The 1,153,433-nt window shown below is 38.0% G+C and overlaps 3 protein-coding genes and 3 pseudogenes across 6 annotated transcripts; 3 read left to right on the top strand and 3 right to left on the bottom strand.

Moving 5' to 3' along the window:
* Positions 1-721: 721 nt before the first annotated feature.
* LOC118662372 lies at positions 722-872 on the bottom strand (annotated as a pseudogene).
* Positions 873-11,764: 10,892 nt separating this feature from the next.
* On the bottom strand, positions 11,765-152,410 carry KCNJ3 (potassium inwardly rectifying channel subfamily J member 3). Of its 3 annotated transcripts, none has more exons than XM_036320715.1 (4): positions 151,778-152,409; positions 150,329-151,086; positions 139,399-139,615; positions 11,765-13,540 (listed from the first exon to the last, which is right to left on the bottom strand). In XM_036320715.1, the coding sequence occupies exons 2-4, from the start codon at positions 151,028-151,030 to the stop codon at positions 12,954-12,956; spliced, it is 1,506 nt and encodes a 501-aa protein (XP_036176608.1). In that variant the 5' UTR covers positions 151,031-151,086; positions 151,778-152,409; the 3' UTR covers positions 11,765-12,953. The 3 variants fall into 3 exon arrangements, with proteins under 3 accessions (XP_036176608.1, XP_036176607.1, XP_036176609.1); XM_036320714.1 differs by having other exon boundaries at positions 151,647-152,409; XM_036320716.1 differs by lacking the exon at positions 139,399-139,615 and having other exon boundaries at positions 13,445-13,540; positions 151,647-152,410.
* Positions 83,955-84,309, top strand: LOC118662128 (annotated as a pseudogene).
* Positions 152,411-333,262: 180,852 nt separating the features above from the next.
* Positions 333,263-829,670, bottom strand: GALNT13 (polypeptide N-acetylgalactosaminyltransferase 13). 2 transcript variants are annotated; one of them, XM_036320816.1, is made up of 13 exons: positions 829,402-829,670; positions 794,000-794,070; positions 755,188-755,433; positions 615,396-615,564; positions 537,129-537,295; positions 536,280-536,487; positions 533,270-533,440; positions 518,018-518,135; positions 485,827-486,007; positions 380,980-381,119; positions 371,508-371,606; positions 346,323-346,457; positions 333,263-334,658 (listed from the first exon to the last, which is right to left on the bottom strand). In XM_036320816.1, the coding sequence occupies exons 3-13, from the start codon at positions 755,327-755,329 to the stop codon at positions 334,518-334,520; spliced, it is 1,671 nt and encodes a 556-aa protein (XP_036176709.1). In that variant the 5' UTR covers positions 755,330-755,433; positions 794,000-794,070; positions 829,402-829,670; the 3' UTR covers positions 333,263-334,517. The 2 variants fall into 2 exon arrangements, with proteins under 2 accessions (XP_036176709.1, XP_036176708.1); XM_036320815.1 differs by having other exon boundaries at positions 829,275-829,670.
* Positions 757,850-758,962, top strand: LOC118662053 (annotated as a pseudogene).
* Positions 829,671-1,075,643: 245,973 nt separating the features above from the next.
* Positions 1,075,644-1,077,137, top strand: RPRM (reprimo, TP53 dependent G2 arrest mediator homolog). The gene has a single exon (XM_036320365.1). It carries the CDS (start codon positions 1,075,918-1,075,920, stop codon positions 1,076,245-1,076,247), a length of 330 nt encoding a protein of 109 aa, XP_036176258.1. The 5' UTR covers positions 1,075,644-1,075,917; the 3' UTR covers positions 1,076,248-1,077,137.
* Positions 1,077,138-1,153,433: the final 76,296 nt, after the last annotated feature.

Here is a 1,153,433-nt window from a genome sequence, read left to right on the forward strand (position 1 = left end):
AAGAGGTCCAGCATCAATATTTTTAAACCTTTGCTTTTTCAGAGTTTACATTTTACCACCTTATAAAAAAAAACAATTTAATACTCTTGAATGTAACAAGAAAAGCAAAGAGAGGAAATAAACGTTTAAACAACGCTTTCCTTTGGGGATGGTTCAGGTAATTTGTAGTGCCTGACTGCAATAGTTGAGAAAAGAGAGACATTTTTGTGGAAGTCTAATGAGATATAAAAAGGTCTGAAATTATTGGCTGCTGCTGGTAAATTGTTGTCTTTGTTCTTTACAGGAAAGAAGAATGACACAAAATGATGTCCTTACCTGTCAGGAGTGAACTATTGCATTCAGTTACAGCATCTATATTAATCTATGCAGTTAGAATATATTCTTGTTTTTTGCTCCTTATCTTTCTTGTGTATTCAATTTTATTCATATTTTCCTATAATATTTTTAAGCCCCCAACATTCTTTTTCTGAGGGATGTGAGCTATAAATAAAGTTTAATAAAAATATACTGGTTCCAAAAAAATGAAAATGTGGAGTTCATTTATCTCTGGTGTATATTGGAAGAGTGAACTTTTTAATGTACATATCTGATCCCACCACCCTTTTATAATCTTTAAAAGTTGTCTTCATAGAAATCCAACTAGTTTCTAGGGGTTAACAAATGAATGGGCCCCTACTAACCTCTCTAATTATTTTCCAAATTAATCCACTTCTCACATCCCATGGTTTAGTCTTTCAGAATTACTTAAATTTGTAAAACATAATATTGTTTCCAAACTCCATGAATCTACACATGCTGCTTCCTTTAGGTCCCCTCTTTCTGATTAAGAACAGATACTACACTTGATCTTAGCCAAAAGGCCGAGAAGCAATAGGTCCCCTCTTTCTATTATCTATATAATTTCCTCAAATTTCTGAAAACATAATTCTAATATAGCCTTACTACAAAACAAGATCTTTCTTTAGCCCAACACCAATCCCACATTAGATTTGAACTGGATTACCTGTTTTCAGGGTACGCTCATAGTATCCTGTGCAGTTATGTTTCAAACATTTAGAATGCTGCAATTTCATTAGCATTAGTGGATCACATTGGTAATAAGTTTGGAGCTCCTTTCTTTTATATGGTATACTCCAAGGATACCATATAATCTATAACATAATAGGCCCACAAAATTACCTAAACAAATGATTATTCATGTGAAGTTGATAGGTTTCTGTAGATATTTCAATCCTGAAGTTAAATTCAAACTGGAAATGAATGCCCAGAAAGTTCATGTCAAAAGGAATGGCAGGATACAAATAAATATTCAGATTTCAGTTGCATTTCTATAAACAAATAATGAACTATCAAAAAGGGAGACTAATAAAACAATCTCATTTACAAATGCATCAAAAAATAAAATAAAATACCTGGGAATCAATTTCATCAAGGATATAAAATACCTGCACTAGAAAAAGTATAAAGATACTAGAAAAAAAGAAATTGAAAAGGTACAAATAAGTGGATGCATATGCCATATTCATGGATATGAATAATTAACATCATTAAAATATATATATACTACCCAAAGCAACCTATAGATTCAATGCAATTCCTAGCAAGATGCCAATTGCATATTTTACAGAAATAGAACAAATATTCCAAAAATTTATATGGAACCACAAAAGACCTGACATAGCTACAGCAGTTTTGAGAAAGAAAGCCAAAGTTGGAGGAATCAGATTACCTGATATTGAAATATATTACAAGGCTACAGTAATCAAAACAGCCTGGTACTAGTATAAAATAGACATATAGAACAATGGAACAGAATAGAAACCCCAGAAATAAATCTCCTTTAAGGTCAATTAATATTTGACAAAGGAAGCAAGAACATTCAATGGGGTAAAGGCAGTTTATTGAATAAATGGTGTCAAGAAAATTGGGCAGATAGGTGCAAAAAATGAAACTAAACCACTTTCTTACACTTTACACAAGAATAAAACCAAATGGGTTAAAGACTAAAATATTAGACTAGAAACGGTAAAAATCCTAGAAGAAAACACAGCCAGTAAAATCTCAGACGTTTCTGGTAGCAATGTTTTTTTCTGATGTATCTCCTAGGGCAAAGAAAACAAAATTAAAAATAAACAAATGGGACTACATCAAACTGAAAGGGTTTTGCACGGCGAAGAAAACCATGAACAAATGGAAAGATAACACACTGAATGGGATAATATATTCACTGAAAAGATAACACACTGAATGAGTTAATATATTCACTGATACATACGATAAGGGGTTAATATAAAAATTTATAAAGAACTTATAAAACTCAACTCCAAGCAAACAACACTCCAATTAAAAGATGGGGAAAAATTGAATAGACATACAGATAGCAAACTTTATGAAAAGATGCTCAATGTCACTAAGTCTCAGAGAAATGCAAATTAAAACCACAAGGCGATATCACCTCATACCTGTCAGAATGGCTATCATCAATAGATCCATAACAAGTGTTGGCAAGAATGTGGAGAAAAGGGAGCCCTTATGCACTATTGGTGGGAATGCAGATTGGTGCAGCCACTGTGGGTAGCAATATGGAGTTCTCAAAAATTAAAATGGGCCCAGCGGTATAGCTCAGTGGTTGAGCATCGAGGCAGCCAATCAATGATTCTCTCTGATCATTGATGATTTTATCTCTCCCTCTCCCTCTCTGAAAATCAGTAAAATTTAAAATAAATAAATAAATAAATAAAATGGAACTGCCTTATCATCCACCAACTCCACTTCTAGGAATATATCCCAAGAAATCAGAAACACTGATTTGAAAGACTATATGCACCCCTATGTTTACTGCAGCATTATTTACAATAATCAAGATTTGAAAGCAGCCCAAGTCCATTAGTAGATGAGTGGATAAGACAGCTGTGGTACATTTACACAATGGAATACTACTAGGCCATAAAAAAGGAAGTCATACCCTTTGTTACAGCATAAATAGACCTAGAGCAGCGGTTCTCAACCTGTGGGTCGCGACCCCTTTGGGGGTCGAATGACCCTTTCACAGGGGTCGCCTGAGACCATCAGAAAACACATATATAATTACATATTGTTTTTGTGATTTATCACTATGCTTTAATTATGTTCAATTTGTAACAATGAAATTGGACATCACCACAACAAGAGGAACTGTATTAAAGGGTTGTGGCATTAGGAAAGTTGAGAACCACTGACCTAGAGAGTACTATGCTAAGTGAAACAATCCAGTCAGAGAACGACAAATACCATATGATTTCATTTATATGTGGAACCTAATGAACAAAATAAGCTAACAAAATAGAAACAGACTCATAGACAAAGAACACAGACTGAGAGCTTCCAGAGGGAAGGGGAGTAGGGCTGGGTGATAAAGGTGAATGAATTAAGAAAAAAAAACAACAACTCATAAACACAGACAACAGTATGGTGATTGCCAGAGGGAAAGGGGGTTTGGGGAGGTAAGAGAGGGTAAAGGGAAGATAAATGATAATGGAAGGATACTTGACTTGGGATAGTGAAAACACAATACAATATACAGATGAGGTATTAAAAAACTGTACCCCTGAAATCTATATAATTTTATTAATCAATGTCACTCCAATAAATTTAATTAAAAGTTAAATAAATACATTTAAAAATACAACAAAGGACAATAGGTGGCACAGTGTCCACATGGCACAAAGTAAGAGGCCCAGCTATATACAGGGCATTCATGTTTGACAATTTGGAAAGTATTAGGAGGGTACTGGAGAAAGCAATCAATAAAATATATAACCAGTTACTTAAAACTACCTTACCTTACTGGTTCAGAATAGACTATTGGCATGAATACTGGTCATTCACAGTTTGTGTTCCATTTCAACTGTAAACAACATCTTGATTCTTCCCAAAGCAATTTTTTCCCTCCAACTTGATCATCAATAATTATGGATGGATTGAATAAAAAAGAAGAGAGAGAGAAAGAGAGAGAGAGAGAACACTCATGGACATGGACAATAGTGTGGTGATTGTGGTTGGGGGCAAGGGTAGAGGTGGAAGAGGGCATGGAGGGGATAAATAGTCATGGTAAAAAAAATAATGACTTTTACATTAATAAATCAAAAGATTATGGTTTATCCTTACTTCTACTTTCTGTAAGAAACTGTGTAATTCTATCATGGTATTGATCCAAATATATCAAATATCTTCCACTCAATCTCTTCTTTAAAGTTGAATATCAACTCTGTAAGGCTGCTAGAATGAAAAGGGACTGGCTTTAAATATAAATCTAATGTTAGTAAACTATGGTTGGATCAGAGAGTTCATTCAAATGTCCAAATCTACATATTTTAAGTAAAGTTGTAAATAATGTAAAATATGAATCTAAGAATGCAATATGATTTCATACTATTAATTTTGTATATAAGGAAAGTGAGAGCCAGTGAAGTAAAGCCTATAGATGGTTACAAAAATATGAGTCTCTATCATAATTATTATGTGCACAATTTTTCCTATAATGCATGCTTTATAAAACTGAAACGTCCCTCTACAGTAAAAAGGAAAGGGCGATAAAAGTTGATGATAAGAAATCATTTTAGAGCGTCGGCCTGTGGACTCAAGGGCCCCAGGTTCGATTCTGGTCAAGGGCATGTACCTTGGTTGCGGGCACATCCCCAGTAGGGAGTGTGCAGGAGGCAGCTGATCGATGTTTCTCTCTCATCGATGTTTCGAACTCTCTATCCCTCTCCCTTCCTCTCTGTAAAAAATCAATAAAGTATATTTTTTTTAAAAAGAAATCATTTATTTAGGAATCTATCATAATAAAAGCATAATATGCTAATTAGATTGGACATCCTTCCAGATGAAGCTGGGGCTGCCAGGGAAGCCCGGGTGCCAGGTGCCAGAGGGAAGCCGGCGCTGGCAGCTGGGGGAAGGAAGGCCTACTCTTGCATGAATTTCGTGCATTGGGCCTCTAGTCTTTAATAAAAAAGAAGCCATAAATCTCATTAGATATCACAAGTCATTTTCATAACAATGGGATACTAGGTAGAAGACAGGCTATCATCTTTCACTTACAAAAATAAACCTGCATCTAAGTGACATCTTCACATTTACCCTTCTCATTCAGTCAGCCACTGAAACAAATGTGATCAAAGTGCCAACTCCCAAAGGGCCCATCCAATGTGTCTGCATACAGTTCATTGATCATTTGGCTAAAATACAATGAAATTTATTGCTAAAAGTAACTTCAGGTCATAAACTTTCATATATTTTAAGTGTCTAAGTGGCACAGTAATGTTTTTATGCTAACAAATGATACCAGTTTAAGGCTGATTTACTGAAACCTAAACCCACCGTTGATATAGTTTTAAGACCCAAGGGCAGGGTGGCTAACCAAAAAAAAGTGGATTTTACATACAAAGTTAAGATATAACAATCTATTTCTTGAATCACTGTTTTTTGGATGTTATTATCAATCTATTTCTTGAAACACTGTTTTGTTTGTCTGTTTTCTCCATGAAGAATTGTAAAATGAAACCTGGTCAGACATTTGTTCACAATGACAAAAATAGATTCCTAAGAGAATAATTAATGTCTTACTAAATACTGAGGCCCGATGCATGAAATTAATAAAATAGTAGGCCTTTCTTCCCCTGGCTATGGCACCGGCTTCCCTCTGGCATCTGGGACCCAGGCTTGCCTCTGGCTGCCAGTAGGCACCTGGGACCTGGACAGCCCCGGCTTCATCTAGAAGGTCGTCCGGAAGGACATCTGGTCTAATTAGCATATTATGCTTTTATTATTATAAATGTTTCTTAACAAGCTAGGATGTAATTAATTTTTTAAAATGCCTGCTCTTATTTTTAAATCTACATAAAATTATACTTAGATTTGGGGAGGAAATGTTTTATTGAAATTAAACTCTCTTTATATAAAAGGGGATAAGTAAGAAATGTTGTGAGGTAGTCAGAATAATGACCCTCAAAGGAGTCCACGTGAATTTGTTTCTAGAACCAATGGATATGTTACCTTACTTGGCAAAAGGGACTGGCATATGTGACTAGATCAATAACCTTGAGATGAAGGTATTATTTAGATTATAGCACAGTGGGAGAGAGAAAGGTAGAAGAGTCACAAAGACACAGAGATTCAACTTTGCTGGCTTTGATGATGGAGGGAGGGGGCAATGAGCCAAAGAATGTGGATGGCCTCTGGAAAATGGAAAGATCAATGCAATCAATTCTCTTCTAAAGCCTCCAGAAAAAAAACAAACAAACTAAACAAAAAACACAAAAGAACCACAGTTGTGTTGACATTGATTTTAGCCAAGTGAGACCTATGTTGGGCTTCTATCTACAGATTGTAAGGTAATAAATTTGTATTATTTATGCTGCTAATTTGTGGTAATTTGTGATAACAGTGATAGAAAACTAATGCAGTTATGCTAACCTTTCTTCTCAAAGTAGCAGATTAAATACTATAAGTACTTATTCCTACTGCTTCCTAAAACACTGAAATTATAGAGAATTTTAAAAGCTTAGCAGAGCAAAGAGGTCAGGAAAGGAGACAGTAGCAAAATAAAACTTGAAAGTCTGTTTTAAAGGCATATTTAGAGAACAAAAAAGTTATTGAAAAATAAAAATGTTATAGAAGAAATGAAAATCTTGGAAGAGAAATGAAATCAAATAAATGGACATAAACTGAAAGTCATAAAACTTAAAATTAAGGACATCTTCAAGAATGTAGAGAAAAAGTACATAACAATAAGAAAAGAGAAAATGTAAGAACATTAGAAAATCATTCCAAGAGTTCCAACAGGCAAATAATGAAAATTCTAGGACGACAGAATAGAGAAAAATAGAGGGAAATAAAAAAAAATTAAGAAAACTGTCCAAACTGAAAAGGCAGAGCAAAATGGACTAAATTTGACTCACACTTAGGCAGAACATCTTGCAAATTAAGAACAGAGGGCAAGATTATAATGTTCTGAAAGCTTTAAATTAAAAAGGAATTAAAACTCAGAGGAGCATCAGACATCTCAGTAGCAACATTAGACGATAAAGAAAAAAAAAAAGAAAAAGAAAAGAAACAATGTCACTGAAATGTTGAAGGAAAGTGATTTCTACACCAGGCCAAATTATTAATATTAGTTAGGAAGTACAGATTGATTATTTTAAAAATCAAAGTCTCAAAAAGTTCACTATCATATTTTTTTATGAGAAGCTCCTGAAAAATGTGTGTAGTGAAAACAAAGAAGTAAACCAAGAAAAGATGAAAATACATGCCTCATAAAACAGGGTTTCTACATCAAGAATGCCATAAATGGAATTCCCCAGCATGATGATAAAGGGAGATCCCAACACAATGGGAAAATGATCAAAACATATGGGCTCAGTCAGAGAAAGATAAATAACACATGATCTCATTCATTTGTGGAATATAATGAACAACATAAACTGATGAACAAAAACAGATCCAGAGATAGAGAAGCATCGATCAGACCTCCAAACCTCAGAGGAAAGGCAGGGGAAGGTTGGGGTAAGGGGAAGAGATCAACCAAAGGACTTGTATGCATGCATATAAGCCTAACCAATGGACACAGACACGGAGGGGCAGGGGGATGGGAGAAGGGCATGAGTGGGGGGTGGGGGGCAATAGGGGGATAAGGATACATATGTAATACCTTAATCAATAAAGAAAAAAAAAAGACATGGGCTCAATTGTTATAGCACTTAAAGAAAACACTGATAGTTAATCTAATTAAAGCATGCTGTAACAACATTGGAAATTTAGGGTAGGGTGGATATGGTGGAGGTGTAGTGGGTAGCAAGAGTTAAACAAAACAAAACCAAATTGGATTTTCATCTACTTCAGTTAAAAGCAAATAGATAATGTTCCCAAATGGAAAATCAAGAAGCAATTTAAGAATGGTTAAGGGATTTGCATGTAAATAACAGTAGAACCACCCAAGAGGGCAGGGACTTCTCATGTTTGTAGATTTAATTTAATTAAAAACAGACTAAATGGACTGACTACCTGAGAATTAGTTTTTTTCACTGTAAAATCTCTACCACATAGTTGTTTCGAAGATTCAAATAATGTGGGCAGATCACCATGCAAATGATTGACATGCGGAGCTGGGAAAGGATAAGCAGGAGTTAGGGATGAGATTCTTAGTAAGCAGTGAGGAGGTAAGGGGCCCTACCTTATTTGCTGTCCACAGTACTCATTGATCACACAGAGCCCAAATATTCTGAGACAGCCAAGATTTCAAGACTTTTCAGGTAAGAAAATCAGAATTTGAAAAAAGAAAAAATATATTCTACTAAATGATGAGATCCATTTTCTTTGAACTCCTCTAGGCCAGAAGCTGTAAGAACTTGGCTTTTTGAATTAATTCTGAGAGGTACCAAGGAGTTGGCATATTACATATCACAGAACTGGCCTGATCCAAAGTTAGGAATACTATATGCTTTTTCTATGAAACTCTTTCAAAAAAGCAACAGAACACTTTTTAAAAAGGTGACCTCTTATTTAAAGAAAACAAGGATTTGTCTGTTGTACTTACTGTGGCTTTTGAAACACTCTGGCTCAGCAAAGGAGAAGATGTCCATGAAGACACCTCCAAGAAATGCAGATCTCAAATAATGTGCATGAAGTCCAGGTTCCATATTTCTGACATGTCTCACCAATAAGGAGCCAAAATAAAAATTAACCTCAAGGATGGTATTGTGACGGATTAAATTATTACCTTTTAGGAGTTAAGAGTCTTCTGATAATCACATTGAATCAAGAAATATGAGTAGTTAACTGTTGGGAGGTGGAAAAGTAATGCACACACTTTAATATTAAACCCAATCATGATTTGAAAGTTAAATATAGTTTTTATAATACTGAAGTTGCAGTATTGAATATATGATTTTATATTTTTATAACCTAAATGACCTTGTTCATTTAAATAATTATAAATTGCATGCCAGACAATGAAATTAGTTTGATGGTAATTAAGTATTTATGTAATTCAAGCACAACTACTGAAGTAGAGCTCACAGATGTGCTGTGCATCCAAGGTGAACTCTCTTCATGGTATGGAATGATAGAAAATTTCATAATACAGTGTGTAAGACACCTTCCCATAATCACACTCTTCCTCCCACAGAAATGATCCATTAAGGTTCCATCTTGTCTAGACAAAGTGGCTCTTGAATAATCAGACAGCTAAATGCTTTTGTATAGTATTTAAAGCCATATATGAATGTATTTAGAACAGCATAAGAATTTTTTCAGAAATAATTAATGATATATCCTTATTTTTCATTTGGTAAGTATTTATAAAAGCCTATTCACCTATTGCTGAAAGTGATGAATAATATTTAAAATGAAGATGAGCATTATCAAAATAATTGTATTTCTTTTATTTACATCATTTTGATAAATAGAATGAAATATTTTATCATGACAGGAGCTACATACACCATAAAAATCCCATAAAAAGGGATTAGTTTGCAGTTGTTAAATAATTATTCAGTTCAATGAACACATTATATTTTGGTGGGCTGAAAGCTTCATTGGCTTAAGTTGACTTTTACTCTCTTTGATTTGAGCTTATACAAGTTCCTGAAATGGAAACGCCACAGGTTTATTTTTTATTCAGTCAATAAAATGCATAACATTTCACTGCTGAGAAAACATGTCACGTGTAGAACGAACAAATGTTACACAAAATCACTTTGATAAGAAGTCACCTCTTCTAAAATAATTATTTCACCCAGTCACTTTTCCATATATGAAACTGCAATGATTTTGTGTGGAATGATCAGTGTCAAAAAAATCAACAAAGGGAGAATAAAAGCAATTCTTTATTTTTATCCAAATATATTAGACTTTATAATTTAGTTAGTTTCAACAAAAATGTAGAGTCACCATATAATATATCATTCAAACCAAGACACTCTAAGAGTGAAAGGGAGTGCTGTTAATAATTACACAGGTACAACAGGACAAGCTGGCACTCTTGAATGGAAACTGGGACTTATGAGCAACTTAGCAATAGGGGTTAAACTGCAATTACATGCAGAAATCATATCTTTCCCATACATATGTGGTAAAAATAAAGAAATAGCATTCACTAAGAAATATTAATTTTGGCAAGAGGGGTTGTTTTCTCATCATCCAAGTCTCTGTTTAAGTATCACCCCCTCCCTAAACCAGTAACCTACTCTAAAATGATTATTATTTCACCCAGTCATTTTTTCATTTTACCCTGTTTTCCTTTCCTTAAGTAATATGTTACTATCTGAAATCATCTCATTTGTTTTTTGTCTGTCTCACGGTGCCCCTCCCCATTCTCCTACTGATATGCATTGTTCAAATGGGCAGTGACCTCCTCTGACTTAGTCATACCCAAATCCCCCAGGAGCGAGAAATCCTGGGACATAAAAAAACAAAGCATGCAAAAAAAAAAAAAAAAAAAAGTTAAGTGAATTAATGAAAATATTTGGAGAGTTCATTTTGGGGCCCATATTCTACTTGGTATCAAAGACAAAATAGCTCTCCAAACTGAATTATGGCTCTATTTAGTTTTCAGTGTTTGGGCTAAATGATCTATGCAGTTTCTTCCACTGGTAATAAATATACTATCCCCTCCCACTCCGCCCTCCCCTCACCCCCCGAAACTCCTCTTTCTGCTACTATTTCACTTCTTATATCCAGCAAAAAGGAAAGTTCAGAGATTAAGGGGTAGGGCAACCAGCTTTATTCACAGTGGATGGATGCTCAAGGTTGATCATTTTGCCAGTAACAATTCCCTGGTATATGTTTGCACCTACAGAATTTGGTTGATACAGAGGTAGCCAGAAGGTATTCTTGTAATCAGTGATTGAATTGTTGATGTAATAATTTTCCAATAAGGGAATTATCACAAGATTGCTAAAAACAGGAAATGATGAGTGCCCAAACCAGCCATTAAGGATTTGCATGTTAATAAGGACAAATAGATTAATTATGGGCAGACTTGCACTGCAATGTTCAAAAAGTTTTATAGGAAAATCCATTATATTCTGATAAAGAGCACTTATAAATTTTCACTAAAATATCTGCATTCCAAATCTTTATTTTGTAGTTGTTCCGCCAAGCAATAGCTTTGATTCTGTAATGAATTATAAATATAAAACCTTAAGGTTAAAAAATAGTACTGCTAAAATTATTTTGGTAGGCCAGGGATCCAATATACCAATGAAATCAGTGTTTAACCAACCAAACAATAACATCAAAAAAGAAATGGATGGGTAAAATACTTGCAACTCATCAAATTTTAAATTCTCTCAAGTATATACAAAACATTCGTCACAAACTGAGTGACAGGTGTTGGATAGGATAGGTTCCCCAGGTGAGGAAACAAAGTCTGTCCTCTTACAACTAATGCCATCAACAAAAGAAAGGCATAAGGAGAGAGAATCGGAGGGAACTCTGTAAACTGTATCAATGTCTGTCTGCTGTGCTGTACACCTGAAACTAACACACACAAAAAAGTGTTGAATGGAAACTGTAATAAAAAAATAAAATTAGCCCAAATTGCGTGGCTCAGTGATTGAGCGTTGACTTAGAAACCAGGAGGTCATGGTTTTGATTCCCGGTGGGGGCATATACCCGGGTTGTGTGCTAGATCCCCAGTGTGGGGCATGCAGAAGGCAGCTGATCTATGATTCTCTCTCATCATTGATGTTTCTACTTCTCTTCCCCTTTTCCTTCCTCTCTGAAATCAATAAAAATGTCTTTAAAATTTTTAAAATAAAAGAAATCTCTGGAAAGAAAAGAAGACACTCAATAAGACATATATATTTAAAACATAAATATTTATCATCTCTTTCAGTGTATTGTTGTGTCTCCGCAAGAAAAAATTATTGGTTTTTGAAATGACAGAAGTTTCAGAAACAAAGTGGAAATTGACTCATTTTGAAACAGGGACCATTAATTATGTAATTTCACACATTCTCTGCATTCAGTATAACTTGGCTACTGACTATCACAATGACTCAACATTTGTTCAGAGCTCACAGTTGTGTTAAATCATATACAAAACAGGTGTCCAGATTTTAATTAGTCCAGGAGAGGACCAATTCTCAAATTTATTTATCTTTATTTCCCCCCAGTACTAGCAAGTTTTAAAAATTGTAAAAAATCTTCAACATATTGATATACTCTAAAATTTACAAGTTAAATATATAATGGTTATATTTTGGCAGGGCCGTAAATAGCACAGACTTGTGTGACTCCCTCATATAAAGTACAATTGAAACCCTTTCAGGACCTTAAACAGCAGAAAACATTAAATTAGATTTTAAAAATGACAAATAATTTAAGGCTAAAATATTTGGTATTAATAATTAATGCCAGTAGCCTTCCTAGCTTAATAAAGTAAACATGCACAAGAACTACAACTCTGAACAAAACATCACAATTTTATCAGATATATATGTATGTATGCATGTGTGTGTTCATATATATATGTATATATGTGTATATACATATACATACATATATGTAGTTTTATCGCCCTGAAAGATAGCTATTCATCTTCGGCTTAATTTACATATTAGAAATGTCATGGAGAATACCACCCCTTTAAATATATATATATATTTCCAGAATATACAATATAAATATACCATATATAAATCATGCCATAAAACTAAATGCAAAATTTGCACATTATTGCATGCATGATGTGATAATACATGCCCATTAGTAGGAATTTCCTTATGATGCCCTCCCTTCACAACGTTTGCTTTCTGCACAGTAGTAGTACTTGGGAAATAAGGCTTCTCAAATAAGCATATCTGACTGGGGAGGAAATGTACCTTTCAGATTCCTTAGAGAGGATTCCCTCATCAGCCAAATATTAGATTATTACTAAATCCCACAGTAAATAATGCCTAAGAGGGTGTTTGTTATGTGAATCGATCAGAGTTCATTTTCCTTAATTTGGCGGGGAGATTCCCCTCCATCCTGGCTCCTCCCCCAGCCATCCTTTGAAGCTTGGGTGGCAAGTCAGCCACTGACTGGCTCATGGGATCAGACAACATCTTGGTGGCTTTAGATACCAGTTTTTCTTCTGAGTTGCCAGGAACTGAGCTTATTCGTTGAAGTTTCATGGGCAAATCTCCCAAGCTGTAGGCTTTTTCTGAAGTTGTAGAACTCATCCTCAACAGTTTCCTGGGAAAGTCTTCTCTTCCCGTCATTTTCTGCAGCTTGGATGGAAGTTTTGTACTAATGTCATCTAGGCCATCTAAGCAATCCACAGAATTATGTCTTTCTTTGCTGTTAGTTATGGCTGGTGCTATTAAAGGGGATGACATAAGAAGCATTTCTTCCTGTTCTTTCACACTGTAAGGTGTGGTGGGGACTTCAAATGTTGCATGGAACTGGGAGTAATCAACTTTAAAGAACCCTTCTTCTAAGGAAATTACAGGGAAAAAACGATGACCCCAAAGAACTTCATCTTCAGTGTATGATGTTCGAGCTTGACAAGTCATCCCTGCAAGCAAAAAAAAAAAAAAAGTCCTTGATAAAACTTATGCATAGTGGAAGCACAAGTGAAGCTAGTTTGAACTAAGGAATTTATCTTGGTTTCTTATTTAAGCTTTGGAGTGTCCATCTGAGTAGAATAAGTAACAGAATATGTTAAAAGTTTTCATAAAGGTTGGTAGCTTAGAGGCATATACTTTCTTCCAATGAAAAACATGGGGCACTTCATGTTTAGAAGTTAATGCACCAATAGCATACTTAATTGTTTATCCATAAACCAAAATAAAAGGGCATTGAATAATAGCAACAATAGCAACATATTTATCTCTATAAGGAGATAAGTGTAGAAATTACATAATAATTTTCCATCATTCAAGAAACAGTGTGATTAATGAAACAAACTTGCCTTTGAATCCAAACATTACCATCGTGTAAACTTATGAAATATATTTAACTGAGCATCACTTCCCTATTCTGTTGAATAAAACATGGAAAATAACACCAGTGCCACAGGACAGCACTGAGATTGAAATATAATAAATAACATGTACAGAAATGTAAAATATGTTGTATAATGTCTACACACAGTTTGTTCTTATAAATGACAGCAAAAATAACTAACCCAAGTATTTCCTAAATAAATAAAAGTTGGAAATATGTCTTTGTTAGATAATGGGAAGTCATTGTGGTGGCTCCATTCTTTTGGACCTTTAAGACCAGGTAAAGTTTTGGTCAAGTTAGAAATCTACATGCTAAAATCAGTAATCTGGGCCACGTGATGTTTCAAGTTCTATTCCTGCTATAAGAATCTCTGAAACCGATGCTGGATATCAAATGCCAAATTTTACTATTTATTTATTATATCACTTGGACATTTACCTCATGCTAGTTTGTTTTACGCAAGTGTGTTCTCTTCATAAACAAATATTTAAGACTAGAGGCCTGGTGCATAAAGATTGATAGCTTAGAGGCATATCCTGGCCTGCGGGATCGAGCCTAAACTGGCTCTCCGACATCCCCCAAGGGGTCCCGGATTGCAAAAAGATGCAGGCAAGGCCGAGGGACCCCACCGATGCACCATCGGGGCTGAGGAGGGATGCGGGAGCTTGGCCTGCTGGGGAGGGAATGCAGGAGGGCTCCAGGACATGTCCAGCCTGCCTGGTTCAGTCCCGATTGGCCAGACCCAAGCAGCAAGCTAACCTACCAGTCAGAGTGTCTGCCCCCTGGTGGTCAGTGCACATCATAGCGAGCAGTTGAGCGGCCTTAGCATATCAGTAGCATATTACTCTTTGATTGGTTGAACGGATGACTAGACAACCGGGCACTTAACATATTAGGCTTTTATTATATAGGATGAGTTACTATTAAATCAGTCAACTTGTAAATATTCATTGTGTGAAGACTGGAAGTCTATGAATAAATTAATAACATATCAAATTTCAGTCTTATATTAGTCAAAAGACACAATTTCTCTAAGTTGCAAAATTTACTACTTCCCTCTACCTTTATTCTCAGACTTCTATTAGAAGCTATTACAATGTAAAATGATAGATGAATCTTTAAAAAAATGCATCTCTTCAATAATTAAGTGTAATTTAAACAATGACAGTCTTTTGTCTTTCATTTCTATTCTCCCTTTGTCACTTTATAAATAATTTCTATTGTGTTTAAGCCTAGAATAGTTTGCATAAAGGGACATTCTGTCCTTTCCCCCTGACTAATAATTATACATACAATACTTAGAATAAAGTGCATAATTGAAAAGCCATATTAAAGATAAATCCTTCATTGATTCTTTCCAAATATCTCACCTTATATTATTATCAGTTATATATCACCAAAGAATAAGTTGTTGCCACTTATAATACTGTCTTTTTCCAGAAAGTTTTAAAAGAAACTTATATCAAAAATAAATACTTATCATATCTCAGGCACTATTAGCTTCTCTCTCTACATTATTTCTAATCTTCAATATTATCCTGATATGAAAATATTCTTACATCCATTTTTAAAATAAAGAATATGTTATTCAAAGAGTTTAAATATCTTGACCTTTCTTGGGAGCAAATCTAGGAAGCTGTAGAAAAAAAAAAGGTGTCAGTATTATTCTAATTTCTGGGGTTGTTGTTGCTGTTTTTATTTTGCCATCTGTATATTTGTTAAGAAACCAATTTTAAGGAACCTATCAATTTAACTATGATGCTAAAAATCTGTTAGTGACCAAGTATCAGTCTTAATAATCAACATTATATCAGGAATAGCCCCCAGAAATCTATATATATAAAAGCCTAAGTGACTGCTTGACCGTCCGACCAGATAGTAGCTATGATGTGCAATGACCACCAGCGGGTAGACGATCAACACAGGAGCTGCTGTGCTGGGGTGACTTGGTAGCTGTGGTTCTTTGGTGACACTGGGAACCAGAGAGGAGGGAGCCCAATTCCAGGGTGCATCACCCAAGAACCACCCTCTCGTAATCTGGGACCCCTCGGGGGATGTCAGAGAGTCAGTTTCGGCCCAATCCCCACAGGCCAGGCCTGGGGACCCCACTGATGCACAAATCAGTGCACCGGGTCTCTAGTATTTATATATGAAGATAACAATATTAGTATTAAAAGTTTAGATCCTAGATTTGTTCAGTTATTTCTACCAATAGAGAAAACACTGGAACAAAATTTAAAATCAAAAGTGTATGAATTTGACTACCAATTCCACTACTAAATAACTTGTGAAAATTACCTAAAGCTCTCTGAACCTTGGTTTTCTCTTTTACAAAGTAGAGATAATGACACCTTCCTTTATAATGCTGTTGAGAATTTGAGATAAGTGAAGAGTACAGAACAAAGCCTAGTATTTAGGCAATGCTCAGAAAATTATGACTGCTGTGCTTATCCTTCTGTAGTGATCACTTGCAATTCCTGTTCTTCCTGTAAATTAGTTATATTGAATTAACATAAGGAAAAATTCTGACATATTAGTCATTTGTCCCATATGAGAAATAAAGAAAATTAAATTTAAAAATCACTAGATATCAGATAGCAAATCTCTTTTATAAATGGTCAATTAAATATCCAAAATTTTTTAAAATATAGAAAAAATGCATTACTTATGTTTGCAACATTTAGAGTTTCTTAATATTTTCCACCTGTTATCTCTGATAACATAATAGCAGGAGAGGCTGACTGTGGACTCGGTGTATTGCAAAGACCTGCAGCAAGCTGAGTGACTAAATCCATTATCATACTTCGGTAATGATCCCAAGAATATTTGCCAGCACTTTAACTTTTGTTTGTTCTTCTGCTGTTTCTTTTACACTTTTATTAGATATAGGTACACAAACATCAGACATTTCCATTTTAAAAATATCATAGTTTTTATACATGGTTTCACTTCAAAATACTCATATGCAATCAACCTCTGGATAACGATAGGAAAGCATTAAAAGTTGGATAACAGGAAATGTCTATGATGGTCACTCCGTAGTTTAAACAAGGTGCTAACATAACATGCAATTGAGAGACTACTTCGTTTTACAAGTTATTCCAAAAATGGTGCTAAAAAAATACAAATTCCAGTTGAAAAGATTTAATGTATAACTCTGTTTTCTAAGAACATGTATGTATCATAGTGTTCTTCCTTCTAGAATGTGTTATTTTCTATTTCTTACTCTAACCCAAATTATTTTAAAATAATTCATACTTGGATCCATAATTGAAAATGTCACTGGAATCAAAATTAATGCAGAAAAATAGCATTATTCAAAGGGTACGATATGATGCATCACTTAACTGGCAATGCAACTGTTTGCATGTTTTAACCAGATTCCAGATTTGAACAAATGTGATGAAAGTCAACACAAGCTCATCTCTGTGGAAACTGGCAAAGCAACAGATGTTGCTTCTGGAAATAGCTGGGACTTTTGAATCCTTAGATGAAAAACATTTTTTTGAGGGGTGGGGGTGGGGATTTATTCTGTGATTCATGGATAAAACCTCTATATATTATTGTTTCATCTAATTCATTCCAGTGTCAATATGTCAATCTAAAAGGACAGAAGCAATGTAGGCTAACGCCTTTATTTTTTACTTTTTCCTTTCCTGATTATGCCTTTCCACCATGCTATTATGACCATCTATTGAACCGAATCGAATGTTCATTCAAATAAGAAGCCTGAACGCTTTTTAAGTGAACATGGCAGTGAGTTGTTATTTGACAAGTCCTTTATTCACCTTTCAGAATTCTTCTAACTCAATATATCCTGGTCAGGGGTGGTACGTATGTCGCCGACATGAGGTGAGTAGGAGATTGTTAAATACAATATAACCAGGCCAAGGGGGCTGTCTGACTGCTGAGACACAGAAACTATCAAACAATCAATAGCTTCTGCACAGTGGAGGCTTTATCGTAACCTTACTATAGAAGGTGGGAAGTGGGAGAGATTAGGAGTGGGGAGAAGGGGGAACCTAGGGTGGAGGTGGGGGGAGAGAGAGGATTCTCCTGTAATGGTGGTTGTGTTTCATTATGTACGCTGTAAACCAAAAGAGAAAAAAAGCAAATCCTCAATTAAGTCATGTAATAATAATAATAGTTAATATCCCTTTAGGGCTTACTACGTGCAAGTGTCTTTCTAAGCACTTTTTGCATATTATCTTGAATCCTCAGAACAACTCTGAAAATTAAGGGCTGATTTCATTAGTTTCACATGGACGTTGTGATGATTAAATGAATATGTATAAATTGGATGCACAATAAGTATTGGCCATCTTTTCCCAGAAGATGTCCTTAAATACAGGCTATACTACTATTCTACAAATGTCATTAATAATGCACTCACATCCACACACACACACACACACACACACACACACAACTGCGAAATTCAGCCAAATCATATTTTGTTTTTATTCCTTAAATCTATCATTTTTGCCTATTTTTCTTCAACAGGGCAATTGATGAATAGCTTAGCATGCACAGTATGAGTTATATTTACAAAGTAATTTTCTAGACCGCTCTCTGGTTTGCTCTGAAGATTATTGAACAAGGTCTGTAGCTGTTTCTTCCCTAAAGTACTTCCAAAATTTCACCCATCCCCCAAGACGTAATAACTGTAATGTTTACTTGGCATTCTCGGCACGATCTCTACTATCTTGCACTGAACTGAACCCAAATTTAAAGAATAAACTTTTTGAGGAAGCAAATGATATCTAAAAGAAATTTTGTTAAATAAAACATAAAGACACTGTGTACACCACTGTTCAATAACACTACCATTGTGACATCAGGCTCCTCAGGGATATAGGCTGCAAAGCTGCTAAGAATATGTAATTGCTTCCAGAAACTTTACTTTTCAAACAGATGCAATCTCTTTAAAGCTCAATGTACTCTGTTCAGATAGACTTTTTAGAGAAGTTTCTGGCACGGAGTCAACCCAGTATTATCCTCTATTATTCACAAGCAGTTGTTCTTACCATGTGTTCTCGTGTATCAGTTTGCTGTTATTGCTCAAGCTAGGTCAAAGAATTCTAAAAATAAATAAAAAAATAAAAACAAGAAGGAAGCCCCGATTATATTTGTTAGAAAATAAAGTGTCAATAAGAAGTTTAGTAACAAATATTTCAAAAGGAATAGTTTCGGTTTCTAAGTTCTCAGAAGAAGAAAAGAAAGGAAAGCCGATTTTCAACCATGACCACTAGAACACGTTAGCTCCCAAAAAGAGATATAAGTGCAGGTGCTATAAAGGTCAAAGGCAGGTAGAAAATCCAACAAGGAATTCATGGTCATACTGCTAAAAATATATTTGAAAGACATGGACTTTGAATATAAACTTGAGATTGTTGCTGTTTTAACCACACACTTTTAGTAAGACCTTGGGCATATTATTTCAGTTATCTGAACCTTGACTGAGATAAATTATGGATAGTAATAAGGGATAATATGTAATTTATGGGTTTATTACAGTTATAAATGATATATTCTATTTAATGAGTCTACTATATTACCTGAAAATAGCTACCAATAATTGGTAGCTATTATCAATCATTATTATTATTGAGGTTCCAATTAACTAAAAGGTCGTCTTAGATATATGTCAATTCTCTAGTGATCACCTAATTTCTTAGGCTCCACTTAAACAGACGAAGTAATTTTCACCTTGTTAAGTTCTATTAATTTGATATAGACCATGTTGTCTATACTTATTTGGAGTATGAAAAAGGCCTATTATTACACACAATATGAACTGGATCAAGTCTAGCATTGTCGATCTGACCTGCCCTGCACTAATGTGACTAACTTTACAGTAGCAACTACATCTCACAAAATAGATAAACTTCTTGCTGCACTACCTCTGGCTCTCCACTCTGACTTCATATAGAAGTATGACAGAACTTTCCCAGTACACTTTCAACTGACTGCCTTCATTCCCCTCATCTAACAATGGAAATGTTCCATTCTTAGCACTTGGTTTTCTCTTTTCCTTCATAGTATCTACTATAACATGCTTCCTTGTATTGCCAATTATAGAAACACTAGAGGCCCAGTGCACAAAATTCATGCACTGGTAGGGTCCCTAGCAGCTGTCGGCTGCCAGCCAGGGCCTCCCTCTCTTCCCCCAACCGGCCCCACCCCCTGGTCGAACTCCTGGTTGAGGGGACAATTTGCATCCTATGCTTTTATTATATAAGATTAGCAACCTAAATTCATTCATGTTATTGTTTACTCCTGCAAAGTTATGACCTTTAGCTTCCAAAACATCTTAATGTCATAATGTCATAGACACAACGCAACCTAATCACTGTTGGGGAATAATCCATATTATAAGACTGACTTCAGAAAAAATACTTTTCTAAGAAAAAATGTAATAAATTTCTAGTGTGAAAGAAAACAGAGCATCTTTAAGATGACAGTGGAATTAATTTATTTTGGAGAAGATGATTCCTAGTCATAGAGAAGAAAACCGTTCGAAATAATGTTGGAAGCAATAACACATATGTAAACTTTTAAAAAATGTTACATGTAAGTTACAATAATTAAATGTTTAGATTAATCCCTGTTTTTAAAAGATACTCCTAAAACTTTGCTTTCAAATATAAATTCATAACTATTTTGAGTGGTATTATGGTGGAAATAGGTTGAAATCCTACCCTGCCCTACTGTGATGGTATAAGAAAGTAGGGATAAGTAACTTTTAAACTATGTAATATTAAAACAAAATAAATAAATAAATTTAAAAAAGAAACAAACAATAACCCCCCAAATTACTATCATGTCTTCCTAGTTCCTTCAAAATCTAGTTCTAAGTTACCATTACATTTTATCTCTTCTAAAAACCTTAGTAATAATAACCATAATACATGGTAAACAATACCAGCCAGGTCCTAAGTGTTTTGTACTATGTATGTTATTGTATCATTCTCTCCAACACTCTAAGAAGAACGAACTATTATTTTGCTCATATGACAGATAACAATACTGACATATCAGGAGGAGAAATATCTTATCCAATGATATATGCAAGAGATGGTTTTAGTCAAGAAATATACTCAAGCCCTCAAATTCCAGAGCCAGCTTTTTTGACCTCTATTCTATTCTGCTTCTATTTTCTTGGACAACTTTCCCATTAGTAACTATTGTTTTCCATGCACATTTCTTGGTCCATGCTGTTTCAATGGCTTGAAATGTCCTCTTCCATCTCTCCATCCATTGACATAATAATTCATATTCAAAGCTCAGATCACATGCTATTAATTCTATGATTTAATTTTAATTTATTGATATATATATATATATATATATAATTGATATATATATATATATCATTGTCATGCACACATGTGCACATGGACAGGCACAGGCACCCACATTCCTCACTATCTAGGTACTGTACATATTTCAATGACATACACAATTAAGTTCAATCATTAGTAGTGCTTAACATTTATTAATTTATGAAACATCTTTGTTCTGCCAGGCACTCTCTTAGGTCCTAAATTAAAAGGTGCCACGGCAACGCGGGGGAAAAAAAAGGATGAATCCTTTCAACCTCCATGGCTTTGAAACATATATTCTAAAAGTTCAGTTTGATCAGTAAGTAGGGGGGAAATTCTCAAAATAAATGATATATAATCACTCTATAAAATATGAATAACTCTTGCACAAAGAAGTAAGACACATTTGCTGGTAAGTTGCATTCAAAGATAACCAGTTAGTTTATAATTTCACTTTTGTAAAATTATATACCAATAAATGTATTGTCTACATACTATTACTGGAGAGGTTAAATTCATCTGCATTTTATTAAATCACAGGATAACTAAATTAATTGCATATTATGATACACTTGCATACTTCATCTCTAGTTAAACCTCGTTTTGGAGAAATTTCTATCCCTCATGAAGCTATAACAGATCACTTTATAAAATAGGCTTACTTAAAAACACACACATATTTTTATTGATTTCAGAGGGGAAGGGAGAGGGAGAGAGAGAGAGAAACATCAATGATGAGAGGGAATCATTGATCGGCTGCCTCCTGCATGCCCCACACTGGGGATGGAGCCCACAACCCAGGCATGTGCCCTTGACTGGAATCGAACTCGGGACCCTTTAGTCCACAGGTCAACACTCGCTCCACTGAGCCAAACCAGCTAGGGCAGGCTTACTTTTTATATAGCCTGCTACTTCTTTTTAAATCACTAACTAAAGCCCTTTTATTAACATCTTCTTTGGCAGAAATTCACATATATTTTGTTTGCTTTCAGGCTTAGAATGGAGCCTGAATAAATATTTGCAATTCAGCAGTTGTTCTGGTTCTATGCTTTTCAGGGAAAGGTCAGAGTATTTTGCTTCTAATTTTGCTGTTATGTTATTTTTGAGCCTAAATGAAAAATAAAGTCCATATAATTTTATGAGAACTATTACTGAGTGTTTGTTATTTTAGATGTGGAAATGCCACATCACAGCAATAATCACAAATACATGATATTTTAGTACATCTATTTTAAAAGAAAAATTAACGATTGGTTAGCACCGTGGTCGGCAAACCGTGGCTCGCGAGCCACATGTGGCTCTTTGGCCCCTTGAGTGTGGGTCTTCCACAAAACACCGACACACTCAAGGGGCCAAAGAGCCGCATGTGGCTCGTGAGCCGTGGTTTGCCGAGCCGCAGTTTGCTGACCACTGGGTTAGCACATGGAAGTCTTATGAAATAATTTTATTTTCTGCCCTCATAAACAAGTATTTAAAAGTCAAACTATTAAGTGTTTCCCAAATTACATAATTTCTTATCTCCTTTGATAAGAAATAACTATCTCATAAAAATGCTGAGGAAAATATCATATAAAATGCAAACTTCCTTAAATTTGACATTTGCAGAAAGCAAATAATCAAACTCCATAGGTTTATGTTAAAATACAGCTCAACTCCTAAGGCAGCCTAGATATTCTCCCAGGTTTTAAATAACAAATGATCTGTCAACATGCATTCTGTTAATGTAGAGAACCAAGGTCTAAGGGTAAAATTCTCAGCTGGCCTGGTGACTTTCTGGGGAAATTTTATCACATATATCTTGGCAGGATGTCATATAAGTTACGAGCAGAACTGTTTATATCATATAGATGATACTAAGATATACAACATATAAAACTGCTTAATATTCAAAGGCTTATTAATGTTGCAAAAATAATGTAGCCAAGTTCTAATCAAGGAAGTTAGTGGTGAAGAAAGAGGAAAGGCAGGTGAGTTAATCCACTTAGAATATTGTAAATCAAACTTCCAGGCCAGATGTCCACTTAGGAATTATAAGATAGAATTAAAAACTGGTAAAGAACAGACCTATTTGGTGGCCACAGGTATCAATTTTGTGTTATTCATAATCAGATACTACAATTTATATATTCTACCAATTTTAACAGACTTTTCAAAAAAACAAATGCAAATAAGTACTAGAAAATAGCTTAATATCATGAGTTATTTTATTTCAAGTAATATCTTACTCTGCCTGATAAACAATCCAGAAGTTAACAAATTAATATTTCATTTGATTGACCTAAAAATACAAATACAAAAATTGAATTGTATTTGTTTAATCCTCTTTTATATATATATATATATATATATATATATATATATATATATATATATATATATTAAACAGGGAGACAGGGAAGGAGAAGGAGAGAGAGATAGAAACATCAATAATGAGAGAGAATCATTTATTCGGCTGCCTCCTGCATGCCCCCTACTGGGGATCTAGTCCCCAACCCGGGCATGTGCCCTGACCTGAATCAAACCATAACGTCCTGGTTCCTGGGTTGATGCTCAATCACTGAGCCACTATGTCCGGGCATCTCTTTCATATATATTGACATAAAATTATCCAAAATTATTCTGAGACTGTTTCATTCACTAATTCATGTCTTTATTTAACCAAATTTCTACAGAAAGAAATGACAAAAATTTGCATTTGGGGGATGAGTCAAGAATAATAGAACTATTTTAAGTGAAATAAAAAGAAAAAATATTTGAGGTAATGATTTTCTTAAAAATGGGAATGAAAGCTAATTGGCAGGCTAGTTGAGGAGTAAGTTTTATTTCAGATATATAATTATAAAGTAATTTAGATAATCCATAACAGTACTATCATCTAATATCTACTGCACATATATTCTAGAATTTATGCTAAAATATTTAAATAAATTATTTTGTTTTCAAATTCCCTGTGGAATAGTTACTATCTTCTTTTTTACATGATAACCTTGCATCTAAAAAGTGGGTAAAAGATCTGAACAGACATTTTATCAAAGAAGATATACAAATTGCAATTGCTCATATAGAAAGATGCTTGACATCATATGTCATCAGGGAATTGAGAATGAAAACAACAAATGTTGGTGAGGTATTGGAACAACAGGAATTCTCATTCATTGTTGGTGGAAATACAAAATGGTACAGCCACTTTGGAAGACAGTTTGGTGGTTTCTTACAAAATTAAACATGCTATTACCAGCAGGTGGTCATCCCCCGAGGGGTCCCAGACTGTGAGAGGGCACAGGCCAGGCTGAGGGCCCCCCCCAAGTGCACAAATTTTTGTGCACCGGGCCTCTAGTTACCATATAATCCAGCAATTAGGCACTTTAGAATTTACCCAAATTTGTTGAAAATTTAATGTTCACACAAACATCTACACACTAATAGTTATAGCAACTTTCTGCATAATTTCCAAAACTGGAAGCAACCAAAATGTCCTTCAATGAGTCAATGGATAAACCTGGTATATATATCAATACAAAGGGATGTTATCTATACTAATAAAAGCCTAGGTGGTGTCTCACCCCCGCATCATCACAAGATAGCTGCCCCCACATCATCACAAGATGGCCACCCCCACATCGTCACAAGGTGGTCGCCACAAGATGGCCAGCAGGCAAGGGCAGTTGGAGGAGATCAGGCCTGCAGGGGAGGGCAATTGGGGGCGATCGCACGGGCAGGGGAGAGCAGTTGGAGGTGATCAGGACTGCAGGGAAAGGCAGTTGGGAGCAATTGGGCCGGCAGGGGAGGGCAGTTGGGGATGATGAGTCTGGTGGGGAAGGGAAGTAGAGGGTTTCAGGCTGGCAGAGGAGCAGTTAGGTGTCAATCAGGCCAGCAGGGGAGCCGTTAGGGGGCAATCAGACTGGCAGAGGCGTGGTTAGAGGGTGATCAGGCTGGCAGGCAGAAATGGTTAGGGGCAATCAGGCAGGCAGGCAGGTGAGAGGTTAGGAGCCAGCAGTCCCGGATTGTGAGGGATATCTGATATTGGAGAGGGTGCAAGCTGGGCTGAGGGACACCCTCCCACCGCCCCAGTGCATGAATTTTGTGCACAGGGCCTCTAGTTCAATGATAAAAAGAAATGAGCCATCAAGCCACAAAAAAGATATGAAGTAACCTTATCTGCTTCTTCCCTCAAGTAACACATCATTTTCTTAATTTTCCTTTAGACATCAGTTCTTTAAGTACATATAATATCTAATAAATGGTGGAAAAAGTAGTGCTTATGATAAATACTATTATATAAGACTAGGGCCCAGCATGTGAAATCGCGTGAGACCCAGACTCGGTGCACCATGGGACGCAGCATCAAGGCACCTCCTGGTGACTGGTCTTTGGTCGTTACAGCATTACAACCACTGGGTTTTTATTATTTAGATTTAAGCCTATGCTAGTTAAGAGCATATGCTAGGATCTTAATGAAGAAATGTTCCTATTATCATAAAAGAAAGGGGAAAGTACATTTACTATTTTTCAAAAGAAACAGAAGGTAAACATTCAAGACTTCAATCTGCCAGAGGCAGATTTAACATGATACTTAAAAGCTTAAGCTTCAAGGACTTTCACTAGCAGGCATCTTTTCCATTTTCATAAATTTGATTTCATAATGTTGTATTCGTTTTTTCCCCTTAAAGAGAATGTTCTAAATGATGGAAGCATTCATCCTTGCCTAGATTTGCTCCTGCAGAGTGCAATAACGTAATCAAAACCAGGTTCACAACTTAGACTGCAGGCACAGTTAAAAAGATTTGCCATGACCTTGAGAGATTATTTTGGAATTCATTGGTTCTTGATATTGATTAACTTTGGAAGGAGATTATATGTTCTGTCTACCTTTTATAGACATTTCCCATTTCGCCTCCAGTCCACATCTCATTCATAGAAATTGGCCACTGAACACTATTTCTTAACCTAATCTCATGTGACCCCTCCCCACACCCCAAAGCTAGTCCACAGCACCTGGCAATTACCTTGACCTTCCTCACATTTCCATTCTTCGCTTTCCTGGAGGACTAGATAAATGTTGTAGACAAGTCTTTGGTATTCTACATTGAGGGAAAATTGTACTTATCACCTGAAAAAAATGTGTTACTCCCCTCAGTGGGTGGTAAGTGATGTGTTTTATCATAGGCTTGACACTGTCTGATAGTGTTTTGCAGAAATCACCTTGACCTTTCAGGGCAAGACTGAAGCAGGTACAGCAGTTGGGAAGCTGTGGTAAAAGACAGCTACCAAGCAAGTGTCTGTGAAGATGCATCGAAAAGATATTTATTTAAGAGGCAAATTTAACAGGACTTGACAACTTATTGGATTTAGAAGGTGAGAAAGACTGGCAACCAATGATTTCTTATTGTTAGAATGATGAAAATGGCCATGCCTTGAAATTTTACTTGTACTTCTTGTAAGAAATGGGAGATTAAAATAGTAAATTAAATCATAACATTTTGTTTTCTTAACTTTAGAATTAAAATTGTCAGACAGTTTTGTACCCTGGAGCCTGCCAATTTATAGTCTTAGCAGCCAGTAGCATGAAAGAAATAACCATCTTCATCTAATCATTAAAGAAAGAACAGTACTTCATGCTAAACTGTCTCTTCATTCTGCTAAGCTCAAAGGAAATGTTATGACCGAAATGTCACCTCAAATTCCATTTCTATATCTGGCATTAATTATAGCTTCTTTGTTTTACTCCTGGTCAGACAGAGCACCGGCCAGGTCTCAGCCAACTAATCAGATTAAAAAAATGCTTGACGCGAATCTTAACACAATTGTTTCTCCAACACTCTTTTCTGAACACATAGGATCAATAATCTTCAAGTGATCTAGATGAGGTTAAAATATACTTTTAATGGAAGCCATTGACTTTCCTATAATTAATAGGAATCTGTTCGAATGCAGCCATAATTCACTATTCATTTCAAGGAATATCTGAGCAAAATAGGCAAAGAAAATGTACTTTATAGCCTGGCCAGTGTGGCTCAGTGATTTAGTGTTGACCCATGAACCAGAAGGTCACAGTCAGGGCACATGCCCATGTTACGGACTCGATCTCCAGTAGGGGCCATGCAGGAGGCATCAGATCATTGATTCTCTCTCATCATTGATTTTTCTATCTGTCTCTCTCTCCCTTCCTCTCTGAAGTCAATAAAAATGTTTCTGAAAATAGTAAGAAGAAGAAGATGTATGTTATTAAGGAATATGATGAAACAAAGAATTATGCTTATTGTAAGATGAATAACCGTATGGCCTGCACAGTGCAACTGAAGAAACTCAGAATAGTTTGAGTTAGAGAGGACTCAGGAAATACCATCTAAAACACCAACTGTATCCAAGAGGGAAACTGAGGTACAGAGGAGTAACCTCCTGTACATGTGCCAGCATTAACTATTTTTACCTATGACACAATTTTGTTTATAGATGATGTCAACACCAGAAAAGTGAAACGGGAACATGGGCTCACTGACCACATAATTTGAATACAATCTAAATCCCAGCTTTAAACTGAAGAGTTGTGATCTTGTCTAAATTATCTAGATTAATTTAACTCTCAGTATAACTTTTGTTACATTCTTAATTACCCTTTATTTTAATTAATAGCTCAGGCTGTTAGAAAATGTGAAGGGAATGGTCATCTGTCTCTTTCTCTACTGCCATTTAAAAACAGTATCTGTATGTCAGTCCTTCAGCTTATCCTGAGGTCCTATCAGCTACACTGACCTCTACTTAACTAGGTTAAGGAGACAAGTAACAGAACTAAGAGGGTGAACGAAAGCATACTATTACACAGTTATTTTTAAGTCTATTAATGTAGACCTAAATATTATATAAAATCTATTATATATGCCAGCATACCTAGCCTAGAAGCATCTTTTGCTGTAATGAAATGGTTAAGTAAATTCTACTTTCCCACTGACTTTTGTTTGAAGAACTTAAACAAAATATTTTACCCCTAAATCTATCTCATAATTTAGAGCAAAAGTTCTTGATTTTGAAAGGATATAAGGCTTCACATACCTGAAAGAATGAACAAGAAGAGAGAACAACAAGAGATTTTCCACTTCTGTCAGAGGGAGAACTTTCCAAGGGAACAGGCTGGGTGTCACGCCTCCGCCTAACCTTGTGCTTCACATTAGAACAGAATAGCCTCTCACCTGAGCTAAGATCCATATGAACTGCTGTTCTCGTTGCCATCTCCATGATGACATCTCTCAGCCCTGATGAAAATTCATGATGATAAACAGGTGGGCCAAACAGGTTTCATCTCTGTGCTAGTGGACTCATGAGTCTAGCAAAGAATATATTTTTAAATACAACATTTCATTGAAGTGTGATGAATTTTATTCCAGGCTCTTTTGGGACACAGAGCTGATGCATTCCCCATGGTCATTACAAGTCCAGGAAAGTGAAGCTTTCCAAGACAGGTAAGGAAAGAGTAAGCTGGGAGGAAGACTGTCCCAGGCCAAGAGCTCTGCATACCAGAGGGGAAGCCAGAAAGCACCTCACGTATATATTGAAGAAAACCAGTTGTGGATCAAGAAAGAACAGAAGGGATGAGACACCGAAAAAGAAGGAAGGGATGAGACACCAAAAACACAGACAGTGACCAGGTCATGGGAAACCATGAAACCATAGTAAGCAGATTAAACTTTAAGGGAAATACATACGCATTGAAGGATTTTAACTGTATCACATACCTAGCAAGTGATCACTTCCCTTTGGGATTTATTTCCTTTTAAACTTTTCGCTTTTATAGCCTCTGAACATGGTCATTTTCACATGTGCTTTACAAGATCCCTTTTCTGCAGACCTTATTGTTAAGCAGTTGCTTTGGCCTGCATGCCCTGGAAGGTTAACTAGAAATGTGTTTGTTATATAAGCTATCATCTAGTTACACAATCCTTCATATGGCTCTTGCAGCATCCTTTTCTTGTGGCTGCATTTGGCTTCTTGGTTTCCATACATGACAATTTATACTTATGGTCTATTTCATATGATTTAAAAATACGCACTGTTTTCCCATTTTGTAAATGCATTTACATTTTTCTCAGGAGAAAGAGTATCATTGCAAGAAAGAGCTATATCTTAAGCCTCTTTTTTTTTAGACCTCATTTTCATAATCATGAGCCATAACATGACCCAAGCCAAAAATTTACTCAGTGCCTTTGCTGCTATGATTATCCCATGTATTTCTCATGATATGACTTGACACAACTGCCCATTGCCTTGGTCACACCTGCACTAATACAGCTTTTGCAAGTTTGTGACTGTGGTCTGTAGGAATCTTCATCTGTTCTGCTTTATCTCATTGCCTTTGGGATTTCTAGATGGCTTTGCTTAAACTGACTTAAATTGGCCCAGTTTGTCCCACCTGAAATTTTTCTCTATTATTGGATATTAATAATAATGTTTCTACTTTATTTTTAAAATAATTTTTAATTTTTCAATTATAGTTGATGTACAATATCACATTAGTTTTAGTTGTACAACAGGGTGACTTGACATTTATATAACTTATAAAGTAATCACTCTTACATACCTAGTACCCACCTGATACCATACATAGTTATTACAATATTATTGATTATATTCCTTATGCTGTACTTTTTATCTCAATGGCTATTTTGTGACTACCAATTTGTACTCCTTAATCCCTTCACCTTTATCACACATCCCTACAAATCCCCTCCTATCTGGCAACCAATCAAAATATTCTCTGTGCCTATGTGTCTGTTTCTATTCTGCTTGTTAATTTATTTTGTATTTTAGAATCCATGTATACATAAAATAATATGGAATTTGTCTTTCTCTGTCCGACTTATTTCACTCAGTACAATACTCTTTTTAAGGTCCATTGTATTATTGCAGATGGCAAGATTTCATTCCATTTTTTAAAAAATTATCTATTGTTAAAAGTATTACAGATGTCATCTTTTTTTCCCCATTGACCATCTCCATCGTGTACCTGCCCCCTCCCCAGGCTTTCACTGCACTATTGTATGTGTCCTTGGGTTATGCATATACACATATAAGTCCTTTGGTTAATATTTTAAGCTTCTTATCGATTACTCACTGGTTTTTATTTCAGTAGTAGACCCTCAATGAACATTTGCCTTTTAAATTACTTTGAAGGACTAAAATTTGATGCAGTGTGACTTTGAAATTTTACGCACTCAAAATTTTGTTGGAATGAAGGGCTGATGGTTAATATTTAAGGAGACTTACATGAGTGTTTTTATAAATAAATATCAATAAAATAATATTACAGGAATGTAATATCAAGTGTAGAATAATTTAAAGCCAAATAGATTTCCCCCACATTTACATCCCTTTAAAAACCAAAGCAAATAATCCAAGTACTGCACACCAATATCTTTTACTTCAAGAAGGTGGTAGCTCTTTTAAAAATTCACTCATGCAATTCAACAGTTATATGATGAGTGCATCATTTATGCTAAACATTAAAAGGTAATGACAAGAAAAAAGTAAATGACATAAACCCTCTGATTCCACAGAATTCATAGCCTTATACAGAAGACAAAATTATAAATAAATACCTCACAAAAAGCAACATGAATAAAACAAAAATGTATGTATAAATACTGACAAAACAGAAAATCTAATCAATACTGGGCATTATGGATGAGAGGAGAAACACTATTCAACAGGAAGCAATAGATGAATTAGTCTTTTAATACACATGTAATTTATATGATTGAGAAGGGCAATATAAGACAATGAATGGATCTGTTGAAGGGCTAATGAAAGCAGTAAGATTATAGACAGGAGATTACAAGTAAGGGTGTTGGCATTAAGATCGATGAGGTTGCCACATTAGATGCTTAAAAAATATTTGTTGACTGAGGAAAAAAAGAATGAATAAATAAAACCATGTGTTATTGTTGGACTTTGGTCACTGACATGATATGGGAAGAGAGAATATGGGAAGTTTCTATGGCACCTCACTCCTCTTTAGTTTACCCTGACCTTTTTCCCACTTCTATGTTCTAATTCTGTATCAACATTAACTGTTCCTTATGGTGTCATTGTCTTTTTATTTTTCAATTATTCTTTATATTATTACATTAATGTATAGAAGTACATGGCTAAAAGTCAACTCTGTTGCATATGTATGATTTATACACCATACTTTTTGTTACTGCTTGACCAATATTATTTTTCAATATGAATTATTAGAAACATCTGTTAAAGTCCAAGATGTTAAAAATGAATATAATGGTATTATGTACTTCATTAAAATAACATCTTTCATATTAGAAAATAAATTCAATCTTTAATATTTTGACAAAATATCCATTCTAAAGCAACAGGAGTGCCATCTTTGGTGTGGTTCTGCTATCAGATGCAGGTTCTCTTTTTTTTTGGAAAGGTTTTTGGTGCTCGTTACTGTAAGCTTTATTATTTTTAAAAATTTATCTTATTTTATTTTCTTTATTTTTCCATCACCATTTATCCGCTCTATGCCCTGTTCTATCCCTACCCATCTCCTCCCAGCAATCACCACACTGTTGCCCATGTCCATGAGCTCTCTCTTGTTTTGCTTTCTTTAAGTGAGAAAGCCATTCCTAGGAAGATGAAAATATAATTAATAAAAATTGTTTATATTACTTTTCAGAAAATGATTTATAGATAAATAGATTTAGAAAAGGTACTGGTAAAATATTTTTTAATAAAATTTCGAACTTCTAAAGCTTTGTGGTAGATTATTTTTGAATAGTCAACTGCCTATTAATTTACCCACGAAAATAATGTATTTCAAGGAAATATACATTGTCAATGTTTTTGACTCCTGTGTTCAGGCTATGGCTTCTCAATACATTTTCACACACACACACACACACACACACACACACACACACATGATCTTAGACTTTTTGAAGAATTGGCTCATTCCAGATCTTAGATAATAAAGCACAAAATGAGACTCTTACATCTTGTGCTGAAAAACTGTCATAGTCTATTGGGTTTGTGTAAAAAGGACACAGGAACCAGGCTGATCTGGTTAGTACTGATGAAAGATGAAGAATTTCAGTATGAAAAAGTATAACAACGCTCTGACCTGTGTGGTTTAGTGGGTTGGGCATTGTCCCAGGCACCGAAATGTTGCCAGTTCAATTCCCAGTCAGGGTATATGCCCAGATTTTGGGCTGAATCCCCAGGACGGGGTATGCAAGAGGCAACTCATTCATGTTTCACTCTCACATCAATGTTTCTCTCCTTCTCCCTTAGTTCTCTAAAAAAAAAAAAAAAAATCAATAAAAAATCTTCAGCAAAAGAATAAGTACAATTAATAGAAACATTATGTATAAAAAATCATGAGCTCAAAATGACACTTAAAAACGTATTTCCTAAGAGAAATATAGATGTAGATATAGATATAGACATATATAGATAGATATATAGATAGAGATAGATATAAAGAGAGATAAAGTGTTCAAACAAAATAAAAGAGAAAAATAAAATCTCTGTGTATATTTTTAAATCCTGAGGATATGTTTTCATTGATTTTTAGAGAGAGAGGAAGGAATAGAGAGAGAGAAGAGAGAAACATTGATATAAGAGAGAAACATTGATGGTTGCCTCCCTTATGTGCCCTTCGCGGGGATCAAGTCAGCAATCTAGGTATGTGTCCTGACCAGGAATCAAACCCACAACTTTTTGGTGTACAGGCTGATGCTCCAAACAACTAAAATACCCGGTCAGAGCGAAATATGTGGTATTCACTGGAGGTAGCTAGAGTCCTAACCTTTTATTATAAAAAGTGGTAGTTAAAGGGAGAAAATTAAATTTCAGGGTGTTGCAGACTGAATTTTGTACTCTCAAAGTTTATATATCAAATATGTAAAATCCAGTAACTTAGAATGTGACTGTATTTGAAGACAGAGCTTTTAAAGGGAGGATCAACATAAAAGAAGTTCATCAGTATGGGACTCAAAGCCAATATGACTGCTATTCTTATAAGAGACAGAGAAACTAGGGATTCATGAGCACAGAGAAAAGGTGGTTTAAGGCCACACCGACAAGACCGCCATTTGCACACCAAGGAAAGAGACCTTAGGAGAAACCAAACCTGCTACATCTTGGTCTTGAACTTCCAGATTCCAGAACTTTTTAAGGGTGTTTTAAACCATCCAGTGGGTAGTAATTTATTGTAGGAGTCCTAGGTAACTAATACACAGGGTAACTAAATAACATTAAAGGTGTTTTGTTTTGTTTTTACATTGTGATTCCAGATAATAAATTGTGAAAGAAATAATAAAATTAGAAAATTACCACCATTTTGCAATTCCAAATGATTCAATGGATACTAAAATCATACAGAGAATTGTTTTTGGAAAAATGTACAATGTAAGAACCTGGCTGCGACTAGGAGGATATTTTTGTTATATTTATTGGGGTGACATTGGTTAATAAGACTATATAGGTTTTTTAGGGAAATGGAGGACATCTGTAATACTCTCAACAATAAAATGACTTTTAAAATATTTTTTAAAAGGTTATAAAAAAGGGTAATTTTTCGTCACCATATATTTGGCCTCATTTTCCTTTGATTACCCATCTTACTCCCCTTGGTTCTGGTAACCACCATACTATTATCTGTGTCTATGAGTTTAAGTTTTATATCCCACATATAAGTGAAATCATATAGTTCTTAGCTTTTTCTGACTGATTCATTTCACTTAGTGTAATATTCTCAAGGTCCATCAATGTTGTTGCAAATGACAGTATTTCATCTTTTCTTATGGCTGAATAGTATCCCACATTATGTATGTACCATATCTTCTTCTCCATCTATTGAAGGACACATTAGATGTCTCCACAGTCTTGGCCACTGTGAATAAGCTGCAATGAACACAGGGGTGCTTATATCTTTACCAATAAATGTTTTCAAAATTTTAAGGTAGATACTCAGCAGAGGAATTACTGGATCACATATAAACTATTCTTAATTTTTTGAGGAAGTGCCATACTTTTTTCCATAGAGACTGTAGCAGTTTACATTCCCATGAGGGATTTCTGAGATAGAGGAAGAATATGTTGTTCCCCCATAACATAGAGGAACTCCAAATTATACATCCTATCTAATAAAAGAGAAACATGGTAATTGGCGTACGACCGCTACCCTTCCCATTGGCTAATCAGGGCGATATGCAAATTAACTGCCAGCCAAGATGGCGGCCAGCAGCCAGGCAGCTTAAACTGAACATGAGGCTTGCTTGCTTCAGTGATGGAGGACTCCAACGTTCCCCGCCTGCCTTGCCGGCCTCTGAGCTTGCAGTTTAAAAAACATTGTAACAAATATAGAAGCTAAACAAAATCTCAGAAACCAGCTTTCAAAGAGCTGGGATCTCAGAGCCGGAGTTGATACAGAGTTTCAATTATAGAACTGAAACAAACCAGATACCTGTTTTCAGCAGCTGAGGCCTCAGAGCTGGAGCCAAGCCTCAGAGCTAAAGCTGGCCCAGAATAAAAAAAAAGAAAAGAAAAAAAGGAGCAGTTGGGAGCTTCAGTCCCAGCCTGAAAACAGCCCTCAGCCCCTCACCCAGACTGGCCAGACACCCCAGTGGGGACCCCCACCCTGATCCAGGACACCCTTCAGGGCAAACCAGCTGGCCCCCACCCATGCACCAGGACTCTATTCTATATAGTAAAAGGGTAATATGCCTCCCAGCACTGGGATCAACAGAGCTGAGAGGCTTCCCGGCACCGGGATCAGCGTGACAAAGGGCAGCACCCAAACTGCCTGATCGCCCTGCGGCTCTGTTCGTGACGGGGGAAGGCGCTCCAACCCCCTGATTGGCCCTGCTCTGTGCCTAATAGGGGGGAGCTCCCCAACCCCCTGATCACCCTGCGGCTCTGTGTGTGACAGGGTGCGGCACCCCAACCCCCTGATTGACCCTGCTCTGTGTGTGACAGGGTGCGGCGCCCCAACCCGCCCCGCCCCCCCAGGGGCCCTGCTCTGTGTGTGATGGGGTTGAGCCATAACCTCCCCATCGGCCCTGCCCTGAGTGTGAGAGTGGCGTTGCCCCAACCCCCTGATCGGCCCTGTTCTGTGGGTGACAGAGGGCACTGCCCGCCCCCCCCCCCCCACGGGCCCTGCTCTGTGTGTGACAGGGGGTGGTGCACCAACTCCCCTATCGGCCCTACTCTGTGAGTGACAGGGGGGAGCTCCCCAACCCCCGATTGACCCTGCTCTGTGCGTGACTGGGGGGAGCTCCCCAACCCCCTGATCACCCTGCGGCTCTGTGTGTGACAGGGTGCGGCACCCCAACCTCCTGATTGGCCCTGCTCTGTGTGTGACAGGGGGGAGCTCCCCAACCCCCAATCGGCCCTACCCTGAGCATGACTGAGGGTGGCATTGCAACCTCCCGATCTGCCCTGCTCTGTGCATGACTGGGGGCGGTGCCCCAACTCCCCAATCGGCCCTGCTCTGAGCCTGACCAGGGGCTGCACCTAGGGATTGGTCCTTCCCTCTGCCCCCCGGGAGCAGGCCTAAGCCAGCAGGGCGTTATCCCCCGAGGGGTCCCAGACTGCGAGAGGGCACAGGCCGGGCTGAGGGACCCCCCTCCCCCCGAGTGCACAAATTTTTGTGCACCGAGCCTCTAGTGATATTATAAAAACATATTCTATTTCTTGTCTTAGTCTGTTACAACTGCCACAGGAAAACCAGACTGAGGTGCTTAAACAACAGAAATTTATTTTCTCTCAATTCTGGAGGCTGGAAGTCCTAGGTTAGCCAATTCAGTTCCTGAAGAGCACTTTCTTTCTGGCTGGTGGACAGGCCTCTCTTGCCTTTCTTTTGAGAGCCAGCAATCCTACTAGTCTAGGGGCCCACCCTTATGACCTCATTTAACCTTAATTACCTCCTAAAGACCCTATCTACAAATAATCATATTATGCTTTTGGACTTCAACATATGAATTTAGGGGGAGGGGCATAATTCAGTCCATAGCATATGACAATGAAATATTTGTTCTAATCCTCTCCCTCACCAAGGGGGGTACAAACATCCCAAATGATAAAGTCTGGCTCAGTATTTTGATAGAAATTCTGCACAGGGATTTCCGTTAGAATATGAGAGGGGAACAATTTATACAAAAATGACTATCTCAGTTCCTGACATAAAATAAGGACATTTTTTAGTTGATTAATAAGTATGACTTGCTTGTCCAAGATTTTACCTTTCTAAATCATCTTGTTACCCACATTTTGAATGTCAATTGTATCAATGTAAAATTTATACGCAATATGGGCTGTATATAATGTATAGAAACAAGTGGACTATAAAACAAAGGTTAAAATAAGAGGAAAGCATACAATTAAAGGGGAAAAGGTCTAACAATTAAAAAGCACTTTCCAACAATGAAATCTATTAGAGCAGGGGTAAGTTCTCCCAGGGCAAGTAGAGAAGTCTTATGGACCCAGTCATTCCAAATAGACGTGATAAAAATAATAAAAAATGGCATTAAGAAAAGAGTCCCTCATGAGAAAGATAGGGTAGGAGGTTGATTAGATAATCTAATAGAGCGCTCCTTTAAATTCCATGATTCTAATGTTCTATGAGATTTTCAGACAGTTTGATCACCCAGTGGAGAGACGTTAATTTCATTTTTATGACGTATCTAATAGTTGAACAGCAGTCATCATGAAAGCTTGGCCTGGCTTGATCTCTAGGGCTCGTATTTCTGGCACAGCACTAACTGCAGCTCTCACAGAAGCCTCAATGAATCCGATAATTACTAAGTAATCCCTGTGCACCATTTCCCTCAGACATCGAAGGCTCACATCAGCACTGTTAATACAGAATTATTCAAATTTAAATCAGAAGTGTTTATCCAACACTGTGATGAGATAAAGTGATGTGAGACTGCTTATCATGATTACGGCTGCAGATTGCAGGTATTATTAGAATGAAAGAGGAGTATGAAATTCATGGGAAGAAAACCCAACATAGGCTCTTACGATCAAGGGGAAGAAAAGATTGCATCTTGAATGTAATGCGTGCACTAAATGCTTGTAATCCTTTCTTGTTTGCTCACATCAATCGCTTTTTCAACTGAGGACTGCTATGACGTCAGACAAATGCCTCCGGACTTGCCAGAGAACAAAAGCAAAGTCAAACCAAAAACAAACTATGATTTTTTTAAGTCACTGATAACCATACTGTAGTATGATAACTATTGTTAATGTAAGGATTTTTAAAAACTTTAAGTCCCAACAGTCAGCATTCCCTTTCACACAGTATTATGTATCACAATTTTTACTCGCTGTAGCTACTTTTCTAAGAAAATGTTTGGTCTATGTTAACTAATTCATTAAATTAAAAAGTATTCAGAATTTCTCATAAAGAATTTTTTCAATTATTTACAATTATTTCAATTATAAATAATACTGAGAATCTACCACATGCCAAGCAAAGGAACACCCTCATGAAATTTATATTTTATGGAAAGACAAAACAATAAACTAATTGAATAACATCATTTTGGGCAGTGATAAACTCTCTGAAGAACAATAAAGCAGTGTGATGGAGCATGTATTCACACAGTGGGTGTCAAGAAACACCTCCATGATGGGCAAATGTGTAAATAAAGAGAGCAAAGGTCACTGAAAATATCTGTCAGAATAGGGTTCCAGAAACAGGACAGTAAACGCAAAGGCCTGGAGGTGACTGCAAATGTGGCAAGTAGCAGCAACAACAGGGCATGAAGCATTGAACATTAAGAATTGAGTCGGGGAGTCTGCTCCCATGGGCCTTGTATCTGAAAGAAGGAGATACAGGGTATAAGGAAGACAAGAAGGGGATCTCTTCCTAGTCACAATGTGTGAGCTCTTCATGCATAAGCTGATGCATCAGTGCACATGAGGTCAATGCTGGGGTGACGCATACACTTTCCTCTACCAGCCTTTGATTCTCTCTGGTGAATGTGTGCCTGTGTAATAAGCCTACAAATAAATTACAAAGAAGGACACTGTTGAAAGCTGATTTTACAATCAATATGAATGTCTAATGCAGTGTTTTTGTTTTTTTAAAAAAGAGGTAAAATAAAGGACTGAATAAAATGTAGTAAACGTTGTTTGCTATTAGCAAGTATTAATATAGCTTTTGGGCCCTAGCCAGTTTGGTTCAGTGGATAGAGTATCAGCATGGGGACTGAAGGATCCTGGGTTCAATTCCGGTCAAGGTTACCATAGTTGCAGGCTCCCGGCCCGTGCCCTGGTCAGGGTGCGTGCAAGCGGCAACCAATCAATGTGTTTCTCTCACATTGATGTTTCTCTCCATCTTTCTTTCCCTTTCTCTTCCACTCTCTCTAAAAAAATCAATGGAAAAATAACTTCAGGTGAGGATTAAAAATATATGCATTTGGGGGGACAGAATTAACTGTCAAGAATTTTTAAACCCCTGTGTTTTCTCTACAGCAGAGTTAATAAGTATGTATGTTCACCTCTTCAGGACTGAGTTAAGTTCAAAACATATATTGAAGGAGCTGAGAAGCCAAAAAAAAAAAAAAAAAAACCACAAAACAAAACACAGAAAATATTTACATAGAAATATGGCTTAGAGGGAATATTTATATTGAATAGAAGTCAAACAAATTAGGCAATTCATACTTTCATATCTGCCTAACTCAGGGGCAGCAGTAACTATTCCTGCACATCTTACAAGCCATAAATAGACAAGCTTTGCTTCTGTGTAAGTCACGGTGCCTGCTTTAACTGTCTTACCTATTTATGGGTGTGATCTTTTCCAGGGCTGCTCTCTGGCTCTAAAAGTATTTTGTTAAGTTACCCATCTCACAATAAATCCTTTTGTTACCTTGTTCTTAGGATATAAGAAAGATCTTAAAATGTTCGTTAGTGGCCAACTTTCACAATAATGCACATAATATATCACTGATTATTAAATTTTTCCCCGAGGAGGAACATTTTAATAATTTTATCAACTTAATAATATATTGAAAGATTTCCTCCTTTAATATATTTTATTTTTAAATTGTACAACAACACTGTGACTTATGCTACTAATATGCCTATACCTTTCACAAGGCACTATGCATTTGAAAGCTTTGCTGACCATTTATAGCACTACCTCTGTCCCCTGGGAATGGAGCCGCGTCATCTGATGTTGAAAATCACACAAGTAAAGAACAGGAAAAATCTTTAGATATAGGTAAAAAAAGAAAAAGAAAGAAAGCTACATCTTTTAAAAACTGTGTGTTAAGCAATAATCTGGACAGAAGTTTTGAGGAAGTAATGATAGAGTAGGAAAGAGTATGATAAAAGTAGAAGTGATGACACTGTTTAGTTAAAGGGACATGTAGAAAATGCTCAATAAGTGGCAAATATGTAGATAGCATACCCAGTCGATTAATATACACATTTTATAAAGGTACAAGTTGCGCATATTTATCTGGGCATGTAAACCCTACTTTGGAACATAGTATTATAGGGACAATGCACTTATTTTATATCTTACTCAGTAGGAGTGGAATACATTGTTCTTATTTTTTTAAGTTATCTTTATCATTGAAAGTATTGCAGATGTCCCCTGCCCATTGACCCCTCCTCTCCATACCCACTCCTTCCCCAGACCTTCACCACACTATTATCTATGTTCATGGATTATGCATATCCTATATAATAAAACCCTAATATGCAAATTGAACGAACGGTGGAATGACCGGTCACTATGATGCACACTGACCACTAAGAGATAGACACTCAATGCAGGAGCTGCCCCCTGGTGGTCAGTGCACTCCCACAGGGGAAGCACTCTGGCATGCACAGCTGCATACCAGCAGTAAGGAGCAAGGGGTCCTGGGCTGTGAGATGGATGTCTGACTGCCAGCAGGGGGATCAGGCCTAAGCCAGCAGGCAGACATCCTCTGAGGGGCCCTAGACTGCTAGAGGGTGCAGGCCTGGCTGAGGAACTCCCCCAAGTGCACAAATTTTGTGCACTGGGCCTCTAATATAAATATAAGTTGTTTGGTTAATCTCTCCCTTCCCCCCATCCCCGGCCTAGAATCATTAGCCTGTTCCATGCTTCTGTGTCTCTGGATATATTTTGTCTGTCATCTGTCTATTCTTATGATAGTATTAATTTCATACATTGCTTTAATAATTGACCCTTATAGTATCTTATCCAGTAGAATATTTTTTAATGTGCCCCTATCTTGCTTGTTTTTTTATATCCTGACCTTAATGTAAAAAACAAGTCTTAATCATCTTTAAAAACCATATTTAGTGCCCTGAATATACATATGTGGTACTGAAGTAAACTTTTGGAAAATGTAAGTAAAATCAGTGTGCGTATGCATGTATGTGCATATATCCAGATATATACATATTTTTCAATTATGTAGAATTTCATATGCATTATGTGAAATAGGTAATATTATCCTAATATATAAAAACCCTGGGTCGTCACATCTGCAACAACCAGGATGTTCGACCAACCGGCGGAAGTCATTCCTGCAGTCAGTGCTGGGTTGCTGTGGTGACCCAGCGCTTACTGCTATGGCTGCAGGCACAGTGACCCAGCACTGGCTGCTGAAGGGGTTGTGAATCAGGCCAAGAGAGAGGGCTAGAGAGAGAAACAAGGTCTGATCCGTAGCCTCTGTGGCAGCTGTTGATCAGCACTTGCCTCTCTCTTTAGGTCTGGGCCTGGTCAGCAGCCACACCTCCATTTCTCTCCAGGCTTCCACTGGGGCTGTTGTTCAGCACTGCCTTTCTTATCAGGCCCTGTTGATAAGCCCAGAGATGCTGACTGGCATAGAAACTGACCAATCAGAAAAATATCTGGGTCAACTGTGAGGGGCCAATGGCTGCCTAGGAAGTGGAGCTTTTGACACTGACTGGCATAGAAATCGACCAATCAGAACCAAATTGGCTGGCAGAGGAGGGTAGTTGGAGGCAAATTCAGGCTGGCAGGGGAGGAACCAGGCCGGCAGGGGAGGGCAGTTGAAGGCCATCAGGCCAGCAGGAGAGGTCAGTTGTGGGAAAGATCAGGCCAACAGGGGAGCGGTTAGGGGGTGATCAGGATGGCAGGTAGGTGAGAAGTTAGGTGCCAGCAGTCCCGGATTGTGAGAGGGATGTCCAACTGCCGGTTTAGGCCCAATTCCACAGGGATCGGGCCTAAACCGGCAGTCGGACATCCCCTGAGGGGCCCCAGATTGGAGAGGGTGCAGGCTGGGCTGAGGGACACGCCCCCCCCCCCCGTGCACGAATTTCATGCACTGGGCCTCTAGTTTTTTTATAAAGATTCATACATCCCAGGGATGCAAGGATGGTACAATATCCACAAATCAATAAACGTGATACATCACATAAACAAATTGAAAGAAAAAAACCACATGGTCATATCAATTGATGCAGAAAAAGCATTTGACAAAATTCAACACCCATTTTTGATAAAAACTCTCAGTAAGGCGGGAGTAGAAGGATCATACCTCAACATAATAAAAACCATATATGACAGGCCCACAGCCAGCATCATACTCAATGGACAAAAACTAACAGCATTTCCCCTAAGAACAGGAACAAGACAGGGATGCCCCCTCTCACCACTCCTGTTCAACATAGTACTGGAAGTGTTAGCCATTGCAATTAGGCAAGAAGAAGAAATGAAAGGCATACAAATTGGAAAAGAGGAAGTAAAACTGTCCTTATTTGCAGATGACATGATATTATACATACAAAACCCTAGAGACTCCATCAAAAAGCTACTGGACTTAATACATGAATTTGGCAATGTAGCAGGATACAAAATTAACCCCAAGAAATCCGAGGCATTTCTATACACCAATAGTGAACTTTCAGAAAGAGAGATTATAAAAACAACCCCGTTTACCATCGCACCAAAAAAATTAAGCTACCTAGGAATAAACTTAACTAAAGAGGTAAAAGACCTCTACTCAGAAAACTACAGGACATTGAAAAAAGATATAGAGGAAGACATAAACAGATGGAAGAACATACCGTGTTCATGGATTGGTAGAATCAACATCATTAAAATGTCCATACTACCCAAAGCAATCTATAAGTTCAACGCACTTCCCATTAAAATACCAACGGCATACTTCATAAATCTAGAACGAACTCTCCAAAAATTCATCTGGAATAAAAAAAGACCCCGAATAGCTGCAGCAATCCTGAAAAAGAACAAAGTAGGTGGGATCTCAATACCAGATATCAAGATGTATTACAAAGCCACTGTTCTCAAAACTGCCTGGTACTGGCACAAGAATAGGCACATAGATCAATGAAATAGAAGAGAGAGCCCAGAAATTGGCCCGAACCAATATGCTCAATTAATATTTGACAAAGGAGGCAAGAACATACAATGGAGCCAAGATAGTCTCTTCAATAAATGGTGTTGGGAAAATTGGACGGATATATGCAAGAAAATGAAACTAGACCACCAACTTACACCATACACAAAAATAAACTCAAAATGGATAAAGGACTTAAATGTACGACGGGAAACCATAAAAATTCTAGAAGAATCCAAAAGCAACAAAATCTCAGACATATGCCGAAGCAATTTCTTCACTGATACAGCTCCTAGGGCACTTGAAACTAAAGAGAAAATGAACAAAGGGGACTACTTCAAAATAAAAAGCTTCTGCACAGCAAAAGAAACCATCAACAAAACAACAAGAAAGCCCACTGCGTGGGAAAACATATTTGCCAATGTCATATCTGATAAGGGCCTAATCTCCAAAATTTATAGGGAACTCATACGACTTAACAAAAGGAAGATAAACAATCCAATCAAAAAATGGGCAAAGGACCTAAATAGACACCTTTCAAAAGAGGACATTCAGAAAGCCAAGAGACATATGAAAACATGCTCAAAGTCACTAATCATCCGAGAGATGCAAATCAAAACAACGAGGTACCATCTCACACCTGTCAGACTGGCTACCATCAACAAATCAACAAACGACAAGTGCTGGAGAGGATGTGGAGAAAAAGGAACACTTGTGCACTGCTGGTGGGAATGCAGACTGGTGCAGCCACTATGGAAGACAGTATGGAGTTTCCTCAAAAAACTGAAAATGGAAATCCCATTTGACCCTGTGATCCCACTTCTAGGAATATATCCCAAGAAACCAGAAACACCAATCAGAAAGGTTATATGCATCCCTATGTTCATAGCAGCACAATTCACCATAGCTAAGATCTGGAAACAGCCTAAGTGCCCATCAGTAGATGAATGGATTAGAAAACTGTGGTACATCTACACGATGGAATACTATGCTGCTCTAAAAAGGAAGGAACTCTTACCATTTGCAACGGCATGGATGGAACTGGAGAGCATTATGCTAAGTGAAATAAGCCAGTCAATGAAGGAAAAATACCACATGATCTCACTCATTCATGGATAATAGAGACCATTATAAACTTTTGAACAATAATAGATACAGAGGCAGAGCTGCCTCAAACAGATTGTCAAACTGCAGCGGGAAGGCCGGGGAGGGTTGGGGGGCAGGAGGTAGGGGGGAAAGAGATCAACCAAAGGACTTGTATGCATGCATATAAGCATAACCAATGGACATAAGACACTGGGGGATAGGGGAGGCTAGGCGACTGTCTAGGGCGGGGGGGGGGGGGAATGGACACATATGTAATACCCTTTGTAATACTTTAAGCAATAAAATAAAAAAAAAGATTCATACAAAGATACAAAAACTTGTATAAACTAGGTATGCAATGTTGGCTCTTTGTGTATTAGACAGAAAATAAAATATTATGATAAGACACTACAAAATATGTTATTGCTACATATGAGTTCATAGTCAAAATGACTTTGGGTTGGCTCAGTGGATAGTGTTGGCCTGCAGACTGAAGGGTCCCAGGTTCGATTCTGGTCAAGGGCACATGACCAGGTTGTGGCCTCGATCCCCAGTGAGGGGCATGCAAGAGGCAGCCAATCAATTATTCTCTCTCATTATTGATGTTTCTCTCTCTCTCTCCCTCTTCCTTCCTGTCTGAAATCAATTAAAAAAAAGAAAAATAAATAAATAAACACATCCAAAAAAAAATGACTTTGGGTTTCAGTTGAAAGTTCATGAAGGAGCATACACAATTGACCCATCTGATTCTAACGGAAAACCAGTGAGTGAAAGAAAAATCTCAAGGCTTTCCAGGGTAAAAGTTGCTGATACAAAACTCTACTACTCTTTGTCAATCCAACATCACTTAGTCCCAGCCTTGTATAAGTGTTTCTGATAAACGCTTTTGTAGACAATTTATTTTGCCTCTCAATTCAGTAATTAACCTGATTATCTTATGTAATTAGCTAACTCTCTAGCCTAGTCATTTGCACAACACTGCTGCAGGTGAGATAATTCCCTCCTCTTCCTGGCATGCTGTCTATTGAAATGAAGTTTTCATCCCTCAGAGGTATTGGAGAAATCCCCCTCACTGGTCTCATTTATCTGGCTTGTGAAATCAGGAGAAAGTGATTTATCAGGAATTGCAGGTTTCCTTCTTGCTGATCTCCTCTGCTATGTGGTAAGGTGTCCACTGGACAGGGCTACCTGCAATGTCTAGCGCTGCTTCTATCTGGGGAAGTAAGCTGGCTGGGTAGCATGAGGCTATTGCTAGACCAATCTGATCAGCCAACCCCACTGGCTGACAATGTACTCATTTACCCTCTGGCAATAATACACTTTTTATAACAAAGGCCACCCAGACTTTGGCCAACAGTTAAGGTATTCAATGGACAGTTCATGCCTCTTTTCATCTGAAGTGTTGGTAGCCTGATCTTTAAAAGGTATTAAGTAGCCTGATCCTTAAAAAAAATATGTGAAAAAAGAATTTCTGATTCCACCTTTCTTACCTTGCCCTCATCTACACACCTTAGTAAAAGCAGTTTGGTCACTACTGATAGCTGTTTCCCAAAATAGTTGGTCTTGTTTTTGTCCATCTCCTATGGAATGACCAGGATCACAGAGCTGAAGAGTTATACAGACCTATTTTGAAACCTCAGGGTCCCACCATTCCATTCTGGCCATGAAAGCTTCTTGTCTTCCTCTAACATCAGCCTCTGGCCAGCTTGGCAGGTACTCTTTATGTGGCAACCTGGCCAAAAGTTAGCCATCTGAATCTCAACTTGGGTTGATATGGTCTGGATGTCATAAAGATAATAATAACTTGGTTTAGTGTACTGACTTCTGAGTCCATGACAGAGACCCAGTTGAGGCATGGTGATGGGTACAATGCATCTCAATAAATTTTACTAAATTGTTCTTATCCTTCTTGCATCTGACATTGTAGATGAAAAGTTCTGGGTGCATGGAGATGCTGATTGGAGAAAACATGAACTTATAGCTACTGGAATGGGATACACTGATTTTGTGGGAGTACAGGGAGAATAACAACAACAACATCTGGCAAGGGAACACCTTAAAACCAAGGAGGTACAGAACAGAAAGAAATCAATGATCCTTTGTCTTTCAGAGACACTATGGAGAAAAACACGCAGTACACATTACCAAAGAGTACGAAGCTACTTAAATTTAAATGACTCCTAAATCTGTCATTCCACACTAAATGGTAGAGACCATGACTTTATCACCAGTCTCAATAACTTTATCTAGAAGTCAATCAGAAAGTTTAGAGGGTGGCCTCAGCTCCTGCAGCTCCCAAGCAAAATGCCTGAGAACACTTCTTAATGTCTTCCTTATTTCCATTCCCATCTCTGTCATTGGGTCACTCTATAGGATGGATGAGTTCCACCTTGCAAGTGTGTAGACAAATAGCAGTAAGTCAGACTGACACCCTCAGGCAACCCCTCTGAATACACAGGCTAAACTAGAATTGGGGAACCTGAGATCTACCAGCTGGCCTGGAGGCCACATTGGAGGCACTGTTCACCTGTGTCCCCTGACTGATGTAGGTCATACTTGGAGTGAGCAACATTTTACAGAACTGTTATCGAACATAGTTTTGTACTACACATCCCTCTTTCAGACCAAGGTGGAACTTGTGTAATCACTCATTTCTGTACCTAAATTATTTCCTCTAAAAAAGTAGAAAGGTCAATGCAGAGGCCTAAAGAGAAAGACAGGTGTCTTAGTATACACACTGATGTTTATGGAGTTTGATCAGCTGAATCTAGGACCCTGGGGATCATGGTTGAAGCCAATTTTGCAGGTTGGCTCCATCTGCTGTGAAGTCCTGTTCATGGTAGCTTTAATTAAATGTTGTATGAGGCAAATGCTGAACTGATACAAGTCTAGTCTCTGTAGATAAGATTAATCATAGGGGCCCATTAAGAACTTGTAGAGAGCTAAGGGGTACTTTGTTTTTTTATAAACAGTCCGCCAGGGCTCTGAGCATCCCTGCATATTCTAGCTGAGTGTGCGAAACTACAAAGGTCATTCATCTCCTGATACTAAGCAGTATTTCTAGATAGTCACATAAGCAACTAAGCAGGCCAAGTCCACCAGAGTGAGACAACCATGTAACTGCTTCCACTCCAGTGAAAGAGGGATCTGCTTTTCCCCCTTTGCCATAATGTTTGCTGCTTGCTCAGAGAGTGCCTGGCCCTGGGTTCCTCAGCAGTGAACCAAACCCACTGCCTGTACAGCATTTATCTGGGCCCACTGCACGGCCCCAGCGGGACCTGGGAGGCAAGGAGGACAGAGAAATATGCTGATGCTCATGTTGCTTGCTGTGCCAGGAGTAATACAGTCCTTTGTCTCTGACCCAGGAGTCTTGTGTCTTCTGCCAGCATGCTAGCGATTTTGGCCAGCTGACTTCTTGGCTTGCAAATAGGGTAAAATCAAATCTCAGAACCTCCACAGTTCTTTAGAGAAACAACATCCATTTTGAAAGGGATGTACTTGTATTCTATTTAAGTATATCTTAACCACTATCCAAACTTTTTTTGAATGTATCTTTAAAATTAATAAAAGGCACACTAGCTAGAAAGTAGCTGGATTAGGGTTTGAACTAGGCAATATACATACAAAGAATGTTTTTAACAACTCTCCTATACTATATGTTGATATAGTTTAAAAGAATTGGAACATTTTGCATTCTATTTAGTATATTTCTAGTCTATTTTATGTGATTCTGTTTATAACTCATTAGACATCACATTTTCAAAGTCCTGTTTTCTAAATTGATAATTGCTTTATCTAAATTTGGCAAATCTGATCATCATTCTCTTTAATTTGCATATAAATTAAATGTTTTTTAAGGAAAACAATTGAATTGTAACATGTCCATGTTTCACATCACAATCTATCTTCTGAATATAACAGTTAAAAGTTTAGTTTAGTATTAAAAATAATTTCAAGCCAATTAGATCATAGCCCTTTTATCAAAAAGTTCCAGAAATCTAGAGGCAAGAGTTTACAAAGTAAAAATACAATCTTTATGTTACTTTGTTTCAAATTATAATTCATAGGATGTGCTGACTTGGAAATCATCCCTGTACTACCATTTATTAATTAAACTGAAAGAGAAAAAGACATATGTAAAAGTATTATTGAAATGTTTTCTAAAACATAAGAGGAAACCAATATGACTTACAGATCCTATGTATGAGTACAAAGTAAGTCAACTTCGCAAGGCTTTTATTTCACCTTAAGCCAAGATTGTTCTACTGCTTCTCAAGTTTTTGCTCCAACCCAGTGATTTTCACCATTTTAAAAGCAGAGCTTCACCAGACTGACTCCACCAGTTCAGGAGCAAAGGAAGGATATCAGCCCCTAATTCCCATCACTTCCTTTCAGCCTTCTCTTTAGTTGTTAGTTCAGAGTTTGTACAAAATACTACACATTTATCCCCATTTTTAAAATGTTTCACCAGTTATTAAATCCACCTCTTCTGTACACACATCTATAGATTGTGACTTTTCCATTACGCACATATTCCAATTACTGAAAGGACTTTTTAGGAAAAGTGTTTGTTCTTCTCAGGATTCCATTTGCTAGTCCTTCAAAATACTAAAAAGCCCCAATATAGAGTTGACTACATCTTGATCTGTCTCTTTATTTCCTGATAATTATACTTGCTTTTTGTCAACTTTCACGACAAATTTAAATTGTATATTTTATCCTCATGTTCTATATTAAAATATAGAAAAACACAAATGATGTAATAATGAAAATAGATAATGTGTAAATATTTCATAATACAGATTATTAAGTCTAGTATTCAAAATGATGAGGAACATGTCAAACATTGGCAAGCATTCTTCAAGTTGAGAATATGGCTTTGAGCCAAACTGACCCATCCTTCAACCTCCATATCATTAGTTTTTAGTATCTGAACTCATGAACTCCTTCACTCCCTCTGTCTTGGGTTATTAATCAATAAAATGTGGATAACACCTACTTCACAGGGTTGGATGCTATATCAGTGGCACCTGGCATGGTACCTGACATTTACTTGTCACAAGGGGTGGAGTAAATCTGAGCTATTATCATGATGAGAAATTTAGCAGAAAATTTATCATGTGAATAATATTATGCCTTCATCTCCACACTAGATGACCACGTCTCAGCATTAAAACAATGTGAAAAATCTTCCAGACAATTGAGAAATACAGAATTCTTACAGATATAGACAATGGAGAAAAAGTCTGTGTCACTGACAAGCAAAGCAAGTAATATAGTATCCAAAACAGCTCTACAATAAATTTACTCCATTAGATTTTTAGCAAAAGCTGGCACTTTTCAGTTTTGTTAAAACCCTGCTCAATATTTCCTTAGAGGTAGCCCACATGCCTTTCCCTTGGGTTAAATGTTTATAAACCTTCACTGGGGATCTTTTGTGCTCACACTGTGCTGTGCTATTTTTCATAGATTATCTTTCACTGTGTCTCAACAACTACCCCCTGAAGTAGGCACTATTTTTACTATTTTAAAAATAAAACCAATACTTAAAAAATAAAACATCTTGAGAAAAATCTTAGTTATATTTATTAGAAATATAAAAGGGTTTTTTTGAAAAATAAGTTTGAATACCTTAATATACAATGCATTTAAATAGCAAGATACTATCACAACGCTTAGATTTTATAACCTTTCTTATGCTCTTTTTTATTTTTCCATCAGCTAAAAAATAATATTTAAAACTGCATAATTTTCTGTAGCAAGGACACCATTATTATTCACCTACCACCTAATTAGCATTATTTATTCATTTTGCAATACATTTCAGATCAAATTCAGTTTAATCTAGACTACATTTCATTTTCATGCTACAAGATATCTTTATTTCTATATGCATCTTGTCAACAAGAAGTTCTAATTAACTTTTTTCATGTTATTTCAAATCCATGACGGAGGGAAAAAAGTTAGCATATTTCCATGTACAAGTATTTTGCTAGTAGCCAGAATTTAAGTCCTCGGTTTTGAAAGTTATGATTAGAGACTAACTTAATTCAGGGATGAAAGATAAATTCAAAATTCAGAACATGCAATTGAGATTTTCTTTTTGTGTTTGTTCATTTGTTGTTGTTGTTGTTGTTAATCCTCACCTGAGGACAGTTTTCCTTTTTTTTAGAAAGAGAGAGTGGAAGGGAAGCGGGAAACGGGAGAGACAGAGAGGAACATCGATGTGAGAGACACATTGATTGATTACCTCCTGCACACGCCCCACCAGGACTGGGGCTTGAGCCTGCAACTGAGGTTTGTGCCCTTTCCAGAATCAAACCCAGGACCTGTTAGTATGTGGGACGATGCTCTATCCACTGAGCAAAACTGGCTAGGGACAATTGAAATTTTCTTAGTCCTTTGGTGAAGCTCTTCATTGGCTTAAAAACACTATGAAGATACACAACTCCAAAAACTGGCAATAATAACCCAAACCATATGTGAGACAGCAGAATCAAGTTAAGGCATAGACCAGTATAAAATTAATAAGAACTATGGCATCTATAAATAATAGTAAATAAAATCAAGAGTAAATTTGCTAATACAGATTTCTTACTATTTGCCAACCATTCTTTAAGATATTTAAAATACATCCACTGATATTTATTTCCACTTTACAGATCAGAAAATTGAAGCCCAAGTAACTGGATTAAGGTAAATGACTTGCCCTGGGGCATGCAACTGACATGCGTGGGGTTATAGACAGAGGCTTAGCACCACATCCTATCTTCTATATCTGAGGCTTTAAAAAAAGTAAGAGTGTCTAAGATTCTACACCAGCTGTTGGGCACCTCCTCCAAGCCAGGTAGGGAGCCTGACAGGCAGGAGCGTTTGGGGACAGGAAGGTCACTGAGGGGGATAATACTACCAAGTTCCTGCTTTCCACATCCATCTTCCAATTAGGCTTTCATATCTTTTACTTAAAACATAATGTACATAACAAGGCAACGTTTCCTGTAAATGCACTACCAAAAGGCACAGCAGGATTCAAACTACTTTTTTTGAAAATAATTATTTGGTGACATCAAAGAATGACATGCTCTACAAAACAAGAAAATGAACTATAAGGAAAAGACAAGCTAGAATGAACAAGTTATTACAAAGAAGTTGGAAGAAATAAGTAAAAGTTGCAAAAATTTCTAAATGCTGAAGCTTAATTAAAGTCCATACCTGAAGGCAGTAAAAAGCAGAATTAACTGAACATTAGTAATGTAGAGGAAAAACATAAAAGGTGCTCTGAAAATTGAGAAGAATGTCACTAAGAGAAAAACTACAAAAAAAAATAAAATAACCACCACAATATATGTGGGGGAAAGAGAATGAAGGACAAATCTATACATCTATTTCCATTTCTTCATTCAACAAATACTTTCCCCCACTAGGACTGCTTAAACCCAAAACCTCTTGCCTCTAAACGCATGTCCATATTTGTATGGCATTCGTAAACTGAAAGAATCTGACCTCTGACCCTCATTTTGTTGAATTTCAGTGGAATTCCAATTATTCTTATAGAGGAAATTAGAACAAACTAAGCTGTATTCTAAGATATTAATGGGAAACTTTCCAGAACTGAGGGAAGGGAGAAGCTAACCTCTAGATCACAATAAATTACCGAAGACTGAACAAACATACACAAATGAATGAATAGGGACATAGTCCCTTGACTTTTTTTTTATTTCAAGGGTAATGCAAATAAACTTTTTACATAGGTCCAGATATATGCACTGCTAATCCAATCCTCCAACTTCTTTCAACACTTGCCACAAATGTCACTTTCTCATTTCTCTGTACTAACCACTTTATTTAAAATTATAATCCACTCCCAACTTGATCCCACTGTGCTCTACTTTTATAAATTCTTAGCACTTAACACCTGCATTCCATCCACATTTCTTATTCTCCAAGTGTAGGTTCTTGGGGCCTGATATTCTTCCTGTGTTTTCAACTTGTCCTCTCTTCCCTCCCTGGTCACTTCACTTTGTAATAAAACTAGCATTTCATTGATACCTGTTATGTGCCAGGCACTATCCTGTTCTTGGGATTTATCACTGAATAGCATGGACTAGTCCCATCTCTCATGGAGCTTACATTCTGGTCATAATATGCACTCATAACTGTTTTCAAACGTAAAAAATGCCTTTACATTTTGGAACTATATTGTTTTATTTTCTTTTTTTCTTTATTGATTAAGGTATTACATATGTATTCTTATTCCCTCTTTGCCCCCCTCCCACCCCCACTCATAACCTCACCCCCCTGGTGTCTGTGTCCATTGGTTAGGCTTATATGCATGCATTCCAGTCCTTTGGTTGATCTCTCCCCCTTACCCCCATCCTCCCTTGCCTTCCCTCTGAGTATCTTTTTAAATAAGTATCATCACAAAGGAAACTTTAAAACATAATTTGAATTCAGTGGCTCAAAAATTAATGAGCAACACAGACCACTGTGTTAGCTTTCCAAATGGTGAATGTTTTGCCTGCATTGATGGAAAAGCATACCCTAGAATCAACTCAGTCATTACTAAAAAGATACTAAAAAGTGTCAACCACATAGTTGAATAAGGTGGTTAGTGTTTAAAAGATACAAAACAAATAATTATGTCAACATATCAGAGAGGTCACTGAGAGAAATTGATAAAGAAGGTAATTGGGATACTTAAACATTGTCTAGATCACATAATTGGAAAAACTGCCTTTTCACTTTTGTATGAAGATACTCTGCAGGATTTTTTTTATACCTACAGAAATCTGTATATAAATATATAAATTCTGTATGGCTATTTCAATATTCTAATGTAGTAAGATTCTTTTAATACTTTTATAAACGTTTCAGAAACTTTAAATGTTAAAACTCATTTTTTACTATCTTCTTACTATCTTTTACTATCTTTTTTTTTTTTTTTTTTTTTTTTTTTTTTTTTACTGTCTTCATACCTGTTTCTAGTGTGTGTCTACCTGGCTTGGCTTTTTTTTTTTTTTTTTTGACTATCGGCTGAGTGCCACTTCTAGGATGAGTCCCTCTATTGTAGATCTGATCTTGTACTTTAAAGACAGACTTAAATTCCTTTAGATAACCTCAAATGATTATGTGATTTAGCACTGCATCAGAACCTTTGTTGATTTCTAACATAACTTGCTGTTTAATCCATCACCCATGTTATGCAAGTGCTAGAAGGAGAAAGGCCAATGGGAAAAAACTTGTGATTTAATAACAAAGAACAATGGTAAAAGGCAGCAATTTTCAAGACTTTAAAATATGCAGTACCTGACTATTTAGTCAGCAGCACAGACCTATTTCTCCTTAAATTGTCAAATTAAAAAATGTCAACAGTCAACACAACAATAACTGACCAGTGTGAGTGAATCGAAATTATACCTATTTTTTTGTCAGATTGGCAAAAAATATATTTTCTGGTGTGACACAGAATTTTAGTAATTAGTGTATGTGTGCCAGGAGATGGAAAGGTTGAAAATCGCTGGCCTAGTGTTTTGTGAATTTGTCTGCAAGGACATTTTAAAATGTGTCTTTCTCTTAGAGTTTGAGTTACTGTCATTCACACTCCAATGGGGAAATCAAATTCCTCAAAATCCAATTTCCCAGGTAGAAATCCAATTCTCTAAGTCTTTCCTTACTCTGTAATGATGCTTTGGGCTCCACACTGATTTAGCAAGGAGGATAAAAAGGAAAGCACTTCACAAAGAAATACAAAAATAAAACACGAGATCTTTTATGTCTCCAAAAGGCCTGCTTTTCAAATGTATAAAAGACAAAAATACCACATGTAAGTTATTTCCTCTAGACAGAAAACAAATCAATACGAAACATTAAAAATAAAGACATCTAGCCTATTAGAATGGCTCTGAAATTCTAAATAAAAATGTACTTAATTAGTTAAAATACTTAAAAATTTAAATATGAAAAAGTTATGCATGATGATAGTAAAAAATTAATTTTAGAATTTAAAGTTTCTGAAAAACTTATAAAAATTATAATAAAGAAATTAATATATTACAGTAGTGAAAGAGCCATCGGGAATTAAACTTTAAGTACTAATTGCCCATTAAATATGAAGCACAACATATATATATATATATATAATATATACACACATATATGGAAATATAGATGTACATGTCTATATATGAACACATACATACATATTTACTATAGGCAGTAAAATATAATTTCAGCCTCAAAGTGATAATGTTACTTGATTTCTGATTTTCTAGGTGAAAGGCTAAGAATTTATGATCTTTAATTTTATAAAACACTCTTTTTCCTGCTAAAACTTTACAAAATAGATCATATTTGTACACTAAATCCATTTAAAGGAGGGACAAGAAAGTCAACATAATAGGCATAGGACATAAGAAGAAAATTAACAAAATGGAAACAGGTGCTACATAGATGAAATCAACATTTTAAAAAATCTCTCTATATATAAAAATCTAATATGCTAAGTGTCCGACAGTCTGACCAATAGCTATGATGCACACTGATTACCAGGGGGCAGACTCTCAAAGCAGGGGCTGCCATGACGCGCACTGGCACCATGGTCCTGGTGCCCACAAAGCAACACTCGGCTTCCCCCATCTGAGACACAGACCCCACCACCCACCACCTGGGAGCGACAGCCCACCAAATCACAGCCAACGCTGCCAAGACCCCATGGCACAAAATGCGGCCCACAGCCCAGCCCAGCCTGGAAATGGTTGCTGTGGGCATCTGGTAATGACATCACGGAGCAACGCCCAGCTTCCTCTCCCTAGCAACAACTAGCCTCCTTGCAGTTTCTTCAGCCCAGGAACACAACTTGCTTTATAGCCAGGTGCAAACATTTCACACTGTAACCAAATGTCTGTGAAGCGTTTTCCCGTGCCTCATCTCATTTGATCCTCACAGAAGTCGTGGAGTAGGTAGATAGGAGACTCGGTGGAATCCTATTTTCTTTTCATTAGCAGGAAAACAGAGATTTAGAAAGCTTAGAAACTTGACCCAACTGCAAAGAAGTAAGAAATGGTGGACCGTGAAAATGACTTCAGGTTTTCTCACTGCACAGAATATAGTCAAACACTGCTGCAGTTAAATATTTTAGCCTTTGTTCTCCCTGCGTGATCTACAATAATAATCTGCTTTGTGTTTATATTTACTGCTGTGCTGCTGACAATTACCTGGAAGAGAAGTTGGGGTGCTTCACTGGGCTGAAAAAAGTTTAGCTACATCAGAAAGCAGCTCCAATTAAGCAAGTTTACTCTCTCTATATAAAAGGCTAAGTTGACTTGTGCATGTGAGATACATATAAAGCTCTCACTGGTGCCAATCACACGCACGTGTTTCAATCTATCATTGTCAATCATGAATTTGGCTAACACTTCTATTATAGAGAAAGGGCGAATAGAGATATTAAAATATTTCTTCTCATTAATTTCCTTTCAATGTGCATGAATCCATGCATGGGCCACTCATATATTATAAGTCTGAATTGAATCTTGTAAACATTCATGAAGTCAAAGCTATTTACTGAAGGGCATTGTTTTGTGACAAGGGACGTGCATGTTGCTGTTCAACAATGCATTCTCACTTGATAGACTTAAAATGCAGGCTCCCTGGAGAAGACAAAAAGAAATTATGGTTGTTCAAAAAGTGAATTCTTCAAAAGGATAGGTTCAATCAGATTGTCCCAAGATACTTGCAAACGTTCCTTCATGAAGCTTCTTTAGTGTCCTTAGTATTTCTTCCTTAGTGTTACAGACTGTGTCCTTCCATTTACTATGAATTTCCTAATGGCTGCAGCGTTGTTTATACTCTCTTTTTTTTTTTTAAGTTGATTTCAGAGAGAAGGGAGAGGGAGAGAGAGATGAAAACATCAATGATGGAAGAGAATCAGCTGCCTCCTGCACGTCCCCTACTGGGGATCGAGCCCGGAACCCAGGCACATGCCCTGACTGGGAATCCAACTGTGACCTCCTGGTTCATAGATCAATACTCAACCACTGAGCCATACTGGCTGGGTGTTTACACCCATTTTTATAACCCATTACACAGTGGTTGGTATACAGTTTGGGTATTAGGAAAGAAACAAAACATGGTAATCATCCTTTGTTAGGGAAAGCATCAGGAAACTTTTTATCAGTTACATTTACTGAATACCTACCATGTGCTAAGCATTGCGCACATACTTATATCGATAGAGTAAGACACTAAATTAAACTTCCATTGAAAAGATTGGGGCATTTGATTTATTTGTTATTCAATAATATTTAGTGCTTCACATAAATGGAAAAATTCAACAAAAGTAATGATCCCACTTGTTCATAAGTGAAATTCAGTATGACTTTCAGGGCAAGATGCCATTTGGTGGGTTAATCCCCTTTACTGGGGAAATGAAAAGAGAGAATTTAGCTGTGAGTTATCTTCTAGATCTATTTATTCCTGGATCTCTCTTTCTCTTCCACTCAGTCATAATGCAACATATTTCACACTGCTTCAACTTGGAACAAACACCATCTTCAAAATTCAATTTGCAGAACATTAAAAATAGACTGAACATATCATGACAAATCAAACGTTTTGAAATAACACTGTTTGTAAGGTGGCTTTTACTTAAAATTGAAAATCTTAACATTTTGCAAGGAGGTGAACTATTTTCTTGGCAGATATATTTTAAAGAGCATTGAAAGGAAATAGTGCACAAGAAAATTTCGAAAGTACACTCCGCTCTTAAAGGAAATAAAAACATGAAAGAGACATGACAACAAAATATATATGATTACCTCTCTGACAAAACAACCCTGAACAGCAGCTTCCTATCAATAAAGCAAAAGAAATTCTTACGCAATAGCCCAAGATATAGAATTACAGAACATATTAATCTCATTCTTCCAGTTACATTTCAAATGCCCACTACAAATTAAGCCAAACCAATCTTTCCTCACAGGCTGACTTTGAGTTTCCAAACACTTTACATTGCTGAAAGTGAACATATAACAGCCCCTGAAAATAGCAAGGGGTTTATTTCAGGAGAAAAAAAAAATTAAAAAAGAACTACCATAATGTTTGGGCTCAGAACTGGCCATATGAATGTCTAGAGATATTACATTCAATTATCTATGTTCAATCCATAGCCATTTTTCCACCAACCAATATTTATTAAGGGCCAGGTTTAAATGATGCATTCCTGGGATGCATTTCCTCACTTTTCTGAATCACCTGCTGCATAAACTATCCTGCGAAAGGGCATAGATAAAGGAGGGATTTGGCACCCTCTGCAAGACTTGTAGGATCACAAGTGAACCATGGTGGACTGTCTGGCAGCATATCTGAAAATTGCTTGGTATGGACCCAAAGTTGGGAAGCTCCTAATTAGAAACAAAAAAGCAGATAAAGAACAAACTATCCACTCTACTTCTTTGCCTTTGGAAGATGCTGAATGAGGATGGGCTTTTGTTTGTTTTTTGACCTAATATAATCTCAGGACCTAATACAGAGCCTGGACCATAATAAGGGTTACTATATTTTTCTAGAATGAATGAATTCTGTTTTCCTGTGCACTTGTCCCATTCTATTAGGCATCTTGCTGATTAACAGTTTGGATCTAGTGTATTTTGTGCTTGAATCGCCATTCTTGGTTGTAAAAAACACACAAACACTATTATATATATGTAATGTTCTTGTAAACTTAGTAAAGGTTTCTAGTCTCTGTTTGACAGCCTGGTTCCCAGGCCTTTGCTTTAACTGCCTGCCCTTTATCTACCTCAAAGCAATTATATCACGAGCCGAACTCTGCTCTCCACAGTCGCGCATCCTTATCGCCTTTCCTACTGGTTCTGACACTTGTCCATAATGGTTGAAAGGTCAGATTTCTTGGTCACAGTCTAGTTTCAAAATCTGGCTTAGCCATCTGCTGGCTGTGTGAGCGCAGATAGGTTTCATAATCTCTTTTGAACTCACATTCTTTAAAATGGTAATAACAATAGAACCCACCTCATAAGAATTAAATGAGATAATGCACGTGTAACCAGTTTGCAGAACCTGCTAGTCTCAGAAGAGTTTGACGAGGAATTAAAAACATTATTTTTCTTTTAACATTATAACCCTCCAAATCAACTATGAAGTACCCTTTCTCCCTTTCCCTGGAAAAAAATTGGGGCATATCCTTTAGATTTTTAACCACTTTTAGAAATTAACAAGTAGTTCTTATAGTCTGTATTTAAGCTACTAAAACTTTAATGTTAAGCAATTTAAATTTCAATACTTCTCTAGCTCAAGCACAACCAACAAATTCCAAAGGTGGACAATGGGAGCAGGATTTACCTTTTTATTCTGTTATTTTTCCCCTCCTCCTCTAAACTCTTCCTCCCCTAAGCAACGCCTTCTCCTTTTAACGTCTATCACTAATACATCTCCCACCTGCCCAGAAAGTAGAGGAGAAGATAAAAAATGTGGGGATAAGATAAAGTCTTATTTAACTAAGGCTGTTGAAATCCAAATGCTAGTCATCTCTACTGGGATAATTTCTTGAGTTAATCAAAGATCACTTTTTGTGCTCACTGAGGTCTCACATTACCCCGCTCCTCCACAGAAGGGTCAAAACCTCTCTGGCTGACCCCTCAGGACTCTCACCCAACCCCTGCTGTACATTCCATAAACTCCTTTCTGCTATGATCACCGCAACCATTGGAGGTACAGAGATTTGAAAACATATACCTTTTAATTGGAAACTCATCCAAAAAACTCCAAAATCTTAGTCATCAAAAATAAGGAAGCTCCCTTACATCCTATGATAAACTTTTAAAAATCTGTTTGATGTTATTAAGAACAAAGGAAACTCTCTTCAAAGCATTTAACCTCAAAACAAAGCTACAGTCAAAAATAACAGACAAGCAAAATAGTTAAAGATTAGTTTACTTTAATCATTACTAATCATTCATTCAGGAAACCTCTGAGTAATTTAGGAGTGTCAGATTTAGGACAAGTATGTAAAAGGAGTAATGAAAGCAAGCAGAGGAGATAATTGAAGTTCATGTAACAATATAATTAGGAAATCATCAAAAATTTCAAAAGAGGGTACATGTTCTGTTTGGCATCTGCTGTTCTATTTCCATAGTAATTTGACTGTCAAAGTAAGATTTACTCAAGTTAAAGTTTGTTGTACACATGGCTCTATTACCAGTGATAGCAACATAGATATCCAAGGATATTATTTTTAGTTCCCTGTATTACTGGTGAATAATTTGGTCAACTTGTGTTGAAAGTTGTGCTATTTTTTGGACTTCCGTTAAAATAATATTTGATACCTGCCTGTCATGAAGGTGGGAGCCAAGGACATGCCCTGCTCAATGAGACTGGTATTTATGAAATATATCAGATCAGTTGTCGATCCCTTTCCCTACATGTAATAAAACAGCAGCTTGTTACTGATTACACTTGATGGAACTTGATTGCTGTGAATTTTTCAAACATTATACAGTAGGGGTGGGGAACCTTTTTTTCTGCCGAGGGCCATTTGGATATTTATATCATGTCCTGGTCATACAAAATTATCCACTTAAAATTAGCCTGCTATATTTGATCAAACATTTAATTAACTCACCCCTAATACCTTGGCAGGACAAGATCAAAGGATTTTGTAAGCCTTATATGACCTGCAGGCCAGACGTTCCTCACCCCTGTTATAAAGTATTATTAGTAATATTCTTATTAGAGATCCAAAAATCACATTAGTGTCGATTTTGTATTTCTTTATTTTGTTCCAAATGCTCTCTGTTGCAAATCATATTCCTCCCATCACAGCTTCTTTAAACTTTCCTTTTCCAACTACCTACTTATATTTGAATATCCAAAGCCTGTCCTGTTTGGATACTTTAGTACCAAAAATACACAGTTCTCCACAGAATGTCAATAAAGATTAGACAATAAAAAATACCTGGGTGAAAATACATATCTCTAATGTTGAGGACAGAGGATAAAGGGAATTAATTTCTCTATATATCTTTTATAGCTACATTTTGTGTAGCCAAGAAGAGTTTATGTTTTAACAAATTAATTATATCTAACGTTTAAAACAGACAACCATATGCTTTATATATTTCAAGGCACTTTTGCATGCATTATTTCAGTAGTCAGATGGACTTCTACTTCTATTCTGTTAGGTATATTAAGAGCATAAAATGGAGAGTTAGTATTTTCCAAAAAAAGTAACTCATTGCCAAGCTTCCTTAGCTCCTCTAGCTAGCTCTTAATAAAGTCTTCCATAAACTTACACAACTCAGATTCCTAGATAAAATAAATATCCTTAGTGTTTTCCCCATGATATTTCAACAAACAAAGCAAATTCAAAGAGATAGTGAGTTTAATTTCCCCGGAGGCCACTGTCTTCTTCACTTTAAGTTTAGCCTGATTACTATTAGGCCCTGGGTACATGGTAACTTCCTGGGCTTGTTGGTGAGACAAAATAAAAAATCTAATTTGCAAAGATCTTTGTGCTTTTTTGGACAATATTATACAAATATTAAGAAAAATATCAGCTATCAAAGATCTGAGCCTTAAGCAAATTAAGGGCTATGAAATTTATGTAACACAGGGCAATCAATAACAGCAAAAGTTAACATAAATATCAACAAATTCTTGACCAACTGATAAAGGTTTCTCAAACCTTAAAACTGAAATTCAGAGTGAGACTCACAAGTAATTCTGAATCAATCCCAGATAACATAGTTTTCTTTAGAACTCTCATATCCACACCAAGGCAAATTTGGGGTAATGTGGTTTTTGATTTTCCATGGCCTCCTTATTTTGTACAGCATGCTACCTTACTTCTTAAATATTATCCTTTCAAATACATCTGATGAGTATGTCTCACACTTGAGCTAGAACACACCTCAAACTCACATAGTAATTTTTTTCAACCATTTAAAAATTATAGAAATATTAATAGCAGAAAACATAAATATATTTGAAGTCAATATTTAAAAAGTAGGAAGAATGTGTGCCCATGCAAAACATGTGTGTGATAACTGTTACTAGCCATTTCAAAATTTTCCATCAATGCTTATTTAAAAAACTAGTTTTGTAGCCGACAAGCAGTAGTATCAAAGGAATAAGGGCAAATGACAAAACATCCATTTAGACACAAGACTCTAACCAATAAATGGCTTCTCCTGCAAAATAAGAAAGACTGCCATTTTTCTCAACTGCAACAGTATAGAGCCACAATTCAAATTCTAGGACACCTGGAGTCTGTGCTATAAACCAGGACCACTTGTTCAGTACATGAGTTTATATTTAAGCAATCCCTATTTACCAAAAAGCAACTGGCTACAATAATCAGCAATGATTTTTGCTAGTTTCTTCATTATATATTCTCCATATTTCTATTTTCCATGTGCACATATTAGATGAGATTTGTGTAGATGACACTTACCTTATATATCAATAAAGATACGTGTGTGCTGCTTCTCTGACTCTCTCTAACTGGCCTCCATTTCTGTATCTCAAATATTGGTTATCTTCAAGGCTCTGTTCAAACACCTGTTCTCATCTCAGTTTTCATGAATTCTGTGGTAACATCAGCCACTCCGTTTCTTAAGTTTCCAAACTGATGACATTTATGTGGATGAATGCCTATTCTCTTCCTGAATACTCTTCTCTCTACTCAAGGAATTTCTGGCTAATTAGCACAAGTGAATGTTAGAGTATATTCCAAGAAAGGTTAAAATTATTGTCATAAAAAAAAAAAACACTGGATCTCATTTAGTTGGAAAGCACTAAGGAATAGTAGTTAGAATACTTGAGATGATATAAAACAATGCATTGCTTTTCCAAAGCCAGAGATGGAAGAAGTTGTGTTCCACCTAGAAGAAAAATCATGGAAAAAATGCATGAATGCAGAAGGGCACAGGGTAGGTTCCAGGAACCTGAATAGTACAGGTTGAATAGTGGGTGAGGTATGCTACACTTCTCTACATTTACATCCACCCTCCTATGGCTTTTCCATTTATTAACTGCTACTTGTTATGAGAATTGGACTTGAGGAAGTTTGAGAAAACAGAAAGAATAAGAAGAGGCAAATAAACACGTTTGTAATGCTAGCAGTAGTCACATTCATGTCTTGCTCTTGGTTCCCTAGGATTTCGAAGAGGCTCTCCATGGTTGCTGTGGAAGGGAGGAGGGATGAGAGGGAAGAACACACAGGGTGGACTCAATCACTGGTGCAGAGTAGCTCCATAACAATATGTTGAAATTCTACCAAAGTTTTTATTCCAAATAATAGGGTAAAAATAGCAAAAGAGAATACAGGAAATCAGTTTTTTAGAAACAGTGTTAGGAGAAAGAACCATTAATGAATGGAGAGGAAGACAATGTAATGTCAGAAATACCTAAGTTACAGAAAATAAAAAGGGGATGAAATGGGAAGCTTAATTCCAAAACCAAATATACAAAAAGTTCTCCTGCATTTCTCAATTATAAAAAATCCTTTTCATTTCAATATACTTTTAAACTGTTTTTAAATTGACATACATTCTTTCTAGTGGCAAAAGAAAAAGATTTATTGGCTGATTCCAACACAAATGTCAAACAGTATCATCCATTAATATTTTTTCTCTCTTAATATCTCAAAGATTTCCTTAAGTTGCATAGTAATCTAAATTTTAAAATAAATTTAATATTCTCTGGTTCATATTTATAAACATAACTGTTAAATCTTCCGAGTTCCCTGTAATGTGGACAATATCCTCTGGTATATCATGGCTAATTCATTATTGTTTAGCTCTTCAGCTAAAAACAATGTCATCATTTAGTTTTGGCAAATATTATCTTAAACCAAGGAATGAATATATATATATATATTCATGTTAAATAATATACATATATATATGTATACACACACACACACATACTTTCTTTTTTTCTCAGTTGATTAAAATGAAATTCTTTTTATATACCTTTCATTTATGATGCACAGCAATCCTGATGTCATCAGAAGACATTTTGATTTGTTTTATTTGGCTAGGGGTAATAAGTAACAGATAAGTATTGAAAAAGAAATATACATACATCTGCATCACAATGAGAAATACAACAGCATCTAGTACTAAGAAACAATTGAACTGACTGAAAGTAGCATGGGGCATGACATTTTATCCCTCACATAAAGGTGTCCAATAACCAAATGTTAGTTATAGAGCTTGGGTGGGTAACACTATTGATCCTAAAACATACTTCTCATGTCCACTGTTAATACCCCAGAAATGAGTGAAATATTTATACATTTGAGTATCTGTTTTTCAGGAAATTCCTAGCCTTCGATGTCTCCTATGTTCCCAGGGGTCTAGGAACATAGGAGACCTTTTATAAAAGTATAAAAGGTATAAAAGTCCAAGGAAACTTTTATAACCTTCTACCCTCAGTTCTCAAAGTGAGGGGATAAAAAGTTCATCAGGAATCAATTGAGGTAAAAATAGATAGAACACTGACACTGACTTTTCTAACTGGTGGTACTTTCAGAATAAATGGAGTAAAAACTCTATTTCAACAGTTTCCATCAGATTTGAAACCCTTTAAAATAGCTTCGGTCTGAGTGAGCACAGTGCTTTTTATAATTAATCCATTTCCTCAGGCAATGATATTCATACCACAACAGACAATCCTAAAAAGAGACCCATCAGTTTCAAAACTGAGACATCAGAAAGAGATAAAGATATTCCTTGGTTGGTTCAGACATTTAGTCACTGGTCTTAAATTCATTTGTCACAATTATGACTGTTATGGGCTGAACTGTGTTTTCCCATAATTCATATGTTGAAGCCCTGATCCCAGTACCTGAGAATAGACTATATATGAAAGTAAAGATGTTAAATAATAAGTTAAGGTGAGGTATTTAGTGTAGGCCCTAACCCAATCTGATTCATGTTCTTATATGGAAAGGAAATTTGGACAGAGAGAGATACCAGGATGAGAGCTGAGGAAACACTATGTGAGGACATTGTGAGAAAGCAGCCACCTGCAAGCTAAGGAGAAAGACCTCAGGGGAAACACAACCTGATCATACCTTGGTCTTAGACCTCTAGTCTCCAGAAGAAAATAAATCATTGTGGTTTACTCTACACAGACTTTGCCATTTTATGACAGCCCAGCAAACTAATGTAATGTTTTTGCCACACACATCTTACCATTTATATAAAATTACGTTCGGTGCATGAAAATTCATGCAATGGAGGGGGGCGTCCCTCAGCCCAGTCTGGGAGCCCTCAGGGGAGGGAGGTGACCTGGAGATCAGGGGAAGGCGATGCCCCATCACACCTCTGCTGCAGCCACTGCTGGCAGCACAAGCCTTGGTTGGCCCTGGTTACCTATGCCTCAGGCGGCCCTGGGTGGCTGGGCAGCTGCCATCTGAGGCTTGCCTGCACTCGGGCTGGCCCTGGGTGGCTGGGTAGCTGACATCTGAGGCTTGCCTGTGCCTTAAGCCAGCCCTGGGTGGCTAGAAAGCTGCCATCCGAAGCTTGCCTATGCCTCGGACTGGCCTTGGGCAGCTGGGGGGCTGAGGAAACTGGGGGTCTCCGGAGGCAGGCACACGGAGTGGCCAGGCCCACCTAGGGGTGGGCCCGACCTTGCCGTGTGCCTGCCACCCCAGCAGGGCTGAGAGGACTGGGCACTGCCATCTTGTGGCTGTAGGCACCGCCATCTTTGAGGGTGTGGCAGTCAATTAGCATATTCCCTCCTTATTGGCTGTGGGTGCCACCATCTTTGTAGTAGTGTGAGGGTCAATTAGCACATTCCCTCTTTATTAGATAGGACTAGAGGCCTGGTGCATGAGATTTGTGCACTGCGGGGGAAGGTCCCTCAGCCTAACCTGTGCCCTGTCACAGTCCAGGACCCTCGGGGGATGTCCGCCTGCCAGCTTAGGCCCGATCCCCCTGGGGATCGGGCCTAAGCCAGCATTCAGACATCCCTCTTGCAGTCCAGGGATCTCGCAGTCTGAGACCCCTCACTCTTTACCACCCGCCTGCATTGAGCATCTGCCCCCTGGTGGTCAGTGCGCTTCATAGCGACCAGTCGTTCTGCTGTTCAGTTGATTTGCATATTATGCTTTTATTATATAGGATATATATATATGTGTGTGTGTGTATATATGTATATATATATATATATATATATACACACATATACACATATATACACACACACACACACACACACACACACACATATAGCCATCCTATATTCTCTATGAGAGAACAGTTGATAACAGCAAATTTAGAGTAATATTTCATTTACATAACTGGTTTCCCTGTCTTAGCTGCTATTAGAACATTCAGATTACAAGTCAGTAAAATGCCACCACCTCCTCCTCCTCCTCCTCCTCTTTTTCCTCTCCACCACCATCACACCAACAACAGCAAAATCTAACTCTTATTGAATACATTGGATGTTGCAGGACCTATTATAAATGCTTTACATAGTAAATAATTTAATTCTCGTGATTCTACAAGGTAGCTACTATTACTGTGCTCATTTTATCAATTGGGAAAAAGACTCAAAAAGGTAGGTAAGTTGGCCAAAGACACAGAGTTAGGACACAAACCCCAGAAGCTTCAACCTAGAACTATTCTTTAACCATTATGTTATAGGGCAGTGATGGCAAACCTTTTGAGCTCAGCGTGTCAGCATTTTGAAAAACCCTAACTTAACTCTGGTGCCATGTCACATACAGAAATTTTTTGATATTTGCAACCATAGTAAAACAAATATTTATATTTTTGATATTTATTTTATATATTTAAATGCCATTTAACAAAGAAAAATCAACCAAAAAAATGAGTTCGTGTGTCACCTCTGACACGCGTGTCATAGGTTCGCCATCACTGTTACAGGGTTTAAAACACTACTCTGACTTTTACAAAGTGAAACTCTCTTCCATTTTGGTTCAGTTACTTTTGGTTAATCTGAATCTTTTTTTTTTTTTTTTTTTTTTTTTTTTTTTTTTTTTTTAGTTGATCTAGAAAAAAGAAGGGAGAAAGAGAGAGAAACATCAATGTGTGAGAGAAATATGATCAGTTGCCTCTCACACGCCCCAATCAAACCTGAAACCTGGGTATGTGCCCTAACTGGGATGCACAGGATGATGGTCCAACCAACTGAGCTACACCAGACCAGGGCAACCTGAATTTTTATTACAAAAATCATCTCCACTTTCTGCTGACAGGCTTTTCTCTTTTATATAATGCCAATAGTTTTTTGGTCAGACACATTAAATCTAAATTTTGTCCAGTTTTGAAACAGTCATAAATAATATTTCTGTGATAAATGAGAACTTTTAACAATTAAACAGTGTTTGAAAATCCTTGGTAATATTACCAATTGGAAAACCAAATTTATCCTTGCAACAATTATTGCTATATCATTAATGTAATACCTTCAAATTTAAATGAGGTATATTATAAACCTCAAATTTTATTTCCCAGCAAGAAAAAAGTAAAAATTTGATTTTTATTTAAAGTTTGTAAGTACCATAATCTTCCATAATTCTTTCGTGAATAAATGTTGAATTTTACTTTTATATGTGTTTTAGAAATTGTTTTCTGTATCTAATCCAATCAAAGAGCAGTAATCCGAATACATCTTAAGATCCAGCATGCATAGTAATTAAATGGTCCTCTTTGTTTGAGAAAATAGAATAATGGAAATAGTCACCATTTAGTTTCTTACATATAGAAGAAACACTGTCTCTTGCAGTTCAGAAAGGTAGAGTATAAGGTTAGCTGGGTTCAAATTTGACCCTACCACTTTGTAGCTGTGAGCTCTTGGGTAAATTATATAACCTCCGGGCGCCTTCATCGTCTCTTCTCTATGAGAATTATTCTAACACCTACCTCAGAGTTTTTATGAGGATTTAACATTTACAAGTTAATATTTACAAGTTACTTAAAACTGTGATTTGGTCATAGTATCTTCTATATATGTATTTTTAAAAGACATGAAAGGGCCCTGGCTGGTGTGTTCAGTGGTTAGAATGTTGGCCTGGGCACCAAAGGGTCTCAGGTTCGATTCCCGGTCAAGGGCACCTACCTAGGTTGCTGGTTCAATCCTGGGCCCCAGTGGAGGAGCGTGTGGGACGCAACCACTCAACAATGTGTCTCTCTTACCTCTCTCTCTCTCTCTCTCTCTCTCTCTCTCTCTCTCTCTCTCTCTCTCTCTCTCTCTCTCTTCTCTCCTTTCCATTCTCTCCAAAAAATAATAGAAAAAGATATTCTCAAGTGAGGATTAAAAAATAAATAAAAAACATGAAAGGATTACCATTTGGTTGTTAATCCAGGATGTTTGTTGTGGGAAACTGCCTATTGTCTTCACTAGCAGAGAGGTGTGGACAAGGAGCCCGGAATGCTGGTGACCCTTGAGCCCTGGCAAAGGTCAGAGCTATGCACCCACTGTTTAGTTGAGACAATGGTAGCTAAAGCAACTTCCCCACTAAATAGTCATGTAAATTCTTTCTGATAAGATTGTCTGTCTGTTTGTTACTGGGAATTGCCTGCCTAAGGGCTATAGGTGGATCCCAAATTGAATAAAAGTACGGCAAGGCCTGAGCCCAAGTGCAGTCCTTCCTCTTGGGATGGGCTCCCACCTGGACGGCCTGGCCTCCCAATTTCCAAATTATGATTTCTTGTCTCGTCTCTGTCATTTGCGTGCGGCCCCTCTTCCAGAGCCCGAACCCTGAACCACGTGGGACCTGGGTCATTCCCAGTTTGTGGTGGCAGAAACACATGTACTAAGGAGACTTCTCTTACTATGTCATTGGAACTCCATCACCATGTTTCCTCGTCTGTCTCATTCCAAGCAAAACAAAGAATTCAACAAGGAACAGCTCTGTGAACATTACTATAATGCTCATTAAAAAAAAGAAAAAAAAAGAAAAAAAAAAGCTGAATCATGCAAAATGCACTTGGGGATGCAGATAAAAATTTTTAACATCCTTGACTATTCCAACACTATTAAATTCTAAGCTACTTTTTGTTGTTCCAATATCTCCTCTGTGTGTTTCCTCACCAAAATATACTAAAAATGTTCTTTCATGAAATGTTCTCTTCATTCCAAGAAAATATTAAATTTTGTCTCAGTAATGTAATTTTAACCCTTAGTCTTCTTTTGTATCCATACAAACCCTGTTCTAATAAGAAAGTAAAGTAGGGATGGAATTCCCCGTGCTTTGATTTGGGTAGAACACTACCAAGAAACCCTATCTGTCTTCCAAATCTTTTCACGAAGGCAGATTGGAAGGGAATACTTTATCAGTTCTCATGCATGACACCAGACAAGCAGCTGATGACCTGTTTTAATTAATAGACATTTTATCATTATTTTCCTCCATTTTCTGATCTATAAAATGCATGTTGAAGGTGAAAGTGTGTATGAGTTTGTGTGCCTCTGTGCTTTGTATAAAAACAAATACCTATGCTATTATGTATGCCATGTATTATAACAGTTTAAAATGCATGTTTCACCCATTTTTAATTACATGTTAAGTAATTATAGCTAACATTTATTTAGCACCTACTGTGAACCTGTCACTATTCTAAGTAACTTAAATATATTAACTCATTTATAATTTCAGCATTCTTATGAGGTAGGCATTATTATTATCTCCGTTTTACACGTAGGGAAACTGAGGCATAGAAAGGCAAAGGAGCTTGCCCAGAATTACATGGTGAGCAGATAGCAGAACTACATTTAACCAGGTATCCTGGCTCCATAGTTCTTCTCAAGTACCAAGTGTGTCTTTAAACAACCTCATCAAAGAATGCTTCCCAATAATCATGATGCACATAAGCAAGATGGAGCTCTTAAAACAGCACCAATCCTATATAAGCACCAATCCAATAAAAGCCTAATATGCTAAGTGTCTGGTCGTCCAGTTGTCTGTTCAACCAATCAAAGTGTAATATGCTAATGATATGCTAAGGCTGCTCAACTGCTTGCTATGACATGCACTGACCACCAGGGGCAGACACTCCAACTGGTAGGTTAGCTTGCTGCTGGGGTCTGGCTGATTGGGACTGAGTGAGATGGGCCGGATATGCCCTGGAGCCCTCAAGCGGTCCCTCTCTTGCTAGCCAATATCCCACGTTTCTCCCTGGCCCCAATTGTGCACCGGTAGGATCCCTCAGCCTGGCCTGCACCCTCTCGCAATCCAGGACCCCTTGGGGCATGTCGGAGGGCCGGTTTCAGCCTGATCCCGCAGGCCAGGCCAAGGTACCCCACTGGTGCACAAATTCGTGCACTGGGTCTTTAGTAAAAAAATAATTTTACATACTTCAATGTCACTGACAGGCCAAATAATAACAAGAACAGCTTAAAGGGCACAAGGAATTATGCAGCCACTTCAGAATATTTGTCAGCACTCGAAGGCACTGAACATTCTCTCTAGCAGTATAGACCAGTTCATCATTTGTTAGCTGACCTAATTAAAACATTGAATGAAAGCAAGTGAATTCATTAAGTCTTCATTGAGCTCCTACTAAGTACAAGGTAGGCAAAGTTGGAGAAATGAAGTCACAGAAGTACTCTACATTTACATCATTAATCTCTATATGCATTAGATATAGCTATTGTTAATAAATTTAACAGTTCAAGCCAGTAAAATGCATCCAAATGTTGATTTATTTTCACCTATAAGATCTATTTTTATCTTACCACTAGAGGCCCGTTGCACGAAGAGTTTCATGCAATAGGCCTTCCCTTCCCCTGGCTGCCAGCACTGGTTTTCCTCTGGCACCCAGGACCCAGGCTTTCGCTCTGGACGGAGGCTTCAGTCTTCGCAGGTCCGGACGGAGCCTTCAGTCTTTGCAGTGCCTTCAGTCTTCGCTCCGCCGCATTGCCCTACATATGCAAATTAACCGCCATCTTTGTTGGGTTAATTTGCATACTCTCCTGATTGGCTGGTGAGCATAGCGGAGGGATGGTTAATTTACATGTTTGTCTATTATTAGGTAAGATGTCGTCAGTAGCCAAGAAGCAAGCCACTCAGAAGCCAAGATTTTGCATGCTATTGAATTCTATTATCATTTCAGTAATTAAAATGGACATTACTTAAGTACAAATTTCTACTCTTCATGGCTTATTCTTGCATTTGTACTTTTGTTTCATTGTGTGTTTCTCCTTTTTCTGCATTTTAGACTGGTTTCGTTTTCTAAAATTCAAAGCTCAGGCTTCTCTGGAAAGGTTGTGGATGGTAGGTTGATACTAATATATCACTCTTGCAGTCTTCATATAAATAAGTAAGTGGCTATTGAGTTAGTTTTTGGTTCTTTACCATTAGAACTTAATCATTTCCTACTGGCTACCATACAGCCAGTCTCACCCAGCCCGCGTGGCTCAGTGGTTGAGCATTGACCTATGAACTAGGAGGTCACAGTTTGATTCCCAGTCAGGGCACAATCCCCAGAATGGGGTGTGTAGGAGGTAGATGATCAATGATTCTCTCACCATTGATGTTTCTATATCTCACTCCCCCTCTCTCTTCCTCTCTGAAATCAATAAAAAAATGTATATATTTTTTTAAAGCCAGCCTCCTTTCTCTCTTCAGTTTCCTTTTTCAACTTGGTCTGAAAATTAAATTGGGTCAATTGACTCAGAGTAGCTAAAGTTGAAAAATTCACCAGGTTTATATTATATTAAAATAACTTTTAAGCCTTTGAAACCACATTACTAAAGAATGAACTTTAAAAGAAGTAAACATTTGAAAAGTTAAAACACTCCCCAAGCCCCATATATTTAAACAGACTGTATCAAACAGTGGGAATGGGGGTGGGTGATTACTGATTCAACTTTCCAGTATCCTACACCAGGCAAATCTATAAAAAGTAGCAGTTTACTGGCAGGGAATGGGAGGGGGGTGGGGATGTTAAATAAAAATGAAAAAAAAAATAGAATTTGACAAAGTGACAGAAAGCAGGAAGGTCAGTTACGATTTCACAGGATTGTTGCTGGTTACATATCTTGCACTGGGTCATAATTTTTGACAGCAGACAAAGTCAACCTGGCTAAACTGAGATATGTGCGTGATGCCCATTACAAAAGAAACATTTTAAAATATAATTTAAAAAAAATAATTTTCTTAAGTTTCACTCACACACACACACACACACACACACACACACTCAAAAACCAAGGAACATGATGCAATCACAGGAAATCAGCAAGGCTTATTGCAATTCAATCACACATTCTCAATGAAAACTGTTTGAAAAGACCCTACTTATACAAAATGTTTTTATTCATCTGTGGTATGTATAAAGAGGTGTTTCAGGCTGCATTTACTATTTTTATCCATCAGACAAATTTAGCTCATGCCCCAACTGCCTCTTCCCAATTCATGACTTTTTTTGAGTGTGTGTATGTGAAAATTAGTTGAAGACACTGCTGGAAAAATTCCTTTGGAACATTTAGAAACTGAGTGATGATATGTGTGATGCCATTTTAAAATAGAACACTAGAGCATAATTCCACTTTACAGAAATTCTTAGTTTCAAATATGTAGGTTTTTTTCCCCTACTTATTGGCGATACATTGCTAAGAAAATGAAAATGCAAGACAAAAGATAACACATTTTCAATAAACTTGAGGAACATTGCTAAATGTCTAATACTATCATCTTTTTCTTGGATTATCATAATTTAACTATAGTAATATTTTTTTACTGACTTTGTAGATATATACCTTGTCTTCAGTGAAACTAAGATATTAATTCAATGTAATCAAGGATAAGTTTTTTTAAGTACTTGACTATCCTTACTAAAACATACTGAACAGACATGATAATTCAATTAAGAGAATGCTTCCTATTTTATATATAAGACAATTTAAAGAATGGAATGGATGGACCTGTTACACTAAATATTGTGCTTTTAAACTTACCTTGAAATGGCTGAAGTCTTCAGCTTTAAATGCACTACATTTAATTAAATAGTTTAGCCCTAGCCAGTTTGGCTCAGTGGATAGAGCACAGGCCTGCAGACTGAAGGATCCCAGGTTTGATTCTGGTAAAGGGCACATGCCTGGGTTGCAGCCCGATCCCCAGTAGTGGGCATGCAGGAGGCAGCCAATCAATGATTCTCTCTCATCATTGATGTTTCTATATTTGTCTCCCTCTCCCTTCCTTCTTGAAATCAATAAAAATAAAGATATTTAATTAAATAGTTTATAAATTACTTCATTATATGTATATCAATATAGTATTGTGCTTATATGTCTTTATCATGACCAATACGAAACAACTACTTTTGATCAAGCTCCTTTGCCATCTATTCTTCAAACTTCCAGGCAGAAAGGGAGGATGAGAAAGAAAACCATGACAGGGGAAGAGCAGAAGCATTAAAAGTCCCTTCTCCTGAATTCCTTTTAAAAACGCTCATGGTCTGCCCTGTTGGCATGGCTCAGTGGTTGAGCATTGACCTAAGAACCAGGAGGTCACAATTCAATTCCCAGTCAATGTGCTCAGGTTGTGGGCTTGAGCCTCAGTGTGGGGTGTGCAAGAGGTAGCCGATCAATTATTTTCTTATATCATTGATGTTTCTATCTATATCCCCCTCACTTCCTCTCTGAAATCAATGCTCATAGCCTGAAAAATAAAGATGCTGCTACGAACCGCAAAATAAGAAAAAAAGCAAGCTCAGTATGTTGGAAGGAATTTTTGTCTGCCTCATAGATAAGTCAAGTTTATCTAAACTTTATCTCTCTCCCTCTTCGTATTTTTCCACCCCCCAAGGTTGCCCTGGTCTAAGTTCTTGTACTTTAAATTTCTATATAAATACATATTGTTTAAGGGAGAAGTTCTATAAAATTCCAAATGGAGATATGCTGCATTTCTTTGATTCTAAAATAAATGCTGTTACATAATGACATTTATAAAAATGTTTTCTAAATTTAATTAGCATATTTAATGAAACAGCATTATTTGATTGTTGTTGAAGTTAAAATAAGTCAAAGATGTAAGAAACTATAACTTTGGTTCTAAATATAAAATACTAAGCCAGTTAACTGTTTTTGTAAATTTGTATAATTGGGGTATAATAAAGATGTACTATATAAAAATATTTGATGCAAAATGTTAAATGATGCCTAAGACTATAGATTACTATATTAAAGCACTGAAGTACTGCAAGTGATCAAGAGGTATAAATAAGTGTAGCCTTCTTTATTCAAATGCTGTTAAACCAGTACTGGGAATGGCCCTAACTGGTTTGGCTCAGTGGATAGAGCATCAGCCTGCGGCCTGAAGGGTCTCAGGTTCGATTCCGGTCAAGGGCATGTACCTTGGTTGCAGGCACATCCCCAGCAGGGGGTGTGCAGGAGGCAGCTGATCGATGTTTCTCTCTCATCGATGTTTCTAACTCTCTATCCTTCTCCCTTCCTCTCTGTAAAAAATCAATAAAATATATTTTAAAAAAGACAGTACTGGGAATGAAATGAAGTTTATAGGCATAGAAATTAGTTTCTATTTAGGAAACTAGCTTTCCTCTGTAAAATCCTTTAAAATATTTGCCCTGGACTAGTTAGATATTTTGTTTCAGTTTTCATTTTGAGAATATGTGTCATTTCAAAAATTATGTGCTGGAAGCAAATTATGATTGGCAAATGATAGTTGGTCTACTTGGAAGTGACTAAAATATTAAAGTATCACGATTAATTTTTTTTAATTTAATAAAATAGGAGACCAATATCCATCCGTGGCCAACTTAACATGTCAAAGCTACATTTAATGATTTTTTTTCTTTGCAGCTAACTGGGATGCCATAAATGAAATGTGAACTCTTAAGAATGTAGACAATTAAAGAAAAACACTCTTGTGCATTGGTGGTATTAATAGTTGTATAGTAAGTCTATGAATAGCTGAAGATTAATAAATTTGTATCTAAGAAAATCATTCCCTGACAAAGTGTTAAAGAAATAACGTAACATCTCATAATGACTACACAAATATTTTTAGCAGGTATAATTTACATATTAAGACATGTTCTCAAGTATGAATATTAGACATTCAATCACTTTAATAACTCTTCAAAACTTCTAAAAGTGAAGGAAAAAATGTGCAACCAAAAATGGGATAGGCCTGACTTATTAATATAACATTGAAATACAGAATACTAGTGATATCCAAGTCAAAAAGAAAAGGCATTAATTGAAATATGACTCTAGCACGATAGTTCTTGACATGTGGAAAAAAAAGTGAACTCTACAGCACTGTCATTCTGCTCAAAACTGGAAAGTTTTCCAAAAGTGAAGTTCATCTCTGGGCCATAAAATTTCTTCCCAAACCCTCCAAATATCCTAACGCTCCCTTCAACTACCTCCAAATTCCTGTTTTCATAATTGCACTTAAGCCAACGAATTAGCAAAATGGCCCATGGCTCAAAGACATGTCAGAATCAACAACCACCCCTCAAGTACACACTCTTAAATTCATATGCTGGTGCTAATCTCAGCAGTTATCAAAAAAAGTAATCCCAACCCAGTCAGCGTGGCTCAGTGGTTGAGGATCAACCTATGAACCAGGTGGTCACAGTTGGATTCCCAGTCAGGGCACATGCCCAGATTGGGGGCTGGATCCCCAATGCGAGGCATGCAGGAAGCAGCCAATCAATTATTCTCTCTTATCATTAATGTTTCTATCTCTCTCTCCCTCTCCCTTCCTCTCTGAAATCAATAAAAAATATATATACATATACATATACGTATTTTTTTAAATAGCCAATTTTATGGTGTCATGATTAAGGGAAATACAGTAAACCCTTCAAGGAGATGTCTTTAGGATAAAAATAAAGACTAAATACAGAAGAGGGGCCAAGAGAGATGTAATGGAGGACATCTGTAATACTGTCAACAATAAAATAAATAAATAAATAATAAAAATTAAAGCAATTCATATACATTATAAATTAATTTCAATAATTAAAATATGTTGTTCTCTCCATATTAAATGTGATACCTTTTAATTGGGGGTCTCTTCTTAGGCCCCATGCTTAATTCAATTAACTATTTTGTCCCAATGTATTCACTGGAATTTACCTCCCTATTTCTTAAGGATTTTCACAGATTGACAATAAGAAAAATTTAAACTTGAAATTTAAATTAAAATATTATTATAATACTAGAAGCCCAGTGCACAAAATTTGTGCACATGGGGGAGGGGGTGTCCCTCAGCCCAGCCTGTGCCGTCAGTCGGACATCCTTAGTGCTGCCACAGAGGCGGGAGAGGCTCCCACCTCCACTGCTGCCCTCACCAGCCATGAGCCTGGCTTCTGGCTGAGTGACGCTCCCCCTGTGGGAGCGCACTGACCACCAGGGGCAGCTCCTGTATTGAGCGTCTTCTCCCTGGTGGTCAGTGCACGTCATAGCGATCAATCATTCCGCTGTTTGGTCAATTTGCATATTAGCCCTTTATTATATTGGATACTATTGAGTTAGTAGAACCTTTTTTAAGAGGAAAATCATTATATTTGGTTCAACTTGAGTGATTAAAAGTTTTCTCCACTTTTTTGACACTGAAAATGGTAAAGGCAAAAAGAACTTAAAAGACTGTCACTGGCATCAAAATCAGGCTTATAAAAAATAACCTCTGAAAACAGAAGTTTAAGGACAATAATTCAAAAATCTCAGCTTTCAGTATCTCTGATTGAGTTTTTAAAATCAAATTTTTATTAGACATGTTTTTACTTGCTGAAGTACATTTCTTTCCCACCAATCAGGGAAAGTACCAAGGAAAGTGAAACATTAAGATGACCATCATTCTGTCACAAATCATATTTCAAGAGCAAAACCATTAATGCAGATTTTATATTATTTGTGCTTCAACCTTTCCAATTTACATGATGCATTCTTAATACCTACCAATTGCATATTAGAATGTTTTTTATTCCAGCAGTATGGAACAAGTGAAAACAATGAACTCTGATAAAGAAATTATTAGCTGTAGTTATATCAGCTTTTAAGTCTTGTTCTCTCTCCTTTTTTTCAATGTACTCTATCTCAAGGAGAACTTAAATGTAAGGAGATGGTGATTATTCAGTACATAAAATAAAATTTAAGAATCCTGCATCTTTGCAAACAATTAGAAAAATATCTGTTTGGATGTCTCACTAAATTCAAATTTTTATTATAGATCGTTAGTTAATATCAATGTTGGCTTAGGGCAGTGATGGCGAACCTATGACACGCGTGTCAGAGGTGACACGTGAACTCATTTTTTTGGTTGATTTTTCTTTGTTAAATGGCATTTAAATATATAAAATAAATATCAAAAATATAAGTCTTTGTTTTACTATGGTTGCAAACATCAAACAATTTCTATATGTGACACAGCACCAGAGTTAAGTTAGGGTTTTTCAAAATGCTGACACACCGAGCTCAAAAGGTTCGCCATCACTGGCTTAGGGCCTCAGCAAAACCAGTCCTCTTTCTCACGTTGGGCCACACGTAGGGTGGCACATTTGGGCACCACATGTGCTGCGCCAGCATGGCCAAGGGTGAACCTGAGGAGGGCGGGTGAAGGATTGAAGAAAAGACAGACAAGAGAATACAGCTGGGGCTTGGTGGATCTCCTGTGCCTGGATGAGGACACAAAAGACTCAGCCTGTAAGCTGATGCTTTATTTCATAGTCTGATTAAAACAAGGGTAGATTAACATGTATACAAATGTTCTTGTTTTGGCAACACTTGCTGCACCTCACACAGCCCATTAGCTACTTAGGAAGGAATTAGGGAGGGCTCCAAGGTCAGGCTTAATTATGCTAGGAGAGCTCTGCCCTCCAGGCTGGGACTTGTTTGTGACCCTGCCACAGGTCAGCCCAAGGCTTGACCCTAGAGCCGCTCCCTACAGTATCAATTTATATATTTTCAGCTCTTGAAACACCCAATATTTCACTTCTGTCTCTGCATCTGTTTCCAGCACATGTGAGACTAAATGTCCACAACCTCATGTGATTTCTCTGATTAACCCCAAACCTAAGCCAGAATAATTCATATATTACTTCAATACTTAGTAACAAGTCACCCTTTATGTGAAGCTACCACTAATGTTGAACTTCAAGTTCCTTATCTAGTAAATAGCCCACTTTGCTAGTATAAATTCTCTCTAAGGATTAGAGGAGTCAAGCCCCTGATGTCATGTAAGGAGATGGTCCCCTCAGCTATCAACATAGAACCTAGAGTCAGTCTATCTGTTTTTTAAACAGTGTTTGCTCCTTTTCCAGAACATTCTAACCCTGCTGGAAATAGCTGATAGCGACTGCAATAAAGACCATCTGCTTGCTTACTGGCTCAAGGTATAATGAGTTCTACCTTTTGGAACACACTGCCTCCCCACTCCCATGGTTGGGTGTGTCCTATTCTGCCCCCTCACCTTTACCTTTTCAACTATCCCTCCCTAGTAGGTCCAAACTTTCCTATAGATTCCTTCTCACTGACATTAGTTTTTTATATTACCACTCCATATTTATAAAGTAATTCCCTAATATTTTTATCTAGTACTTTTATGCTTTCATTTTTAATATCTGAATACTTGATATGTTTGACATTCATCTCATGCATGTGAGCTAAAGATCCCAATTTATTTTACTTTTCAGATATAACTATTTACTTTGCCTAAAACCATTTATCGAAAAGTCCTGTATTTTGTGGGGAGTAAAATCACTAGTTTTTTTATTCTTTTTTTCATCTTATCAACAAATTGCTCTTAACAACAACCTTTAAAATTATCTTCTTGAGGCTTATTATTTGAAAGAATATTTAATATTTTAACTATCACAATTCTGTCACATAAATCAAATTCTACTGGCATCTTCAAAATGATGGGTTCAGTGTTTTGCCTAAGAGAGCTGCCATGCAGAAACTTGAGTAGGGGATAACAAAACCACTTCTCGTAAAGGAGTTAATAAAAATTACAGCATCTTTATGGATCCTTACGATTCCTAACCTCCCTCTATTTCACCCCCTTCCTAATAATCCATACTAACAACAAAAACAGTATTTTCAAAAATAATCAATAATAGCATATATAAAATAGATAAAAGTCAACTTCCTTGAATCAGAAAATCATCTAATTAGCATTGGCACAAAATAATCAAGATACTATATGATAACACAGAATGTTGGGATTGGTAGATAGAGGCCAATACAAATGTAAAGAATGCCTCAGCAGTTAAACAGGATTTGGATTGTCAGCTAAAATAAATTTGATTTAATTATAATGGTACTTATGCAATCTATGGCACAATTTAGCAAAAGTTATTGAAAAAGAAAATGCAAAGAGATTTGGAGTTTAACTAATGAAAATGATAATTATAACCAATTCCAAATAAATTCTTATAAAAGCCTTATTTAGTTCAGCCAAGATGTTAATAACTTACAAGTTTAGTAAACATCTGGTAGATACAATAATAAAGTCTAACATATACTGGAAAAAAAGCTTAGTTTCAGCTTTAACAGGCAGATAGCTCCTACAAAAACAAAAAATGCTGATGAAAATGGATAATTTTAAATAAATTTTCTTCTTTCTATTTAAGAAAACTATAAAGTGCTCTAAATCAGTCCCAAATTCTCTGAGAATTGAGCTTCAGCATAATGGCAGAATAAAACCGGCAACCTATATCAATCTTAAGTTTCTTATATATCCTTTTACAAATCATGATGTAATATGTCATAAATGCATGATATACCTCTTAAAATATGAGCATATAAGTAACTAGAAATTAGTGTCTAGTAAAAGAAAGTGTCTAGAGTGGACATAATTAAATTGGCTAAATGCAGAGATTTCCAAGCTCTCTCTCTTCATTGCTTCCTTACTGCCTCAGTAAAGTTTGTCATTAGTTTCTTAACCAAAAGAAATATCTACTGTTCTATTCATTAAGTAGTTAGGTTCAAACAACCTACCAATGTGTTTCTTTTTTTTTTTTAAATATATTTTATTGATTTTTTACAGAGAGGAAGGGAGAGGGATAGAGAGTTAGAAACATCGATGAGAGAGAAACATCGATCAGCTGCCTCCTGCACACCCCCTACTGGGGATGTGCCCACAACTAGGGTTACATGCCCTTGACCAGAATCGAACCTGGGACCCCTCAGTCCGCAGGCCAACACTCTATCCACTGAGCCAAACTGGTCAGGGCCCAATGTGTTTCTTAAACAATTTGGTAGTCATTTTAAAAACTAAACAAAACAGTATTTGATTTCATTCTTAAATAACCACAGTTACTTACTACTGGTATGTGTGCACCTGTTTAGTAATTCACCATTTCTCAGTTTGAACATCACCAGCCCCATTTTTGGTTCCACGTTAATTTTTCTTGTAGTAGTTACTTTTTGTGTCAAAGCAACTGTCAAAACCTAGCTACACAAAGATATGACATTGTCAAAAGTAACAGAATAGCCGAAACCGGTTTGGCTCAGTGGATAGAGCATCGGCCTGTGGACTGAGGGGTCCCAGGTTTGATTCCGGTCAAGGGCATGTACCTGGGTTGCGGGCACATCCCCAGTGGGAGATGTGCAGGAGGCGGCTGATCGATGTTTCTCTCCCATCGATGTTTCTGGCTCTCTATCTCTCTCTCTCTTCCTCTCTGTAAAAAATCAATAAAATATATTTAAAAAAAAAGTAACAGAATACAATTTAGTGTTGAAACTGAAACAACTAAATCTAGTAGTTTGAAGGGATGTTACTGTATTTTCCTTGAAAAGGTATTTAAAATATTCCACAACCTCAGTGAGTTTACTGGGCACCTTGGCTCATGGTTTGGGAATCACAGAGCTAAAGATTATTTCAATGACAATAACAAGACGTTCTGAGGACTCTAATGATTGCAAAGAATCACTAATTTAAGTGTATATTTAAAAAATAAAATGAATATATATTCATTTTATATAATATAAGATAAACAGACACAAATCACAGTTCATTAATTTTACAAATGCATATTGAGTGCCAGCTATATGCAAGGCAGTGTGCTAGGCACTAGGATTATAGTGCAAAACCAGGCAAGAAAAGTCATTTCCTTCATGGATTTACATTCTAGCAGAAATATATAATGCAAAGTATAAAAATAAATATTAATAGTTATTTTTGTGTTATAAGTGCTGTAAGGGAAACTAATAGACAAATATGATAGCCTGATGGAGAACAGATAAAGGGTGGAAGGTGCCAAGTCATTTTAGGGGATGAGAAGTCTTCCTGAGGAAGGATATAACATTTGCAGTAAGCTCTAAAGTAGTGATCCTTAACTGAGGGTGAGTTTGCCCCATGGGACATCTGGCTGACTTTGGAGACATTTGGGTTGTTATGACTGGGAGGGATTCCGCAAGTAAGCCCAGTGGGTAGAGGCCAGGAATGCTGCTAACATCCTACAATGCATAGGACAGCCTCAATGCACTCTCCCGCAACAAAGAATTATCTGACCCAAATGTTAATAGTGCTGAGACTGATTTAAATAGGTGTGTATGTGGGTGTGTGTTTGAAGGTGAGAGGGCATCAGTGTGCACTCCAGCTAAAGGGAACAGCATGTGCAAAGATCTTAAATAAGACTATGGTGTACCCACTGAACCAAGAGAGGGCCATTGTAGATGGAGGCCAGTGCAGACAATTGCAATAATCCTCAAAAATGAAGCGTAAATTAGAAGAAAGGAGATTCTGCGTAAATAATCATCAGGATAAAAGGAAGATGGTTGTTATTTTAATTATTCAAGTGAATGCCAGCCTATATGAAGTTTCAACTTTTGCTTCTGCTGTAAAATGTGACACAGCAGGCAAAGTTGGTGATGTACACGAAGGCCTATACAGTCATTAAATGACTGTATCGTGGCTTGTGTTGGCCACTGAGCAGCTGTGAGATTCTGCAGGTTGGACAAGCATAACTTGATCAAACCAAAAAACCAAAAGCAGAAAAGAGAGAAAGGTATTTTATCATCAGAGATGTTTTCATCCCTTGGTTTCCATTATAAATAATGACTTTTATTGCTCTTCACATTGACATTTCTTTCAGCCCTGAGATAACTGAGATAGTTAACTGAGATAGTTCCAGCATTTTTCATACTTAAGCAAGTCCAGTAAGCTGACAATAAACATTGATGTCACAACCAAGGGCAGAGAGAATAGCTCATTTCTTGAATAACTTTGGATAATTCAGCAGGGACACCTGCACACCAGTTATATCCTAATTTATAAATCTAGAGGCTATACATTCTTCTAAAAAAAATGTCTCCTCACAGTAGCAACTGCACAACAGAGGGGACAGAAAGGAGGAATGTGGATTTGTTAAACACCTAGTTTGTATACACCGGGTTTGAAGCTAAATATTTTCACTTGTTTCTATCCAGACTCAAATGTTCTCACTTTAAGGCAGAGAAAGTGAGGCCATCCAAGAAAAAGTCACTTGTCCAAATCCAGTACTTAAAAACTGAAAGCCACAGCCAGGGTTTGATTCTCACAGTTTCCCAATATACAGCGTGGAGCAAAAGTAGGCTTACAGTTGTTCATATGGAAAATAATAAAACAATTAATAAATAATTATACAATAATCAACTCTGTTTCATGTACTCACTACTGTAAATCTACTTTTGTTCCACCCCATGCAAACTCCTACCGTGCCACACTTGTTTGTAGAAACAAACAAACAAACAATACTAACTTCCCTCTTCTCCGTAACTGATTCTCCTTCTGTGTTTCATCCCCTTGGCCATTCTCCATAGCAGCTGGCAGGCCCTGAGGTTGGCTGAGCACCTACTTCCTAATCTTCAGCTCTTCCTCTTGTAAGGAAAGTCTATGCCACTCTGGGTCCCAAAACAGGCAACCCATGGCTACAGAAGGTCACGACTACCTCAGATCCTTCAGACTACCAACTGCAGAATACATAGCTGAAATGAACACCAATTTATGTTGGTCAGGAACCACTTGAAAAGGACAAAAGCACATGGACACATAGAGGAAATCTAATGGGAGCCAAAGATTCCACCTTCTTCTCCAAACAGCACTAGGTTCTAAGCCTTATTAGGTAGCCACAAGAAAGAGACTACATTCATTCTGGTAGCAAAATACGAAACAAATTATAAAGGTATACTCTAACACAGTTAAGTTTTTAATAACTAGGCAAAATTCTCACAAAATAGATAATCAGACATCCGAGTTCCAAAGTTACAAATATAAGTATACGGGACAGGAGACAGGACAGGTATTTCCATTATGTGACTTTATTTTATCATCACCACAGCTCTGCAAAGCCTTGGAATTGTGCTCATGTTACAGATGAAGAGACTAAAGCTTGGAGAAATTAAATAATTGGCCTGAGCCAATAATTCATAGCAAAATGGAGAATTATCTGAAATTTCCAACAGACCACCTGCAAGACACAGTCCCCCATTCCCTACGCACTCTACCCCATCCCATACTCACCCCATTCTTTCTCTAAGCCAAATAGCTTAAAGCTTCCAGCCCTCTGAATAAGGAGTGGAAGTTACTTACAGTATGTTCAAGTCAATATCCAAAGCCATGTAATGGCCAGATTTAGAAAGGATCTTATCCAATTTGATTACCAATTGATTTTCTCTTTCTGATATGATCTTCCCTCGTGTAAGCCTAGAGAGTGAAGTCATTCCTACTATTTTCCTCTGAATACTACTTGACAGTTTATATATAAGACCCTATTTGTCTTATATATACCAACAACTTCTGGATATAGGAGATACTGGATAGAGAGATGTCTTTTCTGATAAACAAAAAACAAACCAAAAAAAAAAAAGGAAACCAAGCACCGAAGAGGTGAACTGGCTTTTGCTGGAAGCACTTTTGTAAATGACTGTCTATCGGGTCTTCTAATGTGTAGCATAGAACTCCCTATTATAAATGACTGCCTCTCTTATCTTCAGCCAATCTTAATTTCTGGCCCACTCTATAGGGTCCGTTATTTATACACAATTGGTAAAACTGATCCTCTCCCAAATGCCCCTACTCCTAGATGTACCGTTACTAAATTAACAAACATTTTTAATAGATAAAACATTTGCTATTTGATACATAATATTAAAGACACTTTCTACCTCACACTGAAATAGAACAGAGCCTCACAAAGCAATTTCATCAGGGCACATATTCATTTCTGTAATAAAATACCACAAACTTAGTGGTTTAAATCAACACTGATTCATCTTACATGTCTGGAGGACAGAAGTATAAAACCAAGATATTGGGAGGACTGAGTTTCTTCTAAGGGCTTTTGGGGGAATACATTGCTTGACTTTTCAAGCCTCTAGAAATTACCTACATCCCTTGGCTTGTGGCCACATCAATCTAGCCTCCATTTCAATCAGTTACAACTCTTCCTTTGCCTCCCACTTTTATCTTTCACTTATACAACCTCATGATGACACTGGGTCCATTTGGATAATACAGGGTAATCTTTTCATCTCAAAATCTTTAATTTATACATCAGCAGATTTTTGTTAGGTAAGGTAACATAACATATTCACAGGTTCTGAGGATTATGACATGGGAAACTTTGAGAGGACATTTTTCTGCCTACCACAAAACTTATATTAAAAAAATGAAAGTATCATCAATAATCACATGTTACATAATTGTCACAGGCTTTGATAAAGTCATTTCAAGAAGTTAAAAGAAATAATCTGATTCACAATGAATGGTAAAAACTTAAAGTATTCCCAATGAAATCTACTACATAACAAAAACTCCTCCACAAACGTTTAAAGCTACAAACAAAATTGTTATAAAACACATTTCTCATAAAAGCTTATATCCAAAATAATCAAAGAATGCCTACAAATCAATAAATAATAGGTACTTGAATAGGAAATCAAGTAACTAATAATATTATGGTTACGTTTGACTAGAATCGGGAAAATATAAATTAAAATAATGACAGTGACAGTTCTAAGTCACTAGACTGGCCAAAAATTTAAGAGTCTAATTACACTGGGTATAATTTAGAATATGTTTTTTATAGAGTTCATGAATATGGTTGGTAAGAGTACAAACTGAAGTAGTGCTTCGGAGAGGAATTTGGCAATGTGTTACAGTACATAGAAAATCTGTCACTATGCATTCTCTACCATCCAGCATTTCTTCTAACAGTTCTTTAGTCTTGCAAAACCCTATCTTACCTAAAGAAATTTCTACCTTTTCCTCTTCTGGGGACGGTGACTTCAGGCATTCACCATGGTGCAGCATTTGACGTACTGTTAGAGACTCTCCTGCAACACAATCTCTAACAAAACTAGGCTGTCCTGACCCCCTGGTAATAGAATTGGTTATCTTTATACCAACAAGGTTGGGAAAGCACCAAAATCTGCATGTGGCATGTGCCCAGGCCGACTTCTTGGAGTTTGCGCTGTGAGACCTAAAGTTCTAATGAGGTTGTCTAAAACGAAAAAAACATGTCAGCAGGACCTATGGTAGACCCACATGTGCAAAATGTGTATATAACAGGATCAAGTGTGCTTTCTTTATTGGGGAACAGAAAATCATTGTGAAAATATTGAAGGCACAAGCACAGAGTCAGAAAGCTAAATAAAGTTTAAAAAGAAGCTTTTTTGAGTAACAAAAGCAATTAAAAAGCAAAAAAAAAAAATAATGAGAGAGAGAGAGAAGCTTCTAAAATGCTATTCAGTTCAGCAAGGGCTTATCGTACTTATAATTGGAAACAACCTACCAGTAAAATACTGATGAAAGAATTTTTTTTTCCATACTATGAAAGACTTTAGAGCTGTTAAATGCATGAGTAAAATCTCAGGTTTCAAAACATACAATAAAGTTAACAATAAAAACAAATTGAAAATTATATAATTTACCTACATTTTTAAGAGAGAAAAATCAACATTCATTTTTATGAATGCATACAAAATCCTACATAATAAAAGCTTAATATGCTAGGTGTCCAGTCATCCAGTTGGCCATTCAACCAATCAAAGCATAATATGCTAATGATATGCTAAGGCCACTCAACTGCTCGCTATGATGTGCACTGACCACCAGGGAGCAGACAGGCAACTGGTGGACCAGTCGTTATGACATGCACTGACCACAGGGGGCAGATGCTCCGACCAGTAGGTTAGCTTGCTGCTGGGGTCTGGCCGATCGGGACTGAGTGAGACAGGCCGGACAGGCCCTGGACTCCTGCCACAGTCCCTCCCTAGCTGGCCAACATCCCACATCCCTCCCCGGCCCTGATCTTGCACCAGTGGGGTCCCTCAGCCTGGCCTGCAACCTCTCGCAATCTGGGACCCCTCGGGGGATGTCAGAGAGCCTGTTTCAGCCTGACAGCAGACTGACCGGTCGCTATGATGCACACTAACCACCAGGGGGCAGACGCTCAACACAGAAACTGCTTCCTGGTGGTCAGCGCGCTCCCACAAGGGGAGCGCCACTCAGCCAGAAGCCAGGCTCATGGCTGGTGAGCGCAGCGGTGGTGGCAGGAACCTCTCTCTACGCCACAGCAGCCATGCCCGCCTCTGTGGTACCACTAAGGATGTGTGACTAACGGCTTAGGTCCGATCCCCCGGGGAGCAGGCCTAAACCAACAGGTGGACATCCCCCAAGGGCTCCTGTACTACAAGAGGGCACAGGCTGGGCTGAGGGACTCCCCCCACAAACACACCGAGTGCATGAATCTCATGCACCAGACCTCTAGTATGAAAATAAAAACTGCGCAAGGTATTAATACATGTCATTTCAGAATAAAAATGTCCTTGGGAGAGGGAAAAAGTGAAAAGAAAAACAGTTAGATCTTAGTGATTTGTGTTTTTAAAACACAAAATCTGTAATGAATATTCCCAAATATAAACAACTCTTACATTTTGAAAAATGGGTACACAAATGTTTCTGCTTACCCATATGTTTGAAATATTTTGTAAATAAAATTAAATTGAATTAAAATCCAAACAAAGAAGGCCTTTTGGCTATATTGCAAAAAGAACCAACTTAAAGGGCAAATAAGAAAGCTTCTAGAACTACACTGATATAAAAAGTGCAACATCCTTCTGGTGTGTCTGAGATAATCCTCAGTCCAAACACTAGACTGAGATGTCCATTCAACTGTACAAAGTACTAAGAATTGACATTACCCAGCATTGTGAGTTTATTCTGAGGTTCAGTTCAATTCCACATAAACCTGAACTTTACAGCTGTGAGATGCACTCTGGGTTGGCTACAGACATGAACAGTACAAAAGGGCATTTCATGGAAGGATTAGAAGCACCATCTGTTCATGAGTCAGCAAAACCAGAAAATTTCCATCATCCATTAGAATCTTTTGCTTATGAAACTTGTTTTACTGTTGTCAGAGGTTTCTAGGGCAAACCCAGAAGTCCAATCAACAGTGGAAGCTGCAAACTTGAAATCACTAAGCATAATGCCCTTAAAGGAAAAGCTAAAAAAAAAAAAAAAAAAAAAAAAAAAAAAGAGGTATTAAGACAAATACTTGAAAAGCACCCAATTTCTTTAAATTGGACTCCCATGTAATTAAACTGTCCTCATGTATATTAAGTTTTTTATTTAATCCAAAAAGAGGATCAGTATTTGTTTCAGGTTAAAAAATAAGCTTTCTCTCTTACCACATTCTATCTTTTGTTCAAGACTACAATTCACCCAGAGACATCCAACATTAGTATGCAAATGTACCTGGTTTAGGTACAGCTTTTACATTAAGACCTTGTGTGCTTTATGTTTTTACTTTGCATTGAATTGCATTTAATCTGCCACTTCTCTGGAAGTCCATCATTGGTATAAATTCTGAACAATATTGTTTATCAAGTATCATTTTTTATAACAATAATAGTACGCTTTAAAAGCAAAGCAATCTCAATTTGAGTACACCAAGATGTTTTTTCTGTATTCCAAAATATTTTTTATTCTGCACTCAAGATAGCATCAAGGCATTTCACTTGTATGGATCCTAATAAGAAGGAATTAATTGAAATACAAAACCTATCATTTCTTTAAATGAGTACAAAGTAATTTTAATAGATGTCATAGGTTGACACGCCCCTGCCTCCAAATTCATATGTTGAAGTCCCAATTAACCCACAACACCTCAGAACATGGCTGTCTTTAAAGGGGTAAGTTAAAAATTAGATCATGGATGGACCCTGCTGCTCCATGATTGATGTCATAAAAAGGAAATAGGTCAGGCAGACATAGGAGGGAGATCATGTGAGGCCAAAAAAAGAAAATGTACCAGTTATTTTCCTAAGAGAGAAATCTTATTTGTTTGGTATTGTTATTGACCTCAGATGATACCCTAAATGCTCTCTTACTGGACACAAATTTTGTCTAATGAATTATAATGTAATGACCATGTGTGTGTTTTTTGTGTGTATATTTTTAGCAAGCCCTTTTGAACTATTGAAATATTTATTTGTCATGGACTGCTAAAACTATAATTATGAGGTCAAAGGACAACAATATGACCATCTCCCTGTTGGTTTCAATGCAGGTTAAATCAGTTATCTCCTCCATAAATGAATTGCAGTAATGTTGATTAATAGCAGCATAAAGCCATTTGGAAACAACATGGCATGGTGCTGATAAAATTGGGCTGATATGACAAAGCAATCTGCAGGTGGCTGCTGCTTGTGCTGGGTTTGGAGATGCCCAGGAGAGGTCAAGCTGTAAACCAAGGCCGGCTACTGCTAGTGCTGAGCCTGGGGCCACTTAGTAACAGGTATAGGGCAGATGCCATTTGTCTGAGAGATTTTTGATAAAGTCTGAATCATAAGCCAAGACAGACCATTTGAATGGAAAGCCACTGGAAACAGCTGGGATAAGCTTGCAATTTGGTTGGTGCTGTGTCTCAGGGAATCATTTGGTTTTCTGCTTCGATTTTATCAGTAGTTACTGGCCTAGAAAAATACAACCTTCTAAAACTCAATCAAGAAGAATCAGAAAACCTGAATAGACTGAGCACTACTGATGAAGTTGAAGCAGTAACAACAACAACAAACAAAAGTCCTGGTCTGGCAGATTCACAGGGGAGTTATAACAAATATTCAAAGAAGAACTAACACCTCTACTCCTCAAACTATTCAAAAAAATTCAAGAGGAAGGAACACTTCCTATGAGGCCAGCATCACCCTAATTCTTCTGTGTTTTAAATATACTATTGTCCTTCGATACCATTTGCCCCAAAAGATGTCACTTTAAGGACATTTCTTTTCACTTTTATTCTGATGGTCTGCAGCATTTTTACATTATAGTTCCTAGATTTTATATTTTCATATTTTTTATTTTTTATATAGAATTTATATTTTTATATAGGCAGGTTTATATTTTTATATAGAATTCATGTTATACTATACCTTTTGTTCATTTTTCACTTTGTATACAAACAATAGGACTTAATACCAGTGCCAAAGAGAGTTAGCTATCACCTATGTATATAAATAATAATGATGATGATTGTAGCAATTGTCATATATATTAATAACTTCCTATATGCAAAGTTCTATCTTAACCACTATATGTGTTATTTTATTTTTTAAACATCACCATTTTATGTACTTAAGCATAATATCCTCTAGCCTGCTATCTTGAGTGCAGAATAAAAAATATTTTGGAATACAGAAAAAACATCTTGGTGTACTCAAATTGAGATTGCTTTGCTTTTAAAGCATACTATTATTGTTATAAAAATATTACAACAAAAATCAGCAATTTTTCCTTGCAATAACCAATTAGGAAATGTGATTGGAAAAAACAAATTTATTCATAATAACAACACAAACTACCACATAAACTACAAAATCCATATGAATAAATATAAGAAGGAATGTGGAAGATACAAAAAATGTATGAAGCTTTATAGAAGGATATAAAAAACATGAAGGAAAGTAGAGACATGTTTTCAGTTAAAGCAATCTCAATTTGAGTACACTAAAACGTTCTTTGCCTGAAAAACAATCAAGGAAAATATTAATAATAAAGCTTAAATTGAAATGCCACATATTTGGGAAAATTATAAAATAAAGTTTTAAATACCCTAACTTAAAAATGGTAATTAGGAAATATTTTTATATTTAATGAAAACTGTATTATCCAAACTTGTGAGATGGAGTTATACCTTTTCTTAGAAGTAAGTTTGTACCTTAGAGGGAAATTTATAGCATATATCTAAAAAGAAAAAAGGTTGAATGTCAACAGGCTAAACTTTTATCTTAAAAAATTAGAAAAATGAATATCCATCCAAATAATGAAGTTTTTAGCCATTATCTACATTAATAAAAGTATAATATGCTAATTAGACCAGATGACCTTCTAGAAGAAGCCAGGGCTGCGAGGGAAGCCCGGGCCCCGGGTGCCAGAGGGAAGCTGGTGCTGGCAGCCGGGGGAAGGAAGGCCTACTCTTGCACGAATTTCATGCATCAGGCCTCTAGTAATGATCATATATGCAAATTTCAATTTGCCAAGTCCCAAATACAGATTTTCAAAATTTTTTGATAAAAAATAATTCTTTATCACTGAAGTAAAAACTGAAAAACAGTTATTTCTGACTAGAAAATATATGCAATTATGATTCCAGTTATCACTCTTGATACACAACTTACACTCTTTTTCATTCTATCCATGATCTATAAATAAAAGAACTGTGATGAAGGGGAAGCTAGCAAAAGCCTCCTGTTAATAACAAATCCGCAAGGGTAAATCAAAGCCATGTCTTTAGTTCTATCTTATGATGAAGTTGTGTAAGAGGCACAAGCAGCTATGAGACTGAAGATAAATTGGTCAACTAGTGCTTTTGTTGTTATTATTTATGTGCTTGTCTATTTGTTTATCTCAGGCTGATATGAAATAAAGGGATTATATCACGATTCAGAACCTATTCCAATAATTGGTATAATTTCAAAATAAGAATGTATGGAAAGTCATATGTAAAGAATTCTAATCAGTTTAGAACAAGTTACCACTGCATTAAGTAGCAAAAAAACATTAAAATTGTAAAAATTCCATGTCTTACCCAGAAGTTTGTTCAGTATAGATATTTTAGTTATATTATCAATAATTATTACTAAAATACTATAATGCATTAGGAAAGCTTATGACCAAACCCTATAGATATTGAAGCTAACATGAAGACTTTGCTAATTAATTTCCTGATTAATTACTTAAACATAATTGTGCTTAAATAAAATATAAAGGATTTATTTACATGGAACTATCCAATTCACATGTTTCCCATAATATTTATATAGTTCTATTGTTTAATATTGTTCAAAGGGAAAATGTGAGTAAAAGACAACTTCTGAAAATGTCACATCTTAATTGAAGAGCATAATTTTCACAATTTTGTGTCTATACAAAGGTAAGTGAATGGATATTTATTTAGTATTAATATATACTCACCACCACTTTCTCAAAAATAACCTGTTCTCATTTTACAGAAGAGAAATAAATATCAGAGTAGTCATGTTACTTTTCCAAAACTATAAAACAAAGTGATAAAGCCAGTAATTCATGCATAGCTTAAAGTACAGAAGAGCAAAAGACAAAATATCTCGGATTACAACCCTCTAAGATGAGTTATATTCTTGTAGAGTTCAATGATCAGCAGTTCTGTCTGTGCAATATTATGACAATCAGATGCAACCACAAAGGTTTTGCTTATTTATTCATAACATGCCTATGGAATGTTGAGAATGACAGAGAAATGGGATACCATACTAGGGATTAGCAAGCTAACTACATTCATGACCACAATAAAGCAGATCTCCTGAGACTTTTGAGCAAATCCAGCCTTTTCATGGACATGTACATGAGCCTATTACAAAAAGATATCTGAGAAAACTAATTTTGGGGGGGTCACTTGGTATCAACTACATATATCTGAAAGGTCTCTTACTTGTCAGTGAATCTATTATTTAGTGTTCAGTGGCTAAATTTCCAAATGATGATTTGTACAAAATTAATATTCTCTATAATAACTGCTTGACCTCTGTGTTGACACAATTCACCCCACAATTCCCCATTCCAACCAATGCAGGAGCTGTCCCCTGGTGGTCAGTGCGCTCCCACAGTGGGAGCTCTGCTCAGCCACAAGCCAGGCTGATGGCTGCCAGCACAGCAGTGGTGGTGGGAGCCTCTCCTGCCTCCTCAGCAGTGCTAAGGATGTCCAACTGCAGTTTAGGTCTGCTCCCTGCTGGGAAGTGGACATCCCCTGAGGGCTGCCGGGCTGCCAGAGGGATGCCTGACTGCCAGCTTGGGTCGGATCCCCCAGGGAGCGGGCCTAAGCCAGCAGGTGGACATCCTCCGAGGGGTCCCAGACTACAAGAGGGCATAGGCCGGGCTGAGGAACGCCTCCTCCAAGTGCACAAATTTTTGTGCACCAGGCCTCTAGTCTATAATAATAAAAGAGTAATATGCTAATTAGACTGGACAGCAGAACAACCTTCTGGTCCAGACGACCTTCTGGAACAACCAGAGGGCAGGGGCAGGACCGGCCATGGCGGTCCCAGCATCCCCCCCCCACCTCCTTCCACAGAGGCAGTGGGAGAGGCCGCAGTACAAGCCTGGTCCTCGTCCGGGGTCGCCCCTTCCACAGAGGTGGCAGGAGAGGCCATGGTGTGGGCCTGGTCCTGGACCCAGCGCCGTCCCTTCTGCAGAGGCAGTTGCAGAGGCAGTGGTGTGGGCCTGGACCAGGTCCTGACACCACGCATTCCACAGAGGTGGGGGGGCAGGGGACGCCGTGATCCCGGAGCCTCCACAGAGGCTGGACAGGGTGCGACCGTGGTGCCTCAACCTCCCATAGCCCCTCCCCCATAGGCCTGGCCCCAGATCACACACCCACCAGTGGGCATGGGGCGGGGGCCAGGGCTAAGAAGCAGCAATCCCAGCTTCTGGTTGAGCCACACTCCCTCCCCACCTCCCGCTCAGCCAGAAGCCAGGTTCAGGGCTGGCAAGTGCAGCGGGGGTGGCGTGAGCCTCTCCTGCCTCCATGGCAGGCGGGCGGTAAGGAGCAAGGGGTCCTGGACTGCGAAATCCCCAGACTGTGAGATGGATATCTGAGTTTCAGCTTAGGCCAGATCCTCGGGGGTCCTGAACTGTGAGAGGGCACAAGCCAGGCTGAGGGCCACCCCACCCCGTGCATGAATTTCATGCACCAGGCCTCTAGTCCTATATAATAAAATTGTAATATGCTATTTGTTAACCACTTGACCAGTTGCTATGACATGCATTGACTACCAGGGGGCAGACACTCTAACCAACAGGTTAGCTTGCTGCTGGGGTCCGGCAGATTAGGACTGGGCTAGAGGGCCAAACATGCCCTGGAGCCCTCCCGTGGTCCCTCCCCAGCCGGCAGGCCCCCATCAGGACTGAGCAAGATGACCCTGATCAGCCCCGACCAGGCTGAGAGACCCCACACATGCACGAATTCATGCACCAAGCCTCTAGTATCAAATAATGAAAATATTAAAAGTTCTATATTGCAATGAGTCTAGTCAGCTGAATTTTGCAAAGTGCTTTGCAAGCCACTTCATTTATCACCATCATGCTAAGGAAAAGTCAAGTAGCTGACAGATAATTGTTACCATATCCATAACTGTAGTACATTTACCAAATGTCTAATCTCCTGAGATCACATGAAACAATTTATGTTTCCTAGTATGTCTATCAGTCTTCTCCCTGACAGTTTTAGCTAAAATAAAAGAAAAATCTGGATTTTATTACTGCTTCTTGAGCGTGTAAGCTATTACCTAGTCTAATTTCCTAATATATCTGAATGAAGAAACTACAGACTTCTAAACAACTTGTTGACCACTGTATGACTAATAATTTTCAGGTTACTCACATTTATTCTAAACTAGATCTTACCATTGGATGGGTTTGGTTTGAAGGCATGGGACAAAGGGCACAAGGCATCTTAGAAATATCACATAGAATTGCTCCCTCACTTGCTCTCTCTAGACAATAACATTCTCCACAACAATTTGAAAGAAAAAAATAGCCTGTAACAAAGAACCACATGTAACTTTCTTTTCGTTTTTAAAAAGGACAGTCAACTGCCCTGGCAAGTGTGGCTCACTTGGTAGAGCATCTTCCAGTGCACTGAATGTTTGCTGGATCAGTTCCTGGGCAGGGCACATGCCAGGTTGCAGGTTTGGCCCCCAGGTGGGGGTGCATACGGGAGGCAACAAATTGATATTTCTTTCTACATGTTTCTCTCTCTCTCCCTCTCTCCCTCCCTCCCTCCCTCCCTCCCTCCCTCCCTCCCTTCCTCCCTCCCTCCTCCCCTCCCTCCCTCCCTCTCTACAATCAATAAAAAAATAAATACAAAGCTCCCTATCTTATATAATAAAAGAGTAATATGCAAATTGACCCTAACAGCGGAACGACTGGGAATGACCAGTCGCTATGATGCACACTGACCACTAGGGGGCAGACGCTCAATGCAGGAGCTGCCTCCTGGTGGTCAGTGTGCTTCCAGACGACTCATGGCTGGCCAGCACAGCAGTGGTGGTGGGAACCTCTCCGCAGCAGCGCTAAGAATGTCCGACTAATGGCTTAGGTCCAATCCCCCGGGGAGTGGGCCTAAGCCAGCCGGTGGACATCCCCTGAGGGGTCCCAGACTATGAGAGGGCACAAGCCAGGCTGAGGGACCCCCCCCCAACCCGAGTGTATGAATTTTCATGCACCAGGCCTCTAGTTTAAAAATAATAGTAATAATAAAAATAAAAGGGACAGTCAAGGTGATATATCATACTCTAAAATGCCAACATATTTATGTTTTTTATATAAGTTTTATTTAAAAGATATATTTATATCTCTAACACATGAAAGGCATGAAAGGTTTATGAAATGAAAAAGTACTGTAAGTGCAGTATGCACCACCTATTGTACAAAAGTCATGACCTGGGCTTCCATATTCTTTCAATAGAAACAGCAGGAAGTAGTTTCCCTGTTAGAAGTCTATACTGTCATTTACATCAGGAAGACTAGATTTTCTTGCCCAGATCCAAGCAACATGGTGGTCTGCTTATTTAGATAAAAACATTGACCCTTTCATTGTGGTGTGATAACTTAGAGTATGCATTTCATAAATGATTTTGTAGGAAATTACAGCAAGAAAATATCAAGAAAAGATTTAAAGGCCTATTAATTTCCTATGTAGCTTTAGGAGCTTTTATGAACTTTCTTGTGCTCGCTGTGATTTTTTTCTCCAAACTAAATACTTTTCAAATATATATTACATCTATCTTATATGTGAGTAGGTATCTTTATTACAGTAATGATCATGGAATGATGTTATTACATGTCTTTATTATTTTAGCACACATACTGGTATGTCTAAAAATCAAAATGTCACAAATTTCTCTGGGAGATAACCTGTTAATATATTATATTTAATTTTTTATATAAAATAAAGTCCAAAGTGACTTCCTCTTCTGGGAAGAAAGAGTAGACATACTTACCCTTGTTCCTCCTGTTAAATGTAACTAAAAACTCTGAATGTTATATATAAAACAAACATAAGAAAATTGAAAGCAGAAAAAAAAAAAGGCCATATGACAGGGGATCTCAGTCACTGGGGAAAGATATGGCAATTAATTTACTGGGTTTCCTTTTGGCCTCTTATTTCCCAGGCTTGAAGCAAAAGAACTGGCAACCAAGAAATGCCAACAGACAAAGATCCAAAAACGTCCCATGAAAAGCCTGTTCTCCTTGCCAAAGAAAAAGACAGAGGGCAGAACAGAAGTATAGAAAACTTAAACAATGATCACTCTGCTCCAGTCAAACACAATAGAAAACATTTGGTTCTACCCCAGGCACATCGGCAAATGTCAAGTGGGCAATTCACCTTCACCTGGGGTACTCCAACTCTCCACCTGAGTGGTCTCAGAGAAGACTGAGTGGGAGCTACCCAGCGCCCCTACCCCTGTGTCAATGAAGACCATGTGAGAAGCCTGGATTTCCCTCCCAATGGGTAGTAACAGGGTGCCCTCCCCACTCTTGTGACAGTGTCAGAGGACAAAGAGATAGGACTTTCTCCAGTAACCATGCCACTCCCTTCCACCCATTGACTCAGTGGAGGCCACGTGGGGAGCAGTATCAGTGGTGTTCTACTAGGGGGACAGAATTCCCAGCCCTGCCTAGCAGTAAGGAGGAGACTCCAAAGTCAAGGAGGCTAAGTGGGAACCGGACTCCCACCTACTGCTCTTTCACTGCACCCAAGCAGTGTTAGAGGAAGCCAGCTAAATGAGAAGTTAGACAAAGTCCAGAGTCTCAAAATGTGCACTAGTCATTCCAAGATTCAAAAAAATATCAAACTAATCAAAGATAACCAATATATACCAAAACTGAGATGACAAAAAATATTAGACTAATCTGATAAAGAATTTAAAGCAGACACATTATCTTACAATTATAAGTATGCTTGAAACAAAAACTATGGTCTCAGCAAAGTAAAAGACATAAATCGAACAAAATGGAAATTTTAGAAGTAAAAACACTATAACTGAAATAAAATAACCAGGGACAAATAAGGACATTAAATAAGAAGTAATAACAATCCTAAATGTGTATATAACAAAATGCATAGATAAAAAGTAGGTGAATCAAAATCTTAGAGAAATGAAAGGAGAAATGCATAAATCAATAACTATAGTTGGAGACCAAAACCCCTCATTTGAAAATTGATAGACTAATTTCAGAAAACTAGAAAGGATATAGAACTAGAAATACTATCGACCAACAGGATCTAATCAACATTTGCAAAATATTCCACCAATCATCATCAGACCCTATCCTGGGCCATAAAACAAACCTCATCAAATTTAAGAGATTTGAAATCAAGCAATGTGTTTTCACTGAGCACAATAAAAGCAAAGCAGAAATCAGTATCAAAAAGATAATAGGAAACTCTCCAGACACTGGGAAATCAAACAGCACATTTCTAAATAATCCACAGGTCAAGGAGAACATCTAAAAGGAAATCAACCAGTACAATGAATTGCATGAAAATAAAATTTTAACATATTTAAGTTAGTACAGTACAGCTAAAGCAATGCTGAGAAGGAAATTTATTTCACTAAATGTATATATTAGAAAAAAAGGAAAGGTTTCAAATGAACAATCTAAAGCCCTATCTCAAGAATTTAGGGAGAGTGGGGAGAAAGCAAAATAACCCCCCACTAGTCAGAAAGAAGAGAATAAGAGCATAAGCCAATGAAATTGAAAGCAGAAAAACAACTTTAAAAAAATCAGTGTTACAAATAGTTGGTTGTGTGATATGATCAATAAAACTGACCAACCTTTAGCAAAAGTCTAACAAATATACATACAAATTATCAGTGTCATTACAGACTCTGTAGACATCAGAAGATTAATCAGGGAATACTATGAACAACTCTACAAAAGTTTGAATACATCAATAAAATGGACTAATTCCTTTAAAAAACACAAATGAAATAGAGCATAAAATATTTGAATAGCCTGATAGCATAAAGAAATTGAATTTCTCATTACAAACTTCTCAAATGGAAATCTTCTGGCTGGTTTCAATGGAAAATTCTACCAAACACTTAAAGAAGAATTAACACCAATTGTACATAATCCTTTTAAAAAATTAGAAATGAAGAAATGACTCCAAAATTCATTTTATAAAGCTAGAATGAATCCAATACCAAAACAAAAACAGTACAAAAAGGAAAATTACACATCAGTATCCCTCAGAAATACAGATATCAAAATCTCTAACAATGTAAGCAAATAGAATTCAGAAGCATATGAAAAGAATTCTAATCCATGACCAAGTGAGGTTTATTCTAAGTATGGAAGGCTGGTTCAATATTCAAAAATCAATCAATATAATCTACCATATTGAAGAGAAAAATCACTGTATCATATCAATTGATGCAGAAAAGGCATTTGATTAAATTCAACACCCATTCATATTAAAAACATTTGAAAAATAGGTAGAAATTTTCAAAAAAAATTGTTTTAAATAAAACCCCTCTATCACTAATAAGTAAGTTCAGCAAGGTTACAGGTATGTCTAAGTCCATTCAGGCTGCTAAACCAGAATTACCAGAGACCGGGTGGCTCATAAACAAACAGGAATGTATTTCTCATAACTCTGGAAGCTGGGAAGTCCAAGGCACCAGCAAGTTCATTGTATGGTGAGAACCTGCTTCCTGAATTCATTTATAAATATTTTTTGCTGTGTCTTCACATGGCAGAAAGCAAGGAAGCTCTTTGGGGTCTCTTTTATAAGGGCACTAATCCAATTCATGAGAACTCCACCTTCATTACCTCATCACCTTGCAAAGGCTCCAGCTCCAAATACCATCATACTGGGGATTAGGTTTCAACATATGAATTTGGGGGGCGGGGGGGGGGGGACACAATCTTTCAGTCTATAACAAGACAGAATATATATATTAAATACCAATTTTATTTCTATATACTAGCACCATTTGCAACTCCTAAAAAATAAATAGGAGTAAATCTCACAAAACATATATAAAATTTCTATGCTGGAAATGACAAAATGTTGGTGAAAGAAATCAAATCAAATAAAAAATATATAAAGACATACATTGTTCCTTGATTGGAAGACTTAAAATAGTAAAGATGCCAATTCCCCCCCATATTGATATATAGGTTTAAAGAAATCCATATAAAAATCCAAACAAGATTGTTTATAGATGTAGACAATATTATTGTATAATTCACACATAAGAAATAAGAATAACTAAATAAGGTGGAAGAATATGTCTACCTGATTTTAAGACTTATTATATAGATATATAACAAGAGTGGTATTGTCAAAGGAGTAGACACATAGATCAATGGAACAGAACAGAGAATGCAGAAATAGATCCACACAAGTATGCTTAACTTATTTTTGATGAAGGTACAAAAGCAATTCTATGGAGCAAGGATGGCCCTTTCAACAAATGGTGTTAGAGCAATTTGACATCTATTGGCACAGAGAAAAAAAATTAATCTTGACCTAAGTCTAACATCTTATAAAAAATAACTCAAAATTGTCCACAGACTTAAATGTAAAAGTAAAACTAAAAAGCTGTTAGAAAAGAGTAGAAATTCTTTGGGACCTAGGGTTAGGAGACTTCTTATCTTTTACACCAAGAGCACAAATTCAAAAAATTGATAAATTAAGCCTTATCAAAACTAAAAACTTTTGCTTTACAAAATACTCTGTAAAAAGGATAAAAAAAGATGAGCTACAGACTGAATGAGAATATCTGAAAACCACATATCTAATCTAACAAAAGACTGTCTAGAGCTAGAATATATAAAGAACTTTCAAAACTCAACAATTAAAAAAATACAATTAGATCATAGGTAGAAGAAATTAATATATATTTCACTGAAAATATACAAATGGCAAATAAGCTCAAGATAATAAGTTATCATTAGTTATTAGAGAAATGCACATTAAAACCACAATGAGACACCTATAGGGATGGTTGAAATAAAAATTGTGTACATCATTGATGTTTCTGTCTCTCCCTCTTCCTTACTCTCTGAAATCAATAAAAATATATTTAAAAAAAACACACATAAAAATAATAGTGTGCTTTAAAAATATTTTTATTGATTTCAGAAAGGAAGGGACAGGGAGAGAGATAGAAACATCAATGATGAGAAAGAATCACTGATGGGCCGCAATCTGGACATGTATCCTGGCTGGGAATCAAACCCTGACCTCCTGGTTCTTAGGTCAAGGCTCAACCACTGAGCCATACCTACAGACAAGAATGAGCTATTGATACATGCAACAATCTGAATAAATATCCAGAACTATGCTGAGTGAAAAAAAAAATTCCCAATGTTACATACTGTAGGATTCAATTTATGTGATATTCTTGAAATGACAGAATTAGAGAACAGATGAGTAGTTGCCAAGTGTTGAGAAAAGGCCGAGCAAGAAGGGGAAGTAGGTATACCTGTATAAGAGCAGCTTAAGCAATCCGTGTAGTGATGGAAATATTCTGTCTTGACTGTCAGGACCCTGGTTGTGATATTGTACTGTATGAAATTTTGCAAGAGGGTTACCATTAGGGGAAATGAGGTAAAGAGTACAGGGAATCTCTATTATCCCTCAAAAGTGGATGTGAATAAACAATTATCCCAAAATAAAAAGTTGAATTAATTATATTAAGGCCCAAAACTGTTAACACTGAAATTTGCAAGAACTACCCCTGAGCTTTCTTCTGAGTCACTTTGCCCGAGTTAGTCAGAATTATAATATAGTAGAGTGTCAAAACAAAAGCTTTAAATGACCGTACAGTAATCAGAAAGCAAGGGCTGATGGGTTCTAAAATAGGAAGATCAATCAGAAGAAAAATCCAAGATGGGAAGGAAGGTGAAGAATAGGAGATCTCAACTAAAGGTCGACCCCAAATTTTCAGTTTTCTGCCTGAAGAGAGTAAAGCTAGAAAACACAGGAAAATTTCACTGGCTCAAAGGTTACCTCCTATATTAAAAAAGCTCTCTCAGCATTCTCCCCCCACCTCACCCAAATCTGGATCAGAAATCAACTAATATTTATGGAAGGCCCAGCAGGTATACTTAATACTTTGGATATGCACTGCATAAAATCTGTCTTGTAGGGTTTTAAAGTGCATTAAGAATGCAATTACAAAAGAAAGTTTTATTATAAATAATGTGACCAATATGAGCATGAATTTTGAACTATTTTGGGATATTATCCATGGATAAAATGTATGTTTAACCATGTACATTTATGTATATTTAACACTTGCAAATATCGTATCTATAATAATAAAAGCATAATATGCTAATTAGACCAGAAGTCCTTCCAGACAAAGCCAGGGCTGCGAGGGAAGCCCGGGTCCCAGGTGCCAGAGGGAAGCCGGTGTCAGAAGCCAAGAGAAGGAAGGCCTACTCTTGCATGAATTCTGTTCATCGGGCCTCTAGTAAATCTATAAAAAGTTATTCTCAGTACAGCAGTCACATACAATATATCTAATAAAGCAAATTAACTAATCTTTGTGAAATACATCCCACTTCTATTTTGTTGTTGTTGATATATTACCTTTGACAGAAGTATGGAATCATTGCAGATTTGCTAAATTACCAGTGTATTTACATAACTTTTTAAAATTAATTTGTTTGCTTTTGAGTCTCTTCTAACTAATGACTAAAATATTTCAGCACAAGCTTCCAGCAGACTGCTCATTTTAAAAATTGTTTTTTATTTATTGCATTAGTCTCTAAATTACATATTACCTGATTTTTAAAAAATCATTTAGTTCCTGTAGTCTGGTATATCTCTGCCTGCCCTTTTCATCTCCCTAACTGACCTTTGTCATTTTAAGCGTCACGGAGCTGGGTTTTATAAAGCAACCTAAGGGCCCCTTTCAAGCAGAAAATGTGCCTCAGATTTAGGAATGTGAAGTCCTGAAGCCTTAGTGCCCTTTATTTTGCTCATCTCTCAGTCCACACTGACATCACCATTCCCCAGCCCCACACCAGCGAACTCTCGCCTCTGCTAAACTATTGTCCTCCCAGGTTCCGGGGGTTGCGAACATGGAAGCTGGCGGAGGGGCAGAGAAGTCCAAGTGGGCCACTCTATCAGGCTGTCTCCAAGTATCCCTGCATAGCGCCTTCTCTAAGGGGAAGAATTCTTTTGGTTCCTTCCATAAAGGGTGACATCAATTTGTTCTGAAGCAAATTTCAGGTTCAATTTTTGTGTTTCAAATTTCTCTGCTCTGATACCTCCCTCAGTGCATGTTAATGGTTTAGCACATTCTGAAAATTCAGCAAAATGTCTTATCTACTGATTGTACCCTTTCCTGCTTCCCAGGATTCTTATAAACTCATTTCTTTGCACATATATATTTTTTTTCTGTCATTTCGACGAAATTTGGGGATGGAGGGAAGCCAAACTCATATGTTTCACCTGTCATCTTAAACCTCAAGTCAATACTTTTAAGTTCTATTTTCAGCTAAAATTGTCCATAGCCATATTGGATTTTTTTTTTAACTCAAATTTTCATTCAAGTCTGGCTACAAGCAGAAGATTTGAAAGACATGACCATGTCCCAATATCTATAAAACAATTCAATTTTGATAATATTAATACAAATGTTTTTTGTCACCCATTTAAGGAAACATTTTATGCAAAACAAACAAATAAACAAAACTAAGGGCTAAAGAGGAGAAAAACTTTCATTAAAATATAGCTGGAAAATCATATAGCAAAACTAGACAAAATGTTTTTTTTTCTCTGTAAGGTAGTTTAAATTCAATATGTCAGGGAAATGTGGCACCAAATGGCTTTGTAAATATATCCCGGAGATAATCAAACAGTACATTATAATGGTCTGAAATCATACTGAAAGAGTTCATATCCCAGGTGCACCATTAGTTAGCTGTGTGGCTCTGCAGAGGTTGCTTAACCTCTCTGACAATCGGGTTCATCGTCTGTAAAATGCGATGAGAGTGCCTTCCTCATAAGGTAATGAGAGGTTTAAAAATATATGAAAACACTTAAAATAAGAACTAAGAAACAGTAATTACTCAAAAAAATTTACCTGAACTAAGACAGTAATTACTCAAAAAAGATTTACTAAGGTTATTAGAAGTGGAGTTTCTCAGAAAGTATGGATGTAGTACTGCCCAGAGATACAGCCCAAATATCATCTCAATATTAATATCAGTTCCCAGATTCCCTGGAAAGCAGCACTGTAGTGAGTAAAACAGGAAGCTATTTGGTACTTAGTACAAAAGCTCAGGAAAAAATGACAAACGCGCTTTGTCTTGGTCTTATTTGCAATTTGTATTGTTTTCTGTCTGGCAGAATGCAGAGCCAGAACTCATCGATTCTGCCAATACAAAACCTGTGGTCTGGATTTCATATCATGTGCCATGATAAAATGATTTTATATGGGCTTTATTTGAGAAACAGCATTTTTTTATTACAGAAAACCTTCACCAAAAAATGTATAGAAAAGAGATTTTTAAAAGTCAAGGCTAAAGCTGCCTGTTTAAAAGCAAAATCCTACCATCTGTAGCAGGAGGACTTTATAAAACCCAGGGGTGTCTTTTACCCAACTGTCAACACCAGGAAATGTGCCAAGGGGACAGATGCTAAAATTGGAAAGTCTCTTCTGGGGCGTGACATCAGAGTTTTATAATTTCTCTCTCAAAAAGCATCAGTCACCAGAATGGCAACAAAGTACTAAGGAGAAAACAAAAGCAACCCTCTTAATGAGGAATGGCTTCCATTAGATAGTTATACTACTAAAATTCTATTAACAAAAATGAACATATTGTAGGATGGGAAGCAAAATCTGTATTGAGCTAGTTTCCAAGTGACCAGGCAGCTTCTTCTTCTTCTTCTTCTTCTTCTTCTTCTTCTTCTTTTTTTTTTGGATTGTTGGCAACAACAGGGAACATATGAACAATCAAGAAAGTAATAAAAGCAGCCATTACTGAAAACAGTTTCCAATGACAGCGCAGAATTGAAGAAAAACAATAAGGAAAGCTCTCCCCTGTTTTAACAATACACTGACAAAGATCTGATTATGAAAACTAATAACTAAAAAATAACATTCAGCATTAAAAAATGAAAAGCAATCTATAATTAATGCCATTCCATGGGGGCTCCATTGTGCAGAAAGTAGAATGTACTTCACGCTCATTCAAGAATTTGTTGAATTTGGATTTTTACTCCCATTAGATTTTTCCCATGCATCAAAGAAGAGATATGACTTTTAAGATTTCAGAGTCTTCAGCTGTTTCACACCCAGGCTCAGTCTGAAAACATACTTGCTGAATGCAGCTTTAGTTCCTAAGGGAGAGGTTGCAAACTCAGAGTGTGCTAAGCGGGTAACATGAATGAGCGAAGGTGACCGTGAGCCTGTGGGAACCTGGGGAGAGAATGCCCCAGGTACAGAGCACAGGTGCTATTCAGCTACAAAGCGAGCCTGGTACTGTGAAATCTCATTTTTCAAGAGAAACCTTAAAAACCCACACTTCTATTTGAAATCCCCAAGTTATGTAAGTGTTGGTTTAAAAAAAAAAATCAAGCATCACTGTATTTATAAATATGGGTGCCACCAATGAGCTGAATCCAACACACAGGTTATCTCTGAAGGGTCTCCACTCCATAATAGTAAGAATGGCTGTTTTGACATTGCCCCAAAATCATATCACATTTTATTTGAAGATAAAGCCCATTATTTGCAAATTCTGTTCAGTTTTTATATGTAAGAGATCTAAGGTGGCTAAGAATAACTGAACTCGTGTTTATCCAGCCTCCCCACTATCAAAAGTAATACTCATTCTCTCACGAAATGAAAAGTAAAATGAGAAAAAAAAAATACTAGCAGTTATTTGTTTTATTTCAAAAAGATAAGAGAGCAATATAAATTTCCATTTGTGCTGTAGGTGAGAAGAAGCACTAATGTAACCCAACCTGCTTTGGGCTTATTCAATGTTTCAGAGGGAAATAAAATCAGTAATAAGAGCTGTGTTTTAATGAGATATGAGCCACTAAAGACAACAACTCTAATGGGAGAGACTCAGATAAATATATTGTTCTTTCCCTTACTCTATGAGTAAAAACTGACAATAAAAACTCAAAATATTAATAAAAGAGTACCATAGGTGAATATTTTATCACCTTCAACTTCTATACAACTCCAGGAAATCCTTATAATCCACTTTTACCTCACTTCATTCTAAGCCTTAGAATCTAAGGCAAATTAATAAGGAGATTTTCTTCCCATCAGCCAGTCTTCATTTCCACCCCTCACTGCTTCTCATTTCTATTTACTGAGAAGAAGAATCATACACATCCCTCTATAACACAACGCCATATCAGTCCATTGCAAAACAAAAATGAATATTAATTATTCTCCAAATTAGCAAAATAAAGGCAGAAAGCTCACTTTTGTCGGAACATATATGGCTATATATATATATATATATATATATATATATATCCATATATATATATATCCTATCTAATAAAAGGCAGGATATATATATAACATATATATATCCTATCTAATAAAAGAGAAACATGGTAATTGGCATACAACCGCTACCCTTCCCATTGGCTAATCAGCGAGATATGCAAATTAACTGCCAGCCAAGATGGCGGCGGCAGCCAGGCAGCTTGAAGCTAACATGAGGCTTGCTTGCTTCAGTGACAGAGGAAACCAACGTTCCCCGCCTGCCTTGCCGGCCTCTGAGCCTGCAGTTTAAGAAACATTGTAACAAATATAGAAGCTAAACAAAACCCGAGAAACCTGCTTTCAGCGAGCCAGGATCTCAGAGCAGGAGTTGATACAGAGTTTCGATTATAGAACCGAAACAAACCAGATACCTGCTTTCAGGAGCGGAGGCCTAAGAGCTGGAGCCTCAGAGCTAAAGCTGGCCCAGAAAAAAAAAAAAAAGAAAGAAAAAACGGAGCGGTTGGGAGCTTCCGTCACCTGCCAGCCTGAAAACAGCCCTCAGCCCCTCACCCAGACTGGCCAGGCATCCCAGTGGGGACCCCCACCCTGATCCAGGACACCCTTCAGGGCAAACCAGCCGGCCCCCACCCGTGCACCAGGCCTCTATCCTATATAGTAAAAGGGTAATATGCCTCCCAGCACCAGGATCAATGGAGCCGCAAGGCCTCCTGGCACCGGGATCAGCGTGACAGGGGGCAGCGCCCAAACCCCCTGATCGCCCTGCAGCTCTGTGTGTGACAGGGGGTGGGGCTACAACCTCCCTATTGGCCCTGCTCTATTCGTGACAGGGGAAGGTGCCCTAACCCCCGGATCAGCCCTGCTCTGTGCCTGATAGGGGGGAGCTCCCCAACCCTCTGATCGCCCTGCGGCTCTGTGTGTGACAGGGTGCAGCGCCCCAACCCCCTGATCGGCCCTGCTCTGTGGGTGATAGAGGGCAACGCCCCAACTGCCCCCCACGGGCCCTGCTCTGTGTGTGACGGGGTAGAGTCATAACCTCCCCATCAGCCCTGCACTGAGTGTGACAGGGTGCAGCACCCCAACCCCCTGATCCGCCCTGCTCTGTGTGTGACAGGGGGCGGTGCCCCAACTCCCCTATCAGACCTACTCTGTAAGTGACAGGGGGAGTTCCCCAACCCCCTGATGGGCCCTGCTCTGTGCGTGACAGGGGGCAGTGCCCCAACCCCCTGATCGGGCCTTCTCTGTGCGTGACAGGGGGTGGCGCCGCAACCTCCCCATCGACCCTGCCTTGAGTGTGACAGGGGGCGGTGCCCCAACCCCCCAATCAGCCCTACCCTGAGAGTGACTGAGGGTGGCATCGCAACTTCCTGATCCGCCCTGCTCTGTGCATGACAGGGACGGTGCCCCAACTCCCCAATCGGCCCTGCTCTGAGCCCGACCAGGAGCTGCACCTAGGGATTGGGCCTGCCCTCTGCCACCCAGGAGCAGGCCTAAGCCAGCAGGTCGTTATCTCCCGAGGGGTCCCAGACTGCGAGAGGGCACAGGCTGGGCTGAGGGACCCCCTCTTCCCCCCGAGTGCACAAATTTTTGTGCACCAGGCCTCTAGTGTGTGTGTGTGTGTGTGTATATATATATATATATATATATATATATATATATATATATATATATATCTTGAAGTATTAGCCTGAGTACTCTTCTGTATACTTTTTTGTATGTTTTTCCTAATACTGAATCATCTAACAATGACCCATGAATTACAAGGTTTTCTACTCTAGCAAGTGAGAACAAGAGCTCTTGTGATTTCCAGCTACTGTTCCTTCTGATCCTTTTGAATGGTTCTTTCTCCAGCTGAGGTACGTTTCCTCATGCACGTGAGCTGAAGACTGTAGACGTCGGCAGTCTTCAGCTCTCCAATGTTCTTTCTCTGTGCAGCTCTATCCTCTCATGCATTCTGCCCTGTTGAACTCCAGCCCCTTGGACCTCTCTGGGCTACTGGCTCTCCTTCTCAACTTAGGGAAAGCTCCAGACCCCACCAGGGGGTCTCCCATTAGGTACCCCAGTCTGGGAACTGTGCAGGCAGTAAACAGGGGCAGTCATAGGGCTCACCTCATTGGTTTCAAGTCTCCCAGTGATCACTGCCTTTCCTTGTCTGATACCCAATGTCCTGTTTCAGATAGGTCGTTGTCTTTGTGAAACTTTTATGTTTCAAGTGGGTTAATTTACCTAGTTCCCGTTGTAAAGACAGGAAAAAGAAGGCCTTTCTTTTTCTTTCCTGTGGCCTTCCACAATTTATGAGTAGCACCTGGTAATTAAACCCAATGATTGTTAGCTCCTCTGATTCAAACAGCCCCTCTGTTCAAACTGCAAGACAAGATAAATTACTCTCAAGGTTACATTTTTACATACATATCCCTCCTCTCTGCTGTTTTCACAACTCAGGGATTATTAGTAGAAATTTCCCTTCTGCCCTCCCCTTCAAAAAGGCCTCTTTCAATCTCTTCCTAATTTGTAATTTTCACTCCAAGGGTTTTATGGGCTTGGGATGATGCTGATAAAGACATCTCCCTAGGATAGTGGTCCTCAACCTTCCTAATGCCACGACCCTTTAATACAGTTCCTCATGTTGTGGTGACCCCCAACCATAAAATTATTTTCATTGCTACTTCATAACTATAATTTTGCTACTGTTATGAATCATAATGTAAATATCTGATATGCAGGATGTATTTTCATTGTTACAAATTGAACATAATTAAAGCATAGTGATTAATCACAAAAACAATATGAAATTATATGTTCAATATGTGTTTTCCGATGGTCTTAGGAGACCCCTGTGAAAGGGTCGTTCCACCCCCAAAGGGGTCGCGACCCACAGGTTGAGAACCGCTGCCCTAGGACATCTGCCCAGACTGTCTCCTAAAGAACAAACAAACTACTATCCCTCTGATGTCTGCTCAATTTCAGCTCAAAAGTGCCCCTCCCTGCCTTGTTGCTTAGCAACAGCCAAGGCTTAAAGGGGGAAGCCACTTTTGTTTCTTGCCCTTGTATTGATTAGCAATGCACTGGCCCTTTCCCTTTGGGAAAAGTAAAATAAACTTTCTTTCTGCATTTATCTCTTCTCTCAGTTGTGAATTCTTTCACAGCCCACATCACCAGCCAAAACCTTAACACCTGTTACTCCAACATTGCAGGCATGGTAGATTTTTTATTTTGTTTCTTCTTTCACATATATAGTTTGAAGTGTAAGAATATGTTCTTTTTCTTCCCACACTCATTACTCTTTACAATTTCTATTGCTTCATTATACACACACATTGTTAACGCTCAGGTTTGGTAAATGGTATTAGAATAAGTTAGCCCAGGCAACAAGCAGAATCCAATGTTAGATCTTTTGGTTTTGTTTGTTTTGTTGATTTTTACCTATGACTAGTGACTCCCTTTCACTTTCTCCCACTCTAAAAAAACAAGATAAGCCCAGCTGGTGTGGTTCAGTGGTTGAGCGTCAACATATGAACCAGCAGATCATGGTTCAATTCCAGTCAGGGCACATGCCAGGTTGCGGGCTTGATCCCCAGGGTGGGGCATGCAGGAGGCAGCTGATCAATGATCCTCACTATTGATGTTTCTATCTCTCGCTTCCTCTCCTTTCCTCTCTGAAAATCAATAAATATATATATATTTAAAAATAAAATAGATAAAATGGCAAGAATCTTTGAGTGTCTCTTAGTTTTGAAAAAGGCTCAGGCTGTGGCCATTAAAATGACCTGTATCAAAAGCTGTGGTAATTAAGTTTATGATTTATTATACTAACCAGTGTGTGATAAACTCAGGGACACTACCTAGTTTACAGCAACAGGAGAGAAAGAGGAAAGAGCATAGGAAACAGGGGCTCCAAGAATGATTCAAAAGACAATGCAAGTTTCCAAAAGGCAATGAATGCCACAACAAATCACATTTACTCTGTCCTAGGACATAAACAGAAACATGGTCACCTTTTCCTAAGAGTCAAAGATTATAACTTAAAATTCAAAGCTGAATTTACTACAGATTTTGTATCAAATTAGAGAAATGAAACTAAAATCATTTAAGCCAATCCATAACAGCGTTCTATGAAACAGCGCAAGGTCTGTCACTCAAAATAAAAATTTTCAGTTTTCTTCTGTTTCTCCTAAAAGATATTAGGGGTGTGGGGGATGAAAATACACAAACCATGACTTCCTTCAGACATTTTGACAGTTCTGAAGGAAATAAATATTAAGATGGTAATTTAAAAATGATAATATTAAGGAAAAATTAAATTTTCAGAATGACTGGTAATGTCTCTATATACCCTAGTTTCACTTTTAACTCGGACTTCTTAATATCTTAATATTCAAAAACACTTTGTATTAGCATCAATAATTTAAGCAAATTTAATTAACTACATCCCATATAGAAAGAAAATAAGATGGGATTTTACTAAGCACATATCCAGTGTTTTTCTTCATGTCTGGAGAAAAGCTGCCACATAATTACAGCTGTTCTTATCCTGGAAGGCCGACTGTCTTGCAATTTCAGGCGGTTTGTGTCAACCAGAACACAGATTAAGATATTCATTCCTGTGGCCCGGAGACAGGCCCACAATGGGGTGCAAAGTCCAGAAAGCTAAATCCCTCACTATTGTTTGACTGAACATAAATGGAACTTGTTTATTAAGCAACCTGAACATGATGTGGACAGAAAAATTGGCTTCATTCTTCTTCTTTTTTTTAATCATCACTCAAGGATGGAGAGAGAGATAGAAACATCAATGATGAGAGAAAATCATCGATCGGCTGCCTCCTGCACAGCCCCTACTGGGGATCGAGCCCACAGATCAAGCCCACAACCCGGGCATGTGCCCTTGACCGGAATTGAACCCAGGGCACATTGAGACCCTTCAGTCTGCAGACTAATGCTCTACCCACTGAGCCAAACCAGCTAAGGCAAGCATGATTTTTAATTGATTTTTCAGAGAGAGAAGTAAGGAGAGAGAGGTAGTGACAGAAAGAGGGAGAGAGGGAGAGAGGGAGAGATGAAACATCGATTGACTGCCCCCTGTAAGCGCCCCGAGCGGACCAAACTCTCAACCTAGGTATGTACCCTGATTGGAAATTGAACATGCAACCTTTTGCTGCACAGGCAATGCTCCAACCAAGTAACACTCCAGGGCCATTTTCCTTTGCTTTCTGCCTTTTAATTCACTTTGCTGGATCTTCATTCTTCAATGAAGGCAACATCCCAACATTCAGGCATAGAATAGCTCCTTAACTGATCGTTACAATTCACTTTTACAATTAGTGGTTCAAACCTCCATAAGATCAAACAGTCTCAGAGGTTTTCCCACTCCATCTCAGTGGTCTGCTCTTTCATTCTCCTCATCTGTTCCCTCACCCTTCTTCCCATCTCCTGTTCTGCAAAACTGGAGAGGGCAGCGGGAGTAGAAATTAGAGGTAGATGGGTAAAACACTAGTACCTCTCTTGCTTAACACAAACAGGTTGCCTTTTAATCCATTCTAGCAATCGTTAGTTGCTAGTTCTTTTATAGGTTGCGTGTGTGCATGTGTGCGTGCGTGCGTGCATGTTTGTGTGTGTTCGAGCAGCTCACAATTTCTTACCCTTAGTACTTCACTAATTCACTTTTTGGAGGTGAGATGCTATAACGACTGCTTTCTCAGATCCTGACCATAGAAAATCATCCTAGATTTTCTTAATTTAAGGTGCCCTCCCTCCCAGCAGGCAGGATTCCCCTTAGGACAGATGAAGCCAGTCTCTTGATCTGGCACGCAGTTAGCTTCTGGCAAGTAAGGCATCCTCGCCATGCCAAATGCTAGCTGCATTACCTCTCTCAGGCCTGTAAAATTCTGTTATCTCAAGCATCTCTAGTAAATGTCCATGAATTCAACAAGTAGGGAGCAAATATTAGTTGATATTAGAGATGGAGTAATCGTAAAGATAAGTTTAAGTTCAGGATGTGATGCCGTTATAATTAACCTGGTTATTAATAGTAAAAGGAAAGAAGCAAGGGGAAGATAAACATATGCCCAATAAAGTTGGGGTGACATCATGTAGGTACCTGTCTATCAGTCACACCCTGAAACAGGTCATTGGACAGAATGGGCATGGCCACTGCAAGGGCATGGAATTTGGGATGTTTAATCCCTTAACCCGTGGTCGGCAAACTGCGGCTCGCGAGCCACATGTGGCTCTTTGGCCACTTGAGTGTGGTTCTTCCTAAGCCTTAGGAGTACCCAATTAAGTTAATAACAATGTACCTATCTATATAGTTTAAGTTTAAAAAATTTGGCTCTCAAAAGAAATTTCAATCGTTGTACTGTTGATATTTGGGTCTGTTGACTAATGAGTTTGCCGACCACGGCACTAAACAAAGAGATTTATTCTCTTGGTTTCTCTTGGGACTCTTGCAGGTGGTGCACTCTCATGGCTCTCCTGCATTCACTCACATGGCCCACGGCCATTGGGATCCCCACTCACAATGGACTGAGGGACGATAACTCGCCTGATGCTGAACTGAACCCGGCTGCAACATGGAATGGAAACTCTGGACACTGGCTTTGCTTTTAGCCTTACTAAAACCCGGCTACACTTCTGTGATTGGACTGGGACTTAGGAAACCCAGGGATGTAATTCCACACAAATAAAAACCACTCATCCTCCCGTGTGAGTCTCAGAACATTATTTTTCTTGAGATATCATAAGGACCCCACCCCCAGCACTCAGTGGAGAAAGGGATACCCCAATTTCCCTGATAACAAGCCCTTTCCAACTCTCTGAAAAGGGCCTTAGCAATGTATTCATATCATCAGATAGTTTGTAAAATTTGAAAAAAATAATATAAAGCTTAATGTAGTCAAACCCCATATTATATAAGCTAAGCTTTAAGCCCCACAAAACTTGGAACTTCTCCAGCCATTCTCTATATGAAGTTATATTCACCAGACTTCAAGAGGAACAAACATACCAACTTCTCATAAAGACTCTCAATAGGATTTCTCCTCTTTAATCTTTTATGAGAGCGGATGGAGAAATGACGCAGGACAACAATCTCTCCAGTATGCAGACACACTCTACATTAATAAGTCTCAATAATACCCCTTCAAATGGAAGTTGGCAATGAGGTTGAGAGGTACCAAACCAGTTTTGCTTTTTTTTTTTTTTTGAAAGCCCTATATGAACATATCTAGGATTTCCTTATAATGTGAGGCCCTTATCACTTAGTAATTTCGGCTTTGGAGCCCCAGCCTCAAAATTCAAGATAACAAGGAATTGCATGTGACTTCCTCTGACAAAACAAAAGCATTCACCTAATACAACACAGGTGGATATCATTGACTCAAGCTTCTTCCTTCATCCAAAAGACAGACTCAAAACAAAAATGATTAAAATATTCAGGAAGATAAATTTATTTTATACTTTATTTTACTAGGAAAAAAACATTGTTTCCCTTCAAGGCAACATTGAAATAAAACTGACCATTCCCTAAAATGTTTATTATATCTCAATGAAAAGCAAAATTCTAGAGATTAAATTTGTAGAAGGTAAACATTTGTATGTTTAACCATAAATTTAATTTTGTAATTCATATAGAGTAAGAAAAAATATCTTGCAAATTAGGTTTAAGGATAGATAGCCAATCCAAGCATAGTAATTTAACAATTTAATTTTGCAATGTATAAAAATTGTGAGAAATCTGTGAGAGAAAAAAAATCTATTTCGATATTCAAAACTAGTTTTTGTCATCAATAAATTGGCTGGTTTAATCTCTAAGTCTATATAAAAGGAATGTAGATTTTGAAAACCAAAATGTATACATAACAACAGGTTAAATCAGAAATAAATACTAGAGTTTTTATTTGTTTGCATTTTCTTATGTTGTGCTGGGCACACTTGGCTTCTGTTTCCCAGAAGCCAATAAATATCTGATTTATTTTCTACTTTTAAAATAAATCACTGATAAAAGCTAACTGTGTTTTTATACTTTCCTACCTTGACTAATCCCTAGTACTTTCAAGTGATCTGTAAATACTGCATGCTTTTGAATGATATCTTGCCAGATTGTTTGTAGCAGGCCCAGAGCTACACATTTTATTTTGATGGGCAGTTAGTGAGACATGCAAAGAAGGCACAAATGAACAGCTAATGAGCCACTCAGGATGCCGGCCTGGAAAAACTTCAAACCAAGTGGTGATACAAAGGGGAAAAAAATGATTAAAGTCACAAATCTTTTCAATCCTATTCCAAAATATGATTCTGTAAGATATTTTTATGTTTCTAGAGTCCACTGAAGTCTGCAATTGTCTTTCATTTACCTGAAAACCAATAGGTAAGAAAAGTATGGACTGTCGTGAAGAAAAGGAAGTGAGGGTTATAAAATAGAAAACCCCCCATAAATGCTATGCTAGTTAGCAAACAATGACAACTTCCATAGCACCGAAACAGTCCTGGGATGTCTAGGACACTTAGAAATTTAAAGTACATAGACATGCAGAATCAGACAGGGCACAAAACTCACTTTTCACTAGGTTGTACCTCTACAGATAGTTTCATAATGGCAGAAAAAAATGAGTAAATTGTACAGCTAGCACTTTTTTACCTATTAGGTAGGTGTCTTAGCTTATCTTACAAGATTTAAATGGAGACTTTGACATGTAAAAGGCAAGTACTCTCAGATTGTTTCCTATTCTCTCTCTCTCTCTCTCTCTCTCTCTCTCTCTCTCTCTCTCTATATATATATATATATATATATATATATTTGAGTTGTTCTGATAAACCAGATAACTCCTTTGGGTATCTTTTAAATATAAGTAAGTATTTTATAAAATTAATTTATATATATATATATATATATATATATATATATATATATATACTGTCTTATATAGTTGTCATATGAAATTACCTTTTTAAAAAATAGACGGGTGAACAGATCTTGCTTTGGAAAAAAAGAGTTAATGTTTTATATATATATAAAACATTTGTATTTTAGAAAATGATTTCCCTTCAATTAACTAGGTAACTTCTCTTATTACAAAACAACTGGCCCAGCTGGCATGGCTCAGTGGTTGAGGGTCAACTTATGAACCAAGAGGTCACGGTTCCTGGTCAGGGCACATGCCCGGATTATGGGCTTAATCCCCAGTGTGGGGTATGCAGGAGGCAGCCGATCAATGATTCTATCTCATCATTGATATTTCTATCTCTCCCTCCCTCTCTCTTCCTCTCTGAAATCAATAAAAATATATTTTAAGCAACAGAAACAGTAAACAAGTATAGGTATTGTGGCAAAAATTACTAAAAAAAAAGGTAGGCAATGGAAACTAATAATTTTAACAGAAAAGTTTACCTTATAAATTTGAATTTTTAAAACTGTTGAGAATTCTGCTAATCCCAAACCAGCTATCTAAATATCTTCATGATCTGGCAACCCCATCTCTTACGTTGTGTCTCAGACAGAAGGGCACACACATAACTTTCCCTAAATCACACCACACTGCATCACTCCTTCAATCCCTTGCTCTCCGTGCTGGGTAAGTTCTATTCCTCTTTTAAAATTCCAGTACAGCAAACACTTCATCTGGATAGGCTGCCTTGACCTCAAACTCGAGGAAATTTAATTATACCATCCTCTAAAAAGAACATCTTTATTCCACATCCCTCTAACATTATATGAATCACAACAGAGAATTTAAATGAACTGCATACTTTTTCCTTTTTTAAAAAAATTGCTAAATTACTTTTGAAATGTGATTTCAATTTTCGGTAAGCTCATTGTACCATAGCTTAGGTAGGGAATAATTGTAACTTACTGAAGGGTGTGATTTACATTACATTGTAGATTTAAAAAAGTCTACTGGGAGAACATTTAAATCTGTGATGAGATTCAAACCAGAATATGTTTAGGAGAAAAAAGCCCCTTATATGAATGTATAATTAAGGATAAAATAAAATTGAGTATTTGTATAATATTTTACATGGGCTTTAGTATTTATAGGTGCGAAATTAATGAGGCAATGAAAAAAAGCTTGTGCTGTTTTTCTTTCTTTATACCTCAGCTTATCCTATATAATAAAAGCTAATATGCTAAGTGTCCAACCAATTGCTCGACCACTTGACCAGTAGCTATAACATGCCAGGGAACAGACACTCCAACTGGTAGGTGAAGTTGCTGCTGGGGTCCAGCTGTCGGGACTGGGCTGGAGGGCCGGACACGCCCTGGAGCCCTCCCACGGTCCCTCCCCCACCAGCCAGCCAGCCCCCAAAGGGCCCCATGGGCACTGGGCAAGATAGCCCCCATCAGCCCCGATAGCAGGCCAGGCCAAGGGACCCCACCCAGGCACAAATGTGTGCACCAGTCCTCTAGTTTAATATAAAAAAGCAATGTATGTTTGCTTATTTGGGTAAAACCAAATCACTAGGCTGAATAATTTTAATATTTCTCTGTCACTAATTTTTCTACCTTATATCAGCTTTTATGGGGAAAAAATATGAAACTCTTGCATTTGATTATTTGCCTTTTAAAATTAAGTAGAAAAAATTTCATTTAAAAACAAAACTTTTCATTATATTGCTTTATCAAAATGACTTTTAAAACTTGTCTAAGTTTCCTTCCCCCTCCCACCCCAACAATATTTATTCCCCCATTCTGTTATTCTTACAAAAAAAATCCTTATTTAATTCAAGAAATTATGCACAGCTAAAAATACTCAATTCCTAAAACTCTTCCAGTTGGGACAAGGGCATAGGAGGAGGTTCTGACCAATACAATAGAAAATATCCTAGGAAATGCCCTTTCCCGAATGCAACACCAAAGCCTCGCTAGTAGAAAGCCCCATTGGGCTTCTTCCCCTTCTCTCTGCTTGTAACTCTGAAACGATGCCTAAAGGTGCAGCAGCCACATGACAACCAGCAGGAAAGACAAATGTTAAAGACAGCAATGCAGGAAGGCAGGAGGAGTCTGGTCTTTGATTACATCCTTGAGCAGCTGGACCAGCCTGACGGCCTGTTTCTGAACATCTTGTTACAGATGAAAAATAAACCTCCAGCTCCTGAAGCCACTGGCTGGATTATCTGCTATTTACAACCACATGCATGCCTAATTCATACACTGTTTGGGAGAAAATATATTGCAAATTTAAATCAAGCTTTCTGAAAGTTAGTCTTATTTAACAATATTTTATTATAGCTTGTTTTATAATAAAATATTCATGATTCTTATTCATTCCACTTTTAAAAACGGATTTATAAGTGTGCTCTGCTCTAGATATGTAGCATATTAGTCGCCAGTCCTTGCTTCTCATTGATGATGAAAAGTCTCAATAATTAACTTTTTTTGGTAGTCATTGTACACCAATGTAATGCTTTACTGGTGATGGTTTAGAAAATGATTAAGCTATTGAAAAATGCTTTCAAAAATATAGCATAACAAAATGGAAAAAGAAAGGCCTAGCTCATTTAGGAGCTAAATATATAGATGATGATAAAATAAGATGTAAGACCATTATTCTGAACAGTCAATATTACATTTGGATCATGGACCAGTTCAAAAGGAACTTAATTAAATTACTGTGGCTTACTCAGTTACAGAAAAGCCCCTTACTCTTGTTATAATTTATGACATTTAATAACATTAAAAATTAAAAAATAGGTGAATTCTCCTGTCTGACTGGCAAAGCTAATTGTAAACATTATAAATTTTGAAGCTAATCCCTCCAAACTGACATAAATAAATATAATTTTCAATCCATTCTAATCATGTTAAACTTACACTTATCAATGAAAACCCTGCTGACACAGAGGAAGCCTTCATTTCTGGTACTCATTAATAAAATTTCATTATGCGTTCCCATCAGGTCCATCCTTCATCAGTAATTTTTTAAAAAACTAGTCTAAGGAAATTAGTGTATATTACATATGTTAATACATTATTAGTCTTCAAAAATGAGCTAAATTAAGAATTCTGGAACACTAATAATTTTTATTATAACAATAACAATCCTATATGATAAAACCCTAATATGCAAATTGACTGAACAGCAGAATGACTGGTCGATATGATGTGCACGGACTACCAGGGGGCAGATGCTCAATGCAGGAGCTGCCCCCTGGTGGTCAGTGCAGTCCCACAGGGAGAGTGCCACTCAGTCAGAAGCTGGGATCACGGGCTCTGCTGCAGGCAGGCGGTAAAGAGCGAAGGGTCCCAGACTACGAGAGGGATATCTGACTGTTGGCTCAGGCCCAATCCCTGGGGTATCGAGCCTAAGCCAGCAGGCGGACATCCCCCAACGAGTCCCGGACTGCAAGAGGGACCCCGCCCACCCCACCCCCACCCCCCCAGTGCACAAATCCATGCACCAAGCCTCTAGTTAGTAATATATATACTGGTTGGCACTTAAGTACTAGGTAATATGCTCACTCTACTATCTTATTTTGATATCATTAATTTAATTTCCCCTCCTCAAAAAAAGAGAGATAGGTAAAATTTCTACCTCCATTTTCCATATGAGGATACCAAGGCAGAGGAAAGTTAGTCAACTTTCCCAGAATCATGCAAATAATACATGGTCTATAGACTCTAAAACCAGGTTGTCTGACCCTAAAGTCTATAATCACCCTGTGTGCTAAATCTCTTAAATTCAACAGCCCACTTTTCTGTAGCACCAGACATGTTTTTAAATCGACAGGTTGAAATATCATGCAACACATTCTTCTACAGGCAAGTCAACTCTGCAAAAACTGACTCTTTTTACTAAGGCTAACAGATTTACTCCAGTGCTTTCAGGAACCAACCACAAAAATGTCCAGAAAGTGTGATAAATTAATAGGGAAGCGGTTTATTATACATCACAAAAGTTTTGAGAACATATGATCCTTCAGATATTCCCCTTCCAAACTGGCATCAATACAAAGTAGCCTAGACACTTATATGACTATCCCAGCATTAGAGGAGAGTATATAAATACATAAAGATTCTATATAATAAAAGGCTAAAATGCAAATAGACCAAACAGCGGGACAACCAAAGCAACCCAACAACTGAATAACCGGTCACTATGAGTGCACTGACCACTGGGGGGGAGGGGTGTGGGACATGGTGGGCATTGCCTGGGGTGGGATGGTGGAGCAGGTGAGTGGGGGTGCCAGACCGAGGCGGGGCACCAGTCACTGTCACTGGGGCTAACATCTGGTGGTTATTAAAAATTCTTTGCTCCCACGCACTGCAGTCCCACCCGGCGCTCACACCTGTTACCGGTGCTGGCCCCTCTCACATCCGCAGCCAGAGCCAGAGCCACCACTCGCACCCACTGCCAGTGCATGGCACCGGTCTCAATCACTCAGTGCCATCAGCGGTGTAAGCAGCGGCTGCTGGCCCTGATCGTCCCTGAGGGCTTCTCCACCTCCCCCTGCTCCTGAGGGGCAATTGGGGCAGCAGCCGCTGCTCACACCTGATGATGGCACCAGCCCCGCTCGCACCCACTGTTGGCGCTAGCCCCAATTGCTCCATGCCATCAGCAGATGCCAGCAGGGCTGATGCCACCAGCGCGTGGGAGCAGCAGCAGTGGGTGCAAGGTTGCCAGCAGACAGGAGACCAGGGCTGCAGTGGGAGGGGCTGGGCAGGGGCGCAGAGAATGGAATGAGACCTGCCCCTGTGACTACCACAGCCTCGTGGCCCACAGGTCCTTTCAAGGTGCACTAATTCATGCACTGGGCCCCTAGTAAGTACATAACGTAGTAGATATAAGGAAACCGCAAGGCTATTTCTATAAAAATAAAAATAAAATGTCAAGCAGTTTTACTGGTCATAAATATACTGTCATAAAAAATGAGGTCACAATAACCACAGATGTATCTGTCCTGAAAATATATGCAAAATGACATAAAATGCTATTAAACTTTTGATACAACCATAAGGGTTAAAGAAATATAATTGGGAGATAATGACACAAGTGAAATACTAACAAAATGAAAATGACATAAGAAAAAAATGTTTAAGTAATTGTCATTTATCAAAATCGTATTTTATATATTCTCACATTTAATAATTTCAAAAATATATACATTTTCTTTGCCTCAGAAGAAACAGGACAAGAAACATTACTCATATATTGTAAATGGGGAAATTTTACTCAAGAATACCATTTGACTTGGCAAAGATAATATGGCCAGATCTGGATTCTAACTCGGCATTCTTTCTACCACAGTAGCTAGCCATGCAGGTATAGATTATTCTAAATACCATATTAAAAACTCAATACTATGTATAACCTCTGCACTCTAGAAGTTTTCAATATAATCAGACTTTCAATGTGAGAAACCATATAAAAGGACTTACAGTATTCTGTAATGAAAGATACAGCTTTTAAATAAATTTAGTTTATACTCTTTCCATAACTTAATGTTCAGGTTACTGGTAGATCTCTGTAGATTACACCAAATAGTTAAATAAAATGTTAAGAATATTGTCAAGAACTAGTGAAATAAATTTTGACACAAAAAAATTAGTCAAGTATCTGTAAGAAAAAATGCTGGAAGTAGAACCTTGGAAGTTCATGTTTTTAAATATGTGGTGTGGGAATGGGGGTGAGAGGGGTAAAAATGAAAGACACGAGTTTGGAGACATTTTCCTATACAGGACTTCTATTCTGCAACACATGTTTTATACATTATTTGAATTCTTTGAGAGATAAGTGGAGGTGGTATATTACCATTTTCCAAAAAAGGAAACTTCCAAAGAAAAATATATTCCCAAAACACCCAAGCAGTTGGTAGAAGATGCAAGATATAAAAAGTAGAAAGTAACTGAAGACAAATCTCCAAAAGAGAATTTTGAAGAGAGGGAGGGGGAAAAACAGTTAATAAATACGTATTAGCTGACTAGTAAATGACAGTGGGAGAATGTGATCCAAACCAGTAACAATTTGAAGGCTTTGATTTTTTTAAAAAAAACAAATGGCTGAAGTTCAGATTATTGCCAATGAAGTTATATTTCTTTAAGGTTTTTGAATGTCTAAGGAAATTATTTTAAAACATGGACCATTAAGCAGCAGAATAATATCCCAAAGGAAACATCAAAAGCCCAGATGAGCCATTAAAAACTCTTCAGAGTCAAATAACACTTCAAGTCTCAGCTCTACATTAAAGGTGTATGTGTTAACAAAATTAAAATTAATTTTAAAAATTAAAATTTTACCTATATTTATAAACAAAACAAAACCTTACATGTATAATGTAATGGTAATACAGAATTTCCTGTATCCACTACCATCAGATTTTATTCTCCCAGTCATGTAAGATCCTCATTTTCCAAAGTGAAACCACATTATATTGGGGCATGGCAAAGTGAACGCAGGAAGGCAATACCCCCATGCCTATGGCACATAACTGCTGTCACAGTTCCAGAAAATGAAATGTGTCAGGGAAGGCATTTTTCAACAGATTATGCTCTATTCTCACTTTTGTGTGCAGAGTAAAAACCACTGCACAAGCAGGAAATGTATAACAACTTAGACAGATCTTGGAGACATATCAAAAGAAAATCTTTGAACCATAAAAATAATTGATTTAGCCAGGCTGGCATGGCTCAGTGGTTGGATTAAGAGGTCACAGTTCGATTCCCAGTCAGGGCACATGCCCGGGTTGCAGGCTCAATCCCCAGTGTGGGGAGTGCAGAAGGCAGTTGATCAATGATTCTGTCTCATCATTGATGTTTTTATCTTTCTCTCCCTCTCTCTTCCTCTCTGAAATCAATAAAAATATATTTAAAAATAAATAATTGATTTATCTATACCTTTTTTCCTAAATAAGTTTGAAATTTATTTTAACCAAAGTTGGGGCAGAATTTATCTATAGTTAGCATTTATTGAAGTAAGTTATTCTCATAACTGCACAAATCAAATAATAGCAGCTCTTTATTAACTTTCAGTATGCTCATGAGAAGGCACATACATATTGACATTTTGCAATTAAGATACTCATAGAATCTTATTAAATGGACAGTGTCATTAATAGCATAATCTCCATAACTATAAAATTTGTCATCTAATTTTAATATATTAAATGTCTAAGATTTTACTTTTTCTTCAATTATAATTTTATTTCTTAAAGAATTCTAAAAGACAAGTGGGGCATGATTCAAAAGTGCTCTCTAGAACTTAATTTTAAATTATAGAGTACACATGTATAATTGAATGATTTTAAATATCTTCACAGATATCTTCTAGAAAAGGTTTTAGATTCCCACTTTAATTGGACATTGTATTTTCATATCACTGTATCTTTAAAAGATTGTGTTTTGAAGACAAATATTCTAAATACTTAATAACTCTTTAAAATTAATTTTAGCAACAAATTTCAGATTAAAATAATAATTTCAGACTATTTATTTTTACCAAAGCACTGAGCATATAGCATCTGATTTATAAATGTACTCATCACATTGATATAAGGCATGTTTCAAAAGCTAAATGAATTTAAGTTATATCCATTTAACCTATGTTTCCTTTCCCAGGAAGGACAAAATGAACACAGAATACAACAAAATGATAAATACACACTATTAATACACACTATTGCTATTTTACACAGACTTAAGTACAAATCAGAACATAGCACTCTCCTCTTAACGACCTATGATCCTTTTTGCCTAATAATTGAAGTTCTAGCATCCTAGGCCAGGGGTCTTCAAACTACGGCCCGCGGACCACATGTAAATACAAATATTGTATTTGTTCCCGTTTTGTTTTTTTATTTCAAAATAAGATATGTGCAGGGTGCATAGGAATTTGTTCATAGTTTTTTTTTAAACTATAGTCCGGCCCTCCAACAGTCTGAGGGACAGTGAACTGGCCCCGTTTAAAAAGTTTGAGGACCCCTGCTAGGCTGTCCAATATCTTTCCAGCCTTCTCCACTTTATACCTCACACTCTTCGGTCCAAAACTGAATTTAGAAACTCCTCTATCTATTCCCTTCATTTTTGCACCCCTAACCCTATACTTTTACAATCTTAAATGTCTCTCCTTCATCTTCAGGCTTCAAACTTCATTAAGCGCAACATCAAATTTTATTTAATTCAATTTTTTGCCCTGGCCAGTGTGGTTCAGTTGGTTGAGCGTCACCCCAAGCACCAAAAGGTCACGTGTTGGATTCCTGGTCAGGGCACATACCTGGGTTGCCCGCCGATCCCCCTGGTAGGGGTGCAGGAAGCAGCCAACCCATCTCTCTCTCAAATCAATGAAAACATATTTTAATTCAAATTTTCAACAAGGTTTCTCCAACAGCCTAGCCAAAAGTGGTTGTTGATTCTTCAAATTTCCACTAGCAACTACCTCTCATCTAAATTCCTGCTATAGCACTTGAATTGATTGACCCACTTCCAGGTTTGCCCCATTTAACACTTCCCCAAGGTCAGCCAGAGTAACTTTTTATGCAGAAACGTAATTGTGATCATGTCATGTTCATGCTTAAAATCTGTTACCTTCCATTATCCAAAACAATTAAGTACAAACACATACATGACTAAAAACTGCTACGTTTTCCTGTCTTCTCCCACTACCATCTGCTGCAACTCCTTCTTTTCCCTGTGACCTCACACATACTCTACCTCTAACCCTATGAGTGCCATTCAGTACCTTAAAGATAGCAAGTGTTCTCTTTCTCCTGCACTTCCGGCCTTCTAACTTTGTACACTGTTTCAATAATGCTCTTTGCATTTCTCTTTGCCTGGCTAACTCCCACTTACCTTCCTGAGCCTAGATGATGGTCTTCACACTGCCCTCCATCTCCTGGTATACATCCCAATTTACTCCATTCACCACTGCTTGTGTAAGAGTTTTTCTCTCTCATTGGATTATGGGTTTTGCTGGCTGAGAACCACTGAGTTTCTCATTCACTATTGTGTACCCAGAGCTTGGTTGCTTAATTCATAGTTGTTGAAAATATGAATGTCTCAATAACCACCACTCTTACTGTATTTGCTCAGAAAAGAACTTTTAAAGTTGTTCAAGATACAGTCTATAAGGCATTAATCTCTTGACTGACCTTCCCCTCTGCTGAGCTAGGCAACTAGATGGTCTGACCTAAAACTTAGAGCCAAGTAACAGAGAAAAAAATAATATTATTGACATTTCTTAACAAAATACAGTCTCCGTGACCATAAATTGTGTTGTAGTAGGTAAGCAAGAAATGCAATTAAGTAAATGAAACATTGTTGGTAATAAGAATGCCAGAATAACACTCAAAGCACAAAAACATATTCCAGACTATTTTGTCAACTGGTTTTGAAAAAAATGGACAACTTATTTTATCTCACAGAATCATAGTTTCCATTTCCAGCAAATAGACATTTTGATTAGATTATCACTAAAGTGTATTTATAATTCTATCATTCAAATTCTATTATTGAATTAGGTGACAACTGAGCTTCAAAAATCATAAATGTGCCTTTTTTTATTCTATCAACTTTTTCTGGTTCTAATAATATTATGGCTTCTACTACAAAGAAAATAAAGGCTCCCTTAAAGGTGAAATTAGCATATTAGATTGTACCAAGCATATGCAAGCAAGGGAAGATATCATATAATAATTAAATGATAGCTTCAATAATATCGGATACTTTAACTGGTATCTGTACTGCTGGTCTAGTTGAACCTGAAACATAGGAAGACACTCCATAAAGGTCAGGTCCCTTCCTTTACTGACAATTCAGACACATTTTAGAGATAAGTTTACTTCAGCTTTTAGACAATATTCAATAACTGAATTAAAAATATCGGATAGACATAAAAAGTTCATGATCAAAAAGTGTCTTCAATCTTAGCCTCAAAAACTTAAGACACTTGAACTTCTTTATAAAGAATGATTGTGAGGCACAATCATTCTACAATTTACAGTTTATGAAATATTAAAATTGTAACTAAATGAAGAGAATAGCCATATAAGTTTAATAAACCTTCCCATTTTTTCCATTTACTGTATAAAAAATGGATGGTAACGAAGCACATTTGAGAAAAGGCCACTGGGAGAAACTGCAGAGCAAAGCATAACCAGAAAGAAACAGATAACACATGTTAAAACATTTTTGGAACTGATAATGCTAATCTGAATAAATACACACATATAAAGAGACTATCATTTTCTCTCCACATTCTCTAAGTAGTGCTGCCAAATACGGGAGGATTGGAGCCATTTCGGGGAAACTGCTGAATCAGGAGCATGAGTCAGAAAGTAAACCCTTCACACAGAAAAAGTACTTTAAAAAGTGCTGATACCTCATCCACAAACAGGCATGCATTCGGTTCAGCAGGTCCAAGCCTTCTCTAGTCACCAAGGCCCCAGGCACTCTTCCCTTCCCGAACTCATTCGCTCATATCATGTGCATTTGGAAGAAAGTGATTCCTCCAAAGGCCCAGAGTTTATCTGTGACTAAATACTGCCTGGGATGTCTGTAAAGAAGTCTCTAAAAACTAATGGCAGAACGTTTTCTAATTCAAATAACAAAAAAGTCTAAAATAAAAAATAAAATTAGGCAAACTAAAATAAAGGCTTAAATCATATTACAAATTAACTGAGAGACACAGGGGGAAATTGCTTGACAGTAATTTCAGGGAAACTAAGAAACCCTTTCTCCACAAGCCTTTAAGAACTAAGCATCCCTCCCACCTGGTCTAGACATTGCTCTTCTCTGAAGGTGGCAGCAGGGATAGATCCTAAGTAGAGTTACCCTCAGGCTGATGAGGATATTTTTGGCACAAGCGGTTCAGCAAGGGCACCCCGTGTATAATTACCACAGGGTGATGCTCCAAGGTCACGGCATCCTTGGACAACAAGGAATTGATTGTTCTCTCTCCTCCCAGGCCCCAAGACAAGACCTTCTCATGCTGAGAATCTCCATCAGTGTCATTAGTAAATATTAAAATGCCCCAGTTTATAAAATTATTTCCTATTGATCTCATTCGACATTTATTTTCTAACGCAACAATAACAACAGCAGCAGCAATGATTTCCCACTTGAATTTCAGCTCTAAGCACTCCTCTGTGAGCTGAATGGGTTAATGATCTTAGCTCTTCTTTAGACAGAGCCTAAGGCATAGAAGGGACAATGTAATAATTAGTCAAAGCAAGCACTGTTAAATTGGGCCTAGAATTTTTATTTGTCAAAATAAACTCACTCTATTTGGATCTCAAATCATCATTTCCTACTTTAAAAGCATATTTCTATTTCATTTCTGCAATCTCCACAAAATATAACATCAAAAAAGAAAAGGCCTCAAATAGTTTAGCTATATTGTGTAGTAGCCAGTGTCAGTCTTAGTATAAAATTATGGAAATTGTCCTTTGAAACTTTTCAGTAAGCATAATGACATCCCCTCCTATGAAACAGTAAATAACCACACAAAGTATTCTGTAATAATGCATGTGCAGCGATTTCAATGATCAGAATTCTCTCCATCAATGAATGGTACTAACATCCTTGTTTGGCATTTCTATTACATCTTCACGCAATGTTCCACAAGAGCTATAACATCTTGTTCTTAGTTATGATGATGAATAGCAATGCATTTTAATTCATACTCCTGATTTTCACCCTTTTCTACCCACCTTAATTTGCATTTGGCTACACAGTCTGAAGTGAAATAAAGCTTCATCTCTGAAGACTTGAGAAATTTAAAGAATTATGTTGTCCTTCATTTTTATCAAATGTCAGTGTGACAGACTAGGCCAAAATATTGCAGTTGAGTAGTTAATTCAATAAAGTTATCAAACTTTATTTTCTTAATAAGAATTAGCCCTAACCAGTTTGGCTCAGTGTATAGAGCATCGGCCTGCGGACTGAAGGGTCCCAGGTTTGATTCTGGTCAAGGGCATGTACCTTGGTTGAGGGCACATCCCCAGTAGGGGGTGTGCAGGAGGCAGCTGATCGATGTTTCTCTCTCATTGATGTTTCTAACTCTCTATCCCTCTCCCTTCATCTCTGTAAAAAATCAATAAAATATATGTTTTTTTAAAAAAGAATCACCTGGGTACTTTTTTAAAATGCAAATTTCCTGGGCCACAAGCACTAGATGTTTTGACAATGTAAGTCTAAGCAAGGACCCAGAAGTCAAATTTTTAATAAGTATCCTATAGGGTCTTAGTGTAGGTCATCCCAGGATGTCACCTTGAAAATCTCTGAAAATGAATTAGTTAATGTCTAAAATGTGAAGTTCCTTGTCATTGAACTATGCCACATCTTCACCAAAACTGTTTTCCCCAATTACAATTCCCCTATGCCTACATTAAAAATTAACTAGGTTATTCATAAGGTTTGCTAACATATTTTATTCATATCAGCCATAGGCAAGATTGTGACAAATACAGTGTCAGTACTGTCCAACACACCTCACTCACAGCAATTTACCCATCCAACCTCCTACTCAAAAAAAAGGAGAAACTTCCATCCTAAGAAGCTAAGGATGGTACCAATGATAAGGGTTAGCTAGCTAACTTAATTAGGTACACAGGAAGTGGGGGTCCAGGAGGCATTTCTGGCCTGAGCAAATAAAACAGCCATAAACAAAGGACAGAGGTATCTCTGGCCTGAGCAATTAAAGCAGCCCTGGCCTGAGCAGCTGGAAGAGCAGAGGGGTAATAAAACATCCTCAACCAGGACACCTGAGAGAGAGCCATAAGGAAGTTCAAAAGCAACTCCAACCAGCAAGATAAGTGGAGAGTGAGGGGCACCACGTGGGCTTTGAGCTTAGAAACTAATACTATGTAGCAGAGGAAAGCACCAGGGTCCCAAATTAAGGAAAGGGTCCAATTAGAAAAGGTCATGTTCAGACAAGGAGCTACAGCCTTTATAAACCCAGAGACAAAGAGACTCAGCAGATTACAGATTTTTTATTTTTTCCCATTAGAGAGAGAAAGAGCAGACTTTTTCCATTTGGGGGCCCACCCCGAGGAGTCCCCTTTGGGAACACCCTTGCCCAGATGGAGTTTGTATATGCTTTCAATAAACTTCTACATTTTTATGAAAGAAATATGTTAGTCCACGAATTTATTCTTCAACTTCGTCGGACAAGAACCCAGGAGAAGAAGTCTGAACCCTGAATCCCACGTTTCATTAATTAAATATTCTATAAAAGATAGCAATAAAATTATAGAGAAAATAGGTAAGTGAAAATATTCTTTTTATGTAGTTTTGAGACAATGTTGACAAAAACAGAGTAAGAGAATTAGTGGAGTAACACCCATCATGAGTTTGAAAAGATCTATTCCACTATTAATAATTCAAATTTCTCAATTAAACTGAAACCGGGATGTAGGAAGGTTTAACTGACCAACCATCCCAGCTTGATTTTAGCACTGAAAGCCCCCCTGGCCCAGAAAACCTTTTAGTCCCAGGGCAACCAAGACGGTTGGCCACCCTATTTCCTGCCTCAATATTTAGGCATTAATTTTCAAAATCCGTTGAAAATTTCTACAACGTCCTATTAAAAGAGAATGATGGGGTAGGATTTTATTTAGGAATTGGTCATAAAAAGTTGCCTTAAATTAAAAAATATCAATATACTCCCCCCAAAAAAAAAAAAATTTGGTTTTCTTTTGACTCAAAGACTTATTGAAAAGGATCTCTAAAAAAGTATCATAATTAGGAAGTAATAAATATTTAATCAATGTATAATAATAAAAATTACTGGGAGGAAGGTACTTTGAGATTTCTAATATATACATATCCATATGCCATGAACTTTTATCTGATGAGGTGGAATATCTTCTGAAATGGCAGCAATTACTTAAAAAAGTAACATCAATCTGGGCAAAAACAGGGCAACCAGAGAGACAACCCATCGATGCTCCTGATTTAGAGCCTGGCAACCCCAAATATAAAGAGCTCACAGTCTAATGACTCAGAACTGCAATGAGGAGGGGTGAATAACATTTTCAATGGTCAGGAGAGTGCTACCTCATTTACAATAACACTAGGGGGTTTGCTGATCACTACCTTCTGACAGATCACTAAGGAGTAATGATTCATTACAGTTAATAAAGCTAAATACTGTGGAATCATTCAGGAGGAAAATTATTAGCACATCTCAATTATTCACAAGTTGAGCTCTCCTCTGTGCTTTATTCATTAGAAAATTTGAAAAGTTTTTCACTAATAAGAAGAGTCAATAGCTTGTTTGCACTGTTTTATTCATTTTTTCTCAATTTATCTTTTGATTTTTTGGGTGCCTTGACTTCTTTTAAATAGCCTGTGGAACCTCAGTGGGAAGGATCCTGTGGCCCTTTTTCCTATTCCTGGTTAATCATAAGTAACAGCTTTAAACTAGAGGCTTTTCTCATTATTTTCAAAAATCACATAGTTGCCTGAGCCAGACAATTCCATGCAGGACCCAATTACCTCTGGTCTGGCCTATTGTAACAGCCTAATAACTGGTCTGTCTCCGGTCTCAGCCCCGCTCAATCCATCCTCCACCTGCAGCCAGAGGGATCTTTCTATCAAACAAATCTGATCATGGCATTCTCCTGCTTAAAATCATTCAAGGGTATTATTGCTTGAAGAATTAGGTATAATTATGACTCAGGGATAGGCTCATCTCCAGCCACTTCTGCTCCACCTCTTCTATGCTCTGACTGTACCAAATCATGTGATTCCTCTAACAAAATGAATTCTCACTGTTTCTCTGGCCAGAATGCCCGGCTCCCCTTTCCCTGCTGATGAGCTTCTGCTTTACCTTCCTGTCTCAGCTCCTGCTATGTCCTTTAGGGTGGCCTTCTCACTCTCCTTAGGAACAAATCCAGGGGGAAACCAAGATGGCAGTGTAGGTAACCGCTGGTACTCACCATCTCCCACAACCACATCAAAGTTAAAACTAAAATACAGAACAACCATCATTCAGAACCTCTTGAAATCTGGCTGAAATCTGGTTGTAGGAATGGAAGTCCTACAACTAGAGAAGTAAAGAAGAAAGCACATTGAGACTGGTAGGAGGGGCAGAATTGTGGAACAGGCTGATCCAACACCCACACGTGGCATTAATTTAATTGAGAGGGATATCTCTAAGGCCTCCTGTGAGAAGCAGGGGGCCCCAGCCCCACACCAGATCCCTAGGCAAGGCCAGGGGTCCAGAGCTTGGAAGAGAAGTCTCCATAACTTTGGGCTATAAAAACCAGTGGGGATTGTGACTGAGTGACATGGAAGCTGCTGGAGTCCCAGATATTCCTCTTAAAGGGCTCGACAAACTTACATGGTCCTGCTTCCTCTGAGCTCCAGCTTCGGGCATTGTTTTTGGGATCATCCAGGGACATACAGGGACGAACTGGACTGCTTGACATTGGGGCAGGAACATGGAGATCACTTCTTCCCAGACAAGGGCACTCCCAGGGGTCATTATTCCTGTGCTACAACCTCCTTGTCACAGAGCTGACTGGCAGCCAAATTTGAGTTTCCATCAACATGGCCCACACTGTTCACTCCACCCTGGTGATTCCCTGAGACCCCAGCCCATCCAATTTTCAGCCCCACCCAAGCTGTTTGCAGCAGCTTTTCGATATGAATGGCCTGTCCTGGCTCAGGCTTCAGACTTTGCTAAAATCTCTCAAATGAGCAGCAGCTGGCATCAGACCTATCAATAAAAGGCCCAAGACTCGTCATCAGCACCAGCCTGCCTTGCTTCACATATGGGCCTCACCTGGGCACTTCCTAGCCCAATACAAGTAGCAGCCATCTGCAAAGCTCTTTGTAGCTCCTGCTGGGTGGCCCCAGGCAGTGGCTGACTTTGCAACTCCCTAGAGGTCCCAGAGCCATGCATGAACCCAACAGACAGCTTCAGACCAAACCAGATTACAAATCTACACATCCACAAACAACACACTCAAGAGACAGACTCAGTGAGCACCAAAGCCCCACTGAAACAAGTCCTGCTCCATAGGGTTTTCTCCTGCACAGCAGCTCTCCCATTCTAGACTCAGCTGTTCCTCATAGCCAATTAGCCTGGACACCAACAGCAATCAAGGCTCAACTACAATAAGACTGTGCACACAGCCCACACAGAGGCACACCTAGAGTGCCCAGCTGAGGATAGTGGGGAAGCTGAACCACTGGGCCTTACAGGACACCTAATACACAAGGCCACTCTACCAATTCCAGGAGATATAACAGCTCTACCTAATACATAGAAACAAACACAGGGAAGCAGCCAAAATATGGAGACAAAGAAACATGTCACAAATGAAAGAAATGGAAGCAAGCAACCTACTGGATATAGAGTTCAAAACAATGGTTATAAGATTACTCAAGGATCTTAATGACAGCTTCAAGGGAATTAATGAGAGCTTCAAGAGACTTATTGAGACTTTCAAGAATCTTAGTAAGAATGTCAAAGACATGAAAAGGGACCAGAAATTAAGCATACACTAACTGAAATAAAGAATAATTTACAGGGATTCAACAGTAGAGTAGGGGATTCTGAGAATCAAATAAACAATTTGGAATATGAGGAAGCAGAAAACACCCAATCAAAAGAGCAAAAAGAAAAAAGAATCCAAAAATATGAAGATAGTGTAAGGAGCTTTTGGGACAACTTCAAGCATACCTACATTCCCATTTATGGGGGTTCCAGAAAGAGAAGAGAGAGAGCAAGATATTGAAAACCTATTTGAAGAAATAATGACAGGAAACTTCCCCTACCTAGTGAAAGAAATAGACTTAACAGTCCAGGAAGGCAGAGTCCCAAACAAGAAGAACCCAAAGAGGCCCACACCAAGACACATCATAATTAAAATTCCAAAGGTTAAAGAAAAAGAGAGAATCTTAAAAGCAGCAAGAGAAAAGCAGTTAGCGTTACCTACAGGGGAGCACCCTTACAACTGTCAGCTGATTTCCCAAAAGAAACTTTGCAGGCCAGAAGGGAGTAGCAGGAAATATTCAAAATGATAAATAGCAAGGACCTACAACCAAAATCACTTTATGCAGCAAAGCTATCATTTAGAATTGAAGGTCAGAAAAAGAGCTTCACAGACAAGAAAAAGCTAAAGGAGTTCATCACCACAAAACCAGTATTACATGAAATGTTGAAGGGTATTCTTTAAGAAGAAGAGCAAGAAGGATGATAAAAAATATGAAGGATAAAATGGCAATAAATACATACCTAGCAACAATTAATCTAAAAATCAAAATAAATGAACAAGAAATCTAATGAACAAAATAAACTGATGAACAAAATAGAATCAGAGGCATGGAAACATGAAACAGACTGATTAATCTCACAGGGAAGGGGTAAGAAGGTGCAGGAAGAGATTAACCAAAGATCTTATATGCATTTATGCATCACTATGGACACTGACAATAGGCTGGTAAAGGCCTAAGGCAGGGCAGGTGGAAGGGTGCAATGCAGGGAAAATGGGAGATATCTGTAAATATCAGTCAGGTACCACTATTTTAGACCCCGATGTAAGACTGGCATACGTCTTTTTGAGTACATATTGGTAATACTCATTTTAGTTCATCTTTTGTCTCCCTCTTGACTCTAGACTTTCTCTTTTATCATCTCTGTATTATCTTACACCTAATATAACAGATAATCAACAAGCATTTATTGATTTAATTCCTATAAGAAACAACTGATGACTCTGAAAGCAAGCATATGAAATAGAGAACAACTCTATTAAAATCAATAAAAAATAACAACAAACATCAGAAGCATTTACTGGGATTGATCACTTTCTGAATTCTATAACATATTAAAAAAAAGCCATGAAACAAAGTCTCCAATCAATCCTGGAAATTTCAAGTTTATCTGACGCTATTATAAAGCACATACAAAATAATGTGATAAAATTACACATGTATATCTTTGTAAAGAAAATAAGCAATATTAACTAATAATTTATTAAATAAAGCCCATAGATGATACAATAATTTCAATCTCACTAATAATTGAAAATCAAAAAAATAATGTCAAATTGGCCACAATAAAAATGATTATAAGGGTATGAGAAAATGGGCAATTTCATATACAATTGTAAATTGCTACAACTTTCTATTTAGTAACTCTGAAATATATATTTAAAAACAACAGCTTCACATGCCCTATACCCAGGAATTCCATCTTTAGACATTTATATAAAACTAGGGGCCCAGTGCATGAAGATTCGTGCACAGGGGTGGGGGATGTTGGGAGAGGGATCCCTCAGCCCAACCTGCACCCTCTCCAATCTGGGAGGCCTCATGGGAGCCCTCTCCAATCCAGGAGTTTCTGTCTGTCTTTGCAATCATATGAGTAAATTGTATGAGACCCCCAACCCAGTTTGATTTGTTGCTCACAGAATAATAGAGGCTTTTTTTTTTCTTTGCTTCATTGGTGGAGATTTCCTGGAAGCTTTAGGGTATCTTCCCTTTAATTTTTCCTAGACACTCTGGTTTTACTTATGTCTCTCACCTTTGCTTTCCCTCCATTCCCCACAGCAACAGTAACTTGCTCCAGGCTCACTTTGCTCTAGTGTCTAGGACAGGGGTGGGCAAACTTTTTGACTCGAGGGCCACAATGGGTTCTTAAACTGGACCGGAGGGCCGGAACAAAAGCATGGATGGAGTGTTTGTGTGAACTAATATAAATTTAAAGTAAACATCATTACATAAAAGGGTACGGTCTTTTTTTTTTTTTAGTTTTACTCATTTCAAACAGGCCGGATCTGGCCCGTGGGCCATAGTTTGCCCACGGGCGGTCTAGGAGATCCATCTAATACCAGAACTATGATTCCCAGCATTTCTGGTGCTCCCCGCACTCTGGGATTCCGCTCTGGTCCTGGGGCTGCCACCAGAACTACTATTCCCAGAATTCCTGGTGTTCCATGCACTGGGAGCGACCAAGGGAGCCACAAACCCCCAAGCCTCTGGCTCTCCTGCTCTGTTCTCTGCCCAACGACCAAGGGAGTCACATCCCCCCAAGGGAGCGACTGAGGAGCGACCGAGGGAGCCAAGTCCTCCCAAGCTGCAGGCTCTCCCACTTCTGCTCTCTGCCCGGCACCTGTGTATGCAAATTAACCCACCATCTTTGATGGGTTAATTTGCATATTCACTCCTGATTGGCTGGTGAGTGTAGCGAAGGGACAGTCAATTTACATGTTTCTCTTTTATTATATAGGATAGTAAATTTGTAAAGGAGGCACATATATCAAATCTATTATACTATTTACATTATTAAAAAAAGAAATGACTAAAAATCTCAGACTAGGAGATAGGTAATAAGAATTAAGATATATACCTATATTAACATACAATAAAGACCAAGATTAGCACACAATAAAGACATTAAAACTAATGGTATAGAATGATAATTTGACATGAAATGTGTTAACAATATATTATACAATAAAGCAAGTTATAAAACAGCACACGTGGCATAATAACAATATATCTGAGTGCAACTGTCAAAAGGTTAATGACCAAATACCTTAAAAGAATAGTAGTTTAAATTAACAGTAAAGTTTTTATTTTACATATTTCTATTTTTCCCATTATGGGAATGTATTTAATATCCCTTTCATTATAAAAATAGTTTTTTAAAGTGTGTTTTAAAGAAAAACACATGAACTAATATTCTCAGGGAAGAATGAACTAATATAGTAGCTATTATGCCATATGAGGGAAGACAGAGTGCTATCCAGGCAGTGAAAATAGTATTATTACAGACACGGAAACCAAGAATGAGCATCAGTGAGTGTATGGACAGACATTACATGAGGAAGAGCAGCCTAATTTTCTCAGGAAGAAATAAAAGCGTTCGGATTTGGCAGTCATTAGGGATTTTGGGACAAAGGTATATCATGAAAGGTGTGTTGTAAGGAAATTTACCGAGCAGTACTGCACAATCTGCATGCAAGCAGAGATCCTAGAGACAGGGACCTATTCCTGAGACAACTGCTGTGATTCAGAAGCACATGTTGCAGGCTTAAAGAGGAACAGCTGAATTGAGAGACTTTGGGAACAAAGAGAAAGGAACAGCCAGGTGCCTGGGTCCTTTGGAGCATTTACTGATATTTCCTCCTGGAATGCCCTTTTCCTAGGTATTTTTTCCACTGTGTTTGAGTTCAAATGTCTCCTTCTCCCTGCAGCCCACCCTGATCTCCCTACACTCCCAGTCTCTCTCTTAGCTTTATTTTTTCCCAGAGCACGCATCACTTTCTCACATTCTAGATGAAACACTACTTCATTCTGTGGTCTGCTTCCTCAATAAGGAATATATGTACCCAGAGAGGAAACAGGTAGAGGGAGGGTGAAGTGGGTAAAAGGTGGTCAAGTCTATGGGAACTGAAGGAAACTAGTCTTCAGATGGGTAGCATGAAAAAGATGTCGAACTATATAATCTTATGCATCTGAAAATAATATAATGTTATTCAATGTTACTACAATAAATTTAATTTTAAAAATGATAAAAAAGAATATATGTACCCACAAGGGCACAAATGTGTCCCCTATGGTCGAGAATAGGTGTATCCTGTAATAGGTGCTCCGTAGGTATTTGTGGAATGAACAAACTAATTGGAAATGGTGTGGGAAGAAGTCTGGGATAAAACTGCAATCTCCAATACAGACAAACTTTCCAAATGAGGATGTAATTTGAAGGTTAAATGATGACTTGGCACTTGGACAAACTGACTCTAAATTAAAATGCCCTGAAAATGAATAGCAACTATAAGATCATAGCTGGTAGGAGGCTCCACAGGAATGGTGAATTTGTACTTTAAGAATTCAATTAAAAAAGAAAAAGGCACCCAGCCAGTGTGGCTCATTGGTTGAGCACTGACTCATGAACCAGGAGGTCATGGTTTGAATCTGGGTCAAGGCACATGCCCAGGGTTGTGGGCTCAATCCCCACTTGGGGCTGGGGGAGAGGTGTGCAGGAAGCAGCCAATCTGTGATTCTCTCTCATCCTCTCCCTTCTCTCTGAAATCAATCAAAAATATTTTTAAAAATCAAAAGGCAAGTATCTAGATACTAAGGAAAAGAAGACAAAGAGAGATACAGGAAACATCAGAGAGGAGGATTAGGAAGGGGCAATGATACGGTATATAAGGAACAATTGGAAACTATAAAGGGGGAGGGATAATGCTGTGTCTCTGAATCCCAGGAACAACCTTGAGAATAAAGTGACAAATAATGAGATTTTTTCATTCAAAAAACAAAACACGGAAATGTCTGAAAGCAAATAGAGTGGATGGGATTTTAAGTATTTGGCATGTATTGGTAACTTTTGGAGCTTGAGTCACAACGTAACTAGTTATAAAGGAGATGGTTTTAGAGACTAAAGATGCTTTCCCCCACAAACACTAGGAAAGAAAAAAAACTACAAGAGAAGGATTAACGAGAGTAAGAAATATATAAAAGTTGAAGTGTTACATTTTTGATAGACTAGGTGGAGAGATGATATGCCAAGGAAGGGATAGGACAGCTGGGACTGGGGGCACGGAAAGAGAGACAAGGTCTAAAATAGCTCCCATGGGGAGAGAGCAGGGGAGTACAGAAAAGACAATTAAACAGACTGCCAAATAGCAGCAGAGAGCAGATTGAAGTTTGAAAGCATCCAGTTCTAATGAGCCAAATCTGCTACGCTGTTCGCCTCTAGCAGTGCTCTCTCTCCTGGGAGAAGAAGCAAAGGAAGCAGGAGTTAGAGGTAACCTGTTCTCAGGAATGTGTTGGGTGAGGTCAAGGTTATTAATGAAGAGGCCAATCTTGTGTTCCTTGTTGGGAGTGAAAATCCACCTCATCCGAAGCGAGGAGGGCAACAATGGGTGCATCCCATCCAAGGAGGGCGGGACAAGTAATGATTGTGAATCCCAAGCTGAAAGTTGAAACTTTCAAGGAAATTAGAAAGCTTCTAATTTTCTAATTTCTCATCTCCCATTCCTCCATTCCAACCACCCCTGCTGAGACCACAGGAGCTGGAAGAAGCAGAAACTAAATGAGATAAGCAGATTCTTGTCAGAGGACTGCTGTGAAGTGAGTGCATGCAGGTGTGTGTGTGTGTGTGTGTGTGTGTGTGTGTCTTGGGGGGAAGTGGGGATGAGGCGGGTGTTAGCATCAATACAATAAAAAGTGGAAATCTAAACTGCATTCAGTTCCAACACATTAGGGTCACTCACTGTTAAATATACTCCATGAAAAAAAAAAAAGTGTTTCTATTTTTTTTTGTTATATACAGTTTAGATTACTAAATTATTACTTTCATATAAATATAGGCTTTGCTTTTTAATCAAATCTTCCCACTTCCTGTCGGAGCAACGCAATCATCTAGTGAAGAGGCGGCCCCTCCGCCACTCTGCCTTCTCCTCACCCCACTCTTCACATTGCTCATCTGCTCCAACCACCTCCACCTTCTTTCAGTTCCTGGAATCAGTCAAGCTGATTCCCAGCTCCGAGCCCTTGTCAGCCTTCACCAGGCCTGCCAAGCTCTGCCTCCAGATCTTTCTGGACAATCAGGTCTCCTCTGAGGTGTCACCTCCTTGGAAAGGCTTTCCTTGTCAATCTGAAGTAGCCTGGGATGTACTCTTTACCCCATAACCTTGTTTTGTTTTGTCTTTTATTATTAAGACATTTTATCTATAATATCTTGCTTTTTTGTTGTTTTGTGGTCTGCCTCCTCCATTTAGAATAGAACTTCCATGAGGAAATGGATTCTGCCTGTCTCGGTCACCATTGTATCGCCAGCATTTCAAACACTTCTGAGCACACAGTATACACCCAAGTACTTGTCTAATAAATGAACGCATGATTTTTAAAAACCTTAGTATTTTCATGCTTAGTATGATGGGAAGTTACATTGAGTAAGTGTTTATTCAGAGGCTGTTGTTACAAAAAGGGTATTACTGCTGTCTCAGAATAACCTGAAAGATTTCATCTAATTCTAAGCAATAAATATTAGGAGAAAGTAAAATATTGAGAATGAAAGGATAGAGCAGGGGTGGGCAACCCCTGGCACACGTGCCAAACATGGCACACCAGCAACTTTTGCTGGCATGCGAAACCCTCTCTTATAATCTTCCATTTACAATTATTTTCTTAATATCAACATTTTTATTTTTCAGATAAATTCAATGTAGGTGCATCTTAGATAAATAAATAATTTTACATAACAAGTTATCTTAAAGACCATAGACATGGATTGATGAGAGAGGGGAAGAGCAATTTCTATGCCTCTGCCTTAACTCTCCCTGCCTTCCTAGATCCAACCATTGTTTTGGTTTCATCCACATACGCTTGTGAATCTTTGGTCTCAGTGATGGATTTTGTTAAGTCTCATAATAGGAGTAGCCTGACGGATGAAAGTAGTAGCTCGTGCATATCTCTGAAGGTCACGAAATATAAACCTGATGTAAAATCTCTGCCATCAGTCATGCAGCAGCAAAAGTCCCACTGATAATATCAAATGGAGTCATAAAGTTTTCTGTCGGACTATCAGTGTACATGTATACATTAAAAAATAAATGTATTTTTCATTATCATATAGTGTGTTTTTGTCGCTCAAATGAATTTTATTATTTCTTCAAGGTTCTTCACATACATACACTTTAAGAGATATCAAGTAGGCGTAACATGTTCTCAAAAAATTAGGGTTGGCACGCAGAAGAATTTTGAGTCAGAGATTTTGCTGATTTTGGCACGCACTCACAAAAAGGTTGCCCACCCCTGGGATAGAGGATGAAACATCCTTAAAAATGAATCTATGTAAATTTTAGTAAGATAATAAATAGATAATAAATAACATAAAAATGTTTATGCTATTTTTATAAGGCTCAGGGAAGTCTGAAAATATAGATATATTTGATAGAATCTGAAACAGTATGGGATTTAATTAGAGCAAATACACAAATAAAATGTCAGATAAATTTTCCATGATATAATTTCTATAAATTGTGAGTAATATTTATGCTGTTTGGCTTGCTATATTAGATCTAGAAAGCAGGCTTAATTAAGAGGTTAAGAGGAAGCAAATTTTAATCTCTTCTTCATAAAAGAAAATATCTAATTAAGAAACTCAGTCTCCATTAAGGTTTCATATTTTCTGTGAAAAGCATTCTCTGTCAGTTCATTGTTTTGTTATTGTTTTGATTTAAAAGGGAGGCGGGAGGGCCCGGCTGGTATGGCTCATTGGTTAAGCATCAACCTGTGAACCATGAGATCACAGTTAGATTCCGGTCAGGGCACATGCCCAGGTTGTGGCTCAATTCCTAGTAGGGGGCATGAAAGAAGCAACCAATCCATGATTCTTTCTCATCATTGATGTTTCTATCTCTCTCTCCCTCTCCCTTCCTCTCTGAAATCAATAAAAAAAAATATTTTTAAAAAATAAATAAATAAAGGGGAGGCGGGAGGAAATATTAAAATCTACAGTCCTAACAAATAATTAAATATTACAAAACTTCTAATGACCTTATGTAAGACATTATATACTAACCATGGCCTTTTGAAATATGAAGACATGTTAATTACATAAGGAATACATAAGTAAACTTAAAAAGCAATCTGCTTCAAAATTCCCTTAAGATGTCCATGTAGAAGTCAAAAATCAAAAGAATTAACAAGGGAACCTCAGACAAATTCCATTGGGGAGGCATGCTACAAAATACCTGGCCTGTACTTTTGAGTATGTCAAGGTCAAGAACACAAAGTAAGGTTGAAGAATGACTCCATCTTGGGAGTAAGAAGACAAGCGATCCTTAAATTGATGTTGAAACAGGGGGGGAATAGCTTGGATAGAAATTACTATGACAACTAATGATATTTGACCTTGCTCTAAGAACTAATGGTAGTAATGGTATCGTTAAATTTCCTGTTTTAAAATTTCACTGTGATTTTGTAGGGAAATGTCCTCATTCTTAAGAAAGAAACATAAACTAACAATAAACAGGAAAAAAGAATGGATAGATAGGTTGGTGGATGGAACTAACGAAAGGCTTCTAGGGCTGTCAAGTGAAACAGAAACTTCTCAAGTGTCAGTAACTAGAATAATAAGCAATTGGTAAGTTATAAGCAGGTGTGTCAGACAGAAGCATATACGAAATACACCAATAAAAACTGCAACATCTGCTGTTTAAGTTCTACCAATATATGACTACTTCAATAAATAAGATGACTAAAAATTGAAATTTAAATGTAAAGATTTTCTTAAATTAAAAGGCTTTGTAAATTGACTGTATTCTTTATCAACATATGGCATTTTAGAAATACACTATGGTATCATTTAAATATTAAGTTAAAATTAAGTTAAAATTAAGTTAAAATATTAAATTAAAAAACTAAATAGAGGACTTAAACCATAAAATATTCTACAGAAATCAAATTTCCGGTATAGATTGATGAGTTCAATGTTTACTCACTGTTCTTAAAAATCTTAATGTTTAAACTGAAGTCATTACTATAATAGAATGCTAGAAAATGACAAACAGCTTCAAGGTGGTTATTTTATGATTCATGCTTTAAAGAGAAAGAAACGCTTATAGAGATTATGTATATTGCCCAATTTTCAAAGAGGTGTTATTTGGCAGGTGTAGAAAGATTGCAATGCCTTCTTCACCTTGTTCCTTGGACAAAGCTTTCTACCAAGGTGAGAGATATTTGATTATGTAGTTTCCCACCTGGCTTTGAAGTTTGAATGTTTCCATGTTACTGCCTATGTTATTTTCTATAGTACTATAGTTTATACATAATAACTAGCATTTTAAGATTGTTAAAACAATATTGGTTAAAATATTGAGAGCTAAAATATGTCTTTCTTTCTCATTACTTGTAGTAAGGGTACAACACAACTGGAATACAATACATATACTAGTATATACATACATATATGTATACAATTACGTGGATAGTATATTATTCCTCTCAGACACCTTTCAGGTTCCAAACGCTCAGGCCCCGAACAAAGTACTCTAATTATTGTTTCATTCCTTTTGACAATTTTACTCTCCTTAGAGAATAGAAAATTGGGGTATACCAATGCTACATTGCGTCTTAACAAATAACACACAGCATGTAGCTTATCCCAAAGCAGAAAAAGAAGAAAAAATATGCTTCAATTTTTTTTTTTGGTCAAGGTTCATCTGGGGAAATCGACTGACCCATTTTGACATTAAAGTGCTGCTTTAGCACATGTGCCCGCGCACGCATGCACATACACACACACACACACACACACACACACACACACACACACACAGGAATTTCCCATTGAGGTTGCACATAGCAGCATATCAAAGCTCTGTCAGTGACACCCTGAATCACCATCCCCAAGGCAAGAATGTGCATGCTGAGTTCAGGCTGCTCACTAATTATGCAGAATTTACTTTAACCTTAAGTCTTTAAAGAAAAATTATGATTATAGAAAATCCAAGACTGTAATAAAAACAGAACATCATAATCATTTCTAAGGAGTCATCTCAGTTGCGGTTTTGGGGTTTTTTTGCAGTGAGTATTCCTGAGTTAATATTACATCTGCAATCATCACCACAGTAAATCTTCATATTAAAAGTATCAATTTAATATTACAAAGAAATTAAGAGGCAAGACATCATTTTCAACATTGTGAGCTGAGAAATTTAACCCAATTTGTGACAAGCATTGTGCATATAACATAGTGCCATTACGAAATAAAGAAACGTGATGGTATATCTCTGTTTTTACTCACCAGTTGTTTCCACAATGCCTTCTAGGATGACGACAATCTCGAACTGTTCAGTTTGCATGCTTCGCTGGGATAGGTCATAAAAGGGGCTTTTGGCATCGATCACGTGGCAAATCGTGAGGGGGGAAACAAGAAAAAGTTGATCTGCCCCTGTACTAAAACCTACATCCAGTTCAAGTTGATCAAGGGGAAGGAACTCACCCTCAGGTGTCTGCCGAGACTAGACAAGCACACAGAAAAAGAGAAGAAATCACCACTTGCACTGAAATTTTCAAGGCAGCTTAACAGTAATTTACATCATTGCCAACATTCTGCACTATCAATCATCAGCAACAAACTCCAAACAAATCTTTATGCAGCTATGTTCTGGCAAATGGGCCGAAATCCCACATAGCTCATGCGGGACATCCATGCATTATTTATAATATACGACTTACTATAATTACCATTCCCTAACTCGTGAGCTTTGGAGAAATGCCTGGTCCAACAATGGCTGTTAGGACAAACTGTGCAACTGAAAGTACATGTGCTACTTCTTGACATAAATTGCTGCATGGGAACCCATTGCAAGCCAGATATTTTCTCAGAAAGCAAATAAGCAGGCAATTCTTATGGAGTTTGTTAAAGCTGAAGAAGGTTGATCAAAATTTAAAGTGAGATTTATTTCATTATTACAAAGCAAAACTTAAGAATTTATTTTCCAGGACTTTTGAAAAGCAACAAATAGATATAAAATAGAAGAGTGAAGATGTTACCATATTAAATTATGTTATGTACACACACAACAGTTCACAGTAAAAATAAAAGGCAGATGCTATTATTTAATGGCTTTCAAACTCCTAATAATAAATTGCATTAAAGTTGTTCACTTCTCTATTTATTTTATGAATTTTAAAGTAGTGTACAAAATTGGGCTAAATTTTAAGACCAAAATGCCATTTAATAATCTATCTTGGATAAACTTATGGTTTATTAAAACTTTCATGAGGCAGCGGCATCCAATATCAATCAGCATAAATCACTGTAAACCTTATTGAAACTTAAATATGCAACTATTTAAAATCAGCAAACCACGAAAGCAAACCTATTTTTATTTTCTATTCATTTTTACTTTATTTTCCGTGTCTGTTACTTATAAGGATCATATATAAACAAATATTAAAGTTTAGTTTATATAATGATGCTTGCTGTTCGTGAAATGGGGCTTGGAAACATTTAACAGGTTCTTTGCAAAGCTAATTCAATGAACAAAATAGAATCACAGAATCTGTTAACAGGTCTGTCCAATGAAGTGGTAGTTGGAAGACAAAATCCTTACTTTCAAAATTCCAAGAAATACATTGGCTTTTTATGTAGAATAGATGAGTGTGAAAACACTGAGAAATGTGCTTTAGGAAGATGTACTCTATTGCAAAACAGAACCAAGAGTTTCAAATTGGTGGGCAATTGTACGGCAGCAAGTGCCACAAAGAGTTTCAAAAGCAGAATTTCAGAGGCTATTTTCTAACTAATGATACTCAGAACTTTTATTTGTGTAGAAAAAAAATCCAAAGAAAATATTGAGACTATTTATCTCCTCTACCTTGTGAGTGGTTCATTTATAAAAAAGACATGAAAGAGATTTCTGATAAGAAAAATCCATGAAAAAAACCTGATAGTGCAAAAATAAAAACAGCAGCTCTACCAACCAATATTAGAGAAAACTGGATATTTCTGGGCTAGAATTCACCTGTGTTTCTGAACCTGTCTTCAACCCAGTAAAATATGGATGAGACCAGCTTCTTTTCAACTACACCGTTGTATAAGTATTGATTAATATAACACAGTAAAAGCCAAAATCAAAACAAAAACCCTGTGTCACTGTTATCTCATCTACTAAGAAACAGGTGCTATATAAACACAAGGTGGTACTCTGATGTTTATAATTGATAAACAGATATTGGTAATTTTATTAACTATTCTAAGCTCTGAATTTTCAGTACTAAATGGAAGTGTTCACAAAGATAATTCTATAAAAACTCAATTTCCCATTTGTTTAAAAAATCATTTTCCCCAAAGAAGATACATTTTTCTAATGATTATATATGTACCTCAAAATTAAATTTCATCTTCCTTTTTTGTATATCTTTGCTATTAAGCCTTTGCCTCATTCTAAAAGCTTTTGAGTAAGTAATTAACTTTTAAATTCACTGATCATCCAACAACCCATGAAAAGAAGTAGCTTAGAAATACCAGGTAGGCAGTCTATCAGGAGAATGCCAACCTAGAGTAAGAAATATTTTGTTTTTAGCAAAGCAGTTTATTCACATATAGGTAATTTAGACTTACATATGCATGGAAATGCTCTATTCAAAGTCCATATACCTTCTTATTTAAAAGAAATCTGTCCTATATACTCAAAATTATACCTTCCCTCCCACCACCACCAATGCTTTATGTCCTATCCAAGTATTGGTAGGAAAAACTTGACACTGTACCTCTTACGTGGCACTGTGGATAAAGTAGTAACATTACATTGCTTTGAAAGATGTTTTCCATGTTTATATATTTTTCAAGTAAGTGAAATTCCCTACGTATTAATTGAAAAGTATTTGCCAGTGGATACTATCTAATTTACCCTTCCTTTAAATGACTCAGAGACTCTATATCCCCAATTTTATCTTCAGGTCTTTATGTTAGACAATCAAATATTTCAACTTTCTTACCTCCTTGATTTTTGTTTGCTTTCTTCACTTATTATAGACTGGGAAACCTATTAATCACTGTGGATTAAATAGAATGCTTTTTTATTTATAAGAGAGGAGGATGCTTGGAGTTGTGGACTTGTTTAAAATCTGAGCTCCTGGTTAGAGCAAGTTTATGTTCTATAAAGTTTATGTTCACTCAAACACCTATGGTGTTCTAGAAACCTACATATGCCTACAGAATACATTTTCATAAGCATAGACTTCTACTCAAGGCTCACAAAAAATTCTAATCTAGGTTTTTCTAATTCTGATGCAATTGCAGGCATTTTCTGGGGCCAAGGGGAAAATGCATAGTTTTAAGTCTCTGGACTTGTATAAGCAGAGTGAGAAATCTTTTGTTCAAGGAACTGTGATATACACATGTATATGAAGAGGAGAGGGAAGGGGAGGGAAGGGGAGGAGAGGGGAGGGGAGGGGAGGGGAGGGGAGGGAGGGGAGGGGAGGGGAGGGAGGGGAGGGAGGGAGAGAGAGGAGAAGGGAAAGGAAAGGGGGAAGAGGAAGAGGAAAGGAAAGGGGGAAGGGGAAGAGGAAGGGGAAAGGGAAGGGGAAGGGGAAGGAGAAGGGGAAGGGGAAGGGGAAGGGGTTATGCATGTCCTTTATAAAATTAAAGCATGATCTCTACCTGGACTATGTAATAAATCAGCAGCATTGATATTCCATTGATATTTCTAATTATCTTATGTAACTATCAATTGGCCCAGAAATTTTGACAATAGGTGTAAGAAATTTTAGATAAAAACCAATTTAATCTTTATTATGTTATCTCTTATGATATATAAGAAGAAATCTTTCTTTTATAGAGCAATTCGTTAATGGTTCAATTGTCTCCTTTAGTTCTTTAAACCTCCTAATTTCAAAGGGAACACAGAACCATGATCATTTTCTAGATAAAATTGTGTAAATAGATATGATGGAGATCAACAATAATTCAAAACAACTGCTAAAGATTAGGATTGATGTAGTAAAGAGTGGATAACTAATGTTGACGTCAATTGATGAAATAATCACTTAGAACTACAAAACTACTGAGTAAACAGGAAAGTGAGAAAAAAGTGAAAAGAAATTCATCGGAATTTGGAAATTCTTAAAAATTCAGAACATAATTTGAAAACAATAGGACCAGAGTTGGCTTTAATACAACTTCTATTTTCAATTATATAGAATTTTTGGAAGGAAATAAAAACTTTCCTCCATTTGAAAGGTTTTCTGGTTGACTGAACTATAACAAATGCTGGAAGTTAAAATAAAAATCAAAGAAATCTATAGCTTAAAGTTTGTTTAAATTTACTGCCCAAAAATTATAATTGGGAGACCATGGATTTTTTTAAATGATTGTTTTTACAATTTAGGTTGTGAAAATCATTTCTAAGTTATTTCTCACAAATAATAAGAAAAATATTATTATTTAAAAATAGCATTCCTATGATACAGATTTTAAATTATGTGCAAATGAATATATGTATAGAATTTAAGGCTTGTTGCTCATTTTATCGCCACATGTACTAATTTCAAAGAAGCAGGTAATGTCAAATGACTTTAAACTGAGAGTCCAAAAAGGCCCACACAATAATTAATTACAATTCTGACTATAGCTGGAAAAAGATTCAAGTCAGAGATGACTAGAAGGGACTATCATGATAGTCCCCAATCACATACTTTACTGATAAATGGCTTTTATATTACAAAAAAACCAAAAACAAACAAACAAAAACCTGTTGAGCACTTGTGCAAAGATACACACACAAACACACACACACACACACAACTGGAATACACATTTAGCACTGTCTTGGCATAGCAGATCCACATTTGGCCATCCTCCTTCTGGGAGATTTGTGACCAGTTGTCCACATTCATTCAGCAAGAACACACTTCACCAATACAATCAATCTCATTGCTGCCTTTCTCCCATTTCTCTAACCCATTACTCTGTTCTAATTATAACCACTGTGGTCTGTCCTGGCTCCAAGGGAGGCTTGGGAAATTTTGCATGAAACATTTAGTCACTATCATCTGACTCATGAAATTTACCTCTATCATGTTCTAACGGTTCTCAACCTGTGGGTCGCGACCCCTTTGGCGGTCGAACGACCCTTTCACAGGGGTCGCCAAAGACCATCCTGCATATCAGATATTTACATTACAATTCATAACAGTAGCAACATTACAGTTACGAAGTAGCAATGAAAACAATTTTATGGTCGGGTCACAACATGAGGAACTGTATTTAAAGGGCCAGAAGGTTGAGAACCACTTTGATCCACACCCCATCACCTCCCACAAGTCCCTACTGCAAAAGGGCACTGAAGGCCAGTTGTAGGGAAAGGGAAAGAAAGAAAAGGAAATCAGGCCCAGCTGGAGAGGGTAAACCTGTCTTGCTAATCACCTCCCCAGGATTTCATCAGTAATTTCACTTCTCCTTAAGCGTGTGTGTGTGTGTGTGTGTGTGTGTGTGTATGTGTGTGTGTATGTGTGTGTATGTGTGTATGTGTATGTGTGTATGTGTGTGTATGTGTGTGTATGTGTGTATGTGTGTGTGCATGTGTGTGTATGTGTGTGCATGTGTGTATGTGTGTATATGTGTGTATGTGTGTGTATGTGTGTGTATGTGTGTATGTGTGTGTATGTGTGTATGTGTGTGTGTGTGTGTATGTGTGTGTATGTGTGTGTGTGGGTGTGTATGGGTGTGTATGTGTGTGTGTTTGTGTGTGTGTATGTGTGTGTGTGTGTGTGTGTGTGTGTTGAATATATGCTGAAGTCAGGAAGAAAACACATGGAATGAGGTCAGAATACTTTCTGGAAGCTAAAATTAGGAAATGAGCCCAAATGCCAGCACCACGATAAGGAATAAAAAATGCCTTGTGACTGAAAGCAGTTTTGGCAATGGTTTTGGGACTCAGACCAAAATTAAGGTCAGGTAGAGAAGTGTGTGGATGTATCATTTTATTTAGACCATCTACAATTAAAGTGCACATTTCTTTTGACTATGTAAGCTTGACATTCCATCAATATCAAGTGGAAAACCCTATGGCCAACATCAATTCTAAAATAAAGATTTTTTAATACTAAGCTACTTATCCCATAAAAATATGTTCACTTTATAAAAAGAAAGTACCTCATGGAATGGAATGGAATTTGTGTTGTAATCAATCATGTGAGACTTTTATGCCATTCAAATGAAAGAACGGCTTTATAATTATTTAGGGGCCTTTTATGGAATTTATAATAACTGTGGACAGAATTTGTATCCTTCCATGCACAAGCGCCCTCCTACTTACAAGCAACCTCAAATGCATTAAATGCCTTTTCCTGCTTCCCTTTATCATTTCTCCTTACCTACTGCTGTTTATATTTGGATCTTTATTTCCCTTATTTATTCAGCCTGTATTCTCCTGAGTACAAGCCACCCTGTCCTTTTCAGTACTAAGTTAAAAATAAAGAACAAAAGCAAACAAAACAACATATTACTACTATTTTTTAAAATAATAACAATTATAGATTTTAAAATTATTGTACTTGTGTCAGAGAAAACAAAGCTAGACTAAATAGGAATTGTATTCTTTTTTCCCCCAAGTCATAATTAATCCATGTAAAAAAATCACCCAATTATAGGATCTAGCTCTAAGAATTCTGGAGTATTCAGCTCTAAACTCTTTCAATATTTTTATTAACAGCTTATATGATGTTCAGAAAAACTGTTTTTGTAAAATAATCATTTATAGGTTTAACTTTTTTAAAAAGAAGTTAAAAACTAAAGTGCAAACTGGCCTGGCTCAATCAGTGAAAGAGTCCAACAATTTTGTTTTTATTGCATTTTAACTTGTTCACACGTATATGAGTAAGCCAGATAACACCCAATTTTGAGTATCCATATAAATAAAGAATTTAAAAGTGATACAAAAATAATGTATGTGATACACTAGAAGAAGATTGTACACCATTACTTTTTCAACAAGTGAAAATTAAGGGTTGCACAGCTGACCTCCCAGGAAAGAAAGAAAACGACTACCTGCAACGAATAAAAATATAAAGAAATATACTTTCATAAGAAAATTTTTTCCTTATCTCTTTATTTCAAAATATGGATCCAATAATAGTTGATTTTAGGTTTACTTTATGTGAATAAGGATTAACTGAGTGCCTATATGTCATATATACATATGACAGCTTCTGAATAAGTTTGTAAATTCCTGAATAATATATCAAAAAAGACAATTAAAACCTTCCCCTAATAAGATGTAAATCTAGGGCAGTCAACCTCTAGTATTAAATTTGTAGAAAGAAGTATGTGAAATGTCCAAATCCTTTATACCCATCAGTAAATTACAGGGTCCAACATTCCAGCCATCAATCTCAACTCCCTAATCCAGACATTTTTATTAAAACTTTCAACTAGATGATGTATTAACATGACATTGCTATTCATTAGTCACTATATTTTAGGTCAAAAGAAAAAGAAAACTAGAATAAATATAAAAATCTAATAAAAATCAGCATGAAGACAAAAATAAGAGAATAGTCATCTTAAAAGAGTTGATAAACTTATAAATATTAATGTAAAAATAACTTCATAGTATATTAATGTTTTAAATTTAATCTGCTTCCTTTTTTGTTTTCTGAGTAGAAAAAGGACCAACTGCTCCAGGCATAAAATTGGAAAATCTATATTTAAATAAATAAATTTCAGTATTCACAAGCTTGGAAGACAGAAATAGTGTTGAAGTAAAATTTGCTTTCATATAAGTGAATAACAATTAAAAACAGGGCAGAGAAGTTATAAAAAAACTTCCATCAAAACGTAGAGAATTCAACAGAAATATGCATGAAAACTTTCATACTAGCAAGGATTAAAAAGTCATATCCTTATTCTTACAATCTTCCAACGAATAGAAAGTGCCTTATAGTTATTAAAAAGAAAGTTTTTATTAATACTAAAAAATCCGATTTTATTCAGCAAAAAAAGAAAAACTTCAATAGAAAAATACAGGATGGACAAAAGTAAGTTTACAGTGATTTCTATGGAAAATAATACAATAATTAATTAATAATGCAAGAATAAACTGGTTTGCATACTCACAATTGTAAACCTACATTTTTTTATTACAAAGAGGACGGGAGAGGGAGAGAGAGATAGAAACATCAATGATGAGAGAGAATCACTGATAGGCTGCCTACTGCATGCCCCGCATTGGGGACTGAGCCTGAAACCAGGGCAGATGCCCTGACCTGGAATCGAACCCTAACCCCCAGGTTCATAGGTTGAGGCTCAACCACTTAGCCATGCCAGCCAGGCTGTAAACCTATTTTTGCCCAACTCTGTACTAGTATAAGTGAAATTAAATTAGGTAATAGGAATAACATACATAGACTATAATTACTACCATTAAATATAATGGGTGTTGGTTCCTTAAAATTCTGTATATTTCTCTGTATTAAATATACATAAATCTTATATTTAAAATGTCAAACGGGGGTTAAAGGAGGAAACTGAATATGTGTAGTGATTTTTATAAGAAGCTGTATAAGACTAAGATCAAAATAGTATAGTATATGATTTGGTGTAGGTTCTCTTTTAAAATATAGTTGGCTGTTTTAGGTCAATTCATATCAGGCCCTTAAAAAAATAAGGGAAACATATTAAAAGCAAATCTCCCACCTAATTTTGCTGAATGTTATCAGTTCCCTAATAAAACATGACTCCTTTTAGTGAAGTCTAAGGAAATAATGTGAACTATGAGAATTCATTTTAATTACCATGGTTACAAGAAAAATCAACTTCAAACTACAACTGGCTGGATGATGAGCTGCCACCAATCAACTTTCTTGCTTCACAAAAAAGCAAGAGAAAATCTCCCCATATTTTGTTTAAATACAAATTTATGCCACATGCCAATCATTATAACTTCTAGCAATGATATCTTCCTAACAAATCAAGAGCAAAATATTTTATAGGAATATCATACATATTGTTTTAATTAGATGTTTTTATCACCTTGTGTTGATATAGCACCTTGGTTTAAATTTGCCAACACTATCAACCTTTCATTATTTTTTTTTTAATCAGGACATTCCTTAAGGTACATATGGCACATGGTCTTATGCACAGAAATCATTATTAATGTTCTGAACCACTGTAGCAACTGAATAATTCAGGTTCATTGTACCTTTGTAAAAAACAAACAAACAAACAAAAAAATGATATGTAAATTAATTCTAATTATTTCTGGCTTTTTAAAAATAAAACTTGATTAAGTCTAAAAGCACCTAAAAATATGTTGCCTTAAAAGGATATTTGCTTTAATAAATGGCTTTACATATTTGGAAAACTAGAGAACAGCACGTAAAATTACCTTTAAAGTCTAATTTTAAATTTCCAATAGAGCAATCAATATGGTAATCTACTCTTCAATAAGAATCTCAAAGCAACACATAACATGGGTTCCTTGAGAGACTGCACTGTATTAACAAAGTAGGTCTAACACAGAGAGATTATGCATCTTGTTCTATTAACAGAACAGGCACATATTACAAATATCAATGCAATAAACATATCTACAACACAACTGCTTAGCTTAACCCAAACTACTCACTTAGTTCAAACAGTGGTCAGTAACACAATATGCTAAGTTAAATAAAAAAGCTGTATGTAGCTCATTGAAGTTAATTATACAGCATATGATCTATTCAAATTATTTATTGCAGTTATCTTAATGAACATGTACATCAGAAACAGGTTGAAAATTTTCCACCGTGCCCTACAAACTTTAATTTCTACACTGTCTGTAAGCGTAGTAAATACGTGTCTGATGTGGAATGACAGAACAACTGAACTGCTTTAATCTAACAATTTGCTGAGCACAATGGTCAAGTCATAGGGTAAAATCTCATACGTGAATCATGAAAATGACATGAGGTCCAAACTTTTCAAAGCAGATTGGATCACCTTTAACTGCAACCTAAGTTGAGACTATGTAAAACAATATGTAATTGTAGAGTGCAAATTGAATTTTAAAGCCAAATCTCAACTTGTAAATGTAATCGATTTTCATTTTATCAATGCTAAATTTGGAAACTGGCTACGGTTCTGTATGCAAGCTCAGATAAATTTTCATGATTTCATTTAAGGGCACGCTTTTAAAGTTGTGAATACTTGGAAACTACCCAAATCCATCCAAAAGATGAATTGTAAATAACACTCAGAGAACTGGGCTTATATCCTGGTTCCCAGACTCTAACTGGCCGAGTGATGAGGGTGGGCCTCTCTTCTCGTTTGTAGTGGTGCCCTCTAACGACTAGATGAACTTTGCTTAGGCAACCACTCTTCGGTGCAATTTGTTTTAGCATTTACACTGCTGATGGTAGGAGGCAATCTTCTTTAATGGATGCTGAAAAGCTTTAAGTGAAATCGGTAATTGACAAAGGCTTCATAGAACTAGGCAATTGAGAACAAAATTAACAAGAGGCTCTACAGGAAAAGCACTCAAGCTTTCACAGAATACTTCTCTAGGAAAATATCTAGTAAAAGTAAAATGTTAAAGAACCAGGTGTTGTTTCTTCCACTTTATTAACTGGTTTTTTTTGTTTTGTTTTGTTTTTGTTGTGTGTTGTTTTTTTTTTTTTGGGGGGGGGGGGGGACTCTGTGTTCATTCAAAAGATGGCCCTAGACAGAGTTACTGTTACTGGCTCTAGAGGAATAATCCACCTGCTGATATTATTAGGGAGGGGGGAAAAAAGAAATAATGAAAGGAAGAAGAGCTCTAAGTAAAAGTTGGGGTAAGTTCAGCACCTATTTCTTCCAAATAAAAGCTGCCCAGTTCTAGTACCCGAAATTTAACGAAGCAAAGTATTGACAACAAATCAAAAGAGCTCTAAAGAGCAAAGCAGCAAGGGTAAGGCAGAAAACAGGGCACACTCATTCACCTCTGGGCTCCAGGAAACCAGCGCACTCCTTAAGTGTCACTAGTCCAGAAAGTGATACAAGCACAACCAAACGATGCATAGGAAGAGCAGGCGAGGGAGCGGAGCCAGGGCAGTACTGCCCACTGTGCTTTCTGGGCCCAAACCCCCACCCCTCCCTCCCCCACGGAAGTTTACCTGTGGCGGAAGGTGAGACTGAGGGGGTGGGGTGGGTCTCAGGCTGGAGGGGGCGCGGTGGCCGGGTGGGGAAGGGGGCGGGTCGCACTTACTTTGAGCAGCTTGCAGCGGATCTGCGCGGAGACCATGTGGCTGTTGCGCAGGTTGCCCACCCGGAACATGAGCGTGAGTTTGCCGTCCCGCATGGAAATCACCGCGTGCTCGCTGAACATCAGGGTCTCCGCGCGCTTCTTGGGCTGGGACATCTTGATGAACATGCAGCCGATGAGGAAAGCGTCCACGATGGAGCCGAGGATGGACTGGAAGAGGAAGAGGATGATGCCCTCGGGGCACTTGTCGGTGATGTAGCGGTAGCCATAGCCGATGGTGGCCTCGGTCTCGATGAAGAAGAGGAAGGCGGAGGGGAAGTTATAGACATTGGCCACGCAGGGCGTGTAGTTGCCGACGTGAGCTTTGTTGAGGTCGCCCCGAGTGTAGGCGATCACCCACCACATGGACGCCATGAAGAGCCAGGCCACGGTGTAGGTGAGGATGAAGATGAAGAGGTTCCAGCGCCACTTGAGGTCCACCAGGGTGGTGAAGAGGTCCGAGAGGTAGCGGCTCGTCTCGCTGCCCAGGTTGCCGTGCTGCACATTGCACCGGCCGTTCTTGTCCACGAACCGCTGCCGCTTCTTCTTGGGCACGAGCTGCTGCTGCGGGCCCTGGCCCGGCCCCTGGGGCTGCAAGCCCGAACCGCTGGACGAGGTGGTCACTACCTGGTAATCGTCCCCAAATTTCCTTCGGAGTGCAGACATAATACGGAGGGGCGAGCCAGATTCACACGCGAAAGTGAAGGCGCAGGAGCCGAGCGCTGCAAACCAGCACCAATAAGGAGGTGGGGGCGGGGGAGAGAGTGGGGAGCCGAGGGGGGTGGACAAAAGAGAGCGCACCTGGCTTGGGGGGCGCAGCGGCCGGGAGCGGCGGGCTCTGCAGCCGCCGCTCCTCCCCTGGGACGGAGGCTTGCCTCCCCAGCCGAGTCTCTAAAAAGTGTCCTCCCGCCCTCAAGGCAGGAGGGCGGCCAGGACCGCAAGCGCAATTTCGCCTCCAAGCTTCCCGGGGCGTCTCTTTTCTTCCCCCACCACCGGCATCCCGGCCACCCCTTCTCGCCTGGCCCAGCCCTCCTGACCGTCCTCCCCAGCTGACTCTTTAAATGAATAGTTGGCAAGCGAGTTCCACTCCACCTGCCAACTCGCCAGGCTGCCCAGGCTGCGTTACCTGCTGGGACCAGACCCTCCCCCTCCCCCGCCGCTCCCGGACCGCCCGCCCCTCCCCGGGACGGCTCCCGCCTGCCCCCGGCGCTCCCCCTCCTATCTTTTGGCCCAAATCCCGCCCCAAGGCATGTCTGCCAAGTAGTGTTGCAACACCCCTTACCCACGCCTCCAGGCTCAGAGTCCCCCGCTCCGCACTCCGGAGAGGTGTCTGCTGGCCGCCGAGTTTCCGTGGGCGCCCCCAGGCCCTCGGGCGGACCCCGAAGGTCCCCAGCCGCCCCCGCGCGCACTCACCCCGCGGAGACGGCGCCCCGGCCGCGGGAGCCCGGCCTCGCACTGCGCTCAGGGCTGCTTCCCTCGCCCCCACTTTTCCTGCTGTACCTCGATGGGCGCCGGCTCAGTCCCCCAGAGCCCCGGAACTTCCAGAGGGCAGCACGCTGCCCCCACCAGAAGGATCCTGGCTCCGCGGGCACAGACTGATGGGGGCGCGGGACTTAGGGGTTCCTGGACGCCGCGTTTTCCCAGCAGGCGGCGGCGGCACCGTGGTGAGGGTTCGAGCCTCGGGCTGCCGGTCACTTTGAGGTTAGAGGCGAGCGGCACTCCAGCTTTTCCTCCGCTGCACGGTGCTTTCCTTCACCCCTGTCTTCCTAGGACCCAGGTCTTCCTACTCCCGGCCCGCGCCTCGGGGGCCCGGGGAGAAGACGCCAGGCGCCTGCGGGAGCGGCGGGAGAGCGGGGCTGTGCGCTGCGTGTGATCAGCTGCAGAGCCGCGCTGGCCCCGCCTGTCCCCGCTTCCCCCGCGGCTCCACCAGCCCGAATTGCACCTCCGCGCCTCAGTTGAGCCTGCAGTGTCTGGCAGCTCAGGAAAATCGAGCCTCTCCAATGAGAAGCGATTCTCCATTGGCTCCCAACCGCCAGGCAACACTCCTTCGCCGCTCGGCATCAGGCAGCAAGCCCCCAGCAAGCAGCAGATGCTGGTCTCTGAAAGCAAAGGAGTACAATCTGTCTCTATAACTAGGGCTCTCATTGAAACGGATGCCTGGATCGGGACTACATCACAGAGATCCCAACTGGCTCCGAGATAAGCATGTCTAGAACTCAAAGTTGCAAGTAGCCAAGGGGGCCTTGGGATGGGAACAGAAAGGAGAAGAAACACTTATAGGAAAGCTCATAATCTCTCCTGAAAATGGCTCCATTAAAAAGGTTCAGGATGTCCAGAGTTAACGCGTGGCTGTAATTGAGGGAAGAAGGCTGGATTGTAATGGCCCAGGCTTGGTAGTTAACTTAATGGAGGGTCAAAGTGCAGAAATAGCTCATATAGTGCCCATGTGTAAATACCAGCTTATTTACCACCTTTCATGTTTGTTTTAAAAATGCCATGGTATCTTGTGGCACAGTCATTACATTCAGGCCTTTCAGTACAGATGTATAAAATTGATTTTGTTAGAAAAAATATCATCAAATCCTGAGATTAGTAAAGCAAAAGGCTGCTATAAGACTCTCAAGCAAAGGAAAATAGGTACATAATCACTCGACCAATTCTCTGCCTATAAGCACTCCTCCCTACATCTCCACCCTTAAACCTTAGTGCAGGCAAGCATGTGTGGCCTTCTCAGACACAAACCAAGGGCTTTTCACTGTCATTTAGTTAAAACAGCTACCCGGAGTTACAGGCGCTTCTCCTGCAGGCCCTCTGATAAGAAGCCAGTCATCCTCTTATTCTTTAGGATTACATAAGAAGGGAAAGTGACACTGCGGGAAGTGGGAACTGCTCTGGACCTGGAATCCTAAAACCTGATGCGGGTCCTGGCCCTGCCATTCACAAACTGTGTGACCTTGAACAAGTAGCTAAGTATATTTGGGCCCCAGTTTTCTTCTCTGAAAAATTGGGAGTTTCAACATATTTCCAAAATTTGCATGGAAAAAGAGAATGAATGTGGTTCTATTAACTACTTTTGCTGCCAGGGATGCTATCTCCTGGGCTATAAAAATGTAACAAGGCCAAGGGGAGATTAGAAATGAGTTTTTGGAGTTGATTCCATCCAGTGAACTAACATGTGCATTGTCTTCTTATTTCTGACTGCTCTCCCTCTAACTCAGCGGTTCTCATCCTGTGGGTCGCGACCCCTTTGGCGGTGGAACAACCCTTTCACTGGGATTGCCTAAGACCATCCTGCATATCAGATATTTACATTACGATTCATAACAGTAGCAACACTACAGTTATGAAGTAGCAACGAAAATAATTTTATGGTTGGGTCACAACATGAGGAACTGTATTTAAAGGGCCAGGAGGTTGAGAACCACTGCTAACTCATTATGCCCTTAACAGACTGGCTTCTTTCAATTCCTAAAACCCACCAAAGCATTATCCCCATCCTTGTACCTTTGTGCTACCTGTTCCCTCTTTCTGGAATGTTCTTGCCCTACTCTTCCATGTCAGTGGCTCCTTCTTTCATTCAGCCTGAATGCTTCTTCCTAGGGAGAACTTCACTAGCCCTGTACTCTCTATCACATCAGTTTGGCTCATGTTCTTCACAACACTTTTTTCTAAAGGGTATTATCTTCATTTGTTTGTTGTCTCTCTCTCATTACATCACAGTCTTGCAATGCAAGCTCTACAAGAACCAGAACTTTGCCTCTCTCATTTACTATGTCCCTAACACCTGTCATATACCAGGTCCACAATTAATATCTGTTGGATCAAAAATATGTACCAATCCATATCACTAGGAACTCCACATACTTTGAAACTCTCTCTGAGTAATACAAAATTAAAAGTCATCACTAAGTCAGGTCACTTATATGATTTAATATAAAAGAACATGAAATAAAAAAGGAATACTTCCTGTGCTTCTTAGGTATAGAATGGATACTCAATCAGATGCCAAATTCTTTTGATTGTGCCACTGCTGTATCTCTCATATGATTTCCCCTCTCCCTTTAAAAATGCTACTGTCTTTCTTTAAATCCCAATTTCAGTTTAGGCCCAATGTGAAATGATTTTCTTGCCTTCAGTCTTTTACGCCTTCAAACTGTCCTACATAGTATTACTAGATCTATTTTCTTAGAATCATAAAAAGTTTAGTAAGGAAATGAAAATGAAAGAATTCTCTGATTATTTCATTCGATTATTTTATCCCCAAGCTTTTAAACATTCTCACTTTTAAAAAAAACACTTTCTTATGGGAAACCTTTGCCATTTTTCAGCAACCAAATTTACAAACAAATAATTTGATACCTCAAGAGACATAATTTAATCTAATTCTCTCCTTTAACAAATAAGCACATTGAGGCTAGAAAGAGAAAATAATTTGTTCAGTATTAGAATTGACAAGTGAAAACGCTGAGATTTGAACCCAGAACATTGTACCTCCAGAACCAGAATGCTCTGCCATCCCTTACAAGGTGCCTGGAAGACAGACTAGGATTTCTGATTCATATCCAGGGCCACTCTCCACTACATCATGCTTCTCAGAAGCTTGAGATCTCAGGTCCTTACAATATGCCTAACCTCTAGTTCCAAAATTATCTCCTACCCTGCCTTTAATGGGGGCAATACTCCAACCAACTTTGACTGTTCTCAATTCCCCAAAAATGCCCTATATGAATTTCATTTGCTCAATTTCTTCCCTGTCACTTAAGTACCCTTTTTCTATCCCTGCAAAATGCAAATCACTGTCCCTAGAGAAGGAAATAATTTATTTGGCTTTTATTGCCACCTCCCCCATGAAGCTTTACATTATCTTTCCACTAACAAAAATCTCTCCCTTTTTGAATTCTTACTTCTCTAGGTTTGTAATGTGGCTTTTTTTTCTTTCTTTCTTTCAAGCCTATATTTGAGCTCAGCATTTACCAAGATTTCCCTCCAGAGCACCTCGAGCATCTACCTCTTAATATTTTTATACCATTCAGTACTCCAGTTATCTGACCTTGCCTTGCACGTGGTAAATATTTATAAATATTTAAACAGGACTAAAATTTATTGAGCTTACTTTAATGTGCCAGGCAATATTGTTGGTGCTTGGAACTTTACAATTCGTATTCCCATTGTATAGCTAGGAAGATGGTAGAGCATGTATTCCAAAACATATCTGCCCATTTTCAAGGTCTTCATTTTAAAGAAACAGTACTTCTTGAAACATTAAATATTTGTTCAGGATGCCATAATGTCACACGGTAAAGGTGGCTGAGCCTTGACCTCTCTGTGACATTAAGTCCAACTCCTTGAAAACATGTAAAGATGAACCAAACTCTTCTTCTGTCAGCACAGCTGCTTCCACGATGAGGTTCTGGAGGCCGGCCAGCCCCGTGGTGCCAAAGCCAGGCGGGATGTGTGGGGAATGGATGACAGAAGGCCGCCTAATCAGGTGCTGTCTGATGAACTGAAGTGAAATACTGCAAAGAGAACGGGTCAAAGGAAGGAGACGCACACGATTTCAGCCAAAGCCACAAAGCCAGAAAAACCTGGAAAATATCACCACAGAATGTACAAGCATTTGGAGTCTAACATATAAAGACAGGGTGGTTATAAACAAACTACCATACAGATCTTGAGAGTAAGGCGGGGAGGGGTTAAAGCTATATTTACCAACAAACTCAATTAAGAACAAGCTACATATTTATTCTGTGTTTACAATGACTAATATCATGAAAAAGTGTAACTTTGAAAACAAGGCATACGATTCTGTGTTTTAATACTGAAAAGGCATGACTTTGCACCTGCACTCACCCTATTATGTAACTGAACAGTGTGAGGAAAAGAGTACATTGACTGTAAAAGAAGAAAAACCTCTGCTCTTGAGAAGTCCAAATTCTAAAAATGACTTAATCGGCCAACTGCGGAAAAAGCCAGGCTTTGAACACCTCAGTACAGCTGGAGCGCGCCTTCTCGTCATTCACTTATTGTCACTGTGTCCTGCTATGTGATGGTCTGTGCGACCGGAAATATTAATTACTCTCAGGTGAAAATGGTATTATATTTAATACTCCTTTACTCTTAACCCTACCATCCTCTGAACTACAATGAAGAGATGGGCAGGCCTGGGGATCTGAAGCTGTGTGCTTCAAACAGTAACACATTCCCATTGTCACCATAAGTTCTGCTATATCTGGGAAGAGGTCACTCTTTGAAATTCTATATGCAATTTTAGGCAGTGGAATTGTGTTTCTTTTTTTTTTTAACCCTCCTAAAATAAGAATACTGAATTTATTTTCTCTCTTGCCAAAAAAAAAAAAAAAGAATAAGAAAAATGAAAAGGAGAAATCAGCTTGAGATTTCACTGCACAGATTTGAGAACAGAGCCATTGCCATCCCCTGGCGGTGACTCATCCAGCCCTTAATGTTGGCTCCAAATCCCGGCCTCTGCTTGAGGATTCAGAGAAAAGCTAAATGCCATCGTCACTTGGAGGCCATTTATCTAGCAACGTTTTCCTGACTTAAACCCTCGCTTTACTCCAGCACTGTGCCTGGGAGTACTCTGGTTTGTGAAAGAATAGAGTCTTTAAAAACTTTTCCAGAACTCGACATCTGTTAACAAAGAAATGATGGTTTTTAGCAGACCCAAGGGCTTATTGGCAAAGCATCGAGGAAAAACAACAATGTCCTATCATTTTCCATGTCAGTGGAAGTTATACTTCTCAGGATTTCTCCCCTGAGCACACCAATGAAATACTAGATGTCAAAATATGGACAAGAGTGTTGCTTAGTTCAATACAACAGACACCTAATGTGCACCAACCATGTGCCAAGCATTAGATCAGGTTTGTGCAGGTTGGAAATAATGACGACAAAATCTATTAACAACAACAACAACAACAATAATTAATACAATGTAATAAACACCTAAAGGAAACGATTGCTTTATTTACATTTAGAAGAACAAGTCTTGTTAGGAAATACTCCTCTAGCTAATGTAACCTATCAAACTGGAATCACATTTTGTTAAGCATGAAGTTACCTCTGTCCAAGCAACTTTATTTTGGAAATCTGAAGATAAATTTTTTAAAAATCTTTTTACTGATTTCAGAGAGGGAGAGAGAGAAACATCAATGATGAGAATCATTGAATAGCTGCCTCCTGCACACCCCACAGTGTGGGATGGAACCTGCAACCTGGGCATGTGCCCTGACCCAGAATCAAACCATGACCTTCTGGTTCATAGATTGATGCTCAACCACTGAGCCATGCCAGCTGCGTTAGATTTTTAATGACAAGCTTTCTAAGAGGTAAGATTTTTGCATAATTTAAAAAAGAGAAGATATAATTTGTACTCATCTTTTAGAACCTTACAAACATGTATTAAAATACTAGAAGAAAAAATGCAAATAGCCAGCATTTTTGGAGGTGGTAGAGTAAATTTGTCACTCTAGCCGAAGCCGGTTTGGCTCAGTGGATAGAGCGTTGGCCTGTGGACTGAGGGGTCCTGGGTTCGATTCCGGTCAAGGGCATGTGCCTGGGTTGCGGGCACATCCCCAGTGGGAGATGTGCAGGAGGCAGCTGATCGATGTTTCTCTCTCATCGATGTTTCTAACTCTCTATCTCTCTCCCTTCCTCTCTGTAAAAAATCAATAAAATATATTTAAAAAAAAAAAAATTGTCACTCTAATTTCCTGTGTTAGTGTATATAAAAAGATTGGAATCATTTTCCACTATTGAAATATAATAATGCGACGTTTGCAATTTAAAAAATGTTTTAGAAGATTGACAGGTCGTGTCAGTACAGTTTATCTGGGAAGAAGCAGATACTGAGACAAAGCTAGGGAGACAAAAGGTTTGTTAGGGGTAATGCACATTAAAGATAATAAGGGAAGGGACAGAATAAAGCAGAATTAACTGTAGTCTGTGATGCTGATCTGACATCAACTAAAGAAAAGGAAAGATAAGAGGAGGCAGAATTCAGTAACAGGACACTCAGACTGGTGCAAATTTTAAAATTGAATTTATTATGATGATAAACCATACGGGTTTCAAGTGTACAACTCTACAAAACATCATCTGCACACTGCATCTTGCACCTATCCTCCCAAGCACAGTCTCTTTTCATCCACATTCCCCCTGCCCCCTGCACCTTTGCCCACCTCCACCTAGCTCCCACCAACTTTCCCTCTGTCATTCACCACACTATTGTCTGTATCTATGTGTTATGTATATACTAGTAGCCCGGTGCACGAAATTTGTGCACATTAAAAGGGAATTAATTGCCCTAACCGGTTTGACTCAGTGGACAGAGCATCGGCCTGCAGACTCAAGGGTCCCAGGTTTGATTCCGGTCAAGGGCATGTACCTTGGTTGCGGGCACATCCCCAGTGGGGAGTGTGCAGGAGGCAGCTGATCAATGTTTCTCTCTCATCTATGTTTCTAACTCTCTATCCTTCTCCTTTCCTCTCTCTAAAAAATCAATAAAATATATTTTTTTTAAAAGGGAATTAATTTGCAGAGATATTTTAATATTGCTATTTGCCCTTTCTCTGTAATAGAAGTGTAAGAGATGAAAGGAAATTAGTAAAATGTATATGCAAATAATACATAAATTTATTAATAAACAGTAACAAAAGGATATAACAACAACAGAGGCATGATATAAAAACAACAAAAACATGATATGAAAACAACAAAAACATGATATGAAAACAACAGTGATGCAAATAATGGCTGATAAAGTGATTAAACTTATTCTCATATCTCCCTATACACCACATTAAGAGTGAAAACACTTTCAGAGTGCTTGACTAATTTCCCTTGTGATGAAGTACTTAGAACTTTAACTGTAACATCACATGCTCTTCAAACTCGAGAGAAAGCAACATATAACTGACCATGTGCAAAAATGGGTTCAGGTAGGGATATGCCTACTTTGTCTAGAGTTTGTCCTTGTGATTTATCAATAGTCATCACAAATTCTGGCACCACAGGAAACCATCGTTGAATCAATTTAAATGGGAGGCCAGTGTCAGATGTGGACAAATTAATTCTTAGAATCAGAACAGCCTCTCCCTCTGCAGATCCTGTTAATACTTCAGCTTCGATAATGTTAGGTCATAATCTTTTGATAATAAATCTGGTACCATTACAAAGACCCCATTTACTATTGAGATTTCTCAATAGCATGATGATTGCACCCACTTTCAACTTTAATTTATGACACAGCATTCCCGAAGGAGTAATACTATTAAGAAATTTGATGGGAAAATTTTCCTTTTCAGCATCATCTGTGGAATCAATGGAATCATCACTCAAATATGTGTGAAACTCTCCATCGAGTATATCCAAATTTTCTTCATTTAGTTTTTGAACATGCTGGTCTTTTGGACAAAGAATTGCACGTGTAGATATATTTTTAATATTATCTATAGCAATGGTGCTCAACCTTGGCTGCACATTAGAATCACCTGGGAATCTTTTTAAAATCCTGATTTCTGGGCCCCATCCTCTGGGAATTATTTCTTTGTTATGGAGTATAACATTTCTTTGTAATGTTACCACAACATTAGTAACAAAGAAAGAGAATTAACACTTTCTTGTGGGGAGCCGCTACAGTGTTTTGGACAGGTTCAAGCACAGTCCTCTCATTGCCATGTGCAAGTCCCAGCTTGGAGGGCAGGGCCCTCCCAGCACAAGTATAGCCAACAGCTGTAGTTGTAAGCTTGAACCTATGGTCCGAACACGTGGCCCCACGTGTCTGAGTGATGTGGGCTTGATAGAGTTCAGGTGCATGTAGTTGAGTAGGATTGAAACCCAGGAGAATGTTGTAAACATCTTGGTCACGCCCTTACTTTGCTCGTAGCATCTGCTATAAAATAAAGGCATGGCTGTGGGCATGGTTGCTGTCTCTCAGAGAAGCAGTGTCCCACCAAGACCTGGCTTTCATTCTCTTGTCTGTTCTAAGCCTTTCAGCCACCTCCACTCAGGTTCACCCTTGGCTGTGCTGGTGCAGCACACTTTATAAAGATATGCCTCCACACTCAAAGGGTGGGTTCCTGCCTCAAACCCCGCCCTTACAGGAAACAGCTTGGGGGAGGGCGCAGCCATTGCCAAGACAACCCCTGCAGGACTGACTTCCTTCCGCTTGGTCGCGGTTCTGGTTGTGATGAACACCACCCAGGGTTTTTATATAAGTAGATGTGTGTTTTTTGCTAATCTCTTCACCCTCTTTCATCTAGTCCTTCCTCTCCTTCCTTCTGACAGTTGTCAATCTTTCCATGTATCTATGCCAATATTTCTATTTTGTTCATCAGTTTATTTTGTTCATTAGATTCTACATATGAGTGAAATAATGTGGTATTTTTCTTTCTCTGAATGGCTTATTTCACTTAACATAATAATCTCCAGGTCCATCATTCTATGCTGTCGTAAAAGGTAATTCTTGGGCACCTCAATGGGAGGCTCTAGAGCAAAAAGCTGCCTGTTAGAATATTACTACATTGGGCTGAGATGGTTCTGTCTGAAGGTGCCTGCTGAGTTGTCATTGGTAGTTCTTGCAAGAAAATGACTTTAGTTAAATGTTGCATCTGTTTGGGCAAAATGCTGTTGATGAATGCCATCCACTCAATGCACTCTTTCCAAAGACATGTTTTTCTTGAAGGGAGATCAAGTGGCACACCTCCATGGCTGCCAGACAGAGCAGAATCTCAAGTGGAAGTGGAATTTATTAGTGTCTTCACAGAATTTTTGTTAGAAATATACAGAAACACTAGTATACTCTATAAAACTGATTACAAATGTGTGCTTAATAACTTCAGTTTTGTCTTGGTACCATCACATAAATCTTTTCTTTTTTGTTTGGAGAGGATGGATAACATGGCCATGTTGATCTTGCCTTTGATTATAGTCTGTTAGAAGGTAGAAATATATTTATATATATTTAATTTATTTTATCATCTTCCAATGCTGAGGCAACCTTAAAAGTGCAGGAAGGGGCAGAAGAGATGGGAGAAATGGAGCAGTTGGACCATAGAACTGGGGAGGGGAAGAAAGAAGAAGCCAGTAAAGCACAAATGACCCTGGATGACAAAGGGAGGGAGAATAGAACTCCAACAACATCTCATGGCACATGATCCAGATGAGAAAGGAAAAGGAGAACAATGAATAGAATTTTCTGAAATAAAATTGCCCTTTTTACAATTCCTAGCTGCGCATTGGAATCACCCCAGGAATCCACCCTGGATAAGTATTGATTCTGATAACAGAGCTAGGATTCAGAAACTTGGATCTGTGGGAACCTCATGCCTTTCAGTAAAGGAGCTCCCCAGAACTATCACAAGGAAGTACCATCCATCTTCCTTTCCCACTCCAGAGAGCCCTCATCCATTGGCATCAAAGAGAGACAGTTGGGATTAGTAAAACCTGTGTCCTGTGCTCTTACAAATCCCTAGTCCAACAGGTGCGTACACGAACTTAAGGTGACAGGAGCATCTTCCCCTCATTGGAAAAGCACCCGAGAAAAGCAGGACACATTGCGGGTTGACTGTAGTTTAATCCAGTTCTATCACCCACAGTCATAAATAATGAACATGAATGGAGGAATCTGGGACCACTGAACCGTAAAGCCCATAAGTGTCTTAACTTTTTTATTAACAATGTTTGTTTTTTTCTGTTGTCTGTGGAGATGAAAGTGAATGTGCCCGGCCTGCATGGCTCAGTGGTTGAGCATTGACCTATGGGCCAGGAGGTCACGGTTTGATTCCTGGTTAGGGCACATGCCCAGATTGTGGGCTCCATCCCCAATTGGTGGCTTGCTGGAGGCAGCCAATCAATTATTCTTTCTCATCATTGATGTTTCTATCTCTCTCCCTCTCCCTTCCTTTATGAAATCAATAATATATATAAGAAAGAAAAAGTCCCTAAATTAAGATTCTCACAAGGACTACTAATAAACCAGTGGAAGAGCATGTCACTGTTGAACTGTGTGGCCACACTGGCAAAGAGCCACGTTGGGGTTGACCATTTGTTTTATACTACATTCTCGTTGAGAGAGAGAGAGAGAGAGAGAGAGAGAGAGAGAGAGAAAGAAAGAGAGAGAGAGAATCACAGTAATAAAGACAATAACCATTAGAAAGTAAGATATCATTTCCATACACTTATTTTTTAGAATTCCTCCCAGTTTTTATACAAAGAACATTCTCAAAAATCTTCACTTAGATTTTCACTCCCAAGAAAGATAACTGCTTTGAGGTCGCCCACTTTACTGATTACCCAGTAGTCCACAGCTCATCTTCATAGTCCCAATGAGATAATGGAAGAGGCCCTGGAGGTTTATTTAGGGGTGGAGTGGTAATGCACTAAAACTCTCCAATTTCTTGTTGTGTGGTTCCAATTTACAAAGTGGGTGCTTAGGTGATTCAATGAGTCAGTAGCAATTACTGTTCAAAACTGATCTGAGAGTAAAAATTGTATTCAATTCATTCATGGAGAGCCTCTACCTATTTATTATGACCCCATAGATAATACTGTGGCTCTAGAAACATCTTGGTATTAACATAATAATTAAATGTAATGATTCTCTAAAGCACTAAAGCACTCTTTTCCCTCTCTCATCTCTATCTACTAATTGGAAAGTCTATTCTCCAAATAGAGCTTAGATGAGTGACAGGTTTTTAAAAAACAAGAGGGTTTTTCTATTAGAGAGAGTGGATGGATGTTAGCACTCTATTAGGCATATAATATAAAAAAGATGTCTGCTGTTTAATATTTACATGTATGTATTGTTTTGGTTTTGCATCAAGCTGAAAGATTTTTTAAAAAGAAATAAAAATGTGCTGTGATATGACCAAATAATGAAATACCTTCCTATATATGTAGAAGGTTCTTTCAGTGAGTTCTTTTTACAAAATCAAGAATAGGGGTGTAATCATTAGTGAAAGGGGGGGGGAGAAGAAAGACAGAAGAGGGAGGTCAAGGCCCAGTGTTAGCTATCTGTCCACTGCAAATTCTTTTTGCATTCTGTGGCTGGAGTTGCTGCTGATGAAATGTCCTCACATCATCTGTCAATGTCAGAATGCAAACATCACTAAATAAACCCTTGTGTCAAAATGTCACCTAGTGATTATTTATGCTTCTTAACAACACCAATGAATGACAAGGTTGCCTCTACGGCTGGAAAAGGTTGCATACCAATTGTTAGAGATAGCATAGATGAAGGACAATGTAGTCATCAGATGTATTGAAATGATGCTATTAAATTAGATATGTAACCAGTGGCCAACCCAACATAGTAAATAATTCTGTGATTCTCCTGAAAGAGGAAATATTGACTAAACAACTTAATGCAAAGCATTTAATAATTAACATGCATTTCTGAATTTCTGCTATCAAGTAAATAGACTGAAACATAAGTGTCACTTAATTTTCTTCTTTATTTGTCCATTTTTTTCACAATATCACTTCTTCTGGAACTGAATTTATAGCCTACATGTTTAGAGGAGGCTGCAATTGCTAGTGAAGGTCGGATAACACAAACCCCAATGGCACAGTGATCAAGTCTTTGCAATATGTATACAAAGTGACTAAGGGTTGTTCCTGAATTCCATACTGTCTCCGGTTCTAAATCTACTCTGTGAGGAATAAGAGGCATAGCATTGATTATAGGGCAAATATATATTGTGAAAATATTTATCAAATCAATCAGTAAAAATTGTAAGGTAATTATAAATCCATTATTATACATTTTAAGTATTTAAAAACAACTAAAATTATTGTTTTATTAGGGATTATTTCTAACCTGCAAGCTATCATGACCTGACTTTTTACAATAAAGACAGGCTCTCTCTCCCCTTGTCTAAGAGACCTTTGGGGAGATCTGACCTGATTGCTTCATTGCTGAAGCTGTAAGTTCCTGATTGGCAACTTTTTTTTTTTCTCATTTGAATAGTTTTAGATAGTTGATCAGCCAAAATTGCCTGTTCATTAGTACGCATGGTTGGACAGTTTAATTTATATTGCTTAACCAGAGTTATAAGCTCTCTATCTAGTCCTTCCAAAAATGCTGAATTTAGCAAGGGCTCATTTTGATGATGGTTAAAACTGACTGGAGATGGACCTGAATGTTGTTTGAAAGGTTTTATTTTTTGAAATGTTCAAAAAAATCAAGCAAATCAAAGCAATAAAGTTATCAACTCTCTTTTACATTGCTGGATTTTGGTCCAGTCCATTTTTTAGGGAAAAATCTCAGGTATTACTTGGTGACGCCTGAAAGGCTAATTTCCTGCATTTTTCTCAGTCGGTCTGTCTCTCTGTTTTTTTCTTTTTTAAAATGTTTTAAATTACAGCTAACTTTCGATATTATTTTGTATTAGTTTCTGGTGTATAACATAGTGGTTAGACAATTATAACCTTAACAAAGTGCTCCCCCTACCTTTCCAGTACCCACCTGGCAATATACATAGTTATCACAATATTGTTGATTATATTTCATATATTGACATCCCCATAATTATTTTGTAACTACAAATCTGTACTTCTCAATCCTTTCACACCTTTCACACCCTATGACAAACTCCCTCCCCTCTGCCAACCACCAGACCACTCTCTGTGTCTATGAGTCTGTTTCAATTTTATTTGTTTGCTTATTTTGTTCTTTAGAGTACACATATAAGTAAAATCATATAGAATTTGTCTTTCTTTGACTGATTTATTTCACTGAGCATAACACCCTCTAAGTCCATCCATGCAGTTCCAAATGGTAAGATGTCATTCTTTTTATGGCTGAGTAATAGTCCACTGCATATACGTACCACAACTTTTATAATGTCTCTCTCTGTGTGTTTTAAAACATCCTCTACAAGGGTTTCCCAGTGAACCTTATTTATTCTGTTGCTTTCCTCTCAGAAGTAGGTGTATTCATTGGAATAGGTCAGAATATCCAGGAGCATATCTTCTAACAGTTAAATCAAATTCCTTTGCAAACCCATCAGGGTCCTGGAGAGGGTCGGAGAAATCTTTAGGTAGATTCTGTTCCAGTCCAAGGAATACATTTTTTGGTTCCCCTCTGCCTAAGACTGGCTTTTCTCCAAAGAGAGCTGCCAACATTTCTGCTCCTTTTTTTTCTAGTCTATTCTGGTCTGGTTTTCTATTCTGAGTGTCCCCTAGGTCAGTAGAGAGCTGTGGTGGAGGAGGTGGAGAAGAGAGAGAAAAGAGGGGTGGGAGGAGGAAAGGAGAGTAAAGGCTACAAAGTAAAGGTTACAGCAGGGCAGTTGGAGAAGAGGGGAAACCAGGGTGTTGGTATTGAGCAGCTTTGGAAACCTTCTTTATTTCAGAGACAATCTCTACAATGTTCTTATTAACCTTCTGGAGAAAACAGTCTCTCTGTGCTTTGTTTCAGAGGCTTCTCTTTGCCAGTTGAGGTAAGCCTCTCATTCATTCAGTTTTATTTTAGATCTGGCTTTATTTTTTTTCTCAAATACATGCAAAAGAAGTTAATTTAGGTGTCAAAAGAACTCCATTTCAGCCATCTCAATTGATATCACTTCTAGTTAAATCTTCTCATTTCTGTAAGTATTTGCAAGTATTAGTAAAGGCTCCCAATGAATTGTCTATCTGCAGGAGCATTAATGGGGGCTGGGGACTGGGGGCCTGTTGGCTTTGGAGGTATGATTTCCCAGGGTAATTTTAGTTTTCTTTTGAGGTCTAAACAAATTTCTAGGGATGGTGTGTAGTGCTGGTTGAAGTGCACTCCTTATAGATTGAGCTCCACGGGGCGGTAATCTCCGGAGTCACTTCAACCTTCTCACAAGTCTCAGCTTCTCTCCCCAGCTGCCTAATATAACCATGAGGACTCAGTGCTAGGGAACTGAACTTGAGGTGCATGTCCACAGATGAGTCAGTTATTTAATTGCAGTTGTGTTGGAATTTTCTATGGGGCCCAAATCATTTTGAAGGGTGCCCTCAAACACCTCCACGTAGATTCTCAGTTACTTAAGAGCACCCTAAATTCAAGTTGGAGGGAGTAGATGTTTAACTGCAGGGACATCTACTGAACAAGTTCAGAACGTCATTTATGCAGCAAAAGGTTTTGCTCAGACTCACAATAACTAGTTCCAACTGAAAGGCTAAAATTAAAAAGCAGTCACCCATTATTTTTTTTTCTGTCCTACATTATCTCAACTCTTATCTTTAGCCTGGGTTATCTCACTCCTCAATTTTTTGTGCCACCTTGAGGATTTTATTTTATTTTTTAAGAACAGCTCAAATAAAGTCAGAGGCTTCTATCTTAAAACAGGAAGATCTAGAATTCAAAAAAAACCCAACAAACTCATTCAAGTTTATCCAAAGCAGGGTGCTGGTGGGCACAATGGGCTCCTGCTGGGGATACCTAGCCCGGGGTCTGGGTCTGCAGGGTGGTCCTGGGTGGGCTTCTTGGGAATCCCACTACACCACGTATGTCAACAAAAGAATGTCCAGACTAAGAAAAGGTCTTATAAGAATTTATTTGAGCCACAGTGATGACAACTGTCAGAAGCAAAATCTCAATGAATTGAGAAAATGCTCTGGAGAATGGCAATTTTACAGTTTATTTTATATATTAGAATCAAAGGTGGAGACGTAAGAAGGGTTACATGAAATCCATTGGTGGTAGATTAGGGAGGCAGCGGAAAGCAAAGTGCGGAAAACTCTGGGGTTAGATAAAAAGTAAAACTGAGAGACTCATTCTTTTTTACATTGGTGGGTACAAGATAGTTAGCAATGCACATTTACAGCACATAGAGATGGTACTCGAGGAACAAGATAGCAATGAGGGGCTCCGTGGTCTGCTCTGGTGTGGTGGGGGTGCCCTGGGGAGTCTGGTAAAGAAGATTAGTCTGGTAATTGAAAAGTATGTTATTTTAGATGCAAAGAGATATTAGACAGTCTAACTTAAGATAAAGAAAGAGAAGCTACATGCCTACTGTCCAAGACTCACTTTTAGTCAGGAATTTTTATGTTTAGACATCCTATGTGACTGCTTTTGGTCTCTGAGTCTGTAGGGCCCAACATGCAGGCCCACCTGAGCTTGTCATGTTTAGTATGTGGCCCCTTTGCATTCACATCACCAAGTCAAAGAACCCAGGGCTGCACCAAATCAGCGTTTTCACCATTAACCTTTCATTGTGCTCTGGGTGGGGTACAAAATGAGCAGTTTGAAGCTCAGAGGTAGAGGTAGACCTGGCTATTGAAATAACCGTGCAAATAACCCAGAAACACTAGCAGAGTATTTCAACTAATGACTTCAGAAGCTAATCCCATCTAACACAACGCACATTTAAACTGGTGCTATTTAAAGGCAAACAGCTATACTATAAAAAATGTCACTGATACTTCAATTCTACATTCCCTCCAAAGAGTATGAAAAGCGGTAACTTTGGGGTATGATTCAAATGTATATTTACAATCTCCTGAGAAAGATCTTTTATCCACATTCTAGAGCATGTGAATTTTATTTTTCAAAATTAAAGACACTTTTAAGTAATACATTAGTTTCATGCAAGTGTTTTGATGAGAATGTGGGGAGAAGGAAAAATTTGTATTCAAAGTATGTTTTCCAGAATTGCATATTATTCGCCATCTATTTGGGAGAAGTTAGGATTGCCTGCATCTATACCAGGTTACTAGTTATAGTTACCAATGCTAACACTCATGAAGATAAGCACCTTCTAGAACTGTGATTGAAGGTAGTGGAGAATAAAATTCTTGAAACTCATTCTTAAAAAGAAAGCTCCTGAGAGCAAAATAATAACAGATAAAAGCAGAGCTATCCCTGATGGAGCTGGGTTGGGGCACAGACGCCCACCCACTCAGACCTTCCCTCCTCTCTTATAGTGGCACCCAGGAAAGCTGGGGAAAGTAAAGGACTCTGAGGAGCATAGGTCATCCTTCATGACTTTCTGGAATGTAAAAGATAAAATGGAAGAGGCTTGGGTGAGGAAGAGATGCCAACTTTATCCCACACTGTGTACACTCCTGGGATTCTTTCACATTTGGATGAATGATGGGGCCAACCTGATGAAAACGAATTCCTTAAGAGACATGAAAGACAATTCATTCTTTACAAGGGAAGAGGGAATGGGGCCAAGATACTAGTAACAAAGACTTAGTCAAGAAAGATGAGCAATTCTGCAATTCTGTACCTGTCATACAAATGTCTCTCATTCAGGCACTAATCAGCTAATGTAATGCATGAATCTTACCAATGTGCAGGTGTGAAAAAGGGTTCATGGGATTCTAAATTTGAAAAAAGAATAGACTGCTTAATTTAAAAGTCTGTGGAGGAAAAGTTGGGTATGAGCAGCATGCTTTGGTAAACTAGTAGAAAAGTACTAACATTGCAGGAGAGAGTGTGTTTGAATAAGCTTAGTTTCTGGAACATGGGGACATGCAAAGAACACCTAGGCTAGTTGCAGTGATGTGAAGTGGACTCGATCTCAGAATAGAAAGGAGGAAAATATTGCTGGAGAGTGAAATGCCCAGAGTTGACAGCAAACAGAAGTTTCTTCTCTTTGTGGTTATTCCATTTCCTGAGAGGAGGAAGAGCAGGGAAAAGGAAAAACACAAGTCTATGTTACTTGACCAAGCCTCGATTTGTCCATCAACAATAATGAGCAACCACCAAAAAGTTCCCCCAAAATGAGTTGGATAGTAGAAGTTGCATTAATTAAAAGAGAAATGCTGGGAAAACGTGACAAGGAAAAAAGAAGTAAACCACATAGAACAAGATTGTATAATCTTTACTCTTTCAAGATTTAAGACAACAATTGATCACATTCTTTCTCTACTCATCTCCACACTCTGCCCTTGACCTTTCCTGAAATATTCAAATCATTCTGCTTTGTGCTAAGTAGGCATCCTTGGCCCTTTGGGGGCTCACATGTAGTAGGTAAATTCCAGCCTGGTTGTCTTACAAGAGACTGAATGTGTGGATTTCCCACTTTTCTTCTTTTTTTTAAAAAAGATGGTGCTACATTACAAGATAAATAAAGATGGGAAGATACAATGGAGTCACTGAGAATAGCATTGCTTAGCAGGGCAATTCATCTTGGCATCACCAGAAGTTATTTTCCTTAGGCACAGCAAAGGCCATAGCCTTAGTATGGAAAAGGATGTAGCTCTGTGTGGATGAGAAAAAAGGCAATGGAAGCCATGTGTTCTGGATTCATGAGGTGGCTTCTGCCCTGACCCAATGTTCATGGTATTAGACTTAGCTTCCTGGGGTGATAGCCAAGTGATAAGATGCTGGTCACCAGACCTGGAACTTTGGGTAGAGAAAACAGTCTCTCTCCCAGGTGTGTACCAGATGCAAACATCAGGGGCTGGTTCAGGTAATGCCTTGCTGTGAAGCACCTTGTTACCTCTGGGATTCCAATGTGCCCTGCTGCTGGCATTCACCATAACCTGAGTCTCACTGATCAGGAAGTGACAAATAAATGAAAGAACTTGAACCTCAAGGCATTAGCCTCTTGATTGAAGATTTCCCCTTTTAAAGATGTTTTGATTGTTCTTTCTGATAAACCTAAGAGTTCCCTTGCTAGTGCCCTCCAAATTCTCCATGCACCATGCTGGCTGCTTATAACTCCTTCCTCAGCCTCCTGAACTTGAGTGTGCAACCCTGGCCTTGTTTGCTTTCCTAGCAGGAGCACCCTGGGCTCTTTCCCAAAGTGGTTCACAGCCAGCTCCACTTCCCACAGATACTTTGCCCCACCAAGTGTAGCTTGTTCCCAATGAAAGCCATCTGACCTAGTTGCCTTGGCTGTTCTCTCCATGTATAGCTGTTCTTTACACTTTTCAGGTGTGACTCCGTTTTTGTTCCAGTGTCCCTCAAGTTCCAGGGAATCCATGTCAAAAAATTCCTTCTGCCCTGGCTAGTTTTGCTCAGTGGTTAGAATGCCGGTGCAGGGGCTCTTGATTCCCAGTCAAGAGCATGTACCTCAGTTACAGGTTCATTCACCAGTCCGGTTGGGGTGCTTACGGGAGGCAACCAATCAATATCTCTCTTACATCATTGTTTCTCTCTCTCTCTCTCTCTCTCTCTCTCTCTCTCTCTCTCTCTCTTTCTCTCTCTCTCTCTCTCTTTCTCCCTCCCCCTCCATCCCTCCCACTCTCTTTAAAAAGCAATGGAAAAATATCCTTGGGTGAGGATTAACAACAACAAAATAATAAAATAAAATAATAAAATAAAATAAAATAAAATAAAAAATATTCCTTCCATTTTGGCTTTCTCTTTCTCATCCCCTCATGGGCAGATATAAGAACACAGAAATCTATTAACTTTTTACAAAGCAATTCTGACTACAACCTCAAATAAGTCTTTGTTTTCTTACTTCTAGCTGAAAATGGCTAATGGAATAACGATGGTTGAGTCAATTTCATAATAACTGAGCATGTGTCAAAGAGGTCTGGCACTTCATTTTAGAAATTCAGGAACTTGGTAACTATTGCCATGTTCATGATTTTTAAGGTCTATGATGAATGAAACACAACTATAAGTTTGATAACATTAGACATGAATGCTGTCCCAGTGATCACATTATACATTAATAATGTTATGCATTAACAGAGAGAAGTAACATTTTGAAAATAAAGAATAATGTGAAAAGAACTCATATTAAAATGTATTATATAACTGAAATAAATAAAGAGAAATCAACAGAATAGATTATACACCCAAACCCACCGAATAACCTATTGTAAAAGAACTCCAAACCAGTGAGGAAAGAATGGGTTCTTAATGGATGTCATTGTTGTTGATATTGTTGAGTAATGTCTTAGCTTTGGATTCATGGAAAGCATGTCCTGAGGCAATGGCTTATGGGATACCCTTACTTAGTGAGTATAATTCCAGATAGCAAGAGTGAAGGAATGTAAGATGAGGAAAGCCAATGGAGGATGCAAGGATTAAGTGGGCTGCTCCACTTCAAAAGACAATCTCTAAGAGGCAGTTTTTGCTTCACATAGCCACCATCTGGAACCAAAAGGTAGAAAAATATATCTTTAGCTGCCCCCTCCCAAACATACCCATCTGTCATTGATTGGTCAAGGACATGCCCAAGCAGATTAATTACTCCAGTTTTTCCCAAACACACATAAACACACACACACACACACACACACACACACACACACACACCCTCTATTGAACCAAATTTGAAATGAGTAGTATCCCAGTGAAGTGATTTTGAAAATGCTTTTGTTTACAAATTCATTAATTCACTGTAATGAGATAATAAAGATACTTGCCTCTCATGTAAATCTTTATTCTTTGGAAGAATATATAATATGACCCAAAAATAAAGTTTTCTTATTGCATTTAGAATATTTTGTAAGGCAGGTAAAAGAAACTTAGAGCAAGGTTACTTTCTAAATGCTACTCCAAGCAAATACTTCGGAAGATATCTAATTCCACAGGGCAACAGCAGTAATAAATAAAATATTTTGAGATCTCAGGGCAATGCTGATAATGAAAAGCAGGCATGTTGATCATTACCATGTATTAGAAAAGCAAACAATCCAAGGAAATAATAATAACTACCACATTAGATTATTTCAGAAGAAATACAATTTAATTATTCTCAAATATTACTAGATAGAAAAATGATTTGCTGTATTTATTAAGAGGCAAGTTCTGATTTCTGTAATCTGTATTGGAACCCAAGAGGCTTTAAGAAGTTTTCCTTGTATTTGTTATGCAAATAATCCAGATATTAACAGATAACACTGTACATATCTGCCTTCAATTATAACAGTCTATTAAAAGGCTACATGAAGGAAAGTGAACAAACAGGGTGTGATGGCTATTTTTATATGTCAATTTGACTGGGCCATGGTGCCAAGACATTTGGTCCAACATTATTTTGGATGTTCCTATTTTTGGATGAGATTTGTATTTAATTGGTGGACTTTGAGTAAAGCAGATAGCCCACTATACTGTAGGTGGGCCTTTTAAAGTCCATTGAAGGCTCAACTACAACATAGGACTGAATTCTGCCCTCCTATTTGAGCAAGCAGAAATTCTCCAGCAGAAGGCTTTCAATATGCATATGCAAAAGTGGATCTTCACATTCATGGACTTGGACTACAGTGTGCTCATTGCAGGTGCGGGGGGGGGGGTGGTGCAGAAGGGGAGTGAGGAGGGCATAGGAGGGATAAATTATGATGGGAAAAAATAAAGAGAAAAAAAGTGATTCTTCATTTCTTGCCAGCAGACTGCCTTTGGACTCAAACTAAAACTCCCTTCAGTTTCTAAGCTGCCAGCCTCCTTCATCAGATTTTAGACTTGCCAAACCCCCATAAGAATGAGAGCTAAACCTTGTGGGTGTGGCTCAGAGGTTGAGCATCGACCCATGAACCAAGAGTTCAGGGCACATGCGCTGGTTGAGGCTTGATCTCCAATAGGAGGCGTGCAGGAGGTAGCCAACTGATGTTTTTCTCTCATCATTGTTTATATCTCTCTATCCTTCTCCCTTTCTCTCTCTCTAAAATCAATTAAAAAAAGTTTTGTTAAAGAATGAGAGCCAATTCCTTAAAATAAACTGAGTGGCTGAATGAATGAATGCATGCATATCCTATTGGTTCTCTTTCTTGGGAGAACCCTGATTAATGCATAGGAGGAAACAATGACAGTAACTATAGACTCATCTAGTCCAACCTCTCTTAAGTTGGGTTATAGAATTTCTATTCATGGATTCACCAGCACTGCATAATTTTCTGATCATCCCATTCCATTTTCTCCTCTACTTGGCCACTCCACCCCAGACTGCATTCCTGGCACATCAGAAATAAAATTGAGGAAGTACAATAAATTCACCTTAAGGTACCTGAATAAAAGAATCAGGGGCATTTATTATAATTTGAAGTCAAGGCTGAGAACCACCAACCCAGTACCTTATGTGCTATATCAAGACCAGTGGTTTGTTCATTTGTGTTCTTTTGTTTTTAATTCTAGGAATCATGGGAAGCTACTAAAGTGTTTCAATAAAATAGTGTCCTTATCACATTTGATTTTTTTTTTTAATATGCTCATTTCTGCAGCTCAGAGAGAATAATTGGGTGAAGAGGGATAAGTACAGACATATAAGATTAAATGACGGGTGAGGGAAGTAGCAGTGAAGATTCAAGATACATTAACAGATGAAACTGACAGAAAATTACCAATTAGTTGTCTGGATATGGGCATTAGAAAGAGTGAGGAGGTCAGAGGTGACGCCTACATTCTACAGGAAATAGATGGCAACAAGACACTTGCATGTACTAAATAGAAAACAATGCAGGGGGATCAGGTTTGGAATTCCCTCTTGGGCATTTGAGTTTGAAATGCAAGAAGTTGAGTATATATGTCTAAACTACAGACAGAAATTTGGGAGTGAGCATCACACTGACAACCTCTGGATGCTCTCTTCTCTGGTAACACACTGGTTGCAGGACTATGAATTATTACAGAAAAGAGAAAGGAGCTGAATTAGGAATAAACATGAAATACTGCAGGAGAAATATTTTCTAATTTTATGTCTGGTCAAAATGTGCTTCTTTGAACTATGATTAAGATACTGTAGTGCCAGTCTGAGAAGGAAAAAAAAAGATCAATAAAGTTTCTAAATGATCCTTCAAACCTTCTTATTTGATTTAATTTTCTATTTTGTTCAGAATTTAAGGTAGGACCCTAGTATCATAGAAAGTCAACACCAATCCAGTGTAGTCGCTTCAGTAAAAGTGTCTTTGATTTTCATTTAAGATATTAATAGATTTATACATACCAATATGATTGATTCTTGATGTTTGAAGAATAGGTCTACATGTCTGACATTTGAGGGGACTGTTTTTCTTGTCTCCAGGTTTTACTTCCATGGTAATTCTGGAGACTATGACATGAGAAAATAGTTGGTGCCTACGGCACAGTATTCACCAAAACTTTTCCAGAAGTTACCAGCAGTACCCCTCTGAGAAAAACTGAATTTCTCAGCAAAATACTCCTTGTCTCAGAGCTCCGCTATCTCAGGTGTGGGCCCTGCACTCCCTCATCTCTAAGGCCGAATGCAGATAAAGGATTGGTGAATGGCGGTCAAAGACATGTTGGCTTTCTTTCAGCAAATACATTCTCCCAAAAGATTAAATGAAAGATATTGACAGCTTAATGAAATACAAACAACAAATGAAAAACAAGGCAAAACAAAAAACTGATTATGCCTGTAAAAGAAATAATTTCTAGATAGAAGGTTTATTTATTTGTTCTTCCAGGTCAAAAAGCGTAAATATGTTCAATTAAAATCTATTTAAAAAGCATCAACTTACACTTTCTTTTTGTAACAGAAAAGTTCAGACCAATAGTGAAAGGTCAACAACAGTGAAAGAGGCCTCATAGTCACAAATATCAAGCCATTTGGCATGCAGTTTTACCTCTAGAATTGCATTTTTATTTTTATTTTCTTAATTTAAGTTAATGTAACTTTTCTCATCATCTTTTATTCCCTCTATGCCCTCTACAATCTCTACCCATCCTCCTCCACCCCCACAATCACCACACGGTTGTCTTTGCCCATGAGTTCTCTTTCTCTGTTTTTACATTTTTAAAATAATAAATCTTTCTTAGATCTTTAGAGCTCACTATAACACTCAAGGGTTCCCCATGGAAGGACCTAATTAGACTCATTTAACCAAGACTCATAGATTAGGAACACTAGCTGGCAAGCCATATCCTTAGCTAGGACATTGTGATTGGCAGAAGTCCATGACATAGCGTTTGTTAGATATTTTTATTCTCTCTCCTGGGCCTCCTTAAGCCATTATTGTCCCAAACCTGGAGGAATAGTTCCACCTTATCAAAGAGATGTAGTTAATCCAAAATGATACATGGTATGGAAAGCACATATATTTGGCTTTGAAATGTATTTTTGTACTTAACATTTGAATGTGTGTCTTGTGTTCTGAGAAATTGCTTCAAAGAGATTAATGAAGCCGTACTGTGAACACCTGACTCAGGAGAGCTGGGAAACTGTCCAGCTTTCTCTTCATTCTGCTCCCCTGCTGAACTCCTCTTTAACACCACTCTCTGTAGCTAAAATGTCTTTTAGAATAATGTCAGTCCTTATGGAATGAGAGATGAGAGCTTGAGTACCACAGAATGTTTTTTGCAACAGGCAAAGCATTCATTGATTGTATCTTCAATATGCATTTTCCTTTTAACCTATTCTTTTTCAAGTGTGTCTGGTTTTATTTAGAGATCCTGGTTCTTCCAGGAAACTTGGCTCCTCTCTCAGCTTCAGGTATGGGTAATGTGACTTGGGCATCCTCCAAGCTTCAGGTGTGGGAAGTGACCTTGACTCAGTATAATTCTATTCCCTTCTTCACAGTCATAGGGTTCAGACCTGAATATTCATTCTAGGTTTGTCTAATAATAGTCAGCCTCAGGATTTTTGAAGTCAGCCCAGGCTCCCTTTCCTTAGATCAGCAATTTTCAACAGATATGCCAAAAGAATTTATAAAACATGAAATACCTATTTAGTCAGGGACACTGACCTCTTTTCCCATAGATTGTCAAATTAAGAAAATGACAACAGCCAACATAACAATAGCCCTCAGGTGTAAATGTCGTCTTGAACTATAAATATATAGGTCATACAATAGAGTTGCATATTATTAGTCACGTCACATAATAAGGTTGTGTCTGATTGGCTCATTGTTTTTAATTACATTTATTTGGGTGATACTGGTTAACAAAATTACCCAGGTTTCAGGTGCACAATTCTGCATCATATCATCTGTATGTTGTATTGTGTGTTTACTACCCCAAGTCAAGTCTTTGACCATTTATCTCTCCTATACCCTTTCCACTTCCCCTACTGCCCTCTACTAAGCAATCATCACACTGTTGTCTGTGTCCATGAGTTTTTTCTCTTCCTTTTTTGCTCAATCTGATTGGTTATTTCTTGGTACCAGACATTCTTATATACAAGTGTATAATAGGCACCTGATTTTTTAAAAAGTCACTTTGGAACAAAAAGGGTAGGTAATTACTATTATTATTTTTTGTAAAGCAATCAAAATTATACCCATTTTTGGCAGATCAGCAAAAATATAATATACTAGAGGCCCGGTACACAAAATTCGTGCATGAAGGTGGGGGGTGTCCCTCAGCCCAGCCTACACCCTCTCCAATCTGAGACCCCTCAGATTGCAAGGCGGCCTGGGCAAAGGGCCTGTGGTGGTTTGCAGGCCGGCCATGCCCCCATTGGGGTGGGGGTCCCCACTGGGGATGGTGCCGGCCTGGGCAGGGGCTGGGGCAGTTTTCAGGCCAGCCACGCCCCTATGGGGTGAGGGTTCCTGCTAGGGGGTTTGGCCAGCTGGGGTGAGGGGCTGAGGGCTGTTTTCAGGCTGGCCAAACCCTCTGCAGGGTGGGGGTCCCTGCTGGGGTGCCTGGCCAGCCTGGGTGAGGGGCTGAGGGCCGTTTGCAGGCCCCTCCTTCAGCGGCTGGCCAGGGCAGGCAGTCAGGAAGCTTGTGCTGCCCCCGGCACTCCAACCTGTTCTGTGGCTGCTGCCTACAGGCTCTTCCTCTGGTGGCCGGCCCAGGCGGGAAGCTTGGCTTCCTCTGTTGCCAGGGGCAACCCAAGCCTGGTGCCCACTCCAGCTGGCTCTATGGCTGCCCCCATCTTTGTCCTGCTAATTTGCATACTCACTCCTGATTGGCTGGTGGGTGTTGCAAAGTGAAGGTTAATTTACATATTTCTCTTTTAATAGCGTAGATTTTTGGTGTGCCACATAATTTTAGTAATTAGTTTATGTGTGCCATGAGATGAGAAAGGTTGAAAATAGCTGCCATAGATGATTTCACACATAGTAATGTGAGCCTTACATGTGCTGCAATCACTTTAATAAAGTCATCATTAGGAAAAACCAATATGTGAAGATGAATAGATCCAAGAGACACAGAACTCAATTCCTCACAATATAATAAGCCCCTGATTTAAATCATGTCTGAGCGCTGAACCTCAGCTTCCACCAATACATAGACTCAACCAAAATTTTTCTTTATTTTTTAAGCTATTTAAATTGGAGCTTTCTGTTATTTGTGATTTAGGGCTTTCTAATTAAAACAATAAGTCAACAAACAGGTAATTAAGCTGATTAGGAAGTAGTAATTATGTTAAAATATAAATGCTGCCAATTCATAAAAAACAATTTCGTCCCAGATAATCACAAATTGATACACACATTCACTTCTCTCTCTCTACACACACACACACCATCAATCTATGTTGCCTGGTCTAATTTAGTTAAGCTGTATATTTTCAAAGAATGCATGACAACAAGATATAACGTAATCTCTGTGCTATATAAGTTAAGGTTCACTTGGTCATGGGAAAGCAGCCTGGGAGAAAGTCAATGTATATACAAATATTGGAATGTTCAGCCTCAAAAGTTATACTAGATTAAGCTTCAGTGCTTTAATCAGAAATAAATTTAATCACTTTGTACAAAGAAGTATATTCATTTGGATTAGAAGAAGAAACAGAAATGTTATTTGCAATAAATGAAAATAAATGCTGTGAATTAGACTTACCTTTAGTAATCATAATTTTCACATTGGCATGCCATCTATGTCAATATTTTGAAGTATTCAAGAGAAATCTTATGTCCCTTATAAGTACATATTTAGATGTTATATTGCACAAGTTATGCCAATTTTCTTATGTATATTAGTTAGAACTAAAGGCAAAAATAAAAGAAGTCAATATTCAGCAAGGTTACTGTAGTGAAAATAATGTTTTGTCATTTTTTGGAATATGATGGCAAGTATAAATACATAATGAGTTTTTTTTTTCTCCCGGATTTTACTACAACAGTTTCTTTGACCTATGATGCAGGGGTTACACCAAAGCAAATTCATCAGTTACAATTTTGTCAATATTACTTGGAATCTGCATAGAAGTGATCAAAAATTCCTAAGAGAGTTTCATGATCAGAAATCATGATGCTATTGTTCAGGCCCCATAAGCAGATAATTGCTTTCTCTAAGAAAAATTATTGGAGATGCTTCATTAGCCAGAGAAGCTGCAGTGAAGCTGTTTTTTCTAAGAGTGCTCCCTGACACATGCTACAGGGTAATGGCTTAGTTCATCTGTACTCTGCTTCCTGCTGCAGAGATGTGTGGGACCGACTGATGGGATCACAGCTGGGAAACAGGCATTATGACACAATGGAACAGTAAATCCATTGCAGCCACAGCAGCTATAGCAGCCAGCCAGAGAGAAAGTTCGGTGATGGAAGAGGCAGTTATGGTGGCTACAGCAGTAGACATTTAAGATTGAGTTAGCAACTAAATTCTGAAACTCAGTAGAATCTGAGAGATTTCAAGTGTAAGGGGTTCAAAAAGAGTCATCCAAATATATTTGTCTGTGGTGTGTGTATTGTTTTGAGATAAATGCAACCAAGACCCTGGGATATTAAGAAAAACTTCTCCCCCATTGCCTCTTAACTACCTAAAAGAATTTGAATTTGAAGCCTTGCCCATAAAAGGAGATTATCAGAGTTAATCTTTTTTGACCTGAATAGTGTTCTCCCTGCAATGATCTTCTGAAGCCCCAAGATGCCTTACCTCCTCCCTAGCTCAGAATGTCATATACACTAAATGTTCCCTTTATTTGAACCTCTCATGTATGCAAGGTTCTCATTCATATGAATGTAATTAAATTTGGTCATTTTCTCTTTCTAATCTTTCTGATGTCTATTTGATTGTTAGGCCAGCTGAAGGAACCTTGGGGGTAGAAGAAAGTTTCTTTCCTCCCCACACAAGGAAAGTCACTGACAAATCAGAAGTTGGTGTTTGTTTCACATGAAAGAGTTCTAAAGAGAGCAGCTAAGCAAAGGATTAAATGGTCACACCTGTAGAGTCTTGACTTCCTGTCATTCAAAAAAGGAATTTATTGTACCATATCATATCAATTTCTTAATAATCAAAGAGACTATATGATATTTATAAACTTTTTCTTCTTTTTTGAATTACATGAGAGCAGTGTGATGTGTTTCCCTACTCATCTTAGCCATGAACTTTGCACATAAAAAATAAGATTGTGATTATTGACTTAAACTATAAATACCATTTATAGAGAATTAAAGCAACACACACACACACTCACACACACGCACACACACACACACAAAGCAGTTTTACATCATCATCATTTTAACCTCAACATCATCATCATTATGATCATCAGCTTCATCATGAGACAAAATGACTGTCAGACAGCTGAACTGTACTCTATAATTTATAAATATTAACACACCTAATGTGATACTGGGTTATCGAGAGACGGATTTTTCTGCTGTGAACAGAGAAGAAAAATAAGCCCAAATGGGCAACTGTTGAAGTGCCCACAATGCTCCACAAATAGGACCACAGTTTCTATAAAACAGAGTAGGGAAGACTGCATTCTCTTCATGGCTCTACCTTGGCCGTAGAAATATTGCAACTAATTCTCCATTTACTACCTTCATGCTCACTAAGATTTTTTTTTTTTTATAATTTGGCTTCTTGTGCAACATTTCCTGTGGCAGAGGATATATTTTTTATTCACATTGATTATTAGCATTTGACATTCAGATTTTTGTGCATCAGCTCCTTGTTAACGTATTTAACAGGAGACTATTCCTGACAATCCTATGGTCTCTAAACTTAATTTAATTTCTAATCCTGATAAAAGGAGGGCTAGACCTTGAAATGAGGAACCCCATCTATACAGAAAGACATTTTTTCCAGGTAGCATCCCATTCTCTTGCCCTGTGCCTTTGGTTTTGTAAACTTTCTTTATTCTTCCTTCCCAGTTACCAAAAGAAATATGATTATTAATAGTAGTTCTAATTGTCCTTTTTGTAATAAACAATCACAATCCTAAAAAGGTTTGATATATATGAAAATTATTCTTTGCTAGAAAGATGAGAGTAAACAGCAAAGAAAACTAGGGAATGAAAGTGTAGATTCAAAGGAAAGTGTGTATTTGATAAGTAAAAATCTCCTTAGTTATAGTAGTAATTTGAAATACTCGAAAATCTACAAAACAATGAGATGGGCTAAAGTATGAAAAAAGTGAAATTAATGATGAGCTTTTCTCACATCTGTCAAATTTAAAGATTTAAATTAGCATATCCAGTTCTCAGAAGATATTTTTTGAAAGAGGACTTTCCTGGTACTTATCTATGAATATTTCATTAGAAAGAAACTTTTAAACCCACAGGATATATTAGGACTGCTCTTACATAAAGAAAAGGCCACAAACCAAAATAAGATTAATAAAAAAATAATAATTTTGCATTTGGAAATGACTTCCATATACCTATTTTCCAAAGCTCCAATAGTATGTCCTCCCCAATTTTTAGATTAAAAAAAGAAAATGTGAAAGGATAGAAGGAGCCAAAGGCCTTCCTTTTATTTACTTTAGGCATTTTGCTAAGCACATAATAGGCATTATCTTATTTAATCTTCATATAACTTCTTTAAGTTGTTAAAAATAAGTGCTTCTTTCATTCCAATTTAAGAGAAAGTTGGCCTGGACAATATGATATTTCAAATCCTGGAACCATTTTTGGTTCCAAAGACTTCTTTTTCTTTCCTTATCTCTGCAGGGAAATGATACTTTAAGAGAACTGAGGGTGTGGCATTATGTGAGAAAACTAGCCCTACTCTCTTCTGTTCATATATTTTGTGTGAATGTGAACAGCAGCAAAAATAACTGCTGTACATTTTAGTAAACTCAAAACTGAAATACCTGTTACTTTAGATCAGGAGTGTGGACCCATTTTTCTTCCAAGGGCCATTTGGATATTTATAACACCATTCTCTTAATATAAATTTATTTTTCTATGAAAAAAGTTCCTAGATTTATTGAATTCCTAGTCCCGTTTGCAATTGCCTTGGCAGGGCTAGACCAGATGATTTGCAGGCCTTATACAGGCTGTGGGCCTGATGCTACCCATCCCTGCTTTAGATATACAAATATGATTAATTTTTTTTTTCAGCTAACTTGGTGGTCAATGCTTACACTTTTTCCCCAAGTAGACAATGCAGTACATTTATTTTGGTATAATAGATGATGCCAAAGGTGTTTTCGAATCAGGGACCTCTTGATTCATGGGCAGATGCTCAACCACTGAGTCACACTGGCCAGGCACCAAGTCCATTTTAACTTCATTTTACAATAGCATCTATGATACAACTAGAAAAATCTAAAGAAGAATGAGGTTTTCATTTTAATTACATTCCCAGAACACATTGTTGCACTGGACATACAGTAAGTGCTCAATGAAAAGTGTTGGAAAAATGAATAAATTGTTAGAAGAGCAGTGCTTCATTCAAAGATTGAAAATGCTTGTATACAAGTCAATTTATCTAAGAGATGATTTTCATTTCTACTACCAACCAGTGTTTTCAAATACTGACTTGACTATGAAGGAACAGTTTTCTATATAAAACCAATATAAGTTTATGAATTAACAATTTGAAAATATATAAAAAGAAAAATAGGTGGTAAAATACCCATAATCATATAATCTAATGATAACTATTATTAGTATTTTAATATAATTATTTCATTTTTCTTAAATATGAATTTATGTGATATATAGCTCTTAAATTGCACCTATCCATTTTTTTCCTTTTACTCATTAAAAAAAATACTAATGTAAACATTTTCTGTTATTCCAATATCTTAGTAAATATTATTTTTATAGTCCAGCCAATAGATTACACTAAATATTTTCTTTTTGTAGGTCATTAATTTTAAGAATTTTTGTTAGTTTACACTACATCCAGTTCAGGTCTGTAGCATGATTTTCTTGAAATTTTACATTGAATGATTTATGTGCCAATGTCAAAGATCAATCTGGCTTCTTTACAATAGAAATGTCCTTAAATGAGTGGGTTTCGAACCTTTCTGTTTGCTAGCACAAACGCCTTATTAAAACAAGCACTAATGGCATTTGAAAAAACAAAAAAAGCAAAAATAGAGCAAATCTGGTTGATTCAGACTCAGAACACTAACCTAAAATAACAAATTTGAAATACCATTATTTTAAGAATGTCATGTTTCCCAGTGAATAAGTTTAGCAATTCATTTTCTGCAAATGCCACAAAAGTGGTGAGTGCAACTAAATTAGAAATCCAACAGAAAATGAGGTGTCTTTGGAATTGAAGTTCGTATTAATTGGCCCTTTCTGAATCATTTTTTTTCCCAGGGATGCTTTCTTTTTCCCCCTGTGTCTCATCTATAGCTATAAGAACTACGTGAACAGAACTTGCTGATTTTCCCAGTAGTCTGGTTTTCCTAGAATCATTCTATCAGTGTTCCCAATTGTTCACCAAAGCATGTGGCTGTCTATCTCCAAGAAGTACATGTTCATACAGAGACTTCCTTAGAACTATATAACGTTATAACCTGCACAAATAAACGTTTCAAATGGAGCTGCTTTTTAAATGCCTAGGTGGTACTAGGGTACTTACACTAAGAAATTAACAGCCAACACTTCACTGATTTGGAAATTATCTACTCAATTATAAGTCGTTTTGCCATTTCCAGATGTTCATTAGTTATTGCTTATTCAGAGGAGTGGCTATATTGGTTTTCATATATTTTTAGGTTTATTAGAGTGTGAAGATATACAGCAATTACGAGATGCAGATGAGCAACCATCTGCAGATATTTCTCCCCTTCTCAAGGACTTTCAGATCAAACTGAGTCATATTCCACTGATGAGTTTCCCCTGGATTAAAGCTTTGCAGCACTGTAAATGGCAATAATTATGGTGCTGAAAATATAAAGTTTCTCTGTACTAGAATCTTCCTTTTCTGTCTTTTCAGACTTTAAAGTAACTTCTAAAATAAATATCTTGTGTGATATGTTAATAGTGCTTTAGGTCAACTTTATTAGTTATGTTTTAAGTGGACTATTATTGATAACTAAGCAATTTATTTTTGTCACAACTTTGGAACCAAAAAAAGCAACTGAAGTGTTTGATGATAATTCTTAAATATATATGTTCATCCAATTAGTCACCTCAATGCATATCCCTTTTAGAGCAAAGATTCATCTTATCTCAGTATATCTCTATTTATCGGAAATGTCTACAGTGGAGTCCTTTGGAAGCACCCTAGGTATTCTTGCCATAGCCTAACGTCACAAATAGAATAGTCAAATTCTATTAGCAAATATTGCTTATGAAAATTTAATTCGAAGAGATTATTTGAAATGGGTGTGTTTTTATAAATTGTGTTTTCTTTTGTCTTGTGGATTACACACTCAAAAATATATTATTTCAATATTATGAAGCAAACGAGTATGACTTTGTATGGTCTCCTGAAGAACACTAGCTTTGTTTTTAATTACAACAAATTAATAAGCTTTAAGAAGTTAATTCAAAGACCTTTAATATTAGTATACCCAGTTGGAAATGTTTTATTCCAATCTCAATGTCACATTATTTCCTACATATTTATTACAATCCAAAATGGGCAGATATCTATTGTATAGTGGTGGTGGATCTGGGGAAAAATATACAGCATAGTTTTTAATGCCCTGCTTACTAACTAGTGGGAACAGATAGACAGACTTAAAACTGTCCAACTCTAGTGAGAAGAATTAAGTTGCTATCAGAGGAAGAAGAATATAAAGAATTAATTTGGGTTGGAATTTCTCAGCTTTTGTCTACCAACCATCCTCTTTTTTGTCTTCTAGGTGTGGGTAGTTGAAGACTACAGTTTAGACTCAGTATAGAAATCAGAAAGCCAACAACTAATGACAAACTACTCAGCTTGTCCAGAGAAATGTAAATTAAAACAATAATATACAATCAAACAAAAAAAAAAACAAGAAAAAAAAACTTTATCAGTTTGGTTGAAGGTGTAGAGAAACTGATACTTTCAAACACTGCTGATGTGAGTGTAAATTGGGGGTGATTAATTTGGCAATATCTAATTAAAAATAATAATATACTCTTATAGAGCAATTCAGTTTCTGTTTATCTTAGAAAAATATCCATACATGACCACAAAGAAGAATATGTGTGTTCAGTGTAGCCTTTTGAAAGGTGTAAATATTAGAATCAAATTCACTCACTAAATATCCATCAGGATATGAAAGACTAAATTATTGAATAATCAATTAGATCTCTATATTAAAAAAGATTTCTAAGATATAAAAATGGCTAAGTTTTATATCATTTATGCTGGTGGGGAAAACAGAAATATATACTTAGAAATAATATGTTTTCTAGGGGTACATACATGTATATGTAAATACAAAGAAGTTGATCCGCTAAAATAGTTTGTCCAGAGAAAGTAAGAGAAGATATTATTAGTAGAGATAGTGATAAAATGGGATTTTAGTTTTGTTTCTGATATCTACTATAGTAGTGAATTACAATACACACAGGTAAGAGGACACGCCATAAGTGCACAGCCTGATATATTTTCATAAAATCAGCACGCCTATGTAATTAAAACCACAGAAGTATAGCTCTGTCCCATTTCAGTCACAAAATGTCCCTCAACAGTAACTGTTACATCATTTTCTAAAAGCATAGATGCCATAAGCATTTAATTATAGGAGGAATAAAAAACACACAAAACAAATAAATAAGACAAAATGGAAACAGATAAATAGATAAAGAGAACAAGCTGATGGTTGGCAAAGGGGAGGAGGAGAATGGGAGTCAGGAGTGTCAAATAAAAAATTCATTAATTAATTAAAATAAAGTAAGTAAATCCTATATAATAAAAGGGTAATATGCAAATTGACCAAATGGGAGAACAACCAGTTGCTATGATGCATACTGACCACCAGGGGGAAGATGCTCAATGCAGGAGCTGCCCCCTGACCATCAGTGTGCTCCCACAGGGGGAGTGCTGTTCAGCCAGAAGCCAGGCTCATGGCTGGCTAGTGCAGCACAGTGGCAGGAGCCTCTCCCCCCTCCATAGCAGTGCTAAGGATGTCCAACTGACATCCCCCAGACTGTGAAAGGGCACAGGCAGGGCTGAGAGGCCCAACCTCCCGCCCCCCCCCCCACAGTGCACGAATGCCATGCACCAGGCATCTAGTAAAAAATAAAAGCCTTCTGAACTATGTGATTTTCAAAACCAATTTGTATGTATTTACCGTGGTAACAAAAATAAATAAATAAATATAAAAATTGTAAAGGTTAAATCCTGACTTCATGAAAAAGATAATAAGTACACGAATAAATATATAGTTTTAGGAAATGAGAAAAGCTATGTAAAATTTTAAATTAACATTATCGGGGTAAATTTAATAGTTAATAACATTATATAACATTATATAATCTTACATCATCTGTATATCACACTTTCCTCACCACCCAAAGTCTAGTTTACTTCTGTGACCATATATTTGGCTTTTTTTACCTTCTTTATCCTCCTCTAAACTTCCTTTCCTTCTGTTAAACACCATACTGTTTTCTGTGTCAATTAGTTTGTTTGTTTCATTTGTTTCATATCCAACATAAGAGTGAAATCATTGTTTTTGATCCTTTCCCATCTGACTTATTTCTCTTACCATGATACTTTCAAGATCCATCCATGTTGTTACAAATGGCACCATCTTACCTTATTTTTATAGCTAAGTAGTATACAAGAGGACAAGAAGGGTGGGAGAAATACTAGTATGAAGAGAGTAGATCAAAAATATGCTGACAGAGGAGACTAGACTTTGGGTGATGAGCACACAATACAATACACAGACGATGTACTATAAAATGTATACCTGGGACATAAAATAGTATTAACCAATGTTACTACAAAACTTTTAATTTTTAAAAAAGTATTCAAATATTCTTAGAAAAATACCTTAAGCAAACAAAAAAAATGTATTGTAGGTTCTGAAGACCCTAAAGTTCTTCTCATTCACCGACTGTTTGCTTCAATGTCCCTATAAGGAATTTTCTTTTTGCTCAAATGCCTCTAGTTACAGAGAAGTCACTGTCCACTGGGGCATTTCAAACATCTCACTTGGCAATTCCTTTAATGGCTAGAAATTCTTCCTGCTCTAAGAGCTTAAACTTGGAGCCATAGAACTCCCACCCATTAGTCCTAGTGTTGCCCTTTGAGATTACGTGCAACAACAACAACAGCAAAACAATCTTTTTCCCCAAGACAGCCCTCTCATAATGCTGACACGGCTTTAAGTGCCCTCGCCAGTCTGCCTACTGCTTTCTGGACAAACTCCAGTTAGTGAATAGCATCTTTAAAATGTGGTTCCCATTCTGAGAAACATAAAATCTCTGCTGAAGCTGCTACCAATGTGAACACACGCATACATGTGCATGCACATGTGCACAAGCACTTGCATGTAGAAATAAAGTTCCTCTAACTGTATTTTCACCCATTCCACATTTCACATCATACTGTCAAATGCCTCGCTGAAATTAAAGTGTACAATATCCAAAGCTTGTTTTGATCCATGACTATATTGTCTTGAAAAGAAAAAAAAAACTAAGAAAGAAGGATAGGTGCCCAGAAATGGACCAACAACACAGGGATGGACAGGACCCATCCTTGTTCTAGTCATGAATCCCCTATTTATTCCACCTCAGCTCACATTAGCCTTCATGGAAATCAGAGCTTATTATTGATTCAAACTGAGTTTCTAGCCATGTCACAAACTCAGATTGTCTGTTTGTTTTAATACAGGAATAACGGAAGAGTTAGCATAATAATGTATGATGTATTTTGCCACTACATGTTAGAGTAGGCCAGCATTGAGCTTCTAAAGGACCCCTGGGTGAAATTTTGTGCAAAGGCCCTAAAAGGAGTGGGGAAGGAGGGAAATGCTTTGGGTCGGGGGTGATGACAAGGTAGATCATGGAGAGAATGAGTGTTCCCTGACCACTGGGCAGAAATGTGCACCGGGTAGCAAGGACAAGTGTCCTGCAGGCCCATGGTAGCCATCAGCAAAAAGGATTGCTCTCAGGGCATTTTCAACCTCTCTAGAGCACAGTGTCCAGGAAAGAAGGGTAGACTCCAGGGCTGAACCCCAGCATGAAGCAGCAGAGAAATAACCTTGGAGGTAGTAGCAAATGCTTCTTCCCTGAGGAGGAGTTCTGGGAGATTCCAGAAGGGTGAGAATGACACTAAGAGGTGACTGAGGTTGATTTATTCTGACTCAGATAAATAAATGCATGTGATATAAAAATAAATTAATATAAAATAATATAATAGAAAATAAACTATAATCATAATTTAAAAATTCTTATGCATCAAATGTGAAATTAGGTTTTATATAAAAATCTGCTAAGTATGTACTTTGCAAAAGCAGTTGGGGATTATATATAAACTAGTGGCCTGGTGCATGAAATTTGTGCATGGGGGAGGGTATGTTCCTCAGCCTGGCCTGCATCCTTCCAATTTGGGACCCCTCGAAGGATGTCCTATTGCCAGTTACAGGGATCGAGCCTAAACTGGCAGTTGGACATCCCTCTCGCAATCCAGGACTGCTGGCTCCTAACCACACACTTGCCTGCCTACCTGCCTGGTTGCCTCTAACCACTCTGCCTGCCGGTCTGCTTGCTCCCAACTGCCCCCCCCCCCCCCGCTGCTGGCCTGCTTACCCCCAAATGCCCCCCCGCCAGCCTGATCACCCCAAACTGCCCCCCGGCTGGCCTGCTCGCACCTACCTTCCCTCTCCACTGGCCTGCTCATCCCCAACTGTCCCCCTGCTGGCCTGATCACTCCAAACTTCCCCCCCCCCCCGCTGTCCTGATCACCTCCAACTGACCCCCACTGATGGCCTGCTTGTCCCCAACTGGCCCCCCTGCTGGTCTGCTTACTCCCAATGGCCCTGCCCCCCACCAGTCTGATCACCCACAACTACCCTCCCCTCTTGGCCTCTAACCGCCTCTACCTCGGCCCTGCCACCATGGCTTTGTCCAGAAGAACATCTGGAAGGTCTCCCAGTCTAATTAACATATTACCCTTTTATTAGTATAGATGAATTAATTTGTGCACTGGTGGCGGGGGTGGGGGGGTGTCCCTCAGCCCCACTTGTGCCCTCTCACAGTCTGGGATCCCTCAGGAGATAACGACCTGCTGGCTTAGGCTCGCTCCCAGGTGGCAGAGGGCAGGCCCAATCCCTAGGTGCAGCCCCAGGTCAGGCTCAGAGCAGGGCCGATTGGGGAGTTGGGGCACCGCCCCCTGTCATGCACAGAGCAGGGCAGATCGGGAGGTTGTGATGCCACCCTCAGTCACACTCAGGGTAGGGCCGATTGGGGGGTTGGGGTGCCACCCCCTGTCACACTCAAGGCAGGGTCGATGGGGAGGTTGCGGCGCCACCCCCTGTCACGCACAGAGCAGGGCCCATCAGGGGGGTTGGGGCTCCATACCCTGTCACACACAGAGCAGGACCAATCAGGGGGTTGGGGCACTCCCCCTTGTCACACTCAGGGCAGGGCCGATGGGGAGGTTGCGGCTCCACCCGGTCACACACAGAGCAGGGCCCATGGGGGGGTTGGGGTGCCTTCCCCTGTCACACACAGAGCCGCAAGGCAATCAGGGGGTTTGGGTGCTGCCCCCTGTCACGCTGCTCCAGGGGCCAGGAGGCCTCGTGGCTCCGATAATCCCAGTCCTGGGAGGCCTCGCGGCTCTGCTTAACACAGGGGCAATGAGGCCGTGCTGCTCCGCCGATCCCGGTGCTGGGAGGCCTCGCAGCTCTGCTGATCCTGGTGCCAGGAGGCCTTGTGGCTCCACTGATCCTGGTGCTGGGAGGCCTCGCTGCTCTGCTGATCTCAGTGCTGGGATGCCTCGCTGCTCCACTGATCCCCGTGCCAGGAGGCCTCGCGGCTCCGCTGATCCCGGGTTCGGGAGGCCTCGTGGCTCCGCTGATCCCAGTGTTGGGAGGCATATTATCCCTTTTACTATATAGGATAGAGGCCTGGTGCATGGGTGGGGGCCGGCTGGTTTGCCCTAAAGGGTGTCCTGGATCAGGGTGCGGGTCCCGTTTGGGTGCCTGGCCAGCCTGGATGAGGGGATGATGGCTGTTTGCAGCTGGCCACACCCCCTTCAGGGTGGGGGTCCCCACTGGGGTGCCTGGCCAGTCTGGGTGAGGGGCTGAGGGCCGTTTTCAGGCTGGCGGGTGACTGAAGCTCCCAACCTCTCCTATTTTTCTTTTTTTTTATTATTCTGGAATTTATTTACCTTCTATGGCTGTCACTGGAACTGAGAGCCGGCTTTAGCTTTGAGGCTTGGTTCCAGCTCTGAGACCTCGGCTGCTGAAAGCAGGTATCTGGGTTTCTTTGGGTTCTATAATCGAAACTCTGTTGCAACTCCAGCTCGGTGGGCTGGCTGAAAGCTTGGGGATTGCTTAGCCTCTATAATTGCAACATAGTTGCTTAGAGTGCAAGCTCAGAGCCCAGCAGCTGCAGGTGGGGAACCTTGGCTTCCTTTTTCACTGGAGCAAGCAAGCCTCCTGTTGGCTTCAGCTTCCTGGTTGCTGGCTGCCATCTTGGTTGACAGTTAATTTGCATATGGCCCTGATTAGCCAATGGGAAGCATGTCGGAGGTACGGTTAATTACCATGTTTGTCTATTATTAGATAGGATTATTCTTTTCTATCAGAAAAGAAGGAACAAAATAGGTAGCTAGAATAAAATATAAAAACTGTTGCAGCCTGGCCGGTGTGCTCGGTGGTTGGAGTCATCCTATGAACCAGGAGTTCACACCTCTATTCAGGTCGGAACACATGCCCAGGTTGTGGGCTTGATCCCCAGTAGGGAGCATACAGGAGGCAGTTGATGGATGAGTCTCTCTCATTATTGATGTTTCTGTCTCTCTCTCCCTCTCCCTTCCTCTCTGACATCACTAAAAGTATGGTTTTTTAATAAAACTGTTTGCAGAGTTCAAGTTATTTAGATTAGTCTCTTAAATCCTTCAGTTTGCAGTATTTTATGTATCTGGTAAAATAAGAAAATGTCTCCCTTCCTATATGTATGCTTGTTCATTTTGATAGATAGAATTTCTCTATTGAAAAATTCATATTTTAATGTGGGATTTTTAAATCCACATTTAAAATGTGATCTTTTATTTTTACTCCAATAGACAAAAAGTACCAAGAAAATTTTAAGTGCATCATTGTGGTTTGAACACTGTCTTTGTCTAGTCTTTTTTTCAATCTTACCCTAGGGCATACTCATAGATTTTTTTTAGAGAGAGGAAGGGAGAGACATTGATGTGAAAAAGAAACATCGATTGGCTACCATATGTTTTAAAATATGTTTTTATTGATTTTTAGAGAGAGAGGGAGAGAGAGAAACATTGGTGAGATCCAGAGAGAAATATCCATCTGGCTGCAACCTGCATGTCCCCTGCTGGAGATGGAGCCCACATCCTGGCTATGTGCCCTGACCTGGAATGGATCCTTGGACCTCTTGGTGTATGGGTTGTCATTCAACCACTGAGCCACACTGGTTGGGCCAATAGCGAAATCTGAATCACTTTTACGTCTAAGTACATTCTGGGTTCCATGTATCAGAATATCTGTGTTCCATGCATTCCTGGATGAAAATCTGAGGTTCATCAGCCCAGAGGCAAGCCACATGGAAACTCACATTTGACATATAGAGGTATTTTAGAGAAATACTGAACAAGTAAAAGGCTGGATTTCTCACACATGCCTAAAAGAGCAGTATATTTGCTGAAAATGCATACTCAGAAAAATAGTTCTTAGAGGGAGAAAGATACATTTTAAAAAGCTTGGCTAAAGCACAATTGTCATTTGACTTTCACAGTTTTCTTGAGAAGGTGAAAGAAGGAAACCTTTTGATATGTTAACCAGTTTTATTTCAGACCTCTTAGATCTGCTGTCCTAAATGGCTTTCACTGTCAAACATTATGGCAGCACCACATTATATGTTGAAAAAGAGAATGAGCAAGTATTGTTATAACTACTAAAGCTACAATATCTCTCAGCACTTACATTTTTTAGTATTTTTCTATTAAAGTTAATCACTGGTGAATTACTTCCTTTTCAAATTTATACTCGGTATTACTTTAAGGAAATCATGATGAATTTTTCAAAGTGTAGTGTGATCACACAAATTGATTGTCAAAGTATCAACACAAAGCATACATTAAATTTGCTTATAATTGTTCTTAGTTTAAATAATTTCTGAGGAAGAAATTCTACAGATCCTCTGCAGATCTTTACCACAAAACTTACAGAGCCTGGCACCATGTCCAAATGCAAGGGTTGAAGTAAAAAAAAAAAAAAAAAAAAGTTGTGTGGTTGTGTGTGTGTGTGTGTAAAGAGAGAAAGGAGAGAGAGAGAGAGAAAGAGAGAGAGAGAGAGAGAGAGAGAGAGAGAGCTGGAGAGTGGAGTGTGTAAAAAGTTATGGTATTTATTTGTGAGGGTGAGGTGGTTATGCAAAATGGTCCAGAGTCTTTAAACAGTTTTAAACAGGAAAGAAGGATGGGGGAAGCTCTGAGAATTCTTTAAAACTTGTATACTTTCCTGTCTATAATCATATTAAGCCTTCTTTGTATCCATTTCCATCTCTATTAATTATGTGGTAATCAGTACATCTAATTCACAGAATTATTTCCATAATCAATTTTAAATAACTTCTGAGGAAGTTATTTAATGTAATATTCTATGTGCAAAGGTATTTTGTGTCAGTATAGCACATTAAATACCATGTCATATTGTTTAGATTACAGCAGTTCTCAACCTGTGGGTCGCGACCCCTTTGGGGGTTGAACAACCCTTTCACAGGGGTCGCCTAAGACCATCGGAAAACACATATATAATTACATATTGTTTTTGTGATTAATCACTATGCTTTAATTATGTTCAATTTGTAACAATGAAAATACATCCTGCATATCAGATATTTACATTATGACTCATAACAGCAGCAAAATTACAGTTATGAAGTAGCAACAAAAATAATTTTATAGATGGGGGTCACCACAACATGAGGAACTGTATTAAAGGGTCGCGGCATTAGGAAGGTTGAGAACCACTGGTTTAGAAGAATGTCAGACAGGCCCTATATGTGCAGTTTCCAAAGGTGTTACATCAGGAATGTCCCATATGAACTATGGTTTTGTATATAACTGATTTGATTGAGTACCTGGTATGTTTTTTAAAATCTATTTTTATTGATTTCAGAGAGTAAGGAAGAGGGAGAGATAAAAACATCAATGATGAGAGAGAATCACTGATTGGCTGCCTCCTGCACACCCACACCCCCTATTGAGAATTGAGCCTGCAACCCAGGCATGTGTCTTGCCTGAGAATTGAACCATGGCCTCCTGGTTTATATGTCGATACTCAACCACTGAACCACACGGGCCAAGCTGATTACTTGGTATCTTGCTATTGGAACAGCAGCACAGTAAAGTGGGAAATGCTGCAACTATATAGTTAGGACTTATTTGTGTTATCATTACAGCTCCCATGCATATTGACTTCAGGCAAATTATAGAATTCTTGATCTTTACTTTCTTTATTTGAATTATGGATATAATAACATGCTTAAAAAAGCATTAATTGCTTTGTGAAAACACATAGTCTCTTTCTTGGTTAATTTGATTGCCCTTCTTCCAACTTCTAAATAGGGAAACAAATTAGAAGAAGAAAAAAAAGTATGAGAAAAACAAACACTTCACACCTGATCACTTTCTAGCATGAGGTTGACAATAATGGCCTTTCCATCCTCATTGGTGAAATACAGCTCTTTCCTTTTAGAGATCTATCTTTTTTTTCCATTGTTTCATCTTTGTATGTTTGAGGAAGGAAAATATTCTTAAACCTCTAAATGTAGCATAAGGGTCATAGAATCTTGGGAAGAAGTGAAATTACCATGCTGGAGTACCATTTTAAATACACTCCACTTAATTAACTATAAATTTTAAAAACGATTAAAATGGGTATCAATAAAATGCCTTTGTTTTTAAAATGCTAAGTACACTAAACAATGTATTTATAGAATTAGCATTCTAAGCTAAAATAGTGTTATATAATTAGAATAGTCCAAAATAAAAAGCAGGTTAAAGATAAACTACAAAAATTGAGTGTAAATATTTTAGATCCACGTTTATCACTATGTTTTACAAGTTAGTAATCTTTGGAACTCTGCATAACAGTGTTTGCAAAAGAAAACCCTACCAGAAAGATAACTATGATTAGTAAGCTGTGTTTTCTATTATTCAGAGCGCTCTAAAAATTCTCCTGCTGGGATGACATTTGCAAGTTACTGTACCAAAAAGCATTTCTCCTTTCAAAAAAATTTAAATATATTTTTTACAAATCCAGAAATGAAGAAAATAAAAAACCTCATTTTTTTTTTTTTTTTTACAAATGGGAAGCTTTTAACACATACCACAATATGAAATCATACATAATAATAATAAATGCTTTTCAAATATTCTAACTTTATTATGGAAGTTTATTTTAAAATTTAATTTAAAAACAGAACAAGGGCCGTAGCTGATTTGGCTCAGTGGACAGAGCATCAGCCTGCAGACTGAAGGGTCTCAGGTTCGATTCTGGACAAAGGCACATACCTGGGTTGTTGGCTCAATCCCCGGTGGAGGGTGTGCAGGAGGCAGCTGGTCAATGATTCTGTCATCGTTGATGTTTCTATCTCCCTCTCCCTCTCCCTTCCTCTCTGAAATCAATAAAAAAAAATATTTTTTTTTTAAAAAAAACAGAACAAGGGATTTACCTACAGCATTCACTAAAATAATTTATTCATGCCGAAACCGGTTTTGCTCAGTGGATAGAGCGTTGGCCTGCGGACTGAAAGGTCCCAGGTTCGATTCCAGTCAAGGGCATGTACCTGGGTTGCGGGCACATCCCCAGTAGGAGATGCGCAGGAGGCAGCTGATCGATGTTTCTCTCTCATCGATGTTTCTAACTCTCTATCTCTCTCCCTTCCTCTCTGTAAAAAAATCAATAAAAAATATATTTAAAAAAATAATAATTTATTTATGTAATTAATATTATAAGATACATTAAAATTAGAATTCTAAGAAGAATAAAAAGTAGCCAAAGCTTTTTTTATTTACATAAAATTTAGTTCCGAATAAAACAGACCTGAAGCCCAGAAATCAGGATTCTGTGGGTCGCATTCATAGATTGATTAGACTTGTTTTAAATCCTCTATTACAAGAAGGGTGGTTTTCTGAAAACATGTTGAATTACTGGGACAGCTTCAGAAGGCAGAACTGGTTCCAATCAATGCCCATAACTGGGAGACAGATTTAAGCTCAAGATCAGTATAGAAACAGTTTCCAATAGTCAGAACACCCGGTCCTAGGACGCAGTGACTTGGGAACATTCACTGGGGGAATCAAACTATCTTTCAAGGATGATCAATGGAGTATCGGGGCAGTAACAGTGACCTAGAAATCCTCTAAGAGAAACGACACTGTACGTTTTCACTGACCAAACTGAACATGAAGTTGGCTCAGACTAATTTTCAGGAGAAAAAAGATTATTTTAAAAGCAAGGAGAGACTCTCTTTTTTTTTTTTTAAATTAAAACATAAATATATATCAGAAAAAAATCATGGTAACACAACTATTTTTAATATTGCTAATAACTATGTAATGCTTTCCAAACTGCTAACACATTTTATGCAGTTGCACTAAGTATGTACCATATTTTGACCCCCCCCCCATTAATATATTATGAACTTTTGGTTAAGATTTTTATCCATTCTTTACAAAAGCTGATGATAATGCAATGAAAATAAAAGATGATCATGAAGATGTGGGTGATGATTGATTATGTCAATTGAGTGCTTCTTATATGCCAGGCATTGTTAGAAGCATTTGGGGTAACTATCTTATTTAATCCTCACAAATCCTTTACAGATGGAGTTATTTATGCAAAGAGAGTTTAAATATTTGCTCAATCATAGAGCTATTATGTGGCATAACTGTATTTTTATACCAGGTAGATTCTCTAGGCTGCTATGTCATAATTTGCTAAATAATGGAAACTTACTATAGAGACCTAAGAGAGACAATTATTTATTTGAATCTGAAGGGAGGGGAATTTCTGATGTCAAATATGAATTAGTTTGTATTTTCTCCTATCTTCTTAGAGATAAGAATGAACACATTTTTGTATAGCCCTTCAGTCTATTAAATAAAATTAAAAGATCATAATCTGTGAGGGTTTTTGTTTTGTTTTGTTTTGTTGTTTTTTTTATTTTGTTTTGTTTTTGGATCAACTTGACACGTAGAAATTAGTACTTTGATACTCCTAGGAAAAACTCTAGGAATACCCCTGAAGCCAAGCTATTAGAGGGTTTACATGGACCTAGAACTTTTTCCAGGGTGGAAGAAGTGGTACCAGGTGTCACAGATTTCAAAATTTTATAATAATAAAGTAAGGTCCTTCTTTTAAAACTATCAACATCAATACCCATGCAGAGGCAATGTGAGTAACAATGGAGGGCTTAGTTCTTTATTTGTGTCCAGATGGCAGCAGTCTGTCATAGGTTGGTTTTGGTTTATTATAGTAGTGAAAAGAGATGAAACTAGGACAAAAGTTTCAACGTTGCAGTGGAATAATATGGTAGAACTTAAGACTCAGCAGCTGCCTCCATGTAGGTGGCAGGCTTCATGGAGGCAATACCTGCAATGTTTCTGTCAGCTTTAAGGAATCTTATTCCCTTATTTGATTAAGATGAGCTGGAATTGCAAGTTCCTGTAGGCCAAAGGTCAGGGAACTATATAGCCTCTGGGGACAGTCTGACCTGCCACCTGTTTTGTAAAATAACTTGCATTGGAAAACAGTCACATTCATTTGTCATTGTCTATGGCAGTGGTTCTCAACCATGGCTGCACATTAGAATCACCTGGGAATCTTTTTAAAATCCTGATTTCTGGGCCTCATCCTCCGGAAATTGTTTCTTTGTTTCCAATGATGAGGCCCAGAAATCAGAATTTAAAAAGATTCCCAGGTGAGTCTAATGTGCAGCCAAGGATGAGAACCACTGGTCTATGGCTTCTTTCTTGCTACAGTGGTACAGCTGAGGTGTCATGACAGAGGCAGTATAGCCCTAAAAGCCTGTAATATTTGCTATCTGGACCTGTACAGAAAAAAAAAAAATTGTCAACCCCTGCTTTAGACAGGGGTTTCTTGCTAAAAAAATAACTTAAATCACCTTTAAAAGATAGTATCACTCACACTTTCTTTTTTTCTATACTATTTTACATACCACTTCTAACTCGTAATCAAAATGAACAAAGCACACAAGTAGAAAGAAAGCTCTGTGACATGGGTTTCTCCTAGAAGTAGGCCCTAAAAGGGGTAGTCAAGTACAGATATATTTGAGAGGATATGACCTGAGAAAACATGTTTAGAGGAGTGGAGATGTAAGGCAGAGGAAAAGAAGAAAACTAATAAAGGATGCATTATTGAGCCAATTACCTGTGGGGATAACTGAAGTCTATCTCTTCAGGAACCTTAAGGAGATACTGTAAAACATGTCTCCTCACCCAAGAGGTGAGGAAGCCGGGGTTTTCATTCATCAACTTCCAATCTTTACATGAATGCTACTTCTGCAGGCATTATCTTATCAGCATTTCCAGCAGGCACTACGCCAAGGGCAGGCATGCTCCCAGGGGCAAAACAAAGCTGAACAGGCAGGAAGTGAGGCTGGCAGAAGACTGCTTTGACCTGTAGAGATAAAAGCCCAGGAGATGATGGCGAGGCACTACCAGCCTTTGTGACCCAGGATGCAGTTAACAGAAATGGGTTTAAATATAACTGTACTTAATATGCTTGAGGAAACAAAAGACAAGATTTAGAGTTCTGGTAGAAATTGGACTGTAAAACAACCAAATGCAAACTCCGTAACTACAAAAGACAGTTACTGAAGTTAAAAGAGCTCAAAGTATTGTTTTCACCGGGAATTAGGTAACAGCTGAAAAGAGACTTAGTGAACTAGAATATAGGTCAGAAAAAAACATTCGTGTTAATACTGAATGTGACTAAAAGATGAAGAATGCAGGAAAAATCTGTAAAACTGTCTGATATAAGTGTAACTAGAGTCCCAGGAAGAGAAGAGACATAGCACGAGACAGGAGAAATATAAAAATAACTAACTAGCATTAATTACGGGGATTTTCTGGAAACTGGTACTCAGCTTGAAGAGCACATTGTGGTGAGTGCCATTTTAGGATGGATAGAAACAAGGCTCAAGAAATCACTTAATAAATATAAATGATTCTGCCACGCACAAGGAAAATTAATTGTTTCTGAGCCCCAATCGAATAAAAGAAAGCAGTAATGTTACCATCAAATTATCTTCTCTGTATTACAACCTATTCATCATGTTCTTTTAACTTTATTTTTTATTCCTTGCTCCACATTGCAAACACAAAATTCTAAGATATATTGCTTTAAAATTAAAGCTTAAAACAACAGCTTAAGAAGTGACTAAAATTCGGGTCGGGGGGAGGAAGTTATGAGACATCATTTAGCAATGAGATATTAAAGTCATAGAGAGAATTTCCATGGCTTAAACTTTTTGAGAGTTCTGAAACACATTGAATGCATATATTTTTTGACAAGTGATACCATGTCTAGGATTTACAGAAATATATACATACGTACATGAAATGACAAAAGTGCAATGACATTTATAATGCTTATAAACAATTACTGTTCATAATAGTAAAATATAGTAAACTATCTAAATTGCTTAAATAAGTTATGTGGCGTTATTAATGTAATGTTGTATAATATTGTGCAGCAACAAAAAATGTAATATTAGGAAATTATATAGTAACTAGAGGCTGGGTGCACGAAATTCATGCGGGGGGGTGGGGGAGTCTCCGCAGCCCAGCCTGCACCCTCTCCAATCCGGGACCCCTTGGGGGATGTCCGACTGCCAGATATCCCTCTCACAATCCTGGACCACTGGCTCCTAATTGCTCACCTGCCTGCCTGCCTAGTTGCCCCTAACTGCCTCCCTGTGCTGTGCCAGCACAACCAAGAGTTCGGTGAGCCTGAGGGGGTCAGGGGCGGGGGGGGGGGGGGGAGCGCGGCGGCGAAGGATGTAGAAAAGACAGACAAAGAGAATAAGCTGGGTCTAGGTGGATCTTCCTATGCCTGGCTGAGGCCACAGAGAGACCCAGACAGCAAGCTGAGCCTTTATTTTATAGCCAGAGGTAAACAAGGTAGTGGGCACCATAGTTACAATGTTCTTGTGAATTTCACTTGTTTTGGCAGCACTTGTTGCACCTCCCACAGCCCATTAGCTACCCAGATAAGATCTAGAGAGTGCCATAAGGTCAAGCCTAATTATGCTAAGAGGGCTGTGCCCTCTAAGCTGGGACTTGTTTGTGGCTTTGCCAACAGGTCAGTCCGAGGCTTAACCCTATAGCTGCTCCCTACACTTCCCCTGCTGGCCTGGTCGCCCTAACTACCCCTGCTGCTGGCCAGGTTGACCCCAACTGACCCCTCCCTGCCGACCTGGTCACTCCTAACTGCCCCATGCTGACCGGGTCACCCCTTACTGCCTCCATGCCCACCTGGTTGCCCGCAACTGCCCCTCCTGCTGGCCTGGTCATCCCTCACTGCACCCGCGCTGGCCTGGTCACCCCACTCAGCCTGGTGCTCAGTCATTTGGTTGTCCCTCACTAAACTTCCTGCCGGCCTGGTTGCCCCATGCAGCCTGATTGTTCAGTCATTTGGTCATCCTTCACTCACTCCCCTGCTGGCCTGGTCGTAGGCAGCCATCTTGTGAGGGCGTGAGGGTTAATTTGCATATTACTTCTTTATTATATAGGATTTTAGAAGACTTCCACACAATAGCTTTGAAAATTATTATTATTCCTGCCGGCGTTGCTTAGTGGCTGAGTGTCAACCTATGAACCAGGATGTCATGGTTCAATTCCCAATCAGGACACACACCCAGGTTGCAGGCTTGATCCCCAGTGTGGGGCATGCAGGAGGCAGCTGATCTCATCATTGGTGTTTCTATCTCTCTCTCCCTCTCCTTTCCTCTCTGAAATCAATAAAAAATATATTTTTTAAAAAAGAAAATGATTATTATTCCTGTTACACTGGTGAGGAAACAGGCATATAGAGAATGTTACATGTTCAGAGAGGTTATAACTCTGTTGAGTCAGAGTGGAATGTTAACCCAGACATTCATTAAAAATATCTTTGCTGGTGAGGGTGTGGGGAAAAGGAAACCTCAGTGCATTGTTGGTGGGCATGCAGACTCGTGCAGCCACTGTGGAAAACAGTATTGAGTTTCCTCAAAAAAGTAAAAATGGAACTGCCTATTGACCCAGCAATCCCACTTCTGGGAATTTATCTTAAGAATTCTGAAACCCAATTTGAAAGAATATATGCACTCCTATGTTCATAGGAGCATTATTTACAACTAGAGGCCCAGTGCACGAAATTCGTGTGTGGGGGAGGGGGGTCCCTCAGCCCAGCCTGTGCCCTCAGGGGATGTCTGACTGCCAGTTTAGGCCCAATCCCTGCAGGCCTAAACCAGAAGTCAGACATCCCTCTCGCAATCCAGGTGCTTCATGTACCAGTGACCATACTTTTCATACAGGTGAAAAGCATCTTGCTGTTGTATGGGCTACACTTTTCTTTTTTTTGCCCTGATTATAAAAAGTAGTACATAACATGATCCTCTGAGGCAGTACTGCCATTTTCCCCATCTTATGGGTGGATAAACTGAAGCAGAGCGAAGTTAAGTAATTGGCTTTGTCACACAGTTATAAGTGCCAGAATCAGGGCTGACCACAAAATGTACAAGCCAGAGTCCATGCATGTCACTGCTGCATCATCTTGTTTTTTATTACAGTAGCCTTGCCATGTCTTAATTTTTAAATCTAAGAGACTGTTCCCAATATATAGGGTAGGGTCTCTAGGCCTGGCCTGTGATCAGGGCCATCTGTGGGGTGACCAGCAGACAGGGTGATTGGGGGGCCCCCACTGGCACCCACCTTGGCTGGCAGCCTTGCCCCCAGTTGCCGCCATGGTCGCCTCCCTCTTGGGGGGCAGACGCTTAATGCAAGAGCTGCCCCCAAACTGAAGGCAGCTCCTGCGTTGAACATCTGCTCCCTGGTGGTCAGTGTGCATCATAGCCACCTGTTGTTCTGCTGGTCTTTCCACTGTTGGGTTAATTTGCATAGTAGGGTTTTATTGTATAGGATAGCCATGACCTGGAAAGAGCCCAATAGATGAGTGGGTAAAAAAGCTGAGGTACATTTACACAGTGGAATACTATGTGGCCATAAAAAGAAGGAAATATTACCCTTTCCGACAGCATGGATGGACCTGGAGATTATTATGCTAAGTGAAATAAGCCAGTTAGAGAAAGACAAATACCATATGAGCTCCCATTCATGTTCAAATGTATCTTGGTTTGCATGATAATTTTATGGTAACCTTATATATGATACCAGAGCCCCAGTGCACAAATTCGTGCACCTTGAAAGGAACTGTGGGCCATGAGGCTGCTGTGGGCACAGAGGCAGGTCTCAGCCCAACCTCCGTGCCCCTGCAAAGCCCCTCCTGCTGTGGCCCCCAATCCCTTGTCTGCTGACAGCCCCACTCCTGCTGCCACTGCTTCCACCGCCACCGCTCCCACCGCCACCGCTCCCATGCACTGATGGCGCCGGCCTTGCTCGATTGAGGCCAGTGCCAGCAGCGGGTGCAAGCACCTGGCAGGACCGCAGCATGTGGGAGCAAAGAATTTTCAGTAACCACTAGAGGCTTGCCTCATTGACAGAAACAGCGCCCCATCTTATTCTGGCATCCCCGCTCACCTGCTCCACCATCCCGCTGCTGCCAATGCCTACCATGTTCCATGCTCTGCCTCCTGCTGCTGATGCCTGCCATGTTCTGTGCGTGACCCCTGGTGATCAGCGCTCATCATAGCGACCGTTTGTTTGGTTGTTCGGTTGTTCTACTGTTTGGTCTATTTGCTTATTAGGGTTTTATATATATATATATGTAGATAGATAGATAGATAGATAGATAGATAGATAGATAGATAGATAGATAAATAGATAGATATAGATAGATATAGATAGATATAGATATAGATATAGATATAGATATAGATATAGATATAGATATAGATATAGATATAGATATAGATATCCTTGGTTAGAATGTATCCCTAAGGAAGAAGAAATGACAATGTACATTCTACAAGCTTGTAATATTGGTTTTCATGTCAATAATTTTTTCACATTACTGTCTTTCCACCATATTGAAATTATATTTTCATTTTCCAACATTGCAATTCAATAATCATTTATTCTGATTGTCCAGAGAGCATTTTAGATTTCCCATGTTTTCCAAAGTTGATAGCTTTGGCTCATAATTCTTACCTCATGTGTGTTTAAAATACATTTCTAAATATTAATGTGCCCCTTCACTTCTGTTCTCTAACAGACACATTGAATTTCATATCTCAGGAAAGAATTTTAAGAAATGCACACCTTGCATGGAACATGATGAAAACCTAAGTTCAATCATTTTAGTTTTTAGAGATTATTCTGACATGTAGAGTTGGTCTTGTTAAATGTATATATTGTAATTTTCTAAAAAGTTATTAGATTTACTGCCTTGCCCTGGTTGGTGTGGCTCAATTGGTGGGCATCATTCCATACACCAGAAGGTCGCCAGTTTGATTCCCAGTCAGTGCTCATGCCTGGGTTGTGGTAGGGGCTGTGCAGGAGGCATCTGATTGCTATTCCCCTCTCACATTGATGTTTCTCTATCTCCCTTTCTCTTTAAAAAATCAATAGAAATATTTTTTAAAATGAAGAATACTGTAGTATGATATTAAAGAGAAATCAACCATAATTTATAACTAAATGCCTGTTACTACATGAATACAAACATTAAGTAAAATAATTGAAAGATATTCAATGGTGAGACATTGGGATCATTCAAAAACTAAATCTGGATATGAGATTTTTTAAAAAGAAAAACATTAAATAAAGAATAATGATAATTAGAGTTGTATTTTGAACTTGAAGTTGATTCAAGGACATCTTCTCTCTTGACTCTGATATAATAGTCCTTGTGTTTTATCCAATATAACTAAACACTAATTTTTAAATACCATGCATCACTTAGTTATATAAAATTAGTTATGTAAATACTGGTAGTTTCAAGGTGCCTCCATTAATCAAGCCTTCCTTATGAATCATTGTACCTTGGATACACTGCTGTTCTACATTTTAATAACAAATATAATTTTCTCCAAGTCATCTATGCATTGCTAACTTGCAAGTTTATATCTACATTGTCTGTGGGTGACAAATTAATGACCTATGTGATATAAAATATTGCAATCTCCCCACGTTCTATTATTTAAATTCATTTTTAAAATATACCTTTTGGCTCAGGACTTTTTAGTGAGAAAGGTCATATTTAAGACCTCTCATGTCCATCAACATTGAATAGAAAAGTGCTAATTTCTCAGAGCATCTCAAAATATTTATTACTTCTCATCCTTGTCTTATTGTCCTTATTCTTGCCATTTGTAACATATTTAAAATTAGAATAAAATAATACTGTAGTTATCTACTTTGCCTGATAAATCAGCAAGATAAAGATTTGTTCAGTACTTTCTAATAGTGTTCAAGAAATATAACTACTTTCACTTTTATTTTATTATTATATAATATCTCAAATTATCCTATATAATAATAGACAAACATGGTAATTCACCGTACCTCTGACACGCTTCCCATTGGCTAATCAGGGCGATATACAAATTAACTGTCAACCAAGATGGCGGCTGGCAGCCAGGCAGCTGAAGCCAACAGGAGGCTTGCTTGCTCTAGTGATGGAGGAAGCCAAGGTTCCCCGCCTGCCACTGCCGGCCTCTGAGCTTGCACTCTAAGAAACAATGTTGCAATTATAGAAGTTAAACAAAACCCAGAAACCTGTTTTCGGCCAGCCGGGCTTCAGCCAGCAGGATTGCAACAGTGTTTCAATTATAGAATCCAAACAAACCCAGATCCCTGCTTTCAGCAGCCGAGGTCTCAGAGCTGCACCCGGGCCTCAGAGCTAAAGCCGGCTCTCAGCTCCAGTGACAGCCATTGAAGGTAAATAAATACCAGAATTTTAAAAAAAAGGAATAAAGGAGAGGTTGGGAGCTTCAGTCACCCGCCAGCCTGAAAACGGCCCTTAGCCCCTCACCCAGACTGGCCAGGCACCCCAGTGGGGACCCCCACCCTGAAGGGGGTATGACCAGCTGCAAACAGCCATCATCCCCTCATCCAGGCTGGCCAGGCACCCCAGTGGGGACCCCCACCCTGAAGCAACAAGATGGCAGCTAATTTGCATACTGAAGGCGGGCGACAGCGGGCAAGGCTGTCGGTGGTCCGGGACCGAATCTGTGACCTGCCGGGCGGGGTGCAGTGCTTGAGGCTGTCTGCGGTCCCGGGACCTGGATCTGTGACCCTTCCCGGCAGGGCGGCAGCTCGCACAGGGGCGGATCTGCCAGGGTTGGGCAGGGCAGGAAGCCTGGCTTCCACCGAGCCCCAGTCACTCTGGGCAGGTGAGCAGCGCAGAGAGCCTCTGGAAAGGGGAGGCAGGCCGGTGGAGGGCGGCCTGTACTCCCCACATGGTGGTGGTGACAGCTGTGAGTGCGCCAAGCGGAGCCTGCAGGCTGAGCTGAAGTAACGCCTACAGGCCATAAGCACCTAGGAGTGGCTGCGCAAGATCCGCCTCCTGGCCCAGAAGGTGCAGGATCGCAGGGACAGCCACCGTGGTGGGCCAGACTGACGTCCTCCTGGCCGCACCATGGGGGTTTGCGGATCTGCAAAGCCAGAGGCCTCAGGTGTGCAATCCCCCCCCCCCCCCCCCGGCCTGCGAAAATCCCCCAGCACACTGTCATCCTCCCTCACCTGCAACAGTTGCAAACCAAGGCGTGCACAAGTTACCCCCGCCTCTCCACCGCACTTCCATCATCCCAGCATGCCTAACACCCCTATAGGATGTGCACACATCCCCTCTGATACACTCACATCCTTTAGAGAGTGTCTGGGTGTTCTGGGTGCTGAGGGTGGGCGCCTGTGAGATGACAGTGAGAGGGAGGAGTGGTGATGCCCTGTTCCTACAGAGGCCAGTGCAGCTACGAGATCACCTCTAGGGGGTTAATGCAGGTGCTGAGGCAGGAGCAGGTGCAGACAGACACACCTGGTGGGCGCGGGCGGCCCTCGCTGAGGTGCCTTCTATCAGCGTTCAAAATCAAGAACCCAGAGGTGGAGAGGAATTCCGTCATCTCAGTGAAACAGTGGGATAGTCGGGGCGACTGTAGATGAGGAATGTGCACTTTGGGTGCCAGCACCCATGAGTGAAGGCTGCCCTGACTGAGCCTCGCTTGCTTGGGGCCTAGCGCACTCCTGCTAGGCAGCAGGTGACAGGACGTGCTTTTCCAAATTAATGAGAGAAAACATTGATTCTCCTGCTGCCCACGAAGGTGGAAAGTGAAGTGGGGAGACATGTGGGGAGTGAGCGAGGTTCCCTGTCTGGGGGTTCCAAATCTGCTGTTGATTTCTTTCACCACTGACTAGAGATATACAGGGTGTCCCCCCAAAATGTATACACACTTTGAATACCTACTAATTCCAATGGTTTTAAGCATAAGAGAGAAACAACAATGGAGCTGTTATCTGTTAAAAGTGTAGGCGCAAACAGGTAGTTGGACATTCCCTGAGGGGTCTCAGATAGGAGAGGGTGAAGGTCAGACTGAGGGGCCCTTCCCCCGCCCCACCACCCCAGTGCACGAATTTCGTGCACCGGGCTACTAGTGATAAATAATATTTATGAAAAGTAAAAAATATATATATTCCATATATATAATAAATACTTGAAGAGCAGATGTCCAGATCCCTAGATAGAAAACCACAACTCTGAGAGCAATAAATTATTAAATGTTGTGACATTTATTTCTCATAACTTTCAGAAAAAGAACAAGTGGTGGAACCCATTTAAATCATGGAAAGCAATGTGCAAAAAAAGGAGATCGTACCCTTTGCGACAGCATGGTTAGAATTAGACTACAAAATTGAGATGTGCCCTGTGAAATGAAAGATACCTGTTGAACATGTGTAATGATATTCATGCTTGTTCTTTTCAACTTGGTTTTGACTATACGTATATTTATATACATATATATATATATATACATATATATATACATATATATATATACATATATATATGTGTATATATATATATATATACCCAACTTACTGAGTAAGTTGGATATGTATGTATGTATGTATGTATAGATATATGCATGTATGTATATCCAACTTACTGAGTAAGCAATATATTTATTAAAGTGTTTGATTAAAGTGTTTGATTCTTTTTGAACTGCCCTGTACGTAATAGGGAGCTGGGATAGGAAAATCATTAAAAGGATTCAGTTTCAGACACTTACCTGGCTTAAAAGACAGGAACATAAATCAAGTACAATGTTCCCATTTTATATAAGTACTCTTTCTTCAACATGTTTCACAAAAAATGGCCTCCTGACAGCATCAGAATCTCAGAAGAGCTGGCTATTGCAGCCTGAGCTCCTGTCAAGCCAGAAGCAACACAAATGAATCTTTATCCAAATTAGTGACATCTGCTCAGATAGAGAGATTGGAAGTATCAAAGGGGTTTGGAGAAATGTATCCTTTTCTTTATGTCTTATAGATGGGGTCTAGAGTGTGAACTCGCCTTGGTTTTAAGATTACATAATTGACAGTTATCAATAGCACAATTCTTTGGTAGCAGAAGTTAACTAGATTTATGTTGGCTCTGCAAATTGCTTAAGAATTCCAGTTATAGACTGAATGCAAGTAAGATCTTGAATTCCACCCCAACTTATCTATTTTCTGTCTTAAAAAGTTGATTTAAACTCTGGCCATGTAGCTCAGTTGGTTAGAGTGTCATCCTGATATCTCAATGTTTCAGGTCCGATCACTGGTCAAGGCACACACAAGTATCAATCAATGAATATGAATAAGTGGAACAAAAAATTGATGATCTCTCTCTCTCTCTCTCTCTCTCTCTCTCTCTCTCTCTCTCTCCCTCTCTCCTCCTCCCCTTCCTCTCTCTCAAATCAATTTTTAAAAAGTTAAAGTTATTTTAGTTCTCTCAAATTAATTTTTAAAAAGGTAAGTTTTAATTTAATTTAAAATTTAATTTATTTAAATTTAATTTAAATAAACAGATGATAGATAAAATATTAAGCCATTGATACTTATCAAATAACATGTTTTCTTTAAAATTATTGATATATAACCTTTTAGATTATAGAAATACTTGAAAATCTGTTTAAGTTTGGAGTTGATAGTGTTCTTTCTCAGTGCTCATCTGTGAGGCAGAGCTGTTTATTTATGGTCAGATATCTCAAGTATAGGAAGAGCCCAGACTTAGCCTCAAATTGCCCACTAGCGTTGGATGGGTAGCTAGAATATTCAACACAGCAGATAGGCTGTTTGGTAACTCCATCCACTCTTCAGACCCAGGACAAGTTAAAATAATAGGAGTAAGGGTTCAAGTTCCTAGGGAAAATAAGTGGTGAGACCAGGAAGAATCCTAGTTCTGAAAGACAGTCTGTGGAACACTGCAAATTTTTGGAACAGAATCTTAAAACAGGATCTAAACCATGTACTAATGGGCATGGGGAAATCAGGCTTGGGAACATGAGCAAGAGCCAAAATATCAGAAGAGTCTCTCTTGACAGCAATTAGGTTGCAACTCAGGGAGCCAAGTGAGACTCAATGTATAGCATCAGGTCATCAAATTTCTGCTCTCAGAAAGCTAAGTGGTACTATGATGGTATTCCTCCACAGAGACCTATTTTCTTTCTACCCTAAATAAATAATAAAATCATTCCTTACAAAGAATACCCGATCATCTATGTATACAAAAAGCCAGCGACCAGAACGCCATAATGACTGGAAGTACTGGTTGCTATGATGCCCACTGCAGCCAGTGAAACGCCCTGATGGAGGAGCGTGAGGGGGTGGGGCCTGTGGCTCATCTCCTGCCACCCCTCCTCCTGGCCATCCCTGCCCTTGATCAGCCTCTCCCACCCTGATTGAGGGCGGGGCGGCCATCCAACCCCACCTCGGCCCTTACCTCCGGCCAGCCATGTCCCTGATCAGCCACCCACCCCAATCAGGGGCAGGGCCAGCTGGCCAACCACCTTTTCCCCTCCCAGCTGGCCCCCACTACCCCAATTGGCCCACGGCCACCCCCCATAACCAGCTCCACTCCTGATCAGCCCCCCACACCAATCGGGGATGGGGCTGGCCAGCCAACCTCCCATGGCCCTTCGCCACTGCTGGCCCTGCCAGCAATCAGCCCCCTCACCCCAATCAGAGGTGGAGACGATGGGCCAATCGCCAGCAGCCCCTCCCCCCAACCAGCCTGGCCTTGATCAGGCCCTGATAGGGACAGGCCAGCCAGCCAACCACCCGCCATCTCTTCCTCTCGGCAGGCGCAACCCCAATCCCCGATCCTATATCATAAAAAACTAATAAAGCCTAATGTTCGGTCATCCAATCAGCCATTCAACCAATCAAAGCATAATATGCTAATGATATGCCAAGGCCACTCAACTGCTCGCTATGACGTGCACTGACCACCAGGGGGCAGACTCTCTGACCAGTAGGTGAGCTTGCTGCTGGGTTCCAGCTGATCAGGACTGGGTGAGATGGGCCGAACACACCCTGGAGCACTCCTGCAGTCCCTCCCTGGCTGACCAACCTCCCGTGCCCCTTCCCAGCCCTGATCGTGCACTGGTGGGGTCTCTCAGCCTGGCCTGCACCCTCTCACAATTCAAGACCCCTTGGGGGATGTCGGAGAGCTGTTTTGTCCCAACAATGGAATGACTGGTTGCTATGATGTTCACTGACCACCAGAGGACAGACACTCAATGCAGGAGCTGACCCCTGGTGGTCAGTGTGCCCCCACAGGGGAAACGCCACTCAGCCAGAAGCCAGGCTCACCCAGAGTCTCTCCCCTCTCTGCGACAGTGCTAAGGATGTCCGACTGATGGCTTAGGCGTGGGAGCTGGCCTAAGCCATCAGTCGGACATCCCCTGGGGGCTCCTGAACTGCGAGAGGGTGCAGGCCAGGCTGAGGGACCACCCCTTCCCCCAGTGTAGGAATTCTGTGCACCGGGCCTCTAGTATATAATGTGCACACCAACATTCTTAAATTTTAGTAAGCACAAATATCAGTAAGCACAAATTACCACATTTTATCCTTTCAAATACTAGTGTAATAGAGAATGTTGTTTGCTTATCTAGATATCTGTTTTTTAGATATCTACCCCTCCCAGTCCAGATCATGTCACTCAAGGAAAGCTGACGTCATTTTCAGTTTCAGGTTCTGTCATATTCAATAGGTCCTTAAATATTCTAGTCCAATAATTTTCAACTGGTATACCACAAGAGACACACAGGTGTGCTGCAAGAATTTTTAAAACATGCAATACCTGACTATTTAGTTAAAGGCACTGACTTCTTTTAATTGGATTGTCAAATAAAATAGTGACAACAGCCAACACAACAATAGCTGTCTGTTGTGAATGAGTCAAAATTATACCTATTTCTTTTTTGGCCAGATTAGCAAAAAATATATTATTTGGCGTGCCACCGGATTTTAGTGATTAGTTCATGTGTGTCATGAGATGATAAAGCTTGAAAACAGCTGGTCTAGTCAATTGTTGTAACCCTATTCCATATGGCAATGATGGCAATCCTGTGCCACATGTCAACAATGACACATCATGGCCTTTCCCTAGTTATTGTTATTTGACTAGGGATGGAAACATGCTTCAGTCCTATCAGTCTGAAAGGAACAGCTTTTATTTTCATGTTTAAGAGAGTACTTTTTTTCACTTTTCCCAAGCATATAACCTTGAGCAGCCCTTTGGTATTAATGAGAAAAGACAGACTGAGGAGGAGTTTAAAGCTGAAAAGTCTTCACAACCAGATTTAGGGAGTCCAGCTATGGGCTTCTTCCCATTTGAGATCATTCCTCTCCTTACTAAGCCAGTTTAAATCAGGTTTTTCATTCATTTCATCCAAAAGCATCCCAATTGAAAAATATATTCTCTGCATTTGTCTATTTTCCTGATCATCTGTTCAGATCAGATCTTTTTGTTCACAATCATTCTTTTCTTGGTCATCAAGCTTCTTGGTTGTTTTCACCCATTTCCATGGCTCTAATGACTCTTCTATGTGTTGATATATTCATGTCAGACCTACATATTGAGCACCAAAATCATATTCACAAGTGCTACTAGTCATCTCCTGTGTCACCAACAAGCTTCTCAATTAGCATTCTAATATTGAAATTCTCAGCTCTGGTCTATGTTGGTACCAGCTCTGTTTTACTTAGATTTTCATTATTTGTTGTATTGTCATCCATCTAACTTAAAGCTTCAAAGATTTTATTTTCATCTTATCTTTCTTGCTCTCATCCAATCAGCAATGCATGTTTTTCCTAGCTTCTCCTATATTTCTTTTTTTTGCCCTTATTATGTAACTCTGTCTCCAACTTCTTCCTCGTCGCTCACATTGAGTGCTGCAATCTCCTCTTGTTTGGACTTTCAGCCATGAATGTCTCCCCCTTCCATCTCTCTTCAAGATACATATTCCAGTTATCGTTGTAAATAAAAAGTAATTCCCCCCATTTCCCTACAGGACAATCAAACTGCTCAGCATGTTTTCCACAGCTCTTCACGGTCAGATCCCAACCTATCTCCCGGGGCTTATTTTATTTTACTAAGATTCTTTCACACATTTCTGGGCCTGACCTTCTATGTTTGGTTCAGATGTCTGTTGTTTCACAGACTCAGGAGATTCCCTGTGTAATAAGAAACTGGTACCCATACACAGATGACAAGGAGATGCTACAGAAAGAGGCAGACCACTCTGGATTGGTAGGTACAGGTTTAATAAGCAAGGGAACTTACATATGAGACTTGCCCTGGGTGGCCTCAAGCTGACTACACCTCCACTCCATACTTGCCCACCAGAATCTTAACAGTTTACATACAGGCCTTCACTGGATTTAGTCACATATACCATCCAGATGGTCTCCACAACACCTTACTCTCAAGTCTGAGTCCTTGAAAATGGCTCTGACTGTGGAAACAGTGGGCAGAACATACTGTATATATTTCAAGGGCCAGAGAAAGGGATGAGGAGCCTCTGATTGCCCGGGTTCAGCTCTCAGTTCAATGACCAGTTACACCCTCTCAGTGACCTCCTCCAACAGTGTCTCACTGTTCCCCAAGTATGCCTTATTTCCTCTTGAATCCATGTACTTACCCATGTTTATTCCCCTGCTTCAAAGTCCTGACCCCCTTTCTCTGCCTGGAAGGCTATTATTTATTCTCCAACATAGAGCTTAGTAACTTCCCTGAAAACATGTTCTTAACAGCAACCTCAGCTCTCAGACAGAATTAATCTCCTCTTGTCCTGTACTCCAATCACATGTTATACATAAGCTCCTATATAGCATTGCCCACAGCATGCTGTCATTTATAGTTTGGGAGTCTAGAGCTGCTTTGAAACCATTAGCACTTTTAAAAAGAGAGACATGATGCATCTGGGAATCTCTCTGACCAGTTAACTCAGTGTCTGGTATATAATAATGTTTCAATAAATGTCGTGGAGAGGAAAAAGCTAAAGGATTTCTCAGGGCTACCCGCAATAGAAACATCTATGCTTTGTCAGGAAAGGTTAAAATTTTAAGCTTGTGCTAATTACACTCATACTCTGTTATCACTCTGTCACTTGGTAATTCTACTTCACATTCTAGATTATCCTCAAGGACAAATAACTTGGAAATAATTTCTCTCCCGGCCAAAAGCTGAAAAAATATATAACTATGTCCTGGATCTAAATGGGAGAATAAAGATGATCATGAATTTATTTCTGATAAATAACCCATTACATCATAAAGCTGTTAGAGCTGAAAATTACATGATATGCATATCTACAAAGTTTAATGAGGTTTGAAGAAATCAATAGAGAAACATAAATTGATATAATGCTTTTTATGTCACTCTGTTGCAGCTGTATTGGAATATTTTTGTCCAAAGTAAAACCTTTAAAGTAAAGGGAGATGTTTTGCTAGAACAGGGCAGAAAATGCAGAGCCAAACTTATCTTGACCCAAACACAGAACACCTCTCTGGAGCCTTCATAAAGATCAGTTCACCAAATGTGCTATAACATCTTGTAGGACACAGTGATATTCTGTTTTCAAGCTTCCTAACAGAGATGATAATCTGCAGCCAAATATTAGGTGCTATATTTCTCAGTAGCTTTGCAATGGTGCTAAATTCTTTTAAAGTGTTGCTTTGCCCTCTCCTGCATGAAGGGCCTGGCATGGCACATGGACCAGGAAGCTTTTTATTTTTTATGAGAATAGAATTTTGTGTTTCATGTAGGCTGGAACATTCATGAAAATGCTGAAATTAACTAGATTGAAATGGAACCCAAACTGTCATCATGAGACAGTTCTGAATAAAAGACATATCCCCTGAGGACTCCATGCTGGAACAAAGCTATAAAACTCCATAGTTTATGTGTTCCATGTTTGTCCATTATAACCACATTATGAACTTGTTTAGTAAGAAAAACAATGGGGGAAATTTAGAATACATAATTATGGGATCAAAATAATGATAGTAGTAGTAATTATGATAATCATAATTTCTTGAGTGCTTCCTATGTGTCAAATACTACTTAAAACACTTTGTATTAATGCATTTAAATGTCACAGGAATCTTATTACATAAGACACCACTATTATACCCATTTTACAGAAATTGAATTACGGGTTGTAAAAGTAACTTGTTCAAGGGCACACGTTAGGATGAGGCAGAGCTAATCATAGAATTAAGTCTGGCTTCAGAGCCTACATATTTTATCAACATTCAAATTGCCTCTGTGTTTTAGTATTATCCAAGAAGAACTATTGACTTTCTGGAAAAGGTGAAAAACTTCTTGCATATTACTTATTTCAAGATACAATGCCAATTATAAATTTTATTTTAGCCTTTTGCACTTGTGCATAACCAAGTCTTAAATATTCAGGAATCATTTGCATGCAAATTCTCTTTACCAATTTCTGTTAAACAGGATTTAATCATTGAATTGTATAGTTGAAAGTTATCCAGAAAATATACAAGAGTAAACATAAGCCTGGATGTTTTAAACAGTCAATTTGAAGACTTCAAAAAAAATAACAAGCAAGTTATTCAAAGTTATGTTGGATTCCAATGAAACCCATATTAGTAAGTCATGGTCAAGTAGACAATATTACATGGTACAAATGAGACTCTAAGGAGACGTTCCCAAAGAAGAGATGAGTGGGCTACACAGCCATCCAAAAGGACTTCTACAATCACTTACATGCAATTAAATAATCTCATTAAAATTATAATGAATGGATTTCAATGACCAGTTTGTCCCTATTATTATGAGCAATGAAAAATAACTCTGAAAAATGGAAAGCTTCAGTTTAGGAAATATCAATGGAACAATGCTAGAATATCTCTATATACAGTTAAGAGGCCCTTGCCAACTCACTATGAGAGGAAATGCTATCCAGTTTTCAACTTCCTGCAGGAGCTGAGAAGTAAAATATGTTCAGAAAGCAGAATGAAATTGATTTTGTAGCAACCAAATTAATCTTTTATTAGCAAATAAAAACCACATAACCTCATCCAATCTGAAAAGTTAAATAGTGAAACTCCAGGAGCTGAAGATAGAAAACATACCATTAAAGCTTGAAAATCCCATTTATCAGTAAAAACAAATTCAGAACTCCAACATTTGATGCTATTCTTTCATAATTTATTAAGTCCAGCCTCCACTTTCAGTTAATGCATTGGGTAGGGGAAAGTTCTTTACATGAGTCATGCTGAGGAAGAGAATGAAATGGTTACACAGTAGAAAGCTTGATGCAAAAAAAGGAGAGGAGTCTAGAAATGGAAATTCCTCATCAACACTGCAAGGGAGGGGAGAAGGCACTCTGGCAGAGAAACTGAACTGGTTCCAAAGAAGATGAAGGGAAATAGAGACAAATTTCAGACCTGTTTAGTGCATTGTAATCTTTCCCCTTTGGATTTGGCTAGGCAAATATTAACAGTAAAAATTACTTTCATTTGTCAACATTAAGTTATAATACATCATAACCTGAATCTAAGCTGTGTATTTTACAACTTTACACTTATAATTAAAAAAGACAAGTTAACTTTCTACACATGGTAAAATTTTGTACAGAAATATAGGACTCCCTGGTTCATACGGTAACAAGATTTTCAGCTTTAATAGTTGTCTTTATACTTCCTGTTAAAATGTCCATGAATATACCAAAAAAGCCAAAAACAAACAGTAGCATTGGAACTAAAAATAAAATTAAAATCATATATCAACAGGCAGAGGGGAAGTTCATGAACTTTATTATTGGGGATAAATTACTGAGAAGCAGAGGCACCAGTTAAGCACCATGTACTTTATTTTTGGAACACAACCAAATAAAACAAACACAAAAGCATACTCCAGAGTTTCTCAGAGTATGGTCCTGGAATCATGAGAAATAGAACATTAAAATCACATGGAAATGTGTTATAAATGCATATTCAGCAAATTCACAAACTCCAACCTCAAATCTACTAAGTTAGAAACTCTGCAGATAAGGCGCAGCAATCTGTGGTCTACCAAGCTCTCCAGATGATGTTCATACCCACTGAAGTTTGAGAACCACTGGCACAAACACAAAAGAGATGGAAGGAAAATATTTGATTCATCCACACTCTATGAAGGAAGTCCAAAAGAATTTGCAATGGCCCAAAATAGATAAGCCCTGTCATTCACACTCTCAGGTGAGAAGATTAAGAACAAGGAATTAAGAGCTTTGATCCAATCCAGCACAATTAGGAAGAGTCAGAATTAATGTGTTAATTATTTGGCCCTAACGACTATCTTTCTTAACCATTTTAGTGTGCTGTTTCCCGAGGGTTGATCATATAAAGTTTTCTGAATCATCAAAGAATTGTTTTTTTAGTAAAAAAAAAAAAAAAAAAAAAATCAAAGAAAACAAAACCAGTAAAAATAGTGATAATATTTCTCTGCAATTTATAAAAAAATTGTTGCAGTAGATTTTTTATAATGATATGGAACTACTGCCAATTTATTGAATTTGTAAATGATTGTAGCAGATTATAAACATTATATACTGCACTATTCTATTTTTATAAAATTGTGTTTCATGGGGTGAACCATTTGCACTGCTATGTTGAGATTTGTTGTCTATAATGCCAGAGACATTATCAGCACCTACGACTGGTGCTTCTCTTCTGTGTCTAAATGTACTTAACAATGACTTTATGGTAAATAAAATAACATAGTTCCTTCTTCACAGAACCTAATGTCTAGTGGAAAAGACAGATATTTATAACTAATATAATATTTAGGGCTTTTATGAGTGCCAACAGATTAAAATACTATGCAAAATAGTGAATGATATTATGCTGGTCTAATACAGAACTTCAAAGTAGTCTCACCTAATTAAAAATTCTTAAAGTGGACATCAGAAAAATTAGTAGAGGTGGAAGTGAAATGACATGGAGTAATGTCTAGATTGAAGGAAGAAAATACCAAAAGTCTTCAGACATAAGGAAACATTATTTGTTTGAGGAACCAAATGACATCTAATATGGCAATATTGAAGAGAAAAAGGAAGAGAGGCTGGTAAATACAACAAGACTGAAGTGGAGAAACAGATGGGAGTTGATTAGATTAATCAGGACCTTGCATGATCAATTAAGGGAGTTGGGTTTGGATCCCAATGACATAATATGAGAACATTTTAGATTTTTTAAGAGTGTCATGCAAAAAGAGGTTAGAATAGGGTAAGGGAAGGTTGAGGGAGAACCATTAGGAGGCTATTCAATTATCCAAGCAAAATATGATCATAAACTGAATTATTATAGAGAAATGGATGTGGACCATTTGTAAGAAAGTTAGGAATAAATAAGAGCAGGAATAGATGACATATAAGAGAAGCAGAAACAGAGGAAGTTTAAAAGAAATACTGTCTGTGACTTGAGAAACAATATGAATGATGGGGACAATCAGTGAAATAGGAAACAAAGGAAGATTAAAAATCAAATTGAGAGATGGTCATGAGTTTCAGATGAATGTATAATTAGAATTAGAAAATTAAAGCAGATAAATAGATGTGAGTAATCATTCAGTTGAATCCTTCATTTTGTAGATGAAGAAAGTGAGTACCAGAGAGGTTGAGAATATAAGAATTTTTAAGTGTTACATAAAATATACATGCATATGCACATACATTTGCAAAAATATTGCACTATGTGGCCATATTGTCTATTCTATAATAAATATGTACATGTAGTCTGCCATTCTTAAATATTTAAAAATTTTTGGTAAAAAAGAAACATGTGATTATGTATAATTTTCCAGAAAACAAAAGTATAATTAAATAATCATCACAACCCAATATTATATAATAAATTATGGAAAATGGATGGAGGAGAAATAAATAATTGGAATCATAGACTTATTTAACTAATTTTACCGCTGGCTGCGGTAAAATAACAGCATATATGGTAATACCCCTGATAAGATGTCAGGCATACCCAGAATATTACAGTAAAATATATTTCTGAACAACACTCACTAAAGTTATATGTAATGATTGTTAATTTCATGTGTCAACTTGACTGGGCCAAGGGATGCCTAGATAGCTGATTAACATTATTCTTGGATGTGTCTATAAATGAAGATATTAGCATTTGAATTTGACTGCGTGAAGCCTTCCGCAATGTGGGCAGGTATCATTCAGTTCACTGAGGGCCTGACTAGAACAAAAGACAAAAGGTTAAATTTGCTCTCTGCCAGACTGCTGAGATGGGACATCTACCTTCTCCTGCTGGCAGTACTCTTGATTCTCAGGCTTCCATATCCAGACTGGAATCTGTAACCTCTTATTTCTCACCTCTCAAACCTTTAAACTACACCACTAGTATTACTGACTCTCCAGCTTGCAGAATTTTCAGCTTCCATAATCATGTGAGATATCTATATCTCCAGTTGGTTATATAATATGTAATAGAAACACATGCACATACACATATTCTATTGGCTTTGTTACTCTGGAAAACCCTGACTGATACAGATTTTGATACTGGGAATGGCTCTAGAGCAGCAGTTCTCAACCTGTGGGTTGCGACCCCTTTGGCGGTCGAACGACCCTTTCACAGGGGTCACCTAAGACCATCCTGCATATCAGATATTTACATTACAATTCATAACAGTAGCAACATTACAGTTATGAAGTAGCAATGAAAATAATTTTATGTTTGGGTCACAACATGAGGAACTGTATTTAAAGGGCCAGAAGGTTGAGAACCACTGCTCTAGAGGCACAAAAGTTTAAGGATCAGGTTTCTGAATTAGTTTTGGGGTTTCTGAAATTGGCTCTCTAATATGATTAGATTTAAAGATGCTACTGACTATCCTATGTAATAAAAGTCTAATATGCTAAGTGTCTGGCGGCCCAGTCGACCATTCAACCAATCAAAGCATAATATGCAAATGATATGCTAAGGCTGCTCAACCGCTCGCTATGACATGCACTGACCACCAAGGGGCAGATGCTCCAACCAGTAAGTGAGCTTGCTACTGGGGTCCGGCTGTTCGGGATTGAGCGAGATGGACCAGACACACCCTGGAGCCCTCAAGCAGTCCCTCCCCGGCTGGCCAACCTCCTGCATCCCTCCCTGGCCCCAATCATGCACCAGTGGGGTCCCTCGGCCTGGCCTGTGCCCTCTCACAATCCAGAACCCCTTGGGGGATGTTGGAGAGCCAGTTTCAGCCCAATCCCACAGGCCAGGCCAAGGGATCCCACTGGTGCAGGAATTCATGCACTGGACCTCTAGTTTTCAATAGTAAAGAGAGTGCTGATAGTTCAACAGTTTATAGTAACACCCAAAATATGTGCCTTGGATACTCCTAATCAACCACTTATAAGAGACAAGGAGCTGGGTGACCATGCATATGATATTTTCAAAATTTTTCGGAAAACTAACATATAATAAAGTTAGCAGGTTGTTCCTAATATAACTGGACAAATGATGAAAGAAAAGAATGAGCTCAGGGATTTAAATTCCCAACTCAAGTTCCATGTAAAAGACCTAAATATTTCTTTGTGTGTCTTGAAGGAGAGCCTTACCTCCTGTAACCTCAGGGCTAATTACTGAAAATCAAATACAGAATCTCATTCTGAGACTGGCTGATTTACATACAAGTTAAATTCAGCCTCGCAGGCTGTTTGCTGTTAAAGTGAGGCTGTTGATTGGGAAAGAATGGGGTCCCACACCTTGATATGGGATGTGTGGGAAGACCCTGATGAAGCTGGGGATATTGAGCCCCTAAATTCTGATAAGTTTTTGACAGTGGAAGTGACTCCCTGCCCCAAATGAAGCAGTTTTCCCCTCCTCCCTGTGCTATGAGCATCCCCACCCACAAGTGTATTTGCCTTTCCACTCCCAGAGGTAAAAGGATTAACCCTGCCCTGCCTGAGGAAACTGGAAGGGCCCCCTGAGGCAATTGCCATGCTAGACCTTGATGATTCTCCTCAGGTCCCACATTCACTCACACCCCCTAAAATAAGATGCATTGATTATTTCATAGACTTTAAGAATTATTCATTTTACCTCATAGTATTTAAGTTACAGGATATCAACGAGAAAAGTAAATGTTATTCAAGAACTTTACCTCCTTTTATGGGGAAGCAGTTAGTGTGTTTTTGGCTGTATGTGGGATAATTGTAATATGTTAGGCAGACTTATTACCTTGTTAAAGTCATCATTTAGAGATTAAGTATGGTTTAAGAAGATATGTATTGGTGCCCCATTGACAATGAAAAGGCTAGCTAGCTAGTTTAATTAGGCAGTTTTAGAAAGTTTTATGAATGAAAGGGGTCTATAGGAGAAGAATACATAATGGAGACTTGAAGATGCTAGGCAGCTAGGGTGTTTATCTTACTTGTACAGAGAGTAGAGAAATGGAATAGGTAAATCGAAATATATCTGGCCACTTCAATTAAAGATAGCCATAAACCAAAAGGTATCTTGGGCCTGAGCAATTAAAGTGACCATAAGCTAGGCCAAATGTAGCCCTGACCTGAGTAGCTGGGAGGGCCATAAGATAGGGCTTTCTCTGCCAACACAGCTGGGAGAACTATAAGATAAATCAACAGTGACTCCAACCAACAAGATAAGGGGCAGAGAAAATGAGGGACACCATGTGGGCTTTGAACTTTGAAAACTAACTTCATGTATCAGAATGACCAATAAGAAGAGATCAGGTTCAGACAAAGAACTGCAGCTTATTTAATGCCTCAAGACAAAGAAGCAGCAGTCACCCTTCTCAGGGGCCCCTCTGTCCATCCAGGAGGAACAGAGTTCTAGGCTTAGAATTAGAATTAGGTTTTAGAGATAGTGTCTGCTTGCAATAAAGTTTCTGCTTATAGTAAAATTTCTGTACTTTTCACCTATCACCTTTTGTCTGTGGCTTCATTCTTCGAAACCATCCAGACAAGAACCTGGGAATTCAGGGTGTTCCAGTTCAATTTTCATGTTTCAACAAGAGGTAGACCTGTGATGGTCAAAGTGACTGAGCCACAGGATGACCAAGTAGCTAATTAAGCATTTCTGGGTGTGTCTATGAGTAAAGCAGATGGCCCTCCCCTGTGAGGGTGAGCATTGTCCAATCATCCAATTCCTTGAAGGACTGAATAGAAAAAAAAAATCAGATGAAGTTGGCATTTGCTCTTGGCCTGACTCCTGGGCTAGGACATGGAACTTGTCTCAAGCTTTCAAAATACACCACTACCTTCCCCGGGTTTCCAGTGTAAATGGAAGATCATGTGACTTCTCAAGCTCCATAATATGAGCCAATATTTTACAATAAATCTCTTGTTTCTATTTCTCTGGAGAACAATGACTAGTATACCATATCTTCCAAAAGTAGTAATTGTATGATTCTAATATTGGGGAATTTTATAGGGAAACTAGAGGCCTTGTGCACGAATTCATGCACGGGTGGGATCCCTCAGCATGACCAGAGGGGATTGTGCTGAAACCAGCAGGCCAATGTCACCTGCTGCTCCTGCCTGCTGCTCCTGCTCATCCCACCCCTGCTGCACCTGCCACGGGCTTGTGCTCAGTCAGTCCTGATTGAGAGAGGCTCCTGCTGCCACAGCAATGCTCACCAGCTGTGAGCCCTGCATCTGGCGCCTATCCTGAGGGGGCGGGGGATGCAACTGGCCCTCCGGGTGGGCGGTGAGATGCCCTTGCTGGCCTGGGGTCCGGATCTGTCCCACTGGCATTCGCACTGGTTGTTGGGAGCCACCTGGTGGCTGCTTTTATATCATCTCTTCCTCGTAGAGCTTCTAGGGAGAGGAAGCGGCCATGGTGCTTGAGGCTGACTTCCAGGAGGCCAGCAGCACTGTTGGGATCATGCCAGCAGTGCCAGTCTGTTAGTGCATGGCCCATTTTCGGGAGATTGGACCTGCAGAACTACTGAGGGAGTGAGTGGCTGCCACCGGGCTGGTGGGCCCAGGGGATGGGTCAGTCAGCTGAGCAGCACTCCCACTGTGGGAGCACACTGACTACAAGGAGGCAGCTCCTGCATTGAGCGTCTGCCCCTGGTGGTCAGTGTGTGTCATAACGACCAGTCGACCTGTCGTATGGTTGTTCGGTCATTCAGTTGCTCAACCGCTTTGGCTTTTATATATAGAGATGTTTAACTCTAGTCGGGAAATGGTTAACTCTAGAGTTAAAAATGGTTAATTAAAATTAAAACAATTAAAAATATTATTTTTTATATTTGGAATATGTTTAATCCATATTTACATTAAGCTCAAAGAGTTGGGAAAATGAAGTTGCTAAAGTAACTACATACTAAGGAAAACACTTTAACAATTAATTTCATTCTTTGAAGTTTAAAAATTAATTTATACCAAATATGTCAGATAAGGTAATAACCCTACTCTATAGAATTTGTGAAATATTCCGTTTTTTTCTTTTTTTAAAAATATATTTCTTTATTGATTTCAGAGAGGAAGGGAGAAGGAGAGAGAGATAGAAACATCAATGATGAGAGAGAATCATTGATCAGCTGCCTCCTGCACACCCCCTACTGGTAATCAAGCCCGCAACCCAGGCATGTGCCCTTGGCCGGGATCGAACCTGGGACCCTTCAATCTCCAGGCTGATGCTCTATCCACTGAGCCAAGCCGGCTAGGGCTGTGAAATATTTCTTGAAGATTCAGACTGTTATACCACATTTCAGTAATAGCAGGCATTTATATGCAAATACTAGTGAATAATAAATAGATACAAAAACAAATGATAAGATATCCAATGAATCATTACCAAAATGTGGAACAAGTGTTAAGGTGAACTGAATTAATTTTTACATATTTGATACCACTTGTATGTAGGGCATACACTGTATCATCTATAACAATAAAAGCATAATATGCTAATTAGACCGGACAGCCCAAAGACCTTCCGGATGTCCTTCCAGATGAACCCGTGGCAGCGGGGTCAGAGGCAGAGGCAGTTAGGGGCAATCAGGCAGGCAAGCCGAGGCGGTTAGGGGAGATCAGGCAGGAAGGCAGAGGGGTTAGGGGTGATCAAGCAGATCAGGCAGGCAGGCAGGCAAACAGTTAGGAGCCAGCAGTCCTGGATTGCAAGAGGACTCCCTCTCCCCCCCCCCCCCACCCCCATGCACGAATTTCATGCACTGGGTCTCTAGTACATCAATAATTCCTATGTATATATTGCAATGGTCATGATTCTTAAGAGAGTTGTATATATGTATTGTGGGGCATATAAAATGTCTGTACTAGTATGTCATTTTTATAATACTCAACAAATCATTGCACCAGTGCCTTAAGTATGCCAGACCTTGTGCAGGGGAATAGAAAAATGAACAAGCTATAACTCCTCTCAGAAATTCTCAGTCTAATAAGCCTAAAAATAACAAGAATTAAAAGACACAGACTCTAGAAATGTGGACTGAGAAGAGTGAAACAGAATCATGGAAAAGAAACCACAAGCAATAGTGTTTTAAATCTTTCCCTCTGAATGCAGTACATAAAGGCCTCTGTGTGCTTTGCCATTCTCTGGATGAGGTGTGTGTGTGAGTGTGTGTGTGCGCGCGTGTGCGTGCTCCTAAGCACAACTGATGGAACAAGGAAATACCTATTCTCAAATGGAAGCTGCAGAAGCAAAGGAAAGGAGAGCACCACAGAAGGCTAGACTTTCCTTCCAATATCCCTTACTTCTTGAGCCACCTGAGAGCCGCATTCAGAAATCAAGGCTTTTCAATAATGCAATTTGTGATGCTCTGGATATGACAGATCCATCTCACAGAGGAGCCGATTCATCTTCTGTAGATGGAAATTTTATTTCACAAACAGTAATTCAGAGGAGGAAAAGGGAAATTATGAGCTAATATTTATTGAAAACTGAAGAGAATAAAGAGAGAGACACTTATTATAGCACATATTGAGAAATACACTTGAGAACAATTGTACCAGATGTCAATTTGCAGTGAGCTCTTGGGTGAAAAGGGGAAAAAATGGAAATGATTTTCCAAACCCAAGGTAAAAATTAATACAAAGAGTAATAACACTAATTATATTTGTAAATGAGAAACTCCATTACAGAATATTTTTATACTCTGAGCCCTGGTGCTTTTTAATTTTTAGATATAAATTTGGTTAAATTTCTTTATTTTGAAAATGATTCCCTCTGCTATAATCTTCTTTAACATATAGTAATAGAACAGCCGGAAAGCTTTCTCATACAAGGTTGCCACAGCAACATCCCTTCTATGGAATTGTGTGTGTGTCAGGGGTGCGGGGCCGGGGGGCAGCTGGGGAGAGGAAAAAGTACAGGTGAAATTCTGTGGACTATGGGAATGTAATACTGTTGATTTTCAAGGGAAAATAAGAAATTCAAGATAAATAGAGAAAAGGGAAGGGATCAGACTGAGGGACTTGCAGATTAATCATGTCTAGTCTCATATCACTCATAATAACTTAAAACAGAGAGATGTTGCTCCTGAATGTCAGGTAAGAAAAATAAACATAAAGAAGATTCTTAAGGTAGGAGCAGGGGAACAAATTATGTCCCAAGGCTGGCCCATAGACAAACAAAGCTAAAATGATTGCCACAGCCCTAGCCAGTTTGGCTCAGTGGATATAGAGCATCGGCCTACAGACCAGAGGCACGTACCTCAGTTGCAGGCTCCTCCCTGGCCTGGGCCCTGGCCAGGGCTCATGCAGGAGGCAACCAATGGATATGTTTCTCTCACAATGATGTTTCTCTCTGTCTTTCCCTCTCTCCTACTTTCCCTAAAAATCAATGAAAAAATATCCTCGGGTGAGGACTAAATAGATAAATTAAATTAAATTAAATTAAAATAAAATAAAATGGATTGCCACCCAAAAAAAGACAGCTTAGCCTACCTTTATTCCCTGCTTTTGATGGCAAATGTTCATATCCTTTTGCCAATATTTTTATGTTCTGTACACTCTAAAGAAAAGCTGACTTGAGCAAAGTTGGGCATTGAGTTCAGCTATTTCATCCTCTTTCTGAACACTTTGGTTCTAATGAAAGAAGTTCCTGGCTAAATCAAGCTAGTTAACTATGTGAAACAAACAATGTTTGATTTAAGTATCATATTCTTGCCTCTTTTGGTGACCTTTCTTACCTTCATACCTCAGTTCTCAGGTGCCTAATACCTACCAGTGGACATGCTGAGTGACCTTCAAAATGGCATGCTCATCATTCCATCTCCTTCCCAGAATTCCTTCCTCTGTAATTTAACCTTGTTCTTTTTCACACTGAAATTCATTAACCTGTCCCTTTTCCCTGGGGCCATGATTTAATATTTCACTCAAGCTATAAGAAGGGTTAACATGTATTGAATTACTATTTGTCTGTTTATGCTCTACTTTTTATAAGCACTATTTTATTTAATACTCACAATTGTACTATGAAGGACATATTATTTTGTTTTAATATGAGGAATCTGATTGTTAAAAGTATTATTCTACTTGAATAAAGTCACAAGACAATTATGTGAAGGTGCCAGAAATTGAGCCTGGCTCTGCTGCAGTGTGATCTCAAGGCTCATGCTCTTAGCCATCTCATTCACTGATCCCTTATGAAGATGTCTATGAGGCATTATAATGGCCTCGAGTCTCTTCCCCTTCTTCTGAAAACTATTTCCTTTTTTTATGGGAATCTTTAATGCAGCCGTAGGAAGAAATGATTATGAAAGAGAAATCAGATTGAGATATGTTTGGCCCAGTCTATCAAATTCTACCACATCAGTGACTGTCCTTTCCATTTTCACTAGCATTTTTGTTTGAATCTCTGCTTGCTTCTGTCAGGGGAAAACCACATTGAAATTTGAGTATCTGTGTACCTCACAGATTCCATACTCAGGTATGTAGGTGGCTGAGGCTTTTCTGGGTGATGCACTGCTCCCTCTGCTGGACTGTGGAGGACAGAGCGGAAAAAAACATCTTGAAATCTTAGTTGACATGGTACCTTTCTTTACAATTATTGATCAATTAGGAGAGACAAACAATGATTGCAAAGAACTCAAGGGCCTGGTGATCCAATATAGTTTACAAATAATAAGGAATTCCAATGACACATGTCTCTAGCACAGATGTGCCTTCTATGACTAGGTTTTATTTTTATCTGGGAGGCACAGATAACCAATGGGAGAAGCTTACAATTATCATTGTGATCTGTTTTGAAGATAGAGCTGACACTGTTATCTTAAATTTCTGGTAATTGTGAGCCATGTCTAGTATGTAAACTGCACATGCTTTGTTATTCTGGGAACATTTTACAATCTAGAAAAATATCAGTGTAAAAGAACATGCACTGACAAGGTGAAGCAATTTACAGCAAAGATCATCTAAGTTTACCAAATGTAGACATAATTCTGAATTATGTGCAGTGTAATAATATGGCAAGTATAGTGGTTGAGTCATTTTAAACCTTGAAAGACAAGCTAAGCTTATATAAATTCAAGTAACATAGCAAGAGTTGTGGTTTGTTCATCTTACTAATTCATTTATCTTTTCATTAAACATACACTGATAAAGTTCTGACTATGTGGAAGACTCAGAGTTGGGGGCATAGACTTTTTTTTCTCCCCCCCAAAGCAAACTCTGAGACAAGGATTTGGCTGTAAGTTGTTCTCTAGAAAGTGATCTCAGGAAGCTTCTGGGTAGGGGAGGGAAGAAGTGAGACAGAGAAGGAAGGGCAACCAATGAAGGGTGGGTACACTGTCACACCAGTTACTATGTAGTTCACTAGAATTTCATCATGCTGGTGAACTCTGTAAAGTAGTATAGAGCATATGCCTCATAGCTATTCCACAGAGAGGCTGGACTATTTAAATATCAGCTTTACAAAAAGATAATTCTTTATTGTTAAAAGTATGATATAACAGCTTTTTAAAGTCATCAGTTGAGGCCTGAATTCAGGTCAGGGGAAAGGATCTCTCAATGAAGTGCATGTGAGCAAAGCAGTGCTGTCACTAGAGATAATGCAGGCAAAATGACGTAAAGGTTAGTGCATTAAATAGTAAGACCAGAGGGCATAGGCAGGCTACTTGCACATCTGCCGTAGAACACAAAATGGTTAGAATGCAATAACTGGCCTAGAAGAACTCACTGTCTAGTGAGAGATGGAGGTCAGGGATACATAAGGTTGATCTAGGTTGACCTGAATTGGCCTGAAAGAAGAGAAGTATTTTGCATTATTTGTAGGTAGAGGCAAGAAGATAGAGATAGTTGAGAAATGTAAGTTAGCTATTAGGTGTAAGCAGTTGATGAATTAAAGAATGTAGTAGAACCTAACTAATATCTGAAAGTTGGAGGAGAGAGTTTAGTGAAAGAAGTTCAGGGAATTGGAATTGAGAATAAGGACTTTTTTTTTTTTTAATCGCGGATAGTATTGAAAGATAGAAGAGTCTATAGGAGAAATTTATAAAATTTTAATTACCAAACAAATTTGGGAGAGTCGGGACCACATATGTAGACAGATGTAGAGAGATATTTAATGAAAACAGTGAATGTACTTCTTGACTTTTCTAATATCATGTCAGTCCTGTCACATGTGCAGCTGATCTCTCAAGAACGATTTTACTGTCAGCACTGAGAACAACGATGTCACTGACCCACATCAAATCACTCACTCTTAAATCTCAGCTTATGGAAGCAATGTTCATGGAAAGTTGTTTAAACAAAATATTTGCATCTTTCCTCCACTTCTATTAGCATTTTATTATTTGGATCCACTTCTTATTTGGACCACTAGAAAGCTGTATGCCTGGATAATATTTTTTTAGTACCTCTAAGGATAACTTTTCCTGAATTAGGACTACTTAGTTCTTAAGATAGTATTAAAGAACTAAGTAATCATACTACACTTGTCATGAATTTATCAATTATATTGCCATTATGACATTTAATGTCTTCTTTGAAGGCCCATATAATTTTTTTTTTCTTATTGCAACTGAAGAAATGATATCATTATGTCTTAACTCATTTTGCCAATATTATACTGGCTAAAGGAGCTTGGAAACAAGCAAAATGTGATTTATTTTCATTTATTATATTGACCAATTGCCAAACTATTCAGTTAAAATCTTCTAACTTTATTTTTATTATCATTAGTATTTTTAATTTTGTTGTGTGTGACTGAAAGTCTCATGATAAAAAAATAAGTATAAATCAGCTACTTTCAACCAGTGTGCCATGGCAGGCACATTGGTGTAGCACAGAAATTTTAAAACAGGCAGTATCTGACTATTTAGTCAGGGACACTGACCTTTTTTGCCTTAGATTACCATACTAAAAAAAGAATGACAACAGCCAACACAACAATAGCCATATGGTGTGAAAGAATCAAAATTATACCTATATTTTTGTCAGGTTAGCCAAAAATAATTTTTTGGCATGCCACAGGATTTTAGGAATTAATTTATGTGTGCAATGAGATGAAAAGGGTTTGAGAATCACTGGTATAAGTAAATCTAAAGTAAAAATAATTTGTGGACCAATGTCATTTTTTAAGAATCACAAAATAAAAAGTACCCAAGGGCACGTAGCTATAGATAGAATGGAGCCACTTATCTTATTTATGCTCACCCCAGGGCATCAAATCCCTGCTCTGTCTTTGTCACCACAAGTCTTTTTATACTGATATAATTTGCAGTCTCCAGGACCCTAGAACATAACATATAATTTGCAGTCTCCAGGACCCTAGAACATCAGAAAGCAGCTCATTTTCCACCTCTATACACCTAGGATCCAGATTCTGTGAGACTCAATTTGTCACTTTAAGCTCATCAATGTATCACATCACAGAATAATCCCATAAGGCAGAATCCCATTTCATCCAGGCGAAGTAAACTTGCTGGTGACAGGAATCAGAATTCATCCAGGTCTTCTGAATTTAGAATGTTCTTTCTACTGAGACACTTTACATGACTTTTATCTTTTTTCTATACAGATAATGGTATGTAAAGAAGGAGAGGTGATCTATTAATACATATTCAATGCCTGGTGACATGAAAGTATGAAAACCTATACAAGCAGTTCCAGCACAGACCACTAATTGCATCACATCAACTATTTTTGCTTGTAGTCTGACATTTCATTCTTAGGAGTTTGTAAAGAATAGTTTCTATGACTCTACATGAGGCTTTTCTCTTAGGGCATGTCATAATGAATCCATAAAGTTGTGCAAGTCTATCTTCTCTGGAAATAGAGATTGAGTTAGGTAAGTGGATGGCTCTGATAGCAAGGCCAAAGCTCTTGAGGTAGAAGGTAACTGGTCTGATTCTATGCTGGCAGAATTGAAAAAGAAAAGATGGATCACAGGTTAAAAACACACAACATTAGTGTTATTAAATGGTCTCAGCTGAGTAGCCATATAAGAAATAGAGTTAATGCCCTGGCTGGTTTGGCTCAGTGGATAGGGCATCAGTCTGTGGACTGAGGGGTCCCAGGTTCGATTCCAGTCAGGGGCATATGCTGGGTTGTGGGGTCGGTCCCCAATGGGGAGTGTTCATGAAGTAGCTGATCAATGATTCTCTCTCATCATTGATGTTTCTATCTCTCTCTCCCTCTCCCTTTCTCTCTAAAATCAATACAAATATATTTTTAAAAAAGAAATAGAGTCAATGAATCTCTCCTCCACAGCTTGGAGTGTAAAAGTGCACCAGCTATTGGTCTTCTCTAATTTGTACACCTGGTGTAAGTGAATCAGTACATTGCCATTCATGCTGAGATAACAAGTTCAGCTACTGACATTATCTTATCATAAGAAAGTTCTGGTACCTAAAGGTAAAGGGGTTTCTCCCTTTCAGATTCACTTTATTTCCTCCCTCCTTTCACTGACAGTAATAGCAGTCTCACAGGTCATGGCTAGTGCGAAGAAGCATCACTTAAAGTATTTGCTGTCATTGTTTGGGCAAAGCTGCCCGAGGAGAATGCTACTGCTATTACTGTAAAAACCCTATTAACAAGATGGATTTTTGCAAGAGTGGGGCTTGAAGTGAAAGTTACATCTCAGATAATGGGTAACCCACCCAATTATAATTACTAAGGGGGTTCAAAATAATCAAGAAGTGTCTGAGATGGGCACCCTCCACACTATGACACTGCTCTTCATTGTGGCCCTTGAGATTCTGATCCAGCATCCCCCAAGGGTGGCTTTTAAGATCTACTGAATCAGAAACTCTGGAAGTGGCAACCAAAAATCTCTGTTTTTAGCAGGGAGATCAAACATATTAATACTGAAGTTCACAATGACTCTCTCTATATCATCAGTATACTCTACTTTGATGGAGGAAAGTGACTTTTCCTTCATTCTTTATCATCAAGTACAAGTGTCACAATAATAAGGGTTCTGTATGACGAATGCTTCTTTTTTTCATTGTAAACAGACAAAAACTCTAAAATTCTGAAGCCTAGATCTCATACAATAAGCTAATTCTCTTTTATTCTCATATTTAAAATATAAGAATTCAAATAGTTAACATCAGTGTGATAATTGTTGAGTAATTTTTAAAATTATTGCACACATTTTAGGAAACATAATGACTAAACTTTTCTACTTCTAGAGAAGTTTTAACTTCATTTTAACACATTATCCTTGTGTCCCTTTATACCAAAGAAGATTTTGGCAATTTTTGTGACTGGTTTTTCAGGGGACTAGCCAGAAAATTCTGCCAGTCTAATTAACATGGTTATGAATCAACCATATCCTTTAATTCTAGATTCATGGATGGCTAATCTGTCGCTTGTTATTTGTAAAGCTCAGATGAAAGAAAATGGCCATTTATTATACAACTTCATTTTCTAATGATATTCTGAGTAAATGTGGCCAAAACTGACTAAGATGATTATAGGTAGACTAGGCAATAGAGATTGGTAAATAATTAAGGGGGAAAAGCAAAATAGAAACGAACACAAAGTTGGTGAAGTCTTAGTTTCTTGCAACCATCTTAAAGGGTGAGATCATTTTATTATGACACTAGAGGCCCAGTGCACAAATTTTGGGGCACTCAGGGGGAAGGGGGAGTCCCTCAGCCCAGCCTGTGCCCTCTCGCAGTCTGGGACCCCTCCGGGGATGACCATTTGCTGACTTAGGCCTGCTCCCCAGGAAATTGGGCCTAAGCTGGCAGTCAGACATCCCTCTGGCATCCTGGGAGCCCTCGGGGGATGTCCACTTGCCAGCGGGGAGCATGCCTAAGCTGCACTCAGACATCCTTAGTGCTGCTGAGGAGGCGGGAAAGGTTCCCACCACCACCGCTGTACTGGCAGCTGTGAGCCTGGCTTGTGGCTGAGCAGAGCTCCCCCTGTGGGAGTGCACTGACCACAGGGGGCAGCTCCTGCATTGAGCGTCTGCCCTCTGGTGGTCAGTGTGTGTCATAGTGACCAGTCATTCCCAGTTGTTCTGCTTTTAGGGTCAATTTGCATATTACCCTTTTATTATACAGGATAGAGGCCAGGTGCATGGTGGGAGCCGACTGGTTTGCCCTGAAGGGTGTCCTGGATCAGGGTGGGGGTCCCACTGGGGTGCCTTGCTAGCCTGAGTGAGGTGCTAAGGGCCGTTTTCAGGCTGGCCACACCCCCTTCAGGGAGGGGGGTCCTGCTGGGGTGCCTGGCCAGCCTGGGTAGGGACTGATGGCTGTTTGCAGGCTGGCCACAGCCCCTTCAGGGTGGAGGTTCCCTCTGGGGTGCCTGGCCAGCCTAGGTGAGGGGCTGATGGCTATTTGCAGGTTGGCCACAGCCCCTTCAGGGTGGGGTCCCCCCTGGGGTGCCTGGCCAGCCTGGGTAAGGGGCTGAGGGCCGTTTAGGGTGGGGAGTCCTGCTGGGGTGCCTGGCCAGTTAGTGTGAGGAGCTGATGGCTGTTTGCAGGCTGGCCAAGGCCCCCAGCAGGGACCCTCACCCCATGAGGGTGTGGCCATCCTGTGTGAGGCGCTGATGGCTGTTTGCAGGCAGGCCACGGCCCCCAGCCACCCAAGCTCCCAGTGGAGGCTGGCTGGAAGCAGGTATCTGGGATTTATTTATCTTCTATAATTGAAACTTTGTTGCCTTGAGCGGAGGACACAGCCAGCCAGTGCAGGCAGGAAGTTTGGCTTCCTCCATCACCAGGGCAACCAAGCCTCCTGCTTGCTCCAGCTCTGTGGCTGCTGGCTGCCATCTTGGTTGGGTTAATTTGCATGTAGTCACTCTGATTGGCTTGTGTGCATGGCTTGGGGTGTAGCAGAGGTGCAGTCAATTTTCACGTTTCTCTTTTATTAGATTAGATTGTTTTTTTGTTTTTGTTTTTTTTTAAATATATTTTATTGATTTTTTTTACAGAGAGGAAAGGAAAGGGATAGAGAGTTAGAAACATCGATCAGCTGCCTCCTGCACATCCCCTATTGGGGATGTGCCTGCAACCAAGGTACATGCCCTTGACCAGAATCGAACCTGGTACCCTTCTGTCAGCAGGCCGACGCTCTATCCGCTGAGCCAAACCGGTCAGGGCAGATTAGATTGTTTTAACATCTATAAACCTTGAATGGAATTGATTCAGTAGTGCTACTTGAAGATTTCAAGGTCATTTTCTCACCTGAGAGCTATGAATTATGGATTTATTTTTTAAAAGAATAAGGCAAAATAAAATGAACAGGTCCTGGTAGGATTTCTCATAGACAGACAACAGTATGGTCAATACCAGTGGGAAAGGGAGGTGGGGGGAGGTAGGAGAGGGTATAGGAGGAATAAATGGTGATGGAAAGAGACATGATTTGAGGTGATGAACACATAAAACAACATACAGGTGATGTACTATAGAATTGTACAACTTAAATGTATGTCATTTTAATAACCAATGTAACCCCAATAAATACAATTAAAAAAGAGTAAAAACAAATGTTGTATGCTATTTACAACATATATATATCCCAAGCAGTCACAATGGAAATATAGAGCAATACATTTTTTTACTTATATACATACCCATTGAGATATATATATATATATATATATATATATTTGAATTTGTGAGAGTGTACATTTGGAAGAATGATATTTAAGTCTATTTAAATATACATTTGCATAGTGCTTACAAATACTAATTCATGTAATCCTCATAACAGCCCTATGAGGTATGCATGAACTATTGTCACCTTAAGAAGCTTGCTCAGGGTCACACAGATAGTTAACCATGATATAAGATCATTCAAACCAAGTCTAAAGTCCATGTGCTTAACAGCTATCCTATGTTGACTTCAACATGCAACTGCTTTTAAGAGGTAAGAATACAATCATATAAATGTAATTTTCTTGTTATGCTCTTTTGGCCTGTATCTATTTTTTAATCTGAAAAAAACTACAGACTTACTGGGAAACTTTTCTACCTATTAAAATGACCTCACAGCACTATATAAAACCATTAAAAATCTCTCAACTCTTAATATTATAATGTTTATTCAATAGCTTATATCCTACATTTTTTCTATAGAATATCCTCAGGGTTGAGTAAGATAGTAATAAGTATAATTTATAGAAATCGAAGTAGTGCCTATAAAACACTAGAGCTAAAAATAGGATGTTATTGTGATTATCCTGAATGACTAATTTTGAAGACCAAGTTAAGAGAAATTAAATATTGTACATTGGTTTGTTTTCTGTACAAAGGACAGTCAACTTCTGGCTGCCAAAGATTCTTGCCTTCCCCCTCATAGCACCTAAATTTCCTACTGAGGAATGATTTCCTTCCCATTTTGGTCTTATTGGTGGGAGAAAACAAGAGGTCACATCTTCCCTCTTCTTGGTAAACTACACGTGGGCCCCATATGTTATAATCCTAGTCAAGTCTCCCTTCAAGGAGGCTTGGCCCTCGCAGCCCCAGCTTCGTCCAGAAGGACATCCAGAAGGTCGCTTGGCTGTCTGGTCTAATTAGCATATTATGCTTTTATTATTATTACTAGAGGCCCGGTGCACAAAAATTTGTGCACTCAGGGGGAAATTTAGGTGCTGTGAGGGGGAAGGTTGCGATGCCACCCTCAGTCACACTCAGGGTAGGGCCGATTGGGGGTTGGGGCACCGCCCCCTGTCACACTCAAGGCAGGGTCGATGAGGAAGGGTGGGAGTATAGTTAGAGGTGATTTATCCCTGTGGGATCCATGGCAGTAGTGGATTATATCATTTCTTATAACTTCAGCTGTTCCAGCTTTGAAACAGTTTGTATTTTTTTGCTTTCTGGCCCTTCAGGACAGTCATTGGGTTTGTCTATTCTTCCTAGTCTCCCAGCTTTATATAAATCCTTTCAATAAATTAAGTTTCATTTAATTAGCTAGCATTGGTTTCTCTCACAACTTTGAATTCTATCATACAGATTGGGTAGCAAATAGACAGTTACCCAATGCATTTTCTGCATGAGGAGCAAAATTGTATATAATAAGACTGAGATAGCAATTATAGAATTAAAGACTTCTAAAAAATGGAGTGGGGGAGCAGGACAATATTCTTTCAAATAGGTATAATTTCTTTACAATGTATACAATATTTTCTTAAAAATAAATGTAACTGCCCCCATCCTAAGCTCTCCTGAGAAAATTTCTTACTCATTACAGAAAATTACCTAAAAATCTGTACACTATGATAAGACTCTTCTGAACAGTAATTACAAATTTGTGCTTTAGAAATTGTTTACGTGAAGAAGAACATTAAAGTTTCATTTCCTACAGATCATGATAAAATAACCTAAAGGAGAAATCTATTATGTTGACAATCAGAAATTGTTTGACCTGGAAGGGATCGTAGTAACATTTAGCTCAAATTTAATATATTTATGAAAAGTGGAAACAGATGTCCAGCTAATAAAGTGGCTGAAGATCATAGGGCTTATTAGTGGCTTTTTCTGACTCCAGAGCTAGTGTTGTCTTATTACACTATGTATATGGTTGACAAAGAAATGAAAGATTTATTTTGTTTTGGTCATTTTAATGTTTATTTCTCCAACTACATTATTACATTGTATAAGACTTTATAATTCACAACCATATTTTCTTAGACTTTCTATACTATTTTCTATAAATCATCTTGTGTTCAGACACTTAGGGCTTTGAAATGTCCTATTCCATTGAACAACAAGGCCAGGTTACAAAGCAATAATGTGGGCGTGTTGAATTATGGAGCAAAGAAGCCCGATGTAAGAAGTAATGCAGAAACAAAGTAAAATAGAAAAATACTCCAAGCAAAAATAAAATACATCAGGCTTGAGTCTAAAAGAGAATGATGTGGGTTTCTATTTGACAGGGAGAGAAAATGCTCAATGGGAGACATTAAAAAGGAAATGATTCATGGTACTTCACTTTAGTCTTTATACATAAAAGATGTCACTTGTGTTCAGACAAGTGGAGAAGGCCTCACTGTGGGGAGGAGGGCAGGAAGTCATTCTGAAATAACGAAGAATAAAAAGGCACGAATGAACTCTTTATACTTGAAGGAGCTACATTTTAATAATTTAAATTATTTTTCAATACCCCATCAAGTTAACATAAATTATCTTTGACATTCAGAGAAGAAAGTCAGATTCAAAAGCTGAAAAAAACTAAAAGAGAAAAAAAATGATTTAAAAAGTGAAAAGTTTAACTCTCCTCTTCTATTATCAAAACCTTTCAAATAAAGTTGTCTTCTTGTTAAAAATATTCAGAACACTGCAGACCCATATTCTACTGAATTTCAGAAAATATATAAATTGCCAAGCCATACTTACATTTATTAACCAATGTGAGATTTCATAAGAATTTCCCCCTGCCTCTACATATATGCAGATCTAATGATCTCTGATTGTTTTAATGCTACATTTTTTTGTATGAAGAAATGTCATTTGGCACACTCATTGTAATTTTCATTTTCTAACTAGCATCACTATATCATAGCTTCTCAGCAATTATAAATATCAGTTATATCTTTCTTAGATAGCTGGGCATCAAACATTAATAGTTTGCAAAATAGCTAAATCATGACTTCTCAGAGATGAAAGGAGGGTGCTCACTCCATAATTCAGAGGTTTTTGACAACCATGATTTACCAGAGTTTTGTTTTTGTTGAAAACTGAAACTAGCTGGTGCCTAAAATATCATTCATTGTGTTCTTAGACTCCTAAACTGTACTCTCTGCCCTAGACCACCCCCCCAAATTTCTTAGTAGCAGACCATGCAGAACCTCATAATGACAGCGCCCTCTCAACCATATTATTTCTCCTGGTTCTTACATAAAAAGAGGTAGGCAGAGTTTGATTTTGAGATATAACATAACCAGAGCATGGTCAAATGTAAAGTAGGCTGTAAAATAGAAATTATTTAATACCTTCATACCTTCTGTTGTTAAAAAATACTTATGTTGCTTGAGACATGCTATTTGTTTGCTTGTTTATTTCCAGTGAACACAGAATTTACTTTCTTAGAGTATTCAGAAATGGTTCAGAAAATAAAAGACAGGTTAACTTTGAAAGAGAGAAACTTAAAAAATAAAGCTACTAATTGGAGCAAATGCTTAAATAAAAGTCTCTGAGTAGTCACAGAACAGCATGAATGCACCAAGTTCAAAGAACAAAATGGTCGGCACTGAAAGAAGTGTTGAGCAAGGACCAATATTGAAATTCAATAATATCCAGTTCAAATTCCTGACACTATGTCCCATTGAGATCTGGTTCTTTTTAACTTCTCTAAATGAATGACCAGTAGATACTGAGGGCTAAGTTTCAGGGAGGTAAAAAAGGAGGGTTATCTACTCAGAGAGCATCTATACTATCTAACAAAAGAGAAACATGGTAATTGGCGTACAACCGCTACCCTTCCCATTGGCTAATCAGCGAGATATGCAAATTAACTGCCAGCCAAGATGGCGGCTGGCAGCCAGGCAGCTTGAAACTAACATGAGGCTTGCTTGCTTCAGTGACGAGGACTCCAACGTTCCCCGCCTGCCTTGCCGGCCTCTGAGCTTGCAGTTTAAGAGACATTGTAACAAATATAGAAGCTAAACAAAACCCCATGAACCTGCTTTCAGCGAGCCCGGGATCTCAGAGCTGGAGTTACACATTGTTTCGATTATAGAACCTAAACAAACCAGATACCTTCTTTCAGCAGCAGAGGCCTCAGAGCTGGAGCCAGAGCTAAAGCTGGCCCAGAATAAAAAAAGAAAAGAAAAAAAGGAGCAGTTGGGAGCTTCAGTCGGCCTGAAAACAGCCCTCAGACCTTCACCCAGACTGGCCAGGCACCCCAGTGGGGACCTCCACCCTGAAGGGTGTGTGACCAGCTGCAAACAGCCATCATCCCCTCACCCAGGCTGGCCAGGCACCCCAGTGGGGACCCCCATCCTGATCCAGAACACCCTTCAGGGCAAACCAGCCAGCCCCCACCCATGCACCAGGCCTCTATTCTATATAGTAAAAGGGTAATATTCCTCCCAGCACCGGAATCAGCATGACAGGGGGCAGTGCCCAAACCCCCTGATTGCCCTGCAGCTCTGTGTGTGATAGGGGGCGGGGCCACAACCTCCCTATCGGCCCTGCTCTGTTCCTGACAGGGGAAGGCGCCCCAGCACCCTGATCGGCCCTGCTCTGTGCCTGATAGGGGGCAGCTCCCCAACCCCCTGATCACCCTGCGGCTCTGTGTGTGACAGGGTGTGGAGTCCCAACCCCCCCACCCCACGGGCCCTGCTCTGTGTGTGACGGGGTAGAGCCATAACCTCCCCATTGGCCCTGCCCTGAGTGTGAGAGTGGCAGCGCCCCAACCCCTTGATCGGCCCTGCTCTGTGGGTGATAGAGGGCGGTGCCCCAACCCCCTAATCTGCCCTGCTCTGTGTGTTACAGGGAGCGGTGCCCCAACTCCCCTATCGGCCCTACTCTGTGAGTGACAGAGGGGAGCTCCTCAACCCCTGATGGGCCCTGCTCTGTGAGTGACAGGGGGCAGTGCCCCAACCCTCTGATTGGCCCTGCTCTGTGCGTGACAGGGGGTGGCGCCACAACCTCCCCATCGACCCTGCCTTGAGTGTGACAGGGGGCGGCACCCCAACCCCGAATCGGCCCTACCCTGAGCGTTACTGAGGGTGGCATCGCAACCTCCCAATCCGCCCTGCTCTGTGCATGACCAGGGGCTGCACCTAGGGATTAGGCCTGCCCTCTGCCACCCGAGAGCAGGCCTAAGCCAGCAGGTCGTTATCTCTCGAGGGGTCCCAGACTGCGAGAGGGCACAGGCCGGGCTGAGGGACTCCCCCTTCCCCCTGAGTGCACAAATTTTTGTGCACCGGGCCTCTAGTAATAATAATAAAAGCATAATATGCTAATTAGACCAGACAGCCAAGTGACCTTCTGGATGTCCTTCTGAACGAAGCTGGGGCTGCGAGGGCCAAGTCCCTTTCAAGAATTTTGTGCATTGGGCCTCTAGTACTATGTAATTAACAAGTGTCAAAATATTCCAGAAGAAACATCATTTCAGGGATACTGTGGTGGTGAATACTGTTGGTTGCCTACCTATAAGACAAGCTCCTCTATCCTTGCAGACAAAACTCTGATTTTGTTGAAGTATTAAATGGTCATATGTTTCAGAGGAAGATGAGTCTAAAATAATCATGGTGGTCTCATTATTCTTTCCATTATATTTCATTGGCTTAGACAGAGCAAGTATTTCAATTCTGGTCAATGAGATATGAAGAGACGTCTAGTTGACATCACCTAATTCTTGTAAAGGGACACAATATCATTTTTTCTGTGGTGTCTGGAACTGAGAATTATCTCCAGACTATGAGGGCAACCACTCTAAAAAGACAACTCAGTATGATGAAAATGGCAATATGCTAGTGTAAAAAGATGGAAAGAAACTGTATCCTTAATTCTTAGCCTCTTCATTAATCAGCCTAGTAGTTGCTCTTTTTTTTTGGATTTATGAGATTAAAAATATCTCATTTTCTAAAAATAGTTGTATTTTTCTATATGCAGCTGAGCACATTTTAACTCTATATATAGTAACCATTTTATATCACTGATATGAAATTGCAATTCCATATCTTCTTTAGATTGTAGTAATTGAGGTAGATGAAATATAACTAAGTTTATGAGGAGATATGAATCAATAGTAACTAAAAAATGTTTGCTTTATGAAGCAAGACCTAAAGCAATATGTAAATCTATTGCTTGTTAGGAGCAATGGCTCAATCAAAATGAATTCATCTACATAAGGAAAACAAACATTAAAACACTGACAAAACTAAAAGGAAGGAGACATATTTCCAACTCAAAACACAAAGCGTATTTATTGCACCTTGTTGGAAAAGAGTTTACACTTATTATGCAAATGAAACACACTGTGGGAGAAAAAAAAGAGGGAAAGTCAGGATGATAATAGGGAGATCTGGAGGAAGTTCCATCTACTCAGTGACTATTTTCAACAAGGCCTCTACTGGGTGGGTCAGGTACTAGGTTACTTGATCACCAGCCTTCTCATCCAGCAAATAGTCTAAACCTGAAGCTTTACAAACCTCCTTAGTTTCCCTTCTCTTCACAGATAAACCTGAGCCGATCATTACCCTGCCATTTCTATATCAACATGATTATTGAAGATATTCCTATTCCCTATGTCTATTCCCACTCCCATAGTCCAGGTCCTTAATATTTCTGATCTATATTATTTTAAAGACTTACACTGGGTCTTTTTACTGCTAATCTCTACACTCTTTGTTAGCTTTAGATTTTTAAAACACAAATTTGGTAAAGTCAAAAATTATTCAGTAACTCTCCATTAAGGCCCTAAAAATTAATGCTCAAACTCCTCACCATAGTTTCAAATATCAAGCTTTTCAATTTAATTTCCTACCATTGCCAATAACAGTAAAATATTCACTTTCTCTGATAAAGTCACATGCTTTTAATTTTTTAAATCAGATGCGTTCACATATATACATTACTTCATTGTGCTTCTTCTTGTAATTTAGAGATACTTTTCTCTGTCTACAATCTCTTTAAGTCATCTTTAGGCCTGTGCAAATACCGCATCTTATGTGAAATATCCCCTAATTTCCCCAAGGCAGAAAATTTTCTCTTTCTGTCCTTGCTGCAATGTGTTTACATTATAGTGTAGCTCTTTTTAGAGTGTCTCCTGCAATAGTTTTGGTTATGAATGTGATGGTGAGCTCTCGGAGGTTATGAATTATATGCCTTCAGATTCCTTCCTTGTTGGATGGGATTGGTGTTTACTAGAGACATGGACGGACTGGTCTCTCTCATTGAGTGGGAGCTCCTCCCTGTTCAAGCCTGAAAGGCCGGAGAGAAGTGAAAGGATACCTGACTGATGTGTAGGTATAAGGAACAAATTTACAAACATTTCTCTTACTCTCATATGAAAGATTCTACAAATAATCATGCTGCCACTGCACATTGTCTTTTAAATACAAGCAGTGCAAGGACAGGTTCACCTGTAGGAGTCTGTCACTCTTTGTATAGTTTGATTAGAGCCCATTCTTTATTTGTGACCTTTTCAAAGTACACGCCAGATTTTATCTTTTCTATAATAAAAATTCTAACATAATATTATTATAGAAAACAAAACTCCTTCCTTCCATGATCTATATGATCCCTTTCAATCTGGCTATGGTTGCCTAACTCTGTCCTGTCCCTCACTCTTCATTCATCAGGCTTCAAAAGCTAGCCTTTCTCAGTCCCTCCTCCAGCTCATGCCAGCCTCACAGATTTACTTCTTGTAGTTTCCTTTGTCTGGAATCTTCTTATACCAGAAAAGTGCATGACTGGCTCATTTTTTTTCACTCATGTCTCATATAGCACCTAGAATTTTTTTACTGTCTAAATTATTCAAATTTTAATATTCTTATGATTGCTCTGTGTCACCCTGACAAGAATGTAAATTCCTTGAGGGTAAGATGAACTTTGTCTTTCTTTTCCCCCTATATCCCTAACCCAAAATATAGAACATAATTAGAGATCAATACATATTTGTTGAATGAGTAAAGGATGAGTGATATCCTCAAAAAGGTTTTGAGAAAATGGTTGGAAGAAATAAACATTAGCATTCTGGTGCAAGTGCAGGGAAGACTAGGACACAGAAATTATTTGCACTGGCCTTTCCCAAAACCTCCCTTATTAGAAAAAATACTAACTTAGGGCAGCTGAGAAATAAAGAGAAATATGTTGAATAGATTTTTGCCTTACAGTTTCAACACAATAAAGTTTAATATTTGCATCATATTAAAGCTTTCTCAAGAAAAAACTATTAAAATTTTCCAAAAACTACCATTTTTTCATTTCTTACCTGCAATAATTATCTTTAAGAAAAATTATATGTATGCTTTGTCTTAAAAGACTTTCTTTAAGCTTTTAACTTGGAAATAATATAAGTAGAACAAAAACATAAAAATAAAAATGTTTTATTAAAAACTTTTCAGTGCTTTCATGGAGATTGGGAACCACATTTAACATTGAATGATAATCCTTTATTCTTAAAATTAAAGTTGATATTTTATAATTGGCTTTACTGATTTTCTAAACTACTGTTTTTTTAATATGTTTAGTGTTTTAATTGTTTTGCAAATATATTTCATCTAATAAGTTCCCAGATAAACCTGATTTTAGTAGTAATCAGCTTTTTAAATTATATTTTTACTGGAAGGAAGAATTTCTGACAGGAGTTATGCAAGTGGAGAGTCAAAGGTTTGGTTCTCTGAGCCCTCTAATACTTATAACCATTTCATGTGGCTCATTAAGACAGATCCTAGATTTTACTGAAAAATATAATGGACTCATACCAAAAGCAAAGATCAAAAAATATTAAAATAAGAACATTTTTTCCATACAAATAGACTCAAAACTTCTATACTTCTCTTTTTTAAACATATTAATTTAGATGGCATAAGAACATAATTGGGTAGCTGAATTATTTTAATAGTTAAAGCTATCATTACTATGTTTTGTTCAATGCCAGGTGTATCTAAGCACTTAAAAGCTGATTTTTTTTTTCTTCATAAGAGGAGGACAGCCATTATTTTAGGTCATTCAAATGTCAGCACAATGTAAAGCTATGTCTTGGGGCAGCAGTAAAGAGACTGCTTGAAGTTCCAGTGCCAAGACCTGGGCAAAATATAAATTCAAGAGGACAAAAGTGAGATGCTGAAGATTAAATATTCAATGTAATGGCCACTGAAATCAAGTAATTTGTTTATTTATCTTTTAAGAATCATTCGGTTGTTGTAAATGTTCATTTTGACATCATAGTTGGTTAGGGACACAAGAATACAAACACTTCTGGGTAAGGATGGAGTTATTAAAATGTCCACATGAAAAATGAATTGGTTGCCCCATCAATGATATCTGACTATCATAACTCAATTGGAAAAGATAGGGAAATAAATTACCCGTGTGAAATTAAGAAAGGACGCTATTACAAAGTGGCTCCAATGCTTTGGTGTCTTATATAAGCAGCCCAAACTTGAGCTTATAAATGCTCAAATTAAAAAATTTAAAACTTAAGGACAACTAATCACAAACAGTTCACTAGGCTTTGCCAAGTAATACAAATACTTAAGCTATAGCCAATCAAATAATTTCCTTGGGTACTTCTACCTTTTCTCTATAAAAGTCTCCCCCAGCTCCTGTCAGCAGGGCACTTCTGACCACTTCTAGAACTTGAATCAACTTTTGCTCAAATAAACTTAACATTTTTAAAGTGTCTTCATTTGTCTTTTAACACCTGTAAACTTAAAAAGAAACTAAAGAGAGTTCTAATGTTCCTGAGGTAGATAAAGAAGAAAAAGAAAATTAAAGGAAAGAGATGGAGTTGTCAAACTTTTGTTCATTAAATCTGAAAAATAATGTGAAGATGGAATTTGATTAAAATTATTTTATTTCTATCCAGAATGTATTGGAAAGAGTAAATGAACTGTTGATGAAAATAACTACTGAAGTTTTTTTATTGAAGCTAAAATTAAATATCAAGTAATCATTTGACATAGATTAATGGCTTAGAAAATAAAGATAAATACATATAATTATAAAGATCCCTTACTCCCAAAGTCATATTAGCTAACACTTTCTAATTTTCTTAGAGTTATCAGTAAAACCATTTTGGGAAACAGAGTTGCTCCTTTTCTAAATGATTCATATTAACAAGTAGGTAGCAGTGAAGCCCTTAATAAGAGCTACTCATTTAGGTTTGGTAGACAAATAGAATTTGGGCAGCAAGGATCTCTGTGTGCTCATCTGAATGTGGAGTGAGTTGATTATACTGGGGAAACCTGACAGGACTTTCCGAAGATATAAAGTAGAAAAATATAAACTTTAAAAATATCAAAACGCTGTAAAATATTATTATGGTAAAGGTAAAATAAAAGATTTTGAATAGGCACACATATATGGTCTTCTGAAAATAGCACCGTTCAATTTCAGAGTCTTAAGGATGTCTATGACATCAGGGAAAGAAAAAGAAATGCAATGTATTTTATTACTTAGCACATTTCAATCCATGCTATGAGAGCCTGTAAATGGTGCTAAGAGTGTTCTGAGCATAGATTAGAAGCAGTTTCTTTCTAAGTGAAATGTAAAATTTTAAAACTTGGTGAAACTGATACCATCGTAATTAGCTGGTTATTGATAATAGAAAAGAAGCAAAGGGGGAAGCCAGACATTATAGCCAGGTTGTTTGAGCAACTTCACCAGGAAGCTGCAACTTTGTACTTCCCAGGGAACCACAGGTCTATTCTCGGAAAAACACTGAGGGAAAGGATCCAACAAAGAGAATATAGACACATATTCAGTAAAGTTGGGGTGGCATAGAGAAGGTACTTGCCAATCAGTCACACCCGGGAACAAAGATCATTGGCCAGAATGGGTGGGGCCACTGAAAGCCCACAAAAATTTGGGAATACATAATTTCCTAAACAAAGGAGTTCTCCCTCTCCTGGCATTCTTGGCTCATGACTCTTGTAACTCTTGACTCTCTTATAGCCCACGGCCATGTGTAGCCCACATACAATGGACTAACGGACTGTAGGGGGCAATACAAGAGAAGCTAGCTTGATGCTGGACTGGACTTAGCTCCAACATGGAGAGGAAACTCTGGATACTGGCTCTGATTTTAGCTCTACTGAAGCCCTAGGTATACTTCTATGACTAGGCTAAGAGAAATGGGACTTTGGAAACCCAGGTGTATAATTCTATGGAAATAAAGCTTCCTACTATATCTTATTCTCCCGTGTGAGTCTCAGAAAATTATTGTTCTTGGGATATCACAAGAATTCCACCTTCACTAGCAAATGGGGGAGACAAGGACCTCTCCCCTCCATTAACAAAACTAACCAAGTTCTGTTATATCTCTATCTATATTAATATCAATGTATGTATCTACAAACATATTTGATGAAAAGGAATTTATAGACAGTTGGAAAATTTAAAAAGTTATCTTCTGTTATCTGATTATTATATGATTCTTACCAGTCTAGCTGCTAGCAACCTGATGCAATTTTTTGCCAGTAATCTGCTTTTAACTTTTATTTCTAGTACTAGTAATTGGTACTTAATATATGTTTATTAATACATAAATAGAGAGGGGAAAATGGATGGGTATATAAGTGAATACTGAGGAAATACCAAACTCTTCAGCTTTCTGCCATATAAACAATATTATTTTATTTTATAGCATTCTCTAGGAATTATCTAACAAAGCCTAATAATTTGTTCAGCTAGATCCCTATATACTTTCATAAATCATGGTTTCAGTTTTCTAGTGGCTGCTGCTGTTATTTCTGCACCAAATATTCATGTGTGCAGTTTAAGACCAAGGTTTCTTTTTTACTTTTTCTCCTCTTTCCTAAATGACAATGGGTTAAGAAATCAGTCTCCTCCTTTGTATGGTAATATCTGATGTACCACAGCCCACTGAATTTTAAAATTGCAATCTGCTCAAGCTCACAAAGGAAATTGTGCAATTGAAATTCATTTCAGTGTAAGCAAGCTTAGTTAAATATCAGATTGCCAGTCAAGAGGGAAACAGCAGAGACACCTATGGATAATGATCATTTCCTTCTTCGGAAAAGATCCCAAATCACCATCTCATACATACTAACAAGTGCCATATTGACACTGAGAGGGAGCAGTTTGCTGCCCTAAAGATGACTTGATTGGGATATTGATTACTTTAAGTTGGTTATTTTACCAAGCAAAAGACTTTTTTTTTTTTTTTTTAAAAAAAAAGGCTTTTACCATCCTCTTACTTGCCTAAAGGAATTTATATAGAAAACCCTGCTTAAAAGAAGGGAGATATCACCTTAGCATCATAATATGAACTAACTGGCGGACAGGGTGGAACCCAGTAAAGTCAGTTTGTTACATGCCCAATGTCCCGTTGTTTTGGGGTGGCCCAGCAAAAATTTGTTTGCTCCTCCTCATTCACCTCTGAATTTCCTACCTTTCCTTTGAAGGCCAAACGACTACCCCTCTTTTTCTTAAGCTCAAGATGGTATATAAGCTTCACCTGCCAGATTTATCCTAGGATCCCATATTTTTAGGGAGACCCTGTATATGCATATGTAATAAATTTGGTTATTTCTCCCTGATAGTCTCCGGTTAATCTGTCTTGTGTCAATTTGATTATTAGACCAGTCAGAACAATTTAGAAGGGCAGAAGGGAAATTATTTTTTCTCTCTTACAACATCTACATAATGAAATAAACATAGATTTCTGTTATGCTTTTAGCTTCGCAAGATTTACTTGATTATATATACTACCAGAGCCCCAGTGTGCGAAATTCATGCACTGGTAGGTTCCCTAGCAGGTGCCAGCTTCCAGCTGCAGGCTGCCAGCCAGGACCTCCCTCCCTTCCCTGGGCCAGCCCTTCCCCACTGGTTGAACTCCTGGAAGAATTCCAGGTGAGGGGACAATTTGCATACTATGCTTTTTATTGTATAGGATGTCCTGGTAAAACATTTCTACTTTGATATATTCTGGTACTGTGCCTTTTGTTAATAACTACATAACTTTTTTTAATCTTCTGGGGTTTAATTTATAATCTCTGCAAGTGGATGTGAGATTGAAGAAGACAATCTTCTGAAGAAATGGAAATGCACTTTCAAATAGACCAAGACCAATTTTGCTATAAATACCACAGGTAGTTATGAAAAGGCAGGATGCAAGTCGGAGTGCAAGTTATAACCCTGCCCTTGAGAGAGAAACAAATAGCGAGACAGAACATGAGAGAGTACACTGCTTGTGCTTATTTGCTTGAAAGCCTGCACCTACTCTGACAGCTGTACTATATATAGATATGCAGTGCAGGAAAAATAATTTATAGGGCATACGCAGACGATTTTCTACCCTCATCAATAGTTTTCATACCACCAAAACAAAAGTTTTCTGTTCTGCTCTTTAGTCAGTTTTTCTTAATTAAAAACACTGGATTTAACCCATGCATAAACTGAAGTGTCATTTTCTCTTCTCCCATCTCTTTGAATGCAGTCATCATCCAGAAATTAGACTCTGCAGAAATATCAACCCACTTTTCTGCTGATAGCTTTCCTTTCTACATAGAATGCAGTCACTACTTATTAGGTATTTTATTTGTTTTGGGATTGTGAAGAGCTAAGATAAGAAATGGTAAAAATAAATAGCATAAGAGAAAGTTTTTAGCTCTCTCTAACACAGATGGTAATCAATATTAAACCTTGCCTCTTGAATTCTGCAAATCCCATTGCTGCCCCCAAACCATGCCTATGTTTCTATAAGCAACCAAGGGTGGGGAGAAAAGTTTTTAGGAGAGGAAAAACATATTTTTTTTTCCTCAGGTGATTAATAGCTCCACAAAGAAACAAGCAGGCCTTAATCAAGTTCAGCATTCTCATAACTATTTGCCCCTAATAATTTTGACAGGGAAAGTAAAGGTTAGGGATGAGGGCCCAGGATTGCTCAAAGAGATGTGTGCTGTTACCGTAAGAAACATTCAAACCTGTGAAGAATTTTTGTGAGTTTATTTGAGCCAAACTGTCAACAAATGCCAAGCAGAATCTCAATGGATTGATATAATGCTCCAGAGAGTGGCAGTTTTGCACCTTGTTTTATACATTACAATCAAAAGGGGAGGTGTAATTGGTGATAGATAGATTAGGGAGGTGGGAGAAAGCAAAGTGGGGAAACCTCTAGGCTGGATAAAAAGTAGAATGATAGACGCGCACTTCTTTTACATAGGTGGGTGCAGGATAGTTAACAGTCAACAATTCACAATGAAGGGATTTGTGATTTCTGCTCTGATAGTTAACAGTTAACAATTAACAATGAAGGGATTTGTGATTTATGCTTTGAGGGGTCCAGAAAAAGAAAATTACTTTGACATTCCAATGAAAATGTTATTGTCTATGCAAAAAGACAATGGACAGGCTCTGTTAAGGTAAAGTATCAGGGAAGATACCGGCCTAGGACATGACCACCCACCATAAACCGCTTTTTAGTTTAAAAAGTTTTAATTTCAAACCATCCTTTGTGGTTACTGTAGGTCTCTGAGTTTGCATGGCTGCCATGCAGGCCTTCCCTGAGCTAATCAGGTGAGCATGTGGCCCCTTTGCGTCCCAGTGCTTTGTCCCAGTGAGAAGGCACCAAGTATGGTTCTCGGGAGACACTAAGTGAGAAGGCAGGCATCATCTTGCTCCTTAGGAAAACAGCCCTTCACAATTCTTAGCTCTGCATTTCTCTCACTGGTGACCCTAGACACCATCTGTTGTACAATAGAAAAAACAATGTCTCATTCACAAGCTGTTATAGATTCAGCAAAATATTGTACATAAAGTACCTAATCTAAAGCTTGCCAAATACTATGGGATAAATATGTGTACGTTTTTTTCTTTACCTTTAAATATTCATAGCTCCTTCTTGACTTACTTCTCTAAACCCAAATTTTACCTAAATAAATATAGGGGTTTAGGAGACAAAATGAATCTGCATGGCCCTTGCCCACATTATCAGTTACTCAGGATCAAATTTTCAGATTAGTACATAAACCATATCAAATCTTATATTCACCTAAGAAAGAATACCTGAGCAATGTCTCTATATCTGATTGGAAAGGGTGTTATTTTACTTAAGAAAACAGATACAATTTGAACAATCTATGATTTTTCAGTTTAACTTAATCATCCAGGAAATTTTTATGACCTTGATTTTTATGAAATTTACAGAAGTACACTGTGACCCCCCTCATCACTGGAATAAAAATTATTAGAGGTAAACTTGTTTTTTGTGCACTCTCAAATAATGATGCTATAAAGAGACATGCAAACTGGTGTCAGATTGTTTTTCTAGGTTTCTGGAAATCATGTACAGATTCCTCCCAGATAGTTCATTTGCAAGAGAAATAAAGCTAATTATTACTTTGCAAAGCAAAAATTTTCAAATCTCCACAATTTAGATCTTTAGAAATCCTTCACTGCAGGAAGGAATATGCCCTATTTAATAATTCGGAACGTCATATTGACTAAGGTTCTGCCATCTTGAATCCATGTCCCCCAAGGTCACCTTGGGCACTGACATCCAACCAGTGCACAAAGAAAGAAAGAAATCCTAAAGGATCAAATGAGTGGTTTTTAGAGGCCAGTTTTCGTCACATACATCACTTCCAAACACATTTTCTTGCCCATAACTCAGTCATATAACCCTTCCAATAGAAGTACCCTGGGAAATAGTGTAAGAATAAAAGAAACAACAGGAAAATAGTTTTGGCAAACAGCTAGCCAGCATTTTTTGTAGTTTCTTAGTTCCATTAGTATCCCTTTAATTCCCATTATAATTTCAATGGGAATTGAAAATGTAAAGAAAATACATTTTCTTTAAGAATTTCTGATCCCCAGATATAATTTTTAAGCCCATGTAAGAAGCCAAATAACATCCTTCTAAAATTATGTATACCTTCACATTATAAAACATTCTAATACAATAAAAGAATATTATAAGAAATCATGATTAATAATGAGAGAGGTATTTGTTATAAACATTGGATCAGGTATAAGAGAGTGCTCAAGTGAGTACAACGATGGCTCCTAGCCACATACATTGGATCTTTTGTACCTGTTCAGTGTGCCTGTCCCTCAACAGCCACAACTGTTGCTCACACCTCACACCTGTAACTTCTTCAGAGTCTTGCCTTTGGGTGATCAGAACTACTTCTCTTTGGATTACAAAGCCAGGCGTATACTCAATAACAGGCTGGTGGTGGTTATAAAAGTCTAGCTCCCTTGCCTAAAATTGGGATAGACTCTGCATCCCGGTAAAAGCTCCAGAGTTTCCCTAGAAATAAATAGGTGAGGACTAGACTTCATCTGACAGTGGTGACTTGTATTGCGACTTCCCCTGTCGTATCTAATTCCCCTCACCCCCATGAAGGTTTTGCCTAATATCACTCCCTTAGAAAAATGCACACAATCTCTGTTCCTAATGAACTTCACTCAATTCAAAAGATAGGTCATTAGAAATATGTCTTTAAGTGCCTGGCATCTCTAGCCATATTTAGTTCAGGTAGTGAAGCTGCAAGGGTTCTGCACTGACATCCTTAAAAATATGTCTGCACCAGCTCTTTACTAATCAGGCTTTCCAGGCTTTTTTGTTTTGCAACTATGCTGAGAGTCTTTAGTTTTCTTTATATTCATCAGGAGCACACAGTGAAAAAGCTAGAAGTAAATATAAATGAAAAGGATAAAGTTAGAAAACCAAGATCCAAGGGAGAATGTTGACCTCAGCAAATGAGTGAATAGAAAAGATGGCAATGCAAGCAAATTGATTCCCACAAGAACTCTTTCAAGTTAACCTTGAATCAGTAAGTGCGTGTGTAACCAGGGTTACTTATACTTAATGTCCTAAAATAAATTGGGCATACACTTTAGCAGAAAATTTTAAAAATTAGATGTAGTTATGTAGACAATTTAAATGCACTTTCTAAATTCTAGCAGTTATTGAAGATAAAAATAAAAAGGTATTACATTTTTGTCAAACTAATATATAGGTGTTTTGCAAACAAAAGAAAAATCCCAGTAGATAGGTGTGTGTATGTGTGTGTGTGTGTGAAAATTGACAAGCTAATAAGCATAAATATATGTGGATGTAAAGGGCAAAGGAAAACAATATTTAAGGAAAAAAATTCTTACTCTTCACTGAATATCAAGATCTATTATAGAGCTATCCTATATAATAAAAGCCCAGCGACTGAACAGCAGAACCACTGGTCTACCGGTTGCTATGATGTGCACTGACCACCAGGGGGGCAGATGCTCAACAAAAGAGCTGCCCCCTGGTGGTCAGTGCACTCCCACAATGGGAGCACCGCTCAGCTGACCTGGATGAGCAGTGCTCCCACAATGGGCCAATCCCCGCAAGCCATGCCCCCCACCAGTGCATGAATCCCTATGCTGTATGCCTGAAACTAATATATTATACATCCACTGTAATTTAAAAATACATTTTAAAAAAGAGAAATATATAGTACATGGTATAGAGCACATGCTCAATCTGGAATATCTGAATAAAAAGTGTAATATGCATCTCAGTTTGAAAGTCAGTTTCATGTATGATCTTAGGAACATTTATATTCAAATTATGTCTAAAGTCATTTCTCCCCATTACCTAGTTGTGACACATGAAAAGTGCACTTCCCCTAATTTTTAAAAAAATATATTTTATTGATTTTTTACAGAGAGGAAGGGAGAAGGATAGAGAGTTAGAAACATTGATGAGAGGGAAACAACGGCCAGCTGCCTCCTGCACACCCCTACTGGGGATGTGCCTACAACCAAGGTTCATGCCCTTGACTGGAATCGAACCTGGGACCTTTCAATCCGCAGGCCGATGCTCTATCCACTAAGCCAAACCGGTTTGGCATCCCCTAATTTTTTTGTATTTCAAGGAACTATCTGTACAGATATTTTATTTAATGGAAAGTTGAAAAGACTTTCATGAGAAGTTTAGACTATATACGTATATATTGTCAACAGAGTATGCAAGACTGGTTAAGCATTTGAAAATCATTCAGCCACTGTAATTCATTACACCAACAGGGTAAGGAGGAAAATCATATGATCATATCAACTGAGAAAAAATTGGACAAAATTCAACATGCATTTATAATTGAAAACTCTCAGCAGCCCTGGCCCGTGTTTCTCAGTGGTCAGAGCATCATACTGTGCACCTGAGGATCTCAGGTTCAATTTTTAGTCAGGGCACCTGCCCAGGTTGCAGGTTTGATTTCTGGTTGGGGTGCCATGGGAGGAAACCAATTAGTGTTTCTCTCTCACATCAATGTTTCTCCTTCTCTCTCTCTTTCTTTCTCTCTCTCAAATCAATAAACATGTCCTTGAGTGAGGATTTAAAAAACAAAACAAAACAAAGAAAGTCTGGGAAATTCTCACAGCTTAAAGGAGCCTAAGGAGACATGATACCTATATATGATGTAATATCATGGAAGGGATCTTAGAACTGAAAAAAAATTAGGTAAAAACTAAGAAAACCTGAATAAAGTATTGACTTTAGTTAATAATATGTGTCAACATTGTTTCTTCATTATACCAAATGTATATGCTAAGATAAGATATTAATAAAAGGAAAATTAGTGTAGATATATGCAAACCCTGCATTGTTATTGTAACTTTTTTTGTAAATCTAAAACTATTCTCAAATTAGAGTTCATTTTTAGAAAAGATATCAAAGGTATCAGATATCAATCTCAACCTTTTCCAAACAACTTTGTGTGTGCATGTCTGTTGCAGATGGTGCCTTAGCCTGCTATTAAATTGCATATAAACTTTACTCCACACAGAGTTTTTCTTTATCATCATGATGCTGTGTTTTCTGGTTTGTCATTGGGTAGAGAGGACTGAACAAGTCACAAAACCCTGTTAGTACTTGTTTCCTATTGAAAACATGTCTTCTTTTAGAAGATAATCTTTGAATTATATAATTCCTATTCTTCCCTCAAAAGGAAAGAGCTTGCTTTAATAACAAAAAGCACATTTTCAAAATTATTGAAATGAAATACTTCTGTCACTTGCTTCCATATTATGCCTTGCCGTCCTTAGCCCTTGTCAGCAACTGGCACTGAGGCTAAGTGCCAGATTCAGTTCTGCCTTGTTTCTGAGCCAACCTTTATTTATTAGACTTTTGATTTGGACAAGTGGAGTGTGGATTACTTACCTTTGGCATGGCTATACAGCGAGTCAGGTCCTGTAGATTTGATTCCCAAGTACCCTTGGCTTCCTCCTCTTTCCCAACTGGCCCGTGTAACCAAAGTGCCATAATGCCTTCAGGCTTAGCCTGAAGTGGAAGTACTAATACTAATACAGTGCAGAATATTCTGTCACAAATAATAATCCAATCCCAGTCTTTCAGGAGGGTTATTCAATATTTTAAAACAGTTATCAAATCATCTAGAAATGTCTTTTCTCCAGATCAAATATACACATTTCTGGATCTGCCAACATCTTTTTTTAAAAATATATATACATATATTTTAATTTATTTTAGAGAGAAAGGGAGAGGGAAAGAGAGAGAAATATCAATGAGTTGCCTCCAATACGCACCCAAACCCAAAACCTGGGCATTTTTTCCTGACCTGGAATTGAACCCACAACCTTTTGGTTCATGGGAGGACACTCAACCAACTGAGCCACATGGGCCAGAGTGAATTCTTCAACATCTTGATTGTCCTTCCAAAAAGGGATCTTCCTGTCCTGGCTGGATAGCTGGGCTGGTTGCAGCGTTGTCCTATACAACAACAACAATGAAAAGATTGCAGTTTTTTGATTTCTGGTCAGGACACATACCTAAGTTGCAGGTTCAGTCCCTGGTTTGGGTACACGTGGAAGGCAGCTGATCAATGTTTTTCTCTCACATCAATGTCTCTCTCTTTCTCTCTCTCTCTCTCTCTCTCTCTCTCTCTCTCTCTCTCTCTCTCTTCATCTTTCTAAACATATCCTAAGGTAAGAATTAAAAATAAATATGGATCTTCCATTTGGATATGGTTCCCAAAGGCAGGACATTATCCCGATACTGAATCTTCACCAGCTGCTTATGAAAAAATGAAAAATACTGAGATGACTAACAGTGGAGTCATTTGCATATTTATAGAAATACCAGAGAGCGTCTTGCCTTTTAGGCACTAAAAATTTTATATTACAAATAGAAAAAATAGCATATGATAAATCCCCACTTTATGTCTAGCCATGAAATCCTTTGGGAATTCAAAACCCCAGAGAGCATTTCAAAACTCGATATAAATAGAGAAGACTTTATAAAGAAGTTGGTTTAAAACTGAATCTTGAAGAACATGAGAAGTATTTTTTTCAGAGGAACAATGTTGTTCTCAGTAGAAGAGAAGGGATGCTCAAGTCATTATCAGGAGTCATCTTCTGTTCAGACTTTAATATGTAATCTGAGATAAGTATCTTCAAATATGGGAAGCTTGAGTAAAAGGAAGATGATTCTGCACACATAAATTCTCTCTCAGTCCAGTGATGTTTATATCAGACTTCATATAATTTTCAGGAGATTCAGAAAAATTCATCTTGTTCATCCCTTACCCTCAAAGTCCTTCTTAGTACAGCAGAAATGTGATTTGAAAAATCAGCATGTAGCCGAAACCGGTTTGGCTCAGTGGATAGAGCGTCGGTCTGTGGACTGAAGGGTCCCAGGTTCGATTCCGGTCAAGGGCATGTACCTGGGTTGCGGGCACATCCCCAGTGGGAGATGTGCAGGAGGCGGCTGATCGATGTTTCTCTCTCATCGATGTTTCTAACTCTCTATCTCTCTCCCTTCCTCTCTGTAAAAAATCAATAAAATATATTTTAAAAAAAAAGAAAAATCAGCATGTACACCAAAGAATTCTAAAGACTAGTTATGATCTAAAATAATAAATCTTAAATCCTTAAAACTCTAGAGTAATCTATCCTGAATGTGGGGCTAACCTGTCATAAAAGAGCAGGGAAAATGAGAAGCCTTAATCATAACAACAAACGTCTTCTTGAGTTCTGATCATAATAATTACTAATTGTATTAGTCAAGATTCTCCAGAGAGACAAAACCAAAAGGATGTGTGTGGTGTGGTGTGGTGTGGGGTGTGTGTGTGTGTGTGTGTGTGTGTGTGTGTGTGTGTGTGTGTATTATAAGGAATTGACCCACATGATTATGGAGGATGAGAAACCCCAAGACCTGCAATTGGGAAGTTGGATACCCAGGAGAACTGATGGTGTATTTCCCACCAAGTCTAACAGTTGAGAAGCAGGAGAACCAATGATGTAAATCACGGTCAGAGTCCAATTCTGAGGGCAGGAGAAAATGGATGTTGCTGCAAAGAGCAAATTCTGCCTTACTCAATCTTTTGCTTCATTTGGGCCTCCAATGGACTGGATAAGGCCTACCCACACTGGGAAGAACAATCTGCTCCTTTGATTCAAATGTTAACCTCATTCAGAAACACAGTGGCAGATATACCCAGAATAAAGTTTAACCAAATATCTGGGCTCCCCGTGGCCCAGCTAAGTCGGTACATAAAATTAACCATTACACTAATATTTACTGAGAACCCAATACATTACTGCCACTTACACTGGATTTTAATCTTATTATATTTAACTTAATTTTCTCAGACACTCCAAGAAGTCAGGTCCAATCATCATCTCTACTTTTCCAGTGAGGAATAGGAGGTACAGAACTATAAATAACTTTTCCATATATCATACCTCAAAGTGGTGGGACAACATCTGTCCGGCCCCAAAGGTGTCTAACTATGTCACACTTACTGACCCAACTGTCTCTGTGTCTTGAATACAACTGAGCCAGCCAAAAGACCACAGTTCCAGCTTTGGTAGGAGTTGTTGCTCTTATGAATGCAAAGGTAAATAATAACTTTGCCTATATATTGTGTACAGTAAGCTTGATTAGGGATCTGATATCTCTAATTTTATAAAAGGACTATGGGGAAGGAAAAATCACAAGTCTTTTTGGGAGGTGGTCAAGAAAAGCTAACCACTAGGATATGGAATTATAGTAAATAATGGCTAAAATTCAATGACACCTGTGAGAATGAGATGTAGTGCTCCTTAGAGTTGGCTGATTCAACACCTTGATTTCTCCCAGAGTAAATTGAGACCTAAGGACATTGGTTTTGTGACTCACCCAAGGCTCTGTAGCTTGGTAGATCTAAAGTCAGGCTCAATTATGGAAAATCTCGAATAACAGCAACCAAATATATACTCCATGTTCTGGTTACACCAAGCTAATACTTCCCTGTTCACCTTTCCACATTGCTGCATATCTCTGTTAAGTGATGTGCTGCAGTTGGCCCTTGTAAAAGAGCAAATTATGTACATCTTTTCCCAGAGCCTATTGTTAAACAGTTAGTAGCCCACCACTACCTTTTCCCCTTTGTTCTGACCATTTTTGTTCCATGCCTTCCCTATCATTTTCCCCTGGCTTTATTTTCAGGTCTGTTCATTAATCCCTTAAAACTCATCTAATGTGTAGTCTATACAAATAATTCTTAAACCCCTTCCTGATGTTTTTATAACAATTCATGTATGTATCTATACCATTGCCCTCTTTCATTGTCTTCAATTTTTTAGTGATGTTTGAACTTTTCAAGGATAGAGCCTATGTTTTGTTTTTGTTTTGTTTTTCCATATTGTTAACCCTAGGATATAACAGAGCCCCTATCATATTCAGTGGTTCTCAACCTTCCTAATGCCGCGACCCTTTAATACAGTTCCTCATGTTGTGGTGACCCCCAACCATAAAATTATTTTCGTTGCTACTTCATAACTGTAATTTTGCTACTGTTATGAATTGTAATGTAAATATCTGATATGCAGGATGTATTTTCATTGTTCATGACCCACAGGTTGAGAACCGCTGATACCCAGTAAATAAAACTTAGGCAGGGGATCTACTGAAAGGTTTTTTGTTTTGTTTTTTTATCACAGGGAGAATGTGATCAAAACACTGATTAGAAAAGATGGTTTGGGCAGCGGTAAGACATATGAATTGAAGTGAGAAAGACTAAAAGTCAAAAGCATGGCTGTGAGACTAGGGGCCTGAATGAGGAAGGCTACAGAATAAGTGATTTCCAAGACAACATGAAGGAAGACTCAACAGAATTTGTTAATAAAAGATGTGATAGAAGTATTTGCTTACATAGACGGTGGAGGCCACCTGGCATCTCTTGGAAACTTGTTAGAAATGCAGAATCTCAAACCCCACTGGAGACCTAGTGAATCAAAATCTACATTTGAACAAGGCCCCAGGTAATTTGTATGCACATTGAAGTTTGAGAAGCACTGGTCAAAGAGGAGGAAATAGTAAAAGATGAAAGGCTTCCATCCTTTGTTTCTTAGTCAAAGGATTTCACAATATTTTCTTTTACAGATTCCTTTACAGATTTCTATGAAATGACAGTAGGCCAGGAACAGGGGAAACACTGGTTCTTTCAAAAAACCATGGAAGCAATTGAAATTTTGTTTTTGTAGGAAAAACATAGATGGTCTGCATTTTCTTAGAAATCTCACAATGAAATGTGAAGCATGGCAGCTTGTTCTCTATTGATTTTTTTGTGGCAAATATCTCTTTACCGTATGTAGAAAGCCCTTAGGTCCATAAGCAGCCTTGGTTATCAGGTACCTCAGTAGGCCTTCAACTCAGGCTTATTTTCTCCATAGGAACTTTTGTTACTTTTTATTAATTATTTCTAATAGTCTTATTCTTCAAGGCCATTCTTGAAGCTAAATTCCAGTAAGTTAAACACGTTTCAGTGTGATAATATGTTAATAGTAAGAGTATGTAATGCACATAATGCTTATAATAGGCCAGGCACTATTCTAAGTGGTTTACAAATATAAACTCATTAAATATTCATAACACTATGAAATAAGTAGCATTAGTGTAGCCTTCTTCATTTTACACAAGAAGAAACTGAAGAATGAAGTAACTCACCTAAGGTCACACCCCTCAGTGATAGGCTGGGATTTAATCCCAGTGACTGACTTCAGAGACACTATTATTAAGGACTCTGCCAATGGTTTTCTAACTTCAGTGTGTGTCAGAATGTTACAGAATTTAGAATGCCAGGTTCTTGAGTCTCAATGTCATAGAACTAAGCATTAAACTCAATACAAGATTAAGCAAATGGAGTTTATTAAAAAGATCTTTTGCACAAGGGAGTCAACCAGAAAAGATAAATCGAGCTACCGGAGGTTTTCTTGTGGATCCAGGCTTCTGTAGGGGCCTTGGAGTAACTGTGGGGCTTAAAAATGAGGTTGAGGTCAGTTGTCACATGATTGTTATATGACTGTAATTGGTCCCAAAATCATCACAAGATGGTTTCCATGATCAGTGAGCCACCCAAAGGGATGTAAAATAATGCTGTGCAAACATTCTTGTTATCATTTAATTGACAAAACTATTTTGCAGAACATGATGTTAAGAAAGATGTTATAGTCATATATTCCTTAAAGATGTGGTTAGGTTGATTTTAACTAAGGAATTTTACTGAAAGCAAGGAGTCATAGGCCTCTAAGGTGGAGTTCTTTTGGCCAAGATTGAATACAGATGTTATCCGTATACTGTTCAAAATCATCTGAATTGCTTGTCAAAACAGATGTCTGCTTTCCACGAATTTCTGATTTAGTAGGTCTGGCATGTTTCTAACAATTTCTCAATTGACTCTGATGCTGCTGGTCCAGGCACTGCACTTGAAGAAACACTTTATCATGGGACACATACCTCTCCATATTTCTAATTTGTAGCTTTTAAAATTTTGTTTTTAAAATATCTTTTATAAAAAAATACAACAACACAAACAAATGAATTGATAATCCTCAGATGGTTTGAAAACAGCATTTTGAATGAAGTAAAAAGTCTTTCGGCAGGCACACACAGCCTTTACAACTAACCTTTTCCCAATAACTCTGTTCATAAATTTTTCCATTTTCCCAAAAGAATGATTTTCTAAATATTTGACTTCTACAAAATGTCAATGCTAGTCCCAAAATAATAGGTGATGTAACAATTTCAGTATGATGGGTTAGAAGTAGCACAAAAGCTACATACTTTGTCATTAATTACCTGCCTGCCCTCTGACAGGTTCCGTGGCCTCTATTTCTTTATCTGTAGCATGAGACTTGGACTAAGTAGAATTGTTTCTATTTTCCTAATCCTGTGGATGGGCAATTCAAGATGGAGGCCAACAATCTCCCATCAGAGACCAGAATTGAGGCCCTGCAGAGGCACTTTCTGATGTTGTAACGATGCCCATGGCTTTCTTATTACTGAAAAGGAGAAAAATAAAAAAGAACTCTGCCAGCAGTCTACTAATCATGAATCTATGTAACAGTGACAGTTAATCTTCTCTTCCTATTAATAGATGCATATGCCTAAGGGCTTAACATTTTCCTACTAGCTTAACAAGGAGAAAAAGATTGAAAGGAAAGCAGAAAGACTTGCCTAATTGCATAGCCAACAGCTATTGCCGGGTTGCTCAAAGGGACAAACTCCAAGAAAAGACATAGAGGCAAGATGGTAATTCATTATTGCCCATGCCAGCATTTTGCCCCCAACATAATTTAAAGGCAAGTCATTTTGATCAGTTGTGGTGTACCTTTCGGAGCACATGCAAGTAATAATAAATCCAGATGAACTTTTCATCACCATCCTGCCTACTGAGCTATGTGAAACAAAGGTGAAGCTTTATTGATCTCTCTGAATATGCCAAGGAATAGTTACTACAAAATACAAGAAAAAAAAAAAAAGCCGAGTCTACCCAGCTTTGCAAAAGCAATGTGATTTCCAATTCAGGAAGTTATCAGGTCTTACCGTGTTCAGCAGTTTCATGGACATTTGAACACAGGCATCTTGGGAAAGGAAAAGGGCCATGTATGTTTTTTAAATGGAAAAGCATTTTACATATACTATATATGAATTCTGCATTTTTTCTAGTTTCATTTCAAAATTAAGTGGATTTTTATCACATCTGAATTAAAACACCCTAAGAGTTACTTCGAGTTCTTCAAATAATTTTTCCCAGTAGAGAAAAATAGTACTTTGAAAATAATGTATAAATTGTAAAGCAATAGCAAGTTATATAAAACTAGTAGCCCGGTGCACAAAATTTGTGCACTCGAGGGGGGGGTCCCTCAGTTATTAAACATTTTATGGCAAAACACTGACCACATTGGTGGTGGTGGTGGTCTTGTCAGAATGTGTTATATTATGCAGATGAAAATCTATTTAAACAGATTTGATGTAGATATTTTCAAAGATGGAAGAATTGTCCCTGTCAACTATTTTAGTTGATTCATATCTTCAGTAATTGTCATCATTGCAAAGTTTTCAGTCCCCATATGGATTGCTGGATATGATAGGTCATGCACTGTCCCTGTCCTTTGTAGCCTTTGTTACCTTAAGGACTCTAGTTTTCCATTTATATGTTTAAGTACCAACCTTACCGGCTTAAAAATGTAAGCTGTTAACACTGCTCTCTCTGTTCCGTATCCTTCCGATGAAAAGTGGAGTTGGGTTGCAACACAGGAGAGAAATTCAGAAGGGGAATGTTGAAGTAATGACTACAGTAGGAGAAGAGGGAAACTGTTTCCCTGGCCACAGGCGCTGGCGCCCTGGACCACAGGGCTGGTAGCTTCTCCGGGTGGCTGCAGCCTGGGACCTCTAGCTGGTAGCTTGTCCATCTCCTGTGCTGCAGCCAGCCCCAGGCGCTGGCGCCAGGACCAAAGGTGGGCGGCTTCTTCTTCTGGGGGCTTCTTCTTCTGTGCTTCCAGGGAGGGTAGTCAGTTAAGTGTCATGCAAAAATAGGCATCACCAATTACAGAAGCCGGGTGTGGGGCAGGGAAGCCGCAGCTGGGGACGCTGGCGGCGGACACTTCCCTGACCCGCACCCAGCTTCTGCGGTCACTGATCAAAGAAGCCAGGTTCGGGGCAGAGAAGCCGTGGGCAGGGCGCTGGCGGAGGCTGCTTCCCTGCCCCGCATCTAGCTTCTGCTGTCACGGAACACAGAAGCCGGGTTGGGGGCAGGGAAGCTGCAGACGGATACGCTGGGGGCAGCTGCTTCCCTACCCTTGCACCCGGCTTCTGTGACCACCCCTGCACTGGGCTTCTGTGGTCACCGATCGCAGAAGCCAGGTGCGGGACAGGGAAGCTGGGATGCTGGCAGCAGCCGCTTCCCTGCCCCTGCATCCGGCTTCTGCATCGCTGTCTGTGTCCGCTTCCCTGCCGCACCCCCCAGGCTTCTCCGATCACCCACTGGTGGCAGGGCAAAGGTGGCCTCCAGGACCGACCTTTGCCCTGCTCCCTGGCTCTTGCCTGTGCCTGGGTTTCTGATCACTGTCTTCCATCCTTCCCCTTTCGCCTTCCATCATTGCGAGTATGCAAATTAGCCGCCATCTTTGTTGGCGGTTAACCACCATCTTGGCTGGCAGTTAATTTGCATATCGCCCTGAGTAGCCAATGGGAAGGGTAGTGGTCGTACACCAATTACCATGTTTCTCTTTTATTAGGTAGGATAGTCCAAATATTCACATTAAATAAATGTATCTTTGAACAACTTCCTTACTAAAGAATACTTACCATACAGACTATTAGAATATTTATTAAGCTTCTAATCTTACAAGTACAGTAATATATTAATGAACCACCTTGCAAACAATTTAATTTGTACCCAAGCACTACTCGATAATTTTAAATTAAAGTCATGTTTACACCACTGGCTGGTTAGCTCAGTTGGTTATAGCATGGTGCTAAATTAAAGTCATGTTTGAGTGCTTACAAAGAACTAGATATTTTTCTAGATGTTGAGCACAAGGTATGAGAAGATAATTGTCCAAGCCTCGGGTAAGTTAGTGAGAAAGTAAGGCTGTTGTTTGCAAATAACAAAACCTTCTCTGGTTAACTTCTTGTATTTCCCCAAAGAGGGAAAGTGTTTGAATTCTGGGAAGCCTGAGGTAACCAATGTCTGCTATAACTATAATAAATTTTATGGAATTTATCACAAATATAAGAGATTTGCCTCAGACTATTTGAGAGTCAGGTAAGGACTTATAGATATGTCACACACAGCATTTGAACATAAGTTAAAGTTATGAGCACTTTTGATATGGAATTTTTGGACTGGAACATACTGTGTTCCCATGGGCAGGATGGTTCCCAGATTCTTTGTCCACTGGAGTCAAAGAATGAATTCACAGACAGAAGGGGTGGTATAACAAAGGTGGAGATTTATTGAAGAACAAGTACAGATTCTCACCTGTGGATGCGGGAAAAGGTCCCACAGAATGGACTCCCACGTCGGGAGGGGGGAAATGGTCCCACTGAGTTCCTTTTCCCTATGGTTTATAAAGGCTATAGACCTTTGTGCTTTGATATCCCCTCTGATTGGTCACTACTGCCTTGGATTGGTTACTATGGTAACTTTTGAGCTCAAAGGTTCCAACCTCACATGGGGCCTGTGAGGTTTTCCTCCCCTCCTTCCTTTTATTTTGTTAATATAGACCTTTTGCTATTTTGCAACTCCCTCATTCTATGGAAATGTACTTGCTGCAGCTTTTCAGCTCCCCAGTTCTATGGAAATATACCTTCTGCTGCTCTGCAACCCTGTGCTTCTTCCATGGTCCCTTTAATTTCTAAAATTTCCTATACCTGTCTTTTTCACCCCTAAAAATTATTCCTGTTTCACTTTTAACTTTATAAATACTGCAAGATTGCTGGCTAAAGTGGTTGTTTCAATCCACACCCACCAGCCATATATGAGTTCCTGTTCTCCACTTTCTAGCCAACAATTGACATTGTCAGACATTTAAAGTTTTGCCCATATGGCCTTGGCCAGGGTGGCTGAGTTGGTTGGAGCATGGTCCCGTACACCGAAGGGTTGCAGGTTCGATTTCCGCTCAGGGCACATACCTTAGTTGAGAGTTGGGTTTCTGGTTGGAATACATAACGGGAGGCAACCGATTGCTGTCTCTCTACCATCAATGTTTCTCTAATCTCTCTCTCTTCCTCTCTGTCTCAAATCAATGAAACATATCATCGGGTAAGGATAAATAAAATAAAAATTTGCCAATATGATATGAAATTATGTCATTATGGTTTTATTTTTCATTTTTTCCACTTAACAATATGGTTGAGGATCTTCTATGTTTATTTCATATTCAGTTTCTTCAATTTCACCTTCTTTGATATCTGTTCATGTCTTTTGCCTATTTTTCTATTGGGTCATTTATAGTTTTCCTATTGAGTTGTAAAGCAGTTCATTATAAACTCTGGTTATGAATTGTTTTTCTATATTGTTGATAATAGGGTAGGCTGTGCACTAATAACTCCAAAGTCTCAGTGACTTAACACACCACCAAATTTTTTCTGCCTTGACTCAAATTCTGTTTCATATCCAGGGAACTCTTTAGGAATTTAATTTGATTTGAACTTGTGTCATATTTATGCCAATGTCAGGGAATGAAAAAATGAATTTTGTTTATAGGTCAGTCACAATCCATTGGACATAAGTAGTTGTATGGCTCTGCCTAGCTGATACCAATGTAACTAGATAGTTATTAATAATAGGAAAGGAACAAAGGAAGGCCAGGCATTATAAGCATGGCCATCTGGGCAGCTTCACCAGGAAGCTGCAATTTCATACTCCCCATGGAATCACTGACCATTCCCTGCAGATCACTGGGGGAGGGACTGGACAAAGGAGAAGATGGGTATATTTACAAGGAGTCTGAGTGACATAGGGAAGGTACTTGCTTGTCAGTTGAACATTTGGGAATACATACTTCCTTAGACCAGGGGTAGGAAACCTTTATTCTAACAAGGCCATTTGGATATTTATAACATCACTAGAGGCCCAGTGTATGAAATTTGTACACTGGAGGGGGCTGTCCCTCAGCCCGGCCTGCACCTTCTCCCATCTGGGACCCCTCGGACATCCCTCTCACAATTTGGGACTTCTGGCTCCCAACCACTCACCTGCCTGCCTGCCTGATTTCCCCTAACCACTTCAGCCTGCCAGCCTAATCACCCCCTAACTACTCCCCTGCCAGCCTGATCACCCCTAACTGCCCTCCCTTGCAGGCCTGGTTCCTCCCCAACTGCCCTCCCCTGCCGGCCTGGTCACCCACAACTTCCCTCCCCTGCTGGCCTGGTCACCCACAACTGCCCTCCCCTGCTGGCCATCTTGTGGTGGCCATCTGTGTCCACATGGGGGCGGCCATCTTGTGTGAGGGTGTGACAATCAATTTGCATATTACCTCTTTATTATATAGGATTCCCTGGCCATATAAAATTATCAATTTAAAAATTAACTTGAAAAAAAATTAGCTTGCTATATTAGGTCAAACATTTAATTAACTCACTCCTAATTCCTTGGCAGGGCCAAAGCAAATGATTTGATTTCCCTGCCTTATATGGGTCACAGTCCATATCTTCCCCACCCCTGACGTAGACAAAGGAGCTCACTCTTTTGTTGTTCTTGGCTCTCTTGGCTCCTGGGGCTCTCTTGTTCCTTTGCTCCTGCCCATGTTCCCTCAAACCCAATGCAGCCCTCAGACCCCCACACAGTGGACTGATGGACTGCAGCAGGGAACACTAAGTTAGCCTGATGATGGACTGCATCTGTGCTCCCACATGGAGGGGAAACTTTCCCACTGGCTTTAATCCTAGCTCCAAAGAAACCACAGCTACTCTTATTCCATGGTGGGACTGAGGGAAATGGGACCTTGGCAACTTAGGGGGTAGTTCCACAGAAATAAAGCTTCCTGCAATACACCATCCTCTCTTGGGGGCCTCTGGAAGTTCATAGTCCAGCAGCACCCCAAGACTTCATTTTATAGATAAGGGAAGTAAGACACAGAGAGTTTCAGTAACTTGCCCAAAGTCACCCAATAAAAGAGAAGTAGAAAAGGATTTGAACTCAGATTGTCCAGTTCCCAAGTTTATACTTTATTCTTCTGTGCTGTAGAACTATAAGTTCCCTGTTCTGTCTTAACATTAGTTAGATTCCTCATCTTCAGAATAAAAATTACTTAATGTACTTTAAGGGATTTTTATGAGGATTAAGTAACATCAAACAGATGAAAGGTTTAAAAAAACAACTGTAAATTACCTCAAAATAAAGGTTTTTATATGGAAACAATTTGTTTATACGGGCAACAATTTAAGCTCATGAAGTGAATAAATTACAATCTTGACAGTTTCCTATTTATTTTTAATTGTGTTATATCCAAAAGAAGTTGTCAACATTGGTTTGATTATTTCATCACCTTTTGTGGAAAAAGGAATTTCATCAGAGTGATCACATCCTGACTATCATTTATAAATATTTACTTACATCCTTCCACTTCATTATAACAATGACTAATCATTTATCATTTAATCTTGATTATGCAAGTGATTTAAGGAACTTTGAATTATTTTACATAATCGAGGGTTTGGATATTCAAGAGAGTTGAAAATTGTCAAAAGAGGCACTGTGAATAGAAGAGATTAGAAATTGCATTGTTTATGCTTGAAATTTGGGGGTTTTGAAGGGTTTTTCGTCTATGTTCATGAGATTATTGATCTGTAGTTTTCTTCTCCAGTAATATACTTATCTGGTTTTGGTATTAAGGCAATACTGGCCTCATGAAATGAGTTAGGATATGTTCCCTCTACTTCCATTTTCTAGAACATATGTTAGAAAATTGGTATCATTTATTCCTTAAATATATTGGTAGAATTCACCAGTGAAACAATCTGAACCTATTGCTTTCTTTCTTTCTTTTTTTTAAAATTACTAATTTTCACTTAATTTCCTTAATAGATATAAGAACATAATAAAGGAGATGACTGGGGTATGGGCTCTGCATTTGGTTGGTTTGCATTTGAAAATCACAGTTGCTGTCAAGTTGCTTATTATCCCTTGGGATTGCCTAACCTTGGGAGGGGCAGTCCCTCCAGAGTAGCAAGACCCCAGATGTCAAAACATCAGAAGACAGAAAATAAAAGACACAGGTGATGCTGGCTCCAGAGAATGCTGCTTCAGGTGAGCAGTGATCAGTTGCAATGCTATGGGTTCACCCGTCTCTCCTGAGTTCAGGGCGGCACTTTTCCCTGCAACCAGTTCCCTGATGGGCCCACAAAAAGTTACTGATTTTCAATTTATTCAGCTTTTTCTTGTAACACAGGAAGTGCTGGCTTCTAACCTCATTACATGTTAGAAGTGAAACCAGAAGTCTCCAAACCATTTTTAATTGTTCTGTTCACATTCATTTTATGCCAAGCTCAAAATATTTGCATCAGCTTCCAGAGTCAATGGAATTACTGTGATAAGTTTCTTTTTATGGAGATTTTTGCTCAGCCCAGGAGTGGGATGGTAGACAGTTATTTACATAGTACCATGTGCTTTTATTTTGCTTAAAAAAACCTTACATGAAACCCTAGCCTCCCCAGCCCTGGTCAGGGAGCATGTGGGAGGCAAGCAATAGGCGTGTCTTTCTCGCATAAGTGTTTCTCTGTCTTTCCCCCTCCTTTCCACTCTCTCTAAAAATCAACTGAAAAATATCCTTAGGTGAGGATTGACAACAACAACAACAACAAAACATTACATAAAAAGACACAAAAATATTATATCATGGTTATCTTTTATAGGAAATGGCCAGGAAATAATTTTCTTTAACAAATTAGTTATTCAAACATTATTTATGGCAGCTAAAACAACAGGTGACACAAAACAACAGTAATTTCTTTCTGTTGTGCTGTGCTGACCAAAGCAATGGGCTAGAAATTCTAGGACTCAGGTTTGGGTATTGATAGTTAATTACCAGCTGGATATCTTTACAAATAGCTCCCTCCCAAATTTCTCGCTCTGTGAATTTGGATAATAATACTGGACTTTCTAGCTTACAATGTAGTTAAGAACCTGAAAGGACACGTGGAAGGTTTAAATTTATATTGCAAAGCACGACAGAAATGTAGGAAGCAATATCCTTATTAGTAACTTCCATGCGTTGTCTCCCTGGTGTATGTCCCCATTCCAAACAGAGCACTGATGGGAGGGGCGCACAAATGTTTCTGTGCTCTTGACCCCTTCCCCTTAGCTCACTGAGAGAGATGAAAGATTGAAAGGACAAGAGTAAGTAAAGCATGAGCAAAAAATACAAGTCTTCAAAATTAACCACCGAGGGCATGGTTTCTCAGAAAAGTTAACTAGTTGGGAAGTTTAAATTGCCTCTGTGATGAAATGTACTTCTGCTGATGACTGATGAAGTTAAGCAGGGATCCTAGCGAGCGCATATTACCAAGACCAATAGAGGACTTACATCCCTGGTTTGACAATATGTCTTTTTCTTAGCAGTAAATTCAACCCAAATAACAAACTACAGACAGAAAATGATCACAGACTTCACCAAGGGTAATAACACTGGGCAGAGAACTTTATTGCCCAATAAACATTAGCCCCAGTTGTATCGTAAAGCATATAGGTGAGAGCAAAATTTCCCCCTAAATTGTCTGTTTTCCACAATTGTGTTTCTATTTTTAACATTGAAAGTGATGAAGTTTCACATTACTCACTGTGTCTCAATTCCATAGCAAACATAAACATGTCTTGCCGATGTCCAAATGAATTCAATTCTGCAGGATATTTAAAGTCAGGAAAGAGTGAGGAAGGTGCCCAGCATTTCTTGAGCACCCACTGTATACCTAGCTCTGCGGGAGCTGATGCATGTTAGAGGGAAGTACATGGAAACTCAAGCTACCTTGGGTTTGGATGCTTAGTTACACAGCTGTGTGACTGGGCCATGTGTTTCCTCTCACAACACTTCAGTCATTTTTTCCATCATACAATCTGCCTTTTGGAGAGTTGGTACAAGTAAAGTACATATTGTTTCCTGACATGGAGATGTCAGGTAATTTTATTTGCATATATTATCTCAGACCATCCTAAATAACTCTGTGTATCTTCCTTCTCTATTTTATATTAAACAAAAGTGAAATTGAGAAAAGTTAAAAATTGTGCCCAAGTAAAGAATATGGCATGATTTGCACCAGGGTTTTTCTGGCTTCCATGTCTTAGCTCTTTCCACTCTATTATGAAATTGTGGAATATCAAATTATTAACATGTAATATTGACATATTATGTTATATGCCATAATATTACACAATATGTAAGTTATCCTATATAATAAAAGCCCAGCGACTGAACAGCAGAATGACCAGAATGACTGGTCGACCAGTCGCTATGACACACACTGACCACCAGGGGGCAGACGCTCAATGCAGGAGCTTCCCCCAATGGTCAGTGCGCTCCCACAGTGGGAGCGCCACTCGGCTGACTGGGATGAGTGGTGCTTCCACAGCGGGCCAATCCCCACAGGCCACACCCCCCACCAGTGCACAAATCCCATGCACCAGACCTCTAGTATATATTTAAATATGCATATATATTCCAGCCCTTTCCATATTTTTTTATCCTAAAATATTAACTTGCTTATGCCTTCCTTACAGACCAAGGTTTTTAAGTTTGAAGTTAAATGGTAATTTATCTTCCAATCACATTTTCTTCTTTGTGAGAAAAACTCTGATGACTTTTATGCTGTGAGAAAGGGTGAAAAGTTCATAAACTCCCAATTTGGTTTATGTGTTCAAACCTTATATGGATTACTGTATTATATGAATTGAAAGATGAATATTTGAAACAAATTGCAAATAAAGGGAAAATTAAAAGAGATTCAAATTACAAATATGTTTTTTTTAATTTTATAAATTGATATGATTTATATAAAACTAGAGGCCTGGTGCACAGATTCATGCAATGGTGGAGTCCCTTGGCCTGGCTTGTGGGGATTGGGCCAAAACAGGCTCTCCGACATCCCCTGAGGGGTCCAGGCTTGTGAGAGACAGGCCAGCCCGAGAGACCCCACTGGTGAATGATCAGGGCCAGGGAGGAACCACAGGAGGGCTGCAGGGCATATCCGGCTCATATCACCCAGTCCCAACCAGCAGGACCCCAGCAGCAAGCTAACCTACTGGTTGGAGCATCTGCCCCCTGGTGGTCAGTGTGCATCATAGAGACTGGTTGTATGGTTGAACAAAGGTTGAACACTTAGCATATTAGGCTTTTATTATATAGGATTAATTATCAAAAATTTATGACTTTTTAAAAAATATGTTTTATAGATTTTAGAGAGAGGGGAAAGGAGAGGGAAAGAGAGATAGAAACATCGATGAGAGAGAAACATTGATCAGCTGCCTCCTGCATGCCCCCACTGGGGATAAAGCCCACAATCCAGGCATGTGCCTGATCAAGAATCAAACTGGTGACCGCTTGGTGCATGGGATGATGCTCAATCCACTGAACCACACTGGTTAAACTATGATTTTTTTAAAAAAATTATTTCTAGCATGGCAAATTGTAACTATTTCTGAATATTAATCCATTTTCAAATACAAGAAAAGTGTGGATTAAGTAAAGTAAATTCACTATAGAAATAACCTGCATACAAAATTTTATAATATTAAAAAGGAAGTGTTAGAAAATATACCATTATACCTGGGTCTTTGTGCTTCATTAACTGGTAAAATAAACTGTGATTTTTTTTAAAGCCTTAATTTCAAAAATTGAAAAAATATTTTTCGTTTTTTTAAAATTTGACTGCAAATAAGGCACAGTATAATCATATCAATTTTGTTTAATTCCCATAAGGTGCTTCAGAGAGAAAAATGTAAATGAGTAGTACATGAAATGCTGCCATATTTTGATTATGTAAATTAAAATTTTGATGTAGAGTTATTAAGCAATTTTCTCAGATGCTAATATTTAACAGGGTAAGGCTAATTTTCTTTTTCTCATTTTGACTAATCTATGCTACATTTATAGAATTTTTTCAAGACTATTGCTTATATTTTAAGGAAGCCAGTTAGTCCCCAGAAGATAGCAACAGGACATCAGCTGTTAACAGGTAAATAGAATGAGCAGATAAAGCAGGAAAACCACCTTTAGAGGGTGGGGTGAAAAGACAGGTTAAACTGTGAAAAGCATTTTGAAGGTAATGATTAAAATAAAAAGTCAGAATCATAGACATAAATTTTCCTACTCAGTGCTAATGCAATAAAAATAATAGCAATAATGAATGAATTTATTTATCTTTGTTTTCCAAGGTATCAGAAATAATTAACTCAAACTATACATTTGCTTGAAAAAGGAAATTAGAAGAGAATCAATAGAATCTAATCTTGGTCCTGGAAATGCTTATTAAAAGAAGGTCCTAAAATAACCACCATGCATAAAAAAATTTTAGTAGACACTATCAATGAATTATAGTCTATATTCTACTTTATTTTTTTTTGTTGTTAAAATATAGAGAAGTTTATTTCTATATTCTACTTTATTTGACCAATGCAAATGGAAAACTTCTATGAAATCTCTTAATAGAGTCATAATTTTACTGCATTAAAATCTAACAACTAGTTGATTAGCAAAACACATTTGGTATATAAGACATAAGGTTTTTAATATGTAATTTAAACACTTGGGACATGTAGTACATTTTCATATCATATAAAGATACTCTTTTAAAAGATATTTACTAGTATATTTTTTAAGAAGTAATTATAGCCTTCTCTCACCTTTTCTATAAACCATAAAACTTCTCAAGTGTTGTCTGTCCACACAGTTTTCATCAGTGTATTCACAAATCACATTATTTTATATAATTTAAATGTTAAGATTAAGAAATTATAGATGAATTTTCACTTATGACTTTATACATAAGCATAAAACAATGGCTGCATATGATAATTTATTATAGCATTATTTGTTATAGTAAAAAAATATTGAATTAAATGTCTATCAACATGGTACTATTTGAAAACAACTATTTATCACACACACAATGGAATAATATGCAACTAAAAAATACAAGAGTATTTCTACACTTACAGAAAGTAATCTCTAAAGTATACTTTAAGTTAAAAAGGCAAGAAACTAAACTCTTATGTAATAGTTGCATTTTCTATAAGAAAGAAGAAATTATATAAATTGAGTAAAAAAGTCATAAATATTTGCTTATTTTTGCATAAAGAAACACTGAGAATATACACCAGAAGCTATAATAGATAACTAAAGAAGGCAGCAGGAAAATTGTGGTAGAGATAAAAATAGAAAAGAGACTTATGTGAATAAAAGATTTTATGTTTCTTTGAGGTACATATATGTTTTATCTATTTAAATTTATAAAGCATATAAAAAGCAAATACTAAAACAAAATTAATAGATATAATTCTAGCTATTTATTAATTTGGTAATTTTAACCAAAGAGAGGGTAATATTATATCAAGAGACTTTAAAACACTTTCTCTGTATATTATTGGAGGTATATATGTTAAGGAAAGAGAAAAACCAGCAAAGAAATCTTAAATCTAACACAATAGGTATAATAAGAACAGTATTATTATCATTGTAATTATAACACCATTCTAAACATACTATAAGATAAAGCAAATAAGTAATCATGTTAATATTTTAACAATATTAGGAACTAATACTCTCAATGCAAGAGAAAAGAGATACAATTAGTAAACACAACAAAGTAAAAACTATTAATATAAATACACTAGAGGCCTGATGCACAAAATTTGTGCAAGAGTAGACCTTCCTTCCCCTAGCTGCCAGCACCGGCTTCCCTCTGGCACCTGGGACCAGGCTTCCTTCACATCCCTGGCTTCGTCCAGAAGGTCGCCCAGAAGGATGTCTGGTCTAATTAGCATATTATGCTTTTATTATTATAGATGATGTCTATTTTTAAAAATGTGCTAGCTCTGTTCACTCAAAGTTAGGAGAAATAATGTCACCTCAATAGCAATTAGTTCAATGATACCCGTAGTCCCTAAATCTTGGTTTCAAAAAATATTCCCAACTAAATAAAAATATCAGAACTTTGTGGAGAAATTGCTATTCCAAATTAGCCGCAGGAAAAATACAGGTTAATTGTAGGACAGCTTCTTATGTAAGAAAGCAAGGAAAAGTACTATTGATGCTGGATCCAATGGGCCCTGAAGCCAGTTTGAAGGAGTTATCATGGACCAAATTTGGTACAATATAGACAATGAAATAAAAAATGTCTGCAATTGATGGTTACATACTGAATACATAAATCTCTCCTTTCTTTCTTTCTTTCTTTCTTTCTTTCTTTCTTTCTTTCTTTCTTTCTTTCTTTTTTTTTTTTTGAGAGAGAGAGAGAGAGAGAGAGAGAGAGAGAGAGAGAGAGAGAGAGAGATAAGCATCCAAGTGAGACAGAAATATTCATTGGCTGCCTCTGACATGTACACTGACCCAGGATCAACCCCTAAAGTTTTGCTGTATGAAAGGCCACTCCAGCCAACTGAGCCACACCAGCCAAGGCCTGTAACAATTTTTTTAAAAAGGATAAAACTCATATATCACTAATAAAGTTGACTATTACATAGGAGCTCCTTACTCTAAAATAGAACATTGAAGATAAAAACAACCATTTACTCTGTTTTGTGTGTGTGTGTGTGTGTGTGTGTGTGTGTTTTAGCTTCATATATTTTCATTGATTACAGAGAGGAAGGGAGAGGGAGAGAGAGAAACATCAATGATAAGAAAGAATCATTGATCAGTTGCCTCCTGCATGACCCCCAATGGGGATCCAGCCCAAAACCTGGGCATGTACCCTGACCAGGAATCAAACCATGACCTCCTGGTTCATAGATCGACACTCAACCGCTGAGCCACACCGGCCAAGCATCTCTGCATTTTTATAAGGTGTTCACCCTATTGGATGATCATTAGGTAAAAATGCCAGGTAATAAATAAATAAAAAATGACAAAATTAGAAAAATCACAATTTTGCAAAAGCAATGAAATAACTGATTCACATAAGTATCATTAATAGGTGATAAAACCATAAGGTGAAACCATATTTACACAATATTATGCTATAGATCATTTTCTAAATGCAAAGCCTTTCCAAAGAAAATATCTGGCTGTTACTATTACAGCAAAGTGAACAAAGGAACTAACACTACTAATAGTGGTCCCACCCAACATCATATACTTTCTAATATGAGGCAATATGCAATACACAGAATCATTGATAAAATTTTCTTGCCAAAATTCTATTAAATAATGAATAAAGTCTTTAATACCAATTCAAAATCTTTACAAGTAATTTTATTATTGCATTAATATCAAAAATTTAATGTTTCTATTTCTTCACATTCTCTCTAAAAATCTAGGTCCTTGTTTTTCTACTATGATTATGTGATTATGGAATAATATTCAACAATATTTTAATTTTTATTTCTCTGATGAGTTTTTTTTAGTGGAGTCCTTGATTTTTATGTACTACTTTATTATGTTATGGATGATTACTTATAAATGGTGCATTAATGTGAGGTAAAGATATCCTCTTTTTGTGTGTGTATATGTTACACACCTATGCAAAACAAGCCTTTTGGCTGGTTTGTGAGTATTCAGGACTTCTCAGTTTTCACCATAGTTATTTTCACTAATAACAGTCTATCTCCATCATTAGTGCTCTAATCATAGGAAATAAGATCCATTCAATATATAATATTGGCTAATTCTTCCATGGTTTGTATAGGATGTTCCTGGTTGTATCACCTAGATCCCCTTCAGGATTAAAATTCTTATTACCCCAGGTGCTGGGAATGCTGCCAGCAGACATCCTTCACCTATCACTCCCCTTTGGGGCTTGCCTTAGCTAATGAAACCTGCCTCACTCAGGCCAATCTTCCTTCTGAAGGAAGATCTAAACAGTGACTAGTGGACATGAGGTAAAGGCCTGGCCCTCTTGACTCTACTTGAGACAGCTCTGAAGCTTTATCCCATCTTGAGACCCCCAGTAAAGTCAGTTCATACTTTCTTTAAGACTCTATCTCCTTTTAATTGAAAAAAAAAACACACAAACGTTTAAATTATTTTTTATAAAGACTGCATCTTCCTCTGCCCAATCTTGCTCCCTTTCCTTACTTTCCATAGGTATTCCCGCTAAAGGCACCCTATAAAAAGTCTCCTACTGATTAAAAAGCAAACAAACAAAATTATCTATTGCATATGGTAGAGGATTTAGAATGTATATTTTAACTCTTTATGATTAGAAATAATTTTTACATTGTTCTTGCTCTACACATGTGCTATATATGATCATTCAGTATCTTTATTCCCCTTTATATTTTTAACCTTCAGAGGCAAGAAAGCTAAACATTACCTTGCCAGAATTGTTCTGGCTACAGATCTGTGTCTGTTTAGGTTTTATCAATGGCTGGAAAGCCAACGGAGAGGCCTTTCTCCCACTGAGAAGGAGTTCACTTTCCAGAGGCTGTTTCTGCTTTTGAACAAGGGCAGAGACATTTCAAGCCAGAAATGAAAGAAAGAGTTCTGATATTTTATTTGCTCATGACTAGAGTAAAGGTAAACTATTAGCACATACTTTTTTACTACCTGTGTAATTCAGAATAACTCTGAATGGTTTATGATAGTATCCCCAATTAGGAGCTGTTTGAGGGATGTATACTTACATGTTTTATATTTCAATTAGAGGCTCAGTGCACAAAATTTGTGCATGGGTTCCTAGCAGCTGCTGGCTGCTGGCTGCCGGCCGGGGCCTCCCTTCCCTGGCTGCCAGCTGGGTCCTTCCTTCATTCCACACCACCCCCTGGTGGTCAGCGCACATCATAGCAAGCAATTAAATTCCTGGTCAGTAGAACTCCTGAGGGGACTCTTTGCATATTAGGCTTTTATATATATAAAGGATCTTGAGAATTTTATTGTATAGTGTTACTGGCATGTATTTTTATCACTTTAAAATCTGAGATATAAAACACTAATGAAAGTGTTTTATTTTTCAAATTTGCATACAGAATGTAGAAGGCTGATTTCCACCACCCACCCCCCCCCCCCTTCCTCGTGGCCTGAATAAACACAGGGAGTAACCATAATTGGTCTGGTCCATATGAAGCACTGCAAGGTATGTTTAGAATATAAATTCCCAATTCTTGTGCCAAGCTCTCATCACCAAACTGTATAAAAATTTCCAGCAGACTTGTTATATGACATTTTAAGAACTAAAATTAACTTGTTTCTATTCTCTGTATTAGACATTCTATTTAGAGGAACATCATGCACTTTCTTTATATATATCAGGTTAGGGTTTAAAGTATATGTTTCTTAAAGAGCTTTGTGATACATCCAACCATTTTTAAAATAGCTCATATAACATTATTTTACTTGCCAGGAATTATTTGCTCTGTAGGAAATTTCTAACACTTTAGGTTGAAGTGTATGGTTCTTTAAAAAATGTGTATGGTATTATATTTATGTACTTAACTTACAAACACTGTGGATCTGAAAGTCTTGTATATATGGAGCACATATTTTAGAAAAATAATATGTAATTTCAAATAAATAAGTATTCCACTTGCAAAAACACCTATGAATTTCATCACCTTTATGGATCCACTTCACCTAAAACTCCATGTTCTAATTCTTCTATTTAACCTCTTGTTCAAAAAGCTTTCCCACTTCACACTCTCAACCTCCTTCAGTAACCATGGCATCTTTTTTGGCTTCTGGTGTAATCTTCAAATGATAAAGACAAAGCTGGGAAAAATTAATTTTGGGAGAAGTTAAAACTGGAATTAGTAAGGCGATGTCTGAAGTTTTGCATGATGTATATTTTGATACAAATTGATGTCAGTTACAAAATACTATCACTGAGATATTTATCTTGAGTAATGTATTTTTAGTAAATAGGTTTCCAAGAACATTTTCCTTTCAAGAGCTAATTTTAGGATGATGTCTTTAAAGAATTAATTTGCAAGAAATTTACATGCCAAAGACAAACCTAGTTTTCTAATACAGCCTACACCCATAGACAAGAAGAATGTGGTAGATTACCAGAGATGTCTTAAACCAATCTATACTAATAAAAGGGTAATATGCTAATTAGACCGGGAGACCTTCCAGGAGACTGGCCAGAGAGGGCAGATGGGGGCCATGTGCCCGGCAGGGGAGGTAGTTGGGGGCCATGAGACTGGCAGGGGAGGGCAGTTGGGGCCATCAGGCCAGGTGGGTAGGACAGTTGGGGGCCATGAGGCCAGCAGGGGAGTGGTTAGGGGTGATCAGACAGGCAGGCAGATGAGCAGTTAGGAGCCAGCAGTCCCGGATTGAGAGAGGGATGTCCCAGATTGGAAGGAGTGCAGGCTGGGCTGAGGGACACTCCCCCCATGCACGAATTTCATGCACCGGGAGACTAGTCCTTTAGATAATGAAATAAACAGAAGTGCCCCTCTGCAGGAAGACATTCCAATTATTATTCCTAAAACCAACAAACACCTATAGTTAATACTGGCTGAGAGTAATTCTATCTTACTATTGTCCAGCAAATAATGAGAATCCTACATAATAAAAGCCTAATATGCTAAGTGTCTGGTCAACTGGTTGGCTGTTCAACCAATCAAAGCATAATATGCTAATGATATGCTAAGGCTGCTCAACCATTCACTATGACATGCACTGACCACCAGGGGGCAGACACTCTGACTGGTAGGTTAGCTTGCTGCTGGGTTCCAGCCGATTGGGACTGAGCGAGATGGGCTGGACATGCCCTGGAGTCCTTCTGGTCCCTCTTCAGCTGCCCAACCTCCTGCATCTCTCCCTGGATCTGATCGTGCACCAGTGGGGTCCCTTGGCCTGGCCTGCACCCTCTCGCAAACCAGGACCCCTCTGGAGATGACGAAGAGCCGTTTTCGGCCTGATCCTGCAGTCCAGGCCAAGGGAGCCCATTGGTGCACGAATTTGTGCACTGGGCCTCTAGTAAATAATAATAGCTGCTACTATTCATTTAGCACTTATATGACCAAGCTCTAACTACAACACCATTATTCATAGTTTCTTCATTTTTTTTAATATCTATCTTCTATAATGCTCTTTAGTTTTCAAAATTCTCCTTATCTCATATTGTATCTGTCTAGGCTAAAAAAATCAGAAACTAGTCTAGGCATTTCAAACAGAGAGTAGTTATCAGTAGAAGTGGTTACAGATGTGTTAGAAGCACTATGAAGTGTTAGGGAGTGAGAAAGTCATGTTACCAAAAGCCTATCTTATCTCTAAGGCCATTGCTATGCTAGAAAAGTGTTGTGGAAACGCCACCAAATTAGACAAGTGGACAGTGCAGAAGCCACATTCTGATCTTGCATGAGTCTGAAGTCCTCTCTTAGATGAAGCTACTTGCCTTCCCCCAGTACTGCTAGAGCCAACAGACACCTACAGTAGCCTCTTCTGCAGAAGACAGAGCAGAAATAATATGGGTTTTCTTTCTTATATTTCTACTAGAGGCCCAATGCACGAAATTTGTGCAAGGGGCTCGGCCCTCGCAACCGTGGCCGCTTGCCTCGGTCTTTGCAGCCATGGCGGCTTACCTCGGCCCTCACAGCCACAGCTTCGTCCAGAAGGTCATCTGGAAGGTTGTCCAGAAGGACGCCTGGAAGGTCATTCGGCTGTTCAGGCTAATTAGTATATTATGCTTTTATTATTATAGATATTCAATTATAGACCGGTACTATACTGCAATTTGGCAGAACCTAATCAGCAAACCACTGAAAAAAGAGTTTAAGAAATATAATTTTAAGTTTCCAGCCCATAATACATGGCAGAGTGAGTGTGAGATTAAACTCAGATAAATATTTGGCACATTTTCTATGCAGTACGCCTAGAGAGCTATTGAGCATTTATATGTTAGAGTCTATTTTAAACAATAGGAAAGGTGTGCCATGCTGGTGTGGCAGTGTTATAAGAGCAACTGTAGGATTGGGTTGTTATTGATGGACCCCCAGTCCTTGTCACCCTGTAGCAGCCTGAGCAAACTAATACATCTTTTATTGATCAGATTTACCAACAGTTTGTCATTTTATTGTTCCTGTTCCTAGAACTAACTTTTAGTTTTATTGAAGAAAACCATGAGTAAATGTGTGTCCAATAATAAGCATTAAACTGATCTTTGAATATCTTACCACTAGTACTTCTAAAGCTGCTACAGGCACAAATAGAACCTGCGATGCAAACTATTGGTGGTCAATTTCATTAAGGTCTTCTGTTAAAACAAAATCTTACTTAGAAATAGCTTTTTTGATTCTAGTCTATGCTTTATTTGGTAATAGTTTCTAAAACACATGAGTACTTGTGTATGATATACTGTATTCTAAATTCATGAATTTTCAGATAAATTGCTTTAATATGTAAGTTGAATAGACAATGTAAGTGTATGTACGTGTGTGTGTGTGTGTGTGTGTGTGTGTGTGTGTGTGTGTGTGTGTTTAGAAAGAGGGAAGATATGTTGAAAGAATATAAGAATATGTAGGTGTATATACATAGGTATTCACTATGCACACATGTATCTGAATACTTAAGAATATTAAAATCAAGGCTACAATATGAAGACAATAATATTTCCTAAGAGAATGCTGGCCAAAGAAAAACCTACTCCATGTGTGCTTTTCCTTGCTCTACTGAAATAAGCAGGGAAATTTTCATATATAGTATATAATTGCACAGCAAATCAACAGGTCTTATAGCTCGAGGATACTAATTCATTTACCTAAGATCCCAGAGTTAGCAGCTGGTTTAGCTAAAATCAGAACCCATGCTTATTAATTCCCAAGACCTTGCTCCTCTCAATCCCCTATAAAACCCCAAATCCATAGCAAATGAGACTGATGTTAATGGGTAGACTTATCAGTGTTAAGAAATGGACTCAAAAACTCTAAACTACACTGACATCGAAAGAATACATTGCATTCAGACAAGGATGAAAGGGAGAGAATGGTTGACTACAGAAGGGTATTTCTAACTGAGCAAGGGTAGGACCACTGACAGCCACTAATATTATTCTAGAACCCCGATCCACCCTATGACAGTTTGTGGGAGAACACAATGGCTCCAGGATTTGTTTCCATGAGAACATGGATTATATTTGTTTGTTTTCTATTTCAAGCTTCAGATTTTTCACTTCAGTACTTTTTAATAGTCACAGAAGGATCAGTCCTGCTCATCACTCATCTTCCCCTTAATATGCTGTACAAACAATTGGTCATGATAATATTTTATAAGCTTGGTAAGGCACTTACTTTTCACCAATAAATTTTGTCCAATATATTAAGTAACATAGTGAGTAAAATAGCAATAAATTTTACATGTATTTTTGATAGAGGTAAGTTTCACATAGAGTGAAGAGCACTAATTTTGAGTAAGCATTTCAATGACATTTGATTGATGGAATCACTCATAACTACCAACTCATTGTGATACAAAACATTTCCATCACCCCACAAGTTTCTTCAGTACCCTTTAAAACACTACCACTCATAGGCAATCACTGCTCTGACTTCTATTTGCTTGTCCTTTATCTTCTATAACTAGAATTATGCTATAAGGTCTTTTTTGTGGTGGCCTTTTATTCAGGGCAACATTATACTTTTGAGGTTTATCCATGTTGATTTTCTGTTGCAGTTGTGAATTCTTTTTTACTGCTGATTAATATTTTATTATAGAACTATAAAATATTTAGTTTTTACATTCCCCTGTTGATGGACATATGGGCTACTCTGAATTTGGGATCATTATGAATAAAGCCACTATCATTAGCTTTGTTCAAGTCTCTTTGTGGGAATAGATTTTCATCTCTCTTAGCTAAATACCAAGGTAGAGTTGCTAGATATAAGATAGATGCATGTTTAACTTTATTAGAAAGTACCAAAGAGTTTTTCAAAGTAGCTGTACTATTTTCTAATCCCATAAAAATGTAAAGAGTTCAATTGTACCATATGTTCAATAAATGTTGATGTTTTCAGTATTTTTAGATTTAGCTATTCTAGTGAGTGTGTAATGACCACTAATAAAATGGCGGAATTTTTCTTGTTATAATTGGTCATTCATATATCTTCTTTTGTAACTATCCATTCAAATCTTTTGCTCATTTTTAATTCATTTGTCTTTATTTTAAAAGTTTATTTGAATGAGTTCATTATATATTTTGAATAATAGTTACTTGTGACATATATGTTAATGAAAATAATTTCTCTCCTGATGTGCATGTTCATTTCCTTTTTTGACAGTGCCTTTTGATGAAAAGAATATGTATTCAATTGAGTCATTTACATACAGTGACATGTTCAGATCAAAATATAAAAGATTTCCATCACCCCGGAGAGTTTTCACATGCCCTAATGTCCATTTTTCAGTCAACCTTACAGCCCTCGCAACAGAAGCAGCCACCAATCTGATTTCTAACATCGTAAATTAGTTTTGCAGAGTGAAGAATTTCATGTGACTAGATTATATACATTTTCGTTCAATTAGCATAATAGTTCTAAAATTTACCTATGTTCTTGAATATATCAGGATTTAATTTCTTTTTACTACATGTATCACATCATATTGCTGCATAGTATTCCACTGTACAGTGATACCCTTTTGCTTATCCATTGATAGAAATCTGGTGTTTTTTTTTTCTGGTATTTTTCTATAACTGTTTTTTACTCCTTTGTTTTTCCCTTCCTTTATATGCATATGTAATACTAAACATGAAAATTTACTCAAGTTGCATTAACGATGTAAAGTACTAGTATAAAGTATAAAATACGGGGGGTAAATCATATGAAAACAGAGAAGTTACCAAGTAAAGACCAGATAGATTTGACAGCATGAAAATGTAAATCATTTGTGCAGTGAAGGATACTGTTTAAAAAGCGTAAGAAAAGTGACAGATTGGGGGGGAAATCCTGACTCCATATGTTTATGGAATTGTATAAAACAAACTATTATATTATAGGATACTAATTAATTTACCTATGAATTAAATATATAAACAATGAATATACTTGCATTATATATTGCTATATGGATTAAACATATAAACAATGAATTTAATATAATAAAATAGTAAAATAAGAAATATGTGATAAACTTGGGTTATCATACATTCTTATAATTATTAAGAAGTCTGAATGCCCCAATTTCCCCCCTAAATAAAGACATCCATGTAATTTCATTTTTTTGCCTATCAGACTGGCAACACGTTTTTGAAAGAAAAATTGTATTTATCATTGAAGAACATGTAAAGAAATTCTCGTGTTTATATGTCATCCATAGAATTATAAGTTGTAACATTCATTGGGATGACAGTGTAGCCATGGTTATAAAGCGTCAGGTGTTCCTATCCATAGTGCAGCAATTCCTCTTGCATTAGTACTTGCTCTGTGGATGAGAGCCCACACTACAACACTGCTCCGTCCAGGAGTATGTTGGACAGTACTTAGCTGGCACTGTTTACATAAGTTATGGCAAAACAGAGTATGTACCCTTTTACTTAAATAAGATATGCTTTCATGTATTAACATGGAAAGAATTATGTAGTATATTAAGTGAATAAAAGTAACTCTGATACCCTATGATAAAATGTAAGTATTTTTAATTCCATATATTTGTGTGGGCATTGATTTTAGCAGGACATGAGTATGGATATTGACATTCCCGAAATTGCACAAAAAATGATCTATTAATAGCACTAGTTCTGGGAAACAATTGAAAATGGAAAGATAATAAAGCAGTATCTGTTTCAACCCCACAGATGGTACTTTTGCAATAAAGGATAAATAAAACAAAGAAGCTAAATAAAAGAAGCAAAAGAGGAACCTGCTTGCTGAGAATCTAGTTATTCTTTGCAAATTGCCTGCTGTGAGTGGCTTTATCATACAAAGCTGACTTTATAGCTTATGTAATTTGCTCATTTTTCTGGGTAACTCAGACACTTTTGTCTGACATATCTGGATATGCATTAGATGAATAACTGTATAAACAAATTAAAGTGCCCAGTGGAGTGAAGAATTCAAGGGAACTGGTGGGTAGCATCTGCATCTATTTTATCCTTTTCTTAAAAATACAGACTTTAACAGATAATAGTTGCCCTGGAATCATCTCCTAGTGAAATATGAAATCTAGGAAATTTTTCTTCTTCTATTGAATCTTAAGCATTGTCAAATGCCCATACTCCTTCCTCTGCTGAAGAGAACTGGTTACTATAACAACCACTGCGGCAGGATTACTAACCACACACAAACAAGACCCACATCCTCAAAATGACGGATGCTTCTGTGTTCACAGCACTATCATGTAATTTAGAACTGGGCAGAAATGTGATAAGAAAGGGAAATCATGAGAGGTATTTGAAGTTAGGTATATATCCAGAAAGCAAGCTTAAACAAAATAGAGAACAGAGGAAACTGACTGAAGAGTCAGAGCGGCTCCCACTTCAGGCTTCAAGATGAAAGTACCACAGTTACTCAGAGAAGCTAGATCACAGCCTCATTATCCCGTGAATGTGGGGACTCGGTGCAACAGATAGGGCTAATTACTGAGGCCAGATAAAACAATGAACATATGTTGCAGAAAATGCACCCTGGTTTCACAATAAAGACTACCTGGAGAGGTGAGAATAAACCAAAGAGTGTACACATTGCTAAGCTTTTTATTTTTACTTGCTCTAAAATTGAGCTAACATTTCTCCTCCTTTCCTTATCACTGTGAGTGTAAAGTTACATAATCTTCTTACAAAGTGATTTAAAAGCTACTAAGCTTTATAAAATATAAGTAAAATTTCTTATTAATAAAATTAAAATGACCACATATCTGCCATTGATTGACAAGTTACTTTTGTCATAATATTTCTAAATACTGTCTTTTCTCCTTTAATAAAAAAGTTTTCTCTAGATCTGAGAGTGAAACAATTAAAAGGTGTATCCAAGTATGGATAACTATGGTGAATTTTGAAAAAGGATCTGAGTCTGATATTTGCAAAAACATATTCTCTAAATCCCAAAAGAAGTAACCTTTGTTTAAACTCTCCCTGATATATGTATATTTGGTAGTCAGTCACCAACCTATTACTTTTCAGAATTTAACTAGGTTTAAAATGTCAAATTCTTGTTATGCTGCTAATATATTTCCCACCACATACGAGTGTAATGACCTGGAACAGTTTTACTCACTTAATGGAGCCATTTTTATAGCTGTGAGAGAGCGGGTATAAAATTGACAATCTCATTTTAACTCAGCTTTTCTAAAACTAAGTAGTTAAAATAGCTTGTTTTAAAGAGAAACAAAAGGATGTGTGACCACCACCATCTTACACCAAGTTCTAAGCTATAACATTATTTGTACATAACTGATAACCCTCTAAAAATACAAATTTATAAATAGAAGTGTGGGCAAGCATTAACTACTGAGCTGGATTATGTTTCTATAAACAGGTACCAGACATTTAAAAAATCCTAGATGGTTATCTTAATTGTTAAAATTGAGAACACTAGACAAGAATGATAGAATATGGTACACATGGTGTGAGTGTGTGGGTTTAGAACTAGTATTTGATTTTGTATGATCAAGTGAATATGTATGATAGGCTTCCTGAAACACTTACCATGGTAACAAAGGCAGACTTTACAGAAAACTAAGAGGGGAAAAACACAGCCCATACTCCTTCCCATAGTCTACAGAATGTCAAATCAGCATCAATAAGACAGCATCTTATTTCTAGGCTTTAGATTTGATGTAGCCTTATCTCCATAATAATATTAAAAATAACACTAGATATGACAATTTTCTAATTATTCTATAAATAAGGTTTTGTTTTTCTATTGAAAATTTTTCTGTCAGAAATCTTTTTGTTGCCGTAACCAGTTTGGCTCAGTGGATAGAGCGTCGGACTGCGGACTGAAAGGTTCCAGGTTTGATTCTGGTCAAGGGCATGTACCTTGGTTGCAAGCACATCCCCAGTAGGAGGTGTGCAGGAGGCAGCTGATTGATTTTTCTCTCTCATCGATGTTTCTATCTATCTCTCTCCCTTCCTCTCTGTAAAAAATCAATAAAATATATTTAAAAAAGAAATCTTTTTGTTCATATGTTTTGTTATTTATTTTAACATTTTAAAGAGCTTCAAATATGCATTTTGATCTCTGCTTTCATTGTAAAAAAGATGAAGTGATAGATTCTACTAAACAGAGGAAAATTGAGATTCTCAACTGATTGATAAGATTTGGGGCAATGTACCTTGCAAACATGGCATAATTTCAGATAGCATTTTTTTAAAGCAAATTTGAACAGAAGACAAACTATCTAAACAAAGGTCCTAAGTCCTTTTATCAATTTACCATTGTCCACAAAAAGTGTAACCTCTTGCTTGGCATTCAAGGTACTCTACTATTCATCACTGCTTCTCTCCCCCAATGTATTTCTTATTATTACTTTACAAATCTGATTATCCCCCATCCATATAGCTTCTATGTCTGTTCATTTAATTCCTGTCTGGAATACTCTTCCTTTTCCATTATTCTTATCCACACTGACTATCCCTTACAGTCTAACTCAGGTCTCTTGATGAAGTTTGCCTGTACACATCAACCTTAAGGAATCTCTCTTTCAATACAATTTTTAAAAAGTTTTATTGAATTTGTTGGGGTGACATTGGTTAATAAAATGATATAGGTTTCAAGTGTACAATTCTATAATACATCAATATATCATCCTCATATTGTACTGTGTGTTCACCATCCAAAGAAGTCTCCTTCCATCACCAACTATCTCCCCTTTACCCTCTTCTACCTTCCCCTGCCCTCCACCCCCCTCCCCTCATTTCTCTCTGGTAATCACCATACTATTGTCTGTGTCTATAAGGGGTTTTTGTTGTTATTGTAGGTGTTTTGTTTGTTGCTTTTTGCTTGATCCCTTCACATGTCTTACCCAGACCTAATGCTTACCGCTCAGTTGGCACATACTGTTGGCTACTGAATAGTATCTGTCACTTATGAATGTCCTCTTTCTTTAACCATATTACTCTAAGGCAGCAGAGAACAGAGTAAAAGGGTATAATAACTTTTGTACTCCCACAGGAACGAGCAGATTTCCCTGAACACAATAATAATAGTAATGATAAATACTTATGGATGTGCCATTATGTTTACTGTGGATGAAAGATATAGAACTGAGTTTAAGTCCAAACTCTACCATTTATTAGCTTTGAAGCTTTGATCAAGTTACTTAATAATCAAAGACAGTATATTAAGTATTATCACATATAATGTTCAACATAACATTGCATGACAACTTATTTTATTAGCTCAACTTTAAGACTGAACAAAGTGAAGCCTAAAAAGTTTATTTAAGGACAGAAGCTAGTAAATAGAGGGCCTGGATTTTTATGTTAGAGAACCAGAGCTATGTCTTACTCAGAGAGAACTGCGAACTTGTCAGGTGTATACTTACTTGTTACTATACCTACCTGTTGTTACTAGTATACTTACCTGTTGGGTGCATACCCACTTGCTAGCAAAATGGATTTTAGTGTAAGAGGAAGTAAGCCTTTCTAATCCTATCTAATAAAAGAGAAACGTGGTAATTGGCGTACGACCACTACCCTTCCCATTGGCTAATCAGGGCAATATGCAAATTAACTGCGAGCCAAGATGGTGGCCGGCAGCCAGGCAGCTTGAAACTAACATGAGGCTTGCTTGCTTCAGTGACGGAGGAATCCAACGTTCCCCGCATGCCGCTGCAGGCCTCTGAGCTACAACTCTAAGCAACTATGTAACAAATATAGAAGCTAAACAAAACCCCAGAAACCTGCTTTAGTCCGCCAGGCTTCAGCCAGCAGGATCGAAACATTGTAAGCAAAGGCCAGAAACCTACTTTCAGCAGCAGAGGCCTAAGAGCTGGAGCCAAGCCTCAAAGCTAAAGCTGGCCCAGAATAAAAAAAAAAAAAAAAAAAAAAGAAAGAAAGAAAGAAAAAAAGGAGCGGTTGGGAGCTTCAGTCACCCCCAGCCTGAAAACAGCCCTCAGCCCCTCACCCAGACTGGCCAGGCACCCCAGTGGGACCCCCACCCTGAAGGGTGTGTGACCAGCTGCAAACAGCCATCATCCCCTCACCCAGGCTGGCCAGGCACCCCAGTGGGGACCCCCACCCTGATCCAGGACACCCTTCAGGGCAAACAAGCCGGCACCCACCTTTGCACCAGGCCTCTACCCTATATAGTAAAAGGGTAATATGCCTCCCAGCACCAGGATCAGTGGAGCCGAGAGGCCTCCCGGCACTGGGATCAGCATGACGGGGACAGTGCCCAAACCCCCTGATCGCCCTGCAGTTCTGTGTGTGACGGGGCAGGGCCACAACCTCCCTATCCACCCTGCTCTGTTCATGACAGGGGAAGGTGCCCCAACCCCCTGATCAGCCCTGCTCTGTGCCTGATAGGGGGCAGCTCCCCAACCCCCTGATCGCCCTGCAGCTCTGTGTGTGACAGGGTGCGGTGCCCCAACCCCACCCCTCCCCCCACAGGCCCTCCTCTGTGTGTGATGGGGTAGAGCCATAACCTCCCCATCGGCCCTGCCCTGAGTGTGAGAGTGGCGGCGCCCCAACCCACTGATGGGCCCTGCTCTGTGCATGACAGGGGGTGGTGCCGCAACCTCCCAATCTGCCCTACATTGAGCGTGACTGAGGGTGGCATCACAACCTCCCAATCGCCCTGCTCTGTGCATGACAGGGAGCAGTGCCCCAACTCCCCAATCGGCCCTGCTCTGAGCCCGACCAGGGGCTACACCTAGGGATTGGGCCTGCCCTCTGCCACCCGGGAGCAGGCCTAAGCCAGCAGGTCGTTATCTCCCGATGGGTCCCAGACTGTGAGAGGGCACAGGCCGGCTGAGGGACCCACCCTCCCCCCTGAGTGCACAAATTTTTGTGCACCGGGCCTCTAGTTAACAATAAGAATCAAGCACAGGACGTCAAAGAAACTTCTAACACTAAAAGAGGTACTGTTTAAGGACTACCTCCTAATTGCCCTACTGACAGCAAAGCTAGAAGCCTCACACTGGTAGACTGGGTATGATTGTTTAAATCAGCTCTGACGTTTTCCCATATGAGTAAGGACATGACCTAACAGAGGAGTTCTGACAGCCAGCTAGCCTCAGTTACAGGATAGTTGTCTTTGACTACAACTGGGCAGTTAGAGCTGAAGCTGGTTTCCAGTTAATCACCAAAATTAAAGTAGAATGTTTAAAGAAAGAACAGGGAAATATCTCCAGCACTTTTGCTTTTTAATAGGTTTGACCTTTTTAAACTTGAATTTTGTGGCAGGCTATGCTGCAAGAAAAACTGGAAGAAATAAAACGGCAAAATTCTAAAAACATGATGTACAAACTGTAATTTTTTTAAAAAAAGCTTAAGCTTCAATTCAGCTCAGATGTCTTAAAAAGAAATGTCTCTTACTTACTGCCCTAATGTCTCTAAGCCATGCAAATAGTCTTTATCTGTTGCCTCTCCTCAGCAATTCCACTCTTCATGGATTCACTATCAGATATGTTTAGTCCTACCTTCATTGCAAGTATTAGGCTGATAGTCTTGGGTTACTTTCCTCCGGGGCAAAGCTGTCACCCTCTTCTAAATGCTTATGCATGTTGATAGCTCATTTGCATGAAAGGCCAATGGCCAGTCTGCATATTAGAGGCCAACCAAGAATTAGGAAAACCTGTTTTAAATCTGATAGCTCTGTCGGAAACTAGTTGTAAGATGTTACCTACGTCACAAACTTCTTGATTTCTGTTCTGTCATTTATGAAATAAAACTATTTTCTAGATTACAGCCACACATCGAACTCTTTAATTTTTTACTTTAAATCTACCTATCATGCATAGCTTCCTTAATAGTAATTTCCTCCTTATCTTCTTTCTCTTTCTGGCATTACTTTATGTTTCTTTATTGGTGATTAGCACCTATCATCCCCTGAGCTAACTTTCTAACTTTCTCTACTCTTACACTATTTCCACTTTTATATTTTCCTCCTACATTTAATAATTCATGGGTTGTAAGCTGTTAATTACTTGACACTGAATACTAAATTTTCAGTTTCATACTCTATACCCATCATGCCATTTCATTCCCCAGGTTGCTTATATCAGCAATAGAGATCACAGATCCTTACAATCAGGCATGCTCTTGTCTCCCAAATCCCAGGGTTTCTCAGTTTGGGAGCCAATTTAGATTCCTTCCTCAAAGCTTCTGTAGTTCATTCACAGCTAAATCTCATATTTCTCTTTACAAGCTTTCCTTCTGAGATTTGAAGTTACCTGCATCAATATAACTCCACTGGTTATAGAGGAAGGATGAGGGAGAGGGAAATAGAATCATCAGTGATGAGACAGAATCATTGATCAGCTGCCTCCTGCACGCCCCACACTGGAACTGAGAACTGAGACCACCCACATCAACATGACTTCACTGTTCAATGAAGTATTTGCCCAGAAGCATAGACTATACAGTACATCCAATGGACAACTTCACCATTTGTTTCAAGAAGAATCAAGCTGTTTTGTACCGGATATGAAATTTTAAAATCCAATAAGGACATATCAACACCTATGACTTCAGCCCTCTTTCCTAATCTACTCTTCACATGGCTGCTAGACTAAACTCTTTTTAAAATAATTTTGGAAAGTATGCACACTCTAAAATTCACAGGGAAAGTTAAACCTGCAGAGGCAACTTCCTAATATATATTTTTGATGCTCTTCTCATCAATTCCATCTTAATCTTTACTAGAAAATTAATTGTAAGGACATTTTTATTTTTATTTTTTAAAAAAATATATTTTTATTGATTTCAGAGAAGAAGGGGGAGAGAGGGGAAGATAGAATAATCAATGATGAGAGAGAATTATTGATCAGCTGCCTCCTGCATGCCCCACACTGGAGATTGAGCCTCCAACCCAGGCAGGTGCCCTGACCGGAATTGAACTGTGACCTCCTGGTCCTTAGGTCCATACTTAATCACTGAGCCACACTACCGGGTATTTTGTTGTTGTTTTGTTTGTTTATTTGTTTTGCCTGCATCAGAGTAGTCTTTCCCTGTGGGCACTTAATTTACAACACAATTGTCAGCACTTAATCATCAATCTTTAACTTTCTTCTTTTACCTGGAAGTCTGAACTATCAATTACCACCCATCCAGGCTCTACATATCCTTGGCAACTGGCCTCAGTACTTCTTATTTTAAAGAAGGCTTCTAAGCATAACTGATAAACCAATTTGTATTACTCCTTTCATCTGAATTTTCCCAAAATTTACTTTATTCTTTATTTGTGGCAATTGCTTTAATGTTTTTTTAAAGTGTCTTTCAGGATTTAATGTTTGTTCCTTCTTGGTAGCAGAGTGAATGGTCCTCATGAAACATTCCATCTTTTCCCTCACATTTCCTAGCCTCATTGCAATTAGGTAGAGCTGTGTAACCAGTGATGGCTAATGGGCTGGGGAATAAATGACATGTGTTACCTCTGGAAAAAAAAAAAAAAGCACAAAACAGTAGACCCTCAACTTCCCAACTATCTCTTACACTAGAATTCTGTATATGACAGATAGCACAAGTACAAGATTGAGGAAGCTCGATGGGCCTGGCGCAGAGCAAATCTCTCAAATCTCTCAAGTAACTTAAGGTGGACATATAGGGAGAGCAAAAACAAAACTTTGTGTATTAAGCCACTCAGATTCTATATTTTGTACCTAAAAGTCTTCAAAGTTAGTCAAATGATTTTATGGTGTTGTGCCCAGATTTCAAGATTCCCAAGAACCCCCACAGGGAGCCCATCAGTCCGATGCAAAAGCAAAGAGTCATTCATTTCAAACCTAGGTTTGGCTCCCCTGCCACACTCACTGATGCAACGGTAAGCTCCAGAGGCCGAGAGAGAGCGAGGCCTGATGGGATTGTGGGTTTTATAGTAAGGGCAGGGGAGGGGAGTGTGGGCCCTGCCAATTGGCCAGGCGCGAGTCGGGTCTTGTTACACAGGATGTGGTCATCTCTCTGGCGCGCACGTCCCTTGGTTGTCATTGGTTAGTTTAAAGAAATCCTGGGCGTGGCCAGCAGGGGCCTGGGCTTCCGGGAAGAAGGCACTCTCCTGAGCACATGGTGGCCGCCCCAAAAATGGAGGACCCAGGGCAAGATGGAGGACGCAGTCCTCGCCCCCCCAAGGGCGAGCTGAGTCCAGGCTCCAGGGGCCAGTCCGGTTGCTGGGGGTCCAGCAGATCGACCAGTTCCAGCCCAGACAGGAAGTCCACGTCCTCCGTCTCCTTCCCGGGGGCGCTGGCGATCGCCTCCTCCTCCATCTCCTCAGGCGAGGGCACACGCCCCGCCCTGCTGCCACTGCTGCCGCCGGGGGCGGCGGGCGGGTGGCAGCCTGCGCCGGGCTCCCGCCGTGGGCTGGGGAGTCGGTGCCTGAGGCCACCAGCAGCGTGGTCAGGCCCTGCGACTACTCGCCCTTTCAATGGTTCTCTCCACAGTATACCGCATAGATTTCTACAGAAATGTAGGCAATAAGTATTTTTTACTATATGCCTTGTTTTGGTAGTATTTACTTTTCCCTAAAAATAATTGGTCCCAGAAATTTTAATGCAATAGAAATGAAATCACTGATAATGATCTGAAACTCTTCCTCCTACTGTTCTAAGTGTTGCACATCAGATTTGAAAAATAATTTTCAAAGGTTTATAGGAAAGTTGTCTGAATGTATCTGTCAGAGACTAATCAGGAATGCAGGACTCCTATGGGCTGTGTAATAAGGAATTATCAAAGAAGTCAGAACTACGTAATGGAGGAGGCACTGGTGCGGGAGCTCTGAAATGGGAGTAAGAAAATCGGTGAGACACAGTCAACCTGGGAAGCCAACAAGTTTACATGACAGTCGCCAGCCCCTGGGAAAGAGTAGTGGGTTAAAGATGGCCACAAATTTTGTATTTTTTCTCCAACTACGTATGGCGGCCAACTACCCTTCCTTGAAGTGGGGTTGGGCTTTGAGACCGGTCTTGGTTCGCAGCTGAAGTGAAGCGATGCCTGTTCCTGGCCTAGCCCATAAAGAACCTTGTGGGAAGCATATTACCAGAGCCTCAGCTGTTTTCCTTCTCCATCTATCTCGGTCAGTGCTGAAGCCACAGTTTCCTCCAGCTGGTCTCAGCTGATGACTAAGTTTGCCAGGGACACAAGTCCAGACCCATTCCTGTGAGGAATGGGGATGTTTTAATTTTGAACTTGAGGATTCCTTCTTGGCCTGGAAGAAACATTCTCAGAACTTTGCAAAATCTGAAATTTCTTTTACCCAACTCTCGTTTCTTCCCTCTTCTTGGCTTCCTTTCTGTTTAACCTCATAGACGATTCTCCCAAGAAACATCTTACATATCTCATCCCATCTTGGTATCTGCTTCTTGGAGTATCTGAATATCTGAATTAACTTGGGCAGTTTGTTGTGCAGCAAGAATAACTGAAACAAAGTTACTGTTCTTCCACTTTTGTCTAAGACAGAACTCACATCGTGTAATTAGATTCTATTCAATAAAAATATTTTTATAAAGTGTTCAATGATTATTCCTGAATGAAATTTTTATGTAAATCACAAATTAAGGGAAAATACCCTTTGTTCAGGCCAGGCATGCTTTTTTTAATGAAAGAGTATCATGTATATTTTGAAGAGAATCTAATTCTCATAAAAATGTCGGTTTGCAGATTCACCTGCATACAATGAGCAATCAACAGACCCTTTCTGAATGCCCATCATCTGAGAGGTAAAATGCTCGGCCCCGAAGAAAACAAATTGATAAGACAATGATTGTATCTTCAAGAAATGTTGATTGTACTATGGAGAAAATGAATGCACAACTGTAATCAATGATGTCATGAAGTTAACTCCTGGTTGGTCTGCTCTCTTCATTTGTTTATTATTAGAATAGACTGGCTGGGAGTTAATCTCAGGAAAGTCTGAATTTGGCTAGAGTTTGTAGAAAGGATGGCATGTAAAGAATGATAAAGAACTAGCAACGAAGACAAATGTAAAAACAAAAAAAGAACTAATTACAGATTCAGTAAAATTAGAATAGTTCATGGGAAAGAAAGGAACATGTAATGTAAGCTAGGCTTTTTGATACCGGAAGCCTAATTTGATCCTCAAAAAAATATTAGCGAAGTACAGAACTCTAATGTAGGAAACTTGATGGTTAGAGAGCTTGAAAATCTAGAGCATCAAATATCTTCACTTCTGATTTGTTTAAATATTGTAACTTGCTGAGATTCAGAGAAAGAGGACCTGGATGGTTTGACTCCGTGGTTAGAATGTTAGCCCACAGATCAAAGGGTCTGGGTGCAATTCCCAGTCAAGGGCATGCACATAGGTTGCAGGCCCAATTCTGACCTGGGTTGGGTGTGTGCAAGAGGCAACTAATGAATGTCTTTCTCTCACATTTATCTCTCTCTCTCTCTCTCTCTCTCTCTCTCTCTCTCTCTCTCTCTCTCTCTCTCTCTTTCTTTCTCTCCTCCCCCCTCCCTTCTACACTCTCAAAAAAAAAAATCACTGGAAAAAATATCCTCAAGTAAGGATTAACAGAGAATGAGAATGAAAATTTGAAGTGATAGAGGTTGGACAGAAAGAAAATGGAGATTGTAATAGTAATTACATTTAGCAAGTGAGAGATCATTCAAAGACTTCAAGATTGAAAATTCATAGAGTGAGAAATCCCATTTCAGGTAGTATATAACTGAGAAACCACAATAAAATTCTTTAAAATAAATAGACTGTGAACTTTAACACAAGTATTTATTTCTTTACTTTCTATTTTTCTTGTAATTCTTGGCTGGTGGGAAATGGAAAATTCTTTAAATTCCCCAATCAAACTCTGGATCACTTTTGAGATGGAAATGTTTATTTAACCCAGACAAATTGAGTCCAATGAGGTGTAATAGCTTAATAATAATGATGATAACATCATTTACTGACTGGTACTATGTGTCAGAAAATGTTTTCCATGTACTACCTCATTTAATCTTTCCCAAAGGATGGGGAGTGGGCATTATTTTAACCCCATTTTGTGGATGAAGATTCTGATCCACAAAAGTGAAATTACTCAGATTTGCACAACCTACAAGTAGTGGAGCCAAGCTTCAAAGCCGGTGAAGACTGGTGTCAAATCCTTTTACTTATAATTTAACTTGTGTTTTGAAACTGTATTTGCTTATTTTTTTAAAAAAAGTTTTATAATCACATGGTTTAAACTCTAAACATTAGCATTCAATGTTAGCAGATTCTTATTTATGCTTATAATTTTTCTAAAAGAAAGTGTGTATACATATGTGTATACATATATGTATATAAAATCTCTTTTTAAAACACAAACTATCACACAATACATGCTCCTTCACAGTGGATATTTTTTCCAATGCTTTATTTTTAAGTTACTAATTTTCAATATCAGCTTAGAAAAACTCTTTTGTTTATGGCTATCTAGTCTTCTTTTATATGGATATATCATAATTTGTCAACTAATCCAACAATTTGCTATTACAACCCATGTTACAATGAATAAACTTGTACTTTACTTCATCTGACATTTTCTTGAACCATTCAATCTTATTCCTGAGGCATGCTTGCTTCCTCTCTGAGGAACCCACATAATCATTCTTGGCAATTATAACTCTGAAATAATTATTTTAAATTAAGAACATTTTGAGCTAGGCCAGTCTCTCACTGTAGCATTTCCCATTAGAAAATGAGGTCTAAACATGAATGTTCAGCTCAGAGCATTTATTAAACCAATAGAATGAGTGGGGAACAATGTTAGAAAAAAAGAGTGAATTTTTTTGAGGACAATTAGGGCTGACAATCAAAAACAGCCATCAAAAGGTCTTTTTAAAAAAATAATGAATCGTCTGATGTTTTAGGAAAAACTCCTGTTTTGTTATTTAGAAACTAATAAATGTATAAATCAGCTAATATCCCACATGTGTATTGCCAACTAATTGTTTTACCAAGCATCTGCCTAGGCATACATTAAAGAGCTTCAAAAGCCTGAATAATTAGGCCTACTGGTTATATATTTTTTCTCACCCACATGAATTGCTTATTTGGAGAGTCAACTTATAAAACTAAACTCTGTAGGAAATCTATTTCATTTTGAGCTTTTTAGAAGTGCTTGATATATAAACTCACAGTAACATTATAAATGATACAATCCTTGTTCATAACAAGGTCTTTGGACATTTTAATTGCTTCTAGTTTGAAGATATTTATTAATCATATCTGCTTTGCTCTGAACATTTGTTCCTTTTGGTTCCTTCTTTCTTATTATGCCAGTTCTGTTCCAATGCAATCTTATGTCATCCCATTAAGAAGACTACATTTTATTAAAGCTCTTTAAGGGCAGGTCAGTAGAGTGAAACCCTTATATATTAAAGTCAGAGGCTTAGCAGATATTCAGTAAATGCTATTTCTGTGATGATGATAAAATGGTGTTTGCCCAAGATAAGTAGGAATTAAGACAGAGGAGACTCTAGCCTTACATTTTCACCTCTGATAACTCCTGCTGAATTATTCTTTACACAAAGCAGAAGAAAAGCTTCATGGTGACATGGCTTGGTTTAGAGATCTTCATGACATACAAATTATACAATGAAAATATTTCTCAGACAGACTAAATTACATTTAGCTTTTACCCTCAATTGAATGATTATGAAGATATGTATTGAGCAAAGCTACAGTGTAAAAAATAAAAGAGCAGAAGCTTTTTTTAGCTGAACACATAAAATATCTACTATCTTGCTTGAGAAAGTAGTATCATTCAGTTATGAATTTATTGATCAAACTTTTATTGTGGATTTACTTTGTGCCAGGAACTAGGGCAGGAGCTGATGCTGAATAAAGCATGATCCCTGGTTTCTCTCTAAGAGGAGACATATGTAAATAAAGAGATGTCATAAAATACTATAGCAGTAATAATAATTACAATGTTACAAACATCTGAAATGGCCAACAGGCTTTATTTTGTTATTGTTATAAGCTAATTACTAATATTAATAATAGGAAAAGAGCAAAGGGAAGGCCAGACATTATAAGTAGAGTCATCTGGGCATCTTCACCAGCAAGCTACAGTTTCATACTCTCAAGGAAACCACCAGCCCATTCCCTGCAAATCCCTGGGGGAGGGGATGGAACAAGTGGGGAGTCATATGCAGTGAAATTGGGATGACATAGGGAAGGTGCTTACCTGTCAGTCTAGCCTGAGGAGCAATGGGTTGGCTAGGAGGGTGAAGCCACTGCAAGCACGCAGAGTCTTGAAAGTTTAAAAGTCCCCAAACAAAGAGTTCCCTCTCTCTTATGCTCTTGTTTGCTCTTGCACTTGCCCATACATCCACATGTCCTCTCTCCATAGCCACACGGCCTAAAGCGGTCACTTGGCCCATGACAGTGCAAACCCACAATGGACTGCAGCTGGGAACACAAACTAAGCTATCCAGATGCTGGACTGGACTGAACTTTAATATGGAGCAGTAATTCCCTCTGCAGTGGCCTTAATTCTAACCGTGTTGAATACAAGATTTGACTTCTTCCATGGCACGATGGACAGAGATGAGACCTTGGAGGGAAATGCCCTTAATTTTACACCATCAATAAAGCTTTCCACAAAACCCCATCCACCTGTCCAGGCTTCAGGAAATTATTTTCCCCACGGCACCCAAAGAACTTCACTTCACCCAAAATAATGTCACCTGCCAAATCTTATAGGTTGGTGGTAGCTTCTGGAGAATAACTTGGAAAGGTTTGAAACTGGATCAGAGACATGATCAATTGGTGACGATAGCCATAGATATAGGATGGAGAGAGGCAGTCTGCATGTTGTTTCTTTGCTGTCTCTTCTATGTGGTGAGAATAAGTATACCCAGAGCGGGTGGTGACCTGAAGTTTTAAAGAAGAGGTGACATCTGTGAACAGCCTTGAAAATTGAACCTAAATATCGAGACGGTGGTAAATGGGCAGTTAAAGCAGGGAGAAAAGTATGAAGAAATGCAAAAGTTATAAAACCAGCCTCAGCACTGGTTAAGTTCAGCGCTTCCTGTCACTAGGAAGTTGGTTGGAAGGAAAGCAGGGTGAGTAACAGATTAGAGAGTTTGATAAAAGTCCACCACAGATCCAAGAGTTACACATGCTGAAGAATTGAGACCAAGGCCAGTATTATGAAAACTACAGTCCACAAAACTCCTATGTCAGAATGATTTGAAATGCTTGTTAAGGCAATCAAGTCAGAATATCATTTTTTGTTGTTGTTAATTCTCACCCAAGGGTATTTTCCCATTGATTTTTAGAGAGAGAGCAAAAGGGAGAGGGAAAGACAAAAACATCGATGTGAGAGGGACACATCGATTGGTTGCTTCCCACTCGGATCAGGGATTGAGCCAGCAACCCAGGCTTGTGCCCTGACCAGGAATCAAACTGGTGATCTCTCTGTGTATGGGACTGAGCCATATTGACCAGGGCCACTAATAGTGTTATAAATTTTATTACAGAAGATTGAATCAAAAGGCAGATGATTGGTTTAAGAATAATAGATCAATTAAATTTAGCTTTATTAATGCAATATACCAAAGGTTTTGTTTATTAAATTATGTAAGATTATGTGTCCATGTGTTTAATGTTGCTGAAGTAGATGTATACATAATGTTTGAACATAGATTTATAGCTACAGAATCAAATGTGGAGGCCACAGCTAGTCATGTTTAATCTAAAAGATCCAGATGGTTGAGTCATTCGTATTTTAATTTTTAAAATCTATTTATCTGGACATTTAGTTTTATTTTTCCCTCTCTGCATTTCAAACTTTAGAGCACATATACATATGCACATGCAGAGGCAAAAACACAAAAACGCTTTGGCATTAGACGAAGTATTTAATTAAAGGATTAGCACAGTCATTCACTTTTCCAGCCCCATAGGCAAAGATTGCATTATTTAAGGAAAGGAGAATGAAGAGCTGAGCAATCAGTAGGTGATTCAGAGCTGTATAAATACCCCTCCTGGAGTATTCAGTCAGACCCTCATCCTTCATCGAACTCAGAATTGAGAGTAAGAATTATATGGACGAGTTCCCCATCTTGCTACTTTGCCATCTGTCCTAAAGTAATCATTAGTTTTTCTACAGCAATTGCATTGTGGAATCTTTATTAAGGAACAAACCATTACTTGGAACAATTAAGCTGGCACTGAGGCTGTTGGCCCAGCAAAGCACATTATTCACAAATCCCACATGCTCCACATATGTTGGTCCCATTGCAGAAAAAAAACACACAGAAATATTTTGTTTTATCCTGATTTGAGAGCTAGAATCAAAGACTAGTAAATCAGGTAAATCAAGCCAAATATCGATTATAGGTAAGAAACGAAAGTCAAGACCTTCAGCAATTTTCTTAGCTGTGCGCAGCAATTGGAGTATCTGATACTTTCACTTTACCTATGCGTCCATTGATCATATTTCTGTTTAAAACTTCCCATTTGATTTTTATTCTTTCCTTTTGCAATCTGCTGTCAGAAGTTACAGATATCTGTTGAAATGGTTCACAACCACTGAAAGGAGGGATTTTGTGTGTTTGACAATCTAATATTGTCACGCCCCATTCACCCTGCCTAAGAATTTAAATAATTTTAAATGATATGTATACTAGGTAGAAAAATCAGATCTCTTTATTCCTTTCTTCAATAGCATGCAGTCAATACCTGCAACTAATGTATATGATCGTTATGAGGAGCCCTGAAAAGAGATTTTTTAAAAATAATTTTATTGATTTTTAGAGAGAGAAGGGAAAGGGAGAGGGGTGGAGAGAGAAACATCATTGTGTGAGAGTGAAACATTGATCGGCTGCCTCCTATAGGCCCCACACTGGGACTGAGCCCATAGCCCGGGTATTTGCCCCACCAGGAATTGAATCAGCAATCCCCTGGAATACCAGATGATGCCCAACTAATCGGGCCACACCAGCCAGTGCAAGAAAGAACTATTTAAACAATTGGAAGATAACTGTGCTTATGTGTTGTTGTACAATCATAGTCAGAATAAAAATATTAGATTTTATTAAGCTACTAGAAGCCCAGTGCATGAAGATTCCTGCAAGAATAGGCCTTCCTTCCCCTGGTTTCCAGCACCGCCTTCGCTCCGGCCAGAGCCGCCTTTCTCCCTTCATTCCAGCCTGGAGCCACCTTTTCGCCTTCCCACACTGCCCAGAGGCCCCAGAACCACGTCCCACCCCGCCCCTGGCCACTCAGCACCTGTGTATGCAAATTAAGCCGCCATAGTTGTTAGGTTAATTTGCATATTCATTCTTGATTGGCTGGTGGGCATCGCAAAGGTACAGTCAGTTTGCATCTTTCTCTTTTATTAGTGTAGATTGGTTTATTTTCTGCTTATCACTTACTTATTTTGCTTATATTCTATTGGCCTCTGTTTGGAAGTGAATAAAACTAAAAGATATATGACAAGAAAAATTTATTTCCTGTATATAAAACTTATGAATATTTTTTTTTCTTAAAAGGCTTGAAATATTTAAACCTTAATTTTAATGCTCTTAATGGCCAACAGAAATATTTGGTATGTTTTTGGCAGACTCAATACAGGGGACACCAGATCACTGTAGAAGCAGTGGTGAGTTGACATATGTCACATTTGTAATATTTTGTCATGAACAGATTTCTTTTTGTCTATGGAGAAAGTTAGTGTTCTAAATCAAATGTAGCATTTTAATAGGCAGTATAAAGTATTAGAAAGCTTCCCGTAACATATTTGTAGAAAAATGGAAATCTACTTCTATACATATTTTTAAAATCTATTTTTATTGATTTCAGAGAGGAAGGGAGAGAGGGAGAGAGAGAGAGAGAAGCATCAATGATGAGAGAAAATAATTGATCCACTGCCTCCTGCATGTCCCCTACTGGGGATCAAACCTACAACCCGGGCATGTACCCTTGACCAGAATCAAACCCGGAACCTTTCAGTCTGCAGGTCAACGCTCTATCCACTGAGCCAAACCAGCTAGGGTTCCATTTCTATCTCTTAGAGAAAGCAGTTAGAAACTTCATTTTTTAAACAATCTACTGAGTTATTATTTTGTTAATGACAATTGTCCTTCCCAGAGATGAAAGCAAAAATTAACATCTTTTCTAATAACCAAGCTTAAGTTAAAAATATTGACAAATAAACTTTGCACCCATTACAATGACTGTTATAAAAACATAGAGAATAAGTGTTGGACTCCTTGTACACTGTTAGTATGAATGTACAATGGTGCATCTACTTTGGAAAACAGTATTGTAGTTCCTGAAAAAATTAAAAATAGAATTACCACCTGATCCAGCAATTCCACTTCTGGGCATGTATTCCATAGAATTGAAATAATGTACTATAACTATGTTCATAGCAGCATTATTCACAATAGCTAAAAGGTGGAAGCCCAGGTGTTCACTGATGGATGCATAGATAAACAAACTGTGGTATATACATACATGGAATATTGAAAGGAAATTTTAGGGGTGAAATAGGCAGGTTTAGGAAATTTTAGGACTTAAGGGGTCCATGGAAAAAGCACAGGGCTACAGAGCTGCAAAGGGTACATTTCCATAAGACAAAGGAGCTGGGAGTAGCAAAAGGTACACATTTACAGAAAGAAGGGAAGGAAGCCCCCCATTCGAAGAGGGAGGAAGAAAAGTCCAGAGAGAATAGGAGAACAGTAAGGGAGAAGAAGGGAACCTCACTTACCTCAGGCTTGAGCTCAGGAGTTGCTATAGTGACCAAATCAAAGGGGAATAGTGACCAATCAGAGGGGTTATCAAGGCATGGAAAACTGCAGCATGGAAAAAAGGACTCAGTGGGACTCTTTTCCACTCCCCACATGGGAGTCTGCGCTTGTTTGTAAATAAATTTCCACTTTTTACTATACCATCTTTCGTCCATGGTTTCATTTTTTGACCACCAGACAAGAGCCAGGGACCATCCTGCCCAGAGGAACACTGCCTGTTTCCAGTCTAAATTTCCCGTTTCAGTATTATTCAACCTTACAAAGGGAAGAAAATCTGACAAATGCATGGTGGACCTTGAAGACATGCTGCTAAGTGAAATAAAACAGTCACTAAAAGACAATAATATATGTTACTCATAACTGATCACTTTTGTTCTTTTAAATTATGTATATTTTCAATTTTGTTTCTAATGAACATTGTGTAATAAATAATTTTAAAAAGCAAAATAAAGATGTACTTGTTTTTCGCATTGCAAAATGCTGAAATCCTTTTTTTGCATTGCAAAATGCTGACATCACAATAACTCTGTGAGGTGGGTGCTATTATTATTCCAATATTACAGATTAGGTGCAGAGCCTGCGAGGCTCCATAGCCCGTCTTAATTCCCAGAGCTAACATGTGAAAGATCAGGAATTAAGCTCAGACCTGTTAGATGTCAGACCATCTTCTATATGTACAGAAGGGTTTATGCTATTTGGCTTGCTCAGTAAAACATGGGAGTTGTAAACATATTACCCTTGTGGGTTCATTATACCTAGTATTAGTGGTGGTTGTATTGTCCAGTGGAAATTTCCAGGAATAGCATTTTATCCACCCAAATTGGTTGAAAAGGCTCAAAATTTCATAAATCTAAGAAATTGTGATACACTATTGCCTTTTTCTCCAGGGTCAGTTCAGCATCATTGTTAAAATCATGCAAAATAGATTTTTTTTGAGAGTTGGTGCTTGCCTGTTTTCCCAGGAATGCTTTTGTAGGTTTACATTTACAGACCTTGCATATTTTGTCAGATTTATCCTTATTTAGCTAAGAGGCCACATAACCCTAAAAATAAGTTTTCTGAGACATGAGAAGTATAGGCTTTACTTTATTTAAAAAAAGCAAGGAGCCACACTTAAGTTTTCATACAGTTATATATAAAAGAAGACAATAGATGCCCCTGAAAATAATGACTGTGGTTCATGTCCTTTGAGTTGCTAAGGGCAGGAATGTTGGGTAGTGGCAGGCTTATGGTTGGAATGACCTTCAGAAGAACTTAGAATGAGACTGACGGTCAAAGAGAGAATAAAGTCTTGTGCACATAATTATTAAATTTTAGTGGTAAAACAGAAAATTTTATTTTTAGACTGCTCTAAATGGCTATTCATGTTTCTTTGACAAGGTCAGATAGCTACCTCATTTATAGCAGTATCAAAGAGTTTAACTGATCAGATGCAATAACTGTTTTATGCTAATGGTGATTAACACCAGGTCAGATTCTCTACAACAGCGGTTCCCAACCTGTGGGTGGTGACCCCTTTGGCGGTCGAACAACCCTTTCACAGGGGTCGCCTAAGGCCATCCTACATATCAGATATTTACATTACGATTCATAACAGTAGCAACATTATAGTTATGAAGTAGCAACGGAAATAATTTTATGGTTGGGTCACAACATGAGGAACTGTATTTAAAGGGCCAGAAGGTTGAGAACCATTGCTCTACGGTGTTTGTGAAATCCTCGTGTCTGATACTTTTAAAAATGGAATAGCCAGGAATCTGTGATGAGTAGTGCAGGCACTGACCTCCCTAGAGTCAAAGACTCCATGTCTGTAGAGCTTCCTGGGACTCTTTATAGCTCTGTGTGCAGTTAAATAATGACGTTAAGTGGGCCTTCACATAACCAAAAAAGACCATTTGAGTTCTTGCCCTAAGCAGACTTCCTTCCCTCCTGTACACTCTTGAGTCATATTCGGCCGTGGCGAAAATAGTTGGTATTGAGATGCCTCGCAGCTAGGTTAAGTCCCTTGAGTGGCAGTTGACAGTTCTAAAAGGCTGTGGCCTTAGAGGCTGATGAGTCTCCTACCCAACCTGAATTCCAAACAGAAACAGTTATTTTTAACTCCCGTATCAGTGCACATGACTGTCCTTGCAGGGCAAATGAGCCAAACTGGTGTGATATTTTCATTGCTAAGGTGAGAGGGATTGAGGTGCAGCCAATAGTTTCACATGATTTCCTAGGATAGTAGATAGCATTGGGGGAAAATGGCAATCAAAATTAAATAAATAAAATAAAACAGCAATTTTAGTGAACTATTCAGGAGTACCCAATGTTTGTCACTGAAGCCAATGAAAGGGTACAGGGACTTTCTAGATTGATTATTCTACTTAAACCTAATAATTCAGGTGATGATGGGATATTGGTGATGGTACAAAGACCAATTAAAGGAGACCTCTTGACATTCATTTCATGGAATGTTTTCTTAAAGGTACTTTTATCTCCTTAGAGAACTTCAACCCACACTTTATTCCACTCTTCATAAATCACTCAGCTACTGACTTCAAACTTCTTTCTGTACACTCAATTCAGCATGAGCAACTGGCACATGCAAAGCGTTCAATTAAGGCTGGAAGGGATTCCGAGATAAATAGAACATAGTCTTCACCCTCCAGGGGATCACATTTCAATACGGAAGAGAAACACACACATCAATTATTTTTAAACAAGGGAATCTCTAAATGTTTCTGCTGTTATGTTGTAGGCAGAGATATGATTCTGGGTATGTGTAAGGACATAGAAAGAGCACTTTCTCTTCTTTTATGATGAATTCTGTGACCTCTACATAAGTATCAGTTTTTGGCTCACCATGTTATGACACAGTGTCAAATAGAATGCTTACATTGAAAGTACAGTAATACTGAATATTTTCTAATGAGTTAGAGTCTCAATCATGTACAGTGAAAAAGTTCTAGAGATCTGTTGTACATCATTGTGCATATAGTTAACAATAATACAATATTGTAAACTGAAAAATGTGTTAAGAAAGTAGATTTCCTGTTATATGTTTTCATCAGAAATACTGATTTTCCGTTTTAATTAGTCTGGACTAGGGCCTGTGGTTGTCTTGGTTTTGGTTGCTTTGTTTTATATTTCCCATGATGATTGTAAAATTTTTAAAAAATATATTTTTATCTATTTCAGAGAGGAGAGGAGGGAGAGAGAGACAGAGAAACATCAATGATGAAAAAGAATCATTGATTGGCTGCCTCCTGCATACCCCACACTGTGGGGAGCCTGCAACCCAGATGGGGAATTGAACCATGACCTCCTGGTTCATAGGTCAATGCTCAACTACTGAGCCATGCCGGCAGAGCATGATTGTAAATTTTAACTGACCAAGGCAGTCTTAAAGTTCCCCTAAGCCAGGCTAAACTCTAAACAGGGTTCTTTCTGACTATAGGCTCTGCCCTCCCTTTTCTTAGAACATTCACTTTAGAAAACTTCCAATATTTTTCTCTGCTCTTTTGAAATGGATGTAAACTTTTCTTTAGCCTCTGGCCAGTTTTATAACCCAGAAAATGTCTTTCTAAAGAACCTGCTAACTGCCTTTTTGAAATTTAAACATTTAAGGGGAATAGCATCCCTGTCTCCCAGCCTCTGTGAGAGAATAGGACTTAATTTGAATAGATGGGCCCCAATTAGCAAACACAGATGGCCTAATCTAGAGGGCAAAACATTTGTAAACTTAGGGATAACTCAATGTGCTCCTTCCAGCCCATGGATCAATATCCCTTTTAATGCCCTCCAATACTTCCCCACCAGCGCACCTGAGCACATGAAAGCCCTTCTGCCCTTTGTCTCTGCAGAGCTGGGCATCCAGACTGGGCCTGTGCTGTCTCTTCCCTATTGCTTGGCAGTAGTACGGGAATAAAACCAACTTCTGTCTGCTCATCGTGACCAGTGCACTTTTTAAAAAACATGATCACAGTTAGGAATTTCAAAGAGACTTTAGAAACCATATTGCCGATCTACTGAACCTCAGTAGACCTTCATATATCCATTGTGAATAACACCTTCCTCATAAGATACCTGTGAGGATTTGAGATAGGCACACTCCCTGGCCTGAGGTGGGCACGCAACAGTTTTTGGTTTCTTTCTAACCTCAGGGACTAATGGTTAGACACACTGACTCCAACAGCTTCTGTTTGTTTCTATAGGTCTGTAGTGTTACATTGCTCTATTGGTCAATACTGTCCTCCAGAAAACAATTTCACTTCATACAGACTGCTGTTAGTAACCAACCCAGTCATTAATAAGGTTTTAAAATATAAAGTAGTTAAAGAGCTGGGATCAAGAGATAAATAATTTTCATTTTAAGGGCAATGAGAAGTGATTATAATCTGGGCTTAATCTCTCAAACCAACAAAAGAATATTCATGTAGGCAGATCAGCCTTTTCCACCTCTATCTCTGAATGCAAAATTTAATTCTTTCTGTTTGGACAGCTCCCTCTACTCCACTTTGCTTGCTTTCTATCATATTACTAATGTTGGACTCTTTTTCTCTAATTTTCTTATTTACATTTTTTGTAGTATTTAACTTTAAATGTGTTTTTGTTCACATCCTCTCATTTACCTTCCCTTTGAGGAAGGTAAACCATGTAACCCCTTTTGTAAATAAATAAATAGGAGTGGGTTTTCAAAATTCAAGTAGATAGCAATTGAAGGAAACTTGGTTAAATTTCCATCATCTAACTCTAAATTCAGAGTATTTTCTATTTTTCCATGCTAACATGTTTTAAAACATGTAATGAATGTATCTTCTTATTTCTAGTTTTCATTAAGATATCATGTAAAATATCAGTATCTTGGCAATATCTTGGCCCCTAGAGCTTATTTGCTCCTCTTCCTTCAACCACTGCCTAACTGAATTCCTAGTACTACTGGCTGCAGTACTGAATAGCATATTTGCATTTTTTGGATGTACTTGAAGAAAACTGCTGAATTAGATTAAATGCTATGACTGAGCTCTTTGCCGATTCTGTTCCACCTGCCTGACTGAAACGTCTTCAATGTCCAGCACTGTGGCTGCATGCCTCCTACGTTACTAGTCCTGGGGGCTTTCTTCCCCTCAGCCTGTCTCTTTGTGTTATGATTCTTGACTCCAAGTCTAGATATGTTGTGAGCTGTGGTAGACACGTATCATAGTTGGACACATTCAGTTGTCAGGTAAATGCTTCTCTGACTGCACAATTCTTTAAGGAGAGGAATGTAATATGGGCTCGCCATGCTCCTATCTATCTCTTTCATGACCAAGCTCAATAATGAGAGAGAATAATAGTAAGTGTTTATAATAATAATGTGTTTACTTAATAAATACTTTCTTCTGATAAAAATCAAAGTCTCAATTGCAGATTTTTGGGAATTAAAGAGCACACATGATTTACTCTACCTCTGTATAAAGGAAGTTTAATAGTTAATAAACACTTTTTTCTATTGGCATATATGAGAAAAATTTTAATGCCAAAGAGAAAATCAGGCTCACATTTAAATGTTATTAACAACAATGTAGGACTAAGACAGTCAACCAGGTTTGTTTCCTTCAAATTTTGCTTAAAATTGTACCTTTGTTTGTATGGGAATGCTTTTACGGTTTTTAAACATTATGTTTCTAGGTTTTAAAATCTAGCATGACATTGAGTCCTTTAAAAAATATTTTAAAATCTATTTTTATTGAGTTCAGAGAGGAAGAGAGAAAGGGAGAGAGAGAAACATCAATGAGAGAGAATTATTGATCAGCTGCTCCTTCATGCACCCTACTGGGGAGAGCGTCTGCAATCCAGGCATGTGCCTGATGGGGAATAGAACCATGAACTTCTAGTTCATAGGTCAGCACTCAACCACTGAGCCACACCAGCCAGGCTTGAATTCTTATAACACCTAATACCTGTCTTCTTCAATTTACTATGTACTGTGCTGCAAAGTCAGGTGAAATGAAAAAAACCTAGCTTGAAAAGGAAATCTTGATTTCATATGTGTTACTCCCTGAAAGAAAGGGGCAGGATATCTCATTCCTAATGTTCTGCAATTGAAATTCATTTGGGTTGTCAAATGTTTTACATAGAAATATCTCAAGGTGATATCAACCCTCCATTATCCATTGTCCATTAGACCTTCCTCTAATGATTAACATCAGAAAAACACTAGCTTGTCAAGGACTGAAGTGAGGAGATCTTTTACTTTGAAAGACTAAGAAATGATGAGAATCTATTTGAGCAGCCAGAAAGACACAATGAGACAATGTTTAGACACTGAACATTGAGAAGGTCCCAATTTCCACAGGGAGGAAAGAAGGATAGGACATGGAGAAAAAAGGGTGAGCAAGACAAAATTTGTCTATTTTCAAGGTGGTCCTGAAAATTCTTACTATTGTCACTACTGCCTAAGGTAAGAAGACATTAAAATGAGTTTAAAAGAGACAGATTGCCTAAGTGAACTGAGTACAGCCAATCCGGCCTTCTTTGTAGCAGGAAGCACTGGGGATATGGAAAACACTGATGAGACAGGAGCGTGTTCCCTTCTTTAGCGTCAGTGTAGGGCTGGACCCGTGTCTGACATATGTTTTCCATAGAATTGGTTGCTACTGGGTGAGGAGTATGAGCCCGACCTGCAGGAATAATTCCCTGAGACTGTAAAAGTTCAGGTCTCTGATGAGAAGGTAATCCTAAAAGTTGGAGAGAAACTTCTTCCTGCATGGACATCAGCACTATTAAGTAGTAGTACATAAACAGAGAGGGGATTGCTTGGCATGGGCTTTGATATTTCCATGTAGATGGTGTCCATAGCAAAATTTATCCAATAGGAGCAGATGAGATCTATACTGGAACTGAACTTAACAGAAAGATTGGCACTGAAGCTGAGTGTTGAGGCATTTGGTAATTTCTAAAAATAAATAAGGAGTCCCTAACCATGTCCCTGAAGTTCTGAATGAAGGGTTATAAAGTCAGCAGACTTCTGGGTTAAAACCATAATTAAATTACCAAAATAAATCAGCAAAAACAAAAACATGTAAGAGTGCCTTAACTGGTTTGGCTCAGTGGATAGAGCATCGGCCTGTGGACTGAGTCCCAGGTTCGATTACAGTAAAGGGCATGTACCTTGGTTGAGGGCACATTCCCAGTAGGGGGTGTGCAGGAGGCAGCTGATTGATGTTTCTTTCTCGTCGATGTTTCTAACTTTCTATCCCTCTCCCTTCCTCTCTGTAAAAAATCAATAAAATATATTAAAAAAAACATGTAAGAGTTCTTAGGAAGGGCATAGACCATTTGATCATAAGCTACCCACTACTCTCTCTCACATATCCATGACTGGACATGTCATTAAGTTGTTGGCCTTGGGACTGTGGGTAGAAAACCTTAGGAAGGGCCAGGCTGTCTAAGATTGTTGGCCTTACATATGAAATTCCTGAGGCAACTTCAGGTATCTTCAGGTTACCAACCTTTATTAAAAATTAACAACCAATCACCAGCCTGATATTTGAATTTATTGATTTATCTACTTGCTGAGTACCATAATACACAAAAACTCAGCTACTCCTGCCACCCAAATAAGAAAAAATTATTTTGGGGCAAAAGCCTAAAATAATATCTTTTTTTCTTTATTGATTAAGGTATTACATATGTGTCCTTATCTCCTCCATTATCTGCCCCCCCCACCCCGTTCATGCCCTCACCCCCCTAGTGTCTGTGTCCATTGGTTATGCTTATATGCATGCATACAAGTCCTTTGGTTGATCTCTTCCCCTTCACCCCGACCCTCCCCTACCTTCCCTTTGCGGTTTGAGCATCTGATCAATGCTTCTCTGTCTCTGGATCTGTTTTTGTTCATCAGCCTATGTTGCTCATTACTTTTCACAAATGACTGAGATCATGTGATATTTATCTTTCTCCAGCTTGCTTATTTTGCTTAATATAATGCTCTCCAGTTCCATCCTGTTGTAAATGGTAAAAATTCCTTTTTTTTCCAGCAGCATAGTATTCCATTGTGTAGATGTACCACTGTTTTTTAATCCACTCATCTGCTGATGGGCACTTAGGCTGTTTCCAAATTTTAGCTATTGTAAATTGTGCTGCTATGAACATAGGGGTGCATATATCCTTTCTGATTGGTGTTTCTAGTTTCTTGGGATATATTCCTAGAAGTGGGATCACTGGGTCAAAAGGGAGTTCCATTTTTAGTTTTTTGAGGAAACTCCATACTGTCTTCCATAGTGGCTGCACCAGTCTGCATTCCCACCAGCAGTGCACAAGGGTTTCTTTTTCTCTGCAACCTCACCAGCACTTGTCATTTGTTGATTTGTTGATGACAATCATTTTGACAGGTGTGAGATGGTACCTCATTTTTGTTTTGATTTACCTCTCTCAGATGATTAGTGACTTTGAACATGTCTTCATATGTCTCTTGGCCTTCCTTATGTCCTCTTTTGAAAAGTACATATTTAGGTCCATTGCCCATTTTTTGATTGGGTTGTTTATCTTCCTTTTATTAAGTTGTATGAGTTCCCTGTAAATGTTGGAGATTAAACCCTTATCAGAGCTAAAATTGGCAAATCTAAAAATATTATTGTTCGGAAGTTTTATGAAGACTACAATATAGAACAAATACTCCTGGTAGTACTATTTCCAGATTAACCTTTTTTCCGAAAATGAACATGAGTAAACTTTTAATGCTGAGTGCGGGAAACATTTCTTCATGTAATTAAAAATGTGTGTACATTCAACAGATATTGGTTGGATGTCTACTTGGTGCCCAGCATGATGACAAACTGGAGAAATATTGGTGAGCCAAGAAAACACAGTCTCTGCTCTGACTGAAACTACTGTTTGGTGGGAGTAGCTGTCCATGACGGAAATAAACCTAGTAATAAACATGCATTACTAACAGAGAAAAGTGCCCTGCAGGGGAAAGAGCCCAGCTTGCACTTATAACTAGATAAGTGGCCTTGACTGAATATCAGGCAAGAGCACCCTGAGGACGTGAAAGGGGGAGAGAGATCAAAGAAGCAAATCAGGTAACATTAACTCAACTTTAATTCAAACCAAAGTGACTCCACAGCTCACCAGAACCTCTGCAGTTTGAAAGCAAAAATCCCTGGCAAGAGAAGCAGTTCAGTGTCCAGCCATGTTCTGATCTTTATAATCACACTAGAGGCCCAGTGCACCATTTCGTGCATAGGTGGGATCCCTTGTCCTGGCCAGCAATCGGGGCCAATCAGGGCCCTGGGAGGTTAGTGGGGGAAGGGGTTGCAGGAGGTTTGCCATCAGGGTGAGGGTCCGAGGGAAGTTGGCTGGCTGGGGGGTGGTGCTGCTGGAGGTTGGCCGGCCGCTCTGATCAGGGCCAATGGGGCCAGCCACCAGGGGAGAAGACCGCAGGAGGTTGGCCAGTGGCCCTGATCCGGGTCATAGGGGCTGGCTGACCAGGGGGAGGGACCTCAGGAGGTTGGCCTGCCCCAGGAGGTTCGTTGTGGGAGTGCACTGACCACCAGGGGGGCAGCTCTTGCTTTGAGTGTCTGCCCCCTAGTGGTCAGTGCATGTCATAGTGACTGGTGGACCAGTAGTTCAGCCGTTCAGTCACTTAGGCTTTTATATATATAGAAACAATATGAAATGTCATAATTACGAGAATAACGAGAAGTAAAATGTTGTTAATGTGGAAGGTGTAATCTTAGAAATATTACTTACAGTCAAAATATTTCATTCAATGTGCTTTATACCCTCTGATTAGATTATTGAGTGTATGGACTAAGCTTGGAACTCCACCCACAAAGAACTAACTAGTCCAGCTCACATTCCCTGTGGTTCTCAAAAGAGCAGTAACAACCATTAACTATTGCTTGTGTTGTTATTACCATGTGATGACAAATATTACCTCAGAAATATGTAGTAAAATGTTTAATATTCTTAGACTTGAAATTTCATTAGTGGTTTTTTTTTGTGTTTTTTTGGTCTTCATTAGTGTTTTTAATGCACCACTGTCAAATACTAGAAAGAGCAGTGTCACAATGGAAAAGCCTGGGAAAGATTCAGGCTTGACCTTAGGGAATTAACACTCATGAGGCTTTCACATCTGTGACTAAATCACTTGTGATCCTGAGAAAGTCACTTATTCTCAGTCAAGTATGTATTCTCATCATTGTTAACAGGAGGACCTGGCCAGTGTGGCTCAGCAGTTGAGCTTCAACCCAAGAACCAAAGGTCACAGGGTTTAATTCCTGATCAGGGCACATGCCAGGGTTGCAGGCTGGATCCCCAATAGGGTGTGTGCAGGAGGCAGCTAATCAATGTTTCTCTCTCATCAATGTTTCTATCTCTCTATCTCTCTCCCTTCTCTCTCTAAAAATGAATAAAAACACATTTTTTTAAAAATTCCTTGGCCAGTATGGCTCAGTTGGTTGAGCATTGTCTGGTGCTCCAAAGGTTACAGGTGCCATTCCAGGTCAGGGCACATACCCAGGTTGGGAGTTCCATCCCTGGTCTGGGTACATACAGAAGACAACCAATCAATGTTTCTCACATTAATGTTTCTCTCTTCCTGTCTCTCTAAAATAAATAAAAATATATTAAACAACAACAACAACAATAAAACAGGAGGGGTTTGCTATTTTGCTCTTTCTCCAGTTTTTAAAAGTAGAGTAACTCAACCATGAATGCATTAAGACAACAAACCTTCCTTTCTCCACTCTGTTCTTCTTAAATTTTACAGTTTGCTTTTTTCTTTTAATTAAAGAATGTTTTCTTCTCTGACTTTATGAAATCTTACTCTCCAAGTCTATCAGAAAAGGAGGTTACTAATTATTATGTAGAATTTTTTAAAAAGTAAGATTACAGGTGTGAATACAACATGAGTTCCATAAGGATATAATCATTGTCACAAGGATCATCACCATCATAATTATTTTTTAGCATTCTTTTCGTGCCAGACCTTCTGCTATTAAGTAGTAAAGATGTATTATCTCATTTAGCTTTTAAGACAACTATATAAATTAGGCATTATTACTATTCCACTTTACAGATGAAAAAATTGGGAATTGAAGAGACCAACTTCTCAAGGTGGTACATTTAATAAACGTTAGAATTGGTTTTTTATCTGGAGACTGTGTTCTGAATTGTCTCCTACCTAGCACAAATTGTGTAATTTTTAATTTATAGCTGCATTATATATAAAAAAGATTTATTGTGCTGAATTGGAAGGTGTGCTTTTTTTTTCTACTTATAAACTCAAATGTTTATGTCAGGAAACTTCCCAGGTAGCATCTTTCAGCGCCCTCATCTTCCCGGGGCTCAGGAGGTGACTCAAATAGCAAGTCATTATACCTGCTCCACAGGTGTTTGCTCCAGGCCCACCCCCTTGGAGAGTATCTCCAGGTGGGAATTCACACTATTCTTAGATCCTGACATGCTTCACTGTCTCCCAAGAAATTCAAAGCAGCAGCCTCTGAGTATTAAAACATAAATAAACGGGGGAAAAATTAATTAGTAGTGCCATCTTTTCCATCACTTCTCTGTGTGAAAGCCATAGAGAATTTCCATAGAGAGATAAAAATAGACCAAAGTCCACAGCCACTTCCCTGCTTTTTAAACAAATTTTCTCAAGGGCTTTTGAAGCCATAGCTTCAGTTTGCTGGGGAAAATAGCAATGAACCCCTGAGTATTTTCTGAAGATTCAGATGCATCCTCTTCTCATTTGTGTCTGTTAAAGACTGTGTTTCATGCTCTTGTGTAACTTTGGAAATGGCAAAACTTGGTTTCTGTGTCTGAAGACTCAAAACCCAATATTATTTGTAGACCAGCACATGAGAAAACACTTCTAATTTGAACTTACACAATTTACTCCTCAGTGGCCAGAATTTGCAGATTCTATAAAGACAGAATAAGACCCTAAACACCAAATCTCTTCAGTTATTATTAAAGAATGGAAGGAACCATTTTTTTTTTCCTGAAGATAGTTTTATTTCTGATACTTCATCAATAGTGTAATCCCCAGAGCAATAATTCATATTTGACAGAGTTCCCGTTTACATGACAAAACCAGTGTCATCACTCAATAATTTCACTTTATAAGGTCACATAATTTATGACTGTAGCCCTTCTATCCAAGGTGCTGTGCAAGCAGTTACTTGGAGGGTTTGTCTTTGACACTGTCTCCTCTGATTGGCCTGTGAATCAGCTCCAGCTGTTCTATGTAGCTTTCTCTGCCACTCCAAAGGCCGAACCTGCTCCACTCACGAAGAACCGTGATTCTAACCAGCTCTAATTTCATTTTGATAGGGTACTTCTGAACTGCAGGACTGAAAGGGACTCATCCATTTATTCAACAAATTATTTGCAAGCATTGTTGCTAAATGTAGAAACATTATGTACAACACAGGCTGTGCTTTAATTTTTTTATTTTTTAATTTTTTTTGGTATTAAGACCCAGTATCAATCAAATCCTTGCAAGTAAATTCACATTAATACCCTTAAGAGTGGCTTATTCTCTAAAGATTAAATTAATAACAGAACAATCGCAACAAACAATAAGAAAGCGAGAACTTCAAGTCCCTCAATGATTCAGGGGCTGAGATTTAAAGCAGTGGGCAGAAACTGGAAGTGAGAACCACTTTTCTTACTGCTGTACACCGGAGCAAAGGCATATTTGAATATGTGCCACCCTCCTCAGTAAGCTTTAGCTAACGGGCTAATTACATGTGTTGTCCTAGAATAGAACAAAAAGAACCCAGCAAATTTTTCCATCTAAGACTAATGTGCTAGCTAAAATGAACATGCACACACATTTTGTAAGAAAACAGCCCAGAAGTCCTTAATCAAATTTATATGGAAATTGCCTGGATATAAAAATGTTTGCTTCCAATTTTCATCAAGGGGAAGTACACTGGGTTATCAAAATGAGATACATAAAAAGCAGTGCCAAGTTCACTACTGTTTCCCATTTGGAGGGTTAATAAAAATCAAAATAAGTCTGATTTTTCCCTTATAATATACTCTATTATTATAAGATGTTATTATAAGGGGAGAAAAAAGACTTTAAATCACATACCATGTTGTATGTTCTGGAAGTCTTCCTATTAATTTCATTGCCATTCCTTTAAAAATATAGTAGAAACTTCTTTTAGTAGGTGTATAGCAGAAGTTTTGAAAAATTCCCTTACCCTTTTCATTGTTATTTCAGGGAAGAATAGAAAATAAAAATGGATAAGATGTTCTTCTGAGAGCTAAGAGAGAGCGATGTTCCTTCTCACTCACTGCTCCAGGGAAATCTCCCAAGAAATGTATTACCTCCAAAAGAGAGTTTGGTCTTCCCACTACTCTAAACAACATTGGAGAATTGAGATCTCCAACATTCACTGTTTTCAGCATTCAGTATTCCTCACAAATCATTCTTCATATGTCCATTTCTAGGGGAAAAAAAAAAACTTCTTCTTTTAATCAGGTTAGCATTGTCTACTTGTTTAGGAGAATGCATGAACATTTTCTAAATGTAACATAGATAGGTAATATAATCTAGGATTTATATTTTTATTATTTCTTTATTATTCAACTTGTCTTCTCTACATATCTCTTGTTTCACATTCTATCTTCATGTATGATGCCTGATCTGCAAAATGGGCACTATTTGTTAAATAAACTGATGAATTCCATGTCTATAGGCATCAGCTTCCAGCCCCATGGCAAAGGAGCAAAAACTCCTATCAGTGATACGTCCTTCTCATGAGTTGCATAATACATGCTGCATAAGGTTGGACCTATTAGCCAAAATGAAACTTTAAAAAAGTTGACTGTGAATATAATCTTTAATGATAGAATTGGCAAAATCTTCATAATACACTGTTTCTAGAGTCATAAGGTTTAAACTGAAATTCTGGTCTCAACACATAGTACCTCTGTGATCTGTGTAAATCACTTTAAAGTATCTGTGCTTTACTTTTATCATCTGTAATAAAAACCTCATAGAGTTTAGGCAGCTTAAATAAGATTACCCACCCTGGCTGGGGAGCTCATTTGGTTGGAAGGTGATCCCTATATGCTTAAGTTTTGGGTTCAACCCCCAATAGGGCACATACAAGAGGCAACCAATGAATGCATGCATGGGTGGTACAACACATCAAAGTCTCTCTTTCTCTCTCTCTATCTTCTCTCTCTCTCTCTCTCTCTCTCTCTCTCTCTCTCTCTCTCTCTCTCTCTCTTAAATCAAACAATAATTTTAAAAAACCAATTATCTCTATAAAGGGCTTTGGAACAGTATCTGGCCCATAGTAAGTTATTAACTATATTGTATCTATTCCATCTTATCCTGATATGGAACAACCTCCAGTTCCCAGAAACCTTCCCCTTGCACATAGAATTCGAGTTTACTTTGAACAGGAGGAGCAGGTCCACCCTAAATTAGTTGGTCACCCTGGAAGTAAATGCTTCTGCACCAACTTTTTTTCACCCCTGCATTTCCCATATACTTAGAAATAGCATAAAGAATAAATACAGAAAGAAGAAAGAACAGTCAGAGAGGAGAGGAATGGACACTGCTCTGCCCATGTTGGAGGGTCAGAATGCACGCGCTCCAAAAGAAGGTGGCGATGCCTGCTGAGCTTGCTGCTTTCCTGTTTCCCCAATTTGAAGGTCAGTTAAATTTGGATTCTGTTCCCAACACTGGCACCAATTGTTTCAGGCCCAACATAGGCTCTCTGGGCCCATTGCTTCCTCCGATGAAAAAGCCATGGTTCATTTCAGCTCTAACTCTGCATGATTTTATGTCTTCCCTCTCCCACTATTCCCAAAATGGATTGCTTTGAAAAAAAACTCTATTAGTGTCAAAATTACTAAGCAAAATTTTCATTGTTATTAACAATTTCAAACTTTTACAATAAATAATTTTGTCTTAATTTCTAAGCAGTAAGTATTACCAACTTGTTTGTGAGTAAATAATTGTATTTCTCAAATGGAAGCTTATTAACTCTTGCTGCTCTGATTGCAGATGCTTCTCTGCCTATGATGGTGTTATGTACCCATAAACCCATTGATTAAAAACATTTGTAAGTCAAAAATGCATTGGACACACCTAACTTATTGAATATCAAACCTAGCCTACCTTAAATGTGTTCAAAACACTGTAGCTTATGGTTGGGCAAACTCATCTAACACAAAGGCTTTTTATAATATGTTGAATAGCTTACATAATTTATTATGTGTATTGCTTTCGCACCATCATAAAGTCTAGAAATCATAAGTTGAACCATCGTGTTGGGGACTGTCTGTATTTTTATCATCAACATCATTACTACTGATTTCATTAGAATTGAACAGCATTGCTTGCAGAGAATTTTATATTAAACTAGAGGCTGGTGCACGGATTTGTGCACTGATGGGGTCCCTTGCCCTGGCCTGCACCCTCTCACAATCTGGGACCTCTCGGGCAATGTTGGATAGCCAGTTCTGGCCCTATCCCCCCAGGCCTGATCCAGACAGGAGGGAGCCCGTTCCTGTGTGCTGAGCATCTGTCCTCTGGTGGTCAGTGCGTGTCACAGCAACTAGTCATTCAGTCATTTGGTCACTTAGGCTTTTATATATATAGACTAGAGATCCAGTACATGAAAATTCATGCACTGGAGGGGGGCTCCCTCAGCCTGGCCTGCCCCTTTCACAGTCCAGGAACCCTCAGGGATGGGAGGCGACCCAGCGATCAGGGGAAGGTGACGCCCCCATTACACCTCTGCTTCTGCCACTGCCAGCAGCACAAGCCTTGGCCAGCCCTGGTTACCTGTGTCTTGGGCCCACCCTGGGTGACTGGGAGACTGAAGGACTGGGGGACTCCAGAAGCAGGCATGCGGAGCGGCGGGCCTGGTGCCTGCCACCGCAGTGGGGCTGAGGGGACTGGGCACTGCCATCTTGTGGCTGTGGGTGCCGCCATCTTTGAGGGCGGGCAGTCAATTAGCATATTCCCTCCTTATTGGCTGTGAGCACTGCCATCTTTAAGGGTGGGGCAATCAATTACCATATTCCCTCCTTATTGTCTGTGGGTGTCGACATCTTTTGTGACAGTGTGAGGGTCAATTAGCATATTCCCTCTTTATCAGATAGGATGGTGTTACCAGTGTTTTTTGGAGGAAGTGAGACTTCTGTTTAAGAATCTTAAAGTTGGGCGAGGATTTTGCTCTTTTGCACATCGGTAACTCTTTCTAGTTATTGGAAATTACCTGTGGCAGGAATGAGGTGATATTCTTGGAAATATGCATAATGTGTTAGAATAGTTTAGCAACATATATCCTAAGAACTTCAGCACTGATTACCATGAACTTTCTCTTTCAGGTATGTTGCTTCCTTTGGGGGAGAGAATCTCTGCAGAAAACGAAGGCTGTCTTGATAATGACATATACATAAAAGCTTATTGTGTTTTCAGCTCTCAGTTTGAAAGGAAAGTGTCTCAGCATTTCCAGGCATCTCATTATTCTTTTTAGCTTCAAGAAGATTTCAAATGACCTTTATAAACATTTTGAAAAATATTCCCTGATGCAAACTCTAGAGGGAAAAAGTAATGCCCTGAGCAATCAGACTCTGTATGCTGCTGTTTGCCAGCCGTTAACATACCCTAGGGATCTACAGCAGGAAGCAGAAGCCTAGAGAATATAGTTTCCAAACATTTGCAGAGAGAAAACTGCCCTACTCTGGTGGGTGTATTTGTGCAGCTGGCTTGGAAAACATCCTGATGGGGCTCTAGTGGGCGGCTCTTCACTTTTTTCTTTTCTTTTTTTTTTTTTTAGCAGCTCTTTTCTTTAATTGTTAGTTGCTTAACCTCTTAGAGTTGGGCTAGGCATTCTGACCTCTGATTCCTTTCAGACCACTTCATTCATCATTTGCCCACCCACTGAGCTCAATGTTTTCAGGTGGGCTAGAAACAAAGCGATCAAGCCACAAAGGCACAAATATTGACCTGAGAAGAAAATCATCAGTATACAGCTTATTTCGATAAGAATGGTTTTGCAGATGATCTGTGATGACCACTGCTGTGTTAGGAAGCTTGACCCTAACCACCCATTACCTATTAAAAAGAAACTGAGGCCGTAACCGGTGTGGCTCAGTGGACAGAGCGTAGGCCTGCGGACTGAAGGGTCCCAGGTTCGATTCCAGCCAAGGGCATGCACCTGGGTTGTGGGCACATCCCCAGTGGGAGATGTGCAGGAGGCAGCTGATCGATGTTTCTCTCTCATCAATGTTTCTAACTCTCTATCCCTCTCCCTTCCTCTCTGTAAAAAATCAATAAAATATATATTTTTAAAAAAGAAACTGAGAACTTGAAATTCTAGGAAAGTTTCCCAAATTCATTCAACCTTGAAATTGTGCCAGTGTTATAGTTTATCCCTGTGATTCTGAGCTCATGAGATGACGCTCACTCATTGATTTAAAACAGCACACATTCTCACAAATTAATTGCTAGCAGAAATGATCAATATCAGGAAATAATAAAAATCTGAATGTTAGGTCTGAACAAAATTAGTAATAGTGAAAGACATGAAAAATTAAGTAGTTTTTAGCAATAAGATTTTTATATGATTTTAAAAAGCAGCAGTCTTTCATTTTTGTTACAAAACATGAAGTTAAAAACATTTTAAAACCAGGAGAGCACTTTCCCTTCTTTATAGTAGGTCACACATTGCACAAAATATTAGAAATATTGATTCTCATCTCTCAAGTGCAGCATCCTATCTATTACAATACTTTGTTTTCACTCTATAGTCATATATACATTTATACATATATATACATATATACATTTATATATGTACACAAATATACATATATATATATTTTCTTCATGATATGATAGAGGGGAAAGAAAAATTTGGAATAACAATTTTCAGGTTTTCAAAGAGCCTTAACTTAAAGAGTGCTCCTAAAAAGTTGTTTATTCACCAATATTCAGCTAGAAATAAAAATATATAATTTTTAAAAGTGAATAACTCCTTTATTATGAAAATTTGCAAATGCACTTAGAAATCGAGAGAATAATAAAACGAACTTCCATGGTCCTATTTACCCAGTTTCAGCAATGATCAACATTCTATTCTGCTCTTATTATTTCATTGGTTTTCTTTATTTTCTGTAAATAGGTGGCTGGACTGACTTATTGAGCATCCCACTGCCTTCAATCAAGGAACACATTGTTTTTGGTTGTCTGAATTTAGTATTGGAAAGATTCATCAATAGTTTCCCACAGTGCCATCCATCTTTCTATCCCTTTCAAATTTTCACCTAAGGATATTAAGATTTATTATGTTATCACCTAGATATATTATTTCATTATTACAAAATATTACAAAAGGTGACTCTCTAGTTTTATCATTTCTCCTGCATTTATTAGCCTTGGTTCTTAGATAAAGGAGATCTTCATCAACAATTTGATGACTGTGAAAGTCCACTGAAGACAGGTGATAAATGCTTGATTCTTCCTCAATGTCAGTTCTCAAATACTGAGTCTGTGCCCTTATAAAGTCCTAAGGAGACCAATAATTTATGCTCTGTTGTGTCATTTGTTCTATTTTTTTGTTTGTTTTAGGAACCCGCGAGATTTATCATATTTTATTATTTCAGTCCTTTGCGGTCGTTATTCTTTTTGATGCTCAAGGTGCCCTGTCAATGACAGTGGCTCCTGGCTCCTCTTTATTTGATGGACCCCTTGCTTTGGGCTACAATGAGATATTTCAGGTTCATCTTATACCTTTCCTGCCCACGACTTGAATAAGCCCTTTGTCCAGAGAGCACTGGCTCCTTTCGCTGGGAGTTGCATTTAGAGATGACCGTGTGGACATTCGGGATACTCCTTGCTTCTAGGACTTTCAGGGCACAGAGTTAGAAAATGTACAAATTTTAGGCAAACAATAAAGTATGAATTTGTATTAATTTTTAGAAATGGCATTACAGAGTTTTACCCAATATGTAAAATTGTACTTGATTTTGGAAATATGGATATTTTTTCTCACCCTCAAAATTTTTTATTCTAAATGATGTTAGCATAATTATATTTGCTTTTTCTTAGAATAACATGTATGTGTATAAAATAGTTTGTACATGTAGATTAAATTGTTTAAAAACACAGTATCCATATGGTCAATAAAAATAAGCATGCCTGCCCTAGCCGGTTTGGCTCAGTGGATCGATGATTCTCTCTCATCATTGATGTTTCTATCTCTCTCTCTCCCTTGTCCTTCCTCTCTGAAGTAAATAAAAAATATATTTAAAAAAATAAGCATGCCCACTGAACACAGTTTAAAGTCAGTGTGGTTCTTTTTCAGACCTTAGAATATGTATTTCTACATTTTTAAGTAAAAATGTTTTGTTTTCTAAAGTCATTTACAATCACTCTTCTAGATCTAGTTATTCCACCAACTTTATATACTGATAGACTTCTTTTTGGTTTCTTTCACCATAAAGGCATTACTTTGGTTTTTTGTTTTAATCTAATTTTGGTTTTTAATTCATTAAAAATATTTACATGATTCCAAAGTCAAAACTCTGAACCAAAATGCTTTGTCCTCTACCCTACTTACTCTCTCCTTCCAACAGACTAACCATTTTTATTAATTTCCAGATTATATTTTCTTTTTTATTTAAAAGAAAAATAGCATCCAATACGAACCTTCCTGAATCTATTAGGATTTGTTCAGTGAAGCAGAACCATTATAAGTGATATAGAGGATTTATTGTATGGATTAGACACGCAATCCTGGAAGCTGGTTTAATGGTCTCTGTAAGCCTTGTACCCCTAGATCTGGCTCTGGGCTTCGAGTCAGCAGGATGAGCAGTCGGGAAAGGATGATGTACATAAAGTGAGGAGAGAAGGGGTGAACGGGAACCTGTGAAGATACCCTGGAACCTTATGTGAACTGGCAGTGATGCCTCAGCACCTTAAAGCTCTGGCTGTGATGTTGGTAACCTGCAAAAGAGCTGGAACACTCTGCCACAGTGTGACAAGTCTTCAGAGAAGCTGAAGGAAGAGACGTAGGGGATATATTTATATCAAAATCAGGAAGAAATATTCATGATTATCACTTCATTTCTTCAATTTGGCAAATAGCTATAGCTGATATTTATAATTACCATCTCCACTACATCTACCATATCCTTTTTGACCTTGGCAAGCACCTTGATGGATGATGGCTCCTTCCCTGGGGAGGTAACATAAATCTTCATTCCTGAACGTCTGGGCCATTAGAATTGTTATATAAATAATTCCCTAATTAATAGCCTTGTTCATAAGTCACTCCTTTTTTTATTTTTGGCATATCTTTAGGGTAAAAAGTATGCATCTCTAAATTTTCTATTTTTGCTTTCTATTTTTGATTCAGAGACACTTTGAGGAACAAAATATTCTGTTCTTTCCGTGAGATGAGCCCCTTTTATGCAAAGATTCCTAGAGAAATGCATTTGTGGACTATCAATTGACATTATACAATACAAATCAAATAACATCCCAGACATATTTTGAAATTATAGTACACATTTTGTAACAAAGAAGCAATCATTGAAAGGACAACTGCATGCATTACAATATTTATTATGCAGTATTGTGTGGTCTGAACCTTGATGAGAAAGCAAATTAATCCTTGTAGATGCTTAAACAAATTCACAAAAAGAAAGTATTTTAAAAATACCACTGATTTGTTAAGTGCCAGCATGACATTTTTATAACTATATGGGAGGATGCAGAAAACAGTGACTCATGCTGTTTGGGATTTGTTTAAAAGGAGAATTGACATTTCATCCAACTAAGACTCTGGGATCACCTATAACATCACATTATATCTTCTTCTGTGAAAATGACATTTTTCCTATGGTTGAAGTAAAAAAATGATTCAGCCTATTAAATCTAAGTCCCCATGTACTAAGTCATTAAATGTTTCATTAAAAATACCATAAGATGATTCAGCTATAAAAACCAAAACTAGTGGTTTTTCTCACTTTTATTTGACACTTTTGGTTACTGTGGGATGTTAAGTAATCCAAGAAGTTTACAATACCTGAAGTAGATGGTTCTTAAGCTGATATAGAAGGAAATGAATAGAAATGTTTGAAGCTGATGAAAATACAAAACTTACTACAAAAATAATGTATGGGGTGCTGAGAAAAGATGGGGGTTCAAGAGACTGGATGAGTCAAAGACATAAAGGATCAGTGTGACTAAAGTAAGGGCATATTCTTCAAGGTGCAGGTTGTTAAGACATACAACATGAATAAATCAAATTTGACATTACACTGATCTATAGTTGCATCAGAAATTTTCACTAAAAGAGAACTGTAGATAAGTTTGTCAAAAGGTGAGAATATTCTGTGTGGATTTTGCATCTTCCTACCTCCTGGTCCCATTTTACCTCCCTGGCTGCCTCCTACTCAGATTTCTCTTCCCATGCCTTCTCTTTACAAGATACCCAGGTTTTCTTGCTGATTTCCTATGTTTATCACTTTATAGCAGTGTTTTTAAAACTCTTTTGGCTGCTGCTTATAGTAAGAAATATATTTTATTTTATGATCCAAACCACATATGTATGTAACTAAAAGAATAAAAGTTTTAAGAAACAACATTTTCTCTGATTATATTCAGTATATATTGATATTTTGTACTCTACCCAACCCTAGTTACTCTATTCTGTCACTGAAAAACAGAATAACAGTTTCTGCACACTAGTTTGATCTAATATTGCACAACATCTTAAAACACCTATCACTAATGTGATTTCCAAATCTAAAACTCTAACCTAGATCTCATTCTTGAAGTCTAGACATTATGATATGTATATAATCTCTTTTAGATTTTTTTTCCTAGATGTTTTCTGTGTCTCACAAATCCAAGTACCTAAGACTAAAACCTTTCCCGCCTCTATGGTCCAGCTTGATAAGTGGAACCAACATCCATTTAGCCCATGAAAGTAGAAACTTGGGAGTTGAGCTCGATAGAGAAAAGAAAAACCATCATTAATTAAAACATAATTAATTTTTGACTGCATGTAGCAAAATGGATAGCTTAAAGCCATTTACACAACAAGGATATTTATTGGCTTGTTAAAGATACTTAAGAGCAAGGCACTTTTTTAGAAGCCCACAGAAAAACTCTCCTAGCATCTCATTGGCCTGAATTGTATCATGCTACCATTTCTAAACCAATCACTCACTATGTTTATGGAAGTGTCAAGTGTTGATTGTCTTAGGCTTACTTTCATGAAACAATTTCTTTGTAAAAGGTGGATAGGATATCATGAGTATCTATTAAAGTTGCCTTATAAGAACACGAATTATATTTCAGAGGAGTGGCTGTCTGAAAGAAAAGTGCAGTTCAGGAAGGAATAAGAATGGAAAACAGCTTATAGTTAAGCAACTAATAATGCTATTTTCACATGGTAAACATGTCCCATCTCCCCTCTCATGCCATGGCAACTATGGTTAATCTATCACTTTCCTCGTACATGGTCATACCGCCCTCCAATTTACTCTGAATTGAGCACTTCTGCAGGAAGTTCAAATTCATAAGAGTTATCACCTGTGTTATAATCTATTTGTTTTATTGCCCTGGATTCTTCTACTTTACCCCCATTACCTATTAAGTCATACAATTTTGTCTCTGACATAACACAAATTATTCCTGAAGTCATGGGCTCTCCTTCAAGGTTTAACCTATTCAAGCCTAACCGCTATATGTCCTTCTGATTTTAAAGAGATATTTCTAAAATGTAAATATAACCAAATCTCTAGAATTCTCATTGCCTTTAGAAAAAGAAGTTACAAATCCTTATCAGGCATGCAAAGCTGTTCCTGTCCTGGCCCTTATTTATTTCTTATTCCTGTTTACCTCCACATGAGCCCCATGCTCCTGTCATAACAAACCTCATACAGCTCCTTAATTGCACTGTCATGATTCATGCCTTTATGCATTGTGTATCTTGCTTCCTGTGCTAAGAAATTTCTCCCTCCTTACTTACTAACTTTCTATCACTGAGATATCCCAGGGATCACACTGGTATACATTCCGTCTTGCTGCAACACATTAATAAACAGAGTTTTGTTTGACAATGCGTGTATTTCTAGTAGTCGTTGAGCACTGTGCTTTCTCAGTGTAGAGCAATGCTTCCTGGCACAGACACATAGAAAATCAGAAGACTGTTTGTAAGGCCTGATGAGCAAAGTGGGAGGCTGCTTGGACACTTTGGCAGCAAAAGGCATCACCTGTCTTGTGAAGACTAAGGAATATCAACATCTCAGCATACCTGTAACCTAACATCTAGTTTAAAGAGTTCCAGTAGGAGATGATAACAAGGTGAAAGAAAGATCACTTACGTCAAAACCCAGAATATAAATTCCCACCAAGCAAATCAAAGCCTTAGTGAGAACCCCCATTTTATGAATAACAAGTATTACTCATGCCTATGAAACGTGACCTTTCAGGGAAGAAGTTCATCCTGTTCTATGTTGTGACCCCTCGCCACTTTATTAATGTATTTCTTTTGGTCCACAAATGGAGAGGAGAGGAAGGGACAGCTCTCTTCATCTTACCACATTCCCAGAGATACTTTTCTACTTCAGGGATATTTCAGGGTTTCATAGTTTGATCTGACTGGCCTGTCTATTAGTGGAATCCTTTCCCTGTGAAAATTGGAATCACCTAAGGTGAGAGTCAGGGAGGGTGGAAAGAAAGTTGTCAGGAAATGATGCCACTTACCTCACAAGGGTTTTGTATGGGAAGTTCTGATTGTTGATCATCTTACCATATAAAAGAGGTGGGGAGTAGGAAACAATATTACAGAGAAAAAGTATGTTTTTAGAAGAAAAGGGAGTGGGGAGTGAGAAAGTCAAGGAATGCACAGATATGGAGCATGGATAAGAAATGCAGAATTTCTGCATAACTTTCTTTATATTCTTGTTTTTGCGAGTCAGCTTTTAAGAGGCAAGCCCCAAGTGTTATAAATTGAATTGCGTCTTCCCAAAAAAGATATGTTGGAATTCTAACCGCCAGTACCTCCAAATGTGGCCTTATTTGTAATATGGTGTTTCCATGCTTAAACAAATTAAATGAGGTCATTAGTGCATGATACTATACATCTTTATTTTTTAAAATCCATGTATAAATGGTCTCATGCAGTTCAACCCCGTGTTGTTCAAGGGTCAACATTATCTTTTGACTTAAAAGAGAGATTTCTTGTTTTGGAGTAATTACAGAATTGTAGCTCCGAATAGGCAGGAAGTCATAAAATAAGTCAATGTCTTAGTAAATGGATAAGCCTTTCTATATATCTACCCATCTCATCTCCACATTAATATTCAAGCAGCAATCTTGTCACAGAGCAGTAGTCAGAAACTAGGTTTATCAAATTTCATGTTGGCTGAAGAGCTTTACTTTGAAAATCACCTTTTAACTATATATTCTCTAACCCTGAAAAATTAGCATATAAGCATAATGACTTGTGGTAATATACCTACTTGTTTTCAACACACTCAGGTTAGTTGACGATGATCTTTGTAGTGAGCTATGCATGTTATTTTAATCAGGGCAATATTTGTTCACAGACATTTATAAGAATTTTTTATTTTAAAAAAACTTTATCACTTTTCATTTTCCCTTAACCTTACTTTTCATTGCCTCAGATATTGACAAATTTTCAGTGTCAAAAGGACATGGTCTTTTTCATTGTGTATTTGTTTGGAATGTAAATGGAGGGAGTAGGTTGGGATAGAGGAGGGAAAATAGAATTAAACATACTGCGTGAGTGGAGAATAAAGAATAATTACAGCACTTCTACTTTAATGATATCTTACCCTCTCTGATGCTTACAACAGTCAACTTGACTGTTAAAAGTACAGATTATTGTATCCAATTTTTTATATGTTTGAAAGTACTATTAGATACCTACTCATGGAATGGCATGTTTGTTGTTTAATCATAACACATACTATAGCAAATCCTCACACACTATAATGCCATCACTTCTTTGCACAGAAAGTATTTTTACACCCAGCCTCCTAGCAAAATTCAGACTTCTACAAATCAATAATTTTTTTTTCTTATAAGTGAATCCAGCATTTAACCAAAACCCAGTAGGAGTTTTAGAGGCAAAAAAAAAAACTGCCTAGCATGTATTATTCACCTGTTTATGACTTAGTGATTTTCTCTGTAAATGGGCTAAAAATGAAAGGATAATTAGAAAATAGGCTAATGTGAGGACAAAAAATGGCCTCATTTTCAATCCTTGACATTAATTAATATTTTAAGTTCAATGTCATATACAACTTCAATTCCTAAAGTCAGAAGTAACTTACATAATGACTAATATATAGGTACATGTACATTAATTTGAACTTTGATGCCAATATCTTTGCATCTTTTCATAAACAGTGCAATAATTCTAATAACTCAAAAAGAACCCCTTTTGAAATATTTACCTGTAAAAATCAGAACTGAGGGTCAGTAGAGTTTATTATAAACTAAATTTTGCATTTCAGCATGGTAGCTACTGAGGGGTGGCCAAAGATGTTTGCATTCTGGGCTTACTTTTGCAAATCGAAGGTAATACTTTTCAGAGAAGCTGATCTGAAGAGCTTCTTACATAAAGTTCCTAAGTTCCAGAATGTAGCTGCCTCAGGCTGCTCTAGTTTAAATCCTGCTCCACTGACGGTGGGCCCACAAGGATAAACACAGGTTTATCCTGTTTTCAGTCTGCTTGTAGTGCAAAACAGAATCCAATTTCCATACATGGAGGGAAAGGGGGGAAGATAAACACAAAATGCCCGGATTTCTTATCCATCAAAAGCATCCTTTGTGTCAGCTATTCTTCTAGATGGAGAAATCAACAGTGAACATGCCAGACACAGTGTAAAACTGCTCTTATAGAGTATATCTTGTTCAAGAGGCAAAATATTTACCTGAATGATTGCCAGCCCTCTGCAGTGCCCTTTGAGGTATGCCCTAGGTGGGCACTTTGGCTGATGAGGACTAGGAGGCTTGCCAGTTTAGTTGATAGGTGGCCCACATAAGATTGCAACATAAGCCACCTGGCTTCAAAATCTATACTCTCCCCACTACACTCTAATTATAGAATTAAAAGGTCAGGATCTATTTCAAGGTAAATAAGACTGACCTCAGTGGTTATCTAAGCAAAAATAGCTCTTCTGCTGCTTGACTGGTATTGAAAGAGGTTTCTGTTATGTGCAGGCAACTGTCATTAGGTCTTCAGCATCTGTCCTCTGTAGTGCAACTAACAAAAACCTGCACCTCCACCTCCTGCCAAAAGTGGCATGGTGTCTCCTGTGTCTGTGATGGATGGAAGAGATGAGGATGTCAAAGAGTACAGCTGACGCCACCTCAAGTTTGAAAAACAGAAGAGGGAGAATCTCATCTACCTACCCAGCTCCTGAGACTTGTACACAAAAATGGTGACCCTAATAAAGAACACACCAGGGAGATTTTACTTTTGAGTATTTTTTAAAAAAATTTGGGATTTATAAATTTATACTATGTATTTTGTTTAAATGTTACACCTTTACAGAGAAATTATAATAAATTCCTACAAATAAAGTTAGTGATAACAAATGTTATTTTATAATTTAAGGGTTGATCACATCTCCAGCTGCCTTGTCATCCTAACATTCCATTTTCCTATCACAACATATCATGCTTCTATTAGAGGAAAAAATGCCCTTCTAGGTCATATCAAACTTAATACTCTAATCCTATTATTATATAGGATTATGTTTTATTATAAGCCTAATATTGGGACTGGGCAAGATGGGCCAGATATGCCTTGGAGCCCTCCCACAGTCCCTCTCTGGCCCTGATGGTGCACCAGTGGGTTCCCTCAGCCTGGCCTGTACCCTCTTACAATCTGGGACCTCTTGGGGAAGTCAGAGACCCACTTTCATTCTGATCCCCGCAGGCCAGACCAAGGGACCCCACCGGTGCACAAATCTGTGCACCAGGCCTCTAGTTCTATATAATAAAAGCCTAATATGCTAAGTGTCCTATCATCCATTCAACCAATCAAAGCATAATATGCTAATGATATGCTAATGCTGCTCACTATCATATGCACTGACCATCAGGGGGCAGACAGTCAACTGGTCAACCAGTCACTATGACATGCACTGACCATTAGAGGGAAGACACTCTGACCTGTAGGTTAGCTTGCTGCTGAGGTCTGGCCAATCAGGACTGAGGGAGATGGGCTGGACATGCCCTGAACCCCTCCTATGTTCCCTCCCCGGCTGGCCAAACTCCCATTATCCTCCCCAGCCCTGATTGTGCAGCAGTGGGGTCTCTCGGCCTGGCCTGTGCCCTCTTGCAACCCAGGACCCCTCAGGTGATGTCAGAGAGCTGGTTTTGGCCTGATCTTGCAGGCCAGGCTGAAGGACTTCACTGTTGCACGAATTTGTGCACCAGGCCTCTAGTATTCATATAATTATGAAGTTGTCTCAAGTTCTAAATACATCCATTCCCTTAAAATTTGTGCTTTTGAAATGAAGAAAGACAGTGTAATTCTTTTAGTAGAAGGACATTTTAAATGTAAAGAGGAGGTAAAATGTATCAACACAAAATGAAAAAGGAAAATCTTAAAGTCCTTTACTCTCTTCCTCCCCTTCACTCCAGTAGAGAGGAGAAAAGATGGAAATTAATTTCACCATCAAAAATATTGATTGGGTGCCTAATATATGCTAGGCATTGCTCTGTATACATGCCTTGTCACAATGAAATCAAGTTCCCTGCTTTTTAGTATTTTATATCCAAGTAGTGGGTGCTGGGCAAGAGTAGAGGTGGAGAGAAAGAGGCAATAAGTAAGTAAGCATGAATTAAAAACAATAAATAGGTGAATTTGATAGTATGTTAGCAGGTGGGAAGTGCGATGGAACAAAATGTAGAGCAGGGTTATGGACAGGTATATCTCAAGGACATATGGAATGTAGGTTATACGTAGAATTAAAGTAGATGGATTAGAGATCCCACTGAGAATGTAAGTTGTAAACAAGGTGAAGGAGTTAACCTGTGGATATCTAGGAACAAGTATTCTCGGCAGATGCCCGAAACCAAGAGCATGCTTGGCTTGCTCAAAGAAATAGCAAGTGGAGTGACTGAAATAAAATGAACAAGCAGAGGCATTGCAGGGAAGGAAGTCAGAAAGTTAACAGGGGTCAGATCACACAGAGCTTTTGTATGGATATAACCTTTACTCTATACAAAACAGGAAGTCATTGGAAGGTTTTGAGCAGAGTATCTGGGGTATATTTCATAGCATCGTTCTGGTTCTCTGTTGAAAATAGACTGTGGCGGCCACAAGGGTGCAACCAATTCAGATGGTGATTCAGACCAGGGTGGAGGTGGTAACAATTGGTTAAATTCAGAGCAATGGAGGTATTAACAATTTGTCAAATTCAGGCAAGTTTGTAAAGGTGAAATCATACGATTTTTTAATGGAGAAAGCAGGGAGAAAGCAAAGAGATTTTTGGACTGAGCAAGTGACAGAATGGAGTTGCCATCATTTGAGATGAAAAATCTCTTTGAATTGATCAGATTTGTAGAATAAGGCATGGAGTTCAGTCTTGGACATACTTAGTTTGAAATGTCTATTAGTCATCCACGTGGACATGTCAAGTAGGTAGGTTCACTTAAAAGAGTTCTGACCTGGGGAGAGACATTTCATTGTGAGCAAGATGTAGGTGGTATGAAAATCCAAGGTCTTGGATGAGATCACCAAAGGAATGAGTGGATAGAGAAGATGACTAAGGACTGCACCCCAGAACACTCCAATATTAAGAGATGGGAGAAAGAAAGACAGTCTATAAATGAAACTGAAATCAATTGACCAGTGAGGTAGGAGACCAAGAAATGAAGAAAGTCTATCCAAAGGTGATCTGCTGAGTTAAGTATTTCTAAATCTGCCAATGAAAACTAGAGTGTGTGATCAAAATGGATTCATCACTCACATTGGTCCATATAATTAGAGGAAGAACTTTATTTTTTTTTCTCTCAGTTTAAAAGTTTTATTTAAAATTTAGCATCCAGACCAGCTGGCGTTGCTCAGTGGTTGAGCATCAACTATGAAGCAGAAGGTCATGGTTTGATTCCAAGTCGGGGCACATGTCCAGGTTCTGGGCTCGATCTCCAGTGAGGGGTGTGGTGGGAGGCAATTGACCAATGATTCTCTCTCATTGATATTTCTATTTCTCTCTCACCTTCCTTTCCTCTCAAAAAAAAAAAAAAGAAAGAAAAGAAAAGAAAAAAAGAAAGAAAAAAGAAAATTTAGCATCCCACTACTATTTGTCCCCACTGGAATGTAGATATATGATAGTTCATCATTTAGCCCCAAATTCTTTTTTTTTAAATTAAATCTTTATTGTTCAGATTATTACATTTGTTCCTCTTTTTTCCCCCCATAACTCCCCTCCTCCTAGTTCCCGCCCCACCATCCGCCCTCACTCCACACCCACTGTCCTCATCCATAGGTGCACGATTTTTGTCCAGTTTCTTCCCGCATCTCCCACACCCCTTTCCCCCCCAAGAATAGTCAGTCCATTCCCTTTCTATGTCCCTGATTCTATTATGATCACCAGATTATTTATTCACTTGATTCTTAGATTCACTTGTTGATAGATGCATGTTTGTTGTTCATAAGTTGTATCTTTACCTTTTTCTTCTTCTTTAGAGGAAGAACTTTAAAGTGCTTTTTTTAAAAAAAGAAAATTGATTTTAGAAAGAGGAAGCTAGAGGGAGAGAGAGATAGAAACATCAGTGATGAGAGAGAACCACTAATTGTCTGCCTCCTACATGCCCCCTTCTGGGGATCAAGCCCACAACCCAGGCATGTGCCCTTGACCGGAATCAAACCTGGGACCCTTCAGTCTGCAGGCTGATGCTCTATCCACTAAGCCAAACTGACTAGGGCTAAGGTGCTTTTATGTATGCAACTTAACTCCATGCTGTCATTTAAGGGCCCAAAAGTTGCAAATACACACAGAGAAATCAGGAGGTGAGTTCAGAAGCAGAAAAAAAGGGCCATAAATCTTTGGGAAGGCTATTGTCAATTCCGACCTCAGTTGTTTAGACAGTGTTGATCTCTTAGGCTCTGCCTTAGACAAGTTGTCACAATGTAGATGAAGGGTGCTTACTGCACAAATTCATGTCTCTCATTAATAGAAAAAAAAAAACTGTGAAACAGATGTTTGCATACTTGTCTAGGTTTCCACTTCACAAAATTGGTAAAGACATTTGTCAGCAGACATTGTGTTAACGCTCTATTTGCCAAATATTTCTGATAGAAGCTGAGATTGGTATTACTATCTTCTGTCATGTGGAAAAAATAATCATTAATCAGAAAAGGGTGACTTAGCAGAGAGGCCACCAAATGGCTCAGACGCCAAGGAAGAGTCATGAGGGTACAGTTGTTGAGCAGGAGAGTTCACTTTTTCTTTCCTACTAGGTGCTAAAGAAAGGCAAAAGAGGGTAAGTTATTGCTCTACCAAGATCTGAGGTAGGCAGGGCTGGATTATAAGGTTAATGTGGTTAATACTTCAAATGCAAGGCTGTGCTCCTAGACAAGAGTACCCGAAAGAACAAAGGCAGAAAGAAAGTAGGGGCCACATGGAGTGAGTCCCACATGGTTACAGAAATCCATGGAGAGGCGTTTTGTGTGTAAAACATAAAATCTAGACAATGTCTTTTGCTCTTACTGACAGTTATAGTTAAAGTTTGGAAAAACCAATGGGGTATTCATGATGTTTTCAAATCAATGAGCTTCTGAATCATGCATACAGAATAGAATATTTTAGGTGAGTTTTCTTCAGACTAAAATTATAAAACTAGATATGATCAGAACCTCCTCCCTCTCTCCCTTCTTTCCTCCTTCTTTTCTCCCTTCTTCCTTTTTCATTTAGCAAGCAAACTTATCTCTTATTTTTCCTCTTGATTCTGTGCGAGAATAGATTGCAGGATTGATCCTGGGGAATCACTGCTCTGTGGAGTGGGCAGCCTCTTCCATCCTCCCCTCCTAACCCTGACAGACTATCTTCCAGGTCGGCAGCACCAGAATCAAGGAACTGGATATGATTCACAGTATCCTGAAAAATAATGTTCATCATATGATATTAAACATTTTACTGTTCTATTTTAAGTCCTTTTATAAAAAATAAAAAATTAAAAATCAATCAAATCATATTAGAATGAAAATTAATTAAATAATAAATTCTTTAGAATTGCGCACATTTTAATATTTCTATTTTAGAGTTTTGGTATCAAAATTTCACATGGGTCACAATATTTTCTTACTGCTAAGAGATACCCATAGACACTTAATTAATTATTTTAATAATCTACATAATGAACATAAGCATAAAATATTGACATTGTTTATCTGTTTATCTGTCTAAAATGTTATCAAAACTTTTTAAAAGACAACATATCAAGGAAAACTAAATTGGTATATTTTAATTCTACAAAAATGTATAAATATTTAAATTTGTAGCAAAAGAACAATTATACCATTTAGTAATCTTACAATATTTAAGATGTGAAATTCCTTAAAAACAATCTGCTTCTATAAATGTTAAAGAACTGTGTGCCAAGCGCATATCTAAAACATTTTTGAAATTATTCCCTTTTATTTGTGGCTGCATTGACCAAAATCTCCAAACCGCCCCCTGCCCCCCAAAAAAAAATCATATCATCAATTCCTTTTTTTCTGCGTGTACTATTCTTAGCTGAAAGTACAGCTGAAACCAAGCAACAGCTTACGTTCATTTTTACACCAAATTAAATGCATGATAAAAATCTCATTTCTTAACCATTATAGATATAGCCTTACTCATCTAATTTCCTATCCTCGTTCTAACTCATTATAAACAGAATATTAAATGATTTGTTTTCCCCACCTAAAAACAGAAGATAACTTCATATAATGATGAAATGAGTATCTCAGAAGTGATCTTTATCTTTAAAAATAGTTAACAAAAAAGCTGCCCTGCATCAGTAGTATTTCAGAGGGTTTTTTAAACAAATACAATGAAAACTGCCTTTAGAATTTATTGAACAATAGGAAGCAAAGGGTGGACACAAATTCACACAAACTATTTAAAACACATTGCTGGTGTTCATTCAACACCTTAATTTCACACAATAGCTTATATTTAATAGCAGTTTGAACATGATGTTGTGTCAGATATGTTCATGTACTGTACAGAAGAAGACTGCGTTTCTCTGTTCTATATTTGACATATTGGAGGAAAATGGTGGGTAGCAGCTGCTTTAAGCTTTAATTGAATTTTTGCTGCTCAACTGAATTGCAGATTTATTCAAGATTTGCAGATATCAGCTATGCAGAAAGACAGCTTGTGGATGATGGCACATCCTTTAGGATCTGGAATTCCTTAAATTCTTCATATTTGTTAAGTTAGCATACTTTATAACTTAAATATGCATACAAGTTTTGCCTCCTCTGAGACTAGATGTAGCATCTATAATGAGATGCAAGTGACATGCTTGTGATCAGATAAGATCATTTCTCAAGTGATGAAAACAGTGTAGGGGTAGCCAATATTTTCAGGTTTATTGGATCAATTTGTACTATGCTCTCAACTATCACAGAAAAAATGAAAATATAATTGTTCCTGTTATTTTATTGTTAGAGTTATTTATCCCCTCTTTTTACTTATTTATTAGGTTGTTTCTTCTTCTTTTTCATTGATTTTAGAGAGGATGGGAGAGGGAAAGAGGGAGAGAAACATCAATGTGAGAGGGGAACGCTGATCAGCTGCTTCCCCCTTGCTTACCAACCAGGGTTTGAACCTGAAACCTGAGCATGTGCCCTGACCCAGAATTCACAACACTTCTGTGCACGGATGATGCTCCAACCAACTGAGCCACACAGGTTTCTAAGCACCATGGGAAAACTGAATGTATGGGTTGTGTTTACTAGAGTCTACAGAGCTCCGTTGGGAAGCCTAGAAGTCTCTGCTGATTACCCTGCAGTCTTTTTAGCCAAATAACCTAGAACCTACTCAATGTTCACAGTAATAGGTGGTCTAATTTTAAATGCAAGCTGTAAGCCAATATTACTTTAAACTTGAACATAATCATAAGGAAGTGGAAGTGAGGGGAGAATATGCTCCCTGTTTACTGCTGAAGAGTCTTTGCTTCTCTGAAACACTGTTTGCCCAATAATGCTAGAATGTTCTGTAATCAGGATGTCTCCTGTTAATTTCTCTACTTTTGTGGCAGGTCTTTATTTATTGCCTTTATTTTGTAGACATAATTTTATTTAAGTATGAAAGGTGGTGAGAAATTAAATCTCCAAAGTTAATTATCTCTAAAAAGGATAATATATCTAAAGAAGAGAAGTTGATATTTCTAAAGAATCAATGTACTTACTACAAAATGCTTAATAAAGACATTTTTCCCTTATGATTGTGCCCTTTTTATTACATTTTTGAGTGCTTTGTAATTGAAGACAGTGTTAGATTACATTAACAATAATGAGTCCTGACATCAGGACTTTATGATCTTTGAACAAGCTAAATTACATATCTGATTCTCTCTTACTATCTATAAACAGAGAAACTAAGAATAAATCATCTGTAAAGTTTTTTTAAAGTCTCTAGAACTTAGAAAATACATGTAATAATAGTTCCTGTGAAACAATAAAAATACATATGGTTTTTAAGAAAATGATACGTCTCCCCCCTAAAAATAAAAATCTTATTTATGCCATCATGTGGCCATTAAAGACAACCAAAAAATAAAAATCATTTTTATCTTAATGAAGCAACTTATATAATGTAGCAGCATGTTTATAAAATGTCATATATTTCATTTCCATAAGGCAGGATATACTAACATACAGAACAAAATATAGCCCATCCTTTAATTTGAAGACTAGTAGGAAGAAAATTATCATTTGGAGAAAGTAATGTACATCCTGTCTAAATATATTACTTGACTTTATTTTAAAATTTAAAATACTGTGCAAAAAATATAGGATACAGTAGCTCTTGGTAACTTTAACACACATTTTTTCAATTCATTCAAAAATATTTAAAGACTTATTATGTCCCAATAACTCTACTAGATACTGGGAATAACACAGTGAGAAAAACTGACATTCTAGGGTGTGCAATGGTAATGTAGGGGGTTTGAAAGTGGAAAGATAGACACAAAATAAAGAAGCAAATTGATAGTTTGAGAATTTACAGGGACTAGGAAGGGCAGGGGGAGAAGGGTTTGTCTTACTGATGAGATAAAATTTGAGTAAAGACTTGAAGAAAGTGAGTGAGAAAGCTATGTGGGCAAAGGGAAAAAAAACCTAGGACAGACACTTGCTTGGCAGCCAGAGTGGAGTAAGTATTCAGGAGTGTGTGTGTGTGTGTGTGTGTGTGTGTGTGTGTGTGTGTGTGTGTATGTGTGTGTGTGCACATGAGCGCTCATAGGAGTGTCATTCATGAATGACACTATAAGAATGACACTATAAAGACCACTATAAGAAGTTTGGGGAGACATGAGAAATCATTGGAGGGTTGTGAGAGAGAAGTGACACAATAAATTTATGCTAAATAGAATCGCTGTGGCTGTTGTATTGAGAAAAGACTATTTAGGAGCAAGGGCTGGGAAATTAGGGAACCAAATTATAAGCATGTTGCACTTAAAAAGGTTAAAGGTAGTGACACAGAAGACGTGGTGGTAAGTAGTTGGTTTAGAATCAAGGGGATTTCTGATGGATTAGATGGAAGTTGAGAGAGAAAGAGAGGACTCAAAACTGACTTTAGGTTTTTGATCTGAGCATCTGGAAGACTGGAATTGCAATGGGGTGACCTCAGTAGAGGAAGTTTGAGGTCATTTGAACTATCTGTTAGTCTAGAAAGATAATAAAGTATAAAAATCCAATCATAATTTTAATTTCTGTACCGAATACAATAAATATTTTTGAAAAGAACATTGAATTAGCTAATGCTTTCTAGTTTTTGGTGTTTTCTAATATTTTATGTCATTTTTTGTCTGTTAGACATTCTAATAACATATGCTCATACCATCTGAGGATTCTTGGAAAATTCTTCTCTGGCATGAAACTCATGTCGTTTTTATTTCTCTTGTATTTTTGCTATGACCATAATGAACTTTCAGATATTTAAAATACTGCTGAAATGTGTCAAATTCAGTTTTGACAAACCATTTTTTTTTAAAAAAAATAGTCTTTGACCATTTTCTAGATAACATGTATTTAGTTTGACAAATCCACAATAAATGGAATATATTGTATTAAAGAGTCCTTGAGTGTTTAAGCTTTATAAGTTGAAGGACAAGTGTGAAGGGACATTTTACTTTAATTTAGTGAAACAAGAGGAAAGGGGGAGAAACAGAGAGTCCTCAGGTGACTTGTCAGGACACTGTCAATTTAAGGCAGTGGTTCCCTACCTCTGGGGTGTCACAGTTTCCGTATAAATTTGCTGTAAACAATGGATTCTCTGCCAAATGAAAATGCCCAACACTCAAACTTTTGCTTGTAATTTTAAACGATTTGGGGATACTCAGAGACTACAAGATGAGGAATGTCTACACTTTTTGTTGGCTTTTTTTTGAACTTTGCAACAGGTATTTATTTTTGCTTTATTTCTATTACAGTGTTTGAAACCTAAAGAAATACATTTCTCTTCAAATTTGGATCTGTATATAAATTTATTTGTCTAGACTCAGCACAATCAATGCCACGGCTTCTTGGCCTATGTCTACTCTGAAATCATGCTTTGCTGTCTACCCAGGGCGCCTGAGAACATAGAAAATAGCCAGAGTTTACAGTTCTTGGAAAACTAAAAGCAAATGAACTTAGAAAGGAAAACCAGTGAAAAAAGAATTTGGTTCACCTTCCCAGGGTCTGTAGCTAGGAACCCAAGCTGCCTTTGAGGGACATCCAGTTTGTTTGGGGAGCTGGGACCTCACAGGTCTTCAGTTGTTCATTCAAAGGCAGTTCCCACAAAACTTGGCTAATGACAACCCTCATGCCCTGTAGTTGGGTACTGGCTCTTTTAGGAATGTCTGCACTTTGAAAAGTACACCTGAAGTGCTCCAGGTTGTATAATTCTTCCTTAGAGTTTTACCAGTATAAAGCCAAAGAAATAATGCTAATGCTAGTAGGAAAATCATACAAGATTTTACTGGCTTTCCAGAGCTTTTTAAGAAAAGATGAGGGCCAAAAATATGGCAAGATGCTTCTTCCATCCCCCCGCCCCCCGGCTCACCCCCCGACCCCCCACAATTTCTCTTAGCTGCTGAATGTATTTATTAATGACTAAAATACATATGTAGAGCTACTTTAAGGGCATTTTAAATGATGTGAAATACTAAAAGTTATTAGCTCAATTCTCACTGATAGAGTTTTCTTCTTTTTAGTATCTTCTACTCATTCATTTTGCACAAAGGGCTTTAAGATGGAAATAGAATGTGTGAAGTTAGCCTAACATGACTGTGCTCCTTGAGCCATAAGTTAACCGCAAATGGTATCTAACAGATTAATGAAAAGAAAAGTTTCATGGATGTGTACTGAGTTCATTCCCTTAGTAATGAAATTTTTAGGTATTCTAGCATAGCAGTGAATCATCTTTTAAAATTAAAATGGTAATAGTGACCTAACATTTTTACATGCAGGAGACAAAAAATCAGGACTAATACTCTCCACCCTTTGCCTACAATTCTGTACAGCATAAGTGACAAGCCACAGTCTCTAGAGTGAAGAGAAAAGGACTGCATGGTTTATGTGAGACAAAGATAGTTGTTAAGGATTGAGTTTCCAACTTTAACTCTGGAACCAATATGATTGTTAAACACTCAGCCTGTGAGAACACTGATTACCACCTAAACAGAATCTTCTTAAATGATTCAATTGTTGCAGTTTAGCTTCATCATCTTGCTCCCCGCCACACCTAGCTTGCTGCTTCTGATTTCAGGTCCTTTAAATTGAATTTTCAAATTCTTCTCTTTTTTTTGTTTAAATGTGATGCTTTTATAACAACTCTGTAAGTCAAGGTCCAGTTTATTGGTTTCTTTTTTGGTACAAAACTTGGAACTGATTGTGTATGATGAATTCATTGCTCAGAAATAATTCAATGTGTGGCCTGCTGTTGACAAAGAAATTCAACATGTTTCCATGAAGGTCCAGTAGAAACAGAGTGAGTTTAGAAAATGATTCTATTTCATAATGAAGATATTTTATAAGGCATTTACATTGTCTCTCTTTCAATCACTATGAAAATAAAAAATAAAAATACCCCTCCCCACAACTAATCCTGTGACATGAGGGCAATAAAGAGGTGTGTTTTTTTTTTAAGCAAACACTTTTTTTAAAGTTTTTCAAATGTTTAATAACAGTTTGCTGTTATTCATATTTTTATGTGCTTTTGATCAGATACAAATTTTGTAGGGAAATAAGCAAACATTCCTAAAAATGAATTATAAACAACTGTGTTTTAGAATACTAAAAGGATTTTAAAACTTTCAATTCAGCAAAGTTAATCTTTTTCCTTAATTGAAATAATGGAAAAACAAAAGTGTAGACACTTCCATGGCTTGGGGGAAGTGGTCTTCATGCCCCCAAAGTCATGTTCCTCAGCAGCCACTGCTGGGACCTGCTGCCACTGCAGTCCTGCATGGTAGGCACCATTTTGTCTTCTTCAGAAGGTTCATCGAGACACTGGTTACTGTTCACATGTCTCAAGGTGAGTCTCTGGAAAAGATAACCCACAGTCAGTGCAGCATATTGTATCTTTAACTTCACTAGCACATCACATTAAATCTGCCCTTTAAGAGACCTTTATGATTTTCTTTTTAGTATAAACACTGTGATATGTTTATAGAAGGAACTGTGCACAGGTGGTTGTGAATTAATTATTATACAACTTTCCCTGTCAGGGTTTCATCACTGTCTAATACACCTTTATTTGCAGATGGTTAAAGAAATTAGCCAACATGTGTTTCGCATTGCCAAGAATTCAGGCTCCTTTGCAAAAAGCCCATTTGTGAGCTCTGAGTTCAGTCCAGGGCTGTAAATATTAACAAGCTTTCACAAAAGCTTAGTTATCTTAGGCATGTGTTATTCGGTAACCATTTGGTAAACATGCAAAGAGATGTCACAGCTGTGACCCAAATGAGAAAACTGCTAGAGATGTTTCCAAATACTAAACAGGCCATAATATCTGTGACTGAGAAATTCATTGTATTTGAGTGATTATCACAGTGAAGATCTGTCTTACTTGATAGTATGCCCTCCCTAATTTAGTTTGCATGTCTGAGAATCTTTAAAAAATTTAATACCAAATTAAATCAGGGATGTGACTGTCACATATTTTTAAATTTATATCTATATTTTATTTTCTTTATGATATTCATTAATAAGCATCATCTCAGTACCCAAATGCTGAAATGTAATTCCAAAAATTGCATCATGTTAACTGTCATTATACATCTTCCCGTTTGAGTTCACATTTACATTTTGAAATTATGTATTTTGGACTTTACAGATATGCATTTTAAGTCCACATGCTTTATACTTATGCTCACTAATTATGTACATGTTTGCTCAGTTTCATGGGCAATGCCTAGAACCATACTACACAAAAAAACTTCCAAGAAGAGAAGTGTTTCAATGCATGGGAGGTGATTTGCAGATATATCTTGCTTTGAATCACCAAAATTAAAGTAGATTTTTTTTCTGGCTCATACTATTGCAATTGAAAGTTGTATGAAAAAAAATGCAGGGGAATGCAATAAAAATGGTGGAGAAACACTGCCTAGACAATCGTAATTTGTTTGGATTAGACCTGCAAACAGCCTGGACCTCACTGTCCTGAGAAAAGATGGGATGGAAAATAGGCTTGTGGTGGAGGATGCTTAATAGACAACAAGCAGGAAATTGAAAAAGCAAGGTTGTCAGATATGAAGACGATTTGAAGACTGAGGCCTTTGTTGATGCTCTTTCAATACACAGAACCAAGCTATTTATACTAAAGAATGAAGAAAACAATGAACAAACATAGGCAAGAAGGTAGTTGATTTATGCTTATGATGCCAGAAATTGTATTGTTGGTTTATGAACCAACAGCCAACTTGAAAAAAATTCAAAACAAAACAATTTTTTTCTAGCAAGCTCTACTTAAAATCAACAAAATACTCATTTTTGTTACACACCTGAGATCCTCTGTGTATATAGTCCTTTTAAAGGGATACTTTTAAAAATATTAGTAAGTATTGTTCTGTCTAAAAATGTATGTTTTCTTTGAAAGAATTCATTAGTAGTCAAAAACCACAACTGTAGAGATAACAACCACCCAAACAAAACTCTCATTTTTAATGATGTACAGTAGAAACAGCGGACATGTTAGGGTCAGGCAGCCCTAAGTGTAAATTCCCACCCTTCCCCCCCACTTACTGGCTGTGAAAACTTGAGCAAATTTTTAAATTATTCTGAGCAATCAGATTCTTTGTGAGAAGATGCTCATTTAAACTTATGAATACTTAAAAATGCCCTTTTCTTTTCTGATTAAAAAATTTGACCTCAGTCAACTATCTTAACTGTGACCCCTTGGCAACCTGATAATGGTAAAATGTTAACTATGTCTCTAGGCAACATTACCTATGGTAAAAATGACCTCTGATCGATAAACTGCATCTGCATCTAATCAACTTCAGTAAAAATACCTCATGCGGAGCCAAACTGGGCTTCTCTATGTGCAAAGACTTGGAGTTTTGCATGTTCCATTGGTTTACTTGAAGCTGTGCCTATGGAATTGTTACAGAGACACTGTGTTCTGAGAGGCATACGGCTATGAAGCCAGGCTGTTTTCCACATCCACCTGATGTGGCTCTCATCCCCCTTGCACAGGGCTGCCAGCTCCCATAAAGCAGTATGAATTGCGATGGGAAATGAGACAAATTCTGCTGAGAAACAAGTTGTGGTTTCTACCCTAGAATTCTGTCCCTTATTGGGTATTGTATCTACCAGTTAAGGTTGCTTTAAAAACAAACTAAGATAATATATGTAAATTGCTCTATACATAAGTTACCATTGTGTAAAAGAACCAGACTTTTCCAGCTTCCCAACACATGTTTAGAATGCCCTAGACTCAAATGTAGTTCTAACCTAAACAACACTCTTCTTTCCTCTCCTCCCCATACCTCTATTCCCAGCCTTGTTATAAGTATTCCAAACTCAATTCCAACCTTTAATGGTTCATCTGAACCAGAAAAACTCCCTCCCTAACTTCTCATGTGTGTTCATAGCAAAGTATTGGAAAATATAATATACTTTATTTACTGGAAAATGAACACCTAAGACCAATTTCACTCTTTACAAGAATTCCATACCAGTACTTTTTTAGCATAAGCTGAATAATGATTCATTTTATTGCTTGCTGAGAAGATATTCACAAATCATGCAAGTGAAAGAGAAACTGTACATTTTTATAAGCTTTATTATTATAATTATATCATTTAACCAATAATCTTAGTCTTTAATAATGCATTTGCTTAGTATCAGCTTAAAGTAATAAATTCCAGAAAGGATATGGTGTATCTGAATTGAAATTAACAACATTAAATAATTTCAATGTTCCAAAAGAAATATTTTGGCTATCTTAATTTTCATGTTTTTAATTTTCTTAACGGGTTTTCAGCTCTAATGCTGAAATCTATTGTCATATAGACATGACTAAAGTTAGCCTTAAAAAAGAGCTAATATGTCATAATACATTCCATCAATTATATTTACACATATCTATTTAAAATAAAGGAAAAAACCCTAGAAAATACCTACTAATTAATTACAGACTAAACACTACTAAATATATTCAGCTCAGAAGTATAAGACAGAAAAATAACTCCATGGAGAAATAGCACATAAAGATTATCCTTAACCACATATTAGAGAAGTAAATTTTTAGATTTTGATAACAAAAATACTGAACTAATATTAGTAAAGTCTGCAACACAAACCTCCAAAAATTATTAGAGAACGTAATCAGTAGGATTCTCAAAAATATTTCTAAAAACTTCCACTCTTGTATAATTTCTTAGTAGCCATTTTTGCAAAGGGCTATCATTACATATTTCCACAGTGGGCTGTTGGGAGCCATCAGTTACTTTTCTTACTGAGAGACAGGACTGGGTGATTATGTGAAGAAGAGTGTGGGTCTGTTTGACAAAGAAAATAATGAATAATGACAAAATCAAATACAAAGGCAGTAACCAATCAATCATTCTCTACAACATACAATTTCTACTGGGTAAGAATGGAAGGCACATGTCACAATAATCACATCCACGGAGCTGTGAGCCACATCCTTTCTCACGGCTTCAATATCAAGTGTATTGGCAGGAGTAAATGAAGATGGGACTAAGAATATGGAGCAGAGTCTGAGATCAAATGCTGAAAAACTTGGGTAGAAAAGGTTGTATTCTCAGTGTCCATTCTAGTTATTAAATGCTTATAGTGCTACAAGCATTATTTTGTCAGTATGGATACTCAAAACCATTGACTAGTCCACAGAGTTTTCAATCATGGTCTTTGCCTTCCTCTCTCCTTTGCCCTAAACTTCAGTGGATGCCAGGAGAAAATCTAAGGGATAAATTAGCTATAAGGCTTTGCTTTACTTTGTACTCAAACTGTTTCCACTATGTCTTCACAGGACTAACCTGGTGGTGTTAAAAATGTCCCACATACATATGATCACATTCAACTAAATACCAATTAGGAAGTTAATGAAGGAAGGAAAAAGAAAAAATATCAAGTCCATTTTGGGCTCTTAATTTGACTTCATTCTCCAAACACCATTTGTAATTAATTTGTCTGTTTCTTATTTTCCATTCATTTTCTCAGAAGGAGCCTACTCCAGGAAGGCCAGGGATCATGACAACCTACATCATCAAACCCAGTGCAGCTCATAGGAGGCACTCAGAGGTTTGTTGATTAAACCAACCAGTGAAGGGCTAATGTGGAAAAAATATATTTTGATAAAATTAACTACATATTTTGAGCAGCTTAATGGACACAAATCATTGGATTTTCAATTTCAAGGACTGACATCCTACAGTAAAATGGTAAATTAAAGATTTATTAAAGTAGGAAAGGTAACATTATCGCATATACTACATTTTTATTGGTAAAACAGCAATTAAGTATATAGTTTGATTTGTTAAAGAGACTAGCTTGGGGATTTTTCAAAAAGCCAAACTTGAATTTTTTATATATATTGTTATTTTTCTATCTATATTGTTTAAAATTTCTAACTTGATAATCCTCTACCCTCAGTGATTTTTTTGTTTTGCAATGAACTTTTCTTAGTAAATTTCATGTTGACATCAAAGACCCCAGTGTTAGTGATTCTGAACTTCATGTATCAGTAAACATATAATAATTTATAAACTTTTCCTTGGTTTGAAAACAAAGCAAAACTTGATTTTACTTATGCTCAGGAAATGTAACTCCAGAACATGAATACAGTATAAAATTTTCCATAAAAAATACATTTATAATATTTTGACCCAAAATGTTCATCACATGAATGACTATTACAAAATTCAAAGAATTTTCACTACAGGTACTTTAAAAATGCCTACGTACAACCTAGGGCAGTGATGGCGAACCTTTTGAGCTCGGCGTGTCAGCATTTTGAAAAACCCCAACTTAACTCTGGTGCCGTGTCACATATAGAAATTTTTTGCTATTTGCAACCATAGTAAAACAAAGATTTATATTTTTTATATTTATTTTATATATTTAAATGCCATTGAACACAGAAAAATCAACCAAAAAAATGAGTTCGCGTGTCACCTCTGACATGTGTGGCATCACTGCCCTAGGTACTTCTAAGAAAAATTAGAAATCTAAGCAACTCCATTGAGATAAAGATCATTTTCTATTTAAAAAACATTTGGTGTTTTCATTTGTTTGAAAAAGAACAGTTTATTTTTTCTGAGTATTTTGTCTAGAAGAGATACCAGTTATTACTTTATGCTTTCTAGTAAGCAATTTTTATCACTTACATTCTGCAAATTTATGTAATAGAGGTCATCTAACTAAACACCCTTCAATTTATATTGTGGGCATCTCTTTTATCATTAAAATAATCTTAAAAACAGAAAATAAACAATTTCTACAAAGTAGATTTGCCAAAAGTCACTTAACTTTTTCATTTGTGGGCAATCTCTGTCAAGTTTGGAGCGATCGTAAAGAATGCTGTGATAAATATCTCCCAGCATGTCTCTCCACATTATAATCTTTTCTTTAGAAATAATGATTACAAGTAAAATCACAAGGTCAAAAGTATAAACATTTTAATACCTATTAGCAAATTTTAAAAAATATCTATAATAATTATTCAATAATAGCAGCAACAGCTAATATTTCTTATGCTTATTATAAGCCAGGATAGTGGTTGTCAGTTTTACTGCATCTACAGCAACATTGTGTGTTGTCATTAAAAACATTGCTTGACAGATTGACGGGAACATAAAAATATGAATAGAAAAACACTCATGAGATTTTGATGTATGTGTTTTTGATAGTTCCTTAAATTAATGCTTTTCATTTTTATTGGCTATTCATATTTTCCTTTGCTATTTATTCAAGATCTTGTATCTTTTCATATTGGGTGTACATTTTTTTCTTAAAATTGTTTTTTGTTGTATTTGTTGCAAATGCCTCTCACAGCTTTAGAAGATTCAGTCATGTTAACTCAGCTTTGAAGGCAATGTGCTATCAGGCTGACATGCAGCATACTACCAAATTTCTCTTCCTATAGCCTTATTTAACATTGACTAGAAAACAGGGTAATATGATCACTAATCTATTATAGCACTACTCAATTTTTCCCCTCTGAAGTAAAAGAATTAGTATTTCCTGGGATTTACAAAATTTTAATCATTGTATTTTAAAATGCATAAGGAAAAGTGAATACTTCCTGCCTTTAAACTTATTTGTATGTCTGCACCTAAAACAAGATATGTCATGGAGTTTCCTTATATCAACTCTGTTGAAGATACAATTACTACTGAAAACCAACTGAAACAGGCTAGTGAAACAATTTCAGAGACAAAATAGTCATAAATTATAAAATGAGAACTTTGTACCTTTGTATTAAAATAATCAAGTAAAAACTTTGAAATTTTAATGAACAAACAGAAGTGACTGTATGGTTGACTGAAGAACTAATCATACAGGTCTCAGTTTAAAAGATGCCATACTAAAAGTTTAAAATGAAGCCTAAATGATTATACATAGAAATAAACAAAGTAAGATTCATTTATACTGTTACAGATATTTAATTTAATATTATTATTGTAAATACAATAGGATTTCCCCTATTGATCAAGTACAGAATAACGGTCATTTAAAATTAAAATAATAAAGTTGTTATTCAAAATGTTAAATGTGATCTCCAGATAAAGTGACCTGTGCATTTGTTAAAAAAGAATGAGTAGTTTAGTAAACCAGTAAAATGTTTAATAAACAAGAACTAAAATTGCAATACTAAACTATTAAATTTCCTATTCACTAATTTATAAGAAATCACAGTTATGGGTCAATAGGGATATGGAAAGGTAACACTTGTCTGATACAGGCAGCCTTCAAAAAGCAAATCAAGCAACTATTTTTATTAGGAGTGCTACACAGGGAAATGTCTGGGTTGCCAGATAATAGATCACTTACCTTGAAATTATATTCACATTTACCTGCTTTCTGATAAGGTAAATAAGAGAGGTAATAAGTAAAGTCTACATATTAGCTGCTGTGATTTTGGTAAATACCAATTCAACATATTTTACCTACTAAAAAAAATTCCTTGCATTATGACTCTGAAACACTTGATACAGAAGGATATTGAATTCATAACAATATTTTCTCAGTCAACTTGCTCAGTCACATGAAAAACAAGGCTTATTTTTAGCATCATATTTTGCTCCCCTTTTTATTTTGTTGCATAGTGTTTGTTGAGCAAAAGTGTTCTGTTCCAAAATTAGACTGTCACACTGTATGTAGCTGCCTGGATGCTCAAAAGGAACTGTGATTATGTGCACTTACTGCAGGAAAAGGAGAATTTCAAATGGAGTGAAACATGATTGCAACGTTCAAATGCAATACAAGAAAACCTGAATTAAATAGAATGGATGAATGACAGACCCTTATGAAAATAATTTTTAAAGTGGTTCAGTGAGATGAAATGTAGGGTTCCCTCCTCCCTTTTTGACTTAACTCTGAGTCAATGGGTTTTCATAGCACCAAAGTGTTCAGGTAATTTATTCAAGTGATGCTAGATCAGGTGAGGACTTTTCAGATTTGCTAATGATGCTCGGTTGCCCCTAAATCAAGCATGTTTAGCCAGGAAAGGTGATATTGAGTTAAATTCATGGTTGTGTTATTTAAGAAATATTTCAATAAGAAAATAGGGCACAATATTTTTAATCAAAGTTAACCAAAGACATATATTGCTTAACAACATATACTTTATTTCACTCAAATAAAAGTAGAAGCAATTAGATATGAATTGTATTATGAATATAGATAAAGTCTAAGCAATTAGACCCTACTGACAAAGTAGTTTTATGACTATTTGTCTCAATAGACAATGCTTATTGCAGGACATCCTTCCAATGATTAAGGAGAAATTCTATGTGAATAAAATTTGGTAACACAAATAATGGATAGTATTTCTTTCTTTCATTTATAATACTGTACATTTAACTCATCAGATCATAATCATTGAAAGCATCTAATTGTTTCTAGTTTTCCAATGACCTCAAGAAGAATGTGGAAAAATGTGGAAAGAATGCTCAGTTAAGTGCCAGAAACCTGTAGTGTGCAAACCCAGAGAAGGCATTTAAATACTTTAAGCTTATGTTTACTAATGTGAAGAATACAAGTAAAATATTATTATCTTACTAGAGGCCTAATGCACGAAATTTGTGCAAGAGTAGGCCTTCCTTCTCCAGGCTGCCGGCACCAGCTTCCCTCTGGTACCTAGGACCCAGGCTTCCCTCTCAGCCCCACTTCATACAGAAGGCCGTCCGGAAGGACATCCAGTCTAATTAGCATATTATGCTTTTATTATTATAGATAGGACTATCATTAGAATTGAGATTAGAATGAGAAAACAGATTATAGACACTCTGTATACTTTATTCCCTTCCACTCCCTTCCACATGCCCATCTAAAAAGTAAACAAACCAAAGCAACTAAATAGATTCCATATTTTGAGGCTTTATGACACAGTTTCCATTTTTCTCTGGATATTCCCACAATTCTGTTCTTATTTATGACTTACTTTTCTAAGACTGAAAGGATTCCAGGTGATAAGGTGATGGAATATTTCAGCTGTTCACACTGTGAAATTCACAATTGCAGTGATAACTAGCTTTCTTTGAATACTTTATTAGGACCTAATTCTGCCTCCGCTGCTGGTGGGGTGATCTTTGTGCTTTAGAGTTCTGCTGATAAAGGCTCAAAGAAGAGAACTTTAGGGGAAGTTTCAGCTCTATAATTCTGTGAACACCACCAACTTTTATTCTGCTTTGAAAATGCACCACCTCAGAGGTTTCTCAAAGAAGAATAATTTTGCCTTTGATAGCAATAGATAAAGAATAAATTAAAGAAGTGGCAAGCAGCACTTGTCTACTTTTCACTGGTTGGAATATGAGAAGACTAGAAATACTTGGCAGTTACTCCTCGCTCCTGACTTTGCGCCTCTCACCTTCTGCTCCTGTTCCCTCCCCCTTCTCTCCTGGAAGCCTTGTCATTTTCCAAAGTATATATGCCGTTTCCCAACTTTGCAATATTTTTCAACAGTGTATAAAAAGACTAAGGAAGATTAGTAGATATTCGGCCACTGTGTAGACCTGTCCTTGTTAAAATTTAATGTGTATGTGAATGCCTTGCGGATTTTGTTGAAGTACAGACTCTGATTTAGTGTGTCCAGGGTGATACCTGAGATTCCTAACTTCTATCAAGTTCCCAGGTGCTGTTAACTAGTCCTGGAGTCACACATTGGGTAGCAAAGATGGGGACCATTCAGTAGACTAAAGTGGCCCTAAACCTAAAATTTAAAAGAAGGAATGATCATAAAAAGTAAATATATTCCAATTTTTTAAAGTCGTTTCCATTTTTCTTACTTTTCACAAAAAATATGTTTTTTATTTCAAAACTGAAATGTCCAGAAAGGCATCATTCCTACAGGTATTCTATTGTTTTGTGACTTCTCTATATTCTCATTTATAAATTTGGCAAAAAAATTGCATTATGATTTAAAAATTTAGACAAGTTGAATATCACAATTTAATTTTGAAAACATAATCATGTAAGGCAACTGTTATATAATTATGAAGGTGATTAGATAACTTAAAAATAAACATTTCTTAATGCTATTTAAGACATAGTATAAGCTTTATTTATATGTGTTGTAGAAACAAAATTTTCATGATACAAAATAGTACAATAAACTAAAACTGCTGCAAGAAATAATGCTGGCTCATCCAATTAGTAAATTTACAAAAACCATTTCTTTATCTTAGGTGAGGCTACTAATTTTTTTTTTTCACTTTTCTTTCAAAATCCCTTAGTATTCAATAATCTTCCTACTGGCTGACAGAAATATAAATGAAAACATATGCCTAATTAGCAACAACAGTTATTTCAGAAATGAAGAAACTTGAGTCATGACTATAAAAGCCATTATCCACTCAAAAATTATGGAGACGTTTAAAGATTGAGTGGTATTCTAAAATTCAACAACATTCCATCTTATTAAAAATATGCGCATTCTTCCCCCTTTTCTTAAAAATATATGCTAGATTTATTTATTTTAGCACACACCCAATAAAGTCCTAGGATCCTAGTGAAAACTAAAGTGCAACAATAACAACAAAAAGTTTTATTTAAAAAAAATACTTCTTTTGGGATTTCTCCTTTTTCTGTACATTTATCTACACTTCTCCTCATAGAAGAGGTAGGGAACTGACTAAAGAAAGGTTCAAATTTACTCACATGTATTATTAGAGGAAATGTCTTCTGTAGCCTTAATATAAAGGGTGGTGATGACAATAGTTGAAGAGAAAAATAATAGTGGTCAGATAAAGAAGATGAATAAGTATTGAGAAGACCAAAGAGTGTGGATGAAACACAGTGATGCAACACAGGAAGGATTTATGGTGTTTGCCTTAATTATATCCCAGAAACTTGCTAATATTATATAAATCTTAGGGGCAAACTTTAACCCTATGTAACTAGCTTCAAAGCATGTAAGAATTCAGTAAGTTTTTCTGGTATCTCACTTAAGAAATTACAACACCATGCCAATTAAAATGACATTCAAAGAGTTTTTAAAAAGAAGGCCTTGTTAAAATATCAATAATACCAACAAATCTGCAGATTAGTTTTTAAAATGTTACTCTTGCAGAGTATTTTAAGCTTTCATAGAAGACTGCATTTGTGAAATGCATTTGCCTCTATTGTATTATTTATCATGTAAGAATGAGGTTTACTTCTTATCTTAAATAAGTCACCAACCATTTAATAATGTGGAAAATGTAACCCAGACGACAAATTCATTTTGTTAAGCAAAGAGAAATGAAAGAAATGAAGCTGTTTCAAGATAGCTTCCTCATGCAGAGGAAAATATTTCTTTTTTATTAGCTCCATCTGATGGTTGGTTTGGTGTTTACACACTGCCTGGCTATAAATTCCCAATAATTTTATTGGTTTTTTCTTCCTCTCTTCTCTTAGAAAGACGTGCTATATTGAGAAGAGGTTGCTTAACTGATTATGTACCTAATTAGTTTACTGAATTTTGCAAAGTATTTACTATTATAAAGAATGTTCAAGCTAATCTTGTCAGTTTTTTTCCTTTAAAGTGAGAAGCATAAATATCAGAGATTACAACGGTGTAAAATTAAAATATGAAACTATTGCTGATACTGTTCTGTATGTACATCTACAAACATAACTCTCAGATAAGCATAGCCTGCCCTTTGCCTAATTTATGTTGAGCATGTACATATGATAACAAATTTTAAGCACATAAAAGTGACCTTATGTTTCTCATTCATATTTTATACTTACAGACTAGTTTGGCAGAAACCTACTTATATACCATCCTAATATTATGTAATATGAGCATACATGCTTGAAAGTGCAGTTTTTCCAATGCAGAAAAAAATAACTTAGGGTTTAACTATATTTGAAATACAGGGTGGGGCAAAAGTAGGATTACAGTTGTTGTTATGGAAAATAATACAAGAATAAACTCTGTTTTACATACTCACAACTGTAAACCTACTTTTGCCCCACCCAGTATTAACTCAGTTGAAAGATTCCCAAAAAAGTAAATGAAGGAAAATACTATACCTCAGCATCATATTCCCATAACTGATTTCCTCTCATGTGGTGGCATTTTAACATGATTACAGGTCCATTGAGTCTAGAAACATCCAAGCACAAGTCATCGGTTCGGATTTCTTTGTCAGCGGTATAAGAAAATACCTGAAAATATAAAATTCAGCTAATAAAATAATATCTTCTTAAAAACAAAAAGTCACAGCATAGCAGGTTTATCTGTGAAAGTTTTCACATCAAATGAACTTCTCAAATGATCTCGGCTGTGTGATCCTGAGAAGCTAGCTAGTTTATCTCTCCAGGCCCTTTCCCTCAACTGCATAATAGGGACAGTGTCACATGTTTTATAAGGTTTTTGTGAAGTTTCAATTTAACAAACTAAATTATGAAATGCTTATTATTTGCCGGCACCATCTTTCCTGCACTATACCTGCCTTATAAAGTGCACACAGGTTCAACAAAATAAAGTTTGTAAATTGCATGGAGCTCAATAAAAGGCAGTCCTTGTCCCACCACCATATGCCCAATTCCTCATTTAGAGACAATGATATTTCTATAAAGCGCTTTAAATCTTTCTTTCCATAACAAAAGTACATCATGTAAATTTTATTAAGTATTGTTAGTGAATCTGTGAAGGTGGTAGAATTATCCTCTCTAGGGAGCTCAATAAAGGTAGGCTCTCTGCTTATCTTTCTCATGTGGTTTGGGCTGGGCTTGACTACAATTCTCAAAATATCCAAGAAATGTCAAGGTGGATTGTAGACTCATTGTTAGCTAATTCAAACTGATACTAAATAAGCTCTATTGCTTTGCTCCTGGTGTGAATACTTTATTTATAAACATTGATTATTAAAGTTTTATGAGAGTTACTAAGTTGTTTTCTTCCATTGGCTCTGATTAGCATGGTTCAGGATTCTGTGGGCATCTGTTTTTTCTCTTGCAATGTCCAGAAGGAGTATATAAAGAAGGTGATCTCAGGGTCTTTTTGTTTCCCAAAGCAATCTGTTAAGATTGGAGGAAGTCAGCTCTACAAATCACTTATGAACTCTGGAGCCCTAGCCTTTAAGCTGAACAAGTTAGTCTTGAAAGGATTGCTGTTACAGTATTGCTACTCAGGATTTCTCTGAAAATCACAAGTCAGAAGAGGAACATGCAAAGTCAATGATGGAGCACAAGAACCTCTACAGCCAACATCTTCAAAGGAAATCCTTCACAAAGGTTATACATTCTACTCAACAGTATAAAAACTTGATAAGTGACGTTCCTTTAATTGAACTATATCTTCCTTTGTAATCTGTTGGTCAAGTTAGTTCTACAAATAACTAAGGTGGCAATTTTTATTCAATTATTTTAAATTCAGCTCTCACATGAGAAGTGAATGACTTTTTATTCCATTTTGTGGACCATGTTGCTTATTTTTTCCAAGATTACTTTGATCTCTGTAACAACTCGGTTTTTATTGCCTTCCACTGTATTAGTTTGCTAGGGCCACCATGACAGAGTAGCACACACTGGGTGGCTTAAACAATAGAAGTTCATTTTCTCAGAGTACTGGAGGCTGGAAGTCCAAGATCAAGATATCAACAGAATTGGTTTCTTCTGTGAATTTCTTTCCTTGGCTTATAGATGGCCATCTTCTCCCTGTATCTTCCTTCACATGGTCTTCCCTCTGTGCTTGTCTGTGTCCTAATCTCTTCTTCTTATAAGGACTACAGTCCTATAGATTAAGGCTCATTCTAATGACCTCATTTTACCTTGATTACATCTTTAAAGATCTGAACTCCAAATATAGTCACATTTTGAGGCACTGAAATTACGACTTCCACAAGGAAATGCCTGTTGGGGGATTGGGGAGGGGGGTGGGCACAGTTCAGCCCATAAAACCTATCAACCCTTTAAAATGTATCAAAAGAGATCATGCATTTTTCCCTACCCCTTGATGAAAACTAGTGGGTTTATTATTTTTCTGCTTACTTATCTAGATCCCCTGGGGATTCAATTCAGAAATTAGATTGGTCTGTTTAATATTATCAATTGAAACTCTGAGTGAAATGTAATGGCAGATTGCCTCCCCCTCTCTAGATTGGGCTGCTTTAGGTTGGAAGTCTGCAGTGGGGCAGGGCAGCCTTGGCTTCTCTATTTCACCTTCTTAAGTTTTTTGTTTATCTGTTTGTTTGTTTTTGTGGGTTTTTGTTTTGTTTTGTTTTTTGTGTTGTTGGGTTTCTTTTCATTCTTATCTCCCTTGCCCACTCCCAAACTCCTCCAGGCTCCTAATTAGCTTTTGATTCCTCCAGGTTGGTGAAAGTGCAGGAGAGGTCTTACCTGAGCTGCCTCTTTATAGCTCCTTCCTGTTCTCTTGCCTGGCAGAATTTGATGCTCCCTCTCCTGACTGTCTGTGGTTCTTTCTAGATTCCCATCACTAAGTACCTCTCACTGCAGTGCTAAGAGGACCACTTTCTATCGCTTGACAACTCAGAGAGGCAAGATGACCCAGGCAGGGCAGTCACTGTAATTCAGTTTCATGGCCAGCTTTGCCATGTGTGAGTCAGGTCACAGCCTGCCAAACCCCACCAGTAGAAGAAGCACATAGAAAGCTCTCAGAGTGGGGTCCTACATAATTTGCAGGGGCCAATGCAAAATGAAAATGCAGGACCTATTGTTCCAAATTATTAAGACTTTCATGATTGCAGGGCCCTGTTCAATGGCATGGATTGCACACCCATGAAGCTGCCCCTGCCTTGAGTCCTCCTCTTCATAGCTTTGTCACTGGAAACTGGTCCCATCCCTCTAGAGCAGTGGTTCTCAACCTTCCTAATGCCGCGACCCTTTAATACAGTTCCTCATGTTGTGGTGACCCCCAACCATAAAATTATTTTCGTTGCTACTTCATAACTGTAATTTTGCGACTGTTATGAATAGTAATGTAAATATCTGATATGCAGGATGTATTTTCATTGTTACAAATTGAACATAATTAAAGCATAGTGATTCATCACAAAAACAATATGTAATTATATATGTGTTTTCCGATGGTCTTAGGCGACCCCTGTGAAAGGGTCGTTCGACCCCCAAAGGTGTTGCGACCCACAGGTTGAGAACCGCTGCTCTAGAGGGAAGGCAACTACTCCCCTCATAGAATTCCTACAGAGTTCTCCATCTTTTGAAACCTCCTGTCCTCCTTTATGTGTTAAATTGTCTCCCTGCAAAAGATACACAAAAATCCTAAACCCCAATATCTCAGAATGTGAACTTATTTGGAAATAGGGCCATTGTAGAGGTAATTACTTAAGTTACCAGGAGGTCATACTGGAGTAGGGCAGGCCCTTAAACCAAAATGACTGCTGTCCTTATAAGAAGACAGAGACATACAGAAAGAAGACAACAGACCTGTGGATCGGGAGATGGGCATTGGAGCCATGTGCCTACAAGCCATGGGAACTGCTGGTGAATTCCAGAAGCTAGAAGAAGCAAGGAATGATTCTCCCTTACAGTTTTAGAAGGAATACGCCCCCTCTCACAATTTGATTATTGGCTTGTAGGCTTAAAAATTGTGAGACAATCAATTTCTGTTGTTTTAAACCATCCAGTTTTTGGTAGTTTGTTATGACAGCTCAAGGAATCTAACACAGTTCCTTTTATAACTATGCAGGTTGGAGGGTCTAAAAATCATGGAGTCGATGTTCCAAATTGCCATTGCAAATTCTGTACACAGGGAAGTCTGGTTCTATATTTCATATCTATTGCATCTTAGTGTCTGGGATAATGATGATGACATCCAGTTATACTTTACAAAAGCATTGGAACAACCATTTTTATAATAATTTTTCTATTTAAATTTATCTTCCCACAGTGACCTTTACTGTGACTAGGTGATTTATCTGCTTTTCTGAATATTTACAGAGCTCAAATTTATTTGTGTTTCTTAATTGATGTCTTAAATGAGTTTAGCAATAATTTCCAACATGTGAAGGATGGGAGCCAATTCCAACCACAATTCCTTTTAACGTTATTCTGATTATTTTTAAGTAAAGATAAGCTTTTTCATTATTCTACATTTGCATCTGGTTTGTTCTGGATTTTTCATTTCAGTTATGTCCAAAGGAATTTTATAATTATTCAAATGTACACAATGAAGACAGCATTTAAACAATTTTCAAGGACTGCTATGAGAATGATCTTCTAAAATATTCTGCATGAAATTAATGCTTTATTTCACGCAAGGAACGATTGTGTCTATACATTCTTTTAAAAGTTTCATCATGCTTACAATGCTGATGTTGTATAGTTACTTCTTTAAAAATATGCCTTTATCTTTACTCCCCTGGGAAAATGCAAGCAAATATTTGCTTAGATTAGTAGCCTTAGCACAGCTTTCAAGCAGTGCCAGTTTCAAAGCAAAGTCACTGTTTCCTTATTTGGACTGGACCAAGGCTCCTTCAGCAAGAGGCTCAGGAACTACACGCCCTCTGCTGGCCCTGTCTTGCCATAGGACGTTTCTTTTATCCTTGGATGGAGAAATATTGTACAATATACACAATTTATTATATATAATCTCTCTTTAACAAGTTCACACATTTATTTTATTCAGATTTATTATACAGGTTGCGATTTCCCTAGATTTAATTTTAATTTATAAAATAATTTTCCTGTTGAGTTCCTCAGAACAATATTTTCCATAAAGTTCAGTTTTAAGGGACTCTATCACTTTATGACAACTGCTTCACTACTTAGATGAAAACATCAAAGCCAACAAATTTATTGGATTCACCCAATTCACCAGAGCCGTTTAGTGATGAGGACTCTCTGGACCCCAAGGTCACTGTCACTATTATTGTACTTGACTCGACTGCCCCTTCCACACTCATCACTTAGTCATTTTGGAGCTTTGGACCCTCTGGGGGATCACTTTAGGTATTTGAAGTATGATCAATTTGAGAAATTTGTTAATAATCATCCAGAGGGGAAAATTATAAGAAAATAAACACTAGGTGTTGTTTTTGTTTTTTTCCCCTCATTCTGTAAAAATAGCCCAGGAAAATTTCTATTGAAATAACAAGGAAAAGCATTTAGCAACAAAAGTTAGAACTTTAGCATTGTGATTTTTCAAAATGCCCTCTTTTACTGTATGTCACACAATCCTGAAATCAGCACAGAATATGCACAGATGGAATTGAATTCATCAATGGAGCTTCCAAGCAAAGAGACTTTGCTCCCAGGCAGGTCCTTTTACTGTTGCCTGATTTCAGGCTGCATCTATAGCCTGTTTGCCCAGTGGTTTATGCAGAAGAGGTTAAGGAGAAGTAGCTAGCTTCTAGCTGTGTATTCTTTTTTCTAAAATATATTTTATTGATTTTTTACAGAGAGGAAGGGAGAAGGATAGAGTGTTAGAAACATCGATGAGAGAGAAACATCGATCAGTTGCCTCCTGCACACCCTCCACTGGGGATGTGCCCGCAACCAAGGTACATGCCCTTGACCAGAATCGAACCTGGGACCTCTCAGTCCGCAGGCCGATGCTCTATCCACTGAGCCAAACCGGTCAGGGCTAGCTGTGTATTAACTTACATGCCTAGATGACATCTGTGGTGTTTCCCAATTCCAGTGATCTAAAACTGTTATTAAAAACAGGATATGGGTGTGAATCTCGTGTTCAATGTTTCATTCCTGTCCTGAAATCACCTGTGAAGTATCAAATCTTTCTCCTTTCACTGCAATAAAACTGAATGCAATAATTTGCTGTTTCTTAATTTGTGCTCAGCAGTCATCTCATTCTTGAGTCCCTGATCCGGTATGTGCTGATCACATCACTAGACCAATTCTTCCTGTTCTGCTCTGCTCAGGAAAAGATTACCCTCCTTATATGACTTCCTACATGCAGCTCTGTGTAAGGATTCTTATCTAGATAGCCTGTTTGCACTCTGCTGTCGGTGTGGCGTCATTTGTGTGTATCCTGGAGCAGGGCAGCACTAAAACAATGGGCTTTGGAAAAGGACACAGACCTGGGCCTGAGACTTCCCTCCACTACCCATCAGAGCAGAGTTACTGTGAAGCTTTGTCAGAATCTTGGCTTCCTTATCTGGGAAAAAGGACAAAGATGCCTGTTGTTTCCTGAGCTATTTCAGAGTTTGAATGAGATAATCCATGTAAACTCTAAACACAGTAGCTGCCCCAAGTAACATCTAAGTATGGGTTATTATCTCTGCAAAATCTAGACATATAATCTATATTTATTATATTCTGTCTCATCCTTTGTTTTATTTTTAAGCCTTATTGTCCCTAGAACAATACTAAGGATATTTTTTCAACACCTATGGAAACAATTCTAGGAAAAATGTATGTGCCCAATAATTACTTACTGAACTGAAATGAAAACAATTTGCCTTTAGAAATCTCTAGGTCACTTTGTGGAAAACAGAGCAAGAAAGTTAATATAATAAGTGGGATGCACTAATATAATAAGAAAATGTCCTTGACATTTCTACTTTCTACTTCATTGTTAAATCTTCCCATTTTAAACACTACTGATGTTAAAGATTATATATGTTTAATACTTTAAGCTGCCTTGAAGGGTTTTCAAGGATGTTTAGAATTCAAGAAATCTAACATGTAAACATTATGCCCAGATACTTATAACTTATTATTGTAGTATTAAATACAAATTTAAGCCCAAACACAATTCCTTCCAAAAGACACCCCACTAGCTATTTGGATGTGCAGATGTAGACTATGGTGCATTCTCAGATGACCTCAACTTTCTTGCCCCCTGGTGTACATGCCCTGTATAAACACACTTCCTTTGAGTATGGGTGAGACTTTGACTTGACAGGAAAGCCACTCCATGATTACATTATTCTATACAAGACCTCATTTTAGCCAACAGAAAAGAGAGATTTTTCTACTGGCCTTCAAGACCCAAACTGCTGCCTGGCCAGCGTGGCTCAGTGGTTGAGCATTGACCTATGAACGAGGAGGTCATGGTTTGATTCCCGGTCAGGGTACATGCCTGGGTTGCAGGCTCAATCCTCAATGTGGGATGTGCAGAAGGCAGCCAATCAATGATTCTCTCTTATCACTGATGTTGTGTTTTTTTTTTCTCTCCCTCTCCCTCTCCCTTCCTCTCTAAAATCAATGAAGATATATTAAAAAAAAAAAAAAAGATTCAAACTGCCATGCTTTGAAGAGGGCCACACAGCAGGGAAGTAAGGGCTGCCCCTTGCTGCTGAAAGCAACCACTGGCAGAAAGCCATGAACCAGAAAGAGGGGCCCTCAGTCTTCCTACTGCAAGAAACTGAAATTGACCAATAATCTTGGAAGAGGATCCGGAGCCTCCCTTGAAATCACAGTTGCAAGCAACACCTTGCTATCAGTTGTTTGAGACCCTAAGCTGACATCTCAGCCACATTAGCCTGAATTTCCGGCCCATAGAACTGTGAGGTAATAATTTTGTGTTGTCCTAAGCCACTAAATTTGTAGGTTTTTTTGTTATACAACAAGAGAAAACTAACACACTGACCATCAGGAAAAAGGAGGTTCATGCAAAAACTAGAATCATTCTCACCACGTGGAACACCTTCTCCTGTGCTGTATCTCTATCATTTACTTATTCATCCAATCACCCATCTACTTATTCAACTGATGCTTTTGAGCAGTACAATTTTCAGCCTTTCTCCAATCCAGATAGGTCCTTTATGAAACTCTGAATGTGATAGATCAACATTGAATAGAGTGCCAACATTTCTGTAAGTTTCCTCCAACATTCCAGCCTGCCTTGAACTCTATTTTCCAAGGGCTCATATTAATAATTTTCTGTAACCATTTACCTTTCTCTTGCTGGTACTATGTTTTTCCACTGATTGTATCATTCCTTCAGTATTGGTCCTCACACATATAAATTGCAGGGGAAGAACAGTGCATTCTTGGGTGGGATACTCTCCTTTAGCCCTGGGCAATTGAATAGCCACTTTCCCCTTGTGAACTAAGATCGGGCTCTATTTAGTGTGGCTTCCTCCAAAAACTGACATTGATGTGAGGATCCAAGGGCAAGTAGTTTATCAGGTAGATGATCCCAGGACAGACCACTAGAGCAATAAGGAAGGGAAAGTAGCCAATAGAAGACGCATAATTAATGAATTACACTGTGGGCAACTGAAGCTTAATCCTGTTGGGGATCTTTGGCAACTAGTATAGAACAAGCACCCTCGCTTCAGTCTCCTCCAAGGTGAAGGAGCTGGGATAATTATACACCACTGGCCCCAACTTTTGCTTGAGGTGTGCTTCTGGGGAGTAGAACTGATTCATTCCCCAGGTGTGACTGGATGGACAAAGCAGCCTCTGGCAGTAAAAACCCTCGGGCAAAAAGACAGAGGTTCTGGCCTTTTGGATGTTGAGCTGGAAGCATGGGGAAGGAAAGAAATTAAACAACATTTGGGAGCATCTGCTGTGCATTCAACAAAATACCAGTCATTTAAAAGACAATGCATATTAAATATGATATACCACATCTCATCTACTATACATTTCTTCAATAACCTTTCAGGTAAGCATTATTATTCTTTTAAAAATGAGGAATATGAGGCTTGAAAAGGTTAAATAACTTCCAAAGTCACTCATTTTGAAATTGAAAGAACCTGTCTTTGAAGTATGGTTTATGAGGCCCCAAATACCATGCCCTTTCACATGCTCTTTCTCACATTAGCATTTTGCTTCTCAATTATTTTTTTTTAATTAAACTCCAAACTTTATTCAGATTTTACTAATTTTCCCCTAAAATTCCACTTGAGCCCATGCTCATTTTTCCCCCAGAATCCCATCTATATTACCACATTACATTTAGTCATCACATCTCCTAGGCCAGTGGTCGGCAAACTGCGGCTCGCGAGCCACATGCGGCTCTTTGGCCCCTTGAGTGTGGCTCTTCCACAAAATACCACGTGCGGGCGCGCTTGTATAGTGCTATTGAAACTTTGTGACCCAAGCGCAAAAGTCGGTATTTTGTGGAAGAGCCACGCTCAAGGGGCCAAAGAGCCGCATGTGGCTTGCGAGCCGCAGTTCACCGACCACTGTCCTAGGCCAACTGTCACGTTCAGACTTTCCTCTTTTTTTAAAAAAAATATGTTTATTGATTTCAGAGAGGATGGGAGAGGCAGAGAGAAATAGAAACATTTCTATTTCCTGACCAGGAATCGAACTGTGACCTCCTGGTTCATAGGTTGACGCTCAACCACTGAGACACACTGGCCACACTGGCCAGGCTCCACTTTCCTCTTTTTGGTGACTTTGACAGTTTTGAGGAGAAGCGGTAGGGTAATGTCCCTCAGCTTGGGTTTGTCTAGTACTTATCTAATGGTTAGATTGGGGTTATATGTTTTTAAGGGGAAGGTCACACAGATGAAATGCAGTTGTCATTACATCATATCTAGGTTGCATGGTGTCAACCTGACTCACAATGCACAACTTGGATCACTTACCTGGACGTAGCACTTGCCATGTTTCTTCACTATAAAGTCACCACAACCCCCTTTCATGGTCTAGTCTTTGGAAGCAAGTCAATAGGCACAGCTCACATACAATGTGGGAAGAAGGGAAAATTCCACCTTCTGGAAGGGTGATCATAAATTATTTGGAATTCTGTACAGGAGATCCCAGAGGACAATGTTAATGTGCCTTCACGTCAGTCTAAAATTGGGCATCATATCATTATATTGGATTTACTATTTCTTAAGATTCCCATAATAAAAAATGAATCCAGCTCATGAGCCACTTGTTTCACTCAGTGGATGAAGAAAAGGTCTCGGTAGTAGGGGGTTCTGCCACCTAGAAGTGGCATTTTCTCTCTGCAGTCTTTAGGCCCTGGACTGAGCACCCGCAGGTGTGACCTTTAAATACTGCTCTGTTCATTCCTTGATGCTACAGTGGCCATAAAATGCATTTCTGAATTTGTTAAGAATGGGTTTTTTGGTTTTTTTTGAAAAAGAAAGAACCTTTTAAAGCAAAAGCAAAAATACACGGAGTCCTGCATATTCCATCCAGATGCACATATTTTACTTCTTTTAAATTAAAAAAAAAATCCTCAAACCTATTTAGAAAGTTAGCAACTAAAGAGTTGAAATAGAAATATGTCTGTCTGGTAGGTTTTCATTAGAAGCCTAAGATTCTTTATTAGAAATGAGGATAGACGCTAGGCTGTTTCCATGGTAACTCACTGAAGCAGGCATTTTTTCATTTAATGGAAAGGTATCATTTCTGTACATACCACATGTAGCTCCTTGCTCTGTATTGGATCAAGTCCTTTGATAAAAGAATAAAAGAAATGAACTGCAAAAAAGTTCTATAGCTCTGTCCCTGCTTGTGGTTAAATTATACTTGGGCACTAAATAACAAGAATGAAAAGCCCTTTTCATTTTGGCTGTATTCATTCACCAGGCCATTTTTAATAACAAAAGTGCATGTCCAAGTATTTTCATGAGGTTGGATTAGACATAGGTTACAAGCTATCCTTTGACAACCTTTGCAGTCTGAAAGCTCTTTGCTCCTTTGTCCCCTCAGTTCAAAATTCCCTTGCTTGACACTTACATTCTATTATTATCTTAGGTCCTCAACTTATCAAACTTAATTTTCTACTCTCCCTAGTCCAGGCCTGCCACTCCATTTGGTCCTGTATCCTCCTCGCTGTCCTCATACACCCATCCTTTGTGCTCACTGTCAGTTTGTGAAGCCTTTTAGAACCATTCCTGTCCTCATCAGACCTTTTTTTGTGAATGCTTCCTACATAGCAGCATAAAAATTCTTTGTTTCAAGAATCATTATTTTATATTACCATTGAGATTGAGTATAGGGGTTATGTTCCTATTTACTTATTTATCTTTCATCTTGTAAAAATGTGGAAATGGATTTACACAGAATTTAACATATATGACATAAATTTAGATAACAGGTAGGAAACAAAAGAAAAAAAACCCACTCACATCTATATATATAAAGCCCTAATATGCAAATAGACCAAAAGGTGGAACAACTGAACAACTGGTCGCTATTACGTGTGCTGACCACCATGGGGCGAGCACAGAACATGGTGGGCGTTGGCAACAGGCGGCAGAGTGTGGAACATGGTGGGCATCGGCTGTGGCGGGATGGTGGAGCAGATGAGCGGGGGGATCAGACCAAGGAGGGGTGCCGGTTGCTGTCATTGGGGTGAGCTTCTGGTGGTTACTGAAAATTCTTTGCTCCTATGTGCAGCGGTCCTGCCTGGCACTTGCACTTGCTGCCAGCACTGGCCCTGCTCACACCCGCTGCTGGCACCAGAGCCACAGCTGGCATCGGCTGCTGGTGCTGGCCCCAATCGCCCCTCAGGGCTTCTCTACCTCCCCCTGCTCCTGAGGGGCGACTGGGGCTGGAATGGGCCCCACTCGCACGCACTGCTGGCGCTGGCCCCAATTACTCCATGCTGTCAGTGGATGCGAGTGTGGCAGCACCATCAGTGTGTGGGAGCGGTAGCGGTGGGCGTGGGGCTGCCAGCAGACAGAGGACAGGGAGAGGGGGCCGCTGCAGGAGGGGCTGGGCGGGGGTGCAGAGGATGGGCTGAGACCTGCCCCTGGCCCACGGTTCCTTTCAAAGTGCATGAATTCATGCACTGGGCCCCTAGTAAAAATGATAATATAATAAAAGGAATCTAAGAATGAGGCTAATATAAAGAATAATCAATAGAATATTATTAATTTTTTCTGTATGGACTATGTGTTTAGTAGGAAAGGAAAAAAAAAAAACACACAATAAACCTCTTACTCAGGAGATAAATAACTCTTGATAATATCCAGTACAGTATGAACTTTTCTTAGGGGAATCCATGGGAAGGACTCTGTGTCATTAACAAATAGCACCTTCATCACCTTCCTCATACACAAAACAAGAGTTGGCGTTCTAGGTATATTTTTGTATTCCTCTTGGTGCCCATATGTTATTTGGGTACATATGTGGTATTTATATGGAATTCAACAAAATCTTGATTAATAATTTTCTTCGTCCTTTCTTTAAATCATTAGTTTTTGGCTAGCTAGCAGTTTGCTCAAAACTGTCACATTGTTCTGAGACATTTTCTAAAAGCATTTGTTTCCTAAATGTTTTTGATTTTTCCTAAATTCAAGCTTTCTAAATCCAGTTACCCTGTCACTGGCTCAAATATTTCACAAATCATTTGGATTTCCTACTCTTGCCTCTTTAACAAAAGAGATTAAGAATACTAGAACTGATGGACATCTAGTTCAAACATATCAATGTATAGCATCAGGCACTGCAGGACAGAAAGGACAAAGGACTTTCATAAAGCCACTGCCTTGACAGAAGTTTTGTGCCCGTCCCTCCCCCCCCAAACACACACACACACACACTCATACATTAAGCCCTAAAACTGCCAGGTGATGGTATTTGGAGGTGGTATCTCTGAGAAGTAAATAGGTTTAGGTGAGGCCATGACTGTGGGGTCCCTCTGATGGAACTAGTGTCCTTATAAGAAGAGGACGAGACAAGAGCTTGCTTTCTGTCTCTGGCATGTGAAGAATGATGCATAAGAAAAGCATCTGAAGATAAAGTGAAGAAAGGAATGAGGTTCTGAAGACTGAAAAGGCAGAAAGAGAAAAGTTCTACTGGGACCAAATAGTTGATGGAGAAAAGCCTATATCTTGGTAAAACTGGCAGAAAACTTGGAAACTATCTCTAAGCAACTGGAATTTTAGAGCAGATAAACTGGTTGGATGAAGAAGCAGGTTAATGCTGCTCCCAGCAAAACATCTTTCTTTTAGTAGACTTTTTGGTTAACAGCCTACAATTCTCTGTAAGAAAAGCTCTATTGGTGGTGTGGGAGAAAAGAGGTATATATGCTTCTCTGTGTGTGCTGGGTTTTATTAAACTAGGATAATATGCAACTTTTTGCTTTATGAGAATGTGTGATATTTTACTTTTTACAGAAGGTTATATATATGTATATATATATGTATATATATATTGATTTTTTACAGAGAGGAAGGGAGAGGGATAGAGAGCTAGAAACATCAATGAGAGAGAAACATCGATCAGCTGCCTCCTGCACACCCCCCACTGGGGATGTGCCCGCAGCCAAGGTACATGCCCTTGACCAGAATCGAACCTGGGACCCTTCAGTCCGCAGGCCAACGCTCTATCCCCTTAGCCAAACTGGTTAGGGCAGGGTTTTTTTTTTAATCAAAATATTATGGGAATCTCATTTATTAAATGAAATGAAATTTATGTGAATTTTCCCAGAGTACTTAACATATTTTAAAATGTGAGCCTTATGGAAATTTAATTTTAAACACTTTAGAGTGTGGGCTGATATAATTATACAGTGTAATTAAATATTATTATGTTTAATCAATAAAATAAATACTTTTATGCTACTATGTGCACTGACATATATTGATTCACCATTACCTAAGACATCTTCTTAGAGACTATCATCCCCTCCAAGCCCAGTCTGGTGCCCCTCCTTGTTGCTCCCACAGCCCATTTTCCAATTACTGCTCCTTGATCAGGAATCATAGTAGAACTTTTTACCATTTCAACACTAGGAATAATTGAACCTTTCCTGAAGCTGGTTTATTTCTACATTTTGACATAATGAATCACATAATCAATTTTGTACTTGTAGCTAGAAAGCTAAGAGCCAAATTGTGGCTTATTAAAATGAATGTAAGATTTCAGGGAATTAATTTTAAGTACTTTTACAGTAAAATAGTAAAAGTGCTTTGTAGGTCGACTTGCATTGCCAATTTTTCCATAGCTTTTGAAAAAAAATGTCATATGTGATCGATGTTAACTATCATTATGCAGAAACACAAAATTAGACTGTACAATGTTTAGAAGAAAAAATAAATCTAAGAAACAGGAAATATTAGTATTTAATTTTTAGGAAACATTTAGAAAAAAAAATCTCACATCTGAGTAACTCCTAGCAGGGAAAGAAAAGGGTTGAACATAATGGATTTGTCGTTTGTTACTATGCCAGGAAATATTCTGGCCAGTCAAAACTAGATCATAAGTTTAAGTTCTTGAAAATTTTAATCAATCCCAAGCTTAGCAGATGTTCCTTAAACATAAATAATAATGCAATTTATTTGAATTAAGAAAATGTTATTTATGGTTACTTGCTCAGTTCTTGAGCTAAGATTTAACAAAAAAAATTACAACAATTTTTAGAATTCCTGAGCAGAATTTATTAACTATTAACTAAAGAGGCCATTATAATTTAATAATGTAAGCATTCACTTTTAGTTATTTTATATTTTTCAATTTTTTAAATTTAGGACTTGGAGCTTATTGACAATTTATTTGCTACAACAATGACACTAAAATAGAAAAGAGAATACAAAGAGTCAAAATAAGATGGAATCTCAATAAGCAAAATTTCCATAATTGAAACATTCTGCAGAGCCAGTGTAATTTAAAGCTATTCTTTTTAGCTACCACTTCATTTCTTGCAGTAGCAAGATGAAATAATATATATTTTTTTTAACTTTGAGGTAAGTTTACTATCTTAGACCTCTTTTCCAGAGAGGTGGATTGCTCACAGATACTTACCTAGTTTCTCCTATATTAATTTCCTGTGGCTGCTGAAACAAATGATCACAAACTTGGTGGCTTAAGGCAATGAAAGTTTATTCTTGTATGGTTCTGGAAGCCAGAAATCCAAACTCAGATTCACTGGGTAGAAATCAAGGTGCTAGGGGTGGACAAACTTTTTGACTCGAGGGCCACAATGGGTTCTTAAACTGGACCGGAGGCCCAGAACAAAAGCATGGATGGAGTGTTTGTGTGAACTAATATAAATTCAAAGTAAACATCATTACATAAAAGGGTACGGTCTTTTTTTTTTTTTTTAGTTTTATTCATTTCAAACGGGCGTAGTTTGCCCATGGCTGTTAGTAGGTCAGCATTCCCTCTGGGGGCTCAAGGAAGAATCTTCCTTGCCTCTTATAAAGCTTCAGGGCAACTGCCTGCATTCCTTCACTTGTAACCATATCAGTCCTTCTCAGCCTCCGTGGTCACATTGTCTTGTCTCATTCTGTGTGTGTCAAATCGTTCTCTGCTCATCAGGATACATGTGATTGCACTGAGAGCCGACCAGATAATCCAGGATAACCTCCCCATCTCAAAACCCTCAAGGGAACTACACTGTGAAGTCATGTTAGTCGCATCAGGTAACATTCACAGGTTTTAAGGATTGGGATGTGGAAATCTTTGGGGGGTCATTTTTCAGCCTATTACAGCTCCAAATCTAGGCATGTTCAAAGAAACAATTTCATTCTCCAGGAAGATTTTTCTTTTCTGTGGGTGAAATGCTGAAACTATTTCTGTGATGACAGCAGGTTTTTAAGTAACTTTGAAATTATGTATGAATTTTTTTAATCATTCATTTATATAGTAAGCAATTATTGCTATTAGGAGATTAAAAAGGAAAAGAACTATTATTGCGTTCAAGAAGTGTTTAAAATTTATTTCTGAAGATACGATGGATAAACATATATAACTGAATGACAGCATAAAGGCTAAAATGTAAGAGAAATATTGAGAGATAGTATAAAAGTAAAAAAAAACAAATGAGAAAATTTTAAATACTATGAGTTCAGAAGAAGGAAATATCAATGTAGATTGCAAAGTAGAAAAAAATTCAATACTATATGAAGAAGATTGAGTTTTGAATTGGAACTAGATAAACTATGTAAACTATGGAACTGTGTAAACTAGAATTTATATAGTTAGAAAAGTAGGTAACGGTCATACCAAGTTGGTATAAGAAAGATGATTTAAAATCAAACAGGTTAATAATATTTTTTTTAAAGTCTGGTCTGGCTATACTCAATAGAGTTGAAGGAGCTGAGAATCTGTAGAGGTGAGCAACAGGAGATAAACTTACAAAGGTAGGAAGTGGTCAGATTAGATAGAACTTGGGCTTGTAAATAATGTTATTTTTATCTTGTAAAAACCAGGAACTTAAAAAAATGTTTTGTTAGTTTTTCTAGTTGGGAGTGATATGTTGGAAGGAGTCCTCACTTCATTATGGAACGTGAGTAGAGTGAAGATAGGAGGAGATTGGAGCTTTTGGAAAACATATTGACAACTATCATAGTAATCAAACTATTGAGGCAACCAAAGCCAGGCAGAGAAAGTAGAATTATTAATGAAAGAAAAGAAGGAATAGATAAAAATGACACTAGAAAGAATCCACAAGGCTTAGTGTCTAGTGTGGAGAGGAAAAGGGTGATAAAAATGTAAAAGATGGATGAAAAAAAGGCTTTGAATAAAAGATGTAATTATAGATACACTGAGCTTGAGGCTACACTTCTTCATTCAAATATAAATGTGCATTAGTCAGTTTGAAACAATGGGTGGAAGCTCAGTGTCTGTTACAATTTTGGAGCTTCTTTATAGGTAAATTCAAGGGGATTGATTACCTAGGAAAGTAAATAATAGGCTCACTGGCTTGTACCTGGATCCCAAAGGCTTTGTTGACACAAGACTGATCTTGTAATTGTAGGCCCTGTTGAGACTTTCTCAGAATGAAACTAACTCTTGGATCGATGGACTTGAGGATGAGCAGAGACCTCACGATCTCCGGAAAAAGTGGACCAATGCAAAATGTTTGTTTTTGGATATCCTCTCCTACTAACATCACAGACTAACATCATCTAGTGTCTCTTATAGGCTAAGATAATAAGGTTTTGTTGAATAAATGATCAAACCCAATTACTATTTCATCCTCAGTATATTCTACTCTTCAAGTTGGAGCATAAGCCAAAGACCAGAGATGTTCTCCCAACCAAGCATTAATTAGATTGAAAGGCTCTTAGAATAATTCCTATTTCTATAGAAGTTATACTAACTCTGCTCTCTTCTAGCTTGCATGTATCCAACTCATTTAAACATTTAATGAATGGTACGTATTCATTCTTTCTTCATAGGCCATTTCATTTCACTTGCAAATTTACTTCGTGAAATCCCTGCTGAGTTTTAATTCCATTATGCAAGTTACTAAAATTGGACAAAATTAGTGTAGAAATAGCTACTAAGTAATTATATTACTTATAAAAATGCAAACTTTAAGATGAATACATATGTGTTGAATGAATATATTCATTACAATCTGGGAGTACATTAGCATGTATTACTAAAATAATTAAGCTTTCTCTAGGAGAGGGTTCGTAATGAGGAAAGTATCTATAACTCTCAAAAACTTGTAATATACCCATTATAATGTTAGATTATTCTTAAGTATAAATTATTTTAGAGGAGGAAGAGATATTTGTATAAAAGTGTAGATGAGACCTAATGATCTCCTCTTTATCTTGGCAGACAAGGAGTTTTAATAAATGGTTAGCATGAGCTTTCCTAAAGGCTTGCTATCTTGAAAAATGGCTCTGAATCACCTACTGCAATAAATTACATGAAATGTTTCTATGTGCTTTCTAGCTCTCTTCAAATGAGTGTCTTTAGGGAGAAAGAGAAACATTATAGATGCATTTGCCAAAATGTGAGCATTTTTCTATTGCTTTATGTTTTTTTGTATTTTTTACATTTGGAAGGAATGAATACAATATGTATGGGGGTTGCTCCCCTCCCCCTGTTTTGTTTTGAAGATGTATTGCAATTCAAAGGGAAACAGCATTGAATTTTTAAAAATTGTATACTGATACTTAATTTCAAATGAATGGTTATTTTAATAAATTTATATTAATCTAATTTGTACCCAAGTAAATTTGAAATAGATATTAGTGTCAATATTTGAGTTGATATAATATGTGCCCAATGAGACTAAGATCTATTTGCCAATTTTTGTATTGGCTCCTTTAAGATGATGTAAATGTCATTTGAAAGCATCTCATTAAAAAGAATATTTCTACATCAAAAAGAGAAAACATAAAGGCAAGCAATGATTGGAATACATAAATTGTTTAAAAGTCTGTATATGAAAATACACTGCAAACAAAAATGTCAAGTCAGAAAAATATCTGCAATATGACAGAAGGTAATTATCTTATTTAATAAAGTGTTTTTATAAGGAGATTAGAGGCCTGGTGCATGGAATTCATGCACAGAGGGAGGGATTCCCTCAACCCAGCCTGTACCCTTTCCAACTGGGGACCTATTGGGGGATGTCTGACTGCCAGTTTGGGCCTAAACTGGCAGTCCAACATCCCTCTCGCAATCTGGGACCGCTGGCTCCTAACTCTTCACCTGCCTGCCTGATTACCCCTAACTTCCTCTGCCTGCCTGTCTGATAGCACTCAACTGCCCTCCTCTGCTGGCCAATTTGGTTATGATTGGCTAGTTTTATGCCAGTCAGCGTCAAAAGCTCCACCTCCTAGGCAGCCATTGGCTCCCCACAGCACCCAGATTTGGTTCTGATTGGTTGGTGCCTATGCCAGTCAGCATCAGAAGGTCCACCTCTTAGGCAGCCATTGGTTCTTCACAGCACCCAAATTTGTTTCTGATTGGTCAGTTACTATGCCAGTCAGCGGGACCTGATCAGAAAGGCAGGGCTGATCAGCAGTCCCCTGGAGACCTGGAGAGAAATGGAAGCTGGCTGCTAACCAGAATGGGAGAGAAAGAGAGAGGCAAGTGCTGATCAAAAGCTGCTACAGAAATATCCACAAATCAATAAACTTGATACATCGCATAAACAAATTGAAAGAAAAAAAACCCATGGTCATATCAATTGATGCAGAAAAAGCATTTGACAAAATTCAACACCCATTTTGATAAAAACTCTCAGTAAGGCGGGAGTAGAAGGATCATACCTCAACATAATAAAAGCCATATATGACAGGCCCACAGCCAACATCATACTCAATGGACAAAAACTAACACCATTTCCCCTAAGAACAGGAACAAGACAGGGATGCCCACTCTCACCACTCCTGTTCAACATAGTACTGGAAGTGTTAGCCATTGCAATTAGGCAAGAAGAAGAAATAAAAGGCATCCAAATTGGAAAAGAGGAAGTAAAACTGTCCTTATTTGTAGACGACATGATATTATACATACAAAACCCTAGAGACTCCATCAAAAAGCTACTAGACTTAATACATGAATTTGGCAATGTAGCAGGATACAAAATTAAACCTAAGAAATCTGAGGCATTTCTATACACCAATAGTGAACTTTCAGAAAGAGGGATTATAAAAACAATCCCATTTACCATCGCGCCAAAAAAATTAAGCTACCTAGGAATAAACTTAACTAAAGAGGTAAAAGACCTCTACTCAGAAAACTACAGGACGTTGAAAAAAGATATAGAGGAAGACATAAACAGATGGAAGAACATACCGTGTTCATGGATTGGTAGAATCAACATCATTAAAATGTCCATACTACCCAAAGCAATCTATAAATTCAATGCACTTCCCATTAAAATACCAACGGCATACTTCACAGATCTAGAACGAACTCTCCAAAAATTCATCTGGAATAAAAAAAGACCCTGAATAGCTGCAGCAATCCTGAAAAAGAACAAAGTAGGTGGGATCTCAATACCAGATATCAAGATGTATTACAAAGCCACTGTTCTCAAAACTGCCTGGTACTGGCACAAGAACAGGCATATAGATCAATGGAATAGAATAGAGAGCCCAGAAATCAGCCCGAACCTATATGCTCAATTAATATTTGACAAAGGAGGCAAGAACATACAATGGAGTCAAGATAGTCTCTTCAATAAATGGTGTTGGGAAAATTGGACATATATATGCAAGAAAATGAAACTAGATCACCAACTTACACCATACACAAAAATAAACTCAAAATGGATAAAGGACTTAAATGTACGACAGGAAACCATAAAAATTCTAGAAGAATCTAAAGGCAACAAAATCTCAGACATATGCCGAAGCAATTGCTTCACTGATACAGCTCCTAGGGCACTTGAAACTAAAGAGAAAATGAACAAATGGGACTACATCAAAATAAAAAGGTTCTGCACAGCAAAAGAAACCATCAACAAAACAACGAGAAAACCCACTGTGTGGGAAAACATATTTGCCAATGTCATATCTGATAAGGGCCTAATCTCCAAAATTTATAGGGAACTCATACAACTTAACAGAAGGAAGATAAACAATCCAATCAAAAAATGGGCAGAGGACCTAAATAGACACCTTTCAAAAGAGGACATTCAGAAAGCCAAGAGACATATGAAAACATGCTCAAAGTCACTAATCATCCGAGAGATGCAAATCAAAACAACAATGAGGTACCATCTCACACCTGTCAGACTGGCTATCATCAACAAATCAACAAACGACAAGTGCTGGAGAGGATGTGGAGAAAAAGGAACACTTGTGCACTGCTGGTGGGAATGCAGACTGGTGCAGCCACTATGGAGACAGTATGGAGTTTCCTCAAAAAACTGAAAATGGAACTCCCATTTGACCCTGTGATCCCACTTCTAGGAATATATCCCAAGAAACCAGAAACACCAATCAGAAAGGATATATGCACCCCTATGTTCATAGCAGCACAATTCACCATAGCTAAGATCTGGAAACAGCCTAAATGCCCATCAGTAGATGAATGGATTAGAAAACTGTGGTACATCTACACTATGGAATACTATGCTGCTCTAAAAGGGAAGGAACTCTTACCATTTGCAACGGCATGGATGGAACTGGAGAGCATTATGCTAAGTGAAATAATCCAGTCAATGAAGGAAAAATACCACATGATCTCACTCATTCATGGATAATAGAGACCATTATAAACTTTTGAACAATAATAGATACAGAGGCAGAGCTGCCTCAAACAGATTGTCAAACTGCAGCGGGAAGGCCCGGGAGGTTTGGGGGGCAGGAGGGAGGAGGGTAAGAGATCAACCAAAGGACTTGTATGCATGCATATAAGCATAACCAATGGACATAAGACACTGTGGGGTAGGGGAGGCTAGGGGACTGTCAAGGGCGGGGGGAAAAAAAGGAAACATATGTAATACCCTTTGTAATACTTTAAGCAATAAAAAAAAAAAAGCTGCTACAGAGTCAACAGATCAGTCCCTGCTTCTCTCTTTAGGCCTCTTTATGGCCCTGATTCGCAGCTCCCTCAGCAGTCAGTGATGGGGCACCTGCCTCCATCCGAAGCAGTCAGCTGGGTTGCCTTGGCAACCAGTGCTGACTGCAGGACTCACTTCTGTTTGGTGGAGCCTCAATCCTTACTGGTCCTTGCAACCCAGGGTTTTTATATATTAGGATAAGAGAAAAAAGGAATCCTCTCAACCCCCAATAAAAACATAAGCAAAAACTATGACTCAGAAATTCACAACGAATTATTGATGCCAATTTTAAAAATACTTAACTGCACTGATAATGTTAGAAATATAATTTAAAATAAAGTAAAATGTTCCTCCCATACTAAATTGGCAAAGATAAAAAACAAATAAAATACAATTCCCCGTTCGGTTTGGCCACTGTGATCACAATCCTGGGGGAGTATGGTTGGGAACCAATATAAATGCATTGAATATAAATCTGGCGTAGTCAACTGGTTTTAAGTTCAAACTGGGTTTACCACCTCAATCATTTTATTAATCTCTCAGAGTTTACATTAGACTCATGAGTAAAATTAGGGTAATAACACCATGTATTAGATTGTTGTGAGAATCAAAGAGGGTAAGACATGTATGTTAAATGTCTATCAGAATGTCTCTTCCTATTTTAGCTATTAGGAATGAATACAATATGTATGGGGGTTGCTTCCCTCCCCCAATTTTGTCCTATTAAATTGGTAAAACATTAAAAATGACAATTTGTCACTATATACTGAAAGACCTATAGTGCTGAATAACTGCTATTTCAAATTTACTTCTGGACTTTTTTTTTTTTTTTCCTGAAGAAGTTAGTATGGATGCTCACTGATTTTAGCTACAAGAGTATTGATGAGCCTTGTCTATAACAAAGTTCACAAATAACACTTTGTATTAAACAATAATGGACTGATTAAATAAATTATAATTTGCCCATTAACAATGCATCCTGTTTAGGTTAAGAAGTTACTAGCTAATAGGAAGTTTTTTTAAAAAGCAAATTTATTTAGGTTTTAAACAGTGAGTATGTTTTAAGTTTGTGAGTGGAGCAGTATGTGGTCAATAGTGCAATTAGAGAGAACAGTTATCAATGAACTGTAGAGATATGAAAATGCACAGAGCATCCAGGGAATGGAAAATTATAAGACATATGTTTAGAATACAAGGGATTATTAGGAAGACTATGCTGGAAAGTCAGATGGGAATACAATTATTAAGAGCTTTGTATATCATAACTAATGAATTTCTACTTTATTCTTTGAACAGAGAGAAGTATTGGAGATGTTACTAAAATTTTAATTCTAATGTAGCATGTATGAGATATATGAATGAACTTCTATAAGATGTATGGAAATAATGAGATGTTTTGACTATGCAGGTCAAATATAGGCTAGGATAAATATAGGGTCCCTCACTGTAAAAAGACTTAAGATTAGGAGTCAAGGGATTACTTTCATGGAAATATCAGGATTTGGTGACTAATTAAAATTCAAAAGTGAAGTGTCTATGCTGGGGTTCAATTTTGGATGATTGTGTAAAAGGGAAGAAAATGAGTACATCTGAAAATAGTTGTGATTTTAATAATTAATTGGCAATAGATTCTAGAGCTCAGGAGATAGGTTGGTGAGGAAGATATAAAATCTGAGTCATTAGCATTGTAGGGGACATAGAAATGCTTCCAGGAATCTACCAGGTACATTATCTTTTCAGAAGTATAGAGAACACAATCCCATAACTTCTAGTAAAATCCTTCCTACCAGTAAATTATAAGTTCTTTATTTCACATGCAAAAATATATGTTCAAGTTTTAATCAAATTCCTTTTTATTTTCATCCTTTTGAAAATGTTTAATGATCATCATATTACTTGCTAGTAAAAGAGCATTTCAAGAACAGATAGGAATAGGGTGGCTAATTTTGTCATTGTTATTTGAGGTAGAAGACTTTTATTATTAAGATTTTTCAAAGAGCACTTCAATATGATCAAGTGTTGAATTTAATAACACTCCACTGCTATCTTGTTTTTCCAGTATTCCTGTTATAAAAACTTCCATGCATTCTTTCATCTATTTATTTAACTAGTTTTTTAGGTACTTACTATATCCCAAGCCTTGTGCCAGGTGCTGGGGATAAAGAGAGGAGAATGTGCTGGATATATGAGTGTTTAAGAAAGATATATCCAACAACTACTGAAGGTTAGTTTCTTAGTGATATCTCCAGAACTTAAAAAAAGAAATACCAGAAGTCCTGTGCAAAGAGAAATGGTTAAGGTATAATTGTCAACAGACATGAAGACCCTTCTTTTAGAAACGTAACTGAGTGGAAATACTGAAAAAACAGGGTTAACATTTGTTATAACTTTTGTATAAAAGCAGGAGAGAGAAATTTGAATATTTTTATGGATTGAGGCTACTTTTAAGAATTCAAAATGAAATAACCATAAAAATAGATGCTGCTTCCATGGTAACAAGCAAGGATAGCAATAAAAAAAAAACAAAACCCAAAAAAACAAAACAAAACAGGGAAGGTAGCTCTGAGAACAAATCCTGAAATCTGTTCTTTTTTCAAGTAAGTCTAAAATTTAAGCATGTTCCTATTATTAATGACCTTAGAAATATTTAGTTCTACCAAGGTATAAATCATAATAGGGTTTTATATAATGGGTTAATTTTTTTCATAATATATATTTGTTAGAACTGCAGGAGAGGCACTTTATTTTATTAGCTTAACAATATCAGAGGAAGTGTTGTGCATTGATCTTGCCCCTGGCATTAGTCACTAAATGACCATATTTTTTTTTTATAGAAGTACAAAGAGAAATAATTAAGAACATAAATAAAATAATAAGTAAATGTAATAATTAATGGTAATAAGTGTTGAATGTCTAGTATATGCCAGGCTAGTGTTAGTTGTTTTATAGATTTTTACTAATATTTAGAGGGAAAAACATGGGGAAAATCTTTTATCCACTTTATAGATAAAATATTAAAGAGATTAACCAAAGAACTTATATGCATCTATACATAACCCATGGACATGGACAATGTGCAGTGAAGGCTGGAGGGGTGGTCCCAGGGTAGAGGGGTTCACTGAGGGAAATAAAGGGGACATCTACAATACTTTAAGCAATAAAGATAAATTTAAAAAGTATTATGTAAGGTCATAAATTACCCAGGCTATACTAATGCTGTAAAATGATGTTCCTTTATTATCAACAGTTCATCTTTCTCTATTTTTGTTTAATTATGAAAGTAATACATATATAAAAAATATGTGGAGTAAAAACTAAAATTTCCTATTTCAATTCAATATTTTTACCGGAGGTAATCTATATTCTAGATAGATTTCTATACATATCTAATAGAGTAGATAATGATCCATATAAATATAGATATCATAGATACTACATAGAGAAAAATGTTCATACGTATTTTTTTGTAAATGAGATCATTCAAAATAAATTGTACTGATTTTTTTTTTAACCCTCATTTCAATTTTGATAGCAATACATATAGACTTCTCTCAGTCATTTTGTTGGCTATATAGTATTCTACACTATGAATACATCATGATTTAATTAAATGTTCCCCTCTTGGCAAAATTTCGTTGTTTTCACTGTTTGTGTTATAATAAAAAAGGTTTCAGTAAACATTCTTGTACATATATTTATAGACATGAATAAATAATCATAAAGATGAAAAAATATTGGTTTAATTTCTATCTTGTCACTAAATTCATGATGTAGAGACATTAGAATATCTGTAAGTGTAGGGTTTTAGCTTTTGTTCACCTCATTTATGAATTCCTGAGGCTTTGACATTATACATTTTGTCCTCATTTGCTCATACAAGGTAAAATGAGATGAGTCTGAAATATTGGGCTGTTTTCATTACTGCAGGCTAGTTGAAAGTTTTGCCCTTTTAATTAAATTCTGTAGTACTTTCTTAAGAAACTTGGGACAATAAAACAGTGTAATTAGTTCTTAATTTGAATGCCCATTGATTTGCTAAACTAAGTATTGTAATTGAATTGTAAGCCATGGTCTAGTGTGATAGTTTTCACAATAATATGTCTCCCCCTCTCCACCCCAAATATGAAGTTGATAAAAAAAAGAGAACTTACCTGATTTCCTCCCATACCATGACAGTTGAATATGCCCACTTTTTCATTTTCCTTGCGGCCCATGTTGTCTAAACATTGATTAGTCTCAACATTTCTTATCTAAAGGGAACACACACACAAAAGCATAAGTCAGATAGAGATAAGTCAGGAAATCTTTCTGATATCTAAGTGTATAATGATAACAAAAGTATATACATGTGTAGGGAAATCTCTCTTAGAAGAACACATTGCTTTAAATTATGTATTTTCTTTTTTCTGTTTCCATTTTCAGATCTATGTCAGTTTCTGAACTACAACTAAAACAAAAGTGACAACACTGGTATTGTCATTAGCCTCTACTCAAGAGGAATGACTTGTTTACAGCATAGTATCAAAGAAGAAGGGAGCATCTACTTATTACTAATTAGGAATTCTTCTATAAATTCTTTTAAAATTAGGACAGTGTCCAAATTCCACTATTCTATTCTTGAATTGTCTATAGTACCATATGCAAATAAATATAAACAAGGTTAAATATTTAAGTATATGTTTTTATAGATTGCTTCCTTACTAGATACTTCATTTTATATATTAATGGAGATTAATTACATTGTTTATTTCTGTAACTTAAACATATTCATACATCTTTTTTTCATTCCTGATGCCAAATTTGACGGAAAGCAGTTGACCCTAAGAAAATCTATTACAAGGCTAAATGGCGATTTCACATTAAAAATTCCTCAAAAGCAAGATTAAATTGTTAACTGCAAACATAAGATTCTTGGTTTACAATCAAACTGCATTAGCCCCATAATTAATGTAAAGTTAATACATATTTGAGCCAAATATAAATACAAAATATATCCATTAAGTTTTAAAATGCTAAAATTACTAAATCATGTACAAATGAATGCAAAAAAGGAGAAGAAAACCTTTCTAATATATGGAATATTTTCAATTTTTTCCTTAGTCTCAACCCCAAATATGCATTTGTTATACTTGTCCACTCTGCTTATCTCTGACTCTTATTACGACATGCATATGTTACTGTTCACTCATAAATCACTTGGATATGTCTACTTAGTTATCTATGGCTTAGGTACATGTTTATTCATATTGGTGAATGAATAAGAAGATGGATTAGGTTTACACATTTTGCTTTTCTATATGGTACAGAACTCCATGGTCAAGTAATAGTTCCTGGAATTGGATAAAAATGATATGATTTGCATTAAAGCCCCAATTGGCAACTGAGAACAGTGGGGATTGGAATTCACACTTGGTAAAGGTTAGGAAAAACTGAACACAGTGGGCAAACCCTGTTCTAATGGGTTGAGATTTCGAGCAGGATTATGGATGTTTTCATCAAGAAATCCGAGCAGCCACCCATTAGAAGGCACAGAACACACTGTGGGCATTAGAGGGAAAGGATAAAAGCTCCAAGAAGCAAAATTGTGTCCAAATTGAGGAGGTGGGGACAATAGGGACAAAGGAAATGGAAGGTCCAGACAAAAATAGAAACAATGAACAGAGTTAGGAGATCTCAAAAAATAAGGGACAGTTTGGTTTGTTTTTTTCCAACCCTTCAAAAAGTACAGGGACAGGAGATCGAGGCTGGTCAAATTAGCAATGTCTCCTGTGTAAACAGTTCCTGTCAAGCACAGCTGGAACATGTGCCCTACACATCCCTGCTGGGTGGAAAAGGAATTGGCTTTGCTATGAAAACCTCCTTTACTTTCCACCAGCACTCAGTGTTAAAAATTATTCACACAAAAAACACACTGGCTTTAGTCCCTCAAATTTATCCTGAGAAGAACCTTCAACTAGTGAGTTTTAAGAATTCACAGCACAGTGTTCAGACCCTTCAGACATCAGAAAGGAGGCTTTTCGCTGACTTATAAATGGATGGTATAAAAACACTTTTCCCAGTTTTAACTATTATCCGATTGCCCTGAATCAAATTCTCAGGAGTATTTATTAGTAATTTGGGTGTTATCCTGGTCTCCTTTCCATCAGGCAACCCATTACTTCCCTTTGCTTCCTACTGCAAGGATGGTAGTATCATATGGTCATAAAATTGACAGCTCATATTTTGGGATTTGTGAGAATACCTTGCCACCTAATTTTTTGTCAACATTGTCATCAATTTTTTATTTTTCTCTCCTCTCTGCTCCTTCTATTTTCATGGGGGAATTCAAGGACATTCAGACACCATGTCACTGCTGCCACTATTTTTTCAGAATTCCAGAATAGACTCATTTTGGGGACTGCAAGAAAAGAAGCCTGCTACAATTTTGACATGTTCTAACTTTTCTACAGAGTGGCTTATTCTGGACAAGTAATATTGTCCCTTGGAATGTAGCAGATGCTCAGAGGATACAATATAGGAACTTGACTCAAGTCTGGTGAGGCCGGCTGGACGTGGGATCTAGGAGACTGGGAATAGACAGAAGTCAGTAGCTTAGGGCAGCTGTCAGAATGAGACAGGAGAGACCACTACCACCACCACCATCAATACCATCCATCAGCAATAATAATGAGCAATTATGTAACTGCATGTTCCATGTGCTATTCTAAGCACTTCGGTATAATAGCTAATTTAATATTTATAACCAACATATTACCCCTATATTGCAAATAAAAGCATCAAGATACAATGAAGTTAAGTAATTTGCCCAAATAAGGAGTTGAAAGTTATGAGTTTGGGAGCTGCCCAACCCTGACATCCAGAGAGGCAGGCAGAATTCATCAGAAAAGGCCTGGGAGGAGCAAGGGAGGATTGAGTTCCAGTTGACCAGAAATAAAGGTAACAATAGGCAATCCAGACAATGGTGAAGGCACATGGAACAAGACAGATGAAAACTGGCAAGGATCAGATCAAGGACTGTGTTAAGAAGATTAATAATAAGATTTTCTTTCATGTTGAGTGCCCTGGGCTGAGGTCATATAAATGATTTCTGGCAATGGCCAGAATGACATTAGATACAAACAGGATGGGGCACAGAGTATCAGGGAACAGGGATATCAATACCCATCTTAAAAAAAATTGGAGGAACATATCTTAGGGATACAGGTAATATCTGAAAAGTTTATGTCACTAGGCCGGTGATATCCAGATTTTTAAAACATTATATGCACACCTCGAAGGCAGATTGGTTTATTTCAGAATGTTTCCAAATTAGTAAGCCCAACACTATGGGGATTTTCTACATTTTTCTTCAAAATATAAAAATGGTCACTAGAGCATACTGACAATCCTTAAAAGGAAAATTTTAATGCAAATGATAAGATATTGGCATGCCAGAAAGTTCAAACCATGCATCTCATCTTTTGATGATGCAAAGGATAATCAGATTTAGGGTACTCTTGTGTGATTTTTAAAATCAAAACCTTTCTAAGAACATCCTGGGACCTTAGTCAAAGAATGTTGTATAAGCAAAGAAATGAAATTTCTGGAAAGATCCTGATCTTGACACGGGTACCTGACAATACCAATTGCTTGATCATGCCATTAAGAAAAATCTAGGCAACCAACCACTGAAGAACTCTATCTGTTAGAAACTCCTTACAGAGTTTGTTCTACAGCTTCTATCAGCATAAAGTATAGCACACTCATAGTTCTGAAATCTGGAAAATTCTTTGGATTCATTCTTTATGTTAGCAAGCCTTTTTCTAAATGTTTCTACTCACCAGCTCTTGCTCCCTCTGCTGGATCTTAATAGCAAGCAACAATGAGAACTCCAATTCTAAAAAGAGGCATTTAAGTATATTTTCTCTTTGCCAAATTATGAATAAATCGGAGAGATATGTGCAAAACCTACATACTTAACAAATCCAAGCTGACTTTTGATTTAGAATGCCTTGATTAATGACTTTGAAATTTAAAAATTCTGAATATGTGATATCTAACCCCATTCCACCAGAAAGAACATAAGAAATTAAACAATTTTATTTATTTTGGTGAATAGCAAAAACAAACAACACAAATCCTGGGAGAATTCAGTGTATATCTAACTTGCATATATAGTTTGTTGCAGCTGTTTTGTGTCAATATATATTTGAGTAATAAAATTAAAATTTGTTCTAGCCTAATTGTCAGCAATGTGAATTAAAGATATTTTTCAGGCCTGGCCGGTGCGGCTCAGTGGTTGAACGTCAACCTATGAACCATGAGGTCAGGGTTCAATTCCCAGTCAGGGCGCATGCCTGGGTTGCAGGCTCCATTCCCAGTGGGGGGCTTGTAGGAGGCAGCCTATCAATGATTCTCTCTCATCATTGATGTTTCTCTCTCTCCCTCTTCCTTCCTCTCTGAAATTAATAAAAATATATTAAAACTATTTTTCAGGTAATAAACTCATTTTTTCCCCACAGGTGAGTCAACCAGCCTAACATTCTTTAAAGTTAACCTCTAATGCAGAGTAACATGTTTATCCTGTCTGTACATATGCATATTCAGTTACCCTGGCATGGAAATTAGTTTACCCTGGTACCAAAGAGTTTCAGAAACATAATCATGAGCAGAGAGAATGCCCCCATTTCTGTAACCCATTTACAATGAGGCTTTCTTACTGGTTATCCTATTGAAAGGTCAAGAAGACTGAGAATCTATAAATAGATTGATCTCCTGATTACCAACAGAGAGGATAAAACTCTAAGTGCTTTTGCTTCTGCGTTTGGCAGTAACTGATTATACCCTGAATCCCTGCAGCCAGGCAGCTTCATAGATCTCTATTTTTAGTAACTTAAGTTTGCTCTTGAACAATATTTAAGGATACAGTACCAATATATGCCAATGCCTGAATTAGTGGTTATAGTGAAAAGATATAAGAGGGAAAAGATATGCTGAGGTCAAGTAGGTAATATAAAATGCAGAGACAGATATCTAAACATCCTCAAAGCAAAGATGCAACTGCAAATTTTAATCCCTAGGAGTTAAGTCACTTGGCTCCAGAAATCCCCTCCTCTTTCTTCTTCCCTTTGGTACACTTGTGGCCCATCTAGCTCACAATACTACCCGCCTCCCCCAAATGCTGGCCTGTCATAGGCCAAAAATTTGGGTGAGAGATTACTGTGTTAGAATGCCATTTTTCAATGTTAAACTTAAATTACCCTTCATATGTGCAAGATCAGGACCTGGCATGCTGCATCTACATAAGCTAAATGACTACTTAAGAGAGAATGTAATGCTGCAAAGAGCTTGACTTCCTTATCTCATTATGATCTCCTTACTGAATCTAAAAAGCACATGCTTCATTAAGCTACTTAAAGGTTTTAGTTCAAAGCAATTGCACAGCTTTTAACTTCTCATTCAAAATTGCATGAAAGTCATGAGCTGGGTGAAGTAATATTTCAATTATCTGAGTAAAATAAAAACATAAGCAATTAAGATATAACCATCTGACCTCAGTAATTCTACTGATGATTATTTTGGTGACAATCTATAATTATGGAAAAATTGAATACCGTATTTGCCTCTACTAGTATAGCTAGGAAAGTTAAAAAAAAAATCTACAGGAAAATGTTATAGTCACCAGTATACTGCAACATTAAATACAGGGTGTCCCCAAAAATATATACACATTTTAATAGCTGATAGCTCAATTTTGAAAATGAAATGTATTTTAATAAATACTGTCTTTATATATAGGCTTTGAGAAATAGTGAAACTTAAGAAAACTGTGCATTGTTAAATCTTAACAATTTCACTTGAAATTGAGTAGATATGAATATACTATATTGACATAATTTTTTTGCCTTGATAAGTAGCTTAGACATGTATTATCACTTTGAGGCTCTAACTATTTGATAGATAGTACCTCCATAAATAAGGAAAATAGCTTTTACATTATTTTAATAATAGTTAATGATAGACAATAAGAAATACAAACTTTTAAGTAAATAACTTGTCCATTAACAGATCATCATCTCAAACTCATTATCAGCATGTCCATCTTAAATTGTGTATCCTTGACTATGCAAAATTGAATTGAGAAGTAGTGCTCAGTGAATTTGTCCTTTTGTTTCCATGGAAACAGTTGCTGGATTGCTGGTTTTAAAGTGGAAAACTATAGTACATTCATATCCCAGAAAGTTCAAAACTTACATCTTACAGATTTTTAAATTGGCCAGGTTCTTGAAACAGCAGTTCATAGCATGCCTATATACCTGATGTAGAACACCTTTGATTTCTACTGAGTTTCTTGATTCTCTCTTGCCATTCTCCACCCAGTAGAATAGCTTAAGAATAAGGTATTTCCTTATTTGACTTTACATCCTTAGCATATAATACTGGTTCCAGCTTAAGCCCTTATTTAATAAAAGCACTTTGAACACATAAAATATAATAATAATCTATTTTATCCTTCTAGTTATAAGAAACGTGAGCTTTAGTGTCAGACTAAATTCATATATTTGAATCTGACTTCAACAGCTAGCTAGTTCTACGACCCATAAGTCAATCACATACTTTTTCTATGTCAGTTTCCATATTCAATGGCAGATAATAACAAAACCCAAGTCATGAGTTGTGATTTTTAAATGATATAATTGAAATAAAGCATCTAGAATAATGTTTGACATAGTAAGAAATCAATAAGTGGTATCGGTAATAATTACAATAACTGCACTGGTGCTGCTACAACTTCTTGCCAGGCACAGTGCTAAATACCCTGTATCTTCAATCATCACTATAACCCTGTATGATTATCTTCATGCTGCTGACAGGTACCCGAGATGATCCCTAGTGCCACTCAAATTGTAAACTGTGGGGTCCGAATTTAAACCCTCTTCTGCTTGATTCCAAGGTCGGGATTTTTTCAACACGGCATACTGCCTCTTCTGGATATGTTTCAAAAAGCCAGAAAGGCACAATATCTCTCTTCCCAAGCTTTTCAAACTATTTCTAGAAATTAAAATATGGCCACCTGATCCATTACAGAAGATAGCTAATTCAAAATCAGTAGGTTGTACAAAGAAATTTTCCCACACTATACTCTACTTTTACTTTTTTAGGAAGTCAATTAATTAGATTTCCTTGATGTAGTGCAGGAAAGCATAAAATTGGATGTTTAACTTGGAAATAAACATCGAGGTCTCATTTCAGAGCACCGCGTCTTTCTCAGGAGTTACCTGGTGGCCTTAGAAAATTTCCAAAGAGTCCTCTTTACTCACACCGATCATGTTATATGCTCTGGTTATATCTTCTTTTAGAAAAAAGTAATTAATGTTTACTGGTCACCTGGGTCCACTGACTACAATTAGAGAAATACTCTAGCAGAAGAATAAAAAAAACCTCACTTTTTCTAAGGGTACAGACAGGTTCATGATTGTTCAAGCAAACTTTTCAGTAAAGAAATGAGAGTATTAACTATTTTATTGGGGATCACCAGTAAACTAAAATATAATAACAAGCATGCAAATACTGTTTGAGCTTAAAAATCACTGTCATATATGTCATGTACTGAATATAAATGCTGTGACACTGATGCTAACATGCGATTTATTACATACTAGAGGCCCGGTGCACACATTTGTGCATGGGTGGGGTCCCTTGGCCTGGCTGGCAATCAGGGAAATTGGGACCATTTCACTCAGTCCCAATTGAGGTCGATCAGGGCTAGTCGGTAGGGGAGGGGCCACGGGAGGGCTCCACAGTGTGTCTGGCCCTCTTGCCCAATCCTGACTGGCCAGACCTCAGCAGCAAGCTAACCTACCGGTCAGAGTGTCTGCCTCCTAGTGGTCATAGTGACTTGTTGACCAGTAAACCAAAAGGTTGACTGATCAGTCGGACACTTAGCATAGTACGCTTTTATTATATAGGATTCAAAAGCAATGGCAACAACAACCCCTCCCATAAAAACAAACAAAATAAGTGAATAAAAGCCTGAGGCACAGGACTAATAAATGACTAAAGTGGTACATTCAGTGTTATTATATATAAATCTTTGCACTACGTTATTCAGATGAAGGTTAAATATCTGTAAACTGAAAAATTCTATAGAGAGATATTTACATGCCCATTCAGTTTGAGTCTTATTTTTTCTTTAATTATTTTCTAGTTAATCATATGTAAGTTATGTGTGTCTATTAAAGTGACCGTGTGGATAAAGTTACAGATTTTTTTTTTTTTTTTGCAAATGATCAAAAAAGTATTAGCTCAAATTCTATAAATTTTCAGATATCCTAATATGACCTATAAAAATGCCAATTTCAACTGAAGAACAAAATTAATAATTCTTTCCCAAATGCATTACATGATTACTGTTAAAATGCTTTAGTTAAAACCAATATTAAATTCGTTTTTATTCCCAAATCTAATACCCATTAGGTGGAAATTACCAATAAGGAAGATATAATTCAAAAAGAAATAATTCTTACTTTGAACAATTGAATATATATTATGAATATGTGTTTGTATAGTTATGATAAAGGCAATTGTGTATTTGCAAAGATAATATATATTTTGAAAAAGAACGGTTCTCAGTTGGCCCACAAAGTCAATACAATTTTATTTTATTTATTTATTGTCTTATAGATTTTATTGATTTTTTACAGAGAGAAAGGGAGAGGGATAGAGAGCTAGAAACATCAATGAGAGAGAAACATCGATCAGCTACCTCCTGCACACACCCCACCGGGGATGTGCCCGCAACCAAGGTACATGCCCTTGGCTAGAATCGAACCCAGACCCCTCAAGTCCGCAGGCTGACGCTCTATCTACTGAGCCAAACCAATTAGGGAAGTCAATAGGATTTTAATAATAATACCAAGGTACTACTTGCAGTTTTCACTGTCACTTCTCAGAATTTACAAGGAGTCTTCCGGAGTTTACATGGTGTGTGATATTACAGTATATTGAATAGTGAAATGGAGATTAAGAATACCTTCTATTAGGCCAGACATTAATGCAACATATACAACTATATATAATGCTAATCTTCTTACCATTTGATTTTTACTTTGGAAAATATATATTATTTTCAAATATGTTACTTATATATATTAACATATAACAATTTTTTTAGTGAATTAATGAATAGGTCTTAAAGTTATCAGTTTTAGTTTCAATACAGTAAATATTGTTATAACCCACATCAATAAAAGATCTTTGCAGTTTACCATAAATTTTAAGGGAGTAAGAGCCACTTGAAACCTATGTACTCTTATTAACCAATGTCAACTCAATAAATTTAATATAAAAATTAAATTAAAAATTTTTAGAGAGGAATATAAGGTCCATAGGATCAAAAAGTTTTGGAGCCATTGATAAAGAAACAAGAAAATATTATTTATTCAGTCTTAAACTATCCCCATACTTTTACAAATCCCAATGGTAAAGATCTTTATGGTTCTGGTAATATATAAGAAGTCATTTAAAACAGATCTAAATACCCTTAAAGCATTTCATTCATAACATAAAAAAAGATTGAGCTCCTTAGATATTGCTCTATTTTCAAAATACATTTATAACTCAACCAAAATAAATAATTCATACCTCACCAAGTGAGTAATAACGTCTTGGAATCTGGGAGTCCGGATAGATGTTTTCAAGGTACCAAGAAAAGGGCTTACACTTCAGATTTTCTCTCAGTGTTTTTCTGACTGACACATCTCCATAATCCACTTTGACAACACCTGGAATTTTTCAGAAAAACACAAATCAGTTTGTGCTATTTTGATTTTAGCACCGTTTCACTCTGTTTAATTTTGATCAGTCTTTTTTCTGTAATTATAATTCCATCAAATTCAATTGCATATGCAGCTGCTATTACACTGATTTTCTTACTAACATCTAATTAGTACATTAAATTGACATAAAAATAGTTTTCCCATTGGTTATGACTTTTCAAATGCAAATATTTATCACCAAGTACTTGTACTTCTTAGATTGAATAATTAATCAACTAATTGCTATTAATTTAGCATCTTATAATCAAAGCTTAACTGAGGTGTTTTTTCTTTAATAAAAATTTCAATAGCTCCAATGCCTTTGTAAATGTTCATATTTTCCCTAGAGTGTCATTTATTCACCACCTGCAGATTTTATGAGAAATTTACTATATAAATATGATGCTTAACTATGTACGGCACTTACATGTTCTAATTTTCCCTTCTTCTTCTTCTTCTTCTTGAATGTTTATTCTATCTAGGGTTATCATAGACCTGATTTTTTCTTTATTGATTTTTTTCTTATTTCATTTTATGAATTAATATAAGCTACTTGGATAAGGTAGTAAATACATAAGCATATAGTAACTAATAAACAAATGGAATATACACACAGGTGTATATTAAAATTGTTTAGCTTTACTTCATATCAAAACAGAATACGTAAAATTAATATTTACATTGATGATCATAAGAAAATGTTTTCTAGATGAGAAATAAAAACAATAATACCACTAACTTTTATATAAAAATATGTTGTGACCTTTGACCAAAATGACTAAATAATTGTGATGAGATTGCAATTATTTCTGAGATTATTTTGGAAAGGTCTCTATTTCATAGGTTTCTTTAAGACAAGTAATAACTAGACATTAGGGTAGAATAAATGGCCCAGTATTTACTATATTCTATTTCAACCAAGCAGCAAAGCCCATCAATCATTCTACAAAACAAGAAACAATTGTTTAGACAACCTAAATGTCTGCAACTAATACCATTATTTGTTTTTAGCCTCAAAAGTAGCAACAGTCTTGGAGCCCATCACCTTCTAGCTTTCCCCTTCCTCTGCCATCTCTTCAGATTTTTTTGTTTTACAAAAAGAAATGCCTTAGTGTTCTGGAAAGCATTCTGCTGATATTTACAGGCCAAACCATTTCCTTCTAAGAAAATATTGACTTTTCTAGCTGGTGTTTAGATAGAAAACAACCAGGTCTTTGGGCATTTTGAACAGATAAATATTTACTATCAAAATAATTTTGTCTAGAACTTCCATTCTGGAGTTTAAGGCTTGAAAACATTTACAAAACAGATCACTAAAAGATTATCTCTTTGTGTTAAGTGCTATGGCAACTGAAATCACCTATATGATAGTCTTCAAAGTCATATAAAGAGATGAGTGACTATGAAGTAGAACCTGAATTAGATTATTTAGATCCACGGCTTAAAAATGCCATCTGCCTTATTTTCCAAACTCTTAGTTCTAAACCTCTCTAAAGTAGTTTATACAATTGTTTACCCAAGAATTTTACTGGAATTTCTAAGAGGCATCTCAAATTTGACAGATCTAAAACAGTCTTCTTGATTTTCCATTTTGTTCCATCTCTAAGGTTCTCCATTTCAGTAACTAGCACAAATATCCACCCATTTGCTCAGGGAAAAACAGAGGAGTAATTCTTTTATCTTACACATACATATTCAATTTATTAGTGATTTCTTTTGGCTCTGCATTTACAATATATCCCCAGCCCTGCTGCCCCCTCCCACCTTCCCCTCTACCATGCTGGTCCCACCCTCTCTCATCTTTTGCCTAGACTAGCATTGTAATAGCCTCCTAATTAGTCCCACTGAGGTCTTACTTTTCTCCAGCTATCCCTTAGTCATCATTGTCTGTTCCCTAGACAATATATCTTAAATTTAAAAAAACAATTATGTCTATCCCCTGCTCTAAAGCTTCAAATGATGTTCTACTGTGCTAAGAATAACTGACAATGTCTTAACCAATGCTTAATATCCTCATGAACTGACTCTTGGCTATCTCTCTGAATTAATCATCGATAGTCACTTCATCATAGCCACATTGGATTTTTGTTGTTTACCTTGCATTTTTTTTTTTTTTTTTTTTACATGAGAAGGTCATTTTCACTTCATGGCTTTGTACTCATCCTTTTTCCTGTCTGGAATGGTATTACCCTGGAACTTTCACGAGCTGTCCTTAGCTTTATACAAATTTTCGTCCAAACTTCACTTCCTCAGATTCGCCTTGGCCTTCCTATCTAAATTGATCTCTCCATGCCATCATCCTGAGCCAGACTCTATTCCTCTTTCCTGCCTAATTGTTTTCCAGGGAACTTCTTACTACTTGATATTATATTATAGATTAATCTTCCCATTGCCTCACACCAAAAACTTTGAATAAATTATTTAACCTCTTGAAGCCTTAGGTATCCTATCTGATAACATCTTATTAGATGTTGTAAATACTAAATAGCCTGAAAAAGGCATAACACAGTGCCTAGTCCTATCTAATAATAGACAAACATGGTAATTAACTGTACCTCCAACATGCTGCCAATTGGCTAATCAGGGTGATATGCAAATTAACTGCCAACCAAGATGGCGGCCGGCAGCCAGGCAGCTGAAGCGAACAGGAGGCTTGCTTGCTCCAGTGATGGAGGAAGCCAAAGTTCCTCGCCTGCCGCTGCCGGCCTCTGAGCTGCTCTCTAAGAAACAATGTTGCAATTATAGAAGCCGAACAAACCCCAGAAACCTGGTTTCAGCCAGCCAGGCCTCAGAGCTGGAGTTGCAACAGTGTTTCAATTATAGAAGTCAAACAAACCGAGGTCTCAGAGCTGGAACCAAGCCTCAGAGCTAAAGCCGGATCTCAGGTCCAGTGACAGCCATAGAAGGTAAATAAATCCCAGAATAAAAAAAAAAAAAAGAAAAAAAGGAGAGGTTGGGAGTGTCAGTCACCCGCCAGCCTGAAAAAGGCCCTCAGCCCCTCACCCAGACTGGCCAGGCACCTCAGTGAGGACCCCCACCCTGAAGGGGGTGTGACCAGCTGCAAACAGCCATCAACCCCTCACCCAGGCTGGCCAGGCACCCCAGTGGGGACCCCCACCCCGAAGGGGTTGCGACCAGCTGCAAACAGCCATCATCCCCTCATCCAGGCTGGCCAGGCACCCAAGCAGGACCCACACCCTGATCCGGGACACCCTTCAGGGCAAAGCAGCTGGCACCCTCCAGTGCACTAGGCCTCTATCCTATATAGTAAAAGGGTAATATGCAAATTGACCCTAACAGCAGAAGGACTGGGAATGACTGGTCACTATGACACACACTGACCACCAGGGGGCAGACGCTCAATGCAGGAGCTGCCCTCTGGTGGTCAGGGTGCTCTCACATGGGAGGAGCTCTGCTCAGCCACAAGCCAGGCTGATGGCTGCCAGTACAGCGGTGGTAGTGGGAGTCTCTCCTGTCTCCTCAGCAGCACTAAGGATGTCCGACTGCAGTTTAGGACTGCTCCCCGCTGGCAAGTGGACATCCCCTGACGGCTGCCGGGGTGCCAGAGGGATGTCTGATTGCCATCTTAGGCCCAATCCCCCGGGGAGCAGGCCTAAGCCAGCAGGTGGTCATCCCCTGAGGGGTCCCAGACTGTGAGAGGGCACTGGCCAGGCTGAGAGACCCCCCTTTCCCGCCCCCCCCCAAGTGCACAAATTTTTGTGCACCAGGCCTCTAGTATATAATAACTGCTGAATTCATATTGTATATTGTACTGGATATCTGTTGTTTCCCATGCCAATACCTATTCTTCCTTCTGCTAGGAGCATCCCTTCCCCACTTTCAATATGATGGTTTGGTGACTCCATTCCCCTACCCACCTTTCCAGCTTCAGCTGTGGGCACATGATAAAGGCATGTCACCAGGGAATCTTGTTAAATTGCAGATTATAATTTTGTTAGTTTTAAGTGAGGCCCAAAAGTCTGCATATCTAATAGTTTCCAAGAGATGCTTTCCATGAGTCACTCAGGCCAAGTTCTGAGTAGCATTCAAGACAACCAGAGCATTCCATTTTTCAACCTTACACCCAACCCATCATAATGATTGGCTCAGGAAAGGATATGTGAACAGTCCAGCCTAATACATGTGTACTGAGAATTTGCTGGTTGAAGTTGACACTCTAATGCCTGTGGAATTGCTCTGTGTGTGGATGCTTTAAGCCTGGAGTTTCTGGGACTACCATAGAGAGAACTCCTAAGATAGTGAGGCCAATGCAGAGTAAAATAAACAGGTGGAAAAAGAGAAAGAGAAAAAGAGAAAAAAAAGAGAGCAGAGGCCAAGCCAAGATTAAGTCAGCAGAAGCTTATGTATTTTATTCCAATTACATGCCAAGTGCATTAACTAGGCATTTGATATCCATTAGTGAACAAAACAAAAGTGTCTTCCTCTATGGAGTTTACATTCTAGTGGAGGAAGACAAATAAACAGACTAGGGTGTGATAGGAAGGTTGCAATACAAGCATTGGATGCATTTTTTTACATTTTTTTTCAAAGGCAACTTAAAGAGTTGAAAGTTATAAAGGTAAATATTTCAATGAGATTAGCATAAACCTGAAAAGGCTTTGACAAGATAAAGATGCATTATGAATTAGAAAAAAAAGCATTTTAATTAACTACAGGTATGCAAGTTTGATTAAGAGGCAAATGATAACACTTATTCGTTGTTATACTTTATTAAATAACCTGTCCTTTATTCATCATTTTAAAATCTACTTCATGGTAGTATTAAACTTAGAAATGTAGGATAGCCTAAATTTTTAAACAGATTGAAGATCATAATGAACTTATTTAAGTTCTTCCCTAGTAGATGCCTAATAAGCCTAATAGCTTTGGTTCCCCTATAATCAGGATACCTAATAATAGGATAACCTGTTGGCTAAAGCTTAGAGTTTTATGCATATGAATATGTACTGCTGTGAGCTTAAAGAAAAGGGGAAATGTATTCCTTCAAGGAATGCATAAGTAAATCAATGATATATTTATCTAATTGATAAAATAGAATTCATATATTGAAACAATTATAACTGTATAAGAATAGAAAAATGTTGATAAAACAATTTTAGTATACTGTTATTATAACAAAGTAAAATGAAAATATATGAAACAACAATAAAAAAATGAGAAGAAAAACAGAATATTCCCTTTGCTAACTACTAAAAAAAGAACAAGAAGTTAACACATTTATTTTTCCTTAAGCATAACAATTAAAACTATGTAGTAATCATAAAGTTTTTTATACACAAGGATATATTAACAATACACTTGCATATTTCAGTAGACCAATATCCATAGTTTCAGCTAAGAATTTTTGTGTGATATTTTCAAAATTCTCTACAACAGAAAAATAAAGTCTTTATTTTGTTATTCACTTTGAATACTTGTCATTGGGAGCTTTATGAATAAGGGTCTGCATTCCTTTCTCCTCAAAAGTAATCATAATTAAAAGACAAATAATTTTTTTAAAAATATATTTTATTGATTTTTCACAGAGAGGAAGGGAGAGAGATAGAGAGTTAGAAACATCGATGAGAAACATCGATCAGCTGCCTCCCACTGGGGATGTGCCCGCAACCCAGGTACATGCCCTTGACCGGAATCGAACCTGGGACCCCTCAGTCCACAGGCCGACGCTCCATCCACTGAGCCAAACCGGTTTCGGCGATAAATAATTTTAATCCAACTAGAGATTATTGTGTTTTAGAGTATATAAATACTAGATTGTGTCAGAGGTTTAGCAAATTACTTGGAATATTTTTGTATTATTAAAAAACAACAACAACAAACAAAAAACTACTCTTTTAATCCAGCATTTCCATTTTTATCCATTCTTGATATGTATAGAAATCACCCAGACACATAACCTCTCATTAAGAAATCACTGGATAGAACCACATTAAAGGCTGATGGTCCATGCCACCTAATAATATATAGTGATTACGTGTTGAATGTAGCATTAACTATTATGATTGTAATTTTATTTTAATGGGATAAAAATGAGATTACTTGTACAAAGATCATAGCTATGTCACACAGAAGAAGCAAAGATCAAACAACTTCCCAATTGATTTATGTCTGTCTGATCTTCATAGTCAAGTTTGGGCAGGTCTTGAGGCTAAATTTTCCAATTGCCTCAAACTTCAGTTCAATTTGACAATAAAAAATCTCATATTGAACTACTTGGTTTTAGATGAATGAGAATATGGCAAACAAGAAGAGTGAACCTTTGCAATTGCCTTTTAAAATAAAGGTCAATTTGATATCGGTTGAAGCAAATCAACTATAAAATCCACAATCTCTAGGGGGGAAAAAACTAAGTAAGGACCTTCAAAGCAGTGTTTACCACCCTTCATAAGCTATAGCAGTCAGAGTATATAGTCACCTGCTCCCTAACACACACATGTTATAGAAAATGCAAGAGGGGTATTGAGTCAATGAACCACTACTGGTATACCTTGTGCATTTTGTCTTTTGTTTTCTGTTTTTTATCCCCCATATTAAGAAAAAAAGTACATACAATTTATATGTTTATCTTTTACAAAATTTTAACAGTTATTTGAGAGTTAGTACTCATTGCAGATTAATTTTTAAAACAGGTAAATACAAAAAGTTATATAAAAGTCATCTGTGTCTTGGCTAAGTAGCTCAGTTGGATAGAATCAACCCTATAAACCAAGGTTGTGAGTTTGATTCCCAGTCAAGACACATACAAGGATGAACCAATGAATGTACAAATAAGTAGAACAACAAATTGATGTTTCTCTCTCCCATCCTCTTTCTCTAAATCGATCAATAAAATTTTTTTAAAAGTCATCTGTAATACAGCTATATTTGCATGATGGTAATGATTTTTCTAGCCTTCTTTTTATATATAATTATATAGATACAAATTTTCTTTCAAAGATTTAATTATACTGCAATGTGCACTAATAACTTGTTTTATTCCTAAAACAGTAGGCCATGAACACTTTTCAGGTCAACTGAACTCTTCTATAACTTTGTTTCTAATGCCTCTGTGGCATTCTATGTTACATGTTGGTAATAACTTACTTAATCAGTTCCCTATAGTTAGACATTCAAGTTGTTTCTCATTTCAGACTAAAAAATCAATGAACATCTTTATATCTTTTTTATTATGCTCTTATTTCATTAGAATAATTTCTAGAAGCAATGCATTTTGAGAAATTATATGCTGATCTCAAGACTTTTAAAAACTTACCTATTACTAACCTGCTCCCCAGAAAGATATATCAAATTTACATACCTTTAACAGTGATAAAAACCTAATTTCCCTTTCAGAACACTGACTATTTTAATGTATTCTTTAATTTACCAGTTTTTGTTATGTGGAGATAAATGATACCTCAATATTATTTAAAATTGATTACTAGTGATGACAATTCTTCTCCAATAGGCTTTGCCATTTCTTCTTTTATAAACTACCTATTCTTTCCCTTTCCCAGTTTTCCATTGACATGTTCACTTTTTGATGTATAAGCACTCTTGATACAACAATATTGGGGATAGATGTTGCAAATATTTAATTTTTGGTACTTAATTTGGCAATACAAAAATTTTAAAAATTGTTTGCTTTGTGCCCTTCATATGATACTTGGCTTTCACTATCTTAACATTTTTTTTTAAAGTCCAAGTATATATTCTTACATCCTTAAAATTTTTCACTTTATATATTTTTCCATTTAACTCACTAATCATATGAAATTTATTTTAGGATCTCTCCAACCATGTTTCTTTTTGGCTTTTATTGTTTTTGTTTCTTTGCACATACACTATATATTTTTGAAATGATTCACTTGATTTTGTTTCTTTGCTTTAATTAAGGACACTAGCCAACCCTCTAATTTATCTTTATTGCTGGAAAAATCTACATGCCATACACTTCTATAGTATAAATTTTATCTAGGATCAGTTTAGTTTAATATATAACTTTATATTTAGATTCTATTATTTTAACCCTTGTGAAATCTAAATGAGTATCTGCATTTTGATATTCATTTTCATTGAGGGCAAAAAAATAATTGCTTTTCAAACGTATTGTACTAGCAGTGTGAATATGCTGAGGTCCTTGAGTATTTCATTACATAATTTTGCTTTGTTTTGTGTTTAATAGGAATTCTCAGCAGTAATTATTTTATGAATTCAGAAACAAGAAAAGCTGTGCTTTCCCATAGCAAATTGATTTATTTTTATCTTACAAATACTGCTAACTTTATAGCTGATGGCGTGGTATGGTATGGTTAGGGCCAAGAAGTACTGGAACAACAGATATAGCACTATTTAAGGGAGTTCATGTTCTTAATTCCACAATAAACACGTTTGTATATACTTTCTCATTAAAACTCTATATTATCCTTATCTATTACTGTTGTTTTTATTTTAAGGATGAAAAAACTAAGACATTAAATGGTTAACTTGCTCAAGATTACTTAGAAAGTCACATCCATCTAATATTAAAGTCCATGATCATGCCCACTCTACTATTTTTAGAGAAAAAACACTAGAGAAACTTAGAAAAACCGAGATAGAGATATGTTACAAAACATGGTAAATATCATCCCATGAAAAATAGAACCCACTTGGCAAATTCTCCTTGTCCTGAAAAATAGATGTTATCCAAGATTCTGGACAAACTTGAATTCATGGAAATAATCAGCAATGACATAATTGGAAGTTATTCTATTGATTTGACAATTAAATATCAGTCAGAAGATTCTAGTGTGCAACTAATTGAGCAAAATATGTCCATATAGTGCTTCACAAGTTGTGTCTAATCAATCACTAGTTCTGCAGGATGCTAGCTAGAACCGTTGCTTCAGTGCTATGACAATATTATGTTATTATACCATCTCTGAAACGGTGATATATTTTATAATCAATGACATCTTACAGTTGCCTCTGGGGAGAAGACAGCTACATAGTAATTGTCTCCTTTTGAGCATATACAAACTTGTTTTTCTATTTGTGGAACTAGTCCATTGTAGTTTTAGTAATTAGTTAACATTTAAACCAATGGGCATTTAAATATACTCTGATTATTGTCTGAAAACTTTTAATACTTCTGGTAAAATCAAGAAAGTAACAAGATTAAACTTTGCTGAATGTTTTCAGGGACTTGGAAGAAATCCCAGGGATAATAATGTTTTAAGAAAGTCTATATCGTCAATCATCTTGAGGGCATTGAGAATGACAGTGGTTGGAAAACACATACACACCAGTAAATCTGCAATGAAAAGTGATTCAAAAAGTCAGCCTCAAAATGTGAAGTTACTTTATCAATTTATTTCCTTATTTTGAAAAAAACTATATGTATGCATAAGAATGAGATGATAAAAAAATGTTGTATCTGATTTAGTTTATATCTAAAATAGTTCCTTAATATGTTAACCTCAAGAATGAATATACCTGCTGAGAAGGACTAATTGGGCTCATATTTATAAACAGAGCAGCAACCATTGCTAAACTGGGGCATCTCACACAAGCTGCACCTCATGGAGAAGCCTCCTACTAAACTGCCTGCTTTCCACACTGAACTGCCTATTTGCACTGTAGTCTGGCCTTCAACCAGACCCTTACAAAGGAATTCTTGAAGTTGTATTTCAACCAATAGGATTGAAACCTTTCCCATCCAGTTGGAACTGCACAGCTACATCCTCATTAGCATCTCCACTGATCAATCAGAGTGGCTCCATTCCAACCAGTCAGGACAGTCCCTTACGGACCAATCAAACTATGAGGATTTGGAGCCCTTATTTGTATGAGGGCTGACTAATCAGGGACCAGGGATGGAAACTTCTCACTGTTTAAGTCAGCTCCCCTCTGCCTCCCAATGAGCATTTTTACTTTCAATAATTGAAGACTGTGTTTACCTGGATGGAACTATAATATCTGCTGGCTCTGTAACACCAGAGTGGAGCTATCTTTCGAGAACTGAGCTTTAACACCAAAGCTGAAACACCAAAGCCATAACAGCAGGGCTACCTCACTGGGACCTCCTCTTAGCTGTGCTGCTCCATAGCATGCTGTTTTACAGTTGAGTTGCTTGCACTGAATAAAATCTCTGTCCCCCTTTACCACACCCCAAATTGGGGACTCCTGTTGGTAACAGTGACCTTTGGTTGATAGGAACAAAATAATTCTGAGGGAAAAGGAGTCTTATATTATGGTTTAACTAGAGGCCTGATCCACGAAATTCATGCAAGAGTGGGACTTCCTTCTCCTGGTTGCTGCCACAGGCTTCCCTCTGGCCACTGGCAGGCAACTGGGACCCGGGCTTTCCTCTGGCCACTGGTAGGCACCTGGGACCTGGGCTTCCCTTGCAGCCCTGGCTTTGTCCAGGACGTCTGGTCTAATCAGCTTATTATGCTTTAATTATTATAGATTGTAAACTTTTTCTTTCAGGTATATAATAAAATGGTGACCGTTAAGTTGATGGTAGCATAACTAGAGGAAAAAGTGCTTAAACATTTATTATCTGGTCATATTTTAAGAGAAATAATAAGTTAAACACATTCAATAGGTTTCTTTACTATAGGACTCCTCAGAACTTTTACTAAGCTAAAGTTTATTTTGAATATCTAAAGTAGGTACTATTTCCCAAATTTGTTTATCTTTTCCCAAAAATTTGAGACAACAACCCTTCATTAAAACCATTGAGAAATACAGCTTTAATGCAAAACTATTAATTATGGATAGGATATAAATTAATCCCATTAGAGAAAATCCTTTGTGGGGAAAAAATCTGTATGCTTTTAAATTTTTTCATTAGCAAGTTTCCATTGCAAGATATTAATTAAACCAAGACAATGGTAGTAAATTCAAATATATATATTTGTTGACACCTGTATTTCTCTTCAGTTCCTATAACAGTATACAGCAGCCGTGGGCAAACTACGGCCCGCGGGCCGGATCTGGCCAGTTTGAAATGAATAAAACTAAAAAAATAAAAAGACCGTACCCTTTTATGTAATGATGTTTACTTCGAATTTATATTAGTCCACACAAACACTCCATCCATGCTTTTGTTCCGGCCCTCCGGTCCAGTTTAAGAACCCATTGTGGCCCTCGAGTCAAAAAGTTTGCCCACCCCTGGTATACGGCAACAGACATTACTTAAATACTGGAGGCCCAGTGCACAAATTCGTGCATTCGCCCCTGATCGGGGTGACTGGGGGTGGGGCTGGCTGGGGGGAGGGGCCGTGGGCGGTTAGCCAGCTGGCCCCATCCCATATATATATATATGACAGAGAGAGAGAAATTTTATGCAAACTTAGGTTCCAAAGTGTTACTTGGCCTCATTAGCAAAAATTTTTAATAATTATTAAAGTGCATTTTTCTAATCTGTATTTAATCAGCATTCTTGCTGCAAAGCCAGTAAGAAAATCTAATTATGTTTTTGAATTATGAGTTATTAGGATATAGAAAAACTAATATGATCCAAGACTGGTGAGAATTGGTTGTCACATCTTATTAACTCAACTAATATCTGAGATTACATTATGGGACACATTAACTCAAATAAGAAGAAATATTAAGTACACATATTTAATTCTTGATTATCTAGGCTAACAGAATATAAACCTAAGGAATATAACTTCATTCAAACAGAATGAATTCTATATAATTTAAAGATTTCTGTTTATGCAGCAGGAAAGAAGTCTGTATGCATGTAGATATGATTAAAGGAGATTAAGAATATGCCAGTTCCCTTAGGGACTACTAGTTCAAACTCTCTGGATTTCGATTCTGCTCTGTCACATGCTAATGTGTGATATAGGGCAATTTATGTAACCTCAAAAGGCCTCAGTTCTTTTCTTCTATTAAGTGGGCATAATAACAGCACCATCCTCAAAGAGTTATTGTGATTATGAAATGAGTTAAAATGCAGGGTACATACTAAGTGCTCACTAAAAGTTACCTATTACATTTGTTGTTGTTTTAGTAAGGATACGGGCTTCAAGGGGCACATCATCCCTTTAGAGTATGGGCTAGTTATTTTCGGAGCCTGCTCACTTCTGTTGTATATCAGATGAATGGTGTAGAAAATTAATAATTTAACTTTGCCCCACATGCCCTTTCAGTGAGATGCATGCCATATATCACTTTCAAGATTTTGGAACTTCATCCCTACAAGTATCATTTAAAGTCTCAACAGAAGCATTTTTCTGAACATAAAGTACAATAAAATGAAGGTGAAATTCCACACTTCTCTACACCTGCTATTTCCCCGTCCACATTTGTGCACTGTGGTGATTTTGACACATATGCCACATAAGAAAACACAAATTCCATAATCATGGTCTTTCAGTTGATGCACTACTATGAACAATAGAAATTCAGATTAAAAAAACAAAAACAAATCACTGTTCTAAGAGAACACATTGATTTCCATTTTGAAAGAAAAATGTTAAAAATATTCTCAACCTCCATTGTCAAACAATTTGCCCCCCCTGTCCTGAACTATTATAAATTAGGGAGCTGGGAAAGGCTATAGCAGAGCCATTAGTCACCCCTGGGACATTGTACACTGTCACTATGGAACAAACAATGACAAAAATTTCAATAAGTAAGAGTTTGACTTATGATTTTTGGGAATGGCAGAAGAACATATTGCTGCTGGGTTTTCCATGCAGCATTTATCTTCTTCTGGCACTAGTCATGTCAAAGACTTGATACTGAAAACAAAGCCAAGTTTATTTATTGCGAACATAGGTTACAGTTCACAAACCAGCCTTAACACTGCATGGTATGAGAACTTCTCAGCAATTCCTAAATAAGGGCAACATTCAGGCATCAGGAAGCAGGCCAAGTGTGACAGCTGTGCTATTGGGATGCTAAAGTATCCTTCTGCATAATAGTCTCGTACTCTATTACACAGAGAATTCGAACATGCTTCTCTTCTTTTTTTTTTTAGAACTTTGTATTTTTCTCAGCAGGTCATTGATCTCAGGCTATGCTACAATATAATTCCACGAACCCTCTGGGTCCACAGAGGGGATTGGGCCGCTGAATGGGAAAGCAGAATGTCAACATCTTGAAAGGAATAGTATGAGTGTAATGCAGTTTTTTTTGTTTCCTAGTGAGGGTTTGATTTGTCTAGGGAAAAGGAAGGTATTTCGAATCAAAACATAGCTATGGAATTCAAATGTACCAACTCTGAAGAATATCGGGACTGTTTCTAATCTTGCAAGCATGAATTTAAGCTTCTTACATTATTTCTCCTGTCCTCTGACTTTGCTTGTTGGAAATGTTTGAAACCCCAACATTGTTGGTTAAAATATAAAGGAGGTAGTTACTTTCAGTGAAGTAAAAATTTACTGATTAACAACTGTGTAAAATCATAAAATTGCATCAAAATTGTAAGTGTTTGAGCCAAAATTGACTTTTTACAGATGAAAACCTTTAAAACTCAGAAAGCTGACTGGCCCTGTGTGAAGTAGCACAGCTGACTGGTGAAAGAACCTGCCTTGGGATCTAGGTCTCTTGACTTCCAGATCAGTGCTCTTACCATCTGTTCCTTCATTCAGCACATTGTCATTGTTTCTCCTCTCATATTATACTTGAATGGGTGGTAGAAATAAAATGTTGAACAAAAACCATATAGAGTTTCTTCCCTGACAGCTTAATCAGTAATCAAATAAGCAACCCAAATGAAAATCGCCAAATGTGAATTTACAAATATATTAGGCAGATGTTCAAGGTAAGAAAGCATAGAATAGGCAACTGACTCATTGGTGGTTAGGTAGGGCAGATGAGGAAAAGCTCTCTAAGAAAGTGAATATTGAGCTAAAAAACGTATTCAAAGGTGGGTGAGATGAGGTGGAGAGTGAACTGGGTGGGCTTTACAGAAAATGCTAACTGGTTTATGAGCATCTATCTATATAAAAGGCTAATATGCAAAGTGTCCCCTCAGGAGTTCGACCGGGAGACCAGGAGTTCGGTCACTCGCTATGACGTGCGCTAACCTTCAGGGGGTGGTGCGGAATGAAGTAAGGCCCTGGCTGGCAGCCGGGGAAGGAAGGCCCCGATTGGCCCTGATTGCCGGCAGGCCTAGGGACCCTACCTGTGCACGAATTTCATGCACCCAGCGTCTAGTATTGATATAAAGGTTGTTTTTCTTTGGCTATTATTAAATTACTCACTTCTCTATTTCTGCATTACTTTCTGTGGCAGACAGATGGCCCTAATGATCCCTATTTCCTGGTATTCATGCCCTTGTGTGGTTCCTTTTCTTTGAGTTTTGGTGGAACCTGTGATTTGCTTCTGACCAATAGAATGTGACAAAGGTGAAGGGATATCACTGCCCTGAAAAAGTGACATTAAGATTGTAAACGTACATCTTGCCAGCAGATTCTCTACTGAATCTCTCACTTATTGGTTTTGGTGAATTAAGCTGCCATCTTGCAAGCCGTCCTGTGGAGAGGCCCAGGTGGCAATGTATTGCTGGCGAGCAGCCAGAAAGGAACTGAAGCTCTCAGTGTGATCATCTGAGAGAAACTCAGTTTTGACAATCGTGAAGTTGGAAGCAGATCCTTCCCCTGTCAGTCCTTGAGATGAGGCTGCAGCCCTGGCCCACAGGCTGAGTGCAGCCATGTCAGAGACTCTGAAGCAGAGGACCCAGTACACCGTGCCTGGACTCCTGGCACACAGGAATTGTGAGAAAATAGATGCGTGGTTTAAGCCACTAAGTTTTAATTTTTTTATACATCAGTAAATAATATATAGGTTGAGGCAAAAGCAGGTCTACAGTTGTGAGCACACAAAAGAGTGTATTCTTATATTATTATTTATTAATTACTGCCTTATTTTCCATACAAACAACCTACTTTTGCCCCACCCTGTATTGCTCCTTTGTATTATTTCAGACTGTATCTGAAATGTCTTCTTTTGACTCAAATAGCACTAAGTCCTTTACTATCTTATAAAAATCTCCAAAATAAAACTAAGAAAAAATTTCTTGGGAGAATGTTATTACATTATTTAGATAATCATTTATTTCTTAATATATGGATTTTAAAAGTCTTTTTGTAAAGTTAAACACTTGTAAATATTAACACATAACCATTTAAAAATACATAAAGATGTTCTATCACCTTTTCCCCCTAAAATGTATTAGTAGAGTCTGAAAAGCATTAGGCTGAAAACTGTGGAGAAATGGAGACTTAGATGACTGATTTCAGTATTTCATATGTGAATGATACATCTGATTATGAATTCTAGATCCACTATATACTAGCAATATGACCTTGGATCAAGTACTTCACTCATAAAAGGCACAACAGAAATAAGAGTTGTAACTACTTCATAGCATTATTGCGAGGAAATAAATCAGATGAAGCTTACAAAGTTACTTGGCACAAAGTGAGACCTTGAAAATTTTAACTATTGTTATGTCCAAAAAATCACATCTTTTTCTCAATTATATAAACTTTGCAGTCAAGTATTTAATAATCTAATATTAGATAACAGTCTTATTTATTTAATTAAAAATTTCCATGGAGAGGAACAATTAACCATAAAAATCCTACAAGACTCCATAGGCAGCAAAATAGCAGACATATGTCATAGCAATATCTTTGCAGACACAGCTCCTAGGACTATGGAGACTAAGAAGAAAATAAACAAATGGGACTACATCAAAATAAAAAGCTTCTGCAGACAAAAGAAGCCATCAACAAACAACAAGAAAGCCCACTGCATGGAAGAACATATTTGCCAATGTTATCTCCGATAAGGGTTTAATCTCCAACATTTTCAGGGAACTCATACAACTTAACAAAAGGAAGATAAATAATCCAATCAAAAATGGGCAAAGGATCTAAATAAACACTTTTCAAAACAGGACATACAGAAAGCCCAGAGACATATGAAAACATGCTCAAAGTCACTAATCATCTGAGAGATGCAAATCAAAACAACAATAAGATGCCACCTCACACCTGTCAGAATGGCTATCATCAACAAATCAACAAACAACAAGTGCTGGTGAGGATGTGGAGAAAAAGGAACCCTTGTGCACTGTTGGTGGGAATGCAGACTGGTGCAGCCACTATTAAAGACAGTATGGAGTTTTCTCAGAAAGTTAAAAATGAAACTCTCATTTGATCCAGTGATCCCTCTTCTAGGAATATATCCCAAGAAACCAGAAACACCAATCAGAAAGTATATATGCACCCCTGTGTTCATAGCAGCACAATTCACAATAGCTAAGATTTGGAAACAGCCTAAGTGCCCATCAACAGATGAGTGGATTAGAAAACTGTGGTACATGTACACAATGGAATACTATGCTGCTATAAAAAAGAAGGAACTTCTACCATCATTTGTAACAGCATGGATGGAACTGGAGAGCATTATGCTAAGCTAAATAAGCCAGTTGGAGAAAGATAAATATCACATGATCTCACTCACATGTGGGATATAATGATCAACATAATTTGATGAACAAAAATAGATCCAGAGACAAATGGTAGGGGTGGGGGTGAGTTAGAGAGCAACCAAAGGACTTGTATGCATGCATATTAGCATAACCAATGGACACAGACACTGGAGCAGTGGGGGCTTGCCCGGGGTGGGAACTGCTGGGGCAGAGGTGAACAATTGGGGGAAAAGGAGACATATGTAAAACTTTAGACAATAAAATAAATAAATGAATATATAAATAAATAAATAAATAAATAAATAAATAAATAAATGATTTTTAAATACAAATGGAAAAAATTAACTTTAATTACATTTCTTCTGCTAGTTTGGAAAAATTTTAAAGCAATTTAAGTGATTTTACTCAAGGATTAAGATATTGGCTACTTCAGATAACTGTCATTAAGACAGTGTTTTATTTTTACTTTCATGGGGCTCAACAATCTTCCCTTTAATCATTTTTTATGTAGTCCTTAATCTTGTATTATTTTTAAAAATTAAATTGATTTGAGAGAGAGAGAAAGTGAGAGGGGGAGAGAGAGAAACATCAATCAGCTGCCTCCTGCAGGAGCCCTGACCTGGAGGAATCCGTAACCCAGACATGTACCCTGACTGGGAATCGAACCATGATCCTTCAGTGCATCAACCAACTGAGCCACACCTGCCCGGGCCTTAATCTTATAGATTTTTTTCTCCCTGCCCAATGTTCAGTGTTTACTGTACTCTGCAAGGCAGAATTATAAAATTCGTCACAAAAATTTAAGAACATTAAAATTGTATGGTCACTATCTAACTATGGATTTCTGCTTGATCATAAACCAATGCTGTTTCAATATTTACAGAACACAGACAGACACTATGGGAATTAATTAATATTCAGTAATGATTAATACATGAGTATGCCTTAATATTTTAAGAAGTTTCTAGATAGTTAACTTTTAAAACATCCTTTTAGTTACACAACGAGATTCAGAGAGCCTTCTAAGGAACTAAATATGTGGGAGAATATTGGACAATGTTAATAGAAAAAAGATGAATTATTTTAAAGTTATTTAGCAATATTTTAACTTTCAGTCATAGCTTCATAAACAAGGTCTCTACAATTAAAGATGGTCAATAGTAACATTAACTTAAGAATATTTGATCAAACCTTTATAATAAAAATCCTATTTAAGACTTTCTTAAATAAGGAAGAAAAGCTGCATGGCATTTTGCATAGTGGACTTATTTCATTATAACCCATTGTTAGTCCTTTGCCAATATAACATATGTTTTATTCTCATATCAAATATAAAATTTCATCTATCCTGCTGAGGTAGACTACAGACATAAAAGTAGGTGGTCTTTTTTTAAAAAAAAAAAAATTCTTCCTATGTAGTTTTGTTTTCTACTTTAAAAGAGTGAGGTATCATTTATTAAGCATAAACATTACGTATTTCCACCCACATATTATATGTACTCGGAAATTACTGCTGTTATTATGATTTTACTTTACATAATACAACAAGAAATATTCCTGAGGCTTGGGCCTTAAACATTTTTTAAATTCACAATTTATTGTTTTAAGTGCAGAGAGAAGATTCTTAATTATGCAAGCCAATAAAAAGGCATCATTACAAAATGGTGCAGATCAATGGTTAATCCAAGGAAACCTATATTTGACTCTGTATTACACAACTTTTAATACATAGGTTTGTAATGCAATAAATTGTTGCAACCAAGCCCCCCTCTGAAATGTTGGGAAAAATAAAATGCAATTTTTATGGATGTATAAACTATTTTAGATTAGACACCTACAACAGAGAGGTTGAATAATGGCTTTGAAGTAAGTTTCCTAGAGTTCAGCATTTTCTTATTATAAGGAAGTTCAGAAAGAAGTCATTCTTTTTAACAGAATATTATATACTTCCTCATCGTCTCAAGAAAAAACACACAAAGCTGCACATCTCAGATCATTCATAAGATAGACAATGGGGGGAGTTAATAACATTTCTGATAAATGACTAATTCTTAATCTGAACACTGAGTAAGTGTAGCACAGCTACCTCCTGCTAGGATCGCCGTGAACTTCTTGGGGTTCAATTTAAGTGGGGTATGTAGGGATGGGATTTCTTTACAGAGAATTAGTATTCCACCTGGACAGGAAACTGGAGGTGAAATGGTTCATGGTCTGAAATTTGAGTGATCCACTTGGGTTTAAGAGTACATCCAGATGATGGGAGTAACATGAACATAGTCACCAGGAGGCAGGTCAGGATAGGCCAGCCAAAAGGGGGTGCATCCCCAAAAGGATGGTGTGTCCTCAGAAACCCCCGAGCTTTGTTTCCCTGGGAGGCCACAGGGCCAGGAGGGTCAAATCACTAAAGTCTCTCCATGAGTCCTTTTCTGACCACCCTATCTAGAATGGCGTGACTATCCTGCCGAGTCACCTTTCATTAACCTACTAACTTCCTTAGCTACCATCATAATCAAACATACTATTTAATTATCCTATTTATGATCTGGTCTGTCTTTTTGCTACGAAATAAGCTCCTTGAACACAGGTATGTTTGTCTGTTTCATGCACTTCTTGATCCACAGACCTAGAAAAATGCCTGGCACATATGAAACAATCAATAAATGTTTGTTTTCATTTTAATTCCCTTTGTAAAATCTCCTTTGAATAATGTAAAGTTAATGGATTTGTCTGTTGCTAAATTTACAAGGTCTGGGCTTGATTTTTTCAGTGGAATAAGTGCAAAGGAAAGGCCTCTACCGTCTCTCTCCTTCTCCCTCTCCCTTCTCCCATCTCCCCTGCCGCCTGTGCGTGTGCGCATGCCAAGAAATCTGCTGTGAAAATAAAACAAAAAAACTCCCAGTATAAATCAGCATGGGTCATAGATAGGTAAAAAAGTTGGTCAAAAATAAATAAATAAATAAATGAACCAAGACAATTAAAAAAGCAGAAATCACAAGACTAAAATAATTCCTTACTAAGATGATTAATATTATTATTTATAATTTAGTATTTGTTGCATATACTCACCAAGCTAATATATACTGAGTGATCAGATTATTATGACCACCTGACGTTTGTAGGCAAATTAGCTATAATTTCGTGCTGAAGTTGCTATAGGGCCAGACCATTATAAACATCTGAATAGCATAACATACCTAAGTATTTTTGCTGATCAAGTTCATCCTATCATGTTGATGGTGTATCCCAATGGAGATGGCTTCTTCCAACAAGACAATGTGCCATGCCACGGTGCTTGTATTGTGCAGGAGTGGTTTCAAGAACATGAGGGAGACTTTACCTTGCTTAGGTGGCCCCCACAATCACCAGATCTCAATCCAATTGAGCATTTGTGGGACGAAGTTAAAAGAGCCATCAGGCAGCTGGTTCCACGACCATTAAATTTCACAGAACTGGACAGTGCTATTCATCAGGCATGGTGTCAGATTCCTCGCACCACCTTTCAACATCTCATGGAGTCAATGCCAAGAAGAATCGCCACAGTATTGAAGGCAAAAAGTGGCACAACGAAGTACTAATGGGGTGGTCATAATAACCTGGCCACTCAGTGTATATTTAAATATAAACTATTTACATTACCTATTATTCTCAGCAAGTCATTTTACTGTCTTCAAAAGTTCTATTTTAGAGAATTCTTCAGGTACAATTATAAGGTCCGATCTCAACTGGGTAGATCCTAACATTCTATTATTTTCCAGGTTTCAAAGCAAAGAGTACTCAAAATGAGGTCTATAGCAACCCTAACAGAATCTTGCTTAGCAAGACATTTTTTTCCTCGGTGTGAAATTATACATTTAAAAATTCGTAAAGGAAAGAATTAAAGAACTCATCTGGGAATCCTTAGATATTTGTTACCACTTAGGAGACAAATCTTGAGATTTTTCTGCCTTTTTTTTTTTTAATCTAGTCTATGGGGCTGTGGAAACCCCATAGCCAATACTGTCTCAGATATATAGGAGTTTAAAGTAAAGAGTAAAAAATTGTCATAATTTTAAAAAATATATATCTTATTGATTTTTTTTTACAGAGAGGAAGGGAGAGGGACAGAGAGTTAGAAACATCGATGAGAGAGAAACATCGATAAGCTGCCGTCTGCACACCCCCCACTGGGGATGTGCCCGCAACCAAGGCCCATGTCCTTGACAAGAATCGAACCTGGGACCCTCAGTCCACAGGCCAACACTCTATCCACTGAGCCGAACCGGCTAGGGCAAATTGTCATAATTTTAAATTTTATCTTATTTGCCAGAAAATGTCCACAGTTATAAATGGACATTAGTCTGCCATTTCTTGTTCATTCTCATTCAGTGTGAAAGATATTAAGTATAATTTTGACATAAATTGGGATTACATATTCAGGAGTTTAGTATGATACACAGCTAAAAGTTATACTGCATGTACATTTGCATTCTATGAACTGAACTTCTTTTGGTTTTCTTTCAATTCTCTCTTTCACCATTCATCTGTTGGATGCTTCTCACCCTCACTGGCTTTTCTGCTCATCTAAATTGGCTTGTCCAGTGAGACCAAGACCTTGATGGCTGAGGGATCCCAGGTCCTGGTTACCTTGCTCCTCTGTCAGGCTCTGACTGCCTCTGCTATCAGCAGGCATAGAAACACCAAGAAGTACCCCAACATACCTCCTGAGTTCCAGACACACTCACCCCTGTTACTTTATGTATCAGCATCTCTAGCTTTTCAGGATAGCCAAGGTCAGTTATTCACACCAGGAGAGTAAATGCTATCTTTGCTGCTGGTCTATCCACATGAGTGTCCAAACTAACTAGGCTATAGTTGTCTCTTTGGGTTATGTGGAACCCTTATCATTTTACCTGGTGGAAGCATTCCATCTCTGAGGGCCATGACTTCAAATATAATAGACCTTAAAGTTGTGGGAACAGATGCACAAAATCCCCAATTGAATTCGTGATGATACGCGTCAATCTTCTACTCCTCGATTTCTGGAGTATGTGTTCTTGCTACTTGGACACAGTACCATATAATTACTGTTGGTTCCAAGTATACCACATCTTGTAGGAGAATACCCAAACCCATGGGATGTTCCAGCTGGTGCCTTAGCTGAGCCTCTCAGAGGCCATTCCAATATTCTGTAAGGCTGACAACTTCTGGGGTAATACAGTTATTGATACAATCAATGGGTCTCATTATCAAACCTCCGTCAATGTGAAGTGGTTCCTTTGGTCCAAGGTGATGGTATGTGAGATCCCACGTTGGAAAATGAGTCTGAAATCCCTTTTGTTAATGACACTAGAACAAGTAGTGCAGGAAGGGAAGGCAAACCCATATGAAAGTAAAGACAAAATACTTCCCCCTTCAGGGTGGAAGGCATCCTATGGCATTAACTTGGCACTACAATTTATTGTTTTTAAATTTTTAATTATTTTTACATTATATATATATATATAAATTGAATTTATTGGGTGACATTGGCTAATAAATTATGTAGGTTTCAATGTACAATTCTATAATATATCATCTGTATATTGTACTGTGTGTTCACCACCCAAGTCAAGCCTCCTTCCAATACCATTTATCCCCCTTTTACCCTCTTCTACCTCCCCCTCCTTCATTCCCTCTGGCAATCACCAGACTGTGGTCTGTGTCTATGAGTTGTTCTTTTTTTGTGTTTTTTTCGTTTCTGTGTTGTTGTTGTGGTTTTTTGCTTAATCCCTTTACCTTTTTCACCCAGTCTCCTAAACCTCTTCCTTTCTAACAGCTGTCAGTCTGTTCTCTGTATCTGTGAGCATTTCACCCAAGGCAGCAGAATATACATTCTTTTCAAGGATGTGGATTTAAAAATATTTCTATTGATTTCAGAGGGGAAGAGAGGGAGAGAGAAACATCAATGATGAGAGAGGCTAATTGATCAGCTGCCTCCTGCACATCCCCCACTGGGAATCTAGCCTGCAACCTGGGCATGTGCCCATGAATAGAACCTTGACCTTCTGGTTCATAGGTAGATACTCAACTGCTGAGCCACGCTGGTTGGGCTAGGGATGTACATTCTTGAACATTTTCAGGATAGACAAAGAACATTTTCTAAGTTAGACCACATGTTAAGACACAAAACAAGTCCCAATAAATTTAAGAAGATTAAAATTATATCAAGCATCTTCTCTGACCACAATGGTATGAAACTAGAAAGCAATCACATGAGAAAAACTGAAAAATACACAAAGACATGGAGCTAAATAGTATGTTACGAAACAATGAATGAATTAGCAAGGAAGTCATGGAAGAAATCAGAAATTGGCACTACTGTTTAGTCTCCTTGAGGGACAGTGTCAAACTGTAGTCTAAGTGCCTGACAAGTAGCTTTTTAGGTTGTAATTTAAGTACCTGACATTAACCTATTGCCGGGAGCCGGTCCATCCTTGCTGTTTCAAAGGACCTGGCATATATGGCATACTGTTCTTAATATGTTTGCTCACCTTCTTGGCACTATATGTTTTAACCAAGGTCTCCTCTCTGAGAAAGGTTGTTTCCCCAGGTAGGGATTTTCCCCTGAAGATAGGGAGGGAATAAAACCCCTCAACTAAGTGCCAGGCGGGTAATTAATAACTTTAACTACAAACAATCATGCTTAAGCTACATAATCTTTACTCCCTGGAATGGAGATAAGAAACGCCCTAACCTTTGTAATATAGATTGATAGGATTGAATCAACTGGTATAAATACAGATGTAACAAGACAGAACTTAGAAGACAGAACTTAGGAGACAGAACCTACATAGAACCTAGAGACAGAAGAACTTCGCTGGAGAGAACATGGCAAAAGATCCTGGACAGAAACTGGCAACAGAACCTAGAGACAGAACCTAGCGAGAGAACATGGCAAAAGATCCTGGACTGAACCTGACTACAGAAATTGGCAAGAGAACCTGACTAGAACCTGGTGACTGAACCTGGCTGGAGAACCTGGCTGGAGAACCTGGCTGGAGAACCTGGAGAACCTAGCAAGAGAACATGGACACAGAACCTGGCTGGAGATCCTAACCAGAACTTCACTGGAGATCCTGACCAGAACTTGGCTAGAGATTCTGGCTAGGCTGCTGATTAACTGAACGCTGTCTCCGTGTCATTCCTTCTTCGCCGACTCCGTCCACACATTTGGGGACCCCTGGACCTGCTGGGGCTGGACCCCGGCAAACTATTGATTGCTTACGCATTCATTTCAAAGTCATCCATTGCTAGCTGCACAACCCATTATGTTCCCCTTAGAAAGCCTTACCTAGATAACTCACTGCTTGATTGACTCTGCTTTTCCCTTGCAGTGCTATAATTCCCACTCTTAAAAATGTTGGTTTCCTTTTTTTTTTTTTTTAATTGGGGTATAATTGACATATAACATATTAGTTTCAGGTGTATACCACAATGGTTTAATATTTGTACATATTGCAAAAATGATCTCCACAGTAAGTCTAGTAAACATTCATCACCATACATAGTTGCAATTTTTTCTTGTGATAAGAACTTTTAAGATTTACTCTCTTAGCAACTTTCAAATATACAAAACAGTATTATTAACAACTAGAGGCTCAGTGCATGAAAATTCATGCACTGGAGGTGGAGGTCCCTCATCCCAGCCTGCCCCCTCTCACAGTCCGGGAGCCCTCAGGAGCGGAAGGTGACCTGGTGATCAGGGGAAGGCGATGCCCCATCACACCTCTGCTGCTGCCACTGCCGGCAGCGCAAGCCTCAGCCGGCCCTGGTTAACTGAGCCTCGGGCGGCCCTGGGAGGCTGTGGGTCTGAGGGGACTGGAGGACTCCAGAGGCAGGTGCACAGAGCAGCCAGGCCTGCTTGGGGTCGGGCCCAGCCTAGTCATGTGACTGCCACCCCAGTGGGGCTGAGTGGACTGAGCGCTGCCATCTTGTGGCTGTGGGCACCGCCATCTTTGAGGGTGGGGCAATTAGCATATTCCCTCCTTATTGGCTGTGGGCACCACCAGCTTTGTGATGGTGTGAGGGTCAATTAGCATATTCCCTCTTTCTTAAATAGGATAGTCACTATGCTGAGTTAAAAAAAATAAAATCCTTAAATTCTTACATTCTTTTTAGAAATCCAACTCTGCTGGGGTAAAAGAGTCCTGTACCTCTTTATACTGACTCAGTAAAATATCATAGGAAATAATTATAGTCCATATAAAACTCAAACTATATATACCCTCTAGTGTATGTCAACGTATGCTCCTCAAAAGACCCCTGCCATTATCTAACTGTGTAATGTAACATAAAAGCAGAAAGAAATGCCATTAGGCAGCATTAGCTGAACAAAACAGGGAGACTCTAATGGAGGAGGGATTTGCTTATGAAAAGTAAGACATTTTTAGAAAATAAAAAGTGGCATGTCTATGTACATAATTAAACAAAACACCCCATTTCTTTCAACGGTCTTCATATTCCAGGCAACATTATTTTTATTATGGACTTTCTTTAAATAGAACCTTTGTGTTGGGTAGTTAACTGCTTCATATCACTTTCCTTACATGAAAAGAAAGGCAAATTAAAGATTCCTCTTGACTCTCTTATGTGATAGAAAGTGGGGTTTATATTTTGTAAAATCTGAATGTGTTCATTAATGACTAAAAAATTGATATAAAAATGCAATTTAAAGGAATTATGAAACCTTTGTGGATGGGGCAGGTTATGCACTGCCAACACCAAGAGAAAAATCTCATGTGGACTCTCATACATTTTATTACTTGAAGGATCCAGTAGATGGAAGCCTTTCCCTTTTAACGTTCAAACTGTTTCAAAAGCATGTGGTCGGATTTGCTATTCCTGATGAAAGAGTAGATGGAAATGGCTGGGGGGAGAGAAACAAACAAACAAACAAAAAAACCACTAGCTCTCCTAAGAGCATATCAGAAAGACCACAATTTACCTGCTTCGTAAGCGGTTTGAAAATTGCATTATGAAAGTCTAGTTGTTTGGATCCCCATGAGGTGACTGCGAAAGGGAAGCATAAATAAATGGATTGATTCCTGAAGCCAGGCTCTTGGTGGCTGCTGTTTGTTTGTCTTCCTGCATTAGTGTCCATGCTCTCATTGCCCTTTCTCAGTGAAAAATTCCTTAGGCCAGCAGTTACATCTGCTTCCTTACATTACAGTCCTTTTGGAGCAATCCTCAGATGAGAAGCGAGGACATTCTGACTAGCCTCTCCTGGGCTGAGCAAAAGAAAGTGGCCCAGGAATTCTCCTGAGGGCTGAGGCTCCAATACTGGCCTGGCTGTTTTTCTCTTTGTCCCTGTGTATAGCCTGTCTCTTCCTCTCTTAGGCTTGTCACCTCTGCTTTCTCAGCAGAGTCCTGAGTATCACCTCTGAGAATATCCACAGATTGTTCTTCCACGAGACTGTCCAGAGAATAAATGAATTGCATTCTAAATAATTGATCAGAGTTAATCACTATTTTGAATTAAATCACTATTAATCTCTTAGATTGATTATTTAGCTCTCTGTCCCTTTGAAAGATATTAAAAATTGGGTTTGGAGCATTTCAATGTACAGTGTAAGCAGAGTCATTTTGTCAGTTCATACCTCAACATGGAATTAAGAGTTTGGCAGGAAAACCACACTTTTCTTTAATTCTAAAGGGGGCAATTGAATAGTGTCTTTCCATGTGCTTACAAGTCAAATTAATGAAGCAATTATATACAAGGGCAACTTCTGCAAGAGTAGCTGGGTGCTTGAAGTCAAAGCTACCTACTTCTTACTGAATTTCATCACAATTAGGTAATGGTTCCCCCACCCCCCTTTTGTTACTCAGTTTTGAAGTTTATAGTTAAGCTGTAAATTAGAGCCTTATCTTTGGTAATAGCTCCTAACTGTTCTAAATGCTCCTCAGTTTGTCTTGTGCTAAGCAAGAGTCATCAGCTTATGTTTCATTGAAAACTCATTAAACCATCTCCCATATGCTTCTAAAGAACCAAAAGGCAAACAACTTAATTAAACTTAAAAAACAACAGCCTCAACAAGTTCTCTAGGTTAATGTTATGTAAATGTTCTTTGTTCAACAGGCAGAGATGTGGATAAAACACTTTGGTCTTGTTTACTGACTACTGGAAATTCACTACCTTCTAAAGGGCTTACAGCAGTGCAATTAAATAGCATTCCAATTTGCAAAATGTACAGAGTCATCTCGCCGTCAGAGCCCCAATTTCTATAGCACACAAGATTCTAGAAAGTAGGAAGCAGGAAAAGAAAGGAGGCGGGAGGATAACACACAGTTGTAGATGGTGAACTTCTTAGTTGACATGTCTGAAGGAGGATCTCTCATAAAAGGCTCTCAGAAGTTATAGCATATTTAAACACAACTGTAGCCTCGCAGCTTAGGAGGAAAAAATGGCACTCAGATACATAAGGTCTGCCGTAAACAAACAAAGTGCAGGCACACCTTGTTTTATTGTATCTTGCTTTATGTGCTTCACAGATATTGTGCGTTTTTTATAAGTTGAAGTCAAGACTCCACATCGGAAAAAGATTTTTTATTGCGGCGGTCTGGAACCAAACCCACAATATCTCCGAGGTATGCCTGTACACAATGAAACACTCAGAGCTTTGAGTATCTTTGTTATTATTCATACTTTAAAAGTCCTTAACGCAGTACTCTTGCAAATTTGCCAACTACTCTTACAAGACTAAAATTTGTGCCCAAGATGGAAAAACATTTACCATTCTTTGATCAAAACCAGTGTTTTGTTTTGTTTTTGTATTTGACCTAGCTATTTTGCAATACAAAACAATGTTTGAGAATTTAATTTTTAAAAATTAAAACTTGGAATGCTCATTTATTTTAAAAGCAGGTATGGTTTTTACACAAGATTTTGGAGTGGGGGTAGGGGGAGTCCACTGATGGTACTGTTCTCTGTTCTATCCCTGATTGCATTTGTGTTCTTCAACAAGGAGTATTCCTTTTTGGACACCACTTTTCTACTTTGTAAAATTGGGGGCTTTCAATTACCTTCAAGTTTTGAATTATAGAGACATGGGCAAGCAGAATCAAAAGAGAAAGGAAGAGAAAAATCCTGGGGTCATTCAGATTCAAGCCTTAATTGAAATTGTGAGGACAAACATAATAATACAACTGCAATCTTATCATATTATTCCTGTATTTAGTTTGATTACCCAAACAGCTAAGTTCATATATTTTCCTGTTTAATTAGTGTTCCCTTATATATTATGCCAGATGTCTTCATCTCAGCATCAGCAACTGGCAATAAATTATAAGTGCTGAAGCTTTATTATAAACTGAGGAATTTCTTTTGCATGTTATTCATTTTTCATAATGTTTTCTTGGCTCTAATTGACTTTGGCATTAAAATAATTAGTGACATGTTTTGACTTTTTAAAACCAAAATTCAATTTTAGCTTGTCCTAGAAATTGTTTCCTTTAAAAATGTTTAAGAAAATATTTCAGACATATATGGATTAAATGAAAAACTGAGTTCATTTTAAAACTTATTTTAACATATCATATTGAAAAAGAAAAGAAAAGTAACTGGGGTTTATAACATTTTTATTATTTGAGTTCACAATAAAGGCATGATGTGTTTTTTAATTTGTTTGTTTTGTTTTTTAAATATATTTTATTGATTTTTTTTTACAGAGAGGAAGGGAGAGGGATAGAGAGTTAGAAACATCGATGAGAGAGAAACATCCATCAGCTGCCTCCTGCACACCCCCTACTGGGGATGTGCCCGCAACCAAGGTATATGCCCTTGACCAGAATCGAACCTGGGGCCCTTCAGTCCGCAGGTCGAAGCTCTCTCCACTAAGCCAAACCGGTTAGGGCTGTTTTTGTTTTTTAACACATAAATATGATAGCCACTGGGGAAAGTTTCAAATATACAGAAAAGGAAGAAGAATGAAGTAATAATCATATACTATCCCACTACCCAGAAATAAGCAACATTTTATATTTTTTTCAATATTTATGTTCTATGTGTTTTTCATCTAGCTGAAAACATACTGTATTTTGCATTTTTACTTTTTTACATTTTACCTTGTTTCCTGAGCACTCTGCTAATGAAAAAACACTTTTTAAATATTTGAAAAGCTTTATGATAATCTAATAGATATACCATTATTTAGTTATTTGGTACCCTGTTGTCAATTGTCAGATGTTATACCTGTAAAATATTATAAATGACATTGTGACAAATACACTTGTGAAAATGTTTGCAAAAATATTATAATAATCTATAAAAAACTTTCTTAATAGGGCTCCTGGGACCAAAAATTTGTTTTACTATTGCCTCTAGTTGCTAGGGAACATTTACAACCACAATAATAAACAGCAAATGAGAGAATCATGAATTTTTCCACACCCTAAGATCTTCAAACCTTTAGGATTATTAGCATGAGCAACTCTATCCTCCTCTCTAACTAGACAAAATTCAGGTAAATGTCACAAATCTCACTCAATTTGATGACTCTTGGAAGTTCTGGATTAAACTGTCCATTGTGTGTAAATCCAAGTAATTCATGATGTAAAAAAACGCTTGTTTTTTAGAAAGCCAGGAGGCTTTAGAATATTCACAAAGATGTCTAAACTATGTACCAAAAAGTAGCCTTCTATATTCTTTAACCTAGATTAAAGCATCGCTTCCTTTCTAATATGCTATATAACTTTTTTTTTAATTTTTTAAAAATATATTTCTTTATTGATTTCAGAGAGAAAGGGAGAAGGAGAGAGAGACAGAAACATCAATGATGAGAGAGCATCATCCATCTGCTGCCTCCTGCACACCCCCCACTGGGGACCAAGTCCACAACCCAGGCATGTGCCCTTGGCCAGAATCGAACCCGGGACCCTTCAGTCCTCAGGCTGACGCCTTATCCACTGAGCCAAGCCGGCTAGGGAACTATATAACTTTTTGAATATGGTTTTAGGCAACGAGTTTCCATTTTGTTTATTTTGTATTTGTCTAGGTCAGGGATAAGTGCTTAAGTAAGCTTGTGCTCTTAAACTTTGGAAAGTTCTGTACTGAATAACCTGTTCATTCCTATTTAACAAAATATGAGACAGGTGAGTATTCATATCACATCTTTGCTCAGGCTTTCAAGAATAATGACCAAAGACTAATGTTTCTAAGGAAAATTAAGATTTAACTCAGTAGTTCTCAACCTGTGGGTCGCGACCCCTTTGGCGGTCAAAGGACCCTTTCACAGGGGTCGCCTAACACCATCCTGCATATCAGATATTTACATTACAATTCATAATAGTAGCAACATTACAGTTATGAAGTAGCAATGAAAATAATTTTATGGTTGGGGGTCACAACATGAGGAACTGTTTTAAAGGGCCAGAAGGTTAACTAAAGTACTAATATGTATGAGAACTGCCTTTTTAAAATTATTTTTAAAAGATATAAAAATTAGGGAGAGTTTTAAAAATTAGTTTTGAAATACATTTTTTTTTAAAAAAATAAAAAAACAACAACCCTAAGGAATTGTTTCATAGTTTTCCCCCACTCAGAATTATACCACAACTGCAAATCAGGCAAAATGAATTCTTCTAGTGGTGGAAAATAAAAATGTCTACTCCCGTTAACAGCATGTAAGATACATGACATTACATAGTTTCTGTCCCCTCTGGCCTCCTCAAGGATTTTCCTTTCGCTATTGTATATCTTTACCCTCAACTTCTCCCTCTCTGCTAGCTCCTTCTTATGAGCATGTAAATATCCCCTAGTATTTCTAATAAAAAATATATATAGTCAAAACTACAATAATAATAAAAACAACAAATGCTTTTCTTGCCACATGGTCACCTCTCTGCTCTTTCACACACACAAAATAACTTTTGGAACCATTTTTTGATAAAAGTTATTCTCAATGCTGGCACCATATTAAATTACTTGGGGACCTAAAAATACCCTAAGCTCCTAGAATACTTCTAAGCTCCCCTCTCAACTCCTCCCTCTCAGAGGCTGTGATTTACTTGACTTGTGGCTATATTGGTCTGGGATTAAGCACTGATGATTTCCGAAATTTCACAGATGAATCCAGGCTAAAAAGCTCTGGTTCATATTGTTTCCAATCCCATACCTCCCGTTCTCTCTTCAGTCTACTTAAGGTGGCTTCCATCAACACCACTCCATGGAAATTCCACCAGTCACTCTCACGTTGCCATAGTCAGTAGTCACATTCTGTCTGCATCTTACCTTCTCAGCGGCATTCCCACACAAGAATTCCCTTCCTGCCAGTTTATCTTATCTTAGCTTCCAGGACACCACTCTTCTGGTTTTCTTTCTTTCTCAAAAGACACCTTAGATTCTCTTTGGTGCCTCCTCTTTTGCTGGCCTTCTAAATGTTATGCCTTGAGATTAGATTCTGAGATGCTCTTTATTTTAAACTAAACTTTCTCCTGAGGTGATCTCACTTAGTCCAAGGGACACGACCTATATGCAGATGACTCTCAAAATGTTAACACTAATCCTAACAACCCAAGATCTACAAATTCAACTGGCTATTTAACACCTCGACAAGTCCAAATCAAAATTTCACCCTACCCAACCTGAAACTGCTCTTCCTCCAGTCTTCTCCACCTTAGCAAATGGTACCTCTAACTATCCAGTTGTTCATAACTGAAACCTATGATTTTTACTTCTATTTCTCCTACCATTCCCCTCCATCCAATCTATTAGCAAACTGTTGACTCTACCTCTATGACATATACCAGTTCACATCACTTATGCAATCCTTCTTACTCCTGACCTAATCAAAGATGCCATCAGTTCTCTTTCAACAATGAAGCACCTTTCAAACTGGTTTTCTTGAATATACTTTTTCCTAGTTACATTCAATTTTCCACAGAGGTACAATAGTAATTTTCAAAATTGTAGGTCATATATTACAAGCCCTCCAATGAGTTTCCATCATTTAGGATAAAATCAAAGTCCTAGAATAGTCTAGAACATGCTGTATCTTCTAATCAATCTATACCTTTTCATATATATCTTGTTTTAATCCATGTCCTCACTAATTATACCTTCCTGTTCATTATGGACTGATGTACACTGATCCCCAATTCATATGTTGAAACTCTAATCCCCAATGTGACTATATCCAAAGATAGGGCCTTCAGGAAATAATTAATGCTAAATGAGGTTGTAGAGTGCACCCCAATCCAATAGGATTGATGGCTTTAGAAGAAGTGGAAGGGAGGAAGAAAGGGGAGGAAAGAGAAGAGAGAGAGAGTATTCTGCGCACTCACAAAGAAAAAGTCATGTAAGCACACAGGGAAATGGCAGCTGCCTACAAGTTAAGAGAAGAGGCCTCAGAATGAACCATATCCTGCTGAAACCTTTATTTTGGACTATGCTGCCTTCAGAACTGTTAGAAAATAAATTTATGGAGTTAAGTCACCCAGTCTGCAGTTTCTGTTATGCCCAAATGAGAAGACTAATACAGGTTTTCTTTCTATTCCTCAGAAATATCAAGTTAATCCTCATCTTATGGTTTTGCACTAGACTACTACTTTGAACATTCACTCCACATCGCAGCCATCTCTCTAGTTCTCCTACCCAGTTTTACTTTTTTTCTTATCATTTCATCTTAGAAATTGTCTTATTTTTCTACTTGTAAATTTCCACCTACTGCACTAACTTTAAACTCCAAGAGAACTGGAACTGCATCTGTGCTGTCTACTGTGGTACCTCTGGCATTCAGAACACTGCCTAGTACATATTAGTAGCTTAATAGGTGCTTGTCAAATAAATAAATATCTGGGACTCATAAGAAAATTTAATGAAGCTGAAAGGACTTCTGCAAAGGAGACAAATTCCATGGTCTGAGAAATACACAAGCAGTTTGAAAGAGCCACGTGAGGTATTGATACAGTATTGGCAAACATGCAATGCTTAAATAGAAGTTTTTGATTTCTTTCCTTTCCTGAGAGCTGGCACTGACTGCATAAAAAGCTTCCATAAGTATTGTAAATGTGTTTCTTAAATAATTTTCACAAAACTCAGGCACATATGGGCTGTTATTTCATTTCACTTAAGAAAACTGAAGCTCATATAAATTAATCTTAACCAAAGTTCCATATAAGTAAGAGGGATTTAACCTAGTCTGTTTAAAAGGCTTGTTTCTCTCTTATGAACAACTATGTGCCAACAAATTGGACAATGTGGGGGAAAAGCTATGCTCTCTCAATGTTGCCTCTCCAAAAGTCCCTTTCAGATACAACTAGCTATAATGGCACTGGAAAAAAAAAATCTGTCCCAGGCTTTTAGGGCTCCCCAAGTAAAACTTTGTCTTATAAAAGTAAATACAATCCTCAAGAAAATAAACTTGGTGGCCCCTTAAAATTTTCACCCGATACACTACAATTCTAGAATACAACAGAACATCCACTTAAACTATGGTATATATCCAGCAAGATCTGACCTTGGAAGGAAGCTGAAGAGAATGGTACCCCAATAGCATCTTCTTGCCCCCTGCTATTTTTTTTACTAGCCACAGAAAATTGCAAAGAATTTTCTGAAATGTTATACTAGGTAAAATTGCAATAGTCAACATAACTGTATATTGAGCATTTCTTCCGTACCAGAGTCTTAGAATTAGAAGCTTAAATTTAGAGTTAGAGGTAGAATCTGCTTGCAATAAAGTTTCTGCACTTCTCACCCACCATCCTTTTTGTCTGTGGCTTCATTCTTCAGATCCATCCGGACAAGAACCCGGGAAAGAAATCACCCTTGCACCCTGCTCACCAGGAAAAAAAAAAACCCAAATCACTCTGACAGCTGTCCGTCTGTTCTCTATGTCTGAATCTGTTTCTATTTCGTTAGTTTATTTTGTTCATTGGATTCTACATATAAGTGAAATCACATTTGTCTTTCTCTTACTGGCTTATTTCATTTATGAAAAGACAGCCCACCAATTAAGAGAACATATTCACCAATGATGCATCTGAAAAGGGGTTACTATACAAACTTTATAAAGAAATTATATAACTCAAGACCAAGAAAACAAACAATACAATTTAAAAATGGGCAAACCAAAGAACTTGTATACATATATGCATAACCCATGAACACAGACAATAGTGTGGTGAAGGCCTGGGGTAGAGGGCAGGTGCAGGCCAGAAGGGATCGATGGAGGAAAAAAAGAGACATCTATAATACTTTCATCAATAAGGATATACTCTGGGGAAAAAACACTATTTTGAGAAAATAGCCATATTTTTTATTGAGGTAGAAATTATAGACTCTAGATTGCTTTATAGCAGTGGTTCTCAACTTTCCTAATGCTGCAACCCTTTAATACAGGTCCTCATGTTGTGGTGACCCTCAATTTCACTGTTACAAATTGAACATAATTAAAGCATAGTGACTAATCACAAAAACAATATGTAATTATGTATGTGTTTTCCGATGGTCTTAGGCGACCCCTGTGAAAGGGTCGTTCGACCCCCAAAAGGGGTCGCGACCCACAGGTTGAGAACCGCTGCTTTATAGTCAGGACCTGCCCAAAATATCTATTCAAGTTTGCAGCAGGAATAGGAAAATGTGTTATTTTCCAAAATATCAGATTAGAAAAACAGCCAATTCCATTGTTACTCTTCACTCTTGAAATTATAAAAAATAAAATGATATATAGACTTAAAAAACAAATAAGGCAAACTGTTGGCTTCCAATAGTAAACTGTCTTCTTTCACAATTCGCTGATTATACCAGCTAGGGTGGTCAAAATGTTTCAGACAGCTCAGTTGGCAACATAAATGACTAGCTCTGTGTAACTAGTGCCTAACAAAGTTATCCTTCCTGTTGTCTAACATATTTCTGATCCTTTTCTTATTATATTTGTGTATGTGTGTGTGTGTGTGTGTGTGTGTGTGTGTGTGTGTGTGTTTGTTAATCTCCACCCAAGGATATTTTTTCCATTGATTCTTTAGGGAGAGGGAGGGAAGGAGGGAAGGAGAGGGGAAGAGAAACATACATTGGTTGCCTCCAGCACATGGTTCCAGGGATCAAACCAGCAATCCAAGTATGTGTCCCTGACCAGGAATCAAACCAGAGACCCTGTTGGTGCATGGGCTGACTCTAACCACTGAGACATGCCTGCCAGGGCAATTTCTCTTTCTTTTCTGGGGACTATTTGTCTATTTCCATGGATTAAATCCGGAGTGGAGGTTGGGGTAGGGTGGGAGTTGATACGATTATCTTCTCTTTCCCTGTACATATGAAGGTTCCTTAACATCTTGAACTCTTCTGTCCCTTACCAGTTAGAATGATCTTGCTTAGGTTTGCATCACTTGTTTTATCTCTTCACATTCATGGTTTACCCTCAATTATCTTATATCCAGGAACTATCCACACTGCATATAGAAAATTCGATTTCTACCCCATTACAGAAATTTCAATTTATTGCCTTCATACCCTATCTTTATATGCATGTGTTTATCTTTACTTTACAACACATATTTTCTCCTATTTTATTAGAATTTGATTTTCCTTTCTTCAATCTTAACTTGTCTTTTCATGGTGATCTCTAAAACCTTGGAATAACGCAAGAGGGTTACACCGCAATAAACAGTTACAACCATTTATTGAGATTTTGCTATATTCCAAGCTCTGAGTTAAAAATCTCCTTATATGTAACTAGAGGCCCAGTGCACAAAAATTTGTGCACTTGGCAGGGGGGAGGGGGGGTCCTGCAGCCCGGCCTGCGCCCATTTGCAGCCCAGGACCCCTTTGGGGATGTCCACCTGTCGACTTAGGCCCACTCCCCGGGGGATCAGGCCTAAGCTTGCAGTCAGACATCCTTCTGGCAGCCAGGGAGTCCTTGGGGGATGTCCGACTAAAGGTTTAGGCCCCCAAGGGATCGGGTCTAAACAGTTAGTTGGACATTCCTAGTGCTGCCACGGAGGTGGGAGAGGCTCCTGCCGCCACCACTGCACTGGCCAGCCATGAGCCAGCTTCTGGCTGAGTGGCACTCCCCATAAGAAGTGCACTGACCACCAGGGGGCAGCTCCTGCATTGAGCATCTGCCTCCTGGTGGCCAGTGCACATCATAGCAACCGGTCATTCTGTCGTTCAGTCAATGTGCATATTAGCCTTTTATTATTATTATATAGGACTAGAGGCCCAGTGCATGAAATTCGTGCACGGGTGGGGACCCTAGGCCTGGCTGGTGATCAGGACCAATTTGTGGGGAGACTGGTGGAGTGATCGGGGCCCCTGCTCGCACCCGCCTTGGCTGGCCTGGTACCGCCCACTCGTCTGCCCCGGCCCCCGCCACTGCAATCAGTTGGGGCCTGCAGGCTGGGGGCAACTCTTGCGTTGAGAATTTGCCCCCTGGTGGTCAGTGCACATTATAGCAACTGTTCATTCCGCCATTTGGTCGACTTGCATATTAGGGTTTTATATCGATAGATGTCGCTATTTCCCACCTTTTGCCCCCTCTACCCAGCTCTTGCCCCCACTTCTCTCTGGCCATCACCATGCTGTTGTCTGTATCCATGGGGTTGTGTATATATTTCTTTGGCTAATCCCTTCTTTAAATTCACTTCTTTAAATTTTTATTTTCAGATAAGTGCTTATAACTGCACTATTATATATTTTCTATTATATCATTTAGAATTAAGATTTTTTTAATTGAACCCTTGTAAATTTTAGCACAATTTAATAAATTATGCTAGAAGCAATTGGGAGATTTTTCATGTAATGCAGATACATTTCAATTAATATTTTATTAATTTTTAAATTTTTTTAATATTTTAATTTAAAATAATCTCATACATGTAAAAAAACTATAAAATACTACAGCATATTATATGTACCCTTCACCCAATTTCTTAGGTGTTAATAATTTAAACATAACCATTATACAACTAACAAAATTTGGAATATATTTTTCTTATAATCTCTTTAATGTTACTTAATCCATTTACTTTGTTTTAGTTAATCTTCACCCAAGGATATTTTCCTATTGAATTTTAGAGAGAGTGAAGGGAAAGGGAGAGACACATTGATTGGTTGCCTCCTGCACATGCTCTGATAGGGACTGGGGACCAAGCCAGCAACTGAGGTACATGCCCTTGACTGGAATCAAACCTGGGACCCTTCAGTCCACGGGCTAATGCTCTATGCACTGAGCAAAACAGGCTGCAGCTTAATTCATTTACTTTTAATCTATATGTGTCTTTATATTTAAAGTGGGTTTTGTTTTTGATTCACCCTCATAATCTGTCTTTTAATTGGTTCATTTACGCCACTGACTTTCAGAGTGTTTACTGATAGAGTTACTACCATATCAGGTGGCTTCTGGGGCTTCTGAGGCCGGCCTGAGGCCCAGGATCGGATCTGATCACGGGTGGAAGGCAGGCAGGCAGCTTCTGGGGTCACACATGGGGGCTTGGATGGCGGCTCACACTTCCCGCCCTGCCTGCAGTATGCAAATTAGCCACCATCTTTGTTGGTAGTTAATTTGTATATTGCACTGATTAGCCAATGTGAGGCGTAGCGAAGGTACGGTCAAGTACCATGTCTGTCTATTATTAGATAGGATAATTCTGTTAATTTTTTCTTAAAAATCTTTGAGATAAAAATTATTTTCTTCATTTTATATTTAAAGAAACTAAAGATGAAAGAGACAATCTCACCTTCTCAAGTGACATAACTAATAATTGATAGAGTCTACATCTACAGGCAGATGTGTTGTGATTTGTGCTCTTTTTGTTTTAACCCTCACCCCAGGATATTACTTTCCATGGATTTTTAGAGAGAGTAGAAAGGAGGGAGGGAGGGAGGGAGGGAGGGAGGGAGGGAGGGAGGGAGAGAAGGAGAGAGAGGGAGAGAGAAAGGGAGAGAGAGAAAGAGAGAGATGGCTATGAGAGGCACAGATTGATTAGTTGCCTCCTATACCCACCCCTACCTGGGTGGAGGATCGAATCTGAAACCCAAATATGTACCCTTGACCAGGAATCAAACCCATGACCCTCCAGTGATTGGGGCCCACATTCTAATCACTGAGAAACACTGGCCAGGGCTGAACTGTGATCTTAACCACTCTATCATATTTTAATTTCCTTGAGGATATAGTCAATAACTTCTATTTTGTCATGGCCAAATAAACTTTGGGCTCTATTATCATACATAATTTGGTTATGTGTAGTCTAAATTTAAGAAAATATCACAGTACCTATGATCTATACTAGTATATATAAAAGGGAAGGGCTGGAAACACCAGAACAACCAGTTGCTTTGAAGTGCACTGTGGCCTTGATTGGCCCTCCCACCCTGTTCAGGGGCAGGATTGGCTGGCCAAACACCCCCGACCCCTCCCCCCAGCCGGCCTAGCCCCCTATTTGCCCCCCATCCTGATCGTGGCTGGGGCCAGCTGGCTGACCTGCCACAGCCCCTCCCTCCAGCCATCCTGGCCCCAATGGGCCCCAATCAGGGCAGGCCTGCCAGATCACACCCATGCATGAATTCATGCACTGGGCCTCTAGTATTTATATAAATGAAGATAAAATGTAGTAGCAATGATTCATTCTTTTCATAGTGTCTAATTGGCATAAGGAAAACAGTACTTCATGGTATTTCCTGACCTACATTACTCATAATTCAGTCTAATCTGTCCCCATATGCTCACCTTCAATCTGTGATCCAGTTTATTGGGGTTCTGCATCTTTATTGACATCTTGAACTCATTTATGACCATCAAACCTAAACTTGACTTGCTATTTCTGTGTAGTTTTTATCTCTTTCTTTTCTCCCCCTGGTGATCCCTTTCCACACCTTAGTCATTGTTCAACTCTACCCAAGTCTCTATCCACCTCACAGAGAGGGTCTCCCATTGTTTGCTACTTCCTGCGCAGTTCCTTGACAAACCACCTTGATTTTCACCTGATAATTTCCACGTGATTAACACTGTTCAAAAATCCTAATATTATATTACACCTTTTGGAAATTAAGGCTCATTTAGAGCAGATCTGAATTTGCTTTAATAGTTTAACTCATTGCATTTAATATGTCATTAGTTCAAAAGGAAGATGTCATCTGGTTTACCCAGTCATTCTATTAGGTTTCAGTTATGACCATCACATTCTTCCCTTTAGTTAGTAAACTTGGTATGATTTATGTCTGAAGCTATACATGTATGACATTAAATGATTAAATAATCTTTCTCTTTTTTTCTCATATAAAATATACTAGAGGCCTGGTGTACAAAAACTTGTGCACTTGGGGGGTTCCTTCAGCCCGGCCTGTGCACTCTCGCAGTCTGGGACCCTTCGGGGGATGTCCACATGCTGGCTTAGGCCCACTACCCAGGGGATCAGGCCTAAGCTGGCAGTCAGACATCCTTTTGGCAGCCCGGAAGCCCTTGGGGGATGTCCACTTGCCAGCGGGGAGCAGGCCTAAGCTGCAGTTGGACATCCTTAGCACTGCTAAGGAGGCGAGAGAGGTTCCTGCCACCACCACTGTGCTGGCAGCCATCATCCTGGCTTGTGGCTGAGCAGAGCTCCCCCTGTGGGAGCGCACTGACCACCAGGGGGCACCTCCAGCATTGAGCGTCTGCCCCCTGGTGGTCAGTGTGTATCATAGTGACCAGTCATTCCCAGTCATTCTGCTGTTAGGGTCAATTTGCATATTACCCTTTTATTATATAGGACTAGAAACCTGGTACATGAAAATTCATGCACTCGGGGATCCCTCAGCCTGGCTTGGGCCCTCTTGCAGTCCAGGACCCCTCAGGTGATGTCCAACTGATGGCTTAGGCCCATTTCCCAGGGGATTGGGCCTAAGCTGGCAGTCAGACATCCCTCTGGCAGCCCAGGAGCCCTCAGGGGATGCCTGACTAATGGCATAGGCCTGGGGGGAGTGGGCCTAAGCCCGTGGTTAGCAAACTGCGGCTCGTGAGCCACATGTGGCTCTTTGGCCCCTTGAGTGTGGCTTTTCCTAAGTCTTAGGAGTACCCTAATTAAGTTAATAACAATGTACCTACCTATATAGTTTAAGTTTAAAAAATTTGGCTCTCAAAAGAAATTTCAATCATTGTACTATTGATATTTGGCTTTGTTGACTAATGAGTTTGCCGACCACTGGCCTAAGCTATTAGACGGACATCCTTAGTGTTGCCGTGGAGGCAGGAGAGGCTCTTGCCATTGCCGCTGAGCTGGCCAGCCATGAGCTGGCTTCAGGCTGAGTGGCGTTCCCCTGTGAAAGTGCACTGACCACCAGGGGGAAGTTCCTGCATTGAGCATCTGCCCCCTGGTGATTAGTGCACGTCATAGTGATCAGTCATTCCTGGTCATTCCTCTGTTAGGGCCAATTTGCATATTACCCTTTTATTATATAGGATAGAGGCCTGGTGCACGGGTGGGGGCCAGCTGGTTTGCCCTGAAGGGTGTCCCGGATCAGGGTGGGGGTCCCACTGATGTATACTTTCTAAACATATATTTTAGACCAGTGGTTCTCAACCTGTGGGTCGCAACCTCTTTGGGGGTCAAACGACCCTTTCACAGGGGTCACCTAAGACCATCAGAAAACACATATATAATTATCTATTGTTTTGTGATTAATCACAATGCTTTAATTATGTTCAATTTGTAACAATGAAATTGGGGGTCACCACAACATGAGGAACTGTATTAAAGGGTCATGGCATTAGGAAGGTTGAGAACCACTATTTTAGACAGACAATATTAAAAATTTTTTCTTTTCACAAAAGGCAGAAATGTTACTTTTTTTTTAAATAAGATCAGATTCATTCATATTTAGTAACTGGGATAATTTTGAAAGGTAAGAAAACAAAAGAATAACTTTGACTATGATATGCCACTAAATTCTCTGTAATGGCTTTGGCATAAATCAATGTTAAATGATGTACATACAATCAGGAAAATATTTAATGTATTATTAATTAAGATTAATTACAGGAACACATCAACATGCTTTAGTTTTCATCAACATTTATTTCTCAAGTGCACTAGTGGAAAAGATAAAAGCAGCTGATGAGTGTCAATAGCATTGACTTTTCACTAATGGACATGGGTCTAGGTCTCTTCACTCTGCTGATTAGTGCAGTTTCCTCTGGAGGGAAATGCTTATTTCCCTTTACACTGAGGACATCCTTCAGAAGATTTGGCTACAGAGGGGGATTTCCTTTTTTAGAGATGGTTCTTTCTATGCAGTAAATAAGACTGTTTAGTCAATCAATCTAATTACATTGATTGACCATCTAACAGGAAACAGTGCAGGCAGTGGAATTCTTAGCCCATGGCTGTTTCTATGGGCTCTGAAAAAAAAACAAAAACAAACCCATAGAGAGGTATTTCCATGCTTCCGTGGCAAGTCTCAGTGCATTTATAGGAAGATCTTGTTATAGCAGCCCACATTACTTTATGAAATAGATGTGCCTTTTGCAAACTGAATTATAACTTTATTGGAAAAACTTACCCTTTCAAGCAATTTTGGTGTAAATCATTGTAGTGCATAAATGAGACTGAAGAAACTTTGTGTAATATAAATGGAAGCATTTTAAAAAATAATTTCAAAATTTTTTATTCACTCTTTTTTTAAATACTAGAAGCTTATAAATAGAACTTTATTTTTCTTTCTATTCTTTGATGATGGTGTACAGTGGGGGGTTTTATTTGTTTGTTTAAATTGAAGTTTTCTGGTGGGGCTTCTATCTAATAAAGAGGGGATATGCTAATTGACACTCACGCCATCACAAAGATGGCAGCACCCACAGCCAATAAGGAGGGAATATGCTAATTGACTCCCCCACCCTCAAAGATGGTGGTGCCCACAGCCACAAGATGGCGGCACCCAGTCCCCTTAGCCCCGCCAGGATGGCAGGTGCCCAGCAAGGCCAGGCCTGCCTTGGGGGTGGGCCCGGCTGCTCCATGAATTTTCATGCACCGGGCCTCTAGTAATTTGTATAAAGATTATGTATTTATATTCAAAAATTGATTGGGTTAAGGGAAGAACGTGTCTATTCTTGTATCCTGAGAGCCTAATGTAGCAACAGACTTGGTAAAGGTGTTTAGTGAATGGAATAAATGGATAAATAGAGCCTCAATGAAGTTAATGATTTTACCCATTCAAAAAGAAGAAAGCACTAGAGCAGAATAGAAAAATCACCTCAACTAAATGAGATTCTATTTCTTATATGTAAAGTAAGCTTGTTGAATTAGATTATCTAGGAGGGACTAAACCAGTAGTTATATATTTGAAGAAAAATATAAGAATACAAATGCTCATAAAAGGGTAGAGTAACAATATTTAATAGTCATAAAAATGAATTAAAATTCCATTTCTAAACACAGGGTTAGAAAAAACAGCATTTTAGGTAAGATCTGATTTAATTGGGCTTAGAGTAGTCTTTCTATTAATTTGCTGTACTTCCTAATTTTTATCATACTATTCTCACAGTCTTAATGGAATTCGCTGAAAATGTTGTTCTCCTGTGAATAATTAGGCCACACCTCCTTAATTATTAAATTTTGTGATATCCCAAGGAGAAATAATGTTGAAGAATATGTTAATGCTTTTAAAGTTATGTTAAATAAATGTCTTCTTGTCAAAAAAAGAGACTGCATTATTGTCCTCCCAGAATAAGGTTAATTGAGAATTAAGTTTCTATTTTAACTTTATGAGATACAATTAGAAATTATATTTACATAAGAGTTGCAAATTATTTGTCTCTCAATGCAATCCTGTTTGACTATAAATAGGTATTCTGAAATAATTTGAATTCTATAAGGATAGATTATAGTACCCAATCTCGGTTAGCTCAATATAAGACACTTTTTATTGTATTATATTCAATATATAACCTGTGTGATTTTCAGCTTATGCATTATGCAGCTCAAGGATAGTGGATTTTAAATGCTCTTTATATAAAAAAACTATTGAAAGGTACACGATTGAGACTATTTTGCTTTTTAGACTTCCCCAGTTAGTTTCATCTGATAGCTATAAAGGGATTAAGGCTCTTATGCCAACCCACTGAGCAGTGCTTGAATGTGATTCTTTTGTAGATGGGATAAAACACTTGGGTGATATTTTCAGATGAATAAAGACATTGACTTAAAAACACAATTGCATAAACATGATGTAGAAGGCACAGGGCTGGGGAGTCAATTCAACACTTCTATTTAACTCCAGTCTCTATCTTTTATATTTATTCTAAAAGAGCATCACATAAAAACTCCCTACAAACAAAGAATTTGTCCACATTTAGATTTCAAGCTATAGACATAACCATTTCATTTCACCATTCAGTTCCTTGCTTTTTTTCCTATTTTGGAGTGTGCTTTAATTTTCTTTCATTATTATGATGGGTCAGAATGAACAGAACCGTGATTGAAATAAAACTGCATTTTTAAAGAAGAAGTCATGCAATTAGCTGTTGGATTGATAGCGGTAACTATGGAGGCAGAATCCTCACTAGGTCCATCACAGAAATCCATAGAATAAATGATCAAGACATTTATCCAAAGAAGATAAAACAAATGCCATGGACATAATTCAGAATGCTGCTCTGAAAAGGCTGGAGGCAAGCCAAAGTTTGAGAACATGTAAGCCATAACGGAAGACAGGGATGATGAAAAAGCAGTGATTCAAACTGCAGTGAGCTGGTTGGACAGGCACACATCTGGATTAACAAGCCTATTGGGTTTTTCTCAAGATTAAGGTATTACAATGCTAGAACATGTTCGAAAAAAAACTGAATTCAGAAAAGTTTAGCAAATCCCAGAGATTAGTATTATTGGGTGAAAAACACTGAGTGAATTTAAGCCTAGGAAATATTACTGGGCTATGGCCGAGTTTGTTCAATGGTTAGAGCATTGGCCCATGCACTGACAGTCCAGGGAAAGGAATACAGCACAATGATGCTTTAACAGCTTTGTAACGGAATGTGTTACCTTAAAAACAGACCACAAATGTATTTGTGATTTAAATCTGTTATAGCGAAACCTCAATTAATGTATTTAGTATTTTAAAGGACTTTAAAGGTTAACCTAAACTAATTATTAAACCTAGCTAGTCTCCTCAGTCATGAAAATGAATATGGGGATAAAGAAGGATGGAATCACTTCTTTAGTGCAAAAGCTAGTTGGCCACACGGGGAGGATGTTTTATGCAAGTGTGGTAGGTAGGTAGCTGTCTTTAACTATAGAACGAGCCACTCCCATCTGCTGCCGAATAGCCAGTTATTTAACTCGTAGTCCTGCAAGTCTGCAATTTGCTTGGGCTCAGTGCGGGCTTTTCTTTTCTCCTTTTGGCTCAAGGTTCCTCTTGCATTCGCAAAGAGCTGCTGAGTTAGAGGGGCTGGCTAGTTTACGGTGACTCTGGCTGGTAAGTAGGATGAGATCGAACCTCTCTACATGGGTTCTCACCCTCCAATAGGCTAGAATTGGCATTCTCTTTTCCAAGAGGGGGGCGTGAAGTATAAGAATGAGTTTGCTTAGTCTTAGACTCAGAACCTCCTCCATGCCACTTATGCCACAAAAGCAACTCTGAGGCCGACCCAGATTCAAGAGGGGAAAACTGGACTCACCAGTTTTGTGGTCATTTTTTGTACTCTTCCATGTTGTTTGTTAGAGTGGAAAATTCTGAATCATTCCAATCCTCACTGCCTATGTTTCTGTGAAAGTAACAGGTGCTACCTTTCTCTTGGGTCACCTAATATCCTACATATTCTCACTCCCATTTTGCTCCTTGTTTTCTATTTCTGAAGTGATAGCTCAGTTGGTGTCAATTCCATGTGACTGGGCTTAGTGCTGGCACATCTTACCCAGAACTATGAACGAACTAGAGTGAGGTTGTCAGTCAGGGGAGAGTTACTTAAAAAAAAAAAGGTCTAATTAGTTTTCTAAAAATATATCAGGTCTTAAGGGAATACCAGAAACTAAGTTATGAAGGCCTAGGAAAGCAAGAACTAAAATTCAAACATGAGAAGTCACTGCCCAAGGCTAAGGTGAGTAATGTTAATGAAAAGACTGGTTTTCTACATTCAAAGGCTAAGGAATTGAGTGAGCATTATTAGTTTATTAATCAACACAGTATCATAATAATTGGTAGCATCTGTTAAGAATTCACTATGTGACAGAAAAAGTACCTTAGTTTAACCTGAAAATTGTAAATTTCCTGTAAATTTATTGCAATCCTGTAATGTAGACACTATTTTAAATCCAATTTTATACAAGAGGGAGCTGAGGATAAGAGTACCCTGTATTATAGCAAAAAATAAAAAAATTCTTTTATATGGCTGATAAGCCATAGAGCTAGAATTTGAACTCAAGACAGCCTAGCTCCAAACATTCTGCTTTGAACCACAGTAGTATATGGTCCCTCAAAAGAAGGTTATAGTTGAAAGAAACATTAGAGACCATCCAAGTTAAATTCCAGAATGGTTAGTTAGTAAATTAAGCCAAATTAAATATTAATTTAATTAGTGTCAGAATTGAAACTAAAATCTAATTTAGTTGGTTATCTACACACCAACCTTGAAAGGAATTTTTACACTATATATGTATATATAATGTATACATAAATACATTGTTAAATATATTGATCTACAAATATGCTCATTCTTTGTTATACCCAGCAGTGTTGACCACACTCTGCTCAATAAACTCTTTTTCAAAATAAATAATCAGACAAAAATAAATAAAATGTTTCTTTAGGTTTTTAGTTTTTTCCCTACCAATCACTCCATGTTCCAATTACTTGACATAACAAACCCTTCCAAAGTATGCATTGCATTTCTATTTCTCTTCCTTAAAAAAGATTGCCCAGCATTTTCTTCAATCCGATGTCCACCCTGTTATCCCCAATATCCAAAGTGTGACTTATCTTCATAGCCCAACTTTAATGCCATAACCCTTTTTGGACAGATTAATCTCACACTCCCTCCTCTGAGTTGAGTTCTTGGAGCACTGTATTCACCAAGTTTGCAAAGAATTTATATCGCCTGATAGTTATCAGGGTCCCACACAAAATGTGAGATCCTTGAAAGCAGGAGCTCTGCTTTATGTTTCTTCATATCTCTAGTGCACAGTATATTACTTCCTCCAAAATACACACTCCAAGGTTTATTGAGTAGTCTCATTTATGAGAACAGACCTTTTTTGGAACATCTGTGCACACCTAGGTACACTGTTGCAAATCTATCACTGTACAATTAAACATTAGATTGTAAGTACAACCTATCTGATGAGCATATCCATTAGCAAAAAAAGCCCTGCCAGAGAGGCACCCTATGCTAGGAGAAAACCCAGTCTGTTATCTTTCCTGGCACCTTCCTCTTCTTCCTGGCCTTTCTAAACCACATAATGTAGGTAGGAAAGGAGTTGAACCAAGAATTACCTGTTCCCTTAATATTCTAGGATGTGAACTGTTCCATTTTTGTGTAGAAGGAAAGAATAAGGCTAAATAGAGAGCCAATACACTGTATATGGATTATCATTTTCTGTACATTGTAAGCAACAGCAGTGACAAGGACATGCATGTTAATGATTTCACTTTAACTGAAGCCATCCAGTCACCACTCTCGCATTCAGAGCAGTGGGATGATTAAACTATTATAACATATGTACATGTGAATATTTGCAAACACCCCATGTAGGAAGAAAAGCAGTCAATGAAATGCTGTATAACTGAAAAGGACATGATCATCTTTCTTTCCTACAAGATTTATTGCCAAGCATTTTTTCAGAGATTTGCAAAAATTCATTAACTACATATTCAGAGACACAATCTGGATCTCTTCATATGATAGTTATATCTCTGCTCATTAAATGATAAGTTTCTTTGGCAATGCTTATTTTTTTAGATTAAGGGCTACATTTTCCTTCATTCCACCTTGACAGGTTGCATTAGACAGCACTGTATCACATTATGTTTAAGAAAATAGTAATTCTAACTTATAATTCATTTTGCTAGGGAGTAGCAATCCAATTCACATTGATTTTGAGTAAACTTTTACATATCCATCTGCTCCATTTTAAGCTGGGTTTGAACAAATCAATGCATCTCTAGCATCAACATGCACTAAGTAATCAATTGGCAAGGAAAATCATTATTTACTGCTCAGTAATTGCATTTACATTCAAATAAAATATAATAAATTGTGCAAGGCCATCTTGCAGGAAGAACAAGTGACCCATGTATTACAACCAGATTGTCTTCCTTAATAAAGTCTTTCAAATGAAGCAGAAGATTTGAGGAATTTTACCAGGAAAGTAAAGAGAAGGCCCCAAGTCTCACAGTTGCCTAGTTTAGTCCTCAAATACTGAGGTAGTGGTCAACCTTTTGATGATCTTTTAATCCTAGGAACCCTCTAGTTGGTAAACAGTAGCATCATGGTTCCAGACAGCAATAGTTTTTGTTGGATTATTATCAGCTCATGTGCTGATCTAGTCTCTGCCCACCTGCTCAGTATTGGCTCTGAATTCCCACTTTAATTATCCTTCTGTTGTTTGAACTTGGAGTACAGAGTTGGTCTCGCTAGTATTTGCATCTCAGCTCTCCCTCGTGGATTATAGTTTAGACTAGTTCTACTACGGATCTGTCATCAGGACCACCTTGAATAGGCTACTTGGTCTGGTTCCAATTCTATGTGAACTCTCTCACCTCTGGTACCACCAGCTACCTGATTGTTGCTTAAGCTCCACTCTGAAGGGTAGGGAAGGGGAGTCGAATACAATCAGTAAACACAGCAGTGAATGAAGTACCTTGTTATTTGGGTTCTCTACACTACAGTAAGGCAGAAAGGCAGGCTCACAAGCAGCAGGACAGATAAGCCTGGGCTCTTGCAGCATAGCATAACCGAACAGATGGTCTGCGAGGAAACTGCCCATCAAAATTTGTTCTGTCCTATTTTATTAGAGTTATCCAGGCAAGGAATGCAGAGTGAAATAAGAAATGGCCAAAAGATAGGATCTGTTTTTAGTAAATTCCAGTGTTTAAAAAATTCATAGTGCCATGAATGCAGGCCACTCATTTCTTTCATTCTAGCCTCTTGTAGACTACAAGACCCGGAGACTGCACTTAGCAAGTATCTAAATAGTAATGTTAGATGCATAAAACTTAAAATGATGTAAAGAAAATGGACAGGTGCCTTGTTTAAAGATCATGCAAATTTTTAAATCAAATCAATTAAAGATATATTTGAGAAGATTGTTTATTTTTTTAATCCTGAAAAGAAAAAAAGTAAACAAGACCAAAACAGCACCCATTAAGATTCTTACTTGCAACATTTTGTAACTCCTCCCATTTTTAGAGAAAAGTTACTATATTTCATGGGAATGTCAAATTCAGTGATTTTGAACCTCAATATTTTCTTATATAAAGCACTATTGTGCAGAACCGTGAACACAGTTCTGTGGGTGCATACAGAATTAGCTTAGAATAACAAGTGATCTCTCAGTTTGCTGATCTTTAACCGAAGCATTCAGTAAAGTGAAACCAACTCTGAGTTCACATAATGAGGATAGAGAAAAATATTTTTGGAAGTACCAAAATTCACCTAAAATAAATCACCCCATGAAAAAAAAATGACAGATTTTTTCAAGATGAGCGATTCACTAAAATAAATAAGCGGGAAGAAAAATCCTATCAGAGATAACTGGATCTCTCTCCCATGGTAACAGAAGTTGCTGTTTGGAGGAGCAGCTTTCTTGCTGCTAATGTATATATTTAGAGCACCAAGTAATTTATGTCAGGACAAAGCAAAGCAGAAGATGATTTCAAGAAGTCAAGTATTGCATAAGCTTATGTAAAAACGTTCACATTCTCCAGAAATATGCACTGTTTGTAAGGGCACGGTCCACTTAAAACTCAGATATACTCAAAATTTGTTGAGATGAGTAAGTTAGAACCTCGATATAGAGGACCAAAGAACAATTACTAAGTTTAAATAAGAAAAGTGAAAACATTTTTTAGTTTTATTTTATTTAGTCATTTAGTCAGTAGTCTATTTATAATGCCCATTTGAACATAACAGAGGTGCACATTGTCATTTTTTATTCTCTGTAAGACACCCTGGAAAACCAATCATTTCTATCAGTCCCTGCCATTGCTTCAGTTGAATGTCAAATGTGATTAATAATAGGGTGTCAGAGTGTGCTGACCACGCCATTGAATGATCAGTTATCCCCTGACCCATACTCCCATGGCAGGTCTAATATCTATAACTTTGTTACAGGTGACAACATGGAAGACCAGGGTGTTTGCTTAGCTTCTCTAATGTTACAGGGAATATTAAAGTCAACCTTTCCCCACCAAGCACAAAGTCTCATGATTGCCTCCTGCTAGTGAGAAATCTCAGGTAACAAAAGAAGTTGCATTCCTTTGGTGGTGGGGAGGTCAGTAGGGGCTGGGTGGAGGGGAGTAAAGGAGGAGAAATGAGATATACCTGTAATACTGTCAAAAATAAAAATATGTATATTTTAAAAATAATTAAAAATAATAGAAGGGGAAAAAAAGAATTTGCATTCCTGAAATATCAGGAGCACCTTGCTTCCTACATTGAACATGTAGTTGAATGAGAAACCTAAATACATGTGGAATCCCAAGCCAGACAGTAAACTCTATTAAGGCTTCAATAACTCACATGGCACATTTAAACAAAGGATATTACTCTATCAGTAATACAAGAAAACAAAAAATAGTAATAGTAATACAATTTAGAAGATGCACTGCCAAAAATGAATCATGATGCAAGAATGATTTAAAGCATTTTTTGACTCTCCAAGAGAGTTAAAAGCTAGAAGGGATCTTAGTGAGTGTACATGTTTGATGTGGAGATGAAGCAACTGATTTGGCCTCAGAAAATAATGTACCCCAAACTATGTTGCCTTCCTATAAAGGCAATTGGAAGATAGATCTATTTTATCTAATTCCCAGTACAATGCTCTTTTCAACCTACTGCCTTGAATCTCCATACCTCTATTTCTTTTCAATCAACCTCCAGGTTAATAAAAAACAGGTTTGCCAAATATCTGTATTATTAAAGATCATATAAGACAACTAAAGCTTTTCTTAAACTGAAATACCTGTATCACTACTAGAAAACATAATTATTTATAGGTGCTATATACATAAATTTATATGTTAAATGTATAGCTGAGTATATGTTTAATATGCATCAACCTATAATTTCATAGTTTAAGACTGTTAAATTATGAGATTTAAAATCAATTTAAAGAAAAAATAAATATACATTAGGATATGGCAAAAGTAATGAAAGAGGTAAATTAATGACAGAGCTTGGGAAATATTGATTTAAAGTAGAATATATTGGATATTTAAATTGAGAATAGTGGTTATTTACCAAAAGCTGCACCAGTAATGAGGTTTCCTAAATAGAATAATTTCATGTAAATGATAAAATACTTCACTTAAATATGAAATGAGCTAGAATACTTCATGATATTCACTCTACAAAGTATTTTTCAACATAATTTATTCCATATGTATTGCTTTATTGCTATATTGATTTCAAGAAAGGATTAAAAAGCACTTTTTCTATGGGTCTAGATTTCTCATAACTAAAATCCAATCTGAGCAAATTGAAAACTAGCAATTGTCACACTGTTAAATAAAAACATAGGATTTTTTTAATCTGGATTAGAAATTTGGAATAGTACATCAGAGACCCATTTCTTCCTTTTCTGTTTTTCCCCCCAAAGAGTGAAAGGGAAATCTATTTAATAGTAGTTAGATTTAAGTTGTAGTTAGATTTAAATTTACTTGATTAATGGCAGAAAGCTAACAGAAAAATTTGTAGATAACTTTGTGGAAAATAAATCAAACAGATTTGAATCCAATTCTGACAGTCTTTGCTCAAAATAGTAATAGAATGCTGATCAAAGGGAAGGCATTAGAAATTGTGTTTCACAGAAATTTAGGGAACAGCCTGGCTGGTTTGGCTCCATGGTTCAGCATTGACCTATGAACCAGGAGGTTATGGTTCAATTCTCAGTCAGGGCACCTATCTAGGTTGTGGGCTTGATCCCCAGTGGGGGGCATGCAGAAAGCAGCTAATGAATGATTCTCTCGCATCATTGATGTTATTATCTCTCTCTCCCTATCCTTTCCTCTCTGGAATCAATTAAAAAAAAAAAGAAAAATAAATAAATTTAGAGAATAACAGCAACCCTAAATGAAGTGAAATTGAGATGCCTGAAACCATTTTAATTTCAAGAAGAACTTGATGACAAACAAGAAATTCTATTTTCAATAATAACAAATGACACTTAAAGACATTGGCAGGAAGAAAGATAGAATGCTGAACTTGAGTCTCTTATCACTAAGTAAGAAAACATTAAATTCCCACTTTGGTACACTAATAATAGTAAGAGGAAAATGGTGACCTCACAGTATTATCAAAGTCAATTCAAACTCAGAACATAGCATCTAAAGTTCTAAAACATTATTAAGTAGATAATTTTGCTTGAGAAAAGTACTCATTTTATGTAGTTTCTCAAACTAACAGTTGCCCTGTGGATGCTGTGAGATTTTATCATTACACTAGAGGCCCGATGCACGAAGATTCGTGCAAGAAAAAGTCTTCCTTCCCCTGACTGTTGGCACCACCTTCACTCCACTCCGGCCCAGAGCCACCTTTCTGCCTTCACTCTGGCCAGGAGCCGACTTTCCGCCTTTGCTTTGGCCCGGAGCCGCCCTCTGCCTTCTCGTGCTGCCCAGAGGCCTGGAGCAGCCAGGGTGGGGCAGAACACTGCCCAGAGGCCCAGCCTGGCTGCTGCCATCTTTGTTGTGCCAATTTGCATATTCCCTCCTTACTGGCTGTGGGTGCCGCCATCTTTGTCATGAAGTGATGGCCAATTTGCATATTCCATCTTTATTAGATAGGATTTATAAACTCTGGGGTTATCAGCTAAGCATATCAGTAATAATGAAAATGAAAAAAATGTACTTTTCATAGTTTCATAATACACTTTTATTATAGCTTATATGTTTTTGTTTATATTTCATCCATATGATTTCACATATATATGATTTTAAAAGGCATATTGCACTATAATATGTAATATACATTCTGAATTACCATCCACCAGAATCTGAAATATATTTCCTAAAGTGGTATTTTAAAAATGATGCCAACCAGAGTTGCAATTCATCTCACATAGCTAAAGATACACTACATTTGCCTAAAGAGAGACAAGAATTACATTATCTAAAATAATAGTGGAGATACAACCTCTTGATATCCACAGTAGTGATGAAGTTTCAAGGGATCTGAGGTCTTCATCAATAGTACCTTTGTACATTTCCAAGATACCTATTGGGTGGCTATAATTAAACATGTCTCATTCCGAAGCCTGGGTTCACTCGTCAGTTTTACTAAGACCCATGTCATCTTTTTAGGCTCAATAGTGAAAATAACCAACAAAGACAACAGATAAGTCCATGGACACCTACTCAGTACCTTACGGTTTACCAGAGTAAAGGGATAAATAAGAAACAGCCCAGAAACACACGAACATTTCAAGAACTGGTATTACATTTATGTAATCAGAAGTACCTTACATCCATTCTTAAATACAAGTCATGTTCTTTCAATCTTTGAGAAGTTTTACATATTTTATTACTTTGAATTATGTTTAATTAAAATCAATTTTAACTTTAAATTATGTTTAAATCATTTAAATGTATCTTATTAGGAATTTTAAAGGAATGTCTACCTTTTCCAGAAATATTTGAAATAATATTTTTCTAAGGTGACAAATCCATTAATGATGGCACCACTCTAGTTAAATTTTTAGATATATAGACACTTAAGAAAAACAAAACCAAAGTTATCTTAGAAAACTATTTGTATAATATTCTTTGCCCTGGTGTACCTTCCAACAGTATAAAATAGCCAATTATTATTTTAAATTGTTCATTAAAATGATAAGATCTACATTACACAACACAATGTTTAAAAATAACCAATTTAGAAATTTTATACTACCTGACTTCAATTTATAAAGCTACATTAATCAAGGTGGTGTGGAGTAGGGAAAAGAACAGACACATATCAGTGGAACAAAATGAAGAATCCAGAGATACATATACATTTAGAGAGATATTTGATTTTCAACTAAGTTGCCAAACAACACAATGAAAAAAAAATATTTTCAAATATGATGCTGAAATATCTAATTGCATAGGCCAAACGAAAACACTCAACCCCTATCTCATACTAGATACAGATAAAATAATTTAAGATTGATTACACACTTCAATATGAAAGCTAAGCCAATGAAACTTTTAGAAATAAACATAAGCAAAAAACTTTGTGACATGGGGATAGGAAAAGAAGTTTTAGGATATCATAAAATAACCGCTGATAAATTAGGATTTCTCAAAAGTTTCAAAATTTGGCTTATGAAAATACATTAGTAAAAAATGAATAAAGGGAAAACACAGACAGGAAATATTTACAAGTCATATCTGACAAAGAACTAATAGAAAAGATATATAAAGTCCTTCTACAAATCAATAATATAATAAGACAACTCAATTATTAAAACCTGGAAAATATTCAAACAGCCATTTTCAAATAAAGATATTTAAGTGGCCAATAAGCACACAAAGAAGTACTTAACATCATTACTTACCAGGGAAATGAAAATTAAAAACACAATGAGATACCATCATACGAACCCCAGAATGACAGAATTTATGAACACTGATCCATATCTAATCTCTGCGAAGATATGGGCAACCACACTTTCATACATTGTTGGTGGAACTGTGAAGTGGTCTGATTATTTCTCATAAAACTAAATATGCACCTATCAGGTGACTCAAAAGTCTACTTCTAAATGTTTATGCAAATTATATGAAAGCAGCTGTTCACAAATACTTGTTCATGAATGCTCACAGCAGTTTGAATCATAATAGCAAAACCAAACCAAACAGAACTAGAAACTAACTACCCCAGCATCCATTAATAGGAGAATGAATAAACTAAGTGTAGTATATTTGTACAACAGCATCCTATTTAGCAATGGAAACAGACCACTGATACATGCAATAGCACAGATAAATCTAAAGAAAAAAAATAGCAGGACAAAAGGGGCTTGAAATAGAGCTGTAAAATGCTCCCTTTAAGTGAAAAGATGAAAGTTCTTGATTTAATAAGGAAAGAAAATATTGTATGGTGTGTGTGTGAGGGGGGAGTAATGGGGCAATAAGGACACATATGTAATACCTTAATCAATAAAGAAAAAATATTGTATGCCAAGGCTGCTGAGACCTATGGTAAGAATGAATCTTCTAGCTGTCAAATTGTGAAGAAGGAAACAAGTATATATACTAGTTTGCTGAGAGAAGGAAATCACATTCACCTATTATTACAAAATATTGTTATATTTGTTCTAATTTATTATCAGCTATCATTGTTAATCTCTTACTCTGCCTAATTTATAAGTTAAACTTTATCATGGGTATGTATGTATAGGATAAAACATAATACGGTATATACAGGATTCGGTATCATCTGCAGGTTCAGGAATCCAACGGGGGTCTTGGAAGGTATCCCCTGAAAATAAGGGAGGACCACTGTATTTTGAATAGAGTCTTGGTTTACACAGTATATACATTTTCCAATACTCAGAAATATGTACATTTCAATATATGTAAATTTCACCTAAAAAAGCTTCTAAAGAAATATGAACTTTAGTTGTGCTATTTAAGTATTCAAGTATTAAATACTTCTTAGTAAATACTTCAACATTTAATATTTACATAAAGTATTAAGTTTAAGTATTTATAAGAAGTGTACTTATGTCTGCAATTTGCTTTGGAATACATTAAAAGTAAACTGGATTAATAATAAATTCTAGGTAGATGGATGGATAGTATACAATAAGATGTTAATAGCAGCATATAGGTAGTTGGATAAATTATTCTGTCCACTTTCCTTTAGGTTTAAAAATTTTCATAAAATTTTGAGGGAAAAAATATACTATTTTAACCACAGATAGAATAATAGTAAAGTAACATTGTTGCTAGACAATTATATGGCCCAACCAGTGTGGCTCAGTTGGTTGAGCATTGTCCCATGGACCAAGAGGTTGCCAATTCGATCCCCAATCAGGGCACATGACTGGGTTGCAGGCTCCATCCCCAGTATGGGGCATGCAGAAGGAAGCCACACAATGTTTCTCTCTCATCGATGTTTCTCTCTCTCTCTCTCTCTCTCTCTCTCTCTCTCTCTCTCTCTCTCTCTCTCCCTCTTCCTTCCTCTCTCTCTAAAATCAATAAAAACATATATTAAAAATTATATGATTTATACCCCCACAAAACAAAGTGATTTAGGGTATTTTAGCTCACAAATAAAAATAGATTGACAGTACTGCTATTCATTAAAGTTGGTTTGATAAGGACACAGAATAAAAATTTTTGTTTTCCTCATCAAATACCACACTTACCAACAAGAGTTTAAAGTATCATTTGAATTCTTTATTTGTTTTATTTTTATTTTTTTATTTTATTTTTTATTGATTAAGATATTACATATGTGTTCTTATCCCCAAGTTATCCCCCACCCCCCTGCCCCCTGTTGTCCATGTCCATTGGTTAGGCCTATATGCTTGCATACAAGTCCTTTGATCTCTCCCCCTTACCCCAACCCTCCCCTACCTTCCCTCCAAGGCCTGACAGTCCAATCAATGCCTCTCCGTCTCTGGATCAGTCCTTGTTCATCAGTTTATGTTGTTCATTATATTCCACAAATGAGTAAGATCATGTGGTATTTATCCCTTAAAGAATATCCTTCAGCATTTCATATAATCCTGGTTTGGTAGCGATGAACTCCTTTAGCTTTTTCTTGTCTATGAAGCTTTGTATCTGACCTTCAATTCTACATGATAGCTTTGCTGGGTAGGGTAATCTTGGTTGTAGGTTCTTGCTATTCATCACTTTGAATATTTCTTGCCACTCCCTTCTGGCCTGCATGGTTTCTGTTGAGAAATCACCTGACAGTCGTATGGGTACTCCCTTGTAGGTAACTAACTGTTTTTCTCTTGCTGCTTTTAAGATTCTTTGTCTTTCGCTCTTGGCATTTTAATTATGATGTGTCTTGGTGTGGTCCTCTTTGGATTCCTTTTGTTTGGGGTTCTCTGCACTTCCTGGACTTGTAAGTCTATTTCTTTCATCAGGTAGGGGAAGTTTTCTGTCATGATTTCTTCAAATAGGCTTTCAGTATCTTGCTCTCTCTCTTCTCCTGGCACCCTGATAATTCGGATGTTGGTACGCTTGAAGTTGTCCCAGAGGCTCCTTACACTATCTTCATATTTTTGGATTCTTTTTTCGTTTTGCTTTTCCAGATGGGTGTTTTTTGCTTCTTCGTATTTCAGATCTTTGACTTGATTCTTGGGATCCTCTCATCTGCTGTTGGATCTCTGTATATTATTCTTTATTTCAGTCAGTGTATGTTTAATTTCTGACTGGTCCTTTTCCATTTGTTTGGCACTCCCATTAAGGTCCTTGAAGGTCTCACTAAGTTCCTTGGAGGTTCACAAAGGATTCTTGAGTAATCTTATAACTGTGGTTCTGAACTCTATGTCCTCCATTCGTTTGCTTTCCTCCATTTCTTTCATTTGTGACATGTTTCTTTGTCTTTGAATTTTTGGCTGACTGCGAGGACCCGCTGTGTCTATAAGAAGAACTGCTATAGTGATATCAACAGATTTCTCTGCTTTGTTTGTAGTTTGGAAGTTTTGGAGCTCTCTGATCCAGCTGCAGTTTGTTCGGCTGCAGAAGCGCAGGTGCCTCCTTTGTGCCTCCCGATCACAGCTTGGGAGGGGATGTGAATTGAGTGGGGCAAGGTCTCAGGGAGACACCAGGGTGCAGCAAACAATGGTGTCGTCATGTCTCTGCAACTCGGACTCTGCGTTTCCGTGATTCCCTGAGTGCTGCGCGCCCCCACCGCCCCAATGATCCCTGCGAGCAGCTCTGTGAGAAAGTCACCCTCACTTTCCGACCCGCTGCAGGACAGTCCTGTTTATCCCTATAGGAGCCTGGGACCCCAGCATCTTGCCATAAATGAGTTCAGTGCATTCGAGAGCTTGTGTCCCCTTCCGATTGAAAGAAACTGTGCACCCAGGTGCAGCTGCCTCGCCCGCACCTCTGTACCTCTGTTCTTGGTGCTGCTCCCCTCCTACTCGGTCTCAATGCACTTTTTTCTTTCCTTCTAGTTGTAGAACTTCCACTAGTACAGCTTTCCCGTGGTTCTGGATGATAGTTGTTTTGTCTTATAGTTGTGGTTTTAATGTTGTTGTGGGGGGCAGCACGTACAGGTTTGTACCTTATGCCACCATCTTGGTTCTCCTCATTTGAATTCTATAATGGTATCCTTAGGAGGAGGTTAGAGGCATCCAGTGGTTTCTGTAAACTATAGGATGAGCAGTAACTGTGTAGTCCATTTTTATGCATTTTGATCACAACATCAGTGAAAGGGTGTTCACAAACCACCTTTCGCTTTCATATTAAAAGTAATATTTTATTGTAATTAAAATATAATCATTTTTTTTTTTTGCATTTAGAGAAAAAATACTTTTGAGACCCTTAATTTCTGAGTGGTGCTAAGAAATGCTTATAAAATAAATCAGTAAAAACATGTAAACACTTTTAAGTAAAGTGCCCAAGGCACAATGCCTCATTGATGTATGCTATTTTGCTATTTTCAGAAAATTAATGTTTTAGGTAATGAGATTTAGCTAAGAGGGTATCTCAGAATAGAGTTCAGAAATCATTTATTTTCAGGTTCCATTTTTTAACAATCATATGAAACTCTTTTACATAATAAGTTTAAGGCACATACACTATCCATTAAATAGTGCCTAAATAATAAATTATTTTAGTTAATTTGTTTATCAATTTAGTTAATGTAGCTTTATTATGTAACTACAATGTGTCAGGCATGCTAAGAAGGAAATATTGGTCAACACTGTGTTTTATAAGTTTGCACAAAAAGTAACCAGTCCTTCTCGTATTGAACACATACCTGAAGAGGCATTGATGGGTAAGACTAGGCAAGAACATCTGGGCAACTTCCAAGCATGGCCGATAATTTAGCTTTTTGAGTTCTGAAAGCTCATGCTGTGCCAGTTGATAATGTCAAGACAGCATCTGTCCTTTGGACTCCCATGTTTTATGCCAAGGAGGAAAGCTTAAAGATGGCTTCTCTCATTTCACTGTGGCAAACACCATAATGTCAGAATGAAGTGTGACATTTACGCATACCTGTGCTGATGCACTTCAAGAACCAAGACTATTTAATGCAAGAAAAAGAACTCAGATCCTGCATCTTTATGAAAGTATTAGGTTGTATCATAAAAAATAAATGCTGGTGGGTTGTGTAGGTTAAAAATGTTCAAATATCAGCAATTTCGTCAACTTCAACTAAATATTATTTTTAAAAGGCAAGTCTCCATTTCTTAATCTGACTTGTTACAAGTCCTCAACTAATTCATTGCAAGAATCAAATGAGATCGTAAATCTGAAAGTACTTAGTGAACTATATCTGCATGCAATAATACAACTGAGCTTGGAAAGAGGCAAGACATGGAGCTGGGCATGGGTACAAACCTGGGATGCATTATTCTACTGGCAGGTGAGTGGGGACTGAAGCTTAAATGTCAATTCATACATTCAAAATCAGTCCACCCAAGATAGGAATTACATAATTATTACCTGAGTCTGATTTCTGTCTGGAAAGGATTATGGCAGAGATCCAGTGTCATGGAAACAAATGGGAAGTCCCAAGCATAGAAACACTAGCATTCATAGAGAAACCCAGATATGAAGGAGCTGGAGTAGAAAAGAGAAAACTGGTGTGGAGACTTGGGTTTACAAATTATAGTAACAGGCGCTTATTGAGTGATAACTAGATAGGTGTCACTATGCGAATGTCAACTCAACCATTTACTAGTTGTGCAACTTTTGTCAAGAGACTTAAACACTTTGAGTTTCATGCTACCATCTGTATAATGGATAAGTGGTAACATGATCTCTCCATGACTTTCGATAAGAAAAAATACCCAGTCATTAGAGCAAAGGCCAGTGCTCCACTCCTGAGTAACTGTCAAAGACTCACGCTGCCCCCAGGAGATGCTCCCGTGAGTCTGGGCCCTGGACCTGCCCATTTCTCAGAGAGCTTCAGCAGGCAAGTGGAGACCCCAGTCGGAGGACCATTGAAAGGACTTAAATAGGGAGTATGGGGAATCATTTCTTGTAATGGTGGCCATGAAAGAGATGGGGGAATGCAGTGTGGACAAGGATATTAGCCATGGAGTCAGATTGACATAGACTCAATTCAAGCTTTGCACCAACTGAAGTGGCAGACTTCAGGAATTTCTTTTGCCTCTTTGAGCCTCCAATTTCTCATTTGTAAACCGAGGAAAGTAAAAGTACCTACGTCATGGGTTATGAGCCTTAAAGGAGATAATGCATGAACAGCACTTAGAACTGTGCATAACAAGGTTAGCAAACACCTCAATAAAAAGTAGCATTTTTTTTATTAGAAAGCTGCATATTCTACATTTCAGAAGATGTATAAAAGTAAATACCTGTTTTATCTACCTGAGCATCGAAGACAAAGTTTCAGAGACACCAAACTTGGCCAAAGTTAGAGAAGAACTGGCCCAGAACAGGAGCTGGAGGTGAGAGCTGTGGGTAGGCAATGGCAATGGTACATCCATGGTTCCCTTTACTGGTCACAGAGCACAAGTGAGACAAGCTGACAAAGAAATGGAGCTCAGGCAGGTAGAGTGATACTGTTCTTTATCAAGCTTCAATTTATTCCTTTATTAAAAGGGTTAATGATATTTATTTTATAGCTTGTTGTGAAGATTGCAGCCATATAAAATAGTATTTAAGTACACTCCCTAAAACTGAAACAACATGTAAGCCAGTTTTGTACTATTTTTATCAAAAAGCACTGAAAAAGTATGAAAGAAAAATCTGCATGGAACTGAAATGTAGAAAAACTTCACATTAAATAATTAGACTTCCATCCTAACTGATTTGGCTCAGTTACTGAGGGGTCATGGGTTCAATTCTGGTCAAGGGCATGTACCTCAATTGCAGGCTCCATCCCTTGACCCCATCTAGGTGAGTGTGGGGGGCAACCAATTGATGTGTCTCTCTCTCACATTGATGTTTCTTTCTTTTGTCTCTCCCCCTTTCTTCCATTCTCTCTAAAAATCAATGGAAAAAATATCCTTGGGTGAGGATTTAAAAAAAATAGACTTCCTAAGACATGGTACATTTAGTAAATATTTTGCTCAAAAAAATGAACACTATGGCCAAATTTTTATAATCTATGGTTGATTAATATACGTATTTTATATTTTCCTTTTACGTGCTTACATAAAACTGCTTGTTTTATTGATCAAAATGTTTAGAGCTTAATCTTTCCTTGTGATGGAGATGCATGGAACCATATGATCTTATAGGAGATTTATTTGTGAACTAGTGAGTGAGTGATATCAGAAAACAGAGCTCTGATCTTGACAACATTATTTTCCCCAATTCAGTTCTGGAAGCTCACAACTGCAATCTTCTACAAGATGAAAAAAGATTGCAATGCTGACTCATGTTTCTAAATGAACTTTTATCAGCTGTATTGAATCTGAGATCTTTCAACATAATAACATCATCTTTACAACACCATTTCCAAAGGCTATTTCATGGTCTTGGCATGAATGCTTGGACTGAATCAGAACTAAATTGTGCTAAGACATTCCTCTGGCTAAAAGTCCTTCAATGCTGCCTTATGTTCTTCATGATAAAAACTAGAGCTCTTTTACTGACATACATGAACCTTCATGAAATTTCCTCTCTCTTCAGCTTTAAATCCTGCATCTTCACCTTCCCACCTCCACTCCAACCCCATTCTCTTATACACATTTAATCTTCAGCAATAAACTAATTACAGTTCTCCAGTAAACTAGGCTTTAAAAACATATTCTATATCCCCAAAAATGTATACATACTTTAACAGCTGATAGTTCAATTTTGAAAAGGAAATGTATTTTAATAAACACTGCCTTTAGAATTATTCAAAGTGTATATATATATTTTTTGGGGGGACACCCTATATATTATACACACACAAATACAGGCTTCCTCTGTCTTAAATATTCTTCTTATAGTGGAAGTATTAGTTTGTACTTGTCACTTACGACAGTTTCAGTGTGAAGTTTTCTGGATCTGCACACAGTCTAGTGAGCAGATGCGACTGGCATGGCCTCCTGCTTTTCATTCAGCCTCGCCACGCTCGGCACTCACCTGCAGGATGTGACTTAACACTGGATCCCTTTTGCTTTGCCTGTGGGCCTCGATGGCCACCTGTGACTGGTGTCCATAGATTTAGGATGGGAAGTCTGCTTGCTAGGTTGGATAACCTCCTCACTGCAGTTTCTGGATATGCCCATCTCCTTCCCATCTGGCATCTTTCTATGCACCTGTGTCGCCCTAGGGTTTGGATTTACATCAGTCCCCAGATCTCTCCCATTTTGAATGATTTCACAGTAAATTAGGCTATGGCCAAGCATATCCTTAGAAGTGACTTGTGATAGCTTTAACGCTGGATCTAACAGTAGTGCTGCTTATGAATAATTTGATTTTATGCAAAGACCATTTTAATTTCTTCCACCTTCAAAAAATATTTATAAATAAAAGTGTTTATCATGCTTATCTATGTTTTGGCCAAGAAGGGAAAAAAACCTGGACAGCAGTCCCTTTCATTAAAAGCACTTTAAATGATTTTACATGGCACTAAGATCATCCTTGCAATGTTTCCGAAAGCAAGATAAGGGGGTTATATTTTATCTACATCTCATGGATAAGAAATTGTAACCAGCTAATTCCACTGCCACCTTCTCTCATTTATGTGTCTAATTATTGATGATGAAAACCAAATGGAGATCCTTTGATTCCCACTTTATGGCTCTCTCCATGGGTTATGAAAACCTGCTTACTGATGATTGCTCATGTGAACAGTCTTTGGGACATTCTTGGTACTCTCTAGAACTGCATTTGATTAATAGAGCCAGTCCAAGTTATGGTCTTCAAATATTATGGTGATTTCAAATAACCTGATATATAAAGTATTTTAATGAATCAGCAACAGAGAGAATCATAAAATTCATTCCTATGACTCCATGGAAAATAAAGAAAGGCAGAATTATTAGAAGGAATCCACAGTCTTTTCATTTCCATGAACCTTTGAATAGTTCTGGAAAGGCTCTGTTTGATCCGTTCTATGCTCGTTTATCCTGAACACTCACCTCTGAATAACATGCAGACTCCGGGGAGCCAGATATTCAAGTGCTTTTCTAAGACCTTGCAGAATAAAAGTGTCAGGGGCTGCTTTGTGAAGGCTTTCCTACTGTCTGGTATAAAATGGCACTGGGAGTTCCTCAAATAGATTCCCCTGCTGGGGCACACAGTTGGGAAGCAACTCACAGCACTTCAGAGACAGGCCAGGCCCAACCATGAAAGGGCGCGAGGGCTTTGTTATAATATGACAGACTTCAGGGTCAAAGCTCCTGTCAGGAGAGATGTACACTGCTTTTCAAAGGAGCTCCAGGACATGCTAGGAAACCTAACACTATTGTGGGTGTCTGTTCCCTGCTGACTGTAAATTCTGCCTAAAAAAGTACCCTTAAGACAAACAAAGTAAGCACATTTTAACATTGTGAAGCTATTATTACTAACTCTATTAATTTGACAGGGAATATATTAAGAGTGCCTAATCAAACAAAAGTGCTAAAAAAAACAACAACCCTATTTTAGCAGCAATTCATGAGAGTTTTTTTAACTCTCAAATGCCTGGGAAGTCTTAAGGAGTAGTTTGAAGGACTTATAGACTGTTTATGGGCCAAGAGTTAGGAATAAGATCAAGGTGATAAGCCCCTCTTTAATGCCTGATAATTCTGTCGCCTTGAGTCTCTGTTTCCTCATCTTTAAAACAGGAATAAAATACAATTCTGTAGTATTATTGCCAATATCAATAAGATAAAGCATGACCAGTATTGAGCAGGGTGCCTGCCTGATTCCTAGGAAGGGTTGATAATTATTGGCTATTTCTGAGTTATTGTTATTAACATGAATGTATCTGATAAAAAGAAAAGTTCTGGTTAGAACTTAGAAATGTCAACCCACTGAAGAGAATATGAACTTTGAGCTACCTGGATCTGTATTAGGAAGCCAACTTCTTCTAGATGTATGATTTTAGCACTTCACTTAGCCTCTCATAGGCTCAGCTGCTTTCTCTGTAAATAGGAATAACACCTACTTTTGAGAGTCGTAGTGAACATGAAATAAGGTCGCACGTGCCAAGTGCCTGCTGTGGTACTTGCCTAGTCTCTTTTGCGTGCAATGTAAGTCTACCGCTATAATGTTTGTCATGTGCTGAGAACTGAAAAGACCGAACATTCTTCCGTGACTCTTGTCTGACAATATGATCTCTTAAGCATATTAGCTTTAAAATTATGAGCAAAGGCAGAGTTAAGAACAAACAAAATAAATAGGTGACTGGGTATGGAAAAACAAAATTTGACAATAATTAATTGGTCAAGCCACTGGAGGTGCATGATTTACAAAGTTGAGAAGAGATGGAAAAAAAGTTACAAAGAACAATTGCAGAGTTGAGTATATACAAATTCAAGTGTTGATATCCCCAAAATATATTAAAAAATAAGAAAAAGGCAGTTTGAATAAAATTTTATATTTATAACAAACATAACAGATCAAAGTTTATCTTTTACACTAGAGGCCCGGTGCACAAAATTAGTGCACTCAGGAGGGTCCTCAGCACGGTCTGCACCTTCTTGCAGTTTGGGCCCTATGCCAGCAGCTGAACATCCTTAGCACTGCCGCAGAGTCGGGAGAGGCTCCTGCCATCGCCACTGTGCTTGCCAGCCTTGAGCCTGGCCTGGCTTCTGGCTGAGCAGTGATCCCCCTGTGGGAATGCACTGACCACAGGGGGCAGCTCCTGCATTGAGCATCTGCTCCCTGGTGGTCAGTGCATGTCATAATAAGCGGTTGAGCAGCCTTAGCATATCATTAGAATATTACGCTTTGATTGATTAAATGGACAACCAGACGACCAGGTATTTAGCATATTAGGGTTTTATTATAAAGGATAGTAGTATATTCTCACATGAATTAATAATTAACATACTAAGGCCCTGATAAATTAGTGGGAAAAAGAAAAGACTTTACAAAAGAAGAAATACAACTATTAAAAAAATAAAACATTCAGAATGTTTCTTAATCTAAGTATACAAACTAAAATACTGAGATATGCTTAATCACCTATTATTACATAATTTAAATTAATAATTACTGCTGGAGATGATGCCTATTAAACTAACTTGCCTACAATGAATTTCCATTAACTTTCAAATTTCCTTAATGAGGTTATATTATTCTTAGCTGTAATTTTTTACATAAAATAATTGGTTATTAGATTAACAGGATTGAAGTAGTTGACAAAATTTTTCATACTAGTGAGACACATGGAACCCACAATTCATTGCTGTGTACAATAATTATATATAAATCTCTTTTGAGACTATTTCTGGAAACTAAGTTTCATGGATACTTGATCAAAGTCTAAAAGAGAATGTAAGCATCAGACAGTAAATGTATGCAGTGTTATAGTTAAAAGTAGGTTGAAAATAAAATGTCTGCTGTGAATATATTAGGGGTGTAACTTTAGACATGGGAAGAAGGGCCAAGTCTGTGAGAAAAAGGATAGATGATTGACAAAGTAATTATAATTTTTGACATTTTCCTAGCATTTCATTAAATTTTTTGGAAAGCACTGTCATATGTATTTTTCTCATCTAATCCCTTCAAATGATTCTGCAAAATATATCTTATTGCACTTTTAAAGATAAAAATATGAGACTGAAAGAAGTTAAATGACTTCTTTTCCCAAGTTCCCCAAGAAGGCGAGTAAGGACTTCAGCTAGAGCTTGACCTTGAGTCTCCTGACTACTTGCTACTATGCCAGCCTGGATGTAAAGAGCATTAATATATGAGCTTCAATGATAAAGAATAAAATTCTCCTGTAGACTATAACAGAGATTTTGGACAGAGGATGGAATAGATAGAGAGTGCTTCATACAAATGAAGTTTTCTTCGCTTTTGCTATTTGGGGAACACTGTGATAAAAAATGTCTTACTGATTGCTAGAAGAGCAAGACTGCAGTGAAAATACATTATCAGGAAATGCTGACTCGAATCTCTTTACAATAGAGACAGATATTTGCATTTGAGATTATGTTTATAGCTCAGAGTTATCTCTGAGGATCTCCATTATAGTTGGTGGAGATCCCAGAAGAGACTGAACTTCTGTAATTATTAGTTGTGTCACTCCAGCATTCTTCAGTAGGTCTCAAAAGGTGATTTGATTTTAGGGCTATGCTCTTGGGTCAAGCTGTGCTGACCAGATATCTAAATTTAAATTAAATAAAATTATAAAATCAGTGCCTTAATCATTGTGGGTACATTTCAAGTGCTCAATAGGCACTTGAAACCAGTAGCTATCATTATAGAACATTTTTGTCATTGCGGGATATTCTATTGAGATGTAAGTTTCCTAGAGCATAGCTACTTTTTTTTTTCTGGGAGAGGGGGACCCTCAACTTAGGGAACACAGTAAGTTTTTGAATCATTTGGAGAGCTTGGATTCTTTCTGTGGGGATGTTCTTAATCTCAGGGGACCATATGTCTCATGCTTCAGATGTTTGGTGATTATTTATGCACTTCTCATCTATTAATATGTCAGGAAAGAATAGTAAGAGCTAGAAAGAATCACTCATTAATCAACAATACTACTAGGAGTGGAATGTATGTTTATTTAAGGTCTTTTTGAAGAACTCTATCTTAGGAGAAAAACAAAGGCTGCTCATGGGAAATCCTACCCTACTTGACTTAATTCCCCAAACAATGGATCTGTAGGCTTTTCCTATTTGGAGCAAAGTTGTTCAGTGCATGTACATGTTGCTTTGAGTCTCTCTATTTTCCCATATTTCTAATCACAGTATGCTTGGAGCCCTTACTATAACCCCCCATGGTCCTGGAGACCAGCACCCAATCCGAGTTCATTCTTGCCAAGTTCAAAGTTTATCCCACCCCTTTATTTCTCCATCTTATATCAAAATACAGCTTTCTGAAATTCTCTCCAGCTAACTGCATTAAATATTTCTTCTCTACATATGTAATGATTAATGGCGATGGCTTGACAATGCCCTAGAAATAAGAATACTTGAATTCTCTGGTGTGGGCAGTAGTTTTTCAAGACTGTATCACTGAAAAAGAATAAAACATGGAATAAGAAAACCTGGGTTTAGTTCTCTCTCCACCATTTCCTAATTATATAGCTATAGGCATAGTACTAAATACCGTGAGCTGGATTATTCATATGAAAAATGGGGACAATAATGCCTATCACATGTTGTTTTAGTTGGGTTTTTTGTTTTGTTTTTTTCTTTGGTGAAGATTAAATGGAACAATGGATTTGTATATAAATCCGTTCTAACAGTTTTCCCCCATATTGTCAAGCTAACATCTCCACAAGTTTTATTTTATTCCTTTATGAAAGCACTGATCTCAGCTCAGGGCTGTTTTCTGCAGAAATATTTCAGATGTCCTTTAACACTGTCAGAATGTTGTTTGTTAGTTCAAAGATAAAAGGATGACAGTAACAACCACATAATAGTGTGTTAAAAGTCTTTGTCAGGCTGGTCAACAAGCAAGAACTCTATTTGTGAGCTGTGTGTTGGCATTAATTTGCTTTAAATGTTGTAAAATTTTACCATGTGATTAAACAGGTTGCAAACAAAATATTTTGTGCTTTAAAAGCAGAACATTGTAGATCTAAGGATAATGTCACTGACCGATAAAGAATTTATAAAGACCATAGAGACAGGTTGCATAAAACCCTTCTTAGAAACATTTTATCAAGTAATGGGTCATAAGACTCACAAAACAGAGACATATACTGTACACAAAGCAGTGTATATTTGGAGCTGTATTCGTGTTTTCAAGCCACTAAGGTGCCACTCAAAATGCTGAAATATTCTGTCTATACATAGACAGGTGACGGAATCACATGTCTTCTCAAAATTCAAAATGTTCTCCCCAGGGGTGCAATTAGCTATAGTAGCAGCAGAACAGCCACCTTCCCAAGTTTGAATAGCTCATAAATTCTTTCCTAAAATATTTTCATAATCTATTATTTCAAAATTCCCAGGAGGACTCTTGTCCCGTTCTAATTATACCAATAACTATGAGACTATGAGAAAACTTGCTTCAGTACACAATGTTGTAGCCTTGATTTGGAACAGCATATTCAAGACAACCTAAGACTTCCAGGACCTCCTCATATGTAAGGTTCATTCAAGTCAGAAAGCTGTTTGAGAAGTGTATCAAAAGGTATACTGGGAAAGGGCGTGGCTAGTTTGTTGACTTCTTGATGTAAATTTCAAAATTTAGACTAAATATCTAAATCCATTTTTTAAAATGAAAGCTCCAGTATTCTAATGTATCAGGCCTATTTGGTTACATCCTATTTGTACCTCCATCATAAAGTTGCCCGCTGCTTTTAAATTATCTTGGAATCGGGAAATGTATCATTTACTATTTTATCTCTCCAGATCTCAGGAAAGTGCCAATTAAAATCATTTATTAAGGTGAATTTACGAATGAGTAAATGAATGTATTGATTGATAGGACTCAATCCCGCCCTCCCTCCAAATACAACCCAAATAGTTCTAATTTCTGATGTAGACAACAGTTCTTTTCTGTTGTATTTCTTTAAAAAAAATCATTTCACTTGCCTTTTCTAAAACTCTAAATATTGCCCAAACCTCTGCTATTTTCTCTGAGAGGACCTGCCAGGTATTGATGCCTCAGATATTTAGTTCCATATGGCAGGCTGTGGTAGAGTAAAAGATTCCAGACTTAAAAACCCAGATCAGCCTGAGTTTGTATGTATTCAATCTCCCTGATCCCCAACATTCTTGTCTGCAAAACGTGGCACATAGCAGATGCTCAAATCATGATAATTAAGTACAGTGAGCTTAACTCAAGGAAATTAAGTATGTGACCCATAAATTTTTTTTTACATCTTTAAAGTTAAAAATCCCTAAAGAACTGTCTTGCATACATAGATAGGGTGTACCCTCAAAATGTATACACACTTTAACAGTTGATAACTCACTTAATTTTGAAAATGAATTGTATGTTAATAAACACTGATTTTATAATCATTCGAAGTGTGTATACATTTTTGGGATACCTGTATATAGTCTTAATTACATATTGTATTTTACTGTACATACAAACAACTTTATAGAATTGTATAAGCCAGGAGTTAGCAAATTTTTCTGTGAAGGGCCTGATAGTAAATATTTTAGGTTCTGTGGGACACAGTCTCTGTTGCTACTATTCAGCTCTGCTAAAACAGCCCTAAATGGTCATAAACAAATGAGCATGTCTATGCTGTGATAAAACTACTTGTGAACACTGAAATATGAAATCCACAGAATTTTCACGTGTCAATAAATATTTTTCTCCTTTTGATTATTTTCCTAGTCATTTTGACATTCTTAGACTAAAGGCCATAAAACAACAACAAAAACAAAAATAGACAGAAGGCTGGATTTGTCCCATGTATCAACCAAGCCTTGTGTAATATGTATACTGAAATTTATGGGTTATTTAGGGAATATCTAAGATTAATGTTTACTGTGCACTTTTTCCTTCCTTACGTGCTGACTTAAAAACTCAACCACCTTTTGAGAGGTCAATTGGCTCTTTTATCGTTAGTGTCTTTGGACTGCCTTAGTCACCAACCTTTATTAGATCTCATTTTCTCTATACTTACTCTCTTGGTGAGCTCATGGAGTGTTCTGACCTGAAAATCATCTCCAAATTGATGGCTACCAAATTTACATCTCTGCCTGAACTTTTTACCTGAACCTTAACACATATTTCAAATACCCTACTCCACATCTTCCTGTATGTCTAAAGGTTATCTCAAACTTAACACTTCTAAAACTAAACTCAGGATCTTCCTCCTAAACATTTTTCTCTCATAGCCTTTCCATCCTAATTTACGGCAACGCTTTTATTTGTTCAGGTCAACTTTGATTCCTTTCTTTCTCTTGCAACACACATCCATTCCACCTGCAAATACTCTTGGCTCTATCTTCAAAATCTATCTAAAATACAGTCACGTCATGCCATCGCTACTGTTACTATTATAATCATCAATCACGTGAATTACTGCACTAGGCTCTCAACTGGACCCATTATTCTCTCCATCCCTGGACATCTAGTGTATTCTTAATATGAGATTTGGAGTTATCTGTTACAGTCTAAGTTAGATTATGTCACTCCTCTGTTGGAAACCATCTGATGGCTTTATTTCCCTCAGAGAAAATATCAGAGTCCTCACTGTACCCTACATAATACACCCATGTTTCCTATTTCCTGACCCAATCTGTCTGATCTAATCTTCCTCAACTCTTGCTGTTATTCACTTTGCTACAGCAACACTGGTCTCCTTACTGTATTTTAAGCATGATGGTCAAACGTCTGTCTGGAATACTGTACCCAAGCTTGTAACATAGAATTTTGCTCAAATGTTACATTCTCAATGAGGCATTTCCTGATTGATTTCATACTATATCCCATTCCTCCAATCCCAGCATTTCTCTGCTTTCATTTTTCTCCATCATAGTGTCACCATTTGAAAAACACTGCCAATTAAATTATTTCAATAACCCTCCTAGAATGTAATTTCCATGAGAGCACACATTTTTATCTGATTCTTTCACTGGCGTTTTCCCCAGTAGGGTAGAATAGTACCTGGCATAGTAGGAATTCAAAAAGTATTTGTTGAATAACTGAACACCTTTTGGTGCTAGGATTATGATTAATCATTTTTTTCTTTGTGCATTGCCTAGATTTCTTATGAAAAAGAAAAAAAGTTGAATATTCTTTAGGTCAAGAAACACAAATTTTGGCCCCTAGCTTTGGATATGTCACTTCATATCTGTATGAACTTGGCTAAGTTCCAATTTATTAAATGCCATTAAACATGAGATCATTACAAACAGTGGTTACTATATATTTTTCCACTAATAACTTTAGAATAAGCAATAGAATCCATTACATTTACATATTTATTTGTGTCCTATGGACTCTGTAATCTGAATTAAATGAAGGATTAGTTTGTTGGTTTTTTGTTTGTTTATTTGTTTTTAAATTCAGGGTGATGGCATAGTTATTTTTCTCCAAATATGGAAGAAGAAAAGAAAGTGGAATCTTGGAAAATAACCTCAATTTTTACCAATTAGTATATAGTCAATATAGTATATCAGGTGACACAAAGACAAATAAAAGAAATGAATGGAAAAGGCATTTTATTAAACTCTTTAAGAAACAGTGTCAAGTGGTATTAAGAGCTAAATAATTTCATATACTGCATTTGAGGAATACTAGTATGTGTGTTATACAGGTGAGGAAGAATGTGAAGGGATGAAGGGGTTCAAGGAGGATTAGTGGCATTGCAAGCAGAAGATGGGGTGGGAGGGAACCTTGGATACCTAACCAAGTTAGAAAGTTGGAGCAATGGCGACCTGCTGAGAGACAGGCAATGAAAATAACAATACTATGCTGGCTGGTTTTGGGAGTGTTAATGGGTTCCAGTACTTCAAAGCCACTATGACGTGCCAATTTTTTTCACTATCATTTCAACACAGAAATAGGATAGCTGCTTTTAAAATCCGTTTGTATAATATCAAATGTGCCTGCAAAATATTCCCATGATAAGGCAACAGAAATGTATGTTCACAAAGCATGTCTTGCAACTGAAAATATATTTTATCTACCAATAAACTTCTAGTAGGTTGAATGAAAAAATCCCTTCCAGCAATTGGGAAATAAGCCATCAATCCAAGAAACTCAGCTCAGGCACCAAAACTGATGGTCAAAGTAGAGTTTTTACCATTAAAAGGAGTTCAAATCATTCTTTGGAAATCAATATAATAAATCAGTGATTATTAAAATCATTTAACATCCATTGTCATTAAAGTAAACATCCCTTTCTGTGTGTGAACTGAACACAAATAAAAGCTAAAACTCTCCCTAAAACCTCACAGTCATTGTTAATTCTTATTTTTATTATTTTCATTTAAACGTGTCTGTAAGAACATCTATATTGGGGGGGGGGGACCTGCAATTTCATTCCAAATAATGAGTATATTTCAAACACCCCATTTGGCCATAAAACTTCTCGACTTAATGGAGGTTAGTAATACTAACATCAGAGTATTTTAACACTAGCCTAAAATATACAGATTATTTTACTGAGTCACTGCAAGAAAGTGTGTCAATTATCCAGAGTTCCTCCAAATTATGATCAACAAATAACCCTCTGTTAAAGAGTAAGATAAGCCTGAAAGTCTAGCATAGCCATCAGATAGAGAAGATACAGAATATGATAGAGGCACCGACTTCATGTTAGTTACTCTTGGTTTTAAAACCTCTTGAGTTAATGTAAACTATGAGAAAGCTACCTTAGTATAATGTGTTTAAAAATGAGGCTCGCAGTGTGTTAAATGAAAGTAGGGTCTGGGCCTGGTTTTGCCTGTGACTAAATGCCTAACATGTAGTCAGCACTCAGAAAATATTTGCCCAGTAAATGAACAAATGATTTTTACAACCATCTTACCTTCGTTCCAATTCCCTTACCCTCAAATGCATTATGCACTCCTCATAAAATCATCATATTTAGTACCAATTTGTGTGCTCTAGACCTTTTTCTTTTCTGCATTCTGATGCTTTCACACTTGGGATCTTGCTAACCCTGGGTAGACTGATACTTTCAGGGTAGGTAATTTGCTAGAGCAGTGGTTCTCAACCTTGGCTGCGCATTAGAATCACCTGGGAATCTTTTTAAAATCCTGATGTCTGGGCCTCATCCTCCGGAAATTCTGTTTCTTTGTTACTAATGTTGTGGCCCCACCCCATAACAAAGAAACAGAATTTCTGGAGGATGAAGCCCAGAAATCAGGATTTTAAAAAGAATCCCAGGTGATTCTAATGTGCAGCCAAGGTTGAGAACCACTATGCTAGAGAAACAATCTACCAAGGACCATACCTGTCAAATGCAACCCCAAAAAGAGAGCCTGCACCCCCAAGCACCTTGTCTATAGGGCTCTCACACTCCAGGGCCACCGTGCACCTGCTCCAATCACAATAGGGCCAGGTACCAGACAATAGGAGCAGCTCCTATGTAGCAGAACCTGACGAAAATATTCAAATTAAGGAATCCTAGCCCTGCTCAGCCTGCCCTGCCTGTTCCTTCCCAGGGAAGCCACAATAGGGGCTCTTGTGGACATCTTCCTCACTCCCTCCGCCTCCTGCCTGACCCTGCTGCTTTCCGGCCGGCCCCCTGCGTGCCATGTCTCCTGCTGCTAGGCATCTCTGAAAATTAACTTCTTCCTTTATGACACTCATTTTCATGTCCACCTGCTACCATACCTGATTAAAACAAATCCCAGAGACCCTTAAAACAGAACTCCTGTGCGAAAATGTGTCCGTTCAAACTGTTGCCAAAAGAAATGCAACTCCATGGGGGGAAAAAATGATCTCATAGGAAAGCAATGAAACACTTTCCCCTATAAAAAGTTTAAATTGGTCACTCTGAGTATAATTTGGTGCAAAGTAATCCAATATTGCAACAATTAACTCAACTCGTGACCAAAAAAACAACAACAAACAAGACCAACACCAAAAAACACACAGGTAGCTAAATACCTAATGGATTAGAGCAGTGGATAATATGTATTAATCTGTAATATGTACTATCACTTACATGGAAGTGTATAATACATTGCTCAAAGAAAAAACATAGAAAAGTAAAGTTCTACAATTATAACAAAACATTTCGTTGTTCATATAGCAAAGGCTGGAAGGATAATCACTAAATGCCGAATGAGTTTCACTATGTGGTGAATTTATAGGTGTTTTAAAATGTTTTATTTTAGATGTTGAAATATTAAAAAATAGAAAAATTAAACAATGTACCCACAATCTAGTGTAAAAAAGGCAAATAGTTTACCATATTTGCTTTAGATCTCTTTTTAAAAAATAAAACATTACAAACACAGCTAAAATCTTCACTTATTCCTCTTTCTTACCTTCTCCCCAAAATTTACCTATAAAATGATTATATTTCATATATATGTACTTAAAAAGTTTCTACAGTAAATATATGACTTTGTAATTAGGAAAATCATATTAAATCTATCTGGTGTGATACTGTAATGTCTCTTTATACTAATGTTAATCTGCATCCTATCTTACATTTTACAGTGGTAGCCTTTCCAATTAAACCTTGGCCTTAACTTGGAATGCTTATTGTATGGGGCCTGACACCTCATTGGAGGCTTCCAGGTATATCGGGGGATCCTTTGATGGGGATGTATATATTTGTTCATGAAGAAATATTTTAACCGTTTAAAATTTATATTCACTTAATCGTTACAGGTGGTATATTTACAAAGTTACTGATTATAATGTGTATTTTTTTGTGTTTCTTTGTGCTTATATAGTATTTAGAGCATCGAAATAGAATATACTGAACCAATTAGGAATCTTGTCCCAGGACTAATTTACCCAGTTAGGTACATCAAAGGGCCTTGCAGCAAAAGGTCCCACTGCATGGAGTGCCCAGTAAACTAAAATAAATCACTGTAGCTTCTCTTACTCATCAATACATTAATATTTTGAACAACAAAATGCCAAGTTAAAATTACTAAAGAGGGTTTTTAATCAGAAAATAAATTTGATCATTGTAATTATATTGAGAAAGACTTGGACCTGAGACAGAAAATTGTCCATCATCTCTGAATTCTAAATTGAATTCTAAAAGCACCCTTTAAATCTAACCGCACTTTATGTTTTGTTTTTTGTTTTTTTTGTTTTCTAACCGCACTTTAAAATGCTCCACCAAAAAGAGTAACTTGTATTCCTTTGGTGCTGCATAGGAGAGGTTCTAAAAGTGAGATAAATGCAATTGATGATTTAAAATTTAAATTAACCCCTGTGATCTCACAAATAAGCTAGGAACCAAGAAGGCACAGCAGTTCTCAGTCTCCTAAGAGCAGGTCTCTGGGTCTCTAGTTGCCTGGGTTGGCAAGGCTTCCTGGTTTCCTTGATGGTCTCTGGGTTGGCAAGGTGAGGGCCACTTGTAAAAGATGACCAGAAAGCCTATGGCTCCTTTGTCTCTTTTTTAATTTTTTAAAATTAAATTTATTAAACTGAATAGTACAAAACTTGTAATTATAAAAGTAAAACAAACTTTATCATTGTAAAAACGCATTATGTGACTCTTGACCTCACAAACTGCATCTCTTATTTAAAATATTTTTACCACTAACTATGCAAGTTGTCCCTCACAGTCTGTTCTTTTACTCCCAAACTATCAGGAGATCATTTATCAATTAGACTTCCGATTTGCTTGATGGTTCCATTTGTGAGGGGCACTCAATTCCTTCTCTGATCCACTCGCTACTTATGCTACTCAGCCCTTTGGTGTTATTACGTGTCTGTCACTCATCCTGATAGACATGTGTTCATCTTAGAATCCCTAAGGCTTTCTAACAAATTAAAGTACCAAGTAGATTCTTAATAAATATGCACTGTTTTAAATGTAGATTTAAAGGAGATATGAGAGATAAAGGAAATTGTCAGATCATTAAAAAACTGATTCTTTTATTTTACTACTTACTCCAACATTTAACTTCTAATGATTTATTGTAAGGCTAGGCAAAGATTTAACTTCAAAAATGCATTGCTATGTTGTTTATAATATTTTAAATGACCTAGAATCCCAGTTACTAGGGTTTGAAGAATTTTTATTAATTCAGATAATGTAACATAATGCAGTCATAATGAAGTGTAAATATAATTTCTGAGTGAGAAAATGTGCAAAGTTTATAAGTTAATTCTTTTTCTTTCTCTCCCCCCACCCCCCACTCTGTATCTAGAGATTTTTAAAAATATATATATTTTATTGACTTTTTACAGAGAGGAAGGGGGAGAGATAGAGAGTTAGAAACATTGATGAGAGAGAAACATCGATCAGCTGCCTCCTGAACACCACCTACTGGGGATGTGCCCGCAACCAAGGTACATGCCCTTGACTGGAATTGAACCTGGGACCCTTCAGTCCGCGCAGGTCGACGCTCTATCCACTGAGCCAAACCATTCAGGGCTGTATCTAGAGATTTGAAGGATATATGCAGAAATGCTCACAGTGATTATCACTGGTACTAGAATTGCAGTTGCTTCTTATTGCCTTTAAAAACAATTTTTTCTGTATATTCATTTTATGATAAAGAAAATATGAAATATAAAAAATGATTTAAGAAGTGGTTTAATGATTAAAGTTATTCTTTAGCCAGTTACTCTGGTGCTGCATGAAAGCAAATACATAAGTGCTCTATCTAAAAAGCTTTATTCTTTGAAAGTAGGAAATGCAATATGTTACTTGGAATTTGTTGAATCAAAGTCATTGAGGGAAGCAAAAAATTCTGCAAATCATCCACTGTGCAGTCATGTGGTTTCTATAACACTATCCTACTTTCCCTGTTACTTCATATTATAAAATCCATTTTCAACTTATTTGAAATAACAATTCTTTATGTCTCTGCCTAATGAAAAGAGAAATGCCAAGAAATACTTCAAAATATCAGTGTTCAGAAATGACTAGAATCATAAATGAAAAGTTCCACCTATTGTAAAAGCAATTAATTAGCAGCTATCCCTCCCATTAGATAAATTAAAGTGATGAATATCTATTCCTGTTAAAGGAAAAAAATGAATTGTCTTCCTACTAAATCTGCAAGTGGCAGCTGAAACTTCTTCCTTTAAAACTAGCCTTTTGTTTCATTAGATATGAAACCAATCTAGTGTCTTGGCTTGGATACTAATCGAGGAAGATAATATAAGAGAGGCCTTTATCTACAATTGTGGTTACTTGCACAGCTTCACACACAGCTGAGTTCATTATGTGGGAGCTGCCAATCACATTGCCACTCATTGATATCATTTTTTAACCTTCATTGTTATGGTTCCTCATGGACATTCCTTTTCTCTTTTCTTTCATAGGATGCTTAAACATTCCATTCCACCTCCTCACAAATGACATTCTAGGAGATTCCCCATTAGACTTTCTTTGCCATAACAGAGAAATAAGATGTTTTTTCATTCCACTAATATTCAAGATATGCTTCTTCCAGCTTATCTCAAGTAGCTTAAAATCATTTTCACAATTGCCTTGAGATTGTTTTTGTGGCCTCCACTAATAAAAAAAAACATAGGCTGGGTTCTCATTAAGGATGCTCATAACACCACTGAGAAATCCCATAGATATTCCAGAAATCAACATACAACCTTTCCACTTGAAGTGGAATTAAAAGTACTCTCAGCACTGGAGAAATTTATGAGACAGCGAACAATGCCAAGTACTTGGTAAGGGTTTTCAGTCTTTATCATCTAATCCCTGGGGGCACTACCCAGAACATCCTCCTCAGGTCCCCATTTCAGACAAAGGCCATAACCATCCACCCACTTGCTTGCATCAGAAAACCTGCTCTCATCTTCCACTTTCCCCTCTCTTAATTGAAAACTTTCAAGCAATCACTACATTTTGTTATTTCTACCTCAAAAATATTCCTGGACTTGTGTACATCTCCCTATTCTCTCCACTATCCGAGTTTAGTATCAACATTTTGCACTTGGTGTAGGACACTGCATCATGCAGCCTCCAATCTCACCCCCATTCCAATCTTCCCACCATGTAACAGAGTGATTTCTCAAAATAAATAAAAGCAATTGACTTTCCACTACGTCCTTCACTGGAACCCAGTTGCCCTTTGAGATAAATTCCCTGCTGCTGCTTAACTTTTCCAATCATATTTCTCACCTTCAGTTCCCAAAAAGCACCACACTCTCTCTTAATTCTCTGCAGGGCCACACTTTCATCCTCTGTCAGAAAAACTCCATGCTCTCACTAGTCTCCATTTTACCTGGCTAAATTCTGCTCATCACTTATGTCTCAGCTTGAAAATCACTACACTTAGAAAGGCAGCTCTGGCCTCCTAAAGCTATTTGCAGAAGCTTCCCTATATGACCTGCTGTACACTTTCCCATCCTACTTTCTCATTTTCAACGGCATCTTAACTGCTTATTTGTTTCCCTTTGTTCACCTCCAGGTGCTAACATTAATGAGGATGAGGAATATTATATTTATCCCAACCTCTGTTGAAGAAAGACAATAAATTCAAGTTACCAGAAAAAATATCATATACATTTTATTACAACTCAAATTTATTGCCAAAGGAATTAACTAATTTTCCTCTCATAGGGCTTTAAACTCCTTAGACCAGTGGTTCTCAACCTTCCTAATGCTGCGACCCTTTAATACAGTTCCTCATGTTGTGGTGACCCCCAATTTCATTGTTACAAATTGAACATAATTAAAGTATAGTGATTAATCACGAAAACAATATGTAATTATATATATATATATATATATATATGTTTTCCGATGGTCTTAGGTGGCCCACAGGTTGAGAACTGCTGCCTTAGACCTATCTGAATATAAAATAACTAGAGGCCCAGTGTATGAAATTTTTACATGGGGGGTGGGTGTCCCTCAGCCCAGCCTGAACCCTCTCCAATCTGGGACCCCTCGGGGGATGTCCAACTGCCACAGGGATCGGGCCTAAACCAGCAGTTGGACATCCCTTTCACAATCCAGGGTTGCTGGCTCCCAACTGCTCGCCTGCCTGCCTGCCTGATTGCCCCCTAAACACTCCCCTGCCAGCCTGATTGACGCCTAACTGCTCCCCTACCGGCCCAATTGCCCCTAACTGCCCTCCCCTGCTGACCTGGTCACCTCTAACTGTCCTCCCCTGCTGGCCTGGTCCCCCCCAACTGCCCTCCCCTGCCAGCCTGGTCACCCCTAACTGCCATCCCCTGCTGGCTGGATCACCCACAACTGCCCTCTCCTGCCGGCCATCTTTGACCACATGGGGGTGGCCATCTTGTGTTGGAGTGATGGTCAATTTGCATATTGCCTCTTTATTAGATAGGGTTATTATATAGGATGTCATCATTCCAGAAGTATTACACTTCTTTTACGTTTTTCCATTTTTGTCCTTTCCTTTCAGAGACCGGGGATTTTTCTGTACAGATAAAATCCATTCCTCCGTCACAGGCACATTTCCTATTTGTTTTGTAGCTGAGTCATTACAGTGCCAACACCAAGGGTATCAAGCTTAATAACAGACTCCCAGGACCCTTCTTCATAGTGGCCCTTTGTTGAAGTAGCTCTTTCCTATGTCCCTCCTATAAATGCATCCACATTAATAGAGAGCATTGCTTCAACAAGTGACAAACCCTTGTTCGCTCAGTACAAAGCTGAAAGAGCTAAACAGCCTTCCATTATTAACAAGGTTTCTGAAAAATATGGCCATTTCATTTTCCTTTTCCCAAACCTCTCTATTCTCTACCATGTATTCAAGCCCTCTGATTTCTTTGCCTTTATCAGAGCATACTTAATACTAAGGGGTCTGGAGGAAAAGTTAAAAAGTCCAGCATTTTACAAGAGTCCGTGTTTCCTGGGACCCTCCTGAGTCCTGGGCATGAGTTAGGCAGATACTACAAAAGGAAAAGACAGGCTTGTTTGGGGGACAAAGCAGACTCAGACAGATCATTCCAAAGCAATGTCACATTTTAAAACAAAGGTTTAGGCAATTCTCCAGAAGCATTGATAATGGAGCGATTCGTTCTGCTCCGGGAGAATTAGGGAAGAGAGACACAAGACATCAGAAAGCTTCCAAGAGGAGGCAGCACGCACATGTGCACACCTGTGTGTATTTTATTTTCCCGCAACAAAAAATTTGAGTGACAGGAAACACATGGAGAAAATAGGTTTCTTATTTTTCATGCCTTTCCTTTTGTGGTCACATAAGAAACCTGATAAACTGTCAGCATTTGCCTTTAGGCTTGAATTAATATAATTTCATAAATTTGACTATCTTTTTTTAAAAAAGTTTCTTTTATTTTTTCTTATAATGGAAATCATTAAGGCTTTATAAGGCATTTGGCTTTAAATATTTACATCATTCATATTGTACTGAAACATAATTTATGTAGCAGAATATAATAAACAACACTTCTTAGAGCATATCAATTTCTGAATGTGCTATAGAATCTGTTTTTTTAATTATTTTTAATTGACTGTGGTGGATTGGCATCCTATATAATAAAAGACTAATATGCAAATAGACCGAACAATGGAACAACTGGAACAACCGAACAATCGGTTGCTATGGCATGTGCTGACCACCAGGGAGCATGTGTGGGACATGGCAGGCATTGGCTGTGGCAGGATGGTGGAGCAGGTGAGTAGGGGCGCCAGACCAAGGTGGGGTGCCAGCTGCTGTCATCAGGGTGAGCCTCTGGTGGTTACTGAAAGGTCTTTGCTCCCATGCGCTGCAGTCCCGCCCAGCACTCGCACCTGCTGCCGGCGCTGGCTCTGCTTGCACCTGCAGCCAGCGCCGAAGCCGCCACTTGCACCTGCTGCAGGCGCCTGGTGCCGGTCCTGATCACTCGGTGCCATCAGTGGGTGCGAGTGGTGGCTGCTGGCCCTGATCGCCCCTGAGAGCTTCTCCACCTCCTCCTGCTCCTGAGGGGCAATCAGAGCAGCAGCCTCCACTCGCACCCACAGCTGGCACCAGCCCCAATCGTTCCATGGCATCAGTGGGTGCAAGCAGGGCTAGCGCCGTCAGCCCATGGGAGCAGCAGTGCTGTGAGTGGGGCTGTCGGTAGACAGGGGACCAGGGCTAAGGCAGGATGGGCCGGGTGGGGTTGTGGAGGATGGGCCGAGACCCACCCCTGTGCCTACCGCAGCCTCATGGCCCACAGTTCCTTTCAAGGTGCACGGATTTGTGCACTGAGCCCCTAGTTGGTTAATGAAAATATATAGATTTCAGATGTACAGTTCTATAATACACCATCTGTATATTGAATTATGCGTTCATCACCCTAAGACAAGTCCCCTTCCCCCTCTATGCCCCCTTTCTAGCTCTCTGAGCCCCCTTTCCCTCTGGTAATCACCATACTGTTGTCTGTGTCTATGAGTTGATTTTTTTTTTTTTTTTTGCTAATCCCTTCACCTTTATGCACCTAGAGCCCCGCCCCCTCTGACAGCTGTCAGCCTGTTCTCTGTCTCTATGCATCTGTTACTATTTGTTTGCTAGTTTATTTTGTTCATTACATTGAACAGATACCTCCCTACTAATTTGGCTCTGAGAGGGGAGACATGTGGGCTGCAGCTATTGACAAGTTAGAGCGCCAGAAGACACGTTTACGTTCTGGTGGTATCTCTGTTGCTGAGTGAGCGACCAGAAGGAGCATTATTGTAATGATACCCCTCCCCTTGTTTGGCTGAACTGTCAGCATCCGGAAAAGTGAGTCCGGTAAAGAATATTACTCTAAAAATAGAGATGTGTCATTTGCAAACTATGTAGTTTTATAGACCACGTATCATCCCCTTGTTTAGAGACTCAGTTTTTCTGTGGAGTAGATAGAGCAGAATTGAATAAACCCATTTTACAGATGAGTTGCTGATACTCATTAAGATTCAAAGATTTATAGAAACTAGAGAGTCTTATAACCATCTGACTACAAAGTAACCTTCAGGAGCTCCCAATTGAGTTAAAGATGTAAATAAAAGCACATAGTCATAAATGCAATTTTAAGGCTACAGATAAAGTGACATGGGAAAAGATTCAGCAAAAAGACAATAGTTGAACCAGATCTTGAAGGCATTTTTCAGACGAATAAAGGATAAGAGCATTCTGGGATGAAAGAAGAGTGTGTTTAAAGACACAGAAGCAACCTGTGTCTGGAGTGCTAGCCAAGCTTAAGAATCAAGGTATTTTAAATGCTGAGTACAGGAGTAATAACTTCAAATATTTTCCATAAGACAAAATTAATTATGCAGCCCACTACAACTGCATTCAAGCCCTAAGGAGATCACAGAGACAACACAGCTGCTGTTGTAATTGTTCAAACCAGTCAATGAATTTCTCCCTTAATGAAGATTGCCTCAGGCATTTGCCTCCAGAGCTCCACGTCCTTCAGAAATAGCACATTTACTCTTCTCTATTTCTGTAACAAGCAGCAGCTATCAACTTATTTCAAGAGCTAGCTATTTGTGGCTTTGGAGAAAAAAAATAAAGGTGTTCCAAATTACTTCTCACTCCTCAGGGACAGATGAACACATATTAAGATGTTTGTTGATACAGACAGGCACCATTCAGAATACATAAACATTACTTTGTTAAAAGTAGATTATATCCTTATTTTTCATCTAAACTAACTTTCCAGAAACTTATTTTCATTAAAAACCTAGAGGAGTTATTCAGAATGAAAAGAATATTTTGAGTAATAGAAATATAGGAAAATTTCTAAGTACTAAAAATTTATAATTACGTAATAGCTTTTATTATCATATATTATTTCAAGAGATAATCTTATCAAATTGTGCCATATATTTTTCTTTGCATTTTCAAAGCTTGCATTATATTTGAATTTATGTATAGCCAATGTCTTGATTAGTTTTATGCTGCATTGCATTTTTATAGAAAAGCAAAGAGTGTTATAAAGGGAATGTTGACGATGACCTGTGAGTTTTTCTTTAAGTTCTCATGAGACTTATAATGATGAGAAACAAACTGCCCAGGCATATTAATTACTCCAATTCTACTCTTGTCACATTATCTATTGTCCTTGTCACTCCTCTAGCTGAGACAAGGGGAATAAATGGTTGGAGAAAAATATTTATACTGGAATTCCTTCGAATTTACATTATTAGAAAGAGAGGGGATTTAGAAATACTCAGTAGGGATATTAATGAGGGATAGGTTATATTGTTTAAATTTATGTCATATTTCATTTTGTTATTTGGACCTGTATAATTTCATGTGGGCTATATTGGAAAACACAGCTGAACCTGAGGCAAAGGGGCTAGCAAATGGTGTGAATTTTTGATCCATGGTATGGTGTACATACAAATAATTCCTGCTATATACATGATCAAAACAAGCAAATAACATATATGTGGTAAAAACTAGTAAGGGAAGGAAGCAATAGAATATCACAAAAATTAGGATAGCACTCAATTCTAGCAGCAGATGGTTAAGATGATGCAATTGAGAGGCACGCAGGTGCTTTTAAATACAATTGGTACCTAGTTGGGTGTTTTGTTTTGTTCTGTTAATCCTTCCCCAGGGATATTTTTCCATTACTTTTAGAGAGAGGGGAAGAGGGAGAGGAGGGAGAGAGAGAGAGAGAGAGAGAGAGAGAGAGAGAGAGAGAGAGAGAGAGAGAGAGAGAGAAAGGCGGGAAGAGAGAGAGAGAAACATCAGTGTGAAAGACACCTATCTATTGGTTGCCTCCCACATGCATCCTGACATGGACTGGGGATCAAGCCTGAAACCGAGGTACATGCCCTTGACCTGAATAGAACCTGCAACCCTTCAGTCCAAAGGCCAATGCTCTACTCACTGAGAAAACCCACCTAGGGCAATTTAGTACCTAGTTTTTAAAGCTTGTTGGGTACAAGTATGTTTATTTTATATTACTTTTTAAACTGCCCTTTATCACACAAATGCTGATTTTCATACTAAACAAATAGTATAACACTATGTCCCTAATAATGTATATAATGTAAGGGTATATAATGTAAATGTATATAATGTAAATGTACTATAAAAAGAAAATAAGGTAATCAAAAAGGTGAGAATCAAAATGCATGGAACTATATCTTTTATGACAATTGATAAAATGTGAAGGCAAAATCTCAAAAAGAACTCAGGAAAGACAATTTTGCCAAAGTAATCTGATCAAATTTACAGCTCTGTGGTGTTCTAATTTGATCCAAAATAAACTTTAAGTGTACAGCGGTGTGCATGGTTAGCAGCCTGTCCTTAAATTATCTTCTATGAGACTTTGGTAAAAACTACAAATTATACATCAGTAGTACTCCTGTAGAAGAGTTTAAATTGCAGTAGTGATATCACTGATTAAGCTCACTTGTGTAAGTTGTGGAAACCTGGCAAGCAGGGAGAGTCTTTGTAATATATTATTGAAATTAAAAAGTGCTCTCATCTACTACTTATATTCAAATAAAGGTGCACTTCATCTCCACATAGTGTTTGGCTCAAGAATGACCACAAAGAGATTCCTTTAGGAAAGTATCTTTTCTCCCCCTCCTGGCCTACTAGTATATTCCATTGCCAATCCCCCACTTGGATTATACTAGCAGAGACCATTTAACCTGAAAAACAACAACGAAAAACAACAACAACACTATAGCAGGTGTTACCTGTTATCTTCCAAGACTAGAGGGGCTTTTAGCAGTGATCCAGCAGGGGGAGTATCAAATTTAAAGTAAATCTGACTCCTGATGAATGAGCCAGAATTAGTTAGCTGAAAAATGTGTCCCTGGCATCTGAAATATTTAACCTACTGCAATTAGTTGCTGATTTTTGTATGTTGGAGAATATATGCTCCCCAAAGTGCTTTGTTTTTGAAGTCTTTCCTTCTGACAAGTCTTAGATAGGTGTTTTGTATCTCAAGGCCAGTTCCTGTTTAAGGAACTAATTATATCTTTTGTGGGTATACAAAGGTATAGAGAGTAGAGACCAGAATTTCATCTTCTGTTTCTTGGGGGGGGGGGGGTGTTTGTGGGGGAACACATGAGGAATTGTAATGTAAAAAGATATGGCTGTTTTAGTAAATATTTATATTGATGCTGGCAGAAATTACTAGTTCTACAAGGAGAGGATTTTGATTATGTGTAGAGTTGTCATATGTAGCAAATAAAAATACAGAATATCCAGTTAAATTTGAATTTCAGATGATGAAACAATAATTTCTTAGTATAAACATATCCCAAGTATAAAATATTACGTGGGACATACATTAAATATTATTTATCCGATATTCAATACAGGGAATCTTGTATTTTTGGGGTCGGGGGAGCAGACTACAATCCCTTTATGTATGGAGTAATCATATTATAAAGCTTAGTGACTTAATTTTAGAATTAAGGGGCTCAGTGTTGAAAAACCATTGCATCTATTGCAGGAGTTGGAGGGAAACAGGAGAGCACACCAGAGGAGACAAGAAATGAGACTGAATGTTTACTAGACTTCAGTTTTTTTCAAACATGGCCCAGAAACACCAGAGATCTTGTTTAAAAATGTTGGTGTTTTTCCCTAACTGGTTTGGTTCAGTGTATAGAGTGTCGGCATGCGGACTGAAGGGTCCCAGGTTCGATTCCAGTCAAAGGCATGTACCTTGGTTGCGGGCACATCCCCAGTAAGGGGTGTGCAGGAGGCAGCTGATCGATATTTCTCCCTCATCAATGTTTCTAACTATCCCTCTCCTTTCCTCTCTGTAAAAAATCAATAAAAATATATTTTTTAAAAAAGAAGCACTCTTTAAAAAATAATAAATAAAAATGTTGGTGTTTAGTTTGAGCTACCATAACAAAGTACCATAGACTACAGGGTATGGGGAGAGAGACTGGCTTGTAAACACAGAAATATTTTCTCACAGTTATGGAGGCTGAAAGGCCGAGATAGGGTGCCAGTATGGTTTGGTTCTGGTGAAAACCTTCTTCCAGATTGAGTATTTCTCACTGTATTTTCATGTGGCAAAAAGAGCGTGAGAAAGCTCTCTGAGTTCCCTTTTATAAGGGCACTAATCTCACTCATGAGGGCTCCACCCTCATGACCTCATGACCTCATCATCTCCCAAAGGCTCCTCCTCTTAATACCATCACATTGGAGAGTAGGATTTCAACTTGGGAATTTTGAGAGGGACATATACATTCAGTTCATTATAGTGAGTGTGGAATGGGGCCTGAGACTGTGCTAACTAATAAGCACAGATAATGACAATGCAACTTGGAACACACTGACCCAGAAAGGGTTACAATAGGGGTTCTCAGCTTTGACGTTCATTAGAATCACCTGGAGGCTCAGTAAACACAATTCCTGGTCCTACCCTCAGTGTAGGATAAGGTCTCAGGTGATGCTCTTTTGGCTTGTTGAGACCACACTGTGAGAGCCACAGCATTAGAGAATGAGTGAATCACAGATGATTTATGTATGACTAAGATATTTATATGCCACTTGAAAAAGTAAAACAAAAAAGGGTGACATATGCAAAATTACACATAATTAAAAGGAAACACCTAATTTTAAAAATAAATTACACAAGATTAGAGAAAAAATTTAAATATCTAAATATGGGGACACTAAATTTAGATACAAAAAAAATGTAACTCACATAGTTCCTAGGCAGTAAAGTTTAAATCCTGGTGCCATTTGTAGTGAAATCTACTCCCATCCAGGCTTCATCCCATGTTCGTTTGTTTTTTTGTTTTGTTTTGTTTTTATATATATATTTTATTGATTTTTTACAGAGAGGAAAGGAGAGAGATAGTTAGAAACATCGATCAGCTGCCTCCTGCACACCCCCCACTGGGGATGTGCCCGCAACCAAGGTACATGCCCTTGACCAGAATCGAACCTGGGACCCTTCAGTCTGCAGGCCGACGCTCTATCCACTGAGCCAAACCAGTCCCGGCCCCATGTTCCTTTTTATATTCACTTGAATTTGAGTACCTGATCTGGAGGAGCCCAATTCAGTTCCTTTAATACAGAGGTAGCAGAGAATTCTGGTTACTAACTTGACATTTAAATTTAATATGGAGTCTTGCATTTATTATTATTATTATTGGCTGGAATTCCTTTCTGTATTGAATAATCCTATCTAATAAAAGAGAAACATGGTAAATGGCATACGATCACTACCCTTCCCATTGGCTAATCAGCGAGATATGCAAATTAACTGCCAGCCAAGATGGCGGCCTGCAGCCAGGCAGCTTGAAACTAACATGAGGCTTGCTTGCTTCAGTGATGGAGAACTCCAACGTTCCCCGCATGCCTTGCCGGCCTCTGAGCCTGCAGTTTAAGAAACATTGTGGAGAACCAAGATGGCGGCATAGGTTAACGCTGGAGTTTGCTGCCTTGAACAACTACTTCAAAAGTGAAACTAAAAAACGGAACGGACATCACCCAGAACCACAGGAAGGCTGGCTGAGTGGAAGTCCTACAACTAGGAGGAAAGAGGGCGCAGTTGGCGTTTTCAATCAGGAGGGAGTCGCAGACTCTGAGCTCCAGATCCGGGCGAGTCTTTAGGGACCCAGACTCAAACGGGAGAAGAGGGACTGACTGGCTTCGGTCAGAGCGAGTGCAGCTTTCTCTCTGAGCTTTGCAGCGGGTGCTGGGACTCAGAGAGGCAGAGCCCCTGGGGACAGGACTGAGAGCCACCATAACTGCTCTCTCCGGCCCACCCTGTTGATCCTGTGCGACCCGCCCCGCCCAAGCCCTGCACACAGGCATTTGCCGGATAGCCTCAGGCAAACGCCAGATTAGCACCTCCCTAGAGGACAGAAGTTCTCTCACTGGAAACACAGCTGATTCTCATAGCCACTTGGCCTGGAGGTCAAACCCTCCCTGGTATTAGCTACAACAATCAAGGTTTAACTATAAGACTGCGCACAAAGACCACTAGGGGGTGCACCAAGGAAGCATAACAAAATGCGGAGACAAAGAAACAGGACAAAATTGTCAATGGAAGATATAGAGTTCAGAACCACACTTTTAAGGTCTCTCAAGAACTGTTTAGAAGCCGCCGATAAACTTAATGAGATCTACAAGAAAACTAATGAGACCCTCAATGTTATATTGGGGAACCAACTAGAAATTAAGCATACACGGACTGAAATAACGAATATTATACAGACTCCCGACAGCAGACCAGAGGAGCGCAAGAATCAAGTCAATGATTTGAAATGCGAGGAAGCAAAAAACACCCAACCAGAAAAGCAAAATGAAAAAAGAATCCAAAAATGTGAGGATAGTGTAAGGAGCCTCTGGGACAGCTTCAAGCGTACCAACATCAGAATTATAGGGGTGCCAGAAGATGAGAGAGAGCAAGATATTGAAAACCTATTTGAAGAAATAATGACAGAAAACTTCCCCCACCTGGTGAAAGAAATGGACTTACAGGTCCAAGAAGCGCGGAGAGCCCCAAACAAAAGGAATCCAAAGAGGACCACACCAAGACACATCATAATTAAAATGCCAAGAGCAAAAGATAAAGAGAGAATCTTAAAAGCCGCAAGAGAAAGAAACTCAGTTACCTACAAGGGAATACCCATACGACTGTCAGCTGATTTCTCAACAGAAACTTTGCAGGCCAGAAGGGAGTGGCAAGAAATATTCAAAGTGATGAATACCAAGAACCTACAACCAAGATTACTTTATCCAGCAAAGCTATCATTCAGAATTGAAGGTCAGATAAAGAGCTTCACAGATAAGGAAAAGCTAAAGGAGTTCATCACCACCAAACCAGGATTATATGAAATGCTGAAAGGTATCCTTTAAGAAGAGGAAGAGGAAGAAAAAAGTAAAGATACAAATTATGAACAACAAATATGCATCTATCAACAAGTGAATCTAAGAATCAAGTGAATAAATAATCTGATGAACAGAATGAACTGGTGATTATAATAGAATCAGGGCCATAGAAAGGGAATGGACTGACTATTCTTGGGGGGGAAGGGGGTGTGGGAGATGGGGGAAGAGACTGGACAAAAATCGTGCACCTATGGATGAGGACAGTGGGTGGGGAGTGAGGGCAGAGGGTGGGGTGGGAACTGGGAGGAGGGGAGTTATGGGGGGAAAAAAGAGGAACAAATGTAATAATCTGAACAATAAAGATTTAATTTAAAAAAAAAAAAGAAACATTGTAACAAATATAGAAGCTAAACAAAACCCCAGAAACCAGCTTTTATCCGGCTGGGATCTCAGAGCTGGAGTTGAAACAGAGTTTCGATTATAGAACCTAAACAAACTGGATACCTTCTTTCAGCAGCAGAGGCCTCAGAGCTGGAGCCAGAGCTAAAGCTGGCCCAGAATAAAAAAGAAAAAAGAAAAAAAGGAGCAATTGGGAGCTTCAGTCCCAGCCTGAAAACAGCCCTCAGTCCCTCACCCAGACTGGCCAGGCACCCCAGTGGGGATACCCCACCCTGATCCAGGACACCCTTCAGGGCAAACCAGCCAGCCCCCACCCATGCACCAGGCCTCTATTCTATATAGAAAAAGGGTAATATGCCTCCCGGCACCGGGATCAGCATGACAGGGGGCAGCGCCCAAACCCCATGATCGCCCTGAGGCTCTGTGTGTGACAGGGGGCGGGGCCACAACCTCCCTATTGGCCCTGCTCTGTTCCTGACAGGGGAAGGCGCCCCAACCCCCTGATCGGCCCTGCTCTGTGCTTGATAGGGAGGAGCTCCCCAACCCCCTGATTGCCCTGCAGCTCTGTGTGTGACAGGGTGCAGTGCCCCAACCCCCTGATCGCCCTGCAGCTCTGTGTGTGACAGGGTGCAGTGCCCCAACCCCCTGATCGCCCTGCAGCTCTGTGTGTGACAGGGTGCGGCGCCCCAACCCCCCCACTGCACAGGCCCTGCTCTGTGTGTGATGGGGTAGAGCCATAACCTCCCCATTGGCCCTGCCTTGAGTGTGAGAGTGGTGGCACCCCAACCCCCTGATCGGCCCTGCTCTGTGGGTGATTGAGGGCGGCACCCCAACCCCCTGATCAGCCCTGCTCTGTGTGTGACAGGGGGCAGTGCCCCAAATCCCCTATCAGCCCTACTCTGTGAGTGACAGGGGAGAGCTCCCCAACCCCCTGATGGGCCCTGCTCTGTGTGTGACAGGGGGCAGTGCCCCAAATCCCCTATCAGCCCTACTCTGTGAGTGACAGGGGGGAGCGCCCCAACCCCCTGATCGACCCTGGTCTGTGCATAACAGGGGGGAGCTCCCCAACCCCCTGATTGACCCTGCTCTGTGCATGACAGGGGGGAGCGCCCCAACCCCCTGATGGGCCCTGCTCTGTGCGTGACAGGTTGGAGCTCCCCAACCCCCTGATCGACCCTGGTCTGTGCATGACAGGGGGGAGCTCCCCAACCCCCTGATTGACCCTGCTCTGTGCATGACAGGGGGGAGCGCCCCAACCCCCTGATGGGCCCTGCTCTGTGCGTGACAGGTTGGAGCTCCCCAACCCCCTGATCGACCCTGGTCTGTGCATGACAGGGGGAAGCTCCCCAACCCCCTGATCGACCCTGCTCTGTGGGTGACAGGGGGCAGTGCCCCAACCCCCTGATTGGCCCTGCTCTGTGCGTGACAGGGTGGCGCCGCAACCTCCCCATCGACCCTGCCTTGAGTGTGACAGGGGGCAGTGCCCCAACTCCCCAATCAGCCCTACACTGAGCGTGACTGAGGGTGGCATCTCAACCTCCCAATCCACCCTGCTCTGTGCATGACAGGGGGTGGTGCCCCAACTCCCCAATCGGCCCTGCTCTGAGCCCGACCAGGGGCTGCACCTAGGGATTAGGCCTGCCCTCTGCCACCTGGGGGCAGGCCTAAGCCAGCAGGTCGTTATCTCCTGAGGGGTCGCAGACTGCGAGAGGGCACAGGCCAGGCTGAGGGACTCCCCCCCAAGTGCACAAATTTTTGTGCACCGGGCCTCTAGTCATATTATAAAGCTTAGTGACTTTAGAATTAAGAGATTAAATGTTGGGGGGGAGGGAGACACACCTGTGCATCTATTACAGGGGCCAGAGGAAACAAGTGGTTAACCAGAGGAGAAAAAAAATAAGAGTGAATGATTGTCTCAAACTTTTACATGAACAAAAGTCACCAGAGGTCTTCTTAAAATGCAGGTGTTGATACGTTGCTATCTTAGTTCAGGCTGCTATAATAAAAATCCCAAAGACTGGCAGGCACATCAAGATGGCCTTGAAGGGTAGGAGCAAAACTTTCTTTTCTGGGATGGCCATGAGCCCTGAGGTGGTACCTTGCTGTCCTGTGAGGCTGGCCTGGCTCGCTCATTTTGTGAGTTAGGTTCAGGGATGAGGCTGTTCCTATTTAATTGACCCAGGCTCTCTAGTAGAAAGCACTTACGGTTTTCTCACCCAGCCACCTCCACAGGGAGCTGGGATGCCCAGTGTTTAGCCTCATAGAGATGAGGTGTTGGAGGTTCCTAATAGAGTAGAACCATGCCACCAGGTTCAGGACTGAGGGGGAATATGGTGGCAGTGGTTCTCAACCTTCCTAATGCCGCGACCCTTTAATACAGTTCCTCACGTTGTGGTGACCCTCAATTTCATTGTTACAAACTGAACATAATTAAAGCATAGTGATTAATCACAAAAACAATATGTAATTATATATGTGTTTTCCGATGGTCTTAGGCGACCCCTGTGAAAGGGTCGTTCGACCCCCAAAGGGGTCGCGACCCACAGATTGAGAACCACTGTAAAGAGACAAAATGAAAATGAGGCAAACACTTTTAACAGGTGAAGCAGCTCACAAATAAGGTTGAGTTTCTTCATGGGAAACACCTATGTCTTCTAGAGGTCATGTCCAGAGCACCACGGCAGGGCTGAAGGATTCTTACCTACTCGTCCCACTAGTCCCCAGTGGCCACACGACTGCCAGGAGCAGACAGACCCAGGTTCTCTCCGTTACAACTCGTGGTCTCATCTTTTCTCTGTGAACCAGCACAACTGTGTCCATGGCCACCTTTTCTGATTGAGGGTCCATATTGCCCCATTGGTCCTCCCTACCTTCTCTGCGACCTACCTTCTTTCTTGTGGCCACCCTACTTTAAGCCCTTAAATGTGGAACTTGGAAGAGGATTGGTCCCTTCCCTCCAGAAAGTTATAAGATCCTCATGCAAATCAATAGATTTTTATCTGCACAGAGCAGAGCTGCATAGAAGATGCTGGTAGCATTTGCCAAGTCATTGTGAGAGCTTCTCGAACTTCTCATTTAAATATAGCACAATACAAACACAAAAATCTTCATGCACTGCACTGCTCATAACCTCCAGAGGTCAAAGATCAGATTCTATTAAAAAAAAATTAATAAACTTGGTATCCCTTGCATATGATTTTAAAGTTAGTACAAACAAGACATAATTTAGAATATTTAAGGCAATAAAATATCTCATAATAAGATGTTAAAGAACCAAAATATTAAGGAGAATAACTAGAAAAGTATTAGAAAATATTTTTCTAAAAGAATCTTCAAGAGCATAAACCAGAAGGCAGAAAAATCAATGAATTTAACAATATCAAAATCAAAGGTTTCTCATCGGAAGATACAAGAGAAATTAATACAAAGTATGGGAGAGGAATGGAAGAGGTGAAAATGGGTTTGGATCAAGATTCTCTACAGAGACCTCATTATATCATTTTTATTTTTGAACTATGTGAATGTATTACACATTTAAAATTTTAAAAAGCATTTATAATAAAGAAAATTAATCCTGTTTAATGAAAAAAAAAAACATGGACAAAGTTAACAGGCACCTGGGAGAAGATACTTGCTGTGATTCTGCAAAACCATCTTACAAAATTCTATGGCCCAGAAATTTTGATCCTGGGTATAATTTACTACTCCCATTCTTATATAAGTCCATGAAAGCATGTGTGTTGCTAGCATCTAGGGTACCTAGCACACAGTAAAATGATATCATATTATTTGTTAATCAAATAATCAGAAACTAATAAATTAATGGTGTCAGGGAGTTGGAGCTGCTTTGAGTAACTATGGCAGAGAGAGTGAATAGTTAAGATGCAGTGGATGGCCACCATGGAGTGCTATGCAGCATGTAGATGTGTATTCAGAAACCAGGAATGGGTGTTAAAACCCTAATGTTTGGGTTATAAAGAGAAGAAAAAGAACGGAAAACTCAAAACCATTTATGCTAATTAAAAGTAACCTCAAACAATATACATTTTTCAATAAAATATTGAAATGAAATATACATATTGAGCAAATTGGAATGGTTGCCTATCATGGGAAAATAAGGAAAATAAAGAAGTCATAGCCATGAACCAAAAAGTATGATAAACTAAACTCTCTTTACCCGAAATTTAGGGGGAACATTATAATAAAAATAGTCACAAATACTGTGCTATTCCTTCCTTTGAACCATTGGGTCTAAAATCCCCTGCCTTGATTCTGAGTTAGTCTTATTGATTTGCTTAGCTAATAGAATGTGGCTAATGGATATTCTGGGATTCTCATAAGAATCCTTGCAGCTTCTACTTAGGCCACTTGAAACATTTGCTCTAAGGCAGCGGTTCTCAACCTGTGGGTCACGACCCCTTTGGCGGTCGAACGACCCTTTCACAGGGGTCGCCTAAGACCATCCTGCATATCAGATATTTACATTATGATTCATAACACTAGCAACATTACAGTTATGAAGTAGCAATGAAAATAATTTTATGGTTTGGTCACAACATGAGGAACTGTATTTAAAGGGCCAGAAGGTTGAGAACCACTGCAGGGAAGACAGCTTCCTTGTAATTATCTGTGTACTGAGACAAGCATTTCAGTTGATCATCCCTGTTCAGCCCAGCCTTTCAGCCTTCATAGCAAGGTATCAGATATGCAAGAGAAACACCTTGAACTCTTCAGGCTGGCCCATCTGCCAGACGAATACCATAGAGTGGCTTCAGCCAATGCCATATGGAGCGGAGGAATCATCCCGCTGAGCCCTGCCTGAACTTCTAACCCAAAGAATCATGGGATATGATAAAATGTTTTTGTTTTAAGAACTGACTACCACAAATGTTAAAGACAAGGGATCAATGATAAAACTATGAAGGACTAAAAGACAAAGAAAAAAATGGTATTAACAATTCTGAAACTGCTTCCTAACCTAAGGCAGAGTCCTTCCAACGAGGGCTGTCACTAATACCAATTATACTTCTACTTAAGTGTTCTCCTAGTTTCTGAGAGCAAAGACTCTTTTCCTCTCTGTTTTGGCTCTTGCCCCTGTGCCTTGCCCCAATTTAAGAGTACTGAGTCAAAGAAAGATATACTTCCTTATGAGTGCTGCTGAATCATCCCATTCATATCTACATAACCATGTGTTAATGAGTCTATGTGTATTTGTGCACATGGTCTCACACGGCACTCTCACATCAGGGGCTCAGGACAGACAGTTATCAATATGGTGGTTATCTACTTTTAAGCATAGTAATTCCACACTGATAGTAACTACTGCATATCACACTGCTCCTGATAAAATTATGCAAAATATCTATTTGTTAAACAGACATCCTACCTTGCAGAAATTGTTTCTCCTTCCCTTTGCAAAGCCCTCATCCTGTCTACCTGATGTACTTTTTTTTATCCTGGCCTATATCCATTGTCCAGCCTTCCTTCCTACCAGGGACTTGCTGAAAATCTCTCTTCAACAACTTATACCATTGAATAAAGATAAGTAATAAAAATAGAATGTTTATTTTCTAAGTAATCTGTGATAATAAGGTGAAGGATAGCTACTATAAGGGAATGCAACTTATTTGAATGCTGAGGTAACCTGTCATTAAGTTTGATTTCTGGAAGGACTGTGAGGTTAGTTTTGTTGTTTTGTTTTAATTTCGCAAGGGTCTATTTTAAAGATCCACAATTTAGCACATCTGGGAAATTTAATCTGCCTTGTGTCATTCTTGTATCTACAAAATATTGGGTTTGCTAGTTCTGTAAAAGTCATTCTGGACCCTACTCACCTTTCTAAGAGCATGTGTAAGTAAATAATTCTGGAACTTAACAAATACTTTATTTAAAATCGTTAAAAGATGAGTGTAGCATAGAAATCAGGCAAAGATGATCCACCAGAACACCTAATACTAGAGACTTAGCCTGAAAGTATTAGAAATAAGATATCTGCAATCATGTGTAACCACCTGACAACCAATCATTTTATGTAGATGAGGGCTGCTAAGAGTCAGAGTGATCTATTCAATTCAATAAGAATTAGAACTGAAATTTCAGGTAATTGGTTATATAATTCTTAAGCTGTTCAGTTTTAATTATGCTAAAATTAAATAATAAAATGGGGGCACTCTGAAAAATAAGTGACAAGATGAACATAGGTATGGTAAAACCTTTGTATGTACCTAAGTCATGTTTTATTCATATTTAATACTCTTACATCAAATAAAAACTCAGCCAACTCCTGACAGTAAAAATCCATGCATCTTATACAAGTGTTTTTGATCATTTGCACCAATTTGAAGAATATTAAAAATTCTTACTTTCAACAGCCTTAAAACCATACAATTAATTATGACCAATACAATCCAATTAAAGTAGAATGTACTAATTGGAAATTTCAGAATATTGCATTATTTGTACACACAGAGTGGTTAGACTGAAGTTATGCATGCTTTGTGTGAGGGAGAAGCAAAAACTGGATGTATGTATAATTTCAGTATCTAAATCCTAGAAGGTGGTGATTATTCTGTGAATAAATCTATACAAGAACTTGTCATATTTACTCACTCTAGAAATACTTTAAAACTAACCAGATTTGATAATGATAAGATTATTTGAGAGTTTTTATCTGAAATAGCTGCTGAATTTCTAATAAAAAAAAAAAAAACCTCTGAAGATTCAATGACTACTCCTTACTGTTCAAATTCAATATTTATGTAACATTCAATAAATATTATTGATAAAATCTGCTTATCAGCTTTATGGAGCATAAATACATTCAAGATACTTAGAAAGAATTACTGTAATGGGAAGTGATATAATCACATTAATAGACTTATTGAAAACTTAACTGTCATAGCTGATACTTTTATTTGTGCTCCATAGATGGAGATAATAATACTTTTCCTGAGGCGGGTTATGTGATTCTGAAATTCTGTTCATGCTTATTGCCCAGAAAGAACACTGAGTACTAAGGGAAAAAAATCATGCATTTCATTAAACTGAAACCTAAATCATTCACCAAATATTTCTGGGCACCTAAAATGCGCTAGGCTTAGGAAAAACTGTTTTACCAAAAAATAAACCCCAAAAGTCATAAAGGCTAAGACTGACATATTTTGCTAACTTCTTTTTAAGAGATCATTTTGTATATCTATTGAGTTAAAAGACCTATGAATATATATATATATATATATAAAAGAAGAGCAAAAATTATGCAATAGTAAAATAAAAGGAAAAGAAGAAATCCAAATAAAAATGGCAAGAAAGATGTGCATGCCTAGTAGGAATGTGATAAAGGAAACAAGATATATATGCAAATATAAATAAACATATGCATATATGCACACAGGTATGCATGCAAAAATTAAAAGGACAATCTAGAGTGTTGATAGTATACTATAAGTGCTCAAGCACTGTTACTGGGAGTGATAATGGTTACAGTCTTTCTAGATGGAAGTACTGAAAATATCTACCATAATATTTGTGTGAATATGCATTGATCCAATAAATCTACTTCTATAAATAAATCTAGCTAATAACAGAAATATATAACAAGTTTGGTGTTTAATATTTGCCAGCAATTATCATAAGTGCTTTATACACATATGTTTTCTTTTAAGTATTAAAAAACATTATGTAGAAGGCCCTATTGTTATAATAGCCATTTTGTAGTAAAGTAACTCAGTACAGAGAGGTTAAGTACAGGGGTTACATGGAGCTGGGATTTGAACCAATCCAGGCAGTTTGCCACTAGAGCTCTTTCTTGTTAATCCTCACCCAAGGATGTTTTCCAATTGATTTTCAGAGAGTGTAAGTTAGAGGAAGGGAAAGAGAGAGAGAGAGAGAGAGAACGTCGATGTGAGAGAGGCACATCGATTTTTATGCCCTTGACTGGAATCAAATCTGGAACCCTTTAGTCCTCAGGCTAACACTCTATCCACTGAGCCAAATTGGCTAGGGTGAGCTCTCTTTCTCAGTGCTACTATTCTTTAGAAATATCCTCTCAGGTCCACAAAGTGGTTACAAGAAATATTTCTGTAATATTTTACAATGGCAGACAACTGAAACCTAATGCTTGTCAATACTGGTATAGGTAAATATGTGTTGATACATCTATGCACTATAAATCTATTTAGCTGCAAAGTGGAATTATACAATCCGATGTGAATTATATATATGCAACACTGCATGACATGTTAAGATAAAGGAAATCTAAACAGTACCTATTATATAACCTTATTTATTTATATTTGTGTATATATCTGTCTACATGTGCAACTACATAAAATAATGTGAACGGTATACAGCAATTTTAGGAAAGGGGATATCAATGGTGATTGACATATATGTTGTATTTGCCTCCATCATATGTAATAAAATAAAAACAGGTTTGAACACAATGAACTCTGAAAACAAAACCCAATAAATAAATAACATGTAGTTACATTAGTCACATAGGTTAGTGGAGGAAATGAATACTTTAAAAATGTGTAAATGCTACAATGGAAGAACTCCAGGGAGCCATTGGAGTTCCTGGGGAAATTATACCAAACTTGATACATGAATGATTAATGCAGGTGGAAGATGAAGGTATCTTGTGCAGAGGTGGCAGCATTCATTAACTCCTACTGTTTTACGCATATGCAAAACCTAAAAGCAGGAGACAGCAGGATTGAGCTTTGGTGTGTGGAATGCTGCAGTTGAAAAACTGGGAAAGGACCAGATCACACAGACTTCTGACTTTGTGTGAAATCATTAAAATGTTGGTAGGTATGTGAGAGATTAGCAGAGATTTCCTTTTAGGGAGGTTCTTGGGCAGCAGCATAGGGCTGGGTGAAATGTGGGCAAGGTTTTAAGTAGCAGTTAGCCATCAGGGCAGTCCTGAGGTTATTTGGATGCAGGAAGAGTCTGAGAATAGGGATAATTGAATGGATTTGAGAGAACTCAGCAGGCAGAATAGAAAGGACTTGAAGACTCATTTGACTTTGAAGTTTATGAGTGAGAAGTAGGAATCAAGGAAAATGTAGGTAGTTCACATTAAGTATCTCTTTTAATTTTGACAGCATGTTCCCCAGGTATTATGCACTTAATCTTATTTTTCATTTAATCTAATTAATTGTGATGGTGTAGAGCAGTGGTTCTCAACCTTGGCTGCACATTAGAATCACCTGGGAATCTTTTTAAAATCCTGATTTCTGGGCCTCATCCTTCGAAAATTCTGTTTCTTTGTTATGGGCTGGGGCCACAACATTAGTAATAAGGAAACAGAGTTTCCGGAGGATGATTCCCAGGTGATTCTAATGTGCAGCCAAGGTTGAGAACCACTGGTGTAGAGAGTTTACTCTTTTTTACTTTTTAACGCTTTATTTGTTGAAAGTATTATATATTTTCCCCTGTTTCCCCCTTTTACCCTTCAGGCCCATCCTCAACCCCCGCCCACCCCAGGCCAAGAGTTCACTCTTTAAAAGCAAAGACAACATCTTATTTGTGTTTATATCCCCCATCTGCAGAGTGCGGATACATATCACAGATATAAAAATACAAATAAATATCCATAAATACCAATAAAAATGGACACAATGCCTTAAAGAATTAAAGAATTCAAAAGTGTTGATTGACAGTAGCAAGGAAAAGCAGTTGCCTATCCATTACACCAGCAATGCTGAATACAGCTGGCATCCCTTATTTCAACATTTAACATTTCGAGGTATCACACAGATAGAAGATTATGTGTTTTTACAATATAGCATAGCAAAATAATTTAGAATTTTCACCTCATACCATGTGATACCATGGTGTGTGCTGCTGAAAAAGCATTTGATAAAAAATAATAATTTAAAATTCATAGGTACAAATGTGGTTTACTTTCAGAAGTGCTGCACTCTTTTCAGATGATTTTATGTTAGCCCAAGCAAAAACTGATATCCTTGAATTATTTAAAAAACATGCATGCTGCACATTTTGCTGGAAACATCAAATCCTGTGCTTATTAAATCATCTTGAAACCACAGTTCTATGACTTGTAAAAGAAATTTGGCCCTACACTCAAAGGGCTGGTTATTAAATACTGTAGCTTTAAAATATCAGCATGCTGAAAAATATTTGTATTTTATAGATACAAATTTCCAGAGATAAAAATGAATATAGGCCTTTGATGTTAATAAGGATCCAAAGATGCTGCTACCTTTAAATGAGCTGATTTTCCCAAGGTTTTTAAAAGGTTAACAAATAGACAGTTAACCTTCAAAACAAGTTCAAGGATCCTTCTGCAAAAATGTGCTTTCTGTTTACCTGGAATACAGATCAAAATACTATAATATTGCCAAAAAATTATGCTGTTTTCCTAGTTACACATAAATATCTTTCAAGGTATGTTTTGGGAGTCTTTAAATTTGATTATCAATTTTTTTTTTTTTTTTTTTTTTTGCTCAAAACAAGAGCACAAGCTGTCCATTAACAAAAGGAAGAACAGTGGGAGGTTATATAAGAACAGCTGCTTCTAATCTCCATGTTGATTGATACACATTTAGAAATCTACCTCCCCAAAGAAAGAAAATCAATATGCGTTTATAGAACAGCCAGCATTTCAAATACATGGTTAGTGTGACTACACTGAAAGCAAGCTTTTTACCTGTGAGCAACAAGGAATGAATGTTGCCATTTAGCCTGGACTGTTCTGTGAAGAGTGGTTGTCTTCTTACATCACATCATTTCAAAGGATTTGCTAGAACAAGTGGATTGGCTTAAGCTGAAACAGCCAGCCAAACTAGTGATGAAATCTGCCTCACCCTTTAAGAGCCTAAGGGGCTTTAAAAACCTATGATGCTATAGTATCTGCATTCTTAAAAAGACAACCCAAAATCAAACTGAACAAGTGTTGAACATGTACCCTTCAGCACTATTTCAAAGTATTTCTACTCTTCATTCTATTAACCATCTAGGAGACATAATTAGACAATGCCAACTCTACCAATATTGCCAATGGCTAATGTGTAGAGGCCAAAACAATTAGGCTCTAGAGTAAATATTTTTTTAAAATCAGATAAAATTAATTAACACATGCATTTTTATATATACCATTTTAACTTTAAATTAATGGGGGGGCTTGAGAAAAATAAAAATCAATGTGTGGAAAATAATCTTATTTTAAGTTTAACAACTCTTATGCTACTCTATCAGAAAACAGTATTATCTGTCTAAATTGTGCTTGTTAGACTTTTATATTAATTCTGGAAGATAAGATTACATTACTGTAGGGTGCATATGTTCTTTCTGATTGGTGTTTCGGGATTCTTAAGCTATATTCCTAGAAGTGGAATACCTGGTCAAAAGGTAGTTCCATTTTTAAATTTTTGAGGAAACATCATCCTGTTACTCCATAGTGGCCACACCAATCTGCATTCCCATCAACAGTGTACTAGGGTTTCCTTTTTTCTACATCCTTGCCAGCACTTGTTGTTTGCTGATTTGTTGATGGTAGCCATCCTGATAGGTGTGAGATGATACTTCATTGTCACTTAATTTGCATCTCTTTGATGATTAATAACTGACCATTTTTTCATAAGTCTCTTGGTCATCTGTATTCCTCTTTGGAGAAGTGTTTAGGTCCTTTGCTTATTTTTAAAATTGTTTGTCTTCCTTTTGTTAAGATGTATAAATTCTGTACAGATTTTGGAAATTAACCCCTTATCAGATGTATCATTGGCAAATGTGTTATCCCTTTTCATTTCGTTGGTGGTTTCTTTTGGTGTGCAGAAGCTTTTTATTTTGATGCAGTGCTATATACAATAGATAAGATCTGGAAACAGTACAAGTGTCCATCAGTACATCAGTGGCTAAAAAGTGGTACGTTTACACAATGGAATGCTATGCAGCTGTTAAAAAAAGAAGGCTCTCTTACCCTTTGAGACAGCATGAAGGGCCCTGGAGATGATTACACTTAGTGAAATAAGCCAGTCAGAGAAAGACATGCATCACATGATCTCACTTATATATAGAATCTAAAGAACAAAATAAACTGACAAAAAAATAGATCCAGAGACATGGAAGCGTGGAACAAGACTGAGAGATCTCAGAGGGAAGGGGGACGGGCAGGAAGAGATTAACCAAATAATTTATATGATATACACATAACCCATGGACATAGACAATAGTGTGTTGAAGGCCTGAGGGAGGGTGTGAGGTGAAGGGGGTCAATGGGGCAAAAAAGGGACATCTGTAATACTTTCAACAATAAAGATAAATTTTTTAAAAGTTATATTACTGTGTATGCCTCTGATTATGGTGGAATCATAAAACCCTAAGTACATAGTAAGCCAATGGAATGGCCTTTTCTGATAAGAAGAGCACCCTTCACCTTTCTTTTATCAGTGGGTCCTTAACCAGGAATTGGCTCAGAGAGGTGGGATAAAGGCTTCTCATTTGCTGAAAGTCTTATGAAGAGATTCCCTGACACAGACCAGATGTCAATGGAGAATTAAGTAGAAAAGAAAAAATAAGTGTCTCCTGCACTGATCAGGTGGTTCAGTTGATTGGAGCATCGTCCCATACACCAAAAGGTTGTAGGTTTGATTCCTGATCAGGGCACATAACTAGGTTGTAGTTTTGATCCCCAGTTGGTGTGTGTACAGGAGGCAACCGATAGATTTCTCTCTCTCTTTTTCTCCCTCTCTCTAAAAATGAATAAAAACATATCCTTAGGTGAGAATTTAAAAAATAAAAATAATGAAAGTGGCTCCCTTTCAACATTCATTCATTTATTTTGTCATTCATTCATTCTTTTAATTATTCAGCCTATTTTTTTTTTTCAAGGACTACACAGACAGGAAATTACTAAGCACTGGAAATGCATGTATCTGAACTACCTTGGATATAGAAATGATAATAATAAAAGTGAAACAATATGATACAGAGTAACAATGTATTGGCCATGGTGTCAAAAGTACAAGGAATAACATACTTTCTAGAAAGGAAAAACACCCGGTTTGAGAAAGAGCTGAAGTGTTCCTGAAGCCAACCAATAAAGTAGATATTTTATAAACCATATTGAAAAGAAGCAATGTTGTCAGAATTCAATTCATAACAGATCAGTATTTAAAAATCGCATCTTTAATAACAGCATAAGTGAAAAATAAGATTCAGAGTAGTGCTGGTATAAAAAATAGGATTCTTTTCACAAAACATCTTGGACAAATTAACTGATACATGGTGGTGCTTCTAGAAAGGAAAAATTTCCTTAGCCAGAATATCAAGGTGGTTCAGAAGAATCAAACAGAGTTCAGTATAAACTTTTTAGAATTCTTCATAAATATGTGTGCTTATGACTATCCTATCTAATAATAGACAAACGTGGTAATTAACCATACCTCCGCTATGCTTCCCATTGGCTAATCAGCAGGATATGCAAATTAACTGCCAACAAAGATGGCGGCCGGCAGCCAGGCAGCTGAAGTGAACAGGAGGCTTGCTTGCTCCAGTGATGGAGGAAGCCAAGGTCCCCCGCCTTCCGCGGCCCAGCTCTGAGCTCCAGAAGTAACAATGTTGCAATTATAGAAGCTAAACAAACCCCAGAAATCTGCTTTCAGCCAGCTGGGGCCTCAGAGATTAGAGCGCCAGTGATGGCAACAGAGTTTCAATTATAGAAGCTAGACAAACCCAGATACCTGTTTTCAGCCGGCAATGGCCTCAGAGCTGGAGCCGGCTCTCAGCTCCAGTGACAGCTATAGAAGGTAAATAAATCCCAAAATAAAAAAAAGAAAAGAAAAAAAAAAGAGGCTGGGAGCTTCAGTCACCCGCCAGCTTGAAAACAGCCTTCAGGCCCTCACCCAGGCTGGGCAGGCACCCCAGTGGGAACCCCCACCCTGAAGGGGGTGTGACCAGCTGTAAACAGCCATCAGCCCCTCATTCAGGCTGGCCAGGCACCCAAGCGGGACCCCCACGCTGATCTGGGACACCCTTCAAGGCAAACCAGCTGGCTCCCACCCCTGCACTAGGCCTCTATCCTATATAGTAAAAGGGTAATATGGAAACTGACTCTAACAGCAGAAAGACTGGGAATGACTGCTCATTATGACACACACTGACCACCAGGGGCAGATGCCCAATGCAGGAGCTGCTCCCTGGTGGTCAGTGCGCTCTCGCAGGGGGGAGCTCTGCTCAGCCACAAACCAAGCTGATGGCTGCCAGTACAGCAGTGGTGGTGGGAGCCTCTCCTGCCTCCTCAGCAGCGCTAAGGATGTCTGACTACAGCTTAGGTCTGCTCCCCGCTGGCAAATGAATATCCCCCAAGGGCTGCCGGGCTGCCAGAGGGATGTCTGATTGCCATTTTAGGCCCAATCCCCCAGGGAGCGGGCCTAAGCCAGCAAGTGGTCATCCCCCGAGGGGTCCCAGACTACGAGAGGGCACAAGCCGGGCTGAGCGTCCCCCTACCCCCGAGTGCACAAATTTTTGTGCACCGGGCCTCTAGTTATACTATAATTCTCAGTATGAATGTGCGGGTATATATGCCTCTAATCTCCCCCACACCATCTTCCCTCTTTATAAACTTACCTGTTACACAATGAGATAAAAAATAGAAACCCAACAATTCTAGACAATAGCAAAGAAATCTGAGATTTTGATTGTAAGAGTAACAGAAGCCATCGGTAATGACAAAAATAGTTATCCACTCTAGATGGCTTGACACCATTCACATGACAGACTCCTGGCTGCTTCAATACAACCCACTTTATCTGTTTTTGGATGATTTGAAACCTGCCCAGGGCTAGAATTGGTTTTAAGCATCCAACTCCAGTTTCCAACTTACTACTCTTCCTTTTCCACTGAGAAGCAATTTAATGTTTCATGTTTTTTATTTTCTCTCTGCTCACACTACAGCGGGCAGGTTCCATGCTCGGCAATGCTGTGACTGAGACATACATAAGCATAAATGCCTCTTAGGAAACTCCTACAGACTTCCAGCATATTCCCCAAGTACCCTTTCTCTGCTTTCCAAGGTACCTTTCTGGATTTCAATGAGCCCGTTTTATAAGAACAATAACTTCCTTAGTGGTATTTATTGTAATGTAAAAACTACACATTCCAGAATATTCAGTCCCTTTCGAGTAACAAGGTGTCATTAGTTCCAGACAGCAAGCTTTATTTTTCACCCTTTAAACTCTAAAGCTTGTCATTTTATTAGTTTCAGAAATGGTTCCACTGTTTATCTGCCTTTTTTTGCTCAATGGGGAATTATACAAAAGAGTTATACATCACTTTTACAAATAATATTCATCAAGAGTGAATATAATATATATATTTACAATTATTTCAATTATTTATATTCCTAAATGTAAGGAGTATGTAATCACACATTACATACTTCTTCATTCCATTGCTCCTTTCTTGATATTTGAATTTATATATTTCTACAAGTAATGATTTATATTCAAAAAGGATCATCGAAAGAAAATGAAAAGGTTGTATAAATGACACTGCCTAGCTGTGAATTTTACATGCTCTTGCTGAACTCAAGTTTGTGAACATCTGGAATGGCTTCCCACTGTAAAGGGAAATACATTTAAGCATGAAATAGTGTATCTGGCAATAGCTGCTTGACACAGAAGAAGCCTTGAAAATGTGTGAAAAGTCCTTCTCCTAATCACACATTTACACATGCCTTCCTCATTTTTCTTTTCTACAGATTAATGCTTGATCTTCATAGGAAAGTTCACCCTGCTCACTCCCTTCACATCTATAAGAGTTTCACAGCCTCATATAAACTTTCAGAAATCAGAGTCTGTCAACTAGAATCAAAACAGGCTTGTGTAAGCCATGTAATCTATAATATCTATAATAATAAAAGCATAATATGCTAATTAGGCTGGATAACCAACAACCTTCCAGACGTCCTTCCGGATGAAGCCGGGGCTGCGAGGGCTGAGCCCCTTGCATGGATTTCGTGCATCAGGCCTCTAGTTAATTAAATATAGAAACGAGGATGTGGGCATGGATTTTTGTTATTTTTACGGGTTTCCTAACAATGATATTGATGACCATAGGGCCTACATAGAAACTATCAAAACAGAACATTAAAGTTTATCTTATTGTTATATTAATTTATGGTTTGGTGTCTCTGAGATCTGGAAGGCAACCCTGTGTCATCTTCTTATTTGTATCTTCTCATGCTTCATTTTTTCCTTAAAAAATAAGTAACATCTCAGAGTAATTTTTTAAAAAAATTAAGTAACATAATGGTTGGAGAAACTCTAGAAAATTATAAAGAATAAAATTGGTTACAATCACACAACCCTGTAATGGGATTTTCTCACAAGGCTTTCTTTCCTTTTGTAATGACTTTCAATTTTTTTAAAATTGTTAATACTTTACTAAAATTAATTTATGTTTTATATGGAAAATTAATAATGTTTTATAAGAAAAATTTAGAAGATACAGAGAAATAAAAGGAAAACAATAAAGTTACTCATGTCACCACCCAGTGATAGCCCAAATTTACTTCCATTTCTGTATCTATTTTTCTCTGTAATAAAGTAGAATAACATTTTATTGCCCCTATTAAGCTTTCTCACATACCTATTGATGATTAATTTACTGTTATTAAAAAGCATTTAAAATAAAAAATAATATCTGTATAATTTTCTATCTTGTTTCTGTAGGTCATTTAACCTTTTGCGAGTCAGCTATTTAAGAAAATAAGGCAGTAGAAAACATTTCCACTTAAACATGATCAAAATTTCTTACCAACTCAGTCAGTTTTATATGTGAAACAAGAAAATAAAGGCTTCCTTTTCTTGAAAATAAATTATTTTCTTATATTGACCTGATACATGTTAATTAAGTTTGGAGTTCTCTGTGTACTCTTTGCTCCATTTTTCTAATATAATGCTTATGCCAAGAAAGAAACAAGGAAAAAAGGATACTTAGGCATCTGAGATCAGTATAGTGTTTCTCATTTTAGGTGAAAATTAACTTCAGAGTACAACTTTCTCAAACACAACTTTCTGCAATATTATGGTGATGACATTTTATTTAAACTAGCAAAAATAATGAAACACATATTCAACATCCTTAAAATTATATTTTCTCCTGCAGAGAATGAAAACTGTCAGAATTGTTTACCTGGGGATATAATATAGAAGAAATCTTTAAATTCATCCATCCACACTTCTGCCAGTCTCCTGTTGTTCTTGTTGATGACATGACCGGTGCCACCAGGAAAGGTGTATGGAGTTGCCTTCCGAAAAACATGACCCACATGTGAGCAAGTCACAATCTCCAATGAGCCTCCACATTGCCAAATCTGGGGGAAATAGCAATTGTTGTAGAATAGTCATTGCAGATAATGCAGTAATATTGTCTGAGAAGAAGCTAAGGCTAAGGCAAAATCATCAGATCTTATATGGTTCAAGCAAACATTGGATGAACACAATTTAGAACTAATATACTAAGGTTTGGCAAAGGATTTCAGTTTGAAATTACTTAATATGTTTAAATACTGTAGCATTAGAATCATAGAAATAAGACAATTATTTTATGTGTCTTTATTAGACTACCTAATTTTTAGTTTCTAGTAGTTAACCTAATTGCTGTTTAACAGATAGTATTTGGTATCCAATATTTGCAATGAATGAATAAATTTGTACATGTTAGATGCATATTCAATAACTAAATTTGATTTGAAGGAAAATCAGTCTGCTAGAATTATTCTGCATCCATCTGGAATTTTAAATGACCATTAATTCCCAGTTGTCCATATCTCCTGCATGGTAGGCCTTTGGATATGCTATTAGTGTTAGTAAAATGTGCTAGGATTCCTTTATATATCCTCAACATTTGTGCATCCTTCAAAGCCCATCTCCAAGATAATTTCTGTTTAGTATTTAATATGTGTGTTTTATATTTTAAAATGCTTTTATGAAGAACTAATTGCACTGTAGTGTAAGCAGTGGTTTACTCCACTATCACTCCTTTCAATTTATGAACACTTGGAAGATATATGGAATGTATTTCTTGTTATCCTAGATTTACTGTGAAATTGAGGCTATGTATTAAATAAAGTACCCATAAATATTTATTTCTATACAATTACATTATATAATGGTAAGTTATACTTAGTGTGTGTTTAATATAGACAGATATTATATGTATATGTTATATAGATATATAATATATAGATATGATTTATATATACATATACTACACACACTCATATATTGATTTCATACATATGATATATTACATATGTAATATAGTTTTTATCCCAATAAATAGAGTCATAGTGATTGCTATATGTAATTGAAAGTACCTGGTTTTATACTATAACTAATATTCTTATTTCAAGAAGAGTTGCTTATCTTTAAAGAAAATATTTTCTCCAATTGGTCCCACAAGTAATATTCATCTTAGAAGAGGGCTGCTATTGGGCTTAGGTGTGGTATGATATTCATTTTTACCAGAAAATGAAAGATGCTAAATGACAAGATATACTAGAATACAAGAATACATGGTATTCATCAACTATGTTTTGTGTTACATATACAAGCTATCTTTTCTCATTTTCTAACTGTCTAAAGAGTATAATGCTAACAGAAAAGATGTTACAATCCAACAGTGAAATGATGAAGCAATATAAAAGAAGAATGGAATTTACCATTCCCCTCAAAAGACAGGATAGCTCATTCTTAATTAATCAAAGTGTTTAACTAATTGGTACCTTTCTCATCTTTCTAGCATGGAAGCTATAAACCTTCTTGTAATTACATACACCTTTACATTCTCCTCTAGTATTGAAATAGAGGAAGTCGACCCTTCTCCCATCAGAGACAAATTCATACTCGTCAGTCTAGATCACATCCCTTAAATGTGTCCTAAAGACTTCACTGGTTTGGTCCTCCCCTTAATCTTCTCCTGAAACATGAATCATTCCCCTCATTACTACATTATATCTATCTTCACTTAGTATCACCTAAAATGTCCTCTCTCTCAAATAGGTTAAAAAATATAGAAACAAATTTTAAAAATCACTAAATACAACAAAAACTCCATTCCTCTGTTTAAATTTGCATTCAACATTTTTCTGTTTCCTCTCACTGTAAATTAACATAAGATTTGTATTGATATAGACTGTTTCCCATCCTCCATTTTTCTTGTTGTTGTTTTTTTGTTAATCTTCACTTGAGGATATTTTTTCCATTGTTTTCAGAGAGAGTGGAAAGAAGGGAAGGAGGAGGGGGAGAAACAAAGGAGAGACAGAGAGAAACATTGATGTGAGAGACTTTGATTGGTTGCCTCCTACATATGTACCAACCGGCCTGGGGATCTAACTGCAACCCAGGTACATGCCCTTGACTTGGAATTGGACCTGAGATCCTTCAATGCCCGGGTCAATGCTCTAACCACTGAGAACACAGGCCAGGGCATCCCTTCCTCCATTTTTATCCATTCTTTTATTCATTGTGAAATGCTTCATATTTCTGTAGCTACCCCAAAAGTGTCATGGTGAAAATCACAAATTTTCCCCTTGATGAACACATAGTGGACTCCTTCTTAGGACTTTTGGTCCTACTAGCATATGGATGGTGGCCACAAATAGCAAGTGGAACCACACTGAAACAGTAATAGGCAGCTGTCATAAAACATGATACCAGTTAGGACCTGTCATTCTCTAGCCCGCCTATTTGATCCTATATCCTGGGGGACTGGCATCCCAGAAAACCCTTCCAAGCACTTCTATCAGCATCGTCCCCAGGAGAGAAGACAATGTGAGATATGTATTGCTTTCGAAACCAAAGCTTTAAATTACTAGTATTTTTAATAACTTAAAATGACCAGAAAGCTACAGAATCTGTTCCAAATGACATTGGGATTAGAAAGAAATGTTCTTCAGAGCATGAAACAATGATTGGAGAAAAAAGTAAAACCATTTTAAGTTTGTACCCCATTAAATTCAGACTATACAGTAAGCCCTATTGTATATAAATGAGTGATTGGCAACTGTCCTTAGGGTTCCCAATTTACCTTTTTGCAAATATAGATTGTCACTGTGGTTGTGTAAGTGAGGGCACTTTATTTGCATTGTGCCATTTCTTGGCCCTACCCTTGTTTGTAGATTTATGGATTCTATTGCTAAACAGGCACACACAAAAAGAGAATGATATCTAGTTTAAAATCTTTTAAAAGTAGGTTTCAATGGTTTCACTTCTTTCCTTCCTAAAAGGCAATGGTGAGGCTATATGAAAGTGCTGATTTGGGGTAATCCTCCTAGCCTGCAATGAGATTTGTGTGTGCAAGTATTGGCATAATGCAAAAATGGTTGTTGATTTACAAGACAGAGGAAAAACCTGTCACTGATTTTGAGTCTCACAGATGGAGCCAGTTCTTAAACACATTTAGGAGAGATAATAGAGGTAGAGGTAACCGTTCCATAACTCGGTGAATATTGGCCTGTGTTTTGCTTGTGAGCCATAGTCGACTAACTCCTGGAACAAAGTGAGCACTTTTCCCTTTGCCATCTGTGTGCACAGAATGTGGGGATAAACATTCATATGGCATTTCCTAGGTAGAGTCTCTCCCCCAAATTTACATGAAAATAAAAAGATCAAGGTAGGAATACATAACATTATGCATTAATTAGAGTGATATGGTCATGATAATACCCAGCTAATATAAAAACAAAACATTTAGTTGATCAAATATTGACCAGGTAGTTACCATGTACTAAGTAGATACAGTTCCCAGAAAACAATATAGTTCAATATTAAAGTGAAAAGAATTCAAAATGAGTGGAGTCCCCTGTGCCTACCACGATAATGTCCCTAAGTGTATCTTCAATAAATATGTTGGAAGGATGAAGAATGAAGGAAAGGAGAAAAGGAGGAAGAAAGAGTATGACAGTCATTAAGAATTTGGGTTTGGAAATGAACAAATAGAAGTTTTCTAGTGATTCTGTCACTTAGGATCTATGTATACTTGTGAAAATTATTTCTTAATTTTCCCTTTGGAAAATAGGGATAAAAATAACCACTTCCTAAGATCCCAATGAGATTCTGTGTATCACTTCATATAGAAAGAAGTAAATTTTTATCTGTATATTAACTTATTGTTGTTGTTCAGGGAAACACACATCTACAGATTATCAGCTTATTCTTGCTTCTTAGAAATATTTTATTTAAGACTTTTCTGGAATTACAATAACAATGTCCAGGAGGTTAGGTAAAGTAAGGAGTTTTAAAAAATAGCCAATTAGTCTCCAAATAGAATACTACATTTTGTCCTCTAAAATTATTTTAGTGTCTGAACAAAGAGTATACACTGAATAAAACACAATGTCTCATCCACATGAACACATGATGTCCAAATTATTTTGCATCATTGAGCATATCTGATTGTTATTTTCTAGGCTTCTAACAAATTAATATTTGTACATCATATCTCTCTCAAGTACATTTGACCATGTACAAAATACAAACTGTCCTTTCATCCACAGAGGATTGAAGCTAGTTAGTCACTTGTCTTTGTTCCCAGATATTTTCATGAGAGTCTTTTGATGATGGAGAAAGTTATTAATCAAAATGTAAAATGCCTGTTGCTCATTTGATTATCTTCCTGATTTTCTTCTCCTAGTTAGAAGACAATTAACTAACATGCATTATTCTTTTCATGTTTTTTGGCATCTGCATCAGTGACATTTTAATTAAGGTTCATAAACTTCATAAGCTTCAACTTTGAAATGTCAGTTCAAGTGCTACTATTGTTTCTAATTTTACAGCTGTTGTGCCAAATTCATGCAGCTGCTTGTTTTTATACTAATCTTTACCCCCTCACATCCTCCCACACATATACTACCTCTGGCAAAAAGTCTTTATAATAGCCTAAATAAAAACAGCAGTATACCATAGAGGCACATAGCATGATGATTATGAGTGCAGGCTCTAGTTCCCGAGACCATATCCTAGCTCTGCCATTTAGTAGGGTGGATGCATCTTTCTGTGCTTCAGGTTTCAGGTAATAGTGTGAGACCAGGAGAATCTACCTCACAGGGTTGTTAATGAGGATGAAGACAACCTGACGCACATGAAGATACTTAACCTTTAGGTGAAGAATGGATCAGGATGGCGCTAATAGGAGAGATTTATTAAGGAGTTATTGCATTACTCTAGGAGAGAGATGATAGTGACTTCAACCAGAGTGATGACAAAGGAAATAGAGAGTAGAGAGGAATATAATAACTTGACACAGTTTGGGGAATTAAAACTAAGAATTAATGTATGTGCTTTCCCTTTCTATGATGTTTTCCCTACTAGGCCCAACTCACATACATTTCTTCTGGCAAGTAGCTCCTAACTATATGCTAGCTTTCATTGATCTCAGTGTTTCCTGACTCATAGCTTTTATACTTACCTCTAGACCACCTCACCCCATGTAGCTTAGTTCTATGTAGGTTTTCATCTTGTGAAATGTTCATGTGTGTATTAATTCACACATTAGTCTTATCTCTCTAACCACATTATTATCTCTTCAAGAAGAAGCATCACATGTTCACATTATGAAACTGAATTTCATCATCACATGAAATTTAAACTCACTTTATGCAATTGGTATAACCCACATATAGCGAAAAATATCAGAACTTACATACACTATTAAGTCACTGCTTTCAAAGTAATACATAATGATTGAGCTAGTCAATTAATACAGCAAAATCTGAAAAAAATCACAAAGTGTACACAAAAGATGTCTCATAAAATGCAATTAGGAACAAAAAACATTCTTCTTAGTTCTGACAAAGGAAAAACTAAAACAAGATACTGATGAGTTAATTTTCAAAACATTTCTTTCTACAGTCAATGTTTCTTTCAAATAATCCCTGTCGGCACTTCAATTCTCCACTTTGTTAATACATACTCAAGTACACTGATGACAAATTCTTACAATTGAAACAAAATCTAAATGAGTCTGCACTGAGATCCTGAAGGCACTATGATCCTTAACAGGTTGACACAAACACAAAAGGCATGGAAGTCATTATTTAAAAGGGGCAGGTATAATGGCTTCTGTAGGCATCTCTATTCATTCCTGACATGAAGCTTGCTAGTTATTCCTCATAATTGTTTTGATTAGGGACAGGATTCTTTATATTGTTTGTTTGACTCTTGGCCTAGTTTTCACTTCAGAGTTTAATTGGGGAGATTTATGTGATCTTGAAGAGTTCTCTAGAGCTGGAGTGATATTCTGATATCATCCTAACTTCCCAAGATGAATTCCTACATCAAGCTGCTGTGACCTTCCAGCACTCACCTGAGTTGTCAGAGATCATGGATTCAACATGGTGGTTAGGCATTTATACATTTTACGAAATGATCTCCCCAATAATCCTAGTGCCCACATAACATCATACATAGTTATTACAATATTATTGACTAGAGGCCTGATGCACGAAATTCATGCAGGGGGGTGGGAGGGATCTTTCAGCTTGGCCTGTGCCCTCTAGTAATCCAGGACCCCTTGGGGGATGTCTGACTGCCGGTTTAGGCCAGATTCTGCAGTCGGACATACCTCTCGCAATCCAGGACCCCTCGCTCCTAACCACCTGCCAGCTCGCTCCTTACCGCCTGGCTCGCTGCTCCTTAGCACTGCCGTGGAGGCGGGAGGGGCTCCCACTACCACCACTGTGCTCGCCAGCTGTGAACCTGGCTTCTGGCTGAACAGCGCTCCAGCTGTGGGAGTGCACTGACCACCAGGGGGCAGCTCCTGTGTTGAGCGTGTGTCCCCTGATGGTCAGTGCACATCATAGCAACCTGTTGTTCTGGTTGTTCCATCGTAACGGTCCCTGGGCTTTTATTATATACATGATATTCCCCTAAGCTGTACTTTGTATCCCCATGACTATTTTGTAACTATGAATTTGTACTTCTTAATCCCTGCACCTTTTTCACCCAGTTCCCCAAACCTCTCCCATTTGGCAACCATTAGTTTGTTCTCTGAATCTATGTGTCAATTTCTATTCTGTTTGTTTGTTTCATTCTTTCAATTCTGCAATAAGTAAAAACAAATGATATTTGCCTTTCTCTGTCTGACTTATTTCATCTACCATAATTCCTTATAGGTTCATTGATGTGTCACAAACAGTAAGATTTCACTCTTTTTTATGGCTGAATAATATTTCATTATATGTATTTATCACATCTTCTTAAACAAACAATCCAATTAAAAATGAGCCAAGGATCTAAATAGACATTCTTCAAATAAGACATACAGATGGCCAATAGACATGTGGAAAGATAATGTCACTAATCATCAGAGAAATGCAAATTAAAAAACACAATGAAGTGTCACCTCACACCTGGTTGAAAACAATAAATCAACAAACAAGTATTGGTGAGGATGTGGAGAAAAGGAAACCCGCATGCTCTGTTGGTGGGGCTGCAAATTGATGCAGCCACAATAAAAAACATTATGGAGGTTCCTTAAAAAATTAAACACTAGAACTACTTTATGACCCAGTAATACAATTCTGGGTATTTATCCAAAGAAATCCCAAATTCTGATTCAGAAAGATATATGCATCCAAAATTTCAATTAACATTTTTCTACTTGGGGAAGCTGAATTTCTGTTGGTTATATTAAAAGTACATGGTACAAATATCATTCTCCAAATAAGAGAAATTACAAGAGATGACATTGTAAAACTTATTATGAGGCAATCAATGGGTTTCCTCCCTATCATATTTGGGATTTACCCTATTTTAGAAAGGTCACAAATGTTACCAAAAACTATTTTAAAAAAAGGAAAACCACAAAGAACTTTTGTCCACAAGATAGTTTTTCAAGAAATAGCCATATACTAGAGTAATTTGAATATTTTATTTTCACATTGGCATTAAATGTAGACAATTCTGAGTTGCATCTATATCATTTCATATATTACATTCATTTGCTCCTAAAATATCCAGTTATCAAGTACTTTCCCTTACAAAGTACTGTTCATCTTGACTTAGAAATGATCTACTGAAAGCCCCAAATTCAAAATCAATCCTTTTATACCTACTCATTTTCTGAAGGACTTAACACATTAATCCTGAAATAATTTCCTTTAAGTGATGTCTCCAAACTTAGTGTACTTCCTCTTTTGTCAAAGAATTGGCAAGTGACTCTTCAGGTTGGGGACTGAGGGGAGTACAAGGAAGAGAGAGAAGAAAAAAATAGAGCAGAAACAAAGAAAGGTGTGCTTTTACTGGGTATGGCTTGAAGTGGAGGAATTATTTGGAAGTGCAACTGAGAGAGTATGTGTATGAACCAGAGAGTATCAGAGTTATAGTGAGGTGGTTGTGGCCACAGATGGAGTCTTTTTTTTTTTTTTTTTTTTTTTGAGAGAGAGAGAGTGGAAAGGAGAGAGGTGGGGGGGGAGAGAGAGAGAGAGAGAGAGAGAGAGAGAGAGAGAGAGAAGAGAGGAGAGAGAGGAGAGACAGACAGAGATAGAGACAGAGAGATGAGAGAGAGACACATCGATCGGTAGCCTCCCTCACAATCTCTGACAGGGGTCAGGGATTGAACCTTCAACGCTGGACTGGGAATTGAGCCCCACACCTTCCCGTGTGCGGGCAGAAGCTCTAGCCATGGAGAGGCACCAGCCAGGGCACAGATGGAATGTTTTTTGTTTGTTTTTATTGTTGAAAGTATTACATATGTGTCCCCTTTTTTCCCCATTGACCCCCTTTAGCCCTCCCCTGCCCCCCTCCCACCCAGGCCTTCACTACACTGTTGTCTGTGTCCATGGGCTATGCATACATGTTCTTTGGTTGATTTCTTCCCACCCACCCACCCCTGCCTTCCCTCTGAGATCCCACAGTCTATTCCATGCTTCTATGTCTCTAGATCTATTTTGTTCATCAGTTTATTTTATTCATTAGATTCCACATAGGAGTGAGATCATGTGATACTTGTCTTTTTAACTTCATCTCCCACTCTTCTCAAATACAAATACCCATTCCCAGCTGTTAAGATACATAGTGGAGATGCCTCCAACATACACATGCCAACATGTACATTCCACTTTCACTTTTTGCCTCTCAACAATTTTCTTCACCTTGGAGATTCCTAATCTTCAGAATCACCATGCGTTATGTCCACTTATTTCTCAGCTTCAGGAAAATTGTCACCTGTCATTATTCCACATTTTATTAAGACTGATGCTACCGTAGAAACTCCCAACACCTCCCCCCGCCCCCTTTAGATTTCAGAGCAACACAGTCCTATTTGCGTTATGGCAAATCTCCCATCTTCTGATTAAATGACATGGATGAATACAGCAGACATGAAATGAACAAGCTGTCTACCGGATATTGAAAATCCTACGTAATATAAGGTGGTTCTGCTTAAGAAAATTAGTGTCTAGCTTTTCATATTTACAAAAAGGTATTGCTTTTTTATTAGCATAGATTGTCTCAAGCAGATAATTTATAAAAAAGGAACACAAGGAATAACATGCGAGACAGTCACACTTTTTCATCATTCGATAATCAATAACCTTAAAGTGTAATAAATACTGGAGGTTTTGGAAGTATTTTCAGGGAATTTAAGGGGATTATTAACTAAGACAAAAGTAGAAGTTTTAAAATCTGTGCTTTTCTCATTGTACAGTTAATCCTACAAATAAACCTCAACTGTGAGAGGATTGTATATTGATACAATTATTGAAAAATGGATTTAAAGGATCTATGACTTATTAAATGATATCTAGGTCCACTTCTGGGTATTTTTCCAAAGAAATCCAAAACACTAATCCAAAAAAATATATGCCTCCAAAATTTCAATCAACATTTTCCTACTCAGGGAAGTTGACTCTATTTTAGTTGTATTAGAAGTACACGGTACAAATACCATTCTCTGAACAAGAGAAAGTATGAGAGATGACATTGTAAAACTTATTATGAGGCAATCAATGTTTTTCCCCCCCATCAGATTTGGAGTCACCCTATTTTATAAAGGTCACAATGTTACCAAAAACAATTTTTTAAAAAAGAAAATCCCCAAAGAACTTTTTTCCACAAGTAAAAATGTCATATTTTGCATCTTACATTGGCTTCCTCCACTGCCCAATGATCCGACTGCCTGTCAGATAGCATTATCTGCTGCTTCTGGCCACAGAGCACCTCAACAGAACAGTTGTGGATGCTGCCCTAGAATTCATGCCAGAACAGTCCCCTTTGAAAGTCAGTAGACCACCTGTCCCCAGCTGCAGTGTGTGACAACATCTCCCGTTCTTTCATGGATGCCAGAGATGCTTAAAAGAACTTGGACCGGCCCGGATGGCACGGCTCAGTTGTTGAATGTTGACCTATGAACCAGGAGACCCCGGTTCCATTCCCGCTCTGGGCACATGCCTAGTTGCAGGCTCAATCCCCAGTGTGGAACATGCAGGTGGCAGCCAATCAATGATTGATGTTTCTATCTCTCTCTCCCTCTCCCTTCCTCTCTGAAATCAATAAAAAAATGTTTTAAAAAAAGAATTTGGATCGGGTAGGGGAAGAAACCTGGTAATTCAGAAAGTTATCCTTCAGTTACTCAGTTTGTCCCTTTGAAACTGTCCACCTCACCTGATTGCAGCTATAGCATTTTCCTGTAAACAAAATTCCCTGCATCACTTGAGAAGTGGTCAAATGCCTTTCAAAGGCAAGGCCCCATGATAAATGTGAAGAGAGGAAATGACCTCTCCCCACTCCAGCATTTTCCCTCAGGCCCTGGCTGGCATCTATTCAGCAAATATATACAGGCCATTGACTCTGTGTCAAGCACCATGCTGGGCTTGGGGCATAGAGAAAGAATCATCAGACATGGCCCTCTGTCTCTAAGAAGCTCATAGGACAGGCCAGTTGTATCAGAACTGAGCATGTTAAAGTCCAGTCATCAGTTTGCATTTGACAGTTGAAGAGTCCTCTCAATCCTATAAGAAAAGGACTGTTTTAAGAGGTACTCACCCGAACCACAATCCTTTCATAGACAGACATTTCCACTTTTGAATTACTTACATTTTGTTTCATATCGATATTTTTATAGGAAGCTATGAGTTTTGCTTCAGATAAATACTTTCCCTAGGAAGCACATAGAAATCTCTAATGCCATCGTCCATGGAAAACTATGATTCCCTTCCAAAAATCATCTTACCAGCATCTTTTTTTTTTCTGTAAAATGTTTAGTATGATAAATGTGAAACCTATACAAATATCCAAATTAGTGTCACATCAAGCGCTCATTATAAATAACCACAAAACCTGGTGTGAGGGAAGGTAATCCTCTACTTTGACAGTTTTTGATTTTTTAAAAAAATAAATTGGTAGTAATTAATGCCAGTTACATTATGCTTTAGAAGAAGAGTAAAGAAATAACCATTTAGCATGTTACTTTGCTCACTTATCAGTCATAAGTGTGGAGAATGCAGTGCGAAATTTATTTCTCCAGACATGATGCTTAAAGCACAGCGAAGATAATTTCCTCATCTCTGTTCCATCAGAATTGCAAGATGCCATTCTTGTGACATGCAAGGGTTGTTTAATAGAGAGCATCAATGCTCCTTCAAATGCTTGCTGAAGAAGCCAGGTTTAATCCCAAACTTCCTCCTTGTGAAGCCCCAATATTAACCCCATCCTCTCTGTCAATAATCTTTTGCTCCCTACTTTTCTTGTGTTCAAGAACAGCTGACCTGACTTTCTATTCATTCCCTCCTTGAAACTCCAATAAAGCCTTCGTTTCTTCTTTCCATTTGTGAAGAGAGTCAAATCTCCTTTCCAAAGTTAAACCCTGTCCTTGGGAACTTGAACTCAGAATAGAGGACTAGGAGACCGGGAACAGAGGATGTGAGTTTGATGTTCAACCCCGCCAATTTCTAGCCACATCACTTAGTTTCTTTGAGACTCAAAAGTGTTAATCTAATTTAATAAAAGAGAAACATGCAAATTGACCATAACTTCCCCATGCCCCAAGTCATGCCCACCAGCCAATCAGAGCGACTATATGCAAATTAACCCAACCAAGATGATGGTCCGCAGCCATGGAGCTGGAGCAAGCAGAAGGCTTGGTTGCCCCAGCGATGGAGGAAGCCAAGCTTCCTGCCTGCCTGGCCAGCTGCGGCCTCCGCTAAAGGCAAAAAAGTTTCAATTATAGAAGATAAATAAATCCCAGATACCTGCTTCCAGCCAGCCTCCACTGAGAGGTTGGGTGGATGGGGGCCGTGGCCAGCCTGCAAACAGCCATCAGCCCCTCACCTAGGCTGGCCAGGCACCCCAGCGGGGACCCCTACACTCATGGGGCCGTGGCCAGCTGGCAAACAGCCACCAGCCCCTCACCCAGGCTGGCCAAGCTGGCCAGGCACCCCAGTGGGGACCCCCACCCTGAAGGGGCTGTGTCTAGCCTGAAAACAGCCATCAGCCACTCACCCAGGCTGGCCACACCCTCACGGGGTGAGGGTCCCCACTGGGGGCCTTGGTCAGCCTGCAAACAGCCATCAGCCCCTCATTTAGACTGGCCACGCACCGCAGCAGGACCCTCCACCCTGAAGGGGGTGTGGCCAGCCTGAAAACGGCCCTCAGTCCCTTACCCAGGCTGGCCAGGCACCCCAGCAGGACCCCCACCCTGATCCAGGACACCCTTCAGGGCAAACCAGCTGGCCCCCACCCATGCACCAGGCCTCTATCCTATATAATAAAAGGGTAATATGCAAATTGACCCTAACAGCAGAATGACGGAATGACTGCTCACTATGACACACACTGACCAGCAGGGGGCTGACGCTCAATGCAGGAGCTGTCCCCTGGTGGTCATTGCACTCCCACAGGGGGAGCTCTGCTCAGCTACAAGCCAGGCTGATGGCTTCCAGTACAGTGGTGGTGGTGGGAGCCTCTCCCGCCTCCTCAGCAGTGCTAAGGATGCCTGACTGCAGCTTAGGCCTGCTCCCCGCTGGCAAGTGGATATCCCCTGAGGGCTCCCGGGCTGCCAGAGGGATGTCTGACTGCCAGCCTAGGCCCAATCCCCCCAGGAAGCAGGCCTAAGCCAGCAGGTGGACATCCCCTGAGGAGTCCCAGACTGCGAGAGGGCACAGGCCAGGCTGAGGGAAGCCCCCCCGAGTGCACAAATTTTTGTGCACCAGGCCTCTCGTTATAGAATAAGACAGTGTTTTGGTAAGGATATAATGAAATAATAGCCTAAAACTGCATTGTAGACCAAAAAGTGTTACAGAGTATTATATTTCTCTATAATATTCTTCCAACACCTGTAGGTATTTACTCATCAATGCTTCCTTCCTCTTTCTTTTTCAATATCATCTAGGTTTTTAAAATTCTTCCTACCAGCTTATATTTACCTTATCCCCTCTGATAAAATAAAAGAATAACAAATATAATTACTTTGTCATATTTACCCTTTAAGTTACTATGTGTTTTCTTTCCTATTTTCTGGGAAACTTCTTTAAAAGTTTTTATTTTCTATAAACATCTTCACAATCCAATTTTCTTAGCATCTTACATTCAAACTAGAGGCCTGGTGCATGAATCTGTGCACATTGAAAGGAAATTAATTAGAAGAAATATTTCAAAGGCCAGGGAGGGACTGCAGGAGAGCTCCAGGCTGTGTACAGCCCGTCTCGCCTAGTCCCAATTGGCCGGACCCCATCAGCAAACTGACATACTGATCAGAGCATCTGCCCCCTGGTGGTCAGTGCATCATAGCGATTGGTCAAACGGTGGAATGAATTGTCGGACACTTAGAATATTAGTCTTTTATATATATACTAGAGGCCCAGTGCACAAAATTTGTGCACTTGGGGGGTAAAGGGGCAGCCCCTCAGCCTGGCCTGTACCCTCTCACAGTCCAGGAGCCCTTAGGGGATGTTTAACTGCTGGCTTAGGCCTGCTCCCGGCATTAGCACTGCTGCGGAGGCAGGAGAGGCTCCCGCCTCCGCCGCTGTGATTGCCAGCAGTGAGCCCAGCTTCTGGCTTAGCGGTGCTCCCCCTGTGTGAGCACACTGACCATCAAGGGACAGCTCCTTCATTGAGCATCTGCCCCCTGGTGGTCAGTGCTTGTCATAGCGACCAATTGTTCCACTGTTGGGTCGATTTGCATATTAGCCTTTTATTATATAGGATAGATATCTTCACTCTATCATCTGAACCTACCCATGAAGCATTTTAGGATGTTTCATCATTGTTCTTCTCTGCAGCATTTGACACTGTTGAAAATCACCACAACTTTCTAAGTTTGGGTGACATATTTGTTCTTCCCTGATAGCTTTGACTTAGCATTTACTTTCTCTTCTTTCTCCCACCCCTACATGTAGGTGCTACCTAAAGACATGCCTTGCTGGTCTACTCTTCTCATTTTCTTTCTTGGCAAACTCACCCATTCTCAGACACTTATTTAAATTTAAATTCCAAAAAGGTAACAATCAACTTGTCACTCCCCTTATACTTTGCCTCGACTGCAGCACGTTTCCAACTTCCTCAGGTACATCTACCTTTCCATGACATTAAAGAGTCAAAAGTTTCCATTCTGTTCTCCAAATATGAAAAGAAAGGTTGTAGTTCCTGTGGACTTTTCCTGAAGGACCAGAGAAATCATGGAGTCTTTCATCAGGTCTAATTATTATTCAAACATGTCATTACAGGCTGAGTGGGGAGCAGTTTGCCCTTAAAATGTTTATTTATAGACTCATATCTTAGTTCAGGAATTGCAGAAGTTATGATTGATCAAACCAAACAGCTTTGATTGGCCAGTTAAAAATACAGAATATAAAATTGGTTAACCAACGAAAACACAGATTTTAAAAATATAAACAAAAAATTTGGTTGACCAATTGAAATTGAAAAAAAATTACAAGACTGAGATCACATATTGCTAAACTATGAAGTAATAAAATTAGTAAAATTATAGTCAAATCTTTGACAATGGAGTAGTGCATGCAGACACATATTTTAGTATTCAAGCACATCATGGCGACACTAGGGAGTGCTAATAATCCTACACCAAAATTTTAATTTCAATTCTAGCATATTTCTAGTGTAAACCAGTGGCTAATTTTTATAATTAAATGTTTTAAGAATGTGTAATTCATCATGTTGAATATTTACATATGTAGTGAAAACAATTAAGTTGGATTATTTTTAAGATAATTTCAATCATGTATTAAAACTCTACAGCTACCTTTTCAATGGTACTTAAGACTCAGTATTATTGGTGCTGAATACTCCTGAACACATGGTTCAAAGTCTTCCCTTAACATTATTTCACACCCTCGAAAGGATCACCCTTAGTATCTCGAATCTGTTATTGCTGAAATCAACTAGCCGTATTTAAATAAAACTCATAATTGGTTTCCTTTTTAAACTACATTTCTGGTTGACTACAACAACCCTGAAATGATTGGTAGTCATTGCTTAAGACAGACATCACTAAGTGTGACAGTATAATCATAGCTTAAGATGTTGCACATTTATTGCAGTAGTTACCATAGTGATTTAAATTTTTCTTTTTAACAAAAAGTATATGAATTGGAATGCATTAAATTTGGCTAGCAAGGTGCATGAGGTTTCCTAACAGAATGCACACGTACAGAAATAGCATTTGTAATTTTGTCCTACAAATCTTTAAGGCATCAAATATAGGTATATAAAAATAATAGCTTTAATTTCTTAAGTTTTTAATGGATACTTCATTATCTCTGTCACTTGAACCCTACTTCTGCAATATACATATTTAATGGTTTAGTAATACTTCATTCATATAATTTTCAAGAGAGAAAATAAAATGAAGGGTGGATCAGATATTCTAGCCTGAGCTTAGGTATTGCTCAAAGCACAAAGGAGAACCACAGGAGTATAGACTGTAAATTGAGAGCTCACCTATTTCTAGCCCCTGCTTTTCTTCTGCTGTTTATAGCCTTATCTTGTATGTACACCATTCACAGGGTTTAGTGCAAGTATCCTATCTAATAAAAGAGAAACATGGTAATTAGCCATACATCAGCTACCCTTCCCATTGGCTAATCAGGGCGATATGCAAATTAACTGCCAGCCAAGATGGCAGCCGGCAGCCAGGCAGCTTGAAGCGAACACGAGGCTTGCTTGCTTCAGTGACGGAGGACTCCAACGTTCCCTGCCTGCCGCTGCCAGCCTCTGAGCTTGCAGTTTGAAACATTGTTACAAATATAGAAGCTAAACAAAACCCCAGAAACCTGCTTTCAGCCAGCCGGGATCTCAGAGCTGGAGTTGAAACAGTGTTTCGATTATAGAACCCAAACAAACCAGATACCTGCTTTCAGCAGCCAAGGCCTCAGAGCTGGAGCCAAGCCTCAGAGCTAAAGCTGGCCCAGAATAAAAAAGAAAAAGAAAAAAAGGAGAGGTTGGGAGCTTCAGTCACTCGCCAGCCTGAAAACAGCCCTCAGCCCCTCACCCAGACTGGCCAGGCACCCCAGTGGGGACCCCCACCCTGAAGGGGGTGTGACCAGCTGTAAACAGCCCTCATCCCCTCATCCAGGGCTGGCCAGTCACCCCAGTGGGGACCCCCACCATGATCCAGGACACCCTTCAGGGCAAATCAGCTGTCCCCCACCTGTGCAACAGGTCTCTATCCTATATAGTAAAAGGGTAAATATGCCTCCCAGTACCGGCATCAGTGGAGCCATGAGGCCTCCCGGCACCGGGATCAGCGTGAAACAGGGCAGCGCCCAAACCCCCTGATCGCCCTGCGGCTCTGTGTGTGACAGGGGGCGGGGCCACAACCTCCCTATCCGCCCTGCTCTGTTCGTGACAGGGGAAGACGCCCCAACCCCCTGACCAGCCCTGCTCTGTGCCTGATAGAGGGGAGATCCCCAACCCCCTGATCGCCCTGCAGCTCTATGTGTGACAGGCTGCAGTGCCCCAACCCCCTGATCGGCCCTGCTCTGTGTGTGACAGGGTGCGGTGCCCCAACTCCCCTCCCCCCACGGGCCCTGCTCTGTGTGTGACGGGGTAGAGCTATAACCTTCCCATCGGCCCTGCCCTGAGTGTGACAGGGTGTGGCACCCCCACCCCCTGATCCGCCCTGCTCTGTGCATGACAGGGTACGGAGCCCCAACCCCCCTGATGGGCCCTGCTCTGTGAGTGAGAGGGGGCAGTGCCCCAACCCCCTGATTGGCCCTGCTCTGTGCGTGCCAGGGGGTGGCGCCACAACCTCCCCATCGACCCTGCCTTGAGTGTGACAGGGGGCGGTGCCCCAACCCCCCAATCGGCCCTACACTGAGCGTGACTGAAGGTGGCATCGCAACCTCCGGATCCGCCCTGCTCTGTGCATGACAGGGGGCGCAGCCCCAACCCCCCAATCAGCCCTGCTCTGAGCCTGACCAGGGGCTGCACCTAGGGATTGGCCCTGCCCTCTGCCACCCGGGAGCAGGCCTAATCCAGCAGGTCGTTATCTCCCAAGGGGTCCCAGACTGCGAGAGGGCACAGGCCAGGCTGAGGGATCCCCCCCCCCCCCGAGTGCACAAATTTTTGTGCACCGGGCCTCTAGTCCTATATAATAAAAACCTGATATGCTAAGTGTCTGGTTGTCCAGTCGTTTGTTCAACCAATCAAAGTGTAATATGCTAATGATATTCTAAGGCCGCTCAACTCACTATGACATGCACTGACCACCAGAGGGTAGACAGTCGACCAATTTACCAGTCACTGTGATGTGCACTGACCACCAGGGGGTAGATGCTCCAACCAGTAGGTTAGCTTGCTGCCGGGGTCTGGCTGATCAGGACTGAGCAAGATGGGCCAGACAAGCCCTGGAGCCCTCCTGCAGTCCCTCCCCTGGATGGTCAGCCTCCTGAGTCCCACCCCTGCCCTGATCATGCACCAGTGGGGTCCCTCAGTCTGGCCTGTGCCCTCTTGCAATCCAGGCTGAGGGGACCCTTTCCCCCCTACTCCCTGAGTGCAGGAATTTCGTACACCAGGCCTCTAGTACATATACTAGTATAAATACTTATATTGATTAATGGCTAAAATGAGAGGATACTGATACCTGGCTGCTACAAAGAAGTAATCTACAGTATAATGCAAACATTCCAAAATGCATTAAAGATTAAAAAAACTAACTAATTAATGGGGGTAAATGCCAAAGTCCATTATGATAATATCTGTAAAAGAATTCTATGACGTGCTATTCAAATGTAAAGCCTCATCAAAAAATAAACTGCTAGAGAGTGTGGCCTGGCCTGTTATGTTCATTTCTCTATCTCTAGTTTCTATCACAGAGCTTGGTACATAGTAGGTTCATATAAATGATTCACTGAATAAATGCATCAGCCAAATATTGTCCTACAGAATGATTTATACTTTAGCCCTTGAATAAGAATGCTTTCCTCCTCCAAAAGCTTTAGGATATTTGTGATAAAATTGACTTAGAAGGAGAGAATTAAGCATAATTTCACAGATGCCCAAGGCTTTTTGCATTTACTCTATCTTGCATGATTACCTATTTTGAAAGTTTCCTCTACAAAACTTTGCACAGCTGGATGCTTCCTGTCAGTCTGAACTCAGCTAAAACATTTTCTTTGAGATCTTCCTGGGCCACTTTGATGCAATGCAGTGCTCCACCTCTCATTTTATTTTCTTCAAAGCACTTGTCTTTATCTGAAATTAACAGGCTAATTCTCCTGTTTACTCCTTTATTGTCTATTATCTCCCAACAGCATAATCTCATGAGAACAGGGACTGTCCTCGATCTTCCGCTGTCGTCTACCTCCTTATACCCAACTACTAACAAATATTTTTGAATTAACTAGTAAAGTCTTTGAATTGTATATTTTGCAAACTTTGTTTGAATTTAATGACAGGTTTATCTCATTTAATCAAACACAGTATATATAAACGATTCTTAAAATTTCAAAACTAGAAACATTTTTGGAAGTTATTTAACTTTTCATTTCCAGAAAGAAAAATGGAACTTTAATTTGTAAAATAAAATCAAGCACCGCATCTTTAGCTGCTACAAAAAAAAAGCTAAACATTTCATCAGAATGATTTAGGCGCATTTCAAATGTAAATAAGCAGGATAATTGCCTTAATTCTCACGCCATTTTGTATGATTAAGGACCTTAATGAGAGGCTTTAGTAAAATCTTGCCATCACAGAAGATGTCACATTTTTCTGTACAATAATTCTGAGCACATTGAATTTATTCATGTAGCTTTTTTTTATTGCCATGAATTCAAACAGTTAAATTGAGGTCCTGTCTCTTTAGAGTCAGAAGGATCATAAGGATTTTTAAGGTTAATGAAGGTGCATATTGAGTGTGTCCACTTTAGCAGAGAAGGGTCAGCAAACAGCCACAGAATTGGAGTGTGTTTCCCAAAGGTGACATTTCAGATATTTATATCTAGTATTGATTCTTGGTTTCTAAATGTACTGACACTCACTAAGAAAACAGGTGTTCCTGGCTTATTGCTATAAACAGGGAAATTCTGCTTAGTATGTTTGAAATATGTCTGTATTTGTTAAGGAGCAACATTTTATCATCGTTCAGAAATCAAATTCTTCTTTCTCGAACCTCTATTTCCATTCAATGGTTTAATTAAAGAACAAAAAGTTAGGATGATTTCCCAATAGGATTTATTTTCAATGTATATTTCTGAATAAATCCTGTACAAATGTCACCCACCTCTGCTTTCTATGTTAAGGGAAATGAAAATTCATATTTTACAGAAGATTTTTATATAATTTTCACTCCATTTCTTTCCTTTTATGCATTTAACTCCTAGAAATCTTCCAGGGTTTAATAATTCCTGAATTCTCTTAATTATCTGAGTCTCAACTCTTTTAGGATGTCTGGTGAATATCACTCAGCATTTACTGGCAATAGAGACCACTTATGCTATAACTTTTTAAATTCATAAATTTATTGTTGCACTATATCCTTTGCACTAATTAATACTAGAAAATTGTATTCTGAGTTTTCATAAATATCATTCACACTCACACAGACCCACATACATATAAATTTAGATATAGATACATTGATATAAATAGATAGAGTAGAGAGCATAGGTTAGACATTAGGTGAGTATATTTGCAGGCTGATAAATATTCCCTGTTTACATTCTGCAGAGAAACACTCATATGATAAGACTGGGAGGTCATGGAAAAGAGCAGTGAATGTTATTGATCCAAGACAGCACTAAATTGTGACTGTGACAACCCGAGACATTTGTTTCTTAAAAAAAATAATAACAACTTTAGGAGATGATTAAGATGATAAAAGAGAAGCAGAGATTAATAACAAGTTCTAGTGTACCTAAGTCTTCTACAACGCCTTATATTTCTAAAATCATAAGTATGTCTCCATGTAGTATGTCTGCAAGGTGAAGCTTTACATGGATGGCTATTCCATATAAATCTATTCTCATGTTCTGGTTTTGAGAACCAGAAAGTTTTAATGAAGAGGTAGAGTAATCAAAGTTACCAAGCCTTAGGCTATTATAGTTTTAAATGCAAAACAAATTTTGCTACCGTTAGCTAACATTCTCCTAAAGTTTGATTAATGTCTAATTTCCGGTTGTTCATTTGTTTTTTCTAAAGGAGCATATGAAATCATGTATTTATTGTATTTAACATTCAAAATAAAATTCTCACACTTTTATTTTTGGAAAAACTGAGTCTTCTATAGAATCTTAGTTAAATATAATTATATGGCTCCTACTGACCCAATGTTTTAAAATGTATATAATAGATGTAACAGAGTCTTTATAAACAATGTCTCAGCTATCTCTTACCCAGAGTTATTTTTTCTGTCATTTCAATTAAACAAAGAATAAAGAGATTCAATAAGGTATGTTTAAGCAATAGATTAAAGTAGAGTGGTAGCACAGATACCAGAAAATCTGATTGTAAACACAGAGACTAAAAATTCAAGTCATTTGCAATGTGCTTACCCTGCACCAAATAGGTAACCAGAGAGAAATGTGCTGGACAGTTTCATCAATATTGGCTTATATTCTTTTTGGTTGTTGTTGTTAATCCTCACCGGAGGATATTTTTCTATTGACTTTTAGAGAGTGGAAAGGAGGGAGGGGGCAGGCGGGAGGGAGGGAGGGAGAGAGAAACATACATCAATGTGAGAGAGACACATTGATTGGTTGCCTCCCACACACACCCCAACAGAAGCCCAGGATCAAGTCTGCAACCTAGGTACCTGCCCTTGACTGGAATCAAACCTGGGACCCTTCAGTCCACAGGCCAATGCTCTATCTACTGAGCCAAAACGGCTAGGACAATATTTGTTTATATTCTTTATGGAGGCTATACATGAACATGATGTCAGTTTATAACCTCTTAAACTTAAAAAAAAAAAGAAGAAGCCAATAAGGGTACACACTTTCAGTAATAAGATGAACAAGTTCTGACATCTAATGTACAGTATGGTGACTATAGTTAATAATACTGTATGAAATACAGGCATACCTTGAAGATATTGTGGGTTCAGTTCCAGACCACTGCAATAAAGAGACTATTGCAGTAAAGTGAGTAACATAAATTTTTTGAATTCCCGGTGCATATGAAAGTTGTTTACACTGTAATGTAATCTGTAAAGTGTGCAATAGCAATATATCTCAAAAAGCAACATACATACCTCAGTTAAAAAATACTTCATTGCTAAAAAATGCTAACCATCATTTGGGCCTGTTGGAAAAATGGCAGCAATAGACTGTCTCTATGCAGGGTTGTCACAAATCTTGAATTTGTTAAAAAAAAAAAAAAAAAAAAAACAATATTTGAGAAGTGCAAAGAGTGAAGAGCAATAAAGCAAAGCACACACAGCAGCTATGTAAGGTGATGGATGTGTTGATTAGTTTGATTGTGGTAACCATTTCACAATACAGTACAGGGTAAGGCAAAAGTATATTAACAGTTGTGAGTATGCAAAACAGTTTATTTTTGTATTATTATTTATTAATTGTTTTATTTTCCAGATGAACAACTGGAAAACCTAAGTTTGCTTACTCCTATATATCAAATCATCACATTGTAAATCTCAAATATACACAATTTTCATTTGACAATTATACCTCAATAAAGCTAGGAAAAGAAGAGGCTAATAAATCTTTATATTAATATTAAGAGTGCTTATCATATTTAAATTAGAGGCTCAATGCACGAAATTCATGCAAGGGCCTTGGCCCTGGTCCCCGCCCATGGCCAGGGGCCTCTGCCGCCTCTGCCACGGCCCCCGCCCACTGTGGCTTTGTCCAGAACGAAGGACATCCAGAAGGACGAATGATCTAATTAGCATATGATGCTTTTATTATTATAGATAAAAGTGCTCCACCAAAATCATTTCCACCAAAATTGTGGATAACATGAACTTGTTAAATTCACTTAACTGCAATTTTTCTATTAAAGTCTGGTTTTTATGAGCAACTGAATAAAACAAAAATAGTCAAGTTTTAAACACAGACAATCCATTATGCTCAGATTTATATGAATTAAGTTTTTTTTAAAAGAGAGAATTCTAAAAGAACTAGACTTTTGTCTAAATTTATTTCTGTCTAACAAATTATGATTGACATTTCCACTTGTCAAAATAATTTGGACATTTCTAGAAAATTCTTTACTTTCTTTTAAAAATCTGGATACTACAATCCCCCCAAAGTCTGCAAACCTTTGCCTCATTTACCATACTGTTCTGTTCGATAAAACCATCCGCCTTTCATTTTTCCATTATTTATGATGTCTGCTTCCATTTCTTTTTCACTTCATTGCTTGTGCAATTTGGAAAAAGCGGATTTCACATCATAGGACATTTCACTTGGTTATATCCTTCAGATAAATTTACTGCCGTTTACATTGTGATTTTAAAGACAAAGAAAAATTGGATCATTTCAAGTAAATCCCATCCTGTCAATTAAAATATTGCTTATTGACAAAACTGCCTCTACTTTTTAAGGGTGATGATAATAAAACTAATATTTCTGCAGTACAGAATAGTTTATTAAAAACTCCAATAAGTATTTTTTCATTTCCACACAGTTGTCTTAAGAGGTAGATTTTTTACTCAGATCAGTAGGGTATTTATAAAAGTAGGCTAAGACATACTGAGATCTAGACCAGGGGTGGGCAAACTTTTTTACTCGAGGGCCACAATGGGTTCTTAAACTGGACCGGAGGGCCGAAACAAAAGCATGGATGGAGTGTTTGTGTGAACTAATATAAATTCAAAGTAAGCATCATTACATAAAAGGGTATGGTCTTTTTTTTCAATAGTTTTATTCATTTCAAACGGGCCGGATCCAGCTCGTGGGCCGTAGTTTGCCCACAGCTGATTTAGACTGAATTACACATGTCTGCAGTAGGTGATACCAACAATTACATTTTTCTTCATTTGTTTCTTTTTGTAGATGCCAGCAGTGTGTGTGTGTTTGTGTGTGTGTGTGTGTGTGTGTGTGTGTGCGCACGCAAGCACTTGTGCTTTAATATTTAACAGCTTTATTGAATACTAGAGGTCTGGTGCACAAAATTCGTGCATTAGAGGCGGGGGTCCCTCAGCCCGGCCTGCACCCTTTCCAATCCAGGACCCCACGGGGAATGTCCAACTGTCTTTCACAATCCAGGACCACTGGCTCCTAACCACTTGCCTGCCTGCCTGCCTGATTGCCCCTAACCCCTCTGCCTGCCTGCCTGATCACCCCTAACTGCCCCCCTATCAGCCTGATCACCCCTAACTGCCCCCCTGCTGGCCTGATCATCCCTAACCGCCTCTGCCTTGCCCTGCATCCAGGACCCAAAATTTTCTCCTCTGGCCAGTCACAGGAACCCAGGACCCAGGTTTCCCTCCCTCTGGGGGGCTGCAGGCACCCAGGACCCAGGCCAGCTTCGCCCGGGCCGGCTGCAGCTGCAGGGGACCATGGGCGGGCGGCTTCGCCCAGGTCGCAGCTGTAGGCACCTGGGACTACAGGACAGGTGGCTTGTCCTTCTCCTGGGCCACAAGCACAAGCACAGCCAAAGGCACCCGGGAAGGCGGGGCGGGTGGATTGTCCCTCTCCCAGGCTGCAGCCCCAGCCACTGGCGCTGGGACTGTGGGGCATGCAGCTTGTCCCTCTCCTGGGCCGCAGCCTGCCTAGTCCCACTTCCTCTTCATGAGCTCATTTGTGCCTGGCTGGTCCCTATTCCTCTCTCCCCAGTATTGAGTGTCTGAGCCATTACAGCATGAGGGCGTGATGACCATTTGCATATTAGCTCTTTATTATATAGGATAATTAAAATACATAAAACTGCATATATTTATAATGTACCATTTGATAAGTTTTGGCTTATGTGAAACCCATGTAACTTTCACCACAATCAAGGTAATAAATATATACATTATCCCCAAAAGTTTTCATATGCCCCCTTGCAATCCCCCCTTCTAATTCTGGTCTCCCACCCCAATTTGCTGTCCATAGACAACTTGTCTGCTTTTTGTCACTTTCGATTAGTTTGCATTGACCTAAAATTTTAGATTTTAGAATAACTTTTGTCAGATTTATCACTATTTCATATCTTTGATTATATTTTAAATGACATTTTATTTAGATTTTTATTGTTTGCTGCTAATATACAGGAATACAATTGATTTTTATATAATATTCTTGTATCTTGCAAACTGGGTAAGATCACATGCTTGTGTTAGTAGCTTTTGAAATAAATTCCATTGAATTTTCTAGATAATCATGTCATCTGGAATGACAGTCTCACTTTCTCTTTTATAATATGGATAGCTTTTGTTTATACTTTTTACCTTCTTGTACTGCCTAAAACCTCCACTATAATGTTAAGTAGAAGTGGTAAAAGCCAATACCCTTATCTTTTCTTGATCTTAAGAAGAAAACATTGGTTTCTTAATAGTAATGTGAGATAGGCTTTTCCTATAAGCCCTTTATGAGGTTGAGGAAGTTCCCTGCTATAATTAGGTTGCCCAGGGCCGTGTGTGTGTGTGTGTGTGTGTGTGTGTGTGTGTGTGTGTGTGCTTTTGTCCTTTTTGTTTTTTAATCAGGAATGGAATTGGATTTTTTCAAATGCTTTTCTTGCCTCTATTCAAAAGATCCGTTGACTTTTTCCTTTTTGATGTGTTAACATGGCAAATTACATTGATTGGTGTTTGAATGTTAAATCAGCCTTCCATTCCTGGGGTGAACCTCACTTAGTCATGGTGCATTTTCATTTGACATATTGAAAGGATTGATTTGCTGAAGTTTATTTAGAATTTTTACATCTATGTTCATGAGGGGTATTGACTTGTGGTTTTCTATTCTCTTAATGTCTGTCAAGTTTTGCTATTTGAATAATGTTGACCTCACAGAATGAACTGGGAGGTATTATCTCCTCTTCAATATTCTGGAAGTTTGTGTAAAACTGTTCTTATTTCTACGCAAAACTATGGGTAGAATCTACCAGTGAAGTCATCTGGCAAGCAGGTTTCCTTTGTGAAAAGTAGTTTTATAAATTACAAGATTCTTTCTTTCTTTTCTTTTTCTTTTTTTTTTTCTTTACTAGTTTTTAGGGCTGTTTGGTGGATCTACTTCTTGTGGGCTTTGATAGTTTGTCTTTTAAGGAGTTGTCTATTTTATTGAAGTTGTCAAGTTTACTGCCATAATGCTGCTAATATTACTTTATAAGCCTTTACTATCTCTAGCATCCACAATGACGTAACCTTTCTCATTCCCAACATTGGTAATTTTTCTTCTCTTTTTTCTATGACGTTTGTTTAGAAATTTATCATTTTACTATTCTTCTCAAGGAAACTTTTTCTCTTTTACATTTTATCATTTCTGCTTTGATCTTTATTATTTCCTCCTTCTTTTTTCGATCTTTATTATTTACTCTCCTCCTTTTTCTAGTTGTTGAAGGAGGAAGCTGAAGTCGTTGACATTTTCGATTTTTCTTTTTTCCAGCAGAGATGTTTAGTGCTATAAGTCCCCCCTAAGTATTACTTTACTGGCACTACAAACTTTGAAACACTGTGCTTTCCTTTTCATTCAGTTCAAAATATTATTTTCACTTTGAACTTCTTTTTTGATCCATGGGTTATTTAGAAGTGTATCATAGAGTTTCCCAATATTTACTCTTGCCCATGCCCCATGAATCAGGCTGCCTGGAGAGTACAGTCTACTATTGCTTGTCCTAAATGAGGGGCAAAGAGACCTCTTTCTCATGGTTCTTTCCTCAGCTTGGGTCATTTTCTCACATATGTGCTCGTCAGTTTAATATTGAGTTCTGTTTGTGCAGCTTTCTCCTCTCTGGTACTCTGTCCAACTTTGAGCTGCCTGATCTTCCTGGTCATTCACCTCCAACTTCTCAAGTCATGGAGTCCACTGGGATCTGCGCAGGTCCGCCTTCTCTTTCTGAAGCCTCCCCAGTTGCTCTGGCAGTAAAGCTGAGGCAATTGCTCTCCTTGTTGTGTCCCATCTCTCAGAGACCACTGTCCTCGATGACCAATGGCTTAAATCTCTTATTTCATATACAGTGTTATGTCCATTTTTATTGACTCAAGTGTGTGTGTGTGTGTGTATGTGTGTGTGTGTGTGTATTCATGTGCAACCCCAGTAACTGTTATGCCAAGTCTAGATGATTCTTTAAAAATAATTATTTTATTAAAATTGATTATGACTATAGCTAAATTTTTTATACTCTAGGTTTTCAGGATGTCAGTAGTCATCTCAAAGGACACTGCAACAGTCAAAACAGAAAGTGTTATTTCTTTCCTAAAATCTAATCTCTTTTCTGAGCAGGGGAATTTTAGAACCACATCTTAACTAACAATTAGGGAAGTAGTAATTTATGTTAGTATGGCATATTCTAGCTTTAAAGGTATTGTCATATACATTCTCTTCATAGATTATCTATGGTCAAGGACTGATTATTAAGGGCAAGGTTGTTATTAAGTGAGGCTCAGGAGTGTCAGGACTTGCTCAAAGTTGCACAGCTTATAACCACAACAACAACTGCTGCCTTTTATTACAGACTTTGTGTGGTCATTGGGGTGCTCAATACTATATACAAAGTTTTATTTAGTCATCTCTGAAAGCATATCAGGAAAGTGCTACAAACTTTCTTATTGTAGATATGGAGAAACTAGAGCTTAGGAGACATACTCCCTTGCCCAAACCATCCTATATAATAAAAGACCAATATGCAAATCAATCAAACAGTAGAACAACCAAATAACGGAGGGATGACTGATCTCTATGACACCCAGTGACCACCAGGGGGCAGACGCTCAATGCAGGAGCTGCCCCCTGGTGGCCAGTGAGTTCCCATAGGGGGAGAGCCACTCAGTCAGAAGTTGGGTTCACAGCTGGCAAGCGCAGCGGTGGTGGCGGGAGTCTCTCCTGCCTCCAAGGCAGTCAGCCATCCCCCAATGGCTCCAAGACTGCGAGAGGGCGCAGACCGGGCTAAGGGACCCCCCCACACAAACACAAGTGCACAAATTTCGTGTATCAGGCCTTAAGTACAGCTAATAAGTGTCAGAGCTGGGACTTGAATCCAGGCTGTCAGACTCCTAGATCATTCTTGTAACTGTTGGTCTGTCATTCATGGCAGTGGGACACTCTTCTGTGTCCCTTAATGATTTCTCATTTTTCTCCCCCATGACCTCAATTGGTTCAACAATGACAGACTATCTCATTTTAAAATGAACAAAATATTGTGCATTTTTGGAAATATTGCTCCTGTGCTACTACTCATGAAAGGCAAGGTCTTTTGCTGGTGTTGCTTGTTAGGTGGCCTTTATGGTGACATCATAGATATTACTTAAAGATGACACTTTTGATGGTAAATATACCTATATTATCATGGGTTCACTTTTTTATCAATTATTTTATACTAGAGGCCTGGTGCACGAAATTCGTGCACTGGGGGAGGGATGTCCCTCAGCCCAGCCTGCACCTTCTCCAATATGGGACCCCTTGGGGGATGTCTGAGGGCCAGTTTAGGCCCGATCCCTGTGGCATCGGGCCTAAACTGGCAGTCGGACATCCCTCTCACAATCTGGGACTGCTGGCTTCCAACCACTTGCCTGCCTGCCTGCCTGCCCCTAACCATTTCTGCCTTCCAGCCTGATTGCCCCCAACTGCCCTCCCCTGCCAGACCAATTGCCTCCAACTGCTTTCCCTGCCAGCCCTGTCACCCCCAACTGCCCTCCCTTGCCAGCCCAGTAATCCCTAACTACCCTCCCCTGCAGGCTTGGTCCTCCCGCAACTGCTCTCCCCTGCTGGCCTGGTTTCCCCTAACTGCCCTCCTCTGCTGGTCTGATCGCCCACAACTGCCCTCCCCTGCCGGCCATCTTGTGGCTGTGGGCACCACCATCTTTAAGGGCGTGGCAGTGATTTAGCATATTCCCTCCTTATTGGCTGTGGGTGGGGCCATCTTTGAGGGTGGGGCAGTCAATTAGCATATTCCCTCCTTATTGGCTGTGGGTGCTGCCTGCCATCTTTGAGGGTGGGGCAGTCAATTAGCATATTCCCTCCTTATTGGCTGTGGGCGCTGCCATCTTTGCGATGGCATGAGGGTCACTAAGCATATTCCCTCTTTATTTAGATAGGATGGATATTCATTACTGAGTTTCTCCTATCTAAAATTTCAACTCCTACCAATCTCCAACATTTACCATTTCATATTCCACTCCCTTATTTTTCTATATAACTCTTATCACCAATATATTAATATACAAAGGTGGGCTAAACTAAGTTTACAGTTGTTCATATAGGAAATAATACAATAATTAATAAATAATAATACAAGAATAAACTGTTTCACTTACTCACAACTGTAAACTTACATTTGTCCACCCCTATATTTTACTTTCCTTGTTTATTGTCTGCCTCCTTCTCTAAAATATGATTTCCATAAGGACACACCATTTTGTCTGTTTTGTTCACTACTGTATCCCATGCACCGATTGAATGAAAATTCAATAAATGTCAGCTAAATAAATCAACATTTGTGTATAGACAATATTCTTAGGATTTATGTTATTTGGATGATTGTTGTGGAATGGAGTAGAGAGCAATATCTGAGACTAAGCTTTCAGGAGTATTAGCATCTACCTGTACATATTCTCACTGCTATCAGATGTATGTTATATACCAAAGGAGACTAAAGCCCATAACAGGAAGATAAGATCGCTAGATGAGGCAGCCATCTCAGAAGTGTGGAGGAAGATCACGTTTGCATGTTAGCTTCTCCTCGCTCTCCTGATAATATCATCAGCAGTTAGAACTGACATGTTATGGAGGGATGAACCTTAATGAGGAGGTAGCAGTGTGGTAATTAGCAGCATAGCTGATGGTCTCAGAACACCGGGGTTGAATTCGTAACTATTCCACTTAATAGCTCTATAAATATTACAAGTCACTAATATTTTAAGCCAAGATTTATCCTGAGACTTCAAGGAATTCTTCAACCCTATGAAACTGTTAAAACCTACTGTAGGAAGAGACTGGATGTTTTTCTCTGGGGGAGATCTAGAGTTTTCATCAAATTTTCAATGTCTCAGAACTTACAAAACTCTGGGCATCAAAGACCAAGTGATATTGTTATAAATAAACCTGCAAGATGCATTCCTTTGGATTGGCTTAAAGTCCCTCAAGACCAGTCCGACTTGTGATATTTTGCAAGCCATTAATATTCCTCTGTTTTCTAATTACCTCAAATCTACATAAACCAGAGCTGCAAAATAGAATTTCACTATGATTATGATCATCTTTCCACAGTTGAGGTTAAGTGATTTGCCTACATGACAAAGACACCTCATACATAATTTCTTTTTAAGAAATTATATTTTATTGTCAATAATAACTATGTATCTCCCTCATAGGAATGTGGCTTATTGAGAGTACAAGCATCATGCTTTACTCATTTCTGTGGTCACAGCATCTAGAAAGTATAAAGCATGTATTACACACAAAAATTTGTTTGCTCTATAATAACTGAGCTGGATATTAGTCTCAGGTCTTCTCATTGTAAATCCTCACCATAGTCTCATTTTATTCAGTCACATCTGTTCATAAAATTAGTCAAATGGGGAAGTCTCTTTCCTTTGTTAATATACTGTTTCAGCATTTTTTCTTACTATCTTCCTCAGCTAGGGAACTAGTTATTAAGCGAACTGTTCTATTGATATCATGGAAAGGAAAGTAAGCATGAATAAAGAGTCTAACAAAAAGAAAAATACATAGGTTGTTTCTATTGAAATCAGATGGAAACGAAAGTCAATGATATATTCTAAAACAATTGAAAAGTAGTCACTTATGAATACTTTATTTTTTAATAAGCTCAAGCAACCAATCACAGTAAACCTCCTATATCATTTTCTAGGGATCTGATCATACTTAGGGCCACTAGTTGCATTCACTCTATCCCCCTGGTATCTGCATCAAATATTATCAAATTTGCAAATTTCATATTCTTAAGTCTTCTTTTTTGATACATTTATACCTCTGTTGCATTTCCTGATTGTGTTCTTCTGTTTTATTACACTAAATTACTCCTAAACACATTTTTAAATCAGATGAAGAGTATCCACCCAGTATTGGAGCTATGTATGAAAGTAATGGGAGTCCATTTGCAGAGAATCATGCTTAACAGGCAAGGAGAATAGAGGTGAATATGAATCTTAGAAAAGAATAAAAAAAGTGGGCAGTAGGATCACAGATAATAGTAATATTCCCATGTTGATTTTTTTCCTTATGTAATCTCAGTGCAATATCCAAGGAATATTGGTTTATTAATGTGTAAATACTCTCATCATTACTTCTAAGATTAAGAGCAAACTGCTTTTAAGGTTTGAGTTTCCTACCTTCCTTCCTTCCTTCTTTCCTTCCTTCCTTCCTTCCTTCCTTCCTTCCTTCCTTCCTTCCTTCCTTCCTTCCTTCCTTCCTTCCCTCTTCCCTCCCTCCCCCCAGCTTCCTTCCTTCCTTCCTTCTTCCTTCCTTCCTTCCTTCCTTCCTTCCTTCCTTCCTTCCTTCCTTCCTTCCTTCCTTCTTTCCTTCCTCTTACTCTTTTTTTCTTCCTCTTCTTAAATGTCATTTGTTACTCTCTGCACTTTCTGAACCCCATGAAGTAAAAATGTCAGAACCCCAAATGTCCCCAAAGGTTATGCAAAGATGCATCATGTTCCTGATGCAAGAACACATTCCTGAGTATTGTACTAAGACTGTAGAGCAAGTTGCAATACACTCTAAATATATAAGCAAATACAGAAAGAATAAAATTCCATTAACTAATGATGTTCTGAGACATCTGACTATAAGAAAGGTTTATAGGCAAAAAATTGTATAACTAGGTCATTCTAGTACTTATAAAACAATTCAGATTATGCAAGATCCATTAAGCTTCATTATATAAATTCAAAATAATTCTTAGCTTCAATTTGGAACATTTTCTTACAGAACATTATTATATTTTGTAAGTGAAAAACAAACTTTACTTTCTAAAGTGCATATATAAATCTATATATCATTGATAAATATATCTAAACTAATAATTTTATTGCACAAATAATTTTAACAAACAATAGTGTTTTGAATTATTTGATGTTAAATTCTAAAATGGAAAAAATAACAGTGCTACTAACTTATTTCACTTAAAATGATAACATGTGGTTTGAAGAAAATACAACAGTATGTTAGCACTTTTTTAATAGCATGAAAGCACATTTATGTGTCTGTATTTTAAAATATAAAAAAATCTTAAAAAAATTCATATGTTTCCTAAATCATATATATGAGGGAGTAATGTTTAATTTTTATTTACCTAGAAGGTCATTTAATAAGTGAATTTGCATTATTTAAACTGATTCATCAAACAATGTCTATGACTGTAAAAGTAGTCATACTATACACAGAATTATACAGAATTCCTTTCACCACAGATTATTATTAAAATTATTTGAGAATAACCTCAGGTAGCATTTGCAAATTCAGATAACATAGTTTCAGTGCAAAAATACACATTGATTTTATAGGGAACTGCTTTATTGAAAAAAATAAAGCACATCTTTATTTCAAACACTGAAAGACAATGTCTTTGTACTATAAATAAAATAATTATTTTTGAAAACTTAAAAAAAATACCTAAAATTTCCCATTTAACAGTAAATATTGCATGCAAAAGACTCTAGCAAACCTTTTTAATAAGTATTAAAATGACCAACAGATCAGCAATTTGCATCACTTCACAAAAAAGATTCCACAGTAAATGACTAGGTCTATGTGTGCATGCAACAGTATAGTATGTTTAGAGTCAAAAAAAATAAAGGAAAAGGCAATTACCCTAAAAGACATTTCAAGATTCTCTCCACCCCAGATATCCATTCCTGCATCGTAAGTTCCTATCTCTTCAAAGTAGTTTCTGTCAATAGAAAATAGGCCACCAGCCATAGTAGGGGTCCTAGTTGAAAAAACAAAACAAAAAGAAAAGAATATCTTTTGAAAACAATATGTGGAGTTTAATGAGACTGTAGCAAATATCTTTGAGACATTTTACATTAAAACTAATACTACTCAAAAATCTCAAACTGAAAGCATAAAACCAAGGTGTAAGAGGTTTTAAAATTAGTAAATAGCATTTTATCATATTTTCTATAAACTAGATTAGCCTCTTTTTGTTATAGGTGATCATACAGACACATGGAAGGAACACAGGGCACTTAAGAGGGGGCATCTACATTCCTTTTGAAAGCCAAAGTGAAGAGAAGTTAGTACACTTTCTACTACCCTTTAAGAGATTACTAATCATGAAACTGCCAGTTGTGATCTTTTGTCATCTGATTATAAATCATTTTCATGTGAAAATGGGTTTTCTATGGAAATATCTATAGCCTACATAAATATGAAAATATTGAATGCTATAACATGTTTATAGACAGTTAAGTAATGAGAATTACAAAAGTATTTTCAAACATCAGAGCTTTACATGTAATCACATATTCTTCTCTTTACCTAACTAAAATAATCCAATCAACCATATAACACTGGAGAAACATAGATCCCTTTGCTATGCAAAGATTTAAAGTAAATTTGGCACAGATGCTAAAACTTTCCCCTAGAAATAAATGCTTTTGGTTCTCACATTCGAAACTTATCTATAAGAACTAAGAAGTCAAATGTTTCCTTTTAAATGGTTAATTACTTTTAAAAGATCATTAAAGCAATGTTGATGTGTGAATTATACAAGTCTTTCTGTACAAGTATTATAAATTTAACCAAAAAAGTGTGGCTTAGTTGATTGGGCATAGTCCCATGTATCAAAAGGTTGCTGGTTGGATTCCAGATCCGGATACATGCCAGGGTTGGGGGCTTGATCCCTGGTAGGAAGCATGCAGGAGGCAGTCAATTGATGTTGCTCTTTCTCTCTCTCCTTATCTCTTCTCTAAAATCAATAAAATATTCTTTTTAAAAAAAGAGAAAATTCTAGTTGTTCACAACTGGATCTATCTACAATGGCAATTATTATTTTTGAACATTAATTGTGCACATTAGCACACCTGACGAACTTCAAAAAAAAGGCATTTCCATGCTTGGGTACCACTCTCCATAAATTCAGATTTCATTAACAGGAGGCGGGGCCAGACCTTTGATATCCTGTAAAGTTCCCAGCTAATTGTAATGTGCTGTTCCAGAGGAGAAACACTGGTCGAGTAACTGATTTGGAATGTTCATCCACCTAGTCCGAGATTGGTAAAAAACAAAACAAATGTTTGGCTTTTCTTGAAATTATATCCTCTTCTGCCACAGGGTATGCTCATGTCCTCTAATTGAACAGTACAGTTCAATGAAAAACCACCAAATAATGTTGTACTTGGATAGCTACCAGACTGTGAAGTTCCTGATTTCTCCCTGCGCTCTCACTGCTTTATACTCAGGTAATTAACTGCCCATCAGTTGGAGGAGCACAGACTCTCTTAGTCTCAGGGCAGTTTTATTACTTCTGGTCCTGCTGAGCTCCTATCAGGAACAGCATCGCTGACCTTCTGAATTATAATGAGAAACACTAACAAAGTGAAACAGATGGTACTTATGGTAGCCACAACCCTCACCTGACTGGGGTTTTGGAACTCTGTGGCAATAACTATATATGGTACTAGAGTGCTGGACAGCTTATATAATGAAATGAGGAACAAAAAACTGCTTCAATTATCCTGTCATAATGCCACCAAGTGCTTAAGAATGTTAAGTAATGCATTTTTAATGATCAGTTCAGAGTGCCTATCCACTTATCTACTTACTAATAAAGGACTAATGCATTCAAGTTAAATACCAGTATTGATTTTCATCTTTCATTTTGGTCATAATTCCTAGAAATGTGTGAGAAATGTATAATAAATGGCTATAATAAATCATATATTTACCATAGGAATGACCCAAAAAGTTTCATTTAGTCTTGAAAAGTAACACAAATAAAATGGCAACTCAAAAAAAAGAAAATCCTGTGTTTCTGAGGAAATAAGCTGCTAGAGACAAATTTTTGTCTTTGCAATGTCAGCTCTCTCAAATAGTCTATGGACCATTCCTTAAATGATATCTACAGCAAAAGCCAGTGTTATGCAACATGTTCTGTTCCAAGTCAACTAAATGAACAATTTATATATGCCTTTGTGAACCTTAAGTGTTCAGGTACCTAGAAGATAAAGACCTTGATTATAGTTGAATTATCTGAGGTTATATCCTTTTTAATATTGTGTTTATACAATGTCACACTAACCAACTAATTCATTCAATGGAGGGGGTGGGGCAGAGCTTAATGGCTATGAACGTTACCTAGGACATAGTAGGTAGGTGAAGATGAATTAATATAAGAAAAACACTTAGCAGTGTCCAGTACATAATAAAGTTAGGTGATATATCTTTGTTGTCGATGTAATCATTTAAACAAAAGACTTGAGTGTCCTTAATTTTAGCTCCCCATAAAATAGTTCCAAAGTCATTTGGAACTATTTTCATATCCAAGACATTGAAGTCTGAAATCTGCCACTCTGAACACAACTTTCTATTTTATAAGCCTCCTGTTTCAGTCCAATGGAAGCCATTTTTTATTCTTCATTGGTGATTTTGGTTTCTTAGCTCTTCGATGTCCTCACATGATAATCGCCTTCAGGAGTTGCTTTCTTTCTCCCACTGCCTCTCCAAGATTCCGTCATGTCAAGGAAAAAACTAGCCTAACCCCCTAGGTTCTTTGCCCTTGACTTATATAACTCATTCTCTTTTTGTAAATATAGAACCTGGGTAAAATTAACCTTTACCTCATCTATTTATGCTCCTAAGGCCCACAGAGTCATTGAAAAAGTAATATGATGAGTTCAACTGGTCATACTGGAAGTTCATGTTGTAATTGACTCTCTGCTTAGTCCACAAATTGCTAAGGATCCTTTTATCTATGTTTATTTGCTCACTTTTCTCATTTTAACTGAAACTTTTCCAAAAGTTTGGGACCCTTCTCTAGAAACTAGAGATTGAGTCAGTGCGTAAAATGTGAACTCCCTCACTCTCTACTTATATCTCTAGATAGATGATAGATAGATGATAGATAGATAGATAGATAGATGATAGATACATAGATAGATAGATAGATAGATAGATAGATAGATAGATAGATGATAGATAGATAGATAGATAGATAGATAGATAGATGATAGATAAATAGTTATTTAAAAATAAGTGGAAAAAGAAGTTGTCGTAGATATTTTTAAATAACTAGTTATTTTCTTTAAAAAAAATCTTTCTGACTCTGCTCAGGGTGCTTTAGCACAGAACTGAGAATGTGCTATCCCTTTTATATCTGCTTCTCTTTCAATGTCCTCCATTTCCTTCCAGAGCCTAAATATAAAATGATGAAAATGCCTTTTAGCACCTTTAATTTTTGTTCATTCATTCATTTCCCAAATACTTCTAATTTCTTTCCAAAGCACTTTTGATGATTCTCTGTGTTCTCTGTTATCATGGTCACTATCTAATTTTAGTGCCGTATTTCTGTGTGTTAATGGAATCCTCTTGCTTTTAGAGCCTGCTGCTTCCAAAATGTATTCTATAAACCACAGCCAGATTAATTTCTCTAAATTAAAACTCTCTAAAAAATGTTAACCAGGAGAACCAAGATGGCGGCATAGGTTAACGCTGGAGTTTGCTGCTTTGAACAACTACTTCAAAAGTGAAACCAAAAAACGGAAGGGACATCACCCAGAACCACAGGAACGCTGGCTGAGTGGAAGTCCTACAACTAGGAGGAAAGAGAAACGCATACGGACACTCAGAGGAGGCGCAGTGCTGAAGTCAAATTCTGAGGTGCGGAGTGCGCGGAGCGGGCTGGCGGCGGAGGGCGCGGTTGGCGTTTTCAATCGGGAGGGAGTCACAGACTCTGAGCTCCAGATCCGGGCGAGTCTTTAGGGACCCAGACTCAAATGGGAGAAGCGGGACTGTCTGGCTTCGGTCAGAGCGAGTGCAGCTTTCTCTCTGAGCTTTGCAGCGGGTGCTGGGACTCAGAGAGGCAGAGCCCCTGGGGACAGGACTGAGAGCCACCATAACTGCTCTCTCCGGCCCACCCTGTTGATCCTGTGTGACCCGCCCCGCCCAAGCCCTGCACACAGGCATTTGCCGGATAGCCTCAGGCAAAGGCTAGATTAGCACCTCCCTAGAGGACAGAAGTTCTCTCACTGCTGACACAGCTGATTCTCATAGCCACTTGGCCTGGAGGTCAAACCCTCCCTGGAATTAGCTACAACAATCAAGATTTAACTATAAGACTGCGCACAAAGACCACTAGGGGGTGCATCAAGGAAGCATAACAAAATGCGGAGACAAAGAAACTGGACAAAATTGTCAATGGAAGATATAGAGTTCAGAACCACACTTTTAAGGTCTCTCAAGAACTGTTTAGAAGCCGCTGATAAACTTAATGAGATCTACAAGAAAACTAATAAGACCCTCGATCTTATATTGGGGAACCAACTAGAAATTAAGCATACACGGACTGAAATAACGAATATTATACAGACTCCCTACAGCAGACCAGAGGAGCGCAAGAATCAAGTCAATGATTTGAAATGCGAGGAAGCAAAAAACACCCAACCGGAAAAGCAAAATGAAAAAAGAATCCAAAAATGCGAGGATAGTGTAAGGAGCCTCTGGGACAGCTTCAAGCGTACCAACATCAGAATTATAGGGGTGCCAGAAGATGAGAGAGAGCAAGATATTGAAAACCTATTAGAAGAAATAATGACAGAAAACTTCCCCCACCTGGTGAAAGAAATGGACTTACAGGTCCAAGAAGCGCGGAGAACCCCAAACAAAAGGAATCCAAAGAGGACCACACCAAGACACATCATCATTAAAATGCCAAGAGCAAAAGATAAAGAGAGAATCTTAAAAACAGCAAGAGAAAGAAACTCAGTTACCTACAAGGGAATACCCATACGACTGTCAGCTGATTTCTCAACAGAAACTTTGCAGGCCAGAAGGGAGTGGCAAGAAATATTCAAAGTGATGAATACCAAGAACCTACAACCAAGATTACTTTATCCAGCAAAGCTATCATTCAGAATTGAAGGTCAGATAAAGAGCTTCACAGATAAGGAAAAGCTAAAGGAGTTCATCACCACCAAACCAGGATTATATGAAATGCTGAAAGGTATCCTTTAAGAAGAGGAAGAGGAAGAAAAAGGTAAAGATACAAATTATGAACAACAAATATGCATCTATCAACAAGTGAATCTAAGAATCAAGTGAATAAATAATCTGATGAACAGAATGAACTGTTGATTATAATAGAATCAGGGACATAGAAAGGGAATGGACTGACTATTCCTGGGGGGGAAAGGGGTGTGGGAGATGCGGGAAGAGACTGGACAAAAATCGTGCACCTATGGATGAGGACAGTGGGTGGGGAGTGAGGGCGGAGGGTGGGGCGGGAACTGGGAGGAGGGGAGTTATGGGGGAAAAAAAAGAGGAACAAATGTAATAATCTGAACAATAAAGGTTTAATTAAAAAAAAAAAATGTTAACCAGATGTTCAAAACCCTATTTTAAGGAATAAATGCTAGCTTCTTATCCTGGCACCAGGGATCTGGAGTCACCCAATGAGCTCCATCTATCCTTTGAACTACTTCCCTGTATTTAAAGTGTTTAGCTTTTACTACTAAATGTTTTACACTTTCTCATCTTGGGACATATGTTCAAATCTATTTGTTACTTTCATTTTCCTTTGTAAACACCTGCTCTATTCTTAGGCCATTACAAACACAGATTCCACGAAGTCTGCCCTTAGTACAATCTAGATGTAATAATTCCCTTCTTCCTTCTATAACACCCTGTTTCTGCCTCAAGGCACTTGTGACTGCTATAAGATATTATATATTATGTCTATATACATTTTACTACTTCTGTAAGAATACTCAATATATTGGTTTAATAGCATTAGACTATTAATATGTTTACTGAATAGGTAAAATTTAAAAATGAGCAATGTATTTCATGGACAAAAACAATCTATTTAAAAGTTTAAATTACTTACAATTTTATTTCTAAAACTATAACAAAAATCTTGGCTCACACCTGATAAACTGATGAGTAACAAAATATCTTCATTGATTCCAAGATTTTTAAAGCCTTTAAAAGGGGTCTTGGGGGTTCAGTGTGATAGTACTTCAGAATTAAAGATATAAAGCTTTGTAACAATGTAACATATTACAGGACTCCAAAAAGTATTTGACATAAAAACATAACTGTATCTTTCAAGCAGAAGTTGAAAAATTTTTTAAATGATAAAATAAATGTGATTACTGAGTGATGTTAAAATGCAATGCTTGCATTTTCACTGAGAAGATAATGTATCCTACATTTCACACTGGGATTATCACAATATGTGTGAAAAGCAGGCTCACAGTAAGGAGTCTCTAAGAGTCAGCTACATTTAGTTTTTAGGAGTATGGTCTTAGTATCTAGTTCAAAACTCATCCCCACAGATGACTTTCAGCAAGCCACTTAAAGTCTGTGCCTCAGTTTCATCGTCTATAAAATGGGGACATGTGTTAATGCATGCAGCACTTTAAGCATAGAACCAACAATAGTACAAAATAAGTACTACACATTATAAATATGATTTTTACTTAAAAAGAAGAAAACATCTGTGTTTGCCAAGATTACAATCATCTTTATATTTTATTGGTTTTAGAGTCCAATTAATTTTTAATAGAACTATAGTATTTTAGAGCTACAGAACCCTACAGATTTGGTCAACAAAATTTAGTCAAAATTTAATGTGTTTAAATGACTTGTTCAAGGACTACAAGTAGTGAGTGGCCCAGTTAAAAAACAAACAAACATGTTTTCTTTCTTCCTTTCTTTCTTTCTTTCTTTCTTTCTTTCTTTCTTTCTTTCTTTCTTTCTTTCTTTCTTTCTTTTTCTTTCTTCTTTCTTTCCTTCTTTCCTTCTCTCTCTCTCTCTCTCTCTCTCTCTCTCTCTCTCTCTCTCTCTCTCTCTCTCTTTCTTCCTTTCTCTTCTCCTTCCTCCCTCCCTCCCTCCCTCCCTCCCTCCCTCCCTTCCTTCCTTCCTTCCTTCCTTCCTTCCTTCCTTCCTTCCTTCCTTCCTTCCTTCCATCCTCTACTAATCAATGGCTCCCAGTTGGTTCTTTTAACTTATAAAGTGAAGAATTTGAGGTAGCTAATTCAAAATACATTTTCCTGATTTCCAGTTCCAAATTTATGTACCATGTTTTCCTGTTAATTTTAGCACTGCTTTTCAAAGCAATTTCTTCAAAGTTATATAAACATAATTTCTTCTCACTATTTTTTCCTATGCTATATCAGGATTTTATTTAATCTTACCTGGCAAATAACCAAGGTGTCAGGAGAAAAAAATATAAAGAAGATTTGAGAGCCTATAGCTCAGCTTTAAGCTGTTATTTGCATTGGTCAAATATCACAATATGTAGAGGCTGTTAGTACTTATAGCTCTACATAACTAACATTTCTCATATAGTATAAACCATAATAAAAAGAAATGACAAACATAAATATTTCATTATGTATACATATGTGATGCATAAAAATCTAAAATAGTAATATAATTTTGATTTTTTAATACCATAGAATATAATGACTTCATTTGGTTAAACATTTGGCAGTTTTTAAAATCAAAGGGAAATTAGATGCTGAGTCTCTCTTCTTCCTTCCTTAATCTGTCCACTATACCCAAATATAGAAAGCAGAAGAGAGAGAAAAGAAGCAAAGGCATAACAAGTATTTTTTTTTTATTTTTTTTAAATTATATTTTATTGATTTTCTACAGAGAGGAAGGGAGAGAGATAGAGAGTTAGAAACATCGATGAGAGAGAAACATCGATCAGCTGCCTCCTGCACATCTCCCACTGGGAGATGTGCCCGCAACCAAGGTACATGCCCTTGACCGGAATCGAACCTGCGACCCTTCAGTCCGCAGGCTGACGCCCTATCCACTGAGCCAAACCGGTTTCGGCCATAACAAGTATTTTATTAGAGCAATGAATAATCAAATGTTGAATGCGATTAAAGGATTTTACAGATAAAAAGTGGGAAGGTCGGTGCAATATTGCACTCCATGACACTCATTTGAACATATGTTTGGGTGAGATGATACAGTTTTCTATAGAAAAGAAACTGTTACTGTACGAGTTTATGCTGGCTTAAGCTCTAAGCAAGAAAGCTTACTCAAATCCTGTGGAATCTATGGAACACAAATAGTTGCAAAGCTATTTTAAAGGGTAAGAAAAAATTTAAAGTTTTTCTTAGTATGGGAAAATAGCTTATTTTTCTGCCCAAGAACCAATTTAACAACAAGTATCAGAATCAAATACCTTATATGTGCTCAAATACCTACATTCTCAAGAAAAAGAACAGTTCTTTTCCCAAATCATTTTTAATAATCCTCATGAACTGATAAGACCATTAGCTTCCAAGAGGATGAATAATAGTTGGCACAGGATTTGATCTATCCTTTGACTTTCATTGTATAAAAGGGGTCAAAATAAGAAATGCGGCCATCTAAAATCAGATATTTTAAAATATTTTGGGTAATGTGATAAAATTATTCAGCATATTAATGTGATATTTGATTCATCACCTTGAAAACTTTTTATACTACTCTTATTTTGTTCTTATCGCAACCATTGATAGGAAAGTCTTATAACTTATAACCTAAACAATTAGAAATCAATTCTATATAATAAAGAGGTGATATGCAAATTAACCCTCATGCCTTCACAAGATGGCTGCCTATGACCAGGCTGGCAGGGGTGTTAGTGAGGGATGACCGAACGACTGAACAACAGGCTGCATGGGGCGACCAGGCTGGCAGGGGGGTTAGTGAGGGATGACCAAACGACTGAACAGCAGGCTGCATGGGGCGACCAGGCCGGCAGGGGGGTTAGTGAGGGAAGACCAAACAACTGAACAGCAGTCTGTGTGGGGCAATCAGGCCGGCTGGGGTGCTGTGAGGGGCTACCAGGCCAGTGGAGGGAGGGACAGTTGGGGGCGACCAGGCCAGCAGAGAGGGGCAGTTAGGGGCGACCAGGCAGGCAGGCAGGTGAGCGATTAGGAGCCAGTGTCCCAGGATTGTGAGAGGGACCCCAGGTTGGAGAGGTTGCAGGCTTGGCTGAGGGGACCTCACCCCCATGCACAAATTTCGTGCACTGGGCCTCTAGTATAATATAAACATGCAATTTTTCTCCAAAGAATATAAATTCATGGATTCCATCTGAGTTGGTATCTTTTTCTCTCAAAATCAACATGTATTAGGTTTTAACATGAGTAGGTGAGAACATGGACATTCGAACATTCCAAAGTTCAACTATTTCTATGGAAGTCTTTGCTCTGTTCACAACATTGACCTTTCCCTGTACTGTTGCTTTATTATCTCCAATTGTAAAGAAGTGTCTCACAGGCTTTGAGAGAATTTCTCTCTGCTCTGTCTTTTAATTTAAAGTATATTTTCATTGGATTGAGAAAAACTTAATAGAAAATATATGAGTTTAAAGTTAAGAATTACATTAATTGCTATTAAATAATAATAAATGTGATTTTATATTTTATAACATTTTACAGGATAAAATAAGTGGTTTTCAGTTATTACACTTACTAGAGGAACTATAAATTGAAAAGGATAAATTGACAAAAGGTAACAATATTAAAATAAATTTCATATTGTCTGCATAATTCTAAGGAGACTATATTATATATAAAAACTATACATAAGAAGACATAATTGGCAAGAATAAAGTATAAACAAACTCTTAAATGACTTTAAACAATGAAAAATATAGGAGAAGCTAAGTAAATCATTGAGATATTAGCAGCTATTAAAATTTTTATTTGTAAAAAAAGAAATTACTGGCATAAGAAAATACCCATGGTATAGCAATTTCTAAACTATGGAGAAATGTATCCAGAAAGAAATATAACAAAATTTTTAAAGAAGTGGCTCCTTGGTGTTCTGTTTCATTATGCTTTAGGTACTTGTCACATTTATTTTGCAATGCACATATGTTATATCAGGAATAAATTTAAAATAACACCTTTCAAATACATTTCTCAGTTAATATTTTATAGCACTTCATGACTTAAGCAAGGCAGTGAGAATAATTTTCCATTTAATAGTTGAGAAGACTGGGTAATTTTCCAATTGGAGGAGCTTTAAATAAAACCCAGATTCTCCAAAGCCAGCTTTAATATTTCTTCTGTAATATCATACTATAAAGATGTTGGAAATAGATATGAAAAATTTCTATGATGTTTTTCCCAATAAAGGCACAATAATTGTAATCTGAGCTATTATTAAGAACACTATTAATTTTTTTCTTTATAAATTCCTTTCTTTGAAAGAAAAATAAATGTATGAGATCAGTCACATGTTACTAAAAAGGGATATCAAAGTAGGTAAAATGTGTCAGAGAGAAAAAATTCATAATTATATCTATGTTTGATTTATGATAGCAAGAATTAGAAAAAATTAAAAAATTCTTTTATTTTGCTTTAGGAAGATAATGAAAATGGTACTCCAAGTGAAAATGAAAGAAGGCATATTAAGATTATTAATAATAACTAAATGCAAAAGTCTATAAAATAAGAAAAGGATAAAAAAAAAGTTAAATAGGCTTGATATGTAACCTGTAGCTTTCTAGTAAAGATATCTACTTTAATAATTAAGAAATTAAAGTGGAAACAAATCTCTTTATAACTACTGAGGATGACTTACACGGCATAACTAAAAGATGAAAGTTATGAATAAGAATAGAGGTGGAGCTCTGACCGGTTTGGCTCAGTGGATAGAGAGTCGACCTGCGGACTGAAGGGTCCCAGGTTCGATTCCGGTCAAGGGCATGTACCTTGGTTGCGGGCACGTCCCCAGAAGGGAGTGTGCAGGAGGCAGCTGATCGATGTTTCTTTCTCATCGATGTTTCTAACTCTCTATCCCTCTCCCTTCCTCTCTGTAAAAAATCAATAAAATATATATTTTTTTAAAAAAAGAATAGAGGTGGATTCTTTTCAGAAGCCCACACAACTCTAGCAGTAACATAGTTTAACTCCTGTGTAGCCACACTCTGACCACATATGCTGGTCCAACATACACATGACCGGTCCCAGAGAGTGAGCAACGTTAGAGCATAGAACGCCTTATTAACCTTTGTATGTGCAAAACCTAGCATGGTGCACAATGGGTATTTGCACATGAAATCAAACTCATTCCAATAGCTTGAACCAAATCAACTCAAAAGTTACATGTATTGGAAGCATATATCCCCCAAACTAATTAAATGATTCAAGAGATTATCTGCCCTACCAGATAATTTATGCTACTAGTTGCTATTCCATTAGGTTATGAATATGTATACTCATACAAGTCCAACTTGTTTAATCTTTAAAATGCAGCCATTTCCTCTAAGTCAAAAGTCACAAATTAAAAAGATTTTAGTCAGGTAAATAATATCAATATGTGGAGTTGATTAGTTGCAATAAGCGTATTTCTCTCATCTTTGGTTGGGAAACAGGTACAGAGAAATATTTTTCCAAGTATAAGAATGATGACAAATGGCAACAACTCATCCTCAGCCTCAGGGTCAGGGACACACAATTAAAAAAAAAAAGAGTTGTGGGGATTATGTTACACGTTCATGCTACTTCTATATGGACAGCTTCTACTGAACTCCACCTGATGGTGCCCATTAGGGACAGAGGATCATAACAACAAGAAATTCTGACTTCTCAAGAATAGCTGGAAATCCAGATTTTTCTTTAAAACATCTCATTTTTTTGGTGGTGGTAATTTTTAAAATTTAAAACACTATGTAGGTCAAGTAAAATTCACCTACACAGCATATTTGACATGCAAACTCCTGGTATAAGACCTCTGGTTTAACAATTTGATTACTCTATTGTTGCACATATAATTGAGATATTCCTAAAAAGTCATGTAATTTAACAACTAAAATATTAAGGAGAGTTTACAGATTAAAGAAAACTAAATAATAGGGATTAAATGTGCTATTATTCCATTCTCGTAACTTCACAAATACCAAGTATTTCACACACTCCATTTATTATCAAAATGAAAATATAAAAGCCTAGAGGTGACAATAGAATAATAACAACAATTATAAACTTTAATTTAAATGTGGTATAACTAAGGTTAGGTCACAAGTTCAAATTGATGCTCTCTATACACAGAGGTTTTATTGTATTTCTAAGAGATGACTAAATTAGCAAATTATAGTCAGTAGGAAGTTCTGTCTTAACTGACAGTTTAAAAGAAATATTCTACTAAGAAAACTAAAGTTTCAACCTCATTTTAATCACTTTAGCTATTCAGATTCTATTAATCAAATAGGAAAAAAAAGTCTTCAACACCTAGAATGATTAATGTGTTTGTATAAATGTGAGAAAAATGATCACATCTTCAAGTAACAGATTATAAGTACAAAGAAAGTTCACATGATAGCTATGCTGATGAAAATTACCTGCGGGGTGTTACAACATAACCCATGCATTAATTAACCTTTTGCCATAAATATCTAGAAACATCAGCAAAGATAGGTTTCTCTTTTTCTTTTGCTCCAGCTCCTTCAGCAATTTAAAAAGTAAAATACTGTGCAGTTACTGAAGGATACAAATAAAACACACTTAGTTTTTATCAGTTCTCCGTGTTACTATAATAAAGCCACATAAGCATAGCAAGTAGGCTATTTCATCTTATGTTTTTGTTAATAAGTGATGAGAGATAATGTCCGATTTCTATGTAAATCTTTACTTTCATGAATGAGATCAGTAAATTATTATGAATGTTGGCTATCATTTAATTATCTACCTTTTCACTCTGTGAGAAAATAAAGGTAGGTTCTGGTCAGGATGGTGGCATAGGTAAATATGGCACTTGGAACCGCCCACAATGACATCAAAATTACAACTAAATTACAGAACAACCATAATTCATAACTACCTAAAATCTAGCTGAACAGAAGACCTATAAATAAGTATATACAGAAGAAGCCACATCAAGATTTCTAGGAAGGACGGAGACACAGAATGGGCTGGTCTCACCCCCACGTGTGGCCATTAAAAATCAAGAGAGAAATCTTGGCCCAAAAGGTACACTCTGAGGAGCAAGGGTTCTTGGTCCCACAACAGAATTCCCAGCTCAAGGGCCTGGTGCAGGTTTCTCCCAGACAGAAGTGCTGGCAGAGGCCATTGTTCTTTGATGAGCCCTTTCCCCACAGAGCTGGCAGGTGGGTGCCATAATCTGAATTTCCATCAACCTGGTTAACACTGTTAGTCTAGCCTTGATGATTCCTTGAGACACTGCTCCACCCAACTTGTGGGCCCCCCCAAGCCATTTACAGTGGCTTTTCCATACAAATGGTCTCTCATGCCTCATGATTTGGACTTTCCTACTATCTCTCAAACACGCAGCAACTGGTCTCTGCATGACCTATGTCTCTTGCTAAGTGATCCTGGTCCTGGCACTACTGGGAATGTGGCCTGGCTTGCAGCATGGCCTCTCCTGGGCACCTTCAAGCCCCAAACAAGTAGCAACCATCTGAAGATCACTCTATAGCTAGTGTCAGGTGGCACCAGGCAGGGAACAGGTGGTGGCTGGTCCTGCACCTCCCAGGAGGCTCCAGTGGCAGTGCTCCTGGCGGGCAGCTTCAGACCATGCCGGATTACAATCCTACTACCTCCATGATCAATGTTTCAAAAGAACAAAACACATTCTTTATTACTTCATTTTCAAATGAATAAACACATCTATATTTGAGTGCATTTGGACAGTTTTCACTTGGGATCTGAAGTTGAAAAATCAGCTAATGCTAAATGTTACCATGATGTGGGGAAACAGAATTTCTAATAAACAACAGTAATATGAGCTACTGTATTTCCTCAAGTCATTAAAGGCAAGGATCAATAAGACTTGGTGAACGTGCAGATTACTGCAAGATTTCAGTGCTGCTAAATCACACTTTAAATGCTGACATAATAATTTCACATCCCTATGCAACTGTTTGTAGCCACATTTTTTTCTCTTTGATATAGTACTACCTCCTTTAGAGGGTTAACAGACTCTATTGTTCAATCTCAAACAATTCGAGCTGTTCCCTTCTATTAGTGAATTGTTAGTTAGTTTTAACTAATTCATTATATAATTAAGCTTGCCAATGGATAAGTCAATCCTTCATTAGGTTAGGAAATATTCTTGTTTAGATAATGGGCTACATATATTGTTTTAGAATGTTAGGGTATTCTCTATTATTCTAACTAAATGATGATTTGCCAAATGAATCTTTAAAGAGCTAAACTAGTGAACTCCATCCACAAAATATTATTCAGAAAATAAAATTTTTATTGCAGTTAAGAAGTACACAATGATATGTTAAAGTAAGAAGGTAATAATTTTATGATCATAAAGTGGGTAATAACTATCTAGAAAATTAAAGATGCATATATTTCTCATTTTTATTAAGGGAAAACATATTTTATGAATAAATATTTCAAACTAAGTAGCTATTTTAAAATAACTTGGAACAAACAATAAATCATTCATAATTATTAATACAATTTTCTAAATGGATCTTTCTCTTGTATCTGTCAGGAAGATAGTTCTTCAAGTAAAGTTAGAATATTTACTAAAACATTTTTTATTACTTTAATTTTAGGTATACCTCTACTATAATACATATACATTTAGGTAAGGTCTATCTACCTTAATTGGCAAGACTAGCACATATCTGTCACACAGAAAAATGACAATAAATATATTTGTAATATAAGGATACACAAAGTTTCAAAAGAAATTTGGCACTTCTGCCAATGCTAATTTGCCAGTGCTAATCTAAACTAGATTTAACATAGCCATTGATTCCTAGATGATTGTGTAAAAGATGATGACACATGTGTGTATGAATAAAAATATATGACTTTTAAAGACTTAAAAATGAGAACATAAATTTATAATACTTCTGAATTATTACAGGAATGTACATGCTACCATCGGAAGATAGGATCTACATACCTGACAGGTAATGTTCTGTCTCCTTTCCTCCTATCCATTTCTCTTTGGGGAACAGGATACCAACGAAAATTCAGTTTCCAGTTAAAACCCCCATAAGTCATGTCTGACCCAGCCATATATTCAAAGGTATCATCACTAATCACATCAATGATGGGGCATACAACTGTTTTCCTGCAGAAGAAGTAAAACCAGTTTACACATAAATAATAATTTAAGTGCTATAGTTGTTTCTTCAAACTCAATATAGTTGATGTGTTGAAAATTAATTATTTTGCGACATTAATATGTTTTTATTTTATCATTTTTCCTATGGAATTATTTCCTTTCACCAGATCTTCCTTCAGCCAACTTCATACTACCATGTATAATCTAATCAGATATAGTAATTGATCTTCAAGCTGATTTTCAAATACATTCTAAGTACTAACTCAGCAGGATGGACATGGTCTATTATTCATAAAACCTCTGCCCACAGTATGATTAGTACAGCTGCTTTGACATTATGCATAATTTTAGCTATATCTTTTATAGAAAAGTAATTGCATACAGGGAGTGGAGAATGGATGATTGCAAATTAGATCTGGTAGTTCCAATCTCAGAGGGGTTACTGTTAGACTAAGGAGCTAGTTCTATGAAGATCTTCATGGAGAAAATATCTATTACAAAAAACAAACAACAAAAATCAACAAATAGAAATAACAATAAAAATAGTAATAATCAGTATAAGTAAATGTTTCCCATGAAAGATATTAGGGTCATGACAATTTCTGAGTGAACTGTCCTAGACTTAAGAGTTTATAGTAACAATCTACATCTTTTAAGATACAGAAAGATAATCAACTTCAATTTCTGGTGTTTATACCCTGACCTATCTTTTCTTAAGTAAGAGAAAAAGCCAGGTAAAAAGAATTTTAGGTAAAAAGAATTTTTTGCCATGGGAGATCAATAGGTACTCACCTTCCCATGCTCCCAGTTATATGTCTTATTATAGTATCAAACTGTGTCATCGCCACAGTAAATGCGTACTTCTACCCAAGTTTGCCCCAGTTGTAGCTAATTCTGAAGAGCAGAGCTTATTTGTTATATTTGGTAGAAGGTAAACATACAAATATGCTTTTCAATCGCACATAGATGTGGAAAGCAAAATAAATGTTGTCCATCATTTATTCTGCTTTGGTAACACCTATATCACTCATACTTATTTTCAATTCTCTTTTATATTCTACACAATTAATTAAAGACTACAGTTCTCTGAAGTCAGTAGAATTCATCTACCCTTGGAAAAACTTCTTGGTAACACTGGTCACTACAAAATCAATATCTTTTATTTATTTATTTATTTGTTAATTTTAGTAATTTAATTTGTAGGGAGATGAAATTAGCTCTAATAACTTTGAACAGGACTTTATTATCTAGTTATGGCAACTTTAGAACCTACTAGTAGAACAACACAGTAGAGTTCATTACATAGAAATATAATTTAAATATGTTGTTACATTAAAAAATAAATGATCTATGCATGACCATATGGAAACAATATTATATTAAAAACTCACTAAGCTGAATATGAAACACGTTTTAAAAGGCAGCATAATGTATGAATGTTGCCAAGAAATGCATTTAAGATGTTCCAAGTTCATTTTATTTTGCCAGTCTTACCCTCCTGTGAGTACTGTACAATACACAGAGTGGAAAATGTTATTAGCTGTGTACTACATGCAGTTGACTAAAAGGTTCCTACTGCTTTATTCAACTGCTATGGTTCATTTTACTGGCAGAATCCATCCATCTTCGTGGCAAGTATCAAATCTTGCCATTTAAGTGATATAGCTGGACTAGCTCACACTACACAGCCCTGGTTTTGAGTGCTTAATTAAAAACTTCAATTCTAGAAAGACCTTTCTATTGCAGGTGAACTTCCTTTGCAAGCAAGGTTTATACATGGCTATGTTTTTATATCTGACAGTATTCAACATTGTTGTCTTCCTAAGTGCTTGGGAATTACACTCATTTATCACCAATGTTTATGAATATCTTCAGCAAAAGCTCATACCTCATAGCCTCATCATTAAAGAGAATTTCAGGTAACCAGGAGGTTCTTAATTTCTGCAAGTAACATTCAATCTTTCAGATTCCATCATTTTTATGTACAAAGTGGCAATGTTGTTTAAATGATTAAGCATTCTTTATAGCTGTGCTCTGTACGTTTTATGTTTGGAATGTGGAATTTATGTGTTTTTATTTTTAAGATCCTGAAGGTGGTTTTGAACTAGACTTTGAATAAGGACACTGACCTAGTAGAAAAAAGACTAGTCTGGGAATAGGAACAACTGAATTGCTCCCATCACTTCCAATAACTGGATTAAGCTACTTAATCTCTGTGCTCCTCCCTGTTATTAGGTTCAGGTAAGAATATCTACATTACCTACCTCACAGCGGTTGTGAGGACATGATAAGATCCTTTGAAAAATGTATTTTACAAAAGTGTACTATTTCAAATTAGACTGGTTTCCTTCCCCTAAAAATGAATATTCAACATGTTTACTATTTGAATTGTTTGACTATTTCTTAATCAAATAATCATGTTCAGCACTACAAAGCCAAGGTCTTTATTTTATTTTATTTTTTTAAAATATATTTTATTGATTTTTTACAGAGAGGAAGGGAGAGGGAGAGGATTAGAGAGTTAGACACATGGATGAGAGAGAAACATCGATCAGCTGCCTCCTGCACACCCCCCACTGGGGATATGCCCGCAACCAAGGTACATATGCCCCTGACTGGAATCGAACCTGGGACCCTTTGGTCCACAGGCCAACGCTCCATCCACTGAGCCAAACCAGTCAGGGAAACCAAGGTCTTTATTAAGTGAGAAAGGTGGGGATGGCTTTTTTAAAAGCTAGGAATATACCTGAAAATAGCAACCTGGAAGAGTTTTTCTGGTGGAAAGCCAACACTGTCCTGACAAGTTCAGTCATAACCCAGGCAGACAGAACCCATGAGTCCTTACCTGTCTTCCTTTATTCTCGCCAGCAAGGGCTCCAGCCAGCCCACGGTACATTCACAGTGTGCATCAAGGAAAGTGATGACCTGCCCTTTTGAAGCAGCTGCTCCTCGAAGGCGGGCACGTATTAACCCGGAGCGCTCTTCCATTCTGATAATTTTTACTGGTACTTCTAAATTTTTCACATAATTCTCTAATGTCAACTTGAGAAAATCTGCAACGTGCAATAAGAATTTATAAGAAAGTTTTGAAACTGTTTTAAAACACCGCAGAGATACTACTGCCCAGATGAAAACTCAACCCACAGAAATGGTGGTGAACTCCTGTCAACATTTTTTGCAGTAAGTGACATAAAGCTATAGAGACTTCATGAGTATATTCATGTACAGTTCATTATAACCTGTCACTTGGCTGACAAGAATAAGGATAAAATAGGAAGTTAATATGTCAGACTCTAATGGAGAAACTAAGCCACGCTGGCAAATGCAGGCTTCTTCATTAAGTTATTTTGCATTTACCTGAACCTAAAAAAAAAGACAGATATCCATAAAGTTATATAAATGTTCAATTATCTGAGCAGTTGAGTTGGGGAAAAAAGGAACCCTTTTGAATGTCATTTTGTCTGATCTCCTGGGTTAGTAAGAACCAAACGGAATCATGGGAGAAACTGTAATAATTAGTTCCTTGTCTCTAGAGTTGGGATTGCCTAGATACACTGATGGAAATGCACTGATGATGAGGGGTGGTTTCAGGGTTAGTATAATTACAAGGAAAATACAGATCATTTCCCAGCTGTCTTCTTGACCATAATAAAGTGTTCTAATTTAAGAAAATATATGAGAAAAACATTTATACCTCTTTCACTGGCATCATCTACCAAGATGACCTCAGAAAGTAAATAGTGTGGAGAACGATTTATAACGCTGTAAACAGTTCGAAGGAGGGTGCTCCAAGCTTCATTATGAAACACAATAACTACACTTGTGTTTGGAAGTTCATCAGGGTAGACCTTCGTCTTGCATCTGGAAAAGGGAAAAGAAGAAAGATATGTTACTAAATAATTCATTTTTTATTCTGATCGCTGGAATAAAAAATATCCGTGATAGCACAATTTTAGACTTCAAAGGTCCTTATTAAGGAAAGATTTTATGCAAATCTACAATAATTTTCCTTTTTACAAATGCTGTGAGTAATCAGTTGGCATTTTGAAAATTAAATATGCATAATTACTAATATTTCATTTTAATTCCTGCAGGGAACCAAGCAGCATGATTTCCACAAGTCTAAGAAAGCTAAAATAACATCCTGAGACTATCAACAGGAGACCAGGTACAACAGGGACAGCTGAATTCATTTACTGGATGTAATTTTATTCTTTGTTGAGAAAAGGACAATTATTGTATAAAACTCAAAAAGTCATGAGAACATAGCAAAGACATACATCCACAGAATTTTGAAGCATGTAAAGCAGATTATTTTTCTATTCTAAAATCTAGTCATACATGCTTGCCATTCTGCATGAGAATGATGTGCACCATGTCTCCTTTGTTGGAAAAGTTCAGGAGCCAGGATGTATTTTATAGATTCTCAATTAGTGCTATATAATCAAATCTGAGATCAGGACAGGGAATAGGCAGGCCACCAGCACTTCTCAAACTTTAATGGAAATAGGGATTTGTTAAAATGCACATTCCGGCCTGTCCGGCACGACTCAGTGGTGGAGCGTCGACCTATGAACCGGGAGGTCCGGGTTTGATTCCCAGTCAGAACACATGCCAGGTTGAAGGCTCAATCCCCAGTGTGGGGCATGCAGAAGCAGCAAATTAATTATGCTCTATCATCATTCATGTTTCTCTCTCTCAGAAATAAATTTGAAAATATTAAAAAATAGTAAAACGCACATTCTGATTCAATAGGTCTTGGATATAGCCTGAGATTCTGCATTTTTAAGAAAACTTTCAGGCGATTCAGATGCTCCTGGTGCCTGGAGGGCACTGATTAGTCAGGGGCTAATCCATAATTGTTATTACTATTAGAACTTGATGTCTTGAGAAAAAAATTTAACTTTGCTTGTGCAAAGCAGCCCAGATTTTACTTTTCAGGCAATCAATCCAAAAAGGTACATTTGGATAAATAATACGCATAATGCTCTGGTAGTTTCAGAAGTTTAACATGGAGGTGTTTCTTACCCCCAGGAACTTGTCAACATTCAGACATTTCTGTCACGTGATTTTAAATCATCATCATTATAGAATAAAAAAAATGTCCCTGGGTATCCATAGCAAGAATTAAAGTTTATTCACCTTAGATTAATTTTTCATATAAAATATTCTGAAGAGCTAGGGAATTAAAATAATTCCACCAAATAAAATGAACCCAACATTTCTTGCCACTCATGAACAACCTAATACATGACATAAAACAAGCATTATAATAATTAGTCTCATTCATGGATGAATGAGAAAATCCAATAAAATGTGGGAGTTAAAGGCATATAATAAAACAAATACTGATTGTGTACCTACTGATATTTTAATCATCTTTTAAAGTAGTTTAAGTTTCATCTGCTCAGTGAAGTCTCCTGCAATATAACCAGGTAAGAATGTACATATACCTGAACTAAAAGTTATATACATATAATTTTCCTTCAGCATATATTTATTCAAAAAACATTAAGCAGCCATAATATATGATATTGTATATACAGGAAAAGAAAAATGTAGTTGGAAAAGGTAGTATGATTCATAGTCATCTCTTCCCATTCTGCCAGCAAAATTCAAGTAGTTTCTATGTGCTTCATCAACTAACTTGTAACCCCACGCAGCTCAGCACTATGTGAACTTAGAAAGCCATGCTGGTAAGTCAGAAAGGTTCTCTCCATGATTTTACTCAACTCTCAATTCTTCAGCCTCATCACACCCCATCTCTTTCAGCATGCTAAGGAAAAAGGCTGGTAAGAATCATCATCATCATCATTATCACCATCATTATCATCAATAAAGAAGTAAAACTAGAAAAACAGGCTGAAAGCAATCTAACAGTTAATGACAACTGGTTTTAAGCCAAGGATAATAGGCTATAAGGCTACCCAGTATCATTTGGAATAAAGTGATGAATTTTAAATCAAATTTTTGTATGTTATACTAGATGCCAACAAATAAAATATGAATGACATATTAATATAGATAAATCATTTAAAAGGTCAAAATAAAAGCAGACACTTGGATCTACTTAAACTATTTCTATCATGCTCTATTTTTGTGGTTAAAAAATGCACTCACAAATGTTAATTTTGTATTCATAATATGTGACAAAGTTATATTGACCTAATTTACTATTAATGCAGCTATTACACACACTTACAGAATCTTTACACTATCATTATTTAATGTAGCATAAACATAAAATGTGGCTAATATTTTTTATTAATTAATCCTCTTCTTCCCATGTGAAAAGTTATTTATCAAAGAAAACTTTGTATAATAATAAAAAATTCTAGAATAATTCTTAAGCTGTACACATCAATCATTTTCTATGTCAGTTCATCTAATTACCTCAAGTGCAATGATATATGCATCAGCAAGAGCTAGGATATTCATTGTTTCTGATAGCTTTGTGTTACACTGAACTGGTATTATTGCCTGTATCTTTTCTTTTTTTTCTTTCTTTCTTTCTTTCTTTCTTTCTTTCTTTCTTTCTTTCTTTCTTCTTTCTTTCTTTCTTTTTCTTTTTTTATTGCTTACAGTATTACAAAGGGTATTACATATGTGTCCCTTTTTTTTCCCCCGCCCTTGACAATCCCCTGGCCTCCCCTACCCCCCAGTGTCTTATGTCCATTGGTTATGCTTATATTATTGCCTGTATCTTATCAAAGCTATTCTTTCACCTATGGAAGGTACATCATGATTTTAGGTGCCACTAAAAAAAGTAAAAAGTTTTCAAATAAACTGTGACATAATGTTTTTTATCACTAGAATCTACTTAATACTTACATAAAGCTTATAAACTTATTTGAACATTGTTTTTAATATATATATATATATTGATTTCAGAGAGAGGAAGGGAGAGGGAGAGAGGGATAGAAACATCAATGATGAGAATCATTGATCAGCTGCATCCTGCATTCCTCCTACTGGGGATTAAGCCTACAAGCTGGACATGTACTCTGACCGGAATCAAACTGTGACCTCCTGGTCAATGTTTAACCACTGAGAAATACCAGCCAGGCTGGACATAGATTTCTATGAATATTGTCATGCTTGCTTATGAATCAGTAGCAATAGTTATCTATGTTTCTGCTTCTATTTTGTTTGTTGAATTATTTTGCTCATTAGATTCCACATATAAGTAAGATCATATGGTATTTTTCTTTCTCTGACTGGCTTATTTCACTTAGGATAATGTTCTCTAGGTACATTCATGATGTTGTAAAAGGTAAGATTTTCTTCTCTTTTATGGTCACGTAATATTCCATTGTGTAAATGTAGCACAGCTTTTTTAGCCATTCATCTACTGATGGGCACTTTGGCTGTTTCCAAACCTTGGCTACTGTAAATAATGCTGCAATGAACAATGGAGGTGCATATATTCTTTCAAATTAGTGTTTTGGTTTCTTTAGATAGATTCCCAGTAGTGGGATCAGTAAGTTAAAAGGTGGTTCCATTTTTACTTTTTGAAGGAAACTCCTTAGTGTTTTTCACAGTGGCTGTACCAGTCTGCATTCCCACCCCAAAGAAGACCTACAGATGGCCAATAGACATATGAAAAGACACTCAACGTCACTGTCACTAATTCTCTGTCATCTATTCTCAGGGCTTTCTCTTTGCTTTAGGTTGTATTGCTTAACATATGAGAGACATCATTAGCACTTATCTCAGTAACAAAATATGAGTCAGCTTCATGTTTTTTTGTGTATCTTCCTTGGTACTGTAAAGTGTTTTCAATCTTTAAAGTGAGAAGGAATTAAATGGAAATATTGAGGAAATGCAGATTGTGATTCAGAAGGCCTGGGATGGGCCCAATATTCTGTATTTCTAACAAGATCTCTGGTGATGTCCCCTCTGCAGACCCCTGATAGACATGATAAGAAGCAAAGTTATATAAATCAGTCAGCTGTTGACTAGCAAGAAAATACAGAATTGTTCCAACAATAAATATTTGCTTCATCATATGAATTTTAATTCTTGCCGTGACCTCCTTGCCTTTCTTTTCAGACAATAACTTCCCCCCCCGCAACAGAATCTTATTGTCATCTATCTGAAGAAATGTCAGATGACAAATTCTACACATGGAGCATAATCAGCACACAAAACTTCATTGAAGCATGACTATATGAACAGCCATGACCATGTTCACACAGCTTAAAATATAGTGGCTACATAACAACTGCCAGCTGGTAGACAATGATTGCAACTAACCATCAACTATAAAACTCATCCTGATTTCAGACATATAAACTATACAAAGTGCATATCTTAGAACAGGTGAATACAATAATTTTTGTTTAGTACATAAAAAGTACTTAAAGTGTTGTTTAGTGCTTTGTTGTTTTTTTTAAAAATACATTTAGTTTCTAAGCTGGTAGAGTTTGAAACTCTAATACTCTCTCCTCCCTGACAGATGGCAAACAACTTCTTCTTTGTAATATTACAAGAATAACTTCAACACTATCCACCTCAGCTTTTATATATTTCCCATGATAAGAATAAAGTAGATAATCTGGAATCAGTGTTAGATATTACCTGGTCTGAAAACTAAAGCTCAGAAATCTCCAAATGTTTGAATTGGAAAGGATTTTCAAAGCTGACTAATTCTAATCTTGATTTCACAGAATACAAGTCTCAAGTCAGAGAACTAGTTCAATACTTTGGGTCAACAAGTAATAATAGTGATAATAATGAAGTAATGTATTACTTAATACTAGTAACAGTAATGCTTTCTTCCCCAGAGTATATGCTATATCAAACATTTTAAATATTACTGGTGTCTGAAAAATTAGAAGAAAACACACATTTAAATCATACAAAATATGACTTAATCTTACATGAAATGAAATAGAGAAATAATCCTGGCCAGCAGGTGATGGTTCAAATCCTGGCCAGGGCTTATGCCTGGGTTGCAGGCTTGATCCCCAGTTGAGGTGTGCAGGAGGCAGCCAATCAATGATTCTCTCTTATCATTGATATTTCTATCTCTCTCTCCCTCTCCTTCCCTCTCTGAAATCAATAAAAAATATTTTTAAAAAGAGAAATAACCTTTCTCAAAGTATCATTTCATTAAAACTGAGCATAAAAAATCAACTTTCATTAAAATTACATAATTACAGACCAGATACTCTTTTAGCACTCTGTTTTATGAAGAGATTATTTTTCTCTTATGTAAACATCTAAATGAGATTGGCAAATTGACATTATGGTGAGAGCACAATGACAGTAAAAGTAGCAGACGGCACAAGCAATTTTCATCAATTTGGAAGGATTATTTGATGCCTACTAGTCCAATTAAGTTCCTGAAATCTGGTATTCTAGGAAAATCATAAGTATTATCATAGCAATATTTCATATTTATACCATATTATGACATGCTAAATCTCTAATATTTGAAGTAAAAGTTTATTTTCTTTTAATTCTGTAATAATATATTTGTGACTCTTAATTTGGCTGCAATTGGAATCATCCCATGAGCTTCGAAAAACAAAACAAAACAAAACATTGATGTGTGAATTTCAGCAACAGAGATTCTGACAGTGTCTGGGCGTGGTCATGTGTAATGGGATTTTAAAATATATCTCCCTTGGGGATTTGAATGTTTGACTGTACAGACAAAGTTGAAAACTGCTACTGAAAGTTAATGAAAAAAAATTCTTGTTTTTAAGAAAAAAAAAGTGTGTGTGTGTGTGTGTGTAATATATATATTACACACACACACACACATATATATATATATATACACACACATATATATTTCAATATATAAGTATATAAATAAAACCTTTTTGCTTATATCAATATTTTAAAATAAGATACATAAGGTTAATATCTGTTTATGATTATAACAGATGAAATTAATGTCACCTTTGCCTATAATTGCAAGCCCTGGATTTGGAAAGTCTTCTCTACTTAATTTACAACCTCTTCTGTCACATGTCAGTCCAGTCTTCTCTGTATCAGCTGTTGATTTATACATATATGAGAAATAAATCCACCCATTCTTGTTTCAAGAAGATATAGGAGTGGGATCATATTTCCAGTGTCTGGAACATGAAAATACAGTGATATAGTGTACCTAATTTACCATCTTTCCCTTTGGGTATACACATATTATAGGAATACAGATTGTTACAGTTTAATTTTATCCTTTTTTGAACCATATTGATGTTTTCAGATAAGCTACTGAATATAATATGCCACATCAAAAAAAAAAAGAAGAAAAATGGACTATAAGATGAAAATGGACAAAAGATTCATAATTACATAGTGGTTTAGTTAGACATAATCCATTTAAGACTGCAAACAAAGGCTGTCAACACTGTAGTTTGATGACTTGTTGGATTGTTGTTCAGTGAGTCAGTGGTTACCTTTTATCGCCTCAATCAAAGAAGATTAATAACAGTAATTAAGAATAAAGATTTACAATACAAGTCCTCTATAGCCTTCTTATTATTAAAAGCTATGGGAATTGCACTGAATGTTGCAGAATTACGCGTGGTTTCTGTTTCCAAATCATTAACATTCATATTTACAGAGAGAAATTTCATCATTTTCCAATGCATCCATGCAAAGAAGACGTAGGCAACAGGAAACTGGTTCTTTCATAATCATTAAACAGCTTGGGGTCTCATAAAAATGAAGCACTTAATTTTGCGTGGGTTTCTATATATTGATTTCTATTTACGTTTTATTAAACCTTTCAAAAGTAAGTTCCTATAAGTTATAATTCCTTCAGTAATTCATTTTTTTAAAATCAGATTTTATCCATCTTCCCCAAACAACTTTATTTTAAAATCCAGGTAGACCCTGTATTTATCCTTGGCCTATTTGCTACTAAAGCCACTTGTTGCTCCTTCTGTTTTCTTCTACATATTTGGGTGGGTGGGTGGGGTGGGAGAATTATTAGGCTATTGATGTGCTTCCAAGACTCCCTTGCTTGTTGGCTTCGGTTTGAAATATGCCACAAGGACCTCAGAGGGAGATTAACAAACTGGAGGAAAGAGAAACAGGGAGCCAGGTAATTTCTCTATTCTTCCCTAACCCCATAAAGAACAATTCTGCCTCCTTCCACAATTCTATAGCTCATATATGCCTCAATCTTTATAACCTTATTTTATTCTTTCATAATAAATCTATCTTATCCAATGGACTAAGGGATTCTTTAAAAGAAGAAAGAAGATTAGTCTTATTTATCTCTGCCTCTCCAGGAACTAGCATTCTGCATGCCATGAAATATATTTAATAAGGGGTTGAGAAATATAAACTTCACAGTCAGGCTATTGCATGAATCATCAGATCAACTTCCCAGTGATAACTCTGCTTTGTTATTATCTGAACTAGAGGTGTAGAAACACCACATTTTCCACTTTCTTTTTTTCATATCTTCAGTTGGGTTTGTTATTACATCTTCTAGGCCCAGGGCAAATAAACGAGCTAGGGATCAGAACAGGAAAGAGTGTAAGAAAATTGCTCTACGAATTGTTCTATTATAACATCACTCAAACCTAAGTCACATCACTCCTACTCAAACATACTGGAGCAAGTTCTCTGTCTGGAAAACCTATGTGTGCCTCCCAGTTCTGCCATTTAGGACCTGCGAACAGACTCTTTTTAAGGTTCAGTTTTATCATCACCTAAATTTGAGTAACACTGCTGCCATATCTACTTTACATGAACTTTGAGGAAAACAAATGAAATTATAAAGGAATTGTGTGAAATTCACGTATTGTTACACTATTCTTTTATTATGAAACACTGTATAAAATACAGATAAGGTCTATATATTATTTGGGTCCTCCTTGCTTCTGCTAGGATTCTGACCACGGCCGTGTTCTAATAATTTGTCTCTTATACTTAGTTCCTGTGGTCAGGCTTCCACTGTATTCTTCACTTCCAAAGAAGTTTCAATAATAGATGTGGTGTCTAGACCCTCCTGGCTTAAGAACTGCTTTACTTGTTTGTCTAGGGTAGCAATGTGGAACAAAAGTCCATCCTCTTCCCCTTGTAGTCCTTCTAAATCATTTACTGCCCTAATCTAAAATTTCTCCAGCTGGCTGTGGCTGCCCGCTATTAAATCTTCCTTCTTGCTTACCTTAGTCTCTGCTTATTATTTTCTGCTGGAAGAGCTCCGAGACTCATGTTCTGCCCGCCTGCTGAGGTCTCTGCTTCTTGCCTGCTCTTGAATATCCATAAGTCCTCTATCAACGTGTGCTCCCTCCCACTAATCAAAGCTGGGACTGCCCACCACTACTTGCTTCCTGTGGGTTATTATCAAACCTTGATTTCTCAGCCAGAATTAGGCCCTCTCCTCCAGCATTCAAGCCCTGATTTAAGAAATTATATATATGGCTAAGCAACTGGCCGACCAGCCAACAGGCCATTAGCTATGACATGCACTGACCACCAGGGGTTAGACACTCAATGCAGGAGCTGCCAAGTGATAGCAACTTTGCAGAGTGCCCTCTCACACTCCGGGACCCCTCGGGCAATGTCGGAATGCCAGTTTAGGCCTGACCCCAGCAGGCCAGGCCGTGGGACCCCACTGGTGCACAAATTTGTGCACGGGGCCTCCAGTAACATAAGAAAGCTAGTACTAAGTGGCAAACATTTATTGAACTCTTCATTAAATTATACTGTATATTTTTATACTATATTCATTGTACTATATATATATTCATTGTATTATATATATATTCATTATACTATATATTTTATATGGGTCATCCCATTTGACCCTCAGTGGTTAACTATCAGGACTATGACAAGACTATAAACTTATAAATAGCTTTAATGCATGCTTTCAGAACTTCCAGAAAATAAATTTATTCAATCTATACATAAATTGCTCAAAAATGCATCTTCTAAGGAGAAGGGGCTGCTCAGGGGGGCAAATGGCTTTCTTCTCAGAACAATATATCTTAACTAGACAAACTGCTTGCTTATCAATTCACCTCAAGACTCTCACCTCATTCTATCCACCAATCCTAAATTATTACATCACATACTTGATTAATCCCAATAAGATTTTTATATTGAAAAATCAGTCATAAACCACTTAGACCCAGACCCCCCAAACTCTATAAACACACACCTATATAAATAGCCTCCTCCTAGAACTGACAAGCTGGTGGTTACTCTGGTGGTCTTTTGTGGAGTAAGCAGCTGATAATCCTTATAATATTCCTTATGAACTAGTTATATTATTACAACCATTTGATAAACAAAGAACTTGCTATTCAGATCAGTTAAGTAACTTGCTTCTAAGTGAGGGAGCTAGGTTTCAAAAGCTGCAATTCTATCTGATAGGATAAGGTTCTTTGCCTCTTAAGAAACTTATTTTGGCCCTGACCAGTTTTGCTCAGTGGATAGAGCCTCGGCCTGCAGACTGAAGGGTCCTAGGTTCGATTCCGGTGAAGGGCATGTACCTTGGTTGCGGGCATATCCCCAGTAGGGGGTGTGCAGGAGGCAGCTGATCGATGTTTCTCTCATCAATGTTTCTAACTCTCAAACCCTCTCCCTTCCTCTCTGTAAAAAATCAATAAAATATATTTTTTAAAAAACAAAAGAAAGTAGACAAGGAATTGGGGGAGGAGGCAGGAGCCTGACAACATGCAATCCCAGGAAACAAAGTCTAACTGCTTTGAATGCCATGAGAAGAGCCTTTGCTTTGCTATAATAGGATGGGGCCAGGAGGTGAGGCACACTAAAGAAAGGAATAAAAAGGGAGTAGAAAGAGGTGATGAGCAAGTACAATGCTGAGAGTAGCCAGTGGCCTTTCCTCAGTGTTGTGATAACTGGAGGATATTTTAAAGATAAGTTGTGTCTATAGTTCATGTTGGACTACAATGTTGTAATGCAACCCCAACGCTCCTTCTATTGTTCATCAAGTCTGCCCTCTCAAATGCACTGCAGTAGTGGTTGCATGACTATGTCTCTAATTTTAGGAAGAAGCTGGGCTTAGTATTCGGATTGCTTTGTGAGAAATGGAGAAAACAGTGACAAAAGCAATTAAAAAATCCTAAGTCCACTGGAGGAGTTGAATAAATTTTAGGAAGAGCTCTGGACTTCATCAGATAATTCTTTTGGGGTTTAAACTGACCTCATCTTGACTTTAACAGACTGGAGACACTGAGCTGACATCTGGTTTATATTGAAAACTAAAACATCATAGATGTGATTTCTACCAAATAAATGGCAATCATATAGTCCCACTGGAGTTATTTCCATGATGTCAAGTTAATAAACAACCTTTTTAAGACATAAAAATAAGTATTATACAAGCAAATTTTATATTCTTTCTATTGTGAAGAACTCTCCTGCATTTAGAAATTAATGATGTAAATCAACTTTGTAGCTAAAAGTGAAAGAATGTCATTCAAGTAAGTGCTGTGACCTTTGTTGTTTTGGAACACGAGTTTATGAGCTTGTTCCCTTTCTGTGAGTGACCTCTGAATATAACTCTTTCATGAAAGAGTAATGAAAGTATTTAATAATGAGTTGTCTAAAATAAATGTGTTTATTGAATGTGATAAATGTAATGAAGGTATTTTGCAACAAAATTACTCGCTACTTCATTCATACATTTAAATTCTTACATTTGTTAGTGAAAAAAATAACACTGAATTTTTTTTATCAATTTTTTTATCCTGGAATCTGGACCAGGCTTTGCTTCTGCATTCACTGATGGGCTTATCCAAGTCAGCTAGCTGATCACCCCGAGCCTCAAGTTTGTTTTTGTGTGTTTTTTAAAATATATTTTTACTGATTTCAAAGAGGAAGGAAGAGGGAGAGAGATAGAAACATTAATGATGAGAGATAATCATTGATCGGCTGCTTCCTGCACATCCCCTGCTGGAGATCGAGCTTGCAACCAGGGCATGTGCCCTAACCCAAAATCGAAGCATGACATCCTGCTCCATTGGTTGACACTCAACCTCTGAGTCACACCAGCCAGGCCCTCAAGTTTTTCACCTCTCTGAGATAATGAAGGCACCATCCACACAGGTCCAAAGCCAGAAACTTTGATGCTAACATTATGATGGTGACTTCAACATCATGAGTCGCAGAATCCTGATAATGCCTCCTTCAGTACCTTTCTTATTCTTCCCTTCCACTGTATCCTCTTTGTAGACCACTGCCTCTTCTTTAAGTTATGTCATGGAGTCAATATGGTGCATTTGTAGAACTTTCTTGATCCCAAAAGTATACCCTCCTCCTTGGAGACCTAAATGAAGATCCAAACAGCCTCTCCTTTATGATAATGTTTTTGATGACTCTTCATTGCCTATAGCTAAAGCCAAAGGCCCCTCCTGATATGGCTCAGCCCCACTCAGGCGATCTTCTCCTCTCAGTGGCATTTAACTCTTCAACAATATTGAACACCTCAAAGTCCCTTCAGGAAACAAAGCTCTCTCACACATGTATCGCTCTCTGTCTCTGAATTCCTTGTGTTCGGAATGCTTTCTTCCCTGAATAACACACTTATCCTTCCAGGTAGGGCTCAATCAACCTCCCCAGTGAAACCAAATCTTCTCCAGGGTTGCTCAACTGTTCACTTTCCTAAACTCCAGTATGTTTTATATATTTATTTTAGTAAGTGCTGTAACCTTCTAGCTATACAAATCTTTAAATATAAAGTCTTTATTTGCAGTAATCCTCCTTTTCCCATGACTTCACTTTGTGCGGTTTCCGTTACCCATCGTTAACCGCTGCCTGAAAATATTAAATGGACAATTTCAGAAATAAACAATTCATAAGTTTTAAATTGCATACTCGAGTAGTGTGATGAAATCTCTCACCATGCAGCTCATTCCTGACTCAGACATGAATCATCCGTACATCCAGCTCATTCATGCTGTATACACTCCCTGCCGGTTAGTCACGTAGTAGTCCTCTCAGTTATCCAATTGACTGTAGCAGTATCGCAGTGCTTCTGTTCAAGTAAATCTTACTTGCCTTAATAGTCACCCCAAAGCACAAGAGTAGTGATGTATGTTAGCAGTTTGGATATGCCAAATAGAAGCCATAAAGTGCTTCCTTGTGTTTGTATGTATGGGGTGGGGGGACATAGTATACGTAGTACTATCTGTGGTTTCAGGCATCCACTGGGGGTCTCAGAAGATATAGCTCTTAGATAATAGGGACTACTGTACTCATCAAATATGTGACAATTTATATATATCTATCTATATCTATATCTATATCTATATCTATCTATATATATAATATATATAATATAATATATTATATATTATATAATATATTATATATTATAATATTATATATATATATATATATATATATTAAGCAATATGTTGGTTATGGACCATGTACTCTTGAGGGAAGATGGAGTTATGGATAAATAAAAGAAAGTTCAAATTGGTCAAGTGAAGCTCTGTCTCCAGAGAGAATTGTTATTGATGATGCTTCAGACTAAAAGACTATGTCAAGAATAGTCTGGTATTGGTCAGGGGTGAAAGCATTGCCAGGTGGTGCCTAAACAAGCAAAAATGAAAATATAGTAAAAGAAAATTTGCTGATATTTGTGGGGCCTAGTATCAGATAACAGGGACCAACTCCAGATGATGAATTCAGAAATAGAACAACACAGTACCTGTAAGTTCAGAGAGAGAAAAGAATTCACTCATGAAGACACTGGGCTTCTGCTTTTATCAGGGCAAAGATACTGATATGTAAGCTCAGACAACAGTTCATCAATCAGGTATAACATGGGAGCTAGATCATAGCATCAAGGTGGTCACTGAGAGAGACACTAGGATCAGGCAAGATATAAAATGGGTTTGTTGAACTAGAATCAGGTCCATCATCATAATGTCCTTTGTGTGATTAGAAAAATACACCCCTTCTGGACAGGGGAGTCCTGCCACTACAGACTGAAAAGCATATGAGGCCTTTGTGCCCAGAAAAAGTGCACCCACTCAGGCCTTCAGCTAGATGTCTTTGTGCTACACGCACTCCAGACAACTCGACAGGGGTGCCCTAAGCCTAGACACCCTTCAATTATCCTGGATATAAAGATGACTAGCTCTGTTTCCAGAGGTAGCGCTTCATCTTTAGATTAAGAATTGGGGATAGGGCCCCAGCCGGTTTAGCTCAGTGGATAGAGTGTCGGCCCTTGGACTGAAGGGTCCAGGGTTTGATTCTGGTCAAAGGCATGTATCTCAGTTGCAGGCTCCTTCCCTGGCCCTGGTCGGGTGCCTGCGGGAGGCAACCAATCACTGTGTCTCTCTTACATTGATGTTCTCTCTGTCTCTCCCCCTCCCTTCCACTCTCTCTAAAAATCAATGGAAAAATATCCTTGGGTAAGGATTAATGAAAAACAAACAGACAAACAAACAACAAAAGAGTTGGGGATAGAATGAATAGTGGGCAAAAACTCAGGCAGGTCATTGTATTTTATTGGAATGGGGTCAATGTGAAGAATCTGTGTGTATGGAGTAAAGTATGTGGGCTTTCTGAGAATTTTTTTTTTTTTTACTTTGGCACAGACAATGTCTTAGTTTTGTTTACTATAAAGCATTATATATCTACATATCCACATATAACTATATTTTTCTAAAAATATCATTATATATAAATCAATATAAATTATAGTCAATAATATGCTGAAATTGAATATAAGACTTTTTACATTAAGGAAATGCTACAGGGAAAAATTACACCTTGTTCCTGTGGTATAAAACTTAAATTAAAATCAAAGTCTCATGTATAAAATAAGTGAAGAAATTAAAGCATAGAAATCAATTTGCATTAACTACTAAAATAAAATTTTAAAATAACAAAGAGTAATAGCAAGGTTTAATTGCTGCTGAATTAAGTAATAGTTATGACTCTATGCATCATAAATTCCTCTTCTTTTCTCCACACCCAGTTAATTAATAAAAAATACTTTTTTCTCTCCACATTAGTTTCCACTGAGTACAGACAGGAAGGGAAGTGGTGGGGGGAGGAGAGGAGAGAGAAAGAGAGAGAGAGAGAGAGAGAGAGAGACATCCAAATGACTAACCAGTTATCCCTGCCTCACTACCAGCACTAGGACAGTGACTTCAGATGCTACTTTTATCATATATTAAACTTCCACTTATTCCTATAGTTATCTCTATACTTTTTGTTTCATTCCATTTGCATCTTTATCCATGCCCCACTATTAAACTGTTTTAATTTTAGAGCTACATTTTAATGTCTGGTAGGACTAGTTCCCTCTTGTAGTTCTGTCTTTGCTTCCCTTGTTATTCTGTCATGTTTATTTCTCCTATGAGGCCCTCTACCCATATTACTTTAATGAATTTCAAACTCCCCACTATATTTTGCATCATGCTTATTAACTAGAATTTGATTTTAAATCAGTTTTTTCCTTTTAATGTAAAACTTAAATACAATGAAATGCACAAATCTTAAGTATGCATTTCCTAAGCTTTGTTAAGTGCCGTCACCAGTGTAGTCTAAACTCCTATCAAGATATAAAACATCACAACTTCAGAAAACTTATTTGCACGAAAGTTTTTGCCCGCAAATCAACCACTTCTCTGCTCTTTTTTTTTAACTTATCTGCTCTTTTTAACCATGTAACTATTTTGCCATGATAACATATCGTATATATTTCATTCTCTCTGTCTCTCTCTCATGATACATACACACAACAGTGTAAACTTCTCTGTTTACCCCAAAAATATACAGAACCACCTCATTCTGGAGCATTTTATGAATTTTAATGAATAACTGAAGTCAATGCAATCTCTATGTATCAACTCCTGCCTTTCTATCATGAACATCTCATGAAAGCCCCGAGTCTCAAATGTTATTGCTAAATGTAACATCAAATATCATGCTTCAGTGACTGCAAGTAATGTCAAAATGTCAAATGTATCTGTTCTTCATTTCAATGTAATGCTAGTTAAGGGCAGCCATTACTATTGAAGAATGAGAATCTGGGTGATAAATACTTTTACCTGTACTAAGACGATTTCCAAATGATTCATTAAAAATGAAGTAATGAATTCCAGCAAAGTAGAGCAGCTATCCATCTATAATTACACAATGAAGAGAAATAGTGGATATAATTACTTTCAAATAGATTTGGTATCTGCCCAGCAGCCTCTGCATAGTGCTGCTATCAAGTGTGTTGAGCTGTCTAAAACATGGTATGTGTTTACTTATTTTCTTTTTCTTTTTTTTAAATCCTCAACTAAGGATATTTTTTCCATTGATATTTTTAGAGAGAGTAGAAAGGAGGGAGAAGGAGGAAAAGAGAGAGAGAGAGAGAAAGAGAGAGAGAGAGAGAGAGAGAGAGAGAGAGAGAGAGAGAGAGAGAGAAGAGAGAGAAGAGAAGAGAAGAGAAGAGAAGAGAAGAGAAGAGAAGAGAAGAGAAGAGAAGAGAAGAGAAGAGAAGAGAAGAGGACTGTTTGTTTCTCTCTCCAGTTCATGCCCACAGCTTCTACCACTTCATGATGCTCCCTTGCCAATCCAACCCAGTCCATGCACGTACACTGAACCAGTCTGTGCTTGGGGACAGCATATGTGCATTAACTCTTTTTCTTAATTTCTCTTCCTGAGAGATAACCACCTTGGGTAGGTTTAGCATCTATTTTCTCATTGCAACCCCTGTTTCATTAGTTTCCAGATGGCTTAGATTCCTGGTACCAGCATTGTAATTTACTCCCTGGACAGTTAACCCAATTTCCTTTCTGTAGAATTATGTCCACGGAGACATTCAAAGCAGTGATGTGGGGAGGAGAGGTGGAAGTTGGCAAAGAGGAGGGGGAAATGACTGATATCGGGTATGGCACATACTAAGAAACCAGAACCCTTAAGACACCATGCTTCTTGCCACCATGGACGAAGTTATATGTGAGTATACATTTTCTATTCCCTTATTTTACACTGTACTTATAATAATATCCATAGAATCACATATAAGAGAGGTGCCTTACAGACCAATTAATGTCTTTACTTTTATGAATGGGAGAAGTGCATCAACAGAGAGAGAAAATAACCTGACAAAAGTCTCACAAATACCTGGTAGCTTTGTTGTGAGCAGAATCTAGGTCACTGAACGCCCTGAACGTGACCTTGCCTCCTCAGTGTGTCCAGGAACTATTAGGGGATATTTCCCCATAAAAGACAAATGCTTACACATTTCTTCTCTTATGAAGCATACAACAATAAATCAAAACCAAAAGGAATAGGCCGGGTCTTTCAGTGTTTTATTAGAAATCATTTTAGGGATTAATGGAATACAAGGTGCTTTTTTTCCCATTTTCATATAGTCTGTCCTTATCTGTTTTCCTTATTATTAAAACTGCTTTCATCTTTCATGATGTTGTCTGTTCGATATACAGTTTCATTGAGACAAAAGTACTAATGAGAAAAGCTATGAAATATTTCTTTTTTTTGACCAATAATTTATATAGCTCATTGTAGAATTAATGATAGCACTGTTTTGGGGATTTTAATTGTATCTAGAGTAAATATTTTATTTCACTAAGTTTTTCTACATAGGATTTATAGACCTAATGCTTTCTTTTCTAGGGAGAGTGGGAAAAACCTGTACATTACAAAGGTAGCAGGCAAGAATAGGTTAAAGGTATGTAGAGGATAGTGAAGAAAAAGGATTAAAATGGTAATGTTCCTGAAGTAGTAAAAAAAGCAGTTAGACATGGTATTTTAAATGTTTTTCAATATAACAAACACAACTTGAATTGAGACAGCTATACAGGAAATGCAAACTAATATGGAGAAACACTGGGGAGAGTCCCTCTTGGAGAACTATAGTAATGTAGCCTCTTAGGAAAGGGGAAAGACCACTGTGTGCTACACTTCAAACACTAATGAAAAAGTATAACAAAGGACTTTCTATAATAAGAAAAACAAGAGATGTTTTTAGCCAGAACAAGAACTAACTTCATTTTCATGTGGATCTTTGTGTTCTAAAAGAGAATGTTTCCATGTCAGAACACAGGTTTCAAAAGTAGTGAACAGAGTTAGTGTCTGAAATCTAAGTTCTTTTTCCACATGCTGCAGGAAGAAATGAGTTATCGCTGGAATCTGTTACTAAAAACCACACATAGAATTGCTTGTCATTCTCCAAGAAGAAATGACTGCAGCTGTGATTATCATATTATCACATACTACAGGTCAGCCCTCTCTGAGACCTCAAATGGTACATTATGGATTCCAATGTTAGGGAACAAAGTCAAACGCAAGCCAACAGTCAAAAGAAGTACCTACCTGCAAAACAAAATAGTTCAATTAGGTGAAATACTAAGTCAAAGAGTATATTTTCATAAGAATCCTAATGTAAAAAAGATACTAGTTTTGAACATAGTGATGAGGATGATTCACTCTTAACTACTTATATTAGAACTTGCTTTATTATTGTCATTAACACCAAAATAGTAGAATTCGCAATAAGATATTCAAGTGTAGAATTTTTATGAGATCAACATTTTAAGAACTTCAACCACAAGGTCAAATGTTAAGGTCATTCAAGTTTAAAATAATATTTGATTCTTCAGAAATATAGCTGTATATATATGTACATATATATGCACACATACAATTTTAAGATCTGGGGTAAAGAAATGAACTAAAATTAATTTAAGAGCTTGAGATCTGGAAGAAAATTATTTTAGAATTATTTAGATAATGTAAGTACTGGAAAGTAGATAATTCGTTTCTTTGATAAATCATAAAGTAACTAATTTCTCTTCAGTTTTTTGAGCTCCAAGATTTTTACTAAGCTTAATATTTTCTTTAGATTTCTTATTCTACTTTGTAATCTCTACAAATTATCTCAAGTTTTTCATTTAACTATACATTCAAACTTTTCATTTATGGCTGATTTATAACATTTATATTTGGAACGTATGGGAACATTCATTCATGGGGGAACTGTTGAGTCTACATGACTCAGATAGTTAATGAAGTGGACAGAGGCAGGTGTACTATAAAAAAGCTTAAGCATCTGTATCTAATTTTATAATCAATTTTTATTATTTTTCTTAAAGAAGACACTGAATTAGTTTATGTTTCAAGTCTCACCAACCCAGATCTGCCCTGAGGTTGAGTATGCTGTAAATGAGACATTTCCTCATTCCTCTATTAGCAGAAATTAGCTTGCAGAGGATCTTCTTGTCTCCATGTGTGGGCATCTAGAGGTCATTATGCACACAGACTGAAGGTTTTACATCTAAGTTTTCAGTAAACCACAAGCTCTGCTAGGAATCCTCACTTCCCAGGTGGGGAGTGGCATTCTTCTGCCTCAGCAGGGAACATGACACCTTCAGGGCCAGAGACCACAGAGCTGTGTTGGCACTTTGATCACTCCATTTCCCAAAGAACATGGGAAGCCATGACCATCTGAAGACAGCTCAAGTGGGAAGAGGATTGGGCTAATGAGGTTTAAGTTCATTATACCAGAAACTGAAGTGGCTTATTTGTAAGATAATTTGAAATAATCAAACTGAACTTGAGTCATGCTAGTGGTGTACAATATGACTCCAGGTTTCCAAGTATCACTATTAGAGATGAGCAATACCTTAAGAGAAACTGGTATGAGAGAGGCAAAAGAGAGATTATTCATCATTTTAGGTTAAGTGTTGACTTTGATAGATTAAAAGTATATGGAAATCAAAAGATAAAATGTTTGACTTTGCAGCTGTGGAGTTAGTCAAATGTGAAGCAGATAATGGGAAGTCATCAACAGACAACTGATTGTTCACAAAATTAGTAATTAGAGTTGAAAAACCATATGTCAAGAATGGATATGATAGGTAAAAGGAGAACTCATGGAGGAGCCTTGAAAAGAACTCTGAGAGAATGTAGATAACAGTTAAGAGTTAAGATGAAGTGATTTCAAGGAAGGCATAGTCAGTAGCACTTAGAGAAATATTGAAGTCTCTGCTGGATTTCCCAGCACAGAGTCCCTTTGTGACCCTAGTGAGGGGAATTTCAATCTGGGGCAGGCGCCCAATTACACGGGATGGAGTAATAAATTGGAAATAAGCAAGTAGAGATAGTCAGTGATCACTTTTTCTAGAAGTTTAACTGTTAAGAAAAAGTGAGAAACAGTGCACATTTAGAGGAGGGTTTAAGGTCAAGGGAGGGCATCCTATATAATAAAAGGGTAATATGTAAATTGATCCTAACAGCAGAATGACTGGGAATGACTGGTCACTATGATACACACTGACCACCAGGGGGCAGACGCTCAATACAGGAGCTGCCCCCTGGTGGTCAGTGCACTCCCACAAGGGGAGCTCTGCTCAGCCACAAGCCAGGCTGCCAGCTGCCAGCATAGCGGTGGTGGCAGGAGCCTCTCCCTCCTCGTCAGCAGCGCTAAGGATGTCCAACTGCAGCTTAGGCCTGCTCCCTGCTGACAAGTGGACATCCCTCGAGGGCTCCCGGGCTGCCAGAGGGATGTCTGACTGCCAGCTTAGGCCCGATCCCCTGAGGAGTGGGCCTAAGCCAGCAGGTGGACATCCCCCAAGGGGTCCCAGACAGTGAGAGGGCACATGCTGGGCTAAATTTTTGTGCACTGGGCCTCTAGTATTTCCTATATGTAGCTTTGCATACCTGGTTGTTTGTATGATAGAAATAATGTAGGGGTGTTTAAGGCTGAGAAAAGAGGAAGTAGGAGAGGAAAGTCTGAAGAGTGAAGAAACAAATGTGATGACTGTCACATTTCTGTTTATGGCTGACAGTAGGAAATTTAGGGAAATCATCTGTTCACAGCCTCTGAGTAAACTGAGTAAATATAATCCTGGTTGAATGTCAATGTCCCAGGCTGACTATGAAGACTCCACTGATGAAAGTCAGAGTGTACCGGAAAGGGGACCTGGCCCTAAACAGGTCTGCCTCGGGCTACTACGTAGTGTGTGGGTTCTTAACTTTGTGCAGGAAAAATTTCACCACACGGGTCCAGATGAATTTTAGAGGACATTTATTAAAGCTGAGGGCAGTGAAACAAGAATGAGCTTGGAAAATGAGCTTAGACTTTGGCTTGCTAAGTCAGAGAAAAGGGGGCTTTGGGGACAGGTTCAGGGGGGTTGCCTGGGATGAACTGCCACTGCCCATTGCTGCCTGGTTCAAGCCTCATGGGGTCCCATAAAGTCTAGGCAATGCATGCCTGTGGGAAAAGGGTGGGAGCCACCAGCTGGCTCCTAGGAAGGAGAGCACATGCAGGACCTTTGTTTTGAGGGGTTTTAAAGGCGGGCATTTAGGGGAGGGCTTAGGTGAGGAATTCAATAGAATATTAATCAGCTTTATGCTGATGTATCAAAATGAGATTTATTCTCTTAATTTCATCTGTCCTTTGGTGTTGCAGGCAAATAGCACTAATTGGATTTCTGAGTAGGGTGATTTAAGCTATTTATCCTCTCTGGTTGGGGAAGAGATGTGAAAACCACTTACTCTTAAGTGTTCCTGGTTTAGGGAAGATAAGATTTTCTAGATGGCTGCTCACTGCTGTTTAACTATCTGGTCTCAGTTTCCCTATTCTGATAGTCCTGGCTTACTGGCCTGTCTCAAGAGTTTGTGTTCACTGACCTATTTATGCATTTGACCTTTTAGTGCCCAGCTCTTTTGTCAACTTTGTGGTTGTTTTTTTTTATTTCCTGAAATCTGATATCTAACCCATATCTGATATAAAATGCCCTCAGGGCTCTGTGTTGTGTATCCTTGTTGGATGGTCTCTGTTTTAGTAGATCTTCCTGGTCTTTCATTGCAAGATATACCTCCTAGACTCCTACTGCTCAGCTAGGATCTTTTTCTGGCAATTTTGTATATTGTCAACTAAATTCAGAGGTGATTAAGTCCACACAAATTCTGTTCCCATACACACTTTAGAAAATGTCTTAAAAGAGCTTTTTTAATTTAATTAATTTTTTTTAACTTTAAATGCTTCTAAACAGTTTTAATGTACTATTAATGTCTCTTTTCTCTTTTTATGAGCCACAAGCATACATTTCTCTTAGAATCATGAAGAATAAATGTTATTTTACTCTAAACATTGCATACTTCTCATATTACTGGAATGCTAATTTCTCAGCAAGAAGTTTTTTGATAGATATTTTTAAAACTTTTATACTAAGAAAAGCATCATAGTCAGCAAGGTCTATAAAATTCATGAGACTAACAACTGCTAGAACATGTGTATAATATCTTTTACTATCATTGAAGTCAAGAAGTATATAAATTAGAATATAACATATAATACATAAAATTAAAATGTAAACTTAAAAATGTTGTTGATAACCTTTCTTCCCCCTAATTTACACAATTATGTTTCCCCTTCAAACATACAAGATGGTTCCTAAATGTAGGGCCAGATGTAATCCCCTCCAGAAACAGTACTTTGCTCAATCTTATCTTTCAGAAAGAGAAGTTAAATGTGAGTTATGTGCTAAACAGTGAGAATTTCATTACTAGAAACTGAAGTTTAAATTTTATTTGTTATTTATCATGTTCTTTAAGGATCTCATGAGAGGTAAAGCAAATGATAAGGTGTTTTTCTTTTAACCCTAAATAATATAAAATGTAAGTTTTTTAGGAAGACATAAGCAACTTGAATAACTTAATTAAAAAAAGAGAAATAAAAATAAATGGAAGGTGTTTGATATAGCTGCCACTATAAGAAATTTTAAAGAAGGGGAATCAAGTTATTTTGACATTTTCTTCTTAATAAGTATAAGAAATAACATTGATAACAATCTATGGAAAGGGGTTATTCTAAAAGTTCTGCCTATACTAAATTACTGTGAATTAAGTCTACAGCCATACCACCCTGAACGCGCCCGATCTCGTCTAAATTACTGTGAATTAAAAACAAAGAAAAGTGTACCGATGTGACAGAGACACATTGATGGGCTTCCTCTGGCACGTGCCCTGACTGGGGCCAGGAATCGAATCTACAACCCAGGTACATGCCCTTGACTTGGGATCAAACCCAAGACCCTTTGGTGTGTGGGCTGACATTCTAACCACTGGACAAACAGGCCAGAGCTACAGACCAGTTGCTTTTGATCTCATCCCCTCCTACCTTTCTTCCTGACAGTCACAATAAACGTCATCCAAGGGACTTTCAGTGCGTCTCATGCTCAAAGAACCAAGTCAAACAGAGTACTCTTGCTATCATTGTCCCACCAGGAATATCTTATATGAGAAAGGAACATAATGTTAAAATAGAGGGGGAAATATACAATCTCCCAGCCTAATAGTATAACATTGAATAGGATGCAGGCAACCCCATACACTAGGCTATGTAGTCACAGATGACCACATTCTTTTCCAGGATTTTCCCCTGATGCACATGCAGATGTAACACTAGGAAACAAGAAACACATTTCACTAGTGTAAAATCTCTCCTACGCATCATTTAGGAAGATTGAACAGGATTAAGTTTCTTAGGTGGTGCCAAGCAACAAGTTCTCATTTTCACAGTGTTCTTTTATGCTGTAAGTCAAGACAGAGATTCACAGCCATACAAGACTCAGGGTAGCACCATATGCCAATAGGAATACAAGCTTGGTTTGGGGCTTCCAGCTAGCACTGGTAATGTGACAGGCTTTTATTTATGCTCACAGTCCAATCTATCACTGAGCAAAATATAAATGTGGCCAAAGATTTCATTTAGACTATTTCATCTTTCTCTGATGTTCAGGGACCCAGTGCCTTCATGTTCATCTACTTCCCCTTCCCTACTGACCCCAACCCAACCCTGCGTCTAGCACTCTGTATTCTGTGTTCTTTGGTTTACCAATTCCCTCAGTGAAAAAACAAAAAAGAAAAGTGAAATCCTATTGTAATAATATTATGCACCATCCTGGTTTAATCTAATTTTAATAAATAAAAAGGTATTATTTAGAGATTTTTAAAAAATATAAGTCATTTACATTGCAAATTTATAATTTATCCTATCAATTATCGGAAAAACAACAAAAATTTGCTTCCCATGGAGAAAATGGGATCTATAAAACAACTACATCTTCACTAACTTTTCTTTAGTTTTAATATTTTATTTAATCTGATATATCAAAAATATAATTTCAACATATAATATAAAAATTATTGAGGTATTTTATATTACTTTTTTGAACTGTTTCAAAAATCTGTTAATTTTACACATAGAGCACATCATAATTAGCATATTTCAAGTGCTTGATAGCCTCATGTGGACAGGGGTTGCTCTCATTTTTCAAATTTTATTGAATGAAAATAGACAAAGTCAATCAATCTTCATATCTAGAAAATGATGGACATGGAAATATGTAGGGAAGGTGGCTTCTCAATGTTCCATTATGCAATAGCAAAAGGGTTTTAGTCTGTAAGAACGAAACCCTTCAGTCATAGTTTCAGCTGCCACAGTTCATAATGATAGCATACTATGGATCTGGTCTTGAGTATCAAATTATAAAGGAAAAACAATCTTCCACTCTACTCTGCTCTCAATACTCTAACTTCACTTGTCACTTCTGCTCACTAAATGTAGGGTTGTCTTTTACACATCAAGCAATTTTGGGACACAGCAGGTGTCTTAAAAACCAATTCAATTCTAACACTATATACCCAGAGTCAGAGTCAGACCCACCATCTCCTATTGGTATATAGCAAAATCCAAATCCTCACTTTCTGCTTTGTGTCTACTCCCCATTTTTATCCTCTATTAAGCAAAACTCTCCTCTTCCTCTCTTCTTCATTCTTCATAGCCATTCATATACCTCATTCCCCATGCCATACCCAATATTGTTCTCTATATTCTAATGTAGCGTCTGCTAGATGTCTTATTAATTTGAATCTGACTTCATGAATAGTTTAGAAATGTATATCTACAATCTGCTTTCTGCTAATCCCGTATACAACATTTACTTTCAAATTCAAAGCCATTTGACTCCATCTCAACATAAAGAGGACTATTTGTCTTTATACCTAAGCCCATACTTTTTCACCTTTATAGCAATGTGACCATTCTTCCTCTTTAAACCAGAGAAATCTTTAATTATTGGCTCAGTCCTTTGGTTTTAAGATCCAAAATGTATATTATACTTTCTGTACATTAGAAGACCATAGGATGGTTTGAGATTTATCCTATTATTTCTACTGTTGCGATTAATAAAAAAGTATGTATCTAAGTAAAAAAGTCTGGAAATGAATATGCACAATTCTCAATAATCATTGTATTACATTGAAAGGATTATATTACCTTCATTTGCAACCTGCTTCTATATACTCTAAAGCAGAGGTTCTCAACCTGTGGGTCACGACCCCTTTGAGGGTCGAACGACACTTTCACAGGGGTTACCTAAGACCATCGGAAAACATATATAATTACATATTGTTTTTATGATTAATCACTATGCTTTAATTATGTTCAATTTGTAACAATGAAAATACATCCTGCAGATCAGATATTTACATGACGATTCATAACAGTAGCAAAATTACAGTTATGAAGTAGCAACGAAAATAATTCTATGGTTGGGGGTCACCACAACATGAGGAACTGTATTAAAGGGTCACGGCATTAGGAAGGTTGAGAACCACTGCTCTAAAGGGGTTATTTCTCTAGTCATTTAAACATTCTCTACTAGTATCTACTGACTTAACAGAAGACTATAGAGAGGGGAGTAAGCAGAGAACATATGTTTAAAATGTCTGCTTTATCTCCTGTCTTCAAAATGCTACTCTTTCCCCAAACACTTTCTACACTTTTAGAGGTAAAGATTCTTGAAAATTGCCTATAATCACTGTGCCTACTCCTTTACTTCTCCTTCTTTTAAAAACCCAATTCAGTCTGACTTCTAGCATCTTAGTAAATTGCTTTAAAGAGAATCACCAATGACAGGCATTTTTCCAAACTCACTGGACTTACATTCCTCACCTTCAGAGATCTCCGATTACCATTCCTTTCTCCTGGATTTCTGATCCCTCGCCCCCCTCCTCGGTCTCTCTCTCTCTTTCCTTTATCCTGTTATCTTTCCAATCGTTCTTCCTCAATTTACTTTTCGAGACGGCCTTTGAATCCTACATTTGAATCCACTTCTCTTCTCATTTCATATTTTCACCTCAGGAGACCTCATCTAGGACCATGGCTTTAAATACCATTTAGATACTGATGAGTCAGACCTTTCTATATCAAGCCTTGTTCTCTTCTCTGGGCTATCAACTGTGATGTATCTCACAGACTTCTCAAATTAACATATTCAAAATTGAACTACCAGTCCTGCCACTCTTCTAGTTTTCAGCATCTCTATAAATGATACCCACACTCATTAAATTATTTTATAACATTAAGTTATTAAGTTATACAGCCCCCCACCTTCAGTCTGTAAACTCTATTCCTTAATATATCTTGTATCTATTTTCTCCTATCATCACTATAGCTTCTTAATTCAAATGATCATATTTTCTTTAGCAATACTAGAAAAATAGCCTCCAAAATGGTTTCCCTGCCACCATATTTGCCCAATTCCAATCCATTGTCTTTATAAACTATTTAAAACAATATTTAAAATGAGATTATGATTATGTCATTTCCCAGGGTGAAATCATTAAATAGCCCTCATTACATTTTTTTTAATATATTTTATTGATTTTTTACAGAGAGGAAGGGAGAGGGATAGAGAGCTAGAAACATCGATGAGAGAGAAGCATGGATCAGCTGCCTCTTGCACACCCCCTACTGGGGATGTTCCTGCAACCAAGGTACATGCCCTTGACCGGAATCGAACCTGGGACCCTTTAGTCCCCAGGCCAATGTTCTATCCAGCTTGCCAAACCGGCTAGGGCAGCCCTAATTACATTTAAGTGAAATTCAAACTTTTTAATGTGGCCCTCAAGACCTTGCATGATATTAAACTTGCCTCTCAAATCACATTGACATCCTTCCAATAGTTTATATATGTCAGCACATTGACCTTCATTCAGTTCCCTAAATATACCAAGATCATTTCAGCACAAGGCATGTTTTTCTCTTTGATGGAAATTTTGTTCTCCATTTTCATGTGGCCAGATGCTAGTCATTCTATTCTCCTCACTATATTACCCAAAATATATATTTCTCAAAGAGGTGAAGCCCTTCACAGGTTATTCTATATCACAGCATCCTGCTTTTCCCTCTATTCCATTTATCACAAATTATAATTGCAGATCCATTTCGTGGCTTAATGGTTTACATTCTATCTTCTAGGCCTCACTGGGGCAGAGTCCTAACTAGAACAATCTCTTTGTACTCCAAGCATCTAGCAATTTGCTGAAGACATATGTTCAACAAATACATATATTCATACAATTTTATAATTTAAAATTAATTTTATATATAACTTATCACCAAATGTTGGTGACATTTCCCAATAACTAAAAATTCACAAATATGTGAAAATATCAAAAAAGGGAAAAATACTATGAACACTATTGTAAAAATATATGACCCAAATATTCAAGGTATTTCAATGATCTACAGTTTTTACATGAACATGACAAAAATTGAGAATACAGAAAGAATGTATATTAGTCTAGTGTAAAACTTAAACGGAAGGTTGATGTAAAACCGCCCTTCAAGAAATTTAAATTACTGATTTTGTCGCTAGATATTTAGACACACGTGATTGAAATTCAAGAAACATGCAATTATCTCTCTGAGATAATGCCCAAATAATATACTGGGCATGTAGGACAACTTTTGAAAGGTTGGATATTTTTTCTAAAACTTTCTACTGGAAACAAACTTTCTAGTAGAATTTAGAGATTAGCATCTGCATATGTAAATGATGGGAGCGGATACCAAGTGCTAAAGCAGTAACACAAGTGTTAGAACTTAGAAGAAAAAAACCTTTAGCAGGCGACAGGAAACTGAGTAGAGTTTAGTATCATGAATCCTCATTTATATAATTTGTCAGAAGTTATTAAACTAAGGTGCATCTTTTGGGTCCTATTCCCTAAAATTAAATGGAAAAAGTTTGTATTTACTTGCATTTTTCTTGGGAGAAAAAAAAAATCTTAGCTTTCTTAAATTCTCCACTGAGGTTTGTGACCTAAAAATAGGTCAACAGCAACCATAACAACAAAACCCCATGTATCCTAAGACGTAATTACATTGGTTTTTATGATGGATGTGGGTAACCCCATTTTATCCAGTAGGAAACACCTTTCACACCCATTTGTTGGGTTTTTTTTTTTCTGAATTTTTCACAAACCCTTTTTCTTTCCTCTCTCTTTTTTTTCTTTTAAAAAACCATAGTTCTTGCAGTTTGTGTTGTTATACCCAAACACAATGAAGATTCTGACTCTGTGATCTGGAATTAGGACAACTTGGAAGTGACTTGATCAGTGTTGATAAAATAATACAGAAAATATAAAGGGGATTTTAGCTAACATTCTGGCCAGGTCGCTAAAAAAATATTCTAGCCATCTATTGTTTAAGTAGAAAAGAGCCGAATAAGTAGTAAAAAAAAAAAAAACCTGTAGGAAATGAATTAGGATATTATTGCAGAGGATAATTGAAAGTCCTATTTTAGCACTTTGTATGCTCTCTCAGTCCTATCCAACATCACCTGATACTTACTAAGGTCTCTTAGGAACTTATAATGACTGAGTGGAAAATGACTCCTCAGGGGACCGTCAAATTGAGTGATCAAAGTTCAGTCCAGGTTGGAGGCATTGCTGGTTTCAGTTGGAAATTTCTGGCCTCAAGCTTTCTTTTTCACAGTTTTGTCCTTCATAGTTCAATTTAGTTCTCTTCCTATTTCTTATTCCTGGGCTCCTCAGTGCAGTTGATCACCTGTTCTTTATTCAGTCCGCACATATATACTGAGTGCCTACAAGATGTCAACAGTATGGTAAACAAACTGCGACTAGTTTTGATAATTATAATAACAACAGGAATCACAAACTAACACTTAATGAGCACTGCCTATTTTCCAGGCACATGTATTACCTTAATCTTCCTACAAAGTAATGTGTCCTTCTCATTTTTCTGATGAAGAAAATGAGCCTCAGAAAATAAGGCAAGCTCTCAGCCTTATGAAACAGTGTAATGGGGTGATTTTTAATAAGCAGATTCATAATAAAATTGGGTACCAAAATGATAGGCAAATCAATTGGTTATTCAGGAGAGGGCAACAAAAGGATGCAGTAAAGGCAAGCAGAGGAGCAGGGTACGAAGATGAGAAAGAGGAAGGCATGATTGGTGTTGCTAGAAAAGATGGCAGGAGGTAGAGCTAAGGAGCAAGACACAATGTTGGAGAAGCAGCCAAAAGTTCAATTGAACATGTGTGCCCTCCCAAGAGGTTTAGACTTCATCTCTGCACTTAATGGGTGCATAGTTAATGATTAACAGAGGCTCTTACTTAGGAAAGAGATATTTTTAGATTATAATTATTTAATAATCTACCAGGTAGTTGCTTGGATAATAGATTTGATGGAGATAATACTGGAGAAAAAAAAAGACAGGAGAATGTTGAAATCATCCAGGTAAGAGACAATGCAGTCCTAAAATAGGACATGGCATCAGAGATGAGCTTGATGAATAATTACACATAAATCCCAAAGCCTGATTCTGTACAGTGAAGTAGATACTGTGTTCTTGACTTTGGACTTATTCTTTAACTTCAAAATCCCCTTCCTCTTACAACCCTAGACAAATGTGATCTTAAACCTGGAGTGTTTAGTGGGTTATCTGTACCTGCATAAGCAAACTTTTGTAGAGCCTCACTTTTACTCAACTGAAGAAATAATTATATGGAAGTTTTTAGTTACTGAATTTGCCTTACAGTAAATAAATAAACATAAAATTATAAATTTTTCAAATAGTATAGGGGAGTGTATAAATTAAAAATCAATGCAAGTAAGGCATTTAAGATAAAGCTGAATAAAATATAAAGGAAATTAAAGGAAATATAGTTTCTGATACTAAAGTTGGGCATATTCTAAAATTTTGGAAACAATACCTAGATTATTTCAGGTGATGGAGGTAAAAAGGAAACTGAGTCAATTATTATGCTTTAGGAGAGTTACTAATAAATTAGGGACACAAATAAAAAGTTATGTGATACTCATATAACTTAACTATTTCATCCTGAAAATTAAAAAAAAGAGTGATTACAAGAGCTATTCCTAGGAACAGAGTAGCATCATTGGCATAAATAGTGTGTGAGCTAGACATGACTGCTCTTAATAAATAAAAGCCATATTGAAAATTCGACAGTTAAAATTGTAGTAAAATACAAACTATATATGTAATTCTACATTTTCCAGTTGTCACACCAAAGAAGTAAAAAGAAACAGGTGAATCAATTTTAACTCTATATCTTATGTTACCCAATATATCTAAATTATTAACATTTCAATGTGTAATTCATTTAAATTACCTGGATTTTTAAACACATTTTTTACCAAGTCTACATATGCATTTTATACTTATAGCACATCTCAGTTTGGATTAGCAACATTCCCAGTGTTCTGTAGCTCAGATACTAGTGACTACAATATTAGCAGACACAGGTGTGAAACACACAAAAAAAACTATACTTTTTAAAGAGGTAGACAATTCTCCTTTAGACAAATGTGTGAGAATACTATTATTTTAACTACTCACTTACTAAGTACTTAGTGATTTTATGCATTCATTTAACAAATGCTGTTAAGCCCTTAACATGTGGAAAGCCCTATGACAAGGCAACACTCACATGATTTATAAAGAATCTTGTCCACATGATATTATCGATTAACAGCATATCTTCCATCCATCCATCCTTCATTCAATTTGCATAAATGAAGTATATGTAGATATAGATAGATAATAATTACCATATAGCACAATAAATGCTAAGATAGAGACTTGTGCAAGCCATTAACTGCCATGAAAAGGAGAGAACTGACATTAGTGAACATCCATAGCAATAATGTGCTAACATGGGCAAAGACATAACTTACAAATTAATATGGTATGTCTGAGTCTATTCAGTTTTCTATGATTGGATAGTAGGGTTAATAAGGGGAAGATAGCAGAAAATGAAGGGAGAAATAAAAATGGAGACTAAACTATAAAAACACATCATTTTATTCGTTTAAAATTTTAACTTTGTTGAATACTTAAATCTGTGGAAACGGATTGCAGTGAGATCAAAACTAGGGAAAGAAGAATTACTGAACATTGTAATTGGGGGTTTTAGAAGAGAAAACATACTAAAGACCTTTCACAATCCAGGGAATTTCAGAACAGAAAAAAGAAAGTCAGGAATTCAAATTATTATGCATTGAAATGTATTATGCATTGAATTATATTTTTAAATGAATATTTATTGTGTACCTACAATATGAAAAACACTTTTCCAAGGTGAGGAATATAGGAATAATAAGACAAACAAAATCATATACTTTATGGGGAGCACAATTTAATGAAATCAATGTGCAATTTAAAATATTTAAGTCCATGAAACAATGAATTGGGGTCAATTATTGAGAGTGAATATGAAATATTGGCACTATAGTGAGGCTGATTAGAGAAGGAATATCAGAAGTGGCTGATGTTTGAATTTAGACTGATTAACAAGGAGACAGTCAGGGTCAAGTGCCCCAGTGGAGAGCAAAGGGCAGTGGCCCAGAAAGAATGAGCTTGAATGTTCAAAGAAGAGAATTACAGACTGTATGTCTGGATCAAAATAGGCTTGTGGGAATGTGTCAGTAGTATATGTGTGGTAAAAGAGGTGGGCAGAAGCCATATTAATAAGGATAGCTTTGTAAGTAAGTTAAGTCTTTAGCATTTTATTCAGTGCAATCAGAATCGCATCGGGCATCACTACTGAGGTAGTGATGGCACCATTCTTAATTATTACGAAGTTGCTGCTTGCTGCTCTGTGGATAATGAATGGGAGATAGGCAACAATGGGAAGACAGGCAATAGTAGTGACATAAGACGGCAGCTTAGTTCTCAGAGAGAAGCGAATTGAATGGCTAAAACCGTATTCCTTAGTACTTCCAAAGATATGTCAGTAATCCCATTTGACCATCATCAGTTGTTCGGGATACATTGTGGAGCTGGATGAATAAGTGTTTGAGATAGTTGGAGAATAAATTGAGGTGGGGTGTAAATGAAAGAAAAGTATCCAGAAAGCATCCTGAAGTTTGCTCTAAAGCATTGGGTGAAAGTTGTTATTACTCACTCTGTAGGGAAGACTGGAGGAGGTACAGATGCAAGGGGTCTCCTGGGAACCAGGAGTTAGGGCAAGCCTCCAGGCTTCTAGTGTGAATGACTTTGAAAGGAATTGCAAGACTAGAAGGAGGTTTAGTAGCAAAAGGAAAATTGCCATTAAAAAATATATTTCTCTATATATATATAGAAAACGTGACATGAAACGATTATCATAGAAAAGACAATTCAGTTACAACTGGGAATGCCAATCCTGATAGCTTGGCAGTAAGGCTTTCAACCTTGACAAATTGAGAGCTTCCTATGGCAGAATATTAATAAGTTATTAATCATCCAGATGTTTAACATGAAAATAGAACTGCAAGTGAACAGGGAGGAATATAAAACACTCCCATTTATTCCCCCATCATCTCCTGCAGGGCAGCTCAAGGCAAAAGTGGCTGACTGGTTATGAGTACTGATAATGAATTTAATTATATTGTATCCCTCACCTCCATCTGGTTACAATCAGTTTCAAATTCTGGGAGACTTTTTGCTTGGGGACCAGTGATAGCTTGAAAACAAAAGCACAGAACGGAAATGTAAGAAATGTGTATTTCCACTAGCTGATATACAAAGCCTAGATCAATGGCTTCCAGGCCCCATATCATAGACGGACTGAATCAGAGCAGCCTAAATTACATACTAAAAATCCTTATTTTATTTTTCTTCCCAGACTTACTACACAAAAATATCCAATGTCAGGCTCAGGCTTCTGCATTTTTATTAGTTTCCCTCAGTGAGCCTGATGAATACTTAGGTTGAAGCAACTGATGGTGGTCAAATGGGATTACTGACATATAGTTTGAAGTACTAAGGAATATGGCTTAAGCCATTTGGAATATCAAAAGAGAGTATACTTTAAACAGAAGCTTTATATATATTCACACATGAATAATATATATATATATACACACACACACACACACATATATATATATATATATATATATATATATATATATATATATATACAGCTTCTTTATATGTATATGGTGGTTAAATGAATAGAATCATGGGGAGATCATTAAATATTTCAGTTTATAAAGTTTTCATTACAGACAAAAGCTTGGACCTTAGTATTGCCCATCAGGCAGCCAAGAAAATGACTGCGTTTTCTCAGGCTACTGATCTTAATTTACTATCTGGTTTTCAGTTACTCTGGGCTTCCTGGATCATGGCTGAAGGAAGGGGATACTGATAGTAATAATCCTCATCTGTAAAGCATCCACCTAAAGGACCTGTATTTTTTTAAAAATGTGCTTACATCTGCATTTATCCTAGCAACCCAAAATCAGAATTGTGTCCTCAAGAAGCATTCATAGAAGTAATGTTTCCTGAAAAAGAGATCTCTAATCAGGGAACATGCAATACTTACCACATTAAGTTAAAATACATACATCCTTCAAAGTGTAGCTCAAATATTACCTTACTGGAGTTTCTCTAATTTCCTTAAACTAGCTCTTTCCCATGAACAGCAACGTTTTTCTTTTCTCCACTAAAGATGCACCATTAACACTTTACACATGTCTGCATTATTCTTCTGTCAAATAGTCCTTTATTTGTCTCCCCTGCTAGATGTCGTGCAACCTCTCCTACAGTAGGTTTTTCATTAAAGTATTCTGATGGAATTAAATCTAACACTAGGCAGTATAAGCACTATAAATGCCAGAAGTTTGCTTTCTTCAATGCAACTTAGTTGTGAAAATGTGATTGTCAAGAGACAGACTGTAACCAGCAATAATAAAGTTAGCTGAATATCTCAGTCTTTGAAAGGTCAAGGACAAATCACAGATGGCACCAGTATCTATCAATACGAGTCACTCTCACTGAAAAAGAACTTAGGTGAATGGAAAGCACTTCCCAGACAAATCAATCTTTTTAGACGTATCAGTTCAAACAGATACCAATTCTGTAAATGCAAAGCAAATAATTCTCAGATACACATGCTTATGGCAAAAAGACATTTAGAATTGACTCTGAGGATTATAAGAACCCAGATGGAGATAAAGGAAGCCTGTGAAAGGAGCAGTTACAAAGGATGCTTTAGAAAATGTGATCTCAACTTTAGACTCTAAAGAACCACATTTTATGGTCTGTGATTTTGATTGTTTCTGTATGTTTCAGTGGAAAAATTATCTAAGCCCATTTGAAACAGACATTTGTGGGGCCCAATCCCATGTCATTTTAAATAAAGTTAGAGGATGATGAGATATGTGTGTGCCATCATCACTAAGGTCTTCTTGTCATGATTGCTAATAGGTGTGGGACAGTTTTCAATGCCATGCTTCACAAAGCAGCTAACAGATGCATTGGTCTCAGGGCTTTCCTTCCTAAATTGAATTTCTGTCAAGAAAGCGACAGAAACAAATCAGACAAAGCCTCTAAGACAGGCCAAGATTTAAAGGTGCATCTAGAGAATAATTCTCCCACACTGTCATCAATATGTTCACGCAAGACTTTTTCCCTTGTCTTTATGAACTATGGATTTCTTAATTACATCACTGTGCAATCATTCAGATTACATCATTAATACTTATGGCAATGCTTCATAGGCTATCTTTCCTTCAGTGAGCCAGCTGAACTTGATAACAGTGCTCACAAACAAATACAAAGCATATTATTTACACACTAGAGGCCTGATGCATGAAAATTCGTGCATTGGGGGGTGTGGGGGGGTGGGAATCCCTCAGCTCAGCCTGCGCCCTCTCACAGTCTGGGAGTCCTCAGGGGATGTCCTACTGATGGTTTAGGCCTGCTCCCCACAGGGAGCGGGCCTAAGCCACAGTCTGGCCTCCCTCTGCCAGAGGCGGCCTGGACGATCAGGGGAAAGCGCTGCCCCCATCACCCAGCTGCTGCTGCCACTGCTGGCCACTGTGACTGCCGGCCCTCAGCCCTCGCTTCTTAGTGCTGGCCCCACCCCCCGCCCACTGGTGGGTGGGGGGCAATCTGGGGCCAGGCCAGCTAGGGAAGGGGCTGTGGGAGATTGAGGCACAGCAGGTTGCACCCCATCAACCTTTGTGGAGGCGTCGCACCGGGACCAGGCCCACGCCGCTGCCTCTGTGGAAGGGGCAGCCCTGGGACTGGGACTGTGGAGCCCCCTCTCCCGCTGCCTCTGCAGAAGGGGCCGCGGCGCTGGACCAGCCCACACTGCAGCCTCTCCCATGCCACCACCTCTCCCACACTGCCTCTGCAAAAGGGGTCAAGGCGCTAGACTGCCAACCCTCAGCCCTTGCAGCCACTGTGGCTTTGTCCAGAAGGACATCTGGAAGACGTCTTGTCTATCCAGTCTAATTAGCATATTTCCCTTTTATTAGTATAGATATGCCAACCAATATGATTGCACATACACACACACACACAGTGTCCTCAAGTATAAGAACTGATAATATTTCAAAATATTTTTATGCTTTTATTGATTTCAGAGAGAAGAAGGGAGATGAGGAGAAAGATAGAAACATCAATGAGAATCATTAATCTACTGCCTCCTGCACGCCCCCTACTGGGGATTGAACCTGAAACCCGGGCATGTGCCCTGACCAGGAATCAAACTGTGACCTCTTGGTACATGGGTCAATGCACAACCCCTAAGCCACACCAACCAAGCTAAAAGATATATTTTAAAGTTCATTATGTTGTTGCAAAATTGGGTTGTATTTTCTTAGAAAAACAAAATTATATAGAATGTTAAATTTTTCATTCTAGCTCCTAAAGTCTCTTTAACTCACAATATAACTAAAAAGATGAACAGCATCATCATATACATTAGTCAAATTTTAAAGAACAATCCTCATGGGAAAATGCATTTAAAAGAAGTGTAGTGGCAACCCGCCATCCCTCCTACCATACGCTTACCACACCACTCATTCATAGCATTAGTGGGATCCTCTTATTCACCATTCTCACCCACACAGTTAATACAGCAAGAGCTTTTAATTCAAATTAGAGGTAATAATAAGTATGTTTTATGCATAAATTAAATAATACCCAGAGAACTGATTTCAATATGAAAGGACAACATCTAATTCTATGCTCACTGTTCAACATATCATTTTTATTTCTAAAATAAAAGCTTACAGGAATAATAATTTATAGAGATTTAATGCCTTATAGAGATTTAATATTTAACTTTCTGTAAGTTAATTACTCTTCTCTAGTCCCCACCAAATAACTGTCTTGCTAGTAGAAATAACTTTACATATGTTGAAGATATAATTTCTGAAGCATCAATGTGGGATATGGCAACTGTGTATTGCTGGGATTCTTGCTCTGCAATTATAAGATCAAGGACATAATGCATATCTGAATAATGTATTATGTTTTCCATCCAAGCCTTGATTATCAAGTCTTAGAAAATTCAAAACAGAGTTCAGATAAAAATTTCTTACCCTAGGGTAAAAAAAACTTCTGTCTCTGGAATCCAAAAGAGACACATTCCAAAATTAGATTTTTTCAAAATTGCAGAGTCTCTGCATTTTAATAGTATTACAATCTCCAGTTTTATGTCCCTAATCAAATTTTATGGCAAAATTATAAGACTGATTATTTTTGCACCAATAAAAAATTCTAACATGTATCTAAGCAAAAATCACTCCACTCAGACATATTTTGTTTAGCTTTTACTGTAAAACCCACTCACTAACTACCTTGTCTTACCAATAAATTGCAAAAAGTAAAAAATCATATTTATGAAATGTGATATTGAATGAAGTAAGGAAGGAAAAGTGACTGCATCTCAAGCTTCCTGCTGCCCACTGTGTGCTTGTTTGGTTATTAAAAAAAAGCATAATACAGTTTAAAATCTTCCCTAAATTGACGGCTATATTCTACTTAGCATATTTCAAGTACAGTAAATCTAAAAAATTATTTGAAAGTTATTTTATTCTTAGAGTAAAAATTCTTCTCCTTTCCTCTAGCATTCCATTTTTATAGTAATTCCTATAATAGAAATACTATTCCATTAATAGTAAACTATTAATGCTTAAATATAACACAAATTTAAGAGGCACATTAATGGCAGAACAGAATCATTTTTTCTGAACTTAACAAAATTATTATTTTTTAATAAAAGCAATATATAGAAATGGTTAAAATATACAGAGAGAAAAAAAGTTCAGAGAACCTTATAATTAAAAGCTATAATCTCCTGACTAACCTCCCTACTCTGAGTCAAGCTCATCAGATCCATGCACTTTGAATCCTTTCTGATGTCACTTCTCCATAGCTGCAAACAATTAACCATAACTTTTTTTTAAAATGTGAACATATATGCTCATTTTTATTGGGTTATTTAACATTAGCCACTGATATTCTGCTATACTAGGTTAATATTCAGTTCACTTAAATCATGCTCCTCTTCCCAATGTAGTTATATTACCATTGTAAATTACTCTATTATTTATACTTACATATTTGTAAATACCATATCTAAATCTCCATTTTTGTTATGTCAATTATTGATGGTGTAGCTTGATTTTCTAGTTTTTACGATGAGCATATTAACTTCTTAACCCTTCAACTTCCCCATTTTCTAATTTGTTACTGTCATTTTATTTTTTCCAAGATTAATAACATTTATAGCATGTTCTATCAGCTGAAAAGGCTATCTGCTCAGACGTATTCTCTTAGAATCTTCCCTCAAAATATCACTCCATAAAAGTGGAAGAAGTTACAATCTCTTTCAGCACCTTCCTCGCCCCAATTTTCTGTGAGATGGTAGTCACATCCATAAGGGGAAAGCACCTTATTGCATGTACTACCTGTTGAAAAAATAATCAAATAACGTGTGGATGTTTAGAGACTTTATCCAGAAGATGTTAGAGCTTGAGGGGAAAAAGTTAAAAAGAATATTTTAAAACTTTTAATAGGCTTTCATGTGTAAACATAACTTCTATTTGGCACCAAGGGAATGAGACAGCAACAGGATGATTCATGTTTTGATGTAGGAAGCAGAAATTAACAGAACCAATCAAGATTAGAACTCAAGAGATTTAAACATTGGCTGAATGACCACTTAGCAACTATATTGCCAAAAGGCATTCCACAGAAAGTTCATGAAATAATAATTTTAATAGAACTGAATTCTTTGAAATCAGAATACAAAAGAGTGTCAAAAGAATAATAAATTTTATTCTGAAAGCCCACATCTATAATTACAATGTGATTATTCAAACATGTTTTTATTTGTAAATATCGCAAAGTTTAAATAATTAAAAAATAATCAACAATGACAGGTAGTAGCTTCCTATTAGTATGACCATGTTTTGAAATACACATTGATTAACTCATTGGATACTGACTGTCTTAAGCTGGTTATTTTTAAGATAAGACTCAGGAAATAACTTTGACCTTTCCCCTAAGTGCCTAAAAGAAATTTAGATGGAAGACTTGCTCAAGGAAGGGAGATATCATCACATATAACTACTAGAGGCCCGGTGCATGGATTTGTGCAGCAGTGGGGTCCCTCGTCCTGGCCTGCAGGGATTGGGCTGAAACCGGCTCTCCAACATGTTCCAAAGGGCAGAGGGGTTCTGGATTGCAAGAGGGCACAGGCCAGGCCAAGGGATACCACCACTGCACGATGGGGGCCAAGGAGGGACCCCGGGAGGGCTACAGGGCATGTCCGGCCCATCTGGCCCAGTCCTGATCCCCAGACCCCAGCAGCAAGCTAACCTACCAGTCAAAGCTTCAGCCCCCTGGTGGTCAGTGCACGTCATAGCAACTGGTCAAACGGTCGAACAAATGGTCAGACACTTAGGGTATTAGGCTTTTATTATATAGGATATTTTCTTACTTTGTAAACTAGTATGTGGTATAGAGGCCCATTGACCAAAGTCCTCTCTGTGTCCCATTGTGAAAGCTGGACCAGCAAACATTTGATCTTCCATCTCCATGTGAATTACCTTCCAACCCTTTGAAGTCCCAAAACACAGCCCTTGTCTTTCTCCTTAGCTCCATATTGACATATAAACCTCAGTTGCCCAACGTGTCCTCATGTCTCCTATTTGTGTGGCATGCCTGCATGTACATCTGTAAAACACTTTGACACTTTTTCCTGTTAACCTGTACTATGTTCATTCGATTGTTAGTTCAGCCAGAAGAACGTAGAAGGTAAGAAGAAAATTATTTTTGAACCTCATAGCCCCATTGGCTCACACTGACTCACAGGGCCAGGTCTGATGAAATTGATAAGGGCAGAAGAATGGACTTCACATATTCAGCTTCTAGCTTGCATGGTTCAATATTACCCAATTTGAAGATCTATGAATGTGAGTAGTCCCATTTTTCACAGTGAAGCTGGGGCTCTGTTCCCATGAAGCTGGGGTGGGAGGAAGGATGCTTCCAGTGACAGAGCCATTTCTCTGTAGGAGCGTAGATGTGCAGGTTTGGTTTGCATGCATAACAATCTGCTGGTCTAAGAGACACAGTAATTCATTGAAGTCCCACAGCTGTTACTTTTTCAAACTTTGAAGAAGTTCATGTTTCATTAGCACTAAGAAGCTATGAGCTATATCCCCCATATGGGTGGAAAGCCTTGAGCACTAAACAAAGAAAGGATAGATTTTTTAAAAATCTTTGTCAGATTGAGGTATGGAAAATCTGGTAAGTACTGGGGGCCGAGAAAATCAGGATGATATGGTTAAAGAAGTATTTATCTGAGAAATTTGAAGTCACAGTCTTTCCTAGGAATGATCCGTTTCACCTGGTTGAGCACATTATTAATATGAATTATGTAATCCTGTCTAAAGAAAAGAACCTGACAGAGAAACGGCTGCATTCTCCCATGGTAACTATTAGGAGAAAATGGAAAACAGTGCTCAATAGCATTCAAACTTGAAATGCTAAGAGCAGCAATTGCCCCTGAGAAGGTCTGTTAGTGACCACATCTGGTGGCTAAAGATAAAAGTCGGGAGAGAAAAAGGAATTCCTAGACAAGAGTGCTTGTGTTTCCCAGAAACAATAGTCTCTATAAAGGAATATATTTATTCTCAAAAGGATCCGACTGAAGAACTGTGGTTGAGGGAGGCAGCAGCACAGAGTAGTGGTTTTAAGAATGTGTTTCTGGAGTTGAGTCTTTAAGGTTAAAATGCTTAAAATCCTGGCTGTCTGATTTATAAATTGTGTGGTTTGGGGCAAATTGCTTAGTCTCTTTGACCACAGATCCCTTATAGGTAAAATGGCGATATTAATAGTTTCTAGTTCATTGCATTGCTGTGATAAAATCATGCAAAGCCCACAGAACAGTATTTCACTCCCAAAGGGCCTTTAATAAATCTTAGCTAACAAAATACCAGGGATAAAATGAAAAGTTTATCCCGAGTAAAATGCGGTGGAAATCTTGGGGACATTTAAGATATAGTGACATTCAGAAGTATATTCTGGTTCAAATAGACCCAGTCAATTTATCACCAATCCCTCAGCAAATGACTGTTCACTCTAAGCAGCGGTTCTCAACCTGTGGGTCGCGACCCCTTTGGTGGTGGAACGACCCTTTCACAGGGGTCGCCTAAAATCATCCTGCATATCAGATATTTACATTACGATTCATAACAGTAGCAACATTACCGTTATGAAGTAGCAATGAAAATAATTTTATGGTTGGGTCACAGCATGAGGAACTGTATTTAAAGGGCCATAAGGTTGAGAACCACTGACTCTAAGGAACTTTACAGAATTCTTGATTTCTCTCTTTCTCTACAGTTTATTTTCATAGATCAACTTTGATCCCATGTGCTCTTCTTTTGAACGTTGTGTGTATATGGCAGAGACGAAATTAGCCTCAGCTTCTCATTTAAGATCTCCACATAAATATTGATATTAGGTAATTGTCTAGGGTCAATGAAACACATCATGATCACCGAGTTTGTAGCTATAACATGACACCAATTAATACGACTGGATATCAGAAACAACTGTAAAACTTTTTTAAAAAAGGGCACACGATGGCCATTATCTCTCAAGATGCTAATCTAGTCGGTGTAAGTTGAGACTCAGATATGGGGATTTTTAAACATTTTGTTGGATAGTTCTGATGTGCAATCTAGAACCACTGCTGTGAGGAGATAGTCTCCTACACTAATAATTATAAATGATATCCACTGGTTGCTTACCAAGTGCCAGGCACTATTCCATGTGGTTTACAAATTAACTCATTTGACCCTCAAGTCATCTAATCCTCACAGTGATCCTAAAAGATAGGCTGCTATTACTGTCCCATTTCACAGGTGAGGAAAACAAAGCACAGGGAGGTTAAGTCAGTGGTCGGCAAACTCATTAGTCAGCAGAGCCAAATATCAACAGTACAACGATTGAAATTTCTTTTGAGAGCCAAATTTTTAAAACTTAAACTATATAGGTAGGTACATTGTTATTAACTTAATTAGGGTACTCCTAAGCTGACCTTTTCTAAAAACGTCCTCAATCTGATTGAGGTACGTTCGCTGCGGTCGACCCCTTCCAACTCTCCCATCCACACTCGTCTTGTATACTTGTTTCATCTATCTCCTTTCGTTCATCCTCTCTATATGTCCACACCATCTCAACATACCTTTCTCAATCCTCGACACTACATCTTCTTTCATTCCACAACCTTTCCTAAAATTAACTTAATAAACTTTACTTAAAGTTTTAAGTCTTAGTTAAACTATAGGTACGTTGAATAAAACTTGATATCATACTTAATAACGATATTATGTATTGATAAAATTAAATTCCTTACAATTTACCTTACAATATCCATAAAATTAAATCATGACAATGACTGGCCCAGGCTGAAAACCGACTTCTGCGCATGGGCCACAAAGTTTCAATCACACTGTACGTGCGCGCCCACACGTGGTATTTTGTGGAAGAGCCACACTCAAGGGGCCAAAGAGCCGCATGTGGCTCGCAAGCCATGGTTTGCCGACCACTGGGTTAAGTTACTTGCCCCAAGCAGCACAGCTAGTAAGAAGTGGAGCTGAGATTGAAACCCAGGAAGCCTGGCTCCAGAGGCCACCTACTGACTGCAAATGTTCGGAAGCAAAGCAATTTTTTGACATTCACCCTTGAGGAATTAGTGGAGATAAATTAGATGAGAAACATTATCATTACGTATTATCTCTGTGGCACAGTGGGATTCTGTGCAGCACTGAAAGTCGCTTCTGGGGACAAACAGTGTGCTCCGTCAGACCCTGCCAAGACCAGGACTCAGGCTGATCAAAGACCAGGCATCTGGGGAAATTCAGGCTCCAGGAGAAAGTCGTAGGAGAAAAACTTGTAACATTCAAGTGATGTTTATCATGGTCATGGCTCTTCAGGAAATAATTACTATGCAGACTGGTTGGCTCTGAGAAAGGACACCTGCTCTTCCCCAAAGATAGCTGTCCTAATTCTGGGGATTCAACTGAAGGACACAAACTTGAATGCCTTCCAGCCTGAGTCTATGGGTTCTATTCAGTAATAGCGAAAAGTAAAGCAGCTAGAAGTAGCAGTACCATCTAAGTTTGTAGGAGATAAGATGGGGTGAATCCTATGGACATATACATATAATATTTATGCTCATTTGATTTTGTGCACATCAGCTGTAAAATCTTTACAGGTATTTTTAAATAAAATTATTTGTTCTCATTGTTCCGAAATAGTCAGATATATCTATTGTTATCCTGATCTGAAGCAAAACATGCATCTTTTTGTTCAGAAACACATGCATACACACAATATATTTTTACAAAAAATTTTAATGTATGTGTGATATTTACTCTTTAACCATTTTAATTAATGTTTATAAATCTCATTTACTCAAGAAATAGAACTTAGAGCTAATTTAAATAACTCAACACATTTCAATTTTTGTTTTGAATGAGTTCATGAAATTATTAATGTAAATTTTAAGCTATATTTTTCTAACGTAGTGAAATGACTCTTCACAACAAATATATTCTAACAGTTTATTGGACTACACCTAAGCCTTAAGTAAATAACAACCTTGAAACTTAAAATTCGCTTAGAAAAATTCTAGTCTTCTAAGTCCTGCCTTTAAAATACTTTAAAAACTATTTCTAAAATTTTGTAACTTTAACATAAACCAGTGGAAATTATTTATTGGAAACCTCTATGAGAATGAAACTAATTTCTGACTAATAAGGACGAAAAAGCAAATTTTATAGAGATAAATGTAAAGTTATGCCATGTTCACTCATACACACACAAAAAAAGCAAAACAAGTGATTTTATTTAATATTGCTGTGAAATCTAAAGTTTTGTACACTGTCTAACCGGTGGCAAGCATATTAAATGTTTTAAAAAAGCTCTATCATTGGTCACAACCCTTTCGAACATAAATGTAAGGCAAACCTGGCCAGTTCATGCCCATCTAGGTATCATGTCACAGTCTAAAAACCATCAATTGAACATCTCACCTATTGAAAAATAATTTAAATCTTCACCAAAGGCACTGAAATGGATAACCCAAGTTGTCCGTTCCTATCACATAACAAAGTGTTGCCTGTCTGCATTTCGCTTCCTGTAATTGGAGAACTTCCACCTCTATGTATCGCTCTCACCCTAAAATGACAAGTTTCTTGCTCTCACTGCAGCCTTCCACATCTATCTTTTCTCCTGAAAGTCATTTTCTAGACTTTCTTTTCTTCTGAAAGTCATTTTCTAGACTTTCTTTTCTCCTGAAAGTCATTTTCTAGACTTTCTTTTCTCCTGAAAGTCATTTTCTAGGCTTTCTTTTCTTCTGAAAGTCATTTTTAAAATCTAAACAAATCTAAACTTGTTAGCCCATAATTTGTTTAAGATAAGAAAAGTCACCAAGCCAGGAAAATAAGTGCTGTTGTGAATATTTGCTATTGTGCCCATTGTATACACAAGGAACCTTATCCTTCACGGCCTTACCATATCGACAAAGCCTCACTAAAGCAAGTGCCCTGTGTCCACTGCTTTCAACCATTTCACATCTCCAGTGTTTGCCACTTATTTAAGGACTGCCAAACCCTGAGTCCAGGTTGTTTGGGGATGTTAAGGATGGTAGATCTGTATTGCCCAATGATAGAAGCTTGTGGCTCCTGAGTATTTGAAATATATAGCTATTCCAAATTGAGATGTCCTGTAAGTGTAAAATATATCCCAGATTTTGAAGACAGTATAAAAACATAAAATATCTAATCAAACGCATTTTCATTGATTAAGCATTGCAATAATCCTATATTTGACATATTGGATACATTAAAATGTATACTATTGAAATCAAGTTCACCTATTTCTTTTTGGTTTTTAAAAGTGAACCTGGAAGAAAATTAAATGGCATGCATGGCTCACATGTGTGGTTCAAATTAGACTATTATTGGACTATTATTATGTAGACTATTACCATTTTCAGACCTCAGAGGCTGCAATGCAAAAACAACAGCTCTTAGGGTGTTTAAGTTAATGAGGAAAAAACCAAATTGATTGTTTCCTGCATAAATGATGGTCAGAAACAAAGCCCAGCTGGACTTTGCCTCCTCTGCAATTTTTAAACCTGGTAGAATGTTTATTAAAGGTAACATGTTTATATCTATAAAGGCATTTTTATAGTCCATTTAAAAAATACAACACTTTCTATCATGGCTATAATCATATAGGGTTCTTTTGAAGCTAGCATATTGATTCCACAGTGCTGAGATTCTGAGGAGAGCCACATATCTATTTTCAAGTGTTGGAACAGACATATTTCCTTCAGTGGGGGCAGAGAAAAGCTTAACTCTGACTCCACAACAATTGGCTGGGTCAACAGCTGTAATCACAGTAGACATCAAGTTTTTGAGCCTTGACTTGCCAGGCAAAGGGGATTGCTCTACATGAAGGAGGTAATTTCATGCCTGAATGGCCCTGCACTATTAAATCAGAAAATTGAGTTACAGTGCTCCCACATCATGGGACCTGCTGCAAGCAAGCCCGCCTCCGAGGAGCCTGTGATGGCATCTCATCCAGAACAAGGCAGTGGAAAGAAACACACACAAGAAGGAAACCAAACAAGATGTCTTATGTGATCAGACACTTTTGCTTAAAAATCTATTATTGTCACCCTTTTTGTTATTTTCATAGAAAAACTCGAGCAGCCTTATTAAAGCTATAAAAATGTGACTCTCTGTTTTTTCTGTGAGGTGAGGCAGTGTTTACTAATGTTGGGAAAACAGCTTTTCTGAATCACTGAAGCGTTCTCCCCATACCGCACCTTAGTAGGGAGGCACGGTACAATGTGGTCAGCCTTCTAATATTCATTGAGATGGAAGCTGACATCACGCTCATCATTAGCATTTCAACTCCATTTTTTCGTAAATTCACTTCTACTTCTTATCTCACTTTTTACCTTTTTTATTCTATTTATCATTGAGAATGTCTCCATTCCCTCTATATATGTTATTGTTGAAAGGTCAGAACGTATAATTACTTACATAAGAGGAACAATTTATCTCAATTCAAAATGTTTCCAATATATGACCTCATTCAAGACTTTTATTTTTATGAGATATGATTATTAAATCTGTTTTTGAGGTTAGGGAACTGAGGCACACTAAGTAAATGATTGATACAAGACTATTACAGTTAGTAAGTAGAGAAACCAGAGAATTAAGAAATACTTTAGAGCTAGGGCAAGGTGCAGAAAAATGAAACGTCATATTTTGAGCATTTGAGTGTGAGATAATGATATATATTTTAAGAATAAAATAAAGTAAAATAGACTTCATTTTCCTACAATTATTTTTTCCAGCATAATAGCTAAGCAAATACAAATAAGAACAGTCATATCTTACTTCATTTGTTATATACAAGTACTGGTACAAATGAAATATTCACCAATTTAATTTAGAAATAGTCTGTTTATTAAATGTTTTTTGCTGTTCAGAGATGAATATGCTTATCTTTTTCAGCTTTAACATTAATAAACACTAATTAACTTACATGCAAGACTTCAGCTGGGTTCATAATCATAACTTTCTGTGCTTTGTTTTCCCAGCTGGCAGTCAGCTTAGTAATAGATTTTATTTTTATTAACATGGATACATTTTATACCTGTAATTTATAATAACTTTTAATAGACTTCATTTTAAACATCTTGTAACAATGAATCCCTGCACTACACACCTTTATTTTGTCTTCTTAGTAGCCACTCCCTTTCAGAGACAATGATACTCTTTATTTGGGAATTATCAGCAGCCCATATCCATGCCTATGGTCTGGGTGGGGACTGCCATGACTCCTGGTTCTTGATCATTACTCTTTGTGGTCCAGAGTGTTTATCTGACCAAAGGTGGGCCAATGAGAGCCTCCCTTGTGATTTCTGATCATGTGTCCAGGGAAGTCAATTTACTATTAAATAAAAATGTGAAAGGCCTTATTTTCCAATAATTGGGGGAAGATGTATATGGTGTGAGAAAGTGAAGCTAATACAGAGAGAAGAGCAGAAGTAAAAAAATAGAAAAATCCCTGATTTCCAGCTGTATCACTACTCTTTCTTGGCTTAAATATGCTGTAAAATAAACAAGGAACATGAAACTACTATGTGAACTATTATAAATTGTGTTTCTGTTACTGATAGCCAAAAGAACCCTAATAAAAATGCCACAGCCCTAACTGGTTTGGCTCAGTGGATAGAGCGTAGGCCTGCGGATGGAAGGGTCCCAGGTTCGATTCTGGTCAAGGGCATGTACCTTGGTTGCGGGCACATCCCCAGTGGGTGTGTGCAGGAGGCAGCTGATCAATGTTTCTCTCTCATCGATGTTTCTAACTTTCTATCCCTCTCCCTTCCTCTCTGTAAAAAATGAATAAAATATATTTTTTAAAAAGTGCCACAGAACTAGAAAAAAAAGTATTTTATTTTTAATTGCAATATAAACAAAACTCCATCTTTAATGTCCTCATTATATACTACAAATTAGTTGTCCTTAATTTCCTCAACCTCATTTTTAATTTCTAAGAGTGATCTCACATGGCTGCCCAGTTTTGAACTCATATGTCTGTCATACCAAGATAGTATAGAAAATTCATTGATATGGTTTCAGATTCTGCATTGCAGGTGATCTTTAATTAACTAGCATTTCTTCTGAGTTTTGCTATAGTATCATATAAAAAAATATCCATAATTATCTTAAAAAAGTATTAAAACACATCTCTTTTCCAACTATACATCTCTGTGAAATCTAATATGCCTCATATACCTAAACTAAAGCAACATTTCCAACAGATTGAACGCACAAGCAGAATTGGGCTGCCAATAGATTTCTAAGACAGACATTAAGAGATTTATTTACACTACTCATGTCAGTTTTTAAATTTGTGAAATAAAACCACTTTTCATAAAAATATTTTATTTAAGATATAGTGAGGTTATTGTTATTTTAAGTGAATCAATAAATATATACTTTGTTTTATTTCTAATAGAACACATATACTTGTTATAATCTCTCTTTATAAACAACTAGAGGCCCGGTGCACAAAAATTTGTGCACTGCGGGGGGGGGGGGGGTCCTCAGCCCAGCCTGTGGCCTCTCGCAGTCGGGGACCCCTCGGGAGATAATGACCTGCTGGCTTAGGCCTGCTCGCGGGTGGCAGAGGGCATGCCCAATTCTTAGGTGCAGCTCCTGGTCGGGCTCAGAGCAGGGCTGATTGGGGAGTTGGGGCACTGCCCCCTGTCACACTCAAGGCAGGGTCGATGGGGAGGTTGCGGTGCCACCCACTGTCACACACAGAGCAGATTCAATCAGGGGGTTGGGGTGCTGCCCCCTGTCACACACAGAGCAGGGCCCATCAGGGGGATTGGGGTTCCGTACCCTGTCACGCACAGAGAAGGGCCGATAGGGGAGTTGGGGCACCGACCCTTGTCACACACAGAGAAGGGCGGATCAGGGGGTTGGGGTGGTGCACCCTGTCACACTCAGGGCAGGGCCGATGGGGAGGTTATGGCTCTACCTTGTCACACACAGAGCAGGGCCCGTTGGGGGGGGGGGGGTGTTGGGCGCTGCACCCTGTCACACACAGAGCCACAGGGTGATCAGGGGGTTTGGTCACTGTCCCCTGTCATGCTGATCCCAGTGCTGGGAGGCATATTACCCTTCTACTATATAGGATAGAGGCCTGGTGCACAGGTGGGGGCTGGCTGGTTTGCCCTGAAGGGTGTCCTGGATCAGGGTGGGGGTCCCCACTGGGGTGCCTGGCCAGCTTGGATGAGGGGATGATGGCTGTTTGCAGCTGGTCACACACCCTTCAGGGTAGGGGTCCCCACTGGGGTGCCTGGCCAGTCTGGGTGAGGGGCTGAGGGCTGTTTTCAGGCTGGCGGGTGACTGAAGCTCCCAACCGCTCCTTTTTTCCTTTTTTTTTATTCTGGGCCAGCTTTAGCTCTGAGTCTTGGCTCCAGCTCTAAAGCCTCCGCTGCTGAAAGCAGGTATCTGGTTTGTTTGGGTTCTATAATCGTAACACTGTTTCAACTCCAGCTCTGAGATCCCAGCTGGCTGAAAGCAGGTTTCTGGGGTTTTGTTTAGCTTCTATATTTGTAACAATGTTTCAAACTGCAAGCTCAGAGGCCGGCCGTGGCAGGCAGGGAACGTTGGTTTCCTCCGTCACTGAAGCAAGCAAGCCTCATGTTCGCTTCAAGCTGCCTGGCTGCCAGCCGCCATCTTGGCTGGCAGTTAATTTGCATATCGCCCTGATTAGCCAATGGGAAGGGTAGTGGATGTACGGTTAATTACCATGTTTCTCTTTTATTAGATAGGATGTTTGGTTCTTCACTAATTTTTAAGACTAAAGTTTAAGGACTGTTGGTTTATTACTGATAATGGGAAAGAAGAATCCTTAATGTCTCCAGAATGGAAAGAACATCACAAAAGCAAACATAAATCAGCCCTTTGAGGCTCAGACCAATTCTAATCATGTATATAGAACAGGATGGCAAGTTTCAAACATTTAGAAATACTTCCACCATATTCACAAAAATACAACAACACACACAATAGTAGTAACCTGTGCTTTTGCCATTTGTGCAATTAGAGATGCATGGAAGACAGAATATTGTCATGGAATGAGTTTAGTAGTTAACTGATTGGCCTAACTTTGGGAGGCAGACAGCCTGAGTTGGAAACTCTGTTTCTGAATTTATGACCTCTGTCAGCCTGAGCCATTTATTTGACCTCTATAATAAGTCTCTGTTTCTTTATAAGCAAAGAGAGCTATAACAGTACCAACCTCAATAGGTTCAAAGAAAATGAAATTAAAAATTCATATAAAATATTTAGGATAATATCTGACATTAATATCTCAGTAAGAATACTCTAAATGTCAGTCATGTTATTACTATTATTTCTATTAGATTCCCAGATTAAAAGACTGAGAGGCAAGAGATAAATAACTCCCAATAATATCTGAAGGAAAAAAAAGTCTTAAAATGTTCTTAAATAATACAATAATTCCTGGACTTTATTTGACATTAATATAATTAGCTGCGATATCAGAGAAATGACTAAAATGGTGAATACTATTAATATTAAGTATTTTTCTGTAATTCACTTTTTTTACCTTAAGAAAAATCATTGTTGACAATCTCCAAGAGACATGCAAATATAACATGCAGTAATCCTGGATCAATATGAAAATAAATCATTTCTACTTGTACTTATAAAATCCAGTAGCAATTTCTAGTGAACTGACTGGTACCAGTAGATAAAATGAAAAACGTTTATCGTTAAATTTTAAATAATTATATCTCATGTTTTAAAAGTTTAGCAAACTAACTGGCTTCAAAAAGCAAAATGGCATTGCTTCATATGAAGTTTGAATGATCCCTTTGGGGAAAGCACATCTTCATTTTAAGTCAACTAATAAAACCTAAAATTGTTATTTTACTAAAGTCCTTACCAGAGAGGAAAATGTTAATGTAAGGGGAGAAATGTTATAAAATAAATGTTATTAAATAACTGCCTACTGGTAGTAAAGCCAAAGAAAATTTTCCCTCCAAGGATAAAGCATTTCCCTTTTAAGGAATATATTCTTATTTTGTTAATTTGCTTCTGGATTCTAATCTTAGTTCTAAAACCTATTCTTCTATTAAATGCTTTATTGTCAATATGGTCTATAGGACATAAGAATGACTCATTATACAACAATAAAAGATGAACTAAATACAAAAGAGTTAGATACATTATATATTCGTTTTATCATTAACATGTTTACATGCTTATAATGATCTACAGTTACTGATATTGTAAGATAGCCATGATATTAAATGCAGAGCACATTAAAAAATATCAGTAAAAATTAAGTACTACATAGATGAATTATCTAGTTATATATACAAATAGAGATATCTATATAAAGACATTAGCTTAGAAAAATAAGGTGGGGATTATGAACACAAAATTTTAACTATGCTTATTGTGAGTGGTGGTTTTTATATTCTTTATTACCTGATAATGACTTTTTGGAAAATTTCCAGGTGTATTTAAGATAGTTATAATCAGAAAAAAAATCTATTTGCTTCAACAAATACATATAGCTATAAAAATGTGTACCTTTTATTAAGAAGTTATAAATGTAGATATTCAAAAACAATATTTATACCAAATTTTTTTAAATCTGTTTGTTAACCTGAGAAAAAGAACCATAAAGAAACAAGAAAAATGAACTTCCAAAATATACTTAACATTCTAGTTATGTTAAAGTAATAGAAGATTAAAGAACAATAATTATATACACTCAGCTTTTTATTTTTAATGTTCAGGAAAACAATTTTCATGTTGCAATGAGTCTGTATGTATTTTTAAACAGCTTAAAATAGTCACCAAACAAAAAGCCCAAAACCCGAAATGATTATGAGGCTAGCTACAGATGTCACAAATTATTTTCCACGCACTGATGCCTTCAATGCCATCTGCATTGCGTGTGTTTGGGTTGGTTTAAATGACTTGATGACACCTTCATAAATTCGTATTCATGCTGAGTATGTCAATTGCACTACAAACTAAGCAGCATATTTCTGTCAATTTTGCTGTGAAATTTGTTTTCAAATCAAGCACATAATAAAATGCACGCTAAGTCAGCTATAGAGAAATGTGTGTCCAAAAATGTCTGCCTCCCAAAGTATCTAATTGGATACGTAGTCAGGTTAACAAATAGAATTATGCCAGAGTTAACACTCTTCAAGATTTTCATCATGAATGAGGGTCCCCTAACCAAAATCAGTGACATATAAGTGTCCCTTTTTGAAAAGCTGCTTTGCCTGGGTCTGAAATTACAGCTGAAGCCTCTTTAAGTTTTAATGTCAGATGAAAGGAACAGCCATTGAAAATCAGCATTTAGTATGTCTTCATGGCCTATTTCGGAATAAAACAACAACAAATCCAAGACATTTTATTTTACAATGAGTTATTAGCAAAGTCCTTTGACACTCAATACAGCAACCCTGAAAAAAAATCACCTTTTTAAGGAATTACCTCCCACATTTTATAAAAAATCCTCCACCCTCTCTCACTTTGGAAAACTTTATGCATACTTATAATTTTAAAATGAATGAGAAAATCTATAAAAATTTAGATCATGTTGTGCAACATACCACCAATTTCCCTTTTGGTAATTGAATTCTAATGAAATCAGGCTGAAGAATAACATTTATATTTCACATGCAGATTCATCTACCCATTTATCCGTGTATCTATTTGTTCACCTAGCATTTACTGAATATATACTATATATTGGAAGAACAAAGATAAAGAAAATATAATCTCTGATTTTCACTCTAAAGGAGGGAAACAGATGTATAAAAAGTAATCATAATAAACTGTGTGCCCAGAAGATGTTGCTCAGTGGTTGAGCATCAACCTATGAACAGGAGGTCAAAGTTAGATGATTCCTGGTCGGAGCGCATGCCTGGGTTGTGGGCTCGATCACCAGGAGGGGGCGTGCAGGAGACAGCTAATCAATGACTCTCACTTCTCACAGATGTCTCTTTCTTTCTCCTCCTCTCCGAAATCAATAAAAATATCTTTTTTTAAAAAAAAACCTGTGTAATGAGTGCTATCAAAAAGGTATAAACTGAGTGCTCTGTGAGGGGTACTGATGATCATACCTGGTATAGAATTAGGGGATAGAAGGTATTAGAAAAAGTTTCAGAGGAAGGAGATAATTTTATTGGGTTATAAAGGGTGAGTGGGGTAGAGGGGTGTTGTCAGGTGGACTTGGCAAAGAAGAGGCGTGGCAAGCAAAGGGAACAGCATGGCAAAAGGGTATGTCAGTGAGAGGAAAATGAGTGCTCTAAAAACCCCAAGTTGGTTCTGTATGTCTGGATCATAAGGCACTTTGGGGCAGTGGCTGAAGATGAACTTAGACTGCCTGAGGAGTTATAAAAGATTCCAAGGCATTTAGCCTAGAATGTCAGGAAAGGATGTTAGGAAGGGAGCCATATGACCATATTTGCATTTAGAAGATAATTCTAGCAGACTTGTGAAAGAAATTGGAGCTGGCTGAATGTGGAAGGAAGTTGACCGCAAAACTGGTGACAGGGAGATAAATTAAGAAGCTATTGCAAACCCTCAGGCAGCAAATGATGAGGACGGTTGGACTGTAAGACTGGAGGGAGAGGAATATGTAATTGATAGAATGAAGGACACTGACTATCTGGATAGGCAGAGTGAGTGAGACAAGACATGCAAAATTTTGAGTTATTTTCTCACTTAGCAGTTCTCATGTTTTAGACATAGTTTCTTCACTCTATATGCTATTTCCCATTTGAAAAATTCCTGTCAAATATGTCAAATGCCAGAGTAGTCAGACATAATCAGTTTGGGCCAGTGATTCTGAGTTCCGACTTTGTCAGGAGACACTTGCTACCTCCTTCATTCTGTGTTTATACGAACTCAAGCAAGTTGCTGCCATCTCTTCGCACCCATCCCATAGAAGATGTGAATGAGCTAGAATATGCAAGGGGCGTAGCATGGTACCTAGACCATCTGAGAAATGACCACAGCTGGGCATGACAGCATTAGCCCCTTCACTGAGCATTCTCAAGAGCAAAGGATTTCAATTTTTGAATTAATTTAATGGCATTTCTGCTCTTAAAACTTACTTTTGGATTATTTGAGTAATTGTTTGTGGGGACTTGCAGCATATACATCAAATTCCTAAAATGGGAACTTGAGCGTTGAGGCAAACTAATGTGTCTTGATCCTTCAAAAGAGAGTGGCCACTACTCACTGTGGAGAATTATCATACTGAAAATCCAGCTCAGTGTTGGCAGATCCATTTAACATACTTTAATTTTTGTAGCAGTTTTAGGTTTAGAGAAAACATGAGCACAAAATACAGGGTTCCCGTGTACCATCTTTCCTTCTACATCCCATCTCCTCACCACACAGTTTCCCCGATTATTAATATCTTATACTAGTATGGAACATATGTAACATCTGCAGAGACAATATAAATCCATCATTAATAACGAGGGTCCATTGTTTACATTAGGGCTCACTTGTCCTGTTGTACGTTCTACAGGTTTTAACCAGTGTGTGATGACAGGTACCTACCATGCAAAATAGTTTCATTGCCCTAAAAATCCTCTGGGCTCCAACTATTCATCTCTTTTCCTAGCTTAACCCGTAGAAACCACTGATTTATTTTTTTTTTTTTACCATTTTTATAGTTTTGCCTTTTCCAGAATGCCATCTAGTTGGAATCATATAGTGTGTAGCCTTTTTGGATTGCCTTCTTTCTCTTAACAATAGACATTTACGGTTCCTCCGTGTCTCTGCATGGCTTGAGAGCTCATTCTTGTTATCGTTGAGTTGAATGATACTCTATAGTCTGGATATAGCCCAGAAAATTAACTTTTCTTTTTCTTTTTTCACGAGACTAGAATTGTCGATTCATTTGAACATGAAGTCATTCATTGTTTATATATTGGCAACTAACTCAGGTTGTTGCTACTATTGTTTAGCATTGTCTGTGTCTGTTGAAATTTTGGCCATACTCCCCAAAATTATAACTCAATAGATCAGAAGGAGGCTCATGAATTTGCACATCCCATGGTTCCCAGGCAGAGCAGAGGCTGCTGGTCCCTGGCCCACAATTTGAGTAACTCTGATCTAGATAATCTATACTATAAATCTGACCTAAGAGGAGTTTTTGGATAAAATTAAGTCACTGAAAGTATTCTCATGAATAATTTTTCCTTTTGCTTTAGTTGACATGTTAAAAAAGACATACTAGACATTATTTTTCAACTTCTACATTTTCAGGAATATATAAAGAGAACAATAACCATAAAAGAAACACAACAAAATAAAGGGACGTTCCCATCATGATTGTTTCCCTTTCTTGCTTTATATAACAGCATTCATGCCATTATTCCTAATAGATTTTTAAACCTAAGCAACTGCTTTCTCATTCTCTTAGTCCCAGGGTTTCTTAAAACGAGCATTTATTAATTAAATTATATGTTTCTGTGCTGGAACTTGAACAAGAATAATCTGGATCATGCTGATTTACAAGAGGCACATATTCTCCATAACAAAGAGATAGAAGTTCTAATACAAAAATGAGAAACAGTCGTTTTTTTTTCCCCATGTGTACCTGTGCATAATCTAAGTAGCATAGTCCAAGGCTGTGATTATCACATCTACCTCTCAGAGGAATCATTGTCACAGGGCTTTTTTTGTTTGTTTGTCTTTTTATCCTGGTTTCTGCTTCCCCCAAATGGGGCTTAGGATAAAAATCAGGAATTCATGAGATTGGATGGGAAAAATATATACGGTTCATTAATTTCTAAATGAGAAACAGCAGTTACTTTAACTATAAATGTAGGCAGCAAACCATGGAAATATGGCAGTACCTGTTACTTTGACACAAATAATAATTATAGACATTTTCAACATCACATCACAATTGCAGGCATCTGGGAATATCAACTATGTTTATCACTATTTTGAAAATCTGATGGCTATCAGAAGTACCTCAAGGTAGTGGTAATATTGCCGAACACACTATTCTTTTATAGGTATACTTTAAAACATTTTGGTGACTATATTTCAATATAATTGGGTTCTTTTTTATTTTATTCATATTTTACACATTCCAAGAAGGGGTCCATAGGTTTAACCAAATTGCACAAGTAGTCCTCGACCCTTACTTATATCCTTCCTGTTACAAATCAGCACTTAGGAAAGCAATGGCTTGAATTATTCTATCCAGAATAGTCTCAATTCTGGCCTTTGAGGAGTGCCTCTCATATTCAGTGTCTATATTAGAAATGTGTCTATTCAGACAATAGAAAAACACAGGGTTTTCTGAATGAAATTTAGTATGTTGAAAATGTCCTGTTATGTGGTCAATGTTGGATCTCTATAAATTGAGTTGACCACAGTATTTATCAGAACAGTTGAAATGAACAGATCAGCTATGTCACACACTGATGTATTTGCTGCATAAACTAAGCTGTTCCAGAAAGTAAGAAAAGAAAGCTAAAATTATAAAAGCTAAAATTATAAAATTATTCAAATTACTTAAGTTTCTAAAAAAGGTACATAATTATCTGGTAAGACTATACAGATGTTTGTCACACTGGTTCATTTCAAATACTGGGAGACTCAAATTTACAATGTGTCTAATAAAACTAACAAAATGATAGGAAATATTATAGATGACTTGCTTAGAAAAAATGCAATGGTTATTATAATCACATTGAAATAAAATAATATCAGCTCTATTATTCATAAGAAATTATGATAATTCTCTTTTAAATATGCAGAGACTTTTTAATCAAGCATATGAAAAGCAATAGAGTTATGCTGACAAGAAGAATGTCCTTATTTCTCCAAGACTAAAAACATCTTCTTATAATAGATAGGCAGCCAGAAAAATGTAATCCATTGTAATCACAATAAAAAATTAGAGAGAGCAAAAAAAAAAGTTCCACTTTCACAACTGCTTAGAAAATTAAGAACACTTCAGCTTTATATCTCAATGCTAAATCTAAAAAATCCTATCTAATAATCTCTAATAAAGAGGGAATATACTAATTGACCTTCACGCCGTCGCAAAGATGGCGGCACCCACAGCCACAAGATGGCCAGCAGGGGAGGGCAGTTGGGGGTGATCAGACCGGCAGAGGAGCAGTTAGGTGTTGATCAGGCTGGCAGGGGAGTGGTTAGGGGGTGATCAGGCTGTCAGGCAGAAGTGGTTAGGGGCAATCAGGCAGGCAGGCTGACAAGTGGTTGGGAGCCAGCAATCGCAGATTGTAAGAGGGATGTCCGACTGCTGGATTGGGCCTAAACTGACAGTAAGACATCCCCCAAGGGGTCCTAGATTAGAGAGGGTGCAGGCTGGGCTGAGGGACATTCCCCCCCCTTTGCCCCCCAGTGCATGAATTTCATGCACAGGCCTCTAGTTAATAAATAAAAAGTCAAGTTTTCTTCATATGCTTATAATAGATAAAAAGATATATTTTTATATACCTTCAAATAAATCTACTAAAAGTCAAATACTGCTACTAGTTTTGCTTAAAAACTTCCTTTGACTAGAAATAATTATTTTAAACAAGTTAATATTTGTTTTTTATTTTATTTTTTCATATATTTTTATTGATTTCAAAGAGGAAGGGAGAGGGAGAGATAGAAACATCAAAGAAGAGAGGGAATCATTGATCATCTGCTTCCTGCACGCCCTGTACTATGCATAGAGTCCACAACCTGGGCATGTGCCCTGACCAGGAATCGTACCGGGACCTCCAGGTTCATATAGGTCTAAGCTCAACCACTGAGCCATGCCAGCTGGGCAATGTTTGTTTTTTAAATGTTACGCTTGTCTACTCCATTAAATGCTTTTCAACATGCTCATGGGACTGTATGTAAGCTTAGAAAATCCTGATATTTATCTCCCTAAATTTCTTATTTAATAAAACCCCTCTATACCCTATGCTTCCTTTGTTTCTCAGTCTATTTCAACTCTACAGATTGGTGTCTACTTTCTGCTTGGCCCAACAGATTTTGTTCCCTAGGTCAGGACTGCTTAGCCTAGTTCAGACTGTGGCTGCAACTGTACCCTTCCCCATCCCCTTACCTTGAACACTGGCATTCCATAAGGAGTATGCAAACATGGAGGCATCTAACTCTTCTCTACTTATCTAGCTGAAACTACTTTTAGACCATCCATCCTATCAGTGTAGAGACTGCACAAGCTCAATGCATCATAAATTCTCTTATAGGAGTAAGCTACAAAAAATCATATATTATAAACGTACTGCAAATAGATTATAACTATATAACTTAAGTTCAAAGAATATTTTTATTGGGAATGCTCATTTCAAATTGACCCTCAGAAACCCTCTTTATTTGGTAAAGTTAGTTAGAACTCATTTTTTCAGGAATCCAGATTCATAATTGATGTTCAAACTGAAGGACAAGTAAAATTAAAACTCATTTGATTAGCTTGACATTATGTATGTATTTCATCCTTGTATTGACCATAAGTAGCAAGTCTACTAAGTAAAAAGTTAACAGGATAGTACATATTTAATAAAAATCTCATAGCAGAGTTATTATAACCCACAATTTACCACCACTTCCACAAAAGGATTATATCATTAGTGACTCACAGCAGGCCAGCAGTACAAAACTCTCCAGTGGAATAATCTTGAAATAGCTGAGAAAAACAAGCTGTGAAGCTGAGAAACAGTTTAGCACTTATGTGTTCATACTTCACTGCCACTGCCTTAATAAGACATCCAGGAGCTTCCATTTCAAAGTCAAGGACCTCAGAGTGTCCAAATTATACAAACTAGGTTTGTATCCTGTCTGTCTCTTCCAATTATTAACTGTATGGTTTGGGGCAAGTCTCTTAACCTCTCCAAACTTTGTATTTCCTACCTGTGAAATGGGTTATCATCATGTGCTATTTTGCAGTTCAACTGAGATGTAGTAATAAAACCAGTTTATAGACTGGAAGCATACCAATTTACAGTCTAGTTGCTATACATATTCGGTTTCAAGTTATAGAGAAGTGGTAGGAGGCAAGTGAAATTGAGGACAAGTTCCAAGAGTAGCAGGTAGTATGAACCCCTTCCCATTCACACGGCATCACAGGTCACTTCAGTGGTGGGCTCGAGCTGGCCAGGACCAGCTCTCAAGAGCTGATCTATGCATCTAACTCTTCTCTACTTCATATCCAGTGATGTCAAGCGGGTATCTTAAAATCTGTGTGTGTGTGTTTGAGTGTGTATGTGTGTATTTGTATGTATGTATGTATGTATGTACTCACATACCCAAAAACACATGCATGCACATACACACTTACCTTTTAAAATGTATTTGTCTCTCTTTACATATTAAAATTCAGAAGTTAACATCAATACCCCCAATTTTATTCTAATACCACAGGATCCGTTCTAGTTTTTCTTTTCATGTTTTTCTCTCCCTTTTGTGACAGTAAGAAGCCTGTTCTATCTGATCAAGCCCACTGTATGCATCACCTCACTAATGCTCCTCATACAAATGAGCTCTGAAGCAAAGTACGTGGCACCACTCCAGCCCTATGTGGTCATCTTCCTCCCTCTACCCATGCTCTGACATGTAGCTCTGGACTACCCTGCCACTCAGCAGCTCTCCTAACCCACCCCAGGCTCCAACATTCTTTCCTACTCACCCAGCTTCTCATGCCAAATGCCTCTCCCCACCTGTGGAATTGGACCCAATGATATCCTTTCTAGACAGCTCCTAAATGGACAACTTACTCACCTAGCTCCCCCTGGCAAACACCTCTCCCCATGCATTGATGCCAGCACACCTGATTTGGTTTGCAACTACAGACTGGCTGGGGCCCTGGGAAATCACTCTTGGTCTCACCCAGCCAGGCTCTTAGCATCTTGTTCTGGGAAGTCCTCCTATGAGGGTGCCTTTCTCAAGCTCCTCAGGTTCTGACATGCCATGCCAGGCCGCTTCCTATGAGACTGCCATCCAAGACCTGTATAAGTTCTGATACGCCATGCAAATTCGCCTTTCTACAAGGACTGCCTCCTCACCCTGCATGGGCTCTGAAGCTCATGTGATTGCCCTCCTTATATTCTACGGGCTCTGACACCTTGCGCCACACATGGGTGCCCTTCTCACCCAGCATGGGCGCTGACTCTCCGACTGGCTGACCGTGGCCCACCATTCATGCTCAGCCCTACCTAATAGTTTTTGGACTAAAATTTTTAAGACTAAAGGGGGAATGGAAGGAAAGGGAAAAACCCTTTGCTTTAATTTTGAACATGAAGGAAAAGTTTAATCTTGTTATCACTCTCCAAACCTCAAAGAAGAGGCTGCCTTCTTTAACCTTTCAGACATTTGAACTAATTCCTACAAGTTGCTTAATCAATACTAAAACGCCTCTATCAGCCTTAGGATACAATTTATTAAAGTGGTATATGTGTGTGTTGTAGAAACAGACCAATCAATCATGTTAAGTTTTCTCATATACAAAGTGTTCCCTGAGTTCTTTTCTCTTTTCCTCAACTGGAATATAAACTCCACAATGGCAGGGAACATGTCTAACTCACGTTTGCAATCACAGGATCTGGCACAGATCCTGGGACCTGGTAGGCTCTAAAAAATATCTAGACCCTTCTTTCAGGACAAACAGAAAGCTATTTTATTTACCCCTGTGAGACTTCAAGGGAAACTGATTGCATACCACCCTTAGGTCACGACATGCAAACTTCTCACAAAGAGCCTTCAATAACAGCCGCCTTGTGCCCAAGATCACAAGCAAAAAGTGGCTCTGCCCAATACTCCGTTGAGCTTATAATCAATAGAAAATCTTCTGCCACCTGTGGAGTTTGACCCAACGATATCCTTTCTAGTCAGCTCTTCTAATAGCCTTCCTCTTTGTGTAATTTTCTTCTCAGCTTGGAGCCCTGATCTTGGTTTAATTTCACTTTCTCTAGCCAAAAATTACTATCAGTACCCATTGGTGATGTTTCTTTTAGACTGCTTCTTCATCTAACAGAAAGATCCAGAATATCTGCTAACTTTGCTCACTGTAAGGAATTATCTAACCATATTCTTTATAAGACACAAATAGTCAATGCATATATAAAACAGTAAGCGAATATTCTTTATTAGAGAGATCCTATCTTTGTCTATCCCCTATATTATCAAAAATAAATGTGAAAATATGGCAGTTGTGTATCCCCAGCCAAGTTCTCCCAGAAAGCATCTGCCACAGCCAGACTATTATTGAAACATGTGCATCTCATGTATACCTCCTGTCTTTCAGCCTCCTGTCTTCTGGGCTTCAGTTTTGTGATAGTCTATTAAGCACACAGCTGAAGCAATTTACTTCTATTAAAATCACTCACAGCTGAATTGACTCCCAGATAACTGAAACTGTTTATGAAAGACACTAACTGTCTTTTTAAAAGTTATTATGTTATTTTGGAGTTGCACATGACATAAAAATTTAACAGTTAAATAGACATTTCCCCACATATACACATGGGTGGTTCTTCCACCAATAAAAATTTTCTTTTAAATTCCAGTTATATGAAAAATTTTCTGATTCAACTTGTTTTTGTTTTCTGATATAGATTATCAATTTTATGATGGAAATCACAAATTTTTCAAAAAAATACACTGATTCTGTTATATTACCCATCTTTATCTTTTCTTAGAACCGGATCCTCTTGGCTGTAGCAAGAGCTTATAACAAAAATATTGAAAAAATGTTCTTCCAAGTGTTATTTGCTATTGCGTAATTTTCATTGTCAAAGGCAGTAAACATTTAATGGTCTTATCTCATCCTCTATTGCCTGAATTTTGCAGATGAAATTGTCAAATTTTTCCTTTACTCCCCAATGCTAATCTCATCATTATTTATCCTCTACCCTTTGAGGGTTTTTTTTTTATTGGAAATCGACACCATCTGTCTCAGCCACCCACTTAATCATTCCTGTTATTCCCACTAGTCCCCACCCCCACCACAATGCATACCAATTCTGGACTCCCTAAAATGATATCACTGCAGTATTCACATTTCTTTTTATTTTTTACTCCAAGGTCCATTTCAATCATCTGGTCTGGAGATGCATTTGATATCAACTTCTAGATGCCGTAAATGCAGACATATCTATTCTAGTTGAATATTCATTAATAGTACAGTATACATTCACTGGACCTTAGGTTTACAGTCATTGAACAAAACACACTGCAGTATTTCCTTTTTTTTAATTTTACTTATTTTTTGTTAATCCTCACCCAAGGATATTTTTCCATTGATTCTTAGATAGTGTGGGAGGGAGGGAAGGAGGGAGAGAGAGAAACATTGATGTGAGAGAGACACATCTATTGATTGCCTCCTACACATGCCCTGACTGGGGCCAGGGTTTGAGCCTGCAACCGAGGAACATGCCCTTGACTGGAATCAAACCCAGCACCCTTCAGTCCGAGGATCCGATGCTCTTATCCACTAAGCCAAACTGGCTAGAACCACACTGCAGCATTTCATAGATATTTATGCTTGCCCTTTATAATCTTAATCTCCTTACCATTACTGCTTCCTTGCTCTGTACATATTACAGTGTCCTCTGACCTCTCAACAAACTCAAATAAGGAACATCAGGAAGAGTACAACTACAGAGTCAGAGAGTCTTGTACAAATTCTGGTTTTGCAACTTGTGAATATGTAAAATGGAATAAAAAAATTCTCTTTCTTAGTATTTCACCAAGTGTCAAAATTGAGGCCAGCTAGTGTTAAGTAACCCAAGTTCTAAAAGAAACTACCGGAAAAATAGCAAAACTGATACTGTGACTGTGAATCTCTGTCGCCCAAATCCAGCTTCAAAGAAAGAAGAACAGAAAACTGAAGAGGAGTTCAGTGAAATAAGGGAATTCAAAGGCATTGGGTATATGGTGGTATTCTGGGACAAGGGAAAAAAGTACTTCTCACTTATCAAGCCAAATGACAGAATTCTTAAGATATTCATTCTCAGAGACTGACTGTCTTTAAAAGATCAGAATCTCATTTTATGCATGGATGTTTAGTGGCTGCGAGACTGTAACCTGACATGATGCTTTGGGCCATAACAGAATACAATGAAAAAGTACTTGGGGAGCTGTGATTTCCTTGGTGCAAGGCAGGAGGCATCCTACAGAATCCATAAGGTCTTGGGGAGAGAAGAAGTGCATTTGCACCTTTTCGTGTGGCCTGGCACCATGAGTTTCTAAGGGCAAGTGGGCATGGGAAGAGGTAGCCGTACTCAAGTCCTCTCAATGGGACTGTGCTCAATAGAGCTGTCTGCTTCGGCAGTGGGACCCAGAAGCAAATGCTTGTGTGGTTAGTTGCCTGAAGCAGAAACTGAGCTACAGAGACTGAAAGAAATCAGCTTCGAGTCTTTGTCCCTGTTAGCAATTGATAGTGAAGAAGCCTCCAAAACGCCCCTCGCTCAAAATGAAAACCTGGCTGCCTGCCACACTGGAGAGTACGATGACCACACAGTATTAGCCAAAATTTAGGCTCCACCATTTACTATTTGAAAATGAGTATACTAGCTTAAAACGGCTAGAAAGCTGCAGATAAGTCATCCAAAGCCTGGAAAGGAAGATCTGGCAGCACATTCAGAATAAATTACAGGAAAAAGCCATTTCTAATAGTTCATCCCCCACCACCCCCAAGTGTCTTTTTTACCTCAGGTTCCTCAATTATGGAATGAGAGGAATGCCATTTATTTTTTAAACCTAATTTGAGTCTTGGAGAGGAGGACTAAAGTTTGAGCATCTATAAGCACCTAACATAGTGAGTTGTATCCAGTTGTTTCTTAATAAATGGAAGCAAATAAAAGGATCCCCCAACTCTAAATTTAACATTTTGTTAGTCCTCTCTTAGTATCACTAAGTTCCAACTACTTCAATGTTGCTCTGATCTTTTACAAAGCACAGTATAATAATTCCCAACATTGAACTAATTCCAATTTCCATTTTCCTTACTCTGCTCCAGGCTAGACTGCATGGCTGGAAAAAAAAAAAAAAATAACAGAAATGCTAACTCAGCTCAATTAAAATCTACACTTCTTTCACCGTTTCAGTATCCCTCTGAAAATCTGTAACAGCTCTCTTTTTATTACAAAATCAAGTCAAGCTTTTCTGCCTGTCACATCCTCTGTATACTAACAATATGTCTCATCATTCATTAATTTATAAATTCATTCAACAAATATTTATTGAGTATGCACCATACAGCAAAATTTCTTCTAAGAGCCAGGGATAAAACAGAGAATAAGTCACAGAAAGAACTCTATATTCAATAAACTTATGTTCTAGGGGAGGAAGAAGATAACAAAGAAGATGAATAAGTAAAACCATTCCTCTTTAGGTAGATAGTAGTATAAAGGAGAGAGAGAGAATGTGTCATTACTGGGTGTAATTTTATGTAATGTAGTCAGGGAAGACCTCAGAGAGGAGGTGACATTTGAGTAAATACCTTGAAGGAAAGGGAACAAACCATGTGTATATTCAATCCAAAAGCCCTGAAGTGATAGTATTCTTGGTTTGCTTCAGTGTTCACCTATGCCTGGAACTGAATAAGAAAGTGGATTAGCACTAAGACAGAGTGTGGGAGAAGTAATGGAAAGACAGATCCTATAGACTTTTGTAGGAGACTGAAAGGATTTGGGCTTTTACACTAAAGGAGATGCAAAGCACTGAAGAGATTTAAGAAAAGTAGTAGCACAAACTGACATATTTTGAAAGAATCACTCTGACTTATTTTGATCAAAGACTGTAAGGTACCAAAGGAAGAACAAAACAAAACAACAAACAAACAACAAACAAAATAAACCACTTAATAGGTTACTACAATAACTCAGGTGAAAACTATTGATAGCTTGGATTATGATGATAGCAGTGGGGATGGGAAGAGCTAATATTTTAAATTTGCTGATGTGTCAGATGCGGGTTGCAAGAGAAAGGGAGTGCTCAAATGAGACACCAAGGTTTGGTAACTACAACTGGGAGAATGGAGTTTCCATTTCCTAAGATAATGAACCTCATGGAAATAGGAGGTTTCATGGGTACTATCAGATGTTAAGCTTTGGACACATTAAGTTTCAAATAAGTATTAGACATTTAAGTGAAGATATCAAGAACCCTGTTGGGTGATCAATTCTGAATGTTCAGGAAAACTCTAGACTAGAAGTTGAGATGATATTTAAAATTCAGAGGCTACATGAAATTACCAAAAGAGTAGCTGCTGACAGAAAATATACCAGCTCCAAGGACTTACTCTTGGGACATACCTACATTTAGAGGTTAGGGAAAAGAAAAGACTCCAAAAAATAACAGAAGAAATGGGCATGGAGATATGAGAAAATTAGGACAACATAGTGATTTGAAAGCGAAGTGAAAAATTTGTTTTAAAAAAAAGAGAGATAGAGCCCTAGCTGGTTTGGCTCAGTAGATAGAGCATCAGCCCTCAGATTGAAGGGTCCCAGGTTCAATTCTGGTCAAGGGCATATGCCTGGAAAAAAATCAATGAAAAAAATATCCTCAGGTGAGAATTAACCAAAAAAAAAAAAAAGGAATATAGAAATCAACTGAGTCAAATTATGCTGATAGCTCAAGAAATATAAGGACTGCTGAGAATGCACAATTAAACTGAGAAACATAGGGATCATTAGTGTCTGTGGCAAGAGCAGTTTTATGGGGATTAAAGTTAACCAAAGTGGATTTAGGACAAAATGGATGAGGGGTGCTGTTCAAGATAGTGAGTATAGCCAGTTCTTTCAAGAGTATTTTGAAAAAGAAGAGTAGAGAAATGGAGATATCTGTAAGGAGAGGTGTTATTTAAATGGGTGTTTTGTTTACATGTTTGTTTTAAGGGAGAATAAACACACATTTGCATGCTGTTAGTGATAATCCAAGAGAGAAAAGAACTGATGACTAAAAAGGTAGGCAGAACTGCTGGAACGATGTGCTTGAGTAATTAAGAGGGGATGGTCTCTGGTGTACGATAGAAGGTCTGGTTGTGATTAGAGGTATGGACAATGTGAGGGAAGGTGGAGTATAAAGCTACAAATGCAAGTAAGGCGGTAGATGTGATGGTAGGACTAGTGGAGATTTTCTTCTATTTTTCTCAATAAAATAGAAAGTAAGATTATAAGCTGACAGTGAGGATTAAAGAGGTATGAGGGAACTGTTACAATTGTGATATAATAATTTACAAAGTGGAAGTGAAAGTAGATAAGGGAAAGGTCACATGATGATGGACAATATTAGGCTCCTCCTTGAGGGTAATGACTGTATGAGTCAGCACAGTCAGCATGACAATATGAGCAGTCAGGAAAATAAGCTCACTATTATTCTAGATGTGTCTCAACGGACCATATAATCATCCTGTATTGGCCTCTCCTCATCTCTTCCCCCCATTTGGAATCTCTGTGTTCTTACGTTTCACATAATTATTCAAGGGCTAAACCATGGTTCAAGTTTTCTATGAAGCTCTTGGTAATATAACTTGCTAGCTTATCTTTTCCTCTATTACATTCACATGCTGGGATTAATAGTGCCTGGATTCAGATATCAGCTGCATGACCTTGGTGAAGTTCCTTAATCTCTTGAGTATTTTTTCTAATTCATAAAACAAATACAACAAAACATAGGCTATTATCTTGTGGAAAATTCCATGAGATTATACAGGTAAACTCCTTAATGCAATGCCTGCTTTGCAGTAAGAAGTTCAACAAATATTAACTATTAGCTACATTTATTATTAGAGAATGTATATAATATTATCATGGGATAATATTTTCCTAATCACTATGTTTTATAAAGTCATCAGGATAGGAACTGTGTGCTATATTTGCTTTTTTGTTTCTCACAAAAATGTTGGTCAGAAAGGAGACCCTAGATCAGTGGTTCTCAACCTTCCTAATGTCATGACCCTTTAATACAGTTCCTCATGTTGTGGTGACCCCCGATTTCATTGTTACGAATTGAACATAATTAAAGCATAGCGATTAATCACAAAAACAATATGTAATTATATATGTGTTTTCTGATGGACTTAGGCAACCCCTGTGAAAGGGTCGTTTGACCCCCAAAGGGGTCGCGACCCACAGGTTGAGAACCGCTGCCCTAGATGAATATTAATGAAATTGAATTTTACTTATTAACTTACATTGTAAAATTCAACTTTATCTTATATAGTATGGGTGATAAAGTAATTACTTTATACAGGACCTTTTCTTGAATTTCATACAACACCATCTTAAAATAATAACCTTCTCAATAAGTATAATCACACAGCTTTGTGTGACCTTTTAGTGAATATGTCTCTGTCTTATCTATACAGTATCACTATTTCAAAAGGAAAAAAACATAAAAGGACAGAAATAATGCCTTTCCTGTGGGGAAAAACAAAGCATACTACATTAAATGCTATAAGTAAATGTATAGTGGAAAATATAAATTTATATATATATGTCTATCCTAAAATTATAACCATTCATATAGTCCAAAAATTTCAGGATGGACTTAGAGTGTACTTGATAAAACTTTTGTATTTTTGTTTGCAATATGTTTAATATGACAAAAGTACATAGCAATGTTAAGACATTAAGTATAACATTCAAAGACCAATCACAGATTTTTTCATTTACAAAGCAATTATCATTCAGAAATTATACTGATTTCTAGAAGAGATACTGCAAGGTCATGAAATATTAATGACAATATACAATGAGAATTTTTAGACATATGCCAACATCTCCCATGTCAATAAAATAATGTCTTACTGACCTAGGTATATCAACTATGAAAGCAAATTCTTCCTCAGCAAAATCACATTGTAAGTTGGCATTAGAACAATTTAACCTTCCTTTAAGGCACTGATATGTGTACAGAAAACATCTGTCATTGGAAAAAAATAGTGAGCAAGAATTTCATATAGAAGATAAATGAAGTTCTTTTATATGGTAAGTTAGATTTTTAGATTTATTTTATATGGTAAGTTAAAAAAAACTATACATTTTAACCACAAAATTTACTTTTAAGGGGCAATTATCAAAACAAAAGAATCACTTTTTTAAAAAAACATAGTTTGTTCAAATAAGCTAACAATGTACACATAAATGTAGCACTGATTTCATAAAGAAGAAATGTAAAATGGGAATTTTTAATTGGATTTCTGATCTTGGTTCCAATATTTTCTTCTTAATTTGAGAATTACTACAAATTTCACATGCTGGCAAAAACTTTGCCTATGAAGATAACAATAGTTTCTACAATATTTTGATTTATCTAATGTGCACATGTGTGGAATTAATTTCACTACCCAGATCAAAAGTGTACTTCGGTATGTTTCTGTGTGTGTGTAATTGCAGGAGCATTTACATTTTGTAGGTGTTTGGTGACTGTGACACCACAGACCCAAACAGGTTTTAGACCCACACACTGAGCTGCGAAAGGAAATGGTAAACCACTGCTGCATTTTCTTATTCTCTTTCTTCTTTGTTTTGTTTTACCTTGAAAACTCTATGATGAACAGTCCAAAATGAACAAGCTAGCGCTGAGTGGAGACGCCCAGGTTGGAAAGCACAAAGTTACTGGGGAAGAGCAGAGAACAAGTACAAACGACATTGTTGTTAATGATGTAACGAGACCAAAGCCAGAAAGATGACTGGCAGCTGATGTGCACAAAGGATGATGCTGCAAAACACATACAATTGGAACATGGAACATAGGAAGCATGAATCAAGGTAAACTGCTAATTACAAAGCAACAAATGGAATGTCTAAACATTGTAGTGCTTGGTGTTGGTGAACTAAAATGGACTGGAATGGAACATTTACGGTCTTGACAACTATAAAGGGTTCTACTTGGGAAATGGCAAACTTAGAAGAAGCGAAGCGGCTTTAACACTGAGGTAAGATGTAACACAGGCAGTCAGGGACTACAATGCCAAGGTCAAACTGAATTATATCAATCAGATTTTTAGGGAAACCTGTCAACATAACCATTATTCGAGTCTATGCTCCAATTACAGAGGCAGAAAATGAAATTGAAAGCTTTTGTGCAAGTATCCAAGAAGAAATTGGTCACACACCAGAACAAGACATTCTGATAATTATAGGTGACTAGAACACACAAGTAGGAAATAAGCCAGAACTGAATGTCACTGGAAAATTTGGATTTGGGATTAGAAATGGAGAAGATCAACTCATGGATTTCTACAAAGCCAACAAGGTGTTCATCGCAAACACATGCTTCAAACAACCAAACAGACTACTGTATACATGGACATCACCAGATGGCCTTTATAGAAATCAAATAGACTATGTAATTGGAAGCAGGCAATGGAGAAGCTATATTCCCTCTGAAAAACTAGGCCAGGGGCCGATTGTGGCACTGACCATGAAACTGTGAATATCAAACATGAGAGTAAAGCTGAAGCAGAGCAATAAAAGAATCACAGCACCAAAATATAATGTCCTGTAAATAAGATTCCTGATGGATGTAAAGTCCACATAAAAAACAGATTTGCACTGTTAAACTGAATCGAGCAGCAACCAGAAGAACTGAACTGTGAACTTAAAACAGAAATATTATTAGGAAAGAATGTAAAATGACAATGCCATAAATAAAAAGGAAGGAAAAAAACAAGACCTATGACAAAAGAAACACTACAAATTGTTAAAAGACAGGTGAGAAGCGAAAGTTAAACGTGACAAAAGCAGGGTGAGAATAGGTTTTCAACAACTATCACATAAAGAGAACTATCACAACAGTCAATGCAAGGAGATAGAAGAAAACGCCAAAAAGGGAAAATCAAGTGCTCTCTACCAAAACAAATATGGAAAAAAAACAAAGGCCTCCATACTAGAAATGTTTGACATACATATGAATCTTCAAGAAACGAGATGCCAAGGAGTGCAGTAACTATAGGAGTATCGCTCTAATGTCCCAATCAAGTAGAGTGATGTTTAAGGTGATCCAACAAGGGCCCCTACTGTATATGGAGCAAGAAATTCCAGATGTTCAATTCAGAAAATTAAGGGGCATTTGAGATCTAACTGAAAGCCTTCATTAGATATTAGAGTGCCCTGAAGAACTTTAGAAGTTCAGTTTATGTTTACAGTCAGCCTGCATGGATTATAAAAGCTACGGGTTGCTCTGAAAAAGAAGTTGTGCCTCAGCACATGATTATCCTGATGCTTAACCTGTATTGTGGACAAAAAGCCAGTCAGGACAGAATATGAAAAGACAGAACGATTTCCTGTAGACAAAGTTGTCAGACAAGGGTGAGTTTTATCTCCCTACTTATTTAAGCTGTATGCAGAACATATCTTGGGGAAAACTGGGCTATACTCAGAGGAAGGAGGAGTGAAATTGATTGAAGAAATATCAATACCTTAAGATATACACTGAGTGGCCAGATTATTATGACCAGCCAGATTATTATGACCACCCCATCAGTACTTCATTGACACTTTCAAAAATACTGAATATTGAAAACTTTCTAAGCAAATACTCTCAAGGTTTTTTTATTATTATTATTTGCATAACTAATTCACTTCATCGTACTGATGGGGTGGTCATAATAATCTGGCCAGTCATAATAATCTAGTGACTCAGTGTATACCATCTTACTTGCAGAAAGTAGCAATGATTTGAAACAAGAACCTCAGGAAAAAGGCAGGGAAGGGTGGGTGGGAAGAGATCAACAAATGAAGTTTTGTGCATATATGCATAACCTATGGCCATGGGCAATGAGGTGGGGAGGACCTGCAGGGTGGGGAGGACGGGAGAAGGCTGGGAGAGATTAATGGGGTGAAAAGGAGGATCTCAGTAATACTTTCAACAATAAAGATAAAATAAAATAACAATGAAAGAAGAAAGTGCCAAAGCAGGACTGCATTTGTACATCTACAAGACAAACCCATAACTACAGAAGAAAAACACTTTAATATAGACAATGAGGACATGGAAATTGTTAAATATTTTGCTTACCTGGGTTCAGTCATCAACCCAAATGAGCACTGCAGCCAAGAAATCACAAGAAGGTTGAGACTTCAAAGGATATCAATGGGAGAATTAGGAAAGATAATAAAAAGCAAAGATGTGTCCTTGGAGACCAAGGCTAAGATCATCCACACCTTTGTTTTCCCGCAAATGATGTGCAAATGTGAAAAGTTGAACAGTGAGTAAGGCATATATATATATATTTCATTTGAAACAAAATACTGGGGGAGAATTCTATGGATGCCCTAGACTAGACTATTAGAAAGATGAAAAGGGTCCTAAAGTCAATTAAACCTGCATATTGCTGGAGGGAAAAATGACAAAACTGAAGCTGCCCTACTTGGGGCACATCATGAGAAGGCAGTGTTCTTTTAAAAAGACAACAACGTTGAGGAAAATGGAAGGCAGCAGGAAAAGAGGAAGACCGAATATGAGATGGATTGACTTCATAAAAGAAGCCATTGGTATCAGCCTACAGGAGCTGAGCAAGGCTCTTAAGGACAAGAAATTGTGGACGTCACTCACTGAAAGGGTTGCCCAGAGTTGGAGCCAACTCAATGGCACATAACTGACACAGTGTGTGTGTGTGTGTGTGTGTGTGTGTGTGTGTGTGTGTGTGTAAAGCAGCAATACCACCAATCACCTAGAAACCCAAATTTGAAACATTAGAGCAGCGGTTCTCAACCTGTGGGTCGCGACCCCTTTGGGGGTCGAATGACCCTTTCACAGGGGTCGCCTAAGACCATAGGAAAACACATATATAATTACATATTGTTTTTGTGATGAATCACTATGCTTTAATTATGTTCAATTTGTAACAATGAAAATACATCCTGCATATCAGATATTTACATTACGATTCATAACGGTAGCAAAATTACAGTTATGAAGTAGCAAAGAAAATAATTTTATGGTTGGGGGTCACCACAACATGAGGAACTGTATTAAAGGGTCACAAAATTAGGAAAGTTGAGAACCACTGCATTAGAGTCATCTTTTGATTCCTTTGTTTTTTTGTTTTCTCTTCTCTTGTATCTTGTCAGTCACCAAGTCTAAAATATCATTTCAAAATATTATTTTTAAAAATTTATTGACGCTAGAAAGAGAGAGGAAAGGACACAGAGGGAGAGAGAAACATTGATTTGTTGTTACACTCATCCATGTATTCACTGGTAGGTTCTTGTATGTACCCCAAACAGCGATTGAACCTGCCACCTTCACTAAGGGGATGATGCTCCAACCAACTGACTACCCAGCCAGGGTTCAAAATATTCTTGAGATCATTACTACTTATAGTTCCTTTCCCTCCCCCTTATTTGCTTCAGATTTAAAACACACACACACACACACACACACACACACACACACACACACACACACACAGATACAACTGCAAATTAACTCATGCCCATCCCTCCTGAAGCTACCCTGAATTTTCTGTTTATCTTTTTCCCTTCATTTTAGTTTATTACTACTCATTGCTTTATATTTCTAAGAAAACTATCCCAGACAATTTCTAACCTAATTACATTTATGTGACGATAACAGCCAATAGGGAATCTTATTAAATTCAGGTTTCCCTTTTTTATAATTTCTGCTATATAAAACTGCTTGCATATATCTTCATAAATATAATTTCTTTCATGGCATATTTCTGCTCCAACACCTCCTAGCTGCTTATCATGACATGTCTAAGCAAAGGCAGAAGCCCTGTGTTTAAGATTCTTCATCCTCCTCCCTAGTAGCCTATAATACCAAATGGCTACTTACCACCTTTCATTCTAGTTGGACTGTGTCCTTATAAGGACTCACATACTTTCTGCCTAAATTGTATTACCCTTTTTATTGCTCAATTATCCAAAATTTATGCATTGAAAGATTGTCTAATTCATTTTTTACAAAAAAAATCTTTATGTTATAGATCAAAATCTATCACATTTTATTGATAAAGGTCTGGTTTTTAATGAAGATTAACAAAATAAATATTTCTGCCCCAAATTACATTCACATGTAAGATGTTGGGACATATGCTCAACTAAGCCAGTCACAAAAAGACAAACACTGTATATTTCACTTATATGACCTACCAAGAGTAATCAAATTCAAAGAAATTAGAATGGTGGTTGCCAGGGGCTAAGGGTAGGAAGGAATATGTAGTTGTTGTTTAATAGATTTAGAGTTTCCGTTTTGCAAAGTGAAAGAGTTCTGAAGATTGGCTGCACAACAATATGAATATACCTGTAGTGGAGAGGAGAAAACGTTTTCTCTACTCTCTTTGGTTTTGTACCTGGAGCCCGCAAATTAAACTGCCAAGAGAAAAAAGTAACAGGAGAAAAGGTATAGAGATTTTATTTGATGTTAATACTTTGAAGACCTTCACAGAAAATAAATTAATGCCCAAAGAAGTGGTTAAACTCCAGTCCTTAGATATCTTTTTTTTAAATATATATTTTATTGATTTCAGAGAGGAAGGGAGAGGGAGAGAGATAGAAACATCAATGATGAGAATCACTGACTGGCTGCCTCCTGCATGCCCCTACTGGAGATCGAGGCTGCAACCCCTGGAATGTGCCCTTGACCAGAATCGAACCTGGGACCCTTTGATCCGCAGGCCGACGTTCTATCCACTGAGCCAAACCAGCTAGGGCCTTAGATATCATTTTCATGAAGGGTGATAAATGGTGGAGAAGTGACAATACAAAACAAAGGTGTCTGGGCTTCTATGGGAAGTAAAATGAAGAAAGGCTATTATATGAGAAAACTAATAGAAGATAACGTTTAAATTATGCAGAGTCATCACAGCACCTTATTTGATAAAGGTTGCTGTTCCCCACCTAGTTCAAGAAAGAGGAACAATTTCACCAGGTTAATTTATGCCTTGCCTTTAGACATATGAGGGAGAGAGAGACCTTTACTTGTGTCTGCTTTTTCTCAGTTGCCTCAGTTCAAAATTATATTTATGTCAAAGTGGTGTATTTGGGGGTGGCATATTCCAATCACCTTCATATTTAACACTACTAAACTGTATAAAGATAGTTAAGATAATAATTCATTTTGTATATTTAGTGTAAATGGAGTTATGTAACATTATTTCTGCATACAGTGGTATACAAATACATAACATACCTAGTAATATTTTACTCAACTTTCTTATTTGAAAGAAAAATTATAGTATAACAGTATCCCCAGTAAACATACCTACCATCTCAATCTTCTTCAAATATATGTGTCCATATATATGTTTATATGCATACATAAACACACATGTACAGACATTTTTACACAGCATTTTCAATTTGGGTAGTCTATGCATGAGCATATTATATAAATCAAAGTATTATAGAAATTATCTTCACAGGAAAAATATTTTTCAGCATATAAAAGTCGTAGTAATTCTCAAATTAAAAAGAAAAGATGTGGAACAGAGATCAGAAATCTAATTAATATTTTCATTTTCGATTTCTCCTTTGTGCAATCAATATTACATTGATTGCATTTTAATTCATGAGAAAGGCAATCCATGTAAATGAACAGGTACACTTATGAAATTGAGCAGAGAAAAATATATCCTATAGTTTATTTCTATTTTATGTGGTAAATAAGCTCTTTGCTATTGAGGGAAACTTAATCAGAATCTGTGTGCTACTCCTCCTCTCCCATAATAATGCAAGACTGCTAGTGTTTTTTCTCCTTATCAGCTTGCAAGTGTGCATAATAAGAAGCTGTTATTTGGTCTACAAAATAAATAGCTAAAATAAATTTCCTATTTCCTCATTTTTCCCTGATGAAACTTATTTAAATGCCAGCTGCGTTATAACCTTCAAATAACTCAATACAAGAACTTGAAGTGCTATTAAATGTCTGAATACAAGTAAATGCTAAGAAACCTTAACATTTTGCTTTAATTTTTAATTCCCCATAGCTTTTTAAAATAAATATTCTCCCCATAAATATTTGTAATTTCTTAATTTAAAAAATTGCAGACTAAGGGAGAAGCTGCTTGCTTAAAAAGTTATTGTGGTTAGTAGAAAAACGGATCCTAAGGCATAAGAAAATTCCACATAATGATAATAATAATCTATAATAATAAAAGCATGATATGCCAATTAGACCCGACAACCTTCTGGACGAAGCTGAGGCTGCAAGAGAAGCCCAGATCTGGGTGCCAGAGGGAAGCTGCTGCCGGCAGCCGGGGTAAGGAAGGCCTGCTCTTGCACGAATATCATGCATTGAGCCTCTAGTAATAAAATAATAGTAATAAATATAAAAATGTCACCAGAAACTCAGCCCAATCTTATTCTTACTTTGTCATTTTTGCAATTATTGCTTTGTTCATACAATACTATAGTTAGTGGTTAAGGTAAATATATTTTTTATATCTTCACAGTTAGGGCCTGATATATCCATTTATTTTTATTCTCAAAGCTAAATGACAAAGATTGGTTGATTGGTTGACTATTTGATTAGTTGGTTTAATCAATGAAAGAAAACTAAGGCTTAGAAAATTAATGACTTATCCAAGACCCAATAGTAAACCATAGATATTAAACCTATGTGTTTTGGTTCCATATATAAAGATTTTCTCCTTAATTGCTTGAAACAAGTCTCTGGAGTTGGCATTTTGTTCCCTTTATTTGTTTTGCATTTAATGGAATAGAGCCATGTACCCACCTCATTGATTATGATCACAATCACACTCTTTTCTCTGCTTCCAGGAAAGCATAGAGCATGGGAAAACATTGGCTACAGAAACCTTAGAAAATTAAAATGTGGTTTTGCTGACTTTCATGGAAATAAACGTTAAACACTGCTTTCAAAAATTAATACACACATGCTTGAACACACACATATACATACATGCACACATCTATGCATTATTATTTAATGTCTATTCTTTTGTTTTTCTGTAGCTATAGTTTTATATATCCATAGGTCTGTTATATTTCTAGCATTATATGTTCCAAGAACCCAATAATTATTTAACAGCTCTGTGTATTAGCAAAATGAAATAATAATATTCAAGTGCTGAAGATCCACTCAACTTACTGAAATGTGAGCTTCTCAAAGGGGCTTTTGCTCACTACTCTACTCCCTCTATCTCTCACCTTCCTTCACTCTTTAACTTGTTCTAAGTTCCATGAAGCAGGGACTTCAATTTGTTCACTGCTACATCCCCGTCACGTAGGACAGTACTTGGCACATATTAGCATATTAGGTGCTCAAAAATAATGTTTAATATTTTAATAGGTTTCTTTAGTTTGGTAATTCTCGTTTCTCTCTCTCTTCCTCTCTCACTAAACAGTAATACAAAAATCTTATGTTAAAAACTAAAGATGTATATTTACATTCTTTCTGAAAACAGAAATATTTAGACCCTATTTTTAAATCCAAACTACATAATTTTACAAAACATAGACACATAATTGATGAGAAATATGCTAATAATTCCAAAAAGGTGATGCATTAACACATTAGGTTAATTATGCTTTTTGAATTTAAAAAAATATATTTATATTGAATTTATTAGGGTGACATCACTAACAAAATTATATAGTTTTCAAATATACAATTCTATAATACATTATCTGTATATTGTAGTGTCATCACCAACCAAAGACAAGTCTCCTATTACCATGTTTAATCATGTTTTTTCTCAAAGTTCTGAATCAAAATTTAATGACATTGCAATTTTTTAGTTTATAGAGGATGGGCAAAGGAGAGAAAGGAATTTTATGTATACGTATACACAAACTTTAACAAGAATCTCAGAAACTGAGGGTATTCAAGAAAGTAAGATATTTAGTAAGGCCTTTAACCTTGACTGAACTTAACTTATCCAAGTATCACGATTACTTGTGATACAATTATTTCATGTCCCTCAAATAACTAAATATTGTATACTAGAGGCCAGATGCACAAATTAGTGCATGGGTGGGGTCCCTCAGCCTGGCCAGTGAGTGCAGCGGCAGTGGCAGGAGCCTCTCTCACCTCCGAGTCAGTCGGACATCACCCAAGGTCTCCCAGACTGCAAGAGGGCACAGGCCAGCCTGAGGGACTGCCCCGAGCACACGAATTTCATAAAACAGGCCTCTAGTATCTAATAAAATGCTGAGATATTCTAATGAATTGAGCAGTGCACTTTCTAAATATCAACTTGAGTTTTCTACTATATAAGGTTTTAAAAACTAATTATTTGTGAATCCCATCTTTTTATATTGCATACATTTACAGCAGTCATCATTAACACTATCTTAATGTGCCCCATCCATTTAAGAAATAAGTACACAAAAATTAAACTGTAACTAATACCAAAAATGAAAATATATATTTTCTACATCAAATTAATATTAATATATTTTGACTTTTTTTAAAAAAAATAACAGTGTGGATATCTGATTCATGGTGTGTTTTTCAGCATTTGTTCCCACGCAGTCACACAATTGAGATTCTCAAGATGACTTGGAAATGTCCCCAGTGGACTTCACATACACTTCATGATTCATCTAGGAAATTTGGATGGTACTTATGTTGTTTTTGCTTTCTGTCTGACTTTTTTCACTGATAGCATACACTTCCTTGATATTAAAATGAAATAGAAAATTTCTTATCTCAACAATATTACTTCTTAGACTATTTGCAAAATATCAAATTTGAAGCTATGTTATCCAAAGTAAATATGGCATTTTGTGAACTTCTAATACTAATCAATCTGCAACCTCCCTTTTAATGCTTAATTATTCAAGTATTTAATATATTAAGTGATCCTTAAAAGAAAATACAGCTCTAGCTGGTTTTGCTCAGTGGGTAGAGCATCGGCCTGGGGACTGAAAGGTCCCAGGTTTGATTTCGGTCAAGGGCACATGCCTGGGTTGTGGGCTTGGCTCCCAGTGGGGAGCGTGCAGGAGGCTCTTTCTCTAGCTCCCCCTTCCTCTCTGAAATCAATAAAAAATATTTTTATAAAAAGAAAATATAGCATTGGCCACAAATATTTTCAATGGATTCTCAATGAAGATTTTACTTTTTAAAATTTTATTTATTTATTTATTTGATATATTCTTATTGATTTCAGAGAAGAAGGAAGAGAGAGATAGAAACATCAATGATGAGAGAGAATCATTGATAGGCTGCCTCCTGCACGCCCCCACTGGGGATTGAATCCACAACCTGGGCATGTGCTGTTGACCAGAATCAAACCTGGAACCCTTCAGTTCACAGGCCGATGCTCTGTTCACTGAGTCAAGCCAGCAAGAATGATTTTCCTTTTTTCAAAAGGGATCGGTCTATTCTAAAATGATTCTTACCTTAATCACCCCAGATCTTATATAAAATTTAATTTTTTTATGTTCTGATAGTTGAAAATAAAGATTTTTAAAATTTGAACTAGTGCTTACATGGTTTTCAGAATGCCTAAGTATCACCTTTAGCCATTTTATTAGAGCGTGGTACATAAAGCAAAATAATAAATGCAACATTATAAACAGCATATAAAATGTTCAAATTAAATTAATCAGAAGAATATGATTTTTGTGCTTTTTTCAAATACAACAAACATATACAAATATGGACAAAACTACCTGTAAAATTATTTAGCCCTTTAGAAGGCACAAATGTAATATTTGATCTTTTAACCATTTGCTGGGGACCAAAAACATCCATAATTGATAGTTGTTTGTGATTTTTTGAGAGAGAGATTTGAAAAGCATAAAAGAGTGTACAAAATCACTCTTAGCTACTTAGTTAGCTACCAAATGAGCCTTCTGGCAACTTAGCCCCAGCATCTCAGAAAGGTTTCAGTTACTCTACTTCGGACTCATCTGAAGTAATTCCGAAAGGGAAAAAAAATCAGATTTAGCATTATGATGTTAATATCACTACAATACTAACATAATATAACCAATTATATGTGGCAAACTTTATTTGCATTAGCTATGATTTTGTTGTATATAGAAAAAGTAATTACATACCTAAAAGAAAAACTTCTATTTACATAGAAGTATGCCCTAGAATATACCTGTAAACTTAGAAATTTTCTAAAATATCAGGGTATAACTTTCTGAGTTCCAAGAGTTTGCTTTATAAGGGCTATATACTAGAATGACAAGACTGCAAATAGCTAATTTCATGAATCCATTTAAAGTTTCTTCAACGATGTAGAGCATGGCTTATAGTTAATCACATACAAGTTTAATTTTTCAACTTAATTTTTCATGCAGCATTATTATTTCCAAGTAATTATTTCCTCCATGGCCTAAAACTGAGTATTCTAATTATAAACAGCAGCATAAATTGCTGGAGCCCATAATAAATAATTTTTAAAGGGTCAAAGAATCATACAAGCAATGTGTTACTTTTATGCTGGAATAGCAAAGCACATAGTTTTTCAAATCAAAGTGTAAGAGTTATATATGCTGGCAAGAAAATAATCTATTAAAGAGCATGTTTTCTCTATCTTTAGCAAGATAAAGCAAAGAAAAAGCAAACAAAAATCATTTCAAGAAGAAAAACCTGTTAGGCTGTGTGTTCTGCAATTATTTTTCAAATAACATATTTTGCTCTGCCAAGGAAGAAAATAGTTCAGATCTCTCCTCATATGCATGGCACAGTAAAATCTGGCTATGGCATAGTTATTCTGAACCACATACTTCTAGAACTGAAATAATCTGAATTACATGAAGTTCTGAAGTATTCTGAGATATGTAAGATTATACAGCACACGTAAACTCACCCTTCTAATCTCACATCCGGCAGACTTCTGTTAAGGGCAATCAAATCACTGGCCATAAGGTTAAACTGATTGATTTTAAACAGTTCTTTCATTTTCTCCTGGTCATCTTTAGGAATCAGCACAGCCTTTCCCATTTCTCCTGGCCCTTCTTGGTTTCTTGAAATAACAGCTGTAAGATACACACAGGTACACACATGCATAAACACATAGATAATGAACTGAATAAATAAACTCTTGTGTTGGATTTGATTCTCAACGGTATTATTTATATACTGACAATAATACAATCATCAAATCTTTCACTGCTTACTTACAAACCATACACAACACTAAAGAAACAACCTATTTTAATTCATTAACTCAATGCTGCATATTGTCTTTCAGGTCTAGATATATAACATGACCTGGCTAATCAACACTTAATAATTATGTAATATAAAATATCAAAAGTAAAACCTTCTCTGACTTCCTTTTTAACATGCTTGTTAGAGATGAAGTTGAGCATTGGGCAGATCAGGTTGCACAAAATAAGAGAACTTGTGAAAATATACCAACATTAATTTATTTTCACGTCCATTAAATGTTTGGTGTTTCACATACCTACTGCCATTATATCTTTGTAAAAGTAGGAAAGATGGACAAGCCTTCATCCCCGTAGCAATTTGAATCCTTCCTGATAGCATTTTCAAATAAGTAAAAATAATTTTCATGGTGGTGACATATAATTGCAAAGGTCAAGGAACATTTGGAGAGACTGCGCTCTGTAAGTGGGACCACACAGCAATATCCTGGACTTGACTGTTTATTAAAAGGACTCAGTATTCAATACACAGGCCAATGTTCTTCCAATTTCCTCCAAGTAATCACTACTCTAAGGTCCTTTCTAACTATGCAATATCTGTTTCAATATGTGTCTCTGTGTGTGTGTTTGTGTGTGTGGGGAGGGGTGTACACATATGTCTATATGTACCTTAACATCCTACATAATCCTATATAATAAAAGGGTAATATGCAAAATGACCCTAATGGTGGAAAGACCAGTCGCTATGATGTGTACTGACCACCAGGGGGAAGATGCTCAACACAGGAGCTGCCCCCTCATGGTCAGTGCACTTCCACAGAGGGAGTGCAGCTCAGCCAGAAGCCAGCTCATGGCTGGCCAGTGCAGCGTCCATGGCGGGAGTCTCTCGCACCTGCATGGGAGCACTAAGCCATTAGTCAGACATCCCCGAGGGCTCCCAGGCTACCAGAGGGATGTCTGACTGCCAGTTTAGGCCTAATCCGGAGCAGGCCTAAGCTGTCAGTCAGTCATCCCCCAAGGGGTCCTGGACTGGGAGAGGGCACAGGCCAGGCTGAGGGACTCCTGCCCCGTGAGTGCACGAATTTTCATGCACCAGGCCTCTAGTATTAGTATTAAAAGTTTTCACTTTCACAGTCATCCTTATAAAATATTCTACACATCTATTACAGCCAGTGCCACCCTTATATACATTAAGAGGTTGCTTGGCACATGTTATAGTCATAAATGTTTCCTGGAAACAATTGGCCCAACTTATATACTGTTCACTAAGGTAATGAAATATGAAATTATTTCCTTCCGTATTAAAAATGAACTTTGTGCCCTGGCCAGTGTGGCTCAGCTATTTGAATGTTTTTTCATGCATGGAAAGGACGCTGGTTGGATTCCTGGTCAGGGCACATGCCCAGGTTGCAGGTTCGATCTCTGGCCATGGAGGTGCAGGAGGCAACCACTCTCTCCTTAAATCAATTTTAAAAATGAGCCTCCTCATGAAAAGTATATAAATAGTCCCCAAATTGCAATGGCTCTAGTAATCACCTTAGTTTCAGCTTTGAATGGGAAATTTTCCCATACCCTTGTCTTTGCTTGCACTACCAAAATACAAACAAAACAAAAACCCATTACTTCCTTGTGGGGGGGGGATACACAAAACAAAAAACCCCACCAATTTTCGCTTCAAAATGCTTTGGGAAGCCCTATGTAAGGGGACATCAAAACCGAAACAATGGTCCTGGCCAGTGTGGCTCAGTAGGTTGAGCACTACCCCAGGCACTGAAAGGTCCCCAATTGATTCCCAGTGCAGGTTCCATCCCAGGTCTGTTTCCTGCAGGAAGCAACCAATTGATATTTCTCTCTCTCCATTCTTCTCTCTCTACAAAAATCAATAAAGTATATATTTTTTTATTAAAGTGAAACAATGAGCATTTTAAAGAAGTCCCTTACATAACCCAACATTCATTATAAATTATTCCTAAGATACATAATAATAAACTCAGAATTTGACATATCATCCCAAAAAAAATTAATCAAGTTTGCAAAAATACAAACACTTTATTTTTTTATTTATTTATTTTTTTTAAGAGGGTCTATTTTTATTTTTTTTAATTAAATATTTATTGTTCAGATTATTACATTTGTTCCTCTTTTTTCTCCCCCATAACTCCCCTCCTCCCAGTTCCCGCCCCACCCTCCGCCCTCACTCCCCACCCACTGTCCTCATCCATAGGTGCACAATTTTTGTCCAGTCTCTTCCCGCATCTCCCACACCCCTTTCCCCCCCAAGAATAGTCAGTCCATTCCCTTTCTATGTCCCTGATTCTATTATAATCACCAGTTCATTCTGTTCATCAGATTATTTATTCACTTGATTCTTAGATTCACTTGTTGATAGATGCATATTTGTTGTTCATAATTTGTATCTTTACCTTTTTCTTCCTCTTCCTCTTCTTAAAGGATACCTTTCAGCATTTCATATAATCCTGGTTTGGTGGTGATGAACTCCTTTAGCTTTTCCTTATCTGTGAAGCTCTTTATCTGACCTTCAATTCTGAATTATAGCTTTGCTGGATAAAGTAATCTTGGTTGTAGGTTCTTGGTATTCATCACTTTGAATATTTCTTTCCACTCCCTTCTGGCCTGCATAGTTTCTGTTGAGAAATCAGCTGACAGTCGTATGGGTATTCCCTTGTAGGTAACTGAGTTTCTTTCTCTTGCTGTTTTTAAGATTCTCTCTTTAACTTTTGCTCTTGGCATTTTAATTATGATGTGTCTTGGTGTGGTCCTCTTTGGATTCCTTTTGTTTGGGATTCTCCGAGCTTCTTGGACCTGTAAGTCCATTTCTTTCACCAGGTGGGGGAAGTTTTCTGTCATTATTTCTTCAAATAGGTTTTCAATATCTTGCTCTCTCTCATCTTCTGGCACCCCAATAATTCTAATGTTGGTACGCTTGAAGCAGTCCCAGAGGCTCCTTACACTATCCTCGCATTTTTGGATTCTTTTTTCATTCCGCCCCTCTGGTTGGGTGTTTTTTGCTTCCTCGCATTTCAAATCATTGACTTGATTCTTGCGCTCCTCTGGTCTGCTGTAGGGAGTCTGTATAATATTCGTTATTTCAGTCCGTGTATGCTTAATTTCTAGTTGGTTCCCCAATATAACATCAAGGGTCTCATTAGTTTTCTTGTAGATCTCATTAAGTTTATCGGCGGCTTCTAAACAGTTCTTGAGAGACCTTAAAAGTGTGGTTCTGAACTCTATATCTTCCATTGACAATTTTGTCCTGTTTTTTTGTCTCCGCATTTTGTTATGCTTCCTTGGTGCACCCCCTAGTGGTCTTTGTGCGCAGTCTTGTAGTTAAGCCTTGATTGTTGTAGCTAATACCAGGGAGGGTTTGACCTCCAGGCCAAGTGGCTGTGAGAATCAGCTGTGTCTGCAGTGAGAGAACTTCTGTCCTCTAGGGAGGTGCTAATCTAGCCTTTGCCTGAGGCTATCCGGCAAATGCCTCTGTGCAGGGCTTGGGCGGGGCGGGTCGAACAGGATCAACAGGGTGGGCCGGAGAGAGCAGTTATGGCGGCTCTCAGTCCTGTCCCCAGGGGCTCTGCCTCTCTGAGTCCCAGGGACCGCTGCAAACCTCGGAGAGAAAGCTGCACTCGCTCTGACCGAAGCCAGACAGTCCCGCTTCTCCCATTTGAGTCTGGGTCCCTAAAGACTCACCCGTATCTGGAGCTCAGAGTCTGAGACTCCCTCCCGATTGAAAACGCCAACCGCGCACTCCGCACCTCAGAATTTAACTTCAGCACTGCGCCTCCTCTGAGTGTCCGTATGCGTTTATCTTTACTCCTAGTTGTAGGACTTCCACTCAGCCAGCGTTCCTCTGGTTCTGGGTGATGTCTGTTCCGTCTTTTAGTTTCACTTTTGAAGTAGTTGTTCAAGGCTGCAAACTCCGGCGTTAACCTATGCCGCCATCTTGGTTCTCTCAACGGAAGGACTTGTATACATATATCACAAACACTTTAAACACACACACACACACACACATACACACAAAAAAAGGGCATTGCATTCTTTGAATGTACATATCACTGTGGAAATAGGAACATATTATTAAAATAATTCCTGAATATAACATTTTATTTATTATGAAACTGTAAAAATTGTCTAAAATTCTCAAAATTTATTAACTAATATTAGTCACAGAAAATGTGAAGTGACTATTGTTCAGTTGGTTGTTATGAGTAAAGAAACTCCTTCATAAATGTCTACAATTAAAAATTATTATAACATAATACTGAATTAAGTATGAGATGAAAAATGAATCACATCAAATACCTAAAGTATTTTAAGTCATCAAATTAAACCTACTGCTGGAATGTGAGGTTTTGTTGATGGTAGTTGTGTTGAATGTCTTTTTTTTTTAGCCCTTATTCTGCAGCATATCCAGCCTGCTAACTTCTATGTTAACTTAGGTTGCTAACTTCTACATTCACATCAAGCAAGCTTCCTTGTCCTTTAACTTTGGTTGGGAAGGTGCTGACCATATTAGGGGACAGAAGATTAATGAGGTTGGGCTATTTATTTCCCTGGTTCCCTCTCTGTGGGGTGGCTGAGGGTTGGCTCTCCCACTCATAATGATAATGTCATGGGGAATGTCCTATGACCAGTTAATGAACTGGTAGAAAGAAACAATGCAAGGCTGAATTAAATACGAATCCACCCTCTATGTGAGCAGCTGCTTGAAGCTGCTTCTTTACAGTCTAACTCAGGAGCGAGCGTGAAAGTCAGTGGGTGAAGGGAATCTGCCTACAGGGCAAAACTTCAGAGAGGAAATTTGACCGAATACTGTGTGAATGAGAAAGGGCTTGAGGTAGCAATGGCGACACTAATCCATGAGCAGTAGCTAACAGGTTGGCCAGCTGGTAAGAGATTTAAAGGAATAAGATTGAAAAATTAATGACAAAGACGTCTGATGGGAGGGGTATGGTAGACATTAATGTCCCATGTAATCTTCCAGAAAGGGCTTCCACTGCAAAGGAGCCTGCAAAAATCAGATTGACAAAATTATCCCTCCTATAGCTGTCAGTCAGTCTTTTTTTTTTTCAGTTACTCTTTTTTTCAGTCTCTCTCTCTTTTTTTTTTTTTTCAGTTGTTCAATGGGAGGGAGACCAGGATAACTCAGAGGAAGAGCATGCAGGGATTTGATGACATGAACATCTCACCCCAGTTGATAGGGTTATGGCCACCCAACCTGCCAAAAGCAAGAGAAAACACAAAGGGCACCATTCTTGATCAGCTGGTGAGAGGCTGATCCTATTGGACCCCTTTCATCATTGTGAGGAAAAATGATGGGGAAAGGGATCTGGAATCTGTCTTCTCTAGCTACAGTTTTGTCAGTACCACCATTTGCAGACATACAAAATCCTATTTTTTCTTGGATTTTGGCATAATCTCACTTCAGACCAGGGAAAATAATTTATGGCAAAGAAATACGACCACGGGTTCACCCAAAATATCCCCTGCTCTCATGTCCTCAATGTCTATAAGCAGCTGACCTGTTGAAATGGTGCTGGAGCACCATTTGGGAGAAAAAACCTTGTGGATTACCAATATCCAAAGTGTGATATCATATCTCCTATAGATAGAATGAACAGGCCCAGTAATCAAAGAAGGAAGTGAGAGTGAAATCTCTTCAGCAAATAACACATTGGAGCAATATTTGTTTTCTCTCTCTCTAACCTCTGGCTTTATGCATAGAAGGGTTCTAGTTTCCATGTGAGAAATGCTTCCACTGGAGAACACAATCACGGCTCTGTTTAATTGGAAATTGATTCTACCCTGTGGCCATTATGAGCTCCTTAAGCTGTTGAAAGTACTGGCAGAGAAAGGGACCACAATAATGGCTGAGGTGATGGATGTTATTTACCAACAGGAAATTAGATTGCTGCCACACAAGGCGGGGGGTGGGGGGTGTGGGGGAGAGCATAACTATTTCTGGAACCTGGAGGTTTGTTTGTTTTTTCCCCCTCTCGAGCATCTCACTTCTGTACTAGACTGAGTAATAGAAAAATGAGGCAACCAAATAAGGGCAAACCAATCAAAGGCTTATATCACAAGATCATACACCACCAGGTAAAGAATACCATACAGGCTAGTTACGGATGGAGCTTAGGATACACATTGCACAGATGTAGCTAAAAGAATATATAATTATCGCCCAGCCAGTGTGCCCAGTTGTTGAGTGTCAACCTATGAACAAGGAGGTCATGGTTCAATTCCTGGTCAGGGCACATGGTTCGATCCCCTGTCGGGGGTGTGCGGGAGGCAGCCAATCAGTAATTCTCTTTTGTCATTGACGTTTCTGTCTCTCTCCTTCTCCCTTCATCTCTGAAATCAATAAAAATGTATTTTTTACAAGTATATAATTATCATCTAAGACCTCATGAACAGTCCACATAAATCATGAGACTATAGCAGCTACTGTATATTTTGTTATTTATGAATTCATTTCCCTACTTTTGTCTAGATTACTTCATATAAAGAACACTGAGGTTTGCTAACATTTTAGGTTTTGCTTGGGAATATGAGAAGACTGACCTTAACTCATAGGCTATAGGAGTTGACGGAATTTGTGTGTCCCTTGTAGTAGGGAGACATATGTTTCATCTGGAAAAGTGTAGAAAGCTAAGAAGAAAGATGACTGGACTGCAAGAAATTTGTTCCTCCAGATCCAAACTCCACTCTTATCTTTCTCAAATAATTACCCAGGAATCTGACCTGTATGAACTACATCTGGACTTTCTTCTCTGATTTCAGACTGGATTTGGCCAATGGAGAAACCAGTAAGTATTTGGACAGTAGAACAAAAATAAAGCCAAGATATTTACTCCCTTGGTTAATTCTTATGCAGTAGTCACAAGCTGGCTCTGTCCCCAGACCAAAGGGTATAGTCTCTGTCCGGTGGTTCTCGCCACAGAAGTATTTTTTTAATGAGTTCATATAATTGCTTCCTCCTCTTGCATTTAAAGGCAGGGTGTAGTAATGACTTAACCCCAGGTAACAACCATCCCTTCTTGCCTTTTCTAAATTCTGTAGACTCCTTTATAAATAGCCCTTGTGTTATATTCTTCTTTGCTACTTGGTTGAAGCATGGCATGTTTCCTGATGATAAAAGAGTTTAGAAAGTATGTGGAAACCTTAGTGGATTCCCCACTTATATGACCAAGTTTACACTTAAACTACATTAATTAACACTTAATCCATCATTTTCTCTGGATTGAATTCTACTTTAACTCTCTAATATACTTTCTTAAAGGTCTTCTTTATTTATTTTTTTTGGGGGAAGGGGGGTCATGTTCTTCCATCAGTTAAAAACATAAACATGTATCTGTAATAAATTAGGTTTTATTCATTGGTGATTAATATAGGTATTACAGAAAATCAAAAATAGAAAATTTAAAGTAAGGTAAAAATAAAGAAAAATCCAAATATTTTATTTTTCTACCCCAATGAAGTATATTAGGCATCCTTGAGATTCATAGAGCACGTATTGGAAATCACTATAGATAAAGTGATAGCATGCATTTCTTTTCTTGTCTCAAGACATTTTGCTGTCAAGAAAGGTTGATTTGTCATCAGTGTTTGGTAGTTGGTATGTAGGTACTATTTTCATTTTTGTACTCACTTCTTGAAGCTGGGTATGGGGTTGACCTTCGTACTGTTTTCTACAATAGAACAATATCAAGCAAATGAGAAATTACTAGACAGAATTTCTTAGGAGGAAAATATGGAATAGGTTCAAATGGTAGGTGTGCTTTGTACCTTCCCTGAGAATCACATGGTCACATGTTGGGGAATAAGGTATGTTAAGGTCTTGCATATGCATTCATTCTGATGTGGAGTAATGAGTGGGGTTTGAGGGAAATCAAATACTGGAAAAAGAAAGTTTAGAATAATGGTAGTACACAAAAAGTGGAATCATGAAGGTACAATTTGCTTCTTTTATTTTAAATATTAATCAACATTAATTCCTTGGAATCTTGTATTGCCAATCTCTATGATGCTGAAAATATGAGACTAATGAAGGCCTGTAGGGTTTACATTTCAAAATGATAAGATGTAACCATGAGAGTAAGCTTGCATATTTCACATAAATTCACAAAAATGAATTTATATCAATTCTTCAAGTTAGCTGTCACAGAATAGGCTCAGATTTTCTATTACCTAAATGTTATTTGATTTTTAAATCAGATCTTTGTCAGAAGTTCCAGTAATAATTTCAGGGTATCAAAATAAATAGATGTAAATTTGCTGCAAGAGGCAGCATAATGTGAAATGTAACATTTTGATAATTATTTTTTCATGGAGAAAATCTCTGGTGGGAGGGGGGGAAAGCCCAGCGTTCTACCCAGACTAAAAGCTAACCTCAGCGATCACATATCTAATGACTACCTGTCTCCTACTGCCACCCCTTATGCTTATGTTTGAGGCATTCCAACATTTTAATGACCATCTGCATAAACCAGCTGCTGATCCTTGTATTTAACTCTTATTGCTCAGCATTAATTTATACTGAATTTTTAGTTTTCCATAGCCTCTGGGCCTTTTCTGTTAGTCAACAACAATAATAAAAATAACTAGGATACTAATAATATGCTTCATTTAATAGTCACAAGAATTAAATTGATTGTGCTGACCAAATAATGCAAATATGCCATTTAAATTTCAGAAATCCATCATAAATTGCCTTTGCCCTTTATAAAGTATCCAAACATTCTAGGAACTCAACCATTCAAAACAGGCAACGCCTAAGTCAATACTAATTTAATAAGCAACTACTTTCTGTGACAAAGAAATATAATTCTACAATATAAATGCTGCCATAAAAATCAACACGATGCTTATCCGCCAGCAAGTACATGCTCCTTCTTAAAATCCATCAGATCTCTATAAAATATTGTCAGACGTACCCTGGCTTTTATTATCTAAACCTCGTTTTGTTTTAATAAGTGAATTTTGGTTACATCATAAGGTCAAAGGCATACTATGAGGCAAATTACAGATTAAATTAGTGAACCAATATAAAATAACAGACAGTGCTCTAAGCCTAAACATAAGCAATAACCTCCTCCTTTTTTCTTTATAGTTTCCTCTTAAAATCCTTAACATCCCACCTGACTATATATAGTAAATATATTTTATATAAATAAACTATGTTTATATTTTGGCAAAAATATATATACACACAAGATTCTTTTGGTGGTAATTTTTTAATCATCCTATTGATACTACTTTTTTCTTTTATAATATTTGATGATTTCATTTTTACCTTTCTATACTATATATGGAAGTGTTTAATTGTCATTATATAGGGTGGGCAAAAGTTGAGTTACAGTTATAATACCAAAAATTATGCAACAATCAGTAAATAATAATACAAGAATAAACTGTTTCACTTACAACTGCACATCTACTTTTGCTGTCCCCTGTATATGCATAATTCGTTTAAATCCTGTACTACTTAAGACCTTTGTCGTTAAAATTTATTTTTGGAAATTCTGTACTTTGACTTGTTTTTCAAGGTAACTCCTATATAAACCTTTGGAGGCCTTTTCCCCATGAATTTATTTTAACATGAAGAAAAAAAAGCAGCTTACTCTCACATAGCTGCCTTCCAATGTTTAGTAATAAATCCAGTATTCTATGGAATAAGTAGTAGCAGTCACTTTAGAAAACAGCTTTAAAATCTCTTACATTAGTAGTTAATGTCATCTAACAGGTAATTCCATAGCAATTTATGGTTAATAGCTCTTCATCATACTACTGGGAAGGAGCAACTAATTTAATATGCATCATTATATTGTTATATGTTCATGGTTACTTTATATTTATTCTTCTGTATTGCTGAAACAATTTGAATTATATTGCCTTTCTTATTTTATAGTACACAGAAGTAAAAATACTTCAGTAATTTCCAAATTGGATTTGTTTGATGAATTTAAGTGCAGCCATAAGTGTTCTTTTAGAAGTGGACTTTAAAGTTGATTATTGATCAAATTTTAGTTAATCTTCCATTCCAGCACAGCAAACACATTCCACTACCCCTTAGATACTGTTTCCTTCCAGCTCTCTTTCTTCACTCTGGCCTCTTTGTTCCTATGTACTGTGCTATTTTATGCACTCTCAAATAGGAGACCAATTAGATGAAAAGATTTAATCTAGATAGATATATGCATTATATGTTTTAGGGTATACTGATTTACATTCATGAACACCCAGATACCTGCACATCTTATAAAATTATAGATTCACAATATCTCAAGATTGGACATTTAGGTGTTTTGTCTGAATGCACAAAAGTGTTTTAAATAGAAAATTATTTAGAGCCAGAATATCTACATCTCTTTACCTAATGGGGTTACAAAATAGAGTTTAGCTTGCAAGTCAGTACTGCAAATTTATCTCCTTGATCTTAATTTGTGATAGCTTAAAAAGTTAAAATATGTGTCTCAGGAAAAATAGATTGATGGGAAAATTGAGAAGGTAGAGTAATGCAGTAAAGTTCCTTTATATAGTAAGCATTGCACCCAACGAAACAGAGTCACATGATAGCAGTGACTTGTTATTGCCTTGCCTGTTCACTGACACAATGTGTTCTGCTCACTAGGAAACAGAAATCCTCAGCTGACTATTGTTAAAGAAAGTACATTGTCTCCCATATAAGAAAGAATTTGGGATCATTATGTGAAGGCTTCTGCCCTTATGAAAAAGTGTTCCTATGACTTTAAAGCAAGCTATAACTGCAGGTCTAAGACCGAGTTATAAAGTTCAGTTTTCACTGTAATTATTTAGGTAACTTCCATTTTCTTGTCATCTTTTCACCATGCAGATGAGAAAAGCGGAATGGGAAAGATGGAACCAAACCTTGTTAAGTTTAACTGTGCAGGGTTCAGTATGATACATTTCCCCATGGAGTACAACTCAGGAATTCATTGATTAATAATAATTTTTCTTCTTAGAGTTTTCCATCCCTTTGTGTGTTTTTTTCTCATCTAATGCGAATCATTCTACCCTTTTCTATGTACCATCAAATCCCAATGACATCTTGAGACATTTTGTAGCCTTTTTTCCATCTGCAAATTATCCAATTTATGCAGAATTCCTTTTTCAATTGTACATTTGTATTTCATGAAACAGTTTCAAGTTCAATTTTTATATATATTGCATGTTTAGTTATAATTATTCACATATTTCTGAGCATTCAACTCATAGTGTTGGGTATGATAAAACTGCCTCTTTACATTCTATTCAGTTGAGTTCAACAAGCGTTTACTGACTTCTATATGCCAGGCTCCATTTGGGATACTTTGACATAGCCAGTGAAAAAATGCTGAAAAAACCCACCCTAGCATTTCTTCCATCTTATAATATACATTCCATAGTTCTGCTTCACCCAGCGACAGTTTTCATTTTCTTCTGATATCCTTTCTTACATGTTCCCCTAGAAATTTTTCAGTGAAAAATTGTGTTAACATTTAATAAAAACAATAATAAAACAGATAACACTTAAGCTGTGCTCATGTGCTAGGCACTATTTAAGCATGTTACCTATATTAATTCATTTAATCTGCATAATAAGTCTATGGGGTGGGCACTATTTATCCCATTATGTGAAAGGAGAAACACAGAAATAGAAAAAAAAAAGTTTAACTTCTAAGCTTGCCCAAATAACAAGTGAAGCTCTAATTAAACCCAGGCGGCTTAACTTCAGAATTTGTCCTGTTTACCAATAGACATACTGTACCTGTCTAAATCTCTCCAGAAAGGTTTATATAGCATTCCATTTAATATGTTTATTTTAATTACTTGTTCAATAGCAAACTAAAACTCAGTTCATGAGCTCTGATCTGGCTGAAACTATACTGTATATTGAAAGTCAATTTAAAGGCATAAAATAATTCTCAGAGCACAGTATCTCTTTTTTATGATTTCCTCATTTATGTCCTGAAAAATATCTACTCGCCCTAATCACTGAATTTTCTCCTATTATTTTCTTGTGTAATTTGTATAGTTATACTTACTACATATAGCTTTACAATCCATTTCAAATTAATTTAGAATAAATGTTTAGATAAAAGTTCATTTTTTATGTCTACATATGGATAGCTAATTGTTTTTAGCACCTCTTGTTGGAAAGACTGTCCTACCTGTCAAAGTTGCTTAAAATTAGTGGACCAATAACTGTTTGTCTAAAGTAATAACAGTAATAAGCATATAGAAAAGTGAAATTTAACAAAACCTTATCTTAAAATATTTATAAGGAACTGACATGAAAGAAGTATCATAAGTATAGGATGGAGAAATTGGTAATTCTCTGTTAAAGTTATCTGTGAAATATGTTAAACACTATAACAACATTTGAAAGTATAACCAGATTAGCTTAAAATGCATATTGTAAATTCTAGAGCAACCACAAAATTTTAACTTAGGAAGTAAAATTTATGTTGTAAGAAAAGATAAAATCATAAAATCTGAATTATATAAAGAGAAGGCAAAAAAGTAAAAAAAAAATAGGTTCAAGAACAATTGCAATGAATAGGAAATATTTATACACATAGCAGATATTAATCCAACTATACCAATAACCACTTTAAATGTAAATGCTCTACATACTCTAGGTAAAGTCAAGTCGTCAGAGTAGGTAAAAAATCTATGTTGTCTACAGGAGACTCATTTTAAATATAAAGACTTAGGTTAAAACTAAAGGAATGGAGTAATATAGATCATGTTAACAGAATTCAAAAAAAAGTTTGATTAGCTATATTGACTTCAGACAAAGTATACTTCAGAGCAAGGAAATTATCAGGGGTAAAAAGGTTTTCACATAATGATATAGTGGACAAATCATCATAAATAAATAATAGTCTTCAACATGTATGCACCTAACAAAAGAACATAAAAATAAATGAGTCAAAAATTTGACAGAACTGCACGAAGAAATAGACAAATCCACTATATAATTGGAGATTTTCACACCCCGCTTGCAATAATCAAGAAATTTAGCAGGCAGAAAATCATTAAGGATATAGAAGACCTGAACAGCCCAATGAATCAGCTTGATGTAATTGATATTTATAGAATACTCCATCTAATAACAAACAACAGAAAACACTTCCTTTTCAGGCTCACGTGGCAGATTTAACAGGACAGATCACATTCTGAGACATTAAAAAATGTAAAGACTAAAAACCATACAATGCATGTTTTCAGACCACAAGGGACTTAATTGCACGGTACTTTACATTCTATTTTTTGTAATCTTTCCATGTATTTATTTACTTTATTCCTTTCTAATCATAAAGTGACTTCACTTTGTTTGATGATCCACTAAGCAAGTAATTATTGAGGGTGGTTTGTTTTTTTAATTTGACATGCACAAATCAGATAAGAAAACTATGAAATTCATTAGATGTAACTCTCCTGATGGAAGTGGCTTCACTTTGCCACCTAGACACACAAGTTTTCATGCTTCCAATTGTCTGGCTCATTTTTTCCTTTCATATCAGATTTCAAGACCTACCACATTATCTGTGCACTGAAGCGGGAGATTGAGGGCTGAAGGAGGCTTCAGGGACTCCCAGAGGCTCCAACATTCTCTGCCTTGGTTTATCACTTTTGAATTCCTTGCCTCATCAATTAGCCCAGAATATACCCCAGTTAATTTTTATAAATACACTCTTGAGCTGTGCTGTACAATATGGTAGCCACTAACCACATGCGGCTATATAATTTAAATTAATTAAAATAAAATAGAAATTTAGTCTCTCCGGTGCATTAGTCACATTTCAAGTATTCAAGATTCACACCGAACTAGTGGCTACTATTCTGGGCAGTGAGAGTTTTAAAACATCCTACCATTGCAGAGAAGTCTGTGGGATAGCACTTGTTAGGTTCTCTAAACTGGTCCAAACCAACTTTTGTTATACTGTCAAAGTTCCTTGTAAGTATTTTAAAATACGGTCTGTTAAGCTCCCTATTTTATTCCTAAGCAAAGATCAAATAATTTTATTAGACATATTTAAGGAAGAATATGACTACTGGAATATTTGATGAAAGATCAACATGAAATAACTGTTTCAAATTTCAGACTACCTAAAGAGATGTTTCGATAACTTATGAACTGTTGGAGAATAGAGACTTTTCTAGTCTCTGTTGTTTCCTAACAAAACTTAGTATAATGCTTTGAACAGAGTAAGCACTCAATAAAGCTTTGTTGAAACAAAAATCTAGTATTAATTTGAATGGGGAAAAAAAAAGTGTAAATGGCAAATCCCTTATGAAAACAATGCCTTGTTACAACTGCAAACAACTTAGCATGTGATCTGCTATTTGTTTTATTTTATTTATTAATTTACATAATTATTTTCTTACTTATTTCGCTGATAATGGATATGTCCTCTCAAAGTACCCTGTGTCACACTGGGTAGGTCTACTTGATTCTCTGAACCAATTGGTTCCCATACTAAACTATGCCTTTGAATTTAATCTTTATCGTAAATGAAAGTACTGTGACTGATAACATTTTTTCATCATTTTTCATTTGTTTAGAACCCATGTAAGGAAAAGTTTTGCTATTTACTGGTATTTTCACGGTCATTGCCACCAAAGAGTTGATAACTATGCTACTAATTTTAGATTTGTTCTGGAGGCAACGAGAAATTATTAGTAGTATTTGAACTACATGGTCTAATCATAGAATGTTATAATTAATCAGTGGTAGCAAAAGGAATAGTTGTTTATAATAAAACTAGAGGCCCAGTGCATGAATTCGTGCATGGGTGGAGTTCCTCAGCCTGGCCGGTGATGGGGGCCAATTGGGGTCACCTTGCCCAGTCCCAATCAGGGCTGATCAAGACCACGAGAGGTTGGCCAGCCGCAGAAGGTTGGCTGTGGGAGTTGCACTGACCATCAGGGGGCAGCTCTTGCATTGAATGTCTGCCCTCTGGTGGTCAATGCATATCATAGCTACTGGACAATTGTCCTGTCAGAACAATCACTTAGGTTTTTCTATATAGAGATACATATATATAGATGAGAAGCAAGAGTATCAGTTGAGAAAATATTGTCAGAGATGATAAATATATTTGTATATACAAGTTTGTTTCTGAGTTTCATATATACAAAAGATAAGAAATATTGAGACATATTTTGTTATTTTTAACTGAGATTGAGATTAGTATTAGCCATTTCAATGCCATTGCCAACTGCCAGTTGAAAAAATGGCATGCCTCTTATGAACTTCTCTGGTTTATAACAATAATATTTATCTTTTGTCTCCACTCTATTAATTATGTTAGTTGGGTATGTCCCAAAGCCAGAAGCCAGAAAGGAAGTATGTACCTAATACTAGGAATAGGGTTGGTGGGGATGAAAACATATCCAAAACTTGTGATTTTATTTTCTTTTAATATGCCACATTAATTACACTGGATGACATGTACACACATTTGTTTGGGACCCCTATATATATAGAATAAAATATATCATCTCAAAGCTGAAAAAAACTCAAATTATTATCTTGTCTAGAACCCTGCTAATAAGAAGATAAAACATTATCAAATGTGTTTTATAGATATGGAATCTAAAGGAAATAAACCAATCATTTTAATCTATATAATTTGTGATATGTAATATTCAATTTATAAGGGTTTATGCTTAATCTTGAAACCTTTCATAAGGTATAATATAAAAAACATTGTACTTAATATTATAAATATTAAAGCCAATGTATTTAAAATATGTCAATTATTTAACTTCCTAAAACTTATTCAGAAAAAATTATGTTATAAATGCTCCTCTAAGCAATCCATGTTATTATTCACTTCTTTTCCAAGTTTAGCAAATAATCTAATACTTCTTGGGATAACCCATGAATAAGCAGGACTGCATTCTATTCAGATATTAACAGAAAGCTCTTATTTTCCTTTTCTCCTCTTGCAGAGAGACCATATGCACTATGCTTAATTAAAGAGATTTGAAGGCAAGAATTGAGGGTGGAATGAAAAAAATTAGCTTGTTTTGGGCAATACTTTTGGCAACAATTTGGCAATAAATTAAACCTTTTATTTAGCTAGTGAGTTACTTATTTGTTAATCCTCACCTGAGGATGTTTTTCCATTGATTTTTAGGGAGAATAGAAGAGAGAAGGAAAGACAGAGAGAAACATCGATGTGAGAGAAACACATCAATTGGTTGCCTTCTGCATGAGACCTGACTAGGGCCCAGGCCTAGGAGGATTCTGCAACCCAGGTACATGCACTTGACCAGAATCAAACCTGGGACCCTTTGGTCTGCAGGCTGACACTCTCTATACACTGAGCCAAACTGGCTAGGGCCTAAATTATCTCCAGTAATTTTGAAATAGTTTTTAGACTAAATAATACTTAAAGATATTATAACACCTGCACTATAAGCTAACAGCTGCGGGAATCAGAAAGGACATAGCCATGAACGTATCAGTGCAACATTAAATTTGGTATTTATGAACAACATGGGTCAGATTAATCTCTAGATATTTGCAATAGTGATTTTCACTTTCAAAACCTTTTCACATCAGTCACCTATGCCTCAGGTAGAGCTTATAAAGATATTTATCTTCTACATATAAGATTGCTTTTGTATTATAATTATTATTGAAACAAAAAAATATTGAGCTTTTTAAACTCGACCTGGATTCAAAGAAATAGGCATAGATATTGGGAAATTAGCTGATAGGAAGAACTGGACCAGTATACTGTCAGAAACATTAATATTCATTAAATTATTTTGAACATAAAATTACTTCATTAATCTTTTTTATTTAATCCAATACAGAAAGAGAGTGCTTTATGCACATAGGTTATGTCAGACAGAGATTTCTGAAAACAGTAATATTAAAGATGAGAACACCCGAGATAACCAGGAAAGGAATAGTTAACATTTAAACCAAGAAAATGTGTTAAGTAAATAATATTTTCCTGCAAATGTGGAGTCAGTCTGCCAATTAAATGTTGTACATAACTACTCAGTGCCAAGTTAAATACTGACATTTATTTGGAGAGAGGAGAGGAGGGTAAGGAACTCGCGGGGAGGAGAGAGGAGAGGAGGGTAAGGGACAGGAGGGGAGATAGAGAAAGAAAATTGATTGATTATAAGATTACACCAAGCTCAGCTGATGTGGCTCAGTGATTGAGCATTGACCCATGAACCAGGAGGTCATGGTTCAATTCCTGGTCAGGGCACATGTCTGAGTTGTGGGCTTCATTCCCAGTAGGGGGCATGCAGGAAGCAGCCAAGCAATAATCATGTCTCATCATTGATGTTTCTATCTCTCTTTCTCTCTCCCTTCCCATCTCTGAAATCACTAAAAAATATATTTTAAAAAAAGATTACACCAATAACAATAAAATATCTTAATTTTTTCTTTTAATTTTTTTTCCTCAACCAAATGTTTTTAGAGTTTACATGAAGTGGTACTCTTAAGACAAGGATTAGGGCTGGCAAATAATTTTTACATATTTGCTACCCAGTTGTGTCTTAATACCCAGGCCTTATTAATCATAAGAATTTAGGGCAGATTCCAGTCAAAATAGCAGCATAAATAAATGCAGTACTCAAATCCTCCCACAACACATCAAAATTAAAAATAAACTACACAACAACCATCATCAGAACCTTCTGAAATCTAGCTGAACAGTAGTCCTACAGCTAAGGATATAAAGAAGAAACCACATTGAGACTGGTAGAAGGGGGGTGGAGAAGCTGAAAGAGTTGGCCCCAAACCCACGTTTGACAGATAAAAATCGGGAGGAATATTTCTGCTGCAGAAATTCCCCATGAGGAGCAAATCCTACTCCAGTCCCTCAAGCCCAGCATTCCAGAGGCAAAAAAAAAGTCCCATAACTTCTGGCTGTGAAAACCCACAGCAGGGATTGTGGTTGAGTGAGATAGAGAAGCTACTGGAATCCCATGTTCTCCTCTAAAAGGGCCTAGGCACAGACTTACTTGCACTCACTCCCTCTGAGCTTCAGCTCTGGGTCAGCAGGACGAAAGGTACAAGATGAAGAACTGAATTGTCTGGCATCAGAGCAAGAGCTGGAGGGGCAGCTTTCTTTCACAAAGAAGGGCTGAAAGAGTTCATTGCTCCTTTCTCAGACACCCTCCCAACACCACCACAGGTGGCCACCATAATTGACCCTCCATCAATCTGATTAACACTGTTGGCCCCACCTTGCTGATTCCCTGAAACCCCACCCCACCCCACCCAACTTTTGTAGGCCCACCCAATCTCTTTCCAGTGGCTTTTTTTGTACTAAAGACCCATCATGCTTTGTTTCCTAATATCTCTCAAGCAGAATCCAGCCTCAGCATGCCCCATACCTCTCACTGAATGGCCCTAGGCCTGGCACTAGCAATAGAAGACTTGGTTCTCAGCTTGGCCTCTCCCAGGCATCTCCAAGCCCAGCACAAGTAGCAGCCACCTGCAGACTGCCTTGTGACTCATGCCAGGCAGCATTGGGCAGGGCATCTCCTAGGAAGCCCCAGAATCAGCACACCTGGTAGATAGCATTAGACCAAATCCAAGTACCACCCAACCACTTTCACAAGCAACACACAGGGGTGGACTCAGTAAGCAACAGAGCCTCCCTGAAGTAAGTCCTGCTCTATGGGTTGGAACCAAACAGTTGATCCTCCACAGTTGCCCAGCCAGTCCTCGAAGCTGACTGACCTGAGAAAAATCTCTCCCACTGATGTACCAACAGCCATCAAGACTCAACTACAAGTCTGCTGGCATGGATGAGTGGTTGAGCATTGACCTATGAACTAGGAGGTCATGGTCAGACTCCTGGTCAGGGTACATACCCAGGTTGTGGGCTCTATCCTCAATGTGGGATATGCAGGAGGCAGCCGAGCAATGATTGTCTATCATCATTGATGTTTCTATCTCTATATCCTTCTCCCCTTCCTCTCTGAAATCAATACATACATATATATTTTTAAAGACAGAACTACAAGAGGAGGGTGCACCTGGAGTGCCCAGCTCAGATGATCAGAGAGGCTGTGCCACTGGACCCTATATAATATCTACTGTATATGACCACTCTACTAAAAACAGGCCATGTAGCAGTTCTATTTAATACATAAAAACAATCCCAGGGAGAGAGCCAAACATAGGAGACAAAGAAACATGTCCCAAATGAAAGAACAGAACAAAAGCTCCACAAAAATGACTAAACAAAATGGAGACAAGCAATCCACCAAATACAATTTAAAGCACTGATTGTAAGGATGCCCAATGAACTTAAGAGGAAATTAGATGAATTTAGTGAGAACTTCAACCAAGAGGCAGGAAACATAAAAATGGAGATATGAAACATAAAGAAGAGCCAGTCATAAATGAAGAATTACACGAACTGAAATGAATAATAAATCACAGGGAATCAACCTTGGAGTAGGTGAAGCAGAGGATCAAATCAGAGATTTGGAAGATAATGAATCAGAAAACACCCAATCAGAACAACAATAAAAAAAATAAGAAATTGAAAAAAATGAGGATAGTATAAGGAACCTCTGGGACAACTTCAAGCATATCAACATTCACATCATGAGAGTGTCAGAAGAAGAAATAGAGCAAGGAATTGAAAATCTATGTGAAAAATACTGACAAACATCTTCCCTAACATGGTGAAAAAAAATAGACATACAAGTCTAGGAAACACAGAGTTCCAAATAAGATGAACCCAAAGAGTCCCACACCAAGAAAACATATCATAATTAAAATGTCAAAGTAAAAGACGAAAACAAATCTTAAATTCAGAAAGAGAAAAGGAATTAGTTATCTATAAGGGAGCTCCCATAATATTGTTAGCTGATTTCTCAACACGAACTTTTCAGGCCAGAGGGATTGGCACAAAATATTCAAAGTGGTGATAAGCAAAGACCAAGTTTACACAGCAAAGCTATCATTTAGAATCAAAGGAACGATCAAGTTCATCACCACAAAACCAGTATTACAAGACATGTTAAAGCCGTGTGTGTGTGTGGGGGGGGGGGGGTGATGTCTGACCCAGGGGCCATATATGACCCACAAAATCATTTGGTCTGGCCCTGACAAGGCATTATAAGTGAATTAATTAAATGTTTGACCAAATATAGCAGGCTAATTTTTAAGTTGATAATTTTGTATGGCACTCAAATTATGTTATAAGTATCCAAATGGCCTTTGGCAGAACAAAGGTTCCCCACTCCTGTGTTAAAGGGTCTTCTTTAAGAAGAAGACAAAAAAATTAAAAAATAATGAGTAAGAAAATGGCAATAAAGATATATCTATCAACAATTACTTTAAATGCAAATGGTTAAATATTCTTATCAAAAGACATGCAGAGGCTGACTGGATAACAAAACAAGACCTTTACATGTGCTGTCTACAAGAGGCTTACTTCAGATCAAAAGACACACACAGATTGAAAGTAAAGGGATGAAAACAGATATTTCATGAAAATAAAAACAAACAAAAAAGCTGGGGAAGCAATACTTATACAAGACAAAATAAACTTTAAAATAAAGACTACACAACAAGAGACAAAGAAGGACCCAGCAATTCCACTTCTGGGTATTTATTCAAAGAAACCCAAAACACTAAATTGAAAAGATGTATACATCCATTTACTCATCGCAGCATTATATACAAAAGCCAATATAGAACACAACCTAAGTGTCCATCAATAGATGAATAGGTAAAGAAGTGGTGCATATATACAATAGAATATGGCACAGCCATCCTATATAATAAAACCCTAATATGCAAATCGACTGAATGGCGGAACAACTGGTCACTATGACATTCACTGACCACCAGGGGGCAGATGCTCAATGCAGGAGTTGCCCCCTGGTGGTCCGTGTGCTCCCACAAGGGGGAGTGCCACTCAGCCAGAAGCAGGGCTCATGGCTGGCAAGCGCAGCAGCGGTGGCAGGAGCCTCTCCCGCCTATGCTGCAGATGAGTGGTAAGGAGTAAGGGGTCCCAGACTACAAGGGCCCGGACTGCGAGAGGGATATCTGACTGCAGCTTAGGCTGGCAGGTGCACATCCCCCAAGGAGTCCCGGACTGCAAGAGGGTGCAGGCCGGACTGAGGGACACCCTCAACCCCCAGTGAATAAATTTTGTGCACCAGGCCTCTAGTAAAAAATAGTAAGTCAGACAGAGAAAAACAAATGCCGTATTATTTCACTTATATGTGGAATCTAAAAACAAACAAGCAGAGCAGAAATAGACTCATAGATAGAGAGAACATTTTGGCAGTTATCAGATGGAAGGGGAGTTTTAGGGATGGGTGAAAAAGGTGAAGTACAAATTGAGAGGTACATAATATTCATGGGGTTGTAAAGCACAGCATAGGAAATATAGTCAATAATATTGTAATAACTGTGTATGGTATCAAATGGGGACTACATTTATGGAGGCAGTCACTAAGTACTAGTAAGTGATATAATATCTAATCACTTGGTTGTACACCTGAAAATAATATAATATTATATGTCAGCTGTAATTGAAAAATAAAGCATTGTTTAAAGTAAAAGAAAAATGTTGAAAAAAAATCAAGTGTAAGGCAACAACAGAAGTTAAGAATACATATTGAAGCTGTGCAGCATTACTCCAAGGATTTGAGCACAGCAAACCTCCACAGAAGGGAAGAGGGAGGGCACTGGCCAAATATTTTATTTCCCAACAGCACTTGTTGCTCTTCTCATTGGGGAGGCACTACACTTTGCTACCGTGGAAACTGCCCAGTGACCTACTTTTATAGGAAATTGTCCAGCTGGATTTAATGGCTGCTCAAAAGAATTGTGTTCTACACAAAAGAAACAAGCTTGAGAAAAACACTAATCATAGCTTATCTATATATAACACGTGCCCAATTTTAAAGGTACTTTACGTATATCAACTCTGAGATAACTCTGTATGCAACATGTTGGGAAATTTTTTGTGCCAATCTCTGAACAGTGACAAGCTCAACACATAGGAAATAGCAACAAAACTACCAAATCGAAAGATATTACTTTTATAACAAGCCAACTGGCAGTCCCATTTATTGCCTTATATGATTATATTTATATATTACTTTTATTGAATTTAACAAGGAACTTGATATGATGGGGGGGGGGGCGCAGCGGTGGGAATATTTAGAAGATTACCTTGGTTTGAGCTATGCTCTGAAATGTACCAAGTGTACAGGGAAGTATAGGTATGTTGGGCAAGGATATTCACTGCATTATCATAAATTTTCTCATTTGAAAAAATGAGGAAAATAACCTGTGAAACATCTGGAATCAAATGAAATAATATCTGAAAATTTTCTTTAAACTTTACAATATGTTCCATAAGTAAATTTATGTATTTTTTAGTTAACTATTTTATCTTAACGTGGCAACTCCTCCAAGAAGTCTGCCCTAAACTTTCATTTTGAACTGTTTTCTTTCATTGTGGTTGCATAATATCTTGCCAAATATCTACAAAAATACTTACATATCTAATTCATCTTCCTCACCAAACACACACAGTGATTATGCACTGTGCATTTTGTAATGGTAGAGTATAGTATACGAGAGATGCTAAGAAAATATTCTGAACTGTACTAAACTAAAACTTAAAACTACTTAAGAGCATTAGTCCTTATTATAGAAAAGCATTCATTATACTTTTGGGTTTCTCTTAATAATCTGTGAAGTCACTATTATTTTTGTTAAAGATATCACTAAAATCACAGAAAAGAAAAAGATAAAAGCGCATCCTCTACCCTAAAATGGTTTCTAAAAAATTCCAGTTTAAAAGAAATGTTCACCATTTACTGTCTATTTCACATCTCATTTTCTTTACTCATTTTATTTCTTCTACAATTGTGATTCTATTGAAATATAAGTAGCATTATATTATTTTCATTTAATGGACAATGAAATCTTTTTGAGCCCTTAAGTTTAAGTACTTGAATTTATATTTTAAAATTTTCTGCTAGTACTTTTCAAGTGGATGTGTTGAGTATTCTGTTTAGCTTTTGAACAAGCAGTGGGACACAATCCAGATATTTGCTTGGGCACTGCACAGAAAGTAGAGTCATTTTTCTCTACATGGGGCCCTTTAACCCCCCCCCAAAAAAAAAAGTACCTTCGGCTGTCTACACCCACAGTGTACCCGGTACTCATGTCTTTTACCAAGCACAAGTGATATATTATTCTCAATGAAAATTAGCTGCTTGTTCTCCTGATTATAGAGTAAACGATGCTTCTCTGCAAACATAAATTTCTCTTAGTCTTAATAAGGTTACCTGTCCTCTACGTACATTCTTAGGTATTTTTAAAACCACTTCTGATTCTAGGAATAGTAACTGTACATTTTAAGCTTTTGGCTACACCAGTGCAATTCCAACAGTGACAGTTTTCAGTTAATTAGGTTAACTGGAGAAGATATTTACAGCATTCAAGGAAATAGAGCCTACAGGGAGCATGCATATCAAATTGGGTACTTGCTTTTAAACTCCAAAAGATCCATATTATAACAGACGGTGTACATATCTCATTTAGTCTACCAAAACGCCTTCACAAAAACAACTGGGCCTTCTAACGCATACAAAATACAAAACATCTGCCTCGGATTTTTTAAAATAATTTTAATTAGTTTTTATTTTAGAACAAAATTAGTTTTAAACAGAGCCATCAGGGTAATTCCTACCATATAGATGAGATTGATCAGAAATGACTGCAGTTAACTTGGCTGGGAGTCTACAATTTTTCACAGGAAGACTAACAGGCCTGAGCAGCTGGAACTTAAGCTGTCAAAGCCCCAATTTGAAACCATCCAAACAACCACACACAACTAAGTTACAGCTTTTTTTTCCCCCAAACAGAAGCATAAAATGCCTCACTGGCAGCAAGATTCTCTATACTTAGCTTGTGATAACAGGGTTGCCAGATAGGACCTCTGCCTATCTATCTAGATCTGTATAATGAACTCTCAGAGTACTATCAAGTATCGATTTGTTTAAAGCAGTCCTGTAATGTACATAATCTGTTGAGTTATGGACTGTAGAGCCTTACAGTCGTCATTTGGTCATCAAGTCATTAATATCTCGCTGAATATTTAAAATTACCTCAATAAAGTAAAAAAATAAAATAAAATGAAGGCAAGGGTGGGTGGGTGAGTGACAAGAGATCAACCAAAGAACTTGTATGCATGTATGCACAACCCATGACACAGACAATAGTGTGGTGAAGGCCTAGGTAGGGGTGGGGGGCAGGCTAAAAGGGGTCAATGGGGAGAAAAAGGGAACATATGTAATACCTTCAAAAATATAGATAATAAAATAAAATAAAAACATTCAGTTTAACCATTGCATATCATTTTTCTGACAGAAATGACAATTCTGAAGAAAGGGTTTATACTAGTGAATGAATTAGAACATTTTATAAATGAATTAGAACATTTAAAATGATTTAATACAATAATCTGTTACAAAATATATCAAAAATGACATGAACATTTTGTTACTGGCCTTCAATTCTTCTATTTAAAACAGTCAAAAGCATACATTTAATAATAAAATATAATCCAAAAGTATAATGCATGCTATAAAAATGATAAAAGGTAATAACATTTCTTTTATATTGTCTCCATCCCAAAGTGGAGATCTTCTCGACAAAAATATTATGAGAGAATTTATCAAAAATCAAGACTAGAGCACTAAACTTCAAATATACCCTTAACAGTAAAACAGAGAAAAGTTTAAATATTGCATATCACACTGCAATATTATACTTTATGAAGTCTAAGATATTTTAAGCAATTTTGTAGTGAAAACAGTTGGCTCTTACTGAATTATTTCTTTGCATTCTTGCTAATCCTATATAATAAAAGCCCAGCGACCATAATGGCATAACAACCAGAACGACCAGAGACCAGAACCACCAAGGCCCCTAGCCAGGCTGGCCCCACCCCCCAGCAAGCAATTAGGGGTGATCAGGTAGGCAGGCTAGCGGTTAGGGGTGATCAGGTAGGCAGGCGAGTAGTTAGGGGCAATGAGGCAGGCAGGCAGAGCCCCGCGATTGATTGCCTCAAAGAAGGAGACCCAGACCACAGCCTGCGGGAGGGACACTCGGCGGCTGCGATGGGAGGCACTGGTGGCAGTGGACACTGAAGGGCGGGGCTGGCGCCACGGTGGTTCCTGAGCAGGAATGGCACCTGCAGTCTGGCCCAGGCTCCAGGGCCACAGCCTCCCCCAGCGAATTTTGCAGGGCTGGATTGCCAATCCTCCTGCCATGATGCCTGGGCAGATCCCGGGCCCTTCCATGACTGTGGGATCACTGCCAGGGCTCAGACCCCTGACCGGACTCCCCAGCTCAGCCCTGACTGCAGAGGAGCTGAAATATGCTGACATCCACAACATAGGGGCCATGATCACCCCTTTGCACTTCCTGGAGGTGAAAATGGGCAAGAGGCCTCAATCCGTGAAAAGTGAGCTAAGACAAGACAGAGGAATGGAGGAAAAGACACCAGAAAAGGAACAAAGTGGCGGCAGCCCCATGCAGGAACAAGAAGAATGAGCGGAAGGAGTTTCTGCAGTAGGAGTCTGAGCGGCTGGAGCTCATGATGCGGAGCTGAAAACCCAGATGGAGGAGCTGAAGCAGGAGTGGCAGCAGCTCATCCTGAGGCTCAGCCGGCATCGCCCCACCTGCATCGTCAGGACCGACAGCATTAAGACCCCCGACTCAGAAGGCAACCCACTGCTGGAGAAGCTGGAGGAGAAGTGACCATGGGCTGAATGAAGAGGAGAATGAAGAGAAGGAAATAAGGAGAGGGAGGACAAACAGGGTCCTGGAGGGCTCTTCCTTGCTGCATGAAAAACTCTTCAATGAGGCTCATCATAGCCAGCATTAGCCAGGCTTTTTGGTGAAAACTCAGATCAGCCACACCAGGGGAAGAAACCCAGGCTGACGAAACCCAGAACCAAGTGCTGAGACCAAAGTAGTCCTGAGGGGGCTGTTCTGCCTGGGGCCAGGCTTGCAAGAGGCAGGACAGAGGCTCTGGGCCAGAGAGACACCCAACCAGGCAGCTGTGGGCACTTCTCCGGCCTCTCCACCAGGGCACCCACCCAAAGGACCTCCAAACAGCCAGGAAAGCCATGAGTTGCAACCAAAATTATGGCCGAGTATGGAACTCAGAGTGAAACTGCAATCTGCCTGCCCCCAGCCCTGACCCTGACCCTGACCCTGATCCTGATGCAAGGCTGGAGAAGGGCAGAGTGCCAGGTCCTGCTGTACCCAGCCACCGTGGGTCCTGCCCAGAGTGGCATCCGGGGCACACCCTCGCCGGACCAGCTGGAGTTGAATGTGCATGAGGTATGGGCGCCCTTCCCAAGCACATACTCACTGAATGTTTACAGACTGGCTGTTCTGGCAGGGCTTTCAACTGCACATGTTTTTTATACTTTATTTTTTTAAAAAAATACTTTTTACAAAAAAAATATTTTATATAAGTAATATATAAGTGGATTTCTATAATCTCTAGATGTGATACAGTATAAATATGCTATGGTTTGTTTGTTAAGAACAGATATTCAGCAGTTATGGCCGTTGCGTGTCACTTCTAAATACTGTAGTCTCTGGGTGTTGGGGGTGGCAGGGGCAGGGTGCGATGAATTTCCATCCTGGTAAACCCTTCATAGTACTCAGTTCTGTATTGCTCAGTAAAAATTGCTCTTACTTAAAAAAAAAAAAAAAAAAAAAAAAGAGGGAGGCCCCGGCCACCGGCTGGTGATGCTGTGACAGGTGTGCGGCCGACCAGTGATCACCCCGCAGAGGGAGGCCCAGGCCAGCCAAGCCATTGCACCCCACACCTGTTGCCTACAGAGGGAGGCAACTGGTGGCAGGGGAGGGGGGCAGTGCTGCACAGATGACAAGCAGTGGTAATGGCAGGAACAGGACAGCTGCCTGCAGCCAGGGGAAGGAAAGCCCTCATGGGCCCTGATCTCAGGCCAGGCCTAGGGACCCTACCCAAAGGGTCCTGGATTGTGAGAGGGTGCAGGCCAGGCTGAGGGACCACCCCCCAAGTGCACAATTTTCATGCACCAGGCCTCTAGTCTCTATATATAAAAGCCTAAGTGACCGTTATGGTGGAACGACCGAACAACCAGAACAACCCGTCACTATGACACGCACTGACCACCCGATCGCCTGATCGGGGCTTGCTGGCAAACCTCCCAGTTCCTACCACCAGCCAACAGGCGCCGATTGCCTGATGGGGAATGGGGAACCAGGGGTGGGTGGTGGCGGATGGAGGCAGCACCAAGCAAAGGCAGGTATGGATGGGGGGCAGGGCCAGATGCCTGCAGCTGGGGGAAGGAAGGCCCCGGCCGGCCAACCTCCCGGTCCCTGAAGAATTTTGAAAAACCTCTTTCTGGGGAAGCTTTTCTTTCCCCTGAGTGGCACACAACTGAAAGGCACTAGCTGTGGAGCCGCCTGCCGTGGAGCCACCCAATCTCTCCCTGCACCCAGTCGGATTGAGTCTGGCATGTGGCGCAACAGAACACCCTGAGCCACTGCCCACAGGTGGGAAGCTGGTGGGGTGGGGCGTGGACACAGGGGCCTCAGAGCTGGACCACCCAGTGCCCAGCATGCTCTCCACCTGGAGGCATCCAGCTGCAGATCTACGACCCCATTAACTGGATCAGTGGTGGGGTGGAAAGAGACCCAGAAGGGTGAGGAAATGAAACTTGGGGCGAGTACCATGGGTGCAGTCCCCATGACCTTCCCCTTCCAGGATAATGCTGCGCTCCCTAACCTCCCACGCACCAGAAATAAATGTGGATTCGCAAAGAGGAAGGCGCCCGAGGAGTTCAGCTGGGGGGATGAGAGGAGTTACTTACTTCTGACACCTCCAACCTTTGCTTTAAGGCTGCCTTCTCCTTCCCTAACACATGTTGCTTGAAGTACACGATGGTTTGTGTTTAGACATGCGATAAATGTGGGGAAAGCAAAGTTTTGTACTTTAGAACAAAAGTCTGGAGTCCTTGTCTGTCTGTCTGTCTCTCTCTCTCTCTCTCTCTCTCTCTCTCTCACTCTCTCTCTCTCTCTCTCTCTCTCTCCCTCTCTCTCTCACACACACACATACACACACACACATGCACACACACTCACTCCTTCCTACCCTCTTCCTTGGCCTGGCGAGTCTTCACACAGAAAGTTAATCCTAGCTCCTCAGAACAAACCCTCGATGCAGTGTCCTCTGTTTTGTTTTGGGGTTTTTTCTCTCACAAGGTTTTTTTCTAGCCTCTAAACCAGCAGTCAGACATCCCCCCAGGGGTCCCGGATTACGAGAGGGCACAGGCCAGGCTGAGGGGCCCCTCCCCTAGTGCACAAATTTAATGCACTGGGCCTCTAGTAATATTCATAATTCTATATTAATTAGTCTGGTTCATCAAATTAAAACACTGAGCAATTATGCAAAAGATTGTAATGAGAACATCTGTTATTTTCTTACTATTACAAAAACAACACAACACACAAACACACACACACCACAAAATATCTTATTTAATATGGTGGGTTACATTTGTAATTGCTGCATTTTTAGATTTTAAAAATTTAAAGTACTATTGATGTATACATATTTGTGTTGGATAATTGTGACATACATATTTGTGCAAAATGAAAAACATCAGAGGCATATAAGTGAGTAGGATAAATATAAACTATCCTAATTGAGAAAAGTTATTTTTACAAAGGTAAAGGATATTTGAGTTGAATATCCGGAGTTATTTCCTGACTATGAACAATAAATGAATTATGGAACAGCTTCCTGAGACTGTGGAAGAAGCTTAATCACAGAGGCTATTTTAAAATAGACTGGGGAAACTGCTGAAGATACATTTTGTAGGATAGGAAATGTTGGTTTTCAAAAGGATGGAATGAGTAAATCAAATTTGGTATTTTCATGGGCTTATATTTTGGGCTTGCATTGTTAAAATAAATTTTAAATTGCAGACAGCTAGCATTTCTCATCCCTCACCCCCAGTCTGTGTTGCAGAAACTCTATTCCAGACAGTGGCTGAGAGGCCTCAGGATTATTCTTTTATGTAGCCTCCACTAATAGGTCTACCATAGGTATGGCAGGCCAAAGAAACATCTGCAGGTCAGGAATAATGGGGCCATATCACATCTGCCCCAACTCACTCACAGGGCAAACGTTCTATCCTAGGAGTGGAAAACTAAGAAGACTGGAAGGTACCACCCCTGCCCAGTGTCCTGCTTATAGAGAAGTGCTACTTTTTACTTATTCTTTCATTTTGGGGGGTAGTATCTATATATATATAAAGAAGTAATATGCAAATTAGCCGGGACACTGTAATGTCACAACTGCTCAGGAGGAGGCTACGTGCACAGGTGGTCGGGAGGAGACTGCTGCGAGGTGAGGCAAGCCACGGATGGTGCAGGGCCTGCCAGCCACCACAGCAGCAAGCAGGGCATGCCAACCACCATGATGGCAAGCAGGCCCGCAGAGAGCACAGCCTGCCAGCCGCCGCAGTGCCAAGCAGGCGCGCAGAGAGAAGGGTGGAGCAAAGCCTGCAGAGAGCAAGGCAGAGCAGGGCCTGTCCACAGAGAGCAGAGACCAGGGCCTGCCAGTCTCCACTTCAGAGAGGAGGCCTGCAGAGAACAGGGTCTGTCAGCCGGGGCGCACCGGCAGACCCGCCTCTGTGGATGAGCTGCAGAGGAAAGTGTCCCTCTCACATTGATGTTTCTCTCTGTCTTTCCCTCTCTCTTCCATGCTCTCTAAAAATCAATAGAAAAATATCCTCAGGTGAGGATAAAATAAAAAGAAAGAAATGTCATATCCTATGAAAGAGACATCTTGAAAATGCCTAAAGAATGTTGTCATTTTTTTTGTGGTGAAGGGACTGGAGACCATGTTGATGAAAACACCTTGGTGGCTGTGGTGGCCAGCAGTGGCAGCAGCAGCGGGGTGATGGGGACAGCGCCTTCACCTGATCAGCCCGATCGCCTCCTGCATAGGGAGGCCAGACTATGGATTAGTCCCGCTCCCGGTGGGGAGTGGGACTAAGCCGTCAGTTGGACATCCTCTGAGGGCTCCTGGATTGGTGAGGGTTTAGGTTGGGCTGAGGGGACCCTGCCCTGTAAAGGAATTTCGTGCACTGGGCCTCTAGTTGAGTAATAAAATTATATAGGTTTCAAGTGTACAATTCTATGATACATCATCTGTATATTGCATTGTGTTCCCGCCACCCAAAGTCAAATCTCCTTCCATCGCCATATATTGGACCCCCTCTACTCTTCATCACCCCTATCCCCTCCCCCTCTGGTAACCACCATACTCTTCTCTGTGTCTATGAATTTTTTTGTTTGTTTGTTTGTCTTGTTTGTTCTTTGTTACTTTCACTTTTATATCCCACATATGAGTGAAATCATATGGTTCTTGACTTTTTCTGTCTGGTTTATTTTGCTTAGCATGATATTCTCAGGATCCATCCATTTTGTTGCAAATGGCAGCATTGCATCTTTTCTTATGGCTGAGTAGTATTTCATTGTATATATGTACCACATGTACTTTAAACAATCCAATTAAAAAATGAGGAAAGGACATAGACACACTTCTCCCAAGAAGACATACAAAATGGCCAATGGATATATGAAAAAAAAAAATTCTCAACTTCAATATTAGGGCAATACAAATCAAAACTACAATGAGATTTCATCTCACACATGTTAGAATGGCTTTATCAACAAGACAAGTAATAGCAAGTATAGGAGAGGTGGAGAAAAAGGACCCCTCATTCACTGCTGGTGGGAATGTAAACTGGTACAGCCACTATGGAAAAGAGTATGGGGGTTGCTCATAAAATTAAGGATAGAGTTACCATATGATCCAGCAATCCCTCTTCTGGGTATCTACCTGAAAAACTCAGAAACACTTATTCACAAAGATATATGCATCCCTAAGTTCATTGCAGCATTATTCACTGTGCTGTGGCCAAGACATGGAAACAACCAAAGTATCCCTCAATAGGGTGGCATCTTTGAGAGAAGCAACCACTGCTCTGACCTCAGCTATAGAGCAGTGAAGCACAGAAATTTTGCCCAGGGAAAAAGCAGGTCACAAGAACAGAGATCTTCAAAGATCGCCCCAAAGTAACTGACTTTGTTTAGAATAGACTGTAGGGATGATCAAGCCTAAAGGCTAACTTTCTCTACAACAATTTGGAAGAGAGCAACAAGAGGAGAATATTAGCCCCATGAGAGTTACAAGATAAACGACAGGCCAGCTATAATTTACCATGGAGAACCAGGTAAAGAGAGAGTCAAGAAACACACTCCTGAGTTCAGAAAAAAAGCAAAGACTGGCCTCTAACTCTGCTCCTACAAAGCAATCTGAATGTAACTGGATCAGAATGTAGAGCAATTTATAACCGTGGGCATTTTAAAAAACAATAGCACAATCAGTTTGCAATTAATGTTGAAGAACAAAAACAGCCCTGATAATTCTTTCCAAAAATGCTTTCCAAAATTGTTCTGATATTTTATTTTAAAACAAGCACTATTGCCTCTACTTTTTTATTGAATTTATTTGTGTGACACTGGTCAGCAAAACCAACCAGGTCTCCAGTGCATAACTGAATAACTGTGTACAGAATACTTTCCTAGAAAACATGTAAATAATTTTATAATATACTAGAGGTTGGGTGCACGAAATTTGTGCATATGTGGGGTCCTTAGGCCTGGCCGGTGATCAGGACCATCGGAGCCAGGCTGATCAGGGCCGGGCTGGAGAAGAGGCGATGGTCGCCGGGCCAGGCACAGAAGTAATGGACACTGGGTGCTGACACCACCATCGCTGGCACCCCACCACCACATAATTCCCTGCCTCCCCCCTCCCCTTCCCTCACCGCTGTGTTGCCACCATCGCAGTTGGGCAGCGGGCCAATCAGGACTTTCCAGTCGGGGGGAGGGACAGGTCACAGGAGGTTGGACATTGGCCCCAAGGAGGGAGCTGGCCCTCGGCCCCCCTGGGAAAGGGGTTGCATCCACCACCACCTACCCTTGGCTTCCCATCCCAGCCCAGGGAGAGGGACCACGGGAGGTCGGTCAGCCGAGGGAGGTTAGCTATGGGAGCGCACTGATCACCAGGGGGAAGCTCCTGCATTGAGTGTCTGCCCCCTGGTGGTCAATGTGTGTCATAGCAACCAGTCGTTACAGTCGCTTAGGCATTCATATATGTAAATAGAATATGAAGAGTCATAGTATGTTTAGTGAACAAAAGAAATTAGTGTCTGAATATAGATAAACAAAGTATAGAATCGTTTTTTCTTCATATCTACTAAAGGTAAAATAAAATAATATAATATTGAATATTAGAGGCCCAGTGCACAAAATCGTGCGCGAGTAGCTTGCCGCTGCTTGCCACAGCATGCCGCCCCACACGCTGCTGCTCATTGCTCACTGCCCCACCCACCACCTCAAACCACTCACCACCCTGCCCACTGCAGCTTGCAGGCCAGGGGGTAGGGACCAAGAGGTGCTCAATGCACCTCATGGTGACTGGTTGAGCGGTCATTCCAGTCATTCCGCTTATGGTCCCTGGCCTTTTATTGTATAGGATAACAGAAGAGATGAAGGCCAGGGTTACTTTTGCAAATTCTATTATAGAGTCAAGGCTATTGTAATTAATTATAGTGTATAAGACACAGCCTGTGGCCACTTCTGTTCAATACATTTTCACAATATGGTAAACTTTGCACACTGCATTATAGTTATCTATTTACAGTTATTTATAATCTGCTTCACTCACAAAGAATATAAGGTAATTTACAGAGACAATTAAAGTTCTCTGATACAAAAGAATTAATGGAAGTGAAACTCATTAATTAGCATAAATCCATGAATAATTTCTTTAAAAATACTATAAGGTTCAACATAATTACAAAATTGGAACACAAATTTAGTTCTGACTCTTTTTTTTTGGACAAAAGAAAAAAGAAAAACATCAATAGTGATAGATTCACACTTTTTATTCTAAGAAAGTTACACTGTTGCTCTGAAGATCAGCCTATTCTGGCACAGAGGCCTGACAGAAGAATCCCTCTCATGTTATTCTTGGACTATTGAGAAATAACAGGAAAATGGACCACATGTATAGTCTCATCTTTGATCAAAATTATCAATTTGAAAATTATTGAATTTACACCATTATTTCAATTGTCTTAGGGAGTCCATGCATTGATATGTTAGAAGACTATGGATCAAGCTAACATAATCATATTTTAAAGGAATAAAGTCTTTCAACTGCTTAGACTTAGGAAGCGGGGTTGGTAGACAAATTAATCGGAAACTTAGACAAATGCACTTATAATGATTTATAATATCAAATCATAGTCTCATTAAAATATAATAAATTTGAAAAAAACCCTGATAGACTTGTGAATGTTAAAGATAAAAAAGTCCCTGGAACAAAAAAAGTTCTTTGTATAATCAGAATATAGTAAATGCTATGAATTCTACATACATGTGCCTTCAATTAATATGCAGTATATGTTGAGATTCAATAATTCAGACTTTTTTAAACACTCATGTACCATAGTGTTTATCTAAGGCTTCACTGATGTGTATAACAGTCTGAAAAATTAGCTTGTGCGCCATCAATATATGTACTTTGTTAGGAAAGCATTTTTGACAAGCAGCCAAGGCTTCTCAGTAGTGTGTGATCTGCACATTCTCAGCAATGCTCACTTCCTTTCAGAAGAAAACAATTTATCTTTTTCTTTTCCTTATCAGGAATCTGAATTCACACCTGCAAACATTTGATATAAATAACTAAATCCTCTCATAAAAAAAAATGATGACAGAGTGCATGTGGTGAACTAATGACATCTATTTCATCACAAACTAGATTGAGTTTTTTCTTCCAGAAAGATGTTTGAGTTGTGTGCATTGGTGTATCTATAGGTGTATTCTATCTTCTTAGCTAATAAAGTTACTTTCCTGAGAGTTGGGTCTCTTTATGTTTATTAAATTTTAAATGTTAATAAGTATACCTAGCTTTAGTAAATATTTAGTTTCCAAATTGTAATTTAATCCTTGGTATTCTAAAAATGCTTTCAAGTATCACCAAAGAAAATTCAAAAGTAAATCCTCTGTCCAGAAAGTTACACTTATTGTTTGAAAAAATAATCAGTATTCTGAATAAAGATGCATATAATCAAAAGTTTATGCAAATGAATTCGTAGAGTACTGACTATACTTATAAATGCATAAGTACTCTTATCTATAGCTAAGACAAACCCATGTATAGAGGGATTTCTCTATGCAATATTGCTATATATTCCTTACTAAAAGGAAAAAAGGTATGGTCAGATTTATATTAGAGCTTGCTGAAATGTTGTCTAATGACAATGGGCAACAATTACAGTATAACGTGCCAATGTCTGCTCCTAAAAGCAGTGTCAAAAATGAAACAAGCCAAATTACAAAGCACCTAAGAAAATATAATTTTCATAAATGAATTATTCATCAGATTAAATTCAATGGTGGGAGAGAAACCCAATATGCCAAAAGCTTAAAATACATCATCACATGTAATCCTCGCAGGAGATCTGTTGTATGAACAATGAGGAAACTGAGGCTCAGGGTTCGGGTACCTTGCCTGAAGTCTACTTCACTTAAATGATGGAAGAGGTATCACACCCAAGATTCTAGGACCCTGAAGCCTTTAGTCCCTCCTTCACACTGCACCTCATCAGGTAGAGCACACAGACTCTTTCACTCCTTTCTGTCCCTCATAAAGTCAGTGAATTTGGGATGAAGCCACCACCTGTGTTTTCCCCAATTTGTGCATATGGATGTAATTATTTCCACAACTAGCTTTTGTGAGGCTAAGCTGCACCTGAAAGTAACAAAGGTTCACATGAACAAAGAAGTCATTCACACATGACTCTTACAGGTTATACTAAAATCATAATTTCACTTTGTTTTAATTAGCAATTAGTACTAATCCACATTTTCAGTTGTCACTATTTCAAACCTAAGCAAGAAAATAAAGAACATTTTTCTATTATAAATAAATTATCTAAATTGGCACTTTTCTTCCATTAAGAGTGTTTTTAGTTTTTGAGTTTAGTACTACCAAACATTTCTATTTCCTGATCGGAGGAGGGGGGTTAGGGTGGATAACACAGCTGAGCAGGAATATAAATATAGATCAATTGTGTGGAAATGGATTCTCTGGCATTTTCATTGTAGAAAATCATCTGTAGGAAAAAGTGCAGGACCAATAACTAAGCGTGACCTTGAAATTACTTGAAAGCAATTAAATTGCCTTAGTGAACAAGAAAAAAGAGAGTGACAGAGAATATCGGGATTTCATTCTTAAGCAAGAAACTTGATGTGAATGTTCAAAATCGATGCTTGTGGAAAATAACAACATATAAAAGATTTCTGAACAATTTCAAATACAATCTATACCAATAAAGGGGTAATATGCTAATTAGACCGGACATCTTCCAGATGACCTTCCGGACGTCCTTCTGGACAAAGCCATGGTGGTGGGGCCGAGGCACAGGTGGTTAGGGGCGATCAGGCCGGCAGGGGAAAGCAGTTAGGGGGATCAGGCCAGCCGCGGAGAGCAGTTAGGGGGATCAAGCCGGTAGGCAGGTGAGCAGTTAGGAGCCAGGATTGCCAGAGGGCTGTCCAGTTCCTGTGGGGTCCCAGATTGGAGAGGAAGCAGGCTGGGCTAAGGGCCCCCAACCCCCACCATGCACAAATTTCGTGCACCAGGCCTCTAGTGTTACTAATAACTGATATATGTTGAGGAATAGAAAAAGAATAACATCAGGAATAAAGAAGGAAATATTTATAATAAATGAAGTTTTTCTTAGGCAGCACTGATAGCATGAAACCTTACCTGAACTTTACCAATGAGCTTCTCTCTTATTTTAGCAAAAAAAAAAAAATCCTGTGTTATAGCTGGCATGAAAGATGGATTTGTTTTAATACATGGGTTTTTCAACATTGATAGAGGTAGGTAAAAGCATTAGTATTATAGTAAGTAGTTTTAGAATATAATATCTTTAAGTGTATTTAAGTAATTTAGGGATTATATTATACTTAACTTAAAATTAATTTCCTAGAATTTGGTCCACTTACCTTAGAGTCATATAAAACATTTAGAGTCATTTTTATAAAGCACAGGTAGCATTCATATAGTAGAAACTATATAAACCAAGAATCGTGTTAACCAGTTCAGCAACAAATTTCCCAAAGTAAATTCATAATTAGTTTATTGTAGAGAGTAGGTCCAGGAAAGTACAAGGAAGTTAATAAAAATGATTTGCTAATGTGATTAACTTATTACAATAGAAAGTGACATTTATAGTTGAAATATTACTTTTGGACTATTACTAACTGGTACTCTAAAAACAGCAACCAATAAATAGTGTTTAAGCTAAATCTCTCCTACAGTAAAAATTCAAAAGTATATACAGAGGCAGCCTATTTGCATAGGGTAGCTCTCCTCAACCTGCTCTCCACTCTCACCAGATGAACCTGTCCCCTTTGGTCTGTGGGTTGAGAATATGGCCCTTCTCCCTTCCTACTATCCACAGAAACATCAAGATTGAGTTATTCCTCGTGACATTTAACATTCCCTGTCCAGGACTCCCCAGCGTTGGCAATCTGCCTTTGATATTAAAGCCTGCCATGGTCACCCCTATTCCCACACCATCACTTTTTCCCGCTGCTTCACTTCAGCAGGGACTGAACTAGAACTGCTGCTACTTTTGCATAAAGGGAAATGGCAGGCAGGATGTGGTTATCCGATGAGAGGACACAAAAGCGCTGCTTAATTATCAGGGGCACCAATCATGATAAAAAGGTGAGTCCCAAACAGCCGTATCCATGGATCAGAGAGCAGAGGACAGAGGAAGGTATCTCTCATCTTTCAAGTTCTCCTTCAAAGCCACTTCCTTCTTTTTCCAACTCAGAGAGCTGAACAACAATAGCACTTATTTCTTGAGCCACTCATTAGATATTTGTTATTTGTGCCTTTGAGGGAAGGAATTGTTTGTTATACTTCACAACATTCCTTATCATAAAGTTGCATACACGGTATGCTGAAAACGCATGTGCCACTGCTACCTCAGAAAGTGAGAGTGTTAAAGAATTTTAGATGCCATTAATTTTCGAAGTTAATAAAATGAAAATGAAGAAATTCCGTTAAGGTGTCTGTGGAAAATTTTTATTTTCTCTTTTGAAACATTTTGATATAAAGAATTTGTAAAATGGGCAATAATTTCTTTATATATCACACAGAAATCTCAACTGCTGTGAAATCTAGAATAGAGGAAAGGTTTTGTTTTGAAGATACACAGCATTCAGACCAAATGTCAGCCCAGTTGTATCTTTGTTTTATGACCTTAGGTAAGTTATTTTACCTCAGTTTCACTTTGTACAAAATTTTCATTTCATAATGAATTTCATGAGTGCTTTATTATTTTAAGAAGCAAAAGAGGCAATTCATTAAATAAATATGTATCATAAATCCAGGGAATCTATTTGGATAATAAACTGATTTCTAGATTTTAACCAGATCTAGGTACTAGTAACTTAAGCTATTTTTGAAGAAGTCTGTCATATTTATGAACTGTTTAAAGAATCTTTTGGTTGTATGGACATGAAATTGCTTGAATTAGAGCCTAGAGACTAAGAAAACCCAAGGCTCAAGCACATTGCTTTATTGTGGTTCAACCACAAGTGTCCATTACAGGTTGAGGCTACTTTATACTATTAAACACCAGGCATATTATCAAAGCATAAATAAGATAAATCAATGGTCATTTGACAATGGTCTACCTTCAAAACAAGACTATACTTGAGACTCTAATAGCATTCATATCTATGGGAAATTAGTCATATGGAAAAGTCTTGCAGTATGGGGTAAAGAGAAATATATTGACCATGGAATATCATCAAAAAGTACTTCAGGGTATGTTCAAGGTCCATTACCTGAGTTTAGGGTGGGAGTACTTTTGGAATGATAATACTTGATCTAGCACAGTCCATTTTTCTACTATCTTTCATTATAGAAAGGACTGAAAAAAAGCCAAACAAACATCAAAACATAACAAAAAATGATGATACTGCCACATAAAGGGAAATGATGGGCAGTGATATGGATTTTCTGGTTAAGAGGGCACAGGGCATTTCTAATTAGAAGTTATGTAAGGCATTATAAGAAGGTGAGTCATGAACAGATGTAACCATGGAAAAGGAGCAGAAGGTAGTAGACTAAAAGAAAGCCTACTTCTGTCTCAAGAAGACAGGTATGTATGCTAATACTGAGATGGTTTCAAGTGTGGAAGGTGTAGAAGGAAAATTAAAGTGAAAGAGTCAAGGGAAGGGTGTGAGGGTAGACATCAGTATCCAGAAATGAAAAAGAGATTTAGATAGCGAATGAGTCTGCAGTCTCTATAACTTCTCTTTGGAATTTATGTTAAAATCAGCTAGATTACAGGGGTTTCCCAGGTACATCCAGACAGCAAAGACATGAAACTCAATCTATAAATATAGAGAAAGCTTGCAAGCACAGCAACATAAAATATAATACTAAATGTTTCAATGTGAGCAAAGAGTCAGGTGACTTATAAAAGAGGCCATGAAAAACATCAAACACTAAAATTTCATCCAAATCCAACATTTTCTGCCCTGTATCCCAGACAATAAATGTGACACCCTGGCTAGGCATCCTGAACAGTAGTCTGAGTTTACCCAAAGAACTGCAAAATGTGTATACTGAAATGATGAGTGATACTTTAGCATAGATTCCAGTTCATGGAAAAAATAGCTGAAGCTGTCAGGTTTTGATAACATCATTTAAATAGCCAAAGTTAAGGGAGAAAGTAAATATGCAGGTGCCTCGAATATGGAAGGGTGCTTTGAGCTTTGTATATCCCGAAATTTGACCAATGTTAACATATCAGGAGAATCTAAAGAGGGTTTAAAGTTAGAAATCAAGTAAACACTCCTTCTATTGCCACCTCCTTGGAGGGAAATAAAGTCTTTAAAATACCCTTAAGAGAAAACATTCTAAATCTTCCTTCCATTTATTGCTGGGTCTATCATTTAATCATATGTACAGATTGATATCCTAGCCCATGTGCATTTTAAGCTTCACTTACTGCTACTTAACTCTGTTTCTTCATTTTCTTCATTAAATGCTAATACTTAAGTAATATTTAATCCTCCTCCTCCTCCTCCTTCTTTTCCTCCCCTCTCTCTCTTCTCTCTCTCTCTCTCTCTCTCTCTCTCTCTCTCTCTCTCTCTCTCTCTTAGGATTGGATGAGATTAAGGTATATTCTAGCACATGCCCAGTAAATATTTGCAGAATAAGTAAATGATTCAAGTAAAGCAGCCATGGTGCCTAGATAGAGGTCTCCACATCACACCTCGCTCCCAATACACTTGCTGAAGTGATACTTGCACAGATCATCAACTGTATTAACTAAAGTACTTTAGAAGGACAAGGAATTAAGAGAATACAAAGTATTTGAGTGTATTACATATAAATATACTCAAGTCCAAAATACTGGTTACCAAAAAAACTATATAAAGATATACAGAAGGGTAAATGGAATATTCATTTTGCTCCATATTCTTTCTCAATATTGTATTGTGAGTATTATTAAGATGGCTCAAAGTAACTTAATTTTACTTTGTTTTAGTTTTTTGTTTGATGATGTATATTAATAAGAAAAGTAATCCTATATGATAAAGAGGTAATATGCAAATTAACCCTCATGCCCTCACAAGATGGCTGCCTACTACCAGGTCGGCAGGGGGGTTAGTGAGGGATGACCAAACAACTGAACAAGCAGGCTGCATGGAGTGACCAGGTCAGCGGGGAGGGGGGGTGCCGTGAGGGGCGACCAGGCTGGCAGGGCAGGGGGCAGCTGGGGGTGACCAGGCCAGCAGGGGGAGGTGCAGTTGGGAACAACCAGGCCGGCTGGGGGTGGGGAGGCAGTTAGGGGCTACCAGGCTGGGAGAGGCGGGCAGTAAGGGGTGACCAGGCCAGCAGGGGGGCAGTTAGGGGCAATCAGGCCAGCACGCAGAGTCAGTGAGGGGCAATCATGCCAGCAACAGGGGGGCAGTTAGGGGTGACCAGGCAGGCAGGCAGGTGAGCGATTAGGAGCCAGCGGTCCAGGATTGTGAGAGGGATGTTCGACTGCCGGTTTAGGCCCGATCCCTGGGATTGGGCCTAAACAGGCAGTCAGATATCCCCAAAGGGGTTCTGGATTGGAGAGGGTGCAGGCTGGGCTGAGGTGACCCACCCCCGTGCATGAATTTCATGCACCGAGTCGCTAGTATTAATCATAAGAACTTATATTTGGAAATTATTTAAAACGTATTTCATGTATTTCAAAAGTATACTCTTTATCAATGATCTAAATTTTAAAAAATAAAATTAAGAAAAACTTCTTGCATAATGTCTTTTGTCAAGATTGAAAGACATGCTTTTATTCTGATCTATGAATATTTATCATCATACTGTTTTGGGAACCTCATAAGAATTTTTTCTTCTAAAAAACCTTACATTATATCCCATAACATTCATAATTTTTATCTAAGTATAAATTCATCAACTAACATCTGGTTACCACTTATTTCTCTATATCCATAAATATTTTAATGGTTAGTTCTATATGTTGATTACCCTCTACATTCTTCCATATAACATTGGAGCTCCCAACAAAGTATTCCCCAGTTTGAATATGATTATATATTCCTCAAAGCTATAGCTATGCATTGTAATCATTATAGTCACTTTGAAAAAAAATTATCTTGAAAAAATAACAAAATATGCCATATGCCAGACTCTATCCTAAGCATTTTGTAATCATTAATTCATGTAATCCTTACAACTCCAAAATGTGTAGCAATTGTTTTCTCTATGTTATAATACTAAGGATAACTGAGGCACAGAGAACTTAACCTTCCTTACCTCACATAGCAATACTGGGATTCAAACACATGCAATATGTTTCCAGAATCCACTCTCTCAACCACTGTATTCACTGCTGTTCTGTATCAATGCAAACATGTTTTTAGTAACTTATTCTTTTATCTTACACTAGAGGCCTAATGCACGAAATTTGTGCAAGAGTAGGCCTTCCTTTCCCCAGCTGCCGGCACCGGTTTCCCTCTGGCTTCTAGGACCAGGAATTCCCTCACAGCCCCGTCTTCATCCGGAAGGTCGTCCGGAAGGATGTCTGGTCTAATTAGCATACTACATTTTTATTATTATAAACATGCAATGTATTTGGTAGTTTAGAAAGAAAGAAAACAAAAGGTAATTAGGACCCCTATTTCAGGAAAAACATAAGTATATTTAAATGAGACAAAAATTATTTTCTCAATAAAGATGTTAGCAACAGTGATCAGAGATGCCTCCATCAATTTTGACATCATTATACAGGGATAAAGAAGGATGAAAAAAGCACCTTCTTCTAACAAACATTCACTCTAATTGGAATTTTTTTCTTATTAACTTGCTTACTTTGTCTCTCTATTAGCAATTATATTCTGTTTAATAGACATCCTTCCATCACAAAAAGGAAATGTGGGAATCTGGGATGAGCAAATCATCTTAATTTTCTCTACCTACCACTAAAATTCCAGTCATAACTTCTACTGTATATACAAATTACAAGATTATACCTGGAATAAATGAAGTACATAAATAAATAATATGTATGTATTTGAAGCAATTTAGTAAACCAGATGGAAGCCATGGTAGTCAAGTTAAATACACTCTTCCAAAGAAGCCACATTCTATTTGTAAATACAAATTATAAATGGTTTAATTTCATTTAATAACTTTTTTATTATACCATTGATAATAATAAAAACTTATTGTAGAATATTTAAAAATACCTTCAGTTTAGACACAGTCACCCATTTTCCCCACAACACAATTTACAACTGCTGTCAATGATCCGGAACATATCTATATGTCCTTTTGCTCTTTAAAATGGTGAACATCCTCTGTTTAAGAATTCTATACACTCCACCGATCAGATGCTCAAACCTCAGAGGGAAGGCAGGGGAGGGTGGGGGTAAGGGGGAGAGTTCAACCAAAGGACTTATATGCATATAGGCCTAACCAATGGACACAGACACCAGGAGGGTGAGGGTATGAGAGGGAGGGTGAATGAGGGGATAAGGACACATATGTAATACCTTAATCAATAAAGAAAGAAAAAAAAAAAGAATTCTATACACTCCTATTTTCACCCAACATTGAACAATTAATATTTCCTACAATGCATTATTTGAAAGCGTGTTTTACTTTAATTGCTATATAAGATTCATCCATAATAACACGCCATAATTTGCCAAACCTTTCACTATTATCTCCAGTTTTTCAATATTAGAAACAATACTGGTAGATAAACCCCTCCTCCTTTTTTTGGTAGATAAGCCTTTCATTAAAGTCTATGAGTATTTCTAAAGGATAAAATCTTGCTCTATTATTTCAGATCACTTTCTCAAAAGTCATGTCAGTTCAAACTCTCCCTGGCAGTATATGAGAATGCTCATTTGACCACACCTTCACCAACACTGAATGTTATTTTTTTTAATCTTTGCTCATTTAGTGGATAAAAATGGTGTCTTTTTAATTTTAATTTAAAGAGGTGCTTATTCACAAATATTGTCACAAATAATATGAAATATTTTTGTTTGTTTACTATTATTTTGTATTTCTTTCCAGAGTTAACGCCTTATTTCAGATCCCATGATCAGTTTACTTTTAAGTTTTCCAATGCCAAATGTTACATAAAAAACCCTATGGTAAAGTTGTAAATAAAAGTCATATCAAAACAATTAATGAGGCTAATAAACTTATAAAAGCTCATAAACCAAAATTCCCCTAAAGTACATGAATAATCAATTTTAAAATTAATGAGTTTGTAGTTTGTATATTTGACTACATTTATAAAATCTTTGACTAAGCACACAAAACATGTACCAGATCTCAGGTCAGAAAATCTCCATTCTTAGTGTAAGTTTTATTATTCATTCTACTCTTGCTATTAAAACTTTAGCACTACTATTTGTCATGCTTTAGAAATATTTATTACTTTAAATGGTAGCTACAATGAAATAAAATAGAACAGATTTAAGAGACCATCTTGGGAAACACTATAAACATTAATAAGTCTCACTTACAGTATTCAGCCAAGAAGCAAAACCAACAGATACTTACTTTGCCGTGGAGATATTACTTCATGTGTTCCCAGTGAAGTCTCTTTGTTTAGCTGATTAAGATTCCTTACCCAAACTTGCAAAACCAATAATAAGTATAGTGTTTTATAAAATTTGCCACTAGGTTAACCACTCATTTTGGTTTCCATGAATCAGTCCCCAGTTAAAGCTCATTAATGCAACCCATCCGTTTCAGTATTTATCGAAGAAAAAGAATTGAGGTTTAGTCAATAAATTATAGAGTTGTCATATTTATAAAATACTATGAGCTGCTAGGTGATTTTTACTAAATGTAATTTATTTTCTATTATTGGAACAGAGCACAGTCTCTGAAACCAGAGTACCTAGGCTTGCATCAGCTCCCCAATTTATTAAATCTCTTAACATGGGTAAGTTACTTAAACTCTCTGTATCTCAGCTTTCTCATATACAAAATATGGGAAATACTAGGATATAACATGATTGCTTATATTTTTGCTTCCAATTCAAATATTTGCCACATTCCTATGAGAAGGTAATATATATATATATATATATATATATATATATAGAGAGAGAGAGAGAGAGAGAGAGAGAGAGATTATAGACATAGATATATTAAAAGTAGTATATAGAAACCCCATTTTAGTAAAAACAAATACACATGGGTAATTTTCTCACCTTTTATATTTTTCAAATTTTATATATATATTAAAGTTACAATAAAAAAATAATTTAGCCCTGGCTGTTGTGGTTCCATTTTTTGGAGCATTGCCCCATGCTCCAAAAGGTTGCTGGTTCAATTCCCAGTTGGGGCCCATACCTAGGATGCAGGTTTGATCCCCAATCCCTGGTGGGGGGGAGGTATTTATGGGAGGCAGCTGATTGATGTTTCTTTCATCTATCTCTCTCTCCCCCCTCTCCTCCACCCCATCTTTCTAAAATCAAGAAAGCATACTAGTATCCTCAAAGTAAATATTAAAAAAGAAGAATTTAAAAATTAAACATGCTAGGTTTATTTATTATATAATGTGGCTCAAAACCCAAGAAGGAAAAAATAATCCTCATAGCGATGTGATACAACACAAACAGCAAGGCCTGTGGTGTGGAGAATATCTAGTCTATTGCCAATTCTCTCATTTTTTGTGTGATTTCAGCAAAAGTACTAAAACTCAGTGACCCACATCTTCCCGATCAACAAAATGAAAATAGTGACTACCCACTTGATGGACTGTGAAGAAAAGAAAGAAAATCATGTCTGTAAAAACCTGACTATTCTCAATAAATGTTAGCATCTTAATGCCCACTGGGGGTGTTCTGCTTTATCAGTTGACTGATTCTCCAGATCTCAAGTACGAAAACTTTCCTTCTGTTCTTTGGTTCAGCATCTGATAAGGAATTTTGCTGTCATCCCTTTCCCAAGCACTTTTACCCTGGGGACTGTTCCTAACAGCACTAACTTCGGTTGGTGATAAAATAGCTGTGTGACCAACTTTCTCTAAATGCGGAAGTTGCTGTCTCACCTCCACCTACATAAGGGGTGGAGAGATGGGTAGTCCCAGTCCCCTAATACTTATGACCAGGCAACAGTGTTCTACTGATTCTGCAAAACGTTTCATATTCTCTTGGGTAAAACATGGTAAATGAGGGAGCATTACACAAGGAAGTGTATGTGTGGGCTCTGAAAATCTAACAGTCATGAGCTTCAGGGTTAGGTTGTGGGCTTTGAGCCAAGTCTTGAATACATGGTTATGAAAAGAGAAAAGTGACAATTAGGTCCAGTCGTTTTTATAGCAAACAGTAAGCTATATGTTAATATTTTTCATCAAAGTCATGAACAGCAGTTTCATAAAATCTTATGTTCAAACATGATGACTACACACATATGTAGATGAGGTATTGTTGACTCCTGTTATTCCCAATAGTTTTGTTCTGTAAAGTTGCAGTGAACACTGGATTAACAAATAATGAACTATTGATCATTGGGGAAATACAGGGTTAGGTTCCTGCAAGGCTCTGGTCAAAATATTTTTTGTCATCCAAAGTGCTATTTGCATCATATAGGTTGGTTTGCTAAAGTCCTTTATAAAATAAGCCAGTCTCTTCAGCCTTGAACATCTGCTCTTCCACATAACCCTTTTCCTGCACAACATTCACCAGGTATTTAACATTTCTTCTACAGTCTCCTAACTGCAGAAGCTGTCTCCCCCGCAAGTTTAACATTTTCTTGCTATAACACTCTTAGAAATGAGCAAGCCAGCCGCACTAGCCAAGAAGGGCTCAGCATCTTCCTGACTCTGGGTAATATGATGATAAATTTCTTTGACTATCAGCCTCATAATAATGCTGTTCTCTATGCATTTTATTGGTTATCATCTCAGGAGTCCACAAGTTCAGCCACTTCCTCATCTTTTGCAGAGCTTCATCCTGCACTACAGAAGTTAGTTTACCACTTTGCAGAGCAACCTTATGTACAAATCAACAAATTTCCTCTTCCTTTTTCTGCATGTTCCCTACTGTTGATTCATTAACACTGAACTCAGGGCCGGCAGCACTGTAACTCATGCTGGAACAAAGCTTATCAAACACACGTTATTTTCTCTGTGAGGCACATCACAGCCTTCTTGTGCTTAGGAACACTTCACAGCACTTCAGCACTATGAGTGAGGTCATTTTCAGCAGTAAAAGCACCAATAAAAATACAAAAATACAAAAAACCTCGCACTAAGTACACTGCTACCAAGACACTTGTTTACAGCAAAAAAGCTGAACAAGAAGGCAGAACGCTACCTTGTTCTCTCCCAGCTGGGAACATGGTATTGGGTAAATAAATTTTTGCTGCTCTGTATATATGCAAGACTATAAAAGCGCCATAAGTATTGATTTCCAGTAACAAAGATATTTTTGTGAGTAGATGAACTCACAAATAGAGAACCAATGTATAATAAAGATTGACTGAATTTATAGAAAAGTTAAAGTTCAAAGGTATTTGGAATTATAAAAATGATACAATCAAGAAAATAAAGATGAACTGCAAATGTATTTTTTTTTCTATCAGTAGCAAAAGTGTTCTTCTATAAATTCATACTCTTTAGGGATGTCTGACACTGTGTTAGGATTAAAGAAACTAAAGTAGTTTTTTACAATATGTTGTAAAAATTTAAAATCTAGAAGTTCTGGACAATTTTCATTATCAGCTATTCATCCAAATGGCATCAATTCCGAATATAGGTCCAGTGAAAGAAAATAAATTTGTTATTTTGGTTTTTAGTATTGATGAAATATTAGTAGGAAAGTCCTGATGCTTGAATTAATAAAGAAAAAGTGCCAACTTGCAACAAAAAAATGTCATACATCAAAAAACATTTCTGAAGCATCCAATTTTATTTTTTTAAATTCATTTTTGGAAAATTAGCATTTTCCTATGATTGATTCCAGAAGTTTTAGAAAAAGGCAACCCAATATAGAAATACAATTTACAGAAAAACCTCATTATAATCCATTTTAAATCACCCATAAGTACTTTAAGATATCCTTATTAATAGCTAAATGCTACAACTTTTGTGTCAAACTTGAATCTGTCTTTGTCACAATATGAAAGAGAAAAAAGTAGTAGACTTTCCCCTTTATTTGGTGACTTTTTTTTTAAATACATATTTTATTGATTCTTTACAGAGAGGAAGGGAGAGGGATAGAGAGTTAGAAACATCGATGAGAGAGAAACATGGATCGGCTGCCTCCTGCACACCCCCTACTGGGGATATGCCCGCAACCAAGGTACATGCCCTTGACTGGAATCGAACCTGGGACCCTTCAGTCCAAAGGCCGACGATCTATCCACTGAGCCAAACCGGTTAGGGCTATTTGGTGACTTTTAATGTTTCTTTGTTTCTCTTTCTAAGTCTCCTCATATTCTTAATTAAAAGACACCAGTCCTAAATGACTCCATACGTATTAATCCTTCCTATGTCTGGTTTTAATGCTAATTTAAATTAACCTTCTTGAGTCAACTATTTTCCATTTGGTTATCAATATGTGAACCTACATGGTAGTAACATGTTGTCTCAGAAATTTCAGACATCTCCTGAGGTTTCTCTTATTTATATGTACAGAAACAACATGAAAGAACACCTTTCCATTTCTTCTTTATTCTACCTACTTCTGCTTTGTGATTAACTCAATAAATATAGAAGTATAAATCTTTACATGCCGGCTCAGTTTGAATCCCCTTAAGTTTAAATCTAGGGTCATCTGTAGGAATAGCCCTCATTTAGTGAAAATTCCAGGATCCTAAACTCTGGGTCAGTCATGTTGCTGGTCCTAATTATGTATAATAAAATTTTCTCAGTAATTAATTTTATGTTAAGTGTCACTGATTCATCAAGTCTTTATTCTATTTCCAACATATACCTTGAATTGTGTGAGTTACCTGGAATACAAAATGAATGATGCTGTATATTTCTGTCAATTGTTATTTTCAAGTTAATTTTTATATATGGAAAGAAGTAATCATCATTTTCATTAAAAGATCATCCTTTCCTCAATGTATATGTATTAGTTTACTTTTACATTCTATAGTCGATCCTTCTAGCTAAATTGTTGATCATTGTACTCTGCTAACTTCTAATTTTATCATGAGTACTGAAATTTGGTAGCATCTGTTCTTCATAGAGATTATTCTAGCTATGCTGTGTCCTTTTAATTTTCATATAAATATTAGAATTACCTAATTAATGTCCACCAAAATAAAAGTATTTGTATATAGATTATAATAAGTCCATAGATCAATAAATAAATTCCCTATTTAACACTTCATTAAATTCTATAAGTAATGTGCTAAGGCTTTCAAATATACATCTCTCACACATCTATTAAGTTCACTCTGGAATTTCATGTTTCTATCCTATTATAAATGGTATGTATTTAAAATTTTTAATTTTGCAACTGTTCTTAAAAGTGCAAGTGATTTTTGTGTATTGACCAGTATCTCTAGTTGACCCTCTGGAACTCTTTCATTTAATTTTTGTAGGTAGATATGTACTTCTATTTGGAATTATTTACCTCCAGCATGAAGAACTTTCTTTATTGTTTCTTGTAGTGAAAACTGCTATAGAAATTCAGTTTGGTTTTGAAAGAAATTTTTGTACCAATCTTTGAATAATATTTTTGTTGAGTATAGCATTCTATATTAACTTTTTCTTTCTTTCAGCTCTTTAAAGATATCAGTTCTTGTTTTATTTTACCTCAAAGGGACAAAGTCAGTTGTCAGTCTCATTGTTGATATTGTGAAAGTAATGTATAATTTTTACTCTGGATATTTTCAACATTTTCTTTTCTTTGGCTTCAAATATTTTGCTCTGCTGTGTGTGGATGGTATTTTATATATATTTACACTGCTTAGGCATTGATAAATTTTGTAAATCTGTAGATTGATGAATTTATCAGATTTGAAAATGTCTCAGGCATTATTTTTCTATTACTGCATCTTTCCCATTCTGTCTTTCTCTTCTCTTTCTGAGATTTTAATCATTTGTATTTTATTCTCTCTTGACTACATAATAAATCTCTCCTAACAATATATATTTTTTCTTCATTTTTTAAAAATCTTGTGCCGCAGTTTGTATGCTTTCCATTGGCGTGATTTGAGTTGACTAATCTGTCTTCTGCTGTGTCTAGATTTTAGTTAGTCTTCATGCAATGACTTTTTAATGACTTCATGCAATTTCCCATGCTGTATTTTACAGTTCTAAAATTTCCATTAATTTTTACCTTTATTCTTTGTATTTACTTTAACATATTTATAATAGTCACTTCTAGATCTTTGTTTGGAGCTGTGGTTCTGATTCTCATGCTTGACATTTCTCTTATTGGTATTATTTTCTTGCTTCTTAGCCTATATAGTATTTTTTAAATTTTACTAGTAATTTATTTATCTTTTTTAAAATATATTTTATTGATTTTCTACAGAGAGGAAGGGTGAGGAATAGAGAGCTAGAAACATCTATGAGTGAGAAACATCGATCAGCTGCCTCCTTCACACCCCCTATTGGGGATGTGCCTGCAGCCAAGGTACATGCCCTTGACCGGAATTGAACCTGGGACCCTTCAGTCCACAGGCCAACGCTCTATCCAGTGAGCCAAACCAGTAAGGGCAAATTTTACTAGTAGTTTATATAGACACTACAAATAACTTTAAAGATAAAATTCCTGTAATGGTTCAACAAGTGGGATCCATTTACTCTGTTAGGTAGTAGATTAAGGAGCTAAACTGGGACTGAGTTGGAACTTTACATATACATACACTCAGCCAACTCTCTATTTTGGTCTAAAGGATGAGATCCATTTTATGGTTATTTTATGCTCTTTCCTCTAGTGGGACTTTAACCACAGCACCATAATAAGAAGGGAAGTTCCATTCTGACTTTCCTAACTAATAATCTAATTTCTATTATCCTAGAACTCAGCACATGTTGTATGGAGGAGAAGATATGAAATGCTGTCCATTTGGTGTTCTTCTCACTTCTTATCTGTCATACCACAAAAGTATCAAAAGCTCCTCTGATATCTCATTCTTCCCCTAGACTCATTCTAATCCAAACTCTCCCTGTGTCCAGACTTGACAAGTTCTTCCCATAGGAGAGAGAGAGAGAGTGGGGGGGGGGGGGGGGGGGAGAGAGAAAGTCAATACACATAGGAAGGAAGGATTATTCTCTATTTGAAACTTGATAGTACTTCTATTTGCTTTCACAACTCTCTGATGTCGTCTAAAAATGTGCCATTTGTAATAATACCTATTATTTCTGCTAACTTCTTTCAGTAGGAGCAATGGCCATCCACTTCATTTAACCCAATACTCGCAATTTATCTGAAAATGTATTTTTTTTTCAGGTGGGGACAATTCTACCTAAACTTGTGTTCAGTTTTTGCTAATCATTAGAGTTAGTCATTACTGACCTTTAAATAAATTATAATAAGATTATTCACAGAAGTGATTAATTATATACATTTTTTACCAAACTGGTAGAATGAATAAATTTCCCCATCATCTTAATAAAACAATAAATAGATCAACTCTTTATAGCATATTTCAATGTTATTTATGGTTAATTATATTACTACTAAGAAGAAGATTAGCTTTGTATCACAAAAATCTGAATGGCAATAGAATATTAAAATTCTGAAAAGGGATGCCTGCTGTCACTTAATTGTCTTATTCTTTTGAGAAACTTTATGTATTACTCTTTTATAGACATATATTACTGCAAAAAAACTTATTCTTGAAAACTCTCTCATTTCATAATCAGTATTTATAAGAATATCAATTAGTATGACTATTTAAACAATAACTCTAAACTAAATTTTTGGAAGTTTGCTACTGTTGTTGGCCTTGTTTTAAATAAGATAAAGGCAAACCACTGTTTTTGCAGAATAATGGTTGCCAGATACTGATTCTCCAACATATCCCTCCAAATGAATCATAAAATCAATAATAATGGCAAATAAATTCAAAGATAATCCATGATTGCAACATCACTAGGAGATATAGAGACTGCCACAACCTTAAAAAAAAGGCCGGGGGGAGGAAGAAAATGTCATCCCTAGCTGGTTTGGCTCAGTGGCTAGAGCGTCAACCTGTGAACTGAAAGGTCTCGGGTTCAATTCTGGTCAAGGACACATACCTGTGTTGCTGGCTCGATCCCCTGTAAAAGGTGTGCAGGAGGCAGCCGATCAAGGATCCTCTCTCATCATTGATGTTTCTATCTCTCCCTCTCCCTTCCTCTTTGAAATCAATAAAAATATATTTTAAAAAAATAAAAGAAAAAGAAAATGTCAGCAGAGTTTCTACCAGTCACTTTATACTGCAAGCCAGAGGGTATGGAAAATGAAAAAGGCATGAGACTAACTCCATGAAAAAGTGAGGGAAGATGAGGACACAGATGAAATACAAATCAAATCACTCCCCAAAAGACAAATAGCAGCATTAAATTCCAGAATAATAAATACATCAAAATTTGTTTGGTCATCACACTGGTTACAGAGAAGAGGCTTGATAGTGTATAGAATCAGACATGGCAAACTTGAAGAAACAATGCTTCCGGGAATGAGTTTATAAATAAGGAGCAGTACGGTTCTTCTTCTATTGCTTGCCGTTTCTCTTATTGGTAATATTTTCTTGCTTCTTAGCCTGTATAGTATTTTTTTTTTATTTTACTAGTAGTTTATATAGATACTACAAATAACTTTAAAGATAAATAAATAGTGAAGGAAAATAAGAGGTAAAAACTATGTTTCCTGAAGAAAAAAATAAAGGTAACAACATAAACCAACTCTTCCCTGTCAATATCATTCTTGCCCTGGCCAGTGTGACTCAGTTGGTTGGAGCATCATCCCAAACACCAAAAGATGGTGGGTACGATTCCTAGTCAGTGCACATAGCTAGGTTGTGGGTTTGGTCCCGGTTGGGGCTCATATGAGAGGCAACTAATCAATGTCTGTCTGTCTGTCTGTCTGTCTGTCTCTCTCTCTCTCTCAGAACAAACAAACAAAAAAACCACACACACACAAAAATATCATTCTTTTAAAAACTTACTAGAAAAGAGATGAAAATGTCAGAACATGGTATTCTTGAATTTATGAACAAAAATAAATCCTGTTCATAAAATGTATAAAAATAGAAAAAAGCAGATCATATCAATGTGAAATGACTGTTTAAAAAGATTTAAATTGTGACTAAAGCTATATCATTCTTTATTCAACAATTTGTTGATGAAAACTATCTCCTAAAAAAACCACATAAAGCTAAAAATGTGTTAATTCAAGCTGAATTAAATATAATGAAATATGTATTTAGGGTAATAAAAATGCCTTGAATTATGAATACAAAAACTAATACCAGAAATGGACTAATAGGAAGAAAAACAAGAGAATTAATTGCAAGGACTCAGGAAAGAAATAGAAGAAAAAGAGTAACTCATTTCAGAAATGAAGGCTAAAGAAAAAATTTACCAAGGAAAACCAAATTCTAATAAAAATGTAATAAAGGCCATTGCATAAAAGAAGTAAAGTGACTAGAAGAATGAAAATCAAACATAGTTTTTAAAAAGAGCCAGAGAGAAAGTGTTTGAACTGGAAGACAATCAAAAGGAATCCAAGTATAATTGTAGTCCATAAAAAAAGAAAATCAAAAGAATGAAAGAAAATTAATATTTCAATATTTACAACTATAATCAAAGAAAACATTCCACAAATACAAGAATACCTGACTCTACATTTTCAATTGACCCAGAACAATAACCTCTGACACCATCTAGCAAAACTATTCAAGTGTAAAGACAAAGTCCTCAGGACTTTCAGATAAAGAGATGAAAATACAATAAAACTAGAATGTCATCAGACTTCTCTAAAAGAAACACAAAACAAGGCACAAGTAGAGTGACATTTTTGAGAAAGTTAAAGACAGAAGTGTGATTTAAATGTGCACGGACTCAGGGAATACTGCACACATGTACTCTTCCTGAGGAATCTACTAAGGAGAAGCTTCATCCATCCAAGACCGAACTGGGAAAACTTTGCAAAGGGACGGATGGTGAGCATTCCATATGTTGGCTTTTAGAATTAAGAGTCAAACAAAGATGGAATTATGGGTAGAAAAATAATATGCATGAAATTAAAATTTGTGACAACATACAGAAAGGTCTGTCTCTGGCCTAAATGTTGCATGTAATCTTTCAGGACCAATCTTAGGCAAATACAAAGGCTTTTCACCTGGCAAGCCTCAAGGGAGAAAGCTGCCAACCCAGACGTGGTGCCCACCAGTGCACTGCAAATGCTGAAGGGAGTTGAAGTCAAAGACCCAGGCTCTAGAGGTTGGCGATGCTCTTAGAATAGAATAATATAAAATTTATTGGAGGGAAAGAGATGTAGATATTATGGTAAAGCAAACAAATTTAAATCTTTATAAAGGATAAATAAGGTTAAAGGATATATGGGTGTTCTCTGTAACACTCTTACTTTTTTGCAACTTTTCTGTAAGTTTGAAAAGATTTTCTTTTAAAAAATCAAAAATACATATAAACTAAGAAGAAGAAATTATTTGCAAAAGGTTATCTCTTTGGGAGCATAATGAGGGATGTTGGCTCATAACATTTGATATCTACGTGGATCTCAATATAAATCAATTTCTCTCTTACAAAATATAATTTCAGGTTGGCTATATATTTCTATTTTGTTCCTCCAAATCTACTCTCTGTATCTCTACAGTTTGCTGTGTCCCCCTGAAGGCTGATCTTTAGGCACCCTGCAGTACTCTCCGGTGGTTAGCCAAAGGAAATGCAAGCAAATGAGGTCAAGCTTGCTTTGTTCCAGGGTTTGTTCCTCTGCCAAAGCTTACTGATTCTTTTGAATGGTTGTCTCATACGAATACAACTATAATTCAAGCTACAATTCTATCTACGGGTACTACTAAACTGCTCCTTCGTCATGGTCAGCAAACTGCGGCTCACAAGCCACATGCGGCTCTTTGGCCCCTTGAGTGTGGCTCTTCCTAAGCCTTAGGAGTACCCTAATTAAGTTAATAACAATGTACCTACCTATGTAGTTTAAGTTTTAAAAATTTGGCTCTCAAAAGAAATTTCAATCGTTGTACTGTTGATATTTGGCTCTGTTGACATTTAATGAGTTGGCCGACCACTGGTTAGGGGGTGCAACAGCAACCTTCAAGCGTCGCTATCCCTTGTTAGTTTCAACCCTGACAACACCTTTGTAAATAACCGCTTTACTAAGCCTTTTTGAGCGTGCTATCTCTCTATTGCAGGGACCTTGTCTAGTACGCAATGCTAATCAGAAAACAGAATAATACATGAAAAATGTAAAGTATTTAAATCCTGAAAATATTTTGAGAACTATATATCACACAAAAAATGCAACTATTAGTGAAAACAGTGAAATAGTGTGAAAAATTAATCATTTTGAAATATCGACATGGTCCATTCGACTGATGAAAAATAGATGAAACGAATTTGTGTTAAAAAAGCATCACTTTAAAGAAAAAAAGATGATTAAAGTAGCTAAACATAATGGTGCATATACAAGTTGGTAGAATTTTACATTTACATATGGATACCAAAAGCAATGCCTTGAAAACAAAATAAGGCTATGTTTTGCCTTATCAAGTCTTTATACTATAAACTAGAGGCCCGGTGCACAAAAATCTGTGCACTGGGGGGGTTGGGGGGGGGTGTCCCTCAGCCTGGCCTGTGCCCTCCTGCTGGCTTAGGCCTGCTCCCTGGGGGATTGGGCCTAAGATGGCAATCAGACATCCCTCTGGCAGCCTGGCAGCCCTCCGGAGATGTCCACTTGCCAGCGGGGAGCAGACCTAAGCTGCAGTCGGACATTCTTAGCACTGCTGAGGAGGCAGGAGAGGCTCCCACCACCACCGTTGCACTGGCAGCCATCAGCCTGGCTTCTGGCTGAGCAGAGCTCCCCCCTGTGAAAACGCACTGACCACCAGGGGGCAGCTCCTGCATTGAGCGTCTGCCCCCTGGTGGTCAGTGTGTGTCATACTGACCAGTCATTCCCAGTCTTTCTGCTGTTAGGGTCAGTTTGCATATTACCCTTTTACTATATAGGATAGAGGCCTGGTGCACGGGTGGGGGCCGGCTGGTTTGCCCTGAATGGTCCTGGATCAGGGTGGGGGTCCTGCTTGGTGCCTGGCCAGCCTGAGTGAGGGGCTGATGGCTGTTTGCAGCGGGTCACACCCCCTTCAGGGTGGGGGTCCCCACTGGGGTGCCTGGCCAGCCTGGGTGAGGCGCTGAGGGCCGTTTTCAGGCTGGCGGGCGACTGAAGCTCCCAGCCTCTTTTTTTTTTTCTTTTTTTTTTTTATTCTGGGATTTATTTACCTTCTATATCTGTCACTGGAGCTGAGAGCCGGCTCCAGCTCTGAGGCCCGGCTGGCTGAAAGCAGGTATCTGGGATTTGTTTGGCTTCTATAATTGAAACATTGTTGCTGTCCTGCTCGTTCCAGCTCTGAGGCCGAAAGCAGATAACTGGGGTTTGTTTAGCTTCTATAATTGAAACATTGTTGCTTCAGGAGTTCAGAGCTGGGCCGCAGCAGGCGGGGAACCTTGGCTTCCTCCATCACCGGAGCAAGCAAGCCTCCTGTTCACTTCAGCTGCGTGGCTGCCGGCCGCCATCTTGGTTGGCAGTTAATTTGCATATCGCCCTGATTAGCCAATGGGAAGCATAGCGGAGGTACGGTTAATTACCCTATTTGTCTATTATTACATAGGATTAGTATACTGAAGGGTAAAAAAATGTACCAAAAAAAAGCAACATGGCTATTTTTCCTAATTTTTCTTTACCTCCCCTCTATTTTTCTCAAATTATTTTGTTCATATTCTATAACCAAATCCACTTTAACTCTATCATTGAATATTAATGTCAGCAGGTTAGGTAAAAGGGGATATTTTCTTTTATTCAGGTTATTGCTCAGTCTTAAAACCTTGGAGTCATCCTTGATTCCTACCTTTGTCTCACACCTCAAAACTATTGGTTTTCGATGAATTGTCAGATTTTATAGAAACCCTTCCAGCATTCCATCCTAATCTGAACCACCTTCTCCTCTCACCTGGATTACTATAATAGCTTTCTAATTGTTAATATTGCTTCTATCTGGCTTCTGACAAGTCTCTTTTAGCTCAATGGTGAGAATAATCCCTTTAAAAGTAATACAAACTATACCATATTTCTCAAAACTCTATAATGATTCCTCTTTTCACTCTAAATAAGTCCAAAATCTACAATTCCTTAAAAGGCCCTGTGTGATCTTGCTCCCACATCTCTACACTCTTTGCCTGCTAATTTCCAACATGTTCCCTCTTCTTTAGCCAAACTGGCCTCTTAGCTGCTCCTCCAGCTCAACAGGCATGATGCCACTTTTATACTGGCATTTCTCACTGTCTGGAATGCTCAACTCCCAAATATTCACAAGACAAACTTTATATATTTATTCAGATGTCACCTTTGCAACGAGGCCTACTCAGATCTCCTACTTAATATTTGTAACATGTCTTTCATCTCACCACTTCCTACCCTTTGTCTTTTCTAATTTTTCTTTGTTCCAGAAGGGTCATTGCCTTGTAACTTTCTATATCATTTATGTAGTGCATTTATTATTTATGACCTGCCATGACTCCTGTGCAATGACTGGCACTACACATGTGTTCAATAAATGTTTCTTGAACAAATTAATGAAATAGTACATTCAGCAAGTATGTATTGAGTACCTACAAAATGGTTAAGTACTCTAAAAGTGTTTTATCTAATAAACATTTATTCTGTAGATTATCCACATCTAAATGATATTGAAATCATAATATAATATAATTAAGTGAAAAAAATATTTCTTAGTAAATCCTACTCAAATGTTTCTGTACATGTATTTCAAACATACACAAATGTAAATATTTCTCATTGCTTCCTCTGTCTTTGTTCTCCAACCCCATGACAGCTCCAAAGCAGGATTATGTGGGCCCAGGTCACTTTGCTCCACCATGGCACTTAATATATTCAATTAACGTTTATCTGTTAATATGTCTCCATTTCACAACCGATTAATAAATTTTCCAAGGCAATGGCTATTGTGTGTACCTTAGTTTCCCAACAATTAAAGTCAGTACTGCATAAATATTTAGTGAATAAAAAGAAGAAAAAATGGAATAAAAAAGTGCACAGAACTTCCCTGTATATTTTTTGTAACCTGTCAATGTATAATTGTTTCAAAACTTAAGAAAAACATTAGGTTTCCTTCCTGTCTTTTTCTTAATGTTTTCTTAAGTTTTTCATAAAAGAAGGCTATCTGTAGAAATTCTTAAATCATGTAAATTCAATCTAAGACTAAAATGAATTAATTCATATTATTCCTCAATTTTTCTAATGTGAACATTTTATTCTAGGTGATTCCATTTTTAAATGCCATATAAATATGTGAACACTTTTATTGTTTTGACACTCTTTACCATCCTTAAAGCATGTGGAAAAATTTATTAGTTTGTAACAAACTTAGTGGAACCTCGGTGTTGGTGCCTTAAGCAAAGATTTAAGAGTTTAACCAAAATTTGGGCATTTCCTTATTGTCAATATCAGCTACACATTTCATTTAAAATGTCCATTTATTTAACGATGGCTCTACCAATAACTTTTAGTAAGAAGTAACACTGAAAATTAATTCAAGTTAAAAAACCAAAAAATCAAGAGTTTTTTAAGTACTATAAAAACGTACTTGATGTATGAATCTGAAGCTATCGGGACAGCTAAATTGATCAGTTAATGGATTAACTATATCCTAGAATAGGATGATCAATATTTTGCCTTAGGTTAAAAATATAAGGATGTTAAAATATTTCTATGATGAACTCTATAAACCTAGCTGTCCAGTAATACTTAAATTATTATAGATGAATAAAATACATTTTCCACTTTTCTTTGTACAAACTAGAGGGCATATTTGAGGAATGTCAAACTCAACGGAGTTGTATTGACGTTTGGTCAACATGTTTTTCAATTATTTTTATCCAGAAAAATATTCAGTGTTTCTCTCTTTTCAAGCTGGCAACGAAAAAAGATGCAAAGCTCTATGAAATAGGACAAAATCAGCTTAACACATTTTTCTTACCTAAGCTTTTATCTTTATTAGGGATCAGTAATTCTAGCATGAAGAAAAGCCTATCACAGAATTATAACTACAAAGATAAAACTTCTTATTGGTTAATTTAACAATACAATTTAGATTTCAGTTAATCTCCTTTTCCTAAGGGAACAGGCAACTCTTGACCCAGTAGACAGATACATCATGCATTAAAGTCAGAGAATGACCATTAGATCATACCCAATAGCCTTTGTTCTGGTTAGGCCATAAGCCTCAAAACACTACTTGAAAATGCAGTATCCCTAATGAGAATGAATCTGAAACTGGAAATTTAAACAAAGTATGTTTCTGCATATGGACACTAGCTTGCCTTTGTGCTCTCTCTAAAATTAGCTTCTTATTTTTAAAAGTCTCTCTACTCAGACTATTCTAATTACATGGAACTGCATGCTTCCTCATATCCATGCAGCTTTTTTTCTCTACAATTGCACCTCTAGGACACTTCCACCAATTAGTCACTCCCATTCTTAGAGCTGAAACTCAATGCAATCTTGTAATTATGTACTTATCTCTAACTGTTTTAATAGTGATAATATACTTATTTTGTCTCTGAAAACATACATGTTGCTGAGGATGGGGTATGTTTAAACTGCTGTGAACACTGTGGTCATATAATAAACATTAGATGATTAAGGACTGATCACACTCCCTTAAAAATAAAAAGCGCGCCAAACCGGTTTGGCTCAGTGGATAGAGCGTCGGCCTGCGGACTGAAAGGTCCCAGGTTCGATTCCGGTCAAGGGCATGTACCTTGGTTGCGGGCACATCCCCAGTGGGAGGTGTGCAGGAGGCAGCTGGTCCATGTTTCTCTCTCATCGATGTTTCTGACTCTCTATTCCTCTCCCTTCTTCTCTGTAAAAAATCAATAGAAAATATTTTTTAAAAAAATAAATAAATAAATAAAATAAAAAGCGCTGTTTACTTTAATCTATATACACTTGCAATTTCATGAACAGTACAGATTCAGTTTATAGAACGCAGGCAGGCAGGGAGGGAGAAAAGGAGAGAGAGAGAGAGAGAGAGAGAGAGAGAGAGAGAGAGAGAGAGAGAGAGAGAAGAAGAAGAAGAAGAAGAAGAAGAAGAAGAAGAAGAAGAGGAAGAGGAAGAGGAAGAGGAAGAGGAAGAGGAAGAGGAAGAGGAAGAGGAAGAGGAAGAGGAAGAGGAAGAGGAAGAGGAAGAGAAGAGAAGAAAAGAAAAGAAAAGAAAGAAAGAAAGAAAGAAAGAAGAAAGAAAGAAAGAAAGAAAGAAAGAAAGAAAGAAAGAAAGAAAGAAAGAAAGGGGGGGGAGGAAGAAAACTACCTGTTGGAAAAGTGGCTCAAGAGGAAGGACCCCTGCTGAGGTTAAACCCATCAAAGACATTATCCTGCCTTCTCATAGGGAGAACTGCTTCCTCAAAGTGGCAGCTGTACCTACCTATGCAAAGTAGCAAAATAAAACATCATTTGACAAAATGCCTACTTATGAGAGAAATCATTTGAGTAGAGAAACAATTACATGGGATTTAGTGATCCAGAGAGCCTAGATCCTTGATCAAACGTCTACTTACCATATCTTTGCCTAAAAGAGAATAATTTATCAAACATATGCAAGGGAATTCTTTTACTTTTAACAAAATTATGTCACACATCATATTTTGTCAGTTTAATTAAACACTGAGCATGTCAGGCAGCCCACTGAAATCACACAGAACTATTCACAGCCAACTGCATTCTGTCAGATCCACTCTCTGTGTATTAAATGCTTCTGTTCTGAGCCCAAAAAATAAATAAAGACTGTTTTAAGATATGCTAATAATTTCTAATTTTATATTTTATTATGGATAGAGCTTTCATTTCATAAAGCTTTCTGTGAAGAAACTTCTACCAATAATTTTGTTGTCAAAATTTATTGGGGTTTTCTTTCCTTCCACATAAAAGTTGCTCTGTTGGTTACCAGCATGCATTCCTTAAGGGATGTTATAACTGTAACAATAAGACACCCCACTCCTGCCTGGCAAGAAGGGAATTAGAAAGAAAGAGGGAAATCAATTTTATGAATATTTATGCACAAAAAGATAATTTCTGAAACATTATTTGTATGCCAGCACAAGTTTTATACCTTAATTTTTTACAAATTAAAAGAAGCACTTTTTCCCAATTTAACATAAATTTCTTATGTAAAATGCAAAATACAAGGTGGGAGAAAAGTATGTTGCAGTTGGGGGTATACGAAACACAGAGTTTATTCTTGTATTATTACTTTACATACAAACAACTATAAACCTGCGTTTGCCAAATCCTGCATTTCATGAGTAAATCTCTTAAGTACAAGAATAAGTCATCAACCCTGGCTGAGTGGCTTAGGTGGTTGGAGCATTGTCCCACACATCAATAAGGTTGCTGGTTCAATTCTCAGTCAGGGCACACACCTAGGTTGCGGGTTCGATCCCCAAGAGGTAACTGATATTTCTCACATTGATACTTCACTCTCCCTCTCTCCATTCCTCTCTCTCTCTAAAAAAATCAATAAACATATCCTCAGGTGAGACATTCTTTAAAAAAAGAATAAGTTATCAATTAGCAGTAACCTCTACGGTAAAGTTTGTGTTTCTTTTATCACTCTTCCATCTTTGTTCCTTATGTGGATAATAGTAGAGGAAGAGAATGTCACTGAAAACATGAAAATAAAATGGATTATTTGAAATTCATAACACACTTCTTCAGAGAGCATCTGGGGGGTGGGGGGGATTAAGGGAAAAGTAGCCAAACAACAACAAAAAAAAAGACAAGAGAAGTAAGAGAAAGAACTGAACCTTGTGCCATAAAGAAGAAAAGGTCATACATGGAAAATTTCCCAATGGTATAGTACAGATGCAAAAGATAAAATCTTAAGAATGAAAGTTCCATGCAGAAACTGCATTTTATTCGTATGCAGAAAGTAAAAGCAAAGGAGAAAAACATCACGAGTATAAAGTAAATGGAAAAATAAATCAGAGTTCCTCAGGCAAGAAAATGATAGAGAAGAGTCAAGAAGCTGGTAGGTGCAATAATAAGAAAATCTATCCGTTCTATTAAATGTATTAATCATCACCCCAAACACAGACCAGGTATACTCTCAGATTTCTTAGAAAAGTCACACAAAGTAAAATTTTTAAAAGCTGGAAGGCATTTAGCTATTAAGATCTATTTACCTCAAAAAATGATGACTCTCAACACTAGCATTTCATCTACTGTCAGCCCACATTCAAACTATAGGTTCTTTAAATCCTATTTCTTTAAAAACTAATAAGCCACAAAAGCACATATTATCTAAATTCCTTTACAAATATTCTATTATTTACAAACTAGAGGCCCGGTGCACAAAAATTTGTGCACTCAGGGGGAGGGGGGGGGTCCCTCAGCCCAGCCTGTGCCCTCTTGCAGTCTGGGACCCCTTGGGAGATAACGACCTGCTGGCTTAGGCCTGCTCCTGGGTGGCAGAGGGCAGGCCCAATCCCTAGGTGCAGCCCCTGGTCGGGCTCAGAGCAGGGCCGATTGGGGAGTTGGGGCACCGCCCCCTGTCACACTCAAGGCAGGGTCGATGGGGAGGTTGTGGCACCACCACCTGTCATACACAGAGCAGAGCCAATCAGGGGGTTGGGGCACTGCCCCCTGTCACGCACAGAGCAGGGCCCATCAGGGTTGGGCACCGCCCTCATCACCCACAAGCAGGCGGATCAGGGGGTTGGGGTGCCGCCACTGTCACACTCAGGGCAGGGCCGATGGGGAGGTATGGCTCTACCTCGTCACACATAGAGCAGGACCCATGGGGGGGGCGGGGTTGGGGCGCCACACCCTGTCACACACAGAGCCACAGGGCGATTAGGGGGTTTGGGCGCTGCCCCCTGTCACGCTGATCCTGGTGCCAGGAGGCCTCTCAGCTCTGCTGATCCCGGTGCTGGGAAGCATATTACCCTTTTACTATATAGGATAGTGGCCTGGTGCACGGGTGGGGGCCAGCTGGTTTGCCCTGAAGGGTGTCCTGGATCAGGGTAGGGGTTCCTACTGGGGTGCCTGGCCAGCCTGGGTAAGGGGATGATGGCTGTTTGCAGCTGGTCACACACCGTTCAGGGTGGGGGTCCCCACTGGGTTGCCTGGCCAGTCTGGGTGAGGGACTGAGGGCTGTTTTCAGGCTGGCGGGTGACCGAAGCTCCCAACTGCTCCTTTTTTCTGTTTTTTTTTTTATTCTGGGCCAGCTTTAGCTCTGGCTCCAGCTCTGAGGCCTTGGCTGCTGAAAGCAGGTATCTGGTTTGTTTGGGTTCTATAATCAAAATACTGTATCAACTCCAGCTCTGAGATCCCAGCTCGCTGAAAGCAGGTTTCTGGGGTTTTGTTTAGCTTCTATATTTGTAACTATGTTTCAAACTGCAAGCTCAGAGGCCGGCAAGGCAGGCGGGGAATGTTGGTTTCCTCCATCACTGAAGCAAGCAAGCCTCATGTTAGTTTCAAGCTGCCTGTCTGCCAGCCGCCATCTCGGCTGGCAGTTAATTTGCATATCGCCCTGATTAGCCAATGGGAAGGGTAGCAGACGTACGCTAATTACCATGTTTCCTTTTTATTAGATAGGATGGTCATTCCACTGTTTGGCACAGGGTCTAAACATCCTAATGCAACAAAGAACTCAGTGTAAAGTAGCACCTGTCTACCAGAAGGCAAAGCAATCCTAGAGGAAGAAAACCTATTTTAAATATAACCAAAACAAACTAAATTTGCTGGGTACTCATTATATGACAGACATTGTTAATTACATGCATTATTTAATAAAAATTGTATGGGATAAGAACTACCATTAAAACTATTTTGAGAAATGGGGTACAAAGTTAAGCACTTTGCCCAAGGATATAGATCCTGTAGGTTGGGGAGGTGAAAAATATAAGAACGTGGGCAAACTCAAAAGACTGAGCACTTAATCTTAAACTGCCTGAGTTAAAGGACTTGACTGGGCAAATGATTACCTATGTAACCACCAGCTATTACTTAATCTTTCTGGACCTGCCTCAAGTTTTCTTAATTGTAAAACTTGCTTCCAATGTTAGTTACCATAGTTAACTCTCTAAGGTTTCAAATAAAAACAATTTGATTTAAGTGTGTCACTGAGTGATTCAGCCTATGAAGCGATATAATATTAAAAGATATCTTTCTCTTGAAAAAAAAAAGGTTTTTTTTTTTCTTCTTCTTTATATTTATTCACAGGCACTTGTTTGTGAGGCTATGAAAGAACAATATTTTTCTGTCTGAATCTATGAGTGTAAAAGAAAAAAATCCAAGCCCTAACTGGTTTGGCTCAGTGGATAGAGCGTCAGCCTGCAGACTCAAGGGTCCCAGGTTCGATTCCGGTCAAGGGCATGTACCTTGGTTGCGGGCACATCTCCAGTAGGGAGTGTGCATGAGCCAGCTGATCAATGTTTCTCTCTCATAGATGTTTCTAACTCTCTATCTCTCTCCCTTCCTCTATGTAAAAAATCAATAAAATATATTTTTTTAAAAAAATAAAGAAAAGCCAAGCAAGATGACTGCTTTTCCTCCCCTAAGGAAGCCACAATGACTATAAGAAAATGTCATTTTGATCAGCCAACACCAACATACCTCTTGCAGGATTCTCCAGCCAGTTCCTTTGCATCAAACCTAAAAAACCCATCTATAATAATGAAAGCGTAATATGCCAATGAGATCTGACAGCGGAACGACCTTCCGGAAGTCCTTCTGGACAACCTTCCAGACAAAGCTGGGGATGGGAGGGCCAAGGCAAGCCGCCACTGCTGCGAGGGCTGAGACCAGAGGCTGCCACTGAGCCTGAGAGGGCCAAGGCCCTGGCATGAATTTCTTGCATCAGGCCTATAGTGTCACAATAATCCTTCACCACTCAGGTATCTGTAGAGAGCGCCTGAGAAGGCACATGGGCATTGCTTTAATTATTGTCAGCTAAATCTAGTGGCTTTTGCACATCCTGGAAACACTTTGCCAGAGGCAGGAGGGTTGTCAGCTTGACCTTCATCCCAGGTGCCAGGGGGTGGGTTTTATTATTTAAATCAAGCCAAGCACCAGGAATGAATATGACTCAGGCCCACCCAAGAATGCAAATAAACACGCTGTATTGGCTCTGGGTCCCTGTCCCTGCCTCTCCATCAGAGGACAGTGGTCACACCTGACCCCAGCTTTTTCCTTCCATCTCTGTGTCTGTCTCTTTCTTTCATTTTCTCAATCCCCAAAAGCCCCACTCAGGAACCGAACCTCTCTCTAGCAGCACTGGACACGGAGAAGAGAGAAATATGTACAGGTTTCTTAGTAGACGTAGAAATATCTATAAAAGGACCCAGATATGACATCAGGTATGCCAACACAGGTTATCTTTTTTTTTTTTTTTTTTTTTTATTGCTTAAAGTATTACAAAGGGTATTACATATGTGTCCATTTTATCCCCCCGCCCTAGATAATCCCCTAGCCTCCCCTATCCCCCAATGTCTTATGTCCACTGGTTATGCTTATATGCATGCATACAAGTCCTTTAGTTGATCTCTTACCCCCCTACCTCCCAACACAGGTTATCTTAACATTGATTCATGTAATTTTAATCCCAAGACAATCGAAAGCGATATCCCTCTCCCAATTAATATAGCAATAATTAATTCTATTTTTTAAATTAAAGCATAATTTACATTCAGTAAAAGTCACTCTTTTTGATGTACAGTTCTGTAAGTTACAGCCACATAACTACCACTGAAATCAAAATATAAAATAGCTCCATCACCAACTCACCTTTTTGATGTATACTTCTATCAGGTCTGGAAAACACACACAGCTGTGTGACTCCACCAAAATCAAAACATAAAACATTTCCATCACCTCACAAGATGTCCTGGGGCCCTTTTGTAGAAAATGAAATCCCTCTCCCCTTCCCATGGCAGCCATTAATCTGTTTTCTGTCTCTATAATTTTGCTTTTTTCCAGAATGCCATAGAAAAAGAATCATTTAGCCTGGCCAAGGTAGTCAGTGGTTGAGTGTCCAGGAGGTCACAGTTCGATTCCTGGTCAGGGCACATGCCTGGGTTTCAGGCTTGATCCCCAACGAGGGGGGTGCAGGAGGCAGCTAATCAGTAATTCTCTCTCATCATTGATGTTTCTATCTCTCTCTCCCTCTCCCTTCCTCTCTGAAATCAATAAAAAAATATTTTTTAAAAAACAAATCATATAGTTTATAGCCCTGTGAGTATAGTTTTTTCTCACAGCATAATGGATTTGAGATTTATTCACATCGTTGCATTAATCAGTAGTTAGTTCATTTCAATTGCTGAGAAGTATTGCATTGTATGGACATACCAAAGTTTGTCCAGCCACCAGATGAATAACACTTGGGTTGTTTGCAGTGATTATGGACAGAGTTACTGTAAGCATTTGCATATAAGTGTTTGGCTAAACTAAGTTTTCACCCTCCTTGGTTAATTAAATACCTAGCAATGGGATTATGGGTTGTAGTAATTGTATGTATGTTTACTTTCTAAGAAACATCCAAACAGTTTTTCTAAATGACTACACCATTTTGCTTTTTCACCAACAATGTACAGATTTTAGAGAGTCCAAGGTTCTCTACATGGTATCAGATTTGTTGTTGTTATTGTTATTAATCATTTTAATAAGCATATGGTGATATTATACTGTGATTTTAATTTGCATTCCCCTAATGACTAAAGATGTTGAGCATATTTTCATGTGTTTAGTTGCTATACATATTCTGTGCTGAATATCCAAATATTTTGTCCTTTTTATAACTTGGTTATTTGGGTTTTTATTATTGAGGGGTTTTTTTTGGTTTTTTAATATATATTTTTATTGATTTCAGAGATGAAGGGAGAGAGAGAGAGATAGAAATATCAATGAGAGAGAATCATTGATTGGCTGCCTCCTGCATGCCCCAACTGGTTATGGAGCCTGCAACCCAGGCACAAGCCCTGATTGGAATTGAACTGGGACTTCCTGGTTCATAGGTCTATGCTCAACCACTGAGTCATGCCAGCTGGTCTACTACTGAGATTTAAGAATTCTTTATATAATTAGAATAAAAGAACCTTATCAGGTATTTGACTTGGGATTTTTCTCGCTATAAATAAGTTGATTGTATTTTCATTCTCTTAACAGTGTGCTTTGAACAGCTGATGTTTTTATTTTGATGAAGATCAATTTATCAATATTTTATGGGCTGCACTTTGGAATTTTAGTTAGAACAGTTTTGCCTTAAACAAGGTCACAAAAATGTTCTGTTATGTTTTCTTCTAGAAGTATTATAGTATTAGGCTTTACATATGGATCTGTGAACATTTTTGAGTTAATTTTTTAATATAGAGCAAAATCTGAAGCAAAGCCCATTTATTCTGCATATGAATGCCCAATTTTTCTAATGTGATTTTTTGAAAAAGCTATACTTTCTCAACTAAATTTCAATTGCATATTTTTTTAAAAAAATCAATTGACCGTGTGTGTGTGTGTGTGTGTGTGTGTGTGTGTGTGTGTGTCCATGTGTCTGTATCTGGCCTCTCGATTTATGCAATTCATTCTGAAGGGTTTTAAGAGGTAGACAGTAGCAGAAAAACTAGACATTTCCAATCAATGATGTTTTTTAAAATAGATGTTATTTATATAATTGATTCTAGGAGCTTAAGGCACTATTGTTTCATTAATGTTCATATTTTCACTACAGAGCAAATAGAATTTTCCTCAGTTTTTGCATATGGAAAATTAAAGACACGCAAAGAAAAAGGCTGAATGGATATAATATAAACTCCACATCATAAAAGTTTTAAAAAGTTATAAGTTTAAAAAGATTTAAAAATTATTTAATAAAATTACTATTTTTAAAGGGGAGGACAGGAAGGAAAAGAGAAAAGTGAAGGGAAAGAATAATAGAAAATGGAAAGAAAATGTATTTATTGAGCACCCATTGTTGCCATGTAGTATATAAGGTATTTTGCATATGATGCTAGTTATTTTAAATCACTGATTTTGACAGCAATTAATTTAAACAAACTATAGAGAAGCCAGTCATTGAAGTCAAGATTTTTCTTCCCAATTTAAGGGAGAAATAATTCCTTGTTGCTGTGTATCTCAAATCAAAAGTTATTTTTCAGATACCTTTATGAGTCAAGCTCTTTTAAACCCCTAACAAATCATATCAACTGTGGGAAGCTTTTAAGATACCTAGAGAGAAAAATGGCAACTAAAAGATAAACAATTCTGAAATTAAATGTAAATAGACAAGCCATGGGCCCATTCATTCAGCAATCATTTATTGAGCACCAGCACATTGAAGGTTCTATGCTGGGCACTGTTGCAGAGGAGTTAAAACACTCTTCTGATCTCTTATACTCACTCACCGCAAGGAGGTGAGAAAAGACATATTCAGTAACTATGAATCAGAAGCAAAAAGAAATAAGCTTAACAACAGCAACGTAAATAGAATTTTGAGAGAATTTTAGGAAGACAGAAATAAACTATATGAGAAGATTAGAAAAATCATATAGAGTACATTTGAACTGATGGTTCACAGAATGATAGGTAATATAAAGAATTGGGGGTAAGCCATTTTCAGTAAAAGAGGTATATATAATGCATGGAGAAAGTGGGGATATGTTCAGGGAACAGAAAATAAGCTCATTGTGTTAAACATAGAACATGTAGAGATAAACAATGGGAGATAACCTTGGGAAAGCAGACAGAGGTCAAGGGATACAACATTTATTTCACAAACTAGAGTCCCGGTGTACAAAATTCACACACGGTGCGGGGGGGGGGGGGGGGGGGATCCCCTCAGCCCAGCCTGCAACCTTTCCAATACGGGACCCCTCAGGGGATGTCCAACTTCCGGTTTAGGCCCGATCCCTGGGCAGTCGGACACCCCTCTCACAATCCTGGACCACTGGCTCCTAATCACTCACCTGCCTGCCTGGTCACCCCTAACTGCCCCCCCCTCTGATCACCCCTCACTGCCTCAGCATGCCAGCCTGATCACCCTCAACTGCCCCCTCCCTGCCAGCCTGGTCACCCCTAACTGCCCCCCTGGCGGCCTGGTTGTCCCTAACTGCCCACCCCACTGGCCTGGTCACCCCTAACTGCCCCCCCTTGCCAGCCTGGTTGCCCCCAACTGCCCCCCCCCTGGCCTGGTTGCCCTCAACTGGCCCCCCTGCCGACCTGGTCACCCCACGCAGCCTGCTGTTCAGTCATTTGGTCATCCCTCACTAACCCCACTGCTGGCCTGGTTGTAGGCAGCCATCTTGTGAGGGCATGAGGGTCACTTTGCATATTACATCTTTATTATATAGGATATTACCTGAGTGTCTGCTGTAAGATGGGAACAACAGCAAGCACTGACAGTATCAGCCAAGAATAAGACATACAAGTGTCTGCCCTCAGGGATGTTAAATTATAAAGGTTTAGGAACTAGGACTTTATTCAAGAGGCAATGACTATTATTAAAGATTTTCAAGCACTCAGGCTGGGTTTAGGGAGGGAAGGTGGTAGAGAAGTATTAGTATAAATGAGTACAAGTGAAAAAATACATAAATATTCAAACTATGGTTTTTGCATCCTACCTTTGATTTTGCTAAAAAGTATAAAAACTGAGACCTATTTACATTACTGTTGGTAAGCTTATTTCTTTTTAGTATTTTAAAATGAAAATCAATTTTCAATAGGCTTTTGAAAGTTTAGAGTTAGGATAGAACAGTACACTGAGTTAAATGTTTTGCTAAATAGGAGAATCACAAGGTTTATATTTGTTCATATTCTGGAGTAGAGCTTATGATTAGCTAGAAAGAAAGAATATTGTACCTACATATCTTAATAACATCCATTCATCTATTAACACTTGTATCAATGAGTACTTTCACTCTATTTAAAAGGAAAAAGCTAAAGAAATAGATTTTTTAACTTGTTTCAAACCCTAATTAATAATTAAATGTTAAAGGGTTCAACTTCAAGAAGTAATGAGATAATTTTTCACCACCTGCTTTTTTCAGTAAATGAGATTTAAACAGGAGTGAAATTTAACAAGTTTTACTGGGCAGAAAAGAACATTCTGCACATTTGATGTCTCCTTGGCATTATCTCCTGATTTCCACTCAGACAATGTCTGATTCATGAGATGATAAGCCAGATATTGTTACTCAGAGTTAGAAGTAATTCTGCCTCTTATCTGAACAGCACCCTCAGTCTGACACATGCTCCCCAAGTTTCCGAGAAGATATTCTATTCCGGAGCTTATAATGTCCTATGTCCTCAAGGCAGGGAGGGGGATCAAATATTGTGCTGGTTTCTATAAGACAAACATAAAATACTCAGTTTTGGTTGTTGAAATAGGAAGCATGTGAGCCCTGAATGGTTTGGCTCAGTGGATAGAGCATCGGCCTGCGGATTCAAGGGTCCCAAGTCTGGTCAAGGGCATGTACCTTGGTTGCGAGCACATAACCAGTAGTGGGTGTGCAGGAGGCAGCTGATCGATGTTTCTCTCTCATCGATGTTTCTAACTCTCTATTCCTCTCCCTTCCTCTCTGTAAAAAATCAATATATATATATATATATATATATATATATATATATATATATATATATATATTTTAAAAAGCATGTGATTTCTTTAAACTTTTCAATAATGACTCAGGTACTTTCTATTATACTACAATATAAGGATGCTGTATCTCTGAAGTGAATTTGGTTGATTTTGAGGAGGATGATTGTAAGAAAAAGCAATAACAAAAGTATTAAGTATAAAAATATTTCGGAGGGAAAATGGCGGAGGTATAAAGGGACGTGTCCTGTGCCTTGTCCTGGAGCAGATAAGGGTGAGCAGCTGAAACGGGTAACATGCAGCCCGAATAGGCAGAGGATTTTCAGCTGAGAGACTGTCTGCAGCTAGGAAAGACCGAGAACCCCCAGGAAAAAAAAAAAAAGGACGGTTGGAGACTGCAGCTGAAGCCTCTCCTGGTGCACCAGCTAAGCAGCGGAGACTGCGCTATCTTGGGTGGTTGTTGCCGGCATCCAGAGACCAGCTACTAACCTGGAAACAAGGGATCTCAAGCAGCGTGACTGCCTGAACTCAGACGAGCACTGCTTCTTCTCACGGAAAAGTTGGACATCCCCTAAAGGTGCGGTTTGCAGTTCCGGTTGGAGGGAGGACCGAGCTCGCGCGCGCGGGGCGGAATCTGCGCCCCACAGAGTCCGCAGCCGTTGGGACCAGCGTGACCCGCGAGTGGGGAAGGAGCCCCACAGGGCTGCTGGCAGAAGGGAACGCGAAAAATGAGCCCATAGCTGGACTGGATGTAAAGGAGCAGCCTTGGACTTTGCCAATCTGCTGGCTGCTTGGTGCCAGGGGCGAGTGGGCGCGCGGAGACTGTGCGCAGACCTGGAAGGTGGAGGCTTGCGAATTCGCACAACTATCAGGCTCTTGTTACAGTTCCCCTTAGATCCCTGCATTTGATTATTAAACCCAGTGCATGGGATTCCCCAGTTGGGGTCATTAGCAGAGCCTGTAGGGGAAAGTTCTTTTGGGGGAGCCTGGGAAACAGCAGACAGTGGCAAGGAACCAGCTCTGGGCAGTGGTCTTTCCCGAATCAGTTCCAAATACCATAGAGAAAAAAAAAAAAAAAAAAAAACCCTGCTGATAGAGAGGACTTATAGCCTCGGAGGTCAATCCAGACACACTGCCACCCAGAGGCAGAGCCACAAACTGTCTCTTTTGCGATCACAAATAAAGGCAGTCTGGTAAACAAATACAAGCTGCCTTAAAATCAGGTCTGTGGTTTACTGCACGGAGGGACAGTGTATCGCAGGGAAGTTCAACACTCCCCTGAATGCCTGGCAGGACTGAGGCGTGCCAAAAAGAAGAGTGGAAGATCTGAAGCACCTTCACTTCCGAATATTTTTATATATTTTTTTTAATTCTTTTTTCACCATTTCATTAAGAACCTATTTTATTTTTTTTTATTTTTTATTTTTTTCATCACCTGATTTTACCTTTTTAATTACTACATTTTTTTAACCAGTATTATTGCTATCCTTTTACCATTTTTTCAAGTGTAATTTTATTTTTTATTATTTTTTTATTTTTCTTTATTTTATTTTGGGATTAGTGTTCTACACCCTATTTTCATCGTTCCTTTAGCATCATTTCTCTCTATCTCACATTTACCCTTAAGCCAAAACTCTCTTCCTCACTTTTCCCCTTTTGTTGTCCTGTTTCTCTTATCCTATTCCTGCTTTGGATTTTACCTATTCCTTCTTTCTACCCACTGTCTAAATTTCACGCTACTTATATAACTAATTTCCAATCCCTCGCTCTCCCCATACAAATAGCCTCTTCCCCACCTCTATTTCATTCTATTACTTTTTTTTGTTTGTTTCTTTGTTTGTTTTTTTGTCTTTTTGTTTTTTTCTTCTCTCCCTTCTCCCAATCTCATTTCAGCACTCCTTTTTGTTTTTTACTTTTCTCTTTAATCTTTTTCTCTTTTTTCTTCTTTATCCCCTAATTCTCTTTGCTCGGGGGTCACCTTTATTTGGGGTTATTAATATCGTGAATGCATTTAGTTCGGTGCCTTGTACGTTGTGCCTTGTTGTGTTGTATTTTGTGCCTTTGAATCAGCGCAGCAGAGAGAGAACTACATAACCAAACACCTTGAGAAGAGAAATCATGGTGAAACAAAGAACCAACCCAAATATGAAAGAAAAACAGGCATCATCAGAAAAGGAAGTAAACGAAATAGAGGCAATGGAGGCAAGCAACCTGTAAGAGAAAGAATTCAGAGTAATGGCCATAAGGTGGATGAAAAGAATGGAAGACCAATTCAACAATATGTGTAGGAACCAAGAGGAAATGAAGAAGAACCAAGAGGAAATGAAGAGAAACCAAGAAGAAATGAAAAACGACATCACTGCCATAAAGAACTCAATAGAAAGCATCAACAGTAGACTAGAAGAAGCAGAGGACCGCATCAGCGAGCTAGAAGACAAGGTAGAAAAAAATACCCAAACAGAACAGCTTCTAGAAAAAAAAAATTAAAAAGCAGGAGGAGAGCCTAAGAGAACTCTGGGACAATGCTAAACGAAACAACATCCGAATAATAGGGGTGCCAGAAGGAGAGGAAACTGAGCAAGGAATAGAAAACCTGTTTGAAAAAATAGTAACAGAAAATTTCTCTGATATAGGGAGGAAAAAACTCACACAAATCCAAGAAGCTCACAGAGTCCCAAACAAAATGAACCCGAAAAGACCGACACCAAGGCACATAATAATTAAATTGGCAAACACCAACGACAAAGCAAGAATCTTAAAAGCAGCCAGAGAGAGACAGAAAGTTACCTACAAAGGATCCCCCATCAGACTAGCGACCGATTTCTCAACAGAAACACATCAGGCAAGAAGGGAATGGAATGAAATATACAAAGTCATGCAAAGGAAGAGTCTGAATCCAAGAATACTATACCCAGCGAGGCTATCAATCAAAATTGAGGGTCAAATCAGGAGCTTCACAGACAAAAACGGTCTACGGGAGTTTATTACAACCAAACCAGCAATGCAAGAAATGCTAAAGGGTCTGCTGTAAATAGAAAAAACAGGAAACAAAGAAGGAATGCAGCGGTAAAGAACAAAAATGGCGACTAACAAGTTTCTATCAATAATAACTTTAAATGTAAATGGATTAAATTCCCCAGTCAAAAGGCATAGGGTAAATGAGTGGATAAGAAAACATGACCCATATATCTGCTGTCTACAGGAAACCCACCTCAGAAAAAAAGACGCACACAGACTGATGGTGAAGGGATGGAAAAAGGTTTTTCAGGCCAATGGAAGTGAAAAAAAAAGCCGGGGTAGCAATACTTATATCTGACAAATTAGATCTCAAAGTGAAGGACATAAAAAGAGATCAAGAAGGCCACTTCATAATACTAAAGGGAGCAGTCCAACAAGAAGAAATAACTCTGGTAAATATAAATGCACCCAATATAGGAGCACCCCAATACATAAGAAATCTTCTGGAGAAGATCAAGGGAGAGATTGACAGCAATACAATCATAGTAGGGGACCTTAACACCCCATTATCTCCCCTGGACAAATCCTCTAAACAGAAACTCAGCAAAGAAACATCAATCCTAAATGACTCACTAGATCAGATGGAATTAATTGACATCTTCAGAACATTTCACCCCAAAGCCACAGAATATACATTCTCCTCAGGTGCACATTTGTCATCTTCAAAGATAGACCATATATTGGGTCACAGACAAAGTCTCTTCAAATTCAAGAAAATTGAAATCATATCAAGTATCTTCTCAGACCACAAAGGCATAAAACTGGAAATCAACTACAACAAAAACAATCCAAAAAAATCAAACACATGGAGACTAAATAGCATGCTATTAAACAACGACTGGGTCACCAGTGAGATCAAAGAAGAAATAAAAAACATCATGGCAACAAATGACAATGAAAACACAACAATCCAAAACCTATGGGACACAGCAAAAGCAGTCTTGAGAGGGAAGTTCATAGCTCTACAAGCCTACTGCAAGAAACAAGAAACAATGAGAATAAATGACCTAACTCTACAACTCGAAGAATTAGAAAGAGAGCAACAAAAAAAGCCCACTGTAAGCAGAAGGAAGGAAATAACAAAGATCAGAGCGGAGATAAATGACATAGAGACCAAAAAAACAATACAAAAGATCAACAAAACCAAGAGCTGGTTCTTTGAAAGGATAAACAAGATTGATACACCTCTTGCCAGGCTCACCAAGAAACAAAGAGAGAGGACCCAAATAAACAAAATCAGAAATGAAAGAGGAGAAATAACAACAGACCCCATAGAAATACAAAGGATTGTTAGAAAATACTATGAACAACTCTACTCCAACACACTAGACAACCGGGAGGAAATGGACATATTCCTAGATAAATACAACCTTCCAAAACTTAACCAGGAAGAATCTAAAAATCTCAATAGGCCAATAACTATGGAGGAAATCGAAGCAGTAATCAAAAAGCTTCCAGCAAACAAAAGCCCGGGGCCAGATGGCTTCACAGGGGAGTTTTACCAAACATTCAAGGAAGACCTAAAACCTATCCTCCTCAGACTATGTCAAAAGATCCAAGAGGAAGGAGCACTTCCCAGCTCATTCTATGAAGCCAACATCACCCTAATCCCAAAACCAGATAAAGACAATACAATGAAAGAGAATTATAGGCCAATATCCCTCATGAACATAGATGCCAAAATCCTCAACAAAATCCTAGCAAATCGGATCCAGCAGTACATCAAAAAGATCATACACCATGACCAAGTAGGATTTATCCCAGGGATGCAAGGATGGTACAATATCCGCAAATCAATAAACGTGATACATCACATAAACAAATTGAGAGAAAAAAACCACATAGTCATATGAATTGATGCGGAAAAAGCATTTGACAAAATCCAACACCCTTTCTTGATAAAAACTCTCAGCAAGATAGGAATTGAGGGATCATACCTCAACATAATAAAAGCCATATATGACAAACCCACAGCCAACATCATAATCAATGGGCAAAAACTAAAACCATTCCCCCTAAAAACAGGAACAAGACAGGGATGCCCCCTCTCACCACTCCTGTTCAAAATAGTACTGGAAGTACTAGCCATTGTGATCAGACACGAAGAAGAAATAAAAGGCATCCAGATTGGAAAAGAAGAAGTAAAACTGTCCTTATTTGCAGATGACATGATACTGTACATACAGAACCCTAAAGACTCCATCAAAAAATTATTAGACTTAATAAATGAATTCGGCAATGTAGCAGGATACAAAATTAATGCTAAGAAATCCATGGCATTTCTTTACACCAATAGTGAACTTACAGAAAGTGAAACTACAGAAGCAATCCCATTTACCATTGCACCAAAAAAATTAAAATACCTAGGAATAAACTTAACTAAGGAGGTAAAAGACTTATATGCTGAAAACTACAGGACACTGAAAAAAGAGATAGAGGAAGACATAAACAGATGGAAGAATATACCGTGTTCATGGATTGGTAGAATCAACATCATCAAAATGTCCATACTACCCAAAGCAATTTATAGATTCAATGCAATCCCCATTAAATTACCAATGGCATATTTCACAAATCTAGAATGAACGTCCCAAAAATTCATCTGGAATAAAAAAAGACCCCGAATAGCTGCAGCAATCCTGAGAAAGAACAAAGTAGGTGGGATCTCAATACCATATATCAAACTGTATTACAAAGCCACTGTTCTTAAAACAGCTTGGTACTGGCACAAGAACAGACATATAGATCAATGGAATAGAATAGAGACCCCAGAAATCGACCCAAACCACTATGCCCAATTAATATTCGACAAAGGAGGCAAGAGCATACAATGGAGTCAAGACAGTCTTTTCAATAAATGGTGTTGGGAAAATTGGACAGATACATGCAAAAGGATGAAACTAGATCACCAACTCACACCATACACAAAAATAAACTCAAAATGGATAAAAGACTTAAACGTAAGACGGGAAACCATAAAAATACTAGAGGAATCCACAGGCAGCGAAATCGCAAACATATGCCAAAGAAATTTCTTCTCTGATAATGCTCCTAGGGCAATGGAAACTAAAGAGAAAATAAACAAATGGGACTACATCAAAATAAAAAGCTTTTGCACAGCAAAGGAAACCATCAACAAAACAACAAGAAGACCCACTACATGGGAGAACATATTTACCAATGATACCACCGATAAGGGTTTAATTTCCAACATTTACAGGGATCTCATGAAACTTAACAAAAGGAAGATAAACAATCCAATAAAAAAATGGGCACCGGACCTAGATAGACACTTTTCGAAAGAGGACATACAGAAGGCCGAAAGACATATGAAAACCTGCTCAAAGTCACTAATTATACGAGAGATGCAAATCAAAACGACAATGCGTTATCATCTCACACCTGTCAGAATGGCTATCATCAACAAATCAACAAACAACAAGTGTTGGAGAGGATGTGGAGAAAAAGGAACCCTTCTGCACTGCTGGTGGGAATGCAGACTGGTGCAGCCACTGTGGAGAACAGTATGGAGCTACCTCAGAAGACTAAAAATGGAACTCCCATTTGACCCAGTGTTCCCACTACTAGGAATATATCCCAAGAAACCAGAAACGCCAATCAGAAAGGATATATGCACCCCTATGTTCATAGCAGCACAATTCACCATAGCTAAGATTTGGAAACAGCCTAAGTATCCATCAGCAGATGAGTGGATTAGAAAACTGTGGTACATATACACAATGGAATACTATGCTGCGGTAAAAAAAAATGGAACTCTTGCCTTTTGCAACATCATGGATGGAACTGGAGAGCATTATGCTAATTGAAATAAGCCAGTCAGAGAAAGATAAATACCACATGATCTCACTCATTTGTGGATTATAGAGAACAACATAGACTGATGAAAAGGGACAGACCCAAAGACTGAGAAACAGCGATCAGGCTATCAATCCCCAGAAGGAAAGTAGGGGAGGGCGGGGGTAAGGGGAAGAGATCAACCGAAAGACTTGTATACATGTATATAAGCCAAACCAATGGACATGGACAACGGGGGGATGGGAGCATGAGTTTGTGTGTGTGTGTGTGGGGGGGGGGGGGGAGGTTGGGGGTTAATGGGGGGGATGAGGACACATTTGTAATACCTTAACTAATAATAATAATAAAAAATAAAATAAAATAAAAAAAATTAAAAAAAATATTTCACTGTTTTCAGGAAAAAAACTCACTATTTGTTCTATTATATATAATGTATAAACTATAAATGTCTTCATATATCATATCTAGTATATATCATATGTACTACTATTATATATTAGATATTGATCTATATCCCTAATGTTACTAAACCTCAAAAAGAAAGCAGCAGTCTATTTATGTCTCCCCTCCTTGAGCTCCACCACATCTAATATATAACTGTTAAAATGATATACATTTCAATATTATTTCCTTCTTAAATTGACTGCTGTGTTTTTCAGAATCAGGAGAGATTCTCAAGGCTATAGAAAAGGGAGAAGAAAGGGGAGGGGAGGACAGGGGAGGGGAAAAGAAGAAAGAAGAAAGAAAGAAAGAAAGAAAGAAAGAAGAAGAAAGAAAGAAAGAAAGAAAGAAAGAAAGAAAGAAAGAAAGAAAGAAGAAGGAAAGAAGGAAGGAAGGAAGGAAGGAAGGAAGGAAGGAAGGAAGGAAGGAAGGAAGGAAGAAGAGGGGAGGGGAGGGGAGGGGGGGGAGGGGGGGGGGACGGGGGAGGGGAGGGTGAGGTGAGGGGATGGGAGGTAGAGGAGGGGGAGGGGAGGGGAGGGGAGGGGAAGTTTTCAGGACGTCTCCTTCTCTTCCCATCTGCGTCCCTTCCCCTTTTTTCTTCCATTCTCCCCATTTAAGACACTACCAAGAGGAATTACACAGCAAAATAAGAAACCCACATTCATTTTCTTATCAACAATTGTGAGAAAAGTTCATCTGGCAAACACTATGATAGAGCATAAGAACACTGGCCCTAGAGCCAGAGGAAGTAGGATCAAATACCACTCATGCCACTTACTGCTCCACCTGTGAAAAGCCCTTCTACCCACAGACTCACTTTTTCCCACCTCTTATATCTGCATCACCCCACTATGATGAAAATTTTAAAGTCACATGAAAAAATCATACAAATATTAATTACTATTGCATTTAAAACCCCTTGTTTCTCTTTCTCTCTATTCCTGATTTCAATGTTGACTCTACAACAAAAAGAATAAAGAAGGAAGGAAGTGGAATTGATAAAAAATTTTCATCAATTTTAGATGGTATATTTAAAATAACATATTGACAAAAAATTACTCAAATCAATAATAAACATTTATTGTAACTGAGGAAGAAAGATATGTTTTGATATAGCTATATTCTCAATTTGGGAAGACTTGCTGGTATTGTTCAAGAAAAAAGATATCAAACAAAATGAAAGTGAAAGCATTGTTTACATTCTCAAAATGACAAAAACTGTAGGACACTGTCCTCAAAGTGACAACAAAAGAAATAATAAAGAGGCAACTCATTCTTTTCCGGCTTCTTACCTGGCCAATAAAGGGGATGTGAAAACTACTCAACGTGAAAACCTGGTCTAGTAACTATTAAATACATAAAAAACTCCATTAGGCTCTTAAAGTTAATATTATTATAATTTTTAATAAAGAAAGATAGTTATCTCCCATTATATGTAATAAATCCTGACTACTGGATCCATTTGGTACTTGTGTCTGTTGACTTGTACATTAGGGTATTATATATGTGAAAAAATCCAAGAGTGAGAAAACCTACTTCAATTAATATCACAACAAGTTTCCATTCGGAACAACATTAATCCGAAATTATTTTTTAGACCAGCCAGCAACAGGATTTAGGAAAATAATAGCTCAGATGTAGGGAACATTTAGCATAAACCAAATACTGTTTTATTAATTAGTTTATTCAGTGTCAATCCCAGTTCAATGAGTTGGGCACCTCTATTATAATCCCTATTCTATGGATGAGGAAAATGAGACTTTTTAATTAATTCTCTTGCTCAGTGTTGCCCAGCTTTCAAGAGGCTGAGCCAAGATTTTAACCAGTTTGCTAATTCCAGATCATATACTCTTGGCTACATCACCATATTATTTCATGTTTATCAGATAATCCACTTTCTGATATGTTTTTTAAAAAGTGTCATTTTAAATAATATCTATAAGAAACCCCTGATGTATTATTCTCTACTAGAAAATTTCATTCGTGAAGATCAATAAAAGTTCAAGCACACAGCAAATGTCACTAAATCATTATTTATTCATTTATTGAGATTCTCATTTCAGCTTTAGCAAATGTACTCTAAATGTCTAAAAAATGAAAAATGCACCTAACTGAAGTACATCAGACTAAGAAGAAAATGAGAATAGAAAGCTCTTAGCTTTAGTATCATATTACAAATGTAAAAGCAAGCTAGAGCAAGAGGAAGACCATCAAGTCATTAGGATGTCTCATATATTCAGTACAGAGGTAAGTTATATGCCACCAAAAACTCAGGGAAAATACAAACTTACTAATATAAACATCAGATGTAGTAGTTTGCTAGCACTACCATAACAAAATACTACGGATTGGGTAGCTTCAATACCTGCATTCCTTACAGTTCTGGAGGCTGGAAGTATAACATCAAGGTATCAGAAAGTTGATTTCTCCTGAGGCCTGTCTCCTTGCATAGTCTCACTGTGTCCTCCTATGGCCGTTTGTCTCTGTGCATATCCCTATGTCTCTTCCTCTTATGAGGACACCTGCCATATTGGATTAGAGCCCCACCCTAAGAGTCTCACCTTAACTTAATCACTTTAAAGACCTTATTTCCTACTATGCTCCATTCTAAGGTATTGGGGGCTGTGACTTCAACATTAGACTTTGGGGGTACATAATTCTGCAAACATGTGGCAAGGACAATTCCTAGGACACATGGGGCTGAACCTGCTGGACCTTTCTCATGGAGGAATAAAAGAGCAGTGAGTCAGATATTAGAAAAAAAATCTGTAAATTACTTCTGAGAATAAATAGCACTGTGTGGCATCCCAAGATGACACACCACAGGTGCTAAACCTAAATGGAGATGGCCGGCAAGACCCAACTTGAAATTTCTGGAGCCTAGAAATGCCAATCAGGGTCTCACCAATAGCCCTGCAGTGTTTTCCCCACACTTACTAGACATAAAAATAAATAAATAAATAAATAAATAATAAATAAATAAATATCTTTCACGGCAAAAAAAAAAATGCAAAGACAGTAAAAAGTGTACTGAATCTCTGTCTTTCAGTGAGAGAAAAAGATAAGTGCAATCTGGTGTTGCTCCGTGTTAAACTGGGTTTCTCTTTTGCTTGTTATTGCTGTCTTACTTCTTTTCTAAAATTGCAGGAATATCAGAACTGCTGCCTTGAATCTAAGGCGGTTGCTTTCACTAGAAGTTAAAGCCTGCTTTTCTGTGCCTGCCAAGAAAGCAAGATCTGAACTGCAGGATATGTTGTTCTCCCTTCTCCTCTGGAAGCAACACAGCTTGCCTCCAGAGCTGCCTGCCAACTCAGCAGGTCAGCAAAAACAAAGAGCGAAAGATGAGAGTGAGGCAGATCAGAAGGAAAAGACCAAATGCAAAGATGACTAAGGCTTGGGTGGCAGGGGCGTATTTTCTTAGAAGCCATGGCTAGTTGGAAGCAGTGTGGTAACAATAAAGAACATCTGTTAAATGTAAGCAAATCACAAATACAATTTTCAATCTAATGTCATGCGAACATAAATTTCCACATTATTCTCTGTCTTAATCTCTGATATCCTGGCTTTTATGTTCCTTTCCTATCTCTTCTAATCACCTGGGCTTGTGGACAAAAAAAGGGGGTATGCACAAGTTCAGAGATCACAAGTAACCTCATGATCTGATCATAAATTCTTATCTGGACAGTCTCGCCCCAGGCCTGTAACTTCTTTTAGTAAAAGATTTTAAGCAAGGCCTCTCCATTGTTCTTGAGAATCTAGGTTAACACACCTTTGAAATGTCAGAAGTAAACCTTCTTTCTAGACCCCTGGAAGGCATACTCATCCTCAAGGGAACACATAATCCTAACTATCCCATACCTTGCTTTCTCCCACTTTATTGTAATATTTCTTATGTTCCCTCCTTAATTCCAAATGTGTAAAAAACCCCGCAACACAGTCATTCTCTGGAGCATTTAAAATCTTGCTTCTTGAAACTGTCATCAGTTTGGCTCAAATAATTTCTTATATAAATTCTCTACAGATTTGGGCAATCTTAAGTTGACGTGTTTGATTGTAATAAAGTCTGCCCTTCAACATCCACCTGACTAGTTGTCTTTTTTAAAAAGTATATTTCTATTGATTTCAGAGAGGAAGGGAGTGGGAGAGAGATAGAAACATCAATGATGAGAATCATTGATCGGCTGCCACCTGCATGCCCCCAGTGGGGATTGAGCCCGCAACCCGGGCATGTGCTCTTGACCACAATCAAACCCTTCAGTCAGCAGGCCAACACTCTATCCACTGAGCCAAACCAGCTTGGGCCTGATTAGTTGTCTTTAAATGGCTCTTTCATCACATGATTTCATTCCCCTTTTTCAAAAGTCTCTTTCATTAAAAGTACATCAGGTATTAAATATTCTGTTATTCCCCTCCATAATTTGGCCTCACCCTACAGGTCCATGATCCATCCTCATTACATATTCCTCAGCATGCATTGAGTTTACTAAATACCTTCCTCTACATTATTCTAAAAACATATCAACAGTCCTCTCAGAAGTTCCCTTTCCCCTGTACTGACCTGACCCTAGACACCCCATCTTCTGAAGTCCAGTTAATATCCAATTCATTCCCAACTGATGGCTTCCACATAGATAATAGCAGAGAGCTGGACCTGACAATCCATTTACCCTCTGGATTCTTACACAGTATCTCCCACAGTTACTGCAGATTAAACATGACTAACATTAAATTCATTATCTCCTCCAAAAAAGCTGCTCCTGTCCCAGGGTTCCCTTTATATGCAGATCTGAAAATCATCCTCATTCTCTGCCCTCTTCACCATCCCCCACATCCAATCATTCACTATATCCTTCTGAACTGATTTCTTAGAACCCTCTAACATCTGGTCCCACTTACCTCTGTCCTTTACATTGTTATTAATCATCCGCCAACCTAAGCCACTGCATTAGTATCATGATTCCCTTGTCATTCCATCTTTTTTCAATGCACCAAACTATTGTTCTATATAAAAGGGCAACCAAACCTCAGTTTGATCTTGCACTGGGAATTTGATCAACCTTACCACACTGTCAGGCCACCAAACCAGCAATATTGTATAAGGGACAGTGAATATCCCCAAGCTTTTACACAGGGAGGGCCTCAGATAAATTCCTATAAATTCTTTAAAGAAATTCAAATGCACCTATTGAATTTTCAGTGCTAATTTTATATCCTGCAACTTTACTGACTTCATTGATTCGATCAAACAGGTTTTTTTGGGAGTCTTTAGAATTTTCTACATATAAATAATGTCATCTTCAAATAGAGACAATTTTACTTCCCCCATTTCAATTCTAATACCTTTTATTTCTTTTTTCTTGCCTGATTACATTAGCTAGGATTTCCAGTATTATGTTGAATAGGAATGAAGAGAGTAGGCACACTTGTTTTGTTCCTAATCAACATCACTAGTCATTAAGGAAATGCAAATTAAAACCACAATGAACCATAAACTCATACTTATTAGGATGGCCATCATCAAAAAGACTAGAGCTAACAAATGCTATAGTGGATATGGAGAACAGGGAACCCTTGTGCACTGACAGAATTGTAAATTGGTGTAGCCACTATGGAAACACAGTATGGAGGCTCATCAAACAATTAAAAATAGAACTACCTTATGATCCAGCAATTCTACCTCTGACAATACATACAAGAGAAACGAAAATATTAATTTAAAAAGTTATCTGCACCCTCATGCTCATGACAGCATAATTACAATAGCTAAGACATGGAAACAACTGAAGTGTCCATTAAGGGATAAATAAATGTGTATACATACAATGGCATATTATTCATCCAAAATGAGGAAACTGTACCATTTGTGACCACAAGGATAGACAGTGAAGGTTTTGTACTAAGTGAAATAGATAAGAAAGACAAAAATTGGATGATCTCACTTATATGTGGAATGTAAAAAGAAAATTACTTTCAAGGGCTTTGTGATAAAATTATATATATACTTAAATATATATATATATAATTTTAAACAAAAATATTACTTGTGCTCAATTTAGGATTTTAGAAAATAATTCAGTAAAGCAAGAAATATGTTTTCTTAAAAATAAAAAAAAAAACTTTTGAGGAGATATTTTTAAGTGATATTAATTTATATTATACTTGAAGATCATTCAAAGTTTCAACTGACACATAAATTATATTATACTTCAGCAAATTTTTTAACCAGTTTCTCTAGAATATTAACTAGATGTTAATTTATTCTCCCTTTGCAATTCATAGTCCAAGATCTAACTCATTAAAATATTTTGTCAAGGTATCTTTCAATTAAGGTCTTAATTTTTATACTCTTGAACTCAGTTTTTCATGAAGCCTGCCCAAGATTGTGCAGCTGACTTGATGTAAAGCAAAGACTTGAACCAAAGAAAGATGATTTCAGAGCCTACACCTTTATCCAGTAGTTTATACTGCCTCCCTCCGCAGAGGGAGGCCACCAGCGGCTGGGGCAGAGAGATGGGGAGGCGGGGCCGGAGCTGCCCCATGGTGGTCAGTGCACTCACAGCGGGAGGGCTGCTCAGCCACAAACTGGGCTGAAGGCTGGCGAGCGCAACGGTAGTGGTGGCCAGAGCTTCCCTTGGGGAGTGGGCCTAAGCCATCAGTCGGACATCCCCCGAGGGCTCCCAGACTGCGAGAGGGCACAGGCTGGGCTGAGGGACCCTCTCCCCCACCCCATCCCCCACCCCCGTGCATGAATTTTCGTGCACCAGGCTTCTAGTACTTCTATAAGACACAAGAGTTTCCAATGTGTAGTCAAGTGGGCCATCCTTCTGAATTTTCCTAGAGTCTTACATTGTTTTGTTTACCTACTTATCCAATTAGAGGACAGGGTTGGTTAAGTAGTAGAGATCAAAGTAACAACACATGATGTCCTAAAGGAAATTGAAAAAAAAAAATTAGTTAAAAGAGGAAAATGTGTGCCCAGCTGGTGGGGCTCAATGGTTGAACCAGGATGTCACAGTTCATTTCTCTGTCAGGCACATGCCTGAGTTACAGACTCGATCTCCAGTAGGGGGTGTGTAGGAGGCAGTCAATCAATGATTCTCTCTTATCATTAATGTTTCTATCTTTCTCTCCCTCTCCCTTACAATCTGAAATCAATAAAAATATAGTTTTTTAAAAAAAGAGGACACACACACACACACACACACACACACACACACACTCACTCCTATATAAACACATGGGCTACTAAGAATATATCTTAAAAATATATATGTTCTTTCTATTATTTGTGTCCATCAGGTAAATCAATGGTAAGCAAAAGGTGATTTACACTTTAGCAATGGAGTTTGAGATGTATAAACTGCCCTGTGGTGAAACAATTACTTTCTCAGAAGCTTTGGTTTGGTCATAATACAAATTTTGCCTATGTTAAACAGCATTTACCATGATGGCATCTACAATGCAGAATTTGTGGTTCACATGCTAGGCAACAGAATATCTCAGGTATATCAAGGGATCAATTTTGCTATTTTCAGTATAGTTAAATTTAAACAAAGGAGTTATAGCATGAAATATTCTTACTTTATTACTAAAAAAGGCCTCTAGGGATGTCAGTTTCTATAACAGTATTTCTTAAGTTGGACACTAATAGCTGGCAAACTGTATCAATAAGTCAGACAAAAACTTAATTTGTCTTAATAAATAATGCTTTAGAACCAATACATTTCTATATTTTGAAGAGAAACAGCCAATCAGCTGTCAGTACGGAAAAGTTTAAAATACCACAACAGGGAAGGACACTAAAAGAGATTCCGGGCATGGTCGAAGATCCACTCTGCAGGAGGGGTCTCTGGGTCAGTGGCTGGGCAGTGCCCCGGTGACTCGGTTTCTAGCTGGCAATTTAGTGGGATTGTTTAATAGCAATTCGTCATTGCCTGGATGGCAACACCTGGCGAGGGAAGATGCCATCCTAGCAACATCTTCTAAGCAACAAGCTGGGGAAACCAGAGAGATCAGAAAGAAACAGAAGCCAGGAGGAGATAAGGGTTCCTAGGAGCCCTTAGGGTTCCCTCCAGTGCTGGGGGAGACCCGTCACATGGTAGCAAGTGCAAAGTAAAAATGGCTTCCCCAGAAGCCAAGGGCTTTGTCCCCTTCACTAGTCTCTTGAACTTATGGAATCACATATTACTTAAAAAACACAGTGAGGAGCACCCAGAAAAAGATTTAAAGCCAAACACTGACTTGGAAGTTGGAGGAGAGCTTCCATTTGTTTATGAAAATCTTCCTCCAGGAATAATGTCAGAGGCCTTGGCAGATGTGGACCCACACTGCTCAAATCAAAATACCTGCATGGTATTAAACAAAAGATCTATCTTCAGACCCTGACCAGTTTGGCTCAGTGGATAGAGCGTTGGCCTGCAGACTGAAGGGTCCCAGGTTCAATTCCAGTCAAGGGCATGTATCTTGGTTGCAGGCACATCCCCAGTAGGGGGCGTGCAGAAGGCAGCTGATCGATGTTTCTCTCTCATGGATGTTTCTAACTCTCTATCCCTCTCCCTTCCTCTCTGTAAAAAATCAATAAAATATATTAAGAAATAAAAAGATCTATCTTCAGATTTAATGCCTGGTATACATTGTGTTCTTTCAATTCAATTAGAAGACAACTATTCAGATTTTGGTACATCCCTTTTCTCGACTGTTAATTTTATTTAGCATTTTGATTGACTGCATATTTTGTCCATGACTGATTTGCCAAAATGGACGCCAGCATTAGAGAATACGTTGCTTGGAATTTACACATTTGAAATACTTGTAAAACTCACTGCAAGAGGCATCTACCTGAGAGGGTCTTTTTATTTCTTTGTGATCTGTGGACTGGCTTGACTTCAATGTAACTATGAGTATACAATAAGATATTCACTTGAAACTTCTTTCCAATATTTAGAATTGCAACAAATTTGAGAATTTTGAAAATTATTCCTTTAAACCAAGGCCTAAAGTCTTATGTAGGAATCCTGCTCTATTACTTGAAGAAACATATTGGTGTCATTATCCTCTGTTTTTTTCTGAGCATATTGTCTCTAATTGGAATGGGCTTCTCAAAGAAACCTGAAGCATACATGTTTGAAATAGCCCCGAGAAAATGAAACTGAAACTCGGTACAACAGAACTGGAAACCCATGTTATATTTGAGGTAAGAATCACTTGCCATCTATGTAAAAAAAAAAATTAAAATTTTTTGTAATGGAAGAGGAGTCTTCCGTTTGATCAAAGAAGAAATTCAACTTCAGAACAAATTACACTTCACAACAAATTTCATGAAAATGCTGTAACTATGCTCAGGTACTAATTTGAATCAGTGTCAAGGTAGTTAAGTTCTAATCTTCAGACATGAAATCAGGGAAATCTAAGTTTAGAATTGCTAAACTTTATTTTTTTAAATAAATAACTTTTACCAAAGCCTTATTTGCAATTTCATCAGACTAGAATCCTCATAATACTACATTTCTTCAATAAAGCTGTCTATTAAAATATAAATGTCAATTTACTCATTAAAAATCCTATAATAAAATATCAAAAAATCACTACGTACTAGAAAGCCAGATTAACAGCAAAGACTTATTGGGTATCTACAATATTAGGCATGGAAGATCTTCATCATAAAGAGGATTATTTATTTTTTTATGCCTCCCTTCCTCAACTGTGACTAAGGGATTCAATCCATATTTGCAATATAATAATGCTAAAATCCTGAAACATATTCAAGATTATATATATATTCATTCTAGATTCGGTTAAAGCATACCCTAGAAAAAATGGTTTTGTTATATTTAGTTATAATGTTCTTATTACAGATTCATTTATTTAAAATTACTTAACAAATGTGTATCAGATATCTCTGATGCTCTAATCATTAGCCTAGGCATTAATAAATAGCACAGCAATCATAGCATCTGTGCCTTCATGAACCTAACATATTATCTAAATTTTAAAAAATCAATTAATAGTTTAAATCACCACACTTTGAAATGTTTTCTATTTTAAAAATTATTGTTTAATCATAGCAGGCTAGACATCTGCTAATTTTCATATTACTCCTCTTTGTAGTTCAGAAATGGAGAAACAATTTGCAGTCATGTTAACCATTGTGGGCAAAATATAAGTAAGTTCTGGGACCAAATTAAATTTCTAATTATACTAAATCCTAGTGTTCCATTTTATTTCCAATAGACAATTATATCACATGAAAAGATATAATTAAGCTACAGGGATTCACATGCATTTCTATAGCAAATAATAGTTTAATGCAAAATACTTTCTATTAAAAAAATATCTCTTTCACACACACACACACACCAGCACACCACCAAAACAACCATTTAATAATCAAAATAAAGATGTAATAACCAATGAGAAAACTGAGAAATTTCACCTATTGACTAATTTTATTTTGAAAACTTATTTGACTTCTTCCAAAATATCACATAAGTGGAATCATACAGTATGCTGCTTTTGTGTTTGCCTCTTTCATGATGCAAAATCTATTTAAGATTCATTTGTGATTTTGTGCAAATCAATAGTTTATTCCTTTTCAGGGCTGAGTGTCCACTGCACTATTGTCCTGCGGATTGTTTATCTTTTCACTGGTTGAAGGGCATCATGAATGTTTCAATGGTTTTGGGTGATTCTGAATAAAGGTACTATAAATATTTATGTATAACATTTTTGTGTAAAAATAAATTTTCATTTCTCTTAGGTATATATACCTAGTAGTGCAACTGCTGAGTTATATCGGAAGTGCAACTGCTGAGTTATATTGGCAATATATTGAACTTATAAGAAACTGATGAATTATTTTCCAAAGTGACTGGACAACTTCAAGTTCTGACCAACAATGTATGAGAGCTCCAGTTGTTCCACATTCTTCTCAGCATTTGTTACTGTCCATTTTCCCTTTTCTTTTTTAACTCTGATAGAAGTGTACTGGTATCTCATTGTATTTTTAATTTGCATTCACTTTATGACTAATGAGGTTGTGCCTCTTTTCATTTATTTGTTTTAACTGGATAGTATTTGCCATCCATATATCTTCTTCTGTTCATCGTATTTATCTTTCATTTATTTGTTGTAACTAGATAGTATTTCTAATTATTTAGTTTTAAGAATTCTTTATATATTCTGGATATAAATCCTTTGTAAACTAAGTGATTTGTAAACAACCTGTCTTCCTGTGGAGTCTGTGGCTTGTCTTTTCATTTTCTTAACAGTGTCTTCCACAGAGCAAAACTTTACTTCCAAAGTGACTGTATCTGCAGATAGGTTCTTTAGGGGGTAATTAAAGTTAAATGAGGTCATAAGGGTTAGGGTCTAATCTTACAGGACTGTGTGTGGCTTTATAAGAACAGGAAGTGAGAGAGCTTGTTCACCCCTTTCTACCACTGAAGACAGAGAGAGAAGGTGACCATCTTGCAAGCCAAGAGAAGTGCTCTCATGAGTACCTGATAGAGTTGGCACCCGATCTCAGACTTCAAGATCCCAGAATTGTGAGAAAATAAATTTATGTGATTTAAACCATTAATCTATGTCATTTCTTTCTTTTGTTTTTGCAAAAGATGATCAGTACACTAGCTGACTACTGGTGACCTTTACCTGGATGTCCCACAGATAATGCAAGCCAAACTTGTCTAAGTTCATACTCCTTAACTTTCTACTAAATACGCCCTTCCTTTTGCATTCTATATCTAATGTAAAAGTAGCCAGCTAGAAGATTGAGAATAATTTGAGATGTTCCTTAGTCTTGACCCTCTGACAACCAACCTGTCATCAAATACCATACATTATCTTTTTAATAAAGCCATAACTTCATCCCTCTTCAATACTAATATAGTAATATTAGATCTAATTTCCTATATGGACTATTTCAATAATTTCTCACTTCAAGTAGCTTCCTCACTTCAAGCTTTACACCTGAATAATCCATCTTCTGCTGCCATATAATCAATTGAAAATGCAAATCTACCAAGTCCCCTCCTACACTTGAAACTTTCAGTTTTGTCCATTGCTTATATAATAACAAACAAGACTCCCTCCACCATGACTGAGGCCCTGTTTATTTTTTTTAATTTGTCTCTTGTTGCTCTACATGCATGCTCCTCTTCATTCATTTATCCATATGTTAAGACTAAGTTTAAGACCCAGTTTTCCCCTAATAAGAATGTTTTCAACCCTTTTTCCTCAAAGAATCGATGGACCCAAATTTGATGAACCTATCACTGTATTAGTCTCTTTCACATTAAGGTACTAATCCCCTCAAGGTAAGCTAACATGGCTTATTACTTAGTTGTATCAAAGTGTTTAATACACAGTGGACATTTAACAAAAATTTGTTGAGTATAAGAAGAGATAAAAAAAATCAAAGCTCCAATAAGTCTACAATATCCATAAGTTAAAAAACACAATAATCAGAAATAGGAAAATGGGTAGGCAAATGATGTTACATTAAATGAAAACAATTTCCAAAAATTATTTTGTTAAATAAAAATAGTAAAACATGAAACTGTACACACTGTTGATTGCAATTCAGTAAGAATTAATGTGTGTGAGCCGGGACCGGTTTGGCTCAGTGGATAGAGCGTCGGCCTGAGGACTGAAAGGTCCCAGGTTCGATTCCGGTCAAGGGCATGTATCTTGGTTGCGGGCACATCCCCAGTGCGGGGTGTGCAGGAGGCAGCTGATCGATGTTTCTCTCTCATCGATGTTTCTAACTCTCTATCTCTGTCCTTTCTTCTCTGTAAAAAATCAATAAAATATATTTTTTAAAAAAAGAATTAATGTGTGTGAATGTGTGTGCTGTCATACAAATTACAAGAAAATATATCCAAATATTAACAAGCTACTTCCAGGTAGTAAGATTAGAGGCAAATCACATTTAATTTTTTTAAATGTATGCATTTTCAAATATGACAATTAAATTTTTATTCCTAAAGTAAAACAAAATATTATGTGGAATTAAGATATTTAAAAAAATAAATAATCCATTTAATTTTTAAAATATGGGTGTCTTTTATTTTAATTTGTTTTAATTAAGGTTCTTAGGGTTGTAAGAATGAAACAAAATAAATGAACAAACAATACAGATAAAACTCAAGAAAACCAAGAGCAAGGAGTGCAGTCAAGATTCTGGGTATTAGAATAAGGGAATAAAAACATGTTTGTGAACTGGATCTCTATTTCTCTGAGGATATTTAATCTCTTGATCCTCCTCTTCTCCATACATGTAATCTACAATCTCCCCATCTCCAACTCTTCCATTCTGGTTCAACTTTCTCTGCTTTTCTAGTCACATAAAGCAAGAAAGACTGAACTCCTCCATCCTGACTTCATATTACCTTAGTTCAAGTGACCATAGAGACCAACATCTATGAATCCAATTTCCAAACTTCTGAGAGAATCTGATTGGCCAAGCATAGATAAGGTGTGGCTAATCAGCTGTGTCCACATTGCTGCTGAGGGGCTAACATAATTACATTTCATATATATAGTCCCTTCTCTTAAGCTGTGAGTGGTAGATTATAGAAAATAAACCCCAAACAATAAATAAAAATGTAATAATAGCAAAAAATAAGAAGAAATAAGAACATTTTTTCAGTTAGATATTTGCTACATTTATGAATTTGTAGCTGAGAATAATTTGTATCTGAAATTTTCAAAAGGACAGTTCTCAGGTTGCTATTATCCTTGAATATCTAAATATAAAAATGGAAAGGCACAACAGAAAAACATTGCTAACAAAAATAAATTTTCTGTATACTACACTGTTTGCTCTTCTCTTTGACTACAAAGTTATCTGAAAATTTAAAGAGCATACAACTTTCATTATAACAAATTTAGAGAGGTATACACTAAAGACCAACAGACAGGACATCAGAACCTGGGTCTGACTCCAATTTCCCATTTAGTATAAATGTGACAATCTTAAATCTATTAATTTATCTGATTATCAGTATTATCAGTTGCAAACTAAGAGAATGAAATCTGACATCATTACTTCTTTACAGTGCTATAAAAATGTTAACTACATTAAAACTATGCTGATTAAAAAAACTTTGGAAGGCACAAAAGTAAGCAATATGCAGTGAAAAGTGTCAACAAAAAAAACTATTTCCACCTGTTTTAAAAATATAACCTAAAATTTGAAGATAATACCTGTCATAACTAAAGTTCATTCCAGTACTTCAGAAGGCAGCTATAATGTAATGCCAAATATCCTCCTTATGAAGAATCAAACAAAGTCTATATGTGCAGGTCAGGTCGCAATGGCGAGATACAAATAGAATAAGTTTTGTTAGGGATGGGAGGGAGAAATAGAATAGTGGAGACTAACTATAGTTATAAGAAACTAGAGGCACAGTGCACGGGGAGGGGGGTTCTCCTCAGCCCAGCTGAACCCTCTCCAATCCGAGACACCTTGGGGGATGTCTGACTGCCAGTTTAGGCCCAATCCCCAGGACATAACTTTCACAATCCTGGACCGCTGGCTCCTAATCACTCACCTGCCTGCCTGCCTAGTTGCCCCCAGCTGCCCTTCCCCTCCCCCCCGGCCTGGTCTCCCCTCATGAGCCCCCGCCAGCCTGGTTGCCCCACGCAGTCTGCTGTTCAGTCGTATGGTCATCACTCACTAATGCCCCTGCAGGCTTGGTTGCCCCACACAGTCTGCTGTTCAGTCGTCTGGTCGCCCCTCACTAACCACCCTGCCAGCCTGGTCGCCCCACGCAGCCTACTTGTTCAGTTGTTTGGTCGCCCCTCACTAACCACCCTGCCGGCCTGGTCGCCCCACGCAGCCTACTTGTTCACTTGTTTGGTCGCCCCTCACTAACCACCCTGCCGGCCTGGTCGCCCCACGCAGCCTACTTGTTCAGTTGTTTGGTCATCCCTCACTAACCATCCTGCCGACCTGGTTGTAGGCAGGTATCTTGTGAGGGTGTGAGGGTTAATTTGCATGTTACCTCTTTATTAGATAGGATATCAATCATGCTGTTAACTGTGATTGTTTTGTTTTGATTAAAGAATGCACAGTCTAACCTGGCTGGGAGTTGTATGACCAAAAGACCTGGTATTTAACCTGGAAATGCAGTCCAGTCTCCTTAACTGAGAACTGCCTATCTACATGGAAACATTAACAAGCTTGTTGCCAAAACAATGGAGTTCCTGAGGCACCTCCGTTTGCAACCCTCCAGCCTGAATTGCCTGTGATCTGTAACCATTTTACCCATTTTTATTCCTTTTGCCTACTTCCCCATGCCTGTAATACCCATTTTTATTTCTTTTGCCTAGCCATTCATATTCCTTTTGCCTACTTTTCTATATAATCTTTGTCCTTCTACCCAATATAAGCAGCTGGCTTATGAGGGGGATGGGGGATGCAGAGCAGACTGTCATGGGTGACCTTCTGCTCTCTCATTCTTCTGACATTATTGGAATAAATGCTCATACATGCTTCAACCCTGTGAATGCTAAAGTGGCTCAAGTAGTGACAGGCAGCCTCGACCCATTTGTTGCCCGGTTTCAGCTTCAAAAATAATAAAAATGGTTATTTACTTGGAGAAAAGTTAACCCTGTATTTCAGAAAAGGGCTGCTGTTGCTCATGTTGAGCCGAGAAATCAAAATACTTTTGTCAGTCAACTACAGCAAATTAATTTTTATGTGTTTAGGAAATAAAAAAGTCATTACATTTTATATATATAAAAAGTCAAAGAATAACCTAATTTGCTGCTATCTGCTGGTAACTGCCTAGAACAATACTGATTAGTTTCATTTTGGCTGGCACCTCTGAGGCAGTACCTGAAATCTACACATTTTCACAACAACATTCAAATGGCAAGTTACTTGTTCTTTGTTGTGTAAAATATTAGGGGGAATAAAAGGATTTGAAAATGTAAAGAAAGAATATAGGGTTTCTTTTTCAGGTCAGAGAGTACAAAAACTAAACTAAACACACTAAACATTGGAGAAAAACACTTATTGCAATTAAGAATATTCAAAATATCTGAAAATAAAATCCTCCTTCTCTCTTTTTTTTTAAATTGAAGCTTTTTTTCATTTCTTCCAAGCCTTAGGCTTACCAGTTTAGGAGAAGACAGTGTGGTAGCATATATTCCAAATGAAAATAGAGTTCAAATACACAATAAAATAAGAAAAGTTGTTCATTGAGAGCCGTGTTTTCCCCTAAGGGAATATTGGGAAACCACAGAGAGGCTGCTAACACAGTGTATCAGATACCGCATTGATTTAAATGGCAGGCTCTCACTTATTGATTAGAAACCCCTACTTCAACAAAGAGATTTTCTTAAAAATCCATCAATGATGCTATGCCTTATATCTTATCTAGAATCAGGAACAACTAACTTTATTTTTTTTCTCATACTCTTCATTCACAACTTAAAAATAAAACTGCTTAAATCTACTAAATTAGATTTCTTCTGATGGCAATAATTTATATACTAAGTTACAATAACAAATCTTAAGTAGCATAAGAATTGAAGCATTTTAAACTCTGATATTGGAAAGGATGTATCTATTGTTTTCCCTTTTTATTTCTTATATATATGAGTTTGTTTCCTGTTAAATATGTATCTATACAAAGCTAATATATATATTCTAATATATAAAAAGCCAGTGTCCGTAACACCCAAATACTGAAGGCTCCACTGAAAGTCAGTCCTGCGGTCAGTGCTGGGTTGCCACTGCGACCCAGCACTGACTGCGGAGGGGGCTGCGGATCAGGCAGGAAGAGAGGCCTAGAAAGAAAAGCAGGATTTTATCTGTAGTAGCTGTTGATCAGCACTTGCCTCTCTCTTTCTCTCGGGGCCTGGCCATCAGCCTCACCTCTCTTTCTCTTGGGCCTCCGCTAGGGCTGCTGATCAGCCCCGCCTCTCTGATCAGGCTCATTGATAGGCCCAGAGACACTGACTAGCATAGAAACCGACCAATCAAAAACAAATCTGGGTGAAGTGCAAGGAGCCAATGGCTGCCCAAAAGGTAGAGCTTTTGACGCTGACTGGCATAGAAACTGACCAATCAGAAACAAATCTGGGTGAAGTGAAAGAAGCCAATGGCTGCCTATAAGGCGGAGCTTTTGATGCTAACTGGCATAGAAACCAACCAATCAGAACCTAATCTGGGAGAACTGTGAAGGCAGAATCTAAGATGGGGGCTGAGGAGGGGTTTTAAGGGCAACCGCTGTGTGGTGTAAGGTGTAAGAAAGCGGTTCAATTTTTTTTAAATAACTGGTTTGGCAGTATAGTGTGTATGGTTGGCTATCAATCCAGATATAGGGATTATGTATTTTTGTCTGCCAAGAGCATCTCCTCCTGATGAAAAAGGCCCCTCCCCCCCATTTAAGCAATCCTATCCTATATAATCTATCTATACTACTAAAAGGGTAATATGCTAATCACACTGGGTCAACCGGCCATCTTCCGGATGTCTGACTTCCTTCCAGACTAAGCCATGGTGGTGGGGGCCAAGGCAGAGGCCGTTAGGAGCAATCAGGCCGACAGGGAAGGGCAGTTGGGGGTGACATCAGGCTTGCAGGGGAGGGCAGTTGGGGGCAACCAGGCCGGCAGGGGAGGGCAGTTAGGGGCAATCAGGCAGTCAGGCAAAGGTATTAGGGGCAATCAGGCAGGCAGGCAGAGGCAGTTAGGGGCGATCAGGCAGGCAGGCAAGTGAGCGGTTAGGAGCCAGTGGTCCCAGATTACGAGAGGGAGGTCCAACTGGCAGTTTAGGACCAATCCCACAGGGATCAGGCTTAAAACGATGGTCAGTCATCCCCCAAGGGGTCCCCGATTGGAGAGGGTGCAGGCTGGGCTGAGGGAACACCCCTCTCCATGCATGAATTTCATACACTGGGCCACTAGTATCTACGTATATAAAAACCCTGGGTGTAACATCACGTCCCGAAGCTCGACCAACCAGAAGGAAGTCAGTCCTGCAGAGGTCGACTTGGAAACGGCTGTGCCCTCTGCCAGTTGTTTCCCAGAGGGCAAGGTTTCAGGCAGGAACCCGCCCTCGGAGCGGAGCGTAGAAATACTGAGTCCTGGGTTGCCTTGCCAAAGGCTGCACCCTCCCTGAGCTGTTTCCTGCAAGGCCTGAGGGACGAAACCATCCTCAGAGCACCAGGAGTGCCCAGCAGCAGTCAGTCCTGGGTTGCTGAGGCAGAGGCCACAGTGTGGCGGAACTTTAGGTCTGGCCCAACAGGGGGTGTGGCCGGCCTTCAAACAAGACCCTGACAGTAGGGAGGAGGCAGCCCAATTCCTCACAGAATCTGCTGTTGGATACCTTGCTGTCAGTGGCCTGCCAACCAGGAACCCCATTCACCTGTACCCAGGACCCTGACAGGAGGAAGGAGGGAGCCCCATTCCTCACGGAATAGACAGGTGGCCAGCTTGCTGTCAGGGGCCTGCCAACTAGGAATCCTATTCAACTGCCTATCTGTATAAAGTTTTAATACATTATATTAGAGGTCGTAGTGGTACTGTTTTACCCACAGCATCTACAGAATTGCTGCAAATTTACTTCTGGGTGGAAGCACCTTTCATTCCCAGTATAAATTAGCAATTCCACTAAATGAAACTTCAATTTCTAGACTAGATATAAAGAGCAAAGTTGCTAAAACTATTAAAAAGGCCCAACTTCTCATTATTGACGAATGCACCATGGAACCAGTCATGCTATAAACACCATAGACAGATTACTAAGAGCAATTATGAGTCTGAATGTTGTATTTGGTGGGAAAGTTCTCCTCCTTCTTGGAGTGGATTTTCGACAATGTCTCAGTATTGTACCGCATGCTATGTGATCAGCCATAGTACAAATGAGTTTAAAATACTATAATGTTTGGGGATGTTTCGGAAACTTGTCTCTTACAACAATTATGAGATCAGAGGATTATGCTTATAGTGGATGGTTAGTAAAACTTGGAGATGGCAAACTTGATAGCAGTTTTCATTTAGGAATGGATATTATTGAAATCCCCTGTGAAATGATTTGTAATCAATCTATTATTGAAGCTACCCTTGGAAATACTGTATCTATAGATAATCTTAAAAATATATCTAAATATGCAATTTTTTGTCCAAAAAATGAACATGTTCAAAAATTAAATGAAGAAATTTTGGATATACTCGATGGAGATTTTCACACATAGTTGAGTGATGATTCCATTGATTCCACAGATGATGCTGAAAAGGAAAATTTTCCCATCGAATTTTTTAATAGTATTACTCCTTCGGGAATGCCGTGTCATAAATTAAAATTGAAAGTGGGTGCAATCATCATGCTATTGAGAAATCTCAGTAGTAAATGGGGTCTTTGTAATGGTACCAAATTTATTACCAAAAGATTAGGACCTAACATTATCGAAGCTGAAGTATTAACCGGATCTGCAGATGGAGAGGTTGTTCTGATTCCAAGAATTAATTTGTCCCCATCTGAAACTGGCCTCCCTTTTTTTTTTTAATTAAATCTTTATTGTTCAGATTATTACATTCATTCCTCTTTTTTCCCCCATAGCTCCCCTCCACCTGGTTCCCACCCCACTCTCTGCCCTTACCCCCATCACCACTGTCCTCATCCATAGGTGTATGATTTTTGTCCAGTCTCATCCCACACCCCACCCCACATCCCTTTCCCCCCCAGAGCATAGTCAGTCCAATCACTTAATATGCCCCTGATTCTATTATACAGTGGGGCCTTGACTTACGAGTTTAATTTGTTCCGTGAGGGAGCTCATAACTCAAATTACTCGTATGTCAAATCAAAAAGTGAACGAGTGAGACACGTGATGCTGGGCGGATGTTGTGGCATTCACTGTGATGTTCGCTGTGCCAACTAGCAGTGGGGTTTCTGAAGCTGGCTCATAACCCTAATTTTAGCTCGCAACTCAAAGCAAAAAATCGGCCGAGAGAAGGCTCGTATCTCGAAAAGCTCATTAGTCAGCCCCACTGTATTCACTAGTTTATTCTGTTCATCAGATTATTTCTTCACTTGATTTTTAGATTCACTTGTTGATAGACGTGCATTTGTTGTTCATAATTGTATCTTTACCTTTTTCTTCTCCATCTGCTTAAAGGATACCTTTCAGCATTTCATATAATACTGATTTGGTGGTGATGAACTCCTTTAGCTTTTTCTTATCTGTGAAGCTCTTTATCTGACCTTCAATTCTGAATGATAGCTTTTCTGGGTACAGTAATCTTGGTTGTAGGTTCTTGGTCTTCATCACTTTGAATATTTCTTGCCACTCTCTTCTGGCCTGCATAGTTTCTGTTGAGAAATCAGCTGACAATCCTATGGGTGCTCCCTTGTAGGTACCTGACCATTTTTCTCTTGCTGTTTTTAAGATTCCCTCTTTGTCTTTTGCTCTTGGCATTTTAATTATGATGTGTCTTGGTGTGGTCCTCTTGGATTCCTTTTGTTTGGGGTTCTCTACACTTCCTGGACGTGTAAGTCTATTTCTTTCGACAAGTAGGGGAAGTTTTCTGTCATTATTTCTTCAAATAGGTTTTCAATATCTTGCCCTCTCTCTTCTTCTGGTATCCCTATAATTCTGATGTTGGTATGCTTGAAGTTGTCCCAGAGGCTCCTTACACTATCTTCATATTTTTGGAATCTTTTTTCTTTTTTCTTTTTCGGTTGGGTGTTTTTTGCTTCTTCGTATTTCAAATCGTTGACTTGATTCTTGCAAACCTCTAGTCTGCTATTGGAACTCTGCATAATATTCTTTATTTCAGTCAGTGTATGCTTAATTTCTAGTTGGTCCTTTTTCATAACCTCGAGGGTCTCACTAGATTTCTTGATGGTCTCACTAAATTTATAGGCGGTTTCTAGAAAATTCTTGAAAAAACTTAAAACCGTGGTTTTGAACTCTATATCCAGTAGTTTGCTTTCCTCCATTTCTGTCATTTGTGACCTGTTTCTTTGTTTCCACATTTTGGCTGCTTCCCTCTGTTGGTAGAGTGGCTTTCTGTGGTAGGTGTCCTATAGGGCCCAGTGGCTCAGCCTCCCCAATTACCTGAGGTGGACATTCTTGGTGCACCCCTTTGTGGGCTGTGTGCACAGTCTTGTTGTAGTTCAACCTTGATTGTAGTAGGTATCACTGGGAGGAATTGACCTCCAGGCCAATTGGCTGTGAGAATCAGCAGTGTCTATGGGGGAAGAACTTCTGTGCTGGAGACACCTTTCTGGGGCAAGACTTGCTTCAGTGGGGCTTTGGTGCTCACTGAGTCTGCCCCCTGAGTGTGTCCCTTAAGGATCTGAGGAGTTGTAATCTGGATGGTACCACTCTGACCAATGGATAAACTGGCTCTTGGATGTCTAAGGAGATGCTAATTTAGCCTCTGCCTGAGGCTACCCAGCAGGAGCTATGGAGATATCTGCAGATTCCTCTTCTTTGTTTGGGGTTTGGAGGTGCCCAGATGAGGCCCAACTCTGAAGCAATGCAAGCTGCTGTGGGTCCTTGGGCCTTCTTTTGGAAGTTCTTGGTCTCTCTGACCCAGCTGCAGTTTGTTAGGTAATTTTCAGATTGCAAAGGGCCAGGCCTTTCATATGCAAAAGCCTCTGCGCACAGCTTGGGTGGGGTGGGATGGGGTCTCAGGGGATCAACAGGGTGGAGCAAGGAGCTATGGCTGCTCCTCAATCCTACCCTAAGAGGCCCCATGTCTCAGTGTCCTGGTAATCTCTGCAAGCACCTCTGAGAGAAAGCCGCCCTGGATTTACGACCGATCCAAGACAGTCCAGTTTCTCCCTGTATGAGTCTGGGTCCCCAGAGACTCACCCAGAACTGGAGTTCAGAGCAGTCGGGAGTTTGTGTCTCCGTCCCGATTGAAAAAGACATCGTTGTCCTCAGTTGCCAGCCCTTGCTGCGTGCACCTCCATAACTATGCACTTTACTTCTGCACCTCCTCTGAGTCTCAGTGTGCTTTTCTCTTTCCTTCTAGTTGTAGAATTTCCACTCTGCCAGCCTTCCTGTGGTTCTGGATGATGTCCATTTTGTCTTTTAGTTTTATTTCCAGCATTTGTGGTGACTATTAATTAATCACAAGGACAAACTCTAGACAGAGTAGGCGTATTCCTACCTGAACACGTTTTTGCACATGGTCAGTTATATGTAGCTTGCTCTCGAGTTTGAAGAGCATGTGATGTTACAGTTAAAGTTCTAAATACTTCATCACAAGGGAAATCAGTCAAGCACTCTGAAAGTGTTTTCACTCTTTATGTGGTGTACAGGGAGATATGAGAATAAGTTGAATCACTTTATGAGTCATTGTTTGCATCACTGTTGTTTTTACATCATGTTTTTGTTGTTTTTATATCATGTTTTTGTTATTTTCATATCATGTTTTTGTCATTTTTATATCATGCCTCTGTTGCTATTATATCTTTTTGTTACTGTTAATTTATTAATAAATTTATATATTATTTTCATATACATTTTACTAATTTCCTTTCATCTCTCACACTTCAATTATAGAGAAAGGGCAAATAGCAATATTAAAATATTTCTGATAATTAATTCCCTCTTAATGTGCACGAATTATGTACACTGGGCTACTAGTAATATATAAAATGCTAATATGACTGAGCCACCATTCACCTGGTATTTTGCTAATTAGGTTTATTCTCTTCACAATTAAAGACATATATTTGAAAGATAACTAAGCTAAAAGTGTTCTCTTCACCAATGGGAAAATTTTAATGCCTGTTCTCTACTTACATCCCCACCCCCACCATCAATGATCAGAACTAATTGAGAGACATCAGATCAATTTTTGTGGCACTGATGCGATCAGAGGTTAAGTACTGACCTATTCATCCACTGAGATAGTAACTGCAAATAAAACACACTGAGAGATAGATCTACAGTGTGTAGTAAGAAAGTCTGGCCCATATTCATTTTCAGGTCCATCTCAGAAACTAATCTCTTTTTCAATATTTATTCCATCTTACAAAGTTAGAGCCATAATGAATGGCTTAGAATTTCAGAGGAATTGAATACTTTATTTAGCTATTCTATGGTAAACCAGTAACATAAATAATCATATGGGGGGAAAAAATCAAAGGTAGACAACAATTCTTTGTATTCAACACAATTAAAATTAAAATAACATGTTAGTTATGAAAGAGCTGGATATATATCTAATGTGCCTCTATGCTCCTTGAGAACAGCAAAATCTAATTATTAATTTACATATAACCCTTTGTTTATTAAAAACTATATGTACAATTGGTCTCTATTCATATATCTAACACAACATTGAGTTTAGTGCTATGTTTAGTGTTTACATAAATAAAATATGTTTTAATTAAATTGTGTTGAGTTGCTCAAACACCTTTACCACATAAGCAAATCAAGAGCTGATTTATACATTTTACATGTTATCAATGTGAGTTTTTAAATTAAATATTTAAATATTTAATAAATGAACTTAAAAATGGAAAAGAGTCAACATAGATATGAAAATGTTTATAATTAACCTATTTTAAAGTTGATAAACAATTTCTCTACATGGAAATAATTTAAAAGTGTCTATACTGACCTAATGAGTATCTATTAACAATATTCTTTATCATATATAGAAATAGATGGGTTCATTCCACTAAAGATTTCAACTTTGTTAGATGATTTGATATTTTATAATACTAACAAAAATATTTTACTCAAAATACATAAATGAAATAATAAGAAAAATATTGCTCTATTCTAACTAAATAAAATATAATCATGGATGCACAGTGGACTTTAGCACATTTTTTGAAAAGCAAGAAAATAAAAACCATTACCTCAAAATGTTTGTATTTTTGTAGCATATCTTCTAGTATATTAACAGAATATGATAATATTAATACTGCCTACTATAGTGAACAGAGGAAGAAATTATTAATTTTACTAATATAACTTTTATGATCAATTCAGTATATTGTATAATACTAATATTTTAATCTTTTATTAAGTGAATGGATAGCCATTTTAACATTTTTATACATCTACTGGAGGCCCCACGCATGAAATTCGTGAAAGAGTAGGCCTTCGCAGCCCTAGCTGCCTCAGCCCTCACAGTCCCGGTTTGGTCCAGAAAGTCGTCTGAAAGGATGTCCAGAAGGTCATTTGGCTGTCTGTCTAATTAGCATATTACACTTTTATTATTATAGATTATTATAGATTCAGCATGAACTGGATATTTAATTTATAGAGAATATCTAGAGTTGCTAAATTATCCAAATTTTTGTATATGTTTATAAATTTTCATACCTGGTAAAAACATAAAATGTATAGGTCATACATGTAATACCTCTGAGTCTCTCAAAAATACTTTACAAAGAAAAGCTTGCATGAATTGTTTCAAAGCTATATTAACCTAGATGCACAGAAACAATGGACAGGACTTGCTTAAGGTAAAGATAAAGCTTTTATTAAAGACTAGAGGCCCAATGCACGAAATTCATGCAAGGGTAGACCTTCCTTCCCTCCAGCTACCAGCACCCAGGCTTCCCTCCAGGACCTGGGTTTCCCTCCAACTGCAGGCACCTGGGCTTCTCTCTGGCTGCCGGCACCTGGGCTTCCCAGCAACCGGCCCCGCCCCCCACCTGCACCTGCCTTGGTCTGGCACTGCCCACGTCCGTTCCCACCCCCAACCCTCCATTGATCGCCCCACCAGCTGGTGACCTGGGCCTCCCTTTGGGGGGCAATCATGGGGCAATGGCGGGGCTCCCCAACCAATCGCATTGCACCCGCCTTGGCTGGCCTGGCGGCAGTGCATGTCATAGTGTGGTCGACCAGAAGGTCATCCAGAAGGTCATTCCACTGTTCAGCTGTTGGGTCAATTTGCATATTACACTTTTATTATTATAGATTAGAAGGCCCATGCACAAAAATTTGTGCACTGGCAGGGGAGGGGGGTCTGTCAGCCCATCCTGTGCCCTCTCACAGTCTGGAACCCCCTCAGGAAATAACCACCTGCTGGCTTAGGGCTGCTCCCCAGGTGGCAGATGGCATGCTCAATCCCTCAGTGTCTGCCCCGTCTCCCCCGGTCGCAGATGGCAGGCCTGGACCCCGCGCTGGGGCGGGCGGCAGCTGGAATCATGCTGCCACCCGCCCCGCCCACCCCGCCTGCCCCTCCCCGCACACAGCAGGCCAGGATCTTGCGCTGGGCTGGCGCAGTGGGATCTGCCTGCAGTATGCAAATTAGCCACCATCTTTGTTGGTGGTTAATTTGCATAACGCGTTGATTATCCGATGGGAGGCATAGCGAAGGTATGATCAATTACCCTTTTTGTCTTTTATTAGATTAGATGTTATAGGCCTGGGGCTGGACTACCCACTATAACCTGCACAGTTAGATATTTATGATCAGATTACCATGTGAGGTTACTTTCCATAGAACCCTATTTTTTGTACTCAGTACTAAGAATAGAACAGTAAGCAAAACAGACAAAAAATGAGCAATGAAAGGATAGATGGTGCCCTAACTGGTTTTGCTCAGCGGATAGAGCATCAGCCTGTGGACTCAAGGGTCCCAGGTTCGATTCCGGTCAAGGGCATGTACCTTGGTTGTGGGCACATCCCCAGTAAGGAGTGCACAGGAGGCAGCTGATCGATGTTTCTCTCTCATCGATGTTTCTAACTATCCCTCTCCCTTCCTCTCTGTAAAAAATCAATAAAATATATATTTTTTTAAAAAAAGGATAGATGGTAAGAGCAATCTTAACAATAATTGACCACCATATGGATCCAATGAATGCTAGGAGTGACCGGCAGGGCAATCAGAGGGGGTCCCCTGCTGGTACCAGCCTTGGCTGGCCTGGGGCCTGAAGGCTGGTGGCAGCTCCTGTGTTGAGCATCTGCCCCCTGGTGGTCAGTACACATCATAGCGACCGGTCGTTCCACAGGCTCATTCCACCATTAGGTTGATTTGCATATTAGGCTTTTATTACACACACACACACACACACACACACACACACACACACATATATATGTGAATATATATATGTGGCTATAGATATAGATAGATAGAGATATAGATGATAGAGATAGAGATAGAGATAGAGATAGAGATAGAGATAGAGATAGAGATAGAGATAGAGATAGAGAAATAGATATAGATATAGATATAGATATATAGATATTAGTATATACTAGAGGCCCGGTACACGAAATTTGTGTACAAGTAGGGTTCCTAGGCCTGGCTGGCGATCAGAGCTGATCTGTAGGGTGACCAGAGGGGCAATCAAAGGGCCCCCACTGGCACCCACCATGGCCGGCCTGGTGCCACTCGCTTGCCGGCCCCGCACCCTGCCGCTGGTTGCCTCCCTCCACGGGGTGACCAGCAGGGAGATCGGGGGTCCCTGCTGGCACTGGCCTTGGTTGGCTTGGGGCCTGCTGGCTGGGGACAGCTCCTGGGTTGAGCATCTGCCCCCTGGTGATCAGTGTGCAGCATAGCGACCAGTTGCTCAGCCATTCGGTCTATTTGCATATTAGGCTTTTATTATATAGGATATTAGTTCTGCTATGTTTTTCAGACTAACATGATGATCCTGGACAATATATTTGCAAGTGTTTTTTTTTTTAGAAGAGTTACTAGGAAGGATACACTTATTCCAGAACCATCTACAACTCTTACTAAGAAAACAGTTCTGTGACCCAAAAGCCCAGAATAAAAGTATACAATCAGATCATTTCACATTCAGGTTGAATCCAACTTTGTCCATACTTGTATTTTTCAATGAATTACATATGAAATTAATAATGTAATATTAAATTATCTGTTCCTATTCTATTTTAGTTCCAATTACACTTCCGCAGGTGAGGGTAGGATGCAACATTCTAATGTTAAACATTCCTGATATTCAGTTTTTTTATTTTCATCAAAGCACAGTTTATGCCTGAACTTCTTCCTCAGAACAAGTGTATACTATCAAATGAACAAGTGTATACTATCTTAGCACACTAATTATAAACATGCATGAGATATTAAAATGCACTGAACATATAATTATCACTTTGTTTCAAACATTTAAATAAACAGTGTTTGACATTTCGTTAATTATTTAAAACTTATTAATTAAAAGCATAATATAAAAATATAGCTATTATAATCCACTCATTTATCAAATTCCAGAACAAAATAGTCTGATATTATCTCTGAAAGATTTAGAGAATTAATATTTCAAATTAATATTTCATTTATGTGATTTCACTTTCTTGTTACTTCAAACACATTATTGAAGCCATCCGTCTTCGACATTGTTTATTTCTTTCTTTGGCATTAAGTCAAATCCTGTCCCTAGTAAACTAGAAATGTTTCATGATCTTCAACATGAGGATGTACAAACAACAGTCCAATAACATCAGTATTATTATACCCCCTTTTAAGGAAGTAGAAGTAGAAGTTTAAAAACTAAATAATCTCTCAAAGTTAACATGGCCAGAAATGAGAATCAAATGTAGGTCAAACCCATCCCCTTAACCACTGCACAACAATGTCTCTGTTTAATGCATTATGTGATAATTATTTGCTTATAGGTCTATATCATCAGTAGTTTATAAACTGGTCTATCTGAACCACAACAAATTCATTCTTTTCTTGTAATGCAGCCCACTTGAGCCTTAACAATAGTTCCTTCTTTGAGGAGTGAATGTACAGTCTCTGAGAGGAAATGCTCCATCCAGATACCCTTCCCTGACTTGGACCTTATAACAAAGGTGACCTTTTTCCTCTGAATCTTACCCATGTGCCACAGTGCGGCCTCAGATCTTACAATCTTTCTGACTTGGATAGATACTCTGGACATTTGGTCCCTCACTCTACCTTCCTATTCAGGCTTACCCTCAGGCCTTTGCACCCTCAGCTTTGGCTGGGCCAAGAGTCAGCTCCTTCTCAAATTTTTTGTCCCACCACAATCCTGCCCCAGCCAAGGGTCCACTGGAATGAGATGTATTTTGTTCCCCACAGTACAAAAGAATTCCTTATCACAATTAGGCTCCAATGTCTCTGATATTTATGTGATGATCTGTTCTGGCTGAGTATCTTTGAAAAGGTTTTGTGCAGTGAAACTCTGAGGATGGTTTTGTTTAAAGCTTCCCTGTTTCTTTATACTCTATTTCCCAAAGGTCAGTTGAATGTACATTCCCAAAGATTTGAAAGTTACCAAAGCCAGCTTAGTCAGAACCCTGGGTGGGCCCCATCCCACATGGAAGTCAACTTACCAGCTTCAGTTTTTTTTCCCCTTCCTACAAAATACTTAAGCTTTAGGCTAATAGCGAATTTTGTGATTCAGTCTACACATCAAATTGGTCAGACAATAGCTATCACCATTTTCTAAAATATTAGTCTGATCTAGCTCAAAGCTGAAAAAGAAAGCTTTTAGTTTGCTTTGTAAGCTGTATGGCTAGGAGCGCACACATTAGATTGATTATTCCTTTAGATTTGTTTCTTCCACAGCTTTAGTATATTTATCATTCTGTAATCTCAAACCAAGTCTTTTGTTTTCTTTTCCAAAGTAACAGAGCACCACTATATGTAATGAATGTCTTACTAAACTCTGACACATATTTCTCAAATATGATTGAGTGAGCCTAATTCCCTTATAATAAGGACTTCTAAAATTTATCATCCTCCAGTGACCTATTTCTACATTAAATGTGGAAAGACATATCTAAGACATAATCTAATAAACTAAAAGTACATATTAGTTACTTGTTTATTTATTACAAGCATGTCTTAGGCCCCAAAGATTTAGGATTCTAGCATTGGTAATCTATGTGTAAAAAAGTCTTCCAAATACAATTTGTCATACAGAGAACACACTATTGATAAATATATCTTCCCTTTAGCTCTTCTGTGACAACTTCCCACTTTTCTTCCAAGGTAGGGGCAGCAAAGGTCCTCTTCTTTAATACAAGACTAAGTTTTCAACCACTTACCTAATAACTCTATTCTCCTCCTTTTACTCCCAAACAATGCCTTTCGCCACAGGTGCATCCAATTTTACTTAAATGACCTCAGCATTTATACATTGCTTAGGCATCTAAATCTCACCTTGATTCTTCTCACTCCTTTATTTTTCGGATCCAACATATTATTAAGACATGTTCATTCTATGTATTAATGTATATCAACTCCATGCATTTCTTACCATCTCCATTTTATCCTCCTATTTTCAAACTCCCTTTTGTCTCCTTGGATTACTGCAATAGACAAGTTATTTGTCCTCATGATTCTCCTCTTATTCTCTATTTCTCTCCAACTAGTTGTCAAACAATACCCACATTTTTTCAATATAAATCTAATTATATCAGTTCCCTCTCACCCTCCTCCTCTATTGTTAATATTCTTCAGTGGCTTCCCACAGTACTTCAGATAAAATCGAAAGTTTTACCAGAATCTAGAAGATGGTATGTTGGCTGCCTCTTTGCTAACTTTCCATAGTTATCTCTTATAATTCTCCCCTTCATTCACTTTGCTAAACCCAATATGGCCTTAATTCCTTGGAAACGTGAGCTCTTTTTACACACACAATTAGAGGATATTTTACTTTTTAAAACACTAAGTAAAAACACTGAGTCTTCCATTCTGACATGAAAATCTAATCACAAGTGACTGAAATAAGTTTGAGATAAAGAAAAAGTCTTAGGAGTGAAGGAGTTAAAAATGAATGCCAAAACAACTTTACAATTGTGAATGCCCATAAATTCAAATTGGAATGCCAAGAGTATGTTTCCATAATAGTGATTTTCAAATGTCTGATGACCAAATCCTCATATTTATACAAGGCTGGTATTTGCTATGTTAGCAAATATATTTTTGTAATCTTAGTACCTATTAATTAGTATATATTATAACTAAAACTGAAACATCTCATTTACAACAGTAACAATCTTTACTTCTGTTTTAATAAACAACATATACTTTTGAATATGGAATTATCTTCCTCTGATTTGAAAGTCCAAAGTCAAAAAGGAAATAATATCTAATTGGTACTCTTCCAGAATAAACCAACCTTCATATTAATGCAAATAGCATTTGATATTTGGAAGCCAACTATTTACTAGTAAAAGTAAATACTGTAAGGTAAGGATTGGAAAAGAGCAAAGTCAAAGAGACACAGCTCTCTTTTATTGCCAGCATCAAGTTGTAGGAGAAAGCTCGCTCCCAGGGGCTCCTGCTCGGTGTTTCAGTATCCCATCACTGAAAATGCTATCTAGCCATTTCAGGTTACCCATGGATAATGTGTAGTAATCTGGCCAGGGGCCAGTTTTAGAACTACCACAAAAGTACAAAAGTGCTCTGATCTGGACAACTGTGCTGAGATCACATAACAACTTACACCAAGGAAACTAAATACAGCCAAAGATTTCCTATAAAAAATAGAGCACTGCAAGCCTTCACCAAATCCAGCTTCCTGAAGAGCATTTTAATGAATAATGAAACAGGTCTGGAAGTCTTCTGCAGACATTCGGTCAGGACATGTTCTCATGTGATGCAAAGCAGTTACTGAGGTAAACTCTTCATATTTTATAGTTTGTCAAGACAGGTAAAAAGAAAGGTCATTAAATTATGAAGCTGATGTAGTCTGCTAAAAGTGCTAAAATTAAAATGACTCACATAAAAGTTCATTGTTTTTTCCTAAAATTTCTTTATTTTTTGTAGATTTCCCTTCAATACCATGTGATTATTATACTCGATACTGTGTTTGGTACTGAAAATATGACAAATAAGTGAAAACCCACATTTTCTTCCAGGAACTCCTTATCCAAAAATTAAAAAAAAGGAATTCATAAGCAAATCAAAGCTAACATAAAAATTTATATAAAAGAAGAACACCAAGTAAAGGGGAAGTAATTTTTCACACAACTCAACTACCAGTTGAGAAGATAAGTTGTATGCATAGGGGTATTGAGGGGAGTCTGGGCAGGATGCTATCAAAAGGATTTTAAGAGAAATTAACATTCAAATTTCACATAAATATTAAGCACAGGAACTCAAAGAAAGCATTGTGTTATTGGAACTCGTCCCTGACCACAACACAGTATAAGAATTAAGCATTTCATCAAACTTTTAAAGCCGTAGCTCCTACAAATAAAAAATTAGCATTCAATGGGTTTCTTTAAGAAGCATTTTATTGTTAAAAATAAAACTTTAAAATTAAGGATTATAGTTATAACCACATATAATAGATTTTTCTTAAGCTAACCAGTAAAATGTATTGCAGTTCTGTGATACCATTGCACATTGATCCGTTTTATTCTCACATTATCTTTCCTTTCTTTAGGAAGAAGGACAATATTTTCTCTAAAAGGAACAGGTAAGTGATAACAGGTTTTTTAAAACTGTCAATATGTCACACTACAAAGGGCACACTGTCACATGTTAAATTGGTGTTAAAAATTAAATGGAATGCCAAGAATATAAAGGGTTTCTATGACATAAACTATACTCAAGTTCTCTTTATTTTATTACTCAAATAAAATCTCATTTAATTTGTTCTATTTGGAAACCAGTTTGAGAGAATAAAGCCTAGATTTTTCATTACTATGAACATAAAGTATCCATTGAATACTTCAGTGCGTGGTCGCAGACCAACTTTAACAAATAATCTTAACCAATCCAAAGATTAAATAAAAAAAAGAGGGCAGGGGGAGGGGAAAATTGCATTATTTTAAATGCATAATTTAAGTTATAGTTTCCAATAGTTATAGAGTTTTTAAATAAATACCAGTATTGTGTGATTAACACTTAAATTCTGGATAAAATTACTGATATACTTTATTTTAAAATCGCCCCAAAACAGAAAACAATTTTCTCTCTTTTTTTAATATATTTTTATTGATTTCAGAGAGGAGGGGAGGAGAGAGAGATAGAAACATCAATGATGAAAGAAAATCATTGATCATCTGCCTACTACACATCCCCTACTGGGGATCAAGCCTGAAACCCTGCCATGTGCCCTAAACCAGAATCGAACCGAGACCCTTCAGTCCGCTGGCCGACACCTATTCACTGAGCCAAACCAGCTAGGGATGAAGCAATTTTCTTATTTAAAATTATATAATTGGGCCCTGACCAATGTGGCTCAGTTGGTTGAGCACCATCCCATGCACCAAATGGTCTCTGGTTCCATTCCTGATCAGGGCACATGCTCTGATTGTGGGTTTGATCCCCAGTATAGGCATGCAGGAGGCAGCCAATAGATGGGCTCTCTCTCACAATGATATTTGTTGTTGTTTTTTCTCTCTCTCCCTTTGCCTTCCTCTCTCTCAAAAAAATATTTGTATTTAAAAATCAGTGAAAATTTAAGAAGCTACAGAAAATTTCACTACACATTGTTGTTACCAAATTTTGCTCTCTACATAGGAGAGAACATTAGGCAGTTTATAAAGAGAATATATTTACATCAAGATTGTTTTTTCATATTACTGACAAATTAATTTTATAACGTATATTTTATTTTCACCTAAATTATTTCCAGATAGAAATAGAAATAATTATCCTTTCAACAATTTAAGTAAATTTATTGTTTTTTCTCTTCAAACCCTAACAAAAATTCTCAGCATCTTAAATATATCCAGTACCTTAAATATTCCCAGCACGCTGGTACAGAATATACCAAAACTTTTTATTGAATACATAACTCTTTTTTTTTTCTCTAGGCAGATTAAAAACTAGTGTCATCAGAGTTTTTACATATAGTCACATTTATGGGATCATCTACAAATCACTTTAAAAGTGAAATGAAAAATGATGCTTAGTTAAGATCATTCAACATGAAAGTCAAGTAAGAAGTTATAGCTTCTCCATGCCACTTGTTAAAGGAAATAGAGAGTGTACCTTAGAATAGGCTCTATGTTACCTGCTAAAGGTGGTTAAGCTTCTCAACTGTAAAATAAAGTGGCTTTCTACACTGACAGATGCTATGCAGAAACTAATCTGTCCCTGTCACTATTTTTTCTTAGGAATACACATATACAAACTTGGTGATAGATGATGGTTACAGAATTTTCAGTTATCAGCAACCTCTTTACAGACCTGTAAAGTGAAATGGCCCAGGATTTGTATCACAGTAGAAAATGCTTTGCATACATTTATAACCTCCCCATTTTGAAATTCACTTAATCCTTCCCCTGAAAACAGATCAATATTCCAATAAATTTAGCAGTATTTACTTACTCAGATGAGCCAAGTACGTTTTCATCCTTGCAAATGAATCATAAAGTTTAATTCCACGATATAACTTCTCCCTTAGCCTGTGATATTGATTTCTAAGGTTTCACTGGCCTACTAGTAAAATGATCAATGTTAAAACTGTGTTTGTTCATGTGGATTGTAATGAAATATAAGAGAGAAAAATGTCAATTTCTCCCAGCACACATTTGTTAGACTTGAGTGTCAGCTTGATAGGACATCAGAAAGCTGAAATTATACCTTTCCATTGCTGTAGTAGAGGGACATTCCATGTGGGGTAATTATTTGTCCCACATAGCAAGAAAAAGGTCAAGACTACTCACTGATCCTGAAAATGATGTTACAGTAAAAGGCATGATAAAATATAAATTAATAATAAGACTACTGAAAAAGTAGCAAGACAAAATATATCTTAGGCTATTCCATTGCAAGGCAAGGAATATTGAATGTGAACCACTTGTCTGTATTCCATGCAACTGGAAAAAATCTCCAAGCTGAAAGGAGATAATTCAGTTCAGTGTATAGGTAACCTCAGATGACAAGGCAAAACTCATATTATGAAACTGCAAACTGAAGCAACTTTTGCCCCATTGTTTCTAAAATTTACATAAGGATAAAAATAATTTTTCATGAGACCAAACAAATAGTCCTTCTAATCCAATATTTAGTTTCTAAAGAAATAATTTGGGAGATAAATATTAGTTGTTGCCCTTCATGACCTCATCCTCATATGTTTGGGATGTAAAATGAGATGCCTCACTACTCTTTAATAATATTTCAGAGAGTTTCTATCCATGGATGTACAATTTTTTAATTAAAAAAATGAATCATTTTAAAAGTAAAATATCATTTGAAATTACAATGTATATATAGTACTTATAAGCAGAGCCCCTTCCCTAGAAATGAGGTGCAGGGCCTGGCCTCCTTTGTCCAGACACCTCCTCAGTACATAAGACACTCGGAGACACCTTCAAGATACCTTGGAGCTCTGAGAAACAGCGCTTCCAAACATTGCATGCATCTAAATCCTTTGGAAGCCTACTTCTATTTACTACTCCCATGCAAGAAAGGTAAGAGCATAAGTTTCCTTGGTACACATGATGAGTACAGAGTGTTTCATTTGCTCAAAATGATAGTTTTCACATTTTAAAGCTGCCTCTTACTGAGTTCTTTAAGCTTCAGAAACATCTACCCAACTGCATACTCAACACTCTTACATGAATCTCTCAAAGGCACCTCAAATGCAACAGTATCCAAGACTAATCTCATTTTCTTAGCAAAGACCACTGTCACCCACATAATAGCTCAAGCAGAAAACCTGGAATCATCTATCTCTTACTCATCCCCTAACAATTCCAAACAATCTCTTAAGTGATGCCTATTACTCCTTCTAAACATCACTTTCTCAAAGCCATCTGCTTTTTCTACTAGTATTCTCTATCTCTAATGCCACTAAACTGAGTCAAGCTACCATTATGTCTTCTTCCAAGCTACTGCCATAACTTCCCAATAAGACTTCCCTCCCACCCACTTTTCTGGTTTTCGAATCTATTTTTTTCACACAGCAGTTAGTTATAAGCTTACAGCTTCCCTGTTTAAAATTCTCCAATGGTGTCTCACTGCTTCAAAAAAAAAAATTAAAAGCAATACTCAATATAACCTAAGATGATTTGACCATACCACCAGCTTCCTTGGTCTCTGTCCTCAAGCAATATTAGCATTCTCTCAGTCTCTCAAATCTGTCAGCTCCTTCTTACCCCAGGACCTTGACACAGATAAGATCAAGTCACCCTTTTAGATGCTGTCATATCATTTTGGGTTAGAAGCTTTTATCACATTATAATAAACATGCAATTCTGTTTCTATTGCCTGTATGCTCTGGCTCATCCTCATATCCCAGCACACAGTATAATGTCTTGCACAAAACAGAGCTTCTATCAGTTGAATTAGTAAATGATAATCTCGGACTGGGGAAGAATATGACCTTTCTTTCATTTTATTTCCATCAATATTTTCATAACCAGATTTAAAATTTTTATTTTCTTTTAGTCTCTTCACAAGAAAGCAGAATAGCCTCATTTTAGATTCTGAAATTGTCCTCTTCTCCCCCCTACCCCCAGCTTTATTATATCTTTAATGAGGTTGAAGGATGTCTATAATGTCTAAATAAGATACTTGTCCATATGCTGTTAGGTACAAAGATTCTACTAAAGAATGATTATTACTTATATTTGTATATTCAATCAAAGCTATTGCAGATCAAAAAGCTCAATTCCTCAATATCGTTTTAAGCATCCAGGCATATCAATACCTATTCTAATTGACAAGCATTCCGGAAAGACAGGATCATAGAAGAGGAATAGGTATTCAGGTTTCAGCAGAGTCCATAATCTCATATCCTAACTCCATCAAACAGTGAATCTATTTTTAATTCATTCCTGGATATGTAGTTGTAAGCACCTCTGGTTCACTTACAGATATTGATCTGTTCAAAAGCAAGGAAGCCTTCTGCCACATTAATTTTTGATCCTCTGCCCCTCAGCTACCTGGCATATTATTTAAGTAAGTGTGGCTAGCTAAATTACTGACCAGATTCATGAAAATATTGATATTTAAAGTTCAAAATCATTGATTTGGAGTTATTCATTAAGGTAAATATAAACTAAAGTCATTTCATTTTAAAAATGTTTGCACCAGTTTTCCTTGGATAGTTACATTAAAATAATCTACATTTGAAAGAATATAATAGTATCAATAATAGTCATTTCAGAGTATTCATTATATTCTAATTTCTATGCATTTTTTGCAAGATATAATTTAATCCTAATAATAACCCTATGGAGTAGGTAGTATATTACTGCATTGTCATTATCCCTATTCAATAGATGAGAAAACTAAGATTTAAAAAGCTAAGATACTTGCCAAAGGTCACACACAGTAAGGTGGCAAAGAAAGAATTCACACCCAGATGCCCCGCTGGAAGCAGAGGTGATGCCTTAAGCACAATTATTGGGTCTCAGCCACAGAGTAAATGTAGGAAGCCTCCTTGACATCAGGTTTCCTCACTACAACTTTGTCATGGAGAGAAGACTGAAAGTTTCTGACTCTGAGAAGCAGCAATGCTAGTGATTAAGCAATACTTTAGGAAGTTTTGAAACAATAATCTATCTTCTTACCTCAGAGAGATTTGGTTTGAATTAAATTCAGTACTCCATTTGTAATGTTCTGGGAAACATGGATATAACTATTGACATAACATTTTTGGAAGCTCTATGGAATCTATTCAGCTATGAGGTGATTTAGGTGTGAATAGTATACTCATGGAGGAAGCCTGTACACAAATAACAGTAATTAAAGGCACTATTTTTAAAAATACAGCAATTCACAGGTTTGAGATATCTCTAGAGGCTTCAGGGATGACTTCAATAGGTAGGATATGAGTGCATCATGAAAAAAAGTTGTGAGTTCCAAAACTGGACCTTGCTTCTACAATTTGAATGTGCATGTGGATAATATAAATGACCTGGGAATCTTGTTAATATACAGATTCTGATTCAGGTGATTTGGGTGGGACATAAAACTCTTCATTTTTATAAAACATTCTCAGGTTATGCTAAAGCTACTGGTTTAAGGACCACACTTTGAGTAGCAAAGTAAGTCTCAACATATAAATAGTATGAGCAAATCTACATGGCAGAAAAGAATCGTACTTATTTTGAAGAATAGTCAATAACACTCTTTCCCTGAAGAAACAGCAGATGGGAATGCCCATACGACTGTCAGCTGATTTCTCAACAGAAACTATGAAGGACAGAAGGGAGTGACAAGAAATATTCAAAGCGACCTACAGCCAAGATTACTCTACCCGGAAAAGCTATCATTTAGAATTGAAAGTCAAATAAAGAGCTTCACAGACAAGAAAAAGCTGAAGGAGTTCATCACCACCAAACCAATATTATATGAAATAGAGGCTAGTGCATGGAATTTATGCACTGCGGGGAGGGGGTTGAGGGCTGTCCCTCAGCCCAGCCTTCACCTTCTCACAGTCTGGAAGCCCTAAGGGGATGTCCAACTGCCGTAGTCTGAAGAGGCTCCTGCCACCACCACTGAGCTTGCCAGCTCTGAGTCAAGCTCAGGACTTCTGGCTGAGCAGCGCACCCCCTGTGAGAGCACACTGACCACCAGGGGGCAGCTCCTGCATTGAGCATCTGTCCCCTAGTGGTCAATGCATGTCATAGCAACCGGACATTAGGTCTATTTGCATACTAACCTTTTATTATATAGGATGTTGAAGAGTATTCTTTAACAAGAGGAAGAAGAAGAAAAAGATCAAAAATATGAACAACAAAATGATAACAAATACATACCTATCAACACTGAATCTAAAAATCAAAATATACGAATAAGAAATCTAATAAACAGAGAAAGAACAAAGTTGAAGGAATCACAATACCAGATATCAAGCTATATTACCAAGCCATGGCTCTCAAAACTGCCCAGTACTGGCACAAGAACAGACATATAGACCAATGAAACAGAAGAGAGAACCCAGACATCGAGCCAGGCCATTATGCTCAAATAATATTTGACAAAGGTGGCAAGAGCATACAATGGAGTCAAGATAGTCTCTTCAATAAATGATGTTGGGAAAATTGAACAGATACATGCAAAAAAAAATGAAACTAGACCACCAACTTACACCATACACAAAAATAAATTCAAAACAGGTAAAGGACTTAAATGTAAGACAGGAAACCATAAAAATTTTAGAAGCCATAGGCAGCAAAATAGCAGACATTTGTCATAACAATATCTTTACCAATACAAGCTCCTAAGGCAATAGAAACTAAGGAGAAAATAAACAAATGGGACTACATCAAAATAAAAAGCTTCTGCAAAGCAAAAGAAACCATCAATAAAACAACAAGAAAGCCCATTGCATGGGAGAATATATTTGCTAATGTTAACTCTGATAATGGTTTAATCTCCAAAATTTACAGGAAACTTATACAACTTAACAAAAGGAAGATAAACAATCCAATCAAGAAAAGGGGCAAAGGACCTAAATAGACACTGTTCGAAGGAGGACATATAGAAGGCCAAGAGACATATGAAAATAGGCTCAAAGTTACTAATCATCCGAAAGATGCAAATCAAAATGATGAGGTACCATCTCACACCTGTCAGAATAGCTATCATCAACAAATCAACAAACAACAAATGCTGGAAAGGATGCGGAGAAAAAGGAACCTTCTTGCACTGCTGGTGGGAATTCAGACTGGTGCAGCCACTATGGAAGACAGTGTGGAGTTTCCTCAAAAAGTTAAAAATGGAACTCCCATTTGACCCAGTGATCCCATTTCTAGGAATATATCCCAAGAAACCAGAAACACCAATCAGAAAGGATATATGCATCCCTATGTTCATAGCAGCACAATTTACCATAGCGAAGATCTGTAAACAGCCTAAGTGCCCATCAACAGATGAATGGATTAGAAAACTGTAGTACACCTACACAATGGAATACTATGATGTAAAAAGAAGGAATTCTTACCATTTGCAACAGCATGGATGGAACTGGAGAGCCTTATGATAAGTGAAATAAGCCAGTCAATGAAAGAAAAATACCACATGATCTCACTCATTTATGGATAATAAAGACCATTATAAACTGATAAACAAAAATAGATACAGAGGTAGAGCAGCATCGAACAGACTGTCAAACTACAGTGGGAAGGCCGGGGAGGGTTGTGGGGGGAAGAGGGGGAAGAGATCAACCGAAGGACTTGTATGCATGCATATAAGCATAACCAATGGACACAAGACACTGGGGGGTAGGGGAGGCCAGGGGAATATCAAGGGGGGGAAAAAGGAGACGTATGTAATACTCTTTGTAATACTATAAGCAATAAAACAAAATTAAAAAATAAAAAAACTTAACAAAAAGAGGTGTCAGGTTGTATATGACCAATGGACCATAGTTTGCTGACTACTGCTCTGAAATGAAACGTTAAAAAAAAAAAAAGAAAGAAAGAATATATGCACCTCTATGTTCATAGCAGTACAATTTAAAATAGCTAAGATTTGGAAACAGCTTATGTGCCCATCAGCAGATGAGTGGATTAGAAAACTGTGGTACATCTACACAATGGGATACTATGCTGCTGTAAAAAAGAAGGAATTCTTACCATTTGCAACAGCATGGATGGATCTGGAGAGCATTATGCTAAGCGAAATAAGCCAGTCAAAATTAGAAAAATATCACATGATCTCAATCATTTGTGGAATACAAAAAACATCATAAATTGATGAACAAAAATAGAGACAAAGAAACATCAAACAGACTGTCAAACATCAGCAAGAAGGCAGGGAAGGGTTGGGGGAGGGGCAAGAGATCAACCAAAGGACTTGTATGCATGCATATAAGCATAACCAATGAACACAGACTCTAGTGAGGTGAGGGCATGTGCTGGGGGATGGGGGAGAGAGGTCAATGGGGGGAAAAGGGAACATATATACTACTATTTGTAATACTTTAAACAATAAAAAAAAAACATAGATCAGACTAGCAAAGGCAAATAATGATTTGGTACTTGGTAAGGATGATGGTGTTCTAGATGCACTATTGATAATAAAGTTTTACCTAGACAAAAAAAAAAAAAAAAGAAATCTAATGAACAGAATAAACTGGTGAATAAAATAGAATCAGAGGCATGGAAATGGAACAGACTAATGATTCTCAGAGAGAAGGGGGTTAAGGAATAGGAAGAGATTAAACAAAGATCTAATATGCATATATGTATTACCTATGGACACAGACAATAGGGGGGTGAAGGTCTGGGGCAGGGCGGGAACCGGGTGGAGGGAGGCAATGGGGGGGGGGGGGAGATGGACATCTGTAATAATCTCAACAATAAAGATTTTTTTTAAATGGAAAGAAATATTTAAATCAAATCATGTAGGGTCGTGAATAACTGCTTTACTACTCTAATATTTTATTTCAGATACAATATTTGCTTTCAAGACTTTCTCAAAGAAACAAGTATTCCTTCAACTCAATGGGAGCAATGTTTCAAAGAACTTAAAGATAAAAGATTTATCAATTTAGTTAAGGCTGCTGTTCCCTCTATTCTTAGAGAAAAAAAGGTTCATGCCATTAAAAATTTTTTAGATAAAATTATTTCAATACTTTATTCACCTAAAGCTCTATTTCATATTAAATATACATTCACATGAATAAATTTTTAAAGTCTTAATTTTACACTACTTTAAATAAAGCATTTATGATTGTCAATTTATATATTTCCATGTTATTCACCTTTTTACCAAAAATGTTCTAAAAATATGCAAACATCATATGCTCTTTAACAATTAATTACTTAATAGTATGGAATTAAATATAATTACTATGTAGCTTATTTTAAATAGCCCAACACAGCAGAATAACAGAAAAACCCATTTCTACAATAAAAGGTAAAATGAACTCCTCTTGTTTCTCAAAATGAGCTATTACCTCAAACATGTATTATTGGTTTCAAATGTTTCATACATGCAAGTTATATGATTCCAACAGAGCCTTTTCTTTAGAACAGAATTACTTTATGAAAGTAATTTTAATTAAAGTAACAAATATTATTCTAATAAATTAATACCTAGTTAGCCTACAAAAAAAGTAGTTTAGATATAAAGAGATATCCAGGTTTTATGAGGCTTAAAACATTCATTTTAGAGGACTTCTTTACAAAGAATACAAGAATTAAAAATGGTCCATGATCATTCAGGACCCTAAAGCTTATGCTTCAATAGCTTCATAGTAAATAAGATTCAGGTTAGGATTTTTGAGCCCATGTTTAGGTACAGTTGAATGATTAATTACTGGGTACTTATTCTATTCCAATGCTATAGAATATAGCCAATACTATACTAGGCAGTGAGGATGAAATGTTGAATGAAACATACAAAATTTTCATCTTCATAGAACATATGATCTGGAGGTATGAAACACATTAATACATCAATGGATAAAACAAATCCAGAATCCTATATAATAAAAGCCTAATATGCAAATCAACCGAACAGAGGAACAATGACCGGTCGCTATGTTGCACACTGACCACCAGGGGTCAGACACTCAACGCAGGAGCTGCCCCCAGCCCACAGGCTCCAGGCTAGCCAAGGTGGGTGACAGCAGGGGCCCCCAATTGCCCCGCCGGTCACCCCACAGATTAGCCCCAGGCATAGGGATCCTACCTGTGTACAAATTGTGTGCACTGGGCCTCTAGTATATAATAAGGGCTGTAAAATTAAAATAAGATGAGATAGAAAACAGGAAGTCGCTTTTTCAGCTTAAATGGTCAGTGAAGTTATGTCAGTATCTGATATACAAAATGATTCTTTAATGATAAGAAAGAGACAGCCAGGCTAAGGAGGATTTTTTTAAAAAAATATATTTTATTTAGTTTTTACAGAGAGGAAGGGAGAGGGATAGAGAGTTAGAAACATCAATGAGAGAGAAACATCGTTCAGCTGCCTCCTGCACACCTCTCACTGGGGATGTGCCCACAACCAAGGTACATGCCCTTGACCAGAATCGAACCTGGAACCCTTCAGTCCACAGGCCGCTGCTCTATCCACTGAGTTAAACCAGTCAGGGCTAAAGAGGATTTTTTAAAATGTAGTTTTATCCACAGTAGGGAGAGAAGGTAATCAATATTTGCTGAAATGTCAAATAAATATATCTGGGGCGAAGTATTTTGAGTAAAGTAGGAAAAGCAAGGCCCTGAGATGAGCATAATTTCCCATTTGGGGAAATGGAAAAAAGGCCTGTGTGTAGAGAACAGTGAATTATGGAAAGAATGGGAGGAGATGAGACTAGAGAAAGAGGTGGGAGCAAGATCACATAAATCAATGGTTGTCAGGCCAGGTAGCATACTAAATAAACTGAGGAATTTTACAACACACCAATGTTCAGGACCTATCAGAGGTCAGTTATATCAGAAGAGGGAGGGGAACCTGGTGTTCAAACAGAAGCATTTGTTTCCAAGCCCCCAGGTGAGTCTGCTGTGTATCCAGTGTGAAAAACCAATGGTCCACAGATGTGAAGGCACAGTAAGAATCTGGGTTTTAGCCTATTATCAAGAATTCCACAAAGTTATAATCAGGGGAAAACCAATAATGTCATTAAGATGCATATTGGCTTAAATTAAGATTCAGAACACTTTGCTCAAATTCTTTTTCTCCCTACCTAATTTGTGTATTTATAGAGAACATAAAGAAAACAACAACAAAGAGAGTCATATTCAAAGTAGAGAATGGTATAAAATATTTTCTATTCTTTCTAATTGTGATACCTATACAGGGTGGAGCAAAAGTAGGTTTACAGTTGTACATATAAAAAATAATACCATAATTAATTAATAATATAAGAATAAACTGTTTGGTGTAGTCACTATTGTAAACCTACTTTTTCCCCACCCTTTATAATCTATATATGTAAAAGGCTAATATGCAAAGTGCTCCCTTGGGAGTTCAACCGGGAGACTGGGAGTTCGATCGCTTGTTATGACATGCGCTGACCACCAGGAGGTGGCATAAAATGAAGGAAGGCCCTGGCCAGCAGCTGGAAGGCCCCGATCGGCCCTGATCACCGGCCTGGCCTAGGGACCTAACCTGTGCATGAATTTCGATCACCGGGCCTCTAGTATAGTAATAAAGAAGTCTGAAAGTTTCTCACTCATCACATAAGAAAAATATTCACTTTCCTTTATCTAGACTATTTTAAATTACAAAGACTTACTTAAGAAGATTAAGCTGTCAAAACCAACTTTTTTTTCTTGCACATAACTCCAGTTCCCTAGGACCTTCTGACAGTACAAGAAGTGATAGAAAGCTTGAATCAGTTGCATCTCTAAAATCTGAATTCTTCTGGTAGCTCTATGATATGAGCAAGGGAGGAAGAATACTTCAGTTGTTTCAAGTCTGATTTATAATGTTCCTCTCCACTGATACCTCTTCCCAATTCTTCATACTTTTACCCACATTTTTTTCATAATCCTTATCCAGTGGTTCTCAACCTTCCTAACGCCGCAACCCTTTAATACAGTTCCTCATATTGTGGTGACCCCCAAACATAAAATTATTTTCGTTGCTACTTCATAACTGTAATTTTGCTACTGTTATGAATCATAACTTAAATATCTGATATGCAGGATGTATTTTCATTGTTCGTGGCCACAGGTTGAGAACCACTGCTTACCTTCTAACAGTTTATAGAGCAGCGGTTCTCAACATGTGGGTCGCGACCCCTTTGGGGGTCGAACGACCCTTTCACAGGGGTCGCCTAAGACCATCGGAAAACACATATATAATTACATATTGTTTTTGTGATTAATCACCATGCTTTATGTTCAATTTGTAACAATGAAATTGGGGGTCACCACAACATGAGGAACTGTATTAAAGGGTCATAGCATTAGGAAGGTTGAGAGCCACTGCATAGAGTATTTATTCATTTATTCTATTTATCATCTATCCTCCCAACTAGCAAGCAAGCTGCACAATAATTTTGTCTATTGCATTTTATTGATATACTAGAGGCCTATTGCACGAAAAGATTCCCTTCCCCTGGCTGCCGGAACCGGTTTTCCTCCGGCACCCGGGACCCAGGCCTTCGCTCTGGCCAGAGCCACCTTCAAGCCCTCGCTGCTTCGGCCAGAGCCACCTCCAGTCTTCACTCCACCACTTTGAGCCTATGTATGCAAATTAACTGCCATCTTTGTTGGGGTTAATTTGCATATCACTCTGATTAGCCAATGGTGGGCGTAGCAAAGATATGGTCAATTTGCATCTTTGTCTATTATTAGATACGATCCCAGTACCTAGAGAAGTGCCTCACATACAGTAGGTACTCAATAGATATTTATTAAAAGAAGGAATAAAAGTGGATGTGATCATTATTCCTGTTTTCAAGATGAAGAAACTAAAGCTTATAGTAGCACATGAACTTTACAAGGTCATATCTTTAGAAAATGACAGACTTGGATTAAAATGTAGATCTGTCTCTCACTACAATACAGGTAGTAACCACTATATATGCATTTAAAGGTAAGACTGGAAGTTTGTGCTGTGTTCTGACTATGACCGTCTCTAGTACCAGAGTTAAGGAGTTATGACTTTGAACTGCCGTTAGTTGGGAGTTATGAAGGACACTGAGCAGACAAGTAACATCATCAAACTAGTGTTTCAGGAAGATTTATCTGTCATTGGAGTTGAGAATAGATTGGAAGGGGAACATCAAGGCACAAGATAGTTCAAAGGAAAAAGCCCAATGGCAAGATAATTTCAGGAACTAGTCAAAGTAAAAGTCTATAAATCATTGGGAACAACAAATTGTTCTTCAGCTTTGAGATGCAGACCTATTACAAATGTTCATTCTACAAATATTTATTGAGGGCATGCAATGTTCATAACAGTCATCAACAGACTCTACCAGACATTTTATGTCAAGTCATAAGATTAGATTGTCTATATATGGTCATGCTCATTTCATTCCACTCGGTGGGCATATGAATAGCATAGACAACTTAAAGATCCTCAAAACACCACTATAAAGTAAATTAGGAAAGAATATCCAAACTAGATGGAAGTGTATTCAGTCACCAATGTTGGTTCTGTAACTGATTTATGAAAGACACTCAGGTACATGATTCCCTGAGTGACAGAAAGATCTTAAGTCCTAAATACACAGCGTCCTTAGTAAGAACAATAACAACAAAGCCCCCACATAAGTAGCCTAACAATAAAGATGTTATAATGGAAGAAGTTTAGATAAGGTAACTATGTTAATTGAGAGGAGAAAAGGGTCACTTTAAGCTTGGAATCGCACAAATCTTCAGTAAATTACTAGCAACTTAAAATAAAGTTTTATTTTAGAATTGGTATCTATATGATAAAATATATTACTATAAAATACACCAAATGCATCAAAAATAGTGTGTTAATAAATTTGGGGAAATTTTTGGTAAAATCAGTAACTTTTAATGACATTGGGTATCACGGACATGATAGTGATGCATTTCAGGAAGATACATTATAGAATTCATGAGGCCAAAAGCAGGGTTGCAAATTGTACAGACCCTTTCACACTCACTATAGTTTCTAAATAGAGCACTAGATCAGAGTCCTCAAGGCTCTGGGTAGGTTCAGGTTGGTCTCTACTAACTGTCCAACCTTGATAATTTATACACTCTCCTTAGATCTCCCGTTCCTCACTGGGAAAAATATATAGGCTATGGACCACTAATTCTTCCAATACACATAAGAGTTCTATATTTTAGGGATTACAAATTCTACTTATATAAGATTATATTTGAAAAATGTATTCATGTCTTTGAGAATTTTAAAACATTGAAACTACACTAGATTATTCCTAAGATTGTTACTAACTCTAAAATTATATACCTATCTAAAATATCATATAATGTGAATTCTATCCTGAGTGATTCATACTAGTAAATTTTACTGTGTACCCACTATAAAGAATTAAAAAATATATTATCACATAGCTTCCAATTCATTTGTAGCTCCTTTTGTCACAAGAACATCAAGTTATGAAATATAACCATCATCACAGCCGCCAGCTTATCTTAATAGGTAAAAGTTTATACATTCTCAATATTTCTTGTTTTTCTAATACACTTAAATTTCTAAAATATGCATTCATATATTCATAGAACTATAATTTTTTTTAAAATTTTTATCCTGATATTAAAGTTAGAAAGTTGGAGAATTGTATTTGTGGTAGACTTTGAACCAGGAATAAAGACTTCTCGATATCACCTTCAGTATCTTGACTGAATTACTTTGTAATTTGTGACAAGTTATGCCTTCACTCTTCCTATATTGTTACGACCATGGATCATTAAAAAAAAAAACTGTTTCCTAAGACTACCATAACAATCTACCACAAATTTAGTGGCTTAAAACAAAATAAATTTATTCTCTCAAAGTTCTGGAGTCTAGCAGTGCAAAATCAAGTTCAACAAGACTATGATCCCTTCAAAGTCTCAGGGGAAGAGCCTGGCCTCTTCCACCTCCTGGAAGGCATTGTGGCAGCAGAACTCCAATTCATGCTTCCATTTTCACACAGTTTTCTCTTCCTGTGACTCTCTGTCTTCTCCTCCTCTTATAAAAACACCAGTCATTGCATTTAAGGTCCATCCTAATTCAGTATGATCTCACCTTAACTGATTATATCCACAGAGATCCTATTTCCAAATAAAGTCATATTCTGAAGTTCCAGATGAACATGAATTTTTTTCAGACACTCTCAACCCATTATCATAGTTATGAATTAGTTTACCAATTTGCATCAAATATGGAAAATATTAGCATGTAAAATAATGCACGTATTCTTATTAATATTATAAAGTTATGTGGAAAAAGAAAAAAAAACACTGATGCTTTCAGCTGTTGGAAAACCTATATTTGAAAACTTCATGCTTTCTTTATATATTGATCATGTTTATACACTATTGATGCTCTCTATAGATTTCCAGTTAGAGTCTTGAGATGATTCTCTCCAGTGGTAAATTATTTTAGAAACAAAAAGTTGAATTCTCGCCCTATAAATCCATTAAGCAAGTAATCAGTCAGTATTCCTTCCTTCTTTCATACACTGATGTGGGAGGCACTTCTAGGCACAGTAGATGCCAGCAGTAAACTAAGTAGACTGACAGTATTGTTGTCAGTCAGAAAGGAGGAAAACAAAGGAAAATAATTTAAACAAGTGAAATACTTATGAAGTCAGGTGTAAAAAATGCTGTGGAGAAAAACAAAAGCAGAGAGAAAGGATAAGAAGTGCAGAGATAAGAAATAATTGATATTTTCAAATACTGTGGCCATGGAGGCCACCCTCTGTCACTTACATTTGAGAAAATGCCTGAAAGAGGGGAGGAAAAAAAAAGACAGAAAAGACATTATAGACAAAAGAAAACCATGTGCAAAGGCCCTGAAGTGGAAGAATGACTGGCATATTCCAAGAACAGCAAAAAAGCCAATATGAATGCAGTGGCAATAACAAGGGGGGTTAACAAGATTTGAACTTTGTGGTTAACTTCAGCACATGTGATATAGAACGTGGTTAGGCCATTTAAGGATTATAATTTTTTTGGTTCTGAGTTACAGGAAGCCAACAAAATGGTTTGAGCAGAGGAGTGACAAGATTTAACATGAGTTTTGTTTTTTTTTTTAAATCAGTTGGATTGATCTGTTGAGAATAGATTATAGGTGACCAAGGTTAGAAGTGGGGAGACCAGTTCATTGGTGAGAAATCTAAATTCTGAATACATTTTAAAGAAATAATAAATAGGATCTGCTAATGTGAATTATGAGTAAAAGAGAAAAGTAAGAATGACTACAATTTTAGGCTTAAAAAACTGGAGCATAGGAGCTGCTAAAAACTGAGATAGAGAAAATGACAGGTAGGGAAGCTGTCAGTGGAATGTTAAAATTTCAGTTTTGAACGCAGTGAGTATGAGATGTCAGACTTTAAAAGAATATATCAAGTAAGCCTTGGTCATAAATGTCTAAAAATTAGAAAAAAGGTGTGGGCTGGATACATAAATTGGGAAGTTGTAAAATTAGAAGATGGCATGTAAAGCACTGAGATCAGATTAGATGAGATCATTGGAAAGACTGAGTATAAATAAGAAACAGATAAATCCAATCCGATTTCTTGGGCTAGTTCAACATTAAGAGGTTCGGTGAAAAAACAGAGCCATGCAAAGGAGATTGGGAAGGAGCAGTTAATGAGGTAGAAAGTCAGAAGAGCTGACAGCCTATGAGACAAGTAACTAAAGTATTGCAAGGAGGTATGAATGAATAACTGTTTCAAATGTTATTCATAGTCAAGTAAGATAAAGGATGAGAACTGGCCACTGGATTTAGCAAGATGGAGGCTATCAGTGGTCTTCATAAAAGCATATTTGGTGCAGTCATTTTGGAAACTAAACAATTGGAGTAGTTTGTACTTAAGAGAGATAATTCAAAACAATTCTATATAATAAAAGCCTAATATGCTAAGTGTCCAGTCATCCAGTCAGCCATTCAACCAATCAAAGCATAATATGCTAATGATATGCTAAGGCAGCTCAACCACTTGCTGTGACGTGCACTGACCACCAGGGGGCAGATGCTACAACTGGTAGGTTAGCTTGCGGCTGGGGTCTGGACACATCCTGGAGCCCGTCCGCAGTCCCTCCTTGGCTGGCCAACCTCCCACATCCCACCCAAGCCCACACAGGAGCTAACCTCCTGGTGGCCAGTGCACTCCCACAGGGGAGCGCCACTTAGCCAAAAACCGGGCTCACAGCTGGCAAGTGCAACGGCAGTGGCGAGAGCCTCTGGAGCAAGGGGTCCCGGACTTCAAGAGCCCCAGACTGTGAGAGGGATGTTTGAAGCTGGCAGGTGGACACCCCCCGAGGGGTCCTGGACTGTGAGAGGGCACAGGCCAGGCTGAGGGATTACCCCCAGTGCATGATTTTCATGCACCAGTCCTCTAGTAAGTACATAAAATTCTGTCAAGATAATTCTCTCTCTTAACTTCTCAATAGAAATGTCTGAAGACTAAATGATATAGCCACAGTGCTGAGTGTAGAACTAGGCATATAGTAGACAATAGTCAGTAGCTCTAATGATGGTGAAGATATTGATAATGCACACAAACCTTCTAATTCTACAAGAGTGCCAATTTCTTCAAGAATAATTTCTCGCCGAAACCAGTTTGGCTCAGTGGCTAGAGCGTCGGCCTGCAGACTGAAGGGTCCCGGGTTCGATTCCAGTAGAGGGCATGTACCTGGGTTGCGGGCACATCCCCAGTAGGAGATGTGCAGGAGGCATCTGATCGATGTTTCTCTCCCATCGATGTTTCTAACTCTCTATCTCTCTCCCTTCCTCTCTGTAAAAAAATCAATAAAATATATTTTTTAAAAAAACACAATAATTTCTCACCTCTAGGAATCTATCTTTTGAGATTCAGTTCATATCTCATTTGATAAATAATAAAGAGAATTAAATATGCCCCAAATAGGTACATTAATAATGAAATGAATTACAACTCAGATGAGAAAAAAAGAGAAAACACTACATGGAAGCAAATAAGGAGATTTATAAAAATTTTTAGTTTTTTATTCTCCCTTTTAAAAGTCAGGGGGAAATACTCAAACAAGTTATGATGTATAAGATCTCTCCTACTTTGCTGAAGGGAACAGCAAATAGTTTAACATTTTGGGAAAACAGACTGGCAGCATTTTATAAAATTTAAATATGCTTAGCATATGACTCAGCACTACTACTCCTTGATATTTACACAAGAGTTATGAAAACATATATCCACACAAAAACTTATGAACAAATGTAGCAGCTTTATACAAGGATAAACAACTTGTAATATGCACATAAAATAGAATACTTATCAGCAATAGAACCACTGACACAGTCAACATCAGGGATTCATCTCAAAACCCGTATGGTGAACAAAAGCAGCAAGAAGCACAAGAGTTCATTGTGTACTTTTCCACTTATCAGACTTTCGATAATAGACAACACTAACCAATAGTCATGAAAACCAGATCAGGGCTTGTCTAGAGCTAAACTGGAGAAACTGACTGTACAGTGGTATGAAGGAACATTTTAGGGAGGATCATCACTATGAGGTTAAACCCTGGATTCCATTTGTCAAAATGCAACATACTTTACACTTAAATTGAAGCATTCTATTATACCTCAATAAAATTTATTTAAAAGTAACTCTTAACCAGATACTATCCTCAATCATTCCCAAAGCTATGGTTACATAGAGCCTTACTCATTTATTAACTGTGGGCCCTATTCTATAAACAATGGCATCACCTTATTCTCGGTAATCTTCCTTTATGATTTTCATTTTTAAAAATTTCCAATATTACTTTCTTTTATTCCTTTTCTATCATCTCCACTTTCCCTATTGTCATTCTACGGATGAATTAGATACACCACATGCCCATATCCTTTTCAAAGTTTCTCAATCTAACTTTCATAAATGTTCCTCTCTGTCCTCTATATATTGATTCATTCCACACATTCCACATGATATGCCTGCTCCATCAAGAGCTCTCTTCAACAACAGCACTACTGCATGCCAATATGCAGTGATCTCACATGCCTTTGCATCACACAGACAATATACAAATGCAACGCAAGGCAGGGTCTGGGAGAGAAAAGATAGTCCCTTGACAATAAATTTGCCAATTTGGACTGAAAATAAAATTATATAGGCCAAGAAAGGATAAAACAAAAAGGTTGGACTATGTGTGTAAATAACAATTACACCATCAAAAACTTTTGCCTTGATAATTTAGTTATTTCAAGTTCTTAATCATCAATCTAAACTGAATACTCTATAATCATGAGAACATCTGAAAAGTGCCAAGCTGATCATGCATCCATCCTTCATTCATTCAACAACTATTATCTGAGCACCCAATCTGGGGCAGGAACTGTTTTAGGTGTTAGGAACAAAAGTGCACAAACCTGATAAAAATTCAATCTTAGCCAGCTGTCTCTGCTGCAATATGGCCCTCTAATGACAATGATTTCTAGTGGTTGGCAATCAAATTTGTTAATCTCCACTTTATAAGTAAACTGTTTGGTAAACAGTTTTATGCCCAACTCTCTATTTAAGCAACTCCGGTCTTTATGGAACCAAAAAGTAGATCTTGCCCTCAAAAGACAGATATGAGCTTAATGAATTTTTTCTCCTTGTTTCATATATTCTCTGACATTTCATTCATATAATTCTGAATCCCTTTCTCCCCTTGAAACATGAAAACAGCAACATGTCTTCTTTATCTTTCTATCCTCAGTTCTGACATAAAGCAAGCACTCAGATGTGTGTTCATGAATTGCCTCAGCTTAATTTAATACTAATTAAAATTTTGAGCACTTACTTTTTAAAACAATATCTAAACTCAATCTCACAAAGGGAAAAACTTTCTTGTCCCTACCAATTAATTTGCCAAGTGAATCAATTGAAATGATTTAGTATTCCATTTAGTTACCATCTAATTCAAGTGGCTTTAATTAATGAATAAAACTTTGCTGTCTGAGTCTTTATTTAAACAAAGATAAAAATGTCTTTGTGCTATTGTCTTGCATACATATTAAACAGCCTTGCATTCTCCTTCTAAACATCAGCTGAAGATCATCAGATCTTTCCTTTTCCAGAAACCTTCAATGGTTCCCCATTTCCTAGGGAACAAAGTTAAAAATTCCTTTCCCCAGCATTCAGAATCCTTTAAAAACTGTCTTTATCCTAACCTAAAATCTAGAAATCCCCTTTATGTCTCATTCTGCTCCAATCAACCAATTCACTGAACACTTATATCCTTTTTTTGGGAAAGGCAACAGCTTTCTCTTTCCTTCTGACATCTAGCCCCTTCCAATTTTTACATGTCTACATCATTTATATACTATAGGGCCTCTCACAGTACTTTATTTGGCATGTCTCTCATAGCAGCCACCACTTACTATTCTGTAATGTAGTTATTTATGAATATGCATGTATGTATACATCAGGGCTCCAATAGACTCTATGATTCTTGGAGACATATTCTATTTGATTAAACTCTGTATATTTCATAGTACCCAACTGTTCTGAAAAAAATAGAGCTGCTCCTGTTCACAACTTTTAAGTATTCTTTCTAAGACTTCAGAGGGTTAACCCCAAAGGAAACTGCTGTGAAAAATTACAACTTGAATTAATTAGTATACTGTAGAGACTAAGTAAATGCAAAATTGCTACAGTCTAAAATAAGGGATGGTGAGCCTACAGAGTACTTTTCTCCCAAGTTATAAGAAGACATGTTTCTATAGGTCTGTGGCCTCTTCTTTTTCTGTCCTCTAGAAATATCCCTATTTGTGTAAATATTTTATAATAGTATATAAATGTTATGAGTACTCTGCCTAAAGAGTCTAGGCACACCTGAGTCAGGGACACAGCATAACACAGGGCTTCAAAGTCTGGGCTGTAAAACCTGACCAGAAAGGCTGTGAGTCCTTTGTTCCCTCTTACCAGTTTTGTGACCTTGAGGAACTTAATTAACCTTTCTATGTCTCCATTTCTCCTATATAAATGAGGGTAATAATAGTACCTATCCTCCATGATACTTTTCAAAATTAATAAAAACTTTATATCTAAAGCATCTACCATAGTATATCTAATAATTGTTCATTATCACAACATATTTTTATATCTGACAGGAATATATCTGTATCAAACAGCAGAGGAATCAGAATAAATTATGAATAAAAATATGAAAGAACTAAGTAAATATCAAGGGTCAAAACTTTATAAGGCCTATAAATATTTGATACTATTTATAAACTTTATTGAAAATTATCTGGGAAATACCTGCCTTTAATCCAAGTTGATTGTGCTTATATGCCCCACTTTTCATATGTCTATGAATATTACCATCTGACAATTCCAGCAGTCATCATAATTTATTCAGAGCAATTCCAATACTGACAATGCATTTTAATCCATCACACTCTTCTACCTGCCTCCAAAAGGTGAAGTTATATATATATTTTTAAAAATGGTGTTAGCATTAACACCCTAATTCATCAGTTTTCGTTTTCCAGTTTTCTGTCACACCTGCACACTGGAACTATCCCCTGGAGCACCAAAGATTAATCAAACAAAATCACAAACATTTATTATTTAATAAATGAGTACATTGCTTGGTGTTCATGTTATGAGAAAATAATTTAGGAAGAAACAAAAGAAAGGATTGATACAATAGCCCACTGTCAAAAATCCAATAGCACAAGGTTCCCTGTGTCCCTAGATTTATGAGGGGGATCAGTTAGTTTCCCAGGCAGGACCAATGGAAACATGGAGATATCTAATTGAGATTGCCAGTCAACAATTCCACTCATTTTCTTGATTTCCCCTATTCAAAAAAGTGTTGGGAGAGTATCGAGGAACAGAAGTGGATAACAATAATTTTTTACAACCTTTAAATGTCAGAAGAGTTAATACTATTGTATAAAAGTTATGAACTCTCTTCTACTCTCTCTAAAAAAAAAAAAAATCAATGGAAAAAATATCCTGGGTGAGGATTAACAACAAAAGACAAAAATTTAAAAAATCAAAGATATGGCCTGGCCAGCATGGCTCAGCGGTTGAGCATCAACCTATGAACCAGGAGGTCATGGTTGGACTCCCAGTCAGGGCACATGCCTGAGTTGCAGGCTGGTTCCCCAGTGTGTGTTGTGCAGGAGGTAGCTGATCAATGATTCTCTCATCATGGATGTTTCTATCTCTCTCTTCCTCTCTGAAATCAATAAAAAATAAAATAAATAAAATAAAATAAAATAAAATAAAATAAAATAAAATAAAATAAAATAAAATAAAGGTATAAACCCTGGGAAATATTTTCCTGGCTGGAGTTGCCATATCCCACTAACCAGGGAGATCTGTCAGAACCTAGGGTGTCTCTGAGAGTAAAGACAAAACACTCAATTCAAGTTTTCAGAATATGTACTCCAGATTGTATCTGAATGAAAGCATGGTTCTTAAAGTCCAATGCAAACTGGCATTTATTGATGACCAAGTCCTTGTACAGTATAATAACCAAATCCTATTCTATTGACTGTACAAATGCTGGCACTTCCCATAAGCTCACTGTGAAATAGCAGAATAAAGCTAGATTGATCTCTACTCGGGTTCCTAGCAGAGAGGTCCTCTAACCCTTGTTATTTCCTAAGTAATAACAGCACTCAGAGCATCTTTTGTTCTAACATTTTGTCTTTGACTTTGGTTCCTGCCACGGAGCTCCTAAATCCCTTGGAATTTCCTGGATGACAACAGTGTCTTTTGTTAGAATGAGGCAACTCTTTTGAATGAGTGGGCTCCTGGGCAGCTCCCAAATAGGATTGGTCACCACAATGACTGAGCCATGATTAGAAGCTTGGAACTTTCAGCACCCCTACCTCCAAGTTCCAGGAAGTTGGAGATTGAGTTAATGATTGATCATATCTATGTAATGAAGCCTCCATAAAAATCCCCAAAGTACAAAAGTATGGGGTTCAGAGAGCTTCTGGGTTGGTGAATGTCTCTACATAACAAGAGGGGGGCATACCCCAACTCCACGGGAAACAGAAGCTCCTCACTTAAGACCCTTGTAGACCTCACCCTATGTATTGTTTCATCTGGCTGTTCATTCATATTCTCACTATATCCTTTATAAGTGTAAATAAATGTTTCCCTAAATTCTGTGAGGTATTCTAGCAAATTATTGAGTCCAAAGAGCATGTCTTGGAAACGATAATTTATAAGTGATCGGTCAGAAGTACAGGTGACAACTTAATATTTGCAATTGGTGACAAGTGAAGGCAGTCTTCTGAAACTGAGCCCTTAACTTGTGGGATCTGATGCTAAATACAGGTAGATGGTCTCAGAATTGTAGGACACCCTGCTGATGTCTCAGAGAATTGCTTAGTATGAGAAAAACCCACATGTCTGGCATGAGAAGTATTTATGTCTGTGAGTAAAGAGGAAACACAGAATTGTTTTCCCATTCATTCACTTTGCCTCAGTTTCCCCATACATAAAAGAAGAAGAATCCCTACTTCACAGATTTTTTTGGGAGGGGGAGAAATTCATTGAGTTAACATTTGTACATTAATAGAATAGTTAATAACTTATGATCATTATTATTGGCTAATGCACTTATCTTTGTTTACATATAAGCAGCAATTTCTTATTTTCCCTTTTTTTTTTAGGAAGAAAATTTAATTTAATTTCCTAAGCATGTATAATATGTTTAAGATTCAGGATCAGGTATAGAATGGTAGTTTCTTTCCCTTCTTAAATATGATAATTTTATACCCCTACTGTCCTCTGTGGTGAAGAAAAGGCCTTTCTGCAGTTTCTAAGCAGACAGCTTCCCACCATGTCACCTCCATATCACCAATTTTATATCAGATCACACATTATCTATGGACTAATCAAAAGTTGATACTGAAATAACCCACTTTCCATAGTTTTATTGAAAAAAAGTAGTTAGAAACATTCTTCATTTGGAGACTAGCATATATTTTATAAACCATGCCTTATATTCATTTCATTATACAGACAGCAACTGAGGCTCAGTGAGGTCAATTAACTTTGAGGACATAGCCCTTAGTGGGGGAGCCAGAAGTAGGATCTGATATTGTAGAGTGCCCGTGCAAACCTTCAAAACAACCTCAAACTTCCCCAGTGTTTGTTTGTAAGTGCACTGCAGCCGCACTGGACTTTTTAAATACCTATTTATTCAGCTATCTATTCTAACTCTTCCAACTTGCGAGTAGCACCACTTAGTGTGCCATACCAATTAGGAGTTAGAAATATCCTCCAGTGCGTTTTAGTTCTAGGTGGCCCCAGAGTGGCATAAAAGAGTTAATGTGCTCTTCTAATTACTACTTATGTTACCAAAAAGCCCTCCTTAAAAAAATAGGAAAAGGAGTCATGGAAAACTAACGTTGAAACAAGTCTACATGCTCCCATAAAGTCTTTGAAATAATCTTTTTTTAATAGCATCATTCAATAACTAATACACAAAATGATAATGGTGACTCAGTTATAAATATTCAGTTATATTCCATGTGCTCCATTTAATAAAGAACATAATCCATTTTAGGGGGAAAAGGTCCAGAGAAGTAATGTTTTTTTTTTTTAAGTTTGATATTTAGAGTTTAATAACTTAGCCAACTTCCTATGAAACAATTCCATTCAGCTGCTTAACAGGTGTCAAACTCAACATGTCTAAAATAAACTCAAGATCCACCCTTAAATCATCTCCTCCTACATTCTCTTCACTTTCAGGAAATTGAATCAACTAATGCCCTGAAGGAACTCAAGACTTATCCTTGACACTTCTCTCCCACACACATCAGAGGCAGTCAAGCATCTAGCTCTCTTGCTCCCATATCTCAAATACCTGTTCATTTTACCCACTTCTTTCATACCTCACTGCCACTACTCTGCTCCAAGCAGGCATCACTTCCTGAACAGAATTCATGGAATGCTGCCACAGCTTCCGACCCAGCCTCCTGAAGAGACTGGTTCTCCTCCAATCCACTGTCCGGAGTAAATCCATAGTGATCTTTCCATAACACAAATCTGATCATGTCTGCTCTGCCTTTTAAACCCATTAAGTGGCTTCCCAATTTTTAAATCCTTTTAGTGGCTCTTATTCATTCATTTAATCATCTACTAGTATATGATGTAATAAACACATCAAACCCACACACAAAATAAATCTGGAACCCCAGAAAGGACCCACATTCAGCCAAAATGTTCACCCCTATCCCATTCTCCTGTCTCCCCTGACAGGAGTCAATGTCCTAAATCCCATATTAATAATTAGCCTCGCTTGTTTTAGGTAAAATCTCATTGCATCTGGATATGTCACTAAAATGTATATTTGCAAATTTTAGTTGATTTTAGCTTTCAAACTGTATCATGCTATATATCACCTTTCAGGGACCTAACTTTTATACTTAACTTACCATTGTATCATCAAGATTTACTCATATTGGTGCAAGTCACCATAGTTCATCCATTTTTACTACTGTATACTAATTCCTTATATTGACATACCACTGTTCATCAACTTTTCCATTGATGGGAATATGGGCTATTTTTAGCCTTTCATGTTATGAGCAATACTATGAATTATTTGTGTATGTGGAACAAATTATCTTGAGTATATGACTACGAGTAATGGCTCATACACAAATGTCCAGATTTCAAAGATAATGGCAAGCTGCTACCTAAAGTTATAATAAAAATGTGGAGATGCATAATTTCTAACAATTAGCAATAGTAGTCTAATTTTTGCCAACTGAATGGATATAAATAGGTAATTGTAGCCTTGCCCTGTATTTCCGATCAAAACTGAAGATATTTCTTCACAAGTTGTTTTGCTAGATGTGTTCCCTTTCTTAAGCAATTATCTATTCACGTCTAATGCCCATTTTTTTCCTATTGGATTGTTCGGCTTATTGTATTAAAATAGGGGTTATTTCTATATATTTGACACTAATCTCTTAGTTGCATGTTCTTTGAACATCTACAATTTGTAACTTCTCCTTTTACTTTAAGTTATAGTTGAATTAACCAACTTTCTCAATTTTAATACAATCAAATTTATCTATATTCTATTTATAGTAAAATTTTTTGTATAATGTTTCAGAATTGTTTCTTCTTTTTAAATATATCTTTATTGATTTCAGAGAGGAAGAGGGAAAAAGAGATAGAAACATCAATGATGTTGGCTACCTCCTTCACGCCCCCTACTGGGGATAGAGCCCTTGACAGGAATCAAACCCGGGCCCTTCAGTACCCAGGCTGACACTTTATCCACTGAGCCAAACCAGCTAGGGCCAGATTATTTTCTTAATTATAGATCTAGTAGATGCCTAAATGTTTTCTGCTAAAAGTTTTATTTTATTTTATTTTATTTTTCGCTTGGCAGCAGAAGCGAGAGCCCCTCGGGAGTCGCCCACCCCCCACCCCCCACCCCAACCGGGTCAGTGAAAAAAACTATCAGAGTAGTGGTATTTCACCGGCGGCCTGCAAGGCCTGCGTGCCCCCCGCCCCGCCCCCTCGTGGGGACTCAGGGAAGGGGCGCCGGGGGCCTCCCACTTATTCTACACCTCTCATGTCTCTTCACCGTGCCAGACTAGAGTCAAGCTCAACAGGGTCTTCTTTCCCCCGCTGATTCCGCCAAGCCCGTTCCCTTGGCTGTGGTTTCGCTGGATAGTAGGTAGGGACAGTGGGAATCTCGTTCATCCATTCATGCGCATCACTAATTAGATGACGAGACATTTGGCTACCTTAAGAGAGTCATAGTTACTCCCGCCGTTTACCCGCGCTTCACTGAATTTCTTCACTTTGACATTCAGAGCACTGGGCAGAAATCACATCGCGTCAACACCCACCGCGGGCCTTCGCGAAAAGTTTTATTTTGACATTAAGACATCCAAAGTTTATATTGGTTTGTGACATGAAGTGGACATTCAATTTCATCTGTTTTCCACATGGATTCCCACTTTATTTCAGCTCCACTTATTGAACAGCCCTTCCTTTCCCCATTGATGTGCAGTCTTCCTCTGCCACATTCTGAATGTTCCAAACATGTGAACAGTATGTCTACGTCTATTCTGCTCCACTGGGCAATTTGCCGACCCTTTGTGTCCCTTTGTACCAATACTCCCGTCTTAGTCACTCTAATTTTATAAGACCTCTATACTTTTCTCCTTAAGATGTATCCTGGGTATTCGGTAACCTTTATCATTTCATAAAAATTTTCATATTTTCTTCTTTAACTAGTTATATCCCACTTTAACGTTTTCGACCTAAACTTCAATGCCACAGTCTGTGAAATTTTTATCTAATACCTTAGATCTATTTTCCTCTACTCAGAGCATCCCTCTTCGTCATCTTAATACTCATTATACACATTATGCTTGTCAAAATTTCTAAATTACATTTTTCAAAGAGGGAGTGGCAAAGAACGGGAGAAAAATGTGTACTTTGATATTGACTATAAGCTTCAAGACAGTAGTAAGGACCTCAGTTCCTTTATATATCCAGATCTTACCACAGACACAGAGTAGGCACTTAACAAATTATTTTTTTAAATAGTTACTTCCTCCTTTGGGGTCTCATCCAGAATAACTGTTCCTCCTCATCCCTTGCTCTGCACCCTATTTACCCTGGACAGCAATGCCAGGAGGAGCCTCATTCAGACCTGTTGGTTTACTCCTCAACATTTAGCAGATATTGATACAAAGATTACTGTGAGTCAATACTCCCCTGAAGGGTTTATGTACATCATCTCATTTAATTATCAAGGTGACCATGTAAAGCAGGATTTACTGCCTCTCAGTTTCTCATATTAAGTGAGAACATTATCATTTTATTAAGGAATTTGCAAAATGTCACATAACCATTCAATGGGGAGGAGGTAAGGACCATGTTGTTCAACAAAGCCTAGGCTTTTAAAAAAAATTTTAAATATATTTTTATTGATTTCAGAGAGGAAGAGAGAAGGAGAGATAGAAACATCAATGATGAGAATCATCAATCAGCTGCCTCCTGCATGCCCCCTCCTGGGGACTGAGCCTGCAACCTGGGCACGTGCCCTTGACTGGAATCAAACCTGGGACCGTTCAGTCAGCAAGCCAATGCTCTATCCACTGAGCCAATCAACCAGGGCAACAAAGCCTAGGCTTTTAACCCTGTGGTAATCTTGTTACATCACCTGTGAGCTCAGATGTCTTTATGCTTTTTCTTGTTCTTTTCTTTTTTAATTGAAATATAATTGATATATAACATTGTGTAAGTTTAAGGTATGCAACATGTTAACGTCATAGGCACTAAAGTAATTGAGGATGTGATGAATAAATAAATGAACGTTTCTCAAAAATTAATTCATAGTGTATGCTAATATTGGGTACTTAAAAATTGTTTAAAATGTAATGTTTAGAACTAGAAGGGATGTTAGAAACCACCTCATCCCAAACCCTTTATTTTAATAACTAGACACCTGGTGCACAAAATTCCTGCAAGAGTAGGCCTTCCTTCCCCTGGCTGCCGGCATCAGCTTCCCTCTGGCACTCAGGACCCGAGCTTCCTTCCAGCCCCTGGCAAGTACCTAGGACCCGGGCTTCTCTCCGGCCACCGGAAGGCACCCAGTACCTGGGCTTCCCTCACAGCCCCAGCTCATCCGGAAGGTTGTCTGGAAGGACATCTGGAAGGACATCCAGTCTAATTACCATATTACGCTTTTACTATTATAGATAAAGACACACAGGTCCCCAAAGATCAACTTTTTTTAAGTCAAAAAGGCCTGTTTTAGCATATTTTGAACATGAAAATTTCAGGTAAGTGAACTTTGCACAATATCATCTGCCTGTAAATAAAATATATTCTAAATACATGGCACAAATTCCTAAATGAAGTGATACTCTGAAAAAATAATTAAAACTAGAAAATGTAGTTAAACCCCAAACATTCAAGACAAACATAACATAAAACTAAACAACTCTTAAAAAATAAAAAGAATATAGCTTAATTTTACAATTTAAGTACAAGGACAAATTACTATTTTTGCATTGCATCGTTACATTTCACATTTTTAGATTTAAAACTGAGCATTAAGAACTTAAATCAGCAAAACTGTACTTTTTTGGTACTTGTAGAAAAGGCTATTATAATTTTGCTGAATCAGATTATAACATTTTCTGTGATCAATCTACATGTCTCCATTCAACAAATGACAAAGTGATCACTCCAAACTGTTATAATTCATCAGAACACATTTCCACTTTCAGCAGCAACTCAACTGATTCAAACAAAGAAGGAGAGAAGGCTGATTTGTTCTGGGATTTTAACTAAAGACCAGCAAATCAAACCCATGTTCATTTATCAAAATCTGATAGACTCATAATGTTCTCCACTTTGAATAGCTATAGTATAAATGTATAAAAGATGCATATAAAATACTGAAATGGCTCAGTCAGTTCTGAAGTACTTTTTCTTAAATCTTTGAATAGTCAAAAATTATAGTGAGAAAGTTAGACTAATTTTGAAAAGAGGAAGATAATTAGAATTTCTCCAATTGACCAAGGGCATTATTAGAATCTGAAGCAAATTCAGGATGCCCTAAATACTCTTAACAAAAATTAATTTTTTTTGGAAATGCTCTTCTGTGTTTTCCTAAACCTCATATAACCATATAATATCTATGAAAGTCTGTTTATTAGCAAATTAATTAATAAATAACTTCAAAAATATCTGTAACAATGAAATCTGATGACATTCATTAAATAAATATCAAGTAAGAAATTTATATTCACTCTTCCTAAAGGTACAAACATTTAAAATAGGACCCAAAGTTCACCTTTTGTCATATTCCTGAAGAAAAGTTTTGCTAAACAAAATTAATGTAAATTAGATTTCAAAGAAAAAAATTTTTGATTCAGTGAGAATAAAACTAATTTCAAGCACCCTTAAACACTGTAGAAGCATTCATTTACTAGGAATATTTGAAAAATATATTTATAGGTCTATAAGTCAACAAAGAGCATAGAGAAATTTATTTGAAATAATTGGAGAAAAGGAATGACTATAATGTCACAATAAATCCCCATTTATACATATCACTATGCTTCTTTGGAATTCACTCTTCTCTAGTCTTTGAAACTGGTCCCAAATGAGGTAAATATAGAGTCAAAGTGACTATCATATACTTGAAATTATCCTTTGCCCTTAACATCTATATATATAAAAGCCTAAGTGACCATTACAACTGAACAACCAGAACGACCGGTCAACCAGTCACTATGATGCACACTGACTACCAGGAGGCAGATACTCAATGCAGGAGCTGCCCCCTGGTGGTCAGTGCACTCCCACAGAGGGAGCGCCACTCAGCCAGAAGCCAGGCTCACGGCTGGTGAGCGCAGCTGCGGCGGCCGGAGCCTCTTCTGACTCCACAGCAGCACTACTGAGCGGCAGCAGCAGGCACAGCAGTTCGGGATGAGCATGAACAGTGTGGTGCCTGGCCCCCAGCTCAGGCTCCTTCCTGGCCACCTGCAGCTTGGCACACTGCTACATCCCTCAGGGGATGTCCGACTGTCAGTTCATGGATCAGGCCTAAACTGGCAGTCGGACATCTCCCAAGGGGTCCCAGATTGCAAGAGGGTGCAGGCCAGGCTGAGGAACCACACCACCCCCTACATGCACGAATCCGTGCAACAGGCCTCTAGTAGGACAATAATCTGATAGCACACAGGTTGGATCTGGCCACCAACATGTATTTTCTTGTAAAAAGTGTTTGTTTTATAATATTTGGAAGTCTTTAGGGGTGTCACGTACAGTTCAATTTTGCTACAGTTCCCACTGTCTCACTTTAGTAGGTTTCCTTCTTTATGTTACATGCTTGGTCTCTAAGGGCTTTTACTTCTGGAAGCCTACATTTAAAATTCTGTCCAATTTGAATGTTCACTGAATTATTCTTTTTGTACAGTCCCAGAACATAGAAATTATTAGAATTGGAAGGTGCCTCAGAGGTTATTTCATTCTTCTCACTTCTTTCAACAAGAAACTGCGGCCAAGAAAAGTAGAGTAGCTTTACCACAGTTAAATGTACATGAATAGTTCTGCCAAAGTGTTCTTCTAACTAAACAAGCGGTTTTTAAAAAAACCCTATTTTGAAGTCTCATGTTTTGTCATGAGTCACCACCATTCCCTATCTCCATAAAAGTAACATTTATTTTATTAAGCACTTACCCCTGAGAGCAGGTAGAAGGGATCTCTCCTTCTTGTCATCACATTTGTTACATTCACTGAAGTACAGGAGTAAGAAGACATCAACCAGAACCCACATCAGCGAAGTGGCAAGGACCACCTTGCAGTAAACAAACCTCCTCATGTCTTTTCTTGATTTCTAGTTAGCAAACAGACCGAAGACAGATGCTACTGTGATAAATCCAAGCCACAGGGGTGAACTCCAGCATAAAAGCAAAATGCATCCCACTGCATTAAAAAAAAGAAAAGGAAAAAAGAGAAAAGAAAAATTTATTACCATATAGTTTGTTTTGCATAGAGATATAACACAAAATACATGAGTTATTTAATGTTTCCATACATACCAGCACTTGGCTTTCAAGTTCAGAATTAAAAGCCCAAACAAATGAAAAGTTGTAAGCAAGCCTGGTAGCTAAATTCAAACAGCTAATCCTAGATATGCTATTACTGTGCTGGGCCCTTAACAACTATTCAATTTCATCAAGTTGTATTGTCGTCTCAAATTTCTATCATAACATTCTGCAGAGCACCAGATTGTCAAATAGCGCAGTTCTGAACTTACCCTAATTCAGCACTTTGTAGGAGCCAATGCCGCTGAAACAGGAATCACCTGGGATACTATATATTGTAGAGGCTAAGTGTTGGTCTTTATACACAGACAGGCTTGGTCTACTTACTTCATATTTGTGGAAGCCTTTTTATATTTTTGTTTTGTTTTGTTTTTCATTTATAAAATGAGAATAACAATGCCAAACCTAAAGATTTGCAATAAGGACTAAGTACAATAATGCTTGTAAACCATCTTGCAGAAGACAAAGTTACTAACATACAGGAAAAAAAATTCTCAAATTCTCAGAAAGAGCAATTACATAAAGCCATCAATTATTAAGCCTTAAAAACCCCATCTGGTCTGCATGGAAAGTATCCACAATAAATGTTTATTTTAGAATGGACAGCATACATTCAAAAAATACTACCCGAGGAGAAACAACATATTAGTGTAGAGCGACTTAGAATGACCAGAGTAAGAATTTTAAAAGGCACAGCAAAGAACTGTGCACAATTACTGAGATATATTCAACAACCGTGTAGAGTTAATACCATATACATTTGTTCTATTTATACTGCATAAGACAGTAAGGACCTGGTTGATTGTATCTATACATTATATATTCTCATATCATTTACTACATTTAAAACAATATAAATTTATTGATGTGAATCAATAACATAGTTTTCACAGATATTTGGGGAGAAGAGTCATTAAATACAAAGGCACTCAGAATATTTCATAAACATTTGTCCCAAAATTAAAACATTGAAGTGAAAATTGCTGAGGTAGAAGCTCTTTAAGTTAAAGGCAGATGCCTTTGTATCAAAAGCAACACAAATGCTGTTGCCCTTGTTACAACCTAACAAGATTATAACAAATTCAAAATTTATATAAAGTGACAGTTTAGAAAATTATTATACCAAAAGGTCTACTTTCAATATTTATATAAAACTTACATTTATTCAGCATAGTTTTTTCAAAAAAAAAAAAGAAAGAAAGAAGCAAACTGTACAAATTTAAGAAATACATGATTTTTTTAAAAAATATATTTTATTGATTTTTTACAAAGAGGAAGGGAGAGAGACAGAGAGTTAGAAACATCGATGATGAGAAAAACATCGATCAGCTGCCTCCTGCACATCTCCTACTGGGGATGTGCCCGCAACCCAGGTACATGCCCTTGACCGGAATCGAACCTGGGACCTTTCAGTCCGCAGGCCGACACTCTATCCACTGAGCCAAACCGGTTTGGGCAAAATACATGATATTTAGGGTTTATTGTCTGCTTGTTATTTTCTTGAAAAAATTCCATGCTGATTATTTCATTTTTACTTTATTGTTTGTAAAGATTACAGCCAACCATTGGAACTGAGCCTCTAAACCTGATAAGAGAAAGATTCTTCTCTATATATTTTCTATGTGTATGCTTTACTGAGTATGAATGTGAAACAACTCAAGCTGTCCAATTTTCTGTCTTCCTTTGGTGGAGGAGGTCCCTTCAATTTTTTGTAGAAAAAAAGTCCTAGAAAAAAGTATATACAAGACTGATGGTTACCAATGCCCATTCCCAGATTTATAAGGAATACCTTAAAATAAAAGATCCTATAATAAAGTCTCTATCTATAATAATAAAAGCATAATATGCTAATTAGACTGGATGTCCTTCCGGACAAAACTGGGGCCATGAGGGAAGCCTGCATCCCGGGTGAATGCTGGTAGCTGGGGGAGAGCCCAGATCCCAGGTGCCAGAGGGAAGCCGGTGTCCGCAGCCAGAAGAAGGAAGGCCTACTCTTGCACAAATTTTGTGCATCGGGCCTCTAGTGCATTATATAAAATCCTTTATTATAAAGATGGATAAAAGAGACATAAACAACACCATTCTTATCTATGTCATAAAGTGAAAAGATGACTTTAGAGAGAAGGATATGTGATGATGTAAGCAGAGGTTGAAGTGATGCAACCTGAACCAAGGAATGGGGGTGGAGTTGGCTGAATAACAGGAATGGATTCTTCCCTAGGACCTCCTGAAGGAACCAGCCCAGTGGGAATCACTTGGAACTTTCACCATGTGGAACTGAGTCCTAGCCAATGATGAGGTGCACTATAGAAATTGTACCATCTGCTTCTCTGGATATGTTTCCTTCAGGAAACAAGAACTTTCTATGTGATCTCAGGGACACAAGTTACAAAGAAACCTTGCTCCTTAGAAATTGTAAGAGCTCCTTACCCAGGAACTGATAATGCCTCGGACAGAGCAATTTCTGCTACAGGAGTGAGTAACCATAGAAACAGCTCCACAGGCCCAACACCTGACTGCTCTCCTCCATCCCTTCTGACACTGCCCTCAAAAATATTGTAAAAGTTATTCGACCCAACATCAACAACAACATCTATTACGTCCTCTCTGAATTTTCATCGAATGAATCACAACCAGGAATATTTCTAAATCAACACATTCCCAGAGTGTGTAAGCTTTCTATCCAGCCGTCTGTTAGCCTACCCACCTCTTCTGTGGGAATCACAGAGGTTAACAGTGAGGAAACTAACCATACAGATAACCTCTCTCAACAAGAGGACAGTGATCTCCCAAAAGAATATGATCCTGAGCAATTTGCAGGCCTTCTCCATGGATGCTCTCCAACCTGTGAGTCCCCTGAAAATCTATTTAATTTCTATGGGAAAAGAGATGAACATGAAGGACAAGATGAAGTCACTTTGGCAAATAGTCCATTGGCTCTCAAGTAGTCTCCAACAGAAAATAACTCAGAACCTTTGGTAAAGAAAATTAAACCCACAGTTGTCAGTAGAATAATTTTTCACAAAAAAAGAACAACCAAGTCGAAAATCATACCATTGTTGAAACAAGAACAAGTAGGAATTGATCCTGGAATGGAGACTAATGGATTATGAAGATGGAGAATTTGTGGAGAGAGCCTGAACCCTGGGGAGAATGTCATCGCCAAAATCCCTGATTGACATGCATTTATCAAAAATGTATCTAAATCAGATTCTGATCTCATTGCCTATCCTTCAAATGAGAAAACCTCAAGAGTTAACTAGAGTGATTCTTCAACTGCTGAACACAGTTCTAAAGGGAATTCCAAAAGATCACCATCATTCACTTCAGAATAGGAAGAAACTGACAAAATAATGAGTTTGATCAATGTTGGAATTAACAGTAAACTTGGAGAAATAAATGGTTAGGCCACAAATGTGGCATCCTGTTTCTTACTGAGCTTTTTTGATCCACCTCCTACTAGCTTCTGCTATTTCTCTGTGATCTCCTCAGGAATTTGCCCTACATCCCACTTATGTGGCATTTCCTTTTGTGCTTCATCTCCTTGTGAAGATCTTTCTTAAGTAACTTTTGTAATCCTTGCCAATTTTTCCTCATTGCAAATATGACAGATTTTGCTGTTGCTGCTGCACTTTGGGAAGTATTTTGCTTGAACCAGTCAGAAGCAACATTTTTTACCAAATAAACATTTGACACTATGACAGTCTGTTATAACAGTTCATGTTCAAAATCACCAATAAAGGTACATGCTCAAAAGAGATTAATATATACAAGGGAACCTACATTTTTATTATGTTACTAGAGGTCTGGTGCACAAAATTCATGCACTCGGGGGGAGGGGGTCTCTCTGCCCAGCCTGCGCCCTGTCTCAGTCCGGGAGCCCTCAGGGGATGTCCAACAGTCGAACATCCTTAGCACAGCCGCAGAGGCAGGAGAGGCTGCCGCCACTACCACTGTGCTTGCCAGCCATGAGCCCGACTTCTGGTTGAGTGGCGCTCCCCCTGTGGGAGCGCACTGACCATCCGGGGGCAGCTCTTGTGTTGAGTGCCTGCCCCCTGGTGGTCAGTGCGTGTCATAGCGACCGCTCGTTCCACCGTTTGGTCGGTTTGCATATTAGCCTTTTATTATATAGGACTGGAGTTCTATAACTTATCAAACTAAATACTATATCTATGAGGAACATATGATCAATAACATCAGTAAAATTTTAAATTATTGACAAGATCATGATCTCACCATTTAATATGTTGACTTAGCCAACTGGGAATTCAGTAATATACATAGTAAAAATATTTAAATAAAACTTACCAATTAAAGCATTTAGGGAACAAAGTATGACAGCATTTCATTTCATGCCACTTTTTTCTTAAAAGGTCAAAAATATAATGTTTTCAACATTTCTTCTATAGTTTTACCAGCATGACTAAAGAAAAAAAACTTTTAATTAAGGAAAATTTGAAATACACACAAAAATAAAGAGGATAATATTATAAACACTTATATACTCATCACCTAGCTTCAAAACCTGTCAACATATGACCAATTTATTTTACTCTGTAACAACCATTCATTTCCTATATACACCCAGGATCATTTTGAACAAAATCTCAGACATTACATCATATCATCTGTTAATATTTTGTGTAAAACTCTGAAAGATACAGAATTAAGAATATAAGCAAAATACCACTACCACACCTAAAGAAAAATCAAAAGGTAATTTTTTTCCCATTTTATTTTATTACTTTTTTGTATTAAATTTATTGGGGTAACATTAGTCATTAATATCATATAGGTTTCAAGTGTACATTTCTATGATACATGATCTGTATATTGCATCCACCACCCGAAGTCAAATCAGTCAAACAGTAATTTCTTAATGTCATTCAAGATCCACTTGGTTTTTAACTGTGGATCCGATTATCTCATAAGTTAATTTTTAACCTTTAGTTGGCCTGAATCAGGTTTCTATTAAATATATTATGGTTGGTTGATAGGTCTCTTAAGACTCTTTTAATATATTACTTCACACTCCATTTCTTTTTATCTTGTTCCTCGAAATTTATTTGTTGAAGTCATGCCAAATGTTTTAAAACCTTATTTTATGGGCTAAATAATTTGTTATTTAAAACTTGGCTTCTCTCAAAATATGAAAATCTATTTTAAAAAAATTACATCCCTGTATAAAATATAGGCAGTACCTTAACAGTAAAACAAAACTAAAAAAAAATAGCCAAACCAATAAAACAAACAAAAAAACACCATAAAACGATGACTTTAGATAGGCATTTTGCCACTCTGTTTTTCATTTTCTTTTTTTATAACACTAGTGTCCCGGTGCACGAATCCGTGCACGCTGAAAGGAAATTAATTAGAAAAAATATTTTAATATCACTCTTCACTCTTTCTCTATAATAAAAGCGTCAACAAAATTCACGATCAACAATGACAGGTTGAAACACACATTCGGAGGAGAAACCAAGATGGCGGCATAGGTTAACGCCGGAGATCGCTGCCTCAAACAACCACTTCAGAGATATAACTAAAGGACAGAACGGACATCACCCAGAACCACGGGAAGGCTGGCTGAGTGGAAATTCTACAACTAGGAGGAAAGAGAATATCATACCCAGACTCAGAGGAGGCGCTGTGCTGAAGTGAAATACTCAGGTGCGGAGTGTGCGCGCGGAGCGGGCTGGCGGCGGAGGGCGCGGTTGTTGTTTTCAATCGGGAGGGAGTTTCAGACTCTGAGCTCCAGATCCGGGCGAGTCTCTGGGGACCAAGACTCAAACGGGAGAAACGGGACTGTCTGGCTTCGGTCGGAACTCGAAGGCAGCTTTCTCTCCGAGGTTTGCAGCCATTGCTGGGGCTCTGAGAGGCAGAGCCCCTGGGGAAGGAACTGAGAGTCGCCATAACTGCTTGTTCTGCCCGCCCTGTAGATCCCCGGGGACCCGCCCCGCCCAAGCCCTGCGCAGCGCCATTTGCCGGATAGCCTCAGGCAAACGCTAGATTAGCACCGCCCTAGAGATCCAGCACAGAAGCCCTCCCACTACAGACACAGCAGACTCTCATAGCCAGTTAGCCTGGAGGTCAAATCACCCTGGTATTGCCGACATCAATCAAGGCTTAAAGGCAACAAGACTGCGGACAAAGACCACTAGGGGGTGCACCAAGAAAGCATAAAAAATGCGGAGACAAAGAAACAGGACAAAACTGTCAATGGAGGATATTGAGTTCAGAACCACACTTTTAAGGTCTCTTAAGAACTGTCTAGAAGCTGCCAATAAACTTAGTAAGGCCCTCGAAAAGACTGGTGAGACCGCCGATAAATGTAGTGAGATCCTCAAGAAATCTAATGAGACCCTCGATGTTGTGATAAAGAACCAACTAGAAATTAAGCATACACTGACTGAAATAAAGAATATTATACAGACACCCAACAGCAGACCAGAGGAGCGCAAGAATCAAGTCAAAGATTCGAAATGCGAAGAAGCAAAAAACACCCAACTGGAAAAGCAAAATGAAAAAAGAATCCGAAAATATGAAGATAGTGTAAGGAGCCTCTGGGACAACTTCAAGCGCACCAACATCAGAATTATAGGGGTGCCAGAGGATGAGAGAGAGCAAGATATTGAAAACCTATTTAAAGGAATAATGACAGAAAACTTCCCCCACCTGGTGAAAGAAATAGACCTACGGGTCCAGGAAGCGCAGAGAACCCCAAACAAAAGGAATCCAAAGAGGACCACACCAAGACACATCATAATTAAAATGCCAAGAGCAAAAGACAAAGAGAGAATCTTAAAAGCAGCAAGAGAAAGAAACCCAGTTACCTACAAGGGAATACCCATACGACTGTCAGCTGATTTCTCAACAGAAACTTTGCAGGCCAGAAGGGAATGGCAAGAAATATTCAAAGTGATGAATACCAAGAACCTACAACCAAGATTACTTTATCCAGCAAAGCTATCATTCAGAACGGAAGGTCAGATAAAGAGCTTCACAGATAAGGAAAAGCTAAAGGAGTTCATCACCACCAAACCAGTATTATATGAAATGCTGAAAGGTATCCTTTGAGAAGAGGAAGAAGAAAAAAAAAGGTAAAGATACAAATTATGAACAACAAATATGCATCTATCAACAAGTGAATCTAAGAATCAAGTGAATAAATAATCTGGTGATCATAATAGAATCAGGGACATAGAAAGGGAATGGACTGACTATTCCTGGGGGGGAAAGGGGTGTGGGAGATGCGGGAAGAGACTGGACAGAAATCGTGCACCTATGGAAGAGGACAGTGGGTGGGGAGTGAGGGCGGAGGGTGGGGCGGGAGCAAAAGAAAAGAAAACAAAAAAAAGAAACACACATTCGATTGGCACCAGCAAGAGCTTTATATGTATCACGCATGTGTGAGTCAACTTAGCCTTTTATATGTACAAATAAACTTGCTTAATTAGACCTGCTTTCAGATGTAGCTAAACTTTTTCCAGCCCAGTGAAGCATCCCAACTTCTCTTTCAGGTAATTGTCAGCAACACAGCAGTAAATATCAACAGGAAGCAGATTATTATTATAGATCGCGCAGGGAGAACAAAGGGTAAAATATTTAACTGCAGCAGTGTTTGACTATATTCTGCACAGAGAGAAAACCTGAAGTCATTTTCAACTGCCACCATTTCTTATTTCTTTCCAGTTGGGTCAAGTTTCTAAACTTTCTAAATCTCCATTGTCTTGCTAATGAAAAAACAGGATTCTCCTATCTACCTACTCCAGGATTTCTGTGAGGATCAAATGAGATGAGGCACGGGAAAATGCTTCACAGACATTTGGTTACAGTGTAAAATGTTTGCACCTGGCTATAAAGTAAGTCATGTTCCTGGGCTGTAGAAATGCCAAGGAGGCTAGTCACTAAGGAGAAGAAGCCAGGCATTGCTATGTGACGTCATTACCCAGTGCCCACAGCCACCATTTCCTGGCTGGGCTGGGCTGGGCTGTTGGCTGCATTTTGCGCCATGGGGTCTTGGCGGCGTCAGCCGCAATTTGGTTGGGTGTCGCTCCTGGGTGGTGGCGGGGCCTGTGTCCCACATGGGGGAAGCCGAGTGTTGGTTTGTCAGCGCCAGGTCCATGGTGCTGTTTATTTTTAAATGGCCAATGCACGTCACTGCAGCTCCTGTGTTGAGCATCTGCCCCCTTTTAGTCAGTGCGCATCAAGCTATCAGTCAGATGGACGGCACTTAGTCTTTTGTATATACAGATATATTCTATCCTATCCATTTCACAAAATATTGTGCTGTAAGCAGAATAAAGAATGTGGACATTTTAAAAAGAAAGTAGGAAGAATATTATTATAATATAAAAATCTGAAATCACTTAATATTAAATATTAAAATGTCTAAGATAAGTCATTTCCTAAAAGCCTAACAGTAGAAGTTATTGAGAATTTAATTTTAACTTTAGCTATAATAAAACACAAAAATCACATCTTATTACCATTTCAAGAGTTATTCAAGTTATTCTAATTCCATAACCTGCTAGATCTATACATCAAGACATTAATACGAAAAAAGTCTAATGTTAGTGTTTTATGAGATAAAAGTTGCTGTTTAAATATTTATTTATGAAATTGGATTTTCTTATATATATTGTAAGGTTTTAATTCTACCTGTACCTTGAAAATATACTACATGCTATCATTCACAAAGGTCTTATCTACTGGCACTTGTAAAATAGTAATCCTATATACTGTGTTCCAATACCCTTCGCAAGAAAATGGAACTGGCTGGGCAGAAGGATGGTATAATATACACAGTAAAACTCCCCAACATAAGCACAGTTGGTGCCCCGGTTTATTTAAGAGAATCAGCATCTGTATTATGTTTTTCATTCAGCAAGCCCCTACTTATTTGCAAACACTGTTCTGTCTCTCAAACCCAGTCCAAGTCCTGTAATATCCCGGGCTTGCCAAGCCCATGTGGGGCATGACCAACTTTGCATAAAAACTACTGGCTCTTCTATCCAAAATTACAGCCCTTTTTCTAATTGTTTCAAAACCTTCTTAGCACAATTATTTCCCTTTAAACATATTTCTCTAGGTAGAAAAAATTCAAGAGTTAGAAAACTATCAAGTACCGTCTTCCCAGTCAGATTGCCTTTCCTTTTCTTCCTGCCCACTAAATAATAGTATCAGCCAGATATTCTGTAAGATATTACACAATTTCAGTTTGAAATATACACCTATTACCCTATCTTTGTCAAAATGGACTTCACTTATAAAAAAGAGCAAAATCTGAATAAAGTTTAGAAGTTTGGTAACTATGTTATTAAAATAAAAATAAAACATTTTTGTTTTTGTTTTTAATTAGAAGTTATCCCTTATCCAAGTAGTCCAGTTTAGTTAATGTCAAACTTGTTTTTATCTGTAGTCATATACTTTCTTTTGTAGAAAATTGACTAATAGGTGCAAATTTATTGTCTATTTTATGAGGCTGTACTGAGGCTGCCAAAGGTTCCAGGAAGCTAGTTTAAGACTGCTGTTAATGCTCCCAGACGTTTTAGGCACCCAGCACACTTTAAGAGTTGGCTATGCAGGAGCTTCTGTGCGGAATTTGGTTTATGGACCGATAAATCAAGTGAGTAAGCACTGAACAAATACACCGAATTAGCTACAGGTCTTATTGACAGGTAGACTGATCTTTGTACGAAGGAAGATCTAAAATGAAGGGGAACTTGAAGATTATACCCTCAGCCTAAACCAAAGGGTCCAAAACTAAACCACACTGAAAGATATATTAAGAGACATAGAAGCAAACAAAGGTAAAGTAAAATAAACGCCTTTCATGGAAAAAAGATGGAATGGGAGCAAGAGAGTTATATAGGCCTTGATTTGCATTTAAACTAAGGAAAATTTAAATATTCATAAGATTTTACTATTAGAAAGCAACCTGGCTTAAAATTTAGAAATATATATTTCAGAGTTACAATGCCATGATTTGAATCTGGGTCCCAGCACTCTCTAATTATATGGCTTAATTCAAGTTACTTAAAGGATCCATGCCTCCCTTTTACTAGTCATAAAATATGAATAGTAGCTACCTCATAAGGTTATGATGAGTATTAAGCTAATTAATACATGTAAAGCTCTTACAACAGTGTCTGACTTACAAGAGGGGCTCACTATAAAGTACCTGTTATTAATAGTAATAGCAATATTGTTATCATCTTGAACATCATCAAAAGAACAAGAAAAAACAATGAGGATTCTCCTCATTAATCCTTCCAGAAGTAATGTATGGTGAGTATGTGTGTATTCAGGGGGTCAGAAAATAAGATGAGCATTACAAACATGGCTGATACTTACAAATATGTTTAATATTAACTCAAAAATATACTTAATAATAAGATTTGTATTACAAAAATATTTTATATTTAATAATCAAAAGTAGATTTAATAGATGTAGTTTCTGATTTAGTTACACAGGATACAACAATTGTCAAAACTCATAGAATTGTACACTTTAGATATGTGCAATTTAATTCCATATAAATTATCCCCCATTGTTTAAAGGTAAAAACAAAACGTTTATGTACCTATCATATGATTTCATCCACTTTTGATTAAAGAAATTATAGGTATCACTATATAAGAGGGCTGCTACTTCTTAATAGATTTCTGATCCCATCTACCATTGTTATCCATGGCAGTGACTTGGGTCTCCTTGCTGTTCCTTACATAGACCAATCATTATCTTGTCTCAGAGCATGTACCTATGCTGTTTTCTGCTCCTCTTTCCTTCAGCTATTACTTCTATTTTTATCATTATTTTTTAAATTATTTTCAGCTATAGTTGACATACAATATTATATTAGTTTCACATTATAAAACTTAAGTGACCATCCCCCAAAAATCTTACACCCATCTGACACCTTACATACTAGTAGTTATTAGAACATGATTTACTATATTTCCTATGCCAGTGATAGCGAACCTTTTGAGCTCGGTGTATCAGCATTTTGAAAAACCCTAACTTTACTCTGGTGCAGTTTCACATATAGAAATTTTTTTATATTTGCAACCATAGTAAAACAAAGACTTATATTTTTGATATTTATTTTATATATTTAAATGCCATTTAACAAAGAAAAATCAATCAAAAAATGAATTCGCATGTCACCTCTGACACATGTGTCACAGGTTCGCCATCACTGCCCTATGCTGTACTTTACATGCCCAAGACTACACTATAACTACAAATTTGTACTTCTAAATCTTTTCACTTTTTTCACCCATACCTCTATCCCCCTTCCCATCTGGCAACCATCAAAATGTTCTCTGTATCTAGAGTCTGTTTCTGTTCAGCTTATTCATTTATTTTGATTTTGAGATTCAGTTGTTGATAAATATGTATTTACTAGTGGTCCGGTGCACAAAATTTGTGCACATTAAAAGGTGATTAATTGGAGGAAATATTTTAATATTGCTATTTGCCCTTTCTCTGTAATAGAAGTGTCAGAGATGAAAGAAAATTAGGAAAATGTATATGAAAATCTACCTCCTGTGAGAGTCTGGGGTGCACCACGGGACCCAGAGTCAAGTCCCCCTCTACCCATGTGCGCCTCAAAATTGCATGAGACCCAGACCCAGCTGGCCCTCCCCATTGGGTAGATCCAGACCCGGCCGGTCCCACCCTTGTTAAGCCCCACCGGGCGGGGGGCCCAGCCTCAGGTCCCCTGTCAAGCCCTGCCGGGTGGGGGACACAGTCTCAGGTCTCCAAGCCCGGCGCCGGGAGGGGAGCGCAGCCTCAGGACCCCGTCAAGCCCCGCTGGGCAGGGGGCATGGCCTGAGGTTCCCTGGCCCGGGTTGAGGGGAGCAGCCTGAGGTCCCCCAGCCCAGCACTGGGGCAGGGGGCACAGCCTGAGGTCTCCTGTTAAGCACCACCAGGAGGGGGGCATGGCCTCAGGTCCTCCAGCCTGGCACCGGGGCAGGGGGTGCGGCCTGAGGTACCCTGTAAAGCACCACTGGGCAGAGGGCATGGCCTGAGGTCTCCCGTCAAGCCCTGCTGGGCGGGGGGGGCATGACCTGAGGTACTCGGCCTGGCGCCAGGGTGGGGGGCACGGTCTGAGGTATCCTGTCAAGTCCCATGGGGCAGGGGTTGGGGGCACAACCTCAGGTCCCTGCTGATTACTCGTTAAGGCTCATTACAGGAACTCGGTCTCCGCTATGGGCACAACCATCTTGTGTTACGGAAACCCCTGCCTCCGCAGTGGGTGCTGCCATCTTTGTGATGGTGTGACGGTCAATTTTCATATTCCCTCTTTATTATCTAGAATTGCCATTTTATTGTTCATTGATTTTTTCCTTTTTTTTTTTTTCTTCTTTTTCTTAAAGAAGAGACTTTAACATTCATGTAATACTGGTTTGGTGGCCATGAATTTCTTTAGCTTTTCTTTGTGTGGGAAGCTCTTTATTTGACCTTCAATTCTAAAAGATAGTTTTGCTGGATAGAGTACTCTAGGTTGTAGGTCCTTGCTTTTCATCACTTTGAATATTTCTTGCCACTCCCTTCTGGCCTGCAAAGTTTCTGTTGAGAAATGAGTTGACAGTCATATGGGCACTCCCTTGTGACTGTTTTCTCTTGCTGCTTTTAAGATTCTCTCTTTGTCTTTAACCTTTGGCATTTTAATTATGATGTGTCTTGGCATAGGTCTCTTCGGATTCATCTTGTTTGGGTCTCTCTCGGCTTCCTGAAGTTGTATGTCTATTTCTTTCACCAGGTAAAGGAAGTTTTCTGTCATTATTTTTACAAATAGGTTTTCATTTTCTTGCTCCCTCTCCTCTCCTTCTGGTACCCCGATAATGTGAATGTTGGTACCTTTGAAGTTATCCCAGAGGCTCCTTACACTATCTTCATATTTTTGGATTCTTTTTTCTTTTTGCTGTTCTGATTGGGCACTTTTTGCTTCCTTATTTTCCAAATTCTTGAGTTGAATCTCAGCATCCTCTACTCTACTGTTGATCACCTGTAAATTATTATTTCAGTGAGTATATCCTTTATTCTGACTGGTCCTTCTTTATGTCTTTGATCTTCTCATTAATTCCTTGAACTTCTCACCAAATTAATTGAGCATCCTTATAAACATTGTTTTGAACTCTGTATCTGCTAGTTGTCTTGCTTCCATTTGATTTAGTTTGTTTTCTGGAGATTTCTCCTGTTCTTTCATTTGTGACATGTTTCTGTGTCTCCACATTTTGGCTATTTCCTTGTGTTTGTTTCTATGTATTAAGTAGGTCTGTTATGTCTCCTGAACTTTGTAGAGTGGCCTTGTGTATTAGGTATCCTGTAGGGCCCAGTGGTTCAGCCTCCCCAGTCATCTGAGCTGGGCATTCCAGGCGCCACTGTTTGAGCTGTATGTACTGTCCTATTATAGTTGATCCTTGATAGCTGTTGGCATCACTGGGAGGAACTGATCCCCAGGCCAATCAGTTTTGGAAAAGCTGCTGTGTAGAAGCTGACACTATGGAGCAAAATTTACTTTGGTGGGGCTTTGTAGCTCACTGAGTCCGCCCCTTGAATGTGTCACTTGTGGAGGTGGTAAGGTTGTAAACTAGTGTGGTCTAAGTTGCTGACCACCAGGTGCACTGGCTCTGGGGCCTCCCAGAAAGTATAAAGTCAGCCTTTGCCTGGGCTCTGCCCAGGACCACCCCGCATGATCTACAAAGCAATCTGTAGATGGCTACTACTTGTGTTGACCTTGTAGATACCCAGGAGATGTCATGCTGTAAACCAAGGAGGGTTGCTGCTAGTGCCAGGCCTTGGGTCACTTACTGAGAGTTATACAGGGCACACTGACACCAGCTGATGATTGTTTGAGAGATTTTATGAAAGTCCAAAGCATAAGGCAAGAGAGGACAGTTGTACAGAAAAGCCACTGGAAATGGCTTGGATGAGCCTGCAAGTTCAGAGGGGTCAGGTGTCAGGGAATCATCAGGGTGGGGCAAAAAGTCTGAGCCAGGTTGATGGAGACTCAGATATGGTGCCTGTTTGCTGGCTCTATGATGGGGAGGGCCTAGCAGAGAAAACTGGCCTCTGCCAGCCCTTCTGTCTAGAAAAAAGCTGCCCCTCCAGCTCTCGCCATGATTCAAGACAAGTTAGTTCCTCTCCAAATGTCCCAGGTTCCTTTTAAGCTGCTGCCCCAGCACTACTGGTATAGCTCAGAGGGAGAGAATCTGAGTAAGTCTCTGCATGGGCCAGTTAATATAAACTGCCTGGGACTCCAGGAGCCTTCATGTCACTCAGCCACAACACCCTCTGGTTTTTACAGCCAAAAGTTGTGGGGAATTCTCTTTGTGGCACTGAAATCCCCGGCACTGGGCTGGGGGGCTTGGTGTGGATCAGGGACCCCTCACTCCTCAGGGAAACCTCCACAGCCAAGATATCCATTCTGATTTTTATTTGCCACATATGGGTGTGGGACCAGCAGGTCCCACCATTCTGCCCTGCAACTCCACCCCTCCTACCTGTGTCAATGTGCTTTTTCTTTAATTCCCTATCTGTAGGACCTCTGTTCAGCTAGATTTCAGGTGGTTCTGAGTGATGGTTTTTCTGTATTTTAGTTGTAATTTTGCTGTGGTTGTGGGTGACAGCGAGTACTGTATTTACCTATGCCACCATCTTGACCAGAATCACCTTCAGCTATTATTTCTATCCTGCTCAAATGTCAAGTCATGGAGAGCTTTTCTATCAACCTATATAAAAATAACAACGCACTCTCTATTTCCTTACCTCACTTTATTTTTCTTCTTTGCATATATCCATATATATTTAAAAAGTTAATTGGCTGTTATATTTGTTTGCTTGTCCCTCTTAAATAGTAAGCTATATGAGAACAAATTTTCACATCTCTTACATATGCCCTTTCCCACTCTAATATATTGAAGTTTTAAAACTCCAGTACTAGTAGTTACGGGCTGAACTGTGCCCTCCTAAAAAATTTTATATGTAAGCTCCTAATCCCCAGTATTTTAGAATGTAACTGTACAATATTTGGAGGTAGATCTTTAAAGAGGCAGTGAAGGTAAAATGATATCATATAGGTGGGCCTCCATCCAATAAGACTGGCATCCTTATAAGAAAAGGGGATCAGGTCACAGACACAGAGAGGAAAGACTATACAAAGTCAGAGAAGCTGCCACCTGTATGCCACAGAGAGAGCCCTCAAGATGATACCAATTCTACTGACATGATGATTTTAGGCTTGTAGAATCTCTAAGAAAATAAATTTCTGTTGTTTAAGCCACACAGTCAGAAATACATTGTTAGGACAGCCCTAGCAAATGAATATACGGGTTAAATCCAACTTCCCCATACTCCACTCCTACATGTAAAGAGAGGAACATGGGTAGAAAAGAAACCCATTCTGCCTGTTCTCATTTTAAATCTATGAATTCCCACTTTCAGTCATTGTCCCATTCACACCTAATTCTTCCATGGGAAAGGTCTGGGTCATGGAAAGATGATATCAAAAAAGAGGTTAAGTTATATTTATGGAGCTGAGACACACTAAATGTCATGGCTATGGAGGGAGAGTAACAATTCTGACACCTGGGGAGGAAAGAGATTGTATCCCACCAGGTGAAAGAAAGGGATAGGTTCAATTCTTGTTCTCTTTGTCACCTACTAGTAGATTCAGCACCAGAGCCTGGCCAAATTATCCCCCTGCCTGCTTGAACAAATCAGGTTCTGCAGCTGACAGTCTGACTGGTGTTTAATTTGTCACCTAAACCTGATAATCTCTGAGGAATAGAACTGATTTATAGTCTTCTGTTGGTTTGAATTTTTAATAGAGGCATCCATTAATTTTAGAATACAACTATTACCTTAATTATAAAAACTAAAGTATTTCTTTCTTTTATCCAACAGACAATTAAGTGTCTGTATACACTGAGTGGCCAGATTATTATGACCACCTGACGTTTGTAGGCAAATTAGCCGTACACTGCATCCTATGGGATATGGAAGCTGAAGGCCTGTTCAAAAACCTTTGCTGTCTGCAGTTTCCAAGATAAAATGTCTCCAATTCACACAGGAACACAAGGATTGGACAGTAGAGCATTGGAAAAAAGTCATGTGGTCTGATGAATCACGTTTCCAGTTGCATCATGCAGATGGCAGAGTGAGAATTTGGCGGAAACAGCAGGAACTGCTGCACCTGCTGCATGAGGAAACTCATGCACCCCACATGCATGAGTACAACCATTCAAGCTGGTGGGGGCAGTGTTATGGTTTGGGGCATGTTTTCCTGGCATGATTTGGGCCCTTTAATTCATGTGGAACAACGTCTGAATAGCACAACATACCTAAATATCGTTGTTAATCAGGTTCATCCTATCATGTTGATGGCGTATCCCAATGGAGATTGCTTCTTCCAACAAGATAATGTGCCATGCTATGGTGCTCGTATTGTGCAGGAGTGGTTTCAAGAACATGAGGGAGACTGTACCTTGCTTAGGTGGCCCCCACAATCACGAGATCTCAATCCAATTGAGGATTTGTGGGACGAAGTTAAAAAAGCCATCAGGCAGCTGGTTCCACAACCATCAAATCTCACAGAACTGGGCAGTGCTATTAATCAGGCATGGTGTCAGATTCCTCACATCACCTTTCAACATCTCGTGGAGTCAATGCCAAGAAGAATCACCGCAGTATTGAAGGCAAAAGGTGGCCCAACGAAGTACTGATGGGGTGGTCATAATAATCTGGCCACTCACGTTCAAATATATCCCACGTTCAAAGGCTGTTAAATAGCATTGTTTACCCATATCTTCAGAAAAAAATCACTTCTACTATTGTGGTAAACAACCTGCTTCCCTATTTATAATGGTCTGGCCCTCTAGCAACTTCAGCGTGAAATTATAGCTAATTTGCCTACAAACGTCAGGTGGTCATAATAATTTGGCCACTCAGTGTAGATGCCAACACTGTGTTAGATACTAAAGATAAAACACATAAACATTCAGAATACCTGCCTTCTGCATTAGGATCCATTTGGGGGATAAACAAGAGCATTGGAGAAGGGATAAGAAAGGAGGTAAGTGCAGTTAGGAGTGATTTTAGTTGTAGAACTCCTATTAACACATAGTTATATGTCATTATTAATGTTGAGAAAATACAGCAACAAACAAAATTATCAGTCATAGAAAGATTGAAAGAAGAAAGAAACTTCACAGAGAATGTTTATAAGGCAGATGCCATTTATCAACACAGTTTGTTACAGATAGGTCTTTTTAGTCACACTTGGATATAGGAACACTTATTCTATGAACATGCTATGAATGTCAAAACCTGGAATGCATGTTAATGAGACTTTACAAGCAAAAAAATTATCATTAAAACATAATAAAATTAAGTCTTCATAAAGAAAGCTTGTAAAAAGCAATATATGACCCTCAAAAATAAAATTTTTCTACATGCAATCTAAAAATTGTTCATTATTTATTTGTTTTAGGTATTTAATGGTTGCCCAGTATTCCTCTAACAATATAACATACCAATGGCTTAAGCTTGTCTATTATTTGTTACCAAGAGGGGAAAATAGAAATCCGAAATGTTCAACTGGATATAAAACCTAGAGATTTAAAACAGTTCCCAATAGACATCTCCCAGCAAGCTGGCCATCTTCTGCCATAAATCACATGGTTAAAAAGAAAACAAATGTTTCCACTGAGACATCTAACCATTAAGAAAATCTTAACCTCAGCTTCTTAGCTGGCCTTAGGCTTCTGAATTCTTTATGACAAAAGATATAAAGAATGAGTTACAAGTGTTACTTTTTGAAATGTGTAGAATTATATGGCTATTTCTTTTCTAGATTTTCTTTCCAAAACAGGAGTGGTTATGTGCAGAAAATAATGAAGACTAGTATTAAATTATCTTGTGAAATTATATCAGAGTTACTCTGCTCCAGCTGGTAATTAGTGGGAGATGAAAAGAATGTGAAGGGGAGTTGAACAAAAGCCCAGAACTCTAAGGTACAAAAGGATCCCAGCAGTATAAAGAAGGTGCAGAAGGGACATGGCCACAGAAAATTCTAGACGTAAAATGAATTAGAGCTCCTTTCTGAAATTTTATCACAAAATTGCACAGATATAAATCTAATATTGTTTGCATGCTTGATTATTTTAATGTAGTGATGTTTTGCCATATTTGATACATGTGAGAAACACACATTTCTTAAAACTAATTTTAAAAACATTAGCAAGTGAAATATTCAAATTCCTCTACTTCAAAAAAATTTTTTTAGTTTTAAAAAAATCTTATTAAAGCTACTATATATTTACTTAGTAGTTTGATTTTCAGCTTCAGTTGTTTTTTTTTTTCCACCACAACCTTCCTGGTGAAGTTACTAATTATAAATTAAGTGCCTTAAAGGATAGGCAATTAGAGGGAAGATATAAATAAATAATTAAAAATCAGAATGTTGAATAATTAGTCCCCAATTAATTAACAGTTATGTAAAATTACTAGAGACCTGGTGCATGAAATTCGTGCACGGTGTGTGTGTGTGTGTGTGTGTGTGTGTGTGTGTGTGTGTGTGTGTGTGTGTGTCTCAGCCCAGCCTGCACCCTCTCCAATCTGGGATCCCTCTCACAATCCAGGACTGCTGGCTCCCAACCGCTCGCCTGCCTGCCTGCCTGATTGCCCCTAACCACTCCCCTACCAGCCTGGTCACCCCCACTGCCCTCCCCTGCAGGCCTAGTCGCCCCCAACTGCCCTCTCCTGCCGGCCTGATTGCCCCTAACTGCCCTCCCCTACTGGCCTGGTCGCCCCTAAATGCTCTCCCCTGCCGGCCTAGTTGCTCCCAACTGCCCTCTCCTGCTGGCCCGATTGCCACTGTGGAAAGCAGTATGAAGTTACCTCAAAATTTAAAAAATAGATCTGCCTTATGATCCAGCAATTCCACCTCTGGGAATTTATTTAAAGAAACCCAAAATACTAATTTGAAAGAATCTATGCACCCCTATGTTCACTGCAGTGTTATTTACAATAGGTAATATTTGGAAGTGGCCCAAGTGTCCATTAGTAGGTAAGTGGATAAAACAGCTGTGGTACATTTACACAATAGAATAGTACTATGCCATAAAAAGGAAAAGTTTACCCTTTGTGACAGCATGGCTAGACCTAGAAAACATTATGCTAAGTGAAATAACCCAGTCAGAGAAAGACAAGTACCATAATATGACTTCACTCATATGTGAAATATAATGAACCAAATGGGTCTAATAAGCAAAAAAGTCAGTCTCATAGTTAGAGAGCAGGCAGACATCTCTGGTGGGGGGTGAAGAGGAGGGAATGAGCAAACAAGGAAAAAAGAGAGAAAGAACTCATGAACACTGACAACAGTATGGTGATTGCAGGGGCAAGGGAGGTGGGTGGAGGAAGGTATGGGGAATAAATGGTGATGGGAAAAATAAAGAGAAAAAATAGCTAAATAAATAAATTAAATTAAATAAATATGCTTTTGGGACTACTTTCTTAAAAATAACCATGTACTTTCAAATACTAATTTTGCCTACTGCAAAATTCTCTTTTGAAACCCCATAAAAGAGAAAAGTCTGTGTGTGGCAATGTTACAATAACATCATTAATTAAAAATAGTTCAAAATAGATACATAGCTTATAGTATATTATGCAGCTGTTAGAAACATGAAATTTTTTAATAGCATAAGAAAAGCTTATATAATAATATGAAATTGAAAAAAATCAAGATATTAACTTTCACTATGGTAACAATTATATTTTTTTATATTGCCCATTAAAAAAGTACTGAAAACATTAGTGGAAATGTGAATTTAATTTTGCATTCTTCTTAATATTTTTGTTAATTTCTAAATTATTCAGAAATATTATACATTATCTGAATGATGATAAAATATGATTTATTTTAGAGTAGATAAGAAAACCACCAAAAATAATGATAAACAATAAAATTCTGAGTTATGTGATATTTGTTCATACGCGCATGTGAATATATGGGCACACACACAGTTATAATGAAATATAACAAATACAGAGTAACAGACCAAAGGTCTGTAAAAAGTTATTCACAAAACAGGGTAAATAAGAAAGAAAAGAAGCATAGAACCTTATTAAAAATAAAGCCTAATTTAAGTGTTCTGTTTCCAAATTTCTCTTTTTTAAAAGTCTCCAATATTATAAAATCTATGTGGCTTTGGAAATAAAAACATTTACCCCATGTGTAAAATTCTACTAAAACTTTCAAAAAAGTGGCTAACTTTCCAAACTTGGAGTCTCATCCAAGATTCAGGAACTATCTTTTTCTGGTAGCATTTGTGGCCTTTCTTCTGAATAAATTCCCTCTTAAATCATCAGGACCAGTATTTAAAAGATCACTGAAGTTGGGGAAGACTACTACTTTCTAATCATTCTCACTGTTGCACCCTATATTTCATCAAACCCAACTAACTTTATAGAAAAGAAACAACACAAATTTTAAATCCCATTTTAAAATTTTAAATCCCATTTAAATCCCAAATTTTAAGGACATTTTAACATATTGAAGACATACCTACTTGAACCCCCAAATATTCTTCTTTCCTATATAATTTAGATTAAAAGGTCATGCTAATTAAAATACCTAAAAACTACAGTGCTTGTTGCCATGGAAAAATATGGTCTCCTATCAACACTACACTGTAATTTGAAAACAATCATTGCTGAGATAATAACAAAAATGTTTAGATTCAATCGTTAAGTTAACATGAGCAAAAAACCTCCCTGTTAAAAGCAAGCACCTTAGTATTTGGTTTTATTCAGAAACATACATACACACAAATGATGTAGTATACAGCTAATATAATCTATCCTATTATCTTTTGTTTTTTGTTGTTGTTAATCCTTACCAAAGGATATTTTTTACATTGATTTTTAGAGAGGGAGGGAGGGAGGGACGGAGGAAGGGAGGGAGACTCGGGGTTTGAGAGAGAAAGAGAGAGAGAAAAACATCAATGTGAGAGAGACACATCGATTGGTTACCTCCTGCATACATGACTGGGGTCAATGATCAAACCTGCAACCCAGATACATGCACTTGACCCTTGACTGGGAATTGAACCTGCAACCCTTAGGTATGGGAGCAAATGCTCTAAACACTGCAACATAGGCCAGGGCTCCTATTGTCTGTTTTTAAATGTCTAATCTATAAATAATCTATAAATACTACTTTGAAAGACCTTAATTATCATTTTAATGAAAAAAAAAATATTATGTCTCCAAGTCACCAAAAGATGTGCATTTATCACTTTGTGCCAGTCATTGCCAATTTAATCAATTTCTAGAAAGTCTTTCAGTTTATTCAACAGAAATTAGCTATGGGGAATATGGTAGGGGGATGAAGGACTTGGGGGGGAGGCATGGAAAGAAGCTACTAAGAAGCTATTATTACCCTACTCAAATTTACCTCAATTGTTAAATGTCCTTTCTAGAGATGAGATCTTTATAGTTTATATAATAGCAGTGAGAAACCATGAGTTATTACTAGATACTTTTTTCTTATTAGAGTTTATTTTTTAGTCAAGGTTCAAAATCTGAAAACAAATAGCTCATACATTTTTTCACAGGTTTTATAGTTTCATAGTGAAAATAGCAAAAGTATAAAGCTTCACCATCAATAACATCTGTTTAATCCAAGGAAAAGCTCCACTATTTATGTGGCTGAATGGTTATAATATTTTCTTTTGATTTTTGATAAGCATAGTAAATACATTCTAACCACTGATTGACATCAGAACCAATCGGTAGGTGTGCTCCACTCCAAAATCTCTTATCTATTATTTTCTGTGGAATGAAACAGTGTTCAAACTGAGAAAGAAAATGCTTGTATGATTACTCTCCTGCAAAAAACTATAATCAGTATAAAAATCCTCATATTTCTCACATCCATCCAGCTCCACCCCCAGTAGAACAGCAATCAACATTTTATTTTTATTTTTGCTTCAAATTTTTGGCAAAGATATGTACAAAGACAGAAATCTGAATTAATGATGCATGGGAATTTTTTCTTTATGCCATTTTTAATTCCTGATTATTTACACTCCTCTACTTTTATTAAATTATATTTTTCTTTGATCACATTTAAATCATGTTTCCCTCCATCATATTTCTTATATTCCTTTTTATTCATCTCATTTTTCTCCGTATTCTCCTCTTTTTCCAATTACAAAAATCACCTATCATGAATTTTTCCTTTCATTTGCAATTGGCTCTGCACAATATATTTGTTAGTTGTTTTTCCAGTTGTCAATTATTTTTTCCATTCTTTTCCCAACTTTCCTGTATTCTCATCTCATTCTATAGAGAAAACAACATATTGTTTGGCCATTCCAATATTTGTCCATTTCCATTTACCATTTTACAAAAGTTCCTTTTTTCTTATCCAAAGCTTGAGTACATATTTTAAGTTCTTCCTTCATTTCAACCCAAACCAAAATGATAATTGATAATACCTAAGAACATTTGTTCTTGTAGTCATTTGCCAGTACTGACACACTGAAAACTTTAAATAATAGCAAAAAAACATCAGAACAATGAACAATTGCATTAAAGAGCAGAAAAATAGAAAGCATTGTGTGTATTTTCATAAAAATTCAGCAATATATAGCATGGTTAAGAGTATTAGAGTTTGATTCAAGTTCCACTTCCACCACCTTTTCATTTAGAAATAATAGAAAGGTTAAATGCTCAGCTAACTCCAGTTGTTTCCATGTTTATAAAATGGTAATAAGAACTATACCTACATATAGGGTCATTTTATTGGCTTCTGTGGGATATACAGGTGGAGCTTCCCAGAAGGCAGGTGAGTGCAGGAATGGAATTTCAGGATATGTAAAGAAGAGGGAGTCAGCAAACCAATGTTAATTAAAGCAACAGGACTGGTGAAATGCCTTTAATGAGACTGTGTGGAGAAAAAAAGAGGGTACCACAAAGAATCTCATAAAGAACCAATCTGAAAGGCAGGTAAGCCCACAAGTGAGCTGGATAAGGCATATTGAGGTGGGGAGAAAAACAGGAGAGTGCAGTGTTATAGATCCCAGTAGAAATAATCTTTTTAAAATAAAGGGTGTGATCCATGGTATAAAATTGTGCTAAGAAATCCACAAAGTTAATTCAACTATAATCTCAGGACTAACTTTAGTGACCTTATAAAGAACATCTTCAGACAAGCAGAAAAAGCAAGCCTCAGTGTGTTGAGGGATGAATGGAGGATGCAGATTGGAGACAGAATCCAGACAATTCTAAGAAACTAATGGGAGGAGAGATCAGTGCTACTGTGTAGCTGAAAATAGACTTAGAATAAAGGGAGGATTTATGCACAGATCTATTTTTTTTGTTTTATTTTGTTTAATATTTTTAGGAGGAAGACACTTGGGCATGTTTAATGCCAATGGGAAGAAATCAACAGGGAGAAGGCTGAAGACATAGGAGTGAAAGAAAATATCAATGTGAGTTAGGACTCTCGGAAAGGAAAAATTAGTAGTGGTAAAATAGTAGTAACCTCCTCTGTTCCTATCTTGCAGATGCTAATTTCTCTGTGTGTTATCTGTTAAGAAGGAAGAAAGGAAAATAAAAAGGAAGAAAGGTTACAGCATAGACAGTAGAAAAGTTGTCATACAACATTGTGGAGAATAGAAGGTCCCTCTCTAGAAAAATACATATAGGTTGTATCCTTACAGTAGATGTCTCCACTGAGGCTGCCATCCCAAATTCTCACCCTGTTGGCTTAGTGTCTATCAATGCCTCTGACGCCCACCCAGAAGGACCTAGGCATATATCCCTCCCTATTTCTTTTTACCAAGAAAAAGGTTAATTCCAGATAGCCATTTTATTCTGCACTTTACAACAAAGTATGTCCATTTAAAACTCAGAGTATTTTAAGTGTGATTGAATCAAACATAATATTATATAACTAGAGGCCCCGTGCACAAAAATGTGTGCATTTGGGGTGGAGGGGGTTCCTCAGCCGGCCTGTGCCCTCTCTCAGTCTGGGACCCCTCGGGGGGTGACCACCTGCTGGCTTAGGCCTCCTCCCCAGGGGATTGGGCCTATGATGGCAATCAGACATCCCTCTGGCAGCCCGGCAGCCCTCGGGGGATGTCCACTTGCCAGCAGGGAGCAGGCCTAAGCTGCAGTCGGACAGTCTTAGCACTGCTGAGGAGGCAGGAGAGGCTCCCACCACCACCACTGTACTGGCAGCCATCAGCCTGGCTTGTGGCTGAGCAGAGCTCCCCCATGTGGGAGCGCACTGACCACCAGAGGGCAGCTCCTGCATTGTGCATCTGCCCCCTGGTAATCAGTGTGTGTCATAGTGACCAGTCATTCCCAGTCATTCTGCTGTTAGGGTCAGTTTGCATATTACCCTTTTACTATATAGGATAGAGGCCTGGTGCACGGGTGGGGGCCAGCTGGTTTGCCCTGAAGGGTGTCCCAGATCAGGATAGGGGTCCCACTTGGGTGTCTGGCCAGCCTGGGTGAGGGGCTAATGGCTGTTTGCAGCTTGTCACACCCCCTTCAGGGTGGGGATCCCCACTGGGGTGCCTGGCCAGCCTGGATGAGGGGCTGATGGCTGTTTTCAGGCTGGCCAGCTACCGAATCTCCCAGCCTTGCCTTTTTTTCTTTTTTTTTATTCTGGCATTTATTTACCTTCTATAATTGAAACTTTGTTGCCGTCACTGGAGCTGAGAGCTGACTCTTGCTCACTCCAGCTCTGATGCCACAGCCTGCTGAAAGCAGGTATTTGGGGTTTGTTTAGCTTCTATAATTGAGACTTTGTTGCCGTCACTGGAGCTAAGAGCCGGCTCCAGCTCTGTGGCCACAGCCTGCTGAAAGCAGGTATCTGTGGTTTGTTTAGCTTCTATAATTGAAACTTTGTTGCTTTCGGAGCTCAGAGCAGGGCCGCGGCAGGCGGGGAACCTTGGCTTCCTCCATCACTGGAGCAAGCAAGCCTCCTGCTCGCTTCAGCTGCATGGCTGCCAGCTGCCATCTTTCTTGGCAATTAATTTGCATATCACCCTGATTAGCCAGTGGGAAATGTAGCGAAGGTACAGTCAATTACCCTTTTTATCTTTTTTTAGATAAGATTAAAATCTCAACGAACTCATAGTTAAATGGTTTGAATGTGCTAAAAATGATTTGTAACATCCTCCTCTCCTAAAAATATTAATAATGATGCATCTTGCCAAACCTTTGCATTTATACCTGTAGACACAACAAAGAAGGAAAATACAGTGAAGGAAGTAGAAACCCAAAGAACTTGGCTCTAAGCTATCTGCATGTTACTAGAAAAAAAAAAAAATGTTTGTGGTCATGACTAACATGGATAAATGCTCAAGTGACACTTTTTTTCTCTCTCTCTCTCCCTCCTCACTCCTTCTTTCTGTTGGACCCTGCTGTTTCTAAGATACCTTCTAGCTTGACTCTCTGCTGCACAACTGGGTGTCTCTGACACTGACTGAGGTTGCCTGGCAACATGACCTGGAGAGTGCTCACCAGCATGTGTGGAGGTTCTATTTTTTGGTTCACAGGTGGGAGATTTGGGCAGAATTTCATGAGATTTCCACAGTGCAATTGTTTCATGTCAGTGAGTGTGTGAGGAAGTTTATTATTTGCAATATTATTGTTATAGGTCATTGCACTATTGTTTAGATGCTTTTTTGTCTAATTATGAATACCTTCAGAAATTTTTAAAAGATTGGAATTGCCATTCAAAATACCTCATACCTTTTTAGAGGCTCATTAATATAAAGCCAAAGTAAAAACATATTGAAAACCAAAAGGTTACTGATGGGGAAGAGATGCAGGTGGAATTTCTTGGGGTTTGGAAGTGTTCTGTATGTTGATTTGGATAATAGTAACACAAGTATATAACTATGTAAGTATCCATCAATCTGTATACTTAATATTAGTACACCTTTCACACTTTAACATACATATGGCATACTTCAAGAGTTTTAAAGGTGGTAACAAGATGAGTAAATATATCTATACTAATAAAAGGATAATATGCCAATTAGCCCAACAGACCAAACGTCCTTCCGGACAAAGCCGTAGCAGCTGCGAGGGCCGAGGAGGGCAGGCAGCCGTGGCAGCTGGCAGTGGCAGCAGCAGCAGGGTGATGGAGGCAGCGCCTTCTCCTGATCAGCCCAGTTGCCTCCCATAGAGGGAGTCCAGACTGTGACTTAGGCCCGCTCTCCCCAGGGAGCAGGCCTAAGCCATCAGTAGGATATCCCCTGAGGGCTCCCGGACTGTGAGAGGGGGCAGGCCGGGCTGAGGGAACCCCCCCCAGCAAGTGCACGCATTTTCATGCACCGGGCCTCTAGTGTACACATAAAGAAACAGAAGGTAGCCAAAACCGGTTTGGCTCAGTGGATAGAGCGTCGGCCTGCGGACTGAAGGGTCCCAGGTTCGATTCCGGTCAAGGGCATGTACCTGGGTTGCGGGCACATCCCCAGTGGGAGATGTGCAGGAGGCAGTTGATCGATGTTTCTCTCTCATCGATGTTTCTAGCTCTCTATCTCTCTCCCTTCCTCTCTGTGAAAAATCAATAAAATATATTAAAAAAAAAAAAGAAAAGAAAAGAAACAGAAGGTAGATGTCAAACTACAGCGGGAATGCCGGGGGAAGATTGCAGGGGGAGGGTAAGTGATCAACCAAAGGACTTGTATGCATGCATATAAGTATAACCAATGGGGGGTAGGGAAGGCTGGGGGAAGGTCAAGGGGGAAAAAAGGAGACATATATAATACTCTTTGTAATACTTTAAGCAATAAAACAAAATTTTTTTTAAAAAAGAATGTAAGCTAGATGTCAAATTGGGGACAAAATTAATCTCTATGCTTTTATCACAGAACAGAGTATCTTCTTTCAGACTGAGCACCGCTGTTGCATCTAATTAGTTTAACAACAGGAACTATCTTGCCATATGTCAACGATGCTTTTACTATTAACGTGCTATTTACAGAGAAGGAGCCTTAACTGTCAACTCAAGTGGGCAGACTGAAGAGAGCAGGCACTAACAGTCACACCCTGCAAATGATTTGCTGCTGCAGCCTCGCTGGATCACAAGCAGAATACCTGGAAGATCATATCTGGAAATTTACCTCAAGGAGACGATTCACACACAAAGTCGGAGACTTGCCTGCTGATCTGGCCTCTGTGGAGTGCACTAAATAACCCCTCCTTGCCATGATTTCCTGTGGCAGGTGAATAGGTTGACAAAATCTAACCTAAACTTTAAAACAGGGATCCTTAAAGGCTTGATTTCATTTCATTCTATTTGTAAAACATCATCATACAATCTCCATACCAGAGACCAAAGGCATTTACTGTACTTTACTTACAGAACCTCTCAGAGAGTTTAGAATTGAACTTGTCCGGTTTTTTAAAGTACTTTTACATCGTTCTTATTTCATTTGATCCTCATCATGGCTTTGATATACACTTCCCATTTTATAAATTCTCAAGATCAGAGAATTTAAATGACTTGTCCAAAGTGACGCACTACATCTAAGCCATCAATCTTCACAACCAGTTTGAAGCCAGTTTTCTAACATACAATACCATGTTGTTCAATTAATATCTATTGTTTTGTTTCAGAACTAGGAAAACTTCTCAACAAAGCCAGTTCCTATAAAAATTCAACTCTGAGTTTCATAAATAAGTGTCACCTTGTTTGCTGGTGTTTAGGATCAGAGGAGATGATATGCACAAGAGAATCTGTCTAAGGCAAATAAAAATGCACAGCATTGTGTTGCTTTAAAGCTATCAAATAGGTGGCAAAGGTTAACTTGTCCACCTAATTGATTTGACAGCTGACAAAACAGGTCCAGAGGGTTATAATGACTTTCACAAGTTTCATACCTTCTAATGGCAGAATTCAAATGGAACTCATTCTATCTACTTCTTGCTTTGACATTATATAAGTGCTATTATATAAGCCTGAATATTGAGTAATATTTCAGTAGAGTTGAAAATATTAAAATAATATAAAGGGCAGAAATTGAGATTCAATTCCATATAAAAGATAAAGCTTTACCCAAGAAAAACAAGGTAAATTGCCTTTTTAGACTATCAATCAGTATTAGGCATGAATGGACTCTGTCCCCTCAAATAACTGAATTTTTGTTAACATAAGGGGGTAAAATAAAAGAAAAACCTACTGAACCTTTCCTCTGGGATAGACCTTTTGCATATATTATAATATTCAACCCTCACCGAAATGCTTCAAGATAGTTATTACTATGCCCTTTCACAGCTGAGAAAGTAGACACAGTTAGCATAAGACCGTGCTCAAGGTCACAACACTAGTAATTTGCAGAGCTGAGATCAGAGCCCAGCTCTGTTTAATAATAGAACCTGTCTATTTTAACTCACACCATCTTGCCTCAGGGATGAAATTACTTCATCCTCATCCTCACAAGGAACATATTCAGAGCAGTTGTGTATGCTGCCAGAACACTACATGTAACAGCTTTCTTTGCAATAAAAAGTGATGGTTAGGTAGAAAATATTGGGTGGGGTTTCCAGGGAATCTCTTTGAGGGGAATAAATTAGCTGGTAGCATGCCCCTTTGTCACTGTATTTTTTTCTTCATTTTTGTTGCATAGAACCAAATGTGATGGCTAGGCTCCAGCAGTCACTTAAGCCAGTGGGAAAACCTTGAGGATGAAACCTTATGGCTAAGATGGTGGAAAAACTACATGAGGTGACTAGATTCTCTAATAACCAAGGTACTCCAATTCCATTGAGTTGCAATTCCTCACAAAACTATAATAGCAACAACTCATATTTGTGTAAAAAGGTTATTAAAAGAAGCTCTGGCAAATGCATACTAGGTCATTTAAGAAGAAAAAAGAATTCATCTTGCTTTCGAAAACCAACTGTAGTTAAAATATATATGAAAAAAAATTGTAGTTTTTCTTCCATTTAGACAGTAGAAAACCATAATAGAACATTGCTCTTATCCTAACCATGAGAAAAAGGACAGATAATCTGCAAAATAACTTTTGTTGAGCCCATCAGAGAGCTGGGGTTGCAAGGCCAAGAGATTAATTAACTAAACTTCAAAGGGTAACAGCCACCCTGAGGAGAGACAGGACATAAGCCACTTATTTCACTTTTACTAGAGCATGAGAAAAATAGGTACACATTGTAAAAGTGGGTAAGAAGAAAACAGGTAAAATTAAAAATAAAAACGAAACAAAACTTCAAGGCTAGAATGGGCTAACAGAACACTATAGACACCCTGGGATCCACTCATTCATAAGCTTTTTTTTTCATCTACTGGCCACTCAGAAGAAAGACTTAAGTCAGGACAGAACACCAAAGAGAGCACTTCAGTGTGCAAAGGCACAACATTCTTTCTGATTCCCCAGACTCTCTCTAACACAAAGGAAAATTTTGTCTTTTGGGACCAAAAAAACTCACACTCCCAGTGCCCTGGAAAAGATCCATAGTTTCTGTGAAAGAGGTAGAAGCAAACGTTTTCTGGCCCTGCTGGTGGGGCAGGTAACTCTCTTGGGCCCAGAATCTGACACTAATACAAAGGAGACATCTGCTATCACTAGGGGAAGAACAGGACACTCCCACCAAAGAACCCTATGGAATCAAGGAGGCATTTTGGCTGGGGGCCATGGAATGGGTAGGAATGGTTAAAGAGCCACACACCTAAAGCCCAGGCACACAGCACAGTCTAAGATGAAGACTGGAGCCAAGGAACCTGGAGTCCTCCTAGCCCAATAGGAACACTGCACCAAATAATAAGCAACAGCCCTCTGCCAGTGGGGGAAATGCAACAGTGTGACCAGAGGCTTCCTCTGTGGTGCAAGCATGTGGGAAATGCTGAACGGGGAGGGTAGAGAATAAACACAGAAAATCCCCTGACATTCCAGGTCCCACACTAAACACAAGGAAGTAACATCTCTGCTGCTGAAATTTAAAATCTGAAAAAAAAAAATCATTTAAATAATCAGATTAACAAATTTTTAATCAAATTAAAAAAGAAAAATTATTGTGTAATCTCAGCAGACACAGAAGAAGCTCCTGATAACACTCAAATCCAAATTACAATGAAAAATCCCAGCAAAGTCAGAAATAAAAATAAATGTCTAAATCTATTATATGTTATTGCCAAAAACAATTACAATAAAATCATTCTTAATAGGAAAATGGTAAAAGTATTCCCTTTGATTTGAAAATAAGAATTTTCATTTTCCCCACTTTCATTCAACATTGTGCTGGAATTCTAGCCAATGGAATAAGACATGAAAAAGAAATAAAAGTATAAAGTTTGAGAAATACTAAATAAAATTATCTTTGATCATAGACAACATCATTTGTTATGTGAAACATCCAAAAGAATCTATTAAGACAATATTGGAATTAATGATTTTACAATCTGCTTTATGCAAAGTCAATATAAAAAATTACCTTTAAACTGCATAAAACTTGCAGGAACAAATCAATCACAATGTACAAGACCTCTATGCAGAAAACCATAAAATATAATTGAGAGAAATTAAAAACAACTAAATATATGAAATATACACAACATTGACCTATAAATTAAGAGTCGATATTGTAATTATGCAATCCTTTACTTAACAATAAATTGAATTCAATCTCAACTGAAATTACAACTTTTTTGTCAAACCTGACAAAGTAATTCTAAAATTCATATGAAATAAAACAAAGTCAAAATGCCTTAAATAAAAGCATGGTGGCAGAACTTGTTTTAATAGATATCATGAATAATAAAAAAGTAACCATAATTAAAATGTGTTACAAGTAGTAAGAATAGACTAATAGATGAATTAAAAAGAATAATTGGTACCCAAAATGCAGACATATATTGACATTTGATTTAATATAAAGATGGCATTTAAAAACAGTAGGTGCAGAAAGTTTTCAGTATGATTCTGTAACAACTGGATATCCATTAGCAAGGAAAATAGAACTTGACTTCTACCTCAAATTATTCACATAAATCAATTGTAAGTGCAATTACCTAAACATAAAGTGGCAGAAAATAATTAAAATTAAAAGTAGAAACTCTTCCTCATCAGGAACTCCATTAAGAAACTGAAGAAGCAAGTCACAGGGGGTAAAAGGTATTTGCAATATTTAATTGAAAGGGGTTCTTAATCCAAATATAAATAACATCTGCATATTAACAATTTAAAAATCAACACAATAGAAAAATAGGCAAGACAAACAGGAAACTTACAGACAATAATATCGATATGGCAATTAAACCACATTAATTCATGAGCGAAATGTAAACTGTACTTTCATAAGAATGACTAAAATTAAAAGGACTGATTAGTCCAAGTACTGATAAGTATGAAATAATGGGAACTCTCATACACTACTAATTGGAGTTGATATAACTACTTTGGAAAACTGGCATTATCAACTAAAATTGAAGAGTTACATAGAATACAACCGAGCAATTTCATTGTTAAATATATATCTAATAGAAATGCATGTACACGAGCAGCAAGAAACATTTAAAGGAATGTTTGCAGCATTAGTTATAATTGCCCAAAATCAGAAACAGCCTAAGTGTCCTTCAACAATATCTACACTAATAAAAGAGAAACATGTAAATTGGTGTCATCCCACTATACCTACCAGCCAATCAGAGTGACTATGCAAACTAACCCAACAAAGATGGTGGTTAATTTGCATACGCAGGCACGGGAGCGAAGACTGAAGGCTTCAGCCAGAGTGAAGACTGAAGACTGAAGACCGAAGACTGAAGAAGGCAAGCCTCACTGCGGCTGCAGCGGAGAAGCCAAGCCTCGTTGTGGCCGGAGGGGAGAAGCCAAGCCTCAAGGCTTGGCTTCTCCACAACAGCCAGACCAAACGCCTGGGTCCCAGGTGCCAGAGGAAAACTGGTGCCAGCAGCCAGGGGAAGGAAGGCCTATTGCATGAATCTTCATGCAACGGGCTTCTAGTAATGAATAAAACTCTGTAGTATCCTATATAATAAAAGGATAATATGCAAGTCAACCGAACGGCGTAATGACCGGTCGCTATGACGCGCACTAACCACCAGGGGACAGACGCTCAACACAGGAGCTGCCCACAGCATGCCAACCTCTCGGTCCCTTCCCCAAGCCGATGAACAGGGAACCAGGGGTGGATGGTGGCGGGGAGAGGGGCTGGCTGCTGGAAGCCAGGAAAGATGGCCCTAATTGCAAGCCAAGGCTAGGGATGATACCGTGCATGAATTTTGTGCACTGGGCCTCTAGTTTTATATAATGGAATGCTACATAGCAATTAAAATTAATAAACTGTACAAACACATTAATGAAACTTAGAAATATATGTCCAGGGGAGAAAACCAGATCCAAAGGAAAGCACATTATGTAATTATCATGTACATAAGTTCAAAAATAATGCTAAAACAAATTTTGTATTTAGGGATGCATGATAAAATGCTACAACTAATAAAAAGCAAGGAAGTGCTTACTAGAAAAGTCACAAAAGTGTTATCTGTCAGGGAACTGCAGATATTTGGGAGGCAGAAAAAGCAGGCTTTCTGGAATGCAGCATGTGTTCTATTCCTTAATTTCTTTGCCTGTAAAAATCATTGTTTTGTCCCTTGAATACATAAAAATTCACAATAAAAAGGCTTAAAATGGCAAAAATTCTGTAATTAAATGTTATGACAGATGAGATAAAGTACAACGAACATAACTCACATCTATTGAGAATTTATTGTGTTTCAGAAGCCACTTTAAGTGCTTTATCTCATTTAACCTTTACAATGTTCAGGAAACACAGTACTACTATTACAATATTTCAACACATTTCAGAGGTAAGAGACTGAGGCACAGAGAGCTTACATAATTGACGCAAAGTCACACAGCTGAAGAGGCCTCATTTGGGATCTGGACCACGCCGTAGTGTAGTTCTGAAGCCCATGCTGCACATCATGCTGCGTTCTCCAATGCAGAACAAGACAAATCCTCTTTATGCTGGGTGCTGATTTGTCCCCTTGTCAACGTTATTGTTTAGCATGATAGGTAAACTAAGTCTAAAATAATTGGTCTTTCATGGACCCAAGATTTTAAATCTTTAATTTAGCACTCTAAACTTCTTTCATGTTAGGCTCTCCTAGGGAAGGAAGACAAATCATATTAAGGTGACATATTTACTAGTCTAATTTACAATTGAGCAATATCATAAATTACTCTGTTCCTGTTGCCAAGCATTGAAGTGAAGGTATACAAGCCATTCATCACTAACCATAAGGGATATTTCTTCCTAAAGGTCAATTTTTTCTCCCAACTCAAAGACTTAACTTAAAGACGGGATGAACTCTGGGGGGGGGGGGGCGGGGGGCAGAAACTGATCTTACCAATGATCTCTTGGTAAGGTCATTTTCTGGTTCAATCAAGCTGGAAATCTGTTGTGTGTTGTTGTTGTTTTTTTGAGAAAAATGGTGTACAGTGGTTAACTGCAGCGATATGGAGCTTGGCCGATCCCCCCAGCCCTACCATTTCCTAGTTATTGGACCTAGGACAATCTACTTAGCTAAAGGCTGCCTCAGTTTCCTCTTGTGCAAATGTAGATAATATTAGCATCTACCTCTCAGAATTGTTTGGAAGTTACATTAAATAATAAATATAAATAATTTAAAATAGATCCTAGTACATAGTGAATGCCACTCAAGTGTTATCATTATTATACCTAGACCCTATTTTTTTCAAAATCTCACCTGCATCTATTGCTTCCTCTCCATTCCCGCTGCTATGACCTCACATCTTACCTCATCCATTCATTCCTATATTACTCTTTTTTCCTAACATTGTTTTTCTTGTCTACAAGTCTTCCAGCTAGAATCAATTGTGAAGATAACTCCTGTCTAGTAGTCAGAGAAGAAACTTTTTGTTCACACAATTGGCCTTTGCAAAATACTCTTTGTTTTTTTTTAATTGCCTACCAAATAAATTTAAATTCAAATTTCATATTCTGATTATCAGTATTTTATATAACCTAGCTCCAATCTTATTTTCCAGTGTTACCTGGTTTTAGTCCAACATAAGAAACTCATTTTGTTGCCAAGCTAAATAATTCTAACCATGGATAGGGACCCCTTAATGTAAAGTCTGGCTCTTTACCTCTGAACTTGGGGATGCCATTTCCTTGACTTCTCTGTTCCACCTGCATCAATATCTAGTGCAAATGCAACCTCCATGATGAAATCTTGAACCAATGAGGTTGAGAATTACATATCCTTTCTTAAATCTCCTCTAATGCTTTATTTTTCACCTATATTAAACCTTTTCAAATTATTTGTAACAGCTTTATTAATTTGACTACTTTAGACTACTCTCCTAATATCATAATCTAATAACACATCATTCACTTTATTTATGCCTGGGCATATTTTATTTCCTCAAATTGAAGATAGAATTTTCTTGAAAGTCATTTTTGTCTTTCCCTTCCTACTGCTCTAGTACTTACTAGCAAGGTGCCTCTCTTATTATAGGAGCATGTGGTAAATATTTATTGAATTAAATGAAATAGAATTACTAAATATAACCACTAGCTTTGTCTTTCAGAGACCAAATCTTGAAATAGAAAGTAAAAGCATTCTGTAAGTCTTTCAGTTTTTTAAAATAAAGAGTAGTGTGAGAATGCAAAAGACTTGACCCCTTCATTTTTAGAGCAATAATATTTTACAGTGTGAAAATATCCCTCAAGTAAAATGCTGCTGATGGTTTGTTCTAAGCAGTGGTGTGTAAAGGGACTGGGATCAGTGGATGACTGAACTGGAAGAAAATGATGACCACCAAAGACTTGAAAAGGAAAAGTAGCAGTGTGGCCAAAGTGTTGTCAGGATGTCCCTGAAAGCTGATACACCTGAAGATAGCAAATAGGGACGAGAAGGAATCCGTCAAGGTGAACTCTACATTTCAAACTTCTCTGTGTTCCTTAAGTGGCTGAAGGACTGCAAGAAAAGGGCATGGTCAGTCACTTCAAATTCTGAAAAGTAAGAGTAATAAAAGCATAAGATATGGTCCCAAACCTTGGGGAAGGAGCTTTTTTATTTTTTAAATTTTCTTTACTCAAACAGCATTTTTTAAGGTAATTAGTTTTGGATTGCTGGGTGGTCCTATCAACACTTAATATAAGGCAATCATCATATGTTTCGGTTGAAAACAAATCATACTCTATTTATTTATTAAATAATTCATATGTCTGACCTGAGGTTTAGGAGCAGTGTTTTACGCAAATAAAAGAAAGTCAGATCAGCCACAAAATTTCAATATTTAACAGCCAGGTTAAGGGGATAAGAAAAAAAGGGTTAGTCCTGGTTGGTGTGGCTCAGTTGGTTGACCATTGTCCCATGCACCAAAATGTTGCAGGCTCTATCCCAGGAGGCACTTGCAGGAAGTGGCCGATCAGTGTTTCCCTCCCACATGGATGTTTATCTCTCCCTCTCCTTTCCTTTCTTTCTAAAAAGTCAATAAAAAAACTTTTTTAATTTAAAAAAAAGAAAAGAAGCTTTAGAATTAGATTGATCTCAGGCTTCATTTCCATGAATGATAGATTTAAACTTTCTGTGTTACATTTTTCTCCTATGAAAAATGGAGATAATAATATAGCTACTTCATGGTATTATTGCTTAGATGAAATGAGATTTTGAATGTAACGTATATGCTACACTTCCACCGGAATTAAATGCTTAATAAATATAAAATTATTTTTAAAATGCTTAATAAAATTATTTTCTTCTGCACATTCCTCAATTTCCATAAATTGTTTCATAAAACATTGAGTGAGATTATTCCCCCAAATTATTTGACAATCATTTCATTATTTTCTTTACTTCATATTTATGTTTGCCCTGTCTTCTTCTTCTTAAAAACACAAAACAAAAAAACATTTGGATTCCCTAAGCACCTAACAACTGCCCCTGTTTTTTCCAAAAAGCATATAAACACTTTCAACCTAGAAATATAGTCAACACACAATAAGATAAATATGTACGCTAATTTTATACACTCTTTGCAGGGTGGGGCAAAGTGAGTTTACAGCTGTGAGTACTCAAAACACAGAGTTTATTCTTGTCTTATTATTTATTAATCATTGCATTATTTCCCATAAAAACATCTGTAAACTTACTTTTTCTCCACCTTATATATACCTGATGTTTGACAAAATGGTATATTTCATTACTAATGGTTGAAAGAAGTAAAGATGTCTACTAAAAAGCACCTTGCTCTGTTTATAAAGAAGACTGAAGTTTACTTTCTATTTGAGCATGTCAATCAGCAGTGGTCACTGAATACCTTTGCTGTGTACTTTATATGACATGATTCTGAGGCTATGATGCGTATTAACAAACATACTTGAGTTAATATAACTGAAAATATCAATTCCAACTTAATAGCCACTAACATTTATTGAGCATTTACTCTATACCTGGAACTGTGCCATGTTTTACATGCATTATCTCACTTGCCACAAATGAGGTAGTTCCCAATCTTATGTCCATTAAAAAAAAAAAAAATAAGTAATTTATTCAAAGTCACACAGCTGGTAAGTAATAAATCCAGGATTTAAAGCCAGGTGGTCTGATCCCAGAAATCTTAATCCACTATACCAGTGGTTCTCAACCTTGGCTGCACATTAGAATCACCTGGGAATCTTTTTAAAATCCTGATTTCTGGGCCTCATCCTCCGGAAATTCTGTTTCTTTGTTATGGGGTGGGGCCACAACATTAGTAACAAAGAAACAGAATTTCCGGAGGATGAATCGGCCCAGAAATCAGGATTTTAAAAAGATTCCCAGATGATTCTAATGTGCAGCCAAGGTTGAGAACCACTGCACTGTACTATGCTGCCTTTTTTTAAAGTAGTTGCATTTGGAGACAATGACTAAGCATCAATGCTGCCATCATTGATTCTACCTTTATTGAGAATTATATTTTAAAATTCTCCTACAGATCATCCCACTTCATCAAACAAGGAATTTGAGCAAATGGAGGCCAGGAATCTATGATTATATGATCCCTTCCAGTTCTAAAATAATAAAATGGTAGCATTTAATTGTGTACTTGTATTTACTGAATGAAAGAAGACTCTTGAAAAATTTCAAAACTCTTATTCTAAACACTTTTTATCTTATATAATAAAAGCCGAATATGCTAAGTATCCGGTCATCCGATTGTCCGTTTAACCAATCAAAGTGTAATATGCTAATGATATGCTAAGTCTGCTTAACCGCTCGCTATGACATGCACTGACCACCAGGGGCAGATGCTCCAACTGGTAGGTTAGCTTGCTGCTGGTGTCCAGACAATCGGGACTGAGCAAGATGAGCCAGACACGCCCTGGAGCCCTCCCGTGGTCACTCCCTAGCTGGCCAACCTCCCACATCCCTCCCTGGCCCCAGTCGTGCATCAGTGAGGTCCCTCGGCCTGGCCTGTGCCCCCTCGCAATCCTGGCTGAGGGACCACCCCCCCACCCTGAGTGCACGTATTTCGTGCACTGGGCCTCTAGTAAAAGAATAATTTAGGCAATCTATATACTCTTTCTTTAAGGAAGTTGCATTTCACTTATTTCCTTCTAGTTCAAAGCAGTTCAAGTTAGGATTAGAAAGCATAATTTGAAATGAAAGCAATGACATGGTAGACAAAAAAAACAAAAAACCTGCAACATTTTCAGGATAATGCTTACGCAATACAAAAACCCAAAGAATTAATCAGGACATGTTTGCATGCTTAAAAACATCCAGGCTCTTAAATAAAAGTTATTTAACTTTTTCTGCTACCGAAGGGATATTTTTGAAAAGTCTTATGTCCAATGCCCAGATTCATCACTTTGAATAGATATTGAGCAAGGCATTAAAACTTCTTGAGTATCAGTTTTCTTATTTAAAAAATATAAATAAAAATAATAAACTTAAAATATTTGGGTAAGAATTAAAGGTGCAACGTGTAAATTGCCTGATATTGAGCAAATCGGAATACTAGCAAATCCTAATACTCAGCAAATCTTAATATTTAATACTCCTTTAAAACTTCCTTATTAACACAGGCTAAAATAATACTAATTTTTTTCTTCACTCTTCTCAATGTACAATTCAAAGGAAAGCAATCTTAAATAATATGTGGAAAACATTATTGTGTGCATTATGTACATAGAACAATAGTAAAATTCAGCTACTAGAAATCTTAAAGTTATACAACTTAATTCCAACTAGCCAACAGCTCAAGTTTTTATCTTTTATATAGTTTTTCTCAATATTCACAAATATCAAGAACTGTAAATAGAAATGTGTTCTTTTATGACAGTCTGCCAAATTCATTCAGCATGACTGCAATTGAGTGAAAAAATAGAAATACATATTACTTACTGTATGTGGCACTTGGCAATTTCAAAATGATTTGCAAACATTCATCCTCAAAATACTCCTACAAAATGCATCTGTGAAAAGAAAAGAAAAAAGAGTAAGCAATTTGCCAAGGACACAGAAATACAAATCCAGACCAACACACACTGAGACACTACATACTTAACATACTGAAATAAAATTTTGTGAAATATAGATTATATATCTTACAAAGCATAATAGGCTGATGAACAGAAATATTCCCAACTGTTCTAAACATCAGTCAAGGAGGTCACTCTTGGGTAAGAGGCAAGAGTCTGCACACGGATTCAGAATCATATAGAAGAAGCATAATGCCCCCAGGACATGGCAGAAAAACTTAAAGCAATTCAAAATCATGAGATGTCTATAGCTAAATGTAATTGGAGATTTGATGTGGTTATTAAAATAATTCAAGTTTTTAAAATGCACCTTTGTCTAACGTATTAAGATCTCTGATGGAGAAGTTTGCTTGATTTACCCAGAGAATTGCACCAATTCACTTTGTAATTGCATGTCAATTTTAATTGAGGACCACACACTGAGAAAAAAGTAGGAATGCCACTTGCATGCCTCACAAAAATACACAAACATCCATTTTCTTTTTTTTTTTCAGAAAGTCAACGTAATTATAAGGAGAAAGTTATTTAATAAGATGTTATTAATTAATTTGTGTGTTTTTTAAAGGAGGGATGTTAGGATGAGCACATTAATTTCAAAGCTCAATATATTTCACCATAAATAGGATTTTATGTTTGGGGGTATACTGTTTTATAAAAGAACTGTTCAAAAGAAACAAAATAATATACAACCTACTGACATTTAAAATAACCCTTTAAGGTACAATGTGTTTTTTCTGACAGATCAAACACACGATGGACAATACAAATAAAATTCCCCTAAGCAGCAATCACCTTTAGAGTAACATTAGTTCCCAGCAACCAACAGAATTTCTGCCCAGAGAGATGTGGTTTTTTACAGTACTAAGTAGAAACACCAGTTTATTAATACAGACGGTGAGCTTTCGTGTTCACCAAAACCAGGTGTAATCAGTTCACCAAACAGAATAGACAATGAGCTGGACGTCTAATTTATCTTCCTAGAGTATTAAAAAACACGGGATGGCAAAGGCCTCTACCTGGCATAGGAATGAATGATTTTACTATTGGTTCACGCAGAGCCTCTTAAACAAGAGAAAACTATATATGTAATTAGCAAATTTATATTTAAATATCAAAGATAAATCAAGAGCCCAGCCTGTGTGGCTTAGTTAGTTGAGCATCAGTCCATACACCAAGAGGTCCCTGGTTCAGTTCCTGGTCAGGGCACATGCCTGGGTTGTGGGCTCAATCCCAGTAGGGGGCATGCAGGAGACAGCCAATAGATGATTCTCATCGATGTTTCTATTTCTCTTTCCCTCTCCCTTCCTCTCTATAAAATCAATAAAAACATATTTTCAAAAGAAGTAAATCAAGAAATTCATAAATTCATAAGAAACTATGTCTTCTTAAATTTTTATTTTTCTAAGTTTAAAACGTAAAGCTTAATAAAAAAGCAAATTCATATTCATATATAATTTCAATAAACTTATAAAGCAACTATTAGCAGATCTGTATGTTTCTTTACACTTTAGCATATTCATTCGTGTGGGCAGGAGAACTAAAGTTAACACAATAAGGTGACTTCCCCAATTTGACACAACTGTTAAGAGGTAATCCTAGGGCCTGCATACCTTTTCTCCCCCAGGTTTCATCAGCTTACATTGCTGCCAGTCTCTCACTACAGCCAAATATTTACATTCAGAGTATAGCCTTTGATCAACTTCTACCCTAGATACCTATATATATTGGTACTGTGCGGGGAGGGGGACGGGGTGAAGAGGAATACACCGAGATGATGATGATAAGCACAGTCCTAAGCATAAATTTCTACTTTGAGAATAAAACAGCTCAGGGGATGACTGCCTAGGTCAATTCTTCCTCCTCCAGTGATGGCGAACCTATGACACGCGTGTCAGAGGTGACACGCGAACTCATATTTTTGGTTGATTTTTCTTTATTAAATGGCATTTAAATATATAAAATAAATATCAAAAATTGATATTTGTTTTGATATCTTTGTTTTACTATGGTTGCAAATATCAAAAAATTTCTATATGTGACACAGCAGCAGAGTTAAGTTGGGGTTTTTCAAAATGCTGACATGCCGAGCTCAAAAGGTTCGCCATCACTGGCTCAGAATCAGTTTTTCTGACCCAATTACTTCTCACTACAACACCTGTTAGCCCTTCCATTGCATCCAGAGTAGAAGTTGCAAAATGGAGTGTAATAACCAAATCTGGCTTATTGACATGGTTTGTTTATTCCACATCATGGATTCAAAAGTATTTTTTTATTATTCAAAAGTGGAGTATTTTTCATAAGAATCCTCATTTTTAGCTTTTTGAAAGAACAAAGATTTTGTTAGGCCGAGCCTCCAGAGAACATAGAAATTGTTGTCTCTCTTGGATGAGACATACTTTCTGCTCTCAGCTATTTCCTACTTTTGCAAGCTGTCTTCTACTCTTCCATTTTCAAACATCAGTGTTTTGTTCCTGATCCCTGCATACTAACTACAATCGGACCTCTATACTATGAAACTGGAGGAAGGACTATCCTCAATGAGGCTCAAAATGCTTATTTCATTAGTTGAAGCAACTGCTTAAAACTACATTTCACTGGTTTTTATACTCGGGTGTTATTGATTAGTTAGTTACCTTATTTTAATCTAATTACATTTTTTTAAATTTCATGGGTTTGAATGTCCATTTGTCTAAATATACATTTGATCATTTTTAAAGCTAATGGAGAAATTTACAAACACAATTGATTGGTACAAATCAAAAAAGTTATCTCCAGTAATGATTTTACCATGCATACATCTTTCAGAGATTTCCTGGATTGACAAATATGCCACTTGATAAAAAAATAATAGAGAAAAAAACCCCTTCAATTTAACTAAATAAACTGGATTAACACTGACCACAAAAGGTAAGGCTAGTCAATCCACACTTTCTGATTACATCGTGGCATGTTTTAAATAACTTGAAATAACAATGTTTTGTAGAATGCTTTAAAAATATGGAGCTAGAGTTCTGGGTAGTATTAACAGCAGGAATGTATTAAACATTTCACAAATTGAGCAAAATATATACAGTCAACAAATCAAAATAAACAAACAAAAACCCCCACACAAATCCTAGATCTTTAGCATAACTGGAAGTTTTGAGAATAATAAAAATGTTAAATTACTTGTAAACAGAAAATTAAACAGCAATTTCTAACAGAGATATCTTTCCAGCTCCACTATGTATTGCAGAGATCTAAGGGGTACAGAAAAATCTATGAGGAAGAGAAAAGAGGAAAACAAATGTTCTAATACCAACACAAAACTTACTCTCAGAAAGTCCACTAATACTATTAAAATACTGAAAAGCTATCCTGGCATAACAGACATAGGAAGGAGACATAAAAATATGGAATCCAAGGTGGCAACATTTTCTCTGGCATTTAAAAATGATGGGTATATGTCCAAAGGACATAGGCTGTAACTTCAAAAGCTCTCAGCAGTGAAATCTTAGACAATTGGGAAATCAAAATAATTAATAACCATAAAGAATTAAAATCCATGACAGGCAATAAAATATAAATAAAAATAAAGTGTATAAGGAATTGAAAATTCTTCTTTTGCATAGCATGCCACTTATAATATAGATGTGCTGATAAGAGTTAGAACATCACCATTAGGCAAACATTATAGTTAACCTGATTCGGTCAAGAAAACACCTGTGAATCAGTACTTGTGGGTGAAAGCATGATCAACAAGATATCTCCATAATCTTAAAGTGTCTTTCCACAAATCACTTACTAATTACAAAAAGAAAAGTAGAAACATTCAATGGAGAAACTTGGCCTAGACCACCTCACTAAATGACCAAAGCCAACATCATCAACAGGACAAATATGCACGATGTGCTTCAAGTATGCTACTCCTGAGAAGGACACAACATCACTTCCATGGTGTATCTGCCAAAAATGCATAACCTGAGTTAATCATTAGGAAATAGCAAGCAAACCCAAATTGAGGAATGTGAATATTATCTGGCCTGAACCTACTGAGGAAAGTCTGAAAATATGTGGCATGACCTGTTCAAATTCAAAGTCATTAAAAACTGAGGAACTGCTCCAGGTTAAAGGAAGTTTAAAAGACAGGACAACCAAATGCATGTGTGATCCAGATGCACTTTGAGTTACATAACAATATTTTGTTAATAATGTCTTATTTTCCATAATTATACTATAGCTATACAGGACAATATCCTTATTCTTAGAAAATACACACAAGAGCACTTCAACTCAAGAAGCATGATATCTGTACCTTATTCATTGTTTCATGTACTCACAACTACAGTAATTGCAAACTTTCTGTATGTTTGAAACCATAACCAAATTTAAAATTAATCAAACAACAATGAGGTATCATCTCATACCTATCAGAATGGCTATCATCAACAAATCAACAAACGACAAGTGCTGGAGAGGATGCGGAGAAAAGGGAACACTCATGCACTGCTGGTGGGAATGCAGACTGGTGCAGCCACTTTGGAAGATAGTATGGAGTTTCCTCAAAAAGTTAAAAATGGAACTCCCATTTGACCCAGTGATCCCACTTCTAGGAATATATCCCAATAAAACAGAAACACCAATCAGAAAGGATATATGCACCCCTATGTTCATAGCAGCACAATATACCATAGCGAAGATTTGGAAGCAGCCTAAGTGCCCATCAGCAGATGAATGGATTAGAAAACTGTGGTACATCTACACAATGGAATACTATGCTGCTGTAAAAAAAAAAAAAAAAAAGAATTCTTACCATTTGCAACAGCATGGATGGAACTGGAGAGTATTATGCTAAGTGAAATAAGCCAGTCAATGAAAGATAAATACCACATGATCTCACTCATTTATGGATAATAAAGACCATTATAAACTGATGAACAAAAATAGTTACAGAGGCAGAGCAGCATCGAACAGACTATCAAACTACAGCAGGAAGGCCGGGGAGGGTTGGGAGGAGGGTAAGAGATCAACCGAAGGACTTGTATGCATGCATATAAGCATAACCAATGGACACAAGACACTGGGGGGGGGGTAGGGGAGGCTGGGGGAAGGTCAAGGGGGAAAAAAAAGGAGACATATGTAATACTCTGTAATACTTTAAGCAATAAAACAAAAATTTTTAAAAATAGAATAAAGGTAGAAATAAATAAATGCTTTACTTTCATTGAGATATCTTGGGATCACAGGAAAATTGTCAAATATAAATCAGTGAAGGGTTTTTAAATAGAGAAAAAAAAGTTTAGAATAAATCAAAATCATTGCCCAATGTTGTTGGACAACTAGGATAACAAACAAGAAATTCAGAAATATATCTTTTTCTGTATTTTATATATTATATACTTTTATATTTTAATTCCTTCACACCAGATGGCTTTTGTTGTGTTGGCTGTTGTCATTTTTTCATTTGACAACCTGAGGGAGAAAAGGTCAGTGTCACATATTGCACATTTTAAAAATTCTTGTGGCACACCAGTTGAAAGTTGCTGCCTTAAAATACCCAGAAGGGGAATTACTAGATTAAATAGCATGAGGCTATTAAGACATTGTAAACTATATTTTATTAGTACAGATGCACACAACTTCATATTTTAACAATTCCACAATCAGGTTCTATTTTACAGTCACTGTAGCTAGTAGCATTTGTGACATAAAAAATATTTGCTTAGCTATGCCCCAATTTGGTCCTGGCTCTTCATATTGTCATGTCTTAAATTGAGTGTTATGCATTCTTGTATTACACATGTTGAGTTTAATTATCTTTTTCAATATCTTCAAAGAGATTATCCAACAATTTAACATTGGAATAAAAAATTGTTTATATGGAAACAAAGCAGCTTTACTAAAGTAATTATTTATTTTTGGAGGAATTAACACAAGTCCTTTTTTTTTTTTTCAACAAAGCAACAGCCAAGTATTTTGCAAAACCTAAAGATTAAAAATACCTACAAACAGATGAACATGCATTAGTCTTAAAACTGAGAACATACAAAGGATTGATTATTCCATGATGAGTAATGTCAGTGAAGGCAGGAAACACTATAGATCCCCCTGAATCATCCAAATAGCTATGATAGGTCTCATTTCTAATTTACAGCAACAAGGTGTCAAAATGCCTAGTAATTACCATATTTTTGCACTACATACACGATTTACATTTCATTACACTAGATATTACCTTTTTCTCTTTAAGTGCCATTTTAATCGATGGTTCTCATCGATCTTCAACTTCAGCCACTTTTCTTGCTTCCTATATTCACTTGGAATTCTTGTAAATTCCTACAGAGTTAGCAACTTCCCTACTCTATAGCTTCCACGTTTTGTATTCTTAAATTCTGGATATAAATACAAATATCATTTGGTATAAGCACCCAATAAACCCTTCTGGTGTTTTACGTGGTCTGTCCTGGCAGGTTACTGACTCAATGACAAATAACAAGCTATGCCTCCCTGTACACAAAATTACATTTTCTTTACTGGTTGATGAGAACATTGTGTGAGGCAAAAACTAAACCTTACTAAAGTGAAGATATATGAGCTGTTATTTTAAATTTTATTTTTAAGTTACAGTTTATAGTCAATATTACTTTGTATTAGTTTCAGGTGTACAGCATAGTGAAGATATATGAACTCTTTTGCTTCCCCTCATATTTAAGTCCTGTCATTGTGTCAGAGAACAAAATTAGATTAACTCACAATGATTTACTTCTCTCAAAGTCATGCTGGTTGTTACCCCCATTTGTTCTGATCTTTGAGATATATGAAAACCAAATGCCTTTTTGATTTATGTCTCTATTTTTATCTATATCAAAGCAAAATGATTAACATATAACTTCTAAAGTCATCACTAGTCTGCCCTCCTCTCCCATTTTCATTTGGACTTCAAAAACCCTAAGCTCATTTTCTATTGTAAATATGACTTGATCATAATCTTATGATAATTTCAATTGTGAAAGGTATGACAAATCAGAATCTCCAGAATCCTATATAATAAAAGCCCAGTGACCAAAATGGCAGAACAACCAACGATTGGGGACGTGGCCAGCCTGCAAACCTCCCACAGCCCCTTGTCCCTGCTGGCCCCGCCCCCCCCCCCCCCCCCAGTGGGACCCCTACCACGATCAGAGGCATGGCTGGCCAGGAAACCTCCTATGGCCCCTCATCCTGGCCAGCCCCATCCCCCCAGCAGGGACCCCCACTCCGATCCAGGGACCCCATCAGGGCAGGCCGGCCGGCACCCACCTGTGCACTGGGCCTCTATCCTTTAAAAAGGGTAATATGAAAACTGACCCTAACAGTGGAATGACTAGAACGACCGCTCGACCAGTCACTATGAGACGCACTGACCACCTATTGGTCCCTTTTCCGGCTGTCAGGCTCCGATCATCTGATGGCGAACAGGGAACTGGGGATGGGTGGCAGGGGACACGGGTGGTTCCAAGCCAAGGCCCCCACCCCACCTGTCGCCCCCCACACAGAGGGCAACCCGCAGCAGGGTTAGGGCTGGAAAGCAGGCGGGAACAGCTGACCTCTTGGTTCCTCCCCGTGCTGGCAGGCTCCAATCACCTGATAGCAAACCGGGAACCGAGGGTAGGTGGCAGCGGGAGGCAGGGCTGGCTGCGGGCAGTCAGGGAAGATGGCCCTGATCGCAGGCCAGGCCTTGGGACGGTACCCGCGCACAAATTTCATGCACTAGGCCTCTAGTATTGTACATAATTTAAATATAATCCTCTTGAAGTTTACTAGACAACTTGCATCAGTATATAATTCCATATTGAGTAGACTCCAGGATTAAATGCCTTGACCATGACCTAGGACACCCTCGCCCCTTGATTTCTGGCAGTGTGTGACCACTACATTGTGGTGTTCCCTAACTGGAAACTGTTCCATCATCCCTTTTATATATCCATCCAGTTAAAGAGAAGTGGAGACCTGTTTCCTAACTCAAGTGGGTTCTCAGTCAGTACTTTGTTCCCTTTTTTTTTTCATTGAATGTTTACGGCTGGCAAATTGTTCCACATCCACCAGTCTCTCTATATCAGTGGTTCTCAACCTACCTAATGCCGCAACCCTTTAATACAGTTCCTCATGTTGTGGTGACCCCCAATTTCATTGTTACAAATTGAACATAATTAAAGCATAGTGATTAATCACAAAAACAATATGTAATTAAATATGTGTTTTCCGATGGTCGTAGGAGACCCCTGTGAAAGGGTCGTTCAACCCCCAAAGGGGTCGCAACCCACAGGTTGAGAACCGCTGCTCTATATAAAGAGGTGTGAATGCTTTCTCCTTCTTCACCTGTTCCTATTTACCTGAAGAGAAATGAAAAAAAAGTTGGTTTCTTCATCCTCTGAGATGAAGTCTTGCTTAACACACCCCACCCCACCTTCAGCAAATATACACTAAAGCATAGAATATTTTACATCCTTCACATCATTATTCTTAATCTCTATAGAAATTTTACTTTTCCCTTTACATATCCCTATCTTTTCACCACTTCCACGAAGCTATTCTAAGAACTAAAGAAACAGGCAAAGATTCATATTCAGAGAACTTCATCAGTGTCATTTATAATATTTATAATTGTAAATCCTTAAAAGCAACTGGAGTTTCTAACAATTATGGATCAACTAAATAAGTTGTGAGTTGTGCAGTTGATAGACTGTCATGAAGTCACAAAACTCATGACTCAAATAGTATTTATTTACACATAGAAATCTTTTATCTATATTTTAAAATAATATAAATGCTTTCTAAAATAATATGATATATAAGGTAGCAAGTATGTAAATAACCTTATATAATAAGAGCTAATATGCTAATTAGATCGAACAGCCAAAGGAACATCAGACAACCTTCTGATGAAACCAGGGCTGCAAGGGCCGGCCGAGGCTGTGAGGGGCTGTGAGGGGCTGTGAGGGCCAGCCGGGGCTTCGAGGGGCTGTGAGGACTGGCCAGGACTGTGAGGGCCAGCTGAGGCTGTGAGGGGCTGTGAGGCTGTGAGGGGCTGCAAGGCTGTGATGGCCAGCTGAGGCTGCAAGGGCCTGCCTGCGAGCCTGCAAGGGCCAGCCAAGGCAGCTGGGGCTGCGAGGGCCAAGTCCCTTGCATGAATTTTGTGCAACGGGCCTCTAGTTATAAATATATGAACATATATTTACATATATACATATATGTATAAAATTCAGAAAGACTGAAGGACTATGTAACAAAGTATTACCTCTGAATGATATAAAAATATAATATTAATTTCTATTTTTCTCCTTTTCTTAATCTTTCAAATCTTCTACCAAAAAAATATGTATGTCATGTTATAAAATCCAAAAACAAATAGTTTAAAAATTCAGAAAAAAAGCAACACAGTTCATAAATAAGAATGAAATAAACAGCTTTATATCAGACAGAACTTTAGCATTAAAAGAACTAGAAACTATTGGGGAATAACTAGGCAATTAGAAATTATCAAAAAGTTAATAAAATATGATTTTGATGTGACATGGCTAAACCTGCCAGTTCCCTCACCAATATCTATTCTCTCCTCCCTTAGCTGCTAAGTGCATTTTGATGCTCGCTAGCCTTTGCCTGCCCAAAATGTAGATACAGTGGTTGAAATTCTACCAGCTATTTTCAGTGCATGAATCTTAGAAAGGCTACAAGGATCCAAGATCCCCAGTGACATTAAAGAGCCATCTTATCAGACTTATGCACCTTCTTGAACCCACAATTTTGATGATTTTGTGGTGATTATCTTTAGATTAGATAACACTAATATTCTTTTATATTTTTATTTTTATTGATTTCAGAGAGAGGGAGAGAGAGAGATAGAAACATCAATGATATGAGAGAATCATTGATCAGCTGCCTCTTAAAAGCACGCTCCCTAATGGGGATGGAGCCCGCAACCCAGGAAAGTGCCCTGACTGAAAATCGAACCAAGACCTTCTGGTTCATGGGTTGCCACTCAACCACTGAGCACACCAGCTGGGAAACACTAATATCCTTTTATACCCACCATATTCCAGAAAAAGATACCAGAAGTGTCACAAAGATTTATTCAATAGATCATCAGTAACATCATAAGTCTTTATCCTACTGAATCAATATTTAACACTTTTTCAAGACATTCACTGAATGACTGACTATATTGTAGACTTTGGTAGATCTTAGGGGAATTATAAAAAAATGTAATGCCAGCCCTAGCCAGCATGGCTCAGTGGAAAGAGTGTTGGCCTGTGGACTGAAGGATCGCAGGTTTGATTCTGGTCAAGGGCATATGCCCAGTACAGGGCATGCAGGAGGCAGCCGATCAATGATTCTCTCTCATCATTGATGTTTCTATCTCTCTCTCACCCTCTCCCTTCTTCTCTGAAATCAATAAAAATATTTTTTTAAAAAATATGTGATACCAGTTCGATCCTGGGTTTCGGCACCAAATTTAAAAATGCCTCCATTGTGAAATAGCTTACAATGTAAAATGAGAGACATATGAGGATACAGCTAACTATGGTGATAATGTGGTATAAGGTAGCAACATCAATAGGAAAAAAGTGCTAAGGAAACAGAAAAAAAAGAATAATTCTACCTTAGAGATTTGGGGAAAATACTTTAAAAAGCGTTGCTACTTGAGCTGACTTGAAATGAGAAGATAGGTAATTGAAAGCTGAAAAGCAGTGAGAGCAAGAAACACAGAGTCATGGATATTCATGCCATATCCAGGTTATGGAGAAGTAACTGAATCCTGCAAATACTACATTAAATGGAATCAAAAGATGAGATATGAGGCTGAGATGGTCATTTGAGGTAGATTTCTATGAAGGATCTTCAATGACATGCTAAAGAATTTAAAATTTAAACTGAAGAGTTTTCAAGGGTTTTTACAACCAGGAGTTGCATGCTGAGAACTATATTTGGAGAGATCCCTCTATTGGCAATGTGGAGTATGTAAGGAACTACACAATGGAAGCATTTTAGAGAAAAATGGTGAGTGCTGGGTTTAGACTAGGCAAAACCATGACTGATGGCGGGGATGGGGGGGGGTGACAGGGCCACCCCTCAAAATCCCTTTCAATCTTAAACTCTGTAACTTATGTCCCTTGTGAAGCAAAGGAGTTCCAGACTAATTCTTAGAAATGACAGAGGTGGCAGGACTCTTGAATCATTTCAGTGAAAACCATAAAGACACTGCTATTTCAAACACCCACTGAGTTTGACAACAAGTATATAAAGTGCACAACCTTTGGCCAGCTGACAATGGAATTTGAGAGAGAAAAAAATCACAAATAAGATATTAATATAGCACAATGGAAAGACATATTCAATTACCCTACTGGGAAAGCCAGATAGAAATTTGACTGACCTAAATCTTTTGGCCTGCATCATTTTCCAAAGAAGCGTCAACTGCTTTGGAAGTCCCAGGGGACCTATCGGTACATGGGCAATCTAATTAAATGCATGTAGTAAGGATTTAATTGTGTAGAGCAATTCTCTAGGTACAGCACAAAGAACTGAGTTAAACTGCCTTCTTGGATTTCATAATGTACAAAAAACAAATACATGTGGATATGCATCTATAATTTAGAAAGACAGATGAAAGGATTCATTAAACTATATATATATATATATTTTGCATGGAACACTTCATGAACATCAATAAATAGGACAATTCCCTGATTAGTTCCATTTCAAGGGGAAACATGACTAAAGGTGAGAGAATAAATGCCAGTGACCAGATCTCACTCCTGAGGCTTGCTGGAAGAGAACAGGAAAACTCTGCACTATTGTTTTAACAGCACTGGAAGCCAAGGTCAGTGAAGCAGTTCGAGGCATAACATGCCACAGGACTGCAAGTACTTGAAGGGAGGAGAGACAGGCCAACCATGGCACTGCATCAATCTGGGGTTATAAGCTCCTTTTCTTTCCTGCCTTCCTTTTTTTTTTTTTTTTTGGTGTTGGTGTTAGGCCACTCCAATAAGCACATTTGGACTTGCAGAGAGAGATCTCTATGTGGGTGTCAGCAAAAAGGTAAAATTCATGAAATTTCTAATCACCAGAAGATGTGAACCTGGGTTGAGAAAGTTAGCAGGTGAAAAAGTTAGAAATTGGGGTACAGTGTGAATTTTGCCCCTGAGATTAATACAGGGTGTGTGACATCAGAATTCTTAAGTCCTCTGAATGACTTACTTGATGGCAATCAGCCAAGCATACCATCAGATCAGAATTCTAGATACTAAAGAACCGCACTGTCCTTGAAGCCCCTGCACAGTGAATGAACAAATGAGACACACATTTTCCTATAAAATTCAGTCATGAATAGCACAGTCTGAACACCCTTGTTTAAAAGAAACAGAAAGCAGCAAGAGTAAAATTCTACAAGATAACAATCTGTAGTAATGCGCTCATGATTCATGAAACTATCATATTGTTCATAGAGAAAAATGATGTTTATATTTGTTTATGGCACACAAAGCCCTTTCTTGATGGAAAAGTGTGGCCTATGAAAGTAAATAGCTCTATTTTGCAGATGTTTTTCATTTCTGAATGAGAAATAATCCTCAGAAACAGGAATGAGAAAATCATCTTTTTAATAGTATGACAATTCAAGACGACCGAGATCTGACAGCAAGCAAGGAGAAATGCAAGGCACACAGGAAAGAGGATTTGCCGACTGGATCCCCAGGGTTTTAGAATTGCAAAATCACTCAGTAATTGCAGGAGGTGAACATGAACCCACTGCTAAAAACCATTTGTTAGTATGTGCCCTTTAATGAAAGTTTGGAAATGCCTGATCTTGCACTTGCATAGTGCCCTAAACTAAGTAGATCCCAAAACCACTGGCCAAATATATTAATTGATTATGTGCTGGTTGCTTATGCAGGAATCATTTCATGCACCAATAAATTATTAAAATGTGGCAACATGTTATTGGCCCACAAGTTTATATATTAAGTTATGATGAGATGTAGCCATATGGCCAATTAAAAGTGCATGGGTATTTAGAGAATTATAATTAAATACAGATGCACATAATACAACTTGATTAAAATCACATAAAATGTTTCCATGGCAAATACTACATACAAATATGATTGGAAAAATAGATGGACAGAAAATAGTATTATTTTTAAAGTGACAAAATGTAGGAGTTTTAGGGTGTGTTAGTGTGGAGAGAAATGAAAAGGGTGAAGGATTTTAAGGTTGGCTAAATACTCAAACTACTAAATTAAACCTGATAAAAAAAAGTTACGCTGAAAATAAGATTTTAGACAGAGAAGTAAAAATGTGTTGGAGCAAAACTTAATTTGGTCCAACAAAAGGTCAAAACCAACTTTATAGTTAACAAAGCACCTTAAAGTTAGGAATGAATCTGAATTACCTAAATATATATAAAAGCCTAAGCAACTGGCCGACCAGCCGACCATTGGACCATCCAAGCAGTAGCTATGATGCCCACTGACCACCAGGGGGCAGATGCTCAATGCAGGAGCAGAAACCACAGGCATGGAAACATGGAATAGACTGATGAATCTCAGAGGGAAGGAGGGAGAGAGGAGGGCAGAAAGAGATTTACCAAAGATGTTATATGCATACTCTAGGCCCGGTGCACAGATTCGTGCACCAGTGGGGTCCCTTGGCCTGGCCTGTGCCCTCTTGCAATCCGGTGCCCCTCAGGGGATGTCAGAGAGCCAGTTTTGGCACTATCCCCACAGGCCAGGCCAAGGGACCCCACCGTTGCACAAATCTGTTCACCAGGCCCCTAGTCATAAAATAAGATCAGTAACTTATATTTAGCTTAAGGGTGTCCAAGCACCAGACCGTAAAGGTCTACACTTAAAAATACCCAAAGAACCCATACAAATGAAAACTCAACTTTCACTACAAGTCCTTTGGGAAACACACACACACACACACACATATATATACACAGGACATCAGCCCTGCCCTATGACAGAAAAAAAGTATATAGGATATCCGAAAAAATGTATACAGATTTTTTGATAGCTCAATTGATGTTTCTTTCTTTTCTGATTTAATCCATTAGAATTAGTAATTATTCAGAGTGTGTATATGTTTTGGGGGGACACCCTGTATACCTTTGATTTAGTTTTAGTCAAAAATACATTGCAAATTCAATAATATTGCTAAATCTTTCCATATCTTGGTTTCAGATTTATAATGATACAAGTAGTGCATATATTTTGTGAGTTACTAACTTATAAAGAACTTGTTAAATAAAATGAAAGCTGTTCACAAAGTAAGTTTATAAATTTAATTATCAGTGGAACATCCTACTATAAAATAATTATAGGCGGTGTAATATTTGGGCAGATAGGTCCAACAATACAAGAAAACCAATCAATCGTCTGTCTATAACTTAATGTAAACATGGTTGGAAATGGTTCACCTTATGTATGGCTCACAAACAAAGTGAGAATTATTACTTGATTTTAAATATTTCTCAGGTAGAAATTATTTACAATAATTTGTTAAAGCTTTTCTTTTTAATAACACTTTAGATATATTCAGTGGCACACAACTTCAGAATGAGTCAACAGAATCCTACGCAAATGAAAGCTGGGGACCCAACATTGTTTTAGACAACATTAGAAAATTGTTTGAATCACTCTAGATAAAGTAGTAAGAGGTTATGGGAAAAGGATTTTTTTTCTGGTGTAAATCATTTACATTTAATGTGACCTTTACTATGGTTGGATTTATTTTTTAGGGGGGAAGGATTTTTAAACACAGATAAAACATATATATTATTTAATAACCTATATAACCACTTCCTATGCAATAATCTCTCACAAAACACACTTTACCATTTTAAAAAATAACTTCTATATTACTAAACATGTTGTTGGAGTTGAGGAAATTGTAGGTTAACTAAACAATTAATCCTGGTACAGTTCAGCAGTCTGGAAATAATTCAGAAATAAATCAAAAACAGCATGAGCCTCATTAGATTCCCACCAGCAGTTTATTAATTTATGTATAATTATCATTTGTACAAATTATTGTGAAGGAACTGACAAACTATCAATGTTCAAAACAACATATTTTCCTCAGTGATAAGAAAAGACAATTGGAATACAAATATTTCTAAATGAGAAATCAATTACAATTTGTTATTTCACATTATGTATTCATATAAATAAAATTTAAAAAAAAACAAACAGAAAATGTCCAGTTAAACATTTTTAAAAACAACTAGACATCACACACTAAACATAAAGTCTATGTCTCTAAACAAACAAATAAACAAATAATGTTTCATTTTTTTCATTCAGATAGTGAGGCTAAGATGACAATGTCTTCTAAACTTTTTACTATTTTTCATATTCACACACACACAAAAGCACCCATCTTTCAATTTCTCTGTGGGTCAGCCAAGAAAAAATAACATGGTCTAAGCTGATCAAAAAATTAAGGTGAAAATGGTAGATGACTGCATTTAACCAAGAACTCCCAAAAACAATCAGCAGTGATGTTGGAATTTTCCAGATCATGCTATAGAGAATGACGCTTATCACCCTTTTTCTAAGCTAGATCACTTTCTGCAAAATGGCACTGCAGTGTTAAGCATTATGTACAATTTGTATGGCATCATGATATAATACTTACCATGATATATGTCCTTCTCTTCCACACATTTATCTTTTCTCCTCTCTTATGTAATATTCTAAATATTTCACTAATACAGTTTTTTGGTGTTTCTATTTTGCTTAACTTCAACCCTCTCTTTGATTTCTATTTACTTATTGTCTCCTGGGACCTGATTTTGCAGTTATCCTTACAGTAACTCTTCCAGGTCTGAGATTTCTATTTTGAAAATCGGTTAAGCAGGCCAGATTTACTAGGTACCCATCAAACTTAATGCCAGCAGAGGACCCTGGTAAAGGAGATGCACTAGTAATAGCTAAGCTCTGTGGAACACTTGCTAAGTGCCAAGCACAGTGATCAGTACATTACATGTATTGTCATCTCAACCCTCATGACAAGCCATTAAAGTAGTTACAATTATTAGGGGGATGAAAATAAGTATCTAGATGCTAGCTCCTAGTATTATGAAAATTTAATGAGCTAATATTATGTAAAGCACTTAAAGAGACCCTCATGCCCAATTAGAGACCTGAGCTGTATTAGTGTTAGCTAGTATTATTACTACTCCCATTTTAAAGATGAAGTAACTAAATTCCATAGAGGCTATGTAACTGCTTTGTCATTCTGCTAGTAACTGGATGAGTCGAAAGGTTTGAACTGCATTCATGCAGGCACCACTGTTTTAAATTTGTGTCTTTAACACAACTATGCTCCATTGCGTCCTCCAAACTTAGATTAGAATCAAGGGATAGTTCATACACTTTTAAAGGTTCTAATAAATTGCCAGGAACTTCACCTTAAAAGCAAATTTCAAGCCAGGTGAGATAACAGAACAAAAACATCTTCCACTGCCCTGGAGTCACCATCCAAGAGCCAGATCGCTCAGAAAATGATAAAAGGAGGCGACCCAAGAGATTGTAATCACAACCTGTCAACAGATACCAGATAGTCACAGCTTTAAAGAATGCCTTAAGGTTAATTTTTTTTTCTCATTTCAGAATCATCTATCATTCCATATCATAAAAGTACTAGATTTTAGCATATCAATTAAAAGGAATTTTCTTTCTCAATTTTCAACAAAAGTGTTATGTTGCACACATCCCAAGCTATGGGGGGAAACTAGGAAAAGTTCTCATTTCTCTCTCTCTCTCTCCCTCTCTCTCTCCTACAAATGCTAAAGCATACACATAGACACACACACACACACACACACACACACATACACAAACACCACAAAATTCTTCAAACCACCAGCAAGTTAGTAATTTCTTGGGGGACCCACCTGGGTTCTCACATTCATTGGATGTAGCTAGCATTTTTAAAGCAACTATTTCTGATTAACTACAAAATTAAAGTGCTAGCCCAAACAAGAAGCAGAGAGAACTTCAAAAGCAGCTGCCAATCTAAGATAACAATATCCTCACATCTGCCTAATGTTGAAATGGCCATCCTTCATCTATCAATTCTTCTGTGACTCTGCAGACATATCAGGTAATCACAGTAACTCATATAATTTAACAACACAGAGGACTATAGAATTCACCATCTCTATCTGGAAACCACTAAAAAATGGTTTTTAAAATTGTTTAGTGTTTAAAGTTTATTTTTTAGTATGTTCAGAAAAACAGAGGTAGAATGGAGATAGGACCTTTTAAAGAATTGTTTGTTAATGCTTTTTAAAATGTTAAAAGAAAATAAGGCCTTGAGTAATTTAAAAATTCTATCAAAACAACCCTATTTGGGAAGAGATTATTAAAGATTAATAAAACTAAAGATGCATGATTCTGAGTTGAGTGGTCAATTCAATTAGACTCAAGATCAAGAGATAAACTTAAAGGAGAACGGAGACCACTGTTAAAAAAGCAATTAGACACAGAACCTAGACACAGAACCTACACACAGAACCTAGACACAGAACCTACACAGAACCTAGAGAAAGAAGAACTTCGCTGGAGAGAACATGGCAAAAGATCCTGGACAGAAACTGGCCACAGAACCTAGAGACAGAACATGGCAAAAGATCCTGGACAGAAACTGGCCACAGAACCTAGAGACAGAACCTAGCGAGAGAACATGGCAAAAGATCCTGGACAGAAACTGAAGACAGAACCCAGAGACAGAACCTAGCGAGAGAACATGGCTGAAGATCCTAGAGACAGAACCTGGCTACAGAACCTGGATAGAACATGGCAAGAGAACCTGACTAGAACCTGGTGACTGAACCTGGCTGGAGAACCTGGAGAACCTGGAGAACCTGGCTGGAGAACCTAGCAAGAGAACATGAACACAGAACCTGACTGGAGACCCTAACCAGAACTTCGCTGGAGATCCTGACCAGAACTTGGCTAGAGATCCTGGCTAGGCTGCTGATCAACTGAACGCTGTCTCCGTGTCGTTCCTTCTTCACCGACTCTGTCCACACCTTTGGGAACCCCTGGATCTGCTGGGGTTGGACCCCAACATCTGGCACCCGAACAGGGACCCCTAGGTAAGCCCCACTCTCGGGATGGATAGGACTCCACCGTAGGAAGAGGGTGGATAGTCTTCGCTGACTCCGTCCACACCTTTGGGAACCCCTGGAACAGGATTCCCCTGGGTAAGCCCCCCCCGCCCCCCCCCCCCATTGAGAACCCCACACTCGGGACGGATAGGACTCCACCAGGGTACTGCAAACCCCCCTATAGAGGATAAGTAGGGTAAGAAGGTGGATAGTACAGAACTTAGATTGAGAAGATGTGCCATACTGAGTCCAAAGAAAGAAGACTCTGTATTGATCTTTGGATTAAGAAGATGTGCCATACTGAGTCTAAAGAAATAAGACTCTGTATTGATCTTTTAACACATATGCTTGCTAGCAGAGAAATTAAGGTTACTCCCAGTCAGACAGAACGTTTTATACAAGAAGTATGTCCATGCTTTTCTGAGGAAGGAAAGGTAAATGTAAAGGCATGGGAGGAGGTAGGCCCAAGGAGCCTTATCCTTAACCCCACTGCAGCCTTTCCACCCCGGGAAAGTGCAGGATTGGCAAGCTCTCCCTGGGGTGATAGATCAGGACTCAGGTAATAGCGGAAAGCGCCAATCCTACTCTTAAAATGGATACAAGAGAGCATTTGGGGTTTTTCTTTTTAATGCCTGCTTTTAAAAAATAAAAAAGGGGGAATTTGCCGGGAGCCGGTCCATGCTTGCTGTTTCAAGGGACCTGGCATATATGGCATACTGTTCTTAATATGTTTGCTCACCTTCTTGGCACTATGTGTTTTAACCAAGGTCACCTCTCTGAGAAAGGTTGTTTCCCCAGGTAGGGATTTTCCCCTGAAGTTAGGGAGGGAATAAAACCCCTTAACTAAGTGCCAGGCGGGTAATTAATCACTTTAACTACGAACAATCATGCTTAAGCTACATAATCTTTACTCCCTGGAATGGAGATAAGAAACGCCCTAACCTTTGGAATAGAGATTGATAGGATTGGAATCAACTGGTATAAATACAGATGTAACAAGACAACAGGACACAGAACCTATACACAGAACCTACACACAGAACCTACACAGAACCTAGAGACAGAAGAACTTCGCTGGAGAGAACATGGCAAAAGATCCTGGACAGAAACTGGCCACAGAACCTAGAGACAGAACCTCGCTACAGAACCTGGATAGAACATGGCAAGAGAACCTGACTAGAACCTGGTGACTGAACCTGGCTGGAGAACCTGGACAGAACCTGGCTGGAGAACCTAGTGAGGGAACATGGCTGAAGAACCTGGCTACAGAACCTGGTGACCGAACCTGGCTGGAGAACCTAGCAAGAGAACATGGACACAGAACCTGGCTGGAGATCCTAACCAGAACTTCGCTTGAGATCCTGACCAGAACTTGGCTAGAGATCCTGGCTAGGCTGCTGATCAACTGAATGCTGTCTCCGTGTCATTCCTTCTTTGCCGACTCCGTCCACACCTTTGGGGACCCCTGGACCTGCTGGGGTTGGACCCCAGCACTTGACATGAGTTGTAGACCTAAAAGTAAAAGCTAAAACTAAATAACATCTAAATAAAACATGGGAGCCCCCCCGCCAAAAAAAAAGCAATTAACACCTTCACTCAAATAAAGAGATTTCACTCATATGTAGAATCTAAAACGATCAACAACAAATGAACAACATACAAAACAAACAAACTTATAAAGAACAAACTGATAGTTGCTAAATGGAAGGGGAGTGGGAAGAAGGGTGGAAAAAGTGAGATTAAGAAGTAAAATGTCCACTTATGAAATAAGAAATGTAGATCTAATATAGAGCATAGGGGATATAGTCAATAATATTGTAATAAGTATTTATAGTATCAGATGGTGTCAGAATTATCATGGTGATCACTTCATAAAGTATATAAATATCTCATCAGTATGTTGTACATTTGCAACTAATATTGTATAACAACAACAATCCCATATAATAAAGAGGTAATATGCACATGAACCCTCACACCATCACGTGATGGCTGCCTACGAGGGGGGCTAGTGAGGGACTACCAAACAACTGAAAAGCAGGCTGCGTGGGGCGAGCAGGCCGGCAGGAGGGTTAGTGAGGGATCACCAAACAACTGAATAGCAGGCTGCGTGGGGTGACCAGGTCGGCGGGGGGGCCGTGAGGGGCAACCATGCTGGCAGGGGCATCAGTTGGGGATGACCAGGGAGCAGTTGGGGGCGACCAGGCTGGCAGGGGAGGGCAGTTAGGGACGACCAGGCCGGCAGAGGGAGGCAGTCTGGGGCGACTAGGCCAGCAGGGTGGGCAGTAAGAGGCGACAAGGCCAGTGGGGGGGGGGGGGGAGTTGAGGGCAACCAGGCTGGCAGGGAGGGGGAAGTTGGGGGTGACCTAGCAGGCAGCAGGAGCAACCAGGCCAGCAGGGGGGGCATTTAGGGGCAACTAGGCAGGCAGGCAGGTGAGCAATTAGAAGTCAGCAGTCCAGGATTGTGAGAGGGATGTCTGACTGCCAGTTTAGGCCTGATCCAGGTCGGACATCCCACAAGGGGTCCCGGATTAGAGAGGGTGCTGGCTGGGCCTCTAGTTATAAATAAGAATTTTGTGCACTGGGCCTCTAGTATAAATAAAAAAAGAACCCCGAATCAGTCTTGAGTGTTATCATACCTAGAAAAATTATAGTTCATTTCATTTTCAAAGAAATTAATAGTCCTATCTTCATAAAATAAACACTAGAATATAGAATGCTACTGGCTATTTTTATACCAGTTGCTTCATTTTAAAGATGAGGCAACTGAGAATCGGAGAACTTAAATGACATACTGCAGAATGTATTGATAGCTTTATCAAGACTAGAACCCAATTATTTTCCTCTTAGCCCCATGATCTTTAAAACTCTGTAGGTGATGACTGCTACTGTGTTTAATAACAAAAGTTCCAAGTATTTATGTTTCTTTATATAGTGCAGTCCCTTCCCCCAACCCAAACCAGTTCCTTTCAACAGAAAGCATCACCTTTGTTTATTAGCTCTACAATAGAAGTTTTAATTGAAATGTCGCTATGTTCCAGGGCGACTCGGCAGAGAGTGATTGGAATCTGTGGAACTCTGGAGTGTATATACCCATATGAAAGCAATCATATTTTTTAAAAAAAATTGAATTAAATCATACTTTGACCAAACAAATGGACCCAAAGTATTTTAGACATTACCTAAGTTACCTCACTTATCACACTCCCCACTTCTGTACCCTTCCTCTTAATAACTTACTCCTCTAAGTTATCCTTTGAACTTTAAGGAATACATGGTCACTACTATTTCTTGTATAAACTATAGACACTATCCCTTAAACCATTCTGTAAAATGTTAATTTTCCAATTTCTATCCTTTCCTCCATACCTAACTCAAACCTACCATCTGTAGGTTTACTGTGAAAATATTGCCATTGTTGAAAATATTTGCATTCTGTTCTATATCATCTTCCACATTTTATCTAAAGATTGGTACTAAAAGTTGAAAATCAGTAAGTACCACTTATATTTAATTAATGTAAGAAATTGGTGTGTGTTTTTTCACAGACAACTAAAGTTCTATGATTACTTTCCTTCTTGCATAGTCCTTTGTTTTTCCTGGAGTTTTTAATTTTTGCACTATTTTTCTTTGTCTTTGAAAATATTTCTTGCACATTAAATGTATAATGTCCCCACTTTATTCCAATGCCTTCCACCAGCCAGAGCCCTCCATTTTTTTTTTACACTAATCCTATAGCATATTGAAATAATATGAATTGTCTTCGAGGACTACTTCATAGTTATCATGCCATGTCTTTTTTTAAAAAAATCTACTTTTATAGATTTCAGGAAGGAAGGGAGAGTAAGAGGGAGATAGAAACATCAGTGATGAGAATCATTGATCATCTGCCTCCTGCATGCCCCACACTGGGGATCAAGGCCAAAACCTGGGCATGTGTCCTGACAGGGAATCGAACCATGACCTCCTGGTTCATAGGTCAACACTCAACCACTGAGCCATGCTGGCTGGGTCATGTCTTTATCTTAATTATACTTTGCTGTGGGTCGAGCTCAAGTAAATTTGTAAGAAAGGTTATATCTGAGGAAAGTATCTTTATTTTTTATAGGTCTGGAAATGTCTTTATTCTACCCTTGCACTAAATATTTTGAGTGAATATGAAATTTTGAGTTACAAATCATCTTCCTTCTGAAATGAGAATTATTCTATTAATTCTTTAAAACTTGTCCTAACTGCCAAAACTGGTTTGGCTCAGTGGATAGAGCGTCGGCCTGCAGACTGAAAGGTCCCAGGTTCGATTCCGGTCAAGGGCATGTACCTGGGTTGTGGGCACATCCCCAGTAGGAGATGTGCAGGAGGCAGCTGATGGATGTTTCTCTCTCATCGATGTTTCTAGCTCTCTATCTCTCTCCCTTCCTCTCTGTAAAAAAATCAATAAAATATATTTTAAAAAATCTTAAAAAAAAAAAAAACTTGTCCTAACTATATTTTTTTCTTACAGAGCTCAAACTAGCAGGAAGTCACACTTCAGGGAAGTTCATAGTGGCTCATCTTTTTTATCTTTCTGTTTGTTTGCACTATTGAAAAATTTTTCTCTATTTAAATGTGCAAATTTTCCCTTAAACTACTAATTTGAAAAACTTTAATTGCAAATTAAAAATTCTTGCTTAGTTATTATGTCTTTGGCATATTATGCTCTTAATGTTATGAAGTCGATGTTTTCTTGAATCTCTTTAAGATTCTAATTTTTTTCTCTCTTTTATGATCTTTTAATGATCTGTTCCCTGCAAGGTCATTTTTTAATTATTGGTTTTCATTTATCTTGAACTCTCTTTTTCTTGCTGCAGATTTTTGTTAAAAATGTCTTCTCAAGGAATTCTTACCATTTGTAACAGCATGGATGGAAATGGAGAGCATTATGCTTAAGAAATAAGCCAGTCAATGAAAGAAAAATACCACATGATCTCACTCATTTATGGATAATAAAGAACATTATAAACTGATGAACAAAAATAGATACAGAGGCAGAGCAGCATCGAACAGACTGAGAAACTACAGCGGGAAGGCTGGGGAGGGTTGGTGGGGGGAGGGGGGGTAGGAGATCAACCAAAGAACTTGTATGCATGCATATGAGCATGACCAATGGACGCAAGATACTGTGGGGGGTAGGGGAGGCCGGGGGAAGGTCAATGGAGAAAAAGGAAAGGAGACATATGTACTGCTCTTTGTAATACTTTAAGCAATAAAATAAAAATTTTTTAAAAATGTCTTCTCAAATTATTTTTTGAATGTCTGCTGGTCCTTGGCTGCTGCTTTATATTTAAGAATGAAAGGCTAGACAATGCTGTATATTGAAGAATGAAATACTAGAAAATGCTGAGCCCTCTGTACTTGAGTGTGTCTCACTGATTTGAAGACATTGTTTTAGGGTTAGCAGGGACTGTGATCATTAGGCTTAAAGACCCTAAGTGCCAAAATAAAAGGGACTTTATTCTATGCTTCTAAGAATCATACCTAGTTGCCCTTATTGTCCCTCAGCAGTCCAGGTAATTTCATTAGCATGTGTTTAGAGGGACTGTCTGGAAGGATGATGAGAATAAGCTTGCATAGATGTTTACATAGAAGCAGAATTGGTGAATAGAAGGCTGGTTATTCCAGCTATACATGTTGATTAAATATTTTGTTTCAGCCGCAGTCTCTCACTTCTGCCTTCTATTTTTGTTGGCATGGTTGAGCCTCAAGCCTTTGTTAATGGTAAAGTGGCTTCCCCTGAACTTCACTCTCCTACATCTTAGTCAATCTCCTCGGTCTGACTTCACTCCATACAATTTATAACAGCTTGATAACTTTTTGATCCCTTCATTTAATGCTTAAGTTAATGAATACTCAGGAGGGAATTTAGATAAAGCTATGTCTCAATCCTTACTCTTAAAATGGATACTCGTCTGCTTCAAAGCAATTCCCCTGACCTAAAGAAGCTATCCTTAAAACACCTAACATGAAGAAAACCCAAGAACGAATACAGTTATTACAGCGTTGCATATTACCGTAGTCATGAGAACAAAAACGCTGTTCACACTGATTCAAACGAGGCTCTCTATTGAAATCAAAGCAAACTTTACATCTGCACGTGTCTTAAGGAACACGGATAAAAGCAGTACTACTGATTTCTGTTTCTGAAATGCTTTATAGTCTGTCCTTTTAGTGGGGAATGAGACAACTGATTAACATTCTTAAAAGAAAAAGATTTATTGAAGTTCAAAGTCATTTAATGAGATAGCTGCAAATATATTTGTGGAGGTTATTTTCCTTACAAAAGGGCTGGAAGTGATGCATACATGTTATCCCACTCAAATTAGAATTTTATATAGATAATAAGAATTTGTGCATTGTAGAAGCAAAACGGGCCCATTGTTGTCTGCTCCAGCAAATGAAGTGCCTCATAACTGGCAATTCAATGTGTTAATTCAGCTGCACCATCCAATTACCTACGATTCATCTCAACTTAGTGCACAACAATAAAACTCTTTAAAAAATCTGTGACAAAATATCTGCTCTAGGTTTACAGAACAGTGAAAATACTGTCCTGAAGTCAGAGAATGGGAGCCACAGAAAATAAATTCTAAAAATTGCTCATCTCAATCTAGCAATAATAGTACCACAATGAATTTCTGACATGAAGTCAATAGTCTAGAGTTACTAATGAAACACATATGGGATGTTTTATAAGAAAAACCTGACCAAGGAATGTGAGAACTTCCTGGCAACTGAAACTGGCAGCCCCTCAAATAAACAGCATTCCCTTGGAGCCAGGGACCTGCCAACTGCCAGCTGACCACAGGGCTCAAGCACACAATTCTAAAAGTAGACAAAGGTAATGAGATGCGAATTTAGCATCCCCAGCCTCCTGTTAAATGACCCAGATGCAAGAGCTAGAGCATCTGCCTCTTACCTATTCAGAGACTAAATGATGAAATAAACAAAAGCTCTTTTCTATGTACTTTTTTTTTTTTTTACAAAATCAAGACAACTAATAGTCCAGTCTTGATACATGAGGATTTATTAAGCCACAGAAAATAGTTTAGAGAATACCATGAAGATGGAAGAAAGGAAGGGAGAAACAGGGAGAAAGATATGGGAGAAGAAAAATAGTATTAGGAAATTATGTACCCAGTGTTTATTTATAAAGAAAATATAGAAGTACACTAAAAATCCATAGAATATGGGTAAAATCTGGGTCGTGATCAGGAACAGGCTAGTTTCTAATAATAGATGATATATAATCCCATTTGAGACTAAACAATCAAGAGAATCAAAGAAATGTAAGCCTTGAGGATTCAGAAAAAGAGGCAGAATTTGCTGTGAGAAAAAGAGAAAAGACTGTAATGTTTGAAACTAACTTAGTCAGTGATCCCATGAACTCTCACTTGATTACAGAATCCGAAAAGCAAATTATTTTTAAGTGCAGATTTGTCAAAACACACACAAACAAACAACAAAACAAAACAAAAAACAGACAGGTGGACTGACTCATTACCAGGAGTATCTAAAAAAAAAAATAATTCACATAATCTAGTCATTTATCACTCAGACTAAAATGATTTTCATTTTTTAAGAGACTAAATAAAAGTCTAATTAAAACACTGTCTTAGTGCATTAAACACAAATATTAAATAACAGGAAGCTGCTGAAAATCAACCAAAGGTCAGGAGTAAGGAGAAAATGCACCTCATCAAAGATGGATACATCAGTTCCTTATAGATTACCAGAGACTACAAATTAGCATAGATATCCCATCGTATGAAAAGCTTACAAAAACATACTTAAGAAAAAACAAAAATCCCTAGGATTTCCCCAATCCTTTCATACATATGAATATTTCCTAATGTAATGTAAAGAATTTATCAACAACATTACAAAAAATAAGGCATTTTTATTAGGTTAGTTACAGATGTAGATTTTAGTTATGGATTAAAGTCTACATATTGAAATCTTGTTTAGTTATGGATTTAATTTGTTTCTTTCTGTCTTCATCACTATGGATTTTTGTTTGTTTTCTTTGGGGCAGGGCAGGGTCTGCATGTAAGTAAAGACAACCATCTACGTGAAGAACACCACTTTCATGTTCATTGTTCCTTTCATATTAATTTTCTTTCTTAATTTGGTGCCATAGCTTTTAAAAGGGAAACATTTTTGTTTTCAACACCAGAAGTCTGAGTTGGTCAGGTTTTCTTCACTTCTAAAGGCAAAACTTACTCAAATAGAAACAAGACATAGAAATTAAAATTCCCTTTTCAATTCTCCTACTTCGAGCTTTTTGACCTAAAGCAGGTTGTTTTGTCAATCATTTCATAAAAAGAGCATAGACCCTACCCTGCCACTTGCCAGCTTACTTGGGACACTTACTCATTAACCTTTCTGCATCTCAATTTCCTCATATCGAAAGTGGAGGTACTAATAAAACCTACTTTTGGAAGTAGTTATGATTAAATTAATATCTGTAAAGCACTTTTTAATTGAATTTATTGGGGCGACATTGGTTTATAAAATTATGTAGGTTTCAGGTATACAATTCTATAATACCTTAACTATATATTGTAGTATGTGTTCACCACCCAAATCAAGTTTCCTTCCATCACCATTTATCCCCCTTTACCCTCTTTTTTTTAATTTAAATTCTTTATTGTTTAAAGTATTACATGAGTCTCCTTTTTCCCCCATTGACCTCTCCCCAGCCACTCCCACCTGCCAGCACATGCCCTCACTCCCCCACAACCCCGCAGTCTGTGTCCATTGATTATACTCATATGCATGCATACAAGTACTTTGGTTGATATTTTACCCCCTCATCGCCCCCCACCCAGCCTTCCCTCTTAGGTTGGACAGTCTGTCCCATGCTTCTATGTCTCTCGTTCTAATTTTGTTCATTAGTTTATGTTGTTCATTATATTCCACAAATGAGTAAGATCACATGATATTTATCTTTCTGTGACTGGTTTATTTCACTTAGCGTAATGATCTCTAGGTCCATTCATGCTGTTGCAAATGGTAAGAATTCCTTCTTTTTTACCGCAGTGTCGTATTCCATTGTGCAGATGTACTACAGTTTTCTAATCTACTCATCTGCTGATGGGCATTTAGGCTGTTTCCAAATCTTATCTATGGTGAATTGTGCTGCTATGAACATAGGGGTGCATATATCCTTTCTGATTAGTGTTTCTGTTTTCTTGGGATATATATTTTCTTGGGATCCTAGAAGTGGGATTACTAGGTCAAATGGAAGTTCAATTTTTATGTTTTGAGGAAACCAATGGAACAGAAAAGAGAACCCAGAAATTGACCAAAGCTATTTAATATTTGACAAAGGAGGCATGAGCACACAATGGAGTCAAGACAGTCTTTTCAACAAATGGTGCTGGGAAAATTGGACAGATTCATGCAAAAAAATGAAACTAGACCACCAACTTACACCATACACAAAAATAAACTCAAAATGGATAAAGGACTTAAACATAAGACAGGAAACCACAAAAATCTTAGAAGACTCCATAGGCAGCAAAATAGCAGACATGTGTTGTAGCAATATCTTTACCGATACAGCTCCTAGGACAATGGAAACCAAGAAGAAAATAAACAAATGGGACTACATCAAAAGCTTCTTCACAGCAAAAGAAACCATCAACAAAACAACAAGAAAGCCCACTTCATGGGAGAACGTATTTGCCAATGTTATCTCTGATAAGGGTTTAATCTCCAACATTTACAGGGAACTCATACACCTTAACAAAAGGAAGATAAACAATCCAATCAAAAAATGGGCAAAGGACCTAAATAGACACTTTTCCAAAGAGGACATACAGAAGGCTAAGAGACATATGGAAACATGCTCAAAATCACTAATCATCTGAGATGCAAATCAAAACGACAACGAGTACTACTCATGTCAGAATGGCTATCATCAACAAATCAACAAACAAGTGCTGGCAAGGATGAGGAGAAAAAGGAGCCCTCTTGGACTGCTGGTGGGAATGCAGACTGGTGCAGCCACTGTGGAGAACAGTATGGAGTTTCCTTTACCCTCTTTAACTAAAAAGCACTTTATTTATATATATATATATATAATATAATACATATATTATATATATATTATATATATAAATTATATATATATTTAATGATTTCAGAGAGGAAGAGAGAGGGAGAGAGATAGAAATATCAATGATGAGAGAGAATCATTGATTGGCTGCCTCCTGCACACCCCCTATTGGGGATCGAGCCTACAACCTGGGTATATGCCCTTGACCAGAATCGAACCTGGGACCCTTCAGTCCGCAGGCCAATGCTCTATCCACTGAGCCAAACCGGCTAGGGCTGAAAAGCACTTTAAATGGCATTCAGAACATAGTAATGTCTACATTTGTTAAATAAATTATTAATAAATGAATCTGAAAAGTTATGTACTGGGAGTAAATCCGTTGCTTGGGAAATGTTTATAAAGATATATTCTGTGGGCCCACCATAGGTGAGTGAGAATCTGTATCAATAGGACCTGACAATCTATATTCAAACAAACAAAAACCAAAAACTTCTTTAGGTAATTTCAGTTTGCCAACTGGTTTGTCAGCAGCTACACTCAACAAAGTCTTAGGTCAGTTAGCTGGATCTCACACACCTTACCATCACTCTTTTCTTCTTCAATGGCCACAGGAATCACTATCTAAAGCAACTTGGGATTTAGTAATAGCATCAATCAGTTTTACAAAAGCAGTTAGTAATTTAGCTTTGGGATTTCTTTTCTTACCTAAAGCAAAAGTGCTTCGTCCTCACCAAGGCAAAGACCTGAAACCTAAAGGTTGAGACGGCTGGTTAGGGAAGGAGAGAAGAGTAAGTGGAGACATGCACCTTGTGTTTTTGCCCAGCACTCATTCCTCATCCCAGGACACAGACTGGCACCATCTTAGTGACAGTGATTTGTGCTTAACTACCAGGAAGGAACAAGTCACCTCCAATCCTCTTATCCTTTCAACAAACATTGAAGCAGTCAACTGAAGCTAGAGCAGTTGCTAGCATTTTTCCTAAGTCCAAATGCATTGCCTTGAATTGCAACTAGAGAGAAAATGGAATAGCTTTAGGGTCTATGTCTCATTAAGTCATGAATATGACGCCCATGCTGTCCTGTGCTAAGTGGCTGACTTGGGTCCATGCGGTAGGCGGTATATTATAGTAGGTTAGGCTAACAAGGATTACAATCGCAGTTTACAGAATGTAATGAAATTAATTACTAATAATGCAATGAATTTTTCATCTGTATTAGTTAAATTAGAAAAGTAAGTGCAGTGTAGGAAAATGCAGAGGATGCTAAATTTATTTTAAGAACTATATTTTGAGATTCAGTTATGCCATCTTAGTTGGTGTTAAAATGCCTACTCTCTTTTATAAAATGATGGTGACATAAGTAGACTTTGTAAATCATTCTTACTGTACAACAGAAAATGTTCACATAGAGGCTGGCACTCATTTTTTTTTAAATGTATTAGTCAGCAAAAATGTCAGACTGAGAACTATTAGAGCACTGACTTCGGAGACAGAAAGCACTGATGTGATCCTTGGCCCTACCACCATATTACCTGGGCGATTTTGAGCAAGTGAGCCATCATTTATACACTGGGGATAGTAACACTACTTACTATTCATATGGTTTTGAGGATAAAATGATAAAATGTGATAAATCCTGTCAGGAATTTATTTACCCACAAAACAATTACAAAGTAAGTATCCAATAAATTTTAATCATCTTATTAATTTACAACTAAATTAACCATATTAACTCCCTCACAAATAAATTAAAATGGCTATACCTTATGTATATTTGTTTCCAAGTATTTTGTCCCATTTTTCTTTCATTAGACTAATGGTAGTATTGCATAGGGGTCTTGATAGTCATATAAATCTCAGCCTCTCCATCTAAAACTAATTATAGAATAAAAATCTCAAGAGGAAATTAAGTCAGTTATTATGCTTCTGGTCTACAGGAAGATAATCCTCCCCATATGTCAAAATCCATTTTGTTAACAAAAAAAAAGAGGTGCTGTGCTTAGAGTATCAAGCCAATTAATATTAGACAAGAGACTAAGTTGACATTTACTACTATCTCTGAGGTATAATTTGGATGATTTTGAATATGTAGGCTGTGCTTTAAATTCTCTTTCTGTTTACAGTGGTTACTAAGCCCATGTATTATGTTCACCAAAGTGCCAAACAGCAGTTTAATCACACTCTTCCCTATGAGGATCTACAAGAGCTTAAATAAGACTTACCTAACAATTCAATGCAGTTTAATGTATCAGATTCCCAATTAATCCCACACCATGTTAAAACCCTGATATGATATATCATGTTCCCATCTATCTTAACAGTAAGTACTTCTAAAAAAATACAAGTCTCAATTTTAATATAGACAGTCTGTTTAATGTCCTCACATAAAAAATATGATCACAAATATGTTTGTATCAATGATGGAAAATTCACTACTTTCCCTACATCCTTCTCCAAGTTATGTTAGGAGGACTAACAATTAATATGGAACAACTTTTAGAAACTGATATTTTGCATCTTGTTTTAGTTCTATTATACAGGTTGGATGATTATAGGTGGGTAAACATTAAGAAAGAAACTGATAGTTCATGAGGACTATACTAATTGTGTGGACATTTGAGTGAAGTTGGGCCCTTACAAAAGAGACTGATCTCCCTAATTTAACTTACATTTTAAATATTAGGCCCCAGCCAGCTTTTAATAATCTGTAATAGTAACTTTTAAAAATTAAGAATTTCAGCTTAAATAAATAGATTTCAAGATATACTAAGAAAATAAAATTGGGAAACTGATAGCTAAATATGAATTTTAGCTAATGCCTTTACAAGTGACATTAGGACACACATTAATTACACAAATGGCTTTAGCCACCTTTAATTATGTCTTGATAATCAAGCTGAAATCTATTAAATATTTTAGCATAAATATTTCTTCCCACATTGAACATACACATGGGACTAAATCTGAATCAAGAAGAAATTAGTATGAAATGAATAAGGTCTGTTTGATTTATATTTTGTTCCCAAAGATAATTTCTTATAATGCTCCAAGTGAATGATCAACTATAACTGAATTAATGTGTGTATTCATTTTCATAAATTTCTTTGAATTCTTTAAGTATTAAATTTAACAATGGAAAGCTAGGCTATTCGATAACATGTAGACTCATAATTAAATGGCAAAAGTCTAATCTGTTAAAATGATAAATGGTTTATCAAAGCAGAGAGTGTCAGAGCTGTAAATGTGATTTATGTGTTCAAACATATACTTAGTGTATATGTGTGGGGGGAGCAGTAATGTTAAGAAATGTCTTCTAATAAGTTGTCAGAGTCAATGTGAGCATATATAACTAATTATTGATTTGATATTTCACATGTATTTGTTTGATGACAAGAGTAGAAGGAAGGATTTAGAACAAGAGCCCAGTTAAATTTTTTAATAACTAGACCACTAGTGAATATGGTCACTCAGACTTCAAAGTAGTGATCCTGTTAGATCTTATTAATTTGTCTTCATGTTCCTACTGCTGACAGTGACACAAACCCAAGAAGGTGCTGTATTAAAACTCAGTCAAAATTTGTTTATTGCAATAGGTGCCACATGAGAATATGTTTAAGAAGTCAAATTAGTTAAAGAATAGAACTAAAAAACTGTTCATTTTCTTAAAGCACAATGAATACCTGTCACATTCATGTAATAGTGTTATTTATTTCACAGGTTAGGACCGTATTAATACCTTACTCTAAGTCATTTCCCTTAATTTTCTTGTTATTCAGAAATACCAATATTCTCTTTTGCCCAACCAGAAAGAAGAAAAATACTAATTTGCTTGTTCTCTCACCCTCTTCCTAAAATGACAAAGTTTTTAAAAGCTGCACAATCTCTATTACATGGTAATGTTCCTGTTACAACTACCACTTCTAAAAATCAAGTTGGCAGAATGAAAACATTTTATTCCACTCTGACGGAACTGTATAACCTAAAATTAATGCACATTAAATTTAAAAGTTAAATGTGCCTCAATATTCTTAGTGGTAAGAAATCAGAACATATCTCAACCAATATCAGAATTTCATCTTTATGTATTTGCTATTTTTAAATACAAAAAAATGGGGAGAGCATCAGGTGATGTATAAGTAATATTTTAAAACAACATTGCCTTGAGCATAATTTTGAACAATGCTCATGGCAAATCCCCAACTGTTTTAAGAGAGGACTAGCAAATCATCAGAAAAGTGATATTGAAGCCCATAGGTTCCTACTAGATCATGTATCAGGAGGCATTACATTTCCAAGTATTTTGGCAAATTCTTATATACATGTAGTATCACACCTCTCATATATATTCAAAGCAGTAAGGAAACCTATAAATTATTTAAGATAAGTAGTTCAGTTTGCAGATCAATTTATAGCCCCCAAATACCTTACCTTGATACATCTATTCTTTAAGAGAGAACTTTTCACTTGTTAAACACACACACAAAAGCATTCACCCACAAATGATGCCATGTCCTCATTTACTTTCAGGTAGGAAGGCTGAATAATGCCATCACCAGAGCCTCTATGTTCTGCAATGATTGTTAAAGAACATTGGCCAGCAAGACTTGCAAAGAGGGCAAATTCAAGCAGTGACTGAGCTAAAAAGGCACAGAGGACTCATGTTTCAACATCACTTCTAGTGGTCTTCTATTCCCATTCATCAAAGACTAAATGAAACACAAAAGGGGGGAAGGCAAAATGCAACTTCTTGTCCATAGGCTCATAAGCATAGCCGGTGACTTCAAAGCCTATAATTAGTTGCATACTAATCAGTCAACAAGGTTTTATTAAGCATTTACTAGTTTTCCCACATTGAACTAGGGTGTGCATATCTGAGTCACACCCAGTCCCATTCTGGACTCTGATATCCAGAATTAATGCACACCTGCAGTGCTGTACTTCCTTTGGGAAATCTTTCTTTCCTTCCTCCCCAAACCTGATCTGAGACACGGGGCCTTGTAAGCCCTGGAATGGGATGAGTACCACAGAAATGGTAAATTAAAAGCATTTTTTAAACCAACAAGAGCAGGTGAGGGAAATTCTCAATAGAGCTGAAAGAGAGCAGGAGCATAGGAAAAAGTGTGCAGTCCTGGTTTGTGGCAAGCTGTGGAGAAATGCACTTTTTATGTAAAGTCAACCTTCACCTATGAAAATTCTCCAAATCTACCCATAATATTAGGGTTCTAGTTCTGCAGGAGAGGGGGGAGTTTGTAGAGATCAGTGAAAAGGAAAGATTAGTAATGCAATGCAAAAAGTCCAAGATGAGGAAAGGAGAGGATGGGCAAAAAGGCAAGGAGAATGACCTAGGATGGGAGAGGTTCAAAGTCAGTCACCGACCTTACTTTTCAATATACTAAAGCCAGAAGGTTTCTTTAACACTAGAGGGCATGAGTGCAAACACACACACACACACACACACACACACACACACACACACACACGGAGTAGCAACCTTGAGCAAAGGCAGCCTTCATTATAAAGCCTAAGATTTGAGGCTTCAAGGAAACACTACATTTCAAGGATCAGCCAAGTGTCTTTAGCCCTACAAGTAAAATCTCTGGGCTGTGTTTCTGGGAGGAGTGACCACGATCTCTCCCAAGAAAACCGCTCAAGGATCCAGTGCTATGGCAGTATAAAGCAAGCATCTTCCCGCACCCCCCCCCCCCCGCACCCCACCCCAAGTGCTCCTTTCCTCCTCTAGTAACAGCTTTGCCTCCCGAAAGCTCCCACCCATTTGAGGCTAGTTTCCACTGGATCTCTAAGCTTCTGGGTTTGTCTGCCCACTGCCTGTAAAGGCTGGAGATGTAGGCTCTCCACCTAGAAATTCAACTGATTCTAGCCACGGAACCGGGCAAGGGGAGGGGCGCCCGCAGCGTTCGCTCTCCAAACCGGCAACCTCCGTGCGCTCAGTGGGCAGCAGCGCAGCACCCTTGAACCCTGGAAGGGAGGCTGTTCCTTGCGCCCTACATTCAGCCCAGCCCCTCGACTTCAGAGCTCCGTCAAGGGCAGGTTGCTTCCATCCCCCCACCCCCTCTAGCTCCCAGCAGGGGGGTCTCTGCACCTGAAGGTGCCCAGAAGGTGGATCAGGATGTGTTCCCCTGGCCAAGGCGCCTTGGGATCTGGGAGCTGATGTTCGGGAGGACGAGGCAGGGCAGATGAGAAAGGCAGAGATGGGCATCGAAAGGCAGAAAGTACGGCAACACGGAGAGACAAGCTGAAGAGACAGAATAACAGGCACACAGAGACATCCCAAGAAAGGCAGGGAGGTGAATGCGAGAGAAACAAGGAGACCCAGAGGGTTGCGGGAGCCAGAGAGAAAAAGAAACTGAGTTAGAGACAGAGAGAGAATGAAAGGCAGAGGGGCACTCAAAGAGACAAGCAAGGGGAGGCAGGAAAAGAGGAAGACACCGTCGAGGAAGACTCCCCAGATCCAGATTGTCCCGGGCAGCAGGAGGTGTGAAAGCACCCGCGCTCCGCGGCCCGCGGTCGCCCGCAGCTGGTGGGAGAAAGTTGCCGCGTGGAAAGTCTGAACCGCCCCTCCGCGGAGTGTCAGCACACGCGGAAGGTGGCCGGCGCCCCCAGCGCCGCGGGGAGCTGAGAAAGCGCAGAGGAGAGGGCGGGCAGCGGCACAAAGTTCGGCGCCTGGCGCCTGCCCGTCCACCCCCCGCACCTGCAGCGGCGGGAGACCGCGATCGGGGAGCTGGGAAAGCCGCCTCGCCCGGTCTGCCCGCGCCCCTGCCCCCGGACCGGCCGCTCCCCGCCACTCGCTGCAGGACTTTGCGGAGCCCCGCCGGGCACTCTGGCCGCTCAGAGGGGACTCGCCCCAGACCATTACAAGGAAGAGAGGGGGAGCGCGAGAGTCAGAGACCTGCGATGGTAGCCCGGGATCCCGCGAAGAGGCAACGGCGGTCCACGCACGGAATGCAGCCTCCGACCCAGCCGGGCAGACGCCGGCCACCTGCGCCGAGTGCCGGGCGCGCCGAGCCTGCGCTCACCTGGAACCCACGCCGGTCCCCGAGTGCCGCGCGCAGCCCGGTGCCCGCCGCTGCCTCGCTTCACGCTTCCCCGCGAGCAGAGCGAGCTGGCTCCGGTCTCGGCCAGCCCCGGAGAGGCGCCCTCATAGCGCGGCGGCGGGCGAGAGGGCTCCGTGAGCGCGGCGAGAGCCGGCGCGGAGGCCGAGGGGGCGCAGGGAACCGAGCGAGGGCTCCTAGCACATTGTCACCTCAGCAGAGCCGTCGCGACCGCCGCCTGGTCACTTCGCCCCCGGCCCCCGCCCCCCTCCCACCCCAGCCCGCTCGTTCCGAGCCCCTCCTCCTCGCGCGGTCCCTCCCCCTCCCGTAGCCCCAGCCAGGCGGCCTCTCACAGGGCTAGTATCATTTACGTAACCAGCACCCCCAGCCCTCCTCCTCCCTCCCCGCTCCCGCTCCTCCCCGGGCTGGGGCGGTGCGCGCTGAGCTCGCTCCAGCTGCTCCGGAGCCGCGGCTTCAGCGACGTGCACAAGTCCCGCGATACTTGGCAAGCACGGCCACCCAGAGCCACCCTGGGGTCCGTTCTCTCCCCCGCGAGCGCCCCGCGCCCCTGGCAGCCCACGGTGCAAAAGCCGGCTTGCACCCGCAGAGCCCCTTGCACCAGCGAGCCTCCTGCAAGGATGTTAAGGCGCCCGAGCCTGCCCCCTGGGAAAGCGTGGGCTACCGCACGCCAGTCGTCGGCTCTGCGGTGCAGAGATGCTGCGGGGAACTTGGAGTTTGGGGCGCTCTGAAGCAGAAAGGACGGAACACAGTTTGGCCTCTTATCCCTTACACTTCATCCACCCTGCTGGGTCCTAGTGTTCTGGTTGGTAAGAGAGCTGGGAAAGCAAAGCGCTTCCTTATGCTCTTAAATTTTTTTAGGAAGAGGCAAAGAGTGGATCTTTGAATTTCTTTTTGCCTGGAGGGTATGGGCTTAATATACATACGCACCCTGAAGTACCTGTAGGCTTGCATTTCAAAAGGAATGTTAATGGACAGTCATTTCGAAGTAAGGTTAACTTGGAGTGTAGAAAGGCCATGGTAGTAAATGAGTTAACATATAAATAAGGGCTTTAGAACAGTGCCTGGCACAAAGCACAGACTTAAGATTCCTTTAGTATTAGCATCTGAAGACTTGGGACCTATCCCCCTCTGCCACGCGGGAGGGACTCTTCTAGGAAATTGGGATTGCTGAATTCAAGTCCCTGCCTCATCATTTATTCACTGGTGACTTGGTTAGTTTTGGCCCTTTGCTTTCTTCCTTCTCAGTTTTCCTGTTTGTAAGAGGGACTCCAGTAAGGCTGTTTTCCCCTCTCGCAGTGTCACTTCACCCATCTTAGCTTCACCTTACTTCGTTTATTTGGCAAAACTGGGGGGATCATATAATAACAACTTCAAAAATATTAAGAGCCACATTGTACAAACATATTATTAATTATAATCTAGTATCAGTGGGATTATTGACACTCATAAAAGACAATTTTAGAGGTGTTATCCGTATATATTTTCATGAATCAATTATCATCTAAATAGGTATGATCCTGTATTTAATGTTTCAGCCTACATTGTCCATTCTGCCACAATGTCCCACTGTCAAGTATGGAGCAACCACCTAGCAGAAGTGATTCTCTGAATGTGTGAGGACACGGAGTGCCACCCATAACACCAGGGACAGACACTGTGATTTCTCTCTATTGCTCCCTCTTGTGAGTTATACAGTTCTGTTCTCTCATCAGGCTACTGACCTCTGCCTGGCAAATTGAGAAAAGATAAGGGCCAGCAGGTAAAATGTTTGGGTTCTAATGTTGGCACAGCCATTTAGTAAACATGTATACTTTGAAGAATATAATGCCCCATCCTTACCTTCTTCATCTCAAAAAAAATAGCAATATCATTTTGCAATCTTTGTAGTAATATTTAACTAAGGGAAGAATCATAAATCTAGTCGGTAACAGCTGTATGTGAAACAAGACATTGACATCATCTCAAAGTAGATCCCTGGGAATTATTAGCTTTTACTTTATAACACACTATCCCAAAACTCAGTGGCTTAACACAATAAAATAAATTTATAACTTCTCAGGATTCTATGGATTGTCTGGATGATTTTCTGCTCTATCTTGGTCAGTTTGGGCTGGATGATCTAGGATGGCCTCACTCACTTATCTATTGGTGGCAAGCTAATTGGGGGTAAGGCTAAACTGGGATGGCTCATCTTTGTTCAACCTGGCCTGTCATCCTTCCTACTAACCTTGTTTTCTTGAGTAGTGGTAGTTGCAGGATTCTAAAAAGCAACAATAGAGTGCGAGCTACATTTAGAGTGCTTTTCAAGGTTCTGTGGACACACATTTACCCATGTCCCATTAGCCCAAGGAAGTTATGTGGCCAAGCCCAGATTCAAAGGTGGAGTGAAATACTCCATGTCTGAAAGCAGCAGTTCTCAACCTGTGGGTCGCGACCCCATTAAGGGTCGAACAACCCTTTCACAGGGGTCGCCTAAGACCATCGGAAAACACATATATAATTACATATTGTTTTTGTGATTAATCACTATGCTTTAATTATGTTCAATTTGTAACAATGAAAATACATCCTGCATATCTGATATTTACATTACGATTCATAACAGTAGCAAAATTACAGTTATGAAGTAGCAACGAAAATAATTTTATGGTTGGGGGTCACCACAACATGAGGAATTGTATTAAAGGGTCGCAGCATTAGGAAGGTTGAGAACCACTGTCTTAAAGGGAAAAACTGAAAAATCAAATTGCAAAGAAGAAATGCACACACAAATGGGAACTACTTGAGATCAATTTTGTAATCTGTTGGGGAGCACAGGATGTTATATTGTAACTCAGAAGACGCCTTAATCAATAAGCCAAATTTATTTGGAGTCCTTTTCATTTTCGCTAGCACTAGCAGGCCCAGAGGAACTCTTGCTTCTCAAATTCTGGGACCCAATATGGTGGAAGTCTCCCTTATTTATACGTTTTTCAGATCTTTGTCTCTCAAATTTGGAATGAGACTTCCAGACCTTCTGAGAAAAAGTCCTGTTTTCTGGGACAGGGCCCTGAGACCATACCTCAAAGCCTGGCCTGGTGCCAGCACTGACAACTCTGTCTGGGGCATAGTTTATGGCCTCTCTGAAATGGGAAGTAGTCTTATTTTCCCTATTATTTAAGGAGGCATGCCAGAAGCCGGTCCACTCTTGCTGCTTGACACAGTCGTTGTAGGGAAGAAGCATCAGCACAGCATATGTTTCAAGGGACCTGGCATACTGTTCTTAATATGTTTGCTCCCCTTCTTAGCACTATGTGTTCTAACCAGGGCCACCTCCCCGAGAAAGGTTATTTCTCCAGGTGGGGATTTTTCCCTGGAGTTAGGGATTAACAGGACTAAGGAAGAGAATAAATCAGTAAAACCCCTTAACTAAGTGCCAGGCATATATTTAATCACCTTAACTACAAACAATCGTGCTTAAGCTACATAATCTTTACTTAGGATAATCTCCTTCAGTTACTTCTTTGTAGCTTAACAGAACCATAGAGTAGTGACCTTGGAAGGGAGATAACAAACTAGCCCTAATGTTTGGAATAGAATAGATAGGTTTAAAATCAACAGAACTAGATGGAGATGGGATTTTTGGCAAAGGTCAGATAAGAAACTATGGACATGAAACAAGGAACTGTAGAAGGTCAAAGGAGGATCCAAAACATATGATGATGTAACTATAGAGGCATGCTTATAGGATCAAATGGTATAAATACAGATGTAAAAAGAGAATAAAGAGAAAACCTCGCTATGCTGATCATCTGTACACTGTCTCCGTGTCCTTCATTCTTCACCGACTCCGTCCACACCTTTGGGAACCCCTAGACTGCTGGGGCTGGACCCCGGCAGAAGCACATGTTTACAGAAGCCAGAATAGCAGCATTAAAATTTTAAACAACAGTTTTTACCCAAGATGGAGGTTACTATGCTTCAATGAGATTTGGTTGGAAAGTTTGTAAGGAGGACATTCTGAGAAAAGGGAAGTGTGCTGAAGGTGGCCTGCCCTATTTTATCAGAGTTCTGATGTTGGGGAGTGCCAAAGGCGGTGCCCCTAATTATTCCTTGACCTTTCCAAATAAGTCTGTGCACAAGCAGAACCCCTGGGTGTTTATTGGAATCCCTATGCTTAATCTTTGGGTGTCCTTGCTTAAAGGACACTGCAAACACATGTGTCCTCCCAAGATTACTTACCCTACTGATTGTATCTAAAAGATAAATTTTATCTCAACCTGCTGTTACAATAAAAACCTAATGAGGCAGGCAATCAAGGCTGTCTGGTTCCTTTAGCCAGGCGGTCCCTTAGCCCTCTCTTTCACAGCAATCTTGTGTCAGAGTAATCATTCATTCGCCGCTCAGGGTCTGCTGGTCAGCCCCGGCAATCTACCATAGGTTTTTTCTTAATTACAAGAAAATTAAAAATTCCTTGCAGTGGATAAATCTGATAAATATTATCTTAACCAAATGATCAAGGTTAAAATTACCAATAATGGAACCAGGTGACTAAAAAATACACTAAGAAGTAAGAGACATAATTGCTAAATGCAATGTATAATGGAGAATTGGATACTGGGCTGGAAAAAAATAAATGTATCTATACAAATAAAAGCATTATATGCTAATTAGACCAGACGATCTTCCAGATGAAGATACAGCAGTGGGGGCTGAGCCCTTTGCACAAATTTTGTGCATTGGGCCTCTAGTCTATAAATGACATTATTAGAATAATTGGTAAATTATTAATAAAGTCTATATAATATCTACATATAGCTCTTTTATTTATGTTAAATTATAATTAGTTTTATATCAATATTAAATATCCTAATTTTGATAAATTTTGATTACTCTAATGAAATATTTGGGGGGTAAAAAGGACATAGTGGCTTCAATTTACTCACAATGGTTTAGAAATAACTCCAGAGGGAATGATGAAGGAAATGTGAAAAATTTTTTAACAGTTGATAAGTTTTGGTGAGTGGTATATGGAAATTTATTATAGTAATTTTGCCACATTTTTTCCTTTGAATTTATACTTTTAAATGAGAGGAGAAGCAATGTTTGCTTATCTCACAAGAAGATTAAATGCAATAATTTATGTGGATGAGTGTTGAAATTAATCAAGATTTATACTGTACTTTTTTCAAATAGAAAGCTAGGAATTTATCTTTAATTAGTGAGAAGTTATTAAAATATTTGTTTAGATAAATGGGATGGCCAACATTGCAAGATTAATCAGCTATAAGGCATACAGCAACTTATATGGAGAATATAGTAAAGATAGGAATATAAGTTTTGCAGTTACAATTGACCTGGTTAATGAAGGCCCCAATTAAAATGGAAAAAAATGGGTAATATATCCATATAAATAAATATTGCTGAAATTAGAATATCTAGTTGTGGCAAATTATTAGCAATAACGGAGAAGGAAAAGGTGTTATATAATTTTGAGAGGTTTAATATTAGATGAATATTAGAATGGAGATACTATTATTAAGAGAAACAGAAAGTTATAACTTTATTTTCTAAAATAAAAATCCAATAATATTTCTTTCTAATTATAATAGCTCAGTGGATTCTCATTGCTTTTAATAAATAGCCTAAAATCCCAAATAAATCTTATGAGAATCTTTATAATCTGGACCCTGCTTACCTCCTTAATACCTACAATGAACTAAGCATGGAACTGAACACAAATAATAATAAAGACAGCCCTCATGGAACTTAGAGTCTAGTCCTTCATCCAGTGAATATGTATTGGGTGCTTACAACATTTACTGAGAATGTGAACAAAAAGACAAAGACTCTGCTTTCCTGAATGCTACATTTCAGTGTAGTGAGTACTAAACAAATAAGCACTTATACCAGGTGGTAATAAATTCTCAGAAGAAAATTGAAACCAGCTAAGAGCTGAGCTTTCCAATTAGTGTGCTATAAAATGTTTACAGATATCCCTTGATATACTGATCACCTCACCCATCAGGAGTGACCAAGTAGAGAAAACTCAAATTGTCAGAGTGCAAAGTCAGATAGTCTGTTGTCATAAAAAGCTTGTTCAGAGCTCTTTGGAGAATGGCCTGAGCAAGTAAGGTCTGAGAATATGTCCCATTTTTCCTGAAGGTGTCATAAAATAAGGAGGTGTCTACTTCTGGACATCTACTTCAGCATTCAACTATAGGCCTCTGACAAGGGCTCATGAAATGGTTTGAGGATTTTTTTTAAGGTACAAGGAACAATGCATGTAGTTCAAAGTGTAGTCCATTATAGATGGGGGAGCAAAGATTTTGGGCAAGATGTTCTAGTGATCATAGCCCTCGTAGATGACTCAAAGCACTAGAAACATAAATATAAGGTAATTCTGTTCTATATTCCTTCCCCCAGCTACCAGCACTGGCTTCCCTCATAGTGACAAGATCTCACTGAATATTTTTTTAAAAGATTTTATTTGGAGGTCTTACACAATCCAGTAGGTTTTATATTTTTAACATAAAGTTTTTATAATAATTTACTAATTTGAATAAAATATAATTAATCTTTAACCAAGCTCCATATTAATACACTCATCTTTGCTCTACTTTGTCTCATGATCCATACAGACCTGTAGCCTTCTTAGCGCCTAACACAGTTGCAAATTTACATTTTTCCACATTTGTGTGATTGATGTCTGTTTTCTCCAAAATACAGTAGGATACACTAGAGTAAAGTATACTTTTACATGGAGGCAATGGGAGTGGTGGGAGTTGTAGTTTCACTCCAAGCACAGTGCCTGTTGTACAGTAAACTTTTGTTGAATGAATAAATCAGTTCAACTACCCATTAATCAATAGCTGAGGCTCTCCTGTAAACCTTTCTATTTTTTATTATTCCTTTTCCAACTGGACTTTTCCTGTGCCTGTTTTGAATTCTTGATCAGGCAATAATCGTTAGTGTGAAACAAGTAGAGACAAAAAATGTTCAGCCCACATTGATATTTCAGCACCGTGGAGAGCAACAAGTGAGTCTCCCAACCAGCCATGTGGTCAGGCTAGCAGGACTATGCTATTATTAGCATACATTGACAGGGATAAGCAAGTGGAAAGACATGTGTAAAAGACTATGTTATTATTCAGAATTCATAAAAAGAGATAAGTAAATAGATGGAAAGCAGGACATTGTGGAAAGGCATTGGCGTTCACTTAAGGGAATGTGGTATTACTATCACTTAACCTTTCTGCAAATGTAAAGTAAAATGTCAAGTGCCATCAGAGTTCAAAGCATGAAACAACCTCAAGACATTTTCACTTGTATATACCATATAGACATATCCCTTCTTAGAGGGTAAATCCCTGGAAATCAGGGACTATGTCACTGCTTCCCAGGCCTGAATACAATGTCTAAAACATAATCAGTAGTCATTTATTTATTAAATATATGTACTAAATTAAATATATTTAATAAATATATGTAATCATCCTGTCAATAATATTTCACTTGTTTATTAAAGTTCATGAATAATGTATTATAATGGCAAAACTGTATATACACCTAAGAATGATAATTTCTTTTTAAAATGTGAATATTTATGCTTATAAAAATAAACTACATAGCATGCAAACTTTACTGTTTTTCATATTTTAAGGCTATATTTAAAATATCTCCCTCTATTAATTAAGAATTTTCCTGTGTGTTTTAATTACTTATTTAAATATAGCACGTCCCAAAAAATGTATACACACTTTGAATAATTATAATAATTCCAATGGGTTACATCTGAAAAGAAAGAAACATCAATTGAGCTATCAGCTGTTAAAGTCTGTATACATTTTTATGGGACACCCTGTATTTACTCATAACTACCCCAAACTAAATGTAACAACCATAAAATCTTTTAGTCAACAAATAACTACCATACTGATCTACTCCATTGATGTAAAAATGTAAAAGTTATTGTCTTATAGAGTTAGATTAAGTCAGATACAAGGAACAAAGAAACATACCAAAACCACTATTTTTAAATTGTAACATTTAAAAAGGTTCCCAGAATCATATTAGATGTTTTTCTTTAGTCCCATTTTTTCTTCAGCTATCCTATCCAAATAAAACTTTTTATGTTGCTACACAATGTACAAAATAAAATTTATGTGTACTGAGCAAGAAAATTTTAAGTGGGAAAACATAAATTATTCAAGGTTTAGCAGAAAACAAGAAATAGAAAGCATTAAGTGGAGAGTCACAAATTTTGGTTCTGGACCAAATACCTGGTTAGAGTCCAGAATTAAAAAAGAGAGAGAATCTGTTTCACTTTAAATCCATTTGTGTTGCCAAAATCATGTGAATAGGCATTTGTCTCAACATTAAATGACAGAAGAATGACTATCATTTAGCAGGAAAAGGTGACTGCAATTAACTGTGAGGAACTTATGAAGCAAGTAAATAAAGAAATATATTTCACTTTATTTTGAAACATCAGAAGCTCATATTAAACTACAGATTAAATATTTTAAAAGAACCTATTATTAGGATTTTTCATTCATTAGCTTGGAAAGCATAACCATACATTGTCGAAAATGCATAATAATTATATTATGATATATACAAAAGAAATATATATCATATATACAATATCACACATGTAGTTTTGATAAGTATAAAGCATTTATAAATGGATAGTAATAACAAGTGTAGAAGTAAAAGTTGGCAGATTGTTAAAAACAAGGAAAATAATGGACCATTTAAACAATAGGCCCCAGGCTTCTAAACTTAGTAGAATTAAAGAAGATACAGAAGAGTAGAACAGGTAGTGATGTTTTGGAACAGTCATTAGTATCATATAAAATCAATCAAGTTTGTAAGCCACAAAGAATGTAATGGTAGACTCACCAAGAATTCCATAAACATGGGAATTGATGTTACATAATTTATATTCTAGGATATTAGCAACTACTCATATTTGTAAAGAAAAGAGAATTTAAAGCATTTACATGTATCCTTGTCCCAGGAATATTACAAACAATTCTCAAAATTCTTTCCAGACTTTCAGTTATTATCAATTTGACTGACATCTTTGCACTGCTTCTCTGAAAAAGAGGAGCAGTGTGTGTGTGTGTGTGTGTGTGTGTGTGTGTGTGTGTGTGTGTATGGTGTATCTGTGAGTTGTGGTATAATTCATTTTCAGGAAGTGAATACCCAGAGTTATCATTCTTGTATATACTTGCTATAAGATACTTGGTTGTGAAAAATTAGCTTTTATAGTTACTTCTCATTAAACACACAATGGGACTATGTCTGCCATGTGACACATAGGTGTTATACTGAGTTCAAGGATATTCAATAATCAGTAAAAAAAATTTTTGAAGTGGTTAAAATTAAAAACTTAAAATAATAATTTTCTTCTCACAAATCTATAAACTCTGTAAGCTGCCAATAGTTAGATTTTTAATATTGATAATAAAGCTCAAACTAATGGCCTAAAGGTACCCATCAGAGAAAGAAAAGTGCAGCAAAGTTAACTATACTGAATCAACTTTTCAAAAGTGATACTTTAGCTTTTATTTTAATCACAAACATACCATAGAAATTAGTACATTTTTAAAAATCACACTCATATTCTCTCATTGACCAACATAAAATTGTATGTGTGTTTTCATCCACAGGTCTTCTTCCTTCTCTGGTTCAGGGGCCACAAACAGTTTGTAGACTTTGAAGCAAAATAGACATGGACTAAATGTCTAGTTCTATCACATAGCAGCTATGTGAACTTAGACATGTACCCTCCTGAGAAGTAGTCACTTTGTTGGTAAAATAAGGTTACACTATGTTCCATAATAGATGTTTTAAGAATTAAATTATGCATTATGTATACCCGACTCACACTATATACTCAATAAGTGATACTATTTCTAAATTTCCTGTATTTTGAATGCTATGTGTCAGTTTTCATATATAATCAGGGTTTACAGTGAATTCAGAAAGATTGCATGCTCCTTGCTATGGGGACAATTTAGGAGAAGGAATTAAGGGGATAAACGCCATTTGGGTACAAATTAGAAATTCTCTAACTGCTTTTTCTTCCTCCTCAAATCTCTAGAAATAATAGCTCGAACTGTGAATCAGAATAAACATTTGTACTGTGAATAGACATCTAGACCTAAACACTAACCCTATCATTTACACATGTGTACATGATGCATCATACATACAACTGTACATGAACACACATGCACACATGCTCCCCCTATAAAATGTAAGTTCCATGTGCTTTGTCTGCATTGAGCATTTATCCAATTAGATAAAACTGAGTGCCTGCCATCTACGAAGGGCCCAATTTATAGCATGAATCATAATAGAGTCTTATATTATTTTCAATAACTACTTCAAACTAAAAGAAAACTGGCTTTTTATCATACAGTCTCTTCATGATCAGACTTTTTAACAGCCTCCTAATAAGACAATGAATGCTGCTCTCTGTGAAGACCAGCTTGTCCACAACACCCTGCTGAACCTTCCATAAGCTCTGCTTATTTAGAGAAGAACATGACAGACTTCAACCAATTTAGTACCAAGTAAATAAGCAAGTAACTCTATTCTATATTCCTGGTTTGGCCTGAAGTTTCCTTAGCTAACTCTGGCAAGAACAGAGTTATCCTAAATTGCCAAAGATGTGAAAAATGCAGAAAGTTCTTAAGAAGGAACAGGAATAGAAGCATGATCTGTGCGCCAGGACACAGAGTACTGATATGAGTTACAATAATAATTCCAACATTTCAAATCAGAACTTCTCTTTACAAAGCGTTATGGAAGATAACTTTCATTTTAGCACAAAATTTTGCCTTTTGTACCCCAACTTCCAGAGTTTCAGAAGAAGTATAAAATCCCTGAATGAATTCATGTATTCGCACTCAATTTACTTAGCCATTACTGAGAGGTGAATTATCTGGGACTCATTTTCCCCGCTTTTTTTTATCTACCTTTTGACTATTGAGTTTTTTGTTATCAGTGCCAATGAAAAGAAAAACCAGTTTTATACATATGAATTATGAACTTTACCTGTGATACACCATCCTATAGAACTCAGAATTCTAAGCCAATTATTCTGACTATTAATTCTGAATAGTATTGCAGCATTTACTGCAAGGCTTTGAAAATTCTCTCATTAGAAAGTACAGAAGTGAAGATTTATAGATTTAAAAAAATATGCACTCTTTAAATAGAAATTTAGATGCATATTTTAATAACATTTAGAAAGCGTTCTCCAATTTGCATTTTATAGACACTATCTGTGGTTCAGAGCCAATCTATGTTTTTGCTCTTTTTTTTTTCCTCCTAAGAAAACACTGGGAAATGTTTTATTCATCTATTTCTTTTGTCAATTCTTAACCTCTCATATTTTGAGATAAATATCAAAGAAAAATATTGTCAAAAATAGTTCCTGGGGCTAAAAAAAATACTAGTCAGTTTCCAATTTGTTTCTCCTATAAGGTACATTATTTCTCAAATAACTTGTCATATTTCAAGACATAGTACAGGAAAGGGAAAGCCAGTTCCAACGAGCATGGAATAAGAAAGGAGAGACATCAAGCCAGAACCTGTGGAGACTCATCTGTTTATGAAGAATGGACGTAGCAGCAAAGAGCCGCCAGGAGGGTTAGAAACAGTATTCCAGTGACAGCATGATTCTAGTGAAAATTCTGTGGACATGGCCTTTGTACATGCGAATCTTCACATGTTAAAAAAATCGACGCACTATTAGAAAATAAGGATTTTTCTCAATAAGAAACCTTGGTGTCTAGTTATCTTTAAGCTTAGAATATGTAGCAACATTAAATCTACTTTGCTAAATGCAAGATGGAGCTACTTCACTGGACCAAACAGAGATTATTTCTCACATGGATTTTTATGATAACCTCCTTTTTCCATCTCTTCTTTCCTTGAATCTATTCTCAAGGAGGCAGCTGAACTGATCCTGTTAAACCCAAGGTATATCACATTACTATTCTGCTCAAAACCCTGCACACCTCCACATCTCACTCAGAGGGAAAATCAGGGTTCGTGTGGTGGCCTATCTTCTGATCCTTTTTCACTCTGCTCCCGTCACACTGGCCTCATTATTATTTCTCAAGTAGTGCAGGCCTTATTGTCCCTCAGGGCCTTGGCATTTCCCATCCCCTTTGCCTATAATGACTTTACCACAGACTGTTACATCTTGCTCTCTCACTTCATTCAAATTTTAACTTAAATGTCATGTTCACAGTGAAAACTGCCCACCTAATTTAATAGTATACCACCGACACGCCTATCTCCCTTCCCTAGTTCTCTTTCCTCCATGGTTATCACCACAAATAGATTTTACTTCTATATCAGGGATCTTTGTATATTTTATTTCTTGCTTATTCCCTGCTTTAAAAATCATACCTGACACATGGCTCTTACTCCATAAATTGCTTTGAATGAATAAGTGATGGAGTATGCTTATTTTTCCCCACATTGTTAATAAGGAAACTAAAAGTTAACATTATATAATTTCTTCAAGATCACATAAGTAAAAAGAAAAAGCTTACATTCAGCCTTGGCAGTCTGATACCAGGTCCCAATATTCTAATCATCAGGTTGCAAATATATAAAGAAGAGTTATGTGATTTTTTTTTTAAATATATTTTATTGATTTTTTACAGAGAGAAAGGGAGAGAGATAGAGAGTCAGAAACATCGATGAGAGAGAAACCTCAATCAGCTGCCTCCTGCACATCTCCTACTGGGGATGTGCCCGCAACCCAGGTACATGCCCCTGACCGGAATCGAACCTGGGACCTTTCAGTCCGCAGGCCGACGCTCTATCCACTGAGCCAAACCGGTTTCGGCGAGTTATGTGATTTTCAAGAAAAAACAGTTCTGTGTGAAGTTACAGAATATTACTATGTGAGTAAATATGCAAACTCTATCTTTATTTTTTTATTAGAGGCCCAGTGCTTGAAATTCATGCAAGGGGCTTGGCCCTCGCTGCCCCGCCTGCCTTAGCCAGCCCTCACAGCCCTGACATCATCTATAAGGTCGTCCGGAAGGTCATCCAGACAGTTGTTCTGCTGTTTGGTCTAATTAGTATATTAGCTCTTTATTATATAGGATATCACCTGTCTGACCTCTGTAAAAACAAAAGATTATGACCCTTGATCTAAATGGTGAAAATGGAGAAGAAATCAATGCTTTTATCAGTGCTTTGGACCTATTGCTTCTCTCAGAGCTGCGTACTTAGCTCTCCTTCTCCGCTTTCTTTGGATTTGGGTTAATCAATACTCTAGAGATATTTGAAATTACAATGACTTCTATTTTTTCTCCTTTATATATGAATTAGTGGCCTGGTGCACAGGTTCGTGCACATTGAAAGGAAAATAATTAGAAGAAATATTTTAATTTATCTGTAATGGAAGTGTCAGAGCTGCCACTGGTCACCGTCTGTGGGGTGATCAGTGGGGCGATTGGGCCCCTGCTCATACCCTTTTGGCCTGGTGCTGCCTGCTCAGCTGCTGCACCATCCTGCCATGGTCCCAGTCTCATCAGGACCCATTGGAGCTGGCAGCACCTCCATTGCCACCCGCTGCCAGTGCCGCATGGCCAACACCTGCCATGTTCCGCACCACACCCTGGTGGTCAGTGCATGTCATAGCGAGCGGTCGAACTCCCGGTGGAGGGGACAATTTACATATTAGGCTTTTATTATATAGGATTATATTTTGAAGTATAAATAATAACATAGAGAACAGTTCACAAAACACCTAGAAGCATTAAAAAAACACAACTTTATTATTGAGTTCTAAGAGTTCTCAATAATTTTTATGTTTAGTACATTAGATATTCTGTTTAAGAACCATTTCCCCGCTCCTAGTGTTACCATTATAATTAGCTAGTTATTAATATTAATAATCAGAATGAGTAAAGGGAAGGCCAGACATTGTAAGCATGATCATTTGGGCAGCTTCACCAGGAAACTGCAACTTTACACTCCCCAGGGAACTACCAGTCCATTTCTTTCAGGTCAAAGGGGAAGAAGGGTGCTGAGCAGTAAAGTAGGGGTGAGTAGGGAAGATACTTGCCTGATATTCTAACCTGGAACAAAGATAATTGGCTAGAGGGGGTGGAGCCACTGCAAGTGCACAAAATCTTAGAAGGCTAAAATCCGCATGTAGACAAAGGAATTCTCTCTCTCTTGTTCTTCTGTCTCTACTCCTGTGTCCCTGCACTCACCCGTGTTCTTTCCATAGCCATGTGGCCGTAGGAGCCACATGGCCCATCACCATGTGGATCCCACATGCAATGGACTACAGCTGGGAACACAAACTAAGCTAGCTTGATACTGGGCTATGGACTGGACTGTGCAAATATGTGTTGGAAACTCTGGACACGGGCTTTAATCCTAGCTCTGCTGAAGATGAAATGGAACTTTTTCCTTGGCAGGATGGAGGGAGATGGGACCTTGGAAACTCAGGAGTTTAATTCCATGCAAATAAATATCCCTCATTCTCGCATGTAGTCTCAGAAAATTCTTTTTCATGTGACATCACAAGAACCCCACTTCCACCTGAGACAGGTGGGGACACAGAGAGCTCCCCATTGAAAACACTAGGTTTTAAAGATATTCTCATAATTTATAGAAACATTACTGACTTATTTTTGAAATTTGAATTAATTTTTATGTATGGTATCAAGATCAACTCCACCGAATATTCAATCAATTCAACATTACTTATTGTGAAAACAATCTATTTCTTATTTTAAAGTTGTGCAAAATTACTCCAATATAAGGGTTATCTGGTGGATTGTTTGATTTTATCATTTTTCCTTTGATATTTTTTGTTATTTGTCCATTTGGCATTCTTGACTTTTTATGTCTTATTATGATCCAGCCCTTGTGTATATAAAAAATGAAAAGAAACTGAGGTTCTATCTGATGTAATTTCTCTTCAGTTTTGATGATGGCAGGCAGCTTGAGTAGGAAAAGATGACCAATCCAGTTTGGGACTGAGCTTGCTTGAGGTTGTTTTGGTCCTTTGTGAGAGCTGGTGTATTTCCAGTTCACCCTTGTTCTTAGGTTGTAACACTTCCAGATTTCTAAATGTACATTTTTAATTTTATCCAGGACCTCTGCTCTTTGATACTCCCTGATCTCCCATATTTGTCTCATCAGCTTGAGACTGTCAAAAATCTTTTCAGTTTCTTATTCATTAAGTGCCTCTTTTTGTTCAACTTTTTGGCCTCTCAGCTCTACATGACATGAATGTGTAATTTTTTTTTCTTTGGCAAATAATTTTAAAAAGAAAAGAGAAAAGGCCATCAGGCTTATCTTAGTTTATTTCTCTTCTTTCACATCCTGGCTACTTTACCAGTTCTCCGATGTTGTGGGCCAGATTTTGTTTTTCCCTATCTTTTCTAGTTGTTCTCAGTGGTAAAGTTGTTCCACAAGAAACTATTTTACCATTATTGGAAATTAAATCCCCACACCCACTGTACTTTCTTTTGTACAGGAAAGCACATCCCCTAAGATTTCAGTACTTGCCTCATTTGTCTTCTTTTGGATCAACAAGCTTAAGTCCTTAGCTGGAAAAATGTCAACAGTGAAAATCAGAAAGGTAAACAGCATCTTTTGTGTACTTTGTTGTGAGTATTGACTTGAACTTTCTAGATCTCAGAAATACAATGTTATAGGCAGACAATTTACTAAACAAGGACCTCATTATAATTCCGTACTTACAGATGTTCTGCTTTAAACTAAAATGTAACCATAACACAGATGCTTGTGTGATTTTCTAAGAACAAAGGAACATGTAGTATAGTAAAAATTATTAGAGAAAGTAGAAGGAGAATATAAACACTAATGTTGTTTCAGGAAGTGCCTCAGCTTTGAGATGAGATGGATGTGTGCTCAAATCCTGGCTTGATCACTTACTACCTCTTGAACTAGGCTTTAATATTTTACTCCTCAGTTTGCTTTTCTATTAAATCAGTTTCTAGTATTTATGTAATACTAGAGGCCCAGTGCACAAAAATTTGTGCACTCCGGGGGGTCCCTCAGCCTGGCCTGTGCCCTCTCACAGTCTGGGACCCCTCGGGGGATGTCCACCTGCTGTCTTAAGCTGGCAATCAGACATCCATCTGGCAGCCCGGAAGCCCTCAGGGGATGTCCACTTGCCAGCGGGGAGCAGTCCTAAGCTGCAGTTGGACATCCTTAGCACTGCTGAGGAGGCAGGAGAGGCTCCCACCACCACCGCTGTGCTGGCAGCCATCGGCCTGGCTTGTAGCTGAGCAGAGCTCCCCCTGTGGGAGTGCACTGACCACCAGGGGGCAGCTCCTGCATTGAGCGTCTGCCCCCTGGTAGTCATTGTGTGTCATAGTGACCAGTCATTCCCAGTCTTTCTGCTGTTAGGGTCAATTTGCATATTACCCTTTTATTATATAGGATAGAGGCCTGGTGCACGGGTGGGGGTCGGCTGGTTTGCCCTGAATGGTGTCCTGGATCAGGGAGGGGGTCCCGCGGGGGTGCCTAGCCAGCCTGGGTGAGGGGCTGAGGGCTCTTTTCAGGCTGGCCACACTCCCTTCAGGTAGGGGGGTCCTGTTGGGGTGCCTGGCCAGCCTGGGTGAGGGGCTGAGGGCTGTTTTAGGCTAGCCACATCCCCTTCAGGGTGGGGGTCCCCACTGGGGGCCTGGCCAGCCTGGGTGAGGGCTGATGGCTGTTTTAAGGCTGCTCAAGCCCCCCAGAGGGGACCCTCATCCCATGAGGGTGTGGCCAGCCTGGGTGAGGGGCTCAGGGCCATTTTCAGGCTGTCCACAGCCCCTTCAGGGTCAGGGAGTCCTGCTGGGGTGTCTAGCCAGCCTGGGTGAGGGGCTGATGGCCGTTTTCAGGCTGGCCATCAGCCCCCCAGCCACCCAAGCTCCCAGCCTCTCATTTTTTTTTTCCCTGGGATTTATTTATCTTCTATAATTGAAACTTAGTAGCCTTGAGTGGAGCCCAGGTCCAGCCAGGGCAGGCGGGAAGCTTGGCTTCCTCCATTGCCATGGGCAACCCAAGCCTCCTGCTCGCTCCAGCTCTGTGGCCACCACCATCTTAGTTGGGTTGATTTGCATAGTCACTCCTGATTGGCTGGTGAGTGTGGCTGGTGGGTGTGGCTTGAATGTAGTGGAGGGACAGTTAATTTGCATGTTTCTCTTTTATTATATAGGATGAGATTTGTATAAGTTTAAATGAAATAACATATATAAAATTTCTAACTCAAAATATGCTTGACTCAAAGTGCTGAATCAATATTAATTATTCATTCATAGTGAAACGTGGGGTTCAGCGTACAGACTTCTTAGCATGGGTTCTTGTCCAATGAAGTTAAAGAATAAATTCGTGAACTAAGAGACTTCTTTAATAAAAACGTATACATTTATTGGAAGCATATACAAACTCTGTCTGGGCAGGGGTGTCCCCAGAGGGGGCCCCCAGGGATGGGTCCCCAAGTGGGAAAAGTCTGCTCTCTTGTGCGCTCTCTCTCTCTAATGGGAAAAAAGTCAAAATCCAAAAATCTGCAATCTAAAAATCTAATGTCTGAAATCTGTCTCATGTCCCTTTGACTCCAGTTTATATATGCTATAATTCTTTGCTGATCCTGACCCTTTCTAATTGGACCTTCCTAAATTTAGGACTTCCTTGCTTTCCTCATTGTCACTCTGCTATAGAGTATCAGTTTCAAAGCTCAAAGCCCACATGGTACCTCCCCTCTTTCTCTCTCCTTATTTTGTAACACTCCTCTATCCTCTGTGAAAATATGTTTCCTTCTTCCCAATATCCTGTGACTTTTCTTTATCCTCTGTGAATGTATGTCTTCCAATCCCCTTATCCTGTGTCATTTCTCTATTCTCTGTAAAATAAGCATTTGGGGGTCTCCAAGCCCCCATCTATTCATTCCTGTCCCATGGACCCTCTCATATTTCCTCAGACTTCCTGTTCTGTCTCTAAAATTCCTTTCAATAGTTTTACAAATGTATCATGCTAAGCAAAAGTATCTAAAAGTCAATTAGAATTATGCTGAAATTCTAGGTTTTAAAATTATAAAAGGATAGATTAAATTGAATATATTTTTAAGGTGGTGAAAAATTTTACATATAAAACAAAATGTATTAGAGAAATGAATTGAAATTCAAAAGAATTCCTTTATAGGAAGAAAAATATTAAATAGCTAAAGTTCTTAATATAGAGCCTTTGTATTTAAAAGTTAGATTATTGCCAAGAGTAGGTACTAGGGTCATAAAACCATATAAAAATTAGGAGCAATTAAAAGTAAACATTTGTCCTGGCTGGCTTGGCTCAGTGGATAGAGCCTCAGCTTGAGGAATGAGGGGTCCCAGGTTTGGTTCCGGCCAAGGACATATGCCTGGGTTGCGGGCTCCATCCCTAGTAGGGGGTGTGCAGGAGGCAGCCGATCAATGATTCTCTCTCATCATCGATGTTTCTATCTCTCTCTCCCTCTCTGAAATCAATAAAGAAATATATTTTTTAAAAAATAAAAGTAAACATTTAAATACTTATAAGACTTTAAATCATATTCCATTAAGTGTGTAAAACCTTGCATATTTAGGACAACTGATTTGAAGTTGTTTTCAGAGACTCATGACAATTTAGAATTGTATGGGATCTTATTTAAAAGATGAGAATGATCTGATCTAGTAAAGGTGAATAACTTTCCAAGGTTACCCAGAGAAAAAGGGCAGAAAATGCCAGATTAAAATATGTGCTGAATTCTTTTGATTTACCTCTTCAGTTTCACTCTTCATCCTGTATCCTAGTCTGTGGTCTGAAAGGCTTCTGATTGTCTTGTCCAATAGACAACACTATCAGGAAATTAGTGGAAAGCAAGAGAGTGAGGTCAGTTTATATAATCCCCCTACTGTCTCCTTCTAGGGTGACTATGGGCTGACTTTATTTCTTCTAGTCAGTCCTCACCACACACTGTAGAAAGCTGTTGTGACAAGGCTCAGGGTATTGCACTATCCCTCGGGTGTACCTCGGCTGTGCCCTTTATTAAGCATTCTTTAAATCACCCAATTGTACATACCATCTTTTTTTCTGCTTCGACTCTGATGAACACAGAAACCATAGCTTTAACTGAGAGCTCAAAATTTTGTGTTTCATCAGCCAATATTTTCTCCCTCTATAGTGATCAGATTGTTGCTGCCTGGAAAGTTATTGATTACACAGATTACATAAAATGAGTTGATTCCCAAGAATGTTCGTTAGGCCAATCATTCTTGCAAAACAATGTGTCCAAAACAGTTCAGTGAAATGCAGTTGCCAATGGGTTTATGTTACATTTTTTATTAGTTAGTGTACTTATTTTTATAACTAAAGTTCTTCAATGCATTGGGGGGAAATCACATAGAAAAATGCATGAATAAACAAGTAATAGTTACCATGTGCCAAATATATTAATTGCCAATAGAGTAAATAATTATAGTCACTTGCCAGAAGTATATTTCCCACATCTCTTACCCACCACCTAAAGAAATTTTTTATTGATTGATTTTAGAGAGAGAGATGAAGAGAGAGAGAGAGAGAGAGAGAGAGAGAGAGAGAGAGAGAGAGAGAGAGAGAAACATTGATTTGTCATTCTTTCCCTTATTTATTTATTCATTGGTTGATTCTTTATGTGCCCTGTCCAGGGACTGAACCCAAAAGCTTGGTGTAGGCTGTTTCCAAATCTTAGCTATGGTAAATTGTACCTAAGTGCCCATCAGCAGATGAGTGGATTAAAAACTGTAGTGCATCTATACAATGGAATACTACACTGCTGTAAAATAAGAAGGAATTCTTGCCATTTGCAACAGCATGGATGGAACTGGAGAGCATTATGCTAAGCAAAATAAGCCAGTCAGAGAAAGATAAATATCACATGATCTCACTCATTTGTGGAATATAATGAACAGCATAAACTGATGAACAAAAACAGAGAAGCATTGATCAGACTGTCAAACCTCAGAGGGAAGGTAGGGGAGGGTGAGGGGTAAGGGGGGAAAATCAACCAAAGGACTTGTATGCATGCATATAAGCCTAACCAATGGACACAGACACCAGAGGGGTCAGGGCATGAGTGGGGGGTAGGGAGGCAATGGGGAGATAAGGACACATATGTAATACTTTAATCAATAAAGAAAAAAATAATAATTTTAAAAATTAAAAAAAAACTTGGTGTATTGGGATGCCACTCTAATCCATAGAGTCACCACTTTTTGAAAGAAATATATTACATCAGGATCTTCCCATAAATTAGTCTTTCTCTGGTGGGAAATTTATCTGTTTATAGAGTCAGTTTTTCATGATTGTGGCAATACATTTACTAGCTTTAAAATAGTGTTCTATTTACTCCCTGTTTGACATTGTGAGTCTTTTAGTTTATGAATACACAATAACGCCTTAGTGGTTCAGAAGAGAAAGTCCATCTATTATAGGCCCTGTATCTAATATTATAATGATAAAAAATAATAAAAATGTTACAGCAGAACAGTTCAGGAAAGGTTCAGCATCCAACGAGACCGCAAAGTATGAGGAGTTAGATACATGGATTTCAAGTTCAGAAATATTGTGAAATGGTTTAGGTAAGTCATAATTAATACTTTTTCCTTGTCTTATCACATCAATAATTTCTTCATGTGTTATTTGATAGCTGCTCATCTTCTTCAGATATCCTTAGATAATTTGCCAACTCAAAATAAAAGTCTAGGTCTTTAAATTTTTTTATTTTCTCACAGAATCAGTGAGAAACATCAATCAACTAGAGGCCTGGTGCATGCATTCGTGCACAGGTGGGGTCCCTCCGGGTGGCCTGAAGAGATTGGGCTGAAATCCACAGTCCAATGCCACCTGCGGCTCCTACCTGCCACTCCTGCTCATCCCGGCCCCACTGTGCCTGCCGTGGTCTCGTACCCAATCAGTCCCAATCGGAAGAGGCTCGTGCTGCCACAACAGCACTTGCCAGCCATGAGCCCTGCATCTGTCGCCCTCCCAAGGGGAGTGGCCTGCGGGATCAGTCTGAAACCATCTCTCTGACATCCTGAAGGGGTCCTGGATTGGGAGAGGGCTCAGGCCAGGCTGAGGAACTCTGCCAGTGCACAATCGGGGTGGGGGGGGACTGCAGGAGAGCTGTCCCTCCCTCAGTCCCGATCAGCTGGACCCCAGGAGCAAGCTAACCTACCAGTTGGAGCATCTACCCCCTGGTGGTCAGTGCATGTCATAGCGAGTGGTTGAGCAGCCTTACTATATCATTAACATATTACACTTTGGTTGTTCTGCCATTCAGTCTATTTGCATATTACCCTTTTATTATATAGGATATTGCTTTATTTTATTCAGCACATTAAGGCAAATTCAGTGCTCTTGCTAAACCACTTTTCCAAAAAGTGGCATGGTTATAATAGACCTGTGTTACTTAGTCCGGATTAATCTGATATTCAATCTTAGAATGGCCAAATTGCCTTAAGACATAGAAGAGTGGCTTCATCCATCAACTCTTAAGAGTTAATTTGTTGGTGTCCATGAGTCCAAATATGTTTAAAAATGTATATTTAAAATATTTTAATAAGACATGAAATGATAGCACTAAAATAATAATGCAACACATGTGATAGGTAGATAAATGCCACTCTGTCTTTTATATTATAAAACATAGACTTATTGTATTTTAGCAAATGAATTATATATTTTTAAAGCAAGGTTCAAATTTAAGAATTTCAACTTAAAGAAATGATGACATTTTTAAATTAAAAAAAAAGCACTTCAAGATTCCTGTTTATCAGAAACTATAATATTTAAAATATTTGTTTAGCATGTAACTAAAACTCTTTTCACTAAATTATTTTTACAGAACTACAATCTATCTTCAAATTATTTCTAATTACTGAAAATATTACTTGCTCCAAAAATTGCATCAGAGCCTTTGAATGACGGGCAACAACCTTATAATCTTAAAATAACTAACAAAAAAGCACATCATGGCATGATGAACAATTCTTAGATTTTAGAATTGCATAATTTTGATTGTGAGTTTGCTTGGAGCCCCACAAGTAAGATTAAACACCATGGTTCTGTATTACAACCAGATACACTCAATCATGTTATGTGCTTAGTTCAGATTCTTTTCATTACAAAGAAATCCACCCAAGTTAGCTCAGAGTAAGAAGACTTATTGTAAACTTACATGTAGGAAAGGTCTAGAACTAGAATGAAAAGCATCATGAAAAGAGGCAATTCCAACAGATTATCTTTCCTCCTCTCTCATAGGCTAAATTATCTCTTCCTTTTTTTTTAGTTTCTGGAAGTTTTTTGCATATCTTTTCTACTCATCTCTTAACTGACTTACTGCCAATTGACTTACTCTGATTACTCATGCTTTATGGCAGTTCAAATATTTAACTTGAAGATGTGTTTATTCAATTTGAAAAGCAAATATTTACTGGGATGGACAATGTTGTAGGTATAGGTGACTTCATTTTGCCATGGCTCCAACTCTGTCTCATTTTTTGTCAGTCTCTCCCCTTTTATTTTGACTCTTACACAAGCCTATTATATGCCTCTCTATACTTCCAAATTTAAGTTCTCTAAAAAGAAAATCAGTCTCTATTACTTAAGTTGTAAAATGTGGCACAAGGGTCATTTTACCTTGTCAGACCTGTTTTGTTTTAAGCTCATACACTGTGTAAGGATTTTAAAAAATTAACTCCTGCCTGCCCGGTGTTGCTCAGTGGCTGAGTGTCGACCCATGAACCAATGAATCACTGGTTTGATTCCCAGTCAGGGCATATTCATAAATTGCAAGCTCAATCCCTAGTAGCGGGTGTGCAGGAGGCAGCTAATCAATGATGTTTCTATCCTATTGATGTTTCTATCCCTCTCCCTTCCTCTCTAAAATCAATAAAAAAAATTTTTTTTAAAAATTAATCAACTCCCAAAACTTAAAAATTAGGAACCTTATACCCTCCCCACAAAAAAATAAAAATAAAAATCCTAATTTCTGTGACCTCTTGGAAAAAAATAGAGATTCTGGCAACACTAGGAGTCTTTTTTTTTTTTCTTTCACAAAATAAATGACTTGGAGCTGATTAACTATATAGCCCCTCTAGACCAGTGATGGCGAACCTATGACACGCGTGTCAGAGATGACTCGCGAACTCATTTTTTCGGTTGATTTTTCCTTGTTAAATGGCAATTAAATATATAAAATAAATACCAAAATATACATCTTTGTTTTACTATGGTTGCAAATATCAAAAAATTTCTATATGTGACACAGCACCAGAGTTAAGGTAGGGTTTTTCAAAATGCTGACACGCCAGGCTCAAAAGGTTCGCCATCACTGAACTAGACAGAGCCTGTGCTGTCCAGGTTGCCACCACTCCCAGTTGTGTTCCACACTAAGCTGCAGGTCTTTTGTCTTTGTCTTTGGGCACTGGCTCATTTTAAAGGAGGGCCTCTGCGCCGCAGAAAGTGAACGACCAGTTACATCGGCTTCCTTCAGCCTCTCACAGTACCTGAGTGACCTCTGGGCGCTTTCCAGGGGCACCTCCTGGTCTGTCTCAGCACATAAGTCCATCCTAGCATAGTGGCCAGCCCCGACTGGGCTTCCCTGGCATGAAGCACTGTTTCCTGACCCTGCAAGTGAGGGCAACATTAGGACAGAAAATGACTTAAGATTCTTTCAACTTTATGATGGTGCAAAAGTGATAAGCATTCAGTAGAACCCGTATATCAAATTTTGAATTTTGATCTTTGGTAGGGCTAGTGATATGCTATATGACACTTTCTCACTCTCTCATGATGATTTTTCCAACTGTAGGTTAATAATGTAAGTGTCCTGACCACATAAAAGGTAGGTTAGGTTAAGCTGTGATGTTTGGTAGGTTAGGTGTATTAAATGCATTATTTTTTAACTTATGATATTTTCAAGTTACCATGAGTTTGTCAAGACATAACATCATTGCAAGTTGAGGAGTATCTGTATAGCTGCTTGCAATTTCTCTTACAAGAGAGTGAGGAGAGGCAGGCCAATATATGAATTTATTTGATCTAGTGTAATGAAAATAAGCTTTAATGTATTTAAATAAAACAATTCCATCAGGAGAGTCAACAATTTTTTATCAGTAATGTGGCTCAACAATCATAAAAACCCTTTTAGGGTAATACCTCTGAAGCCTGAAGGGTGCATCTGTCCATCAGGACACTCGGAATATCACATGGAATGGAGAGCTTGGTGGTACTGAACCCCTGAGTTCTCACCATATTTTGAGAGCTGCCAAAACAGAACTCCCCAAAAATGTCTCTCCATGGAATGATTTTACAGTCTCTGCTTCTAATCCTTTAAAGCAGGGTCGGCACATTGCAACTCCTGGGCCAAACCCTGCCTCCCTGCCGCCTGTCTTTGTGAAGGAAGTCTTGCTGCAGCACAGCCATGCCTGTTTGTTTACTGTGGCCTCTGGCTGCTTTCACACCACAAAGCCAGAGCTCAGTACCTGTGAAGAGACTCTGAACCACAGAACCTGAAATATTTACTCTCTGACACGGCACAGAAAAAGTTTGCTGATCCCTGTCCTTAAGACATGGCTAGATACCCTGAATATATTACAAAGTAGCCCTTCGAATGCGGGTTATCCTTCTACCAATCTAAATTCTGTTTCAGGGTAATTTAATTCCCTCATTTGACCTTGGCTGAAATGGACTACAGCACGATTTCATCAGTAACATATATTCACATGGAAACCTGTTAGCAAACAATCGACTGTGTCTTTCTTTTCTTTTTTCTTTTTTTAATCTTTATTGTTGAAAGTATTACATTGACTCCCTCTAGCCCGCTGACCCCCTTCCTGCCCCAGGCCTTCACTGCTCTATTGTCTGTGTCCATGAATATATGCATACAACTTATTTGATTGATCTCTTCCCACCCCCCACCCCCACCTTCCCTCTGAGGGTCAACCGTCTATTTCGATTGTGTCTTTCTGTAACTAAAACCCACATTTTATTTTATGCTAATCATATCCCCTGGATAAGTATTTGAATCAAAGTAAAGATCTTTCACAAATACTTGCCTAGCTCTTCGAACAACTTAAATCCCATAAAAACTTTAGTATGACCCTGCTGAAGCAGAAGCACCACCGCCTCAAGTGTTTGAGGCCCAGTTGGAAGAAAGAGAACATGGCAATGGAAGAATGCAAAGAGCTAATTTGCAAAGAAGTAATGGATTGGGAAGGAAGAAGAACGGTGTCCTGAAAGACCAGCCCTCAGCACAGGTGCAGCAGTAAGTAGCAATGCCACTTCTCAGTCGTCATCTATCCGTGACATTTCATCCATGCCCACCACACAGAAGCTGGCCTCAGACAAACAGCAGCCCTGATACCACCACGGGAGGTTTGAAGGTTGTCAATGATGTTAGAAATAGCAAGCTTAACATCAGTGAGGAACTCTTGTCTCCATGGGCCTGAAATGTCTGGGAGTTGATGGAACCAAATAGAAAAAGTCCATGGTTTGTGTGTAAGAAACACGATGCCCTGCCCCATTGTCCGAGTAGAGTATATGGGGCGCTATCCAAGGAGTCCCTTGAGATAAACTTAACCGTGCAGCTGTTCGGACATTAAGTAGTTGCTAGCAAAGAGACTAGTGCTCTAAGCAAGCAGGACAGGGGGAAGGCATTACCATCTGACCTGATATTAATATAGTTAAGACTGACGGGGGAATTACGCCACACAAGAATATGCAGTTGCAAATCACACAGCACACTTTATTGCTCACAAGGTTCCTGGTGCCGTGGGCTCAGATTTAACGGGGTCCCCGGGAAGAGTGGCATCCTCTGTGGGAAGCGGCAGATCCGTCATTGGGTGGCTGGCCATCTGGTTGGGTCGAGTCAGCGGGAGGAGGGCGACCGAAGTCTCAGGATAGGAGGTTCGGCCATTCTTCTGCCGTCTGGTGTGGAGCAAGGCAGTGTGGAGCCTGGATCAAGAGAGGATGATCGATGTCTGAAGTCAGGGACCCACAGCAGTCCAGGTGGCTATCAGTAACATACGTTATCACTGAAAGGGCGAGGGCTATGCCCTCCATCTTACCCTGGATCCTCCATGTTGGGGCAGAGGCCATGTGCTCAGAAGAGTGCCTTCTTCCCGGAAGCCCAGGCCCCTGCTGGCCACGCCCGGGGTTTCTTTGAACTAACCAATGGCAAGCAAGGGATGTGCGCGCCATAGAGATGACCACATCCTGTGTAACAAGACCCGACTTGCGCCTGGCCAATCAGCAGGGCCCACAGTCAGCTTCCCTCCCCTCACTATTAAAGCCCTGATTTTCTCATGGTTTCCGGTCGCTGCATCGACTGGAGGCCCGGGTCGGGTTAGCTAACTCAATAAAGGACCTTCTGCTTTTGCATTGGACTGGCTCCCTGGCGTGGTTTCTTGGGGATCTTGAATTCTGGGCATAACATTTTGGGGGCTCGCCGGGATCCCCAACACCATCGAGGGGACCCCCAGTCCGGAGGGCCTGACTGACCGCGGTAGGTCTTGTTTGTGTCGTGTCTGTTTTGTTTTGTATCTATCCGGTGTGAGCACACTTCTGAAATCTGTAAATGCCTGTAAATGCCTGTAATAATGATCTAAGTGGATGCACAGGATCAACAGGCGGGAGGAGCCGGGGGACGCCTCGATCCTCCATCTGAAGGGGTATAGCTTTGCTTCCGCGGAGTCGGAAGGTCTGTAGAAACCCCCTTAATCTGAGACAGGCAGGAGGAGTTGGGGGGCGCCTCGATCCTCCATCTGAAGAGGGGAAATTTTGCTTCCGCGGAGTCGGAAGGTCTGTAGGAACCCCTCAATCTGAGAAAAGGCAGGTCGCTCCTGCTGGTTGGCGCGCAGCCATCGTCTAGCTTTCGGTTTTTGCTTCCATGGAGTTGGAAGGCTGTACTTTTTTGGGCCCTTTAGTTGTTTGTGTTTCCGTTTTATTTTGTGGACTTGCTGGATTAATAATTTCAAGGAGATTGGGGGAGGCTTTAGAGCTCCCTCAGGAATGGGGAAGTTGTTAGGAATTGAATGGATTGTTTAAACTCTGAATGTCTGGTGAAAGTGTATGAATGTGGAGGGAGGGGGACTGCTCTCACCCCTCTTTTGTGTGGCGGTCGGGCGGCAGCCTGAGTGAGGGTCTATGGAAACAGGTCACCCCCTCCCCAAGTGTTCTAAAATTAAAATCCTTCTTGTAATTGAAAAGCGTTTACAAATTTATAAATGCATCCGGGATTTCTCTGCACATGTAAAGGGAAAAGGCCAGTTTAAAAAAGAGTGCACATAGTTTTGAGCTGAACTTGACCTTTTGCTGTGTACAGAATAAAAACCCGAGACTGTTTTGGTCTTAAAAAAGGCAGAGATGAACCTGACAAAGAAATACAGGCAGGTTTCCCAAGGCAATTTAAAGTAGCTTTTGAAATTTCCCGCCCTGAGGCAAGTACCACCAGGAAGTTGATAGTCAAGTTTACATGTGAATAGCTATGGTTTTGTTTCTTGACTTCCCTAACAGGAAAATTGTGACCATTTTAGCAGCTATGCCAGGCTTATTGGCTGGAAACTTAAAGCTTTTAAGTTCAAATCATCTAAAAGTATTGAAATTTATAATACTGAAATGTTGATCTGAGTATGCCTATTATGAAGTCTAGAAGATAGAAGTTAATCTATTAATTGAAAATGCCTTATATTTTATTTGAAATGTCTAAGATTTAAAGCTCTGAAAGTTTAAAGTGCAAATTGAATCAGGAAAAATTAATTAAATATCTAATGTATAACTTGTTTTTGAAAAAATAGAATGTGTTCTCTCTTAAATGATTAGGAATTCAAAATATGTTACTTCTTGGTCTGATTTTAAAAAGAGGATTAATTTTTAAGATCTCAACTGAAAATTTTTAATACAAAAACCAGTTTAAATTTGATTAATATTCTTTAAGATAATTATAAGGGTATAAACAGCTAATGAGATTTCTGTTTGTCTACAATATAATGTTGGCCATCTACCTTTTAGGGGTTTTGATTTGCTCTGTCAGAGAACAGTGGACAGCCACAATGTCGAGCTGCCTAACTTGGCAGCTGCCATGTTGGCCGCATGGCCTGCTGCGCCCCTGGGGGCCGCCATCTTGGAACAGCCTCTCCCTCTGACTTAGCCAATCACAAAAGGAATGTCTGCTCACTGAGGCAGGATGGGATTTCAGGGGTGGAGTTTTAAGATGGAGTTTTACTATGGAAATGCGGATGGGGCAGAAAGTGTGCTTGCCTCTCAGATTTATTTAATACTATTTTTAAGAAGATATTTTTAATGCTTAATAAATTAGCAATCATGGTCTTAATATAATTTCAGTGGTATGATAGACCAATGTTTTAAGCAGTTGGCTTTATAAGGGCCGACAATAGAGCTCATATTTCTTAAAAGGCTTGTAGATACATTTTTCAAAGATATCTTAAATTCTCAGTAGAACCACAGTTATACATATATCATAAACAAATTAAGAGTAATTGATTCCATGGTCAAGACTAGATCTTATTATGTTGAAAACTCTTTTTAAGTGTTGAAAATGTTTTCCTAAGTTTTACCTAGGTTACCCAAGAAAGATTTTTCTTTTTTCTGTGTCTCTTAAAATGTATTGCTAATCACCTAAGAATTAAGGCTAAGAGTTCTAGCTATCTGGAAAGCATGGCCTTGGTGTGATAGGAGAAAAAAAAGAAATGTTAAGTGAATAATATACCAGTGAGCTGGGACTGGTCACTAATGATGGATTGTGAGAAGGGCTGAACATGGCCTAATTTCTCCTTCCTTGGTACCCCTGAAACGTCAGAGGATCCAATGTGTTTAATCCTCTTGAAGGACATTGAATGGTTCTTTCCTTCCTCTTTAACTTTTAGGGGATTGTATAAATGGATTACTGATGTAGATTATCAAGAATCTCTAAGGGACTTGTCCTGTATCTGGAGGAATGGCTTCTAGATGGTATTCACCGTCTCTGGGACTTCCGGAAGGAAGTCGAAACTCGGACTGGCTAAGGGTTTTAGAAAGATAGAAAAGAAGCATTCCTAGACAGTTTTCTACCGCCTCTGTTCAGGGACTTGTTCTGTATCTTGACACAACTGAAACTGATTTGTTGGTATTTTGTGGTATAAATGTGGCATGCACCTCAAAGTTCTTAATGGGGAATGTATCTAGTTATCATGTCTATTTAGTCTTGATTTCCTTGTTCAATATGAGTACCGTTTCTATCTGGATGAGACATAGGTCAAGAATCCCGTCCTGGGACGTGGGAAAGGGAGGCCCCCACATCTGTTCCTGTCAGGCCCCCATCAGGGGACTTGGGCGGTGTTCCTGTTACCTGCTCAAGATCCCAAGACTATTTGTTTATGTAAGTGTGGAAATATATTCTGTGCTAGGTTGGGATTTTGGAATTCTGGGGTAGATTTAAAAGATATTTGTGACTTTTCTAGTCTGATTGGGACATTTAAGGGTGGGGCTCACAGTTCCTCAGGGCAGAGATTCCATGGGCCCTTCCCCCTGCCTGTGCTGAATTAAATAATACAGGCCAGTGTCATTTAGCTTGCTGGTTAAAGGAAAACAATGGACCTTAGAATCTGTAAAGGTGGGCGGGAATGAAGCTGGTCAAATGTACTGAAAGAGTTTGGTACCTGTTGCTGCTAGCTAAGGAGGGGCTGATACCCACTTCTAGCGTGTTCCCTTGAAAGAGGCCTGGTTGCTGCTCTGCCACAAAGGGAACTGGTAGAAAGACAAAAAAGCAGAGTGCTGTAACTGATAAACAGGGTTACCTAGAAGCCATCAGGACTTGGAAGTTCTCCAAGAGAGGAGGAATCTGACTCAGAGACTGATGAGGACTGGGTGGCTTTTCTTTAACAATCTCTTTCCTTGAGAGGGCTCCAGAGGGTGCACGAGGACATTTGGCCGCGCCTCTGCGCCATCTATGGGACCAGCCCAACACCAACTCCTCATCAGCACAGACCAGGAGATTGGGTCTACATCAGAAGGCACTGCTGGGAGACCCTAGAGCCACGTTGGAAGGGTCCCCACACTGTGGTGCTGAAGACCCCTACCGCTCTCAAGGTAGACGGCGTCACGACCTGGGTCCATCCGGAAAGACTTCATCACCAAATGGAGCATCGATCGATCGAGATCAATGCAACCCGCTCAAGCTCAAGCTACGGAGTGCTTGACCTGCCTGATGCCGGTAACATGACTCGCGATCGCTCCTGTCACCAGGAGCCCCCACAATACTGTGTAATACACTTAGATAATGCCTGCATCTTCATGGACATGGCTCCAAAGAGACAAGGACCATTTATAGGATCACATGTTTAGTGGTAGATTTGGCTACCTGAAGCAGCCATGATGCCAATATTATGTTTCATTGTATTGATATGTTATATTAACCTTTGTTTCTTTTGCAGGTTTGAATGTATGTTGGCTGTCCTGGAAGGGAGCTGTGTGGGGTGACCCCCAAAAGTAAAGGGTGTCTAGCTGCCAAGAGGACAAGTGCCCAACTGGGCAGGGAAGGGTGCCCATCAGGTTTTGGTCTCTGTTGAGAGACAGCTAACAGTTGACAGCCTGTAATACTGTCTTGCAGGCCTGAGTCACCATGCCCATGTCAGGGGTAGTAAAGCTGGAAAAAGCCTGTTTAGACTAGAAAGTCTGAGGCATGGACCAACAATTACTGTTTTGTTTTAAATCCATGAAAAGATATTAGCAAGGAAAGTCAGAAAATCTTAGAGTAAATCAGTATGTTTTTCTCCTTATGTAATTCCTCCGAAATCTGGCAATGCTAAGTAAGTACGTTTCTTTGCATAGATTCAGTAAGGCTGGTTCCTAATAGTGGTTTTATTAACGGAAAACTTTGACTGGAGTATCATGTTTTAAAGAGCCCTATCTGAGCTCTAAAGACTTGAAGCCACTAAGAATGCCACGAAGAAAGCCTGGTATCCTGCCTGGGAGCCCTGAAGATGGCTGGTGCTGAAGCGTCAGGCCCATGTCCTACCATCACTGGCGGTTGGTAAGAGTAGAAGGGGAGCAGTAAAGATGCCTCTGCATCCCTGCAGAACCCCCACACACTCTGGGCTGCAATGAGTAGGAGGGCTACTGAGATGGGCCTTAAAGCCTGGAGCGTGGGCTCAGGTGGAGTTGCTACAGGTGAGGGATTCACCTAACTCAGCAGATACTGCAGGCAGGCCTGATGGCAGCTGGATGGCTTGGCTTCCTGGCCCTACGGGGCACATTAAGGTTCAACCATGAAATTCCAGCAAAGGTAGTCAGTTACCATTCTTATTGTGTTTATGCAAACATCAGGACAGTAAATAAATTAATCTTGATTTGGCTTTTTAATAGCCATGGAGGAATTTTAAGAAGAAAAATCCTATTTCAATAGAAGTTGTTAAAGCTAAAATGGTTTCTTTCCCTTCCACCGGACCATTTGTTAAGTGTATAAAATAGTTCAGTTGATAGTTCTGTGTGCTCACTACGGGCCCCTAGCGACGGTGAAATAAAAGTGCAGTCCGTCTCATGATTGAGCCGGAAGTTCCAAGACAAGGGGGGAATGAAAGGGCGAGGGCTATGCCCTCCATCTTACCCTGGATCCTCCATGTTGGGGCAGAGGTCATGTGCTCAGAAGAGTGCCTTCTTCCCGGAAGCCCAGGCCCCTGCTGGCCACGCCCAGGATTTCTTTGAACTAACCAATGACAAGCAAGGGATGTGCGCGCCATAGAGATGACCACATCCTGTGTAACAAGACCCGACTTGCGCCTGGCCAATCAGCAGGGCCCACAGTCAGCTCCCCTCCCCTCACTATTAAAGCCCTGATTTTCTCATGGGTGGCACTCGGTTTCCGGTCGCTGCATCGACTGGAGGCCCGGGTCGGGTTAGCTAACTCAATAAAGGACCTTCTGCTTTTGCATCGGACTGGCTCCCTGGCGTGGTTTCTTGGGGATCTTGAATTCTGGGCATAACAATCACACAAGTGTTAATCAGAGTACAAGCTGGTTATCAATTACAGTGTCACTCAGAAGGTGTCTATCAGGTTTACATATGTCATTTCTAAGGGTAGCATTCAGCTATGGTTTTATCTATATGGTGCAGCTAGGGCTTGGCCAGAGTGGTTATCCCCTGTGCTTCTTAATATTTTACACAAGTATTGCACACAGAAAATAGTTTTTCTACATTTCCTGTAACACTCTTTGTTTTCTGTTGCTATCACATTGTAACACTCTTTACTTATTTCCTGTCATTATCACTATTACTATGACACCCAGGTCAGCTTTAACAGCGCTGTCTGCCTCATTATAAAGTGAAGCGGGTTACGACTGAAGAAAAAAGTGCAAGCCACTCTTTTAGAGATTTTTTTCAAGGTCATTTCAGGTGAGCAATTAGAACAGATGAATATTTTTTAGACTGTACGGTAACAGTAGTGACAATTTCTCATCCTCAGTAACTGTTGGGACTTATATGCATGTGACCACAAATGCTTGCTTGAACTGCCATCTAGCACTTTGGAAATCAATATTGAAATGCCAGATAGTCTTCCAGGTAATGCTGCTTAAGAATTATCTCTTAATCCTCTTAAGTACTTTGGTGTTTATCCAGGAAAAATAAATTTATGTGTATTAATTGGCCACCATCATATTATCATCTCAACTTCTTTCATGGTATGATTTATTCTATCATTTGTATTTCAGAAAGAATATAATTAAATCGATTTAATAAATAAAAAATAGAACTTAAAAAACCCCATTTATTTTTAAACTTGTTTTGATCATGGCAAAATTCATTTATCAAGACTCACATACTGAAAAAGTGAGGTTTTTTTATACCTTCATGGATCACATCACCGATAACATTTGTAATTCACTATAAATAGTATTTCTTTTAGAAGTAATTTCTATTTTTAGTAATGCCTGTTGTGATATTTCCAATCTTTACTAGTCTCCATACCTCCCTTAGTTGCCTAGTGAATATGTTTTATGATCCAGACATTCGCCTAGATAGTAGATTGTGTTAGCACTGATGGAACAGGAGGGTCAACATATGCTAGCATAGGCTTTTAACATACACACTCTGTTAGAAACATCCTCAATAATTATTCCCCCCAATTACATAATTCCCTTCATTAAATAACTTCAGAAAAATAATACTTACAATGAAAATGGATATAAAATGTTTTTCTTTATTTCATCAATAACCAGCTAGGAAGTATACTGGAAAGTTACCTCCTGCATACAAACAGCAGAGTATAAGATATCTCATAGTTATCTAGAAATGAATAATGTGAACATAGAAATGTAACTAAAAAATTCTTTAAAAATACTTAAAGCAATAAATGTAGATGTGATGATTAATTGTATGTTAACTGGGTCATGGGAAGACAGTTGGTAAAACATTCTGGGTGTTTGGGGGAGGGTATTTTAGAATAAGATTAACATTAAAAAATCTTTATCGTTGAAAGTATTACATATGTTCCCTTTTTCCCCCAATTGACCCCCTCCAGCCCATCCCTGTCCCTTGCCCCTTGCCCAGAATAAGATTAACATTTAAATAGAGTGAATAAAGTAGATGGCATTCCCTCATGTAGGTGGGCCTCATCTAATCAGTTGAAGGGATAAACAGAACAAAAAGGCTGATGCTCCCCTGAGTATGAGAGAATTCTTCTGCATGGATTGACCTGATGTGAAACACTGCCTCTTCCTGGGTCTGGAGCCTGCCAGCCTTCAGCTCTCCTGGGTGTTCAAGTTGCCGATTCACCCTGCAGAGCTTGGGACTTCCTAATTGCGCATAATCACATAGAATTACACATTTATTGCTTCTGCTTCTCTAGAGAACCCTGACTAATACAGAGGAGAACTGATATGTTCCAGTTATTAGTCAAGAGTCCTGTCAGGAAAAAAGTCAACCCAATTACACCAGAGAGGTATAAAGCTCGTAGGTGACTGAACAGGTAGAAATAAACAACAATAAAAACACCCACACAAACTTCACAGAGCCACAGAGACAGCCAACTTCAGCAGCAGTTACCACCCCTAGGACTGAGGAAACAAAGGGAAGAAATTGACTGGTTAATACTTTGAAGTTTTAGGAGAAGGTCTCACAAAGCTGAACCTCAGACCTTTGAAGGGGGCGCACTGGTAGTTGGTGCTGGGGTCTCTGAGGGGGCATGGTGAGGCTGAATCTATGAGGGTTGGGAAATCTAAAAAATGGATACAATGGCTGCTACAATGAATTGCTCCTTCTAGGAGAAGAAATGTTGCTAGGGGGATGGCCTACCTGGAGCCACAGGAAGCAGAAAGAAGAAGCAAGTTCCTTGCCTGTTCCATCTTTGCAGCCTTCCTCTAGCACCCCCTAGTGGTAGAACCTGACACAGCTGCTAGCAAAGAAATGTGGCTGCCAGAGCTCTATTTCCCAAAGCTGGGTGTACAAGAGTGGGGTTGGGGCTGAGAGACAATAGCATAGTAAATATACAGCAGATATCCATTTTTCTCAAGTATGTTTCTAGACATAAATGGGTGGTTGGTAGAATGCCGGTAATTTAAAATATTTTAAAGGTCAAGTGTAATTTTTAAAAAGACAGGCAAAGGCATTCAACAAATATAAATGGTTTTATCATCATGAACTTGAAAAACAACAATACTCTGAATCATAACAGGTATGTAGTATAAATTAATTAACTAAAAGAAGTTGTTGAGAAATACTGTTATATCTTCAAAATTGTAATGATTAATCAATACATGATATTAGGAATAAATTTGAGATATCCTTATCTTATACATCACACTTAAAACCAAACTCATTTTCAGTTTAACTAAAATTTCAAGTATATATGATAACACTAAGGAAATAATGGTGACTATTTACTTGATGTCAGGGTATAGAAAGAATGTACTAGCATACAAAGAAAGGAAAACATGAAAGGAAGAGTTGCACTGACTACATATGATGTATGACTTCTAGAAACAAAGTCATTACATGCAAAAATGAAAGGGATAATGATCCTAGAGACAATTTTGAAAATGTGTACAAAAGAGACACAGTTCTTGTCATCCCCCCAAATTTATAAATACATAATAAATACAAGCAATTCTCCCTAGAAGAATGAGCAAGATATCTGAATAACAAGAAAGAAGAAGTAAACATGGCAAATTTATTAAAAGTTAATCCTCCTTAGTAACTAGAGATATGCATATAAAATTTAAAAATTATGTATTTTGTATGAAATTAGCCAAGGCAATACCTAATATTGGCAATAATAATTCTTTTCACATTTTGCATGTAGTAACAAATTGGTACAACCTGCTTAGAATACAAGATAGCAATAGTGCCATACAATCTTAAATAACTTTCCAATTTCTAGGAATCTAACATAAGGAAATGAAGATAAGTATAATGAAAGGCTTGGTAATGGTTCATGCAAAGCAATTTTCTATTATAATAATAGAAAACTATAAATAAAATAAATGTCAAGCCATAAGAAAATTAGAGTATAGCATGTAATGAAATATTACATAGAGATTGAAAAATGTGTTCTGTAAATAAATAGTTTGAAACTCAGAAAACTCTCAAGACATGCAAGGTTAAAAATTAAATCAAAATACAAAATAATGATTTGGTATTCTTGATAATATACAAAAAATTAAACACCGTAGTCTCAGAATGATGAAATGATGGGTGATGGTTTTACTTCTTAAAATATTTTGAAAACCATTCCTAAATCAGACTACTAAAGCATGGGTGTGTTGTTTTTTTAATCTAAGACTGTTTAAGGGAAATTTACTCAGAACCTGAGCACCATTTTCAGAGCCAGTAGATTTCCTCATTAGTGCCCCAAAAGAAAACTTAGAGAGACTTGCGAGGATTTCTGCAATAACAAAGTAAAAAGATCCAGTCTTCTCTAAATGTCAACCGTTTGTTCTTTAAAATTCAATAGAGTATAAGCATGTTTTCTAGCAAGAAGCATTTGCCAAATATCAGCTATGAAATTCCATTTTCTAGGTTAACTAATAATTTAGATGCCATTCATATTTTTATTGTTCTAAACTTAATTTATTCTCTTCTTGCCTGAGCTCCAAATTCCCACATTTAACTGACTACCTAGGATCTAACCTTAGAAGTTAGAGTTCACCAGTGAACATGTGCATAAAAAATAAATTTTTATTCCCTCTGATCTGTCCTAGCTCCTCAGCACCTTCCATCAGCAGCTTCCTCCTCCTCATTTTCTCAAGAACACATCTAATTATTCATGCCAAAATTTGACGTTTTTCTCTAACTCCAGTTCTATACTTAATCCATCCAGTCCTAACCTGATTAAATGCTTCTACCTGGGCCTAAATAGAAGACTACTGAAATAGCCTTCTATCTTATTTCCTTTCTTACACTATTGCTCATCCTCCCAATTGCCCATTTTTCACAAAATAGCTACAGTGGCTATTAAAAAATATGAATTAGATGATCATTCTCTGGCTTAAGAATCTCCAAATGTTTCTTTCTTAATGGGGGATGACGTACAAAGAATTTATATGACAGTTGATTCTAAGGAACACCAATAGGAGACTGGGGACATCAGATAGAAAAAGGGGAAAAGCCATAAATGGTGCATTACCAAGAACGTTGCCATTAGCAGCAATTCAGATTATTGGCAAAATTCAGTTCCTTGTTGTTTTAGGACTGCAATTCCCTATAAAGTTCTTCCTGGATATCATCTGGGTGCCACATTCAGTTCCTTAAGTGTGCTTGCATTCCTTGCCAAATGGCCTCTTCAAGCCAGCAACAGTACATCAAATCATTCTGGACTTGTCATCAGTCAGAGAAAATTGTCTGCTTGCTTTTACGGGTTCATGTGATTAAATCCATCCATATAACCACCCTATCTTAAGAACAACTAATTTTGGATATTAATCATATATGCAAAAAAATCCCTTCACAGAAAAACCTAGATTAGTGTTTGTCTGAATATCTAGGAATATATATATATATATATATACACACTAGGGGCTGGGAATCTTGGGGGCCCATCTTAGAATTCTACCTATGATACCATCCCAATGTTCTATCAGTCTACTAGCTTCTCCATAATATTCATATAAGGCAGGAGCCATGGATTTCATGGCCATAGGCCCATTGTCACACCTCCTTTAAAAAAAAAGTGAATTCCTTGGTGTAAGGCTATATTATGCAATCACATCTTGATAAATCAAGACCAATTGATTTCAAGAGATCCCTTGAATAATGGTGCTAGCTATGCTGCTGTTGGCATGAAATGTAAACCCATGCCCATAATATGTATCCATCTAAATAATGATGAATTGATGCCCCTCCACAGGTGGAATTGGTCTGGTGTAATCAACTTGTTCCAAGTTGCTTATTGATCTCTTGGAAGAATGGAACCTCAGAACTTTTCCCTAAAGCTGGTTAGATGTTGAGTAACAATCGTAACTATATGCCTTGGATCCATGCATATTCTTCATCCTTGCTCCAAGGGCCTCTCCATTTTGGGATCATTGTGCAAGCAACGGGTGGTTCAAGGCAGAAGCTGGCTGATCTCCATATGACCCCCCTATCCACAGATTACTCATTGTGGTAGATATTCCTGGTAGTCATTAATGTGACACAAAAAGGTCCATACATTTTTGTGCTCATTTCCATAGATCCATGCAGATGCTCCTTTCTCAGATCTCATTGCTCTGGATCTTCCAGGTCCCTGACCAATCAACCAAACTATTTGTCACTGATTAGAAATCTGTGTACATCCTTCATTTCAACCACTTCTCTCTCACTTCTAAGTCGATGACTAGATAAGTTCTGCTCAAAGCTCTGCCAATTGCGAGGATTTCTCCCTTGCCACTGTCTTTCAGGACGATCACTATCTAGAGTTGTAGTGTAACAGTTATCCATTTGAAACTTTTACCATTATAACAAGCCAATCCATCTTCTTTTAAAACAGCTTTTTTGAGATATAAATCATGCACCATACAACTGACCATTTAAAGTATTAAATACAATGGCTTTTAGTGTATTCACAAAATTGTGCTTCATCATTACAATCCATTTTGGAACATTTTCATTACCTCAAAAAGAAAGCACTTACCAATCATCCCCCAAACCTTCCATCTCTCCCAACTCTGCACATTTTATATAAACAGAATCACACCATGTGTGGTCCTTAGTCACTGGCTTCTTTCACTTATCATAATGTTTTCAAGATTTATCCATGTTTTAGTATGTGTCAGTATTCAATTTCTTTTTATGATAAAATAATATTGCATTCATGGATATAACACATGTTTTCCTCTATTCATCAGCTGATGACATTTGGGTTGTTTTCATATTTTGTCTACTATAAATAATGCTATGAACTTCCATGTGTAAATCTTTGTGAAAGTCAATCCACCTTTGAACCTGGTCAGACTTTTCTCTATCAGATGATCCTACTAGGCACCACATGAAAACCTCTATGTAATTACACTTAAGGAGAGCCATTGGTGTACCATGTCATGGAGTTTTGAGACATTGACTTAGAACTGATCCCAATGTTGCACCTCTCTTTATATGGCAGATAATTGTTGTTTCTGACAGTCCTTTTGACTTGGTGGGTGACAATAACTAGTTATGGAAACTCCGGTTGCATAGACATTTGATGTTCTGTCAGCTGGTACTCAGTCTACCAAAGCTCAATACCATGGCAGGAGAGAAATCTGCATAATATATGACTTTTCTGTAGAACCCAAAGACTCTGCTTTGCAAATCTCCTGTTGGGTATTGCCTGAGACCCAAATGTTGCCATTATTTACCACAGATTCTTCTAGAACTCTGGAATTCGCCAGATCTTTTAGACTAAGTAGCAATACTTCTTGCACTGCAATATGAACTTGCCACAAAATTGTTTTTCACCATAGATCCTACTCAAAACTGGCAGCCTTCTAAATAGCCTGATAAATGGTTCAGAGAAATAGGTTTAAGTGTGATACCAGCAGTGTCTGTGGTTTCCATTATATTGAAAACTAGAAGCTAAACAATATGTGCCATGGCACTCAGATGACTCCATACTTGCCCTTCCTCACTGATTTATCCTACCTCTCACTATGGCTGCTACCACTCACTATGACTTTCAGACTGCTAGTAAAACAAGCAAAATTTGATCCACCCTCATGCCTTTGTACATTCTGTGCCTCTGACCTGAATGCTCTGCCCACACATCTCCTTGGATTGGCTCCTTCCCAGAAGTCCAGTCTCTGCTCAAACACCAGCACCACAGATTCTGACAAATAGCCCTTCCTGACTGCCTAACAAAAGTCTTTCCCTCCATTCACTCCCCCTTGCTTTGAACTCCTTTTCATTCTATTCTGTTTCATTTCTTTATGAATCTTACATCTAAAATTATAACACAGACTTTTTCATTTACTTAATTTCCTCCCATAAGAATGTAAACTTCACAGAAGCACTGAACTTGCCAGAGTGGCTCACTGGTGTATCTAGCACACTTGCTGAAGGAGTGAATGAAGTAAATGGAGGCATTGTCATGAATAATCATTTTATAGAAAGAAAAAACTGACGACATTTTAACTAACTAAATAAATGTATTCTAGGGCATAAGATTAAAAACTTGAGTGGTTATTAGAATAAAGAATCTCAGGTGTGCAGACTTTTCTTAATACAAAAGAATAAACCTTCAGCACATTTTAATGGAACACAAACAATAATAGGAGTTGAGACCTGTAACAAAATCTCAAATCAGGATTTTATGACAAGTAACTATTTGAGGATATTTTTTAAATGTTCCATTATGTTTTGCCAATTAAGAATGGAAACATCTTATATTAAGACATGCAGAGTTAATGAGTCTACTTAACAACCATGTCTGCAATGCAAACTACATTAGAATAGTAATTTATAGCTATTAACTAAAAATATTCAAGATTTGTATATTTAAAGACTAATGAATATGAAGGAATAAATCTTAGAGGTATTAAAAGTTATTACTTTCTCATTTAAACACTTTACTTGAAATATATATATCCTAATTTGATTATTGGGCTCTACTCAAATCTAGTGAGATGACTGTACATTCTCAATGGTTTCCCTAAGTGCCCCCAGACACTTCACCTAAGTTTATACACACCAGGTTTATATACAACCAGATGGATGTATTAACTCTAGGATAAGGGAGAAATGACAAGAGAAAATGTGAGCAAAACCTAAGAATTTTATTTGTTCAGAAGCTCAGTATAAGAGAACAGTGTCACTAGATTAATAGTGCCCAGGACTATGGCATAGATGATACTAATATATTTCGCACTGTGCAGACTCTCCAGTTGAACTGTGTTTCTATTAAGTGCTATATCAGCCAAATGGAGTCCATATGTAAGTGAATTGTCAGGCTAGTGAAGGGTTTTAGAAACGATGATAGAAGAGAGGAGTCTTTAGCAAAGAGCAAGCTTGGGTGGGAGCATGTTAGCTCTCTTTAGAACTTAAATACTCTAGAGAGAAAGGAAGAGAGAGGGAGAGAGGGAGAGAGAGAGGGAGAGGGAGGGAGGGAGAAAGAGAGAGAGAGAGAGACAGAGAGAGAGAGAGAGAGAGAGAGAGAGAGAGAGAGAGAGAGAGAGAGAGACTAAAAACAATTAACAATGTTCACATGGATTTGGGTTATAATTTACCCTGTGGAGTTTCTACCTCAGACAGAGAAAAGAATGAACAAAATATATATCAGAAGAATAGAAATTTAGTTGGGTCATTTAATAGTATAATAGATATACATGATACATATTTGTTCAAAGTTATTGAGTGTCCAACATCAAGACTGAACTATGGACTTTGAGTCCAAATATAAATATGTGTCAATGCAGGTTCACTAATTATGACAAATGTACCATTCTGGTGGGGGATGTTGATAATAGAGGAGATTATGCATGAGTGAGGAAGTGGCAGGACCATATGGGAAATCTCTGCAACTTCCATGCAATTTTGTTATTAATCTAAAGTTTCTCTAGAGAATAAAGTGTATTAACACATTTTAAAAATTCAATTGGTCCAGAATTAGGGATCAAGATTAGAGTTCATATGCCTGAGAAATATTTTTGAAACTGGGTGGAGAGACCATTGGAATAAAAACAATGAGGAACATTGGCTGGCAGAGGATAAGGGAGAAGAGGAGGTGCTGGCTGATTTTATTACCTTCCAAATGTGGTAGAGAGTGACTGCAGTGACATCTCCTGTCCTACAACCTGTGGCAATGAGACATTGCAGCTGGTCTCATTAGGAAGTGAAGTCTGCTCTGCTCTCTCCCACTCCACCCCTGGAACCTAGATTCCTTGTGACTTGTTTTAATAAATTAAATGTGGAAGAAGTGATGACCTGCCTCTTCTGGACCTAAACTTGAAGATGCCTGGCAGCTTCTGTCTTCACAACTATGCTACAAGAAGTTATAGGTTAGCCTGGTGTGGGGACGCACCAGAGTGTCAGGTAGGAAGCTTCTTGAATTATCAGGCCCAGTCCCGCTGCCAGTGAATGCAACTTAGTGAATGACCCCATTGACAATAGTCAGATTAGAACAGCCCTGCTAATTCTTGCCCAAATTTATCCCTCGAAGAATTATGAGAAATAACATTATTTGTGAAAAGCTATTAAATAGTGGGATTATTTGCTCTATATCAATGAATACCTGAAATACTAAGTGTTTATGATCCACATGGATTGTATCACATTGAGATTTCTAGCCACAGCTGATATTCAACCTATCCTATGCTGTGGGGAAGCATGGGACTTGGTTGGAAAGTCTATAAGGAGGGATCTCCAAAAGGTCAGGGGCCTCTAGGGGGACCTTGTCAAAGGTGGCAGCCCCTGCCTTGACTTTTCCAAACAAGTCTGAGCCCCCGGGTGTTTTACTGGAATCTCTTTGTTTAGTCTTTAGACCCGACTTTGTAGAAGCATGTGCTTTCTCAGGGATGCTTACCCTGCTGATAGTATCTAATAGTTAATTTTAGTTCAAGCTGTTGTTACAATAAAAGCCTAAGGAGACAGGTGAATGGGGCTGTTTGGTTACTGTAGCCAAGCAGTCCCTTAGCCTTCTCTTTCACAGAAATATGTGTCAGAGTAATCCATTCATCCGTCGCTCAGGGTCTGCTTGTCAGTCCAGGCACTATGCACAGGACAGGTAAGGTTGGACCAGATGGCCTTTTAGGTTCTTTATGATACCCAAATACTACAGGAATTTCCTTCCACATCTTCTGTCTTTAGGGGAAAATGAGATTAAGTATGTTTTCCCTATAACCCATAACAGGGATGTTTTCGACTGAATGCATTCCCTCAAAATTTGTATATTGAAGCCCTAATCACCAATGGGATGGTGTTTAGAGATATGGCCTTTGGGAAGTAATTAAGGTTGTTTTATCAGCAGTCGCCAACCAGTAGTCCGTGGACCACTGATGGTCCGTGAGGTCTGAAAGGTTGGCGACCACGGGATTAGGTCATGAAAGTGGGGCCTTCACCATGGGATTAATAGCCTCATAAGAAGAGGAAGCGATCTCTCTCAGTATCTCTCTTTCTGTGTGTGTGTGTGTGTGTGTGTGTGTGTGTGTGTGTGTGTACTCACCAAGGAAAGGACTGGCACCTTGATCTTGGATTTCCCAACCTTCAGAACTGTGAGAAATAAACTTCAATCCTTGAAGCCACCTAGCCTCTGGTAACATGTAATCAAAGACTGAGCTAACTTATGTAGGGAAATTGATCTGGGCAATCTACTTTCTGATTCCAGAATTTACTCAAAGTTTCTTGAACACAAGATTTAGGAATATTGAGGACACTTATCCAGATGTAGTTTTCTTAATATCATATAAGCATTTAAAATGTATTAAAAATAACAATACAAATATATTATATCATAGTAAGTTTGTTCGTCAATATCCAAACTCTTGAGTCCCAGGGAATCCTAAAAAGCAGTGTTTTATACTTGTTCACTCCTCCCTACCTCCACTCAGTATTATTATTCCACTCATTTGTAATAGAAAAGTGTGCAGTACTTAGATTCTGAATCCCTGAAAAGAAAATAGATAACAATTCAAAACTCATATACAGAATCTAAGCAAAGCATGATAATGCAATGATGAGCTCAACAAGAAATAACATCTCTGTAAAAATGTGTTAAGAAATGAAGCATATAGATAAAAAGAGAAAAGGTGAGATGAAAGGGGAAAACCATTCTGAAATATTTTATATATTTTAAACTATCAGCAATCTCAGTGAATAAGATAAGACAAAAACTGCATGTAAAATAGCTCAGATAATTCTGTAAGAATGAAGAAAACCTGAAGGATCTTTTAAAGTCAACATTCCTATAAAATACAACCATTTACATAAGATAATAAAGGGAACAGTTTGTGTGCATAGGGAAAGCGGTATATACATGTAGAGAGAAATTGCTAATGTGCTCCAGATAATATCAGAGTAAGAAAAGCACTGGGTATCCTTTGTCTCTACTGCAGATAAGCAAAGGAATAGGGGCAATATTAAAAGAAAAGGAATATGAATTAGCACTGGGAAGGAAAAGAATCTGTAGGGGATGGCCATAGCTCAATATGTCTTTTCTATTGTATTGTGAATGTGAAGCAAGTAAGGTAAGAATTGGGTATAAAGAAAACTAAAATTTCTATCATTTTTTAAAAAATATGTTTTATTGATTTTTTACAGAGAGGAAGGGAGAAGGAGAAGGATAGAGAGTTAGAAACATCGATGAGAGAGAAACATCGATTCAGCTGCTGGGGATGTGCCCGCAACCAAGGTACATGCCCTTGACTGGAATCAAACCTGGGACCCTTCAGTCCGCAGGCCGACGCTCTATCCACTGAGCCAAACCAGTCAGGGCTCTATCATTTTTAAAAAATATATTTCTTTATTGATTTCAGAGAGGAAGGGAGAAAGAGAGAGAGATAGAAACATCAATGATGAGAGAGGATCATTGATTGGCTGCCTCCTGCATGCCCCCTACTGGGGATCAAGCCTGCAAACCAGGCATATGCCCTTGGCCAGAATCGAACCTGGGACCCTTCAGTCTGCAGGCTTATGCTCTATCCACTGAGCCAAGCCAGCTAGAGCTATAATTTTTATTTTTATTGTGAATAAATGGTGTGGAGAAATGTTGTTAATTGTAGTAGATGAAATTCTCCTAACTGGTATCTTAACCCTTTTAGTTTCCTTTTTCCTTCCTTTGCAAACATTCTATATTTATTATATTTTTACAAAGAATTGAGGAGATTCACCATAAAAACCAGGAGTGAAGGAAACTAAAATAACTTCTGTTTTTATGATTCTGCCTCTTCAGCATCACATAAATACCAAAATAGATTTTTATTCAAAGTGGCTTTACTTACGACAGTCCCAAATTGGATATAACCCAAATTCCCATCAAAAGGAGAATGGGATATTTGTACAATGAGGTATATTCATACAATGGAATACAACATAAAAATAAAAAAGAGTAATTTATTCTAGTCAGAAAATACAGCCATTTTTAGGAGCAAACAATACCGCCCAAATAGAGGCATAATAAAAAGTATGAATTAATTTTATAGATACTGAGTGAATAAAAAGATAGACACACAGGTCAATTCATGTTGTATGTATTATTTCATTTCATAGAAAGTTCAAGAACAGGTAAAAGGAATCCATGGTGATAGAGGTCAGAATGGTTTGCTCTTGGGCATGATGGTATGGATAAGATAGGGCACAAAGGAATCTTAGGAAGTGCGAGAAATGTTCTCTATCTTTATCTGGGTGGTGGTTAACAGGATGTAAACATATGCAAACAATTCTAGACTGCATAAGTAAGAGTAATGCACTTTACATACTCTGCTATATGTACATGATATCTCAGTCTAAAAAGATAAAATGTAGGACCTCTGTGCCAAATGTGCTAATATTGGAGAAACCTGGTATGAGCACTTCAAAAGAAAGACTGTTGTCCCCCTGAGCAGCTGAGCCTGAGAAACAAAAAGAGGCTTGTGTAACTGACAATTGGAAGAGCCATTCTGCATATATTAAGACATCACAGACAGAGAAGACAAATAGTGGTTTCAATTATGAGCCTAAATAAAGAGCCACAAGGGTGGATGCTCCAAATTGTAAGCTTTGGCTTGCAATTTATCTACTTCTTATGTGAGCAACTCTATGTTGCAACTTCCAACAATAGTAGTAGCAGAGATTTATTTGTTCAACATGGTAATTCTTCTAAGGAATTCAGAAGGAGAGCTAATAAGAAAATATATGTAAAAAGTAATTACCAGGAAAAACCAGAATACAAATAAGACATAGATAAAGGCAATGAAGATAAAGGCAATAAAGACAGATAATTGCTGTGATTACACTTTAAATTTGATTCACCGTCTCAGCAGCCAGTGAACAGGGGTAAAGCTAATCAGGTTTTTAATTCTCATTGTCAGGAAGAAGACAAATATCATTCTCCCAAAGGAAATAAAACTTTGTTGAAATTGAATTTATGTTTAAATCCATATTAAATGATATCCACTGACTCTAACAATATGGTAGAGTAGAAAGATCACTAAATTGAAATAAAAATAAAACCTAGATTTTTGATGAAGAAATTGCCCTCCAGGTATGTAATTCTAACCTTTATGAACCCCAGTTTCCCCATATTTAAAATAATAATAATAGCTAACACAAACATGCTTGCTATATGGTGGGCACTGAATTAATTTAATCCTCACTAAAGCTTTATTCATAAGTGACTTTATACCCATTTTGCTGATGATTAAGTTAAGGTACTGAGAGGTTAAATGACTGGCCCCAAATAAACATGCAGAAAAACAAAGACAATCATTCATTTTTAGCCTACTTCACCAAGTGCTTGTGTAAATCACTTATGATGTTTGGTCAGTCTTTCTGAAAATACAATTTAAAAATTAAAATTGACAAAAAATATGTTGTATCTACTTATGAGCAAAGCATTTTACTACACAAATTGGAGTCCACAAAGATGGAAATTGTACTTGTCTTGATTTAACAAAAGGTCACCGCTCTCTAAAGCTAAGAAGCACTATAACATATTCGTATATTAATAGGAATAATTGTTTAGAAAAGGAGAAATTATTGATACAAAGGGAAAAGGGATTATTTGAGAGCCAAAATAATTGAGCAAGCAAGAGGAAATGGGATAAAGTGCCATGGTGGATAGGTTGATCTTTCATAGGTATAGAGACAAGTATGTTATAAAGTGGAGATAGCACATTACAAAGGAGCAATATAGAATGTTGGTTGTCTCCTAAACTGCGATTTCCTTCTTTGTTCTTTCTAACATAATCCAAATTGAGTTAGGACATGCCTGGATTTGATGGACCCACTAAAATGGACCAGGTCTGATCAATCATATTTTCTTTTTGAAAACAACTGGTTTAGGGATGGGTATATGATCCAAATATGCTCAAAGTGATAGAGAAGGAAATTTATTAAAAAATCTGAGGAACTTTTTTCTCTTTGATTAAAAAGGAAAGACATTCAAAGAGAAACTCCTGCCACCTGTGGATGTGTTAGGACATGATATTGGAGTTGCGCCAGCTATCTTATAATCTTAGAGAAGCCACTCAGAGCTCTCGTGGAATGAATCATTCCTGAAACCACGTACCCCTGGTTTTATTTAATGGGATATTAGAAAGCCTATTTAAAAGCCAACTTTAGTTGTGGATTTTGTGCTTGCTGGCAAAAGCATCCTAACTGGTTTAATGAGCAATTGAGACATAAATATGGAGACTGAACATCTATATATAGAAAAGCCTAATATGCAAATTGTCCCCACGGGAGTTTGACCAGGTTGACTGATCGCTTGCTATGATGTGTGCTGACTGCACCACACCCCAGAATGAAGGAAGGCCCTGGCCGGCAGCTGTAAGGCCCCAATCAGCCCTGATCAACAGCCAGGCCTAGGGACCCTACCCTGCATGAATTTCATGCACTGGGCCTCTAGTTTAGATGATAAAAAGAGAAGAATATTGTCTCCTGGTGGCTTCTATGTTGTCAGTGAAGCAAGAATAGAACTTAACTGACTGTTGGTGAAGAAAGTGAGAGGGTGTAAAATGTTTGAGAGAGAGGAAATACGAAACGGTCATCTTGAGGAGTAAGCAAGGAAGTTTACCAGGGCAATATAGAGCTTCTTAGCACTCCTGAGTAGCTGGTGAAGACTGGTGACTAGATACGTGATGTGCAAAACCATCAGTGTGGTACTGTTTTTCTCCAATAATGATCAGACTTTCAGAGTAAGCAGAATGATGCATTTAATCAGTTTTAGCATTTTGCCAGGCAAGTTTTGAAAGCACTAGAGAAAGGCAAAGGAGTGAGGGCCTCTGCAAAGGAGTGTCTAAAGTGATTAATCATGGAGGGTAGCATGGGTAAAGAGAAAACTGAGAATAAGATAAGGTAGATGACAGTGAAGAATAGTTTAGGTCAAAGGATTGGAGGTTTCACTAGAAACAAAAGAACTGATGGAGAGAAGTAGCAAAGTTGAATTAGAAAGGGCATGTAAGTGGTCAGAGTAAGATGCTTATATGTGAGATTTTTGAGAGGCTAAGTATTGAACACATCAATAACATGGAGGGTATGGTCACACAGAATAAGGATAAGCATAAAGTTAGACAAGGAAGGAGCTAGGTACAAAGATATTTAATAACTACGAAAAAATATCTTGGAATCCTTAGATGACAGCAAGAAAGAGAATAGGAGATCTAGTCTGAAATCAGCACTCCAAAGGACTGAATTTAAAGAAAAGAAAGCAGAAGGGGGAAATGACCTGAAAGTGGAATGAGCAATAAGGACAGCCACACCACCTCCAGGCCCTACGGTAGTAGTATGTGGCAGAAAAAAAAAAAAAAATAGGCACAAATTGAGAATGCTGCAGGAAAAAGTTAGGTAAATGTTATAAACTACCAGAGCAGTTTGAGGATAAATGAGATAAAATATAAAACACAAGAAAGCTGTCAGGATTGTAGAACAAAAACACAGTCACATTCCTGTAAGTCACATTTTAAAGCTCCACCACAGTATTAAATGTAGCCCTTTAGGCTGTTTGTATTGACTTTTACTTTGCTCCATTCACTCTTCAGTAGACATTTAAGAGCCAGTGATGAGAAAATTCAACTCTGTGAGGTAACCTTATGAAACATAAGCAGAGAATTCATTTGAAAATGGTTCCAAGTTAGTAGTTTAGCCAGGCATCCATCAAAATTAACTGGAAATTTTCACTAAAAAAACCCCACTGACATGTAATCCAATGTTCACATTGAATTCCCATAAATAAAGATCCAAAAATTATGAACTCACAGGTAAAAATATCACAAAATGTATAAGAAGACAAGATACAATAGACCAGTGGTTGGCAAACTCATTAGTCAACAGAGCCAAATATCAACAGTACAACGATTGAAATTTCTCTTGAGAGCCAAATTTTTTAAACTTACACTATATAGGTAGGTACATTGTTATTAACTTAATTAGGGTACTCCTAAGGCTTAGGAAGAGCCACACTCAAGGGGCCAAAGAGCCGCATGTGGCTCGCGAGCCGTAATTTGCCGACCACGGCCATAGACAAATGGAAATATTAGATAACAGAATCTCAAGATCTTAAGACTGGATGTTGGAATTATCAGACACAGATTTTAAAATAATTATTCCTAATATATTTAAAGACATGAAATAAAATATTAAATATATGAGCATAGAACAAGAAACTCTGAGAATAACCAAAATGATTTGTAAAATAGCCCAAGAAAGGGACTAAGATAATGTCTGACATACAAAGAACTTCAAAGTTACTGACCTATTTTTTAAACTGGTTGATGGGAGCACAAGTCTTCATTGTATTGCTATTCTTTATATATTTCATATATGTGTATATTTATAAATGTACACAGTGTTTATTAAAATGAATAAATACATAAATAACTTTAAGGCCATTCTAAGAAATATTGTATAGCCATTCTAAAGGAGGAGCCTAGTAGAAAATGTATCTTAGACATATTTTTCAGTGAGAAAAGGAAGTCAACAGGTAATATGTAAAGCTTGATTGAATTTCTATGAAGCAAATACATAAAAACTTTAATAAGATTATGCTTATAGTTATTACTGAATATTTATATCTATCTATCTATCTATCTATCTATCTATCTATCTATCTATCTATCTATCTATGATCTATCCAGCTATCTATCTAACCAACTACTAGTATCTATCTATGTAGTTTATATGTATAAGGTTAGAAAAATATCTGGAAGGGTGTAAACTCGTGTGTTACAAATGATAACTTACAGTGAGAGAAGAAAAGGAGGTTGCTAAAGAGTAAATTCACTTTTTACTTTGTGATAGTGCTCCATGGATTGAGCATACTTAATAACGATAATGAAAACTCTTGTAACCACTACCCCAGTCAAGAACTTTACGAGCCACCGAAGAAGCCTCTATACATTCCTATCCCAATCACTATCCTCTCCCTCCCCACAAAGTATCTAGTGTTAACTTTTATGGTGGTCATTGTGTGTGTTTCTTTATAGTTTCATCACCAAAGTGCACATCTCTAGGCATTGTAACGTTGCCCAATTTTATTTAACTTGGTATAATTTTCAGTCCCTTTAGTCTACAGGTTTCACCTCCATGCCTTTGCACTTAAAATTTATCAGTTTAAGAATCTGAATCATTTGACCGATAGCGTTTCACACAGTCTGGAATTTTCTGATTTCATACTCATTTGAAAGATCTATATGGTCTTCTGCCCATTTTCTAGATGTATTTCATATGAGCCTATCTTTCTGGTGTGCTATCATTCTATCATTTCTATATCAATTCTATCATTTCTATAGCTGTCATTCTACTCCTTTTTCATTTATTATAATAAAATGTGTGGGATTTGACATTGTATTTTTCTGTCACTCATTTTTACATGAAATCAGTTACATTATTTTTTCAGAGCAATAAAAAAAATTAAGCATTTGATTTAAATGCAAAAAATAAATTCATTTCTCCTTTCCCTTTTAAGCTAGTCACTAGTTTTTTGTTTGATTTTTTTTTTTTGTATATTTTTGAAAACCAAGGAACATAGAGGATCAACAGATACAGAGTTTTTCTTATAATTCTTGTCACCTCCACCCACACCCCCTTGTTGTCAGAATCTTATTTATAGCTGCTCCTTAATTATATTCATATTATAGCTAATTTCTATTCCATTGAGATGTCACAAGCCAATCATTCCATTCCTACTATTTATGCCATTCCATTGGTTTAAGGATACTAAAGAAGCATTTGAAAAATGCAGATGGATTAGGGAGATGGATAGTAGGGCAGTAGGTAATTATATGTTAGTCCAGGCAGCCTTAACAAAATACTATAGACTGGGTGGCTTACACAACAGAAGTTAATCTCTCACAATTCTGGAGGCTGGGAAGTTCAAAGATTAAGGTGCTCATAACCTAGGTTTCTTTTATTTTTATATTAAATCTATTGGGTTGACACTGGTTAATAAAATTATATAAGTTTTGAGTGTACATTCCTATGATACATGATCTGTATATTGCATTGTGTTCACCACCCAAAGTCAAATCATCTTCTGTCACCATATACTGGATCCCCTCTACCTTTTACTACCCTTCACCCCCTTTCTCTCTAGTAACTACCATACTGTTGTTTGTATCTATGAGTTTTTGTTTGTTTATATTTCTTGTTTATTATTTTGTTGCTATCAGTCATATCTGACATATAAGTGAAATGATATGGCTCTTAACTTTTTCTGTCTGACTTATTTCCCTTAGCATGATATCTCAAGGTCCATCCATCTTGTCACAAATGGCAGTATTTCATCTTTTCTATTACATATACCAATCATCTATTGAAGGACACTTTGGTTATTTACATGTGTTGGCCACTGTGAATAATGCTTCAATGTACATAGGGGTGCATATATCTTTGCAAATAAATGTTTTCAAAGTTTTCAGGTAAATACCTAGAAAAGAGGTTGCTGGATCATATGGTAACTCTATCCTTAATTTTGGGGGGGACCTCCAGACTTTCTTATAGTGGCTGCACCAGTCTACATTCCCACCAGCAGTGAATGAGGGTTTCTTTTTCTCCTCAACTGCTCCAACACTTGCTATTACTTGCCTTATTGATTGTAGCCATGCTAACAGGTGTGAGGGGGTACCTCATTGTAGTGTTGATTTGAATTTCCATAATAGCTTCTGAAGTTTTCATTCTGAAGCTTCTTCTCTTGGTTTGTAGGTGGCCACCAAATCACTGTTTGCTCACTTGGCCTCTTCTTTGTGCACACACACACACGCTGGGTGGGGGGGGGGGGGGAGAGAGAGAGAGAGAGAGAGAGAGAGAGAGAGAGAGAGAGAGAGAGAGATCTTCCTCTTCTTATAAAGCCACCAATTCTTCCAATTATGACTCTATTCTTATGATTTCATTGAACATTGCTTACCTCTTAAAAAGCATATTTCCAAATACTGTCACACTGGAAGTTAGAGTTTCAACATATAAATTTTACGGGGACACAATTTAGTACAAGGCTTTAATGTAATGAAATTAATTATTTAAAATAAAACAATAAAAATAGCCATCTTATTTTGAAACATGGGGAAATTGAGAAAGATGTAAAGTATAAGATAGTGCATAGCTTAATAGTCCATCATTGGTTCTGAGGAAGAGTCTCAGCTTACAGAGGCAGCCTGAAATTGCAGACATTGACTTAGGGCAATACAGGATGTCATCCAAACAGAAATATCCAATTGGCTATAATGAATATTGAATCTAATTTGTGTCATGGCTGGCAGCATTGAAACTCACAGAAGAGAAGATGATACAGAAAGGTGCAGAATCAGGATTCCCTCTATAACACCACTACTATTTCTAATGCATTCTCTCCCCAGTTTTGCCATCATAAACTTCACGGTATTTCTGAGGGCAGATGCTCAGCCATGAGCCTGAGATTCTATTTTGTCTGTATCCCATTCAATAGTTTTAGAAGTATTTTGAGCTTTTGGTTTTTGCAATTCTGTGGCTAAATGAAATAGGCCTGTATAGGAACACGAATTTGTGAAAACTGATTGAACAGAAATGAAAGAACATTGAAACCATTTTTGCTCTGCAGGAGGAATACTTTAAATTCTCAGGGATATTTCATGAAATTGGCATGCATATCCACTGATGTTTTAAGAGTCGTCAACCTAGAAAGTGGTTGTAAGGATAAGATGGACATGAACCTAGCCAACTGAAGAGTGGCTAGAGATTATATAGAACTCTCTGCATTGCAAGGTTTGTGAAGTGATTGAATAGAATGACATCATTCATCTCCTGTGACTAATACTAGGGTGATCAGGAGTAAAACAAACCAAATAAAATATATTGAAATAAGAGATCAATTTGATTTTCATTAAAATATGTATTCTGGTTAATAAAGAGAAACCACAATAGAAATATTCAGTTTTCTTTTTAATGTTATTGCAGCTTCTGCTTACATCTAGGTTTCCTGAATAAACTCCAGGGTAATAGCACAATTACTCCATTAATAGATACTAATGTTTTGAGAAAGCCTTGAAGACACAGGCTTTAATAACTATTTATCATTTCTAAGAAAACTTAAGGCCATGTGACATTTTTCCAATCATGGAAACTGTTACCAAAAATATTGTCCACATAGTAAATAACATGCCACAGCTGAGTCCTCATCTACACCAATATAAAAGCTGACCAGTTTCCAGTTAACTGCCTTGTCATTAACATTCTGCTCAACAGGATGCCAAAATACCTTATCCTCTTGGGGGTTGGTAGTAGGTAGGTATGAGAAGCAGAAAAAAAAGACAAAGGAAAACAAAAAGATACTTAAAGTCACAATAGAAGAACCATGAAGCATTGATGTTATACATAAGCAAAAACAATAACTTAGGGGAAAATACACACACACACACACACACACACACACACACACACACACACACACACACACACACGCCCAGAGAAGGGAAAGATAAAGTGGATGAGAAATTAGTTGTTAGTGGCAGAATAGCTGATCACCTCATCAGTCAATGTAGGCAAGGTTATGCTACAGTAACATACAACCTAAATTGTCCATGCCTGACAAAACAAATGCTACTTTGTGTACAACATAAGTCATAAGTCAATGTAGTTTTGTTTCATTCTTTTATTCTAGGATTCAGGCTGAAGGAACCATCCCTCTATTATACATACTACTCTCGTGGCATCTATCTTAGGACATGAATTCACATGAAATACACAGGATTAGACAGTAAAACAACAAACTCAAAAACAAACTCAGACTATATGACCTGTTTTACCTTTAATTATTCTATACCAAATATACTATTCACATTATGACACAGTAAATTTGTTCAAAATAAAATTTAATTGGAAGCTGAATAATTTAAGTGAATATTAAACTGCCTCCCATCAAATATTTCTATTCATCCAGCGAAAGTGCAAAGGCGATAGGAGGAAAAGCAGATTAAAATCCTGACGATCAAGAGAACCTAGCTCTGGCTAGCACGAAGCAAGTTATATATTGATTTAAATCAAGGACAATACAGAGCGGGGCTTCTAAAATTTTTAAGTGCACACAAATTTACTGGTGGTCTTCTATTAATATATCTTATTGATTTTAGAGAGAAAGGGAGAGGGAGAGAGAGAAACATCAATGATGAGAGAGAATCATTGATTGGCTACCTCCTGCATTGCCCCTCCACACCCCTTCCCCCAGGGACTGAGCACACAACCCAGGCATGTGCCCAGACTGGGGATAGAACCATGACCTCCTGGTTGATAGGTCAAAGCTCAACCACTGAGCCATGCCAGTGGGCTCTACTTGGGATCTTTTAAAAATGCAGATACTGATTCAGTAGATCTGGGAAGGGCATGAGATTCTTCATTTCTGACAAGCTTCCTTCCAGGTAATTTTAATGCCGGAGCCCACAAACAACCAGGTGCTAGGTGATGATAGAAACTATGTCAGAATTATTCTAGAAAGACACAGTAGCCTATAGCAAACACTCTTACTTCACCTTCTTCAACCAGCTTTGGACTAAATATCACTGTATTTCTAATCTCTTTATGGGAATACTTCAATGGACATAAGCCAACAATAGCAGGGATAGGGTCTTAGCAAGGTCAAATAGCAGGCTTTTGCACTGCTTGTTTTTATCGTAATTTTATCTTTACTTCATTTCAAAGATTCTTGTCTGAAGGTGTAACTGAATCCTACAGGAGTACTAACCTCTGTTTGCAAACGGAGGTTTTTAATTCATTTATGATTCACTTCCATTGACAACAAAGAATGTAGGAAACACATTCTTCAGGGAAATGCATTAAGCCTCTGACCTTCACCCATGCTGGCTGGAGGTGAAATAGAAAGCCGTGTCATAGGAAATGTCCTAGAGGGAACTTGTGAGAGTAAACATGTTAAGCCAATGTGCTTAATTCTTAGAATGGTTGGCCTTCTGTAAGCTGTATAAAGTGAATGCCATTCTGTCAGTTCAGAGAGTGGTTCAAAAAACACCTTTGGTCAGATGACAACCTAACACTTTTTAACAGACCAAGAGCATCACTGAGTCACTTTTTCTAACCACTTATGGAAACACAGCTTAGCTCTTTCCAATAGTGATTTGTACCTTAATAGCAATGCTTTAGACATTTTTCTGTCTCAGACTGAAGCTAATTACTAGATGCTTTTACTGTGTGTTTAAAACAAAACCAAACCACCCTTCTGACTATGGCACATTTAACAGGCTTGCTACACGTTAGTCACTTCTCTTTTGTGTCTGGTGATGAAGTAAGCATTAATTGTGGCCAGAGTGCTAGCTTTCATGTTAGTGCTAATTGAATGCATTATTATTATCTATTAGATAGTACAGATCATATGAAATTAAAGCTTAAAACATTTTTTCCATTTGTCAAAAAAATTGAGATCCCAATTAAATCAATGGTAGAAATAAACCCTTTAATTCATTGCTTCAAACATGTAGGAGATGATAAATTTTTTCCTTTAATGATTTATTTGCTGAAATTATAAAATATAATTTTTGTTCATAAGAACTGAGTAACTAAGTAGGCAGGAGAGAAAAGCATGCTGTTATTTTTTTAAAATTTATGGCACCAAAGAAAATATTGGGAGACAACCAGGCCACTTTCACCTTCACGAGATACTACACAAACATCTATGAATATATATGTCTACATTAGAAACAGAATATTTTACCAAAAAAATGTATTTTATAGCAATATCTTCTATGCTTGTTTGGGAACATGCATTGAATTTTAAACATTTTTAAAAGTTGGTTTTTACAAGGATGTTTTCTTTAAATTTCAATATACTAAATTCATAATATAACTTTTATTATACTTAAGTGTAATCTTTATTTTTATAAATAATCATTTGCATGACAATTGGTAAGCCAGAGCTTTAAATTAGTTATTCCAAAATGAGCAATTTCAGTGTCATCAGATTACTGTGGAATATAAACATTGGAATTTGTTGAGCTACAACAAATATGTTTTATTAAGTAATGCATATGTCAGAATAATAGGTAACCTTTTGCGTGTGTGTGTGTGTGTGTGTGTGTGTGTGTGTGTGTGAAATACACATTGTATTAGGAAGAAAATGCTCTCCATTATACCTCTCTTCTATTCTCTGTTCCACACTACACTAACTGGTCCCATGTTCTCCCAACCTGTGGCATCCCAGAAGCCTGATCATGGGCAAGGAGTCAAGTGGACAAGATTGATGCTATGCACTGTAATGGGTCCCTCCCTATATTAAATACTTCATCTATATAAACTCCTCATTGGCACAGAAATACTCTCATTACTAAAGTCAGACGTGTGCAGGAAAGAAGCTGAAGTTTGCACTGTCTGATCTGGGACAAGAACACTCAATGGAGTGCAAGGAAGGGCTCTATCATCTGGCAAAGACAAACAGATATAATAGTAAAAATGTGAAATAATCATTTCCAGTATTGAATATCCATGACTGGCTTTCTTTGAGCAATCAATTATAACGTCAAACTTTGTACAATCTAAGAGGAAGTTATGATAATTTTTGTAGAAGTCTAAAGCAAACTTCAAAAGAATGGCTTTTATAAGATGCTTTTTTGCCCACTACAAGCTAGAGGAAGTGGGGCAAAAGATGCCTAGCTGGATTTGTTTTTCTGAATATATCTCTTGCCTTTGGTCCAGGAGGTAATCAGGTAGTTCCTGTGATTATTGGCTGATCGGTGTTAGCTCCAAGATCAGGTAATTCATTTCACTATTTCCTTCACTGAGAATAATACTTCAGCTTTGATGTCAGTAAATGGGGCATTTTCTATTTTAGTCAAGAAATGTATTTACAAAATTAGCTAATATGCTATAATTTTCCCCAAATTGACTCAATTTTCAGCCAATTTTCTAAGCAAACTAAATAATTTAAATCATGCATAAGGATTATTTTGTCTATCAATTATAGTAGTGTGCATGGATTGTGAATCAATAGCAAGGTATTTCTAGTGCAACTTAAATGAGTAATGAGATTCGTCATGGGGATATAAAGTATAGCATAAAGAATACAGTCAATAGTATTTTAATAATTATGTATGGTGTCAGATGTATATGAGATTTATTGGGATAGTCACTAAGTAAGCTATATAACAATGTTTAATCATGGGGCATACACTCGAAGCTAATATAATAGTTATGCCAACTGTAATTGAAAAATAAAAAATGATTTTGAAAAAGTGTTCATTTCACCACAATTTTGAAAGCATGGAATACTATTATTTATTGATTTTTTTCATATTTGCTGTCTAGATTTATTTATAAATGAGAATAAAATTTTAAAGTACTAGAGAGAGAAAGAGAAAGAGAGAGAGAGAGAGAGAGAGAGAGAGAGAGAGAGAGAGAGAGAGAGAGATGAATATAAACTAACATTGTGAAAAAAGGTACAAATTTTGGCCACTTACCACCAGCCTAAGGTAAAAGCCAAACTTGGTTGACCTGTTTAGCCTTTTCTTTCTTTCTTTTTAATATAACTGTGCTGGAGCATTGTTTTATCTTTAAGTGAGGGATTTCTTTACCAGACATAACATGGCAAATCTTTTCTACCATGTTTATCATTGCTTAAATCTGTCTTATTTCTGCTTCAAAATTTTCTAAAAATATTGATTTAATATAAAGTTATCATAATATGCTTCACAGAGTGTTTTCCAGAAAATAAGGTAACACTCACTGGCTTTAAAAATTTTGAACACCGTTGTGTTTAGCTGCAGGTTGCTATATTAAATTACTTTTTATGGTGCTAGAGATCTTTCTGAATAGCTAATGATAAACTAATTCTAAAAGAGAAAACATTTAGAAAGGAAAGACACTTTAAGGAAACTGTCAGTAAAATTCCTTAAATTAAAACAAAAATAAGATAGGACACTAAATTATTACCTTATGTGTTAATGTTAACATGTTAAAAATATTTCTTAAATTTATGGTGAGATTTAACTTAAAAGTTTATTAATCTAGATTTTAAGAAAGAGAAATAAAAGTTCTTTTTGGTGGATAATTTTTAATTTCAAAATTTTAGCACCTTGTCTTGGTTCCTTGGTTTCCATAATAAAATGAAACTCAACTCTTTGATAATAACTACTGAAACAGACACTTTATAATTAAAAGGACTGCCCTATCTGGCTTGGCTCAGCAGATAAAGTGTCAGCCTGTGGACTGAAGGGTCCCAGGTTTGATTCTGTTCAAGGGCATGTACCTTAGTTGTAGGCTCAATCTCAGGACTCTGGTCAGGGCACATGCAGGAGGCAACCAATCCAAGTGTCTCTCTCACATCAATTTTTCTCTCTCTGTCTCTCCCTCTCCCTTCTACTCTCTCTAAGAAAAAAAAAAATTCAATGGAAAAATATACTCTGGTGAGAATGAACCAAAAAACGTAAAATAAAAAGGACAACGCTTTCACATTCTGAAATTTCAAAGTAAGAAGTATCACAACATACATAGCATTAATATCAACTTCCTTCTAAGAGACTGGACAAAAATCGTGCACCTATGGATGAGGACAGTTGCGGGGGGGGGGGGGGTGAGGGCAGAGGGTGGGGTGGGTACCGGGTGGAGGGGAGCTATGGGGGGACAAAGAGGAACAACTGTAATAATCTGAACAATAAAGATTTAATTTAAAATAAATACATAAATAAATAAATAAAATAAAACAGATCCTCAAAGCAATAGTAGACACTGTAGGTAACTGATGAAAAAAGGGTAATAAGGGTTGGAAAAAAATTTTCTGGTATATATCCTCACCTGGGGGAGAGGGGGCAGAAATCTTCTTATTTTTTTAAAAAAATATATCTTATTGATTTTTTTGCAGAGAGGAAGGGAGAGAGGAAGGGAGAGTTAGAAACATCTATGAGAGAGAAACATCAATTAGCTGCCTCCTGCACACCTCCTACTGGGGATGTGCCCACAATCAACGTACATGCCCTTGACCGGAATCGAACCTGGGACCTTTCAGTCTGCAGGCCAACGCTCTATCCACTGAGCCAAACCAGTTAGGGCTCTTCTTTTATTTTGTTAACTTCAAGATTAGGTTATCTCCTCTTGATTTTAAGATGCATTTGCAATTACCTTACTTTTAGGATTTTATTTCTTTTCCCTTGGATTTTGTGCTGGATCCTCTTTCCCTCTCTAATCCTATTCTATAATATTTTATCCTTGGCATATTGATTTTCTCATCATATATTTTCTACATGAGAAATGTAGAAAACTAATCTATTCTCACAATACAGACTTTTATATCAAAATGTGAAGTGGCCTTACCCTTGAATTCCAGAATATAATATCCATAACCTCTTTGGAAAAATTCACTTTCAGTTTTCTACTAAACCCAATATATCCATCATTTTTCACCACATACTAGATTTCCTTTCCTGATTTACTTATTTCTACTGCTTCTGTAACCATTTCTCATGGCTCAGTTTGGGGGAGGATCTTTCAAGCTCCTCACCTGGCTATTGACAGGCCTCAAAAGATCCACTAAGAAGCTCACACACAGTTATTGGAAGGTGTATTAGTTTGCTAACAAGGTAGGGTGGCTTAAACAACATATTTATTTCCCCACAATTCTGTAGGCTAGATGTCCAAGATCAGGGTGTTGCAGGTTGTTTCCTTCTGAGTGCTGTGAGGGAAGGCTTTGCCCCAGTTATATCTCCTTGGCTTGTAGATGGTAGATGGCCCACTTCTCCCTGTGTCTTCACATCATCTTCCCTCTGTATATGTCTATGTCCAAATTTCCATATATATACTAGAGGCCCGGTTCATAAAATCTGTGTCCTCTGGGTGGTCCCTCAGCACGGCCTGTACCCTCTCACAGTCTGGGGAGTGGGCCTAAGCTGGCAGTTGGAAATCCTTAGCGCTGCCACAGGGCTTCTGGCTTAGCAACGTTCCCCCTGTAGGAGCTCACTGACCACCAGGGGGCAGCTCCTGCTTTGAGCATCTGCCCCTTGGTGGTCAGTGCACGTCATAGCGACCAGTTGTTCTGCCATTCAGTCAATTTGCATATTAGCCTTTTATTATATAGGATTTGATTTCAGAGAGGCAGGGAGAGGGAGAGAGAGATAGAAACATCAATGATGATGACAGAGATTAAAAATGGTGGCAGAGTAGGTGGCTGCTGCACGGACATGCTCCCATAAACAAACTGGAATTACAACTGAAATACGGAAAGGCTTCCTGAATAATCAACGGAAAACTCACAGGAAAGAACCCTCATACCCAAGGACTGAAGGTGGAGGCTGCATAGAGACTGGTAGGAGGGGCAGTGGCTCGAAAGGGCTGCCTAGGAACCCACAGACAGCAACTGAAGTCCTGCAAAGATATCTTAGCTGTGGGGGTGGGGGTTGGGGTGCCACTGAAAACTCTGGGATCTAATACCAAAGCTGGGCTCCCCAGAGAGAGCATGACATCTGAGGAGGGTACCCACATAACATCTAGCTGTGAAAAGCAGCAGGGTGCTATCTGCCAGGAAGTGGAAGCTGAAAGTTCGGGCACCCTCTTGAAGGGCCAACACACAAAAATTCCCTGTGGAGCCACCCACCCTGTGCTCTGGCAGAGGGAGGGTGAAGTGGACTGGAGCTGTGAGAGCAGAACTCAGGACTGGGGACTCGGGGGATAGAGCTCAGAAGGCAGACACCCCAAGTTTCCTGGGCTGAGTCATTCTCTCATGCAACGGAGGACATCTTTCCCACATACACATTTGCATTGCCTGGTGGGAAGACAGTCGTCACACGCTATTGGAAAACACCTTGCCCTGAGGCTACTTAACCCCTAGAGTGCCGGGAGTGCTATCGCACTCCTCCTGCAGTGTCACTATTAGATGCCAGTAGTTCACTCTTTATTGACAGATGGCACCTAAGTGCAGATTACTTATGATGCCGAAGGTTTAAAATTGACCACTGGCATTTATCTGCCTAATTTTTTACAGGTACTACGATTTTTTGAAGTTTACTCAGATTTTGTAGCCCTAAGGCTTCAAAATGGCATCCAATTCTAAGTCTGCCTTTATTAGTGATGATGATATTGCTAATTATGTCAATTCTTGCTGTGACGATGACGATTTTGTGGAAGATATTGGAGAAGGGTGTACCTTTATTTTAACATTATATGTTTTGTTCAAATTTTTTTTCTACTAGTATTTTATAATACAACTAGAGGCCTGGTGCACAAAAATTTGTGCATTCGGGGGGGTGGGGGGGTCCCTCAGCCCGGCCTGTGCCCTCTCGCAGTCTGGGACCCCTCGGGAGATAACAACCTGCTGGCTTAGGCCTGCTCCCGGGTGGCAGAGGGCAGGCCCAATCCCTAGGTGCAGCCCCTTGTCGGGCTCAGAGCAGGGCCGATTGGGGAGTTGTGGTGCTGTCCCCTGTAATGCACAGAGCAGGGCGGATCGGGAGGTTGTGATGCCACCCTCAGTCATGCTCAGAGTAGGGCCGATTGGGAGGTTGGGGCACCACCCTGTCACACTCAAGGCAGGGTCGATGGGGAGGTCACGGTGCCACCCCTGTCATGCACAGAGCAGGGCCAATCAGGGGGTTGGGGCGCTGCCCCCTGTCACTCACAGAGCAGGGCCAATCAGGGGGTTGGGGAGCTCACCCCTGCCATGCACAGAGCAGGGCCCATCAGGGGGTTGAAGAGCTCCCCCCTGTCTGTCACAGAGTAGGACCGATAGGGGAGTTGGGGCACCGTCCCCTGTCACACACAGAGCAGGGCCCATGGCGGGGGGGGGGGGTTGGGGCGCCGCCCTCTATCACCCACAGAGCAGGGCCGATCAGGGGGTTGGGGCGATGCCACTCTCACACTCAGGGCAGGGCCGATGGGGAGGTTATGGCTCTACCCCGTCACACACAGAGCAGGGCCCGTGGCGGGGGGGGGGGGGGGGAGGGGGTTGGGGCGCTGCACCTTGTCACACACAGAGCCGCAGGGCAATCAGGGGGTTGGGGAGCTCCCCCCTATCAGGCACAGAGCAGGGCTGATCAGGGGGTTGGAGCGCCTTCCCCTGTCATGAACAGAGCAGGCCGGATAGGGAGTTTGTGGCCCCGCCCCCTGTCACACACAGAGCCGCAGGGCGATCAGGGGGTTTGGGCGCTGCCCCCTGTCACGCTGATCCCGGTGCCGGGAGGCCTCGTGGCTCTGCTGATCCCGGTGCTGGGAGGCATATTTCCCTTTTACTATATAGGATAGAGGCCTGGTGCATGGGTGGGGGCCGGCTGGTTTGCCCTGAAGGGTGTCCTGGATCAGGGTAGGGGTCCCCACTGGGGTGCCTGGCCAGCCTGGGTGAGGGGATGATGGCTGTTTGCAGCTGGTCACACACCCTTCAGGGTGGGGGTCCCCACTGGGGTGCCTGGCCAGTCTGGGTGAGCGGCTGAGGGCTGTTTTCAGGCTGGCGGGTGACTGAAGCTCCCAACTGCTCCTTTTTTTCTTTTTTATTCTGGGCCAGCTTTAGCTCTGAGGCTTGGCTCCAGCTCTTAGGCCTCGGCTGCTGAAAGCAGGTATCTGGTTTGTTTGGGTTCTATAATCGAAACACAGTTTCAACTGCAGCTCTGAGATCCCGGCTGGCTGAAAGCAGGTTTCTGGGGTTTTGTTTAGCGTCTATATTTATAACAATGTTTCAAACTGCAAGCTCAGAGGCCGGCAGTGGCAGGTGGGGAATGTTGGAGTCCTCCGTTACTGAAGTAAGCAAGCCTCATGTTCGCTTCAAGCTGCCTGGCTGCCGGCCGCCATCTTGGTTGGCAGTTAATTTGCATATCGCCCTGATTAGCCAATGTGAAGGGTAGCAGAGGTATGGCTAATTACCATGTTTCTCTTTTATTAGATAGGATCAGCAAACAATATATGTCAAAGATGAAAACAAATGAGTAAAGGTTTCCTTAAGTTTTTGAATATGTAACTTTTCATTTACTTGCAATTCATAATTTTTTTCCTAAACTGCTGTAAAATCAGCAAAAATGCCTTGGCAATTTTGACATAGTTCCTAGGATATTGGTTGGCACTCAAAGGGTTAAGAAATTAAAAGTAACAATTAGCCTCCAGGGGGAAGCAACTGCCCCACGCTGTTGAAAAAAAAGCACCAACTCTCGCCCTAGCTGGTTTGGCACAGTGGATAGAGCATTGGCCTGTGGACTTAAGGGTCCCAGGTTCGAATCCAGACAAAGGCACATTCCTGGGTTGCCGGCTCGATCCCCAATAGGGGGCATGCATGAGGCATCTGGTCAATGATTCTCTCTCATCATTGATGTTTCTATCTCTCTCTCACTCTCCTTTCCTCTAGGAAATATATGAAGAAATATTTTTTAAAAAAAGAAAAAAAAAACTCTCGCCACACCTGAGGATGATTGCCTGGGCTATTGAAGTCAGAATTCTATTAGTCTATAGACAGAGGCAGTCTCTGGAGGCTTTGCATCTTTGCCTGATCTAATTAGTCAGAAACAGCCTTGAACACTGTCCTGCATTAGAGATTGAGAGGTGTAGAGGATCTACCTAAAGCATAGTCACAAACCCAAACAGACAACCAAAATGAGACAAAGAAACAACCCCCACGTGAAAGAATTAGAGAATTCTCCAGAAGAATATATAAATGAAGCAGAGATAAGAAATTGATCTGAAACAGAGTTCAGAGTAATTATGGTAAAAATGTTCAACAGCATGAAAAAAAAGATATAGTAACTATGAAAAAAAGAAGAGTCTGAGATAAAGAATGACATAACACAAGTAAAGAACACATTGTAAGGAATACACAGCAGATTAGGGGAAGCTGAGAATCAAATCAGTGAATTAGAAGACAGAGTTGAAACATCAATGATGAGAGAGAATCATTGATTGGCTGCCTCCTGCACACCCCACATTGGCGGTCGAGCCCCCAACCTGGGCATGTTCCCTGACTGAGAATTGAACTGTGACCTCCTGGTTCACAGGTTGATGCTCAACCACTGAGCCATGCTGGCCAGGTAAATTTCCTCTTCTTATAAGGACTCCATTCATATTAGATCAGAGTCCATCCTAATGACGTCATTTAAACTTGATTACCTCTGAAAAGACCCTGTCTCTATATTTGGTCACATTCTGAAGTGCTGGGGAGTAGAAAGATGCTAAAATATGAATTTTTGGATCACACAATTCAGCCCATACAGCAGGCCTCTGATTCTCCTGACTATTGACCACAGATATCAGCTCCTTGTTGTGTGGGCCTATCCATAGGACAGCTCACAACATGACATGTGGCTTCCCTCAGAGTTAGCAAGATAAAGGTTGAGACAGAGTAAACAAAATAGTAGCTAGAGTCTTTTTGTAACCTAATCTTGGAAGTAACTCTATTCTGTTTGCCATATTCTAATTCATTTGAAGTGGTGTCTAACCCTAATTATTTGTAATTCTCTGTAGAATTTGGAGTAATTGTTTCCTCTTTGTCTCAACTTTGATTTCTATTGACTAACTCTGGGACAACAGAAATGTCACCTCTGATATCCTCTTACTTTTAGATTTTAGTGTTTTGTTTTGTTGTTTTTTTAAAAATATATTTTATTGATTTTTTACAGAGAGGAAGGGAGAAGGATAGAGAGTTAGAAACATCAATGAGAGAGAAACATTGAGATCAGCTGCCTCCTGCACACCCCCTACTGGGGATGTGCCTGCAACCAAGGTACATGCCCTTGACCGGAATCGAACCTGGGACCCTTGAGTGGGCAGGCAGATGCTATATCCATTGAGCCAAACCAGTTAGGGCATGTGTGGGGTTTTTGTTGTTGTTTGTTTGTTTTTACCTTTTTTAAAATTTGAAGGCAGTTTTTTTTTTTTAGAGAAACAAAGCACTGCATTTTGAGCATTCCTTCTGAGATTGGTGAAAACCAAAAATATTTAGCTTCTTATGCTAGCTAATCCAAAAGCCTCCTTTCAAATGGTGGAGAGTTTTCCTAGTCACAGAGAAGGAATCCATGCTCCGGAGAGTAACTGCCTACTTATTCTTGCCCATCATGCTCACCAAAGCTTCATCATCCAGTGCATGCTGTACATGTCAACTAGAAAGAAAATGAATCAATTCTCTACAGATATGTTCATTCTAATTCTGTGATACCAAGAAGTCTGTGAGTGCATTTTCTTGTAACAATATGAGATAGCAGGGTGAGAATGAGGAAAATGAGGCAATAGAAAGTCACACCACACTCCTGAATATGCTCAGTGACAAAGCTAATGTGACAACTTTATAGTTTCTGATACTATGATTGTTTTCAATTCAATATGTCACACCCTAAAGTAGAAAAATGTAATATTAAGACTATGGATGACTCTAATATTCTATGCAATAAGACTTCAATTTGCTGAAAGTAAATGAACAAAAATTCTCAATCCCTTTGCACATGATCCTTGGTCTACCAGGAATGCTCACATCACTGCCACTTCACTTAGCTAACACCAAATTATCCCAGTTTATATGATTGTCCCTTGGAAACATTCATCTGACCATTCCATATGTTTATGACAAATTATCATAAGTTTTATCATCCTGTATTATTATCTCACTAGAGGCCTGGAGCACAAAATTTGTGCACCAGGGGGAGAGGGGGGTGTCCCTCAGCCCAGCCTGCACCCTTTCCAATCTGAGACCCCTTGGGCATCCCTCTCATAATCTGGGACTGCTGGCTCCTAACCACTCGCCTGCCTGCCTGCCTGATTGCTCCTAACTGCTTCTGCCTGCCAGCCTGATCTCGCCCCCAACTGCCCTCCCCTGCCAGCCTGACGGCCCCCAACTGCCCTCCCCTGCTGGCCTGGTGGCCCCTACTGCCCTCCCCTGCTGGCCTGGTGACCCCCAACTGCCCTCCCCTGCCGGCCTGATGGCCCCCAACTGCCCTCCCCTGCCGGCCTGATGGCCCCCAACTGCCCTCCCCTGCCGGCCTGGTCACGCTGGTGGAAGCCGTGCGGAGCAGCAGCCGGGACCCACCCCCGGGTGGGGCTGAGGGAACTACAGTGGCAAGCGTGCAGTGCAGCTGGCCCTGCTGCTGCTGTGCATGCCACCATCTTGTGACAGTGTTACAGCATGAGGATTAATTTGCATATTATCTCTATTATATAGGATTATATAGGATGTTTAGTTAACCATCTTCTCTAGTAAACTGTAAGCTCTCATAGGCAGGAATCGTGACTCTCTTAGCCATCACTGTATCACTGGCACCTAATTCAGTGCCTGACATCTCACAGGGCCTCAAACTACTGCCACAAATGAGTAGGCAATATTTTTTCTGCTCTGAAATTTGGGTGCAAAGTAGACTATGGTTTTGGGTATATCATTAAAATAGAAAAATTACCCCAAAAGTACATTAATGGTGTGTTCCATAGTTCCCCATGTGGAAGTATTTCTCTTATCAGTATCTGTAAGGTATTATGTAGTGGTTGGTGTAAAGGCTCTACTCTGTAAGCATCAAGAAGATATTGTATGTAGACAGAATAAGGGGTTTTTTTATACATAGAAGAGTCTGTTAGTAAAGCAAAGATTTATACTAAACCCTAAGGAGCAGGTATATGATTAAAATTGGGATCACAGAACCAAGAGTTTGAAGTTGGGTAAGATTTGTAGCAATATGATGTTAAGCATCAGCAAGGACTGCCCAGTGTGACTGCAGTGAACATCACCACGCGATCGATAGCCCATCCTGATAGTTAAATGACTTTGGGGGTTTGGGAAGTAGGTAAAAAGTGAGATTTAAGAAGAATTACATTAAGGTCAAATGTGCAGAAAGATAGCTTTAAATGTGTAAATCTTAAGAGTCTGTCCAAAAGAAGATTATGTTACTAAGGATTGCATGATTTAAGATATGAGCCCTACAGAACCATTATGTAATGGATCATCGGCATGGAAGAGAAAAAATGCCAGCTACTTCATGACACTGTATTCTGCTAGTCAGACTGAGATAGGAGTGCAATTCACCAGAGCTATCATTGACTCTGATAGTATCTTGTTGAATCATGCATGGTGTCAGAAGAACAGAAAAGTTTCTTGAAAAATAAATACATTACATTCACTCCATATGTAAACTAGATGGAAATGAAGCTGAACAGTGAACAAATCATAAACAGTTCTTGATTTATTCAAAGACTACAGGGGCTTATATAGAGAAAAAAATGCTGAAAATCTTGTTATGCTACGTTGGGATATTATATTTATATCTAAGAAAAATCAGAACTAGTTTAGCTATGGTAATCCAGATGTTTTATGAAAACTGTGGTCTCTAGTATCACTCATGAGAAATGATGCCTTTGATTGTGAGTTTGGAAATACACAGATCAGCTGTGCCTTCCAGATTATTTTTATAATATAAAAATGGAACATGGCAATACATTTGAGACCAACATTGAAATCCCTACTCATAAGGATATACTGAAATAATAAATGTACCATTTTAAAAACCTTTCTTGTATATCATGTAGTTGAAGTTAAAAGGTACTTTATTTGAATTGCATTGTACATTCAATTTTATTGGAGTTTTAAAATCTAATATTAATAACACTAGAGGCCTGGTGCACAAAAATTTGTGCACTTGGGGGGTCCCTCAGCCCAGCCGGTGCCCTCTCACAGTCTGGGACCCCTCAGGGAATGACCACCTGCTGGCTTAGGCCCACTCCCTGGGGGATTGGGCCTAAGCTGGCAATCAGACATCCCTCTGGCAGCCCAGGAGCCCTCGGAGGATGTCCACTTGCTAGTGGGGAGCAGGCCTGCTGAGGAGGTGGGAGAGGCTCTCACCACCAACTCTGTACTGGCAGCTGTCAGCCTGGCTTGTGGCTGAGCAGAGCTCCCACTGTGGGAGTGCACAGACCACCAGGGGGCAGCTCCCGCATTGAGCATCTGCCCTCTGGTGGTCAGTGTGTGTCATAGTGACCAGTCATTCCCAGTGGTTCTGCTGTTAGGGTCAATTTGCATATTACCCTTTTATTATATAGAATAAAGGCCTGGTGCATGGGTGTGGGCCAGCTGGTTTGCCCTGAAGGGTGTCCTGGATCAGGGTAGGGGTCCCGCTGGGGTGCCTGGCCCGCCTGGGTGAGGGGCTAAGGGCCATTTTCAGGCTGGCCACACCCCCTTCAGGGAGGGGGGTGTCCTGCTGGGGTGCCTGGCCAGCCTGGGTGAGTGGCTGATGGCTGTTTGCAGGCTGGTCACACCCCCTTCAGGTTGGGGGTCCCCGCTGGAGTGCCTGGCCAGCCTGGGTGAGGGGCTGATGGCTGTTTGCAGGTTGGTCACAGCCCCTTCAGGGTGGGGTTCCCCGCTGGGGTGCCTGGTCAGCCTGGGTGAGGGGCTGATGGCTGTTTGCAGGCTGGCCACAGCCACCAGCCACCCAAGCTCCCCATGGAGGCTGGCTGGAAGCAGGTATCTGGGATTTATTTATCTTCCATAATTGAAACTTTGTTACCTTGAGTGGAGGCCACAGCCACCCAGGGCAGGCAAGAAGCTTGGCTTCCTCCATCGCCGGGGCAACCAAGCCTCCTGCTTGCACCAGCTCCTTGGCTGCTGGCTGCCATCTTGGTTTGGTTAATTTGCATATAGTCACTCTGATTGGCTGGTGGGCGTGGCTTGGGGCATAGCAGAGGTGCGGCCAATTTGCATGTTTCTCTTTCATTAGATTAGATAGTATGTGCACTATAAGAATTAGATGCCAACAGTGCATTTTAGAAAGAAACACCTGAGAATCAGAATTGCCTTTGAAGTAACTGTGTCAAAACCATAACTTAAAAATTGTGTTAGTGGCATTGGCTCAGTTTTTAATAGAAAGACAACACTTTCTAATATTTTAGCTATTAATTAGCATCTCTTCATAGGCTTAGAAGGGTAGTCAAGCTTTCAGTGAATAGCATAAACTTGCATTCTTCACCTCTATTCTATGCATAGAATTCTTTACAGAGAAAATGAGGAAAAATTCAGTGCCCATCTCTGAAGTCAATTGATTTGTTGAGTACTTTGCGCTAGGCACTGGATGAAGAACTCATAAACTCTGGCTTTTGTAAAACACCAGCTAGGCTACACTCATATTTTTAAACTTATAAATCATAGCTGAAGTTCTATAATAATATGTAAGTTATTCATAAATTTTTTTTTAAAAAAAAACAAACACCTTTAGCCCGGCTGGTGTGGTTCAGTGGTTGAGTGTTGACCTATGAACCAGAAGGTCATGGTTCGATTTCCAGTCAGGGTATATACCCGGGTTGTGGGCTTAATCTCCAGTAGTGTGGGGTGTGCAGGAGGCAGCCAATCAATGATTCTCTCTCATCATTGATGTTTCTATTTCTCTACCCTCTCCCTTCTCTGAAAGCAATAAAAATATATATATTTAAAAATAAATAAAATAAAATACAAACACCTTTAGAAGGATGATATGTAAATGTTTATCTGTTACGAAAGTTTTAGTGTACATCTGATAGTTTTAGCTAACAGTAGTTACATGTAGGTGTTACGCATGTATTTCCTACAAATGCCTAGGCAAGTCCAGGTCAGAATGAGGAAAGGGAGAAACTACAACATGGCTTATGTTAAAAGAGTCTAAAAAAGTGAAAAAAAGGTTGAAAACCATAATAAGTTAATTTCAGTGCTATCCTAAGTGAAAGCAGGGCTTCCCATGAGACTGTACTGAATGTTCTACTGTTTAAAAATTTATACCTTAAACTGCATAAAAGAAATGAGGTAGAAATTTATTTCAATTTCATTTTTTAAATAACACTTTATTAGGTTTGAATACAAAAACATAAAATGAATGTTCAGTAATATTTGAACCCAGAAGAATCCCTTTTGGTAGGAAAAAGTATGGACTCATGTTAAAAATGTTTGAATAGGTTATAAAAACACAGAATTAAAGCCTGACCCCTTTCATCCTAGCTCTGTATATTTTTCAGCAAAATTAAATATTGTTATCAATTTTTATATCTTTCAAAAAATTGTTATATAGCAACATTTAACTTCATCTGCATGTCCTTCTCCATCTCTATCCTCATTGATATTTCTGTTTATTCAATCATAGATATATAAATAAATATATTCTTTGTGTTTCTATAAAAGGTTTCATATTGAATAAAAATAATACTTCATTTTTATCTTAGTAACTATGGAAAGCTTTCCAATTCAGTTCATACCTCATTTTCTAATAGTTGGGTCTCACTAATTTTTTTTCAGCTTTATTGAGGTATAATTGACCTATGAAATTATGTTATTTTAACTTTACAACTTAAGCAACTTTAAAATGTGGCAACTATGCTATGAAAAAAATATCTTTCATTTTATGCTTTTCTTCAGTTATAAGTGTTTTTTTCATAGGTGTTTTGGAAATTTAAATTTTTTATAAACAATTTGTTCATTTTTTAATCATCCTATATAATAAAACCCTAATATGCAAATCGACCAAATGGTGGAACGACCGGTCACTATGACACACACTGACCACCAGGGGACAGACGCTCAATGCAGGAGCTGCCCCCTGGTGGTCAGTGCGCTCTCACAGGGGGAGTGCTGCTCAACCAGAAGCCGAGCTCATGGCTGGAAAGCACTCCTCGGTCTGCCTGCTGGCTTAGGGCGGGGGGGGGAGCAGGCCTAAACCAGCATTCAGACATCCCCCAAGGGGTCCCAGACTGTGAGAGGGCGCAGGCCAGGCTGAGGGACACCCCCCACGCCCCAGTGCACGAATGTCATGCACTGGGCCTCTAGTTTATTTAAATAATGTGAGTAGAGAAGGTTATTTAGATTACTAAAAGCAAATGAACTTGTATCTAAATCAGTTTTGTTCTGTGCTATATTTTTACATATATCCTATTGATTTATGAGAAGACAGAAGGGAGAGAAGGGAAATGGAGAAACCGGATGAGCAGGAAGTATGATAAAGATGATACATAAGAATGAAAGAGAAACAAAAACAACTAAAGAAGGAAAGGAAGCAGTGATTAAGGAGGAAATAGATAACCATGACAAAAATTCTTATTGCTTCATTTTCCCACAGCCCCATAGTTGGGGGAGCGGGGGGGCAATGGGGAGGGAAGGAGGAGATTTAGTATAAAGGAAAACATGTCTAATATCTTTATCTATTGTGAATTGAAAATGTTTACCAAATTTAAAAAATAGCTATTATTTTCTCTTTGCTTAGACTAGGATTAACAGTGAGTCTAACTTATTGCCTCAATGTTTCTGAAAATTATGGCCTACCTTTTGTTTTTTTCTTCTGATATTAAGAATGTTCTTAAACAGTCTCTCTGTTCTGGCTTTAGATGTAATTCAAAATAATGGTTCTGTTTTAGACATACACCAAGGATTTAGCTTGCTACTGTATAATCAAGTGATATAAGGTAATGTAATTTTCGTTCACTAACGCAGAGAAGAAAACATAACTTTATTTTTCTGTAATACTGATTAATTTTACTATGAGCTCTCACTCTAACTGGTTTAAGGATTCATCATCAAGCCATTTTTAGAGTTACTACCCTTGACCATTTACTCATATCTAAATTCCTGAGATTTCAGGTGGAGAGGTGGGTAGATAGTTCAAAACTAGGGTGGGCATAACTGGGCTATTTCAGTATCTGTTCTCACTGGCATCCAGTTAAACTCAGTCCACAAAGTACATGCTGAGTGGTGCCAGTTAGGACCTTAAGTCGTGTTGGGAATCCATTCTTTTTCTGTCTTATGCTTCCACCCTTTTCAAGTGTAAGGAAATAGGTCAGGACTGACTAAGTGCCTATACTACTCCCAGGCTACCTCTAAGGAAGCACACAAGAGTAAACCTACTGATCCTGGGCATTGCCAGGGAGGAGGAATTCAGAGAGGCTATCTCAAGCCAATGCAGCTTTGAAGTATCATGCAAAAATTTCAGGACTTGCTTTAGCATATAAACTTGGTAAATAAATTGAGCCACTAAGCTTAGCATTTTAGCTATTTTCTCCACCCCGACTCTGCCTATAATAGGATAGGAATAGATGTATAATTTGGTGCAGGGAAACTTTGCTAAGATTTATCATAATACTTTAAATCTATTGATGACAGCCTAACTGCTTCTTATTTTCCCATGAAATTCAAAACCCAAGCATGGACTTCTTATTTCCTCTTCCTTTTATGGTGCTAGCTCTTCAGTGAAGCATCATGCTGATTACATGTGAAAGTGGAAAGTGGTCATGAATCAAAAGGAAGTATGGGGGAAGCACAGGGACTATTAATCACAACATTACATTGGAAACATTATTGGTAACAAGTTCCCAAGAGATAGTATGAATAAAATGTTCAAGTGATTTTCAAAGTTTTTAATTTTTTAAATCAATTACTGTTGCTATTAGAGGTTTTACAACCACACCCTTGATACTGGCTTACCTAAGTGTCTTGATCTCATCTTTTATTACCCTCAGATTTATTAGATGATTATATTGGGTCTCTTTGGAAAATGTACTAGTTTGTAATTCCCACAATGACCTCTCTGAAATGCACAGTATCCTAGTCCTCTCCACTCCTCCCTCCTGCCACCATCTCTCATACAAACAGGTAACACTCAAAAGTACTGCAAAGTGACTGGTACACTGAACAGAGGTAATAGGGTAGCATCTTATGCATTCCTTTAATTTTAGCTTATTTCCTCCCCAAGCATCCATAATTCCTTGCAGTGTTTTATTTCAATTGGAAACAATCTTGCTCGTCAACAAACCCTATACACAAGCCACTAATATTCAGATGTACTTATTATAAACATCTCTTTCCAGTGGCTTTGCAATTAGTACAAAATGCCAGTCAGCCTAATTAAAAAAGGATAGAAAACTACTTCCACAAGTAAATTTGGTTCACCCAGAAGGGGCCGTAATAGGAGACAGGAAATGATGAAACCACTTTTCACCACGGGTACTCCTTTTTCATTGAGGAAAACTTGATTCAGACATGTTGACAGGCTAAAAGCAGCCTTGGCTGGGGCTGAGGAAAAACTTAGTGCCTTAGTAATCAAAGTGGAGAACTTCTAAAACGAGAAGTCTAGGAAACGTTTCATCTAGGAAAGACACAAAGCCTGACTGCACTAAGGTTGAAGCAATTACTGAAATGTCAGGGCTGCACAGCAAAGAGAAGCTACAAAGATTCTTATGGAGAGTGACAGGCTCTTTTTTTTTTTTTTTAACATTCACTTTACAAATGTTTTCAGTAAATGTGTGCTTTAGAGGTACTTAGAAATCTTTGGGATGGGTAGCAGCAGGAATGAAAGACATAAGCAATTGAGAAATTGAAAGAAGCTTCTCTTGGATGTTAATGCTTTACTGAAATTGACATTTTAGAGCTACACACACACACACACACAAAATCACTTAATATCTACAGTGAAAACACCACGGATGTTTTGTCCTTGAAGAGAGCTAACAGGGTGCTATGGAAGGGATGAATGGAGAAAACCCAAAGCCTTGGTGTTCTTTGGCCTTATTGAACACATTTCAAAATAAATGTTTAGAACGTCGCAAAACTGAGTGAGAGGACGAATGCCAGTCTTAGGTGTTTTCCGAGAATGAACACAACTAGCTGTGATAAATACATTCTCTCCTATTGCACCTTCATTTATAAAATTTCTGGATACAAACTTTAAAAGTATTTTATTCTCAGCCATATTCTTAGAATACTGTGCACTTCAAAATAGCAGGTTTCATAATTTGCTTTTTTGCTTGTTTTCAACAATAATATTCATACTTATGTCAAAATTTTGTGTTGAATAAAAGAGTGCTTGAACAGGCAGAATAGATTTTCCTTATTTGAACAATGGTATATGTATTAAATTTTTCTTCTCTTGTTTCATTGATTTGTATTTTCAATTTGGAGGGCATCTCCTCATTTGAAGGATGATTGCATAATTCATTATAAACTAATTTCTAATGAATAATCCTAGGTTTTACTAAAGGTACAGTGGGTTTTAAAGGAAAAAAACTCAAACAAATCTTAGAGGTAATTGGATGATTTCTGGTAATTGTACAAGACTTAATCATTTAGTATTATTCAGTGCATTGTGTTGTGTTTGAGGAAGGCAATAGAAAGATAATGTGATTCTTGGTCTTAGAAAGATAAGTGAACAACTTTAGAGTATTTTAAGGCAACATAAAATTAAATGTAAGTAATATAATACAAGCTGAATACATGAAGAAAAAAAATGTTAATGTCTTTAATCTTACTTGGAAATTATATATTTTGGTCCAGGGTAGGTTCATGTGTGGGAAAAGAATGAAGAAAGTTTCCAGAAAAAAGGTAAGTTATTGTTAGTAAGTGAATAGTTTCTGTGATCATATGAGTGCTTTCCATTTAATAATTTGGAATTTTGCCCTGAATAGAAATCTGAACAGTGAGTAGAATATATCAGCATATAAATAAGAGTGTGGGTTACCATGCAACTTCCTTATTAATTCTGACAATAAACTAAAAAACTAAATTTAAAAATTGCCACAATAAAAAAATCAATACGTATTTAATAATATTATGTCTGTGTCAATATTGGACTTGATTCTTTCTCTATCAATATACTGTAACCAAATTAGTGTCCAAAATAAGTTTTAAAAGTAAAAGAATCATGATCTATTTTTATAACTCTGAATGACATTATTTTAGTAACACATTAGGTGTTCTAAGGAGCACAGAAAGTTCTTCCTCACTGTCTCTATTTCTGCCCACCCTCCTCTATTTACTTATAAAAAAGAAATGTCATTACTTCTTATTTGACCCATTTGGTAAATACTCCTCTTTGTAAATATATTTTGGGTTAATTAATTCTACTTCTGTAAAAATAGAACGAGCCAGGTGTTTTTTTACTTTCAGAGAATACGCTTGAACGTGTGCAGAATTTGATCCGAAGTGAAGGACTGGAAGTTATCTTTTTTCATTTTAACATGAATAAGTTTACAAAAAGAAGGAGAAGGAGGAGAGGGAAGAGGAGAAGAAGAATGAATGAAAAGGAGGGAAGGGGAGGAGAAGTTGAATGAAGAGGAGGAGGGAAAAGGAAGGGGAGGGAGGAGCGGGGAGAAGAAGAAAGCAGAGAGGGAGAGGAGGGGTTGGGGGCAGGAGGAGGCAGAGGAGGAGGAACAGGAAGAAGGGAAAGAGGGGAGGAGGCATTTTCCTGTCAAAGGGGTCATGGAAAAGTGTAAGTATGGAATTTTGCCTAGATCATTGATTTGCCTGGTTGAGTAAGCTCTACATTCACCTGAAAAGCACTTAAAGCTCCCTTTATATAAGACATAGTCAAATTTATATATTATATTCTATATTTGTAAATAATTGCAATGGCATCTTCTATTAAAAATATTTTTTCTCACTATAAAATTAATTTATACATAGAGACAATTTGGAAACAGAGAAAGAGGGGAAAAATATCACCTCTAAGTCCACCATCCAGTGATATTCAGTAACAAGTTTTATCATGCTATATTTCAAAATTTTTATGGATTATTTTCAAGCTTACATTTATTATAAATTACTTATACATATCTATAATTTATTATATTTATTATGTTTATCTTCTCAATCATTAAAATTATATGCATAATTTAAAGATTGTAAATATACATTAGTCTATAAAACATAGTAGGAATCAATATGTATTTCAACAACTTTTCTGCAAAGGTTTATTAAAAATTAAATTCTACTCACAAGCAGTGTATAATTAATTATAAATAATAATTATTAATTATATTAATTATAAATAGGTAAATATATATTTTATGTTCCTGCCTATGGGTGTTGTAAATTACTTTTAGATTTAGGTATGCATTATTGTTACTATTCATGGCTAGCATTATAAAAGACAAGATTAGGATCAAATTTATAATTAAGGTTATATATGGTTTGTTTCTATAATTCAATTTAGGTTTTATGGCTTAATATAATTTCTAAAAACTATATAGGTGTGAATTCCTGTTAAGTTTTACTATAAGGTAAGGATTAATATTAGTGGGAAGAGAGAGAGATTATAAACAAATAGTTGTTAAACGATAATTACTGTGTCACTTGAGGTCTTCAAAAATCTCTCCTAACAGAAATCTCTATTTTGTTCTTCAGCAGCCTATTATGGCACTATTTATTTTGCAAACTTGATTAGATACTCTCACTAAATTGTGAAAGTAGCAATACTTTCTCCAGGGAGGTTAAATTAAAATAATCTCTTGCTTTACATTTACCTAGTTTGGCTTTTGAGATATGTACAATTTTAAAATATCCAGGTGGCCACCTACAATGGCATAGCCTCAAGAATGCTGAGTGCCTTTCTTTTCTTGACAAGCAAATAAAAGAAAAGATGAAGAAAAAAAATCCTTTCTTCCTGACAACTAAAATTATTTCAACAAAGGGACCTTATTTCTATACCACATAAAGCTTAATAAAATACACTTAATAAAAAATAACTCGGGTTGTATTATTCAAAACAGTTAGCAAATGACTGATTTGATATCCAATAATGTAATAAGAACAGGTTTGATTATGACAGGTGTGTTTAAATGGGTGAAAGTTACAAGGGCTAGGTGAGAAAAATACATACCTGCAAAAAAATGACAGAAAATAAAAACTAGCATAAATCTATTATCAAAACTTGACAAAATATTACCACCCCCAAAATGACACAAATATCCCTATGACTATGAATGTAAAATATTTAGCAAAATCTTAACAACAAAGCCAGAAAAATAATTTTAAGCAATTTGTAGTGTTTTAAAAGTAATCATGAGATTAACAGAAGTAAACTATATGTACTATATATGTGGATATTTATGTGTTAAATAATATAACAATATAATTAATATGGTCACAATATACTAACAAATCTGCTTGAATATAAGAAGAAATTGAAATCCTATAGAATAAAGAGGTAATATGCAAATTGACCCTCATGCCCTTGCATCATCACAAGATGGCTACCCCCATGTCGTCACAAGATGGCCTCTCCCACGTTGTCACAAGGTGGCTGCCCCCACATCATCAAAAAATATGGCCGCCCCACGTCATCACAAGATGGCCACTGCCATGTCATCACATGATGGCTGCCACAAGATGGCTGATCCCACATCATCATAAGATGGCTGCCTCCACATTGTCACTAGATGGGCAGCTGAAGAGGGCAGTTGTGGGGGACCAGGACTGCAGGGGAGCAGTTAGGTGTCAATCAGGCTGGCAGGAGAGCGGTTAAGGGGTGATCAGGCTGGCAGGCAGGTGAGCGGTTAGGAGACAGCAGTCCCGGATTGTGAGAGGGATGTCTGTCAATGGCATAGCCTCACTGGCATAGCCCAACTGCCAGTTGGGATTGGGCCTAAACTGGCAGTAGGACATCCCTGAGGGGTCCCAGATTGGAGAGGGTGCAGGCTGGGCTGAGGGGCACCCCCTACCCTGCATGCATGAATTTCATGCACCGGGCCACTAGTAGAAATATAATTGTTATATAAGACTTTGATACATTTTTCTAAGTTTGTAAAAATAGAGTAGACAGTAAATAAGAAAATCTGAACATCATAAGAAATATAGTAAATCTTTAGTAGTTATTAATTTTATACAATGGAAACAGAAAATGTGCTTTATTTTCAAACTCACATGGGGAATGTGTAAAAAACTGATACGGTAATATGTAGGCCACCAAAAAGTAAAAAGACCCAATACATCCTAACAAATACATAGAAAGCACAATGAAAAAACAACATATTTGAACAAAGATATTAAGAGTAGAAAAACTAAAAAGAGAAACTCCCCAAATAACCATTAAAAACATGAAAACATTTTCCTAAATGTCTTTTGGTTTCTGACTTTCCTGATTCTTTAAAATTCTTCCTATCTTCTCACCCTGACTCCCTTCCCTCCTGCCTGCCCTCCTTCCTCCCTTTCTGCATAAGTAAATCCATAAACTATTAAGAGTGCATGCCTGGGAGGGAGGCCTGACCTGGTGAGGGGTGCTGGAGCATGAACAGGATGAAGATGATGTCTTTGGCAATACTGTTGACAGCACAACGTGGAAAGCTAGATCCCAGGGAGGGTTTTCCCACTGGGAGGGTGATGCCAATGGTGATGGTCAAAAGGAGAGCCCAGGAAAGGATGCCAGAGGTTGTGGGAATGAAGAGGGATTCGCGAAAGCAAATTCAGTGCCTCTCTTCATCAAGATAGCCTACTGGCATTATCATGATATTTTTAAAAAATTATATTTAGAATATTTTCCAGTAACATCAATTTTACCTATTTTTAAATTGCAAGTTCCTAAAAAGTTGGCTTATTTTGTGTGTCACTCAGAACATTCTACGTTTGTGACAACTTAATGCTTTTGATGCATGAAAACGTAGGGAAAAGGGTCTATTCTTTCTGTAGACCAATAACCTAAAACCATTTTTAAGAAATGTTAAGTTCTAGAGACCAAATTTAAAGTTTTTTTATTTTATTTTTGAAATTCCATTAAGCAAGAATGTCTCTCAGAAATAAAAGCATGTAGAGAGAGCATGCCTATGAATATTAACTAAATTCTCTGCAAATAAGAAGTCAGGAACACAGTTCCAAACATGACATAGAACACGCTGAAAAAAATCCCTGCAGCTATGACTCATATTTTGTGATTCAGGTAAAATCAAGTGGTGGTTCTGTTTCTCGACCAAGCGGCCATGGAGCTCCAGGTACCAATGGAGATCCATGGCAAAGTCATGTCACCAGATACTTAGGGAGGTACAAATGAAAAGACAGACTTAGGACTTGATTGTGGCCCTCTAGTAACTTATCATCCACAACTCAAGAGCAGGTATTTTCAATTAAAAACAATGCAAACACATATGAAAAAAATAACAGAATAAATCCAAAAAACCGAATGCTCCAATATTTGACTTAGACTAAAAAATATTAGCTCGATCAGAATATAATTTCTGACCTCAAAAGTGAAAGGGTTAAAGAGAGTAAAACAGGACAGAGAAAAACTAACTGTGCTTAGCAGATAAGCTTGCAGAAAGCTTGCAGCCTTGAGCACCTCATAGCCCAGATAACCACTAGCCACCTGACGCTGGGAGGAACCAAAGACTGATGGACACTTACGTCAGCAGAACGGCTTGCAGCCAGCAAAAGTTAATAAAATCCTATCTCTCTCTGCTCTCCGCACTGACTCCATTTGGTCGGACTCAGCCCACCTACACCCAGGTGCCTGGAATAAAAATCTCTTTGATACATTATGGCCTCATGTCATAGGTGCTTGACCTTGGCCCACTCTGAAGCTTTTAAAAAGTAGCACAGAGTATAATTTATCCAGAGTCACCGACTAGAGAGAGATGAATGCTATGCAGATGTAAGCCCAATGGATGCTTTCAAAAAGAAAAGCAGCCCAAGTGATTGGGCAGGGCCCATCCCCTTTTGCAGCCAATCAAAACTCACCAGTCTTTAGGATATTAGTACATTTGCATGCACTTACTGTTGGTACTGTCCTCGGTTTAAGCAAGCTGCTAGTGTAGTGTATGCAAACCTATCCCTGAGCCTTTATTTATGTCCCTTTAGATTTCACTACAACCTTGTTTGCCTACTGTTAATTCTAGAGACCGGACTTGGCAGAGCTGTGTTTTGATAAGTCACTAAGTCAAAACAGTTACAATTCAGGAGATCATCTTTTGTTTTCCCGCTAGCAGTTATGTTTTTTCTAGTGCAGCCTATCACCAGGGGCTCCCACATGAGAGAAAAAGATAACAGTTGCTTGTGTGAAGGCATGTTAGTTATAACACATTATGAAACTGAAAAGCATAACTTCTTCCTGGTAAATGGTTTACAGGGTAGAGGAGAAGTCCTCTAAGTACAAAACAAAAAGCTAGCACATTTTTTTTTTTTAGTGCATGTGGAGGCCAACAGAGGCCAGTAAACTAAGCTGAGGTACCTGGAACTTGGTTTCCAACATACATAGCTTAGGGCAGTCATAAGATTTAGTGACTCAAACATCTACTTAAGCAATGAAACAGACACTCTGTTCCTAGGCTGTGCCAGTGTGTCAAAGACAATAACGACACCCCACTGTTTCCCTGAGAACAAGGAAAGTGAAGACATTGAAGAAATGGAAAGAAATGGCTGTCAGATGGATTCACAATCTGAAAGAGAACACTGTTGAATAGGGGAGGGGCTTGGACATTTTAATTGAGCAGTCTGCTGGAAAATCCACTGAAGGCCCCAAGTTCACGCCCTGTGTTACTCAAAACGATTTCACTTACATTAAGTTTTACTCCACAAGTCCGCCTGCTATGAAATTAACACTTTACTACTACATGCCTGCAGTGGCTTCCACTTTAGACCACCACGTTATTGCCAATAACCATTTGCTCAATAGCAGCTGTAAATGCCTTCCACAGAGAGAAAGCTACTTTTAAGTCTTAATAACTTTCATTCTAAAAGTCTTCACTGAAAAGGGCTGGATTTGCAAGGTTGCTAGAATGAGCCCTGTAAAAGAGAACAGAAAACAAGTTTCTTTAAAGTGATGTTAAGCCCATTATGAAACATGGCAGCATAAATGTGCAAATGTGTATGCATGTGGGTAGTGTAGGAAAAAGAGGAGCTGCACCCAACTGATCTTATCACTGTGGATCAAGGAAAATCATTCTACAAATATTTATGGAAATGTTTTACTTTCCGGGAGCTGTATTGGGAGCTGTATATAAATAAACAAACACAGACATTGCAATCTTCAAGTTTACAGAATGACTTAAAGGGCAGGCTGTTTCCTGTGCAGTTTAATCTATGTCAATGAACACATGAATAATGAAGAGGATGGATAACCTACAACCCAATACCGTTTATGTTTTGCTTGGTAGGAAAGCTTTCACCCATAATAGCACATGGCTTAATCAAACACAGGCTTATTTTTCCTTGCATTACAAATAGTGTTGCCAAAACCGGTTTGGCTCAGTGGATAGAGCGTCAGCCTGCGGACTGAGGGGTCCCAGGTTCGATTCCGGTCAAGGGCATGTACCTGGGCTGCGGGCACATCCCCAGTGGGAGATGTGCGGGAGGCGGCTGATCGATGTTTCTCTCCCATCGATGTTTCTAACTCTCTATCTCTCTCCCTTCCTCTCTGTAAAAAATCAATAAAATACATTTAAAAAAAAAAAAAAACAAAACAAAAAAACAAATAGTGTTAACATTGGCTCCTCTCCTCAAGGATTCAAGATACCAATATCTTTTCACTTCGCCATTTCCACATGTCGAATTTCTATCCTTAGGCTGATTGCCTCCAGATTGCAACATGGCTAGTATTACTCCAAGCAACACAACACCTTAAAGGGTGTAAAGAAAGGGTAGGAGAGCGGCCAGCCTCTGTCTCTAGATTTTCAGTAGGAAGCAAAACATTGCAGAAGCTCCAATGCGTGCAAAAAGTGCTCATCTAAATTAGCCATGAGGAAATACAAGGTAAAATTACAATATGGTACTACCACAAACCTACCAGATGGGCTAAGATGAAAAATACAGAAAGTAGCCCTGCCCAGGTGGCTCTGTTGATTGGAGCATCGTACCTTACACCAAAAGGTTGCAGGTTTGATTCCCAGTCAGGGAAGCAGCTGAGTGATGTTTCTCTCTTTAAACATAGCGTTGGGTGAGGATTTAAAAAAAAGCACAGAAAGTACCCAGTGTTACATCATGGAGGAACTAGAACTCTCGTAGACTACTGGTAGAAGTGGAAATTGGTAAAGCCACTTCATGAGACACTTTACAGTATCTATTCAAACTAGACATGTGCTTACAGGGGTGGGCAAACTTTTTGACTCGAGGGCCACAATGCGTTCTTAAACTGGACCGGAAGGCCGGAACAAAAGCATGGACGGAGTGTTTGTGTGAACTAATACATGTTAACACTGCTGCTGGTGAAGGAGCGGAGGGGAGAGCAAGAGAACCCTCCGCTCTTTTGGCTCCGCGGGCCAGATAGAACAGCCGAACAGGCCGGATCCGGCCCGCGGGCCGTAGTTTGCCCACAGCTGGAAACTATTACCCAGCAACTCCATTCCACTCCAATTCTAAGAGAAATACATGTCAAATGTTCATAGCAGTGCTATTTTTAATCACCCCACCTCAAAAAGAACTGCCAAGTGCCAATCAACAGTAGAATGAATAAGTTTTGTCCTATTCACACAATAGAATAATATACAATGAAAATGAATGATGCACAACTATGAGTAAAACTATGGGTAACTATTAAAAAAAAACTGTTGCTGAGCAAAAGAAGGTAGAAATAGTATATTATAGTTATATTTATGCAAAACTTCTAAACAGACAAAATCAGTCTATTCTGTTAGAAATCTGAGCATGTTTACCTATGGCCAAGTAATGGCAAAGGAATAGGATTTAAGAAAGTTCAAGAGAAATAAATGAGTTCCCAATCACCCTAATTGTGCTCTTTTTGACTATAGTTTTCTGTGAAAAGCAAGCTTTAGAATTTATATCAGATAATTAAAGTCCATATGATAATTAGCTAATGTCATATAGGTCTTGATATTACTATTTACGTAGAAGCTCTAATTGCATGACTTCAGGTCAGCAATTGGGACCTCATGAGTTGCTAACATTCATTTTGAACAGGAAAAGAGCTATTTAATATGCATTCCTTTAACAGGGGGGAAAAAGGAGGAAAGTATGTGAATTAAATGCTGTGATTTAATTGTATATATCTTTATAAGAAATCTCTTATGTGGAAAATAGAATAAGTAGAAGTTTAGACCTTCACTGTCTATCAACATTTAGGTTGGAGCATCCTTTATCATATTTATTTTGCAGGAATTTCATTAAAGCATGCCTTGCTAAGCCATATTTCATCACACTCAAATTATGGCTGCATCAGGGAATGGCTAAAAATATAATAACCTAAAGTATTGATTCCCCCCCAAAAAAATAAATTTGCAATTTAAAAAAAACTATACAAGTTATGTCTATGGGAGTTATTAGGCACAACATTGACTTGTCATTCCAATCAATCACTTTAATTGCACCTTCCCAAGTAGCTCAAGCTATAATTTAGAATAACTAATATATAAAGTCCATGTACATGGAGATCTGTACTACATTCATTTATTTTTCTATGTCTATATGTGAGTATGTGTGCTTCCAGTAAAGGACTACAAAAACCAATCTAATATACTGAAACATGTTAAAATTTTCCTCAGAAGTCTTCATTTTAAAATTATTTTTAAATTAAAATTTACATAAATGCACAAGAACATTGGCAAAAAATAGAGGCTCTATGTATTTCCTAGTAATATTTTATACTAAAAATTATTATTGAGATTTTCACATACACACAAAAAGATAATACAAGGAATGTTTTATAAGTTACTCCCAAGAAAGAAAAAGACTTTTTAAACCATTCAACATAAAGTTTTAGAGCATAAATTCAAGAAACACCCCTTTTTCCATATGATTAAACTGTATGGCACATTAGGCATGCCAATTAAAGTTTCAAACCACAGTGCTGGAACCAACTGCCAGTGGCATCTATCTTCCTCTAAAGTAACATCTGTTAAGTTGGCAGCATGGGACCAGAATTTTGGACACTCTGGGGTAGAATATCATAAGCTTTATGTTTTCCCCCCCAAAAAGTCTCTTGAATTTTTCTCAACTTACTCCTACCTGTCCATTTATTTTTGAAAACTACCATGGTTTTATATTACCTTCACATTTCAAGGCAGAACAACTTCATTTTAGTCATATTAGCTTTTCAGAGGGACTTCAGACCAATACAGAAGCAGATACCCCCTCTTCCTCAATTACATATTTGAGAGGTATCTTTCAGGCATTGTCAATTAAGCCCCCAGGGGGGAAAAAAGGCATTTTTGTCACTTGCACACAGAATCTAGTGATTTTCAGGGGACTATAGATAAATCTAGCTTTTTTTATATGACAGAAATGTTAATGTTTGATAATATCTGTGATGGTTAATTTTATGTGTCAACTTGACTGGTCTAAGGGATGGGCAGATGAATGGTAAAACATTATTTCAGGGAGTGTCTATGAGGATGTCTCTAGAAAAGATTGGAGATTAGCGTTGGAATCAGTAGACAGAACAAAGAAGGTTCCTCTTCACCAAATGTGGGCAGGCGTCATCCAATCTGCTGAGGGCCCCAATTGGCAGAGGAAGAGCTAGTCTCTCTCTTCTTGAGCTGGGTGGTCCATCTTCTCCTGCCCTTGGATATCGGAGCTCCTGGTTCTGGAGCTTTTAGACTCTGAGACTTACACCAGCACTTCCCCTCTCCCATCTTGGCCCCCACCCCTCCTCTCATCCCAGCCCCTTAGTTCTCAGACCTTACTCAACTAAATGACATCACAGGCTTCCTGGATTTTCCAGCTCAGAGACAGCAGATTTTGGGATTTCTCAGCCTCCGTAACCTTTTGAGGCAATTTTTATAATAAATATTCATATCTCTATCTCTATCTCTATCTCTATCTCTATCTCTATCTCTATCTCTATCTCTATCTCTATCTATCTCTATCTCTATCCATATCCACATCCTATTGGTTCTGTTTCTCTGGAGAACCCTGAATAATATAACACCTAAGCCGGAATTTCTATCTGAACTTATCACCCTGGTCTTCCCTTTTCCAAGCTAAATATTCTCAGCTTCTCTAAGCAATTACTGATTGGTTGGATGCTTGTTGTAATCACCCTAATAGTACCAGCACCAAATGTGAAGACAGAAAACTAAGGCCTAGGCTCCCTGCCATAATCATCAGAGATTCACTGGAATAAAAACAGAGAAGGGGTCCCAGTGGGGGTTAACCTGACCTAGTTAATTACAACCAACAGAGAATCCTTGCCAGGAATTTGAGGGTTATCACCCTGGCATTCCTTCCCCATTAACATGGAATCCCACAGTCTTATGAGACATTGAGTGTAAAAACATATGGTTTAGATGCAGGTTTTAAATGTCCTGTTCAATCGCAGTGCATCATGTTTGCGTAGTGCTTTCTGGTTTTCAAAGTGCATTCTAACCATGTCCCTCACGAGACTGGGAGGCTGGAAGAACAGGAGTTATTATTAATAATTTATAGGTGAGAAAAATAGGGCTCATGGAGGTAAAGGAACAACAAATTCTTGTAGCTGGTAAGGACTGGAAACAAACCCCCCACCCAGGATATTTTTTTCATGCCCAGTCCTGACTACACTTGGCTGCCTCTTCATGTCATTTAAGAATACACAGTTTGCTGTGGAATATGCTTCGAAGGACACCAGGAAGGCCCATAGCTGCAATCCCCACCTTCAACTCCAAAACAGGGATTTATACTTGTGGGCTTTAAAAGCTTTCTGTTTAAAAATAACTAGGAAAACGAAAACAACAACATAAAGAAGCTTTAACTTCACACCAGAATATCTTTTTAGCAGGGAGTCAATTAGTAGGAGATATTGAAGAATACATAACACAAATTTCACTATTTTACTTCATGTCCCGGTACTAGCTTTTGATCAGTGTTGTTCTGTCTTTTTTAAAATTTGTTTTGTTTGGTGTTTGACTCTTAACAACCGGTTTCATTTCTTCAACCCCCATATGATGCCCTATTTTTTTAAAGATCTATTTTAGTCTTGCCTGGAGATAGTATTAATAATAAAACTGAATTTATTTTAAAAATCATTTCCTCCAATTTATGGATGGCTTTAGTAAGTACGAAAATAAAATAAAATAGTGAATCTTATTGACATGGTTCAGGGAAAAAGAGAAAAGAGCAGTAGTCTCAGAATTTTGAGTAATTCCAGAACAACATCAAATAAGAGAGTTTATAGACTTCCTGTGACTTTGTGTAAAAAATTTACTAAGTATTTTCCTAACCAGTTTGGCTCAGTGGATGGAGTGTCTACCTGCTGAAGGGTCCCAGGTTTGATTCTGATCAAGGGCATGTCCCTTGGTTGCAGGCACATCCCCAGTAGGGGGTGTGCAGGAGGCAGCTGATTAATGTTTCTAACTCTCTATCCTTCTCCCTTCCTCTCCGTAAAAAAAATCAATAATATATATTTTAAAAAATTTACTAAGTTTTAGGTATTTTTATTTCTTTTCTCTACTAGTCTTGAGTACTTTGTAAGTAAACCTTGCTGTAAATAATTGATGACCAAGCTCTAAATGTTGAGAAAGTTTTGCCTTGATGCTTAAATAAGACTTCTGGCTGGTTGGTTGCTATACAGTTTGTTCCATTTTTACCCAAAGTAGGCCAATTACCAGTTACCAGACTGCTCTTAGATTAGCTTAACAGTCAATCATTACAAAATCCCTGGTCTTTAAAAATTCAGCATGTTATTGAAATATTAAACATTTGTGCTTCTTCTTTCTTTTCTTTTTTCTGCTATGTACTAGTAATGTTCCACCAGAGCAGGAAGGTTTAAAATTTGTATAATTTCTATGTAGAAAATTTAAAATTAGCTGAAAGTATTAAACATGGGCCTGCAGTTTGTGTTATGTAAGTGTTAATATTGAAATAATTTTGGGGGGTGTTCTTTCTCTGTAAAATACTCATGTTCAATTTCTACCCCCAGAAATAAAGTCCAAATAATTTAGGAATCATACCTGATACTGCTTAAAAATTCATAAATCAGTATGTTCAAATAATTTAGAAGTTATTTCTCCTATAGATGCTTAAATCTCTACTCAAAATGCCATAGTAGTAGCAGAAAGTCTGCTTCACTTATTGTGTAAAAGAATATTAAAATGGAATGGAATCCCTGCAGAATGGAAGTGGAACTCGCTAATACTTTTATTTCCCACAAGTGACAACATTGCAAGCAATTAGGAACAACAAACAGCCCACAGAAGGAAAAAAAAAAAAAGACAGAGGAGAATGTTTGTTATTTTGAGTGGCTCACCAGGGAATGCTTTCATGTCCGGGGAATAAACACCACCACCCAGGCAGAGGAGCTGCATGGCTTTCAAAGTGTGCCAGCAATATTGAATTAAGTTATTAAAACACTTCTTATGCCTTAGTCTCCACTGCTACAGATGATTGACAAAGGTGCGGTTCAGAGCATGCCAGGTGAGATGTTAGGCAAATGGATGTTATTTGGAGTCAATGGCTTGATTAGGGGAGGGTCGGGGGGCAGGAGGGAGGGGGGTAAGAGAGCAACCTAAGGACTTGTATGCATGCATATAAGCATAACCAATGGACATAAGATACTGGGGGGTAGGGGAGGCCAGGGGATTGTGAAGGGCGGGGGGGGAAAAAAAGAACACATATGTAATACCCTTTGTAATACTTTAAGCAATAAAAAAAAAATGGCTTAATTAGGATTCAGGATTCATCTCAAAAGGCAGAGTCTCTTTACGAAGAATTTGAAAATATTACCCTTCTCTTGTATGATTTCAGTAGGAGGCTTTCCTGTTGGGTTGTTTTTGTAACAGAGAAGCTTGACAATGTTTGTTTTTAAGGTCCCTTTCTATAGAGTTAAGAATAATTTTGCTATTCACAATCACTTTTATTTGTCATAGCAGTACTTTTCTAGTGTTCAGTAGGATAGTATCAAAATTTAGTACATCATTACAGTGAGCCATCAAAGGTTTCTAGTGGTCATTGTAATGACCCCTAAATTTAGTCATTATACGACCTAGATTTTCAGTGGAGAGCAAGGCCCAATAATGCAACACTTCATTTAAACTTTTTAATCTGAGCCGTGTGCAATACAGACTATTTCCTACTCATAGAGGTTTAACAAAAGGCGTTGTTTCTGAACTTCAAAATTAAATGCCATGACTGGCTGCCTTAGCTGCCTGGGAACTATCATTTCCCATTGAGTGAGCCTTAGAGATCCGTGATATTCAGCGAGACCGGAGTTCCGCCATGCTATTGAGTTCCACTGACTCCCACTCACTGCTTTCCACCACAGGTGAGAGAGTCACCGTCCAACTGATACTCAACAGACCAAGGGTTTTCCTTGCCTCTCCCCCATCTCTTCTTAATTTTCAAATCGTTATTACCAGTGAAACACTTATCACTGCCCTGTCAATGATACGATGACCACAAGAATACTCAATATCCTAAAGTCCTCTATCCAGACAACAATCTGCTGGCCCCTTTCCCTATATGTGTGTAAAATGAAAAAATCTTACCTTGAAAGTGTGGCCACTTTCAGCTCTGAGAGCCAAGCCATGAATCAGGCCAAACAAAGGGGGTTAAAAGAAGGAGCTAAAATGTAAACCAAAATTGACTGTGAATTTGGGATTGAAGGTGTTAATGTAGGGTAAGAAAAGAGCAATGGGTGGATTAAAGATGGGAGCTCTGGGACAGAGTTGGGAAGCACAGGGGGCAAACACTCTGACCCCAGCCTGCTGAAATGCCTTACATCAACTATTTGCTTTTTGGAAAGTTGACAAGTAACACATGCCAAAGACTGGAGATGGAAGTGTAGCTTTAATTTATGTATGTTTTCAAAGTACATTGTGTTTAAAGTACTACAAGGCACCGAGACCTGCTGGGAGAACTGCACGGCTGTGAAGCCATTAGCATCTACCACATAAAACTGTTAAAAGGCTGTACACCAGTCACAGCTGAGAGAGCTGCTGATGCACTGTGGAGAGGCACAAGCCAGCCAAAACCCCTGGGAGCTAAGGAGACTGGAGGGCTGCAGAGCAAACAGCCACTGCCTCCAAGGCACTGTGTTTCCAAAGACAGTTTGTTCTCAACTTCATTCCCAGATCTAATTACCACCAAAGCCATTAGTAGCAATTAACACTTAGTAGGCTCACAAAAATACCCTTGATTACATACAGATCAGTTAAAATAATAAATTGCACACATCCCAGGGAAATCAACAACTGAGCAGCAAGAGCCGGCAACTGGAGTTTGAGCGGAAACCAGTGTGAAATCCTGAGCACTCCTGTGCCTTGCAGGCTGACAGTTCACTAAGAGCCATGGTGGAATAGAATGACAGAAGTTGGACAATGATAGAGGAAAATGAACTACTTCAGACATCTCTATCTATATAAAACCCTAATGCAAATCGACCAAAAGGCGGAATGACCAGTCGCTATGATGCGCACTGACCACCAGGGGGAAGATTCTCAATGTAGGAGCTGCCCCCAGACTGCAGGGTGGTGGCGGGGGTGGGGGGGGGGAGGAGTGGTGGTGGTGCGGCGAGCAAGTGGCGCCAGGCCAAGGCAAGTGCAAGCAGGGGCTCCGATCGCCCTGCCAGTTGCCTCACAGTTAGACCCTGATCGCAGGCCAGGCCTAGGGGCCCTACCCATGCATGAATTTTGTGCACCAGGCCTCTAGTATTTTATATTCCTGGATAAACTCAAGAAATAAGCAATGTGAAATTTTCAATTGTCACATGAAATTTTAATTAGCTCTCAATTAACATCTTATGGCAATATTCCTTATCACTGACATTTGATAAAAGGTATAATGAGGAACACTTGAAGTGAATGAAAAGAAAGAGGTAAGGACTAAATATAAAGTAGTATTACCCTGTTTGTTTCTTGATATCTAGATTCAGAGTAACTAATGGGATGAAATAGACAAGCATTAGAATCCTGAGTGTGGGCACCCACTTTAGCTTTTGCCGCTTTCACTTTGCCTTGCTTCATTTAGGCTGGTGAGGGTTCTTGGGAAGATTGAATGGATACATCAGACACTTTTAATTTAGCACTTGATCAGTGCCTAGTTTCCCCTTCCTTAATTATAATATTGTAAATTGTCTAAGCTAACCAGTTCAGGGTTTCATCAATCAAAAAAAAAAAAATTGGTCTATGGTCATGATATATTCATTACTATTACAATAGTGGGAAATGTGGCTTTTAGAGCCTAGAGGTGCATATTAGAAAGTGTTCCTCTCAAATATGGCAAAATAATAAGAACATTTTGAAAAGTTTATGATGAAATAGTTGAAAGCAAGACTTCATTCATTATGCAAAAACATGATATAAAGTGTTTTGTTTAATTACATATTTGAAAGCCTATTTTGAGAACTCTGTGATATAAAACAGGCTTTTTATATTTTTCATTTGCATATGGAGGCCCTCCTAAGTTAAAAAATAATGGGGATTTTGGTAAAGATAAGTGTGTTCTAGTTCAGTAGAAATATCAATTCTAAATGAAAAAGACAACAAATGTATCTGCCTCTCTGGATCTCAGGAGGAATGCCCCAAGCTAGCAAATATTCACCATGAAGGAGGATAAAGTTAAGAAATTTGTTCAGGATACAGACACTGCAGGGATAAATAATGTACCAATGCAACACTGTTGTCATTCAATGCCTGTGTCTAGTCCCTAGGAATCTTCCCCAAGACTTAAGTTTGGGGACCTAAAAATTGGGAGAGGTAGCTTAGAAGAGAGAGAGCAAGTTGCTCGGAGCAGTCTTCATGACTAGAGATGAGGCATTCTAAGAGCTTCAGAGATGTTGGCAGCCAGAGAATGGAATTGACAGCAAATAACATCATTTTGAAAAGAAGGAAAGTTAAATATTGAATGTAAACTGTAATTTTAAAAAATTAAAAATAAGGAAAGTTGGAGATCTAAGTGGTGGCAGAATAGTTGTCAGGGTGCTGGCAATTTTTAATATTTGACTTTGCTCCTGTTGGCCAGGGTCACTGAAGAACACAGCCTCTCTATGGAAGAGCATAGAGCCATAAAAGACAGAGACTGACTAGTAGAAAAGAACTGACTCCAAGAAATTGGAATGTTACAGTCATTGGGATATCAACAAGAGGGGAAGGAACCCAAGAATCAGGACGTGTACTTCCCAAATGTTTCTGAGTGGATGATGGAGAAGCAATAGCATGGTGATGTCTGCTCAAGATTTATTGGCTCTCAAATCTATCTGTCCATGGGAAATAAATAAGGGTAGCATCTATTTCATATTAAATAAAATATTAAAATATAGTCTTTTTATCTAAAAGGCAAAAATATGTGTGAGTGGTACTTATTCCAATTTCAGGAATTATATCATTCTACCAACTAATCTTTAACCTACAGTATATATCTCTACAATTTAAATTCCTTGTCTATCATAAATCTTGGTTCATGCCATTAACAGAGTGCCTGGAGTGACTTATCTATATGTTGGCCTATGTAGTAGCTTTGATACAGTTGGACAAGTTCCCACAGCACAGACTGCTTGTGTTGTTAGCCTCACCCATTATTTTACAAGAAGGCTGAAGTGGGTCTCTGGATTTAACATTTTCCTGTGGGGCAGGATGTGACTACCAGAGTCCGGAGCTGACCCATGATGGACATAAAGCCCTTGTGAGCCGCAAAGCTTGGTTGCATTATACCATTGCAATATTGGTGGACCAATATATGTTTTGACCTCTACAGGGCAGGGGCTCTATGTGGGCTGACTCTTCTGTGTTAGCTTTAGTAATTAGGTACCAATTACCTGTCACTGATGATACTTTCCATAAGTGATGGTAGAAGAGAAGGCCATCATGAAAGCAGTCTTTGTGCCACTTAAAAAAAGACCATTTCCATTTAGTGCTGCACGTGAACCTCAAAGTTGCATGTGAATGCACTTATAAATAATCATGAGATGGGGTGGCAGGCCTCTCTGTCCCTCCTCCTGTCTACAAAACAAGAGGAGCAGGTTTTAACACAAATCATCAGGCCATAAGCCCACGACTTTTCCATGCCAGGACAGGACAATGTCCTATTATCTTCCACTCAATAAGGTATTCTCTAATTGCAACAAAAAAATGAACAAAGCTACAACTCCCAAAATATAATGATATATTTTTTTGTAGATGAGAATTTTGTCCCATTATGGTAAATCTCAAGCTTTGATAAGAACTGAGGGGGTAGATTTGAGACAGGGTGTAGTGATTTTTGTTAATTATTGAGGAAGGAGCCATGAAAAAAAAGATAAATTTATTAAGCCTTAGAGTTCTTCTTTGAAGAACTAATAAATTGGTAGTTTCTCTCAAAAGGCAAGCCATAATTCCTAGGAATGTCACATGCAATCCAATAACTGTCATATTGAAATAATATAAACATTGAACTTCCAATTGAAGTATGTTTTTCTACTAGTTAATAAGAATTGGAGGTATAAGAATTGCCAATTATTTTTCTAGAGATTTTATGACATTTTACCCCTGAAGTTTCTAAAGAAGAAAAAAATTACATTGTCATTGTCTAGCGCGTCAAAAATAATCACATACCACCAAACAATTTTATTCTTTATTTCCAGTGGCATCAAAAGAACAGACGTTGGAAAGGTAGTTTCTTTTTACTCAAAATTTCAAAAAGACCACTTTGATTATAGTTTTCTTTCTTCCCAGCATATAGGAGGACTGCACATCCCCATCCCCTTGAAGTTGGGCATGAACATTTGCCTTGGCATATAAAATATACATAAAAATGAAGTCTTTAGGATCCGTGCACAACTCTCCCTGTCCCCTTTCCCTTTCACAGCAACCAACCATAAACAAAAGGGTAGACCTCTGTTAACTTGCATTTCTGAGTAAAGAAAATATATAGCAGAGCCCAGAGCTGACCCAAGATGGACATAAAGCTCTAGTAGCCACAAAGCTTGGTTGCATTATACCACTGCAAATTTGGATTTATTTGCTATACAAACTGAATTTCTCTTATTTGGTATAATTTTTTTTGAACTCCCTTTTACTCATATATGAAAGGGGTATTATGATAGCTACTTCAAAAGGTGGCATGAATTACAATGGAGAGATATAAAGGACTGGACATAGTTCTTAGCACGTTATATTGAGCTGCACAATATGTGGTAGCTTTTATTATAATGATCTCCTAGAGAAGACTATAGCATAAGCTATTTCCAGTTGCAATGACATCAAGTTCTAACTTGAGGCCAGCTTTTTAGTTAATATTTCCACTAATGTAACCCCATGCTCACTATGAATGTTATAAAGCTACAGATTTAGGCCAAATTATAACAGCAATTTTTATGAGTCCATTTCAGAATCCTGTGCTTAGTAATTTTGATAAATGAATCCTTCAAAAACTTGGCTTTAGAAGTGACTGAAAATGGTTGAGAGAGCTGAGTTTAGAGCTGAGTAATTGTACAACAAAGTTCCTATGGCAAAGCTCAGAAAAAAAAAGGACTTAAAATATTGTTTTTAAGGCAGGTCTTTTCACTCAGGGTACAAGTGTTTCTTATTTATTTTTTCAATAAGATCAAATCTAATTTTTGAGATTTTTATCATTAAAGGATACAGATTAAGAGTAAAAACAGACTGAAGAATAGTGACTATTTGTAGCATAGAATGACATTTCTTTTGGAAGTTTGTACTCTCAGAGATCACTTGATTCTTAAAAGTAATCAAATTCACAAAGGCTATAAGAAATAAAATGTATGAACTTGTTAATGTGACTAATATATAGTTTACCATAACAACATCACTTAAACAGTTCCCAATGCCTTTGGTAATCATTTTATTGATAATTTGATAAAAGTGTTAGAGAACTACACATAGAGTAAATGAACCAAGATTGTTGGGTGGTTGGATGCCTACTATTATTCAGTAGAGAAAAAGCACAACAAAGATGGGCCTCCTAGGAGCTATAATCTAATTGAGAAATCAAAATACACTCCTCCTTCCTCCTCCTCCTCCTCCCCCTCCTCCTCCTCCTTTCCCTCCTTCTTCTTCATTAATCCTCACCGAAGGATATATTTCCATTGATTTTCAGAGAGAGTGTCAGGGTGGGGGAGACAGAAAAAGAGAAACACCAATGTTAGAGAGACATTGATTGTTTGCATCCTGCATGTGCCCGGTGGGGCTGGGGATCGAGCCTGCAACTGGAGTACATGCCCTTGACCAGAATGGAACCTTCTGTCCACAGGCTGATGCTCTATCCACTGAGCCAAACTGTCTAGGGCAATTTTTTCTTCTTTAAGGTTAATGTGTGTAGTTCAGATGATAATTGTACTAGTATTCAGAAGAGATAACATGATTTTTACCAGTTGTTCTAAAGATGTGGTTCAGGAACCCCTAGGGGTCACTGAGACCTTTTAAGGGCTCCAAAGGTGCAAACATTTTCATAATAATATTAAGATAATATCTTCCTTTTTCACATTCATCTGAATCTATGTGGAATTTCCAGAAGCTACATGAAGTGTGATGATAAATTTAAAGATTATATGACATGATAGGTTTTGAGTTGCTTGTACATAAAAAATTAATTTGATACATATCTAATCAAATGCATCATTGTTACTGTGCTGTATAGCAGTTTGGAATATATGGCAGTTTTATTTTACACACAATCACACACACACACACACACACACACACACACACACACACACACACACAGTCACACATACCAGTGGGTTATCTGGGAAGCCACTTTGAGGTCCCCATGAAGACTATGAAATTCATACCCTGATATTATCCAGGCTTTTTCTTTATTCTATAAGGAACAAATATACACTCATTGTTGTAGGAAGCCCTCTGTCCCCTGGTTTATAACTCTCTTCTAATGACAATTAGTTTTTTTCATTTCAAAATAAAAAATTGTCTTAAGAGGGCCTTACATAGAATATACAAATTGAAAACATGGAAATATAAGTGAACCAGCACTTCCTCTATGAAAGAGGATGGGAATGGGGTAGGGATGTGAGTGGTGGAGGGAATGGTTTCAACATACTGAATCCGTTTAATGCTATCTTTCTCCCTACATCTGTGGATTCCTTCTTCTCCATAATAGTAAAACATTTCTGGCATCTTAATGTCCTTTAATGTAGGCATTGGTATTCAGTTTTCAGTCTATTCAACCAAAACAAAATTATAACAACCCCCATTTCTTTGAGCTCAAACATTCAATCCAGAAGTCCTCAGCCACTATATTCAAATCAACAACCTTGGCCTGATCTAAACTTATGTTCCTCCTATTCGTAACACTCACGGATTTCATACTCACATACATAACCCAGGTTTTTGCTCATGTATGCATTCTCTCCTCTTACATGTTTGAATTTGTATTTAGTCACACAGAACATAATGTGATATGACTCTAGTAATAGGCTTGACTGGTGGTAATGAGAAGTGGTAGAGGAGGAGCATAAGGACAGGTGGCTCCCTTCTGAAAGTAGCTGTCTCAAGCAAGGCAGCACCACAGTGGAGAGGCAAGGGAGGCTCAGATGCACTGGCAAATACATTGAGGTCATGTGCTATTTCACCGAAAGGTAGAACTTAGGTCACATGCCTGCATCCATGTTCAAAGGAAGAAATAGAATTCTGCAGGTATGAATTAAAAGTGTATTTCCCCAAATATGGATGTTGGGTGGCAACTACCAATATGATGAAGATTCTTAAAGATTGGTTTGATATCTTCAGTATTATGAGGAATGATGCTTATGATTATAAAGACAAAGCCTATGACTTTTGCCTCTGATCAATGGGAATGCTATAGAAATAAGATTTGTTCTTACACACTATAACTTAGATATTCTTTTCCCAACTTAAGGATGAGAACACTAAGATTCAGAAGGTCTAGGCAATGGTTTTTTGAAAATGATACCAAAAATACAAGCAACAATAGCAACAATCAACAAGTGGCACCATACTAAACTAAAATGCTTCTGCACAGCAAAAGAAACAAACAATAACAAACAAGCAACCTACAGAATGAGAGAAAATATTTTCCAAACACCAATCAAACAAAGGGTTAATATCCAAAATATATAAGAAATTCATACAACCCAATAATAACAACAAAAAATCCTAACAATTCAATTAAAAAATGGGCAAACCAAGCAGACTTTTTTTCTTCAAAAAAGGCAAATGGGTACATGAAAAGGTGCTCAACATAACTAATCATCAGGAAAATGCAAATCAAAATCAAAATTAGCTCACACATGTTAGAATTGCTATCATCAAGAAGACAAGAGGTAGTAAGTGTTGGTGAGGATGCAGAGAATAGGGAACACTTCTATCCTGCTGGTGGGAATATAAATTGGTTCAGCCACTATGGAAGGCTGTATGGAGGTCCCTCCAAAAATTAAAAATAGATCTACCACATGATCCAGCATCTTTGTTTCTGGGTATTTATCCAAAGGATATGAAGACAAGATATCAAAAAGGTATTTGCACTCTTATGTCCATTGCGCATTATACAATAGCCAAGATATGGAAACAGCTTCAGTATCCATCAATAGATGTATGAATAAAGATAATAAAAGGGTAATATGCTAATTAGACTGGCTGTCATTCTGGACGTCATTCCAGATGAAGCCGGGGCCAGACTGAAGACCGGGTCCTGGGTGCCAGAGGGAAGCCGGTGCCAGCTGCCAGGGGAAGAAAAGCCTATTCTTGCATGAATTTTGTGCATCAGGCCTCTAGTTCTATATAATAAAAGCCTAATATGCAAATTGTCCCCTCAGGTAGTCATTAGAACAGTTCAACCACTTGCTATGATGTGCGCTGACCACCAGGGGGTGGCACGGAACATGGTGGGTGTCGGCAATACGGTGCTGGAAGTTGGTGGCAGTGGAGGCGCTGCCGGCCCTGATGGGCCCCAATGAGAGCGGGACTGCGGTGGGATGGTGGAGCAGGTGAATAGGTGGTGCCAGGTCAAGGTGGGTGCAAGCAGGGGCCTGATTGCCCTGCTGATCACCCCACAGATGGTGACCAGTGGTGGCGGGGGGCAGGGCTGCCGCCTGGCTCCCAGGTGCTGAGGGAGCCAGGCAGGGGGCCCGGGCCCGATAGATGGCCCTGCAGGCAGGATGGTGGAGCAGATGAGGTGCCAGGCGGGGCTGTGGGGCTGCAAGTCTGGGGCTGCAAGCTGAGGCCCGATCTCCATAGGCCACCCCGAGGGACCCCATCCATGCATGAATTCATGCACCAGGCCTTGGTATATATAGGGTTTCCCAAAATTCATGCAAGATTTGCAACTGAATTGAATTCTTGCGTAAATTTTGGGACACCCTACACACACACACACACACACACACACACACACACACACACACGGAATATTAATCAGCTATGAGAAAGAAGAAAAATCCTGCCATTTTCCACAACATGGATGGACCTTGAAGGCATTATGCTAAATAAGATAAGATAAAAAAAGACAAATACTGTATGATGTCAAGTATAGTGCTATCTAAAAAAGCCAAATTCATAGAAACAGAGAATAGAATGATGATTAACAAAAGCTGAAGGTGGGGAAATGGAGACATACAGATCAAAGAGTAAAAATTGCAGCTAGAAGATAAATAGTTCCTGATATATAAGGCATAGCATAGTGATTATAGTCAACAATAGTGCACTACATACTCTAAAGCTGCTAAGAGACTATATCTTAAATGTTCTCACCACAGAAAAGAAATGATAATTATGTGGCATAATAGAGATGTTAGCTCTTGCTACAGTGGAAATCATATCACAATATGTAAATGCATCAAATCAACAGGCTGTATACCTTAAAGTTATACAATGTCATGTCAATTGTATCTCAACAACAACAAAAACAGTTAAGCATTTACACAGTCTAGGTTCAATGTTAAGTAAAGAGTAAATGCCAGAGAACTTGATTCTACAATCCATCCTATATTCCTCTGTGCTATATTAGGACAGAACAAAAATTGAGGCATAAATTATATTCTTAAAGGGAAATAAAAAATAGGGACAGTAAGAATTATGGGAAAGGGAGCAAAAAGGGGTTCTGCTAAAAGGGTATGAAATATGTTCTGGAATGTAAAGCTCTAGTTCATGATGAAATCGACTTAGTCTGTTCCCCAAAATGTATTTTTATGTACACAAACACACACATGATTTAATGGAAATGATTGAGGAATGGGCCTGCTTTGCCCATCTCACTTGGTCATTAATGTTAAAATGAAGCCATTTTACAACATTTTAATTATCTAATTTATTTATCTCTAGTTGAATCTTATTCCCACAGTTTAAATGTCAAGAGTTTTGTAGTGAGTTTTAACTTTTATGATTATTCTTCATCATGGTCCTAGAGTTGGGACAGTAGCCTTTTGAGATACATTTAAATAAATGATTGTACTAAATAATATAGTCATCAAGAAGCAGCATGTATGGTTTGCAAAAACTAATTGAAGAGAAGCTGCTATTTTAAGTAGATTTCTAATGTAAAAGGAGAAGAAAAACAGTGCTAAGAAAAAAATCTTACTGTTGTAGTCTACATATGGTTCTCAATTCTTTCCTCCCCTCTACATCCATACCCTTCGCCATGTTACTCTGCAGTTCCTCCCATGAGAAGCAGAGGCTATTTTCCTGACCCTATTGATGGTGGGCTGGCCATGTGTCTTGCTTGGACAATGTGATGGTAGCTATTATTCCAGGATCAAAGGCTTGAAATGCGTTTGTGCAAATGGGCTTATCTATTTGTGCATCTGCCTTTCCTCTTGAGAATACCAACTTTCAGATCCCCGTTGGTCCAAGGAGAAAGAGAAAAATGTGGAAAAGACCTGGACCTAACTTATAGTCTGAAGCAAACCCCAACAAACCCAGCCTAGATCAGTTGAACATCACCAACTAACCGTAGATGCATGAATGAGAAATAAGTGGATATTTTTGTATATTTTGTAGGGGTTTGATATCAGTGGCAATTGCTTCATCACCTTTTAAATAGTGGTACCTCCATCAAAGAAGAGAATCTTCATAAATCTCCTGTAAAAGTTGCCATGGGTCTTATCTACAAGCCCAATGACCTAGTTAAGGTAGCTAGACGTATAACCTTTATTTTACAGGGAGAAAACAGACACTGAGAAAAGTCAAGTGGAGAAGTCACAATTTAAAACCAACTTTTGACTCCCAATTTAGTGCTCTCTTCCAGATCTTATCATTTGTCAATATCTCTGCTAGATAATATGAGGCAAGAAAAAATTTCTGTACCAAGTCCAGATTTTCCACTAAATCTACACATACAGCAAAATTTTAGCACATTCTAATATACTTGACTGCCTTAAAGAATGCTGAGGTATGCAATGTTCAGTAGTTGACATGACCATTTCAAAATTAAACTGATCAGTATAAATTGGATTATTGAATTTCCCCTATGATTCTAGCTTTTCTGTTAATGTTTATCATAGGACTTGTGAGTGCATCCAAGAACATATTCGATGGCAGTCTTCTAGGATCTATTTATTACATTAAGAAATATATCTGGATAGATAATGCTCTTTTGTTATGCTGCAATAAATTCTTCATGTTGTAAAACTGTGTGAAAATATTCGGGTTTCTATTAACCTAACTGCAAGACTTCAGCCTACATTTGCTATCTGGTAATAAGTCATTGGTTTAGATGGCATTTATATCCCAGAAAGGAGGTAGCTGCTGTTCAAAAGAAAAATGAAAATATTACTCCTTTCAAAAACAGTTCTCCAAAGTCACGTGCACACTCAAAAGCCACTTTGCCTATGTCATTAAAATTGCAATAAGCTCCAAAGCTTTAAGAAGAGAGATTTTTCCCTTCTGCATTGAAAACTGAGGTGCATTTGTACATTGAGAGGGAAATGCATTATGTTTTCAATGAGAAAATTATATTCATGCCACTCACTGTGCACTGAAAATTAGAATGAAATTAGAGGTAGTTTTGAAGGTACTTAACGAAAAGTTAATATGATGTGCAATCAAGTGAGTGGCTTATTTTTGTTAACTATAATTTTTAAAAAGTAAAAAATAAAAAAATTTCATTTAAGGAAAAACCAAGATGGCGGCATAGGTAAACACTAGAAATTGCTGCCTCCCACAACAACTTCAAAAATACAACTAAAAGACAAAACTGACATCATCCAGAACTACAGGAAGGCTGGCTGAGTGGAAATTCTACAACTAGAAGGAAAGAGAAAAGCACACAGACTCAGAGGTGGTGCGGAAGTAAAGTGCAGAGGTACGGAGGCGCACGCAGCAGGGGCTGGCAACTGAGGATGCGGTTGTCTTTTTCAATTGAGAGGGAGTCTCAAGCTCCCGACTGCTCTGAGCTCCAGTTCTGGCCGAGTGTCTGGGACCCAGACTCATATGGGGAGAAACTGGACTGTCTGGCAGTGGGCAGAACTTGGAACTCGAGGGCGGCTTCCTCTCAGAGGTGCTTGCAGCGATTACTGGGACACTGAGACTTGGGGCCTCTACGGGCAGGGCTGTGGATCAGCCATAGCTGTTTGCTCTGCCCTGTTGATTCACTGAGACCCCGCCCCACCCAAGCTGCGGACAGAGGCTTTTGCATATGAATGCCCTGGCCCTTTGCAATCTGAAAATTACCTAACAAACTGCAGCTGGGACAGACAGACCCAGAACTTCCAAGAAAAGGCCCAAGGCCCCATAGCAGCTTGCATTGCTTCACAGCTGGGCCTCATCTGGGCACCTCCAAACCCCAAACGAAAAAGGGGAATCTGCAGATCTCTTTGTAGCTCCTGCTGGGTAGCCTCAGGTAGAGGCTAAATTAGCACCTCCTTAGATCCAAGAGCCAGTGTACCCAGTGGTCAGAGTAGGACCATCCAGATTACAACTCCTCAGATCCATAAGGGACACACTCAGGGCACAGACTCAGTGAGCACCAAAGCCCCACTGAAGCAAGTCTTGCCTCATAAGGGTGTCTCCAGCACAGAAGTTCTCCACTGCAGACACAACTGATTCTCACTGCCAATTGGCCTGGAGGTCAATTTCTCCCAGTGATCCTACAACTATCAAGGCATAACTACAACAAGACTGTGCACACACCCACAAAGGGGTGCACCAAGAGTGTCCACCTCAGGTAATTGGGGAGGCTGAGCCACTGGGCCCTACAGGACACCTAGCACACAAAGCCACTCTATCAACACAGGGAAGCATAAAAAATGCGGAGACAAAGAAACAGGTCACAAGTGACAGAAATGGAGGAAAGCAAACTACTGGATATAGAGTTCAAAACCATGGTTATAAGGTTTTTCAAGAATTTTCTAGAAACTGCCGATAAATTTAGTGAGACCCTGGAGGATATGAAAAAAGACCAACTAGAAATTAAGCATACACGGACTGAAATAAAGAATAATATACAGAGATCCAACAGTAGACAAGAGGATTCCAAGAATCAAGTCAAAGATTTGAAATATGTAGAAGCAAAAAATACCCAACCAGAAAAGCAAAAAGAATCCAAAAATATGAAGATAGTGTAAGGAGCCTCTGGGCCAACTTCAAGTGCACCAACATCCAAATAATAGGGGTGCCAGAAGAAAAGAGAGAGCAAGATATTAAAAACCTATTTGAAGAAATAATGACAGAAAACTTCCCCTACCTGGTGAAAGAAATAGACTTACAAGTCCAGGATGAACACAGAACCCCAAACAAAAGGAATCCAAAGAGGACCACACCAAGACACATCATAATTAAAATGCCAAGGGCAAAAGACAAAGAGAGAATCTTAAAAGCAGCAAGAGAAAAACAGTCAGCTACCTACAAGGGAGTACCCATACGACTGTCAGCTGATTTCTCAACAGAAACTTTGCAGGCCAGAAGGGAGTGGCAAGAAATATTCAAAGTGATGAATAGCAAGAACCTACAACCAAGATTACTTTATCCAGCAAAGCTATCATTCAGAATAGAAGGTCAGATAAAGAGCTTCACAGATAAGAAAAAGCTAAAGGAGTTCATCACCACCAAACCAGTATTATATGAAATGCTGAAAGGTATTCTTTAAGAAGAAGAAGAAGAAAAAGGTAAAGATACAAATTATGAACAACAAATACACATCTATCAACAAGTGAATCTAAAAATCAAGTGAATAAAAAATCTGATGAATAGAGTAAACTGGTGAATATAATAGAACCAGGGACATAGAAAGGGAGTGGACTGACAATTCTTGGGGGGGAAGGGGTAGGGGGTGCAGGAAGAGACTGGACAAAAATCATACACCTATGGATGAGGACAGTGGGGGGGTAAGGGCAGAGGGTGGGGTGGGAACTGGGTGGAGGAGAGCTATGGGGGGAAAAAAGAGGAACAACTATAATAATCTGAACAATAAAGATTTAATTAAAAAAATAAAAAATAAAAATCAATGGAAAAAATATCCTCAGGTGAGGATCAACAAAATAAAATAAGTAAAGTAAAAATAAAAATTTCCATTTAACATACATTTTTGTAACTGGACTAAAAGATTGCCCTCTATGGGTCGAACTATTGAATGATATTTGTGTTTTAATGTTTTGGTGATGAGAAAAAAAAGAAAGTTTTGAACAATATAATGCCTTATATGTAAAAGTGAGTCACTTCTTCTGATTCTTATTATATTAACATTTCTATAAGCTAAGTTTTTAACCAGAATGAAATGCACTGGTGTTTTTAAGATTTATTATGTCAAAAAAAATGTAATGACACATTTTGAAATTAGAAAAATCTAATATTCTTTGTTAATATATCAAGAAATATGTTAAAGTAATTAGACATTTCCATCTGAATGGTCTCTAGAGTTAATCAAATTAAATACCTTATTTTAATCTGAAGAAGCTGCTACAAAGTGATTCAGGTGACTTGACTGCTAGTCCCTAGTAGTATAATCCATATCCTCTCCATTGTTTGACATAGTCTCTAACTAAATAGAGTATAGTTGTGTCTGTGAACTATGTTTCTGGTAGTTGGTGCTAAAGAAAGTGCAGGTCTACTTTCAGCTTGGATTGATAAGGATAAACATAAATAAGGAAGGACCAAAAAAGAAGGTCAAAGAGGACACATTTCAAGCACCATCTAATCACCTTATACTTAGGCAAATAGAAATTCTAACTTGAGATATTTATGAATAAACTAAATAAAATGAAAAGCCACTCTTCAAAAGTACTAAGAAAGGCAGGCAGAATGACAGCAAGGAAGGGAAGGAAAAAAAGAAGAAAAAAAAGTAATAAAGGAAGGGAAAGATGAAAAATCTGTCCTAGAAGAATATATACCACTATGAAACCAGCAAAATGCATGAAAATAAAGTTTATATCCTCCAGGAATGGAAAAGAACCTAAAGAATATGAAATAAGAATAAAAAGGAAGCAAATTAAAGATGAAACTTATACCATTAAGAAATAATAATGAGATACAGAAAATAGAGGAGTTGGTAACCTGGAAGGAGGAATTAAGATAATTGTTTTTAAAGACAAAGAGGGCAAAGAATTTGGAAAGCATAAAATGTGCATGGAAAATGGATGTCATGCTTTAACTCACACAATTTTATAGAAACTGCTATTATGAAGACGATTCACATTATTAAAGCTAATAGTCAATTTACAGGCATCTTGTTACTTGACTAAAAGCACTACTAGACTCATCTTTTCCCTCCCCCATTGAACATCCCCCTTACTTGGCTTCCAGGACACCTTATTTACCTTGCTATTGCACTGGCCTCTTGCTGGTTCCTCTTCATCTCCCCAACCTCTTAAGGCGCAGTACCCTAAGGCTTAGTCCCTGCTCTTTCACTTTTCCTTGTCTGGGCTCACTCTTCAGGTGATCCCACCTGGTTTCATGCCTTTACTGACTGTCTAATGTTGATGACTCCAAAATGTACCTCTTTAAACTAGATGTTAGTTCTGCACACCAGAGTCATATATTAATTTCCTAAATGGAATTTCCATTTCAATGTGCTTAAACAAAGTTCCTAATGCCTCCCAAAATGTTTTGATGACAACCATTCCATCTAAGTTAATAGCAACTCTATTCTTGCTGTTGTTCAGGCCAAAACCTTGAGGTCATCCTTGATGCATTTCTTTCTCTCATACACCACATTCAATCCATCAATCAATCCTATTGACTAGAGCCTCAAAATATATACAGAAGCTCACCACTTCTCACTACTCCCACTGCCACCACCCTGGTCTCAGCCATTGTTACCTTTCATCTGGATTTTGGAAATGAACTCCAAATTGCTTGTCTCCTTGACAGCTTGACAAATGCAAGTCACTTTTAAAACACAAGTCAGATCATGTTACTTTAGGTTTAAATCTCTACGGTACATTTGCAAGTTATTTAGATTAAAAGCCTACATCCTTATTAGGAACTTGGAATCACGTTGTGCTCTGACCCACCATTCCCCTGACTTTATCATTCTCAGTCACTCAGGTCCAGCCACACTGGCATCCTCACTGGTTCTTTCTTTTTCTTCTCTCACTGGTTCTTGAATAAGTTAAGTAATTTCCTGCCTCAAGTTTCCAGTAATTAATTTTGTCCTTGTCTAGAATATGTTCCCCTCACACATATTCACGTCATATTCATAAACATCTAGCTCTTCAATCCTTCCTGAGCATATGGAAAATTACCCCTCCCAGAGTCCCAGCAGTTTGTCGGGGCTGTCTGACCAGGTATAGGTAATGAAATGTGAATGACAGTGATGTCACTTCTAGCCTACGCCCCACAGGGTGTCCTTTTCTTTCTTTTCTCTTGCTGTGGCAAATATGAAACTATTGTGTTGATCTAGGAAAGCCACAAGACTGCAGAATTTATAACCGAAGAAAACATAGAAAATCAAGTAAAGCAGAAACCATACTAGGCTTTGTAAACAGAAAGAATTTAATGTAGGCATTAGGTGCTTACAAAGCCAATGTCAGTGCTAATGAGCAACAGACAGAAGAGGCTGCTGTTAGCTTTTAGGTTTTTCTGCTGCCACCCTGGTGTTTGAGAAAAAAAGAAAATGCTGCTACTGCAGTGGTTAGAATGATGGGACACTACCCCTGAAGTCACAGATTCCCTGCCGTCACAGACAGGTTACCTCCAGAGAAACAAACAGTCACAGTTGCAAGAGTCCACCAATCTTTGCTGTTACTTTTAGAAAGTGGTTTCTGATTTCGGTCTTCCTGTCAGTTCTCATGAGAGATCACCTCCTTGGCAAAGTGTGGCAGAATTCAGATCCTTAGAGACAAGAGAGTCTGAGAAATATAGTTCCCAAATTTTGAGCCCATCCAAAGAGGGGGAGATCTATAAAGGGGACAAATGACTAAGAGAAAAAGTAGCACAGCTCCCTACTTTGGCTACTCAGCATCCATATTCTAACTATACTATCCCTGCAAACAAAAAATAGCTAGAACAACGCGCTTCCGTCTAACACAGCGGTTCTCAACCTGTGGGTCGCGACCCCTTTGGCGGTCGAACGACCCTTTCACAGGGGTCGCCTAAGACCATCCTGCATATCAGATATTTACATTACGATTCGTAACAGTAGCAACATTACAGTTATGAAGTAGCAACGAAAATAATTTTATGGTTGGGTCACAACATGAGGAACTGTATTTAAAGGGCCAGAAGGTTGAGAACCACTGGTCTAACACAAAGCAATTAACTTTTATAAAATAAAACTGTGCTCACTTTCTTTCAAAAAGAAGACCTCAAGTCCTGTCCTCTGTGTGATGATTATTTCTTCCAACTTAGTTACAATCCACATTTATAAAAATACAACTTAAAGTTCACCTATATATTAAACCAATAGTAACTTTATTCCAATGGCAGGGAGAGAAATCCACAACTACAAAAGTCTTCCTTTCTAACATGGAAACCGGGCAGGTGGCCTTACTTGATATTTTACCTTCCATCTTCTACCACATGTTCTGGGCGTTCTTACCCTTCATCCATCACTTCAGCTGGTCATGATTCTTACGTAGTAGACTAAAGCACATCTTTATACCTGAAGTACAGGAGACCGGATTGGATCTGCCCATATTTGGTTGCTGTGCAGAAAATAGTTAATTCTTCAGGTGGGAGACTGCTATCCTCAGAAAGGCCTGCTTGCGAGGTTGGCCAGCTGGTGTCTGGGAACTTGGATCTTGGGGAGAGATGCCACCATTCCCTGATTACAATGGCTTACTGTACCTAAACTGTCCAAACAGTGTAGTTTGTGTGGAATACCAGCTTTTTTTCTGTGAGTCTCCAATCTTACTACATGTCTAAAAGGTGCATAAGTGACAAGCTCCCACGAAAAACTCCGGGCACGAAGTCTCTCCTGAGCTTTCCTGGTCGACAGTATTCATACTGTTGTTACAACTCATTGCTGGAGGAATTAACTGCATCCTGTATGACTCCACTGGGACAAGTCTGTTGGAAGCTTGTGCCTTGTATCCTCTGGACTTTATTCCATGTGCCTTTTATCTTTGTTGATTTTTCTTTGTATCTTTTTGCTATAAAATAAACCCATATCTGTGAATACAACTATATGCTGTGGCATAGGTCTTGGAGCCACCTACACCATTGTTATAATCTTTTATTTTAAAAGGCATATTTTAATACTTATTATCCAATCATAGCATCTTAGATAGTCCCCTTATATTGAAATGAGGAGCAGATTTGTGAAAATTCTCTCAACCCTCATTATTACATTTAAATTTTTTTACTTGACAAGTCCAATTTTAAGTGTTTAACTTAATGAAATTTGCAATATACGTGTAACTCACCTACAGCAAGACAACTATTTATAATGCTCCAGAGGGTTCCCTTATGTGCCATTCTATCAATACTTTCCCAAAGGTAAACACTATTCTGAGTTCTAACACCATAGATTAGTTGTGTCAATTCATGTAAATTCCTGTGTCAAATCATGTAAATGGAATCATATTGGTGTGTACCTTTTTGTGCCTGGTTTCTTTCTTTCATTATATCTGTGAGATTCATTGATATTATCGTATGTAGCACTAGTTTTTAAATTTTTGTCAACAAATATTAGGAAATTTTTCTGAGGTCATACATGTAGTTTGAGAGTACGCAAAGCAACAGACATAGTTGCATGGGATCTTGGAGTCACCCACATGCAACTTCTTTGTACCTTTAGGATCTGCTTAGCTGAATTTAAAATCATTCCATTTTTGGCTGCTGTAAATGCCTAATTTTATAGCATAATGAGAAGGATAATACCCACTGATGATGGGTTTCTTATCCTCCTAGGACTGGAGAAGACCTGAATCTGTTTCACAAAAATAAAATAGTTACTTGAAGAAGACATAACTTTTTTTAAAAAAATTTAAGGGTCTGGGTTGGGATTCTACTGTTGAGGCTTTTAAGGTATTATTGGCAACATTTCTAACAATCACAGAACTTTCAAGTACCATTGGATCTCCTGGGTCAGAAAGTTCCAGCTCAGAGCAACTTACACTGTACATAGGACCAGCTTCAGAATTTTTTCTTCTCTGGAATCCTCTAAAAGCTGGTTTAAATATTAAATGATTTGTAGAGCACACTCAAATGTGCTATATATTGCCTATAATATAAAAAAGGCCCATCAAGGTCTTAGTGTTGGGAGTATATTGTGCAACATTGTCTCTCACGTGAAGGTAATATGACAATATGAGCCTTGCCATTGGATCTCTAGGAACTTCCTAGGGTAGCAGCAAAGAATTTTCATGAAGCTTGATCTTCTCCACCTTCTGGCACACATGTCTTATAAAAACACTCGGGAAGCCTGTTCATCATTTTCAAACAGTAAAATAGCATCAGTATCTTAGACCACACATATGTCCCCAATAGATGTTGAAAGGCCAGTTGATCAAGATTGCTGGATAGTAGATTAAGAAAAACAGCCACGGGTAAGACAATGAAAATGTGCTGCTATCCTGCCAGATGAAAGCAAACTGCATCTGGTGATCATTGCTAATCAATAGAGAGAAAAATAGCTTTGGCCAGATCAATGACTACATTCCAGCAACCAGAGCTTGAGTTGATTTAGTCCAACTAAAGAAGCGATATCTGAAATAGTAGCAACAATTTAAATCATTCTCCAAAAACTCATTTTTCCTCTGTACTGGCCAAAAGAATATATATATATATATATATATATATATATATATCTTTCATGTCTCTGAAGATGGCACCGATCTAGGGTATTTCCAGGGATGCACTATTTTTTAAAAATTCTAATGTAATAACAACAATGCTCACATGATTATACATCTTAATACATTTTTCAGAACAAAAGATACCATTTAACCAGCTGCCAGATAAACAGAACAGTACTGGACCTCAGAAACTCCCTTTGTGCTCCCTTCCAAACACTACCAGTCCCACAGGTAACTGTCATCCTCCCCCTCTAACAAAATGGATTAGTTTACCCTGTTTATATAATTTATATAAAAGCATGATATACTTTTAATAATTATTATTATTAATAATGTACTCTTCTGTATCTTTCTTCTTTTGTCCAATACTTATTCATACTGTTGTGTGGAATTAGATCTAGAACAACAAGTTTTCACCGTTGTATAGTATTCCACATTATTCAGTCAATCTATTATTAATGGATATTTGGGCTGTTTCCAGTTTTGACTAATTCAAATAATGTTGCTATGAAAATTCTAATACATGTATTTTGGAGAATATCAGTATACATTTGTGTTGCATATACACTTAGGAATAGAATTCCTGGCTCATACAGCATCTATATGCTCAGATTTCTTAGATATTGCCCATTTTCCTCCGAATGTGGTTGTGGTAGTTTTCATTATCATCATCAGTGTATGAGGTTTCTAGCTGTTCCTATCTGCCAGCACTTATTTTCCATCATTTTTATTTATAGCTCTTCTGGTGTGTACTATAGTTCAATAAAAAGTTCACTACATAGTTCATTTAAAAAAATTAACAAGGGAGTAAAAATATTTAGTGATATTGGGAATCTACCAACTTGTTAAAGTCAGAAAGCACAGTGGCCCCTCAAGCTATTCATGGTCTAGGAAAATTTTCTCACATCAGAAGATTCTAAGAGAAGATTGCCAAAATGTTGTCTGTTGGGCCAGATATGTAACATTTTAAGCTTTGTGGGCCATAACAGACTCTGGCAACTACTAAAATCTGCCACGATAGCATAATCACAGCTATAGACAATATGTAAATGATTGGATGCAGCTATTTTCTAATAAAACTTTATTTTCAAAAACAGATGGTAGTCCATCATTTGATGACCTCTACTGAAACTTAAAGTTAACAGTCTGAAAAGAATTTGAGGATTATACTGAGATTAAAAGCAACAAAAATAATTGTGTAGTTACATGGGCCTCTTTTCAATATTTGGGAGGAAGAACAATTTTTACTTAAATGTCTCTTATGTTTTTTTGTAAATATGAAATCTTGAAAAGTAACTTAATTTTCATAAGCTGAAATATGAAAAGATATGCCTAAAGAATATACCAAAACTCTCCCCTTTTTATAACTTTTAAGGCAATCTGTGCTTTCAGGCAACATCTGAAAGGACTTATATTTGGAAGCTGGCAGAGCGATTCTTCTGTATGTACTAAATCACCATATATGCTAGTATGCTTTTGATGGAGTTGATAGTTTCTGTTTAGGTCCAACTTATTGAATAAGAAAATTACTGAAGCTCCATCAGGATCAAACATCTAGTAAATTTCTATTCATCTTATGCTGGCAAAAACAGTGTTCTGAAATGAGTGAATGCCAACCTACATAAACACACACACACACACACACACACACACACACACACACACACTTTTTTTAAGGTGAAAAAGAAATTAAATGAATTCTGAAAAAAAGGTGAACTCAAGAATAAACAAATAATTTGAGAGAATCATTGAGGCCCAAATAAATGTGTATTCTAATGATGTTTCACACCATTTGTCAGCATTCCAGTGGTTGAATGCTCAGTGGAGCTCCCTGATACCCAAGTTAAATGTTGTTTTAATATGTAATGTGATGTGATTCTCAAACAGAAAAAAAAATTAGGTTAATTACCCCTGCTGTAGCATTTAGTTGAAATAAAGCACTCCATGTTCCTCCACAAAGCATTGAAGAGTTCATGCATAATGATAGTCAGAAGAGGCATAATACAGACACAACAACCGAGACAGCTATTATGGAAATAGGCCAGGAACAAGGAGAAATGTGAATACAACATGAAGAAAACATATATCAATTCACAATAATAATGATCATAATAAATTCCATTCCACTGCTTTCACTAATCTCACCTGTTCTTATGTATTATCTGTGTCAAATTTTAAGTTCTCCAAGGCTATCTATGAAATGATATAAAACATTTAAAATAAATGCTTTGACTGTAGTACTGACCTGAGATATATATGCATTCTCATCAAAAAGAGAAAATATTAATATACAACTTCAGCGAGAACTGCTGATTTCACCAAAAACGTTTACCAACTGAATTTTTAATGCTGACTTCCAGATTCTGAAGGACAGTGGTAGTTGGATGTGAGGGGCAATTATTTCTTGTTACATACATTTATTCATTTATTTGCTTCTTTCTACCATCACTGGTTTATCAAAACATTTAGCATTAAGGATATACAGGTCCGAGAAAAAGTAGTTACTCTCAAAAGATTAGAAATGATGGAAACTGGCAAAATATATTTTTACCATTTAGTTCAAAGCCTACATAGCAGATTTTACCCGAGGGCAGAGAAAAGCTCCTTGGAGCAGAAAAGACCAAGGGCATTTCTCTCACTGGGTTTAGTTATGTTACCTACTCATTCCCTCCAGTAAAACATTTCTAAGATAACTGACATTGGAGAGTCAGAATTATAACACAGAGTAAACAGTCTATAGTACAATGAATTCATTAAACTCTTCAAAAACACTGACAAAAATGACGAGATAAAAATAATCTTGAATTTTATCAAGATAAATTTCTTGAAGTTAAAGTTTCCAATGATGTACATGTAAACTGCAGGTTTTAATGAAAACTTTTAAAGCTAAAATTTGCCCTTCTAATTTCTACTCACTGATGATTACAACTTGTAATTATTGATTACTTACGATGTGTCAGACACTGTATTCATCTGTATTTTTTAATTTTTATTCTTTCAATTCCTTAATGAAGTTTAGAAAGGAAAGGTTGGAGAGTTAAATGACTTGCTCCAATTTCCCACAACAAAGGGATGTCATGGCAAAGATCTGGTCACAGGTTTCCTTGATATCGGAACTCGAGCATTACTTAATATGCTGCACATCTTCCTGATCTACATAAAAACCTTTTAAGTCTCTGAAATCAATTAATGAAGCTTTTGTGACTCCCCCTCCAGTTAAGTAGTCCCAGTTTTGTTTTTCCTAATCATTTCCCTCCTTTCAGAACATCCCTTTTTCCACTTGGGGAAGATCTCTAAATGTAGAAACCATAACTGAATATAGTAATCCAGATGCATTCTAATCGAGTTAGCACAGAGAAAGCCATGCCTTCTCTTCTGGCCACTTCATTTCTAATTAAATTAGACAGGAATCTCATTCCTTTAGAACATTTAAGCCGTGCAGTTCAGCTATGTCAACATTTTCTGGAGAGAGAGAGAGAGAGAGAGAGAGTGTTAGAGAGAGAGTTTTAAGAACCAAGATTGGGACAACTATTTCCCAATTATGTTTTATGTTATTATACACATCAAGTAATTTTGACTTACTAAATATTTCAAGATAACAACTCAACCATATGTAACATATGTTGCACTATCTAGTCATCTGCAATTTTCATGAGAGAGTCACTTGAGGTTTCATCCAATCATTGATGAAAATGTTGAATATAAATTTCTAAGGAACTACACATCATCAATTTGTTTTATATTTATGCAAGAACAGGTGTTTAGACTGTCTTTTGAGGATAGATAAGTGTACGTAGTTTGCACTGATAGCAGCATATACGTGTAGATAAGTCAAGTAAACAGTTGGAAACTGAGTTAGAGTTCAAGAAAAAAGACCTGTGTAAGATATTAATGCAGGAATCCATATAAAGATGATAGCTGAGCTACAAAATAGTCAAGGGAGTGAGTATAAAATAAGAGGTGTTACCAGGATATTATAGAAATCTGGTAACAGAAGCAATAAGAGGTTTACTAGTAAAGAAAAAAAATTGGAGATTCAAAGAATGGAACATTAACACTTCACAATGTTAAAAAAAACCTCCACACCTTGGCTGGTGTTCTCAGTGGTTAGAGCATTGGCCTGCTCACTGGAGGGTTGTGGATTTGGTTCTGGTCAAAAGCAGTGCCTGGGTTATAGGTTCCATCCCCAACCCTGGTCAGGGCGTGTGCTACAGACAACCTAGCGATGTGTCTCTCTCACATCAATATTTCTCTCTTTTCTCTCTCTCTCTCTCTCTCTCTCTCTCTCTCTCTCTCTCTCTCTCTCTCTCTCTCTCTCCCTTCCTTCCTTCTCCGTCCCTCTCACTCTTCCTCTAAAAAATCAATGGAAAAAATAACCTCACACCTTAGGTGAGGCTTACAATTTTTTCACAACTATTACAGAAAAACAAAACAGGTAGAAATAAGAAGAGTATATGGGACAGTTATAGAAAAGCCAGCAAACATACATTGTTATGATCTCAACAATTCCCCAAAGAGAAATAGCACATAGTGCATACTGGCGAATATGTCATGGCATTGAACATTCAGGATGATGCTTAGTTGCTAAAGCAAGAATGTGTGATCTTACTCAATAGAAAGCAGTTCACCCATCCAAGCCTGGTGCATAGAAGTAAACCTTGAAGAATGTGTCAAGTATTAACTCCTGAAGCTGAGGATTGAGTGTGTAAGAACTGTGTACTTTGTAGCATTTTAAGCCCAGACCTTTTTCTCTTGTGAAGGAAAACCAGCCCCCATACCTTTGGTGTATGTATCTTCTACATGTGAAATTTTGGAATGAGGCTCACATCCCAGCACACAGCTACTAGCTTTCATAGTGGGTAGATGATGCCAGTTGGTGAAAAGAGCATTTCCAGTAGGAAGTTGAGAACAAAAACAGATTGCAAAGTGTCAAAGAGTGTGTGATGGAGGAGCAGAATGAGGAAACAGACACAGTGAAGATTACTCTGAGGGGCGTTAAAGGGGCATTGAGAATGGCATGATATCGTGAAGAGGAAACTTTGGTTGTCTTTTATTTTCCTTTTTAATGAGGGGAGTGAAGTGATGAACATATTTGTAGTCTCAAGGGGAAAAAAATCCCATAAAACCAATGAACATTTTCATGCTCACTTTTATTGCTCCTGTAAATAGCAAATGCATTTATTCATGTTTAAATCAGAGGTGATCAAGTTTAAGACAACCTATGGGCATTCTGTAATTTTTTGAAGGTAAAAATATGTTGGTGAAAAGTTTATATGAGGGGAATTCATAATTTATGTATTTTTAACACTTACACATTGAGTATATTTTCACTCTTTTATACACACACACACACATATAAATATATATATATATATAGTGGGGTGGGCAAAAGTATATTTACAGTTGTGTGTGTGGAAAATAATATAACAATTAATAAATAATACAAGAAATAACTCTACTTCACATCCTCATAACTGTACACCTACTTTTGCCCCACCCTGCATATTGATATCTGCTATTTATTTTCTTCTTTTTAAAAAAATTCTAATCAGTTTCTTCTCCAAGTAGGGGGTGAAAACTTTTTTAAAATGTCCTTTGGGGTAGCAGAAATAGACACAGTTATTTTTTCTCTCTATAGAACAAAAGATAAAACAACTCCACTTCTCATTTATCACATGACATGACACAACATCTTCCCACTTCACTCTACAGTGTACTCCACGCATTCTATTTTAAAGCGTTTCTTCTTTTTTCTTATCTTTTGCATTATTTATTCATTATTCATCCATCCATTCACTCAACAAATACTTATATAGTGACTTCGTAAAGGAAGATGAAACATGGCCTCTACCCTTAGTGTTGTGGAATGGAGGTAGAAAGACAGCTGATAAATATACAAAACAATAAAACCCAGAGGCAAAGATAAATTCTGCATAAGAGAAAAATTATGTTATGGAATTCAGAATAATGAAGGATTGTATTGGAGTAGAATAGTTCTTTCAGATATGGGAGTGTATCGAGGAAAGTTTAATCAAAATCCATCATAGAAACGTATTTGAACTGAGATTGAAGGATGGAGTGTAGAAACGAGGGATACTGGGGAAGGAATGCACATGTGTCATATCATATGCCACATTCAAAGTCTGCATCATAATAATTTGCAGAAATGAATTGATCTGTTAAGGTCTGGAATACTGGTAAAAGAGTGATACAATTAGCAGTTTTTACAAAAAGACAGAAAAGAAGGTTTATGCGAAGGTAGATCTTGAATTTGGTTTTGAAGATGCTGTATTTAAGTTGTAAGAAGGATAACCAGGCCCTGGCTGGTGTGGCTCACTCGGTTGGGCAGCGTCCCATCACCTAACAGTTGCTAATTTGATTACCAATTGGGGGGGGGGGCACATGCCCAGGTTGTAGGCATATCCTTGGTGTGGGGTGTGCAGGAGGCAGATGATTGACATCTTGCTGTCACATCGATGTTTCTCTTTCTCCCTCTCTTTTCCTCTCCCTCTAAAAAATCGATAATAATAATAAAAATCTTTAAAACAGGGATAACCAGGTAAAGACAATCTCAGAAAAGGACTGGAATTAGACAAATTTGTCAAAACTGAAGATCCAAAATGAATGGCACGTACAATGTGTAACTTGTGCACATTTCTGGGATGGGTTGAGTCTATCTTCTCATTTTCCAAATAAAGAAACTGAGGCAAAGAGATTTGCTATGATATATTGAGTGGGCCAGTGATACAGATAGAAAAAAAACAAAAAACAAAACCAAACAAACAAAAAAACCACAGGACCAGAACGCTCTTCATGAAACTATTATAAATTAAGTTTCTGAAGTTGGAATGGTCTGGGTGTGAACAGAATGACTATGTGCATTATAGAATAATAGATTTATTATAGGAATGAGACTTTATGCAGTCTTGAGAACTGCTAGGCAATCTAGTGTAATGCATGCTATTGCCTTTCCATCTGGTGTTTTCCTGCAGTCAGGGCTAGAAGTTGAAAAGGAAATATAAATGTATATAGGGGGAATCAAGGGAAAGCTAGAATCCATGAAGACAAACTGGTGCCCCTGCCTGTCCCCACAACCTGTAATTATAAGGATGTGGGTGGTGTGTGTGATAAGCTGACTCTCTTTCCTCCACAACCAGACATGCACCTGGCCCAGCATGCAGAGAAGCTGAAGAGGAGATCCAGAGGGAAGTGGGAAACTGCTGAAATGTTAGCAAGAAGGTGAGCCCCCAAAACCAGGGCTCCTGGTAGAATACAAAGGATGTTCGGCAGCCAGATAGCAAGGCAATTATCTTTACTTCTGCAGAAGGGTGTGCAACCAACAATGTGTCGGAAAGCATGCACATCGAGTGGGAGGTCTGCTCAGGTTTTATCACTGATGCGTGCTGTCTGTCCCTCACTCTTGATTGGTCAGAGTATGGGTTCACATTCTTGCACTATTGGCTAATTCAAAGGACAGGGCGGGGTTGACATTTGCAGTTTTAAGATGGCAGCCCCCAGGGGAGTGAAAGTCATGGGAGCCAAGCTGGGGGCTGCTTAAAATTCCCTTCTTTGACAGAAAAGAATATTTGTTTATCCTCACAACTCTCACAGAAACAACCACTGCCCCACACAAGCAAGGTGAACCAACAGATCATCAACAATGTGCTTGAGCTTCTTTAGTACCTGCCTGGCTCTGCCCTGACCTACGGCGCATAAAGAGATGGAAGTGTGTGGGGAAGGTATTCTGGGAAATGCAGTTCCAAATCACAATACAAAACCATCACCATCTATCCCTTCACAACCTAGCACCATACTTGAGCCATTTTAAAGCACATTCTTTAAGCATACCTATACCTTCCAAATAAATACAACAGAGAAATTGTGCTTCAACTTAATAAGAGGCAAAAAAGATGTAGTATAACATTCAACAATTCTTGCTGACTCTCTACCTAAAAAGGATATCAAGTCCCTGAATCCATCTTTGAATAATGCTTATCCTCTAGCTGAGTCACTCTCTTCTTTTGATATCCTATAATTTAATAATGAGATATATTAGTTAATATTAATACATTTCATAGAAAGGGAGATGTGGTAGAAGAGAATTAACTCACATTACATATATAGGGTGTCCCCCAAAATTGTTTATACACTTTAACAACTGATAGCTCAATTTTGAAAATAAAATGTATATTAATAAACACTACCTTTATAATTATTCAACATGTGTGTATACATTTTTAGGACACCCTTAATATAGTCATCTATATGTACAAAACCCTAATATGCAAATAGACCAAAAGGCGGAACAACCAAACAACCAGTCGCTATGACATGCGCTGAACACCAGGGGGCATGTGTGGAACATGACGGGCATCGGTCGCGGCTGGATGGTGGAGCAGGTGAGTGGGGGTACCAGACCAAGGCTGGTTGCTGTCATTGGGGCAAGCCTCTGGTGTTACTGAAAATTCTTTGCTCCCATGTGCCGTGGTCCCACCCAGTGCTCACACCCCCTGCTGGCACCAGAGCCACCAATCACACCTGCTACCAGCACCTGGCACTGGCCCTGATTGCTTGGCACTGTATGTGGGTGCAAGCCCTGGCACTGGTCTCGATCGCCCCTGAGGGCTTCTCCACCTTACCCTGCTCCTGAGGGGTGATCAGGACAGCAGCCACCGCTTGCACCCACTGGCATTGCCAGCCCCAAGTCAGCAGGTGCGAGCAGCACTGGCGCTATGATGGGGTGGGGGGAGGGGAAGGTTTGTGGTGGGAGGGGCTGGGCAGGGGCATGGAGGATAGGCTGAGACCCGCCCCTGTGCCCACTGCAGCCTCATGGACCACAGTTCCTTTCAAGGTTCACGAATTCATGCACTGGGCCCCTAGTATAGAATAAGGAAGAAGTACTTACAACTATTGCAGATCCTGGTTTTTATAGCTGATGATATAGTTGAGCTGATATTTATAATTTTACTTTGCTGTTGCCCATTCTATGTGCTCTTTGTCTTCAGTAAGCACTTCAACTAACCATAGTTCCTTGTCAGGTGGGGTGACCTATGTCTTTATTTTATAAAGGTCTGGGATATTAGTAGCTGTCTATAGTATTATAGTATTTTTGCTAACTTACAACAGGACAAAAGAGGAGACACTTCAGGGGATCGTCTCCATTCCAGACATTTTCCTTTTTTAATTCCATGACGTAAAGCAGCTTCCCTTGAAAGTCAGGATCAATCACCCTCACCAGCAGAGTAAAACCTTTTCCTTGCCTCTTGATTGACTGGCACGAGAAGCCAAACTGGCCAGCTATTTAATGTGTGTCAGCTTGAATCCTATTTTGGGTACCAAATTTCTACTGTAGTTGCTATTGTAGCCTATAAAATTGCACTACATCTTAGTGGTGTAAAATAACAACTATTTCATTTTGCTCACCATATGTGGGCAAGTTCAGAAGGGCCCATTTGGAAAATATTCATTTGGTTGTATTGGCAGGGGTGGTAGTAAGCTGCCTAGACTGGTTTTAAATAAAGGGTAATTTCAGGGCTGGCAGATGATGCTGGAGTTCAGGTGGGCTATCAACTTCAGGGCCTATCTATCGCCTTCCCAGCACAGCCATCTCCATGTGGTCATATATTTTACATGGTGCTGGCATCCATCAGAGTGAACCCCCTAACAGAACTAGGAAATAGTTGCATGGTCTTTTATGATCTGGCTTTGGAAGTCGCATATCATAAATTTCACTGAACTCTATTGGTCAAAGCATTCGCAAGCCTGCCCTGTTTCAAGGAAAGGGCATATCAACCCTAACTTTTTTTAAAATCCTCACCCAAGGATATTTTTCCATTGATTTTTAGAGAGAGTGGAAAGACAGAGAGAAACATCAATGTGAGAGAAACACATCGATTGGTTGCCTCATGCTCGAGCCCTAACCAGGGCCCGGGCCAGGGAGGAGCCTGCAATCTGGGCATGTGCCCTTGATTGGAATCGAACCCAGGACCCTTCAGTCTGCAGGCCAACACTCTATCCACTGAGCCAAACCGGCTAGGGCTCGACCCTTACTTTTGATGGAAGAATGTGATGAACCTGGAATCATTCTTTCAAAAACTATGATAATGGTCTTTCTCTTCATATTCTCTACATTCCTGTTCATTTAGACCACACACAGTGTTCCACTTACCTTGTGCTTTTTAAACTAGGAGCAGTAGTACTTATAGTGCTTTCTCCTCCAAGGACATCTTAAGCCTGTATCTTTTTCTATCAAGGTGCTGCTATTTTTAAATTCAGCTTTAATTCTAACTTACTTATTTCTTCATTCATCAAATTTAGATTTAGCTTATAAAGCCTATCCAAATACCTTTTCCTAGAGGTACAATGTTCCCTTTCTTGACCCGTGAGTTATTTATTAACCTCAAATTGCCCCCTTTATCTTACTGTCTTCAGTTATAACAGTTCTAAATTATGTTATTTTTATTCCACCCCAACTGTATGACTTTTTTTAAATACAGTAAACATATCTTGTATTTCTGTCTCTAAATTTATACTACTTTATTGAACAGAGTGTCCAATTGTTTCTTTTGTATGGAAAAGATACCTGGAAGCGTGAATAGCTGGATGGATGGATGGATGGATGGATGGATGGCTGGATGGATGGATGGATGGATGGTTGGCCGGCCAGATTGGTGGACAAATACCTGGGCAGACTGATAGGAAGGTGAACTAATACAGGGATATAAACGATTTTATTTTCAAAAATCTTAAAAATTAAGGTTTATCTTTACACTTTAACTGTGAAGAAACAGGTAACATCCAAAAGTGGCTTTGCTTTTGCTGCTAAGTATAAAGCCACACTTAGATGAAATAGCCCTAGCAATAATATAGAGGTTATCTGCTGCAATGACCCCCTTCCTAACACTCACAGCTCCTTCAGGTGCATATTCAGATGGCACAGAGAGACTGGACTACAAGATAAAATGAGAATTCTGAGAAAGTTTAAAACTCTATTATGGAAAAGAAATTGAGAAAAATTCTATAAGTTAAGCTGAGCTAGTTGACTATAATACCTATATAAGGTATTTTTTTCTTTCAAAAAATTGTGCTGGCTCAATCAACATATACTAATCAAATGTATTTTTGTAGCTGGTACTGTGATAAGTGCTCTCAAAGTTAATGCATATCTATATCTGGACAGATGTGCATATGTATATTTTGGTGAATGATATTATCTCAAGAATCTGTTAACTACATATGTAAATTCTGGTAACAATGATAAATCTCTTGGAACTAATGTGAATATCAGGTAGAACAAATCATCCTAGGTTAAAATAAAAAACAAAAATTTATTCTATAGAATACAACTTTAATAAAAAAGCAAAAAAACACACACACACTTTTGAAAAGATAAGTCCTATTAGTTCAAGCCAATTTTACTGACAAATATCTATAAGTTCTAACTAAATGACCAGATTCTTGAGACTATAATGTGTCACCTTACTTTAGTGTATCATTTATCTCTATATGATGTAGAAGGCATTCAATGAACACTTAGAACTAAAGTTGAATGAATTCGTACATAAACGAGTGCAGGAATAAATACATGCATGTTTGGAAAGCGTATTTGTTTATGGAGGCAAGCTTGCTTTGTGAAATCTTCTTTGTGTTGTTACTTTCCTTAGCAATTTTTCTGCAAGATGAGATAGTCCGGGGCATGAATAATTAGTGATTCCAAATGAGTCAAATTTAAATTAATAAAGATTTTGTGTTTATTACTGCGTGTGTGTGTGTGTGTGTGTGTGTGTGTGTGGTCAACCACATTGTCTGGTTCAGAATTCCATGACCTCTCCTGTTATGTCTCATTCCTAGGAGAGCTCCATACACAAGGTGGGATTAAATTCCTCTTGACAATAGTTATGACATGTAGTCAGAAAATTAAGTTAGGTGACCTTGGACACACATGCCATTTAATTCCCTTCAGTGACATTCCTTAGATATGACTTAAAACCCCAACCTGGAGCTCCGGAAAGAAGGGAGAGTTTGATTAATTGAGTTGAGCTTTAAGACAACTGTGTGCTGTTTTAAACTATCACACCTAATTTCATGCAATTAGGCATGAGTGACACTTTCTTTTCAGGAAGGAATTAGAAGCAAGCTGGCGATGAGAAAGAATAACTTCCCCTGCCCCAAAGAGACAGCTCTCCCCAGGGTGAAGTTGAGCTCATTAGCAGGGCAGGATGTGGACAATAAAGGAGGAGCTCTCTCCCCTCGGCTGCTGCCATTTACTTTATTATCGTAAGTGAGATTCTCTCCCTCAGTACAGAGCTGCAGAAAATTGTTCTTGGAGGGGAGAAGGAATCTTTAATTGGATGAGGTATGTTCCAGCCATATTTCAAACTGACACTCAACATGTCAGTTACTTTCAGATAATGAAATCGATCTGTTGTATTTTTGCACAGCACACAGAGTAGCTTAAAGCTCAGTAAACATTTTCTTTTCACTCCCCCCAACCCCCATGGCCAAAATTAAAGTGATTTATTGTCAACATATTATAAAGAAGCTTATCAACTTAAAGTGTATCCTTTCCATATTGGCCTGCTTTTACGCACTTAAAGGAAATTTAGTTATTGTACCATCCCCCTTTGCTGATTTTACTGAGCACATATTATGTGTTCTAGATACACTTATTTTGTGTTATCTTTATACTTTTAAAAGTAAAGTGTAATGGTTATAGAAACTTCTCAAAGCAAGTGTGTCCACCAAAATGTCAACTATTTTGACAAAATTATCTCTAGATATCCTATTTATCACAGAAAAAGCATTCCTGGAGTTTATTTATAGTGTTCCTTTTAAGAGTGCCTTCATCCTGCCCTGGTTCTTTTCCTCCTATCTTCCTGTCACAGTCTCCCTGTGTGGGTCTGCCTGTTGCATGGATAGGAGAGCCAGGGAGAACCACTACAGGGTTGCTTCAGGAATGGATCACTTAAAAGTTCCTGTCTAATAGTCTGACTCTGGGAAATTAAAGTTTCAGACAAAATGTTAGAAATCTAGCTCTTCACAGAAAATGAGGATAATTCCAAACACTTTGTCTTTTAGTCTTATATACCTAATAAACGTAAATTCTGCCTTTGCAAATACTTTGTAAACATTTGCTGAATTTATTATAAATTGTAGACTCTTAACTCGGAAGAAAACTCAAATAAATATCTTATTGCAAGACACTTAAATTAAAGAAGATGATGATTATTGGGACAGAATGAACAAATCATTCATGGCACTGGGTTTTCGTTAGAGAAGACTCACAATCAGATAACCAAATTGTTGCTGAGGAAATCTGAGTGACGAAATGCTTCATTTGATAGAAACTTCATTAAGAAGTCTACGGAGCAGTGTTGTAAGGCTTCACTTCCTGACTGTCAGAGAAATCCAAACATTACAGAAATCCGTCTGTCACTGTCACAGGCTGGGGCCCTGGGGAGCAGAGATGCAGATTAATAGGATTAACGAGCAGCAGCCTATTGGAAAATACTCTCAGTATAAGCATCTGTGTGGAGTAAAGGAAACCCAACTGGGCGGAAGGGGCAGTTAACTTCCTTGCAACTGCAACAAAGACCCAGCCAATCCTATTGAGATCTGGAGCTAAAGATGGCCTCTGAGATTTGTCCCAGTTCAGAGCAAGGAGACCAAACATTTGTACCACTGCATCGACCAGCCGTTAGACGGGGAATGTCCCCAGGAAAGGGGCACAACATTTCATAACCCAATAACCTTTGGGTAATAATCCAATAATATTTGGGTTATTCAACTTCCTTTAGCCAGGGGCAAGAACCAGAGAGGGCCTGAGCTGAGAGAAGTTAGCTGTCAGCCTTCCCAGTTAGGACAGGAGTGCCATCATCCTGGAGGGGATATCTGTGCAATGAATCAAAACACCCACTTCTCCAACAAAACTAAGAGTACACATACCTTTGACACAGCAGTAACACTTGGGACAATCTATTATAGAAAATAAAGGCAGTAAATGTAAAGAATTATGTGCAGATATTTATATCAATATTCTACAACTAAAGGCCTGGTGCATGAAATGTGTGCACTCTCAGGGTGGGATGTGTCCCTCAGCCTGGATTGTGAAAGGGCACATGCCAGGTTGAGGGATGATTGGGACCGGGGAGGGATGCGGGAGGTTGGCCAGCTGGGGAGAGGCCACAGGAGGGCTCCAGGGTGGGTCCAGCCCATCTCACTCAGTCCTGATCGGCTAGACCTCAGCAGCAAGCTAACCTATAGGTCAGAGCATCTATCCCCTAGTGGTCAGTGCACATAATAGTGACTGGTTGACCGGTCAACTGTCTGCCCCCTGGTAGTCAGTGCATGTCATAGTGAGCAGTTGAGTGGCCTTAGCATATCACTAGCATATTATGCTTTGATTGGTTGAATGGCCGACCAGATGACCGGACACTTAGCATATTAGGCTTTTATTATATAGGATTGAAATTTTATGAAAAAAAATCTGTATTATAGTGTATCCATATTTGTGAATTATTATTTTAAGCTATTAAAAAGAAATTAAATCTATATAGACTATTTGGGAAGGATCTTTATAATATATTATGTGAGAGAAAAAATAAGTTACAGAAAATGTGTTTGGTACAAACTTATTGGCATTATCTTTTTTTTAATTATTTTTTTATTGCTTAAAGTATTACAAAGAGTATTACATATGTCTCCTTTTTTTTCCCTGCCCTTGACAAACCCCTGGCCTCCCCTACCCCCCAAATGTCTTATGCCCATTGGTTATGCTTATATGCATGCATACAAGTCCTTCGGTTGATCTTTTTTGTGAAAAGTAAACAACACTGAAATTATGCATTGTACAAGTGGCATATATGCTTGCATGCTCGTGGAAAATAGAACAGAAGGATTCATACCAGGGAGTTAATATCAATTATAAACAGGATTGTTGGGAGACCACTAATTGCTCCTTTGTGCTGTTTTTGTTGTTACAATTAGTATGCTTTCACTGAAAAAAGAAGATTCATTAAACTTGGGAATATTATGTGCCTCAGCAAGTATGTAAGGAGAAGTTTAAAACTGACTGAATCTTATAAATCATTTATTTCTATAGTTTTTTACCTTCTCCAGGTCCCAGTGGTTTTGAGCAGCTGAGCATCTTTCTCCAGAAAATGTACATATTCAGATGTGTACATTTCTATATAAGTAATTATATCAAATAAAGATAATTTAATGTGATGAATTTATCACATAAAGATAAATTTCTATAAATATATATTGAAATTATAACATTAGGATATATGGACCTCTCAAAAGACATTTTAAGCTTTCCTGATTCCAGTACAACTTTATTATTTTACAGATGAAGAAAATAAAGTCCAGTGACTTGCTCAGGGTCACAAGTTTTTTAGTGTCAAGCAAGGTTAGATTCCAGGTAATATTCCTCCTGTCACATGATTCCACTGCTGGAGACTTGTACTCTTCTGAAGACATTCCCACGAACACCTTTACCATTTACACCTGCCCCCCTTACCTCTTGTAGATTATACTCTGAGCCAGCTATTCACTCCCTCCCTCCTCTGTAAAGGGGCTACATACGCTCACATGTGGCTGTTTGACTTGCAGCACCTACTTCTTCATAGAAGAATATGGTCCCATCCCATTGTCATGTTTGGCCATGTGACCTGCTTTGGCCAATGGGAGTGAATGTGACTCAACCACATCTGGGCAAAAACGTTCAGGAAAAATTCAAAATCAGGCTCTATCTCCTGCTCTTTTCTCTCTGCTTTGAGAATAATATGTTCCAAATAGGTTCTGCTTCTTCAACCTGACTATATGTTAAAAAGATACACAGAGCAGATCCCCAAAGGTTGAACCGCAGTAACTGACAAGTTACACATATGAGGAATTGTTTTGTAAACCATAAGCATTGTGGTGTTTGTTACCACAGAAAAGCAAATGCACTCCACACCTGATGCTATTCCCAATCTTCTACATCTCAAAAAATAAATGCCATCTACTGAGCCCACTAAGCCAAGGTGATCTTTTAAAATCTATTAATCATATAGTGTTATTACCTTGCTTAAAACTCTTCAACAACTGCCTGTTATACCTCAAATGACTTCCAAAGCCTTTATAAAGGTCAATGAGACCCTGTATAATTTGTCTTCATTCCCTATTACTTTCCTTCATCGCTCTGGTTCTTGTCCTACTTGTTTTCTTTCTACTTATAGGATATGCCAAGTCTGTGCCCTTTGCCTGGCTCCTGAGAGTCACTTCTCTAGTTTAGGTCTCTGCTCAAAAGTCACATCCTCAAAGAGAGTTCATATGGCCAAAATAAACAGTGTTGTGTTCAGTTCTTACTAGTCATTTTCTATTACACTGTGCTGTTTTATTTTCATGTATTACCATGTTTATGCTCCCAGATGACTTTTTGGTGTCTCCGTTGAAGAACCTACCATAGTATCATTTGTGTTATACCAATTTGACTATTTGTCTTGCCCCTCAATAAGATGCACGAGGGGTTGGAAAGATTTGGGCTTTGAGGGAACAAGTAGAATTTAGATAGGCAAAGAAGATGTGAACAGAAGTGCAGCTAGAGGATAAGGCAGGGGTGGGGAATGTCTGGCCCAAGGGCCGTATTAGGCCCAAGAGATGATTTGGTCTGGCCCTGCCAAGGCATTGGGTGAGTTAATTAAATGTTTGATAAAATATAGCAGGCTAATTTTTAAGTTGATAATTTTGTATAGCCTGCAAATGATTTTATAAATATCCAAATGGCCCTTGGCAGAAAAAAGGTTCCCCATGCCTGAGGTAAGCATTTTACTCATTTTTGTGTCCTCACAGCATCTATCATGAGGTCTTACTCAAAGGCTGAATTAAACTGAAAACTAAACCCAGAAAACACACACACACACACACACAGAGAGAATGATTACACTTCCTTGGGTTTTTACAGAAATGTTTGATTCTTGCACATATAGAATCTGGCAACTGCTATTAAGTTCTGACAAATGTCTATGTTAATACTTCTATAAATGATACAGTAACTCATGCTGGAATCGATTGCTGCAATACCATCACCACTGCATTTCTGTGCAATAGGAAATTGTTCGTAAAATCTTGTGCAAATATATGTATGAAATGGACCTTTTAATAGTACATAGTGGGTCCTTTTTAATTTTATGTTACATTCTGGTATGTAGGAACAGATAGTGTATATTCATACACTGGATTATGATGATTCCATTTGTGAAGACAGTATTCTAAATATTGTATAAAAATGACAGACACACATACATTAGAAGGCGCAAACATGTGGGCTGCTGGATGGATGAACAGATGTGTTCTTTTTGCCTTGCACAGTGTTTAAAAACTTGCTTCAGCAAATATTCAACATTAAAGAAATTTCACAAGAATATGAAGATTTCTGGGTTTTCTTGAAAACACACACACACACACACACCAACATCTGGAAACACTGAACATGCATTTCTACCTTGCAATAATTTGACACTGTGTAGAGTTTTTCAGTTTAGATAAGGCATGTAATCCTCAAATGACTTTCTAAAACTCTTATCTATATTTTCCCTGAGTTTGAAACTCATGACATTATATATACAATATGTACTATTATATCTATTGATAATAAAATAATAACTATTTGGTAACTTTTAAAGAAATATAAGTAAACCTGTTCTAACTGGGGGATGGAGAGAGTACCTATAATCTACTGAATTAGACTGATATAGTCACATAAAAATATAATTACTTATCATTGTGTGTGCAATATACAGATGATTTATTATATAATTATACACTTAAAACCTACATAATTTTATTAACCAATGTCACCTCCACAAATTTAATAAAAAGAAAAATATAATTAATAATGTAAGGAAGTTAAAGGTGAAATAATAGTAAGTGCCACTACATTTTAAAAATTATAGATTTTATTGGGGTGACATTGGGTAATAAAATTATATAGGTTCCAACTGTACAATTCTATACTATATCATCTGTATATTGTAGTGTACGTTCACCATCCAAAGTCATCTCTTTCTGTCACCATTTATCCCCCTTTTCTACGACCCCAAGACCCCTTCCCTCTGATAATCAACATACTGTAGCCTGTATCTATTAGTTTTGTTTATTTTTGCTTAATACCTTCACCTTTTTCAGCCAGACACCCAACCGCGCCCCCCCCCCCCCCCCGCCCTCTGACAGCCGTCTGTTTTCTGTATCTATGGGTCTGTTTCTCTTTTGTTGGTTAGATTCCATATATAAATAAGTGAAATCATATGGTATTTGTGTTTCTCTGACTAGCTTATTTCACTTAGCATAATGCTCTCCAGGTCCCTCAAGGTTGTCTCAAAATGTAAGATTTCCTTCTTATTTACAGCAGAGTAGTATTCCATTGTGTAAATGTACCACAGCTTTTTTATCCACTCATCTACTGATGAGCACTTGGGCTGCTTCCAAATCTTGGTTATTATCAATAATGCTGCAATGAACATAGGGTGCATATATTATTTCAAATAGTGTTTCAGATATATCCCCAGAAGTTAAATTGCTGGGTCATAAGGCAGCTCTATTTTTAATTTTTAATATTTTTAGGAAACTCCATACTGTTTTTCACAGTGGCTGCACCAGTCTGCATTCTCATTAGCAGTGTTCTAGGGATCCGTTTTCTTCACATCTTTGCCAACACTTGTTTGTTGATTTACTGATGATAGCCATTCTGACAGAGATGAGGTGATATCTCATTCTGGCTATAATTTGCATCTCCTGATGATTAGGGACTTTGAGCATCTTTTCATGTGTCTATTGGCCATTTGTATGTCCTCATTGGAGAAGTGTCTATTTAGGCCTTTTGCTCAATCTTAAAATTGGATTGTTTGTTGTTTTGGTGTTGAGTTATATAAGTTCTTTATAAATTTTGCATATTAAACCCTTATCAGATATATCATTAGCAAATATGTTCTCTCATTCAGTGAGATGTCTTTTCATTTTGTTGATGATTTCCTTTGCTGTGAAAATGCTTTTTAGTTTAGAGTAGCCCCATTTCTTTAATTTTTCTTTTGTTTCTCTTGCCCAAAGAAACATATCCAAAAAAATGGCTATGAGAAATGTTTGAGATTTTACTGCTTATGTTTCCTTCTAGGATTTTTAATGTTTTGAACCTTATATTAAGTCTTTAATCCATTTTTACTTTATTCTTGAGTATGTGTAAGAGATGGTCTAGTTTATTTTTTTTTTGCACATATTTATCAAATTTTCCCAACACAATGTATTGAATAGACTGCCTTTACCTCAATGTATGTTCTTGCCTCCTTTGTCAAATACAGGGTGTCCCAAAAAATGCATACACGCTTTGAATTATTAATTCCAATGAGTTACATCGTAAAAGAAATGTAAATTGAGCTATCAGCAGTTCAGTAAGTATACATTTTTGGGTGGGAAACCCTATATTAATTGACCATAAAAGCATGGGAGCATGGAACAGAGTGTGGAATCTCAGAGGGAAGGCTGGGGAAGGTGGGTGGGAGGGAGGTAATCAACCAAAGACCTTGTATGCACATATGCATAAGCCATGGACACAGACAATAGGGTGCTGAAGGCCGGGCGTGTGGGGGCAGGGGCAGGCTGGAGGCAGTCAATGGGGGAAACAGGGGAACATATATAATATTTTCAATAATAAAGAGTTTAAAAATTACATTATAAAAAAAGCATCGGTTTATTTCTGGGCTCTCTGTTCTGTTCTATTGATCTACATGTCTGTTTTTATTCCAGTACCATGCTGTTTTGATTACTATGGCCTTGTGGTATAGTTTGATATCAGATAGCAAGATTTGCCCAATGTTGTTGTTCTTTCTCAAGACTGTTGTTGCTATTTGGGGTCTTTGTTTCCTCACTTTAGCTGCTTCTTTGGGTTTATTCCTATATATTAGGTGGATCTGCTATGTCTCCCAATGTCTTAGTAGGGTGGCCTTATGTAGTAGGTGATTGGTGGGACCCAGTGGCACAATCTCCTTGATCACCTGACCTGAACTTGGTGCTCCATGAATGTCCCTCTTGGAGGTTATGCGAGCCCTTCTGTTGTAATTGAATCTGGATTGCGATTGGCCCATTCATGCGTAGGATTGATTTGCAGTCGGGCTGGCTGTGAGGGTCGATGCTGACCACAGTGCCTGAGCTATTGTGCAGGTGCTGACCACAAAGAGCGAAATATGCCTCAGCAGGTATGGTGCCTGCCGAGACCTCCCTGTGGATATGCTGATTGTAAAGGTAATTGCATTCTGCTCTGATGTTGTCTCAAGCTGGTCACTGGATGCATCTGCCTTTGGGGAGGGATTCTGGTGCAGGTCAATGTCAGACTCTGCCTGTGACTAGCCCTGGACAACCTGTTTGGATCTACAAAGTGATCCAGTTTGTGGCTGCCTCTGCTGGGCCTTGGTATGTGTGGGAAGGACCAAGCTGTATCTATTTTTTGAAACTTATTGTTTGAGGATCCTATGTGAAAGGTCTAGAAATACAATTGCCTGCGAGCACATTCTTTAAAAATTCACTTCAAGCCTGTGCTGCAGAAGGTATATTAATAGATCAGCCTGGATTTTTCACATCCATGGAAGGATGTTGGCAGCAAAGTGGAATCAATACCCAAAGTCAGCCAGGTATTGTATCCAAGGCTCTAAAGGGCACACATGGAAAGGATAATAAGAGCGCAGGCTTGTCATATTATTGCGAAATCTGCCAAGTTGGTCTCAAACATATGTCTAATTGGTTTATGCTATATAAGAGACTAATTGAAGATTTAAGAAGAAGTTAGCTTAAACTTGAAAAATGTGGTCCACAGAGCTATTTTGTTCTAAAATGTGTAACAAATATAATCTTGGATTTAGAATGCTATCTATGGAGGTGACGCAGCTTGGTAATTGAGAGCTCAGTCTTTATATTCAAACAGGCATTGCTTCCTGACTGTGACCTCCAATCCTCTGCCACCTTGATCTTAGCACATCATGCAGTCTCTCTGTGCTTTAGATTCAACTTTATGGTGGAGAGCAACAATCCTTATCTACATCACCAAATTATTGTGGGATTGCACGGGGATAATACATGTAAAATGTTTAGTATTGTGACCATCATATACCAAGGATTATTATTTTGTCTGACATAATACTTCTCTACCACACCAATCTTAATTCTCCTCTCTCTTCTGCTTATTCTGGACACTGCCACAATGCACACTTCTGATCTTCTAACTCTCCCATTTAAAAATTTACTACCTCCCCCAGCGCCTAAAAAATAACATCCTCTCTTCTTTACCCTGGGACGGTCTATCTGAAACTGGTCTTTACTATGCATTTTCTAAAAATCCTCATTGCTTGAACAAAATTGAATGTATTTAAAATTTTCTCAGAATGCTCTGTGAGTGCTATTGCAAAGCTGATAATTTCATGGCGATCCATTTGAATGTTCATACTACCTGCAACTCCACTGTAAAATTCATTCTCCCCTTTTCCATTTTCCACCCCGGTTCTTCACAATCTTCTGGTCACTTAGCTAGCGGAGGATCTGGGTTCTTGCCATTGCCTTCTTAAGTTTTCTTTCCCATTGCTATAGCTACCAAGCCTCCACCATCTTAACACCGGAGTTCTAATTCCTATTTTTTTGTACCCTAGGGCTTCATTCTCATTTCTTAAACTTCATCCTAAAGCCTGACTGTTGTCCATTTCCTCAAGAAATTTTAACCCAAGATTTGACATGCTTATTTCCCTGCTAGCTCTAACTGACATGATCACCTGGAAAATTGTAATAATTCATTAAAAAACATTATTCATTATCATGGAATTTTCTCCTTGACATTTCTTTTCCCTAACTAGTAGCCTTAAAATTACCTAGATAGCATTTGTAACAAAAAGAATACAACCTTATCGCTTATGGAATCATTTGTTTTAAGGTTTAATAGTTAGGGGAAATTTATCACTATTCTAACAATGTTTCCTTTCTTCTACTGCCTAAAATTCATCAAGTATTGAGTTTCTCCAACATTCTAGAAATAGTATGGGTTGTAGGAGAAACAGATGAAATAGTCTCTGTAGCCCACAATTCTCTGTTCTTAGGCAAGTCACAGTTAAATGCAGTATTTTCCAAATACTTTATTATTATTTTCCTGTTAGAATATCTTTTACATTATGAGTACCACACACACACACACACACACACACACACACACACACACACAGACACACACACACACAATGGAAGCAAAGGTAGTCAGACAAACATGCAAAAAAAGCAACCACGATGCATTATGACTATAACTGAAATGTGAGCACACACTGTCTAACTGTCTTACTCATCTTCGTCTTCAGGATCTGGCAGAGCATTTTCTTTAGAGAAGGTGCTAAATAAACACATGTAGAATTAATAAGCCTGTTGGCATGATTTTAAAATTAGCTCTTTATTACTAAGACATTAAAATTTAAATCATAAGCCAATTAAAATATTTAATTGCTGAGGCTTAACCATTTACATTTTGTTCAATACAGTGGGCAAGGCATCCTAATGATAAAGATGAAATGAAATACTGACAGAAAATGTTTATATCTGAAAACACTGCAGCTATTAAAGGACTTAACGCTCAGATAGCTCTAGGATTACAATATATTCCCTGGCTGTAAAGTTGCTCACTCTGCAGCATCAACGTTAGTCACAGGGCCTGGTTTCGGCCATCCTCCTCCTTCACTCAGTCACAGACATAATACCATAGGTGACTGAGAATTTATCAGATGTTCTATGAATGACTTTTCTTATATGAAATAACTAAGTTTAAGAAGCTGTCAAAGCTACATGCCGCAGCTTCTATTAAATATCCGATATCAGTTTCTTCCTGGATATAAATACTCTACTCTCAGATCTTGAAGGCACCAATAATTCCAAATGGCTTTGCTTACCCTGTTCTTCCTTCAGTTGGGCCTATTTTCCTGATATTTAGGTAGCAGCTTTCAAATCCTTATCTATAATTCTTACACTTATAATTTGGATCTATTTATTGGTCATTATAAAAATCTCTCTTTTTAAAAACCATTTCAACATAATTTTGGCAAAAACCTATTAATCCATTAAAGGATAGAAACTGGATATTAGAGAATACCAATGTTTTAAAAGATAATTTAGCCCAGCCAGCATGGCTCAGTAGCTGAGCATCAACCCATAAACCAGGAGGTCACGGTTAAATTCCTGGTCAGGGCACATGCCCAGGTTGTGGGCTTGGTCTTCAGTGTGGGGTGTGCAGGAGGCAGCTGATCAATAATTCTCTCTCATCATTAATGTTTTCATCTCTCCCTCCCTCCCTGAACGCAATAAAAATATTTTTAAATAAAATTTTAAAAAACCTAATTTATATAGGGAAAATTCACCTGTGGAATCGTATTTTAGTTAAAAGTCAATTGGATAATTTTAATAATTAGGAAATTACCTATGTTCTTCCACTATTACATTTTATCAAATGACAAGCATAAAATGTTTAATATTTCAAGTATTTAGGGATGGATGAATTACATGTGATGAATAAGTCATCTCTACAATCTAAATATGTGTTATTCCTCAAGAGACACAGAGCATAACTAATCAATGAAGCATTCGGAGAATGTGGTGTAGAAGGCAGTGATTTCAATAATGTCACTCCCTAAATTGTAAATTTATCAAAGATGATGATAATATGGACTTGTAGGTTATGATGTCTCTAGTTAGATGTGTTTATTCATTCAATAAACATGTTTAATAAGCATTAACTGAGTGTTTAATGTTTAAACACTGTGCTAGCTAAAGGGGAACTAGAATAAGGAAATACCTCTAACATCAGGAATTTACACCTGGTGTGGAAGTGGCAAAAATTCAGGTACCACATGAATATATTATAGAACTTTTTTCCACAGTAATTGTAAACAAGATCATTTTAGGTAGCACACTATTGAAAATTTGTTTCTTTGCTCGTTATCATCATTTCAAAGTGACTTTGTGAATGCCCAAAAGGGCACAATTCTGGTGCTAATACAAATTTTCTATTTAAATACATTTATGTAAAATTACTGATTCAATTTAATAAAATGTTATAAAAATAATTGTATTTATATAGAACAAATGTGAAGAATTTTACATTAATGACTCAAGTTTGGGAAACTTTGACTAGCAAGCATCAAATGGTGCTCCCAACCATCAGATTTTGTAAGCCAACAATTGAGCTTTAAGAGGCTTAAAACTACCTGGCTGGTGTTGCTCAGTGGTTAAGTGACGACCCGTGAACCAAGAGATCACTGGTTTGATTCCTGGTGAGGTCACATGCCCAGGTTGTGGGCTCAATCCCAAGAAGGGAGCATGCAGTAGGCCATTGATGGTTCTATTTCTCTTTTCCTCTCTCTTCCTCTCTTTCTAAAATCAATAAAAATATTATATTTAAAAAAACCTTAAAAAAAAAAAGAGAGGCTTAACACCAATGAAAAATACATTAAAGTGCAAATGGTGACTATGTTCAGTAATAGTTCCTTTGTTCTTTGTGTTATAATGAGGTGTTTGTTTTCCTCAATCTCAGTATCTCAGTAAAATTATAGAGGGGTGAGAAACTAGGAAAAAATAGAGCCCTCCCAAGGAATACCTAACCTAATTATACTTATTAAATAGATCTACCCTCAAACTACACTATGACTTGGAAAAGTAGAGCATTTGAGCGTTTGGGGAGAGAGCAGGCTCTAAGCTTGTAGAGCTAAGATACTAAGTGAAGACTTAGCAATGAGCTAAGGAGGCAGTAAGAAGAGCAGAACCAGCTACTGTAAAGCACTCTTCTACCCAACTCAGCATCCACAGAGATTGCCAAACATATTATAGCAAGTATATTTGATGAGCAATAGTGATGTAAGGCACCAAGACAATGCACAAATTGTGCCAATATACTCTGCTTAAGACGATGAAAAGCAAAAACAAAATTTTCAATCCTGTTAATTATCTATACATATAAAAGTCTAAGCAACTGTTATGAACAGTTGACCGAACGACCGGTTGACCAGTTGCTATGATGCGCACTGACCACCAGAGAAAGATGCTCAATGCAGGAGCTACCCACTGGTGGTCAGTGCGATCCCACACCCAATCTCCTACAGCTGGTCAATTTCCCATGGTCCCTCCCCTCAGCCAGCTGGCCCTGATTGGCCCCGATTTGGACTGGGCGAGATGGCCCTGATTGGCCTCAATCACCGGCCAGGCCAAGGAACCCCACCCATGCATGATTTTGTGCACCAGGCCTCGAGTATAAATAAAACTGCAGAACTAAGCAACCTCAGCTAACATAATGAACCAAACAAAAATTACTTCTCTGCATCAACCATTTAAAAACCTTTAATCATAGACATAGTAGAATTCATTTCAAATAAACAATATGAGCTCTTTCTCACAAATGCAGTTTAATAAACTTACCTTCATTTTGACAGATTGCAATGGCATTTACATGTGTTGAAATTCATCTTGTGGCATTCAGCCTATGAAAATGATTGCCAATATTCCTTTGAATCCAGATTTGCCATTCAAAATATTTCCTGTCATTTATGGCATTTTTGGTAAACTAGTTTGATAAAAATGCCTTCTATATAAATAGGTTAATACTTTAAAATTTAGTTATAAAAAATTTCAACCATATGTAAAAGAAAATGTTATAATATATTTCTATGAACGTATCACCCACAACTTAGTTTCAACAATTTTCAACTTTTGCCAATTTTATTTCATTTATTCCCCTAATCACAACCACTACTAGTAGATACCATTTTATCCATTAATAAATCAATAAAGATGAAAAATAGCTCAGTATATATCTCTAACAAGCAAATATATATATATATATATTGATTTTTCACAGAGAGGAAGAGAGAGGGATAGAGAGCTAGAAACATCGATGAGAGAGAAACATCAATCAGCTGCCTCCTGCACACCTCCTACTGGGGATGTGCCCGCAACCAAGGCACATGCCCTTGGCCAAAATCGAACCTGGGACCTTTCAGTCCGCAGGCCGACGCTCCATCCACTGAGCCAAACCGGTCAGGGCACAAGCAAATTTTTAATGTAACCACAATAACATTATTCCTATGAAGTTAATATTTTGTTAATGTCATCTAATATTTATTAAATGATAATAGATTTTTATATAGTTATAGTTGCTTTGTTTAAGTCAGGATCCATGCAACTGAATCTGGTTAATGTCTGATAAGTCTTTAAATTTTTATGATAGTTCTTTTTTCCTCTCTGTTTTATATCAATTAGTTGTTGAAAAACTGTGTCAGAATTTTTCCCACATTCTTGCTTTAGGATTTGGATTTTTTTTTATTATTTATACTGCCTATCTTCCACATTTTTTATAAAGTCAGTGCTAGAGACTTAAAAAGACATAGGTGTAATTATTGGTAGGGAGGCTCTATAGGAAATGCCATGTACATCTTAATGTATCTTATCAGAAAATATATAAAATACAATTGTCCAACTGAGCAAGATTGAACAGTTGGTTCTGTTATTTCAACCTGATTCATCAATTAGCTTCTCAATCAGACTTGTACCTAATATTTGAGCATTCCTTAATAATTATTTCCTAAAGCCACTGTTTTATTAAGTGTTGCCAAATGATAATTTTTCTATTCTATCATTCCACAATTATATCCTCAAATTCTATTATAAAGAATTTTTCTTAATTACTTGATTAATCTGAAATATATTTCCATAAGAAAGACAGAAAAAGTGCTGGGTATTTTCCTTATTTATTTATCTTCAAAATAATGAGTAGTTATCCACGCAATCTCCGAAATGACACTATTTTAAAATGGTATAATGAACTCAGCATATGTATTTTTAAGTGTTTTGATACTTTCCATTTAGTCAATGGAAATCAAAGTTGACACATCTCTAATTTTCTTAATCTCACATATCATAATTATATTCACAAATATTTCAGTAAGCAGTTCTAAAAAATAAAGATTCTTTTTGAAACATAAGCACAGTTTTTAGGACAGCCAACAATTTTGCAGTAATTCCTCACCCAAGGTTACGACTTTCTCAGGGAAACCTGCATCTGATGACCAAATGAGAAAGGTTTATAAAGGTTTAGCTGTTTAGTCCCAGTGTGGGACTCTTTAAAGGGCAATTCCATCTTCAAAGCTCCCTAGAGGTTTGACGGAGTGTTTAGCCTGAATCAGTCAATTTTTCCTCTATTCATTCCTATTTCTCCCTCCTGCCCTTCACATGTGCTGATTCCTAATAAACACATTTCACCACAATTGTTATTTCAGCATCTAGCTTCCAAGGAACCCAAACTATACACTAATATTCCATGAATTTCCACCTCAAATTTCTTGACTACCTGATCCAACTGCAAGTATAATCTTTTGAAAATATATTCTACCTATTGTATATATTTCTGTTCTATAAATTCATACATATGTAAAACTCAGACCTAATTTTATTATCAATACCTACACCCAAGTTTTTTAAGGAAAAAAAGAAATGAATATTCCATCCTTTAATGAAATTTCTACTGTTTTCTCATGAATTCTTTGATAACATAGTGTTAATATGAATATAACCATTTTTGATTTTAGAATGACATCAGAATTTCTGCTTCAGATGGTAAAGAGACTAGAAGAGATTTCTAAATTCATGTGGGACTAATTACATTAGGAAGGACTGGTGACATTTTTACATTTTACTTTCAAACTGAGGGCAAGAGTGCACAGAACACATATCAATCTCAGCTATTGATTTTTCTGCCTGTAAATTTATGAGTCTGTTTATTTAATAAAATTATCAAGTTCAATTTAATTGCAAAAGACTTTTACAACCTTTGGCAATGGCTTTAGGTATTTAGCAATTTATTACAAAACGTATTTGTTTAAACCCTCAAAGATACCAACAAAATAATTTAGTAAGTCAAACTTTAGTCATAACCTATGTAATATATACAGCAAAACACTTTATTTATGTGTAAACCAGAGTCGACTAAACTAAAAAGAGGTAGAAAAGATTTTGAAATGATGAGTTTTGCATCTTCTTTGGCTTTGACCATAATTTTTTTCACCATTTGGAATCCCACTAGTGCACTGCTGGTGGGAATGCAGACTGCTGCAGCCACTATGGAAAACAGTATGGAGTTTCCTCAAAAACTAAAAATGGAACTGCCATTTGACCCAGTGATCCAATGGGGGCGGGGGTGGGGGGGTGGGAAGGGGACATCTGTAATGCTTTAAAAAATAAAGTTAAATAAATAAAAAACTGGAAGATCACCACCTAATATATTTCAGGTAATAGATGCTATCAACTCAATGGCATTTATCTATTTTGCTCATCTTAACAGGATCCTACCTTCCTCACACACTCCATTTTCCAACCCTTGCCCAAATTTGTTATAAGAAAAAAATAACACATTATTAGAAACAGTATATTTCACCAGCGCATGGCCAGCGCCAATGGTTACTACTACGGTTAAGAGGGTCTTTCCCATGTACTGAACACTTTTCATTTCAAGAGTATTGTCAACTTAAGAATGATGAAGCCCTAGTCGGTTTGGCTCAGTGGATAGAGCCGACTGAAGGGTCCCAGGTTCAATTCTGGTCAAGGGCACATGCCCACTTTTCAAGCTCGATCCCCAGTGGGGGGCGTGCCGGAGGCAGCCAATCAATGATTCTCTTTCATCATCGATGTTTCTATCTCTCCCTCTCCCTTCCTCTCTGAAAAAAAAAAAAAAAAAGTTGAAAATTATGTAATAGCTATGTGCAGGTGGCTCCAGCAGGATATCCTCCAGCAGGGAAAGAGAATGGCAGCTGGGATATTGGGGGAATGCCAGAAAGATATTGTCTATTCTGCTCTGAGCCTTAAAAGATCTTTTCATTCACTCACCACGACACTGTTACAAGTGCCAACAGTTTTTTCACACAATCACGTATGCTCCCTGACTTCTTTTGCTCATTTGTTCCTGCTTAATATTCATAAAATTGTTTCTCTCACACTGAAAACAGACTGTATCCTATAATTTGATTCTCACCCCTGGTCCTTATCAACTCTCCAGATTCCTCTTTTATCTTCCTATCTATTTGCTTTCCTTGAACCCTTTGTTATCTCACATCTGTCACATAGATACTATCTCTCTAGAGTCTAGAATAGATATTGGTCAAGCCACTATCAACAGTACAAGTTAGATTATAGGAAATGTTATTGTTCACCACACCCAAGTTTTTTTATTATAATCCTTAATCCTGGGAGGAATATGCACTATGTTTCAAATAGTTTAAATACAGCTCCTCAATTAAGAAATTTGTAACCTTAATACTTGCCCAGAGATCTAAATTTTTTCACTTTGAATTTTTTCTCTCTGAATTGCTGAACATTTTACTTCATTATTGGAGTAAATAATTTCATTGGAGATACAGATGCCTCCAAAATCTAAAAATTAAAATCTTGGTGAATATTTTTCAAAGACCATTAAATTTTTCTTAAAACTACTTATATATACTTGTAAGCCATGAGAAAATATTTTATTTTTATTCAGTCAGTCAGTCAGTCAACAACTATTTGAAAGTATACTTGGTGCAATAAGGTAGAAGAAGAAGAAACATGGAATCAGAATTTCTGAGTCAAATTTTACCTTCACCATTTATGAAAATATCCAAACTACCCTCAATCTACTCCATATTTAACATTACTAATTCAATGGAAATGATAATATATTTTCAGCATACCTCATAAGACAAGGGTCAAGATCATGTAAATATGAACCCATATTGTAAAGTATAAAACACTCTCCACAAATTTAAGATTTTAGTAGCATTTTGTGTAAAAAGTGGAATGGGTGCTGGTTGCCTCGATATTTAGAGTAACAACAGGTCCCCTGACACTCTCTAACCTTTCTTTACAACCTCATTTTATGGGTGGGAAATAAAAACCTGCACAGGAGAGAAGGAATGTAAAATTAAGATCCTGTGAAAGTCCTGTCAGGAACGTTTAGAGGTAAGTGTATTGTGAAACAAGCATTTCTTCTGCCTATAAAAATGCTTTCCCTGTTCTAATTGTCCCTGAAAAACTCTGGAGACATTATTTCAAAATATGTCTCCTCCGATCCAAGACCATTTTAATTTACAAAACCCATAAATCGTGATGAGTGCAAACAACTCTGTATATACATCTGATGATAGATTTAACACATTGGTGAAAAGTATGTACTTGAATAGTTTTAAATTTTCTCTAAGCCAAAGAAGTATAGCATTCTATTTTAAACCATTTTATCTCAGAATGTTTTCAGAACTGGAAAGAAATTGCAGTGCTATTTAAGAAAAAACTTTAAAAAATCAATTAAAATTAAATACTTAAAAGTATACTAGGAAAAACACCCTATCAGCTATGCTCCAAACTATTATTCCTACAATACTATAAAATTAGGCTATTGGAAAAGAAACAAAATCTGTTTAGTAAAGGCATATTACATTTAAAAGGTCATTAAATTTTAATGTGTGAAATTAAGTATATAACTCAAGCTTTGTGCAAAGCCACATCCTGCCTCTTGCTCAGCAGAGAGCATTGCACCATGAATCACACATTTGTCTCCATTTTCGTATAGAATATAATCTGAAGTAACCCTGCCTCTAATTATTTACAGGTAATTTTTATACATGTTTTTAATTAGGGAAAATGTTTCACAATAGTGAGGATCTGGGAACATGCCATATGCAGAGAGAGGTTCACTTACATGAATTTTAAAAGATGCAAGTGTTTCATAGTGGCGCTGAAATAGCACAAACAGAAATGTAAGCACAGCAAAGGGATATGTAGAATATGTCAAAAGATTTGGCCCCATGGCTACAAGAGAAAAAGAACAATAGAAAAATCCCAGGAAATGAATCTTAAAGTGACAAATTGGCACTATCATTGGCTGGGTTCTAATCTGAATGCAGAATTTTTACACACTTTTCCTGATTTGGGAAATGTACTGATATACCACATTGGATTCCAATGTCGGAGAAACCTACAGGACCAATGAGACTGAATGCATGGCCAGAGAGTCAAGGTGTGGGCCCAGGGTTAGTGGTGGGAGGTGTCAGAGTTTTCTGCCTTATAGCTGGAGTGGAGGTCAGGACAAATAGTACATTGCTATAATGTCCCTGAATCCTGAGTATCAACTATCACATGAAAATAAAATAAAATAAATCAAAATAAAATAAAACCTGGGGATCTTCCTACTATACTGCTCACAGCTCCAGTTTCCTACCCACTTACCTCAGTTTGAGAGATAACTGAATTGACTTTATAATTATCCAACCCTTAGATCAGAGGTGAGGGGAGAATTGTAAGAAAATCAAATCCAATAGTGAAAGGGCCAAACGCTATATACTCATTGTTTAAGAGGAAAAAAGTTAAGGAATTTTTTGAGTTGTTTTATTTAAAATAATTCAGTTTACATTCAACATTATTTTATATTAGTTTCAGGTGTACAGCATAGTGGTTAGACAATCATATATTTTACAAAGTGTTTTCCCTGATTTTTTACTACCCACCTGACACCATGCATATGTTTATTTTCTATACTTTGCACATGTTAAATAGGATACTTTCTGCATGAACAAAATATTTGTATTAACTGTATATAAATTTATATATTTTCTTAGATCAGCATCTTACTAAAGTTTCCCATTGATTGTAACAATCTGTAATACTTTGATTTTCTATTTAAAGAATCATGTCATTTACAAATAATGACAGTGTCTCTTCTTCCCATCTAGTTCTTATAGGTTTATTTCTTTTCTTGTTTTATCAAACTGGCTAAAATCTCCTTCAAAAATGTTGAAAAGAAATGATTACAATACACTTTCTTGCCTTCTTCATGATATTACAAAGAATGTTAAAGAAAATGGTTAAGAATAATTGTTCTGAGGTTTTATTTAGGTGTTCTTTATGAAAAAAGTTTCCTTTTAGTGACAATTTGCCAAATATTTTATAGTAAACTAGAGGCCCGATGCGCAAAATTCGTTCAAGGGTTTTGGCCCTCACAGCCCTGGCTGCCTCGGTCCTGGCAGTAGCCCCGGCTGCCTTGTGACCCCACGACCCTGCCCCCCCGCCCACTGGTTATTCTGGAAGGTCATTCCGGAAGGTCATTACACTGTCCGGTCTAAATTAGCATATTAGTTCTTTATTACATGGGATTATTATTAAATTTTCTAAAGCTTTTTTTGCATCCACTGAGATGATATGCTAATGTAATAAATCACATTAAATTAATCAATTTCATTGTGATAAATTCAAATTGATTGTGATGTATTTTTCTTTCTTTTAGTCCTCACCTGAGGGTATGCTTTGCTTAAAAATTGATTTTATAGAGAGGAAGGGAGAGAGAGAAACATTGATGTGAGAGAAAAACATCAGTTGGTTGCCTTCCATATGCAGGATCAAACCCACAACATAGATATGTGCCCTGACCAGAAATTGAACCCACAACTTTTTGGTGCAAGAGACGATGTTCTAACCAACCGAGACAACTGGCCAGGGAGTATTTATCTTTTGATACATTCTGGACACAGTTTGCTAATATTTTAAAATGTTTTAATCTATATTTATGAGTGAGATTAGACTAAATTTCCACTCTATTTTTGATATCCATTGTTAGGTGATATTAGTATCTTAGAGTAATTTTTAGAATTGTACTCTTCTATGGTATGGAAATTTTGTATAAGATTGAAATAACTTATTCTTTGAAAATTTGATAGATTATAGATCCGGTGGTTATTTTGGGCTAAGGTTTTGAATTTAAAGTCAATTTATTTAATTTTTATAGAACTACTAGATTCATTTTCATTTAGAGTGAGTTTTGTTCAATTATATTATAAAAATATTTCCAATTATTCTGCTTTAATCTTTATTGCTATTTAGTTATTTTTTGAGGTGTTTTTTTTTAAATAACTCAGTTTACATTCAACATTATTTTATATTAGTTTCAGGTGTACAGCATAGTGGTTAGACAATCATATAGTTTACAAAGTGTTTTCCCTGATTTTTTACTACCCACCTGACACCATGCATAGTTATTAAAATATTATAAGCGGAAGAATTCAGTCAGAGAAAGACAAATACCATATAATTTTACTTATATGTGGAATCTAAAGAACAATATGAACAAAGTAGAAACAGACTCATAGATATGATGGACAGACATCATGGTGGTTGCCACAGGGGTGGGTGGTTTCGGAACTGGGTGAAAGGGGTGACGAGATTAATAAGTACAGATCGGCATTTGCAAAAATAGTCATGGGATGTAAAGTACAGTTATTTAGCTATTTATGACATTCTTTTAGTAAATTTAGTTGCTGCTATATCTGCAGTTATGGCCCCTTTAAGAACTCTAATACATTGCTTATTTTTGCCTTCTTTGTCTTTTTGCAGATAACTATTACTAGAGATTTGTGTATTTTCACAGTCTTCACAGAGAAATATTTTTTTCTTTGTGGATCCACTCCATCACATTTTTAGTTTCTATTTTGTTAATTGCTGTTCTTAAATTTTACATATCTTTGCTTCTAATTTTTTGTGTGCTTACTTACAGTTTTCTAACTTCTTTATTCTTTTTAACATAAAATTTGATATTTGGCAATTTAGGATTGCTTCACCCCACAAATTACAATAAGCAGTATTTTAATTATTAACTAGTTCTAATAATTTTTAATTTCTATTATTAAAGTTTTGGCCTATCAATTATTTAGCTATGTTCCTTAACAAATATAAATTTTTACATATGATTTTTATTAAGTTTTAATGTAAATGCATTTGATTAGAGAACTGGTGTGATCACATCTACTTTAAATTTCGTTGAAAATCACTTTATTGCCTAGTGTAACGGGCAACTTTTGGAAAGGTTGCAGTTGTACAGTAAAATAGCATGTTTGAATTGTGGGATCAATTAGACAAACTTGTTATTGCACTGCTCAATAATTATTGAGTGTCCTCTCAATAAATGACAAAATGCTGAGGAAATCTCCTTCTATATGGGCAATTTGTCTTTTCTTCTCTGTAGTCTCGTGAGATTCTGTTTTATATGTTTTCGAAGGTGTTACTATGCCCATACAATTTAAAAATTGTTGTATCTTTCTGGAGAATCAAAGCTTTCATAATTTTGTAGTAAATGACTTTTGTTGCTGTCATTTATTTTTTTCTGATTAAAATAGCTATTTCATGTTATTTGGATAGCATTTGTCTGCTCTACATATTTGTATTCTTTTCTTTAAGTCATTCCATATTCTTGTACATTAAATGTCTCTTGTAAATAACATATACAATTAGAATAAAATGTGTATTATAACAATGTAATGTATACACACATGCATGCATAAAAGAAGACTGCCTGAATTTAATGACACCTTAAAAACATTAAAGATTTATTAAAATATTAAAAGGCAGCAAGCCCATGAATAAATTAGCTAGAACAGCAAAAAATATTGAAAAATATTAAGAATGAGTGAGGGCTTGAAATTCCAGGCTTTAACACCAAGTATGAAGACAATAAAATTTAAATAGCTTACTTAGTACTCCCATCAAAATAACAACTTAATCAATTGAAAACAGACAATCTACCCACAAAATAACTAAGTGTAATATATGATTGAAATGAAATGTTAAGTCCTTTGCAATATTATTAAATACAATAGTTTTACTATATAATATTTAATACATAGAATATTATCAATAATAGTTGAGGTATACTAACAGGAATAACTGGTTAATGAATTAGAAAAAATACAGCTTAATTTGTACTTTTCTCATGCTATACAGGTATACCTTAGAGATATTATGGATTCAGTTCCAGATCACAGCTATAAAGTGAATTTTTTGGTTTCCCAATACATATAAAAGTAATGTTTACACTATAACTGTAGTCTATTGAGTGTGCAATAGCATTATGCTTAAAAATGCACATAACTTAATTAAAATAATTTATTGCTAAAAATGCTAACCATCATGTAAGGCTTCAGCGAGTCATAATCTTTTTGCTAGTAGAGAGTTTTACCTTTAATTTGTAAAAAAAACAAAATTCAATATCTGTGAAGTGTAATAAAACTAGAGTATATAGCTATGACTTTTATTCACTTAAAGAACACTGTGCTGAAAACAGTAGTAACCATTTTACCAGCCTGGCCATTGCAGTAACTCCTTATGTGTCTCCCTGCTTCGTTTCCCTTTTAGCCCTCCTACTGCCCTTCTGGATGGAGCACTCAGAATGCCTGTTTCACAGGCAAGTCAGGTCATGGCACTCTTCTGTTCAGATCCCTCCAAAAATTTCCCACCGCAGAGATTAAGCCAATGTCTTTACATTGATCTACAAAGATCCCAGATGATCATCCATCCCTACTTCTCTGATCCTGTCTCCTACTGCTTTCACCCAAATCCACTCCATTTCAGCCTCCCCAAACATTCTGAGCCTTTGCCTTTGCCCTCCTTCTTCCTGGGATTATCCTGCCAAGGAATCTAAGGACTTGTTCCTTCAGCTTCTTCAAGGATGCAGTGAGGCCTCCTGGCTACCCACAGAAATGGCACCTCTCCCATTGTCCTGCAGCACTCCCTGGCTCTTTTAGTTGGCGTTCGTTTCCTCCATAGCACTCACCAATATTTGACTGTTAGTTTCATGTTTATTTATTATGTTTTCTCACTCCAACACTCATTAAAACTATAGCTCCACCATGGCAGGAATTCATGGCTTTGTTCTCTGTGCATGACATTTAGTAGGCACTCTATAAAAGTTTATTGAATGCATGAATAAATGAATAAACATAGTATATGCTCAATATTATTGAATGATGCAATCAATCCTGTTTTCTTGTAAGCTTCTATAACACTTAAAGTCTGTATCATGTAAGTTAATGTCTAATTATAAAAAGCTATTTTTGTCAATAGTTACTACTATGGACTCCTCGTGTGTGGAGACCATATTTTAAATTTTCCTTACATTCTACACAGTATTTTAATTACTGCTCAATCACTGGCAGGTGCTTGGGTATAGACTTAAATATTCATTCATAATGTGGCTCTAAATGCTCCAAGAAAATGCGACAAATTTGCTGTGATATTTATTTCTCTCTCCTTCCTCTGCTACTTTTTAAACAAAGACGTAATCACATAGGGAAATACTGAATTCTCACTTCTACTGAGCTCTGTCCTACCATCCAGAGAGGAGCTTGTCAGTGATGACATAGGAAAGAAAAAAGTGAAGCAAAATGAGGGAAAAGGCAGAAAAGGGGGTGCCAGAATTGGAATTCCTACAGCATGAGCAGAGAGCTTTTGAATTTACCCTGAGGTATTGGTGGTTAATGAAACATCACCTGATAGACTGCAATTTTTTGAACTTCCTTCCAGTTAGAATATTCGATTCAAATAGGATAAGGCAGTGTACACTTCAAAGAGGATTAACACATATAGATAGATACCTTTACACATAAGATTTGAGCATTTTAGAAATTCAGCAATTTGGGATATGACCACAGAAATAATATTACAGCTTGAAAAACCAAAATAATACTATAATATAATCAGGCAAACAGTACCTTAAGTATTTATTCTCTTTATTTCAATGTAAAAGGGAGTGTTACCCTTTTTGTTGCCTATTTTTTTAATTTAACACACCGTTGTCCATAAATGTTACCTTATATCTGATGCATTAAGTTTATCACCGTAATTTATACAACCTCCTTGACAGAGATACAAAACGCCTACTCACAGGAACATTTTATATGAAGACACATATCAATTCACCTCTTCTCCAGCCTAAACTGTCTCAACTGCTCTATATTTCCTTCACAGATTCAACTTTCTTATTGTAATCATTTCCTTAGATCCTCCTTCTATTTTTCTTTCTTAAATTCCTAGAAACTGAGGAACAAATACCAGTAACTGCAGACATTATTTCAGAGAATCTAAATGATGCACAATGAGAATCAGCAAGAGCCCTGACCTACGGGATAAACGGCTTGGATTCTGGTGCTGTTTCAATTATTCATTAGAGCTGCCCTGGGCAAAGCGCTGACCACCCAGAACCATAATTTCTCCAAATTTTAAAGCAATAGAAATGTCCCATTTTATCCAAAGGGGGATTTGATTGGAATAGGAAAAAGCTTCATGAAATAAAAAGCATTTTGTAACTATATATTATAGCATTTCCTGCTAAACATAGTCTTAAAGAAAATTTTTCCCATTAAGGAAAAGCTACTGGAGAACTTTCTACACACTAATGTTGGAGAATACCAAATGTTTGTTTGTAATAGTTTTATTTAAACTATTAAATAAAACATGACTCTTTGGATTTATTTACTGAGACATAGTTAATTTTGTTTTTTGATAATTTGAGCATCTATGTTCATGAGGAATATTGACCCATAATTTTTTTCTTCTTTGGAGTGCCTTTATCTGGTTTGGGGATGAGAATAATGCCAGTCTCATACAAAGAGCTTGGGATTCTTCCCTTTTCTTAATTTTTTGGGAATAGCTTGAGAAGGGTAAGTGTTAGTTCTTATTTGAATGTTTGCTAATACTCACCAGTGAAGCCATTTGGTCCAGGACTTTTGTTTCTTTGGAGTTGTTTTTTTTTATATAACTGCTAATTTTACTAGTTGTAATCTGCCTATTCAGATTCTTTGACTCTTCCTGACTCAGTTTTGGAAGATTGTATGTTTCTAGGAATTTAACCATTTTGTCCAGACTTATTGGCAAATAGTTGTTTATAATATTTTCTTACAATCCTTTGTATTTCTTTGGTTTCAGTGGTTACTTTTTTCTTTAATTTCTGATTTTATTCATTTGGGTCCTCTCTTTTTTTTCCATGATGAATCTGGGTAAAGGTTTGTCAATCTTGCTTATCTTTTCAAAGAACCAGCTGTTGGCTTCATTGATCTTTCGTATTGTTTTTTAGACTCTATTCCATTTTTTTCTGCTCTGATCTTTATTATCTCCTTTCTTCTACTCCCTTTGGACTTTGTTGTTACTTTTCAAGTTCCTTTAAGTGTAAAATAAAATTGTTTACTTGAGATCCGTCTTGTTTCTTGAAGTAGGCCTGTAATGCTGCTATTAATTTTACTATAGGACTGCTTTCATTGTGTCCCATCGATTTTGGGTGCTGTGTTCTCATTTTCATTGTTTCAAGGTATTTTTTGATTTTTTCCCCTTGATCTCATTGTTAATCCATTCATTGTTTAGTAACATGTTATTTAGCCTCCATGTCTTGTATGTTTTTCAGGTGTTTTATTCTTGATTTATAGGTTCATACCATTATGATCAGAGAAGATGCTTGATATGGTTTCAATCTCCTTAAATATATTGAGATTTGTTTTGTGTCCTAATATGTGGTCTGTCCTTGAAATGTTCCATGTATATTCTGCTGCTTTAGGATGAAATGCTTTGAAGATACCAATTAAATTCCACTGATCTAGCATGTCATTTAAAGCCACTGTTTCCTTGTTGATTTTCTGTCTGGAAGATCTATCCATTGATGTCAATGGGATGTTAAAGTCCCCTACTATGACTGCATTACTGTCAATCTCTCTCTTTGTGTCCATCAAGATTTGCTTTACATATTAGGTCCTCCTATACTGGGGACATAAATATTTACAAGGGTTATATCCTCTTATTGGGTTGCTCTGTTTATCATTATGTAGTGTCCTTCTTTGGGACAATGCCTCATGTTGTCTAAGATATATGGCCTCTGTGGTGTGGGAGAGGAACTCGGCACAGGGACCCTGGCTGCTGATCCATTGGCTCTCTCCCTGGAGCTGCAAACCCCAGTCTTTCCTCATACAACTCTGATATGTCCCTCCCTTCCTCCCTGGGAGCCTAAGATGAGTGACTACAAATGAGATTTTGTGTGTTGGCCCTTTAAGACATTGCCTGTGTCTCTAGCAGACTTCCATCTTTCCATGGTGGACAGAATTCCTACTGCTCTTCAGAGCCAGATGTTATATGTGCACCTCTTCCTGGCTCTGATGTTCTGGGCTGGGGAGCCCCGTGTGGGGTTGAGGCTCCACAACCTCAGGGGAAACCTTTACAGCTGAGATCCCTCCAGAATCTCAGTCGCCTCTAGTGGTAGCAGGGCAGCCCTTTTCATGTCTTGGCCCTTGCTGCCAGTCTAGATGTAGCTTTTTCTGTAACTCCCTGGTTATAAGAATTCTGTTCAGCTGGTCTTCAGTTGGGAATTCAGCTACTTGTTCTGTATTTTAGTTTTAATTCCAGTTTGGTCCTGGGAGGGGGTGAGTATAACTTCCACCTTCTCCGCCACCATCTTAGATCTCCTGAGACATATTTAATTTAATAAAATGTGCATTGCGCTGTTCATGTCTTTCTTAGAGACAGTAACAGAGAACCAAGGGGAATATAAGAAAATAACTAGGTAAGTGCTTGTCTTGGTTTAAACTCTTTTCCCATTCAAAATGTGGCTACATTTGGATTGTGTGGAATTAAACATAAATGGGTGTATATTCAGCAGGATGCAGAGGGAGTTAGACAGGAAAAAACCTGCTTGCATACTAGGTATTTTGTGCCTGATTTCCTTCCCAGCATGCTAAAATGTAATCACCATATGTGGTAGAGAAATTCCATTTCTGGGATTTCCTCTTCACAGTTCTCCCCATCACACATCAACACACACACATACACAACACACACACATACACTGCATGTTTATAAATGTAGTTTCCGTTTAATATATTATTCAAATGAAACATTGACTAGCACGTTTCTTTTTTCTCCCTGTCTCACAGCATCTAAAATGTAAAATCCCATTTTCTAAAACGTGTACAAAAATATGATACTAGAAACAACCCCCCAAATAATCTGTGAAAACGTTGAAGTGTATTGACTTAAACTACATGGAAACTACAAATGCGCAGTATTCACAGACCTCTAGTGAGTAGCATAAAGTTAGTCGAGTCTTAAGCAGAACCACCAGACATTGACACGAACCCCCAGACCTTCTCATACTTACAATACAAATGATTCCTAATATAATGAAAGGGACCCCCTACAACACTGCAAAATTCATTCTTGGATTAACTAGCTTGGTATAAAAATTTAAATGTCTACATTTCCAATTCCTTGCCCAACTTACTTTTAGTGTCATGAAATTTCTTACAGTTATAGTTTCTTTTAATATTAAAGACTTAATTTTTTTCTATTATGCTTTGCATAAAAAGTTATAGAAAAAAAGTCTCTCCCTATAAGATTATTTGGTTACAAATAACAGGAACTCACTGCAAACTACCTGAAGCAAAAGACATATAATGTGCAAGAATACTGTGCTCTTTTATGACCACCACTTGAGGAGTGGTAAAAATTCTCAGGAAAATAATTTAGTTTCAGCTGGGAAGACACGCAGAACTGGGTCTACTAAAAGGACTAGACAAAGGGAAATAACAAAGCACACATTCCCTTTCTTGGAAAGTTCTTTTTCCTCTCTTTCAACATCCACTTTTCTCCAAAGTAATTGTCAAGTTTCATGGCTTCCTAGAAAATCTTCTCAAATCACTCTGCTTTAGCACTTAATATCTCTCAACTTCAATTTTCACATTTCCAAATTGGAGCTAAAGATGCCTGCCTCCCAGAAGTATGATAGAAACCCAAGATGAGGTAATGCATGTGAAAAAATGTATTATAATGCTGGTGTATAATTTATGTTCCATAGAGGTCTTCATTTTTGTTTTCTAATCATTAAATCATACTCATAAGTTAGCAACATAATGTGTCACTTTCCCGAGGATGTATGGACGAATAAGAGAGTCTCTAGGAGTAGTGGTTTCATGTATTTACTTCTTGGAGTGGATGTCATAAACAACAATTGTAAAAATGTCTCAACAATATATTATGAGAGAGCAGAATGAGTTGAATGGACGGCTACTACATTTTATAACTTTCAACATTCATACTACTTTCAACTAAAATGCCTTTTTGGATATATAATTGTAGGTAACAGACAGGTAACAATTCTAGTTTGATTAATTACTTATGCTTATTTACTTATTTGTGCTCAACATGTATTTCTTCTGGGTAAAATCATAAAACTCAAAATTATGTATGGCTCTTTTATTGAGGAATTTTCCCAGTGGTTCTGGATTACTGAGTCCCTGTATAACTTCTGTTTATTTTTCTGACAATTTATCGATATACCACACAAAGTTATGGAAATTTTTCTACATTGCATCTGACATCTTTCAGAAGGATGATGGAAAATCATGATCTTTAAAGCAACAGGACGCAAAAGGTAGTTAACTGCATTTTAAAATCTTCAGAGTCTGTAGAATTTAAAAGTCAGACATTGGGAATTATTAAAAGAAAAGAGATCGACAGTTCTGTCCACAAACATTATTGATATATGATATTTATAAAACCACAACACTAGAGAAAAATTACTATAAATATTTTGCTATGAAAAATTCAGGAGTGTGTGTGTGTGTGTGGGGGGGGGGGGAGGGTGTTATATAGGATGCCAAGGAAATATTAAAGGCTTTCACAGATTTCCAGCAAAAGTATTCCAAAGATTGGAGTATTCTAAAAATAAGCAAAGAATGCCATAATTATCAACAGATTACCGAATGGACCGATACTTAGACATTCCTTAGCAACATGGAAAACAGGACCAACTTCTTAAGAAAATGCCTCAGGTGACCACCGGATGATTACTGTTTCCTAAGTGGGGTGGTGGAGCAGCGGTGGTGGTGGTGATATCATGGTAGGCAAACAAACAGAAGACATTTCTTGGAAGAGGCTATGGTTTTAGAGTGTCTAAAAATAACAGAAGTCTCCAAATATATTTCTAGTCTCTGTAACTGGAATATTCTTAAAACCTTGAAGTGAGAAAGACCTGATATTTACTCAAGTTTATTATCATCTGCAATGGTGAAAGGAAGTAAATTGAATAATAAAAAAGGCCACTTGGTGAGACGGTGTTTCATTTTCCTCTAGTTTAAGCATATGTATTTCTCCCAAGAAGACTGCATATTCTCAGCTGTGCAATTTAAAAATATGAATTAAAATGTACACAATTTCAACCTTATGGGGGAAGGCATAGCTTATGTTTCCTATTTTATCTATGCTGGAAATTAAAAGCATATTTTGCAATTTCCTGAAAATTTGGTTAAAAGGCTTGATGAGAGGCAAAAGGCATGATCACTGTCAAATCTACACAGCTATTCTATACCCTGCTGACTTTCTTGCAATTCTGTTATAGATGTAGCTTAGCGATATAATCAAAAGCCTCATAAGAGGTTCAGCATGAATCTAACACCTGGGAAGAATTTAGCAGATCATCATATGAAATATAAAAAATACCAAAGTGAGATATTTTATAGATTTGTTACTGTGAGGATTTAATGTTGGAAAACACCCTTTCTCTTTCAGCATTGTGTGTGTGTGTGTGTATGTGTGTGTATGTGTGTACGTGTGTGTATGTGTGTGTATGTGTGTGTACGTGTGTGTATGTGTGTGTGTATGTGTGTGTATGTGTGTGTGTATGTGTGTGTGTGTATGTGTGTGTGAATCCAACTCAAATTTATTCTTTTTTAACATCTTTATTGTTGAAAGTATTACAGATGTCCCCCTTTTTTCCTTATTGACCCCTTCTAGCCCATCCTTGCCCCCTGCCCCAAGCCTTCAACACACTAGTGTCTGTGTCCATGGGTTATGCATATATGCACACAGTTCTTTGGTTGATCTCTTCCCATCCACCCACCCGCCCCCACCTTCCCTCTGAGATTCCGCAAACTGTTCCATGCTTCTGTATCTCTGGATCTATTTGGTTCATCAGTTAATTTTGTTCATTAGATTACACAGATGAGTAAGATCATGTGATACTTTTCTTTCTCTGACTGGCTTATTTCGCTTAGCATAATACTCTCCCGGTCCCTCCATGCTGTCCCTAAGGATAGGATGTCCTTCTTTTTTACTGCTGTATAATATTCCATGGTGTAAATGTACCACAGCTTTTTTTTTTTTAATCCACTCATCATTTCTTTTCATTTTTTATTGATTAAGGTATTAGCTACATAGGTGTCCTTATCCTCCCATTGCCCCCCTCAACCCCCACTCATCATTTCTAATCCTCTCAATATTTCTCAATTTTGGTTGTATCTGAAACATCTTACTTCTTAAGAAATTATGTCTCCTTTCTGTTGTAATGCCCAACAATAAAAGGCCATCAGGCACCAAGCACATACCTAACAGAGGGCTTGCATCTAAAACATGCAAAGAATTCTTAAAATTCTACAGTAAGAAAACAAACAACCCAATTAAAAAAAAGTGGGCAAAAGGTCAGAACAGATACCTCACCAAAATGATATACAGGTAGCAAATAAGCATGTGAAAAAATGCTATGAAAAGGTGTGCAGTATCATATGCCATAGAGACTTGTGAATTAAAACACAATGATATACCACTCCACATACACTAGAATGGCAAAACTCCAGAATAATGACACTACCAAATGCTGGCAAGGATGTGGATCAACAGAAAATCTCATTCATTGGTTATGGGATTGCAAATAGAATGCAAGATGGTACAGCTACCTTAGAAGACATTTTTTGACATTTTTTAAATATATATTTTTATTGATTTTTTACAGAGAGGAAGGGAGAGGGATAAAGAGTTAGAAACATTGATCAGCTGCCTCCTGCACACTCCCTACTGGAGATGTGCTCGCAACCAAGGTACATGCCCTTGACCGGAATCGAACCTGGGACCCTTCGGTCTGCAGGTCGATGCTCTATCCACTGAGCCAAACCGGTTAGGGCTGTTTTTGACATTTTTTTATAAAAAGTTAACATAGTCTTATCATACTACTCATCAATCTCACTCATTGGTCTTTACTCAAGTAAGTTGAAATCATGTCCACACAAAACCTACACAAGAGTATTTATAGCCTCTCTATTCATAATTGCCTAAATTTGAAGGAACCAACGTATCCTTCAGCAGGTGAATGCAAAAATACACTGTGGTACATCCAGACAATGGAATACTGTTCAGTGATAGAAAGAAATAAGGAATCAATTCATGAAAAGACATGATCCCTAAATGCCTATTACTAAGTGAAAAAATCCAGCCTGAAAAGGCTACATGCTCTATGATTCAAACTGCACGACCTTTTGGAAAAGGCAAAAATCTAGACAATGAAAAGATCAGTGGTTTCCAGGCTGTGGGGAGCAGGGAATAAACAGGGAGAGCACAGGGCATTTTTAAGGCAGTGAAACTATTCTGTATGATACTATAACGGCAGACACATGACATCATGCATTTGGAAAAATCCATAGAACTATGCAGCAAAAAGAGTAAACCCTAGTGTAACTGCGGCCTTCAGTTAATAATAATGTCCATCAATTGTAACAGACACACCACTCCAATGCAAGATGGAGAAACTGAGAGGTGGCGAGCAGAGTATATTGGAACTCTGTGTACTTGCGGCTCAATTTTTCCGTAAGCCTAAAACTTCTTATACGTTGTCTATTAATCAAAATAAATAAATAAAAAGACCACCAGGAAAATACCTGTAAAAAAATGTTAGGCTTACTATGCTTTTTACAGCAAGGAAAACATAAACCAGAGAAAATCTGTGAGATTATCAGTTATAGCAGTGGTTCTCAACCTTCTGGCCCTTTAAATACAGTTCCTCATGTTGTGACCCAACCATAAAATTATTTTCGTTGCTACTTCATAACTGTAATGTTGCTACTGGTATGAATTGTAATGTAAATATCTGATATGCAGGATGGTCTTAGGCGACCCCTGAGAAAGGGTCATTCGACCGCCAAAGGGATCGCAACCCACAGGTTGCGAACCGCTGAGTTATAGGGACTTGGGAAAGGCTTCCTAGAGAATGTGGGTTTGAGCTTGATAGTTTCAAAGAGGGACTATGGGAGCGTGGGCCAGTTCTGGCATGAATGCTGTCAGAGGCGGGAACAATGGGTATCTTCATAATTTTTATTCCAAGATGTGGGGGATTAAAGCTAGTCTACAGATTTCATTAGTAAAGAAGCGGTAGTCACTTATGTGAGTCAGAAGAGAGGGCTGTTTTAAGTCAGTGTTATGATTGCGGAAAGGCCTGTGTCTGTCTCCCCAAGTGTGCTACCAGAGTGGATTTGCCTGAGCATTGTTTATATTCTATGATCATTTATGATATTTGGGAACATACGGTTTATATGTTCCTGGGACTATTTTTCACTTGTTCAATATGATAATATGACAACACTGAAATAAATCATGCCAAGTCTTCCTTGATATAGAATTAAATACCTGAGCTGCTCATTTGTCCAGCTGTCCTCTCTTGACTAAGCAACTCACAAACCCCAGGCAGATATTTCAAAGAATAGCTGACTGTTTATTCTACTTTACAACCAGATTCCAACTACAGCATCCTTTAGAATGCTTTCAGGAGCAAGGAATATAAAATTTGAACCACCTGACTTATATAATAGGGAGAAACTATTTATATTATCATGCATAACAAGACACATAATCATGATACTTCAAGAATTTGTTCAATTCTGAATTTAATAACATCACTAAGGACTGACCAGGTTTTACTCATCTTTTCACACCACAATGCTCAGTGTGTTGGTTTTTATCATTAGGCTTGCAACCCTCATGGTCCCAAGATGGCACCTTCAAGCATTTGTTGCATCCTCACACAACAAAACTCAAAGACTGCTAGGAAGAGTAAGACTGCACTTCTCCTTTGTCCCTTTTTAAGACTGAGAATAACTTTCCAGCAACTTCTTCCCATGTGCATCTTCCTCTATTTGTAATGTTATCTCTCCATCTGACATATTGCTTGTGTCTTTGCATGAATTCCCTGGGTCTGGGACTGAGTTCAGGAAATACTCTCTGAATTTAGATCAGGGGTCAGCTAAAATTTTCTGCATAGGGCCAAATAGTGAATATGTTAGCTTCTCTACTGCATGTTCTGAGGTTTTTGTTTTTGACAACTTTTTAAAAATGTAAACACTATTCTTGCTTTTAGGGCTGTGCAACAACGGGATTTCAACAATAATGATGGAAAACTATACAATGTTTTATGTTTTTATCACGAATATAGTTCAATTCCACAAATATTTATTGAGCACTTCCTATGTGCCCGGCATGAAGAATGCAATCATGCATAAGTGAGGCAGATTCCTATTGGAACAAGAAGTGTTGCACTGAAAAAAAAATTATATATTCCCAGAAAAATCACAGCATATAGCGAAACCTTAGATTTTAGAGGCTCCTTTATGAAAAGAACAGAGCATCCAGAAACTTTGCTTTTTTTAAAGCCCATATTCTGAAGAATAGGTTTGTTATTTATCTTTCCTTTCCATTTACAATGTGTTCCTTGAGGTACAGGCTGTGTGGAAACTTATGTATTTCTATTACAATAACTATCTTTATGTTGAGTTCCTCCTCTTTTCACTTTTCACCTTCCATGCATCCAATGAGTAAGTTTATATTTCTACTCTGAATGAGTTGGGAAAACTTCTGTATCTCCAACTGAGAGCCAATTTGTAATATGGAAATTAGAAAGCTGATGATTATAGTGGGGCAGTGGGATGGTATTTCTATGATATGTATCTCTGATGAGGGTAGATATCTCGTACACTTGTAGGATGCTTTTCCTTTAGAACAAGTTTTCCAATTTGCATAATGGAAGTACAAGTTTGTGAATAAACAGGAAACACAAATGCTACCTTAATTAGTTTCGGATAACAGATGAATCCAAAATTTCAGTGGGTGGCTTACATCAACCATCATTTATTTCCAGTCATGCAACATGTAGGCTGGAGGCAGGCTAAGGCTGCGTTGGAACTGACCAACTCTCTAACACCTTTTCATTCCGGAGCCCAGACTGAGGAAACCCCTACCTGGCAGCGCTGTAAGTATGGACCAAGATGAACCACACATATTCAAAGATTCTCCATTGTTCTATTCAAATGTAACGAAGAAGGATAAGAGGAAAGGGAGAACGTCCCTGCCGTGAAGCTAAAATCCATGGAATACAGTGAACAGAGGAGTAGGACAGAGGCCCCAGCACAAGGGCATTGCCTACCGCAGAGTAAGGGCTTTTCACAGCGCTTACTCACATTTCAGAACTGCTGTGCCCCTGTGACTCCCCTGGGCTTCAGATTCCCCCAGATAGAACAGCTTTCTCAGCCACTTCCTGAGCTGGAAATAGTTTGCTAGTATTGAAGAGTCCACATTGTCTTTGTTCCAAGCTCCTGTTACATTTGACAATACAAGTTTCTGAAAAAATAAAAAAAGAATGTTTTTCTAATTCTACTTAATATAGGCAGCTCCATAAGCCATCATTCCCCCTACGATTTCTTCTGAAAGTAGCTTTCTCCTCACCTCATTTCAGGCATTTCCAGCCTATTAGATTTTTGTAGAATTATTCCCTTCCCTTTACCACAGCCATTGAGCGCAGTCTTCCATTTTAATCCACTCAGAAATCTAAACATGGAGCATAGATCTGAGATAGTTTAAAAGATTTTCTAATTTTATGTTTTACTGATTGAAGTTGAAAAATTGTTCCATGTTCAATTCTGCAAGTTCCACAATTGCTGGGACCTTTATACTTTCAAGCATACCAATTCTTTTCTGACTTCAGCTTTCATATTATTGATTTCAGAGAGGAAGGGAGAGGGAGTGAGACATAGAAACATCAATGACGAGAGAGAATCATTGATCGGCTGCCTCCTGCATGTCCCACACTGGGGATTGAGCTTGCACCCCGAGCATGTGCCCTGAGTGGGAATTGAACTGTGACCTCCTCGTTCATAGCTTGGTGCTCAACTACTGAGCCATGCCAGCAGGTTCAGCTTCTTTATAGTGCCTTCTCAAATGTACCTACTAACAACTCATGCTTGTAAGGTGCTGTTCTGAAACCTTTGTGCCCAAAGCCATAGCCTTTTATTGTATTGTACATCAACTGCCTCCCAACATATCTAAAAAAAAAATGTTTCAAAATACTTTGCTACTGTATAACACTTTCTAAGTTTCCAATAACAGTTTCTCTTCTTTCAGGTGTCCTGCAAAATCTTTGTCAGACATATTAGGCATTTTTGTTATAGCAAAAAAGGTTTAGCAGTTATTTTCTCAATTGGACATTTTTGCTGCTAATAAGTAATCCCCAAAGCTCAGTGGATTGCATGCCACTGTGGTTTGGCTATGGCTGTTGTGACGGAGTTCAACGCTGCTTAGCCCTGCTGTGTCTTCTCATTCCTGGACTCAGTGTGGAGGTACAGCCCCTGTCTGGGACATTCTGTTTTCATGGCAGAGGGTAAAAGCAGGAGGCTGGGATAAAATGTCTTTCAAAAGCATATGTCACATTTGCTTATATTCATCAGCCAAAGCATAAGGGCATGGAAGTCTCCTCCACCAGAGGGAGGCACCAGGTCACAGGGCAATGGATGGAGAGTTAAAGGGAGGGAGTGAATACCGTATCTTTCCGTGTATAAGGTGTTTTGTTTTTTCTAAAACCGTTAGACTGAAAATCGAGGGGTGTCTTATACACGGAAGTCAGCCGAGGAGGGAGCCACATGGGTGCATAGCTGCCCATACCTTGTCAAACAGGCTTCCTCCAATCACTAGCCTCATTGTTACTGACGTCAGCTGATGCTGTAATTGGAGGTGGAGGTGGAGAGTGCCAGATTCAACAGGGACCCGAGTGTTCTGAGCCTATAAAGATGTCAATAAATAAAAAGATAAATACTGGTAAGCGATTGTCTTACTCTGCAAAATTCAAACTGAATGTAATCAGCTATGCACAAGAGCACGGAAATAGAGCTGCAGAGAGACAATTTGGACCTCCTCCCACTGAGTGTATGATCAGACAGCAGAGAAAACAGGAAGAACAACTCCTTAAGATGCCAAAAAAGAAGAAGGCCTTAAGAGGAAAGCCAGCAAAATGTTTAAAATGTTGATTTCTTAATTTTGGGTTGGAAAAGTGGGGGGTGTCTTATACATGGAGGTGTCTTATGCCCTGAAATATATGGTATATCAGTAACATAGTTTAAGACAAATGCTGTGCAGCAGGAGGCCCCTTCTGAGAATACATGTCATAAATGAGTTACTCCTTGAATCATAAGAAAATCCCTCAAATAGAAGATTAAAATATCATAATAAGCCGTTCCAGTTTTCATTTCACTTTGGAATCTTTAGGGATAATGTGTTCAAATAATCAACACAGACTCTGAATTAAGTTGGATATCTCATTTTCTTCTTCCACTCTCCTAACCAACTCCCTCACTCAACCTCTCTATATCATCTTCACTAAAGAACGTAAAAAAAGCATTTCATAATTAAAAGAGAAAGACTGGGAACTGTGATGGGAAAGAGTATTATTAAATGACTTCCACATAGGATTGGCAGAAGGTGGTATATTTAAGCCAATCTGTTTATTGGCTCCATGGAGTCTATCATTCCTGAAGAAGTTTATATAATTTCTCAGTTATAATATCTGGCTTACTGGATCCTAAATTAAAGTTATATTGGTAAAACTGTTAAAAAGTGGAAAATTAAAGTGTAATGATACACACTATTTTATACCTGACCTTTAAATAATCCCTTATGTATGCCTTAGAAATTCAGATGTTTCTAACTTATATAAATTCTCCAAGTTAAACATTATTTGATAAACTGAAACATATTATTCTTTATCAGATAGGTTACATATTTTCATAATAATTACATGATATTTAGTCCTATTCTCTATGTATAATTATGCTATTAATTTTTATTTTAAAGGCCTAAAAATAGTTGCCATCCGTTAAAAAGAACCTGCTTAGGTTGGTTAGAATAAAAGCAGTTTCTTCTTCTGCAACAGAACAAACTACCTACTTTTCATTTGTCCTTGAAAGCACATTCAGAGAGAGAGGCATTTATAAAGATTTCAAAAGAAGATTTGATGCCAAGTGCCATAGTACAGCAAACTCCACCAAAACTACAATTTTATACTTCAAGAAGCTAAGAGCCTTTAATAAAACACATTTCCCATTGAAGTAAGTAGAGCTAAGTATTCTCGTTACACCAATGAGGGAAAGCAAAGTTGAGGATGACTATAAAGCAATTTGCCCAATGTCAAAGGAGTCAGAAGTAGATCTTAGAATAGGGCCCTAATAGGTTACAGTGAAGAAGAGAATTACAGAAATTACAAACCACTCACTCATAATACAGCATTTCTACTGCAGAAATAAATAGCCTTTGTTCTGGGAACCCATTTCGAGGGGGAACGCAAACTTAAGTAGCCAAGCATCAGAATTAAGAAAGAACAATCACAATAACCACATAACTTCAATGCTCATATTAAACGTAAAACCCAGACAAGTTATATTATCACAGCACTCGCAGGACTTCCCTGAGCTCTTCTATTTTCAACAGGGATGACCACGTCATTCTTTTATTCACCAAGAGTACACATGTGTTACTTTTATACATAAGATTAAAAATTCCCACTTTTATTTATCTGCCATTTAATGTAACTTCAATATTGAAGATAAAGCAGAGTATAATTTACCAATGAAGTTATCGTGGAAGCTTGAGAAGGATGAGACTACTGAACACAAAGATAGAAATTGTATTAATAAGAACGCTGTATTTTTTTATTTTTTGTACAATTCTGAGCACATATAATAGTGAATATAACCCCCTGAAGGGTTATAAAGGACACTGTGTTTGATTTTCCTGAGATAGTTGGGCTCCTTTTCTAAAAAGATTTATGGAACATCTATTTTCATAGCTACTGTATGTCTGTGACACCAAAGAATCATGTGCTAGCCGTTGCGGCTCAGTTGATTGGGTGCCATCCTGTGCACCAAAATGTTGACACTTTGACTCACAGTCAGGGCATATGTCTGGGTTTAGGGACTCATCCTGGAAGGGGGTGTGCAGGAGACAGTCAATTGATGTTATGCTCTCACATCAAGGTTTTTCTCTCTCTCCCTCTCCTTTCCTCTCTCTAAAAATCAATAACCTATTTTTTTTTTTTAAATCACAGTGTCTGGACCCTCTGGCAAGACCATAAATTAAATACACAAATCATCTTTCCTCACCCCAACCATGAGAGGACAGGTTCAGCCAATTTCTAAAGAAATGCCATAAGCTGTGCTTTGTAGCTATTTTAATGCTTCATGACCCAAGCAACTACTTTCAAAGATCTCAGGAATATCTTAAAATATAACCTTATTCTTATTTCTTAGTTATAAATTAATATGACTCATCTCCCTGTCAAAACCACTTAATATCTTTGTAAATAAGACTTTTTGCTCTCTATAAAATTCAAGTCATATATTTAATATCTGACATCAGCCTGAAACCCACAGTATGTTTGTGGGGGGAAGAGAATTACTAGTAAACTAGTAATATTTACTTACAATTAACATACCTAGAACTTACATATTCATGAAATGCTGTTCTTAACAGTTGTTATAATTATTAATAATTATAATGTATATTTAAAAAAACCATTTTTATTGATTTCAGAGAGGAAGGGAGAGGGAGAGATAGAAACATCAATAGTGAGTGAGAATCAATGATTGCTGCCTCCTGCACACCCCCTACTGGGGATCAAGCCATGTGACCTGACCTGGAATTGAAACATAACCTCCTGGTTCATAGGCCGACATTCAACCATGAGCATCCGAGCCGAGCTATAAAGCATATTTTTAATGGGCCAAGAAGACTTTCTAAAGGGAACATTTTGTCCTAGCCTATTTGACTCAGTGGATAGAGTGTCAGTCTATGGACTGAATGGTCCTGAGTTTGATTCTGGTCCAGGGCATGTGCCTGGGATGCAGGTTTGATCCCAACCCTCAGACCTGGTCGTGATGTCTGTGGGGAGACACCCAATCAATGTGTCTCTCTCACATTGATGTTTCTCTCTTTGTGTCTCTCCTCCTCCTATCCACTCTCTCTAACAAAATCAATGGAACAATATCCTCACATGAGTATTAACAAAAAATAAAATAAAGGGAATATTTCCTTTAATCTTCAAAATAATCCAATTTACTTCTTGCAACAATCCTATGAAGTATTGTATGAATCCCATTTTACATGTAATATCTTTAAAGATGAGAGGGGACTTAACTCTAATACTATTATTGATTTGTCATTGGTCATCTGTAGAGTGGTACTAGACAATGAATATTTACAACTTATTCTCAAGGAATAATCATCCATTCATCCATCTCTAACCCCCATCCAGAAGTTACTTATATAATAGTTTCTGGAATTCCTTCAGTGGTAATCATTTCTCCGTTTGGAAAACACTTGGTTAAACACTTTTCTTATAGCAGTATTTCTTATTTTTTCCTAAAATATGGGCAACTTAAAGTTCTAAGAAGTCAACAGTATATATATTTTCCTGAACTGTCTGGAATCTGTCTCTGTAGAAAATATTTTAGGGTATTATGCAAAGGAAAACACTTTCTCATCTTATCTCATATAAAAGCCTAATAAAGCTGAGTTATCTGAGTGCCACTTTTTGCATGGCAATACATCCAACAGAAAGATAAATCCAAACTTAATATAGATAAAGTAATGCACATGTTTATGGAACGCTCTAAAATATACAGCAGAGGAGTAATTACATTGAATTCACATAGAGTAAAGCTTCTGCAAAGCCTTCATACTCTGTCAAATCCTCATGCAAGCTGCTAAAAAAATCTATTTGATTTCTTGCCTTCAAAATGCTCTAGAAAAATCTAACCTACACTGATTATATTTCCTTTTTCTTTTATTCTCCTTCCTGCCAACTTGCAAATTAATTTTTCCATAAGTATCTCCCTGTCTGTATCAGGTGGAATGCTTTCAGCTGCAAGTAAATAAATACATAATCAAACAAAAGTCACATGGCTAATGGGGGATTTATCTTCCTACATAAGAATGGTAGAGGACAGGTGGGTTCAGGATAGTTATTTAGCAGCTCAACAATGTGAGGCTTGCCCAGCTGGTGTGTCTCAGTGGTTGAGCATCGACCTATAAACCAGGAGGTCATGATTCCATTCCAAGTCAGAGCACATGCCCAGGTTGTGGGCTTGATCCCCAGTGGGGGGCATGCAGGAAGCAGCCAATCGATGATATTTGCTCTCACATTGATGTTTCTCTTTTTCTCCCTCTCCCTTCCTCTCTGAAATCAACAAAATGTATTTAAAAAACAAAACAAAACAATGTGAGGCCTTGTGAAAGGGTATTCTGCACAAAGTTTGGCTGTTCTGCATTTTTCCCCCTTTCATGGTGATAAGATGGTTGCAACAACTTCAAAGAGCACATTCTTATCCCAAAATATCCAAAGGCATGAGGAGGAAACCTTTTACTCATGTCCCTTTTTAAGAATGAAGAACACTTACTCAGAAATACTCACTGGTATTTGAATACCTCATTTGTTAGGACTTTGAGCCACAGGCAGGAGGAATGGAATAACTCTATTCTCTGGTCTGGTCTAATCAAGACTTCTGTCATTAGGTTTGAGTGGAGTCCACATAGTGCCTCACAAAATGTTGATTTGTTTAGAAAGAAGAGGAGGCATAATTTTTAGCAAAAAACCAATAATAACTATTACCTGCCTTTTCCATTTAGCTTCTCTCTCACTCATGCAATATCCCACTAGTCATTACTCCCATACAGTACTACAAAAAGATCCTGCAAGCCAACAAAATCTTCTTTAAAAAGACTAGGAGAGATCAAGTTACAATTATATATTAATTTTCTATAATCTACACTAATAAAAGAGAAACATGCAAATTGGTGTCACTCCGATACGCTCACCAGCCAATCAGATGAGTATGCAAATTAACCCAACAAAGATGGCAGTTAATTTGCATATGTACGTGTCCAGCGGCCTGGGTCCTGGGAACATCATTGGCACCCAGGTCACTCCAAGGTAGGCCCTGTGTGGGCCCTGAGCAGCGTAGGAAGGGCCTGAGCCACGGGGCTCCTGGGCAGGGGCAAGCTGGCCATTGGAGCTGCGGGGGGCCCCTGCCCAAGCCTAAAGCCTCGGCCAGAGGCATTAGGCCGGGGGGGGTCCGAGCCAGCAATCAGGGGGAGATGGGAGTCCCCTGCCCAGGCCTGATGCCTGGGCCAGAGGCATCAGGCCTGGGCGGAGGGCCAAGCCGGCCATTGGAGGGTGATGGGGGTCAATGCCTCTGGCCAAGGTGTCAGGCCTGGGCGGGGGGTGGAGCCAGCAATCGGAAGGGTCTGGGGGTCCTCTTCCCAGGCCTGGGTGGGGGGCGGAGACGGCGATCAGAGGGAGGCCGAGGTGTCAGGCCTGGGCGGGGGGCCAAGCCAGAGATTGGTGTGAACTACAGAGGAAACACCTTTTCTGACTGCTCATTGGCTAAGCTCCCTGTATGCCACTGGTAATATTCTTAGTAACTTGGGTAATAAGAATCCAAAAAGGTGACCTAGGGTTTTTCACCACACTCCTGGTGAAAAAAACCAAGGTCCACTGCTGGAGGGCTAAGAAATGTTATATCCTGCCCTAGCCAGTTTGGCTCAGTGGATAAGGCCTCGGACTGCCGACCGCAGGGTCTGGGTTCAATTCTAACCAAGGACATGTACCTAGGTTGCAGGCTCCTCCCTGGCCGGGGCCCAGGTCAGGGCTCATGCATGAGGCAACCAATCAAAGTGTTCCTCTCACTTTGATGTTTCTCTCTGTCTTTCCCTTTCTCTTCCACATTCTCTAAAAACCAATGGAAACATATCCTCAGGTGGGGATATAAAAAAATAATAAAGAAAGAAATGTCATATCCTATGAAAGACACATCTTGAAAATGCCTAAAGAAAGTTGTCATTTTTTCATGGTGAAGGGACTGGAGTCCGTGTTGATGAATACACCTTGGTGGCTGCGGTGACTGGCAGTGGCTGCAGCAGTGGGGTGATCGGGCTGGTGCCTTACCCTGATCAGCCCGCTCACCTCCCACAAAGGGAGGCCAGGCTGCAGCTTAGGCCCGCTCCCCAAGGGGAGCAAGGAGCGGGCCTAAGTCATCAGTAGGACATCCCCTGAGGGCTCCCAGTATGTGAGAGGGGGCAGGCTGGGCTGAGGGACCCTGCCCCCAGTGCATGAATTTTGTGCTCTGGGCTCCTAATATATATATATATATATATATATATATATATATATATATATATAATCATGAAAAATGCTAATATCATATTATTTCTGTAACCTGCCATTTTTCTTTTAACAGTAGTAGATTGTTCTCATTTCCATGGAAATGAATACTTTCACAAGATCATTTTTACTGACAATTTTGTGACTACCAAAATTATTAACCATTTATATATATTTTTTGTCTGACCTTTACCTATTTTTCAAGTTTGTTTTCTCATTGATGTAAGACCTCTAATGTACTAAGGATATTAATTTTTAAGTCATGTACTAGGGGCACAGTGCACGAATTCATGCACCTTGAAAGGAACTGTGGGCCTTGAGGCTGTGGTGGGCACAGGGGAGGGTCTTGGCACATCCTCTGTGCCCCCGCCTGGCCCCTCCTGCCATGGCCCCTGGTCCCCTGTCTTCTGGCATCCCTTATCCCACTGCCGCCACTCCCATGTACTGACAGCGCCGGCCCTGCTTGCATCCGCTGATAGCTTGGAGCGACTGGGGCCAGCACCAGTAGTGGGTGTGAGTGGTAGCTGCTGCCCTGATCTCCCCTCAGGAGCAGGGGGAGGTAGAGAAGCCCTCAAGGGTGCTCAGGGCCAGCAGCCACTGCTCTCACCCACTAACAGCGCCGAGCAATTGGGACTAGCTCCAGGCGCCAGCTGCAAGTGTGAGCGGCAGCTCTGGTGCTAGCAACAGGTGCGAGCAGTGGCTGCTATCCCCAATCACCCCTTAGGAGCAGGGGGAGGTGGAGAGGCCCTGAGGGGCGATTGGGGCCAGCAGCCGCCACTCACACCCCCTGCAGGCACTGAGCGATTGAGGCCAGTGCTGGGTGCCAGCAGCGGGTGCGAGCGCCAGGCTGGACTGCAGTGCATGGGAGCAAAGAATTTTCAGTAACCCCAGAGGCTTGCCCCGATGACAGTGACCACCGCCCCGCCTTGGTCTGGTGTCCCTGCTCACCTGTTCCACCATCCCGCTGTGGCCAACACCCGCTATGTTTGCACTCTGCCACCTGCTGTCGACACCCACCATGTTCCACACGCACCCCCTGGTGGTCAGCACTCGTCATAGTGACTGATTGTTCAGTTGTTCTGCTGTTTGGTTTATTTGGATATTAGCCTTTCATTATATAGGATATTGCAACTATTTTCTCAGTTGACTTTTGATTTTGTCATGTTGGTATTTTTTCACATAAAAAGGATTACAATTTTCATGTAGTCAAATCCATCAAGATTTCTATCTAAAACCAAAAGTCCTTTTACTCTTAAAATATATTCCCTATTCTAGGATTATATATGGGTGTGTTTTTTGGGGGGGTGCGGGAGGGGGGGGGGGATTGGTCTATGTTTTCACCCACAGCATAATTTAAATCTTTTGACCATGGAACCAACTTTTCTACATTCAAATCCAAGTCAGCTGAATATTTAGGTTTGTCACTTTGGGCAATTTAATTATTTTTTATTTAATACTTATGTCGCTTAGAAGTCACAATACCTGACTATTTTTTCAGTACTTATATATTCTACAGATTGAGTTTCAACTCATTTGGATTTAAATTGATACACAGACAAATTAGAAAGTTAACTTTATATTTTCAAATGGTTATCTAGCTTTCTCAAAACCATTTAAGTCAAATAATAATTCTTTTTATGCTATTGTGAAATATGACTTTGTCATATCTACATTCCTTATCTGAATTATACATTTCTCAGCTTTCTGTTTTGTCACACTTACTTGTATTTCCTGTAGTTTGTCCTTTATTTTAATATTATGTTTCTTGAGCCTGAATGTGGATTGCAATGTATTGTAAAGTTCATTTTCCTCTTTCTCTCATTGGAAAGGTTAGTCTTGGCATCAACATTTCTATTATTAATAATACAATTCATATTTTCTTATTGTTGGCATTTTCCTCCTTTGTCTTTGTTCTCACTTTAAATGTTGACTTTTCACATGTGTGAAACATTTAATTTAGCTACATTTATTATATACAGCCTAAGTTGGGTTTAGGTTTTGAAACCAATCTGTTTACTTAAAAATATTAAAATGCTTTCTTTAATGTCATATTTTCCATTCCTAGACTTTCATTTTCTTTCCTTTAATAAATTAAGCTTTCTGTTTTGTGCTCTGTGTGTTTCTGTATGTGTATGGTTAGTATGCTACTTTGGATAGTTTTCCATCTGGTTTCAGTTCTACTAGCTATATTGCTCATTTTCTATAATATTCTTAAAGGCCTGTGTATTTATTCACCAACATTGGTCATATTTATTCACAGATCTCCACTATGAATGATGAGACATGAGCATATTCTCTGGGACTTTAATCTGCTCCCAGTGGTCAACAATGAACAGCAGAGCAGAAGGTTGGCCACACTCCTAAACTGCAGCACAGAGCAGCCTTAGAAGCATAGGCAGTGTCTCTGATATTTATCTGGATTATTTGTCTTTGTAAAATCATCACCCCTTTCACCCTAACACTTTTCCTTTAGTTAGAGATAGTGACTCCGGACCCAGAAACCAGTATGGCTTAAAAACATTTTATTGCAACTGTTATCAACTCTGGGATTTTATATATCTCTATCTTTATCATCTCTATCGCTATCTCTATCTCTATCTCTATCTCTATCTCTATCTCTATCTCTATCTCTATCTCTATCTCTGCATCTATCTCTAGTGAGATATATATGACACTAAAATAACCATTTTCAAATACTTTGACTTATTAGACAAAAGCTGCTATTAAAGCATAAAGCACTATTGTTGTGATGGGCACTCAGGTACTTTACAATTTCAAAGCAATTAAATCAAATATGTAGGTGAATTTGTCTTTAAAAGAAAAATCAACAAAATAGCCCCCTTTTAATCTTCTACCTGTTTTGAAATTGCCACCTAATCTGAGTTTTTTTCTTGATCTGTGTTTGATACATTCTGTCACCTTGGATGGCATAGAGGGGAGAAAAGCTGTGGGACTTCAAAAAATGTGGCCTTATGACTTTTATTAAGCCCTCAGAGAAATGAAACACCATTAAATACGTTAGAGAACTGAATATACGCTTCAATACAGTTTGTTAGAAGGTATTTAAAATGTGATTCATCTGCTATTAATCTCTTAACCTCCTCTGCAGCGCGTTGTCACCAAACAGGGAATAATCTAGAAGGCTTTCAGAATCTGACACCTCTGCTGTAAACACTTCAGATTAAAGTCCCTGGTGCTTGTTCAGAAAAGTCCTTTATTCTCCCAGTGGCTGCTTCTCCACTTCAAAAAGGAAATTGATGGTGAGCAACTGAATGGAAACATTTTAAAGGAGAAAAATATATGTATTGGATGCAAACAAAAGAAAGTTTTAGAGACTCTAGCTAAATGTGTGTGGCTAGTCCTTTAAATACAAGCTATACTTTAAAGTACATCTAGGTATTTGCTCTAGTGAAGTATGCAGCCTCTTCAATTTTAAAGGAATTCATATGAGTTGAAAAAAATATTTTAACCTGATCAAAATTAGAGAATGACATTAAATTTTACCTGTCTCCTCTTTCCAGTAAGTGTTCCTGACAGTCTTTGTCTGAAGATGCTCCTTTCATACACAGGTCCTCACTCTACAATATAATATTCTAAATTATGATGGAAATTTCTATGAATATTTCCAGGGAAAAGTATGGGTATGTCTAAGAGTTATGGAGACCACAAAACAAAACTTACAAATAACTGTTTGACAGTTTTAGTTTTATTAATAGCAAACACCACCTCCTTTTTATATTGAAAGTACCTTACCACTGTTTGTTAAATTGAAAGAAACAAACAGAAAAACAGAGACGTCTATTTCAGCTTAGGCTCTGTGTCCAATTTTGTATATTCTGAGAAAATGTATTATTTTAAAAATTTAGATAACATCATACGTTATTTCAGTTGAAATAAAAATGATAATTTTGTTGTCTTTTGGTGTTAAGAGTTATGATTACAAAAGATCCTTATTTGAATACTTTCTGCCTTTAGTCATACTCAAAACTTTGCTGTATATTTTCCTGATTATTGTCTTAAACCATTGAATAATTCATTCAATATAAATTTTCTCTGATAATACATTTAGAAAACAGGGCTATATGTACCATGAAGGCAGTCTGCTTTATTATTTGTATAACTTTATATTTTATTCATCATTGTTTACCCAGTGCCTACAATGGTTCTTTATATAGAGAAGGCACCAATAAACATTACTCAAGGATGGAGGGATAAAGAAATAGAGCCAACCTTAAATTTATTTCAGGGGACTTGCCTCAACTCTGGTGTCATTTGTTAAGTAAGTATTGAACACCCACACTGTGTTAATTCTGAGACTTTCATGACAAAAAGTCATTATCCCTTTATGAAACATAGGGTCCTAGTGGGCAAAATTTTGACAAACAACTTCAATAATTGTTCATACAGAGATAGCACTGAATGCTATGGGAACATGCTGCAGGGCCCCTTCACACTGGGTTAGCCAGAGAAAATAGATATATGTACTATACTAGTTTATCAGGGATAGGGAACCTTTTTTCTGCTAAGGGCCATTTGGATATTCGTAACATCACTCACTATAATTCACTTAATGTAAACGTATGTTGCTATGAAAAAGCTCCTAGATTTATTGAATTAGGAGTCCTACCTGTGGTTGCCTTGGCAGGGCCAAACCAAATGATTTCTCCAGCCTTATATGGCCTGTGGGCTGAACATTCCCCACTTCTGCTCTATATAATGACATTTTAAGTATAACTAGGTATTATTCAGGTGAGGAGAGATGGAGAATAGAAGTGGTTGATAGAGGGCATGGTGATAGAATGCATCAGGCAAAGGAAACAACCAAAGGAAAAAAAATCTGCAGAAAGATACCAGACAGAATTGTTAGAGAATTGTAAGTAGCTCAGTAGGTCTGGAGAACAGAACCTGAGGAGGAGAGGGGTGAGAGGGGAGGCTGTGGAGTAAGCAGGGGCCAGATCTCCAACTTTCCGAAAAGATAGATCACTTGACTCTGTGCCAAGTGGCTAGTCACAGCACTTTGAAAGTCACGAGGCAGGTTTCACAATGGGAAAGCCATGAGAGGCATTTGGTTTGGCCTGAGAGTTCAAGATTGTCCTGATGGCCTCTGAAATATCACCTCAGATTGGGGTGCATTGGCTGATGCAGCAGAGTTCTCTTCAAGTCTGTGCTTCTAATAGCCAGAAATGACTCATGGAAACAACATCTTCATTAGATTCCCAAGCCTTTGACTGAATGTAAAGCAGTATTGGTGATATATATTTCTAAACCTTGTGCTGTTTGGATATGATGAGTGCTCATTGCTTTTGCATGAAACTCCCTCACTATTGTTGTCCTTTAGAGACAGATGTTAAGAGGGTAAATGTAGGGAGCTGAATATTGCCTCCTTAGAACCAAGTCTTCTGACTTTCTCCTCCTCCTCAGTATTGTTCTAATCATGAGGACCCTCACAGCATCTCACAGACCCTCTAGTACCAGAATTCAAGGCATCAATGTTATAGTAGTATAAGGGTGGAACATAAAACCTCAGCATGAGCACAAATTTGGCTCCCTCTTTTCCTCTGAGCTGCTTCTTTAGAAGTGGATTAACTCAGTACAGCTTAAATTTCCTAAATTCTTCAAACACAAAAATATTTGCTTATCTTACCCTCAAAACTCTGACCAACCTCTCTTGGAGACAGTTATGCTTCAACATGTGGAAGGAAGCCAGTTTATTTTTATACAGCAGTAGTAGCAAGGCCAAGAACTGATAACCAATTTCTGTATTTTCCCCCCCTTTGGGTAAAAGTAAAGTCTGACATGTGTTCACCCACATTGCTAAAATGAAGACAAGAAATGACAAGTGGCTCCAGAGGAATTGATTTTTAGACTGTTTAAATCTGGACCAGTCCAGGGGAAAAAATATCTACTAAGAAACTTTCATTGAATATGCCATGGTCTCTCAAAGAACATCCTTATATCTAAGAAGTTAAAAACTTCATTTTTTTTTCCTGAGTGCTAATAGCTCACTGCAGTATGCTGAAGCAGTTTATAATAACAATAGAGAAAATAGGACCATTTTAGGGTCAGGTGTGATGGTCTTGGATAATTGAAAAGCCTCTGTCCATAAAGACAGATGAGCTTACTGAGCAAGAAAGAGTTTAATTTTGGTCTGGAGTCTATCAAGAAGTGATTACCAGCTCTGTGTAAAGAGCTTGTCTATTACTTACTACCTGAGAGTGAAAAAATAAAATGGGATTTAGACTGAGCAGAATAGAAGGCTGACAAAGAGCTATTTGGAATTTCAAGTACAGAGGAAAGTGCACTGAGCACACAGAGCCATTCTTTCCCATGCTTTAAAGGCCCCAGGTTGAGCAGGGGAGTCAGAAGGTTGTAGGAGTGGAAATCACACCGCACACAGACTGCAGAAGATCGGACTATATTTAGGTCTTGGCTTGGATGCTAATTGCATGATCCTAAGAAAGTCATTTACCCTCCCTGGGCCTTATCTTCCTTACCCATAAAAATGAATGATTGAACTAGATAGTTTCCCTGCTCAAGTCTATGAATGTCAGGAAAATAAAAACTATGTGTTTCTTTTTAGCCTCAGTAAGCAGAGGGCCTGGCACATAGTAGGCATCCAATAAATACTCCTTATGTGAACAGGAAATGTGTTATGTAAATGGGAAATCTATTTAATAGGAAAACATCATACTTATTCATGTATTTGTATAGATTTAAAAATAATAAAAGTTACTGATAATTAACATTGAATGATTAGAATATCAAGTTACATAACTGCAGGAGCCACATATAATTCAAAATATTAATTGATATAGCACTTTGACATAGAATCCAACTAATAAGTATGACTGATACTTATCAACAGATTTTCCTGCATATCAATTTTGATAGGCATCATACTCAGGAGGTGAGATTTGTTTGAGCTGAGACTTTAATGATAAAAATGGTCAAAAGCCAAATAACTGAAGGATAAGATCTAATCATTGGTTATAGTGAAATCTAACTGCAATCTTTTTTTTCTGAAGACCCATCTATATATGAGAGAGAGAAAGAGATTGGTAAAAATTATATTTGCATAAAATTTCTATCTGCCTATAATAACCATGCCATTTATTTTTCATGAATTTTCAGGATACATTGACCCGCCTATCAAAGTGATGAAGTATGGTGTTAAGTCATTTACAACACTTGGTAAAACCAAAGGCTATGAATATAGGGTGATGGGCCCCAGAGTCAGTCAGAAAACACCTTGGCAGGAGAAAACAATGACAGAGGAATGGAAAAATCTTTACAAATGCTACAGCTTCTCCATGAGCTTTTCCTGCTTAATATCTTGACTTCTGGCAATCCTTACATTGTAAATAACTCATCTAATGTTGATGGTGATATAACCATTCTACCAATGAAAGAGATTGTTAAAAACAAACATTAAAAGGTATTTGTGAGGAAGGGGAAGCTCTCCCAACAATGATACAACAGATGATGATGCATACACAAAAAATTATGGACTTCCTTTGAATTTTCCTATATCCAGAGTTTCAAATGTAGGTCTAGAAGTTGAAACAAGACTGTTTAAACCACCTGGCTTAAGGATACGATTTGGTTTGTAAAGAATCAAGAAAAGGCGAGAGGAAACACATTTTCTTCTTTGCTAATAAGAAAAGTTGAAGAGTAAATATTTTCATAGTAAAGCCTATGGTAGCTTTTACTAGAAAAGGCTGAAATTTTGAAAATGTTTAATCTGTAGATAATACTGTAGCCTCATCTAAAAGAATAGGGTTATTATCACCTTGAGTCAAATCAGCATTTCCTTTCTAAACTAACATCTGGTGACATCTGGTTATCCATTTCAGAATGAATCTAATTCAATACAATTAGTCCTGGTGTAAGCTGCCAGCATATGGCAGCTCTGAATCCTTACTTTCTCAGGATCCCAGCCTTTTGCCTGTTTCTCTATCATGAGAGGCTTTCATTCCCAAGGTTACGTGATGTTCCAAAATGACTTGTTTTGCTCTAATTATTACATCTGTATGAACTAGAAAAAAAAGGACATGCTGCCTCCTTAGAAAATATTTCTCAGAAGATCCATACTGTACTTATGTTTCATTGGACAGAACTTAATTATAAGATTACTCCTGACAGCAACCATAGTTGTAAAATGCAGCTTTATTATAAGTAGCTGTATGTCCTTGTAAATAAATATGTAAATTAAAGGAGAAAACTAGAAGACTACAAAAACACTTTTATTTTTTAGATGAATGGTCAATATATCTGTTATTAAAGCTATATGAGACATAATAACCTCATAGCAATTGCAATCAAGCTGTGTTGAATTCAGACCTGTCATTTAATTATCAACAGTTGAACCCATTCTTAAATTCCTTGATTAATAACACTAATGCCCAGACATTATGTCTCTTTAAGGGTCAGTGACTTTGGTTTTAGTTTCAAAAGCAGACATTCCCCAAAAATCCATCTCATAAATGCATTCCATTAATCACAATGGAAACCAAGTCAGAATTTCAAATTTAGCATAACCACAAAACCAACCATTTCAAAATTAATATTCTTCTAACAAAGAATCAGTAAGTCCATTATATTCAAAGGGGCAATACGTGTCAAATTCTATCATAGCAAAATATATCAACAGTATTTAATATAGTTGATTATTCTTTCCCTCTAAAAACATTTTTCTCTTCTTTTCTATGACTCCATTCTCTCCTGGTCATTCTTTTTTGCTCAACATTATCTCATTCTTCCTTTCCTTTGCTGGTTATACTTTGTCTCTTTGACCACAAAACTTTGGAGTGGCCCAGAGCTCAGTTCTTTAATCTTGGCTTATCTTAATACTAGAGGCCGGTACATGAAATTCATTCACTGGAGGAGCGGGTCCCTCAGCCTGGCCTGCACCCTCTCGCAGTCTGAAAGCCCTCAGTGGATGGCTGGCAGTCTGACATCCTTAGCGCTGCCGCAGAGGTGGGAGAGGATCCAGCCACTGCTGCTGCACTCGCCAGCCATGAGCCCAGCTCAGGGCTTCTGGCTGAGTGATGCTCCCCCTGTGGGAGCACACTGACCACCAGGGGGCAGCTCCCCCTTTGAGCATCTGCCCCCTGGCAGTCATAGTGACTGGTCATTCCACCATTTGATCAATTTGCATATTAGCCTTTTATTATATTGGATACATACTCATTCCCTTCCTAATATCTAGTTTCATGACTTTAAAAATAATCTGCTAGTGACTCTAAAATTAATATCTGCAACCTAGCTCTCCCTTACATTCCAGACTAGTATATCCAAGTGCTCTCTTAATATCTCTGTGGGATGTCAAATGGGCATCTCAAACTTATCATGTTCAATTGAATATGTCTGGTTCTCTTCATCTCAAACTACCTCTGTATAATTTTCTCAGTTTATATGAATGGTAACTCTATCTTTCACTGTTTTAGGTCAAGAAATATTGGCATTATCCTTGACTCTTTTCTTTTCATTCTCACATCTGGTACAATAGTAAATTATTCAGATTTTCCACCCCAAACATCCCAAGACTGACCACTTCTCATTGGCTTCCCTGCTACCACACTGTTCTAAGTCACTGTCATGTCTAGCATGGTTTATTGCAGAGTTAAGGGAGGCTTGCTGATCTTTAGATACCATGGCTTGCTCTTTGCCTTTTCCTATTTATCCACCATCAGCCCTATAGTCTATCTCCACATGGCATCCAGATCAATCTTATGAAAACATAATTGGATCATGTTAATCCTAGTATGAAAACTTTCCAATATCTCCTTATATCACTTAGGGACTTAGTCTCTACTATGATCTCCAAAGCCTTATATAATCTGATTGCCCATTATCATTTCTCATCTCCTAGTACGATCTCCCCTTGCTCTCCCATGCCAGCCACATTGTTTTCTTGCTATATCACGTTCACATCAAGAATGCTCATACCTCAAGGTTTCTGCGCTTGCTGGTCTCTCTTCCTCAAAATTCCTTGCCCCATATGTCCACATGACTAAACCCTTCACCTTGCCTCTCTCATGTCTTTTTCCAATGTCACCGTCCAGGTAGAGTATTACTATGACTCCTTGCTTAAAACTAAACCCCTCACCCACATAACTATCTAAATCCCCTTTCTTGCTTTATTTTTCTTCTAAGCCCTTTTCTCCAACTAATTGCTATTGACATGATATATTTGGTTTCTTTTTTCTCTCCCTAAACTAAAATTAAGCATCATGAAAACAGGGATTTGGAAGGCTTTTGCTCACTGCATCTTTAGTGCCTAGAGCAATACTTAGAATATAGAAAATGCACAATAATAAGTATTTGTCAAAGAAGTTAACATATTATATCTTAGCTTAAAAAGCATAAAATATGAATTGTGTGAGTGCCTCATATCTACTGTCCTGTTGGCTAAGCCAGATCCATAATTAGTGGAGACTTGCTGATCTATAAATCCTCACAATTTGCTCTTTGCCTTTCCCTATGTTTGTTTTATTTATGCAGCAGTAACAGATCAGTTGGATAAGAATCCACATGGGACTAAATATTTGCCCTTTTGAGAATTTTCCAGTATTTGCATTTTCATTGACCTGTTACACATGGCTGAATGAATCAAGTGATTCACCATGGTAAGTCCCTTTGGGTTATACAGGAATTATGCAGCATTCTTGCACTTTTCTTTGTCTAGGTGCTTGATATTATTTGGTACATATTATCTTTTAGTTTATATTCTATCTTTTACTGCTTTTGTGGAGTCTTTGTATGTTTTCCTAGAATAAGAAATATCTTATGTGTGCCCATGTGAAACTAAAAAGTCTTAGAAGGCCTAAATACATGTAACATTTATTTCTGGGTATTGAAATAATTTTCTGGCATTACAGTGCATGTGAAGGTCTATTGTACAATATGCTCTCATTTCATTTATAACCAAACTGAACAGGAGTGACAATGTGGAAATGAATAGAGTTACTCCTGTTCAGCTTGAGAAATTGCATCTGACATGAAGTGAAAGAAAATATGTGGGAGTGCTGAAACCAAGAAAAGAAAAACTGAAATTTGTCAAAGAAAAAAAAAACAAAACCTCCTTCTTCATTCTGTGCCTATCTCCTCGAGGATAAGACATATATTATAGTTTGTTTGTTTTTAACCAATTAACAGTGTCAGCATGATTTTAAAGTTATATCTTATGACAGTTTAATTTTTGTATAGTTTGTTATATCGTCTCAAGTCACTAAAGACAGTATTTTGCAACCATCAGTGATATAAATTCCGTTGTAAGAATATGTAATATTAAAATCATAGCAGGAAGACTCATAAACAGGCAAGACACTTAATATAGCTCTTGATTTTGAAATAAATTTCCAATCAAGACTGCACTATAAGTTGGCAGAATAAAAAAGCTTACAAAAGAAGTAAATTTAAAGACAGTGAATTTGTATAAATATGGTGTAGCAAAGAGCTATTGTTCTATTTAGCCTCCAACATCTCTTTTCCTTCTGTGGTTAATAATGTCCCATATTTCTTTCCCAGAACCATTACTTTTTCACTCACAATCTCCTTTCCTGGCTTATGAACTGAGTGTATGCTCCCCAGATCCACATGTTGAAGCCCTAAAAACATGGTGTGATGGTACTTAGAAGTGGAGCCTTTGTGGGGTAATTAGGTTTTGATGGGATCATGATGAAAGGTCACTTACACATGACTAGGGTCCTTTTAAATAAGGGAGAGAGAGAGAGATCTCTCCTTCTGCCATGAGAGAAGAAAGAGAGATAGTGGCTGTCTTCAAACCAGAGAGTTCTCACCAGAACCCAACCATGCCAACACCAAGATCTCAGGCGTGGGGCTTCCAGAACCTCGAGGAAATAAGTTTCTGTCATTTAAGTCATTCCATCTATGACTTTCATGCACATTATGAGCTAGTTCTAACTAATCTGTTTATTTCATCCTTCTGGCCATAGTGATTAAATTATGGAAGATTATTTGTCATAACTCAACCCATTAAGAGGTAGATTCAGATAGTTTTAGAATTCCCTCAGCCTTTCTTAGCTAGGGTTCTTCATCTGAATCCCAGTAAAGAAAATAATTTCAATGACTACTTTATGAATTCTCCAAAGATAGGAACCCACTATTAACATTGACGATGCCAAGGAAGAAAGTTAATTGTTCATGTGCAATACACACATAATCTTGAGACGATAATTGTTTTAAGGCATGGGGTTTTAAATTTCTCACATTTAAATTCCAGTTGAAAAATGTTCCCTTACAGAAGAGTGTGAGATTGGGAAAATATAGAGCTGGAGATATTAGGATCCCTTGGAGCTTAAGGAGAAAGCACATATAACATAGAACAGAGTTGAGAGCTAAAATATAAAAACAGTTGCAAGAACACATAGATCATGTCATATCTGGATCTGGTACCACATCTATATATTCAGTTATACAAGCAAACCTTTCCTTTTAGTTTATGTCACCATGAGTTGGGTTTTCTGATACTTGCAACAGAGAACCTAATAAGTTTTTATTTCAGTTGGACTTCGGAAAGAAAAGAAAATTTCATTTGATATTGCAATTATGAAGTGTTATTTTTAGATGGTGAGAAATAAGAAAATGCTCTGCTCAACAGTTTATTAGAAATAGGAAGAAACTGGGAGAAATATACAAAGGCTGCATGTTTCTGGCATAAACTAAACAAATACATCAAATGCCTCTAATCTGTCTCCCTGCCTTTTTATTTCTGGCTTCTCTGGTGTTAGCTGAAGGGCAAACCTATTTTTAAATAACTGGATTTCTCTAGTCCTTTCTGCCTAAAGGGATTGGGATGGCAGTGGTGTGTTGTGGGTTAGGAGGAATGGATGCATACATAAAACCGGTTTTACCACCTCATTAAGACTTGTGATGTGCCAGTAGTGATCTTTACAACACATAAGTTCTTTTAAGTTTTTTTTAAATTTGTTTATTAATTTTGAGAGAGACAGAAAGGTAGAAGGAGGGAGGGTGAGAGAGAAACATCGATTTGTTGTGCGACTTATTTATGCATTAATTGGTTGATTCTTGTATGTGCCCTGACTGGAGACTGAAATGAGCATCTTAATATCAGAAAGAGTGTCCTTTCAGGGTTGTGGTCTCCACTGATTGACTGGCTGGCACCAGGGTAGGGGGTCATTATTCCATATAGCTGGTTCTGATGTCAGTCATGGCTGGTTTTGTTGCTTGGGACCAGAGATATGCTAGGGAAGGAAAAGTCACCCTGGGGGCAAGGTCCCACCCCATGATTGATTGATTGATTGATTGTCCATTGCTAGGCACCTGCGGACTTTCCACGCTGATGGCCTTCTGTATCTGGCCCACAGTCCTTGTCTGTCTAACTGCCTACAATCCTGCCATAATCAAAGCCTTCCTTAGTTTTATCTGGATATCTTCTGAGGAGTTTTACAGCTTGATCTTACTTCCTCTTCTCAAAATGTGGTAATGAATATGGTAAAACAGTCTTGAAGCCTCAGAGAGCAGTAGAAAAGAGGTCTGAGTATGGTTTCAAATCCCAGCTCCACCAGTAAATATGTACTTACCTTTGGGTCAATTAATACAACAGAGATGGCAGTACTTTCCTTATACAGTCAAAGTGGTTCAATAAGTTTTCCAATGTTAGAGGTTTAACACAGTACCTGGCACATTGTACTCTGTCAATTACTATTTGTTAAAATTACTATTATGGTCATATTGAGACAGGACAACCAATGGGTAAAGGCTGCCTCTCACCACTTGAGCCAATTAAGCAGAGACAGGGTTGAATCATGTGCCTTTATTCCAATGCCAGCAGTATGGGAGAACAGCAAGTTATCCATGAAAATCTGCTCTGCAGCACCCCATAAGCCAGTTGCTTATGTTGGGTAGAAGGACAAAGATCACATGGGGAAGTAGACAAAAGGAATAAAAATGGGTATAATGGTTACAGATTACAGGCAATGCAGGCTGTGTGTGGGGGGCTGAGGGTGTCTCTAGGACTCCATTATTTCTGCAACAAGGTTATTAATCTTTTTTTTCTAGTTTTATTTTTTTAATATGTCTTTATTGATATTAGAGAGAGTAAGGGAGAGTGGTAGAGAGATAGAAACATTGATGAGAGAGAAACATGGATGCATGGATCCCTGCCTGCTACAAGGAATTGAGCCAGCAAACCAGGCTTGTGCCCTAACCAGGAATTGAACCAGAGACCTCTTGCTTCATAGGTCAATGATCTTCTACTGAGCCACACCCTCCAGGCAGGTTGTTAATCTATAATAATAAAAGCATAATATGCTAACTAGACCGGACATCCTTCTGGACATCCTTCCAGATGACCTTCCGGATGAAGCTGGGGCTGCAAGGGAAGCCCGGGTCCCTGGTGCCAGAGGGAAGCTGGTGCCAGCAGCTGGGGGAAGGAAGGCCTACTCTTGCATGAATTTTGTGCATCGGGCCTCTAGTATTTTCATAATAGGTAGTTCTTAACTCCCTGGGTGTACAACTCCCAGCTGGATCAGAATATGCCTTCTTTAATTAGAACAAAACAATCATGGTTAACAGAGCAGGATTAATATTTTTTATAACTAGAGTTAGTCTCTACTATTCTGTTTTTGCCCCTAACAGTATTCCTTTGTAACCCAGTGTGTTTTGTTAAGTGCTAAGACCACAGAAGACTGAGCTTCCTACAGGCTAGAGGAAGTGCTACTTACAAAGCAATTATTTAGACGAGAATAAAAACCATCCAGCTGAGCCTAAACATAAAATCACAAAGATAATAAGAAATATGTTATTTTAAGCCACTAAGTTTTGTGATCTGTTATGTAGCAATGAGTAATTGGAACACTAAATATTTGTCTTTTTATTACTAGTGTAAATAAAATAGTTCCCTTCCCCTCTCCCTTTCATTTTATCTGCTTACTTGTTTCTATACAAAAAGGCTATTATTGTATATTACTTATTTATACAGGGGAGGGAGGTAAAAGTAGGTTTATAATTGTGAGTACATGAAACACAGTTTATTTTTGTATTATTTATTAATTACTGTATTACTTTTTTATACAAACAACTATAAAATTTACTTTTGCCCCACCCGGTATATTAACATTTATTTTATAGATTAAAATTTTAAGCGGCCACTGTGCTGAATTCTCATATTATTCTAAATTGATTTAAAGTAAATATTTAGGTTTCTCATATATAAAACCATATCTACTGCAAAATATTTTGATTCTTTTAAAAATATTTATATTACCAATTCATTTGCATGTCTAATTATATTAATCAGTACATCTAGAACAAGGTTAGAATATAGTGACTATATTGAGCTCATGTTTTATTGCCAAATTTAATGAAAATGCTTCTAGGTATTTCTTCTGGCTTTAAACAAAATCACTGTAGGAAAATTTTCCTTCTATTCTTATTTTACTTAGAGTTTTTAAGTGACTTTTTAAAATATCAGAAATAGATATTAAGCATTATCAAGTTTTTAAAGCACCTTGCTCAGTCACCCTGGAATATTATTTCTGATGAAATTTTTTAATATAACATAGCTTGGTTTGTTTTATTATTCAATCGGAGAGCCTTTTTCTACAATAGATGATTTCTCTTATTTACATTTATTGTAATAAACAAATATGTTTGGTTGAATTTGATCACTGTGTGTTTACAATTTTTTAAATCATTTCTTCCTAATATTTGGTACATGATCTATATTATCTCTTTTGAGTATGATTTTTCCCCATCAAATTACCTATAAGATTTATAGTATGCTCTTAATTTTCTAGTGGAAACTATTAACACTTCAAATCATATAAATAAACCTTTATATCTTAATTTATCAACTCTCAAAATAATTTTAATATAAAACTATAAAAATTGGAAAATATACTTTTATATTTTCTCCCACTTTCTCATTCCCTTTCCATCCCCCAATGTTGTTTAAGCATTTGACATTTTGTCTAGGTTGATATCATTTACATTTTTTACTAATCCCAAATTAATTTTCATTATTACTTAGTCTTAGAATTTTAGTATTCTCTCTTATAGCTTCATTATACCCAAGACACTGATTTTCATTTCCTTTTTGGTTGATTGAGTTTGTAGTCAAATAGTTTTATTTTTCAAGGACTCAAGGGTGCTTAAACCTGAGTTTGTGAACATTTGAGAATATATTTGTTCTGAGCTAGATGAAGGCAAGAGCAATTAGCAAAGGGGTAATAAGAATTCCTTATTGCTTCTAGCTTATAAAACAATTGTGTTTACAATTTGTACTTAAACTGCCAGTGAAGAAGATAAATTTTGATCAAATATTTTTACCTACAGCATATTAGTATATTCCTAATAGAAAATATCTATCTGTAGTTCAGTAGAAAAATCAGATTTGGAAGGTAAAGGGATTAGAGTTGTTAGCATATAGGAAACAATTGAATTAAAACAGTTAAGATCACCAAAAGGGACATACAGATAATTGATAGATTACCTTGCAATATGATTATTTAGAAGGGAAGAAAAAGAGAGAATTCAGGTGATAAAGATTAGAAAATAATCAAAGAGAGGATGAAATTCAAAAGATCAGTGTCACAGAAGTCAAGTAGAGAAAATGTTTCCAAAAGCAATGTGACCCAGGACAAATACTATACATATAGGACAGGAAAATCTAATAGTGAGTTCTAGAATTTTTAATACAAAGTTAAACCTTCATTAATTACCTTTAGTTATTAATAACCTACATCAGAACAGTTTAGTAGAGTGTTAACAGCAAGAATCAGATTTAATTGTAATGGGAATTAATATCTAGTAAACTGAGTGTGAGTGAGAATGTGAAAGAATTGAGATATGTAAACATCAAAAAAAAATTTTTCCAGTTTTTTGAGTTTTATATTCCTGAGAATTACCAAGGAAATAGTAAACTAAATTCCTGATTTGGCTGTATAAAATTAATATTACTTACCTTCACTACTGTAAATTGCCTATCATCCTATCTAATAAAGAGGGAATATGCTAATTGACCATCATGCCATCGCAAAGATGGTGGCGCCCACAGCCAATAAGGAGGGAATATGCTAATTGACTGCCACACCCTCAAAGATGGCGGCACCCACAGCCACAAGATGGCAGTGCCCAGTCCCCTCAGCCCTGCCGGGGCCGGCCCAAGGTGCAGGCAAGCCTCAGATGGCGGCTGCCCAACCACCCAGGGCCGCCTGAGGCTCAGGTAATCAGGGCCGGCCGAGGCTTGCGCTGCTGGCAGTGGCAGCAGCAGAGGTGTGATGGGGCATGTCCTTCCCCTGATCGCCAGGTCGCCTCTCACCTCTGAGTGTCCCTGGGCTGTGAGAGGGGGCAGGCTGGCCTGAGGTACTCCCCTCCAGTGCATGAATATTCATGCACCGGGCCTCTAGTTAATGGACTATTACCAAGTATAGAGCATCTATGATACTTATTGTCAGTATGGGTCAAATTATTTTGTGGAAAGTTACTTAGTTAAAACTAAACCTTTTTTATGAAGCCTCAGTCTTCATGGATTCATTGAACATTATTCTGTACAAGATTTTAAAGAAATAGAACAGCTGCAAGCTCCTGGGAGAGTTCCTATTGCCTAAGAGAATGGGTCAGTGGTTTCCCAAGTCCAGTAACTGTGTTTTTTGTCACATTGTAGTATAAACAGTTGTTGTGGTGCATTGTATATTAAACCATGAAAGTATAATTTTTCTAGGAATCTGTGCTGTGTGGGAAAGAAAGGATATAGGAATTCTAGTCTCTTCCCCACCATCTATTTCCCCTAACCTCACACTCACCTCTTACTCTACTTCACCAAGTAGAGACTGTTCACAAGGATGGCAAATAAATGACATTTTTTTTAAAGACAGGAGACACTTGGGAAAGAATCTAAACAAAAGCAACAGAATCATTACAGTTTTTGAAAAGGGAAATGATGCTATTGTGACAGTAGGCATAAAGGATTATCTAATTATATGATTATACAATCCATCTCCCAGCCGCTTGAGTGACTTCATTTAATCTAATTGAGACATTTATCTTCCTACTTTCAGTTCAAAACTTCTATGAATTTTATAGTTACAAATTTGCAAGGTCCTTAAAAGCATTTCTGTTTGTATCTGAACTATGCCCACAGTGAGTAGTTTAAAGGTTGCTTGGTTGGTTGACTCTATCATTAATTAAAAAAGAAAAGATAAAAACTGGTAAAAATTATTCTTGTTATACAAGAATACACCCATGGGTGTTCTACATGATTGCTTAATCACCCTGCCTTTTTATTTCTTATCATCTAGGGAAAATAATCAAGAGGCCTAAGAATAACAGCAAAGCAACTGTTTTCCTAAATGTGATCTTTTTGATGTTAATTCTATAGTCATTATATTAATATGAGTTTGAAATTGCCATTTTATGTCAAAAATTGTCAAATAGCAATAATTTCACATGCATCATTAATAAACAATAGGAATTTCATTGCCAGGATCTCTCATTACACATTTTCTTTTTTTTTTTTTCTGTTCATCAGATTATTTATTCACTTGATTCTTAGATTCACTTGTTGATAGATGCATGTTTGTTGTTCATAATTTGTATCTTTAACTTTTTCTTCCTCTTCTTAAAGGATACCTTTCAGCATTTCATATAATCCTGGTTTGGTGGTGATGAACTCCTTTAGCTTTTCCTTATCTGTGAAGCTCTTTATCTGACCTTCAATTCTGAATGATAGCTTTGCTGGATAAAGTAATCTTGGTTGTAGGTTCTTGGTATTCATCACTTTGAATATTTCTTGCCATTCTCTTCTGGCCTGCAAAGTTTCTGTTGAGAAATCAGCTGACAGTCGTATGGGTATTCCCTTGTAGGTAACTGAGTTTCTTTCTCTTGCTGTTTTTAAGATTCTCTCTTTATCTTTTGCTCTTGGCATTTTAATTATGATGTGTCTTGGTGTGGTCCTCTTTGGATTCCTTTTGTTTGGGGTTCTCCGCGCTTCTTGGACCTGTAAGTCCATTTCTTTCACCAGGTGGGGGAAGTTTTCTGTCATTATTTCTTCAAATAGGTTTTCAATATCTTGCTCTCTCTCATCTTCTGGCACCCCTATAATTCTGATGTTGGTACGCTTGAAGCTGTCCCAGAGGCTCCTTACACTATCCTCGCATTTTTGGATTCTTTTTTCATTTTGCTTTTCCGGTTGGGTGTTTTTTGCTTCCTCGCATTTCAAATCATTGACTTGATTCTTGCGCTCCTCTGGTCTGCTGTCGGGAGTCTGTATAATATTCATTATTTCAGTCCGTGTATGCTTAATTTCTAGTTGGTTCCCCAATATAACATCGAGGGTCTCATTAGTTTTCTTGTAGATCTCATTAAGTTTATCGGCGGCTTCTAAACAGTTCTTGAGAGACCTTAAAAGTGTGGTTCTGAACTCTATATCTTCCATTGACAATTTTGTCCTGTTTCTTTGTCTCCGCATTTTGTTATGCTTCCTTGGTGCACCCCCTAGTGGTCTTTGTGCGCAGTCTTATAGTTAAACCTTGATTGTTGTAGCTAATACCAGGGAGGGTTTGACCTCCAGGCCAAGTGGCTATGAGAATCAGCTGTGTCTGCAGTGAGAGAACTTCTGTCCTCTAGGGAGGTGCTAATCCAGCCTTTGCCTGAGGCTATCCGGCAAATGCCTGTGTGCAGGGCTTGGGAGGGGCGGGTCTCACAGGATCAACAGGGTGGGCTGGAGAGAGCAGTTATGGTGGCTCTCAGTCCTGTCCCCAGGGGCTCTGCCTCTCTGGGTCCCAGCACCTGCTACAAACCTCGGAGAGAAAGCTGCACTCGCTCTGACCGAAGCCAGACAGTCCCGCTTCTCCCATTTGAGTCTGGGTCCCTAAATACTCGCCTGTATCTGGAGCTCAGAGTCTGCGACTCCCTCCCGATTGAAAACGCCAACCGCGCCCTCCGCCGCCAGCCCGCTCCTTGCACTCCGCACCTCAGAATTTGACTTCAGCACTGTGCCTCCTCTGAGTGTCCGTATGCGTTTCTCTTTCCTCCTAGTTGTAGGACTTCCACTCAGCCAGCGTTCCTGTGGTTCTGGGTGATGTCCGTTCCGTCTTTTAGTTTCACTTTTGAAGTAGTTGTTCAAGGCAGCAAACTCCGGCGTTAACCTATGCCGCCATCTTGGTTCTCCGATGCAACGGTTTCTCATTACACATTTTCATCATCCATACTTAAGCCTGCAGTTCTCTTTCTCCCTTCCACGTGGATTAAGATTTATTAATTCTTGGGAATTCAGTGTACGTGATGCTTCCTCCAAGAAGCCTTCCTTGACTTCTTAGTTCATTCAGGCTGCTATAACAAAAATACCATAAACTGGATAGCTTATAAACAACAAACATTTGTTTCTCACAGTTGAGAGCTGGCAGGCCCAGGTTTGTGGCACAGGCAGATCCAATGTCTGGTGAGAGCCTGCTTTCTAATTAACATCCATCTTCTCACTGTGTTCTCACATGGTGGAAGGGCAGAGATCCAGCTGGGGCCTCTTTTATAAGGGCACTAATTGGATTCATGAGGGCTCCAACCTCATGACCTAATCACCTCCTAAAGGCCCTGCCTCAAAATATTAAAATAGGGATCAGGTTTCAACATATGAATGTTGGAAGAATAAAAACATTCAGACCATAGCAACCTCCATGATAATTGAAATCTCTCTATAGTAGGCACTCATGCACATTTTCTTTAGACCATGTGCCACAGCTATAATTTTATAATTATGTTTGTGATTAATGCCTAGCTTGCCCATCAAACTCTAAGCAACATGAAAGTAGAAACCATGTCTGTCTTGTTTATTGTTTTATCTCTAGTAACTAGCACTGTACCTAACATGTAGTATATGCCAAATAATTTTGAGGTAGATGAAGTACCTTAAAAATAAAATACTTATATCATATTCAATGAAAATATGCTGCACCTAGAAATGTATGCCCAATAAAGTTACAATATGGAATCTAAAAAGCTAAATGCACCTTATACACACAACTCTCAGTATCTGGAAAATAGATGTTTATTTGTCTAGCTAGCCTGTTACTTTTTACTTTAAGAAGATATAGAATCTGACTTATTTAAAGGGCAGTGAGTGAATCCTGTTATCAAAGATAAAAATGGTACTGGCATAAATAATTTTTAAAGACATGACCATATTTTTATAACTATGTTAAAGATCATCAAAATGGTGGGGAAATTGCTAAGAATATTTTAATAACATTTTGGTTCTTAAAATATGTTATTTATTTTAAATGGGGTAAATGTATTTCTTTTGTTCGAAAACTAAATGGTTTTAGGCACCTGAATTATTAAATTGATGTACAATCAGAGTTTTACTCATTACTAAGTTATAATCAACTCTAACAGGCTAATTTGAAAACACTCTGCTCAGGTATTCAAATGGCTCAAAATTAAATAATATATGTAACAGAATAATTATTTACATGGATAAATAAAATCCCTTAGAAACCACTATGTGCCAGAATAGGCAAGGCTGTGTTTACTCTTGAGATTGTCATCAATGTAGAACATTAATCACGTCAAGTGAAAATTGAGTGCAATTAATGGCTTAGGAATTATAAATATTCTCTCAATTAAACTGAAAAAAAATGGCTGATTCTGGATTACAGGGTAAGTATTCAATAAAATTGGAAATATTTGGGCAAATATCCAGGAAAATTTGAGCACTTACCCAGATATACTAGGGGTTCCTACCAAATAAGCAGACAGATACTAAGAGGTACATAGAATAAACATCTCATCTTCTTACAGGAACTGGAGTCTCTGCTTTGCCTTATAAGGGACAGCTGAAAAGAAGATCAAACTTCCTTCCATGACTCTGTTTTCAAAACAATATATTCTAAATATTTTCCATTTTTAAAGAAATGAGTAAAGGCCAAAGGAATAGGAAAGAAATAAATGTCACCAAAATTACTGTATATTCCACATGGCAGAGGTGGAAATCAAAGTGGTCTTTGAGGGCAAAATCCAGGTCTTTTGTAGGCTTACAGTCTCTTACAAATTACAAATAGTAAGGTATCTATAGATCTTTGTTAAATGAATGAATAAATGAAGATCCAGAATCTTATTTCTAATTATTGCATATTCAGGCCTTATGAATATTACAAGATAGACACACACACACACATACACACATACAGAAGATAATAGTAAAAAAAATTTAGGTACCAATACTTATTTTTTAAAATAAGTATTAACTTTTATTTTCCTTTTGGAGATACTTATTTTATGCAAACTTATAAAGAGAATATTTAAAAAAAAGTAAAAATGAACACCACAATATTTGGCCATAAAAGATCCATGGAAGAAATGAGAAAAAAAAGTCTAAAATACTGATGGTGAACACACTAGAATAGCAGAGTGCCTGAAAATTCTAGGTTCTTAATCAATATTCATTCACTAATCAAACAACTCTGAGTTGACAAAAGTTAAGTGCCAGTCTAAAGAAGAATCTTTTCTCATTGTATTTAGTAATCCAAAAAACATTTATTGGGCAACTCAATGTCCCACCTACTACCCCAATACTGAAGATACAAATAAGATATGAACATATGTCATTACATGTCATAAATATGACATAAGATATGAAGAAGGCAAAGACATACAAACAGTTTTTTGTAACACAAAACGTTGAGCACTCTGCTAGAGGATACTCAGGGATCTTTAAGTGGGAAGAATCTGGATTAGATCAATGAAGGCAAGAGAGGAGGTGTCATTTGGATTTTGGCCTTGAAGGATGAACAGGAATTTTATATATACCAATATCTACTACTTCCAAAAAAAAAAAAAAAAGAGATCCAAAATAATTCCTTTATTCTCAACTAAATATGTACCTTAGCAGGGATGACAGAAATATATGCTGCTGCTGTAACTATTATCACTAAATGTACATTTTACTATTAGTTTTTCTGTTAACAATATTTATGTGGCAATAGTTGTTTCTTTTTAAGCATTTATCACAAGAAGTCTATATAGGAAATTTAATTTTAAAAGCATTTTACTAGGCCTGGCTGGCGTGGCTTGGTGGCTGAACATCAACCTATGAACCAGAAGGTCACAGCTGGATTCCCAGTCAGGGCACATGCCCAGGCTGTAGACTCGATCTCCAGTGGAGGGTGTGCAGGAGGCAGACAATTAATGATTCTCTCTCATCATTTATGTTTCTATCTCTTTCTCCCTCTCCCTTCGTCTCACAAATCAATAAAAATGCATGAAAAAAATAAAAGCATGGGGGTGTTGCTCAGCATCTAGAAGGGTTCAGGAATCTGGTCCAAGTAAATTAATAAAGACTAGACATGAAATATAAATTTGGAAGGCATTTTGGGGAGCCAGAGGAGACCTAGGTTCAGTAAGCAAGTTTTCTGAATCTCTGGACCCCTAGCTTTTTATTAACACAAATCGCCCTAAAGCAAAGCAGATATACATATCAAAGGTAAGGTTTGGTACACAGTAGGCATTGTCAGGTGGGGGAACTGCCCTCGGCTGTCAGGCAGCAGGCAATAATATATGCAGATGTTTAGGTTTGGGGAAATGCTTTCAGCTATTCCAGCAGCAATAACATGATTCAGCCCTGCTGAATATAGAAGCCCATCAACCTTTTGAGGACTTCTTGCATTCCTTTATGCCCTGCTGGAATTAGCTTCCAGCAAAAGCATTTTTACTAAAAAGTTATATGTCCATTTTTATCACCCTTAGAAGACGCAGCAAAACCCCTTTCTTCTGTGTTCACAAATTTTCAGAGTTCTGGTCCAAGATGGTGACACAGGAGGCTCCTGAACTTACCCCTCCTACAGACACACCAAATCTACAGCTACTCCTGGAGCAATTCCTTCTGAAAAAAATCCCAAAACTAGTGGAGATGCTCATATTCATTTGGGTGAACAAGAAAATTACCCACATAAAAACTGATAGGAGAGGCTGACACACACTCTTGACATAAACCTCACCTCTGGCACAATAACATGCAGTCGACAGGGAACCCCCAACACCCAGATTCTCCCTAAGGAGCAAAGGATTGGATACTATATCTAGTACTTCAACTTTTAAAACCTCCACCAGAAGGCTAGGCCCCAGAACGCCTACTCCTGGTTTGCATTCATGAGGCCCACAAGGCCATGGCAAACAGAGGAACAATTCTTGTGAGCTCATAAGGACTAACTGAGGCTATTCATCCCAACCCCCCTCCCCAGGTTCCGCACACAGGGGACAGGTAGAAAGGCTATCTCTCTCTCTTTCCCAGAAACAGGCTCATTTGCATGCTTTAAAAACTGCTGCCTCAAGGCCTGATATTCAAGCAGTCAGCTTCTAGGTCAGCTGTTCTAAACCTGTGAGTTGCGAACCCCTTTGGGGGTCGAACGACCCTTTCACAGGGGTCGCCTAAGACCATCGAAAACACATATATAATTACATATTGCATATTGTTTTTGTGATTAATCACTGTGCTTTAATTATGTTCAATTTGTGACAATGAAATTGGAGGTCATCACAACATGAGGAACTGTATTAAAGGGTCGCAGCATTAGGAAGGTTGAGAACCACTGTTCTAGGTACTGATTGAGATCCTCTCCACTGGGATATTGACAGGTCTTGGCACACCCTCAACTCCTGGAAGCCACTAAAAACAAAGGCAGCTTGGACAATGACAAAAGTTTGAGGGGAAAAAACAAGAGTTTGGACCAGGCTAAAGGATAAAGTTCATCTCCTACAAGAGACTACTTTATCAAGATGGGGAGAGATGACTGTTTTATCTAATGTACATAAACCAACACCACAGAGACCAAAGAAAAATAAAGAAACAAAGGAATGTGTTCCAAACAAAAGAACAAATTAAAACTCTAGAAATATACCTTAATGAAAGGAGATGTGTTTTACCTCATAAAGAAGTCAAAATAGTGGTAATATAAATGCTCACTGAGGTCAGGGAAACATTTCATGGACAAAGTGAGAATTTCAACAGATAAGAATATAAATCAAACAGAAATCACAAAGCTGGAGAATACAGCAACTTAACTGAAAATTCAATAGAGAGTTTGAACAGAGTTTGACTACATCAGCAGAAGAAGAATTAGTGCGTGGAAAGACAGGGCAGTTGAATTCATCCAGTAAGTGGAACAAAAAGAAAAAAAGAATGATAAAAAAAAAATGAGGACAGCTTAAGAAACTTAAATGGACCAATATTTACAACGTAGGGGTCATAGAAGGAGAAGAGTGAAAGAAAGGGTCAGGAAGATAATTCAAAGAAACAATGGCTAAAAAGTTCCCTAACCTGGAGAAAAATAAAACAGACACCCAGATGCAGGAAGCCCAGTTTCAAATAAGAAGCCAAAAACTCCACAGTGAGACACACTATAATTAAACTGTCAAAAGTTAAAGGCAAGGAAAGAATCTTAAAAGCAGCAAGAGAAAAGCAACTTGCTATATAAGGGAACCTTCAAAAGACGACCAGCAGATTTTTCAGTACAAATTCTGCAGGCCATAAGGAAGTGACACAATATATTCAAAGTGCTGAAAGATAAACTCCAACCAAGAAGATTCTACTCAGAAAAGTTGTCCTTCAGAATTGAAAAAGAGATAAGGAGTTTTCGAGACAAGCAAAAACTGAAGGAGTTCATCAACAGTAGACCGGCCCTGCAAGAAATGTTGAAGGAACATCTACAAACTGAAATGAAAAGATGCTAATTAGTAACAGAAAAACATATGAAAGTATAAATCTTACAGGTAAAGATAAATAAATAATGGAATTGTAATGTAGTAATGGTGGTGGATAAATCAATTATAAATCTAGTATGAAGGTTAAAAGGCAGAAGTATTAAAAATAACTATGACTACAATAATTTGTTAGTGAAGTCAACAATTTGTAAATGGATTGCAATAATTTGTAAGCGGTGACATCAAAACATAAAACGTGCAAGGGGGAATAAAAATGGAGACTTTGTATATACATTCAAAGTTAAATTGTCATCTTAAAATAGACTGTTATAAATATGTTTTATATAAGCCTCATTATAACCACAAAGCACAAACTTATGGTAGGTACGCAAAAGATAAAGAGAATGGAATCTAATCATACCACCCACTATAGAAAATCACAAAGAAAGAGAGCAAGAGAATAAGAAACAAAGAAAATGCAAAGCAGCTGGAGAACAATGAACAAAATGGCACTAAGTACATAACTATCCATAATTACTTTAAATATAAATGGACTATATTAGTGGTTCTCAACCTGTGGGTCGCGACCCCTTTGGCAGTCGAACGGCCCTTTCACAGAAGTCGACTAAGACCATCCTGCATATCAGATATTTATATTACGATTCATAACAGTAGCAACAGTACAGTTATGAAGTAGCAACGAAAATAATTTTATGGTTGGGTTACAACATGAGGAACTGTATTTAAAGGGCCAGAAGATCGAGAACCACTGGACTATATTCTCCAGTCAAAAGATATAAAATTGTTGCCCTGACTAGGGTGACTCAGTTGGTTGGAGGGTGGTCCCATACACCAGAAAGTGGTGGGTTGGATTACCAGTCAGGCACATACCCAGGTTGCGGGTTCCATCTCTGGTCCCCTGGTCAGGGCACGTACAAGAGGCAGCCATTAGATGTTTCTCTTTCACATCAATGTTTCTCGCAATCTCTCTTTCTCAATCAATCTCTTTCTCTCTCTCCCTCTCACCCTGTCACCCTGTCCCTCTCAAATATATAATTTGCAAAATTTAAAAAACAACAACACAGAATTGTTGAGTGAACAACAAAAAGACCCAAATATATGCTGCCTACAAGAGACTCACTTTACTTTAAATAACATTTTAATCAAAACAATAGCATTTTCTTCCTCAAAATGTTCTTCCCATTAAAATGTATTTCATAATCATTTATTTTTTTAAAAATTAGTTATTGATTTTAGAGAGAGGTGAAGGGAGAGAGGGGGAGAGGGAGAGAGAGAGAGAGAGAGAGAGAGAAACCATCAATTTGTTTTTTTGCTTATTTATACATTAATCGATTAATTCTTATATGTGCCCTGACTGGAAATCAAACCCACAACCTTGGCATATTGGGATGATGCTCTAAACAACGTAGTACCCGGCCAGGGCCTCAAAATCATCTCAATTATAAATAGAAAGTCCTAAGACTTGGAAGCCTTTATTAGCAACTGAACACTTGGTGCTAGAAAAAAAGTTGTTTATTTATTTATTTATAGCCAGAAGACTCCTGGACCTTTGATGTGCTGGTTAAATTTCTCAATAAATCTGGGGTCAACAACACCCATGCTGGATCTTAATCCCTAGATTGGAGAGAGTGGCACAAAAATCTATCATCTAATAACAGGGATTTTAGGTTTTCCTATGCTGTGAGCTAACACCTCTGGGAAAGCTACAGTCTTCCCTGCTCCACACTCAATACAAATCAATATGTGCAAGAGACCCTAGGAAATACTAGACCCTTTGTAAGGTGAAGGTTGTTACTTATAATTGACTAGAATTTATTAACCAGAAAACTAGCCCAGCCAAGAAGACTTTTATTCACTGCCTGATTTAATTGTTATGTCAGCAATGAAAACTATATCATGTAAGTGCATAGAGCATTTATTTCTTTTTTATGATCTTTTATGTAACTTGTACATTGCAGGCGACTGCTAACAAACCCAGGAGCAATGCCAATGTGTTTTACCTGATCAATCTTAGCATTTGTGAGGTTAACTCCATAAAACTTTGCTTCCTGACCACTGATTGCTGAAAACAACACCACAGTCATCCTGCTCTGCTGACTTGCAGTTGCTGGATCTCTACTGTCCCGCGGGTGGACTGGTCCTCATCCTCTGAGGCGAAATCACAGGCAGCTTTTCTTCTCATCTCTGTCTTCCTTCCAGGCTTACCCTGCCAAAGCTAATGGCTTTGTGCCTTCAGAATCTTAAGATCTTTATTTCCACTCTGACAGGTATACAGCCAAGGTTGCTGCTGATCAGTCTTCTTCACACTCTTCATTTTCCCTTTGTGAATTCTTGGCATAGAGAAGGGTTTGACTGCACAAGTGATGCATCGTCCTTTACTCCCGGTAATTTGACTTCCCCGTGATCTAATGATATGAACTGTCCTAGGCAGCTATTATAATGGCTCTGGGCCAAATGTGTTGTCTTAGAGTTGATATGACAGTTTATGAATTTAAAATTGAGGTCATATAGTGAAATTAGTTTTGTATATGCTATATTCCTTGAGATAAAATTAAACTACAGCCATCTAGCAGAAAAGCAAAAATGTTTTATTGACTCAGTTATAGATCTAACCTTGAGGCTTAACCTCAAGAACTGACATTAAAAATCACTTATGACATATATTGGCATGGTGGTAAATGCATAAAGAGCACTATTTTGAAGCCAGGTTTCTGTAGTAATTTAAAAAATTAAGAAAAATTCTAAGGACACAATACTTAGAAAATAATATGCATGTGTATAAAATTGTATACAAATGTATGCACAGACATACATCTTGATTATAATAAGTTCTTTAAATAAAAGGATCTTTTATCTTTAATAAAAGGATCTGCTTATGTGTGAATATATGTATATGATTATAAACATACATGTATATAAAGAGTTGATGTCTTGATGTTTGAGTAATTTCAGTAAATATACATTTGTTGAATATAATTAATAATTTTTAGTCAGGCATAGGAACAAACATGTCATAACTAGTTTTAACACATTTTGACTTTTTAAAAAATATTTTGTCCATTACAAGAATGCAGGCTTTTATGAAAGAAACATTGCATATGAAATAGTTAGTGGCCTAAAGCCAACAATCCAATTTTGACAATTAAAAAAACTAAGAGCATCTTTACAAATATACATATATAAACTATAGTACTCAATGAAGACAACTGAGGGAAGGAGTACTAAACACAGCAAGCTTTTCTTTTTTTTATGGGAAAAACAGACAATTTTTCATATATTTTTAAGAGACTCATGATTATTATAAATTTCTTAATTTCTTCCACTTCAGATGAAGAAGGCATAGAGTACCTGTATCTGAAAAACAAAGGGTGTTTTGCTTCTAAAAGATAAACAGTCCAGCAATGCTTTTATACTGTAGCCTTAAAATTTTAAGATATATTACTAGCTAGATTTTTTTTATTGCAATCTAAAATTTAGAATAAATCAAATAAAAGTTTAAGTATTAATGAGAAAGGTAATGGCTTTGTATCCTGGACATATTTTGTCCTTCGAAAAGTTCTCTAAAAATGTAATGGCAAAAATATCACTGCAGTACAGTGGGGAAAAGATGGTGTCTTTTTCAAAACTATATTTTTATTGATTTCAGAGAGAAAGGGAGAGGGAGAGAGAGATAGAAACATCAATGGTGAGAGAGAATTGTTGATCGGCTGCCTCCCCTACTGGGGATCAAAAGCATGTGCCTTGAGCTGGAATTGAACCATGACCTCCTGGTTCATAGGTTGATGCTCAACCACTGAGCCATGCAGGCCAGGCAGATGGTGTGTTTAATAAATAGTCTGGGCAGTTAATATCCACATGAGGGATGGGGAATTATCTTGACCCTCTATATCAAACCACACACAAAAAAAATGATTCTAAATTGCTTTTGGATTTAAATGTGGAAAGTAAAACAATCAAACACTTTTAAAAAATAGAATATCTTTGTAACCTTAAAGTAGGCAATAACTTCTGAAACAGAATATAAAACGATGACAGAAATAAATTGACACATTTAACTAGTTTAACTTAATTATTTCTGCTTATCCAAAGAGACAATTAAGAATAAAAAGGCAACACCAGAGATTGGGATGCCACATATATCCAATAAAGGGCCCATATCAAATGGCATAAAGAACTCAAAATTAATTTTAAAAATAGTCAACCAAACAGAAAAATGCACAAGAATCTTATGCAGACAATTTTTTTTAAGTACATGCAGCTATTCACTAAACTAAACATATAGAAAGTTGCTCAGCTCATCAGTCATCAGAGAAATGAAAGTTAAAACCCAAAACAATATCAGTGCACAGGCTCCAGAATGGCTAAAATGACAACAGAAAAAAAAAGTATTGGCAAGGATGTACAATAAGTCAAACTCTAAAGCACTTTTTATTTGGCATTTTCCACTAAAATTTAACCCAATTATAACCTATGGCTAGAAAAATAAGAATACACTTATTAATAAGGAATATTTATGTTATTAACATATAATAAATACATGATGTAATAATATATAGCAATCTATCACAACAAAACCCTCCCCCAAAAAACTAGCCCATAATCTATTTAATCTCTGATGCTACAACTTAGGGTAGTGGTAACTTTGGGGAACTGTGTAATGGTTAGGCTGGTATTTGCTTTTTTGGTGTGTTTTTCCCCCCCATTTATTTATTTATTTATTTATTTATTTATTTATTTATTTATTTATTTATTTGAGCTCTGATTACCTGAGTGTATTCAACTATTGGAAAGTTATTGAGCTGTGCATTTATGATATGTGCATTGTTAGGCATATATAGCACACATCAATTAGTAGAAAATGACATCTCTAGAATGACTATTATTAAGCAATTGTACTTTTACTCAACAAAGTATAAAAATTCCCTATTGTAAAAAAGGAGACATGTAATACTCTTTGTAATACTTTAAGCAATAAAAAAAAAAAAAAAATTCCCTATTGTAGCTGAAACCGGTTTGGCTCAGTGGATAGAGCGTCGGCCTGTGGACTGAAAGGCCCCAGGTTCGATTCCGGTCAAGGGCATGTACCTGAGTTGCGGGCACAGCCCCAGTAGGAGATGTGCAGGAGGCAGCTGATCAATGTTTCTCTCTCATCGATGTTTCTAACTCTCTATCTCTCTCCCTTCCTCTCTGTAAAAAATCAATAAAATATATTAAAAAAAAATTCCCTATTGTAGATGAAGTATATAAACTTTTTAAAAAACATATTTTCTATTACAGTCTAAAAACTCTGTACCACTTGATGGCCGTGTATCTAAGTAACAGTTTCAGTTTCAGATTTTCTGATGTGAATAAAAACTCTGATCAAACATTTAAATTTTAATATACAAAAATAGTAGATTCCAAGAAACAAGTAATGCTACTTTGGCGTCATGATATAAATTCATCCATGCTTAACATTTGAAGCGTAAAGTTAAACAAATGTTCCCTTTATGAGTAAATCCAAAACTAGAGTTTGAGGCCCAATCTATCATTTGAGCATTTCCTTGAATAAAGTTAGGAAGGAAATAGCAGAAATAACAGAAATCACCTGGCCAGACCACAGGGCATCAATTCCCTGGAAGCTGGGGGAAGCCAAAGCATCTCTCGATCATGCATTCCTCAGACGCCCAAACCAAACCCCAACGAAGCTTTATGACCTCCGCCTTGCCACAGATTCTGCAATCAAATATCTAGGCAGATGTTTAAAGAATCCCATCCAGGAATTCAGTATTTTGATAATATTAGTCCTGTAACTCTTGGTATTTCTCTAGATTAGCATTATTGGTTTTTTATAACTAGCCCTTTCTTTTATATAACTTGCTTTTATAACCAGCCCTTGCCTTGGCCATGTTAAGCAATTCTTGCCTAGTGCTTGGTTTCTGTTGTGATCTGTCTAGGAGTGTCCTGCCTCACATGTCAGCACTTTCTAGACAGAAGTATCGCGATGTTTCTTCCTTTGTGTCCCATGGCCTGAGGTCTGTGTGATTCTCACTTGATGGCTTGGTGCTGACAGCCAGTGTGTCCCAGGACAATGAACTGCCATTGCCCTATTCCCAAACTTTTCTAAAACCATGCAAGCCAGGACATTCACCTGTCACTCACTCTTCACCAAACCTCGTGTGTCTGCATGGATTTCATCAGTGCTAGTTTCCAGACTTCTTTTTCAACAGCCTCCGGCAGCGATAGCCTGAACGGGCACCATCCTCTGCCTCTCTAGAAGCGGTTGAGGTGCGATTTCAGCCCAGTAGATCCTTCTCACCTCTGAGTCCCAACTACCAACCTGGCCCTTCTGATAATTCCTCATCTATGAAATATGATTAGAATAAAACAGTTTTAAGGTATCTTCCAATTTTAAAAAACTATATTTATTTAATCTGTTATTTAAAAAACTGATTTTCAATTATATTCTTATAAGTTTGCAAGAGCACAGGCAATATTGATCTCAAGATCCATTCCTGAGAATTTATCAGAGAAGGAGCCCACCATGAGTTTAGGGAAAATTTCAGCGTTTGAATTATAAAAGTGTGACTAAAACAAATGGAATGTATGTAATTGTAAAGCTAACAACAATCAATGGGGATAACATGACCAAATAGAGTGGAAATGTGTTTTCTGACCCCCAAAAAAGTAATAAAAAATAAATATAGCTAACAAATAGTGAGTAAAAAAAGGCAGAGTGTATGAAACATACAACTCACAGCATGTGAATTGGTATAAGAGGTTGTCATATCTGACTAAATTCTGAGGGGAAGGGAGGTAACAAGGAAGAGGAAGTTACTAGCTAATTTCATTATTGTAACATAATGAAAGTGGTAGACAATATCAATAAAAAATGGAGTAAGTATACATATTAAGGTAGCTATTAGAAAAAACACACAAACCTTTAGCATACAGTAAGTAAATGAGCATATCTCTAACTTAATCACAAATGGTTCATATTGATTACTAGGATAAACTCCAAATGAATCAGCAATCTCAAAATAAAAAATAAAATGATAAAAGTACTGAAAAACATGGATGAATTTGTTTTATATCCTGGGAGGGAAAAACACTTTCATATTTACCTATCTATTCATCCATTCATCCATAAAGGCATTATATACAAATAAAATGAAAGCAGTATAAATCTTGTAATTGCACACTTGAATATGGAACATCTATATACACTCAAAATTTTCCATTAATATAATTTATCCATGTATACATTTTCTATCACTAGCAATATACTTATAGGGCAAAGATTGGGGTCTCTAAATATCATTTCCCAGTAAAAGAAACTAACAATCTTTGGAGAAATGGCCGATACCATTTGGGAAATATACCTGATAATCTTAGGGCACCATATCTAAATATTCTAGGAGCCAATTTAATGGGACTCCCATTGGTCTAAGTGACATGAGATTGAGCATCAGAAAGTACAGGCATGCCCTAGAGATATCATGGCTTTAGTTCCAGACCTCCGCAATAAAGCAAATATCACAATAAAGTAAGTCACACAATTTTTTTTGGTTTCCCAATATATATAAAAATTATGTTTAGACCATACTGTCATCTATTAAATGTGCAACAGCATTGTGTCTAAAATAACAATGTACATACCTTAATTAAAAATACTTTATTGGTAAAACATTCTAACCATCATCAGAACCTGTTGGGAAAATGCCAATAAGACTTGCTGGACACAGGGTTGCCACAAGCCTCCAATTTGTGAAAATCTCAGTATCTGCCAATCTCAGTAAAGCAAAGCACAATAAAACGAGGTATGTCTGCATGAAGACTGTACTGGACTGAAGCATCTAATCTAATAAAACCTTTGAGCAAAAAAGTGATATTTTAAAAACCGATTAGATACTATAAAATGTGTTAGAATACAACTTATTCACTAAAAATTTATCTTTGTAAGAAAAATAAAAGACATCCTATTTTTCTTATTTAAAACAGTTAGCCAAATAAAGCAAGCTCTCCTTAGAGAAGAGTTATGACTAATAAATGCCAAATAAATGATTCAATTAGAAAGTCACCCTTTTGCAGCCTCTAGTTAAATGTTGAATAGGGAGAGTAATCAATGGATTTTAAAATTACTAGGTAAAAAGTGGATGGGAACCTTTAATGGAGGAATCAGGCTGGTCCTACTTAAATGTAAGCGTAACTAAAAGTGAAGCAAGCAGACAGTCTGTGCCTCCTATTGTGATGCATTAGGAAGTACAGAGCACAACCTTTGAGAATATGGTGTCATAAATGAATCCGAATCTAATTATTTCTATATTACAACCATTTTTGCGAGACATACAGGAGACAACAGGACAAGGTAAGTGATACCATGAGAAAACAATCAGCTAAAGCCTACTGGACAGTCTACAGGATAAGAGGCCCAATTTCTCCAACTAAACTAAGGCATGGAGGGCAAAGAGGGGAATGTGAGAGCATGAACTACACTTAAGAGACATAAAAATCCAAAGCAATGTGGACTCCTGCTTGGATCTATATTCAAACCAATGGCTAAAAGACATCTTTGAAATGACTAGAAAACTTCTGACATAAATTGGGTATTAAATAGAATTGGTGAATTATGAATTTTGTTAGCTGTAATAATGCTGGTCATATCATAAAAAGAAATGTCTTTATTCATTTGTGATGCATACTTATGTATTTTTGGATGAAATAACATAATGCTTGATATTTGCTTCAATATACTTTTGAAAACAGTTTTGGATGAAATAACGTAATGCTTGATATACTTTTGAAAACAAAGTAATACATGTAGGTCTCAGAATTGCTGGCATTCATTTTGATCACCACCATAATATATAAAAACAAAATGTGTGTATGCCAAAATGCCCAACTTTCCAGAAAGACCATCATATCTTATTGATGTAATTAACCATTGTTCCTGACTTTTCAGATCCAATATTATGAAATTCCTCCTGTGTTCAAACCACTGCATTTGTCTATTGAAAATCATTGACAATCGCCAGACTGCAATAGTTTATGATTTTTCAGTGGCGCTATAACACGTAGAGAAATATGCAGCCAATGTATCCTTTTTAAAAATATATTTTTATTGATTTTTCAGAGAGAGAGAGAGAGAGAGAAAAACATCAATGATGAGAGAGAATCATTGCTAGGCGGCCAATGTGTCTTAACGTAAGGTATCCCTCTGCAGGAATGCTGCAGAATTGCCTTCCCATTTGGAGAGGGTCACTGCCTGCAGGCAGTTGAATAAACCTAGATGTGGACTTCTACATGTCAACGTACGAAGGACCCTGGGAAGGGGGAGATGGTTGAGCTCAATTTGCTACTGAAAGCACAAACCACGGTTAGAAACCACGGAAAAGAGGTCAGCCGCGGATGTTTATGATGCCGTCTCTAAGATATGTGGGCTGTAGCTGGAGGAGCTATTCCACGTGACAGAGCAACTCGTCACGCGCCGCTGTCGGCTGTTTTCAGTGAAGCCCAGGTAGGCCTACCTGCAAACTCTGCCCACAGAGGACACATGGAGTTGCCTGAGGCTCAAGCAGAGCCTGGGAAGTAACAGCGTCCTGACACAGTACGTGCCAGAGGAGCTCAGGGGCTTGTAGGCGTTCCTACAGTCTTTCTAAGTCCTGCGTGCACTGAGCATTAGGTTATATTTTATTTACTTATTTAAATATCTGTTCACTCAGAAAAGACCTTCGATGCATGTCATCTCTGAGCAAAAGCTGAAAAATTCACCTCTGCCGGAGCTTCCAGTCCCATAAGGGAGGCAGGTTTCATCAAATAATCACATCGATGAATGTGATGAGCTGTGATAAGGGAAGACATAAGTTACTGCATGAGGATCTGTCAAAGCAGCCCTTTTCTAGGTGGGGGGATTCAGGAAAGGCTTGCTTGGGGAATGACACTTCCCTGAGGCTTAAAGGAAGAAAAATGAACTGGGCAAAGATAGTAGCAGAAACTCCCCAGGCAGAAGGGGCTGCAGAAGTTAAAGTGCTTCTACAGGAGGCCAGATGGGCTACAGTGCAAGGAACTAAGGGGAGAATAAGGCTAGATGAAGGCTGAGGACGAGGGAAGCCAGACGTTACAAACCTGTTGCCACATCAAAGAATTTGGATTTTATTTTAAGAGCAATTGGAATCCGCTGAAAGATACTAGGAAGAGAAGTAATGAGAGTAGATTTACACTTTAAGAAGACCACTCTGGTTCTAGCGTGGAGAAGAGATTGTAAAGAAAGCTGAATAGATAGAAGGGTTGTAAATGTCCAAGCAAGAGATTACAGAAAACGACAAAGTTGCTGGCAGTGGAGGTGAGGAGAAGGGCAAAGAGACATGTTAAAAAGTTGGACAGGCCTCCTAAGGGATTAGATAGTGGGAAGGGGGAAAGTGAGGAAAGGCAGAGGAAGCTGTCAAGGAAACCCCACATATCCTGTTTGTGCAGTTAGATGGGTGGGGACCAATTTGTGGAGATGGGAAACATTAGAAGAAAACTAGATTCAAAGATGTGCGGTCTGAGACATGTTGAATACAGGATATTATTTTGAAATGTCAAATGCATATAATATTATATAGCTCAACGAAAGGTCTAGGAATTTGAGAATTGTTAGCCAGATGGTAAATGAGGCCAGTGGCATAAATGAGATTTTCTAAGAGAAAAGAGTAGAGAGCAGGGCTCTCAATGAGTGAAATCAATTCAATAGGGAAGGTTGATTGCATGACTTTAACCAGCCAGATGTCTTCAGTCTTTCTGAATTTGAGAACATTTAGATATTGCATGCACTTTCTAGTCCAGTGATTTTTCCTCCTTTTTACAGGGCCTCTTTACATACTTGTAATACCCGCTGGCACTGAAGGCATTTGAGTTTTCACAATAAGGCTTAAGAAGGAAAGGGGTGTAGGATAGTCATTTCATTACACAGAACATTTGGGTGGAGACAGAAGAAATGCTAAGGGTTAGCACAGAAATCTTTTTTAAAAGTATTGTATCTTTGTAGAAAATTTAAAAAATTATATTATGAAAATAATATTATTTGTTTAAAGATATATTTTACAATATCTGTAAATATATACTATATTTATGTACTATAAATATTTTACATTTCATATGATTTTTTTCCTGAGGTATAAAGGATATAAAGTTTATAGTCTAATGGGGAAGCAAACACTTAAATGATGTACAAATTTGTTTTAATTTAAACTGTATTTTACTGTCATTTTTTCTCCTAATTAGAATAGTCTAGCCTTTGAGTATAATAGAAATTGTTTCATTAGGCTATCATATGTAATTCTTCATTCCTACATGTTCTAATTTTGAAAACTAGAAAGTCATTATATAATTTCAAGCATCACCATCTATGAAAAGATAATAAGGAATGAAAAATATGGAAAATGTGTGGAAGCACTTGACTGAAAAATGTTTTCATTATCACTGCAGAAAGAGATATTAGGATGACAAAGAATCATCATCCACTTGCAACCTTTATAATAAAATGTATAGTGTCATTTGGTATATAGTGGCACATAGTATCATTTATAATGGCTTTTACCACAAATTTATTTTCCCCAGCTTTAGGCAAAGGCATTATGTTGTGGTTAGGGCACTGAATTAATAAGTATTCAAATAAGCTACGTGCTAATAATAACCTTCTTACAGTCTTATGTAATAGTCATCTTTCTCCTTTATTTTTGTACTGTAGTTGGTTGAATTGTAAATTGAAAGAAAATTGAATCTGTTCTTCAGGACAATCACTCAGGAGCACGATAATGAAGCAATTAAGAGCAGGCACAGTTAGGGTCCAGACTGCCTGGGGTCAGATGCTCAACACAGCCACTTACAACTGCTGACTCTCACATCTTACATCTCCGTTTCCCCATGTGTAAAATGAGGCAATAATCATAACTACCTCATGGGGTGGTCATGAGAACCAATTTCAGTACTATAAGCAAAGTGCTTAGAGTAATGCCTAGCACATAATAAGCAATCAGTGTTTATGGTTATTAACATTTGTTATTACATATTTAAAATAGAAGCTTCTGTTTTCTGTTAGTAAAATTATAATCAAGATGATACCAACATACATTTGGGCGATGCGAGATGCTATAGATTGAATGTTTATGTTGCCTCGAAATTCATATTTGAAAACCTAATCCCTGATATGATGGTACTTTGAGGTGGGGACTCTGAGAGGAGATTAGGTCCTGAAGGAGGGGCCCTCCTAACTGGCAGTAGTGCCTTCATCAAAGAGGCTGGAGGAAACTCCCTCTCCTCTTCTGCCAAGTGATGACACAGCAAAAATGTACCAGAAACCAGCACCTCACCAGACCCTAAGCCCTGATCTTGGATTCCCAGAACTGTGGGAAATAAATCTCTGTTGTTTATTATAAGGTACCTAGTCTGTGGTATTTTGTTATTAGCAGCCCAAAATACCAAGACAGGAGAAAAACACTATCCATATAAGGTCCATTCTACCCATATAAGCTGTAGAAACACCCTATAAAATAGTGTTTTTTAAAAATCACAGCAGAATTTAATCTTTTTTCCCCCCCTTACTCAACCAATATTATTGAATACCTACTATGTGCTGGGTGAGTATCTACTATGTGCTATTCCTAGGAATACAGATCAAACTCTACCTGTGCTAAGAGAGAGTTTACGTTCTAGTGAGGAGACAGACATTAAATAAACTTTTTCTCTCTGTCATAGTGTCACACACAAACGCAAGCATACACACACACAATTTTTCTCACATTCACATAAAACGATAATTTCACATTTTGAAAAAGTATCATAGGGCATCACATAAATATACTAAGAAGACTTGATTATGAACAAAATGGCAATAAATATGTATCTATCAACAACTGAATCTAAAAAACAAAATAAGCAAAGAAGTAGAACAGAAATACACTCATAGATGCAAAAAACAAAAAACATTTTGATGGTTGCCAGATGGGAGGGGAATGGGTGAAAAGGTGAAGGGCTTAAGCAGCACAATTGGTAGTTACCAATCGAATAGTCATGAGGTTGTAAAGTACAGCATAGGGAAAATAGTCAATAATCTCTCTATATAAAAGCCTAAGAGACCGTTGCAACCGAAACAACCGAATGGATGATCGAACAGGCTGCATGGGGCGACCAGGCTGGCGGGGGGGGGGGGTGGGGGCAGTGAGGGGCGACCAAACCACTGAATAGCAGGCTGCATGGGGCAACCAGGCAGGCAGGGGGGGGGCAGTGAGGGGCGACCAAACCACTGAATAGCAGGCTGCATGGGGCAACCAGGCTGGCAGGGGGGGTGGGCAGTGAGGGGCAACCAAACCACTGAATAGCAGGCTGCATGGGGCAACCAGGCTGGCAGGGGGGGTCAGTGAGGGGCGACCAAACCACTGAATAGCAGGCTGCATGGGGCAACCAGGCTGGCAGGAGGGTGAGGGATGACCAAATGACCAAACAGCAGGCTGCATGGGGTGACCACACCAGCTGGGGCGGGCAGTGAAGGGCAACCAAATGACTGAGCAGCAGGCAGTGTGGGGCAGTGAGGGGTGACCAAACAACTGAACAGCAGGCTGTGTGGGGCAACCAGGCCGGCAGCGGGGGGCAGTTGGGGGTGAACAGACTAGCGAGGGGGGCAGTAAGAGGCGACCAGGCTGGCGGGGGAGGCAGTTAGGGGTGACCAGGCCAGCAGGAGGGTAGTTGGGGGTGACCAGGCCAGCAGGGGAGGGAAGTTAGGGGCAATCAGCAGGCACGCAGGTGAGCAGTTAGAAGCCAGTGGTCCCAGATTGTGAGAGAGATGTCCGACTGCCGGTTTAGGGGATCAGGCCTAAACCGGCAGTCAGACATCCCCCGAGGGGTCCTGGATTGGAAAGGGTGCAGGCTTGGCTGAGAGAACCTTCCCCCCCCCCCCCCACGCACAAATTTCTTGTACCGGGCCTCTAGTATTGTAATAACTAGGTATGATGTCAGATGGGTACTAGATTTATTGGAATGATCACTTAATAAGTTATATAATGTGTAATCACTTGGTTATACACCTAAAACTAACATAATATTGTATGTCAATTGTAATTTAAAAATTTTGGATCACTTATATTAAAAATTTAAAAATAAAGTTAAGAATTAAGCCCTAACAGGTGCTCAGTGGTTAGAGCATTGGCCAGAGGACTGAAGGGTCCCAGGTTTGATTCCAGCCAAGGGCACATGCCCGGGTTGCAGGCTCAGTCCCCAGTGGGGGGCATGCAGGAGGCCAATCAATGATTTTCTCTCATCACTGATGTTTCTATCTGTCCCTCCCTCTCCCTTTCTCTCTGAAATCAATAAAAATATATTTAATTAATTAATTAATTTTAAAAAAAGAAGAATTAACATAGGGTGAAAATGTTGCTTTGGCCCTCCAATAAGGCACACAAAAAGACAGTCTGTATGCACAGTTTATGTGGTATGTGTGGATGCCCACACATGCACATGTGTACGTGCACACAGCATCAGCATGCCCAGCTTCTGGTTTCAATAAAAGCCATTTTATTAAATATTAATGATATTTAGTTTAACTCCGTTTCTGGCCCATAATGTTAGGAACAGGTTTAAACTCCAACTGCATTTCTTCCACATATGTTTTGGAAAAACACATCAAAAAAATGCTGAGTTAAGGGAAGAAGAAACTGCATGACAGAACATACACAAATAGCTTCTGTCACTGCTGGCTTCTCACTTGTATAGCACCAAATGCCACATTTGAAGCAACTGACCAAATTGTGTTTCCTTTTCCCTTGATTTCTGAGCTTGTTTTTGGAAACTATAACAGCTATCTCTCATTACCCCTGTATCCTTGTTTATGTCAAATAGCACAAGAAACCCAAGAGGCCCAGGGCTATCACCAGGACTATCGAGAGCTTGGGAGACCTGGAATGACCTGGTCCATCTGCAGCAAGGCCTCCTGTATCCTCAGCAGCCTTGGATGTTTCCTTCTCCTCTTGCTCTGTCTGGAGCCTGACCCTCCCCCTGGGGACAGTGGTTCACCTGAACCCTCTCAAATGAACCTTCTTTGTTCTCACATCTCTTATAACCTTAATCCTGAAAATGGGTAGTTCTTACCTTGTCTTCTCATTGCTATTTCCAGACCTTTTCATATTCTCATCCCTAAAAGCCACAGTTTTTCCATTTTATCCATTTGAACTCTATCATTAGGGTGACCTGTCCTCATTCCTTGACAAACTCCATAATCACTGTTATACCTTTTAGGAATATTCTAATCATATTGCTCGATGATTTTAACATCCTGCAAATGGTCCAGCCATTCGGTGACTTGCTTTCTCCCAGTGAACTTGACATTTGATTTCTCATGCATAATCACTATCTAGACGTTGTTATTACCAATAAATATAACCTCTGTATCTTAATTTTCACCATCCTACTCTCTGGCCACTATTGCCTTGTTCTTATAGTTTCAATATCCCCAATTGAACAATTATTTAACTGTGGTTCCCCTGCTACCTAGTAAACAATTTTATATCATTGCTTCTCTCCTCAACCTTCAAAACCTCCTTCCCATCATTCTCATTCTCACTATTGACATTGATTCCAAATTCACAGAGGAAAAATAAACAGAATCAGTTAAAAGATCTTCAGCGGCACCCACCACCACCACTACTCACCAATCTGCACCTGTGTTTCTAAACCCTGACTACCGTCTGACATTAAGGAGGAATTGGCTGTGCTTGCTACCTCTATGTCAGCATTCCTACTCCTGTGCATGCATGCCATCTCTTCCCGATTGTTCAAGAACATCACTCTTGCAATTGTCCTTACTCTTTTTCTTCTCTCCTCCTTCTCTACCTTCAATTTGTTCCTCTCTACTGGATCATTATCATCAACAAGTAAAGATGGTGGACTTAACATTGTCATGGAAGATAAGAAATTACACCAATGGTATAAAATTTATACCATTTAGCAGTAACAGAACTATTTGGAAACTAGCTTGAATGTAGAGAAGGTTTATTGCTTGCACTAGGCATTCGAGAAGTGCCTGGTTTTAGTGATGGGCATTGTAGTGATGCCTACTGAGTGTCTCGGGGACCTGTGAACACAGCTCTGCAGACTTTAACAGCCAAATCAAAAGTTGAGACTAATCAGCTACAAGACTGCTTTTATACACTGTCAACATGCAATATGTATGGAAATAACCCAGAAAGTAAACTGACAAATCACTTTGTTGCTAGCTAGCTGGCATCTTGTAGAGCTAAGCTCTTAAGCGGTCTTCTAGGAAATGGAGAAGAAAAGGAAGGACCTCCTACAGTCAAGATTCTTCCTTCTGGCACAAGACCAAGTGCCCGTTTGGACCTATCCCATGAAGTCTTTTAAATATTCCCCTGACCTCTTAGAGGTCAGGCCTTTATTAATTCAGAAGAAAAACAAGCTAGAAAGGTCTTGAAAAATCCAAGGTTAGAGAGGGAAAAGCGAATATAAAGAAGATATAAAGAAGCTCTACTTAGATGCTGCCAGGTATTTTAGCCTTTCTTATTTTTAATGTGGTCACCATCAAAGTCCTGTTAAGAAATGGTAGCTATTCCTCCAAACAAGACCTTGTTATATAATTAACAACCCCAGAACTTAGTGCCTTAAAATAACTATCATTTATTTGTTCAACATTCCAAATGTAGGCAATCTGGATTGTGCTCTGCCTGGAAAGTTTGTCCTTGCTGAGCCCACTCTTGTATTTGGGCCTTCAATTCAAACAGCGGGATGGCTGGGAAAGCTGAAACTGTTATTTATATGGGCTCTTTTTCTCATGCTTGATCTCATGCCTGTAGTTATCCAAGAAAGCAAGAGTGGAAGCCACGAGCTCTCACACATTATTTCTGCAACATTCTCCTGGACAAAGCAAGAAAAGGTTGAAAAAATAGTCTCCGCCTCTTTCGTTGAAGCATTGCAGAGAATGTATTCCTCTATTCAAATCTACCGCTTACCTATATAATGAAACTGGGCCCTTTAAATCAGAATTAAAGTATATTGATAAAGTCTTCAAGTATTTTGTTTGTAGGGCTTCAGCAACGGAGGCATCTGGCATTTGATATACTCTTATTTTTTGAATTTGCATTGATATATAGTTCATATACCATAAAACTCACCACTTTAAGGTATGCAATTCAGTAATTATTACTGTATTCATGGAATTGTACTACCATTACCACCATCTAATTCCAGATTTGTGTCAGCCCACAAAGAAACCTTGTCACTCCACATTCTCCCCTTCCCTCAGCCCCTGGCAACCAGTAAGCTACTTTCTGTCCTATGAATTTCCTTCTCCTGGATATTTTATATCAGTTATATCGCAAAATATGTGACCTTATATGTCTGGCTTTACCACGTATATTTTCAAAGTTCATTCACATTGTAGGATGCATCAGTATTTTATTCCCTTCTATGGCTAAATAATATTCTGTTGAATGAATATACCTCATTTTGTTTTTTCATTCATCAACTAAGGGACATCTGAGTTGTTTCCACTTTGGGATTATTATTCATATGCTGTTATAGACATTTGTGTACAAATTTTTGTGTATACATTTTCAATGTTCTTGGGTATACATCAGAAGTGGAGTCTTTTTTCTTTCTTTCTTTTTGTTAATAATTTTTTTCTTTATTGATTAAAGTATTACATATGTGTCCTTATCCCCCCATTACCCCCCATTCCCCTACTCATGCCTTCACCCCCCTGGTGTCTGTGTCCATTGGTTAGGCTTATATGCATGCATACAAGTCCTTGCCTTTTTTTTTAAATATATTTTATTGATTTTTTACAGAGAGGAAGGGAGAGAGAGAGAGAGTTAGAAACATCGATGAGAGAGAAACATCGATCAGCTGCCTCCTGCACATCTCCTACTGGGGATATGCCCGCAACCCAGGTACATGCCCTTGACCGGAATCAAACCTGGGACCTTTCAGTCCGCAGGCCGACACTCTATCCACTGAGCCAAACCGGTTTCGGCACAAGTCCTTGTCTTGATGTACTGTTATAACAATGCTTGACTGAGGCATACTAATGTGTTATATATTCTCATAGATACCGAGGTGGGAATAAAAGTCAATTTTGATACATGATTCTTGTAGGGCAGGCCACATGGAAAGACTTGTGGGCCCTGATTCCAGCAAGTTCAAATTAATTACCGCAGTGCAAAGTAGTTAAAACAATTATCCAGAGGTAGCAGCCAGAGGACAGTGATCCTGTTCCAACGATGCCCAGCTATCTGCATACCCTGCCACCCATATACTTATATTTCATAATCAACAAGGTATTTCCCTTACTGTCCTTTGCTGTTATTAATATACCTCATCAATTGAGGTCATTGACATTCCCTATTGTTTGAAAACACACCCTTTGCTTAACTTTTGACCTCTAATGCCAGGTCTTCTTATTTCTCTTGTCATTGACAGATCAAGGTACTTTAAAACATTACTGCATAAGCTGTAGCCACAGCACAGGCATCACCTGTGAGCTTCTTAAAAATGCAGAATGTCAGGCCCCACATAGATCTACTTAAAATAAGAAACTGCATTTGAACAAGATCCCCATGAGTTTGCATGCACATTAAAGTTTGAGAGGCAGTGCAATATAGCAATCAATTCATTGAGCCCCTATAGAACTTAAAGCTGGAGGTTTAGTTCTCTAATCAAAGTTTTTCTGTGAGATTACAGACAGTAGATAATATTACCAATAATAAAGAGAAAAATTATTGAACATCAACTATGCTTCAGGCCCTACACCAAGTGCTTTTCAAACATTTTCTCATTCCATCCTTATGGCAGTCAACTACTTCTATATATTACTAGAGGCCCAGTACACGAATTTGTGCATGTGTGGGGTCCCTCGGTCTGGCTGGTGATTGAGGTCCAAGGGGGAGTGGGGGGGGCGCTGTCCAGGGGATCCCGGGAGGTTGGCCATCCAGCCCCCCAATCAGGACCTATCGGGGGCTAGCTGACATGGGGGAGGGACCGTGGGATGTTGGCTGTGGGAGAGCACTGACCACCAGGGGGCAGCTTTTGCGTTGAGCATCTGGTCGACCAGTCGTTTCAATAGTTTGGTTGTAATGGTCACTTAAGCTTATATAGATTGCAAAATCACAGCTCAGAGTGCTCAAGCTCCTTGCCAAAAGTCATAGCTTTTTAAAAAAGATTTTCATTGGTATTTTTTTAGAGAGAAAGGAAGTGAGAGGAAGAGAAACATCCATGTGAGAGCACAACATTTATTGGCTGCCCCCTGCTTGATCCCCTACCAGGGATCAAGCCTGCAACCCAGGCATGTGCCCTAACCATAATTGAACCAGCAACCTTTTAGTGCATGGGACCATGCCCAACCAACTGAGCCTACTGGCCAGGGCCAAAAGTCACAGCTTTTAAGAGAAAGAGTCAAACTCCAGTTTATCTCATTCTAGAACTCAATATTCCCACCATTACCTTATCTTGTCCAGTAATTTCTGTAAATAGAATTCCCACAATCTAATTCATAAAAAAAGAAGGAAAGAAAAGGAAACAAGATATCCTATATAATAAAAGCCTAATGTGCAAATTGTCCCCTCCACTGGGAGTTCAACCAGGAGTTGGACTGCTCACTATGATGTGTGCTGACCACCAGGGGGCGGCATGGAACATGGCGGGCATCGGCGATGTGGCGCTGGCAGCCAGCATCAGTGGAGGCGCTGCTGGCCCCGATGGGCCCTGAAGAGAGCAGGCACTGAGGGAGCCGGGCGAGGGCCCAATGACTCAGGTGGAGAAGGGTGCATGGAGGCCCGGAGGCCAAGATACTGCTTAGGGCCCAGAGGTCACCTGGGACCTGCCCTTCCATGCCAGACGCTCACCACTTTGATCGCTGGCCAGACCTAGGGACAGCATCCATGCATAAATTTCATGCACTGGGCCTCTAGTGTTTTGTATAATTTCTAAACTTCCTTAACTAGTTACATTTTTTACCACTTCAGGAGGATAAAAGCTCCATGAGGACAGGAAGTTGTCATTGTCACTGCTATATCTCCAGCCTATAGACTAGCACCCAACATGTGGGAAGCCCTCACTAAATTTGCTTCATGAGCAAACTAATTTATGCATCCAAACCCTACCTATGATTTATCAAAATGAAAAAATTCATCTTTACTGATTCCCCACTTCTCAGCCTTGGACTTTGCCTATGATACAAATGCTAGTGGCTGGTTTGTTGTGGCATTGATGCATTTATCTTCAATGAAAACAGAAGTAGTATGGTGTTATGCATCAGCAATAACTCCTCACAATGCCATCTTATCACAGAGCATTTTGACACAGTACAACCTTGAAGGAGCTGTATTTGTGGCTAAAAATGTATTGTGTCAATTGTTGTTTTATTAGAAAACCTCAATGTGGAAGTATTAGTGTGGGCCTGCCACATTGGCACATTTTGCAAGAACTGAAAATGTGCAGCATGATGGGGGCACAACACACACAGAGAGAAGTTACGATGTATTACCCAAGGGACGAATAGTGCAGGAAACTCCTGAAACCAAAGGTTTTACTTCATCCATCTCCCACATGATTTTTCTTTTTGTAACAGTGGAACCACTTGCTATTCACCTCCATCCCATTAGGCAACCAAATGACATGCCAAGCTAGCATTATAAATAGAATCCTGAGAGCCAGGCCACAGCCAAAAGAAAACAAGAGAATACATTCATTTGCATAATCTCATCTTTTAGAGTAGAAATTGTCTTTTCCATTTACATATACAGAAACTCTCAGAATTAGTCAGAGAGAGGTAGGAAAGGGTGAAAGTATTCAAAAATACTTAAGGAAACAGAAGAACTTCAATATTTTTAGTATAATAAAAGATATTAATCTACATGAAACATGCTGGAAATTGCATTGTGGTTATTTGCCGGGAGCCAGTCCATCCTTGCTGTTTCAAGGGACCTGGCATATATGGCATACTGTTCTTAATATGTTTGCTCACCTTCTTGGCACTATGTGTTTTAACCAAGGTCACCTCTCTGAGAAAGGTTGTTTCCCCAGGTAGGGATTTTCCCCTGAAGTTAGGGAGGGAATAAAACCCCTTAACTAAGTGCCAGGCAGGTAATTAATCACTTTAACTACGAACAATCATGCTTAAGCTACATAATCTTTACTCCCTGGAATGGAGATAAGAAATGCCCTAACCTTTGGAATAGAGATTGATAGGATTGGAATCAACTGGTATAAATACAGATGTAACAAGACAACAGAATCTACAGAACCTAGACAGAACCTAGACACAGAACCTAGACACAGAACCTACACAGAACCTAGAGACAGAAGAACTTCGCTGGAGAGAACATGGCAAAAGATCCTGGACAGAAACTGGCCACAGAACCTAGGGACAGAACCTAGAGACAGAACATGGCAAAAGATCCTGGACAGAAACTGGCCACAGAACCTAGAGACAGAACCTAGCGAGAGAACCTGGCTGAAGAACCTAGAGACAGAACCTGGCTGGAGAACCTAGCAAGAGAATATGGACACAGAACCTGGCTGGAGATCCTAACCAGAACTTCGCTGGAGATCCTGACCAGAACTTGGCTAGAGATCCTGGCTAGGCTGCTGATCAACTGAACGCTGTCTCTGTGTCATTCCTTCTTCACTGACTCCATCCACACCTTTGGGGACACCTGGACCTGCCCCAGCAGTTACTGAGGCAATATACACACTGATTTGTTGACAAGACTATTTTGCATCTAATTCTAATACCAAACTTGATCTGCACACAAGTCTAATGGGCATCAGTGAGAATATCCTATTTGGCCATGGATGGAGACTGGCTAAGGAAGTAATGAGATGAGGGTGAACATATACAGGCAGTCTTCAGGTTATGTACGTCATTTTGTGGTTATGTCGCTATCTCCCATTTATTTATAAAAATAAAAAGTTCTGTCATTTGACGTATGTACATATGTGCTTTATGTTTTTTGTTATTTATTTACCACAAGTAAAGGTCAGGAATTGTTATCTTTCTTTAAAATTCTTTTTACTGTTTTACTTCATTACTGCTATGTATGTGCTCCATGTGAGTGATGTAGGTGCTTATGTAGGTGGGTTCCGACTTACGGTGAAAATTGCGTTATGTCACGCTGTAGGAATGGATCTCCAACGTAACCCAAGGACCTACTCTAATCTTGTTTGACACTTGACAAGAGGGCACACTTGCACAGCCAAAGGGTAGCAGTTCTAATTAATCCTTTCATGAAATTTTACAAACTTGCCTCCAAAACTTCAAAAGTAAGGTATTCTTGTATTTCAATAAGAAAACTCATTGTCAGGACCAGCTATAAAATTTGGGATCCATTGCAAAATGAAAATGTAGGATTTCCTGTTCAAAAAAGCAAGGGGTTGGGGGAGAAATGCCATTTAAAGAATGAAAATGTAAAGCTTTTCCTTTCTTCAGCAGTGTCTCTTCAGTTTGACATGATGTTGTTACATTCACTACTTAATTCCATTCTAAATAAAGAATATTAAGACTTTAAATTATTAGATTCATTTTGCTATTCATCTTTATTATATGACTAGAGGCCCGGAGCACAAAATTCATGCATTGGGGTGGGGGGGGGGTCCCTCAGCTCGGATTGCAAGAGGGTGCAGGCCAGGCTGAGGGACCCCACCGGGGGTAGGGGAGGAACCGCAGGAGGGCTCCAGGGTGTGTCCAGCCTGTCTCACTCAGTCCCGATAGGCCAGACCCCAGCAGCAAGCTAACCTACCAGTTGGAGTGTCAGTGCACATCATAGCGACTGGTCGACTGGTCAACTGTCTGCCCCCTGGTGGTCAGTGCATGTCATAGCCAGAGGTTGTGTGGCCTTAGCATATCATTAGCATATTACACTTTTGATTGGTTGAATGGCTGACTGGATGATGGGACACTTAGCATATTAGGCTTTTATTATATAGGATGAAATGCCAGTTCAAAATGCAATTAATGGAACATTTGTATTAGGAACTACCAAAATTAAGACTAATTTTGTGGCTAATCCCTTGAGAGTGACTAAAGCCGGCCAGCCAAAAAAGATAAACTCAAGTCAGATTCAGGAAGAAAGTGTCCTGCAATGTCAGCTTGTACCCTGTACACTTGCAGGACAAGTGTAGACACCACCACCACCCCCCACCCCCCCAGTGCCAGGGGCTCAGCTCATATCCCAGGGCTAACATATGCTGGGACCTGACCACAGCTGGGCTCCGTTTCCTGCCAGCCACCATACTCATGCGCCTTGCCTTAGCAGGGAAGCTGAGCCAGGCAGAGCCTCTCCCCAGGGTCTGCTGCTCCAGCCCACTCCAGCCAAGGCCATCGCAACCCGGTGCTGAGAACCTAAGTCCTGGATCAGGGGTGGGTGAGAGGCTGCTATGGTGCTGTCAGGCCAGGATGGGGAAGGCTGCCACCATCTCTCCCCTCTCCAGATGTGAGGGCATGACCCCAACTCTTGTGGCACCCACGCCCAGGCCCTCTATGGGGGGAGGGGGACAGTGGTGTAATGGTGGGGGTGAAGAAGAGGAAGCCAGATGGGGTCCAGGGTTCCAGGAGGTAGGGAAGTGCACAACCTAGAACCCATCCCTGGGGCCTTAAGCACTGCACAGAAACAGCTCTGCTGACTAACACGTCCTTTTTGTTGAGGCAGCTTGGGCAGGGACTGCTGCTGGCCCTCCTATAGCTAATCTCCGCTTCTACATTATTGGAGCCATCAACTTTTAGCTGGGCACAGGACACCTGTTATAAAGCAGGCATTTGCCAGTCAGCCTTGCAGCTAAGTGTGCAATGTGATGAAGTCATGGCTAATGATGTGTAAATGGGATCAACATCTGTGCCCACCCCCTCTGCCTGTCTTCTCTGCTGCTGCGAGAACACAGATCTGCTATCTGGAGCTCCAGATGTCATCCTGCACCTCAAGAACAAGGGCCATACTCCAGGGATGACTGAGCAGAGAGGGTGAAGAAGCTGACGTCCTCAGGTTTCCAAGGCACAGGGCCACCTCACAGCTTGGACTGCCCACCACCAATCCCTGAGGGACAGAAATACACACAGCCAGCTTGTTGAGGCTTTCTTTCCTGGTTCTCTTTCTCATAGCCAAACTACAGGGTGGGGCAAAAGTAGGTTTACAGTTGTTCATATGGAAAATAATACAATGATTATTACATAATAAAACAAGAATACATTGTTTCACATACTCGCAATTGCCCCACCCTGTAGAATGTTAACCATTGCCTAAAAATAGAATACAGTTTTTATGCTACTACACTCACCACTGAACATTGCCGGGAGGACAAGTTATCCAACCTCAAGTCCTGCTGCCCTTTCTTAACCCCGCCTCACCAATATTTGCCCTGAAGCTATTTGAGTAGGATATTCCTTTTTTTTTCTTTTTTTTTTACATTTTGTCATCGTTTTTGTTACCTTAACTCAAAATATTTGTAATTGATCTTACTAATTTGCGATTCTATTCCTTTCCTGAAAAGAGATAGCAATTGCTGACCATTTAAAGGTAAATACATTCTTCACTCTGGTATAATATCTACCATTATAAAGGAATTAAGTTCTCAGACATAAAGCTTCATTCTTGTATCCTAGCAGGAATTGTTCGGGAAAGTTTCCAAGTCAATTCTAAATAAATATTGAGAAGCCTCACCTGAGTCATGGGTTGCTATCTAATTTGTCCAACAATTTTCTTCAATTTCCCTCACTCAAGTTATTTCTTAAGTGAGATTTTAGGAAACAAATTAGAGTGATTCTGCACCCTGGATGTTAAAAAGAAACAGAACTACCAAACTGACATGTATTTAAGTGAATAAAATGTTAACTTCCTGATTTAAGTAAAACCAATAAAGGTTTTGTGCAACGTTTATATTATGTCCAACCTGCTAAGAACCGTTATAAATGGTGTAAGTGCCCACAGACATATGAATTGTTAGCAAGGGGAAGAGATATAAATGGAATGGGTGAGCGAGGTGGCCACTAACTAGAATTATTTTTCCCTGGATAGGAGATTAAGGAAATCTTTAATGATAATCTGCAGAGTTTTTATTAACTCATGCACCAACCCTGTATTCAGTGTATATTTCTTATATCTTACTGTGCCAAACCGACTTCTTTAGATTTATGACCCAGAAATCATACATTTCTGTATTTACTTTTACCATTTTTCTCTGTTGTGCTTATGATCGATCGCCAGGCAAAGGAAGATAAAATTCTGAATATTTATGTGAAGCGCACGCAAGGACCTGCTGTGCGCTATTAGCCCAGCAGATGACGTGTGCTCCTACTTGGGAGCTAAAGGGATGGGAAGAGCACTGTAGCAACCCTGTGTACAGGCACATAAAAAGCACCTGTTTGCCTGCTTCATTAAACTTCCCCTAATGAACACCTCCAGGGAGCAGAACCAGGGAACTTCTTTCCTCTCCTGCTATAAATAGAGAAAGGTATTTAAAAGCTCTCATTTTCTCTGTGACAAGTTGCAGGAATGTAAAACTCTTCAGGAATGTAAATGAGCCAGCGCTTGCATGGATTCCTGATGATAACAGACAGAAGGAAGACGGCTCCTTGTACTGCACTGAACGTTTCGTTCTGCGGGATCAGAGCCACAGACATGGTAAGCTTTCTCAACTCCTGCTCAACAACGCCATCAAAAGCAGACAACACGAAACAAAACATCCTCGGCTCAGCCATGACCTCTTTGGAGAAACTTTCCTAAGTGTTCTGCCTCCCTAACACACATAAACATAAACTCCATCAGGACTGCAGAATGTGTATGTTTTTTATTCAAGCACTTATCGCCCTGTAATATGATCATTGACTTACTGTTCGCTTCTCTCAGGCAAAGACAGTGTCTCATTCTACACTGAGTCTCCAGCCCCCAAAATGAGCCTGCCATGGTGCATACCCTCTATATTAACCACAAGAGTCATTGTCATCCCGGTGACACTGTTTTTAACCTCTCTGGCCAGGCCATCTTAGTCTCTTTTCTCCATTCTTAACTGTATTCTTAAATGGGGGCACTGCCATCCTTACCCCGTCTCCTTTTTTCACTGGACACATTTCTGGGTGACCTCATCGGCAGACTTGTTTCAAAGCCGTGGCTTTCAAATTGCAGTTTGCTCAGCAATCAATGGAGTGTGGAAACAAAATATCAGAACTATCTGTGGATATTTTTCAATCTCAGATTTTTTAAATTTCTATTTATAATGCATATTGCACACAAAATTCAAAATTGTATTGGAGTGTAAATCATTATAAATGCTCAAAACTTTATTTGATATGTATTTTCATTGGTGGGGTATAAAATATGCAAAATAAAAATATTTTTTTTGACTGCCTGACCAAGCACTGGGGTAAAAGTCATAATCTTTCTCACCAAATCTGTTCCTCCGGATGCATTCCTCAACTTAGCAAATGGCACCAGAATTCACCAGCCACCTGAGACAGAGGGTAAACTTCCCCCCACAATCACCCACTTACCAGAGAATCTCTGCTACAAATAGATCCAAATGCTTTTGCCTATAAACTGGTCCCTCCTGCCTATTCTGACAGCTATAGTCTCAGTTCAGGTTCTTGCGTGGTGGCTGGACTGTGTTAAACAGGTTTACCTCTGCCAGAGTGCTCTTTAGACAAACCAACTGTGAGCCATTTCAAAAGCTTCCCGTTATTCCCCAGAGCTTCCAAGGCGAAATTCAGTGTTGATGTGCATGTCTGGCAGGCCCCTGCCGCCTCATGTCTCCCTCTCATGAACCCAGGGAGAACGTCCTGTGGTTCCTTGAGCACAGGAGGCAGTTCCACCTCTGGGCATCCTAGCTCGCTGACTTCTCTTACTCGATTGGCCTGGCCCCCGTTTTGCCTACTAAATCCTACTCATCCTTTGAAAAGAAGCTCAATATTTACCTCCAATGTTATATGTCAATTATATATCAATAATGATGGAAGGAAAAAAAGGAGTTTGTGCAGTGATTTTCCAGACAGATATATTTGGCTTTCAACTAAATGCATAAAACACTGGATACAAAATTCTGTCAAAGTCTTGATTATAGTACTTCATAAATGTACAATGTCTTTTATCTTTTAATATTTTACATGCTTTTATAACTGTGTCTTACATAATTTTATAATGATCCTATATAATAAAGAGCTAATATGCAAACGGTTGTCACACCCTCACGCCCTCGTGCCCTCGTGACAGAGCTGGGGGACCTGAGGCTGTGCCCTCCCACCCTGGCACCTGGGCCGGGGGACCTGAGGACATGTCCCACACCCCAGCACTGAGGCTGGTGGACCTGTGGCCACACACCCCGCCCCAGCGCCGGGACCGGGGGACCTGAGGCTGTACCCCTCACCCAGTGCCAGGCTGGAGGACCTGCGGTTACACTCCCTGCCCAGTGGGGCTTGACGGGACCTGAGGCTGCACCCCCCACTGGCACCAGGCTGGGGAAACTGAGGCTGAACCCCCCACCTGGCACCAGGCTGGGGAAACTGAGGCTGCACCCCCCACCTGGCACCAGGCTGGGGAAACTGAGGCTGCACCCCCCACCTGGCACCAGGCCGGGGGACCTGAGGCTGCACCCCCTGCCCTGCAGGGCTTGACGGGGGTGGGGCTGGCCAGGTCTGGGTTTTGCGCAATTTCAAGGCATGCGCGGTTGGGCGGGATTTGACTCTGGGTCCCACAGCGCACCCCAGACTCTGACAGGAGGGAGATTTTCATATACAGTTTACTAATTTTCTTTCATCTCTGACACTTCCATTATAGAGAAAGGGCAAATAGCAATATTAAAATATTTCCTCTAATTAATTCCCTTTTAATGTGCATGAATTTAATGCACCGGGCCACTAATATGTGATATGTTTTGACTAAAAACCTTTTGCACACTATTTAAAATTTCCGACTTACATATCTATGTATCTTCCCACCAAAGGGTAAGTACCCTGAGAATAGAGATCATCACTTATTTGATAATGTGAAGGTCTATACTATTAGTCTGTGTATATTAATTGAATAAATACATAGCAAACTAAAGTGGATTATCATATTCAAAAACAAAAATGGGTGGCAAATATCTGTTTTGCTTATTTTAAAATTGATATAATTTATTACCTTGGATTATATAAATGTTGTGATAAGAAACTTGAATTTTATGCTATAACATTTCCATTAAGAAAATATAATGGTATTTATCACCTATTTTATAGTATTCCTGCATAAATTAATTAGACTGTTTTTAAAAAATGCTTGCAGCTCCTTCATAAGCAGCACTATACACTGAGATGCCTGCAACATATGTCAAATATAAGTACCCTTTCTATGGTGGTTTTATGTATATTTCCTAAACATCATTGTCCTTCTTTAAAAGAAGATAAGCACATTCAAAAGTATAAAACAGATTATATTTATATCTGTTGTGCAACAAAAGTTTTTGAAGCTATAATGCATGTTATAAAATTCTAATAGAATGTATAGTGTAAAAGCAATCTCTATTTAATTGTTTCAATGAGCTCATATTTATCAACAAAATAACCTATTTGTGATTTACATAAGATCTCACACTCTCTTCTGTTCATACACTTCTGTCTATGGCCAGAGAATTATTCAGATTTAATGATTATATTCTAGCAATCCCCATTAAGATAGTAATGTGTCACTAAAAGGGTTCTCAAACTATTTTTGTAAGTTATCAAAATAGAAGAGAAAATATATTTAATATAAATATTTAATTAAAAAATTAAAGCAGTAGGTAATAATACCATGAAAATGGAGGATGCAACTATGCCAATTTTTCAGTGTTTACTTTTATTGCTCAACCATCAAGATGAAACCTGTGACTGGAACCACTAATGAGTTCTCCTTGAAAGAAAGAAAGAAAGAAAGAAAGAAAGAAAGAAAGAAAGAAAGAAAGAAAGAAAGAAAGAAAGAAAGAAGGGAAGGAGGGAGGGAGGGAGGGAGGAAGGACTCCCTAGGATAGACTGAGTTCAAATTTCTTCAGGCCACATTTTTAAATAAGTCTCTAAATTATCATTAAGCTAATAACTCATGAAGTTTTGAGTCTAAGTTTGCAAAAAAAAAAAATCTCTGTTCTTTATTCATCAGAAAATTTTGGACAATTATAAACTTCAAGTGACTCTCCTGAGGTCACTAAATTTAGCTGCTAATTTTGCCAATAAATGAGCATCTCAAGCAGCCTGACCTGCTTAGTGTCTGTCTTATTTTATTATCTTGGGAGAAAAATATGCGACAACTATCCATTCCTTTAGGTGTCTTACTGCCTGAAATAAGTCATTATACCTATCAAGATAATGAAAATAAATAATAGCTCAAATATGTTGTTATATCTTCTTAAGTGAGCAAATATTGTTTTCTAATAAGACAGGTGGGTTTCCAGCTCATATCATCATATGTTTAGTCATTTAATTTAGGATCTGCTGCTTTTGCAGCCAGCCCTACAGGGGGAGGAGGGGGGGGGAGATTAAAATGGACCACATCTGCAGTTAGTAATAGCCAATAAAAGCGGTCATGCTCTAAAAATCAAAAATATTCAGGCCACATTATGTGATGCTGGGATGCCGGCCATCATTTGTGATAGAACCAGAATACTCTTGGTATTCTAGATTCATCTAAGAAATAATACTAAACTTGAAGTGTTAAAATAAACCCAGAGCAATACACTGTAATAGACCCTGACAGTGTCTCATCATTCTATTTTCTAACTCTCATAAGTTTAGCTTCTGACAGTGGCATTCTATTTGTAATACAAGACAGGAGAAAAAAAGAAGTTTTACAATTTTTGTCACAGGAAATGTTTCCCATTCAAGCCCGTTGCTGTATATTTTATAGCAAGAATAAGCTGGCAGTATAATGGCTTGATTTTTCAGTCAACTGAAGAAATTTTATGTGTATAAACCCTACATACATACATAGGGTACATGTGAAAAGCCAGAGACAACAAACTTATGAAATTGCAATAAAGCAACACTTCTGGCCAGCAGGTGGCGCAGCAAGCCATCATTGTTAACCAATTGGAGATTTAGGAATCACTTGCATTAACTATCCTGTTTACTTAACTCCAATTTCCATTTTAAATTTTTCCTGTCCTGCCAATCAGCAAAGAACTCAAAGGAAATTGTTAAATCTACAGGACTGATCGATTAACTCTGCTAACAATATCAACTGTCAATATTTTATAATAAACATGTTATCAATCCTGTGGATTATCAAGTAAAACCACGTAACCTTGGGAAAATATATATTTGAGAGTTCATAAGAAGAATCCTACTTGAATGTGAGTGCAAGTGTGTGAAGTAACAACATTTTGGTGCCAAGTTAAGCTAAAAGGTTCTCTAATGGATCTAGGAGCCTCAGACCCAGCAGGCTGACCCACTAACTCCTGAATAGGTGTCTTAGGAAAACACAGAGATATAACCAATTTGACACGTATAATTAACAGGAATGTAATTTCCACTGGTAGCCCACTATAGCCCACAAATTGAGTCAACATCTAGCCCAGACCTCTGTGTCTATGTGAGTGCAAGAACAAGTCTAGACACCCCACCACCATGTACCAGGACATCCTCAGGGCTGGCCCTTCCAGCTATGCACTTGTAAGCCACTGACCTGACACCACCACTGGCCTCCACTACAGCACACATGCCTGCCTAGGGGGACACTGTGCAGCCAATAGAAATCACACTGGCAGCCAGGGCCTATGCAGACACTTTTGAGTCTGGATCAGTCCCTGCCTTGGATCACTGGCCTGCACCACTGTACTCACTTGCAGCTAGCCCCTCCAGCTGTGCACCAGGGCACCCTAAGCCCAAACCCCTTCCCCACCTCCACTGCCATGCATCCTTGGTGAGATCCCACAGCCACATTAGTGCCCACCAATAGCCAGGGCCTCTGCAGCTGCAAGTGAGTCTGTAGTTGGTTCTCATCCCCAACCCCCTCCCACGACTCTCCTGATGGAGCAGAAGCCAGGGCTCAGACTGTTACCCCTCCCTCTGACTTACCATTATTAGCAAGAAGTAGCTGATAGGTTGGCCAGACACTACAAGGAAGAACTTTAACAAATGGAACAGAAGTAGAACTATGGAACAGAGAAAAGAATATAAAATGACTGTCACCTTTCAGAGAGATGGGGAAGCTATGGGCAAGATAAAGAAGGAACATGAAATATGTAAACAACCAATTGGTGATAGTAGACTCGGAAACAAGGTCGTCGAAATAAGGAACTCACTGGATGTATTTCTTAATACTTTTTAGTAAAAATGTAATAGACCTAAAAAATGATTTCATAAGCTGAAAGATTAGAGCAAAAAGCTCTTCAAAAAGAAATGAGCAAAAGATAAAGGGAGGAAAAAATAGATAAAATTAATGAGCATCAAATTAAAACGTTACCGTTAAGAATTCCAGAGTGAAGAAGGAGAGTAGACTTGGGGTGGTGAACACACTATACAATAAACATATGATGTGTTATAGAATTATACACCTGGAACCTATATAATAATAATAATTTTATTAGCCTATGCAATCCCAATAAACTCAATAAAAGTATTCCAGAGTGAGAAGAAAGAATAAGCAGGATTATTTGAAGAAATAATGAAAACGAATTCCCCAGAATTAGACACAAATTAAAGACCACAGCTTGGAAGTAACGCAATGTTATAAATATCCCATAGAAAACAGTACTTGAGGCAAGGCCTACAGGCTAAAGATTTTTTGGAAACTGCAATTCAAAGGTGGCAAGAATGAGTGAAAAAGGGAAGTGAAGCAAGGAAAGAGGGAAAACAAATGTAAGAAGACTATCTGTTTTGAAGTTCACCACAGCTTCACAAAGGAAAGCTGGGTGCTGGTTACATTTACTGTATTCCAGACGAGCAAGTGTCTCAGAGAAGAAGGTTTATTTGCCAGTTCCTCCCATTTTCTGTCCTTTATTGGTCACGGTTGGACCCCCCCCCCCCCCCCGGCGGGTGTTAACTTCCCTGAACTTCTGGTTGGTATAATTACGCTCCCCGCCCCAGGCTGACTCTAGAGCAGCTACATGTCACTCATGCCATGCCATGCCACTCCGACACTTCTGTCTGCCCCTGAGCTTGAAAGTAGGAGGAAAACTCTTAGCCTCCCTGAGTCCAGTCAGGCCAACCCCGATCAATGAGGCCACAACAGTTGGCACGATCAAGATTATATAGAAGCCCCGGCCTCAATCCAGGAGGCTGAGACAGCTCTCTGCCTCAGTGCAGTCCAGGATCTTCCTTAAGCAAGTAGCCGAAGACTGGGGACAGGAGGGACCAAGCCAATCCGGCGTGTCCGTAAACTGGATCTAGTACAAATGATGGACTCTCTGCCACCCAACGTCACATAATAATATAGTCGTTTTTAAAACGACCAGAGATTTAGGTATTTACCGAAAGGAGCTGAAAACTTATGTCCACACAAAAGCCTTCCCTTGGATGTGTACAGCAGCTTTATTCATAATAATTGCCCAAACTTGAGAGCAACCAGATATTCTGCAGCAGGTGAATGGATAAACTGTTTTACATCCAATGGAATAGTACTCAGAGCTAAAAATAAGCAAGCGATCAAGCCGTGAAAAGACATGGAAGAAATTTAAATGCATCTTATTGAGTGAAAGAATCCAATCTGAAAAGGCTAAATACTGTATGATTCCAGAACGTGACAATCTGGAAAAGGCATAATTAGGCAGACAGTAGAAAGATCGGTGGTTTCCAGGGGCTAGAGGGGAGGAAAGGATTTTTAGGGCAGTACAACTACTCTGTATGATACTATAGTAGTGGGTACGTGTCATTATACATTTGTCCAAACCCACAGACTGTAGATCACTGTATACGACATTAGAGCGAACCCTAAGGTAAACCATGATGTCTGGGTTATTATGACAGTGCAATCTGTTACAGTAGGTTCATCCGCTGAAACAAATGTATCTCTTGGTGACAGCGGGGAGGCTTGGCATGTGTGGCAGCAGAGTGTACGGGAACTTCCTGAACCTTCCACTAACTTTTGCTATTAACCTGAAATTGCCCTAAAGTATAAAGTCTATTAAAACATACATACACACCAAAAACAAAGAAAGCCTCTAAAAGCTTCCAGAGATAAAGATCACTTGTAAAGGAAAGTGATGCCAAGTTTATCAATAACAACACCGGGAACACAAGGCTAATGGAACACCCTCATCGCAGTTTTGAAGAAAAGCTTTATACTTAGATCTTTATATAGAGTTAAAAGTTCACTTAAAAGTGAAATAAAAATATTCTATGGCATATAAAGTCTTGGGTGATTTACAAAGTAAAACCCTTTGGGGGGGGGGCGGGCGGGGTGGAAATAAACCCACACATTTAGAAAATGCTCTCCAGCAAGAAGAAAGCCTTGTCTAGGGAGGAAGAAAACATATAGAAAGAAGTAAATGAATTAATAAAGGGTTTTATTGTCTAGAGCAGTGGTTCTCAACCTTGGCTGCACATTAGAATCACCTGGGAATCTTTTTAAAATCCTGATTTCTGGGCCTCATCCTCCAGAATGAGGTGATTCTAATGTGCAGCCAAAGTTGAGAACCACTGGTCTAGAGAATAATGACCAATAGAAAAATAAACACATCCAAAACTCAGGCACTAAACTAACAGAAGAAGAGGGTATGGAATAAAGGGGGAGAGAGGAAACATGGGGAGGTGACAGATGTAACTAAGGCTTTGTTGGTGGTGATGGTCTCCTGGGTGTACAATTACCCAAACTCACTGAGTTGTATGCCTTAAATATGTACAGCTTTTTACATGTCCGTCAGATCTCAGTAAAGTCGTATTTGAAAAAAACAAGGGTAGGAGGAAGTGACCCGAGGGAAGTGAGAATTTGCTCAGATTAATTCACTAGACAGATATTGACAAGTTTTAGTGATTAATAAGAAAGTTTAATGCCGAAACCGGTTTGGCTCAGTGGATAGAGCGTCGGCCTGCGGACTGAGGGGTCCCAGGTTCGATTCCGGTCAAGGGCATGTACCTGAGTTGCGGGCACATCCCCAATGGGAGATGTGCAGGAGGCAGCTGATCGATGTTTCTCTCTCATCGATGTTTCTAACTCTCTATCTCTCTCCCTTCCTCTCTGTGAAAAATCAATAAAATATATTTTTTAAAAAAAGAAAAAAAAAAGAAAGTTTAAGCAAATGTTTGGTGTGAATAATTTAGGGATAGCCACTACATGAATACAATTTGAAAATGTAACTTCCCAAAAAGCAGAGGAATTTGCTTTGTTCAAGGGAATAAGGAAGGCAAGAAAAAAGAAATAGGAATTATGGAAAATAAAATTCCCTGAATAGGATGGCAAAATTAAGTTCTAGGAGAGAAGCAATTTGAAGAAATATCTGTAAAAGTAACAAGATTCAGAAACCTTCAAATTAGGAGGAGAAAAAGAACAGGAATATGTTGTCTGTGGGAAATGTATTTAATGCAAACAAATACAGAGAAACTGCAAAGAATAAAAAATTATTTATTCAATTATTTCTATCAGTATGTTCTCAAGAGATATTTATTTGATCCTGCGGGTTAAAATTCAGTAGTATGTCTGGGGCGCAGGCATCTAACACAAGACCTCCTTATTTGGGATTTCTTTTCTCAGAAAATTTTAGAATTTTTTAAGTTAATGAGTAACATATGTTAAGAAATATTAATATTACAGAGGCCTGATGCCACAGAAGCCTAATATACATCACACGGAGACCAAATGTTCAAACAACGTTAGAGTAAATGCAGCTGGACGGAGAGCAGTGTTACCCGTTCTTTGCCAGGCATCTGTTTTTGTCTCCCCAAAGGCAAATAAAAATGAGTAACAATAATAACAATAATAATCTTTTTTGAGCCTCAAACGTAAATTAAAAATGAGTAATCGTCATCATGGCTAACATCTATTGACTGCATATTCTTAATGCATGCCAGGTGCTAACCTGTGTTAACTCCTTCACTCGGCAAGGAAATCCTATGAGACAGATACTGTTCCTCTCCCAATTTTATAAACAGAGACGTCGAAGCACTCAGGCATTAATATCACAAAGGTGGTAAATAAAGAAGCTGTGGCTGAATATAAACAATTAGGCTCCAGAGCTCACACGCTTAACCATCGCTGCATCTCACTGCTGTCGATGAATTTACAGCAGTGATAAAAATCGCCTTTATTCCCCTCTGCTGTGAAAAAGTCGGTAGCCCTCGCAAGTGGTGGCTGTTTCTCCTTCCATAGGCTGCGTCCTCTGTACCTGAAAGTGGTGTAGGTGTTCTTCATGCCGCTCACTGTGGCTTCCAAACCAGTTACCCTCCTTCCTAACAACCCAGTTCTGAAGCTCAAAACATCGGTCTCCACCACACGTGCCTCAGACGCGAGGTCCTCCTCCCTTCCGTGTAGCCTGAGCATCTGAGTCATTCTCTCCAAACCTCCCCGGCACAGGTTTCAGTGGTTTCAGTATCCTCGTAGGTAATCAATCCTTCCCACTCCGGGGCCTCTCAGTTCAGTTACCCCTGACACCTCCACAACCCTGTCCCCACCATATTTCAGCCCCTCTCACCCAGTGGATCTTAGATACATAATATAGCAGTCATTGAACCTCCTCCATAATTTCATGTTCAAGTAATCTCCCTGACCACAACCTTTTGGCTCTCCAGCTTATAATTTGAGTCCCAGATTCCAATTACTTTTCAACCCCATTGGGATCTGACTGATCTTACCACCTATTCCTGCCCCAGCTCCTTCCTGCTTTTGCTTCTCTCCTACCAATGTGAGATTACATGGTTGATAATCATAAGTACTTTCTTGTATTTGCCCAGAAAACTCATGCTACTACCTTGTTCTGTTGTATGCATTTGGCAAGACCTCAACTCCAGTAAAAATCAACTCTCTTATGTATTCGCTTACTTCATTTACTCTGAACCTATACTCATACAGCTGACAGCGTTTAGTGAAAAATATACAACAGTGCTAACTGGCATAAGTTTTATTTTATGACCACTAATCTCATGTGGTCCTGGTCCATTCACTTTCCCTCTCTCCTAGAATTTAATTATGACATCTAACACACTCCCCTCCCTGAGTCTCTCTTTCATTAAAATAAACAAACTACAAAAGAAATAATCTGAAAAGAAATGCCACTGTTTCCTGCTACCCCTCTGAATCTGTACCCATATACTCTTCCTTCTCCCTACTCTCTAAGGCTGACCTTCTTGGGCTCTAGTCAACAGCCACTCCATTTTTGCACCAGATCCCAGCCCCGCTCTACACTCAAGGACATTCTTTTAGACATTTCTCCTTTGTCCTGCTTCATCAATTTCTTCCTTTCTATTGGATCATTCCCATGAGCATCCAAACATACGGCAATTATACAGCGATTCTCAACCTGTGGGTCGCGACCCCTTTGGCGGTCGAACGACCCTTTCACAGGGGTCGCCTAAGACCATCCTGCATATCAGATATTTACATTATGATTCATAACAGTAGCAACATTACAGTTATGAAGTAGCAACGAAAATAATTTTATGGTTGGGTCACAACATGAGGAACTGTATTTAAAGGGCCAGAAGGTTGAGAACCACTGCTTTAATAGCTCCTATCAAAAGAGATAGATCAGAGAGAGAGAGGAAGAGAGAGCTTTTATCCTTACCTCTCCAGTGAGTCTGCTGTTGTCCAAACAGTGCCTCTCACATTGCCACATACCATACAGTGGTCAACTGTCTCCTCTCGGCAGTATTTGACTGGTCCCGCTCTCCTTCTTAAAAGATTTTTTTTTCAGTTGAAATCTATTAAACACAGCTCTCTTGTTTGCCGCTTACCTCACTGACCACACTGCCTCTGTTTCCTTTGCTGACACACTCTACTCCCTCTAGCTCCTAAACGAGTGCTTCTCAATTCCCGCTGCACCTAACAATCACCTGATGAGCCTTTAAAGTACAGCTGACCATTGAACAACAGGGGTTTGAACTGCGCTGATCCACTTACACACCAACTTCCCTGCCCTCTTCCCAATAAAACCAGTTGGCCCTTTGTTGTATCCAGGGGTTTCATATCCAAGGATTCAACAAACTGGGATCAACACCATATATTTTCATATTCCCAACCACAGATTCCCACACGCAGGAGGAAAATATTGTTTTTGATCCAGGGTTGATGGAATCTGGGGATGCAAAGGGCCTACTATAAAGTCAAAAGTTATATTCAGATTTTCCACTGCAGGAGGTGGGGGATTGGCACTCCTGATCCCCAGTTGTTCAAGGTTCAACTTTTTATCGATGCCCAACTAGCTTCAACTTGACTAATTAAATCAGAATCTCTGGGAGCGAGGTGACAGGCATAGGCAATTTTGCTAAAGAACCCACTTAATTCCAATGTGCATCCAGGCGGTAAGCAACGGAGTGCCGCGGGGCTCCATCTCAGATCTGGGGTCTTCATCTGCACTTCCTTAAGTGACCTCAGCCAATGTCTTGGCTTTGAATTCCATCAATACCTGGTATCTTCTAAAGTTATACCTGCAGCCCTAACCTTTCTTCTGAACTCTGGAATTCTATATGTAGCTCCCAGTTGTCATCTTCTTTTGGATGTATGACATAACTTCCCCAAGTTAACATGTCCTTCTGCATTCCATCCCATCTCAACAACTAGCAATTCCATCCTGCTCCATGGACCCACACAAAGCCAGGTAAATGTTGTTATCTTGGAGTCATCCTTTATGCCTCTCTTCCTCTTTCTTGTATCTCATCTCATCTTGTATCAGCAAGTTCTGTTTCAGAATACAGCCAGAATCTGATAACTTTTCTTACCACTTTCAATGTTACACTCTGATCTGAGTGAGACTTCCCTCTTTCCTCTGCACTATTACCATAGTTCATCCCTGTTCTTCTTGCTACTACCCTTGCACCAAAGACAGTTATGAGAGTGATCCTTTTTCGATGTTATTTAGATCATACCAGGCCACGCTTTAGAACCATCCAATGGCATCAATCACCTAAACTTTATGATGTGACTCCCAGCTGCCCTTCTGAGCTCATCTCCTTCCACTCTCTCTACTCCAACACATCAAGTATTGAACTGTTCCTGAAACAGTCCAGGTATATGCTTGCTTTTGTACTTGGCGTTCCATCTGCCCAGAACAATCTTTTCTCAAATATCTCCCCTAACCACAGCAATGCTATTTCATCATCAAAGTCTTCCCAGGATGCCCTATATACAATAGCACCTCCTCTACCTATCTCTGTATTTTATTTGTATGTTCCCCATTATATATGTGTTTGTTTTCAGTCTCCCCAAATAAAATACAAGCTCTCGAGAACAAGATCTTTATCTAAGCCTGAAATGGTTCTTGGCATGTCGTAGACACTGAGTAATCAGTTGCTTAATAAATGAGCCCAGCTGGCTCAACAAATGAGCCCAGCTGGGAAGCTAAGGATTCCGGCCAAAGCCTCTGTAGTGCTATTGTAAGTAATGGAACATCAAAGGACCAGATGAGCACTTAGGAAACAATATATACCTCAGAAACCTTTCCCCTGTCCATTATTATGAGTATCCCTTTGATTTGGGTGGGGAAATGAAATGGTGACAAGACTATAAAAAAGATACTGCAATACTGTGGCTTAAAATAAATCATTGTGAGATTTGCATTCCCTGAGTGGTGCTTGGGCTGCAACATGTTCTGTTTACATTTAAATACTCTCTGTTTTCTAAATTCTTTGACACCCTAAAGGGCCACCACTCCTGGGAGGCAAGTCCTGGTACTGGTACCAAAACGTGCATAAAATTAGCAAAATCAAACAACACAGTGCAAGGTAAAATGAGATAGAAGTATATTTGATAGTAAAATAAGTCTCCCTCAAACTATTTTAGTCCTTCATTTGAACAAAACATATTACATTTCAAGCAGAACCTCCCTTAATCCCTTGCAATTAATGAAATGAAGCTGGAAAACTTTTTCCTCCTGGAAAACTTTATAATAATTGGCTGAGCCAAAAAGAAAGCCCTTTGCCAGTCAGTTCTGAGCCTCTCTTAGGAGCCCAAATTTCGCATGTTACATACCAGTAACCCTGTACAGAGGAAGCACCTAGTTGTAATCAGTGATTGTTAGACCTAGCTAGTCCCTCGGCTAAAGTAAGAATACACACACACAGAGTTAAATGGTGAATGCTGGAAACTAATACCTCGTATTTACCTACTGAAAACTAAATGATTATCCACAACAATATATTTTTTTAAATATATTTTTACCGATTTCAGAGAGGAAGGAAGAGGGAGAGAGAGATAGAAACATCAATGATGAGAGAGAATCACCAATCGGCTGCTTCCTGGATGCCCCCCACTGGGGATCGAGCCTGCAACCCAGGCATGTGCCCCTGACGGGAATCGAACCAGGGACACCCTCAGTCCGCAGGCCAATGCTCTATCCACCGAGCCAAACTAGCCAGGGCATACAACAATACTTTTAAGGAGTTCCATCTACTTAGTTCATTTATTTGCAAAATTTCTTTAAATATTTTTCCCAGGCTTTTTCTTTACTGCCTATACATTAATATATTTGAACTATTTATGAAAAATAGTTTCAACTCTTAAATGTAAGCAAAGAGTATCACTACCTTTATTTTACCATTTCAGGACAAAATCTTTAAAAGATCGGAAAAATAAAAGTTCAGTTCTATCATTTGCAAGTTAGGCTATGTGAATCCAGCATACTGTCTCCTACACACACTAGATGTCACTGCATGACCTGAAATATTGGCTGTAATTTGATCAATTTCTTTACCAGCCTTATAGACAACATCAGCATGCGGTATGAAAAATCTCAAAGTATATTTCCCAAACAGCAGGCACCTTGGCTTGTATTTGATCAATTGCACCCATAAAAATAAATTCTTTTTACCTCCCCAGCAAATCTATACATTAAAAACTACAAAGCAACATTATTGCTTTCCTTTTAACTCCCTCCTTCCCAAATTCTAATATCCAGTAGAAACATTGGCATTTGATCTAAACATGAGGGAGATATAAACAAAGAGCTGTGAGAAACAGAGGAAGAGAAACAAAGGATTTAGGAAATAGACACCAGCCGCCAGAGAAATATAGCTGCTCTTCATTTGAAAAATTAATATGTCTGAAATATTATTGCTCATTCTTCTTCAGCTTAGAGCAACATTTATCAGCTATATGTAGTGCTCTGTGAAGTGTAAATAGGTGCTCAGCTAAAGAAAATGGGAAAATGCTAGGAATATATTGCAATAGAGTCTGTTAATGAGGCTTAGGGAGAGGCAAACCATAAAAATCACATCTGAACCCGGGCAATTGATCAGTGCTGGGTATCATCCACTTGCTCCATTCTGTTCTTCCTGCTCCATGCCCTTCACTCCGCCTTCTGCTGCTGCAGACTGGTCTGTCTGAGTAACATCAACAGGCTGCAAACAATATTCTCTTAAAGTTTTGAAATTCAAAAGGGACCCACTGGGCTAAAGTCAAGGTGTTGGCAGGGTTGTTTTTCTTTCTAGAAGCTCCAGGGGAAATGTCACTTCTTTGCTCTTTTCAGTTTCTCAAGGCCATCCACATTCCTTGCCGCCAGCAGCAGTGATGAGCGTTCTCATATCATATCACTCTGATCTCTTCCCCATTTGAGGAGTCTGGTGATTACATTACTCCCATGTGGGGCGCGGCTATGGTGCTTTGGCCAGGTTCAAGCCTCGGACTAATGAAGGACAGGGTCCTCTCATTGCCACGTGCAAGTCCCAGCTGGAGGGCAGGGTCCCCCCAGCACAATTATAGCCAACGGCTGTGGTTGGAAGCTTGAACCTATGGTCCGAACACATAGTCCCACATGCCTTGTGCTAGAGTTCAGGTGCATGTAGTTGAGTAGGGTTGGAGCTCACGAGAATGCTGTAAACAACGTGATCGCGCCCCTACTTTGCCTCGTGACATCTGCTATAAAATAAAGACATGGCTTGTGGGCGCTGTCATTGTCTCCTCATCAGGGAGGCAGCGTCCCACCGAGACCCAGCTATTATTCTCTTGTCTGTCTTTCCTTAATCCTTTCACCCCCCCACTCGGGATCACCCTTGGTCCTGCAGCCACACTCCCACCCACATAATCCAGGATAATCTCTTACTTTAAGAACACCTGGTTACCAAACTTAGTTCCATCTGCAATATTCCCCATTATACTGTTAAGGTGACATATTCACAGGTTCCAGGGACCAGGTGGACATATTTTGGAAGGACTTTAGTCTACTTTCCACAATGAGATGTAAAATTATGTTTTAATTAACTTTTATAATAATTGCTTTGCATTATGGTAAAAAATTGTACTGAGGTTTTTAAAAAAATTTAAAGTGGTTAAATGCTATTTATTCAGTTTCTATCACTTTTAGGTATTATGAGAAATCCCTCTACATTTTAATCCAAAAATTATGACATTTACATAATGGATTTTATTTTAATATATGACATGGAGCAGGTGTATAATTGAATTGAATTGAACTCAAACACTTTTTCTGGCACCATTTATTCTATAACCCACCCTTTCTCTTATTGATTTGTAATAATTCTTCTATCTTCTCACTTAAATTCTTAAGCACAGCAGAGTGTTTTCTAGGGATAGGCCCTTATCTTTTTATTAATAACTTCTTTAAAATCCTTACCTAATGATATGTTTTTTATTGATTTTAGAGAGAGAAGAAGAGAAAGAAAGAGAAAGAGAGAAACATCAGTGCAAAAGAGAAACATGGATTAGTTGCCTTCCACACACACCCCAACCAGGGATCAAACCCACAACCACAGCATGTGCCCTGATTGGGAATCAAAACAGCAACCCTTTGGTGCACAGGACTATGCCAAAACCAACTGACCACACTGGTTGTCTCACTTTACACAAAAATGAACTCAAAATGGATTAGACTTACACATAGGAGCCCAAACTATTAAACTCATAGAAGAAAACATAGGTGGTAAGCTCCTTGATATTGGATTAGACAATGATTTTTTTTTTTGCATTTCACACTAAAAGAAAAGGCAACAAAAGCAGAGAGAGAGAGAGAAAAAGAAAGAGAGAGGAAGAGAGAGAGAATATCAAACAAAATGAAAAGGCAACTTATGGAATGGGTGAAAATATTCCCAAACAATATATCTGATTAGGGTTAATATCCAGTATATGCAAGGAACTCATACAATGCAATAGCAAATAAATAAATAAATAAATAAATCTTTAAAAAAAGGGGGCAAGAAACCTGAATCGATATTTTTTCAAAGAAGATATACAAATGGCTGGCAGGTATATGGAAAGGCGCTCATTAGTAATCATCGGGAAAATGCAAATCAAACCATAATGATATATCATTTCACACCTGTTAGGACAGCTATTATAGAAAAGCCAGGCCCCGGCCAGGCAGCTCAGTTTAGTAGAGCATCCTCCCCATACACCAAGGTTGTGGGATCAATCCCCAGTCAAGGTATGTACAGGAATCAACCTGTGGGTGTGTAAATGGGTGGAACAACAAGTTGATGTTTCTCTCTGCCTCTTTAAAAATCAACAAATAAAAAGAAAAATTAAAAAGTCAGAAGATAACAAGTATTGGTGAGCATGTGGAGATGAGGGAACCCTACAAGGGTTCAATACAATACTATTATTGGGAATATATACAAAGGAAATAAAATCACTATCTCAAAACTGAAAAAATATCCTAACTTGTTTTAGACAGTCTTTTCAGATCTACCAATTTCCAATAATTGAGTAAAAATAAGATCATGAATTTTTTCTTCCATCTATAAAATAGTAAAAGCCATGAATATGAAATCTTCACATTCTAAGCATCCACTGCCATTTCTTCTATTGCTTTTCAGTAGAACTCTGTTCAGTGAGAGACCAGTACTACTTAAGATGGTATCATTTATTAAATAGGACATAACAGGTGCTGTGTTCCCCTGTTAGAGACCTACAATCCACATTCAAAGATTAGAAATTCTGAGAAATTCTGTAATTAAAAATGTGCCTGTTGGCTTTTTAATAGCCAAAATTTCTCAAACATTTGACCGTGAAATTCTCTGCTGAGCATCTACTTACATTTCACAAAACATGCTCATTGAAGTGTTATTCACAGCAGGTAAGAAATAAAAGCAATTGATGTCCGTCAATGGATGAGTAGATAAAGAAAATGTGATTTATATACAAACATATTAAAATATTGTTCAGTCTAAAAAAAAAAAAAAGAAGGAAATCTTGCTATTTGCAACAAAATGGATTAACTTGGAGGACATTATGTTAAGTGAAAATTAAGCCAGACAGAGAAACACAAAATACTGCATGATCTCACTCATATGTGCAATCTAAAAAGCCAAACACATAGTAACAGAGAGCACTATGATTATGAGGGGCTCAGGAGGATGGGGCAATGTTGTACAAACTTTAAGTTATAAGATTAATAAATTCTGGAGACCTAATGTGCAGCATGGTGAGTATATAATAACAAGGCATTAAACATTTAAAATTTACTTAGAGAGTAGATCTTCCCCACCTCAAAAAAAAAGGTAATTATGACAGATATGTTAATTGTGGTAAATAATTGTACAATGTATACATGTACTCAAACATCACACTGTATGTCTTAAATATATACCATTTTTGTTTGCCAATCATATCTCAAAAAAGTTTGGAGGTTAGTAATTCCATTTGTATGTAGTAATTACTAATGACAGTCTACCCTGCAACAGTGAAATATAAGTTAGGATTGAGAAAAAGCTAGCAAGCCCCAACAACTTTCCCCTAAATGTCTAACTGCTATCCAAAGAATCTTTGGACAATAGGGGACATGAAGAGATGTGAAACATTTAGGGATTAATCATTTTAAAAGTGGGATGGTGCTTCATATTTTTTTCTGGGCATTCTCATTTGTCCAAGTCTTCTAATGTTGAAAATAGCTTTAGATGTATCACAGATGCATCATCCAGAATTTGGTGAGTTTCAACAATGCTACAAGAGCTTCCAAGAAATTAAATATGAGGCAGGTGCTCTGGTGAAGGCTTTGAAGATTACAGACTCCTGGGTGGATTCATGAACCACCAAAAACACCATTAGCTGAGTAGGACATGGAGCTAGTTGGTGACTACCAAAGTGAAAGTGGGCCACCAGGCAGCCTGAAAAAAAAACAAAACGTATTTGCAGAGCATCACAAAAGCCCTACTGGAAGCATAGTATTATGGCGCCGGGTTGCGGAGAGGCAAGCAGTGCCTAAAAGAACACCCTAGCAAGAAGGACTCAGAGTCACTGCTCACTATGAGCGCATGCGACACGCTGACTGCAGAGACACAGTGCAAGAAGAAAGGCCATCCTCGCAGAGAAAGAACTGAAATTCACTGGATAGAAATGCCTTCTTTGGTCATTTCAGTCAAGTTCATCTTGGGGATTATGTTCTCTTTCACAAAGGTGCCCAGCAGGACTGAAGAACTGAAACCAAAACTGGACATGTATGTTCTGAATACTGTCTTCAGTGACCTCAAAATGAAGTTCTAGAAATGAGGAGCCACTTACTTTTGTCATTGGGCTCCCAGTTACCTGCTGTTATTTATTTAACATCTAAGGTACAGGACTTTATATATACTCTTTATGGAGGTTTCATTTACCTTCATAATTCTTAGCACTGCCTGAATTAGTTGCAAATTTGACTGTTCCATCCTGCTGCTTCAGTGTCTTCCCATGCCTTTCAGGTGGAAAAACAAATTCCGTAAGGTAACATAAAAACCCTTTATGGTCTGGCCTCTCCTAACTCTTTAATCACTCCCCATTTTGTAGTAGCCAATACTCCAAAAAGACAGAACTACTTGCAGATGCAAAAAAAGTAAAATACGCCTTCTCTCACACCTTAGTGCCTTCAGCACACCTCACCTGGCTAACTCCTCTTCTAAGTCATCCTTCAATACTCAGCTCACTATCACCACCCTCCCAATGACCCATTCTGGATTCGATGCTATTTATATGTCTCCCAAAGAATTGATCATAGTTTACAATATTTGCCTGTAGATCTGCCTTCCCAATTACTGTCCTAGTCCTTTCAGACTGCTATAAAAAATTATCATAGACCGGGTGGCTTAAACAACAAACATTTATTTCTCACATTTCTGGGTCTGGGAAGTCCAAAAACAAGTGATTGACAGATTCAGCATCTGGTGAGGTCATTCTCCCTGGTTCATAGATGGTCATATTCTCGATATAACTTCATACGGTGGAAGGGACAAGGAATATCTCCGGGGTCTCTTTTTCATAAGGACACTAATTCCGCTCATGAGAGTGGACCCCTCATGACCTAATCACCTCCCAAAAGCCCTACCTCTATCACTTGGGGTTTTGGATTAGGTATATGAATTTGGGGGAATGCAAAGGACTCAGTCTATAGGCCAGTGATGGCCAACCTTTTGAGCTCGGCGTGTCAGCATTTGGAAAAGCCCTAACTTAACTCTGGTGCCATGTCACACATAGAAATTTTTTGATATTTGCAACCATAGTAAAACAAAGACTTATATTTTTGATATTTATTTTATATATTTAAATGCCGTTTAACAAAGAAAAATCAACCAAAAAAATGAGTTCGCGTGTCACCTCTGACATGTGTGTCATAGGTTCGCCATCACTGCTATAGGCAGTTCTATTCTTCTAAATAGTGTTATATACATAAAATCGTCCATACAACGTTTCTCGAATTAATACACTAATTATTTGTCATAAAATTCTTGGATGGAAAGGAGAAATGATTGGTAGGTGATTTGCCCAAAGTCAATTTGTCATATTGACTTTAAAAAAGTCTTTAAAGATAGACTTCTCAACTGCAAAACCACAGATGTGCATACAGTAAATGCTGGACTATTCTTGTCACTATTATCGGAGTATAAATAAATGCTGCCCCTTCCGCTTGTTATCTGAAAATAAGTGACCTTATTGTTTCTACCTATTGCGTCTACAGATTTGCAGAAGACAGAAATCTTCATGAGTTTAAATATACAAGTCCAACTTCAACATGCTATGGGAAAGATTTTGTTTTCCTCCTTCGTTTCCAGGATGATTCTCCCTTATAGTTTTATATACATATTCAAGAGAAACAGCATACACTTGCCCTTTGGAAATAGAAGGTATAATTCTGCCTTAGGTTAATGGAACTGAAGCTGAGAAATGGGAGAAATTGCATCTTTCATGCCTCCTTGCAGCCACCTGCTTCTGCCCCATTTTGAAGCTGGTGCAAGACTTGTTTCTTTAAAAAGGAAGGGATACACCAGTGGCACTAAAGGCTTTAAGTCACTTGGAGATTTGTTCACTTTAAAGTCTAAATCATGCAGACTTTACATAGTGGGCAGAAAATCAGATTGAATTAAGGACAAAAATGCCATGGAGGCAAAAATTGTCTGTGCTGCACATCTAATGAAAACAATGCCACAGGCCTACCACGGATCATCCTGAAAACTTCTCAGCATGTTCGGTGGTCAGGATTTGAAATCAGACTTGGAGGTGAGTTATTACTTGCTTTTCTCGGCCCTTTATTTCAACAGCAGTATAAAGGTATTAATGGATGAGAACACTGTGGCTGCTACTCACCAGCTATCCCATCTGCCTGTGCATTGAGAGAAAGCTCTGACTCAAAGAGGTCACCTGTGTCACACAAGGACAGTCTTCACTCTCCCCCCACAGAGTGACAGAGAGACGGGCACTGTCAGCAGAGGGCCTCACGTCGGAGATCCAGGGAGTGCATTTAAATAAAAGAGGGAGAGGCAGGCACTTGGTTTAACCTTTATTATTTTTTTTTCCTTTTTTTATTTATTTAAATCTTTATTGTTCAGATTATTACATTTGTTCCTCTTTCCCCCCCCCCCATAACTCCCCTCCTCCCAGTTCCCGCCCCACCCTCCGCCCTCACTCCCCACCCACTGTCCTCATCCATAGGTGCACGATTTTTGTCCAGTCTCTTCCCGCATCTCCCACACCCCTTTCCCCCCCCAAGAATGGTCAGTCCATTCCCTTTCTATGTCCCTGATTCTATTATAATCACCAGTTCATTCTGTTCATCAGATTATTTGTTCATTTGATTCTTAGATTCACTTGTTGATAGATGCATATTTGTTGTTCATAATTTGTATCTTTACCTTTTTCTTCCTCTTCCTCTTCTTAGAGGATACCTTTCAGGATTTCATATAATCCTGGTTTGGTGGTGATGAACTCCTTTAGCTTTTCCTTATCTGTGAAGCTCTTTATCTGACCTTCAATTCTGAATGATAGCTTTGCTGGATAAAGTAATCTTGGTTGTAGGTTCTTAGTATTCATCACTTTGAATATTTCTTGCCACTCCCTTCTGGCCTGCAAAGTTTCTGTTGAGAAATCAGCTGACAGTCATATGGGTATTCCCTTGTAGGTAACTGAGTTTCTTTCTCTTGCTGTTTTTAAGATTCTCTCTTTATCATTTGCTCTTGGCATTTTAATTATGATGTGTCTTGGTGTGGTCCTCTTTGGATTCCTTTTGTTTGGGGTTCTCCGCACTTCTTGGACCTGTAAGTCCATTTCTTTCACCAGGTGGGGGAAGTTTTCTGTCATTATTTCTTCAAATAGGTTTTCAATATCTTGCTTTCTCTCATCTTCTGGCACCCCTATAATTCTGATGTTGGTACGCTTGAAGCTGTCCCAGAGGCTCCTTACACTATCCTCGCATTTTTGGATTCTTTTTTCATTTTGCTTTTCCGGTTGGGTGTTTTTTGCTTCCTCGCATTTCAAATCATTGACTTGATTCTTGCGCTCCTCTGGTCTGCTGTCGGGAGTCTGTATAATATTCGTTATTTCAGTCCGTGTATGCTTAATTTCTAGTTGGTTCCCCAATATAATATCTAGGGTCTCATTAGTTTTCTTGTAGATCTCATTAAGTTTATCGGCGGCTTCTAAACAGTTCTTGAGAGACCTTAAAAGTGTGGTTCTGAACTCTATATCTTCCATTGACAATTTTGTCCTGTTTCTTTGTCTCCACATTTTGTTATGCTTCCTTGGTGCACCCCCTAGTGGTTTTTGTTCGCAGTCTTATAGTTAAACCTTGATTGTTGTAGCTAATACCAGGGAGGGTTTGACCTCCAGGCCAAGTGGCTATGAGAATCAGCTGTGTCTGCAGTGAGAGAACTTCTGGCCTCTAGGGAGGTGCTAATCTAGCCTTTGCCTGAGGCTATCCGGCAAATGCCTCTGTGCAGGGCTTGGGCGGGGCGGGTCGCACAGGATCAACAGGGTGGGCCAGAGAGAGCAGTTATGGCGGCTCTCAGTCCTGTCCCCAGGGGCTCTGCCTCTCTGAGTCCCAGCACCCGCTGCAAACCTCGGAGAGAAAGCTGCACTCGCTCTGACCGAAGCCAGACAGTCCCGCTTCTCCCGTTTGAGTCTGGGTCCCTAAAGACTCGCCTGTATCTGGAGCTCAGAGTCTGCGACTCCCTCCCGATTGAAAACGCCAGCCCGCTCGCGCACTCCGCACCTCAGAATTTGACTTCAGCACTGCGCCTCCTCTGAGTGACCGTATGCGTTTCTCTTTCCTCCTAGTTGTAGGACTTCCACTCAGCCAGCGTTCCTGTGGTTCTGGGTGATGTCTGTTCCATTTTTTAGTTTCACTTTTGAAGTAGTTGTTCAAGGCAGCAAACTCCGGCGTTAACCTATGCCGCCATCTTGGTTCTCCTAACCTTTATTATTTAACCCACTTGCTTACTGCTTTCCTCTGATCTACTTTCAACAACAGTGGTTCTCAACCTTCCTAATGCCGCGACCCTTTAATACAGTTCCTCATGTTGTGGTGACCCCCAACCATAAAATTATTTTCGTTGCTACTTCATAACTGTAATTTTGCTACTGTTATGAATCGTAAGTAAATATCTGATATGCAGGATGTATTTTCCTTGTTACAAATTGAACATAATTAAAGCATAGTGATTAATCACAAAAACAATATGTAATTATATATATATGTGTTTTCCGATGGTCTTAGGCGACCCCTGTGAAAGGGTTGTTTGACCCCCAAAGGGGTCGCGACCCACAGGTTGAGAACTGCTGTTCAACAACATAGATGCAAAGATCAAAAGATAAATTAGGCTGATATAGTCTCTACACTTTAGAACCTTAGAGCTTAAACATTTTGTTTAAAAGTTTACATATTTTCTATTATAAAAAAACAGACACCTGAAATTCCTTACTTAAGTTCTGAAATTCAAAATCAGAATGAAATAACTTTATTATTATTTACCTATTAATAGGCTATTTAGGGCAGTGATGGCGAACCTATGACATGCGTGTCAGAGGTGACACGCGAACTCATTTTTTTGGTTGATTTTTCTTTGTTAAATGGTATTTAAATATATAAAATAAATATCAAAAATATACATCTTTGTTTTACTATGGTTGCAAATACCAAAAAATTTCTCTATGTGACACGGCACCAGAGTTAAGTTAGGGTTTTTCAAAATGCTGACACGCTGAGCTCAAAAGGTTCGCCATCACTGATTTAGGAGGACAAACTTATGTTAAAATATCTTCTAGATAGACTGTTATGTTCAATCTAAAGCAATGCAAATATAAATGTTTTTTAAAATAAAAGAATAATCTATATAGATATAAAAGCCTAAGCGACCATTCAACCGTTCCACTGTTTGGCCGGTAGCTATGACACGCACTGACCACCAGGGGGCAGAGGCTCAACACACAGACATGGAAACATGGAACAGACTGATGAATCTCAGAGGGAAGGGGAAAGGGGGGCAGGGAGAGATTAACTAAAGATCTTATAGGCATACTAGAGGCCCGGTGCATGGATCTGTGCACCGGTGGGGTCCCTCAGCCTGGCCTGTGGTTTTCAGGCAAAACTGGGCCTGGTGCACAAATTCAAGCAACAGTGGGGTCCCTCGGCCTGGCCTGTGGGGATCAGGTTGAAACCGGCAGTCTGATATCCCCCAAGGGGTCCCAAATTGTGAGAGGGCATAGGCCAGGCCGAGGGACTGACCAAGTGTACAAATCTGTGCACCGGGCCACAAGTATATAAATAAATTCTAAATCAGGGTAAACTTTCTAAGTTTAGAAATAATGAAAAAATCCCTGCTCAGTCCATATCTTCCTGAATGTGTAGCACATGCTAGCTTTGCCAATGGTAGCAATGCCCCAGATAATAACGCTTTTACATAGGGTCAGGGGCCAATCTCTGGAACACACGTCAACTTACATTTCCTTCTGCAGTGAATCCTTGGAGACGATCTTCTTTCTCTCTTAAACAACTCATGCACTGTATTTAAAAACAGCTTTATTGAGCTATAATTAATACACAAAGAACTGCAATTTTTGATGTTCACAGTTAAATGAGCTTGGACATACCTAATACCCATGATAGCCTCACCACAATCAAGGTAACAGACATATCTAACAACTCCAAGAGTTTCCTTCTGTTTCATTGGGGTTCTTGTTTGTTTTGTTTTGTGGCAAGAACACTTAACATAATATCTATCTTCTTAATAAATTTTTAGGTGCACATTACCATATTGTTAACTACAGGTACTATGTTGTACAGCAGATATCTGGATCTTAATCATTGAGCATAACTGAAATCTTATATCCATTGAATAACAGTTTTTCATTTTTCCTACCTACCCACCTCTGGCAATCACCACTGTATCCTATGCTTCTATGACTTTGACTATTGTAGATACCTCATATAAATGAAATCATACAGTATTTGTCCCTCTGTGACTAGCTTATCTCACTTAGTCAAGGTAGATCTTATTTATGAATAGGGTTGGCTTAGCTTTGTATTTCATGGAATTCATTTTATTTCCTTTTCTGTGCTAAGGTTGTATGGCTGACCAAGAGAATGATAGAAGATTTATGTTTGCCTGTGTGAATGAACCGTGGCCTTCACCATCCACTGCTTACCATTCTTTTCCAAGATCAGCCAGGCAATTCACAAGATGGATGTGAAAGGTCTCCAGGGGTGGGTTATTTCTAAATGTCTTCTGGTGGATGGCTGTGTAATCTATATAATCTGAGACTCAGAATAGCTTTCATGTACCTGGCCCCGAGTGATAAGGAGAAGGCAAACTCAAAATGCCCACTCTGCTGGGGCTGATGTTGGATATAAGATGTAGACCTTGTATTTGACTAAGGAAACTGTTAATTTTATGACAGCAACTCTAGAGTGTTTATAAAATGAAAAACTCATACAAGCGTTAGCAACAATTTCACAGCCCAGTTTGATGCCTGGGCAGATGTTATGGGAGCATTCTGCAAGTTCATTAAAACAGGTCACAGTGGGCATCACCAGTGAGTCACCTGTCAAAAGCATTGTGTTAGAGACTTGTCTGAATCTGTGTCCCCAAGAGGGGTCTTATGTAAAAGAACTTTCTCTGATATAAATATGTGTTTTCCCCTTAAAAGTAAAAAAAAATCTAGAAATAAAAGCAATGAAAACATTGCTGATAAAAAATGTTGATTTATTCAGGTCCTTTGTCTAATTCTCATATGGGTCTGGTATAGGAACAGCATTTCCTGGGATACTTGCTAAAAAATGCAAATTCATATTAAGTGAAATAAGCTTATCACAGAAGGACAAATACTGTATGGCTTCATTTATATGAGGTATCTACAACAGTAGACATATGTAATCAGAATCCATATAGCTAAAAAGAATATAGCCCAATTTAACAGACAAATGAACTAGAAAAATATTTATAAATATGTCATACATACAGTTAATATATTTGATAAAGACTTATTATAAATCAGTATAATCAATATGAATAAAATATCACATGAGAAATAGACAAAGGACCTGAATCTAAACATAAAGATTACAAAGTAAGATATATAGTTCTGTAACACTTATGTGGAAACATTTTTTGGCCTCAAAGATAATATGTAACTTCAAACAAGGTACTATTTTTTTCCTATCAAACTTGCAATGATAATTTTTTAAAAATCATAATACTTGATGCTCAAGAACAGCATTTCTTGGGATACTTGTTAAAAATGCAGATTTATAGGACACATCCCAAATCCACCAAAATAGAATTCCAGTGGATGAACCCAGGAAACAAGTTAGGGAAATTGCTTCAATTGGCTTGCAGTCAGACCTGGGAATCATTCAGTTCCTATCCCCATCCAGGTTACATTAGAGCAAGCTTGAAAAGATTACTCTAAGCAGTGGTTTTCAACCATGGCTTGTCTACTGCATTACTTGGGAAATTTTTTAAAAATACACACTAGGGTTCCTATTTAATCCTTATGGGTTTGATTTGATTATAAACCAAATGTAAAAGCTCATTCAGGTGATTCTAAAATGTAGCCAAAGTTGAAAACACCCCAGAGAGTGTGATAAAATGGATATTTGTATGCTTTCCAAATGGCAGTGAAAATTGGTAGAAACCTTTATTACAATTCGGCTGTGTTGCTTTTTTTTTTAAAAAAAAAAATAATAATAATAATATTGTTCTCCCTAAAATTGCAATTTTGTAAATTTATCCTATCTATGTAATCTACATATAGAAAACATTTATGAGCAAAAAAATGTTCTTTGTGTGTGATTGATTCAGTAGCAATATGAGAGCAGTATAACTGGTCAGCTATAGGGAAATTGCTTAGTAAATGATGGTATGTTCACATAATAAAGTGCTATATACTCATTAAAAGTCTACATATAATACATTTTTTATGTCATGAGAAAATACAAGGTTAAGGGGGAACAGTAAGGTATAAATTGTATTACTGCATGGGCAAGACTAAGCTAAAATAATCATAGGAAAAGAAGGGATGAAAATATTCTAAATTACTAAGGGTGATTATATTTGAACTCTGGGGAGATAAATGACTTTTAGGTGTTATTTTCTAAGTTCTCTGAATTTCAGAAATTTATGTCTAATATTTATGTTCAATCTAATTTAAATATTTAGGATTTTTATTGTGGTACAGTATCTATAATGCAAAACTTACCATTTTAACATTTTGAAGTATGTAAGTCAGTGGCAATAAGTACCTTTACATTATTGTGCAACCATCACACTTTTTCATCTTCCTCATTATCTTCTCCTCCCAGTCTCTGAGAACAACTATTCTCCTCTTGTCTTTTTAATTTGCTTATTCTAGGTATCTATCTACACTAATAAAAGAGAAACATGAAAATTGGTGTCACTCTGCTACGCCCACCAGCCAATCAAAGCGATTATGCAAATTAACCCAACAAAGATGGTGGTTAATTTGCATACGCAGGCATGGAGCTAAGACTGAAGGCTCCAGCCGGAGTGAACGCTGAAGACTGAAGACTGAAGAGGCTTGGCCGCAGTGGAGAGGCCAATCCTCGCTGCAGCCGGACCAAAGGCCTGGGTCCTGGGTGCCAGAGGAAAACCGGTTCCAGGAATCAGGGGAAGGAAGGCCTATTGCACAAATCTTTGTGCAACTGGCTTCTAGTATATATATAAAAGCCTAATATATACAAACTATCCCCTCGGGAGTTCAACAGACTGGGAGTTCGATAGCTCATATTAATGTGCGCTGACCACTAGGGGGTGGTGCAGAACAAAGAAAGGCCCTGGCAGGCAGCCTGCAGCCGCTAGAGACCCTACCTGTGCATGAATCCGTGTTGAGTATGTACCAGAATTCCATTGCTTTTTAAAGCTGCATGCATGTGTATACCATAATTTGTTTATTCCTTTATCCACTGATGGGCATTTGGGTTTTTTCCACCTTTTGGCTATTGTGAATAACATTGCTATGAAATTTGGTGTACAAATACCTGTTCAAGTGCCTGCTTTCAATTTTTGAGGGTATATACGTTGAAATAGAATTGTTGGATCATGTAGTAATTCTATGTTTAATTTTTTGAGGAACAGTCATACCGTTTTCCACAGAGGGTGCACCCTTTTAAATTCCTACCAGCAATTCACCAGGGTTCTGATTTGAACACACACTTAGAATTCTTTACCTAACAAAGTCAATCACTTCATATAGAAATCTTTCTGAAATGTGTCACTCACTTTTCAGCCTTCTCAAAAGGAAATATTAAACAAAATGTAACCTTTATTTATTTTAATAATTTATACATATCGATGCCCCCTCAGGAGCTGCAGAAAGATACTTTTGCTTGAGATCTTGCTATGTGCTACTAGACTAGATTCTACTCTAAGTTATTTTTGGAGAGCAAATCAGTCCTTCCAAAATCCTGTGAAACATCACTCCCATTTCACAGGTAAGTAAATGAGATACATGATGGTGATGGAACTTTTCCAAGATCACGTAGCTAGTAAGTGAAGACAGTAGGATTCAAAGTCCATGACTTTACATGTTTTGTTAGACTCTTAATCATCTAAAACTGTTTGTCTCTCTCTATTAAATATCTCCAAGCTAATATAGTACACTTAGAAAATTTGTGTATGTTATTTAATGTGTTTTCCTCTCTGGAGGTAGTCCTTGTGGTAGTAAAGCACCTACCTCTCACCATTTTCTTCTCTCCAGCCCACATGTTGCTACTGATACCCTGTTACCATGAAAAATAGATAAAGAAGAAAGTTAAAATTATGTAAACAGTAACAGTACATAGGCTTAAGAGAGAATTTGAGGGGTCTATCTAAGGGTAAAAATATATGAATTTACATATTTGAAGTGAATTGTTTCTCTTTTGGTAGTTCAATAACCTATTTTGCTTTTTTCTGGCTTTGTGTATGTGTGTGTGTGTGTGCATGTGTGTGCGCGCACGCGTGCGCGTGTGTGTGTGTGTGTGTGTGTGTGTGTGTGTGTGTTCCAGATGCTGAGTCTACTTTTTTAAAAATATATATATTGTTATTGATTTCAGAGAGGAAGGAAGAGGGAGAGAGAGAAACACCAATGATGAGAGAGAATCATTGATCGGCTGACCGGGAATCAAACTGTGACCTCACACTGGCCGGGCCTGAGTCTACTTTTATGAATGAATATGCGTGCTCAGTCTTACTCATATTTACATTGTGTAATATAATGTAGCTTATTTTTTTAATAAAAGCTTGCCTCAAAATAATAAATACCCTTTCTATGTCTGATATTCTCTTTTCTTAAATGTCTATTGAATGTTTTCATAATGCATGCAAAGAAAGAACCAAGAAAAAGGTTTTAACATTGAAAGCCTCTGGTTGTACATCAAGACTATTTAAACTGTAGACCCAGTGACTACTGTTTATAGATGCCCATCAATACCAGCCTGGAATATCTTGGTAGAATGTATTTACTATATGTCATAGATATTTCCTGGGAAAAACAGATAAGTGTTTCTTTCTTGTGTAACATGTTTATTGTGAAAGTAGAGGCCTGGTGCATGAAATTCGTGCATGGGAGGGGGTCCCTCAGCCCAGCCTGCACCTTCTCCAATCTGGGACCCCTCAGGGACATCCCTCTCAAAATCCGGGACCGCTGGCCCCTAACCACTCTGCCTGCCTGCCTGATCACCCCTAACTGCCTCTGCCTGCCTGCCTGATTACCCCTAACTTCAAAGCCTGCCTGCCTGCCTGATCACCCCTAACCGCCTCTGCCTGCCTGCCTGATAACTCCTAACCACCTCTGCCTGCCGGCCTGATAGCCCCTAACTTCCCTCCCCTGCCAGCCTGGTCGCCCCTTGTAAATATGTCTCTCTTCTCCATGTCCAACGCTGCTAGAGAGCAGTCTGGTTCCTGAGTAGAGGTGGTAGGGATTGAGAAAATGAAAGAAAAAGACAGGCACAGAGGTGGAAGGAAAAAGCTAGGGCCAGGTAGAACCACTGTTCTCTGATGGAGACACAGGGACAGGGACCCAGAGCTGATACAGCATGTTTATTCTATATAGCAAAAAACAGGAAGTTTTACTAAAAGTCAAGACAAAGGAGATTATGTGCATTCTTGGGTGGGCCCGAGTTGTATTCATTCCTGGTGCTTGGCTGGATTGACTTAGAGAGAATGGAAGGGAGGGGGAGAGACTGAGAGAGAGAAACATCCATGTGAGAGAGACACATGGATTGGTGGCCTCCTGCACAAGCCCCCAACCAGGGCTGGGGAGGGAGCCTGCAACTGAGGTACATGCTCTTGACCAGAATCAAACCCATGACCCTTCAGTCCACAGGCAGATGTTCTGTCCACTGAGCAAAATCAGCTAGGACTGTTTAATTGTTCTTAAAGTGTCACCCATATTAACTAAGATAGACTGATTGTACAGTGATTTTTAAATAAGTTTTTTTCTGATCAATTAATAATTAGAAAACAGAAATTATTGGGAGTGGAGCATTATTTAAGGCTAATATAAACATGGGAAACTAGAGCAATGAACCAGATGAATTGTGGACAAGGCCCAGCAGCATAGGTCTTGAGATACGAAACATCCTCCCAAAAGGAAAAAAAAAAAATGCAATCTAGAAGGAACTAAACTTATTGAAGTTAATATACAATCAAAAATTGAAAACTCTGACCTAAAGAGTTTTATCATGGCCACAAAATAGTACAAAAGCATTTAAGGAAACCTCTGAATGGAATAAGTGATGTTTGGGGAAACAAAAATTAGAGAGTTTAACAAGCATATAGAACAGAATTGAGAATAGCGTTGAAAATGTAACAGCTACTTGTTAGGTCTGATCAGATAATCCAATCAATATTCTCACGCCACCCCCCCTACCCCCACCCCGGGAAACTGACCTTTAGACCAGTTCACAACCAACATTCTTTTTCCGCTTAGACCACATTCCATTTGCTAAGACCAGTAACTTTCCCCTCTAGAGTTGCCCAGGATCCAGACCAGACAGGCCCAGAGAATTACCCTCCAAAAAAGCTCATCGAGAGCCCTTTAAAATCCCTGACTCCCTGTCCCTGGGCGCTGGTACCATTTTGGGGCTCAGCCCATCTGGTCTCCAGATGATCTAATACATTTATAATTCTTTACCACATTCGGCCTCGTGCGTTCCTCCTTTGGTGACCATACCACTACTATGTTATAATAGAAAGTTAGTAGATGTACTCTATCAAAAGTTTGGACTATGCTTCAAGGTTTCCAGCTGAAAGAAAACAGTTGAAGGGGGAAGAAGGGAGGAAGGAAGAGAAGGAGGAAGGAAGGCAGAAAAAAAGATTTTTTTAAAAAATAAAATCTAGAGTTTAAGAAATAATCTGACAAGTTTATAACATTTCACTGAAACTGACAGCAAAATTATGAGCTGAATCTTCAATCAGGCCCCTAAAACATCTGTGGTGTTGTTTTAAATGACTAAGGTGAAATACATCAGGTTATGGAAAACGGGGAGGGCTTCCAGCAGTTGGCCAGTATTCTAGGTAATGGATGTGATGAGCAATTCCCTTAAACAACTGATTTACTGCCAACAGAGAAAACATTAGAAACACATCCTAAAATTCATCTGCAATTAAGATTACAAGAGTGGCTGGCTTCTCTGTCCACCTTCCCCTCCCTTACCAGAGCCGTGTGGCCCTGCTCCCGGCAAATACCTTCACACAAACGCCACCAAAGAACAACACCTCCTTCCCATAAACCCCTTTCCTTGGCCCTAACAATCAGTGTAAAACCCGCTTTACTGTTTTCTAACAGCTTCCTTTCTCCCTCCCTTTTTTCCTTCCTCCCACCTTTTCTTTCTTCTTTTCCTCCTTCCCTCTCTCCCTACTTTCCTTTCTTCCTAAAATCGATGCTTTTTAAAAACTACACACGGGTCAACCCTACTCCACTAGAAACCCTTCTCAGGCGACACTGTCAGGCACTGGGGCCCGGTCGGTGCATTCGCAACCACCATCTGGCACCTGGGACTGTTCGCCACTTTCCATCGCCCAGAGGTGAGAGGGGCGGGCGGCGAAGAGCGCGCAGAGCTGGTGTGACCCAGTTCTTCGGAAACTTTCAGCTGATCTCAACCTTCCCCCCAACCCGAAACCCTTTAATCATCCATCAAGCCAGAGAAGTGCAACGACCTCTCTAGCCTTTGGAACTGGAAAAGACGCGAAGCAAGAAAAGCAAGACCAGGAGGTTCGCATCTTTGCCTCACCACCGCCCAACCACAGCGCACGCAGAGCCGCAGCGCGGCCGGCAGGGGCCGCTGTTTACTCGGAGCAGCCGCCCAGCCGCTGCCGCGCCCGCACCTCCCACGCCCCTCCCGGCCCAGCCTCGCCAAGTTCCTACAGCCCCCAGCCGAGCGACCGCCGGGAACGAGCACCGCCCGGGTAGCAGCGGACGGCGCAGACCAGCCAGGCTGCGGCGCACGTCAGAAAGGCTCCTGGGAAACTCTCACCGGCCCGGGACTGGGGAAGGAGAGAGAGAGCAGCTCCAGGGCGCGCAAGTCTGCAAGGGAGTGCTCCGCTCGGCACCTGTTCCTCTCGCGCCACCGCCTTCCCAACCGCTCGGACCCGCGCCTCCTAGGCGCCCTCCCGCCCCGGCGATGAATCCCGCGCTGGGCAACCAGACGGATGTGGCCGGCCTGTTCCTGGCCAACAGCAGCGAGGCGCTGGAGCGCGCGATGCGCTGCTGCACCCAGGCGTCCGTGGTGACCGACGACGGCTTCGCCGAGGGCGGCCCCGACGAGCGCAGCCTGTACATCATGCGCGTGGTGCAGATCGCCGTCATGTGCGTGCTCTCGCTCACCGTGGTCTTCGGCATCTTCTTCCTCGGCTGCAACCTCCTCATCAAGTCCGAGGGCATGATCAACTTCCTGGTGAAAGACCGGAGACCGTCTAAGGAGGTGGAGGCGGTGGTCGTGGGGCCCTACTGACCGGCCCTCCGGCCCCGCGGCGGCCGCCCCACACCTCCCCACCTCGCCAGCCCGGCCGCGCCCCCTCACCATCCGAGACCGGGCGAAGCAAACCTGTCGGAGTCAATTATTTCTCCCGACTCCTGCCTTTCGGGATGAAGCGACCTGTTTCTCGCTCGCTCTTGGAAAGTCCCCAGGCCTGGCTGGAGGAGGAGAGTGCCCTCACTCTGGACTGAGCAGCAAGTGGCAAGAGGAGGGAGATTAGGGCGCAAACTTTGGAAGCTGCTTGGGATGCGGGAAAACCGACGGGGCAAAGGCCCTTCTCCACCCGCAGGTGGGCCAAGCTCTGGGGGCAGGTGGAGAGGGCGGGCAGGGGAGAGACCCACCAGCACCGGATGCCCGATGGCCTGGAAAGCGATCCGTGCATACGCCACGGAACAAAACTAATGGGGGCTCAAATCCGTGTCCGGATTGGCGCCCGTTCTCTCCCGGTCCTCCCAGCCCTGGCGGGAGAGGCGATGAATACCTTTGCTTGATTGCAACGTGCCGTTTTAAGGGGTTTTTGTGTTTGCTTGACTATAAATATTTGATAACTCTTTTTCTGCCCTAGTGACCTGTTTGCCTGCTCCGGAGTTAGGGTTTTGTCATCGTGGGGAAAAGGGTGGGGGAGGGGGAGCCTGCGAATGTGAACGGGGTGAGTTGTTTCTTTTATTTCATTCACAACTGGGTCTTTGGAGAGCGGGGCTGGCGCCACAGCTGGCCCCCGGCAAAGACCCGAAGTAGAACTGTGTCTGTAGCTCGTGACTGCACGATTTATGCCACAAAAGTGCTCTTGACATTCGTGACACCGTTTTGACTTTTTATTTTTCGTGTTTAACATTTCCTTAATAAATGCAATATTTAAGTGGTGTTTTTTTCTGGCCTCTTGGTGGTCATTGTGCGCTCCCTGCAGAAGGGAACGGGGCAAGGAGTCTGGTTGCCGGTCCAGAGAATTCGCTTTGGAGAGCTGCGATTCCACTCGTGGTTCCCACCGAGGGAGGAGGTGGGGACCAGAGAGAGAGGCCTGAGCCCAGTGAGCCGTGGCCAAACCTCAGGCCCAGGAGGAGCACCCTCTGTCTTCTCGGACAGTTAATATTTTATATTTCATTTAGACTCAGCTCTTCAGCCAGGCGAGAGGACAGGAGGGCCCAGTGGGAACATTACCCTTCCCTGCAGGCTCAGGCGGCGGGTACACAGGGTTACTCTGCTAATGAAAGGAAGAGAGGGCTTGGCCAGCCTTCGGGGAGGGCGTCTTTCCCCTGAGCAACCAATATCATCAAGAAGGCATCAGGATGCTACTCAAAAAAAATTAATAAATTATTTAAATGTGAGGAACAGTAGCTGCTAAAAAGTACATAGTGACGTTAATTCTCCCAGGGGTAAGCCGTTGTTACAAAAACATGGTGCATTGTCTTTGCCAAATTAAACATTTTCTAGAGAAAGGATGAGATTTAAAAAGAGAACCCACCTGCTCTTGAATTTAGAGTCATCAGGCCCAGCCAGGCAGAACAGTCCAAGGAGGGTTAGCCAGGCCCTGAATGTCAGAGCTGAGGGTCACAGCCCAAGCTGAGAAAGTGGGGCCTAAGTGGAGCTACAGATGGTCTTGGGCACAGTTAGGGCTCAGAAATGGAACAGTTTTGGAGAATAGAGAAAACCGTGAATGTGAAAATCACCCAGAGGAGGCAATAGCTTCAAGCTTGAACTTGGCAAGAGGTTTTGAGCAGTTTACTTTTATGCCCGGGTTCGGATCCTCTGCTATGCTATAGCAAGTAAAACTTCACAGTAGCGGAGAGAAGACTAAAAATTTCAATAACAATCCAGTGCCCTTTTTACTTGGGAAGAAGCACAACTGGTGTAAACAGTGTCAGTGACTCAAAGGGTTGGGACCTAGAGGTTTGAATGTCCTTTAACATCCTGCCCACTATTCAGTGTCTATTTCACTCTCAAAGTAAATCTTGCCAAGGATTATGACCTAGAATAATTTTTTGAATGCTAAATAGCATCAGGCTTGAAAAGGATTTTGATGTTTTGTCTATTGTTTTCAGCAGTAAGGGTTGGCTTGCCTTTTGTGTTTGCTTGTTTGTTTGTTTTGAATCTGGGGAGAGGAGCAGGGTCAACGTGTAGTCAAGGGCGAGTCATGGAGGGCAGTATGCTTTCGCAGATGTTCAGGACAGGAAATGGAGGCTTTTTATTTTGTGGGGAGTCTCTGTGGCACCCAGTGAACCTGCTGCCTCCATGTTTCAAAGGGAGAAACACAGCAGAACAACCAGTTCACTCTGGGACTAACCTGGCATTTAAATTAAACTCAGAGTTCCTATGGCTGCAAAATCTGCTGAGGGTCCCTTTCCCCCACAAATTTATTAGCCCCCCAGCGAATTCCATGTTGTGTGGAAATCCATTTTGGGATAAAAAGCCAATCAGCTAGGAATCTTGCGTTGGGCTCTGCTATGTGGGATGTACATGTGTATATAGCAAGTTTCAGACACAAGAAAGGTTTCACACCTCCAGGCCAGTTATTACTTGTTTCTAGAACACAGAGATTTCTATTTAAAGCTGAAGTCTTAAAAGTTGAGAGAGAGAGCCTGCCCAAGTTCCCTATACTCTCTTCTCTACTGCTACTATCTCTGCTTCTGTCACTACCATCTCCTCCATCCTTGTTCCTCTAAATACTTCTTCACCCCGCTTTCCTCTCTGCTGCACCTCAAAAGCAAAATTCAGTTTCTTTTTACTTCAACAAAGCCTCTTAATTCTCCTACTCCGAGAAAATGTGGTTGTCAGACAAATCAGAAGCTGCAACATTTAGTCCTCAGGTAGCAAAGATGCGTGAACTGAGCTCTGTGATCCATGGTCTATGCATTATAGGGAAATGCACAGAGGCTGAAAATATCATAGCTCTGGGGACCATTTCCTGCCAACAACTCTTCTCTACAGCTTCCTGATCCATTTGCTACTTAGAGAGATGCCAAGCGGCTCTGGTTTTTATAGATGAGGCAATGTGTACAAGAAGCTTTTTACACTCCCTATTCCCTGTGGCCACACAGCAACCACTTTCCGAGGCCCCACACCACTCCCTGTCTCTCTCTGCTTTGGGCTCTCTTTTTCCCGGATCCTAACAAATGCATTAAATGAAACGTTTAAATCCTGTTCGGAGTTTACGGAGTGTCAGTCCTTTCCCACAGATATGCTGCAAGGAAGGTGAGTTTTAAAAGTCACTCTCTGGGTTTCACATAAGAAAAACAACATCAGTTTTAAGAAACTGGGAACTGAGAAGAATTAGATGCAAACAGGCAGATTTTTATCATCCCTCACTTAAGTCCACCATTGGGTCAGTGATTAGGGGGAAGCCCCGACAGAGAGAGAGAGATGGCTTCCTGTGAAAGCTTGCTGTATATGACATGGCCCATGGGGAGGTCTCTGATACTCCCTGAAACTGTCTGGAAATGGATCGGAAGCAGGGAGAGGTTTTCAAGGGACACAGCAAGTGGATTGGTGGGGCTATAGCCCTCACAGGCTGTGCAGACGGCCACTGATGCCTCGGAGCCTAATTGGGTGGCCTCCATATAAGTAGCTTAGCCAATTGCTGGTAAGTGGTATTTTTCTCAAGAATGGTGTTATGAATCCTTCCACTCTCTAAAAAATGTATCAAGAATTTGAGCACCGGACACAGTGAAGACTGCTTGAGGGAAGTCTAAGCACAAAGGTCACACACGGTGTTAAGTCCAAGATCACACTGGCTCCGGGTGGATGGTTCCGCGCCTGCTTTCTGATTTCCAAGCCACCCTGGCCTCTCATTGGATCCTGGGTCAGCCCTGTTACCGAGTGTCCCTGCAGTAATTCTGGGGGAGGGAGGGAAAGGCACACTGACCATAGTGTAAGAACGACAGGTTCTGGTATCTAGGTGTCTGAGTAGCCTCCTCCCTAAAATGAGGAAGATGGATTATAAAACATTCCAATTCTGAGATTCTACTGAATTAGTCTGTTTCATATTTCCTTGTGTCTTAACATGTTTTTTAGAGCTCTTCAATAGGTAAGTTAAAAACATATTTTACCAAGGTTCCAATCTTGGTCCTCCAGGTAGAAAATCCCACCCCCCAAAAGTCAAATGCTCCTTGACGCGGGATATGTACGCTATTTACAATAATCTAAGCAGTATTTCAGACACCTAGCCAGCCCTCGGCAAACAGCAGTTTCTCAGCTGACAGATCACACATCACCTAAGGCAGACAGTGCCTTAACTATTCCAGATCTCTGTGCTCTCACTGGACGAAGCAATGGAAAGCGGAGCCCAGCGCACTCGGGAGCAAGTCATCAGCAGTGGTTCCCATAGGCGTACACACATTCAGACTAATATACACTGCTGTTTATTGAACTCTGGCTGTATTTCAAAACTAAGCAACAGCCAATTTTTCTCCCCTAAAGCATGTTCCCCTTCGAGCTTCTGCAACAGCGCACAGCAGCTGGTCCCACGCAGCGGTTCTCAACCTGTGGGTCGCGAACAATGAAAATCCATCCTGCATATCAGATATTTACATTATGATTCATAACAGTAGCAAAATTACAGTTACGAAGTAGCAACGGAAATAATTTTATGGTTGGGGGTCACCACAACATGAGGAACTGTATTAAAGGGTCGCGGCATTAGGAAGGTTGAGAACCCCTGAAGAGCCTTCCTTAGCACTGGCTTATTATACTTGTCACTTTGGGGAGGAGGGGTTGCAATGCCAGGAAAGGATTTCAGGGTTCAGTTTGTTCTCTAAGACGCAAACCCAATTTGAAAGCCTGTTGAAGCAGCAAGTCTACAGCAATCCCCCAAACAGAAATCAACAAATCTTTTATCTACCTGCCAAGTCCCACTTAGCTATGTGCACAGTAGCTCAGATGGGATATGTTACAGTCAGCTCCACCAGTGGCAACTGTTTCCTAATATCTGAATTGACATGCTCAATGGTTAATTGCTTCCATGGCCAACCTCACCCTGTCCTCCTTTCCAGATACTACATTTGTATTGTTTTAAACACTTAACATGTCTGAAAGTCCAGGATTATATTTATAGCATCAACTGAGATTTTAAAATTCGTGGAAAGTATAGTTTAGGGGAAAAATAAAGTAGATGATATTATCAGCAAGTCATAAATCATTTACAGTGATAACAAAATAGTCTGAATGTATTATTTATATTTGAGAAATTCAAAATATTTCAGAGGGAGCCTCTACAGGGACTACTATAAGGATAACTAGATGCATTTCAAAATAATCCTTAGCAAGCTTGCAAACAGTGGCCTGCTTTTAACCCAAATAACAATACAGTATACACTGAGAATAAAGAAAGCAAATTTTCATTTACTTGATTATTCATGTATGTTTTGAAGGGATAATAGGTACATAGTATCCTTTTCTAAATATATGTAGCTGAGTGCTTGCTGAAATATTGTTGAGTGTGTAAATGTAGGCAGAGTGATCAATACGTAAAAGTCAACCCATCTGAGGTAATGTTGCAACAAAACTCTGCCCTGCCCCCATTTTAAACTGGTTTCCCTTAAATAGCAATATTTTCTAAACTTAAAATTCAAACAGATAGTGCTTGTTAAGCACCCATGTATACATGGTACATTATAATATTCTAGAGTCCTGGTGCATGACTTTGTGCACCAGTGGGTCCTTTGGCCTGGCCTGTGGGGTCAGGCTGAAACCGGTTCTCTGACATCCCCCAAGGGGTCCCAGATTGCAAGAGGGCGCAGGCCAGGTCAAGGGACCCTACTGGTGCATGATCAGGGCCGGGGAGAGATGTGGGTGGTTGGCCAGCTGAGGAGGGACTGTGGGAGGGCTCCAGGGTGTCTCTGGCCCATCTCGCTCATTCATGATTTGCCAAACCCCACTAGCAAGCTAACCTACTAGTTGGAGAGTCTGCCCCTGGTGGTCAGTGCATGTCATAGCGACTGGTCGAACAGTCGACTGTCTGTCCCCTGGTGGTCAGTGCATGTCATAGTGAGGGGTTGAGTGGCCTTAGCATATCATTAGCATATTATGCTTTGATTGGTTGAACAACCAGACACTTAGCATATTAGGATTTTACTATATAGGATTATTAAAAAATTGAGATGATTCCTATACATTTGAACCATACAACACAGGCACAGATAAACACACATAATGAAGGTATATGATCTACCCACACAAGTCAAATAATAAATTGTTCCTGTTACATTTTATGGCATTCATAGTGATATAAGTGTACATACATAACTATGCTATAGCCTATATGTTGGCATGGTTTGTTATAGGCAGAAATGTTAGTTTTTCTCTGCATTTTTTTCTCCCATTTGCCTTTATGCTCACCAATTCCTCTCTTATTAAGTACTCCTTCCCTCACCGATATCTAAAGACATACTATCCTGAAAGAGTCATTGATTTTTATCAGACTAAGACTCCAGATGTCTGATTGCTTTGGGAAATGAATTCCTCTGGGTTCCAAAGTGTCTCTTTTGCTTTATTTATTTTCCTATAAATTGAGCTGGGTCATGTAGTTCATATTCTAAATAGTATTGATTAAGGCAGGTGCATGTGCGTACACTAACATCCTCTATTCCCCATATTGTATTCTGATGAAGATGATGTATATCCATTCAACTGCAGACTAAAAGTAAACATCACATATTCCCCAATTCTTTGTTTTACACCATTTGTTTATTTACAATAAAACAGTGCATAGAAAAACATTGTAATAAATAGTTCCAAAGCATTCAGTAAATAAGATTTATATGGGGTACCTAGAGTCTTATAATACATCTGTATCTTGAGATATATATTTCAATCTTCATTTAAGAATTGAAAAGAAAAAGTAGCTAAAACCACAAGGGACAGAAAATTCAAAGATTATATATTGTAGTCTTCAAAATCTTTAAACACTAAGTTAAGAAAAATGAGAGAGGACCCTAAATATGAAGATGATCAATGAAAACAAAAGAATCTAGCAAATTAAGTCTCTAAACATTTATAGAAAGATTTTGAATTCTCAAAGCAGTGACTAGGAAATTTCCCACTTAGAGGACTTAATAAAAGGATTACTTACTACCAAGTAGAACATCTAAGCAATGTGAGAGGAATGCGGAAGAGTGTTAATTCCTTCTCCATTGCTCTCTCCTCTGTGGAGTCTTGAGCTAATTGCAAGCAGCCTGATAGCCAGCTCAATTTTATTATACTCAAAGGTCAAAAAGTCCTTGTCAGATCTTCTTATCTATATCATCAATCAATATTTATTATTTAGTATCCATTATAGGCATGAGTCTGCACTAGGTACTAACTCAGACCTTGGGAGTTGAGTGCAAAGTACCATGGAATTGAAAAGGATCTTCTCTTATTCCCTCCTTGTCTTCTGTTTCCTTGATTTCCATATGTCCTGGAGATCCAGCCGTATGAGACACTAACTTGTGACTTTTCCCCTTACAGGTGAAGTACTCTGTATTATAATTAACATGGGGACCTGAATTAGTCAAACGACTTAAGCATACACAGGCTTGATGTACATTATGTATTCAGCTCAAAATGATCATGTTGTGGAAGGCCTGAAGGAAGTGCTCCAAATGAATTTCTTGAAACTACCTATATTTTTCTACAAATTCAGCTCTGGAACAAGTATTTTATTCATTTCCCCCACCATGAATTGTCAGTGACTGAGTAATTAATGAAAGGGTCAAGTATGAAATTCACTCCCCTACATTCCTTTGATGAGCTTTGTACGAAATTGATATATCCGTGTTTTAACAAATATCTTCTAAATTCATGACATGGTCAAGCTAGAATGGCATGTATTAAGACTCTTTGGTTTACATACAATGAACATAATTTTAAAATGAAAATTGAATTTACTTACTGTGTGACTTGCAAGTCCAAGGAAACAGGCGCTTCAGCTGTATAATGAGGAGAAGAAAAAAAAAAAGATTTCCTCAAACCTAAACTTATATCTTACCAGTTTAACAAAGGAGCAGAAAGAACCTTTCTTTCCTGGGTGAACTCTGGCCCAGTTTGGGTCATCTGTCCATCTCCAAAACAAATCTCTGTGGCTGAGCTGGGTGCAGGAAGAAGGGTGCACTTGATCAGTACTACCTGTGTGGTGAGGAAGGAGAGAACAAGAAGTAGTCCAACCATAAGGCCATGAGTCCTCACATGAGAAAGAGTTCTGTGTATCACCAGAAAAAGCAGTAAGGCTGGCGGGGTGGCCTACCATTATCACCTCGTTCAATGAAGCCAAAGCCTAGAGAGAGGTTGAGTCTTGTCACCAAGGTCCTACACAGCCAGCCAGTGATGGAGTCAGTAATGGAACCCACATCTCTTGACTCTTAACTTAGTATTCTTTCTTAAACTACTTAGTCTATCAATTGTCTTTCCGCAAGGTTCACACGCCTTTTCTAATTGCTTTCCAGAGTCTTTGTGTCTGTGCTGATGTAGCTCCAAGAGCCCTGGACCAGAGTCTGAATTTCTGGGGCAGGCATTGCCACCACCTGTACCTGGTGATGTGAATTGCTACAAGTCACTTAACGTTTTTGTTTGTAAACTCATCTGCCCTCCCTAGATGTGGCGAGGCATAAAAATGTCTTTAAGGGGAATGAAGTCTTTGATTGCTTTGTAGAATGAAAGGATAATGATACATTTTATGTTAAAATATCTGTAATATGATAAGTTATTGGACCACATTAAGAAGATTCATTCACTGCAGGACTTCTCTTCTAAGTCTCATGACTCTCCATGAGGTGGATAAAATATTTATCATTTCCCAGGTTAATCTGACAAACTCACTTTGGTGGAGACTCTCTCGTGACTCATATTCCTTGAAAATGTTGCTGCCCTGTCAGTACATGTGATATTTTTATTACCTTCCTTTGAGTCCTTCCTTATTCGGTGTCTAAACTGTTTCTTATCTAAACTTATCCTAAATCAGAGAGTTGGCTTAGCTTTCTTTTCCACATAGAAACTAAACTATCATTATTCATTTCTTTGGGTTTCCAGCTGCATTGCCTGCTCCACATGTTTGACTTAGGGAAATTACCTTGCTAACCATGAATAGTCGTTTGCAAGTTCCTGGCCCCCATATGAGACTTGTGCTGGTGGGCCTTTTCATTCTTATTCACCAGTCAGGAGGAGAGCAGATGGTGTGTTTGAGAGAGGGAATCTGTCGACCATAAAGACTGGTGTTTGGGAGCTTGTTTCTTGTACAGCTCATCACAACAGGTACACTCATCTCATCTTCGGGCTTCCAACTGTGAAAGCTTGAATCTGAGGATTGGAAGTGCAATATTCTCAGTAGAAGGTTTCTGCATTTGCAGCACACATAATGGCTCTAAGGCACATTTGTACCAATATAAGAGCTCTCCCTTTTCCTGACAATGTAGCCTCTTTTTCTTGGCCTGATAGCCTTACTATATTTTGACTATTTCTTTTTCAAGAAATGGCAACCTTGCCCTGACCGGTTTTGCTCAGTGGATAGGGTGTTGGCCTGCGGACTCAAGGGTCCTGCGTTCAATTCTGGTCAAGGGCATGTACCTCGGTTGTGGGCACATCCCCAGTGACAGGTGTGCAGGAGGCAGCTGGTAGGTGTTTCTCTCTCATAGATGTTTCTAACTCTCTATCCCTCTCCCTTCCTCTCTGTAAAAAATCAATAAAATATATTTTTTAAAAAAGAAATGGAAACCTTAAAAATAAAAATAAATAAATAAATAGTCTATAGTAACATAAGCGGCTATGCTCTAGACATATGGTTTACTTTATGGTTAATCCTTGATTGATCAATTGCTTTACATCCAACAGCTTGATTACCCAGATTTTGCGCAGTGACAGTCTTCTAAACAATTCACTGTGATTTCCTGAATTGGTTCTTGGTGTCTAGTCTTTTTGCACCTTAATATTTGGCCAATGTGGCATAATTTATTACACAGTGGATTATAAAATCTTGTATAGTGTATAGTAAACCATACACTAACCTGGTTTATTTGAAGAGAGAAGTGTATCCATGTCTATTTAGATTTTCTTTTTAAAAATAAAATATCTAAGTTTTTAATATTTTCTTAATAAATAAATGTTTTTAATATTCTTTTATTAAAATTTTATAATAATCAGAAGATTTATAAGTAGAAAGTTTTAGGGATGCCAAAGCAATTAACTCTGGTAAATATAAAATTCGTTGCTTTTAAATGATGATATATAAAGAACCAAATCATATTGAAAATTTTAAATAAAAATGTATTCTTCCTCTTTAAAGATAATTTACTGAAGGATTTCTTTAGCTTTTGAATAAGCATGTACTTCAAAATTAAAGTAAGGCTATATCTACCTTTTGTATGAGATTGCACACCAGAAATATTGTAATAGCGAGATTAAATTTTACTGGATTCTTTGCATTTTTTAAATGCATTTTATTCCCCAACATTATGCTTCCATTCTACAATGCAAACAAAGGCTTCACTGACTATTGCGATAAAGAAAAGCTATTCTGTGGATGAACCTTTGCTGTTTGACGCTGAGTTTCATTTCACGCTTAATGTACTGTGTAGAGAAAGAAAATGTTAAAAGTGTTCCATGATCCAATGATTTTTGAGGTAAAGATATTTTTAATTTATCATCCTATGGATTCAAAAAGAGTGCTTAGACACTGGAAGATGCTTTGAGAAATTTTTTATGACCACCATGGACTTTGACTTCTCAGAGTGTGGGTAATTTGTCATGTGGCAGTCACTTAAGAAAAGTTGAGTGAACTTATAAATTCCCATGTTTTAATGAAATTATAAATTAGAATATTAGGCCATTCTATAAGCTCATCTGACTTACCTTATCCTATGTTTTCAATTAAGAAATGAAAAGTTGTCATTTTAAGAGAATTTTACTTCTACACTGATTTCAAAGCAGTCAATCACAATGAATTAAGCATGCTCCTATTTTCTATATTCTTCTCTTACTATTGTCTTCTAATTGGGTTGTATTATTGCGATAGCTTATTTTCAATTTATATTCATGGAAAGTTGGAAGGCATCAAATAAATTCTTATTGATTATTGTTATCACCCATTCATCTGAGTGAACGGCTAGTATTAACGATACGTGGTACTTTGCACAGGTTACCTCAAAATCCTTGCAACTCTAGAAGTTACTATAACCCCATTGCCATACATAAGAAAATGAGGGGACTGAAGGATCAGTAGTAACTTGTTCAAGGTCGCATAGCTAAAATATGTATAAACCCATATCTGAGAATATCACAACTGAAGGAGTTTCCACTGTATCATCCTATTAACTCTTCTAGTGATGAATTGATAGTAAACAAAGTTTCAACTTACTCACACACATGGTGCTTTGTCATTAACAACTTGGATCCACCCCTACAGCTTTGAGTAATGATTTCCCATCAAGGCATGCAAAGAAATTGATCATCTTGGTAGATTTAGAGTTTGCTAATAGCAGGTGGCCTTAGGAGGTGGGAATGTGGATTTTAGGAGGCAATGCAAAATGAGCCTCAAATTGTTCAAATATATAGTCCCCTTACTTGGAAATGCACAGAGATTTATGTTTTTGTCTTTGAAGACTATAATTATAAAGCTCTCTAGTGCTAAGTAATATCATGTTGCTTAAATTTATTTTATTCAAACACTGTACAATGTAGTTTTGACAAAAATATTTTATACTAAAATTTTAGGACTTATTTGTATGATCTAAACAAATGTACTTTAAAGTTAAAAGGTAATTTTTGAAAACTGGACTTGCTTAGAGAAATGATAATGATTTATTTTATTGAATACTTATTATGTATTATTCTCATCTAAACACTTTTTCCTATGTTGGATCACACAATCTTCACAACCATGTTATAAGGTAATCTTTATTCTCATTTATGAGAAAATGAGGAGTGGAGGAAGAATCTGTTGATTGACTAAATCTATATACAAAATGATTCTGAGAGATTTGAGTAACGGTCTGATTTTAACAAGATAAAATTTAACCTGGAAAAGTATAAGAGCCTACATTTGGGCCTAAAACAACTGCAAATATAGAATAGGGAAAATGTGGTGTATCAACTGACCATAAATATAAATATGTAGAGCTTTTGTTCAAGAAACTCTAGACAAGTCAATAGAATATTGAGATTGACCCCCCAAAATAATATGAATTTAGTCTGCAATGATGGAAGCAAAGAATCATATTATGGGAAAGTAAGAGTCCCGCTCCCTTCTGTTTCTTGATTATTCCAATTTTTGAGTGGTTCTGGTCCTAATACCATATTTATTTATTATTTTTAAATATATTGTTAATTATTTTAGAGGGACTGAGGAGAGAAAGAAAGAGAGGGAGAGAGAGAGAGAGAGAGAGAGAGAGAGAGAGAGAGAGAGAGAGAGAGATCATGAGCGAGAACCATCAATCGGCTACCTCCTGCATGCCCCCTACTAGGGATCAAACCTGCAACCCGGGCATGTGTCCTGATCAGAATCAAACCAGCAACCTCTTGGTGCATGGGACTACACTCAACCAACTGAGCCACACCAGCCAGGACCTAATACCATATATTTTAAAATTGTAAACAAACTCAATGTATTCCAATGAAAGAAACTCTGCTGGCAAAGATTCTAAAACCATTTTGGATGACAAATGGTCCAAAGAACTGGCAATGCTTACCATTGAGGGGAAAAGCCTCGGGTGTAACAGGATACCTGCGCTCCAATAGCTGAGGAAACGCCACAGACAGGAACAAATGGAAGAATTACACATGTTTAGTATCAATCCAATTAGTAAAACTGGAAACTGTGAGTAGAGGAAGCTACACACAGGGAGAATCCAACTCTTAGCCAGACAGGACTTTCTAATGGAGCTGTACAAACATAATGTGAACTGTCCTTGTAGAAAATGGATTCCCTCTTTCTGGACGTCACTCAGCAGAGATATGAGGAGATTCAAGAAGGGCTACATCTCTGAGGTGCCTTCAGTCTTGCGCTTTCATTCTCCTCCATGCTTTCCCTTCAGACAGAAGCACAGGGCGCCTGGCAGGTGGCTCTGCTGTCTGGTGGGAACAAGCGGCAGCCTGCTCAGGGACTTTGGAGAAAGCCTGCCCATTACAGGATTTGGGCAGAAGTAGCAAGACCTGAGGCGCAAAGTCTGAATCCTCCTGTCTCAGTTGCATACTCGCCTCTTCTCACAACCCCGGCCCCCCGCCCCCGCCGGTGTTAAAATCATCTTTTATCACATCTTGGCCATAAGTATCATCAGTTTCTGGTCTCATTTCTAAACGGAACCCTCCTAAGTGGTTTGTCCAGAAGTTATATTCAAAATGACTTCGGGATTATTTTACTGAGGCAGTGCAGACATAGCCTCTCTGCTTTCTCCACCTTCAAAGGCTACTTCTTACATTAAGCTCCCTGCTTCAAAAGAAATATTAAGCCGGCTTGGGGGCACCTATTTATCCCAAACAAAAGAATCCATGAGGTACAAACTCTCGTGGATTTAACACGTCTTTGTTTCCTTAATGTATCAGTAACAGGTGTTAATGGATAAATCATTCGTCCTAATGCAGCACAAGCTGTGGTCTATGCCACACTAAATAATCAGATATAAGAAACATTTCACTGTTTCTAAGAAAGAATACTTAATACCTCCATGTCTCAAGGCTTGCAAACGCACAGAGAATCTAAGCCTGTAATTATAGCATTGTGTTTCAGAATCAGCACAGCACTGCAAAGATTACAGTCCCTGCTCTGAGGGATATGAGGTGTTTGCCAGTGTTCTGTCAGGACTCCAAAATAACTTTCCATGATATTATAGTTGCTAAGTATGTTAGGCCTCTTAAATATTTTTTAAAATAGTTCTCCAACAAGAGGAATGTTTTAGGCTAGACTTTTTTCCAGATGACAAAAGCATTATTAGTAGACACAGACACATTGGAGACATGAAGATCATCTTTCTGAATGCAGATTGATTCTATTCATCTCCTTGGACAGAGAGGAGGTGGTAAGTTTCACTAACCAGAAGACCACGAAATCAAAGTCAGTCCTATTGGAATCGTACCCTTGTGCTACTTGTCTCTGATCCTTGGTATAAGAACTTTAGATATGAGTTTTCCAGTATGTAAATATCTAGCTTTGGCAGAGGTTATGGCACTTTGCACATATCATTTACTTATTATTCATTTCAGTAACTAAAATGTTATATAATTAACATTGGTTAAATGCCTTCTTAATAATATTGTGTGTTACATCCTATATAATAAAAGCCTAATATGCTAAGTGTTTGGTTGTCCGGCCGGCCGTTCAACTAATCAATGCATAATATGCTAATAATATGCTAAGGCCGCTCAACCACTCACTATGATGTGCACTGACCACCAAGGGGCAGATGACTGGTAGGTTAGCTTGCTGCTGGGGTCCAGCTGATTGGGACTGAGCAAGATGGGTTGGGCACAACCTGGAGCCCTCTCGTGGTCCCTCCCTGGCTGGCCCACCTACCACGTCCCTCCCCAGCCCTGATCATGCACCAGTGGGGTCCCTCGGCCTGGCTTCAGCCCTCTGGCAATCTGGGACCCCTCAGGGGATGTCTGAGAGGCAGTTTTGGCCCAATCCCACAGGTCAGGTCAAGGGTCCCCACTGGTGTACGAATTCATGCACTGGGCCTCCAGTTTCATAATAAAAGGAGAAAAATCATGAAAACGTAATACCTGAGTTTTCTATGTTTCTAAAAGACACCACTCTTAAACATGCCTTATTATAAAAAATGTCCTCATCTAATTTTACAACATCATGTGACCTCACAGTCCTGTATGCCAAAATCACTGTAATTGACATTGTCATCGTAGGATCTTGCTTCAATACTCCCTGCTATAATTTCATATCCTGTCCTCAGAGTGGCCTTTATTTTGAAATTTTGCCAAGAATACCATCATTCTGACTGCTAAAGTTTGATTTTATATAGCCCCAAAGAATGTCTTTCAAAGGATATATCTCACCCAGTTTCCATTTATAAAATACGAAGTAGCATATGCTTTGAAATGACAATAAATCATCTTCAAATTTAGATTTAAAAATAACAGATATGAATCGCTTGTAGCTCCAAAGAGGTGCTGAGGGCCAGTCATAGGCAGCGTCATACATTAGCCTGTACCAGAGTCCCTCCCAAAAGGCCCAGAACAAATACATCCAGCAGCCAGCTTCAGACAACATCAGAGCAGGTCCAATAAGCTTCACAAGTGGCATAGCCAAGGGGAAGTCATGGCAGGCACCAAACTCTGCTGAGGCAAATTCAGCTTCATGTAGTCAGCACCAGCATAGCAGCTTGCATGCCGTGGTTGGGGTTGAGCCAGCCTGAGGGTTGATCCTACCCATGAACAGGCCAATAAAAATCAAGATTTTATTTAAAGAGGAGGGCCCACATAACCCACACAAGGGATAATTCTGGAGCACTCAGCTCAGGTGATCAAGGAGACTGTACCACTGGATCCCACAGAACACCTACCGCATAAGTCCAACTCATGAAAACTGGGAGTCATAGCAGACCTACCCAGTACATAGAAATGAACACGAAGATGGGAAGACAAAGAAATAGGCCCCAAATGAAAGAACAGGATAAATCTCCAGAAAAAGAGTTAAATGTTATGTAGTCAAGCAATTTATCAGCTAGAGAGTTCAAAGTAATGGTTATAATGATGCTCAACAGCATGAAAAAAGACATAGAAAACATTAAAAAAAAAACAGACAGATATGAAGAAAACAATATCTGAAATGAAGAACACACTAGAAGGTGTGCTCTAAATAGTAGGTTGGATAAACCAAAGGAAGGAATCAGTGACTTGCAAGACAAGATAGAAATCAACCCAAACTATTATGCTCAATTAATATTTGACAAAGGAGGCAAAAATATCCAATGGAGTACAGAGAGTCTATTCAATAAACGGTGTTGAGAAAATTTGGTACCTACATGCAAACAATTGAAACTAGATCACCTTCTTACACAAAACACAAGAATAAACTGAAATGGATTAAAGATTTAAATGCTAAGCTCAAAAGAATAAAAATTGGAAGAAAACACAGCCAGTAAAGTCTCAGACCTTTCTCATAGCAATATTTTTTCTGAAATATCTTCTTGAGCAAGGGGTACAAAACAAAAAAATAAACAAATGGGACTACATCAGACTAAAATGTGTTTGCACAGCAAAGGAAACCATCCACAAAATGAAAAGCAACCTATTGAATAGAAAAAGATATTCACCAATGATATATCTGATAAGGGATTAATATCCAACACTTATAAGGAACTTATAAAACTCAATTCCAAAGCACCAAACAATCCAATTAAAAAGTGGGCAAAGGACCTAAATAGACACTTCTCCAAAGAGGACATACAGATGGCCAATAGACATGCAAAAAAGATGCTCAACATTACTAAATATCAGAAAAATGCAAATTAAAACCACAATGAGATAGCACCTCACACCCATCAGAATGGCTATCATTAATAAATTAACAAATAACCAGTGTTGGTGAGGATATGGAGAAAAGAGAACCCTCGTGCTCTGTTGGTGGGCTTGTAGATTGGTGCCCCCCTTGGAAAGCAGTATGGTGTTACCTCAAAAAAATTAAAAATAGAATTGCCTTATGACCCAGTGATTCTAATTCTCAGAATTTATCCGAAGAAGCCTGAAAAACTAAGTCAAAAGAAAATATGTACCCATATGTCCATTGCAGCACTATTTACAATAGCCAAGATTTGGAAGCAGTCTAAGTGCCCATCAGTAAATGAGTGTATAAAAGAGCTGTAGAATATTACTTGGTTGTATAAAAAAAGGAAATCTTACCCTTTGAGACAGCATGGAAGGACCTGGAGAGCATTATGCTAAGTGAAATAAGCCAGTCAAAGACAATGCCGTATGATTTCACTTATATGTGAAATCTAATGAACAAAATGACCGAATAAGCAAAATAGAGACAGGCTCTTAGATTGAGAGCTAGCTAACAGCTGTCTGGGAATGGGGGATAAGAAGCTGTGAGATATACGGATTGAGCAAAAAAAGAGAAAAAACTCATGGACATGGAGAACAGTGTGGTAATTGCTGGGCGGGATGGGAGGAGGAGTGTGGGGAGAAATGGAGGAAGGTATAGGAGGGATAAATGGTGATGGAAGGAGACAAACACAAAATATAGGGTACAGATTATTTTTTGTGGAATTGTGCACCTTTTGTTGTGGAATTGTGCACCTGAAACCTGTATAATTGTGTTAACTACTGTCACCCCAATAAATAAAAAGGGAAAAATAAAAATAACAATAATAGATAATATGGATTTAAACTCTTGTCAGGAAGAAGAATGCTTCCTAGAAGGACTCCTGTGGTTTGTCCATGTTATGTATCTGCTGGGCACTTGGAGGCACCCTGGTTGGGTGGGACAAAATCCCGAACACTTAACACAAATAACTGGTGCTCATTACTTCCTCAGCTCTGCTGCATCTGCTGCCCTGAGACCCTCAAGCAAAGGCTCCTTTCTGCCCAGGTTCTAAGCTGACTACCTATAACAGTAGCTCCTAGGGGCCCGATGGTGGGATCTGGCTGATCTTCCAATAGCTTTTGGTGTTCTCAAAGTGTTGTCTGGACACTCCTTTGTCCAGAGAACCCAAGCCTCCCCCTTGAGACCCGCTTGTTTGTCTGGTGTACATAGCTGGCTTCTCTCCAAGTGCCTTGACTTCTGCAGCAGAATTGGACTCACCCTGACACCCTGCCCAAATTGTACTGTCTCTCAGGAAACTGCAGCTTTGCTCAGAGACACTCGTAGGTGTTGCTGGGACAATCTAGAATTGTGATGCTGCCACCTCTTCACATATAGAGCAGAATGCTGCATTGTTATATCTACTATTTGTTATAATGCTACTATTGTTATATCTCAACAATTAGAGCTCAGGATAGTCAAGATCAAGCTCAAGTTAACCATAATCCCATGACCCAGAGCTTTGTATGGGCACTGGCTCTCTCCATCTGGAGTCAAAATTACAGTTGAGTTTGCTTCCCAACTATAGTCACTTGTTCCCTATTCCTTTCCCATCCCCCTGATCTGCTATGAACATCCCAGTATGCTTTCAGTGTAGGCTATATGTGCTATAGCATGACCAATATGAATCAAAAGAAAATGGATAGATGTAAGACTGAGAGCTACATCTATTCAAGTAAAATATGTATTTCTGTTGCCTCCTCTACCTGCATATTCAGTGGGATCCTAGGCAACAAAGTGTTCAGAGAGAGACTACATATTCAGACTTAGAGGTCAATATGATTTAAGATGCTATTTTGGTCTTGATTTGAGAAGCACTGAATATGACCACTACTTTAATACACACTTGAATTGGGGGTGGGTCAGCTAATAAAAGCTCTTAAAAACATTACTAAGATAACACTGTGTTGTTCTTCACTATGAAGTGCTCCCACAGCACTGCAGAGCAAGGTTACATTACTTTTAAAATTATTCCTTATTCTATACTCACTGGTTCACTCATCTTTCTCATTACCTGAGTTAAATCAAGGGGTTATTTTATGTGGAAGAAAATCTTAGAAGTAAAGAGGGTGAGGTTATAAATTATATATTTTTTGAAAAAATTTTTTCCTCAAGATATGTAAAAGTAAAAACAGAATCTTCCGTGTGGAATATTTCATTAAATCCTATGTGAAGGCAGGAGAGTAAATCATATGATTGCTGCATAAGATGGTTCCTTTTCCTGATCCTAAGGAGCATACAGCTACTGTCTACGTGCCAGTGATTAGGAATTATGGTTTCATACAATAATATTCTGGCTTAGCCTATTTATGAGCCAGGACCATCTGGGATGCTTCATCACTTTCATATTTATAAATAAATATGCCGATCACTATTTTTTCATTGCATGGTAATTCTTTTGAACAGTGACGAATTCTAAATCCCTTTGGAGCTCAGTAGTGTGGCTCAGTGAGTCTAATTTGGATTCCACTTCTTTTGATTCCAGTGAATTGGGAAGGTGAGTGTGAAATGACTTTGGTTCCTGACACCAGTTGCATAGATTTATTTCAGTGATTGATCAAAAAATCACATGGTTTTTCTAAGCATTGCAATGCAGCATCAATCTTCAAGAGAGCTCAGACTGCTATTGATTCTGCCCTGCTGTCTCAGGAAGAAAATTCTGCAGGACTCTATCTCGCCGTTAACAGGCATCAGCAGAGTTAATGGTTGCTTTAATTGCTAAGCAGTGGTGGCATCTGAAAAGAAGCAGGTCCAACAATAACATTTCACAACATTCATTTTTTTTAAAGTCTCCATCCATTTTATTTTGTCAATTAATTTAAATTTAAATGCAGAAAATATGAATGATTACTGAAGCCAGTAATTAAAGGGATGCTTACCTTAGCAACATGCAAATGTCAACAGGTAATATGAGATTTACTTTACCTTACTATTTTATGTGTATCAGGGAAATGTTAATTATTGTTTTCTTTGTTATTTTTAATTGCAGAAGAAGAGCTTGCTGCTGTAAAAAGTTCATAACACAGCCATTTATAAGGATAAAGTGAAAGTCTCCACCTGCTTCCTAAAAACTTCTGGATGGGGGAGGGCTACAATAGGAAGAATTTAGGAGTTAAAGAAAGTAAGTGAAGAGTGATTCAGGTGATCACAGATACAAATTTCACTCTACAAACTCAACTATAAAAAATAATTTTTTTCCTACAACAGCTTAACTTATAGTAGGAGCTCCATACTAATGGGTCAGTTCTTTCCCTCAGTCACACACTACCGCTTTCTTGAGGGTTGGACCTATGGTTGTGAGCTAACAAAGTGCCAAGGCTTCAGGAAGAGCGTGATGGCATCTTGTCCTCGTCCTTATCTTTCCACTGTGGTGTCTGAGATGACTCTTGTCTAATATGGCCCCGGGTGGTGGGTTCATGTAGGCGCCTCCTTGCAGAGTTTCTGAAAGTCAGATGACTTCCAGTATTAAGTTCATACTGTCCTTGGACTGAACAGGAGTGTTGTGACCTCCTCCACCACTCCTGCACCATCTGGGATGTTCTGACTTTGTGACGTTGACTCAGGCCCAACTGCCCAAACATACCACACGCCATTTCTTCTTTGGAGTAGGTCCTGTCCTCACTCCTTTCAGATCTTCAAATCTATCTGCATGCTGTCATTTTCCTACCCTGGCCTTAATCTGGTTTTGCCTGAGGATGGTAACAGATAGCATTCTGAGTCTCGTTCTCTCAAACCCAATTCTACCAAAATCTGATGGCTTAGCTTCTAATTCTCCTCTTCCTTCCTCTTTGTTAAAGGAAGTGGTCAGAGTGGCATCTTCTAACTTCATCATGTCTTCTTCCAAGTCTTTTTTCCATGTCCTGAGTTCTTCCTTTTTCTTCCCTGCATATTAATCTTGTGAAATTCAAAATTGACTTTTTCCTCTGTCGTTCCTTTTGTGAGGCAGGAAGGAATAAAACCCAGATGATTAGAGGAAGGGTTAAGGCATATAAGAAAATACAGTGAGGAATAAACAATTTATAAACTGAAAGTATTAATATGAATTATAAATTAAATATTATTTCAAAATATTTTGAAAAGTATATATAACCACACCTCAGCCATATTAACAGTTTTTATTTCTATTTTTAACAAAAATTGAAATAATTTAAATGTACAGATAGGATTCAGCAAGGTACTCTATTTCCCTTAAACAGTATATTATAAACAACTTGCAAATATAATTCTTTTTTTTTATTTTTTTTAATTGCTTAAAGTATTACAAAGGGTATTACATATGTGTCTTTTTTTTTCCCCCGCCCTTGACTATCCCCTGGCCTCCCCCATCCCCCAGCATCCCATGTCCATTGGTTATGCATATATGCATGCATACAAGTCCTTCGGTTGATCTCTTATACCCCTCCCTCCTGCCCCCCAACTTTCCCCAGCCTTCCCACTGCATTTTGACAATCTGTTTGAGGCAGCTCTGCCTCTGTATCTATTACTGTTCAAAAGTTTATAATGGTCTCTATTATCCATGAATGAGTGAGATCATGTGGTATTTTTCCTTCATTGACTGGCTTATTTCACTTAGCATAATGCTCTCCAGTTCCATCCATGCCGTTGCAAATGGTAGGAGTTCCTTCCTTTTTAGAGCAGCATAGTATTCCATCGTGTAGATGTACCACAGTTTTCTAATCCATTCATCTACTGATGGGCACTTAGGCTGTTTCCAGATCTTAGCTATGGTGAATTGTGCTTCTATGAACATAGGGGTGCATATATCCTTTCTGATTGGTGTTTCTGGTTTCCTGGGATATATTCCTAGAAGTGGGATCACAGGGTCAAATGGTAGTTCCATTTGTAGTTTTTTGAGGAAACTCCATACTGTCTTCCATAGTGGTTGCACCAGTCTGCATTCCCACCAGCAGTGCACAAGTGTTCCTTTTTCTCCACATCCTCTCCAGCACTTGTCGTTTGTTGATTTGTTGATGATAGCCAGTCTGACAGGTGTGAGATGATACCTCATTGTTGTTTTGATTTGCATCTCTCGGATGATTAGTGACTTTGAGCATGTTTTCATATGTCTCTTGGCTTTCTGAATGTCCTCTTTTGAAAGGTGTCTATTTAGGTCCTTTGCCCATTTTTTGATTGGATTGTTTATCTTCCTTTTGTTAAGTTGTATGAGTTCCCTATAAATTTTGGAGATTAGGCCCTTATCAGATATGACATTGGCAAATATGTTTTTTCACACAGTGGGTTTTCTTGTTGTTTTGTTGATGGTTTCTTTTGCTGTGCAGAAGCTTTTTATTTTCATGTAGTCCCATTTGTTCATTTTCTCTTTAGTTTGAAGTGCCCTAGGAGCTGTATCAGTGAAGAAATTGCTTCGGCATATGTCTGAGATTTTGTTGCCTTTGGATTCTTCTAGAATTTTTATGGTTTCCTGTAGTACATTTAAGTCCTTTATCCATTTTGAGTTTATTTTTGTGTATGGTGTAAGTTGGTGGTCTAGTTTCATTTTCTTGCATGTATCTGTCCAATTTTCCCAACACCATTTATTGAAGAGACTATCCTGGCTCCATTGTATGTTCTTGCCTCCTTTGTCAAATATTAACTGAGCATATTGGTTCGGGCCAATTTCTGGGCTCTCTATTCTATTCCAGTGATCTATATGTCTGTTCTTGTGCCAGTACCAGGCAGTTTTGAGAACAGTGGCTTTGTAATACAGCTTGATATCTGGTATTGAGATCCCACCTACTTTGTTCTTTTTCAGGATTGCTGCAGCTATTCGGGGTCTTTTTTTTTATTCCAGATGAATTTTTGGAGAGTTCGTTCTAGATCTGTGAAGTATGCCGTTGGTATTTTAATGGGAAGTGCGTTGAATTTATAGATTGCTTTGGGTAGTATGGACATTTTAATGATGTTGATCCTACCAATCCATGAACACGGAATGTTCTTCCATTTGTTTATGTCTTCCTCTATCTCTTTTTTCAACGTCCTGTAGTTTTCTGAGTAGAGCTCTTTTACCTCTTTAGTTAAGTTTATTCCTAGGTAGCTTAATTTTTTTGGTGCGATGGTAAACGGGATTGTTTTTATAATCTCTCTTTCTGAAAGTTCACTATTGGTGTATAGAAATGCCTCGGATTTCTTGGGGTTAATTTTGTATCCTGCTACATTGCCAAATTCATGTATTAAGTCCAGTAGCTTTTTGATGGAGTCTCTAGGGTTTTGTATGTATAATATCATGTCGTCTGCAAATAAGGACAGTTTTACTTCCTCTTTTCCAATTTGGATGCCTTTTATTTCTTCCTCTTGCCTAATTGCAATGGCTAACACTTCCAGTACTATGTTGAACAGGAGTGGTGAGAGGGGGCATCCCTGTCTTGTTCCTGTTCTTAGGGGAAATGGTGTTAGTTTTTGTCCATTGAGTATGATGTTGGCTGTGGGCCTGTCATACATGGCTTTTATTATGTTGAGGTATGATCCTTCTACTCCCACCTTGCTGAGAGTTTTTATCAAAAATGGGTGTTGGATTTTGTCAAACGCTTTTTCTGCATCAATTGATATGACCATGTGGTTTTTTTCTTTCAATTTGTTTATGTGATGTATCACGTTTATTGATTTGCGGATATTGTACCATCCTTGCATCCCTGGGATGAATCCTACTTGGTCATGGTGTATGATCTTTCTGATGTACTGCTGGATCCGATTTGCTAAGATTTTGTTGAGGATTTTGGCATCTATGTTCATGAGCGATATTGGCCTGTAATTCTCTTTCATTGTGTTGTCTTTACCGGGTTTTGGTATTAGGGTGATGCTGGCTTCATAGAATGAGCTTGGAAGTGTTCCTTCCTCCTGAATTTTTTGTAGTAGTCTGAGGAGGATAGGTTTTAGTTCTTCCTTGAATGTTTGGTAAAACTCCCCTGTGAAGCCATCTGGTCCTGGGCTTTTGTTTGATGGAAGCTTTTTGATGACTGCTTCAATTTCTTCCATAGTTATTGGCCTATTGAGATTTTTAGATTCTTCCTGATTAAGTTTTGGAATGTTGTATTTTTCTAGGAATTTGTCCATTTCTTCCAGGTTGTCGAGTTTGTTGGAGTAGAGCTGTCCATAGTATTTTTTAACAATCATTTGTATTTCTGTGGGGTCTGTTGTTATTTCGCCCCTATCGTTTCTGATTTTGTTTATTTGGATCCTCTCTCTTTGCTTCTTGGTGAGCATGGCTAGAGGTTTGTCAATCTTGTTTATCCTTTCGAAGAACCAGCTCTTGGTTTCATTGATTTTCTGTATTATTTTTTTGGTCTCTATGTCATTTATTTCTGCTTTAATCTTTATTATCTCCTTCCTTCTGCTCACTCTGGGGTTTCTTTGTTGCTCTCTTTCTAATTCTTTGAGTTGTAGAGTTAGATGATTTACTACCATTTTTTCTTGTTTTTTGAGATAGGCCTGTAGAGCTATAAACTTCTCTCTCAGGACTGCTTTCATTGTGTCCCATAGGTTTTGTATTGTTGTGTTTTCATTGTCATTAGTTTCCAGGATGTTTTTAATTTCTTCTTTGATCTCATTGGTAACCCAATCAATATTTAATAACATGCTTTTCAGCTTCCAAGTGTTTGAGTATTTTGGGTTGTTTTTATTGTAGTTTATTTCTAATATTATGCCATCGTGGTCTGAGAAGATGCTTGGTATGATTTCAATCTTCTTGAATTTGGGGAGACTTTGTTTGTGACCCAATATGTGGTCTATTTTTGAATCTGTCCTATGAGCACTTGAGAAGAATGTATATTCCGTGGCTGTGGAGTGAAGTGTTCTGAAGATGTCAATTAAGTCCATCTGATCTAGTGAGTCATTTAGGATTGCTGTTTCTTTGCTGATTGTTTGTCTAGAGGATTTATCTAGTGATGACAGTGGTGTATTAAAGTCCCCTACTATGATTGTATTGTTGTCGATCTCTCCTTTGATATCTTCCAGGAGATTTTTTATGTATTTGGGTGCTCCTGCATTGGTTGCATATATGTTTATCAGGGTTATATCTTCTTGTTGAATTGATCCCTTTAGTATTATGAAGTGGCCTTCCATATCTCTTGTTATGGCCTTCACTTTGAGGTCTATTTTGTCTGATATAAGTATTGCTACCCCTGCTTTCTTTTCTTTTCCATTAGCCTGAAAGATATTTTTCCATCCCTTCACTTTCAGTCTGTGTGAGTCCTTTCTAATGAGGTGGGTCTCTTGTAGACAGCAAATGTATGGGTCATGATTTTTTATCCATTCAGCCACTCAATATCTTTTGGTTGGAGCATTTAGCCCGTTTACATTTAAAGTTATTATTGAAATTACTTGTTTGTAGCCATTTCTTTTTTTGTGTGTGGCTGTTTTCTTTCTGGGATTTTTATTCTTCTTTTTACACCAGTCCCTTTAGCATTTCTTGCATTGCTGGCTTGGTGGTGATAAACTCCCTTAGCCTTTTTTTGTCTGTGAAGCTTCTTATTTCCCCTTCAAGTTTGAATGATAGCCTTGCTGGATAGAGTATTCTTGGATTCAGTCCTTTGCTTTGCATCACTTTGTAAATTTCCGTCCATTCTTTTCTGGCCTGATGTGTTTCTGTTGAGAAATCATTTGATAATCTAATGGGAGATCCCTTGTATGTAACTTTCCGTCTCTCTCTTGCAGCCTGTAAGATTCTCTCTTTGTCCTGAATATTTGCCATGGTAATTATGATGTGTCTTGGTGTGGGTCTTTTCGGGTTCACCTTGCTTGGGACTCTCTGGGCTTGTGTGACTTTTTTCTTCCCCAACTCAGGGAAGTTTTCTGATATTATTTCTTCCAATAGGTTTTCTAATCCTTGTTCCTCTTTCTGTTGTTCTGGCACCCCTATTATTCGTATGTTGTTTCGTTTCATGTTGTCCCAAAGCTCCCTTAGGCTCTCCTCCTGTCTTTTAATTTTTTTCTCCAACTGAAGTACAGTTTGGGTGTGTTTTGCTTCCCTGTCTTCTAATTCACTAATTCCGTCTTCCGCTTCTCTTAGTCTACTGTTGATACTTTCTATGGTGTTCTTTATTGCAGCTATATCACACTTCATTTCTTCTTGGGTCTTACTTAAGTTGTTGATTTTTTCATCTGTTTCTTATTGCTTCTTGGATAAGTTGTTGATTTTTTCCTCCATCCGGTGTATGCACTCTAGGACCCTTATTCTGAATTCTTTTTCTGTCATGTTGTATGCCTCTGTATCACTTAGCTGCTTTTCTGGTGAGTCCTCCTTTTCTTTCCTTTGGGGATTTCTTTGTCTACCCATGTTTGATCTCACTGACGTATATAGATATTGAGTCGTTCAGTGGCTGCTCCCTAGGTGGCAGTGGCTCCTCGGGCTGTGGTTGCTCCTTGGTCGGTTGTGGTAGCAGTTGCTCCTCTGTTGGTTGCGGGTCTTCTGATGGGTGCTGTTCACAGCTGTTGTGGCTCTTCTGGCTGGTGGAGGGAGGCTTCACACACAGCAGCTGTTCCTCAGACAGAGCGTGTGGAGATCAGGAGGCCGCTGTTGCTTGGATCTGCTTTCTGTGGGGAGAAGCAGGGTTCCTCTGAGTTCCTCTGAGTTCACGTAGTCGCGCTGCTTGAGAGCCATTGTTGCCGGGTTAGTAGCTGGTCTCTGGATGCCGGTGACAATCACCCAAGATGGCACGGTCTCCGCGGCTGTCGCAAATATAATTCTTATAAATCAGTCCCAAATTTAAAAGTGGTGACAAAAATGATGTATCAATGGCTGAAACCAAACCAGTATATTGCAGTCTACTTGTGCCAATTTTTTATAGTCCATGCCCATTCTAATTAATCTATTCTATGTAGTTAGCACCAGTGTTGTACTGTTGTTTATTTTTCTTAGTGTTTATTCATTTATCCTCCTATCATCCCTAGGTGTACAGAGAGAGATTGTGAGATTTGTTCTGGACATTCTCTAGTCATTGAGAATGGAATGTACATGAAGGTGATGAAAATGATACTCACATGGCAGCACCTGAAATTGTCTAATGGATATTGGTGCAATAAAAATAAAAATTACATGGATTGGGAGGAGGCAGAAAAAGGAAATTGAAATTCAGTCAGTGATATTTGGAATCATACTCAACTAGGTAGTATATGACCACTTATATTTTAAATACATAAGTACCTCTCTGAGTCTTGGTTTTCTCATTTTAACAGTGTGAAATTCTATCCACTCATAAGGTTCTTGTGAGGGTTAAATATGAAAGTTGTCCAAATGGTCTCCACACAAAATGCAAAGGAGTTCTCTATTCATCTTGACAATATACCCCAAAAATGGAGCTCAGGAGATGTGAAAATATCCAGGCTGTGGCCAATTGGTTTATGCCAAGGAAACAGCCTAATGCCTGACTAGCCCATATAAAAATACCTAAGAAAGCAATTACTAACCCAAAGTAGGGCAATAAGAATTGAGCATATGAACTCTCTCTGGGTTCTGGGTTCTCATAGAAAATCAGGAGCTCTGACACCAGATCTGCTCTGAGCTCTCCAAGTCACATAGTCCCAACCACTTGCTATTTGATCATTCACACCTGGTTCTTTGTGTTCACTTATATTACTTACCTGGACCTGCATTCATCCAAGTGAGTAACCCGAACGTTTCTTTCACTAACACCTGTAGTTGAGAACCTGGGCTCTGGAGTGAGAACACCTGGGTTCAAATTCTGGCTCTGATGCTTGTTATTTGACCTTGAGCAAGTTACTCAATCTCTCTAAACTTCAGCTTTTACTTTTGTAAAGTAGGAGTATTAATACCTAATTTCAATGTTGTCATACAGATTAAAAACATGATATATAGAAAGCCTATAAGACTGTGCATAGCAACAGATTAGTGCTCATGGTGAGGCACTGAAGACATGGGTAGATATTTTTCTTAGGTGTTTTTCTGAAGGTCTCAGTAATACAAACAGATATCATCAGGATCCATCTGTTCTCAGAAAGCCTCTCCAAGTAAACACCACTCACTCCCCTGAGCTTCCCTTAATCAGAGTTTTTCAATATTCAGACACACATTATTTAGCACATCTGGATTTCAGCACTTCCAACTCATGGTTTCTGTTTTGTCCTCGGAGGATGGCTTAAATCTAGGCTCTGTAAAACCCTAGAAAAGGCCAACTTTGGTGCATATTTCAATATTCCTGAGAAGATTTAATACTTACCAGCCACTCTCCTCCCTCATTTATTTAAAGTGGTTTAATTCCTATAGTTATATACCTTGAGTTTAAACTTTGTCCCTTGCTTGTTAATCCTTATAAATGATCTATAATTATAAAAGCACAATATGCTAATTAAGACCAGACAGCCAAATGACCTCTGGACATCATTCCAGACGTCTTTCTGGTCAAAGCCATGGCAGCGGGGGCCTAGGCAGAGGCGGTCAGGAGCAAGCAGGCAGTCAGGCGAGCAGTTAGGGGAGATCAGGCAGGCAGGTGAGCAGTTATGGGAGATCATGCAGGCAGGTGAGCAGTTGGGGGTGATCAGGCAGGCATGCAGAGTGGTTAGGGGCGATCAGGCAGGCAGGCAGAGTGGTTAGGGACGATCAGGTAGGCAGGAGAGCGGTTAGGAGCCAATGGTCCTGGATTGTGAGAGGGATATCTGACTGCCGATTTAGGCCCGATCCCCCAGGCAGTCGGACATCCCCCGAGGGGTCCCAGGTTGCGAGAGGGTACAGGCTGGGCTGAGGGACCTCCCCCTCCTTGTGCACAAATTTCATGCAGTGGGCCTCTAGTAATAATAGAAGTTAAGTGAAATTAATTTTTTTAAAGGGCTACATATGAGAAAAAAATTCAACCTACTACAAAAAAAGAAACAAAAAATATTTCTTCCTTGCCCAGCTCTTCATTCCTCTCCCCAGTATAATAACTTTGTTAGTTTTAATCCTTCAAAAAGAAAGAGAAGGTTTACTTAAATATACATGTATGTGCATTTTTAATTACAAATGGAATCATACTACACTTCTCTTCCTGTAAAACCTTACATATCAATATTTAATGCTTTCATTGTATTTTATTGTATGAGATATGCATTGATGATTATGTGGTAAATTCTCTATTGTTAAATCTTACAACTAATGTTACAGTGTGTGTATACACACATATACACACATTCATGTATCTTGGTATACTTTTCATTTAAGACATGTTGAAGACCTAAACTAACTCAGTGACAGTGGAGATGGCAAGCTTGAGGTATATAAAAATGAACATGTGGGGGGAAAAGAAAGTCTAGACTGCAGTGGTTCTCAACCTTCCTAATGCCGCGACCCTTTAATGCAGTTTCTCATGTTGTGGTGACCCCCAAATTCATTGTTACAAATTGAACATAATTAAAGCATAGTGATTAATCACAAAAACAATATGTAATTATATATGTGTTTTCCAATGGTCTTAGGCGACCCCTGTGAAAGGGTCATTCGACCCCCAAAAGGGTTGTGACCCACAGGTTGAGAGCCACTGGTCTAGAGCAATCCTCCTAGATACAGGAGATAGACAGTGAATAAAACAGACAAAAATCCCTTCTCAAATAGAGCAATCCTCAGAATTTTTTTTTTTTTTACAAATGGTTCTGTGGGATGACATGCACTGAACTAAGATATGCCAGAGTAGAAAGTGGTGTTCAGAAGGGAACTGAAGGCTTCAGTTTTTACAGGTTAAGTTTCAGTTGTCTATGGAGTATCCAAGTCGAGCTTTCCAGTAAGTAATTAGATATAATTGCCTGCAATTCAAGAAACAAGTCTCTGGTGCCAAGTTTCTTCTGCAGCAGACTATGAAAACGGACAGTGTCAGTAATTAGTAGCCTGGCCTAGGAATTACTTCAAGTCAGATTCTGGATGAGTCAGAAAGGAAGAATAGAAGAACATGGTCTTATTATGAATTGAATGATAAATACTTTACAAGATAAAAGAAGACTAATTCCACCTTGAAATGATGCCTTGATGTATAATAGTCATGTATTTCACTTATTAAGGCTAAATTCATATCTTTTGCTACTTACATAATTTTATCTTTAACTTATTAAAAGATCATATTTTTAATTCGTTAATTTGGTCAGAAAAACCACATATTAATTTCAGAAAAATGAGCATATTTTATGTCATATGTTTGTTGTTTTGTCCAGAGCACCATTTGGAGGGGAACTCTCTAAGCTGGCAAAAGGAGCAGTAAATGCTGAAACTGCGAACCCAAAGTTATAAAACTCTCATGACAACATGTCAGCCAATGAGGGAGCCAGATTCTGATATAGAAGTTTTACAAGAGATGCTGGCTTTTTAAGGGGCTGTCCCTTAGCTTCTTTCCAGCTCTAAGTCTGATTCTGACTGTAATGAAGGAGAATCCAAGTCTTCGTTTAGTCAGAAAGCTAGGGCCTATTCCAAAACCATTCATGAAGGCAAAGGAATCTCCACTTAGTCCCCCATTCAGCTGGCTTTACTGCTCTGTCAGTCAAGAACAAGTCACCTGTGTCTTGCACCAACCCTGTCTCCTGGGCCAGAACTCTAATTGCAGTGGGGAGGAAAAGCAGTGGCCTTTCTGACACTGCTTGGGGAAATTCCTTTCCATTTCCTGCACTGCAAATTTCCAGTGTGGAAAATAAAAATTTCTCCCAAGCTCAGAACAAAAACATACAGTATACTTGAATTGTTGTAAAATGCTGGTTATGGTGGAGGACCTCAGAACACATGATCTGGATCTGATATTTAACCTTCTCTTTATATACTGCCTCACAGTCAGTCAAATTTCCCGTATTAAAGAGGAACAGAGGCAGTTGAATGCAATTCAGTTTTCTCCGGCTCAGTATCATGTATTTGGAGACAGCAATAACTATTATTTGATGATGATAGTGATGATGAAGGCATGATGATAAATTGGTACCCTCTTCCCAAGCTTGAGGAGAAAAGGGTTCTCTACATTTATAAAGTCGAACAGATAATTAAGCTAAGTGGGATTTTGTGAAATAGATAGTGTCACATCTGGGTTGGAAGAAGTTACTGAGGCCAAACTATTGCTAATTCTATTATTAGAAATTATGAACTCAGACACTGAAAAAGAATCCTATTTGTTTAGATGAAAATTTAGAAAGAAAATAAAGAAGCACAGAATTGATTAATGAATGCTGATAAATTTAGGTAAAATATGGTTTTGTAAATTATAATATTTTATAGTTTCAATTTAAAAATTGACATATTAATATTTAATTGCAAAATACTTTTTTGGTGAAGTGAGACTGAAAATATGTAGCAATTGAGAAGAAAGCATATCACATCTCCCAGAGGTGTTTGATAAATAATAAAGCATGATAATGAATTATGGACAACAAACATTCCGCATTTATGGTTGAAATCTATAGAAAATTCTCTCTGTGGGACCCTGAAAGGGTCTTCATTAAAATCTGGTGTCATGTTTCCTAGTAGCCCTCACTTGAAATATTCTACAGCAAACTCTAGATCAGTGATGGTGAACATTTTGAGCTCGGTGTGTCAGTATTTTGAAAAACCCTAACTTAACTCTGGTGCCATGTCACATATAGAAATTTTTTGATATTTGCAACCATAGTAAAACAAAGATTTATATTTTTGATAATTATTTTATATATTTAAATGCCATTTAACAAAGAAAAATCAACCAAAAAAATGAGTTCGCCTGTCACCTCTGACATGCATGTCATAGGTTTGCCATCACTGCTCTAGATCCTGAATAAAGAAATCAAAGGGAAGGAGAAACTAAGATGGCGGCATAGGGAAACACCGAAATTGCTGCCTCCTACAACAACTTCAAAACGCAATAAAAAGACAAAACGGACATCATCCAAAACTTACAAGAAGGCTGGCGGAGTGGAAATTCTACAATAGAAGGAAAGAGAAAGGCACATTGAGGGTCAGGAGCTGCGGAAGTAAAGTGAAAAGGTACGGAGGCTCGAGAGTGCCCGGAAGGGGGCTGGTACCTGAGGACGTGGCTGTCTTTTTGAATCGGGAGGGAGTCACAAGCTCCCGACTGCTCTGAACTCCGGTTCCAGGAAGTCTCTGGGGACCCAGGACTCATACAGGGAGAAACTGGACTGTCTGGCAGCGGGCAGAACTCGGAACTCGAGGGCAGCTTTCCCTCAGAGGTGCTTGCAGCAATTGGATTGTCGGGACACTGAGATGTGAGCAGCCCCTTAGGGCAGGGCTGAGAATCTGCCATAGTTCCTTGCTCCGCCCTTTGATTCCCTGAGACCCTGCCCGACCCAGACTGCGGCAGAGGTTTTTGCATATGAATGCCCTGGCCCTTTGCAACCTGAAAATTACCTAACAAACTGCAGCTGGGCCACAGACCCAGAACTTCCAAGAGAAGGCCCAAGGCCCCACAGCAGCTTGCATTGCTTCACAGCTGGGCCTCATCAGGGCACCTCCAAACTCCAAAAAAGGACGGGGAATCTGCAGTTCTCTCCATAGCTCCTGCTGGGTAACCTCCAAGAGCCAGTGTACCCAGTGGTCAGAGGGGGACCATCCGGATTACACCTCCTCAGATCCATAAGGGACACACCCAGGGGGCAGACTCAGTGAGCACCAAAGCCCCACTGAAGCAAGTCTTGCCCCAGAAGGGTGTCTTCAGCACAGAAGTTCTCCCACTGCAGACACAGCTGATTCTTACTGCCAATTGGCCTGGAGGTCAATTCCTCCCAGTGATACTACAACAATCAAGGCATAACTACAACAAGACTGTTCACAAAGCCCACAAGGGGGTGCACCAAGTGTGTCCACCTCAGGTAACTGGAGAGGCTGAGCCACTGGGCCCTACAGGACACCTAGGACACAAAACCACTCTACCAACACAGGGAAGCATAAAAAATGTGGAGACAAAGAAACAGGTCCCAAATGACAGAAATGGAGGAAAGCAAACGACTGGATATAGAGTTCAAAACCACATTTATAAGGTTTTTCAAGAATTTTATGGAAACCGCTGATAAATTTAGTGAGACCCTCAAGAAATCTAGTGAGACCCTCGAGGATATGAAAAAGGACCAACTAGAAATTAAGCATACACTGACTGAAATAAAGAATAATATACAGAGATCCAACAGCAGACAAGAGGATCCCAAGAATCAAGTCAAAGATTTGAAATACAAAGAAACAAAAAATACCCAACCGAAAAAGAAAAAAGAAAAAAGATTCCCAAAATATGAAGATAGTGTAAGGAGCCTCTGGGACAACTTCAAGCGTACCAACATCAGAATTATAGGGATACCAGAAGAAGAGAGAGGGCAAGATATTGAAAACCTATTTAAAGAAATAATGACAGAAAACTTCCCCTACCTGGTGAAAGAAATAGACTTACAAGTCCAGGAAGCACAGAGAACCCTAAACAAAAGGAACCCAAAGAGGACCACACCAAGACACATCATAATTAAAATGCCAAGAGCAAAAGACAAAGAGAGAATCTTAAAAGCAGCAAGAGAAAGAAAGTCAGTTACCTACAAGGGAGTACCCATACGACTGTCAGCTGATTTCTCAACAGAAACCATGCAGGCCAGGAGAGAGTGGCAAGAAATATTCAAAGTGATGAATGCCAAGAACCTACAACCAAGATTACTTTATCCAGCAAAGCTATTATTCAGAATAGAAGGTCAGATAAAGAGCTTCACAGATAATAAAAAGCTAAAGGAGTTCATTACCACCAAACCAGCATTATATGAAATGCTGAAAGGTATTCTTTAAGAAGAGGAAGGAAAAAAAGGAACTCTTACCATTTGCCACAGCATGGATGGAACTGGAGAGCAGATAAATACCACGTGATCTCACTCATTTGTGGAATATAATGAACAACATAAACTGATGAACAAGGACTGATCCAGAGACGGAGAGGCATTGATTGGACTGTCGGGTCTTGGAGGGAAGGTAGGGGAGGGTGGGGGTAAGGGGGAAAGATCAACCAAAGGACTTATATGCAAGCATATAGGCCTAACCAATGGACACGGACAACGGGGGGGGAGGGGTGAGGGCATGAGCGGGGGGTGGGGTAGGGGGTAACGTGGGGATAAGGACACATATGTAATATCTTAATCAATAAAAAATATATTAAAAAAATAAAATAAAGTGCACAATTCAGTAAAAAAAAAAAAAAAGAAATCAAAGGGAAGAACACATTCATATTCCAAGTGGATACCTGTCAGCTTCTCCTCATTAATTGAGATTGACTAGCATTACATAAGAGAGACTATATTACCATGCTATTACAGTACAAGGTCAGCTTCACTCCAAAAGAGAATTCTTTGGAACACTCAGCTGATATGCGTTCATCAGAATATAATAGACACCTGCAATCAAATCCCATCTAGAAAATATTCTGGGCACAATTTAAAGTGTGATAAAAAAAAAAAACAACACACAACACTTTAGACTTAGGGATATAGAACTCAATTATCCATGGGAATCAGAACTCATCACCTAATACACCATCTGAAGGACCATCAAATATCTTAGAGAAGCAATCACAGTGACAAAATCAGTGTCTGAGTTCATGATTTCTCTGAGTCTCTTAATAGTAAATTGTGTCATGGATCATTTTGGTTCAATCATTTTTTTTATTCAAACTGACAGATATTTACAACAAAAAGAAAAAGTGAGAAGTAGAGGAACATGGAACAAAATGAAAAATGAATGCCATCATTTATAATATGATAGAAGAATCTTTAACCTGCTGTTTTGCTCTGTTAATGCATATGAACCATAAGAAAAAAAGAAAGATATTACTAGAAAATGAGAAAGAGTTCACATTCCTAACTTGCCAAGCCAGAGTAGATTGTAAAGACCTCTCAACATTATTACCTAAAAGATGAAGTACCTAAAGAACTCATTTTAACCCCTGAGAGAAGAAGCCTTGTGAGGTAAAATGCCCCTGTAGTAGTCAAACTCTACCCAAGAAAGCCGGAGGCACTCTGGGTCTTTAATCCAGAAAGAGTTAATGTAGCACATTGTTTCACAGGTGATGCAATTGTCTAGGAACAAATGGAGGAGAGTAAGGTAACAATGGGGAGCCAATGCTCTCTCAAGGACAGGTAGTATTCTCCATCTGGTGGGAACCACAGTGACATGTCTTGATCAGAACTGGGACCTCAGAGTGAAAGGCTTCCTGAAGGGGAATGACAGAGCAGCAGCCACTGATAGAGACCCCGCAGGAAGAAGGAAGGGGCAGAAAAAGTCAGACTTCTCTGGCCTCAGATCTTTGGCCAGTGCCTGCCTATGTAAGTCTGCTTGGGCTGTTATGACAAAATACCATAGACTGAGTGACTTAAAAAACAGAAATTTATTTTCTCACAGTTCTAGAGGCTAGAAGTCTAAGGTCAAAGTTTCTGGTGAGATTGCTCTTCCTGAATGACCATCTTCTTGTTATATCCTCACATGGCCTTTCCTCGGAGCATGGCAAGTAAGAAAGAGAAAGAGAGGGAGAAGGAGAGGGAGCTCTCTGGCATCTCCTGCTTAAATGGACACTAATCCGATCACATTCAAATCCCATCCTTATAAGCTATTTTAACCTTCATCACTTCCTTGGAGCCCCAGCTCCAAATACAACCACATTGGGAGTTATGGCTTCAACATATGAATTGCGGGGGTAGGAGCAAATATTCATCCATAATACTGCATGTGGCTGAAGTTACGCAGATGCCAATGGGCAAAGGACCCTGGGGAAGTCCTGAAATACAGAAAAGGAAGGGAGGTTGAATACACATGAGGGTGTTAACTTGTATAATCTAGTCTCAGTATTATTTTAATCTGATTTTTGATAGAATTAGGAGAAAAACAAATAGTAGAATTGAGTGGATTTAATATAACTTGCTGAAATATGTGTTCCTTATTCACTATAATGGCAGATCAATTTATGCTGGCAGATTTGATAGTTGTGACCAAATTCTCAGCTACAGAAGATAGCTAACTTATCACCAAAAATACCTCCTTCCCAAACCTGAAGCTTTATGATTACTGAACCATTGTAGAAATTTTGTTTTTTAGCAACAGAAATTTGTCAGCCTGATGAAAAAAAAATAAACATTCATAGGAATAAAATAAAAATAGAATTCTATTCTAATAAACTGAAAAACACATAAAAATAGGTTGGCTTTAATATCTTCTTATTAATCCCCCACCCTACCCACTCATATGGTTGCAGATACTGTTGAAAATATAAAAAAGCAATATTCCTCACTTAATTAGGACCAAAAAAACCCCAAACAAAACAGTCTTTCATCCCAATCAGTACCCTAAATCTGGGAAATCACACCCAAACATGAATGCACAAATCTCATTTTCTGTTAACACAGTGGCTTTGCAAAACTTCTCAGGAGAAGCTCCAATTACTGTGTAAATCAATCAAGACACTTTTAGGTTAAACTTAACAGATACTGTTCAGGTAACAAAGGAGGAAATGTATATGGTTAATCAGAATCAACAACAATCCAGCCCTAGCTTGTTTGCTCAGTAGTCAGAGCATTGGCCCAGGGGCTGAAGAGTCTCGGGTTTGATTCCATTCAAGGCCACATACCTAGGTTGCAGGCTCTACCCCTGACCCCATCACGGTGCATAGGAAACCAATCAATGTGTCTCTCTCTCTGTCTCTCCCCCTCCCTTCCACTCTCTAAAAATCAATGGGGAAAAAGAAAATAGCCTCATGAGGATTAACAATAAAAAATCAAGAACATCCATTTGAAGAGTACATGGCCCTTTAAGGGTTTTGCTAGGACACAGTGTCTTCTGATTCAGCTTTGATCTCAATGAATGCTCTAAGACCTGGCAATATATGTAAGAGCCTTGTAAAGTTCATATATTTGGAGCCATTGATTTCATTTCTGAGAATCTAAGGAAATTAAAATTCTGGAAAAGCTTTACACATAAAGATGCTCATTAAGTCATTACTTATAACATTATAAATTAGAAACTACTATTTTTGACAGTAGGAGAATGTGAAAGGGTTCTCTGAGCCAATTCCAATGTGTGTATGGAGGCTTTCCCACACCAACAAGCAACCTCAGATACACAAAAAGAAGGGTATCTGAGAACTCAACTCAATTCTGGCACTGTGTACCCAGAAATAGAATCAAATTCCACAGGTAAAGGGCTCAGTCCCATAAGACCATCCTCCACTTCAGACGTCAGTCTCAAGCCCAGGTTGTTAGCTCTACTTTGACAGACTGGCTACAAATCAAAGGTTCTCATGACACCTCTGCAAGTTTGATTAATTTGCTAGAACAGCTCACAGAACTCAGTAAAAACCATCTATTCATTAGATTACAAATTTATTCTAAAAGGACATAACTAGGAACAGTCAGAAGAGATGCATATAGAGGGCAAGGTATGGGGAAAATGGGTGGAGCTTTCATGCCCAGTTCAGGTGCAGCACTCTCCCTGCACCTTCAGGAGTTAAAACCAGAAGCTCTGTGAAAAAGAGGCCAGTTACTACAGCTCTCCTTGGGTTTTCCTAGAGGCTTCATTGTGTAGTCAAGATTGACTAAGTCATTGGCCACTGGCAATTGATTCAACCTCCAGCCCCTTCTCCTCTCCTAGGTGGTCAGGGGGTAGGTTTGAAAGTTTTAACCTTCTAATCACATGTTGGCTCCACTGGTAGCCAGCCTGCATCCTTGAGTGGGCATCCAAAAGTCACCTTACATTACAATAAAAAAAAAAGACACCATTCTTGCCCTCATCACTTAGGAAATTTTGAAGGATTTAGGAGCTCTTTGTTAGATATGGGGATGAAGACAAAATATATATTTATAATAAACCAGGGGCCTGATGCATGAAATTCGTGCACTGGGGGGGGGGGGTCCCTCAGCCCAGCCTGCCCCCTCTCACATACTGGGAGCCCTCAGGGGATGTCTTACTGATGACTTAGGCCCGCTCCCTGCTCCCCTTGGGGAGCAAACCTAAGCCACAGTCTGGCCTCTTTTTGTGGGAGGCGACCAGGCTGATCAGGGGAAGGCACCAGCCCCATCACCCCACTGCTGCAGCCACAGCCAGTCACCGCCAGTCACCGCAGCCACCAAGGTGTTTTCATGAACACGGACTCCAGCCCCTTCACCATGAAAAAATGACAACTTTCTTTAGGCATTTTCAAGATGTGTCTTTCATAGGATATGACATTTCTTTCTTTTTATCCTCACCTGAGGATATGTTTGCATTGATTTTTAGAGAATGTGGAAGAGAAAGGGAAAGACAGAGAGAAACATCAAAGTCAGAGGAACACTTTGATTGGTTGCCTCCTGCATGAGCACTGACCTGAGCCCCAGCCAGGGAGGAGCCTGCAACCTAGGTACATGCCCTTAGTCATAATTGAACCCAGATCCTGTGGTTGGCAGGCTGAGGCTCTATCCACTGAGCCAAACTGGCTAGGGCAGGATATGACATTTCTTAGCCCTCCAGCAGCGGACCTTCATTTTTTTTCTCCAGGAGACTCATTGAAAAACCCTAGGTCACCTTATTGGATTCTTATTACCCCAGTTACTAAGAATATTACCAGTGGCATACAGAGAGCTTAGCCAATGAGTGGTCAGAAAAGGTGTTTCCTCTGTAGTTTATACTGATCCCTGGCTCGGCCCCTGCCCAGGCCTAAAGACTCTGGCCGGGGCTTTTGGGTTGGGCAGGGGACCCCCAGCTCTGTCTAATCGCGGCTCTGCCCCTACCCAGGCCTAACGCCTCTGGCTGAGGGGCCCCCTCAGCTCTGATCGCAGACACAGGCCCTGCCCAGGATCCCCCTGGCTCAGGCTCTTCCTATGCTGCACAGGGCCCACACAGGGCCTACCTCGGAGTGACCTGGGTGCCCGATGATATTCCCGGGACCCAGGCCGCTGGGCGCCTATGTATGCAAATTAACCGCCATCTTTGGTTAATTTGCATACTCTCCTGATTGGCTGGTGAGTGTAGCGGAGGGATGGTCAATTTACATGTTTGTCTATTATTAGATAAGTCTAGAGGCCCGGTGCATGAAATTTGTGCACTCAGGGGGTATGTGTCCCTCAGCCCAGGCTGCACCCTCTCTAATCTGGGACCCCTCCAGGGATGGCCGACTGCCCATTTAGACCTGACCCTTGTGGGCAGTTGGACATCCCTCTCACAATCCAGGACTGCTAGCTCCCAACTGCTCGCCTGCCTGCCTACCTGATTGCCCCTAACCACTCCCCTGACAGCCTGATCAATGCCTATCTGCTCTTCTGCCTGCCCGATTGCCCCCAACTGCCCTCCCCTGCCAGCCTGGTTGCCCCCAACTGCCCTTCCCTGCAGGCCTGGTTGCCTCCAACTGCCCTCCCCTGCCAGCCTGGTTATCCCTAACTGCCCTCCCCTGCCGGCCTGGTCACCCCTAACTGCCCTCCCCTGCAGGCCTGGTTGCCCCCAACTGCCCTCCCTCTGCTGGCCCAATTGCCCCCAACTGCCCTCCCCTGCAGGCCTGGTCACCCCTCATTGCCCTCCCCTGCTGGCCTGATTGCCCACAACTGCCTTCCCCTGCAGGCTATCTTGTGGTGGCCATCTTGTGGCCACATGGGGGTGGCCATCTTGTGGCCACATGGGGGTGGCCATCTTGTGTTGGAGTTATGTTCAATTTTCATACTGTTCATGACTAATTGGGATATCTTGGATAATTAGCATATCCCTCTTTTATTATATAGGATAGCAATATCACAGACTGCTTACGGAACCCATGACTCAGAGATATAGACTGTTACATAACCAATAAAAGCTATGATTATAAGAAAACTTATAATATGGTAGAGCAAAAGTATAGCATACTATCAGAGCAACACTATATGAAAAAAAAAAAAACAGGGTAAAAATGTAGCTAGTGTTAATAAACTATAATGCTATAAATGTTAATGGTGGTTGAGTTTTAGCATTATGGATGTCTTTCCCGGTGTACTTTAATTTAAAAAAATTCAGTGGAGTAAATTTGAAGATCTAATGGCTTTATTAAGCAATTCATAAATCAGGCAGCATCCCATCTAGCAACTAAGAAGGGCGCTCAGAAGGGCTGTATAAAATGGAAGGTTTTTATAGGAGAAGAATGGGGCAAGGGAGCTATTAACGAAAGAACAAAGGAATATTTTTAGACCATGATATCTTCTTTGGTGTGTGTGTTTGGGTGGGGGTGCGGGAGAGTATGAATGAAAAAGGAGCTATATGGTACTAACCGCACAGGATGATCTGATCATAAATTTCTAACTGGGCAGGTCATGTTGGGCAGTCCTGCCCCAGGCCTATAGCTTCCTTAGTAAATAGTTAATCTTTGCCTTGAATGAGCCCTGTCCATTATTCTTGTGCATCCATACCTTTAAAATGCCAGAGTAATCTTCTCCAGACCCCTAAGAGGGGAGATGTAACCCCTCATGGGAGTACATGCACCAAAACTCTCCCTCATTGTTATCTTGTTGCCCTCACACTATCTCTCTTCACTCTAAATGTTAACTATTCAATAGCTGCCAATGTAAAAGAAGTATGTATCTCTCTATTTTACTTTTTATCAAATCAGATTTCCCCACTTAGCTTTCTCTGGCCTCCTTAATCTACCCCCAGCTTTCCTGTAATTTTCCTTATGTTTTCTCCTTTGATTCTAAATGTACAAAATGAACTACAAAACTGCCACTTTCTGGAACATTTTCTCAATCCCTTGAGATCTTGCTTCCAGGCATGTCCTCAGTTTGGCCCAAATAAACTCTAATAAGCTCATAAAACATCTATAGATTTGGACATTCTTGCATCCACAGAGGGAATGGCAGGGGTTTTTATTGTGCAGATTGCCTGTTCTTTCTTGGGGGCGGGGGAGGGGAATATATTATGATGGTGGGGTCCCATGTGACAGATTACCTTACTGATTCCACCAGAAAACTCCAGACTGATTAAGATTACATTTCTGGGAGAGGCTGAAACTGCAATTAGGTCAGGTATTAAATCTAAGTTTAGTATTATGGACTTTTAGCAGGAGTGACACCAGTTTGGGCCTGTGGTTTTCTCTTTCACCCTCCGTGGTACATATTTTCTATATTGACCATCCACTACTTAGTGGCAACTATATGAAAATAATCATTGCTAATCCCTGACACCTTTTATCTTATTTGGTATCTCTTCAGTCTCCCTAACTTGGAGCAGCAGTTTTAGACGCCAAAGATAGGAGATTTCAGCTACTGGTTTGGCCCACTGCTCACCGCTTCTCAGTGCTATCTGAGCCTCTTCAGCTAAATTCACAATTATTTAATGAGAATCTGTTATTTGCTGATCATCACGCTAATGCAATAGGAAATCCAAAGAGGTATAGTATACCACGTCTCTGGGTTAAGCTTACAATTTGATTGGGGACAAAAGTCATGCACTTGAAATAAAAAAATAGGGAGCAAAATAGCATTTAATCTGATACTTCTGGCCACAGATTCAAGCTACTATGGATAGCAGAAGAGATGTTATTCTAATAACAAAGTTAGACTTTTCTATTTTATTAATTCAGAGAAATTTTTAAGTCATTCTGCTTTTTTACAAATGTATTTTTTTAATTTAGTCATATTAAAACTCTTCTCCCTGGAGAGCAGGAAGTTGTTAAAGGACACAGAAAGTTGTTTTAATTTTTAAAATTAAAGAAAAACTCCATTTTATCAAACTCTGATTTGCTTCTCTAGGTATTTGCTAACTTCCTTTTTTGCAAAGAACGTATTTCACTCCATAAAAAGAAACAAATTTATTATTAAAATCTGAAGGTGCTATTTAGAAATTATGTGAAACAGTAAATTTTTTTTTCAGAACAATAACAATTTACATAGAAAAAGAAAACAAAGGGAAAGAGTAGAATATTTGACAAGAAAAATTATGCAGTGATTTAAAAAAAAAGGTTGCCAAAACCTAATTTGGGGTGGAAAATTAATTACCAAAGGTATTGTATATAATTGTCCACTAAATTATACTTGGCATTAAATCAAGGGGAAACAGAAACACCTTAAATCATCACATTGCCTCTTCATGTAATCTATGAGAAAAAATAGATGAGAACCTCATAAGACCACAATTTATTTTTTTAAATGAGACTAGCAAGGTTGGATTGTGTTTTAAATTCTCTTCTTCTCTCATTAATGAGACGTACTTTTTTTTGTTTGTCATTTCTCTCCACTTAAAATAAAGTGAGACTTTTCACTCATTCCTTAAACAAAATTCTCTAATCATTTCCATATTCTGTTATGGTTAATACCTGACCCCTACCCACCCCACGCTTGCATTACTAGATAATATACAGAAGAGTCTCCAAATGCTTTGTGTGTGTGTGTGTGTGTGTGTGTGTGTGTGTGTGTGTGTGTGTGATACATTTAGCCACGAGGAATAAAAATGAAAGACACTGTTGAAAAATAGGCAAGTCATTAAATCAAGTAGACTTTTTAAAAACTCTCTGATAGTCATTTAATATTTTCAGAAGGAAAAATTAATCTGGGTTAAGCTATTCTCTGTCTTATTTTTAAATCAAAGCATGCTATGATTCATTCTTGAAAAATAAAACAATAAAATGAAACTGCACTGATTGAAATGTTTTACTCACCCTCCCACCCCACCTCAAACAAAAACAAATCCAAACAGAATGCTGCAAAGGGTTTCTGTGAGAAAATATTGGTCGAGAGAAAAAAACTGACAGCAAGATCGGGTAGGCCACAGGCAGTGGGGGAGGAGGAGCTCTGCCAAGCAGTGGTTAAAACTGGAAACTTGGTGTGCTTTCATCTAAGCTACCCATCAACTTGTAGTGTCATTGACCTTGAAGAAATAAATTTATCTCCTGGTCAAATACTTTGTGAATAGGTACTTGCAGTTTAATCAATTTCCAGGCCCTCACTCAGGTCCAGATTAATTTGTGCAGCTCAAAAGTTAATTAAACCCCTTCTTCCAACAAAACAGATTCTTTCCAAACCATTTGATGCTAGTTTACATAAGCCATATCTCAAAACGCTCCTGAAAGACTACACTGATGGTAATAGAAACCGAGACTCCTGGGGAGCCCTGGGTTCACGCAGGCTTCGGAACCCTATCCTGTGGCTTTTAGTAGGAATGCTAACACATTTCAATGACACACACGTGTCCTATTGACCTCGGTTAGAATCCACTCTGGCAGTCTCAAAAGCAAGGTTGTTGATTTTATGAAAATTGAAAAATCACAAATAAATTCCTCTGTGATTTTTTTCCTTTCATTTCCAATTAACTTAATATTTCCCAGATCAGAAGATTAAAAAAATAAATAAATAAATAACCCCAATTAATTATGTAAAGATGTTATACAAGAAAAAAAAAAAGGCAGTTTGAAGTCTGAGTGTTCCTGGAGGTTTTTAATGTTCTGGAAGATGTTTAAAGCTTTTCTAGCAGCTATTCCAGCTGTAGTGCTGGAGGGGGAAATGAATGAAGTATGCAAGTGTCATTCGATATAATGTGACTATCTTCTGGCTGTAAATCCAACTGTCTTCAGCAATCATTGAGAAAGGAATAGTGTTATGCATGTAACTGGTTAGTTGTTTTTTTTATAGCTAAGGTAGGTGGAATATATTAGATGCTTAAAAGAAATGGGTGATCCCTTTAAAATATCTCCGTTAAGAAAGAACTGAAAAAAACAATTTTCCCCATTACTTTTGTAGAAAGCTGAAGAATCAATTCCAGTCCCATGCCACTTGTCTGTTCAGTAGAGCTCTTACTTAAAGCAAAGAGAGAAAGGCTAGAAGCCCTGAAGGAGAAGGAGGATGACTCACACGTACTGTGTCATCTTTAATGGGCTAAAGCATGGTCTTAGGACCCACAGAACAGAACAACTGGCCTCTTCTTTACTGTTTGTGCAACTATAATTTCAGTCAAGCAGAGAGTGCGCACCTCATCTGAATAGCCACCACTTACAAGCTCAGTGTGAAGAACCATCATTCATTAGTTGAAAGGATTTGACACATGACGCATCCCATGCTTACCTCTGACACATTAAGGCTCAACGCCAAAATAATAGTGAGTTCAGCAGAGAAAATCTGGAACAACTGCTTGAGGCTGAAAACAAAAAGAGAAAAAAGAAAAGAAAGGGCAAAAGTAGGTTGTAGACAAACCCTAGAATTGCCTAGTTTCAGTTAATAACATCAACAAAAACTGTCCTAGTAAAATAGAATGTTCCTAACTGTGTCAAGACTTTTAAATGTTATTCCTCTTTATAACGCTAACTGGTATCATATCTACATAAAATTATAACCAATAACTGGTGAGAATTTAGATTTAAATAAGTATACTTCACTTATAAAATTCTGAATGCTTGGGTAGATTAATCAGGGGGGATCGCATATCAAGATAATATAACTATCTATTGTGGGGCTTCTGGTCAAGATGCAGAGTAGGTGAATGTGGTACTCACATCTTCCCATAACCACATCAAAATTACAATTCAACCACAGGACCACCTGAAGTCTAGAGGAACAGAAGTCCTATAACCAAGACTTATAACGTTAGCTTTAATTTGCAGCACTGAATTTTCTACACATAAAGTTCTAGAATTTGGGAGAGCCATTAGTGAAGAATCCTAGATTGTTAACATAAAATCTGAATCTATATTTGGTACCAATCATTGTTAGCAAAATAAAATATATAAAAAGTTCATTCTCTCTGCTCAATGGAAATTCTGTGCCCTGTGGTCTTATCCTTTTAATATCTCAGCTTTATGTGTTTTCAAGACACAAAGGCTACAAAACTGAGCAAATATCCATCTGGAAAATAGTGCTCTATAAACTGTAAATATCCAGTGCTGATTTACGGCAACAAAGACAGTCTAGATGGAGCTAATATGACCTGGCTATATTTGTAGAGTTTTCTGTCTTAATGGGATAATGTAATGATCAAGTCATTATTCATATTTTATCTTTATTCTCACTATTAGTATTAAATCATAAACTCAACTAATTTAGAATTAGCCCTTATGTGACCTAATAAAGAAAATGGTTAAATCTAAGGAAATTTAGGGCATCCAGATGAGCCAAGAAGCTTTTTTTTTTCTGTAACACCATGACCTATCAGAATAATTACTGCTGAAGGAAGATGAGATAGTAAAGCAGAATGACTCAGAAGAAGAAAAAGCCAATCTCACATTACTAAACTCAAATAGAATGTAACAGGAGAAGTATTGATTATAATTGCTCATCACGCTTTTTAAATAAGTTTTAGACCATGGCTCAGGGCACTATTTGCCAGGCTTATTAAATTGTTTTTATTTAATAACTTTTCACATTTGTAACTTTAGTGAAAACTTCCATGTAAATGGCATATGTGTACTCTGTATCATTTTTCCATAACTTAATATGTGATCTCAGATATGTGTTCCTCTTTTGGTGTGGCAGGAGAGAAAATGAAGACTTCATGAGTCAGAATTTCAACATTTATTTCTGTAAGAATCATGTCTTTATCAATTTCCTGCCCATTGTATTTACTTCTTCCTGAATACATGTATCCATGGGCATCAAATCCAAATGCTTTTTTCACACTCACTGAAACCCAATATTTGGTTTTCATGTCTAGTTCTCAGTGACCCTGCAGAACCTAAATGTTTAAGCAGTCACAATGTTTAATGCATTCTTGTTTTCAATTGTGGCAATTGCTATATTTTCAAATTATATTTTAAAATTGCTTGTTTGTATACAATAATTTATTTGATTTTTTAAAAATATTGATCATTCTCTGTAGCTTTTCTTGAACTTTCATGCATAATCATAGCATCTATAAATGATGGCACTTTTATTTTTTCTAATCCTTATGTTTATATATTTTGTACACCTTATTGTTTAGCAGAAACTCCGGTATAATAGTGAATAAAAGAAGGCTTGAAGTCTTGCTCCTGACCTTAAAGACAATGTTTTAATATTTTGTTATGAAGTATTTTGTTTCATGTAGGTAATATTTGGTGGCTAACTTTTAAACATAGTAAGTAGGGGCTATCTTTCCTATTCTGATTTACTAAGAGTTTATCCATGAATGTGCCATGAGTTTATTAAACAATATTCTGGCAAATTTTGGGGTAATCATAATTTAAAAAAACTTTTAACCTTTTATTGTGATACAATACACTAATAGATGTTTTAATATTTTTATACCTGCATTCTTAATTATACTTTGTCATAATTTATGTATGCATACTTTTCTTTGTTATATTTGTTAATATTTAAATTGGGATTTTTGCCTCTGTATTTATAACAGATAATGGTCTGAAATGTTCTTTCATTAACCATCCTTGTAATTTTATATAATGTTTATAGCAAATATTACATTTGCTATATTAAAACAAAATTGTTGAGGCGCTTTCTTATTTTATCTCTTCTTTAGAACAGTGTAAATAAAATAGAGATTGTCTAACACCTAATTGTTGGGGAAATTATCCTATAAATACATATATTAAGGATTCATTTTGTTTTTGCTTGTTTGGGAGATTTTTGTTCTTATTTTGTTATTTTTGTTTTGTTTTGTTTTGTTTAAGTATATTTTATTGATTTTTTTACAGAGAGGAGGATAGAGAGTTAGAAACATCGATCAGCTGCCTCCTGCAAACCCCCTACTGGGGATGTGCCCACAACCAAGGTACATGCCCTTGACCGGAATCGAACCTGGGACCCTTCAGACCACAGGCCGACGCTCTATCCGCTGAGCCAAACCGGTTAGGGCTACTTGGTTATTGTTTTTGCTGTAGATTCTCCTAATGGTTGAATTGTGGATTGCTAATTCAGTTTCTTTAATTTTGTTAGGATTACTCAGATTTTCTTTTTTTTTTCTAAATATATTCTGTGAACTGCATTTTCCTAAGAAACTTACATTTTTAAAAATTATTAGCAAAATGTTATTTTGTAATTGTGGTCTCATTTTCATTAAAGCTTCTTTCTTTCTCTTGCTTAATCTGCCAGAGACTTCTTTATTGTATTAGTTTCTCTAAGAAAATTAACTTTGGATTGTTTACCCTATCTACTGCTTCCTTATATATTATTATTTAAAACTTTCCTGCTCTTATTCTTACTTTTTCCCACATCTTTCTAACCAAAACTTTGGCATGCTCTAAGGGCTCAATCCTCAGATCTTTTTTCCTTCTCTATCTATACTTATTCCTTAGGTTAATTGATACGGTGTGCATGTAGTTCATATATCATGGCTTACAATTTCTAAATATATACTGATGATGTTCCCAGTCCAGACTCCTATATTGAATACTATTCGCATATTTAACCATCTCCACTATATTTTCCAATGAAAATATATCCGAAATTAAACCTCTCATTTATTTTGTGTCTAAATGCATATTCTCTGAGTTTTTCCTCTCATTAACTTAAATTTTCTATATTTGCTTACTCGTGACACAACCAGTAGTATCTCCTTTTATGTCTTTTATAACAACTTATATACATCATACCAGAAAATCTTGTTAGTTCTAGCTTCAAAACATATCCTGGAAACAAATGACATTTCGTCACCCCCATGAGCAGGCTGGTCCAAGCTTCCATGGTCTCTTGCCTGGATTATTGTAACAGCCCTTTACCCACCCCCTGTTTGCATCCATTCTCTCTATGGTTTATTCTTAACTCAGCAATATGAGTGAAAGCATAAGTAAAATAATTTCTCTGCTAGTGACTTTCCCTCACTCTTAGAGGAAAAAGGCAAGGAAATTTACTGAAGCCTGAAAGGCCTAGCCGTGGTGGGCAAACTGCGGCTCGCCAGCCACATGCGGCTCTTTGGCCCCTTGAGTGTGGCTCTTCCTAAGCCTTAGGAGTACCCTAATTAAGTTAATAACAATGTACCTACCTATATAGTTTAAGTTTAAAAAATTTGGCTCTCAAAAGAAATTTCAATCGTTGTACTGTTGATATTTGGCTCTGTTGACTAATGAGTTTGCCGACCACTGCTTTCTTTAGTTACCTCTGTGACTCATCTTCTAGTACTTTCTCCTAGGCTTCTTCTGATGCTAGAGGAATTAATGGGTCAGATTTCCCAGACACAGTAGGAAGGAGACCTTGCGATATCTTCAGATACCTTCCCTGACCATCCACTGCGACGTTGTGCTCTCCTCCTCCACCATAGTGGCCTAGCCTGCTTCCCAGTATATTTCTCTCCATAGCGCTAATTCTAATGTGATAGGCCCAGAAGCTCTCCACTTGCACGGGTCCCTTGCAAGGCCCTGTACCTTCTTTTATATTCCTTCTCTTAAAGAATTATTTAAGCCCAGCTGGCTGGCTCAGTGTTTAAGTGTCGACCTATGAACCAGGAGGTCACAGTTAGATTCCCGGTCAGGGCACATGCCTGGGTTGAAGGCTTGATCCCCAGTGTGGGGCATGCAGGAGGCAGCCAAGCAATGATCCTCATCATTGGTGCTTCTCTTACTCTCTCCCTCTCCCTTCCTCTCTGAAATCAATAAAAATATATCTTTAAAAAAAAGAAAAGTCAGTTTCAATTACAAATATAAAGGCCATGGATGTAACTCTATAAAAGTAATAACTTTTACATTAAAAAGTATCATAAATAGAATTAAATGGTAAGTAGTATATGAAAATATTTTCCCTGACTTTGACAGACAAAAGTTGAATGCTTTAATATACTAAAACAAAACAAAAAAATAAAAACAAAATCCCCCCCTCCCCGCCCCCCAAACAACAACAACAAAACCCATGCAAACAGACAAGGTAAAGTCTAAGTATTCTATAGGAAATATGTAAGCAGTTATTTGCCAGCTTTAATGAATATGCCTTTGTACCCTTGGAATAAAGACTTATGTCGTTTTGATTTAAGAAGCTAACAAGTGATAATTAAGTTATTTTGCTCAGTCCTTTTTCTTTATTAATATTATTATGTTGGTTCTATTCCAGGGTGTCTGGAACACCAAGACACTATGGACTGCTCTCATAAAACAGAAGCAGACACATGGCTTTGGACTTCATATTTTTCAAGAAGTACATTTTCTTATTCTTCATAAAATAGTAATTTTAGGAGTATCTAATAATGTTGAATAAGAAAATGATTGCTTATGAATCATAAGCTACACACCAGGGAGATACTGTTGTACTGTTGTCTTTAATTATAAGCAACATTCATATGCTTTTTTCTAATGTAGGCCCTGATTCCAAAAGAGTTGTTGGTAGGCTTGCTTATTTATAGCACATGTTCTAAACAATTACATAGTATGATTAAACATTCCTAAGTAGGTTGTGGGTACTGCTAGTGCCGATTTTTTTCTTTTCTTTTTTTGTAAACACATTCATTTAATTCTTTTATGATTATAAAAATAATTTCTGTTAATTCATTGTAAAACAAATGTAATATACAAATACATATAAATAAGGAAGTTTTCCCTATTCTCACCAAATAAACTGTTTGTATTTTTGTATAGTTACAGTAAAATTTAAGCTATATTTTAGCAAAGCTAGGATCTTATTGTAAATATTATTTTGCTTTTTGATTTTGTAATTCAATTTTATATTGTGAACATTTTCTCATATCCTGTTGTTCAAACATATACGAACTCATAGTTTCAATTTTATAAATGCAAAGTTTTTTATTTATATAACAAAATTGACCATGTACCCCTATTTTAATATTGACCTAAATGGAACTGACTAGGCTTAACACATACTTTGTAAGTAACCGGAATCAAAGGTTTCATTTGAATGAAACCATAACTAAGGACCATTTTTATTAAATTGCTTTGCCTGGAATACAAGGAGTCAGGCCAATGGATATAGTCAGGCCCCACAGAATGCATCAGCCCATTGCTCTCCTTGGTAATCCTGGCTCAGACTTGGATGACAGTTAGTCAGAGGTTGTGAATAGCCAGCCTCCCAGGTACAGTGAGATATCATGGCTCAGCCAATTGGCATCCTTTCAATAATGGAATCACACACTTCTGGCCCTGGCCTTGGATGGCCCATCCCAATGAGCAAGACCATTTGTGACTTTTCTAACATCTGAAAAATATTTACGAGCCAGAATCCTATCCAATGTCTTCTGAATCTTAAACTTAAAAAAATTTTTTTTTGTCTGTAACTAGTTTTATAGAAATTGACATATTAAGAAATCAAGACTATAAATAATAGTAGGTCAACGCTTTCCCAAAGTGTCTGAAATTTTTATTGCCTGGGACAGCAAAGCAATTATGTAAAGACTATGTCTTCACAACTCCCCTGTTCCCATAGGAGAACACTGCCCTCGGTTTACCATGGTTCTGCTCCCTGGTTGACCTAAAACATTTTAAAATGTGCTTTCATTTGTAAACATCAACAGTTGGTCTGATGAAAATACCACATTATAACCTTTCAATGTCTACAAAGTTTGAAGGTGGGAGTATATTTTTATGGTTAAGAAGAACCCTCTGGGTAGAGTGGGAATAAAAAGTATTTTAAAGCTGCAAAAGCTAGTGAATAAATAGATTGTTAAGCTAGAATCTCTTGCTTCTGAATCTTAAAATTCCATTCCAATATCTTTGCATGTCTAATTCCTCCTATTTATATAAAATCCAGACCGAGGACCAATTAGATTGATAGGATTTTTCTTTTTTAATTACTTGCATGCATTTCATTTAGTGGTTCTTGTCATGACTTCACCTTTCATTTCTGTGGCAACTGTAGAGATCAAATATAAAACAACTTTCTACCCTGCTAGCATTCCTAACTCATATGCCTACCATTTTATCAAATCTAATTTAAACGGATACTGTATCATTTTTAAAATAAAAAAAGCCAAGGGCTGTTTTAGTTTTCTCTCATACAACTAACTCCAAAAGATAAATAACTTCAAAGCTTTTTGCCCTTTTTCTCCCACTGTCCCTTATGAATTCATTGATTTTAGAATAATCACAGAATGTGTAAATTTGTCCCAAATATATAATAATGTTTATGTTTTCAAGCAATCTAAATCAATCGAAGGTAATGCTTAGGTGCTAAATTATGAGATTAGAATTCTCAAAAATATCTATATTGATAGTGTGAATAAAACAGCATTCACTCACATACAAATTGTGTTAGCCAAGATACAATTAAATTGCTCTGAAACATAACATTTTTCTACAAACATTTGTCTTAATGCGCTTGTCTTTAAAGACTAATAATGCTCACTGAATTTTCCAACTGAAGTCTAACCATTTTGAGTATGTGGGATCTGAAAGAATGAGGTTCTATTTCAAATGGATCAATAAAGGCCAACCATGACAGTTATATAACTGAAACATACCATTCGTCTCTAAAACAGGCAGTTTGTCTTCTAATAGGCAACAGATGAAATTGGTCAATGTCCAGCTAGGAGAGTATGTGTATGTGTATGTATATATAAGTGAACTGCAATGCTTTACATATTCATTCTGAATATAATGTGGATTCTGCTATGGAAGTAAGACAGCAGTGAAATTTGTGGTGGACACTTAACTATTATGTCTGCCCTACAACTCCCTGAGCCAGACACCTTCTCCACTCTGCTGCCTGCCCCAGGAGGCTGACCTGTAGGAATGGTATCAATAGATCCCTCTACATGGTTTTGGCCAGTGGAGAGTTTAGATAAAATATGGGAGAGAAGGGTTGAGGTTAAGGTGTGTATATCTCTGTTCCCTCACCATGTGGTTGCCTTGGGCTGCCCATGTCTCTAAACAGAAGGCCACTGCTCCTCTCAAGGCAGCCTGAGCATCTAACTCTCTTCTTTTGGGTTCTGCTGAGCTCTCTTTCCTCTCATCCTCAACAGTTTGCGATTCCTTATAGTTCTAGTGGCCCACACAAATTTTTATAGTCACTTTTTATAGAAACTTTCCTTGAATTATCCTAATTTGTGTGGGCCATGTGATTTCTGTTCAGGTCCCGACTATTCTGTCTCCTTTGGAAGAATTACTCGTCTGCTGAGATATATCCCCAGCCCTATATTAGTACATGAACTACAAGAAAGAGCTAATATTCAATTAGAAATGTCAATAAGGCAAGTAATAATTTAAGAAAGAAGCCTATGGATAATTTCTCCTATGCATAAAATCTACCATCAAAGATGAAGGGCATCAAACCTTCCTTGAAACCTCCAAAATTATATTGGAAATTCTTCTGTGTTCCCCTCTATTGCAGTACAATGTGTGGAGCTGGGGGAAAGGTATCTTAGAATGCCTGCTCATAGCTGCTTCTAACATTTGCCTTTCAGCAACATCCCCCCTCCCTAGTTCAGGGAGCAAAGAGGGAAATACTCGCTCTACTGGTCTACATCACCCATCAATCTTATCTTCTTCATACCTGAAACCCTTTAAAGAACTTGAAATATTGGTGGGTTTGGATATTTGTTTGCTGGTCTATGTCTAACATTCTGTTAGCTCCTGAGGGGCAACTCATAGTTTTAAAATCTGGAGTTTGCAGAAAGTTACAGTGTCAAAGGTCTGTCTAAAGAGGATAGTTAATATTACATACCACTTTGTTCTGTAAGCATAATTAGTATGTCCCATAATTAGTATTTCATTAGCTTATAATACCAATAAGATCATGTTTATACCACTATTAATGCTTATAAATCTTGTGTTTCCCCCATCCTCTACTTCACTAGCAAAAATTCTAATATTTTCTTAAGGTTTCCATTTCCATTCTTTCTGAGAACCTATGCCTATAAATTATTCTTAGTCAGACTCAGTGCTCATTGGGAAAGTAGGAATTTAGGTATCTCTTGAGTTTAGGCTGCAAAACAATAGCATCAAAGATCATTACATGAGAAACTGATCAGTACCATCTCACTACTGAGAACAGCCCTGTGGGGCCTCTCAAAGTGAGGGAAAATACTTCCTTCCTCTCTGCTATGTTCAAGCAAGGACTGCCTTCAGCCAAGCTGCAAGACCCCAAAACGTTGCAGGTCACACATCTATACAAAGGCACACGAGAAGACACACATGCATGTGTGCATGCAGTATTTCCCCTCGGGTGCACTCCTGAAGTCAGATTGACTAAGGTGGACCCTGGTCTCCACTTTACATGGAATAAGGAAATACCATTCCTTTCCAATCCTTACATTTTGCCTCTCAATTTTCACACAGGTTCAGATTCCTTAGTCCTATGTAGAAATTCCATTATTCTTGCAATCTGTAACTAGTCAGCACCTTCATCCAACACCTGTATTTTTATATAAAACTCATGGGGATTGAGGTCAGATTTCCAGACCTTTATTGTCCCCATGTGTAACCTGCTGGGTACAAAGTAATTTTTGAGGAGAAGCACATAACAGTATGCAAGCACCAAAATGCAAAGATGTACCTTGTAGGAAAGGTGGCACCCACCTCATCCAGAGCTAACAGAGGCTGTGCCCTGTGAGTGTTTCACAGCTAACATGAGTACCACACATATATGTGACTATCATTATGAAACATTTTATTTCACTTTTCCATTGGAAAATTGAATCTCATCTTTAAAAACTATAGACTAGATTTATTTTTTTAATTTTGGTATTTAACCAGTTTTGTTTCCTGAATTTATTTTCAAATATTTTCATAGTCACTAATACCAAAGACACAGAAGTTGTGGATACTAATCCTAAAATGCTGTTCATCGTATAACTGTAAAAAAATAATCATTTTCCCCTAAGTGCTAAATTTATTATGAGAGAGAAATGGTATGGACTGACAGTTTATTGTAATTTTACTTGATAATAGCGGCAAATTGAGAAATACTATTCTTAAATTTTTCTTTTTCTAATAGCAAAGCACATATCTTGGAGGGGGGAAAATCACAAGTAGGTGCAAGGAATAGAAAATGCAAATTGCTTAACAGATAAGGATTTTGATTAGCATATAACAAACAAAAAAAAAATCCAGAGGCAGAGCAGGCTTTGGGGTTAGTCGATTAAGGCTCATTTTGTACTAAGCTCTCAGGTTCATTTTCTTTTTTTGTTCTCACCAATAAACATTGGCTTCATCCTAAGCCTAAATATCCCCGCTTTAGCGAGATATCTGCCACCAACAACCAAGGTCACATGTCTCTTTGTTCAGGAAAAACAGTGGAAAGAAAATCCTCTGTCAAATACCTTGAAATTAAAGACCTTCCCATTAATCACGTTGGACCAATTTAAGCGGCCAGCCACCCCTGGACTGTTATGAGCCACCATGGTTACGCAGTGCACCAGTGAGCCTATGTAGGTATTTATGACCATTTCCCTAATGACAGAAAGGATTTGCAGTGTTTGGTAAAAAGACAGCTTTCTATCACAACTCAGACCTACCAAATCAAAATTTCAATAGGAGAGTCTGATAATCTACACATGTAATAAGGTTCTCAGGTGAGTTTTATAATCAGGGTAGTTTTGGAAATCTGCAGATGGGTCAGAATCCATAACTGGAGTTGGGATGAGGTCAGTTCTCTGAGTCATACAGGGGAAGAGCGAATACCTCAATAGATTCGGATTATTTTGGGATGGAGTCAGGTGGTATTGATGCTGGATACCAACCAGCAGTAACAACATAAGGGGACAATTTTATCTTCTTAGCTCTTTACTCTGAGCACTTCCCCCTAGGGAAGCCTTTCCTACTCTGCCTTGACAAGCACTTCTTCCCTATGCACTGCAAAGCCCAGATTTCTCATCCTAGTTCCAATTAGGGGTATAAGGCTGGGAGCATCTACTGAAGATATTGGAGCCTATGCTGGGCTCATATGGCTCAGTGGCTTGAGCGTAGTCCTATGCACCAAGAGGTCACTGGTTCAATTCCCAGTCAGGGCACATGCCCAGATTGTGGTCTGGATCCCCAGTAGGGGGCATGCCGTAGGCTGCTGATGGATGTTTCTCTCTCATCAATTTCTCTCTCTCTTTCTCTCTCTCTGTTCCTCTCTCTCTAAAATCAATTTCATATATATATATGCCTAAGCATCATCATTGAATGAGAAAATTTTTTTCTCAGGACTTCCTCTACACTCTGAAAATATCAGCACATAGGTTGTGGCCTATTTGGCCTTCCCAGAAGGCCAGTGTGCCTGGTGGCATACAGTGCTGCCTTGGAGAGCTCTTTCAGATTTGTATTGGTTCTTCTCATGCTCTGCAGTAAGTCATAGAACTTTGAAACTTGTCATTAATAAAATAATACTAAAATATATAATGTCTCCTGCTGTTGAAAACATACCTTATGGAAAATGCATTGATTTGAAGATACACCCAAGGTACATAGGAAGAATAAAGACCCCACAACCGGAAATGAGAAACAGCCTTTTGCTCTGACACTAACAATGTTGAGGGCATTTTTCATTAGAGCAGATGCTCATAGAGTGCCACTGGTTGGATGTTTTATATATAACTAACTGTAAGCTTATAGAAGAAACAAGTATTAAAAGCCTGTGGTTACTTTCTAAATGTTACTCAGAGGATGAAAGCAGATGATGTAACCAACTCCAATCTACTCTCCTGTCATCTATGTCAGAGCTTCTCATTATTTCCCATCATTTTTGTCATCATATTAACATTCAACACATGCCACCGTTGGACGCACACTTTTCTTGCATTAATTAGCCATGAGGATCCCTCGTATAGACCTCCTGAGTGGGCAGCCGGACAACACAAAGGCGCGCCAAAGTCACCAAGAAAGAGGGAATCTAATGTTCCTGATAAACTGAAACCCTCTTCCCATTTTTCATAAAAGGATGAGAAATCATCTAGCTTTTCGATGAAAATCGCCACTTGACCCAGAGGAACGACTGCGTATTTCACATCTATGGATTTATTCATTTTTGCTGGGTGGCTCTTGTACAGCTCACTGTGTGGTCACATTATTCATCCTGTGCAGAATTAGTTCTCAGGCTGAGGCTCTAGATTCACACGGAAATATTTTCTTATGTAGCCTGATTATTTCACAGATGGTACAGTAAGCAGAGTACACATTTTAACATATGCTTATTGATTTTTTTAAATAAGTCAATATGGAATTGAGGACGCTTTCTCTAATTAATACCATGTTTTTTGCACCATCCTTATAGCCATAATGGATTGTGTCAATTGAAGTTCAGCTCCCTCTCCCCCAACCTTTGCTTGCTCGTAGGTGAACTACCTGGTAGAATGTTTGTATTTTCAATTTTGCAGAATAAAACTCTATTTGAGAAGGTATTTTTGTCTGTTTTGTTCACTCTGTATCTCCTGAATCTAGGAGAGCACCCAGCCCAAAACAAGTGCTCAAAACATATAGAACTGAGCCGCTCAACTCCATCTTCTGTCCAACTTCACTGTCATGGCTTTAGTCTATTCCTGGAGTCAGCAAACAGTTACCAGTGGCCCAAATCCAGCCTACTGCCTGATTTTTAAGTAAAATTTTATTGAAACAGAGCCATACCATTTGTTTACATAAATCGATAGACTCTTTTCTACACTACAATAGTAGAGGTGAATCACTATGACGAAGTCATGTTTGGACCACAAAATATAAAATATTTATTACCTGATTTTTATAGAAAAGTAGAGGCCTGGTACACAGAATCCATACACTGGTGGGGGTGTGACCTGCAGGGATCGGCCTGATGTGGGAGCACCACTCATCCCGGTCAACCGAGCGGCTGTGGACCTGCCCTCTGAGCAACTGCACTGTGGGAGTGCACTGACCACCAGGGGGCAGCTCCTGCGTTGAGCGTCTGACCCCTGATGGTCAGTGTGCGTCATAGTGACTGGTCAACCATTCGTTCTGGTTGTTTCTCTGTTCAGTCACTGGGCTTTTATGGTATAGGATGTTCCAACCCCTGGTCAATTGCAATAATTTATAAGTAATCTCCCTTTGTCCAGTAATACCACCTCCATTTCTATACACACATACCGACCCTAATCCCCTCTGCATTGGCCCCAAAGAAATCATTCTAAAATACAAAGACAATCTTGTCAATTCCCTGACCTCTTCCCTGAAATACTAATTAGCTGACTCCATTTTTATATATATAACTAGTGGCCTGGTGCACGTATTCGTGCACATTGAAAGGAAATTAAATAGAAGAAATATTTCAATATCACTATTTGCCCTTTCTCTATAATAGAAGTGTCAACCAAATTCGTGATCAACAATGACAGATGGAAACACACGCGTGTGATTGGCGCCAGCAAGAGCTTTATATGTATCATGCATGCACAAGTCAACTTAGCCTTTTATAGATATAGAATAAACTTGCTTAATTAGACCTGCTTTCTGATTTAGCTAAATTTTTTCTGGCTCAGTGAAGCACCCCAACTTTCTTTCAGGTAATTGTCAGCAACACAGCAGTAAATATCAACACGAAGCAGATTATTATTGTAGATCATGCAGGGAGAACAAAGGGTAAAATATTTAACTGCAGCAGTGTTTGACTATATTATGTACAGTGAGCAAACCTGAAGTCATTTTCAAGGTCCACCATTTCTTACTTCTTTTCAGTTGGGTCAAGTTTCTAAGCTTTCTAAATCTTCGTTTTCTGGCTAATGAAAAGAAAATAGGATTCCACCAAGTCTCCTACCTACCTACTCCAGGACTTCTGTGAGGGTCAAATGAGATGAGGCACAGGAAAATGCTTCACAGACATTTGGTTACAGTGTAAAGTGTTTCCACCTGGTTATAAAGCAAGTCTTGTTGCTGGGCTGAAGAAACTGCAAGGAGGCTAGTTGTCACTAGGGAGAGGAAGCCGGCGTTGCTATGTGACATCATTACCCGGACAGAGGGAAGACACTTAGCATAATATAATATATATATATATATATATATATATATATATATATATATTCTCAATCTTCAAGGGACTAAACAACTTTCACAATAAAGCTTCAAGCCTATTCTCCCATACACCCATTAATACACATCTCCAACCATATTGTAATTGTACATTCTTTTCTATAGAAACTCTTGAGTTGGTACTGTTAAGATAAGAAAAGGAATAAAATAATAACAAGGACATGATGCCACCAAGTTTCTGCAAATAAGCAAGAAATAGAGAGAGAAGGGTATCCAAATGAGATATCCCTGGAGGTCTAATGTATTTAGGTTTCATGTGTTCATGTGGTGAAAAGGATCATAATTGTTAAATTAAGACTGTTACCTGATCTGTTACCCCAAACTTTGATTTCATGTGGTAGGCAGAATTCTAAGATGACACCCCAAATACTCATCCCTTGGTGTCCACACCTTGTATAATGCATGCCCTGCCTTTGAATGAGGATGGGACTTGTGAACATGATGGGATAGTCAATCTCTTAACTAAATTATGTTATATGGAAAACAGTGACGACACAGTCATTTTGTGATTACCTTCAATTGCATGAGACTCCTTCAAAGAAGTCTGGAAAGAGATTGGAAGTAAGAGGGCAACTAAGAAGGGACTTTATATAAGCACCTGGGACTGGCTTCTGAGAGCTGACAAGAAAAGACCCCAATCATACAACTGCAAGGAAATTAATTCTGCCAACAAACTGAGGGAGCTTGGAAGCTTATTTTTCCCTGGTTATGCCCTCACAAAAGGATGCAGATGGCCAATCCTTTCATTTCAGGCTACTGAGATCCTGAACAGGGGACAAACATGCTAGAATCCTGACCCACAAAAACTGTCATGTAAGAAATTTGTGTTGTTTAAACCTCTAAATTTGTGATTTGCTATGCAGTTATAGAAAACTATACGCCCTATTCTGTTAAAAAAAAAAAAAAGAATTACTTAAACTTTTCCTTAGGGTTGGAAATACTCATTTAGAATAATGGCACTTATCTTTTGATCACTGCAATTGCAACATTTTTTTTGTTACAAAGTCCTCAAGTAGTCAAATGTCAGACTCTTTATGATGAGAATATCCCATGAGAGAAGTTCATGGTCAAGTTCTGTAAGTGTAGAGTGGGCAAACGGTTTTCTGAGCTCAGAAAGTGAGGATTATTAACATTTGTGTAGCCTGGATTAGTCTGCTCTACTTTCCTGAGTTCAAGTTTTTATCAGAGTCAACTGGAAAATTAAGAGTTTCGGATATTTGCATCAGCCCAATTTAAATTACAAAGTCAAAGTTAAAAATAGTATTAAGTGAAATTTTAAAACCTAGGAGAGGAAGAAAATTCTGACCTTGAAGTGTAAATTTAGAGATTGTTATATCAGTCGGGAAAATGTAGGTTATATTATAGTAACAAACAATCTCTGAGTCATAGAGGCTTACAAAAATTAAAGTTTAATTCTTGCTCAAACCCTATTTATGTTCATCCCAATGTGCTCTAAAGGCTCAATTTCTCTGCTTTCATATTTTCTGAAGCTGGAAAAAATGAATGCAGTAAATCACACACTGGGTCTTGAAATCTAAGCTTGAAACTGACACACATCATTTCCGTTCACATTTCATTGGCTAAAAATCATCATGTGGCCTATATTAGAGACTAGCACCAATGTGTGTGTGTGTGTGTGTGTGTGTGTGTGTGTGTGTGTGTGTGTGTGTGAGAGAGAGAGAGAGAGAGAGAGAGAGAGAGAGAGAGAGAGAGAGAGAGATATTTATTTTAAGGAAGTGGCTTACATAAGTGTGAGTGCTGGCAAGTTCAAAATCTGCAAGGAAGGCCAGAACCCAGGGAAGAGCTAACATTGCAACTTGAATCCGAAGGCAGCCTACTGGCAGAATTCGTTCTTCCTCTGTGAAGTTAAGTCCTTTTTCTCCTAAAACCTTCAGTTGTGTGGACAAGGCCCAGCTAGATTATGGAAGGTAATCAACCTTACCTGAAGTCTACAGATTTAAATGTTAATCTCATCTGAAAAATACCTTCATAGGAACATCTAGAAATATAGTGCTTGACCACATATCAGGTTACTTTTTCCCAGCTAAGTTGACATATAAAATTATCCATCACATGGCCATACCTTTCTTCTAAGGGAGTAAGGAAGCACAGTGCTACCATAGGTTTGGAAGGCAGAGAGCCAGGAGCAGTTGGTGAACATCAGCAAAACCAACTGCAACCAGCTACAGAAACTAGAGAGATCTCTTTTACCATGTGTCTATTTCTTTGAGCAGGACAAAAAGTTTGACACTGCTGAGTTGATTATTGGAACTACAAAAAAACATTAAGATTAAATGTCTCATCAGAAGCTGGGGAGGATTTTAGCATAATGTTATACATCAAGCCACAAGGACAGATGTAGCTCTTCAATTTATGATTAATCAGCACAAGTTTTACTTAAAGATCTCAAGAAAATGATTGCATTGGGGGGAGAGAGGGCAAACAAATTGGGATTCGGAGGAATATAGAATACTTACACTCACATTCAAAGGGTCTGCCTACCTTCATAGCTCTGGTATAAATGGGTGAAACACTGTCAGGAAACTCAGTGGCTGCCAATATCTTTGTCAAAGAAATTGTAAAGTTCCTTCACTAAGGAGGTTAGTCTGTTTTGAGATGGAAACAAATGGCCCCATTCTCTTGGTATATAGGAGGAAAATAATGTCCTAGTGATACCATTGTAATAAACCTAGTTATGACACTAGGTAATAACTGGAAATGAGCAAAGAGAAGGCCAAATATTGTGGGCATGCCATGTGCACAGCTTTGGTAGGAAGCTACAGCTTAACACTCCCCAGGCAGCCACTGGTCTACTCCCCGCAGGTCACTGGGGGAAGGAACTGAGCAGGGTGGAGAATAGATGCATGCCCAGTAAAGCCTGGGTGACATAGGGATAGGGCAGGTACTTGTCTGTCAGTCACACCTGGGACCTGGTTACTGGCCAGAGTAGGTGTGGCCACCACAAGCATGGGAAGATTTGAGATGTTTAATTTCCTAAACAAAAGTGTCCACTCTCTTGTGTTTCTGGACTCTTGGGACTTGTGTTGCAGGGTGTATGTTCTCTTGGTTCTCCTGCATTTGCCCACATTGCTCACAGCCATGTGGACCCCATGCAGTGAACTAATGGACTATGACCAGCCTGATGCTGTATTGCATTCAATTCCACCATGGAAAGGCAATTTTGGACACTGGCTTTGCTTCTAGCTCGACTGAATCCCCAGCAGCACATCTTCCAGGACTGGAGTAAGGGAAATGGGACTTTGTAAACCCAGAGATGTAATTCCACGCAAATAAAAATCACTCATCCTCCTGTTGGAGTCTCAGAAGATTTTTTTCTTGAGATATCATAACGACCCCACCCCAAGTACCCAGTGGGGAAAGGTATACCTCACTTCCACCGATAACACTAGGCTTTAAAATATCAAAGGTCTTTTGTGTGTTTTCTTCTGCATTGTTTGATTTCTTTTTCTTAGTGAAAAGTTTGAATAAATTCAAGTACTTCAAAAATCTCAAGGCTTTTAAAATGCTTAATTAAAGAAAAAATGTGTATAATTTTTATAAATTAGATTATTAATGAAATTTACAAAAGTGCTGTGTTTGTTATTTCATGATAAAATTTAAAATATAGTATTTTAATATAATTTATATGTTATAAATATACATAAAATTTAGTTTTAATGTTTTAAAGTATTATTATTAATATATATATCATATTTCAAAGGGTAAAGGAAGGTTTACGATCATAGCTTTCTTATTTAGTTAGAAAACATAGGAGTTGGAAATTATGATTTTCTATGACAAAGTTATTTTAAAATAAATAACTATTTTATACCAATATGAATGTACTGGAAGCAACATAAGCGTCCTTTTCCTCAACAAAATCTGTAAGTGAAATAGGCACAGAAGCAAGCCTTAGGGCTAAAATAAAACAAATAACCTCTCTAATTTCTTACCAGTAGGAGCCACATTGCATTGAATGAGATTATACTCCAATATAAATTTTAAAAATCCATTATTTTCTTGGAGGAGATCCTGGGATTTGAAAAAAGGACTTGATTTTAAGACCTTTTAAGAAAGCTTTTTTCATGTTTCAAATTCAAAATGATATATTAGAGATACATTCCACCAGTTCTTTAAAAAATGACCTACACATAATATTGCCAGTAGAAATATCATACAGTCTCTCTTATCTCAGGATATACCTTAAAAATCAACCTCAGCTGCTAGTCATAGATATAAGTGAACCCTAAATATAAGATGCAGTTGTTACCAAAGTGACAGTATTTCAGGTGAACAGTCACATAGCTCTATTCCAAATATATCCATCTCCACAGCATGGGATGAGCTACCATCATCTGGCTCCTACATTCCTGAACTTACCTCTCAGCTCCTACTCTGCTGCCATCCTTGTCTCCCTAAGGTCTATTCTCCAGAAAACAGTCAGAATGATACTGTTAAAACAAGGTAAATCATGTCCCATCTGTGCCCAAATCCTCCCACAGGCCCCCATTTCCCTCAGAGTGAATGCCCATGTCCTTAAAACCTCCTATAAGACCATACATGGCCCTGCCCTCTACAGTGTCCCTGGTCCTTCTGCCTAGAATGCTCTTCCCCAGATACAGGAATGGCAGATTTGCTCACCACCTGCAGTTCTTTGCTCAAATGTCACCTTCTCAATAAAGCCAATTCTGGTCACCCCATAACAATGCCCCCAACCCTAACTCTTTCAATTTTCTTACTTTGTTCCACATTATTTTTTTAATAATACTTATCTAATGTGTTACATAATTTAAATAAATTTTTCATATTTATCGTCTTCTCCCCCCTTCAACTCTCTGCTGGAATGTAAGCCCAATGGGGCAGTTTGCCCTCTGAATTATTACAACAACCTAGAATCGTACTTGATACATAGCAGGCACTCAAAAATATATATTGGATGAACAAATGATTGCAGTAACTGGTGAATGGGCAGAGATTCAGGGAGTTATTGGGAGAGAGAAATATTCATAATAATGTACTAATATTATAATTAACATTTAAAAATCGTATATTAATATTAATTACTGCTCTTTAATCTGTACTCTAGTCTAACCAGCACCTATTTATAGAATGTAAGAAGTCTTCTAGGACATGTTGTTATAACATGTGAAATAGGGGTCCAACGTGATTGGTGAACAATGTAATTGGCTGTAGACCTTCATCTCGTTGGAGCTGAGCCTCCAGTTTGGAGTCAGTGAATTTGAGTGTAGGCTTAGAGCTACTCATGTGAGCCTTTCCTTCTTAGGAATTTCTGGCTCAGGCTGCCCATTTCCCAGTTCCTTCTCCCTGCTGAGATCTATGTTACTTCTATGTAAATTTCTACCCAGGCAGAGCAAGACAAACTTGAACAAATCATCACTAATGAGAGTATTCAAATTCGAAACATATACAGCCCAATAATAATTCAAATATCTCTGCTGCAAATAAACACTGTATAAATTAGTAACAGAAAAGACACAGTTTAATCAGCTTTATATAAAGATTCTTATGCAAGTATTAACTCCAGGCAACATGTAGGTAGTGAGGAGAGCCACTATCCTCAGAGTATATGATGAGCTCTATTGACATGAGCCATATTATCAAGGACCTAATTCTACTGCAGACCCAACACACTTCCTTACGGTCAAGAGTTTTCATTGTGGTCTCCGAGGAAATGCCCAGTAGAACTGTGTGAGGGTCTTTTACCCTCTCCAAGTAGACCCCAGGCACCACAATCCCAGGGTGTAATAGGGGTGGAGGAAAGTGTCAGATACAAAGCAGAGAAACCTACATTGCCACAGTCAGTCCTCCTTGGAGTTATATCAAGAAAGACACCTTGGACTGGGAGTTAGGAGGCCAAATTTCTACTCCTGGCTTTGGTTTAGTTAAACCATTGAGTGGCCTTAGCAAGTCACCAGATCTTGGAGTTTCTGTTCCTTCATTTGTATTATAAGGGGGTTGGACTAAATTACAAAGGTCGTTTGAAAATCTAAACTCCAGTTAATCTCTGCTCAGGCTGATGAATTCATGGTTAGCCCTCTGTTGATAGGCTCCAGGAAGTTGTAATAATGATTTTTCATGTAGCATGAATGTGCCATATGCCCGAGATGCTGACAATGAGCCAAACGAAATGCTTTTCCTCCAGTGCTCATGGTGACTCTGTGAGGCTGGTTTACCTCTGCTTTGCAGCCAAGGGAACTAAGGCACAGGCGAAACTTGCCTAAGGGATGTCAGACTCAGTGGCAGGTTCTCTCTCTTTATTCCCACTACACCACATAGCCTCTCATAACCACCAATTATGACCACTGGAACTTTGAAGAACTAAACATGAAAATACTGCTTCCATTTATTTAGATTAACCAATGAGTCAGAAATGCAGAGCTAAGGCAAACTTTGAAGTTGTATTTCAGACCCTAATTTTACAGATGTGGAAAATGACACCCAGGGAAGTTGAAGTAACTAAGAAATAACAAAGCAAGAAATAACAAAGCATATTTTCCTTCCTTCCTTCCTTCCTTCCTTCCTTCCTTCCTTCCTTCCTTCCTTCCCCTCCGCCATCCTTCCTTCGTACCATTTATCCCACAATTCCCAAAGTAACTATGATATGGCACGTAGATTAGAAAAAATTATTATGTGCTAGAACTATCCATTTCCTCCCAGGATGACCGATGATTCTTTTTGAGTAATAGTATAGCAGGCCTTCTTATTTCTTTACTAATATAGACACTACTATCAACACTCAATATTTAAACCATAAGAATATGGAGCTTTTATGGCAGGTGTTTTTAATTACATCATCTCACTTCCAAAAACTCATCTCTTTGTACACAAGGATAAAGGGAATAATTAAAATCTATAGACTTGAAGACATAACAATTAGTTTTAGTATTATTTAAAAGTTGTGAGTGACTCTTTATTCATATATAAACATTTTTTTTCTGCATCTTAAACAGCTTTGAGCATCTCAGAGCAACAAATAAATTTAGTGGTTGCTAATAATGCATGAATTTACTAATAATATTTGATGTCTATTCTTCTAAAGAGAAAAACCTACATTGATACATTAAGTGGTGAAAATGAAACTCATTTATAACAAAGTTTGTCAAATAAAATCAAAACAAAGCAGCTGACACAAATGCAATAATTAGAAGCTCAGCTGCCAGGACACCGAGTGGGGAATATTGTTAATCCTTACCTGAGGATATTTTTTTCCATTGATTTTTTAGAGAGACTGGAAGGGAGGGAGGGGGAGAGAGAGAGAGAGAAACATACTAGTAGATTTGAGATAGACACATACATTGGTTGTGTGTGTGTGTGTGTGTGTGTGTGTGTGTGTGTGTATTACACTTGCTGCAAACTCCTACTCTGTCTTAGTTTAAGTTGATCATCATGGGATAAACATAACATTGTATATTATTTAAATCTGCTTAGAAACTAAAATAAGTAGGTTTTCATAGAGTCACATATATCCTGTCTTCTCCTTATCTAAGGAAAAAAGTGGCTCCCTTTCAGGGATTACCTTTAATCTTTTCTCTTTCAAATACACATCTTCACTTTTTAGTGTCTAGAATTAAGTGCCAGAGCCAAATACTATGAGGTAATGATTAATATGATCATTTTTCTCTTTCCTTCTCAAGTCAGAATTTCTGAGACTACATTGTCAGCAATGAAGTGTTTTGGGGAGAGGAGACAGATATTTGTTTTTTAAAGTTTGCTCATCACTATAAACCTGAGTTAGTTACTTGACATTATTATTCTTATTTTATCTAAAGCATCCCAGGCTTGAGTGGGAGTGAAGGACGTAGCTTCAAGTAATCAGGGGATAGGCAAAGAAAGCAGTTGTTAGGAGGCCTGGATCTAAATATATGTCCTCAGAGACCTGGCCACTGATACTTGTGAAGATAAAGTACAGTGTCCAAGTACGAGAGCAATTATATTAAATACATGAGGATAGAGCTTATTGACCTGGCCTCCAGGCCTTGTTAGCGATGATGAATCTAACAGTTCCCAAGCAGAGAGTAGAAGCCTGAACAAACAGGATAAAGCCCACACCTTCCTGCTTCCCCTTTCTATTCCTCCAAGCACTAGATCCCACATTCACCACAAAGCCACCTTCGCCTATTCCAGCTCCCACTCACATCGCATTCCTAAAGCTCACACAGTCCAGAGGAGTGCATTCGCACTTTGCCAACTTGATTTTATCTTTTTTCCTCCATTGCTTTATCATTTTTTAAAGCCAGTTTTGCCAATCTAGGTATGTGGTGATTCTCTCTGGAGAGGGCACTTTTAAATTAATTATTAACTTACTATCTGATAGATTTTTTTTTCCATCCTCAGCTGAGCATATTTTTTCCTACTGATTTGTTTAAAGAAAGAGTGGAGGGGAGGGAGAAGCGGGAGAGAGAAGCATCACTGTGAGAGAGACACATTGATTGTTTGCCTCCTGTTAGGGCCCAGGGATCGAGCCTGCAACTTAGACATGAGCCCTTCAGGCAAAGTCTCTTCAAATTCAAGAAGATAGAAATCATATCAAGTATCTTTTCAGATCACAATGGCATAAAATTAGAAATCAACTACAGTAAAACAATATAAAAAAATCAAATACCTGGAGGCTAAATAGCATGCTATTAAACAATGACTGGGTTACCAAAGAGATCAAAGAAGAAATAAAAAGCAATATGGCAATAAACAACAATGAAAACACAAGAGCCCAAAATCTATGGAAACAGTGAAAGCAGTCTTGAGAGGGAAGTTCATAGCTCTACAGGCCTTCCTCAAAAAACAAGAAAATTGGTAATAAATTATCTAACCCTACAACTCAAAGAGTTAGAAAGAGAGCAACAGGAAAAGCTCAGCAAAAGCAGAAGGAAGGAAATAATAAATATTAAAACAGAAATAAACGATATAGAGACCAAAAAAAATAATAATAATACAAAAGATCAGCCAAACCAAAAGCTGGTTCTTTGAAAGGATAAACAAGATTGATGTACCTCCAGCCAGGCTCACCAAAAAGCAAAGAGAGAAGACCCAAATAAACAAAATCAGAAATGAAAGAGGATTATTCCCACAGAAATACAAAGGATTATGAAAAAATACTAGGAACAAATCTATTCCAATGAATTGGACAACCTAAACGAAATGGGCATATTTTTAGAAAAATACAAGCTGCCAAAACTCAATCAAGAAGAATCAAAAAACCTGAATAAGCTGATAACAACTGAAGAAATGGAAGCAGTGATCAAAAATCTTCCAGCAAACAATAGCCCTGGTCTGGACGGCTTTACATGGGGAGTTCTACAAAGCATTCAAACAAGAACTAAAACCTATCCTCCTCAGACTATTCCAAAAAATTCAAGAGGAAGGCACACTTCCAAGCTCTTTCTATGAAACCAGCATTACCCTAATTCCAAAACCAGATAAAGACTTCACAAAAAAAGAGAACTACAGGCCAATATCCTTGATGAACATAGATGCTAAAATTCTCAACAAAATTTTAGCAAATCAGATCCAGCATTACATTAGAAAGATAATACACCATGACCAAGTGGGATTTATTCCAGGGATTCTAAGAATGGTACAATATCTGCAAATCAATAAATGTGATATATCACATAAACAAATAGAGAGACAAAAATCACATAATCATAACAATCGATGCAGAAAAAGCATTTGACAAAATCTAACACCCTTTCTTGATAAAAACTCTCAGCAAAGTGGGAATAGAGGGGTCATACCTCAACATAATAAAAGCCTTATATGACAAACCTACAGCCAACATCATACTCAATGGGCAAAAACTAAACTCATTTCCCCTAAGAACGGGAACAAGACAGGGATGCCCACTTTTACCACTCCTGTTTGATATAGTACTGGAAGTGCTAGCCATAGCGATCAGACAAGAAGAAATAAAAGACATTCAAACTGGAAAAGGAGAAGTAAAACTGTCCTTATTCGCAGAAGATATACTATATATAGAAAACGCCAAAGGCTCCATCAAAAAACGACTAGACCTAATAAATGAATTTGTCAATGTAGCAGGATACAAAATTAACACCCAGAAATATATGGCCTTTTTATACACTAATAATTAACTCACAGAAAGAGAAATGTAAAAAGACAATCCCATTTACCATTGCACCAAAATAATTAAGATACCTGGGAATAAACTTAACTAAGGAGGTAAAAGACCTGTACCCGGAAAACTACAGGACATTGAAAAAGAGACAGAGGGAGACATAAACAAATGGAAGAACATACCATGTCAATGGATTGGTACAATAAACATCATTAAAATGCCCATACTACCCAAAGCAATCTAGAGATTCAATGCAATCCCCATTAAAATACCAACGGCATATTTCAAAGATGTAGAACAAACTCTCCAAAAATTCATCTGGAATAAAAAAAGACCTGAATAGCCACAGCTATCCTGAGAAAGAAGAACAAAGTTAAAGGGATCTCAATACCTGATATCAAGCTGTATTACAAAGCCAATGTTCTCAAAACTGCCTGGGTACTGGCACAAGAACAGAAATATAGACCAATGGAACAGAACCGAGAACCCAGAAATCAACCCAAGCCACTATGCTCAATTAATATTTGATAAAGGAGGCAAGAACATACAATGGAGTTAAATGGTGCTGGGAAATTTGGTCAGGTGCATGCAAAAAATTGAAACTAGATCACCAACTTACACCATACACAAAAATAAACTCAAAATGGTTAAAGGACTTAAATGTAAGACAGGAAACCATAAAAATCCTACAAGACTCCATAGGCAGCAAAATAGCAGACATATAACGTAGCCATATCTTTACTGATACAGCTCCTAAGGCAATGGAGACTAAGAAGAAAATGAACAAATGGGACTATGTCAAAATAAAAAGCTTCTGCACAGCAAAAGAAACCATCAACAAAACAACAAGAAAGCCCACTGTGTGGAAGAACATATTTGCCAATGTTATCTCCGATAAGGGTTTAACTGCCAACATTTATAGGGAACTCATACAACTTAACAAAAGGAAGATAAACAATCCAATAAAAAAATTGGTAAAGGACCTAAGTAGACACTTTACAAAAGAGGACATACAGAAGGCCCAGAGACATATGAAAACATGCTCAAAGTCACTAATCATCCCAGAGATGCAAGTCAAAACAACAATGAGGTTTCAGACCTGTCAGAATGGCTATCATCAACAAATCAACAAACAACAAGTGCTGGAGAGGATGTGGAGAAAAAGGAACCCTCATGCACTGCTGGTGGGAATGCAGACTGTACAGCCACTGTGGAAGACAGTATGGAGTTTCCTCAAAAAGTTAAAAATGGAACTCCCATTTGACCCAGTAATCCCACTTCTGGGAATATATCCCAAGAAACCAGAAACACTAATCAGAAAGGATATATGCACCCCTTTGTTCATAGCAGTACAATTTACAATAGCTAAGATTTGGAAACAACCTAAGTGCCCATCAGCAGATGAGTGGATTAAAAACCAGTGGTACAGCTACAAAATGGAATACTACGCCACTATAAAAAAGAAGGAAATTTTACCATTTGCAACAGCATGGATGGAATTGGAGAGCATTGTGCTAAGTGAAAGAAGCCAGGCGAAGAAAGATAAATATCACATGATCTCACTCATATATGGGATATAATGATCAACATAATTTGATGAACAAAAATAGATCCAGAGACAAATGGCTGTGGAGGTGGGGGGGGGGAATAGAGAGCAACAAAAGGACTTGTATGCATGCATATTAGCATAACCAATAAACACAGACACTGGGTTGTGGGGGCTTGCCCAGGGTGGGAATGGTTTGGGGGGGGTTAGGGTCAATTGGGGAACAAACAGACATGTAAAACTTAAGATTAAAAAAAAAAGGATACTAGTATACGCCCTTGAGTGGGAATTGAACACGAGACCCTTCGGACTGCAGGTCCACTCTCTAACCATTGAGCAAAACTGGCCAGGGCTAATAGATTTTTTTAAAAGAAAGACCACAGTAATGGAGTAACACCTAGACATGCTCCAGACTTTATATTCTGCAGCGAGAATAGTCGCAGAGGCCCTTTACAGTCCATCAAAGCCTTTTAACATCTTGTGACACTGCTAGAGGAAAGCTTTTCCTTCAGATCCCTCAGAGCATTCCCCCTAAAACTTAACAGTAAAACAGGAAAGTAAAAATAAAGTAAGCAGTATGGTTGAAAGGGAAAGGAAGGGAAGAAAGTCCAGCACTATAAAATACTAGACATTATCATTTAAATTCATTGTTACAACAATCCTGCAGGGAGTATATTTTTTATCCTGATTTCACAGGTAGAGTCTCAGAGGGTTTTTGAAGGCAGACCTGGGAAGTACACACAGAGCTGACTGACCCCTTAGCTCAGAGCTCCAGGAGGTTAGATAATGACTGGGGAACAAGAAGGAAGAGTGAACAAAAGAGTTAGCTGTGTTGGAAAGGAAGGTATTATAAACCTTGACCAGTGTGCATGGCACCTGGAGCTCCAATGGCCCTGGTCCACACTTGGTACAGAAAATGGGAGGGTTGTTCTTGTTGGAGAAAGAAAAGAGAAATCTGCTAGAGACTTTCATAGGGGAGAAAGACTGCCTCTTTCAGTAGATTGGAGAAATGTCCGTTTCAAAACCAGGAGAGTGTCAATGCTTTTTAGTTCCCTGAAAATTGCTCATTCCCTTTAATGCAGTTCCCTCACTTAACTTCAAAGAGAAAGACTTATAAATGAACTCCCCAATTAAAATTGCCTTTAGTTCAAGTCAACTAGTTTAAGGCTAATTTTCTTCTGCTTACTTATGATAAAGGTTCACTGTTTTGTTGTCACATCAATTTAGCAGAAAATGTCCCTGCATCCTTAGAAGTTATTCAAATGTCCCAAAAATCTAGCACATGTGGAACACTGAATACTGAATTTAGGACTTTGTATAAAAAAATAAATAAAAAGAAAGAATCCTCCTTTAAGGGATAGGATGGTATTTTGACATTAATTCCTCACAAAGTATAAATTCCTAGAATCAAGTTTTAGCATAGTATAGAAGTACCTATTTGCTTCCATATGATAGGATACAACATAACTCTCTTCATTTTTCCATATCAAGAGTGGATTTTAAGTAGATTAATTTGCTGTTAAAATTTATGTACAATGAAGTAGGCAACATGAATGCCCATGATATGTTTTGTGTATTTTTAAAAAATATTTTTATTAATTTCAGAGAAGAAAGGAGAGGAAGAGAGAGATAGAAACATCAATGATGAAAGAGAATCATGGATCAACTGCCTCCTCATGCCCTACACTGGGGATTGAGCCCACAACCCGGGCGTGTGCCCTGACCAGAATCAAACCATGACCTCCTGGTTCATAGGTCAATGCTCAATCACTCAGTCACACCATTCGGGCTTCATCGTATGTTTTTAATTTGAAATCTATGGGGTCAGTACTTCTCTCAAATTCTTCAAAGTATATCTTACTCGCTTTTTGTACATCTCATGATACCTGGGACATTGCCATGCCAAAATTATATATTTAATAACTGGTTTGTAAATTGATTTGAAAATAAAGATAATTTTATTTCTCCCCAATATATTTAAAAATCTGAAATAAAAATGTCTTAAAGCAGAGAATGTAAAGCCATAGTTTGTCAGCTACTAGACTGAGTGCACAGATGTGTTTTGTCTGGATGGAATATTATGTTTTAGAGTTTTTGGAAGAGTTTCTTTGAAGAATCAAAAGATGTTTACATAAAGATCTAGATTTTTGTCTTGCTTTAAAAATTAGTGGATCTGGCAAGGCCAGTCTTTAATTTCAATATGACAACAATCAGCTGGAGTGGTCTTTCCTTTATTACCTTCTACAATTTACTACCCTCCGCAGTTCCTGCTGTCCTGCACCCAGCCTGCATCACTCATTTATATTACCTTCCGGATTAAGAATCCTTCTGGGGGAAAAATAGCCCATTTCTCCATCACTTGAGATACACATGGCCTTTATAATGCTATCTGCTGTCAGTATTCCCCAAAAAGAGCCTTTAAGGGTGCTGTTTGCAGAGCAATAGAAATGTCTTCAGATTTCACTTGGTCACAGTAATTAATCACCTGGCTGTTCAAAGACACAAGCAGTTCCACAGAATGAAGGTCTTATAAACAGAGAATTACCCCCAGTAAATCAATACTATTTCCAGGGGGGTCAGAGATGGGTGGGGAAGGAGGAGAAGAAACGAACTCATCAAATTTTAAATATTTTTTTTCACAAAAATGTGCGTGGTAATTTACAAGTGAAGGAACAGAAAAAAAATAGTGTCTGCTATCTAAATTCTTTCATAATCAACTTCTTTTCCTAGTTCCATTGGTGAGAGTGTCCAAATCTTACCTTATTTTTAAAAATCCCCACTTCCACTCTTTTAATCCACCACATGACTTCAAATATTATTAAAATATATTCAGTATCTTTGCCCAATGAGTCTAAGCATCCTTCTCTCACACAAACAACTGTGGTCCATTTGATTTTTCTGCCATTTATTGGGCTCAGATCAGTCTGCACAGAGTGCTCTGGTACTGCCCCCTTCTCATTGATACTGTGGCCCCTCTTAATTGAAAATTGGAGGTTTTACTAAACAATCCATCAGAAAACAAATTTATTCTTAGGGTGTATGTGTTATCAGGGCAATTGGTATGACCTAATTAGAAACAGACCTCTTAAGGAACTTGAAGGAGGCACTGCAGAAAGCCAATGATAAACCTGGAGACAGGCCATATTTTCTCTTTCCCACCCCAATATGAATTTTTTTCCCACCAATACACTGTTGAGGTTGTTTTCAGGTACCACTTTAATTCATGACACAATGCAATTCCCAATCTAATGGAAGCTTATGCTTCTATTTAATTAACTTTAGTTAATTTTTTAAACACTCTGGAGATTGATGAAATTAAATTTTTCATTTAGGAAATGAATCCAACTAAACAGTTACTGATTAAATATGACTTTTCAAAATAAAAATATTTGGTATGACTCTGCATATAATTTTCTTAAAATCCTGTGTGTGTGTGTGTGTGTGTGTGTGTGTGTGTGTGTGTGATCAGTATAGATTTTTTGTAAGCTCAACAGATAGATCCTTTGAATTGTGAACTCCATGCAATGCTAAGAAACTGGTTTCCTTAGTGATAGTTACTAGGCACTTGGAAGATATTGGAATTTCCTTCTATCCTATCATAATATGTACTGTATGTTTCTTCCAGAGACCTCATTATGTTCACAAGGTAAAATTATTTAATTCAAATGCACTTCAAAGTAAGGCAACATACCTAGATTATGAATCTGCTATTAAAATAACCTGAACATTCAAACCAGTTTCCTACATATATTAAAATATAGATAGCTACAGAAATTAATTTCAAAATTAGTTCTTTAAAGATTCCTATAATTGCAATATGCATATAATGATATTGTTTAGTGCTTTCAACAGAGAATATTTTTGTAAGATTATATAGGAAATTAAGCTTGATTCATCTAATTTGTAACTATTGCTTTTCATTAATAATCCATTACACTTCCAATTGTTAACCAGCTGGCCATTGATCTGTTTTTCAGTCTGCCACACACTTATGCTATGCACAGTTTTGTCATATAATGAATGAAATTGAAATTGAATTTGGACTTACATAAAGTATATTTATTATCTATCATTTCAGATTTGCCCCTAATTTATACATTTATTATCCAGACCTCGGTGTTACACTTCAGTTATATACTCAGTAAAAAAATAAGAAAGCTGAAGCAAATAACTGGAATAAGAAAATTTACTCTGTTGCTAAGTAAAAATCGTTTGGTCCTGAAGTAGGTAGATACTATAAAGGAGGGCAGGACCAGGGAGGAAATTGATTCTATCAAGAGACCATTCCTAGCTGACGGAGTTCTTATTAGCCATGCTGAGAATCACTTTAGTTTGCTTAGAAGTTCAATCTTGGTAATTGGCATTCCTTGTTTCTAGATACTTGCTAGACTACCTGGAGTTTTTCTTTTTTGTCATTAGGTTTACGGCATTATTTTCCTGCACACGACAATCCCACTGGGGTAAAATGATTAGAAAGTTCTTTGTGTAACTCTGTTTTGTTTCTATGAAGGAAAAGTTCTCACAAATAACAGTATAAATTCAGGGTGATTGGTTCAATACGTAATGTTGGTTTCAAGTGGGTACTTATTAAATTTAGATGACTGTTCAACAAAATGTTAAACCCTAAAATTCACAACTTCCTAGACATTTTTGGGGTTGACTGGGCTTCTGTGTCCTAGTTAATCTATTTTTTTCCATCATTTTCTAAATACTTCACTGCCAGCTCATGTGTTTTACCCCATTTGATTCATACCTCACTGCAGTCTGGTTCCCCCACTACCACTGCTCTGAAACTTGCTTTCTCAAGGGTTTTAAATTTGGCATGACTTCTCTGCAAAGTTCTCCTCTGGGCTCTGTGACCCTGCTCTGCCCTGGCTTTCCTGCTAGTTTCTTTGACGTTTCACTCTCTCACAAAATCCTTTTCTTCTCCTTGAAGGCTTGACTTCAGTAATTCTCCAAGATTCTGTCACATCTCTTCTCTGCAGTCCTGCCGCGGGTAGTCTCATTGTTACCCACTGATTCAAATTCTATATGTAGATAGATGAATTTCAGCCTTATATCTGGCATCAATTCAGATTCCAAATCCACATTTCATACAAAGAAACCTGAATTCCACAGGCACAGGCAAGATATCCATAATTAAATTCATTATCTCTTCTTCCATCCTTTATTCTTTCTTGTTTCCTCTTTCTGGTTAATGACATCATCATTTCTAAAAAGTTCTGTGATAAATATTAATGATGTTTATTTAATATTTCTGGTTCTGTTCTCCTTCTGGGCACATAAGAGGATGCCACTTCTGCATTCTCTTAAACTTAGGCATGGCTGTGTGACATAATGAGGAAAAACATCCTTTGCTGCTCTGAGCCATTGAGATTTGGGGATTGTTTGTTAGGAAAATGTGACTGAGTTCCCTCTGACTGCTTTGTAATTTCTCAGACATGAAATCTGATGTCACTGGATAGTCAGGAATAAGCTTAAATGTATGTGACATAAAAAAATTTTTAATGTAAATGACAAAAACATACCTTTATCTTTCTCTCTGTCAGGTGAAAAGGTGTCCAGAAGCAAGCATTCTGGGGCTGCCCCACAGGCTCTCAGGCTCCTACTTCCCTGCTCCTCATGAAGTGCACTTGGCTTCCACTTCATATACACGTGGTCAGGGGGTGCTGTCACCCATTCCATCCACATGTCAGCGCCTGGAAGGAAGGAGTGGCAGAAGAAAACATTGATCTCAATGAGAATTTCTAGAAGTTGCACTTTGTCTCATAGACTGAAGTTTAATCCCATGGCCACACCCAGTATGGAAGCTCTAAAATACAAATCTTTCAGCTGTTTGGCAACTGCCCAGCTAAAATGTCTGGGCAATGGTATTAAATAAGAAAGGGGAAAAAGACATTGAAAGGTAAACAGCAGTTCCAGCCACAGGTATGTTTGACTTTAACATTCACCTGGTCCTTCACATTATCAATATTCATTAATCTCATTTTCTAAATGTCTCTCAATTCTGACTCTTCCTTTTCACCCCAATGATACTATGGAAATAGTTTTCACTAGGACTATTGCAATCACTTGATAATCGCTTTTCCTCCAGCCTCCTTTGAGAATTGGAACTTCTCAATGTTCAATGCTTCGCATAGCTACAACAGTTACGAATTTATATAACCACTATTCTATATAACCCTTTACGCACTCATTGTTCTTTCTTCAATGATTCCCCATTACCCATAAGATGGAGTTCAAATTCCTTAGCATGACATTCAAGATTTTCTATTGTAAATTTGGTCATAATATACCTTTACGCCATCATTCCCCACTATATACATTCACATATACGTCTCCTTTATGGCTTCACTCTTTCTTCCTCTGGGAGTAGGCAGAGTCCTGCCTCACTTCCACTTATCACTATTGTCTTCATTTTTCAAGCACCAGTTGAAATATGGCTTCCTTTAGGAAGACTTTCTACATCTCTCAGGCTATTTGTACTGCTCTTTCTTCCTTCTCTCCTAGAATTTTATTTATACTTCTTTTTAGTACTTAGGCTGGTATTCATGAATATATATATCTTCCACATTGAATTATAAGATCTTTTAATGTTGACTGTGTCTTTCTTACTTTTGTTCCTTTAAAAATTTCATATGCATAATGGATATTCAAGAAATGATGGTTGAATGAGCATGTGCATGAGATTCTGTGCTACAGAGATACAGTATGCATAAAATATCAAGACATGATAATTATGCAATAAGTATCAAGACATGAGTATAAATGGCATCTTATTTTGTTCTTCTGTGACACTAACTATAGTTAAGTAAGACAACATTGGCTCTAAACCAGATTCCCAACTTCTTCCTAGACCTGTCATCATTTATCTTAAATATCCTTCATGACCTAATTAGGAGTCCTAATCAGAGTAAATGAAAAAAATGTTGTCATATTAACTGCTTTATTTTGAATACAAAGAAGCCTGATTGCTGCCTAATCAGCTAGATTAGCACCTAATAAATGGTATCTCCCTAAAGAAGCTCTGTAAGTATTTATTTTTAATTGCCCAATCCCTACATTAAATTAACTAGTGGGTTCTTCTGAAAAACACTAGGCTCACTTTAATGATCTCCTGTCCTTTTCAAAATAAGCACAGTAGTACTGATGCCAAGAAATGAAGATACTGTTATAGTCTTGCTTGGTTTTTATGAGCCAGATGCACTATATGTGCATAATTGTACATTATTCTAAAACTAAAACTAGTTGGCCATTAGAATCTAACTCATGAACTGCTGAGTCTTTCTAAATGAACTTGGCTCATTTTTTTATTTAAAATCAATAATATATTGGCCCTAGCCAATTTTGCTCAGTGGATAGAGCACCAGCCCACAGACTGAAGGGTCCTGTGTTTGATTTTGGTCAAGGGCATATACCTTGGTTGCAAGCTCCATCCCCAGCCCTGGTAGGGCACATGTGGGAGGCAACCAATTGATGTGTCTCTCCCACATGGCGATGTTTCTCTCTGTGTGTCTCTCCCCCTTCCTTCTATTCTCTCTAAAAAACAATGGAAAAATATCCTCAGGTGAGGATTAACAAACAAACAAACAAACATAAAAATCTAAAAGATATTGGTGCACAATTACATTTAAGGATAGAGGGGCTCTTATAAGTATCTCCTTTCCTTGGGCTATTTCTGGGCATTATCCCCATTCCAGGTTCTAGGAGTGAGTCCTATTTGGCCACAGTTCACTTAGTGAGGTAGAGACCTGCTATAACACATTTGAGTTCTGGAGGGAATATGGCCAAAAACGAAGGAGGAATTGCCAAAATAATCCCAGAAAGGCGGAGTAGAAGCACAATTACTCTGTCGGCCAACACCGTAGTATGCTAACACCCTGGACATTTTAATATGTGCAAGAGCAAATTATTTCCATTATTTAAGCCAGTTTAAGCTTCCAAACTAATGAATTACCTAAACAAAGGCCCAAAGTCACAGAGGCCTTTGTCACCTCCACAACTGAGCCATCATCGTGCTTTTTAATCACATAAAGGAGAAATAAGATGCTTTTCAAACATAGTTTACGTAATACTTCCTAAAAAGTAAATTCACCAATGGGAAAATTATTGCTTAAATCTTGGCCTCTGGAAACATTTAAGGGTGAACTTTGCTGAACAACTTGTGTACACTCTAGAAGACAGGCAATAATTGGGAATAGAGTGCCTTGAATTACAGTGGCCTACAAAAGAGAAGTTACCCTCTCTTGCTACTTGGCCATTATTGATCCAGCTTTCTCAGTTCAAAGAATCTGAGCTAATTATGAAAGAGTTACTGTCTCTTCACAGCTATTGTTTCAT

Source organism: Myotis myotis, unplaced genomic scaffold (assembly GCF_014108235.1).
Source record: "Myotis myotis isolate mMyoMyo1 unplaced genomic scaffold, mMyoMyo1.p scaffold_m19_p_8, whole genome shotgun sequence".
In the NCBI taxonomy this organism is placed as follows: domain Eukaryota; kingdom Metazoa; phylum Chordata; class Mammalia; order Chiroptera; family Vespertilionidae; genus Myotis; species Myotis myotis.

What these genes read in the sequence shown, in the direction of transcription:
- KCNJ3 (XM_036320715.1), bottom strand. Translation starts at nt 151,030, where the DNA reads ATGTCTGCACTCCGAAGGAAATTTGGGGACGATTACCAGGTAGTGACC. An exon ending in TCCGCTGCAAGCTGCTCAAA is followed by an intron (nt 139,616 to 150,328) that starts GTAAGTGCGACC and finishes GTGCTTGTCTAG; the next exon opens with TCTCGGCAGACACCTGAGGG. An exon ending in AGGCATTGTGGAAACAACTG is followed by an intron (nt 13,541 to 139,398) that starts GTGAGTAAAAAC and finishes TTTTGCTTGCAG; the next exon opens with GGATGACTTGTCAAGCTCGA.
- GALNT13 (XM_036320816.1), bottom strand. Translation starts at nt 755,329, where the DNA reads ATGAGGAGGTTTGTTTACTGCAAGGTGGTCCTTGCCACTTCGCTGATG. An exon ending in CCGGATGTGAGATTAGAAGG is followed by an intron (nt 537,296 to 615,395) that starts GTGAGTTTACGT and finishes TCCCTTTTCCAG; the next exon opens with ATGCAAGACGAAGGTCTACC. An exon ending in AGATGATGCCAGTGAAAGAG is followed by an intron (nt 536,488 to 537,128) that starts GTATAAATGTTT and finishes TGCACGTTGCAG; the next exon opens with ATTTTCTCAAGTTGACATTA.
- RPRM (XM_036320365.1), top strand. Translation starts at nt 1,075,918, where the DNA reads ATGAATCCCGCGCTGGGCAACCAGACGGATGTGGCCGGCCTGTTCCTG.